Genomic DNA, 1,153,433 nt, shown 5'->3' with positions numbered 1-1,153,433 from the left:
AAATAAGTCCGTAAGTGGATAAACTAATTAAATTCCTTGTAACTTTTGTTTTTAGATGGTTTTTCGCAAATAAATCAAAAAGTAAGTATTTGATCGAAAAACTATTCCTAGCAAATATAAAGCTTATAAAACAGTAAAAAAAATGATGTATGTATGAAGTCTGGACACACAATAAAAACAGAGTTGGAGCTAATCAAAAGTTGGTTCTTATTCGTCAAATTCCAAATCGACTAGTTCAACGTAAAATATCCAAAAAATAACGCACTTTTCGGGGAAAACCCGCCACAAATTTTTTAAAGAGTTTAAAAAAAAATTTATTTTTGTTATATAAAAAGTATCTATTCTATCACCATCAGCATCAAAAGTAGACCGGGCAGTATCGTCGCCCCCGCTAGCGAAATTATTCCGATTCGATTTTTTTGCACAAACTTACTCAAAAAGAGGTCCTTATAACATATCCAAAGGGTGCCGGGCGGTGCATTGGTCGAAAAATTGTTTAAAAAATTTTTTTTAAACAAATTCACAAAAACAATTTTTTCATTTCGAACAATTTTTTTTAGATAACTTGTGTCATTCTGGGCAAAAAAGGTGTCTTGCCATTTTTGTTTAAAATTGATTGTTGTCGAGTTATATGCGATTAAAAATTTGAAAAATGCGAAAATGGCCATTTTTAAGTCTTAATAACTCGATTAAAAGTTATTATTATGAAATTAAAAAGTGAGCAGATCAAGTTTCAAACCCTTGCTTCAAGGTCCTTAAGAGATTTTTGTCATTATTTTATTACAAAGCTGTTATTTTTAATTATTAATAATTAGCGCTATAGTCCCGGATTTATCGTCGCCCCTGTTAGTGAAATTATTCCGATTCGATTTTTTTGCACAAACTTACTCAAAAAGAGGTCCTTATAACATATTCACAAGGTTCCGTGGTCGAAAAATTGTTTAAACAATTTTTTAAACAAATCCACAAAAATAATTTTTTCACTTTGAACAATTTTTTTTAGATAATTTTGGACATTCTGAACAAAAAAGGTCTCTTGTCAATTTTCTCTAAAATTGATTGTTGTCGAGTTATACGCGATTTAAAACCTGAAAAATGCGAAAATGGCCATATAACTCGACAAAAATCAATTTTAGAGAAAAATCTCAAGATACCTTTTTTGCTCAGAATAACCCAACTTATCTAAAAAATCGTTCGTAATGAAAAAATTATTTTTGTGAATTTGTTTAAAAAATTATTTAAGGTGATACAGTAGCGATCAACAGGTAGCTAAAACGCGTTCCAAGATTGCGGCTGTAATTTTGAATATTTTTTCAAGATATTTGGCACACGTATCCGTAATATAATAAAGAATGGCGGTACAGAGCCCAATTTGAAAAATATATTAGGTAATATTTGAAAATTATTCTGTAATTAAATACAATATTAAAAAAACGAGCCTGTACCGCCATTAAGAAGAACAAAAAAATACACTTTCTTCAAATAAACTTTTTTATCCGATGCCTAGATTTTCTGTCATTTTGGAACTACTAAAATGTTTTATTTCATTAGTCCAAAACAAAATTTAAATTTTTTAATTTGACAAAATATTTCCACGCACAGGCTGTGGTCTGTATTAATTCGAGAACCAAGAGAGACAGCTCATTAACCGCCTTTCATTTTTTCTTAGAAAATAAACGATCTCTACACAAAGTACTTATAGGATAATACGCCGCCGTTATGAAATGATTGTAGGATGTTAAAATGACGAAGGATGTTTTACCCGGAAATCCGAATTTTATATACTTTTGTTATATTTAATACCCTAATAGCACACGACGTCCTTTGGACGTCCAAAATAGGTCAATTTTTGGTCCTAACGTCCATGGACCATAAACGGACGTCCTTTGGACGTCCGACGCTGGACGTACTTCGGGTGTACTAAATATGTACGTCCTTTGGACGTCCGGCGTTGGACGTCCGGCGTTGGACGTCCTTCAGGTGGACTAAATATGTACGTCCTTTGGACGTCCGGCGTTGGACGTCCTTCGGGTGGACTAAATATGTACGTCCTTCGGACGTCCGGTGTTGGACGTCCTTCGGGTGGAATAAATATGAACGTCCTTTGGACGTCCGTACTCGGACGAAATACGGACCTTTTCCAATCGTCCATATTGGACATATTCTACCAATAAGGGGATTAAACAGCAAAATTATTTAATAAAATATTAACTTAATTATGTTAATAAAATAGTTTAAATGGAAAAGATTATAAATCATATTTAATTCAAAACTGTATATGTAGTTTAATATCTAATACATGTTTTTGTTTTTATGTAAAGTGTGAAAATCTGATCGGTAAATTATTCGTTATGTCCACTCTACATCAACAATAAATTGAACAAGAAATTGACTAAGTTATTCAAGGCCAAATTTGACGAGTACAAAATGTATGATTTGTAAAAGAAAATGAAGGAATTTGATGAAATAGAACAATTGGATATGTTTTATTTTGTCAAATTTCTTTATTTTCTGTTTATTCACGGCAAAATTGGAAGTAGAATTGTGTTTTGTATAAGCCAAATTTGACCTTGAATAACTTGTCGTCAATTTCTTGTTCAATTATTGTTGATGTAAAGTGGACTTTATAATGTTTTATTATTCCCGTTACCAAGATGATAGAAGTTTGGTGGTTAATTCTAATAAGCAAAAATATAATTTTTATCAATGTATCCTTACTACAGATGAATATTGAGAGCATCTTTTTGAAGTTGAGCGTACGTGTGCCCAAAATAGGTCCAGTTTTAGTCCTAATGCGGATGGACTATAAATGAACGTCCTTCGGACGTCCGACGTTGGACGTACTTACGTGTTGAATAAATATGAACGTCCTTTGGACGTCCATTGGACGTCCGTGCTCGGACGTCCGTTGGACATTGACATCGATCCGTGAGCGTCATCTGCAAAGAAGAAAATCACAAGCCAGGACAACCAATCCAAATAGTGAGTGTTTCAAACTTTTGTGTTGTGTTGTCAAAAGTTTATTTAATTATTTATGTTTTTCCTTACATACTTACATATTTTTTCAAGCTTTTTGGTATATTTTTCATATTTTTTACTATATTTCGATAAAAAAATTCTTCGCAGTTTTATCCTAATCAACATCATCATCATTCTATCCAAAAAGGCAAATCGCCAAAATCGCAATTTTATCATAATATGATATGTATATTTGCATTTTACCACATTTTTTCGATGTTTTGAAACATTTTTGTATATCTTTTGTGTATCTATCTATATTTTGTATATCACCCCTCCTCGGGGTGAAACTCACCCCCCAAATTCACATACTAATTTGTAAGTACACATACTTTGTAAGTATGGAATAAAGGTTGCTTAATATTAATCAGTTTATCGAAGTCCGGACTTATTTTGAACGTTTTTCACCCCAGAGAAAGAGTGACACTCACCCCAGGGCAATAGCACACATTGGCACAATATCACTTTTTTTCTTTGGCATGTTAGCTATGCGTATGCCAAATTTCATGTCAATCCTTTAAAATTTACAGCAAAAACCATAAAAGAATGTAGTAATACTTGTTTTCATGAAGTCGGTGATAGAGTTTGACAAATCTTTATGGTTGTTAAATATCTTTTAATTTGTGTATTCGATTTTTAAAGGTAGGTACTATATACGTCCATTTGGCACAATAAAAAATAACCTTCGACCGGTACATATTGCTTGTATCGATGCTCGGTGCATTGTTCAGTCATAAATTTTACCTGTCCCTATAGCCTCGGCCGTCGGGTCCTATTGTAAATTATTATAATAATAGTCCGTCTCGGTATTTTATTATTTCTGTCATAAGTATCTCTGTGGAAATGCAAATGCTGCTTGTAACATCCCAAAAACCAGCTCTACTATTAATTGTACTCGTATAAATAAGTGTATAATATGTACCTACCTACTTATTTATTGTATTCATTTATAGACCTGGATCCCGCGTAATAAAAAAAGTTGATTAACAGCAAGCTGAAAATTTGTTAATAGCTTCACGGTGTCTAGTCGGACAAACTTTGATGTACGGGAATACTGGAACCGGGGAAGTTTTAATTGTGGAACAGGTTAAAAACTTGGAACATCAGACTACCGAAAACGTTCCATGTATTTTGTCGGACAGAACTTCCAATTGATTTGTTACCATTTCATTAAACTCTTATGCAAAAATCAGACTGCGTACCAGTCTACTTTTATTCTCTTAATATTTTTACTTAAAAAAAGTGTACTACAATCATCTCGCTAAACTTAATATAACTGTTTTCGAGATAAACCCATTTTAAATCTGCGATATAACATAATTTTTTGCATAATATTGTAGTTAAATCCGAAAAATCAACTTAAAACCATAATAATAATTGTGCCAATTCTCATTTATGTCATTTATATTTTTGGAGATTTTTATGGTTTATAAGTTATTTTTCGAGTTTAGCGAGACGAATGTAGTATATATTTTTTAAGTAATAATATTAAGAGAATAAAAGTTTTGATTCGAAAAGTATATGTAATGTAGAGTTCCCTCAGCGATGTGATATAATATTATTACAGTATAGCTCCCCGTGCATGACAAGCTTATGGAGGTAGCCCATATAGCCTAGGCTATAATATTATTAAAAAAATCACTTAGATGGGACAATGGCTTTAGGAAATTCGAGACATCAAAAATGGCCCATTTTTAAGGTGGTGCGTTAATTTCTTGGAGAAATGTAATTATAATTTAATGTAAATAATCTAATATCCAATAATTGTAAATTAATATAAGATGTAATATAAGTTCCTTAAAAAATATATTTTTTATTTCCCACAATACATTCTCCACAGGTATAAATATCGTCTCTAGACGTCCACCGAACGTCCTCCCAGGACGTTAGATGGATGATCGGCAGCAATACATTGGACCAAACTGGGACGTCCTATGAAGGCCCAATTGACGTCCACCGAACGTCCCTTCGGACGTTAGGTGGACCTCCATTGGGCGTTTGGCAACGTGGAATTTGGACCAAAATTGGACGTCCTGTTAAGGTCCAATTCACGTCCCCTAAGACGTCCGATTAAGATCCAATTTACTCCGATTAAGGTCCAATTTACGTCCAATTAAGGTCCCATTTACGTCCGATTAAGGTCCAATTTACGTCCGATTAAAGTCCAATTTACGTCCGATTAAGGTTCAATTTACGTCCGATTAAGGTCCAATTTACGTCCGATTAAGGTTCAATTTACGTCCGATTAAGGTCCAATTTACGTCCGATTAGGGTCCAATTTACGTCCCCTAGGACGTCCGATTAAGGTCCAATTTACGTCCGATTAAGATCCAATATATGTCCCCTCGGACATTAGATGGACGTCCAATGGACGTTCGGTAGCGCGACATTTGGACCAAAATAGGACGTATAAAGGACGTTCCTCGGACGAAAACGGACGTCCAATGGACGTCCCTAAAGTCCGTGAAGGACGTTCATTGGACGTCCTTGTGCTATTAGGGTAGGTACCTACCTATAATTCTGGTGATTTTTTAAATCCTCTATTGTTAAGAGAATTTACACCTTTAGCCAAAGTTTTACGATTTTCTAACGGAAATTAACAAGTTATTTTAAATACGCACCAATTATCGATTTTGAAAGGAGTTTTTCAAGTTATAAAAATATTTTGTCTGATCAAAGAATATGTTTCCTCGTAAAGAATTTGGAAAAACACATTGTAGTGAATTATAATCGAAGATATATTTATAGTGATATTGTTGTTTTATTTTAAATAGGTAACTATTGGTAGCAGTTTTTGTAAAAACTGTGAATAAATTGCATATATAAAAAATGATTTTATTTGAAAAATAATAAATAAGATTACTAAATAAGACAGAAAATTTGTGGTTTCCCGAAATGCGCATTTTTTGAATTTTTGTGCATATCTTGCGCATATTTCGTAATTTTTTACCGCATATATATGCGAATATTTCATCAAAATTGATCGCATATAAATCCGCTCCCTAGTCATTGTATTCTGTTGGCTGATTCCAATGATTTGAGCCGCCGTACGACACGTTGGGACCAATGGGAGTGAAGATACGTAACTAATACCTATCAAGAGGTTTACTCAAACTTCTTTTCTGTACTTATACCTACCACTCGGTATAAGTACAAAAAAGAAGTTTGTGTAAACCTTTGCACAACTGTGTAAATACTAAAGAAAAATCTAAAATATTAAAAAAAAATAGTGGAATCCGTTAATCTGTTCTCGAAAAAATTAGCTATGAAAATGAGCATAATTTTCTATATCCCTAACTTTTGACGAGCAGTTTAGCTTAAATGGGGAAAAGCGGTAAGCTTAGACCAAACACCAGTAGGAGGCATTCAATTAATTGAGGAAAAAAATTAAATGGATAACAATATTCATTTCAGTTATAGAAAAGGCATTGCCCCGCTAGAATGGTTGAAATCACAAGTAACAATTAATAGTCCTACAAAAAAGACAGGCGCTTGAAAGTGATAAGACCATTGAACAATAAGCCTGCGAACTGCCTTTTAAACACATTCTTAAAAATAATCCATAACACAATTAAAAAAAGGTTTGTTAAGAAATTCTTTTATAGACTTCAGAAATTCAACAACTTCTCCTGATTATGTTTAAAAAACGTACGGAATGCACTAAATGAAAAAAAGAAGAAAAAGATTTATCATACCGTTATACTCTAATATATTCTTACGTTGAATATTTGATGCTTCCCTGTAGAGTATAAAACGGACAGTTGTGTTTTTCCCGTGAGCTGCCTTGTTTAGTCTTCTTTGTCGTTCTATTCGTTAAATCCTATCCTCTCAAGTCACAGCGTCAGAAAGCAGTGGGTATATGCAGTGAACGGGAGGCCTATGTCGAGCAGTGAACGTTGGGGCCCTTTCGCGTTTATCATATGTAGAGAAGTCGCTTGTCAAAAACTGGACGTATGTAATCGTATCCTATTTGTTAAATACTCTCACCTAATATGTCATACCATGTGTGTTAATCCATTTTATTTCTACAATTTTAAAGTGTTATTACATGCCGTCATTTTCATTTGTCTACACCATCTTATTCTGCCAGTTAAATCCCATCATTTCAGACGCTGTACGTCACGATTGAACCAATAGAACCGTAGATACAAGACTAAGGCCCTTTTGACATGATGCTGTAATTGATTTTCATACGTCATTGTATTATATTAGTCAAATCCAGTTATTTTAGGTGCTGTACGCCACGATTGGACCAATAGGAGCGAAGATACGTAAATAAGGCCCTTTTGACATATTGCTGTATTTGATTTTTCTGTGTCATTGTATTCTGTTCATTAAACCCTACCATTTGAGCTGCTGTACGTCACAATTGGACCAATAGGACTAGATATACATAACTAGGGCCCTTTTGACTTGTTGCTGTATTTGATTTTTCTGTGTCATTGTATTTTATTTGTCAAGTCCTATTATTTGAGATGCCGTACGTCACGATTGGTCTTATAGGACCGAAGATACGCGACTAAGGCCCTTTTGACATGAGGTTGTATTTGATTTTTCTCTCATTGTATTCTGTTTGTCAAATCCTATCATTTGAGGTGCTATACATCACGATTGGACCAACAGGACCGAAGATACATAACTAAGGCCCTTTTGACATATTGCTTGTTTGATTTTTCTGTGTCATTGTCTTCTATGATGTCTAAGGTATATCTCTGATATGCCCTATTTTTAAATTGGACTTCGTAAGTCCTAGGTTTTCACCCACAAGCTTTTATTTGACACCTCATTTGTCATTCTACCCGGTATAATGGCGGAGGAGTTATATTGGCGGTCGTACGGACCGACAGAAAGAGTACCCAGCTCAAATATCTCACCTTTAGTACCATCCTTGGACTATAAGCTTTCATTTGACACCTCATTTATTATTATAGCTGGTATAAGGATAGAGGAGTTACATTCGCGGTCGGACGGACCCACCGACAGACCGCCTAGGTCAAATATCTCACCTTTAGTACCATCCTTGTATTACCAGCTTACATTTGACACCTTATTTGTCATTCTACCTGGTATAATGACGGAGAAGTTATATTCGCGGTCGTACGGACCGACAGAAAGATTGTCTAGGCCAAATATCTCACTTTTAGTACCATCCTTGGATTATAAGCTTTCATTTGACACCTTATTTATCATTCTACTTGGTATAAAGACGCAGAAGTTATAGTCGCGGTCGTACGGACCGGCGGAAAGACAGCTTAGGTCAAATCGCTCACCTGTAGTACCATCATTGGATTATCAGCTTTCATTTGACACCTCATTTGTCATTCTACTTGGTATAAAGACGCAGAAGTTATAGTCGCGGTCGTACGGACCGGCGGAAAGACAGCCTAGGTCAAATCGCTCACCTGTAGTACTATCATTGGATTATCAGCTTTCATTTGACACCTCATTTGTCATTCTACCTGGTATAACGACGGAGGGGTTATATGCGCGGTCGTACGGACCGACGGAAAGACAGCCTGGGTCAAATATCTCACCTTTAGTACCATCCTTGGAATATAAGCTTTCATTTGACACCTCATTTGTCATTCTACCTGGTATAATGACGGAGAAGTTATATTCGCGGTCGTACGGACCGACAGAAAGATTGCCTAGGCCAAATATCTCACCTTTAGTACCATCCTTGGATTATAAGCTTTCATTTGACACCTCATTTATCATTCTACCTGGTATAATGATTGAGGAGTTATACTCGCGGTCGGACGGACCGACGGACAGACCATGTAGGTCAAATATCTCACCTTTAGTACCATCCTTGGAATATCAGCCTTCATTTGACACCTCATTTTTCATTCTACATGGTATAATGACGGAGGAGTTATATTCCCGGTCGTACGGACCGTCGGAAAGACAGCCTAGGTCAAATATCTCACCTTTATTACCATCCTTGGAATATAAGCTTTCATTTGACACCTCATTTGTCATTCTACCTGGTATAATGATGGAGGAGTTATATTGGCGGTCGGAGGGACCGGCGCACAGATCGCCTAAGTTAAATATCTCACCTTTAGTACCATCCTTGTATTATAAGCTTTCTTTTGACACCTCATTTGTCATTCTACCTGGTATAATGACGGAGGAGTTATATTCGCGGTCGGAGGGACCGACGGAAAGACAGCCTAGGTCAAATATCTCACCTTTAGTACCATCCTAGGATTATCAGCTTTCATTTGACACCTCATTTGTCATTCTACCTGGTATAATGACGGATAAGTTATATTCGCGGTCGGAGGGACCGAGTCACAGACCGCCTAAGTCAAATATCTCACCTTTAGTACCATCCTTGTATTATAAGCTTTCTTTTGACACCTAATTTGTCATTCTACCTGGTATAATGACGGAGGAGTTATATTTGCGGTCGGAGGGACCGACGGAAAGACAGCCTAGGTCAAATATCTCACCGTTAGTACCATCCTTGGATTATATGCTTTCATTTGACACCTCATTTGTCATTCTACCTGGTATAATGATGGAGGAGTTATATTCGCGGTCGTAAAGACCGACGGACAGACCGCCAAGGTCAAATATCTCACCTTTAGTACCATCCTTGGATTATCAGCTTTCATTTGATACCTCATTTGTCATTCTAGCTGGTATATTGACGGAGGAGTTGTGGTTACAGACAGACGGACAGACGGACGTGGATAATACAAAGTTTTCACATTTTTTCAAAATTGGGTGAAAACAATAAAACATGATGCCAGACTGATTTCTTTATGAAAATAATATATACATTCTCAAATTGTCTATTTTTCGTTGTGAATAATATTGTATTCAACAGTGATGCCAAATTTCTGATGCCAAAATGATTGATAATGAAAGTGGGATATACGTTTTCATGTATATAACGGCAGCGACAAAACGGCAAAACACTGAACTAAATGTATATAATATTTTCACTGTACGATCATTTTGGACTCAAACATTTTATGGAATAAACTTATATAACTTAGTAAGAGGTAAACAAGGAAAGCTGATATATTAAAGTAACATCAAGGAATCAAATCTCTAACTACCGAGCTGATTAGACTTCTGGTAGCAAGTACAGGAATAAAGTTATTAAGGTAGTGTAAAGTGGCATCGATATACAGATGCCACTTTGCAAGACGATGCCAAATCGATGGTAAATGCATAATGTATCGATGCCAAATTGATAGTAGGATGTATATATATATATATATATATATATATATATATATATATATATATATATATATATATATATATATATCAAAATATGCCTACGTATGTAATCTATATGATTGAGAGTACCCTTTAAAATATATTTATCTACTCTATTTCATATTACGTATAAGTTTTTAGTTTTTGAAAATTGTCATTATAGATAGCAGTGCGTGAAGGGTTTAAAGTGTGCGTGAAGTAACAATGTATTTTAAGAGGGATTTACTTTTTCGCACACTTTCAATGGGTTTTTTGGCACATTTTCATATAATCAAATATCCTTAACTTTCGTGTTGTCATAGTGATGACAATATGAGCAATGACTTACAACAAAATTTTTGACAGTTTTGTGGTTTGAAAGTAGTAAGGATTTTTAAATGTCAAAGTTTTAAAATTGTAGAATAGAAATGAATTCCAGTGACGAAGAGTTACAGTTTTTTATTTGTTTATCGTAAATAAAACATTGTATGAAACTGTGCGTGAAGTACTTTTTGCGAACTTACGCGATATATAGCACTCGCTCCGCTGTCGCTCGTGCTCTAAATATAGCGTGCGTTTGCAAATAGCATACTTCACGAACTGTTTTATAAATAACTATTTTATTACCTTGGTTTCACAAATTCACTGACAGCACGAGATGTTTGAAGATTAAAAATTTTACATGAGAAGCCTCGAAAACACATTTACAGAAATAAGCAAAATAATTACTGGTCGATCTCTGTAATATTTTGTGTGGAATTGGTGATAAATAATACCTTTCGCAGGTAGATGGTACAGAGCGTTAACTTCACAAATAAGGTAAAAATCGGCATTGTGACAACTTACTCTTGTGACAACTAGCCCCGGTCTTCCCTAATCTCAAATCTTACTTTTGGGTAGATTGTTTTGCCCAATTGTATTATTTTTGGTTGATTTTGTGACAGCTATCAACTTTCTAACTTGTATTTTTACCGTAAACCTTCCTATTTCTTATGTTCCGGTTTGCAATGCAGTGAGTAATTTTCATTTCCAATTACCACTTATCACCTTTTATCTATTGAACACTATTTCCTATTTTTAAAAGTTTACGCTTATTTTTTATGTCATGATATTCTAAGGTATTTCGCAATTTTTACGTTCCATATAGCAAAGAAATCGATCGGTCCTTTATACAAGCGAGGAGACATGCGGCTCCAGGCCGTTCGCTACAATTCAGGTTTTCCGCCGTTTTCAGCCCTCAGTTCGTGTGCGTTTACTGTCCTCATCGCTTCACCCCGTTCCCTATTCGGCAGCATCAGATTCGACGAACACGTTTGGAACCTACACCTTCCTTGGTACTAACATAAAGAGTCAATGGAACCTCTTTACTGAAATAGATCAACGCATGAAAAGCAAGATCAGAGTTCGTAGCGATGAGGTCTCTCTTCAAAAGTTACGACTTACCACCTGATACCAAAATCTCTATTATGAGATGCTATAATATATTTTCGACGTTAGAACAGGATGTAGAGGTCGAGGCACTATCTAAAGCTTCCTTAGGATAAGAAAAGTCAAGGTCTTCGGGATGTGGTGTTACAGAGCCATTTTAAGAGTTTTATGGGTTGATCGTGTGACTAATGTTAAGGTCCTGCGTAGACTGGGCAAGGAATAGGTGGTTATTAACATAATCAAAGAGCGCAAATTTGAACATCTTGGACATGTTATGAGAAATGAAGAGAGATAAATATAGCTTATTTGAACTCATTCTTCACGGAAAAGTATTTGGAAAGAGACGACAAGGGAGAAGAAACATATTTTGCCTTCAAAACCTGAGAAAGTAAACATTCGGAACGGATAGGCATCATAAGAAGAAGAAATTAAGGTCAATTTGAATCGTTTATGGCACAATCGTGTTTTATGGTAAAGTCGTCATCAACTCTCTGTACGTTAATTAAATTTTTTCTTTAATTTTGGACCGTGTTGGAGGGAGATTCGTTCTATCCGCCCTTAGATCCGCCACTATTCAATAGTTTTCTGATACAGCGTAACTGGAGCAGCTATACTTGTATTGGACAAATATGAAGTATTCATAAAAACATGATTATTCTTATGTTGCTCTAGCATCATATTTTCTAACGCCCTTCCTCAGTTTTCTGAGATCTCTTCGGAGGTTTTCTGTAGACCAGAATACGATGCATCTCTTTTTGTCCACGGATTTATGTGAAGCACGCAAATATGCATGAAAGAAATCAATTGGAAAGTGTAATTACCGTATATGTAGTAGTTTATTAAAGTAAGGTGATTATTTCATTCATATGAGATTCTGACCAATCGAAAGCTACATAAATAAAAATTAAACTGATTATTTTTTGATGATTTTAACTTCCAATCGTATAGTAAGATATTTGATCACGTGTTTAACTCTGCCCAATCAGATTAAAATTATACTGAGAATTATCTACTGTAGAAAATTACCGAAATAATTTTTTTAAGTAGATTTTTTCTGTATAATGGCAACCAGTTTCCTAGTTTTGACAACTGTCACATTTAAGAAAATATCCGTAATATACGTAGTAAAAAATAATCTTACGAATATCACACGAGAGTAAGCATAAATAAGAAATTGATGCTTCATTTTTACTCAAATTTTTTGTCGTTGGGCAATAGCCACTCGAGCCCTGCGGGCTCTCGTGTCTATTGCCAGACAACACATTTTCGAAAAACTGTCGCATTATTTTCAATTTATTCTCACTCTCTTGTGATATTATACCCGATAATTTTTGATAATATCTTGTCGTCAAGTATATTATGTCAGATGCCCTTCGTTGCTACGAAAAAATACATTCAGTGACATTAATGAAAATTAATGTATTAAAAATTATAAAAGTGATGAGTTTCAACCGTCAAATATTTATAACAACTGTTTATTTAATTGTACTAATTTGTACTTACATAAATAAATTACAATAAAATTTTGGTTTTGAACAGTTTGATTCATGAAATAATCGCAACAAATTGCACTCGATCTCTAAAATTATTATCGAATTTTTGCCCTCGTGACACTTTGGCATAATTTCAAACTAATTAAAACTGTCAAAGTGTCACTCGGGAAAAATTCGATAATTTTAGAGCTCTTGTGCAATTACTACTGATAATATCAAATATTGAAAAATAAACAAAATATTTTTGTAAGAGATAATTTCTCTGTATCTAACATATTTCTTGTGTTCGTTCCAATGATGAATATTTGGGAATATTTGTTCGTACTGCATATTATTTTTATATTGCGTTTTCCAAATAATGCAATAGCAGTTATTGTAAGTTCAATAATATAGTTATTAGGGCACCAAGGATATTTTAAGGATGATAGCGCTTGAGGTCAATGGTGTATATACCAAGGGCCTTGGGCCCGAGGGATATACGTTGACCGAAAGCGTTATTATCTATAATACCCTTGGTACCTTTAACGTTTATTGTCCGACTAAATATTCTTTATATGCAAAAAATTTAAATGAATTTTATCATACTTAGCTGACTTCGCAATCATGTCATTATTTTTCAAATAATATACCAGTCAAAAATTAAAGTTAATATTTGACTAATACATATTTTTCAATTTTTACATGGAAATATGGGCTCTAATCTCAAATCTCACTTTTGAGTCGATTGTTCTGCTTAAGTGTATTATTTTTGGTTGATTTTGTGACAGCTTTCAACTTACTAACTTGTATTTTTACCGTAAACCTTCCTATTTCTTATGTTCCGGTTTGCAATGCAGTGAGTAATTTTCATTTCCAATTACCATTTATCACCTTTTATCTATTGAACACTATTTCCTATTTTTAAAAGTGTACGCTTATTTTTTTATGTTATGGTATTCTAAGGTATTTCGCAATTTTTACGTTCCATATAGCAAAGAAATCGATCGGTCCTTTATACAAGCGAGGAGACATGCGGCTCCAGGCCGTTCGCTAGAATTCAGGTTTTCCGCCGTTTCCAGCCCTCAGTTCGTGTGCGTTTACTGTCCTCATCGCTTCACCCCGTTCCCTATACGGTATCCGATTCGACGAACACGTTTGCTATGTTTCGGCCAAACTTTGCGTCCTCAGAGTCGATTCGCGTACGTGCTAATGCTTAATTATTTTTTCTTTCATTGAATTTGAATGTGAACATGCAGCCGCCTGTGCTTAATTTAGTCCCGTAGGCCAGAAAACTGTGATACAATGAATAGCTCTATATTAATGTTGTTTTTCGGAATTTGTTTATTGGATTTCGTTTATAGTTTTTCTTTAAATCCCGCCGGGTATAGTGGGACTGAAGATCCAGCTCCGGGTCGGTCTCCAGGACCTCCGGTGCACAATGAACTAGATAATAGTAAAAATAGTGAGTTGAAAAGTTTAAGTAATAAGTGTCGGCTAGAAGGAACTGTTAAGGAAGAGAAACAAAAAGTTCTTAACCTGACTGTCTCCCATAAACTTTTTAAAACTGATGTGTTGGTTCCTGGAATAATTTATGAAGGTATTTAAAGCTTTAATTTTTATTTATACAAACTATTTAGAACATAGTAACATTTTGGATACATTAACAATTTTAATATCTTCTTCATATTAATGTATATTATTGCGTTTTCTGTAATATAAAAATAACTTGTTTAATATTTTACACAAGATATATGTAGTTTGATTTAGATACTCTCGAATAATGTGTCCATTTGAAGCTAATTGGCCAAGTTTTCCATTAACAACATCTTGAGAAATGAATTTAATTTAATAAATAAATTCACACTTAATGATTTTCCATTCACAGTATAAATTAACTAAAAGTACATTGAGCTATATTCCAACCCATTACTTCTATCGTGTACTTATTATTTTTCACATAATTTTTTTAATGTTTTTTAAATTTAGACTAAAATGTATTGTTTGATTAGTATACAGTCCATACAATATAGATACCACTGTACGTCATTATCTACGTCAGAGATCTAAGTTAACATTGCTGCCCAATTATAAAAAATCTTGAATTCATGTTAAATCAAATTATAACACTGTCCATTTCAGTCACTTGTTTTTGTGGTACATTGTGGGTACCGTGCGCCGCCGCTGAAAAAGTTAAAGGCACTTTGGGCCATGTGTCAAAAATCCACACCTTTACTTTATGTATGGTTGTACGGTAAAAAATCCTGAATTAATTTTTAATCGAATATGTCACATAATTATTGCGAAGTGGATTATACAACAAAACAAATTAATATTCAGTGTAAATAAATAAAAATATTAGAAATAGAAAACAAGAATTATTGATGATTTTTTGTAAGCGAGAATAGGGTTGTGTGCTAGCTCATTTGAAAGTAATTCAATTATCTATTCAGTAATATTAAATTATTAATTATTTATATATGGTGTGCAAATTTTTTTTATTAATTGACATAAAAAGAAGTGTGTGCGTAATTGATTTAATTCAACATATTGCCAGAAAACAGAAATAAATTGTTTATTTGATAAATAAACTTTTGCTTTCGCTTAATAAATGTTCAAACTGCCAAGAGGCAGGGGGTGGAAGCTTGGATATTGAGCTTAAGTGAAAAGCAATGTTTTGGTGTGAATTAGTAGATTTTTCTGTTTTCTGACAGCAGTAAAATGTATTTTGAATTAAACAAATTACGCACATTCTTCTTTTTGTGACAATTAATTTATTTAAAAAAATGTTTTTGACACCTTGTGTAAATAATTATGTTAATTTTTAAATTACCTAATGGAGAATTGAATTACCTTTTATTCTTTTATTCTCATTTAAAAAAATTATCGATTACGTCATCACGTTCAGAAGAATGACTGCACTATTATGGTATATATGTCAAAAAGTCATAAACTAAAATTAAAAATTAACCTGTTTCCAAAATTTCTAATAATATTGTTTATTTAGCTAAAGTATTTTCCACCTAAGAAGACCACTTTGCAATTAAATGCCGATAACTTTATTACTAGCGGACCACATAAGCGGCGATATATTTTACACTATCTTTATGAATAACATTTTACTGGTCTGTTGTGTCAATCAGCACTACTCAACAAGTTTTCGTTTATTCGTTTTAATATTTTATTGCAACAGTACGGAATATACAGTGCGCTGGAATAAGTGTTACCCCTCCCCTTACTAACTTGTTCATTTTTTGCACATAAGCAAAACGCTCATGCAGGTCGATTTTTAAAATAATCATAGTATATTATAGCATCAATGTTTCGAATTTTACGTGATCCCTTTTCAGGTGACAGTGATAACTTTGATTTTTTTAAATGGGAAAGTACATCATGTGACACCCAATTTAAAAGCTTTTGAAAGACTGATTACAAAAATTTATAATACTTTAATCCTTTTTGAGACCGTAGGGACAAAATTTCGGTCGAATTATTTTGAAATGTATTCATTTTTTTCGAATCCTGAGAAAACTAACAAGTATTTTTAAAAAATTTAAACGCAGAATGAAATATTACAGTATTGTCGAGGGTTAAAAGTCCCTGAGAACTTCTATAATGATTATTTTTATATCACTCAAAAGAAATTTTTGTTTTTTCTAAGGGACTTTCAGCCCTCGGTAATAATATAATCTTTTACTCTGCGATTAAATCTTTCAAAAATACTTATTAGTTTTCTCAGGATTAGAAAAAAATCAATGCGTTTAAAAACAATTCGATCGAAATTTTGCGCCTACGCTCTTAAAGGGTATTAAAGTATTATACATTTTTATAAACAGTATTTTAAACGCTTTTAAATGAGCTATCACATGATATACTTTCCCATTAAAAAAAAATCAAAATTTTTCCTGTCACCTGAAGAGGGATTGCGTAAAGTTCGATACATTGATGTTATAATATACTTTGATTACTTAAAAAATCGACCTGTTCGAGCATTTTGATTTTGTGCTAGAAATAAATAAGTTATTAAGGTGGGATAACACTTAAGTGAATTTAATACATCTTAATTTTTTTAATTTCTTGTGACGTATCGTATAATGTAGGTTTAGCCAATAATCAAAGTTATACCTTTAAAAAATTATAATCTCCTTTATAGACGGAAAACAAATTTGTTTAGTATGTATTTCTTAAATCCACCCAATCATTGGAAAATGATTCATGGTATTTAAAAATATCTGTTAAGGACACTGTTATCCACAAAGTCAATCAAATACAAACTTGTCGTCGTATTACACTTTTGTTTATCCTTTAAAATTGAATGATGGTTGTGGATTGCATTTGTGTTATTTTAGCAAAATACATAATCAGCAAAAATCTTATTTAAAACTTGTGAACCGTTTTTGCAATCACTGCACTTGTTTAAACCTTTTGTTTTTTTGAAAACTCGGAAGTGATTTAGTGCCAGTTTGTTTCAAGGTTATATTTAATACAGTGTATGTAGAAAGTAAAGTCCTGGATGTATTTTATTCAAATTTGGACATATCAAGTATTTTTCAGTTTTACTGCATGCAAAACCATTCGTATAATTTTCATTCTACGCAAAATAGAGACCTTAATGAACATTTGATGTCGAAAAATAATTTCGAGTATTCGAAATATTCCGTCCCACTTCTTTTAACACGCCCTGTATATACATATTACATTCATTTTATTTGCTTTTGATAGAGGAAAATCCAATATTCTTACTGAACATAAAATACAGGAAATTAAATATTTTTACTTTTCAAGCGATCGGAATTAATTATTAATGCCCCACTGTTTGAGACCCACTGATCATCTCTTAATTGCATATCGGCAGTCATAGTGTAAAAGGAATTTAATAATGAATGTATGCGTAATGCGTTACTTTATGAACGCACTGTATAATCAAATATGTCTATTTAGTGGCTGTAATTTCCAGTGTACTTGGATAAACGATTCTAAAAAGGAACACACCTACGACTTAAATATTTCGTGTTGGTATCCTGTGACGTCACGTGCTATGACGCGGATGATGTGCAACTGTATCTATATTGTACGGAATGTAAATGAAGTTTTACAGTCCTTTCTTTATTTCTCCAAAAATATTATCCGGGGTTCAACCCCATTTTGTTACCCTAAGAAAGATTGTTTTGATCATTATTCCTTGTGCAACTAAATGTTTCTTTATGTAGTAGGGTGCCTGTTATTTATACGTTACTTTTTATGCATTTAAATTGTCAATAAATATTTTTCTTGGCTTACTCTCTTACTCATAGCTATTGTGTAATTTATCGGGCAAATTACCATTATCAATAGTAACTAGACTTATTTCATCATATTTTTTAACGTAATGTGCTTATTTCTATCTGTGTCTCATTCTCATCTTTAATAATATAGGATGCACTCATTTCCAAATTTTTACAGTTTTTCCATACTGTGATGTGAAAGTTCGTTTGCACCTACCACAATTGATTTTGGTATAAAATACCTAGACTTCTACATCTTGTCTGTTGTTTACTGCTATTTTTTCATATTATATCTTCATCTTTACTCGTTAAAATCTTGTGTATATCAGGATTTTCTCATAATGTTTTGTTTTTGCTACTACTTTCTAATGCACAATTATTGAACATAAGACAATCAACTTACTGTATTCATATTTCTGAAATGTTTTGTTGTTTAATGATTCGTTCCAAATTTTTTATCTTCTGCATGTTTCTTCTCAGCGAATAAAGTTATGCGAAAGTGTTACCTATTAACAGATAATTCATCTGACAAATTTCATTTAAATCCATTTTGATTTCCTTGTAATCTCTTGTAAAGAGTGTCCCAAATTGGTATGTTTTTCAGCACATACCGAAAACTAGAGGAGATAGAAAAAACTAGTTAAAATGTCATGATCTCTTTTTCCGCTAAAATAACGATTACCCAATCAAATAATAACTAGTTTCTGACATTAGCGAGATACAGGGTTAGAGATCTCACCCAGAGGGTTAGAGATCTTCTTTATAATATTTATCTTTTAACCTAACAGAAAACGACAGGGTTACATATCTTCATTATTAAAAAAATGTTAAAAACCTTTGTTGTAAGTTTTGATAGATATGTTTTGAAATTGTTAAACATAATATCAACTTATGAATTTTATAAACCTCCTATATAATTTTACATGTTTCGTTTACATTTTTAAGGCTCTTTTACCTAATATGACATATTTATTATATATCTACTTTCATTCATTGGTGATCGTCTGCAAATAAAATATTTGTAGTTGACTGTTGACTAGTAGCATGTTAAAGGTACTTTAGATAGACAAATAAGACGCTGAGTAACGCATTTTTAGATGTTACTATAAGGAGTATTATTTGTTTACTATCATTTATTACAGAATTGATTTTATTTCCACGTGTAAATAACGCTAATTTTCTCAAAAATATTATTTTTGCCAGTGCAGTTTGTTTTTGAGTTAAATTGTAACAATTAGGAATTAGTTATATTAAACATATATGTAATAATGCTTGAAGCGTGGAGCTTGACCATGTAATTAATTTATAAAAGCAAATATCAAATCAGAGATATGGTAGTCAGTAAATTTCAAGCCAGAGGTTATCACGCCTTAAGTCATTTAAACCGGGTTACTGTTAATAAAACGGTCAATAATGGGTTTGTTGGTTTTTCGTACATCCAGAACTTCATCTGGTTCCTATATAACCAGTACTTAACTTCGCTCCTAAGCTAATAGTTTATTCACTATTCCTGGACAGTTTTATTCAGCAAAGATAAAATTAGTACCTACCTAACTTGAGAGTAAAATAAATCCTTAACTGCTTATTGTCAGTTCAAAGTGAATTATGATTTTTAAATTATTCTGTCCATACTTTATAAATACAATAATTATCAAGAAATGGATCACACCTCACCTTTTCCATTTACATTTACATTTTTACAAAAATAATCTATGGAGACCTAAACGCCAAAGTTGGAAGGGAACAGCAATTTCAACCCACAATAGGTAGGCACAGTCTCCATGAGCAATCAAATGACAATGTCAATAGGTTAATAAACCTAGCAAGATCACTTAACATGGTAATTGCTAGCACATACTTCTCTCGCAAAGATATACACAAAGGTACTTGGAAATTTCCAGATGGACTGACAGTAAATATGATAGATCATGTTATTTTAGACTCGAGACACCAATCGAATATAATAAACGTCCGCACCAGAAGAGGGGCAAATGCGGATTCTGATCACTACCTGGTCGAAAGTAGAGTAAGGGCTAGAATTTCAAACATCAAAAAGGAAAGAGGCTCTAAGAATGAACGATATAAGGTAGAACTACTCAAAGAAAAAAACAAAAATAAAGAGTATAAAGAAAAGATAAGCATCAAACTAGAAAACAGACTAAAACATGGAAACCCAAATCAGGAGTGTGAAGAGTGCAGAGAAATCATAAAAGAGGCAGCTAAAGAATTATTAGGCATAGAAGGTAAAGAAAGAACAACAAGAACGAATGACTGGTTTGACGAATAATGTCAGATTATAACAGACAGAAAAACAGAGCATATTAACTGATGCAGCAGGGGTACAGAAACCGACAAGAAGAGGAAGAATATAAACAACTACGTAAAGAAGAAAAGAAAACCCACCGAAGAAAAAAGAGAGAATATATGAACAAGGAACTTCAAGAACTGCAAGAACTAAGTAGATCAACAGAGACAAGAGAATTTTATCAGAAACTGAACAAAAGCAGAAAAGACTTCAAACCGAGAACAACGATGTGTAGAGGTAATGAAGGTAATATATTGACAGAACAGCAAGAGATACTAAGAAGATGGACAGAACATTTTACGGAAAAGCTTGAAGAAGATGGGAGTTAGACGAACTCTGATATACCATTAGACCAAGCAGACAACAGAGAAAAGAGTCCACCAACAATAGCCGAGATTAGAATAGCAGTAGACAAATTAAAGAACAATAAATCACCGGGATCGGATCAAGTAGCATCGGAATTACTGAAGGAAGGAGGAGACGCACTACAGAAAACAATACATGAATTGATAACAAAGATATGGTCAAATAACCAACTACCCGCGGAGTGGAATAGTGGTATTATTGTACCATTACATAAAAAAGTAAATCAGTTAGAATGTGGAAACTACCGTGGAATCACGCTGTTGACAGCATACAAAATAATGTCCAACGTCATTTATAAAATACTTAGACCACACGCTGAAAAAATAGTTGGCAAATACCAAAGCGGCTTCTGTAGACAGAAGTCAACAATAGACCAGATATTTGTTCTGCGACAGATCCTCGAAAAATCAAGTGAACATAACATCGACACACATCATCTCTTCATAGATTTCGAAAGCGCATATGAATATATAAACCGAGATTTCTTAATAAAAGCAATGAAAGAATTTAATATACCAACACAACTAATAGAACTGATAAAACAAACTCTAAAAGTAGAAAGTAAAATCCGGATACAAAACGAACTAACGGAAACAATAGATGTGAAAAAGGGACTACGGCAGGGAGACGCTCTATCATGCATCTTGTTCAACATCGTACTCGAGAAAATTATGAGGGACACAACAGTTAATACTCGAGGAACAATCATTAATAAAAGCGTGTAAATACTAGCATTTGCAGATGATGTTGACATAATCGCAAGATCAAGAAGATAAATGATAGAGGCATTCAATCAAATAGAACTAGCTGCACAAAATAGTGGCCTTAACATCAACCAGAACAAAACAAAATATATGCAGGTAAGTAAAAACACAGAAATAAGGCAGCCACAATAATACAATACTGAGGGGGTAAAAAACTTTACATACTTGAGATCCCTAATCACGTCTGATAATAATGTAGCGGAGGAAGTGAAGAGGCGAATATTTATTGCCAATAAAAGTTACCATGGCTTAATTTGGCAACTAAGATCAGATAACGTCGCAAGGAAAACAAAATGCCAAATATACAAAACCTTAATAAGACCGATACTCACATACGACTCAGAAACCTGGACACTCGCTAAAAGTGAGGAAACATTGCTAGCCACCTTTGAAAGAAAAATCTTGCGACACATAATATAAGGGCACAAGAGAAAACGAAATTTGGCGAAGATTGTACAACTTTGAACTATACGAAATATACCAGGATCCGGATATCATAACGTTCATTAAAATAGGACGGCTGCGTTGGATGGGACATGTAGAAAGAATGGAAGAAGGCGAAATACCAAAAAAAATATTTAAACAGATGCCAGTAGGAAAAAGAACAAGAGGAAGACCAAAGCTGAGATATTTAGAACAAATAGAAAATGATATAATAACTTTAAAAATAAAAAACTGGAGAAAAAAGCACGAAACAGATCAGAATGGAGAAGAATACTGGAACAGCCCAAGACCCAGAAAGGGCTGTCGAGCCAGTGATGATGATGATTAAAATATTTAACATAACTAATGGTATTAAAAGAATTTATTAAGCTACTTTAAATGTAGCTGTACTTCTGCACCAAAATTTTAAAGCAAGACTAACATTTCACATTCTATTTATTTTTGATAACGTCAAATATTATAATATAATCCTTGACCGGAGCAGTAGCCACTTTCTGTCACTTGCTGGTGCGTGGAATATATTTCCGACTTATTTGGTATGCTTTAAATTATGACGCAAAGGTAAAGAATCGTGGACTCAATTGTATGCACTATTTTAATTAATAACATGAGCTTCTGTTGAAGAAATGGTGTAAAATGTATTTTAATAAGCATCATGGTTATTCTGCACATTCGAATTTGCTGATGAGAGAAAGACTGACTGAATATTTTCCTAAACGATGACAGGATATTTCTTAGACATACACTCGAATACCAACCAGATGGAAGGAGGAGAAGAGGAAGACTGGAGAAGCACAAGATTCTTACGACACTTGAGTAAAGTAACAAAAATAATATGCACGCACTTGTGTTGGCGTTTAGGGGTCAAATATCTGTATGTAGTTAGTCTATTATAGTCTATATGTAGAAGTCTTTCTATTTCACTTTTATTTGTTTATTTTTCTATGCTTCCAAATCTGAAACAATAGACCAGCAAGTAAAGTATTTATCATTTTTAAATTGTAAATAATTCACATTAATAAGGGACACCTCAACATGACATATAGTCCAGAAAACCACTGCGCATCCGCTAGGAAAAATATTCTAATTCGGATTTTTTGCAAAATCTTACTCAAAAAGGACTCCTTTTAACAAAGTTGTATGTTGCCAGGACCAAAAGGTGGTCAAACATTTTTTAAACGTTTTTTTTTTGTTTTATTCCTAAAATTATTTTTTTTTGCATGGAAAAAAGTTTTTTTAGGTTTTTTCGATCATTCCAAACAGAAAAGGTCTTTAGTGACTTTTCTTTAAAAATGATAGTTTTTGACATATAAGCGATTAAAAATTGAAAAATTGCGAAATCGGCCATTTTTAACCCTCAAAAACTATGTGAAAAACTGAAAATTTGAATGTTGCCAAGATAAGTAGATATTGTTTAAACATCGATTGATGAAATCCCGAAGAGTTTTTTGCAATACAATATTCAAAACTCCTTTGTTTTTTAATTGCTAATCAAGCGTGCGCGACACTATTTTCCACCGACAGTATGGTGCAAATGAAAAGAATAAATTCGTTATTTCGTAAACCGGCGACTTTAAAGAAAAATTTCGAAACAGGTCGATTTTTATTTTTAAGTTATGATATTGTGGCATATATGGTATACTAGTGACGTCATCCATCTGGGCGTGATGACGTAATCGATGATTTTTTTAAATAAGAATAGGGATCGTGTGCTAGCTCATTTGAAAGGTTCTTGAATTCTCTATTAAGTAATGTAAACATTTACATAATTATTTATACAGGCTGTCCAAAAAAATTTTATTAAATTAAATTATTTGAAAAAAAAAAGAAGTGGAAGGACACCCTATATAAATAATTATGTAAATGTTTACATTACTGAATAGAGAATTGAAGAACCTTTCAAATGAGCTACCACACGACCCCTATTCTTATTTAAAAAAATCATAGATTACATCATCACGCCCAGACGGATGACGTCACTAGTATACCATATATGCCACAATATCATAACTTAAAAATAAAAATCGACCTGTTTCGGGATTTTTCCTTAAAATCGCCGGTTTACGAAATAACGAATTTATTCCTTTCATTTGCACCATACTGTCGGTGGAAAATAGTGCCGCGCACGCTTGATTAGCAACTAAAAAAACAAAGGAGTTTTGAATATTGTATTGCAAAAAACTTTTCGCTATTTTATCAATCGATATTTAAAGAATATGTACCTACCTTGGCAACATTCAAATTTTCAGTTTTTCACATAGTTTTTGAGGGTAAAAAATGGCCGATTTCGCAATTTTTCAATTTTTAATCGCTTATATGTCAAAAACTATCATTTTTAGAGAAAAGTCACTACAGACCTTTTCTGTTTGAAAAGATCCAAAAAACCTAAAAAAACTTTTTTCCATGCAAAAAAAACAATTATAGGAAAAAACAAAAAAAAAAAACGTTTAAAAAATTTTTGACCAACTTTTGCTCCTGGCAACATGCAAATTTGTTAAAAGGGGTCCTTTTTGAGTAAGATTGTGCAAAAAATCCGAATTAGAATATTTTTCCTAGCGGATGCGCAGTGGCTTTCTGGACTAATAGAGCACTACTTAATAAATGTAATAAAATACAAATTATATCGTCTAGATTAATAATCATTCCTTAAAATTTTATGACACTCTTTAATATAGGCGTATGAATTCATTTAACATTTTGTATTCGCTGGTTCATTACAATGTAATAAATGTTACATATATGCAGTCAGTGTGGTTTTGTTAGATTGCAAATACCAGGGCTTTGGGCTCTATTGTAATAAAAGCTTTGTGCAAGTCGACAAACTCATAACTCTATTGTATTATCTGACTTCAATATATAAATATCTGGCATCCAAATATAATTTGCTGAGCTATGAAATGGATGTAATGCTTGGTAGGTCGAATATTATTTTCAAATATTTGTAGAATTTTGAAAATTTAGTAGAGATGGATTATCCCATAATAATGATTGAAAATATTATCATTTTACCAAAACCTCAAATTATTAATATTAGGTCTGGATCCCGCGTATGAAAAAAAGTTGATTAATATCAAGCTGAAAATTTGTTAATAGCTTAAGGGTGTCTAGTCGGATAAACATTGATATATGGGAACACTGGAACAGGGGCAGTTTTAATTGTGGAACAGGTTAAAAATTTGGAACGGTCAGACCACGAAAACGGCACATCTATTTTGTCCGACAGAATAGACTTAAACTCTCCGAACAGAGATTAAACTCTCATGCAAAAATCAGACTGCTATTTATCACATCTCATAATTCCTGTCATTTGACATATTCTACATGTTCCACTCATTAAAACGCCCATTTGGTGATAAATAGCAGTCTGATTTTTGCATGAGAGTTTAATCTCTGTTCGGAGAGTTTAAGTGTGTTCTGTCGGACAAAATACATATGCCGTTTTCGTGGTCTGACCGTTCAAAATTTTTAACCTGTTCCACAATTAAAACTGCCCCTGTTCCAGTGTTCCCATATATCAAAATTTGTCCGACTAGACACCCTTAAGCTATTAACAAATTTTCAGCTTGCTATTAATCAGCTTTTTTTTCATACGCGGGATCCAGACCTATATGTACTATTATATTATTCACTCACAAATAAAAATATTGCATATTTTATGTTGAATTTAGGATGGGACGTTTCACTAAATCTGACGTTACAAAAAATTAAAATGTTCCCCAATTAAAACTTCCCCTGTTTCAGTGTTCCCGTATATCAAAGTTTGTCCGAATAGACACCGTTAAGCTATTAACAAATTTTCACCTTGCTATTAATCAACTTTTTTGGTACGCGGCATCCAGGTCTAATATATTTTTTTTTCCTTTAGAAAAGCTTTATACGTTCATGGCTTGATGAGTTGTGCTGAACTATTTCACACATACTCATTGTCAAGTATCTTGCATATTGAAGAGCTACAACTTTGTAGACGAATCATTGAAATATGTAGTTTGATTTTGAACACTTTTAACGGCAACATTGTAACAATTGAATACTTAGTATTTCCTCCTATAGCTCTAGTGGTAATCTGCATCCTTTTAAGCACGTTTCGCTGAAGGTCTTGGATGGTCTTTCCAGAAATCGATGAAATTTCTCCTGTGCAGCAATTCTTAATTCTGCAATTGAGTTTGGAGCTGGACAGTCTAGATCCTCCATCTCAATATCTGCAAGATATTGTATAACTGTTACTGCTGCATTTGCGCGGGCATTACTATGCATTAGTACGAAATTATTATACCCAAAGAAGCCGGCATGAGGGAAAACATGCTTCTCGTTGGTTATGTAAAGGCGGAAATACATATCCGCGCCGCGAACTCCGCGCCGTGTGAGCGCCGCGCGTTCGTGGCGCGGTTAATATTCGTTAAAATTTTTCATTTTGACGAACCTCTCGCGATCCAGAGGAAACTTACGAACATTTAGTAATTGTAGATAATTAGTATTAATTGTGGGTGCCTACATAGGGCTTTTCATTCACAGTCATTTGTTTCGAGCTTCTGTCATGTGTCACATAATATTAATATATCTACGTCATACGTTATTTGTAATAACAATGATAGAAACCAAAGACGTATGGCGTAGATATATTAGTATTATGTGACACATGACAGAAGCTCGAAACAAATGACAATCGATGAAAAGCCCTATTGGATCCGTTTTTCTCCGATCAGATCAGATCCGATATCGGCCGACGTCGGGAGTAGCTTCTCCGATTCTCATCGAGAAGTGTTTGGTTTCATTCCGATTGGTTGCAAGTTGAGTTGCAAGTTGGTTGCAAGTTGGTTGCAAGTTGGTTGCAAATTGGTTGCAAGTTGGTTGCAAGTTGGTTGCAAGTTGGTGGCAAATTGGTTGCAAATTGGTTGCAAGATGGTTGCAAGTTGGTTACAAGTTTGGGGTTGCAAGCTAACATGCTTAAATATATTCAATGTTATCATCTCATTTTCACTTTCCACGGTAAACATCAATAAGTTTGATATTTCCTACCTAACACTCTATTACTAACAAATATTCAACTCAGGCGCCCCAAAACCAACAAACCACTCGCAAACCCGTCCAAATACGTATTGCGAACCATCAAAGCATTTGTTGAAAAGCCGACAGAAGTTAGATCGTGGTGCGCCGTGTGCGAGCCGTTTGTGTGCCACTTGAAAACACGTACTAATCTAACAAATATGCTGCGCGCGAGCGGCTCGCACACCGAGCAGAGCGCATATGTATACCCGCCTTAACAGGCAGCATTCATTCGAATATTCACCTCAATAAACTCCGTAAGACTCTCATAATAGACGGAGAGGCAAGCGCTGAAAAATTTCTTTGAATTTACTAAAGTTAGATTTTTCACAGTTGATTACTGTGAGTGTGTAGAGAAACATACTGCGGTCGGTAAAGCGAAACGTAGAACAGGGGTTACTGAGAGGGAATCAAAGTTGCTTTCCTACGAAGGTAATTATTTCCATTTACTAAGACTGAAAATCAGTACACACATTCTAAATTAAATATAAATAAAAGTTATTATAGTCGGTCAGCTGTATGACGGGAAAGAGCCGGTCGGTCGGCCCCAATAGTCTATTGAGGAAATGAAGCATTTTGGCTCGCAATTTTTTCGTGCAGCATGGATTTACTTGAAATTTTTACAGAAGATAGGGAATAGTCCAAGGATCATTTTCTATATCATGCCGCTATTATACGCTAAAACCTTGCGGGTGGCTGTGACCCCATCTCGGGGGTGGAAATTTTTTATTACATTTTAACCATGTAATTCGATGGAATACGTGATTCTAAGAAAATTTTTTTTTTTACATTTTCTTCGTAAAACTAATATTTTTCGAGTTATTAGCGCTTGAAAATAACAGTTTTTCGACGAAAAAATCGACTTTTTAGAGGTTTTTTTGAGAATACCTCGAAAAATATTATATATATTTTTGGCGATAAAAAGTTTTTGTAAAATATTTTGTAGCATTTTTAAGGATCTATAAGACGGTGTAAATTAAATTCCGTAAGATTCCTTAGTTTTTAATTGGAGCGGGTTTAAAAGGCTCGAATAAGGAGGTGTTTGCTGGTAAATATAGGTTTTAAACAGCTATATCTGGCTAACTGTTCACTGTAATGAAAACCTATGTACAGGTTAATTTTAGTCATTAAAAAGCTACAATTTAGTAGCTTGTAATTTTTTCGTTACTTCAGTATTTTTGGAGATATTTTGGAGTAAAAGGTGGAAAGTACCAAATTGCAAAAAATCAATTTTCCTTTAACCTCCAATTTTTCTAACATTAGGCATTTTAAATAGGTCACACTCCTTGAGTGTATTGTAAATATAAAAGGAACTACAGAAAGGTGAAGACCAATTTTGAATTAGGAAGGTAGTTGGGTTGTTTTCACTGATTTTTTTCGTAGACAAAAGCAGGTACCGACATTTTTTTGATTATAAGTCGCTTAATTTTCATGCTACAAACTTTTTATTATTTTTTTAAAGGCCTAAATGTATACTTGAAAAAAGATAATTTAAGTTTTCTTTAAAAAAAGCAAATTTTTCCCATTATTTGGCTTTGAATATTTCAAATTATGCGTTTGACGAAACAAACTAACATTTAACATGCCGTATCTCGGTTTGTATTGGTCTTAAAGATATTATAGGAAAAGAGTTTGGTTTGTGTTACTAAAAGATATAATTTCGATATCTACAGTTTTTTTTTGATAAAATGCATATTTTTCGACTTATTCTCAAAAAAACCTCTAAAAAAGTTGATTTTTTCGTCGAAAAACTGTTATTTTCAGGCGCGAATAACTCGAAAAATATTAGTTTTACGAAGAAAATGTAAAAAACATTTTTTCTTAGGCAGGCCGCACATCAAAGAAACATGAAACGTAAATTACGTTTCATGGAAATAAACCACTGATAAACAAATATATGTCCGGCCATGTATGAAACTCTCCGAAAATAAAAATGTGTCATGAGCATGAATCACACTCGTTTCATTGGTAGGCGGACTTTGAGATTTGTTTAGCAGTGTTTTCTTTTCATGAAACATATTTTTCGTTTCATGTTTCATGTTTTTCGTTTCATGTTTCTTTGGTGTGCGGCTTGGCTTAGAATCAGTCGTTTCACCGAATTACATGGTTAAAATGTAATTATAAATTCCCACCCTCGAGATGGGGTGGCAACCACTCCCAAGGTTTTAGCGTATGATAGCGCCATGATATCTAAAATGATCCTTGGACTATTCCGTACCTTCTGTGAAAATTTCAAGTAAATCCATTCTGGACGAAAAAATTACGAGCCAAAATGCTTCATTTCCTCAATCGACTATTGGTGCCGACCGACCGGCTCTGTCCCGTCATATAGCTGACCGACTATAATAACTTTTATTTACATTTAATTTAGAATATGTGTAGTGATTTTCAGCCCTAGTAAATGGAAATAATTACTTTCGTAGGAAAGCAACTTTGATACCCTCTCAGTTACCCCTGTTCTACGTATCGCTTGACCGACCGCAGTATGTTTCTCTACACACTCACAGTAATCAATTGTGAAAAATCTAGCTTTAGTAAATTCAAAGATATTTTTCAGCGCTGCCTCTTGGTCTATAACTAGTGCCACCCCATAGCATAATTAAACCGCCACCACAGACCTGTATAAATACTCGACCAGGTCCATCTGGCTTCCATAATTATATCCTTGTTCCATCTGTGAACTCTTCTCCGTTGACGTTCGTTCCAATTAACATATTCTTCTTCTTAACTTGCCGTCTTTTTTTCGAAGGATGGCGATCATCATGACTCTTTGTATTCTATTTACAGTTACTCTAAAAAACAATTAAACCATACCCTAATATATGAGCACTACCTGAGATTTCGCCGCCATTATATTTGACCAACATTTGACCTAAAAAACAAAAGGTTGGCAAAATAAACTGAATGAATAACTGTATGAAAATAACTTAGCCTTTTAAAATACTAAATACTGATTATAGAAATGTTCGTAAAATATTCATGTGTCGATACTTGTTGACTTCCGACTTCCAATCAATAATGTTATAATCAGGACATGCAGGTTGTCGATGTCTCTATTTTCCGAAGGTAAGTACGTTTTTTTCTCAATCCCGTAACTCATTATGACTGGCAGCCGTATTAGGCCTGGCTCCCGCGCAGATCCGGTTTAACCTAACTTCGGGCCCTGCGGGCGTTGGAGGTTTAGGGGCCCATTCATTGCTATTCGTTGTCAGTTTTTTAACAAGAAAACACATGCATTAACTATAAAGGTTTATCGTAAGATCCATAAAATAATTTTTTTAAACAAGCAAGAAGAATAGCAAACGTAAAGCGTAGCTTAGGCGGTAGTATGCTTGACTCGCGTGCTGGTAGGCCGGGGCGCAAATCCCAGCGTCGAGGTCGGCAAGAACAATTGGACTTTTTAAAATGTCTATATTATGGTCCAAGAGCTGTGAGACATTTTTGAGTAGGTATTTTAGGCAATCTGAAAATTTTTCAGATGACTCTTCCATGATAGCCTAATACAAAAATGCCGTTTTGGCTGGAGGGTAGCTTTTATTTTCCTCAAAAATCCCCCCCAAAATTAAAAAAAGGGTAAACATTGTTACTACAAAAAATATCATTGACGTGACTTTAAAGTAAATTTAAATATTCAAATATAAAGAAAATAAACAGGTGATTTAAGGGCGATTTTAACTCTACAAGATACTCGCATGGGCTCCCCAGGATTATTTTCAGGGGGTGCATCTGAACTTCAGAAGATTTCATCTGAATCTGTACATAATATTAACGAGTATAAAATATACAACTATAAATGCATAGCTATGTACATTCCTTCCGGACAGGGAGGTGCAATTTTTATTTTAACAGGGTATCTTTTAATATTAAAAATAAATATTCTAAAAAGACAGGTTTTTTTTGGTGAAATTTTCCAACTGCCAGGTGATCAAACAAATTACGCGTATATGTAAATGAAAAGCTCTATAGGTAAGCAGCAGCGTGAGAAAGAGCGTATACCGATAGCTGTTTGCGTCCTCTGTTGTAGCCGAGCGACTGCGTTCGCTCGAGAAAAATCACGTGACCTGGCGATACTCATGTTTTTGTGCCTCGAAACGTTAGAGTAATCATTTTATATTATAGTTTTTTAAGTAACTTTTTCTTAATTAAAGGAAAATAATACGTACTATACAATAGATTTTGCAAATATGATAGAAAAAGACAAATTTATTATTATAAATATACAGGGTGGTTCATCTTATCCGCCTCGGTCTCTGTACGGAAAACCACTTGATATTTAAAAAAAATTTCTTCACAGAAATATACAGGGCCTTTAATACTACAATCTAAAAATAATGTGAATTATACAGGGTGCTCCAAAAAAAGAGTGGTATATCAAAGTTATATTTTTCTTATGGAATGCCCTATGTCTGATGACATTACTGAATTGACCTTAAAAAATAAGCTATACTTTCATAGGGGTCCCCTATACCTAAATACAGGGTGTTTTGATTTATTTCGATTTTTATGAAAATGTAAGGTTTTAGAAAAAAATAAATATCTACGAATCTAAGAATCAGTAACAAATTCTTTCTTGGATCTTAATAATAGACTATTAAGAATACTTAAACGGATGCTTACTGTAACAAAATTTCTTACAGAGTGGTCAAAATATGAGATTGTTCTATTAACAAATTCAAGCTGTAACAACTTACTTATTTTAAATGGAACACCCTGTAACTTACTAGTCTATCGTGTATAAAATTTACTTAGCTTTCAATTTGTATTAGGGTTTCCTATACCTATCTTTTTACAGGGTGGTCAAAATATTAGATTTTTCTATTAACAAATTCAAGCTGTAATAACTTGCTTATTTTAAACGGAACACCCTGTATCTTATTTCTATCGCGTATAAAATCTATTTAGCTTTCAATTCTTATTAGTGTTTCCTATACCTATCTCCCTTCATTTTTGAAATATTTAAAGATTTCCTAATTTGTAAGCTTTAAAAGTTAGAATTAAGTAGGTACCTATGTCGTGGTTATGTACAACACATCACCAACACCGACAATATACTTAAATATCTTAGTCAAGATACTTTCGTTAGTAAAATTCACATTTTTACACATTTTTATCATTTAATCACACAGAGTGTTCTTATTTTAAATGACATACTCGATATTCTATTCTTTATAATAAAAGATATTTAAAACCTCTTCAGTTCCATTCATTCTCAATACACATGTTATTCTGTAAATAAAAATACCCATGTTATTCTGTAAATACCCATTCTTACATAGTTTTGTACAATAGGCTCGTTTTCGTCATATACAATGGCTATGCATTTAATTGTTTGTAATTGCGATTCAAAGATTCAAACACAAAGTGGTGTTCTTAAATTTACTTAATAACTGTCGGTTTAAGACATGGAAAATAAAAAAATACCAAGTTTCTTTACAAGAAACTTGGTATTTTTGTGATTTATGGTATACAGCCAGCTACAGGAAGTTTATTTTCCTCGTGGACATGGAAAATACTTATCCGGAATGAAATTTAATTTAAATATCTTCCAGAATAAGGCATCTAATATAGGGTATGCAGTTTAATATAAACATATTATTCAATGTCACATGTAGGCCAAAATCAACTAAAATAATACAACACTCTGTGTGATTACATGATAACAATGAAAATTTTATTAATGACAGCATCTTGTCTAATTATATTGCCGGTGTTGGTGATGTGTTGTACATAACCACGACATAGGTACTTAATTCTAATTTTTAAAGCCTACAAATTAGGGAATCTTTAAATATTTAAAAAATGAAGGGAGATAGGTATAGGAAACACAAATAAGGATTGAAAGCTAAATATATTTTATACGCGATAGACTAGTAAGATACAGGGTGTTCTATTTAAAATAAATAAGTGATTACAGCTTGAATTTATTAATAGAAAAATCTAATATTTTGACCAACCTGTAAAAAGATAGGTATAGGAAACCCTTATACAAATTTAAAGCTAAGTAAATTTTCTAGGCGATAGACTAGTAAGATACAGGGTGTTCTATTTAAAATAAGTAAGTTATTGCAGCGTGAATTTGTTAATAGGACAATCTCATATTTTGACCACCCTGTAAGAAACTTTGTTGCAATAAGCATCTGTTTAAGTATGCTAAGTAGTCTATTATTAAGATCCAAGAAAGAATTTGTTACTGATTCTTAGATTCGTAGATATTTGTTTTTTTCTAAAACCTTACATTTTTATAAAAATCGAAATAAATCAAAACACCTTGTATTTAAGTATAGGGAACCCTTATGAAAGTATAGTTTATTTTTTAAGGTCAATTCAACAATGTCATCAGATATAGGGCATTCCATAAGAAAAAATATAACTTTGATATGTCACTCTTTTTTGGAGCATCCTGTATAATTCACATTATTTTTAGATTGTAACATTAGTGGCCCTGTATATTTCTGCGAAGAATTTTTTTAAAAATATTAAGTGGTTTTCCGTACAGACACCGAGGCGAATATGATGAACCACCCTGTATAGGTAGAAAAGTATAAAATTATAAACTAAATTAATTCTGTGTCAGAATCTTGTACTTCTTCTTCAAGCTCCTTATCTGAGCTTAAATATTAATTTTTTTCTTCTTCGTCAGACTCTCCTCGAGACTCAGGCTCCTCTTCGAGATGATCTGTAAATAGTGTTAATATGTATTTAGAATTAATTAGTGATTAATTAATTGAATTGCTACGTATTCTCCGTCCTTTTATACGGAGTCGAAGCCTGGACAATCACGGCCGCATCTGAAGAAAGACTTGCCATTGTTGAGATGTGGTGTTGTCGAATAATGTAAAAAATATCATGTGACACAATTAACAAACACGGAAACATTATGAAAGATGAAAAAGGCAAAACAAATACTCAACACTATGAAGGAAAGAAAAATGAGCTACTTTGGTCATATACTAAGAAATAAAAAATTGATGTGATTGGTTATATAAGGAAAAGTATTAAGTATTGGTTAAATAAGGAAGAATACGTAGAAACTCAATTAATTAATCACCAATTAATTTTTAATTAATTCTAAATACATATTACAACTATCTACAGATCATGTAGAAGAGGAATCTGAGTCTCGACGGGAGTCTGACGAAGAAAAAGAGAATGAATTTTTAAACTCAGATGAGGAGTTTGAAGACGAAGTACAAGATTCGGACACAGAATTAATTTAGTTTATAGTTTTATAATTTTCTACCTATACGAGTATATTTATAATAAATTTGTCTCGAGGTCAGGTCACGTGATTTTTCTCGAGCGAACGGACTCGCTCGGCTACAACAGAGAACGCAAACAGCTATCGGTATACGCTCTTTCTCACACTGCTGCTTACCTATAACGCTTTTTATTTATTGCACGCGTAATTTGTTTGATCACATGGCAGTTGAAAAATTTCGCCAAAAAAAGCTGCCTTTTTTAGAATACTTATTTTTAATATTTTAAAATATCCTGTCAAAATAACAATTGCACCTCCCTGTCCGGAACGAATGTACATAGCTATGCATGTATAGTTGTATATTTTATACTCGTTAATAGTATGTACATATTCAGATGAAATCTCCTGAAGTTCAGATGCACCCGCTGAAAATAATCCTGGGGCGCTCATGCGAGTATCTTGTAGAGTTAAAATCGCCCTCAAATCGCCTGGCCTGTTTATTTTCTTTATATTTGAATATTTAAATTTACTTTAAAGTCACGTCAGTCATATTTTTGTAATAAAAATTTTTACCCTTTTTTTTTTTAAATTTGGGGGGGATTTTTGAGGAAAATAACCGCTACCCTAAAGCCAGACCGGCATTTTTGTATTAGGCTATTATGGAAGTGAAAAATTTTCAGGTTGCCTAAAATACCTACTCAAAAATTTCTCACAGCTCTCATGCTAATAGGTCCCAGGTCGACTCAGCCTGCAAAAAAATAGTACCTTGGGTAAAACCAGGGGTAATAAGAGGCAGTTGAAGCGTAGCACTGACCTTGTTACCCTCATTGTATACCGTAGGCCCTAGATATAGCAGACTACCCTGCTATATAATCCTAAAGGCGCACTAGCGATATAAAACGGAAAAGATTATTATTATAAAAAATACATATAAAAACATAAATCAAAAACAGAAAGTTTCACAAAATAACACGTGACAACGAGAAAATATTTAAAAAAATACATAAAGACAAGAATAAGATAATTTTTTTCTTGACTTGGCGTTCGCAAACTGCCATATAATATCATAATTCAGTTTCTCCAGTTCTTCATTCTCTATTATACAATAGTAATAATGCGCTTATACGTCTGGATCCCGCGTATGAAAAAAAAGTTGATTAATAGCAAGCTTAAAATTTGTTAATAGCTTAAGGGTGTCTAGTCGGATCAACTTTGATATATGGGAACACTGTAACAGGGGCAGTTTCAATTGTGAAACAGGTTAAAAATTTGGAACGGTCAAACCACGAAAACGGCACATTTATTTTGTCCGACAGAACAGACCTAAACTCTCCGAACAGAGATTAAACTCTCATGCAAAAATCAGACTGCTATTTATCACCTGTCATAATTCCTGTCATTTGACATATTCTACATATTCCACTGATTAAAACGCCCATTTGGTAATAAATAGCAATCTGATTTTTGCATGAGAGTTTAATCTCTGTTTGGAGAGTTTAAGTCTGTTCTGTCGGACAAAATACGTGTGCCGTTTTCGTGGTCTGACTGTTCCAAATTTTTAACCTGTTCCACAATTAAAACTTCCCCTATTCCAGTATTCCCATATATCAAAGTTTGTCCGACTAGACACCCTTAAGCTATTAACAAATTTTCAGCTTGCTATTAATCAACTTTTTTTCATACGCGGGATCCAGACCTATTAGGTTTTCTTAAACCAAATTTGACCTTAAATATGCGTTTATTCTTTTTAAAGCTGAAAAGTACCGCTCGCCTGACGCATTAGAAATAGTATCGTCAAATAAATTTGCAGTTAAAACATTGGGAAAAGTTGTCTTTTTCATCCTGGAAGACATAAAATTTTTCATAAAATGTATGTTTATTTAAATTTTGGCATAACTTTACAAAATGGGTAATTTCATTATGCAAGCTCTCTTTGGTTTCATCAACATCTTTTTTATATTTCTCGCATAAAGTATTAATTGACGTCTTGACTTCATCTTTATCTAGCGTAAAAGAACATCTAAAAGTTGATGTTACGTCCTTGTAGCATTCAATTCTCTTTAAAAGATCTTGAGTAATATTGCCGCAGCTTGAGTAATATAACATTAAATACTTCAATTCTGAATATCTCTTGCCGCTTTTAAAATTATTTGACTTTCACCTGCTTCTTCAAAAAATGTTTTATTTTCTTTATTCTTTGTAGGTCAGTTGTATAGTAGATGCTTGAGATATGCTTTTTTGGTAAGCGGTATAAAACACTATAAATTGCAATGACTTTTTAATTTTGAATTGCAACTCATTATTTGATCTATACCGGAAATCATTTCAACGCTATGAAATCGAAAGAGGGCAGCAATAGCTATTTGTATAACAAGGGAGAAAAGGCACTTTACTCCCATGTTATACATATGATTTTTCCGCCTTCCTCAAATAATATCAAGTTATCTTTTCATTATTAAATAATTTATTTATGTAATTAGCTGACAAAATTTATTAGAGCACGAAAACTAAAACGTAGGTCCAGTGTAACTGTCAACTGTCAAATACAAGTCAAATTATTAATGTAAACATTGTTAAATCACAATAACAATTTACTGTTTTTACCATTGTGCAAAATACAGGGTGCTCTATAAATAAACGTTAAAATGTATAGACACTTACGTAATAGATAATAGAATATTGTATAAGCCGCCAATAAGTTATTTCATCAATGACATACCATGACGTCACTTTTACTTTTCCTCCCTATGGAGGAAAAGTACTTTCCCTCCCTAGGGAGGAAAAGCACGACTTTGCTCCCTACAATCAGGTCAGGAAATGTATACTTTCGGTAGAGGTAGGTGGAAAAAGCGTTTTTAGTACATTACCTATCAAAAAGTATATAGGTTACTCTAGACGTGACCATAAACTAATTTATACCTTAATAAATGTAAATTGAGGGCTTTTCATTATAGTCTGGGCTGATTATCGGAGAATAGGCCATTTTTGGGAAAAAGTTATTTACCAGCAATTTTATTGCTGGAATCGAATCTTATGATTGTATATATTAATAATATAGATATGCAAAGTCCGCAGATAGTGTGCTACTTTTTTTATAAACAAAATGGCGCCCAAAAATCGTGTTTTTTTCAATTTTTGCTCTATAACTCCAAAGATTTTAACTTTCGACCAAAAACACTCAAATAAAAATTCACCGCAATTAAATTCTGCACAGAGACGTGTTTCTCCCGATTTACTTCGACGAAAACTTTCCCCGAAAAAAGCGGGTTTTTCCAACAAAATCTTTAATTTTCAACTAAACTTTTAGATAAGTAGTTGTTAATCAATAATTAAATAGCTTGGTAATGTAAAAGCCCTTTCCGTATATATTAAAATTCCAGAAGCCGATGGAAATTGAATGAACAATTTAGCAACAATTGAAATGTTAATTAAAAATTTACGGTCGCTATGATAACGACAATAATTATGATGCATAAGAATAACTATGATTTTTTCATAAATAACACTATACCTATCTAATGTACTTTATAGAATTGAAATTGGACTATTTAACCGGCCTCAGAAATATTTTAAAATTATAAACAATTTTTTGGCTTATAAACAAATAGCATATTTCGAAAAATATTAACTAAATTAAATTGTGAAAACGGTATTCGAAAGACAGCGGCAGGATGCTTCTTTTAAAAGAAAAAACATTTAATTATGATACAACCGGTCAAACTGACCGAAATTTACGGCAAAGATATAAACAATAGGATCATAATTTTCAAACCATCACCTTTTTATTTTTGTTCTCTTTCTGTACACCAATTTTCACATCTTTAAAATCCTCATAACATATATTATTATAATAAAAACTATCGATAATACGTGTGAAAATTGCCAAAAATAGCAAAATTCCAATCAAAAATTAGGTTGGAGAAAATGTAACCCTCAAAGTTCAAAATCGGTAAACGTTAAAAAAATGCATTTTCTCGGCTTCCCATGGAGCAATTTTCTTCATTCTTTTTTTGTTCCCAAGTAACTCGAGTAGAGCCATCGAACTAACGCATTATTAAATGTCAGACTTGCTTTTGTTTTGTTATAATAAATTAATTTATTTATAACACAATATTTTAATTTGTTTAAATAAAAATTGTTTAAATAATTTTACAGCTTTCAAATAAGAATATTTATGTTTTTAACTTTAAAAGGTACACTTGTAGTAAGTTTATCTAAAAAAAAGCCTACTACTGGAAAAATACGTAATTTTCTGTTCTTATAAATAAATTAATCGATTATAACAAAACAAAAGCAAGTTTGACATTTAATAATGCGTTAGTTCGATGGCTCTACTAGAGTTATTAGGGAACAAAAAAAGAATAAAGGAAATTGCTCCATGGAAAGCCGAGAAAATGCATTTTGTAACGTATACCAATTTTGAACTTTAAGGGTTACATTTTCTCCAACCTAATTTTTGATTGGAATTTTGCTATTTTTGGCATTTTTCACACGTATTATCGATAGTTTTTATTATAATAATATATGTTATGAGGATTTTAAAGATATGAAAATTGGTGCGGAGAAAGAGGACAAAAATAAAAAGGTGACGGTTTGAAAACTATGATCGTATTGTTTATATCTTTGCCGTAAATTCCGGTCAACTTTGACCGGTTGTATCTCAGGAACCACTCGTCATAATTAAATGTTTTTTCTTTTAAAAGAAGCGTCCTGCCGCTGTATTTCAAACACCGTTTTTACAATTTAATTTAGTTTGATATTTCCCGAGATATTCTATTTGTTTATAAACCAAAAAATTGTTTATAATTTTAAAATATTTCTGAGGCCGCTTAAATAGTCCAATTTCAATTCTGTAAAGTAAATTAGATAGGTATAGTGTCTTTTTATGAAAAAATTATAGTTATTCTTATGCATCATAATTATTGTCGTTTTTATAGTGACCGTAAATTTTTAATTAACATTTCAATTGTTGCTAAACTGTTCATTCAATGTCCATCGGCTTCTGGAATGATAATACATACGGAAAGGGCTTTTGCATTACCAAGTTATTTAATTATTGATTAACAACTACTTATCTAAAAGTTTAGTTGAAAATTAAAGATTTTGTTGGAAAAACCCGCTTTTTCCGGGGAAAGTTTTCGTCGAAGTAAATCAGACGAAACACGTCTCTGTGCAGAATTTAATTGCGGTGAATTTTTATTTGAGTATTTTTGGTCTAAAGTTAAAATCTTTGGAGTTATAGAGCAAAAATTGAAAAAAACAGGATTTTCGGGCGCCATTTTGTTTATAAAAAAAGTAGCACACTATCTGCGGACTTTGCATATCTATATTATTAATACATACAATAATAAGATTCGATTCCAGCAATAAAATTGCTGGTAAATAACTTTTCCTTTTATTTTGCTAATTAGCCCAGAGTATTAAACGTATAGAGTGTAGAACGGTCAGGATGTGGTAAAACACAAGAAATTTTTACATACAGAGCATTCCGTTTATATTTTTACGCTCACTTTGGTCCCTTTTTCAGAAAACTTAATGTCTGTTTTAAAAACAAACAGATTAGCTATTATGTAAATGAAATGTTAAATTATATCCGATGAGTTTTTGCAGATGTCCCAGTATTCAATTTATACTAAAAAAATCAAAAGTGTAAAGTCAAAACATGTCGTCGTTATAAGAAATTAGAATGTATGTGACTATAATAGACGGCATATTCACATTGGTTCGGATTCTTCTCTTTAGATTTTTTGTTGTTTCCATAGATGTCGCTATTGCGTCCTTTAGCAAATTATTTTTTTGTTAAATAATTGCGAACTCTCAGACGTAAACAATAAATCTGAAACTTCTCGTGGAACCAGTTTCTGGTACAACCTTAATCTCTGCTAGAGATGCTAATGCTTTTTAAAATTTATAAGGCAAGGAGACGACGAATAAGGGAGATGAAAGGGACAATATGCAGTCACATTTCGTTTATTCGTCTAGTGAAAATTCCAACAAAAGTTGGTTCCATGTACCCACAATATGAGTAAAATTAAAAATGAAAGATAGCTTACGTTTTATTTGGTTCAAAGATGATCCACCATCCCCATACCTACGTTCTGGTCTCTCCAGACCTACTCATTGGGGCAACATGAACACCTCTGAACCGAAACGAAACCAAACTGTCTATTTAAGATGAATTATAAAAATAACTCGCGTATAGAACGCTGTAGCGACATCTATTAAATATTGTTCTGAAGCTATTTCCTTGTGACATTTTTATAATCAACTATTTATATTGGGAAATAAGCCACAATTTTACCAAAAAAAGACTTTATTAACGTTTCGAAGCCCAAATCGGGTTTCGTTGTCAAAATACAAAATACTTTCAAAAATAAAATAAGAAATAATAAAACCTTTTTGGTAAAATTGTGGCTTATTTCCCATTATAAATAGTTGATTATCTATTAAATAAATGGGAAGTCCCAGATGTAAACAATAAATCTGAGATCTCTCGTGAAACCGATATTTCTTATTAATTTGCTTGCATGACAGTTGGAATTGGTTCCGATTCAAAGCACACCATGGGGTTGCCCTGACGAAACCAAGATGTTAAAACGTACATAAACAGACGGTGGTGGTCTGTGAAATGAAATGAATTCTAAAATTGTCTTTCATTGTCTTAGTTTTACACAAAATTTGAGTACTAGGAATCAAAAATTTGTTGTATTTTTACCTAGATGAATTGATGGGCTCTGGAAGGTATATTGTATATTGCCCATGTCTGTTCATTTATCATTTCATATGCCTTGTAAATTGTAGAGGGATCGAATTCAGCTGTTACCAGAATTTTGCTTTCCAGCGTAAGAAATCCGTAGTTCTTCTGTTCTTTAGATTTTTTGTTGCATCGTTATGAATGAATATTCAACATTATGAATGAATTTATTTAAATTATTTATCAGCGACAGAAGTATACGGAACAAGTAAAAAGAGCAATAAAAGAAAGCAAACTGCATGGTAGAATGAAGAAATAAAACAACAAGTTAAAGGAAAGAAAAATGCTTGGAAAATATACTTACAAACAAAACACCAGAAAAATATGAAGAATATAAATCACACAGGAGACTAGTAAAAGAACTGGTTACAAAAGCAAGAAGGACAAATGGACAGAATTTGGAGAAAATATGACAAAAAACAGTAAAGAGAATTATAAACTGTTCTATAGAGTATTAAAATTAATGATAAAAGAAAAAAAATCAAGAAATAAAAAACATAAAGAACAAAACTGGTGAAATTCTTACAGAAGAAAATAAAATAATGAACAGATGGAGATAATATTTCCAAGAGATGGTATAAACTCACTGCTATCAAGAAGAAAACAATGTAGAGAACCAAAGAATAGAAGTAGACAATGTAGACCCTATAACCATAAATGAACTGCAAGAAGCTATTGCAGAAATGAAAAACAGAAAAGCACCAGGGTATGACAAAATAACTATTGAAATGATAAAAAAAAAATGGGACAAAATGCAACAGAGCTATTAATAAAAATATTTAATGCAGTTTGGAGAGAAGAACAGATAGCGATGGACTGGCAGAAGGCACAGATAGTGCAGATTTATAAAAAGGGCGATAGAACAGATTGCAACAACTACAGACGAATAACACTGTTAAGAACAGCCATGAAAATATGCGAAAAAATACTGAACAAAAAAATAATCGGAAAAATTGACAGCACACTAGAGGAATCACAAAGCGGTTTCAGAAAAGGCAGCAGCACCCAGGATCATATATTTACAATCAAGCAAATAATAGAAAAATATCAGCAACAGGAGAAAAAAATGTATATGGCTTACATAGATCTTGAAAAAGCTTTTTTCACGGTACCAAGGCAAAAATTAAGGGAAATATTAGAAAAGAGAGGTATAAGTAACAAAATGACAAGGGTAATTAAGAACATTTATAACAACAATTTGAATTATATCATCAGCCAAAACAGAACATCAAAACCATTTACTTCGAATGAGAAACTGAGACAAGGAGGAGGATTAAGTCCAACACTATTTATAATTTACATGGATGAGATAATTAAAGAATGTAAAGTAAAAGTGAAAAAAATGCATGTGGGTTATAGCAATTTAAGAAGAGTAGGCATTTCAGAAGGAGCATTAGCCGATGACGTCGTCATATTGGCCGAAAATGAGAAACAACTATAAAGAAATATAGAAATATGGAATGAAACACTAAAAAAATATGGAATGACACTTAATAAAAATAAAACAAAAATTATGGTCATAGGGGAAAAAGAAGAAGAAGAAAAGATAAACACAAAAGTAGAAGAAGTAAATATAGAACAAGCACGAACATTCCAATACTTAGGAATAGAATTAGGAGACAACGGAAGACAGGAAACAGAAATTAATAACAGAATTCAAAAGACAATAAACCTATACCATGCAATGAGCAATAAATTCATAATTAAAAAAGAAATAACACGAAAAACAAAAATTAATGTGTTCAAGTCAATATATAGAACTCTATTAACCTTTGGTTGCGAGTCATGGGTACTAACAGGACGACAAAAGAGTAAAATTCAGGCAGTACAAATGAAATACCTTAGACGAGTTCGAGGAGTTACCAAAAGAGATAGACAACGAAACACTCAAATAAGAGAAGATTTGGAAATCGAGTCAATGTTGTCAGAATTTATAGAGAGAAGGCAACTCAGTTGGTGGGGTTATCTTCACTCAACGAAAAAGGTACGTAATATCAATAAAAATGTTAATTCAGACAACAAACGCAATTCTTAAAATTTGTCCAATTCTTGGTTTTATTGGAACAACAAAGCGATGTTCATCAATTCATTATTTTCGTTAGTTGAACCAATGTATTACGTTTATTGAATGGACGAACATTCATTATGTATACCATAATATCATTTTATTGATATTACGAACTCAGTTCATTGAGTCAACGAACAATATTTATTGAAACAACAACGTCGTTAATTGACCGACGAAGACCATTCGTTGTGCCAATAACAGTGTTATTTCTCCTAACGTATTTCGTTTATTTCTACAATTATTTCCGTTTATTGTTACAATTAATTCCGTTCATTGGCACAATAAATACGGTTATTCTTACAAGCAATTCTATTCATTCTTACAATCAGTTTCGTTCATTCCTGCTATGAACGTATTTTATATTAATAATTACTGAATGCATTAGCCCAATGTATCATATTAATTGATTAATGATAATTTTTTAAATCCCCTTTTTTGTCCTTAACCTTTAGGACTTTACACTGTGTGATTTCTCATAATTATTATATCGCTTATACAGTGCACTGGAATAAGTGTTACACTCCCCCCCCCCTTATTAACTTATTTATTTTTAGTACATAAGCAAAACGCTCAGACTGGTCGATTTTTAAAATTATCAAAGTATATTATAACATCAATGTTTCGAACTTTACACGATCCCTCTTCAGGTGTCAGGCGTAACTTTGATTTTTTTTAATGGGAAAGTACATCATGTGACAGCTCATTTAAAAGTGTTTGAAATGGTGATTTCAAAAATGTAATATAACACTTTAATCATTTTTGAGAGCGCAGGGGCAAAATTTCGATCGAATTATTTTTAAACGCATTCATTTTTTTGGAATCCTGAGAAAACTAATAAGTAAGTATTTTTGAAAAATTTAACCGCAGAATAAAAGACTACATTATTACTGAGGGCTGAAAGTCCCTTAGAATAAACAAAAAGTTTCTTTTGAATAGTATATTTGAAATAAAAAAATCATACTAAATTTTCTATTTTTCACCCCTGTGACTTATTAAAATAATCATTATAGAAGTTCTCAGGGACGTCAGACCCTCGATAATACTCTAATATTTTATTCTGCGTTTAAATTTTCAAAAATACTAATTATTTTTTTTCATTCAGGATTCGAAAATTCATTTTCAGTTCATCTTATAAATAACATCACTAGACAATATTAAAAGTAAACACTTACAAACATAAGACACTGACAAGTTTATTTTTAATTAGAATGTTCTCCCGTATTTACCTTATCAGAAAAAACTTACTTTTATTCAAATATAAAAAATAAGTAATATCTTATCCTTATCTTCCTTCTACTACGGACTACACTTGGAAACAAAATGCAATTATTATTCGGCACTTTCAAGGAAAAGCCGTTACATTTCAAATGGTCAAGCAAAACATTTATTGTCTCAACAACTACGATTATTGTCACAATGAACGCATTGATTGTGGGAATTAAAGGCAGTAGTAGATTAATTAATGCATTCGTTGGCACAACAATCAGTGTACATCTATTCAATAATAATATATTACTGTATATTAACAACATTTGTACATTGTTTTAATGAAATCTGTACGTTGTCACGATAAACCAAGGTAATTGCTTGTCATCTACGAAATCAAGAACGTGAGTTGCTGCCACAATTAACAGTATTTATTAAATATACGAAACTAAGTTATTGGCTGAATAAATTGAGTGTTATTGATTAATGTACTCTAGTTATTCTCACAATTATTATTCAATCATTGTGACAATAACCAAGTACATTCGTCAATGTCTAAAAGTTCGTTGAAACAACAAATTAAATTGTTGTGAGAACGAAATACTATTCAATAATCACTGTTAATCAATATTACGAACTAAATTTTTTTGAGTGTTCAGAGAATGGATTAAACAAAACCGGTGAAAGAAATTTGGCAGGCAAAAACGCAAAGAAGAAAGAAGAAAGGTAGACCGCGAAAAACATGGGATAGAACACTAGGCAAAATAATCGAGAAAAGGGAACAACGTGGACAGAAGTTAGGACGCTGGCTAGAAATAAGAAGGCATGGGTCAAATTTGTACATAACATTATAATAATATTATTTGTATATATAGCAGTTGTATGTATAGTTAAATTTAAGATTAAGTTGTCTTTGTATTGTATTGTATTATAATGTAACATAATGTAATGTATTGTCGCCTTACACCACTATGTGGTAAAAAGGTTTTTTAAAAAATATATATAAATTATTTAGCGTGTGTTACAAATTAGACAAAATCCTATAAATTCAAAATATTGCATGAAAATGAAAATAATACAAATCAAATAACATTAAAATATATTTATTATTCGTTGATGCCTAGACTACGTATCCGGGTATTGTTTCAGGTGTTTCGTTCAGGAATTAAGAAAACATTGAGAAATAATGTGTTTTTATGTTTGTCTTTCATGGCCTAGTCACAATCTAAAGACTAAATCTTATGCCAGTTTGCTAGGATTTGAGCTCATCTATTTGATCCATTTATTTTAATCAAATCCTGCAAACAGTGAACTATGATGGAGAACAATATTATGAATATGTGATTCTATGATTTGTGTTATTATCACCGAAAAAAGGTGAGAGCTATCCACAAAGTGATTTAACCCATATAAATAATATATAGCAAAATTACTGATTTTTATTACTGGTGGAATAATCGATATACCTGTTGGAATAACGAAAAATGAAAAAAAGTTAGTGAGTAAATTTGTTAGGAACAGTAGACACAATTCAGTGCCCAAATATACACTCACTGATGCGTTACTGATTTTCCTGAATTCAATATCTCTTGCCAAATTCAAATGTACCATTTATTTTATTCTTTCTCTACGTCCAGGAGTCGCATTTATTAATTCCTGCATGTTTCTTAATCTCTCAAGATGCATATCACGACCTTGCCAGGAATATCGAGACTATATTTATGTGACTTTTCTTGGAGAGCAACCAAGTACATAACTTCGGATAACGGCTCAATAAAGTTTTCATGGAGTACACAATTTGTAGTTTAAGACGTTTTCGAACGTCACATGTTCTACATCAATTTTCTAGGATAAACCAGCATTGATAAATGTAAGAGTTTTCAATGCGACAGAAAGACAAAATCAGAATTTCGTTAAAACGATTTTTTTTTTTTTTTTATTAACAAAAATCGCATCAGCCAAATTGGCTATTAGCGAAACAATAGTGGTGAACAATAATTTTTATTACATTTGTGTTTTTATATATTGTATAAAATGTTAATTGCACTTAGGAACCTCTTTAAATTTGACATATTGCACTGTAGGCCTAAAATGTCAATCAGTTTGTTTGGTATATTGTACAATATGCGCTTTGGCGTTAATGCTGCGCAATTCTCCAATAAATGTTTGATTGTTAACTTTTCTTCACAGTTGTCACATCTTGGTTCTTGTTTGTAGGAAAACACATGACTATTAGTTAATCGCGTATGATCCAATCGGAGTCGCGTTAATATCACCTGGTCTCTCCGACTTGTTGGTAATGTTGGCCAGGGTTTTATCGATTTTTTAATTTCGCGTAGCTTGGCCGATGACACTTTCCACTTTTCTTCCCACATATACCGCACTTTACGTTTGACCGCCGCTTTCACATCCGCACTCGTAAATGTTTCCGTACACTCCGCACTATCACTAGTTGCAGCTTCTTTTGCAGCGTTGTCTGCCTCTTCATTTCCTTGAATTCCAATATGGGATGGTATCCAGAAGAATATGATAATTTTTCCATTCAGTTGAGCGGTATGAACTTCTTGTTTTATTTTGACGACCAAAGGATTAGATGGGTAGACATATTGGATTGACTGTACCGAACTTAGAGAGTCTGTGAGTATGATATATTTGGTATTACTGGACGCATTGACAGCAAGGGTGCCCTGGTATAGAGCGTATAATTCAGCAGAGTAAATAGAGTACTCTGAAGGGAGTTTGTATTTATTTGTTGATGTTGGGGTTATGACTGCAGCACCAGTGCCTTCATTTGATTTAGATGCATCGGTGTATACTTGTGTATACTCCTTGTAATTGCGGAGTATATCATTGAAGGCGGATTTGATTAACTGTGGGTTTGTTGAATGTTTATCGAAAGAAATGAGGTGTGTTAGGCACTGAGGGTTCTTTATTTGCCACGGAGGAATTGAGGACAGTTTGGAAGGAAAGCATTCTGGGAACGCATAGTTTATTTGATTTAAGTAGCTTCTAATTCTTGCGTAGAAGGGTTTGGCCGTTCTTGGTTTATTTATGAAGAGATTTGGGAACTTTTCTGTAAAACAATTTTGTATAGTAGGGTTTTTTGAGTTACACCTGATTTTTGCGGCGTATGCTACACTTAAATAAACTCTTCTGTCTTCTAAGGAGGGTTCTCCAACTTCACAATACAGACTTTCGATTGGTGTTGTGCGAAAAGCTCCAGATATTATACGTAAAGCGAGATTGTGAAGACTGTCAAGTTTTTTCAGCAGCGTCTTAGCCGCTGTAGAATACACAGTAGACCCATAATCTAATTTTGATCTGATTAATGTTCTGTATAACATTAACAGTGTTTGGCGATCTGCACCCCATTCTTTATTGGCCAGAGTTTTTAGAAGATTTAGTCGGTTGTGACAAGATAACATCAGATTTGTTATATGAAGTTTCCAGCTTAGGGTTTCTTCGAATGTCATGCCCAAGAACTTAATTGACGTTGCACGCTTTAGGTTTTCATCACATAGTCTTAGGTTGGGGATATTTGTGACGTTTCTCCTTGAAAACAGGATGAAGCGAGTTTTTTCAGCGGAAAAACAGAAACCTGTTTTTTGTGACCAGATTTCTAAGTCTTGTATAAAGTTCTGTGTATGACGAAATATATTTTGTATATTTTTACCTTTGCAGAAAACTACAAGATCATCTGCGTAGACTCGTGCCTTTACAGGCGATTTTAGGTTTTTGAGGATATCATTGATTGCCACTATGAAGAGAGTAGGACTTATAACCGAGCCTTGAGGGATACCATTTTCTGGATACATTATATCTGATGTTATGTTATTTGTCCTAACTCTGAAAGTTCTATTTTGAAGGAAATTTTTAATAAAGAATAGGCTGTGACCTTGAATGTTCCAACTATGTAATTTTTTTATTATATAGTCGTGCCAGGCTGTATCGAAAGCTCTTGATATGTCAAAGAAAACCGCTAGACATTTACCCCCTAGTGCGAATGCTTCAGAAATGTCACTCTCCAAATCTATGATATTATCTATAGTTGACCTTTGGTCTCTAAAACCACTTTGTTCTGGAATAATCAAATCTTGTCTCTCCAAGTGCCATCTTAGTCTATTGTTAATAATCTTTTCTAGTAACTTACACATGGCGCATGTTAAAGATATCGGTCTGTATGACTCGGGACTTGTCTTAATACTATTAGGTTTTTGTATAGGTATTACTATGGATTCATGCCATTTTTCAGAAAATTTGTGTTGAAGCCAAATAATGTTAAACAGATCTAGAAGTTGTTTGTGAGCGCTCGCTGGAAGGTGTTTAAAAAAAATACTAGGAATATCGTCCGGGCCAGCGCTAGTTTCTTTAATATTTGATAATGCTTCCTTATACTCTAATTGAGAAATGGGTAAATTTAACGGTTCATCTGTGTTAGGAGTAATGCTAATTTTCTTATTTTCTTCATGTTGTTTGTAATTAATGAAAGATTTTTTATAATTAATATTACTGGATCGGTTTTTGTATGTGTTAGCAAGGATTTTAGCAATCTCAGTATTACTAGTAACTGCCTTTCCATTTCTCTCGAGGCTTTTGATATTCTGATTGCTGTTTAATCCAGATATTCTTCTGACTTTGTTCCATACTTCAGTCATGGGAGTGTTTGCATTTAACGTTGATACATATTGAGTCCATGACTGGCGTTTGGCATTTCTAGTTGTCTTCTTGTCTATTGCACGTTGTTTTGTATATTCAATTTTATTCTCGAGAGTCTTGTAGCGCTTGTATTTGTTAAAAGCTCTTTTGCTAGATTCAACTGCTGTTTTGCATTCATGGTTCCACCATGGGACGGGGTTGCGTTGTTTTATGTATGAAGTTTTTCCTATTGCTCTTTCTGCTGCTTCTGTGATAATGGTAACAATGTTCTTAAGGGTCTCGTCTATGTTTGAGGTGCTTTTAAATGTGGTCATACTGCTTTCGACTAAATTTGAAAAAAGATTCCAGTTAGGTTTTTTTAAATTCCATTTTGGGGTAAATATCCGTCCACGTTGGTTTTTGTTATGAATAAAAATTGGGTAGTGATCACTGTTATACAAGAAATCCAGCCTATCCCAGGTGAGCTGTGGGGTCAGACCTGGTTCGCATATCGTAAGGTCTATACATGAAGATTCACCGTTCTGTATATTAAATCTAGTGGGTCTTCCGTCGTTTAAGACTGAAAGGTTGGACTGTTCAAATATCTCTTCCAGCAATCTTCCTCTGGTATTTATAGTAGAAGAGCCCCATGAAAAGTTGTGAGCATTAAAATCGCCCAAAATAAGCCTGGGTTGGGGAATTTGTTGTAAGAGTTCAGTTAATGCTTCTGAGTCTACTTGCGTTGATGAAGGTAAGTATAAGTTACAAACGTAGATATTTGGACTCGAGTTAACTTTAATGCAAATTGCTTCTAGATTAGTTTGGAGAGGAACTACTGTAGTTTCAATTGACTTTTTTACAAAGATAGCTACTCCACCACTGGCTTTATCTTGGTTAGTTCTGTTTTTGCAGTAATTTTTAAATTTTTTTAAAGCTTGTATGTTTTCATTTTTGAAATTAGTCTCCTGAAGACAAATTATATCTGGATTGTGTCTGGACAGAATTATTTGGAGCATTGGAAGGTTATTATAGAAACCGTTAATGTTCCACTGCAAAATTGATGAGAAGTCCATTTATAATAAATAAAACTGAAATTTGGGATTGTCACAGAAGTTCATGACTCTATTCTTGAGAAAACTCACTTTCAGTCTCTGATGCCTCAGTATCCGAGTAAGCCATCTGTAAATGCTTCAATAGTTTCTTTCTAATTTTTGTACATCTAGCTTTAATCAATCTTTGTTTGAAATACGGGTATATTGCTGTTAGCATTTTCACTAAAGCTTCAAATTCGCTAGTGTAGTTTTTTATGATGCTGACTGGGTCCTGTGCACCATAAACATTTTCAAATAGATCGGATATTTGATCAAAATCAAGAACAAATGAAGGGTTTTGCTCTGAGATGAATGCCTTGGTCGGTTCCATGAGTACGTGAGTTGGAGTCTTTCCCTTACTTTTCTTTGGTTTTTTAGCTGGAGCAACATTAGGTTTAACAAATGGTTCAAGACTTTGGTTTTCTGAATTAGCATCTTGCGCTAGAGGAGGTGTAACAATGTCATCCAAACTGCGTTTTGAGCTATTTTGTGTGGACTGGGTTGTATCTATATTGATAATTGGTTGTGAGGTTGGAGTTTTTGAGGGGTTGGTTGAAAGTATTTCGGAAGGTATGGGTTGCGAAGATGATTGGGAGTGGGGGTTTTGGTTATAATTTTCAGAAACTGATTCTTGGATTGTTTTGCAGTTTGCTGCAGTGTGGCCTGGCCTTTTACATGAAAAACAGATCAAGGAATCTTGTGCAAAATAAATTCTATAGTTGGTGTTATCATAATTCATTAATATGGATTCAGGTATTGGGGCAAGCGGTGGTGTGATAAAGATTTGTCGTCTAAAACTATAAATGTGGTTGAATTCCGGCAAACCGGCGCTTACCTTGAGAAATGACATGGGAGACATGGGCTGAAGGCCCAATTTTTCAATTTCTTGAATTAATACAGCATGCGGTATGGAGGGACAAGCGTTTGACAGAATTAGCCTTTGTGATGGAGTGATTAGTTTGCGTGCTTGGACTTTTTGGTTATTAATTTCTATGGATCCTCCATAATTATTCATGAAATTTTCAACAACATTTTTGTTTGCAAGGTACATACACACTCTGTTGTTAGAAAGCCTTGAGGAAAATAGGATATTTTTGGGCTCGATCAACTTTCCTAGTGAAATCAGATAATCTTGAAGTTTAAGGTTTTCAATGGATGGGAATACAATGGCTTGTTCTTTTGTTGGAAATTGTTGTTCAATCAAAGCAGTAGAATAAGTTTTAGTAGTGTTTTCCATTTGGGCGCTCCTGTAGTCAGAAGTCCCGGCAGTCGGATTTGACATATTTTATTTATTATTCAAAACTAAGTAAATCCTGAAATACGGACCTGTCTTACAACAGGTGATTTTATCATGTCGTTATAGATAACGAATAAACGTGTTTTTTGTATCAAACCGACTTCTGATAAATAATAAATTCCAGTGAAATAACTTGGCTTTATATAATTTTAAAGATTACTTACGTACAATAATTGAACGCACTATAATACACTTATATATGCGAAAATAAAAATTTTTTACTCATTAGCTACTATCTAAATAACTATTTTGTTTGGAGCTGACAAATACGCACCAACTAGTATACCTGCCAGGACCGAACTCCCTAAAAAACGATTATTAACCATAAAATATAACATATCAATAATTAATAATTCTCCAATTCTGCACTGAAAACTAAAGACGACTGTAACTTAAATCTCGCCAAAATTTCTGTTACTCCAATATAGACAATGATATATTTCATGCCATGTTTAACCCATAACCACTGACATGCGGTATAGCATACCTTGCCGAAAATATAAATATTTTGTTGTAAAACGTGTTTTATGAAAGATTTCTAGAATACCATCTGTGTACGTCTTAGTGGTGTGTAATTTTACCTGCTCCCAAATGCTGCAGTTTTAATATGGTTTAGTCTTTGATCTACGTTGATGTCAAGTTATCTTCTGGTATCACGTACCGCATCTTAGTCTTTACGTTTCTATAGTTAAAAGCATTCCAGTGCATTCTTTCGCTATTAGTATGGCTGCAAGTTCGTCCAGTCGTTCTACCTTCAAATAGAAAGCACAATTTTACTATTTGTGAGTTACCAATACTAAAGTTTTTGGATAGATCAGGTTATAAAGAATTTTTTAAAGAACTTCCACCATTCTTTTAATATTCTTCACGGGTTCATAATTTTCTTGAAAAAGTAAAGTTTATTTTATTTGGAGCATAATTTTATTATGTAGCAATGGAAAGGCTTATTCCGTAGTTGATGTAAAAAACAAATACACTAATATAAGACAATTCATATTGAAAACCAAGGAGAATAGGAGACGGTATGATATACCGCATGTCCAGTGGCGGCTCGTGGTAATTTAAATTGGGTGTTCAATTAAGGAATGTAATTATAGAAACGGTGGCAATAAAATCCTCTGGCAATTGCGGCACAGGCGAAAAATTTTTGGGGCCTCCCCCTTTTGGTCTAAAGGACACCGCACACATCTTATGGAATATATAATGTCACTCAAATTCAATAAAACTTACATGAATAGATTCGTCTCAATTTAACGGTCATTTCGTATCATTGCGCCAACTGTTAATTATAATTAAAACAACGCTTTTCGTTACACTGGCGCACCAACGCACTTGTCTTATCCGAAGAATCGAGCTGTGAGTGTGTGGTTTGGTAGCAGACAACAAGCATTAATAAATACTATTTTCACATATTTCATTTTATATTCAATTTTTGCAGTAAATCTATATATATTATCTATTTTGGTACTTTTTGACTACCTTTTTGACTAATTTTTATATATTTTCACATGTTATGGGTCAAAAAGTATTACCAGTTTCAATAATTTAATTATATATTTCACCATAATTGATTTAAAATACATTTACAGTTGCAAATATTGGTATTTTTAACATTTTGATACTTTTTACCTACTTTTTTTGGCTAATTTTTATGTTAGAACCTTGATAGTAATGTCCACATGGCATTTTTTTTCTGTTTTTTCAATTTAACCAGTTTTTTTGGTAGTTCTTCTTTAATTACTTTCATATTTTGTTGTAACTTTCCAAAACCCAAGAGAATTTTTCCATTTATTGTCATATTTTCTGTACTTTTTATACGTACTATTTCTTCTACATTCTTTTTATAGGTACTTCTATGTACTCTAAAGTGCATTTAAATCTTGTGTTATTACTTATTTTCAATTACTTTCTACTTATTCTTATATTTCCTAGTTGTTCTCATATATTTATTACCAATTTTGTACAACTACCAAAAATTTTGTTGTTTCCGTCGAACTTTTTGTTCGGATGGTATATACTACTTTACTTGTATAGTAAAGACTAGGACAATTATTTTCAAGTTCTTTTTTTCATTGAGGTATTTTATTCTTATTCTTCTTCTTTACATATTCAGAATATTAATTTAAATCATTCTTCTTCTTCTTGTGTTGAATCTCAAAAAATTTTTTGTTCGTAAAGCATGATATTTTACATTTTTCAATTTTTTGCATTATTGCACTTATATTAATTATGATAAACATTATATTTAACATCTTTTTTATTTAACAATGCCCTATTTATCTATATATATATATATATATATATATATATATATATATATATATATATATATATATATATATATATATATATATATATATATATATATATATATATATATCTTTTGATCACTGAGTGTGTTTCAAGGATCTACATCTCATGTTTTTAAACATATATTTTACTTACTTTAAGTAATTAGGGAATTAAAACTTGAGACTGTCATTGTAGGACTTGCCGTAGATTTACGCACCTTCTATGTCTAGGTCTCGAATGTTGTTTTTTGATTGGAATGTGTCTAAAGATATTCAACCTCTCATCTTTATTGATAAGCCCAGAGAGGTTGAAGAGGGCGAAACACATTTCTAAGAACTGGTGTTTGGATCTTTGATTCTATTCAAAAAATTTTTCCCAACCCGAAATGGTGGATGTGTGAATTGTTCGTAAGGGGATTTTTCCACATTCTCTATTTCATCTGTTTTATATATATATATATATATATATATATATATATATATATATATATATATATATATATATATATATATTATTGTTTTATTATTTTATTTTGGGTGTTGTACTGATTTTTGATACAGATTAGCACGAAAGCCTCATCCGGCACTTATAAGTTGTGTATGGCTTATATATAGCTGCATAGACACCTAGTGTTCCTTTTTTTTCCTAGGGTACATATAAGTTATCCATAGGGTTGGGCCAGATCTATTGAGTCTGAGTTCCGTTTTTTTGGTCTTAATGACTGTTGATATACAGTTTAATGCTGTATATTATTTTTAGGATGATGTCTTTTATAAATTTTTTCTTTTGGAGTTCAAACAATTCTATGCATATCTACTTTTAGAAATCTGGTGTAGAATTGTGGCGCTTTGAAGTATGATTGTAGTTTAGCTACTAGCATTTGTTATTTTCCATCTTTGCAAATCATATTTATGCATTTTTATACATATATTTTGTTCTTTAGTCTAGATCCCTGGTATGCATTTGATGGAAGTAGCATTTGCATTATGTATCATTATCTCTCTCTCTCTCTTTATTAACTTATTGGTTAAGTCTTTTAGGACTGGTTTTATGCAGTTTTTTCAAACCCTTTGGTGTAGAACTTTGTCTTATTTGGCTTTCCATATAGTTGGTACTTATTTTTTTTAATGGTTTATCTATAGTTGCACTTGCATTTCTTTTTATCATATTATACTTATGTTATCTTTATCTACTTATATGCTTTTACTCACCTTATCATATTGATTATTATATTATTACCTTACTTTAGGTACTTGTTATCCGAGTACTTGTTATTTTGTTCGAGATTCAGTTGTTGTTAGTAGCTCCAATAGCTATTTATTTATTTTATATAGGATGTGATACCCCTTATATTTACGTAAATTTGGTTATATGCCTTTTATTTTATATAAATACCAGAATATTTGCAATGCAATTCATTTTTAATATGTCTACATTATTTGACTATGGTTACTTACTTACTTTTGGATTCTTAGTAAAATTTAATTATTACTTACACTTTATACTACATGTCTTTATAATTTTGAATTAATTTCATACTTTTTTAAAGTACATTTATTTTTTTTTCCAGAGATAGATATTCTCTGATGTCATTTATTTATAATAAATAAATATTTTATAGTGTGATGAATACTACAATTCATTGGGTAATATTTTTATTTTCCCCAGAGTAACATCTGAAAATTATTTTGGTACTTTAAAATTTTTTATGATTAATAATTTAAATTAACTATATACATTGACTTAATAATTACTTTATTATGAGTATTTATTTTTGATTTGTTTTGAACGATTACTACTGCATATATTTATTTCTGGTTAGAACTTTGATTTCTTGTTTTCCTTGAGAAAAATTTCTCACCTGTGTTCGAAATTTTTCTGATGAGTGGAGGGAGTGTGTAACATTCCTGTTTTCTTTGAGAAAAATTTCTCACGTGTGTTCAAAATTTTTCTGATGGGTGATAGGAGTGTGTAACGTTACAAACGTCACATCTTTGATATTTTATTTTTAAAGAATTATTTTACCATATTTCCTTTAATATTTCATTAATAATTATCTTCTTCTAATTGGTTTACCCATTTTCCCCTTTAAAAATCGGTTGGCGCTCTCTTTTATTACCTTCTTTTATTATATTTATTTAATATATCTCTTTCATTTAAATCATCATACTGAACATACCTCGTATATTCATACTCTCCAAATATCTGTATTTTCAATACGAAACATGCCGCTACTTCATATTACTTGGTTGTCATTTTAAACGTCGTTTTCAATGACAGTGTCACTTCATCGACTTGACCCCCTACTCCCTGACATACACTGGAAGGGAAAAATTAATCCTTAAAAAGGCATGTAATTCGAAAAATAAAGCATTTATATTTCAACAAATCATCTTCCTCTTGGGTTTTTTGGAAAGAGATCAACCTTTCCCTCTTCGGGAACTTAAGCCTCACATCACCGGTGATGCACACTTGAAGGCAAAGACAATGCCATCCAGACTGCACAACCACCACCTCTAGCTGCAGGGGCCTTGCGCCGAAGATCCGCCCAGGCCTACGAGAAGTCTACAACAGCAGTACCATACGACATCAAGAAGATACCATCAGCTACCAAAAGCCATAAGTATAATCCAGAATTGTTAGTTTTTGACAAGAATTTAAATACATTTGTTAATGCAATTTACTAAGTCATTTTATTTATTATATCTTTATGAACAATAAACATGATTAGTTAAAAACTATGTTTTGTTTGCTTCCATTCCAATTTTCATAGTTCATATCTGAGGTTAGGACAAGACGAACACACACCTGAGTGACTGAGCTAAGCTAAGGGTGTAACGATGGCTATCTTAGTTAGTTGAGGTAATATTTTCAGATATTGTTTCAATTAGCTGGGGTAGTCCATCGCTATTTCGTTACAACGTTTCTATAGTTAAAAGCATTCCAGTGCATTCTTTCGCTATTAGTATGGCTGCAAGTTCGTCCAGTCGTTCTACCTTCAAATAGAAAGCACAATTTTACTATTTGTGAGTTACCAATACTAAAGTTTTTGGATAGATCAGGTTATAAAGAATTTTTTAAAGAACTTCCACCATTCTTTTAATATTCTTCACGGGTTCATAATTTTCTTGAAAAAGTAAAGTTTATTTTATTTGGAGCATAATTTTATTATGTAGCAATGGAAAGGCTTATTCCGTAGTTGATGTAAAAAACAAATACACTAATATAAGACAATTCATATTGAAAACCAAGGAGAATAGGAGACGGTATGATATACCGCATGTCCAGTGGCGGCTCGTGGTAATTTAAATTGGGTGTTCAATTAAGGAATGTAATTATAGAAACGGTGGCAATAAAATCCGCTGGCAATTGCGGCACAGGCGAAAAATTTTTGGGGCCTCCCCCTTTTGGTCTAAAGGACACCGCACACATCTTATGGAATATATAATGTCACTCAAATTCAATAAATCTTACATGAATAGATTCGTCTCAATTTAACGGTCATTTCGTATCATTGCGCCAACTCTTAATTATAATTAATTACAAAATTTTACACAATCGATAAGACCGGATAAAATATAACGATTTTTTTAACTTGGTCGTTAAAGTCTATTTTATATTGATTTCCTCTACCCAGAATCTAATATTGCTAATATCTGAGAGTTGCATTTCATTTTTTAAATGAATTTGGAAAGATCCGTGTTTTTTAATTTTTGTCGAAAAATTAGATATATCCCGAACGCCGGTTTTTGTCCACTCTGAAGAAATAGTTTCATTTTTCGAAAGTACTAAACATGGAAACATAGAATGTAGTCTATCACACCCGCACAACCACGAAGTTTTTTTTAAATTGTTCAACTTCAAGGCAACGTTTAAACTTTTTGTTTTTTTTATAGCAGATTCTTGTACCAAGTTTATCTCCGGTCAAGGTAGACCATTCATTTTTATAATAAGTCGATTTTCAAAACTATTTGCATTTTCTTTTATAAAATCCACTGAATAAGGCTCCATCATAAAAATATTAATATTGTATTTAAGATTTAACCGTATTTAACTAGAACACACAACAGAAAATTCCACACTGTGAACCGAAACCAGAGAACGTTCTCTGCCGAAACGCTCCACTGGTCTCTGGGTGCACTGCACAAATCCTCACTGTTTTAGATAGGCAAAATGCTTTTTCACCGATTATAAGATTTCTCTTCGTAATACAGGGGTAGGTTAGTACTGGCTGGTTTAATTTGAATTCTGCACCAGAGCACAAGTATCTGCACTTGTCACGTGCATCCAGCGGCATAGAGCAAATAAATATGATTAATAAATAAAGTTATATTTTAATTTAATGATTATATGAGATTAAAAAAAACATTTTAATATTTATGAGATTTAAAAAAAAAACTGTGGTTTAATTAACTTTTATTGGGTGTTCACTACGCAAGTGAACCAATGGAGAAACCGCCCCTGCGCATGTCAAAGTCTACGTCTTCAAACATCCACGTGAGCAGTCAAGGGTTAAAATGAAACATATTTTTTTGGTGTTTTTTTCTACATGGCATCGGCTTTTATTTGCAGGGACACAGACAACACAATAGGGTATAACCGATCAACCAGAAAAAATAAACGAAGTAAAAAATATCATCTTCTTAGGGTGCCTGTCCGTTCTGAACGTTGGCGATCGTTCTGGCTATAATGACTTTGTCGGTTGCTGTACGGAATAGTTGTGTTGAGTTCTTTCTATACAGGTTAGCAAGTCAAGATATTCTTCTTCATCCTGGGGCACTTTTTCCTTCAATTTTACCTTGTAAAATGCATTGGGGTAGCTTGTATCTGCCTTGATTTCTCATTATATGTCGCAAGTACTGCAGCTTACGGCACTTCACGATGTTGACTAAATCTGCGGTTGTGTTGATCCTCTGTAGTACTTCTTAATTGCTCACTTTGTCTGTCCATGGTATCTTCAGGATCCTTCTGTACAACCAAAAGCCTGGAGATTTGATAGAGTTTCTGCCTTTAATGTCCAATTTTCTACGCCCTATAGAAGCACTGAGTACACGTAAAATTTGAGGAGGCTTATTTTTGTTTTTAGGGTGAGGTCATGGCTCTTGAATCTTAAGTTCGTGGCTCTTAAAATATCATACATAATTACATCTAAAAAGTGAACCAACCATTATACAAAATTATTGCAGGATAATAAACCGGAGTATATCTCACAAGACCCTTTGGCAATAATGACGGAGGAAGTAGAAATTACAGAGAAAGATATACCTAAAGCACTAAAGAAAGCCAAAAATAATAAAGCGCCATGACATAAAAATGGAACTGCTGAAATATGATGGCGCAAGGATCGCGTCTTTTATACGTGTGTTTAATAAAATTAAAACAGGGAGACGAGATTCCAGATTAATGGGACCTATCACACATGTCCTCTATTTTAAAAAAAGGTGACAAAAGTTCAAGAAACAACTATAGAGGGATAAGTGTAATGCCTAGAGATGCCTCAAGTCAAGCTAGTTTGATTTTACTCAACAAACTTGAATTGAAAACCAAACTTTTTTTCTAGAAAAATTTGACTTGGCTTGATTTCGATATTTTGAGGTTTGACTTGATATCAAACATTTTCAAACAGTTTGAAGATTGAATATCATATTGCTCAACGTGTTTATTTCCAATTCTAACTGAGAGCCTATACTGCTTTTTGTTTTGACTTATTTGGATAGGTCTGAACCTGTACTTTGCTACTCCGTAAATTAGTTATAGTTATAGTTCATATTTCGAAGTAGATGCTTGGCATGTTTATTACGTTCATTTTGAAGTGTGTGATTTGTGCGATAATGTCTCAACCTAAACCGTTTCGGCTCAGAATACGCACCAGAAAAAATTGAGTCTGATTTTGAAGGTATTCCGTATTCCCATACATGAGAAAAAAATCTGTAGACGAAGCAGAATTAATTAAGAAAAATAAATATACTGATTTATTTGATGTTTTGGCAGGAGATTACAAAACAATGAAAATTGCAAATTGCATATTATGTAAAAATAAAGAACAGCGTTATAAAATGTGTAGTTGAACTACTTCTTCAAAACTACATCTGACGCGAAGTCACAAAAATTCATTGAACCTACTCTATCAAAAACATATTATATTTTGTTGTATTTACATATATTATTTTATATTTAGTTGTTATAATTTGTTGTTGTTTCATAAATTTTTGTCGAAGTAGATTAAATTACACCTAATATGATAAAAAAACATCCAACTTATTTTTTATTGTAATCTAGTAACACTCAAATAAGAACACTAGTAACACTAGAAACCTCAAATCATTTTAGTGATGATAACTGATAACTTTAGCATGGTTCTGATTAATATTCGTTCTATAAGAGATAAAATAATGAATTATTTTTGTTTCTGGAGGAATTAGGATTTCCCCTGATAGTTGCGGTTACAGAGCACTGGCTTGAAATCGACAAGCCTCTTTTTGTAGAAAAATATATGTATCACAATTGCTAGGTATGATCGTCCAAGTTCAGCTCATGGGGGCACCCTAATTCTTTCTACAAATAATGATTTTTCTCTGGTAACAAAATATGACTTTTTGTTAAGTGAAGCTTTTTTTGAGTTTTCCTTAATTTATAATAAGAATACTCAGATTTGAGTATTTAGAAACTGTTTTTCGGTCCTTTTCCTAGACCGAGAGAAGGTAAATGCGTGGCTAAAGTATCCTCTATTTGTTTTCTCCTATTTTCGTCGTCTCTTGTGCTTATATATTGTAAAAGCCAGAGATACAGGATTCAGCCAGAAAGCAGTTTATTAACGAAAAGTCTTGGATTTAAAATATTGTATATTATATTTTTATTTCAATTATTCTAATTGTTTAAAAAGTAGTAAACTTTCTATCTAGGGATTTTCGTTGTTTTCCTCGTTTTGTGAGAGATGTCGCTAGATTGGGTCTCAAAAGGTGGAATCATTGTATCGCGATGGTTTCCCTTGAATAGGCAGGGTTGTTAATATTCGCTTCAGAGTTGTGACTGCATAGCTTCACTAAATATACATAGGATGCTGAAATAGCTATATGGAGATGGTGGTCCAACTTATTAAGAATCTTAATCTTTACATTATTTGCATTTATAGATCCCCTTACTCAAACGTGGAACTATTTTTTAGAACCTGCTAAATTTGTTAGATGACCTGTCCCATAAAAGAGGAAAAATTCTATGCGGCGACTTCGGCATTAATTATGCTGCTGTTTGTGCTACCCAAGTGTCCTTGGACAACATATTTGAATCATATGATCTCTCAGTGCACGTTAATTCACAAAGGATTATCTTACGGTAATTCTCCCTACAAGGATTACAAAAACTACATCTACCATTATCGATTATATTGTCTCAGATTACTCACTCCCTAACATCTGCTCTACAGTTATTAATGCGGGACTATCTGATCATGAAGCATTGTATACCAAGTATAACATCTTCAGCAAACCCTCCTCGAAAAACCAACGTTTAGGAAGGATTCTTTCCGCTCAAAATTTTCGTAAATTCCAAAATTTATGCTAACTTCTGAGTTACATTTTCCTTCTATTGACGTGGACTATAATTTCAGTGTTTTTCTAGATATACTTCTCTGTATTTTCAATAAGGCAGTTACGTTAATTACAATTAAGCCAAAACATCGCAAACCCTGGGTTACGAAAGGTATCCGCATATCAGCAGAGAACATGCGTTCACTACTATACATCAAGAAATTTAATACCAACGTTTATGTCACTGAATATATCACGAAGTATAGTATCTACTATCTACTATCAAAATCGTCTGGCAAGCTCTAAAAGTGTTGCAAAAATAACTTGGTCCATAATGAACAATCTTCGAAATAAAACTCAAACAACAGCTCAATCATTTTCCCTTCCAAAAGCTGAAAGTCTTAACGAATACTTCGTTAATGTGAGTAAAACTATAACGTCAACTATTTTGCCGCAAAAAAATCCAATTTTCTACCTTCCTAGTTCAAGAAAGGCATCGAATTCATTATTTTTATATAAAACCTGTCGATAACTCTGACCTGATCCAAACAATCAATAATATCAAAAGCAAGTCATCCTGTAGTACTGATGGACTACCTATAAAAATTTTCTCTAATCTCACAGACAAATGTGTTCTCGTCTCACTAATTAATGATTCCTTGAAAAAGGTAAATTTTCAGAGTGTCTAAAGGCAGCTCTTCATAAGGGTGGTGAAAAATCGAATGCTTGCAACTATAGACCTATTGCCGTACTACCGGTACTCTCCAAAATTATTGAGAGATTAATTAAAACTTAACTTATGTCCTTTCTCGTTGATAACTACACTTTATCACAAAATCAGTTGGACTTGTTAACTAATAATAAATGTACCACTGATGCCATGTTTTCTGTACTACATGAGGTTAACCAAGCACTAAAAAATAATCTTTACATTGACACTGTTTTCTGTGACTATGCTAAAGCTGTTGATTGTGTAAATCACGATATTATGATAAAAAAACTGTTCGAATTCATCAGTCTAATAGTGCGGACATAAATTCGTGTGCTGGTATTTTTACTTTTTGCTGAGATAAGTATATTACCTGCTAATTATATTTTAATTGAAATACCTAGTATTTCAACTATTGTTTCCTATTTATATTTAAGAGTTTGGTTTTGATTTTACGATTTATATATTTTATTTACAAATATTATTTAAAAACATTTCTAATATTTTATAAACCATGGGGGAAAATACGGGTGGGAAACCGCCCGATTTAAATTTAAATAATTGTCCGAACAATACTGAAAAAGAAAATATTGATTCTAGTTATAATAATATTATTGATTTAGAAAATCGTTATAGACCAGGCGATAAAGGTTCTTATTTTGTTTTCGTGGAAAGTAAAGAAAAACATATTGGAAGGCTTTTCCCAATTAAAATTGGTCACTATATACTCCCGGAGGAGAAATTAAGTAAACAAGTGGAGGATATAAAATCGGTAGGAATAAACCGCGTAAAAGTCATATTTAAAACTATGGAATCCGCTAATTCGCTAGTAAATCATTATGTTGTAAATCAAAATAACTTAGTAGCATATATCCCTAAATTTTACACCCATAAAAAAGGCATCGTCAGAATGGTTGATACGACTTTCTCCGAGGAGTATCTACTAAAAGCCATCATTTCCAATAAACAAATTGTAAGCGTTCAAAGAATGAAAAGAAAAATTATAGACTCAGACGGAAATTCCAGTTTAGTTAACAGACAAATGATTATAGTACAATTTCTGGGCAATGAAATCCCACAAAACATACAAATTAATCTTTGTAACTTTCAAGTAGAACCTTATGTACAACCGGTTGTCCAATGCTTTAAATGTTTGCGTTATGGCCATTCGGCCAGACAGTGCAAATCTAAAGAAAGCAGATGCAAAAAACGCACAGGTTTGGATCATCTGGAAGATGAGTGTCAATCAGAAAATGTTTGTATTTACTGTAAAAACAATGAACACACTTCAATCTCCCGTAAATGCCCTATTTTCACAAAACAAAAACAAATTAAACATATTATGGCTCAGGAAAACATTTCCTTTAAAGAAGCTGAAAATATGTATCTAAATCCTTCCTATGCCAAAATTATTACGAATAACAGGTTCTCGGTGTTAAATAATATTAACAACTTTCCACCATTGCCTGAAGTAAGGCAAACATCTTCTCAGAGTTCTTCAGCCGTATTAAGGAAACCCTTTATCAAAACAAATATTCCTACTTCCAAAAAACGAAAACCTTCCCCACTATCTCCCACTACAGAAATGTCACCAATAAAAAAAACCCACCAATTAAAATCAAATGCTAATACTGTTCTTCCTAATCCTTATAGGGACGAATATATGAACTATAAAGAAAAGTCAGTACTTATACTATCTACATTCGTTAAACAACTTCAAAAAAGTTTTCCGTCTAGCCCAGTTTCTTTTGCAGAATCAGATATAAGAGAATTTGTTAATAATATGTTTGATACCGACAATCACACAGATGGAATGGACATTAATATTAGTGGATCTGAATCCGAATATTATTAACCTTCCCGATTCCTGACCATAATATTAAAAAAGACAAACTATATATTTTGCAGTGGAACTGCAGATCTTTAAAATCAAATAAAGCAAGTTTAATTAATTTTGTTAACAGTACAACTATTGACATCATTGTTATATCAGAACTATGGCTTAAGCCTGACGAAAACTTTTTTTTGAAAGGGTTCAATTTAGTTAAAAAATGTAGAGTTGATGGTTATGGTGGCGTTGGTATTTTTGTAGCGCAAGGGCTCGGTTTTAAAGAGGTTAATATCATCCAGCCGTTAAACATAGATTTAGAAGTGTGCGCAATTACTTTACCTTCTATAAACTTATCAATAGTGTCTATTTACCGACCACCTGACGTGATTGTCAATTTTACCGACTGGCTACAATTATTTCAGCAGTTCAAGTCCCATACTCTTTTTTGCGGAGACTTTAATGCGCACCATGATAGGTGGGGACCTATACCTGATGATCGACATGGTAAAATTTTAGTGGATGCAATAGATCATCTAGACCTTGTTGTATTAAACGATGGTACTCCCACTAGAATTAACTCTAGTGGAAATCATTCAGCTGTTGACATAACATTAACCTCTCATTTTTTAGTTGATAAATTAACTTGGACGGTTTTAGATGACACTATGGGATCGGACCACTACCCAGTAGCTATCGACATCCAAATTAAGCCTTCAAATTTTTCAATAAACCCATCCACTAAGTGGAATGACACATGCGCAGACTGGGAATTATTCCAAACACTCTTGGAAAAGATGTTACTCAGTTACTTACTGAAAATAACACAAGTAATGCATCAACATTTTTCGAAATGATTTCCAATGCAGCGACTCGGTCTATGCCTGTTAAAAAATCTTGTACTCCCATTTCCCCAAGACCAATTTGGTGGGATCAGGAATGTAGTAAGATGGTAGAAAAACGGAAAACGGCCTTAAAAAATTATAGAATTCTGTCCAATCATAATAATTATTTAGTTTATAAAAACGTAGCTGCCCAAGCTAAACGTTTATTTAAAAACAAACAACGTTGTAGCTGGATTAACTTCCTAAATAAACTTAATAAAAATACACCACTAACTGAAATTTGGAAGTTCGTTAAAGCTGTAAATAATAAAAATTTTCATTGTCCCAAAAAACCTCTTTCAAAAAAATTAATAGAGGAAATACTAAACAAAATAGGTCCTCCTTCTGCTTCTAATTTTGTGGTTAAATCAGTTAACAAATTCCCATTTAATCATGAAGATGAATTGTCTACTTCTTTCACAATGGACGAATTGGATTTAGCGATCAAAAATAGTCGGAACACAGCTCCCGGGTTAGATGGCTTTACTTATAAAATAATTTATAACTTACCATATTCTGCTAAAAATTTTCTTTTGCAATTATTTAATGACTGGTGGAGGAAACAAAAATATTATGACTGCTTTAAAAATATTACAATTTGTCTGTTACTTAAACCTTATAAAGATCCAGAAATTCCATCATCATACCGCCCAATCTCGTTAATATCATGCGTGACCAAAACATTCGAAAGATTAATTAAGTTTAGATTAGAACATTTTGTGGAATATAGATCCCTTTTACCAAGCATTCAATATGGTTTTCGCAGAGGACGAGGAACAATAGATGCGGTGAGTCACTTAGTTTCAGATATACAAATAAGTTTTTCCAGAAACCTATATACATTATGTTTATTCATAGATCTAACAGGGGCCTATGATGTAGTTGACCTAAATATTTTATCAAAAAAGATGGAAAAAATTGGAATTAATAAAACTGTATGTACCAATATCTTAAGTATCTTTCATAATAGAAAAATATTTTTACGTGATCATAATAACGTATTACATGGTCCACACACAGTATGTAACGGTTTACCTCAGGGGTCTGTATTGAGCCCTATTTTATTTAATATATACACTGCAGATCTGCATACGTTAGTAGGTGATAAATTCAACATGATACAATACGCGGATGATTTATGTTTTTACTTCAGCCATGGTTCATATGAGAAATGTTTAGATGACTTAAATGAATGTATGCATTTGATAACAGGTTGGTTTAATGACATGGGATTCAGTGTTTCTCAGGATAAGACTGCCTTGGTATGTTTTACTCGTCACCGAGTTAGAACTGCTAGAGCTGCTTGTCTAGACGAGTTCACGATTCCATTCGTCGACGAATATAAGTACCTAGGTATAGTACTAGATAAAAAACTGCTTTGGACTAACCACATAAAATATATTAAAAAAAGATCCGAACACGGCATAAATCTACTAAAAGTGGTTTCCAAAAAAAAATGGGGAGCAGATGTTACTGTATCGTATACATTCTACAAAGCATATATTCGTTCCATATTGGACTATGGTTGTACATTATACGGGGCGTCATCCAAAACGAATCTAATCACTATTGATCGTATACAATAAAAGGCTTTAAAAATTTGTATGGGTCTAATGATGTCATCGCCTAACCAAGCAGTCCTTGCAGAAATACAAGAACCCCCATTAAATATACGTAGACAGTACTTAGCTGAAAAACAAATAATTAAATACAGAACATTTAATACGAGTATGATCCGAAAAATAGCTTTTATTAACACTTGTAATCTTACAACACCTTATTGGAGGATAAAAAATTCCCCTCCCTTGGCAGATGGCTTTGTTAATACCAACCATTATGAAAATTTTATATTAAATAGTCCCAAATATCCAATATTTCAATATAGTTATCAAAGTATCATATTTCGGCCAACAATTATATACCCTGAATATTCAGAAATCCCTAATTTAAATAACCTAATACTCACCACCACATTGAATGCTTTTGGAAAGGATGTAACTAAAATATTTACAGATGGGTCCAAAAGTGAGGTTGGAATAGGTGCAGCATTTTTTGTTTCACACATCAATCATGTCGAAAAATTTAAACTAGCGGATATATTCTCTATTTACAGCGCCGAGTCCTTGGCGATTAAAAAAAGCCTATTATGGTGCACGCTAAATCCAGTTCAAACTGTTTGTATTATGTCAGATTCTAAGTCCGTTTTGCAAGCTATTGAAGGACCTCCAATAAATATATATAATCAAGAATTAATTTGTGAAATAAAAAACTTATTGTACCAATTAAATCAGCAAAATAAAAAAATAATTCTCATATGGGTAAAAGGTCACAGCGGTATTATCGGTAACGAAAGGATTGATTATGAAGCGAAAGAAGCTTGTAAATCAGATAAATTCGTAAAAATATTTTCACATACCGACTTAAGTACTAAATTAAAAAAATCTATTAAAGACAGATGGACAGAATCTTACAATAATTTTAGCAAGACATCGAAAAATCTTTATTTTCAGCTTTATCCACAACTTCCAAATAAAATACCGCATACGACTTTTGATTATATCAAAAGACATACTTCAGTTATAACTCGCTTAAAATTGAATCACGGCCGTTTTCCGGCGCACCTTCATAAATTAGGGATACTTAACTCCCCGTTATGTGACTGTGACAACATGTCCATAGGTGACATTAACCACATGTTCCTGGAGTGTCAAAAGAATAGCACAGCTATTTTTAAACTATATAATTCCTTAATAGAACACAACACACCTCTCCCTCTCAACATCGGTTCCCTGTTATCTAGCAATAATAAACTCGTCTTCGATGCTATAATAAATTTCGTTAAAGAAGCTAATATCGATATTTAATCTCATATACATCTAATATAAATATGCGTATGAATAAAAATAAATTCTGTGGCTAATAGACTGCGTCTAAGGCCATCCCTTTCCTCTACACACACACACACACACACACACACATGATAAAAAACTCAATTTCTAGAATTCAAGGTATTTCTTTGAATTGGTTCCAATCTTACTTGGATAATATAGGTCTGGATCCCGTGTATGAAAAAAAAGTTGATTAATAGCAAGCTGAAAATTTGTTAATAGCGTAAGGGTGTCTATTCGGACAAACTTTGATATATGGGAACACTGGAACAGGGGCAGTTTTAATTGTGGAACAGGTTAAAAATTTGGAACGGTCAGACTACAAAAACGGCACATGTATTTTATCCGACAGAACAGACTTAAACTCTCCGAACAGAGATTAAACTCTCATGCAAAAATCAGATTGCTATTTATCACCAAATGGGCGTTTTAATGAGTGGATTATGTAGAATATGTCAAATGAGAGGAATTATAACAGGTGATAAATAGCAGTCTAATTTTTGCATGAGAGTTTAATCTCTGTTCGGAGAGTTTAAGTCTGTTCTGTCGGACAAAATAAATGTGCCGTTTTCGTGGCATGACCGTTCCAAATTTTTAACCTGTTCCACAATTAAAACTGCCCCTGTTACAGTGTTCCCATATATCAAAGTTTATCCGACTAGACACCTTTAAGCTATTAACAAATTTTCAGCTTGCTATTAATCAACTTTTTTTTCATACGCGGGATCCAGACCTAATAGGAAACAACTGGTTATAGCAAATGATACTGACTCAAGTCTCAAAAATATTATATTATGTGGTGTACCACAAAGTTCAGTATTGGGTTCTCCACTTTTCTTATCTTTATAAATGACATCACTAATTTAACAATCGAAGGAAACATTTTTTTTTTGCTGATGATACCAGTATTACTTGGAGCAACTCAACTATTGCAACTTTTCATGCAACTACAACTTCAGATCTACTGACGATAAAGACCTGATCTGACTCTAATTTACACGTGAATAAGACAGTAGCATTATCCTATAAAGGAGTCCTTTAACCGCTGCCTCTTAATAACAGCCAGATCAGTGCCGTTGATTGTGTAAAATTTCTTGGTATTTTTTTAAATAGCAACCTCAAATGGTCGTTTCATATCGATTCGTTAACTAAGAAACTCATCTCATCTTGCTATGCAATAAGATCTGTTTCAAGGGAAATCAATTTAGCATCTTCTAAAATAACATATTTTTCGTTGTCCAAGTATCATATTCGATATGGCCTTCCTTTTTGGGGTTCTAGTACAGCTGCTCAATCTGATGTTATTTTTAAATTGTAAAAAATAGCAATAAGATATCTTTTGGGCCCATAAGAACTACACATTACAGAAGTTACTCCAAAGATGACGGAATTTTAACACTTCCATCTTTATATATTCTAGAAACGGTTTGTTTAATTCGTAAACACCTTCATGTATTTCCAGCATGTCCTAATGATCTCTACTCCACCAAAAATTCAACATTTGATATTTATTTACCGATCCTGTCCACTGAGTTGGTAAAGAAATCTACATTATATTCGGCAAAAAAACTATACAACCATCTCCCATTACAACTTAAATCAGCAACATCTTTCCCAAAGTTCAGTAAAATGACAAAAGCCTATCTATCTAAAAGACCACATTATTTAATAAAAGAATTTCTTTGAATAACTAAGAAAAGTGGGTTTCATATGTATCAGCTTAAACTTATTAGTTCCTAATGTTCTATTTTATTTGTTGTATGTTCAATTTTTACTCAATCCTCAAGAGCTTAATATTCAGACTCGACTTTCCTCTATTTGCCTCTCCACCGTCTTAAAAATTTTCGGCCATATTGCAAGAAGAAGTGATGATAATCTTGAGAGACTTATAATTTCGGTAAACGTTGAAGGGCGCAGAAGTAGAGGTCGCTCACCTACTCGATGGACGGATCAAGTACAGAAAGCCAGTGGATAAACATTCTCTGAATCCATGAGGGAAGCTCAGGATAGAAGCCGATGGAAAGAGATAGTTGCTCGTATTATAGGGAATCAAGACACTCAGCAATGAGGAAACGACTGAGGAGGAGGAGGATGTTCAATTTGCAATTTATATAAATTTTGCAATATATTTTTTTTGTTTTTGTGTTACTTTAAATCTCTTATATACTGTATATTGACGATTTCTCTGTATCTGACGATAATTCTAGTAAATTGTATTTGTTACTGATATTTTTTGACTGCATGTAAGCTTTGTCCATAAAGTTGTAAAATTTTCAGTGAGAATAGAGCATATTTCTATTCTATAATGCCGCGTCCGCATTGGTATATTTTTCGTACGCATCTACCAGCTGTTCGTCGCAAATATTTGAGTGTTCAAAGTAAATTCTGCTAGTGTGGGCATGTTCGTCGCATAAATTGGACGCAAGAATTTTCGACGCGCACAACGCACACGCTCCATTCGTTATCGTTTTCGAGCGAAGATCAAATGATTTGAGCACCGCGTCCTCACTGGTAAAAATTTGCGACGCAAATTCTTGCGACGAACCATTAGTTCAATAAGCACGAAAAATTTACCAATGCGGACCGCGCCATAATATATAAATGAGTTATCGTTAACAGAATAATATGCATAAAATTATCACCGATTACCGATAAAAATAAGCTTGCAAGCTAGAGCCATTTTACCCGTAAATGAATCATTTTCTTGAATTTACCACTCTATTTTGAAAAATCCACAAGGAAAAGAAAAAGTTTTCCTGTAGTTGGCTGTATACCATCAATCACAAAATTGGAACGAAATCCTTTGTAAAAGGTATAAAATTTTTTTATTAAAAATCCCTTAAAAGGGCTACATCACAACAAAACGTTTTCGATTTTTATAAAAAATCATCATCAGTGTTCGATCTAAAAATAAGTATAACCGATTTAGTGAATATAAAGTTAGTATTTAAATTTTGACAAAGGTTAGAGCAAGTTGGTTATACTTACAATCTGGATGCTAGCTGACCCATAAAAGAAAAATATCTGGATAAAAACCCTTTACATAAAATATAGATGCCTTAAAAGTGCATACTTCAATAAAAAAGGCCTGTGATGGTCACATGGCAAACAGGATAATGCCCTAAGGTAAAGTATACAGGTTTCCCAACACGTGGGATCCAAATTGAGTTGATCACATTTCAATGACTTAATGGCAACTGAATGCGAAATGAGTGATGTTTCTGAAAGGTGTCAAAGGACAGATGGACAACGTGACGTGGAATTTACCCTGTATTACGACAGCCAACTAATTGTTAGTAAAATATTTAATGAAAATTTACATAGTAAAAACAAACATCAACAAAGTTGTGGCTATAATTACATTTAAGTAAGTACCTTGAATATGTAAGATGAACGTGGATTATGAAATGATTTTTATAATGTAAATAGAGAATTAGCCAGAATCTATGCAGCCACCTATATATAATTCAAAGGTTGATGAATGCGGTTCCTATTCAAATTGAAGTAAGTCCAACTGTGCTGTTGAAAATTTAATTTACTATGAATTAAAAGGAGTGTTTGTTTTAATTGTACTAATGGCAGAGTAAATTAGAGAGCCTGTAGTAAATGGAAGTCTGATATTAAAGTAGTGTTGAAATTAAGACAAGTTGTATGAGTCACAGGAGGAAACTGATATGATATAATGATATGTGAATTAATTGGTTATAGGTACCTGAGTGTTGATATTGGAAGTGAAGAAGAATATCAATTGAACTAATAACCTGGCAAAAGTATGAGGTCCTTTTATGTAACATAGGCATCTAGGACTAAACATGTTTATGAAATAGGGATTTTTCTATTTTTTATTTTTTATTTTTTATACCAAGTTATCGAGTTGAATTGAAAATGTTTAAAACTGGATGGATGTATGAAGGTGTATTGGAAAACAAGCAATGTGTAAAATTAGAAGGTAGTGAATAATTTGTGATTTGATATCAGAATTGTTTACTGTAATGAGGTGTGATGAAAAAGGCTGGGCGCCCCAGAAACCAGGCCCCACATCCTATGGATAAGAGAGCGGTGCTTGTTTTCCAATACACCTTCATACATCCATCCAATTTTAAACCTTTTCAATTCAACTTGATAACTTGGTATAAAAAATAAAAAATAAAAAAATAGAAAAATCCCTATTTCATAAACATGTTTAGTCCTAGATGCCTATGTTACATAAAAGGACCCCATACTTTTGCCAGGTTATTATTTCAATTGATATTCTTCTTCACTTCCAATATCAACACACAGGTACCTATAACCAATTAATTCACATATCATTATATCATATCAGTTTCCTCCTGTGACTCATACAACTTGTCTTAATTTCAACACTACTTTAATATCAGACTTCCATTTACTACAGACTCTCTAATTTACTCTGCCATTAGTACAATTAAACCAAACACTCCTTTTAATTCATAGTAAATTAAATTTTCAAAAGCACAGTTGGACTTACTTCAATTTGAATAGGAACCGCATTCATCAACCTTTGAATTATGTATAGGTGGCTGCATAGATTCTGGCTAATTCTCTATTTACATTATAAAAATCATTTCATACTCCACGCTCATCTTACATATTCAAGGTACTTACTTAAATGTAATTATAGCCACAAATTTGTTGATGTTTGTTATTACTATGTAAATTTTCATTAAATATTTTACTAACAATTAGTTGGCTGTCGTAATACAGGGTAAATTTCACGTCACGTTGTCCATCTGTCTTTTGACACCTTTCAGAAACATCACTCATTTCGCATTCAGTTGCCATTAAGTCATTGAAATGTGATCAACTCAATTTGGATCCCACGTGTTGGGAAACCTGTATACTTTACCTTAGGGCATTATCCTGTTTGCCATGTGACCATCACAGGCCTTTTTATTGAAGTATGCACTTTTAAGGCATCTATATTTTATGTAAAGGGTTTTTACCCAGATATTTTTCTTTTGTGGGTCAGCTAGCATCCAGTTTGTAAGTATAACCAACTTGCTCTAACCTTTGTCAAAATTTAAATACTAACCTTATATTCACTAAATCGGTTATACTTATTTTTAGATCGAACACTGATGATGATTTTTTATAAAAATCGAAAACGTTTTGTTGTGATGTAGCCCTTTTAAGGGATTTTTAATAAAAAAATTTTATACCTTTTACAAAGGATTTCTTTCCAACTCTATTTTGACTTGCATCGCTCTCGGATCAAGTTACTTTTATATGGGACTCATTGTATTTTTAATTTTGTTATCTTAATTGTCAACTAACATTTCTATATCGACAAAAAAGTTAATCTGCTAAATAAATTATTTTTCAAACTAGTTTGACAAACAGGTTGAATTTTGAAACCTGAATGTCAAACCAGTTTGACTTGACTTGAACTATTTGTCAAAAGGATTTTGACATGTTTGTCAATCTCAAACATTCAAGTCAAACTTGTGCAACTCTAGTAATACCTTCAATAGCGAAAATCTTTTCCAGTTTTATAAAAGAAAAAACAGAACAGAGCATGGATAATTACTGCGAAGAACAAGGCGGATTCCGAAAAGCCAGATTATGTCTAGAAAATAAATATATTCATCATAAGACAAGATATAGAAAAGAGAAAAATATTGAAACACATGAAATATGACCTTTATTAACTTGGAGGAAGCATACGATAGCGTGCCCAAGAAACATGTGGGAAGCAATGAGAAAAATGCACTTCAAAGAAAAATGGGTGAACATAGCAAAAATACTGTGTAAATATATGTCTAAATAACAGTAAGCAATAAAATAACAAAAACAATCAGGCTTTGAAAAGATGGTACAGAAAATGTAGAAAGATGGACATACCAATACAAGAGAGTGACATTATATTGCATTCACTACTTTTCTATGATGACCAGGTCATTTTTGCCCAAGCCAGGGAGGACTGGAGGATTGAATATGTGATAAGGAAATTAAAGTAAGAGTAAGATACTTATGTATTGGATCTGAGGTTTCAGATCTAAAGTCAAGTCTAGAAGAGACTATTAAGAGTTGTAACGAATTTAAATATTTAGGTTCAAAGATAAGCCGGGATGATAGTTGTATGAAAGATATAAGGTTTGTTTCAACAAAACTTGAAACCGTTCATATAACGATCACCGTCCTGCACAGTAACATGCAACACATTATTTCATTCCCATGGAACCCATGGAACGTTAGTTATCTAGTAACGTGATCGTTACATGACGGTTCTTTCTTGCGTTGGAACAAACCCTTTTAAATATAAATAGCACGGGAAAAACAAGTCACGATAGCACTCCATGGAGTGATATGGAACATTCTAACCAAAGAAAACAAAAAAGGATCTTTCAGGGCATAGTGCGGAATATTACCCTATAGGGAGCGGAAGTATGGTCAATGACAAAAAAAATACGCAATAAAATACGTCTTCTTCTTCTTCTTCCTCTTTATAAGCAATTCTGCTTGTTCATTGGCGGATTGATACCTCTATGGAAGGTTGTCACTCCATCTTTTGCGCGGTCGGCCGATACTTCTTCTGCCGATTGGTGATTTATCTCGTGATATTTTGACCACACGTGTCTCCCCCATTCTGGTTATGTGGTTGTTCCATTATTTTTTTCTATTTAGTGTCCATTCGTTTATATGGGCTATTTCACGAATATACGACTGTCTTGGATTATCGCGACAACGCATATTTTAGTGTGCAACATAAGAAGTGCGAAAGTAAATGGCTCTAATAATTGTTCCAATAAACAACAATGTATTTTGCAATTTTCTTTCCTTCTTCATAATTTGCACAGTAAAATATTCGTTGTCGAGATAATCCACAACAGACGTATGTTCGTGGAATAGGGTATACACTCTACGTTATATTGTCTTCTAATATCTTCGCTCCTCTTTCGATATCTCAGTGTATTTCCTGTAATTCTTCTCAGCAATAAAATACAAACAGTTAAATTGGAAGGTAAGGTAAAGTTTTCAATCCTAATAGCGACATTAATAATATTGAAAAATATTAAAAATATTACTAAAAAGTTTTTAAATTGAAAACTTATTGGTCAATTTCCCTGGTGACACCTCCAAGGCTTTTACAATATGCAAGCCAAATGGATGCTGCAGTGAGGACAAAAGGGAAGGAATTCTACACTATGCAATTCAAAACCCCCGCCTGCAGCTTGGTAAAGTTCCAACGGAAAATGGACCTAGTTACCCTATAGGAGTAATATTAATATAAAAATAAATAAAAATGTATACCATTTTTAATCAGTTGAAATGCGAAGGCAAAACAATCTTATTCTTCACTTAGAATACGGAGCGCAATCCAACACTCTGAATTGAGGATTTTCGACTCTTATTGGAGTCTCATCGGAGAGACGTAGGCTTGCTGCTCCATACTCTAAGTGACCAACACCGAGAGTTTATCCCCCACACCGCAACTGACGTGAATAGATTAGGTGACTAGCGTCATCTGGCAATTGAAAGGTAAGGTAAAGTTTTCAATCCTAATAGCGACATTAATAATATTGCAAAATATTAAAAATATTACCAAAAGATTTTTAAATTGAAAACTTATTGGTCCATTTCTCTGGTGACATCTCCAAGGCTTCTACAATATGCAAGCCAAATGGATGCTGCAGTGAAGACAAAAGGGAAGGAACTCTACACCATGCAATTCACAACCCCCGTCTGCAGCTTGGTAAAGTTCCAACGGAAAATGGACCTAGTTACTCTATAGGAGTAATACTAATATAAAAATAGAAATGTATACCATTTTTATTCAGTTGCAATGCGAAGGCAAAACAATCTAATTTTTCACTTAAAATACGGAGCGTAGTCCAGCACACTGAATCGACGATTTTCGACTCTTATTGGAGTCTCATCGGAGAGACGTCGGCCTGATGCTCCATACTCTAAGTGACCAACACCGAGAGTTTATCCCCCACACCGCAACTGACGTGAATGGATCTGTCAATTGAAAAGTAAGGTAAAGTTTTCAATCCTAGTTCCGTTGGAACTTTACCAAGCTGCAAACGGGGGTTGTGAATTGCATAGTGTAGAATTCTTTCCCTTTTGTCTTCACTGCAGCATCCATTTGGCTTGGATATTGTAGAAGCCTTGGAGGTGTCACCAGGGAAATGGAACAATAAGTTCTCAATTTAAAAGCTTTTAGTAATATTTTTAATATTTTTTAATATTATTAATGTCGCTATTAGGATTGAAAATTTACCTTACCTTTCAATTGTCAGATGACGCCAGTAATCTAATCCATTCACGTCAGTTGCGGTGTGGGGATAAACTCCCGGTGTTGGTCACTTACAGTATGGAGCAGCAGGCCTACGTCTCTCCGATGAGACTCCAATAAGAGTCGAAAATGGTCGATTCAGAGTCCTGAGTGAAAAATAAATGAAATTCTAAGTGAAAAATAAGATTTTTTTGCCTCTGCATTGAAACTGAATAAAAATGGTATACATTTTTATTAGTTAAATTGGAGTTTATGAGAAAATGTCTACATATCATCAAAGAGCATAGAATAAGAACAGAAGAAATATGGAACAGAATGGAAGTAGTAGGATCAAACGCAAAAAAGGTGGAAAGCAGAGCCCTACAATGGTATCGGCAGGTACAAAGAATGCCAGAGCACAAGTGACCAAAAAAATATTGGACTGGGACCCGCCGGGACGAAGACGGAGAGGAAGACCTGCTATGAGATGGGAAAATTACATAGGAAATGCTATGAAAGTTAGAGACCTCAGAGATGGCGACTGGGAAAATAGAGTGCTGTGGACGACGAAAACGACTTATAATGGAAAAAAGTCAAAGAAGAAGAGGACAAAATTATTATTTATTAGCTAATATTAAATGCAATAATTAGTCGTAACCAAATAATACTAATGATTCGATTAAAAACAATGATTCGATTTCAAGCGGAAACAATTTTATATGCTGTCAGCACATTAATTTCGTTTGAAAAGCAGCAGATAAATTTTAATATTTTCCCATTTTCTGCTTTATGCGAAAATCAATAACAATTACCATAGTTAGTTACAACAACAGCCGAATGAGTAGCTTAGAGCTTAAAACTGTCCTGTCGATTTTCAATTCGAAGTTTAATAAAGACGCACTATGTATCCATATAATCCCTGTGAATTATTAATTTTCCTGTATGGATGTTTCGGATTAAAAGGTCGGGAATTGCAGTATTTGTAAAATTGCAGCATTTGAAAGTTAAATCGATAGGTACGAATACAAGATGAGTAGGCGGTATTGATAGTTCCTTTCTGCTGATGATATAATATTGAAATTGCAAAAGTGTGTTTGTTATGTTAGATTTAACATCAATATTTTATTATACTGTGACTTACATGTAAACAAATAAACAAATAAACATAAAGAAAACCAAAGTGGTTTCAATCTGAAAAAACCAGAATGTACCTCAATATTGCAAAATAAACGGGCACGTTTTAGAGCAAGTCAATAGATTTAAGTACTTCAGGTGCTCAATCGATAGGAGCCTAAATCCTGATCTAGAAATAAGATCAAAAATAGAACAGGACAAAAAATCTTTCAAAAAAATCTAAAGAATGCTATGTGATTCTTGAATAAAACTCGACATTATGTTTATCAAAATGCTACGTCTCGTTGACTCTCCTCAATTAATTTGAAACGCAAACCCTTATAAGAACAACCGTAAATAAATTGGAGGTCTTTAAAATGTCCGGAGAATCCTCATAATTTAAATGGAAATGCATACCCCAAACGAAGAAGTGCTCCATAGAATAGGCAAAGAACGAGGACTTTCAACACAGTGAAAGAAAAACATCATACCTGGGCCATATACTGAGAAATAATAAGTACTAATATCCTAAACTAATAGGGAAAGGAGATACCGAGAGAAAGAGGGACTAGGAAGGAAAAGGTTATCACGGCTAAGAAACATCCAAAAATGGACAGGGCTAAATTTTGAACAGCTAATAAGAACCGCTAATAAGAACAGCTGAAGACAAACAAGAGTTTGCAATTATAGTAGCCAACCTCCATTGAGAACAGGGCACTTTAACGATAAGAAGAAGAAGACCTGCATGTTGTTTGCTCATTACCATTAGTGATATTACAGCCCAAAATTAAATTATTGATCTGATCAAGTTATTTCTTTGTTATTTTCACTGACTGTTCCAATGTTATTTTTATTTTCTAGTTTTAGTTTCTGACTTTTATTTGTGCATTTTTAGTCTAAAGCAGTATTTTTGTTAGAAGTACTTTCAGTTGGACTTTTTCTCTGACATTATCATAAAAGATATGTTTGTCACAAGGTAGCAAAAGTACATCAATTTGCTATTCTTCTATTTTAAAACTCTAATTGCCGACGGTAAACTTATCACCAATATTTTTCTATGGAATCACTAACGCGAGAATTTTACTGTCACCGTTGCATGTAGTTGTCTTTTTAACGTCAGATCGCATGCTATGATTTTTTTTTGTGACGTTTATTCTTGAGCTAAAGTTGATTTCATATAATCGAATGAAGTATATTTCAATAAAGTCGTCCCAGGAACGCAACTTATAAATATTGGTAATATCATTTAAAGTCTTCTACTTTAAAATAAATAAATAAATAAATAAATAAATAATAGCTTTATTACCCAACAGTTTCCCATTTATAGGGTAAAAATTTGAAATACATTTTTCAGTTAGCATACAATCAGTATGTTCCAAATAAAGAGTGAGAACAATTTAATTAAACAAATAACTATGTAAATAAGAAATAAAAAAAAAATAAAAAAAATTAACAATTTAGGGTACTCCACAAACCAATGCGGTATCAACTAGATGATTAATTGAGCATGAAAATATAACACAATGGTTGCATATTTTGTTATAGTTATCGCACATAACATAACTCGGTGACTTTAGTAACATGTTTGTTCTCGCGCGTGGACAAGTAAACACGATAGTTGACCTGGAAGATATTCGTGGCACATTAAATCTAATTTGGTCTAATATATCGCTGCAGTCAATACAGTTGTGCAATAACTTAAATAAAAATGAAACCGAAAATATAACTCTTCTTAACTCTAAACTTAAAATATCAAACCTGTTACATAACAAATCGTAATCATAACATGAGCAGGATATACTCCATCAACCGTAAATGCTAAATATTTTAAAAGTTTCCGTTGTACCTTTTAAATCTTTTGCATAAATAGGATACCAAATTAAGCTACAATATTCTAGTTTTGTTCGCACTAATGATAGATACAGCAGTTTATTCGGTCTTATATCGCTAAAATTTCTACAGTTTCTGATGACAAATTCGTACATTTTCATAGAATCAGATACTTTCTGCTCAATATGGTCATTAAAGGATAATTTTGAATCAAATATAACTCCTAAATCTTTAATGCTATTATATTTTTCCAGTTCTGACACCTGAATTACATAATAAAAATCAACCTTATTTTCTTTTCTAGAATATCTTACTACTTTACATTTATTGACATTAAGAAAAAGTTGGTTTTTTATACGCCAAGTATCTAAATAATTTAGATCGTTCTGCAAATCTATACAGTTAGTAATTGTTTTAATTTCACAGTATATTTTAAGTTTAAGATCACCGCAAAACATAATTTTCTGTTATTGATATCTAAAAATAAATCGTTGATATATAATAGGAACAACAATGGACCTATATAAGTCTGATCCCTGTGGAACGCCGGATGTAGTAAAGATTAATTCTCATGTGAAGCCATTATATGATACAAATTGGCTCCCACCTATTAAATAGCTTTCAAGTAACTTTAAAATGTTTTCAGAAGATCCTAAATTTGATAATTTAAAGAGAAGGTATTTGTGATCAACCTTGTCAAACGACTTAGAAAAATCAGTACATATTACATCTACTTGACCTTGTACATCCAAAACATCTGAAATATATTGAGTTATTATAATGTCTGAATGCCGATATAAATGAGTCAGACTAAATTAAATTTTTAGAATAATTTTTTACTAAACAACAACATTTTTGTTTAATTTATTAATATTTTGACAACTACGTCCGATGTGGCCGTCGAAACGTTAATAAAATCATTTTTTTAGTTAAATTGTGGCTTATTTCCCATTTATAATAGTTAACTGAATAGTCATTTGATGTGCAATCTACGTGGCAAAAAATTCTTTTAAAATAACAAAAAAATTTCAGTTTTGTTGGTAACTCATCTTACACATACCTTTTTTCTTTATTTCAATGATACTATATGATCTTATGTAGGTATGTCAATTTTCTTTCATTGTCATTCTCATCTCTCAGTATTCGGTTCCTTGAAAACATAAAAATTCAGTTAAAACCACAAAAAAATTTACGCATACCTTTTTTTTATTTCAATGATTATTATCTTTACTGCATAAAACCAAGTAACTTGTTTTAAACGGTATATATTTTTTTATACACTTTGACGTATACCAATCATTGTAAAGTCTAGACTACATAGACTCTAGATTACTCAAATAATCTTTCATTCAGAAATACTATTTGGTAGAATGAAGTTAATATGTTGGATTATATTTTAATTTCCATTTATCAAAATTACAAGCTCGTTTAAGGGGCTGTCTGAGTGGATCGTTACAAGCTCAATTAATTTTAGAAGCCTCTCTCTCCATCGTCATGGAACACACTTTGTAATTTTTATATTAATTGTGAGGGTAACTTTCATGAATTCGATTGAGACACACCAAATGGCAATTAATTAAAACGTCGAAGAGATCAAAGACGTTTAAGTAAAAAGTAGGCCGAAATATAGAATCGATAATGAATTTCTTGCTGGAAGTTTTTGTTTCCCGAATTTCGAGTTCCTTTTAAAATAATCATTTATAATCCTAAGCAAATAATATTTTGGAAACTTATTTTGCTTTTTACAGAGGGGGTTCAAACCGATTTCACATATTTGTGGTTTATGTGAATTAGTAAGGAATAAGATAACGTTTAAATATAAGGCTAACAATAAATATAAAACTAAATACAACTTCAAAAGAAAATATATAAACTAAAAGGGAAGTTCCCTAGGTTGGCTGTATACCATATAGTTAAAAAACTCTAACATGAAGTAAAAACCACTTCTATGTAATTGGTATGTTTATTAAAATTTTAAAATCCCAATGGATTGAATAAAATGTGTCCAATTCAGAACGTTTTCAGACCTATAATTCCATCATCAGTGAATTTGAATACTTGCTAAATAGCCCCAGAACCAAACAATGGTTGAATTTATAATTCGATTTACATTATCCCCAAATAATATTGAACAGGCTAAACGCCGATGTTAAAAGATATAACCTCCGGGAACATGGTGAAACCCTACCAGGAAACTTAAACAACCGTCTTAGACCAACGTTGACTACCCTAGGGTAGTTAAGTTCCATTAAAACCTTAAAAATCCACTGGGATTTTTAAATTTTAATAAATATACCAATTAAATAGGAGTGGCTTTTACTTCATGTTAGAGTTTTTTAGAAAATATATACATAAACTATAGATAGATTATCCATACTCATCTAGTGAGTAAACGACATGGAAAATAGAAGTCGATTTATACTTTTTCTGAAATCAAAAAGAGTTATTCTTTTTATGGCTAAGAAAGCTATTAGGAATATTATATATATATATATATATATATATATATATATATATATATATATATATATATATATATATATATATATATATATATATATATATATATATATATATATATATATATATGTCAAACGATGACTACCGGGACTTTTTTTAAGGTGTATATACAGACCCAAAATCTTGAGTACATTACTATTTTCTACACGGTACACTATATACTTTTTAAAAAACTGTAATATTTTTGAGTTTCTCATATATTGATGAGTTCCGGTACATTTTAATTTTTCTCAGGTAACGTATTTAGTTAATTATGTACGTCAAACGATGACTACCGGGACTTCTTTTAAGGTATCTATCCAGACCCAAAATCTTGAGTACATTACTGTTTTCTACACGGAACACTATATGCTTTTAAAAAACGGTAATATGTTTGAGTTTCTCATATATTGATGAGTTCCGGTACATTTGAATTTTTTTCTGGTAACGTATTTAGTTAATTATATGTCAAACGATGACTACCGGGACTTCTTTTAAGGTATCTATCCAGACCCAAAATCTTGAGTACATTACTGTTTTCTACACGGAACACTATATACTTTTAAAAAACGGTAATATGTTTGAGTTTCTCATATATTGATGAGTTCCGGTACATTTGAATTTTTTTCTGGTAACGTATTTAGTTAATTATATGTCAAACGATGACTACCGAGACTTCTTTTAAGGTGTCTATACAGACCAAAATCTTGAGTCCATTACTATTTTCTACACGGTACACTATATATTTTTTAAAAACAGTATACAGTGTATAAAGAAACAGTATATCCTACACTTTGAAATATTGCGATTTAAGCCAACTTACTTTAATAAAATATTGATATGTATTAAGAATTATACAGGGTGTTGTGCAATTTTAAATTTTTTTGCTACAACTTTCATGAATGTGGACATTTATGTATAAAAATTTATGACTGGAGGCGTCTGAGTATGTGCAACTATAATTTGATACATACGTTGATGTAGCTTATATAGGCCGCCACATATGCCACGTATACGGGATAAATTTGAGCTTAACTTTTTGCTTTTCAAGTTATCGCTATTTGTGTGAAAAAACTTGTTAATAACTTCAAAACTCAACAGTTTTCGAGCTAATCGCATTTTTCACATCAGCCATGCGGGTTACCTCGTAATTTGAATGGTGAGAACTATTTACATTTTTTACAAAATGATTTTATTGATTTGTTGGTAGAATTGCCATTAAACTTAAGGCAACATTTGTGGTTCATGCAAGATGATGCACCCCCCACATTATACGAGGGCAGTGAAAACATACCTAAATACCGAATTTCCTGAACGCTTGATTGGTCGTGGTGTATGGTGGTACATAGGGAGCAATGAAACAACGTGTTTACAAGAATCCCATATACATTCGCAAACCAACTTTATTCGCAAACCAACTTTGGGAAGAAACAGATAATACAGCAGTTTGTTTTGAACCAACGATGCTATTTAATATGAGACGATCTTTTATGCAACGTATTGATACCTACATACATTGAAGAAATTGGTGGGTATATCGAACACTTACTTTGAAAAAAAGTTTAATGTTATTCAGTTTAACTATTTCTTACTTTGGTTTATAAATAAAATGTATTTTATTATGACTTTAATTTAATATGAAACGTAAAATGTTTGATATCAAATCCTATAAAACGTTATTAAGTATCCTACTGATGTATGTAAAAAATATTAGCTTTTACTATTTTTTTCGTCAATCTTTTGGAAACTATCAATTTAGTCAAAAGTACTCGTATTCACAAGTATTATTGTTTTTGTTCTTTTCCTTTGTTGCCTGCAGTAATTGCATTTAAGCCGAGTTATGCAGCTGATCGAAAAATACGATTAACTCGAAAACTGTTAAGTTTTGAAGTTATTAACAAGTATACAAGTATATTTTTATACATAAATATCCACATTCATTAAAGTTATAGCGAAAAATAAAATTTTAAATTGCAATTTCAACACCCTGTATCTTTCTTAATATTAACATTATAATATTTTAAAGTGTAGAATCTACTGTTTTTTTTTGTACAATTACTTAAGGACAACCCTAAACAACCCTAAATACAGACCTAAAATCTTGAGTACATTACTATTTTCTACATAGTACACTATAAACTTTTTAACAAACTGTAATATTTTCGAGTTTCTCATATATTGGTGAGTTCCGGTACATTTTAATTTTTTTCAGGTAACTTATTTAGTTAATTAGTATTAAGGTGTAAATACAGACCCAAAATCTCTTACTATTTCCTGTTTGGTAGGTACGCTATATACTTTTGAAAAAACTGTAATATTTTTGATTTTCTCATATATTGATGAGTTCCGGTACATTTGAATTTTTTTCAGGTAACGTATTTAGTTAATTATATATCAAACGATGACTACCGGGACTTCCTTTAAGGTGTCTATACGAGTACAGATCAAAATCTTGAGTACATTACTATTTTCTACACGGTACACTATATACTTTTTAAAAACCAGTATATAGTGTATAAAGAAACAGTAGACTCTACACTTTAAAATATTGCGATTTAAGCCAACTTGCTTTAATAAAATGTTGATATTAAGAATTATACAGGGTGTTGAAATTGCAATTTTAAATTTTTTTGCTATAACTTTCATGAATGTGGACATTTACATATAAAAATTTATGACTGGAGGCTTCTGAGTATGTGCAATTATAATTTGATACATACATTGATGTAGCTTATATAGGCCGCCACATATGACACGTATATGGCATAAATTTTGGGTTTAAATTTTTTGTTTTTCAAGTTATCGCTATTTGTGTGGAAAAAAGGTAGACTTGTTAATAACTTTAAAACTCAACAGTTTTCGAGCTAATCGCATTTTTCAAATTAGCCATGCGAGTTACCCTTGTAATTTGAATGGCGAGAACTATTTACATTTTTTACAAAATGACCTTATTAATTTGTTGGAAGAATTGTCATTAAACTTAAGGCAACATTTGTGGTTCATGCAAGATGATACACCCCCACATTATACGAGGGCAGTGAGAACATATCCAAATACCGAATTTCCTGAACGCTGGATTGGTCGTGGTAGTCATTTTCGTTGGCCACGACGTAGCCCAGAATTTAATCCGCTCGATTTTGGTGTATGGTGGTGTATAGGGAGTAATGAAACAACGTGTTTACAAAAATCCCATAAACACTCGCAACCAACTTTTTAGGAAAAATTAAATAATACAGCAGTTTGTTTTGGTAACGCATTTATTTGATTAGTATTAAGGTATAAATAGAGATCTTACTATTTTCTGTTTGGTAGGTACACTATATACTTTTAAAAAAACGGTAATATTTTTGATTTTCTCATATATTGATGAGTTCCGGTACATTTTAATTTTTTTCTGATAACGTATTTAGTTAATTAGTATTACAGTGTAAATACAGACCCAAAATCTTGAGTACATTACTACTTTCTACACGGTACACTATATACTTTAAAACAAAACGTAATATTTTTGAGTTTCTCATATATTGATGAGTTCCGGTACATTTTAAACTTTTTTCGGGTAACGTATTTAGTTAATTAGTATTAAGGTGTAAATAGAGACCCAAAATTTTGAGTACATTAATACTTTCTACACGGGACACTACATACTTAAAAGAAAAACGTAATATTTTTGAGTTTCTCATATATTGATGAGTTTCGGTACATTTTAATTTTTTTGAGGTAGGTAACGTATTTAGTTAATTAGTATTAAGGTGTAAATACAGACCCAAAATCTTAAGTACATTACAATTTTCTATACGGTACACTATATACTTTTACAAAAACGGTAATATTTTTGAGTTTCTCATATATTGATGAGTTCCGGTACATTTAAAACTTTTTTCAGGTACCGTATTTAGTTAATTAGTAATAAGGTGGAAATAGAGACCCAAAATCTTGAGTACATTACTACTTTCTACACGGTACACTATATACTTTAAAACAAAACGTAATATTTTTGAGTTTCTCATATATTGATGAGTTCCGGTACATTTTAAACTTTTTTCAGGTAACGTATTTAGTAAATTAGTATTAAGGTGTAAATTGAGACCCAAAATTTTGAGTACATTACTACTTTCTACACGGGACACTACATACTTAAAAGAAAAACGTAATATTTTTAGTTTCTCATATATTGATGAGTTTCGGTACATTTAAATTTTTTTGAGGTAGGTAACATATTTAGTTAATTAGTAATAAGGTGGAAATAGAGACCCAAAATCTTGAGTACATTACTACTTTCTACACGGTACACTATATACTTTAAAACAAAACGTAATATTTTTGAGTTTCTCATATATTGATGAGTTCCGGTACATTTTAAACTTTTTTCAGGTAACGTATTTAGTTAATTAGTATTAAGGTGTAAATAGAGACCCAAAATTTTGAGTACATTACTACTTTCTACACGGGACACTACATACTTAAAAGAAAAACGTAATATTTTTGAGTTTCTCATATATTGATGAGTTTCGGTACATTTTAATTTTTTTGAATTAGGTAACATATTTAGTTAATTAGTATTAACGTGTAAATACAGACCCAAAATCTTGAGTACATTACTCTTTTCTACACAGTACACTATATACTTTTACAAAAACGGTAATATTTTTGAGTTTCTCATATATTTATGAGTTCCGGTACATTTTAAACTTTTTTCAGGTACCGCATTTAGTTAATTAGTATTAAGGTGTAAATAGAGACCCAACATCTTGAGTACATCCATTACTATTTTCTATATGGTACGCTACATACTTTTTAAAAACGGTAATATTTTTAAGTTTCTCATATTTTGGTGAGTTCCGGTACATTTGAATTTTTTCAGGTAACGTATGTAGTTAATTAGAATTAAGGTGTAAATACAGACCCAAAATCTTGAGTACATTACTAGTTTCTACACGGTACACGATATACTTAAAAAAAAACGTAATATTTTTGAGTTTCTCATATATTGATGAGTTCCGGTACATTTTAAACTTTTTTCAGGTAACGTATTTAGTTAATTAGTATTAATGTGTAAATAGAGCCCAAAATCTTGAGTACATTACTACTTTCTACACGGTACACTATATACTTAAAAAAACGTAATCTTTTGAGTTTCTCATATATTGATGAGTTCCGGTACATTTTAAACTTTTTTCAGTAACGTATTTAGTTAATTAGTATCAAGGTGTAAATAGAGCCCAAAATCTTGAGTACATTACTACTTTCTACACGGTACACTATATACTTAAAAAAACGTAATATTTTTGAGTTTCTCATATATTGATGAATTCCGGTACATTTTAATTGTTTTCAGGTAGTTAACATATTTATTTAATTAGTATTAAGGTGTAAATACAGACCCAAAATCTTGAGTACATTACTATTTTCTACACGGTACACTATATACTTAAAAAAACGGTAATATTTTTGAGTTTATCATGTATTGATGAGTTCCGGTACATTTTAAACTTTGTTCAGGTAACTTATTTAGTTAATTAGTATTAAGGTGTAAATAGAGACCCGACATCTTGAGTACATTACTATTTTCTATATGGTACGCTATATACTTTTAAAAAAACGGTAATATTTTTGAGCTTCTCATATTTTGGTGAGTTCCGGTACATTTGATCTTTTTTTCAGGTAACGTATTTAGTTAATTAGTATTAAGGTAAAAATACATACTTAAAATCTTGAATACATTACTACTTTCTACACAGTACACTATATACTTAAAAAAAATGTAAAAATTTTGAGTTTCTCATATGTTGATGAGTTCTGGCATATTTTAATTTTTTTCTGGTAACATATTTAGTTAATTAATAGAGAGCGGATTTCGTTCGGTCAATTTGTAAAAATCAGAGTTGTAATCGGGAACTCGTGATATAACTAAAAAGAGGTTACCACTTTTTTCTAAAGAAAAATTAATTGGGGTTTTTTGGAGTGACTAAATTACGATTTTGTCAGATTTAAAATCCAAAATAGTGGATTCGGTATGATGGACTGCTTATTAGAAATTTATAGCCACTTTACACGATGCAAGTAATTGCGCAATTTCTTGCGCAAGAATTGAGGACCATAACCACCCATTGTGGGGTTAGATAGTTGTTTTACTAATAAAAATTGAGGCCCATAACCACCCCTTATGGGGTTAGATTGTTTAGTATTTAGAGACCGGTTACCTGTTTACTTATCTTTGTGTCTAGGAAAATCGCATTGAAGACTGTCAACTTATCTTTCGTGCAAAGTGCATTCGTATTTAACGAAAGGATAACAGTAAACTCAGACAAAAGGGCGTGTAGAAATTACCGCAAATACTGCAGTACGTTGAAATTGGCCATACCGCATATTCATCGATGAGTCAGTTTTTGACCGCTAGGACGAGAGCGGTTTAGTTGTTGGTGACGTATTTAAGTGTGATATAGGTATTATAAATATGGCTGAATCTAGCACACAACTTAGAGTACAGTGATTACAGTATTGCAATAACAGTGAAGAAGTAGATAACTAGTAACCCGTAATTTAAATATAATGGTACTCATACATACTATGTTAACAATATATTGCTTATTCAACGAAAAGTAATATTGTGGATTATGGGGTCGCGAGAAACAGAGTTCAATTAAGACTCGATGGAACATTCGGAAGTTAGTGAAAAAATGATTCGTCAGATTTGTAGCAGAGTGAGGACAGACAGGTGAAGTTTATATAACCGTGATAAATACAAAGCAGTTCCCATTCCCATCTTTATGTTTCATTCACAGGTTAACCTGAAATAACCGGACGATATCCGTTCTCTATAAACTAATTAACGAGGAATTTGTTTTAAACTTTATAAAGATAAGTATTTATTTTTCTCATCAATCAGTTTCTCGATAACACTACTATTTATCGATTAGAATTTGATGGAAGATTGTATGTGGCAAATTTTTTCGAACGAATTTTTGTTATGTAGGTACTTAGTTCTGTTGTGCAAGGTACATACTTATGAAATATGTACAACTTCAATGATGTCATTACTCTTATTCCTTATTACCACCAGTCGTTAACGAAAAAAAAAACAAAGTTAGCGATAGACTCTGTCGGTAAATGTTCGCCACCTATAATATTTACAACTTCAATGATGCCATTACTCTCTTACTCCTTATTACCACCAGTTATTAACCTTCCGATGACCAACCTTTTTTTGTTACACGGATGACCAAGAGGGGGAAAAATGACCCCAGGTCAAAAATGACAATTAACAAAAAATAAAGTTTTTTTTTTAATTTTTAATTTTGTTTGGCATCCAGTCACAAAATGAGTATTAGTGTCATGTGTAGCGTGTATGTTGAGTAAGTGTCTTGTTACTTTGCAAAGTCGACGTCATTAGCGTAAAACTACTTGTAATTACACATAATAGACGCTATTTTATTAAACATCAACTTCAGGATATATTTTTTATTCGTAAAATATAGGGATTTTTTTTATTTCAAAATATGAGGATATCTAGAATGATATTAAAGTCAAATAAAAAATAATGAGTTAAAAATTAAAAATACTTTTGAATTTATTAAACAAAAACATACGCTGGGGTCACAATTTTCCCCGCTTGGTCATCCGAAGGTTAAGGAAAAAAACAAAGTCAACGATAGACTCTGTAGGTAATAAATGTTCGCCAAATGTTTGTGAATCACAGGTCTAAGCAAAAAGAACTGACCCTGAACTAATCACCATACATACGTTTATGTTCTATTGATCGCTTCCATGACACAATTTTTAATTTAATGAATGATTCAAAATATTTTCGTTAATTCGAATTTATTTCCGTAATCAACTCGATTCCCGTACTTTCGAATAGGAACCGAAATCTTCAATATGTAGGTGCCAATTTTTAATTTGTACATAATAGACTTTCCTTTACAAATGGTTGAAAATAACTAATCTTATAATATCTAAAGTGCAGGTTGATAGAGAAGTCATTTTTTAGTCACCTAAAGAAGTATGTGTTTGCTGAAGCACCACATTTGTTAAAACTCGTATTAATTTGGATGCTAATTATAGAACTGCAGTTCTCACGGTTTCTAATTACCGTCCATACAGGGTGTAGGTGTACTATTTCATAGGGACAGTATTGATATCTCGTAAAGTAGGGGAATTTTGTTAGTGGGTAGTTACTTCTTGAGCTAGCTGTACATGCAGGCGATAATTTTTCGTAACTGATAGTGATTTATCAACGATTCAAATATTAACCATTTCTTGGGCGATGCGATTTTATGAATGTCTGAAAGTGTTTTTAGTACCTATTATTGATTAAAAGTTTGGTTCAAGAAACTTTTTAGTAAAAGAGAATGTCAGTAGTAGTTATGTTGAAAAAGTAACTATTCGTTACAAAGTACTCGGTACTTACGAATATTGAAAGTAACGATTACTATACAGAGAGGCAAACCGTTACTTTGATACTTTGATTACTCTGATTACTTCGTTACTTTGTACCAATCGTATTAGAGCGAGTAACGACTGTTGTATCTACTTTGATTACTCTGATTACTTCATTACTTCGTACCAATCGTATTAGAGCGAGTAACGACTATTGTATCTACTTTGATTACCTACTCTGATTACTTCGTTACTTCGTACCAATCGTATTAGAGCGAGTAACGACTATCATATCTACTTTGATTATTCTGATTACTTAGTTATTTCGTACCAATCGTATCAAAGCGAGCAACGACGACGACTATTGTAGTTTTTATATCGGAATACCTATACAAAATACCTACCTACTGAGAAATACGATTCTCGATATGATTACCGGTACTCAAATACAAAAGTAACAAAAGTAATTATAGTAATCAAAGTGACGAATACTGTACATGATTACTTTACATGATTACATGATATATTAATATTAAAAATACTTGAAAACGTCTCGTAGAACATTTATTTTATTTATTTCTTTTACCTACCTTCCAGGTTCGTATTTAAAAAACGAATGTCGATGGTGGTCCTGAAAGTACGAAACATTGTATTATAAAACTAAACACGTATCAATGTAGTATTTCTCAAGTGTTTTTTTTAATATTTTGTGAAATAAAGGAGTTAGGACAAACATTAGAAAACGGGACTTTTTAATTATTTTTAAATATTAAATACGGATCTGGTTTCCTTAATGCTGATTTAGCAAATTTATTTTTCTACGAGCGTGCAAAAATGTCTACTTTCTCGCACGCATTTAAGTTTAGAAAGTTTCACTTTTTCGCACGCGTTTTACTTTTCCGCACGCGTGTAGATATTTTAATATCGCCTTAAAATAATTATAATACATGCAATAAACTAATATTTAGATATTATTTACTATTTTATTTCAAATGTATCTTATTGTGTTACTGTTTTAATGAAATTAACGCGACAATTCGACGAAATAAAATTATTTTGACTTAATATTCGAAAGTCAAATCGGTAGACAATAACAGTCGTTTTGGATCATCGTCATGGAAAGCAAGATCGTCGTCATGCTAACTAATTATATTGAAAGTTTGGTTTTGAAAACCTTGTCAAAGAATTCATTTGTGTATGTATTTTCATAATAATTAAATTAACTGATTAAGATTTGGGCATTTTTGAAAGACTTATAGAAAAAATATTATTCCTAACTCTTGCAGAAAATCTCTTTTCCGCACTCGACTGCTTGCCGAACTCCCGCTTCGCGTCTTTCGGCAAACTGCAGTCGCGTCCGGAAAAGTATGACTTTCTGCACTTGTTAGGAAAATAACTATTGTTTCATAAATACGCAACTTTTTCCCGATTTCAACATTTCCCTATCTTTTCTACTTTACGAGGTACCAATACTCTCCCTAAGAAATAGTATACACTATACACCCTGTATACCTGTGGCTTATATTGCAGTAGTAATAAACAGTATATATGTTACTAACAAGTACTACTGACCTAGTCGTTTCATGTTTCAGTATATTGATTGTGTTGTACTTTGTATATTATATAATTAATTTTTTTACAAATTTTATTTAAACATCTTACATAGGTTCATTGCAATGAACCTATCCAGTATGATATCGTATAGGTTGGGTGCTCCTAGCACCACTAAGGATAGTGGGCCCCACGACGGACGGTCGAGTTATATACGCCCTCCGACAGTTATAATAAACTAAAATGTGTTAACTGTTGTAACATCAATCAAGCAGAGCCTGTGGTTTTGATGATTCGAATTTTTCAAATTTAGTTTTTCCATATTTTATGACCATAGTATCAAAAAAGAACATGAGCTGTAAGCCTTCAGTATCAATTAAACTAGCATAGATTATAGGTTAAGTTAGAGTATCGATATCGTATATGTTCATTAAACATAATAAGTAAATGGTATTCACAATATAGGCATTATCAAGTTTATTATCTTCTCCTCTAGCTTCAAATAAAGTCGTCAAGATTAGTTAAAACGAAACTTGAAACATGTAACTGTCAAGGATGCTAGAACTCGAAATTATAATTTTAAGTATTGGGTATAAAGGAGAATAATTTTAAATGTGAACAGAAAATGAATTTTTTTCTTACATTTATAACTTATATGAGCTCATAAAAATAAGTATCCTACTAGATTGATGACAATTTTTGCGAGATCCTTAAAACTGATTTGTACCGGAAGCAGGCATTATACATAAATTGATTTCCGGGACAGTCCTGGAAGTCATCATTAGACGTATAGGAATTCCGGCCAGACCCGGAATTCAGCAAGTGTCCCTGAAGTCATCGTTAGGTCGCTTAGAATGTCCCGGGACTCATCGCTTGACATATATATATATATATATATATATATATATATATATATATATATATATATATATATATATATATATATATATATATATAATTTGCATCCTACTATCCGCTGGGCGTCCGTTGACAGAACGATCACTGAGCGTCCAAGGAGAATTCATTTCTCTAGTTTAACTTTTCCATCACTCAGCGTCCTTTTGTAAAACAAGCGCTTAGCGTCCAGAGAATACGCGAAAATTGACTCTTTCGATATCTGGGCGTCCTTCAATTATACGGTATAATTTACTCTAGCGATTAGTGGGCGCCCTGCGACGATGTCATATTTCCACAATATTAGATTAATGAAAATATACTGTTTCAACATTTTACATGTGTGAAGAATAGAGGTAATTTGATACTTAACCGAAAGCGTATCGAATTTGGTATTTACATAATATGTTATTATACAGTAGTATGGTGCAAATGAAAGGAATAAATTCGTTTTTTCATAAGCCGGCGGCTTTAAGGAAAAATCCCGGAACAGGCCGATTTTTATTTTTAAATTATAATTTTTTGGCATATTATACCAGTGAGTCACCACTAACGGGACGGAAGATTACAGCGAAATAGTAAAAGATTTGAAAAAAAAATTAAATTAATAGTTTGTAAGTAGATTAAAGCTACATTTTAAAATTATTTTGAAATATACAGGGTGTACCAATAAATTGCTGTGTATTAAAGTTATATTTTTTCTTATGGAACACATGTATTTTGTTGCATTTTCTAATTGTACGTAAAAAATAAGATAGTTTCATAAGGCTTCCTTACACCTATGTACAGAGTGTTCCGAGTTATGTCGACTTTTCTTAAAATGTAAAGTTTTAAAAGAAGACTCATTCTCAACTTATTTAAGCAATTGTAACAAATTTACTCTTACAGCTAAATAATTGGATATTGGTTGAATGTATTTCATGATTGACTGTTAAACATTTGTTTACAGGGTGTTCAAAATTTACAGTTTCATTATTGGATTATTCAATGTGTAAAATGAGGCTTATTTTAAATGGAACACCATGAATATTAATTAATCATAATAATAAACCAACTTTTCTCTTTCGAATGGTATAAGGATGTCCTATAATAAGGAGTCACAGTTTTTGCGTAATTTACAATTATATAAATTATTAATGATTACATCGATTTTAAAACAAAAGATGTAGTTAGTTAATGTCATTGTACGACATTGGCGTTTTATGACACTACGGTCTGGTAATTGTCAAAAATATAAACATTCGTGCTTAGTATTTAGATTTAATTGTTCCTAAAAATGAAGAATTACGCTATCTACGAAAGAGTCGACATGGAGTGTACTTTGCATTGGGGAATGTTTGAAAAATTGTTTCTGAGCTTCTAAAGTTTACGCTCAAAAGTATCCTGATAGAAAATACCCACAAAAGGAAGTTTTTGAGATTTCTCAATAGATTCCGTGCTGTGCTACTGGTAATCTTACATAAGAAAAGGCAAATGAAAATAAAGCAGTGATTTGTGACGACCTCCATGAACTTGATATTCTACTTTCTGTTACTGAAAACCCAAATACTAGTACGAGAAAAAATTCGGGAGAATTGGAAATCGGTAATAATAATAATAATAATTTAATACAACAGGATTATGATAAACGTTTAAATTTTTCTTTTTGGCCTTTTGATAAAGTTGGAGAAGAACCTGATTTTTTTAAAAGTATATTGTTTACACAGACGAATCTACTTTTCATAATAATTGTCTAGTGTCTAGTACATAAACTTAATTTTCATTATTATGATAATGTTTGGGGCTGCATTATGGGCGAGTACGTTATCGGTCCGTATTTTTTGACGGGCCGATAACGTACTCACCCAAATATTTGAATTTATTCTTTTCATTTGAACCATACTGTATATTTGGTACATAATTTGCGACAAATTTTAAATTTCTCTGAAACTATATTTTTTAATAGTACTTAATGATAGGTACATTACTTGAGAAATGGAACTTGCCGAAACTGCTGTATTGGAAATAAATTGTAATAAATTTTGTTGCAATGTTCAAAAGATTTCATTGTTTTATGATAAATTAAAAATTGTGTCATTCAATTAAATAAAAACTGTTTATGACTGTTTCGACATTGTTCCTTCCACACAATGAACTCCAACTTTGTTTCGTGATAGAATAACAAATATTCACAGACTACACAGTGTACACCTTTTGGGAAACCACAATATTTCACAACAATGATACAGTGTGATCTGGTTTTCCGTATGATACAACCATCGGTAATGAGTTTTATTAGTGTATTCTAAAGTATTGGGCACGTCTAACGACATACCAAAAGAATTAGACAGTTCGATTTAATAAAAAAATTTATTAAAATAAAACAAAAAGGTTTATTAATTGAAAATTACATAATTTTGAAATGAAAAAATCATTAAATTTACTTTTTCTTAAATAAAAAAAAATCATTAAATTTACTTTTTCTTCATGTACTGGTTTTGAATAAATAAATACCTTAATTTTGAGCCAATCCTTGTTGCTCAATAACTTTGAATACTTTTCTTTTAAAATTTCACATTTACTTTTTTAGGAGGCTTTTTATTTTTAATATGGTCTGAAAAATATTTGATGACAACTGTTTTTTGTGCCTCTTTCCAGGGCACCAACGACCTTTTTTCCTTTTTGTTTTGTTCTTTGCTGGAGTTACTTGCTCCTGACAAAGCTACACTAGAATTAATGCCAGAAGCTTTATTTTCACAAATATTTACCTCTGGAATTAAATCAGTTGCCTCTGTAATTGGCATATTATCATCGGTAGTTAACAGATTTTCTTCAAGATCCACATTTATATCGTTTAAGGACTTTCCTTTAAATTGTGCAGCCCCACCTTGTTCCATTAAAAGGAGAAGTTTTGATATTTTGGTTGTTTGGTATATATGTCATCCGGTAATCGGTAACTACCCTTATGAATGGTAGTCTTGTCGATACCTCAGGTACCTGAGGTTAAAATAGGCCCATTTAAGCTAACTTACCTTAGTACAAAGTTTATAATAAAATAACCGAGGTACAGGGTGTCAGAGTTAAACTTTTTTTTATTTATTATTGAATATTTCCTGACAGGTATGAGATAACAACATGAAATTTGGTATATGGGGGTTTTTTGGGTCGAAAAAACTAAATTCCCTACCAAAAATTATGTACAGTAGAACCTCGATTAACCGAGGTAATTGGGACCGAGAGTACCTTGGATGCGGCAAAACTCGGATAACACGGAACGTAACCTAAATATAGTACAATATAAAGACGATTGTTAGTCGGCGCACACAGTGGAGGCGGTTTCCGCTTACGGTTAAACCGCGCGGACCCGCTTTTAAACGTTTTCAAAAAGAATGCACGTCTTTAAATGTACACGAACATAGTCAAAGCAGGTCCGCGCGGGCCAACCGCTTCAACCCGCGTGACCGCTTTTGCTAGAATGATAATTTAGTTTTTCCGCGCGGTTTTAATGTTTACTCGAATGAGAATTTAGTTTATTCCCTCTTTTTGTCGCGCGAGTTCAGTGATTTTACAATGAATAAGGAGGCAATGGATTAATTTTATAAATTGTACATTATAATAAACAACAGTAATAAAGTCAATCTTATTGAAACCGTAATTTTGTGTGATTTAGGTATTCCCAAAATAAATTTACAACAAATCTAATTACCTCAATGTTATAACAAGCCTTTCTTCCGGAAGGATAGCTTGCTTATGTAAATTACACCAGTTTTTAGTTAAGATCAAACAGTAGCGATCAACAGGTAGCAAAAACGCGCTCCAAGATTGCGGCTGTAATTTTGAATATTTTTTCGAGATATTTGGCACACGTATTCGTAATATAATAAAGAATGGCGGTACAGGGCAAGTAATGAAATAAAAAATTTTAGTAGTTTCAAAATGACACAAAATCTAGGCATCGGATAAAAAAGTTTATTTGAAGAAAGTGTATTTTTTTGTCCTTCTTAATGGCGGTGCAGGCTCGTTTTTTTAATATTGTATTTAATTACAGAGTAATTTCCACATATTAATATATTTTCAAATTGGGCTCTGTACCGCCATTCTTCATTATATTACGAATAAGTGTGCCAAATATCTCGAAAAATATTCAAAATTACAGCCGCAATATTGGAACGCGTTTTTGCTACCTGTTGATCGCTACTGTATCACCTTAAATGATACTCCACTTTATCCAAAATATAAATAAAAGTCTCTTGAGTCATTCTCATATACCTACTGGAAGAATCGTTCATTATCTTCTTTTAATTTTTGAAATACATGATGATATTCTCCATAAATTAATTATTCTCGATTAATAGGATGTACACCAAGTCTCTTTCTTCTCAGTTTAGACAAAACAGAATCTAAAGCAATTATATCGTCATCGGAAGACGACATTTTGCTACAAGTAGTAGACGCAACTGACAAATTTGAACGATCTCTCAGTTGAATCTCAAATACACTACATGTGAATCAATTATCATTTTTATAATTTATAAAATTCATAAAAATTTATAAAATAGGTTGGCCTCGAAATACCGGAAATCGGTTAACCGAGGTTCTACTGTATTACCCAGAGGGCGCCACATACGCCTTTCAGCACTCATTTATTACGTTCAATTTTTTTTATCACTCACTCTGTATAATTTTAACATTTTTAATTTTTATTCTCCTATTAGTTGCACTTAAAAAAGGTAGACTTCTTTCATCTCCCTAAACTCCACCGTTTTCGAGATAAACGCATTTTAAATCTGCGATACACCATCATTTTTAGCATAATATCATTGTAGATCCACCCGAAAAATAACTTAAAACCATAATAATTGTGCTAGTTCTTAAATTTATATCATTGCATCGCAAATTCCATTTGAAGAAATTTGCGATACATTTTTGGATAATTTTATGGTTTTAAGTTATTTTTCGGGTGTAACTACAATGATATTATGCTAAAAATGATGGTGTATCGCAGATTTAAAATGCGTTTATCTCGAAAACGGTTGAGTTTATGGAGATGAAAGAAGTATACCTTTTTTAAGTAAAACTAATAGGAGAATAAAAATTTTAATGTCAAAATTATACAGAGTGAGGGATAAAACAAATTGAACGTAAGAAATGAGTGCTGAAAGGCGTATGTGTCGCCCTCTGGGCAATACATAATTTTTGGTAGGGAATTTAGTTTTATCGACCCAAAAAACTCCCACATACCAAATTTCATGTTGTTGTCTCATACCTGTCAGGAAATATTCAATAATAAATAAAAAAAAGTTTAAATTTGACACCCTGTATCTCGGTTATTATAAACTTTTGTACTAAGGTAAGTTAGCTTAAATCGGCCTATTTTAACCTCAGGAACCTGAGGTTAAGCTATGGCCCATTCTTTACCAAACACCATGTTTAATCAAATAATGAAAATCTGTTAAAAATGAAATAATAAATTATCCCACAAGAATTTCTTGGAAGCAAAATACTGAAACAAGATCCGCACAAGAGTTTAAACACGTGCGTTTTGTCTTCTCAGCAGTTTAGTATTTTGGACAGTTTACATAATTGAATAATTGTATAAATTTTACAACACAAACTAAGGAATGTGACACATTCGCATTCGACATTTTTTAGCGTTGTACAAATATTAACTTCAGTTATATTTATTTATACAATACATAGTATGGAATATAAATATGTACTTGTTTCTTTAATAGACAGAAATTATAGGTATGGTATAAATAATAATGTAGGTCTGATAAAAATAGTTTTACTAATTGTTGCATTACATGTTTATTAATGCTTTAGATAAGATGTAACTAAACGATAAAAAACAAGTGCAGCTTTAATTTTATTTTGATGTAAATAATAACAACAATAATTACTTCCATAAAAATTTTTCCTTGTATAAGTACAGGGTGAGTCACCACTAACGGGACGGAAGATTACAGCGAAAGAGTAAAAATTTTTAAATTATTAGTCTGTAACTTGATAAAACCTACATTATAAAATTATTTTGAATTATACAGGATGTCCCAATAAATTGCAGCTTATTACAGGATATCTCAATAAATTACGACGTATCGAAATTATATTTTTTATTCTAATTCTTCTTCCTAATCCTCTTTATAAGCAATCCGGCTTGTTCATTGGCGGATTGATACTTCTATGGAAGGTTGTCACTCCATCTTTTGCAAGGTTGGCCGATACTTCTTCTACCGATTGGTGATTTATCTCTTACTATTTTGAGCACACGTGACTCCTCCATTCTTCTTATGTGGCTATTCCATTATTTTTTTCTATTTAGTGTCCATTCGTTTATATACTGTACGTTACATTTTACTTTAGATTTTATTAACTTACAAGCTATATTTAAAATTTTTTCGAACCTTTTACCCTTTCGCTGTAATCTTCCGTCCCGTTAGTGGTGACTGATGACTCACCCTGTATATTAGTATACAACAATTAGTTGCAATTTTTCGCACTATTACCTAATTTTCACTTTTTGTCTGACTATTACTTACACACTTTTCGGATTTGGCACTTTGTGTCCGCCGATTTTCACGTTATCATATAATTTACTCACTCCATATTAACATCATCCTCATCTTCTCTATCATTGGGTGCGTTCGGAAGACGTCAGCGGTTGAATGTAAGTACAAAATTAAACGGAAATTACTTCAAAACCGGAACTAAAAAATCAAGCGCGACTTTTCAATACGCTTCTATGTCAGATATACTATTTCTGCGACTATAATATGGCACTTCCGGTTAGAACTTTTTAACCGGAAATGATATAAAAACCAAATGTATACATTTGCTTTCATCTTGCTAAGGCACGTCGAAGAATAATATATCTCGTATACCGTTTCGGTGACTTTAAAACAGTAACTTCTGATTCCAACACTAAATCCGAAAGTCCGACGTAAAATTTCTTATCTTTAGTACTATCCTTGGGTTATAAACTTTCATTCGACGCCTCTTTTGTCATTCTATCTGTATTATTAATGGAGGAGTTATATTCGGGGACGAACGGATAGACGGACAGACAGTCATGAAACCGGATATATATATTTGTTCTCCTCTTGCTAAGGCGCGTCGAATAATATATCGCTTATACTATTTCGGTGACTTTAAAACGGTACTTCCGGTCGCAAATTTAAAACCGGAAATCCGAGTTCAAATTTTTCATCTTTGATACCATCCTTGGGTTATAAGCTTTCATTCGACACCTCATTTGTCATTCCATCCGTATTAATAACGGAGGAGATATATTTGCGGACGGACGGACAGACGCACAGACAGTCATGAAACCGGATGAATATGTTTGTTTTCCTCTTGCTAAGGCGCGTCGAATAATATATCGCTTGTACTATTCCGGTGAGTTGAAAATAGTACTTCCGGTTGTATTTCTAAAACCGGAAGTTCTAGGTCAAATTCCTCACCATTAGTAGGTACCATTCTTGGGTGATTAGCTTTTATTCGACGCCGCATTTGTCATTCTAGCTGGTATAGTAAAGGAGGAGTTGTGTTTACCGACAGACGGACGTGAATAATTCAACATTTTCACATTTTTTCAAAATTGGATGAAAACCATATTTTAACCAGTGCAAAAAGTTTGTTCAACGTCGGCAGTAAATTTTTAAAGAATTACGGGCCTTAGTCCTCCTTCCGCAGTGAACTCCTCCTAAATACTACGTTGGCCACGGTTGCCAAGTCTACGACGCTCAGAAGTGGCAAGATCAAAACTTGAGTTTATTTAATGGACGCTGAGAAATCGTAAACATAAAATGCAGTATACCTAAAAGTATACGTATATTGAAAAGAGCGCCTCTGGTGATAAACAGTTAACACTACTTTATACGCTACAGTATACGAAAAATTTACTTAACTATCTTTTAAGCGTCCGAAATAATTTCGCTTAATGATTGATTATAGTAATCTAAGTTCTTCTGTACATTAAGAGAACTTGTGCACTCGTATTATTAGTCAACGGCATCAAAAAGAAGAAGAAGTATTCTAAGAAAATTGACCAATGACAAATTTTTATTAAGGTTTCATCTCGGCGTCCGTATACGGACGCTCGATTTCCACGGACGCCGAGTGGATAGTTATCGGGCAATGTATGGACGCTAGGAAGATAGTAGGATATATATATATATATATATATATATATATATATATATATATATATATATATATATATATATATATATATATATAGTAGGGCCTCCATAGTGACCGTTGCTGCATTTTCATGTCCCTTGTGATTCACCTGACTTCCTTAATTAATGACCAACTTAATTTTAATTCAGAATGAATTAATTAGTTTTTATTTTTAATTTATTCACACACACTTTAATAAAAACTATAATTTAAAAATATTTCTTTTACAAAGTTTCCTCGACATAATCAAAACGAACGGTTCACACAATAATCGGAAAAGAATGAGTCTACAATACAGGGTGAGGCAAATAAAGGGCCTATTAGAAATATCTCGAGAACTAAAGGAAACAGAATAATGAAAATTGGAATAAAGGGGTTTGAAGGATGATCTATTAAATGAAAATATTTTCATCTCTTTGCAACTTCCGGTTATACCGGAAGTTTCTTATAACTTCGTTTTTTTAAATGGGATACCCTGTATATTTTTACATTTTTGGATTCTCTTCGAAGTCTTCTTTCTTAAAATATGAGGTTTTGTAATATTATACAGGGTATTTTAAAAGGTAATTACGTTTTTTTTTATTGATTTCGTAGCAAAATTAACACCCTGTAGAATTGTAGTATTTTGACATCTAAAACTCTACTTACGTTCAAATGATTTTTAATATACTCTACTATTGTTAAGAATCATTAGTATAGCTAAATTTTTAATTTTAGTATACAGGGTTGGTCGAAATTCGGAATGAGTATTTTATGAGGTTTCTTAAATGGAACACCCTCTATTTTGGTATTGTAATGAAATGATATTTTATGGTACTTTTCTATTTCTTAAGCATTCCCTATACCTAACTGCTTTAATTTGTGCTTAATTGTTAATCGCACCAAAAATCTTAACTAAGTAGGTATTTCGATAGCTAAACCATTATTGGTAATTTTAAGGACCAGTCTGGATTAATATGTATTTATTTCGGGAAAATTATTTGGGATTGAGTATTTTCACGGCCAACCTAATAAAATTTTACGTATTTTTTGTTGAAATTAATGTTTAGCTTGAATCACCAATAACTCACAAATTAAAGCAGTTAGGTATAGGGAATCCTTAAAAAATAAAAAAGTACTATAATATATCATTTCACTACAATACAAAAATACAGGGTGTTCCATTTAAGAAAACTCAGAAAATACTCATTCCGAGTTTCGACCAACCCTGTATACTAAAATTAAAAATTTAGCTATACTAATGATCCTTAACAATAGTAGAGTATATTAAAAATCATTTGAACGTAAGTAGAGTTTTAGATGTAAAACTACTACAATTCTACAGGGTGTGAATATTGCTACGAAATTAATAAAAAACGTAATTATCTTTTAAAATACCCTGTATAATATTACAAAACCTTATATTTTAAGAAAGAAGACATCGAAGAGAATCCAAAAATGTAAAAATATACAGGGTGTCCCATTTAAAAAACGAAGTTTTAAAGAGATGAAAATATTTTCATTTAATAGATCATCCTTCAAAACCCCTTTATTCCAATTTTCATGATTCTGTTGCCTTTAGTTCTCGAGATATTTCTAATAGGCCAGTTATCTGCCTCACCCTATATAATTTTTTTTATTTTTATTAATAGTCCATCGAAATGTTACATTTAGGGTTGTATTTCTTAAAGGAGTGACTTTTATTTTTTTTTATGTGTAGGGGGGTTCAGTAGAAGCTTAAGTTCAAGTTTTTGGGGTCGCCACTCTTGTCTGTCGGTCGCCATCTTGGAAAAGGTGGTGCAAAGGGCTTTTGCGCTGTATATCCTAAACTAGCCACCTTACAGAAAATTTAATTACGCGTAAGATACAGCAAATTAAATTTTGTACAATTTTTGTATCTATCACTTTTTATCGCCAAGTGACCAACAAAAAACTTAGAAACAAAAATAAGAAAACATTTTGTAAGAACTTTCCTTTTGGAGTTTATAACTTTTTTCCGTTCATTTCGCAATAAAATAAGATCATAGCGATTTTGTAGAGGATTTTTTAACGAACAATTTCCACGATCAAGTTGTTTAATTTTATTTATTTTTCTAGGTTTTACAGCGTTCCAAACTTGACCACGTTCTCGAATTCTTATAGGAATAATATAAAAACAAAACGTTAGGCTTTTTTTGATTGTTAGATCGAACCGGGTGGCCATGGGGCCCGTACTGCAGCCTGAGTAGGCTTATTGCACACACCGTTCGGTCTCGGGTTAACCATCATTGGGTTTTTGTCCCCAATGGGTTCGGAATTACTTAACTTGAAGTTAAGTCGTCTGTTACCTATAAGAGGTCCATTCTCCCAGCTAGCAGGACAAGACCCTTTATTAGGTTCTTTACCTGACTTCTGACATTTAGGTTCGAGTTTTCGACCCCGTATTGCAGTCGCCATCGGGTTTGGGCTGGACAGTCAAATATGACATGTGAGGCAGTTTCATCTGCCTCCCCACATCTCCTGCAAACAGGGTCTCCGTGAAAGATCCCCATGTTGTGCAGGTGTTTTCTTAGAGTGCAGTGTCCGGTTAGTAAGCCAGTTACCGCCCTAAGCTTTTTCCTTCCGAGTCGTAGGGCCTCGTCGGTTAACGAGGGGTTTGGCCGCCCCATCATTAACTTGCTGTGCCGCTGTCCCGAAATATCGTTCCAGTGTCGGGTGTGCTGCGCAAGGATCCATTTAGCAACAGCTCCTTTGACAGCCGATTTGGTCACCCCTAGGCCAGGCTCAGGCCCAGTAAGGGGGACAGCCGAACCCTCTCTCGCAAGTGAGTCGGCTCTTTCGTTTCCTTCAACCCCCGTATGTCCCGGCACCCACCCGAGTTCCACTCGGTTTCGGTAGGCCAGGGTTTCCAGGTGTTGTCGGCATTCCAGCACAAGCTTAGAGTTAATTCTCCAGCTGGCAATGGCCTTAAGTGCTGCCTGACTGTCCGAGAGAATACGTATGGTCCTATTCTCAAGGCCCATTCGAATATTCTCTACGACGCAAGTCGTGATAGCAGCCACCTCCGCCTGGAATATAGTGGTGTACCGCCCAAGAGGCATAGATATGCACACCTCGGGTTCTACACCATACACTCCAGCTCCAGAGCGCCCGCCCATCACTGAACCGTCCGTGAACCATGTTACCTCACTCTGCGGTCTTTTATCCCCCTCCACCGGGGGTTTTAACCCCAGCTTGAAGGGAGGATCAAATTTGTGAGTGACCGGACTCCAGTCACTCACCATATCCAGGATGGGGTCACGAATGTGCCCCACAATCCTGGTGTGCCCGTATGACCTTTGCCTCCAGCCACCATTTAACTGCAGCCTGTAGGCCCCTAGCCTCGCCTCGGCCATCACCAGAAGGTGCAGGGGAGGGAGTCCCATGAGTACCTCCATGGCTGCCGTCGGGGTACTTTTCATTACCCCGGTAACACAAAGTAGTGCTAGCCTCTGAACTTTCCCAAGTTCTTTGGCTGCACAACTTTGGTTCATTTTTGTCCACCACACAGCACTAGCATATGTGAGGGAGGGCCTCACTATAGCAGTATAAATCCACTTAGTGATTCCCGGGCTTAAGCCCCAAGTTTTGCCAATTGCCCTACGAGCAATCATGAGGGTTTTCTTGCCCTTGGCAACGGTCGCTGCTAGTTGCGCATTCCAGGTTAGCTTGGTATCAAGCATAAGGCCCAGGTAGCGCACCTCTGTAGCCAGATTGAGTTGCACACCCATGAGTTTGGGGGGCGTGAGGCCCTCCAATTTCCTCCTGTGTGTGAACGGTATAGTAACCGTTTTTGAGGGGTTAACACTTAAGCTGACCCTCTCGCACCAGCTTTCTACCACTTTTATAGCCCGGAGCGTTAGCTCCGAAACTACGTGTGGAATCTTCCCCCGGATTAAAATACAGATATCATCTGCATAACCCTGGGTGTAGAATCCCAAGTTATTCAGTTCTACCAGAAGTTCGTCTACCACTAGGTTCCATAGCAGCGGGGATATTACTCCCCCCTGCGCTGTTCCCCTTGTAGCAGTGACCCTCATGGTTTCCCCAAATAGTGAAGCCTGTGCCTGTCGGCCATGCAGTGTGGAGCTAATCCACCTGCGACAGGTTTCATCTATGCCATGCCTCTCCGCCGCTTTAAGCATGGCATCATACGTGGTGTTGTTGAACGCTCCCTCGATATCGAAGAGGGTACCAAGCGCCACTTCTTTGTGTTCAATCGTCTCCTCTATCCTAGACACCAAATGGTGCAAGGCTGAGTCGCACGATCTGCCCACCCGGTAAGCATGTTGATTGCAGTGCAGTGGCCTTTCTTTGAGAAAGGTTTGCCGCACATGCATCCCCATCAATTTCTCTAGTGCTTTTAAAATAAAGGACGAGAGAGTAATAGGTCTATATGCCTTGGGGTCTAGAGGATTCTTGCCCGGCTTAGGTATAAAGACCACCCTGGCCAGTTTCCAGTCACGTGGGACATACCCAAATTCCACGCTCGCCCGGAAAATCCTGCACATGAGCGGTCCAATAATGTCCCGTTAAGTTACGTGTAACGTTACGTTAACGTTAAGTAACGTTAGGTTTAGATACTTTTCTATCTATATATTTATTTATTATAATACATTCCTATGCTATGATTAAGCTATTTTTGACCCTTTTCCCCGCCACCTATGATGTAGAGTCTGGAGGAGCGTTTTTTGTGTGGTATCCCCAATAGGCCTAATCCACGGACAGTTTCTAAACAAAGTAATATTATTTATTATTAAATCTTAAAAAAGATTTATCACAGTTATTATTTTTTCATTTTTTCTCCCGGCAAGGAGATTCACTAAGCCCTCTACTGTTTAACATAATATTGGATGCAATAATAAAACAAGTGAAGAAAAAAAGAGGGTACAAAATGGGCAATAGAGAGATAAAAATACTCTGTTACGCTGATGACACCGTGTTAGTAGCAGAGTGCGAAGACGACCTACAAAGATTATTGCACGAGTTCAACATTAACGCAAAAGAAATTAATATGAAAATATCAGTCCAAAAAACAAAAAGCTTAGTAATTGCCAAAGAACCAATAAGATGCAAATTGGAGTTAGACAATCAAATTATACAACAAGTAATGACTTTCAAATATCTGGGAATTAATCTATCAGCCGACAACAATATCGAAGAAGAGGTAAAAGACCAAATAATTAAAGCCAGTAGAACGGCCGGATGCCTAAACGACACAATTTGGAAAAACAAACACCTAAGATTGGAAACAAAGGCCCGAATATATAAGTCAGTTATTAGGCCAGTTATGACTTACACGGCCGAAACAAAACCAGATACAAGCAAAACACGAAGACATCTGGAATCCAACGAAATAAAGATCTTAAGAAGGATTGCTGGAAAAGGACTACAGGATAGGGTAAGAAGTGAGGAAATCAGACGGATATGTGGAGTAGACAATATAAATACCTGGGTAAAGAACAGAAAAGAAGAGTGGAATGAGCACATAAGCAGGATGTCTGAATCAAGGATAGTAAGAATAGCCAGGGACAAGTCACCGTTAGGCAGGAGAAGTATAGGACGCCCAAGGAAAAGATGGAATGACAACTTAAAGGCAGAATGAAAGGCACCGTTGAAGAAAAACAGGCAGTAGTGCCTATATAAAAGAAGAAGAAGAAAAAAATTATTTTTTCATATTTTTCGATGGTCCAGGCTGCGAGTCAAGATCTGAATCAGTATTCGAGGTGAATTTTTGTGGTATAACGAGAGTTAGAGTTAACGTCATTGTCGGTAATACATCTTCCAATCCATTTTCTGCAATAATCAATGCTGATATGTCCACGATGTTGCTGCAACTTTCACCACCACAATGGAGGCACATTGCTAAACATTTGAGGTCTGCTTTTTGGCAACCACATGCACTTTCAATTTCCATTGCATCTGAAAAAGTTGAATTTAATAAGCTCAGGGTACTGGAGCCTTAAAAGTTTCGATTAGTATCCAAAATTTTTCATGCTTGTTTCAGCCCCAATTTTCTGGATCACAATGTTTACCGAGCCATGACTGAATCTGGTGATACACTCGGAGTCTCTGGAATTGGGCTGCATCTCGTTTTTATCTCAGGGTTTCCAGAGAATCGTCTTTATTTCCGCCATATCAAGAGACAAAAAACGTTTATCCACAACAGTAAGTAAAGATGGCTCGACTTTCCCACTGACAAATAATTTTCTCCACAGGTTTCTTACAAATACAATAACCACCACTCATGATACGCGCTTACAAAAAAAAACAAAGTGCTTATCTTATCACAAAAATATAAATTTTACCCTCAAGACTCTCAATAGTATTATCTATCAAACTCAAAATACTTTTCACAACTTTTAATACGACTTCATATCGAGGGTTTAGTATCAAACAACGTTAACTACAAAAACATAAAGTGGCAGAAAATGCGAAAAACTGTTTTGAAACGTAATATCGGCCAACAAATTTGTGATTACGGAGGCAAAATACATTACAATAGAAATCTGTAAATTTATATAGTATTATTATGGTTTCTTTGACATATGGTAAAAATTATTACAGGTTATTGAAATTCTACAGAGAAAAAAATAGAATTTTTTTCTAATAATGACCTGATAACGCTTTTTGATATTACCGATATATGTATATTTTTTGTAACCGTTAACGTCGCACCTGCTAATAATAGTTTTACTACATGGTTAACACTGCTGGGTGAAAATGTAAAAATGTAATTTCCCTCAAAATGTTGTGAAAATTTCACTGATATTTCCCCTTTTTTCAGGATATCCTTTAACTTAAATTCGCTGATATTTTCAAAATTTTCAGGATATCCAATGCAGCACTAACTCTGTATTATAAAAAATGTTATAAGTGTATTTAAATAAAAAACTTTATTTTTCTAATAACATACAAATATTAAACTTGTGAAATGTCTAAATACTTATAGGTACCATCTTTAACCCGGGAGTAGTCGCGCTCACTTCTTTAACGTCGATAGTCGCGTGTGAGATTCTATCTCAAAATACGAATTTAAAACAAATTTTTATTTTGTACTATTTTTATCTACTTTTTATATTGAAAATATATATTTCTAACAATTTTATTAAAAAAACCTGTGTTAACGGCCACCTTCCAACATCGGCCCCCTGCCCTAACGGCCAGTTTAAAAATTTCCCAAATCAATTATTGTAGACTACAAAAACTGGCAATACCGTCCACCTTTCTATATCGGCCAATAGTTCTTTCATTTTTAGTGGCCGTTACTGACAAATTTTACTGTACAGTAAAACCTGTGTTAACGGCCACCTGCCAACATCGGCCACCTGTCCTAACGGAAAGTTTAAAAATTTCTCAAACCAATTATATGTAGACTACAAAAACTGGCAATAGCGGCCACCTTTCTATATCGGCCAATTGTTCTTTCATTTTTAGTGGCCGTTACTGACAGGTTTTACTGTATTACGAAAAAGGATGAAATGTGAGATTCTATCTAACGGCGCGATTACTCGCGGGTTAAACGTCTTCATCTGCTGAAACATTTTCATTATGATCATCACCCCTTCCTTGAATATTCTAGTAAAAGAAGTGATATTGGTCTTTAATTTTTGCTTACAGAGTTCTACTAAACCTGTTAACTTTTTATTATTAACCGTTAACGGTTTGTCATATTTTCTTCTTGGCACAAGTTTGTTAATTGAAAATGTTCGAAGTTGCCTTTTCTGTATTTTTAATTTCGTAAAGTTGCCTGATTTAAAATTATATTTGAAATAACTGTGTGCAGTGTCTTCTTTCATAATATTATTGTAGCCAAACTATGTTCAACCATTTGACAACATTTCCTTCAATGTCAGTTTTTTTAGTTTTAATAATTTGAATTTGAAGTTCTTTAAAATTCAAAATGTATTCCTGATCCATTTCAACTACTTCGTATTTTGATTTATTTAAAGCCATTTTAATCAATGTACATATACCATCCCGATGGATCATAAATTTCCAAGCCTTTACTCGCGTTTTCGATGTGGGCATGGACCATATCACGTTCCATTTGGGAATATCCGGGCTCAAAAGTAACTGGTCGATTTTTGAAATATTTAGTGTTTCAACAGCAAACAGCAACATTTTGGCCCGAACAAGTTTCAGACATAAAAGCAAAGTCTTTCCCAGTAACTTCACTTTTCATTTTATTTGTAAGGCAAGAGGCTACCTCAGAAGATCCACGACCCGCTAGTGCTTCGTGTCATAAAAAGTTTTGTGCTACGACTGGACGTTTTTCTGTTAAACACTGACAAAATCAAAATATTAAATAATTACGACAAATATATACGTAACCGGCAATAAGAAAATAACATATATGTTTTCTTTTAACTTTGGCACAACTAAAAAATGTAATGAGTAATCAGATTATTGAAATCATGTAATCATGTAATGAGTAATCAGATGATAGAATCGAACAATATCGAAAATAAACAAATGTATTTAGCTATCCAGTATCAAAATGACGTTTTTCAAACAAATACGAATTATAATAATAACGCTGTCTACAATTACAGCTTAAAATATTAGTGTCAATAAACGTTAACAGTCGATAACTGTTTTTGATGTATCATGAAATTTACTGTGAAATAACGTTTTCACCTCTTAGATGTTTTTGACATGAACAATTTTTTCACAATTGGTACTTAACGTTTAATGTATTTTGTAATCTGGTGTAGATAGAGATACAGGTTTTTGTTACTAAATGAAGTCGAAAACGGTGAACTCGATTATAGATATATCTCAATTTCACAAAAAATATAGATAACGTTGTTTGACACTAAACCCTCGATATGGCCAAATAGGTAGCACAACTGTAAGAATAAGTTAAGTAGAGGGGAACCGACTGCTGCGCCACCCAGGATAAATTATAATAATAAAACTAATAGCAGGCAGATATTCAGTCCGGTATGGAGGAAGAATGACGTAACTGCAAATTTTCTCAATTCCTGTTTATAGTGAATTAACTTCTAAAATATCATGTAGAGATGATACAAAAAACGACCGAACTGTAAAAATGTACTGAGCCACTATTGGGTAGTTGCGTCGTTACTGAAATACGCGCTACGTTAGACCTTGTTTCAGATGCATAATGACGCAACTGTAGATAGGGTTGAAAATGGGGTGATTAAATTAAGATATGTAATGAAATTCGAACCAATATCGATGAAAATAAAGGCCATCGTGGTCAAAAAACAAACGCCATACCGATGCTCCTGGACGATTATTCTTAATTTAAACCATTAGCGCCGTGCGTTGCTTTAAAGCAACGGCAGACATGCCTGTATTTGGGAGGAGCTTGAAGTCATAAGACAGTCATAAAAGAAGTTTGACCTTGCAAATTCCATCAACCATAATCGCTCACACTCGGCTATGCGTATCTATTTGCGGTGTTAAGAACTGGTTTGTTAGTTTGGTGCATTTGAAGTTGAGTATAATAGAACGTGAAAATAATGGACATTCGATTTGAGTAAGTATCATAATTTCGATATAAATGAAACTTATTATTTATATATGTTAAATTTGTGTTGATTATAATTCTAACAAAACATATTTTAAATAATTTATATGAATTGATCAATAACTACTTGTCAGTGCCTGTTGTAACCCAGCCGTTGCCTTAAAACAACGCTAGGCGCTTGTACTACCTATATTTTAAATTTTATCATTTTTGTTCTAGACGAGGATTTTCGTTTGCTCAAGCCCTTGATATAATTTATAATGATGAAGTAGGTGGCGATATTTTTGTAGAACCTCCAGATACAAATACTGAAGACACTGGCGAGAATTAATATGAACCATTCGCGAAAACCGAGTTATGGACAAAATGATGGACAATTATTATATGTCCGGTGGATGGATAATGCAGCAGTAACAATGATTTCATCATCCTGCGGCACTCAAGAAGTAGGTCAAGTAAGAAGATTTTCTCAGAAACTCAACGGAAACATACTTGTTTCTAGACCGAAATTGATCGCCAAGTATAATACATTTATGGGAAGAACTGACCAAATGGATCAGAATGTAAGTTGCTACCGGATCAGTATTCGTGGCAAAGAATGGTAATGGCCAATTTTTACGTGGATGCTCGATGTTGCATTACAAAATAGTTGGATATTGTATAATAAAACAGGCAGAGAAAAGGTATCGTAATTAGATTATATAAGAGAGATTGTAAGCACATATTTAGCGAAGTATAGTGTACTTAGTAAATGAAGTGGAAGATCGTCGGCTTCCTTGACAGCATCTGTCGACAGCCGAGTATCGGATGACATAATTTTGGACACCATACCATCAATTATTTGATACAGTACATTCCAGATGGGAAAAAGAAAAGATGTGCGTCTAAAACATGTAAATCTATCGTTAGAACAATGTGTTTAAAATGTGATATTGGACTATGTACTTCTTGTTTTATACCGTTTCACTCTCGATAGTGAAAATTTTTATAATTATTCACATCCAATTACATTTTCTTATGAATAAATATCTATTTTTGTTTTATTGCCTACTTTACTGTCCCCCAAATGCTTTAATAATTTTGGTTTAATATTTTCAACAAAAACTAGGTAGTGTAAGCGCCTAGCGTTGCTTTAAGGCAACACTTAATATCTCAGAAACGAAATATCTCAGAAAAAATATTTTATGAATTTTTTTATTATTTAAACAGAGTTCATTATTAATATTGCAAAAAATAATACAAAATCAATAATTTATTAACCTCGGCGCTAATGGGTTAATCCCTATTTTACATATTAAAAAATCGTTTTTTGAAGAGTTCTTCTGAAGAATTTTGCATTTTGCGGTTGCGTCATTCATCATCTGGACCGGCGAATTTGTCCTCAAACAACTTCTTGTGCCTTTTCCATATATGCTTAGGTTTCTAAGCTTTATAGTGGAGAGAAAGGTCAAAAGTATATTAATAATAGCATAGGAATGTTAAAATCATAATTAATTGTATGAATAAAAAAATATATAGACAGAAAAGTAAGCCTAACGTTTTGTTTTTATCGTATCCCTATGAGCATTCGAGAATCTAGTCAAGTTTGGAGCGCTGTAAAACCTAGATAAATAAATAGAATTAAACAACTTTATAGTGGAAATTGTTCGCTAAAAAAACCCTCTACAAAATTGGTAAACTCTAATGTTATTGTAAAATGAACTGAAAAAAAGTTATAACCTCCAAAAAAAACTTGTTAAAAATTTTTAACTTATTTTTGTTAATATCTTTTTTGTTGGTCACTTGACGATAAAAAGTAATAGAAGCAAAATTGTAGAAAATTTAATTTAATACATTTTATGTTTAATTAGATTTTCCGTAGGGTTAATAGTTTACGAGATATAGCGCGAAACCCATTTGCACTCCTATTCCAAGATGGCGGCCGGGGGACAAGGGTGGCGACCCAAAAAACTTGAACTTAACTGGTAGAGCCTAAAAAATGTAACATTTCAATGAACTATAATAATTGGAGCCGCTTCTCGATTGTTCGCAAACAGGTCGCTCCCTTCATGACGTCGCATCGTTTATTTGAATTCTCGTTGGTCGCTATCCCAAACCCGTATCTAAACGCAAGTACAAAACTTTGAGAATGAAGTAGAAGCTAGAGGTTTGGATAGAAGAGAATGGCGAAAAAGGGCCAATTAAAAATATTTCAAGAACTAAAGGTAACTTAAACTTGAAAATTTGAATTAAGGCGTTTTGACGAGTGAACTGTTTAATAAAAATATTTTCATGTATTTGCTACTTCCAGTTATACCGGAACTTGCTTATAATTTCGTTTTTTTTTAATGGGATACCCTGTAAATTTTAACATTTTTAGGATTCTCCTCGATGGATTCTCCTCGATGGATTCTCCTCTATGGATCTTTATGAGGTTTTGAAATATTATACAGGAGAGTTTAAAGGATAATTACTTTTTTTTTTAATTTCGTAGCAAAATTCACACCCTGTAGAATTGTACTGCATTAATGTAATGCTTTAAAATTTCTGCACTCTGGTGTGTGTCATTGCAGCTCCTTGTTGGCGGTAATTTTTGGTTTTTTTTCTTATTGTATTCAGTCACAGCTTTGATAATGGTTTGCGACCTGATCTTTAAGGTAAAGTACCCTCGGAGATCCGTGGAAAAAATTTACACCCAAAATAACAAAATTCAGTTTGGCAACACTGTGCGAATGTTGATACTAACATATCCTTTTTAAGATAAGCACAACGTTAATTTAGTCCAAACAAATTAATATATTTTTTTTGCCAACAAAAATGAGATTTTTCAACCAAATAATGTTTCAAATATGATGTGCAAAATAATTTTTAATTGGGTTCTGCTAATGGACTTGCTTTTTTTGTCATTAAAATAAAAAAAAAACTAAATTTTACTCATTAAATCAATGTTGTCCGGTTATCGTCTTAATTATTTTAACTGTACTAATATCCGTTGAGTAATTATGAATGATTAATAGGTCGTTAAAACATTTGATCTATAGCGGCTTCTGGAATATCTTAAAAATATCGAATTTCATTGATAAAATGCGCATATTCCACCGATCTTCGCTTCGACAATACTACATAGTATACTTTAGAAAACCAAAATTAAGTATTTTTTTCAAGATTTTTTTTCTCAGAACCTTTATTAATAATGAACATAAAACTTCTTACATGTAATTATCTAACTCTTATAGAGTAGAAAAAATATATCTTTTATTATTTGTTACACTAATATTGTAGAGGGCGCCAAAGTCGAGTCCTAGAAAAAAGATGGCGGAGAGTTAATCTCAGGATTGGCATCTCTGAAACAAAAAAACGTTCTGCATTTGAAAAAGGAAGGTTTCTTACGTGACAATTTACCACAATTTGATCAAAAAATAAAAAATAAATATTTTTTAACCATGAAAAACTGAAGAAAAGGGCCATTTTTTCACAAATTTTTTCAAATTTCCTTGAATTTTTTTTGCAGAATTTTTACTAGCGGTGGTAAATTTATACATAAAAACTTTCCTTTTTCAAATGCCGTACGAGTTTTTTGTTTCAGTCATCCCAATCATGAGATTAATTGTCCGCCATCGAAACTACTTTTTTTCGAAGTCTCGAGTTTGGCGCCCTCTACAATATTAGTGTGCGTGCATAAATAAAAAATTATATATTTTGTGTATTTTCCAAGAGTTACGTGTTAATATTTAAAAAATTTTAAGTCCATTTTTAATAAAGGTTCTGAGAAACAAATTCTTGCAAAAATGCTTATTTTTGGTCTTCTAAAGTGTACTAGTTAAGTAAAATTATATGTTTGTCTGACTTCTCTCCTTTGATTTACAAGGTATTTATTCCATCAATTACTTTGAAATTACTCACAATCTCCGGAAAATTTTCTTCAAATGCTGACATGACAAGATTTTGAAATTACTTGGCTGCCATTGCTAGGTTTAGTGTATGCTTTATCGTTCCATTAACTCCGCTTAACAATATGTTTCCCAGTTTATTTCAAGAGGGTTCCGATAAGTTTCCACGATAGCTTTATTACATGTTATTTCTAAACAGATACACACACCGGCAAAATTAGCCGAACACCTTAAACATGGGACATGTTTGATGTCACGAATTTCCTAAACCAGTGGTCCGATTTGAGTGATTCTTTTAGTACGTAATAGCCTTATTATTTAAGAATATCGTTGTAATAATATTGTTGCTAGGAAGCTAAATATCTTTTTATACCGGGTGTAAAAATAATATTGTGTTTTTTTCTTAAAGTTTGGAACACCCTGTATACTATTCTAGCATATATAAAATATTGAAATTAAAACTCTATTATAGCCTTAGGCTTTCTTAACATCATCTTTCATGATTCATTTGCTTATGTTGAAAAATAAAAAGTTATTGGCTTTAAGGGGAAACAGTAGCGATCAACAGGTAGCGAAAACGCTTTCCAAGATTGCGGCTGTAATTTTGAATATTTTTTCGAGATATTTGGCACACGTATTCGTAATATAATAAAGAATGGCCGTGCAGAGCCCAATTTGAAAAATATACTAGTATGTGGAAATTACTCTGTAATTAAATACAATATTAAAAAAACGAGCCTGTACCGCCATTAAGAAGAACAAAAAAATTCACTTTCTTCAAATAAACTTTTTTATCCGATGCCTAGATTTTGTGTCATTTTGGAACTACTAAAATTTTTTATTTTATTAGTAGTTCCAAAATGACACAAAATCTAGGCATCGGATAAAAAAGTTTATTTGAAGAAAGTGTATTTTTTTGTTCTTCTTAATGGCGGTACAGGCTCGTTTTTTTAATATTGTATTTAATTACAGAGTAATTTCCACATATTAATATATTTTTCAAATTGGGCTCTGTACCGCCATTCTTTATTATATTACAAATACGTGTACCAAATATCTCGAAAAAATATTCAAAATTACAGCCGAAATCTTGGAACGCGTTTTGGCTACCTGTTGATCGCTACTGTATCACCTTAACAACTAGCCATGTTTTTCATCGATAAATCCTCATAGTAGGGGAGAAAAGTATGCTAAATTTGCAGTTACTCGAGCGTTATGGGGACCCATTGGATTGTGAATAGTATGTGCTAAAACCAGAAAAAGGTTAAGTTAAGTTTTTCATATATTGGGGGACTTTTCATTTATTAATTTATTTTCCTTTTGAATCGTTTTTTTTCCGATTATAGCGCCATTTATCCATAATTTAAAAAAAATGTTGCGAATAAAAGTTGCTTATTTTTACGTCAAAAATCCAAATCTGCAATAAAAATTGGGGCTTCTTATTAAGATTTTAAAGTAACCGCCCACCCCACCTCCGTGGGGGGACGTGTTTGTTGCCATTCGATAGATTTTTGAAAAATATTGAATACGTGTACTTTGCAGTTTTACGACCTGATGTTCATTTCGCGAAATATCGTATTTAAAATTTTGAATTTACCCCTACTTCTCTCCGTGGGTGACGTGTTTAGTATTATTCGATAGATTTTTGAAAAATATTGAACACGTATTTTTCAGATTTTTGTGACTCTCCAATTTTCTTACGCCCAGCTCAAATCGTCAGATTTTTTAAATATACACTATTTTGCATGTACTTAACTTACCTTATTTTAATCTGACGATTTCGAGTTTTTCTAAGAATAGATTTTTTTCGGTCCCCTTAGTGAATTCCCCGGTGTTAAGAACCAATATATGGTATAGGTACATTTACAGGCTACAAGGTTTCCCCCCATGTGATAATCTGACGCACTCGAGTAACGAAAAAATCCCGGCTTGGGCTCCTCTACCATCATTATCTGCTTAGTTTAATAAACAATCCTAAAGTAATTCAACAGATGTATTAAATAAATAAATTAATAGGCGATGTAAGCCATATGTCACAATGACGTCCTTCCGTGGATTTCAGCTGAAAAACTGCAAAATACACGTATTCAATATTTTTGAAAAATCTATCGAATGGCACCAAACACGTCCCCCTACGGAGGTGGGGTGGGGGATTTAATTTAAAATCTTAAATAGGAGCCCCAAATTTTTATTGCAGATTTGGATTCTTCACGTAAAAATAAGCAATTTTATTCAACAAATTTTTTCGAATTTTGGATGGATCGCGCTATAATTGAAAAAAAAAACGATTGTTTTAAATGGAAAATAAATTAAAAAATGAAAAGTCACCCACTATATGGAAAACTTAACTTAACCTTTTTCTGGTTTGAACACATAGTATTCACAATTCAATAGGTCCCCATAACGCTCGAGTAACTGCAAATTTAGCATACTTTCCTCCCCTACTATGACGATTTATCGATGAAAAACATGGCTAGTTGTTAAAGCCCATAACTTTTTTATTTTCCAACATAATCAAATGAATCAAAAAAGACAATGTTAACCTTTAACTACACGCGCTGGAGTATTTTGTACGCCAGATATAAGAATCCTACTGCAAATTTATTTAAAAATTTAATTTTTGACCTTGTTTATCTCTCTAACCTATCACTGGAATGTGCTTTACAATTTGGTTTTAGTTTCGTTATAATCGGCGTTCTGGAAAGATTGAAATTTACATTTTATTATTTGTAGTTTCCGGTGCTGGACAATATACGCCACGAATATATTAATATAAGTAGTAATATAAGTACATATTTCAATTGTTTTTAGTCATTATGACACAATATATATTTTCCTTTATAAACAATACTTTTTCTCCTGTAAAAAATCACATTCCAAAAATTTTTTTATTAGTAATTTTATTTATCATGGAATTCAGATATTCCATGATTTCAGTTATAAATCCCAATTGGCTTACTGAGAAGGAACTCCAAGTATCCACTGATGCCGAATAAGGTTTATAACAAACAATTAAGTGTATTTAAAAAAAATAAAAAATCCGCTGTTTTTACGTGTATTTTCTTGTGGCGTATAAAGTACGCCACGAGTGTAGTTCTGTTATAGTTTGATGCGCGGGTAGTTAAAGGTTAAGAAAGCCTAAGGCTATAATTTGTTTTAATTTCAATATTTTTTATATGCTAGAATAGTCCACAGGGTGTTCCAAACTTTAATTTAAGAAAAAAACACATTATTATTGTTACACCCGGTATAAAATGATATTTAGCTGTCTAGCGACAATATTATTACAATATTCTTAAATAATAAGGCTATAACATACTAAAAAAATCACTCAAATCGGACCACTGGTTTAGGAAATTCGTGACATCAAACATGTCCCATTTTTAAGGTGTTCGGCTAATTTTGCCGGTGTGTGTATATCAAAGTTCTGAACCAAACACCTTATCTGACATTATGCCAATTTTCAATAACGGTCACTCTTAGATAGTGATGTGAGTTGTAAAATTACATAACTTACGTTACATAAATTACACGTAACTTACGGTAATATTACATGATACCCGTAACTTAATGTAATTTATGTAATTTTTGGAATTTACGTAATTTATGAAATTTAACGTAACTTATGATAAATTTACATAAATTACCGTAATTTATGTAATTACTGGTAAAATTACATATATTATGGCAACTTATGCGCGCGCAATTGTCGTAAGTGCGGTGCGCCGGTGCCGGCGCGCGCGAACCAGTGGGTGCTATTACGCTCGTCGCTCGTTAGTCGTTCCTTAGTCTGAGTCAGGCAGGTTATGTTTACATTTCTGTTATTGTATGTGTAATGTGTATGTATAAGTTAGTTTTCGACTGTTCTTTCTCTATTCATTCACGCAGCGTTGGTTACTTTACATTTATTTATAAGGAAGCACAGAAACTATAAGGTAAGAAATATATTATTTCTACAAACAGCAAAACACGTGCCGGTGATGTCCATAGCAACCTTAGATTGGGAAACACAGGGGCGGGCCTATCGCATATCGACTGTACGTTAAATCTAACGCGCGTCATTTTATATGTGGCTACAGTACTTAATTCTGAATTCGGTTTACCAAGTTTTATTCGATTTTTTAGATTAGTTTACTGTACAATAACTATAAGAATGATAGGAGCAACGGGGTACTTGTGCATGTAGCATGTGTAATTGAATTACACTGACATAACTTACTAAATAAAAAATTTTGATAACGTTGAGGGCAAAATAATGTAGTTGTCCGATCCAGTATTCTGCTTATTCGAATTTCATTAAATTGTTACACAGATTCAATTTTAATCTTTCTTCTATTTAAGGATGCCTAACAATTTTTTATGCCCTCGTGCCCATCAAATACTTTGAAAAATAATGTTTTTTCCCTTCTTAATGTTTAAGTCTACCTGAATATTTTTTTTAGGTCATAAAACATGGTGAAACGTAAGACAGATATCTGGCTTTATTTTGAAGTGTTACCTGCGGGTTCTTCTAATCAAAAGACCATAAATGTGAGGTGTAAATTTTGCAAGAGTGTACATGCAAAAAATGCTACAAGAATGAAATCTCATCTTCAACAATGCACTTATGTGCCGCATATGATAAAACTTAAATTCAATATTTTAACTCCAAAGTCAAAGGGGAATCACTCTAAATTTCCATTTGAAACATCCATGAAAAAGATCACATCGGCAAAATTGGATAACGATAACACTGATGCTGCTTGTACATCATCAACGGTTTCCACAGCATCAACATCTGCTTCTGATAACATTCATGTGGAAACACCTGTTTGCACAAAAATCAACAGAATACAATCATTTTGTGATCGAATGACACACGAACAAAATAACGAATTGAATATTTTGCTTGCTAGAGCTATTTACACCAGTTCAGCACCACATTCAATTACCGAGAATGAAGATTGGAAATTGTTTTTTAAAAAAATTAGACCTTCATACACCTTACCATCGAGATATATGTTATCAAATCGTCTCCTGACCGAAGAGTACGAGCGAGTTGAAGTTCAAGTTAATGATAAAATTAAGCAAGCTGACAATTTATCATTGCAATGCGATGGTTGGTCCAACTTGCGAAATGAAAGTGTAATTAATTTCATTGTTACAACACCCGAACCGTTATTTGTCAAATCAGTACTAACAAAAGCAGAGAAGCATACCGCAGAATATATAACAAAATTAATGGTTGAAGTTCTGGAGGAGTATGGACCTAAAAAATTTTTCGCTATTGTGACTGATAACGCAAAGAATATGAGGAAGGCTGTGAGACAATGTGAAGAGATGTATCCCCATCTTGTATCATACGGCTGTTTAGCGCACACATTACATTTATTGTGCAGCGATATTTTGAAATTATCTTCAATAGAGACACATTTGTCACATATTATACATATCGTTAAAACTATTAACCAGTGTCAAGTACTGAGAGCTCAATTCACAGAAATAAGAAATGAGATGAAGTGTGGAGTGTCTCTTAGCCTACCTGTAAAAACAAGATGGGGTTCACATGTAAAATGTCTTCAAGATCTGACTAAATGCAAGTCCGTCCTACAACGTCTAGCAATATCTCCAGATAAAACAATTCAAGATAGAATACGCAGCGCAAAAGCAAATTTACTTGATGAAGGATTCTGGATAAATTCTAGCGCTCTTGTTGAATTGCTTAAGCCAATTACTGAAGCAATAACACGTCTTGAAGGAGATTCTTCGTCAATTCATTTGGTTTGTGAAACTTTCGCGAAAATCGGTAGTAACATATCTACTCATTTAGAATGCGTGAAACTAACGGATTGCGAAAAAACAGAAGCGATGGATAAATTTATATCAAGGAAGGAATACGCCCTTCAACCGATCCATTTTGCCGCAGACTTACTAAACCCTCGGTCTGTTGGTGCAAATTTATCATCAGCCGAAAGGATTGAAGCGATGAAATACATTACTACTATGTCAACCACGACCACGATAGAGATTGGTGATGAAGGAGTGTCAAAGATTACTGAGGATTTAGGAAACTATTTAGCTAAAACAGACTTTTTTGGCGAAACATTTTTATGGAACATACTCGATAATGTCTCTTTGGTTACATGGTGGAAAGGATTTTGTGGACATTCATGCCTCTCCAAAGTTGCAGTCAGGATATTGACAATGCCGTGCACTTCTGCGGCAACAGAGAGAAGCTTTAGCTCCCAGAGCAGCATTCATACGAAGAGAAGAAATCGCCTAACAACTCAAAGGGCAGCAAATTTAAATTATATACAATATAATTCAAAATTGCTGAAACGTTCACGACAACATCACATACAAAGTCAATATCCTATAGAAGAGACTGTACAGAACAACGTTTCGATAGAAGGTAGAAACTTACAGAAGGAGATAGAAGTAATTGAAAACCATATTTCCGAAGAGGAAGAATTAGACGAGGTAATTTTAAATTTAGGCATTTTTTAGATATGTGATATGTGCATGTGATATATGCAGTTTGCTTCTTTTCCGATTTTCCAATGCATTCCACCGTTTTCGAATAAAAAATTATAAATCTTATGTTTTCAGACAATATCATCATGGCATTCAAATACAACAGGAAATGGAAATTCCGACGATGATTTTAATTTTGCTGACTTTGCAATGACCGATGATGAAATTGATCAAAGAATGGAAACTAGGGAACAGAGACCAGCACGCATTTTGAGACAAAGCAAAGTGAACATTTTAGAAAACGTCTTAATGAAATCGGTAAATTAGTGTAAACACATACATATTTATTGTTTATATTCCAAAATTATCAATTTCAGGGTAAAGGCACAGAACAACCCCAAAAAAAAACGGAAGTCGAGAAGGATACTTCAGATGCCGAAAACAAGGTAGTTAGATCTGTATATATTATATTATAAACCCATTATTTTTACTCTCTATGTTTACACTTTCCTATTTAATTTCAGGATGCAGTTCTGGATTTGCCGGAGATAAAAAAAATTACACAAGGCTCATTGGAAGAGCAAACAATTGAAACTTCGACGTTTTATAACAAGAAGGTCTCCAGTTGTCTGCGAAAAAGGAAGTTGTGATTTATAAAAGCCGCTTAAAACAAAACTAAAGAACCTATGTTTTCATTTCTTTATTATTTGTATGTATTTCTTATCCACTTTTCTTTATTTCATAAGTATGTAGTTACTTTGTGTTTATTATATTCAATATGAATGCAAACAATTGATTTTTTAATACAATGAACATAAATTACATAAGTTACATAAATTACATCTGGTTTGTAATTTTTGGGTAATTTTACACGTGTAACTTACAATTTCTGAAATTACACGTAATTTCACATCGCTACTCTTAGATCAATTACTTCATTCTGTGTGAAGTTACGAAAGTTAAATTGTTTTCTATTTTCAGGGCCGGTTGTTCGAACGCTAATCAACAATAATCATTATCAAATATTTAATTACTGTCATCAACTGTCAATGTCAACTTTATTGGGTTGCTGAAAACATAATTGATTACAATTATGAAATTACTTAATCAATTATGTTAATAATTGTTATGTTAATTGATTAACTAATCTCATAATTTTAATCAATTATGTTTTCAGCAACCCAATAAAAGTTGACATTGACAGTTTTGGTGACAGTAACTAAATATTTGATAGTGATCATTGTTGATTAGCGTTCGAACAACCGGCCCTTAGTCTATTATAGGCCATATTCTAGAACAAGCTGTAGTTTGTTTTAAATTTTTTTAAATTTCAAAAAACTCTTTCATTGTTGTTTGTATCCTGGTTAGCGGAGATTGGCTAAAAAGTGAAATAAATATCTAAGAGGTGATATCATGAATATAGAACACTTCGGTTAATAAATTATACTTTTCCATTATCAAATTAAACTTTAATATGAGCGAGGATAGGGATAAGGGATAAGGGATAAGGGATAAGGGAGTAGATTTATTCAAATATACCATTTCAATAAATAATTAATGTCATCAAACCTATTTTGTAGATCGCAACAGGGGTTCGTTTACTTCAAATTACGTTTCCTAATAAACATGATACCCGAACATTCACTTTGTCAACCAAAATTATAGTTAGAGATGCTCACACACCGAAATAGTGATTCGAAAGGTACTGTTACTTAATAGCTATTTGTATAACAAGGGAGGAAAGTGCTACTTTTCCTCCCGAGGGAATCATTCAAGGGAGGAAAAGGCACTTTACTCCCATGTTATACATACAACATACTAGTGACGTCATCCATCTGGGCGTGATAACGTAATTGACTATTTTTTTAAATGAGAATAGGGGTCGTGTGCTAGCTCATTTGAAAGGTAATTCTGGAAATAAAGCAGTTTGCAGGGGGGTAAAAATATAGTGAATAGCCTGTACATTATAACTTTCAAAAATGTCAAATATGTCAAATTATTAATGTAAACATTGTTAAATAAAAATAACAATTTACTGTTTTTTAGCATTCTGCAAAATACAGGGGGTTCTATAAATAAACGTTAATATATAGATACTTACGTAATAGTTAATAGAATATTGTATAGGGCGTCAATAAGTTATTTCATCAATGACACTACATGACGTTACATTTATTTTTCCTCCCTAGGGAAGAAAAGTACTTTTAATCCCTAGGGAGGAAGAGTAAGACTTTTCTCCCTACAATCAGGTGAGGAAAAGTATACTTTCGGTAGAGGTAGGTGGAAAAATTATTAACCGCTCTTTAGCATATTTTTTATAGCTTTATAATGACGAGACTACTTTCTGGACAGGAATACCTGTATTTTATACAGAGGTGGGCATATGTCAGTTAACGCTTTCTGACGTGGATCAAAAATAATTGTGTTGCGGCAACGGTGCTTGCCTTACCGAATTGGTGCAATGTGAGATGGGAAGTGTGGCAATGTGGCATATACTTAATGTTGTTAGTTTACGATTGTCGGTCACCGTGTTCATGTCGACATATCGCAAGCCGTGTAAAGTACACTAGAGAAAAATGAATCTGTCTGTTGACTGTTGACACTACGAATTAATTATCCAAATAGGTCTGTTATTCCAAGACCGATGCTTTACAAGTGCATAAGAAGTTCCAATGAAGTGGGCGGTATTAGACACCCAGCGTAGTGGTCGCCCTTCTGTGGTAGCGACAAAGGAAAATATGAAGCTCATTACTCAAACATTTGTTGAGACGCCCATGAAATTCGCAGTTCGTGCATCGCTTCAATTAGGTATATCTTCCCAAAGTTTAAGTTGCATTTTAAATAAATCGTTTGATACAGGCGCTAACGGAAGACCACCCTGACCGTAGACTGGAATTTTACTTCTGGTATACTGCTTACACAGAAGATCACACAATTTTATAAGCAAAGTACACCGCACAAACCTTATGGAAATTAGGTCCCAGTGGATTTCGTTCATACTTTGGGAAAATACTCTTTGAAGCATTCTAATTAAAAGTTCTCATGGGCACAACTCAATTGTATCCAGGATTGTCAAGGTATAGAGGCACAAACTCGGAAAATTATAAGATTTACTGGGTATTCCAATTCTTTGAGTTACTGGTTATCTGGCAACATGTAGAAGTTTGGATCAAGGAAAAGTACTAGTAGTCTAGGATTTTTTCATGGCTACCCAATGGCGACCTTTACTTTGACCTTGACCTTCAACGGCCGTCATCTTCTAGAGTTTCGAGGGTTTTCGGCATTGAATTGATATAAACATATTACTCATGGGTTTTTGGGATCGCTAAACACGAATATGCCATCAGAATTGACCTCCGGAGGACGTGGTGACCAGGGCCACTGCAAGGGAGTCAACTTCTAAAGTTTCGATGGTTTTCGGCATTTAATTGATGCAAATAAATTACTGGAGGGTTTTTTTGAGGTCGCTAAACACGAATATGCCACCAAAACCGACTCCCGGAGCACCTGGTTTCCAAGGTCAATGAATGGGGCTCCTGGAGTTTTGAGGGTCTTTGGTACTATATTAATGCAAACGGATTAGTTATAGGTTTTTGGGGTTGCTGAACACGAATACGTGATCAGCACAGACAAAGGACCACCTGGTGCCTAAGACAGGTTATCTTCTGGAGTTTTGAAGGAATCAAACGGAGAAATCAAATGGATTACTCTTAGGTTTTTAACTCCAGAAGATAACCTGTCAGGCACCATGTACTCCTGTGTCTGTGCTGATCACGTATTCGTGTTCAGCAACACCAAAAACCTCTAACTAATCCGTTTGCAATAATGTAGTACCAAAGACCTCAAAACTCCAGGAGCGCCTTTTATTGACCTTGGAAACCAGGTGCTCTGGGAGTCGGTTATGGTAGTATATTCGTGTTTAGCGACCTCAAAAACCCTCCAGTATTTCATTTGCATCAATTAAATACCGAAAACCATCGAAACTCTAGAAAATGACGTCGCTTGCAGTGGCCCTGGCCACCACATCCTCCGGAGGTAAATACTGATGGCATATTCGTGTTTAGCGATCCCACAAACCCATGAGTAATCTGTTCATATCAATTTAATGCCGAAAACCCTTGAAACTCTAGAAGATGACGTCCGTTGAAGGTTAAGGTCAAAGTAAAGGTCGCCATTGGATAGCCAGGGAAAAATCCTTGACCACTAGTACTTTTCCTTGTTCCAAACTTCTACATGTTGGCAGATAACCAGTAACTCAAAGAATTGGAATACCCAGTAAATCTTATAATTTTCCCAGTTTGTGCCTCTATATCTTGAAAATCCTTCATACGATTGAGTTGTGCCCATGAGAACTTTTTATCAGGATGCTTCAGAGACTATTTTCCCAAAGCATGAACGAAGTCCACTGGGACCAAATTTCGATAAGGTTTGTGCGGGGTACTTTATTGGAGTAACGAGGCTCAGTTCAAACTAGATGGATTAAACGACACAGACTGTTTTTACTGGGCAGATGAAAACCCTCGTGAAACCAATGCTCGTGAACTAAATCTTTCTGGAGTAACAGTGTGGGCTGAGTTTCAGTAGGTTCCTATTTTTTTGAGGACAGCGTAAATGCAGAAAATGATCTTAAAATGCTGATTGAAATCTGCAGCATCTTTCCCCAAATTCCGTAAAATGACAAAAGCCTACCTATCTGAAAGACCATATTATTCAGTAGAAGATTTTCTTAATATCAATAACTAAGAAATTACATTACCCTTTGCACAAGTAAAATTTTTATTATTATTTTTATCTATATTTGGGTGTCATGTGATGCATCAGCTTAACTCTTAAACTTATTAGTTACTAGGTGGACTATGCAATTTGCAATTTATTTATATTTTTAAATTTTGCTATTAATTGTTTCTGTTTTACTTCAGTATTATTATTATCTTTATTATATTGACGATTTATGTAATTTTAGTAAATTAAATTGTTATTGTTTTGTTATTTTGACATTTTATAAGCTTTGTGGACTCCAGAAAATTCTTTCCTTTGGAACAATTTTATTATGTTCAAACCTCAGGAGTACTGTGAACACTAAAGTTTATACTTAACCTTTAGCTACACGCGCTGGCGTACTTTGTACGACAGATATAAGAATTCTACTGGTAATATATTTAAAAATTTAATTTTTGACCTTGCTTATTTTTCTAACCTATTACTGGAATGTGCTTTACAATTTGGTTTTAGTTTCATTATAATCGGCGTTCTGGAAAGATCGTAATTTACATTTTATTATTTGTTGTTTCCGGTGGTGGACAATATACCCCAGGATTATATTACTATAAGTCGTAATATAAGTACATATTTTAATTGTTTTTTAGTCATTATGGCAAAAAATATATTTTTCTTTGTAAACAATACTTTTTCTCTTGTAAAAAATCACATTTAAAAAAATTTTTTATTAGTAATTTTATTTATCATGGAATCCAGTTTTTCCATGATTCCAGATCCCAATTGGCTTACTGAAAAGGAACTCCAAGTATTTACTGATACCGAATAACGTTTATAACAACCAACTAAGTGTATTTTTTCAAAAAAAATTAAACAAATCCGCTGTTTTTCAGTGTATTTTCTTGTGGCGTACAAAGTACGCCACGCGTGTAGTTATGTTATAACTTGATGCGCGGGTAGTTAAAGGTTAATTTGAACAAACTTCTGACAAGCTTTGGATTTGTTCTTGATAGCACTATCTAATAAAATCGATAAACAAATTCAATTATTTTATAGATCTTCAGTTGTGTTACTGCTTTAACACTAGAAAGTCGGGCTAAGCTTACCTATCTAGAAAGCCGAAAGGTATCATTTTGGCCCCACGTTCTTTAATCAATTAAAACTCAGTTTAAAGAAATTAAATCTACTCTAGACGATAGAATCTGATTTTATTTTTTACTTTCATTGTTTAACACATTCGCTGCCTATCAAAAACATTCGGAACACCATACAGTTTGCAGTTTTTTATATTTGCTACACATTGCCTTGTTACAGCCGCGGCAATGATTGGAAGTATGATTTCCTTTACAAAATATTTTCAACTGATATTTTTGTCGTTTTTGGATAGTAACAGTGATAGTTGTTGGCAGACCTGGTGTTGCTAGGCGTAGTTCCAGATTTCGGGAGGCAGGGTATGGGGCCCATAATTCTTCACACAGCCGAAGAATAAACTTACAAAGACTGAGTCTACTTCCAGTTATTTCTTTATAAATAATCCATGCATTTATTGCTTCCAAGTCAAGAGTATTATAAAATACGTACATAGGCCATCGTCTTGAAGTTACTTTTGTAGTATACAGACGCGTCATTTGGTCCTCTACATCCACACAAATGTATCTTTGTGTTTACTTGTGTTCACCAACAATTTTATCTTTATTACGTAGATGATCAGTACTAGTGATGTAACGAATGTCATTTTTTGAACATTCGAGAATACGAATGTGAATACGAATATCTGCTACCGACATTCGCGAATGCGGATGCCAATGCGAATATTCAGTTTTTATTAAATTTGTTTCTATTTTTGTAATGTTTCCTAAATTTGTAATGAAAAGTTAATTGATATTTAGTGTAAATCAATCTGAATCTTAAGCTTTATTGCATAATACCAAATAATAAAAAAAGTGAAGGCTGATAATGTGATTATACAAGGTTCTTCTTCTTCTAGTGGTGCTTTTTCCTTTAGTGGAGGTTAGCGATTACACTGGCAAATCTATCTTTGTCCAATGCGGCTCTAAACAAAAGTGTTGAGTAAAGGCCGGTCTAGTCTCTGATGTTTCTAAGCCATGAAATCTGGCGCCTACCAGAATCCCGTTTTCCTTCAATCCTACCCTGGATGATCAGTTGCGCGAGGCGGTACTTTTCGTTTCTTATTATGTGTCCCAGATAGCTAACTTTTCTGACTTTAATGATTTTCAGCAGTTCCCTATCTGTACCAATTCTCCTTAGAACATCTTCGTTGGTGGTATGGGTTGTCCAAGGTATTTTCAAAATTCTTCTATAAAGCCAGAGTTAAAAAGCTTCCAACTTGTTCATCAGTGTTGTGTTGAGTGTCCAGGCCTCCGTTCCATACAAAGTTAAGTTCTATACAAGGTTAAGTTCTATCAGTCTATTGCCCTTCAATTGTCCAAAGTTTAACGTAGGCCTACCCCTTATTTTTCCACTCTTCTCGGTTCAGTGCTAATGCTGTCGCTCTGGTCCCTGTGTTCTTTTTAGGTCATCCGACCATCTCGTCTGTGGTCTGCCCGTTCCTCTTTTGTAGTCCTAAGGTCTACAATGAATTATCCCTTTATTCCATCTTCCGTCTCTTTGTCTGCTGTTGTGTCCTGCATATTTCCATTTGAGAGTAGCTGCATGTTTGAGGTTAAGTTACCTTTTCTTAATAAAAAAAGATGAGAAGTGAATAGATTTTGATTTTATTAACCTAATTTTATCTTAAAATTATTTTTTTTCTTCTGGTTTTCATATTCGCAAAACAGTCGCACAAATTTTGCGAATGCGGATGCGAATGCGAATATGCAAAAACATGCGAATATTCGCGAATGCGAATGCGAATACGAATATTCATTACATCACTAATCAGTACCAGTATAAAGGTAACCATTAACAATAAACATACATAATAAATATAATTTTACCCATCCGACAGGAATTTGAAAGAAAGACTCGTCGAATTTCCCAGAAATCGATAATAACTTACACAGGGCCAATTTGACCCCTTTAGACTTCTATGGTAGATTTGTTCGAAAAACCATTTAATAAATTTAGTAAACAATATTTCTTCTGCTAAATTGGTCTTTGTATCAAAATATTAAAAGTCATAAAATATGAAATTATTATTGCCTCAAATAAAAAAACTACAATAACTTCAAATGGCAACAGGGGCCAAATTGGCCCTCCGACTTTCTAGTGTTAAGTTAAAACGATTGGTCACACTAAAGCAAAAGTAAGTATTTTAAATGTTTCGGTATATTTTGACATGTTTTCACGAGAATCAGGAAGATTTCATCCGTTGTTTCATACAGAGACCAAATTTGGTGTGAACGGCCGTAGCTCAGAGTTAAGGTCTAGCTTCATAAGCCAGAGAGCAGGAGTTCGATTCTTGGCCCCAACAACGACATTTTCATTTCTAAAAATGATACGAGCCCTTCACCGTGCCTCGGAGAGTACGTTTAGCCGTCGGTCTCCCTGGGCTAGTGATACATCGACACTAGTTACTTCAAACAGGGTTATATTAAATGCTATACGATATTATTTTGATTATCAAATTTGGTAGGTTGATTTAAAATATTGAACTCGTTAAGCGATTCACTCCTAAAGTCTAGTTTGGTAGTAAACTATACACCTCTAATTATTACACAAACCTAGTTATATGTCTAAAAATAACCAACACATAAAATATTGATCCCTTTGAAATATCAAATTTAGCGAAGTTAAAGGACAAAGCAGATAATTTGCCTAGATACACGACCTAGAAAGGGCAGACCTTGTCGTGATTACACTTAATTTTCATGTGGGTCTACTTTGATTGCAGATTTGGAATTTAATTGGCGACGATACATTGGTAAAACTTAAATTAAAAATAATAAATAACTCTTTTGTGTAGAATGTACACTGCAGTGCAAAAAAATCGATCCACTAAAAATTTGATATTTTTGATGTTTCAAATTTCCTAAACCTGTTGTCCGATTTAAGTGATTTTTTACCACGTTATAGCCTTATTCATTGAAAATATATCTGTAATAATATTGTTGCTAGCCAGTCAAACTATCATTGTATACCGGGTGTACGAATCAAACTGTGTTTTTTTCTCAAAGTTCGCATCACCCTCTGGACTATTCTGGCATTTATAAAATACTGAAATTAAAACCCAACTATAGCCTCAGGTTTTCTTAAAATTTTGTCTTTCGATTCATTCGCTTATGTTGGATAATAAAAAAGTTAGGTACTGTAACAACTGGCCATGTTCGTCATCAGTACAGGGTGTTTCTAAAATATTTGCACAAAACTTTAAGGGGTTATTGTACGTGAGAAAATAATGACAATTTTCTTTATAATCATATGTCCGCAAATGTTTCGTTTCCGAGATACGGGATGTTCAATTTTTTTTTACAAACTGATGATTTACTTATTGCTTTAAAACCAGTTGAGATATGCAAATCAAATTTGGTGGGTTTTAAGACGTAGTTATTGTACATTTTTTGACATACAACTAAGAATTTAATATTGACCAGTGGCGCGCAAACGGGTATTATGACCGATAATATTACCCGTACGCACGCCAATGGTGAATATAAAATTCTTAATTGTATGTCAAAAAATGTGCAATAACTGCGTTTTAAAACCCACCGAATTTGATCTGCATATCTCAACTGGTTTTAAAGCAATAAATAAATCGTCAGTTTGTAACAAAAATTGAACATCCCATATCACGGAAACAAAGCGTCTGCGGACATATGATTATAAAACAAATTGTCATTATTTTTTTATATAAAATTACCCCTTAAAGTTTGTCGCACTTATTTAGAAACACCCTGTAGTAGTGTATTTGTATTGTAGTATTTTTTAGGAAGATTATCCTGCATTCTTTATTTACCTCTTGAAAATCATCTTTATGTTTTCTGCTAGTGTGATAGATATAATCTAGTAAATAGATATTTTATATCAAACTTTAAACTATTGAGGTTAATTTCTAAGCTCTCTGGTACAGTACTCTCGATGTAGAGTTGTTGCTAATTTTACGAAGAACCTTTTGTGACTACGAGCGTTATTGTCCATTAAAACAAACTTAGGTCCTATGAAGGAAATAAAATGTATCATAATATGCTTATCTAACATGGTTGTTACAAACGTTTCTCCTCTCATAGCACTTCCACACACAAGAAATATGTCAGTACGGATATCGTAAGTTATACCAGTGTTTGGGAAAGTATGCAGTGTTTATTAAACTATTTTTCTTTATTAGTTTTTTTTAGTGCCGGAGTAGCTTAGACTGTAGTATTTCCGACTTTCATACAGGTAGACCGGGGTTCGAATCCCAGCGCCGGGTAGAACAGCTAGACATTTTTAAAAATTTCTATAGGCCCCAGGTTGACTCAGCCTGAATAAAATGAGTACCTTGGGTAAAACCAGGGGTAATAATAGACGGTTAAAGCGTAGCACTGCCCCCGTTACCTTCCTTGTATACCGTAGGCTCTAGATATAGCAGGCTATCCTGCTGTAATCCCAAAGCCGCATTAGCAGTGTAAAACGGGAGACTATTAGTATTAGAATAGTTTTTTATATTCAACTATTACTTAATTTTGTAATACTAAATAGCTCATTTCTAACAAATATCAATGTATTCTATATTATTTTTCTTATAGTAATTTTATATTAATCACGTTTAAATTCTCTGTACAATCTATATTCATATTTCCAAATACGTCTTTGTATATTGACCTACTGACTATTCTCATTCGCGGGTAAATATTCAGAGAAAAGCACTTTCACCTTATCGCAAAAGACAGATCTGAAACCAATGCCTGTCAAAGACACCATATCCTTTGCATTGTAAGATAGTTTATTACTCGGGTGTCAAGTATAATACATACACTTGCTTACGCCCTTTCCTTCGAAATCCTCGGGACCATAGGACCACCGACCAATTCGCTTCCCATATGGGTTATGGGTACCATCAGTACGAAATTGAGCGTTAATGGGTTCACGTCGCATCGTATTCCACTAGGAGGCCCAGCTAAGGGCTGACCGCCAAATTAGCTTCATGGCGGCCGTCTTCTGAAAGATATTAAGATGCTGTACTGTTACCGGCCAAACAATATTAATTAATCGTGAGTGATAATATTTTTGACCATTGATACAATTTATGAATATAGCCAGATTAATTCCCTCATATTTATATATGAACACATATATTTATTCATTCTTGCATACTCAGCGTATTTAATCTTACGTACATTGTCTTCCTTATTTCACTAATCAAATCCAGCGATACCAGAACATATAAGAAGCCTTAGATATCTAAACCAGTCCAAACCATAACTATACCTACTGGATAGGTTATTCTGTGATCAACACTACGTCGGGCAAATCGTTCTCCTTGTCTTGTTCCGATTATTTCACGACCATCTGATGACTTCGAGCAGAACCTGGACTCGTTCGACAATAAAACATTACTCTAATCTGCCTAGTTTCGATCTTTGTGTCCTCTTATAAAAAAAGTCGAGCTTTGCGGTATTCCACAGATAGCTGAGGATATAGGGCTGGTTTTCTAGATAATAGATTTGCTTCAATCTACTTACATCCATATTTAGGAGTTTGTTTAGGCGATGTACTAGCTTAATTTAAGTTAGATGTTTGGTTTTAAAATAAGAAGAAACCAAAAGTTAGTCATCGCGTGTGGATGTTGCTCTCTTACTGCCTGATTCTGATCTTGTACGTATAGCTGCTGCCTCTCTGATTGAAATTCTGAATGGCTCTTTGAACATTACAACGACTTACACCAAGCACTTGAGCGGCATGACATTGACTACGACCATACCTTGCAAGTCACGACTATTGCATGTTTTGGTGTTAATGTCATTTTAATACAATTAAAGATTCTGAATTCAAAATGTTTTAACGCCAAATTTGTCTCGTTGATCTAAACTTGCCAATAAGGCAAGCTTTACTTGAATTCCGAAGAATGTTTTTAAGGATTTCTGGTCGAATGGGACGAATGTGAGCATGATGTCGAGTAACATTCATTTTTGATTTAATATCTTGCTACAAAAATAAATTCAATGGCGTAAGGTCTGGCGACCTACCTGGCCATTCTATGAAGCCTCTTAAAACTGTAATCAATCTACAGTAATTAGAGTCATTAAGAAGTATTCTGAACAAGGAAAAATCGACGGCAGACCGCGTATTTGGTATGGTGATGCAGGACTTTTTAACACCACTGTATTATAGTAATTACTATTTCATAATATATGTTACCACTTAAATTAATTAGTATTACATTTTCTTTAAAGAAAGTTTTGTAGAAAAAATATATTTTTTTCAAAAAGTTGTAATAATTGTATTTCAACGAAATTTAAATACAATAGGAAACGAAATACAGTCATGCTGATTTATTTTATATTTTATTCATTTATTCTTTATTTTAGACGCATACCCTATAGTCCTGTCGCCAGGGGGTACAACGGCCTCCTTAATTCAGATGAACTTACCCAAGGTTCTTTTATATATTTTGACCCGTAGAATACGAATTTTTTGGGTAACAGTTGATCCGGATGTCGATAAGGTTGTAAATAGACAAAGAACTTGAGGAATTGCTTACCGCATTTGAAAGTTAAAGTCAAATTATATCGGTTTTGATTATTTGCATTGCTAAAAATTAATTTTTTTATTGTTAAACAAAGCTATAAACACATAGTGTTTCCCGTGATTAATACATGCGTTTTAACGCATGCTACGTAGAAATTGCCTCGCTTGTACCGGGTGTCCACTTATATTTTCCCCCATTTTAACTACCTTTTTTTTTTTTTTTTTTTTTTTTGAGTGAATTTGATGGCCTTGGCCGAGCCAATTAGCCAGATTTTAACTACCTATAACTTCTAAACGGCTCAAGATAAAAACAATATGCGGTTTTCGCTGAAATGTTTTATTTTAGTAAAAGTTTTGTTTGAATGTATTAAATTTTTTATACCGCTTTCAAATACGAAATAAAATATGGCGGATATTTGAAAAAAACGTTGTTGATTTTTTTTAATGGAACACCCAGTATATTCTTTTGTAAATTCAAAGAAAGGTCATTCATCTATCTAGCGATATAAAGCTTTTCAAAATCGGTTGTCAAATCACTGAGTAAATAATTTTTAAAATGAGAGGTGCAACGTGGATATCACATATCTAAATAACATAACTAACCAAGTTATGTGATTTCCACATTGCATCTCTGATTTTAAAAATTAATGCTCAGTCATTTGACAACCGATTTTAAAAATTTTTATATCGCTGGATAGATAAATGACCGTTTTTTTCAAGTTTTTAGGTAAGTGACCATTTTTTATATCGCTTTTAAATAAAAAATGGTGGATTTTTGAGAAAAAAACGTTGTTGACATTTTTTATTAAAACACCCAGTATATTTTTTTGTATCCTGAAAAAACGGTCATCTACCTATCCATCGATATAAAAATTTTTAAAATCGGTTGCCAAATGACTGAGAAATTAACTTTTAAAATGAGAGATGCAGTGTGGAAATCACATAACATAATTAGCCTAATAAAATAAAAAAAAGTCAATATGTAAATTCGTACAGGTTAAAACAAATTTTACATCAAAGTTTAGGTGGGTACAAAAGATATTTTCAAGAAAGTATCCAAATCATACAAGGGGATCATTGTTTAAATAATTAAAAAGGGGTCATTTTTGCAAAAAAAATACTTTTTTAACTGCTGAGGTCATTCAATTACTAATGAAGGTCTATAGGACTTTTTTCTGCAAAGTTTAAGGGTAAATTTTTCACATAAGACTTACTAAATTAAGTTTGACCCCCTATTTATTTAAATAATTATACATAAAACTTTAAAAACAAATTTGCAAAAAATTATTTTTAGCGTTTTAAATAAGCAATATAAAATATCTTATTCTACAGAATAAGTTGCGATATATTACCAGTATTAAGGAAAAAAAAATTGGTTGAAAAATATTTAATATTTTTTGAGATATTGAATTTGTTTATTAAATGTTACTATATTTTCAATTGCAAAAACGCGGTTGTTGCCAAAGAAATATTCACCTGCTTAAGATCTCATTATTTTTATTTTTATGTATATTTTCGATAAATGTATTGATGGATTCAAATTTCAGTTAAACTCCCCACTAAAATGGCATTTGAAAATTATTCAAATTTGTTTATAATTTGTTTTTTTAATAACGTCGCGGGGATTAAGTATTTTGAAATGCCGTTTCCATAATTGGGTTCCTGGGAATTTTTTACTAATTAACAAAATTTTTTTGTCATTTTTCTTCTTCTTTTTTTTTCTTTGAGTTATATTACTACGTGCCCTTTTAGGGTTAAATTTTATTAAGAATGTCGAATCTCTGAGTTGTAGATTCTAGACCTAAACATATTAAGATTTAACTAAAATCTCTTAAATAAAATGTGGCTACTTACTGAGTTACAGGGTGTTTTATTTAAAAATTAAAAAATTATTGTTACCAAATACTTTAAAACTATTTGACGTATCCTTATCATACTTGGCAGAAAGTGTGGCTATTATACACCCTATTAAATTGTGATTAATAAACGTTTCTAGCTAGTGCCAGAGGCGTACGACAGGGGATAGAGAATGATTGACCCTTCCCAAATTCTACGCCACTGAGTGAATTACTATTGTAGCGAAATTTTTCGATTCTCCAATACTTTGTATATAAATAACTTTATTGGTATCGATAAAGTCATCAGTTTGAGAGATATTGGAAATTTAAAATGAATGAATGAATGAATCAAAATAACTATGCCGTTTTATTTTTAACGACCAATATCTCGAAAACTAATGACTTAATCGTTACCAGTAAAGAGTATATTATTTACATAGAAAGTATTGGAGAATCGAACAATTTCGCTAAAATAGTAATTCCCTCAGTGGCGTAGAATTTGGGAAGGGTCAACCATTAACTGGCCCCTGTCGTACGCCTCTGGTGGTAGCTACAAACTTTTATTTATCACAATTTAGTAGACTGTATAGTACCCACACTTTCTGCCAAGTATGATAAGGATATGTCAAATAGTTTGAAAGTACTTGGTAAAAATAATTTTTAAATTTGTAAATAAAACACCCTGTAACTCAGTAAGTAGCCACATTTTATTTAAGTGATTTTAGACCAATCTTAATATTTTTAGGTCTAGAATCTACAACTTAGAGATTCGACATTCTTAATGAAACTTAACCCAAAAAGGGCCCGTAGTAATATAATGACAAGAAAAAAAAAAGAGGAAAAAAAGACAAAAAATTTGTTAATTAGTGAAAAATTCCCAGGAACCCAATTATCGAAACGGCATTTCAAAATATTTAATCCCCGCGACGTTATTAAAAGAATAAATTATAAACAAATTTGAATTATTTTCAAATGCCATTTTAGGGGGAAGTTTAATTGAAATTTGAATTTATCAATACATTTGTCGAAAATATACATAAAAATAAAAATAATAAGATTTAAGACAGGTAATTATTTCTTTGGTAACAACCGCGTTTTTTCAATTGAAAATAGAGTAACATTTAATAAACAAATTCAATATCTCAAAAAATATTAAATATTTTTGGACCAATTTTTTTTAATAATACTGATAACATAGCGCAACTTATCCTGTAAAATAAGATATTTTATAGTGCTTATTTAAAAAGCTAAAAATAATTTTTTGCAAATTTGTTTTTAAAGTTTTATGTATAATTATTTAAATAAATAGGGGGTCAAATTTAATTTAGTAAGTCTTATGTGAAAGATTTACCCTTCAACTTTACAGAAAACAATCCTATAGACCTTCATTAATAATTGAATGACCTCAGCAGTTAAAAAAGTAATTTTTTTGCAAAAATGACCCCTTTTTAATTATTTAAACAATGATCCCCTTGTATGATTTGGATACTTTTTTGAAAATATCTTTTGTACCCACCTAAACTTTGATATAAAATTTGTTTCAACCGGTACGAATTTACATTTTGATTTACATGTAGTGTAATTTTATTTTACTAGACTAAATATAATTTTGCTCAGTTATGTTATTTAGGTATGTGATATCCACGTTGCACCCCTAATTTTAAAAATTAATTACTCAGTGATTTGACAACCTATTTTGAAAAAATTTATATCGCCGGATAGGTGAATGACCTTTCTTTCAATTTACAAAAAAATATACTGGGTGTTCTATTAAAAAAAAGTCAACAACGTATTTTTCACAAATCCGCCATTTTTTTTTTCGTATTTGAAAGCGATATGAGAAATTCAATCCATTCAGACAAAACTTTTACTAAAATAAAACATTTCAGCGAAAACCGCATATTTCTATCTTGAGCCGTTTAAAGTGAGTTAAAATGGGGGAAAATATAAGTGGACACCCGGTACTTGTAGCTACTCTACCTACTCGTGCGATTTTAAATGAGAAATCATTGAAAACATCACTCACGCACTAGGTGTTTATAGCTTTGTTTAACAAGAAAATAATAAATTTTTAGCAATGCAAATAATCAAAACCGATATAATTTGACTTAAACTTTCAAACGCGGTAAGCAGAATTGCTACTTTATTTTTTAATCAAAAGTTATTCGGGTTAAAAAATTGCAATTTTTCGATTTTTTGAAAGTTCAACCGCGGTTATCTCGAAAACTATGCATCCTACGAAAAAACTTGTCAGAGCATTTTTGGCCTAGAATGACCCAAAAAATACAAAAAGATGTTTTGTTTTGCGAGAAATCACTGTTATGTAATTCCTCAAGTTCTTTGTCTACAACAATCTTATCGACATCCGGATCAACTGTTACCCAAAAAATTCGTATTCTGCGGGTCAAAATATATAAAAAAAACTTGGGTAAGTCCATCTGAATTAAGGAGGCCGTTGTACCCCCCCTGGCGACAGGACTATAGTAGTTTCTAGTTTATAGATTTCATTCTTAAACAAACTTAAAACAGATAATCGTATTATTCTAAATAAGCAGGATGCGTCTAACTTTTAACAAAACAATTCTTGACATGGTAGTTCTTCTGATTGTACAAAAACCACTCTTTTATCACAAAAGCAGACAATTACGATAATAAAACACTACACACGCGGCAGGATCAATGCAAAACTATCAATAGGACTCAGAGTTAAGAGAACCAAGGCAAACCATTGTTTACCACGCTATTCACTCAAGCACAATGAAGAGGATGGGGTAAATACTTGTGTAGTGCTCGAGAAATACTCTTGTCGTGCATACGGCGCTCCATATTTTGGTTATAGAATGGGAAAATTGGGAAGAAAATTAATATTAAATTGGGTTCTAAAACTGTTGAATTGTGTCATTTTTAGTTAAATGTTATGCTTACATGGAATTAGCAACAATTGGGTTGTAATGACAAATACATATTTTACCTAAAAATAATTAATGTTTCGATTTCCGTTCCAGAAATCGTTATCAAAAGAATTTAAGAACAATTTGATAAATGTGTACAACCGTTAAATTGTTGTTATTATTGAGGTTACATTATATACCAGTTAACAAAATATTGTGAAAGACCAAGTTTTCATTTTAATAGCACATAAAGCAACACCAAAAATATTTTTTCACATCCTACCAGACTGAAAGCAATGGGAACCTTCTATGGTTTCCTACCAGAGAAGGTTACCATTGTTTATGTGGAACAACATTTTTTGGTGTTGTTTATGTGCAATTAGATTGAAAACTTAGTCTTTTGCTAACAGTTGCCGCTAGGGCATCCCTGCCATTTGGCTCGTTGCAATCCGTGACTGCACGCCGGGGTTTGTCCTAGCTGGGCCAGAGAGAGCAGCATAGGTGCCTCCCGATGAGAGACTAATAAGTTTCGAAACCGGTAGAGGTGCTTACTGCACTCTCTGATTGAACTGGAATAATGATGCGGCTGTAGTTTCGTGTTGCAACGAAATTGAAAATGGTAATTAATTTGTGAAAAATATTGTGCTTTGCCTATGATGGTTGTAGGCAAAGGCCAGGTATGGTTGAAAAATATGAAAGTGGAGGTTTTTATGCTTTGTGATACATCAAATTCTGAGTGTATTTGTGCAATAAATCTATGTGTTATGTGATTTTACGTTTGGGAGTGTTTGAAATATTGTGTTTTTGGGGTAAGTTGAGTTTTGTGTATTGTGTGTTGCATGTGTGTAGAGTATGGTAGAGATATGTGCTTCACGTTTCCGTATTCTTTATTTTTAATGTCATTTTGTTTTTCACTTCTTTTTTAAGTAATGGTAACCAAAGTCTGCTGCATTCTGCTGATGGATTTGCTACACAGATTTCTGCATTTGGTAGAATGAGGGTTGCTTCTTTGGTTTTTCTCTTCTACATGTCTGTTTCCTTCATGATTATTTAGGAATCTTTCCACTGTGGTCTGCGTTCATCGTTCCAGGCAGTTTTGCATATCTGTGATTTCTCGAAATATCCGTTTTTGATGTAGGTTTCATGTTCGTTAATCCTGACACTTACTGGTCTTCTAGTTTCTCCTACGTAGAAATTGTTGCATTCACAGGGTATTTTGTAGATGCAGTTCTTTTAACTCTCCTGTGTGCTGTTCAGTTTGGTTTGGACGGGATAGATCTGATTGTGTTGGTTGTTTTCAATGTTGTTTTTATGTTGTACTTATTCCCTATCTTTTTTAATATTTCTGATAAGCCGTTTACATAGATATGGTATTGTTTTCAAATTTGAGTTCCTTTTTTTGGTGTAGTTGTCATTTGCAGAGAAAAAACAAACTGCTATCAAATGTTTTAACAAAAAATGACTATCCATTGTCATTTATAAACAAGAAAATGACAAAAAAACAAAAGCAATCCACGTGATTTGTACTGTGATGAGACAACAGAAACAAAAAGGGATAAAGAACCACTTTTTTAAATTCTTTAAAAAATAAATAAGACCACATTCAAAAATAAAATAGGTAATGAGCACATCCTAAGATATATACGAGGAAGGACGTTGGCAGATTCCTACGAGAAAGGCTATACTATTGGAGAGACCATGTAGAATAGATAAGTCTAGATTGAATTGCAAGGTAGGCAAAATAAAACCAGAATCAGGATATTTAGTTAGTAGTCCCCAAAAAGTTGGTACCAGAGCTAAAAAAGTTGGTATCAGAGCTGAAAAGCAACGCTACAAAAAGGCAGAAAATTAAAAAATTAAAGCAGTGGTTAGCGCACGTTTTATTATTTCCTTCCCTTGAGAAAACTCACTATAGTAAGACTAAAACTGAAAATCGGAATAGTAGATTAAATGTCTCTTATTTAAACCCAGTAAGTCAAAGTTTGCTCCTATAGAGTAACTAGGTCCATTTTCCGTTGGAACTTTACCAAGCTGCAGACGGGGGTTGTAAATTGCATATTGCATAGTGCAGAATTCCTTCCCTTTTGTCTTTACTGCAACATCCATCTGAATTGCATATTGTAGAAGTCTTGAGGTGTCACCAGGGAAATGGACCAATAAGTTTTCAATTTAAAAATCTTTTAGTAACATTGCTAATATTTTTCAATATTATTAATGTCGCTATTAGGTATCCCGAATGAAGTACGTGCCTCCTAGTGGCGGGATACGGGCAACAATACATTGGCTTATAGGGCAGTCCTTACAGTAGGGATCCTGGCCTATACAGAAAAATGCAAGCGGGTGTGGGGTAATACTGCACTTTGGTTGCATTGGTGGTGTATTGGCTAAACGTGCAGGACAGGGCAGGGTATGGTGCTGATAGAAAAGGCATTCTTCTTCTTCATGTGCCGTGCTCGATTATCGAACGTTGGCTATCAAATTGGCTATAGTAATTTTGTTAACGGCAGCTCGGAAAAGGGATGCAGAGGATCTGTTATACCATTCTCTCAGGTTTTTAAGCCATGACGTTCTTCTTCGACCTGGCCCTCTTCTTCCGTCTACCTTGCCTTGTATTATTAAATGGAGTATATTATATCTCTCTGGGTGTCGCATAACATGGCCAAAATATTCAAGTTTTCGATTTTTAACTGTTCTGACGACTTCTGTGACTTTTCCCATCCGGTGCAAAACAACTTCGTTACGAACTCTATCCACCCAACTTATTCGTAGGATTCTTCGGTATACCCAAATTTCAAAGGCTTCCAATTTCTTGAGAAGAGTATCTGTTAAAGTCCAACCTTCGACACCGTACAAAAGAGTAGAGAACACATAACATCTCTCTAATCTAATTTTAAGATTCAAAGTAATGTTGTTTCCACATAAAAGTTTCTTTATCTTAAAGAATGCAGCTCTGGCCTTCTCTATACGTATTCTAATTTCTTTGCTCATGTCCCAGTTCTCATTTAGATTACAACCAAGGTAGGTGATACTGTTAGTTCTTTCTAATTGTTCACCATAAGCTGTTACTACTTCCGGTTGTATTGGCGTCTTACTGACAACCATCACCTTGGTCTTTGCGGTGTTTAGCTTGAGTCCATATTCATCACACGTTGTGGTAATCCTATTAATCAGATGTTGAAGTTCTTCATAATTGCTCGCAATTAACACCGTGTCATCCGCATATCTCAAATTATTAATATTGACGCCATTCATTTTGATACCACATTGAGCATTATCCACTGCTTTATTAAAAACAAACTCAGAATAGATGTTAAATATTAGTGGGGACAAAATGCAGCCCTGCCTTACTCCTCTTCGTATTTGAAATTCTTCAGACGTGTCCCAGCCAATCCTGATGTTTGCACGTTGATGCCAGTAAAGATTTTTGATAATGCGTAGGTCTTTATCATCAATACCCACTTTCTGAAGAATAGCAATCATTTCCGTATGTTTTACCCGATCAAAGGCCTTCTCAAAGTCAATGAAACACATATAAACCGGATGTCCGACATCTCTGCATCTCTGTACCATAACCTGAATACTAAACAGTGCTTCTCTGGTCCCAAGGTTATTGCGGAATCCAAACTGTGTATCACCAAGCTCTTCTTCTATTTTTTGGTACATCCTAGAGTGCAAAATTCGTAGAAATATCTTTAAAACATGACTCATCAAGCTAATGGTGCGGTAGTCACTACATCTTTTCGCGTTTGCCTTTTTAGGTATCGTCACAAAAGTCGACAGCAGCCAATCCGTTGGTATATAGCCAGTTTGATAAACTTTATTAAAAAGATGAAGGAGAGATCTTTTACCTGAATTTTCGAAGAGCTTTATTATTTCATTCGGTATTTCGTCTGGTCCCGTCGCTTTTCTGGTCTTTGCTAATCTTATTGCTTGTTCAATTTCGTCCATAGTTACGTCAGGTCCTGTAACTACTTCGTTAATTTCAAGCTCGGGCCTTTCATCATTAAACAGTTCCTCAATGTATTCTTTCCATCTGTCTATTTTATCCAAATCAGTGATAATCAGTTTTCCGTCTCTATCAACGATGTTATTTGCATGTTTTTTGTTCTGACCGGTGAGTTCTTTTATTTTTTATACATATTAAATGAATCATGTTTTCTCTGCAACTCTTCAATTTCTAAACATTTTTTTTCAAAGTATGTTTCTTTTGCCGCTCGTATTTTAGTCCTTATCTCTTTATTAATGCGTTTATACATTTCGATGTTTTGATTCTTAAATTTGCGTCTTTTTTCCATCAAATTCAAAATCTCATCGTTCATCCACTGTTGCTTCTTTTGATTTTTCTCTTTGAAGTTTGGAGTTGAGTTGTTTATAATCGTTTTGATTTGGTTCCAATGATCCTCGATGGATTCTTGTTGTTCGCTATTCTCAAAATTGCTCTCTAAATTGTTTGAAATCCTCTGACTGTTGTTTCTAATAAAATCGGTATCCAGTTTGTTAGAGGATCGTAGTTGTTTTATCCGTTTAAGTTTTAATTTTATTTCGGCTAACAATAGATTGTGATCAGATGGCACATCGGCGCCAGGATAGGTTTTTACAGACTTTACTGCATTTCTGTAACGCTCACTGATGGTTATGTAGTCAATTTGGTTTCTTACGATATTATTGGGGGTATCTGCTGGAGATTTCCACGTATATCATCTCCTTTTAGGTAATTTGAAAAAGGTATTCATTATACATAGATTATGTTCTTTGCAAAAATCTGCGAAATAGTCTCCCCTTTCATTTCTATCGCCCAGTCCATAACAGCCAATAATATTACTTTGTCTGCCTTTTCCTATCTTAGCATTAAGGTCACCCATCAGAATGGTGAGATCTCTAGTCTTGAGTTGGTCGGTAACAGTTTTTACATCGGCGTAGAACTTGTCAAGTTCTTCCAGTTCACTTTCCGCTGTCGGTGCATACACTTGTATTAAATTTATGTTTCTGGGTTTCGCGTTCAACTGAATCATTATGACTCGTTCAGATACCTGGCATACCGCTCTAACACATTTGCTAACCTCGTTTGAGACTATGAATCCTACACCATGACGATGGTAATTACTCTCTTCTCCTGCATAATATACTTCATGATCATCCACATGGCATTGGCCAGATCCGGGCCATCGCATTTCACTGATACCCAGAATTGATATTTGCAGCCTTTTCATCTCATTTATGGCATTGTGTGTTTTTCCTGGTTCATATAAACTCCGCACATTCCATGTGCCTATTCTACAACTTCTCTGTATATCAAATTTGGCCAAGCGGGAGATTCTTCGCACCCCTGCCCCATTTAAGAAGCGCCCGTACTCGGGGCCATCGTTTATTTCCTCAGCCATATTGATTAACCTGGGAAAAATAGTGTAGTAGTCATTCCCTTGGCTTTCTACACCGCTGTGTACACGCTGTTTAAGTGGTTGCCACCGCACCGAGTACTATTCTGTATTGACCGTTCTGGCCTAAATGACCTCCGCTCAATACAGATACTGAAAAACCAGCTGCCGATTTCCAGGTTCGATTTTATACAAGCCCTAAAACCAGGGGGCTGCCACCTCCGTCCTCCAGACCGTTGTGAAGACCTTCTTCTCCGCCCTGGATGCCGTTGTGGGCTTCATCCGTGACCCTGGACAGGGGACCCTTAGCAGGTACTAGTTTCCCGGGTCAGGAAACACCTGGAATCTGCAGAAGGCAGGGATTGATTCAATTTCCCTGATAGGACTATCCAAAAGGAGGCAAAAGGCATTGATAGGACTATCCAAAAGGCATTCAGGCATCAAATATCCAAAAATCTTTTCAGGTCATAATAATGAAAAGACCTTCTCCAAACGAAATAAAAACTTATACTGAAATGATGGCATCTCCTGAGGTACAATGTTCCGGAAGTAAAATGAGCCTCCATTCGGATCTCCGGGCGAGGACTATCTCAGGAGGAACACCATTGCAGGTTAGAAAAATCAGGATAGGGTCTTGGAATCTTGGTAGTCTTACAGGTAAGAGTCTGGAGTTAGTGGATGCGCTCAAACGAAGAAGAGTTCAAATTGCTTGTATTCAAGAAACTAGGTGGAAAGGACAAAGGGCGAAAGAACTAGGTGATGGATATAAATCGTGGTATGTAGGGAGTAGTAACACTAGAAATGGAGTTGGTATAATTGCTGATAGTGAAATGAAAGATAACGTAGTAGACGTTGTAAGAACGAGTGATAGAATGATGTCAGTGAAATTTGTAATTGATAAAGAGGTATTGAATGTTGTGTGTGTGTATGCTCCTCAAACAGGTCTGGGTGAGAATGAAAGAAGAGCTTTCTATGATCAATTAGGAGACGTACTGAGTGATATTCCAGCGGAGGAGAAAGTTATAATAGGAGGTGATTTCAATGCACATGTGGGCCAGGCCAAGACAGGATATGAAACAATACATGGGGGATTAGGCTTTGGAACTAGAAATGAAGCTGGAGATGACATGCTAGAATTAGCAACAGCATTGGATATGGCGATTGTTAACACATTCTTTAAAAAGAGAGAAACTCAACTTATTACCTACAAAAGTGGACAACATCAATCCCAAATAGACTACTTCATGATAAGGAAAGAAGACATACGTGAATGCAAGGACTGCAAGGTAATAGTTAGTGAGACAGTAAGCCAACAACATAAGCTGCTTGTTCTGGACATCGAAGTAAAAAGCGAAACTAAACAAAAATATCGGAGAGGACCACAAAAAATCAAGTGTTGGATGCTAAAAGATGAGAAGGAAGGTCTATTCAGGGAAAAAATAGTAGAAAAAATATATTGGAACATGAAAGGAAGCCCTAACACAATTTGGAGAAAAATGGCCAATATTATTAGAGAGACGGCTATTGAAATACTTGGGAAAACGTCAGGAAAGAAGTTTGAGGATAAAGAGATTTGGTGGTGGTCAAGTGAAGTACAAGGAAAAATAAAAGAGAAGAGAAAATTATATAAAAAGTGGCAAGAAATTAGATCGGACATAGATCTTCAAAACTATATGGTCGCCAAAAAGGAAGCGAAAGTAGCGGTAGCAAAAGCTAAAGCAGAAGCGTATTCAAACCTATACGATCAACTTTATATCAGGGAAGGCGAAACGAAGATATATAAAATAGCCAAACAGAGAGCAAAGAAAGCAAAAGATTTTAATCAGATTAGATGTATCCGAAATGAAAATAATAAAATACTAGTTCACGAAAGGGATGTCAAAAAGAGATGGAGAAAGTACTTTGACAGCTTATTATATGAAGAATTTGACAGACAGCCTGTAGAGTCAACGGAGACAGTAGCAGCAATGGTCACCAAAATAACCAACGAGGAAGTGGCTCAAGCGCTTCAAAAATAAAGAAAGGAAAAGCGGTAGGACCATATGATATTCCTGGGGAAGTATGGAGAGCATTGGGAGAGACAGGAATAAGGTGGCTAGCAGGTCTATTTAATAGAATTATGGTAGTTGGACAAATGCCAGACGAATGGAGAAGCAGTATACTGGTACCTGTTTACAAAAACAAGGGAGATATACAACAATGTACAAACTACAGGGCTATTAAACTGCTTAGCCACACCATGAAAATATGGGAAAGAGTAATTGATAGACGGATACGTGAAGAGACCGAAATATCCGAGAATCAATTTGGCTTTATGCAGGGTGGATCAACAACAGATGCAATTTTCATTATAAGGCAGTTGATGGAAAAATACAGGAGTAAAGAAACAAATGCTCATATGGTATTCATTGATCTTGAGAAAGCATATGATAGAGTTCCTCGAGAGATTCTGTGGTGGGCACTCAATAAGAAAGGAGTCCCTGGTGAATATGTAAAGATTGTGAGGGATATGTATGAGGGAGTAACGACTAGTGTTAGGACAGGTGTGGGCGAGACTGATAAATTTCATATGAAAGTAGGATTGCATCAAGGTTCTGTGCTTAGTCCGTATTTATTCTCATTAGTTTTGGACCAGATAACAGCGAAAATACAGGGTAACATTCTATGGTGCTTAATGTATGCTGATGATGTCGTGTTAGTAGGAAATAGTGAAAGAGAAGAAAAACTGGAACAGTGGAGACAAGATCTGGAGGAAACAGGTTTAAAACTTGGTAGGACAAAAACAGAGTATTTGGAATGTTCATTTAAAGATGGAGCTACTACAAATAAAATGGTATTTTTGGATGGTGAAATGATTGTAAAAAGCAATAGTTTTAAGTACCTAGGATCGGTATTACAGAGTAATGGAGAAATACATGGAGATGCATGCAGTAGAATTAGGGCTGAATGGATGAAGTGGAAAGAAGCGAGTGGTGTGTTGTGTGACAGAAAAATTCCAATGAAGCTGAAGGGAAAATTCTATAAAACAGCCATAAGACCAGCTATGATGTACGGAACTGAATGTTGGGCAGTGAAAAAGAAAGAGGAACAGCGAATGCATGTGGCGGAAATGAGAATGCTTAGATGGATGAGTGGAGTGACAAAGAAGGATAAAATTAGAAATGAGTATATTATGGGAAGTCTAGGTGTGGCACCAATTGATGCCAAAATGAGAGAGCATAGGTTAAGATGGTTTGGTCATGTTCAACGTCGAGACGTTAACCACCCAATACGAAGAATAGCTGAAGTGCAGATTACTGGAAGGAGTAGGAGAGGAAGACCAAAGAAGACCTGGGGGGAGACGATAAGGCAGGACATGTTGGTAAAGTGGATTAACATTGATATGGCCCAAGATATAATTGTGTGGAGAAATGCAATTAGGGAAGCCGACCCCGCATAGGGATAAGGCAAAGAGAATGATGATGATGATTAATGTCGCTATTAGGATTGAAAAACTTTGCCTTTCAATTGCCAGATGACGTTAGTCACTTAATCCATTCACGTCAGTTGCGGTATGGGGGATAAACTCTCGGTGTTGGTCACTTGGAGTATGAAACAGAAGGCCTACGTCTCTGATGAGACTCCAATAAGAGTCGAAAATCGCCGATTCAGAGTACTGGACTGCGCTCCATATTCTGCGGTATAAGTGAAAAATAAGATTGTTTTACCTTCGCATTGCAACTCAATAAAAATGGTATATATTTTTATTTTTAAACCCAGTAAATTATTTAAGGGAGAGGCATGTTGAGTGAATTTTGTTTAAGAAACAATACATATTATATCGATAAACACTTGATATAAATCTGAATCGCTAGATATGAAGACAAAAACTGCTTATCATCAAAAATATATACTACTGACTACATGTTATAATAAAAGAAACGAAAGCTATCGAAGGAACATATTTAAGCAGCATATGCGGTTAAACTAGATAAACATAAACAAGATGAATAATAAACAAGAAATAAACCTAGCAAAATGATACACTTTTATCTCTCTACACTGTTTTTAACTTTTATATTAGCACTAAAAGCAACTTCTACGAAGCTCTGGTACGAAATAATAACTGCTAAAATATGCTAATTTGCTAATAACAGAGAGATGCTAGAAAGATACAATTGCTTCCTGGTCATACTGTCCCATATATTTTCTCCTTCTTGTATCTTCGTACTAAGCAATTATGCTGGTTTCTCTTTCCTTGGATTGTACTATATGAGTCTCCTTGTCTATTTCCACTATTAGTCATCTCTTCTGACCTGCCTTGTCTCCTTGTTATACCTTAGAGTGTCTTATTTTCTATTGAATAAAAGTTAGACAGCTATCTTCAGCCAACTAAGCAAAGTATCGGAGATCGATTATATTCTCGTGTCTTTTCCGTGATTTTTCTCATATCAAATACTGTGTCTGTACATGATCTTCAGTTTTTAGATCCTGGCTGTTCATCTTCAAGTGATCTTCCCTCTTTAATTAATTTGGTTATAATTTTTTCGCTGCTTCCAACGTGGTAATTAATAGATTGATTTCTCTATACTTTTGGTTTCATGTTTGTCACCTTTCTTTAAATCAGGTTTTCTCATTTGGCTGGAATCTTTCCTAGTACACGGATGTAGTCCTTGTATTGAGAAGTATCCAGTATATTTCCTTATAGTGAAATCTTGTAAAATCGAACTCATGTTGCTTTAATTTAAATTTTTAATAGACTGAATATGTAATCTCAAACTTATTATATGTATTTTCAAGTTTCAATTATTGTTAACTATGTGTTCACTGATGAAGGTCTGGTAAGATCAAAAATGCTCTGAAAATTAAATCCATTTGTAAAATTCAAATCTTTTATTAACGTATGCTTTAAATATATTTTACACTACAAGGTTTTCATTTCACTGTAAGTTTTCTAACAGTCATATAAATCCAAACAAACAACAACAAAGTTTTTTAAACGTGGTATTCAGCCAATTACTGGGATTTTCCCCTTTTTTAGTTAAACCAGTAATGTTAGGGTTTCGACGAAAAGTTACATGGGGGAAGCTTGATTTTGATGAAAGGTTATTGGTTCTTTCGCCAAAGTTTGCAAAGTATTTGATGCGAAGTTTGGCGATATATTTTGGCAATTCAATCGTTTAGAAATTTTAAAAAGAACTAAGAGAAAAATTAAATTTGTAATAAAGGTGTTTAATGTTTGTTAATGTCTTATCGATTGCCCGTTTTGTATTTTAGTACAGTCACTGTGAAAGAAACTGTATCGTAAAAATTATCCTTGTTTTATTACTTAATTTTTTTTATAATCAGCTTACTTGGTTAGGGCTTTGGATGAAAATGCTTCGTAAAATCTAATGTTTACACTTTGTAATCTTTTATTAAAGATGCCTATATTTCAACATACACTTATCACCAAACTAAAAAAATTATTCACAAAGTTTATAATCAATGGAGATAATTTTAAAGAGGCCAATTTTGTAGCAATTGGATGCTCAACTTTCTCTTTCTACCTATTGGTGCTTCCACTAGCTCTCTCAGGTATCTGAACATTCCTGTCTTATTATTAAATAAAATAGAAAAAACCTGTCAAAAGTCAAAACAGCAACAGGTGTGTGTGTTCAAAAACTGAGAGTGTGTAAAGTATTTATTAAAATCAGCTGAGTACTTTCTGCCTAGCAAATGCCATCATCAGAGCTTCGTCTTATAGGTATAAAAACCTCATAGAAGAGCAATTGTAGACAAACAAAATATCGAATTTAAAATTGATTCAGGGCTAGGCCTCTGATCTTGGGTAAAATCCCTTAAAATATTTAATATTACATCGTTGTGCTTATAGACCATATGTCTACCATAATGTAACGTGTACAGCTGACTGACTAAAATGTCAGTAACACAGTAAAAAATGGGTAGGTACCACCAGAATGTAGAGTGAGAAGAAAACCTACGTTAGGTGATCAGGGCAAAAACTATGAAAGGAGATTGCAAACGGAAATTAGACACTTAAGGAAATTATATTTGACTCAGTTGAGAATGTTAACACAGAAGTAGGGATATATTTTAACCCCAAAGGCTAATAGATTATTAAAAAAAGGATTTTTAGGCACAGTATAAAGAGTACCTAGGTTTCTAATTACTACAGTATAAAAAAAAAATAGTTCTCAAATGATATTGAAATGTTTATGATTATTTATACACTGGGGTGCAAAATTAACCAGACACCTTAAAAATGGGTCATATTTTATGTGTCGAATTTCCTAAACCTGTTGTCTGATTTAAGTGATTTTTCTAATATATTATAGCCTTGTTCTTTAGCAATATCGCTGTAATAGTATTGTTGCTAAACAGTTAAATTTTTATTGTATACCGGGCTTATCAATCAACCTGTGTCTTTTTCTCAAAGTTCGCATCACTCTGTCGAATATTTTAGCGTTTATAAAACACTGAAATTAAAATCCAATGTTAGATAATAAAAAAGTTAGGTACTTTAACAACTAGCCATGTGTTTCATCAATACAGCGTGTTTTTAAATGATAATTGACAATTTTTAAGGGGTATTTCTGAAGGAAAAAATAATGACAGTTTGCTTTATCAACGATATGTCTGCAAATGCTTCGTGTCCCAGATAGGGGGTGTTAAAAGTTTTCTTACAAACTGACGATTTAGTTATTGCTTTAAAAGCGGTTGAGGTATGCAAATGAAATTTGGTGGGTTTTAATAAGTAGTTATTGCACATTTTTTGATATACAATTAAGAAATTAATATTCACCATTAGCGCGCATACGGGTAATTTATGAGGGCTTATATTACCCCTATTACGCCAATGGTGAATATTAAATTCTTACTTGTATGTCAAAAAATGTACGATAACTACGTCTTAATACCCACCAAATTTCATTTGCATATCTCAACCGGTTTTTAAGCAATAAATAAATCGTCAGTTTGTAAGAAAAATTTCAACACTCTCTATCTCAGAAATGAAGCATTTGAGGACATACATTTATGAAGCAAACTGTCATTATTACCCCTTAAAGTTTGTCGCACTTATTTTGAAACACCCTGTATTGATAAAGAACATGGCTAGTTGTTAAATTTTCTATTTTTTATCAAAAAACAGAATGTTGAGAAACATAAGGCTATAATTGGATTTTAATTTGAGTATTTTATAAATGCTAAAATATTCCACAGGGTAATGCGAAGTTTAAGAAAAAAACTCAGTTTCATTCATACACCCGGTATGCAATGAAAATTTACCTGGTTAGCCACAATATTATTACAGCGATATTGATAAAGAATAGGGCTATAACATATTAAAAAATCACTTAAATTGGACAACAGGTTTAGGAAACTCGAGACATCAAAAATGACCTATTTTTAAGGTATCCGGTTAATTTTGTACCCCAGATATTTAGTATACTTGATACTTGCAAACATTATTCACGACGACATTCTCGTTAAAAAAAAAGGTAAAGATGCCCTCTTGCACGAAAAAATCTTTAATTCTAGTCAGCAATTCCGAAATGTCGGACGATGGATCGGTCTGCCCTTTCAGCATTCCCCATATGCACGCATCAGGTGGCGTTAGGCCTGGTGATCGAGCGATCTCCCAAAATGATCGAGCAGTATTCGAAGAGACTTTCTGGCCGTGTTGCCCTGTCCTGCTGAAACCATTTTTAATTTTAAGCTTGGACCGTTTTCGCGATATTTTCTCTATGAGCGAAAATAGTACTCTACAATAATTTTTTTTCTGCAAAACTGAGATCCATTCGGAAGCACCTAACATCAACAATATATTCACAATGTTATGTCGAAGTTTGGAAACCATTCAGTAAGTTTCGGCACATGAAACGTACAAATTTGAGGCCTATGCATTTCAGTACTGTTTACTTTGCGGCATACCGTTTTTGCTATACTATTTGATCAATTTATTGATCATATTGGTAATATTGCTATTTAATCATTCAATTTGTTTTAAAATTTTAATCAACCTTCAACTATGTCTGAGGACTTTACTTTCATAACAGCCTAACCCTTCTTCATCACTCTCTGTTATCTTCCACATTTCTGACGCGTAAATGGGGACAGGCTTGATTAGTGCTTTATGCTTTTGCAAATCAATATTTTTGTTCTATTTATGACTAAGTTTGATGTTAAAAGTTTCGGTAATCCATAGTACACTCTATTTGCTAGATACACACGTCTGTTAATTTCTATAGTTACTGTAGGTATTACTTTGGTTGATTAGTGAGCCTTGATATACGAACTGTTTTACTCATTCGAAAGTATATGTTCCGTCCATTAGATCTTCAGGTTCGGTTACTTGATTATTATTATATACATACTTAGTTTTATTAGTATTAACGTGTAGCCCCATTCTTTTTGCTGCTGTTTCCAATACCGGGAACGATTGAAGCAGGTCCGCCTTTCTTCTTGCTATGACATTAATGTCATCTACATATGCTAGGTCATCTAAACTTGACACACATACGAAAGTGAAAGTACAAGAAACATATTTACCCAATAAATAATGAGACAAGAATAGATTTGGGATTCAGTATAACTTTGAATTCCTTTTGAGAATGCCACTTCAACTAGACTAAAATGGGTTTCCTCGTCAAATGAGTACTATCCGTGTTAATAATTGTATTTGGAGGGAAAATAAAATATTCATGGTAAATAGAGTGTTCCTGATTAATAAACTTAGGCAAATATGCAAATAAAAAAGTATGAAATATGCGCATAAATATGCAGTATTTTATGCAAAAATATGCAGTATTTTATTCAAAAATATGCAGAATTTTATGCAAAATATGCATATTTATCTAGAAAATCTGCATGCAATAAAAAATATTTACAATATTTTTTTATTTACAAAAATACTTACAATATTATAAATACATAATATATGCAATTATTTTAACATATAAAATTTTCTAATAAAAACTTATGGCTTCTATCTGAATACATATATTTTTAAATAGAAAAACTTTTTTCGACATGAACTGATATAACTGGGGCATTTTTCAAATTTACTATAAACAGATGGTTCTAAATTAAGTGGTTCGGAAAATGCCCCAGCTAGTACTTGAACTTGAACTTCAGAAAGAACCTGATAACCACTATTTTTTCCATGGTTACTTTAAATTTTTGAAAAATTTCCTTTCCAATAGTACCTTTAACGTTTTGACACAATGACTCAAATTCTTTTATTAAAACTGTACTCTCTAACGATGATAATTTGGAGGATTCTAATTGAGTTATAATTTTCTGGACAAAACTATAATTTGATTTTATGAATGACAGTTGCTCTTGGAGGATGTTATTTTGGAAGGCTTGCTTAGCTTTCAATAAAGATTGGCAATTATCATCCGTTAAAAGGTTAATTATTATTTTTTTTAATCAAGAAAATGATCAGCATAGAAATTATCTGCTTCCAACCTTGTTCCCCAACGTGTTAAAATGGGTTGCGGTGGCAGTGGAACAGCAGAAAGCATATCTCTGTAACATTGTATTCTTACGGGTGATTTTAGGAATACCTTTTTGACGCTCGCTATCAAACTGTTAACTAGTGGAAATTTTTTGCTTACTTCCTCAGCAACTCTGTTTATTCCATGCGCTAAATAAGTGACATCTATTAAGTTCGGATAAAATATTTTTAAATTTTGTCCTGCTTTCACCATATACGGTGCGGCATCAGATAAAATAAGCAATAATTTATCCTTAGGCACAGCAGCAGGAAGAAAAAAGTTTGCTAATGCTTCTTGTAGAAATCGTGATATTGTTAAAGCGTTGGTTTTTTCCACTTGCTTACAGAAAATTAAATACGATTTTGGAAAGGTTTCATCGCTAAGTACACCAATCAATAAGTGCACAATGTATCTTCCTGGCGAGTCAGTGGTCTCGTCCACACATATGTTAAAGTAAATATTACCTATTTCGGCTTTTATGTTGTGGATAACTGAGGAGTATAACAAATTGACATTATTTCTCTTTAGAGTTCGTTTACTGGGAATGTTTTGTCAGCAATATTTTTTTAAGAAAGAACTAAAGTTTTCATTAGAGAATTTTGAAAGCGGTATATTAGAAGATACTAATGCACGACACAAGTCTTCGTTAAAAGTTTCTTGTTCGGTTTGTTTTTTGGAACTTTACTGACAGCACTTGGACACTGAAGGTTGATATTTTTTACCGGATGTGGTTTTTACTTTTTTAGCTAAATGTTTCTCAGTTCTGACATGCTGATGTATTTGAAATTTTTTTTCGAATGAAATCTAAAAAAGAATATAAATATTCTATAGTTGTACCCATTTTTAAAATCTAAGATTGTAAAAATAAAATAAAAATGAACCGTTTTTGCATAACAATTAAAATATTTAAATTAAATCAAATAAAAATCGGTGTAGTAATCTTAAAAATGTCAAGAAATTACTGTGCAAGAAGGAAGTCTTAGAAGGTTCTTAGAACCCCCAAATTTTTACAAGAGGCTCTTGGTCTTTTACATTTAACAGAACGTTTACATTTAAAGAAAAAATACTGTGAGCATAAATTAAAAGCACTTAATTAATTAAGTCCAATATATGATATGTTTTTGTTTTTAGCAAAATTAAAGCTATGCTATTGTTAGAAAAAAAAATGTTAGCGACCTTTCAGTAGACTATTGAGTGATTTGAATTTTAAATAGGTATCCTATTTTTTATCGCAAGGGGTTTAAAAATGCTTGAAAAAATACATCTATTTATTGCGAACTAGCCTTGTGTCGATACTTTTCTTAAACATAATCTCCAATTTTAAAATCTTTGTTTGTACCACCGTGTAAATTTTTAAAATAGAATAAAAAATAATACGTATATACTTACGGTTTTGCCACAACATGAGCAATAAACTTTATCCATGTCCATAGTAAGGTCCTTTGTAAGGTTTAATCCAAGTTGAAACATTGCTTATTTTCGGCATTTTCAAAGCAAAATAATTATTTACAATTAGAAATACACGTTGTTTACGCCTCCAATTTTACAACAAAAGTGAAACCAAGTGAAACTGACCGTCAAAATACAAATTTTTACCTAGAGACATAAACTGGCAAACACAAACACTTAATTCCAGGACAAAACGTGACAAAACTATAAGCTGCTGTCTTTTATTATTTACTATACAAAAAATTTATAGTTAACACCAAATTTTCAAATTATATGCACTGTATGCTCACTTTTATAAAAATATGCAAAATTTGACATTTTTGCATTTTTTATGCATTATATGCAATTTGCATAAGTCTAGATTAGCTAACCCGATACCAAGCTAACTCCACCCCTTATTTAGCATAGTATATTAATTTAATACATAATATTTAATACGCAGTGCAATTTATTGTCTCATTTCAATTTATTTTAAAGTTTTAATCAACCGTCTTTTAACTTCAACTTAATAGTCCCAGACTATATAACTAGAAAGAATTACAAGCTACAACTGGAATATGGAAAGATACTGCGAACGGAACTGGTCTCCAAATTAATTAAAGGAAGAGCAAATATGTATGCAAATTAGGTATAACAGAAGGGTATGTACTCGAATAATACGAATACGAAAACCTAGGATCATGAGGATGGCTGTAAATTGAGTGTATCTAACGAATTAAAGTGCTGGGAAAAATTAGCGAAGGAAATAAGTTTTAGTAAAACAGTTTTCGTAATTACCGAGAGGGTGTAAGGAGATAATAGTAAAATTATATTACAAAGTTTAATATACGGCATAAATGAAAATATTGTTGACTATACAAAGTTCCGGAGATAAATTAACCGTATTATCTTGAAGTTGGTACGAATATCAATTATATAATTAAACCACCACTCTTTACATTCGTTACTATTTGTAATTTTTACGGTTTTCTTTCGAAAAATATAGTAGGTATCTCAGTAGCTGCTATCTATTATATCTTTTATTCTAGCACGTAAAAAAGGTTAAAACAAAAATAATTTTCTTCTTTATTTTTGTTAATTTTATTAGTAGGTACCATGGCGGTTATTTTTATTTATTTATTTATTTAGAGTACTATACAAATGACCTGGCCTCTTTTTACTAATCCAGGTCGTTTCTTGATAGGATTACAGTAGTTAACTTTTACATAATTTTTATTTTTGCAATTTTCGATTTAACTAATTAACCATAGACCTAATCTATTACCAATTCTGAAAATTATAAATTATATATAATTCTAATAAATAATTCTAATGAACAATTAATAACAATTCCAACAAACCAAATATAATTATTATTTTTTTATGAGAGTACTCCCAGTTCTCATTCTCAGATGAGCAATGCCATCACTATTGATCTAAAAATAGTTAAGAATAATTTCAAGTGTAAGTCTATTCGACTTGTATGATATTCCCAATAATATTTCGGCGAGCCTCAGACCCTCAGCCAAAAATATCCATTCAGTTTTAATACAAAATTAAGGTTTTTAGTTATATTTTTTTTTGAATAATAATTTTTGATTTATTTTATTTTATTTTATTTTATTTTATTTTATTTTATTTTATTTTATTTTATTTTATTTTATTTTATTTTATTCTATTTTATTTTATTTTATTTTATTTTATTTTATTTTATTTTATTTTATTTTATTTTATTTTATTTTATTTTATTTTATTTTATTTTATTTTATTTTATTTTATTTTATTCTATTTTATTTTATTTTATTTTATTTTATTTTATTTTATTTTATTTTATTTTATTTTATTTTATTTTATTTTATTTTATTTTATTTTATTTTATTTTATTCTATTTTATTTTATTTTATTTTATTTTATTTTATTTTATTTTATTTTATTTTATTTTATTTTATTTTATTTTATTTTATTTTATTTTATTTTATTTTATTTTATTTTATTTTATTTTATTTTATTTTGTTTTATTTTATTTTATTTTATATTTGATATTTTTTTAAATATTTTATTATATAAATATTTATTTAATTATTCAATTATTTTATTCTATAATTTTATAATGTAATTTTAATTTTCTATTTCATAATTTTTTATTCAAATTCATAGAAGTTGGATATTTACTTGATTTCTTCGTCTAATATTATATAATTCTAATTGTCTCTTTGATATTTATTATGTCTGCTAAATTATTTAGTAATTTAGTGTATTAAATAATTCTTCAGTTTGTTTGTATTAGGTAGCTATATTTTCTATATTTATGTCAACAAGGTCTCTTCCCATTCTTTGTAATTCTTGTGTATTTATTTGTCTTTCACAATTAAATAGTAATGTGGTCTGGTAGGCCTCTTTCTCCACATTTACTTTTAATTCTTTCATTCGTTCATTCTACTTTATTTTTTTTTTGCCGATATCTACATGCACGTTTTTGTGCTTCCAAGTGCATGGGAATTACACCAGTCAAGACTGTTAAAGCGTATATTGCTGCAGTACATAAGGCTCCTGTCATTCTAACAAGGAAACCTCTCTGTGCTTTATTAGTATGGTATAACTAGACCCAAACCCAGACATCCAAAGCGAAAGTTATCCTTCAACACCAAATTATTGTTCTATATGGTCCACAAAATGTTTAGAAAAAAGTCACACCATTTTGAGCGTCGGGTTTTGGGGGGAGAGGGGGAGAAATCGGTAAATTCGTAGTTTTTTATGTTTTCCGTCAATATTTCTAAAACTATGCGGTTTAGCATGAACAACCTTCTATACAAAAATGTTCTACATTAAATTTGAAATAAAAAAGGTCCATTCATAATCCTTCTTAAATGAACGGTTCAAAAGTTACGGAGGTATTATATTATAATTGGTCCAAAAAAAGGCCTAACCCAGACATCCAAAGTAAAAGTTTTCCTTCAACACCAAATTGTTCTATATGGTCCACATATGGTTCAGTAAAAAGTTACACAATTTTGAGCATCCGGTTTGGGGGGGGGGGGGGTGGGGGGGAAAAGTCAATAAATTAGTAGTTTTTTTAGGTTTCTCGTCAATATTTCTAAAACTATGCTTTAGCGTAAACAATGTTCTATACAAAAATGTTCTACGTGAAATTTAAAACAAAAAAGGATCTATACATAATTGTTATAAAATCAACGGTTCCAGAGTTACGGAGGGTAAAACTGGAGGTTTTCGATACTTTTTATATTCTTTGGGCAATTTATAGAAATTTTCTTTAACAGGATTGTGTTTTGTAAATAAAATTTGCTATTTCAGTGGCCGATGATATGATATTGATAAGCCCTTGAAGAAACGTATACCTCACCACCCAAAATCATCATCAATTGTCCAGATAATATAAAAAGTGTCGAAAACCTCCACTTTTCATCCTCCGTAACTCTGGAACCGTTGATTTTATAACAATTATGTATCGGACCTTTTTTGTTTGAAATTTTATGTAGAACATTTTTGTATAGACCATTGTTTACGCTAATGCATAGTTTTAGAAATATTGACGAAAAACTTAAAAAAACTACTAATTTACTGACTTCTCGCCCATCTCCCCCCAAACCGGACGCTCAGAATGGTGTAAGTTTTTACTGAACAATAGGTGGACCATATATAACAATTTGGAGTTGGAGGAAAACTTTTATTTTAGATGTCTGGGTTAGGCCTTTTTTGGACCAATTATACTATACTACCTCCGTAACTTTGGAACCGTTCATTTTAGATGGATTATGCATAAGACCTTTTTTTTATCAGCAAATTTAATGTAGAACATTTTTGTATAGAAGGTTGTCCATGCTAAACCGCATAGTTTTAGAAATATTGACGAAAAACCTAAAAAACTACGAATTTACCGATTTCTCCCCTTTCTACCCCCCCAAACCCGACGCTCAAATTAGTGTGACTTTTTTCTGAACAGTATGTGAACCATATAGAACTATTTGGTGTTATAGGATAACTTTCACTTTGGATGTCTGGGTTATGCCATTATTTGGATCAATCATATCATACTATATTTAGTTTTTTGATGTTATTATTATTTATTAGTCAGTGTGTCCATACACTTGCACCGTACCCTACAATTAAGGCAAGTATCGTGCTCTGGTATATGCGGATATGCTAGAACGGAATTCTATACTCCCTTTTTGCTAGACTTTCAATGATATACATGCCTTTCACTATCATCAGCAACAACTATTTCATATATCGTCGGATGTAAGCCTCCCTTAACTGTATACATTCATTTCTGTTCGTTGCGTTTTGCAACCATTCGTGGCCATCCTAGTTGAGGAGGGTGACGCATACATATAATAGAATCTACTAATTATTATTATTGTACGAGGTGAAAATCAAATAGATCGTATACTAATTATAAAGTTGCAAATATTGTGGGTATATAACACTGTAACGGTTTTCCTTACATTTTTGTAAGTAACAAACGGTCCCTTTCAATGAACTAACATCCATAAGTGAGAAATTCACGATGCGTTTAACCCTCCGTTACTCGCACACGGTGTATGAGACCGGCCCTTTAAATAACTTCCTATAACTCTTAGGTCTAAATCCCGCGTATGAAAAAAAAGTTGATTAATAGCAAGCTGAAAATTTGTTAATAGCTTAAGGGTGTCAAGGGTGCAATTAGCACCTGTCATAATTGCTGTCATTTGACATATTCTACATGTTCCACTCATTAAAACGCCCATTTGGTGATAAATAGCAGCCTGATTTTTGCATGAGAGTTTAATCTCTGTTCAAAGAGTTTAAGTCTGTTCTGTCGGACAAAATACATGTCCTGTTTTCGTGGTCTGACCGTTCCAAATTTTTAACCTGTTCCACAATTAAAACTGCCCCAGTTCCAGTGCTCCCATATATCAAAGTTTATCCGACTAGACACCCTTAAGCTACTCACAAATTTTCAGCTTGCTATTAATCAACTTTTTTTTCACACGCACGATCCAGACCTATCTGATTGTAGTGGAGATTTTCAATTGCTGCTGCATATACCTCCTTAGTCATCAGTCAACTGGTTGTGAAGTCCACTGGCAGTGTAAAAAAGAGTATTGTACTTTTATTATTACGCAACACGGTGCGGTACAACGGGTGTGATAATTTGTGCACAAATTTTTTTTGCTTAAATCAGACATCGACAGTTATAATTAGTAAGTTAATTTAAGATCTTTTTATTATTTTCAATGTTTATGGTACATTCCATGTCAAATCACGCAGGCAAAAACTTTTGGATCTCCGATTTTTCTGAAACTTAGTGTATAGCTTCTGCGGGACGTAAAAATATGATACTTAAGGTCAAAAAATCTTATTTTTTCTTAAAATGTTATTTTGTGCGATTTTACAGAGATTTGGTGTTTATTTAAACAAATTTGCATTTTCTATCGCAAAGTATCAATGGAAACAATAATATTTTAATAGAAGGGACCCAAAAATGTCATTATATTGCATTATAATAAGTTATTTTAATTGAAAACAAGTTTTTGATCAAATTTTATAGTGTAGAAGAAGTTAAAATGCCGTTTTTTACATGTTCCTCCATTCCCAAAATGATGATTTCCCCTCCATATGATTTGGCTGAAAATTTGCCCACAGATAGTTAAAACATAAGATTTTAAGTGGTTAGAAGGATTTGAATTATATTACAATACCAAAAAGGTACATGCAATAATATCAGACTCAAAAGTATATTAGTCCAGTCGGGATAGAATTTTTGACCTTGCATGCCGAGCTACCCAAAATTTTATTTTATTAATCTTTAGGGGAGTCAATAGTAGCCGAAATTTAAAATCGCGAATGAATTTCTCCGTTACGTTAGCCGCCATCTTGATTTTTAAAGGAGAACCTGTTTTGCTCAATATCTCCGCCATTTTTCACTTTTCGACAAAAATGGTGGGAACTGAAATTGTTCCAAATAAATGGAGTTTACAATTATTACAATTCCTTTTTAACAATTTTTGTCGTGAGGTCGATATTTTCGGAGTTAATTGTACTTACAGTAGACGCCTCTATTTTTGATTATGATATTGCCTGTAACTTTTTTGGTATTGTAATATAATTCAAATCTTTCTTACCACTTAAATTCTTATGTCTTGGTTGTCTGTTGGTATATTTTCAGCAAAATCGTTTATGACGTATTTTGGTATTGGGGGAAAATGTAAAAACGTTTTAATGTTTTCTACACCATAAAATTTGATCAAAAACTTGTTTTGAAGCCAAATAATTTGTTATAATGTCATATAAGGACATTTTTCAGGCCCTTCTGTTAAAATATTATATTTTCCATTGATACTTTACTATAAAAAATTCAAATTTGTTTAAATAAACACCAAATCACTGTAAAATCGCATAAAATAACATTTTGAGAAAAAGAGAAGAAGAAGATTTTTTGACCTTAAATATCTTATTTTTACGTCCCGCAGAAGCTCGCTTATTTTCAATGCTAGAAACTTTTATAAAAAATTAGAAAGAAGCTTCTTTTAAACACTTTAAAAAAGTATATAATTTCCCGAAAATTTTTCCCGTGCTTAATTTTTCAGTGATTTCACGTTGAAATATTCGGTTTGGAATTAGACGAATAAGAACATAATATATTTCATGAGCTACAACCTTGCTTTTACTCAGTTTATAGACTTAACATCTATAGACATCTTTTTAGTTTTTTTTAAAGTTACATTTTTGCTAAGAATATTTTTTTCGATAAAATATTTACTTTTTGAGTTATTTGAGGAAAATTGTCTTAAAACATAGTTTTTTTTTTGTCGAAAAATAAACATTTTCAAACGCAAATATCTCGAAAACTATTGACGTACATAAAAAACTCTATAGAACAAAAGTTGCTTATAATCAGTTAATTTATATTTCCGGGCTTATCTTGAACGTATTTTTTGTTCACCCCCGACAAGGGGTGACTATCATCTGCCAAGAAAAAGCAACCAACGGCACAAATTCAACTTTGAAGTCGATGGTAAGTAGAACCTAAATCCAAATTTTCATGCAAATCGGAGTTGGCTCTGAAAATTACACGGTATCACCGTATTTCCCGTTAATTTACTGGGCTATAATATAGTAAAATAAATAAATTGAATTTAATAGTTATTTATGATATAAGTGTTAAAAGTACACGTTTAAGGCACGCATGTGAAAGGTGCACATGATGCAATGAAATTCACATGAGTGCCTTAAAAACGTACTTTTTAACACGCATATCATACAATATTTTTCTACAAACGTAATTACAGGACAATATCTACAAAAACTTTTACTTGATCTTGACTGACATTCCATTTTTATATTTTTTTGACATTACATCAATATTGCCTATACGGTCAATACGAACTGCAGTGCCTTAAAAATTTTAATGCACTAGTGCCTTATAGTAGCATTTTTAATGCTCGTATGGAGTGCTAAAATTTGCATTTTTAACACGGTTGTAGAAAAAAATATTTTAAATTATTTTATGATTTTGTACTTGATTCCTATCCTCTTTAATTTTTTTTGCTGAGCTCTTTACGTATGGCCTCCTTGAGTCCCTACTCATCCTTGGTGTTGCTGGATTGCTTGTGTTGTTGTGTTTTATCTTTCTTCTATCTTATGGAATTCCTTGTTTACAATGGGTAGTCATTTTTTTGTTAAAACCTTTGTTAGCAGGTTTTTGTCTTCTTGAAATGCGTTTTAATTGGAGCAGGTGTTTTGGGCTCTATCATGATTTGATTGATGATTCCTTTTTTGATGTTACGTTGTGACTTGAGTGGAAATTTACATATTTGTGGTATGGGTTGGTTTTTTGCAAACTTTGCTTGTATATTCTGTATATTCTCCAATTAGCATTTCCAGCAAAGGAAGTGAATTGTTTTTTTTTCCATGGTGAACTTGATTGATACTTTTTTATTACTGATGTCAGTCAGGAATTTATTTACTGCTTCTAGTCCGTGAGGATAAATGAAAAACAAATCTTCTACGTATCTTCACTATACTGTGGGTTACTTGTTTTCTTTGTGTGCTATGTTTAGTTCGAAATCCTCCATAAATTTATCTGCTAATAATGGAACTAAGGATTAGCCCATCCATAATCCGAAGTTTTGCTTATAGAAATCATTATTGTGTTGAAAATAAGTATTATCTGAGCATATTGTTAGCGGTTTCATTAAAGCTGATACATTCAGTTTGGTTTTTGTAGCCTCTTCTCTTTTGTATTCTATATATCTTCCCTTTCTAGTTCATCTCTTATTATTTATAGCGTTTTTCCAATGGTAAATTGGTGACAAAAGTGGCCATACCTGTTATTGTAATTGTAATATGTTTCTGTTAGCTGTTATAGCTGTTGTGAGTTGTTAGTGATGTATTTTATACCAGAGGTTGAACTAGGTGAGGAGAATTCATGCTACTACAAATAATAATAATTGCTCTCAAGAGCAGGTACGTTTTCTCTATAAATTTTTGGGATTTCGTATAGATTCCGTTTACTGCAGTATGTTGTTAATATTCTTCAAATATTCTTCGGTAATTTGAAATATCTATTTTTTTAAGTAAAAATGTATTTATTATTACAATCAACTGTGGCTTATCCCATACAAACATAATATCTAAATTATTTGTGATAACGTTAATACTTTTATCACAGGCAGATTGTTCATACATTTTCATTTCTGTTAAAAAATCGAATTTCCTGGGCATCATCATCAATCAGTCAATCGCGTCCACTGCTGGATATAGGCCTCCCTCAGTTCTTTCCAGTGTTCTCTACACCGGGCCGCTTGTGGCCAGTTTCTCTTTACTCTTCTCTTATCGTCGGTACTTCTAGTCGGTGGTCATCCTCGGCTTCTTTAATAGTTTCTGAGCCTATATTCCATGATTCGTTTTGTCCACTGTCCATCTTCTGTTATAGCTAAATGCCCTGCCCACTTCCACTTAAGCGTCGTAGCTCTTTCGATGACATCTTTAACTCCCAATCTTTGCCAGATTTATTGCTTTTTTATGTAGTCTCGAGGGCTCAAGTTCAGCATTGCACGTTTATGTAACTCTGAGTTTATTCGCGAATTTTTGTGTCAGTGTTAAATTCTCTGCTCCATAAGTTTGTACAGGCAGAATACATTGGTTATAAACCTTTCGCTTAAGACACATGGGAATTGAGCTTTTTTGCTGTTAATCCTGCTCTTGTAACGGTCCACCCGTTATATCATTTTTGGCACTTTAATTATTTTTATAATTATTTTCTTTTGATCGCTAAATTAATTTCTTTAATTTTCTCGAAAAGGACTACTTACGTGACGTCACACGTCGGCGTCTACGGAACACTTGTCGAATCGTTCCGTGTCATTTATTTAATTCATGTTCTGTGGGCGTTTGAGGTGCTCCTCTTGGAAGGAGAGAGAGAAGTTCCGTGTGACTTGTGGTTGGAGATTCAACGAGCATGGGTGGGGGCGTGTGCAAATAGTAGGTCAAATTTAGAGGTTAGACCTCGTTTGATAGTGCCAATTATGTGAATTTTGGAGTTTGGATCACCAAAAACTTATTTGGGGAAGGAATAAGTAATTAATACAATGGGATTTCTGCATAACATCATCGTATCACACGCCACCCGTGTGAGAACTTAAAACAAGTCGAAACACCGTGAAGCCAATCTCCAACCATAAGTCGCCAGGGAATATGTCTAATTGGGAACAAGCTAGGGGACGTTCCAGTCCCATTTTCAGTCGTCTGTGCACCTGTACCTACAAGAAACATGGTTTAGCAACTCCTCTGGTGCTAATTTTATGGATTGCAGCATCAGACTTTACCTTGAAGTCGTTCGATGAAGGGATTGGTTTGGGAACATTTAAGTGTAGTGACTTGAGTAACTATTGTATTTCATATCTCAGACATTTGGTTTAATGCACTATGTTATTAATTTTTTTCAGATTTAATTTACCTTTGGTTTTTTTATATGACATATTGGTATATTAATATTTGGTTCCCAAACTATTGTATCTATGGTAAGTTACTTGTGTGCACCGGGTAATCAGGCCTAGAAAATTAGGGTTTTATATTTTATTATTGATTTGATATTTATTTTGTAATATTACTTGCTTGTTTCCCAAATATTTTATTATTTATTCGCTTTATTCCATTTGTTCGGTTAATTTAGGTCATCGTTTCGGTATTTATCTTAGCTTCATTTTTATAACTTTTATTAATTAATTTTGCTTAATTCATCATTGTATTTTCTCTTCGTCAGGCTTGTGCCTATTTATTTATATTACTTTTAATATTTGTCGGTTTTAATTTAGTTGTACGTAGCGGGCGTACTATAACCATTTGGTAGAAATCTCATGTGCGTTGTACCCTATATGTAAGTAAGAGGTACTTATGTAATTTTGTAACAGGTAACATTACTGTAGTTATCTCAGATATAACTTTTGTATAACATATGTCATTTCAGAGTCACATGATATGCACTTTGTTTAACTCAAAGATTGTCAAAAATCTAGGAGTTATTTTTAATAAATATTTATTTATTTTGTATATCATTTATTTTTTTATTCCTTTATGTTCATGTTTACATAGTTAATATATTTAGGTAATATTTGACAGCAGTGTAAGATACCTGGGAGAGTGATCGAAGATCATTTTCCTGGCGCCCATGATTTGTTAGTTTTATATAATTGGTTCTTCTTTAACACTTATTCATTTTTATACATTTTCAGAACATTATTCTTATATTAGTATATACCTTTTCTAGTCATCAGCATTTACTTTGAGCTACTGTTCTTCGACAGGCAAGCAAATGAGCCGTATCCATCTTTAAGTGTCAAGTTGTTCTTTTGCATCTCTTGCTGGCCACTCCATTCAGTTTGCCTCTGTATTTTCATACTTCTACTTCTATCCCTTCTAATCCCCTTTCCTCAACTTCATCATCTTATCATTATCCCCCATACAAGTACTTCCGTTTTCCTTAGTATTTCCGTTACCACCCCATCTTCATTTTTGTCCCACTAGTTACTTTCTTTTTCCTTACTTCTGTTGGAGTATATCTTTCTTTTTACTTTCACTCCAACAGAAGTTCCTCTTTTTTTGTTTCACTCTCTCAGAGAGAGTTTTAAGCCGCTGGTCTCCAATAGACGCTATAGGTTGCGTTCAGCGTCACACCCTAGGAAAATTGTTCATTTTCGTTACTTTGTTACTCTTAATCAAATTTGAAGGACAGAAATGATCTTAAAACCGCAAATATTTAAAAAGAGTAATTAACCGCATAACATTAATTACCTTAAAAAGAGTAATTCTCAAACAAATTAAAATTACGGGTTGAATTGAGGCCCTTAGAACACAAGGGCTGTAAGTGTTAAGTTTCGAGAAAACTTTTTTCAAAATTCTAGAAAAATTTTAAAATTTAGGTAGGTACTACTTAGAATGTTTTCAATTACATGTCATTTTTGATCATATTATTGTTATTTTATGTAGAAAGTTTGAAACTACCATGTTTTCTATGTGTTTGGGTGCCAATTTATGTATTTAACCCAATTTTCTAAAATTTGTCACTTACACCCATTGTGTTCTAGGGGCCTCAGTTAAAGCGTTAAAGTGACCACCGACTTAGTCAGTTGTTCCAATAGTCGCCGTAGGCTGCGTACAGTGGGTATTGGAGACCACCGCCTTAGCGAATGTATCATAGAAACTGTATCCTGTAAGTTATCTACGATTAATACGTCATCCCCAAACATCAGATGATGTAGTCTTTCTCCGACTATAATGATGCCCATATCTTGCCATTGAGAGTTCTTATATATTGACTCTAGAGCTGCCGTGAACAATTTTGGTGAAATATTTTCTCCTTGTCTTACTCCTCGACCTAAGCTGAAATTTCCTGTGTCTTTGTGAAGTCTTATACTTGATGTAGCGTTCTCATATAAATATGTCTGATTAGCGATGTTTACCTGAAGTCTCTTCGGCTTTGCTTTAGGGCTTCAAGTACTGTTTCAAACTCTACACAGTCTAAAACCTTCTCGTAATCAACACATCGACGGTTAAACTGCAAAACCTCGTAAGTCGATTTTTGGTCCATTATCACTTTTATGCTTTGTTGGTTTATACTTTTACATGTATTTTAAACTACGAAAGCTTGTAAGTCAATATTTAAATTTAATGGTAATAGCGACACCTACAAAAACCTCATAAGTAAAATTTTAAGTTACAAAACCTCGTAAGTTTAATGATAGTTTAAGATTTAAAGTAACAAAACCTCGTTAGTCGCTCTTTGACAAAAAAAAAAATATATTACTGAATTTTACTTCATCCTAATGGAATCGTTACCTGAAAAACTTGAATAAATTGAATCTTACAAAAAGAAGCCAAAATGTTTTTCGTCTCTCCTCTAAAGTTATATAAAACTGACTTATGAGGTTTAGCAATTTAACCGTCTACATGCAAAATCCAGTGGTATGTTGTATCGATGCATTTTTCAATTAAAATCTTTATGGTATGCAAATGCTCCTTTGTATCATATCCTCCCCTGAAGCCTGCCTGTTCTTTGGGCTGATAGAAATCAAGTAGGTGTTAGTCTCTTCGTTTTTGGTAAAGAGTTTGTACATATGTGTTTAGAGGCTGATGCATAGGAGAATTTTAATTTAGTTAATTTTGTATTTAATCAAAATGGCTCCTATATATACCTCCTATATATACCTACTACCGATATGTATCAATAGATGATTTAACAAACAGTTAATATTGGTATTGCCGTAACGGTAATCATATCTATTACATCAAACTCTACATGGTTAATTACAAAATTGCATTATTTAGTCTAATTGCAGCATATTCAGAAACAAATTCCATTATAATTCCGACCAAATATGAATACAAAATTTGCGTTGAAACGATAGTTGCAACTACAATACACTAATTTTAACAAGGCGACGAATCAGTGCTTTTATAGCAAATGACAATTATGGGGATGGAAAGCCGTTTATGTACTTAATCAAATGCAATTTTCCGGATTGGAAAAGTTATGTTTTATAGGAACCATACAAAAAGTAAATAAAAAATAAGCAAGTGAAAGTATGTAGAATTCAAGCGAATTTTTAGATTTAGCAAACCCAGATTCCGCGTGTTCTCTTGATGTTGAAATAATTTTTAAATGTTAGTTGTACTTAGTTTTTCACAAACTTAGTGTTTTATATCTTACATTTTCAATGGTTTATTTGACTAGATACTTTACGTACACAGTATTAAATTCATTTTTATCAAGATTAACGTTTTTTATTCTAACCAAGAGCTTAGTGCCTACCAGCGCATAATTCAAATATATTTTCTTAAATATATTATAGTCGCTCTTTCCAACGAAAGGCTGAAATCAAGGATCCAGGATTGTTTTAAAACCGGCATATGTATTTATCTTTCGTGTAACTGCCTTAATAAGGTCATTTGCATTTGCCAGGGTCAAATTAAAGGGCGTTATCACTTATTGCGTTTAGGACTATTACGTCCAGGAATAATCAGAATGTTCGAAAATATCTTTCAAAACAACACCATAACAGTAAAATAGAAGAAGGGTTAAAGCGCTGGTTTCCTCGAAAGCGGTGCCGACAACCTCCGATCGTAACACTGCGATGAATGACATCATAAAAAACTGTACCATGCAAAAGAATAGCGTTGGTTTCCAAGGATGCGTTGGAAGCCACCGCTTGCTGATCTTGCACATTCCATTGCCCCAGTGAAGAACCTTGAATTTTTCACCGTAATCTGACGTAATTCATCGCAGTGCTACGATCGCTGTTTGTCGGTGCCGCTTTCGAGGAAACTCAGGCTTAAATGACCCAATTGAAGCCGGCACTGGAACAAGAAAGGGAAATGTTCCTGAGCTATCTGTTTTTCTACCTAATTATGAATGATATAATAAAAGAGTAAGAACCAAAAATTGTCCAAAAGGAAGAAAAACAAGTTAAATAATCTTTTATGCAGCCGACAAAATGAAGATTATTTGCAACATTTATGCGGCACCAAATTAATGTAACGTCCAGAAAATTTAACGTGAAAATTTACCCAAAGAAGACAAAATTAATGGGTTTAACAGAAAATCTGCTCATATGTAAATTGGAGCTTGATGATCAGCTACTAGAACAAGTTATGGAGTTTAAATATCTAGGCATATATGCCTGGTATTTATCACCAATTCTGCATTTTAATAAGCACGACACGTATACGACAGGTGATAAATATCAATCTGATTTTTGCATTAGAGTTTAATGAAAGAGTAACAAATCAATTGGGAGTTCTGTTCGACAAAATACATGGAACGTTTTCATAGTCTGACGTTCCAAATTTTTAAACTATTCCATAATTAAATCTTCCGCTCTTCCAGTGTTCCCGTACTTCAAAGTTTGTCCGACTAGACACCGTTAAGGTATTAATAAATTCTCAGCTTGCTATTAATCAACTTTTCTTTGGCGCACGGGATCCAGGCCTAATAATACTATCTAGCTACAGAAAGCTTGAAACAGAAGTGAAAGATTAAGTGAGTAAGGCAAACACAGCGTGCCTAAATGAAACAATATGGAGAAATAAACATGTCGGGAAAAAATTAAAAGCAAAATTTACAAAACAGTCATTAGACCAACAATAAAATAGAGTACCTGCAACCAGGAAGGAAAAATAGAAGATTTTAAAGCGTACAACATGGACAGGTAAGCAATATTCAAAAGTAGGGCAAATCATGACAGGAATTAAAATAATGAAAAAAATGTATCAAATACGTCCACCCTCCACACTTATGTAAAGGTACAAGACGAACGAATAGTCTATGTAATTGTTTTAATAATGTGAATTTTATTATTCAAACTTCCAGCATATACAGGGTGTTTGGTAAAGAATGGGCCATAGCTTAACCTCAGGTTCCTGAGATTAAAATAGGCCGATTTAAGCTAACTTACCTTAGTACAAAGTTTATATTAACCGAGATACAGGGTGTCAAAGTTAAACTTTTTTTTTATTTATTATTGAATATTTCCTGACAGGTATGAGATAACATCATGAAATTTGGTAAGTGGGGTTTTTTTGGGTCTAAAAAACTAAATTCTCTACCACAAATTATGTATTGCCCAAAGGGCGCCATATACGCCTTTCAGCACTCATTTATTACGTTCAATTTTTTTTATCCCTCACTCTGTATAATTTTGACAATAAAATTTTTATTCTCCTATTAGTTTTACTTAAAAAAGGTATACTTCTTTCATCTCCCTAAACTCGACCGTTTTCGAGATAAACGCATTTTAAATCTGCGATACACCATCATTTTTAGCATAATATTATTGTAGTTACACCCGAAAAATAACTTAAAACCATAATAATTGTGCCAGTTCTCAAATTTATGTCATTGCATCTCAAATTTCATTTGAAGAAATTTGCGATACATTTTTGGATAATTTTATGGTTTTAAGTTATGTTTCTGGTGCAACTACAATGATATTATGTTAAAAATTATGTTGCACCGCAGATTTAAAATGCGTTTATCTCGTAAACGGTTGAGTTTAGGGAGATGAAAGATGTATACCTTTTTTAAGTAAAACTAATAGGGGAATAAAAATTTTAATGTCAAAATTATACGGAGTGACGGATAAAAAAACTGAACGTATTAAATGAGTGCTGAAAGGCGTATGTGACGCCCTCTGGGCAACACATAACTTTTGGTAAGGAATTTAGTTTTCTCGTCTCGAAAAACCCCCACATACCAAACTTCGTGTTGATATCTCATGCTTGTCAGGAAATATTCAATAATAAAAAAAAAAGTTTAACTTTGACACCCTGTATCTCGGTTATTATAAACTTTGTACTAAGGTAAGTTAGCTTAAATCGGCCTATTTAACCTCAAGAACCTGAGGTTAAGCTATGGCCCATTCTTTACCCTGTATATACTAAGACATGACAATCATAAGCAGCTGTCTAACCAAATACCTTTTTCTTCTTAGAGTATCCTCTTCATCTCTGAAGGTCGGCAAAAATTCTGACAAACATCTTTCTCTATTCTGTGCGGCTGTCAACAAAGATTGAGTATCAAGAGGCATTCAGTCTCTAATATTTTTCAACCATGAACATTTTCTCCTAAATCGTTAAATCACAGCGACTAAGATGGGCAGGCCACGTGCACAGACTTCATAACGAGATACTTGTAAGACTTGTATGGGAGGATATTTCTACAGGCAGAAGACGACACGAACGTCCCAGAATGCGATGGAGAAATAATAACCAAGCAGATCTCCGGAAATGAACATTCCATTTGACGCTAGGTTGATGGAGGACCGAACAAATTGAAAAAAAGTTGTACAGTCAGCCAAGACCCACCCAGGGTTGCAGCGTTACCTGATGACGATGAACTTTTTTTTACCTGGAGTTCTTCTTCTTCTTGTAGTACCTATCCTTTCGAATATTGGCGACCATCTTGGCAATCTGTACTTTGCTTACTGCGGCTCTAAAAATATTTGTGGCCGTTGTGTTGAACCACGTATGTAGATACTTCAGCCAGGAAATCCTTCGCCTTCCTGGTCCGCGTTTTCCTTCCACTTTTCCTTGCAAGATTAGTTGCAGCAATCCAAATATTTCGCTGTTCCTCATGATGTGACCGAGGTATTCGATTTTGGCTGCTTTTATTGTAATTAACACATTAACAGCTTATTTTATTTTTGCATTCTCAGCAGAACACCCTGATTCGTAACGTGGTCGGTATAAGATAGCTTTAGGACTCAGCCATAAAGCCTTATTTCAAAAGCCTCAATTTTCTTGCAGGTGGCGTCTGTGAGCGTCCACGACTCAACTCCGTACAACAGTATGGAAAAGATATAACATCGTAGTAACCTAACTTTTATGGGTATTGATAAATCATGACATTTGAATAACTTAGCCATTTTTTGAAATTCAGATTTTGCTTTCCCTATCCTACATTTAATTTCTATGGATTGATCCCAATTTTCATTGACGTTGGTACCAAGGTAGGTGTATTTTTTACTCTTTCTATTTGTTGGCCGATTATATTGCTATTCCTTCTTGGAGATCATCATACATTTTGTTTTTTTAGTGTTTAGTGAAAGTCCGTATTTCTGGCTGACTTCTGCCACCGTGTCGTCTGCGTATCTTATGTTATTAAGATCTTCTTCTTCTTCTTCTTCGTTATTAAGATATTCTCCGGTAATTCTAATTTCGGCTTCAACATGCTTCCTTGAAAGTTGTTTAAAACATGGAAGGTTGGTTGAGCAAATGCCATAAAAGGGATAATATTAGGGATATATGCACTTTATCAGTGTCTAAATGTAGCAGCTTCATTATTGCACCATTGCCATTTTAGAAGTTTAAGGTTTCCCACACTGATCTATTTCATTTTAATTTCCAAACTTAAAAAGTAATATTTATGTTACTTTGACGAATTTTTCTCCAATATTTTTCTTTCCAATAATTAATTGTTTTTGTTCTTTATTAATTTTAATTTATTACTAGTGTTTTTATTACATATTTATTACATATTATTACATATTTTTGAGCTGATAAACATAAAAAGTATATTGGACTTCTTCTTCTTCTTTCCGTTCCCTGTCCGATTATCGAACTTTGGCGATCATATTGGCAATAATAACTTTGTATACGGCAGCTCTAAACTGATTAGCGGTGGTCTCTTGATACCACTCCCGGAGATTTCGGAGCCAGGATGTCCTTCTTCACCCTGAGCCTCTTTTTCCGGCCAGCTTGCCCTGTATTATGAGGTGTAGAAGGTTATACCTCTCTGGATGTCTCATTGCATGGCCGAAATATTGTAACTTTCGAATTTTTATTGTTTTTGTTATTTCTGTGCTCTTATTCATTTGATATTAAACTCTTTCATCTCATATTTGGTCAACCCATTTGATCCGTAATATTCTTCGATATACGCACATCTCAAATACCTCCAATTTTTTCATTAGTGTCTCTGTAAGAGCACAGATCTCCAAGCCATACAGCAATGTGGAGAATATGTAGCAGCGTATTATTCTGATTTTAAGGTTTAGCCTCATACCTCTATTAACAAGAATTTTATTTAGTTTATACAAAAAAAGTTGAAGACGACTCCGGCTCTCTCAATGCGTATTCTTATTTCCCTATTTATATAAATATGGCCCCAAATAGGTAATATTTTGGACTCTTTTTAACGTTATTACATACGCTCTGGTGTTTGTTGGTTGTAACTCCGTTTTGCTGACTCCGTTTTGTCTTAGAAGTAGTAAGTTTTAGCCCGTATTCATCACATGCTTCGGTGACCCTGTTTATTAGTCGTTGTAAGTCTTCTTCATTGGAGGCAATAAATACCGTGTCATCTGCATATCTGATATTGTTGACATTAATTCCGTTAATTTTAATATCTGAATCTTCATCAAATTTTTCTTTCAAAATAAATTCGGAGTGGATATTAAAAAGTAGAGGCGATAAAATACATCTCTGCCTCACTTCGCGTCGTATTTCCACTGCTTCCACCTTATGCATGTGTAGTGATGCCCAAAATCGGTCTTGGTCTTGCAGTCTTGGTCTTGTTCTTGTGTTTTCACAAGACCAAGACCAAGACCAAGACCGTTTTATTTTAGCAATACCAAGACCAAGACTGACAGTGCAAGACTTGAGCAAGAACAAGACTAAACCTGCGAGACTCTTGCGTCTTGCAGTTAGGATTGAGTGTCGTTTTAGGGAATATAGTAATTAAGATATATGCTTAGATACTAGGAGACGTAACAAATATGTAACAAAAATTTGTAAAATTGGACTTATGCGCATTATGAACAATACAAGCAATATCAGAGGAACCGAGACGATGTAAATTGTTCGTAAATAACAAAATAATATAATAAGTGATGGAAACGGAATACTTGAGAATAAAACTGTCAAACTACGGAAAAGTGGAAGTAGTACAAAAACAAGTGGACATGGCGAACAGAGCAGCAGGATGTCTCCATATTACAAAGCCTCGTATTTTTAGAAAGAAAACATGGAAGTGAATTCAAAAATGTAAAAATATATAGGGTATCCCATTTAAAAGAAAACGAAGTTATAAGCAACTTCCGGTATAACTGGAAGTAGGAAATAGATAAAAATATTTTCATTAAATAGATCACCCTTCAAAACCCCTTCTTTCCAATTTTCTTGATTCTGTTGTCTTTAGTTCTCGAGATATTTCTAATAGGAAGTTTATCTGCCTCGCCCTGTATGTTAAGTCAAGCTGTAAATATACCTATAATAGCAATATGCTAGTGGGTAACTGCGAGACTTGCAAGACTCTTGCTGCAAGACCAAGACCAAGACCAAGACCGGGAGTGCAATACCAAGACCAAGACCAAGACCAGGTGTATTGGTGCAAGACCAAGACCAAGACTCTCTAAGTCTCCTCTTGGTCTTGCATTTGGGCAACACTATGCATGTGCCTACTACATTAACTAAATCTGTTCCTTAATAATTTTAAAGTAAATTTGTTGGATTTATTACAGTTAATCCTCTATATTTATAGAATTGCTTTCACAAGAACTCTCCCAATATATTGGTGAGTAGACATATACCTTAAGAAAAATTATTTTTGGAGAACCGTTTTATACACTAAACATCAAAATTAACGCACCACCTTAAAAATGGGACATTTTTGATGTCTCGTATTTCCTAAAACTGTTGTCCGATTTATTTTAGTAATTATTTTAGTGTATTATAGCTATAATATTCTTCAGAAATATCGACGTAATAATATTATTACTAAACAGGTAAGTGTCATTGTATACCGGGTGTATTAATGATAGTGTGTTTTTTCCTGAAAGTTTGGAACGCCCTGTGAAATATTCTAGCGTATATAAAATATTGAAATTAAAATTGAACTGTAGTCTTAGACTTTTTGGATAATAAAAAAGGTAGGTACTTTAACAACTAGTTATGTTATTCATCAATACAGGGTGTTTCTAAATAAGTGCGACAAACTTTAAGAGGTAATTCTGCATGAAAAAATAATGACCGTTTGCTTTATAAACATATGTCCGCAAATGCTTCGTTTCCGAGATATGGGATGTTGAATTTTTTCTTACAAACTGATGATTTATTTATTGCTCTAAAACCGGTTGAGATATTCACATGAAACTTGGTAGGTTTTAAGAGGTCGTTATTGTGCATTTTTGACATACAACTAAGAATTTTATATTCACCATTGGCGTGCATACGGAATGTATCTAAAATATTTATACCTGCATGCACGCCAGTGGCGAATATAAAATACTTAATTGTATGCCAAAAAAATGCGTAGTAACCACCTCTTTAAACCTACCAAATTTCGTTTGCATATCTCAACCAGTTTTGGAGCAATAAATAAATCGTCAGTTTGTAAGAAAAAATGCAACATCCCGTATCTCGGAAACAATGCATTTCGGACATATTTTTATAAAGCAAACGGTCATTATTTTTTCGTGCAGAATTACCCCTTAAAGCTTGTTGCTCTTATTTAGAAGCACTCTGTATTGATGAATAACTTTGCTAGTTGTTAACGTACCTAACTTTTTTATTATCCAACAGAAGTGAATGAATCAAAAAGCAAAATATTACGAAAGCCTAACGCTACAGTGACGTTTTAACTTCAATATCTTATATACGCTAGAATATCCCATAGGGTACTCCAAACTTTGAGGAAAAAACACATTATCACTGTTACACCCGGTATAAAATAACACTTACCTGTTCAGCAGTAGTGTGATTACATCGATATTCTTGAAGAACAAAGCTATATTAAAAAAATCACTTAAATCGGTGAACAGGTTTAGGAAATACAAGACATCAAATATGTCCCATTTTTAAGGTGGTGCGTTAATTTTGATGCTTAGTGTATTTATTTTTTTCTTTGTTCATTAACAACTGTTTGAACGAAAAAGTTAATAAATCTAAAAATTTCCTCTAAAAAGTTATTTACTAAGACTCAAGCCTCGTGCTACCACACCGAAATTCGCAGACAGTTTCATTGGCATTTAGGCAAATACAAAGCAATAAAATTTAAAATAGAACGTCATTGATTTCTCATTTGAGTTTTCTTACAATCGGCTGCCTTCATGGGGACTAGATTCAGAGGGAAAAGTTAATATTTACGATTTTCGCCCAAAGAAGCTATATATAGCATGTCGCATTAAGGTCAAGTTCAGTATTTCTCGGCGAAACGTCTATTTATGGGTCTGTTTTCGCAATTTTCCTTGGAATATTATTGCTTCCTGAGTATAACGAGAAAAAACTTCGGGTACGTTTTATTGTTTTTGCTCAGATTTTTTCAGTTTAGTAGAAAAGCACTTATATTTGTACATAGTCATAAATAACAGAAATTAATTTAATAGGCTACATTTCGAGAAAGAATTTTAAAAGAATTTACACATTATTATTATATGTTTCAATTTATATTGCAAGTTTTGTGTGTAAATAATGAATGAGAACATTTGTGGTTACTCATTTGCTATCTTATGAAAAAATGTAACAAATACACAAAGAGCCGCTTGTTCGAACGCTAATCAAGAAGTTGATTATAATTAAGTCCCCTTAACAACCATCAAATAACAACACCCCTCATTCGTACGTCAATCAGCAGATTGTAATCAATTATGTCAATTATCATTATGATAATTAACCTAATTTATTGATTAATTAATTATTAATTATTAATTATTAATTAACATAACAATCATTAACATAATTGTTTAATAAATCTCGTAGTCAATCATCTCGTCTCGTAATCAATTATGTTTTCAGCAACCCAAACAAAGTTGACATTGACAGTTGGTGACAGTAGTTAACTATTTGATAATGATCAGTTGATTCCATTTTTGATTAGCGTTCGAACAACCGGCCCTTAATATAATAAAAAAATAATCTAGCCATCATCGGTCAAAAAAATGTACAGTGTTAAAATCTTAATCCGCTTTTAAAAAAGCAGGCCAGAATCTGATCGTAATGATTAATATATCCACAATAAAAAATATAGTAGCAAGAAAGTAAAATACCAAAACGTTGGATTACTATTTTGTTAAAAGGTATTCACTAAAATAAAAAATTTAAAATATAGGTACACTGTGTCGCATTTAAGATGAAGATATCCCTTTATTTCGGCTATCACAATAAATACAGATTTGAACTTTTTCCACAATCATGAAGATTGATGGTTCACATTTTTTAAGATAGTCAACTAAAATATAAATTTTAAACGCGGCCTACTGCGAATCCACAAAGAGGGTGAATTTTCGATATTTTGCTTCGCGTTAGAGATAGAATAGTATTTGCAGAAAAAGGTTTTAGTAAAAGTTGCTTCAAATATTATTATAACCCCAGATACCAAATTTCATGACAACATTCGCACTTTTAGTCTCGAGATTCATCTCTTCTTCTTCTTAAAATTCCTATCCGTTCCGAATGTTGGCGATCATTATGGCTATCTTGACTTTGTTTACCGCAGCGCGGAACAGTTCAGTGGTAGTCGTGTTATACCACTTTCGTAAATTTTGAAGCCAGGAAATGCTTCTTCTTCCCGGTCCTCTCCTACCACTTACCTTCCTTTGGAGAATCAGTTAAAGAAGACCGTAACTTTCTTGATTTCTCATTACATATCCTAGATATTCCAATTTTTTAGTTTTTATGGTCATAAGAATTTCACAGTCTTTCCCCATTCTACGCAGGACTTCCACATTAGTAATTTGGCCAACCCAGGATATACGTAAGATGCGCCTATAACACCACATTTCGAATGCTTCGAGCCGATTTTTAGATACAACAGTTAGTGTCCATGCTTCCATTCCTTAGAGCAGAGCTGGGAATATGTAGCATAGAGATTCATCTCGGTTCATCTCGTGTTTGTTTCACATTTTACACTCTTAAAGATAAAGAGAAAAAGTGTAGCCGATAGCTGCTGTGGTAAATCTGTATATATGTTTTTTATTTGACAGCGAAACGCTTTCCTGCTAAACTTGAGGGCAGCGAAAAAACTAATATACGAGGAAAAAGTTTGTTGAAGTTGTTTGCAGTCAAGTTTGTACCGGTGGGTTATGACGTCATTAAATCTATGACGTGCACGCCTAATTGTTTGAATTTTAGTTTATTCTATCTGACAAACATTCATTTAAGTATGTTGGCTGACTCAGAGTTCAACAGGGCCAAAGGACTATGTTATGTATTCTGAATTCTTTACTTTGGTCCAATCGAATTTCCATTAACATGTTAACTGTTGATCTATGTTTTCTGGGTAGGTTTGCACCAAGGGCGGCTTACTGCTTTTTTAATATAAAAGGCTCTATCTGAGTGTAGCTACAGTTATGTAGGGACGTGCCAGAGCGTCATCGGTAAGGAACATGACTAAAAAACAGACAATTTAGAGAGCAATATTATTTTGGAACCAATATTGGTATATCGATCAGAGTGCTGAGAGAAAAAAAAAACAAAAAAACAAAACAGTAGACACAGTAGTAATGGATTTTCTCTAAAAATAATTGAATAAAATAGTGTATCTACACTAACACCTATTTATCTGCAACCGCCAACAGAAGACACAGAGATGTTCGTTAATGCGGTGCAAGTGATCTTGAGAGGATTTTATTTGATCTGTTCAGGTATACCTAGTAATAAATTTAGGGGACGCCGACGCACGAATCTGATAATCAAGAGCAACTGAAAGAATAGAGGCAAGTCAATTGATTTGGAATAGGCACATATGGCGCACGGAAGAAAACAGATGGCCCAGAAAAGCTGAGTATTCTACATCAAATATTAAGAACCAAAGAAAGTCATCAAATACATGGACGAACGGATTTATTGAGTTTATTGAATTATAAGTAATATTGAAATGTAAAAAGGTACTCACAAAGAGTACGCCATGTATAGTCCTAGCTTTAAAGCTTAAAATAGGACAAAACCTCAGAATTTTTACAGAATGGATCGATTTGCTTGAAAATTTAAGAATAAGTAGTGGACATAGTCCAAGGATTAAAATCTATATGATGCCAATAGGCGGCTTTACCATGGGGGTGGTTGCCACCCCATTTCGCGGGTGGAAATTTTTTATTATATTTTGACCGCAAAAGTTAATAAAAACATTTATTCTAAGCAAAAAACGTTCTACACATTTTTTTTAATAAAACTAATAGGTTTCGATTTATTCTCTATCGAAAGTGTTAGTTTTATATCGAAATAATCAATGATTTTAATAGGTTTTCTGTTAATAACTCCAAAAGTTTTCGTTTTATTAAAACAACCTTACTTAACAAAAATGTACCTTTTAAAAAAATAAACAAAACATTTTTTTTTGTTTTCTTTAAGAACAATAGTACTCGAGCTATACTTTATTATGTTAGCTCTTCTTCGTCAAATGTATATGCTAAATATTGTAGTTTCAAAGTCAAAAGACGGGAAAACTATGCATGTTTCGAGGATAACTTGTTCAACCTAACTTAAGTTCTTAAAACTATATCTTCAAAAATACAAAAAAAGTCTCCAGCTCAAAAATTAAGTGACTGATAATGAAAAGAATGTCAGTCCCTACTTTTTCAGCGAAAAAGTAATCGGAGGCAACCTCCTAATCACCACCCCAATTAAAATTGTTTATTGACCTTATTTGGTCTTTTTTACTTATATATTATTAATGATTTCTAGATGTTTGACTGGTTTAGAATGATTAGTTTTTAAAAAAATTGGAGTTAAAAGTGAATAACGAATTTTTGTAGTTTGAAAAAAAAATGGCCTTTTCTTCAGAATACAAAGATTTGCATTAGAGGTACGAAACAATTTTTAAATATAAAATTGTAGCTTATTTAATTCTCAAGGACCTGGTTTGCAAAAATTTTTCCTGCGGTAAAAATTGAGTAGGCTATTGAGTAGGCTAATAACATGCAAAAACCACCTTTACCAACCCTTTCAAAGTCACCTCTTTTTGCGACTGAGGGTTTTAAAAATATTTAATACTAAAATATTATAGATCTTGTAAAAACCTACGAAATTCTTTTTACCACACTTTATAAGAAAAAGTATAAAAGAGTTATGGTTAAAAAATCAATATATTTTTTGAAAAAAAAAAGGAGAAATTCAATTGGAAGCATAATAATGTAAGTTAGCGGTGTTTTTAGTCATTGGCCTTATTAATTCTTCTTTATTTATGTATTATTAACACATTCAAGAAGTTTGACTGGCTAGAATGATTAATTAAAAAAAATGGAGTTAAAAGCGGATAACGAATTTTTGCAGTTTGATAAAAAATGCCATTTTCTTCAGAATGGAGAGATTACCATCAGAGATACGAAAAAATGTTTAAATATGAAATAGTAAGGTATTTAATTCCCAAGAACTGGTTTGAAAAAATTTTTTCTACGGCAAAAATTGAGTGAATCGTAAATGAGTATATCGAAAAACATTGATTTTTTCGATATAAAACTAACACATTCGACAGCGAATAAACCAAAAACTATTAATTTTATCAAAAAAAAAAAAATGTATAGCTTATGTATAGGTCTTTGCTTAGAATGAACGTTTTTATCAACTTTTGCGGTAAAATGTAATAAAAAAATTTCCACCCGCAAAATGGGGTGGCAACCACCTCCATGGTAAAAGCGCCTTTCGGCATCATATAGATTTTGACCATTTAACTATCCACTACTATTTCTCAAATTTTCACTAGTAATACCACTAGAGGTCAAATTATTTCCGGAAATTTTTTTGAGATCATGAATATTTTGAAAATTTTCTAAAAATATTCATGATCAAAAAAAAATGTCCGGATATTAATTTGACTTCGCGTGGTATTCGGTAAGAAAATTCCACACCAAATTTGCATTTGAAAATCCAAAGCTGCATGAACAGATTAATAGCGCGCCATAGCTTTGTCAGCAATTATTTAGGCTTTCAAATTCGTAATTTCTACTCATTGTAGTTGCATGGGAATACCATTTCAAGATAGAAAATAGTATATTCTTCAATTTTACATAAGTTTTGAGTAACTACAAGTGATAGAAAATGAATCAAAACTAAATTATGTAAACAAATAAAAACCAGTCTGTCAAAATTGTTCTGTTATTGTAAACGTCAAAAAATTTCCACTATAATTCGCTGTTTGGTACCCCACGAGCAAAAAATTTCCGATAAAATACCTCCGTTGCCATGGTGATCTGTCAAAATAACGTATTTTGATTGGTTCAAAATTACAGGTGTGGAATTTTCAAGCAAATCGATCCATTCTGTAAAAATTGCGAGGTGAAAAACTTCGGTTCCTGGACTAGTATTCTTATGGCGCTATATTTTGTGGCATATTAATATTAGTTATTTTTTTTATTAGTTACTATTTTTATTGGTAATAAACCACAATTTTACTTTAAAATAGGTTTCTATCTCCACTTCCTAGAAATATTCGTTTGATGCCCAGTCTACGTTTCTACTTTTCTTTGGCTGTGTTCCTCTTTAGAGGTTAGCTGAAACTCTTGTTTCAGAAAACAATATGATATAAAATAGTATGTTTTAAATTTCAAATCAAAAATTGCTATATCGCAAATTATATTTCCAACACAACAACGGAAACAATTTGGATTCATTGCAATATCAATCCCAACATATATATCGGAGTGTATCAGATCACCAGAAATAGTCACATGAGACCTCATTCAAATTCATATTTCATGTGCTGGATAACCGAAACTCTTTCGACAATAAACATTATTTAAATTTATGATAAGTATTCCGTTGAGGATTTGTGAGCAGAGCAAAAAATAGAGAGGTCTTTACTTTGATTTGTGGACTGTATATTGGAACGCAGCTGGTCGTACGTTTTTGTATTATTTCGTTGGGTGTGTGTTTTTTTTAACTTTATGGCTTTAAGGATTTATATAATGGCTTTAGAAGTAATAACCACATAATATTTACTAGACTCTTACAAGCGCCAGTGTGTGCAGAAAATATTTAAAAAATATATTACGAAGAAAATCACTACAAGAATGAAAGTATACAAAGAAAAACGATTTCTACAGTTACATTTTCCTTTTGATTTCTAAGTTGAAATATCTTGATTTGACTTGACCTTGACATGGAGCGTGTCCAGAGCATAGAACATAAATTTCTTATAATAGGATTAGATGTTCTATTACCAATGAGGAGAGAGTTGCCTAGAGAAAAGAAACATATGGCGGCAACCAATTTTTAACGAAAACCAGTAGAGACAAATAAAATAAGTTAAGAAATTGATAAATTAAATGAATTACTAGAATAAAATAATTATCAGAAAGTAAACGATCAAAGATGTAGCGTTTATAACGTTACAATATTATAGGGTCATTTCTAAAGATTGACTGTATTAATGTCTTGTAAATAATGTCAGTTTTTTACTCATTATCTAGTCTTTTGCATCCAAAGTTGACCATAAGCCTCCCCTAATTTCTTCCAGTTTTGTCGATCTTGTGCTTCCTGCATCCAATTTCCAAATTCCAACGGCAGTAACCAGAACGGCTACAAGAAATTGGGTAACTCACAAATCTTTGGAATGGTGGAGGAATTCACCAGGACAAAGATAGGAAAAACAGTTCCTTAAAGAACCTTCGCCAAAATTTACGGCAGACCTAATAAGCAAAGACAGGAAAACAGTCAAAGCCATAGTAGGTCTGCTAACAGGGCACTGTAAGCAGAATAGGCACTTAAAGCTGATGGGATGGTCAGATGATGACCTCTGCAGATTCTGTCACCTGGAAGAAGAAACATCAGAGCACATTCTGTCACTGTGACAGTCTGTCAAATGCGAGGTTCTTTGCATTCTTCTTCTTCTTTAGGTGCCGTGTTTGTATTCAGACGTTGGCCGTCATCATGTTTACAATTTCTTGAAATCGCTCTCTATCGGCCATAATAATTCTTCTACTGTGCAGCCACATTCTTTGCATTAGGAGAAGAAAATCCAACGGCAAATAGCTGCATGGAAGGCTCAGTCTCGAAGCTATTTGACTTTTTAAAAAGGGTCAGGATAGAGAATGTTATCTAGGACTAGAATGTTATCTAGGACTAGTAGACTACAATAGATCTGAAAAGCTCGCAGTGGAATAGATCAGAAAGCCACCTCATACAGCCTTCTGTATCCAAAATTGAATATAGGCTTCCCCTAATTTCTTCCAGTTTTTTTGGGTTTTGGGCTTCCTGCAACCAATTCAGAGCAATCCTTTTGATGTCGTGTGTCCATAGTGTAGGTAGTCTACCTCTACTTCTTCTATCTGCTCATGGTCTCGACACTGTAATCTTTTGAAAAAAATTGAAAAAAAAAATCTTCTGTGTAAAAGGTATATTTATTTAAACCCCAATAAAGGGCTACATTAAAACAGAACGTTTTCGCTCTAAAGAGAGCATCAGTAGTGTTATAAGCCTTAAATAAGTATAACCATAATTAGTGAAGACAAGAGTAAAAATTTAAAGGTTGACCAAGATAAAAAATAAGGTTATACTCACAACCTCTACATGCTAAGCCACCAAACATACATGAGTTAAAACCCTTAAAATGCCGACGAAAAGTCTTACATGGGCGTGTTATATATGAAACCCTGGCGGTGTGTAAAATTTAAACAAGATATACCTCAAAGCATCATATATAAACTCGTGGTATAGTCATATGATGCTTTGAGGTATATCTTGTTTAAATTTCACCCATCGCCAGGGTTTAATATATAACACACCAATGTAAGATTTTGGTCGGCCTTTTAAGGGTTTTAACCCATGAATTTTTGGTGGCTTAGCATGTAGAGCTTGTGCATATAACCTAATTTTTTATCTTGGTCAACCTTTAAATATTTACTCTTGCCTTCAATAATTATCGTTATACTTATTTTAGGCTTAGAGTACTGATGATGCTCTCTTTAGAGCAAAAACGTTCTGTTTTATTGTAGCCCTTTATTGGGGTTTAAATAAATATACCTTTTACACAGAAGATTGTTTCCTTCAATTTTTGTAATTAATGGTATACAGCCAGCTACAGGAAATTTTTCCTTATGGATTGTATTCTTTTGGTTTCACTTCCCGTTCTTCGTTCTGGCTACATGGCCCGCCCAATCCCACTTCATCCATGCTATTCGCTCTATGACATCTGCGACGCCTGTCCTTCTTCTGATTTCTTCGTTTATGACCCTGTCTCTGAAAGTCAGTATAAGTAGTAACCGTTCCATTCTTTTTTGTGCCACTCTAAGTTTGGTTGCTGTGGCCTGGGTTAACGATAATGTATCGGCGCCGTAAGTCATGACTCGAAGCACACATTGGTCGAACGTGTTCTTTTTCAAATAATTTGGCATGTTGCTCTTGAAGATGTATGATAGAGCTCCACATACGGCCTATCCATCTTAGTAACTCGGCAGTTTGATTGTTCCTGGCAATTTGAATTTCATGACCTAAGTATTTATATTTCTGGATTAGTGCTATTTTGTTGACGTCGACTTTTGGACTATCGCTTGGTATTCTCTTCCTTATGATCATCTTTCAGTTCGTCACAGTTTTTCGATTTCTTTCTAACGCATTAAATTGTTTGTGACAGAAAAAAGGCACGTCCGTGATTACAGACATTTACAACATTTATTCTAGGTATTCTAGGTGCCGATAGATGGCGCCATAATAAAAAAATATTTTTTTTTAATTAGATAATAATATTACAAATATAATCTGTATAATTTATAATACTATACAAATCAAAGAAGATACAATTTTATAAATGCAAGAAACATATTTGATTTGTTTTTATTCCAAATTGAAAATAAAATGTGACAACTGTCAGATTTAACTAAAATGTCATGTTAGAATAAATGTCATAAATGTGTATTATCAGGGACTTACCCTTTTTCCTATCATTTGTTACGCACTGAAAAATGCTCATGAAAAGGATAATATCAGGTCTGTCATGTATTTAGCCCAATAAATGACCGTTTTGGAGTTTAATTTCCAGGGGCAACTCCGAATTGCATGAAAATTTGGATTTAGGTTCTACTGACCCTCCACTTCAAAGTTGAATTTGTGCCGTTGGTTGCTTTTATTTGGGGGTGACATTTACCCCTTCTCGGGGGGAGAAAAACGCGTGTTTAAAATAAGGCCGGAAATGGATAAATTGACTTATTTTAAGCACCTTTTGTTCTATAAAATTCTTTACGTAAGTCAATACTTTCCGAGTTAGTCGCGATTTAAAATGATTAAGTTGATTTTTCGACAAAAAAACTTCGTTTTCAGACCGTTTTTCCCAAATACCTCAAAAAGTAAATATTTTATCGAAAAAATACTTGTAGCAAAAGTGTAGCCTATAAAAAAACGAAAAAAATGGTGTATTAGTAAAGTCTACATATTGAGTACAAGCAGCGTTGTAGCTCATGAAAAATACGTTCTTATTGGTCTAATTCCCAATCAAATAATTCAACGCGAAATCACCGAAGAAAGAAGAGTTTTTCGGGAAAATCGTATTAACATTTTTAAAGTATCGAAAAAAAGCTTATTATTTGTTTTTTACAAAAGTTCACAGCGTCAAAAATAAACGAGTTACACTGAAAAAAAAAAGTTGGCCCCTTTAAAAAAAAAATCATGAAAACCTCCCTCTATTTAGCACCCTAAATAAAATTAATTGTTTGGCTTTACCATCTATTTTAACTGTATGTGTATTGTTTATATGATCTGTAAGTTTGATTGGTTTGAAGTGCTTATTTTAGAAAACATTTGGTTTTATAGTAAAAAAAAATTTCCTGAAAATTTTTGAAAAATTTAATTTTTTAAACGCTTTTATTTAGTTCAATAATTTGCGTCAAATCTTTAGACGTTAATTTGACTGCCTTTTCTTCAAAGTAAATGAATGAAAATTTGCAGACATATGCATTCGCGGGAACAATACACGAATAGTCAATAAAAATTTTTTATATTTATTAATAATTGTTTAAATAAAAAAAAACGATTTTAAAGGAAAATTCTTAAATTCTCATGTTATTTAGAATGTAAAAACTTGAAACTTTTACAGATTGTAGCTAATGATATGAACTATACATAATTTCACTTTTTACGTTAATTGTTTACGTTATGCTTCATAAATAAACAATAAAGTTTCAAATTTTTTGCCGATTTCGACTACTTTTCATGTTAGTACATCATAATACATTTTATACATATGTATTTTAATAAACATGACGATATATTTTAATGTTTGAAAGTGTAAGACTAAAAAGTAAAAAATAAAAAAAATTGAAAATATCTAACACATTCGTTAAAGAAAAGCGAGGGGCGAAAACCGTTTATTCGATGAAGATGCGCCACGCTTTTCTTTGACGAACGTGTTAGATATTTTCAATTTTTTTTATTTTTTGCTTTTTAGTTGATTTTTTACATTTTTAATTTTAGTCACTCGTATCTAAAGAAAAGCGTTTCTTAAAAATGTTTTTTTCATATTTTTTATTCAAAATAACTTAAAAAGTATTAGTGATAAGAAAAATCTTAAGGAGTAAAGAAATGTAGATTTTGCTGTTATAAATTTGCTAGTTTCATTTTGTTTCTCCGTAAGACAAAAATTGGTTAAGATGTAGCTGTTCAAAATTTACATACACTCGTGATTAGTGACCCATTCAAGCTTTCTCAATTATAACCCTTTCAAAAACAAACACTTTAAACCGGTGAGACTGACAGAGTGACAGATCATATAAAAAATAGATAAGTAAGTAAATTCTTTGTAAAGCGGTAGCGATTAATTTCATTTGGGGAGCTAAACATGGCGAGATTTTCATGATTATTTACAAAAAAAAGGGCAACTTTATTTTGAGCATAACTCTCTTATTTTTAATGCTAAAACTTTTGTTAACAATTAAAACAAAGCTTTTTATAAACACTTTAAAAAAGTTTAAATGGGTTTTTCCCCAAAAGTGCTTAATTTTTCGGTGATTTCACCTTGAAATATTCGATTTGGAATTAGACGCATAAGAACGCATTTTTCATGAGCTACAACTTTGTTTTTATTTGATTGATAGACTTTACTGATACACCATTTTTTTGGGTTTTTTATAAGCTACACTTTTGCTAAGGATATTTTTTTCGATAAAATATTTACTTTTTGATTTATTTGCGAAAAACCGTCTGAAAACGTAGTTTTCTTTGTGGAAAAATCAACATTTTCAATGGCAAATAACTCGAAAAGTATTGACTTACGTAAAAAACTCTATAGAACAATAGTTGCTTGAAATCAGTCAATTGATCCATTTTCGGTCTTATTCTGAACGTATGTTTTTCACCCCCGAGAAGGGGTGATTGTCACCCCCCAAGTAAAAGCAACCAACGGCACAATTTCAACTTTGAAGTGGAGGGTAAGTAAAACCTAAATCCAAATTTTCATGCAATTCGGAGTTGCCCCTGAAAATTACACGGTATCGCCGAATTTCCCGTTTATTTACTGGGCTAATTCTGTCTCTCTACAATTTATGTTTAAACCAACTTTCTTACAGGCGGCATCTAACTCAGTAAGCATAGTTATAATCTTTTTTAAATTGTCTGTTATAAGAACTATGTCGTCTGCGAGTCATAGGTGGGAGAGCCTTACGCCGTCGACATTTATTCCTTTATCGTCTCACTCTAATTGGTAGAAAGCATGTTCAAGTACTGTCATAAAGAGTATGGGAGATAACGTGTCTCCCTGTCTAATTCCTCTTTTGATTTTGACAGATTTGGTATCTTTGCGTAGCGGGACGTTCATGATTGCATTATTGTATATGTTCGCTATCATTTTGGAGTACCGATAATCTATATGACTTTCCTTCAACGCTCTCAGTATGCTGTGTCAAATTATGTGCGAAAGTATACGAAAAGCCAGGACCAATGATCCGTTGTTTTAGGCGGATTTTTCCATAACTCCTTTTATGCGGTGTAGGTGGTTGTTAGTGCCAAAGTTTTTACTAAAACCTGCTTCTCCTCTAGGTTGGTAAAAATCTAATTTTGTATCTAGTCTATTTGTTAATATTCTTGTGAATTACCTGCAAAGATGTTTTACTAACCTTATAGATGGGTAATCCTCGAGGTCTGTTGGATCGCCCTTTGTGTGTACAATAAGACGGTAAGTGCAATGTGCCATCTTGTAAGTGTTTCACTTTGGTGCAGATATAGGTCGAACAGTTCCTTTACGTTGTTTAAAAGTGTGTCTCTTCCGATCTTTACGGCTTCTATAACAATATTTTATTCTCCCGGAGCTTTATTTATTTTCGTTTTCCCCAATGCGTTCCTGATTTTGTCTGTTGATATATCAGATATCAATTCCGAGCCTTGTTTGACTAATATTTTTCCTGAATCTTCTAGTGACTTATTACAGTTTTATTGGCTGTTTTATAGTGCTATGCAGAAGTATTCTACTACCCTTAATAACTCATCTCTGTTGGTGATGATATTTTTATCTCTATCCTTTAATTTTATTATTTCTTTTTTGCCATTTATTAGTTGTCTTCTTAGAATTTTGAGGCTCTTGTTATTATCAATAAATTGTTTTTACACTCAACACATGTGGAATTTATACTCTACGTCTTAAAAAATCATCAAAACCTAAGCAAAGGTTCAGACAAAAAAATATATCTATAATTCAAATCGGAAATAAATAATTAACTATTTATATGGGAGATAAGCCACAATTAAATTGAAAAAATAATTTTATAAACGTTTCGACGCCCAAATCGTGTGTCGTTTTCAAAATACAAAATATTACTAAAATAAACAAAATTATGTTGCTAAGTAAAAAAATTCTTCTAAAAATTTATTTAATCTGACTCATTTATATTGGCAATTCAGACGTATATTATACATTTTAAAGTAGAAGACTTTAAAATGATATTGCCAATATTTATGTGTTGCGTTCCTGGGAAGACTTTACTAAAAGATAGTTCATTCGATTACATGAAATCAATCCCAACTCAAGAATATCCGTCACAAAAAATCATAGCATGTTAAAAAAAATCTGAATTGCCAATATAAATGAGTCAGATTAAATTAATTATTAGCAGAAATTTTTACTTAGCAACAACAATTTTGTTTATTTTAGTAGTATTTTGTATTTTGACGACACCCGATTTGGGCATCGAAATGTTAATAAAACAATTTTTTCAATTTAATTGTGGCTTATTTCCCATATAAATAGTTAATCATAAAAATGCCTCAAGGAAATAGCTTCAGAACAGCAAAAAGAAATGAAATGGCACTATTGATAGTTTTCCTTTGTTTGGCAATAACAAAAAATATTGTTAATCTAAATTACACATTGATAAATAACGGCCTCGACACATAAAATGTATAATTTTATATTATGTACAAAAGAGGAGTTTTTCTTCCTGAATTATGTAATTTATTTATGTTCAAGACAAATACGATAAAACTCTAATAATTCCAACACGAAACATATAATGGTACACGCAACGTAGATTGCTTGATATTATTAATATTATTTTTAGAGGCAGTGTCTCAAGACATTTAAATTAAAAAGGGGTTTTATAATTATTAAGTAGATCGCAAGTATTCCACACTAAAAAACCTCACCAATAATAGAGTTCGTACAAATAAAATAATAGTGAAGCCTCTATAAATAATAGAGATGAATATGAGCATTAATGATATTAAAATTGGATTGGGTGGTCTAATTTTTACAAGAGCTTAATCCAAATTGTATAAAAATCCACAAGGAAAAAGTTTTCCTCTGGTTGACTGTATACCATATAATACAAAAAAATGAATAAAATCCTTTATAAAAGGTATATGTTTAAAATCCCTAAGAAGGGCTACATATATTTTTTTATTTTACAGCACAAATTCGAAAAATTTACAAAAAACGAATAGCCGGCTTTCTAGAAAAACGTGTTTGATGGAACTATGCATTATTGCGTCATCGTTGTATTGGGATATAAAATACAGTTGAGTCCGCGAGTCTTTACCCGTTCGTCATTAATACCTGGCGAGATAAAACACATACTTTTTATCTAGCATCATTCTCTTCCACGCATAAAACTCATGACAAACCAGCTGCCGTTTGTTGTTAAGTAAAAACACATTTTATTTTTATGAACCATCTAGACTCAGTGCATTGAAAAGAGATAGGTACAAAAAAAGACGATTCGGTATGTTTCCATATTTTAAGCATTTGTTTGACGTTGCTGCTTTGTTTACTTTTATGACTGTCAGTCAGTTGACTCTTTTGCGGTTTTTGTCGAAATTTTGCGTTTTGAAGTTTTTTTATATTACACAAACAGTTGTTTTCACAACTAATTTTATATTGGGCTTTGAAATTTTAGGTAAATACCTAATTATATTTTGGCAATTAATATTTAAAACATACAAAGCTAACGCCATTCACACAGTAAAGAAATAATTGTGTTTAGATTTCCATCAAAGTGAATAAAATAACAAAAATAAAATATGTTACTGAATTTTTTTATAAATTGTTTATTTATTATTTATTAATCAATAATAATAAAAGAATTTATTAAGCTACTTCAAATGCAGCTGTAATTCTGAACCAAAATTTTGAAGCAAAACTTACATTTGACATTCTATATATTTGATAACGTCAACTTTTATAATAAAAGCCGTAATCGGAACAGTAGCCACTTTCTGTCAGTTGTTGTTGCTTGAAATAGATTTCCGACTTATTTCGTATGCTTTAAATGATGACGCATGGGTAAAGACTCGCGGACTCAACTCTGGGCCTCGGAGGTAAACTACACTATGTCGACATGGTGTTGTTTAGAATAAGTTTTTTTAATCCACTTATTTTATTAGTTGGATTAAACAAATTGGTTATATATTATCATTAAGATATGGCCACATGGTCTTTCAACCAACTATGGGATAAGTCAGAGTTTTATTAACATCCTAAATGCTCTAAAATTTGTTACAAGCTAAACACAGTTGCTCGAAATGACATAGTGTAGTTTACCTCCAAGGTCCAGAACTGTATATAACAATACAAGTTTGACTACAAAGATAAAGATACAAGGTAACAAATCTAAATCTTTGACAATGCGAAATTAAGAGAATATCAAAATGAGTATAATAATAATTCTGAAAGGACTAACCCCAATAGATACAGAAAAAATGAAGAAATAGATACCGTCTTAACACATATCCTATTTCAAGCTGATCAAAAAATTAACAGGAAAATAAAAACTCAAAAAACACATTTTTAATTCAACTAAAATATTAATAAATATCTTGTCAAGATGGGCAAAAGTGGAAATGTAGAAATTACAGAAGATCCTTACGGTCACACAAAAATATTATTAAGATAAATACTTTAGAAAAATACAGAAAAACCACCTGAAGAATTAAAGAGATTATTGAACCCTAAAAGTAAAAAATGTGAACTCTGAGCTCCAGCTAGGGAGGAAAACGCAAATAAGAAATGAGTTAATCAAATGAAAAAAAAAAGTTGGCAAGAAAATGTAGAATCACTGCAGAAATTTTAAAGAATGATGAAAAGGTCATTATGAATACACTTTGGTATCACAAATACCAAGACGTTTCTTTACACGTATCTGCATCAGTAAGTATCTAAAGATCTACAGTCGCCCCTTCACCCTCCCGTTTTCTCAGGCCTACCGTAAATTTTGACGAATGTATTGTAAGGAACTACTACTGTTTGGCTATTCTTTTTACTGGTGAATTCGACACAGATTTTTTTAATGGTGGAAGAATTCACCAGGACAAAGACAAGCGAAATAGCTCATTACAGAACATTCGCCAAAATTTATGACAGGCCTGATAAGTAAAGACAGGAAAACAGTCAAAGTCATAGTAGGTCTGCTAACACGGCATTGTAGTAAATTGTAGTAAGCTAAATAGGAACTTGAAGCTAATGGAATCGTCATATAATGACCTGTGCAGATTCTGTCACCTGAAAGAAGAAACAGCAGAGCACATTTTATGTCAGTATGTCAGTCTAACAAATGTGCCGTTCTTTGCATTAGGCGAAAAAAATCCACCTGCAAATAGCTAGATCAAAGATTCAGTTTCGAAGCTATTAGACCTTTTAAAAAAGGTTTAAGCAGAGTATGGGCCACTTCGGCCAGACAGGCAGACAGCCACGCCCACCACAAAGCCACGCCCACCACAAAGCCACGCCCACGCCCCGCCCACCACAAAAGCCACGCCCACGCCACGCCCACCACAAAGCCACGCCCGCCGGGCCAATGAGCAATTAGCCCCGCCCACCGACCAATGAGAAGGAAGCCTCGCCCACCCACAGCATCGCCCATAGACCAATGAGATCAAAGTCCAGCCCAGCGACCAATGAGAACTTAGCCCCAATCACCGACCAATGATCAGGCACCGACCAATGGGAACACAGCCAGGCCCACCTACGTCACAAACCCTCGCCTTCCAAGATGGCCTCCTCTTTATTTCGTTTATCGCAAAATATACAGGGTGTAGTCAGAAAGCCAAATAAGACACTTATCCATGAAGCACCTATCTGCCATCTGCGTTGTTATTGGTTCGTTTATTACATGTAAGACATTAAACGAAAGAGGAGCAATCACAAAGACATTAGCAAAAGAGCATTAGAGCATGTCTCCGACCTGACTGATCATATATTGTTGGAAAGAGGAAGGCATGTTACCATATAAACAAAGATGTCAGCAATGACAAAACGGCACTATATCATATCTTCGTGTCTATTGGTCCAATTCGTGTGAATATGGTCTCGTTGGGAAAAAGAGGGGATATTGAATATGTTAACATAAAAACAAAGATGTCAGCAATGCCAAAACGACACTATATCTTCGTTGCTATTAATTTTAGCGCAACAGACATCGAAGGGAAGGAGAAACATGGCAACACTGCCAAAACGGTGATATATTAGTCCTATCACAGTTCTTCATCTTATCATGCCACCTGTCGGCTGCAACATGTAACTATGCCCAAGCCCTCTAGAAGAACGTATACCATTCTTACAGTACGACCATCAAACATCCTATCACAGTTCTTCATCTTATCATGCCACCTGTCGGCTGCAACACGTAACTAATTGACATTGCCAAAACGGCATTACAACATATCTTCTTGGCTAATGATCCGATTTTGACGTATGGGATATCAAATGAAAGCGGTGGCGACACAGATGGCAACTGTCAATTCTTCTTCTGTCAACGTTCAATATTAATTGCCAATTCTTCTTCTTCTTTTCCGTATAGTGCCTAACAGAACGTGACAGTGCCTAACAGAACGTGACGTGCATAACGTCACGTGAATCACGCGACGTAAATAACGTGACCTGATGGTTTCTAATGGCCTCTAATGGTCTCTGCTACACTCTATTCCCTAATGGTATAGACTATTTATCTTTAAACCATCCTAACAGTGTACCTCTTTAACGTGATATTTTACCGTGAATGACGTAACGTGAATGACGTGACGTGAATAAGACATTGCCAAAACGGCACTATATCGTATCTTCGTTTCAATCATACATTCCTACAATGAACATATACCATTCTTACAGTATGACCAACAAACATCCTCGATCTCCCTCCAAGCATACATTCCTACAATGAACATATACCATTCTTACGCTGTGGCCAAACCAGCAAACATCTCACGTACAAGTCTTTTCTACGGAAAGTTGGGTAGTATCATGAAAATCACCAAACAAAAAAAATGGTATTGCGATTCGCATACTGTATTTTATCTACTGCAAGGAGGGTAATATTATGTAAGTTGGTATTTTACTTTTATAGTTAAATAATCGTCTATTCAATATATAGGAGACTACATTTGCCATCTAGTTTTTATGTTTATTATTAGCTCTAATCCTTCCGTAAACGGAACATAATAATGTATACAACGTTTATGATATATAAACCTTCGGTGTAGAATACTATGACGTTCCCCCACTCATGGAAAATTCACAGATACACGATAGAATACTATGACGTTCCCCCCACTCCTTCAAAATTCACAGATACATGATAGAATGAATAAAGCAAAAATCAGTATCATTCAATCATTCGATGAAGCAAGATGGAAAAAATTGAGTTGTTCAGAGGTCCGAACGCAGTCAGAAAAATTAAGCAGTTAAATGTAGATGATATACTTATTGATCAATGGATGACAAACACAAAAGTTACCTGCTACATCCTTTATGTCAGCGGAGTACCAGCATCATTTGTACTCTTATCGAAACGTGACTTTGATCCACTTGGACAACATGATGTACCAAGAGTATTAGAATACGTATACACTTTACCTAATCATCGGAGAAGAGGATATGCATGCAAACTTATACATCACATAAAGAAAAATAATGAATTCACTGCGTTCTGCTCCAACGAAGAATCTGAACGGCTTTTTTTAAAAAGCAAATGTATTAATCACGGCTTAATGAATTATAATGTAATGTTTAGATATCCATAATAAATTTATATAAAATATATCTTGTCTTATTTCTTACACGTTTAATATACTTGTAAATAATAGATGGTGTAGCTTACAATGACAATACATAAAGATGCATGAAACTGTCATGGTTATTAATCCTATTTGATATCGCCCAATAGAAATATGGGGTATAATAAAATGAATGAAGAGATAAAGAAATGATAAAAATAAAACTTTTTTCATTTATCCACTCACTTATGCGGTTAAAAAAAACCTTAAAAAGGAAAAGGTATCTGCTGTTGCCATGCAACGCAGCAGTAGCACACACATTAAAAAACACATCCATCCTTGTTTGCATACAACAATACACTGATCCATAATATAAGAATCAATTTATAAATAATCACATAAAGCATATGATAGAGTGCCAAAGAGGCCTTATACATAACAGGTTGTTAAAACAAACATCTTAACGTAATTTGTCATTCAAAATCCTGTAATTTGAGGTGCTACATGATAAGATTCGACATATCAGGCAAATAATAAACGATAATGTGTCAAAAAGGCGTTATACATGACATGTTGTTAAAACCGACATCACAACGTAATTTGTCATTCAAAACCCTGTAATTTGAGGTGCTACATGATAAGATTCGACATATCAGGCAAATAATATAAGATAGAGGGTCAAAAAGGCGTTATATGTGACATGTTGTTAAAACCGACATCACAACGTAATTTGTCATTCAAAACCCTGTAATTTGTCATTCAAAACCCTGTAATTTGAGGTGCTACATGATAAGATTCGACATATCAGGCAAATAATAAACGATAATGTGTCCAAAGGGCGTTATACATGACATGGCGTTAAAACAGACACCGCAACGTAATTCGTCATTCAAAATCCTTTAATTTGATGGGTCACACATTGATTTCTGATTATCCGTTCCGAAGATACATGGTACATTGCCATAACGGCCTAAGGGATAACTTGGTTGAGCTGTAAATGCTTATTTATTGTTATTGACGTTAAAACAAAGCCATTAGCATAGAAAAATCTCTTATCGCAGTTTGATCTCTAGCAAATCCTAATTCGCTCAATTTTGCACCAAGTGCCCCGTGCAATATATCATTAGAAAGGTCTTTTCATGTATATTAAGAAAATCACTGACCAAATGTGTTACGGTCATTATTTATGGCTGAAAACAACAAAAAACTACAAATTCTCAATGTACTATATTGACACAAAATGTACTTATATGGTACCAAAAAAGGCCTTATACAGAACATTGTGTTAAAACAGACATCACAACGTAATTCGTCATTCAAAATCCTTTAATTTGATGGGTCATACATTGATTTCTGATTATCCGTTCCAAAGATACAAATATTTGTACAAAATTATGAAAAATCGAATAATTTGAAATATTTACAAAAATATTTTAAGTTGTTTGTTAACATGCCGGGTGTGTATGGTTGATAAGAAAAGAGTGCAGACGTTATTTTTGTTAATATTAACCTCCAAAGATATGACAAGCCACAATGCTAAAAGTCCGGATGTAGTCGGATGAGAACATGTAACCGCAGTTGTTATTTGTGTAAATGTTATCACATATTTTTAAAACTATAAGGTCTTGTTTTTGCAAAACACATTCAAACATTTGATCACGTTCATGCTGTGTGAATTTCGCCTATAAATACTGAAACAGACGAGCATATACCACAGTCGACATCTGACAGTTTCTACAGTATAGTTGCAGTGTTCAGTGGAAAATATTCAATTAAGGTAAGAGATTTTGCTGTTTATTTTACATATGGTTTTTATGAATTTATTGGTTTGCTATTTTTGTTAAATAATTTGGATGTACATGTGTTTCCTTTCATCTATGGGTAATACTGGTTTTAATTCTCTCTTCCCAACTTGTTTGCAGGTCTTCTAAGTATTTATGATTCTTGTATCTATATATACTTCTCTTACAATAAAATGTGTGTACTATAGGTGATTTTATTCTTATATTCAATGTGATTTATTATAGTAATTTTATTACTTGTTTTTATCATATCGTAGGATGTATCTGTCGCTAATATTTTTAACTGATTTTACGTTTTATCCCTAAAATAATAATAGCTGTTTATGACTCATTTCTACTGTACTTTTTCATCTTTTAATATTTCCTTGTTACATAAATAAATGAGGTAGGTTTTTACATTAAGATAATCATATTTTACTATTTAGTTCTAATACTTTCATGGTCTAGAATCCGCATATGGCCCGGAATCGGTATGCCGATATGTGGTCACTTTCATGCACCCGAATCGCCATGTGGCTCAGAATCGGTATGCCGACTCCCGGACACTTTCGTTTTCAAGAATAGTAACTTTTTTTTTTTTTTTTTTATGATACATTTAGCGCGGTACTCCGTCTTCTTTTAGCACATTTTTCTTGTTATCTGCATTAGGATAATAGTATTTTACCGTTTAGTTCTTATTTTCTAATTTGAATTATAAATATGTTTTATTTCATGTTTTTTCAGGCATGTATGATGCAACACCCGTCCGTATATTTCTGAACAATTTTATGATTTATTTCAGTATCTTTTTATGCCGCATTCTACCGTACTTTTGTTTTTCAACAATATACAATGAAGCGTAGCTGTCATTTATATTTTATATACGACCAAGCGTAGCTGGTATTTATTTTTAACAGTGTGATAATAATCGTGTTGCATTTTCTATTTTATGTACGACCCAACTTATTTTTATTTTTAAAAATATATTGACACTCTTTGTAATGCATCGGGTTAGTAAATAAGAGACAATTCGTGTTGCATTTTCTATTTTATGTACGACCCAACTTATTTTTATTTTTAAAAATATATTGACACTCTTTGTAATGCATCGGGTTAGTAAATAAGAGACAATATGAGTCATTTTATTATTTCATTTAAATTTTTTTTTTTTATGCTAGTACATTATTACAGTTTTTAATTAAAAACTAAATGCCCTAGTCGATTTATTTTAACATTTTTATCCAGAGGTCCAACGACATAATGGTTAAACGATGATGTCTCGTAATCTATGCTTGTGCGCTGTTTAAATTGTCGGTCAGAGCGTTCATCACTCTTACGATGTTTTTTCTCAGTTTTCCGAACATTTTCACAGGGGCTTCGACGCATGTTTGAGTTATTTTTAAACAAAGGTTTTATGATCTTATTAAATTTATCCGGGAATGCTTGATGCCTCAAATATCCTAGGGAATCTCTATGAACACCTGTGACTTCTAATATTTTTTTTTTTTTTTTTTTATAGTTTAGGCTATCATTTGGTGTAAAGTCTTGAGGATACATATAAAATTATAACAGTATATAGCCCACAAGTAGCCTTGTACTTGCTATCGTTAATCAGTATATTCTTAGGAGCAAATTTGATTTCCATATCACCCATTAGCCATTTATCAGTTTTCCAAACATAGTGTGGACCATAAGCTCTATCAAGGTCTGGTGAATGATGCCAATATTTTTGAAGGTGTTCATCTTCTTCTTCATCCTTCTGGCGCATATTTCTCAAACGATTGTTTTGGTGTCCGCTGGTCTCTTCATGCTTCTCTGTCTGATGTGAAGTTTTCAGATAATTGTTTAGTTCTCCAAGAGGTTCAGTACTAGGTGTTAAAACTGTTTTGAGTTGTTGTTCACGTTGCATTATTATTTTGAGTTAATTATACTTTTTCTAATAACTTAGCAAGCTGCTTGACACGATGTTCACCGTTAATTTTCTTGTATCTGAATGCCGTTTCTCTAGTTAACACCTTTATCTATATCCGCTGACTCGCATCTGACATATAGCTAACATGCATCTGGCATACATCTGACTTGCATCTGACTAGCATCTGACTTGCATCTGACTTGGCGCTAACCGTTAAATTATCGCTGTATAACCTCAGACATAACGCTGAATCATAGTTTACTTCATGCAGTAATCACGTGACACAGAACGTCACAGTAACTAACAGAACGTGACAGTAACTAACAGAGCGTTACGTGAATGACGTAAATCACGTGACAGTACTCAACAGAACGTGACAGAACGTGACAGAACGTGACGTAAAATAACGTGACAGAACGTGTCAGCACCTAACAGAACGTGACAGAACGTGTCAGCACCTAACTCTCTCTATCTCTCTCTCTCTTTCTCTGCTATCACACTTTCTTTGCGCTCAACAACCTTTTTGCTACAAGCATCAATGACGTACTTCCTATTAACAAGTGATATATTGTTTGTAACAATATAACCTAATTCTTTAATTATTTGTTTTATAGCTAAGTAGGTCATTGTCAATAACTGAGTTGTATATAAAAAACAATTACTTCAAAAATTTATTTATTTTTTCCTAAGTATCTTTGCTACAGTAATAAAAATATTTTTTCGTATTTCCAGCAGACCTGCAGGAGCCTCTTTAAAATAGGCAGTCGTCGATTTGCTTTTCTGAAAATCATAATAAATATTCTACATTTTTATGTCTTCGCCGCTTTTACACATAACATTCCTTTTTTCATCGTAAATTCTATTTGATGAGGTAGATGATGTTTTGTAATTGCATCTGTTGGGTCGTATACTAGTTCGTATGTTCATTCCAGAAATGGGGCGTAATTCCATTTGAGTAGAACTTTGTACCTACTACCACCTCTGTCTTTATCCCATACTGGCTGGCAACTTCATGAAATATTAAACTAGCCGGTAAACACGCGCCTGCGTAGCTGGCTCGGATAAATTCTTGCTCGATACATGTCTTAATCAAGTTTAACTGAATGTACTGTTTCATACTGGAGCAACTGCTGTGCCTGCTTTGACGGTTATTCGAAGAATGAAAACTTATTGTGTTATCGAGTGTGTTAGTGATGAAAGTGGCGGGAGTTTTCTCGCCGAAATGTTATGCAAATCTAACTGAACAGTTTTCAATGTCGTGTTTATTCATCATATCTCGATATATGTATATCGGTTCTCTTCATACATTTTCCACATCTTTCGCTAAGTAGCTGACATCTATCATAATTATGTTGCCCATTTTTCAAATATTTTCGTAACTAGACCAGGAAGAATTATATGAAACCCACTTTCAATTCCTAACCATGAATCCTTCTTGTGATAGAATAATGAAGAATTAACTATGAATGAGTCGACTTATAATTTTATGTGCCTGCTCCAATCTAATCATCACAAAGTATCTTTTACTTTCTGGTAATATTTGTTCTAAGTTGGCCGTACTGCTTCTTTTTATGTTGGTAGTACTGATACTTCCTTGAAAAATTAACCAAGTTTAATAAATGTCTTAAATGCAGCATTTTTACATTGATTCTTATGAGAAACAAGCACAAATCTACACTTTGCAGGGGCCTTTTGAGCATAACATAATACCATTTAGTTTTCCGTCCGACTAGAAGTATATTTAATACCTTACATTACGGCATTTTCTTCATTCTGTTTCAGATATTCCTAGCGTTCAGACGTGTGCTCTGGTGAGTTTTATATCGTTCAGAAGTGTGCTCTGTTGAGTGACAAACTTTGAATATTTTTGATTTTGTCGAAAACAATTTTTTGAAATTTTTAAAACATATTTAGAGTTTGGGTTCTAAATTTTTGAATTCTAAGTTTTGAATATGTATTATTTTATTACTTAGTGGTGTTTGATTTGGTCAGTATTTTTTAATAATTTCTCATCCTTTAATAACGAAAACATGAACAAATTCTTAGTCACTAAAGATACTTTTAAGAAAATCCGTAGATTTGGCCTCCAGGGACGAACTCTGGAATTTAAAATCAGGGATGTGCCGCAGAGTGAGGAACCTGTGGGATGGGTAAAAAAGGCCATCGAGGGGATTGTGCTTAAGGGAACAGAAGGTTTGGAACCAACCGATCAGGTCGGTTTCACTTTTTGCTCGAAAGACTTTGCCAGAGGTCAGGGTTGGATGCGGTTCAAACCTGCCTCTGAAGTGACCGTTGATGATATATGGGATAAGATTAGTTCCATTTATCAGTCAAATTCTGCAGGCCTCAATACCGAGACATTTTGTTTGGGTATTACGACGGTGCGTTTGCCTACAGGTAAAGGTCGTGGTTACAACTATAACTCTTTCACCGAAGAGTGTGCCCGTAGGAAAGGAATTATTGTTATTAAAAACAAGGATAATCTTTGTTTACCTCGTGCTCTTGTGGTTGCAAAAGCTCACGTAGATAAGGACCAAGAATGGAAGAAGGTACGTCAAGATGTTGGAAAAATACAAGGACAAAGAGCCCATCAACTGATTGAAGCCGCTAATGTAACAATTCCTGTCGGAGGGGCAGGAATACCCGAACTACAACAGTTTCAGGGACACCTCACAGATTACAAAATTGTGGTGTATAGTTATGGTAGCAAGGGTCGTGACGTTATGTTCTGTGGTAACACTAATGGTCCAGCGTTAAATCTTTTGTATCATGAAGGACACTTTAACGTGATCACTTCTTTGACAGCTGCTTTTTGCTGTCGATATTATTGTGAGGAGTGCCACCAGCCGTTTAACAACAAAAACGACCACAGATGTGGTGGTACATGTTTTGCTTGTCGTCGTTCACCAGCTTGTTCCAAAGATTGCGTGAAAATACCCTGCGATCAATGTGGTCGAAACTTCTACGGTAAGGCATGTTTCAATGCTCATGTTGGTTCGGTCTGTGAGAAAATCAAAAGGTGTAAGACCTGTTACAAGATCTACACCAAAAGTCATGTCTGTGGTGAGGTCTTCTGTAAAACTTGTAAGAAAAATTGTCCGTCAGATCATCTTTGTTACATACAGCCCGATTCTGGTAGGCCACCGTCAAAAGATTTTCTATTTATATTTTATGATTTGGAAACTCGTCAAGAAACGGTAATGCCTGATGGTTCACTTCTTCAAGAACCTAACCTGTGTGTTTTTAAACAGTGCTGCGACAAATGTTTGGAATCCGATACCCGCATGTGTACACAATGTGGTGTTCATCTGCAAGTTTTAAAAAACAACCCTATTGAACGGTTTATGGAGTTTGTACTTAATCAACGTAAGTTATTCAAAAGAGTCGTTGTTATGGCCCATAACGGTGGTGGCTTCGACCATCAGTTTGTGTTAAATTATATTCTAACAAAGACTGATATTACTCCCGATTTGATTATGCGTGGTACAAAGTTGGTGTCAATGGCTGTTGGTAACGCTCGTTTTCTTGATAGTCTTAATTACTTTCCAATGGCGTTGTCTGCTCTACCTAAAGCTTTTGGGTTGACAGAGTTGAAAAAGGGATATTTTCCACATTTGTTTAACAGAGAGGAAAATCAATCTTATGTTGGACCTATGCCTGATCTTAAATTTTACGATCCCGATAATTTAAAAGATGATGCACGTGACAAGCTGATCGCGTGGCACGCTGAAAGAGTAGATGAGGGATACGTTTTTGATTTTCAAAAGGAAATTGTTGAATATTGTATTAGCGATGTTGAGATTTTGACTAAGGCTTGTCTCACTTTCAGAAAACAGTTGATGGATACTTCAAATGTCTGTCCGTTTTTCGAGGCAACAACTGTTGCATCGACGTGTAACAAGGTATTCAGGCGTAATTTCTTACAACCAAACACAATAGGCCTTATTCCAAAAGGTGGCTATCGATTCAAAGATAATCAGTCGAAAATAGCTTTGCAGTGGTTATTGTGGGAAGAGAAGCAACGCTGTATTAAAATTCAGCATGCTGCCAGAGGACCTGAAGCTCTTATTGGAAATTGTAGGGTAGACGGTCTTTACGAAAACACCATCTTTGATTTTCAAGGTTGTTATTATCACGGTTGTCCTACTTGTTACCCTACAGATAGAACTGCACCCCTTCATGACGATCCTTCAGATTGTATGGAAAATCGTCATGATAAAACAATTGCTAAAGTTAAGCATCTCAGATCAATAGGATATGAGGTGGTTGAAATGTGGGAATGTCAATTCCGTAAAATGCTGACGGCCGAGATAAAGGCGTATACCGAGGGGCATCCTCTTATGGCTAGTTTACCTTTGAATCCTAGAGATGCTTTATATGGTGGTCGTACAGGCAATACTGTAGAGTATTACAAGTGTAAAGATGGTGAAAAAATTAAATACGTTGATGTTTGTTCGCTTTATCCGTGGGTATGCAAGTACGGAAAGTTCCCAATCGGACATCCAAAGAAAATATATATTGGACAGGAATGCACTGCTGTAGACATTACTGAGTTATCTGGATTAATAAAGTGTAAGGTGCTTCCTCCTACAAACCTCTATCATCCTGTTCTTCCTACCAAGATGAACAGTAAATGTATGTTCGTTTTATGCCGAAAGTGTGGAGAGGACTTTGCGGAAGAAGAGTGTGAGCATTCGAATGATGAACGGGCTCTAACAGGTACTTGGGTGATTGAGGAGGTAGTGAAAGCTTTATCAAAGGGTTATAAAATAATTGAGACCTATGAGATATGGTCCTATGATACTTTACAGTTATCGAAATCTCAGAAAGGTCTTTTTTCCGATATGATGAACAAATTTATCAAAGTGAAACAACAAGCTTCAGGGTGGCCGCGAGGATGTGTATCGGATGAGGAAAAGAGCCGGTACATCGAGGAGTTTCTTCAGAGGGAGGATGTCAGGCTGGAGTTTTCCGACATAACGGAGAACCCTGGTCTGAGGTCGTTGGCTAAGCTTATGCTCAATTCTTTCTGGGGTAAGTTCGCTCAGCGAGAGAACCTCCCTAAAACATCCATAATAAACAAGTCTGGAGAATTTTTTGCTATGTTGATTAATCCATCCATTCATGTTAATACGGTGATCCCTGTAAATGAGGACACACTGGTTGTTACGTGGGAGTATGTGGAGGAGGCGTACTCAATGTCGTCAACAGTTAATGTTGTTCTGGCATCATACGTAACGACTCTGGCTCGTCTCAAACTATATTCCTATTTAGATCGGGTTCGCAAAAGAGCTTATTACTATGACACAGATTCCATAATATACCTTTCTAAGCTTGGTTTGCCAAACCTTCCTACAGGTGATTGCCTCGGTGATCTAACAGATGAGCTTGGTGGTGGATATATTTCGGAGTTTGTTTCTGGAGGGCCTAAAAATTACGCATATAAATACACTTTGCCTAACGGTAAAGAAAAAATTTGTTGTAAGGTTAAAGGTATTTGTCTAAATTATGAGGCATCTAAATTAGTTAATTTCGATACCATTAAGACGATGGTACTTATGAAGTCTGACCCTGTTTCTGTGGTGACTAAACAAATACAAAGGACACAGGATCATTGTGTTATCACAAAAACCCTTGAAAAAAAATATAGACCAAACTCAGCAAAAAGAAAATTTTTTGAAGATTTTACATCCTTACCTTATGGTTATAAAAAACTTAAAATTTAAACTATGGCCCAGACTCAGCTTTTTTTATTTTATACACTATACCTTTTTAACACTCACAATCAACATTTTTAATTAGTAAGTTATATATTAATAGATTACTTTTTGTTTTGTCAACAGTGGATGCTTTTTCCTCTGCGATACAACCGATCGTCTGTCACACTGAAAAGTGGGTTACTAAAAAGTTGTAGTGAGTTGTCGTTTGTCCTACATGATTAAAAAATCTTTAAAAGATGTTCAGTTAAGACCATTAAAAGATATCTGATATAGCCCACTGGCAAATTAATGAGCCGTTCTGGTTAACTCTAGAACCGTTGCTCGTGTAGCCTCCAAGTTAAGACAATCGATAACTTAATGGTCTTCTTTTTCCCCGATTTAGTTTTAAGTCTTCGATAGCCTGTCACAAAACAGGAGTCGGAAAAATACCTAGTTTTAAGATTAGATAACCTAGAGTTATCGCATTTACCCTCAATAATTCATTCTCATTACTATAGTAACGAATGAATTAGTACCAAAGTTTCGATGTTTTAACATTAATATGAATAAAAGATGGCAATCAGATCATAAAAAGATGTCTGCTGAACCATTTCCTGTATGTTTAAAAAAGATGTTCAGTTAAGGTCACTAAAAGATATTCGTTATAAAAATCGTACTATAAATAATGTTAATAAAAAGATACCTGCTGAACCATTTCCGGTATTTTTAAAATACAATAAACAGTTTTCGGCTATGGACAAATTTGTGATTTTGTAACATCATTACATCTTTGCTCGTTACTTACTAGAAGGTGGGGCAACAATCGCTTGTTCTATGCTATCACAAATATATATATTGCATCAACATCACATTTGATTCCTCTGAGGAAATTTGGTGGTTGTAGGCCTCTAGGGGATGGTGTCCACGATAAAACACCAACGAGGTATGTGTTGTACCTCATGGGTGCCTTGGAAATCAACACGAGTAACCTTTGTTTCAGATTATCCTTGAAAAAAAAAAATCAGCACGAGCTATGTTAGCTTTAACTTGAAGACCTTTACGATATGCTTTTTCTTTACGACAATACTGTTAGATATGTCTTTATACATTAACAAAAGTTTTTTTTTCTACCTAGGTATACTCTAAGTGTATATAATTTTTTTCTCAATATATCTGATACATAATACCTTTAAATATGGTCCTCCTTTTGGAGTATAAAAAGGACGGTCGACTTTTAACCCGCACGGATGCACGCCTATGTACCTTTACGAAGGGAATTGTACATAAACCTATAAGCTGATCGTAATCCATATCTGCAAAGTATGTTGTCAGCTTGGGTTAGTATATACAGTGCATTCCGTATGTTTTATAAACATGATCAGGGGAAATTGTTGCCTGATGGCTATTAAAGAACCGTCTATGGCCCTCATATATTCTTATCACAGATCTTTAATATCAAACTGTAAAATTCATATTACCCGGCTTGCCGTAGATAAAATACAGTATGCAACTATTCAGTAAATTACATAAAAATAATACGCATTTTTTTCTGAAAAGACTTGTACATGAGATGTTTGCTGGTTTGGCCACAGCGTATGAATGGTATATGTTCATTGTAGGAATGTATGATTGGAGAGAGATCTAGGATGTTTGCTGGTCATACTGTAAGAATGGTATATGTTCATTGTAGGAATGTATGATTGAAACGAAGATACGATATAGTGCCGTTTTGGCAATGTCTTATTCACGTCACGTCATTCACGTTACGTCATTCACGGTAAAATATCACGTTAAAGAGGTACACTGTTAGGATGGTTTAAAGATAAATAGTCTATACCATTAGGGAATAGAGTGTAGCAGAGACCATTAGAGGCCATTAGAAACCATCAGGTCACGTTATTTACGTCGCGTGATTCACGTGACGTTATGCACGTCACGTTCTGTTAGGCACTGTCACGTTCTGTTAGGCACTATACGGAAAAGAAGAAGAAGAATTGGCAATTAATATTGAACGTTGACAGAAGAAGAATTGACAGTTGCCATCTGTGTCGCCACCGCTTTCATTTGATATCCCATACGTCAAAATCGGATCATTAGCCAAGAAGATATGTTGTAATGCCGTTTTGGCAATGTCAATTAGTTACGTGTTGCAGCCGACAGGTGGCATGATAAGATGAAGAACTGTGATAGGATGTTTGATGGTCGTACTGTAAGAATGGTATACGTTCTTCTAGAGGGCTTGGGCATAGTTACATGTTGCAGCCGACAGGTGGCATGATAAGATGAAGAACTGTGATAGGACTAATATATCACCGTTTTGGCAGTGTTGCCATGTTTCTCCTTCCCTTCGATGTCTGTTGCGCTAAAATTAATAGCAACGAAGATATAGTGTCGTTTTGGCATTGCTGACATCTTTGTTTTTATGTTAACATATTCAATATCCCCTCTTTTTCCCAACGAGACCATATTCACACGAATTGGACCAATAGACACGAAGATATGATATAGTGCCGTTTTGTCATTGCTGACATCTTTGTTTATATGGTAACATGCCTTCCTCTTTCCAACAATATATGATCAGTCAGGTCGGAGACATGCTCTAATGCTCTTTTGCTAATGTCTTTGTGATTGCTCCTCTTTCGTTTAATGTCTTACATGTAATAAACGAACCAATAACAACGCAGATGGCAGATAGGTGCTTCATGGATAAGTGTCTTATTTGGCTTTCTGACTACACCCTGTATATTTTGCGATAAACGAAATAAAGAGGAGGCCATCTTGGAAGGCGAGGGTTTGTGACGTAGGTGGGCCTGGCTGTGTTCCCATTGGTCGGTGCCTGATCATTGGTCGGTGATTGGGGCTAAGTTCTCATTGGTCGCTGGGCTGGACTTTGATCTCATTGGTCTATGGGCGATGCTGTGGGTGGGCGAGGCTTCCTTCTCATTGGTCGGTGGGCGGGGCTAATTGCTCATTGGCCCGGCGGGCGTGGCTTTGTGGTGGGCGTGGCGTGGGCGTGGCTTTTGTGGTGGGCGGGGCGTGGGCGTGGCTTTGTGGTGGGCGTGGCTTTGTGGTGGGCGTGGCTGTCTGCCTGTCTGGCCGAAGTGGCCCATACTCTGCTGGTTTAGCTACAGAATATAATCTTGTACTAGAGGACTACAATGGATGTGAAAAGATCGCAGTGGAATAGGCCAAAAGGCCACCTCTTTAAATCTATATTTATACAGGGTGTTTAATTGGGAAACGGGAATACTTTAATGGTGAATAGAGGTCACCGAGCCGGTTCTAGATATAGTACAATTTTTGCCCTACCGACTTTTATAACCGAGTTACAGGGTGTTTTATCGATTTGGTCCATTTTTTTACTAAGCCATAACTTTAGAACCACCCTGTATATTTTTTGATATTTGGTACACATATGTCTCATTCAAAACCCAAACGACCGACATACTAACCATAAGAAAGATCCAGGTCCGGATTAACAAAAAAATATAAAGTAATTGTGACCTTAAAACAACACCCTAACTATTGAAATTTTGAAAATCTGTTTGCATATTTGAAAACAGCACAATAAAGTAAGTTTAATGGTTTGCTTCAATTTTTCGGCCAGACAATTTTATGACTTTAATTTTGAAATTACATTGAATTTTTTAAGAACTTTGACATTAAAAATCAGATATTATTAACTTTTAGTTATAAATTATTAAAGTTAATGAATAAATACTCATTTTAAAAATAATCAATACTTATTTACCACATTGGAACGACCCAATTACTAATGACAAGAAAAATCCAGGTCCGGATTAAGAAAAAAAATACAAAGTAATTGTGACCTTGAACCAACACCCTGTATATTGAAATTTTAAAAATTTGTCTGCGCATTTTAAAAGAGCATGAAAAACTGTGATTAAAGGCTTATTTTATTTTTTTCGCCGTTGATTTAATTACTTCAATTTTGAAATTATATTGAAATTTTAAAGAACTCTGAGATTAAAAATAGGTATTGTTAACTTTTAATAATAATTTAATGTTAATGAATCCATACTTATTTTAAAAATACTTAGTACTTATTTACTACGCTGGCTTCATAGATTCTCTGGATTTGTACCTATATGCACATCATTAAAAGTTAGAATTGCGAGAATTGGGATATTTTAATAATTTAGTAAAGAATTAAGAAAACTGCTATATCTAATAAATCAAAAATTTTTACAATTCAACAATTTAACATAAATTAAAAATATTTGAACTATAACAGTTGCTCAAAATGTCCGCCATTTTGTTCGATGCATTTCCTTGCTCGTTTTAAAATATTTCGAGTCGATTTTCTAAGTAAATTGGGATTGCTCTTCATTTGTCTGGTAGCTTCTTGTGACTTAGAATTAATCAATATTATTTCAAAATTGCCGTAATTAAATTATCTGCGCAAAAATTTGACATGCACCTTTTAACGCAGTTTTTTATGCTCTTTTAAAATACACAAACAAATTTTCAAAATTTCAATATACAGGATGTTGTTTCAAGGTCACAATTACTTTATATTTTTTTCTTAATCCGGACCTGGATTTTTCTTGTCATTAGTAGTTGGGTCGTTGCAATGTGGTAACTATGTATTGATTATTTTTAAAATTATTATTTATTCATTAACTTTAATAATTTGTAACTAAAAGTTAATAATATCTGCTTTTTAATGTCAAAGTTCTTAAAAAATTCAATATAATTTCAAAATTAAAGTCATAAAATTGTCTGGCCGAAAAATTGAAGCGAACCATTAAACTTACTTTTTGCGCTCTTTTCAAATATGCAAACAGATTTTCAAAACTTCAATATACAGGGTGTTGTGTTAAGGTCAAAATTACTTTATAATTTTTTGTTAATCCGGACCTGGATTTTCCTTATGGTTAGTATGTCGATCGTTTGGGTTTTCAATGAGACATATGTGTACCAAATATCAAAAAAATATACAGGGTGGTTCTAAAGTTATGGCTTAGGAAAGAAATGGGCAAAATCGATAAAACACCCTGTAACTCGGTTATAAAAGTCGGTAGTGCAAAAAATGTACTATATCTAGAACCGGCTCGGTGACCTCTATTCACCATTAAAGTATTTCCGTTTCCCAATGAAACACCCTTTACCCATCTACCTTGCTAACCCATACTTGGGACCTATATGGTGGGATTAGCTTCACATTAAAGAATAATAAATGCCCTGATTCTGCAAGTGTGGTCTCATATTGACCAAACAAGCGCACAAAAATTCTTCAGCATGGGTTTTTTTTGCTGCTTCTGACAAATAGATGAGTGAAAATCGTAACTTCAAAATAAACGCCTTTTACATTAAAATTGTAGTCAATTTTCAATAAAAATAGCAGGTAATTTCAAGATATCTACTGAATTAAAATTTATTTTGACAGGAGCTCATTTTGACACCTCATCCTGCTCATTATTTTCATCTCTCAAACCCCTATAACCCGCTTAGTCTAAAGTACGTGCTTTTTTTTATAATAATCCTCTTACTCGAATAGTATAACACTTACAGTTATCTAAGAGGGAAATCTATTTCCCTCTATTTCATTTCTATTCAGAGTGAAACAGCAGTAGCGACCTTGACACTCTTGTGACACGTAGAAAATTATTGCGTGCACAAAAGATAAGAAATAAAGATTGATTTCCTATGGGTTTCTTTGTTTCTCATCATAGCCGGAAGCTTAAGCTTCAATTTATTTATAAAGTTTTGTAAAACTGCTATAATGCTGCAATATTTATTAATGTAATTGATTAACAATGACGAACCGAAAACCTTGAAAATTTAGTAATATTTATAAATTAAACGGTGTGTAAAAGCTAAGTCTAATAAATTCACTATTTCGTAAATGAGCGATTTTGGAAATAAATTCCACTGGATTGGGAAAGTCAATTGAACACATTTCTGAACAACACTTGCCTGTTCTTTTAGACCACGGCGCATCTGTAAAAATATTAGTACATTTGGACGTTGAGAGGTGATTCAAATTGTTTTGCAGAAATTGCTTAAAAATAACTCAACTAGTAATACTTGAGTTATCCTCCTTCTCAAAAAGGTCCGGAACATTGTTTAAATAATCAAAATGTCAAAAAATGAAGGAAAAATTCCATTTTTTCCTTTGTTTTTTGATTATAACTTTAAAAGTATTCATTTCCGAGAAAAGTTGTACTAACATAAAAGTTGCGTAATTAAATTTTCTACAATATAGAATTGGTTAAAAATTTAAAAAATAGTCACCCTTCTTGAAAAATAGCAATAATTGCGAAAAAAACCATACAAAAACAAGTATTCGCATTTTACGTTTTTCAACCATTTATGCTATACTTAGGACCTTCATATTTCATCCAGAAAAACATAATGATATAGTAAAACAATACTATGAATTTCATTACGCTCGGTTCAATAGATTTTGCAAAATAAATTTTGCGATCCTGCTTTCGCAAAAAAAATTCATTTTTTCAAAATGTTGCAGGACTGAAAATAAAGCAGATAGCACGTTGAAATTTTTTTCGCTGTGTACTGTACCTTTAATTTTCAATTTGAAAAACTAAAATCGATTAACTATCACGGAGTCAGGATTTTTTTAAATAAATATTAATTATTGGTGCTACGCGCAGGACAGCGGATAGTTTGCTCTGATTGGGCATTCCAATGACCTTTGATAATGATTGATACATTGTAATTTTTATTACATTTCGATATAAATAAATAAATTTGTTTATTGCAAAATAAAATCACATACTCTATCCTTTGAAGTAACACTATTTTTAGCAAAAATTTCTTTGTTCATATATTTTAACTTAGGGAATAAAAGTTTATTATTTTTAAACATATGCAATTGTTTAAACAATATTTCACAAACAATAATAAAATTAGTTAGATGTTTGTGGAATTAAAATATTAAAATACAACAAAATATAGAGTAAGAAAATAATAATATTATTTTCTTACTCTATATTTTGTTGTATTTTAATATTTTAATTCCACAAAAATCTAACTAATTTTATTATTGTTTGTGAAATATATTAAATAAAGATTGGAAGACATTTTGGTGGAAATCAACTGTTTGAATCGAACCCCGCTAATTATTTAAATAATTTTCTGACGCCGTGATAATTAACCGATTTTAATTTTGCAAATTGCAAATAAAAGGTACAGTACACTTCTATAAGTAAAAAAAATTTAACTTGCTATCTGCTTTATTTTCAGTCCTGCAACATTTTAGATAAATTATTTTTTTCTGCGAAAGCTGGATTTCAAAATTTATTTTCCCAAATCTATTAAACCGATCTTAACGAAATTTACAGTGTTGTTTAACTATATCATAAAGTTTTTCTTCATAAAATATGAAGGTCCTAAGTGTAGCAAAAATGTTTGAAAAACGTAAAATGCCAATACTTGTTTTTGTATGTTTTTTCTCGCAATTATTGCTATTTTGCAACAAGGGTGAATATTTTTTAAATTTTTAACGAATACTATATTATAGAAAATTTAATTATGCAACTTTCATGTCAATACAACTTTTTTCAAAAATGAATAGTTTTAAAGTTATAATCAGAAAACCAATAAAAAAATCGAATTTTTCCTTCATATTTTGACATTTTGATTATTTAAACAATGTTCCGGACCATTTTGAGTGGGACAATAACTCAAATATTATTATTTGAGTTATTTTCAAGCAATTTCAGCAAAAAAAAATTTGAGTCACCTCTCAACGTCCATCTCAAAACAGATGCGCCCTGGACTATTTCATATTTATAGCTGCCTTCTTATAATTATTTGACAGCGTTTAGATAAGGTACTGAAATATTTTGCTATTTCATGGCAAGCCAAGTTGGACCAAGAAATTGCAGAAATTGCAGTAAGTTTTTATTAAGCGTGGTGTAAGACAGGGATGTGTTATGTCACCGATATTGTTCAATGCCTACACCGAATCAGTGTTTGAGGAAGTGTAAAATAATCGTCGCGAACATCTTAAAATTGGTGGTAAAATCATTAATAACATCATATACGCAGATGACACCGCCATAATGGCAGAGAGTCTGGAAGACTTTCAAACCCTGTTGAACGCTGTAAGCAACGAATCTATTGCAAAGGGCTGAACAGTCAACGCAAAAAAAACAAAATGGATAGTGGTCGAAAAATTTAATATCGAAGTAGTGTAGGAAACAGAGTTTGAACCTTGCAAAATGGACACAAGTCCGGTTTTATTTTTTTTCCATTATATCAAGGGGTGCTTATTATAAGACTAACTTTTTCTGAAAAAATTTCACCCCGGAACCCCCCTTTTCACCCCTTTAAAGGGGGTAATTTGTGGTTTTTGCGGACGTAGCCCTTCCTGTACCTTTTACAAATTTTTTTTTTTATAGAAATATGAAGAGGACTATATTTTCTACGATTTATTTCCCGACAGCATATGTCTATCATCCACCGTTTACCGGGGGTGGCGCCCCAAATTTGACAAGTTAAAAAAAATGTTTTTAAAAAAAATATATTTTTCCCTAACTGTAACAAAAATTAAGAAGAAATTCTGCAACAACTATTCCCAAATAAGTGAATGATTTTTTGGTATAGGTTTCACTTAAGGGTAATTGCCCTATTTTTAATTACAGTGTGTTACATTTTAAAAAACCCCTTTTTATACCATCTGAACCGTTTTAACTAAAGTAAAAATACTTTCGGAGATTACCCATGTACTGGTTTTATTTACAAATTTGTATAATGCACCCCCATTTTTTCCCCGGAACCACTCCAAAAACAAGAAGAATTAATAAATATAGTGATTTTCTTGGAATCCTTCACACACAATGCCCTTTGTTAATATGCTTCATATAGCATTTTGTGCACGATATTATTATCCATGTATGGACACCAAAAGCGATTTTCTGGTGCAACCCTTGTAACCAAAAAAAAAAAAATAAATAAAATGGAGGGTTGAATTTTTTTTTGTTTTTTTGCTTTTTGATCCATATGGGCATATGCTTCATCAATAGTGCTTTTCAAAAATATATATGGTTATTGCAACAACCCTGCGGAAACCACCCCTATCCTTGAAAATATACTGCAGAAACTACCCCTATCCCTTGGCGAGGATGTTTTTACTATTTTCTCATTACCTATGCACTCTTTTTAAACAAAACTTATACAAGGTTAAATACCACTATTCACTCTAAAAATTAAGTCCTATTCATTTTTTTCGTATAAGCAACCGTTAAGGCACAGTGGCGCCGTAAACCTCAGATATGCTTTGGTGGGCTCCAGTTTTTGTTTTTTTTTCGTCATCTGTTCGTTTTATTGATAAAGTACTTATGTAAAATAATCTTTTACATCTTTGCGCCCCAAAGCCACAGTGGTGGCCCAAAATCAATTTTTGCGTATTTTCGCCACCTACACGCATTTTATTGCATTAATGCTACCTTAATTGCACAATATTTACCCTTAGGTGGTCGCTAAGCAGTGGCGGTTCCAGGGAGGGGTGATGGGGGTGATCACCTCCCCCCATCTCAAACCAAGTGTTATATACAAAGATTATAAAAATATTCGTTTATTTTTATAGAAATACTTATATTATATTATTATTTTTATAAGAATGGCGTACTTTTTATGCTTTACCGACAGTGGGGGATCCATCATCGTTAAGAGGGGGAAATTGGCTAAATTTCTATAAAAATAAAAGTATATTTTTATAACCTTTGAATATAATATCACTTGGTTTGAGAGGGGGGGAGGGGGGTAGGTGATCACCCCCATCACCCCTCCCTGGATCTGCCACTGCTTAGCGACCACCTAAGGATAAACATTGTGATATTAAGGTAGTATTAATGCAGTAAAATGCGTGTATGTGGCGAAAATATGCAAAAATTGATTTTGGGCCACCACTGTGGCTTTGAGGCGCAAAGATTGTAAAATGTGCATAAGTCATAATTTGTAGGTTACACTGTGTTGTTTTATTTTACATAAGTACTTTATCAATAAAAGGAACAGGTGACGAAAAAAAAACAGAAACTGGAGCCCGCCAAAGCATATATGAGGTTTACGGCGCCACTGTGCCGTAACGGTTGCTTATACGAAAAAAATGAATAGGACCTAATTTTTAGAGTAAATAGTGGTATTTAACTTTGTGTAAGTTTTGTTTAAAAATAATGCATAGGTAATGAGAAAATCGTAAAAACAAGCTCGCCAAGGGATAGGGGTAGTCTCTGCAGCATATTTTCAAGGATAGGGGTGGTTTCCGCAGGGATGTTGCAATAACCATATATATTTTTGAAAAGCACTATTGATGAAGCATATGCCCATATGGGTCAAAAAGCAAAAAACAAAAAATTTTCAACCCCCAATTTTATTTATTTTTTTTTTGCTACAGGGGTTGCACTAGGAAATCGCTTTTGATGTCCATGCATGGATAATAATAACGTGTACAAAATTATATACGAAGCATATTAATAAAGGCCATTGTGTGTGAAGGATTCCAAGAAAATCATTTTATTTATTAATTCTTTTTTTTTTTGGGGGTGGTTCCGGGGAAAAATGGTGGTGCATTACATAAATTTGTAAATAGCACTAGTACATGGGTAATTGCTGAAAGTCTTTTTACTCTAGCATAAACGGTTCAGATGGTATAAAAAGGGGTTTTTTAAAATTAAAATTACCCTGTAATTAAAAAAAGTGCAATTACCCTTAAGTGAAACCTATACCAAAAAATCAATCAATTATTTGTGAATAATTGCCGCAGGATTTATACAGTTCGGGAAAAATATATATTTTTTAAAAACATCTTCTTTAAAAACTTGTCAACTTTGGGGCGCCACCCTAGCTAAGCGGTGGATGATAGACAGATGCTGTCGGGAAATAAATCGTAGAAAATAGAGTCCTCTTCATATTTTTATAAAAGAAATTTTTTGTAAAAGGTACAGGAAGGGCTACGTTCCGAAAAAACCACAAATTACCCCCTTTAAAGGGGTGAAAAGGGGGGTTCCGGGGCGAAATTTTTTCAGAAAAAGTTAGTCTTAAAATAAGCACCCCTTGATATATCAGAAAAAAAAATAAAACCAGACTTGTGTTTATTTTGCAAGGTTCAACCTTTGTTTCCTACACTAAAGACTCAGTTCTAAAATTAGATAACAAAATATTGGAAAGTGTGGAACACTTTAGATATATGAGTAGCTGGATTGACTGCAGGGTTGAAAGTGATGGGGAAATTTCGACCAGAATAGAACGTGCACGGAAAAACTTCATTAGCTGGCATTCTCTATTGTGCAGTAGAGTGCTACGTCTGGTCCGTTTTGTTCTGTGGATGTGAAACTTGGACGTCAAAAATAAAGAATTTCAACAAATTAGAAGCGTTTGACTGGTGGTGTTACCGTCGCATGCTCAGAATCCCGTGGACAGCACACATCCAACGAACGTGTGCTGGAGACCATGCACAAAGAACGAGAATTGATCAACGTCATAAAAATGAGAAAGGTTCAATAGTTTGGTCATATTATGATGAGAGTACCTAAATATCGCTTACTCCGTTTGATCATTCAGGGCAAAATGGGTTGGGTTGGAAGAGAAAAACTGTCTTGGCTGCGTAACATTAAACAATGGACAGGTCAAACGGTCGAATAATTGTTTCATATAGCTGCCGACCAAGAAACATTTCATCAGCTTGTTAATACTGTGATAGCCAACGCTTGAGCCTTGAAAACAAGCACGGCACATAAAAAAGATGGCAAGCCACAACTTACTCAGGGGTATATTCGCTATCGTCAGCTTTTCTCAGGTCCATAAATATTGTGTAGCACACTATTAACTTCTTTAGTTTTCTGAATGTTTGAGACGGAATATATTATATGTACAAGAACTCCTAGCTATAAATCCACTCCGCTCTTCTACATCTCTTATTTCTTCTTCTTGTTGATTTCTTAAAATTCTTCCACACAGTCTACCAATACCTATATAATGTCCAATAAACCAATATATTATGATATCACACTCAATCTTCTATAATTTTCGCATTTTTTCTTGTCACCATTCTTATGTATGGAAGTAATATACGATATTTCTCGTTCGTTTAAACAGGTAATATGTACAGGTGCAGGGTTATTTACTGTATTTTTACCAATCCCCCTGTAAACTACTTTATTTACAGAATTAGAAAAAAATGTAAAATACAAAAGGTATTGGATTTTTAAATCATGATTTTTTGACATATACATACATATATCATACTATTGGCGTCATCCATCTGGGGTGATGACGTAATACTATTTTTTAAAAAGAATAATGAGAATTGTGGTCGTGTGCTAGCTCATTTGAAAGTTTATTCAATTCTCTATTCAGTAATATAAACATTAAGTTAGTTATTTACAAAGGGTGTCCAAAAAATATTTTTTAATTAAATTAATTATACAATAATAATGAACAATAATAATGAATAAATAAAATGTATACAATTTTTTTAATTCAAAATATCTTCTACTGCTGTTAGAAAACAGAAATAAAATGTTACTGCACCAATAAACATTGCTTTTTGATAAAATGCAATGTTCAATCTGCTTAGAGGCAGATGGGTGGCAGCTTTAACATTGAATTTAAGTGAAAAGTAATGTTTATTTAAAAATAAAACGGGATAATACCCGAAGGTTGGCTGTATACCATCTAGTTAAATAAAATTAACATGAAGTAAAACTCCCTAGTGTAGTTGGTATATTTAATAAAAATTCTAAAAAATTTTTTAAAATCCAAACGGATTACGTTCAAAACGTTTTCGGACTTATCAGTCCATCATCAGTGAACCTAAAAGTAAGTAATCTCACTTAGTAAAATTGAAAAAGGGTGAAATTTTGAATGTTAAAAATTGAAAAGTGTGGTTACGATTACTTACTCCCTGTCCTTGCTAAATAGCCACAATGCCAAACACTGGTCAAGATGTATGTTCTAACTACATGGTGGAATTTGTTAAACAATTTGGCTTACATTGGATGCCAACGGATTAGTACTAGGTACATGATGCTCTACTCCATTAATTAAGAGATTTTTTATTATGAATAGGTCTACATTGAACTACGTTTAGTCTGTCAATGATTTAGAAGGAAGTTGAAATACTTCAAATGTCAGTAACATTGACATCCAGGAAAGGAAATTTTTAAGGTATTAACCATGGTCAAGATCCAATGTGGTTACGGAAATTTAAGTTTAAGATTGTGTTGGAATTTTAATTTTTAATATTAGAATTTAAATTTACTATTTTTTAAAAAATATTACAACCATTACTATAAACTTGACTATAAAATTAAATTTGATCGAAATTATTGTCATAATATGGTAATGAAAACAAAATGTAAGATTGAATTATCTGTTAATGAAAATTAATAATTTTTTGGGCCTAAAATAGCCTCGGGGTGAAAGTTAAAACGTTTGAAGTGATACAAAAGTTGTTTAGTGTGTATAGAAATGTAAATTTGTTAACTGTAATGTTGGTTCTATAAGTCTAGTATGATATTGATTCTGTATGAAATTAACTATTTAAAAAATTGGTGAGAATTTAGGTAACTGATATAAGATTGTTAGGTGAAAAATATAAATAATTGACGGAATGTGAAAATGTGTTAGTTATAGTCAAAAATAAAGGAAATATTATAACATTATGCATAGAAAAGAAAATGGAATTATTTGATTGTTAAATTAAAACGAAGTTGATAAAATGTGTAAATGAACAAAAGATTCAAAAGAAATGCGTCAACGGGATGCACAAGACACAAACTGTATTTGGAAAATAAATAAAAGTAAAAAATAGTAAAATAAGAATAAAGTTGTAAAGCTAGAGATTAGAGGGGCTAGAAAGTTAAATGCAACAGATTAAAATTTTGAATTTTTAAGAAAAAGTTAAAATGAAAAATAAAAAGAAAACGAAAAATAAAAATAAAAAGGAAAGAGGACCTATATGAAAAAGAAGAATTAAATGAATAGCGAAGTAAAACATTTTGGCAAAGACCAACGAACGAAGTAAAGACCCAAGCGGCGAATAGACAAATAGATAAGGTCAATGATTTATGATGAAGGAAAAGTAGGGTGAGAAAATGGCAAAGGGTGGATTAGTTTTGTTGATGTTACTGGGGGTTGTAGAGTAAATGATTAGTATGAAAGGAGATTTTGGAAATAGAAGAAAGTGAAGTATGAAAAAAAGTTAGGTTAAAGGTTTTATGGGTGAGGTCAGGAAAGTTGCAACTTTCTTGACCTCACCCATAAAACCTTTAACTTAACCTTCTTTTTCATACTTCACTTCCTTCTATTTCCAAAATCTTCTTTCATACTAATCATTTACTCTACAACCCCCAGTAACATCAACACAACTAATTCACCCTTTGCCATTTTCTCACCCTACTTTTCCCTTCGTAAATCATTGACCTTATCTATTTGTCTACTCGCCGCTTGGGTCTTTACTTCGTTCGTTGGTCTTTTCCAGAATGTTTTACTTCGCTATTCATTTAATTCTTCTTTTTCATATAGGTCCTCTTTCCTTTTTATTTTTATTTTTCTTTTTCTTTTTATTTTTCATTTTAATTTTTTCTTAAAAAATTCAAAATTTTAATCTGTTGCATTTAACTTTCTAGCCACTCTAACCTCTAACTTTACAACTTTATTCTTATTTTACTATTTTTTACTTTTATTTATTTTCCAAATACAGTTTGTGTCTTGTGCATCCGGTTGACGCACTTCTTTTGAATCTTTTGTTCATTTATACATTTTATCAACTTCGTTTTAATTTAACAACCAAATAATTCCATTTTCTTTTCTATGCATAATGTTATAATATTTCCTATATTTTTGACTATAACTAACACATTTTCACATTCCGTCAATTATTTATATTTTTCACCTAACAATCTTATGTCAGTTACCTCAATTCTCACCAATTTTTTAAATAGTTAATTTCATACAGAATCAATATCATACTAGACTTATACAACCAACATTACAGTTAACAAATTTACATTTCTATACACACTAAACAACTTTTGTATCACTTCAAACGTTTTAACTTTCACCCCCAAGGCTATTTTAGGCCCAAAAAATTATTAACTTTCATTAACAGATAATTCAATCTTACATTTTGTTTTCATTACCATATTATGACAGTAATTTCGATCAAATTTAATTTTATAGTCAAGTTTATAGTAATGGTTGTAATATTTTTTAAAAAATAGTAAATTTAAATTATAATATTAAAAATTAAAATTCCAACACAGTCTTAAACTTAAATTTCCGTAACCACATTGGATCTTGACCATGGTTAATACCTTAAAAATTCCCTTTCCTGGATGTCAATGTTACTGACATTTGAAGTATTTCAACTTCCTTCTAAATCATTGACAGACTAAACGTAGTTCAATGTAGACCTATTCATAATAAAAAAATCTCATAATTAATGGAATAGAGCATCATGTACCTAGTACTAATCCGTTGGCATCTAATGTAAGCCAAATTGTTTAACAAATTCCACCATGTAGTTAGAACATACATCTTGACCAGTGTTTGGCATTGTGGCTATTTAGCAAGGACAGAGAATAAGTAATCGTAACCACACTTTTCAATTTTTAACATTCAAAATTTCACCCTTTTTCAATTTTACTAAGTGAGATTACTTACTTTTAGGTTCACTGATGATGGACTGATAAGTCCGAAAACGTTTTGAACGTAATCCGTTTGGATTTTTAAAAATTTTTTAGAATTTTTATTAAATATACCAACTACACTAGGGAGTTTTACTTCATGTTAATTTTATTTAATGTTTATTTGTTCAATAAACATTTATTTGTGTTTTCTGACAGCAGTAGAATGTATTTTGAATTAAATAAATTACATATATTCTTCTTTATGTGTCAATTAATTTAATTAAAAAACAATTTTTTGGACACCCTGTATAAATAATTATCTTAGTAATTATAGAATAGAGAATTTATTATCCTTTCAAATGAGCCGGCACACGACCAGCCTTATGATTTAAAAAAATAGTCGGTTACGTCATCACGCCCAGATGGATGACGTCACTAGTATGATATATGTATATATGTCAAAAAACATAATTTAAAAATCTGTATTTTACATTTTTTTCTAATTCTGTAAATAATGCAGTTTACAGGGGGTCAAAATATAGTGAATAACCCTGTACATATATAGGGTCTCTATTACAACTTATCATGTCACCATCATGCTTATAACAATTGAAAAAATATGGTCCTATATTACAAATCACATTAAATACTGAAATAGAGTAAGATCTCTTTTTATGCGGATTATTTTAATGCGATTTTGAAGTTGTGCGGTTTGTATTTCATCAAAAAAATTATATTATTAACAAATAGTAGGAATAAATATTAACTATTTCCATTCAGATGTCAGTAATCTGAGGGATTGCAACTCGGGTATTCCCCTTGTGACATGATATAGCATGTAGTTATAACATCAATCTGAGTTTCGCATTGAAAGGTATAACCTGTAATTGTTTTGAAATTAAATTTAAATGTTTAAGTATTTAATGCCCGGTTGCACCAACAAATCTTAAGCTTAAGTCGAGAATATCATAAGAATTAATATAATATAATTATAATATATTACAATAAGAATACCATAATATAATAATAGATATAATTGATAATAAGGTAAGAATCTAAAATAATGGTGCAACGTAAGTGATACTCAAGGAGGCCCTATCTATAAGTAGAGCTTAGCTAAGCTGGAGCTTAAGATATGTTGGTGCAACCAGGCATAAGAGTTTAAATGTTGCTGATTTCAAGTTGCAGTATAATAAACAGCACATTTTGATTTCTGCATTGAAACATTTAATTAAGTGTCCATTAAATGTTTCATTTAAAAGTGTCCATTAAGTGTCCATTTAAAAAAGTTTTATGTTCCATTGGAAGAGATTTTTGCAATCTCAATATCGTTAATCTGCGTTTTTAATTTCTTCTATTAGATTTTATTTGGCCCAATGGAGACAAAAAATATCAAAGACATATAATTTTTGGTGGACAAACGTCCACCATTTTATGTGATTTTAGAAATTTACGGAAGGTATCCCTACTTTTTCAATGCAAGTAAAGTTTTTTTAAAACGTTTTTTTATATGCGCTTTTCTGTAGAACGTATCCACTGCATAAAACGAGACCTTACTGTATATATTTTATAATGCAGCGCCTACATGATAAAAACTTTAAAAAGGAGTGACGAATAAAATGGCTGATATTTATTTTGTTATATTTTTACGTTAGGTATGGCATTGCTGTTAGTGTTAGTCTGTTATGTGTTATGTAAATGTAAAGTTGCGCCGACCACTGATCTCTTCATCTCTAACAGAACGTATTAAATGCAACATTTAACTTGAATGCAATATTGTTGTATAAAGTATTTGGCTATAAACCATGCATATATATTTCACCAAGAAACGTCTACATGCTTAAACACATCTTTAAGCATGTTTCCCACCGTTGTATCATGTTCTTTATGATTCTTTGCGTTTGCTGTTTTATGCTAATTCAATTCTATAATATAGACATATTATGTCCTTGTTATATCCAAGAAAGCAATAAAAAAGGAGGTCCGAAGCTTCTAACAATATAAGTAATGGACCATCTAATAAATATATTGTTAAAAGTTATCCAGAAGCAAATTTATTTAAAGGTATTAAAGAAGTTACTCCGATAGTATTCCTTGGAGTGTCTTGCAAATATAAATCCCATTTGCAATAGATATGTAATAAGAGTTCAGCTTATACAGTGATGAGCGTACTAATAACCGGCAAAATAACGCAAAAGATGGAAAACATAATACATTGCGAAACAAAAAGAGACGAAACTAGTGGAGGTGGATATTATCGTTATAAACTTATCTATAAATTAAGATTACATTACCTATAGTCCGTCCGCTATAACTTTTCCCATGCGGTACGATTCATTTTCAATCAAATTAAGTCAAAACACAAAACTAAACGTACGCCGATGTGTGTAGTATATAGTACACAGTATACAAAATGTATATACACATCGACGTTCGTTTCAATTTATATTTTGACTTAATTTGATTGAAAATGAATCGTACCGCATGGGAAAAGTTATAGCGAACGGACTATAGTTTCCCACTTTAGACGTCTGTGACAGGAGTATTTTATAAAATTCTACTGTCACAGTAACAGTTGTCATATACTCCTCTGATATGTCTAAAGATGGGAAGCGATGTAATGTAATATTAATTTATAGGCTTATAACGATAATTTCCACCTCCACTAGTTTCATCTCTTTTTGTTGTGCAATGTATTATGTTTTCCATCTTTTGCGTTATTTTGCCGGTTATTAGCGCGCTCATCACTGTATACTACTGATATTTGGAAACTACAATAAACAAGACCGTGGATCAAGGCAGTATATAATTGCTAAATCCACTTTCATTTGTAACAAAAAAGGGCGTTAATAATGTAAAGGTCTCTAAGGCAGGCCGCACATCAAAGAAACATGAAACGTAAATTACGTTTCATGGAAATAAACCACTGCTAAACAAATATATCCGGCCATTTATGAAACTCTCCGAAAATAAAAATGTGTCATGAGCATGAATCACACTCGTTTCATTGGTAGTCGGACTTTGAGATTTGTTTAGAAGTGTTTTCTTTTCATGAAACATGTTTTTCCTTTCATGTTTCATGTTTTTCGTTTCATGTTTCATGATTTTCGTTTCATGTTTCTTTGGTGTGCGGCTTGGCTAATGTGTACACAAAATTAACAAAGCCACGTTTCTCAAGATCGGAAGAAACATGGAGGTGGTTCTTTAGATCATTCTAGCTCAGAAACAACAATAAAAAATTTGAAGGGAAATTAGTATTTGGAAATGATAGGAGATGGATAGGAGATGACGGATGATAGAAGATGATTGGGATGATAGCTACTTCAGTTAAATCGGAAATATTGAATAAATAAAACGAAGAAAACATGCTAAAACAATTTGGCAAAATTGGCGTCACTTTGTATTTTTCTCAGGAGGAAAATAAAACTCTTAAAATCAAAATACAAATAATTAACAAGTAACAATCACACCTACCTTATGTAGTCTTAAGGGAGCGGACTGGGACATTTCGCCGTCGCCGTTTCACCGTCGAGCCACTTCGCCGTCGGCCGTTTCGCCGTCGAGCCAGTTCGCTGTCGGCCGTTTCGCCGTCGAGCCAGTTCGCTGTCGGCCGTTTCGCCGTCGCCATCCCGGCATTGGTTAAGTTTACAAGAACGTGATAACATACTAACTTTTTTTTATACTAAATGTCCCGGAAAATTCCCCGAAATAAACAATATTAAGAAAAGGGATTTCAATTTCAATTGCTTTTACTGTATCAAAAATAAAAATCTTCATTATGCAAAAGTGATAAGTGATAGTATATAATCGTTCGAAAACCATTCAAAACTTATGTAAGTACAAGTAATGATCATCCTGAAATTATAAGTACGAATGCTAACAACGAAATGGCGACGGCGAAATGGCTCGACGGCGAAACGGCGACGGCGAAATGGCGACGGCGAAACGGCGACGGCGAAATGTCCTAGACCCGGTAGGCGCAAAATCTTGTGGTTAGCCCTCGATAATAATGTAATCTTTCATTATGACTTTAACTTTGCCAAAAATATTTATTAGTTTTCTCTGGATTAGAAAAATTTAATGCATTTAAATAGCGTTGGACCATGATTTTGTGCCTACGCCCTTAATAAAAATTTATTACAAATATGATTTTGTTGTCCAAGAGAAAAGGAGATTATCAGAAAAAATAAAGTACAAAGTTGTTCAATAAAAACAATGTTTGTTGTTATTAGACAAAACAGATTTTTACTTGGACATGTTATTTCGTATCTTACAAACAGAAATGTCCAAATATGACCAACAAAAATATTATAGTTTAAACAACGGTGATACACAAAAAAATTATAGGGATATACAATAACATACATACCAAAAAAATCTACAACACCGCACTAGATACATGTGGAAAACAAAATAAAAATAATATACCAGAGGGCTGATCTGTGAAAAACGTCTATTTTTGGATGTGAGAGGTGGAATTCGGATTTTTTCAGATAAAGTTAGGTGACAACTTTAATAATACTAATTGACTTTTGCTCCTTCTCAAATGTGCCCAGAACATTAATAAAAAAAAATAATATATTTAGAAATTTCGAAAAACATCGATTTTTTTCTAATTTCTTTGCCTGTAACTTAAAAATGATTCGTTTTGGAACAAAGTCGTAAAAAATAAAATAAAGTCAACTGAACTTTCTATGATATACGGCTGGTTAAAAACGTCCTAAACTATTACCCTCTCTGCAAAATAGCAATAAATACAAAATGAGGGGGCAAAATAAGCCTGTTGTTATTAAATGTTTTTTAACCACTTTCGTGGCACTTAGAACCTTAGTAATTTGCGTAAAAAATTAATGTAACATACTTAAACCGTCTACTAAATTTCATTAAAATCGACTTAGTAGATTTTGCATAATAAATTTGAAATATAATTTTTTTTTAAGTTAAAATTTTTTAAAAGCTTTCTGACAAAAATTAAACGATTTAGAAGTTGGCTAGTTTTTTACATATTAAAAAGGTGTTCTACCTATCTAATAATATACATACTTTACAGAATTAATTTCGGATTATTTAAGCAATGTTTTAAAATTAAAAAAAAAATTGGCTTATAAACAAATAGCTTTGTTTAATAATAAAAAAATTAATTTTTCGAAATGCCAATAATCAAAGCCGGTATAATTTGACTTAAACTTACAAATACTGTAAGCTGATTTATTTTTTATTCAAAAGTTATTCGGGGTCAAAAATTGCAATTTTTCGATTTTTTAAAAGTTCAACCGCGTTTATCTCGAAAACTATACATTATACGAAAGCACTTGTAAAACATTTTTTACTTAGAATTACCCAAGAAAGACAAAAAAATGTTTTATTTTGCGAAAAATCGCCGTTATGTAATTTCTCAAGTTCTTTGTTTATAACAATATTATCGACATCCTGATCAACTGTTTATCCAAAAAATTCGGGTTCTACGGGTCAAAATACATAAAAATACTTGGGTAAATCCATCTAAATAAAGGAGGCCGTTGTACCCCCTCTCTGGCGACAGCACTAATTTGTTTATAAGCCAAAAAATTGTTTATAACTTTAAAGCATTGCTGAGGCTGCTTAAATATTCCGATTTTAATTCTGTAGGGTGTATTAGATAGATAGAGCGCTTGCTTATATGAAAAAAATAGCAAATTTTTAATCAGCTACTTTTTGTTCAGAAAGATTTTTAAAATTTGAACTTTTTTAAAATAATTTGGAGTGCAAAATTATTATGCAAGATCTATTAGGTCGATTTCAATGAAATTGGGTGGACTTTTTAAGTAGGTATGTTATAAATATTCTTTTAGCTAACTAAGAAGTTTCTAAGTGCAACCAAAGTGGTTGAAAAACGTTGAACAAAAACGGACTTTATTTTGACCCTTTATTTTGTATTTATTGCTATTTTGGACAAAGGGTAATAATTTAAGAAATTTTTAACCAGTCGTATGTCATACAAAATTTAATTATCTTTATTTTATTTCGCTACCACTTTGTTCCAAAATGAATCGTTATAAAGTTATAAGCAAAAAAGCTAGAAAAAATTCGCCTAGCCACCGATTAGATTTTTGATTATCGAATGATTTAATTGAGCCAATACAAAACTCTTACGAGACTCAATTTGTGCTGTGGTAATTTCCTTCTCATAACTATCATTGTAAAAGGAATACTCTAATTTCACTAATATCTGCCAAGTATTTGACGCCGACGTTTTAAGATGGAAATAATAACAAACTACCGTTAGCAAATATAAATTTAAAAAGGTATTGAAACACATTTATACAGGGTTTCACAAAATCTTTTTGATTTTTATACTGACTTCTGAAATAAGTAGAATTTAAAACAAATTATGAAGATTTTTGGATCATCACACATTAAAATTAAAATTGTCTGTAACCGATATATAAATATTCTCCTACGATTACAAATATTCCCTGTTAGTGAACCTGAACCCCAAGTACAAGAACAACACTAATTTTAGATATATTGTTACTATGGGAGTGTTGACGAAATGCTCGACGATGGGGTGACATATGAACGTACCACACCAAATAGGTAAAACCGAAAGTTATATTAACTACGTTCAATATTAGTATCTTATTACCTATGACGTATATTGTATAAGGAATATCAATATTTCTATATTACTGTTTTCACCCAATTTTGAAAAAATGTGAAAACTTTTGTCTGTCTGTCTGTCAACACAACTACTCCATCATGATACCAGGTAGAATGATTGAGGTGTCGAATGAATGTTTATAATCCAACGATGGTAATAAAGGTGAGGAATTTGACCTAGGACTTCCGGTTTCAGAAGTACAACCGAAAGTACTGTTTTAAGGTCACCGAAATAGTACAAGTGATATATTATTCGACGCGCCTTAAAAGACGAGAACAAATATATACTTCAGGTTTCATGACTGTCTGACCGACGAATATAACTCCTCCGGTATTAATACAGATAGAATAACAGATGAGGTGTCGAATGACAGGTTATAACCCAAGTATGGCATTAAAGATGCGAAATTTGACCACGGACTTCCGGTTTTAGATTTGAGAGTGAAAGTACCGTTTTAAAGTCATCGAAATAATATAAGCGATATATTAGACTACGTACCTTAGAAAGATGGGGACAGGTGTATAATTTTGGTTTTTATATCATTTCCGGATAAAAAGTTCTAACCCAAAGTGCCATTTTATAGTCACAGACATAGTATCTACATGTGAGATATCAATCGGAGCGTATTGTAAAGTTAAGTTTTAAAATTTAGTCTATTGGGTCTAAATAAAGAGTCTGTTGTAAAGTCATTTCCGTTTAAAAAAATTATGACCGACAATTTACTACTAGTGCCTCAAAATTATTGAAAGATTATATCATTCGATGCAAAGTTACACGAAGAGTTTAAATACCGACTTCCGGTTATAATTTCGATTACTTTTGGTGAGAACCTAGGACGAAGTCCAATTACTTCTTAAAATTAAAAAATATATAAACTGTCATTGACTGATATGGAAGGGACCAGGCGATAACTCGCTTCATATAATTAGAAATCAGATAGATTATAGTCTAGTAAACAAGAGATTTAAGAATGGTGTCAAGAGATCAACGATATATCCTGGTGCAGATATCGGTTCAGACCATAACCCTCTAATAGCTGACATCCAAGTTAAGCTCAAAAAAGTCGAAGAAAGCTCCAAAACACCAAAATTACATATATCAGCATCCAACAAAACGCTAATAGAAACTGACCTGAATAAGCAGCTAAAGAATTCAACAAATGAAAACAATAGAGAAATATGGAACACGTGTAAAGATCTTACCTGGAAAGTAATGGAAAAATATACAACAACGATGCAGAGGCACAAAAGACAACAATGGATGACTGATGAAATCCTGGAATTGATGGAGCAGTGAATAAAACTGAAAGATAACAAAACGGAATACAAAGAAAAACAGAAACCAATTAAACAAAAAATAAAGGTAGCTAAAGAAAAATGGATGAAGGATAAATGCAAGGAATTAGAAAAGTTGAATGAAAAACATGATACCTTCAATATGTTTAAAAAAGTTAGAAAAGTAGCTGGTCTTTATCATAAGAAAACTCCACATACTCTAACCGATTCGTCGGGAAAATGATAATAGACGAAGACGAAATTCGAACTACCTGGTATAATTATATAAATGAACTGTATAATGATGAGAGACCCGAAGAACTGGAGACTTTAGATGAAGGTGAAGGACCAGAAATACTAAAATCAGAAATACTACATGCTATAAAATTAGCAAAAAACAAGAAAGCCGTTGGTCCCGACAACATACCTACAGAAATGTTAAAGCTCATAAATGAGGAAAACATTGGAATACTATTCAAACTTTTCAATGATGTTTATTCGACTTGTGATATTCCTGAAAGTTGGATAAAATCCGAATTCGTAACCCTATCAAAAAAAACAACGTCCGAAAAACTGTAGCGATTATAGAATGATAAGCATTATGAGCCACACTTTGAAAATCTTTCTACGTATCATCCACAGTAGAATCAGAGATAAATGTGAAGAAGACCAGGATGAAACACAATTTGGCTTCAGAAATGGACTGGGAACACGGGATGCACTCTTTGCACTAAATGTGTTATTGCAGAAATGCCGAGATCAAAGAAAAGACGTCTTTGCTGTATTTATTGACTATGAGAAGGCCTTTGATCGAGTACAACATCACAAATTAATTAAAATATTAAAGGATAAAGGAGTTGATAGTCAAGATGTACGAATCATGGAAAAATTTTACTGGCGTCAAACAGCGACAGCTTGCATAAATGAAAAATCAACAGAAATATGCAAAATACAAAGAGGTGTCAGACAGGGTTGTATACTGTCCCCACTGTTATTCAATTTATATTCAGATATAATATTTAAAGAAGCGCTGAATAATTTGGAATGGGGTGTGAAAGTTAATGGAATTCTGATAAATACAATCAGATATGCAGACGACACAGTTATTTTAAGTCATGATATGAATGGATTACAACACCTTTTAAATGTCATTGACACAGTGGAAAGAGAGTTTGGCCTAAATATAAACTGCTCAAAAACAAAATACATGGTATTTAGCAGTTTGGCACATCAAGATTCACGGCTATATGTTGATGGTCATATAATTCAAAGAGTACCCAGGTTTAAATATCTTGGTTGCCATATTACTGAACAACTAGATCCAGATAAAGAGATAAAATGTAGAATCGAGATAGCCCGCACGACATTTTTAAAAATGAGGTCAGTCTTCTGTAATGATACCTTGCAACTTCAACTTCGAAAGCGCATGATTAAATGCTACATTTGGTCAGTCCTCTTGTATGGTGTCGAAGCATGGACATTAAAAATATCCACCATTAACCGTTTGGAGGCCTTTGAAATGTGGCTGCACAGACGTATACTCAAAATACCATGGACGGCTATGCTGACAAATGTGGCAGTCCTTAAGAGAGCAAATGCTACCCGCGAGCTGCTTGATAACATCAAATATAGAAAGATGGCCTATTTTGGACACGTAGTAAGGGGAGACCGGTATAATATTCTTCAACTTATTATGATCGGTAAAATCGAAGGACGCAGAGGAATTGGTAGAAAGCAGGCCTCTTGGTTGAAGAATATCCGGGAGAGGACAGGAATCAAGAATGCAGAACACCTATTTATAATAGCTCGAGACAGAGACAGTTTCGCCATGTTAATCGCCAACGTCAAGGGGGCTTGATAGGGCACGTTAAGAATAATAAACTGTCAGTTTCATATCACTTAATTATTGTATGTACTTCCCAATAATATATTCAACACAATGTAAGGCAACATAAACAAGTCACTGGAGTTTCTCCGGATCCATCTAAATTTATGCAGGAACGCATAATGTCGTTAGTCAAATCTAAGCTCAAGACGCCACCCGGACAAATTACGCTCCGGATCAGCTTACATCAGTTGTTCTGGGTAATGACGTTACACGCATTAGTGTCTCGACAGAGGCGGTGCGACATCCCGATACAATTTCTGCAATGTCTACGCCTAATGAATCTTTTGATGTCTAAACTACCGTTAAACCGGAAATAGGGGATAGAGGGATGTTAAACGGATGATGAGATGCTCGAATTTCGTACTTGAGCGATAAAATAGATAATAAAAGTAATGCCTCCAGTGAAGGCTAATAAAAAAATAGTGGATTACAAAAATATTATAAAATAGGTACATCATACAAAAATGTGGTAACAAAACCATAGCACAGTTACATAGAGATTTTTAATTAGTATGTTATATCAAACCAAAGTTAATTAACAGACATTTATTCAGATACCTATTTTTTAAAATTTTTGTCTGTGTGTCTGTGTTGTTTAAGTTTCTATTTTGGTTGAATACATTATTATGATACTTTTTATTTTACTAAGAAAAGTCATTAAAATATGTTCATGAGTTTATTTTAGTGACAAGCGTTAAATATACGACAACTAGTATGGTATAACTAGACCCAAACCCAGACATCCAAGTGAAAGTTATATTCCAACAACAAATTGTTCTATATGGTCCACATAATGTTCAGAAAAAAGTCACACAATTTTGAGCGTCTGGTTTGGGGGCAGAGGGGAGAGAAATCGGTAAATTCGTAGTTTTTTAAGTTTTTCGTCAATATTTTTAAAACTATGCAGTTTAGCATGAACAACCTTCTATACAAAAATATTTTATATAAAATTTGAAACAAAAAAGGCTCTATGCATAATCCTTCTAAAATGAACGGTTCCAAATATACGGAGAATTTATATTATAATTGGTCCATAAAAAGGCCTAATATAGACATCCAAAGTAAAAGTTTTTCTCCAACACAAAATTGTTCTATATGGTCCACATATTGTGCAGTAAAAAGTTACACCAATTTGAGCGTTTGGTTTGGGGGGAGATGGGGGAGAAGTCGGTAAATTAGCGGTTGTTTTAGGTTTTTCGTCAATATTTTTAAAACTATGCTTTAGCGTAAATTATGTTCTATACTCGAATTTTCTACATACAATTTAAAACAAAAAAGGTCCAATCCATAATTGTCATAAATTCAACGGCTCCAGAGTTACGGAGGGTGAAAAGTGAAGACTTTCGATACTTTTTATATTTTTGGGCAATTTATAATATTATTACTGATGAAAGAAATTTGTTTGTAAATAAAATTTGCTATTTCAGTGGCCAATGGTATGTTAGTGATAAGCCCTTGAAGAAACTTCAACCTTACCACCCAAAATCGTCATCAAAATTGTTCAAATAATATAAAGAGTATCGAAAATCTCCACATTTCACCCTCCGTAACTCTGGAAACGTTGATTTTATAACAATTATATATCGGACCTTTTTTGTTTTAAATTTTATGTAGAATATTTTTGTATAAAACATTGTTTACGCCAAAGCATAGTTTTAGAACTATTGACGAAACACTTAAAAAAACTACTAATTTACCGACTTCTCTCCCATCTCCCCCCCAAACCGGACGCTCAAAATAATGTTACTTTTTACTGAACAATACATATTATGTATGTGGACCATATAGAACAATTTGGTGTTGGAGGAAAACTTTTACTTGGGATGTCTAGGTTAGACGTTTTTTTGGACCAATTTCACTACACTACCTCCATAACTTTGGAACCGTTCATTTTAGAAGGATTATGCAGAGGACCTTTTTATTTCAAATTTAATGTAGAACATTTTTGTATAGAAGGTGGTTCATGCTAAACCGCATAGTTTTAGAAATATTGACGAAAAACGTAAAAAAATACGAATTTATCGATTCCTCCCTCTCCCCCCCCCCCAAACCCGACGCTCAAAATGGTGTGACTTTTTTTGAACATTATGTGGATCATATAGAACAATTTGGTGTTGGAGGATATCTTTCCCTTTGGATATCTGGGTTATGCCATCATTTGGATCAATTTTATCATACTAAACTGGGTATATTAGTTGTGGCGGAAACTATAGTTTCGAACCAAAATGTTTTTAAAAATAAAATAAAAATTCCATTTTTTATTTAGTTGCAATGCGAAGGCAAAACAATCTTATTTTTCACTTAAAATATGGAGCGCAGTCCAGCCCTCTGAATCGACGATTTTCGACTCTTGTTGGAGTCTCATCGGAGGGAACGTAGGCCTGTTACTCCATACTTTAAGTGATCAACACCGAGAGTTCATCCCCCACACCGCAACTGACGTGAATGGACTAGGTGTCTAGCGTCATCTGGCAATTGAAAGTTTTTCAATTTTCAAAATGTTTTTTCACAACGTTTTTAGCTGTTATTTCAATTTAACAAAAATTAGTCTAAGCTACGATATAAGGGACGATAACGATATGTTAAGGGAATATATTGCACATCCGGCATTGCTATTGTTGTTTCACTTTATCTTTGCCCATGCGTCATGCTTAATTTTCAAACAAACTAAATCAAAACATAAAGTGGAACGTACGTCGATGAGTATACAGTATACGCAATGTATATACACATCGACGTACGTTTTACTTTATGTTTTGACTTAATCTGTTTGAAAACGAATCGTGACGCATGAGCAAATATAAAATGGAACAACTTTATCAAATATTTGCTTTAATTCTTTACTCATACTCACATATATTTTTTTATTTTATATATAACAGCACTGCAGGCCTCAGGGGCCCATGGTTTGAAATTTTTCAACTGACTTTATCCACTTTACTCTGTCCAAGGCAGCTCTCTTCCAGTTTACAACGCTTGCTTTTTGTAGATCCGCTTTGGCTGCTTCCAGCCACTTTTCCCGCGGTCGAATCCTCCTTCTTCTTCCCTCACCTTTTAACAGTATACTCTTCGCCCATCGGTCCCTTGACATCCTTTTCACATGCCCCAGCCAGCGAACTCTTCTAGTTTTAACCATACGGCTAATTACTGCTTCCCAAACAGTTCTTGAACTTCCTCATTCGTCCGTCTTCTCCATTCGTTCTCTCCCACTTTTACACCACCAAAAATCTTCCTCAGCACACTTTGTTCCCACCTAATTAATTTTCTTCTCTCTTATTCAGGACCAACACTTACTACTATTATACAGTATACAGTACTGTAGGTTGTATCAATATTGTTTTTATTTTAGTTAGTATAAATCTAATTTGTGTATCAATATTTCACCTATTATAACTGTGCTAGAATAACATATGAAAAATGTTAGTAGGTAGAGGATTCAATATAAGGTCGATCTGTAACGATCTGTTCAATGGATAAACATTATTGGATATGTAATTTAGCATAGCAATTATAAAAAACAAGGAGTGCCCGATATAATTTTGTTCTGGCTATAATTAATTAATAATTAAAAATTCATTTTTTTTTAAATAAAAAAAATCGTCTCAAGCAGATATTATGAGTTTAGGAGGTGGCTGGCACAAAGCCAGCCACCTCCTAAACTGACTAATAGGCTAACATATTGGCGGAGTTTTCAGCTTCACTTAGAAGAAACAATCAATCTGAAAGTTTCACTAGAAACTAGATATGAACTTGATGAAAAAACGGAATGCTTTGATAAACAAATTCAACAAGCTGCGTGGAATATCTCACCCGAACTTTTTCATAGAGTTAAAGGTAACAATTACTCTAAAGAAATTAGAAAGCTAATCGAAGAGAAAATAAAACTCAGAAGAATCTGGCAATGCTAGCTCCATCTGATAGAACAAAACTAAATAATGCTACACAACAGCTTAAAAGAGAAATTAGAACAAATAAAAACGAATCACTTAGTAACTATCTAAGAGAATTGACAAATGATAACACAACTGATTATTCCCTCTGGAGAGTCACTAAGAAATTAAAAAAACCGATAATGCAAAATCCTCCACTAAGAAATACAGATGGAAGCTGAGCAAAAAGCAATTTAGAGAAGGCTAATAAATTTGCTGAATATCTCGAGGAAACATTCCAGCCAAATGAAGGTGATAACTAGAGCTCGGGAAATATGCAAAATGAATATTAAGTGCATATTTGCATATTTTGGATAAATTTTATAAGTGCATATGCATTTATTAAAATTGCATATTTTCAGACTTTTTTTGCTTCAGACGATGCCAACAGAAAAAATTTTAAAGAGAAATGACAAGTATCAGATCTAAACAATAAATCTGAAAATACTGGTAAAACCACTTTTTGGTAACATCTTTAATCTCTGCATTTGACAATTTATAAGGAAAGAGACGACAGGCACTCTACAATATGAAGTAACATTTTGTTAGTGAAAAAAATTGTTATTGGTAAGCGATGCTGCGCCATATGAGCAAAGCTGGACAACATTAAAAATATTTTTTTCAAATTTGTTACTTGTTTAGCAAACGCTTTAAATAGAGCAGCAGAAACTGGAAGGACAGAATTTCCAATGGTCAATTAATACCCTTGTATCAAATATAAGTAAATATTTTTAAAAGCCCTTCTGCGAGTAGAGGTGTTTAAGATAGTTTACCTAATGTGCCTTTACGACTTGAACCTGTAATAACTAGATGGGGAACATAGCTAAATCCTTTAAATTTCATAACCGATAATTTTGAGGGAATTAGAGACGTCATGTGTAGCTTCGATGTAGATAACTCAGGTGCTATAAAAACATGTGTGGATGTTTTAAAAAAATACCGTTTTTACAAAATAATTTGACAAATATCCAAATCAATTTTGTAAACATTGCTGAGCCAATTACTAAATTAGAAAAGCGAAACATTTCATTGGAGGCAAGGTTTTGAAATTATCAATTCATTAAATGAAAAAATTAAAACAAAGTGCATCAAAATTCTGGACGGCGTTAAAGAAAAATGAGTGATATCAAAAATCAATAATAGGTACAATATTTTGAGTTTCGTTCTTTAACTTCATGTGAAATAGAAAGAAGTTTTTCCGTGTAAGTAGTTATAAACAATTATTATCAGGTATACGGCTCAGTTTTTTCATAGAAAATTTAGAAAAACGATTTATGATAAAGAATGATGGTGGTAAATATAAAGAATAAATGAATAAAGTTATGTAGCTAATAGAAATTTCAATAAATATTTTTTGTGACTTTGTAAAAAATAAATATTTTTTATTTAGTTTAAATGCCTTGCAAGCAATGCCATTGACATAAAATAAATAAATAAATACCTTCAAAACAAGGATTACTTCGTTTTTTATTTATATGCATTAAATGCATAAAAGCGTATTTAAGTGCATATTTCAACTGTTTTTGTGCTTATTTACATGCATATTTTAGGGTTTTTATTGCATATTTCCCGAGCTCTAGTGATAACACACTACAATGGAACAATGCCACACAGGAAGAAGGTGAAATTAAACTAGTCATTCCAAAAGAAGTGGCCGACGAAATTAAATCAAACATCAATCCCAGGAAAGCACCTGAGTTTGACTTAATTATTGGGGAAATCTTAAAACAACTTCCTAGAAAAGCCATAGTAAAACTGACATATCTTATAAATGCCTCGTTCAGATTAAGATATATTCCCAAGGTATGGAAAGTTGCTGAGGTCATAATGATCCTTAAACCTGGAAAACAACCAAATACAGTATCATTGTACAGGCCGATTTCATTACTACCCGTAATTTCGAAGCTGTACGAGAAGCTTTTGTTGAAAAGGTTGAAACTTCTCATATACGCTAAGGGACTAATTCCATCACACCAGTTTGGGATTCGAGAAAGTCATTCAACTATCGACCAAGTCCATAGAATAACGGATATAATAGAGAAGTCTCTGGAAGGAAAGAAAGTTTGCTCCGCTGTCTTTCTGGACCTACACCTATTATACACTAGTGACATCCCTGAAGTAGATCATAACACAATAGTCATTTCTGATGACACTGCCGTCTTAGCCGTAGGTGAAGACCATCAAGAAGTAGCAAGAAAACTACAAATCTCTGCTAACAGGCTTAACAAGCGGACTAAACGCTGGAGAATTTAATTAAATAATGAAATGAAGTCAGTGCATATAAATTTTACAAACAAGAATAAACAATACATTCCTGTTAACGTAAATAATACTCAGATACCATATGCCGATACCGCAAAATATTTGGGTATTACATTAGATGCTAGGCTACGCTGGAGGGCCCATGTTAAAATGAAACCAGAACAGCTTAACATCAAGTATAAAAAAAATGTATTGGCTATTGTGAAGACAATCCACTCTCTCGATCTTCAATAAAATACTTTTGTATAAACAGATTATAAAACCTATATGAACATATGGCCTCCAGTTATGGGGCTGCGCTAGTAATATTAATCTAAACATCATTCAACGATTCCTGCTAAGGACAATTGTCTACGCTCCATGGTACTATAGGAACAGTGACCTCCATAGGGACCTAGACATGGATACTGTTAACAAGACCATAGAAAAATTTGCCAAGAGTCACGAACAACGACTTCTTCAACAGCTTAGTTTAACAGCATATTGAGGCCATCCAGCTCCTCGACAATACGGATCTAGCTAGAAGACTCAAGAGGAAGAAACCCTTGGAGTTAGTTAAGGGAAAAATAGTGCACGGTGCAAGTGATGGTACAAGTTAACATTTGTGCAATAAATTAACAGAACCTAAGTGGTACTTTTAAATTTGTCCTTAGTCTTAAGTTTTTAGTAGTAATTTAGGTTAGAAATAAGTTGCTCATTGATCACATTATTTGATCAGATTGTAATGTTCTTAAGCATCTTACTGGTGTTTAATAAATAAAAAAAAATAATATCCAACAATTGTTACCCATTAAACAGATATGTCAAATTTTTCATATATTATGTTACTCTAGCCCAGTTGTAAGAGGTGAAATATTAATACACAAATTAGATTTATACCAACTGAAAAAAAAATATATGTGAGTAAAGAGTTAAAACAAATATTAGGGCCCAACGCGGAATGTGCGATATAGTTCCTTAACATATCGTTTATTATCATTCATAAAAGTAGGCCTTAACTAAATTCTTTGTCAGAACTTTTTTAAAAATTAAAAAAATTAAAACTTTTAAAAATAGAACTTTTCCTTATTACGAAATTATTTTAGGAGCCTTTTTCAGGAGTGTATGCATACCTGAGATAAAATTAGGATCCTGTCAATAAAGAAAAAAGTTGGAAAAGAAATTTATCTTATGTTTTGACGCGGCGTTATTGGATAACTTCTAAGAGATAAAATTCCTTTTATGAAATTGAGTAAGAAATTGATCGACAAAGAAAATAAATATAGAAATAAAATGTGGGAAGCATTTTTGATAATTATTTTTAGATATCCAATAATTTGCTGAATATAGTCGGAGTATCAAAAAATATTTATTGAAAAGTATAGATAATTTTATTTAAAATGCAACTGTAATAAACGGTTAACTTCTACTTTGACCTAAATGATTTGAAGTAGTTATAAAGTGGTAAAATAAAAATATAACAATGTTTTCCTTGTAGTAAACGTCACAATGATTATTAGATATGCAAATATATTATTAAGAAATCATAATTAGTTCAGCCCTTGAAATAAACTTTCCATATTTTAGATTATTAATACGTAACTGCTCCCACACAAAGAAATTCAACATTAATTCTTCGAAATATAAATCAAATAAAAACAATACCATTAAAATACGATTAAGCCATTTGTGTTACTTTTGTAATATTATAGTATAATCAATAACACAGGTCAACATGAATTTTGAGTCTGAGTTCTGTACCCTTATTTTTATTACTTATGCCTAACTAAAGAAAGAAAAGATATTTTGATCTAATAAAGTTTGCTTTTGTATTTATCAGAATGAAATTTAAAATTTTATGAATATTATTTTTAATTATTAGAATTATTTTTAAAAATAAACAAATTTTAAATTATATATTTTTATTAACTTTAATTAAAAAATACGGCATATATAAAATCCATAAATAAAAAAAGATAATACAAAAAAGTTTTAAAATGAACAGCTTTGGTATTTCTTCTGTGTAAACAAGGACTGCAGGCTTTTGAGCTATGGTTGAACAGACGGATCCTGAAGATACGATGGACAGACAGAATCACCAATGAAGAAGTACTACGGAGGAAGAACACAACTGCAGATTTAGTCAATATCCTGTCAATATGGACAAGCTGCAGTACTTGGGACATATAATATGAAATCAAGGTAGATACGAGCTACTTCAATGCATTTTACGAGGTAAACTTGAAGGAAAAGGGCCCCAGGATGAAGCAGGATGTCCTGGCTTACTAACTTGAGAGAATAGAACAGAAAGAGATCGACACAACTATTCCGTACCGACAAAGTAATCATAGCCAGAATGATCGTCAACGTTCGGAACGGACAGGCACCCTAAGAAGAAGAAAAAAGGACTGTCTCGTAGAAGCCCCCAAACGTAGTTACCCATCATGTTCTCATTATATTCTCCTTGATACCGTTGTCTGAAGTTCATTACATCTTGGTGAGAGCGTTCCCCGTGCCCTTATGAATATGCACTTAAGTTGAAATTTATTCAAGTGAGTGTGTAGCATCTGTACTTTGAGATATCTCGCATCCAATGACTTTGAATCTGTCAAGCATGTTAGAAATAAGCTCTTTACAATAAATTGTCAGCCTCTGACAGTTTCGGATAAATTGAAAGTCCTTAGAATCTTGGCGAAGTGAATTTATGAACTCCTTTATAAGATTTAATTTTGGGCAATGGGGGTATGAAAGCATGATAGTTCTTCACATCTGAAACTCGCTCCGATAAGGCAATGTGTGCTGATGGTAGTTAAGTTCATTGGCTCTACTATTCCATAAGCAAAGGTGAATTTGGTGAATATTTAGAAGATTTATGAATATTTAATGTAACCGCTTTGCATTCGCACCATAAAAAATAGCGATTTTAAAATCCCTATCACTGAGCAGATGTACCCTTCATATTCTCAAACTTGAAGCATCATTTTAACTCTTTCGTAAATTTTCTTTGAGCATTACAGAATGAGCCAGAGGAGGAGTTAAAAATTTATTTTCATTGTGAAGAAAAACTGACTAAAGGTTCTTGTAGAGCTGTCAAACAAAATTTTTTGGCCCCCACTTTAAGGAATTCGCCACAAATACCGCAGAAAAAGTCTACGTCATTTTTACACATTTTGGAAGACTTTTTAGGCCTCGCTACACATACTTAAAATACGTTATTCATTTGCAATATTAACGCGTAAACCACCATATAAATCTGTTACTTCCTCCTTTATACCCACAGTCCCCTACCACACCTCGCTTGCATATTAAATGCAACGGCTCCTAACAAACTCGACCAAACACTGTAGATATGTTTATTTTTCATTAACTAAAGGTACAAAAGCAAACTTTATTTATTATTTATGGAATTTCTGCTTAATTTTCGATGTATGCAAACAGAAAATATTTACTAAATGACGGACTCAAAAAACATTTTTATTTTGTTGACCTGTGTAATTTAGTTATATCATTGGTATTTGTGATGAATGACTACCTGAGGGAATCAAACAGAGTTTGTATGAAGTCTTGAAGCAACTTAAGTTTTTGAACTAATGGTACAGAACCATTTATAAAAATAAACTTAATAAATTTAAGAAGAATTTACGAGGAAACAAAAATTTATGGCAACCAACTTTGTTGAAAGCAACTGCCTGGATAATCACATACCGACAAAAACTGCAAAAAAAAGTATTGTAAAAAAATATTGGATTCATAATCTTCATAATCAGATTCCACGAATATAAGATATGAGAAAATCGCATTAGTTTTTTGGAGTAGACTTTGCGACACTTGGGGCTAATAGTAAGGGGAAAGTCTGCTAAATTTGCAGTTAGTCGAGCGTTATGGGGACCTCTTGGGTTGTAGGTCCTAAAACCAAAACAAAAGAGTTAAGTAAAATTTTTCCTAAAGTGGGGAACTTTCGATATTTTAATTTAATTTTCCATTTCCAACAATCACTGTTTCCGATTATGGCTCTCGAAAAAATGTTTTTAATAAAAGTTACTTATTTTTACGTAAGAAATCCAAGTCTGCAATAAAAAATGGGGCTCCTATTTAAGATTTTAAAGTAATCGTGGGGATAGTGTCTGGTATCAATCGATAGATTTCTTAAAAATTACTGAAATCGTATTGCGAAATATTCTCTTCTTTTTTTAAACTTTGTGACTCACCCATTTTCTTACGCGCCGCTCAAATCGTCAGATTTTTGAAATATACACTGTTTTTCATATACTTAGCTTACCTTATCTTAATCTGACGATTTCGAATTTTTCTAAAGATAGATTTTTTCTACAGACTCCACTCGAAATCCTGTGTATTAAGAGACAATATATGGAAGAGGTACATTTACACGATTGTCAAATAACTGTCAAAATGTGGACAGGAATTTTTATTCTCCGCATTTTAATAGTTTGATTTTAACGATACAAACGATCAGTTCTCGGTGTATTTTGCGTTATTGTATTAATTAGTGTTCCTTTTGTTAATTTTCTTTATTGTTTATAATAGGTAGGTTAGGTAAGTGATTAAAAAAAATATATAATGGATGAGACATCGGGTGGCAGTTCGCCACCCGAAAATAAGGATGCAGGGGAGGATAGGTATGTAAATAATTTTATAGATTTAAATAATAGATATAGAATTGAGCATAAAGGTCCATATTTTGTATGTATTAAGAGTACTGATAAGAATTTGGGACAAATTTTTTTAATCCGGATTGGTCACGTTTTGTTGAATGACAATTACCTAAAATCTGATGTCATTGATATTAAATCAGTTGGTCTAAATCGCGTTAAGGTTATTTTTAAGTCGTATGAAAAAGCTACAGTTGAGTCCGCGAGTCTTTACCCGTGCGTCATTAATACCTGGCGAGATAAAACACATAATTTTTATCTAGCATCATTCTCTTCCACGCATGAAACTCATGAGCACCCAGCTGCCGTTTGTTATTAAGTAAAAACACATGTTATTTTTATGAACCATCTAGACTCAGTGCATTGAAAAGAGATAGGTACAAAAAAAGACGATTCGCAATATTTTCATATTTTAAGCACAATTTGTTTGACGTTTCTGCTTTGTTTACTTTTGTGGCTGTCAGTCAGTTGAATTTTTTGCGGTTTTTGTCGAATTTTTGCGTTTTGAAGTTTCTTTATATTACACAAACAGTTGTTTTCACAACTAATTTTATATTGGACTTTGAAATTTTAAGGTAAATAATTATATTTTGGCAATTAATATTTAAAACATACAAAGCTAACGTCATTCACACAGTAAAGAAATTATTGTGTTTAGATTTCCGTCAAAGTGAATAAAATAACAAAAATAAAATATGTTATTGAATTTTTCTATAAATTGTTTATTTATTTATTAATCAATAATAATAAACGAATTTATTACGCTACTTCAAATGTAGCTGTAATTCTGCACAAAAATTTTGAAGCAAAACTTACATTTGACATTCTATATATTTGATAACGTCAAATTTTATAATAAAACCCGTAATCGGAACAGTAGCCACTTTCTGTCAGTTGTTGTTGCGTGAAATAGATTTCCGACTTATTTCGTATGCTTTAAATGATGACGCACGGGTAAAGATACGCGGACTCAACTGTAATTATCTAGTTAATAATAAAATTATTTCTAATAATAACTTAGTAGCATATATACCCAAATTTTTCACACACAAGAAGGAAGTGTTGAGGAATATTGATACATACTTTTCTGAGGAATATTTAAAAAATGCCATAATATCTAACAAAGAGGTGGTTCAAGTACAACGTATGAAACGAAAGATAACAGATAAAACGGTAATATTTCATATGTAAACAGACAAATGGTTATTGTTCAATTTGTACGAAATGAACTTCCTCAAAACATTCAAATTAATTTATGCAATTTTTCTGTAGAACCATATATATATTTCCCGTTGTTCAATGTTTCAATTGCTTGCGATATGGACATTCTGCCAAGCAATATAAAACCAAATCTTCTCATTGTCGAAACTGTTCTAGCCTAAATCATACGTCAGACTCTTCTTGCGAAAAATTCTGCATTTATTGCCAAAATAATGAACACTGCTCTACATCCAGAGATTTTCCAATATATAAGAAACAAAAAATATCAAACAACTCATGACCAGGGAAAATATTACATTTAAAGAAGCTGAAAGATTTCATGATAATCCATTTTATGCCAAGATTTCTACAAATAATAGATTTTCAGTTCTACTCTCCCTAGTTCGTCCCAAATTCGAAATTCTTTTGCTACGTAAACCCACGTCACCCAAAAGACAAGTGAAAAACGTAAACCGTCTGCTCCGGATTCTCCACCTATTTCTCAGTCTTTGCCTACTTCTTCTCATTTTCAATAAAAAAAAAAACGAAACCTACACATAATCCCATCATACCAAATCCTCACAGAGATGACTATATTCAATATAAGGAAAAACTTACAAGTCAGGTAATATCCGTAGTTAAACAAGTAGTTAATTCAGAGTCATCCGAATCACATTACAATATAGAAGAAAATATAAGAAAAATGATCTCTATTAAGTCCTTCAAATCTAATTCCAGAAATCGATATTAAATCTTGTTCTGATGATTCACTCCACTAATAAGATAATACACTCAATAGTAAAAACATTAAAGTTATCCAATGGAATATTCGTTCTTTCTCTAAAAACCATCCAAGTTTACTAAATTTTTTACACAATAATCCTGTAGATATTATAGCTTTATTATAAACCTTTAAAAAACCAAACCATTCTTTTAAACTTAAAGGGTATAAGATTATCCGACAGGATCGTGCAAATGGCTTTGGCGGAGTTGCCATTGCAGTTCGCCAAAACATTAAATTTATAAATTTTCCTATTACTTTTGCATATAAAAAAGATTTAAAACTTTGCGCAGTTAAATTTCCATCCTTAAATATCATATTAGTATCGGTGTATAAACCACCTCAATTAAATGATTCTAAATCAGATTGGTCAAATATCTTTCGGCAATTTAATTCTCTTGTTATTTTCTGTGGCGATTTTAACAGCCATCATGCACTTTGGGGGTCTCATATTAATAAAGCTTGTGGTAATCAATCGGTAGAAGCCTTAGATGATAATAACTATGTTGTTCTTAATAATGGTAAACCAACTAGAATTTCTCGTCCAGAAGAGCTACCTTCGGCGGTAGACATTACATTTTGCTCTGCCAGTTTGGCTAATGATTGTTGTGTATGGGATGTCGTACCAGATGCATTAGGTTCAGATCATTGTTTAATCAAATTTGAAATTATAAGGGATAGAGTTCTAATAAATATCCAGCATCTAAATGGAATGATAAATTAGCTGATTGGTCTGCATACTCCACTATACTGGAAAGTTCGTTAACTAGTACAAACCAAAATCAAAACTCCAATCTACTAAGCTTCTCTATTTTCATGGAAAAGGTCTCAGAGGCAGCATCCGCAACTGTTCCCCTAAAAAGAGCCAGAGAACAAGTAACTCAACGTCCAATATGATGGGATACCGAATGCTATGATATGTTTCGTCGCAGAAAAGAAGCCCTGAACCAGTATAAACCTGTCTCAAACTATACAAACTATTGTCAGTATAAAATGTAGCTAGTCAAACTAAATTACTGTTTTCTAAAAAAGCTCGAGATAGCTGGGTATCTTTCATAAGCAGTATTAATTAAAACACGCACCCTACAAAAATTTCGCAATTTATAAAAAAAAATATCAAAACAAAGATTCAACGGGATCGGGCAGTATATCAGCTGATATGGTGGACGATTTTTTAGAGTTTTTTATTCCCAAATTTGCAACAAATAAAATCGACTTCAGTAAATTCAATAGTAATGTAACATGCAATGGATCATTTTATATGCCTATCAGTTTGGAGGAATTACGTTTAGCAATCAAACAATCTAAAAGTACACCACCGGGTTTTGATCGCATTACATATAAAATGATTGAATACTTGCCTGTAATTGCTAAAGAAGTTCTTTTAAATATTTTTAATAGTTGGTGGTTGCACGGTTTATATGACCAAAGTTTAAAAAAAAACTGTAATTTGCTTACTTGCTAAACCCAACAAAAATTTAAGTCTACCTAACTCTTACAGACCCATTTCATTAATATCATGCATTACAAAAACATTTGAGAGAATTATCAAATTAAGAATGGAATTGCATTTTGAAAGTAATTGTTTATTACCTATCTATTAATCAGTCGAGGATGTCGCAGAGACAAAGGCACCTCTGAAGCATTAGCTCAAATAGTTTCCGACATTCAGAATGCACTTTCCGTTAATCTTATAACGGCATGCTTGTTTTTAGATATTAAAGGGGCTTATGATACTCTGGATGTTGATATTCTAACTGTACAGCTCATAAAATACGGCTTAAATTATAAATTTGCACAAAGAATCACAGATTTGTATAGGGACAGAGAAGTTTTTATTCGAGATTCAGAAAATCACATTTACGGTCCTCAATTATTATCAGCCGGAATTCCGCAAAGTTCAGTCCTAAGTCCAGTACTTTTTAATATCTATACTGCAGAATTGCATGACATATTAAATGAAACAAATAGTACAATTAAAATCATTCAATATGCAGGGATTTCTGTATATATAGCAGCCGTAAATTATATAATGAGTGTTTATGCGATTTGGAACTGATAATGCAATGTGTAAAAAAAGGTATATGGCTTTTAATTTTACCTTATCCCCTGAGAAATCTAGCATCACCTTTTTCAGTAGACATACCTAGGTTAAGTTCCCCTACCAGTATAAATTTAAGTAATGTTTGTAATAATGTATCCTCTCACCATAAGTATCTGGACGTAGTTTTGGACAAAAACTAACTTGGACACTCCATGTGAATCACATTTCAACAAATGCGAAAAAGGTTTAAACGTGCTTCGTTGCATATGTAAAGCTAGATGGGGTGCCGACCCAAAGATAGCATTAATGTTCTATAAATCGTATATCCGGTCAACCATTGATTATGGATGCTTTTTATATGGTTCATCGTCAAAATCTAATTTATCAAAATCGATCATATTCAGTATAAAGCAATACGTATATGTATTAGTGCGTTTAAGTCAACGCCATGTGCTGCAATTCTAGCAGAAGCGCAGGAACCTCCTCTAAACCTTATAAGAGAAGTCTTGTCTAATAAGTTTCTATTTAAGACCAGGACTTTTGACTCACAAATTATTAAGTAAAATTAACAGTCTCACTGAATATAACTTAACAAATTCTTATTGGAGAATTAAAACTTCTCCCACTCTTACAGATGCTTATCTAGAAACTAACAACTTTAGCATTAACACTAAACAAATATTACCCATATATAACCTTTCTATTTAGGAAATCGGAATCTTTCGAAAGATCATAAAACCTACATACAGAAACTTACCATGCCAAAATAATAAAATTATAAAATTAATTTTATCTGAAATTTCTAATTATAAATACATCTATACAGATGGTTCAAAAACATGTAATAGTGTAGGTAGTGCTTATTATGTTTCTAATTTAAAAAGTGGCAATTCTTTTAGACTACCTAAATTTACATCTACCTTTACTGCCGAAATTTATGCTATTGAAAGAGCTTTAACTTACGCGGTTGAACAGAACTTTGGAGACACGGTCATACTGTCAGATTCGTTATCTGCTCTTGAGGCAATATCACAACCAATAACCAAGAAACACAACAGTGAGTTGTTATGCCATATTAAAAAGACAATCGCTCGATTTAAAAATAATAGCAGTGACTTGGTCTTTATCTGGGTAAAAGGGCATGCCGGAATCAAAGAAAATGAGATAGTAGATGAAATGGCAAAGAATTCATCAACTTTAAATGAAATAGTAGATTTAACAATCTCCAGCGATTACATTCCAGAATTGCATAAAAATTTAAGAAAGAAATGGGAAACTATTTGGCTTAAATTTGTACAAACTTCGAGGAATCCATACACTTACATATACCCACAACTTCCGCAAAATATCCCACATATATTTGATTATCACGTTACTCGATTTTATTCCACATCCCTAAGTCGCTTAAGATTAAACCATGGCAATTTTCCTGCACATTTAGCTAAAATAGGAATGCGTATCAACTCTCTCTGTTCATGTGGTAACTACTCTACTGCAGATTTAAATCATATAATCTTTAATTGTGAACTTAATAAATATCATACGAAAGCAGTAATTGCTAGATTTGCAGGAGCAGAATGTAAGTTTACCGCTGAATATTTCACACCTACCAAGCTTCAACACCAAAACTATTAATAATATTATCATACAATTTCTTAAAGATTCTAAAATAAAAATTTAATATGACATCTTCAATCTTTAACTTCCAAATATCTGTGGCAAAAAGTTCATCTAATGCCATCCCCTCTTTGTGAACACACACACACAGGTACATTTACAGGGTACAAGGTTTCTCCCCATGTGATAATCTGACGCGCTCGAGTAACTGCAAAAATCCGCGCTTGGGCTCCCCTACTATAAGTAAATATGTACTTCACTAAACCTGCTTTATCACAACCATCTGTGAGCTTAAAATTTAATTATATTCTGTTTTCTTTAATTACTTCGTGGAAACAAGTTCCCCGAGGTTGACAAAACTTAAAATAAATAATAATTAGCTTTTAATTCTATAAGAGCGGTTTTCTTAGAGATCGTCAAGAGCTTATTATTTTCTCTAACTCGAAAATGTACGTAGGCGCAATTGTTTGGTTACATAATAATAATTGAACACAATTAGAATACCTGGTCCATCCTAAATCTCTAACATAAAAGCTTCTTATCCTTCTAGAAATCAGACGGAGTGATTTAATTTTATTATACAGGTAGTATTGCGATTATACGATGGGTGAAACATGTGGAACATTAAAGCTTCCTACGCTTCTAGAAATCATATGGAGTGAAACAATTTTATTGTACGAATAGTTGCGATAATAGGAAGGGTGAAACATGTCTTTGGCTATCACACAAAAGGCCCAAATTTGATAACTCACGACACAGAATGCATCTAGACATTCTTAAATTATCAAATGTCCCATTTGGTGAACTTAATAATTAATCTTAATAAATTAAGTTGCTTTGGCCCTGGTAACAAAAAGGGTGTTTTCAGATTTTTCTCTGTCCAGTTAGTGAATAATTTCTGCTTTTCGACAATTTGTCGTTGGAAGCTTTTTTTTGGACTGAAATAATCCCTGTCATGGATAATATTCCCATGGTTGGGATTATTGTCTTACTTATATTTATCTCACCGATTGAAAAAAAAATCATCGAAAAATAATTTCAGATTTGTTAAGGGCCTACAGTAGCGCGTCATCAATATAACTTCGGGAGATAGATTTTTCATACCCTTTTTAACATTGGCGTGTCTATACATTTTTGAATTATGTGTTTTTATTTTTAATAACTTACATCAGTTTAAAACGAGTGGTGATATGCATAATTTAAATACCAGATATTGTAATAAAATTTATATACCATTTTCAAAAGGTAACATTAAATTTAAATCGCCCAGGGTATACGGGCTACAGGTGTTTAATAATTTGCCCACATATGTAAAGTCCACCAGTTCAATAAATGTGTTTAAGAGGAATCTTAGGCAATTATTATGTTTGTTCCAACTAGCGGTCAAACCAGTTAGAAACTATCAGAGAATAGTTGACCAGCGCGAGTAGAGGAGATAGCATTGATGACTGTAGTATATTCTTGCACTGACCAACTGTTTGCTGATGATTTCTGACTAGTTTGACTGTTGGTTGGAACAGACCTTTTGTGTGAAAAAGTGTTTTATACAGTCGAAGAGTTTTTTAGATCTTAGATATTAGCTGTATTTTATTTAGCTTATAAATTCATTTCATTTTATGTCTTGTTTAGTCTAGTTTAGTGTTAATTTTTAGGAATGTATATTTATGACTAATTCTATACAAACTAGGTTTGTCAGAAAGAAAATAAAGAATTTGAATTTTAATTTGAATCCTTTTTTAAAATAGAACTTTAAATGAACTTTTCCCATTTTTTTGTATTATTGATAATATTTTTAGAATAAAAAATCGTTCTAAAAGTTTATATACTCGCATTTAGGGCAGTCAATGAGGGTATGTGGCTCCAAATTCTATCCTACTATATCGATTTACGTGATATTTTCACAGTCAGTAGGGAATAGCCCAAGAAATAAAGTCTACCCTATGCCGATGTGTGCTTTTGTCTTGGGGGCCTTAAAATATTTTAAAAACTATGCATCTAACTAAAAAAACTATATAAACATGTTTGTAGGTTATAAAATAACAAAGAGATTCTTTCCTTTATGAATCTTCTAGTTATAACACAAAAAGAGATATGGTAAGTGAAAAAACTTGTTTTCTTGGTGCATGCTCAAATCAGTGTATTTAACTTGAAATAACAGAGAAACGGTCGATTTTAGTTGTATAATGCTACCAATAACTTTTGTTTTGCTTAAAAAACCTTTAAAATAAGCAATATTAAATGTCGATTACATTCAAACTATGCGAGATAAACTGTAGAAAATTTGATGACTAACGTATTTTAAGAAAAAAATGAGAACTATATATTTAACACCTCATCCACAAGAATTTAAATGCATCGTTTTCCTTCTACAAGACATTTTACTGTAGTGTTCTTTTTATATTCAAAAAGTTGGGCGGGTTTAAAGTGAATGGTTTTTGAAAAAAAATAAGATCAAATTATTGAGCGCATTTTTAAATTTTCTTAAAAATCTTCCTCTTTCTCCATATAATTCGAAAATGATAAGAGATGCCAAAAAAAGATGCCATACAAAAATGAAGGTTTCTTCTAGATAAACATTTTGATTTTATTTTTTGTAACGGTATCTCTTTTTTTTAAGAAAATAAAAAAAAAAGATTTTTAAGAAAATTTATAATTTGATCTTATTTTTTTCAAAGACCATTTTCAAAAACGCGTTTTCTGTTTTAATGACGCGTTACTGTAGCCTCTTAAGGCCATGGGTAGATAATTCGCAAATATTTTACGGCTATTCCTACTTTTTCTGTTTTTACAGGGCAAATTATTTGTAGTAAAATTCACACTGGTATTGATATGTAAACATTACTAGAATGTCATTCTACTTGAAAATGTCATCATTAACTTAAAGAGATGGCTTTTGAATGTTGGATAACTGCTATTTGTATAATTGCAAATTATTAATTCAGTTAATAAATGTGATAATTTTTTACTAACTATGTATTCAGTGATTGTAATAATTTATATGTACAACAAAAACTAATATTCAATCGAGAAAAGAGGAAAAGTGTTAAAGTGATTTTTTAATAATATATTGTTACTATGGAATGCATACAATTTTGAACATCTTTAACAACAAAATACTTGGATCACAGAATATATTATCCCAACGTATTCTCTGCTTGGATCTTCCACAAATAATAGGCAATAAATAATAACTTTTTATTAAGTTCACGTCTTAGATCAATTAATTATCAAATACACTATATTATCTCAATATTATTTAATCAACAACTCAAAATATTCCCGATGCCATGTCAAATATTGAAAATTGTCACTGATTGTCAGTGTCTGACTGACAATATGCGGACAATATTCTATTCGACTGAGTGCGTTGTACGACAAAGAGATAGATTTGGAAAATATTACCACGGACATGGTGTCCATTTTTTTCAAATCCTGAAAAAACTAATAAATACTTTTAAAAAAATTAAACGCAGAATGAAAGACTAAATCATTACCGAGGGACGAAAGTCCCTTAGAATAAATGAAAAGTTTGTTTTGAATGAGATATTTGAAATTATAAATCACACTAAATTTTCTCTTAGTTTTTCACCCCTCTAACTTATTAAAATAAACATTATAGAAGTTCTCAGGGACTTTCGGCTCTCGCTAATAACGTAATCTTTTATTCTGCGATTAAATTTTTTAAAAATACTTATTAGTTTTCTCAGGATTCGAAAGAAATGAATCCCCATTTTAATAGCATTGCAGCCGAAAATACGTTCCCATCCTCTTAAAATCAATATCCTTGTCTTTATTGCCTGCTGTTTTGACTTAAGGCCTTGCTAATAGCCCATCACGAAAAATCAAACTAACTAGTTATATATCTACGAATTATGCTGACGGATGGAACTTTTAGGCTACTGGATAAAAATCTACTACGAATGCTTACCGGCAATAATATTTACACCGTTCTATACCTTGTTTTCAATATGATTTACGCTTGAGTTGCTACGACTTGTGACCATGTCTAGTTTCTTTCTGCTTTTATTATGATATTGACGAATATTCTTATAGTAATTAGGATGCCATATAGTCCAGAAAGCCACTGCGCATCCGCTAGGAAAAATAATCTGATTCAGATTTTTTGCACAATCTTACTCAAAAGGGACCCCTTTTAACAAATTTGCATGTTGCCAGGACCAAAAGTGGGTCAACAATTTTTTAAATGTTTTTTTTTGTTTTTTTCCTAAAATTATTTTTTTTGTATGAGACAAAGTTTTTTTTAGGTTTTTTGGATCATTCCAAATAGAAAAGGTCTTTAGTGGCATTTCTCTAAAGTTAATAGTTTTTGACAGATAAGCGATTAAAAATTGAAAAATTGCGATATCAGCCATTTTTATCCCTCAAAAACTATGTGAAAAACTGAAAATTTGAATGTTTCCAATGTAGGTAGATATTCTTTAAACATCGATTGATGAAATCCCGAAGAGTTTTTTGCAATACAATATTCAAAACTCCTTTGTTTTTTAATTGCTAATCAAGCGTGCGCGACACTATTTTCCACCGACAGTATGGTGCAAATGAAAGGATTAAATTCGTTGTTTCGTAAACCGGTCACTATAAGGAAAAATCCCGAAACAGGTCGATTTTTATTTTAAAGTTGTGATATTGTGGCATATATGGTATACTAGTGACATCATCCATCTGGGTGTGATGACGTAATCGATAATTTTTTTTAAATGAGAATAGGGATCGTGTGCTAGCTTCATTTGAAAGGTTCTCCTATTCTCTATTCAGTAATATAAACCTTTATATAATTATTTATACAGGATGTCCTACTACTTCTTTTTTTGTCAAATAATTTAATTTTATAAAAATTTTTTGGACACGATGTATAAATAATTATGTAAATGTTTACATTACTGAATAGAGAATTAAAGAAACTTTCAACTGAGCTACCACACGACCCCTATTCTTATTTAAAAAAATCATCGGTTACGTCATCACGCCCAGACGGATAACGTCACTATACCATATAACGTCAGTATACCATATATGCCACAATATCATAACTTAAAAATAAAAATCTACCTGTTTCGGGTTTTTTCCTTAAAGTCGCGGGTTTACAAAATAAAGAATTTATTCCTTTCATTTGCACCATACTGTATACACATGCAACGGTTGAAAATAGTGTCGCGCACGCGTGATAAGCAATTAAAAAAACAAAGGAATTTTGAATACTGTATTGCAAAAACTCTTGAAGATTTCATCAATCGATGTCTAAAGAATATCTACCTACCTTGGCAATGTTCAAATTGTAAGTTTTTCACATAGTTTTTGAAGGTTAAAAATGGCCGATTTCGTAATTTTTCAATTTTTAATCGCTTATATGTCAAAAACTATCAACTTTAGAGAAAAGTCACTAAAAACCTTTACTATTTGGAATGATCCAAAAAACCTAAAAAAACTTTATTTTTTTTAAATAATATTTTAAAAATTTAAAATATTTTAAAATTTTATTTCAATAGCTACTTAAGCTTTTGCTTAGCTAAGCCTGTGTCAAAAGTTAAGGAGAAGCTTAAGCTGAGTGCCGTATTGCCATCATTCTCTTAACTAAACTGATGCTCAGCTGTAAAGTTAATTGATTTGGTACCTCTGAATACGTCAAAGTGCCAGAGCTAACTGTTCTGAGGTAAAAACCACTACTGTTGACATTTAATTTTATCTTGTCGTCTGTATCAATGTTATTTTTACTTCACTTAATTTTGTGTAAACACGGTACATGTGTTTTTAATTTATTGCCTATATTTTCTCTGGTTATATTTTTATTGTTATTTTGCATAAGCAATAGATCCGTCTTTGTAATTTTGTTTATTGGATATATTTCTTAAAATGTCAAATTGGAATGTAAGTTTATTTTTGTAAAATAAATATACCTACCAAGCATTGTAGAAATAAAAAATTTTCATGTGCCTACACCTTCCAAAAGTAGTAAGAATTTTAATAATCGTTATTACGATTAATAAATTAATATATTATTATTTAATAATCCAATAATAACGTTATTACTTAAAAGTTGGTTTTCAAAACAACTCTATAATTAATAGTCTATAGAAATAACCTCAAAAAACAGAAAACAAATTTTAAGCAAAGGCTTAAACCAACTCCCGCGCGAGCTTAAAATTATTTGGTTTAAGCCTAGGCTTAAGACTCAAATTGAAGTGGAAATACAGGCATCTAAGCTTAAGCAGAGGCTTAAAGTAAGCTTTGGCTTAAGTGAGGTTGGAAATACCGGCCCTAAGTGGTTGATGCTGTTATATTTTGTAAATAAAAAGTATATCTTTTTCTACGAGCGTGCAAAAATGTCTACTTTCGCGCACGCGTTTTAGTTTAGAAAGTTTTACTTTTCCGCACGCGTTTTACTTTTCCGCACGCGTGTTAATTTAGATATGTTAATATGGCCTGAAATTAATTATAATACATTCAATAAACTAATATTTAGATATTATTTACTAATTTATTTCAAATATATCTTATTGTGTTCATGTTTTAATGAAATTAACGCGAGAATTCGATGAAATAAAATAATTTTGACATAATATTCGAAAGTCAAATCAGTAGACAATAACAATGGTTTTGAATCGTCGTCATGGAAACCAAGATCGTCGTCATGCTAACCAATTATGCTGAAAGTTTGGTTTTGACAACCTTGTCCAAGAATTAATTTGTGTATATATTTTCCTATTAATTAAATTAATTGATTAAGATTTGGTCATTTTTTAAAGACTCGTAGAAAAAATATTGTTCCTAAGGCTTGCAGAAAGTCTCTTTTCCGCACTCGACGGCTTGCCGAACTCTCGCTTCGCGTCGTTCGGCAAACTGCAGTCGCGTGCGGAAAAGTATGAATTTCTGCACTTGTTAGGAAGAGTTCGGCAAGCAGTCGAGTGCGGAAAAGAGACTTCCTCCAAGAGTTAGGTATAATGTTTTTTCTATGAGTCTTTAAAAAATGACCAAATCTTAATTAATTAATTTAATTAATATGAATCTACATACACAAATTAGTTCTTTGACAAGGTTGTCAAAACCAAACTTTCAGCATAATTGGTTAGCATGACGACGATCTTGGTTTCCATGACGACGATTCAAAACCACTGTTATTGTCTACTGATTTGACTTTCGAATATTATGTCAAAATTATTTTATTTCATCGAATTCTCGCGTTAATTTCATTAAAACATGAACAAAATAAGATATATTTCAAATAAATTAGTAAATAATATCTAAATATAAGTTTATTGCATGTATTATAATTACTTTAAGGCCATATTAACATATCTCAATTAACACGCGTGCGGAAAAATAAAACGCGTGCGGAAAAGTAAAACGCGTGCGGAAAAGTAAAACTTTCTAAACTAAAACGCGTGTGCGAAAGCAGATATTTTTCTACGCTCGTAGAAAAATAACTATTTTGTTGTTTGTTTTGTTAAAAATTTATATAACTAATACTGTATTTTTTATTTTCAGGTAAGTTCAGGAAATTTAAAACTTTTTTACTTCCTTTCCTGGTAAGATTATTTCTATTCATAATTCCGGTGTGCATAATTCAATCTCGTAAATTGTTTTGCGTATTATTATTATAAGCCAGTACTAATAAGAGCTTACCTTATTATAAACTGCTCGTCAAAAATTAGGGATATAGAAAATTAAGCTCAGTTTCATAGCTGATTTTTTGGTGAACAGATTAACGGATTCCGATATTTTTATTTGTTTTAGATTTTTCGTTAACATTTACACAGTTGTGCAAAAGTTTACTCAAACTTTTTTTTGTATTTATATCTGGTAGAAGAAAAAAAAATATTTTTCTTATATTAACCCTACGTTAGGCGCGCGGTTATTGCTGACGAGCTTAGCCGCGCGGTCTACGATTGTAGAACAAGAGTTTTTTGTCGTATAATACCGGATTTTGACAAAATTAAAAAATTATTGGTTAATGACATGTTTATTTATGTCCGTACTTTGATATTAGATATGTTTTGTTCCTTGGTTTTTCTCATTTTGACAGTGGTAAAATTAGAAACGAGGTCATGATTTTTTGGGTCTTTATTCTCAAGTAAATAAAAATGGTCACAAAAATTAGCTCAATTTCGTAAAAGACAAAAATATTTTTTATCTTTGAACTTATACACTGACCATTAGGGATGAATAATAAAAAATAGAACTAAAAAGTAAAAAAAGAACAAACCTATTAATGGTCAAAATTTTTTGGACACCTTGTAAAAATAGTTATGTTGCCGTTTATATTATTGAATAGAGAATTGAATAAGCTTTAAAATAAACTAGCAGACGACCCATATTCTCGTTGAAAAAATCATCGATTACGTCATCACGCCCAGATGGATGACGTCACTAGTATGATATATATATGCCAAAAATCCTAATTTAAAAATAAAATCAGCTGTTTCGGGAATTTCTAATAATTTTGTTTATTTAGCTAATAATGAACTTATGTGTTACTTTATGGAGGCACTGTATATACAACTTTATATAGGGTGAGGTGGAAGGCACTTATGGAACAAAATTATTTCTGTCCTTGTTTTAAAAAATATAAAAAACGCCGAGACCCGTCGATTTTATCTATAAATAGCTCTTTTTATATATAAATTTAAAGGTACAGGGTGATTCACAAAAGCCTAGCATAGTCCATAAGATTTAATGGAACAGCCTGTATGTTTTTATATTTTTAAAAGCTGTTTAGCAACTTTGTTTTAACGAACATCGTGTAGGTTGTATTTTGAATAATTCAGGGTGACATTTTGAAATTATAATGTATGGAAACCACTTATGTAGTAAAATTGTTTGTGTCCTTATTTTAGAAAATTATAAAAACTGTAGGATACGCCAACTTTTAAATTCAAATATGCACTGTTTAAACATAAATTTAAATATACGGGGTGATTCACGTAAGTTTTCTATAGTCCATGGTATTTAATTTTATTGAAACATCCTGTATATCTTTATGTTTTTAGACGCTGCTAAAAAATCTCATTTCAAAAAAGTGTTTTATGTATGAGAGTCTATAATGAATAATACAGGGTAAAATTTTAAAATTAGGTACCTACCTATGTATATTTTTCGTCAAGATATCTATTAAATACAAAAAATTTTGAAATTAATAATTTATCATACTTTAAATAATTGTATTATAATTGTGCTAAATTAGCTAAATAAAGACATACATTTTCAAAAAATATCAATTATTGGGCTTTGTATTAATTTAATGTCTTGACGAAATTTATAAATTATTTCAAAATTTCATGTTGTATTTATCATAATGGGCCCTACAATTTTTGAGGTAAGGTGGCTTCTAAGAACATAAAGAATCATTTAAATTTACTCTTATAGATCATCAATTTTAATTTAAAACTTGACGAGTTCAAGTATTTTTTATAATTTTCTAAATACGGACATAAACAACTTTATTCCATACTCTATAATTATTATTAATTATTTCATAATAATGGTTACCACACTTTATAATTTCAAAATTTCACTCTGTATTATTCATAATACACCCTACAGGATATATTTAGTTGTTATCCAGCTTTTAAAAATATAAAAATATACAGGGTGCTCCATTAAAAATAAAGATTATGGGCTCTACTAGGCTTGCATAAATCACCCTGTACATTTAAATTTATGTGTAAAAAGTTCATATTTATATATTAAAATCGACGCGTCTCAGCGATTTTTATAATTTTTTGAAACAATGACAGAAATAATTTTATTCTAGAAATGCCTTCCACACTGTATGAAACACCATTGAGATAATTTTCATACGTTCTGGCTATATTATGTAAAAAGGTTTTGTATTCCATAAAATACTGAACAAAAAAAAACAATAGTGGATATATACACGTGGCAACAAAATTGAAGTAAAAAAATCGACACGATAGCGCTGAAGTAAATTTACATACAAAGAGAAAGTTACAATAAATATTTCAATCTGTTTGCAAATGAATTCTATGCGAAGACAAAAAACAAGATTTTCTCCGTATTGAAGGGACTAGAGAATCTAATAAAATATTTATTGAACTCTGCAAGATAAGGATCTAGAGATATTTGATTATTTAAGAAGAAAAAAAGACTTCCTTTCTGGTATTTAAATTTTTATTAAAAAATTTTTCTTAAAAAATATCCAAGTTGGACTGAAAATACATCACAAACGTTTTCACGATCAGCTTAAACTCCATATCTGAAACTATCCAGAAACTCAAACTCCAGATCCAGAAGTTGAAACTAGCCACAGAAATTGGTCACATGACCTTTGTACCAATTTACAGGTAAATTGTCATTGTACACCGGGTGTACCAATCAAACTTTGTTTTTTTCTGAAAGTTCACCACACCCTGTGGAATATTCTAGCATTTATAAAATACTGAACTAACATACAGGGTGATTGATTAGTAGGGTAAAGCTCAATAGCTCCGCTATAGTAATAGATAGCAATAAAAGTTAATAACAAAAATTTTAGCCACCTTTGACCTTCATATTACAAAATTAGTTAGAATGTTACAGGGTGTTCGATAACACAGTGGCAGACCAAACTTTTGTTTTTTTTTTAAATGGAACACCATATATTTTATTTTATATTCGAAATCTTCTTAACTTCTCCATCACAGAAATATAAAGGTTTGTTATGTTATATAGGGTATTTACAAAGGTATAACCAATTTTATATGAAAATCGTAACAAGTTCAACTCCCTGTATAAATAAGAATAAGCAAAACAACAATGGTCTATTAATGCCATATTTTTTAACGTATTGTCAAAATTTTCAAGAATGGTCAATATTGCTAATTTTATTTATATCAAATACAGGGTGAGTCAAAACGCAAGTACATTATTTTCTCAGTAATTTTAAATGGAATACCCTGTATTTTATATCACTATTGAAAATTAAAGTTGCTAACTTCAAAACAACAAAAGGATTACTACAGGGATGCCCAACGTCACCGACTCTATTTAAAATATTTTTAGAACACGCACTAACAACTTGGAAGACAAAGTGTAGGGGTATGGGAATACCGATAAGGGACGATTATCTCTACACATTGTGTTTCGCAGACGATCAGGTGGTGATGGCTCAAGATGAAGAGGATATCAGTTACATGGTAAGAAAACTAAAAGAGGAATACAAAAAGGTTGGCCTGGAAATAAATATGAAGAAAACGGAATACTTAGTAATATCGGAAGAAGACGTAAAAAACTTAGAAGTAGAAGAACAAGTTGAAATAAAAGGAACACAGAATTTTAAATATTTGGGCTTTATAATGTCGAAAAGCAGAACAACAGAAGAAAAAGTAAAAAGTAGATTGGGACAAACAAGATCTTGCATCAGACAACTCCATAATGTAATCTGGAATAAAAACATCAAGGGAAAAACAAAAAGAATGATATACCAAACAATAGTAAGAAGCATCATGACATATGCCGCAGAAATTTGGGTCATAAACAAAAAAACCCAAAAAAGCTTTCTGGCAACCGAAATGGAATACTGGAGAAGATGCTGTGGTCTCACCAGAAGAGACAGAATAACAAATGAGGAGATAAGGAGAAGAATGCAAGTGGAAAAAGATGCCCTGCAATATATAGACGAGAGAAGACTGAAATGGTACGGCCACGTACGCAGAGCAGAAAACACTTGGATAAGCAAGGTTCCAGAATGGAGCCCAAGAGGAACGAGAAGAAGAGGACGACCTAGAAGATCTTGGAAAAATGAAGTCGACGAAGCCATGTCTAAGAAAGGATTGGAAGACGGAGACTGGGAAGATCGAAAAAAATTGAAGTCCTGGCTGACGGAAGGGAAACGGCATTAGCTGTAGACAACCCTTTATATATATATATATATAACATATGTTCAGCAAAGATTATATACCTGTTATATATATATATATATATATATATATATATATATATATATATATATATATATATATATGAAAATTACCATTACCGTAGTTTAATTTTTATATAACATTCCCTATGTCTAAATTTATTAGTTTTCGAGATATTTTCATTTTTCAGTGGACCAGTAGCGTGGCCACTCAAATCACCAGAATTTAATAAACTGGACTGATTTCTTTGGGGTTACCAGTGCCGGATTTAGGGAACTTGCGGTCTTAGGCCAAATTACCCCGAGCGTCCCCCGATAACTTCACGATTATGTAATTAAAGCACAAAGACTTAATAATAATAGTAATAATATAACTTTTATTTTAATTTTACTTTTTAAATTTCGTAATACAAAGTATAATATAAATGAATAGAAATGCCTCTAATGTCCTATTTGAATAAGGACATAAATAGGTTGAAATGTATTTACTAATTAAATAATCTTGGTTTGCAAATTCGGCTAGAACCTAAACACAGCTCTAACAACAATTTCTATATTTATAGAAATTTAAAAAAAGAAAATTTATAGAAAGAATTCTATATTTATAGAAGCCTTTGAGATGTTGGTTTTTCGAAGGATGCTGAAGATCTCTTGGACAGATCACGTGACCAACAACGAGGTGCTGAGAATAATGAAGACTGAGAGAGAACTCCTAAATATTGTAAAAAACCGAAAAACGAGTTATCTAGACATAATTCACAGAGGAGAAAGATACAACTTTTTACGACTCATAATGGAAGGGAAAGTGGAAGGAAGAAGAGGTTCAGGAAGAAGAAAATGAAATGGAAAGACTTTACAGGTATGGACACATGTTCAATACTAAGAACCTCTTAAGATAGAGAGCAATTTGCTGTAGTTATAGCCAACCTTCAGTAATGGAGAAGGCACCTTAAGAAGAAAATATATAATTCAAAATGTTAGCAAATGTTAGAAAAGGACCAGGCAACACTCCTTACGGAAAAGTGGTCCCGGTCAAATTTGATGAAAGTTTGGTCAATGATACTTCTTGATATGTAGATTAAAAAAGTCCATGGCACCTGGGTCTGAATAACTACTATTCTCGAGTTACAGCCTTCTGAAGTTATTGGATTCGAGTGCTCGGTTTACGTTAAACTGCACTACTTTACGGTCAAGTGAACGAAAATATTTATTATTAGAAGAAGAGAAACTCATGTTCTTCATACATACTTGCGTGTTGTATATAAATTCGTGGTCAAAAATAGTTGGATTGTATTTTAGTCTTCAGAAAACCTCCGAAAAGTCTTCAGAAAATTAAAGAAGTGCGGTATAAAAGGTGCTGCTGGATCGATATAAGCATTATCATGTTTTCATGAATGCTTCTCAGTTATGGAATACCAGCAAAACTACAGTTCCGCCTTATCTTTAGAAAACTACTGAACAGCGGCGGATCTAGGGGGGATGGGGGTAATTCCACTCGTAACATGTTCCAGAATAATTAAAGAAAAAATTGTTGAAACGTAAAAAAATACATTAGTTGACATGAAACTTGTGCCGCATATCAGATATAAGACAGTTAGAGAACATGGACTTGATTTCAATACAAAAAAAAAACAAAGTAAATGGTAGTTTGTAAATGCTAAATATTAATTACAATTGTCTATGGAAAAATCGGGTTTAAATCATCTTCGACTATTTGTATGTTAACATTTTGCTGATTTTGGTTAGATGCATCATACGTTGTGTTAACTAACGACCTATAAGAATACTTAACATTGGGTTGATGTCATACAGAGCCTAAAAACCATAACACACTGGTGATATGAGCACAAGTACCTACAGTTCTCGCACCAGATTGACAGGTACAGTAGTACCCGTTAATCGGTTCTTCTACAGGCTCATCTTCATCATTATCTTCATCAACCGTATAGGAAATGAATACTTGGTGTTCTGTAGCTTGCCGAAACCTAGAAAATATTCGAACTCTTACGAATCCCGGTTCATCCATATTCTCATCAATTTGAAACTCTTTGTCATTTTTTCTTATTATTTTATCTTGTATGTAAGATGGTGCCAGTTTAATTTGATATATCCCAATGGTAAGGTGTTTTAGGTAGTCTAAGTCGAAAAGAGGAAAGTTAGCAAAATGATGATTATGAAGCCTTCTCTATTGACCATTTGTTCTATATGATTATACCTAAGTATGAATATTATAGTTATAAAAATAACCCTACAAAATTATTCTCCATAATATTTTGTATCAAAAAGCTCATCATTGGCTGTAGAACCCCTGGTGGACCTCGGTCTGTTCGAGAATCAGCTTCCATTCCATTCTATCCTCCGCCTTGGTTTTCCAATTTCGTACTCTTAACACCCGTAACTCATCTTCTCTGGTCCTTAAATCCTACTCTGGGCCATGGGCAGGGGGGACCGTGACCCCCTGGCTTTTCGGGTGCTTTGAATTATATATGGTTATTCAAAGTATACAAAATATAATGTGTAACATCTTCACGTTTGCCACCCCCCTAAAAATTTTTATATGGGCGCCCGTGCTCTGGGCTTACGTCTTTTCATCACACTATCTGCTCTTTGGTTATAAATGTGTTTAGATGGCTCCATCTCGTTCATTTTCGTTAAATAAAGTTATTTAATTAATTCTGGAACATGTTACCGGTGGAATTACCCATATCTTCCCTAGATCCGCCACTGTTCAGTAGTTTTCTAAAGATAAAGCCGAACTGCAGTTTTGCTGGTATTGCATAACTGAGAAGCATTCATGAAAACATGATAATGCTTATATCGATCTAGCAGCACATTTTATACTGCACTTCTTTAGTTTTCTGAAGACTTTTCGGAGGTTTTCTGAAGACTAAAATACGATCCAACTATTTTTGACCACAAATTCATATACAACACACAAGTATGTATGAAGAACATGAGTTTCTCTTCTTCTAATAATAAATATTTTCGTTCACTTGACCGTAAATTAGTGCACTTAATGTAAACCGAGCACCCGAATCCAATAACTTTAGAAGGCTGTAACTCGAGAATAGTAGTTATTCATACCCAGGTGCCATGGATTTTTTAATCTACACATCAAGAAGTATCATTGACCAAACTTTCATCAAATTTGACCGGGACCACTTTTCCATAAGGAGTGTTGCCTGGTCCTTTGTAAAATTATTAATATTGCTAAAATTATTATATTATTAATTAGTATTGCAGTTAATTGTTAAAATTAAATACCATTTGTTTAATTCCGAGGGAAAAGTAGAGATGACAACAAAAGATTAAAAAAGCCGAGTTGATAAGACATTGTAAGTAAAAGAACAAGCAAAATAATATGAACTGTACTAGTAGTAGGCTACGGTACTGAAAAATAAAAATATTAATGCCCGGTTGCACCAACAAATCTTAAGATCCAGCTTAACCCAGCTCAGCTTATAGATAGGGTCGATTTAAATGTCACACACGTTGCACCATAATTTTGAATTCTTATTAATGCAATCCACATGACAATCCATTGTAGCAAGCTAAAAATTGATCTAAGACTCAATGGTGAACGTATATGTTTATTTAATGCACGCCTTAAGCTTAAGATGTGTTGGTGCAACCAGGCATAAAAATACAACAAATAAACCTTTAGATCGTTCAATTCATTATTCATTATCCTCTTATAGTGAAAAAGGTCAATGTCATGTTCTTAAATTCTTAATTTGTATAAAGTTGGATTAGTGATTAACATTGACACTCACTCCACTCCACACTCATAATAAATATCACATCTAAACTCTAAATACTCACTTATCTAGCTTTTTTGGCTGCAAAATCTTTAATCAAATTTTTAAAGTCTTGTTCTTTTAAAGGCTTGAAAAAGCTCAGCATTTGAAACAAAACTAGCCAAACTAGACAATCTAGAATCTTCGTCAGAAGTCGAGTTCCTCAAGTAGTTTTTGATTCTTTTCAACACGCTGAATGATCTTTACCGCTTCACAAGTTGCTTTATTTATATGTATATGATCTTTAAGTTTTATCGGTTCAAAGTGCTTGTTTTTGAAATAAATTTGTTTAAATTTAATTTTTTTTTTAATTTTGAATATTGAATTTTTTTTTTCAAAATAACTTAAAAATTATTATTGATACGAATAATCTCAAACTGTAAAAACTGTAGGATTTGCTTTTCTGAATATTTAGGATTTTTGTTTTTCTGTAAGACCTAAATTGGTTAAGATATGACTGTTCAAAATTTGCATACATGAGTGATTAATGACTCGTTCAAGCCCTTTTAACTAGAGCCCTTTCAAAGATAACCATTTTGAACCGATGAAACTTACAAATCATATAAACAATACATACACGAATAAAGCAACTTGTGGAGCGGTAACAATTATTAATTTCATTGAAGATGCTAATTTGGGAGTGATTTTCACAATTTTTTGGGCCAATAATGAACCATCTTTATTATGAGCATAACTTGCTTACGTTTGATGCTAAACACTTTTTTAAAAACAGAAATGAAGATTTATTTAAGCACTTTAAAAAGTTGTAATTAGTTTTTCCAAGAAAGTGATTAATTTTCCCTGGAATTTGACGAACATGAACCTATTTTTCATTAGCTACAACCCAATTAACTCAAGTAGAGCCACCTAACTAACACATTACTAAATGTCAAAGTTGCTTTAGTTTTGTTATAATAAATTAATTGATTGATAAGGCAACAAAACTACATATTTCTTCCAGTTGCACACTTTTTTTTAGAAAAACTTACCACACGTGTAACCTTTAACGTTTTAAATACAAATATTCTCATTTGAAAGCAGCGTAATTATTTAAACAACCTTTGTTTAAAAATATTTTTCATTAGCTACAACTCGCTTGATTAAGATATTTATTCAGATTATTTTTTTCGATAAAATACTCGCTTTTAGAGTTAAGGTTTCTACATATTATCATGCACTCATCGTTTCCGGCACGTAGCGTAGTCTCCGAAAAAGCTGATTTTACAAAGAGGTGTCTGATACGATACGTACCGGACAGTATGAATTGTTCATATTTAAAACCATTAAAATAAATTTTTGTCGGAAATTAACGCTACCTGCTGGAAACGATGAGTGCATGATAATATGTAGAAACCTTTATTTGGGAAAGAGCGTCCAAAAACGTGTTTTTTTTTGTTGAAAAATTAGCATATTCACTCGCAAAGTGCTCGAAAAGTATTAATTTAGTAAAAAAACCGCTATAGAACAAAATTTGCTTAAAAATTAGTCAGTTTATTTATTTCAGGAATTATTTTGAACGTATATTTTTTCACACCTATGAAGGGCTGAAACTTACCTCCAGGGTAAAAGCACACATCGGCACCATATCACGTGTTAGCTATTTGTATGCCAAATTTCATGTCAATCCAAGCGGTTCTTTAAAATTTAGAGATTTTGCAATATTTTACCGTGAGAGAATGGACTAATACAACTTGTAAACAAGATATAACCGATACCGTGACGTTACATACATGCAAATTTATAAACATGGCGCAGTCTAAAAGGATTGTAGCTGAACACCAAACACATATTTCAAAGTAAGTTTGATTAAAAATGCATCGGGCTGTTGCCTTGAAAAATGTGTGCGCTTTGGTTGAGTACGCGGTAGAACTTTGATGCCCAAAATTGTGATGTAAAAACACGATCAATTTTTGACCAAACATCACCAGGCTGTTCAATAACACGAGTTATATAATGTCGGATCATGTAAAACATGAAACGTAGACAGATATGCAGAACAACCAAAAAAAAGGCTACGTACTCCGAGTGCGTTTGAGAAAGAAGTAGTTTTAATTGAACCGAAAGATTAATAAAAGACAGACACAGACACACCGATTTGGAACTTTCAGATCTCATTTTCTCCAACCTAATTTTTGATTGAATTTTTGGTATTTTTGGTACTTTTCACTCGTAATACTGTTAGTTCTCATTATTATAAGGTATATTATGAGTTTTTTAAAGATATGAAAATATGCGTGGATAAAGGGACCGAAATAAAAAGGTTATGGTTTGAAAATTACCATCTTAAACACCACTTATCATATTTACCATCACCTTATCGCAGTTAAACGTTTTTTCTTTTAATAGAAGCGTTTTGCCGCGTTATTTTCAATGCCGTTTTAATTATTTAAGTTAAAATTCGACTGCTTGCCCGAACTCCGCTATCGCGTCGTTCGGGTCAACGGCAGTCGCGTGCGGGAAACACTTTCCGCATGAGTTAGGAACAATATTTTTTCTACGGCCGTATGCTTGGAAAAAAGTCACAACATATATAGTTATATCAATTTTTATTTACTAGTAAATACAACAAAATATTTAGTGGAAAAAGAAGAACGTCTATTTATTGCTTCGTAATATTAAAAAGTAATGAGCAATTCGCAGTATTCTGCAAATTTATAACGGATGCAAGCTGTTCCTTGAATTGGCACTGTGTATTCTCCCTAGACCTGTGCTCGCTGTGATCACTCGACGTAGATGTAGATGGTTCTAAAGAATCGATACTAAAAATTGTGTTATACACATTTCTTTTTTGCATTTCAGAGTCTTCTAGGTAACCTTCGGCTACAGAAGTTGTTTTCCAGCCTCCTAGACGTTTTATATTTGTAATAGTTTCTCCAGAATCGGCTATGAAGGTTGCTGATGAGCGTCTGTAGCTGTGTCCTGTGTAACGTTCAGGAGTGGGTAGATGCAAAAAGGCTGCAATTTCGGAGGGGATTTTTCCAAGTGTATTAATTCCTACACATTGCACTGTACATTTTCCTTTATGGTATTTTATAAACAAACGCCGATGAGTTGTGGTTGAAGGTCGTAAACTGACGTATTCTCTGTATAGCTTCAAAAACATTTCATTTTTTATTTCTTCTGAGACAACAAGTGATCTCGCAGAGTTGTTTTTCGAGTCCGTAATTTTGACGATTATTAGATTCCCTTTGTCTTCAATATCGTCGAGAGTGATTTTCGTAAGTTCGGCTCTACGACAAGCCCCAGACAAACCAAAAATGGTAACTACTTTTATCATAAGATATATCTCGTTTGGTGCGTCTAACATAAATTTGGCTATATCTTCTTTACTAAAAATTTTTTGCTTTTTGTGTTCGAAAACCAAGCAAAAATATTTTGTTTTTTCAAAAAAGTTGTTAGTTTATAAAACTTGCTTATATCAATATTGTGCTTTATTTCCATTAAACTTTGAATCATGGAATAGCGTGACCAAAGTGTGTTTGATTTAAGCACTTTGCTCAATTCTAAAAAGTATGCCAAAAATACTTCCTCTTTATAGCCCCTTACTTCCATGGATTCGCACCAGTTCACAAAATGGACAAATTGTTTTTGATACCTCTCTTTCGATTTGGCAGGCAACAAATTTTAATTTGCTTCCGCGGCGGCTATCAATACAGCTTCCGGGATCTCTTCGTCCGATGAATCCATGTAATTTTTTAAAAATTGCAGCGAAATCACACAAATGCATACGTTGTTTGACAAGGTTGTCAAAATCAAACTTTCAATAAAATTGGTTACTATGACGACGATAATGGTTTCAATAACGACGATTTTCAAAACCATTGTGATTGTCCACTGATTTGACTGATGAATATTATGTCAAAATAATTCTATTTCAAAGAATTTTCGCGTTAATTTCATTAAAACATGAACACAATAAGATAAATTTGAAATAAATTAGTAAATAATGTCTAAATATTAGTTTATTGCATATATTATAATACAGGGTGTAACGAAAATACAGGTCATAAATTTAATCACATATTCTGGGACCAAAAATAGTTTGATTGAACCTAACTTACCTTAGTACAAATGTGCATATAAAAAAAGTTACAACCCTTTGAAGTTACAGAATGAAAATCGATTTTTTCCAATATATCGAAAACTATTAAAGATTTTTTATTGAAAATGAACATATGGCATTTTTATGACAGTAGCATCTTAAGAAAAAATTATAGTGAAAGTTGGACACCCTATAAAAATTTTATGGGGGTTTAGTTCCTTTAAACCCCCCCCCCCAAACTTTTGTGTACGTTCCAAATAAATTGTTATTGTAGTACCATTACTTAAACACAATGTTTTTAAAACTTTTTTGGCTCTTAGTACTTTTTCGAAAATTCAGTTTTTATCGAGATATTTTAAATATTTGTCTAATCCACCACATATTTGTATATGGTTAAGTACGATTATGGAGACTTGGTAAAAATATGAAAATTTATGTATGATGTACATTTTTAGGTATATTTTGAACCTTATTAAAAAAGAAGCCATATCTCGATAAAAGTTGCCTTCTTGAAAAAATACAAGGAGGCAAAAAATTTTAAAAACATTTTGTTTAACTAATGGTATCGCAGTAATAGTTTAATTGGAGCGTACACAAACATTTGGGGGGTTTAAAGGAACAAAACCCCCATAAAATTTGTATGTAAACATATTAAAAAAGAAGCCGCAACTCGATAAAAACTGCCTTATCGAAAAAATACTAAGAGCCAAAAAAGTTTTAAAACTATTGAATTTAACTAATGGTACCACAATAATAATTTAATTTGAACGTACAGAAAAGTTTGGGGGGGGGGGGTTTAAGGGAACAAAACCCCCATAAAATTTTTATGCGGAGCACAAATTTTACTATAATTTTTCTTTTAGATGCTCCTGCCGTAAGAATGCCACATATCTATTTTCAATAAAAAATCCCTAATAGTTTTCGATATATTCGAAAAAATCGGTTTTCATTTTGTAACTTCACAGGGCTATAACTTTTTTTATGTGCATATTTGTACTAAGGTAAATAAGTTAGGTTAATTCGAACTATTTTTGGTCCCAGAATATGTGATTTAATTTATGACCTGTATTTTTGTTACACCCTGTATATTATAATGCCATATTACAAGGTAATCTACTTTCCCGCACTAGTGCGGGAAATTGCAACTTTCGGAAACAAGATGCGTGCGGAAAAGTGGCTGTTTAGGCACGGCCGTAGAAAAAAGACATTTTACCTATCTAATTTATTTTACATAATTGAAATTGCACTATTAAGACATCCTCAGGAATATTTTAAAATTATAAACAATTTTTTGGCTTTTAAGCAAATAAAATATCTCGGGAACTACTAAATTAAATAAAATAATTAAAACGGCATTGAAAATAACGCGGCAAAACGCTTCTTTTAAAAGAAAAAACGTTTAACTGCGATAAGGTGATGGTAAATATGATAAGTGGTGTTTAAGATGGTAATTTTCAAACCATAACCTTTTTATTTCGGTCCCTTTATCCACGCATATTTTCATATTTTTAAAAAACTCATAATATACATTATAATAATGAGAACTAACAGTATTACGAGTGAAAAGTACCAAAAATACCAAAAATTCAATCAAAAATTAGGTTGGAGAAAATAAGATCTGAAAGTTACAAATCGGTGTGTCTGTGTCTGTCTTTTATTAATCTTTCGGTTTAATTAAAACTACTCCTTTCTCAAACGCACTCGGAGTACGTAGTCTTTTTTTGGTTGTTCTGCATATCTGTCTACGTTTCATGTTTTACATAATCTGACATTATATAACTCGTGTTATTGAACAGCCTGGCGATGTTTTTTTAAAAATTTATCGTGTTTTTACATCACAATTTTGTGCATCAAAGTTCTACCGCGTACTCAACCAAAGCGCACACATTTTTCAAAGCAACAGCCCGATGCATTTTTAATCAAACTTACTTTGAAATATGTGTTTGGTGTTCAGCTACAATCCTTTTAGACTGCGCCATGTTTATAAATTTGCATGTATGTAACGTCACGGTATCGGTTATATCTTGTTTACAAGTTGTATTAGTCCATTCACTCACGGTAAAATATTGCAAAATCTCTAAATTTTAAAGAACCGCTTGGATTGACATGAAATTTGGCATACAAATAGCTAGCACGTGATATGGTGCCGATGTGTGCTTTTACCCTGGAGGTAAGTTTCACCCCTTCGTGAATGTGAAAAAATATACGTTCATAATAATTTCGGAAATAAATAAACTGACTAATTTGTAAGGAACTTTTGTTCTATAGCGGTTGTTTACTAAATTAATACTTTTCGAGCTCTTTGCGAGTGAATATGTTAATTTTTCAACAAAAAAAACACGTTTTTGGACGCTCTTTCCCAAATAAAGTTTTGTACATATTATCATGCACTCATCGTTTCCACAAGGTAGCGTTTAATTTCCGAAAAATATTGATTTTAATGGTTTTAAATATGAACAATTCATACTGTCCGGTACGTATCGTATCAGACACCGCTTTGTAAAATCAGCTTTTTTGGAGACTACGCTACGTGCCGGAAACGATGAGTGCATGATGATATGTAGAAACCTTAACTCGAAAATCGAGTATTTTATCGAAAAAAATAATCTTAGCAAAAATATAGATTACAAAAAAAATTTAAAAAGCGGTGTATGTATGAGGTGTCTTGACCTAGTACAAGCATAGTTGTAGCTAATGAAAAATATTTCTAAACAAAGGTTGTTTAAATAATTACGCTGATTTCAAATGAGAATATTTGTATTTAAAACGTTAAAGGTTAGACTTGTGGTAAGTTTTTCTAAAAAAAAGTTTGCAACTGGAAGAAATATGTAGTTTTGTTGCCTTATCAATAAATTAATTTATTATAACAAAACAAAAGCAACTTTGACATTTAGTAATGTGTTAGTTAGGTGGCTCTACTTGAGTTACTTGGGTTGTAGCTAATGAAAAATAAGTTCATGTTCGTCAAATTCCAGGGAAAAATGAAATACTTTCTTGGAAAAACTAATTACAATTTTTTAAAAGTGTTTAAATAAATCTTCATTTCTGTTTCTAAAAAAGCTTCTAGCATCAAAAGTAAGGAAGTTATGCTCCTAATAAAGATGGTCTATTTTTTTGGCGAAAAAAATTGTAAAAATCACTCCCAAATTAGTATCTTCAATGAAATTAATAATTGCTACCTCTCCACAAGTTGCTTTACTCGTGTATGTATTGTTTATATGATTTGAGGCGCTCAGAGCAACAGTGGCCTAACCCACATCACACAATTTTACCAAAACGATTTTACTACATTAAAGTTATGCACTAGTTAAGTATATTCAATAAGAGATGAAAGAAGCAATAAATTCCATGAAGAACAATAAAGCTGGAGGACCAGGAGGAATTGTGGCGGAACTAATCAAATACGGAACACAGAAATTAAGAAGAATGATATGCCGAATCATGGAAAGAGCAATAAATGGAGAGGACATCCCTAAACAATGGCAGGAAGCCTACATAACATCGATATACAAAAAAGGTAACAGAAAACATTGCGAAAATTACAGGGGGATAAGCGTCATCGCTACAATGGGAAGACTGTATGGCGGGATCCTCAGGAACAAAATAGAGAAAAATATAGAAGGTAAAATCGGAGAAGAACAAGCAGGTTTTACAGCAGGGAAATCATGTCTAGATCATATCCATACAATACAACAGACAATAGAGAAAAAAAGAGCAAAGAACAAAGACGTACACATGGCGTTTATAGACCTTAGGAAGGCATACGACACCGTGCCAAGGAAAGAACTGTACAAAGCAATGACTAAAATAGGGATACCACCTAACCTAACACAAGCAATCAAAAGCATGTACAGTGGAAATGAAGTAAATATAAAAATCGGAAACAAGGTAGTTGCTAACTTCAAAACAACAAAAGGATTACTACAGGGATGCCCAACGTCACCGACTCTATTTAAAATATTTTTAGAACACGCACTAACAACTTGGAAGACAAAGTGTAGGGGTATGGGAATACCGATAAGGGACGATTATCTCTACACATTGTGTTTCGCAGACGATCAGGTGGTGATGGCTCAAGATGAAGAGGATATCAGTTACATGGTAAGAAAACTAAAAGAGGAATACAAAAAGGTGGGCCTGGAAATAAATATGAAGAAAACGGAATACTTAGTAATATCGGAAGAAGACGTAAAAAACTTAGAAGTAGAAGAACAAGTTGAAATAAAAGGAACGAAGAATTTTAAATATTTGGGCTTTATAATGTCGAAAAGCGGAACAACAGAAGCAGAAATAAAAAGTAGATTGGGACAAACAAGATCTTGCATCAGACAACTCCATAATGTAATCTGGAATAAAAACATCAAGGGAAAAACAAAAAGAATGATATACCAAACAATAGTAAGAAGCATCATGACATATGCCGCAGAAATTTGGGTCATAAACAAAAAAAACCCAAAAAAGTATTCTGGCAACCGAAATGGAATACTGGAGAAGATGCTGTGGTCTCACCAGAAGAGACAGAATAACAAATGAGGAGATAAGGAGAAGAATTCAAGTGGAAAAAGATGCCCTGAAATATATAGACGAGAGAAGACTGAAATGGTACGGCCACGTACGCAGAGCAGAAAACACTTGGATAAACAAGGTTGCAGAATGGAGCCCAAGAGGAACGAGAAGAAGAGGACGACCTAGAAGATCTTGGAAAAATGAAGTCGACGAAGCCATGTCTAAGAAAGGATTGGAAGACGGAGACTGGGAAGATCGAAAAAAATGGAAGTCCTGGCTGACGGAAGGGAAACGGCATTAACTGTAGACAACCCTTTATATATATATATATATATATATATATATATATATATATATATATATATATATATATATATATATATATATATAGATATTACACCCAGTCTAACAAGGTTGCTTAAAATTTATGATAACATTAAAATCGCACATAAAAATGTACGTACTTTGGGCAACTTATATAATAAACAAAAAGACTTAACACACCAGTTATTAAAATCAAATGTGATCTACAAGATCTCTTGTGCAGATTGTGAGTTACACTACATAGGTGAAACAAGTAGAAAACTAAAAGATCGAATCACATCGCACAAGAGTGATTGTAGGTTACATCCAGAGAGGTGTGAGCTTGCCACTCATGTCACAAACAAACAACATAATATGGATTGGGAATCAACCAAAATTTTGTCTAGTGAATGTAATTCTTCAAAGAGAAAGTTTCTAGAAATGACATACATTGCCCTAACTCCTTCTTGTATAAACAAAAGAACTGATATCCAACACCTTAGTGTCATTTATTCCAATTTACTATCTAAAGATAAACCACCTTGAAATTAACAAATTGTAGTATCCTTGTCTCCTTTACATTGAGATTGACTGCCTAATACTAATATTTTAATATTATATTAGAATACTTAAAAATAAAAAAAAACATAAAAAAAAACTATATCTTAACAATAATAACTTACTATCAATCTCAAATGACTTTGATTACAACATTATAACTTTTGTTCAAATCATACTGGAGTTGACTCAATACTTATTAATAACAAGACCATGGCTGAATAGCTTAAAAACCGATTTTTTATGATAAATCATTCTAATATTTCCTGCCTGTTATTTACTTGTGTAATCCGATCTGTCATAGTATATATATTCTGTGATATTTTGTTTTTTAAAAAACTGTTTACAATTTAAAAAACAATTGTAGTTATCAATGTAAAAAAATATTTTAACCATCACTTTAACAACCACAACTTACTGTGAGTATATTAATTTATAAGGTCATATACCAAAAAACTACCATCGTTTTTTATTACAGTCTACCCTGATGATGTAAACGATTCATTAAAGTTTACGAAAGCTTGGATCAAGTAAAAAGTGTTTTCTTTCACATAAAATTTGCTGAATTCCCCAAGAATACAACCTTGTTATATATATATATATATATATATATATATATATATATATATATATATATATATATATATATATATATATATATATATATATATATATATATATAGATATAAGTATATTCAGATGTAGATTGGCTCAAGAAACTATTGGTTGATCTACTCTGCATCTGAAAATATTTAAATAAGGGAAAACTTTAATGTAATTAAAGCGTTTTGATAAAATTGTAGGATGTGGGTTAGGCCACTGTTGCTCTGAGCGCCTCATTTGTAAGTTTCATCGGTTCAAAATGGTTATCTTTGAAAGGGTTCTAGTTAAAAGGGCTTGAACGAGTCACTAATCACACAAGTATGCAAATTTTGAACAGTCATATCTTAACCAATTTAGGTCTTACACAAAAGCAAAAATCCTAAATACTCAGAAAAGCAAATCCTACATTTTTTTACAGTTTGAGATTATTGGTATCACTAATTTTTAAGTTATTTTTAAAAAATAATAATTTTTTCAAAATTAAAAAGAATTAAATTAAAACTAATTTATTTCAAAAACAAGCACTTTGAACTGATAAAACTTAAGATAATATATACATATATACGCTCTGAGCTTCGCTGGTGTCGCTCCTAGCGAATTACTAATGCAACTTTCTGCTTAATATTTACAACGCAAAAAAGTAATTAAATTTTAATCGATTTTTTAAAGATTTTGATAATCACTTTAACGTTCTATTAATGAAATATTAATTTCTTACTTCGGATACTTTCACAATTATCGTGTAGATGGCGCTTAGATTAATTTCTAATTACATATTACGAAATATTAAAAAATCTTAAATTCAGTTTTTAAAACGTAAGTATATTTAAGGTAAAAATATACACCACAGCTTTGACCAACTAATATTATTTCCGATTAAATTAATTTCAATGTTTTAAATTAATCACTTTCATATTTATGTCAAATTTCCAGCAAAAGCTTACAGACTTGTCACTACTGGCGCTAGCGAATTTTTAATTATCCCCTCTGCCTACGAGCTCATATCGTACAAATAAAACATAAATAAAGCAACTTGTGAAGCGGTAATGATTAATTCCATTTGAGATGCTAATTGTCGGGTGATTTCCCGATTTTTTAACCAAAAATAAGAGATCAACTTTTTTTGAACGTAACTTGTTTACTTTTGGTGCCAGGAACTTTTTTAAAAAACAAAAATAAAGCTTGTTTTAAAAATAAAAATAAAAGTTGTGATGAGTTTTCCCAAAAAAGTGCTTCATTTTTTATTTCACGTTGAAATTTTCGATTTAGAATTTGACGAAGAAGAACCTATTTTTCATTACCTAGATACACCATACTTTTCGCTTTTTTATATGCTATATTTTTACTAAACATGCTTTTTCCGATAAAATACATTCTGAATAATTTGCAAACAACCGCCTAAAAACGTGTTTTTTTGTTGAAAAACGAACACATTCACTCGCAAATACCTCGACAAGTATTAACTTCTTGAAAAAAGAAAAAGGCTACAGAATAGCAGTTCCTTAAAATTAGTCAGTTTATACGTTTCCAGACTTACTTTTAACGTAAGTTTTTTTAAACCCCGAGGAGTGAAACTCAGCTCCTGGTCAAAAGCAAACATCGGCACAATATCACTTTTTTCTTTGACATGTTATCTAGGTATATTCTAAATTTCATGTCAATCCAAGCGGTTCTTTCAAATTTGGAGCAAAAACCGTGATTCAATGGACTAATAGTGACTAATAAAATATATGCATTTGTAGCATGCGATTGACGCGTTTTGAAAATCTGGTGAAAAATTGGGAAAGCCCGAATGTGTTTAGTCGCTTTTCAACTTCTGGTTAAGGAAGGGAAATGGGTGTAAATATTTTTAAATTTTATGACATATAGAAAAGATAAAAGTTTAACACTGTTTCTTTATACCTATAAATACTAGTTTGGTACAGTAAAGTGGTAACAGTTCAATCATACCGTTGATGGTGATGATTTGTATTTTAAAAATGGAAACCACAGATAACCAGTTAACACGTTGAGGGTCAGAACGTCTATTTACGTCTAATTTCTATTGATGTAATGTGACACAACGTTTATAGACGTTGCATTTTCCCTGCTTTACTTTGCAAAATACATATCGCACCCTCAGTAATATAAGGGCTTAACTCAAAATTTATGTAAACTGTGATTTTAAATGATATGGGCACAAAATAAAATTCTCTACCGGTTAGCGCTGACAGAGAGAGAAAAAGAACATTAAATGGTTTAGTAACTGTATTTGTGCCTCTCTCTTACTCTTCCGCCCACCTCTTGTTTTTACTGCTACAAGGTAGCAATCAGTAACATGTCTTTCTATGACGAATATCCTGGCGAGTTTGTGTTTAACATTTTGTATTGTATAGAACCGTTTTTAGTTAAGCCGTTACTTTATAGAAAATATAATAAATAAATGGGTATAATTCATAATAGATCGCTATTTTTCATTAACAGTGACAAGGCATTCATAATATAAGGGATCAAACTTAAAGATTTCCTTATTTCTGTTATGTTTTTTTTGTACTATATGGGACTAATTGAAAGTATTTTTTTCATTACATGTAATTAATATATTTTATTTATATTATTATTTTATATCATGGCTATTTATAGTGAAATTATCAAGTAACAAATCTGACAAATTTCACATTTATAACTTAAATAATAAGCATGTTATTTGAAAAAATAGCTGTAATATTGAAAACTAGAATCTTTAAACGCGATTTCCCAACAATCTGCTTTTTTGAATTGTGCCTCTATATTACTGAGCCTCTATATTACACAACACTTGCTTATACATTTGACGCACTGTCCTGCAACGTGTTAACCAACCAGATTTTGTATTACAAACCATCGCTGTAAAATTTGACCTTACTAACCGATTTCAAATTTCAACCAACTTTGTTTAGTTATAACCTTGGTATTTTGATTTTCGATTTTCGCTTCAAACTTTCCACGTTAAATATAGTAAATAATAAAAACCTCTATCCTAACAACTGAAGCCTTGGAAATTTTTTTATTTTGATTTAAAAAATCAGGTGTGTATATTATAACCTTCGCAGAGGGTTGGTGTTAAAAATAACTATTTGGGGGTATCGATTTTTCGTTGATTACTGACTAGTCTTTTGTTAATTTTTGTTTGAGTGATTTAAGTAAAACATCAAGAAAAACTTACAAAACTAGTTAGTCACACAATGAAAATATGGGAAATAATAATTGATAGACAGATACTTGAAGAAACCAAATATCCGATAATAATCAATTTGGCTTTATGCAGGGCAGATCAAACATAGATGCAATTTACATTATAGGGCAGTTAATGGAAAAATACAGGAAAAAGGAAAAAAACAATTATATTTTATGGTATTCATTGATCTTAAGCTTCCGTGACTAACATTCGGTCTATGAGACGTAGAGTTGTTACGATTATATCAAAATTGTTCGTTATGTATCTCCGCCGTCATCAGTAGCTGCCTGATTCAGGTGCCTGTTTTTAGTGTTAAAGTTTGATTCTTCAATGTGATTATGCATTTATCGGCAAATTTGGCTCAGATACCGATGTTGGATGTGATGTACTCGATGACAAAAATAGAAAATATAACGAAAGAACGTGCGAACAAGTGCTGGTAATTTAGTAACTCAATTGCCAGAAGAAAAAGGTGAAGCTAGGTACAAAAAACAGCAGTGGAAAAATTGAGCTTATTTTTCACAAATGATATGTGATATATTGTTTTATTTTGTTTGGTATTTTCCTAATGTTTAAAAGACTTAATAAAATAAAAATAGGTATATTTCTTGTTTAATTCCACTCCTTCAAAGAGTAAACATAACCATACGCTTGAAAGTGTGTCAATGGAAACATATTTTTAATGTCGGTCTCTGGCACCGACGTTAGCTTTAATGTCCAGAAAACCTATGTTAGTTGCGGAAGGTTAAGAGAGCATAATATGGTAGAGTCCCTCAAGAGATTCTGTGGTGAGCACTAAATAACAAATACCCAGTGAATATGTATGTAAAGATTGGTAGAGATATGTATGAGGGAGTGACAAATAGTGTTAGGGCAGGTTTGGGAGAGATTGTTAAATTTCATGTGAAAGTAGGATAACATCAAGGCTCGGTGCTTAGTCCTTATTTATTCTCATTGGTTTTAGATCAGATAACAACGAAACTACAGGATAACATTTTCTGGTGCTTAATGTATCATGCTGGTGATGTGCTGTTGGTGAAAAATAGTTGGGGACTTAGATCAAAAACTGGTACAGTGGAGATAGTCTCTTGCGAAAAAGGGGTTCAAACTTGGTAGGACAAAGACAGAATATTTAGACTGTTCGTTGAAAGATGGAGTTGTTACAAATAAAATGATATTTTTGGATTAGTGTTGCGCAAAATCGGTCTTGGTCTTGCAATCTTGGTCTTGTTCTTGCGTTTTCGCAAGAACAAGACCAAGACCAAGGCCGCTTTATTTTAGCAAGACCAAGACCAAGACTGACCGTGCAAGACTTGAGCAAGAACAAGACTAAGCCTGCGAGACTCTTGCGTCTTGCAGTTAGGATTGAGTGTCAGTTTAGGGAATATAGTAAGTTCGGGTATATGCTTAGAGACTATGAGACGCAAAAAATATGTAACAAAAATTTGGAAAATTGGACTTATGCGGATTATGAACAATACAATAAACATACATAACGAATTAAAATATTCATTAAAAGAACACTTGACATATTTATTTGACACGTACTCAGAGGTCATAATAAATTATTATAATGTAAAAATAAAATATTTTTTAATACATTCTTTCCTAGCAGACGACGGCGACGCACACCTTCGCTCTGAAATTAATTGTATGTAATTGTCTATTTAGATTTTGAGAATAGCTCTGTCCTTTCAGAAAATAATCTGTGTTGTGACGCCGACACGAACTTAACTTTTTAAAGTTGATAAAAAATATAATACAACACACACTCAATTGTTTTTCCGTTAGTAGGATTCTAAATACCAGATCGTATAACACTATTATACATTGTACTTTTAACCTTTCTGCAGAGTGTGCAATTTTATATCAATGGGTCAAACAAAATTCCTTTCTTTAGACAAAATTCCTTTCTTTGATATAGTCAAGTTTATGTCATTTATTTTTTTTTGTGTTTTAATCAAGATTTAGGACATAATATGTAATATAAGGTTATTAAATGCAAATGTTTAAAGAAACAGACTGACTCCCGTAGGATACGATAGATAGCTCAGTTAGTGAGAGTATAGGCAAGGATGGTTTAGATCGTGGGTTCAAACCCCACCCGATGTGAGTTGTTTAGACATTTATTAATTTGTTTGGTTTTTATTATGTCTACAGGGTGAGGCAGATAAAGGTCCTATTAGAAATAATTTGAAAACTAAAGGAAACAGAATCATGAACATGGGAACGAAGGGGTTTTAAAGAGTGATCTATGTAATGACAATATTTTCATCTATTTTCTACTTCCGATTATACCGGATGTTGCTTATAACTTCGTTTTTTTTTAATGGGGCGCTCTGTATATTTTTACATTTTTAAATTCTTTTTGATGTCTTCGTTGTTAAAATATAAGCTTTTGTTATGTTATATAGGGTAGTTTAAAAGAGAATTACATTTTTTTCTTAATTTCGTAGCACAATTCACACCCTGTAGAATTGTAGAAGTTTGACACCAAAAACTCTATTTATGTTCATATGATTTTTAATATAGTCTACCATTGTTAAGAATTGTTAGTATGTATAGCTAAATTTTTAATTTTAGAATAAAGAGTTGGTCGAAACACGGAATGAGTATTTTCTGAGTTTTCTTAAATAGAACACCCTGTATTTTAGTATTGTAATGAAATGATATGTTATGGTACTTTTTTATTTCTTAAGCATTCCCTTTACCTAACTGCTTTAGTTTGTGAGTTATTGGTGATTCAACCAAATATTAATTGCAACAAAAAATACGTAAAATTTTATTAGGTTGGTCGTGAACATATTCAATCGCAAATAATTTTTCGGAACACATATTAATCTAGGAATACATATTAATCTAGACTGATCCTAAAAATTACCAATAATGGTTGAGCTATCAAAATACCTATGCAGTTAACATTGTGGCGCGATTAACAATTAAGCACAAATTAAAGCAGTAAGGTATAGGATATGCTTAAGAAATATAAAAGTACCATAAAATATCATTTCATTACAATACTGAAATACAGGGTGTTACATTAAAGAAAACTCAGAAAATACTCATTCCGAGTTTAGACCAACCCTGTATATCAAATGCAACATTAAAATATACATACTAATAATTTTTAACAATAGTAGACTACATTAAAAATTATTTGAACACAAATAAAGTTTTTGATGTCAAATAACTACAATTCTACAGGGTGTGAAAGTTGCTACGAAATTAATAAGAAAACGTAATTATATTTTAAACTACTCTATATAACATTACAAAACCTCACTCATACTTTTAGAAAGAAGACATGGAAGAGAATTCAGAAATGTAAAAATATACAGGGTATTCCATTTTAAAAAACGAAGTTATAAGCAACTTCCGGTATAACTTGAAGTAGGAAATATATAAAAATATTTTCATTAAATAGATCACTCTTCAAAACCCCCTATTCCAATTTTCATGATTCTGTTGTTTTTAGTTCTCGAGATATTTCTAATAGGAAGGTTATCTGCCTCACCCTGTGTGTTAAGTCAAGCTGAAAATGTACCTATACTGTTACGTTGTTCTAAGATCTAAAGTAACGTTTAATAAATAGCAATATGCTAGTGGGTAACTGCGAGACTTGCAAGACTCTTGCTGCAAGACCAAGACCAAGACCAAGACCGGGAGTGCAATACCAAGACCAAGAACAAGATCAGGTGTATTGGTGCAAGACCAAGACCAAGACTCTCTCAGTCTCGTCTTGGTCTTGCATTTAGGCAACACTATTTTGGATGATGAAATAATTGTGAAAAGTAAGAGTTTTAAATACGTAGGACCGGTATTAAAGAGTAATGGGGACATAGATGGAGATGCATGCAATAAAATTACGGTTGGATGTATGAAGTGGAAGAAAGCGAATGGTGTGTTCCAGAAAAATTCTATAAAACAGCCCTAAGACCGGTTGTGATGTATGGAACTGAATTCTGAGCAGTAAAAAGAAAGAAGAATAGCGAATGCATGTGGTGGAAATAAGAATGCTTAGATGGATGAGTGGAATAACAAAAAAGGATAAAATAAGGAATAAATGTATTAGGGAAGTTTGGGGCTGGCACGGCACAAATTATTGTCAATATGAGGGAACATAGGCTAAGATGGTTTGGTCATGTTCAACGTTGAGACGTTAATCGCCCAATACGAAAAATTGCTGAACTACAAGTTCCTGGAAGAAGCAGGGGAAGAACACCGCAAGGGGATAAATGGCAAAAAGAATGATGATGATGATCAAGAAAAAGTTACAAATTTTAAGTAAGCCTTCCTAATGGGTAATTAAAAAAAAGACTCCTTACAGTGACGGAAAACCATAGGTCTTCTTCTTGTAGTGCCTATTCATTTCGGATGTTGGTGACCATTATGGCAATCTGTACTTTGCACACTGCTGCTCTGAAAAGATTTGTGGTTATTGTGTTGAACCACGTACGTAGATTTTTCAGCCAGGAAATAATTTGCCTTTCTGGACCACGTTTTCCTTCTACTTTTTCCTGCAATATTAGTTGCAGCAGTCCCTATCTTTCGCCATTCCTCATAATGTTGTGGAGGTATTCGATTTCGGCTGTTTTTATTCTGTTTAACAGTAGAACAATAATTAGTGGTGATAATTCGAACGTAGTTTTCTATTTGCTTGGTATACCCGGTTTGTCGCAGTTATTCTTTCTTCGATCTCCGTTTTTCTTTCCTAGTGCAGCCGATATGTGAAACAATTGTGCATTTAATGATAGAAGTATATAATTTCAATATAGAAGTTCAAATTTAGATATGACGCCATCTCAGATTTTGCCTTTTACAAAAATGACGGGGATTCAAAATGGCGACTATATATTGTGACTAATCGGTCACCAGAAGTTGTGTTTTTCCTGGTTTTTTTGTAAAAATATGCTGTCTTTTTTTCAATTCTTCCACCCTGTATGTATTAATTTTTTAAAAATATAATAGCGCCATTGAAAAGAGCGTAAAAATATTTTTTAGGAAATCTTTTTAGCTTTTTAGTTATGTTAATTACCATTTAATAAATGCAAAACGTATCTTCACATGTACCTATATGCGGCAGATGCGTGCAAATATTATAAGAATTATTGTGCATTTAATGGTATAAACATATAACTTGGACCACATATACTACACATATAAAGGTTCAAACTTAGATACGAGGCCATCTAAGTTTTTGTTCCTTTTACAAAAATGGCGTGCATTCAAAATTGCGACTATACATATGTGACTAATAGCACGATAACTTTTAGAATGTATGTAATTTATTTAATTCAAAATACATTCTACTGCTGTCACAAAGCAGAAAAAAATATTTTTGATAAATAAACAGTGCGTTTCTCTTATTTTCAATGTTCAAGCTGCCAACCATCTGCATCTTGATCGGTTGAATATTGAATTTAAGCGAAAAACCATATTTATTTGTCAAATAAAAATATTTCTCTGTTTTCTGTCAGTAGTAGAATGTATTTTGAGTTAAACAAATTGCATACATTCTTCTTTTTGTGTCAAACAATTTAATTCAAAATAATTTTTTTTGGACACCCTGTATAAATAATTATTTCGATGTTAATATTGCTGAATAGAGAATTGAATAACCTTTCAAATGAGGTATCACACGAACCCTATTCCCTATGTAAAAATAAGGGGTTTGGGAAAAGGAAGGGAGGCGGTTGACAAATAACACATGTATGTAGCGTGGAAATGTGGCCCCCTTAGATCAAAAATCGACCTATTTCTTCATTTCCTTAAAATCTAATAAATATTGCAAAATATCGAGGTGGACAGTTTTCTTTGGCCCAAAAAAAGGGGATTCTGGCATTTACAGCGTAACCCCCATCAATAGTCTTACCAAAATATTTAAACAAACCAGCAAAAAGGCGTAACCCATAAAATATATTATAAAATTATTTTTTATTGTATTTGTAAGTAATAATATAAATTTTTGTTGTATTTATTTAATTCAGGAGATGAAGAGCTACATGTAAATAGTAAAAGAATATAGAAATTAGCTACATAGTACTAGTAATTCAATATTTTAAGCCTCCTGTAAAATTCATATATTAAGGGGTTATGCCCTTTGGCCTTTAAACCATCGATATATTTAAGAAAATCAAACAGTAACTTTGAAAAACAATTTTGGATATAATTTCATACAGTACTCACCAAATTATCATAGATTGATTATTTTAACTTTTTTCCTTCTTCTTCATGTGCCGTGCTCGACTATCGAGCGTTGGCTATCAAATTAGCTATAGTAATTTTGTTGACGGCAGCTCGGAAAAGGGATGCAAAGGATCTGCTAAACCATTCTCTCAGGTTTTTAAGCCATGACGTTCTTCTTCGATCTGGCCCTCTTCTTCCGTCTACCTGGCCTTATAATATTAAATGGAGTATATTATAATATCTATCTGGGTGTCGCATAACATGGCCAAAATGTTCAAGCTTTCGATTTTTAACTGTTCTGACGAATTCCGTGGCTTTTCCCATCCAGTGCAAAACAACTTCATTACGAACTCTATCCACCCAACTAATTCGTAGGATTATCCGATATACCCAGATTTCAGATGCTTCTAATTTCTTGAAAAGAGTATCTGTTAAAGTCCAACCTTCGACACTGTACAAAAGAGTAAAGAGCACATAACATCTCACTAATCTAATTTTCAGATTCAAAGTAATGTTGTTTCCACATAAAAGTCCCTTTATCTTAAATAATGCCGCTCTGGCCTTCGCTACCTCATTATTTTATATCTTATGATATTATAAATAAATGTGCTAAATCACTTAATCAGTTTTCTTATTTTTCTTGGGTTTTTCCCGTTATGAATTCGCCATAACTTTTTCTGTGTAGGTTTTCCATCTCATAGCAGGTCTTCCTCTCCATATTCTTCCCGGGGAGTCCCAGTCCAATATTCTTTTCGGCCACCTGTGCTCTAGCATTCTTTGTACATGCCCATACCACTACAGGGCTCTGTTTTGTAACTTTTTTGTAATTGAGATTTCTACTTCATTCTTTTCCATATTTTCTCTGTTCTTATTCTATAATAATATAATAGTCTCCCGTTTTATACCGCTAACGCTGCTTTGGAATTATAGCAGGGTGCTTTGCTATATCTAGGGCCTACGTTATACAAGGAAGGTAACAGAACAAGGTACTCATTTTTATTCAGGCTGAGTCGACCTGGGGCCTACAGACATTTTAAAAATGTCTAGATGTTCTCGCCTGCGCTGGGTTTCGAACCTCGGCTTACCTACGTGGAAGTCAGGCATGCTACCGCCTGAGCTACCCGGGCCCCTATTCTTATTCTATCCTCTTTGGTAATTTGTAGACATCTCCAAGGTCCAATTCAATTGTTCTTATTTTTTTTTTCGTATTGTTGTTGCCATTGGCCATTCATACCTCCACTCCATATATGGTAACATTCAGCATTATGCTATGAAAGATCCTTTTTCGGTTTTATTTAGTTCGAGTATTCGAGTATTGCTCCATATCACTCCATGCAGTGGTTTCTTAGCTTGTTTTCTCCGTGGTAGTTTCATTTCTATATATTTCATACAAGTACCATCTCGGCTTATCCATGACCCTAAATACGTAAAAGTTTTACAACTCTTAATAGTCTCTTCTAAATTTAAGTTCAAATCTGTAATCTCAGGTCCAATACGTAAGTATTTGAAGAGTACAGGGGAAAAACAAGGGGTGTCAATATTTCATGAATTTTGGCTTTTCTCGCTATGTGGTAGCAAAAACTGAGTACTATCGACTAGACTATCGATCTTGAACAATAACCAGAAAGATCAGTCAATATAAATTTTCTAAGAATTTGTATCCAGGCGAAGGACCAGGGGTCGTATTTTCGAATTCAAACGAATATTTTCGAATATGAGTTAACTCGAATGAAAAATTTCGTATATTAACGTGAATGTGTACTTTTGAACGTCCTTCGAAATGTTATACGCATACGAGCATAATTTGCACCGGCAACACTGCAAATTCGAATAACATTGAACTTATTTGTAATCTTAAGAGTCACAAATTTGCCATAATTTTTTTGTCTATTTCTTGTATAATTTCAATCAATGGTATTCTCGCAGTATTAAAAACAATTGTTTTATTTCTTGTTATATATACTGGGGCATAATGTACAAGAATAAGATTGTATAAGAACGTTTAATGTAGAAAGATAACGACTTAGAGTCTGAGCAAATTATAAAAAAAGGCAATTTTTGGGAAAAGTTGTTTAGCAGTTATATTATGTGTAATCGAATCTTAAGATTGCATAGGTATATTAAACAAAATAATATTAAACAAAATAGCACACTTTCTGCGGATTTTGCAAATCGATATTACTATTATTTTTATATCCAGTATTTAAACTGATATTTTACTATTTACTTTTCAAAACTTTGCTTCAACGCGATTTTTTAAATGCACCTTCATGTAATGTGATAGTACGAAAAAATTGAGGATATGGCAACGGTGTCATATTATGTCAAGTTTGGACCTTAGATCCAATGCTAAAATGTGTACATAAAGTTAAGTTAGGTTATATTTTCAAGGCATAATCGTACAACATGTCCTTTCTTTTTACGATTATTAAAGAATTATTTAAACCAGCCATTGAAAATAAATTTCAATGTAAAAATATTGTAGACAACAACACAATTAACACTATCAGCTAAAACTATTATGACAGCTGAATTGACCTTGAAATGACAACAATAAAATTCGTATACGAGCATCACGATTCGAATGGTTCGTACCCATTCGAGTCGTCCTATACGAAAAAATTCGTACACGAAGTATTCGAAAATACAATACACCGGATTTGAAATGAATTCGAAAATAGGACCCCAGGATTGTCCGCACGCCACTGAACAAAAATATGGATGTCAGCAGTTTTTGTGGTGCATTAATAAATTAATTAATTGATATAGATTAATATTATATGAAGATTATAGCATAGGAATTGTTAGAATTCTGCTAAGAATCTACTAAGTGGTTTTAAGATATCATAGGAATTAAACCTTTATTGGTGTTTATCTCGATATGTATAAAATGTGACATTCCTTGTTTCTCCGCTGTACTCTTCATTTGGTCTGATACATATTATCTTAAATCCTCATAGCTCATAGTTTTACTTTAATTTCATTATCATATATTCCATGTCTTCACTGTCTTGTGCAAAAATGACTTGGTCATCGGCGAAAGAAGTGAATATAATAAACATATTCTCTTGTTATTTGATATCCAGTGTTTCATATTTTCCATACAATCTTTTCAAAGCCTGATCTATGTACCTATGTGTTCGAAAATTTTTAAATTTATTATTGGATCCACCAAAAATTTTTGCTACCTTTCTCCAAGATGTGTTAAATGCGCGGGTAACCACAGATCTGATCAGTGCTCTTACAAAGAAAGAAACAACCAGGTGAAATGCGTGCTGTGTGAAGGAAATCACCCAGCAAACTATCGTGGGTGCTTAGTCCACAAAGAGCTGCAAAAAAGAGCATTTCCACAACTGAGAAGCAAACCAACAAGTCAGCCTGTCCAATCAAACCAACACTTAGTAGTCCCGAATGTAACCTATACTCAGGTAGCAACCGCTGGTAATCAAATACCATCAAATACAGCTCCCAGTCTTCAACAATCCACTGACATGCTCGAACTTAAAAATATGATCAAACAATTGGTAGAACAAATGAGCACAATGTTAAACCTCTTAACCGCTCTCATTGCTAAAAAAACCCTAAGATGGAGGCGTTTCTAAAACTAGCTTCATGGAACGCCAATGGCTTATCACAACATACACAGGAAATCAAATATTTTCTACACCTTCATAAAATAGATATACTGCTAGTATCCGAAACTCACTTTACACAAAAAGTTACCTTAAAATTCCAAACTATACTATATATACTACTAATTATCCAGATGGATCAGCACATGGAGGCTCTGCTATTATAGTTAGAAATACAATAAAACATCATAATGCTGGCGAGTACCAAACAAACCATATTCAAGCGACCAATATTGTGGTTGAAGACTGCGATGGACCACTTACAGTATCTGCGCTGTATTGCCCCCCACGACACTCTATCACAAACGAACAATTTAAAGATTATTACAATTCACTTGGGAGTCGCTTCATAGCAGCAGGGGACTATAATGCCAAACATACCAGGTGGGGATCAAGACTAATCACTCCGAGAGGTAGAGTTCTCTTAAATATCATAGAGTCAAATAATATGGATTATTCATCAACCGGTGAACCAACATACTGGCACTCGGACAGAAATAAAATCCCCGATTTGGTCGATTTTGCTGTAGTTGAGAACATCCCTAGGTCTAATATAAAAGCTACATCATGCTACGAATTATCTTCTGATCACTCGCCTATACTATTCACAGTTGGAACCCAGGTACTTATTAAAGAAATATCCCCCTCACTTTATAACAGACGCACACACTGGCCAAAATTCAGATCTATCCTGGAGAACAAGGTGTCTCTAGACATTCCACTAAAAACCAAAGAGGACATTTTTCTTGCTGTGGAACAACTAACTACAAATATCTAATCAGCTGCCTGGCAAGCAACACCAACAATACAAAATAAATGCATAATAAATGACTGCCCACAAGTTGTCAAAGAAAAAATTTTGCTAAAGAGAAGACTGAGGAAAAGATGGCAACAGACCAGAGATCCTGCTGATAAGCGTAGATTCAATAGTGCATCAAGGGAATTAAAAAAGCTCTTCGAAGATCTCAAAAACCAATCACTTCAGTACTACTTGGAAAATTTAGATTCCACTAAAGATACCGATTATTCGCTATGGAAAGCAACGAGAAAACTGAAACAACCCCAGAAACCGTCACCTCCAATTAGAAAATCGGACAGAGAATGGGCTCGAAGTGCACAAGAGAAAGCAAGTTGTTTTGCAGAGTATTTTTCCGAAGTATTTACTCCCAATCAAGTGAATTCACCTGTGGAAGTAGACGTATTCCCATTCCTTCAAAGTCCATATCAAATGAGTTTGCCTATTCCGAAATTTAAATCGTCCGAAGTCATCTTGGCTACTAATAATTTAAACGATAAAAAATCTCCAGGGTACGATTTGATCAGTGGAAAAGTATTGAAAGAATTACCTATCAAATGCATAAAACTTATAACGTTTATATTCAATGCCATATTAAACTTAGGTTACTTTCCTGATCAATGGAAAGTTTCTCAGAAAATAACCATTCTAAAACCGGTGAAACCTCAAGAAGAAACTACATCGTACAGGCCAATCAGCCTCTTGCCAATCACGTCTAAAGTTTTCGAAAAACTATTAGTAAAAAAACTCGAACCCTGGATCAAAAATCTAATTCCAGACCACCACTTTGGATTTCGGTCCCATCACTCAACAATCCAACAAGTTCACAGAGTGGTAAAACATATAAATGCTGATTTTGAGGCCAAAAGGTACTGTTCAGCGGCATTTCTTGACGTTAGGCAGGCATTTGACAAGGTATGGCATGAAGGCCTCCTATACAAGCTAAAAAAGACATTACCGCACAGCTTTTACATTCTTCTTGAGTCATATTTGTCAGGTAGGTGTTACTTTATTAAATACCAAGATGCAATTTCCAAACTCTATTCTATCAAAGCTGGCGTACCACAGGGTAGCGTGCTGGGACCTACCTTGTATCTCTTGTTTACCGCAGATATACCTCCACCTCTTCAGGAACCACTAGAGGAGAGACCACTTACAGAAGAAATGATGTTAGGAACATTTGCCGACGATACTGCAATCCTAGCCTCATACACAGACCCTATTTATGCCTCGCATATCCTTCAAGCGTATCTAGACAGAGTACAAATTTGGTTTTTGGAATGGAAAATTAAAGTGAATGAAGGAAAATCTATTCAAGTTACATTTACAACACGAAGAGGAACTTCCCCTTGTAGTCCTCCTGTAACTACAATCACAAATTACCATCAGCCAACGAGGTAAAATATCTTGGTATTCATTTGGACAGAAGTCTCACATGGAGGAAACATATCTGGACCAAGAGAAAGCAACTAGGTCTCCAATTCAGAAATATGTATTGGTTAATGGGCCGTTCATCAAGACTATCTCTGGATAATAAATTGCTGCTCTATAAGGCAATACTTATGCCAATCTGGACATATGGGTTGGAACTATGGGGAACAGCCAGTCACTCCAACATCGAAATCATCCAACGCTTCCAATCAAAAACCCTCAGAACCATCACTAATGCACCTTGGTACATCAACAACAGAATTATTCATCGAGACCTTAAAACTGATACGGTAAAAGAAGTCATCACAAAACGTAGCGCTGCTTACATTGCCAAGTTGGAGGATCATAAAAACCAGTTTGCACTTAACCTCCTAGACAATTCCCAAGAACAGCGTAGGTTAAAGAGGTTCAAACCATTGGACTTACCATTTAGAGTAAACTTTTAAACTAATGAGTTAGTAGTTATGAAATGTAATTATTTTGTACACAACTTTATAAAAATTGTACTTTGATTTTGCCAGTGGGTAAAATCTTTCTTGTCCTTAGTCAATGTAATTACTTTTGTTTATTGTTGACACTCAACGGATTGCAAAATAATTTTAAATTTAAATAAAAAAAAAAAAAATTATTGGATCCAGCTAAAAGAGGGGGTTTATAAAGCACTACAAAATCCCCTATGAGAGCAATCATAAATAAGTAAGTAAATTTTTGTAAAAGTAGTCAACAATTAACGATTTTACATTACTTTGCTGTTTTTTGAGCAACAAATAAATTAAAAATTATAATAAGCCCCATTGAACTTTTTTATATATCTTAACAGATAAAAAGTTTATATTTAACTATAAATTAATACTCTTTTAATGGTAACGAAAATTCTAAAAATCGCATTTTTTGCACTAAATTGTTAGTAGGTAATTAAAAAACATCGCTGAAATGTTTTGCAGAAAACGTATATAATGTTTTCTTACCTTAAGCCTCGGTTTCCTCGAAAGCGTCACCGACAAACTGCGAGCGTAACATTGCGATGAATGACGTCATAAAAACTGTACCACGCAAAATAATAGCGGTGGTTTCCAAGGATGCGTTGGAAGCCACCGCTTGCTGAGTCTGCACATTCCATTGCCGCAGTATTTTTCACCGTAATCTGACGTAATTCATCGCAGTGTTATCGCATTTGTCGGTGCCGCTTTCGAGGAAACCCAGGCTTTAGGTATATTTTATATTAATGAAAAACTCGTCCTATGCTTGCCTATTTCGATGTCCTGAACACGATTTATAAATGCTTGTTTACCTGGAGTACCTCTTTTGCTACGCTACGAAACATTTTAATTGCTCTTTTAGGCAGCTTTTCATTGGAGAATAATTTTTTTAATGTTTATTAGGTAATAAATAATACTAATATATATTTTAACCTACTTCTTATTAGGGATCACCCCATAAATCTTCGTACTAACACAGTTCACAAATCTCCTCCATTCTCTAAACTTCTTCAAACTAAATTGTTCCATAAAACTTTCCATTTTCTACTCCATTCCTCCATTAAATTTGTAGATTTCTGTCAAAATCGATACCGGACGAAGGTATAAACTGACGTCACTTAGTTCAGTTCAAGCAGTCATATAAGGTAAGTTTATCGACCTTCGACCCCATTAAACAATAACTCGGTTTTATCGAGTGCACTTCTACGGCAACTTCTTGAATAAAGAGTAAAGAATTTAGTTATTGTCGGAATTACACAGAAATGTAAGAAAGGGTTGAACAATCTGGACTACCATATCAGTGACGGAATATACGATAGGGTGGGCTGAAAAAAATAAATGTTTTTTTTTTCAAGTGCTATACCGCGAAAAACTTGCATATATACTTCATAAATAAAATGCAACTGAGAAAAAAATTATTTTTTCAATATCACGGTAGCGCAATGCAATTAAAATAGTTCGTTTTTTGAAAAAAACTTGGATTTTTAAAATTTTTTCTCCGGTGTAAAAACTTTAAATAATCAATCGCTATAGTGAAAAAACTGTATAATTTGACTTAGAAAACAGAAATACACAATGAACCAGTTTAAAAAACAATGTTTACGGTAGCGCAAACAGCTTTAAATAACGGATAATTACGCTAAAAGGCGCAGTTTACAACACTGCCGTCCTGCGACAGTTTACTCACAATGCCTTTTAATAAAAAGATTTCTTTTAATTTATTTGTTGTTTAAAGTGTGGGGACTGCAAATTAATAATTCAAATTCCTTTTAACATAGTTTATTAGCATCAACTTAAATCATAGCATTACAAATCTTTCATGAAAATTGTTATTGAAAATTCAAAAAGGAATTTTGATTAGTAGAATATATTTCATCACTAAGTCCATAATCATTCTTGTTTAGGAAGTTTGAAGGCTGATTTGCTTTCAAAGCATGGCATAGCTGCTCTTGACTGTAGTGTAGTTCGGATGAGCCCATCTCTTGCTTCAAAACCAACTACTTTTTGTGAAGCGCTGGTTACAAGTTTGATGCATCGTTCAACCGCTTGCGTATGACAAGGAAATTTGTCGAATCTCCATTCAGCTGCGGTGTCCCCAGTGAAGATTTTTGCACGAATTTCTTCGTCGCTGATTCTTCTTAGTAATGGTGGTGGTGACAATGTGGTGGCAGTCCAGTCAATCAGTTCACTGTACTCTGTGGCTTGAAAATTTAATTTGGGTGGATGGAAAGCTCTAATTGACTTTCTTTTGGGTGCTGATGTCCTGGCCTTTATGATTCGTCTCAATCCCAATTCTCTTATGTGAGTTCTTTTATCTACTATCATACTCAACATCAAGTTTTCTGGGTGGGCAAAGTAAGCGTTCCTTTCAATAACGGGGTCTATTACTTGAAGCAGATTTTCAGGCAGGAATCTTGAGGATTTTACAGTTTGAAATATGTGTTCTGGTCCATCAGTTAAGTACTTGCTTTTTTTGATATTGAACCAAACAGGCATGTATGACTTCAGAATAAAATGAACTACGATTTTATGTTCGTCTGATGGATATTCAACACTCACATACAATCTTAGAATCCTGTTAGCCATTGTTAGCCATCTTGCGTGAGAGAGTGGGCCAGGTTCACGGTGAGATAAATCTATGGGACAGATTCCTGATTGTACAGCAGAACTTATGTCCAGTAAATACTGTTGGTCCTTGCTCAATATGCTTCGGTCAATATCTGGAATTTCACACTCCACACTAGCAAATTTCACCAAGGGGAGTTTTTCGCAGTTATTGAGCTCTGTTCCGATAGGTCCTTTAAATGTTGTAGGCCCTGTAGTGTCTCCATCCAAAAACTGGAACAGGTGTCGGAGTGGTAATTCGTTGAAGTGCAAGAGACAAACTGCCCACTGCATTGGCCTTTTCAATTTTTCTTCAATTGTTCGAATTACGCCCCCTTTCCACCCTGTATTTGTAACGGTGCCGTCACATCCAATGACGTCTAAATCATCAAGGGAAAGTCCAGTTTTTTTCAAATAAGTAATTATACTGTCGGCAATGTTTTGAGCAGATCCAGAACAAGGTGTAACATGACCAACATATACAGATCCAGGTTCTTGAATGATAGAATAATGTTCTTCCTTAATCACTCTCCGAAAATGCTTTGAATTTACCTTCTCAATCACAATGGTGTCATCTTTCCTTCCATCAAAATACAATCCTTGAAATGTGTTGAGCTCAGCCTTATTCTGCACCTGCAGTTCTGTGCGGATAACCTTTTTCCCCCTTCGGATTTTATTTTTATCAATAACATTAGAATGTTCAGTTTCAGTTATAATACCAAAATCTTGCAAAAGGCTAGAAGCAATAGCAGCTGTTGCTCTATCAGAAACTCCAAAACGATCACTTGTTAGCGCAGTATTAGTCAATTTAATTCGCATCTGCCATGGTGACTTTACAACAGGTTCAAACTCTTCTTCATCGCTACTATCCTCATTTCTATTTATTTCAGTTGAGTCAAAGTCTTCTATTTGTGTAGGTTCCATAGTTTTTGAGCACGATGGCTGTGACAATGAGTCAACGTTCGACTGACATCTGCTGTACTCAGACTCAGTGTTTTTTCTTTTTTGTCTTTGAATAATTTTTTTTGACTCCTTCACATCTACGTTACCAATTTTGCCTAAACTATGTTTTCTTTGAAGGTACAAAAACTTAAGTTCAATGACTGGTACTTTTTTTGACTTCTCACATGTACAAACAATCGATACCGGACACTCACACAAGTCAACGGCCTTTCGGCAATTGCAATCTAATGTTATTGTGCATTTGCATGCGGAGATATCAAACAGTCGCAAGGACTTTTGCTTGAAATCTTCAACTTTTTTTTTGAACGAGTCTTTTTCCTTATCTCGTTTGTAGCACTTCATAAGACCTCTGTAACTGTTATTGTAGGCATTGATCATTTGAACAATTCTGTAAAGGGAGACTGTTGGTATTGAGGCTTTATCAAATAATTGCTTAACTTTCGGTGCAACAATATTAGAAATTTGTGAAAAACTGTTGTTGTTCAACAATTTGTTGTTGGTTTCCACAGCTAAATTGTAATGTTCAAGAAAGAAGCACTTTAAAACGTTTTCATAGGAAGGCAGTTTACTTACAGGTAGTTCCTTTGGGTAACCGAATATTGGACAATCAAACTCACTACGCGTAATTTTCTTGGACAAAGCCATGACACTCAACACACACTCAACGTAACAGTAAAAGTAACACAACAAAAGCTTTGACACTGACAAACACTGCCGAGTCACTGACGCGAGCTCACAAAATGGCGAAGCAAGCGTACACAACACAAGGAATTGTGGGTTGGGTACGAGTGGTGGGGGAAACGGTACAGTCACATACAAAACGAATCATTCCGCGCGGGACGGCAGTGTTGTAAACTGCGCCTTTTAGCGTAATTATCCGTTATTTAAAGCTGTTTGCGCTACCGTAAACATTGTTTTTTAAACTGGTTCATTGTGTATTTCTGTTTTCTAAGTCAAATTATACAGTTTTTTCACTATAGCGATTGATTATTTAAAGTTTTTACACCGGAGAAAAAATTTTAAAAATCCAAGTTTTTTTCAAAAAACGAACTATTTTAATTGCATTGCGCTACCGTGATATTGAAAAAATAATTTTTTTCTCAGTTGCATTTTATTTATGAAGTATATATGCAAGTTTTTCGCGGTATAGCACTTGAAAAAAAAAACATTTATTTTTTTCAGCCCACCCTAATATACGAGCCCTAATTACTATAAAATCGTACAAATTAAAATATATTACAAATTCACGTGTTTGATTGTTAATTTATTATTTTTTATGAATTATGATAGTTATGCTAGATAAGCATTGTTTTAAATGCTAAATAATCACAAAACCTAACTAATAGTTTTATACAACCCATATAACACACATAACACATTTATTATAAGATCACAAACACATAATATATGCTCTGAGAAAGATGAGTAAAGAAAAGAAAGTTTTAGATATAATCTACTTCTTTTTCTTCTGTTTGTATAGACATGACTCCCTCTGTTTTTTAATGTGCCTTCAGGAAGTTGTCGTTCCATCGGTTTCGTGGTCTTCCCACTGATCGTGTTCCTATTAGACGGAGAGGCAGCGCTGAAAAATCTATTTCAATTTACTAAAGCTAGATTTTTCACAGTTGATTACTGTGAGTGTGTAGAGAAACATACTGCGGTCGGTCAAGCGAAACGTAGAACAGGGGTCACTGAGAGGGTATCAAAGTTGCATTCCTACGAAGGTAATTATTTCCATTTACTAAGGCTGAAAATCAGTACACACATTCTAAATTAAATGTAAATAAAAGTTGTTATAGTCGGTCAGCTGTGTGACGGGACATAGCCGGTCGGTCGGCCCCAATAATCGATTGAAGAAATGAAGCATTTTGGCTCGCAATTTTTTCGTCGAGCATGGATTTACTTGAAATTTTCACAAAAGGTAGGGAATAGTCCAAGGATCATTTTCTATATCACGCCGCTATCATACGCTAAAACGTTGGGGGTGGTTGCCACCCCATCTCGGGGGTGGGAATTTTTTATTACATTTTAACTATGCAATTCGATGGAAAAAGTGATTCTAAGAAAAAAATGTTTTTAACATTTTCTTCGTAAAACTAATACTTTTCGAGTTATTCGCGCTTGAAAATAACAGTTTTTCGACGAAAAAATCGATTTTTTAGAGGGTTTTTTGAGAATAAATCGAAAAATATGCATTTATTAAAAAAAATTGTAGATATTAAAATTGTACCCTTTAGTAACACAAACCATATTATTTTCCAGTAATATATTTAATATCAATACAAACCGAGATACGGCATGTTAAAGATTAGCTTTTTTCGTCAAATGAAGAATTTGAAATATTTAAAGCCAAATAATGGGAAAAATTTGCATTTCTAGAGGAACACTTAAATAATCTTTTTTCAAGTAAACAATTAGACCTTTTAACAAATAATAATAAAAAGATTCTATCATGAAAATTAAGCGACTTATAATCAAAAGAATGTCGTTACCTGCTTTTCTCTACGAAAAAATCAGTGAGAACAACCCCCTAACTACCTTCCTAATTCAAAATTGGTCTGTACCTTTCTGTAGTTCCTTTTATATTTATATTATCAATAGACTCAAGGAGATTGATCTATTTAAATGGTCTAATTTTGGAAAAATTGGAGTTTTAAAGAAAAATTGATTTTTTGCAATTTGGTATTTTTCACAATTTACTTCATAATATCTCCGAAAACACTGAAGAACCGAAAAAATTTATAAACTACTAAATTGTATTTTTTTTAATGACTAAAATTATCCTATACACAGATTTTCATGACAGTGAAAATTTAGCCAGATATAGCTGTTTAAAACCTGTATTTACCAGCAAACACCCCCTTATTTGAGCCATTTAAACCCGCCCCAATTAAAAACTAAGCGATCTTACGGAATTTAATCGACACAATCTTATAGCTGTTTAAAAATCCTACAAAATTATTTTCGAAGAAACTTTTTATCGCCAAAAATATATAGAATATTTTTCGAGTATAATATAGAAGTCGAATTTTTCGTCGAAAAACTGTTATTTTCAAGCGCGAATAACTCGAAAAATATTAGTTTTACGAAGAAAATGTAAAATACATTTTTTTTCTTAGAATCACTTTTTCTATCGAATTGCATGGTTAAAATGTAATAAAAAATTCCCACCCCCCGAGATGGGGTGGCAACCACCCCCAAGGTTTTAGCGTGTGATAGCGGCATGATGTATAAAATGATCCTTGGACTATTCGCTACCTTCTGTGAAAATTTCAAGTAAATCCATACTGGTCGAAAAAATTGCGAGCCAAAATGCTTCATTTCCTCAATCGAATATTGGGGCCGACCGACCGGCTCTGTCCCGTCATACAGCTGATCGACTATAATAACTTTTATTTATATTTAATTTAGAATGTATGTACTGATTTTCAGCCTTAGTAAATGGAAATAATTACCTTCGTAGGAATGCAACTTTGATACCCTCTCAGTAACCCCTGTTCTACGTTTCGCTTGACCGACCGCAGTATGTTTCTCTACACACTCACAGTAATCAACAGTAGATAGACAACCTGCGTTCTGGCGCATCCCCTAAATCGCAACCCTTAAATATTAATAAATGCCAAACGGCTTAACGTAGGATGACGTGTGACGTATCGTTGGAAAGGGGATGAAAAGGGGGGTTGAACGCAGTATGTGGCGTGCGCATCGGAATATGCCAAAAGGGCATTACGTCATATCTTCTTTTCTATTGGTCCGATTTTGACGTAAGAGGGCTCGTCTGAACGTGGAGGGGGTAACGAATAAGTTGAGACAAAAAACAAAGATGGCGGCAGTGCCAAAACGGCATTACAGCATATCTTTGTTGCTATTGGTCCGATTGTGACGTATGGAGTGTCAAATGAAAGCGGCGGTGACACAGAAGCCAACTGTCAATTCTTCTTCTTCTTTTCGTTTGTCAATTCTTCTTCTTTTCCGTATAGTGCCTAACAGAACGTGACATTTGACGTATGACGTGACATTTATGTGTGACGTGGCAAAGCGCTGACATTCGACGCAGAACGTGACATTTGACGTAGATATGTGACATTGTTCAGTTTTCCGTCCGACATTTGACGCAAAACGTGGCATTTATGAGACATTGTGACACTGAACATGTTCAGTATTGATATGAATCCCACCGAGTACATACATAGGGTTATGGAATTTCAAACTAAACTTAATCAGTTAAATAAAGATATTAAATCATATGAGGATATAAAACAAATTAAAAGACATTTCGATAGTCTGCATATTGAGGACAAAACATGGAAGCCTGAAGAGTTGAATTTACAGCAGCAGCAGCAAGGTCTTTACGCTTTTAGAAAACTACCACAAGCTACATATCCATTGAGACGTATTCAGCCTACACCATGGGTGCCAGCAACAACACCAGCGAGTATGTGAAAAGTGAAATAGACAATGTCTTTGCAATGTCTTGTGTAATATTAGCATCTATATTTATCTTAATTATAAAAATTATGTTTGAAATTGTAAAGAGAAAATTTGAATCTTCATGTAATATAAGACTTGATCAGTAAATAAGGTGTTTAAATAAAAAAGCAAAAATCTCTCTCTAAAAATATTTATTTATACATAGAAAAATTACAATGGTAATATTGTATAAGAAAACCAGTGACGTAGACGATCCACATTTCTTTCTGTACACGAAAATAGTCCAACGGCGTGACAGGGGTTTGTAGCAGGACCAACGTTTCCAGTAGCAAGAGGCGTGCCATCAAACTTGCAAACATCAATAATAAGGGGAAAAACTCCAAAAATGTGACATTTCTTGCTTAAAAATTCTGCTTTTTGTTCTCCTCGAACGTATATGTAATCGGCTGCACACAACAACTTGGTTTCTAGTATTTCATTTATTTTGGACAATTCTACTGCTCCATCAGAATATCGAATGCCAAGCAGTTTTTTCTCCACGTATGATGCTGTCTTCTTATCATCATTACTTAGCGCATTGAATGGTTTCGGAGGTAAAAAGATGTAATGACTTCTTTTAAAACCTATTTCGATGGTAAGTTCTTTGGGAACAAACCACCCGTCCACAGCAAATCCCTGAATATCTACGAATGCTACTCTCATGATGACTGCTCTTGTACTACTGACACTTTATGCGTATAATTTAGACTTTTTACAATTTCGGTAAGTGGGTAGTACTCCATTACGCAGTCGTGAATTATAATGCAGTAGGCCTTGGTATTTTCGGGAAAACCATTATGTGCTTCAATATCGAGTTTTACGTCAACAGTGGATGCTTTCATGCTTTCTTCTTGTTTTGAACAGTCGATGACGAACAATGCACGATTCTTGAAAGCTGAGAAATCGAGTAGAGGTCGCTTTTGTTGGGAATGTACGTAGCTGGGATAAAATTCGGTATAGTTGAAATAGGCCTCGTTGTAGTCAGTTTTGCTGAAATCCAACTGCATTCTCTCGTTTGGCCAATATTCTCCATTTAAGGATAATCTAATACTTTGGATGCTAACATTGTCAAATAAGGTAGGATCAGCTGTAATCGTATTACGTTTGCCTGTTTGAAAGAAAACAATGACATAACGTGGTCTTTCAACTGATGTGCTAGTTTTAACGGCCCAAACTTCACGCCTAGCACCTTTGGTAATGGTAGGCAATTCGTGCAATTCCCACTTTCTAAATGGAATAACTATAGGTTGATCTTGTTGAATGGACTTCATTAGTTCTAATTTAATTTCGTCATTTGGAAATATGTGCTTCAGTCTGAGTTCAATGTTGGTGATGTTAATCTTTGCTTTTGTAGTTTCATCAGTAACAATTAAACAATCGTTGTCGTTTCGAGCTCGAACTAGTCTTATTGTTTGACGACCACACGTAATCATTGGATAATCGTTGAAAATGTTAAAAATATGCTTAAGGGGTATCTGTATGTTGAATGAATTATCTGCATCGTGTAGAATGGGATCATTAGGGTAATTCCAACCTGCCATAACCATATAATGGGAATCTTCTTGATTGTAACACGTCATGGCACGTACAGCACTTACGATACCAGGATCCCGCACTGTTTCCATCTCCCGTGCGCTTTCGCTGTACGTACAGGAATCGAAAAGAAAAGCACCCACATTGTTGGCTAGTTTGACTACGCCAGATCCTTCTTTATCGACGAGTGATCCTTTAATGCACAACAAGGTTTCGCTCATTGCAAAAAACGAGTCAACTTGATTAATGCTAAATTCTACAATATCATTGCAGTTGAATGATTTGATGAATGGTGCATATGTTCGGTATTCGGCCTTTCGAATCGACTCATCAAACATTGGCTTACGATAAATATCAAATATTGGAGGCATTACGATGTTGTCTGAACATTCTTGTTTTTCATACATTGTTGTAATTTTTTAGTTTAAAACCAAGTGATTGTAAAAACAATTTTTTTGCGAACGTAAGAGGTTTCCGCTTCGACACAACTAATGGTGTTCTTTTAATATGATGTTGTCGCTTGGACGGCTGCACAACTAATGGTGTCCTTTGAGCAGTAGATGACCTTATTACTAGTCCCATTTCCCTCTTGATCTAAGTTCCAGCACCAATGTGCTCTCTTCTCCTCTAAAGTTTACAGGTCGTCCTTCTTGATCGAGAGCCAAGACAGTGATATTGGTAAGTTCACGCTGCGACACAACGGGTAAATACAACAAATTGTGAGGAGTTTCGTCAATTGCGTACCCAGGATTTGATTGTATGACAAATTCGTAGATCGTATGAGCAGGTCTGTTACCGTCGAAGGCTCCAGTACTAATGTTACATTCAAAGCGTATGCTAGATACTTTAATAATCCTAACAGGTAGATTCGAAGAATGTATCCGTCCAGGATTGAGTATTGCCGGAGAAAATCCCAATACTGTACCAAGGCTATCAGGTTGCTTAAACGAAATCCTATATTTGCTAAATATTTGACACTGCAACGTGTTGTGGTTAGGTTTTAGACTAAATATCGATTCTGGTTTAAGCTCATTGTCAGCACCCAGTTTCTTTTGTATGTATTCTTCAATATCGGCAATTTCATAACATCCATCGGGAAAAGCAAAGTTTTGCCATTTGTTTTTGTCATTGCAGTAATAAAACTTGTTATTTTCAATGTTTGGTATACTGTTGTAGGAATGGAAGGCACGAAGAGCTATTTCGTAATCTTTTTTCGGATCCAACACGATTGGTGTGGGTGGTTGAAATGAAAATGTATAAGTGGTACTAACTACTCTCAACAACTGCGACATGATGACTGATTCAAGTCGATAGATTAATAGGTTTATATATAGTTGAATAAACACCAATTTTTTTTTCACATATTTTTTATTTGTTCTAAAGCAAGTTTACATAAATGACAAGATGCTTGAGAATCGGGTGGTCCATCCCAGTGAGTCCTCCAATCTGGTCTGTTGTAATGTACGAAGCACGGAAGTAGTATCTGCAAGTTAAATTCTCCTCGATATTCCCCAGGCAATTTATGCCATATACTTAACAATTCTGAAGGTCTAACAGTCCGTATAATATACTCTAGCGGTATGTGTTTTAGTTCTTCTTCACTATATTCTGTAAAACATTTTTCGCGAAACATATGGGACATAAGCAATCTACTACTGTCCATTATATAAAAATTTTAAGCATAAATGCCCACAAACGATTTGATTGTAAGTTTGATACTGGTGATTATTGTAGAAAATTCTGGCACGTGCACCCAGATATTTCACAAGTTCTTTGGTCGGCTTCAAATTACCAAATGAATCGAAATATTCCACGTCGTTGTTTATCTTTCTATATGCTACCCAATGTGTTCCGTTATGCGCGGACACATCCAAGTTAACTATTGCACATTCTCGTTGTCGAGGACCGTCTCTAGGCAGAGCGTCATTCATGAAAACTCCTCGAAAATGTGGTATGTTAAGTATTTTCGCGTAATGTGCAATGTCCAAGTCATACAGCGGACGATTGGGCAGCTTTATTGGAAGTTTTTTTTCAAATACAAGCCGAATCCGCCTCTGGGTTTCTTACGTAGGTACAGGCCTAAACCGATATGTTCCATTGCCTTATTATGACGTATATCCTCTTCCAATTTCTTTTGGGCATTTTTTGCGTCGACCACAGTTTTTGCCACCCCCGCAGCACCACCCGCTAAAGCCCCCAATGCCGAAAGACCAGCAAAGAGAGGTATGAGTGGTAGGAAACCTCCAGATTTTAGTGGTAATACGCGAGGAACGTCAATTTCTTTTCGGCCGCCAAGTCTTTTGATTATGGATTTTGCAATTCGTACAGCAGTCAAAGCAGTATTGTGTAACGATGCTCCTCTCTTCATGGATTTTGCAATTTTTGAGACAACATCGCGATTGAAAGAGTAACGCCCCTTTCTTCCACGACGTAACTGACATCCCATTCCCAATTTTCTTTTCGTCTTCATTCCACCGGTTACAAGTAAGGCAGCAGTTTTTTCACCAAAGCTAGCGTCTTTCGACTTGAATCGCTCCCAGGCTCTATTTTCCAATTCCTTATCGGCCTTGTGACGTTCTTCGAGAGATGAATGTTGCGAGTAAGCGATATCGTGTTGTTTACAAGCTGCGTCTAATGGATTAATGCCTGGATCTCCACGTGCAAGACGTTTTTGTAGTTTTGTTCCAGCTATAAAGAACGTATTTTTTTACTTATAAAACACAACAAAATTGTCGCAAAGTTACTTACGTCCACAGTACTGATAACCGCCAGGAATATGTAGCTCAAATGGCAGTTTATTAATTAAAGAGTTCACGAGACCTCCTCATTCGACGACCAACATTGGACTGATGCCATGCAAGTGATGACATCTATAATATATTGCCGTACTTATGTACTACACTTGCCACACGATGAAGATCGTTCAACAAGAGCAGACGTTGCCAATTGATAATCTGGACATTGTCCAGAAAGTGACAGTCAGTAAACATGGTAAATTGCTACCAAACTCATTTAGAGCCATTATTTGCGGTCCAAGTGGGTGCGGAAAAACGAACGTCATGCTATCACTTTTATTTAATCCGAATGGCGCCAAATTCAAAAATGTCTATGTTTATTCGAAATCCCTCTTTCAACCGAAATACCAACTACTGCAAGATGTAATAGCCCAAGTCAAAGGTGTTGGGTACTTTCCATACAAAGACAATGAAGAAATTATCAGTCCAGATGAAGCACAACCAAACTCAATTTTTTTATTTGACGATGTTGCATGTGATGGCCAACAGAAGATTCGCGAGTATTATTCCATGTGCAGACATAAAGATATTGATGCCGCTTATTTATGTCAAACATATTCAAAAATACCGAAGCAGCTAATAAGAGACAATTGTAACATGATTGTATTATTCAAGCAGGACGAGATAAATTTGAAGCATATATTTGATGAACACGTATCGCCAGACATGTCGTTTGATGAATTTAAAAAACTCTGTTCAGAATGTTGGACGACAGACCGCTATGGTACTTTGGTCATTATGAAAGATTTTCCCCTTAACAATGGCCGATACCGCAAAGGATTTGATAAATATATAAAATTGTAAGTTGATGTATTGTTTAGTCGTCAACAAGATGTCTTATGATGCGGTCGCCATTGCCATTCGCAAGAAGAAAATTGCCGAATTGGCTAGATCAATTCGCAAAAAATATTTGGCATTGAAATTAGGCAAGACAGAACAAGATGAGTCACTAAATAAACTTTTTAAACCAATCTCGAAACCTCTCAAGGATATTGCGCAATCATCAAAAACGTTGCATCATGCTATCGATAACAAGTTTAGACAAGTTAAAAAAGAAGAAGATGTGAAAAAGGAAGAAGTAGGACTAAAAAAAGAGCCGAATATAGCAGAAAATCGTACACCAACACCACCAGTATCATTTATTAGTGATGGAGATGTGTTTGAAAACAACGATGAAGAAGATGAAGAATATGAAGATAGCATAGAAACACACCAATCGCAAGATAACGAAACCGAACAAGTAATGTTTGATCCTGATAATATTTCTGAAGATGCTTTCAACGAATATATGGAGCAATATCCTCCGATGAGTCATGAGTATATAAAAGAATTTTGGATGAAGTCTGATAAAATCGATAAAAACTATGGACCTATTTACAATGATTTGTTGGGCTGGACGTGGGGTAAACGACGAATAAAGTTTAACAAAGACGGTGCCATAGAGGTTATGGATGACGCCAAAAATGGTCAAGGAGGATCGGTGCAGGAGACGCCTGGACTATATCACCTTATTTTCTATGATAATCCTGATCCTGAATACTACAATGAAGAAGATAAAAATTTATACAAAACGTTATTAGAGAAAACCGAAGTTCATCTGAATTCAATAGGCCGCCTTAAAGGTTCAAGTGGAGACAAATATCATTATATTATTAAGCCATTGTTTAGACCTGCATCTACATCAACGGTAGCAAAGAAACCGTCACAGTCTACATCAACGATAGTTCAGAATCTGCCACAGTCTACATTAACGGTATCACAGAATCCGTCACAGATAAATACTCGATCTACTACATTATCAGCACTAAAGCAACCACCACATAGTCGTTTACCAACTCGTTCAACATCATCTCAATCAGCGTCTCCACAGCTACCTTCGCCAGCTGCATCCTCCAAAGGATCAGGGCTTATCGATGACTCTCGTTTGATTTACAGTGAAACACCTAGGGAATATATTTACTGGGACGACCCAAATGAATTGGTGGAGCGTCTTCAACTCTTGGTGGCTTCGAAAGACGCCGGCAACACATCTCTCGACAACGAAATTGTAGCCATCATCAATGAACTAAAAGAAGCTAATATAATAGAGTAACTGGGAATGACAATATCATTTCCATTATGAGTGTCGACAAATTCGGTCATCATTCTCGTGGTGGTGGTGGTAGCGCTCAAAAGGTGACGCGAGTTACATTTCCACATACTTCTGACGGAAATATTAATGCCGAAAATGTGAAAATTTGCAATGTCAAGGACCCATCAGAAAATGGTGATGCTGCAACGAAAAAATACGTCGATGCACAAATAAATGAGTTGCGTAACATACAGTCACCATTAATTCAAACACATGGTGAGTTGTTGATGAAAAAAACTGGGGAGATAGAAGGCTTAGCCATCGGACTAAATGAAGTAAGAGAAGAGCTCCATAAAACCACAGTTCCACTTCTCGAGCAAAAGTTGCAGAAAATAATGAAAAATGATTTGAATACACTAAAAAAGGATACGGAGAATAATGTAAATAAGTTGTTGCAGCAAAAAACTCGTGATATAAAGAATTTAACCATGGAACTAAACGAAGTAAGAAAAGAGCTTCATAAAACCACAGTTCCACTTCTCGAGCAAAAGTTGCAAAAAATATTCAAAGATGATTTGAATACACTAAAAAAGGATACGGATAAGAATATAAAATCGGCTGCAGAAACCATTGCACATCATGCGATATACGATATGAAGATGGAAAAGAAGATAAAAGAAATGAACGCGGCATTGCAGGATGTAGTAGACAACCTTCATTCGATGAATATAGATACCCGCCTAACAGCAATTGAAAGTCGTTTATAAAAATGTCTAAAGAAAAGGAACAGGTGGTGTATGAGTTGCATAAACCAGCACGAAAAAATTATCCTCGTCGACGAACAATAATCAAAGGAATCGATGACTTGTGGCAGATGGATTTGGCTGAAATGCGTCCTTATGCGCACCAAAATAAAAATTACAAACTAATACTAGTTGTAATTGATTGTTTTTCAAAATTTGTTTGGACACGCCCTCTAAAGAACAAAACAGGTGAGGAAATTACTCGGGCATTTTCGGATATTCTCGCCCATACTCAACGAGTTCCGAAAAACCTACAATCTGATCAGGGAACCGAATTTTACAACAGAAAATTTCAAAATTTAATGAAAAAACACGAAATTAATCATTACAGTACCTACACGGTTAAGAAGGCTGCCATTTGTGAAAGAGTTATTAGAACGTTGAAAGCAAAGTTGTACAAGTATTTCAGTTTACATGGATCATACAAATGGCTAGATGCACTACCTACAGTCACTGAGGAATACAACAATACAAAGCACAGTAAAACAGGATACAAGCCATCTCATGTCAACAAATCCAACGAAAAAGCCATTTTAAACAAAAGTTATAGTCATTTAAAGATTGCTGGTCCACGAAGATTTAAAGTTGGCGACATTGTACGTATATCAAAGGCAAAACATTTCTTTGAAAAGGCCTACACGCCCAATTGGACTACAGAATTATTTAGAATTGTACAAGTTAAGATAACGAATCCTATAACGTATTTGCTCGAAGACATGCAAGGTACACCGATTAGCGGCGGGTTTTACGAAGAAGAATTACAGAAAACAAAAAATCCCGACATTTACTTGGTTGAAAAAGTACTTAGACGAAAAGGCAATAAGATGTATGTTAAATGGTTAGGATTGGATAGCAAACACAACAGCTGGATTACTAGTTCAGATGTAGTTTAAGGATCTATATTTCGATACGCCGCGTAGACATACATTTTTTAGAAAATGCTGACAATTACACGCAAAGAGTGGGGGATTGAAAAAGTATAAATTCTCTCAGCAACCATCCGTCACATTCAGTTTGAGTTTCTCCAACCGACTTGTGTATTCAGTTGCAACAGCAGTAATATGGCTTCTCAAGATAGCGGATACGAAAGTGAAGAGACAATTATCTACGACGCTGAATTAGATCGAGTACTGGAAAAATATGAAGAAGCTGCCAAAGATGAGCCATATTATCTATTGGAAACTACATATCCAATAGGATGTTTTCACATAAAAATTGGTCTATCTCCAGCTCGACAGTTTTCTCCATCCATTATTCTGTACCAACATGGTAAATGTACAAGAATCAGTTTAAACACATTCGAGTGGACTACCCTAATTGAGATGTTTATACAAATTATGGAAGAATTTTTCATACCACCTTTGCCCACCTGTTCCGATGAGTATGATCCAATCGAATTTGAGTGTGGTGATTTCTGCAAACTAAGACAATTGGTAATGGAAAATGTAAAGTTCCTGACTATCGAGAAACATGGAATCGAATATTATTTATGTGAAGATGATGTAAGCCAGATCCTGAGAGCAAACATTGATTTAGTGTCTCAACGAGTGTCGTTATTGGACAATTTACAGTTTTTTTCGTATTATAGAAATGTTGTATACTTTATTCAGCAAAATTGTCATAAGAGTAACAGTTTATATAGTCGACTTCACGCTTTAACTGCGTTTTGTGGAATTTTTCCAGATACTTTGTTAAGTCAAGCTTTGAATGAATATGTATGGTATTATAGCAATAAAGTTGTAAATGATTTGGATAATTGTTAATAAATAATATTAATAAAATGTTGTCTTTTATTTTTTGATTTTAGAGAGTGTAACAGAGGTTATCAGAGGTCAGCAGAGGGTAACAGAGGGTAGCAGAGGGTCACAGAGGATAACAGAGGCTAGCAGAGGGTACCAGAGACGTACAGACGTCATCAGAGACAAGCTAACAGAAGGCACAGACGATCACAGAGCGGTATAAGGGGTCAGCAGAGTGTAGCAGAGCGGAGCAGAAGGTAATAGAGATTAGCAGACGGTAGCAGAGCGCAGCAGAGGATAGCAAGTCGAATGTCACGTCATTCACGTTCAAATGTCACGTTCTGCTTCGAACTTAACGTCATTCACGTCACGTCATTTACGTCCTACGTCACATGTCACGTCATTCACGTCACGTCATTCACGTTCTGCGTCGAATTTCACGTCATTCACGTCCTACGTCGAATGTCACATATCTACGTCAAATGTCACGTTCTGCGTCGAATTTCACGTCATTCACGTCCTACGTCAAATGTCACGTTCTGCGTCAAATGTCGGACGGAAAACTGAACAATGTCATATAAATGTCACGTCATACGTCAAATGTCACGTTCTGTTAGGCACTATACGGAAAAGAAGAAGAATTGACAGTTAATATTGAACGTTGACAGAAGAAGAATTGACAGTTGGCTTCTGTGTCGTTACCGCTTTCATTTGACACCCCATACGTCAAAATCGGACCAATGACAACAAAGATGTCGAATGTCACGTTCTGTTAGGCACTATACGGAAAAGAAGAAGAATTGACAAACGAAAAGAAAAAGAAGAATTGACAGCTGGCTTCTGTGTCACCGCCGCTTTCATTTGACACTCCATACGTCACAATCGGACCAATAGCAACAAAGATATGCTGTAATGCCGTTTTGGCACTGCCGCCATCTTTGTTTTTTGTCTCAACTTATTCGTTACCCCCTCCACGTTCCGACGAGCCCTCTTACGTCAAAATCGGACCAATAGAAAAGAAGATATGACGTAATGCCCTTTTGGCACTGGCGCCATCTTTGTTTTTTGTCTCAACTTATTCGTTACCCCCCTCCCCGTTCCGACGAGCCCTCTTACGTCAAAATCGGACCAATAGAAAAGAAGATATGACGTAATGCCCTTTTGGCATATTCCGATGCGCACGCCACATACTGCTTTCAACCCCCCTTTTCATCCCCTTTCCAACGATACGTCACACGTCATCCTACGTTAAGCCGTTTGGCATTTATTAATATTTAAGGGTTGCGATTTAGGGGATGCGCCAGAACGCAGGTTGTCTATCTACTATCAACTGTGAAAAATCTAGCTTTAGTAAATTGAATAGTATATTAAGTATGGAGAACGGTAAGGGTTTTATACCGATCGATGACAATTGTTTACCGATTGAAGACAATTATTGTCTGAGATCGGTTACCCTTAACGTTCGACATGCTTATAACGTTTTTTGCACGACTGATACCATTATAAATTATAAAATTAAACATTTTCGTCATATTGACTAGTTTCATTCATTTTATCAAGATAGATACTTTGGTTGTTAGGTAGTAACTAGGGTGCATAACAACAATGGAGAATTGAGTTTTTATTTAGTTGCCAATAATTTTAAGTACAATTTTGATTATAATAAATTAAAATATTAGCGAAAGTGAATTTGAAGGAACTGAACGGGCTTGGGAAGAAGGGTGTTCCGCAATTATTCCCGAAAAATCCAAAATCCGTTATCAAAATACCTACCAAAGTTTTTAAAAATGGTGCGAAGGCAATACTTTAAGAATCGACGAAAAAACTCTATTGGCATATTTCGCTCAAAGACATATGCAGTTGAAAGCTCCTGGAAGCCTCTGGGCAGAATATTCAATGATTAAATCCATCGTTTTTCTTTATGATGGCATTGATATTTCCAAGTTTTCAACTTTGATCGCGTATTTGAAAAGAAAAAATGTTGGATACTACTAATGTATGCGATTCTGCAGGAGTTTCTGTTAGAAGTGAAACCACAGCCCAAACAAGTGGGATTTCATTAAATAATTTAACAAATTGTACCATAAGTTTCAATATTAATAAATAATTCGTTAGCTTTCTTTATTCTTTCAAAAAATAAATTAAAATTAAGAGATTTTTTAACTCGACGGTAAGTGAATTACTTACCGTCGAGTTGGAGTACTTACCGTCGAGTTGGATTACTTACCGTCGAGTTGTTAGTAAATGTCACCTACTGACGTAAAATCTGTCACGGTAAACAGTCAAAAATGATCAATCGTGCAAAAATAGATTTTTCAGCGCTGCCTCTTGGTCTATATTGGGAAACCGTCTCTCGCCATTCTTACCTACTACCCTATTTGTTGTCATGCGGCTTATATGGTCACTCTATCCTCCTCTTCTGTTTATTACCTAGTTATTAATGTTCTCCACCTTGCATCTCCGTAAATTCTGATTTTCATTTATATTCCGATATTTTTTTCTCCTTATTGTGTCATTCATGCAACCTGCGGCTGTGTTTGTTCACTTTGTCTTCCTCTGCTCTTTCGAGCTTTCCGTAGCTAGATGGTGTGATGCCTAGATATTTAAAATCCATCACTTGTTCTATTATCTGACCCTCCAGCTCCAATTTATATTTTATTGGATGTGCTGTTAAAACCATGCGTTTTGTCTGTTTTGGGAAAACTAACATGTTAAATTTTCTGGCGGTTATAGTAAATTGTTGCAGCATACGCTTAGTTCCGTACATGTAACTAGTAACGTTTTAAAAATATCTTACACGTCCCTAGTAGTCGTACCGGTATGACTTTCGAAAACATCGAATTTAATCATAAGCGGGTGCATAAAAAGATATCTTACACTGAGTATTTTATTTCTACATACCTTTATAATAACAAGCATAAAAACACTGCATTGTTTGTGATTGCAAAAACGGTTCGCATGTTCGCAAAATCAGTGCGGACATGTAACGGTTACTTGTGATACCGGTTCTAAGTGGTACTGATTACAAAATACTGATGTATCTGATTCTTGTATTTACTGAATTGAGTAGGCAACTTAAAATCGGTAGTTCCGTACTTGTAACTAGTAACGTTTTAAAAATATCTTACACGTCCCTAGTAGTCGTACCGGTATGACTTTCGAAAACATCGAATTTTATCATAAGCAGGTGCATAAAAAATATCTTACACTGAGTATTTTATTTCTACATACCTTTATAATAACAAGCATAAATTAAACACTGCATTGATTTTGATTGCAAAACGGTTCGCATGTTTTAAATAATTTTGCTGATTATGTATTTTGCTAAAATATTAAATAACACAACAGATACAATTCACAACCATCATTTAATTTTTAACGATAAACAAAAGTCTAATAAATATATGATGACAAGTTTAAAATTAATCGACTTTGTCGATAACAGTGTCATTAATAGATATTTTTTACCATGAATCATTTTCCAATGATTGTGTGGATTTAGAAATACATACTAAACAATTTTTTGATCTGTATAAAGGAGATTATAATTATGACACCTTATGGTACTCCTTATTTTTCAAATAATATGCTCTTGTAACCGCGTAAATTTGATTTATTGGATAAAGCCACACTAGATACTTCACAAGAAATAAAAAAATAATTAACATGTAAAAAATTCACTGTTTTAATCAGATATATTATATTTCCTACTATTGCAATAAAATATTAAAACGAATAAACGAAAACTTGTAGAGTAGTGCTGATTGATACAACAGAGCAATAAAATGTTATTCACAAAGATAGTGTAAAATATATCGCCGCTTATTCATTTCAGATACTTCCATCTTGCAAACAAAAACACGTAAAAATATACATCTGGCTGTGAGTCACCCGTCCCAAGGCCCAGAAAACTGTACGTTGACGACAGGCCTTCCCAAGCTCGACCTGCGAACGCATGAACTGATAGTAGGATGCGCAGAACGGTCTACGCAGTCAGCCGACGCAGGTTGTGTCGGGCTTAAGCGCTGGTTTCGTCGAAAGCGGTGCCGACAACCTCCGATCGTAACACTGCGATGAATGACATCATAAAAAACTGTACGATGCAAAATAATAGCGTTGGTTTCCAAGGATGCGTTGGAAGTTACCGCTTGCTGAGCTTGCACATTCCATTGCCCCAGTGAAGAACCTTGAATTTTTCAACGTAATCTGACGTAATTCATCGCAGTGCTACGATCGCTGTTTGTCGGTGCCGCTTTCGAGGAAACCCAGGCTTTAGGATTAATTTGCGCCGGGGCTTAGTCTGTGGAACGCACGCGAAAAGTGCCAGGGGGGAGTTAAGAGTAAGGTCGATGGGTCAGTGTATATACTCGCTAAGAGTGGTCCCAGACCCGTCGGCTGGAGAAAGAGGAGGTGAGTTTAGTTGGTAGGCGATCCGTCACGGTGAAGCGTGGCGGATTGAATCCAACACACCTGGGACACCTTCCCAGACGGTCTTCAGAAGGTTCTCACCTCCCAAAAAAAAAGTCTGTATTATCTCACAGATATTTTTTATGTCACACAAACTCGGAATGAATTAAATATTTTAAAAAGTCTATAGTGTGTCCATAAATGTGTGGGTCGGTACTGCCGACCTTGCCGACCCTGACCAGCCGCCACTGAAAATAACTAGGAACCTGGATTTTAGACAATAATGATCATTATTGCCCATTGGAGGAGATTTTTCGATTACACAGTGCCCCATTCATTCACTTCCAGTTAAACCAACCAGTGTATATCATCTGAGAATTTTGTCGATCTAGCGTCCCATTTTTCGTTGTGTGGGAGTCAAGGTATTTATATTCTCTATTATAATAAAGATTTATATTATAAAAGTATTACAAAAGTCTTGAGTTTATACTTTTAATGCAACATTACCGAAGAAACCTTCTACTGGGACAGTATAAGATAGTAGAAGAACCACTGAAACATTATCATACATTCCATGTGATAGTCGAATAATTATTAGGTTTGTTCCAACACAACGAAAAACCGTCATGAAACGATCACGAAACTGCGCAGTAAACAAAATAACCCATGGAACGTATTATTTTGCTATCTGCGCGCAGTTTCGTAATCGTCTCATGGCGGTTTTCGTTATGTTGGAACAAACCACGGTTATTAGACTTTATTACGGTTGTCTTGTCCGACGGTGGTGGGGAGACATATTTTTGACTCTACGTCACAAGAGTTTGCATTCCCATATTTTTAAATTATTTTCGATCATTGAATGTGTGTTATTGTGTATATATGTGTATTATTTGTGTTATTATGAAATAATATGACAAATAGTACACATTTTATCTTATACCGGGTGGTGAATCGTAAAAAGGGCCATAGGAAACTCAATGTAAAATTCTGAATTGTTGAATTCCTGCTTCCCTAATTATTTTACATCAAAAGTCATGAGAGAATACTTGTAGAGAATTAAAATCTGTATTAAAATCAAAAGTTAAAATTATTCTACGATTTAAATGCATTCCAAAATTTTGAAAAATATGATACATTTGCCACAATAGGTATGCGTGTAAAAGTAATGCCACACGTTACTATTTAACTGACAGTGCTCACACCATTGACTGAATAAAAAATCTTTATTATTAATCCTTTCTCCGCAACTGAGGGTATCTTATCAATTGTATTGTTTTTAAACAATAGATGATAAAATAAAAATATTGACAGTTCAAAAATGTGAACATTATTGCATTGTGTGTGGCCTAAGTTTGGGCTGAAAACTAAAATGTATTACATTTTTACAAAATTTTGGAATATGTTTAATTACGTAGACCAATTTTAACAGGTATTTCCAATACAGATTTCAATCTTCTTCAAATAGTTTCTAATGTCTTTTGATGTAAAATAATTATTAGGGAAGCTAGAATTCAACAGTTCAGAATTTTACATTGAGTTAATGCAAAACTTTGACGCATGTCAAAATTCTCAATGTATTCATTTTTTTCGAATCATGAGAAAACTAATAAATATTCTTGAAAAATTTAAACTCAGAATGAAAGACTACATTATTACCGAGGGCTGAAAGTCCCTGAAAACTTCTATAATGTTTATTTTAATAAGTTACAGGGCTGAAAATAAAAGAGAAGTGTGATATTTAATTTCAAATATTTCATTCAACCGAATCTGCTTGTTTATTCTAAGGGGCTTTCCGCCCTCGGTAATAATGTAATCTTGCATCCTGCGTTTAAATTTTTCTGAATTACTTGGTTTTTTCAGTATTCGAAAAAAATCATATTACGATTCAATTGACAGTAAACTCTCGTGACGTAATCTCACCCTTAATGTTCATTGGTTAGTCGATTTAGGCAACCGTAGTAATGTCTAAGAACCGTGGGAACAAACCGATTATTAATGTAACGTTTGTGACAATCTGATTTGGATTGGTCCGGTGTTGGAAGTACTAAGGTCGATTCTCACTATAACTTTCGTTTACTTTCCATATCCGTGTCATTCCGTTTCCATAAAATATTATTAAATACAAATCATAGATTATACGCTCTGAGCTTCGCTGGTGTCGCTCCTAGCGGACTACTAATTCAACTTTCACCGGTAATTTTTAAATTTATTATTTAATTGTTATCGCTTAATATTTACAACGCAAAAAAGTAATTAAATTGTAATCGATTTTTTTAAGATTTAGCTAATCATTTTGACGTTCTATTGATAAAATATGAATTTCTTACTTCGGATACTTTCACAATTATCGTGTAGATGGCGCTAAGAATAATAGTATAGTATAGTTGATCCAAAAGATGGCATAACCAAGACATCCAAAGTGAAAGTTATCCTTCAACACCAAATTATTTTATATGGTCCACACAATGTCCAGAAAAAAGTCACACCATTTTGAGCGTCGGGTTTGGGGGGAGAGGGGGGAGAAATCGGTAAATTCGTAGTTTTTTAAGTTTTTAGCCAATATTTCTAAAACTATGCGTTTTAGCATGAACAACCTTCTATACAAAATTCTTCTACATTAAATTTGAAATAAAAAAGGCCCTATTCATAATCTTTCTAAAATGAATGGTTCAAAAGTTACGGAGGTAGTATAGTATAACTGGTCCAAAAAAAGGCCTAACCCAAACATCCAAAGTAAAAGTTTTCCTCCAACATCAAAATGTTTTATATGGCCACATATTGTTCAGTAAAAAGTTACACCATTTTGAGCGTCCGGTTTGGGAGGGAGATGGGAGAGAAGCCGGTTAATTAGTAGTTTTTTTAAGTTTTTCGTCAATATTTCTAAAACTATGCTTTAGTGTAAACAATGTTATATACAAAATGATTCTACATAAAATTTAAAACAAAAAATGTTCTATACATAATTGTTATAAAATCAACAGTTCCAGAGTAACGGAGGGTGAAAAGTCGAGGTTTTCGATACTTTTTATATTTTTTGTGCAATATTTATGATATAACTATACCAAAAACCCAGACATCCAAAGTGAACGTTATCTACCAACAACAAATTGTTCTATATGGTCCACATAATGTTCAGAAAAAAGTCACACCATTTTGAGCGTCGGGTTTGCGGGGGGGAGGGGGGAGAAATCGGTAAATATAAAAAGTATCGAAAACCTCCACTTTTCACCCTCCGTAACTCTGGAACCGTTGATTTTACAACAATTATGTATAGAACCTTTTTTGTTTTAAATTTTATGTAGAACATTTTTCTATAGAACATTCCTTTTCTCCCCCATCTCTCCCCCAAACCGGACGCTCAAAATGGTGTAACTTTTTACTGAACAATATGTGGACCATATAGAACAATTTGGTGTTGAAGGAAAACTTTTACTTTGGATGTCTGGGGTAGGCCTTTTTTTGGACCAATTATACTATACTGCCGCCGTAACTTTGGAACCGTTCATTTTAGAAGGGTTATGCATAGGGCCTTTTTTATTTCAAATTTAATGTAGAACAATTTTGTGTAGAGGGTTGTTCATGCTGAACCGCTTAGTTTTAGAAATATTGACGAGAAACGTAAAAAACAACGAATTTGCAGATTTCTCCCCCCTCTCCCCCCCAAACCCGACGCTCAAAATGGTGTGACTTTTTTCTGAACATTATGTGGACCATATAGAACAATTTGGTGTTGGAGGATAAATTTCACTTTGGATATCTGGGTTTGGGTCTAACTATACCATACTATAATAGATTAATTTATAATTACATATTACGGAACATTAAAAAAACTTAAATTCAGTATTTAAAACGTAAGTATATTTAAGGTAAAAATATATACCACAGCTTTGACCAACTAATATTTTTTATAATTAATGTTTTTAATTTTAATTTTAAATTAATCACTTTCACATTTATGTCAAATTTCCGGTAAAGGTTTACAGACTTGTCACTACTGGCGCTCGCGAATTTGTAAATATCCCCTCTACGTACGAGCTCACAGCGTATATGCCCACTTTCCATTGCGTTTACCTACCATTCTTGAAGCCTTGCATTCAATATCGGCAACTTATTTTTTCGCCACGTCTCGTGTATTCTATGGATAGTGTGAATATTGCTATTATTCAGTCACGTATTTTTTCTATGACAAGTTGTGACTTGTCAGGTAGGGTATGGATAGGGGGAATGTTGTTACATATCGGTTCAGTCGAAGTAGTAGAAATAAATAATATAAACGACAAAAAAATTACAGAACTTATCTGGCATGCCTTAATAATTGTGAAAATTAAAAATACGGTGATAATACATTGAAAGACATTATTACTTTGGCCCGGTGTTGCCAAGGAATTGAAATATTTTCTTCATCCAATATCTTCTTCTTCCTCTTTATATATTGATTGATTGATAACCTCTATGGAAGATTGTCACTCCATCTTTTGCTTGGTCGGCCGATACTTCTTCTACCGATTGGTAATTTATTTCTTGCTATTTTGACCACACGTGTCTCTCCATTCTGGTATGTGGTTGTTCCATTCTTTTTTGTTTTATTTAGTGTCCATTCATTTATACATTGTAAGTTACATTTTCTTCTAATGTCTTTACTCCTCTTTCGATCTCTCAGCATATTTCTTGTACTTATTCTCAGTCTTTTCATCTCTAGTATTCTCGTTTCCAGTAGTCTTTGTATTATGGCTGTATCGGGTCTTGTTTCTGATGCATATGCCATTATTGGTCGTACACTGGCTTTATAAATTCTTGACTTCATCTCAGTGTTAATATGTCGGTTTCGCCTCATAGTGTTATTAATACAACCTGCAGGTCTTGTTGAATTTTGTACTTGATTTCTCACTTCTTTGTCTAGTTCCTTAGCTTGACAATGTAATTCCAAGGTATTTTATTTCCATTACTTGTTCAATACTGATGTCACCAATTTCTATTTTATTTCTGATTGGTTCTCTACTGGTTACTATTGTTTTAATTTTTATCATTATTTCCATCCAATATAATATTAAATTTTCTTCAGTCGACATTTTGTCAGACCGGAAAAAAAACGCATATTTCTGTCAAAAATTTTATGGATAAAGTGTTACCAAACCGAAAAAAAAATACAATATTTAAATGGCGACTGAAAGTAAACGCGACGTCTACTAAGAATGGTGGTTAAAATAATGGGAGGTATATGGAACGGGTATGGGAAGTAAACGGAACTTATAGTGAGAATCGATTGTTTTATGGGAGGTCTGTGTAATGGGCATGGAACATAAACGGAATGTATAGTGAGAATCGATCTTTAGCCGTCTAGTATAGCAGACGTTTCCAGGGACTGCCGTCAATAGTGTTTACTATTTTGTAGTTGATGTGGCACTATTAATCTCATGTGGGCGCTCCTAACTTGTCCCCCTTGAATAGAGGTCGCTCCAGTAAAATCAAATATGGTAAAATGGGGGGAAAATAGGCCAAGATATTGTGAATTGCGACTCCCGAAAAACAAAGAATATATAACATCTTCTTACATGCAAAAACGGTCCTCATCGGTTTACCATCGAAGATTTGTGGCTCTTCAACAAAGATGGAACCGACGTAGCTCCATAGATAGTGGGCCGAAATTCTATGAAGGACATATCTGGACACGATAAAGTATTGTAAGTAGTAGCCCAGTAAATGAACAGGAAATACGGCGATACCGTGTAATTTTCAGGGGCACCTCCGAATTGCATGATTTTAAGCAACTTTTGTTCTATTGAGTATTTTACGTAACTTAATACTTTTCGAGTTATTTGCGATTGAAAATGTTTATTTTTCGACAGAAAAACTACATTTTCAGACGGTTTTTCGCAAATAACTCAAAAAGTAAATATTTGATCGAAAAAATATCCTTAATAAAAGTGTAGCTTAGAAAAAACAAAAAAAAAATGGTGTAACAGTAAAGTCTATCAATCGAGTAAAAGCAAAGTTATAGCTCATAAAAAATTCGTTCTTATTCGTCTAATTCCAAATCGAATATTTCAAGGTGAAATCACCGAAATTAAGCACCTTTCGGGAAAAAACCATTCAAGCTTTCTTAAAGTGTTTATAAAAAGCTTTATTTTAATGGTTTATAAAAGTTTCTAGCATTAAAATTAAGCAAGTTATGCTAAAAATAAAGTTGGCCCTCTTTTTTTTTGGAAAAAAAAACATGAAAATCTCCCCGTCTTTAGCTCTTCAAATGAAATTAATCGCTACCGCTTTACAAACAATCTACTTAATAATCAATTTTTATATCATCTGTCAGTCTCACCGGTTTAAAGTGCTTGTTTTTGAAAGGGTGATAGTTAAAAAAGCTTTAACGGGCCACTTATCATGAGTGTATGCAAATTTTGAACAGCCATATCTTATATTAACCAATTTTTGTCTTACGGAAAAACCAAATAAAATTAGCATATTTATAATGAAAAAACCTATATTTTTTTACTCTTTAAGATTTTTCTTATCACTAATACTTTTAAAGTTATTTTGAAAAAATGGAATTTTTCAAAAACTTTTAGAAAATTTTTTTTACTATAAAACCAAACTTTTTTAAAAACAAGCACTTCAAACCAATCAAACTTACAATAGGAAAAATGAAAGAATACCCATGAACGAACATGTAAAATACGCTGTATTTTCCTGTCACCGTGTCACACAAAAAATTGGCCAGCGCAAGTACATGTAATAATTATTGTTACATGTACTTGCACTGGACAATTTTCTTTGTGACACGGTGACAGGAAAATACAGCGTATTTTATATGTTCGTTCATGGGTATTCTTTCATTTTTCCGACTGTACAGATCATATAAACAATACACTTAGGTACAGTTAAAATAAATGGTAAAGCGGCAACGATTAATTTTATTTAGTGTGCTAAATAGAGGTAGGTTTTCACAATTTTTTTTACCAAAAAAGGGGCCAACTTTTTTTCAGTGTAACTCGTTTATTTTTTAATGCTAGAAACTTTTGTAAAAAACAACTTGTGGTTTCAAGTTCACAGTATCCTTAAACGTACCCCTTACGATACGAAGGATTTGGTTTTTGAATGGAATAAGCAAGAAGCCTGTATTTGAAATTCATTCAATTTTTAGATACTTTAAAAATGTTAATAAGCTTTACCCGAGAAGTGCGTAATTTTTCGGTAATTTCCCTTTGAATTATTCGATTTGGAATTAGACGAATAAGAACGTATGTTTCATGAGCTACAACTTTGCTTTTACTTAATTTATAGACTTTACTGATGTACTATTTTTTTTTGTTTTTTCACATGCTACACTTTTGCTAAGAATATTTTTTTCGATAAAATATTTACTTCTTGAGTTATTTGCGAAAAACTGTCTGAAAACGTGGTCGAAAAATCAATATTTTTCGAAAAGTATTGACTTATTTAAAAAGCTTTATTACACGGAAGTTGCTTATAATCTGTCAATTTATCTATTTCCAAGCTTATTTTAAACACGCGTTTTTCACCCCCCGAGAAGGGCTGACCATCACCCCCCAAGTAAAAGCTACCAACGGCACAAAATCAACTTTGAAATGGAGGGTAAGTAGAACCTAATAGAAATTTTCATGCAATTCGGAGTTGCCCCTGCAAATTACACTACAAAACGGTCATTTATTGGGCAAGTAGGTATTAATGACAATATCTATTTGCTAAGGAGACAATCCTTTTTTTATTTTACGCTGATCGTGTGCAAATTCTGAAAGAAAGTTAGAGAAAAGAAAGGAACACTCAACACAGCCGTTTATCTGATCTTAGTTTTATATACTTTGCTTTCAAACTCAATATAATCCTTAGAAAATATATAAATAGATATGTCAAGTAATTTACTTTTAAAAAAATAAAATACAATAAGTAAAAGTTTTAGAAACCGGTCCAATGATTCTAACATTGAGGGTAAGCAGTAATCAACTATATTTTAAATAATTTAAATTGGTTTGAAGGAGCTGTCAGTTTTTTACATCAGCTCCTTTCATACATTTTTATATTTTAGATAACCTTTTTTCCATTCTTAGCTTTTAGTTTAAATGAATATCTCTGTCTATTTTTCTTTAATCATAGCAGAGCGGAAAGCTGTTTAAATTCAGAACTTAACCAAATACAAAATTTTCTAAGTAAAACAAGTACAGTTTCATCCAATTAATCAAGGAAAACAGCTCGACAGGATCTCTAGAAAAGTACATAATTTTGTCAACAAAGGACTGCAAAATTCCAAACTATAACTAGCCATTTTCATTTTATCTTGTTAGAAAACTCAGAAAAGGAAAGAAGAGCATTCCGGGAAAACTTTGAGAATATTATAAAGTATTACTACGTCGAACCCGCTTATTGGAATAGCCTTCGTGCCAAGCAAAACTATTCCTATAACCAGGATATTCTAATAAACAATCATTGGTGGCTAGCAGAAATATTTCTGGACCTCAAATTTCTATTTCTTAAAGCGGGATATTCTTTTAACAGGTATTCTAATAAGCGGGTTCGACTGCATAAATTTTAAAATTATTTTCTCTATTATTAAACTAATTTATTAGCTTTGTTGTAGTTTGAAAAATAATTTTTCTACGAGCGTGCAAAAATTTCTACTTTCGCGCACGCATTTTAGTTTAGAAAGTTTCATTTTCCGCACGCGTGTTACTTTTCCGCACGCGTGTTACTTTTCCGCACTTGGTTTTTACTTTTCCGCACGCGTGTTAATTTAGATATGTTAATATGGCTTAAAAGTAATTATAATACATGTAATGAACTAATATTTAGATATTATTTACTAATTTATTTCAAATACATCTTATTGTGTTCATGTTTTAATGAAATTAACGCGACAATTCGATGAAATAAAATTATTTTGACATAATATTCGAAAGTCAAATCGGTAGACAATAACAGTTGTTTTGAATCATCGTCATGGAAACCAAGATCGTCGTCATGCTAACTAATTATATTGTAAATTTATACATATATGTAATAATATTTTTTATCTATTTTATTTGTCATAAGTTTTGAACTGAATTTAACGTCGTGTCGTGTCATCTCCCATAATACAAGATCAACTGACTAACTGGCGATGAAACGGCCGGCGATGAAATTGACTGGCGATGAACCGGCGGCATCGAAACGGCGGCGATAAACCGGCGGCGATGAAACGTCCCTATCCGACCTTTTATTTATCTAATTGTAAAAGCTTTTTTCTACGAGCGTGCAAAAATGTCTACTTTCGCGCACGCATTTTAGTTAAGAAAGTTTCACTTTTCCGAACGTGTGTTATTTTTCCGCACGCGTGTTACTTTTCCGCACGCGGTTTTTACTTTTTCGTACGCGTGTTAATTTAGATATGTTAATATGGCCTTAAAGTAATTATAATACATGCAATAAACTAATATTTAGATATTATTTACTAATTTATTTCAACTATATCATATTGTGTTCCTGTTTTAATGAAATTAACGCGACAATTCGATGAAATAAAATTATTTTGACATAATATTTGAAAGTCAAATCGGTAAACATAAGGTTTGTTCTAGCAAACAGTCAAACTAGTCAGAAACCGTCAGCAAACAGTTAGTCAGTGAGAGAACATAATACAGTCACCAGTGCTATCCCCTCTACTCGCGCTGGTCCACTATTCGCTAATGGTTTCAAACCGTTTGAAACTGATGCTAGAACAAACCTAATAACAGTCGTTTTGAATCATCGTCATGGAAACCAAGATCGTCGTCATGCTAACTAATTATATTGAAAGTTTGGTTTTGACCACGGTTATTAGACTTTATTACGGTTGTCTTGTCCGACGGTGGTGGGGATACTTATATTTTTGACTTTAAGTCACAAGAGTTTACATTCCCATATTTTTAAATGATTTTCGATCATTAAATGTGTGTTATTGTGTATATATGTGTATTATTTGTGTTATTATGAACTAATTAGACAAATAGTACACATTTTATCTTATATCGGGTGGTGAATCGTAAAAAGGGCTATAGGAAACTCAATGTAAAATTCTGAATTGTTGAATTCCTGCTTCCCTAATTATTTTACATCAAAAGTCATGAGAGAATACTTGTAGAGTTAAAATCTGTATTAAAATCAAAAGTTAAAATTGTTCTACGATTTAAATGCATTCCAAAATTTTGAAAAATATGATACATTTGCCACAATAGGTATGCGTGTAAAAGTAAGGCCACACGTTACTATTTCACTGACAATGCTCACACCATTGACTGAATAAAAAAATGTTTATTATTAATCCTTTCTCCTCATCTGAGGGTATCTTATCAATTGTATTTTTTTTTAAACAATAGATGATAAAATAAAAATATTGACGGTTCAAAAATGTGAACATTATTGCATTGTGTGTGGCCTAAGTTTGGGCTGAAAACTAAAATGTATTACATTTTTACAAAATTTTGGAATATGTTTAATTACGTAGACCAATTTTAACAGTTATTTCCAATACAGATTTCAATCCTCTACAAATAGTTTCTAACGTCTTTTGATGTACAATAATTATTAGGGAAGCTAGAATTCAACAGTTCAGAATTTTACATTGAGTTAATGCAAAATTTTGACGCATGTCAAAATTCTCAATGTGTTTTAATTGTATTCATTTTTTTCGAATCCTGAGAAAACTAATAAATATTTTAAAAAAATTTAAACTTAGAATGAAAGACTACATTATTACCGAGGGCTGAAAGTCCCTGAAAACTTCTATAATGTTTATTTTAATAAGTTACAGGGCTAAAAATAAAAGAGAAGTGTGATATTTAATTTCAAATATTTCATTCAATAGAATCTGCTTGTTTATTCTAAGGGGCTTTCCGTCCTCGGTAATAAAATCTTGCATCCTGCGTTTAAATTTTTCTAAAATACTTGGTTTTCTCAGGATTCGAAAAAAATCATATTACGATTCAAATGACAGTAAACTCTCGTGACGTAATCTCACCCTTAATGTTCATTGGTTAGTCGATTTAGGCAACCGTAGTAATGTCTAAGAACCGTGGGTTTTGACAACCTTGTCAAAGAATTAATTTGTGTATATATTTTCATACTAATTAAATTAATTGATTAGGATTTGGTAATTTTTTAAAGACTCTTAGAAAAAATATTGTTCCTAACTCTTGCAGAAATTCTCTTTTGCGCACTCGACTGCTTGCCGAACTCCCGCTTCGCGTCGTTCGGCAAACTGCAGTCGCGTGCGAAAAAGAATGACTTTCTGCACTTGTTAGCAAATAGTATATTGTGCAACAAGTGCAGAAAGGTACTAATTTCTCACGAGTTTGAAAAGTTGCGGTACGAGCGCCAGCGAGTGCCGCAATTCAAACGAGTGAGAAATTACCTTTCTGCACGTGTTTCACACTATACTTTTTCTACAAGCACAGTTTTTCCTAAAAATAAAAATCATAATTTCCAAACGACGATTAATTATACCTAATAGGTACCTATGTGATAAATTTTAAACTGTATTTAATTAATACCTACTAATCAATTTAAATTCCTTATACCCAAATAAATTGCACAGAAATCAGTTAAAAAATTAATGCACTGCCTTAATTTGTTTAAATTTAAACAATTATTACACATTATTGACATTATATTTATGCAGTCACGGATTTACACAAAACCTACTTCATTTGACGTCTCTTGCACAGGTTGCTAAATCCTTATTGGTTATTTGATAATTATAAAATGTTTAATAAGAATAAAATTGTAAAATAAAACAGTTGTAACATCCATAATTTAGTTTCTATGCTATAGTTAAATATAATAATTGTCTTATAGGTTATATATCTGTCTAAAGTTTAACCACGGATGTAAACAGAATATAACGTTACTCAGAATGCGGTAGTCCACGGATGTAAACAGAATATAACGTTACTCAGAATGAGGTAGTCAACTGTGCAGAAAAGAACTTTGCGGCACAGAAACGTCACTTTGCGGCACAGAAACGTCACTTTTCTGCACACTAATGTCAAATATCTTATACTGTGAGAAAATATCAAGTTTGCTAACATAAAACCGTGCAGAAAAGTGCACTTTGAATAGTGGTTGTAGAAAAATAACTATTTTATTGTTAAACATTAGAAACGCTCTAAGAAACAGTATAAAGGTCGCAGCATAATATCATGCAGGTAGCGATTGCAGCACGTAGCGTTTCTGAAAAATATGATGTAAATTGGAAAGAAATCCTTTGTAAAAGGTATAAAATTTTTTTATTAAAAATCCCTTAAAAAGGCTACATCACAACAAAACGTTTTCGATTTTTATAAAAAATCATCATCATTGTTCGATAAACTGGATGCTAGCTGAGCCACAAAAGAAAAATATCTGGGTAAAAACCCTTTACATATAATATAGATGCCTTAAAAGTGCATACTTCGATAAAAAGGCCTGTGATGGTCACATGGCAAACAGGATAATTCCCTAAGGTAAGGTATACAGGTTTCCCAACACGTGGGATCAAAATTGAGTTGATCACATTTCAATGACTTAATGGCAACTGTTGCCATACTGGTTGCCTAACTGGTGAAATACTGGTTGCCTAACCGTTGGCGTCCGTTGGGACGGGATAGCAACAGTGAAAAACTATTGACAGTTTGACACTGAATGTGTTTAAGTTGGAAGATTATTAAGTAAAACATCTCTTACTGACCAAAGTTACAGCTTGTTCTTGATGATTAACACGTAACACAATTGTTATTAGTCACTATTTGAGCGAAAACTAATTTTGATAACTAGTATTTACAGTAGTAATTACAAATTTCGGCACCAATTTACAGATCGATACATACACGTTCTGACGTTAGTTTGGCAGTCCATTTTTTTATTGATACCCCATTTTACTTATTTAAAGTACGGCTCAGCGCCTTTAAATTCAACTTTCAAAACGCGCGTGTTTTAAAGTTACCATGGCAACATCAACAGTTTTAAATATTGATCTGACCTGACAGGAGTACATATCCTGTAACGTCAAATAAATAAAATATTACTATAGTCGGTACGCTAAACTCAGACACAACTGGCTAGAGATTTTAGTAAGTAATTTTGCCAATTTAGTAAAATTGGCAAAAAAAAATAATTACTAAATAGTTAGTAACTGTGCCAATATTGGCAAAATTGGCCAAAAACAAAAAAAATTACCTACTAAAATCACCAGCCGGTTGTGCCCGAGTTTAATGAACCGACTATAAGAAGTGTGTCAAAAGCTTTATACAAATATTTAAAAATCTTAATATTTTAAATGAATGTGAAAAATACAGTTGGCATTGTTTGAAATATTTAAACTTCCGTTTTCTAAATCAGAGAAAATGCAGTACAAATTAATAATACCGACATTCTCGGAAGCCCATGGGGTTGTACTGTTCCGGTCTTTTCTGAATGTAATCAAGCACAACTCATTTATCTGTATCTATTACCTTTTGATCTTTCATCCATTTAATGAACATGTATCCTTTTTTAAAAGCGTCTTCCGATTTTTACGGTGTATTAACCGCGATTCTGCTTTACTGTATAAATAATGAATGTTAGAACTCATTTTTAAGCAATATACATTATACAACCAATAATAAAAATTGAGGGGATCAGATGCTAAGTGGTACAAGTGATAAAATGGTTCAATTGAGAAAAACGAAGTAAAAGTTAAATTTACATAGTAAATTCTACAGCGAGTTAATCACTTATGAACTTATTTTGAATTAATTCTATACCTTTTATGGGTCTAGGACGTTTCATCGCCGCCAGTTCATCGCCGCCGTTTCGATGCCGCCAGTTCATCGCCGGCCGATTCATCGCCGGCCGTTTCGATGCCGCCGGTTCATCGCCAGTCAGTTAATCGCTTACTGATATATTTCCGAATTTTCGACCAATTTTCGACAGTTACATTTATTATTTATTTTTAGTATTAATTAGGAATTCTAGGAAATGCGAGATATGATCATTCCCGTTGCCATGCTTAATCTTTTAATAGACTTTTAAACTTTTATATTATAAAATATAATTTAACACTACAAATTTAATACTGTTTAGTATCAAATTTAGGGGAAGTAGAAATAGAACGGTAAATTAATACATTATGTAATAATATTTTTTATCTATTTATTTGTCATAAGTTTTGAACTGAATTTAACGTCGTGTCGTGTCATCTCCCATAATACAAGATCAACTGACTAACTGGCGATGAAACGGCCTGCGATGAAACGGCCGGCGATGAAATGGACTGGCGATGAACCGGCGGCATCGAAACGGCGGCGATGAACCGGCGGCGATGAAACGTCCCTATCCGACCTTTTATTTATCTAATTGTAATAGTATATTACTTTATGAGGCGGAGAAGCATGACTTTTCTTGACGCGCCCGATATTACGCGCCGAACGAAGTGAGAACTCCCGCTTCGCGTCGTTCGGCAAACTGCAGTCGCGTGCGGAAAATAATGACTTTCTGCACTTGTTAGGAAAATAACTATTGTAAAGTAAGTATTTATTTTCATTCCAAATATTTGAAATTTGGAAAAAAACGTCCGCACTTGTACCCCTCTGCTTCAAATTTTGCACTTGTTTCTCTTTGCCACTTAACCCGCGAGCAGTCGCGCCGTTAGATAAAATCTAATATTTTCTCCATTTTCGCGAAAACCTGATGAAAAATTTGGAAATTTTGAAAAAATTTCGTATGTGCCTCGAGGAAGTGTGTAGTAATGCGTAGGTATTTTTTTTGTGGAATTCATGGCTTTGGGGGGAGCCAATTAGCTTTAATAATTATTTGAAATAATATTTCTAACAAAGCAAGTAAACAGAATTACTATAAAATAAAAATTTGTTGTAAATTCGTATTTAAATTCGTATTGTGAGATAAAATCTAACACGCGACTGTTCACATTACAGAAATGAGCGCGACTGCTCCCGTGTTAAAAACCTTAAAATTTCTTAAATAAAATAAAGTTAAACTAAAATGAAAGAAAAATTACGTAAAAATTAAACATTTTTATTTATGAAAACTTACTTACATTTTGTGTTATTATTTCAGTTATTTTGAATACTTTTTTAAGGGCTTGATTTGCAAAGATACTAACCAAATCACCAAAAATAATATCCAACACCTTACAGGCAAAGGGCTACAAGTGAAGTTCAAGTTATACCTGTTTGCCGCAAACTGTTTTTAAATATTTCTAAAGTAGTCAAACTAGAACCTGCGATATGTCGCCACCAGTAGTTTAATTCGCCAGTATCTCTTTCCTACTAAATTTTTAATACTATCTAGTATTATTTTGTGCACGTAACTCAGTTTACAATATTTTGTCACTTGTACCCCTTAGCATCTAATCCCCTCAATTAATATTATGTGACAGATTATAAATTAATTTTTGTTTTTATCATTACCATAATAACGAAAAGTATACTGATGTACATTACAAATTTTACTATTTTACATTATTAGCTCTTATTTAAATTTTTTGTAGTAATGACACATGGTTTCAAAGTATATCAATAAAAAAATAGCGTGTGCTATACTGCTATTAAGCTTTCGACCAATTGAGGCTTTGTGGTCATAATGTCATTATAAATTTCTTTCTTCATGAGGTTCCAAAGATTTTCTACTGGATTCAGATCTGGGGAATTGCCAGGCCAGTCGAGCACCTCTATCTGGTTTTCAGCAAGGAATTTTGTAACAATTTTTGCCTTGTGGCAAGGCGCCGAGTAATGTATAAACGTAAAACTCTTATTTGGGAATCACTCCTGGACCTGGGAAAGAATTTGTGTTTGCTGTACTCTCAAGTACTGGTCCTGCCGCATTGTTCCTTCGACAATGTAGAGTCTACCAGTTCCTTGACTGGGTATGATAGACCACACCATGATGCTAAGGGGGTGCCTTAGCGTCTTTTCACTACAGTCCGCTTTATGTTTTTCTCCAGGTCTTCTCCTCACAAATTTAGATATATCCATGAGGATCTACACGGTAGATTCGTCCGAAAAAAAAAACAGGAATATTATTATTTTAGAGTCGTAAACAAATTGATCAACTGTAAACTACATAAAAGAAAAACAATGTTAAGTAATATTATTTACCTGATTACAATCATCAATGGACCAATATTTATTACCTTTAGTCCATTGAAGTGTTTTTTCCTCATGGCTGGTGCAAGTAGCGACTTTTTTGCAGGTCAACAGGTTGAGAATCCCAGATTACTTATTCGCCAACAAGCTGTCATGGGTGAAATATTGATGCCAGACTCCTGCACCATTTTCGTTAAAATCCTTCGAGATTGTTTTCTGTTTGCCAAGTCAATATCTAGAATTTTTCTTTCATCTCGTGGAGTTGTAATGTTTTTCGACCATATTTTTGTTTGCGCCGTGGAGTCAAATCCAAATTTTCGTCAAGTTTATTCGTTATACTGTCCACAGTTGCCCTTGTAACTTTAATTGATGCTATTTTTCTGTTAACCCTTAACTACAGAGATCCGGTATTTTTTACCGGCGGGCATTCCCAAAATGTGGATTTCGTGGTAACCTCACCACTTACAAGTTCATGTGTACCTCTCGGGCAGTTTGTATAACAATGCTAGTCAAAGCGTGTAGTGTGTATTGTCAATATTTTCTTTTCTAGCACACATCAAAAATCTTAACTGGTAAAAATTACCGGATGTCTGTTTTAAGGAAGTATTTTTATATGAGTACTATATTTGTAAATCTGAAATGTTTATATCATTTTTTTGCGTTTTTAGGGAAAAAGTAAAGAAATTGACTGTGGAAGTCATCCTGGACCTTCAATGAAGGTTAAATTTGAAGATAAAAATTTTAAGGCCACTTTGCAAAAATGGAATTGCCATTTAATTCTGTGATAATTGTACCCATAATAAAATATTTTTAATGGGAAATAAGCCACAATTTTACCAAAAAAATGATTTTATTAACGTTTCGAAGCCCAAATCGGGTTTCGTTGTCAAAATACAAAATACTACTAAAATAAACAAAAATGTTGTTGCTAAGTAAAAAAATTCTTTTAATAATTTATTTCTGACTCATTTATACAGGGTGTTAGTAAATAAGTGTGAAAAATTTTAAGGGCTAATTGGATATTAAAAAATAATGCCGGTTTGCTCGATAAACATATGTCCGCAAATGCTTCGTTTCCGAGATACCGGCTGTTGAGATTTTTATTTCAAACTGCCAATTTATTAATTGCTCTAAGACCAGTTGAGCTATGAAAATCAAATTTGATGAGTTTTAGAAGGTAGTTATTTCGCATTTTTGACATACAATTAAGAATTTTGTATTCATCATTGGCGCGCCTACGGGTAATAGCCTAAATTTTTTTAAAGAAAAAATAGTACGCTACTGAGATATTTCGAATTAAAAGTTATTTTAAAATTTTGACTCATTTATATTGGCAATTCAGACGTATATTATATATTTTAAAGTAGAAGATATTAAAATGACATCGCCAATATTTATGAGTTGCGTTCCTGGGACGACTTTACTAAGAGATATTCATTCGATTACATGAAATCAATCCCAACTCAAGAATATCCGTCACAAAAAAATCATAGCATGTGATAATGTGATCTGTCTTTAAAAAGACAACCACATGCAACGATGACAGTAAAATTCTCGCGTTAGAAATTTCATAGTAAATCACGAGGGAAAACCAGGAAAAAACCTCGTGATACTATCCCGACATCGTAAGTATTTAGTCTTACATTTAATTTACTTTCAAAAAACTAATACCAAATTCTGACTTTAATATGTTTAAATTATAAATAATATTAATAATATATAGATATACAATAAGAAATACTAAAATATAAAATTTGTACTAACTCGATATGTTATTGACTTACTAATCGTGGTATTTTCTTTCTATTGGCTTCGAAACGTTAATAAAATCATTTTTTTGGTAAAATTGTGGCTTATTTCCCATTAAAAATAATTTATTATAAAAATACCACAAGGAAATAGCTTCAGAACAACATAATTTTACCCCTTGCAAATTTTTTTTTCATGGATATAAAAATTTTCGTAGATGCTATTTTATATTTCCTTTGTGATTCTATGTTACGTTTATTTGTTAAAAAAAGTCTAAATTTTTGTCCATAGCATTTATGGCCGTTTGTTTCAATAGACCAAAAATGTCACCAAAATTCTCGTTTAATAGATTATTCTTTAAAAATCTTGTATTATATTATTAAAATCACTCATTTTACCATTTTTCCCATATCTAGAGAGACTCCAGAAAAACATATAATGCATATTTTTTTGTTTTTTATTAATAACTTTATATTTTGAATCTATTTTAAAATAACCGGTAAAAAATACCGGGCATCGGCATTTACGTGGTAATATTGGGATGTCTGTAGTTAAGGGTTAAAGTGATTGGTGTTCAATAATGAAGTTTTTATTTCCGCTATAGTCATCGGTAAGATGTCTTTGGCTTATCCCATGATGTTCTGGTACCACTGGTATAACGAAGATGCAGTATTTGCTAAACTTACAAAAAATAGTATACTACTGACAGAATATCTCTAGAGAGCAATGGAAACTATTTATTATAACTCTAAAAACGCCAAAAATACAAAATATTCCGCACACGAGCTGCAAGCTAGGCTGGGCACCTCGGCAGCACTGACAAACAAAACAATGGCACCTGAGTCACGTATGGCCACGCTTGCTGTGTTGTCACTATCGTCAGACTATCTATTGTACTTTTATAAAATGTTACAAAATAATCAAATGGAAACAAATGAATTAATATATTATCGAACTCAATTATATACCATTTTTGTACAAAAAAATTTACTTTTTTTTAGAATTTTACTAGGTGGCTCTAATAATTTAATCACCCCCTTTACTTAAAGTTTGTCTTTCACAAAACACAAAATGTGTGAAATAGACACATTGTGGCAATCTGCGCGCGTGGCGCATTTATCGATTAAAACAGGAAAACCAGTCCATTATTCAGTGGTTTTGAAACACGTGTATACCGAGTAAATTTAATGGTCTGATTAAAAAGTAATTGCGGCGTCATAAAACGGATTTAGGGGCGGTTCGATTATGCATTGGATGAATACACAAGCTTACTAGTATAGGTAATAGGTATGTTTCTTTTAATAAAGATTTTATTATTTATTATCTTGTTTAGAGCAGTTAGTGTATAAAATGAAGATTTTACATTTTACGGGACTTAAACATGGATTTATCGAATTATACACCTACGATATTATTTACGGACTACAGAAAATATTATTATTTAAATAAAAACACAATAAACATTAACAAATTGAGAAATGTCTTAAAATTTTTTTAAAATCTTTTAAAATAAGTCCCAAATAATAAGTAGTGTTAAAGCTCTGAATTTCCTCAAATAAGGCGTTGAGATGTGCGTACGCATTGTATTATAAGGGTAATGTTTAGTAAGATTATAAATCAACGACATAGTTTGTTGCTTGAGCATATTTTTAGGGTCGTTAGACTAAAGAACATAAGTCAAAAACTATAGATTTTCAGAAATTGAATAAAACTATATAAAAAAATCATTCAATATTTCTTAAAAATATTTATTGCATTTTATGAGAGTGTTCAACTCAATGACTCGTTCAACCCGTTTTAACTACAGCCCTTTCAAAAATAAGGACTTTGAATCGATAAAACTTACAGATCGTATAAACAATACATACACGAGTCAAGAAACTTGTGAAGTCGTAACGATTAAGTTCAGTTGAGATACTAATTAGGGGGTGATTTTCCCGATTGTTTTACCAAAAAAAAAGGGACTAACTTTATTTTGAGCGTAACTTGTTTACTTTTGATGCTAGAAATTTTTTTTATAAAACAAAAATGAAGCTTTTTTTAAACACTTACATAAGTTGTAATGAGTTTTCCCCGAAATGTGCTTCATTTTTGGTTATTTCACGTTAAATTATTCCATTTGGAATTTGACGAATATGAACCTATTTTTAATTAGCTATAACTCTGCTTCTACTAGGTATATACACGTGATGTATACATCATTTTTTTAAAAATTTTACAGGCTATATTTTTGCTATGAATGTTTTTTCGACAAAATACTTACAATTTTAGTTATTTGCAAAAAACCGTCTAAAAGCGTGGTTATTTTGCTGAAAAAATGAACATATTCACTGTCAAATAACTCGAAAAGTATGTACTTAGTGAAAAAAACTCTATGGAACAAAAGTTACTTAAAATTAGTCAGTTTATCAATTTCTGGACTTACTTTGGGCGAATACTTTTTCACCCCCAAGAGGGGGTGAAAAGCACCCCTGGGGCAAAAGCACATATCGGCACAATATCACTTTTTTTTTGTCTTGTTAGCTATGTGTATGACAAATTTCATGTCAATCCAAGCGGTTCTTTAAAATTTAGAGGTTTTGCAATATTTTACCGTTAAAGAACGTACTAGTATATAAATTTGTAAATCCCAAATCATGATTTCCAAAGTTTATCCATTGTAAATTATGATTTGGGAGTGCTGCTAGTAGCATTTAACGTGGCTTGGTTTGTTTATTTCTACTGCATCTTGGTTGTAAATTTAGTACCTATAGTAACTAAGTATGACTGTATAACAAAGTATGGAAAATTGTTTTTCCAGACTTATGTTAAAAATAGCACAATCATATAATATGAGTTATGTCTAACAGCACAACTAGGTATTTTAGTTTGTTACAACACAATATTTTCTTTCGTCAATCCATATTAACTACATTTTCTTTACTATGCAAATCTATATAAAATTTAGTAGAGAAACTAGTTCATCCTTTTTCTTTTGATATAGGTAAAGAGAATAGTGATATAACTAAGATGTTAGTAGGTATAAATGATGGGTAGGGCCCAAAAGATTATGCTCTCTACATTAAGTCTTGCGGGTCTCTAATCCATATTAACTACATTTTCTTTACTATGCAAATCTATATAAAATTTAGTAGAGAAGTTAGTAGAGAAACTAGTTCATCCTTTTTCTTTTGATATAGGTAAAGAGAATAGTGATATAACTAAGATGTGAGTAGGTATAAATGATGGGTACGGCCCAAAAGATTATGCTCTCTACATTAAGTCTTGCGGGTCTCTAAAGCATTGGATAACTCTATGCAGATTGTTCTACGGAACAGGCCACGCTGTTTATATACACCTACATATCTAGGTAAAATGCTACCTTCAAAAGTAAGTAAATACCATTTGTCTAGGTACATAATATTATATGCTTTTTCCCATTTGTATCAATTTTCCTTTTAAATCAAGTGACTTCTGTTATTGATCTATTGGATATTATATTTTCGAAAATATATTCATCACTGTAAGAAGTATCTACGTTTTTTATAATGTCTTTTCTTTGAAGCAGGTTATTTGTAATGTATGCTTTTAGTTGTTTCTCTTTTAAATTCTCATTCTTAACTAGGTACTTTGGGGCTTTTAAGTTGCAATCTTACCCTATTTTTCCTACTCTGTCAATACTAAGAATATTTTAAATGCTAATTTGTTATGTAATGTGACCTACCCCCATAGAGTGAATTTTTCCAATCTGCTCCTCATTTATTTTTTCTATGAATACATATACCTCATCGGTGTAGTGATATTTTTTTTGTAGATTGAACAGCTCGATTTGTTTTTCTGGTTCCTTGGTCTTGTCGCTTTCTTCCTCCTGGTCTATGTTTTGGGTTTCCCCTTTATCAGGGGATTCTTCAGTTCCTATCAGGGGATCCTATTTCCCCTTTATATCAGTTTTCACCCATTGTAAACCACCACCGTATAAACACTAAACAAAAACAATAAACACTTCACAACACTGAGATTTTATTAATTTAGCCCGGTATGAAATTGGTTTATTTAACTATTTAAGCACCTGTAATTATACGTGTACTCGGTATGAATGATCATTCAAGACTGCTAACTTTTTTTAATATTTTATATTTTTCTTTCAAAATAAATGTCAAAGTTAATTTAAATTTGGAAATCTCTCCGAAAAATATTAATTTTTGGCGGATTATTTGATTTATACCGTTCTAATTTAGTTTGTTTAGTTTTGTTAAACTTTTCCTTATTTAGTTTACATTTTGAAAGTGTTCATAAGTTAAACGTTACTTGAAAACTCCTCTATGGAGTCATCTAGTGGAGGCGAACCGCCTGATATTGAGAATTCGATGGATAGTAGCTGTGATTTACAAGATTTAAATGGATTTCTACCCAACCAGCCTCAAAATAAGATAAGTAGTAGTATTAATCTTAACAATATTAATGAAAAACAAAATACTTTAGTAAACTCAGATCAACCAGAAAAAACCAGGCCTGTTTATTTATACGAAAAAATTGATTTAGGACCTTTTTACATTTTCATTGAAAACTCCAGTTTAAATTTTACAGGAAAATTAAACGCTGTTAAAATAGGCGAGATCCTATTTACGTTACATCCAGAAATTGACAATTATATAAAAAAAATTGACTCAATCGGACGCAACCGAGTTAGGGTCTCATTTAAAAATTATAGTAGCGCAAATGCTTTAGTTACTTCCAAATTCCTTATTCAAAAAAATCTGACCGCATACATTCCAAAATTTCAATTGTTTAAACTAGGTGTAGTAAGGGATATAGATTCAGATATATCGGAAGAATATCTTAAAAATAGAATAAAGGAATTTGATCACCATTGCAAATTCTCGGTTGAGTATGTGAAACGAATAACAAGAAAAATAGTAGCAGATGACAAAGTAATATTTAATCCAACAAAATCAGTTATTGTGTCTTTTAAATGCCAGAATATACCAAAGTATGTAGTAATTAATCATGTCTTACACACTGTTGAAAAATACCAGCAAAAGGTAATTATCTGTTACCACTGCTATAGGTATGGGCACATGAGTAAGCAGTGTAAAAGTAATCCTCGCTGTTTTAAGTGTCATGAATCTCACCTTTCCGATTCTTGTTCTTTATCATCGTTTAACAAAAAATGTCTATCCTGTGAAGGTGAACACTTCACTAATGAATGGGAGATATGCCCAGAATTTGATCGCCAAAAGAAAATAAAACATTATATGTCTGAAAACAGCTTATCTTTTAAGGAAACAATTAAACTCTTTCCTAAGATAACTTATGCATCTATAGCAGCCAATAATTCCTCAATAAATTCTCATCAAACTCCAAATATGAATGCACCATCCTCTTCATATTCCTTTACTCAATTGTCCACGTCTCAAACATCTTCCAATCAGTTCGCTCTACCTTCAGTTTCAAATAGATATACAATAATAAAACCACCAAAATACAAACGACCTATCTCTTCCTCACCAGACCAAGTAACAATGGAACATCAAAAAATAATAAAGTTAAACCCCATGTCCAACAGACCTGGTGGTATTATCACCTCTTCTTCGTATCAATCTACATTTAATCCAGAACAAGGATCTAAAATACATGAACCATCAAAAGAATTAACAGAATTAATATCAAATATAGTTACAAGTATTATCTCTAATATAAATCACAAAAATTTTGAAATTCCAGAAAAATCAGTTCTAGTAAATTCAATTCAATCAGTTTTAAGTTCTCTCTTATATAATAATGAATAGATTGGTAATTTGTCAATGGAATTGTAGATCGGCTAACTCTAATAGAGAAAACCTTATCCACCTATTAGAAGACCAGAAAGTTGATATCGCATTATTATCAGAAACTAGATTTAAACCAGAAAAGTATTATAACTTTCACGGGTACAATATTGTCAGAGACGACCGCTTTTCAGTAACTGTTGGCGGTGGCTCAGCAATTTTAATAAATTCAAACCTATATTACGAGGAAGTCACCATGAAAGTAGATTTAATAAACGTCAATAAAGTAGCAATAAAAATAAAGTTTAAGTCATATACTGTCACATTTATATCTATGTATGTTCCCCTAGGAACCAAGTTATTGTTACAACAATGGAACAATTTCATAACATCTATGGAAAGACCATTTATAATAGGAGGTGACCTTAATGCTCACCACATTGCCTGGGGCCTAGACAACCAAACAGATATGAAAGGTAAAATCTTGATGGACTGTATAGACGATAATAATTTAATATTCAAAAATGATGGCTCTCCTACTTTCTTTAGGAACTTCTCGAAATCGGCAATAGACCTGACCATTTGTACTCCTGACTTAAACCACCTGATCACTTGGAAAACACTTCAAGACCTATTTGGTTCAGACCATACACCTATAAGAGTAGAGTTAGAGGATCAACCAACTCATACATATAATCCATATTCACAAAAGTGGAATTTAAAGAATGCCGACTGGAAATTATATGAACAGTATTCGGAAGATGTATTCTCTCAATTTAAAGATATAAATTCTTATGAACAAATTTTGCACAATATAAATACAACTGCATCCTACTGCATCCCCAAATTTAAAATAAAAAAACCGACTTCCAGAGGAAAATACTGGTGGAATTTAGAATGTGAAGAAGCAGTCAGAAGAAGACAGGAAAGTTTTTGTATATTCAAAGAAAATCCAAACCATGAAAACCTACTTAAGTATAAAAAAGATGATGCACATGTCAAGAAGATCACTAAACAAACTAAAAGAAATAGCTGGAGAGATTATGTCGGATCCCTAAATAGGTCAGTCCCTATTAAAGATGTATGGTCAAAAGTTAACCGAATAAAAAATAGAAAAACAAAGAACAAAGTCCCTGTTATTCTGTCGGAAGCTTCGTGGATAGAAGAGTTCCATCAAAATATCACACCGCCGTCTGCAGAATTAGTAATTCCTGATTTACAACTAAATGCTCTGTACGACTATCCAGAACCAATCCGTTTCCTAGTCAAACCATTTTCTGCCACTGAACTAAACTTTGCGTTGAAGAAAAACTCAAATTCAGCACCAGGTGCCGATAATATCCATTACTCGATGCTATCAAATCTTTCAAGAATTGGTAAGGCTGCACTACTAAATATATATAATGAAATTTGGATGCGCCGCATAAAGATTCCTGACGATTGGCACGTTTACACTATTATCCCGGTTTTAAAACCAGGAAAATCATCAAAGAATTGGGATTCTTACCGTCCAATCGGTCTGGCTTCCTGTATACTAAAAACATATGAGAGACTTATTAAAAACCGTCTGGAATTTTGGCTAGAAAAGAACGACCTATTACCAAGAAGTCAGTTTGGTTTTAGAAAAGGTAAATCCACACAAGATAGCCTCTGCCACTTTTTAATAGACATTTATAGTTCCTTTACTTATAAGAAAGCAGTTAGTGCTTTGTTCTTAGATATAAAAGGGGCTTACGACAACGTTAATCTTCACATACTATACGCGAAAATGTTGGAAATAGGAATACCCGAGATAGTAACATGGAACATCATTAACTTATACATTAATCGAGCAGTTCACGTTAGATTAAATGGAGATCAATCTAACTCCCGATACACATCTTTGGGACTACCTCAGGGTAGCATCCTAAGTCCTATATTATATATACTGTATACTGCTGACTTAGAAACTAAACTTCCTCAACACATAAAAATCCTACAGTACGCTGATGATGTTGCGATATATGCAGAAAATAAGTCAATAGATAGATGTAATAACTACCTTAAATCGACATTGAATATTATAAAAAAATGGGCTACCGATAATAACTTAACAATATCAGAGAGTAAATCAACCATTGTTACCTTTACTAAAAAACGATATGTTCCTCAAAGCCATCTACAATTTGATAATACTAGTATTCCTTATAAAACTTCAATAAAATTTCTTGGCGTATTTTTAGACTCCAAATTAAATTGGAAAGAACACACAAATTACATATTACGAAGAATGGAAAATGCAATGAATATCATGAAGACTGTAAGTGCCAGTAACTGGGGAGCTGATCCAAACATATCAATATTACTATACAGAAATTTGATAAGATCAATCTTAGACTATGGATCTATTTTTTATGGCTCAGCATCAAACTCTGTACTCCAAAAAATCGAGAGGATCAAAAATAAGGCACTTAGGTTATGCACTGGTTATCTTCGTAGCACACCTATATTGGTCATGGAATGTGAGCTTAATGAACCTCCACTTTCATTACGCAGGGAATACCTAAGTGAGAAATTTATAGTTAAAACAGCGGTTAACGATAAACTGCTATTAAATAAAATTGTTCATTTAACCACCTCATACCTAACTCATTATTACTGGGAAAAAAAGAAACTGCTTTTAGTTGTGGAAAGCTTCCTCAACGTTTCTAATTCCATTGGCGACATACACCAAATTGAACAAAGCTCGTCTCGAAAGCTAAATTATGAAGATTATTTATCTCCAGTTAACTGTCATTTAAGTAATATTCGTGCGACAGACTTCCTTACTAAAATAGACCACCTTCAGTGTGTACAAAAAAACTGGGGGAGTTATCAGAAATTATATACGGATGGTTCAAAAATGGAAGGAAAAGTTGGATATGCTATATATTACCCACAAAAAAGTATAAAAATAAACAACAGATTACCTGATAAAATGACAATTTTCACAGCTGAACTTATTGCAATCAAAGAAGCATACAAAATATGTATTAATCAAAAAGAACTCAATTATGTTATATTTACAGACTGCCAAAGCATTGTAAAGACATTGAAATATAATGTACATAATTTTGCAGAAAATTATATCATCAGTGACATCATAGCAATGAACAGTGAAGCTTTGAAATCGGGCAAAAATATAATATTGTGTTGGATAAAAGCACACATTGGTATAAAAAACAACGAAATAGTAGATGATCTGGCTAAAAAAGCAACAACGAAGGAATCCACTCTGCATACTTATCAACTTCCTATGGGAGACATAATTTCTATTATGAGATCTATCAAACGGACGAAATGGCAGGAACAATACAATAATTCAGACAAAGGAAATTATTACAAAAAAATCCAGCCTACACTTCCCATCAAGACATGGTTTAATCAAGTTTCCAACAAAGGCTTTATCAAAACTATTTGTCGAATAAGAAGTAATCACTGTCTGACTCCAGTCTACAAAAGAGAAATAGGACTTGTAGATAATGATGAATGTTTATGTGGAGAGCTAGCTGATCTACAACATATGCTGTTAGAATGTCCTTTACATTTTATTGAAATATCAAACTTTTTTGCCAATCTAGTTCAAGTTAATGTACAATTTCCTTTTAATCTTATATACCTTTTACAATCAAACAATCTAGATGTTTATAAAATTTTATACAACCATGTTAATTGTTTAAAATTAAAGCTCTGAGAAAAAAAGAAAAAAAAATAAAAAAAAAAAAAAAAAATTAAATAAAATAAAAAGTTACTAAGATCTAAACCTCCGCGAGGTTGAATCGGGTTTAGGTCTTAGCGCGATAAAAAAAATATACAAAAAAAAAAAAAAAAAAAAAAAAAAAAAAAAAAAAAAAAAAAAAAAAAAAAAAAAAAAAAAAAAAATAAAAAAAAAAAAAAAAAAAAAAAAAAAAAAAAAAAAATAAAAAAATGTAATAAAAAAAATGTTAAAAAATATAATAAAAAAAATAATAAAAAAAACAGAGTAAAAAAAAACAGTAGTACTAATAGTTTTAAATTTAGATACTAAGCATATATTTTGTAAAAGAGAGAATTCAAAACACATTGACTGGCCAGTTGGTTGCTTAAACCAGTGCCAATAAAACATAAACACACACACATATTTTTCTTTAATATTTACACAGTTGGCAAAGGCTTACTCAAACTTATTTCTTGAATTTATACCGGGTAGAAGAATAGAAATTGTTTTCCTTACGTTAAGTTTGAGATACCCTGTAGAAAGGAAAAGGTATAAGTGTGGGTATATATCAAAACAGTATTGTAGTATCATGATTTGTGAACATTTTTTTTAATATTCCTAATATCTTTAGAAACAAAGAAAATAGACAGTTTTATTCTTTAACATAAAGCGTCTTAACTAAAACAAAACTAAATTGACAATACAAAATAACAGTTGAAAAACTTTAAAAACAGAAAGGCACATAACGTTAAGAGTTATTTCTCGGCCAAGTGAGCGGTATGCACAGAGCAACATAAGAGAGACGAGATTGTTTATTGGAGGCTCTATGATGTTTTGGGGTGGAATTTCCTTAAGACTAAGTACCTACGGATTTGGTATATATGTGGAGGCTCTTTAAACGGCCAGAGGTACATTACACACATCTTCTTTATTTGAACACTTTATCCTTGTCTCACTATTTATAGGAAATAATTCCATCTTAGTGTATTATAAGACATGGCTTCCTTACGTATCGTACGTCGTCAGTTAAAACACATATTAATGGCAATTCTGTAACGAATATGTTAAATTTTACCGGTACGTTATTTTTTGGAGTTATAACCCAAGAAGCAATTCCATAACTCTTAGAAATAACGTCCTGGTAAATTTTAATATTTTAACGGATACGTTAAAAATTAGTTCAAATTCAATTTTTCCACTCAAAATAGAAGATTAAGTGTATATTTCAATTTGTTTTCGTTGAGCTTGCTTTTTGCCGATTGTTTTCTTTTGCCGTTGTTATTAATTATGGAAAATTTTAAATCGCGATCAGCAAGAATGAGCAAAACGCAAAAAGAGCATTTAATTGTTTATTTAGAAAACCATAAAATCATGTTAGAGACTAAGGTAGCTCCATGTGATATTCAAAAAAAATTTAAAACAAAAATTTTACACCCAATTACATTTTTTGTAAGTTAATAATAAAAAAGTTTTCGCTTTTGATAATAAACTCTTTTCACATCTCTGCATTTTTATTTTGAATTATAACAAAAAATAAATACATAAACAAAGTTTAGAGGAACATATTATATGAAATATCTATGAATAATCTCCTCTCGACGGGCTTCACCAACATTATACCAACCATTATCTATAACTAGTCCTGGATTTTCATGTTCTGGATCTTCATATTATATTAAATACTCATCATCAGGCATGTCGACTCTTCTTGTTCGTGCTATGTTGTGTAAAATAACACAACTGTGAATGATTTCTGCTACTTTATTGGGACTGTAATATAAAACCCTTTGTCCATGTATACAACGAAACCTGTTTTTTAGTAGACCTATTGAATGTTCAATTTTTACTCTTAAAGCTGAAAGCCTGCTATTAAATCTTGAATGAGGAGAATTAGGTGAAAGAGCATTCACTGGAACCAGTAACCAAGATTCCAAAGGGTAACCACTATCTCCTATCAAGTAGTTAGGTGAATTATTGTTTATATATTCTCTTTCCAATTCTTCTCTAACCCTAGACATCATCCAAATTGCAGAATCGTGAATTGATCCAGGGAAACGGGCATTTATAGCAAGAAATTTATTATTATAGTCACAGATGGCTTGAATATTAATGACGTAAAAGTTTTTACGGCAGTAAAATATTGCACCTGAATAAACTGGATGATGGGCAGGAGGTGATACTATTCGAATTAGGCTACCATCCACAATTCCCAAACAATTTTGAAAACAAGGAGCCAGTTCTCTAAAACCTCGTTTAATTATTTTCTTGTCTTTTTGAGTTAAAGGGAATTTTATCCAGCGACTTGCCAATTGTTGGTTAATGGCTCTGCACACTTCCTGCAAACATCTACTTACTATTGGTTGACTCACAGCAAAACACTACCCTATACCTATTCCTGTCTGGTAGCTTCCTTGTCCAAAGAATTTCAGGACCAATAATATTCTCAAATGAACAGGAATTCTAGTACTTCTGAGGTGAGGAGTCAAATGAGGAGATAGCCAGTCAATTATGTTTTGGCATGTTTCTTTATCCAATCTAAATAGCTTCAAAAAAAGCCTGTCTGGTATTTCGAATGGATTGCTCGCGTCTCTTAAATGTCGACATTTTAAGTTATTAAGAGCTCTAAAAAAATAAATCATATTATGTTTCATAAAATTTGTTATAGATTACACACACAAAATAATACTTACATTCTTTGCCGATTTTCACTAGTAATACCACTAGAGGTCAAATTATTTCCGGAAATTTTTTTGAGATCATGAATATTTTGAAAATTTCCCCAGTCGCAGACGAGGAAAATTTTCTAAAAATATTCATGATCAAAAAAAAAATTTCCGGATATTAATTTGACTTCGCGTGGTATTCGGTAAGAAAATTCCACACCAAATTTGCATTTGAAAATCCAAAGCTGCATGAACAGATTAATAGCGCGCCATAGCTTTGTCAGCAATTATTTAGGCTTTCAAATTCGTAATTTCTACTCATTGTAGTTGCATGGGAATACCATTTCAAGATAGAAAATAGTATATTCTTCAATTTTACATAAGTTTTAAGTAACTACAAGTGATAGAAAATGAATCAAAACTAAATTATGTAAACAAATAAAAACCAGTCTGTCAAAAATGTTCTGTTATTGTAAACGTCAAAAAATTTCCACTATAATTCGCTGTTGGGTACCCCACGAGCAAAAAATTTCCGATAAAATACCTCCGTTGCCATGGTGATCTGTCAAAATAACGTATTTTGATTGGTTCAAAATAACAGGTGTGGAATTTTCATTATAATCTTCAATAAATAGATGTAAACATCCATCAAACGCCATTTTCAAAGATTTTTAACATGTTAGTTTTTAAAGGGTACTAGGCAAGCAGGTGTTTAAATTACAATTTTAACGCCTGTTTTATAACACCTTTCCATAGCCACCTTTATTTAACAAGCCATGAAGTTGAAACTTGGCAACATCTATTGGTAGACCGATTAATTCTGACAGTTCTCATTTGTCTTTAAATAATTTTCACTGTATTTACACAGAAACTGAAATATTTTACAATATTTCGTGCTACCAATTATAAAGCACATTAAAAGGTATGTTATTAAGATAGTTTTAGTTCAATATAATATATTTTTATATAAACTTGCGTGCATATAGAAATCCGTCCACTTAAAAAATTTGTCATTTTTAATGTGGTATATTTCCTAAACCTGTTGGCAGATTTAAGTGATTTTTTAATGTTATAGCCTAATTCTTTAACAATACCGCTGTAATAATATTGTTGCTAACAAGTTAAATTTTCATGGTGTACCGGGCATTTATAAAATACTGAAATTAAAACCCAACTTTATAGACTCCGGTTTTCTTAACATTCTGTTTTTTTGATTAATTCGCTTATATTTAGCAACTAGATTTGTTCTATATCAATTCAGGGTGTTTCTAAATAAGTGCGACAAACTTTAAGGGGAAAGGAACAAAATGCAAAATTTTGACGCCTGTATTTTAAATGTAATCATTTTTTTCGAATTCTGAGAAAACTCATAAGTATTTTTGAAAAATTTAAACGCAGAATAAAAGATTACTTTATTACCAAGGGGCAAAAGTCCCTTAGAATGAATAAAAAGTTTTTTTAATGACTTCTTATTTGAAACTAAAAATCACACTAAATTTTCTTAGTTTTTCACCCCTGTAACTTATTAAAATAAACATAGAAGTTTTCAGGGACTTTGGGCCCTCGGTCCTAACGTAATCTTTCACTCCTAGTTTAAATTTTTGAAAAATACTCATTAGTTTTCTTAGGATTCGAAAAAAATGAATTCCGTTTATATTCTTGTTATTGTTTTTTTTTTGTATAATAAACGTTACTTACAAAGAATTACTTTTAATATTATTTTGTACAAACTTCTAATTATTAATATTTTCTTGTTCGACTCAAAAGATATTATAAATTTTACCAGAATTTGTACTTAAATATCGTAGTTTCGAAAGCGGCAGTCCGAAAGTCGGACTACGGACGTCATCAATTGCGACGTTGCCTTTTTCTCTTCATGGCTTGTAAAGTTAAGGTGGCTATGGCCTTTCCCATATTTTTTAACGTATAAAATATTACAGAGTCGGAAATATTTAATTATTTGAACTACTGTTAAAAACAGCAGTTATACCCTATTCCACGAACATACGCCTGTTTTGGATTATTTCGACAAAGAATATTTTACTGTGCAAAATAAGAAGAACGAAAGTAAATTGCAAATTACATTGTTGTTTATTGGAATAATTATTAGTGCCATTTACTTTCGTACTTCTTATGTTGCACAGTAAAATATTCGTTGTCGAATTAATCCAAAACAGGCGTATTTTCGTGGAATAGTTTACGTTAAACAATACGGAATACCCTTTCTATTTTAACGCACGTTATTTTTTTAACGTCCTTTAAAATTTAACATATTCCTTACAGAATTACCACTTTTAAAGAGTAAAATCGTCTAGTTCCTTTGTTATTAAATATATCGGATAAACTAAAAAAATAAAATGTTCACAAAATATAAGACTACAACAAAATTTCGATGTATATTCGCCTTTGTACCTTTTCCTCCATACAGGGTATGTCAAAGTTATGTTTCAGGTACAACATAATGTTAAAGAATAAAACCGTCTATTTCCTTTGTTTGAGAAGATATCAGGGATATTCATAAAACAACATGTTCTCAAAACAGAAGCCTATAATACGATTTCAATATAAAGCCACTCCTGATCTTCCCTACAGGGTGGCTCAAACTTAACATTTCTTTCCTTCCACTCGGTATAAATTCATTCCACCTTTCAATCCACTCGGCAGAAAAAATGTTTGAGTAAAGCTTTACCCAACTGTGTAAATACCAAAGAAAAATCTGAAATAAAAAAAAATAGTGGAAACCGTTAATCTGTTCACGAAAAAATCAACTATGAAAATGAGCATAATTTTAGGTGATGCATAACTTTTGAAACTACATAATGTTTAGGTCAAGTAATCTAAATCTGTCAAATGGCTACACAATGCAGCACTTATTCCAAAAACACAAAAAGTAAATATTGCGAAGACAATTTCACAGCTTTTTAATAATTCTTAATTTTAAGATTATTTTATATTAACAAACATTTGATTAAACCTTAGAATATTGATTTTCTATATCAAAATTAACATAAAAGAAAATATCTGGATGCTGGCCGTATTTCATAGGTACCTTTTATTCTCTAAGACTCTAAGTATTAAACTTCAGAATGTTGATACTAGAAATAAGACTCTCTTCCACTCTTCCTGTGTAATGTAAAATATAACTCAAATTTTCTTGATAATACTCCACTTCACTGAAATTTAATCGTTTACGGCTCTTATCGCGAACACCTAAAGTGCTTCTAATCGCGCTTCCATCGATTCAAATTTTCTATTTTCACAACGCTATTTCTCTATGAGCAGATTCTGAATGGCTTCTTGCGTTTTCTTCGAAGTAGTTTTAAACTAACAGACGTTTTCGTTTCTTGACTTTCGAAAGTTTTATTGAAAAGTGTGCTGAAGTAAAGGATTTTTAAATGGTTAAATAATAGATCTAAAGTGGTCTCGTCGATCGGTTTCAACTATTTAATAAGACAGTTTTCTTGTTTATCAAAAATATTATCTGCATTCGCATTTTTACAGATTTTCAATATGTACGTTTAGAAGATAATACAAGCGATATATTATTCGACGCGACTTCGCAAGAAGAGAACAAATATATACTTCAGGTTTCATGACTGTCTGCCCGTATGTCTATCTCCTCCGTTATTAATACAGATATAATGACAAATGAGGTGTCGAATAAAAGCTTATAACCCAAGGATGGTATTAAAGATGAGAAATTTGACATCGGACTTCCGGTTTTAGAGTTGCAACCGTATGAACTGTTTTGAAGTCACCGAAATAGTATAAGCGATATATCATTCGATGTGCCTTAGCAAGATGAGAACAAATGTAAAATTTTGGTTTTTATATAATTTCCGGTTAAAAAGTTCTAACCAGAAGTGCAGAAATATTACATGTAACACATCAATCGAACCGTGTTGAAAAGTTGAGTTTGAATCTTTGGTTTCGGTTTTGAAGTCATTTCTGTTTAAACAATGATGACCCAAAGTTTAGTAAAAATGACTCAAAATTAGTAAAATCGTTTATCAATCGGTGCAAAGTTACATGAAGCGTTCAAATATCGACTTCCAGTTCTACTTTCGATTACTTTGGGTGAAAACCTAGGACTTAGGAAGTCCAATTATTTGTTCTAGCTTGTAGATTGATTGGGTACTTACTTACCACAACCAATTTTTAAACCATATCTGCCCTGTTATTATGACGGTTAACATTTAGACCACATGAATTCTACCAAATATCATTCGTGACCATACCATTTCTATAGTAGATCTTAGACCGCAAAAATTGTATTTACAAATATAACTAAATAAATTATTAGAAGAATTTTTTTACTTAGCAACAAAATTTTTGTTTAATTTAGTAGTATTTTGTATTTTGACAACGAAACCCGATTTGGGCTTAGAAACGTTAATAATAGCTATTTGTATAACAAGGGAGGAAAGTGCTATTTTTCCTCCCGAGAATGAAGTTTACTGTCCGACGCGTAGCGGAGGGTAGTAATCATTCAAGGGAGGAAAAGGCACTTTACTCCCATGTTATATATATGGTTTTTCCACCTTCCTCAAATAACAAGTCATTTTTTCATTTTTACTTAATGTATTTTATGTAACTAACCAACAAAATTTATTAGAACTAAATCTAACAAGTAGGTACAATATAACTGTCAACTGTCAAATATAAGTCAAATTATTAAGGCTATGGGTACATAATTCGCAAATATTTTACGTGTATCCCTACCTTTTCTGTCTTTACACGGCAAATTACGTGTAGTAAAATTCACACTGGTATGGATATGTAAAGATTACTAGAATGTCATTCTACTTGAAAATGTCATAATTAATTTAAAAAGATGGCTTTTGAATGTTCTTGGATAACTGTTATTTTTATAATTGCAAATTATTAATTCAGTTAATAAATGTGATAATTTTTTCACTAACTATGTTTTCAGTGATTGTAATAATTTATCTGTACAACAAAAACTAATAATCAATCGAGAAAAGAGGAAAAGTGTTAAAGTGATTTTTTAATATATTGTTTTAATGGAACGCTTACAATTTTGAACATCTCTAACAACAAAATACTTGGATCACAGGATATATCTGATGTATTCTCTGCTTGGATCTTCCACAAATAATACACAATAAATAACTTTTTATTAAGTTCACGTCTTTAATCAATTATTTATCAAATACACTATATATCAATAATATTTAATCAATTTCTCAAAATATTCCCGATGCAATGTCAAATATTTAAAATTGTCACTGATTGTCAGTGTGTGACTGACAATAAATGCTGACAATATTATATTCGGCTGAGTGCGTTGTAAGACAAAGACAGATTTGGAAAATATTACCACGGCATTGTGTTCATTTTTTTCGAATCCTGAAAAAACCAATAAATATTTTTGAAAAATTTAAACGCAGAATGAAAGACTAAATTATTACCGAGGGCCGAAAGTCCCTTAGAATAAATAAAAAGTTTATTTTGAATGAGATATTTGAAATTAAAAATCACACTAAATTTTCCCTTAGTTTTTCACCCCTGTAACTTATTAAAATAAACATTATAGAAGTACTCAGGAACTTTCGGCCCTCGCTAATAACGTAATCTTTCATTCTGCATTTAAATTTTTCAAAAATACTTATGTGTAGATACTTACTTAATAGAAAATAGATATTATACAGGGCGTCAATAAGTTATATTTCATGAATGAAATACCATGACGTCACTTTTACTTTTCCTCCCTAGGGAGGAAACGTACAACTTTGCTCCCTACAATTAGGTCCGGAAAAGTATACTTTCGGTAGAGGTAGGTGGAAAAATAATTTTTTTGGTAAAATTGTGGCTTATTTCCCATTGGAAATAGTTGATTGTATTTACAGTTTATTAACATAACCTGTGCACTAAATGTAACCAGTAGTTAACAGCGATGTCGTTATCAGCAACGAACGAGATGTGGTTCAGTGGTTGAATAATTTTGGATAACAGTTGCTGTATAATAGCGTTAACTATTCATTAATTTAATTAATATAAATATTTTTTCACTATTTTTGTATCCAGTGATAACATTAATTTATTCGATTAATGTCGATTATTAAAACTAATAATCGACAAAAGAGAAAATGTGGTAAAGTGATTTTAATAATATACTGTTACTATGGAACAAGTAGATACATCTTGAACACCTTTACACTCAAAAAAATTTAGTTCGTAATATTGATTAACAGTGATTACTGAATAGTATTTCGTTGTCACAACAATTTAATTTGTTGTTTCAACGAACTTTTAGACATTGACCAATGTATTTGGTTATTGTCACAATGATTGAATAATAATTGTGAGAATAAGTAGAGTACATTAATCAATAACACTCAATTTATTCAGCCAATAACTTTGTTTCGTATATTTAATATATATTCTGGAATCAACCAAAAAAGAAGAGGTCACCGTAATCATGGGCGATTTCAACGCTAAAGTTGGTAAGGTGAAAACTGATGGATGCACTGGTGAATTTGGACTTGGACAACGAAACGACCGAGGTGAACGTCTGGTACAATTTTGCCAAGAAAAAGAATTTGTAGTAATGAACACAATGTTCAGATTACCAAACCGTAGATTGTACACGTGGACATCACCAAGGGATAATGCAGACAACATCGTCAGGAATCAAATCGATTATATACTAATCAGAAGCCGGTTTAAAAACTCCATCACGTCTACAAAAACCTATCCAGGCACTGATATAGAATCGGATCACAATCCGGTGGTGGCTGTAGTAAATATAAGATAGAATTGCTTGTAAGAAAAACCGTATTTATTGTGGGAATGAACGGAATTAATTGTAACAATAAACGGAAATAATTGTAGAAATAAACGAAATACGTTAGGAGAAATAACACTGTTATTGACACAACGAATAGTCTTCGTCGGCCAATTAATGACGTTTTTGTTTCAATAAATAGTGTTCGTTGACTCAGTGAACAGAGTTCGTAATATCAATAAATAGTGTTCGTTGACTCAGTGAACAGAGTTCGTAATACCAATAAAGTGGTATTATGGTATACATAATGAATGTTCATCCATTCAATAAACGTAATACATTGGCTCAACGAACGAAAATAATGAATTGATGAACATCGTTTTGTTGTCCCAATAAAACCAAGAATTGGACAAATTTTAAGTATTGCGTTTGTTGTCTGAATTAACATTTTTATTGATATTACGTACCTTTTTCGTTGAGTGTAACAACTAAAATCGTTGTTTACATGCACTGCATGTCTGATTGAAATTTAGTTTAGTAACTCTCTTCAACATCTCTAGTGACACTGGTATCTAGTTGCTGCTGTGTATATTTATGAACTGAAAAATATCCATTAAATAACAGGCAATAAGTACTAATCAGCGAGTTAACAGATGACGACTTCTTAGAAATAGCCCACTCATTTTGTCTCTGAAGAGCAGCTTTGTATATGAGACACGTGTCTTTAATTATGGATCAATGGTCTCTATTAAGAAATCGACAATTTTTTCATTAAATCGGGTCGTTCTCTTTCCGTCTCTGTGTATGTCTATTCTTTTGTGTGATAACTCCCAAAATAAGTTCCATTACCTTAAAACTTTATACATAGGCTCTTTTTCTAAGAAAGAACCCTAGTAAATTTGGGATGGTAACTAGATCAAAGTTTACTGAAGTATTTAATTCCTTTAGGACATAATATGAATATACAACTTTTAATATTAACTGGTTCGCACTGATACGATATGGTCCAAGAGCTGTGAGACATTTTTGAGTAGGTATTTTAGGCAACCTGAAAATTTTTCAGGTGACTCTTCCATGATAACCTAATACAAGAATGCCGGTCAGGGTAGCGGTTATTTTCCCCAAAAATCCCCCCCAAAATTAAACAAAAGGGTAAAAATTGTTATTACAAAAAATATCATTGAAGTGACTTTAAAATAAATTTAAATATTCAAATATAAAGAAAATAAACAGGCCAGGCGATTTGAGGGCGATTTTAACTCTGCAAGATACTTCCATGGGCGCCCCAGGATTATTTTCAGGGGATGCATCTGAACTTCAGAAGATTTCATCTGAATCTGTACATACTATTAACGAGTATAAAATATACAATTATACATGCATAGCTATGTACAATGTACATTCCTTCCGGACAGGGAGGTGCAGTTGTTATTTTTACAGAGTAATTTTTAATATTCAAAATAAATATTCTAAAAAAGACAGGTTCGTTGGTGAAATTTTCCAACTGCCTGGTGATCAAACAAATTACGCGTGCATATAGATGAAAAGCGCTATAGGTAAGCAGCAGTGTGAGAAATAGCGTAAACCGATAGCTGTTTGCGTCCTCTGTTGTTGTAGCTGAGCGATTCCGTCCGCTCGAGAAAAATCACGTGACCTGGCGATATCCATGTTGTTGTTCCTCGAAACGTTAGAGTAATTAATTATTATATATTAGAGTTTTTTAAGTAATTTTTCTTAATTAATGAAAAATAATACGTACACTTCGCGTCAACAAAAACTGGTACAACTCTTATAACCGAAAATCGTGTTTTTCAAGTTGTGTAAGTTGATCTTGTCACAAGTGTCATTCTAATTTTTAGGGCAACGTTGCGAGTTCAACGAAAATATTATATCAAACTAGGTAAAAACGGGGCTGAGCGACAGACCGCATAATTTAATATACTAAAAACTAAAACAATGGTAATTTTCCGTCTTCTCAATTAAGTATCCATACATTGATTCGTGTTTTATTATAATTTATGAAAATATTTTCATTCAAAAATAATGATAGATATAAATTTTGACATGACTTTAAATTATTATGTTTAATATCAAATCGGGAGGTGTGATTGGTTTCTATCGTAAATTGTAGGACAAAACTGCATGAAGTTGTGTAGAATAAATAAAACACACTGGAAATTTAAAAATTTAATTTGAAATTAACACAAAATTAATAACTTTTACAGTGAACAAGTATGGAATTTACATATATGTATTACAATTCGAAGTATACATTTTAAATGTTATTTTTTTGTATTTAGATTTAGTGCAATTCCGTTATCTGTGATGGCAACAACGAAGTGATTCACGAACAATAATTGTCAGTCTGAACACAGGTTTACATTGGGAAAAAAAGTGTACCAGTTTTATATGACGCGAAGTGTACTATAAAATACATTTTGCAAATATGATAGAAAAAAACAAATTTATTATAAATATATAGGTAGAAAAGTATAAAACTATAAACTAAACTAATTCTGTGTCCGAATGTGGTACTTCTTATTCAAACTCCTCATCTGAGCTTAAATATTCATTCTCTTCTTCTTCGTCAGACTCCCCTCGAGACTTAGATTCCTCTTCTACATGATCTGTACATAGTTGTAATATGTATTTAGAATTAATTAAAAATTAATTAGTGATTAATTAGTTGAGTTGCCACGTATTCTCCGTCCTTTTATACGGAGTCGAAACTTGGACCATCACGGGCGCATCTGAAGAAAGACTTGCTTGCCGTGGTTGAGATGTGGAGTTATCGAATACTGTTAAATATATCATGGACACACGTAACAAACACGGAAACATTAAGAAAGAAAAAAGGCAAAAGAAATACTCAACACTCTGAAGGAAAGAAACATGAGCTACTTTGGTCATATACTAAGAAATAAAAAACGTGACGTGATTGGTTATATTTGGAAAAGTATTAAGCATTGGTTATATAAGTAAGAATACGTAGCAACTCAATCAATTAATCACTAATTAATTTTTCATTAATTCTAAATACATATTACAACTATTTACAGATTAAGTAGAATGGTAGAAGAATCTGAGTTGAAGAATCTGAGTTTGGAGAGGAGTCTGACGAAGAAGAAGAGAATGTATATTTATTTTAGCTCATTTCTCTTTCCTTCATAGTGTTGAGTATTTCTTTTGCCTTTATCATCTTTCTTAATGTTTCCGTGTTTGTTAAGTGTTGTGTCCATGATATCTTTTACATTATTCGATAACACCATATCTCAACAATGGCAAGTCTTTCTTCAGATGCGCCCGTGATTGTCCAGACTACGACTCCGTATAAAAGGACAGACAATACGTAGCAACTCAATTAATGAATCACTAATTAATTTTTAATTAATTCTAAATACATGGATACAGCTATCTGTATACGCTCTTTCTCACACTGCTGCTTACCTATAGCGCTTTTAATTTATATGCACGCATAATTTGTTTGATCAAATGGCAATTGGAAAATTTCACCAAAAAACCGGTCTATTTTAGAATATTTATTTTTAAAATTAAAAAATACCCTGTCAAAATAACAATTGCACCTCCCTGTCCGGAAGGAATGTACATATCTATGCATGTATAGTTGTATATTTTATACTCGTTAATAGTATGTACAGATTCAAATGAAATCTTGTGAAGTTCAGATGCACCCCCTGAAAATAATCCTGGGGCGCCAATGCAAGTATCTTGCAGAGTTAAAATCGCCCTCAAATCGCCTGGCCTGTTTATTTTCTTTATATTTGAATATTTAAATTTACTTTCAAGACATATCAATGATATTTTTTGTAATAGCAATGTTTACCCTTTTTTTAAATTTGGGGGGATTTTTGGGGAAAATAATCGCTACCCTCCAGCCAGACTGGCATTTTTGTATTAGGCTATCATAGAAGAGTCACCTAAAAAATTTTCAGGTTGCCTAAAATACCTATTCTAAAATGTCTCACAGCTCTTATACTAATACGACTATGTTGGGTATCTATTACTATCAGTTATTTGATTTATTATTGACATTACTGGTTTCATCGCACGTGGTTATTTTGTTGTTATATTTACGTTGACTTTCGAGATTACAATACTATTAGTAGAGGATCCGATATAAGGTCGATTTGTACCGATCTATTTAATGGATACATGGATATATGTAATTTAGCATGTTAACAATTACAAAAAACAAGGGTTGCCCGATCTAATTTTGTTCTAACTATAATTAATTAATAATTAAAATATGACCTTTTTTATGAATTAAAAAAAATTGACCCGCATAGATATTATTTCACATTTTTTGGATTATTCTAAACAAAAAAGGTCTTTTGTAATTTTTTTCTAAAGTTGATCGTTTTCGAGTTATCAACAATTTAAAACTGAAAAAAGAACGAAAGATGACAATTTTCAAGGCTCAAAAACATAAGTAAAAAATATCATTTTTGTAATTATCAAGTACATAAATTCAAGTCCAAACATTTTTCTATCAGGTCTCGATCAGAATTTTAGCCATGTTTTATTCTAAAAGATATTTTTTAACTGTAAATGAGGAAGGTTTCTTATGGAGACACAGTCATTAACAACTAAAAAACAATGTTTCAGAATGAAATAAGTACAAGTCTTATCAAGAATTGATAGAATAAGGTTTGGACTTGAATTTAGGTACTTCGTAATTTTAAAAAGGAAAGTTTATACTTTGACGTTTTTGAGCCTTCAAAATCGTCATCTTTCGTTCTTTTTTCAGTTTTAAATTGTTTATAACCAGAAAACGATCAACAAACGATAATATCTGCCCGAGTCGAATTTTTTTAATTTATAAAAAAGTGTAATTTTTTAATTATTAATTAATTATAGTTAGAACAAGATTAGATCGGACAACCTTTGTTTTTTGTAATTGTTAACATGTTAACATATCCATTTACTTTTATCCATTAAACATATCAGTGCAAATCGACCTTATATCGTATCTTAGACTATATGTACCAGGTTTATTGTTTTTCTGTGTTTTTGTGAATAATTTTGATGCCAAATATCAAATAAGTGGCACAAAAGGGCTTTCAATAATAGAAAAACAGATTCTCTCAACGCACTTCACCATATAGATCATAATAATTCTTTTAGGAAACACTATCAAATTCTTCATATTTAAAATAAAGGTCTTAAGCTGTCTTTATTATAATCTATAGTAATCGATAAATTAAAAAATACAGATATAATAGTGCAGTCACTGAAGTTTGTCACCTCCGATTTTGTTGAACCTCCATCGATTTTCATGAAAATTGGTGAGTGATTAGAGGATACCTCAGGCAACAAAGGTGACATGATGCCAACTTGCGCTTTTACCCCGCTTTTTTTACGTGGATGCCACCCCTTCTCGGGGTGAAAATTATTTTATTAAAAATAGTACCATATGTCGATAGAGGGACAAATTATAAGCAACATTTATTGTTATATAAAGTTAGTAAAATAAATCAACACTTTTGAGTTATTAAAGACCAAAGATTTTATTTTTTCGTAAAAAAATGCATGTTCTAAATCGGTTTTTCACGTATAAATCAAAAACTAAAAGCTCTTGCAAAAAGTTATTATTACTGAAATTGAAGATAATAAAAACTTAAAAACATTCCTCACATAAAAAACTAAACTAATGTTAGTTCAAAGTGAGTTATTGGCAATTGAATGTGTATTTTTTTCGATGAGTACACAAATCTAAGTATTCAAGCTTAAATAACGGTAAAACGATGCAATGTATAAAATATTCCTGCTAAACATTTGCCAAAGTACTTCGGAATACCTATCAAATGAGCTTCAGAAAAAGGTAATAGCGTCAAAATGAAGCAAGTTATAATGAAAATAAAACAACCGTTTTGAATTTTTTAGGAAAAAGTGAAAAATAAACCATACGCCATTTCCACAAAAATTAAAATTTATAGTAATCCTTACAAGAACTTCTTTATATTAGCATAAGTAATGTTTTCGATAATTTTGACCGGTTTAGAATGCATATTTTTGAAAAAAAGATATAATTTAAAAAAATCATAATTTTTAAAATTATTGTAATTCTCATATTCTTTTGATAATACATAACTCCAAAAATACTTAATATACGTAAAAAATTGTATACAGGGTGATTGATTAGTAGGTTAAAGCTCAATAGCTCCGCTATAGTAATAGATAGCAATTAAAGTTAATAACAAAAATTTTAGCCACCTTTGAGCTTCACATTAAAAAATTAGTTAGAATGTTACAGGGTGTTCGATAACAGAGTGGCAGACCAAATATATGTTTTTTTTTAAATGGAACACCCTATATTTTATTTTAAAGTCGAAATCCTGCTAACTTCTCCATCACAAAAACATAAAGGTTTGTTATGTTATACAGGGTATTTACAAAGTTATAACAAATTTTATATATTAAAATTGTAACAAGTTCAGCTCCCTGTATAAATAAAAATAAGCAAAACAACAACGGTTTATTAATGCCATATTTTTTAACGTATTGTCAAAATTTTCAAGAATGGTCGATATTGCTAATTTTCTTTATATCAAATACAGGGTGAGTCAAAACGCAAGTACATTATTTTCTCAGTAATTTTAAATGGAACACCTTATATTTTATATCACTATTGAAAAGTACCATTACCGTACTTTAATTTTTAGATAACATTCCTTATGTCAAAATTTATTAGTTTTCGATATATTTTCATTTTTCAATGGACCAGTAGCGTGGCCATTTAAATCACCAGAATTTAATAAACTGGACTGATTTTTATGGGGTTACGTTAATAATAAAGTTTATAAAATACCTCCAACAACAAGTGATGAGATGAAAAATAGAATAAAAAGTGTATTTCGATGTGTTAATTTACAAATGCTCCGTAGAGTAAGTAGCTCAAGCAATGACCGTTTTTAGGAGTACATGAATGTGTTAGGAGATAATTTTGAACATCTTATGTAATTAGACATTAAAAATATTTTATTAAAAGTAGCTTCTAATTTTTTCAAACATGTTTTTTTGCAAAATGTATCACTGATAAATTATGTTTCGTTCTTTATTTGTTACATTGTTACATTTACATACAAAAGTAGTGTTCAGTTGTCTTCACAAAATATTGTATTTTGTGTTTGTGTGTTTTTTTGTAAAATTTATTACTAATTTTCTTTGTTTATTTGTTGCATTTACATAAAAAGATAGTTTTTAATTGTTTCAAAAATAATTGATGGATTCGACCGTTACTTGATGGAAGTTCATTTTATCTCACAATAAAACACTGAAAAACGTTTGTTTTTCTATACTTCCACAAAATTTATTACAACTATGTTATTACTACAGCTGTTTCGGCAAAGTGCCTTTCTCAAGTGATAAATTTTACAATGTGTTTGCCTTTTTAAGTCTTTAACTGAAGAGGTTGAGGAGTGGGGAGCTGTTTGTCTCGAGTTGGCCATTCAGAATTATATCTGTATTTTTCAATTTATTAATTTCCATTGATTTTAAAAGTGATAGCTTAAGGCCTTTATTTTGGATATGTAGAATTTGAAACTCTTCATTGAAAGAATGATTATGATCTAGAAGGTGAAGTGCGTATGTAGAAGTGTCTGTTTTTCTATTGTTGAAAGCCCTTTTGTGTTCTGCTATCCGTTTGTCAAAAGTTCTGCCAGTTTGACCGATGTAAGTTTTCGGACAGTCACCACAAGCTGGTTTGTACACACCACTCTGTAGTTGCTTTCTCTTTCGGCTTATATTGTTTTTAATATGTTTGCTTAAGTTGTTGTTAGTTCTGAAAGCTGGTGTTATTCCTTTCTTTTTTATGTATCTGGCTATTTTTGTTGTTATTTTGCCAGTATATGTGAGAGAGCAGAAGGTACTGGGTTCTTTCTGTGGTGGTGGATACACTAATTTCAAGGCTTTCTTATAGAGTTTTTGGTTTAAAATGTTGTTAACTGTTTGTTCGTTATAGCCATTGTTTACTGCTATTTGTCTAATGATATTTAGTTCTGTCTCGAAGTTATTTTTTGTCGTAGGAATTTCTGTCAGTCTATGTATCATGCTATGGTAGGCTGCTAATTTGTGTTGTGTAGGATGGGATGATGAATTGTGTATAGTTGTGTCAGTATGGGTAGGTTTATGATATACGGAGAACTCATGTTTGTTGTGTAGTCTGGTAATCGTTACATCTAGAAAATTTATGGAATTATTCTGTTCTGTTTCTATTGTGAACTCAATATTACTATGAAGTGAATTAATGTATGATAGAAATTGGTCAAGTTGTCTGTTAGTTCCTGTAAAGCAGACTAGTATGTCATCCACGTATCTCCACCAATTTAAGAACTGTTTAAATAAGGGTTGTTTAGAAATTGTTGTTTCAAGTTGGTTCATAAATATATCTGATAGTAATGGGCTTAGAAATCTGAAATCTGGGGCATCTGAAATTTTACACCTTCTTGAAATTTGCATAAATCAAGACTATTTTGAATTCAATAATCAAATTTACACAAACAACAGTGCAGGACTTATTATGGGTAATCCTCTAAGCCCATTACTTCTTCTTTATGTGCCGTCTTCTACCGAAGGTTGGCGACCATCAAACGATAGGTTTCTCTGTTTTGTGCCGCATGTATTATGTTCGCAGCTTCTGGTATTTGAAACCATTCTCTCAAGTTTCTCAGCCAGGATTTCTTCTTCCTGCCCAAACCTCTTCTACCTTCAATCTTGCCTTCGACGATAAGCTGTAGCAGACTGTACTTATCATTACGGAACACATGGCCCAGGTATGACGCTTTCCTCCTTTTAACAGTTGTTAACAATTCCAACTCTTTACCCATTCGTCTCAATACCTCTGTGTTGGTCACTCTGCCTGTCCAAGGAATTCTCAGTATGCGTCGATACAGCCACATTTCTAGAGCCGCTAACTTCTTTATAGTTGCTGCTGTTAACGTCCACCCTTCTACTCCGTAAAGTAGCGTAGAGAGTACATAGCATTTTGTGGCGCGCCATCGGAGGTTAACGCTTAGGTTGCGGTTGCTTAAGAGCTTTCTCATTTTTATGAATTTGGATCTTGCTATTTCAATTCGGATCCTAATCACTACGTCTGGGTCCCACTTATCATTTACTGTATATCCCAGATATTTAAATCGGTGTACTCTTTCAATACGTTCGGCTTCAATATTCAGGTCGATATGTTGAATGTTCTTTTTACTGATCACCATAAATTTAGTTTTCTTTCTATTGATCTTCAGTCCAAATTGGTTGCCAGTTGTATTTACTCTATTTAGCATCATCTGTAAATCTTCGATGTTATCGGCTAGTATAACAGTATCATCTGCATATCGAAAATTACTTATTGGTACGCCATTAATCTTGATGCCCTCATTGTACTCTTCTAGTGCCTCTAGAAATATTTGTTCCGTGTACACGTTGAAAAGCAGTGGCGAAAGAATACAGCCCTGTCTAACCCCTCTAGAAATGGTTATGTTTTCACTCACCATATGTCCATTCTTTATGTGGGCTGTTTGATTCCAATATAGATTTTTTATAATCTGGATGTCCTTAGTGTCAAGTCCTGAAAGATGTAATAGTTCTATGAGTTTGTCATGTTTGATAGTATCAAATGCTTTCTCATAGTCGATAAAACAGGCGTAAACATCTTTCTGTTGATCCAGGCATTTTTGAATCAAGACTTGTATTGCAAATAGGGGCTCTCGAGTTCCAAAACCGCATCTAAAACCGAACTGTGTTTTACTTATGCTGTGTTCTAATTTTGCTCGTATTCTGGAATGGCTCGTATTCTGGAAGCCTATTACTATCAGATATATTTATGAAGCAACTTGAAACAACAATTTCTAAACACCCCTTATTTAAACAGTTCTTATATTGGTGGAGATACGTGGATGACATACTAGTCTGCTTTACAGGAACTAACAGACAACTTGACCAATTTCTATCATACATTAATTCACTTCATAGTAATATTGAAATATTGAGTTCACAATAGAAACAGAACAGAATAATTCCATAAATTTTCTAGATGTACCGATTACCAGACTACACAACAAACATGATTTCTCCGTATATCATAAACCTACCCATACTGACACAACTATACACAATTCATCATCCCATCCTACATAACACAAATTAGGAGCCAACCATAGCATGATACATAGACTGACAGAAATTCCTATGACAAAAAATAACTTCGAGACAGAACTAAATATCATTAGACAAATAGCAGTAAACAATGGCTATAACGAACAAACAGTTAACAACATTTTAAACCAAAAACTCTATAAGAAAGCCTTGAAATTAGTGTATCCACCACCACAGAAAGAACCCAGTACCTTCTGCTCTCTCACATATACTGGCAAAATAACAACAAAAATAGCCAGATACATAAAAAAGAAAGGAATAATACCAGCTTTCAGAACTAACAACAACTTAAGCAAACATATTAAAAACAATAAAAGCCGAAAGAGAAAGCAACTACAGAGTGGTGTGTACAAACTAACTTGTGGTGACTGTCCGAAAACTTACATCGGTCAAACTGGCAGAACTTTTGACAAACGGATAGCAGAACACAAAAGGGCTTTCAACAATAGAAAAACAGACACTTCTACATACGCACTTCACCTTCTAGATCATAATCATTCTTTCAATGAAGAGTTTCAAATTCTACATATTCAAAATAAAGGCCTTAAGCTATCACTTTTAGAATCAATGGAAATTAATAAATTGAAAAATACAGATATAATTCTGAATGACCAACTCGAGACAAACAGCTCCCCACTCCTCAACCTCTTCAGTTAAAGACTTAAAAAGGCAAACACATTGTAAAATTTATCACTTGAGAAAGGCACTTTGCCGAAACAGCTGTAGTAATAACATAGTTGTAATAAATTTTGTGGAAGTATAGAAAAACAAACGTTTTTCAGTGTTTTATTGTTTCAAAAATGTTGCATGTAGTGGTTGTGTTTTTGTTTGTAAAATGTTTTACCAATAAATTATTTTTATTTCTTTATTTGCTACAGTGTTACATTGATTACCGGATTGATAATCGGTAATCTTCAATTTTCAATTCAGTCATTAAAATTTATATAAATTTAAACACCTAAAATAATTTGCTCTGAAAAATTAAAATATCTCGAAAACTAATAAATTGGGGCAGCGGGAATGTTATATAAAAATTAAAGTACGTTAATGTTGCTTTTCAATAATGATATAAAATACAGGGTGTTCCATTTAATATTACTGAGAAAATAATGTACTTGGCTTTTGACTCACCCTGTATTTGATATAAAGAAAATTAGCAATATCAGTAATTTTTAAAAATTCTGACAATAAATAAAAAAATATGGCATTAATATACCATTGCCGTTGTGCTTATTTTTATTTATACAGGGAGTTGAACTTGTTACGATTTTCATATAAAATTGGTTATAACTTTGTAAATACCCTGTATAACATTACAAACCTTTATATTTTTGTGATGGAGAAGTTAAGAGGATTTCGAATATAAAATGAAAATATAGGATGTTCCATTTAAAAAAACAAAATTTAGGTCTGCCTCTGTGTTATCGAACACCCTGTAACATTCTAACTAATTTTGTAATGTGAAGCTTAAAGGTGGCTAAAATTTTTGTTATTAACTTTTATTGCTATCTATTACTATAGCGGAGCTATTGAGCTTTACCCTACCAATCCATCACCCTGTATAACCAAATTTTAGTTTTTTCTGTGCCAAATACTTTACCTGTTTCACTATATCTATAGGATAAATAAAAAAATATGAAAAAAAAATTTTAAGACACGATTTTCTTTAGTTACGAGTGACTAAAATTAATAATATGAAAAAAAAAAATCAACTAAAAAGTAAAAAAAAATTTAAAAAATCTAACACATTCGTCAAAGAAAATCGTGGCGCGTCTTCATCGAATAAACGGTTTTCGCCCCACGCTTTTCTTTAACGAATGTGTTAGATTTTTTAAATTTTTTTTTACTTTTTAGTTGATTTTTTTTATAATATTTTTAATTTTAGTCACTCGTAACTAAAGAAAAGCGTTTCTTAAAATTTTTTTTTTCATATTTTTTTATTTTTTACTTTTTAGTCTTACACTTTTCAAACATTAAAATATATCGTCATGTTTCTTAAAATATGTATAAAAGATATGATATACTAATATGAAAATTAGTCGGAATCGGCAAAAAATTTGAAACTTTATTGTTTATTTATGAAGCATAACGTAAACAACTATTAACGTAAAAAGTGAAATTATGTATAGTGCACATCATTAGCTATAATCCGTAAAAGTTTCAAGTTTTTACATTGTAAAAAAAAAGAATTTAAGCGTTTTCCATTAAAATTGTTTTTTTTTTATTTAAACAATTATTAAACATAAAATTTTTTTTATTGACTATTCGTGTATTGTTCCCGCGAATGCATATGTCTGCAAATTTTCATTAATTTGCATTGGAGAAAAGGCACTCAAATTAACGTCTAAAAATTTGACGCAAACTATTGAACTAAATAAAAGCGTTTAAAAATAACCGAGATAGAAACGTTTAAATCTTAAATTTTACACTGGGAACCAAGCAACCGGGGTCATTTTTAACGTTTTATTTATAAAAAAGTAAGGGGTTTAAAAGATTAGGTTCAACGTGCTTAAATAGCACTTGAAATTAACAGTTTACAGATGAATCTGATATCGTAATCACGAACGGAGTTATTAAAAAAAACAAACATTTTTGGGAAAAATTTTTAAAGATAAATTTTGTAAAAATTTTCGGAGCATAAATTTTAACGTTATCAACATGTTCTGGGCTCGTTAAGTAGATATTTTTAAGTACTTTGACAAATGTTTAATAAGTTTATGTTACAAAATGCATCAATTTCCCGTTATTTCAGCTTGAATACTTAGAGTTTTTTACTCGCCGAAAAAAATATACATTCAATTACCTATAACTCACTTTTAGTTAACAATAAGGGGTTTTTGTAGTAAGAGGTTTATTATTTCATTTTTTATTAGCTTCAATTTTGGTAATTATAACTTTTTTGTAAAAGCTTACACTTTTTGAGTAATTGATGAAAAATTGGACAAAAACATGCATTTTTCTCAAGAAAATTTAAAATCTTTGATCTTAAATAACTCAAAAAATTTTGATTTATTTTAATAACGTTATGAAACAAATTTTGCTTGAAATTTGTCCCTCTATCGAATTGTGGGGTTATTTTTAATAAAATAATTTTCACCCCCGAGAGTGGGTAGCATCCACCCCCAGGGTGAAAGCGCAAGTTGGCACCATGTCACCTTTGTTCCTTGAGGTATCCTCTAACCACTTACCAATTTTCATGCAAATCGATGGAGGTTCAACGAAATCGGAGGTAATAGCTCATATCCACCTTCAGTGACTCCACTATAATTCTGAATGGACAACGTGAGACAAACAGCTCCCAATTCTTTAACCAATTTTTATTTAAAATAAATTTTGTGGAAATATTGAAAACAAAATTTTTGGTGTATTTACTGTTAGATAAATAAATTTTCACTAAGTAACGGTCGAAACGGTCCTGCACATCAAAAAATAAGAATTTTAGGGTAATAGTGATACATATTACCGTTTTTAAAATTCCATTTTCTATTTACTTTTGACGGAAATAATATAGATTTCCGTTTGAAAATATTTTTCTGACGTAATTATAGCTACGCTTTTCCAAAATAAAAAAGGACTAAATTTAAAAATCGACCTATCTTGACTTGATTACTTAAATGCTATATAACAAAGACATTTTGAGGTTTCCAACACAAACTTTCACATTGTAGGTATAAATAATAAATGTAGATGAAAACGAATTATGCATTACAAAAATATTTATGAGTACCTACTCGGTAAATAAATTTAATATAAAGGGTTCAAAATCCGAATTAGAAATGATTAAATAAATGCGTTCTGTAATTTGTTTATGTATATATTTTTATGATCTGCTTTCTCTTACTTTTATAATAATTAGGATTTATTTAATTAATTATACAATTGTCGGAAATCATACATAAAAATTTAAAAAAAAAATCTCAGGGTGCCTTTTTGTCATACAAAAAAAAATAACGAAATTATCTTAGGTTATACTTATCCTTTCTCGTGGCTTCAGTATCTCTTAGTCGATCCTTATCGGGATAAAATAGGAAAAGGAAATAAATAAAAATACCATAAATAAGCACATACAAATATATTTTATTATCAAAATGTAATACTCTGAAAATTTATCAATAAAATCCTGTGGGCATAACTGTCCCAATGAAACTTTTACCACATAAATTAATTTTAATTCAACAAATATTTATCGGTTTGTTCTTGATAACATTGATAAAACAAGCTAAACAAACACATTTAGGTATTCGCAAAACTACTTATACTTCCTATTAAATTTTTGAAATATTGGAATGTTAGTTCATATGCTTTTACTCAAAAAAATTAACTTCTGAACACAAAGAAAATCTATCACATAAATTATTGACTGACTTTTTGATTCACACACAATGATGTCTCCTCTTGACCCAAACAGCTCTTCCTTGTTGATTATGTTAGGCTACCCATCAAAGCCCTCTCCGTTCTCAGCATCAATCCAGCAGCATACCAGCAACTAATTCTCCAAAACACGAGCCAGGCCTCTTTTAACCAGTACTCGTTAAAAAAACCCCAAAATTCTCTCCTCTCTTTCTCACAATAATATTCTCTCCCTTGGACTTTACAGAATCAAAGAGGTATTTCTTCTCAATTTGATCTATCTCTCGTTTCACTTTTCAGCTACAGTCTTCACTATCTAACAACCACTGGTACTTGCTTCTGAACTATTCACGAAAACTTTGACTGCTCTTCTCCGATGGCGGTCACATAATAATCTCCTTTTCCAAACTATCTGAACATTCACCCTTCTCTCATCCCCATTCTACTTTTTTCATTCGAAAAACCCATGCATCCTTCCAAACAAATACTTTTACTCATGATAACTACTTTTCGGGAATTGTACAAATTTACTTGGGGCTTAAACAAAGAGACTTAAAATTCCAACTTTCTCTACCTTACTTTTCTAAATATAATAATTACCTGTGACTTTTGGTCTCTCCCGTAGCAAAGCAACCTTTTTAAAATTATAATCCCGAAATAAATTGTCTATTCTCATCACTTTATTTATTAATGTCTTTAATTCTTCAGGGAAAAACCCATTAAGGATAAACCCACTGCTTAAAAATTAACTTATAATAAATAGTTACAAATTAATATACAGGGTGTATCAAATTTATGTGCCCGCGTTATATTAAAAAAAATAAAAATTTTATTCTATCTTTGATTGACAAAATGATACACAATAATATAATTGTAACATTTTTGGAAAAATAAAAATTTGATCTACTATTGATATTACTTCATCATTCAAAATTTAATAACCTTCATCAGTTATATTACGTAGCTTTCGGAGAATTTGATCAAAATATATTAAACAGAAGCATACAGAACATAGTTATAAAACATCTTTTTATATAATCAAGATAGAAGGGTTCGGAGAAAAACAGTTAAATAAGCAACATCGTTATTAGAAAAGATAATAAATTTAGTGCGGCAGATTGGTGCACATATTATAAGAATTGTGCATTTAATGATAGAAGCATATAATTTGGACCACATATACTACACATATAAAGGTCCAAATTAGGTAGGAGGCCATCTCAGATGTTGCCTTTTACAAAAATTCGGGGGGGATTCACAATGGCGAATATACATATATGACTAATACCACGATTACTTTTGAACGAGACTTCAGATTTCAACCAAATTTAATACATAGGTTCTTTTTTTGATGTATAAGATCGAGGTCTTAATCCAGAAGAATCGGTTTACCAGAAGTTGTGTTTTTTCTGGTTTTTATGTAAAAATATGTTGTTTTTTTTTCAATTATTTCACCCTGTATGTATTAGTTTTCCAAATAGTTATTACGGTCATTAAAAAGAGCGTAAAAATATTTTTTAGCAAATATTTTTAACTTTTTATTTATGTTAATTACCATTTATTAAGTGCAAAACGTATCTTCACATGTACCTATATGCGGCAGATTCGTGCAAATATTATAAGAATTATTGTGCATTTAATGGTAGAAGCATATAATTTGGAGCACATATACTACACATATAGAGGTTCAAACTTAGATAAGAATCCATCTCAGTTTTTGTTCCTTTTACAAAAATGGCGGGCATTCAAAATGGCGACTATACATATATGACTAATAGCACGATAACTCTTGAACGAGATGTCAGATTTCAACCAATATTGTTTTGATGAATAATATCGAGGTCTTGAACCGGAAGAATCTGTTTACCAGAATTTGTGTTTTTACTGTTTTTTTTATGTAAAAATATGTTGTTTCTTTTTCAATTCTTTCACCCTGTATATATTAATTTTTCAAAAAGGTGATACCGGCGTTGAAAATAGCGTAAACATATTTTTTAGGAAATATTTTGGACTCTTTAGTTATATTAATTACCATTTAATACATGCGTAACCTATCTTCACATGTAGGTAACTAAGTGCGACAGCACGAGGCCACCTCAGATTTAGTCTTTTACAAAAATGGCAGGCATTCAAAATGAATCTGCTGCCCATAGGTACATGTGAACATACGTTATGCATTTATTAAATGGTAATTAACATAACAGAAAAGTTCAAAATATTTCCTAAAAAATATATTTACACTATTTTCAATGGCATTATCACATTTTTGACAAATTTATATATACAGGGTGAAATAATTGAAATAAAACAACATATTATTACATAAAAAAGTAGTAAAAACACAAATTTTGGGAAACCGATTCTTCCGGTTCAAGACCTCGATATTATTCATCAAAAAGAGAACCTATGTACCATATTTGGTTGAAATCTGACGGTTCGTTCGAACGTTATCGTGCTATTAGTCACATATGTATAGTCGACATTTTGAATGCCCGCCATTTTTTTAAAAGGAACAAAAACTAAGATCGTCTCGTATCTTAATTTGAACCTTTATATGTGTAGTATATGTGGTCCAAATTATATGCTTCTACCATTAAATGAACAATAATTCTTATAATATTATATTAACTAAGGCATAAACTAAACAAAAACACAAACTAACAACAAAAAAAAACAGTTAAACTAAGTAAACGTCCTATATTACCAGAAGAACAACAAGGATTTAGATCTATAGAATCGTGTATCGTCACTGTCTTTCTAACAAGACAATTGGAGGAAAAGGCACTAGAATTCATTCGTGGAAGAGCCTTTTGACAAAATTAAACTAAGAGACCCACTTACTTATTATATATAATGAACCTGTCATTAATCATAAACAAAACATACCCAAACATCAAAATCAAAGCAAACAAAATATCTAAAAAGTTCGATCAAATAGAATAAGCTATGAATATTCTTTAAGGCCGCTCCTGCTTATCCATTTTTACTGGACTCGTCTGTTATAAACCGGTCGTAATGCAGCCATGCAGCCAATTGGTTTATTTTACAACTTCCACTCCTTTACGATATCCATTCTGGGATTCTGGAACCCTGAACGGGTTTATAACGGTTTCCGCCATTTTCCAACTTCAAATCGCCACTTCGTCCGGTTGTTCCGTAGTTCCTCTTCTATGTTTCGTTCTCTCAACTCTTTGTCTGTATCTTCGCTCTTGTTTTGTCCAAACCAGATATGGTGTTTTGTCGATAAGTCATCGATGATTGTTCGTTTGATTCACATTATTTCTCTAATGCGTTTGTTGGCAATCCTGCCTCTTCTCGATCTTCCTGCTGCTCTTCTCCAAAAATTAATTTCTATTACTACCAGCGTAGCCATTGTTCTTTCTGTCAGTGGCAATACGTCACAGCTGTAGAGAGTGACACTTTTTACTGTAGTCTCATATATCCTCTTTTTGTTTTCTTTGCTGATGGATTGGTTTAATAAAATGCTGTTTAACATTGTGATGGCTTTTCTATCTCACGTATTTCTTTCTCTTATGGCTTTGTCTAATGTTCCATAGTTCGGGATATTAACCCTTAAACGCCCAAGGGTGGGTAAAAAATGCCCACCTAATGAGTATTTCCTTGTAACATATTTATTACGTGTTTAAAAATTTTCCGAAACTTATGTATTGTTAAAAAAACAGCCTTTTATCGAATGTTAAATTGGATCTACCGATATTTTTGAAAATAAAAGTAATATCTTGAGTTAAATATGGGTGGGCATAAAAAGTACACCCTTGGTAAAACTTGTTACTAAAGGTTTCTATATAATTTCTGGTTGGTAGGAATATAATCCATATAATTATCGACGTACAATTACATAATCGACATAATTCTCCACCAATGAGGAGGCTGAAAGGAAGAATGTTAAGAAAATCGACAAATCTGAATTAATGGCTTTTACTGGTATGTTAATTTTGATGTACATTGTAATTTTGTTGTAAGGTTTGTAAATTGTTTATATTAATATTTTAAAAAATGCTATGTTTATTAAGCATAAGATTCTTAAGTTTATTCCATTTCCAACAACTCTCAATAAATATATTAACTATTTTCGAGGTGGACATTTTTTACCCACCCTTGGGCATACATGGAACCTAAAAAAGGTTGGGCGTTTAAGGGTTAATACCTAGATATTTGTAGTCGCAGCAGTGTTTTTATCGTGGTCATGTCGTCTAATATGAGATCTTTTCGTTCTGCTCCAATGCACAAGTATTTAGTTTTTTATTCACATCTAGACCCCATACTCTTAAATTAATTTTCGGGCGATATAGTGTAAATCGTCATAATCTTAAGCCATTATTACTTGATCGTCTGCAAAGTTGAGTGTATGTATATACTAGAGTATTGGTCAGTGGTATCTCCATTGATCTATATTTTTGTTTCCATATTTTAAGGCATTTTCGAGGTATATTTTAAATAAAAGGGTGGACATGCAACATCCTTGCTTTAATACTTTTGATGTTACAAACACTGTTGTTATTTATGTCCATGTTTTTATTTTTGTTTTGAGTTAATTGTGTAGCACTTTGATGTGGATGGATACCATATTATATTTGGAGTCACCTTGTTGTCTCTAAACAGTATTTATCACCTGCGGTCAAATGCCTCGCAGTCACGCAAGATATATTTGACTGTTCCAAGTTCTCTGCTACAGACAGAGTACGCAAGTGTCCCTTAACTAGCGTATATCCAGTAAGAAAGCCTGTGATGGCTCTGAGCTGATTTCTGTTTATTTTCCGCAGTAGTTCACGCCTATTATTAGATGTCCGTCCAATATACATTTTGCCTTATGTGTGAGAGGGTATGTTTTTCCACTGAGTTATGTTGGCTTTAGATCCAGACTTTTTTCCTTTCACGTACGTGCTTTTGGCACTCCCACGACCGGCACTGAACCGAAATATTTTGTAGCTGATTCTCGTCTCGAAAATGCATCAGCTTTTTCATTGCCATTTATTTCTTAATGACCTGGATTTCAGACCAGGATAACACTGTTATGTTCTGCCAGTCTGTAGAGTCCACGTCGGCATTCCAATCTCTAGCCTATATTCTGTGCATATATTGATCCGCTTCAAGTTCAAAAGCATTCACATTAATTTCTCTTACACGCTGCAAGGATTGTAAAAATTTATGTCTGAAATATAGAGGTACATTTTTCTAATGGTATAAAATTTTTTAAATTTCCACCACTACAGAATGTTTCTGCAGCCTATCCTCCTGCACTTTAAGACTCGTCCGTATACCAGGTATAACCCTGCGGTCTGGGCCAAGCGTTTCCTCTGACGCATCCCTCTCGTGGGCAAATGTCAACTTAGAAAGATTACCTTAGGTTTGTAATAATTGGTTAATTAGTTACTAACTCTGTGTCATTAATAAATTAAGCATGTTTTAAAACTAGAGATATAGTTGCTATAAATTTGTCCTTCTTTAATGTACGCCTAATAAAGTTGATTGAAATTTTCTGCGTATGATCTTTCACAAAAGAGTTATTTATAACTAAGAAAAGCATTACTTTATTCTTGAAAAGCTTTGTATCTGAAGGTAAACATGCATACTTTTTGGCACAGTTTTATTTGTCGACTGTTGATGGTATACTATTTCCGGCAAAACTTTGTAACTTTATAAAACAAACCGCAATCCATTTATTACATTCAAGTAAAAATAGTAAAAAGGTCAACTCATATATTACTTTGACTTAATGTTGCGAACTGAATACAAATTTATCATAAATCATCCAGAATCGCATTTTTAACTGCAATAGTGCCATAAAATCCTACATCGCTGGGAATATAGATACTTATTGTTTTAAAAATAAGTGTATACGAAAAAATTTATTACCTAACCACTAAAAAGCTTATTACATTTGGTATTTTGTCTCACAAATATTTTCTATGTCGTGTGACATGCGGGATCTAAAACTTTATGTCTGCCATTAAAGATGCCGTCACGTCGAAATTGATATCGGCTTTCTTACAAAAGAATAATATCGCATGTCCATAGACATCATAAGCGCAGGTTAGGATATTTTGCCGAATTCGATGTATAATGGATTTTATTTATATAAAAAATATTGGAAACGTTTTTTATCTTATTTTATGAAATTTCTTAACCAGTTTTTAATATTGTCTGTCTGCCTCTTAGCATGCACTTTCGTTATTTACGCCAATACCACCTTTTTCTTTATACCTCTGTTTGGCTAGCTAGTTTTAATGTCCGAGTTTGGGTCTAGGACATTTCGCCGTCGCCGTTTCGCCGTCGAGCCATTTCACCGTCGCCGTTTCGCCGTCGAGCCATTTCGCCGTCGCCATTACTTGTATATAAGTTTTGAATGGTTTTCGAACGATTATATTTCGAACACTTTTGCATAATGAAGTTTTTTATTTTTGTAACAGTAAAAACAATTGAAATTGAAATCCCTTTTCTCAATATTGTTTATTTCCGGGAATCTGATAATAGTCATATTTTTAATACTGTAAATATTTTATTTTTCAGACGAAAACAATGTATAGTTGAATACGAAAATATAACTTGGTTTTACTAGCAACATCAGCATTTTATTTACACTGACATTTAGTATAAAAAAAAGTTAGTATGTTATCACGTTCTTGTAAACTTAACCAATGCCGGGATGGCGACGGCGAAACGGCCGACGGCGAACTGGCTCGACGGCGAAACGGCCGACGGCGAACTGACTCGACGGCGAAAGGGCCGACGGCGAAATGGCTCGACGGCGAAACGGCGACGGCGAAATGGCGACGGCGAAACGACGACGGCGAAACGTCCCAGTCCGAGTTTTAAATATTAATTTTGAAATTATTTATCTTTATTGGGTTGTGAAAATATTAAGTTGCTTACATGTCCAAAAAACCACCTAAATCCTTTATAAAAGGTATATTTGTTAAAATTCCATAAAAAGGGCTACATCACAGAACTAGTTTTCGATCGGATGACCGATAATCATCATCAGTGGTGACCTAAAATGCGTATAACCTGATAAGATAATGCAAAGTTTTTAAAATTTTTACTACGGTTTTAAGAAAGGTTGTATATTATACTCACGCGGTGCTAAAATGCTTACCACCAAAGTACAAAAATATACGGGCAAAAACCTTTTAAAATTGATCGCTCAAGGAAACATAGATTAAATGCGTGAACTTGAACATGGATGTACAAAATATCCCATGTATTCTGCTCGAGGTACCATTTGAGCATAATTGAATTTTCACATGTTGACTAGATGATGGCAAGTGGCGAATGATAACGGACATCCTGAATGATGACATGACAGAAATGACAGTTCCACAGGAATTTGAAATATTTACCTGTTAGTTATGTAGACTCTGGTGTAAAGCTTGTTGATATTGAGAGCAGTAACGACAATCACTCCACTGTGATAAATTTATTGATTGTCGTTATCGTTCTCAATTTTAACATGTTTTACACCCGAGTCTACATAACTAACAGGTAAATATTTCAAATGTCTGTGAAACTGTCATTTCTGTCATGTCATATTTCAGGATTTCCGTTATCATTCGCCACTTGCCATCATCTAGTCAACATGTGAACAGGTCAATTGGGCTTAAATGGTACCTCGAGAGCAGAATATGTTGGATATTTTTTACATCCATGTTTAAGTTCACGAATTTAATCTATGTTTACATGATGGATCAATTTTTATATTTTTGTATTTTGGTGGTTAGCATGTTAGCATCGCTTGAGTATAACCTATAACCTGATTAACTATTTAGTGGGAAATAAGCCACAATTAAATTGAAATAATAATTTTATTAACGTTTTGAAGCCCAAATCGGGTTTCGTTGTCAAAATACAAAATACTCCATTAGTATGGAGCTATTACACAGGGAAAGCCCCTTGGCACTTTAGTTTCTTATTTTTTTTTGTTGTTCTGGACAAACTAATCTGAATTAAATATTTTTTACCCTGAAAAGTACATGACGCCTTTTTTGTAGTTTGACTTTCTTTAATAACTCTGTGATGAGGAAGATAAAATTCTATTTTATTTGAAATACGACTGGTTGGCTCACATTGCGTCATGTGTCCCATTGACAAGTACTCAGACATGAATTGAGTGTAGCTTTGCCTTAACTTATCGTCTAGTTGAAGCTTACGCTCCAAAGTGTAAAAACGTTTAGTAGCAATTGTTTTAGAATCACCTAGTTTGGAAACAGAATCCTTGAGAGGCAACGATACACCAAATCTACGATCTGCTAGCTGATAACTATTTTGGAACTGTGATTCGCAATCTTTTTCTTCTTGAGACAGAGATTTGGAGCTGGAAGCATTGCATTCTTCTAGTTCCCTGAATTGATTACGATCAGAACACATTTCACCATGCAATAGATTGCACTAAGTAGTGGTAAAAAATGATTGAAGAATTGGACCTGGTATTATCCAACCAAACTTGGTAATGCCTATAATATTTGCAGATTGCTCTGCTGAAGAAGAATTATGATTAGAAGTAGAAGTAGATTTATTAATTATTAGTTGGGCATTTGCTATCGTTGAATAGTACAATGAATTGAATTATATGCGGTAATTTATTTCTTCTTCGGAAATTTGATCCAAAGATGCTTCGATTTCACGTTGAATGTCTTCAAATTTGCGTATTAAATGTTTTGCATTATTTAATCTAGCTTGCAACTCAGTAATAGATCCATCTGCTGTATTAAAATTATCTACAAATTTACTGATTTTGACAGAAATCCTATTTTTACGTAATTTATCAATAGCTTTTGACATTTTTGACGTTTTTGATTTTTTAGTTTTTGACATTTATTTGTAGCAATAAATGGTTTGAGATTTTAAATACACTGTATAGAAATTATTATACTTTATAGAAATCAATTACTAATTAATCTTAATGTAATTTATAAATAATTATTAAGTTAATTTTATTACCGCTATTTTATTTATTAATGTTTTAAAAAACAAAGAAAAATTGCAAATTCAGATCTCAAATATGACAATTATCAACACTTTTTTTTATGATCAGATAAGAAAGCAATATTTTAGGTAAAAACTGACTCACAGACTTTGAAGTTCTCGATGAGCGACGAAAAATGAGATTTGGAATCGTTTGTTTGTCCAATTAACGGTTGTTTGAATATGATGCTGAAACGACACTGAAATTCGTCCAAAATTTACCAATCTTGTATATGATGCTGGAACGACACTGAAATTCGTCCAAAATTTACCAATATTCCACTGGTATCCAGGCTAGAAGGACCATTAGTATGAGTTCCGAAATTGAAGTTTCAAAGAATTATTTACTTTATTAACAAGCTGATCCAATATAAGGGCTGCGCATAGTTCTAGACGAGGTATAGAAACTCGTTTGAGGGGAGCTACCTTTGATTTGGCAACTAATAGGTTTACGGATATTTCACCTTGTTTATCGATACTACGAACATAGATACAAGAATCATATGCTAATTCACTAGCATCAGAAAACGCGTGCATTTCTAACACAACAGAATCCTTTAGCTTCACATGCCTAGGAATTTTTAGTTCATTTAAATGGAATAATTGATCGTAAAATGTTAACCACTGGGTATAAATATCTGGAGAAACAGATTGATCCCAATCAATTTTCTGTAACCATAATTGCTGCAAGAGAATTTTGGCTTTAATCACTGCTGGACTGACTAGTCCCAACCGATTAAATATCTGGGATATACTTGATAATATAGAACGTTTCGTAACCTTTGATAAAGGTAGAGAATTAACCTTGTAAGAAAGTGTGTCCGATTGAGAGCACCACTGAAGTCCTAAGGTTTTCGTATTTTCATTTGATCCAAATGAAATTGGAATATCTATCGAAGATATAGAATCATGTAATTTATGAAGAATATTAGGATCGTTTGAAATCCATTTACCTAAAGGAAAACACCCTGATTTCAGAATGTGTATTATTTCTGAACACAATCGCGATAGATCGTCTGCCGATTCGGAACCAGTTAGAATGTCATCTACGTACATGTCATTAAAAAAAATTTGAGAAACTTCTGGAAATTCAGTTGCAAAATCTAATGAAAGCTGACGTATGCATCTAACAGCTAAGAAGCTGGCCGAAGCGGTTCCATATGTAACCGTATTTAATTCGTAAGAATTTAAAGGTTGAGTTGGATCAGATCTCCAAATTATTTTCTGTATGCATCTTTGAGAAGGTTCGATGAGAATTTGCCTATACATTTCTGCTATGTCTGCAGAAATGACATATGAATGCTGTCTGAAGCGTAATAAGATGAAAATGAGATAATCTTGTATGACTGGTCCTATCATCGTAAATCATTAATAGAATTACCTGAAGATGATTGAAAAGAACCATTAAAAACAACTCTGAGTTGAGTAGTTAGGCTTTCTATTTAATTGTGGCTTATTTCCCACTAAATAGTTAATCATAAAAATGCCACAAGGAAATAGCTTCAGAGCAACCTATAACCTTTCTCAAAACCGTAGTCAAAATTTTAAAAACTTTGCATTATCTTAGCAGGTTATAATTGTTATTATTAATTATTCTGTGATGAAAACTAGTTTTGTGATGTAGCCTTTTTTAGGGAATTTTAACAAATATACCTCTTATGAAGAATTTTAATCGTTTTTTGTAATATATGGTATACAGCCAACAACAGAAAAACTTTTTCCTCGTGGATCGTTACATAACCCGTCACTTGTCTTTCAATAAATCTTCTTTGCCTTTATTTCATAGTTCATAGTTCACAGGGACAAGACACTCAATATAGTATTGTTTGGTTATACTGTTGTCATTATTTTTGCTGTCCTAAAAAATTTCGGCTAAAATATTATTTATCTTTACTTTTACCTTTTCATGTCCCCCCGCACAAACAGTGCGACTGAACATTAGATCAATATAATTTCAGTTTTTTATCGGACATTTTCAAAAATATGGGCACTGGACATATTTGTTTATACTATAATAGGTGCGACTTTGGTCTGACTATCGTGTTGGAGAGCTTCCTCTTGTTCTTCGCAATTCCTTTTCTTCGGCCTTCCTTTTCTTTTAGTTCCACAGTCCCCGTTCTTCTGGCTATGTGTCTGGCTAACTTTTTTCGAGCCTGTCTTTTCTATAAATCTCTTCCAGAATTGTCAGATTGATTCTGTGTTCTGTCCAGGACACGCGTAAAATTATTCTGTCGACCTACATTTCGAAGCCTTAGATGTTACTTATAATTTTTTTAATCCATCTTTCAGCTGCATATGTAGTACTTGGAATGATAACCAACATTGACCAACCCCAACTTAGCATTCCTTGTTATTGTTCGGTGTTCGGTATTTCCATATATTAATTAATTTCTAAGGAAATATCGAAATACACAATTTTACAATATCGAAATGAAAGTATTAAGATCAATAACGGGCATATCATTAAGAGACAGACAAAGCAACAGAAGTATACGAGAACGATGCAAAATTCAAAATATTAACAGGTCGATAAAAGCACGAAAGGAAAACTGGAACGAACATGTAAACCGAATGGAACCAGATATATTAGCGAACATCTGTAAAAACAACAAGCCGTATAGCAGAAGACCCGTTGGAAGGCCGCCGAAAAGGTGGAAAGACAATGTACATTCAACAACAACTGAAACAGAATAAGAGGAAGAAAAACAGGAGTAATCTTAGTCACGCGAAGAAGAAGAAGAAGAAGAAGAAGAAGGAAATATCGCCATTATTGGTTATTAGCCAGAGAACCGGCTTTATACGTAAATAATCTAAAAAGTTTTATTTCATTAGTAGTTCCATAATGACACAAAATCTAGGCATCGGATAAAAAAGTGTATTTGAAGAAAGTGTATTTTTTTGTTCTTCTTAATGGCGGTACATGCTCGTTTTTTTAATATTGTATTTAATTACAGAGTAATTTCCACATATTAATATATTTTTCAAATTGGGCTCTGTACCGCCATTCTTTATTATATTACGAATACGTGTGCCAAATATCTCGAAAAAATATTCAAAATTACAGCCGCAATCTTGGAACGCGTTTTCGCTACCTGTTGATCGCTACTGTTTCACCTTAATAAAATTATAGTTAAAATTATTTGTAAATACAGTTTTATTCATGAAATAATCTTATAAAAGGAAACTCGAGCTCTTAAATTTGCCGATTTGTGTTCTCCTCGTGACAATTTGACATTAGATGCAGAACTAAAAGTTTATTATGGATATTTTCTTAAATATAACAGTTGTCAAAACTAAGAAACTATGTAGTTGCAATTAAACAGAAACAATCTTCTTTAAAAAATTCCCACTGTAATTTTCTACAAAATTACTGATGAAATAATAATCTGATTGGACAGAATTAAACACGTGATAAAAAATCTTACTACACGATTGGAGGTTAAAATCATTAAACAATAATCGCTGTAATTTTTATTTTTGTAGCTATCTATTGTCAGAATCTCCTATGAATGAAATAATCATCTTAATTGCAACTACGTTCCCGCCTTGTCCTCAAAAAACTGAATATAAATTTTACAGGAATTTGAGTATATAACCTAGTGCTTTTATGTATGTCACTGCTTTATACTAAATATTAACAGAAAATAAGTAAAAAGGAAGATATTTGGAAAGAAAATGAGTAACAAAGGGAATATTTATGAAGTTCTCGGGGTCTCAGAAAAATGAAAGTTGTCCCTCCGGAGTGTACGTGTATAGAGACAGGGGACCTTTTCTGGATGTATTACAATGTTGAATTACAACACGTTTGCTTAAATATATAGAGACGTTTTTAAAATGAAAATTAAAATGGATTAATAAATACGTGGTAGACTTTAACTTGCAACAATAATTTGGATAAAAATAGGATGTAGAACAATGTAAAATATCTTTTAAATACAAAAATGACGGAGTGTATAAAATATGACCATTAACAAATGAGTTAGACAGGAATATTGCAGTAGTATTATCGCAAAAGCATGGCAACATGTCCGATTTTTGCCAAAAATGAGATTATTTGCTTGATATGATACTTAGTAACATTTCTTCTAATTGGTAGAATTTGGTGTTTCCATGGTGAAAGTAAAACCGTTAAAAATGAGAATGACAGAATATGCTATGTCAGCTGTGGTACTTATTAGATAGGGCACAAATTGGTATGTACTTGATTTCTTATGTTAAGTACTTTTCTTTGTGGGCTGGCAAACATGATTCAAACTTTCAAAATGCTCTACTGAAAAATGAGGCGCTCAGAGCAACAGTGGCCGAACCCACAATCCACAATTTTACCAAAACGCTTTTATTACATTAAAGTGATGCCTTATTTAAGTATTTTCAGATGCAGACTGGCTGAAATAAGGCATAACTTTAATGTAATAAAAGCGTTTGGGTAAAATTGTGGGTTGTGGGTTAGGTCACTGTTGCTCTGAGCACCTCAAATTAGAATACATGGACATATCAACTATTACCACAACGCTACAGATTTATCAAAACGGTCATCAAACACAAAAATGAATAATTTCTCTCAATAAAACTACATGAATATTTATAACATTGTATTTTGATTATCTGGGTTTGCGAAAATTTTGATAGAATCATTGTCAATAATACAAAATATAAAATTTCTGCCACTTATTATTAGTAGCCAAAATATATCCAACGTTTTATACTTCTTTTATTTAAAAAATAAAAATAATAATAATAGGAGTTTATAGTAACCCATGCAGTGTCAGTAAACAAGTTTCATTACTAGATAACCTAAAAAATTAGTAAATATCACAGTAGGCTACTCGACTAGTCTGCAACAACCTTATAATAGATAATTAGTGTGATTCTACGTGTAAATAAATATTATCCAATTTTGTTTTTACCCATTTTGGAGAAATGTGAAAACGTTTAATTATCCATCTCCATCTATCCCAGTGACTTTGTTGACACAACTCCTCCATCATTATACCAGATATAATGAAAGTTAGGTGTCGAGTGAAAGATTATAACCCAAGGATGATGAGAAATATGACCTCAGACTTCTGTATTTAGAGTTGCAACTGGAAGTTCTGTTTTAAAGTCGCCGAAATAGTACAAGCGATATATTATTTGACTCCACTTTGGAAGATGGGAACAAATGTATACTTTTGGTTTAATATTATTTTCGGTTAAAAAGTTCTAACCAGAATTGCCATATTATAGTCGCAGCATACGTATATCAAATAGACGCGCATTGAAAAGTCAAACTTGAATCTAGTCGTATATCAATCGACCAAAAGTTACACGAAGAGTTCAAATATCGACTTCCAGTTCAACTTCCGCTCACGTTGAGTGAAAACCTAGGACTTAAGAACTCCAATTACATGTTTATTCTATAAGTTAGAATGGTTAATATTAAATAATTGTATATACATATAACATGTGTTATAAATTTATAAATAAACAAATTACATTGGGTCCTGATTTTAAATAAGTTGCTTTTAGAAAAATTTACAATACGCTACATTAAAATGTGTCCTAAAAATAGACAAAACTACATCTTTTTTGGACAATACTAAATCACATAAAGTATTCCAAAGAAATACAACGAATATACAAATCATTAAGAAACTTCAATAAAAAAGAATGGTACTTTGTATAAAATACCTAAAACTGTCATTTAGAGTTAGGCTAGCAAAGGGTAACATTTTCTTGACTCTGCTCTACATTCGATGCATTCAAGTTATGAATATAGAGAATAATCCTGACGATATTAAAGCCAGATCATGTAACAAATAACGAAGTCATGAAAAGAAGTAACAATGGAAGGGACCTAATGAAATCTAGTTTTAATTAAATAGCGATATTTTTCTGGTCCAATTCAAACAAATAGGCGTGAACATCATATACACGAGCGGGGCACTCTCAAAAAGCGCTTAGTTTTCGAGATACTGACCACGGATGGGTGAATGGCTAATTTTATTCATACTTTATATTTTCGAGGGTGCTGAAAACGAAAATGAAGTTTATTTTGAATTTTATATGGGGGAACATTGTCAAAATCGCAATTTTAACCTAAAAATAAAAAAAATGAAATCACGTTTTTTTGCGTTTACCTCGCTACAACTATGCTACAATCGTATGCTACAACGATTTTAATATTTTTTTTTTTGAAATTTTTACAGTATATAGCTCCAACATTTCTGAAGACAACGGTACCTGTTCCAAGCTTTTATTCTTATCCTGATAAAGGTTATGAATATTTAAAAGGAAAAGGTGTGGATTTATGCATTGCAAAGTTTAATCGCAAAAGTTGCGCGACGAAGTTTAAAATTTAGATTCTTAATAACGTTTATGTTAAAGCATAGGAGACAAAAAAGTTTTCTGGTAAGTTTTAGATCAAAATTTTTTATAGAAAAAAAAATAGTGCAACTCTTAATGTCGACATTAGAAATCCCCAATATAACGCTTATTTTTCGAGATACTGAACATTGGTGGTGAATGGCTAATTTTGGTCTTACTTTATGTTTTTGATGGTACTGAAAACGAAAATCAAGTTAATTCTGAATTTTAGGTGGGAGAAAATTGTCAAAATAGCAATTTTGCCCTAAAAATAAAAAAAAGTTAAACCACGTTTTTGTTAAAATTAAAAGTTGCACCATATTTTTTCTATAATACATCTAGACCTAAAACGAACAAAACTTCTTTGAACTCTATGGTTTAACATAAACGTAATTAAATAGATAAATTTTAAATTTTGTCACTTAATTTTTGCGATTTAACTCTGCAATTCACGAGTCTGCACCTTTATTTTTAAAAATTCCTAACTTTTACAAAAAAAAGACTGGAAGACTACAGTTACTCTCATAATTTTCACAAAGGTAAGAAATATATGCCTTAAAAATTTTAGAAAAAAATATTAAAATGGAACAGAGTTGCAGCGAGTTAAACGTAAAAATTCGGGACTTCACTTTTTTTTCATTTTTAGGTTAAAATTGCGATTTTGACAATGTTCCGTCACATAAAATTCAAAATAAACCTCTTTTTCATTGTCAGCACCATCGAAAACATAAAATAAGACCCAAAGTAGCCATTCACCTCCCATGGTCAGTATCTCGAAAATTTTGCGTTACTTTGGGGATGAATAACGTCTATATTAAAAGTTGCGCCATTTTTTTTCTATTAAACATTTGTAACTAAAACTTTCCAGAAAACTTCTTTGTACTATATGTTTTAATATAAACGTGATTAATAAGATAAATTTAAAATTTTGCCTCTTAACTTTTGCGATTAAACTTTGCAATTCACAATTCTGAACCTTGTACTTTAAAAAATTCATAATTGTTACTAGAATAAGAACAAAATCTTATAACATATACCTTTGTCTTTAAAAAAGTGAGCAACATATAGTGTCGAAACCTTAGACAAAAATATTAAAATCGACCAGAGTTGTAGCGAGTTAAAGCAAAAAAAACGTGATTTCACTTTTTTCATTTTTATGGTAAAATTGCGATTTTGACAATATTCCTCCACCTAAAATTTAAAAAAAATTCATTTTCGTTTTTAGCACCGTCAAAAACATAATCTAAGACCAAAATTAGCCATTCACCACCCATGGTCAGTATCGGGGATTATATTGGGGATTTCTAATGTCGATAATAAAAGTTGCACTATTTTTTTCTATAAAACATTTTGATCTAAAATTCTCCATAAAACTTCTTTGTACTCTCTATTTTAACATAAACTTGATTAAAAGGCTAAATTTTAAATTTCGTCACTCAACTTTTGCGATTAAACTTTGCAATGCACAAATCCGCACCTTTTCCTTTGAAAAATTCATAATCTTTATCAGGATAAGAATTAAAGCTCAAAGCAGGTACTGTTGTCTTCAGAAATGCTTCAGAGCTATATACTTTAAAACTTCAGAAAAAATATTAAAATTGAACAGAGTTGTAGCGAGGTAAACGCAAAAAAACCTGATTTCTTTTTTTTATTTTTAGGTTAAAATTGCGATTTTGACAATGTTCCCCCACATAAAATTCATTATCAACCTCATTTTTGTTTTCAGCACCTTTAAAAATATAAAGTATGAATAAAATTAGCAATTCACCTCTCCGTGGTCAGTACCTGGTCATTTTAGGGTATCTCCCGCTCGCCTAATAGATTTAGTGACATCATAACCCAATGGTACAATCTTGACTGCAAACAAATTCAACACATTTTTCCTCATATATTAGTTACAGAAGCTATAAAACTTGGCGGAACTTCTCTTCTGAAAAAAATACAAGACCTCTTCAATCTCTGCGTGTATAGTCAAAAAATTTTTATAGCTTGGAACAACTCCATTACAATTCTACTGCATAAAAAGGGTGACAACAGGAACCTAAAAAATTACAGGCCAATTTCTCTACTCAATCATTTCTACAAACTGTACACCAGAATAATAACCAATAGATTGGAAGCAAAATTTGAGCTATACCAGCCAAGAGAACAGGCTGGTTTTCGCCCCAACTACGATACAAATGACCACCTATAGTGCATCAAAGTCTTGATTGAAAAATCAATTGACTTCTATAAAGCGTTTGATGCCATCCAACTACCCGCACTACTTAAGGCATTGGAAGAGTGTCGAATTAATCATAGGTACACCAATATTATCGAAAATATGTACAGAAATGCTATAACTATAATAAATCTGCACGGGCCTACCAATAAGGTATATACAGAGAGAGTCTGTAATTTGGAATAAATTCAATATCTCAAATACTAATTGTTTTTTTGATAAATGCTCAAACCCGTCGATTAGTATTTCAAATTGTCCTTTTTGACATACAATAATAATGTATACAGGGTGTCCCAATTTAGAGATATGACGTCATCGTTAATTTTCTTAAATGGCAAGACTCTCATTTTGATAGCTATTTTGATAGGGGGTGTAAAGTTATACACAACTGCAAAATATAAAATTTTTATTCTCTACAATTTACAAGATAATAGAAAATAACAAAGTTATGTCTGTAATTTGGAATAAATTCAATAATTAAAATACTAATTGTTTTTTTGAATAATGCTCAGACCCCTCGATTAGTAGTTCAAATTGTCATTTTTGACATACAATAATAATGTACACAGGGTGTCCCAATTTCGAGATATGACATCATAGTTGATTTTCTTAAATAACAACACTGCCATTTTGATAGCTATACTGATAGGGTGTGTAAAGTTATACACAACTGCAAAATTTCAAATTTTATTCCCTATCATTTACAAGATAATAAAAAAGAATGTGTGTGTACTTTGTACGCACGTAAGAAGTTATACTTCTATTATATGATTTAAATGAAATTAATATACTTTTTATTTATATTTTGTTTAAATATTAAACTAATTTATACTTACTACTTCTCAAACATTTTTATTAGAACAGTGCCAAAAATTAAAATAATAAAAGAATAAAACACACACAAACACATTAAACAAGCCACAAATGATGTCTGAACATTAATTGTCGAAATTTTTTTTAACTAAATACGTATTTTCTGAAAATACAATTATATAATAAATATACTTACAATCATAAAATGTATTAAAAAAACAAAAAAGAAAGTTTCTATTGGGACTCGAACCAGCGCTGATAAGAGCGGTTGGTATTGGAATTCATTCGCCTTCTCCGCTTAGCCACGGACACTATGTGTCATTATTTACGAAGATCGACTAACTAAACGGATTAAACTTGTGATATCTTGATATTTTGAAAATTGATCAAATTATTTTAATTTTGAATTGAAATGATTTAGAATTGAAAAAATACAACAAAACATAGAGTAAAAAAACCATATATTAGGTGAATATTGATAGAAATTTTGATGGTAATCAAATTATATAAATAAAAGTATTACATACTATGTGTTTTGGCAGATCAAATAGGTAGGTTTATACCCATGATACATTAACAATTATTACGTACCTGTTGCTTTTAAAACTATTTAAAAGTCACTACAATATTATAAACTTTTTTGTTTCTGTCCTCACAACAATAAAACTAATATATTATACATTTGTTTACCTTTACCTTTATCTCCAAACCACAGCTGCCATATCGGATAATTTTTGACATGTCATTTGAACATCCAATCAGAACAAAGTTATAATGCGCATGCGCCGGGCTGATAGGTTTTAACATATAAAAAAATCACCCTCTATCGCCGGTAAAGAAGTATAACTTCAAAAATAACAAAGTTATGAAAAACAAGTAACCAAATATTAATTGAATTTAATTATTTCAATTAGGCAAATGCTCATAATATTGCCCATTGACAATTTGACAATAATTGAGAGAAACATTATGACTATCTGCTTAATTAAAATAATTCAATCAATTATTATTTGATTACTTGTTTTTCATAACTTTGTTATTTTTTATTATCTTGTAAATGGTAGGGAATAACAATCTGAAATTTTGCAGTTGTGTATAACTTTACACACGCTATCAAAATAGCTATCAAAATGATAGTGTTGCCATTTAAGAAAATCAACGATGATATATCTATAAATTGGGACACCCTGTATCATTATTATTGTATGTCAAAAGACAATTTGAAATACTAATCGACGGATCTGAGCATATTTCAAAAAACCAATTAGTATTTTAATTAGTGAATTTATTTCAAATTACAAACATAACTTTGTTATTTTTTATTATCTTGTAAATGGTAGAGAAAAAAAATTTGATATTTTGTAGTTGTACTCGTATATAGCTTTACACACCCTATCAAAATAGCTATTAAAATTACAGTGTTGACATTTAAAAAAATTAACGATGACGTCATATCTCTAAATTGGGACACCCTGTATACATTATTATTGTTTGTCAAAAAGGACAATTTGAAATACTAATCGACGAGTCTGAGCATTTTTCAAAAAAAAAACAATGACTATTTGAGATATTGAATATTTATTCCAAATTACAGACTCTCTCTCTATAAGGAAATGCTTAGTCATCTACGATTCGCAGATCATATTGTTCTGATTTCAGATGACCTAAAAACTGCCAATAATATTATGTTGTATGAACTCAGCGACGCAGCACGTAAAGTAGGTCTAAATATCAATTACCAGAAGACAAAAATGATGACGAATTTAGTTCCGAGCCATCCTCTATAGGTAGAAGACGTGGAAATTGAACTTGTTGACAGCTACATATACCTTGGACATACGGTAAAAATTAGCAGAGACAATCAAACTCCTGAGCTGCTAAGAAGAATAAATCTGGGATGGGCATCATATTATGGAAGACTACGTGATATTTGTAAAGGTCATATACCTATCAGCTTAAAAAGAAGAGCCTTTCATCAATGTGGTCTGCCTATTCTTACATATGGCGCAGAGACACTTATTCTAACAAGGACATCTGCACGAAAACTACAAGTGACGCAACTTTGAATGGAAAGATCATTGTTGGGCATAACGTTAAGAGATAGGGTAAGAAACGAAGAAATTCGTAGAAGAAGTGGTGTAGAAGACATTATAAAACACATAGCCAAAATTAAATAGAAGTGGGCAGGGCACGTCGCTAGAATGAAAGATGATAGTTGGATCAAAAAAATCTTGGAGTGGAGACTGACAGCGGATAGACGAAACCCGGGAAGATCAGCCACAAGTTGGACTGACGACATAAAGAGGATTTGTACCAACTGGATTGCAGCAGCGCAAGATAGATCTGAATAGAAGTTTTTCGAGGAGGCCTATGTTCAACAGTGGACGACTATGGGCTGATAATGATTAGTTTTTTGCTGCTGTGAAGTTTAGCAGGAAAGCGCTGTTGCCAAATAAAAAACATATATGTATATATTTATTTACAATAACAGCTACCATCTATATTGTTTCTCTTTGGCTTTAAGAGTGTAAAGTGCCTTTATAGTTCATAACACATATTTAAATTAGAAGAATATAATTGCACATTAAAGCATATTTTTTAATTGTAAACAACTTTTCATAAGAGCAATTTTCCATATTATGAATTTAAATAAGTAAATAAACACAATTTTCTTTATGATTATGCTCTCATTTTTATCTTGTTATAATTTATTTCAATTTTTATTATTTTGTTTATTCATGTATTCATAAAGTTTTTACTTATGTTTATAGTTTTCCAGTGGTTATATAAAATTAATACGACAGTTAGTCAACTTAAGTCTAGTATCCTGCAACCAAGTACAAATAATGACACTAATTGGCACAAGAAACTTTCTTGTCTAGAACCCAAATTTACCATTTGTTTTAGCTCCATTCATTTCACCGTTGATGATGCCGTTTAGGTTTTATTGACGGGATTAATGAGTTAATATATCAACCGAAATAGCTTGGTCTGATTCACTATTACAATAAAACCACATTGCGTCATAAAAAGGACATAAAATCTGCCAATATTTGTAAAATAATAATATTAAGTTATTTTCCATTTTCCTGCTCAACGTTTTATTGTAAATCGTTTTATAGAGGGCGAGCTTAACATATCGCACTTCCGCTTAAAGAGTGTCCTAACTCAAAAATTTTTAAAAGCTGTTTTATTGCAGCAACAGTTTAATTAAACTGTATACTCCTATCGTACAAAGTGTCACGTCTATGTGTCAAATATTTATCGTTAGATGACACTAGTGTCATTATACGATTATCCAAAATCAACAACTCACCGAACACAAACAGTGTCACATATCGATTTGTGCAAAGCATTATTTGTCCATCTAAGATGTGTATAAAACCTCGTTTGTCGAGTTAAGACAGTACATGCGATTACTTTATTCAAAACAATCTGTGTATGTGCTCAAGAAAAGTGACACATTTATCACTTATTTATCTTTCTTTTTGCAGGATTTTGTGTTTAATATTTTTACTTGTATTTACAGTGACATCATTAATGTCTGGTTACACCAACAAATTTTATGCTTAAGACGTGTCTTAAGCTCAGCTTACGAAACATACACGTTGCACTATTGACTTTTAGATCAATTTTCAGCTTGCCGCCATGGATTGCCAAGTGGATTACATCCATAAGAATCGAAAATTATGGTGCAACTTAAGTGATACTTAAAGCGGTCCTGTCTATAAACTGAGCTGGGCTAAGCAAGAGCTTAAGATTTGTTGGTGCAACCAGGCATAAAATGTATAAGTCTGTTAACGAGATAATAATAATGATATTATGACTGTATATTATATAATGTATGAATACGACCTAATCGTGATATCAAATTTAACTTACAGGCGAGGCAATGAAGCATTAAACCTAGGAATTTTGTGCAGTAAGATAAATCGTCATGCAACTTTTTGCATTCGATTCGAGAAAGTGTCAGGCAATTTTGTGAACTAAATTGATCTCCGGCAAAAGTTTTTGTCCATAAGAAAATGCATCTCGAAGATATGGAAAATGAAGTTTCGTTCATTCTTTCAAGTTTTTTTCAGTTCAATTTTTATACTTGGGGGTTCTGGAGGTCACTGAACACGAATTTCATGACGGCGATGTTATCCGAGGTACTTGGTGCCCAGGGTGGAACTCGTTGCCTGTGACGCTCGAATAATTCGTAAAATGAAGATTGGAGCCAAAAACTGAAAAGTACGTGTTCGATACTTTTCAGAAATCTATCGAATAACACTAAAAACGACCCCCCCACTCTTCCACCTGGAGGTGGGTTGAGGGTAATCTTAAATAGGAGCCCCCTTTTTTTATTGCAGATTTGTATTCCCTACGTAAAAATATGTAACTTTTATTTGAGATATTTTTTCGAATTATGGATAGATGGCGCTATAATCGGAAGAACACTATTTATTAGCGCCACCTATCAACAATTCTAAAAAATGTTTCGTATAAATGTTACTTATTTTTACGTAAGGGATCCAAGTCTGCAATAAAAAATGGGGCCTCCTAGTTAATATTTTAAAGTTACCCCCACTCCAGCTCCAGCGGGTGGAGTGGAGGGTCATGTTTGACGTTATTCAATAGAGTCTTGAAAAATATTAAACACGAATTTTTTGGTTTTTTATTTAGAAGTGTATTTATCGAGATATTAGACCGTTTCTATAATTTACCTATGGTATCATGATAAATGGTTATTTTCCGATTATAGCGCCATCTGTCCACAATTCGAAAAGATATTTCAAATAAAAGTTGCTTATTTTTACGTAAGCAATCCAAATCTGCAGTAAAAAATGGAGGTTTCCATTTAAGATTTTAAAGTTACCCCCACCCCACCTCCAGGAGTTGGAGTGGGGGGGTCGTTTTTAGTGTCATTCGATAGATTTCTGAATAGTATTGAACACGTACTTTTCAGTTTGATGCTCCAATCTTCATTTCGCGAATTCTTCGATCGTCCCGCGAATTATTCGATCGTCCCAGGCGACGAATTCTGCCCTGGGTACCAGGTACCTCGGAGACCATCCCCGTTATGAAATTCGTGTTCAGTGACCTCCAAAACCCCCAAGTATAAAAATTAAACTTATTTCCGTTAATATTTCCTGAGTTCTAAATTTTTCATTTTCCATCTCTTCGAGATCCACTTTGAAACCGCAATTTTGTTATGCACAAAATTTTTTGCCGGATATCAATTTAGTTCACAAAATTTCCTAACACTCTCTCGCATCGAATGCATCTCTCGAAAAAGTTGCATGACGATTCATCTTACTGCACAAAATTCATAGGTTTTGGGCTTTTAAGTGCTTCGTTGCTTCGCCTATTAAGTGGGTTAATAAACGAAAATTTAGGTAAGAGATCTCTCCTTCATCGTTTTAAATAAATTTATGAAACTGGCTATACATCAACGGATTGGCTGCTCTCGATTTTTGTGACGATACTTAAAAAGAAAATGCGAAAAAATGTAGTCACTACCGAACCATCAGCCTGATGAGTTATGTTTTAAAGATATTTCTACAAATTTTGCACTCTAGGATGTATATAAAAATGTAAGAACAACTTGGTGATACACAGTTTGGGTTCCGTAACCTTGGAACGAGAGAAGCACTATTTAGTATTTAGGTTATGCTACAGAGCTGCAAAGATGTCGGACATCCGGTTTATATGTGTTTTATTGACTTTGAGAAGGTCTTTGATCTAGTAAAACATACTGAAATTATTGCTATTTTCCAGCAGGTGCGTATTGATGATAAAGATCTACGCCTTACTAAAAGTCTTTACTGGCATTAACGTGCAAACATCAGGATTGGCCATGACACATAAAATGAGCTTTAAATACGAAGAGGGGTAAGGCAGGACTGTCTTTTGTCTCTTTTAATATTTAACATATATTGTGAGTCCGTTTTCAATAAAAAAGTGGATAATGTTAAATTTGGTATCAAAATGAATGGCGTCAACATTAATAATTTGAGATACGCGGATGACACAGTAATAATTGCAAGCAATTACCAAGAACTTCAACATGATTAATAGGATTACCAAAACGTGTGATGAATGTGGACTCAAGCTAAACACCGCAATAACAAAGGTGATGGTTGTCAGTAAAACTACAATAAAACCGGAAGTGATAACAGCTTATGGTGAACAGCCGGAGGGAACTAAGTAATAGTATCACCTACCTTGATTGTAATCAAAGAAATTAGAATACGTATTATAGGGAAGGCCAGAGCTGCATTCCATATAGTCTGGGCTGATTATCGGAGAATAGGCCATTTTTGGGAAAAGTTATTTACCAGCAATTTTATTGCTGGAATCGAAGCTTATGATTATATATATTAATAATATAGATTTGCAAAGTCCGCAGATAGTGTGCTACTTTTTTTATAAACAAAATGGCGCCCGAAAATCGTGTTTTTTTTCAATTATTGCTCTATAACTCCGGAGATTTTAACTTTACAAAAAAACACTCAAATAAAAATTCACTGCAATTAAATTCTGCATAGAGATATATTTTTTCGATCTGTTCCGATGAAAATTTTTCTCAAAAAATTCGGGTTTTCCCAACAAAATCTTTAATTTTGAAGTTAGTCTAAATAAAATTTTAGGTAAGTAATTATTTAAATAATTTGGTGACTTTTAAGCCTTCTTGGTTTGGACTGTAGTTCCAGAAGCTGGTGAAAATTGAACGAATATTTTAGCAACAATTCAATTGTTAATTAATAATTTACGGTCGTAATAATAACCAAAATAATTATGATACACTGATCCAACTTTGAAATCTTATAAAGATGAGATGTCTATTTAACATTTTGTCGACAAAATATAATTTTTTTATTTTTTTGCATAATCTTTAAATGTTTAAAAAAATAGTTATAAACAAATTAACGTTTATCAGGAAGTTTTTGTTATATTCAAATTTTAAAAAATAGTTAAAATGCGTATTAAAAATATGTTGAAAACGAATGTTTTAAAACTTTTTTACAACCATTTGCAAAAAAGTTTTGAAACAGCAAAATAAACATACGATTACTGCGTTTTTTATATATTTTTTTTTTTCAAAGCGTTAAAGTGAGTTTAAAGTACAAGCTAATTACTTACAAAAAATATCGATTATTAGTTTAATGGTTATATTTTAATTAAAGCTTATAAATATTTTTTTGTAATTTACACGCGCGAAAGTAGACTAATACCGTACGGTAGCTATGTATTATGTATTATATCCGACCACATACAAAACTCGCGCGAGTTTAAAGCGTGTCAGTCGCTTCGAGTGAACATCTCCGGCTCTGTATCAAGCCTACTTTCGCGCTAAAAATTACAAAAAAAAGTATTTTTAATCTTTGATTAAAATTGAACCATTGAACTAATATGTGAAATTCTTTGTGAGTAATTATATTGTACCACAGACTTACTTTCAAGCTTTGAAACAATTAAAACAAATTATAAACAACGGAGCAATCGTATATTTATTTTGCTGTTTCATAACTTTTTTGCAAATGGTTAGAAAATTTTTTTGCAGCATTCATTTTCAAGACCTTTGAAATACGCATTTTAAGAATTTATTAAAATTAGAATATAATAAACAATTTCTGAGAAATGTTAATTTGTTTATAACTATCTTTTAAACATTTAAAGATTATGCAAAAAAAATTTATATTTTGTCGACAAAATATTAAATAGGCATCATATCTTTATAATCTTTCTAAGTTTGATCAATGTCTCATGATTATTTTGGTTTCTATTGCGACTGTAAATTGTTAATTAACAATTGAATTGTTGCTAAAATATTCGTTTACTTTTCACCGGCTTCTGCAGTTATAATCTATACCAAGAAAGCTTTTATTTCACCAAGTTATTTAATTATTGATAAAAATTACTTGCCCAAAAAATTTATTTGAAAATTTGAGATTTTGCTGGGAAAACCCACATTTTTCAAGAAAAATTTTCATCTGAGCAAATCGGGAAAAACATGCCTATATGTAGAATTAAATTGGGGTGAATTTTTATTTAAGTGTTTTTGGTGTAAAGTTAAAATCTTCGGAGTTGTAGACCAATAATTGAAAAAACACGATTTGGGGGCGTCATTTTGTTAATAAAAAAAGTAGCACACTATCTGCGGAATTTAAATACCTATATTATTAATGTAGGATCATAATATTCGACTCCAGCAATGAAATTGCTGGTAAATAACCTTTCTTCGTACATTACTAATTAGACCAGCGTATTATAACTATATTTTTAATTTAATAATTATGCAAAAAAACGGAAAATTTTTATTTTGTCGATAAAATATTAAATAAGCATCTCATCTTTATAATCATTATAAGTTTGATCAATGTATCATGATTATTTTGGTTATTATTGCGGTCGTAAATTGTTAATTTACAATTGAATTGTTGCTAAAATATTCGTTTAATTTTCACCGGCTTCTGGAATTACAATCTATACCAAGAAAGCTTTGATGTCACTAAGTTATTTAATTATTGGTTAATAATTACTAACCTAAAACTTTATTTGAAAATTAGAGTTTTTGTTGAGAAAACCCGCATTTTCCGAGGAAAATTTTCATCGGAGAAAATCGGGAAAAACCTAGCTCTATTCCGAATTTAATTGTGGTGAATTTTTATTTGGGTGTTTTTGCTGTAATGTTAAAATCTTTGGAGATATAGAGCAATCATTGAAAAAAATACGATTTGTCGGCGCTATTTTGTTTATAAAAAAAGTAGCACACTATGTGCGGATTTTGCATACCTATATTATTAATATATAGGATCATTTAATTCGATTCCAGCAATAAAATTGCTGGTAAATAACTTTTCCATGAATTTTGCTATTTAGCGCAGAGTAATAAGATAAAGAAACGGATATGTGGAAACAATATTACTTTGAGTCTGAAAATTAGATTAGTGAGATGTTATGTGTTTTCTACTTTTGTGTATGGTGTTGAAGGTTGGCCTTTAACGGACATACTTCTCAAGAAAGTGAAAGGCTTTGAAGTCTGGGTGTATCGGAGAATCCTACAAATATGCAGGGTGGATATAGTTCGTAACGAAGTCCTTTTGCATCGGATGGGAAAAGTTACGGAAGTCATCAGAACAATTAAAAATCGCAAACTTGAATATTTGTCCAGAGAGGTATAATATACTCCATTTAATAATACAAGGCAAGGTGGACGGAAGAAGAGGTCCAGGCCGAAGAAGAACGTCATGGCTTAGAAACCTGAGAGAATGGCTTAACAGATTCTCTGCATCCCTTTCCCGAGCTGCCATCAACAACATTACTATAGCCAATTTGATTGCCAACGCTCGATAATCGAGCACGGTACATGAAAAAGGAGGGTTTAATAATTTTCGGTATTATATTTAAAAGAAAAGGATAGAAAAAGAATAACAACAAGATCCTGTAAGCTGCAAACGAACAACCTTTTCCTTAAGGATGTTAGCTAATATCCAAATAACTAATAGACACTCTTTATAGATCTATTTAAATTTCCAATTAGTTACTTTTTAACATAAGAAATGTCATGATAAAAAATGTTTCAGAAAAGTCGTGATATCTAAATTTTATATTAACTAAAGTAATAGAATTTTCCATTTTAACGATTTAAAACCTCTTTCTGGAAAAAGGGAGTCAAATGTCAATAAAAAATACAAAAAGGAACGGTTCTTACTGTCACTTCTTGTAATGCTAATTTTTAATGTTATAAGAATATTAACAATTCACAAATAAACGACCTCTTTCGAGAGAGTATTTTAACACGACAGTCAGTTCTCAGTTGATGTCAGTTGGCGTTTTTATGGACGCACTGAACTGGGAGTGCTAATCGTATCAGACAGTATTTCGAGCGAGCTCAAACAAAATGCGCCGTGCAAAAGCCGAATTATATGGTTGTTCTGATTCTGTTTGCTGATCCTCTTTGCGGTTTACAGACGAAAAGCTCTAAGGCCCAATGAGCTAAATAAACATTTAAATCTGAGTATGTTAACATAGAAATTAAAATATTTTGATAAAATATTACATAATGAATGTCTCCTCTTATTTTCCCAATTACAATTTATATCCAGCAGTACAAGGGACACATTTTCCGAAAGAAAGTAGGACAATAGTTCTTTCACGGTTTTTGCTCCAAATTGTAAAAAGCCCCTTGGATTGACATGAAATTTGGCATACGCATAGCTTACATGTCAAAGAAAAAAAGTGATATTGTGCCGATGTGTGCTTTTACCCTGTAGGTGACTTTCATCCCCTCTTGGGGGTGAAAAAGTATATGTCCAAAATAAGTCCGGAAATGGATAAACTGACTGATTTTAAGTAACTTTTGTTCTATAGAGCTTTTTCGCCAAGTCAACACTCTTCGAGTTATTTGCGAGTGAATATGTTCATTTTTCAACAAAACAACTACATTTTTAGACGATTTTTAGCAAATAACTCAAAAAGTAAGTATTTTGTCGAAAAAACGTCCTAAGCAAAAATATAGCCTGTAAAAAAGTAAAAAAATGGTGTACGCGTGAGGTCTCTGGACCTCGTAGGACCAGAGTTATGTATAGCCAATGAAAAATAGGTCAAAATAGGAAAAATTCGTCAAATTTCGACGTGAAATATCCAAAAAATTAAGCACTTTTTGGGGAAAATCAATTATAATTTTTTAAAGTGTTTAAAAAAGCTTTATTTCTGTTATAAAAAAATTTAGGCAAGTTAGGCTCAAAATAAAGTTGGTCCCTTTTGTTTTGGCAAAAAAAAATCGGAAAGACTACCCCCTAATTAGCAACTTAAATGAAATTAATCGTTACCGCTCCAACAAATTATTTTACTTATGTTGTGTTTATATGATCTGTAAGTTTCATCAATTGTGCTTATTTTTGAAAAAATTTGGTTTTAAAGTAAATTTTTTAAAAATTTAATTTTGAAAAATATGCTTTTTTTCAAAATAACTTAAAAATTGTTAGATATACCAAAAATCTCTAAAAAGAAAAAAGTCAGCATTGCTTTTCTGAATATTCTGTATTCAGACAAAAATTGATTAAGATTTGGTGTTCCTAAATTTGCATACATTCGTGATCAGTGACTCGTTCAATCCTCTTAACTACAGCGCTTTCAAAAATAAGGACTTTGAACCGATGAAACCTACAGATCATATAAACAATACATAAACGAGTCAAAAAACTTGTGAAGACGTAACGATTAAGTTCATTTGAGATACTAATTAGAAGGTGATTTTCCCGATTTTTTTACAAAAAAAAAGGACTAGCTTTATTTTGAGCGTAACTTGTTTACTTTGTAACTTGTTATAAATGAAGCGTTTTTTTAAACAATTTAAATAAGTTGTAAGTTTTCCTCGAAATGTGCTTCATGTTTGGTTATTTCACGTTAGAGTATTCCATTTGGCATTTGACGAATATGAACCTATTTTTCATTAGATGTAACTCTGCTTCTACTAGGTACAGAGACGTGGTATATACACCATTTAAAAAAAAATTACAGGCTATATTTTTGCTAAGAATGTTTCTTTCGACAAAATACTTACTTTTTGAGTTATTTGCGAAAAACCTTCTAAAAGCGTGGTTTTTTTGTTGAAAAAAAAAATAAAAACTTTCACTGGTAAATGACTCGAAAAGTATTGACTTACTGAAAAATTTCTATGGAACAAAAGTTACTTAAATTTAGTCAGTTTACCTTTCCGGATTTACTTTGGACGTATATTTCATCACTTCCAAGAGGGGGTGAAAACCACCCCCAGGGCAAAAGCACCCATCGGCACAATATCACTTTTTTCTTTGACTTGTTAGCTATGCGTGTGCCAAATTTCATGTCAATCTAAGCGGTTCTTTAAAATTTAGAGGTTTTGAAATATTTTGCCGTTAAAGAACGTACTAAATAGGGAACGTGCATATTCTTGTTCATTAGTTACATAACAGTGTTCAGTTTCGTATAAGAATAAGGTTTTCAAAGTTTCACGCCTCAAAAGTTCATAGATAACAATTTAGCAAGACAAATTTAAAATCTTGATTATTCGTCTTCGAGCGTTCAACGAAGCAACACCTAATTAGTTTAATCACAACTAGTTTTTGCGGTTTGTTTATAAACGTTGAGTACTAAAAGTGAAAAGTGTAAATTATCGACAAAAATTACCGATACTTGGACATTTACTGTAAGTTATTTAATTTATTTAATTAAATCGACTTATTACCAATGATTGCGTGTTGGTGTAAGGACCGTACTCAGGTTCCGTAGATCAATATGAACGAAGCTTCATCATCAAATGTTTTTCCTCAACAAGAAATTCCCAAAAATGATACTACTTCACCAAAGTTATATTCAACAGTTTTAAATGAACCTACCAGTATATTATTCCCTTCCAAAAAACAAGCGGTTTTATTAAATTCAGTTCCAAATTCAAAAATCGAGGATTACCTGAATGCTGTAGCCAACTCAGTTGACCCCAAAAATATACTTGCAATATCCCGAATTGTTAATGATCGTATATGCATCTACTTCACTTCAGAAAATATTGTTGAAACATTTTTGAAAACAGACAATGGGATAATAATAGTAAATCAACATCGCATTCAAGCTAGAAAGCTAATTACTCCAAATGAAAAACTAATAATTTCTAATGTACCTCCTTCCATACCACATAACGTCATAGAAAATGAACTCAAGAAGATAGGAATCTATCAAATAACACCAGTAGATTTTCTACGGATCGGAACATCAAATCCTAGTTTTAGGCATATCATTAGTTTTCGACGTTTTACTTATATAGCCCCTAAAAATCTTGAAAATCTTCCCGATTCAATATTAATTAACCACGATCAATCGAACCACCGAATATATTTCTCACTAGAAAAACAAACGTGCTTTATTTGTAAACAAACTAATCATTTAGCATCTCGATGCCCAAATTCTAATAATCAATCCACCGATGACAATACAACAAACATTTCCCAATCACAATGTGATCAATCTATTAGTTTACAACAAAATAAAACTCAACCAACAGCAAATTCTCCCGTACTTACTAAACATATCAGTAATTCACAACCTACTGAAACAACCACTTCAACCGCACAACAAAACTCTACTGAAACAATCACTTCACCCGCACCACAAAACTCTACTAAAACACTCACTGCACACGCACCACAAACCTCCACTGCAACAATCACTTCACCCGCACCAAAAAACTCTACACCTTTCGATAACTCCCAAACAATGGTGACGGAACCGGTTAAAACAAATGAAACTATAACAGCAACTCAAACAGAAGGGCAAACACCTAAAAGAAATGCTTCTGATCTAACTTCTCCTGAAACAGAGGGTGGAAGTCCTTTTAAAGAACCCATTACAAAACACAAAAGAACAAAAACAGATCTCCAAACCCATCATAACGTAGCTGAAGATCTTACGACCTGTACAGTGAATTTTTTCCAAGATAAGTCAAACAGTAGCTGTTTAAGTCAAGAGGAGCTAATAGATTTATTTGAAAACGCTCACGGATCTCCAGATCCACTTAGTATTGCTAAAATATACACGGAAGATATCGAAGGGTTAATAGATCTCTTAAAAAAGCTTTATCCAGTGCTATCACATAGATACTTGAAATCTCGATGTACAAGACTGAGGAATAAGCTTAGCAAACTACAGGATGACTATTCTTCTACAGATTTTAGCGACACACCCACTAATTAAAAACATTCAACTCCATAATTCAATGGAATCTGAACGGGTTTTACACCCGTCTAGAAGAATTCAAATTACTAATGTCAAAATTCACACCGTCCATCATTTGTCTACAAGAAACACACTTTAAACAGCAGAAATTTTATAAACTAAAAAACTATACACCATATATTAAAAATAGACTCAATGCAAACCAGGCTAGTGGAGGGACAGCTATTTATGTACATAACCAATATAATACTGAAATAATAGATTTAAATACACAATTAGAGGCTATAGCAATATCTCTGAAAGGACCTCAAAAAATAAACATCTGCAATATATACATTCCTCCCGGTACTGATCCTTCAGCTCGCGAATTATCAGACCTTTTTAATCAAATTCCTCAACCACGAATTATTTTAGGCGACTTCAATGCACATCATGTCCTATGGGGCTCAAGTAAATCAGATAGTCTAGGGCGTAAAATTGAACAAATTATAACTAACCTTAATGTCAACTTACTTAATGACGGTAGTATTACAAGATTTAATGTCTCTACAGGTGGCGGTTCAGCGATTGATTTAACTCTATGTGACCCTGTTTTACAACCTGGACTGTCTTGGCAAGTAACACCTTATCTACATGGAAGCGATCACTTCCCAATATTAATAACAAATAATAATGTAACTCCCTCTTCTATCCCGTCTAATAAATGGAATCTAAAGCATGCCGACTGGTCTTTATATTCTTCTTTAATATCTCGATCCGTATCTGAGCTAACTCCTCCCAGCGATGACCATGCAAGTATTAATCATATAGTTTCCAGTTTTATTCAGCTTATAACAACAGCTGCAGAATTATCCGTAGGTTTTATAAAATTTCCAAAAAAACACCCTCCAGTCCCTTGGTGGAATCAAGAATGTAAAGTAGCAATCAGAGAGTCAAAAAGTTCTTTTTACAAATTTAAAAAATTTCCTACACTTCAAAACCAACTCGAATATAAGCAAAAGAGAGCCTACTGTAGATATATATTGAAGAAAAGTAGGCGAGAAGCGTGGAAAACATATGTCTCGTCCTTAAATTCATCTACTCCTATTTCCGAAGTTTGGAAAATGATTAATAAAATGAATGGTAAAAAATCCTTCAATACAATCCATTATTTAGAATATAACAATCTTACTTGCTCGACGAAAGAACAAATAACCGCTCTACTAGCTGATACATATCTAAGACACTCCAGTAATGACAGTATCTCTACTAAGTCCATAATACACAAACACAATTTAGAGAACACTTACATAGATTTAGAGGATCATACAGATTCTCCTCTTAATGCCATACTCTCAATGGATGAGTTACTATATTCATTAAACTGTACAAAAGATACCAGTCCTGGACCTGATAACATTCCAGTTACATTTTTAAAATCATTACCAGAAGAAGGTAAACAATACTTACTAAAAATTTACAATTTTATCTGGACAAAAAATGTATTTCCAGATAGTTGGTACCAGTCAATTATTATTCCAGTCATTAAGCATGGGAAAAGTAAATCAGACCCTGAGTCCTATCGACCGATCTCGCTGACATGTTCTATATGTAAAATTCTGGAGAAAATGGTAAGCAACAGACTACTGTGGTATCTAGAAGATAAACAACTTCTTACCCCTATTCAAAGTGGTTTTAGGAAATCAAGGTCTACTTTAGATAATCTAGTTGATATAGAATCCGAGATTCATGAAGCATTTGGATGCAATCAAGAGTGTTTAGCAGTTTTCTTTGACATAACTCATGCGTATGATACAATTTGGAGATCTGACATATTAAAAAACTTATCCAGATGGTCAATCAAAGGTAACATCCTCAAATTTATAAAAAATTTTCTAAAATTTCGTCAGTTTAGAGTTCGTGTAGATAATGTTTTTTCAGAGCCAACAACGCAAACTAACGGTATCCCACAAGGTTCTACACTAAGCGTAATACTGTTCCTTATTGCGATTAATGATATCTCTAAATCCTTTAGTTCATTAGTAAAAGCACGCTTATATGCTGATGATCTTGTCATATTTTCTAGAGGGAAAAATGTTTTAACACTTACCAGATATATACAAGCCTCTATCAATCAACTAGAAAATTGGTCAGAGAGTTGTGGTCTACAGTTTTGTCCAAACAAAACAAAAGCAATTTTCTTTAGCAAGAACCCAAAAAACATCATATTACCACCTAAGCTCACCTTAAACTCGTTACCTATTGCTTATGTTGAATCAACTACCTTTTTAGGAATGAAATTAGATCATAGGTTAACCTGGAAAGATCATATCTTTCATCTTCGACAAACAACTCAAAATGGCCTTAGTTTATTAAAAAGCATATCTCACAAACATTGGGGAGCCGATTTCCAAACACTCATAACTGTCTACAGAACGCTTATTCGTTCTAAACTAGATTATGGCGCAGTTGCTTACAATTCAGCCAAAGCACCAATACTTAAATTACTAGATCCTGTACATAATACAGCGATAAGAATAGCGCTGGGAGCTCATCATACTAGCCCGATTGAAAGTTTATACTGTGAATCAGGTGAACCTTCCCTCCAACTAAGAAGAAACTTCCTCAGCCTTGTATATGCAGCTAAATTGTCGGCTAATCCACATATACCGACATTTAAAAACACGTTTGCCGACAGATTCACATCGACATTTAACACCTCACAAAGATTAAGTCCGCCGTTTTATATCCGGATACAGAGATTACAAAATAGCTTAAACATACATTTTCCTGAGACATACAATGTAACTAACCTTAAACATCAACCTCCTTGGAGAATACAGCTACCTATTTGTGATACAAGTCTTACTATCCACGACAAATATGACACACCACATAGTATAATTAAAAAGAAAGCAGCAGAGAAATTAAACTCTCCTAAGAACTTCCACATTTTTACAGATGCGTCTAAATCTGACAATGGGGTAGGGGCTTCTTTTACAACTTTACACCAAGACTTCTCCTTCTCACTGTCCCTTAGATCAACCGTATTTTCAGCAGAACTTCTTGCTATTTTGCAAGCAATAACATTTGTAAACAATAAAAACATAAAAAATTCTTTGATAATAACCGACTCTTTAAGTGCCCTCAGCTCTATGAAACAGTTATACGCAAAACATCCCATCTTATTGCTTATAAAGTCAGAACTAATGAGGTGTCAAGAAAACGATCGATTTGTTAAATTTCTTTGGGTTCCGTCACACTGTGGTATAACTGGAAATGAAAAAGCTGATCAGTTAGCAAAGGAGGCAACAGAAAATCCACAATCAACATTAGTCACTAAATGCGTTCATAGCGACCTGAAGCAACATTTTAAAAACAAAATAAGTGAGAATTGGCAACTTCACTGGAGCAATTCAGAGACATCTATGAAGAACATTAAAGAAGAGGTAGCTGTATACAATCTCCCACAAAAGCGACGAGACCAAGTATGCATCTCTAGGTTGCGTATAGGCCACACGAAGTTAACACACGACTACCTTTTAAGTGGCGAACAAGTTCCCATTTGCTACAGTTGTGATAGTGTAACTACAGTGAACCATGTGCTAGTGGACTGCCCTTTATACACCCTAGAGCGACATCAAGTTGGATTACCGACTACATCCAAAGAGTGCCTAAACGGGTCAAATAACGACAGAACTATAAACTTTTTAAGAAATGCAAGACTCGTTCACAAAATTTAATGTAACATTTTAGCCATTTATGTAATTATTGTACCATGCTAATGACCCTTAGTGGTTGATGCAATTTTGTAAATAAAAAAAAAAAAAAAAAAAAAAATTTAAAATCTTCTGTGTATTTAAATCATTTCCAACGATCGAAAAAGCGCACGAACACTTGTGACGTCCCCAAGTTATATTCTGTTAAGACATATCTCCTGTCTCGTATATAACTATAAATCATTTTATTTACATTGGTATTTGATATAGATTTTGAAAAGATAGTAAGTATTCAATTGTGTGTGTTTACTATGGAAAATAAAAGTAAATACTATAAGTCTGTACCCTTGAGGTAAACAGTCGTAACTCCAATTTTTGCCGAAATAAAGTTAATACCACACTTTTGTCGTCAGATTTTCATAGCATATTGTGGCAAAAAATCGTACATCCAGCGTTATTAGTTGCCTAGATAAGGCGTTTAGAAACAATATCAACTCCTTTAGTCAGTTGAGGTACACAGTAGTATATCCATAGCAACTCCATAGATACGTGCGTATATTATAAATATACTTAATTCGCTCTATCGAGATTCACTTTGACAATGACATTAGTAATTCCTTTTTTGGTAAGTTCAGCTGTCAGAAGTGACTGGAAATTACTACACAACCAACGCACCTGCTCATAGCCAATATTATTAATAGTAAACAGACATATAAATAACATAAACCTTACGAGAATCAATAATTGTTTATTTACATTACACCATTATAATGTATTGATAAGAATTGAGAAAATTATTTATTGTACCAAATAAAAATATTTTGTAGAAATAAACTCCAAAAAATTTTATGAGATTAGTAGACACTCCCACTATTTCTTATAATTCTTCTTCTTTTTTAATGAAAGATTAATTTGATTTTAGCAGTTAATAGTGTGAGGTAGGAATTTTTGTGTTGTATGTTTCCTATTCCCAATGTATCAAAGTGAATCTCGGTAGAGCAAATTCAGTTTAGTATTCTTTCGTATGCGGTAGTGGTAAACAATCGTAGCTCCATTTTTATATTAAATGGCATTTTGAGGGTGTTAAAACGGGATAATGAAAAACAAGAGTTCTTTTTTTGTTCAAAATATTGTGATTTGGATTTTGTATTTTTAAATACGGAATATAATATTTTTGTAATCACTTACGATTTTTATTTTGCATATTACCTGTTTAAAGACATAGAGGCAAAAAGTCGTAACTCCCAATATTATACATCAGGTAAATAATTTCTTAACAATATTAATACCCAGTAATTGATTTGCATTTACATATTATAATATACCAATAATGTTGAATTCGACGTAATGGAAGTAAAACTTTTATATAGTTTATTGTCTAGTCTGTCTGTTTTGCGTTTTCTTGCAAATGTATACATTGTGGATATACGACTGTTTACCTCAACGGTACAGAAATGTTGTTTAGTACCATTGTTTAAAAGAACAACTATTAAACTAACTGTATCTTAGCTTAGGATCTTGATTAAGACTTCTCAAACTGAAAACTCTACTTAGAATGAATAACTAAAACTGATCTCCTGTCCGTAACTCAACACAAAAAATTACGTCTCAGCAATAATTCTGCAGGTGTGGTTTCTAACTACGAACTATGGACAATCGAAAACGTAGTCTAAACAACTTAACTCTAAGAAAAATCTTATAGAGATAACCACTTAGCCTGTTCCATCTTCGGATGGCTCCTCATCAGATACCCAGGATGTCACTCCATCTCTTCCTTGGCCTTCCTATACTTCGGCCGTTTGGTGATCTATCTCGTGCTATCTTTATTAGTCTTCCTTCTCCCATTCTGCTTATGTGGCTATACAATTCTTTTTTTTTTCTTTTCAGTGTCCGGTCATTTAAAATCTCTATATTATATCTTTGCCTGAGGTCTGTGCTACGTTGTCTATCCCATAATCATTTTCCTGTGTTATCTCGGACTATTCTCATTTCACACGTTTTCATCAGTCTTTTTGTCCTTGTGGTGTCAGGTCTTGTTTCAGCAGTGTAAGTCATAATTGGCCTAACTACTGTTCTATAGATTTTGGCCTTTGTTTCTGTCCGTAGACATGTGTTGCGCCGGATAGTGTGTTTAAGACATCCTGCTATTCTGTTGGCTTTGTTTACTTGTTGGGTAACTTCCGCTTCTGTGTCTACATAACTGTGCATTAGCACTCCCAGGTAGCTGATACTTCTTTCTTGCTGGATTATTCTGCTGTCCACTTCCAGCTTGAACCCTATCGGATCTTTAGAGATTAATATAATTTTTAACCAAATCAGTGGGAAAATACCCAGTAGCTGGCTATATACCATAATTAAAAAATCATACAGAAGTAAAAACTTCGTTTGTACAATGGTATAAGAAAGATTATTAAAAACCATTAAAAGTCATCCAAATGGATTCGCAAAACGTTTTCGATCCAGATCAGATCATCTTCAGTGCCTAGAACGAAGTATTTCCACGTTAGAATTAATGCAAAAGGTTAAAATTGTGACTAGTTGAATAAAAAATGTGGTAATACATACGTTCTGCTTAGTACATGAAACTAGCAACCTTATGAAATTGGTAACATCGAGAAATATGGTTTACATGATAACTATATAATAATTATAGCGACTCCAAGTCGATGTTAAAAGATTAAATGTGTTAGGAGTGATCAAAGGGCAACATGGTTCCCTGCTCGATAAAGGTTTCCTGCACAGGTTTTTTATACTATAATTTTTGTTTTATTTGGTGATATTATCATGTTGGACTTTCTTGCTGTTACATTAAATTGATATAAAAGTCTCTGAAGTTCATCTTTACTCTCTGCAATAAGTATGGCATCGTCTGCATAGCATACTCATATGGCATTCACCCATTATGTACCCTATACTCAAGTTTTTGACTTTATAAATAATTTCATCCATGATGAGGTTAAACAGCGGCGGGATCAATGAGTCTCCTTGACATATGCCTGTTTCAACTTGTATCGGCTGTGTTAGTTTGTTATTAATTCTGGACTGTATTTTATTCCTGCCGTATATGTTTTCGATAGTCTTGATGATATCTGACGGTATGATTCGTTTATATAACAGGTGAATTACGTCACTCAACTCCACAGGGTAGAATGCCTTTTGTAGATCTGTGAAGCAACAGTAAGCCGGGACGTTGTATTTAGTGATTTTTCCATGACTTGCCTGACAACAAAAACTGCATCGTTACAGGATCGTCCGGATATAAAGCTTTGTTGTTCATCTGCTAGATTTATTTCGTTGCTGATTTTGGTGGTTATGACTTTTGTGGTCAATTTCAGAGCGGTACTAAGCAGGTTTATTCCTCTGTAGTTTTCGGGTACCGTTTTATATCTCTTTTTAAACATTAATATGGTTGTGGTAGTACGCCAGCTGTTTGGTATTGTATGTCCCGAGAGAATTTTTTTACAAGTCTCCTCAGTTGTTCAGTTAATGTGTTTCCACCGCATTTCAGCATTCAATTTGGAATCTTTTCCGGTCCTGGAGATTTACGGTTATTCAGTTTTTCTAATGCATTAGTAATTTCCTCCGTTGTGATGATTAAAATTTTGGTTGTTGTTTCTGGAGTTTCTGGTAAGGTCTGGTCTTCGCCTGTTTTATACAATTGAGTGAGATAAGCGGTCCAGGTATCGACATCTATTTTGTTGGTTTCTGTTCATTCGCTTATTTCTTTTCTCTGCGTTCTAATAAATCCCCACATTTGCCTTTGCAGTCCGTAGTAGTTGGCTTCCATTCTTCATGAGAAAATCCGCCAGTATTCATCTTTGGTGTTCTTTGCTAATGTTTTAGTCTCGTTTCTTATCCTGTTGTAGTTATTGTAGGCTTCTGGTGTTTGTTGTGATTTATACTTTAAATGGGCCTTTCGTTTTTTTTTACACTTTGTTTTTTGATTTCTTGTCGGAACCAGGGCGTTTTTTTTTTAAGTTTCTTGAGGTTAATGTTTACTGTTCTTGTTTTCAACGCTTCACATGCTGCCGAATTCAGAATATCTTCTAGTTTTCTTCTGCTTCTATGTTATGTTCCTCCTTGCAGTTTGCACATATTGTAATTATCCTTTTCGGTTTTTCGCATTTCTTTTTATGATGATTTTCGGCACATTTTACGCAACGCGGTATTTTATAGCAATATTTTTTCATGTGCCCGTATTCCTGGCAGTTTGTACACTGAGGTATGAGTTTTGGACGTCTTATGGTTTCAATCGTCACTCTCATTCCTAGTATGTAATGAATTTCGTATATTTTGTTTATGTGTTCTTTAGCATTAAATGTCAGCATGTGCACTGGTAGTTTCACCTATTTATTTTTTATTTTTTTTTATCGTTTTTATCGTTTTTATTTAGTATATTTTCTACACCTTGTATTCTGTATTTCCTTGTTTGTAGGTTTTTAAGTATTTGCTCATTTTCGCATAATGGGCTGATACCCTTAGCAATCAATCTCACTGGGCGATTCAGTTTATTTTCGTAGAAATGCCATCGACTTCCTTCATCGTTAAATATTTTTGTTACAGCTCTATATGCTTCCGGATCTATAAAATTAAGTTTAATTTCTTTGGAGCCCAACGGTATTGCTGCTGCTTCTATCCCTCTGTCTAGTAGTTGACATATATCATCATATTTTTTCATTTTTTTTTATAATAATCGGGGGTGCTTCTCTATATGCCTGTTGTTTGGCTCCCTGAATGTTTTGGGTTGTTGAGTTCTGTGGGGGTTTCTCAGGCGTACTCATATCTTTTTGTTTATAGCCTTGTGTTACCTAACCAACTTCTTTTTCTAGTTCATCTTCATATGTATCCTAAAAGTGTTAAGATTCAGAATTTCTTGACTCCCCATCATTGATTCCCCATTATCATTTAACACTTCTTCGTTATATTTGTGTTTAATGCCTGGTATGATGTTCTTCTCAATTCGGTCATTTAAATCTCCCATTAACAAGAGACTGTCATTTTTTGGGATGCTGTCTAGGGTTTCTTGCAGTTTCTCATAGAATGCTTTTTTTTTCGGCTTTGACTTACAGTCTTCTGGACTGTACACACATAATATATGTAATTGTTTATGTTCCGTTGTAAGTTTTAAGTGTAATATTCATTCTGAGAGGTAATGACAATCCTCAATGTTGTTTTCGAATTTTTAATGTATGAGTATTCACACTCCTGCTTTAACTCTTTCTTCTCTATTGACACCATTATGTATTAAAGTGTAAACTCTGTATTGTTTCTGTCCCTTTCCCTTCTTCTGTGACTCCTGAAGTGCACATATTATGTCGATCTTTCCGTGTCTTAATTCTTCAACGATCTCTTGTTCCCTATTGTTCAGTGATTTCATATACCATGTTGCAACTCTGATAATATTTTTCTTCTTCCAACTCATGTACCGTTGAACCTTGGAGAACCTTCCTCCTTTATCCGGGCTTAGGACCGGCAACGTGAACGCTGAGGTATTTAATTTACCCAACGCCCCGCAGCGCAGGCGAAGTTGAAATTAAGTTTAATCCTAATAATCTTTTCACATTGGTGTCGAAGATAATGTAAATTGGCAGGTGTAACTGCTGGCAAGGCTAGCTATAACGACGAATTAGAGTTCGAAAATTAAATGTACGTGGAATAGGTCGGGAACCCTCGTATGAAAAAATGTTGATTAACAGCAAGCTGAAAATTTGTTAAAAGCTTAAGGGTGTCGACTCTGATAAACTTTGATATATGGGAACACTGGAACAGGGGCAGTTTTAATTGTGGAACAGGTTAAAAATTTGGAACGGTCAGACCACGAAAACGGCACATTTATTTTGTCCGACAGAATAGACTTAAACTCTCCGAACAGAGATTAAACTCTCATGCAAAAATCAGACTGCTATTTATCACCTGTCATAATTCCTGTCATTTGACATATTCTACATGTTCCACTCATTATAACGCCCATTTGATGATAAATAGCAGTCTGATTTTTGCATGAGAGTTTAATCTCTATTCGGAGAGTTTAAGTCTACTCTGTCGGACAAAATAAATGTGCCGTTTTCGTTGTCTGACCGTTCCAAATTTTTAACCTGTTGCACAATTAAAACTGCCCCTGTTCCAGTATTCCCATATATCAAAGTTTATCCGACTAGACACCCTTAAGCTATTAACAAATTTTCAGCTTGCTATTAATCAACTTTTTTTTCATACGCGGGATCCAGACCAAAAAACTTGGAGTGGCAAAATTCAGTTTCGAAACAAATTTAAAGTAGGGTTTCTCCGTGGCAACCAATAGCAACAAGCAGAATTGCCATGTTAGGTATAAACACGCACACCTATTCGCAAAGAGCGATGCTCCAAATGTTCTACTTGTGGTATAATAGAAGTAGTATAGACCATTTTTTGATTTATTGTGGAAAATACGCCATTAAAAGGCGTATATATAGCATCCCGAATAGCTTGCAAATGCTACTGCACTCTTGACCCAATATTATTATTATTATTATTATTATTAAAGAAGAAAAAGGAGCCGAGATCTAAGACCTATATAGCTCCATTTGACTAAAAAGAACTATGCAAAAAGAAACCTAAACTTAAGACTACAATACGACTTATAAATTAATTTAATTTAAGAAACGAAAAATTATTGTTCCCGTGATACAGAACTAAAAGAGTCATATTTATTTTTGAAGCAATTTACAGATACAGCCCCGACGACGTCGTGTGGAAGTGAGTTCCAGGTATAAAATATTCTATTGGATATAGAGTTCTCACGACATTTACTGTGAAACTGTTGTCTGGCTAATTTGTATGGATGACCCCGCAATCTAAGGTCGTTACTCAAAGGGAAAAGATGTGATAGATCTATCCCAAACTTTCCCTGTAACGCTCTATAAGCAATTATTAAATCCCCACGAAGTCGTCGGTCCATAAATGTAGGATAATTTAAGTAGGTTAACCGTTCTTCGTAGGAAGGACGACGACGGCCATAAGGAATTCTTGTTGCCCATCTTTGCACAGATTCAAGTCGATCAGAATCCCTTTGCCAGTCGACATTCCACACGGGTCCGGCAAACTCTAAAATAGGTCTTACATATACACTAAAGAGAGCAAAAAAATTTTTTGGCGATATCTTAGAGAAAGTCTTAATAAGTAAACTGATGTTCTAGCTTTATTGCATACCGACTGGATATGTTCAGACCAAGATAGTGTTTCCGTCACAAGTACACCCAAGTCTTTTTGCTGCGAAACAGTTTTTAGAGAAACATTTGAAAGTACATACCGATTCCTTGGATTGTTTTTACCTAAATGTAGAACTGCACACTTGGATGTGTTTAATTGCAAGCACCAATCGTCTACCCACTTAGAAACCTCTTGAAGGTCGGTCTGCAATTGATTGTAACCAGAAAAGGGATTTGCATATAACTTTGTGTCATCAGCGAAAAGCGACATGTTACTTTTAAGGTGAATTAGCAGATCAGCAACGTACACTAGGAACAAAATGGGCCCCAACACTGAACCCTGCGGAACGCCACTGTATACACTAAACATTGAGGAATAACAGTCACCAACGCGTACACAAAATTTACGGTTTATTAAAAATCCTTTAATCCACTCAAGTAAGTTTCCTCTAATACCGTTATGTTCAAGCTTAAATAGTAGTCTCTTGTGAGGAACTCGATCAAAAGCCTTAGCAAAGTCTAAATATATAATATCAACAGGTTGATTACTGTCCAAACAAAGAGACCAGTCATTAACACATGTTAACATATTAGTAACTACCGATCTTCCAGGTACAAAACCGTGCTGGGAAATAGGAATTGTATTATTGTTTAAGAGAAAGTTCATAACCGATTCGCGAATAACTGATTCCATCAATTTAGCCGCAATGGATGTTAGACTAATTGGTCTATAATTGTCAGGATCTAACTTGTCACCTTTTTTATAAATTGGAGTAACACTAGAGATTTTCCAGCCATCAGGTAAAGTGTGTGACAAAAATGAGGTTTTCATTATAAAACTTAACGGATGGATAATCGAGTTTGCACACTTCTTAAATAAAATTGCGGCGAAACCGTCTAATCCGGGAGCGGAAAAGGATTTTAAACACAAAATTTTTTGTTTAAGAATCTCTGGATCAAAGTCTATTCGTTAGGTACCTCATATAAAATTAACAAAATTTGATATTTTAGGTTGCATGTTAGGTTTTAGAAAAGGAAGTGCTTTTTAAGGAGAATAGCTTTTTTCGTGAAATTAATAATAAAAAAATCTGAGAAAATTTGTATTTTTTTTTTCAATTAGAAGGGTGTAAATTCATATTAAAGCATAATTTTTAATTCCAAAAAACTTTCAAAAAATATTGTTTTTATCATCTATGATTTTTATTCTTTCTGCCATATCTCAAAAAGTATTTTGCAGATTTTAATTCAAAACTATTCAAAGTAGGTGCCACAAAAAAAAACAAAATGAATTATTACAATATTGTATCCAATTAGTTATCGAATAGTTCTGTTTATTTTATAATATTTTATTATATTATTTTACATTATTTTATTTTTATAATATTTCAAAAAATATAGTCTTTATAAAGCATAGTTTTTGTTGCAGCTTGATTTATGTTAAGAAACTAAAGAATTCGTGAAAAAGAACGTGCAAATCGATCGAAAAACATCGAGGAATAGAGAAGTAAAGTAAAATAAAATTCAGATTTCCTTTTGAGAAACAAAAAAATGAGAGTTTGTAAGTTAAAATCCAATATTTCTCATACGATCTATCTATAAGAGGTTGTATTTTACTTGAGACTTTGAGAATTACTAGAGACTTTCTTCGTTCTTTATTCTAATAATGCGATTAAATAAACAATTATTGACACATTTCTCGAGATGATAATTTAGTTACACATGATATTATAACCTAAACATAATTAATAGTTATTTTTCTACAACCACTATTCAAAGTGCACTTTTCTGCACGGTTTTATGTTAGCAAACTTGATGTTTTCTCACAGTATAAGATATTTGACATTAGTGTGCAGAAAAGTGACGTTTCTGTGCCGCAAAGTGACGTTTCTGTGCCGCAAAGTTCTTTTCTGCACAGTTGACTACCTCATTCTGAGTAACGTTATATTCTGTTTACATCCATGGACTACCGCATTCTGAGTAACGTTATATTCTGTTTACATCCATGGACTACCGCATTCTGAGTAACGTTATATTCTGTTTACATCCGTGGTTAAACTTTAGGAAAATATATAACCTATAAGAAAATTATTATATTTAACTATAGCATAGAAACTAAATTATGGATGTTACAACTGTTTTATTTTACAATTTTATTCTTATTAAACATTTTATAATTATCAAATAACCAATAAGGATTTAGCAACCTGTGCAAGAGATGTCGAATGAAGTAGGTTTTGTGTAAATCCGCGACTGCATAAATATAATGTCAATAATGTGTAATAATTGTTTAAATTTAAACAAATTAAGGCAGTGCATTAATTTTTTAACTGATTTCTGTGCAATTTATTTAGGTATAAGGAATTTAAATTGATTAGTAGGTATTAATTAAATACAGTTTAAAATTTATCACATAGGTACCTATTATAATTAATCGTCGTTTGGAAATTGTGATTTTTATTTTTAGGAAAAACTGTGCTTGTAGAAAAAGTATAGTGTGAAACACGTGCAGAAAGGTAATTTCTCACTCGTTTGAATTGCGGCACTCGCTTGCGCTCGTACCGCAACTTTTCAAACTCGTGAGAAATTAGTACCTTTCTGCACTTGTTGCACAATATACTATTTCCTAACAAGTGCAGAAAGTCATACTTTTCCGCACGCGACTGCAGTTTGCCGAACGACGCGAAGCGGGAGTTCGGCAAGCAGTCGAGTGCGGAAAAGAAACTTTCTGCAAGCGGTAGGAACAATATTTTTTCAACGAGTCTTTAAAAAATCACCAAATCTTAATCAATTAATTTAAATAATATGAAAATACATACACAAATTAATTCTTTGACAAGGTTGTCAAAACCAAACTTTCAGCATAATTGGTTAGCATGACGACGATCTTGGTTTCCATGATGACGATTCAAAACCACTGTTATTGTCTACTGATTTTACTTTAGAATATTATATCAAAATTATTTTATCTCATCGAATTATTACGTTAATTTCATTAAAACATGAACACAATAAGATATATTTGAAATAAATTAGTAAATAATATCTAAATATTAGTTTATTGCATGTACAGTGGAACCTCGATAACTCGGATTAATCGGGACCGCGGCCGATCCGGGTTATCAAAAATCCGGGTTAGCCGGAGAATATGGTAAAAATTAATAAAATACGGTTTACTTACAGATAAACTCCGTTAGAATTGAAATAACATGAAATATATATAAATATGCACAGTAAAAACACGCAAACACAAACGTAAGCAAACGGAAGCGAACAATATACAAAACTGTACTACACACAATACAGTCACAATCGATGTGATGTCATTTAAGAGCAGTGAAAACTAAAGACCATTGTTTGAAAAAGAATTTTTTAAATAGTCTTTTAGTCTAACAATGCTGTTTGAAATATATAAAGGAATACTACAGACAGGTGTCTGTTGTTTCTGCCGGCACGGCGTGTGCCGTGAGTCATTTTTACTATCGTATTGTTCAAATTACACAAATACACATTATCTCTCAAATATTATATTACATACATTTTTATTGCTGAAATGTTTATCTGTTAATTAACTATGTATTTTGATGGGAAATAAGCCACAATTAAATTGAAAAACAATTTTATTAACATTTCGACGCCCAAATCGGGTGTCGTTGTCAAAATAAAGAATACTGAAAATCAAAATGTTTATCTGATAAAAATCGGTCCGGGTTAGCCGGACTTCCGGGTTATCGGGGGCCGACTTATCGGGGTTCCACTGTATTATAATTACTTTAAGGCCATATTAACATATATAAATTAACACGCGTGCGGAAAAGTAAAACGCGTGAGGAAAAGTAACACGCGTGCGGAAAAGTAATACTTTCTAAACTAAAACGCGTACGCGAAAGTAGACATTTTTGCACGCTCGTAGAAAAAATTTTTACTAATATACACTACGACTCAGAGAAAACGGGCCACCCACAAAATGGGTCATTTTTGATGTCTCGAATTATTTCCTAAACCTGTTGTCAGATATAAGTGATATTTTAATATGTTATAACCTTATTTTTTAACAATATCACTGTAATTCTATTGATGCTAGACAGATAAACTGTCATTGTATACCGGGTGTACCAATCAAACTTTGCTTCCCAAAGTTGTGGAATACACATTGTGGAATATTTTAGCCTTTATAAAATACTGAAATTAAAAACCAACTATAGCCTCAGGTTTTCTTAATACTCTGTTTTTTGATTCATTCGCTTATGTTGGATAAAAAAAAAGTTAGGTACTTTAACAACTAGCCATGTTCATTAATACAAGGTGTTTCTAAATAAGTGCGACAAACTTTAAGGGGCGCATGAAAAAAATAATGACCAATAAACATAATATTTCCGCAAATGCTGCGTTTATCAGATACGGGATGTTGATTTTCTTCTTACAAACTGACGATTTATTTATTTTTCTAAAACCGGTTGGGATAGACAAACGAAATTTAGAAGATTTTAAGAGATAGTTATTGCGCATTTTTTGACATGAAATTAAGAATTTTCTATTCTTCATTGGCGTGGATATGAGTCATATTACCATGTTAATAAAGCAAACAGCCATATTTTTGCATGCAGAATTACCCCTTAAAGTGTGTCACACTTATTTAGAAAAACCCTGTATAAGCGAATGAATAAAAAACAGAATGATATAAAAACCTAAGGCTATAGTTAGGTTTTAATTTCAGTATTTTATAAATTCTAGAATATTCCACAGGGTGTGGTGAACTTTGAGAAAAAACACAGTTTGATTGGTACACCCGGTATACAATGGTAATTTAACTGTCTAGCAACAATATTATTACACCGATATCGTTAAAGAATAAGGGTATACGCTGTGAGCTCGTACGTAGAGGGGATATTTATAAATTCGCGAGTGCCAGTAGTGGCAAATCTGTAAACGTTTACCGGAAATTTGACATAAATGTCAAAGTGATTAATTTAAAATTAAAATTAAAAACATTAATTATAAAAAATATTAGTTGGTCAAAGCTGTGGTAGGTATATATTTTTACCTTAAATATACCTACGTTTTAAATACTGAATTTACGATTTTTTAATGTTCCGTAATATGTAATTATAAATTAATCTATTGAATCTTAGCGCCATCTACACGATAATTGTGAAAGCATCCGAAGTAAGAAATTAATATTTCATCAATAGAACGTCAAAATGATTAGCAAAATCTTAAAAAAATATGTTACAATTTAATTACTTTTTAGCGTTGTAAATATTAAGCGATAACAATTAAATAATAAATTTAAAAATTACCGGCGAAAGTTGAATTAGTAATCCGCTAGGAGCGCCACCAGCGAAGCTCAGAGCGAATAACATCTTAAAAAACTCACTTAATCGGACAAAAAGGTTAGGAAATTCGAAACGTCAAAAATGTCCCATTTTATCAGTGGCCCGGTTTCTCTGACTCACAGTGTATAATATTATGGTTGCAACCTTTTGACAATTCATATCGTCGCGCATAAGCTGACGTGGCATTGACAAATTAATAAAATCTTGGAAAGCCACGTCACCATTTTTTAACAACATTCTTTTTGTAAAATCACAGATTAGATCAAAAAAGTTTACAGCGTAATGTATTAAAAATTACAATTGAGATGCCAAAGTATATGAATCAATCATCGTCCTTGGTAATATTGCTGTCTTTGTTTGTATTGTGTATAAAGTAAAGCTTTAAGTAGATTAAACTAATGATGTGTATTGTGCTAGACCTAGTTTAACTATTTGAAAATTACTGCTATAATTTAATGGGGGTGCCAATTAAAAAATGTCATTAGCTAGACATAACTTCGACATTTCCGCTGTACAAAATAACCATAAAACGTAAAAGGGTAATTGAACGAAACAGTGACACCGCTAGAATATAGGTAACTCTATTGATTTTAGCATAAAGTTAATAGGATTATTTATTAGTAGGGTCTCTTATCTAAGGCAATATTAATTCGGTATTATAGTACGTTCTTTAACGGTAAAATATTGCAAAACCTCTAAATTTTAAAGAACCGCTTGGTTTGCCATGAAATTTGGCATACACGTAGCTAACAAGTCAAAAAAAAGTGATATTGTGCCGATATGTGCTTTTGCCCCGGGGGTGGTTTCCACCCCCTCTTGGGGGTGAAAAAATATTCGTCCAAAGTAAGTCCGGAAATGGATAAACTGACTAATTTTAAGTAACTTTTGTTCTATAGAGTTTTTTCACTAAGTCAATACTTTTCGAGTTATATGCCAGTGAATATGTTCATTTTTTCAACAAAATAACCACGCTTTTAGACGGTTTTTCGCAAATAACTCCAATAGTAAGTATTTTGTCGAAAAAACATTCTTAGCAAAATTATAGCCTGTAAAAAATTTAAAAAAAAAGGTGTATATATCACTTCTCTATACCTAGTAGAAGCAGAGTTATAGCTAATTAAAAATAGGTTGATATTCGTCAAATTCCAAATGGAATATTTTAACATGAAATAACCAAAAATGAAGCACATTTCGGGGAAAGCTTATTACAACTTATTTAAAGTGTTTAAAAAAAGCTTCATTTTTGTTTTATAAAAAAAATTTCTAGCATCAAAAGTAAACAAGTTACGCTCAAAATAAATTTAGTCCCTTCTTTTTGTTAAAAAAATCTGGAAAGTCACCCCCTAATTAGTATCTCAAATGAACTTAATCGTTACGACTTCACAAGTTTCTTGACTTGTGTATGTATTGTTTATATGATCTGTAAGTTTCATTGGTTCAAAGTCCTTATTTTTGAAAGGGCTGTAGCTAAAAGGGTCACTGGGTAAAAAAACTAGTCACTGACCACGAATGTATGCAAATTAAGAAACACCAAATCTTAATCAATTTTTGTCTAACAGAAAAACAAAAAAATACATGATATTCAGAAAAGCAATGCTGACTTTTTTTGTTTTTCGAGATTTTTGGTATCTCTAATTATTTTGAAAAAAACATATTTCTCAAATTTAAAATTTTTAAAAATTTTACTTTAAAACCAAATTTTTTCAAAAATAGGCACTTTGAATCGATGAAACTTACAGATCATATAAACACAACATAAGTAAAATAATTTGTGGAGCGGTAACGATAATTTCATACAAGTTGCTAATTAGGGGGTGGTATTCCCGATTTTTTTTTTGCCAAAGCAAAAGGGACCAACTTTATTTTGAGCGTAACTTGCTTAAATTAATTGCTAGAAACTGTTTATAAAAACAGAAATAAAGCTTTTTGTAAACACTTTAAAAAAGTTATAATGGATTTTCCCCAAAAAGTGCTTAATTTTTTGGATATTTCACTTCGAAATATTCTATTTGAAATTTGGTGAATATGAATCTATTTTTCATTGGCTATAACTCTGGTTCTACGAGGTCCAGAGACCTATCGCATACACCATTCTTTTTACTTTTTATAGGCTATATTTTTGCTAAGCAAGTTTTTTTCGACAAAATACTTAATTCTTGAGTTATTTGCGAAAAACCGTCTAAAGATGTAGTTATTTTGTTGAGGAATGAACATATTCACTCGCAAATAACTCGAAAAGTGTTGACTTGGCGAAAAAGCTCTATAGAACAAAAGTTACTTAAAATTAGTCACTTTATCCATTTCCGGACTTATTTTGGATATATATTTTTTCACCCCCAAGAGGGGGTGAAGGCCACCCCAGGGAAAAGCACACATCGGCACAATATCACTTTTTTTCTTTGACATGTAAGCTATGCGTATGTCAAATTTCGTGTCAATCCAAGCGGTTTTTTAAAATTTAGAGCAAAAACCGCGAAAGAATGTACTATTAATGGAATAGCTTAAAATTGCTTCGAACAAGGTGCTATTGAATTTTTAACAGGTGGAATTTAATTTACGATTTAATCTTAAAAATTATCTGTTTATCTTTTCTTTGATTTATTATCAAATTAAAATAAATCATCTCTGATTTAATGGCTTACTGTCTAATATTTATCTTTTTTAATTCCTTTCAACCCAAGAATACAAATATATCTCAATAAGTTTCGGTAAAATTCGTACACCAATAAAAACCAAATTGGATACCACTCTCACTTTGGATACTACAGGCCGAAACAGTTCAGTTGAGCTGCATCCAAACCATTCTCTGAGATTTCTCAGCCAGGACATTTTTCTCCTACCTATGCTGCGCCTTCCTTGAATCTTTACCTGCATAATTAATTTTAGGAATTCATATCTCTCACCACGTGTTATATGACCCAAGTATTTAAGTTTTCTTATTTTGATGGAATCCAGTATCACCCTGCTGTTCTGTATTCTCCTTAGTACTTCCTCATTGGCTATTCTGTCTGTCCAGGAGATTCTCAGCATTCTTCGATACGTCCACATCTCAGATGCTTCCAATCTACTGAGGTATTGTTTATTGGGAGTCCACGTCTCCACACCATACAAAAGAACAGAAATAACATTTTAGTACTCGCTTTCTAAGATTTAGGCTGAGGTCTCTACTAGATAATATTTGTTTCATATTAGTGAATGCACTTCTAGCCTTTTAAATTCTAATTCGGATTTCTTTGGTATAATCGTTTGTTTTATTAATGTTTGTCCCTAAATAGTTATAATTATAATTCTGAACTCGTTCTATCGTCTTATTATTTGATTTATGTTTCTAATATTTTTCTTTGATATAACCATGCATTTCGTTTTCTTTATGTTTAGTGACAGGCCAAATTATTCACTCGTTGCAACAACCTTATCTAAAATTCTTTGTAGATCTGTAATAGTTTCTGCTATTAGTATTGTGTCATCGGCGTATCTAATTTCACATATGGGTAGGCCATTTATTTTTATGCCTGCTACTTCATATTCTAATGTTTTTTTGATTATTTCTTCTGAGTATGCATTAAACAGTGATGGCGACAATACACAGCCCTGTCTAACGCCTCGTTTGATTTTTATTTTATTGGTGTTTAAATTATTTATTCTTATGACAGCTTCTTGTTTATAATACAGATTATTTATTATTCTTATATCCCGTGTATTGATGTTCTTTGTTCTCAGTAGTTTTATTAACGGATTATGTTTCACCGTATCGAATGCCTTGTTATAATCTAGGAAGCAGACATAGACGTCTTGGTTTACATCTAATGGTGCATTCAAATGTTGCATAATTACAAATACTTGGGAGCCATGATAAACGAGAAAATTGATCAAAATATCGAGATCAAAAGATGTACCAATTGAAATTGCTAGGTCCGTAAAAAAAAACTAAGAAACTGTTTATTAATTGTGATTTGTGATATCAGTCTCTCTCTACAAATAAGAATCAAGAACATAGTATGTCTTTAGTATCTTGTTGTACGGCGTAGAAGCATGAACTCTCAAACATAAAAAATAAAAAACATTGAGAGTTTCGAACTGTGGTGCTATTAACGAATATAAAGAATCAGTTGGATTTCTTCTTCTTAAAGTCTGTCTCCTATCACAGGTTGGAAATCATCACAGCTGTTCTTATTTTACTGGCGGCCGCCCTAAATAGCAGCCGAACCATTCCCTCAGATTTCTTAACCAAGATATTCTGCGCCTACCGATACTTCTCTTACCCCTGATTTTACCCTGGATGATCAGTCTCAGCAGCGAGTATTTGTCACCTCTCATAACATGGCCAAAGTATTCAAGCTTTCTTCTTTTAACAGTAAGTACAACTTCACATCCTTTTCCGATCCGACGTAAAATTTCGGCATTCGTCACGTGGTCCACCCAAGATACACGTAGCATTCTACGGTAACACCTCAAAATAATACATCTAAAAAGCTTCAATGTTTTTAATGCTGCCCATCTTCATGGTCCATGACTCAACTCCATATAATAAAGTGGACAAGATATAACACCGCAGCATACGCACTCTCAGATCAAGATTTATGTCAGACTACAGAGAATTTTACAGTTGGATTTACCAAGTCAAAAATGAAGTATTACGGCGAATGGACAAAAGGCCTGAAGTAATACTTACCATAAAAAAGAGAAAATTGGAACACTTGGGTCACCTAATGCGGCGACCAAAAAAATACATTCCTACAAAATATAATACAGGAAAGGATTGAAGGTTGAAGGAATTAGGACCACAGAGGAATGTCCTGGATGAGAAATCCGAGAAAGTGGTTTGGTTGCACCCTAAACGAACTATTATAACAGCTCTCAACAATGTTCGAATAGCCTTGATAATGCTCAATTTATGATAGGAGAGAAACGGAAAGCAAAAGTATACCAGGTAGCTTGGGCTTGTATGTTTACACCTGCCTTGCATTCTTCCCTGCCTTGCCTGGTATAATAATTTTGAATCTGTTGTAAAAACTATATGTCGTAGACAATTTCAGCTTTTATCTCCTCGACTAACTTTCTATTTTTACACTATGGGCCTGGCTGATGAGCTACTGATTATGTATGAATTGGTGCATGACGAATCTGGCTTCGCTCTTTATAAAGATATTAAGTGGTGGACGTGGTGGTAGATTCATTAGGACATCCAACTCCGCTGTAGTAATTGTTTTTAGGACCCCCGTAATATATAAGCATGATATAATTTGTGTACTCCTTAGCAGCCTTATTGCTCCCACTTGCTACGTCTTTATCTACCACGTTACAGAACCATGGGTTATCATTGATCCAATAATCCTTGTGTATAACCATAAGGTCATTTTGGGGTTAAGCCCCCAATTCTTGGCATGCATTATTTTGCATCTGCCCAAGAACATAGTAGATCTCTGTGTGGTTTTTAGTACGTGAGTATTCGTAATCGCTGTTACTCTCAGCACCGGTGCTTTCAGGCCTTGTAACGTTGTCTTTTATACTTGGATAACTATTATTTTAATACGTTTATAATTATGTGTAATAAAAAAAGTTTATTAATATAAATAGCAACCGACTGAAATAATCAAACTCTTACCTAACACGTTTTTAATCATTTTAGAACAAAACTAAATTTATCTGGATGATTAAAAGAATATTTGAAATAACACTTAAAAATATCTTTATCCTCATAAGTTGATATTGATTTTTAAGTTTCAGAAATGAACTTTTATTTTTCTTCATAACATGCGATAATTTGGAAGGTCAATCAAAACGCTAATTGTTTTTCATGTTCAAGGTTTACATCGGAATGAGGATCTTAAAAGCTTTTTGAAAGTTTTAGTTCGCATTTTTCAGTTATTTTCACATCTCAAGGTTTCGCTTTTATCAGAATAATCTTGCGTATGCTTCAGTAGATGTTAATAGTAATTTCGAAAGTAATATGGTCGAAGTTTCAGGGGTCGGTTCAAGTGCACTATAAATCAGTTCCTCTGTTAAATGTTTCTGACTTTCTGTTATAAATATGTATCTCGCACTATGCTGATTTATACAGTGTTAAGAATTTCTTTACACGAGTATAACCGAATAAGTCATCAGTAATTTATTCCTTTAATGTGTCTCAACATTATAAGGATATAAGCTATATGGCGCGAAAATTAATTGCAAAGTATGATATAATATGAGATCTAGAGGTTAATTAAAATAAAAACTGAATATTTGTCCATTGGAACACAACAAAAAGATCTCATAGTAGACGACATGAAAACGATAAAGCGCTATGACTACAAATATCTAGGTACTATCAATATTTCGGACAATGGAAAATTAGACAAAGCCAAACGAGAAAGAAATACGGCAAGTAGAAAAGCCATCGTAATATTAAACGGTATTTTATGGGACCAATTCATCAGCAAAGAAAATAAAAAGAGGATATATCAGACAATAGTGAATTGCAATATCGCACTTCCGCTCAAACCATGTCACAACTGAAAAAAAATAAATACGGTTTTATTGCACCAGTTTTATTGCACTAACAGTTTAATAACACTACAATATGTCAAAAAGTGTTGCGCCTATGGTTCAAATATTTGTCGTTAGATAACACTAGCGTCATTATAATGGTTACCAGCTTGCGCAAGGCAGTTGTCCATCTGAGATATGTACAACATGTCGTTTGTCGAGTGTATGTGATTACTTTATTCAAAACAATCTGCGACGAAATTCAAAATAATCGTATTCAAGAAAAGTGACCCCTTTATTTTTTTTGCAGTATTTTTTAATTAATTTTGTTACTCATATTAAAAGTTAGATCATTAAAAAGTATAATTCTGTTAACCAGATAATAACAATGATATTACATACTGTACTGCTAAAACCACTTTTAGGGCCAGTTGTTCAATCAGTAGTTAAGTCATGGATTAAGTAAACCATGATTAAATTTAATTGAAAGATTATTCCTGAAGAAGTTGTTCAATGCTGGTTAACTTTCGGATTTATTAAACCCGAGTACTGAAGCGGTGACAATGTTGCGAGTTATTAATTAACGGCTTGGAACAAATTTTATCATGAAAGTTGTACATAAAAATGTGTTCTTTGGTATAAAGTTAATAATCCTTGACGTGTAGTGTTTACATTTTCTTCTTAGATTCATTAATTAATTAAATATATTTAAAATGAAAGAAAGTAATAAAAGAATGGGAACTGCAACTGCAACTGCTAACTTTCCGTCAAAAAACATAATGTTTAAATAGTAATGTAGATTTTTTAGCTTATAACAATAAAAATTCTATAATATCATTCCTTCCCAAATTCCTATTTGTTCCCAAAAAAATTTATAAAAAGTTACAACAGGTAGAGAACCATATTCTTCGATTTGATTATTCCTAGTTATAACCAAATTAATATGCCTCGTTATAGAGGTGTTATAGTTCAATAGGAATTTCATGGGACATCTAGTGTACCTCGTTATTAGCGAAACCTCATAATAACCGTGTTCATTATAGAGAGAGTCTGCTGTATCACCAACAGCTAAGAAAGTTTCGTCCTCTGTGATATCTCTATCATCAAAATCAAAGACACCATCATTATAAATAGCAAATAGCCATTATTATTATTAGAGACACACAGTTTTAACAGATTATTATTGTAAATATTATCTACGACTGAAAATTTGTAGAAAGAACAGTTATTATTCAATAATATATTACCTACGTATGTTGTTTTAATCTGATATTTTCTTATAAAATATTTTATTTAAAACCAGAAAGTAAGGTTACAAATCTTTAGTTAACACCGTTAATCCTCCGTTTTTGAGCGATTAAGATAATCTCTCGTTAACAGATGGTTAAGTGTTAAATTTGCATTGAACAACGCAATATTAATTTTAATTGAAGATTATTTTTAATCTGAAGATAGCCTCCAAATGAACAATCGGCCCTTAATAAATAATATTTCGCAAACTTTTCGTTATTTTATCTGTAAAGTGTCTTAACTAAATAAAATTATATATTTTTAATATTTTTAGTAAACTGTTACTTTAGTATTTTTGTAGAGCTTCCAAAATCTTTATATTTTACTAAAATAGTTATTGTTCTAATTTTAATAGTTTCTGCATCAAACCCGAAAAAGTTCAAGCACAAATTTGAAACGTCATTTTCGCGATACTTTTCTTTTTTGATTTATGACACTGTTTCAGCAGAGACACGATATGTTTTTATTAAATCTTCTAGGTCTACTTTGTTGAAACTAAAAACAATCAGCAATTAATCTGAACCTAATTACCTGTAGTCTAAGAGCTGGGAGCAGATTTTGTGCGTGATAAGTAATATGGAAAAACTATACGGGGATATGTTGAATTAGTTGTGTACATGACTTTCACCAACGGCCGGAAACTAGAGTTGGGGCCGAGGGTAGTTATAAGGGGTCAAAGTTGCGGATTTTATTATTTTTTTTATGACGCTCATGATCGAGATAGTGCACCAAAATTTGGGAATAAGTAGGTCATGACGTACCTAAGTAAAATCTCTAGGGGCTCAATGCTGCGTGGCCGACAAAGGGGTGGGGGTAGGGGTGAATATAAAAAAATAAGGGGTTTTTTGCGACGTTGGTAATTGAGATAGTGCACCAAAATTTGTGTATAAGTAGATTATGACATAAATAATTAAAATCCCCAGAGCCGGAAACCAGAGTGGGGAAGGAAATTAGTTATAAGAGGTCAAAGTTCCGTTTTTTATTATTTTTTTTGTGACGCTCATGATCGAGATAGCGCGCCAAAATTTGGGAATAATTAGGTCATGACGTAACTAAGTAAAATCTCCAGGAGTGGAACGCTGCGTGGCCGACAAAGGGGTGGGGCAGGGGTGAATATAAAAAAATCTAAGGGGTTTTTTGCGACGTTCGTGATTGAGATTTGCACCAAAATTTGAGAATAAGTAGACCATGACATAAGTAAGTAATATTCCCAGAGGCGGAAACCAGAGTGGCGGATGAGGGTAGTTATAAGGGGTAAAAGTCGCGGTTTTATTATATTTTTTTTTGTGACGCTCATGATGGATATAGTGCACCAAAATTTGGGAGTAAGTAGGTTATGACGTAACTAAGTAAAATCTTCAGGGGCGGAACGCTGCTTGTGGTACAAAGTGGTGGTAGGCAGGGGTGAGTATAAAAATATATGGGTTTTTTTGCAGTTCGTGATCGAGATTTTTTGCGACGTGCTAGATTGTGATCGTGCACCAAAAATTTGGGAATAAGTAGATCATGACATTACTAAGTAAAATCTCCAGGGGCGGAACGCTGCGTGGGAAACAAATGTTGTGCCGGGTCACAAAAAAAAATCACACTCCGACTTTGACCCCTTAAAACTACCCTCATCCCCAACTCTGGTTTCCGGCTCTGGGGATTTTGCTTAGCTAAATCATGGTCTACTTATTCCCAAATTTTGGTGCACGATCACAATCTAGCACGTCGCAAAAAACCCCTTATATTTTTTATATTCACACCTACTCCCACCCCTTTATCGGCCACGCAGCGTTCCACCCCTGGAGATTGTATTTAGTTACCTCATGACCTACTTATTCCCAAATTTTGGTGCACTATCTCGATTATCAGCGTCACAAAAAAAATAATAAAAACGGCAATTTTGACCCCTTATAACTACCCTCATGCCCAACTCTGGTTTCCGGCTCTGAGGATTTTACTTAGTTATGTCATGGTCTACTTATTCCCAAATTTTGGTACACTCTCTCGATCACGAACGTCGCAAAAAACCCCCTATATTTTTTGTATTCACCCCTGCCCCACCCCTTTGTCGGCCACGCAGCGTACCACGCGTGGAGATTTTACTTAGTTACGTCATGACCTACTTATTCCAAAATTTTGGTGCACTCTCTCGATCATGAGCGTCACAAAAAAAATAATAAAAACGGCGACTTTGGCCCCTTATAACTACCCTCACCCCCAACTCTGGTTTCCGGCTCTGGGGATTTTACTTAGTAATGTCATGATCTACTTATTCCCAAATTTTGGTCCACTACCTCAATCACGAACGTCGCAAAAAACCCTTTATATTTTTTATATTCACCCCTACCCCCACCCCTTTGTCGACCACGCAGCGTTCCGCCCCTAGAGATTTTACTTAGTTACGTCATGACTTACTTATTTCCAAATTTTGGTGTACTATCTCGATCGTGAGCGTCATAAAAAAAATAATAAAATCCGCGACTTTGACCCCTTATAACTACCCTCGGCCCCAACTCTGGTTTCCGGTAGTTGGTGAAAGTCATGTACACAACTAATTCAACATATCCCCGTATAGTTTTTCCATATTACTTATCACGCACAAAATCCGCTTCTATCTCTCCAACTACTGTGGCATTAACCTGTCTCAACCAATCACTTCTGACGTTAACTATCGTATCAAAAATTTCAAGTAAGAATGATAGTGTGCTTATTTATAAGGTTTTCATTTTTTTCGACTGTTTCTATTAGGGCTTCTATTATGCATTAAATAAGATTGCAAGTACAAATTAGAAATATTTCAAAAATTTTATGTTGCGAAATTATAACAGCTTCGTATAAAGAGATTTTCTATAGGATGAGAACAAATCTAAAACAGAAAAGGTAGTATGTATTTTGAACATGTTCACATCCAAGTTACAAATCAAACAAATCAATCATCAAGTTACAAATACTTAAGAAATTTATAAACGAAACTGGAGACCAAAACAATGAAATAAAAAGACGTTTCGAAATTGCCAGCGCTACCTTCATAAAGATCGAGACAAGATCATAAACATCGATCTCGATCATAAACATCGAGACACAAAGAAATGAATGTATAGTCATGAGAAGGCTAACGAGAGCAAGGTGCAGAGCAGGAGTCAATCCTGATGTCATCGAGAAAATCGAGGAGGAGTACCGCCTACGGAAGAGGGAACTCTACAGGAAAATTCGTACAGAAAAAAGAAGGCACTGGAGAGAACTGTGTGAAAAACTGGATGAGGACGTCTGGGGTCAGGGATACAGGATCGCCATGAAAAAGTTCCATGCGCACCCCTCGTATGAAATGCCTATGGATAAGAAGCTCGAGGCAACACGAGAGCTCTTTCCCGCGGGCAGGTTGCATGGTGTACGGAGAGACGAGGAAGCTGAGCGGGCTGTACCCTTTACCATGGATAAACTTGTCGAGGCATTGGGCGCACTCAAGATGCGCAGGTCCCCCGGTTTGGATCAGATATCACCTGAGGCGGTGAGGTGTCTAGGACGGGCGGAGCCCGCGTGGCTTCTGGAGCACATAAATGCACTGCTGGAAGCACAGACCTTTCCTGAGCCTTGGGAGGACATCGAAGTTGGTACTGCTTCCCAAAGCTGGGGAAAAGTATCGACCCATCTGCCTTCTTCCGTGCGTCGGTAAGCTGTATGAAAGAATGCTGCGGGGACGTATCGATGGCATGATTGAGAGGTCGGGAGGCTTGTCCCCGAGGCAGTTTGGTTTCTGTAAAGGGAGAAGCACGATTGATGCAATCGTGAGTGTATTCGACGCATTGCGCAATAGAGGGGATGAACACCGTTGGGCGGCCCTGTTGTTGTTCGATGTTAGGAATGTATTCAATACGCTGCAGTGGAACGAGGTAATGAAGGCAATGGAGGAGAGAGAATGCCCTGGATACCTGATGAACGTGGTAGCGGAATATCTGTCTGAAAGAAGAATTATGGTGGAGAAAGGCACGATCGTGGATGTGACGGCAGGTGTTCCCCAGGGATCTGTCTTGGGCCCGACGCTATGGAATCTAGCATATGACGGGATTCTGAACTGTGAATATGGAGAGGGTACGTCTCCCTTCTCATTTGCAGACGATCTCGCTGTGCTGGTAGTGGCGCGGGACGAGCCAGATCTTAAATACCAGGTACGGAAAGAAGGCGGCGTCGTGAAGAAATGGATGACACAGCATGGACTGAAACTCGCGGCAGAGAAGACCGAGGCGAAGGGGAAAAGGAACAGGCAAAGTGTGGAGCTACAAAGTGCAGGAGCGTGTCTAACACCCAAGAAATACGTAAAGTAACTAGGAGTGACGTTGCACCAGAATTGAAAAAGGGGAGCACGTGCAGGTGGTGACCCGGAAGGCTGCAAACAATGCGGCTGCGTTGGGGAGGGTGATGCCCAACATTGGAGGACCCAACTCCGAAAGGAGGAGGGCCTTGCACGGTGTTGTGCAGTCGATCGTCCTCTATGCGCCCGCAGCCTGGAGTGAGGCGGTAGGGATACGGGCCTACAGGGGGCTCATTACACGAGTGGACAGAACAAGTCTGCTGCGAGTGGCATGCGCCTACAGGACTGTATCTGCCGCAGCCTTGTGGGCCATCACTGGATGTGTTTTGCTGCATGTGTTGGTAGTAGAAAGAAATGAACTGTATGAGAGAAGAGACCTTGAGCTTACTATGGCCGAGAGAAGACAGGAAAGAGAAAGGTCAATTGAAAGATGGCAGCAAGAATGGAACAACATGGATCATGTGGCAGAGTGGACAAAGATGTTGCTTCCTAACTTGAAAGATTGGATGGACTGTGGTTACAGGCGACTGGACTATTTCCTGACGCAGGTGCTCACAGGACACGGGTGTTTTAGAGCCTACCTCTCTAGGTTTGGAAAGGCTGACACTGATGAATGTCTTTACTGCAGACACCCGGACACTGTTACACATACGATGCTAGAGTGCAACAGATGGATAGAAGAAAGAAATAGAATGGAAAGAGAGAGAGGTGTGAATTTGGTGACAGTGCGAAAAATGATTGAGAGAATGATTGAAAATAAAACTGGTTGGACTAGCATACACAACTATATCCGTGTAGTGATCAAGAAGAAAGAAGAGGAGGAAAAACAGCTGTACCAACGATAGAGGTGAGAGGGAAATATATGGTGAGTAGAAGGCAGAGGGAATAAGTTTTGACGAGAGGCGAATAAGTGAGATATATTGTAGGAGACAGACTGTGGGAAAGAAGCTTCTAATTAAAAAAAGCTCAATCTTGGGACCAAAAAAAGGGGGGAACGGGGACAATGAAGGGCCTTCTTTCTTACAGTCTGTGGATAAATTAAAGTAAAGTGCTTCGGAAGCGATGTCGACCTTGCAGCGGCCATTCCGTTTTCGGAGCGCTGGATGACAGAGGAGGGTCTGGTTTAGCAGGGAGGTATTCGGCGTAGCCTCGGCGATGAGAGAACGTTTTAAAGCACCTCGGGAACTATCGCTGCTACTACGAAGAATGAATCCTGCACTAAGGTCAGTCAGGCGGCGTTCTGGACTGAGGTGTCTTTTCATGGTAAAGTCAGGTAAAACCTTCATAAAGATGAGAAAATTCTTCTGCAACAGAGATATAAGCAACCCTCTACGATTGAATGCTAAGAGGTTTCGTATTTAAGAAGCTATTATAAGGTGTAGAGGCCTGGAATCTCAAAAAAACCGTCATACAAAATATTGAAAGTTTCGAGATGTGGTGCTACCGTTGAATGCTAAAGATACGTTGGGTTAAAAGAATCATAAACCTTGAAGTCATACGAAGGATAGAAAAAACCCAGAGATTTTGTTAACGATAAAACGAAGAAAACTCGAATATTTGGATCACCTGATGAAAGATCATAAATACGCATTACTTCAAAATATAATGCAAGGAAAAATAGAAGGAAAACGGAATCCAGGCCGTAGAAGAGTGTCATGGTTGCGGAATTTGAGAGAGAGTGGTTTGGCTGCACCATTAATGAACTTTTAGGTCAACTGTAAACAAGGTCGGGGTAGCTTTGATGATTTACAATCTCCGACAGGAGTGGCACAAGAAGATGAAGACATCCACGTTTAATTTGAACATTTTAAGAATCTTTTTAAGTGACAGTTACACAACTTGTACACTGCATAACATACCTATACTTAAAAAATATAATATTTCATGAATTTTTAATAAACTACTACATATTTATTTTTAGCATCTATTAATTATAATGACATTTTCTTTTTGTTTTAGGTAAGTCCCCTCATTTCACGTGAAAATAAATCTGTGAGTAACTAAAAACTTCTACATATTAAGAGTACATAGGCTTGGAAATCGGCTAAAAAATTTAAACCGAATATGACAAGTTCAGTTTGGCAACATTGTGTGAGTACCAAGTCTTCTCCGATATCAACAGAACAGTAATTTAATCCAGACAAATTAACATATTTTTTACCAACAAAAATGAAATGTTTTAACCAAATAATTTTAGCTAAATAATTTTGAAAGCGGTTCTGCTAATGAACTTGCGTTTTTTGTCCTTAAAAGTAGAAAACGTATAATTTCTTGCTTAATATTTATTATCGTCTAATTATTTTACACTCTACTAATATGCAAGTGTTTTATGTAAGTGCTAAAATGAATAATTTACATTGAATAATGGAATGTTGACATACTGGCATGTGCTTATCTTCAAAGCGGCTACTCGAATTTCTTAAACATTTATACCAAACATTGTTACCGCTACATTGTTATGCATTATGACCGATTTCCGTTCTACTCTCTCTCTCTCTGTCTGTCTCTCTCTCTCTCTCTCTCTCTCTCTCTCTCTCTCTCTCTCTCTCTCTCTCTCTCTCTCTCTCTGTTTCTCATATGAGGGTACAGACCTGGCTATTGTCATGGCCTCCCACAGCGTCTACCTCCTAGTATCTTTGTCTCTGGCTGCTAGCCTCCAGTTGTCCACCCTCAATATCTCATACTAGATACTAGGTGTTTTGTCGTTATACATTCTTATAAGGTCCGTTTCTACTATATTTCGATAATTTGTTTAATAACTAATCATATTTTCAAAGAAATAAAGTGAAGATAATTTAATTACTTTTTTTAATAATTACCTGGATATCCTGTACTAGGGTGAACAGAAACCTTGGTTTACTATTTTATCTTTAGAATTTAACCGTTATCCTCTTATATTTTTCGTTTATAGGTATATCTCCCATAGAATATTCTAAAACTTCTGTTTAAAATTGGGCTGGATAATATATCGTTAATTTTGTCACACAAGTTATAAATTTCTGTATTTTAAGTCCCTTTGTAGGTGTCATTGCTACCTTTAGTATTTAGGGAGAGGATGTTTTTGTACAGATTTTTGTTGGACCTAGAATTCAGTAATGTCAAGTAGTCTAGTAATATCGAGAATATTATTATGGTCCGTTTTCGCTTCTTTTTCTTGGTTTTTTTTTCAGTTTTTATTTTATTGGGGATATGAGGAGGTTGCATTTCGGAGGTTTCAGCTAACGCAGTTGTAAGAAGACTACGTTCGTCATTACGTGATGCAGAAGGAGGTCTTTTATTGGCCTGTTGCTGGAATTTGAGCTGATAGGTCACTTTCATTTTCTGTTCGTGCTAGGTTAATTGTTAAAAATAGTCTCTGACTGTGTACGAATAATGGAAAATAGGGGATTGGTGCAGTTATTTGCAACATGTCCTGTTTTGTTTTAAATAAAAACTTCCATTATATCTGTAGAAAAAATATTTTATGTTCGTTGCCATTGTATGGAATAATTATTGATATATGTAGTTCGTAGTTATCAGAAAGGGAATTTATATAAATTTGGCGCGTAAAACTTACAAAGTAGCTGTATTCATCTCCAAGTATACCTGCTTTGGGAAACAATGTAGGGTATGCTAGTTGTAAGCCAAGACTTTTTATGGCATTTTCAGATAGATCATGAGGAATAAAATGTGATCTATTTGACATTACAATTCTTCTGGTTGGAGATACAGGCCTCCGAATGTTGGGTAGAAATACATCAATTTAAATGAATGGATGAGAATTTATTATTTTTTAATTATTTAAGTACATATATACCCTATTATTTAATATCCTGGATAGAAAGCAAATGTTCTTCACCCCAATGATAGTACCAATTACGTGTACGTAGTCGTATAGCTTTAAACTGTTTTCAGCATGAAGAACCACAGCCTGATCCTTTTTTGGGAATATTGGTCTAGGTACAGATTTTACTGCAGCAGTGTAAGATACGTTACTATTATTGGTTGAGTTTGTGGTGTTCACAATTTGGTCTGTTGACATTGCTGGATTTGAACTGTCCTAGAAGTCAAAGACAGCTTCTTTAATTTTATTTGAATTCATTATTGAGAGTGATAAACCGGCAATATATCATACACCAGAGTGATGAAAGTTGACTGGATATGGAGCAACTAGTGCAATGTCCAAAGTTATTATGATTTTCTTTTGAGGTTATATGCATTTAACGAAATATTGTTTATGTAACTTTAAAGATTATCTATCTACACTGCGCGTCATAGAAAACGGGCACCCTAAAAAATGGGTCATTTTTGATGTCGCGTATCTACTTGACCTGTTCTCCGATTTAAGTGATTTTTTGAATATGTTATAACCTTATTCTTTGTCAATATCCCTGTAATAATATTTTTGCTAAACATGTAAATTTTCATTGTATACCGGGTGTACGAATCAAACTGTGATTTTTCTCAAAGTTCGCAACACCCTGTGGAATATTCTAGCCTTTATAAAATACTGAAATTAAATCCTGACTGTAGCCTCAGGTTTTCTGAACATTCTGTATTTTGATTCATTCTCTTGTGTTGGATAATACAAAAGTTATGTACTTTAAAATCTAGTCATGTTCTTCATCAGTACATGTTGTTTGTAAATAAGTGCGACAAACTTTAAGGGGCAATTCTGCATAAAAAAATAATGAGGGTTTGCTTTATAAACTTATGTCCGCAAATGCTTCGTTTACGAGATACAGGATGTTGAATTTTTTTTACAAACTGACGATATATTTTATTGCCCTAAAACCGGTTGAGATATGCAAATGAAATTTGGTAGGTTCTAAGAGATGGCTATTGGAAATTTTTTGACTTGCAATCAAGAATTTTATATTCACTATTGGCGTGCATACGGGTAATATGACCGATCATATTACCCGCATGCACGCCAATGGTGAATATAAAATTCTTAATTGTATTTCAAAAAATGTGCAATAACTACGTCTTAAAACCCACCAAATTTCATTTGCATATCTCAACCTGTTTTAAAGCAATAAATAAATCATCAGTTTGTAAGAAAAAATTCAACATCCCGTATCTCGCAAACGAATCATTTGCGGACATACGATTATAAAGCAAAGTGTCATTATTTCTAATGCAGAATTACTCCTTAAAGTTTGTCGCACTTTTTTAGAAACACCCTGTACTGAAAAATAACGTGGCCAATTGTTAAAGTACTTAACTTTTGTATTATCTAACATAAGCGAATGAATCAAAAAACAAAATGTTGAGAAAACCTGAGGATATAGTTGAATTTTAATTTAAGTATTTTATAAATGCTAGGATATTCCGCAGGGTGTTGCGAACTTTGAGCAAAAATCACAGTTTGATTCGTACACCCGGTAAACAATGAAAATTTACCTGTTTAGCAAAAATATTATTACAGATATATTGACAAAGAATAAGGCTATAATATATTCAAAAAATCACTTAAATCGGACAAGTTTAGGAGATACGCAACCTCAAAAATTACCCATTTTTTAGGGTGCCCTTTTTCTATGACGCGCAGTTTATATGCACAAACAAAAGACACACTACACTTTGTTATTGTCGGGAACAAGTCTAAAATCGCGAAACAAGTTTAAAAACTATTTATAAACAAGGTAATTTACGATAACGGCTAAAACGATGTTTACTCGTACGGGTACAGACAGGTATCGAATCTTAAGTCACATTGACTGTTTGTTTCTAAAATCTGAAAAGGGAAAATAGTGAAGTCGATATAGGAAGATAAGGTATTAGTAATAACATAAAACAAAATTAAAATAAGACAAAAATTACAGTGCCTAGGAAGCACGTTTGGGAAAATATATGCAACAGCAGTAATTGGAGCGACTGCCGTAATTAGAAATATGTAGTATCTTAATCGAAGGGAGTGCTGTAATTAGAGCTAGTGTAGCATTGTAGCCGATGCTCCGCTGTGACAAATAGCAAATCCACTATCAACAATATTTTTCTTCTATACCTACATCTTCCACGAAGAATTTTGTTTTTAAGAAAATAAGTTATATTTTTGAATATGAGGCCGATAGACTAAGTTACACTGTTACAAGTAATAAAAAAATTCAATTTTTTTAATACAGTAGAACGCAAATAATCTGGATTAATTGGGACCGGACCCATCCGGATTATAAAATTATCCGGATTATCGAAATTACCTTTAAAAAGGCCAGTATAGACATTTAAGTACCTACAACAAACATTTTAAAACTTTATATTTCTCTTATACAGTAAAGTGTCTTGAGATGAAATTAATCAAAACATTTTTTTACGTTCAATCAATGTATTATAATTTATTTATAGCAACACGTATACAGTAAAAACATCAGACACTATTTGAGCTTCCAAAAAAATGTGTAAAAGGTTTTTGAACTGTGGTAGGGGTTCATTTTTTTGCAGCTAAGTTCCTAATTCGTTTTAAAAGAATAAGATATTTTTGCTAGATACAAATCCGGATTATTGACGGTCCGGATTTTTGACGTCCGGATTATCGACATTCTACTGTTTACGAACAAAAAAAAACGCCACTGTATTCTAGATCAACATTGTAAAATGCAATGGTTTAAATAAAAAATCTCTGTTGCTAACATCTCCATTTAGCAGCTCGATAGGGAGTAACTTTTCCGGGTGCGTTAATTTTTCATTGGATATATTACGTCAGAATTGGTGTAATAATACATTTTCTCCTTCGTGGGGATCCCTTTGTGAATAACTAGGTTGTGCTTATTGCCAGGAAACATATAGAGATCGCCTTGATGTGTAACTCGCTCTCTGTGTTTGTATGTATCTGGATTAACGTTACTAGAAACAGTAGAAATGAACTGACAGGATTTAATTAGTAACTGCTCTGTAGTTCTTCTTATTCTCACCTACAACTAAGTTGCTACACTGTTAAAAGTATCTACACTGTTTAAAATACACAGCTACAAAATCGAATTTTTATAAGATTTAGCTATTGAATATATTATTGTGAACAAAATATTATAACTGCATCACAAACAACACATCTATTCTATCAGCCTTGCGACATCGAATATTGGACATAGGCCTCCCCTTCGCTCCTCCATCTTTCTCTTATACACCTGAGCCATGTGCATCCATTTTGAGCCGGCTTTGTGTTTTAGTTCATCTACCCATCTCATCTGTGGTCTCCCACTCTTTCGTTTATATGTCCACAACAACATATATAACAAACACATTATCACATTTATTAGGTGATTGATTTACTTGACTGACATATAGATATTGGTGTATTGCTAAAGGGATCACCCAGCCAAATAAATATTTATTAACTTTTAGACTAAACTACAGCTACTACTACTACTCTAGACAGCATAGTAAATCCGATAATGACATATGGGTCGGAAACGTATATTATGCAAAAGAAACATAAATCAATGATAAACGCGACCGAGATGAAATACATGAGAAGAATAGCTGGAATTACGAAGTTTAATAGATTCCGAAATGAGGATATAAGAAGAGAGCTGGAACAAGAACCGATAATGAGGAAGATCGAAAACAAACAATTAAGCTGGTTTGGACACATACAACGAATGGAGCAACAAAGACTTGCGAAGAAGGTACATGAAGCCAAAATGGGAAACAAAAGAAAAAAGGAAAGGCTTAGAAAGACATAGATGGGCCAGATCCACGGTGTAGGTGAATGGAGACACATGAGTATGAGGGATATGAAGAACCTGGCCACAAATAGAAGCGATTGGAAGAAATGGATAAAAGGGGGAACCCGACATCCGACGCCTGAAGGGCACGAATGATTCTGAGAAAGAAGAAGAAGAAGACTAAACTAATCAAACATAACTACATAGAAAAAGGGAGAATCGTACATATAGTCCAAGTAATGAAGCTTAATATAGGACAAAACGTCGCAATTTTTACAGAATGGATCGATTTGCTTGAAAATTTGAGAATAAGTACATAGTTGATAGTCGAAGGAACAAAACCAATATGATGCTGAAAGGCGCTTTTACCATGCTGGTGGTTGCCACTCCATGTCGGGGGTGGACATTTTTTATTATATTTGGACCGCAAAAATTGGTAAAATATTCATTTTCAGCAAAAAACGTTCTATACATTTTTTTGATAAAATTAATAGTCCTCGATTTATTCGCTATCAAAAGTGTTAGTTTTATATCGAAAAAATTAATGTTTTTAATCAGTTTTCTGCTAATAACTCAAAAAGATTTCGTTTTATCAAAACAACTTTCCTTAATAAAAATGTACCTTTTGAGAAAAAAAAAAAAACAAAACCGTTATTTCCAGTTTTCTTTAAGACCAATAGTCATCGAGCTATTTTTTATTATATGTTAGCTCTTCTTCAGCAAATGCTAAATATTGTAGTTTCATAGTCAAATAACAGGAACACTATGCATTTCTCGAGGATAACTTGTTGAAACTAATTTAAAGTATATAGAAATATCTATCTCCAAAAATGAAAAAAAGTCTCTAGCTCATAAAATAAGTGACTTATAATGAAAAGAATATGAGTCCCCATTTTTTTTCAGCAAAAAGTGATCGAAAACAACCCCCTAATCAGCACCTTAATTAAAATTAGTAATTGACCTGATTTTCTCTTCTTATTTATGTATTATTAATAGGTTCTAGAAGTTTGATCGGCTTAAAACCACCTTTACCAAGCCTTTCAATGTCATCTCTTTTTGTGACTGAGGACTTTAAAAGGATTTAATATAAATAGCCTTATATATCTTGTAAAAATCTACAAAATTATTTTTTAACAAACTTTCTAAGATAAAAAATAAAAAAATTACGGTTAAAAAATCAATACATTTTTTTGAAAAAAAAAGGGTATATCCAATTGGAAGCATAATAATGTAAGTTAACGGTGTTTTTAGTCATTGGCCTTATTCATTCTTCTTTATTTATTTATTGTTAATAGATTCTAAAAGTTATGGCTATTATATGACGTTTACAACTTGTATTTACATAATTTAACATGTTTATAAATGAGATTGACTGGCTTATAATGATCAGTGATTAGTTTAAAAAAACTGGAGTTGAAGCGAATAACGAGTTTTTGTATTTTAGTAAAAATACCATTCTCTTCAGAATATAAAGATTAGCATCAGAGATACGAAATGTTTAAATACGAGATTGTAGGTTACTTAATTCACAAGAACTTGGTATAAAAAAAAATTTTCTACGGCAAAAATTGAGTGAATCGTAAATGAGTATACCATCGAAAAACATTGATTTTTTAGATATGAAACTAACACTTTCGATAACGAATAAATTGAAAACTATTAATTTTATCAAAAAAATATATAAGACGTTTTTTGCTTACTATGAATGTTTTTATCAACTTTTGCGGTCAAAATATAATAAAAACTTTCCACCCACTAGATCGGGTGTCAACCACCGCCATGGTAAAAGTGCCTTTCGGCATCATATAGATTTTGATACCTGGACTATCCACTACCTATTCTCAAATTTTTAAACAAATCGATCCATTCTGTAAAAATTGCGAGGTGAAAAGCTTCGGTTCCTGGACTAATATTGAGAGATAATAATATATATTTGAATTACAGATTGTCATTTTTACTTCTCAATGAGTAGTCCAGTAACCTAAATAGTTTGGACCATGCTCCAGCCAGAAATTTTTCAAACAACGAAGCAGTGTAAAATCCTAAACAAACAACAACTAAAGAGAAATCAATAAATTATAGCTAAAAAATATTTCGTTAATAGTATTTTTTGTGTATTACTGGCCGAATAATTTCTTTTAAGTTATGTCATGTTTAAATAAAATATAAAGACAGCACTTACTGTTAAGTACACATGTACAACTCAAAGAATTCTGTCAGATATTAATATTGAATCGATACTCGCTCCTTCCCTATCATGTTGAACGATAAAAGAACACGATCTCACTGAATTATTGAAGATGACAGCGCATTAGTCAAAGAAAAATAAGCAGTTCAAAGAAATACTACATTATCTACAGACGAAACATGAATTGGGCCATAAAATACCTATTAAAAAAATTAAATTTTGTTACTCAATATTCACTTATGTATTCTATATGTATACATATTTTTAAATTGAAACAAATAAGCATCATCAGAATTATAATGTTTCAGTCGTCCACCAGATTTGTTAAAAAATATGAATTTATTGTGATCGAGATAAAATTACGTTTATTTTTGACATCCAAAATGCTTAGAAAATTAGGGCAGTCAATGAGGGTATTTGGCTCCGAATTCCATCCTACTACATCGATTTACTTGATATTTTCAGAGTAAGTAGGGAGTAGCTCAAGAAACAAAGTCTACCCTATACCGATGTGCGCTTTTATCTTGGGGGTGGTTCCCACCCCTTCTTAAGGGTGAAACTTTTTTTGGTTAAAATAGCCACAAAAGAGGCTAGAGAACCTAATTCTAAGCAAAAACTGTTGTATAATTATTTTTTGAAAACTCAATACTTTTTGACTTATTCGTGGTTGAAAATTGGCCATTTTCATTGAAAAATTATACCTTTTCGGACATATTTTTGCGAATACCTTTAAAACTATGTATCTAACAAAAAAACCATATAAAATATTTTTGTAGCTCATAAAAAAACAAAGAGATTCTTTTCATCATAAATCTTCTAGTCATAATACAAAAAGGGATATGGTAGGTAAGAAGAGTTTGTTTTTGGTGCATGCTTAAATCGGTGTATTCAACTTGAAAGAACAGAGAAACGGCCGATTTTAGGTGTATAATGATACCAATAGCTTTTGTAGTGCTTGAAAAGACCTTTAAAATGAGCAATATTAAATGTCGATTACATTCAAACTAAGCGAGGTATGCTGTAAAAAACTTGATGACTAATGTATTATCAGAAAAAATGAGAAGTGTATTTAACCTCTCATCCACCAGAATTTAAATGCATCGTTTTCCTTCTACAATACCTTTTATTTTAGTATTATTTTTATGTTCGACAAGTTGGACTGGTTTAAAATGAACGGTTTTTGAAAGAAATAAGATCAAATAATAGAGCGCATTTTTAAATTTTCTTAAAAATCTCCTTTTTGTCCATGTAATTCGAAAATGATAAGAGAAGCGAAAAAAAGATACCAAACAAAAATATTAAATTCGACAAGTCGAAGTAAATTAAATGATTGTGAGTACGTCTGTGCTTCTTTACTTCATTTTTATATCAATCAAATTTAGTATAAGAGTGTTCAACAAGATAATTTCACCAAATAAAACAAAAAGTATGGTAATCTCTAAAGATCCAATAAGGCGCAAGCTCATTGAAGTGGACAGTAAAATAACCCAGCAAGAAAGACATATCAGCTATCTGGGAGTACTAATGCACAGTTATGGAGATACAGAAGCAGAATTTGCCCAACAATTAAACAAAGCCAACAGAATAGCAAGATGTCTCAAACACACTATCTGGCGCAACACACATCTTCGGACAAAAAAAAGGCCAAGATCTATTATAGTACAGTAGTATTTTTTGCGCGTAATCTTTACTTTTTTTCCTAATTGGTTTTTAATACTATCTCTACTATATTAGGCGAAGGCAATTCCAACAAATTAAAAAGCAATCGGTCCAGTACTTGAGCTATAAATGGTGTAACAGTTTGTTTGCAAAGATCAGAGCTTCTGCATCGCGGCATAACAACGTGAAAGCAACAAAATGAAGGGCCTACATGATTTTTCATATTACATCACAGACAACATGAAAACAAAAAGGTATTGAAGTGATGTGAAAGATGGCGTTATCTCGAATTTATTTGAGTTGGATTCTCAATATATTTAAATAAAAGTTTATATTACTCTTATGCACTGTATTTAAATTGGTAAAAACAAATCATTTGATTAGTAGTTTTGACCAAGTTAATTGTCTTTGCAGTGTCTCCGGCAGTGGCTTTCGTAATCTTTTACTATACTTTGCTGGTTATAGTAAAATTTGGGGATGAGGGTAATACTAGGTTATAGAGAAGACTCAAACGAAGAAAACCATTTGAGTTAATGTAAAGTTTTAACTAGTGTAAAAGCAGTAATAGTGCTTTGTTGTGTGTTACAGTTAGCTATAGCACATATTTATTACACAAAATAAGAGGACATCACAGATAGAGGACTCTTAGAATTTTTGTATGGTTTAGTAATTTAGATCAAGGAAGCTGATAATTGATAAACTGTGACCAGATTTCAGAAGTATAAACACCGCTTATTTGTTTATTAATAAAAAATCTTTGTTGGGGGAATTGCTTATCGTACCATCCACGTATATCTTTTGATGAATTTGGCCAAATTTTGTTTACTTCTTCAGCCAGTTTGCATCCACTCCTGGACAAAGGTCTTCCAATGAGTTCTCCACTCTTCTCTGTTATGTGCTATTTAGTGCCAATCTCTTCCCATTTTTGCTTTGATATCGTCTAGCCATCGTTTATGTGGTCTTCCCCTACTACGACTGCGCTAGCGTGGTTTTTAATGTACAATATTTTTCGTCCATCTTTTGATGTTTTGTCGTGCCACGTGTCCTACCCAGTTCCATTCCATATATAGACCAGGGCGCATCTGTAAAAATATTAGTACATTTGGATGTTGAGAAGTGACTCATAAATTGATAAATTTATGATTGATAAATTTTAATTTTTAGTACATTTCGATATAAATAAATACATTTGTTTATTGCAAAATAAAAACATATACTCTGTCCTTTGAAATAACACTTTTTTTAGCAAAAACTTTCTTTGTTCATATATTTTAATTTAGAGAATAAAAGTTTATTATTTTTAAACATATGCAATTGTTTAAACAATATTTCACAAACAATAATCAAATTAGTTGGACTTTTGTAGAATTAAAATATTAAAATACAACAAAATGTAGAGTAAAAAAATAATATATTAGATAAAGATTGCAAGAAATTTTGGTGGAAATCAACTTGTGTGAATCGAACACAACTGTCCTGCGCGTAACACCAAAATTTAATGTTTATTTAAAAATATTCCTGACGCCGTGGTAGTTAGTTGATTTTAATTTTGCAAATTGTAACTGAAACGTACAGTATTCTTCTATATGTAAAAATTTTTTAACTTGCTATCTGCTTTGTTTTCAGTCGCAACATTTTGAAAAAATGAATTTTTTTGCAAAAGCTGGATGGCAAAAATTATTTTGCAAAATCTATTGATCCGTACTTAATGAAATTTATAGTGTTGTTTTATTACATCACAGTGTTTTTCTGGGTAAAATATGAAAGTTTTCGGTGTAGCATAAATGGTTGAAAAACGTAAAATGCGAATACTTGTTTTTTATGTTTTTTTTTCGCAATTATTGCTATTTTACAACAAGGCTGATAATTTTTAAAATTTTTAGCCAGTCTTGTACTGTATAAAATTTAATAACGCAACTTTTACTTCAGTGTCACTTTTCTCGGAAGTGAATATTTTTAAAGTTATAATCAAAAAACGAAGAAAAAAATTGAATTTTTCCTTCATTTTTTGACATTTTCATTATTTAAACAATGTTCCGGACATTTTTCGGTTGCGAGGATAACTCAATTATTATTATATGAGTTATTTCCAAGCAGTTTCTGCAAAAAAATATGTCACCTCTCAACGTCCATCTTAAAACAGGTGCGCTCTGGACTAATAACATAAATAAAACACGCTCATGCATTTTATATGGCACAAAAAAATATGTATCTAGTGCGTCTTCAGTAGAATCAAAGTAGATTTAGTCTCAACAGTTCAACAAAAAAGTAGAATTTTGCTCTAAAGCACAATACTTATACCAATTTTTATAGATCTCTTGCTCCAGAATACAAAATTTTCACGGTGTAGTTACTAAACAAATCAAACCTAATCATAGGTTTAGTACCAAGAGTAAAATTGGATAATAACTTTCCAATCCTTAGCCGACCAAATACCTCTAGTCGGTAATTTAGATCTACTGTGACCAATTTATTGAAAATCGAGTATTGGAAGATGATTTACAACTTCATTAGTAGAATAATCTAGAGCCCCTAAAGGAATTTTGGGATTCTGTGACTGTATGACAGTTGCTGCGAAATAGGTACACGTTGGGATAGAGTTTGCCAAATGATCGATTTTAACCAAGAATTTTAATGCCCGGAAGTTTTGGTGCTAAACAGAATTAAACACAAGTTATATTGGATGTACAAGGATTCCAAAATTATTTAAAGAACATATTTTAGCTAATTATATCTTAAATTATGGCTTTAATAGTTCTGAAACAAATATGTACGTAAATAAATATTCGTAAATGTAGTAAATTTAATAATATGAAATATCCCATTTGGTTTGGCTATTATTTATTTGTATTATGCTAATAAGATTTAAAATTTTATATGTAAGTATACATACTGAGGTTCAAAATTATAGAATAAATTCATTTTTTTGCGAATATTCCACTTTGGAGAAAAATCCCAAGTCAGGTTGATTTTTATCCTTAAATTATGATTTTTTGACATATATATCATACTCTGACGTCATCCATCTGGGCATGATGATGTAATCGATGATTTTTTAAATGAGAGGAGGGGTTGTCTGCTAGCTTATTTCAAAGGTTATTTAATTATCTATTTAGTAATATAAACATTAACATAATTAATCTATACAGTATGTCCAAAAAAATATTTTTTAAATTAAAATAATTGACACAAAAAGAAGAATTTATTTAATTTATTCATTTAAAAATACATTTGGCTGCTGTCAGAGACTACAAAAAAAATTATTTGACAAATAAACATTGCTTTACGCCTAAGTTAAAAGTTTAAACTGCCAAGAGGCATGTGGCAGATTGAATATTGAATTTAAGCGAAACTCAATGTTTATTTGTCAAATTAAAATGTTTTTCTGTTTTATGACAGCAGTAAAATGTGTTTTAACATAACCTCAAGGGGTTTAAGATAAGTGTCTGGCATTGATCCCCATACTAGTAATCCATAGGGTTATATGACTTTCGACAAATGCGTGGTAAAGTGTTATTTTATGTTTTAAGTCTATGATGTTTTTTAGTTGACGAAATTTATATAAAACATACCTTGGTCTTTTTAATAAATAGTTTACGTGGTCCTTCCATCGTAGATGTTTATCTATAAAGACTCCCAAGTATTTAATAGTGTCTACTTGAGTTATTTTTCGGTGTCATTTAGAGTGAGGTTTTGAAATATGGGTTGGGTGGACTCGTAATTTAAAAAAGGAATAAAAAATGTTTTTTTTTTAATTTATAGACAATAACTTATTGTCAAACCAATCCTTAATTATTTTTAGATCAGTTTCTAATTCTGTTTTTAAAGATTCCCAATTCTCTTCTCTATAAAATATAACTGTGTCATCTGCAAAAGTAATAATTTCTCCTGATGTTTTTACGTTAAAAAAACTATTCAAATAAACAATAAATAGTACTGGTCCAAGGTCTGTACTCTGAGGTACACCATACTCTATTTCTTTATAACCGCTATATTCGTTTGCCACTTTTACAATTTGCTTCCGATTTGTGAGGTAGTTTTTAAATAATTCAATACAATTTCCTCTAATTCCAAGGTTTTCGAGAGTCGTGAGAGGAAGTTTATGACTGACCGTATCGAAAGCCTTGGTGGCTAGATCCAGAAATTATTAGGTTAATGCTTATCTGAATAGAGATTTGACTAACCTTTCAAATAACTGGACTTTCAAAGACTTATAACAGGACTCCTATTTTTATAAAAAATCATCGATTACGTCATCACGCCCAGACGGATGACGTCACCAGTATGTTATACCAAAACATCATAATTTAAAAATAAAAATCGACCTGCCTCGGAATTTTTCTCCAAAGTGGCCTATTCTTGATAAAATAAATTTATTCCCTAATTTAGAATCTCTTTATATTATTGCGATATTATTTTATACCTATTCTTCTATTTCAAACTATCAGTATTTTCTTTCATTCTCTTTCTTAAAGTACCCTCCCCTGGATAGAGGTTAAAACAAGGTCAAATACTACCTTTGAATATTCTTCTCTGCCTTCAGTTTTTCTTATTAGCAGTTCCAAATTTAGCCCTGGCCATTGTCGGATGTTTCTTATCCACGATATTATTTTCCTTTTATTTTGATGAACGTAGTCGAGTTTCGAGTTTTATTTGAGAATCACATATGGGTCTTTTGAATTTTTTGAAATATTTTTTGGCCTCTTGTATTCTCAATCTTAGTTCTGCATAAATATTTAGACTGCTATCGATCCAAAATCCCAGGTACTTTTACATTTTGGTTGTTTCAGATTTGATTCCTGAATATTTATTTTTATAACAAATTCTCACAGAAGAATTGGTCCTGTTCTTTTTCGAATTATTATACTCTCTGTCCTTTTCATTGTCCTGCACTGTAGATTCTCTTCATCTGTCTGTTAACCCTTAAACGCCCAAGGGTAAATCAAAAATGTCCGCCTAATGCGTATTCCCTTGTAACAGATTTATTACGTGTTCCAACATTTTTCAAAAATTATTTATTGTTAAAAAGACGAGCCTTTATCGAATGTTAATTTGGTTCTATCGATATTTTTAAACATAAAAGTAATATCTTGAATTAAATATGGGTGGGCACAAAATGTCCATCATTGGCAAAACATGTTACTAGAAGTTTCTATATAATTTCTCTTTAGTAAGAATATAATAGACATAAGTATCGACGTATAGTTACATAATCGACATAATTACCTGCCACACCAATGAGGACGTAAAGGAAGAATGTGGAGAAAATTGACAAATCTTGACAAAATACTTTTCTTCAGGTCTTCGTACACACTGTCCTTCCATCTTTTCCTTGGCCTGTCTTTCCTTCACTTTTGTACTGGTCTTCTTGAGAGTAATATTTTTGGTATTCTTTTACTTCCCATTCTCTCGATGTGCCCCGAATATCTTATTCGCTGTGCTTTGATCGTCGCGTCGTCATGATCGTTGGCTCTTTATATAGTTCTTCCAATTCTTTATTGGTTAATCTTCTCCACTGACCTCCTATTTTCTCATCTTCTCCGTATATTTCTGTTTTCATTTTTCCCTTCCATCCTTATAAAAGGTCTGTTTCTGACTTTTTGAGCACTCATGTTTCTCATGCGTATGTTACTGTAGGTCTAATAACAGTCTTATAAATTCTTATTTTTGTTTTTTCTTGATACGTATTTGGATTTCATTAATGTGCGTAATGTTCCATATTTTTTATTTCCTTTAGCTATTATTGTTTTTATCTCCGCTTCCTCGTGACTAGCTCCTATTGCTTAAATTATCGCACCATTTTTTTTCTTGGTAAGCCAATACTTCTTCGTCCATTTGGTGACTTATCTCGTACTATTCATAGTATCCTATCCTCTGCCATTTTACTAATGTGTTCGTTCCGCTCCTGTTTTCGTTTCATCACCCATCCATTTATGTCTTCTACATTGCATGATCTTCTTATGCTTTCGCTTCTCTCCCTATCCAACAGACTTTTCCCTGATATTCGTCGAATTATTTCATCTCCTTTGTTTCTAGTAGTCGTCTCGTTTTAGATGTGTCAGGTCTTGTCTCCGCCGTATATGTCAATATACGCACAACGCAAAAGTCTAAGGATATTTTCATAATTTGACAATACCAATGACAGAAATTTCATGACCATATAAATTTGCTTGTACTATAATTGTTGATACAGACACTCACTTCTTATCAAAAAAAAAAATCGTAAAACTGATAGAAATACGTGTTTTTTATAAGGGACAAAAAAATCGACATTTTTATGTTTTGTTTATTTTTAATTTTAGTCACTTTATACCATTCTTGCTTAATAGGTGAGTTAAAGATATTGTCTTTTTACCACACAACGACAACATTTAACGTTGGACGAGATGAATAGAGCCGTGGGCCTCTTTCAAGCTGGTATGCGACAAACTCAAGTTGCTGAGCAGCTGGGTGTTTCCCAAAGCGTCGTAAGTCGTTTGTGGCGTCGGTTTAGAGACACTGGGAGTCCAGCCGAGCAACATCCAGGACTTGGTCACTTTAAAACCGTTGCTCAAGACCGATATTTAATTTTAAATGCCAGAAGGCAGACAACAATCACAGCACCCGAGCTGGTTAATGAATTAAAGCTTGCACATAATGTAACAATTAGCCGCATTACTGTAAGGAATCGTCTCCATGAAGCCAATCTTCGTAGTCGGCGACCACTGAGATGTCCACCTCTATCTAGAGGCAATCGCGCTGCAAGATTAACCTGGTGTCAAGAGTTTTCAGAATTGGACTGACAGTGACTGGGCCACAGTTTTGTTTAGTGACGAGTCTAGATATGGATTTCATCCAGATTCTGCTCGGACAAGAGTTTGGAGACAACCCGGAAATGGAGAACGATTACGACATCTTCAAGAAATGTATGCATACAGAGGTGGTACATTAATGGTATGGGGCGGAATCATGATTGACGGAAGAACTGACCTCATTTTCCCACGTGGCTTTCTCAGAAGTCAGCAATATTTGGACACTATTCTTGAACCTGTTGTGCGCCCGTTTGCTGCTGCTGTTAAAGAAAATTTTTACTTTATGCATGATAACGCTCGACCATATGTTGCGCAGATTGTAACAAACTGGTTGGATAACGAGGGTATTGATATATTGCTGTGACCAGCACAATCACCGAACTTGAATCCCTTTGAGCATGTATGGGACATGCTCCAACGAAGAATTACTCCACATATGGGCAATATCTACAATAAGTTTCAATTAAAAGAGCTTCTGATAGAACAATGGACACAACTACCTCAAGCAGACATTAACAATGTGATTCGGAGCATGAACAGTAGATATAGAGCTGTGATAAACCAACGTGGTGGCCATACTTTATTTTAAGTTTATATTTCGTATTTTTGGCATTTTATGGTGATATGTGAAACATGGGTGATTTGCAATATCTTCTTTTTGCTCCAATTTTCTGTTTTTTTACAATTTGTGGTTTTGACATATTAAACAACAATTTAAACTACAAATTTTGTATTACTTTTTTTAAGTTGATTACAGATAAACAAAATACGTCTATTTATAAAAATATCCCTAGACTTTTGCGTTGTGTGTAGATCTAATTGCTGCTTTATAAATTATTCTTGATTTTGTGTCTTGTCTTAGGTGTTTGTTCTTCCAGATTGTGTCATTAACAGATCCCGCCGCTTTACTTGCTTTTAAGCTTTGTTGTCTTACTTCTTCTTCAACATTTCTATATTCCCAGATATCTAAACTTTGCTTCCTGCTTTATTGTTTTCCATTAATTTCGATTTTACATCATAGTGGGTATTTAGATGTTGTCATATATTTGGTTTTTTCTGCTGATATTATCATATTGTATTTATTGGCTGTTGTATTGAAGATGTGTGTTAATCTTTGGACATCGTCTTCTGTCTCGGCGATTAATGCGGCGTCGTCTGCATAACATAATATTTGGATTTCCTTGTTCCCCATTCTGTAACCATGACCTGCTTCTATTATGTCGTCCATTATTATATTCAAGAACAGTGGGCTTAACAAGTCACCTTGTCTGGCTCAGCTTTGTATTGGTATAAACTGTGTTAGGTTTATCTTTGCCTGTATTCGATTATGGAAATAGATGTTTTCGATGTTTTGTATAATATTGATTGGTATTTTTCTTCTATATAGTAAATGAAAGACGTCTTCGACTTGGATGCGATCAAAAGCTTTTGTCAGGTCTATAAAACATATGTATATGCTGGTTTATTGTACTCGATGGCCTTTTTTGTGATTTGTCTTAATACAAATAAGGCGTCTCCGCAGGATCTTCCGGATCTTAACCGTTGATGAATTTTGATTTACCTCGTAATTTTTTTGTACGTTTGTACATCGTTTGTATAAATATTTTAGAAGATGCTGTGTTTACTAACGGTGCCGCCCAAAATCACGACAGCCAAAATCCCGACAGCCAAAGTCCCGACGTCCAAAACACCGACACGCCAGAATCCCGACACGACAGAATCCCGACAGGCCAAAATCCAGACATGCAACAATCCTCGCATAAGTAGAAATTCCGACTTTTGTTTAAGGTGAAACAGTAGCGATTAACAGGTAGCGAAAACGCGTTCCAAGATTGCGGCTGAAATTTTGAATATTTTTTCGAGATATTTGGCACACGTATTCGTAATACAATAAAGAATGGCGGTACAGAGCCCAATTTGAAAAATATATTGATATGTGGAAATTACTCTGTAATTAAACACAATATTAGAAAAACGAGCCTGTACCGCCATTAAGAAGAACAAAAAAATTCACTTTCTTCAAATAAATTTTTATCCGATGCCTAGATTTTGTGTCATTTTGGAACTACTAATGAAATAAAAAAATTTAGTAGTTCCAAAATGACACAAAATCTAGGCATCGGATAAAAAAGTTTATTTGAAGAAAGTGTATTTTTTTGTTCTTCTTAATGGCGGTACAGCCTCGCTTTTTTAATATTGTGATTAATTACAGAGTAATTTCCACATATTAACATATTTTTCAAATTGGGCTCTGTAACGCCATTCTTTATTATATTACGAATATGTGTGCCAAATATCTCGAAAAAATATTCAAAATTACAGCCGCAATCTTGGAACGCGTTTTTGCTACCTGTTGATCGCTACTGTTTCCTCTTAATACTTTTAATACAAAATACTTTTGTTTAGTAACAAAAAATAAAAAACAGATGGCCATAAACAAAAAAAAAAAAGAAATAATAATTATATGTTTTAAAGAAACTTATCAAACCTGTCGGGATTCTGGCCTGTCGGGATTTTGTGGCTGTCGAGATTTTGGGGTAGACCCGTTTACTAAGCAGAATATTCTTCAGTAACAACTTGTAATAACTCTCAATAAATATTTTAGCTATTTTCGAGGTGGAAATTTTTTACCCACACTTGGGCATACATATGGAACCTGCATAAGGTTAGGCGTTTAAGGGTTAAGTGGAAAATCTTTTCTTTTATCCATTCCTGCTTGTTATTTCTGGGTGTTACTTTTCCGTGTTTTTCTAATGCCCTCTTCATTTGATCTGTACTAAGTTTCCACAGGACGTTTACGTCATCGGACTTGGTATTTCTACGGTGGTCGATATTTCTTAAATTTTTGTGTAATTCCTTGTAACCACTCTGTTATACTATAGTGTCCTTTGTCAATAATTGGATGTCTAGTCTACAGGGTGAGGCAGATAACTGGCCTATTAGAAATATCTCGAGAACTAAAGGCAACAGAATCATGAAAATTTGAATAAGGGGGTTTTGAAGGATGATCTATTAAATGAAAATATTTTCATCTCTTTGCAACTTCCGGTTATACCGGAAGTTGCTTATAACTTCGTTTTTTTTTAATGGGACACCCTGTATATTTTTACATTTTTGGATTCTCCTCGATGTCTTCGTTCTTAAAATATAAGGTTTTGTAATATTATACAGGGTAATTTAAAAGATAATTACGTTTTTTTATTAATTTCGTAGCAATATTCACACCCTGTAGAATTGTAGTAGTTTGACATCTAAAACTCTACTTACGTTCGAATGATTTTCAATATACTCTACTATTGTTAAGAATCATTAGTATAGCTAAATTTTTAATTTTAGTATAGAGGGTTGGTCGAAACTCGGAATGAGTATTTTCTGAGTTTTCTTAAATGGAACACCCTGTATTTTAGTATTGTAATGAAATGATATTTTATGGTACTTTTTTATTTCTTAAGCATTCCCTATACCTAACTGCTTTAATTTGTGCTTAATTGTTAATCGCACCAACAATCTTAACTAAGTAGGTATTTCGATAGCTAAACCATTATTGGTAATTTTAAGGACCAGTCTGGATTAATATGTATTTATTTCTGAAAAATTATTTGGGATTGAGTATTTTCACGGCCAACCTAATAAAATTTTACGTATTTTTTGTTGCAATTAATGTTTAGCTTGAATCACCAATAACTCACAAATTAAAGCAGTCAGGTATAGGGAATGCTTAAGAAATAAAAAAGTACTATAAAATATCATTTCACTACAATACAAAAATACAGGGTGTTCTATTTAAGAAAACTCAGAAAATACTCATTCCGGGTTTCGACCAACCCTGTATACTAAAATTAAAAATTTAGCTATACTAATAATTCTTAACAATAGTAGAGTATATTAAAAATCATTTGAACGTAAGTAGAGTTTTAGATGTCAAACTACTACAATTCTACAGAGTGTGAATATTGCTACGAAATTAATAAAAAAACGTAATTATCTTTTAAAATACCCTGTATAATATTACAAAACCTTATATTTTAAGAAAGAAGACATCGAAGAGAATCCAAAAATGTAAAAATATACAGGGTGTCCCATTTAAAAACGAAGTTATAAGCAACTTCCGGTATATCCGGAAGTGACAAAGAGATGAAAATATTTTCATTTAATAGATCATCCTTCAAAACCCCTTTATTCCAATTTTTATGATTCTGTTGCCTTTAGTTCTCGAGATATTTCTAATAGGCCAGTTATCTGCCTCACCCTATACAGGGTGTTTCATTAATAATTATCCATATAGTAACTGGAGAAACCTTAGCACAAAATACAAAGATTTAACCTAAAACACTTAAATAAAATGTGGTTCCTTACTGAGTTACAGGGTGTTCTATCTACAATATTAAAAACTATTTTTGCTCAGCATTTCAAAACTATTCGACCTATCCTTTTTATACTTGGCAGAAAGTGCGACTACTAGACACCCTATGAAATTATGATAAACAAACGTTTCTTGCTACTACCAGAGGCGTACGACAGGGGATGGTGAATAGTTGACCCTTTTCAAATCCTACACCACTGGAGGAATTACTATTTTAGTGCCATATTTAGATTCTTCAATACTTTCTACGTAAATAATATACTCTTCATTGGTAACGATAAAGTCATTAGTTTTCGAGATACTTGAAGGTAAAAATGAAACGGCACATGTTATTTTAATTAATTTATGATATGATTTATATGATTAAAATTTATTTGTACCCAGTACTTTAAAACTATTTGGCGTATCCTTATCATACTTGGCAGAAAGTGTAGGTACTGTACACCCTACTAAATTAAGATAAATCAACGTTTTTAGCTACTACCAGAGGCGTACGACAGGGGACAGGGGCTGGTTGACCCTTCCCAAATTCTACGCCACTGACGAAATTGCTATTTTAGTGTAATTTTTTGATTTTGCAATACTTTTTATGTAAATAATATACTTTTCATTCGTAACGATAAAATGATTAGTTTTCGAGATATTTGAAAATAAAAATGAAGTGACACAATACATTAATCAAAATAACCGTGTCGTTTCATTTTTAACTTCAAATATCTCAAAAACTAATGACTTTATCGTTACGAATGAAGAGTATATTATTTTCAGAGAAAGTATTGGAGAATCCAAAAATTGAACTAAAATAACAATTTCGCCAGTAGCGTAGAATTTGGAAAGGGTCAACCATTCACTTTCCCCCGTTGTACGCCTCTGGTAATAACTACAAACTTTTTTTTACATTATTAAGTAGTTTATACAGTACCTATACTTCCTGCCAAGTATGAAAACGATACGTCAAATAGTTTTAAAATTCTGAGCAAAAATAGTTTTTAAATTTTAAGATAAAACACCCGGTAACTCAGTAAGGAACCACATTTTATTTAAGTGTTTTAGGTTAAATCTTCGTATTTTGTGCTAATGTTTCTCCAATTACTATATGGACAATTATTAATGAAACACCCTGTATATTTAGGATTTTATTTCGTTATTAGTGTCCATCTTGCGAGCACTTTTAAAACAACAGGATTTGATAGTAAGTGGCAGTTCTTTGATATATTTTTGTACTGATGATAGCTATGTGATATATTTTGTTGACCAATACATAATTTTCTTTGTTTTCATTATGTTGTGTTGAAGTTCCCACGTGTATAATCTGCAGGGATGTAATTTAAACTAGTATGTATATTTGTCTATCTCCCATGTTGTTCCTTGCTCAGAGTCAGAAGTTTCGAATCAATACAGATTGGATATGGATAGGTATCCTGATAGAAATTAGGCCCTATTTTTTGGTCATAACGTGTTCTACCTCAGCTTTCCACGCTTTTAGCTTCGGGATTTTCCGATTTTTCTGAGATGGAAAGATGACCCAGTCCTTATTATTTTATCTAATTTACACTAGAGCTACACTAGTTTAAAACATGAAGGTTCTGCATGCAATAAAAGCCGAAATATTGTCTATTTTTCCAGCTCGCTTCAGTTTGAAGTTCCATTCTAAAGATCAAATAGAGCTCGAGGAATTCTCCCTTTCACTTTTCCGTGGCGGTGTTTTACGAGGACCAACTTTATACTTATTCTCTTTGTATCATTATCATCATCAATCAGCCAATTGCGTCCACTGCTGGACATAGGCCTCCCGTTCTTTCCAGTGTTTTCTACACTGGGCCGCCTATAGCCAGTTTCCCGCTACTATTTTTATGTCGTTGGTCCATCTAGTCGGTGGTCGTCCTCGGCTTCTTTTATAGTTTCTGGGCCTCCATTCTATAAGTCGTCATGTCCACAGTCCATCTTGTCTTCTTCTTCTTCTTTTTGTATAGACATAACTCCATCACTTGGGGAACTGTCTGTCATTCGCCGTCCTTACTACTATATGGTCCATCTTGTATTCTAGCTAAGTGTCCAGCCCAGTTCCACTTAAGCGTCGTAGCTCTTTCGATGACGTCTTCAACTCCTGCTCTTTGCCTGATTTGTTGGTTTGTTATGTTGTCTCGAAGGCTCACGTTCAGCATTACACGTTCCATGGCTCGTTGTGTATCTCTGAGTTTATTGCGGATTTTTGCGTCAGTGTTAAAGGCTCTGCTCCAAAAATTTGTACAGAAAAAACACATTGGTTATAAACCTATATATATTGCCTATCAATTGAACTATAAAATCTAGAGGTTATTTAAAATCTGTATAATTTTCAACCCTTAATATTATAGACCAGGCCGGATCGGTTTTGAGGTGAATATGAACTTTATTAATTATAATAATTGACTTATGCTCCTTCTCAAATATGCCCGGAACATTAATGAAAAAATTTTAATATTTAAAAATTTCGAAAAATATCGATTTTTTCTCTTTTCATTGCTTATAACTTTAAAACGATTTATTTTGGAATAAAGTCGTAGTGAAGGAAAATATAGACAATTAAATTTTGTATAATATACGACTAGTTAAATATGTCTTAAATTATTACCCTTTCTGCAAAATAGCAATAAATACAAAATAAGGGAATAAAATAGGCCTGTTTTTGTTCAATGTTTTTCAACAACTTTGGTTACACATAGAACCTTCATAACTCGCTTAAAAAATTCTTACAATATACTTAAACTGTCCACCAAATTGCATTAAAATCGACCTAATAGATTTTGCATAATAATTTTGCAATCTAATTTTTTTTAAAAAGTTTTTTAAAGAATTTCTTCTGAACAAAAAGTAGATTATTTAGATGTTTGCTAATCTTTTTACAAATAAAGAGATTCTCTACCTATCTAATGCATTTTACAGAATTAAAATTGGATTATTTAAGCGGCCTCAGCACAGTTTTAAAATTACAAACAATGTTTTGGCTTATAAACAATTACGGTGGGGACGTTTGAGTTGGAATAAATTTATTTTCTTGAGAATGGGCGACTCTGGAAGTAAATCCCGAAACAGATCGATTTTTATTTTTAAATTATAATTTTTTGGCATAAATATCATACTAGTGACGTCATCCATCTGGGTGTAATGACGTAATCTAAATATTGGAATTAATATAATTTAACTTTTTTTAATTCAAACCCTGTATAAATAATTATGTTAACGTATATATTAGTGAATACAAAATTGAATAGCCTTTCGATTGAGCTATCACACGGCACCAATTCTCATTTAAAAAAATTATCGATTATTATGTAGTATGATATGTACCAAAAAATTAGAATTTAAAAATAAAAATCGACCTGTTTCGGGAAAAACACCTATTCTCGAGAAAATGAATTTATGCCTACTCAAACGTCCTCACTGTATTTGTTTATAAGCCAACAAACTGTTTATGATTTTAAAACAGTGCTGAGGCCACTTAAATAATCCGATTTTAATTCTGTAAAGTATATTAGATCCGTAGAGAACCTCTTTATATGTATAAAAATTAGCGCAAACTTCTAAATAGTCTACTTTTTCTTCAAAACATTTTTAAAAAATTTGAACTCTTTAAAAAAATTTAGATTGCAAAATTTTTCTGCAAAATCTATCAGGTCGATTTTAATGAAATTTGATGAACGATTTAGATTTAAGCATGTTTTAAGAATTTTCTAAGCGAATTACGAAAATTCTAAGTGCAACCAAAATGGTTGAAAAACATTGAATAAAAACAGGCTTATTTTGACCCTACTTGGTATTTTTTGCTATTTTGCAGAAAGGTTAATAATTTAAGACATTTTTAACCATTCGTTTATCATAAAAAATTCAATTATCTTTATTTTATTTCTCTACGACTTTGTTCCAAATTGAATCGTTTTAAAGTTATAAGCAAAGAAATTAGAAAAAAATCGATGTTTTTCGAAAATTTTTAAATATTTTAATTTTTTTATTAATGTTCCGGGCATGTTTAAGAAGGAGCATAAGTCAATTATTATTGTTGAAATTGTTACCTAACTTTATCTGCAAAAATCCGAATGCCACCTCGCACATCCAAAAATAGACGTTTTTTCACAGATCCGCCTGGTCTATTAAGAAAGAATGGAAGCATGATTTTAAGACAGAAGATGTTTTCTTGTTTTCTGTTGGTCATAGAAGGTCATTTTTTTTTGTTAATTGTGTTTTTTCATCAGTTTCACCCCATATATTTACACTGTCTCTTGATATAACTATCTTTTTCTCAATAGAGCAATATTTTTAACGAATATGCCTACTTTTACAACCACATTTACATTCTACAACGCATGCTAAATTGACCACGTTTTGGTGCAAATGGATCTTTTATATTTAATGTAACTCTGACATAAAACCGGCGGCGTACATGCTAGTCATGAGCCTGGAAAATGCTATAAAGGTATCTTCTTAATGTAATATCTACTTCTTTATTTGTTTGTGACTTACATTACGTGACGAAGAATGAAAGTCCAGTTTAAGGGACATGTACGTCGTTGTTTAGTTTCGTTACGACACGTAAACTACAGTCATAAGAACGTAATTATTAAACACATTAGACATTTCTAAAATGAGGGAACAAATTATAAAATAACATTTTTAATTAATGTTTCGTCTTCTACATAGAAAGAAAGACATATGGAAGACCTAAACCAGGATGCCATCTTGGAACACTGTAAATCAATTATAAGGAAATAGTATATTTTGCAACAAGTGCAGAAAGGTACTAATTTCTCACGAGTTTGAAAATTTGCGTTAAAAACGAGTGAGAAATTACCTTTTTTGCACGTGTTACACACTATTCTTTTTCTACAACCACAGTTTTTGCTAAAAATAAAAATCACAATTTCCAAAGGAAGATTTATTATATTAATGAATTATAAACTTTAAAGTGTTTATAATTAATACTAATCAATTTAAATTCCTTATACCTAAATAAATTGCACAGAAATCAGTTAAAAAATTAGTGCACTGACTTAATTTCTTTAAATTTAAACTATTTTAAATAATTATTACAAGATAATGTCACATTTGACGTTATATTTATGCAGTCACGAATTATTTACACCATACCTACTTCATTCGACGTATCTTGCCGAGGTTGCTAAATCCATATTGGTTAATTGATAATAATAAAATGTTTATTAAGAATAAAATTGTAAAATAAATCAGCTGTGATATCCATAATTTAATTTCTATTCGATAATTAAGTATCATAATTGTCTTACAGGTTGTATATTTGTCTACACTTTAACCACAGATATAAACAGAATATAATATAACGTTACTCAGTTATGTAAAGTTTACTAGAACATTTATTAGAACAAAATTTATTAGAACTAAAACTAACAAGTAGGTACAATATAACTGTCAACTGTCAAAATATAAGTCAAATTATTACTGTAAACATTGTTAAATCAAAATAAAAATTTATTGTTTTTTACCATCCTGCAAAATACAGGGTGTTTTATAAATAAACGTTAAAATGTATAGATACTTACGTAATAGAAAAAAGATATTGTACAGGGCGTCAATAAGTTATATTTATTTCATGAATGAAATAACATGACGTCAGTTTTACTTTTCCTCCCTAGAGAGGAAAAGTTTAACTTTGCTCCCTACAATCAGGTCCGGAAAAGTATACTTTCGGTAGAGGTAGGTGGAAAAATACTTTTTATATTCTAAGCAACAAACTTTTTCTTAAAATAACTCGTAGGAAAACCCTTAAATTAATATAGTCGCCGCTATAGGTACAATTTTTACACAGACAAAATAAAATATAATGCGGAATCACGAAATAGTTATTTTCCTAAATAGTGCGGAAAGTCATACTTTTCCGCACGCGATTGCAGTTTGCCGAACAACGCGAAGCCGAGTTCGGCAAGCAGTCGAGTGCGGAAAAGAGACTTTCCGCAAGAGTTAGGAACAATATTTTTTCAACAAACGCTTAAAAAATGACCAAATCTTTATCAATTAATTGAATTAAAAAATAACGCTAATAAGTTATAATAATCCCGAATTAAAGTCAACCCGGTGCCTAAATGCCTGTTATGCAGTAATGAATGGTGTATATCAATACAGGTTTTAATATTTTAAAGTCATAGCAACGATGTCAAACAAAGCAGTTATTGTTAAGAAGCGCGTCACACACTTTACAATTTCCACGCATCTTTACTTACGAATTTCAAAATAATTCAGTAATTTAGATGGCATCAAGTGAAGAATAACTACCCCCATCTATTCTCGACCTTGGCAATAATCTTGATCTGATCCGGAAAAATATGTATGTAAATTCAGTGCGGAAAAGTAATGCAGATAAATAATGCGGAAAAGTAAAACTTGTCAAACTAAAACGCGTGCGGAAAAGTAGACTTTTTTGCACGCTCGTAGAAAAATGTATATTTATTGCCAACCGTCACTAAAGTCATTCATTATTGTACTAATTTGACGCCATTTGCGGCAGTAAAGTAATATTTTATTGCACTGAAAGAAGACTTTTACTTTACCTGTCGCGATTAATCAAAATAAACTGAGATTGAATGTAAGTGGTCGATAGCGGTAATCGATTATTTATTTGAGTGAACTTAAAATTTATTTACTTTAATTATTAAAAATATTGTACAAAATTTACGTTATTATTAATTAAATTTATGTCAGAAATTGAAATTCTGTAGTATTTTGCAATTATATTCATAAAACATAAATCAAAACTTTACATATTTAGTAATTAGGTACTTATTCAATATTGGTAACAACTCTCGATTAAACATCGAAATCGCCCATCGTGCAAAAGCTTTCTGTCATCGTCATTACTGTCACACGAAATTTTTATTTTGTCTAAAATTAATAAAACTCTTAAATATTTTAAGTTTTGTATTAATGCAAATACAAATTGTATATTATGAAATGGTGTTTTTGTTAATTGGATTATAGGTATATGGGACGGTCACACATATTAGTGATAATTTATTAGCAAATATATTTATTTAGATTTTCTACTATTCTTCAAGGGAAAAGCAACTTCGCTACGGTAGGCTACACTTCATAAACATAACGTAACTCTTAACAGTATTTTATTTTTAATTTCTGGTATTTTATTTTAAGTGTTCAAATTGGTCTAATATTTAAATTGAAATACGATTAAACTGTTTGTAATATATTTATTTCGTTGAAATCATAATAGTAGAAATATAACGTCTTACGTGCGTACCAAGTACACACACTCTTTTTTCATTAGGATGTAATTAAGTAAGGGTTAATGTTTTTTATGATTGGCGATAAAATTTTGTATGCACCACGTCAGTAAAGACTCTTTATCGAACTCGTCTGTTATTCGCCTCGCTCGCTAGGCTCGCTCGGCTCATAATATCAGACTTCTTCGATAAAGAGTCACTTTACTGACTTGGTACATAAATAACTATTATCGCTAACCATCACAAGAGTTGTGTATTTTTGTACTCATTTCCGGCAGTAAAGTAACACTTTATTGTACTGAAAGAAGAAGAATATTACCTGCTGCAAATATAAATCAATTTAACCCAGGATTGAATGTAAGTGGTCGATGGAATTAGTCAATTATTTATTTGAGTGAACTTAAAATATATTTACTTTAATTATTAAAAATATTTTACAAAATTTACGTTATTAGGACCGGGTTAGCTCCGTAGCATGTCTGACTTCCACGCAGGTAGGCCGGGGTTCAAAACCCAGCGGCGGCGAAAACATCTAGACATTTTTAAAATTTCTATAGGTCCCAGGTCGACTCAGCCTGAATAAAAATGAGTACCTTGGGTAAAACCAGAAGTAATAGGCGGTTGAAACGTAGCACTGGACCTGTTACCTTCCTTGTATACCGTGGGCCCTAGATATAGCAGACTACCCTGCTATAATCCCAAAGCCACGATAGCGGTATAAAACGGGAGACTATTATTATTATTATTTAGATTTATGTCAAAAAGTGAAACTCTCTATTATTTGGTAATTAGATTTACATAAAATAAATCAATACTTTACCGATTTAGTAATTATTGTAAACTATTGTAAACTACTCTGCATTTTTTGTGTATAGAAAGATCCAACAAAATATGACTAGTTAATGTTTTTTATGGTTGGCGATAAAAATTTGTATACACCACGTCAGTCACTTTACTGACTTTGTACATAAATTAATATGGATTATTAGTAAATATTAACTTTTCATTTGTATTAAAATAGTGTAAACACTGCAAAAAAAGTTAAATTCAAATCGCATAACATTATTTGAAATAGTTTATGGCCATTCATAATGTTTAACTTAGATTTTTCAATATTTCAAAATAAAAATAATTCTCACTAAATCCATTATTGGAATGAATCCGTAATTTGCATAATCTTACTTAATATGTTATCTTCCGACAGAATAAGGATGAAATTTGTGGGTTGTGCTCTATTATGTTTAAAGGTGATATAAAGAACAGTGGGAGCAAGAACAATAAAATATTGTCTATAGAATAGAGACGATGTGTTACAACTAAACAAATCAAATTTTCGTTCTAAATGTTAAGAGTGACTGTTTAATATAATAAGAATAAGGTATCTTCTAAAGAGTTGTACGTACCAGCCTTTTCATGTCGTCCGATAATTATTTGCTCTATTGGTCTATTGTTCTATTCTATCAATATGTTTATCCATGTGCTGGTATGTGACTGTGAGTTTGGGTTTAAATTAATCCACACAGGGAAGACGGGCCCGTCAAGTTTTAATTCTCAAGACAACGCGACTCATTGACTTAAAGCTAACTTTCTATAAGTATAGAGGACAATAGGACAGGTGTGAAGATATTACCAAATAGATATCCACGGATCAACTGATAATATGACATAGAGAGTTCGAGAAATATTTAAAAAAATAAGGGTTGGTTTTACCCTGTGATTGGGTTGGTTCAGCAGGAATACACGATTATATTCATCATTATTTTATTAACCGTCAGTTACAGTTATTAATACATGTGATAGTATTTAGTTGATGACGGTACACGTGACGCAGCACGTTACATTACCCGGAGCATAACTCTGGTTCAAGTCCCAAATCTAACTGAATCTCTCACAATCTGTTTAATAATAATAATTCCTCTATTTTTTATTATTTCAGGTGCACTTATTTATAACAACAAGTTATTATGGCACACATACACTCTAAGTGTGTCAAGTTTGAATACTCGCATACCATGTAATATGTTATTGCTCACCTAAGCAGAAAACCACATGTCGACAAATGCACACCATTGCGTCTGTTCTACATGCGCAGGTAAAATATTGATCATTTGCTTTTATTATTTTAAAATTCTATAAATAATATCTTAATTAATAATTTTGTTATTTGAAGGATTTGAGAATTTAAAAATGTATACCGATTCCCATTTCAGAGGTCAACGAGTAAAGTACACCTCGCTTATCGCCTCTACTAATAGTATTTTATATAAAAACTAGTTAGTTAATGTGTTGTGTTTACCAACTAAAAACACTGGTAAGTCGATTTTCATTAACAGAAAATATCGACAACCAAAAAATTAGGCCAGTCCTTACTGTCCATACATATTTAATATTTTGGCATCCAGAATATTAAAATCAAATTGTGGCATCAACATCATCACAAACATCATCACAAACAGTACAACGTAGCTTCGCTGCAGTAACAAAAATCACACCGAAAAAATCTACAACAACAATATCATGTCCCATTAGAACTTTCGCCATCGTTATGAACGCTCTTCCAGACGTCGTGCTATTTGATTACATCAAGGAAATTGGCGAAATTGTTACCCCTAAAAAAATAACCTTTGCTTCACGAATTTCTAACCAGCCTATATGCATATATCTTTCTTCATTATCCGTAGTTGATAATCTTCTGCAAAATTGTCCGACCATTACTGTTGTAAATCAAACAATATCTATTCGCAGACTTATTACACCCGCAACGAGGCTACTACTGTCCAACGTAAGCCCTTCGATCCCGAATTTACTCATAGAGCAAGCACTTAAAGACGAACTTCGATTACAACTTGCTTCTCCTATCTCTTTTATCCGATGCAGTTCACCTGAGGACGAATACGCTCACACTTTCAGTTTTCGACGCTCTATCTATATTATATCGGATAAAGAAAACTTTGAATTAAATACCTCAATTGTTATATCGCATGAAAATACCAATAATAGAATCTTTATCACTTCGGATAAATTTGAATGTTTTTTATGTAAAAAATCTGGACATACTGCAGACTCCTGTCCTGACCCTCAAGAAATATCTAGCAACCCTTCTCAAAATACAACTTCTAGCCTAATCCCATTTGAACCTCCTTCTATTATATCTCCTCCTTCCTCCTCCTCAAAAAGAAGAAATCAATCCAACTAATACCGACTTACCAATTCCAAACGAAGAGTCTCTAATGTCAGTGTCCTTGCCTACAAATCCTTGCATCAAAAGAACTTATTGTACCGACACAAATCTCGAATCACCCACTTTATAAGTTACTGATAACCACCCAGACTTAAACCCTATAAATGCTCAATCTACCACAGCCTTTGCAACTCCTAGAACAGCTCTTAAAAAGAAATTAAAAACTGATGACAAAGAACTTGCTAAAATTACTCTCTTTGCTCAATCAACTGTTGACCAATTAATAAGTGCTAATCCAGAAAAATTTTCGTTGACAGCATTACAACTTATTGTCTTCCTGGAAAATTCCTTTGGTAGCAGTGATCCTCTCAAAGAAGCTCATAACTTTACCACCAACATTAAGTCTCTTTTAGAAGACCTTACGCAAATATATCAAACTGTATCTGATAGATCGCTTAAAAATTGCATTACAAGATTATCTGAAAAGCTTAAGATCACATTAAATCCCGTATACGCTGACGAAATTGCAAGCCTTACGTCCAATAATTCAGGTGACTCCAACACCAATTCCGATCTTTTCTAAAAATAAAAAATATCTTTTCACTATTTTACAATGGAATTGCGACGGATATTATCCGCGCCTTGAACACATACAATATCTTACATCAATTTACCATCCAGATTTTATTTGTCTACAAGAGACTAATTTTACTACAAATAATATTCCTCACCCTAAATCCTTTGAAGGATACCACTTCATTAGGACGAACTGCATCAGAGCTAGTGGAGGAGCATCAATTTTTTCTTCCAGTGAAATCTACTCAGCAATGCTACCTTTAACAACGAATCTTAAGGCAATTGCCATAACTACATTTTGCCCTAATAAGCTTACTATCTGCTCCATACATATTCCCCCAAATCATCCTTTAAAAGAGGAAGAGCTCCTAGACCTTATATTCCAGCTACCACAGCCCTTTATACTCACAGGAGACTTTAACACACATAACAGTATGTGGGGTTCTAAATCTACATTTGGTCGTGGAAAAATAGTTGAAAATATCCTTAACTGCACAAACTCATGTCTTCTTAACACAGGATCTAATACTCACTTTAACATTTCCTATGGATCATTCTCTGCTTTTGACCTTAGTATTAGTGACCCTAAATCAGCACGTTTTCTTTCCTGGCAAACAGCCGATGATCTCTTTGACAGCAATCATTATCCTATAATAATTTCCAACAACTGTAGTGGACCTGTATCCAAGTTATTGGCGCTTAAACAAAACTAACTGGTCAGAATATTCAAAATCTGTTGATATTCTCTTGCTCGCAAATGAACATCCGACAACCAATGATGTTGACGACTTATTAACGTCAATATCAGAGACAATTTCAAATATCAATTTCAAAGTCAATATCAACGCAAAGTAAAAAATCATTCTGGCAGGATTATGTATTTCTACTAATGAAAATTTCAATCCTAGCCAAATTTGGAAAAAAAGTACGACAAATTCAAGGTCAAAAAACTAATAAAAAAACTACTCGTTTAATTTCAAATGGTATAGAGAAACATTTCGAAGATAAATTCAGAAACAAAACTAATCATATTAATATGTCTCTTCGTGAAATAAATCCATACAGAAATAACCTGATATCTTCTGAACATAGTAGACCACTTAATTTTCCTTTCACTATCCATGAGCTTATATCTGCTTTAGCTAATTGCAGAAACACCGCAGCTGGGCCCGATGATATTCCTTATGCATTTCTAAAGCACTTGTCTAATTATGCTCTTAAAAAACTCCTAACTTTATACAATCTAATCTGGAACTCACATAAATTTCCATCTCAATGGAGCAAGTCTATTGTAATACTGATACTCAAGCCAAATCAGCCAACTAGTTTTCCACAATCTTACAGACTCATCTCCCTCACATGCACTATGTGCAAATTAATGGAAAAAATGATCAACAAACGTCTGCTATGGTATTTTGAAAAATAAAAGATTATTTCACAGGAACAATCTGGCTACCAAATACAGCGCTCCACAAGAGATAACCTTGCACTACTTCAAACCCATATATCTAACGCGATTAATAGCAAACAAGATCTGATAGCTACAATCTTCGACATAGAAGGCGCATTTGACATCATCTCAAGAAACGCAATTCTTGACAAACTTTTTCAATGTAACCTCACATATACGCTTTTATGAAAAACTTCCTAACATCAAGAACATTCAGGGTTTCTGTCAATAACTTCCTTTCTTCTCCACATATCCAATATGGCGGAGTTCCTCAAGGTTCAGTTTCAAGCACATCTTTATTCATTCTCGCGATTAGCCAGTTATGTCACAATATCCCTCCACCTATCAAATCCTTATTATATGCCGATGGCCTAATAATATACTGCCAGGGTAAATACAATGCTACTACTAGTAAAATTCTGCAATTAGCAGTAAATGATCTACAAATCAAAGTTGCATCCCTAGGACTTACTCTCTTCCATTCCAAAGTCCAAAGTTATTAAATTCAGTAGAAGAATTAATTTTTTTACTCCTGAAATCACCGTCAATAACTTTAAATTACCGGTCGTTCATAATTGCAAAATATTAGGGCTGATATTTGATTCAAGACTAACCTGGAAACAGCATATTCAGAAAACTAAAGGAGCGTGCCTTAAAAGGTTAAATATAATTAAATCACTCTCACATTATCATTGGGGAGCGGAAGAAACTACGTTACTGAAAGTTTACAGATCACTAGTCCGTTCCAAGCTTGACTATGGATGTTTCATCTATATGTCTGCATCTAAGTCAAACCCAACTTCACTAAATACAGTGCAAAATACGGCTATCCGCCTATGTCTTGGAGCATTTCGTCCTAGTCCGGCAGAAAGTCTTTGTTGTGAAGCTAATGAACCTCCCCTTTGGCTTAGAAGAGAATACCTTCTTTCCTCCTATGCTGCTGCAATTTCTTCCAATCCCTCCAATCCAGTGTATCCTTTAATTACATCATCACACCAACCTCATAACAATGCTCCTTGTAACTTAATTGTACATCCTTTTCCTCATCTTCTACAGCCGTTATTAAAAGATATAAATTTGTCTGAAACCAGAACTCTACCATTCTCCAATAATCCCTATTGGACCAACCTACTCCCTCATCTTGATATGTCCCTCACCAAATTTAACACGGAAGATGTCAGTGTTAACACATTAGGAAGTCTCTTCCTAGAACTTATAAACAAAAATAAATAACATAGTTATTTACACTGACGCGTCAAAATCTGAAAGTGGAGTTGGTTAATCTCTAACTACTCTTCAACAGCCCATCGAACTCTGTAAAATTTCTCCTTGCTGTAGTATTCACACTGGCGAACTGCTAGCTATCTTGTGTGCTCTCAAACATGCTCATAAATATCCACACACATAGCCATATGTGCTGATGCACTTTCCTCTATACACTCCATCAATACTAATCACCAACCATCCTCTTGTCCAAGATATTCATGACATTTATCAGCTTCTTATAAATCAAAATACAAAAGTCACTTTATTATGGGTACCATCCCATGTTGGGATTAGTGGTAACGAAAAAGCCGATTTCCTTGCCAAAAAAGCTGCATCATCGATGGATACCATGCTGAATATACAAATCTGCAATGATCTAAAAGCCAGACTGAATAAGCTCAATCTGTCAACCTGGCAAATTCACTGGCATAAAATTACTTCAGAGCTGCATGAAATTTAGCCCTCAATGAACCAATTTACCTGGTCTAGTTTATCTCGGAAAAATATGGCAATCATACGGAGACTGCGCTTAGGACATTCCCGTTTAACATATGGCTATTTGATGACATCATCTTCACTACCAAAAGTCAACACTGCAATACTACTCTCCGAATCAGACACATACTTATTGAATGCCCTTTTTATGCTAAAGTACGCCAACAGCTTGGTATCAGTCCTAACTTCAAAGAGGTCCTCAACAGCACAGACCAAATCAACAAGGTTATCAAATTTCTTGAGAAGAATCAACTGTTAAACAAAATATAATTGTTAACCGATTTTCCTTTTACTTATGTTAAATAATGTTAACTATACTATTTGTAATTTATAATATTACCATGTAAACTGTAACTCGAGCTAATGACCATAGATGTCACATGCACGTTAATTTAAATAAAAAAAAAGTATACCCTTTTTATTCAGTTGCAATGCGAAGCCAAAACTGTCTTAATTTTTACTTAGTTCAGAGAGCGCAACCAGCACTCTAATCGACGATTTCGCCTCTAATTCGAGGCTTATCAGTGAATGCGTATATTGCTATCTCTGACCCAAGTTTAAATTATTCAGTCTATTAGTCCCACCATTGCAACTAACTTGATAGTAGTAGGTGCCTATCAGCATATACTCTGAATTAGGTAAAAATTAAGACCGTTTTGGCTTCGCATTGCAACTGAATAAAAATGGTAATATATTTATTTTCTATTAGGTATACTCCCATTGAGTAAGATAAATCCATTTTCCGTTGGAATTTACTACGCTGAACAGACGGGGTAGTGAATTCCAAATTTTAGAATTCCCCCGTGTCTTCTTTGATTCAGCATCCATCTAGCTTGCAATTTTTAGAAGTCGTGGAGGTATTACCAGGAAAATGGTCCAATAAGTCTTCAATATGATATTATTGTATATTTTTAAATATTTTAAATATTTTAGACATTCAATATTTTTAAATATCTTATTAGGTTGAAAACTTTCCCTTTTATTTAGCAGATGCCGCTAGGCACCTACTACCATCACGTTATTTGCAATGCAGGGACTATAGTGCAGTCACTGAAGGTTTTCACCTCCGATTTCGTTGAACCTTCATCGATTTTTATGAAAATTGGTGAGCAGTTAGAGGACACCTCAAGAAACAAAGGTGACATGATGCTAACTGGCGCTTTCACCCTGGGGGTGGATGCCACCCCTTTTCTGGGGTGAAAATTATTTTATTAAAATTAATACCATACACCGATAGAGGGACAAATTCTAAGCAAAATTTGTTGTATTAAGTTATTAACATAAATCAATACTTTTTGAGTTATTAAAGATCACAGATTTTATTTTTTCTTAAAAAAATGTATGTCTTAAAATATATTTTCACGTATAACTGAAAAACTATTAGCTTTAGCAAAAAAGTTATTCCTACCAAAATTGAAGACAATAATAAATTAAATACACTGTTCAATCAAAGTACTAAGCTAATGTTAATTCAAAGTGAGGTATGGGTAATTGAATGTATATTTTTTCGATGAGTACTCAAATCTAAGTATTCAAGCTTAAATAACGGGAAAACGATGCATTTTATAAATATACCTGCTGAACACTTATCAAAGTACTTCAGAATGCCTAACAAATGCGCTTCAGAAGAAGTTAATAGCATCAAAATTAAGCAAGTTATGATGAAACGAAGGGAACCCTTTCGAATTTTTTAGGAAAAAGTGAAAAATTAAACATACGCCATTTCCACATAAATTAAAAGTTATAGTAATCCTTAACAAAATTTCTTTGTATTAGCATAAGTAATGATTTTAACAATTTTCACCGGTTTAGAATGCATATTTAAAAAAAAATATTTTAAAAAAATCAGAATTTTTAAAATTATCGTCATTTTTATTTTCTTTTGATAATAACTGTAAAAATACTCAATATACGTAAAAAATGGCAAACAACCAAATTTGAGTTTTTTCTATATAAAATATTATACCTGTTTCACTATTTATTTTGCTGCGAGAACCATGTATCCGTGGCTATTTAATCTTTTAGATTTAAAAAGGTAAGTGACGTAAAAGTTTAGTTTCAACGCGATTTAATAGCATTTATAATTACCTTTCAAACCGTTTTCATCTAAACCTGCTATCTTAAAAGTTAACGGAGTTATTAGAAAAAAGCGATAACATTTTTTGGAAAAACTTTTAAAAGATTAAGTTTGAAAAATTTTTTGAGCATAAATTTTAATGTTATTAACTTGTTCTGTATCTCATTTGATAGATATTTTTAAGTACTTTCACAAACGTTTAATAAGTTTATGTTATAAAATGCATAATTTTCCAATAATTTAAGCTTAAATGCTTAGATTTGGGTACTCGCCGAAAAAAATATGCATTTAATTACCTATAACTCACTTTTAGTTAATATTAAAAGGTTTTTTTGGTAAGGGGTTTATTTAATTTTTTATTAGCTTCAATTTTGCTAATAATAACTTTTTTGTAGAAACTTATAATTTTTGAGTTAGCTATGAAAAATCGGTTAAAAACATGCATTTTTCTTACGAAAAATTAAAATTTTTGATCTTTAATAAGTCAAAAAGTTTTAATTTATTTTAATAACTTTTTATAACAAATTTTGCTTAAAATTTGTCCCCCTATCTAACTGTGGGGTTATTTTTAATAAAATAATTTTCACTCCGAGAAGGGGTGGGATCCACCCCCAGGGTAAAAGCGCAAGTTGGAACTATGTCACCTTTGTTCCTTAAGATATCCTCTAACCACTCACCAATTTTCTTGCAAATCGATGGAGGTTGAACGAAATCGGGGGTAATAGCTCATATCCACCTTCAGTGACTCCACTACTAATAGATTGGATAATTTAAACTTGGGTCAGAGATACTAATCTATGCATTCTCTGATGAGCTTCTAATAAGAGCCGAAATCGTCGATTAGAGTGCTGGTTGCGCTCTCTGAACTAAGTAAAAATTTAAACAGTTTTGGCTTCGCATTGCAACTGAATAAAAATGGTATACATTTTTTATTTTCCATTTGTATTACTCCTATTGAGTAATATAGGTCCATTTTCCGTTGGAATTTACCACGCTGAACAGACGGGGTTGTGAATTGACACATTTAGAATACCCTCGTGTCTTATTTGCTTCAGCATCCATCTGGCTTGCAACTTTTAGAAGCCGTGGAGGTGTTACCAGGAAAATGGTCCGATAAGTCTTCTATTTGATATTATTTTAAATATTTTTAAATTTTTTATTAGGTTGAAAATTTTACTTTTGATTTTAGAATTATCTGAAATATCGTCATAAGATATTCCACAGTAGTATATATTTAGATATTCCGTAGTATCGTGAAATTATGGAAATATGTAGGTATGGTGATATTTCATACCCCTTCTTCACTAATCATTGTATTGTATATATAAAATAGACCAGGGCGCATCGGTAAAAATATTAGTACATTTGGACGTTGAGTGATGACTCAAATTTTTTTGCAGAAATTGCTTGAAAATCATTCAGATAATAATATTTGAGTTACCCTCCCTCTCAAAAAGGTCCGGAACATTGTTTAAATAATCAAAATGTCAAAAAAATGAAGAAAAAATTCGATCTTTTTCTTCGTTTTTTGATTATAACTTTAAAAGTATTCGTTTCCGAGAAAAGTTGTTTTTACATAAAAGTTGCGTAATTAAATTTCCTATAACATAAAACTGGTAAAATATTTAAAAAATAGTCACCCTTGTTGCAAAATAGCAATAATTGCCAAAAAAACCATACAAAAACAAGTATTCGCATTTTACGTTTTTCAACCATTTATACTACACGTAGGATCTTCATATTTCACCCAGAAAAAAACTTTATAATACAGTAAAACAATACTGTAAATTTCATTAAGATCGGTTCAACAAATTTTGCAAAATAAATTTTGCAATCCAGCTTTCGCAAAAAATAGTACATTGTTTACCGGGTAGGAAAAGCTTAACATTCCTGGACGACTGTGAAGATTGCTAAGTCGAGGCGCAAGACGAGACTTAGCAACACAGAGTCCAGGAATGTGGCTTTTCCTACGAGGTAAACATACTATTTTTCCGCAAATCGTTTAAAATTCGACAGATATTTATTGATTTAAAAAAAACGCGATAATTTTATTCCCAAATAAATGGTGCTTTGAAATTCCTAATAAAATTACTTGGGTTACTATGGTTGAATTGTCTATTGAGGTTGAATTGTCAATTTGCTCGTATGCTTATAAATTTAATTGCTGGTGTTCTCGAAAGTAAAATGATAAGTGATGATGAAATTTCCATTCCTGGGACTCCTCCAGAGCTGGTTGAGGCAGTGAATACTGCTTCATTAGAATTATTGCCAAAGAAATCAAGAGAAAAGTACGAAAATGCATACAGACGTTTTATGGATTATCGCATGAGTAAAAATACGAGTTCTTTCTCAGAAAATGTTGTAATGGCATACTTCCTAGACCTTTGTTTAAAGATGAAATCTTCAACATTATGGGCCAATTATTCAATGCTGAAATCAACCCTTGCACTTAAACACAATGTAGATATATCTACATACTCAAAACTTCGTTCTTTATTGAAACGGCAAGCTCAAGGTTATAGGGCAAAGAAATCTAAGATTTTAACGAAGGAAGAAATTGAAAAATTTATCCAGGAAGCTCCAGATAAAGAAAATTTAATGATTAAGGTAATTTACAAGGTTTTAATAGCAATGTGTTTTCTATCATTTATGTAGAACACTAACAACTGTACGGAAATATCATTTCCTTACAGTAAGGAAATGACATTTCCTTACAGTAAGGAAGTCCTGACTTTTTCTTCAAGAAATTTTGACAGGAATGTCAAAATTTCCTGGCGATTTGCGGAAAAATTCATTTTTCCAAATTGTTACAGGACTGAAAATAAACCAGATAGCAAGTTGAATTTTTTATGCATATAGAACTGCACTGTACCTTTCATTTGAAATTGCAAAATTAAAATCAATTAACTACTACGGTGTCAGGATTTTTTTTAATAAACATTAATTATTATTGGTGCTGTGCGCAGGAGAGCAGATAGTTTGCTCTGACTGGGCATTCCAATGACCTTTGATAATGATTGATACATTTTAATTTTTATTAAATTTCGATATAAATAAATAAATTTGTTTATTGCAAAATAAAAAACACATACTCTATCCTTTGAAATAACACTTTTTTTAGCAAAAACTTTCTTTGTTCATATATTTTAACTTGGAGAATAAAACTTTATTATTTTTATACATATGCAATTGTTTAAACAATATTTCACAAACAATAATAAAATTAGTTTGATTTTTGTGGAATTAAAATATTAAAATACAACAAAATATAGAGTAAGAAAATAATATATTAGATAAAGATTGGAAGAAATTTTGGTGGAAATCAACTAGTGTGAATCGAACACCGCTGTCCTGCGCGTAGCACCAATAATTAATGTTTATTTAAAAAAATTCCTGACGCCGTGGTAGTTAATCAATTTTAATTTTACAAATTGCAAATGAAAGGTACAGTACACTTCTATACGAAAAAAAAAAATTTCAACTTGCTACCTACTTTATTTTCAGTCCTGTAACATTTTGAAAAATGAATTTTTTTTGCGAAAGCTGCATTGCAAAATTTATTTTGCAAAATCTATTGAACCGATCTTAATGAAATTTACAGTATTATTTTACTGTATCATAAAGTTTTTCTGGGTGAAATATGAATTTCCTAAGTGTAGCATAAATGGTTGAAAAACGTAAAATGCGAATACTTGTTTTTGTATGGTTTTTTCGCAATTTTTGCTATTTTGCAACAAGGGTGACTATTGTTTAAATTTTTAACTAATTCTGTGTTATAGAAAATTTAATTACTCAACTTTTATCTCAGTACATCTTTTCTCGGAAATGAATACTTTTAAAGTTATAATCAAAAAAACAAAAAAAAATCTTATTTTTCCTTAATTTTTTGACATTTTAATTATTTAAACAATGTTCCGGACCTTTTTGAGAGGGAGGATAACTCAAATATTATTCTTTGAATTATTTTCAAGCAATTTTTGCAAAAAAAATTGAGTCACCTCTCAACGTCCATCTCAAAACAGATGGGCCCTGGACTAAAACGCCTTCTCTTAACATTTACCTAAGTGCAAAACTAGACAATCTGGTCGTACTATTTAATAGAACATAATGATAAATTTTATTCCAATTTGGGAAATGAGAGCCAAAATTTTGTCAACATTTTTAAAGAGTAGATATTTTATATTGAGGGAATTATCTGGTTCGTATAAAAAACTGCTTACCCTTATTTATTTAATTACTTTTAAAGACTCCACATACACATACCGTCATTTTTCTGATGTTAAAAAGCGTTTTTCCCCTCATATAACAGTAGATATATTCGAGTTAAATTCAATTATGATTTCATCTAATGGAGTTGTTCATTATTTTTGTTCTGGCTGAATAACGTTTAACGGCTTTTCCCTTTGCCGTATTTTCCATCTTTTCATTTTTACCCCAAAACAGTATAATAAAATATCTGGGTTACAAAACATTTCATTTTGTTTCTCTCTGATAATTTTCAACAATGCGTGGCGATGCTCTGGAATTTTATGGGGTTATAAAAAGTTTTTTGGGGCAGCGATTGACACTGTTTTGGTTTACGTGCTAGATTTTGGGGAATGTAGCAGTTTTGGAGATAATTGTCAAATAGGTTTTTGACAAAACTAGGCCCAACCAACACTCTATTTATTTTAAGATAATTTTATTGTCGTTGTAAAGAGAATAATATTCTTTTTACGACAAGATATAATATTATTATTTTATTGAATTAGTCTATTGAATTGAGTCTAACTTTATCTTAAATACACGCATTAAAATGGACTATTTTTTTAGAAAACAAGAAATAAAAGTCGTTTACTTTAAAGGAGCAATATCTTTTTGTTAAAATAAAATTCGTTTATGTTTGGACATACCTATCACAATTTAATTTATAGGTTTGTGTTGTTGTTGATCTTAAAAAATGTAATTTTTAAGTTTATCTCTATAACTTAAAAGTATATTCAGTACAATTTTTGGCTGCAAGTTTAGTTAGAATTAGTTGGACCGCGTTATGCATAACTCGACCAAGCGCCACTTTTACCGTTTTGAGAAAAATGAATTTAAATTTATGGCTTTCTGAAAAATCTATTTATCATTTTGAAAATTTGATTTTTAGATATATTCTTAAAAACGGTAAAGCGAATTTTGTTGTATTATTATTTAAAGCTTTAAAATTATATTTTAGCTTATATAGATAAAAATGGCGTTTGGTCGTGTATTGCTTTTTTCATTATTAACATTTTAATAATTTGCATAAGTCGTTTACTAACCAAAACTGTCGCTTGGTAGGTTTATGCGAATTAAAACATATGTGGTTTATATAATATTTTTATTGTTTTATGACAAAACTACATTGTAAATCTAAAAATAACAACAGTGTTGTTCCATAAGGTAGTTACTAACTTGTGAAACTGTAGTCTGATATTAAAACAAAAAATGCTTTAAGAGCTTACTAAAGTTCATTATCTTCAAGATCAAAATCAAGAGCAAATTTTAGATCTAAGCAAACTTTTTAAATCCTCAAGTTTTTTATCTGGTATTGGCTTCCCATTTGGCCATAGCAACACAAATGATTCTTTAAAATTTTGATAAAGTTCTGAGGATGGTCTTCCACGTTTCTTTTGTAGACTTATTTCACGAGCTTCTTCGTGGAAAAAATATTTAACAAAAATTTTTCGAGGCGTTCTTTTTCGAGTTTAATCTCTTTGAATTTAACCCAATTTTATTATTAAAAACATCCACTTTCCTATTGACGACTCTTTTTTCCAAATTACAAGTACCGAAAAAGTGTTCCTTCTTCATTTTGTGAACGATTAGAGTATTTTTGTTCGGCACGAACTCGTTACATTCATGTAGTCTACCGGTGAATACATTCTTTGTGGGAATTTTAAGGCGCATCCAATGTCACCAAAATCTACATCATTTGACAAAAATCTATGGCTAGATGTAAGGAAGCGTAAAGTAATTCGTTCCAGTAACGGATGCACATCAAAAATGGCATTTAACATCAACACTATCTTAATGTTTCGGTTCTGCCCTCCGCAGCTGTCCGACCACAAACATGTCTAAATACGTCTAAATAAACAAGTGCCAATTTCTTGAGCCCCTCGGCCGGCTTCGCCTTCTAACCACACATAACAATGGCCTTTATTATGTCTAGCTGCATGTATACCTAGATTATAAAGCCAAAGTTGGCGTTTGTAAAAAAACTACATTAGTCCCTTTTTAACGGTAAAATATTGCAAAACCTCTAAATTTTAAAGAACCGCTTGGATTAACATGAAATTTGGCAAACACATAGCTAACAAGTCAAAGAAAAAAAGTGATATTGTGCCGATATGTGCTTTTGCCCTGGGGGTGGTTTTCACCCCCTGTATTAAATAGTGTGATGTTACTGTCTTCTAGGTCGTAATTAATTAAAACTCTCTTCTTAGTTCAAATACATTATATTATTTACACTCAACTCCATCAATGACTAACCATAACAATCTGTTTACATATATCAGTAGCGACCTACCTTACCTTAATTAAATACTGAGTACAATAATCTTTCTCCACCGAGTTAATGTTTATATACACATTTAAATAATAACAAAACATGACAATTCAATGTTACTTGCGGTTATTGATACAAGAACAGATACTACATGGATTAATGACTTTGAATGAGTTTTAAACATATTTTGTACAGGGTGATATTATAATACCACACCTCCCCGTTTTGTTAAAATTACATATTTTTAAAATGCGATGCTCCTCTTTCCCTTTTACAAAAATGTTTATGGTTACCTAATACTATTTTGAAAAATTAAATTTCCTAACTATGCTAACTAACTGTAACATTACATTTCAGATCAATCAATTTTTCCCTAAACATGTATATTCTTTTTCCTATTTTACACAAAAGTTCATATTTTCCCTATACTAAACTGGTATTTTATAACCTATTACTAGTTCACGTACTTTCACGTCGTGTCTTTTCGTCCTTTTTTTTTTCGTTCCTTACTTTTGATCTACTTTTGATTACTAATTGATCCTTACTTTTAAATAGTCTTTTAGTGCCTATAGGCATCTCATATAAGCGGGGGAATACCTAACTAAAAATCTCGTATCTACCTAAAAGTCCTAAGCTAAGCTAATATTACTCGAATAAGTAAAAAAATGTATCCTTTAGTCTATTAATAATTCCTATTTCAGTCTTCTTTTGATTTATTTATATACGCCTTACTAACTTTAAAATATTGTACCTATAATAGAAATGTAATCTCTCTAAAACTTTTAATATGTGTCTCTAAAAAACTTCTAATAACTCTCTTGTACCTATAATAAAGATTTAATCTCTCTAAGAACTTCCCTTTTTGTGTCCCTTTGCTTACTATCTACTAACACTATTGTAAGATATTGTCTATCCTTAATTCAAACACTTCCATTTTCCGCGAAAATTTAACCTGAATTCATTATATACAAAAAATAAGTTATTTATAATTTACGTTACTTTAGAAAAAAAATTACAACTTTAATTCTTAGACAAAAATTCAATGATTAGCTACTTATTTGCTTAATATCTTCTTAATTTTGCTTCTTTTCTTGCAATTTTTATGTGTCTTCTTTCATTTTTCCCACATATTTTACTAAAAAAATTATCTTTTTTTCTCTTCTTCTTCTTGTCTGGTACTAACACTATATTTCTTCATTTTCTCCACATAATAACACTTCTACAGTGTACATAATTCATCTCCATATACATATTTCATATAACAATCATATATCATTTATCTCATATATCATTTCATATAACATCATAATCATCACTTCATATACTAGCTCCGATACCTTCGTTTTACCTTAATAAAAGAGGTTTCACTCGGATGTCTTAGTTCTCCGCCAATATTAACCCGAATTTTCGCCCTGATCTGTACGCACCATGAAGGTGGTATAGTTAACTCAAAACACGAAATAGGTATTTTATGCGGTTCAAATTCTTCTAAAAATATCACAACCTCATTCCCTTGCTTTGAGGCCGTTGTTTATTCACGAATAATCATGAATAAAATAGGTACTCTCAAAACACAGAGTGGGTCTCTAATAAGCTTTCAAGCTTCTATAAATCACTTAGTACCTTCCCAATTTGACAAGAGCCGTGGGTTTCTTATTGTCTCTAGTTGCCTCATAATATTTAGCTTATAATATTGTTAGTTCTAATCTATATAGTTCTTCTTCAAATTCCTTATCTCAACGCATCAGGTCGGTTCGTTAAAAATATATATCTTGCTTATAGCAATGTTTATCGTATGTCATCACTAATCATTATTAAAAAAATATCATTTATCACTCAAAAAATATTAATTCAGGTTCATATCATACAAAATTTAACACAAAATCGATTAAAATGTATCTATAGAATCAATAAATATCAATAATAAAAACAACTGGCTAATAAAAATTCAATAATAGTATACATATTCGACAAAAATTGAATAAAAATTCACAATAGCATATGCAAAAGTTAGATAAAAATATTCAAAATCAGTTCATATCTCAAAATTCGATAGAAATTTTTTTTTTTTGAAAAAATTCGATATTCCATACAATATTTAAAAATAACCGTACTAAAAATCGAAATCGGATAGAGATTTTTCAAATAAATTTAATAACAATTCAAAATTCAATAATAGCATATATAATAAACTTTGATAAAAATATTCAATTCAAAAAATCACTTCATATTTCAAAATTCATAGATATTCTTAAAAAAAATCGATACTTCATAAATTATTCAAAAATCAGCAAAAATAAATATTCAATGTTCAATAATAATATAAAACGAGGGAAGCATTTTTAATAAAGATAGACATTCTTACTTACATTTTATTTCCACTTTGTCTTTACACTGTCGCTCACTGGGTTGATCGTCTTCCTGGGTCCTGGTTTAACTCCCATTTTCGTCGTCGGTATTTCCACGTTGGCGCCACCATCTCTGCTCCTTTCAGAAGACCTCCTCTAGTCTGCAGGATCAGCCATGTATTAAATAGTGTGATGTTACTGTCTTCTAGGTCGTAATTAATTAAAACTCTCTTCTTAGTTCAAATACATTATATTATTTACACTCAACTCCATCAATGACTAACCATAACAATCTGTTTACATATATCAGTAGCGACCTACCTTACCTTAATTAAATACTGAGTACAATAATCTTTCTCCACCGAGTTAATGTTTATATACACATTTAAATAATAACAAAACATGACAATTCAATGTTACTTGCGGTTATTGATACAAGAACAGATACTACATGGATTAATGACTTTGAATGAGTTTTAAACATATTTTGTACAGGGTGATATTATAATACCACACCCCTCTTGGGGGGTGAAAAAAATATTCGTCCAAAGAAAGTCAGGAAATGGATAAACTGACTAATTTTAAGTAACTTTTGTTCTATAGAGTTTTTTCACTAAGTCAATACTTTTCGAGTTATTTGGTAGTGAATATGTTCATTTTTTCAACAAAATAACCACACTTTTAGACGGTTTTTCGAAAATAACTCAAATAGTAAGTACTTTGTCGAAAAAACATTCTTAGCAAAAATATAGCCTGTAGAAAATTTAAAAAAATGGTGTATATATCACGTCTCTATACTTAGTAGAAGCAGAGTTATTGCTAATGAAAAATAGGTTCATATTCGTCAAATTTCAAATGGAATATTTTAACGTGAAATAACCAAAAATGAAGCACATTTCGGGGAAAACTCATTACAAATTATTTAAAGTGTTGAAATAAAGCTTCATTTTTGTTTTATAAAAAAAATTTCTAGCATCAAAATTAAACAAGTTACGCTCAAAATAAAGTTAGTCCCTTTTGTTTTTGGTAAAAAAAATCGAGAAAATCACCCCCTAATTAATATCTTAAATGAACTTAATCGTTACAACTCCAAAAGTTTCTTGACTCGTGTATATATTGTTTATATGATCTGTAAGTTTCATCGGCTCAAAGTCCTTATTATTGAAAGGGCTGTAGCTAAAATATGTTGAACGAGTCACTGATCACGAATGTATGCAAATTTAGAAACACCAAATCTTAATCAATTTTCGTCCAACAGAAAAACAAAAAAATACACGATATTCAGAAAAGCAAATCTGACTTTTTTTGTTTTTCGAGATTTTTGGTATCTCTAACAATTTTTAAGTTATTTTCAAAAAAAGCATCTTTTTCAAAATTTACATTTTTAAAAATTTAATTTGGAACCAAATTTTTTCAAAAATAAGCACTTTGAACCGATGAAACTTACACGATCATATAAACACAACATAAGTAAAATAATTTGTGGAGCGGTAACGATTAATTTCATTTAAGTTGCTAATTAGAGGGTGGTCTTCCCGATTTTTTTTTTGCAATAAAAAAGGGACCAAATTTATTTTTATGTAACTTGCTTAAATTTAATGCTACAAACTTTTTGTAAAAACAGAAATAAAGCTTTTTTTAAACACTTTAAAAAAGTTAAAATGAGTTTTCCCCAAAAAGTGCTTAATTTTTTGGATATTTCACGTCGAAATATTCTATTTGAAATTTGGTGAATATGAATTTATATTTCATTGGCTATAACTCTGGTTCTACGAGATATAGAGACCTAACGCGTACACCATTTTTTAACTTTTTTATAGGCTATATTTTTGCTAAGAACGTTTTTTTCGACAAAATACTTACTTTTTGATTTATTTGCGAAAATCCGTCTAAAAATGTGGTTACTTTGTTGAGAAATGAACATGTTTACCCGCAAATTACTCGAAAAGTGTTGATTTGGCGAAAAAGCTCTATAGAACAAAAGTTACTTAAAATTAGTAAGTTTACCCATTTCCGGACTTATTTTGGACATATATTTTTTCACACCCAAGAGGGGGTGAAAGTCACCCCCAGGGCAAAAGCGCACATCGGCACAATATCACTTTTTTTCTTTGACATGTAAGCTATACGTATGCCAAATTTTATGTCATTCCAAGCGGCTCTCTAAAATTTAGAGCAAAAACCGTGAAAGAATGGACTACATGTAGGTATACGGGGAAGAGGCAGCGTTTTTCTCCATATCAAAACACAATACTTCAAGAAGTTGTTCGTCAAATTTTGCACGCTTTCTGTCTTCATTTAAAGCTTGTCTTGCTTCTTCAACCGAATCGATGTGGTTATCTAACTATCCCTCTTGGTTTTATATTTAACTTGTTCTTCTGAGGCGTTGTTGTTTATTAGAATTTCTAATTCGTCACAAAGGTTACAAGTGTCTTTTTTCAGTAGTTTTCGTTTGAAATTAAAATGACTAAAGAAAACGTTTTTGTACTTCGAAAACGACACAGGTGAATTACTAACTAATGAGCAGTGTAGTGTCTGGTCGTAAGTGCATGGAACTTTTTTTTTCTAATCCATAAGGAAAAATTTCACGTAACTGGCTGTATACCATTAATTACAAAAATTGAAGAAATACTTCTGTGTAAAAGGTATATTTATTAAAACCCCAATAAAGGGCTACATTAAAAGACAGAACGTTTTCGCTCTAAAGAGAGCATCATCAGTGTTTTAAGCAAGCTCTACATGCTAAGCCACCAAAAATACATAGGTTAAAACCCTTAAAACGCCGACCAAAAGTCTTACATTGGCGTGTATTTTGTTAAACCCTGGCGATGGGTGGAAATGAAAAAGATATACCTCACAGCATTATATTACTCTACCACGTGTATGTAGGTGGTTGAGTTGATTTCTCTGTCTTCACAAAGAGAAAGGTGAAAGCCAACTTATTGTTGGCAACAATTAGTTGGCCGGCTTTTGGTCAATGGCTTTTCTGTGTATTAAAGTTTATTAAATTGAAAGAATTAAAGTACTATTAAATGTTATTATTTTGTTGAGCCACAATATGACAACAAAAAATTGACAATATTTATTTGGCGTTATCTCTGTTTTCTTTCAATAAATACATATTGGTTCATTAATAATGATGTTCTATTTGTGATTCAATATAGACAATTAAATAGACAACCAAACATACCTTGTGTCTGGTACATACAAAAAACCTATTTAGTATTACAATTCTATTACCTCATAATTAACATTTTGTATAAAATCTTTCAAATTTATATCAGATGTTTAAACATCTGCTGCTGTTAAGCGTTTTAAAGAATTCTCCAACTGTGAATTTAAACCCTACTTTTCACTTTCTCACCTATTATATTTTCATTTTGTTTCTTAGCGACAAAGGTTTCCTATTTTTTTACGACATGTTATTATAGAGCTTTAAGATTTTTACGATCGCCGACACTGACCCTAATATTATTATGCATTTTTATATTATTGAGTATTTTACAATATTATATACGGTAAAGTACCATCACTTACAGTAATTAGGACAAATTTTAACATTTTATTAGTTGTATTGTACAAACTAGTTATTTGTAAAAGATGATCACATTGTCTTTTTGACTGAAATATACCTAATTATGGCATATATAAGATTTTTAAAATATTCAAACAAATTTTTGTATCATTATCCAGGTACCTGACGCATTCTTAGAAAAATTATAAAGGAATAAAACCAGCATTTTTGTATAAAACTTAGGTAAAGGATTCTCAAAATGTTGAGTATATATTGTTGTGATCTGCTTCTTATTTATTTTATATTGATTATTATTTATTTAATTAATCATTTAATTGTCGCAAATCATATATCAAAATTGAATAAAAAATCTCAGGGTGCCTTTTAATATATATAAAAAAACCAAATTATCTTACGTTATATTTTTCTTCTCTCGTGGGTTCAGTATCTCTGAATTGATCCTAATTGGGATAAAATAGGGAAAAGGAATAAAGCAAACTGTTAAAATAAAAATACAGAATTGTCTTTTATTTATCAAATTAATACTCTGAAAACTATCGAAACTAAAAAACCTGTGGACACAGATGTCCGAATGAAATTTATACCACTTAAAATTATTATCTTTACAAAAAACAATTTATCGGTTTGTTCCCGATGACTTTGGTAAAACAAATTAATCCAAACAAATTTATGTCTTCGCAAGGTTACCTATATTTACTATTTATATTTTGAAATATTGGAACTTTAATTCATATGCTTTTTACTCAAAAATTTATTTCCCGAACATAAAAATCTCTTTCACATAAATTGACTGACCTTTTGCTTCCCTCACTCGGATGTCTTCTCGTGACCCCAAACAGCTCTCCCTCGTTGATTATGTTAAAGGCTACTCATCAAAGCCTCTCTCCGTTGTCCAGCTTCAAAACTGTCAGCATACCAGCACTAATTCTCCAACAAACCGTGTTTCTTTGACACGTTCTCGATTCAACAAAACTCCAAAAATTCTCTGCTCTCCTTCTCACAATACTACAGAATCAAAGAGGTATTTCGTCTCGATTTGATCTGTCTCTCGTTCCACTTTTCAACACTATTCTCCACTATCAACCAGCCACTGATATATGCTAACTATCTACTCCACTTAACACGTCGAAAACCGCTTCTTCTCGCTGCCAACAACATAATGAATAATTTTTCAATCTCTATCAATCATCCAATCCATCTTTTCCCCTTCCATATTCCAAGAATCATAACATTGACTTTCCCATTTGACAAACAACAGTCACCCTCAAATTTGTTCCGACAATCCTAATTACTTTCGGAGAAACTCTCCCACATATACTCGTATTGAAATGAAGATATTAAAATTCCAACTTTCTTTTCAATTATCAATTTCAAGAAGTTGATAATCACCTATACAGTAAACAATTTTTTTCCATTTTAAATCTAAATACATAGTTCTTTTCACTTTAATTATTCACAAAAGTCTTTAATGGTTCCGCGGAACGCTCGTTAAAAGAGAAATCTATTTACAGTCACTAAATTCTAATACATTTTAAAACAGCTCAATATACAGGGTGTATCAAATTTATGTGCCCGCGTTATTTAAAAAAAATTTAATTTAATTTTTTTATTTTGCTTTTGATTGATAAAATGCAAACACAATAATATATAACCCAAATCTAAAACCCCGTATCTATAATAGCATTGTGTAACTAGACATTGTCTAGTTAAACAATGATAACAGCTTGTATTTAAAAATAATGCAAGCAATGGGACTGCTAATCCCATGTACGACCAACAAAGGGTTAATTACAGAAAATTTTAAGTACGAAACAAACCTTGCGCCTGTACAGGCTGAACATAATTTTTTCCACCTCTTGTTTTCCACCTCCACCTATTGCTTTACAATAAATTGTTCTCTTTCTATAATACTGTCTTCAGTGATTTCACATCGTGTTTCACAACTCTTACACGACTCTACTTGATTTTCTAACCAAACATAAAATATTTGAAGTCATTTTCCTAAAAATATTTTTGGACAGCGTGTGGATATATTATTAAGTTTTTAAAACTTAATTAAAAAAAAAAGAAATATGCAAATCCCTTACCGCCTAATTCAAGATATATATACTCCACTTGGCGCAGAGTCATATTATTTAGGACAACATAATTGGTTAATTCTTGAAATACTATAAACAAAAATAAAAATAAATTTCAATAGATATAATCATCTCGAAAAATTCTTACCATCCTCGCTATTTATTTCTTTTAATAACACAATTCTTTTAACTAACACAATAATCTAACCATGTAAAGCTAGGCCGAATTTACTTTGTAATGCTAAGGCGATTTGGCGGTTTCTAAATGTAGGCGTAGCATTCTTGAAAGTATATTAGCGGCAAGTGCAATATGCTAAGGTATATGATATGGACGGTAACTGGAGCAGATACCGCCAAAACGCCATAGTATTTAACATTTGCCGCCAAATGGCTTAGTATTTTAATTGAAAACTGTAAATACCGCTAACAAAATTGCAATTTTATTTAAAATATATTGCTTCTACAGCTCAAAACACCTTGTAAATATATACTAAATACCCTGTTCTACCTAGAAATACAAAAATCTCATTTTCGATAAAAAATCAGTTACCGCCTTTGGGCTTAGCACGGCAGTATTGCACTTGCCTGTTTAATTCCCTGACTTGAATTCCATACAGCACGTTTGGGATGTGCTAAAAAGACGTGTACAACAGCAAGTGATGAGGTTTCAAGCAATACCGAATAAATCCACTTTTTACGAAAATTTCGTTAGTGGCCACTATCGGTTCATTTTGTTAAATTACACCATATATAAAAATAGATAATGTGCAAAAACGAATACATCCTACCTACTGAATTTTAATGGTGATATTAATGTTTTCATTCAAAATCGAATAAATCCACTTTTTGTTCAAAACCAAATAATGGTACTAGGGAGTTATTAGAGATGCGACGATGTAATATAGTCTAGGCGCCAGAGGGATCACCGTGTCCTTTTCAATTCTGATGGACAAACTCAACGGTTTCTTATGGATTTTTGGCTGCTGATTAAGAATTGATAGGGTGGATTTCGATCCGAGTGGTCAAAAAATTATAACAATAAACAATTTAAACAATTATAATTTATAAACAATTTAATTGTTTATAAATTGTTAATAAGGCTCTGGCTCATAAACTAAAAGAGATAAAAAATAATGTTTCAAATAAAATTTGTTCGTTAATAAAAAACGAAGAAAAAACCTTTGCTAAACTTAAATCCAACAATTTTAACTCAACATATTGTAAAATTAGTGCACAATGCAAATTGCAAATTGCAAAATAAGTATTTTTGTAAGCTTTATCGATCGTAACTCGGCTTCTACGCATGAAAATGAGCCTTGGAGGGTCTCATTTTAAAGCTTCATTAATAGGCTTCCAAACAAAGTTTGTTAAATTACTTTATCTTTATTTGTTTTAAAATTATACCCGTTTGAAATTATAATTTTCTTCACAAAATTGTACATTAATTTGTTTATAAGGGTTTCAAGTAAATTTGAGCTGTAAACATTTATACTTTAATTAAACAATAATGATAGGAGAACTCAAAAGGAATAATTTGAGCTTAAGGAAATGTTCGTAAGTTTATTGTTGATCAAGATATCGATATTTTAATGGCGCGCTATGAGGCCAACATCGGCTCACAGTCAAGTATTTTTCGACGCTTTATTGATCGTATCTCGGCTTCTACGTGCTTCTACGCATGCAAATGAGCCAATATGTGATATCCCATATTAAAATGGATCGAGTTATTTTGCAGCATTATCATTGCATATAAAACAAACATTTATGTTGTGGCGGCATAGACACAATTGACGTGCCTTGATGATGCTGCAAAAGAACTAGATCCACTTTATATGGATACTATCCACTATCCACCGGATATCTATATGATATAGATTATATCTGTATCATATACATAATTAGACTCTGAAGCCCCAGAAAGTTTTAGTTTTACTGCGTACAAGAACAGACTTAGTACCACCATGTAACTGTAAAAATTGCTCTAAGAACTTATGCAGATATAAAAAAGCTAAGATTCCCTGTATATCTCGATTCAGATGCATGAAACAAAAAGTTTGTGAAAATAGTATTAATAAATAGTATCAACTTACTTTTTAGTTCTGTTTCTGAAATATTAGTTTTTAATGTTTTTTTCTCATTTAGTACAAAAAACAGGAGACAAAATAAATAGAATGAAAGGTTATACGAGGTTACAGTATGATGATTTAATTATAAGAACTATAGGATAAAATTTTATTAGTTTCTTCAAAAATGAAAAATGAAGATAACGTATATACACATAGAAATTATAAGATGCATCGAGAAGTTAGCGCGTGAACCTTTACGCGGTGAGCTGCTCTTGCGCCTCAGAGCGCACTATTAAAATATCGATATCTTGGTCAAAAGTAAACTTATAAACATTTTCGTTAGCTCAAAATGTTCCTTTTCAGTTCTTCTATCATTATTGTTAATTAAAGTATAAATGTTTACAGCTTAAATTTGCTTGAAACCCTTATAAACAAATTAATGTATACTTTTTTTAAGAAAATTATTATTTCAAATGGGTATAACTTAAAAAAAAATGAAGATCAAGTAATTTAACAAAATTTGTTTGGAAGCCTATTAATGTGTCTTTAAAATGAGACCTTCTGAGGTTCATCTACATGCGCAGAAGCTGAGTTACGATCGATAAAGCTTCGAAAAATACTTATTTTGCAATTTGCAATTTGCATTGTGCACTAATTTTAGAATATCTTGAGTTCTAATTGGTGGATTTAAGTTTAGTAAACGTTTTTTTCTTCATTTTTTATTAGAAAACAAATTTTATTTGAAACATTCTTTTTATCCCTTTTAGTTTATGAGCCAGAGCCTTATAAACAATTTATAAACAATTAAATTGTTTATAACAATTTTTTGACCACTCGGATCGAAATCCACCCACGAAATTCGTAATCAGCAGCCAAAAATCTATAAGAAACCATTGAGTTTGTCCATTAGGATTGAAAAGAACACGGTGACCTCTATTTGGCGCTTAGACTAATATGGGTGGTCAGATATTTTGTCGTTGATTAATTTGCCTCTGCAAGATTACTTTAAAAGGTTGTTGGAATATCAGACTTAAAAAGAATCTCTTTGGAAAAGACACAGATTAAAAAAACTAAAGAAATTAAAATTTTAATTTCATGCTCTCAGCATTATCGGTTCGAAGCCCAATCTGAACTTAGGCGCGCAATTTACAAAAAGGGAAAGTCTTTAAAAAAAATTTTGCTATCCGAAGTCAACCTGGGAATTGCCATTCCACCAAAAAGTGTTCAACAACTTATGGAAAAACAAGTTGGAAAGGAGTGAAAAACTGATGTAACTTTCTTGTGGTACACGAATATTTTATGTGAAAATAATACAGTTAAACATACTAAGGAAGTACCTCAGGAAGAAGAAGCGCTAAGAAAGGAGTGTGACTGTCCAGAAAAAGAGTTTGCACTTCTTTTTTTAATGGACTATTGGATGTGCTGTTAGTCTACTAAACGCCATATGCTTTTGATTTATATATTAGTAAAAAAATAGTACTTTTTTTAATTCTTGCTAATAGAGTTGTGAGCAAAATGAAATAAATCCAGTAATTTCAAGCAAAACCAAATAAATCCACTTTTGTTTAAATTATCGTTTGTACTAAATATCACTTTTTTAAATTTATATTGCAGGAAAAGTTTTATTATGGCGTCTCTAATAGTATTCGCGAACAAGGCAAACAAAAACATAATTACTTTTTGAGTCCCAGAAAAATCCTATTTTTCCAAAAATCGTTTTTGTGGATTTATTCGGTTTTGCTTTAAACCTCCTCAAGTGTTACAGATACGGGAATAGCTGTTAACCTTTATACAACATCAAACGCAAAAAATTGAGCAAGACGATATTAAGAGTGTGCCAGATCTATGTCGAGCTGTCATTAATAATAGAGGTGGTTTATTTAAAAGTTTACTTTACTACAAAAGTCAACTATTTTATTTTTAAATTTTAGTTGATAATTTTTCTTTAATTATTTTTTAATATTTTTTAAACCGTCTGTCTGTATAAAACGACCGGTTGTTGTATTATTCACAATTTATAATTAAGCAGCGTCCAGATTTGTTGAATTTCAATATTTTCTAAATAAATTGTCAAATTAGCATTTAATTATTCTTTAATTACTTTGTACCCTAGACCATTTTGATGTGTTAATTTCAGGTGTGCGCTAAATTGGTAGTAGCTTAGAAAGTCATAACTTTACCTGACAGAAGAAAGCGAAATTGCGTTTTAGAGAAAAAAGGACTAAGCTCGGTAACATCTTTGTGCAATGATTTATTACGACTATTAAAGTGGAATATCAAGACAGCAGCGCATCGATCAGCTTCTTCCATTTTGTGTAAAGCTGGTATAAATTTAATTGTGGAAGCGTGTCATATTGTGAAATTGATATTCGGTACTTCAAGTATTAGATCCATCACATAAAACACATTAAAAGATCATTTAGCCATGGAACAAGTTTTTTCTCGTTGAATCCGATATTTTTTAGTACTAATAAGCCTGGATACCGAGTACATACCAAAAAAAGTTGATTAATAGCAATCTGAAAATGTGTTTAAAATAAAGGTGAAATAGCTTAAAGGTGTCTAGTCGGACAAACTTTCATGTAAGGCAACACTGGAACAGGGGAAGTTTTAATTGTGGAACAGTTTAAAAATCTGAAATGTCAGATTACGAAAACGTCCTATGTATTTTGTCGGACAGTACATCCAACTGATTTGTTACCCTTTCATTAAACTCTCATGCAAAAATCAGACAGCTATTACTAACCAACATGATTCCTCTCATTTGACATGTTCTTCGTGTTCCACTCATTAAAATGCCCAGTTGGTAATAAACACTAGTCTGATTTTGCATATGAGAGTTTAATGAAATGGTAACAAATCAATTGGAAGTTCTGTCCGACAAAATAGGCAAAAAAGGGCTGAAGAACGTTATGCTACCTGCACTTGGTAATACTAGGTTGCTTTAGGTGGTGGCGGAGTAATGTTTTGGGCAGGAATTTGTTGAGGCTCACACGTATCTCGTCTTAATTGACAAAGGCGCCCTAATAGCACACTACAATATCATATGATGCCCTATGCTGGATTTATTGGCCATGGTGTTAGGCTAATGCAAGATAATGCGAGACCACATACGGTAAGCATTGTAACCCAGTATATTGAAGATAAAAATATTAAAAAAAAAATGTCAAGACCTTAATTATATTAAGCACAATATTTGCAGCCTTCTCAAAAGACGTATAAAACGTCGTATACCTATTCCATCTACATGTGAAGCGCTTAGAATGGCTCTTGGCTTAAAATGGACCATTTTTTACCAAAGTGACATCCAAAACTAGATCACATATACGCCAAATTGAATAATAAATAGAATCTAGAACCATGGTGGCATCACGCATCACACAATTATAGTCCAGGGCCCATCTCTTTTGAGATGGACGTTGAGAGGTGACTCCAATTTTTTTGCAGAAATTGCTTGAAAATAAATCAAATAATAATATTTGAGTTGTCCTCCCTCTCAAAAAGGTCCGGAACATTGTTTAAATAATCAAAATGTCAAAAAATTAAGGAAAAATTCGATTTTTTTCTTCGTTTTTTTATTATAACTTTAAAAGTATTCATTTTCGAGAAAAGTTGTACTGACATAAAAGTTGCCAAATAAAATTTCCTACAATATAAAAATGGTTAAAAATTTAAAAAATAGTCACCCTAGTTTCAAAATAGCAATAATTGCGAAAAAAAAAAAACATACAAAAACAAGTATTCGCGTTTTACGTTTTTCAACCATTTATGCTACATTTGGACCTTCATATTTAAACCAGAAATACTTTATGATACAGTAAAACAATACTGTAAATTTCATTAAGATCGGTTTAATATATATTGCAAAATAAATTTTGCAATCCAGCTTTCGCAAAGAAAATTCATTTTTTCAAAATGTTACAGGACTGAAAATAAAGCAGATAGCAAGTTGAAATTTTTTTTTACTTATAGAAGTGTACTGTACCTTTCATTTGCAATTTGCAAAATTAAAATCGATTATTTACCACGGCGTCAGAAATTTTTTTAAATAAACAATAATTTTTGGTGCTACGCGCAGGACAACGGTGTTCGATTCACACAAGTGGATTTCCACCAAAATTTTTTCTAATGTTTATCTAATATATTATTTTCTTACTCTATATTTTGTTGTATTTTAATATTTTAATTCCACAAAAATTAAACTAATTTTATTATTGTTTGTGAAATATTGTTTAAACAATTGCATATGTTTAATAATAATAAACTTTTATTTTTTAAGTTGAAATATATGAACAAAGAAAATTTTTGCTAATAAAAGTGTCATTTCAAAGGATAGAGTATGTGTTTTTATTTTACCATAAACAAATTTATTTATTTATATCGAAATTTAATGAAAATTAAAATGTATCAATCATTATCAAAGGTCATTGGAATGCCCAATCAGAGCAAACTATCCGCTGTTCTGCGCGTAGAACCAATAATTAATGTTTATTTAAAAAAATTCCTGACCCCGTGGTGTTAATCGAGTTTAATTTTGCAAAATTGCAAATAAAAGGTACAGTAGACTTCTATACGCAAAAAAAAATTTCAACTTGCTATCTGCTTTATTTTCAGTCCTGTAATATTTTGAAAAAATGAATTTTTTTTACGAAAGCTGGATTGCAAAATTTATTTTGCAAAATCTATTAAACCGATCTTAATAAAATTTACAGTGTTGTTTTATTGTATCACAAAGTTTTTCTGGGTGAAATGTGAGGGTCGTAAGTGTAGCATAAATGGTTTAAAAACGTAAAATTCGAATACTTGTTTTTGTATAGTTTTCGCAATTATTGCTATTTTGCAACAAGGGTGACTATTTTTTAAATTTTTAACCAGTTCTATATTGTAGGAAATTTAATTACGCAACTTTTATGTCAGTACAACTTTTCTCGGAAATGAATACTTTTAAAGTTATAATCAAAAAACCAAGAAAAAAATCGAATTTTTCCTTAATTTTTTGACATTTTGATTATTTAAACAATGTTCCGGACCTTTTTGAGAAGGAGGATAACTCAAATATTATTATTTGATTTATTTTCAAGCAATTTCTGCAAAAAAATTTGAGTCACCTCTCAACGTCCAAATGTACTAATATTTTTACAGATGCGCCCTGGTCTATTATAGTTGTAACCGTAACAGTAATGCGCAGACATTTTCAATACATTTACCATTTTCTAAATGTCTTGCTTATTTTCCATTTGTTACTAATGATAATATCGGATTACGTGCTTCAAGAGTAACTGAATCAATACACAATAGATTTAGTTTGAAGTATTTACGAAAAAAATAAACATAGAGCAGCACTCTTAATTTTTATAATTTGCCCGTTTTCTCTGACGCGCAGTGTATATGGAATTTGTTTTTAGGGTTAGCTCACCCTTTTTGTCAATTAAGAAGTACAGTTATTTTTATTTTACGTCAAAAGGCGTAATTACGTAATCAGCTTTAAAATGGTAAGAACAGCTTTTGCTGTATTAACAATTCCTCTGTCATTTAATTTAAGATTAAAATTGAAATAATTTAACGATACTTATACGTAACTATTCCTTCACAATTGCAATAACGAGTTGTAGCGGAAAAATACGATACGCCGGTTACTACTTTAGCTGTGATAAAAGCTCACTTCTATCCTCTCTCTTAGGGCCTTAAGGCAACGTAATCATCTACAAATTTGCGTTTGTTGAGCCGCTCGAAACGAAACCCAATTGCCGCTGTGCCAAGCTTGCAATCAAGCTGCACTTGTAAAATAGTAAAATAATAATACGTAATTCTATGGAAATATTGAGAAACGTGTACTTTCTGAATGGGAACGATACTTTTGGATTAAAAATATATGCGAATGCTTAGATGGATGACTCGATTAAAAAAAAGATAAAGCTAAAAATAACTAATTGGGGAAAGACTCAGGGTGGTACCAATTGATGCCAAATGTAAAAGCATTAATTGAAATGAGTAGAACTCTTAACAACATACTTAAAAGTAGAACAGAATAGAATAAAAATATGATTTATCATCGTTGAAGATTGTACAATTTTGTAAAAAAATATTTCAAACAGTCCAAAACTAAAACAATAACAAATACAATTTACTAAAATTACATAAATCTTCAATATAAATTAAACAAAAAAAATAAGTAAAAGAAAAACAATCTATAGCAAAATTTAAATAAATTGCAAATAATCAACCTGAAAAAAGAATATTAATAAGTTCCATGATGATACCCAAAGGCTATAGCGGGATAAGATGGTAAAATCTGCACTCGGATCGATTCTTACTTGGTATAGGGCAATCGAAAGTACATACCTAAAAACCTCCCTAACCAAAATTTTAGCTCCCTACGTGGCCCCAGGTGTCCCTTATCGCAACAAATGTGTTTTTTCGAAAAACATTTTTTTTGAGCGAACCTTTCTGTTAAAAACTGTGAAAAAATTTGTGAATATAGATTTTTATGCCCAAAAGCAAATTGATTTTTTTCAGATTTTTCGGATCAAAATTGTGCTCAGGAAAAAATTTTGAATTTTTCAAAAAATTTTTAGGTTATGTAGATAATTTTTGGCTAGCTGCGAAATAATTTTTTTTAGTGTATTTTTCTTCACTCTTTTGAATGGTGAAGATAGATTTGTCATTTTCTCGCCGGAAATTCCTCAAAATTCGAAAAAAACCATTTTTTAGTGTCCCCCCCTCATATTTTTAGCGTTTACTGAGCGATCCTTTGATTTAAAAAATACGAAAATATTTTGAATTGAACATACATTGTTTTGCCCAAAAACGTACTGATTTTTTTCAGATTTTTCGGATCAAAATTGTGCTCAGGAAAATTTTTTTAATTTTTCAAAAATTTTTTAGGTTATGTAAATAATTTTTGGCTAGTTGCGAAATAATTTTTTTAGTGTATTTTTTTCCACTATTTTGAATGGCGAAGATAGATTTGCCATTTTCTCGCCGGAAATTGCTCAAAATTCGAAAAAACCAATTTTTTAGTGCCCCCCTCATATTTTTAGTGTTTACTCTGAGCGATCCTTTGCTTTAAAAAATCCGAAAAAAAATTTGAACATACATTGTTTTGCCCAAAAGCATCCCGATTTTTTCAGATTTTTTTGATTAAAATTGAGCCAAGGAAAATTTTTGAATTTAAAAAAAAAATTAGGTTAGGTATGTAAGTAATTTTTGGCAAATTTCGAAATAATTATATTTTTGTGTATTTTTTTTCGTTTTTTTGAATGGCGGGGTTAGATTTGCGATTTTCTCTCCGGAACTTCCTCACAATTGGAAAAATAAAAAAACACTTTTTTGGTGTCTCCCCTTCCCATTTTTGAGCCCATAAACTGCATGTCAATAAATAACGATTTTTGCTATCTTGTTTGTTATTATTTCTACTGACATGATCAGGTTTGCAGTTTTCAAACCAAAACATGCTCAAAATACAACAAAAGTTCTTTGTTGATATTTTCTCCCATATTTTAAGCACATAATCTAATTTATACGTGACTCTTTTAATACTTTTTACACCAAAATATTTTGGTAAAACATTATTTTTTCAAATGAGTTAATAACCGATGACAAAAATCTGAAACTTTTATTTCAGTTTTTAATAGGAAAACAGATGAAATACGATTATTTGATGATCCAGTTCGTAATTTACTTACTTAGTCCTAAGCCTTTTTACCTTTAGGTGTAAGGCTGGTTCGTAATTTAAATAGACATAATATAACCAATATCTGCGGAATATCCCTAGAATGCTATGTATTAAATGGATGATTTAATAATCAACCACACTTCAGTTTATGTAAAAAAGCTTTTCAATAATGAACTTGCTTTGGTTTTTGATGGGACATATTTACGTCGTTAAAAATGTAAAAATAATTACCAAAACCGGCACAACTATTATGAGAAAAGTAATGGATGATCCAGTTGGTATAAGAACTGGATCATCACTGGTATCATGAAGGAAGGTGATGTTTCCATCGTGGACAGAGGTTTTAGGGATGTGATACCCTACCTAAAAGTCAAGGATTCAAGGTGTGCGATTGAAGCACATGAATCTTGCTTCGTCACAAAACTGATATGGGTTTTAGGGGCAATCCATAGCATCCTTAGCTAAAAATACAAGTTCTTTCACCAGCAATTGGACAATAGACTTATACCAAAAGCTGCATCATATGCTAAGATTACATGTTTCCTCAATAACACATTTGGTAAATGCTTATAGTGATAAATATGATGATGGATTACAAGAGATAATAATTCGAAGAATTTTGGACTCGAAATCAAAGGAAAATACATTAGCATTAGAGGTTACGACACAGAAATGGTTCAGGCGGCCCACTACTGCGGTAAAACTAACTGGTCAAGAAATTGATGATTTTCCGGAGATGAATGAAATGGACCTTAAAGAATTTTTTTCGGCGACCTACCAGTTAGGTCAAGCCAGGTACGGAGGTATTTTGCGCCATGCTTGTGACTGTGCCAACGGATTAGGAACTGTAGGGCGTAGGGTCCTGTTCTCACATTGCAGCAATCATTTATTATCTTATTAGCAATGCTAGGTATAAGTAAAAAATTATTAGACCAGCAAAAATGCTTTCAGACTTGTTTAGCATTTATCATACATATCAGATACTGATCCCGTAATAAACGAAGATACATAGTGACGAAGACGCAAACTAGTATTTTAATGTAAATTAGAGCATATAGTTTACTAGGTTGTAATTTTGTAATTATATATTTCATTATTATTAAAAAAATTGAAACAAAAAAGGTTCAATATGAAAATAAATATATATCTATTAATTTGATCCATAAATTATAATATGTAAATGATAATCACCACTCGAAGAAAGGGGGGAGCAAAAATAGTTATTGTTACGTATTAATTTAATTAATGCGTGACAAATATCAAAAAAGAGCGTTTGTTGTATTTTGAGCATGTTTTGGTCTGAAAATGGCAAACCTGATCATATCAATAGACATAACAAACAAAATATCAAAAATAGTTATTTATTGACATGCAGTTAATTGACATGTAGTTTATGTGCTAAAATGTGAGGAGGGGGAGACATCAATACATTTTTTTTAATTTTTAGAATTGTAGGGAAGTTCCAGAGAGAAAATGGCAAATCTAGCCGCGTCATTCAAAAGAACGAAAGAAAAAATTTACGAAAACATAATTATTTCGAAGTTTGCCAAAAATTACTTACATACCTAAACTTTTACTAACTAACTTTTACTAACCTAAATTTTTTTGAAAAATTTAAAAAATTTTCCTGGGCTCAATTTTTCCAAAAAATCTGAAAAATCAGTATTTTTGGGCGTAACAATATATGTTCAAAATTTTTTTCAGATTTTTTAAATCAAAGGATCGCTCAGTAAACGCTAAAAATATGAGGGGAGGGATACCAAAAAATGGGTTTTTACGAATTTTGAGGAATTTCCGGCGAGAAAATGGCAAATCTATCTTCGCCGTTCAAAAGAGTGGAAAAAATACACTTAAAAAAAATTATTTCGCAGCTAGCCAAAAATTATCTACATAACCTAAAAAATTTTTGAAAAATTCAAAAATTTTTCCTGAGCTCAATTTTAATCAAAAAAATCTGAAAAAATCAGGATGCTGTTGGGCAAAACAATGTATGTTCAATTCAAAATTTTTTTCGTATTTTTTAAATCAAAGGATCGCTCAGTAAACGCTAAAAATATGAGGGGGACACTTAAAAATGTGTTTTTTCGAATTTTGAGGAATTTTCGGCAAGAAAATGGCAAATCTATCTTCGGCATTCAAAATAGTGGAAAAAAATACACTAAAAAAATTATTTCGCAGTTAGTCAAAAATTACCTACATAACCTAAAAAATTTTTGAAAAATTAAAAAGTTTTTCCTGAGCTCAATTTTGATCCAAAAAATCTGAAAAAATCAGTATGTTTTTGGGCATAAAAATATATATTCACACCAATTTTTCACAGTTTTTAATGCAAAGGTTCGCTCAAAAAAAATTGTTTGTCAAAAAAACACATTTTTTGCGATAGGGGACACCTGGGGCCACGTAGGGAGCTAAAATTTTGTTTAGGGGGTTTTTATGTATGTACTTTCGATTGCCCTATCCCAAGTAAGAATCGAGCCGAGTGCAGATTTTATCGTCTTCTCCCGCTATAGCCTTTAGATAAAAATAAGACTTTCATTTAAGAGTACTGTAATTTGTTAGTTATTGACTTAGAAATACTTTTACTGGATAATATGGTCGTTCAGATAGACAGGCTTTTGTCATTTTACGGAACTTGGGAAAATATGTTTCAGATTTAAGTAGCAGAGGGAGATGATTGTATAGTTTTTTTTTGCCGAATATAATATAGATTACTTTACTAACCCGGTGGATGGGATCGGTAAATAGACATCAAGAGAAGAATTTCTGGTGGAGTAGTCATGATTAGGTCTGGTTGGACACACATGTAGATATTTACGAATTAAGCAAACAGTTTCTTAAATATATATTGTTATATTTCTATTTGATATGAAAATTAAATTTTGATAATTATAAACAGAATTCAATTTAATATAAAATATTTTCAATTTTCTCAACCACGGGCATATAAATTTAAAACAACCTGTATACAACAAATTGTTATATTTAATTTTAAGAAGTGATTAGAATAAGCGTACGAAACTCGGAACAATGTGCTTAGATAAACAAAGTGAATGACGCGTACCATTATCGTTCTTCTCGGAAGGTCGATCATTAGCCTATGCTAAATAAAACTCAGTGAAATAGATGATAGTTCATTATCGTTTTTCGCGGAAGGTTTCGATCATTAGCCTATGCTAAATAAGACTCATTTGAAAGAGAGAATAGGTCATTAAAATTTGTAAATAGTTAGAAAGTATTTTAGAATGGGAATTAAATATTTTCTTTTGAAATCCATTAAGCATATTTAGAAAGATTAAAAATTGGTTTTGAGGAATATTACGAATGAGAGTTGGTGGTGGAAGGTTGATTTGTGAATCTGGAAGGGATATTTAGAAAGTAGGGGAATGAATGAAAAATAGAGAGCAGAATGTTTTGAGCTGTGGAGAAGTGAAGTCGAGTAGTAGACGGTAGTGTTCGAGGAGTGAGAAAGCCGGTGTAGTTCCGTGAGTGTGGAGTATCTATCGTGGAACGAGAAGTAGGCCAGGTCGAGAGTAAAAGAACCTCCTTGAGCCCAGAGTGTCCCGGTAGCTGATAGCAGTTTCGAAAAAGGTAGAACACAGCAGCACGACAAAAGCAGGAACGAGAGCTATTCGAGCTAGTTTTTCAAAGGAGAACATCACTGGAAGCCAGGACGAGGTTTGATCGCAGCCAAGGATAGCAGGAAAGGGTTTTGTGTGAGGACATTTTCAGTTCACCAGGAAAAGGTCAGTCTCATTTGTTTGGACATGAATGTATGGGTTTTCGTATTAAATTCCACATAAAAAATTGAATAACATAATCAATAATATCAGAAAAGCTTCATCAAACTTAAATAGAGTTGTTCCTAATAACTCCTAATAGTTAAATGTTAATAAAAACTTTCAATTGAAAACCAAAAGGAAATAAGATTCCCATTTGTAAATGTTATGTTTAAGAATAATAAGAAATAGCAAATATTAAGCATTGATTGCCTTTTAAATAAAATAAAAAATATTTTGATTATAATTGTAACCCATATGTGTATTTTTTTTACTCTTTTCTTTTCTATCCCGATTAGGAACCATTAAGAAATATTTAGAAGCCACGAAAGTAAGTAATTAATTTATAATTCGCCCTGAGATTGAAAACATATTGATATGTGATCTGGTTAATTAATTAGATTAGTATTAATACATTGATTAAATTAAGTGACATATAAGAATATTATCTCATATCAAAAATCAAGATCACAACAACTGTCGTCCAACGTGGAAAGCATTGTAAAGTATTTCTAGTGGCAAATTTGAAGGATAGAAAGAGTAAAGCCGGTATTTGAAAATTTATATGCCTGTGGTAAAAAGTGAGATACTTACATTTGATAACATAAAATTTTAGATCTCTTTAGGTACAAATTTTACATAACTGATTTAATATTTTATTTTTACGATATTTACATTTGATATTTATTGACAATTTATAATATTTGGGTGAGAAAAAGTCGTTTTTGTAACATACTAGTAAAATTTCACATTTGGCGGGGATAGTACTTCTTGAAAACAAATGTCTGTGACAAGAAGCCAAAGCAAGGACAACAAAAAACAAAAAGAATATTCAGACCAAGAAGATATTTTAGACACGACAATCATGGCATCAGAACAGCAAGAATTATCAGGAATAGATAAACTATTACAACTGATGCAACTCCAGTCACAAAAAATGGATGAAACACAACAAAAACTGGATGACAATCAAAGAGAAACAAAACAAGCAATAGATGAAACAAAAAGAATAATGCAAGAAAATCAGAAGGAAACAAAACAAGCAATAGAAGAGAACAACAAGAAAATGGAGGAACGCATAGGAAAGTATGAAAAGGAAATAAAAGGATGTTTGACAACAATGAAAAACGAGATGAAAGAACAAGAAACGAAAATTCAAAATAAAATAAAGGAGATAACGAACTGCCAGAAAAAGGAAATAGAAAATTTGGAAAACAAGTTTGAAAACGCTATTCAAGCAATCAGAGAAGAAATGGAAAGAAAGATTGCGGAAATCAATATTCAACAAAATGGAGGAGAAAGAAGAGAAATGGTTATACATAGCACAGATGACGTGAAGATAAGGTTTGGCGGGGATGTAAGAAGATTACACCCAGTGCCGTTCATAAATAGCCTGAAAAAGAAAATACAGCACATCGGAAATTTCGAAACAGCAAAAGAAACTATCAGAAACCATCTCAAAAATGAAGCAAGCCTATGGTTCGATTGCAAAGAAGAAGAATTTGACAGCTGGCAAGAATTTGAACAAAAATTTTTGAATTATTTCTGGGGAAAAGTCCAACAATTGGAAATTAACAAGGAATTGCAAAATGGGAAATACAATGATAGGATGGGTATATCAGAAAGGACATATGCATTACAAATTTACTATAACGCAAAACATTTACAATATAATTACTCATCGGAACAATTAGTCGAACTGATTGCAAGACATTTCGAAGAAACGCTGGAAGACCATATCACATTGCAAAACTACAAAGACATAGATAGTTTATGCCAATTCCTACAAATAAGAGAATTGCGTTTAAGAGAAAGAAAATCAAGAAGGTCGCGAGAAGATTACAGGCCCCGAGAAACACAGGAGTACAGAGATAGAAATGAAAATAGGAGGGACGATACAAGACGAGATTTTAATCCCAGAAGGGAAAACGAAAATAGAGACAACGGAAGAGGAAATTATGAACAAAGAAATAGGCAATGGAATGAGGACAGAAATCGAGAATACCAGAATAGAAACACCACACGCTCAAATCAAGAAAACAGAAATAATGGTAGACAAAATGAACAGGGATATCGAGAAAACCGAAACAGATCCGACAGACCAAGAGAAAATAGAAGAGAAGTAAATAATACCCAGACAGATGAATATGACGGAGAGAGACATTATGACGAAAATATAAACAACGATGAGCAACCGGCGTTTTTTCACGACGGCGCTCACTAAAAACCAAAAATCAAACAGGAATTTTTTGTAACCCCAAGGAGTTTATTGGCGAGATTGGCAAGAAACAACGAAAAGAAAAATGGAGTTAATTTAAAATTTGTGGATGGATTTATCAACGAGAAACCAATTAAAATTATGATAGACACTGGATCTGAAATAACATTGGTCAACAGAAAACTAATAGAAGAAGTTAACTTAACAAATTTAATTTACAAAATACCTAGGGTAAATTTAGTGGGCGCAAACAAACGGACATTGGCAACTATAAATGAAGGCATACGAGTAATGGTACGACTGGGTAAGAAGATGTATGCACTACAATGTGTAATAATGCCAAACATGTCACATGACATGATAGTAGGAGTTGACGAATTGGCAGAAAAACATGTAGTGATAGATTTTAAAAATAATACGATGAATCTAACAGAAGAAAAAGAAGAAGAACAGGACAAGGAACAGGAGAAACAAAATACGGACGAATCAGGTAAAGAACAAACAGTGGAAATGAATTTGGCAACGAAGCAAGGACAAAGAAGGAAAGGGAGAAAAAGTCAGAAAAAGACAAAAGAAAATGAAACCTGTGGCTCCTCAAAAGAAGAGTTGAGCCCAGAAGAAGAAAATTTGAGAGTATCAGAAACAAAGGAAACCTGGGATTCCTCAAAAGAAGACCAGTGACTTTCCAAAAGTGTGAAAAAGTACTCGTGAGGGCATTACGAGTATCAAATCTTCCTGGGGGCATTTGCGCAAAGTTGATGCCTGTTTTCGAAGGCCCGTACATCGTGAATAATGAAAATGGGATAAATAGTTATGAGTTGAGGCACAGGAACTCGGAAAAAATCCGAGGAATTTATAATATTCACGATGTATACAAATATCACGAATAAAAGACAGAATTACATGAAGTAGATAGTAAGTTAGGATATAAGACGTAGATTAAAGTAAGGAAATATACAGGGAGTTGGTTTTGCCTCGAGAAAATTTATTTAAAAATGCAGATAAATTTTATCGAATACAAGGCGGGGATTTGTTATATTTCTATTTGATATGAAAATTAAATTTTGATAATTATAAACAGAATTCAATTTAATATAAAATATTTTCAATTTTCTCAACCACGGGCATATAAATTTAAAACAACCTGTATACAACAAATTGTTATATTTAATTTTAAGAAGTGATTAGAATAAGCGTACGAAACTCGGAACAATGTGCTTAGATAAACAAAGTGAATGACGCGTACCATTATCGTTCTTCTCGGAAGGTCGATCATTAGCCTATGCTAAATAAAACTCAGTGAAATAGATGATAGTTCATTATCGTTTTTCGCGGAAGGTTTCGATCATTAGCCTATGCTAAATAAGACTCATTTGAAAGAGAGAATAGGTCATTAAAATTTGTAAATAGTTAGAAAGTATTTTAGAATGGGAATTAAATATTTTCTTTTGAAATCCATTAAGCATATTTAGAAAGATTAAAAATTGGTTTTGAGGAATATTACGAATGAGAGTTGGTGGTGGAAGGTTGATTTGTGAATCTGGAAGGGATATTTAGAAAGTAGGGGAATGAATGAAAAATAGAGAGCAGAATGTTTTGAGCTGTGGAGAAGTGAAGTCGAGTAGTAGACGGTAGTGTTCGAGGAGTGAGAAAGCCGGTGTAGTTCCGTGAGTGTGGAGTATCTATCGTGGAACGAGAAGTAGGCCAGGTCGAGAGTAAAAGAACCTCCTTGAGCCCAGAGTGTCCCGGTAGCTGATAGCAGTTTCGAAAAAGGTAGAACACAGCATCACGACAAAAGCAGGAACGAGAGCTATTCGAGCTAGTTTTTCAAAGGAGAACATCACTGGAAGCCAGGACGAGGTTTGATCGCAGCCAAGGATAGCAGGAAAGGGTTTTGTGTGAGGACATTTTCAGTTCACCAGGAAAAGGTCAGTCTCATTTGTTTGGACATGAATGTATGGGTTTTCGTATTAAATTCCACATAAAAAATTGAATAACATAATCAATAATATCAGAAAAGCTTCATCAAACTTAAATAGAGTTGTTCCTAATAACTCCTAATAGTTAAATGTTAATAAAAACTTTCAATTGAAAACCAAAAGGAAATAAGATTCCCATTTGTAAATGTTATGTTTAAGAATAATAAGAAATAGCAACTATTAAGCATTGATTGCCTTTTAAATAAAATAAAAAATATTTTGATTATAATTGTAACCCATATGTGTATTTTTTTTACTCTTTTCTTTTCTATCCCGATTAGGAACCATTAAGAAATATTTAGAAGCCACGAAAGTAAGTAATTAATTTATAATTCGCCCTGAGATTGAAAACATATTGATATGTGATCTGGTTAATTAATTAGATTAGTATTAATACATTGATTAAATTAAGTGAAATATAAGAATATTATCTCATATCAAAAATCAAGATCACAACAATATAGAAGAAAGTGTTAAAATCCCGTGACCTTTGAAGTAGCTTCTGCAACGTGTTATTTTTTCTGAGGCCAAACATATATCTTATTTCACAATAAAACACTGAAAAACGTTTGTTTTTCTATACTTCCACAAAATTTATTACAACTATGTTATTACTACAGCTGTTTCGGCAAAGTGCCTTTCTCAAGTGATATATTTTACAATGTGTTTGCCTTTTTAAGTTTTTAACTGAAGAGGTTGAGGAGTGGGGAGCTGTTTGTCTCGAGTTGGTCATTCAGAATTATATCTGTATCTTTCAATTTATTAATTTCCATTGATTCTAAAAGTGATAGCTTAAGGCCTTTATTTTGAATATGTAGAATTTGAAACTTTTCATTAAAAGAGTGATTATGATCTAGAAGGTGAAGTGCGTATGTAGAAGTGTCTGTTTTTCTATTGTTGAAAGCCCTTTTGTGTTCTGCTATCCGTTTGTCAAAAGTTCTGCCAGTTTGACCGATGTAAGTTTCCGGACAGTCACCACAAGTTAGTTTGTACACACCATTCTGTAGTTGCTTTCTCTTTCGGCTTTTATTGTTTTTAATATGTTTGCTTAAGTTGTTGTTAGTTCTGAAAGCTGGTGTTATTCCTTTCTTTTTTATGTATCTGGCTATTTTTTTTGTTATTTTGCCAGTATATGTGAGAGAGCAGAAGGTACTGTGTACTTTCTGTGGTGGTGGATACACTAATTTCAAGGCTTTCTTATGGAGTTTTTGGTTTAACATGTTGTTAACTGTTTGTTCGTTATAGCCATTGTTTACTGCTATTTTTCTAATGATATTTAGTTCTGTCTCGAAGTTATTTTTTGTCATAGGAATTTCTGTCGGTCTATGTATCATGCTATGGTAGGCTGCTAATTTGTGTTGTGTAGGATGGGATGATGAATTGTGTATAGTTGTGTCAGTATGGGTAGGTTTATGATATACGGAGAACTCATGTTTGTTGTGTAGTCTGGTAATCGTTACATCTAGAAAGTTTATGGAATTATTCTGTTCTGTTCCTATTGTGAACTCAATATTACTATGAAATGATTTAATGTATGATAGAAATTGGTCAAGTTGTCTGTTAGTTCCTGTAAAGCAGACTAGTATGTCATCCACGTATCTCCACCAATATAAGAACTGTATAAATAAGGGATGTTACGGGGTGGAGATACGTGGATGACATACTAGTCTGCTTTACAGGAACTAACAGACAACTTGACCAATTTCTATCATACATTAATTCACTTCATAGTAATATTGAGTTCACAATAGAAACAGAACAGAATAATTCCATAAACTTTCTAGATGTAACGATTACCAGACTACACAACAAACATGAGTTCTCCGTATATCATAAACCTACCCATACTGACACAACTATACACAATTCATCATCCCATCCTACACAACACAAATTAGCAGCCTACCATAGCATGATACATAGACTGACAGAAATTCCTATGACAAAAAATAACTTCGAGACAGAACTAAATATCATTAGACAAATAGCAGTAAACAATGGCTATAACGAACAAACAGTTAACAATATTTTAAACCAAAAACTCCATAAGAAAGCCTTGAAATTAGTGTATCCACCACCACAGAAAGAACCCAGTACCTTCTGCTCTCTCACATATACTGGCAAAATAACAACAAAATTAGCCAGATACATAAAAAAGAAAGGAATAACACCAGCTTTCAGAACTAACAACAACTTAAGCAAACATATTAAAAACAATAAAAGCCGAAAGAGAAAGCAACTACAGAGTGGTGTGTACAAACTAACTTGTGGTGACTGTCCGAAAACTTACATCGGTCAAACTGGCAGAACTTTTGACAAACGGATAGCAGAACAAAAAAGGGCTTTCAACAATAGAAAAACAGACACTTATACATACGCACTTCACCTTCTAGATCATAATCATTCTTTCAATGAAGAGTTTCAAATTCTACATATTCAAAATAAAGGCCTTAAGCTATCACTTTTAGAATCAATGGAAATTAATAAGTTGAAAAATACAGATATAATTCTGAATGACCAACTCGAGACAAACAGCTCCCCACTCCTCAACCTCTTCAGTTAAAGACTTAAAAAGGCAAACACATTGTAAAATATATCACTTGAGAAAGGCACTTTGCCGAAACAGCTGTAGTAATAACATAGTTGTAATAAATTTTGTGGAAGTATAGAAAAACAAACGTTTTTCAGTGTTTTATTGTGAGATAAAATGAACTTCCATCAAGTAACGGTCGAATCCATCAATTATATATCTTATTGCTCTTTTTTTGTAATTTAAAAACAACATCGGATTGAGCAGCTGTACCAGAACCCCAAAATGGAAGACCATAGAAAATGCGACTCGAATGAAGAAAATTATGTTATTTCTGAAAAGGCTAAATTGATTTCCTTCGAAACAGATCTTATTGCATAGCAAGCTGAGGATAGATCTTTGATGTGAACATCAAAGATATGCTTCCAATAGGTGTTATATCTATTCTAAATGAATATTAAAACTGATATTCATTGTTGGAATGCAATAATATTGTTAGGTAGGTACCTATACATATTTTAAAATAAATAATGCATCTGCTATCAGTAGTTTGATATCGATGTTAGTATCGACACCTAAGCTCTTAAAAATAAATAAATGACAATAAATAAAAGAAAAATAAATGACTAATCTATGGTTTTTTATTTTAATTGTTTTTTTAAACTAATACTTAATAATAATTTAATTTGTCATATCTATTTGCTATTCTACATAGTTGGGAATAAGCAAATCTTGTGGCTTAGTCCCAACTATAATAATAAACTGATATGACAAAGTATTAATTTGTAAAAGTAAAATAAGAATATTTTTCTGACTTATGGGTTGTATTAATTTTGTAAAGCTTGTTTTTGTCGATACTATATACATGGAGCTGCTAGTTACCACAATCTTTTCTGAGAAGAGTTTTCACACAATAATGAAAGGCAACAACACCGTTATCTTTTTCCAGGGTATGCGTAAATATCAACTCCTCTTTTCAGATAAAATGGCCTGGTAGATTTATAAAAGTTTTTTTTATTTATTAACTAAATCTTTATTGGCTCCAAATGTTCATTACTTTTGAATAATTATTTTTTCTACAAAAGTTTTCTCACATTTCATTATTTTGTACAAATCCTTCAGGTAGGTCGCACCCTCGAGGTAGACCGCATACTATAGTACCACCATTTTTTTAATCTAGACAATTTAAATTTAACTTTAATAAAAAATTAAAAAAGAATATTAAAAAAGAATATTAAAAATATATGGGTAAATATGAATAGTACATTCAAGAACAGTGGTGGGCCCAACGGACCCGAGTTACCCGGTTACGTAAGTAAAATGTGTTGCCCGGATAAGGGTTAAACTAGTGATGTCATTGATTAAGATACGGAAAAATAGAGAACCCAATACTGAACCTTATGGTACCCCGCATAAAATGTTTTTTAGACTAGAGTCTGTATTTGCTCTAACCAATTATTTCCTATTATACAAGTAACATTGACACCAATTCAAAGAATTACCCCTAATTCCGTTGAAATTTAGTTTTTTATCCTAATGTAGTGATTTACACAATCAACAGATTTGGCATAGTCACAGAAAATAGTGGTAGTGTGAAGATTATTGGTCAGTATGTTCAGTTCTTGAAAAACTTCATGTCTGTAGTACAGAAAATCTGGCATCTGTTGTATATTTATTATTTAAAAAGGAGAACTGATTTTGTAATAAAATGTTGTTTTTAAATAGAAAGGACATTAGTAGGGCTTCTATGAGTCTTTCAATAATTTTGGAGAGTACCGGTAGTAATGCAATATGTCTCCAATAGATTTTTCACCACCGTTATGAAGAGGACTAATGATGGCTGCCTTTAGGCACTTTGTACATTTACCTTTTTCAAAAGAATTATTATTAATTAGTGAGATCAGGACTTCTAGTACTTTTTGGGGAAGATTTGCGAATTTTTTTATGGATAGTCCATTAGTACTACAGTAAGATTTGCTTTTGATACTATCGTTGCCGGATTAACCATTAGGAAAAGTATGCAGTTGCCTACATAGGGGCGCAATACCATAATATTGATGGTGGACGTATTAAACTACATTACAATGCATACTTTTGTTCATATGGAAAGCATATGTCGTGAAAATAAATCGCTAGTGAATGCTGTTTGGTACAAGAAACAGTAGTGCCTGTCAGTCTGCACGGTTACTTAGAAAAATAGGTAGATCAAGAGGAACAAGACCTTTGCCTAAAGGTTACAATGCCTTCAAGTCTGCTCTTCATACTCTTGCTGAAAACATTAGCCCGAAAGCTGAAACAGTTCATGAAAAGTCCATGAGGCTTTGTTGAAAGAAAAATTAAAAAAGGACACATGCATAATGAATGAGTTTTGGGCAACAATTTTAGAACTCATCAAGCTGTTCGTAAATCATTACGGAGAGAAAGTATTTGAACTTCAAACTGTAGCTCAGCGTCTAAATTTACTTTTGGAGTTCTTAAAATTACAAAGGGATAATTTTGATTATTACGAAAAGAAGTAGAAGGAAGCGAGCAAGGGGCAAGACAACTACATTTTGATGATGCTAATTACAATACAGTTTTTCTACAGGGTGAAGACAATTTGAAGGTTGAAAGGTATCTACCAATTTTGGATAAGCTAATTACTAAGCTTCAAGAAGATCGATGTCAATGAACTCAGTATTTGTTGTTTTGTGTGTTTTTCCAAAACTAAGTGATACTCATATAAAGGAAAGAGCTTCAAAACTACATGAAAACTCTCCTGATGATATTGAACTTGAAATTGAAGTAGAACTGGGGCATAGTGGCTCCAGCAACCGTTACTTAAGCCACCCTGCATCTGAAAATACTTAAATAAGGAATGATTTTGACGTAATAAAAGCGTTTTGGTAAAATTGTGACTTTTTGCTAAGACCACTGTTGCTCAGAGCGCCTCAATTTAAGTTTAGCTCTACAAAATGTCCATTCAAATATCGGAAAGCTCGAAACTGAAGTGGAAGATTAGGTGAATAAAGCAAACCGAGCCGCAGGTTGCCTGAATGAAACAATATGGAGAACTAAAAATATCGGAAAAGAAGTGAAAGGTAGAATTTACAAAACAGTCGTCAGACCAATAATGACATACGTAGCAGAAAAATGGCCACATACAGAAAGGACAAAAAGAATGCTAGAAACAGCAGAGATGAAAACACTTCGAAAAATCGATGGTAAGACACTATGGGATAGAGCCAGAAGTGGAGATATATTTGACGGAGATGCAAGGTGGACAACATTAATAACTAGGTGAAAAACAGAAGAGTAGAATGAAATGACCACATAAGCCGAATGACAACAAATAGAGTAGAAATGACAGCGAGACACGGTTCCCCAATAGAAAGACGATCAGTGGGAAGACAACGAAAACGAAGGAATGACAACTTAACCTTTAACTACACGCGCTGGCGTACTTTGTACGCCAGATATAAGAATTCTACTGGAAATATATTTAAAAATTTAATTTTTGACCTTGCTTATTTTTCTATCGTCTCACTGGAATGTGCTTTACAATTTGGTTTTAGTTTCGTTATAATCGGCGTTCTGGAAATATCGTAATTTACATTTTATTATTTGTTGTTTCCGGTTGTGGACAATATACCCCAGGATTATATTACTATAAGTCGTAATATAAGTACATATTTTAATTGTTTTTTAGTCATTATGGCAAAAAATATATTTTTCCTTATAAAGAATACTTTTTCTCCTGTAAAAAATCACATTTAAAAAAAATTTTTATTAGTAATTTTATTTATCATGGAATCCAGTTATTCCATGATTCCAGTTATAAATCCCAATTGGCTTACTGAAAAGGAACTCCAAGTATTCATTGATGCCGAATAAGGTTTATAACAAACAACTAAGTGTATTTAAAAAAAAAATAAACAAATCCGCTGTTTTTAAGTGTATTTTCTTTTGGCGTACAAAGTACGCCACGCGTGTAGTTATGTTATAACTAAATGCGCGGGTAATTAAAGGTTAATGGAGGCACATTGATAAGCAGACTACACAAAAGCAAGAAGAAGAAGAAAATGTCCATTAATATATCTTTAGGAATACCGCTCGGAGATAAAGGAGTTATCCGAGATTTTGGAGGAAGAATGCGGAGGCTTTTTAAGGGGTCTCATAGCTTGGGTTGCCTAGGGGCCTCAAGATTCCTACTTCATGACTGGATACTATTGATTGTTTGGATCAGTTCAGATTTATTATCTGGTCTTATAAAGAATGAATTCGAGGACTTTCTTGAATTAGAGGGATAGGAAATTCGATCTTGTTGTGACAGAATAGTTGATGTTATATTTTTACCCACATCAACAAACTATCCATTTAGATTTTTAGGGTCAGAAAGGAAACATGTTTGTGCTGTGTGAGTTTGATTTCGAAGATCGTTTATTATGGACCAAGTTTCTTTTGCAACAATGTTAGAGCTTCCCAGACGACTTTGATAGTAGGCTGATTTGGTAAGTTTTAGATAGGTGACCCTACTGGGTGATATATTCAGTGACAGCGACATTGGTAGTAAATTTCTTAATGTAGAGTAGTGAACACATATTCTTAGCTGATATGCGTATAGCTTTGGAAGTCCAGGTCTTGCGATATTTTGGCTTAATTTTAATTAAAGAAAATTCTTTATTGAAGACGCAGACAAGCTTATTCAAAAAATCACTGAAATTATAGACGGAAACTGCCAGAATCACTGGTACATAGAAGGAAAGTGCCACTCAGAAGTTATGCATAAATTTTGAAATTTAAACGAAAGTTCCGAGTGGAAAAAATCCTACCTAAACGTCGGATATTCGAGAGAGGTATGCTAAAGACGTTAAAGTTTGTATAAACCGCTTTATGATCAGATATTCCTGCATCAATAATTGTAGAGCGTACATCAACGAGTGAGAAATCTGAGAATAAATTGTATCCCGAGGTGCAAGTTCCTGAAAAAAGTATGAGATATAGACCTTACGTAGTGCTAAATGCATATATTTACCTCGTGAGATAAACTTATGATTCATGTCATAAAAACGCTATCCTTAATACTCCTTTCAAGACGAAATTCGAACCCTTGTTCCATGCTTCATGTTCAATTATTCTATCTTATTAAAAAAATCTAAACTAAAGTGAATTATTAAAATTTGAATTAAAAAAAAACATTTGGTGTTCATGTAACCAACTTTGAAATACCTTTAATTTGTTCTCTGAAATTGCTTAAAAATTTTCAATTCTACTTTTGCACTATTACCTGCTTTGGTAGCTACTTCGATCACCGTATTATATCTCAAAATTTATGTATATCTAAAACCCAGAAGACGAGAAAACTAGTTAAAGCTGAACTTAGTTTGCTAATTGATTCACACTTGGAGTCACTACTCATGGATGAGGTCTAATTGAGTTGGAAAATCATCGTCTACTTTCGCTTCACAAAGGTGTATGGAAAATTCGAAGCATAGATCTAATTTAGCTCATTTATATTTTGACGAGCTCTCATCGGCAGAACTTTAGCATATTTTATTATAAAATGTTCCCGGATGACTAGGTTTGTACCTTTTCGAATATATATGTTTCATTTTCTTTATGTCCCAAGAACAGGGGATCAAAGTTGTATAAAAGTTAGTTGCACATCGTCAGCAAACAGAAACAAAACTGAAAGTGAAACTATATTTCAAAAATATCCACAAAAATAATACAACAACAAATAAACTTCAATTTGATATAGGCTAAGAATTATATTCAGTATTCATTTTGTTTGAAGTTTCGGATTTCTTTCGAGAAATCGTTTTCAATTTTTTTTTAAATGAATTCAATCTGCTGGGTGTTTGTTAGAGGTGGATGTTAAGGCTTTGTCAGAATATTTTTGTTCTATTTGGTCATAAGATATATTTGTTTTAGATTGTGTGTTTTGGGAGGTTTCTGAAAGTGCATTAGAGGTGGCTGGATTAGAATTGGTTGGGTCAGGATTGGTTGTATTAGAAGTGATTGGATTAGAAGTGGTTGTATTAGCATTGTCAGAGCATTCTGTTTCCTGGTGACCAATAGTCTTGCATTTTGAACAGTTGAATCCTTCTATAGAAAGGTATAACCTCTAAGTGGTATTATCATGAGAGATAATGAAAGAATCGAAAATGGACATATTTTCTAAAGGTATGATACACGTTTGCCTTCTAAAACTCAAGACATGGCTGTATTCACTTTCAGGCATTCATACCCTAAGAAAAGTCACTTTAGAGACGGCATTTATACCCATTTTACGTAGTTCTTGTTCAATTAACGTGGTTGGAACAGTAGGACAAGCGTTTGATATTATCAGTCTTGAGCTGGCGTGATAAGTCTTCTTATTTCTACTTGAGTTTCTTTTATATTGACATATTTGTGGGAATGCAGCAATGATCAACCATATTTTTAGAAGCAAGATATAGACATATACTATTGTTGGCAATTCTGGAAGCGAAAAATACGTTACGTGGACCAACTAGTGAACCGACGGCTATGATGTACTCTTGAACTTTGGTTCCTTCAATACTAGAAAGAACTATGGCTTCGTCTTTTGTTGGTTGTTTAAATGTGTTAACAATACTGAAATATGGGATGTGAGATGAAGTGCGGGTAGTGTTCATGGTGTTATTCGAAGTCATGATTGATTAATTTCGGAGACGTTGCAAGGCCGGCCCTGTCGCCGGCTTAAAAACCGGTGTGGATCTTGGCCCAAAACTGGTTGTATTTATATTTCTTGGATATTTTATAGGTTATATTATTATTAATATAATTATAATATGATGTGGTTTTTGGTACTCACGTCAGGTTTGCTAGGTTTACATGGTTTTTCCACTATAACTATGTGAAGGAAGTAACAAAATAATTTTAAACTGTGATTTTATTATTTAAAAACTGATAAATTTCGCAACAGTTTTCAACGTGACATATATTACCACTGTCAGGACCGTACTCGAAATTAACTTTATTTGAGTATAATTGATAATATCTAAGCGATTTGACCGGTTTGGAATGCTTAGTTTTAAAAAAATAGTTAATTAAGTCGAAAATGACGTTTTCATAATTTTTAAAGAAAGTCATATTTTTCTTAAATAAATCTAAACGTATTCACAATATCAAAAAATGTTTCAAATATTAATTGTAGGATTTCTTAAACCTTGATTTTATTTATTTGTGTATTATGAATACTTTTAGGTTTATTTAAGAAAATGCACTTTTTTATTTAATTATAAAAATGCCATTTTTGATTTAATTAACTATTTTTTCTAAACTAAGCATTTCAAACCGGTCAAATCGCATGATAATATCAACTGTATCTAAATAAAGTTAATTTCAAGTGGGATGATATTCATTTCTATTAGGATTGTATTGACGAGGGTATAATTGTTACATTCCAAAAAGGAAAAAGCAGAGAGTTAGGTCCTTTATTTACGTCATAAATCAGTCAGTCCTTATGAAAAAAAAAATTTCAAAGCTTATTTGAGAGGTTTTTTAATGTATCTTAAACGATTAAATTTTACCAAAAAATTGCACATTATTCGAGTTATTTGGGATTGAAGGTTCTCCATTTCGAGGTCCTTCGAAAATAACCATCCTTTAAAGAGCAATAACTCAGTCGTTATTGGGTTTAAATAGGTCTTTCTGACTCGAATCTCTTTGTCTTTTTATTGGTCACAATTTTGTTCTTAATATTTTTTTCTATAAAATTAAAATTTTTAAGTTGTCATGAAAAACGGTTATAAAACCTGAGTTTTTACAATGAAAAATGCATAGTTTCAATAGTTAATAACTTGGAAAGATAAAGAATTGGTCACTCTACTGATTTGCATAGTTATTTTGATTGAAAAAATGTTCATTCCCTAGATGGGGTTGTTTTCACCCCCAGGGTAAAATCCCGGTTTCGCATAGGGTAGACTTTGAAGAAGAGGGTCAACCGAGCTTTAACCCAGCTTTTCATTAAAATCGGTGTTGATTCTCAAAATTCCACTGTTTTGTCCATATTTATACAGTGTGTCCACGGTTGGGTGCCCAAGAGGAAAAACTTTTTTATTTTCAATTTTAGCGAAAAATGTCATTCTTGATAAAAAGTTTTGCTTGTTCTGAAACCCCATAAAACGAAATAAAATTCAATTTTTTCAAATCCTGCTTAATTTTGTAGCCAATTTTATGTAAATCCCTATAAATTTTTGCACCAAGTTCGAAATCGTAACAATAATCTAGTGTTGCCAAGCCACAATGTAGCTTAGTAACTGTCGACTCCGATAAATAATTTGCGAATTTTCATTTTTTTGCGAATTTGTTAAGCGTTCAATAAAGAATTTATCTTGTGTTAAATTTCATTATTAAAATTACTGGATTAATAATTATTTAATTAATAAATAATTTGATGATTCAAGGAGAACGACAAAGTCTGGCTTCATAATCCAGAGAAGCGAAAGGATTGTTCTCCCAAGTTATATATTGTTACAATTTCGAAATTAGTTTAAAAATTTATAGGAATTTACATGAAATTGGCTATAAAACTAAGCAGGATTTGAAAAATTTGAATTTTACTTCATTTTATGGGGTTTTAGAACAAGAAAAACTTTTTATCAAGAATGACATTTTTCGCTAAAATTGAAAATATAAAAGTTTTTCCTCTTGGGCACCCCATCCGTGGACACACTGTAGATCTCACCCTAAATTTTTTCATACTATTCACCCCTGCAACTTAATAAAATTAACATTATAGAAGTTTTCAGAGGCTTTTGGCCCTCGGCGACAATGCAATATGTAATCTTTCATTCTGCGATTCAATTTTTCAAATATACTTAGGTCTTAGTTATCACGGGATTCGAAAAAAATTAATGCATTTAATGTTTATATAAAGTCTATATGTTTAATTATTTAAACTTAAAACACCAAAACTATAAATAATTTTGTTATAATATTTAATTATTTAATATTTAATAATTTAACACTTTAATAAGGAACTCTAAGCCAAGCCGCACACCAAAGAAACATGAAACGAAAAACATGAAACATGAAACGAAAAACATGTTTCATGAAAAGAAAACACTGCTAAACAAATCTCAAAGTCCGCCTACCAATGAAACGAGTGTGATTCATGCTCATGACACATTTTTATTTTCGGAGAGTTTCATAAATGGCCGGACATATATTTGTTTAGCAGTGGTTTATTTCCATGAAACGTAATTTACGTTTCATGTTTCTTTGATGTGCGGTCTGCCTTAGAGATTTTAAATAAAAACAAGACGGTTAACATAAAATCATAAATCCTTAAGATGATTATTTATTTCAGTTAAGGGGGTAGGCGCAAAATCTTGGGCAATACTGTTTAAATGCATTCATTTTTTTCAAATGAGAAACGTAATAAATATTTTTGAAAAAATTTAAACGCAGAATGAAAGATTACACATTATTACCGAGGGCCGAAAGTCCCTCAGAATAAACAAAAAGTTTCTTTCGAATGTAATATTTGAAATTAAAAATCACGCTAAATTTTTTCATACTTTTGACCCCTGCAACTTATTAAAATAAACATTAGAGAAGTTGTCAGAGGCTTTGGCCTGAATGGCTGAATGGCCTGAAAGATTACATATTTGCAATATGTAATCTTTCATTCTGCGTTTAAATTTTTCAAATATACTTAGGTCTTAGTTATCACAGGATTCGAAAAAAATTAATGCATTTAGATTACATAGGCCAAATATTTTGCGCCCACCCCCTAAATCATAATAAAGTTGTAAACATTGTTACCAGATAACAGCTTGTTTTAAATTTTCAGGACTTGATGAAATAAATTTTTGATGTTTTTATTAAATACATACTATTATTTTTTATTAGCTATTACAATTGTCCAATTACAATTTAATTGTCTAATAAGAAATACCTAGCGTATATCTATAAGAATTACCTATCTAAGTAAAATTTTCATTTATATATAAAAAAATTCTCGTTATGTGCTAAATTCGGTACTGGGAAAATGGAAAAAGTCCCGCCGTGTTAACGACACCTCTAAATATCTCAATATCGAGGTAACTAGATCTAAATCGCCGTCAACCATGGAAATTGAGGAAATGGAGGCGTATCTACTAAACCGACAGCCGACGACGATGCATATCAAGAGCCGAGCGACATGGCATGGAATGTATACTGATAGAGTTCCGGACATACTACGCCAACAAAATAGGAAATCGACCTGATGGCGGCTCGGGTGAGTTAGTCCGGTTAACGAATGTGGGCTGAAGTCTAGTACCTATGTATAAGATTTAATCGTCTATTTAAAAATAATTTTGAAAAAATAGATTAGTAGTACAGTGAATGAAGGTAAAAATCAACTATATTTTCATGAAAATTGGTGAGTGGTTAGTAGTCCAGGCTAGTCAATCGTTAGGTAAATTATTGCGATTCGTTTTTTTTTTGCACAAAAACTAACTCAAAAACAGGTCCTTATAACAAAAGTCCACAGGGTGCCGAGAGGTTCCGAGGTTAAAGGATAGGGTGGAACGAAAAAGGTCAAAAAAATAAAAGAAAAGAAAAATGATTGTGGCTATCGTGTAAAAGTTGTGTCAGATGATGAAAACAATTGGTGCGAAGTATTTTGAAATAAAAAAATATCTTGAGGATCCATATTGGATTTGAAAAATGAAAAAACAAAAAAAATGTTTTTGTCGAAAAAATCAATATGGCTCTGATCAAATTTCAATGATCGTGTTTCACCAACTAAGTGTGACATTCTAAAGTGCTTTCTCTTTATTCGTAATGAACTGAAGTTGACAAATAATAAAAAATATCCATCTATCGCCGACGTCTTGAATGCCGTTGCAACGAAAGTAGAACAAACATGAATAAAAGCTTCTATTCCCTCATTATCGCATAAGTGCATTCCAGATGTGATTAAAAATATTTATACAGAGTATCAATCTTAAGCGGTAGGTACACAAAAACTCAGCAAGCATCTGATTCATAAATAGAAAAGATTTGCTAGTTTCGAAAGGAGTGTAAAAAGTTATATTGAATATCGCGACTTGTAAGTGCAACATGACTGGAACTGTGTGTGTACTTGTGATAAAATCAAGAAAGTACCACAAAATGAGCAAATTTTTCTTCAAGATCAACGATCCTGTCGAAAAATGGCAATTGGACCAGTGGATATTGCAGCATCTGCAGCAATAAGGAAGAAGATGGAAAGAACTATGAAGGCAAAGGCAAGTTCTCAAAAATATAATACTGACGAAATTGTTCTTAAAGCATGTACCGTTGATTTCTCTAATCCTTCCATAAGTAGCAGCTTGTCTGACTCAAATTCTTCTCAGGCAGATGATCATGAAGAAGAATTTATTGCTCCTTTTTCAACAGTTACAGTCCAACCATCTACATCACAAATACTGCGGCACTTCACTTCAATGGCTAGTATGCTTATTTCATTGCAATGAGCTACCTCTACGTCATTTAACTCAACAGTTAGACGGACGCACCAGTGGACCACTAGGTTTTTCAGGGCCAATACGTTCGTCGATACCGTTATCCAAAGGAATGCTTATTTTGCCCATCCCGAAAATGTATTACTCGGTATGATGAAAGATGAACGAAAACATATACGGGAGCTAGGACTACGCAGAGTGCCGAAAGCTAGAGAAAGTCAGAAAGAAAAAAGATCCAGAGATTCAAAATACCCACATTAAATTTTAGTGCTGCAGATTATAATGACGTAATTTATATTTCTGGATTCAAAGTTACGGCTCCTCCTTTGCTAAAACATATTTCCAATGAAGATGTAAGGGATATGATTGACTCTGGGAATTACAACAACATAGAGGTCTTAAACTGCCTTGTCATAAAAATCCGTGGAAAGAACTGTTAAGTTAGTAACTGAAGCATCATCTGCTGTTTGTGGACCAGAATTAAGGGATGGCTTTATTCGTTCAAGGTTGCAGTCTAGAAATATTATGCCATTTTTTAACATAAAATCAGACTACCAATCTTAAAATGTATATTGTATCATAAAACAATTATTTAGATTCAAAGAACTGATAAAAAAATAAATTTTTAAAATTATTATTTTTTTTTGTTATTCCAAAAAATTTAAATTTAATATGGAACCTGAAGAGAGGGTCCAATACAAAAAAGATTTCTTACAGTTTTATTATACATCAAAACACAACTTTTTCGCACTAGCCCCGTAAAAAATAATGACTTCGCATTTTTCGTTCCACCCAATTGGAGAATTGTTTAAACAATTTTTTTTAAACAAATTAAATAATCAATTTTTCCACTTCGTAGAAATTTTTTTTAGATTAGTTGAATCATTATCAGCAGAAAATTTCTCCCGTGATTTTTCACTAAAATTGATTGTGGTCGAGTTATATGCGATTTAAAATTCGAAACACGCGAAAATGGCAGTTTTCAAGACTTAATAACTCGGTTAAAAATTATTATTATGAAAGTCAGAAAGTGAGTAAATCAAAGTTTAAAACCCCCCTACATGACGCTGAAGAAATTTGTGTCATTAATCTATTACAAAGCTGTTATTTTTAATTAGTAGCAATGAGCGATAAGGGCGTATTGAGTGCGAGTAAGATTCACCGTTGGACTGCCGGAGTGGTAGATCTTACTCGCACTAACATTGACGGCCTCCTCAATACGCTCTTACAGTATTTGCAGTTACGTCATTCTTATTCCGGACCGGCGAGTTGAGCAGTTGCCATTTTCAAGACTTAATAAATCGGTAAAAAATTAATATTATGAAAGTCAGTTAGACAGTGACTAAATCAAAGTTTAAAGCCCTCCATATAAGATCCTGTAAAAATTTTTGTTATTATTTTATTACTAAGCTGTTATTTTAAATTATTAACAATAAGCGCTTTGCACGTCTTAGGCGGCCGTCAATGGCGAGTGCGAAAGAGATGCACTATTCCAGCAGTCCGATGGTGGATCTTACTCACACTCACATTGACGGCTGCCTCAGTACGCTCTTACCGCTCATTGTTAATAATTAAAAATAACAGCTTAGTAATAAAATATTGTTACAAATTTCTTCAGGACCATGAGGGGTGGGAGGGAGGGGGAGCGGCTTTAAACTTTGATTCAGTCACTTTCTGACTTTCAATACAAAAAATTTTTAACATAGTTATAAATAATATAAGTCTTGAAAATGGCTATTTTAGCGTTTTCAAATTTTAAATCGCATACAACTCGACAACAATCAATTCTATAAAAAAATCACAAGATACCTTTTTTTGCTCCTTATAATGATCCAAATGATCTAAAAAATTCCTACGAATTGAAAAAAATTAGACTAAGTTTTCACTCTAATGGCATATAAAACAACATAATGCTATTCTACATCCCACCAGAATGAAAACAATGGGAACCTTCTCTAGTTACACCTTCGAGGCTTCTACAATTTGCAAGCCATACGGATGCTAAGACTAAGGAAGATGAGGTAATTCTACAATTTACAATTCACGTCCCATCTGCTCAGCGTGGTAAAGTTCCAACGAGAATGGTTCCCTTTGTACTCTACACAGAGTAAATGTAAATCAAAAATGAATAACCATTTTCAATTTCGTTGCAAAACGAAAATACAGCCGAACCATATTCTAGTCCAATCAGAGAGTGCAGCAAGCACCTCTACCGGTTTCGAAACTTATTAGTCTCTCATCAGGAGGCACATATACTGCTCTCCCCGATCCAACCAAAACAAACCGCAGCGTGCAGTCCCGGATTGCAACGAACGAAATGGCATATATGCCCTAGCGGCAACTGCTAGCAAAAAGTCTAAGTTTTCACGCCATATATAAAACAACATAATGCTATTCTACATCCCACCAGAATGAAAACAATAACGTGAATTGTAAATTGTAGAATTCCCTCATCTTTCTTAGTCTCAGCATCCGTATGGCCTGCAAATTGTAGAAGCCTCGAAGGTGTAACTAGAGAAGGTTCCCATTGTTTTCATTCTGGTGGGATGTAGAATAGTATTATGTTGTTTTATATGCCATTAGATTGAAAACTTAGTCTTTTTGCTAGCAGTTGCCGCTAGGGCATCTATGCCATTTCGTTCGTTGCAATCCGGGACTGTACTCTGGGGTTTGTTTTGGTTGGATCGGAGAGAGCAGCATATGTGCCTCCTGATGAGAGACTAATAAGTTTCGAAACCGGTAGAGGTGCTTGCTGCACTCTCTGATTGGACTAGAATATAGTTCGGCTGTATTTTCGTTCTGCAACGAAATTGAAAATGTTTATTCATTTTTGAAAAAAATTAATTTGTTTAAAAAAATTGTTTAAAACTATTTGCGACCGCGGCACCTCCCGGCACCCTGTGTATCCTGTGTATTTGTTATAAGGACTTTTTTTTTGAGTAAGTGTGTGCAAAAAAGGATCGGAATAATTTACCTAATGTGAGCGACGATACAGGTCTATCCTGGTCTATAGAGGATATCTTAAGAAACAAAAGTAACATGATGTCGACATAATATTTGAGGTCATTACATACGTTAAAGTAAAGAAAATTTTATAGAGATTACAATAAATTATGCAGAAATATTGTATGTTTTATTTTTGACTTTTCCCTAAAGAATTCGAAATTGTTCTCTTGTTTCCATTATAACTTACCCAATTTTGATGCAATCAGCTTCTTCTGGCGCTTTGATATTCTGGTCTGAGTAATTCGACAAGTGTTTACTATACATTTTATAAAATGAATTTTTTCCTTTATTGAAGCTTGATTACCTACTTAGATTTGAGTATTTGTCGAAAAAAAAAATATCCATTCAATAACCTATAACTCACTTTTACCTATAACTCACTTTGAATTGATAATAAAATGATTTTGCATAAAGTTATAATTTTAGTTATTTATGAAAAACCGCTTTAACACATACATTTTTCACGAAAAATCAAAATCTTTGATCTATAATAACTCAAAAAGTATTGACTTATTTTAGTAACTTTATATTGAAACTTTGCTTAGAATTTTCACCCCCTAGAAGAGGTGGGAGCCACCTCCTTTTCTGCTCCGCCATCCAATGCAATGCAGTAGAGTCTTTTAGATTATGTATAGGCATAGGGAGCAGTGACACTTTTTTGATGCACTTTATCATTTGGGTTAATCCCACCATGCTAAATTTAGTAAAATAATTTTTAAAAATCGAACATAGAAATCGGTTTTGAATAGTTCTTTGTGGCTTAAGGACATACATATATAGAAATTTTAGAGATTCAAATTAAATTCAACAAACACTCGACGAAATACCAGTCAATGAGATACATTTTAGGAGACATGAACGCAAGAGTCGGTAACATATTTATACCAGGAATACAGCAACGATTCAATGAAGAAAACAAAAATGAAAATGGAGAACTACCTATTAACTTTTGCTCTCAGAGCGAATTTCGAATAAACAATACGTTCTTCAGAAACAAAGATCAACAAAAATATACATTCCAAAACACAAGAGGACACAGATCCGTTATTTATTATATATTGACAAACAGAAACATCCACCACTCTCAAGTACTAGACATGCGATGTTTAAGTGCAGCTAATATTGGAAGCGATCACAACCTACTACTCGGAAAAATCAGAATAGAGCTACAAAGAAACAGGAAAGAAGAACCTGTTGAATGTGAGACAAGAATAAAGGTAAAACAGCTACGAGACTTGTCAACACGAGATTTATACCAGAGAAGACTGCAAAAAGTACTGAATGAAAACTACATTACACCGGATGAAGACATAGAAGAAAGTTGGAGGAAGATCAGAGATAATATCAAAATCTCAGCAACGGAAGCACTTGGAGAACGTAAGATAAGTAAACATATACGAAAGAAAGGGAGAACTCCATGGTTCTGTGAAGAAATAAAAAAAATGCCAAGACAAAAAGAAAATCTACCTAGATCACAAGTCCAAAAGAACGAGACAAACATATGAAGAATATAAAAGAGTACGAAATGAAGTAAACTCAATAGTAAGAAGGAAGAAAACAGAACATTGGGAAGCATTTTCAAAAGAGATGGAGCACGACTTTTATGGGATGCAAAAGGAAATGTGGAAAATGATAAGAGGTCAAAGAGCAGAGATGAAGGAATTGATTGAAGTAAAATATATTGATACAAATACATGGACAACTTACCTAAAAAACCTCTATCAAATAGCTAATCACAAAGAACTGGAAACACCAGTATTAGAATCGGATGGGAAAACAGAAATGAAAGAGGAATATATAAAGAACGCCTTAAAAAAGATGAAAAATCGAAAAGCTCCTGGGAAAGATGGAATAGCTAATGAACTTTTAAAATACGGAGGAGATAGACTTCACAAAGAATTGAATATCGTTATAAGTAAAATAATAAATACAGGAAGAAGTAAAGAAGAATGGAGAACCACTCAAATGATAAAGTTATTTAAGAAAGGTGATAGGGCAGACCCCAGTAACTATAGAGGGATAAATTTACTGAGCACTATACTGAAACTCACAACAAAAATATTTATGGATGAAATAATGGCGTGCATAAATATATCGGATGAACAACAAGGATTTAGAAGTGGAAGATCATGTAACGATGAAGTTTTTGTGATAAGACAAATAGCGGAGAAATCATTAGAATATAACAAACCAGCCTCTTTCTGTTTCATAGACCTAGAGAAAGCGTTTGATAGAATCCAATTAGAAGATGTGATACACCTACTATATGAGAAAAATTTTCCACTGGATATCATAAAACTGATAGAAAACATATATGTAAGAAACAAAATAGAAATGAAAGTCTATGGAATAATAACAGAACCCATACAAACAAACACAGGAATCAGGCAATTAAATTAACTAAGCCCTCTATTGTTTAACATAATCTTGGATGCAATAATAAAACAAGTGAAAAAAAAAGAGGGTACAAAATGGGCAATAGAGAGATAAAAATACTCTGTTACGCTGATGACACCGTGTTAGTAGCAGAGTGCGAAGACGACCTACAAAGATTATTGCACGAGTTAAACATTAACGCAAAAGCAATGAATATGAAAATATCAGCCCAAAAGACAAAAAGCTTAGTAATTGCTCAAGAACCAATAAGATGCCAATTGGAGTTAGACAATCAAATTATACAACAAGTAATGACTTTCAAATATCTGGGAATTAATCTATCAGCCGACAACAATATCCAAGAAGAGGTAAAATACCAAATAATTAAAGCCAGTAGAACGGCCGGATGCCTAAACGACAAAATTTGGAAAAACAAACACCTAAGATTGGAAACAAAGGCCCGAAAATATAAGTCAGTTATTAGGCCAGTTATGACTTACACGGCCTAAACAAGACCAGATACAAACAAAACACGAAGACATCTGGAAACCAACGAAATGAAGATCTTAAGAAGGATTGCTGGAAAAGGACTACAGGATAGAGTAAGAAATGAGGAAATCAGACGCATATGTGGGGTAGACAATATAAATACCTGGGTAAATAACAGAAAGGAAGAGTGGAATGAGCACATATGCAGGATGTCTGAATCAAGGATAGTAATAATAGCTTGGGACAAGTCACCGTTAGGCAGGACAAGTATAGGACGCCCAAGGAAAAGATGGAATGACAACTTAGGGGCAGAATGAAAAGCACCGTTTAAGAAAACCAGGCAGTACTGCCTATATAAAAGAAGAAGAAGAAGCAGAAGTAGAAATCGAATTCGATTTGACATAATATTCGATTTGAATTCAATTTAATGCTAAAACGTGATATTAGGAAAGTAATTCATAAACACGAGAATATAACTGTACAGCAGATATTAGGTTTGTTCTAGCATCAGTTTCAAACTGTTTGAAACTATCAGCGAATAGTCGACCAGCGCGAGTAGAGGGGATAGCACTGGTGACTGTATTATGTTCTCTCACTGACCAACTGTTTACTGACGGTTTCTGACTAGTTTGACTGTTTGCTAGAACAAACCTATAATACACTATACCGTAACGCTCGAAACACACACTAAGAATTTTGAACGTACGATGGTTGAAATGCACATAGTGGCTCGAGCAATCATGTGGAATCTTTCTCCCTTCCCCGAACGCTTCAAGCAGTGAAGGGAGAAAGATTCCGTATAATTATTCGAGCCACTATATATATTTCAACCATCGCACGTTTAAAATTCTTAGTGTGTGAAACAAACCTAAAAAAGAATATAAACCGAATTCAATTAGTTGGCCTTGATTACATGATTATAATGTAGTAGCGACTCGACTTGGGTCAGCTCAATCTGTGTTAAATTATATATTAAATTAAAAAGTACAATCATCCTTTTTTGGAAAGAAAAGTAACCATCAAAAATCTGTTGGACGAATTTAGGAGAAGCCCAACACTACATTTTAATATAAAGACGAAGCAACGAAGCACTAAAAAGCCCAAAACCTAGGAATTTTGTGCAGTAAGATGAATCGTCATGGAGCTTTTTGCATTCGATTCGACATAGTGTCAGGCTATTTTGTGAACTAAATTGATCTCCGGCAAAAAAATTTGTGCATAAGAAAAAAGCATTTTTCCAAAGTGCATCTCGAAGAGAAGGAAAATGAAAAATTTAGAACTCAGCAAATATTGACGGAAATGAGTTCAATTTTCATATTTGGTGGTTTTGGAGGTCACTGAACACTAATTTTATGACGGCGATGGTCTCCGTTCTCCGAGGTACATAGAGTCTCTGAGGAAATAATTCGTGGGACGATCGAATAATTCGTGAAATGAAAATTGGAACGAAAAACTGAAAAATTTGTGTTCAACATTTTTCAAGAATCTACCGAATGACACTAAATACGAACCCCCGCTCTACCCCTGTAGGTGGGGTGGGGATATATTTAATATCTTAAATAAAAACCCCCATTTGTTATTGCAAATTAGGATCTCTTACGTAAAAATAAGCAACTTTTATTCAAGACATTTTTTCGAATTGTTGATAGATAGCGCTATAATCAGAAAAAAAGATTTATCATGATACCATAGGTAAATTATGTAACGGTCTAATATCTCGAGAAATACACTTCCAAATAAAAACCAAAAAATTAACTTTTAATATGTATTTTTCAAGAACTTATCGAATAACATCAAACGCGATCACCACTCCACCCCCTGGAGGTAGGGTGGTGGAAGGGGTAACTTTAAAATCTTAAATAGGACCCCCATTTTTAATAGCATATTTGGATTCCTTACGTAAAAATAAGTAACTTTTATTCGAGACATGTTTTTGAATTATGGATAGATGACGCTATAATCGGAAAAACACTATTTGTTAGAGCCATCTATCAACAAATCTAAAAAATGTTTTGATTAAATGTTACTTTTTTTTTCGTGAGGAATCCAAATCTGCAATAAAACATGGGGATTCCTATTTGATTTAAAAGTTAACCCCCACCCTACTTCCAGGGGGTGGAGTGGAGGGTCGTGTTTGATATTATTCGATAAGTTCTTGAAAAATATTAAACACGTATTTTTTTGTTTTTATATTTGGAAGTGCATTTCTCGAGATATTAGACCGTCTCTATAATTTACCTCTGGTATCACGATAAATCGATTTTTCCGATTATATCGCCATCAATCCACAGTTCGAAAAAGTGTCTCGAACAAAAGTTGCTTATTTTTACGTAAGCAATCCAAACTTGCAATAACAAATAGGGTTTGCCATTTAAAATTTTAAGGTTACACCCACACCACCTTCAGGGGGTGGAGTGGGAGGGTCGTGTTTAGTGTCATTCGATAGATTTTTGAAAAATATTGAACATGTATTTTTCAGTTTTTCGATTCAATCTTCATTACGTGAATTATTTGATCTTCCCGCGAATTATTCGTTCGTCCCAGACGACGAGTTCCACATTGGGCACCAGGTACCTCGAAGACCATCGTCGTTATGAAATTACTGTTCAGTGACGTCCAAAACTCCCAAGTACAAAAATTGAACTCATTTCGATCAATATTTCCTGTGTTCTAAATTTTTAATTTTCCATCTCTTCGAGATGCACTTTGAAAATTCAATTTCTCATGCACAAAAATTTTTAAGGGAGGTCAATTTAGTTCACAAAATTGCCTGACACTCTCTTGGATTAAATGCAAAAAGTTGTATGGCTATTCATCTTACTGCACAAAATTCCTAGGATTAATGCTTCGTTGCTTCGCCTAATAGGTCTTCTTTAATTTTGGTTATTATGTTTTCCAAATGAGAACTCTTTATCACAGCTTTCAACCATTGATATTTAGAGATTTAATTTATTTCAAGGAACATAAATATAGAGTACTCGGAAATCTGTATAACGAAGAATTTAATGTAATTAAATATTTTCCCATCTCTGTCAACTTTAAAAATATTTGGCAGTTTATTGAATATCTATTTACAAAAACTGGTTTATTAACAGTATATTTTAAATACTACTCCGCATTGTGACTAAAAATCATTTATTTAAATATAAATCAATATGAAAGTTTCATACCAAACAAATGCACTCAGCAGAATAAATTGGAAAGCTGGTACAACCCAATACCGATCTATTTTGAACTTTCATTTCATATTTTCAACAACAAAAAATAAATAAATAAACTAGCAAAAAATGATTCATCACAAGGGTGCAATTTATATTTATCGAAAAATTGTAATGTTTTTTTCTAGAGATGAGCTGTGTTATTGTTACATGTTAATTTGGCACTGTTAGTTTTACTTCAATTTTACATTGCTATTTTTAAAACAGCACGATACAATAGTGAATTTGCACATTTTTTTATCACATGGTAATCTCCAGTTTCGTTTATAAATCATATTTCCAGAATTTTAACTTCATAATAATTTAAAATTAAAAATTAAATCCTTCTATTTATTTAAATCATTTCAAACGATCGAAAAAAGCGCGAGCCCTTGCGACGTCGTATCATAATAAGTCGTTCTTTAAGATATAGTATTGAATTTTGTGTGTATTTACTATGGAAAATAAAAGTAATTACCTACTATAAGTGGTGTTTAGTGCCATCGTATTAACCCTTATGTACTAACATCCCGTCTCTCAGACGCCATCGCTTGTCAAAAGTGGGATATTTCCCTTCCTAGAAAATTTTGAAGGCCACCCGTTTATGACTTTTCAAGTTGGGTTGTTCTTTAGTAGTATTGAATTCGGCAACTTGCGGCAGGGTGTTATTCGAAAGATATTTTGGCTCAAAATGTGATTTCCGTCTAACAGACGTTAGTGTTTGTGCCTAGTTCGTCATTACACATAATGTGCCCCAGTTCGTCAAAAAACATCAAATAAGGGAATAAAGACCCTGAGGAAATTTTTTTAAAATGGTTTGATGAGGTATAAGGCGACATAAGTGAAGTGAAATCAATTTGTGATGAATACGTTGCCACTGACTACCATTGCTACACTGTACCAACTATAGTACTTGTCAGTTTTTGTTTTAACATTTTTTAAAAACCTTTTTATTTTCATTTTTCTTACTCTTTGTTTAACTTGATTATAAATTTTTATTAAGATTCCTTAATTTGTTTAATTTTTATCACACCTTATTTCAGGAGTAAAAAGGAACACAAAAAATTCTTCCATTCTTGTTATAATGTTTTTTATTTTAATAAATACAGAAAAACTAGATCAATTACTGTGTTTTTTAGATAATAATTAATACTTTCAGTAAGTCATCGAGACATTTTTTTGCATTGAAATGTTCAACAAAAACAAAAATTACCCTTAAAATTTTAAACCCGTCTGTCAGGCGGTTAGTTAGCGTCATTGATTTAAGATGTTAGCACTTAAGGGTTAAAGTACAACCATTAACCTTCCGACGACCAACCTCTTTTTGTTACACGGATGACAAGGGGGGGGGGAAATGACCCCAGGTCAAAAATGTCTTCGACTTCGACCTGGTCATTGCCTTTGTTAGCAAAACAATAAAGTATAAAGAGGAAAAAGAGAGGCGACTGCAAGCGGGATGACCCTTATTATTTATTTTTTTAACGTGTTTGTGTTGTAGTGGGTAGCCAGGGTGGGAGGTCCTTTTACATCCAACCTACCCTGACTGCTTTATCACGTTATTTTACTTTATTTTATTTATTTGTTTATTTAATTTTATTTATACAAATATTTTACCGATTTTATCTTTTAATTTTATATATTTAATATCGTACCATAATTTTATCCATACAAAAATTTTTTATAATCGTTTTTCATTATTTCTCATAGGGAAGTCTATTTACGTAATAATTTATAAGGTATGAGTGTGAGAGTGAGTGTGAGTGAATGAAAACATGAATGCTTGGAGTTACTCGTAATTGCCGACTGGTATCTTCTTGCTAGTTTCATGCTGGATGGGGGGCACCCCGGTTGCCTCACCCACACATGGGTTGCACGGGACGGTCGTCTTCACTGGCCGGTCTTTTGCGAGGTGTGTGTGGGGTGGGGCAGCTAGGGTGTCACTTAGTCTGCGGAACGCACGCGAAAAGTGCCAGGGTGGAGTTAAGGGTAAGGTCGACGGGTCAGTGTATATACTCGCTAAGAGTGGTCCCAGACCCGTCGGCTGGAGAAAGAGGAGGTGAGTTTAGTTGGTAGGCGATCCGGCACGGTGAAGTGTCATGTGTAGTATGTATGTTGAGTAAATGTCTTGCTACTTTGCAAAGTCGACGACATTAGCGTAAAACTACTTGGAATTATACATAATAGACGGTATTTTACTAAACATCAACTTCAGAATATATTTTTTATTCGTAAAATATAGGGAATTTTTTTTTATTTCAAAATATGAGGATATCTAGAATGATATTAAAGTCAAATAAAAAAATAATGAGTTAAAAATTGAAAATACTTTTGAATTTATTAAAGAAAAACATACGCTGGGGTCACAATTTCCCCCGCTTGGTCATCCGAAGGTTAAAACCCGCAATAAAATATATTATATTAAGAGTCTATAAGAAACGGCGAGTAAATGTTTGCATGCATGTTGGCATTAAATACATTTTAGTACATTCTCAAGGTCCTCATTTGAAAATAATTTTAATGTAAGTATTTAATGCCTGTTGTCTGCTTAATAGTCTTTTTTTATAAATCAAGTGTATTTTGCAAAAAAGTAAAATATAAAGTTTGGTATTGGTAGATGTACATTAGAGACTGAATGATACAATATACAATATGGCCATACAACATTTTTCGGGAACTGTTTTTACTATAAAATTAACTAATAACAATAAAGATTTATGTTCATAATGAGCAAGTTATCGTACTGCCCTTAAAAAACGCTTTTTAAAGGGCTATTTAAAAAAATTATCTTAACAAAAACAATCTGACTTATTCTAATTCTAATGCCATATAAGACCCCGGTTTGTTATGTTATTTATTTAAAATCTTTGTACTGTTAAAATTTTTGTACTGTTAGCTTATAAGGTTTTTTTTTATAAACAAACTCTTACACTGGGCCTGAGTATGGGGCATAAAATGTAAGCCTCGAAACCGGTCGTCTTATTTAAGAACATACAATAACGATTGATTATTGACCCTTTTTTCATATACCATCCAATTATTCTAATTAGCTGATTACGTATTTTAAAATTATTTAATAAGTAATTGGTAATATAATATAAAAAATCAATAATGTGACATAAATAGTAGTTAATTAATTAATTAATTAAAAAACTAAACAAAACGTTATGGAAATTGTGATCAATTTTTGTCCTATATCGGTTAGTGCCATGTTAACGTAACTTCCAACCAACACTATTAAGCTCAATATACAAGCATTATGCCCTCCAGTCAACCCCGTGGGAGCCCCATACGAGCTATTTTACGAAAATATATAGTCGGCCCTATTCTCACAAAATCAAGATAACTTACAATTCTCCTGAGTGACTTTCAAGCTAAGATTGGAAAAGGAAAACACGGTAAATATGAAGGCGGGTGTAATAGACTTGGGATAAGTAAAAAAGCAACAGTTTGCTACGATTTAGCCAAAAGAACAACAACTAAATAATTACAATCACCTCATAAAACTCTCTATACGATCACATGCCTACGTGAAATACCAGTAAGATACGCAAAAGACACACACTGTCTGGATCCCGCGTACCAAAAAAAAAGTTGATTAATAGCAAGCTGAAAATTTGTTAACAGCTTAACGGTGTCTAGTCGGACAAACTTTGATATATGGAAACACTGGAACAGGGGAAGTTTTAATTATGGAACAGGTTAAAAATTTGAAATGTCAGACTAAGAAAACGTCACATATATTTTGTCAGGCAGACCTTCCAATTGATTTGTTACCATTTCATTTAACTCTCATGCAAAGATCAGACTGGTATTTATCACCAACTGGGCATTTTAATATGTCCGACACGTAGAACATTTTAAATGACAGGAATTATGTTGGGGATAAATACCAGTCTGATTTTTGCAGGAGAGTTTAATGAAAGGACAACAAAGCAATTGGAAGTTCTGTCCGACAAAATACATGGGACGTTTTCGTAGTCTGACGTTCCATATTTTTAACCTGTTCCCCAAATAAAAACTTCCCCTGTTCCGGTATTCCCTTACATTAACGTTTGTCTGACTAGACACCGTTAAGCTATTAACAAAATTTTAGCTTGCTATTGATCAAAACTTTTTTTTGGTACGCGGGATCCAGGCCTACTAATAAATAAAAGTATATTTAACAAAACGAGGATTAAATAGGACTGGATCCCGCGTACCAAAAATAAGTTGATTAATAGCAAGCTGAAAATTTGTTAATAGCTTAACAGTGTCTAGTCGCACAAATTTTGATGTAATGGCAATACTGGAAGAGGGGAAATTTTAATTTTGGAACGTGATTTTAATAATTGTGGAACGTGTCATCCTGACAAGTTTATGATTGTGAAACCTAGTAGGTTTTTTTAAGTTTATTCAATAGCAAACTTTATATAGGGTAAAAGCACCAGTTATTGGCCTCTTAAGGAGAGCACGTCGATATATCTATGAAATGTTTTGTCACTATTATAACTATTTTTACATCATGGAATTTTATTATTATTTCTACATATTTCAAAATTTTATTATGTTATTCTTTCATGTCTGAAAATATTTTATATGTGTTCTTTTGGAAATGTGCAAATGAACCAGTTATTGGCCACCCTCTTCCAGTTATTAACACCACATGTGCTAGTGATTGGCCATCATTTTTTAAAGTGATATTTTACCAAATAATTCGTAAGTTAAAATAGGTAGATAGGTAGGTGTTTGGATTAGCAAGGATTTTGTAATGAGTGTGGACACAAAAATAGGATATGTCAAAGTAAATGTTCTTTTTTATTCTGACAAGATTCGCAAACATATACTTGATCTGTGTCGCCATAGAATTTTGTTATGCAAGTTGCATGATATGTTCTAAGACACATTTGGCATCTAATGGCTTCTTTACACTCTGTACTATTTAGTACACATAGATAACACACACCTTTAGAAACTTTTTGATTTTTAAAATGTGACGGAATGTTATCAACTGCGATGTGTATGCATGTTTCATAGATTTCGAGAAGGCATTTGATAAAGTCCCACATGGAAAACTAATCGATATCCTAAAAACATCAGGACTCGATGGTAAAGATATAAGACTTGTCTCAAACTTATATCTCCAACAAAAAGCAACAGTTCGATTCGAAAATGAACTGTCCGAAATCTTCACAGTCGAAAAAGAAGTTAGACAGGGTTGCATACTGTCACCAGCATTATTTTACATATACTCTGAAAACACCTTTAGAGAGGCCTTGGCCGGATCAGAAGAAGGTATTGCAGTCAATGGACAACTTATAAATAATATTAGATATGCAGACGATACAGTATTGCTGGCAGATAGTGCGCAGGGGCTCCAAAGGATCATGGATAAAGTTGTAGAAGCATGTAACAAATGCGGCCTAAAACTAAATTGTAAGAAGTCAAAAATAATGATCATTAGTAAAAACACTAACATAAACGCCCAAATTACCGTAAACAATACACCCCTAGAGAGAGTATAGAAAATATGCTATCTCGGCTGCAATATTAAGGATACTTGGGATCATAGCTACGAATAAAAACTCGTATTGAAAAAGCCAGAAGCTCTTTTAACAGTCTTAGGAAAATTCTGTGCAACTTTTCTTTAAGTATCAATATACGCATAAGAATTCTTAGATGTTACGTCTTTAGTGTCCTCTTCTACGGAGTTGAGAGCTGGAGCCTGACAGAAGATGCCATAAAACGGTTAGAGGCGTTTGTAAAACGTATTTTGAGGGTCTCATAGATACACCACACAATTAATATAACTATTCTCCAGAGGCTCAGAAAACAAAGAAATAATTAACACCGTAAAGAACAGAAAATTGGCTTACTTCGGCCACATTATGCGTAATGAAAAATACCGACTGCTACAGTTGATTCTACAAGGCAAGATTGAGGGCAGAAGAGGCCCTGGACGTAGACGTATATTCTGGCTCGCCAATCTTAGAAAATGGACTGGTCTAACGTCAGCTGATCTATTTCCAGCTGCCGTAATTAGAATAAGATGGGTCAATGTGGTCGCCAACATCTCCAGAAGATAGGCACCTTTAGAAGAAGAAGATGGAATGTTTGATTCCAAGTTTTTATTTTTAAAACGCGGAAGCAAGTTTCGATTTTTGAAGTGTGAAGGAATATTTGATAATAAATTATCAGACAGAATTGTAATTTTTGTTGAGGACAGATTTGTATTATCATCAAATAGTTTCCGTTAGGCAAATGAAGGCTTGGGTTTCGCAGTCAATATCCCAACCACACACAATAATTTCCGTTTGGCTACAATTTTTTTCTCAGGGCTTGGAGATTTAGTGCGGGCTAGTAATATTTTCGGAGATAATCTCAAATTCTCTTCTGGTGTAGGTGAATGCTTGAAAATGTCAATATTATCTTGGTAATTTACAGAGCTTGATGAGTTTTTGTGAGAATGAAATTCTGGTGTAGGAACTTTGACAAATTCAGGTAGTAGTGGCCCAAAAACCGCAGTATTGTTACTTCTACTTTCCTGGTTTAGAGGAAAAAACACTTTCAATGCTTTTTTCTCTTTTCTTGATATTTTTCAACAGGAAAGTGAACTTTTACACCTTTTTTTAAATTCTGTTGAAATCATTTCTATGGGCTGTCTTTTCTCTTCAGACTTATTAAAATTTTTAGCTAATTTTTTGGATTTTTTATTATTCGAGCTTATTATTTTCTTTTGATTTTCTTTAATACTTTGTTTTTCCTTTCTTATAGTTTCCTTTGTTCCTTTTTACGCTCCTGTTCTATTTTTTTTTTCCATTTTTTTCTGTTTCTATTTTTCTTCTATCTGATGAAGTTAGAACAATTGGAAGCTTTTGAGTTTGCTTCTTTCCTTTTCGTGCTAGAGTATCTGGCCATACTAAGTAAGTCGCAATAGATTTATTTGTAGCAGTTACAGATATATTTTCAGAAATGTTTAGGGATTTCTCGGGTTTTTGATCTTCTTTAACCGTTTTCGTCACACTTGATTCAGCTAGATTTGTATATTCTTCTATGCCTTGCATGTTGAACATTTCATTCTCGGGTACTATCAAGGTTTCGTTCTCGATTTCAGGGATGTTTACAATTTCAGTATCATCTATTATTACAGGTATATCATTTATATCGAAAACTAATTCACTTGTGTCTAAAAATTTTACTTCTTCGTCTAAAATATTTTTTTGTTCGTCCTTTGTAGATATGTCTACCGAGGATATTTCTGTAAATGCTGAAAAGATTTGTTTCAATATTTGGTAATCATCAAATTAAGTTTTACAATTATTTCGACATAGCTGTTTAATTTTGTCATTGCCTACTATTTCACAAAATTGTGTATAAGAAATTGTTGTATTTGGATCAATAAGTGTTAATAAATCATTTTGCTTATCCAGATTATCTTCAGTTTCAAATTCTTTCCCAATTTATTTTAAATAGTCAAGAGCAGAAGAATTACAAGGAAATATACCGCATGCCCTAAACCCACTTCTGATAACATCTGGATTTAACCTATCTATAGCAGATTTTAAAACAGGAGCAAACTGTACTTTCTTTAACACTTTTTGTGGGTTGTCTCTCCTAAACTGAACCACAGCTTTGTTCCAAAAATTTTTTAGAGGCTTAAATGCAGCCACATCAGCTGGTTGCATTAATCTCGTGGCATTAGGATATAACGCTACTAAAATAATTTTCAAATCTGTACAAGGTTGACTTGTCTGTACAGTTAAATGGGTTTTATGCCCATCAAAAAAAGTTTCACCGGACGTGTAATATTATTTCGATCTAAATAAGGGTTAAATATGTTTCCAATATATTCATAAAAGTTTTTGTTGTCCATCCAACAATTTTCTCTTAAACCAATACCCCACGAATTCGGCACAGCACTTAAAATATTATATGGGGATAAATTATCATAGGAGGTAAAATATTGCCTATTGCAAAAAATGTGAACATAACTGGGTTATGTTCAATTTCATAGACGTTTCTGGAACCCTTCATAGCCAAAACCTTTTTATTTTTGGGACATAAATAAAAACATGTCTCGTCACCATTGAAGATTCTTGTTGGGTCTTGAAGAACGTCTGAAATTCCTTTTTTATCTCGATAAGATTTTATGTTGTTAAACCATTGGGTAATATCTCTTTGATTAATGTTTGAACTTGATGATGTCACTCCCTCTGAAGTCCTTAGCGAAATGTTGGGATTGCATTTTAGAAATGCTGTTAGCCGTGTTCTACCTGCTCTATTTTCAACAAATGGATTAACTCTAGGGCTACTCTCTAAAAATGATTTAACGGAGTCCTTAATGTCTTCAACACGAACATCTCTAATTTGACAATGAAAAATCCAGCGTTTCAGTTGTTCCTCTTCATCCTTCGAAAGAAATCTGGTCCATGCATTATCTTGTTATGAAATTTTTCACTTTACCGGTAACTTATGGTGGCTCTGGGAATATTAAAAATTATTGAGGCTTCTCGCTCACTCCTACCATTTTTAATTAACTCTAACGCTTTTTTAACATCGTCTTCGGAATACTTTTTTTATAATTGTTTTCAGTTTTAGATCGTTTTGGTATAGTTTCTAAAACAATTTATAATAATTACTTATTGGCCACACATAAAACACTAAATATTAACATATGTCAATCACTAGATTCTTACAAAATCGAATGTTTCAGTTATTGGCCATCTAGGCCAATAACTGATACATTGATAATTTCATGCATTAGTAGTTGGCCACCTTAAAATTTACGTTATTTGTATAAATAACGTTATACTCGTTATGCAGTTTGAAGCAGGATATACACTATATTCACACAAAAACATAAAATATAAAGTAGAAAGTGAATTGCATTATATAGTACTTACCGACCAACACAAGTTTCTCTAGCTAGGTAAATAAAAAAAGTTCGGTTGCAAACTAGCGGCACAGAACAGTGTCTCAGTTAACATCGAATACTGACTCAAATGTAATGGTTACCTTGAAACTAGATGTGTCATACTCTAGGAGACATGTTGCCAAACTTAAAAAAAGTACAGTCGACTCTCGTTAATTCGAAACTCGAGGGACTCTTAAAATATTACGAATTATTGAGTGTTTGAAATATCACATGGTTCGAAATTTGTGGGAGAAAATAAATAAATCTTCGAATTATTAAGTGTTGATCAATTATTATTTATTAACTGCTATTCTATAACGATGACACAAGTTAAAAATTAGAATTCGTTTACATACATGTATGTATTCATAATGTGAATTAGAAGTACAGAAGAAAAAGTACAGAAAACTGTACTTACTACAATCTTTCCGCATCTTTCTCTCTGCAACTTTGAATTGTCGAGTGCTGGACGCCGATGAGTTCGAATTAACGCGTCCTTTTGTTATATAGCAATGATTTTTTTCGTTCGAATTACCAAGTGCATAAAAATGTATTGATTTAGTTCGAAATCTAAAGAGATTTTGTAGGGAACTCGTGATAACTTTGAATTATAGAGAGGTTCGAATTATCGCAGGTCTGAATTAACGCGAGTCGACTGTAGTTAGAATTAACAAAATATCAACATTTTCCTAATTCTAATCAAAACATATTAGTAGGCCAATAACTAGCACATGGCCAACAACTGGTGCATTTAGCCTATTCTATAAAAAAATGTTTGTCCGAAATATATTGGTGCATTTTAATAAGTCCGACACGAAAAACGTGTCAAATTACAGGATTTTTATTATTGGTCAATAGCAGTCTATTTTTTCATGAGAGTTAAATGAAAGGGTGACAAATCAATTCGAAGTTCTGTCCGACAAAATGCATGGGACGTATTCGTAGTCTGACTTTCGAAATCTGTCACCTTTTCCATAATTAAAACTTCCCCTGTTCCAGTGTTCCCGTATATCAAAGTTTGTCCGACTAGACACCGTTAAACTACTAACAAATTTTCAGCTTGCTATTAATCAACTTTTTTTTGCTACGTGGAATCTAGACCTCATATTATTACAACTTGCGATTTATTGCGGTTACATATCAGATTGTGAGTTCTCAGGTGTTATGTGTAAACCTTTTAATGACGTATAAGCTTGGACCTTTTAAGGGGCCAATTGTAAAAAAGTAACCAGTTTTGAAATGGGGTGCTACCGGATAATGTTATGAATATCATGGATACATCACGGCACCAATGAAGCTGCCTTGCAAAGGATATGCCAATAACAGCAATAACTACTTGTAACGTTAAGACAAAGGAAACTATCATACTCTTGTAACATAAACGAAAAATATTATATCCTTCAACTTATTATGCAGGGCAAAGTGAAAGGAAAAATATTACCAGGTCGACGACGTATGTCGTGGCTTAAGAACTGGAGATAATGGACCGAAGAACTTCATTGTAATTATTTAAGGAAGCAGTGAGTGAATAAGGTTTCGTGAGTTGGAGTGACTGCCAACGTCCAATAAGGATGAGCCACTGAAAGAGGAAGTACTAAAAGATATATAATTTTAAGTAAAAGCCGATCCAGAAGGTATCTAAATAAATAGATAAGTTCGTCAGGGTTATGTGCTTTCACCAATCCTTCTCACCATGTATTCGGAATATAACCTACTATGGATTAAGTATTCGTGCAACTGGAATATGGCATTACAATAAATAAAAGCACAGTGATGGTAGGAATATTTTAAGAACAAGTGCTTATTAATGTAGTTGTGGAAGTTATATAGGAGTATAAATTATCACTAAACACAAACGAAATCACATTTATACTTGTAACAAAGTAAATAGTCATAAACGTATCAAAAAAATACTTGTTTGCAACCAATTTGAAGTAATTTTACAATATCTGAAGTTTAAATTATTGTACTAAAGTTTAATAAACTCTTTTTTTTACTTTTCAGGGAAGTATTTAACTTTTTTCATCTTTTAGTTTACGAGCTAGAAACTATAAACAATTAAATAGTTTATAGCAATTTTTTGACCACTCCGATTGATATCACCTTCCAAATTCCTAATCAACAGCCAAAAATACAAAAAAAATGAGATGAATATATCAAATATAAAAAGGATAAATACATCTGAATTGAAAAGGTCACATTGACCTATTTACGGACCCTAGACTACAACCGACAACATAATATAAAATATATGCAAACTTAAAATATACATCTGAATCTAAAAAGCAGGGAATATATTTTTTATGAACATGAATTGAGTATTCTGGGACAAGATTTCAGCTTCGGACTAAAAATGAGGTTAATGCGAAGTTATGTTCTATTAAAGAGGTTCTGAAACTGTTTTCTTGTCGCATGTTTAACTTTAATATTATTTATATGGGACTAAACCGTAATTAAATTTTATTAAAAATTACTATTTACGTTGGTTTTGACGTTTCAATTTCCATTCCGAAAATTGTTTTATCTACTCTATAGTACGTTTTTTAAAGGTAAAATATTGCAAAACCTCTAAATTTTAAAGAACCACTTGGATTGACATGAAATTTGGCATACACATAGCTAACAAGTCAAAGAAAAAAATTGATATTGTGCCGATGTGTGCCTTTGTCCTAGAGGTGAGTTTCACCCCCTTTGGGGGGCGAAAAATATATGTTCGCAATAAGTACTGAAATGGAGAAAATGACTAATTCTAAGCAACTTTTGTTCTATAAAGTTTTTTCACCAAGTTACTTTTCGAGTTATTTGCTAGTGAATAATATGTTAATTTTTCTACAAAATAACCACGTTTTCAGACGGTTTTTCGCAAATAACTTAAAAAGTAAGTATTTCGTCGAAAAAAAAAATCGTAACAAAAATATAGCACGTAAAAAAGTGAAAACGTGGTGTATACATTAGGTCACTACACCTAGCGGAAGCAAAGTTATAGCTTATAACACATAGGTTCATATTCGTCAAATTCCAAATCGAATATTTTAACGTGCCATAACCAAGAAACGAAGCACTTTTTTGGGGAAAACTCTTTTTAAATTTTTTAAAATGTTTAAAAAAATGCTTATTTATATTTTCTAAAAAAATTTTTAGCATCAAAAGTAAACAAGTTACGCTCAAAATAAAGTTGGTCATTTTTTTTGGTTAGAAATCGGGAAAATCACCCCCTAATAGCATTTAAAATGAATTTAATTGTTACCACTTTACAAGTTTTTTACTCGCGTATGTATTAATCACATGATCTGTACGTTTCATCGGTTCAAAGTCCATATTAAAAAAAAACTGTAGTTAAAGGGGCTTGAACGAGTCATTTATCACAACTATATGCAAATTTAGAAACACCGAATCTTAACCAATTTTTATCTTACAAAAAAAAAAAACAAAAAAATAAAAAATATTCAGAAAAGTAAAGCTGACTTTTTTTTGTTGTTTAAGATTTTTGGTGTCTCTAAAAATTTTCAAGTTATTTTGAAAAAAGGATTTTTTTCAAAATTAAAGTTTTTAAAAATTTTACTTTAAAACCACATTTTTTCAAAAATCAGCACTTTAAATCGACGAAACTTACAGATCATATAAAATCAACATAAGTAAAGTAACTTTTGAAGCGATAACGATTAATTTAATTTAAATTACTAATTCGGGGGTGATCTTCTTGATTTTTTTTTGCCAAAACCAAAGGGAAAAACTTTATGTTGAGCGTAACTTGTTTACATTTGATGCTATAAATTTTTTTTATAAAAACAGAAATAAAGCTTTTTTTAAAGACTTTAAGAAAGTTGTAGTGTGCTTTCCCCAAGAATGCTTCGTTATTTGGATATTTCACATTGAATTATTCTATTTGGAATTTTTCTAATATAAACCTATATTTCATTATCTATAACTCTGCTTTTTCTAGGTATAGAGACCTAATATATACACCGTTTTTTTTGCTTTTTTATTGGCTATCGTTTTGCTCAGAATATTTTTTTCGACAAAATACTTACGTTTCGAGTAATTTGCGAAAAACCGTCTAAAACCGTGGTTATTTTGTTGAAAAACGAACATATTCACTTGCAAATAACTCGAAAAGTATTGATTTTGTGAAAAAACTCCATAGAACAAAAGTTGCTTAAAATTAGTCAGTTTATCCATTTCGGGACTTAGCTTGGACATATATTTTTTCACCCCCGAGATGGGGTGAAAGTAAACCACAGGGCAAAAGCACACATCGGCACCATATCACATATGTTAGTTATGCCTATGCCAAATTTCATGGGTATCCAGGTGGTTCTTTAAAATTTACAGCAAAAACCGTGAAAGAATGTACTACTATGTCATATTATGTAGTATGTAGAAGTTTTTAGTTTGTGAAAACTGTCATTATAGATAGCAGTACGTGAAGTGTTTAAAGTGTGCGTGAAATAACAATGTATTTTAAATGCGACTTACTTTTTCGTACTGTTTTTGAAACACTTTCATATACCTAATCAAATATCCTTAACTTTCGCGTTCATTGTCACGCAAAACGTCAAACTGACAGTGCCCATTAAAATCTGCTCTTAATAAAATTAACTATTTAGCGAGTTAATTAGTAGAAAAAAGGACACTTGGTGTGATTTAAAAACTGATATTGATTGAGTGCGATAAACAGTGCTATAAGCGACCCCCAATGGGGGAAGCTTTTTCCCCAGGGACACCATTAGGTGAAAACTTTTCAGGTGCTAGTGAGAATAGTGAAATGGATATTATTGAATCAAGTTTAATAGAAAATTTGGATGATTCTACTGCGAAAATTACAACTAAAACCAGAGATGTTATTAAAGTGCCGACACAACAAATTCCACCTCCGCAAAAAGTTGTAGAGAAAAAATTGTTCAACGTTGCATCAGATAAGTACAATTTTAATAATGTTTATGTATATATAGAAAAATCAAACAATCAGGATATTGGCCGTTTACATCCACTTACTGTTGCGGACATTTTGCATAAAAAATTGAACATTCCTAATATTATTGAAATAAAAGCCATTGGAAAAAACAGAATTAAAGTTTTGTTAAGGTCAATCGTAGATGCAAATAATTTAGTTAAAAATATAAAATTAAAAGACCAAAACTTAGTAGCATATGTCCCTAACCATTTACTAGAAATAAGAGGCCTAATAAGAGATATTGATACTCAATACGATGAAAAGTATTTGTTAGATAATAGTAAATCTCCCTCCCCCATAATAGCCTTTAAAAGAACTTACAGAAAAGTTGACACCGATGGAAAAACTAACTATGTACCCAAAAGGACAATGATAGTCACCTTCGAAGGAAATATTCTCCCTAGCTACATTTCAATAAATAGTGTATTTTTTCCTGTTGAAACCTACATTGGCAAAGTAACACAGTGTTACAATTGCTTAAGATTTGGACATATTTCCAAGCAGTGTCGCAGTCCACAAGCACATTGCATAAAATGTGGAAAAATCAAAAATGAAGATCATACATGTCAAGATAATGATGTTCAATGCATACATTGTGATAGTAAAGATCATGTTTCCATATCCAAGAAGTGTCCAAAATACGAACATCAAAAGAAGATAAAGAACGTGATGATTGAGCAAAAAATTTCCTTTATCGAGGCAAAAAATTACTGTGAATCGTCCTTCTCGGGATTGTTTATTCAGAATAGATTTTCCACACTAGACAATATCGAAGACAGTTTTCCTCCCCTCCCAACATCTTCAAAAAAATCATCCCCTTCTACTACCACACATAAAAATCAAAACATTTCAAATAATACATCCCAATCCCAACCCTCCTCAAGCCACTATAATATAGCTAAAAAACGAAAAATATCACCAAACCAAACACAAAACAATTCACCCATGTTCCCTTTTAATTTTGGGCCCTCCAAACCCCTTCCTGCTAATTTAAAACCCCCAATTTGTCAAAGCAAATCAGATCAAAGAGTATTGGAAACACTAATTTCCAATTATATTTTTAATTTGATTACAAATATTCAAACTGTAGATGATATAAAAACTATGAGTGAAGATAGTATTTACCATGGTATAAAAACGATTTTAGAGGATATCACTCATAAATAACATGTTCCCAGAACTTAAATCATTAAAAATTTTGCAATGGAACGGTAGATCCGTTGTTTCGAATAAAAATAGTTTAATTCATTTTTTAATAACTGAAAATATTGATATTGTATTATTAAGTGAAACCTGGTTCAAACCAAATCAAAATTATACATTTAAAGGTTATAATGTAATTCGCCAAGATAGATATGACGGGTATGCAGGTGTTGCAATTTTAATTAAAACAACTATACCATTTCGTGAAATAAATATTAGAAACAATTTTAATGAGGGAATTTTAGTTTGCGGTGCTATCGTTAAATGTAACACAATAGAATTAAGTTTTTTATCTATATATAGACCTCCAAATATTAGTACATCCAAAAACGATTGGATAAATATCTTCTCACAAATCAAATCACCTTTTTTAATTGGCGGAGATATGAATGCTCATCACTCACTATGGGGCTCACTGCGTAATGATCCAGTTGGTAACCAAATTGTTAGCAGTATCGAAGACCTAGATCTTGTAATTTTGAATAATGGAGAACCTACATATCTTCCTAGATATGGTACTCAAAAATCTATTATTGACATTTCACTCTGCACAGCTAATATAGCCAGTAAATTTACTTGGTCAGTTTTATCTGACACCTTAGGCTCGAATCATTTTGCTATATCTATGAATTTTTCAATAACCAACACCTCACAAGAAATAATTTATCCAAAAAGCAAATGGAATATCAAGAAAGCCAATTGGTCCCTGTATACATCCTTAATTGAAAACATGTTTTCCAACTACAATAGCTCTTTCAATACTTATCAAAATTATAGTTTTCTATTAGATTGCATTAATGATGCTGCAATTAGATCTATTCCTCAATACAAAATTTTTAAATCTAAAAATCGATCGCCTCCACCATGGTGGGACCCAGAATGCGATCTGATAATCAATGACAGAAAAGAAGCATTAGCATTGTATAAACGTTCACCAAGCCTTGATAATTATCTAAATTGTCAGAAAGTTACTGCTCATACTAAAAAGCAGTTGAAACAAAAAGCCAAAGCTAGTTGGATTAAATGGTGTTCTAATTTAAGCAAAAATACCTCCTCTAAGGAGATATGGTCACAGGCCAACAAAATGAATCGAAAAGCATCTATTAGTATAAAACCCTTCAATGATAATCTATTAGACGACTTTTTTAATAAAGTATGTCCTCCTTTTGCTCAAAATTCACCTACACGATCTACACAAAGTCATCATTCAAATAATCACTTCCTGTTAAAACCATTTACTGAAACTGAATTAGATTTTGCCCTTAAAAACCGCATAAATACTTCTCCTGGTATCGATCATATAAAATACCCCATGTTAACCAACCTTCCAGATGTTGCTAAAAAACTTCTTTTAAATGTCTTCTATGATATCATCCAAAAAAATATAGTTATCGATTCTTTCAAAGACATCTTAGTTGTTCCTATCCTTAAACCCGGAAAAGACCCAAACATCGTAAGTTCATATAGACCAATATCCTTACTGTCTTGTATTTTTAAAACTTTAGAAAGGCTTATAAAATTTAGATTAGATTGGTGGTTACAAAAAGAGAATTTACTTCGAGTAAACCAGTTTGGTTACAAAAGAGGTTTTGGAACTCTAGACGCTTTCACAACACTTGTTGTAGATGTACAGAATAACTTAACTAAAAATAATTACTTAGCAGCACTATTCTTAGATATTGAAGGAGCATATGACTCAGTTTGTTTATCAACCTTAAAACATAAAATGGTAAATTTTTTTCATATGCCAATTGCTTTCGTTAACACAATAATCGGTTTCTATACAGATAGGGTAATTTACATCAGAGATCATAATAATAAACTAATAGGACCTCGACATAATTATTACGGTATACCACAAGGCTCAGTATTATCACCAATTTTATTTAATCTGTACACCTCTGACATACATAAGATGCAAATAAACAACATCCCATTCAAAATCATACAATATGCAGACGACTTTTGTGTCTATATGGAAAGCAAGAAATATGAAAACGGTATGCAAAACCTAAGTACAGTTTGTAGTTCCCTATTTCCATGGTTCTTAGAGAACGGCTTAAATTTATCAATTAAAAAATCAGCAGTATCTGTCTTTACAAGACACAATCTTCCTATAAACCAAGATGTATTACTTAGTGATCAATCTTTTACATTTAAAAATAATGTCAAATATCTGGGACTCATTCTGGACAAAAAACTAACTTGGAAACCACACATACAATATATGCTGGATAGATGTAGCAAAGGTATTAATTTCCTTAGAATGACAACTAGAGTGTGGTGGGGCTGCGATGTTGAAACATCTTTATTGTTTTATAGAGCTTATATACGATCCATTATAGATTATGGTGCTACTCTCTACGGTTCTGCTTCCAAAAACCTTTTAAGAAAAATTGACGTTTTCCAAAACTCTGCCTTGAGAATCTGTTTAGGTGCTATGAGATCTACTCCTATACAACCAATACATGTTGAAGCTTCTGAGCCTCCTTTAGAGATTAGAAGAAATTTACTAAGCGAAAAATGGGTACTTAAAGCACACACTACAAATTTCGAATTATTTTCCAGTATATGTCATCTTAACGAATCAGATCTTACTCACAAGTATTGGATTAAAAAACCATCTCCGCCTTTATGTACTGCATTACAGAACAATCCTATTTTTTCAAAGGAATTAAACACAGTAGACAAAAACTTAGACTACTTTGCTCTCTTCCATAAAACTGATGTAATAATACCCACATACAACGAAAACAACATAATCAGCAACAATATCCTGAAATCTATTTTGAACTGCTACAGTGATGCAACAGTTATATACACAGATGCATCTAAATCAGGAAAAGGGTCTGGCTGTGCGTATTTTTTACCCTCAGGAGGTTTCGAATTCAAATACAAACTTCCCAATGAGTTTTCAATTTTCTCTGCGGAATCATTGGCCATACTCGAAGCGTTGAAATATATTAAAAACTCTTATACTAAAAAAACGTTAATTCTTTCAGACTGCCTATCAGTTTTACAGAATATCAAAAATACTTTTTTGCCCAAAACATTTAGTAATCCTTACATATTTTTAATAAAGGATATGTTAAAGCAGTTAGAAGACTCTGGCTTCAATATAAAATTTATTTGGGTTAAGGCACATATTGGACTCAAAGATAATGAGTATGTAGACTACTTAGCCAAATCCAGTATAACATCAGGCACTTTATTGTCATATTCTTTATGTGTATCAGATGTTATTACTATTTTTAAAAGAAACCAACTATCGATATGGAAAGATCAATGGAATCTTTACTGCTTAACAAACCCCACAAGATACACCACTTTACAACCAGTGATTCCACAAAATACATGGTTTAAGAGTTTTAAAGCTCCACGTAAATATATAACAACTATAAATCGATTACGTTTTGGGCATGCTTGCTATCCAAGTCATTTATATAAAATAAATGTGATTGAAGACAATAATTGCAAACATTGCGGAAAGCAGGGTGATCTTGATCATATCTTTTTTGAATGTACTAAGTTTCAACAGCATTCAAACTCTCTCTATAAAAATTTAATTCAACTTGATATGCATGCACCATTCAATATACAGTCTTTGCTGGCTACAGGCTCACAACAAATATACAATATCATTATAGATTTCTTGTCAAATACACGCACAGTCCTATAAGATTTGTACGCGGGCATGAGATTTTTTATGATTTAAGTTCAGATTTGCATCTTTTTTTTTGTCATAAATGTTTTATCACTTTATCAGAGTTCCATTATTGTTTTTATTGTATTATTATTGTATTGTATTATTTATTGTGTCTGTATATATTGTTTCTGTTTATTTTGTATTAGGATTAGGATTGCATTTTGTTTATTGCAACTGGCTGAATGACTAATGTCTATGCCATTAAATAAAAAAAAAAAAAAAAAAAAAAACTTTCGCGTTAATGAGCAATAAATTACGACAAAAGTTTTGACAGTTTTGTGGTTTGAAAGAAGGTAGAATTTTTAAATGTCAAAGTTCTAAAAATTGTAGAATAGAAATAAATTCCAGTGACGAAGAGTTACAGTTTTTTTATTTGTTGATCATAGATAAAATATTCTATGAAACTGTGCGTGAAGTACTTTTTGCGAACTTACCCGATGTATAGCACTCACTCCGTTGTCGCTCGTGCTCTAAACATCGCGTGCGTACGCAAAAAGCATACTTAACGAACTGTTTCATAAATGACTATTACGATAATAGTATTGTGCAGAAAAGAACTTTTTCTATGGATGCTATACAATGTGCAACTTCTCTCACTACTTACATATTATATTCAAAACGAACAATTTCTCAGGGTGTGAGAAAAGTCGGCCATTGCAGTGAGAAATATTTTTTCTCACGGGTTCCATACGTAGAATCGCGGTTTCTATGATAACATGCACAATACAAACACAAATATGTTTGTCAAACAAAATGTGTCAAATCAAAACTTACCAGGAATTTCCTTTCAAAACTGTTCAAATATAACTGGTAACTAAAATTTTAAATAAATAAAAGTATATAAATATTAAGAATATTAAATACCTACATATGTGTATAATATGTATTTTATTTCAATTTTGGCATATAATCTACATAAAAGCACCTAAGTTATTTAATTTTGAAGTTTGAACTCGTGACAAAAACGCATCCATAGAAAAAGTACAGTGTACAACACATGAGAAAACGACATATTTCTCCCTCGCTTAATTTACGGCACTCGCCTCGTACCTCGGCTCGTGCCAACAAACTTCTGCACTCGTGAGAAATATGTCTTTTTTCTCTCTTGTTGTACAATATACTATTCCTGCACAGAAACGTCACTTTTCTGTACATTAATGTCATATACAGGGTGTTTGGTAAAGAATGGGCCATAGTTTAACCTTAAATTTCTGAGGTTAAAATAGGTCGATTTAAGCTAGCTTACCGTAGTACGAAAGTAGATAATAACAGAAATACAGGGTGTCAAAATTAAACTTTAATTTTATTTATTTTTGAATATTTCCTGACAGGTATGAGATAACGACGCGAAATTTGGGTTTTTTTGGGACGAGAAATCTAAATTCACTACCAAAAATAACGTACTACCCAGAGGGCGCCACATACGAATTTCAGCGCTCATATAATAGGTTCACTTTTTTTATTACCTGCTCTAAATTACTTTTTGAAACACAACTTTTATTCTCTTATATTTTTACTTAAAAAAGGTATACTAACTACTTTCATCTCGCTAAGTTCAACCGTTTTCGAGATAAACGCATTTTAAATCTGATAAATAACTTAAAACCATAAAAATTTACAAAAATGCATGGCAAATATCTTCAAATGGAATTTTCGATGCAATGACATAAATATATGAGAACTGCCACAATTATTATGGTTTCAAATTTATTTTTCGGGTCCAACTATAATGATATTATGCAAGAAATTATGTTGTATCGCACATTTAAAATGCGTTTATCTCGAAAACGGTTAGAATAGAACAGAAACATGCTTTATGGTCATAAAAAATTTAACAATTTTATAGACAAAGATTACAAGAGTCATAAATAAAAACAATAACAAATACAATTTACTAAAATTATATAAATCGTCGGTTGAGCTTAGCGAGATGAATGTAGTATACCTTTTTTAAGTAAAAATATTAAGAGAATAAAAGTTTTTATTTACAAATATGCAGAGTGGGGGATAAAAAAAAATTGAACGTATTAAATGAGCTCTGAAAGACATACATATGTGGCGCCCTCTGGGTAATACATCATTTTTGGTGGGGAATTTAGATTTCTCTTCTTCCCAAAAAACCCGCTTAAAATTTCGTGTTGCTATCCTATGCCTCTAAGGAAATATTCAAAAAAAAATAAAATAAAAGTTTACCTTTGACACCGTATTTCGGTTATTATTAACTTTCGTACTAGGGTAAGTAAGCTTACGCTAAATCGAAATATTTTAAACTCAGGAATCTAAGGTTAAGCTATGCCCATTCTTTAAAAAACACTCTGTATTTATAAATATGTATCTTATACTGTGAGAAAATATCAAGTTTGTTAGCATAAAGTTGCACAGAAAAGTGGATTTTAAATAGTAGAAAAATTATAATTATAACATGTTTTTAGTTTTTTTCTTTATTTTTTGTATTTAATAAAACTCCAACAGGAATCTTATGATTATTGCTATCTGGTAAATCAATGACCAATAAGCAAGTTAGTTCTATCTTCAAAATATTACAAAAACTTATCTAAGGTCATATTCAGCAATAATCCTTAGGCTCTAATACATAACAGTACTACTAGCTAGCGTGTATACTTTAGCCGCACTTTGCTCTGTTTCTTCACTTAACGCACTTGTTTAACTTATAATAGCACTAACTCAAACTGCACCGTTCTCTTGAGTCTTTTTATCTGGTTCTTGTTGTCTAGGAGTTTGATGGCCTTGACATTCACATGATTGGAGAGCCTTTGTTCCTGGCTCTCGGCAAACTTAGTTATTGTCTGACTAACCGTATCCCTCTAGAGGTCTCGATGAAGATCACAGTTTCTGAAGTACCATGGAGCGTTGTCGATGTTCCTTAACATTTTATTCTGATATTGTTGTATAATTTGGATGTTACTTTCTTTTGTACAACCCCATCGTAGCTATATTCCATATGTCCATGTTAGTTTAAGGATTTGCTTATATAATAACAATTCGTTAAAAGTAGACAGAGTGGATTTTTCCCATTAACCAGTAAATTTTTCTGAACTTAATTTCTAATTCTTCCTTTTTTTTCTTAATAATCGCTATCCAACGTAGCTTTGAATCTAATGTAATACCCGAATATTTTGCTATATTTGCATAAGGTATTTGGTTTCTATTTATACTGATTGGGATATGTTGTTCTCTTTTGTTAGTAAAATTGACATGAACAGCTTTTGTTTCATTCAATTTAATACGCCATCGCCTGGTCCAGATGTTAATTTGATCAACAGAGTTTTGTAGCATAGTTGCTGCTTCCTCGTGGTTTTGTCCGACTGCTAGAATGCATGTGTCGTCTGCAAATGTCGCAATTGTGTTAGGTTCTAATGATGGGATATCGCTGGTATAGATTAGGTATAGCACTGGCCCTAGGACACTTTCTTGTGGAACTCGAGCTTTACCTTCTCTTAATTCTGATTAGGCTTCCTCATTTTTAACTCGAAAGTATCTGTCGGATATATATGATTCTAGGAGTTCAGGATATTGTTTTGGTAAGTAGCATCTCATTTTATGATATAATCATGCCATAAGCCTGCACTAAATCGAGAAAAATTGCAGAACAAACTTTCCCTCCTTCCAGAGCTTTTTCTACTATATCTGTTATTCTATGTACCTGATCTATCGTTGAGTGGCTTTCTCTAAACCCAAACAGATGATTAGGAATTAGATTTTTTTGCTGTATAATTGGTTTTAGTCTCTTCAAGAGTAATCTTTCATATAATTTTGAAATGACATAGGCCTATATGAAGAAACTTCTTGTGGAGGTTTTCCTGGTTTTAGTGTCATTATAATTTCTGACACCTTCCATATCTTTGGTACGTACCTCAGCCTAAAGGAAGTATTTATAACATGTGTTAATTTTACTATGGCTCTCCTTGGAAGTTGCTTCTTAACACTTCTCTAGTGACGAGATCAAATCATGGAGCTTTCTTTGGGTTTATATTTTCTTTTATTTCCATACATACTTCTTTTGGAGTAACAGGGCTAATATTTTGGAGTAAAGAGTATTTTCTAGTTGATAAGCAAACCTGTTAGCGTTTAATATATTGCTTCTTGCGCAGCTGCAATTAGTATTTCTAATTGGTGGATTCTGTAGGACTGACCTTTTCAATTAATTAATTAATATTTTTTTGTAATTTGACAACGACACCCGATTTGGGCGTCGAAACGTTAATAAAATAATTTTTTTAGTAAAATTGTGGCTTATTTCTTATTAGAACATTATAATATAGTAGTTATATTTTAATGCTGCTAGTGGTGGTAGCCTAATATAATGATAAGTTTCGTTATCCTATGTACAATTTTCTTATTATTATAGGCTTTAAAATAATAATATTATATTACCGAAAAAAACAGATCATCCCTTCTCTAGCTTTTAGTATGATGTGGCTGTTGATAGTATAGTGTCATGATGCATGTCCAGCACTTCAAAAATATTTATAGGTCAATTAGTTAATTACACGTGAAACGTGCGTCACACCGTCAGCTGATGTTTGAGTATATTTAAATTCAAAGGGATGGGTTTTTTCTGTAACCCCAATTTGTTTTAATGCGTGAATTTATATAAATTATATTTTTAGATAAATTTAACATAAAACGAGAAATAACGTACTTATGCAAATATACAATGAGCACGTAAAGGTTTGAATAAATTCATTTTTTCGTGAATGGGTGATTTTGGAAATAAATCCCGAAAGAGGTCGATTTTTATTTTAAATTATGATTTTTTAACATAATATATCATACTAGTGATATCAACCTTATGGACATGATGACGTAGTTAAGAGCACTGATGATGCTCTACTTAGAGCGAAAACGTTCTGTAATAGATGGGGCCCTTTAAGTGTTTAATTGTATATAAAAATACTTTTTTTCTTCAAACGTGTTAAAATTGCAATTTTTAGCACTCCATAGGAGCCTTAAAAATGTCACTTTATAGCACTTGGTGCTTTAAAACTTTTAAGGCACTGCAGTTAAAAGTGAAATGTCAAATTTTTCAAACCATTTCTCAAACCATTTCTCAAACTTATTATAAGCGGTATTATATTGCATTCTGTATTTCCTCGGCAACAAATCCAGGATAGCTCGACTGGCCGCTTGACCTCTATATCTTGAAATTGATCTTCTTCTACGATATTTTCTTGCATTTTAACGAAATATCCACTACCGCGTTTTAAAAAACTAATAGTCCAGTCGGGTTAGACGAATAACAGGCCTAACCTTGCATTAAGAGCTGCCCCAAATTTTATTTTTCTAATCTTTAGGGAGGGTAAATAGTAGTATAAATTTAAAATCTCGACTGAATTCCACCGTTGCGTTAGGCGCCATCTTGATTTTAAACGAGAACTGTTTTTGCTCAATATCTCCGCTATTTTCAATTTTCTGACAAAAAGTGTAGAAACTGAAATTGTTGAAAATACGATTTTCTATAATTCCATTCATTATAATTTTTTTCGTGCGGTCGATATTTTCCGAGTTATGAGGGGAAAATAGTGACAGTTGGCTCAAAAGATCCACATCGGCATATCAGCATACTAACAAAAGAAGATGGAAGCAAAACTTCCAACCTTTGCGAAAGTGCTGAGGTCCTGATGAAAACACACTTCCCCGGTTCTAGCATTTCAAAAGCACCAAACTGGACGGAAGAAATAATCATACCCACACCAAATGACTGGCATCTTGCCAGAACATTAATTAGTGAGGAAAAGATAAGATGGGCCATATCGTGCTTCGCCCCTTTTAAGTCACCAAGGCCTGACGGCATATATCCAGCCCTACTACGGTGGGGACTGGATATTCTTTTGCCGCACCTTGTGGGAATGTTCAGAACCTCCTTGGCTCTGAGATATATTCCTAGAGAGTGGAGAGAGGTACGTGTGGTCTTCATACCAAAACCAGGTAGGATGGATTACACCCTACCGAAGGCTTTCCGACCAATTAGCCTGACATCTTTTCTCTTGAAAACGATGAAAAGGCTATGCGAGAGGTACATAAGAGATGAAGTTCTGGTTCATAATCCACTTCATCCAAATCAACATGCATATACTTCGGGAAGATCTACCGATTCTGCACTTCATCAAGTAGTGGGAAAAATTGAAAGATCGCTGGATAATAAAGAATTCACCCTAGGTATATTCATAGACATGGAGGGAGCGTTTGATAAAACAGCTTTCCCAACCATCACCCAACAGCTCAATGTCAGGAATGTCCCCCTGGCCGTGAGCGAATGGATATTCAGTATGCTGTCAAATCTAGCAATAAGCATAAATGTAGAAGACGTTTTGGTTAGAGGGATGGTTTCGAGGGGATGTCCACAAGGGGGGTGCTATCACCACTCCTCTGGAACATAGTGTTGGATACCCTGGTTTACCAACTCAGCAAGAACGGTTTCTACACAATAGCCTATGCAGACGACATAACCGTCTTGCAAAGCGGTAAGTTTGAGAACACACTATGCGAGAGATTACAAGTTGCTCTCAGACTAATAGAAACATGGTGTAAGGAACACTCACTCTCTATAAATCCAAAAAAGACAGAGATGGTCCTCTTCACCAGAAAAAGAAGGATCACGGGCTTAATACCCCCTAGGATTCTAAACTGCAGTCTGAATTTCTCTGAAGAGGTGAAATACCTTGGTATTACCCTTGACAGGAAGTTAACATGGAACTCTCACTTAGATAGTAGAGCTAAGAGAGAATATATTGCCTATGAACAGTGTCGGCGAACGGTCGGACGCACTTGGGGCCTTTCGCCCAGGGTGGTCGCCTGGATCTACACTACTGTCATTAGGCCAATGCTAACTTACGGAGCCATTGCTTGGGTACCAAAAGTGCTACAGGCAACAGCGATCAACAAACTAAACCATATTCAACGGATGGCTTGCCTAAATATAACAGGTGCCATGAAAACAACACCAACTGCTGCAATGGAGTTGCTCATTGGCATTACCCCTTTAGACATATATGTCAGAGAGGTGGCGCTGATGACGATGATGAGGTTACGCTCAGCGGGTGCAAACCTTGATGTAGAAATGGGACAATTGAGATGTCGTTTCTGGCGGGGTGAGCTGGAGGCACTGCCCCAGCTGCATGCGGGCCATGGATGCGACTCAATTAAACCTACGTTTGTCTTCGACAAACCCTACAAAATCGAAACAAGACAGCATAGCGAGTCAAACGTGGCAAATGCATATTGCATCTACACCGATGGCTCCAAAACGAAAGAAGGCTCAGGATGTGGAATATACTCCAGATCATTGAACCTTAGTATAAAATGGGGCATGGGCAAAAATGCCAGCGTAGTTCAGACTGAACTGGCTGGTATCTCCATAGCCGCAAAAGAGATAATCGGGAAAGGTATAGCCGGCAAAACTGTAATAATCTGCACAGACAGCAGACAAGCGCTACTAACCCTGAACAGACCACGCGTCATATCAGGGCTAGTAATGGAGTGTCATGAATCACTAGCCCAAGCTTCGGATGGTAACAACATCATCCTGAGGTGGGTTAAAGGACACAACAGAAATAAAGGCAACCGCATTGCTGACCAGCTGGCTAGAAGGGCAGCAGGCCTAAGACTCTTAGGACCTTGTGGTCTTTTTGGCTTGTCGACTACAGCAATCGGGGAAACTGTCAAATGCCACTCCCACACGCAAACCGTAAGAAGATGGGAAGAAGGGCCAGGATGTAGACTTGCCAAGGTAACACTAAGGAACCTTGGGAAGTCAGCATCAGAAAAGTACTTAAGAATGACCAGGAAAAACCTACGCTTGACCGTTGGTTTTTTAACTGGCCATTGTCAGCTAAGAAAACACCTTCACACACTGGGGCTAGTAGACACATCTCTATGCAGGAGGTGTGAACGAGATGACGAAACTGTCGAGCATGTCCTATGTGAATGTCCGGAGTTATCGTCAATGCGAGAGTATGCGTTCGGCGAGCCTTGGCCTACACCTGCCGATATAGGGGAGATGTCACCAGGTGATTTGTCCACCTTCCTGGAAATGGCAGGATGGATAATGAACTAAGGACGACAACCCCCTGGGAGGATGTACAATGGGTCAATTGTGGCCTAAGTGCTGTGGGACTTGACTCACACTCCCTACTCTACAGATACAGATGGTGACAGTTGGAGCATAATTATGGAATTATTGAATTATCTCGTTTATTATTAGTTTTACAACAAATATGTACCTGCACAAAAATGAAGAGAATTAAGTTCTACACAATTTTGATCTCTTTAATTTTTTTGCTAAAATTAATATTTAAGGTAGTACGTATGCGGTAATGGCGCGAGCGTAAGACCGGATTGATTTTATAGCAATTGTTTTTGTTCAATATCTACGCCATTTCCAACTAAAGTTGTTCAAAATATAATTTCCTACAATTTCTTTTTAACAATTTTTTTCATGCGGTTGATATTTTCCGAGTTACATGGGAAAATAATAAAAAGTGGTGGGAGGAGCATACTTATTGAATTGAATTTTGTATCCGAGCTGCCCCAAATTTTATAATTGTATCCCTTAGGAGAGATCAATAGTAGTGTAAATTTAAAATCTCGATTGAATTCCGCGGTTGCATTAGCCGCCATATTGATTTTAAATGAGAACTGTTGTTGCTTAATATCTCCGCCATTTTCAACTTTTCGACATAAGTGGTGAGAAAGAAAATTGTTGGAAATGCAATTTCCTACAATTTCTTTGGCACAATTTTTTTACACGATCAATAATCTCCGAGTTAAGGGGGAAAATAATGGAAGCGGAGGGGAAGCATAATTATTGAATTGTCTCATTTATTATTAGAGGAAAGGATGCAAATATGGGCTACCCATTTTGTTTTTCTTTGTAAAAAAAGAATAAAAATTCTATTTTATTTCCAAAGGTACGTAATAATACCTACATTGAGTTACTTATAACCTGCCCAAAGTCCAAATTGATTAAAAAATATACAACTGTTTTAAATGTACAAATAATGAAAAATTGTACTTTTGCGCCGTTTGAATAATGATCCTAAATATGGGCTACCCCGAAAAATGTGTCTTAAATTTGTGTGAAGTGAGATAAATGTGTGACAAATATATTTTAATATCTAAAATACAAAAAGTCCATTAAAGAACTCATAGGCTAAAACTATTTGCAAAAGTCACACACATAGGTATTCTTCTTTTTCGGCCCCAGCGCACTCGTTATGTGCCCAAAAATGACACATGAAGCACTTGACCGATATTTCACCAAGATTATCCTCTGAAAAAAGTACTTCGCAAAACATACACGTTACGTCAGCTGCGTCTTGTGGAGGCTGTGTAGAAGGAAACTCATTGTAATCGCTCTCATCATCTGCAGGCACATATTCCTCCTCATCCTCGCTACTAGAACCCGATTTCTTTTTTTGGTCCTTTGTGACTTTGGTAAGCTGCTTACGTTTTCCTTTTTTTATTTCTTTTCCTTTCCTTTTTTCTTTGCCTTTTTCTACTTCGTTTTGCCTACATTGCTACATTGTTCTAAATATGGGCCACTAGCCCATATTGTAAACACGCTTGCTTTGCACAACAAAAGAAGTTATGTCTAAAAGCAGACAATTTGAAGAAAACTCATTAGCATATATCAAAGACTAATAATAGAGCTTCAACGTGACACAGATGTTTTTTTAAAATTCGTGTTTATTTTTAAATACTGGAATTTATCAACTTACCCAAAAAAGTTTTGACACTCACACCAACCGACAAACAATTATTATAAACTGGGAAATATCTACCACAGTGGCGCCATCGCTACGGTGATAGTTTAACTTCGTCAAATACCGTTTGCAATAGTCAAAATGTAGAGATCTGCAACGAATAGCTGTGAAACCCACCTAGCCCATATTACAAGACCAGCCCATATTTGCAGCCTTTCCTCTAACTTTACGACATAATTGTACATAAACAAAAATAAAGAGAATTATATTTTATACAATTTTTGAAACTTCCAATGATACATCAACGAAACTAAGTATATAAAAGACATAAAAAGACATTATATACATTAACTTCACTTAATTTTATTAACTAGCGGGTTTTATTGGTTGAATTTGTCTGTCGATATTTGAAGTTTTATGTCAGCTAATATATCGTGATGTTCCAAAAATTTTTTTTTTAATTTTGGACCCTGTTGGGGGAATTTTCCCATTTCCCCCCCTTGTAGACGCGCCACTGGTTCTCTCGAAAAATTGTAGTAATTCGTAATTGCAACAATTTCAGTTCTTACACTTTTTGTCGAAAAGTTGAAAATGGCGGAGATATTGAACAAAAACAATTGCTACAAAATCAATCGGGTCTTACGCTCGCACTTTTACCACATACGTACTACCTTAAATATTGACTTTATCAAAAAAATGAACGGTATCAAAATTGTACAAAATTTAATTCTCTTCATTTTTGTATAGGTAAATATTTGTTGTAAAACTAATAATAAACGAGATAATTCAATAATTCAATAATTATACTACAACTGTCACTATTTTCCCCTCATAACTCGCAAAATATCGACTGCACGAAAAAAATTATATAATAAATGAAATTATAGAAAATCGTATTTTCAACAATTTCAGTTTCTACACTTTTTGTCAAAAAATTGAAAATGGCGGAGATATTGAGCAAAAACGGTTCTCGTTTAAAATCAAGATGGCGGCTAACGGAACGGTGGAATTCAGTCGAGATTTTAAATTTATACTAATGTTGACCGTCCCTAAAGATTACAAAAATAAAATTTGGGGCAGCTCCTAATGCAAGGTCAAATGCTATCCCGACTGGGCTATAATAGACGTCTGACAGATACTTGAAAACTTCCGTAAACAATTAAGTCAACAATGGCTGCTAAAGTCCGTAATATACTATCAATGTAAAACTATCTCATTTCAATGTATTAAAGGTTTTTTAAAGGTTTTTTACCATTTAATTTAAACTGTATTATTGCATTTTTAACACGTTTGTAGAAAAAATATTGTATGATATACGTGTTGAAAGTACATTTTTAGGGCACTCATGTGAACTGCAGAATTCATTGTAATTTTAACATTTATATCATAATAGGTCTGGATCCCGCGTATGAAAAAAAAGTTAATTAATAGCAAGCTGAAAATTTGTTAATAGCTTAAAGGTGTTTAGTAGAGTGGTGGGAAAAAAGTCAAGTTGATAATTCCGTATCGCTATAGTGCGGAAAAGTTGCGATTGGTAATTACAAGAAAAACAAAAAAAGAATTATTCAAATCGGACTTTATCTTCCGATCCCGCAACGTGCCTAAAGATTATGAAAAAAAATGAAATTTTACCTTTTTTTCAAAAATTTTTATTTATCCTTCAAGGACGTTTTATTTATTGCTGTAGTAAAATTTATTTACAATTTGCATGGTTGAGTACTAAAAAAAATGTTTTACGCATTTAACGGATATTTTCCGATCCCGCAAGGTCAATCAAAATCTATAAAAATTTGAAATTTTTGATGATTTTGATAAATTAAAAAACGTTAAGTTATCTCATTTTTCTGTTACATTGTGAAACTCTTCGCTTGTTTAGATATTGTATGACAATATTTAAACAACCCAGATCTCAAAACGAGGGGGTGGTTGCACTTCTAGCTCCACACGCACCCTTCTCTCCAACCAACCAATGAGTGTGTGTTTTTTACGTTATTTACATATGTACATTTATTTTTCATCTGTTTGTGTCCAGCTCTCAAACACCAACTCTGCATTGTGATTTCTTGGTAAAATCTGGCAGCATGGACCTTGATTTAAGTGTTATCCTGATGCATCCATCTCTTGATTGAGGCCCACATACAGTAGCATTAGACAATGCTTCCGTGGCCAACTTTAGACACCGCTCATCAGCTGGCTTGTGGCAGGGATAGTTTTGTACATTCCAGTCTGACATGTCACCCGATGTAATACAAGGAGTTATATCTTCATTTGAAACTCTTCGAGGAAGTGGTGGAGAAGATTGTTTTGCAACATTCCTTTATATTATTTTAGTTTAGTCCTGTGCTTCAAAATTTCAAGTAGTAGGGAGAAAGGAAACACATTAGAGAGCTAGGGCCAAGGAGAGTGTTAAAAGCCGGGCAGACTAAAGCCAAGGGCAAAAGTATTAGAAATTTCATCCCTCTTATTTTAAATTTTCAAGAACAGAACTACACTGAAATAATAGACTGGAATGTTGCACAACTATCTTCTCCACCAGTTCTTCGAAGAGTTTCAAATGAAGATATAACCTCTTACATTACAACGGGAGACATGCCAGACTGGAATGTACAAAACTATCCCTGTCACATGCAAGCTGACGGGCGGTGTCTAAAGTTGCCCACGAAAGCATCGTCTAATGCTTATGTATGTGGGCCCCAATCAACAGATGGATTCATCAGGAAAACATTTAAATCAAGGTCCATGCTGTCAGATTTTACCAAGAAATCACAATACAAAGTTGATGTTTAAGAAGTGGACACAAACAGATAAAAAAGAAATGTACATATGTAAATAATGTAAAAAACACACACTCATTGGTTCGTTGGAGAGAGGGTTGCGTGTGGAGCTAGAACTGCAACCACCCCCTCGTTTTGAGTTCTGGGTTGTTTAAATATTGTCATGCAATATCTAAACAAGCGAAGAGCTTCACAATGTAACAGAAAAATGAGATAACTAAATGTTTTTTAATTCATCAAAATCATAAAAAATTTCAATTTTTTATAGATTTTCCTTGATCTCGCGGGATCGGAAGATATTCGTTAAATGCGTAAAAATCTTTTTTTATTACTCTACCGTACAAACTGTAAATACATTTTACTACAGCGATAAATAAAACGTACACCAAAGATAAATAAAATTTGGAAAAAAGGTAAAATTTCATTTTTTTCATAATTTTTATAGACAAGGCGGAAACGGCGGGTTCGTTGGGGAAAATATTCCCATGAGATATTTTTGCATAATCATATTCGTGAGATATCCCAGAATAAGGTTCAAGAAGTCGCCCACGTGAAAAGTGGGCCAATTTTTTTTAACAATTTTTTCTTTAATTTTTTGGACCATTCTGGACAAAAAAGGTCTCTTATAATTTTTTTCTAAAGTTAATGGTTTTCGACTTATAAGCAATTTAAAATTTGAAAAACGCGAAAATGGCCATTCTTAAGACTTAATAACTCGGTCAAAAATTATTATTTTGAAAGTCAAAAAGTGACTAAGTCAAAGTTTAAAGTCGCCGTTACATGATCCTGAAGAAATCTGTGTCATTAATTTCCTACTAAGCTGTTATTTTTAATTAATAACAATGAGTGGTTAGATCGTATTGACGCTGCTGTAAATGTGAGTGCTAGTAAGATGCATAATTGGACTGTTGGAATGGCTTCTCTCTCGCACTCAGCATTTACAGCCCCGCACACGTGCATGGCACTTATTATTATTACTTAAAAATAACAGCTTAGTAATAAAATAATCACAAAAATTTCTTCAGGATCTTGTAGGCGGGGCTTTAAACTTTAATTTAGTCATATATTGACTTTCATAATCATAACTTTTAACCGAGTTATTAAGCCTTGAAAATCGCCATTTTTCGTTTTTTCTCAATTTTAAATTGCTTATGAGTCGAAAACGATCAACTTTAGAGAAAAATATAAGAGATATTTTTTGTTCAGAATGGTCCAAAAAATTAAAGAAAAAATTGTTCGGGCTAAAAATATTGATTCTTGCAATTTGATTAAAAAAAAATTGTTAAAAAAAAATTTGCCCACTTTTCACGTGGGCGACTTCTTGAACCTTATTCTGGGATGTCTCACGAATGTGATTATGCAAAAAAATCTCATGGGAATATTTTTCCCTTCGAACCCGCCGTTTTCGCCTTGTCTATTAGGCCTGTTGCGGGATCGGAAGATAAAGTCCGATTTGAATAATTCTTTTTTTGTTTTTCTTGTAATTACCAATCGCAACTTTTCCGCACTATAGCGACATGGAATTATCAACTTGACTTTTTTCGCACCACCCTAGGGTCTAGTCGGATAAACTTTGACATATGGGAACAATACAACAGGGGCAGTTTTAATTGTGGAAAAGTTAAAAATTTGGAACGGTCAGACCACGAAAACGGCACATTTATTTCGTCCGACAGAATAGACTTAAACTCTCTGAACAGAGATTAAACTCTCATGCAAAAATCAGACTGCTATCAGACTCATAATTCCTGTCATTTGACATATTATTCTACATGCTCCACTCATTAAAACGCCCATTTGGTGATAAATAGCAGTCTGATTTTTGCATGAGAGTTTAATCTCTGTTCGGAGAGTTTAAGTCTGTTCTGTCGGACAAAATACATGTGCCGTTTTCGTGGTCTAACTGCTCCAAATTTTTAATCTGTTCCACAATTAAAACTTCCCCTGTTCCAGTGTTCCCATATATCAAAGTTTGTCCGACTAGACACCCTTAAGCTATTAACAAATTTTCAGCTTGTTATTAATCAACTCTTTTTTCATACGCGGAAACCAGACCTATAAATAACTATTAAAATTTTCAGTAGATAGTAATTGCACAAGAGCTCTAAAATTATTGAATTTTTCCCGAGTGTCACTTTGGCAGTTTTAATTTCACGAGCCGAAGGCGAGTGAAATTATGTCAAAGTGTCACGAGGGCAAAAATTCTATATTAATTTTAGAGTTCGAGTGCAATTTGTTGCGATTATTTCATGAATAAACCTGTTCAAAACCAAAATTTTATATATATGTAAGTACCAATTAGTGAAATTAAACACACAGTTGTTATAAATATGTATTTGACGGTTGAAAGTCATCACTTTTATAATTTTTAAAACATTTTTCATTAATGTCACTGAATGTAGTTTTTCGTAGCAACGAAGGGTATCTGACGTAATATGCTTAACGACGGGAGATTATCAAAAATTATCACCTTAATTTGCATGTCTGTAGCTTTCTATTGGTCAGAATCTCCTATGAATGAAATAATCATTAAAATTTATTTTTAACCTTTATGTTACTGGTAATTTTTATATACGTCGCGCGTCGATTGCCTAAAAGGTACATATAAATGTACCTGTACTAGGCCTGGATGCAACGTACCAAAAAAAAGTTGATTAATAGCAAGCTGAAAATTTGTTAATAGTTTAACGGTGTCTCGTCGGACAAACTTTGATGTCTGGGAACACTGGAACAGAGGAAGTTTTAAATGTGGAGCAGGTTTAAAATTTGGAACGTCAGACTACGAAAACGTCCCATGTATGTTGACGGACAGAATTTCCAATTGATTTGTTACCCTTTCATTAAACTCTCATCCAAAAATCAGACTGGCATTTTAATAAGTCTGATACATAGAACATGTCAAATGACAGGAATTATGGTAGATAATAAATAGCAGTCTGATTTTTGAATGAGAGTTTAATGAAAGGGTAATAAATCTATTAAAAGTTCTCTCCGACAAAATACATGGCACGTTTTCGTAGTTTGCCGTTGCAAATTTTTAACCTGTTCCACAATTAATACTTCCTCTCCTCCAGTGTTCCCGTACGTCAAAATATGTCCGACTAGACATCATTAAGCTATTAAGATGAAAGGCGCAAAATGCCGCATATAAAAATAGGGCAAATCGACTGAATCGACAAGTCAAACAAGCACTAATAGACCATAGAAGCCAAAAGTGGGAAAACTACATAAAAGAAATGGAGGAAAGGAGCCAAAATATGCAAGAAATATGGAGGCTCCAAAGAACTTTAAGAAACGATAGAAAACCCATTCCCCCACTACATGGAGAAAATGGGATCGTCTACACAGAAGAAGATAAAGCCGAGGTGATGAGAAGGACACTTGAAAGAGAGTGTACACTGAATTATCACCAAGACGAAGATATAGACTTTATCGAAGAAGTCGAAGAAACAGAACTAGAAACGCCCGAAGAACAAGAAGAAATAATAAATCCCACATCACCAAGAGAAATAAGTGAACTGATTCGAAAAAGTTCACCAAAGAAAGCACCTGGTCCAGACGAAATCACTAACAGAGCTCTGAAGTATCTTCCCTCGAAAGCAGTTGTGTATTTGACAAATATAACAAACGCAATACTAAGATACAGGCTCTTCCCAAATCGATGGAAGGAAGCCCATGTAATTATGATACCCAAGCCAGGAAAGAACCACATATTTCCTCAAAATTACAGGCCGATTAGCTTACTTCCAGCAGTCAGTAAGATAGTGGAACGGGTCATCCAAACCAGGCTCCAATCAGAGACAGACAGGCTAGGCATAATCCCAGAATCACAGTTTGGATTCAGAGCTCAACATTCCAGCGAACTTCAAATATTAAGACTTACCGAATATATAGTAGCTGGATTCAATGACCAACAATATACGGGAGCAGCCTTTCTGGATGTAAGCAAAGCCTTTGATAGAGTGTGGCATGAAGGACTGACATACAAAATGAGAGATTATGGATACAGCGGGGCCATGACGAAACTCATCTCCTCGTACCTAAGCGACCGGAAGTTCAGGGTCCGGATAGGACCAGTTCTATCAGAATACGGAATGCCGGAAGCTGGAGTACCACAGGGGGCAGTTTTATCACCCCTTCTGTATACCATATATACAGCAGATGTTCCAAGAACACCCGGAACATTGATCAGCCTTTATGCAGATGACACTGCAATTGCTGCAAAACACATGAACCTAGATATAGCTGTAAGAAATCTACAGACGGCATTGGATACAATAGAAGAATGGAGTATCCAATGGAAAATAGCAATAAATCCAGATAAGACCCAAGCGGTTATCTTCAAAAAGAGAAGAGATAACCCAGAAGAACAGCTAACATTGCAAGACAGACCCATCGAATGGCAAAACGAAGTTAAATATTTAGGAGTCACAATGGACCAAGGTCTTACATTCACATCACATGTCAACGCAACAGTCCAGAAAACAGCAGCGGCCAGATCAGCAATAAGAGGACTCACAGGAAGAAGAAGCAAATTAGCTATGAAAACAAAATTAAGACTGATAAATAGCATTATACTGCCAATAATTACATACGCATCTCTTGCATGGGGTCACATAAGTCAAAGTAACAAAAAGAAGATACAAGCGGCACACAACAACTGCCTCAGAGAAGCTGCAAACGTGCCCAGATACGTCGCCGAACGGTTCTTATTTAGAGACCTAAAACAAATAAGAGTACTGGATATTATGGAGGAAAAAGCCAGAACAAAATTTGCTGAGCTAGAAGACCACCCAAACCGGATCTTGCAAGAGATATTAAGGTATGATGTGTACCATAGATGGAAACATAGGAGACCCAAACAACAAATATTAGTAAATATATAATAAAGGCTAGATAATCGTAGCTCTATCAAAAGAAGACAACTTGCTCACCTTTGGCATCTCATTATATTTATTAATGTTGATTTTTATAATTTTCAGACATCCCTCAAAAAAATATACAAAAAACTTCAAATCGGCTTCAGCCACTAAAAAAAATCAATAAAATATTAACAATAGGCGAAAGCCACAAAAAAAATATTAGTAACAAAACCCAAAAAAGGGCATGAGGGGCCCACACCCTCGAGCGCCGAGTCGCCGAACTGGACAGAGCCCAGAGCGGGGACTCGGCGCCCGAGCAAGCAAAACAGATCGAAGATAAGTCACTAGAGATAGCGGGAATAGAGCGCCTCACGCTGGCCTGCATTGATCGGGGTAGGATTTCATATGGGAGTCCGTGTACCCAAGACTCCCATATGATAAGCACTTTGCTGATTGAGAGCCTCTATAGCGCATCAGAGTGCTATCGGGGGGTAAGTGGATGGTCTGGAGCATTGAAGCGGGGTGGAGTGATTCCTGCTTACGGGAGTTAATCCTCCTCGCCCCAATGAATTGTATCACCCGAATGTCATTCTCTAGGGGTGAGCAAGTCTCTCAGGCTGGGTTAAATCACTATGCTTGCTTGCTTGCAAAATGCCGCTTGTTAAAATTTTCAATGTGTTTTAAATGTATTCATTTTTTTAGAATACTTAGAAAACTAATAAATATTTTTGAGAAGATTAAACGCAGAATGAAATATTTCATTATTACTGAGGGCCGAAAGTCCCTGAAAACTTCTATAATGTTTATATTAATAAGTTACATGGGTGAAAATTAAAGGGAAAATTAAGTGTGATTTTTAAATGCAACTACTTCATTCAAAAGAAACTTTTTATTAATTCTAAGCGATTTTCGGCCCTGGGTAATAACGTAATATTTCATTCTGCTTTTAAATTTTTTAAAAATACTTCAACAAAGCTATAAAAAATAGTCCTTGAGTGATATTTTCAGTGCCTACCCACTCATTAATTTAAAATCGAATGAGTAGGTACAAGTGCAGGTCAGGCAATTTCTACGTAAATTATTTTGAAACACTATTTGTTTATAGCTTTATTTAACGATAAATAAATAAATCTTTAGCAATTCAAATAACCAAAACCGGTATAATAATTTGATTTGAGCTTTCAAATGATTCAAGCAGAATTGCTATTTTATTTTTTAATCAAAAGTTTTTCGGGTTCAAAAATTGCAAATTTTCGATTTGAAAGTTCAACCGCGTTTATCTCAAATTCTATATATCCTACGAAAAAACTTGTGAGAGCGTTTTTTGCTTATAGTTATACAAAAAAAATGTTTTATTTTGCGAAAAATCGCTTTTTTGTAATATTTCAAGTTTTTTGTTTATAACAACCTTATCAATATCCGGACCAAATGTTGCCCAAAAAATTCATGTTTTACGGGTCAAAATACATAAAAAACTTGTGTAAGTCCATCTAAATAAAGAAGGCGGTTGTAGCCCCCGCCCTCTGGCGACAGAACTAAATAACCTTGGCAAAAGTGAAACCCGTTATATCTTAATTTAGGTTTGATTTTTAAATTTTAACCCCCCCCCCCCCTGAAACTGGGTGAGGTGGTGTGTCTATACCTTGGTAGACCTCTACCTTTTCAGTAATTCACGTCCCTAAAAAAAATCATGCACTGTAATCTATACATACCTAGGTACACCTGTACCTTTTCGGTAATTCACGTCACTTAAAAATCAGTAAGTTTTTTTCCACTTTGGATTAATTTGAAAAATTCTAAAGATATCTAATTAACTCTCTTGTACTCTCTTTTGAGTTCTCCTAAGAAATCAGTCACTTGGATGATTTTTTCGGCGTTATCGAAATGCCTCCCACTTCAGGTAAATATTTTCATACATGAAATGCCTCTAGGGTACAATCGAAATGCCTCCGTTTCGTTAATCATTTAAGCTGATATTTTGTATATTTAATCTCTGTATAATGACACAATGTTGCCAAATCATAATTTAAATAGGTAGTATCTATTTATTTTGATTTTTCTAATTCTTAATGCAGTGTTCATAAAATTTGTTTCACATAAATAATTCATAGTACGACATACATATTCCTTTTTAGAAAAGAAAGTTGTTACCCGACAATCTAATATCCAGCTTTTCTGGGTAATTCCAATTGCGATTCTAATCTCTTCTTAACGATTCCATGAATAGGTACTTTTACCTTAATCTTTTTATTTGTTTATATTCTCTTTTGTAAATTGTGCTAATGGGCTAAATGTTGTAAAAATACTTGAAAGATTAGTTCCTGCATCAGTCAGTTTGTCTATTTCAAGCTTGTTTGTCAGTTCGTCGATTTCAAGATCAAATTGTGTTTAAGTTATAACATCCGAAATAATGTTATAACATTATAATATAAGTTATAACATTCGATTTTCAAAAAATGTTGGCCAAAGGTACAGTAAAACGGTGAAAATGTGCTAAAAAAATCTGCAAAGCATTTGTGAAAACACGGGGATGTGAACATACGATAATTGAATCAATATTAGATCATAACCACGAGAAGTTGTCTGCCGAAGTTTACAATAGAAAAGTCGTAAGCGATTCAATAAAAAGAGCAGCCGTGAAAGATCTCAGTAAAAAACCAATGAAACTCATCTGTAAAGAACTTAAGAAGATAAATATAGAGACATTTACTATCAATGATATTAATAGGGTGAGACAAAATTTATATTATGTTAGAACCACAAATTCTTTAATTAAACTTAGCAAAAATATATCTGAATTTCATAAAGCTCTCGATTCATCTTCTATTATTACAAATAGAAATGAAAATTTTATAATTAAAAATGACAAAGAAAATCATATTGTTATATTAACATGTTTTTCAAATCTTCGTTTTCTTTCGACTGTTTCCAATTGGTATGTTGACGGAACTTTTGAATACTGTCCTCGTTTTTTCACTGAATTGTTTAGTATACATGTCTTGAAAAATGGACATTATATTCCTCTTGTCTTTTGTATACTTCAATATAAAATGTCATCTTCATATTATCTCGCTTTTAAATATATCACAGAAGATGTTTTAAAATTAATTGTCCTGTATCCCCTAAAGTAATAACTTCAGACTTTGAAATTTCCATTCATAATGGTATTTGGTATTCGTATGGCATTACCTGAAGCAGATCTTCATGGATGTCGTTTTCATTTGGGTCAGGCATGGTATAGAAAGGTCAAGCACTCAAGCACTGGGATTAGCTCCACAATACCAGAAAAAAGGTGTTGACTCAACCGATATTACGCATGTTCTTATTTATATTTTTGGTCTTTCATTATTACATCCTGAAGATGTTAGTGATTTTTTTGCTATAGATTTGGCAGAAATTAAACCAGTCGATGAAAGAGTAACCCAGTTTTGGTATTTACTTTTTTGATAATTACATATCTGAAAATTCGACATTTCCTCCACATCTTAGGGCTTAGCACTGTGGTCCTTACAAAGAACCACAAACCCATGCGAAAGTTTTCATTTCAAGTAGGTATAATGCTTCTTTCTACTGCCTTATCCTAACATTAATAATTTTATTGATATAATTTTACACCAAAAAAAAAATGTTGCTGAAAGTACAGCAAAAATAAATTTTCTAAATGAAAAAATTTTAGAATTAAGAGAATGTAAAATAAATAGATTAGAATTTGTCAAAGTAGTATCATATAAATTTAGGAAAAATATTTTGTAATTTTATATTTCTACACATTTTGTAATATTTTCCAAATAAGTTTTTTTGTGATGTTATTTTTAATAAATCTATAAAATACTTAGTATGTTCTTTATTTTTTGTTAAATTATTAATAATAAAAAATAATGGTTATTATAAAATATATATTATAATGGTTATAAAACTAATTATACAGTGAGCACGTAAAGGTTGGAATAAATTCATTTTCTCAAGAACGGACGATTTTGGAAAAAAATCCCGAAACAGGTCAATTTTTATTTTTAAATTACGACTTTTTGGTATATATGTCATACTAGTAACGTCACCCATATGGGCGTGATGACGTCATCGATGATTTTTTTTAAATAAGAATAGGGGTCGTGTGATAGGTCAGTTGAAAGGTAATTCAATTCTCTATTCACTGATATAAACATTAACATAATTATTTATACAGGGTGTCCAAAAACATTTTTTTTATTTAATTTTATTGACATAAGAATAATGTGTGTAATTTATTTGATTCAAAATCCATTATACTGCTATCAGAAAACAGCAAAAAATGTTTATTTGACAAATAGATATTGTTTTTTGCTTAAATTCAACATTAAAGCAGCCATCCATCTGCCTCTTGACAGTTTGAACATTTAATTTAAGCGAAATGCAATTATTATTTTTCAAATAAACATTTTTTTCTGTTTTTTTGAGAGCATTAAAATGTATTTTAATTTAAATAAATTACGTACATTCTTCTTTTTATGTTAATAAATTTAATCCAAAAAAAATTTTTTTTGACACCCGGTATAAATAATTATGTTAATGTTTATATTACTGAGCATAGAATTTAATTACCTTTCAAATAAGCTATCACACGACCCCTATCCTCATTAAAAAAAAACATCGATGACGTCATCGCGCCCAGATGGGTGACGTCTCTAATATGATATATATGCCAAAAAGTCGTAATTTAAAAATAAAAATTTACCTATTTCGGGATTTTTTTACAAAATCGTCCATTCTTGGGAAAATGAATTTATTCCAACCTTTACGTGCTCACTGTATATTATGTATAAGTTAGTTGAAATAATAATATATAAATACCGCCTAGTGTCAATAATGTTTAATACATAAAGGTTGAAAATAAAATAAATTAAATAACAAAATACCAATTTTGCCAAAAATTTAAAAAGGGACGAAGATGTGGCAACGTCTCACCTTCACATAAAGATTAGAAGCGTGTAATTTATTTAAAGCTTGGGAGGCAATTCGTATGTGACCATTTTAGCGACAGGTAAGAAATCCTATTTCGGGAGGCATTTCATATGCGGCCGATTTTTTAAGGAATAAAACAAATAAATGGAAAGTAAACAGCAATAGTTACACGTGTACCTTCCCGGTAAAATAACGGTTAAATTATAGAATGAATGTTAGAATCATTACAATGGATTAATTTACGTGTACAAAGATATTATTTTGTACTTAAAGTCACCAAACAGTGAGACTCATATACCTATACGCTAGGGTGGGCCGAAAAAAGCTTTTTTTTTATTTCGTGTTGCTATACCGCGGAAAAGTGGCTACTAGGATAGAGTTTTAAATTACAAAAAAAATTTTTCAAATTGGTTGATATCTTCCGCTCGCGCATTGGTCGTAAAGTTTAAAAACAGGTTGTTTTTGAAATTTTTTTAAAAACACAAAAATATTTTATCCCGTTTTCCTATACCGCGTATATCTTTCCTTGGGGGGTCAGGATTAAAATAAAACAAAGAAAAAAAGATCTATTGACATGTTCCGGCCCCGCATAATCCATGAAATATCGTTTTTGGCTATTTTCTACTTTGTAAATCCAACGTATTTCATAATATAAAATGAATGCTGTAGTTCTACTTCTAATGGGATTTCAGGCTTCTTAATAAATACAATTAAAAGCTCAAAGAATGAAACACACTATATTGTTATTTGTAAATTCCATGTAGAATTGCATACATTTACAGTACAATTACAGAGTAATGTGCAAAACAAATGTGTTTATGAATAGACCTATTAATTTTTAAATTTAACTTTTACTTTTAGTCTTTATTTTAAACAAACTGATAGGTCTACTAGTCGATGTTCACTTAAACTGTGACTTGTGTGTGTAGTCTGGCATGGAAGAACGGAAATGAAGTGTTGTCCTGATGAATCCATCCCTGGAGTTGGCACCGACGACCTTTTTTGACGCCTCAGTCACAAGCTTCACACAACGTTCCTCAGCTTGCGTATGGCATGGAAACTTATCAAATTTCCATTTACCAACATTTCCTGATGTTATCATTGAAGAAATTTCTTGATCAGTTGATCTTCGCAGTAGGGGTGGGGACGATAACTGACATGTGCCCCAGTCTGTCATCTCTGTGTAGTCAGTTGCACTGAAAATAAGTTTTGGAGTAACAAAGTTCCTAGGTAACGGTCTTGTTGTTGTTGTGTTTCTCGCTTTTATTACCCTTCTTAGAGCTAGTTCTCGGATATGCTTCCTATCATCTACAAGCATGGTTAGAAGCAAATTTTCAGGATGAGCAAAAAATGAATTTCTCTCTATGACGGGATCAACAACTTGCAGGAAATTTTCAGGTAAAAATCTTGAAGATTGTATTGCCTGGAATACGTGCTTCGGGCCATCTGTGAAATATTTACTTTTCTTTACACTGAACCAAACAGGCATGTAAGACTTCATAATGAACGAAACTAAAATTTTATGTTCATGAGTAGGATCTGCTGTACTCACGTAAAGTCGCATAATACGGTTTGCTGTGGTTAGCCATCTTGAGTGGGAAAGAGGTCCAGGATCGCGACGACATACACTGTCTGGACAAGTATCCGACTTTACTGCAGTACAAATGTCAAGCAAATATTGTTGATCCTTACTCAACAGCTTCCGGTCTATATCTGGAATTTCACATTCAATACTCTCAAAACTGACAAGCGGAAGATTTTCACACGCACTTAGCTAGACTCCTAGTGGACCATTAAAAGACTTGGGACCGGATGTTTCACCATCAAGAACTTGAAATAAGTGACGAAATGGCAGTTCATTAAAATGCAAAAGACACACTCCCCATTGCAATGGTCTATTCAAATGCTCTTCAATTAGGCGAATAATACCCGTTTTCCAGCCTGTGTTTGTTACTGTGTCATCACAGCCAATAACATCCAATTCATCCAAGGAAATGTTAAGTGTAGACAAATGAGAAATAATACAGTTAGCGATTTCACGAGCTGAACCTGAATAGGGTGAAACATGTCCAACATATATCGAACCCGGTTCTTGAATTAGTGAGTAGTGCTCTTCTTTCTCGATTCTTCGATATTGTTTAGACTGTACCTGATCAACGACAAGTGTTTTATCTTTCCTGTCATCAAAATAGAGTCCTTGCAGTGGCAGGTGTACACTTAAACGTTTACCTTCATCTTGTAGTTGCCTGCGTTTACGTTCTTTTTCCCGTCCAAGTTTGTTTTTATCCACCACATATAAACTATCACTACTATCAGTTTCTGAAATCACACCAACGTCTGTAAAAACACTCGATGCAATCGCTGCGGCGGCACGGTCTGATACTCCATAACGGTCACTAACTAAGGCTATGGACTTTAATTTAACTCGCATCTGCCACGGAGATTTTGCAGGAGGCTCATATTTATCATCTTCATCACTTACATCTCCATCAAGTTCTTCGGATGTGTCACTGTTTTTGTTTGATGTCACATTTGATTTTGAGCATGAGGGTTGCGATACATCAAGAGAAAGTATCGGTTGAGTGTGTTTCAGCCTAGTTATTCTTCTTTTCTTTCGTTGGACCAGTTTCTGTGTCTGTTTAATGTCCACACTTCCAATCTTACCCAACCCATATTTCCTTTGTAAGTATACAAATCTAAGTTCCAACGGGGGGATTTTTTTGGACTTCTCGCAAGTGCATTCATATATCAAAGTACACGCACATAAGTCAGGAATCTTGTGGCAACTGCATTGCACGACAATATTGCATTTGCAACACAAAACATCAAAGATTTCAGCCGATTTTTCTTGAAATTCTGAAAGTTTTCTTTTGAATAAGGGCTTGTCTTTGTCACAGTTAAAAGATTTTCGTAGTTTGTAGTAATTATTATGAATAGTATTTATTAGTTGAACAATTCTGTACTCTGACACAGTAGGTAAGGAAGCTTTTTTCAAATACTGCTTTGACTTTATTAGCTACGCTAGCAGAAACTATAAAAAAACTTACAAATTTGTTGTTAGATTCCAGCGCTAAGTTAAAACGTTCTTCAAAACAGCATTTTAAAACATCTACGTGGGTCGGAAGCTTATTTGGAGGCAACTCTTTTGGATGGCCAAATATAGGACACTCAAATGTCTGACGTGTTATCTTTCTGGAAGAATCCATTACACAAATCCTTTACATAAAACTTAGACAAATGCACTTTACAGTTTACACGACAAGCTTGCTCAAAACGACGTGGCAGACTGGCCGGATGGTGTGATGTGTTTGAGAGAGTAGCAAGGTAAGGCGGAGTGGGAGGGGGCGAAGGTCATCCACCAATTTGTAATATTGCAATTCAGTAGTTTTTTTATTTAAGTCTTGTGTCTGGAACATGAAAAGTAGGGCCGTTAAATAGGTTTTATGTTATCAAAAGCGTTGTATTTTCAAAGAAGAAAATAGCAAAAAAATGATATTTTTTAATATTTCATGGACGATGCGAGACCGGAATATGTCAATATATCTTTTTTTCTTTGCTTTATTTTAATCCTGACCCCTCAAGGAAAGATATACGCGGTATAGCAAAACGGGATAAAATATTTTTGTGTTTTTAAAAAAATTTCAAAAACAACCTATTTTTTAAACTTTACGACCAATGCGCGAGCGGAAGATATCAACCAATTTGAAAAATTTTTTTTGTAATTTAAAACTCTATCCTAGTAGCCACTTTTCTGCGGTATAGCAACACGAAATAAAAAAAAAGCTTTTTTCGGCCCACCCTACTATACGCAAATAAGAATAAGCAATAATTGCATTTTACCTCTAAGTTATAATATATTGATCTCCTTTCATTCGTAATGTAAAAACGAAATACAGCAAAGTAACTCTACATGTAACCGCTTTCGCAATATATATTTATTTAATTTCAACCGCAAATTTCCATTATTTTTCATTTACACAGCAAATAGTAACATTCAGCTTGTTCCCCACAAAGTTTATTTTTGCTCTCCATTTAAATAAATTGACTCAATTTAACTACACAGCAGTTCCATTAGATTAATGTTTTTTTAGGACTTGCTAAAATAATAGTCCCAAATCTCAGATTCATTTAGGGGTTAAGAATAGCCGTAAAAGTATCTATTCACTAGAAAGTATATAAATCTAATGAAATGGGGTACGTTTTAAGAGGAAAGTTTTACGGCAGCAGTAACCTTTTTAACTTTTTTAATTGCAAGGGAGTTTTTGTGCCACTTGTTTAATTTTGTTTAGTGATTTTTTTGTAGAAAGACGTGACGGGGTTTCGTTTATTGAGGTAGAAGTAGATACAAAAGTATCTTTCACGTAATACCATTTAGAACCTTTTTATAAATTAGTAATTATGCCCATTGAATTAATAATGCTCAATTTTTAATGACAATATATGTAATCTATTTAAACACTGCGCGTGCATAGCTTAACGGTGTCTAGTCGGACAAACTTTGATATATGGCAACACTGGAACAAGGGAAGTTTTAATTGTGGTACAGGTTAAAAATTTGGAACGTTTGGATAACGAAAACGTTCCATGTATTTTGTCGGACAGAACTTCCAATTGATTTGTTACCATTTCATTAAACTCTCATGCAAAAATCAGACTGGTGTTTATCACCAACTGGGTATTTTAATGAGTGGAACACGAAGAACATATCAAATGACAGGAATCGTGTTGGTTAGTAATAGCAGTCTGATTTTTGGATGAGAGTTTAATGAAAGGGTAACAAATCAATTGGATTTTCTGTCCAACAAATACATTGTGCGTTTTCGTAATCTGACGTTCCAAATATTTAAACTGTTCCACAATTAAAACTTCCCCTGTTTCAGTGTTCCTGTACATCAACGTTTGTCCGACTAGACACCGTTAAGCTATTAACAAATTTTCAGATTGCTATTAATTAATTTTTTTTTGGTTCGCGGAATCCAGACTTAATAGGGCGACTCACAAAATTTAGGAAATTTTATTTTTTTTATATACATATTTCTTCATTTTATTTTAAATTGTTTCACGATAATTATATTAAATAAATTATCATGTGTACTGAGAAACTAGACAGAACCTGTAAAGAAAATAACAAACTCCTAATAGTATATTATGCAACGAACATTTAATGATGGTCATTATAAAGCGAGTATGAGGGTTACGAAACGAACCGTATGCGGCGAGTTTCGTATAGAGTACGAGCTTCAATAATGATAATTAAATGCAAGTTGTATACACTATTTTTTCTATGATCATTCACAACAAAGACATATTCAAGTTTATTAATTTTGTAACACAAATAAATTCAGTATTTTGTCAGTTTGATGGTTTGTTTACATATTGAGAACTGTCAAAGCGTATATATTTGACTCGCCATTGATCACTGCGCGTGTACCACTTTTATCGCGGATGCCATATCGCGATTCTATTGGTTAAAAATCTGTATCTTAATGAAAATCTGTATCATAATGAAGTTCGTTATGATACAGGTAGTGACATCATAATTGATATATTATAGTATAAGAATAGAAAATAGTATATTGTACAACAAGAGAGAAAAAAGACATATTTCTCAGGAGCGCAGAAGTTTGTTGGCCGAGCCGAGGCACGAGGCAAGTGCCGCAAATCAAGCGAGAGAGAAATATGTCATTTTCTCTCGTGTTGTACATTGTACTTTTTCTATGGATGCGTTTTTGTCAAGAGTTAAAACTTCCAAAATAAATAATTTAGGTGCTTTTAGGTATATTATATGCCTAAATTGAAATAAAATACGTATATACACATAGGTATTTAATATTCTTAATATTTATATACTTTATTTATTTAACATTATAATTCACAGTTGAACATTCTTATAAAAGGTAATTTTTAATAAGTTTTGACAAGTGTCAACACATTTTGTTTGACAAAAATAATTGTGTTTTTATTGTTCATGTTACCATGGAAATGGCGATCATATGCATGTAAACCGGCGGTGAACCCGTGAGAAAAATATTTCTCACTGCAATGGCCGACTTTCTCACTGGCTGAGAAATTGTTCGTTTTGAATGTATGTAAGTAGTGAGAGAAGTTGCACATTGTTTAGCATCCATAGAAAAAGAATATTGTTTAATGATTTTAATTTTCGATCGATTTTTTTCAATCGATTTTAATCGTAAGATTTTTCATCGCGTGTTTAATTCTGTCCAATCAGATTATTATACTAGGAATATATTCTACATACATTATTATACCGGAAATAAATTTTTAAGTATTTTGTTTCTGTTTAATTACGAGTTTCCTAGTTTTGACAACTGCCACATTTAAGAAAATTAACCATAATAAACTCTTAGTTCTGCATCTAATGCTAAATTATCACTAAGACAATACAAGTCACAAGTCGGCAATTTTAAGCGCTTGAGTGTAATTCAGTAAGATTATTTCATGAATAAAACTGTATTTATAAATTTGTTTAACTAATAGTTCATTGATATCTTTGTCTGAATATTTGCTAAATAGGGGAGTGCACTTAGAACGAAAAGATACAATGTTTCGGAAAAAATCAAACAAGGTTATATTTTTCTAAAACTTTTTTTGTTAGTTTATAAATATGTTAAAGTAAAAAGTTTTACTCACAAATTTCGCCGCTAATTGTTTATTAATTGTTTAAACAATAGCAATTGTTTTGTGTAAATAATGTTAAGAATATGGGTGAATTTAACATTTTATTTTGATAAAAAATGTTTATATTTTAGTTTTGATTATGCTGAACCCGAACCTGACATTACAATTTACAAATTCAAATTGGCGGATTCAAAATGGCGGATTTTTTCCTAATAATCCTTAAAAAGTAGTTGTAAAATCCGAATTTTTTTTATAAAACGTGTTTGTTTACATATATGTGGATATTTTTGAGAGGTTGCTGAACCTGAATCAAATTTTGATAATTTAAATTATAAAATGGCAGATCCAAAATGGCGGATAACTTAAAAAATAGTTGTAAAATCATAATTTTATTTTTTTACAAAATGTATTTATTTCTACATAAATTTATTTTTGAGCGTTTTGATAAACCTAACTTAAATGTTAACATTATAAACTATAAAATGGCGGATACAAAATGCGGATTTTCTAAAAAGAACATAAAAAAGAACATTTTTCTAAAACATTTATTTTCTTTATTTTTAACATGTTGTTGAATCTGAATTAAAGATTAAAAATTTAAATTTCAAAATGGCGGATCCAAAATGGCGGATATTTAAATGAAAAACAAGTAGAATCCAATCAAACAAATATGGAATTTCATCCTTAAAAAAAGATAGACAAATAATTTTCACAATAATATTAAAAATTAAAATGTATTAGAAAGAAAGAACAAATTATTCAAAATCTACCTCTTCAATATCACCTCCAACTACGCTGACATCTTCGCTTTCTTCAATTTCTCGTTCATTTAAAACGGGACAATTCAAACAGTCTTGTCCGAAACAATGAGACTAATATTGATAAAATATAGTATTTTATATTTGCATATTAAGTGTTAGACCATGCACAGGTATTTATGACGAATAACTTTCTTCATAAAATTAATAATAAAACAGTTATCATAAATAATAAGTGAAGATTTAATGATGTTGGGTATAATTAATTTGAAACAACATTTAAAAAAAAACAAATTTTCGACTAGAAGAATATAATTACATATTGGAACATAGCTTTTAATTCCAAACAACTTTTCTTTATAAAAATTTTCGATATTGTGAAATATAAAGGTACTTTACTCTTGAGTGAAATTCATATTTTCTGACATACCTCGTACAAAATTAACAAAATTTGATACATGATGGTTGCATCTTATGTTATATACGATGCAGAGTATTTTATAAAGAATAACTTTTTTCGTAAAACTGATATTAAAAAAGTTATCAATAGGTTCCAAGTTACGCAGACATACTCTATAAGAGCTAAAAAAAATTTTTTTTGTTGAACATTTATTATTGTTGAAGCTTATTATTAAATGAATTTTAGGTTAGTTTTACAGAAAAAAGTTTTGATCACTCTGTATATACATTTTTTCAGCTGGTATTTTTCGGTTTTTTTATTACATTTTTGTTATCTTTCTTAATTTTCTCAAAAAGAAATTGTTTATTTCATTTTTAAACTAAAATAATTCAGTGTTTTCTAAATATTACATTAAAAAAATATCAAAAAAATTGTATTAGATTTATTTAAATTTGAGTAATACCATCTTAAAGTGGTGGGAATTCTGTAAAACTAGGAAGTTTTCAAAATTACATTTTTTGAGACATCGTATTATTTGAATTAAATTTTTGAGATTTTTTTTGAATAAAACATCGTTTAGTAAAATGATTGAGAGGTAAGTTGTGCAAATTTAAGAGTTATATAAGTAAAATTGTATTAGTTACACATTTTTAGATCATTTTTAAACAAAATTCATGTAAGGCTCAATTTCTGCACACACCGTACTTATGTCCATACATTTTATTTCTTTTTATTACAACCATAAGATAGCTTATTTCATCTTCTTTCATGTCCAATCTGTAAAATTTCTTTTGATCCATCAGTTAAAGAATTACATTAAAAAAACTCAACCGTGCACTTCTTCCAACGCTAGTTTACAGTGCGCCAATGTGTGTGAGTAGGGTGACTTTAGCGTTACAAATAAAAAATTACAGAAGCTAGACATTTAGTTTTAGAAAAATCTTTATATAAGGTTTTTTTTGTAACATTTTCTGAATTTTTCAATGGTCGAGTCAGTTTTCTTCTAGAGATTATATTTTCGGAGTTATTTAAAAAAAACATCTAACTTCGCTGTTCATTTGTTTAATAAAAAATGAAGCACCCACTTCTCGAGTAGAACTTTTTGATATGTTGTTTATTAAACATTTCTTAATGAAATTACAAAAAGTTTTATCTTGTTTGATTTTTTCCGAAGTGAAAATCTAAATGCACTCCCCTAAAACTGCGCTGTTCACTTTGACAAGTTGAAAAACATTAATTGTGATAAATGCCACTGAATGTTTATTTAAAAACTTGAATTTTGTACTTAAATAAAAGTATTAAAAAATAATTTATCACACGATAGTGAGAAGAAATAAGAAAATATTGCTGCAATATGTTTCTCAAACTTGTTTCCATTCGACAGTTAGTGGAGTCAATGAAGGTTTTCACCTCCGATTTCGTTGAACCTTCATCGAATTTTATGAAAATTGGTGAGTAGTTAGAGGATACCTCAAGGAACAAAGGTGACATGATCCCAACTTGCGCTTTTACCCTGGGGGTGGATGCCACCCCTTCTCGGGGTTGAAAATTATCTCATTAAAAATAATACCAGAAATCGATAAATGGGCAAATTCTAGGCAAAATTTGTTATATAAAGTTATTAATATAAATCAATACTTTTTGAGTTATTAAAGATCAAAGATTTTATTTTTTCGTAAAAAAAATGCATGTTTTAAAGCTGTTTTTCACGTGTAACTCACAAACTATAAGCTTTTACAAAAAAGTTATTATCACCAAAATTAAAGATAATAAAAAGTTGAATACACTTCTTATTTAAAGAAGTACACTAATTTTAATTCAAAGTAAGTTATGGGTAATTGAAAATATATTTTTTTCGACGAGTACGCAAATCTAAGTATTCAACCTTAAATAACGGAAAAACGATGCATTTTATAAAATATACCTACTAAACACTTGTCAAAGTACTTTGAAATACCTATCAAATGAGCTCCATAAGACGTTAATAGCATCAATATTAAGCAAGTTATGATGAAAATAAGAGAACCCTTTGGATTTTTTTTGGAAAAAGTTAAAAAATAAAACATCGTCATTTCCACAAAAATTAAAATTTATAGAAATCCTTACAACATTTTCTTTATAATAGCATAAGTAAGGATTTCAACAATTTTGACCGGTTTAGAATGCATATTTTTGAAAAAAAGATGTAATTTAAAAAAATCAGAATTTTTCAGATTATCGTAATTTTCATTTTCTTTTAATAATAACTCCAAAAATACTCAATATACGAAAAAAATGATACATAATTAAATTTTAGTTTTTTTTGTACCAAATATTTTATCCGTCTTACTATTTCTGTAGGGTACAAAATAACCGAGATAGAAACGTTTTAAGCTTAAATTTTGACTGCGAGAACCATGTAACCGGGCAATTTAACCTTTTATTTTTAAAAAAGTAAGGGGTTTAGAAAATTAAATTTAACGCGGTTTAAAAGCCATTAGTTTAAGCTTTCAAATGGTTTTAGGCTAATCTTATGTCTCAAAATTAACAGAGTTATTAAAAAAAAAACAATAACATTTTTTGGAAAAACTTTTAAAAGATAAATTTTGAAAAATTTTTGGAGCATAAATTTTAATGCTATCAACTTGCTCGTGGGCTCATCTGATAGATATTTTTAAATACTTTCACAAATGTTTAATAAGTTTGTGTTATACAATGCATAATTTTCACGTTATTTAAGCTTTAATACTTAGATTTGGGTAGTCGCCGAAAGAAATAAACATTTAATTACCTATAACTCACTTTTAGTTAACACTAAAAGGTTTTTCTAGTGAGGAATTTATTTCATTTTTTATTATCTTTAATTTTGGTAATAATAACTTTTTTGTAAAAACTTATAGGTTTTGATTTATTTATAAAAAATCGGTTAAAAACGTGCATTTTTCTCAGGAAAAATTAAAATCTCTAATCTTTAATAACTCAAAAAGTTATGATTCATTTCAATAATTTTATATAACAAATTTGGCTTAGAGTTAGTCCCTCTATCGAATTATGGGGTTATTTTTAATAAAATAATTTTCACCCACGAGAAGGGGTGGCATTCACCCCCAGGGTAAAAGCGCAAGTTGGCATCATGTCACCTTTGTTCCTTGAGATATTCTCTAACCACTCGCCAATTTTCATCCAAATCGATGAAGGTTCAACGAAATCGGAGGTAATAGCTCATATCCACCTTCAGTGACTCCACTAAGTAGTTACTCGAGCCCTGCGTGCTGTCTTGTCTATTGCCAGGCAACAGAGTTTCGAAAAATTGTCGCATTATTTTCCATTTATTCTTACTCTCTTGTGATATGAATGTTGAGAATAATCCTTTGACGTCATTTTTGAACTTTCTAAAGTTTAAAATTAATTGCTTATAAGATATATTTTATTGTAGCATAGCCCTGAAGATGGCTTAGGACGAAATTCTATACGCCATAGACATTGTGTAGCGATAAACTACCACGGATAATTGAAATACTATTGAAAAATAATATTTCAATCAACTATGGTAGTTATCGTATACCCTAGCCTAGCTCAGATTGCCAAGGTGTGTGTTCGTCTTGTCCTAAGCAAAAACATGAATGATGAAGATCTGGATTGGAGGCAAACAAAACAATATTTTAACTAATCATGTTTATTTTCCAATAAAGATATTATATAATAAAATCTGGCTTATTAAATTCAACGACATATATACATTCAAATTCTTGCCCAAAGCTCACAATTTTGGATTATACTTATGTGGCTTTTGGCGGTGGCGCCCAAAATCCCGACAGCCAAAATCCCGTCAGGCCAAAATCCCGACATGCAACAATCCTCGCATAAGCAAAAATCCCGACCATTACTTTTTGAATATTAATTGTTTCCTTTTCAAATGCAATAGCAAATCATATTATAGATTTATTGAAATTGAAAAATTAATTACTTACTAAGTACAGGTACACTTCGCGTCAAAAAAAAACTGGTACAACTCTTATAACCGAAAATCTTGTTTTTCAAGTTGTGTAAGTTGATATTCTCACAAGTGTCATTCCAATTTCTTGGGCAAAGTTGCCAGTTCAACGAAAATATTATATCAAACTAGTAGTCTAGGCGCCAAATAGAGGTCACCGTGTCATTTTCAATTCTGATGGACAAACTCAACGGTTTCTTATGGATTTTGGGCTGATGATTACGAATTTCGAGGGGGAATTTCGATCCGAGTGGTCAAAAAATTGTTATAAACAATTTAATTGTTTATACATTGTTTATAAGGCTCTAGCTCATAAACTAAAAGAGATAAAAAAAATGTTTCAAATAAAATTTGTTCCCTAATAAAAAACGACGAAACAACCGTTTACTAAACTTAAATCCGACAATTAGAACTCAAGATATTGTAAAATTAGTGCACAATGCAAATTGCAAATTGCAAAATAAGTATTTTTCGACGCTTTACCGATCGTAACTCGGCTTCTTCGCATGCAAATGAGCCCTGTAAGATGTCTTTTTAAAGCTTAATTAGGAGGCTTCCAAACAAAGTTTGTTAAATTATTTGATCTTTATTTGTTTTAAAGTTACACCCGTTTGAAGTTATAATTTTCTTAAAAAAATTGCACATTAATTTGTTTATAAAGGTTTCAAGCAAACTTGAGCTATCAACACTTACACTTTAATTAACAATAATGATACAAGAACTCAAAAGGAAAATTTTGAGCTTACGAAAATGTTCGTGAGTCTATTTTTGGCTAAGATGTCCATATTTTAATGGCGCGCTATGAGGCGCAAGATTGGCTCACAGTCAAGTAAGTATGTATTCTTCGACGCTTTATCGATCGTAACTCGGCTTCTACGCATGAAAATAAGCCAATATGTGATATCCATATAAAAATGGATCGAGTTATTTTGCAGCTTCATCATTGCATATAAAACGAGCATTTATGATGTGGCGGCATACACACAATTGACGGGACTTGATGATGCTGCAAAAGAACTAGATCCACTTTATATGGATATCATATAGATAATTAGACTCTGAAGCCTCAAAAAGCTTTAGTTTTACTGCCTACAAGAACAGACTTGTACCACCATGTAACTGTTAAAATTTCGCTAAGAACTTATGCAGATGTAAAAAAGCTGATATTCCCTGTATATCTCTAAGCAGATTTGCAGATGCATGAAAAAAATGTTTTTAAAAATATTATTAATAAATAATATCAACTTACTTTTTAGTTATACTTCTGAAATATTAGTTTTTAATGTTTTTTACTCATTTAGTGCAAAAAATATAAGACAATGTAAATATAATGAAAGGTGATACGAGGTACAGTATGATGATTTAATTATAAGAATTATATGATAAAATTTTGATAAAATGATAGAAATTATAATTTACATCGAGAAGTTAGCGCGTGAACCTTTACGGGGTGAACCGATCTTGCGCCTCATAGCGCGCGCCATTAAAATATCCACATCTTGGCCAAAAATAAACTTATGAACATTTTCGTAACCTCAAATTGTATCTGTTGAGTTTTTATATCATCATTGTTCATTAAAGTATAAATGTTTATAGCTCAAATTTGCTTGAAACCCTTATAAACAAACGAATGTACAATATTTTTAAGAAACTTGTAACTTCAAACGGGTATAACTTTAAAACAAATAAAGATCAAGTAATTTAACAAACTTTGTTTGGAAGCTTGTTAATTAAGCTTTAAAACGACACCTTCTAAGACTTATTTTCATGCGTAGAAGCCGAGTTACGATCGATAAAGCTTCGAATAATACTTATTTTGCAATTTGTAATTTGCATTGTGCACTAATTTTACAATATCTTGTGTTCTAATTGTTGCATTTAAGTTTAGTAAATGGTTTTTTCTTCGTTTTTTATTAAGGAACAAATTTTATTTGAAATATTTTTTTTTATCTCTTTTAGTTTATGAGCCCGAGGCTTATAAACAATTTATAAACAATTAAATTGTTTATAACAATTTTTTGACCACTCGGATCGAAATCCCCCCTCGAAATTCGTAATTAGCAGCCAAAAATCCATAAGAAACCGTTGAGTTTGTCCATCAGAATTGAATATGACACGGTGACCCCTCTGGCGCCTAGACTATAGGTAAAAACGGGGCTGTGCGACAGACCGCATTTTTTAATACACTAAAAACTAAAACAATTTCAATTATAATTTTCAACAATAAATAAAACACACCGAAAAAACTAAAAATTAAATTTGAAATTAATACAAAATGAATAACTTTTACACTGAACAAGTGTGTAATTTAAATATATGTATTAAAATTCGAAATATACATTTTAAACGTTATTTTTTTGTATTTAGATTTAGTGCAATTCCGTTATCTGTGATGGCAACAACGAAGTGATTCACGAACAATAATTGTCAGTCTGAACACAGGTTTACATTGGGAAAAAAAGAATGTGTGTACTTTGTACGCGCGTAAGAAGTTATACTTCTATTATATGATTTCAACAAAATCAATATACTTTAAACAGTTTCTCTACTACTTTCCAAAAATTTTTATTAAAACAATACTAAAAATTAAAATAATAAAAGAATAAAACACACACAAACACATTGAAAAATGCCACAAATATTTCTGAACAATAATTGTTGCCAAAATTTTTAATTAAATACGTAGTTTCTGAAAAAAATTATATAATAATATACTTACAATCATAAAATCTATAAAAAAAAATAAAAAAATGATATAACTTGCATTGGGCTTAAACCTAGTTCCCGTGTATCCCGCCGTACGAGAGTCTGAGCGATTTCAAACTGCACTACCTTCGCGCATACGTCATGTGGGAATATACACAAACTGAACAACTTTGTGACACTTTGTTTATATGAATTTTTATTAGTTTGATTTTTGTCGAATTAAAATACAACAATATATAGAGTAAGAAAACGATACATTAGATGAAAATTTGTAGAAAGTTTGTTCGTAATCAGATTATGTAAATTAAAGCATTGCCTACTAGGCGTATAGCACAGCAAGTACTAGGTAAGTACATTATTTTTTTTACATTTTCCAAATAGGTATGAAGATAATTTTTTATTGGAATACAACTGAAACATTTAGAATTACGTACTTGTGGCTTTTCAAAACTATTTAAAAAGTCGCTATAATTATAAATTTGATTTTATTTCTATCCTCACAACAATAAAAACTAATATATTATACAACATTTTTGTTTACCTATAACCTCCATATTGAACAATTATTGACAGATCATTTCAACACCCAATCAGAGCTCGTATAGAGACTAATAGCAAACTGTCGGTGTGCGCATGCGCGCGGATCGATATAAATTCACCCTCAATCTCAATCGCGCCTAAAAAAGTATAACTTCAAAAAAGTGTACCAGTTTTATATGACGCGAAGTGTACTAATTATTCGGTGGCGCCCAAAATCACGACAGCCAAAATCCCGACAGCAAAATCCCGACGGCCAAACACCGACACGCTAGAATCCCGACACGCCAGAATCCCAACACGTCAGAATCCCGACAAGCCAAAATCCCGACATGCAACAATCTTCGCATAAGCAAAAATTCCGACCACTAGATTTTGAATATTTGTTGTTTCCTTTTCAAATGCAATACCAAATCGTATTATACAGTATTGAAATTGAAAAATTAATTACTTACTAATAAGTACGGGTAGGTACTAATTATTATGCATTTTAAAAGAAAAAATCATTAAACCCTTTATTTTATAATATAAAAGCTATACTTACTCAAATAGCAGGTTGTAAGTGACATGATAATATCTATTATATGAAAAAAAAACTTGAATTAAGGATTTGATTATACAGTGGAACCTCGATAAGTCGGATTAATCGGGACCGCGGCCGATCCGGTTTATCGAAAATCCGGGTTAGCCGGAGAATATGGTAAAGATTAATAAAATAGGGTATACTTACAGATAAACTCCGTAGTAATTGAAATAACATGAAATACATATGTACAGTACATCTAAATTACGTAAACTTGTATACAGTATTATTTATTTCTTGGTAAAAAACTCAGTCAAAGTGAAAAAATGTTTGTTTTGTTTGATGAAAATCAGTCCGGGTTAGCCGGACTTCTTGGTTATCGGAGGCCGACTTATCGGGGTTACACTGTACATATATTATTATTGGACTATTGGCAAAAAAAAATAATTTAATTCATATAGCCATGTTAGAAATTTTATTTAGAAAATTAGTTCATATTAAATGGCAAATACTTTTGTTTGGTAACAAAAAACAGATGGCCATAAACCAGAAATCTGAAATAAATGTAATTATATGTTTGAAAGGAACTTATCAAACCTGTCGGGATTCTGGCGTGTCGGGATTTTGGCCTGTCGGGATTCTGGCTTTTCGGTATTTTGGCCGTCGGGATTTTGGCTGTTGGGATTTTGGCTGTCGGGATTTTGAGGTAGACCCCTAATTATTATGTATTTTAAATAAAAAAAATCATTAAACACTTCATTTTATAGTGAAGGTTGTAAGCGACATGATAATATACTGATAATATCTACTATTATAGTAAACTTGAATGCAGGATTTGATTATACATTATATTATTGGACTATATATTGGCAAAAAAAAAATTAATTCATATACCCAGGTTAGAAATTTTATTTAGAAAATTAGTTCATATTAAATGGTAAATACTTTTGTTGAGTAACAAAAAGAAAAAAACAGATGGCCATAAACAAAAAACCAGAAAAAAATGTAATTATATGTTAAAAAGGAACTTATCAAACCTGTCGGGATTCTGGCGTGTCGGGATTTTGGCCTGTCGGGATTTTGGCTGTCGGGATTTTGGGGTAGACTCGGCTTTTGGTATCTGGTCGATGGTAACTTGCAGATGTCGAATGGTACTGCTGTTTCTTCAAGTGGCTCTGGGGTTCTAGGTATTCCACCAGGCCTACGGATGTTGGCCGTTGCAGTCTAGATGAGATGCATTATATTATGGTCTTCGTGGTTGTAATGTCGACGATTGAGGATGCTTGAGATTCCCGAAGGGAAAAAGGTGGATTCTATTCCCAAAAACTAGAAAATATAATGCGTATTAGTGACATCAATAAGTTAGAAAGCAAAGTATGCCTTTTGCCAGTAATCGGAAAAAGCAGCAAATGGTAACAACAGATTAAATGGAATTATTATTAATTGTTACTATTTAAGTTATTTGATTTCTACATACATAATAATAAGTAAACAGAATAGAAAATATACGAAATACACACACATGGATGGAGATTTTGAGGTTAAATATGAAAAGAAATGGTTATAAGAAACCATGAATATAGCCTATAATGAATACGATAAAATAGAATAATGGATTTCTTACCCCAAGAAATGATGGTCTAAAGAAATGTAAAATGGGGCATTATTTAAATTACATCTCGTTTTATAAAATATTATCCTGCCACCTCCATAAATCATGTGTGTTCGAAATATGGGGGTTGTCACTCTCATATCATCGAAATTTGAAATGATATCGAAGTAACCATGAAGTAACGGTAGGACATTAAAATTTTACACACTTCAAAAATACTTTTGTTTTTCCATTCATTCTCTTATATAAAAAAATTCGAAAAACCTGTTAAACGATACACCAGAACTATACGAAGCTTCGCGGAATTCATGGTTTTGAGAAATATGTAAACAATTTTGTTGTTTTAAATAGTTTCTGAGATACCTTAGTGTTACACTGGCCTCCTCACATTGAAGGCTTTTCCTTAATAACGACGGAAAAATATCTAAAGTCTGTTCAGATTCAGAATTGTTCAAGGCAATTGAATTTTAGTCGTTCAACTTTGCAGAGAACTTATCAACGATTAGTTGATACCGGACCTCATCAACGGTGATTTGGTACAGTACCAAAAGGAGACACCAGTCAGAGAAGAGTGCGTTCTCACTATTGTTGCCTTGCGAGACCAGACTCAAATGCTTGAATGTTCCAAAGGCATATTCAGCAAGCCCGAGGACTAGTAATCAACATTTCTATGTTCGATGAAGGTTAAGAGGATATTAATTAACTATTTTTAATGTGAAATAAGCCACAGTTTTACTAAAAAAATGATTTTATAAACGTTTCAACGTCCAAATCGGATGCCGTTGTCAAACTAAAAAAATATTAATGAATTAAACAAAAATGTTGTTTACCCACCGGAGGGACCGCAAACGTTCGGATAAAATCAGCGTATCTTTGCAAAGACAATGACGTCGACTTTGCAAAGTAACAAGACACTTACTCAAAACACACACACACACACACACACACTACACATAACACTAGGTACCTAACTGCAAAAATTAACCGTACCTACCATGCCAATTGCCATTAGTTGTCGAGGCATTAGCTAAATAAAAGAAATGTTGTTGCTTAGTAAAAATTTTCCTAATAATTTATTTAATCTGACTCATTTATATCGGTAATTTAGACATATAAATATTATACATTTTAAAATAGAATACTTTAAAATTATATTGCTAATATTTATGAGTTACGTTCCTGGGACGACTTTACTGAAAGATAGTTAATTCGATTACATGAAACCAACCCCAACCCAAGAATATCCGCCACAAAAAAATCATAGCATATATGATATGTCTTTAAAAAGATAACCACATACAACGGTTACAGTAAAATTCTTGCGTTAGAGATTCCATAGTAAACCACGAGGGAAAACCAGGAAAAAACCTCGTGATAATATCCCGACATCGTAAGTATTAGGTCTTACTTTAGTTTACTCTCAAAACTAATATTAAAAATTCTGACCTTAATATTTACAATAAGTTATTTTAAATTCTAAGTAATATTAATAATACATAGATATATAAGTAATGCTAAAATATAAAATATGAACTCTATATGTTATTGACTTACTATTCGTGGTATTTTATTTCTATTGACTTCCTCTTTTAGTATGGGTAACCACATCCTACTGCATTCTACCGAGGAATTTGAGACACAATTGGTTTCATTTAGCATAATTAGAGCCGCTTCTTTGATTTTTCTTTTTTTACTATCTGTTTTTTTCAGGACTATACTTGAATCTCTCCACTGAACTCTATGTTCATTTTCCCATGCGTGTTTACATATTCGAGATCTATCAAATTCTCTATTTTTAATATAAGACTGACGTTCACTTATTCTAACGTTTAATGGTCTTGATGTTTCACCTAAACAAAATTCTTCGCATTTACAAGGTATGTATTTTATAAATTACCATTTATAAAATACAGAATTACCATTTAGGTAGAACGCAGTAGGAAGTTGTTACCCATAATAAAAGAGGATGTCAATAGAAAGAAAATACTACGATTAGTAAGTCAATAACATATCGAGTTGATATTTTATATTTTAGCAGTACTTATATATCTATGTATTATTAATATTACGTAGAATTTAAAATAACTTATTGTAAATATTAAGGTCAGAATTTTTAGTATTAGTTTTGAGAGTAAACTAAAGTAAGACCTAATACTTACGATGTCGGGATAGTATCACGAGGTTTTTCCTGGGTTTTCCTAGTGATTTACTATGGAATCTCTAACGCAAGAGTTTTACTGTCACCGTTGCATGTCACCGTTGTCTTTTTAAAGACAGATCATATGCTATGATTTTTTTGTGGTGGATATTCTTGGGTTGGGGTTGATTTCATGTAATCGAATGAACTATCTTTCAGTAAAGTCGTCCCAGGAACGCAACTCATAAATATTGGCAATATCACTTTAAAGTCTTCTATTTTAAAATGTAGAATATTTGTCTGAATTGCCGATATAAATGAGTAAGATTAAATAAATTATTAGAAGAATTTTTACTAAGCAACAACATTTTTTTTATTTAGCTAATGCCTCGACAACTAATGGCCATTGGCATGGTAGGTACGGTGAATTTTTGCAGTTAGGTACCTAGTGTCATGTGTAGTGTGTGTTGACTCGAAAACTCGAAAAGTGTTGACTTGGCAAAAAAGGTTTTTTAGAACAAAAGTTACTTAAAATTAGTCAGTTTATCCATTTCCGGACTTATTTTAGACTTATATTTTTTCACCCCCAAGAGGGGGTGAAAGTCACCCCCAGGGCAAAAACACACATCAGCACAATATCACTTTTTTTCTTTGACATGTAAGCTATGCGTATGTCAAATTTCATATCAATCCAAGCGGTTCTTTAAAATTTAGAGCAAAAACCGTGAAAGAATGGACTATAACATTATATACTTGCGATAGGTTTTATTAGTCCAGTCTGGTTAGACGAATAACAGGCCTAACCTTGCATTAGGAACTGCCCCAAATTTTATTTTTTTTAATCTTTAGGAAGGGTCAATAGTAGTGTAAATTTAAAATCTCAACTGAATTCCACCATAGCGTTAGCCGCCATCTTGATTTCAATTGAGAACTGTTTTTGCTCAATATCTCCGCCAATTTCAACTTTTCGACAAAAAGTAAACAACCAAAATTGTTGAAAATGTAATTTTCTATCATTTCTATTTTTACAATTTTTGCGTGCCATAGAATTTTTCGAGTTATAGCGGAAAATAATGAGTTATTTATAAATAGAGCATAATTATTGAATTATCTCGTTTATTGTTAGTTTAAAGACAAAAATGTTCGTATAGAAAAATAGAGAGAATTGAATTCTACACAATTTTAGTTTCTTTCATTTTTTTGGTAAAGTTAATATTTAAGGTAGTATGTACGCGATAATGTAGCGAGCGTAAGACCTGATTGATTTTGTAGCAATTGTTTTTGTTCAATATCTACGCCATTTCAACTTAAAGTGTTCTAAATATGATTTCCTACAATTTCTTTTTAACAATTTTTTTCATGCGGTTGATATTTTCCGAGTTAAGTGGGAAAATAGTAAAAAGTGGTGGGGGGGAGCATAATTACTGAATTGAATCTTTTTTCGAGCTGCCCCAAATTTTATAATTTTATCCTTTAGAGGAGATCAATAGTAGTGTAAATTTAAAATCTCGGCTGAATTCCGCGGTTGCATTAGCCGTTATATTTATTTTAAAGGAGAACAGTTGTTGCTTAATATCTCCGCCATTTTCAACTTCTCGACAAAAACGGTAGGAACTAAAATTGTTGGAAACGCAATTTCCTACAATTTCTTTCCACAATTTTTCTATGCGATCAATATTCTCCGAGTTAAGGAGGAAAATAGTGGAAGCGGAGGGGAAGCATAATTATTGAATTGTCTCATTTATTATTAATTTTACGACATAATTGTACATAAACAAAAATAAAGAGAATTATATTTTATACAATGTTTGAATCTTCCAATGAAACACCAACCAAACTAAGTACATAAAAGACATAAATAATAACTTATATGCATTAAGTTCACTTAATTTTATTAACTAGCGGGTTTTATTGGTTGAATTTGTCTGTCGATAATTAAGTTTCATGTCAGCTAACATATTTTAATATTTCAACAATTTTTTTTTTAATTTTGGACCCCGTTGGGGGAATTTTCCCGTCCCCCCCCCCCTTGGACCCGCCACTGGTTCTCTAAAAAAATTGTAGTAAATCGTAATTGCAACAATTTCTATACTTACAATTTTGTCGAAAAGTTGAAAATGGGGAAGATATTGAACAAAATCCATTGCTTTAAATCAATCGGGTCTTACCCTCGCGCCTTTGAAAGGGATCAAAATTGTACACAATTTAATTCTCTTCATTTTCGTATAGGTTAAAATTTGTTGGAAAAGTAAAAATAAACGAGATAATTCAATAAATCAATAATTATGCTTTAACTGTCACTGTTTTTTCCCCATAACTCGGAAAATATGGAACGCACGAGAAAAATTATAATAAACGAAATTATATAAAATTGTATTTTCAACAATTTCAGTTTTTATATTTTTTGTTGAAAAGTTGAAAATGGGGGAGATATTGAGCAAAAACAGTTCTCGTTTAAAATCAAGATGGCGGCTAACGCAAGATTTAAATTCAGTCGAGATTTCAAATTTATACTACTATTGACCTCCCCTAAAGATGAGAAAAATAAAATTTGGGGCAGCTCCTAATGCAAGGTCAAATGGTATCCCGACTGGGCTATATTACGATTAACATGTATACAAGGTAATATTAATAATCTTATCCCATGGAGTCCATAACCTATTAATCTATATCGTCAATGTCTGGTTTTCATGTCACAATTATTGTCACTCCTCGTTCCGTTTATCCAGTGCAACGTTGCCAAGTACCTACATGCTCAACATGGGGCCTATAAATGAATACATACAAACATAATCGAAAATTTCTTATACCCGTAGGTGTCGAGGTGTACAAGCTCTCTTAAATTTTTTCTACAAATTTACGGCACTCTTTTCTGTCTCTAGCTAGTTCCTCCGCCTCACACCATGTATTCCCTTTTTCTTCGAGGATATCGTTTATGCTATTGTTCCATGTTTTTCTTGGTCGTCCTCTACGGTTTTTCCCTATTTCTGTCGCTTCCCATATCTTCTTCGCCTGTCTAGCTTCGTTCATACTGACCATGTGTCCCCACCAGTTCAGTTTCTTTTCTTCTGCTTTAAACTTTAGTGATTTCGTTCCTAGCTCTTGTCTAATGTCTTCGTTTCTTCTTCTGTCTGTTCTTCTAACACCCAGCAGTTTCCTCAAGTAGTTCATTTCACTTGCTTGCAGTTGCTTTGTTTGTTTTCCGTCGATTATCATGTTTTCTGCCCCGTAGGTTAATACAGGGTCGGTAAACTGTTTGGTATACGACCTTTTTTGTTTTTCTTGTTATTTCTTTTCTGTTCAAGAAGTTTTTGTATAGTGCATGATATATTCTAGCTGCTAAGTATATTCTGGCACCAATCTCGTCTTCTTGTGTCCCTTTATTATTCAAACTTATCCCTAAATACTTAAATACTTCTTTCTTTTCGATTCTATTTCCTTCAATGTTAATGTTTATTTTTGTATTGTTTTTTGTTACTAGCATCATTTAGTTTTCTCGGTATTTACTCTTAAGTTGTATGATTTTAATTCTTCTGTACACATTGTCATGTTCTTTTGAAGGTCTTTTTCTGTTTTTGCTATAAGCACTTTATCATCTGCAGATACGCATGCTTCTACTTTGACTACTTGCATGTTTCTGTATCCTGCAATATTTTTTTTTCTTTTTGGCCAGCAAGCTTTTATTACTTCGTCCATCAAGCTTTTAAACAATAATGGGCTCAATACACCACCCTGTCCGACTCTGACACTAGATTTCTTCATTTATATAAAGTAAACCATACATAGCATATATATAAAGTAAGCTATGGTTCCATGACAATTCGTAACAGCGACAGTTCGTAACGGCGACAGTTCGTAATTATACAAATTCGTAACGGACAATTCGTAACGTCCAAATTGAACTATTCCGTTTATTTTTGTTAATGTGGAAACTTACTGCTATTACAGCTATAAATGAAATTATGTTTATCAATTTAACGAATCAGTATCATCAAATCAGTATCAGTATCACAAAGGTTATTATAATAACAGGTATTAATTATAATCTTTCTTTTACAAAATGTTTACTTAGAAAGTTGGGAATTAAAGACGGTTGTCGGCTTAAAGATTCCACGAATTACTTCATTATTCCTTTGTATAGGTATGTGCAAATTTAAGGAACATTATGAGGGATAAACTTTTAAAAATATTGTTAAAAGTGTGTATGTATTGAAATATTTGTTTGTGTTTAAAGGCTTTTAATATATTCTGAAACACGAAATATAAAATGTGTTAAATATGTTTATCCCGGTACGAATTCGTTAAATTGATAAACATAATTTCAATTATAACTGTAATAACAGTTAGTTTCCATGTTAACAAAAATAAACAGAATAATTCAATTTGGACGAATTGTCCGTTACGAATTTGTATAGATACGAACTGTCGCCGTTACGAATTATCCGTTACCACTTGTCCGGTTACCATTTGTCGCGTTACGAGATGTCTCGTCACGGTAAGGTATATATTAAACAGGTTTTATAGCGATACACGCCTTTCAGTTCCTAATCGCCACTTCTTTCTCTTGTGACAGTCTTGTTCCCTTAAATTTCTTTTTGACATCGCCTTGGAAATGGCCTTTATCCAGTAGATGCTGGTCTTCCTCGTTTTCGTTTATCTGTAGGGGTTCATTTTAACACTTTTGGGATTCTTCTTTCCTCCATTCGCCTTACATGTCCATACCATACTAGTTGAGTGAACTTTTGATGTTATCTATGAGGGTTCTTTCTATTCCCATTTGTTGTCTATTACCATATTATGTCCTTATGTGCTCTAGTCTAAATATTCTTGCTGACCTCCTCAAAAAATACATTTATTAGCTATCCCTATGTTAATACTGGTTTTAATATTGTGTTGTAAGATATTTTTTACTTATAAAGTAAGCTCATTTTATAAAGTATATGAGCACAATAACAAATACTATTTTAATTTTTATTGTGTGTATTTGCCACCTTAATATATTTCGCTAATCTTACCATATTACTTTCTTATTTTCCCTTAAAAATTTTTCTTTGTGTTACAAAAGTTCTGATTTTCTAATATTTCGTTTTCTTACCATGTATTACGTATATAAATATTTACTTTAAAATTCAAATACTATCATCAGCATCTTTTTTTGCTGAATTCCGTTAAGTAAATGTCAAATAAAATACTAAACCCTTGCGCCAATAACAGTTAGCCCGCAGCAGAACGTTTCGTGGTTCAAAGATCATAGGCCCTTATTTTATATTCGGGCTAAAACATTTTAGGAATTTATGAAAATTAAAATGTCCTGAAAGACTGCAAAATGTCGTCCGGGAAATATCACTGCTCGACTAGAGGTGAGGGTTGGATTCGTTGGAACGTTTACGGGAATATAAACCACGAGAAAGAAATTATACAACTAGAAAACTCTAAAATACCTTTTCATCAGAGTAACAGTACATTATCATTTATATCGGTGATCGATAAACTAACAAACTAAGAAGTAGCTATAGCTATTAAGCGGATTAAATATGAAAAATCATCAGGACCTCATGAGGTGCATGGTGATATTTTAAAGCTATTAGAGGCACACCAAATCACAGCTCGTACGACGTTATTCAATAACATATTTTATGTGAAACTGGTTACTTACCAAAACACTGGCTACTGTCAATAGTTATTCCACTTCTCAAAAAAGCCAACGCTAGAAAATAACAAGAACATCAGTAGAGCTCAGGAAATATGCAAAATGCATATTAAGTGCATATTTGCATATTTTGGATAAATTTTATAAGTGCATATGCATTTATTAAAATTACATATTTTCAGACTTTTTTTGCCTCAAACAATACCAACAGAACATATCTTAAAGAAAAATGAGAAGTCTCAGATCTAAACAATTAATCTAAAAATTCTCGTGGAACCATTTTCTGGTAACAACCTTAATATCTGCCTTTTACAATTCATAAGGCAAGGAGACGACGAATAAAGCAGACAAATGGACTCTACAATATGCAGTCACATTTTGTTAGTGAAAAATTTTTGTTACTGTAGTGATGGTGCGCCATATGGGCAAAGGTGGACAACATGTAAAAATGTTTTTTTCAAATTTGTTACTTGTTTAGCATACGCTTTAAATAGAGTAGCAGAAACTGGAAGAACAGAATTTCCAAAGGTCAGTGCCTTTGTACCAAATATAAAAAATATTTTTAAAAGCCCTTCTGCGAGTAGAGGTGTATAAGGATCGTTTACCTAATGTGCCTTTACCACCTGAACCTGTGATAACTAGATGGGGAACATGGTTAAATTCTGTAAATTTTATAACCGATAATTTTGAGAGAATTAGAGACGTCATTTGTAGTTTCGATGTAGATAACTACTTAGGTGCTTTAAAAAATGTGTGTATGTTTTAAAAAACCGTTATTAAAAAGTAATTCGACAGATCCAAACCAATTTTTTAAATATTGCTAAACCAATCACTAAATTAGAAAAGCGAAACATTTCATTAGTAGTCCAAGTAATGAAGTTTAAAATAGGACAAAACCTCGCAATTGTTACAGAATGGATCGATTTGCTTGAAAATTTGACAATAAGTAGTGGATGGTCCAAGGATCAAAATCTATATGATGCCGAAAGGCGCTTTTACCATGGGGGTGGTTGCCACCCCATCATGGGGGGGGGTGGAAATTTTTTTATATATTTTGACCACAAAAGTTGGTAAGAACATTTATTCTAAGCAAAAAACCTTTTTTATATTTATGTGATAAAATTAATAGTTTTCGATTTATTCGCTATCGAAAGTGTTAGTTATATATCGAAAAAATAAATCTTTTTAATCAGTTTTCTGCTAATAACTCAAAAAGTTTTCGTTTTATCAAAACAACTTTACTTAACAAAAATGTACCTTTTGAAAATATAAACAAATAAATAATAAATAATATAATAAATATAATATAATATAATATAATATATAAATAATATAATAAACCGTTTTCTTAAATTTTCTTTAAGACCAATAGTAATCGGGCTATACTTTACTATATGTTAGCTCTTCTTCGTCAAATGCTAAATATTGTAGTTTCAAAGTCAAAATACGGGAAAACTATGCATTTTTCGAGGATAACTTGTTAACACTCATTTAAAGTATTTAAAAATATCTATCTTTAGAAATAGAAAAAATGTCACTAGCTCAAAAATTAAGTGACTTATAATGAAAGGAATGTCAGTCCCTATTTTTTTCAGCGAAAAAGTGATCGGAAACAACCGCCCTAATCACGACCCTTATTAAAATTAGTCATTGACCTTGTTTGGTCTTCTTTATTTATGTATTATTAATAGGTTCTAGAAGTTTGACTGACCTAGAATCATTGGTTTTTAAAAAAATTGAGTTAAAAGCGAATAACGAATTTTTGTAGTTTGGAAAAAATGGATTTTTCTTCAGAATAGAAATATTAGCATCAGAGATACAAAAAAATGTTTAATAACGAAATTGTAGCTTAGTTAATTCCCAAGAGCCTGGTTTGCAAAAATTTTTTCTACAGCAAAAATTCAGTGAACTATTGACAATTAAAACTTGTAATAACATGCAAAAACCATCTTTACCGACCCTTTCAAAGTCACCTCTTTTTGAGGCCGAGGATTTTTAAAAGATTTAATAATAATATGCTTATAGATCTTGTAAAAACCTACAAAATTCTTTTTTACCAAACTTTCTAAGATAAAAAATAGAAAAGTTAAAGTTAAAAAATCAATATATTTTTTTGAAAAAAAAAGGAGAAATCCAATTGGAAGCACAATAATTTAAGTTAGTAGTGTTTTTAGGCATTTGCCTTATTCATTCTTCTTTATTTATGTATTATTAATAGATTTTAGAAGTTTGAGTGGCTTAAAATGATTATTTTTTAAAAAACTAGAGTTAAAAGCGAATAACGAATTTTTGTAGTTTGGTAAAAAATGCCATTTTCTTCAGAATAGAAAGAGATACATCAGAGATACGAAAACATGTTTTAAAATGAAATTGTAGGTTATGTAATTCCCAAGAACTTGGTTTGAAAAAATTTTTTCTACGGCAAAAATTGAGTGAATCGTAAATGAGTACAATTGGTAAAACATTGATTTTTTCGATATAAAACTAAGACTTTCGATAGCGAATAAATCGAAAACTATTAATTTTATCCAAAAAATGTATAGAACATTTTTTGCTTATAATAAACGTTTTTATCAAGGTTTGCGGCAAAAATATAATAAAAAATTTCCACCCCCGAGATGGGGTGGCAACCACCCCCATTGTAAAAGCGCCTTTCGGCATCATATAGATTTTGTTCCTTGGACTATTCACTACTTATTCTCAAATTTTCAAGCAAATCGATTCATTCTGTAAAAATTGCGAGGTGAAAAGCTTCGGTTCCTGGACTATAGACCAAATTATTGAAATTATCAATTCATTAAATAAAAAAATTAAACACCTTGTGTAAACCAACAAAGTGTATAAAAATTCTGCACGCGGTGTTAAAAAAAATTAAGGATATCAAAAATAATTCAAATAAATAATATTATTAAGATGGGGAAATGTGAAGGTAAAAGTGATATAAATAGAACCCTTAATTATAGAATATTTTAAGTTTGCTCCTTTAACGTCATGTGAAGTAGAAAGGAGCTTTTTCCGTATATAAGCAATTATTGTCAGAAAGACGGCTCAGTTTTTGTGTAGAAAATTTAGAAAATCGTTTAATCTATAATTTTAATGATAATAATAATATAATAAAGAATGATGGTGATAAATATAAAGAATAGATGAATATAATGATGTAGGTAAGAGAAATTTCAATAAATATTTTTTGTGACTGATAAAAAAATAAATATTTTTTTATTTAGCTTAAATGCCTCGACAGCTAAGACCATTGGCATAAAATAAATAATTAAATACCTTCAAAACAAGGATTGCTGCGTTTTTATTTATATGCATTAAATGCATAAAAGCATATTTTAGTGCACATTTCAACTGTTTTTTGTGCATATTTGCATGCATATTTTAAGGTTTTTTAAGAGCATATTTCCCGAGCTCTATAAATCAGTTAGTTTGATGAGCCATGTATATTACTCCTTACTGCCATTCACTTGCGAATTTACTCCAAATTTGAATAATACCTGAGTGAAGTTCAATAATTTGGATTCATAACAGGACTCGGAACAAGGGAAGCACTTTTCAGTTTGCAAGTTCTAATACAGAGAGCCGGCGATGTCAACTGCCATGTGTGTGCATATTTTATTGATTTTTAGAAGGCATTTAATAAAGTCCTATATGGGAAATTAGTCGATATCTTAACTAAACATCAGAACTCGATAACAGCATACTGTTACCAGCATTATTTAAACTATACTCTGAAAACATCTTTAGAGAGGCCTTGAACGAATTGGAAAATACATTATTGCTGCCAAATAATGCGCAAATGCTCCGAAGAATAATGGAAAATGTTGTAGAAACATGTAACAAATAGGGCCTAAAACTGATCACTGATCTGAAAACTGAACTGTAAGAACACCAACAATGACCAACATAAACGCCCAAATTACAATAACCAATACACCGTTAGAATTAGTAGAGGAAATATGCTATTTGGAGTGCATTATTAAGGATACTTGGGATCATAGCTACAAAATAAAAATTTGTATTAAAAAAGTCAGAAGCTCTTTTAACAGTCTTAGGAAGATTCGCATAAGAATTCTTAGATGTTACGTCTTTAGTTTGCTCCTCTACGCAGTGAAAAGCTGGAGTATCACAGAAGATGTCATAAAACGAGAAGAGGCATTTGAAATGTGGTGCTGCCGGCGTATGTTGAGGGTATCATATATACACCACACAACTAACCTAACTATTCTCCAGAGGCTAAGAAAAGACCAAAAAATTATTAACGCTATAAATAACAAATAATTGGCTTACTTCGGCCATATTATGCGAAATAATAAATACCTACTTCTACAGTTGATTCTACAAGGCAAGATCGAGGGCAAGAGAGGCCCTAGAAATAGACGTATACTCTGGTTGGTCAATCTTAGGAAGTGGATTGGTCTAACGTCAACTGATCTATTTCAAGATGGGTTAATGTGGTCACCAATATCTCCGGAAGATAGTCACTTTTAGAAGAAGAAGATAGATAAACTGTTAAAACGTCTGAGTAGTAAAGAAAGGCATATACAATGTGTAATAGGTTATACCAACTTACTACCATATAATATTGCCAATTTTATTTTAATAGTAGATGACAATAAGTAAGTATATTTAAGAACTAATAGATATGGGTAGAAAAAATTAACATTTTAAAAAAGTAAATACACGTCAGGAAGATAATTACTTTATGGTAGGGGAGCAAAGTATGCTAAATGTGCAGTCACTCAAACGTTATGGGGACCTATTGGGTTGTGAAGAGTAGGTCCTAGAACCAAAAAAAGTTAAGTAAAGTTTTTCATTTTAGTGGGCGCTTGCCATTTTTAATTTAATTTTCCATTTCCAACAATCGTGTTTTCCGATTATAACGCCATCTATGCATAACTCGAAAAAATGTTTTGAATAAAAGTTACTTATTTTTTCGTAAGGAATCCAAATCTGCGATAAAAAATGGGGGCTCCTATTTAAGATTTTAAAGTAACCCCCCACCCCAACCCCGTGGAGGCTCGTGTTTAGTGCCATTCGATAGAGTTTTCAAAAATATTAAATAAGTGTAATTGAGAGTTTTTTGATCTGATGTTCATTTCGCGAAATATCGCGAGATTCGTAATTAAAATATTAAATTTACCCCCACCCCTCTACGTGGGAAGTCATGTTTGGTATCATTCGATAGATTTTAAAAAAATATTGAGCACGTATTTTTTAGTTTTTTGATCTGTCATTCATTTCGCGAAATATTCGCTTATTCCTTGTGAAATTTTGGAACTCACCCATTTCCTTACGCCCGGTTCAAAACGCCAGATTTTTTAAATATACACTCTTTTGCATGTACTTATCTTACCTTATCTTAATCTGACAATTTCGAGTTATTTTAAGGATAGATTTTTTTTTCGGACCCCCCTTAACGAACTCCCCTGCATTAAGTGCCAATATATGGTAGAGGTACATCTGCAGGGCACCAGGTTTCTCCCCATATGATAATCTGACGCGCTCGAGTAACTGCAATAATCCCCGCTTGGGCTCCCCTACCATTATGATAATAGCAGAATGAATATAAATAAAATTGACTACATTCGACTATGGATAGAATAGTAGTTAATTATGATGGTATGCGGGAAAGGTTAATGCTGACTACACTGTCATTATTGATCTAACATCAGCAGTGTACGTCTAAAGTGAATAGGCTAATAAACTATTTTTAATGGGAAATAAGCCACAATTTTACCAAAAAAATTATTTTATTAACGTTTCGAAGCCCAAATCGAGTTTGGTTGTCAAAATACAAAATACTAATAAAATAAGCAAAAACGTTGTTGCTAAGTAAAAAAAAATTCTTTTAATAATTTATTTAATCTGACTCATTTATGTTGGCAATTCAGACGTATATTATACATTTTAAAGTAGAAGACTTTAAAATGATATCGCCAATATTTATGAGTTGCTTAATATTTCTACTTTAAAATGTATAATATACGTCTGAATTGCCAATATAAATGAGTCAGATTAGATAAATTATTAGAAGAATTTTTTTACTTAGCAACAACATTTTGGTATATTTTAGTAGTATTTTGACAATGAAACCCGATTTGGGCTTCGAAGCGTTAATTAAATCATTGTTTTGGTAAAATTGTGGCTTATTTCCCATTAAAAATATTTTGTTATAAAAATGCCACAAGGAAATATCTTCAGAACGACATGAATAGTCTAAATTCGCCCCCAGGCACTACACTGTTTACTGCTCATGTTCACTGCTCTCAGGGCAAAATTAGACTATTCACTTTAGATGCACAATATATACTGTGGATGACATATGAATAGTTAAAGTGTAGACGGAAATGGTCAGCAACTTAAAAGGGTAAGAACAGAACAACTGGGTCGAGGAGGATGCTACAAGCTACGTCGCGGTCAATGTCGACAGCACATAGCAAGGAGGCCACCTGCGCTGTCAGTCGAGCTAGAACCACTATCGAGTGAAGTAGTTTAATGAAATTTGAATGACAAAAAACTGTTCTTTTGCGATATTGTGTCAGTCAAGTGATGATAGTGATGAAATGTCAGCTGTAAATAATCAGATCATCCTTGATATTTAAAAAATTTACTGAATTTAATTACTTTAGAAATTCAAAAATAAACTGAATACAAAAAAGGGATTATATAAAAAGTAGCAACTTAGATAGCGCAGGTAATGACAACTTGGCTTCACAGGCTAGTATCCTTGTAGGCCGCGCAGTAGACATCCATGTAAAACAAACTCATTTTATTTTCAAAAGCATCGATGTAAACCTCCTGGATGGCATCGCGCTAAACCTCCACCGCGACTAACCTGCTCTGTTCTCTTCCTTCACTACAATATGTTTGTTTTACATGGATATCGACATCGACCGCGACCGCGACCTCCACCTCCACCTCCACCGCGACCCACTTGTTCTGTTCTTACCCTAAGGCGAATTTAGACTTATTCACTTTACATGTACACCTGCGGATGATAGATAAATAGTGAAAGTGTAGATTGAAAAGGTCAGCAATTTACATTTTCACTGACGGATTTCGTTTCACAGTCTTTTCAAAATGGCGAATAGTCATAGCGTGGAGTTAATAAGTAAAGCATTACTAGAAGAATGTCGAAAATTAGAAAAAAATCAGGAAGATTGCCTCTTTCAACCACAATAAACTAAGATTAAAAAACATCAACGCTTTCTGCTCTACTGTTTTCTGACTTCCTAATTTTTGCTAACTCAACAATAATAGCCAGTGTGGATAGTTTTTATTTTTGATTTTATGTCGCCTATATTTAATCCAGGTAAATGTAGCTGTTTTAGTAGGGACCGGTATGCATTTTCACAAAAAATATTTATTATCTACTCTGTTATATTATGTATAAGTTTTTAGTTTGTGAAAACTGTCATTATAGATAGCAGTGCGTGATGGATCTAAAGTGTGCGTGAAGTAACAATGTATTTTAAATGGGATTTACTTTTTCGCACTGTTTTTAACTTTCGCGTTGTCATGGTAACAATCCTTAATTTTCGCTTTGTCGTGGTGATGACAATATGAGCAATGAATTACAACAAAAGTTTTGACAGTTTTGTGGTTTGAAAGTAGTTAGAATTTTTAAATGTCAAAGTTCTAAAAATTGTAGAATAGAAATTAATTCCAGTGACGAAGAGTTACAGCTTTTTTTATTTGTTTATCGTAGATAAAATATTGTATGAAACTGTGCGTGAAGTACTTTTTTCGGACTTACGGATTTATAGCACTCGCTCCGTTGTCGCTCGTGCTCTAAAAATCGCATGCGTTCGCAAAAAGCATACTTCACGAAATGTTTCATAAATAACTATTTTATGGTAGTCCTCAGATTTATTATTCCACAGGCACTCATGATTACGATGTATTTCTAGAAATATATGCATAGGTTCATCTTTACACTGAAAAGTCATTTTACATAGGTATCAAAATATAAATTTATGACAAAAATACCGAAAAAAACAAGTTTACACTTTACACTACCAACCTACACTATCCAACCATTTCATCAAAAGTAGGAACACATTCTACTTAGTTCACTCTTTACTTTGGATGTGCATCTTGGATGAAATGTAGATGAAGAGTATGTTTAAACCTTTCATTGCAGATGAATCGTCTACAGTGTACATCTAAAGTGAATAGTCTAAATTCGCCTTTAGATTTTCACGGAATTCGTTTCGCAGTCTTTTCAAAATGCAAATACGATTGTAAGAGTCGGCGTGGAATTAATAAGTAAAGCATTACTATATTATAGAAGAATGCCTACTGCAAACCACTTGGGAGTGCAAACATCTCTCAAGAAGTAGTCTGCCTCTTTAGACCAAAATAAACGAGTAGTATAAGCGCTAATTAAACGCTTCTTGCTCCCCTCTTTGCTGACTTCCTAATTTTTGCTAACTCTGAACAGATATTTCGCTTGATAGCGAGTACGAATAATTTTTATTTTTGATTTTCTGTCCCCTATATTTAATACAAATAAATGTAGCTCTTTTAGTACATACCGGTATGCATTTTTACGGATGTTTATTTTATGGCAGTCCTCAGATTTATTATTCCACAGGCACTCATAATATATGAATATGTTCGTCTTTTCACTGAAAAGTCATTTTACGTGTCAAAATATAAATTTATTCAACTGCGTTTATATGGCATGGAATGTTCAAAGGATCCTAAAAAGAAATTTACACTTTACACTAGTGGTTCACTGTGGATGAACCGGTTGACTTGAATGAACTGGATACAACAGGTTCATCTAAGTAGAAACTCCTTCTACCTTGTTCACTGTTTACTGTGGATGTGAATTTTGGATAAAATATAGATGAAGTGTATGTTTATACCTTTCATTGCAGATGTATGATCCGCAGTGTACATCTAAAGGGAACAGTCAAATTTCGCCTTGTAGTGCAGTGAACAGTGAACAAAATAGAGGTAAAATAAACAATTTGCTTTTAATAACATTAACAAAGCATTTATAAAATTTCTCCAAAAAAATTATTGGTACGTATATATTAATATTTTATAATTACTTCATTTGATACCATTTCAACTTTAAAATATTTGATTGGTGATTTTATGAACAAAGTAAATCAAAATAAGAAAGATGAAGTCTAATAGCAACATTAATAATATTGAAAATATTAAAAATATTACTAAAAGATTTTTAAATTGAAAAACTTATTGGTACATTTTCCTGGTGACACCTCCAAGGCTTCTACAATTTGCAAGCCAAATGTATGCTGCAGTGAAGACAAAGGGAAGGAATTCTACACTATGCAATTCACATCCCCGTCTGCAGCTTGGTAAAGTTCCAACGGAAAATGCACCTAGTTACTTTACGGAGTAATACGAATATAAAATAAAATAAAAATAAAAATAAAAATAAAAATAAAATAAAAAAAAATAAAAAATAAATATATATACTATTTTTAATATTCAGTTCCAATGCGAAGGCAAAACAATCTTACTTTTCAATTAGAATACGGAGTACAATCCAGCTCTCTGAATCGCGATTTTCGATTCTTATTGGAATCTCATCGGAGAGAGCGTAGGCTTGTTCTTCATATCGTAACTGACCAGCACCGAGAGTTTTCCCACGCATTGCAACTGAAACAAATAGGGTAGGTGACTAGCGTCATCTGGCAATTGAAAGATGAAGTTTTTCAATCCTAACGGCAACATTAATAATATTGAAAATATTAAAAATATTACTAAAAGGTTTTTAAATTGAAAAACTTATTGGTACATTTTCCTGGTGACACCTCCAAGGCTTCTACAATTTGCAAGCCAAATGGATGCTGCAATGAAGACCAAGGGAAGGAATTCTACACTATGCAATTTACATCCCCCGTCTGCAGCTTGATAAAGTTCCAACGGAAAATGCGCCTAGTTATTTTACGGAGTAATACGAATATAAAATAAAATAAAAATAAAAATAAAATAAAAAAAAATAAAAATTAAAAATGTATACCATTTTTAATATTCAGTTGCAATGCGAAGGCAAAACAATCTTACTTTTCAATTAGAATACGGAGTGCAATCCAGCTCTCTGAATCGCGATTTTCGATTCTTATTGGAATCTCATCGGAGAGAGCGCAGACTTGTTCTTCATATCCTAACTGACCAGCACCGAGAGTTTTCCCACGCATTGCAACTGAAACAAATAGGGTATGTGACTAGCGTCATCTGGCAATTGAAAGATGAAGTTTTTCAATCCTAATAGCAACATTAATAATATTGAAAATATTAAAAATATTACTAAAAGATTTTAGAATTGAAAAACTTATTGGTATATTTTCCTGGTGACACCTCCAAGGCTTCTACAATTTGCAATCCAAATGGATGCTGCAGTGAAGACAAAGGGAAGGAATTCTACACTATGCAATTCACATCCCCCGTCTGCAGCTTGGTAAAGTTCCAAGGGAAAATACACCTAGTTTCTCTAAGGAGTAATACGAATATAAAATAAAAATGTATACCATTTTTATTATTCAGTTGCAATGCGAAAGCAAAACAATCTTACTTTTCAATTAGAATACGGAGTGCAATCCAGCTCTCTGAATCGCGATTTTCGATTCTTATTGTAATCTCATCGGAGAGAGCGCAGGCTTGTTCTCCATATTCTACCTGACCAGCACCGAGAGTTTTTCCACACATTGCAACTGAAACAAATAGGGTAGGTGACTAGCGTCATCTGGCAATTTAAAGATGAATTTTTATTTTCAATATTATTAATGTTGCTATTTTGAAGTAATATTTTCAATATTATTAATGTTGCGTTTAGGATTGAAAAACTTCATCTTTCAATTGCCAGATGACGCTAGTCACCTACCCTATTTGTTTCAGTTGCTATGTGTGGGAAAACTCTCGGTTGTTTCAGTTGCAATGTGTGGGAAAACTCTCGGTGCTGGTCAGTTAGGATATGGAGAACAAACCTGCGCTCTCTCCGATGAGATTCCAATAAGAATCGAAAATCGCGATTCAGAGAGCTGGATATCACTCCGTATTCTAATTGAAAAGTAAGATTGTTTTGCCTTCGCATTGCAACTGAATAATAAAAATGGTATACCTTTTTATTTTAAATCAAAATAATTAAACGTCGTGCTTAACTTTACTGGATTAACTTGATTTATTCAGGTATATTTAAAACACGGAATTATTATTTCCTTCTCCACCTTTACTAGACTATATTCAAGCAATTTTTAACATATGTAGGTGAAAGGCTTTCACACTTTGTAGACGGCAGACATATCAATTGTTGAGAGGGGAACGGTAAAATAAAAATATGAAAATGTGTCAAGAAAATTGGATAAAAAACCTTGACGGGAATATTATTACGGTCTTTTAAATGGTAATATTTGGGAGGAACGGTTGAATAGAAGCTTTATATCAAAATTTTTAAATAAGGCAGAAAATACACTTTACAGTGGGTATCTGACGACTTTGGTGGTAATAGCAAAATAGAATAGAATAGAATAGAAATATGCTTTATTGCCACTGAAAATTTTTACAATTTTATGGACAAAGCTTACATACAGTCAAAAGAAAAACATAATATAAATAACAAATAACAACTACAATTTACTAAAATTAGATAAAATCATAAATTAGGGGAGTGCATATAGATTTTCACTTCGGAAAAAATGAAACAAGATAGAACTTTTGTAATTTCATTAAGAAATGTTTAATAAACAACATATCAAAAAGTTCTACTCGAGAAGAGGGTGCTTCAGTTTTTATTAAACCAATGAACTACGAAATTAGATGTTTTTTAAATAACTCCGAAAATATAAATTTTAGAAAAAAACTGACTAGACCATTGAAAAATTCAGAAAATTTTACAAAAAAAACCTTATATAAAGAATTTTCTAAAATTAAATCTGTATCTTCTATAATTTTTTATTTATAACGCTAAAATCACCCTTCTCACAAACATAGGCGCACTGTAAATTAGCGTACGGCGAAGTGCACGGTTAAGTTATTTTAATTTAATTCTTTAACTAATGGATCAAACCAAATTTTAGAAATTGAACCTAAAAGAATAATAAATAAGCTATCTTATTGTTATAATAAAAAGAAATAAAATGTATGGGCATAAGTACCGTGTGAGCGGAAAATGAGCCTTACATGAATTTTGTTTAAAAATGATTTAAAAATGTGTAACTAATACAATTTTTCTTATAAAACTCTCAATTTTGCACAACTTACATTTCAAGCATCTTAAAAAATGATGTTTCATTCAAAACAAAATCTCAAAAATTTAATTCAAATGATATGACGTCTCAAAAAATGTAATTTTTGAAATCTTCGTAGTTTTATAGAATCACTACCAATTTAAGACGGTGTTACTCAAGTCTGAACAGACCTATTAGAGATTTATAAGTGCTTTATTAAAGCTTAAGATGTAATTTTTTAAATGCTCTTAATTATTTTACTTTAGAAATTAAATAAACTATTTCTTTTTGAGAAAATTAAGAAAGATAACAAAAATGTAATACAAAAACCGAAAATTACCAGCAAAAAAAATGTTTATACAAAGTGATCAAAACTTTTTTCTGTAAAACTAACCTAAAATACATTTAATAATAAGCTTCAACAATAATAAATGTTCAGCAAAAAAAAATTTTTGTAGCTCTTATACAGTATGTCTGCGTAACTTGGAACCTATTGATAACTTTTTTATTATCAGTTTTAAGAAAAACAGTTATTCTTTATAAAATATTCTGCATCGTATATACTCTAAGTTAAAATCATCAAATAACAAATTTAATTAATTTTATACGAGGTATGTCAAAAAATATGAATTTCACTCAAGAGTAAAGTACTTTTACATTTCACAATATCAAAAATTTTTATTAAAAAAAGTTGTTTGAAATTAAAAAAATTGTTTAAGTGTTTAATTACATCCTTCTATTAAAAAATTGTGATAATAAAAGCACTTAACTCTTAAGAAAAATTCATATTTTTTACATACCTCGTATAAAATTAAAAAAGTTTAATATCTGATGGTTGTATCTTAGATTTTAGACCAGGGAGAGCATTTTATGAAAAATAACTTTTTTTCGTAAAAGTGATAATAAAATAGTTATCATAATTGTAATAAAATGATGATGAGTATCCGTAATTTGAGAAAAAATTAAAACAATTTTTTTTCGATTAGAATGATTTAATTGTATATTTAAACATAGTTTTTAATTTCAAACATCTTTTCATAACAGCATTTTTTAATATTCTGGAATATAAAGGTACTTTACTCTTTAACATTTTTGACATAACTCGTATAAAATTGATAAAATTTGATATCTTATGGTTGAGTTTTAGATTTTTGACTATCCAGAGCATTTTATGAAGAATAACTTTTTTTCGTAAAATTGATAATAAAAAAGTTTTCCATGTGGTTTCTAGCTAGTATAAGAGCTTCTGTATAAGAATTTTTAAATTGCAATACCATATTCGGATTCAGCATAATCAAAAACAAAATAGAAACATATTTGATCAAAGTAAAATGATGAATTTAATGATATTTTTAAAATTATTTATACAAAATAATTGTTATTGTTTAAACAATTAATAAACAATTAGCGGCCGTATCTGCGAGTAGTACTTTTTACTTTAACATGTGTATAAACTTATAAAAAAGTTTTAGAGAAATATAAACTTGTTTAAATTTTTCCGAAACAATGCATCTTTTCGTTCTAATTGCACTCCCCTATATGGTGATTTATAAAACTAAAATAATTCGAAACAAAAACTCAGATGACGTGTTTTCATTATGGCCTCATCCATTACAGTTGTTGGACATATTCCTGAATAATATAAGTAAACAAACAATAACATTTCCGACGGAAAAGGAAAATACTAACAAACTACCTTTAAAAATCGATTGTGAATATGAGGCTTCGGTATACAGAAAACCAACATACATCAATAGATATCCACAAGAAAGAATTTCCTGTAGCTGGTTGTATACAAAAGTTTGATAAAACATTTTCTTTATAAAAAGTATATTTATTTAAAAAATCCTAAAAAGGGCTACAAATATTAGGTCGTTTTCGCGAGCGCATTAGAAGGTATTCGCTCTCTAAATAGAGCATCATCAGTGTTCTTATAGGCTTAACATTCTCAGTCACCAAAAAAGCATCGGATATACCATTTAAATATCGACTAAATGTCTCACATTAGAATATTAAATATGAAATCAAAAGATGGAAGAAGCATGTGGGTTGTTACGTAGAAATTATTTGTATTTACATAATCCAATTCTTAGTTAACTATTCTAATTGGGAAACAAGCCACAATTTAACTTGACAACATTATTTTATTAAAGTTTTGACATCCACTTCGGACGTCGTTGTCAAAATACAAAATATTAATAAATGAAACAAAAATGTTGTTGCTTAGTAAAAAATTATTCTATTTAATTTAATCTGAGTTATTTATATCGGCAATTCAAGTTTTTCAAGTAAAATTGTGGCTTATTTTCTAATTAGAATAGTTAATTACAAAAATGTCACAAAGAAGTAGCTTCAGAACAATATACAATTTTTACTTAACAACTCGCGTGCTTCGTGGAAGTCATATAATGCCTTAGGGCAGATCCTTAGGTATTTTATCCATCTTTTGATTTCATATTTAATATTCCAATGTGAGCCATTAAGTGGATATTTAAAAGGTTTAACCGATGTATTTTTGGTGGCTTAGCATGTCACGACTGTAAGAACTCTGACGATGCTCTTTTTGGAGAGCGAAAACGTTCTATTCAATTTGTAGCCCATTTTAGGTTTTTGTAAATAATTGTGTGTATCCGACGCCCTGAAGGGCACTAAGGATTATGAGAAAGAAGAAGAAGTAAATAAATGTAGCTTTTATAAAGAAAATTTTTATCACATCAATAGATATCTATAGTCTGTCCGCTATAACTTTTCCCATGCGGTACGATTCATTTTCAATCAAATTAAGTCAAAACATAAATTGAAACGAACGTCAATGTCTATATACATTTTGTATACTGTATATTATATACTACACACATCGGCGTACGTTTCACTTTCTGTTTTGACTTAATTGAAAATGAATCGTACCGCATGGGAAAAGTTATAGCGGACGGACTATATATTACAAATCCATATAATATATGTCATTACGATAGAGCCAAAATTACTTAATCTAACGAAAGTTCTTTCATAAAACAGAAGCATCTGTCATAGTCGGTTCGCTAAACTCAGACACAGCTGGCTAGTGATTTTAGTTGATATTTTTTTTTTGTTTTTAGCCAATTTTGCCAAAATCTGCAAAACTACTAACTATTTAGTAACTTTTAACTATTTAGTAATTTTTTTTGCCAATTTTACTAAATTGGCAAAGTTACTTACTAAAATCACTAGCCAGTTGTGTGTCAGTTTAGGGAACCGACTATAATATCTGTTTTATAACAAATGTTTATAGTATGTTATAATTGATCCAAATAATGCCATAACCCAGACATCCAAAGTGAAAGTTATCCTCCAACACCAAATTGTTCTATATGGTCCACATAATGTTCAGAAAAAAGTCACACTATTTTGAGCGTCGGGTTTCGGGGGTAGAGGTGGGAGAAATCGGTAAATTCGTAGTTTTTTATTTTTTTGTCAATATTTCTAAAACTATGCGGTTTAGCATGAACATCCTTCTACACAAAAATGTTCTACATTAAATTTGCAATAAAAAAGGTCCTATGCATAATCCTTCTAAAATGAACGGTTCCAAAGTTACGGAGGTAGTATAGTATAATTGGTCCAAAAAAGGCCTAACCCAGACATCTAAAGTAAAAGTTTTCCTTTAACGCCAAATTGTTCTATATGGTCCACCTATTGTTCAGTAAAAAGTTACACCATTTTGAGCGTCCGTTATGGGGGGGGCGGGAAATGGGGGAGAAATCGGTAAATTAATAGTTTTTTTTTTATTTTTCGTCAAGATTTCTAAAACTATGCTTTAGCGTAAACAATGGTCTATACAAAAATGTTCTATATGAAATTTAAAACAAAAAGGTCCTATACATAATTGTTATAAAATCAACAGTTCCAGAGTTACGAAGGGTAAATGTGGAGGTTTTCGATACTTTTTATATTATCTGGGCAATTGATGATGATTTTGGGTGATGAGGTTGACGTTTCTTCAAGGGCTGATCACTAACATATCATCGGCCACTGAAATAGCAAATTTTATTTACAAAACATAGTCCTGTTTAGGAAAATTTCTATAAATTGCCCAAAGAATATAAAAAGTATCGAAAACCTCCACTTTTTACCCTCCGTAACTCTGTAACCGTTGATTTTATAACAATTATGTATAGGACCTTTTCGTTTTAAATTTCACGTAGAACATTTTTGTATAGAACATTGCTTACGCTAAAGCATAGTTTTAGAAATATTGACGAAAAACTTAAAAAAAACTACTAATTTACCGACTTTTCCCCTATCTCCCCCCCCCCCCCCCAACCGGACGCTCAAAATGGTGTAACTTTTTACTGAACAACATGTGTGGACCATATAGAACAATTTGGTGTTGGAGGAAAACTTTTATTTTAGATGTCTGGGTTAGGCCTTTTTTGGACCAAATATATTATACTACCTCCGTAACTTTTGAACCGTTCAGTTTAGAAGGATGATGCGGAGGACATTTTTTATTTCAAATTTAATGTAGAACATTTTTGTAAGGAAGGTTGTTCATGCTAAACTTCACAGTTTTAGAAATATTGACGAAAAACGTAAAAAACTACGAATTTAGCGATTTCTCCCCCTCTCCCCCCAAAACCCGACACTCAAAATGGTGTGACTTTTTCTGAACATTATGTGGACCATATAGAACAATTTGGTGTTGGAGGATAGCTTTCACTTTCGATGTCTGGGTTTGGGTCTAGTTATACCATACTATTTTTCTTTATCATGTTTACAAGTAAGAAGTTTTCAAGAATAGACCAAATTGAACAGAACAACTTAGAATAGGGTTCTATAACATAAATTATCAGAAATTATCGGAAAAACGAAAAACTATAGACAACCAGTTTAACATACCAACATCATTTAAACCAATAAACGCATTGACATTTATTTCAGTTAAAACAAAATCCAACAATGAACAAGAAGGAACCAAAATTGTGGTTATAAAATATCATTTAATTGCGAATATTTAAAATAAGATAAGATATCCAGGAACAATAGAAGTTAGAATAAGTGTTGAATAAGTGAATAAGAAGTTAGAATACCTAAAATAGGTAAACATGCATGGGAAACTGATCATAGAGATCTATATAAAGATCCAAGCAAAGTCCTAAAAGAAACAGATAAAAAAAAATTTAAGGAGCGGCTCGAACTATGCCAAATGAAACTTAATTGGTGCGCAAATCTTTCAGCAGAATGCGAAAATATCTGGTTACCCATATTAAAAGAGGAAATCAATAGAAAGATAATTTCTCTCTTAGTAATTCAATAGATTATTTCAGTCATAGGAGATTCTGATTAAAAGAATGCTACAGAAATAAAAATTATAGTGATTATTTCATTCATAGTAGATTATGACCAATAGAAAGCTACAGAAATCTAAATTAAATCGATTATTTTTTCATGATTTTAACTTCCAATCGTATAGTAAGATATTTGATCACGTGTTTAATTCTGTCCAATCAGATTAAAATTATACCCAGAATTATCTACTGTAGAAAATTACCGATAGAATATTTTTAAGTAGATTGTTTCTATTTAATGGCAACCAGTTTCCTAGTTTTGACAACTGTCAAATTTAACCCGGCACCTGCCACGTGGGGTGCTACCAGCACCCCATAACATATTTTTATCAAATATTTGGTATTTTAAGTTTGCTTAACGTGCTGTGCGTCATAGTAGCTTTCTATAATAGTATATAGCATATATGTATTAGCGTTTGAAGTGGTTATTTAGTGTCATTCTGAACTTGTAGCTCTAAAGTCGAAATGGGGTGTCATCATCTGTCACTTTAAGTTTTAATTTTTTTTTATATTTTTGATAAACAGGTCAAATTTACATTTTTTTATCGAAATAACTGATTTAAATTATTAATATAGACTCTATACTCACTAAATCTTAATTTTTTTTAGATATTTTACTTCATTTGATTTATTATGGCTTGGTACTTGCTAATTTGCTTATAACACCTTTTTCATTTTATGTTTTAACTTTTATAACATATTAGTGGCTAATAAGTCAATAAAACATGTTTTTTTACATTCTTGTGTTACTCAACACATTATTTTGTTTTCTAAACAAGTAGATCACAGAAAATTTTTAAGGGGTGCTGTCAGCACCCCATGTGGCAGTTGACGCCTTGCAAGGCCACGTGGCAGGTGCCAAGTAAAAAAAATATCCATAATATACGTATAAAAAATAATCTTACGAATATCACACGACAGTAAGAATAAATAAGAAAATAATGCTTCATGTTTACTCAAATTTGTTGTCACTGGGCAATAGCCACTCGAGCCCTGCGGGCTCTCGTGTCTATTGCCAGACAACAAATTTTCGATAAACTGTCGCATTATTTTCAATTTATTCTCACTCTCTTGTGATATTATACCCGATAATTTTTGATAACTTCCCGTCGTCAAGTATATTACGTCAGAGGCCCTTCGTTGCTACGAAAAAATACATTCAGTGACATTAATTAAAATTAGTGTTTTAAAAATTACAAAAGTGATGAGTTTCAACCGTCAAATTAATATTTATAGCAACTGTTTGTTCAATTGTACTAATTTGTACTTACATAAATAAATTACAATAAAATTTTGGTTTTGAACAGTTTTATTCATGAAATAATCGCAACAAATTGCACTCGATCTCTAAAATTAATATAGTATTTTAGAGCTCTTGTGCAATTACTACTGATTATTGCATTCATAGGAGATTCTGCCCAATAGAACGCTACAGAAATGCAAATTAGGGTGATAATTTTTGATAATATCCCGTCGTCAAGTATATTACGTCAGATGCCCTTCGTTGCTACGAAAAAATACATTCAGTGACATTAATGGCAATTAATGTTTTAAAAGTTATAAAAGTGATGACTTTCAACCGTAAAATATTTTATATCAACTGTGTGTTTAACAGTACTAATTTGTACTTACATAAATAAATTACAATAAAATTTTGGTTTTGAACAGTTTTATTCATGAAATAATCGCAACAAATTGCACTCGATCTCTAAAATTAATATATAATTTTAGAGCTTTTGTGCATTTACTACTGATAATTTTTTATAATACATATATTCCGTCGTCAAGCATTACATCAGATGCTCACCGTTACTACACAAACATGAATATTAAGTGACAATAATGACAATTAATGTTTTACAACTTGTAACAGAGAACACCAAGAAACAGGTTTAGCAAATATTCAGGTGAAGGTATCAATAAAATATTAGATGAAATGATTTAAAAAGACAGTTTTATTCACGAAATAGTCATAGCGAGTTACCCTCGATCTCTAAAATTATTATCGACTTATTGCCCTTGTGCCACTTTGACATAATTTCACTCCCCTTCGGGTCGTTTAAATTAAATTAAAACTGCCAAATTGTCACTCGGGAAATACACCGATAATTTTAAGGCTCTCGTGCAATTACTACTGATAACTTACCAAGGATACATAATTTATGTTTTAAAGTAACATGCAATATAGGTGCACAATCAAAGTTTAGGAAAAATATTAGGGGTACCTGAAATTTTAGACCAATACGTGAAAATACTTACCAAGTCAGGATAATATCATGAGGTTCTTTTCCTGCCTTAATAATCTCAAACCTTAATTATCTTAGGTAATCTAATAATAATATAGTACCAAGAAAACAACTCAAAAGATTGACAATACCATTTTATCGTCATCTACTTTAAAATGTATATAATACATATGTGAATTTTCAATATGCATGAGTCAGATAAAATTGTGTTACCAGAAGAATTATTTTACCAAGTATCAAAAACAAAATTTCTGTAATATATTAATGTTTTGTATTGTTAGTTGATTTTCATTTTGGAAATCGAAACGTCAGTATAATAATTTTTTTGAAGTAAAAATATGGTTTGTCCCAATAAAAATAGAAATACAAGGTCGATATTGATGCGTTAAATCAGTAAAACTAGATCTAACAGACTTAAATACTGGAACCTTTTAAGCAATTTGAAAATCTACACCTCAGAACTTTATTAATAATCCAATAATATATCTTTGAAATAAAGTGGCATAATGCATAAAGTACTCTGAATTGACGACTCTGTACACGATACTAATTACTGAAAATTGCATAGAAATAAAAAAGTTATTTTTCGTATAGTTTATATTTATTTGTTTCGTTGCATTGATACCTTTGACGGTTTTGAACTGTATTAGAATGTCAGCTCGGTGCTGTTAATGCCTTTCAAATGAGCTATCACACGATCCCTATTCTCATTTAAAAAAATCATCGATTACGTCATGACGCCCAGGTGGAAGTCCTAATTTAAAAATAAAAATCGATCTGACTGAGAATTTCTCTTCGAATTCGCCCATTCTCGAGAGAATGAATTTATACAAATTCAAACGTCCTCACTTATACTACAGTGTCGCGCCCGCTTTGATTAGCAATTAAAAAACAAAGGGGTTTTCGATATTGTATTGCAAAAAACTCTTGGCAACTTGGCAACATTAAAATTTTCAGTTGAATGTCCGATTCAGGGTTAAAAATTGCCGACTTCGATTGCGAAAAATGATTGAAAATGTTTGAAATGAAGGCTGTTAGTCGGAGGGTTCACCAGCTCTTGGACTATTACGTAGAAAAAGACCGTATTATAAATTTTCAGCGCCAAGCTGACATTCTAATACAGTACATATTATGTCATTTTCTCCAATTTAGGTATGATTGGGATTGGCCAGCCGTAAGAAATTTGTATTATTGTTTAATAAAGAAAACAATTTACCAACGTGCCTAATGAATTATTTTCTTCTCCATATACGAATAATGTTCATATTTCTGAATTAATAAACTATCCTTTAAATAAACGATACGAACTAAACCAGTTGAGTAGAATCGTAACACAAGTATTTCAAATGGCTTTAAATCATTTAGATTTGTTAAGTATTATCTATTTCATACTGCAAACATAAAATGTATACTAGTTGAATTACAACAACTGTAATCCCGATATATGTTTATGCATAGCAAACACTAATGATACTGGACGAGTTTCCAGCCAAATGTTATTGATTATAGTGCCTTAAACCTTAAACCGTAAATTATTTTGAAGTCTTCTTTATTTTGATTTAGTATGTACTAAATAAAGTCGTAAATTCTGATGAGTTGACAGATAATCTTTTGTCAACGGAAAAATGGGCATAACCTAAATTTTAAATATTCAGTGTAATAATTACATAGTCCCTAACTTTAATTGTTCCGATATGGACCACTCCTTATCTTATTAACAGATCTCGGTCAAGTAGTATTGCTGTCATCTGATTCCAGCATATTTCTTATTACCTTCGTCAAATTTGACATGAGGTCTTCCTCTCCTCTGTTTCTGCAACTTTCCATTTGGAAGTGTAACCACTTGCTCGTTCAAGTCGTTCACTTCTATCACTTTTTTAACTCATTCACTACTATAAATAGGTGTTCGCTATATTTTATATGCACCATTGAGTAATAAATGTTGTAATAATATAATATTTTTGTCTACGTGAGTCATAAATGTGGACAGTTATTTTTACTTATTTTCGAATGCTGCCTGAGCAAATGTTTTTTGGGTCATGCAAATTTTTAAGAAGTATTCGGCAAGAATTCATAAGCCTTTTTTCTACACGATTTTATATGATTTTCTTTATTAATCATCAGAAGCTGTTTCAACTTATTCTATTAAATTTTGTCTAATGGTCATCCATGTCAACCTCCATCTTTGTTAGTCATGGTCTGTGTTGATTGTAGTTTTTAATTTTCATAGCAATTTTCACCACTTTGCCATTTAGTGTATAAATAATGAACGTCCGATCTTCTTTTATATAGGGTGTAGTGTTCGACAGGTTTTTAAAAATAAGAAGCAGATCTTTTTCAACTGTCAAATAAATGTGTATATTGAACCATATTATAGATATCTTACAATAAATAATAATTATTATTCTAATATATTAAATGGAGCGAAGAAAATAGAGGTGTCTATTTTTATTAAACGCTTTTTAAACGCTTTTATTTAGTTCAATTGTTTGCGTAAAATCTTTAGACGTTATTTTGACTGCCTTTTTTCAATGTAATTGAATGAAAATTTGCAGACATATGCATTCGCGGGAACAATACACGAATAGTCAATAAAAAAGTGTTTCATGTTTATTAATTGTTTAAATAAAAAAAAACGATTTTAATGGAAAACTCTTAAATTCTCTTGTTTTTTACAATGTAAAAACTTGAAACTTTTAGGGATTGTATAGATAATGATATGAACAGTACATTATTTCTCTTTTTACGTTAATTGTTTACGTTATGCTTCATTAATAAACAATAAAGTTCCAAATTTTTGCCGATTCCGACTACTGTTCATGTTAATACATCATATATTTTATACATATTTTAATAAACATGATGATATAATATTTTAATGGTTGAAAAGTGTAAGACTAAAAAGTAAAAAATAAAAAAATATGAAAAAAAATTTTTTTTAAGAAACGCGTTTCTTTAGTTACGATTGACTAAAATTAAAAATATTATAAAAAAATCAACTAAAAACCAAAAAAACAAAATTGAAAATATCTAACATTCGTTAAAGAAAAGCGTGGGGCGAAAACCGTTTATTCGATGAACACGCGCCACGCTTTTCTTTGACGGATGTGTTAGATTTTTTAAATTTTTTGCTTTTTAGTTGATTTTTTTATATTTTTAATTTTAGTCAACCGTAACTAAAGAAAAGCGTTACTTAAAAAAGTTTTTTTTCATATTTTTTTATTTATACATCGTGTCTTTGTATCTTGGGACCATGTGGGAAAAATTTTTTTATCAATTTTGGGAAAAAAATTATTAGATAAAAATAAACCGTTTCAATTTGAGTCCCGTCGAAAGAGTACATCATCATGTTTCAAAAATATTAAAACAACTATTAGCAGAACCTAAGTACACAGCGAATTTGGTAGAATTTTTAAAATCTATAAGCCTTTTTAATAAACTTTAACATAATACCTACATCAATAATATTATTAAAATGTATACTGTATAATGTAATTAATATTTTGTATCTGTTTATTATGTTATGTTTTTCTTGATCACTTTATCACTTTTTGTTTTTTTTTTCTTTACCTACTTTGTTATGTTATAATTTGTTATGCTAATAAGCTTAGTGGTTAAAGCAAAAATAAAAAAAATAGTCCCTTGCCATTGTCTGGCACGTGTTTCTAAGTTTACCCGTTATCAAAGAGGCCTTGCGGAAAGACTGAATTGAACCAAAACTCACCGACTGGTTGGTAAATGTATTTAAATATTATACCAACGTATGCGTTAATCTACTTCTAACGAGAGAAAAAGAAATGAGTGTTCATAACGATTAACGTAACCTGTATATCCTTGGCTTAGGGTAAGAACAGAACAAGTAGGTCGAGGTGGGGGTGTAGGTGTCGGTCGCGGTCGATGTCGACATCCATGTAAAACAAACACATGGTAATGAATGGAAGCAAACAGAGCAGGTAAGTCGCGGTGGAGGTTTAGCACGATGCCATCCAGGAGGTTTACATCGATGCTTTTGAAAATAAAATGAGTTCGTTTTATATGGATGTCTACTGCGCGGCCTACAAGGATGCTTCCCTGTTATTGTTCCGTTCGAAGCCAAGTTGTCATTACCTGCGTTTTCTGAGTTAATACTTTTTGTATAATCCCTTTTTTGTATTCAGTTTATTTTTGAATTTCTTCAAATTTCATTAAACTACTTCACTTGATAGTGGTTCTAGCTCGACTGGCAGCGCAGATGACCTTCTTGCTAAGTGCTGTCGACATCGACCGCGACTTAACTAGTAGCATTCACCGTGACCTACACCTCCACCTCGACCTACTTTTTCTGTTCTTACCCTAAGTCAAGCCATTGGGAGATGCTACAAATCTATTACACTACTGCATCAAACAATTTACCCATATAAACCGCTATTAACTATTATTCTCCATAAGAATTTCTGCATAGTCTAAAACCTAGATGCAATAATTATCATATAATATAAAATGTTATCTACCTTACACGAAGTATGTCGAAACATATGAATTTCGCTCCAAATAAAGTACCTTTATATTTCAAAATATCGAAAACTGATATTATGAAAAGTTGCTTTTAATTCAAAGTTATGCTTTGATTTGCAGTTACATCCTTTCACTTGAAAAAAAAAAATTAAAATGTTTCTCATATTACCGATACCCAAAATCATTTTTATTTATTACGAATATGATAACTCTGTTAATATTATTTTTAAGAAAACAAGTTATTCTTGATAAAAATCTCTGTTTCTCTTCAAACTTTTATTTTTCACAATATTGAAAACTCTTATTACTTATAGTTGTAGAAGATTATAAACTGTGTTTCAATATGCATATTATATATTTCTAATTCAAATATTGTGAAAAATAAAGCTACTTTAATCTTGAGCGCAATTCATATTTTGTGACATGCCTCGTATAAAATTGATAAAATTTCATGTTGTGATGGTTGCATCTTAGGTTTTGGACCATACTGAGGTTTTGTGAAAAGTTTTTTTTTTCGTAAAATTAATAATAATAAAGTTTCTCATATGGTTCAAAATTACGCAGACACACTGTATATATATATTTCCGAGGTGCATTTTTTTTATCTTAAACCATAATAAGTAAAATTTCTTTGGAACGTATTTTTTGCCACCTCCCTAAAAAATTTATCCGCAGCAATAACTATACGTTCTGATATACTTTTAAAAGTATCTACTTTTTCTTGATTCTGCTGTTTTTATTCTTTTTATCTCTGACACGTAAGTACATAGTGCCACTATAATAAAATTTACGTAACACTGATGTTTGGAAATACTGAAAGTTCATTTCAGCTTATACTCTGTGAGCTCGTACGTAAAGGGGATATTTAAAAATTCGCGAGCGCCAGTAGTGACAAGTCTGTAAACGTTTATTGGAAATTTGACATAAATGTCAAAGTGATTAATTTAAAATTAAAATTAAAAACATTAATTATAAAAAATATTAGTTGGTCAAAGCTGTGGTTTATATTTTTACCTTAAATATACTTACGTTTTAAATACTGAATTTAAGTTTTTTTAATGTTCCATAATATGTAATTATAAATTAATCTATTAATATTAGCGCCATCTACACGATAATTGTGAAAGCATCCGAAGTAAGAAATTAATATTTCATCAATAGAACGGCAAAATGATTAGCAAAATCTTAAAAAAATCGGTTACAACTTAATTACTTTTTTGCGTTGTAAATATTAAGCGATAACAATGAAATAATACATTTAAAAATTACCTGTGAAAGTTGCATTAGTAATCCGCTAGGAGCGACACCAGCGAAGCTCAGAGCGTATACGTTTGAAACAAAACTATATCTTCTTTTTCCACTTTACTTATTTAGACATACTCTGGATATTATGTGGCGGTAGGAAAAATAAAGATATATTTAAATTCTTGATTAATTTCTTTACTTAATTCTATGGTTAAAAGTCCTGTTTCAATATTTATCTACGATAATATAGTTCAGCCTTTTGCAGTCATTTGTAAAATGTCTAAATGGCCATATCGTAAAAATTAGTTTTTGTTTAAAATTTTTTATCACATCCTATGATAGAAATTGGTTTACTAGTCAATAAATTCAAGAATACCACTGTATTATTGGTGGTGAATAAATCTGCTTTCTGCAATTTAATAATATGCATATATCTGTTTCAGGTAAACACGATTGGATTTTATCATCAATCTCTTCGCACTAGTAAAACTCGGATCACGATTTTGCATAAAGCAAGTAAGAGTTTGCATATAGGAAACCCTATTTTTCATTAATATTGCAGTTATTTTGAATACAAGTAATGCAAATTTGAGCGGCAAGTGATACTTTGTCGTACCAGACTGCGATAGCGGGGTTCGAACAAGCAGTCAAGTGCGGGAAAGACACTTTACGCATAAGTTAGGAACAATATTTTTTCCACCTACCTCTACCGAAAGTATACTTTTCCGGACCTGATTGTAGGGAGCAAAGTTGTAATTTTCCTCCCTAGGGAGGAAAATATTTTTCCTCCCTAGGGAGGAAAAGTAAAAGTGACGTCATGGTATTTCATTCATGAAATATAACTTATTGACGCCCTGTACAATATCTATTTTTTATTACGTAAGTATCTATACATTTTAACGTTTATTTAAAAACACTCTGTATTTTACAGAATGGTAAAAAACAGTAAATTGTTATTCTGATTTAACAATGTTTACATTAATAATTTGACTTATATTTGACAGTTGACAGTTATATTGTACCTACTTTTTTGTTTTAGTTCTAATAAATTTTGTTGGTCAGTTACATAAATAAATTAAGTAAAAATTAAAAAAATTACTTGTTATTTGAGGAAGGTGGAAAAACCATATGTATAACATGGGAGTAAAGTGCCTTTTCCTCCCTTGAATGATTACTGCCCTCCGCTACGCGTCGGGCAGTAAACTTCATTCTCGGGAGGAAAAGTAGCACTTTCCTCCCTTGTTATACAAATAGATATTTCCACCTACCTCTACCGAAAGTATACTTTTCCGGACCTGATTGTAGGGAGCAAAGTTGTACTTTTCCTCCCTAGGGAGGAAAATATTTTTCCTCCCTAGGGAGGAAAAGTAAAAGTGACGTCATGGTATTTCATTCATGAAATATAAATTATTGATAGTGCCTTTTCCTCCCTCGAATGTTTACTGCCCTCCGCTAGGCGTCGGGCAGTAAACTTCATTCTCGGGAGGAAAAGTAGCACTTTCCTCCCTTGTTATACAATTAGCTATTGTTCTAGGGCGGTACGTTTGGAAAAAAACCACAACAAATAGAGTTATATAAATTTTTATTTAGGAGTAAAAATATACAAATTAATACGTTATTTGACAAGGTTGTCCAAACTAAACTTTTAATAAGAATTAGTTACCATCACGACGATATTGATTTCCATGACGATGATTCAAAACCATTGTTGTTGTCTACTGATTTGACTTTTAAATATTATGTCAAAATAAATCTATTTGAAGGAATTATCAGTAGTTCTAAAATTATCAATTATCGACAGCACGATAGTTTTAAAATTATCAATTTGTTTCCCGAGTGACAATTTGACAGTTTTAATTTGACAAATATGACAAAGTGGCACGAGGGCAACAAGTCAATAATAATTTTAGAGATCGAGTGTAATCTTTTCCTCACAAAAGACAAAATGCATGGTTATAACAGCAGATCCAATAAGATGTAAATTGGAGCTGGAAGGACAGATAATAGAACAAGTGATGGAGTTCAAATACCTAGGCATCACACTATCTAGCTATGGAAGGCTCGAAACAGAGGTGAAAGATAACTAGAGCAAACAGAGCCGCATATTGCTTGAATGACACAATATGGAGAAATAAAAATATCGGAAAAGAAATGAAAGGCAAAATTTGCAACACAGTAATCAGACCAATATTTACATACGCGGCAGAAAAACTATTCGACACAGAGAGGACAAAAAGATTGCTCGAAACAGCGGAGATGAAAACCCTTCCAAAAATCGATGGTAAGACTCTATGGGACAGAGCTAGAAATACAGATATATGACGGAGATGCAAGGTACCCCTTACTCCGTGGCGTTACATACTTCGTGGATTTTAGCCGACTTGACAACATGCTTCCACTGTTTTCTGTCTTGAGCAACCTCCATCCAATTCTCCACGCCCATCGCGCTTAGGTCTCCTGCTATATTATCTCGCCACCGGAGTCGAGGGCGTCCGCGTGGTCTCCTTCCAGTTGGGACTTCCTCACACACCAGTCTTACTGTTTTTTGGTCAGAATGTCTTCTGAGGTGTCCTGCCCATTGGAGTCTTCTGTCTTCTTCTTCTTCTTCTTCTTCTTCTTCTTCTTCTTCTTCGCGCGACTAGGATTACTCCTGTTTGTCTGCCTCTTATTCTGTTTCAGTTGTTGTTGACTGTACATTGTCTTTCCACCTTTTCGGCGGCCTTCTAACGGGTCTTCTGCTATACGGCTTGTTGTTTTTACAGATGTTCGCTAATCTATCTTGTTCCATTAGTTTATCTTACCGCTAGTTTATCTGGTTCCATCCGGTTTACATGTTCGTTCCAGTTTTTCTTTCTTGTTTTTATCCACCTGTTAATATTTTGAATTTTGCTTCGTTCTCGTATACTTATGTTGCTTTGTCTGTTTCTTAATGATATGCCCGCTATTGATCTTAATACTTTCATTTCGATATTGTTGATTTGTTGTTTCGTCTTTCTTATATCGGTCCTTGTCTCCGCTGCATATGCTAGGATAGGTCTTACTGTTGCCTTGTATACTTTTATTTTGCTTTCCGTGGTCAGATATTTGTTTCTCCATATGGTTTCTCGGAGGCGACCACTTACTCTTGCCGCTTTTGTTGCTTGTGTTGTGGTCTCTATTCTTATATTCCTGTCACTAGTGATCTCTACTCCTAGGTAATTAAATTTCATTACTTGTTCTACAATTTTACCGTCTATTTCTAACTTGCAATCTACGCGGCTCTTTACTTATCACTATACATTTAGTTTTGTCTACTGATATTCTCATATTAAGTTTATTTGCTGTGATATTGAAAGTGTGGAGCTGCCTTTGTAGGTCATCCTCGTTATCAGCAATTAGTACTGCATCATCGGCATAGCATAGTATCGTGATTTTATGCGCTCCCATGTGGTATCCATGTCGTTTTATTACTTCGTGAATTATTTGATTCATCACCATATTGAATAACAACGGGCTGAGCGAGTCTCCTTGGCGGATTCCTCCTTTTAGTTCTATGCATTCTGTTTCTCCTGCTGACATTATAATTCTGGTCTTGTTGTTCTTGTTAATTTCATTAATTAGAAGACTAAGTTTTCACTCTAATGGCATATAAAACAACATAATGCTATTCTACACCCCACCAGAATGAAAACAATGGGAACCTTCTCTGGTTACACCTCCGAGGCTTCTACAATATGCAAGCCATACGGATGCTGAGACTAAGGAAGATGAGGGAATTCTGCAATTTACAATTCACGTCCCATTTGCTGAGCGCGGTAAAGTTCCAACGAGAATAGTTCCCTTCGTACTCTAATCAGAGTAAATGTAAATAAAAAATGAATAACCATTTTCAATTTCGTTGCAAAACGAAAATACAGCCGAACCATATTCCAGTCCAATCAGAGAGTGCAGCAAGCACCTCTACCGGTTTCGAAACTTATTAGTCTCTCATCAGGAGGCACATATGCTGCTCTCTCTGATCCAACCAAAACAAACGCCGGTGTGCACTCCCGGATTGCAACGAACGAAATGGCATAGATGCCCTAGCGGCAACTGCTACAACAAGACTAAGTTTTCACTCTAATGGCATATAAAACGTAAGTAAATCGGAAAAAACATGTCTCTATGCAGAATTTAATTGCGGTGAATTTTTATTTGAATGTTTTTGTTGTAAAGTTAAAATCTTTGGAGTTATATAGCAAAAATTGAAAAAAACTCGATTTTCAGGCGCCATTTTGTTAAAAAAAAAGTAGCACACTATCTGCGGATTTTGCATACCTATATTATTAATATATACAATCATAAGATTCGATTCCAGCAATAAAATTGCTGGTAAATAACTTTTCCCAAAAATGGCCTATTCTCCGATAATTATCAGCCCAGACTATAGGTTAATGCAAACCAAATGTAGAAAAAAAATAACCTCGATTGTAAAAGCATTAAATAAAAGGAATTTTCTACGTTCGAATCCATTTGAATTGATTGGGTAGATAACAGAAGCTCTATCACCCTTTTCTAAAGAAAGGAAGGATCCAATATTGACAAGCCGAATTGAATATTTATGTTTTCAGCCGTGTCCGAAGAGAAAGCTGAAAATTTATTTTTAATTTCCTATTGTGTTCGATGTTACATTTGCTTTGGGACTAAATTGAAAATCGAAATGCATGTTTTATGGAAAATATTAGTTTAAGGATTAAAATTGGGAAATATTGTTGAATTGTACTCTATAATAATGTTTTATTCAATAGACTCGAAGCAACGGAATTTTACGAGGTTTTCATTTATAAAAATTTTAATATGGATTTATTGATAAATTCATTCTACAATGAGTAAGTGACAAATAATAGTGAAATGCTATTTGAAAAAATACATATTCTCACCTTTCTCCATTTGATAGATAAAAAATATATTTTTCGAAGGACCAGCATCTACTTACTTACTTACTTACTTAATCAGTATAGTCTAGTAAAATAAAATTTCACTACATGTAAAACAAAATGTAAATTCGTACAGGTTGAAACAAATTTTATGTCAAAGTTTAGGTGGGTACAAAAGATATTTTCAAGAAAGTATCCAAATCACATAAGAGGATCATTCTTTAAATAATTAAAAAGGGGTCATTTTTGCAAAAAAAATTACTTTTTTAACTGCTGAGGTCATTCAGTTACTAATAAAGGTTTATAGGATTATTTTCTGCAAATTTAAAGGGTTAATCTTTCACATATAACTTACTAAATTAAATTTGACCCCCTATTTATTTAAATAATTATACACAAAACTTTAAAATCAAATTTGCAAAAAATTATTTTTAGCGTTTTAAATAAGCACTATAAAATATCTTATTTTACAGGAGAAATTGCACTATGTTATCAGTATCAATCAAAAAAAAATTAGTCCAAAAATATTTAATATTTTTTGAGATATTGAATTTGTTTATTAAATGCTACTCTATATTCAATTGCAAAAACGCGGTTGTTGCCAAAGAAATATTCACCTGTATTAAATTTTATTAGTTTTATTTTTATGTATATTTTCGATAAATGTATTAATAAATTCAAATTTCAATTAAACTTCCCCCTAAAATGACATTTGAAAATTATTCAAATTTGTTTATAATTTTTTTTTAATAACGTCGCGGGGATTAAATATTTTGAAATGCCGTTTCGATAATTGGGTTTCTGGGAATTTTTCACTAATAAAAAATTTTTTTGTCTTTTTTCCTCTTCTTTTTTTTTCTTGGAGTTATATTAATACGGGCCCTTTTAGGGTTAAGTTTCATTAAGAATGTCGAATCTCTAAGTTATAGATTCTCGACCTAAAAATATTAAGATTGGTCTAAAATCACTTAAATACAATGTGGCTGGTTACTGAGTTACAGGGTGTTTAATTTAAAAATTAAAAATTATTTTTATCAAGTACTTTCAAACTATTTGACGCATCCTTATCATACTTGTCAGAAAGTGTGGGTACTATACAGTCTACTAAATTGTGACAAATAAAAGTTTCTAGCTACTACCAGAGGCGTACGACAGGGGATAGTTAATGGTTGACCCTTTCCAAATTCTACGCCACTGAGGGAATTACTATTTTAGCGAAATTTTTAGATTCTCCCATACTTTATATGTAAATAATTTACTCTTTACTGGTAACGATTAAGTCATTAGTTTTCGAGATATTGGACGTTAAAAATGAAACGGCATAGTTATTTTGATTCATTCATTCATTCATTTTAAACTTCCAATATCTCTCAAACTGATGACTTTATCGATACCAATAAAGTTATTTACATACAAAGTATTGGAGAATCGAAAAATTTCGTTAAAATAGTAATTCACTCAGTGGCGTAGAGTTTGGGAAGGGTCAATCATTCACTATCCCCTGTCGTACGCCTCTGGCACTAGCTAGAAACGCTTATTAATCACAATTTATTAGGGTGTATAATAGCCACACTTTCTGCCAAGTATGATAAGGATACGTTAAATAGTTTTAAAGTACTTGGTAACAATAATTTTTAACTTTTTAAATAAAACACCCCGTAACTCGGTAAGTAGCCACATTTTATTTAAGAGATTTTAGTTAAATCTTAATATTTTTAGGTCTACAATCTAGATCTCATAGACTCAACATTCTTAATAAAATTTAACCCTAAAAGGGACCGTAGTAATATAACTCCAAGGAAAAAAAGAAGAAGAAAAAACGACAAAAAATTGTGTTAATTAGTAAAAAATTCCCAGGAACCCAGTTATCGAAACGGCATTTTAAAATACTTAATCCCCGCGACGTTATTAAAAAAACAAATTATAAACAAATTTGTATGATTTTCAAATGCCATTTTAGGGGGGAGTTTAATTGAAATTTGAATGTATCCATACAATTATCGATAATATACATAAAAATAAAAATAATGAGATCTTAAGCAGGTGAATATTTCTTTGGCAACAACCGCGTTTTTGCAATTGAAAATATAGTAACATTTAATAAACAACTTCAATATCTCAAAAAATATTAAATATTTTTTGACCAATTTTTTTTTTGCTTAATACTGGTAACATTAGTCGGAGAGATAGAAGCGGATTTTGTGCGTGATAAGTAATATGGAAAAACTATATGGGGATATGTTAAACTAGTTGTGTACATTACTTTCCCCAACGGCCGGAAACCAGAGTTGGGGCCGAGGGTAGATATAAGGGGTCAAAGTCACGGTTTTTATTATTTTTTTTGTGACGCTCTTGATAGAGATAGTGCACCAAAATTTGGGAATAAGTAGGTCATGACGTAACTAATTAAAATCTCCAGGGGCGGAACGCTGCGTGGCCGACAAAGGTGTGGGGGAAGGGTTGAATATAAAAATTATAATTGGGTTTTTGTGACGTTCCTGATCGAAATAGTGCACCAAAATTTGGGATTAAGTAGACCATGACATAATTAAGTAAAATCCCCAGAGCCGGAAAACAGATTGGGGGACGAGGGTAGTTATAGGAGGTTAAAGTCGCGGTTTTTATTATTTTTTTTGTTACGCTTATGATCGAGATAGTGCACCAAAATTTGGGAATTAGTAGGCCATGACGTAACTAATTTAAATCTCCAGGGGCGGAACGCTGCGTGGCCGACAATGGGGTGGGGGAGGGGTGAATATAAAAATTATAATTGATTTTTTTGTGACGTTCCTGATCGAGATAGTGCACCAAAATTTGGGAATAAGTAGACCATGGTGTAAAGAATGAAAATCTCCAGGGGCGGAACGCTGCGTGGCCGACAAAGGGGTGAGGACAGGGGTGAATATAAAAATTAAAAGGGGTTTTTTGTGACGTTCCTGATCAAAATAGTGCACCAAAATTTGGGAATAAATAGACCATGACCTAACTAAGTAAAATCCCCAAAGCCGAAAACCAGAGTGGGGAACGAGGGTAGTTATAAGGGGTCAAAGTCGCGGTTTTTATTATTTTTTTTTGTGACGTTCATGATCGAGACAGTGCACCAAAATTTGGGAATAAGTAGACCATGGTGTAAAGAATGAAAATCTCCAGGGGCGGAACGCTGCGTGGCCGACAAAGGGGTGAGGACAGGGGTGAATATAAAAATTAAAAGGGGTTTTTTGTGACGTTCCTGATCAAAATAGTGCACCAAAATTTGGGAATAAATAGTCCATGACCTAACTAAGTAAAATCCCCAAAGCCGAAAACCAGAGTGGGGAACGAGGGTAGTTATAAGGGGTCAAATTCGCGGTTTTTATTATTTTTTTTCTGACGCTCATGATCGAGATAGTGCACCAAAATTTGGGAATAAGTAGGTCATGACCTAACCAATTAAAATCTCCAGGGGCGGAACGCGGCGTGGCCGACAAAGGGGTGAAGACTGGGGTGAATATAAAAATTATAAGGGTTTTTTTGTGACGCTCATGATCGAGGTAGTGCACCATAATTAGGGAATAAGTAGGTCATGACGTAACTAATTAAAATCTCCAGGGGCGGAACGCTGCGGGGCCGACAAAGGGGTGGAGACAGGGGTGAATATAAAAATTATAAGGGGTTTTTTGTGACGTTCCTGATCGAGATAGTGCACTAAAATTTGGGAATAAGTAGACCATCACATTACTAAGTAAAATCCCCAGAGCCGGAAACTAGAGGGGGGACGAGGGTAGTTATAAAGGATCAAATTCGCGGCTTTTACTATTTTTTTCTGACGCTTATAATCGAGATAATGTACCAAAATTTTGGAATAACTAGTTCATGACGTAACTAAGTAAAATACCCAGGTGCAGAATGCTGCTTTTGTGGACAATGGGGTAGGGGCAGGGGCAGGGGTGAATATATAAATTATAAGGAGTTTTTTGTGACGTTCTTGATAGAAATAGTGCACCAACATTTGGGAATAAATAGGTCATGACGTAGCTAAACAAAATATATACGGGCGGAACGCTGTGTGGGGAACAAAGGGGTAAGGGCAGGAGTGTGTATTAAATTTATAAGAGGTTTTTGTGGCGTTCGTGATCGGGATAGTGCACCAAAATTTGGGAATAAGTAAATCATGACGTAACTTAGCAAAATCTCTAGAGACGTAATGCTGCATGGGGGACCAAAGGGGTCAATATGCAAAACTTTTGAGTGATGATCGTCCTCGAGAATATGTCTGCAATTTGCACAATTGATTAATTTAAATGTCTATGATCAAAATCCAGAAGGGCACAGAGCTAGGTGGGGGTTATTTTTCCTAAAAATTTACCAATTTAAAAAAAATTCCAACTGGACAACATTATATTTAAATAGTTAAAGCTATATTTAAAATTTCCTACCGAAATTAAATTTTGAATTTCCTGCGTCATCATCCGCTTGGGTTAGTTCCGACACGAATCTCTTGGAGCGTTGAATTTGATATCCAAATAACGATATTTGATATCCTTGCATGTAACGCCTATGTAACGCCTGTGATTTTTGAGTGAACGGTTGTATTGTTGTATTCAAAAATGGATGAAAACGTTATTGCTTCGTGTGTTCTAAAAATTGCTTGTAACGAAAATGATAGAATTATTTTGTTCAATGAAGATTCTTTAAAATATTGCAGAGATATATTGGATATTCGAAAAGCGTGTAAACTCAAATATCAAGAAATTATTTTGCCGGATTCGGTGAATAATGTAAGTGGTCATCATGGTAATTGTAAAAAGTTTTTTACATCGATTGACAAGGCCATTGTAGAAGCTTACAACAATAAAACTGGATCTTCAGAGGAAAATTTAAATACCGGTAAGTAATTATTGGATAATATATATGCAATATGTACCTACTGCAATATACACAGTATCGAAATCAATTATACTTTCAATATAGTTGATTGATTATTTGAGATCCAAATTAATTAAAAAAATAAGGCTTGTCTTGAGAATTGTATAACTGCTGCCATTGCAGAGTTTACACTTTTTCATAAGATTAATAGCTGGTTTTTTGAATTTTTGTCTCGTTTACACGAGATTTTTACGTCAAAGTGACATTAATTAGGTACCAGTAGCAAACCCAGAATAGGTTGATTAAAATTAATAAAAGGTAAATAAATAACTCGAAAAATTATTTAAAATACATGTAAAAATGAAGGTGTAAATAAAACAGTGACCGAAGCTGTAGGTACATAAATTTATAATTTTTAGAAAAAATATAATTTCTGTTAGACATACGGAATAATTGTTTGAACAAAATTCCAAACCATTTAATTTTTTTAAGTATTCGTTTAAAACAATTATTTTGAAATCTATTGACCTGGCGGATGTTTCATAGTAGGTATAGTATATCATTTTTTCCGTGCAAATTGAGTAAATTTGTAACAATTATTACTTATTTTTTTTTATTCATTAATAGATTCATCAATCGACTTTACAACAACCGAACATGCAACGGAAAGTCATATCGAAGAAGACGAGGGATGCTTGTTTTGCGATAAAAGAAGAAAGAGGAGTAAAAAATGTCATCGTGTACCATTACATAAGTCATCAGACCAGTCACTTCTTAATACTATTACTAATGTTGCGAAAGGATTAAATGATACTCTAATGCTTAACAAAATTAGTTCTATAGGCTCGTATTATTATTATCATTTTCAATGTAAGCTAGTGTATGTTTATCAATTTAATGGACCTACTAATGAGCGAACAGTATGGCATGACGTGAGAGATCTGCACAAAAAAGCATTTGAAAAAATATGTGATTACTTTGAAATTAATGTAATTGAAAACAAAAATTCTTATTCTTTGAAAGTGTTGACGGATAAGTATTTAACAATATTAAGTAATCTTGCAAAAGAAAATCAAGTTGACTTTGACAGTAATTTTTTTCAACATCATTTGTTAGATAAATTTATTAACCGGTTTGGTAATCAGATACAAATTATAACAATTTTCAAGAAAAAACTTATAGCTTCTCGAATGAGTTGTAACATAAATGAGAGCACTTTTGGCGAAATTACCGATTTGGAAGAACAAACTCGCGTCGGCACTAGGGTTAGAAAATCTATTTTATCTATTAACAAAAAACGTCTGCCTAGAAAATTAGAGACAAGTCACCTGATTGCCGGTGAGTGCGATATAGATGACATTCCCGAGAATTTGATTAGTCTTTTGCGATGTATAATAACTAATAATGATTCAAGAAGGCTTAAAAACGAAAATTGTATGAGAAAAATTTATTCTATAGCCTGCGATATAATCTATGCTGCTTCTGACGGTAAAATTAAAACTTCTAAACATATAACATTAGGTATGACTTTAAAAAGCATAACTAGTAGTCGTAAAGTAGTTGACATATGTAATAGATATGGTCATTGTTGTAGTTATCACACTATTGAAGAACTAGAAACGGAAGCTACTTTTTATGCAAATGATAAGTCAGTGATATGTCCTTTAAATACAGTTTTATTACCAGACTATTGCACGGGTATAGCGTTTGATAATTATGATAGGTATGTAGAAACTCTTAATGGGAAAGATACATTGCACGATACTGTTGGAATTTTGTACCAAAATATCGAGGAAGGCCATGAGATGAATTCTGCGGCAAATAAAGGAAATTTATCTCCTTTGTGTAAGAGGCGAAGAACTTTTGATGCAATTGCTCCTGAAATTCAAAATTATAACAAAGCTCTGATTTTCAAAGATACCTTGTTACCACTAGAAAGTCCATTACGGAATATTACTTCTAGTAATGCCAACTACATGAAAAAAATTGACTTTTTATGGTTATTATCTCATTTTCTTGAAATACCAAATACACCTTTATGGGTTGGTTTTAAGAGCAAAATTATTAGTGATGATAGTACCCAGCAAAGAGTAAGTTATTTAACACCCATAAATCTTTCTCCAACAAATCAATCTGTCGTATACTTAACATTAAGACAAGCTCAACAAATAGCTTCAGAGTGCAAGCAAAATTACATGCAAGTCTCCTATGATTTAGCTATTGCTAAAATGGCTTTGCAAATACAAAATATTGAAAAACCTTTATTTGACAACGTTTTCATTCGCTTGGGCGATTTTCACATTATGATGGCATATTTTCACGCTATAGGAAAATTTATAGACGAATGTGGGCTTACTACTTTGATGGTTGAAGCAGAACTTTTAGCTAGTGGCTCAGTGAACGGCTTTATCTCTGGAAAACATTTTAATAGATGTAAGCGTTTATACCCTATACTATATCTTACGTTCCATATGTTGCATTTTGATCAGTTTCTGACAGATAATGAAATAACAATTGATGATTCCATTCGTGAGTTGCTTGATACAATTTTTATTGAAAAGGTATCTCCCCTTACTTTTGAGAATGAAGATTTATCCAAACTTATTAAAAAATACATAGCGTACAAGGAGAAAACTGTGGCTGGTGACCATGGCTATACCGCTCAATTTTATATAATTTTAATGAACTTAATACAAAATTATTTAATTTTTTCGCGCAGTATTCGTACCGGAGATTTTGATACATATAAATATATAATTCCAAAATTAAATGACATCTTTTTTCTGTTCAATCATCAAAATTATTCCCGCTGGCTTTGTAAATATCATGATAACTTATTAAATTTAGATAAAACCCATCCAAAACTTGCTGTAGAATTCGACAAGGGAATGTTTGGCATTAAAAGAACAAAAAATATTTTTTCGAGAATACCCGTTGACTTAACGTTAGAACAGACAGTAAATGCTGATGCTGCACGTCGTTTAACTGGAGTAACACATTTTACTAATTCTATATCAGCTAGACAGCGTTGGGCTAAAAGTAGTTGCATTCGTACAACAATCGTTTCTCACGTGTTAGATTTTACAGGTTTAAAAAAATGTCAAGATGTAACTTCTGATTTGGAAAAAAGTAAAATAATTATATCAAACAAGCAAGTTAAAGCTTCTATAAGAACTATTAACGAAAACATGAATCCCTTCAAACACACTGAAATAGACCATAAAAGTTTATTCAATATAGCAACCGGAAAAGCAACAACATGTGACGTAAGAGATTTTCTTTTAAATATCGAACTAAATGGTAAAAATTTGAGAGAAACTTTTATTAAGGAGTGTGCAACATCTGAAAGCCGATTTGAACAACCTATTGCAAAAAATAAGATTCTGAATTTTGCATCAGCTCATGTAAAAAAGAAAATTATTGTAAACAACAAGGTGCATGAAGTTAGACTTCAAAGAGACTTGTTTGGTCGGTTACTTTGCATATCGTTAACTAATAATACAGATGTAGAAAAAGCTCTGACCTATCCAATAACACCGGTTCCAATGTCTATGTGCCAAATGGATGGAACAATTTGCAAGACCAAAAAATCTTTGTTAGTTGAGTGTCTACATATCTCAAATGGTACAATACCTTCCTGTTCTGAGATTGACGTAATCGACGGTTTTTATATTCTTCATTGCCTTGTCGACATACCCCAAACATTTGGTAACATAGCCAAAAAATTTAAAAAAAAAATAACCAATACTACTGCTTTAGAAATTCATTTAATCTTTGATCAATACTTTAAGCCTTCAATCAAAAATTATGAAAGAAATTTAAGGGGTAACAATGAAGCTGAGCGCAGTTTCAATATTACAGGTCCAAATCAAAAACGTCCTGTAGATTTCTTGAAAGAATTGCGTAATAATAAATTCAAAGAAGCATTGGTGAACTTTTTCTTAACATTTTGGGGAAAAAATGAGGTAGCACCCTTTATTGGACAAAAAAAACTTGTCGTTAATTTCTACGAATGCCATACATTTTTAGTTAATGCTGTTGGGAATGTTGAAAAAGTTGTGGTACCTCATTTCAGCTGTCCTGCCCACGAAGAGGCTGACACCAAAATTGTTTTTCACATTTGTCAAATTCAAAAAGATTCCAATATTACAGTAAAATGCTCAGATACTGATATACTCATAATTTTATTAAGCAATATGCATAATTTAAAAAGTAACTCAAAAATTTGGATTGAAAGTGGAGTAGCAGGAAAAAAAAAGTTCATTGATGTTTGTCAAATTTATAAACAGTATGGCGAAATATTATGCAAAGCTTTAGCAGGTTTTCACGCCCTAACAGGTTGCGAATATAACCCTAGTTTATATAGAAAAGGGAAAAAAAGGCCATTCAATGTATTAGTTAAGTCAGAAAGATACCAAAAAGCATTTTATTCCCTTGGAAATATTGATCAAGATCCAGATGAGGTTTTTAGAGTTATAGAAACTTTTATTTATCAACTATATGGTTTAGCTCCCACAAAAAAGATTGTTGATCGGGATGTGAATTCTATGCGATATAAATTATTTAACCGTCAATATAAGATGAATGATGTCGATGAACCATTTTGTAAGAAAAAACTAAAAAACTTTGATGCCTCAAGTTTCCCACCTTGTAAAGTTGAATTATATGAGCACTTTTTAAGAGCACAATATATAACAAATATTTGGCTAAATGCTCATAAATCAGTTCCAACAGTACTCATTCCTACTGATTATGGATGGAAACTGGCTGATGATAATTCCTATAAATTTAATTGGTTTAAAGGCCCACAGTTGCCAGAATCTATTCGAGATATTGTTATAGGGGATGATGAGTCTGAAAATGAGATGGATGATTTTGAGTGTGAAAGTGATGAAAATGATGATAATAACGAGTCTGATGATAATAATATTAGCGGTGATGATGACTAATGTAATTTATATGTATTGTATAAAGTATATCTTTAAGTAAATTTTTATATATGTTAAAAGGCTACATCAGCGCGTCATCAAGACGAAAAACGCCTTCCAAGATTGCAGCTTTTGGTTTGAATATTTTGTCGGGTTATTTGACACACATATACGTACTATATTAAAGAATAGCGGTACACAGAACAATTTGAAAAATATGTTAGTATGTGGAAATTACTCTAAGTATAATTAAATAAAAGAAAAACAAAAAATTACACTATCTTCGAATAAACTTTTTATTCCATGCCTAGATTTTGTGTCACATTGGAACTACATACTAAAATCGTTTATCTATAACAAGAAATTGAACTTAACTGACAACATTTAGCAACATAGAGAAATAGTCACCGTTATCACAATGACTAATTACAATATTGTACTTTCGTCTTTGATAGTGTCACCTACTTCCGAGGCACTGTTGCCAAAGGTTCGCAAAACTTTCGAAAAACAGTGCGGCAAAACTTTCGCTCGAATTAATATTAATTACACACTGATGTAGCCTCTTAGTACTTGTAGATGTAAATAAAATTACATTTTCCAATGAAAAACCATGAATTTTTTCTAATTTCATCATTGTTTTTATCAATTAATAATAAATTTTCGAGAACAATAATTATAATTATTTGCATAAATCAATGTTATAATGTTATTTTGAAAAATTAAAAAAAAAATTAGTTTTTCTCTACATTATTTATGAAAATATTGTGACACCGTTTTTAACAAAACTAGCTGACCCCACCTAGCTGTCCGCTCTTTTGTATTTTGATTCTACAATAAATGAATTGTGCAAGTTACGGACATATTTTCGTTGACGAGCATCACCCAAAAATTTTGCGTATTCACCCTTGTCCGCCCCCTGGAGATTTTATTTAGTTTTTTCATGATCTACTTATTCCCAAATTTTGGTACACTATCTCGTTAACGAAGGTCACAAAAACCCCTATATTTGTATATTCAACCGTACCCACCACCCCTTTATACCCAAGCAGCGTTCCGCCCCTGGAGATTTTAGTTAGTTATGTCATGATCTACTATTGCCAAATTTTGGCGTACCATATCCATCACGAACGTCACAAAAAAACCCCTATAATTTTTACATTCACCTCTGCCCCCACCCATTTGTCCCCCACACAGTGTTCCGCCCCTGGAGATTTTACTTAGTTATGCCATAATCTAATTATTCCCAAATTTTGGGGCACCAACTCGATCACAAATGTCACAAAAAACCACTTATAATTTATATATTCACCCCTGCAGCCCCACCCCTTTGTCGGACACGCAGCGTTCGCCCATAGAGATTTTACTTAGTTACGTCATGAACTAGTTATCCCCAAATTTTGGTGCACTATCTCGATCATTAGCGTCAGAAAAAAAAATAGAAAAAACCGCGACTTTGACCCCTTATAACTACCCTCGTCCCCCACTCTGGTTTCCGGCTCTAAGGATTTAACTTAGTTATGTCATGGTCTACTTATTCCCAAATTTTGGTGCACTATCTCGATCAGGAACGTCACAAAAAACTCAATTATAATTTTTATATTCACCCCTCCCCCACCCCATTGTCGGCCACGCAGCGTTCCGCCCTTGGAGATTTAAATTAGTTACGTCATGACCTACTAATTTCCAAATTTTGGTGCACTATCTCGATCATAAGCGTAACAAAAAAAATAATAAAAACCGCGACTTTAACCTCCTATAACTACCCTCGTCCCCCAATCTGTTTTCCGGCTCTGGGGATTTTACTTAGTTATGTCATGGTCTACTTAATCCCAAATTTTGGTGCACTATTTCGATCAGGAACGTCACAAAAACCCAATTATAATTTTAATATTCAACCCTTCCCCCACCCCTTTGTCGGCCACGCAGCGTTCCGCCCCAGGAGATTTAAATTAGTTACGTCATGACCTACTAATTCCCAAATTTTGGTGCACTATCTCTATCAAAAGCGTCACAAAAAAAATAATAAAAACCGGGACTTTGACCCCTTATATCTACCCTCGGCCCCAACTCTGGTTTCCGGCCGTTGGGGAGAGTAATGTACACAACTAGTTCAACATATCCCCATATAGTTTTTCCATATTACTTATCACGCACAAAATCCGCTCCCAGCTCTTAGACTACATAGCTTAAGTTAGTTTGTAAAATGAGATATTTTATAGTGCTTATTTAAAACGCTAAAAATAATTATTTGCGAATTTGTTTTTTAAGTTTTATATACAATTATTTAAATAAATAGGAGGTCAAATTTAATTTAGTAAGTCTTATGTGAAAGATTTACCCTTCAGCTTTGTAGAAAAAAATCCCATAGACCTTTATTGATAAGTGAATTACCTCAGCAGTTAAAAAAGTATTTTTTTTGCAAAAATGACCACTTTTTAATTATTTCAACAATGATCCCCTTGTATGATTTGGATACTTTCTTGAAAATATCTTTTGTACCCACCTAAACTTTGATATAAAATTTGTTTTAACCTGGACGAATTTACATTTTGACTTTTTTTTATTTTATTAGGCTAGTAGACCCATTTGTACCTTTCGGTGTTGGGCCATTTATAATACAGTTCATTAAATTACAATATTTTACAATCTTCTGAATTGTCCTAGCTCTTAACGAACTTTCTCCATTCCTTCCTATTGGATGCTATCTGTGTTGCTTCCTGCCAAGTCTTACCCTTACTCTGCAGTATCTGCGAAATGTCACTGTTCCATTCTTTAATGGGTCTTCCTCTTCTATTCTTACCTATTGGTTTGGCGTCCCACACTCTTTTCACTTGTCTATTATTGTCCATCCTGGTTAGATGTCCGAACCATGCCAATTTTTTTCTCCTTGATTGAGTCGAGTATCGGTTTGATTTTGAGTCTTTCTCTTATTTCTTCATTTCTGATTCTATCAGTTCTTTTTACTCCGATCGTTCTTCTGAGGTATTTCATCTCTGCTGCCTGTATTCTGCTCTGATGTCTTTTGTTTAATATCCAATTTTCTGCTCGATATGTCACCGTAGGTCTATATATTGTTTTGTATATTGTCATCTTGGTCTTTGTTGATATTTATTTGTTATTAAGGAATCCTCTATTTAGTGCTTGGAATAGTTTTCCTGTGTTTTCCTTTCTGTTGTTAAGATCGTCCTCTATGTCTCCTTTGTTGTTGATTACTGTTCCTAAGTATTTGTATGAATTTGTCTGTATTATTTGATGTTGGTCTATCATTACTTCTATTTGATCTTCCGTCCCTTGTTTCCTTGATATTTTCATTATCTGAGTCTTCTCTTTGTTTACGTTTAAGTTGTATTTGCTTGCTTCTAGGTTCCATTTCTCTAAGTTGTATTTCACTTTTTCTGCTGTTTCCGCAAATAATACTATGTCGTCTGCAAATATACACATCTCAGCGTTAATCATTTGCATTCTGTTCCAACCGATGCAGTATTTCTTGAAAGTTTTCTTACATTCTTTCACTATCTCATTTATTACATTTATGAATAGCACTGAGCTGAGACTTCCCCCTTGTCTAACTCCTTGAGTTGTTTCAAATGGTTCTGACTGTATGTCTGACCAGCATCTAATTGATCGCAAAATTGTAAATTAGTACTAATAGAGTAGTGATCTGCATTAAAAAAATCATGAAACCCTTATGAGATTTTGGTTATTCAGGAATTCATGCTGAGTCGGACAACTTTTCTAAAATGGCAAATTTTTGGGTGGGAGGGGGGCTTTTCGTAAAATATAGAGGTTTCTAAATTTTGTGTGTCCGAAAACTGGAGTCCCCTTAACCCTTAAACGCCCAAGGGTGGGTAAAAAATGTCCACCTAATGCGTATTCCCTTATAACATATTTATTACGTGTTTAAAAATTTTCCAAAAATTATTTATTGTAAAAAAGACAGCCTTTTATCGAATGTTAAATTGGTTCTACCGATATTTCTGAAAATAAAAGTAATATCTTGAGTTAAATATGGGTGGGCATAAAAAGTACACCCTTGGTAAAACTTGTTACTAAAGGTTTCTATATAATTTCTGGTTGGTAGGAACATAATCCATATAATTATCGACGGATAATTAAATAATCGACATAATTATCCACCAATGTGGAGACTGAAAGGAAAAATGTGGAGAAAATCGACAAATCTGAATTACTGGCTTTTACTGGTATGTTAATTTTGATGTACATTTTAATTGTGTTGTAAGGTTTGTAAATTGTTTATATTAACATTTTAGAAGATGCTGTGTTTATTAAGCATAAGATTCTTAAGTTTAATATATTTCCAACCACTCTCAATAAATATATTAGCTATTTTCGAGGTGGACATTTTTTAACCACCCTTGGGCGTACATGGAACCTAAAAAAGGTTGGGCGTTTAAGGGTTAAAAAGACCCCGCAGAAACCTTATGGGAAATGGCTCTCTGTCAAATGCTCTGAAACTTTAGGTTCTGGTAGTCCTTGATGTGTAGAACAAAAGACTCCATGGGCGGGTAGCTCCAAAAAATCATGGTGTTAAGATATAAGCCTCTGAAGTTATAGGTACAATGAGGACGTTTGAGTTAGAATAAATTCATTTTATCGAGAACGCATGAATCAGGAGATTCGATTTTTATTTTAAAATTATAATTTTTTGGCATATATATCATACTAGTGACGTCATCCATCTGGGCGTGATGGCGCAATGGATGATTTTTTTTAAATAAGAAATAGGGGTCATGTGATAGCTTATTTGAAAGGTTATTAAATTCTCTATTCAATAATATAAATATTAACAATATTATTCACAGAGGGTGCCCAAAAAATATTTTTGAATTAAATTAATTGAGACAAAAAAGAAATGCATATAATTTATTTAATTTGAAATACATTTTACTGTTGTCCGAAACCAGAAAAAAATGTTTATTTGGTAAATAAATATTGTTTTTCGCTTAAATTCAATATTAAAGCTGCCACACACATGCCTCTTGGCAGTTTGAATATTTAGTTTAAGCGAAAGGGGTCGTGTGATAGCTCATTTGAAAAGTTATTTAATTCTCTATTCACTAATATAAACATTAACGTAATTATTTATACAGGGTGCCCAAAATATTTTTTTGAATTAAATTAATTGATATTAAAAGAAGAATGTATATAATTTATTTAATTCTAAATACATTTTGCTGCTGTCAGAAAACAGAAAAAATGTTAATTTGAAAAATAAACATTGCTTTTCCCTTAAATTAAATGTTCAAACTGCTAAGAGGCAGGTGGGTGGCAGCTTTAATATTGAATTTAAGCGGAAAACAATATTTATTTATCAAATAAACATTTTTTTTCTGTTTTCGAACAACATTAAAATATATTTCGATTTAAATAAATTATATACATTCTTCTTTTTGTCTCAATTAATTTAATTCAAAAAATTTTTTTGGGCACCCTGTATAAATAATTATGTTAATGTTTATAATATTGAATAGAGAATTGAATAACCTTTCAAATGAGCTATCACACGACCTCTATTCTTATTTCAAAAAAATCATCGATTGCGCCATCACTCCCAGATCTATGAAGTCACTAGTATAATATATATGTCAAAAAATTATATTTTAAAAATAAAAATCGACCTGACTTAATTTATCTCCAGAGTCACCCATTCTCGAGAAAATGAATTTATTCCAACTCAAACGTCCTCACTGTACCTATATCTTCAGAGGCTTATATCTTAAAAGCCTGATTCTTTGGAGCTATGCGCCCATTTAGTTTTTTGTTCTACACATCAAGGACTACCAGAATCCAAAATTTCAGAGCATTTGACAGAGAGCCATTTCCCATAAGGTTTCTGCGGGGTCCTTTTCGGACAATATTCCTAGTTAATTGTAAATATGTTTATCAAACAGAAAAATCAGCCGTGAGTATATGACTCTTTTATAATGCGTGATCCCCCCCCTCTCAACAGAGCAAACTTATGGAGTCATATTATGTATACCTTCACAACAGCTGATTACGGAAAGTGATACTTTCCCGCACGCGACTGCCGTTGACCCGAAAGACACGATAACGGAGTTTGGGCAGGCAGTCGAGTGCGAGAAAGACACTTTTTGCATGAGTTAGAAACATTATTTGTTCTACTGACGTACATTTGGAAAAAAGCCTCAAAAAATTGAGTTATATCAATTTTAATTTACGAGTAAATATATACTTACAACAATACGTAATACAAAAATATATGTAAATAAAAATGTCTTTCTAAATCACAAACAGCCTCCCACCTACCTCTTGACAGTTTGAACATTTAATTTAATCGAAAAGCAATATTTATTTGCCAATACACTTTTTTTATAATCTCTAACAGCAATAGAATGTATTTTGAGTTAAATAAATTACACACATCCATCTTTTTGCTTCAATTAATTTATTTCAAAAATTATTTTTGTGGTAACTCTGTATAAATAATGATATTATTGCTTATATTACTAAATAGAGAAATAAACACCCTTTCAAATGAACGACCACAAGACCCCTATTCACATTTAAAAAAATTGTCGATCACGTCATCACGTCCAGATGGATGACGTCACTAGTATGAAATATAGATATATCAAAAAGTTGTAATTTAAAAATAAAAATCGACCTGTTTCGGCATTTCCTTGAAATCTAATAACTACTGCCAAATATCGAGGTGGACTCTTTTCTTTGGCCCACCCTGTATATTACTTCTGCATATTATATCCCCGTATTAAATCGTTATAGCAAGTTGTACAGATTTTGTAGATACTATTTTTTATTGACTACTACGTAAAGAAACCAAAACCAGAATAGGATACATTTATGATTCATCAATAATTGATATTCCTTGGAGTTTAGAAGACCAGAATTGACTAGAATATCAGAAGGAAGCTCTAAAAGCTCTTAAATAAATCTATTTAAAGCTTAGTACGACAAACAACCAGAATATGTAAAATGTTTGTTTAAATATGTAATTACCACAATAAAAACATAACATGGTAGATCGATATTTTGATGCTAAAATATATCTAGGAGTATAGTAGAGTGGTTAGGAGCGACAAAAGGTGATAAGGGTGTGTCGTATAATAAATAGCTGCTAATGAAATTGAATGTCAATTTCTATAACAGTACCAAAAGTTAAGAAAATTAGAATAAAAAATGCATACCGCAAAAATTTAGAACCATTATTTCGATAATTGGGGTGAAAAAAGAGGTAAAATTAAATATTAACACAAATATTAAGGTGATACAGTAGCGATCAACAGGTAGCCAAAACGCGTTCCAAGATTGCGGCTGTAATTTTGAATATTTTTTCGAGATATTTGGCACACGTGTTCATAATATAATAAAGAATGGCGGTACAGAGCCCAATTTGAAAAATATATTAATATGTGGAAATTACTCTGTAATTAAATACAATATTAAAAAAACGAGCCTTTACCGCCATTAAGAAGAACAAAAAAATATACTTTCTTCAAATAAACTTTTTTATCCGATGCCTAGATTTTGTGACATTTTGGAACTACTAATGAAATAAAAAATTTTAGTAGTTCCAAAATGACACAAAATCTAGGCATCGGATAAAAAAGTTTATTTGAAGAAAGTATATTTTTTTGTTCTTCTTAATGGCGGTACAGACTCGTTTTTTTAATATTGTATTTAATTACAGAGTAATTTCCACATATTAATATATTTTTCAAATTGGGCTCTGTACCGCCATTTTTTATTATATTACGAATACGTGTGCCAAATATCTCGAAAAAATATTCAAAATTACAGCCGCAATCTTGGAACGCGTTTTCGCTACCTGTTGATCGCTACTGTTTCCTCTTAAGGTTGGGTGTGTTTAATTTTAAAATGATAATCACCTAGTACGAACGATAGCTGAGAGGAAGACCAAAAAAGAGGTGGTGGGAAATGCTTAATAAAACATTTATGAAGAGGATTAGCATTGGTATGCCCCAAGAAATAATGAAGAAATATAAAAATTAGGAAAATTGACAAAAGACTAAGATATTGATAACTATGATTTGTTTATTAACAAAATGGTAAAATGAGACTTCAGGTCATAGATAAATGTCTAAGAAGAATATTTAAAAAATCTAGTGGCCTACAGTTATAAGCAACCGAGAGCTATGGGTCCGAGCAGGAAGAGAGGAAATTAGAAAACCAATACTCAAACGGAAGTCTCGATGGCTGTGACATACTTTAATAATGATTACACTTTTATAAAAAAAGAACTTTTTTATAATAAAACCTTCTTATTATTTATAGGAAAGAATATAAAAAAATAATTTAACGATAAACGATTTAACGATAAGATGCTTAAAGTTCCAAAAATTACACTCTAATAAAAATAGTTATTTACGAAACAGTTCGTGAAGTATGCTTTTTGCGAACGCACGCGATATTTAGAGTACGAGCGACAACGGAGCGAGTGCTATAAATCGCGTAAATTCGCAAAAAGTACTTCACGTACAGTTTCATACGATATTTTATCTACGATAAACAAATATAAAAACTGTAACTCTTCGTCACTGACATTCATTTCTATTCTACAATTTTTAAAACTTTGACATTTAAAAATTCTAACTACTTTCAAACCAAAAATCTGTCAAAACTTTTGTTGTAATTCATTGCTCATATTGTCATCACCATGACAACGCGAAAGTTAAAAACAGTGCTAAAAAGTAAATCCCATTTAAAATACATTGTTACTTCACGCACACTTTAAATCCTTCACGCACTGCTTTCTATAGTGACAGTTTTCACAAACTAAAAACTTATACATAATATGACATAGAGTAGAAAAATTACTTTTTATAATAAGTATCACGGTTTTGTTATTTTACGGGTTACATATGTAGAACACAACATATTTGGAAATAATAATTAACTTACCTATAAAATATGAATTTTTAGTAGGTGTATTAACTGTTATTTATAATTATGATTCCAAAAATTACACTAGTATAAAATAGTACTTTTTAAAATACCACTGTTTTTTAAAATGGTATATATAATTTTAAGTATACTCGTATTAAGTTTTAAGTATTTATTAAAACAATTAAAAAATATACGCAACAGCCGGATTGTGTACTTTAAAATATCATTGCATTATAGGCCTTGGGCCCGCATATACAATTATTATTTATGACCACACCGTTGAAACTTTTTGTACTTGTTATTTGGGTGGAGTCGGACAAATTTTGAGCTTGGCGCATTATGGTAGTGGGGCGTTTGTCTGTCAAGCGGTGACGAAGTTGTCAATTTTATGCAAGAAAAAAATGTATTACCACATTGGTCATTCTATTTTAATCAATGGATTTTGTCATATAAACAACGAAAACAATTTTGTCGGACAAAAATATTGGGGCATATGACGCGTCGGACACGCTAAATATGTCAAATTTATGAAAATAATAAATTTATTACCACATCGATAATTTTAACGGTATCTATCATAAAACCTTTTTACAATAATGTGGTAACCTTGTCGGACAATTTTCACGGGGCATATGCGCAGTCGGACGCGCCGAAGATGTCAATTTCCTGAAAAATTTTTATTTATTACCACAGATGTCATTTTTATTTTGTACTGTTCTTTTACATGTGTAATGCATATTGGATCACTTGTCGGACAAAAATAATGGGGCGTTTTGGTACAATTAAAATAAAAAGTAATTTTTATGCATACAGGGTGTTTGGTAAAGAATGGGCCATAGCTTAACCTCAGGTCCCTGAGGTTAAAATAGGCCGATTTAAGCTAACTTACCTTAGTACAAAGTTTATAATAGCCGAGATACAGGGTGTCAAAGTTAAACTTTTTTTTTATTTATTATTGAATATTTCCTGATAGGTATGAGATAACAACATGAAATTTTATATCTGGGGGTTTCTTGGGTCGAGAAATCTATATTCCTTACCAAAAATTATGCATTGCCCAGAGGGCGCCACATATGCCTTTCAGCACTCATTTATTACGTTCAATTTTTTTTATCCCTCACTCTGTATAATTTTGACATTAAAATTTTTATTTTCCTATTAGTTTTACTTAAAAAAGGTATACTTCTTTCATCTTCCTCAACTCAACCGTTTTCGTGATAAACGCATTTTAAATATGCGATATACCATCATTTTTAGTATAATATCATTGTAGTTACACCCGAAAAATAACTTAAAATTTATGAAAATAATAAATTTATTACCACATAGCTAATTTTAACGAAATCTACCATAAAACCTTTTTACAATAATGTGGTAACCTTGTCGGACAATTTTCACGGGGCATATGCGCAGTCGGACGCGCTGAAAATGTCAATTTCCTGAAAATTTTTTATTTATTACCACAGATGTTATTTTTATTTTGTACTGTTTTTTTTACATGTGTAATGCATATTGGATCACTTGTCGGACAAAAATAATGGGGCGTTTTGTTACAATTTAAAAAAAAAATAATGTTTATACATTTTTGACTTCATATTAAATTACGTATTTTTCGGCTCATATTACCCGTATGCGCGCCAATGGTGAATATTAAATTCTTAACTGTAGTTAAAAAATGTAGTTAATAATGTAACTGTAGTTAATACCCAAAATTAATTTTGGGTACAACTCTAAGTCATCATCATCATCATCATCATTTGGCTCTGCAACTCTATGTGAGTCTTGGCCGCGTTTACTATTTCCCTCCATTGTTGTCGGTCCTGAGCGGCTATTTCCTATTGCTGTACTCCCATTTTGCGTAGATCGCTGGCTACTGCGTCCTTCCATCTCTTTCTTGGGCGACCAACTGACCTTTTTCCGTCGGGCCTTTCCCAGAATGTGGCGTTTAGAAGTCTTTCCTCACTTGATCTTAGTACGTGACCCGCCCATCGTATTCTGTTTGATTTAATGTAGCGTACTATGTTTTCATCTCCGTATATTGTCTGGAGTTCATCATTGTGTCTTCTTCTCCATTCTCCAAGTCATACCCTTTTAAATTTCTTACTTAATGTGTGTAACAATTTTCAGCTAAATCGATCTAAAAATAACCGAGAAAAACTGTTTTAAAAATTTTTTGTTGATAATACCTCCTCGTCGATAGCCTAAAATAATGAAGATTTCTGTTCGTTTGCCCCAACATTTTTGTCAGACAGTTACATGTTTTGGTTAAGAATATAATTAGTTGTAACTTACTACTTTGTCGGAAAAATGGTTGTAAATATAAGGGATGCACGAACCCAGCATAATTTAAAAGTATAGTTTATTAATAAACATTAAATTTTTTGTCCGACTTTGGATTTGCCCCAATATTTTTGTCCGACACTTAGATTTTTTGATTTGGAATATAACTACTTATAACCCGATTTGTGTCGGAAATTCTTTTTATTTCGAGAAAAAAAACTACAGAACTTTGTTTGTCGTTGTTCAAGGAGTATGTACGCAAATATCAGATCAAAATTTTTCTAAAATTTTCCCTCTTGTCGGAAATTTTTTTGGAAAAATTTTGCGTACAGCTCTGCGTCTACCATTTTAAATGTTTTACTTAGTGTGTGTACCAATTTTGAGCTAAATCGATTCAAAAATAACCAAGAAAACTGTTTTAAAAATTTTTTTGATAATACCTTCTCGTCGATAGCCTAAAAGAATTAAGTTTTCTGTTCGTTTGCCCCAAGATTTTTGTCAGACAATTACATTTTTTGTTTAAGAGTATAATTACTTGTAACTTACTACTTTTGTCGGAAAAATGGTGGTAAAGATAAGGGATACACGAACCCAGCATAGTTTAAAAGTATAGTTTATCAATAAAAATTAAATTTTTTGTACGAATTTGGATTTGCCCCAATATTTTTGTCGGACACTTAGATTTTTTTATTTGTAATATAACTACTTATAACCTGATACTTGTGTCGGAAATTTTTTTTATTTCGAGAAAAAAAACTACAGAACCATGTTTGTCGTTGTTAAAAGAGTATGTACGCAAATATCATATCACAATTTTTCTAAAATTTTCCCTCTTGTCGGAAATTTTTTTGGGAAAATTTTGGGTACAGCTCTACGTCATACCCTTTTAAATGTTTTACTTAGTGTTTGTACCAATTTTCAGCTAAATCGATTCAAAAATTACCGAGAAAACTGTTTTAAAATATTTTTGGATAATACCTCCTCGTCCATAGCCTAAAAGAATTAAGTTTCCTGTTCGTTTGCCCCAACATTTTTGTCAGACAATTACATTTTTTGTTCAAGAGTATAATTACTTGTAACTTACTACTTTTGTCGGAAAAATGGTTGTAAAGATAAGGGATGCACGAACCCAGAATAGTTTAAAAGTATAGTTTATTAATAAAAATTAAATTTTTTGTCCGATTTTGGATTTGCCCCACTATTTATGTCGGACACTTAGATTTTTTGATTTTTTAATATAACTACTTAAAACCTAATACATGTGCTGAAATTTTTTTTTAATTCCAGAAAAAAATAGACAACGATGTTTGTCGTTGTTCAAGGAGTATGTACACAAATTATCAGATCACAATTTTTCTAAAATTTTTCCTCTTGCCGGAAAATTTTTTAAGAAAATTTTGGGTTCCGACCTACGTCATACCCTTTTTAATGCTTTACTTAGTGTGTGTACCAATTTTCAGCTAAATCGATTCAAAAGTAACCGAGAAACACTGCTTTAAAATTTTTTTTTGATAATACCTCCTCGTCGATAGCCTAAAAGAATTAAGTTTTCTGTTCGTTTGCCCCAACATTTTTGTTAGACAATTACATTTTTTGTTTAAGAATATAATTATTTGTAACTTACTACCTTTGTCGGAAAAATGGTTGTAAAGATAAGGGATACACGAACCCAGCATAATTTAAAAGTATAGTTTATCAATAAAAATTAAATTTTTTGTCCGACTTTGGATTTGCCCCAATATTTTTGTCGGACACTTAGATTTTTTGATTTGGAATATAACTACTTATAACCTGATACTTATATCGGAAATTTTTTTTTATTTCGAGAAAAAAAAACTACAGAACGATGTTTGTCGTTGTTCAAGGAGTATGTACGCAAATATCAGATCACAATTTTTCTAAAATTTTAACTCTTGTCCGAAATTTTTTTGGGAAAATTTTGGGTATAGCTCTACGCCATAACCTTTTAAATGTTTTACTTAGTGTGTGTACCAATTTTCAGCTAAGTCGATTCAAAAATAACCGAGAAAAACTGTTTTAAAATATTTTTGGATAATACCTCCTCGTCCATAGCCTAAAAGAATTAAGTTTTCTGTTCGTTTGCCCCAACATGTTTGTCAGACAATTACATTTTTTGCTTAAGAATATAATTACTTGTAACCTACTACTTTTGTCGGAAAAATGGTTGTAAAGATAAGAGATGCACGAACCCAGCATAATTTGAAAGTATAGTTTACTAATAAAAATTAAATTTTTTGTCCGACTGTCGAGTTGCCCCAATATTTTTGTCCGACACTTTGATTTTTTGATTAAGAATATATCTACTTATAACCTACTAATGTTGTCGGAAAAATGGTTTTAAAGGTAAGGGTTGCACGAACCCAGTATTTTTTAAAAGACAGTTTATTAATAAAAATTAAATTTTTTGTCCGAATTTGGATTTGACCCAATATTTTTGTCGGACACTTAGATTTTTTGATTTAGAATATAACTACTTATAACCTGATACTTGTGTCGGAAATTTTTTTTAATTGGAAAAAAAAAACTACAGAACGATGTTTGTCGTTGTTCAAGGAGTATGTAAGCAAATATCAGATCAAAATTTTTCTAAAATTTTCCCTCTTGTCAGAAAATTTTTTAAGAAAATTTTGGATACAGCTCTACGTCATACCCTTTTAAATGTTTTACTTAGTGTGTGTACCAATTTTGAGCTAAATCGATTCAAAAATAACCGAGAAAACTCTTTTAAAATTTTTTGATATTACTTTCTCGTCGATACCCTAAAAAATTAAGTTTTCTGTTCGTTTGCCCCAAGATTTTTGTCCAACAATTACATTTTTTGTTTAAGAATCTATTTACTTGTAACTTACTACCTTTGTCGGAAAAATGGTTGTAAATATAAGGGGTTCACGAACCCAGCATAATTTAAAAGTATAGTTTATCAATAAAAATTAAATTTTTTGTCCGACTTTGGATTTGCCCCAATATTTTTGTCGGACACTTAGATTTTTTTATTTGGAATATAACTACTTATAACCTGATACTTGTGTCGGAAATTTTTTTTTATTTCGAGAAAAAAACTACAGAGCGATGTTTGTCGTTGTTCAAGGAGTATGTACGCAAATATCAGATCACAATTTTTCTAAAATTTTCCCTCTTGTCCGAAATTTTTGTGGGAAAACTTTGGGTACAGCTCTACGTCATACCCTTTTAAATGTTTTACTTAGTGTGTGTACCAATTTTCAGCTAAATCGATTCAAAAATAACCGAGAAAAACTGTTTTAAAATATTTTTGGATAATACCTCCTCGTCCGTAGCCTAAAAGAATTAAGTTTCCTGTTCGTTTGCCCCAACATTTTTGTCAGACAATTACATTTTTTGTTTAAGAGTATAATTACTTGTATCCTACTACTTTTGTCGGAAAAATGGTTGTAAAGATAAGGGATGCACGAACCCAGAATAATTTAAAAGTATAGTTTATTAATAAAAATTAAATTTTTTGTCCGACTTTGGATGTGCCCCACTATTTATGTCGGGCACTTAGATTTTTTGATTTGGAATATAACTACTTATAACCTGATACATGTGCTGAAAATTTTTTTTTAATTCGAGAAAAAAATACAGAACGATGTTTGTCGTTGTTCAAGGAGTATATACACACATTATCAGATCACAATTTTTCTAAAATTTTCCCTCTTGTCGGAAAATTTTTAAAGAAAATTTTGGGTTCCGACCTACGTCATACCCTTTTAAATGCTTTACTTAGTGTGTGTACCAATTTTCAGCTAAATCGATTCAAAAGTAACCGAGAAACTCTGTTTTAAAATTTTTTTTTGATAATACCTCCTCGTCGATAGCCTAAAAGAATTAAGTTTTCTGTTCGTTTGCCCCAACATTTTTGTCAGACAATTACATTTTTTGTTTAAGAATATAATTACTTGTAACCTACTACTTTTGTCGGAAAAATGGTTGTAAAATAAGGGATGCACGAACCCAGCATAATTGGAAAGTATAGTTTACTAATAAAAATTAAATTTTTTGTCCGACTGTCGAGTTGCCCCAATATTTTTGTCCGACACTTTGATTTTTTGATTAAGAATATAATTACTTATAACCTACTAATGTTGTCGGAAAAATGGTTGTAAATAAAAAAATTTCAGGAAATTGACATCTCCGGCGCGTCCGACTGCGCATATGCCCCGTGAAAATTGTCCGACAAGGTTACCACATTATTGTAAAAATGCTTTATGGTAGATACCGTTAAAATTATCCATGTGGTAATAAATTTATTATTTTCATAAATTTGACATATTTAGCTTGTCCGACGCGTCGTATGCCCCAATATTTTTGTCCGACAAAATTGTTTTCGTTGTTTATATGATAAAATCCATTGATTAAAATAGAATGACCAATGTGGTAATAAATTTTTTCCTTGCATAAAATTGACAACTTCGTCACCGCTTGACAGACAAACGCCCCACTACCATAATGCGCCAAGCTCAAAATTTGTCCGACTCCACCCAAATAACAAGTACAAAAAGTTTCAACGGTGTGGTCATAAATAATAATTGTATATGCGGGCCCAAGGCCTATTAGTCACATTTTTAAAATAGTTTGAAATTAAAAAAAAATCGATTTATCCATACAGTGTGATCGGTCAGTAAAGCTTTTTAGATCCGTTATAAGTAATAGATAGTAATAAAAGTTAATAACAAAAATTGTAGCCAACTTTGATTACAGATTGATAATTAATCAGCAATCGTAAATTGTAAGTTTTAGACAATTATTCAGTCATGGCTTACTTAAAATCTAGAAAGATTTAGACCCGTAATTATTAATAATTTTGCTCTGAAAAATGAAAATATCTCGAAAACTAATAAATTTTCACATAGGGACTGTTACACAAAAATTATAGTATGGTAATGGTACTTTTCGATAATGATATAAAATACAGGGTGTTCTATTTAAAATTACTGAGAAAATATGTACTTGCGTTTTGACTCACCCTATATTCAATATAAAGAAAATTAGCAAAACAAACATTTACGAAAATTTTGACAATAAATAAAAAAATATGACGTTAATAAACCATTGACCTTGTGCTTGCTTTTATTTATACCGGTAGTTACGGTTTTCATATAAAATTGGTTATAACTTTGTAAATACCCCGTATAACATACCAAATCTTTATATTTTTGTAATCAAAAAGTTACGAAGATTTCGAATGTAAAATAAAATACAGGGTGTTCTATTTAAAAAAGCATAAGTTTGGTCTGCCACTGTGTTATCGAACACCCTGTAACATACTAAATAATTTTGTAATGTGAAGCTCAAAGTTCGCTACAATTTTTGTTATTAAGCTTTATCGCTATACATTTCTATAACAGATCTACGGAGCTTCACCCCACTAATATTTAATCACCCTGTATAATAGCAGTTAAATATTGCATTGTTAGCTAGTTCTAAGTTATCCTGAAAATTTCAGGTGTCTAGGTAGCCTAGAACTATTTTTAAAATGGATTACAAAATTTGCGGAGTCCGTGACACCAACCAATCCAAGTATATAAAAAGGTTTTAAAAATTGAAAATGAAATTGCAAATACCGTCTTACATTGGAACCCACAAGGAAGAATACAATAAGGAGGGCCAAAGGAAACTTGGATTACAAGTACTCAAGCAGAAGCCAATACGACCTTTAGACAATTGAGTTACACTGCGAAAAACAGACAGAAATGGAAAAATTTTTCGACTATTTTATCCGACAAGACTACAAATACACGTCACTACCCAAAAACATCTATGAGAACGAGACATCAGGTACATGCCTACACGAATCCACAGAAAAATTCACCTTAGGGCGATGAGTAGGAAAGGAGACAATATTTCACCAAATTTGTTCACGGCAGCTCTAGAGTCAATATTTAAGAACAATCAATGGCAAGATAGGGACATCTACACTGCCGTGCTTGGCGAAAACGCCGTATCTGCAAAAATCTGAAAAAATTAGATTTATACATTTTTCTAACCCAAATGTGCATATCTATCTTATTTGCTTACTAAAAATGACGTAAGTTAAGCCAAAATACATTAAACACAACACATTTTATGCCGTATCTGCAAAAATGTTCATGGATACTTAGAATAAATGCGTCATTTGAAAAATACTTAGAAAAAATGCCGTATTTAAAGGTCACTTGACGCGTTTATCTTAAGCAGGCACTAGATGCGGCGTTCTGCCTAAGCATTTGACAGATTTTTACAGCATGTGTAAAATTTTTAATAATGTTAGCTTGTTGCCATTTTTGAACGTGAACGGTTGTTTGATATAATTTTTTAAATATGTCAAATAAAACAAAGTTAATACTACAGAAGGCTATTTTTTCTTTATCAATAGAAAATCTAAACACATATGTTTGAGTTGTTGGTGATCAAGAAATAATGTGTGGTTCTAAAAACAATGCGGTACTACTAAGTGAGACAAATACTTCCACTAAATGTGGAGTATCCTGAGGTATAGCGGAGTTTCCTATGTGTATGTATAATTGTTCATGATGCGACATTGTATTATTACGTTACATCAGGCATTTTAAACAGTGCAAATTTTATAAAAATGTTCGAAATACGAATTTTGGTACGAAGTATTTTGATCGCCGCAGGTCGTAGAATTTCCAAATAAAAAATGTGCTATAAAAGTACATAGTTAAATCAATGTATAATAATTAATAAATAAAAATAAACTTGATCGTAAATGTTAATCGTTTCTGGAATGTTTTTAATTTTAAAATGCAAGAAACACCCCTTAGCGTCAAACTTATTAATTCCAAAATTATTTCCAGCACTTTTTTTGGCCATTTCCATGACACACTTTTATAAAAAATGTTTTTTATTCCCCTTTTTCATCGTTATATTGTATTTATTTTACAGTAGACTCCCTCTATAACGAAAACTGAAATGGCAGACTAATTACCTCGTTATACGCGGATTTCGTTATATCAGACAACAATAATATTGTGCATACCTAAAATATTAATTTTCTATTATAGTGATGCCATTCGGAGCAATATAAGTTGCTAAATATTGTTTCCTCGACAATAAGGCTTCGCCATCATAAATTATAAATTTTTTTACAATATTCAGTATCGGCCATTAGATAAATGGAACAGGAAGAAGTTTATTATAGGTTGGCACCCGGTGGAAGGGCAGGGTATGATTGCGCAGATTTTACTTTAGGTACGTTAAGCTGAGTGCATGATTGCGCCGAACAAATTCAGATGGTTGATAATTCCTGGGTATGATTGCGCCGCCTCTCGTGGTGTTGTAATATCTAATATCTTAATGCCCTCCTTGTTGTGACTGTAGTACCGCACCGTAAAGACGAAAACTATTAATAGACGAAGCTATTTTCTTGGGGCATCTTATGCAATTTACTATTTTAGGTGGGAATTAGCCACAATTTAATTTTGAAATTAAATTTATTTGAAGTTTCAATTTCCACTTTTGATTTTGTTGCATATTGAAAGAGTTCTTCTAATGATTAAATTTTATCTGACTCATTCATATTGACAATTTAGACATACATTTTAAAGAAGATGACTTAATTTAAATCTGCCATCGGCGCAATCGTGCCTACAGCTTAAAGGACCCTTTATCGAGACCGAATTATAACAGGTAAAATCGGCGCAGTTGTCCCATACCCGCGGTGGATTTTTATTAAAGCACTACCCTCGATAACCGCACAGATGTTGGGAATTTACGTATACAGGTAGGTAGTTGGGGTATTTACTTATAGCCATTACAGCGCTAAGAATAAATAAAGAATAGTAAAGATACATATTTTACGATTTCATTTTTCCTTGTTATAGAGGAAAGTTCTATCCTCAGTTCAATAGGAATTTCATGGGACATCTAGTGTACCTCGTTATAAGCGAAACCTCGTAATAACCGTGTTCGTTATAGAGAGAGTCTACTGTATTATAAAATAAGAAAATGCTTAGCGCAAACGCAGTACTGCATTCTTCCTAAGGAGGAAGAAGTTAATTCATGTAGTATACTTAGAAAGAACGCAGTAACATGAGTTTTTAGAGTAAATAAAATATATTTTGCCAATCTTATGTATAAATATGAATTCTATGATATTTATTATGTATAGGGTGTCTGCGTAACTTGGAACCATAGGGGAAACTTTTTTAATATCAATTTTACGAAAAAAAGTAATTGTCTATAAAGTGCTCTGCATGGTATAAGACCTACGATGCAATCATCAGATATCAAATTTTATCAACAGTATACGAGGTATGTCAAAAAATATGAATTTCGCTCAAGAGCAAACTACTTTTATATTTCAAAATATCACAAAGTTTGCTATAAAAAGTTATTTGTAATTAAAAACCATATTCAAATAGGCAATAACCGCTTTCTACTTAAAAAAAAATTCTGAAATTTTCCTAAATTACCCATTCCGAACATTATTTTTATTTATTAGACATGTCATAACCCTTTTATTAATAATTTTAGGAAAAAAAGTTATTCTTCATAAAAATCTGTGCATGGTCTAAACCTCAAGATGCAACCATGCAACCATCAGTTATCCAAGTTTGTTAATTTTGTACGAGGTGTGTCAAATAATATGAATTTAGAAAGAATTGTTTCTAAATTCTTTCTACTATAGTCTCTTCAACTAGAGATTTAAACAAAAACCGATTTTACTCAAATGTGATCTCTCTGCAGATACGGCGTTTTTCCTAAGGACGGCAGTATATAGATAGAGAAAGATTAAATCATCTGAAACGATGCTTTATCAATTGTTATATTATTGACACAAAGATCTCTTATACGGTTCGACACAGCACTCTAACTCATTAATGGACTGCCGTTTTAAAAGAATGTGCGGAAACGCACGAATACACCCTTTTCTGAATATATCTATTTCGTTATCAAGTATTCAGGCAAGATAATGGACATAACATAAGTCAAAATTTTTTGCTAACTTTAGCCTTATTTACCTTTTCTAATATCATTCAGAACAATTGCAAAAGACCGACAGGAAATTTGGGTAATACTGATGTTTGTACCACTACGCTTAAGTCAGTATAGTACCCATTTGTCCTAGGTATCAAGATATTCGTTCCATTAGAAAAAAATTATTTATGAAATAAAAATGTTATTCTAAAAATTAGTGTACCGGCTGTCCTAATAAGAATGGCGCTCGGCCATATCTCAGGAACCGTTTATAGTACAGCTTTGGGAAAAAAAAATTTATAACCGAAATTGCCTCGAGAAAAGCCTGGAAATTATTTTAATAATTGTAAGTCCACCGCTAGAAGGCGTAATTGAATATCAAAAATTAAAAAATCGAAATTTTACAAAATTTGCCTAATGAAAGGGCACTGCAAATCCGATTATCGTATTCTTCATAAAATTCTGCGCATATTTTATTTCACAAGTTTAAGTCTACCTGTGCAAATAAGAGGTGGGGGTGAGTGGGAACCTTGTTATAAAAAAATCGCTGTAAGTCCGGTTCTGCTTAATCGATTTTTGTAAACTTAATCTTGTTAAAAACAGCTCTTTTCGTCAATGTAATAGTTATAATTTGGAAACAGCCTATTACGTAATATGCCGGCTAAGAGGCGCTATTTATTTTCATTTTAGAAATCTAGTTTTCTTTGGAAAATATTAAATATAAGTATGTATTTTTTTCCTGTATTACAAAATTAGACCAAATTAGCAACAGAATACCGAAAACCGCATGTCTATACCTTTTTTCTATCTCGAGATATCTTAAGAAACGTGTAAATTTTAAACATAACTGTTGCTGTCATATAAGTGGAAATATAGAGAAGCAAGTAGTTTGCTATGGAAAAAACAAAGAAACATTTTCCAGATGTCACCGTATATAATAAATCAAAACATAATATGAAAAACTCTACTACTGGGGTGACGTCTTTGGGGATAATTCATTGCATACATTCTAGCCGCAACAGTTGCATTTCTCATGCATTCAAAGAATGTGGCTATCATGTCAAATGCTTCTTAGTTTATAAGAATCATCTTGAATTTCACTCTGTATAAATTTTATATAAAATTTAATAGAAACAAACCGCAACAAACCATCAATGAACAAATTTTTATGTTTTACTGATTTGACACATAATTTGACATATGATGACTTTTTGAAGTTAATACTTCTAATAGTTCTATTTTTTCCATAGCACACTACTTGTTTCCACTTTGACTTTCTTAACTTAGTTTACCGGTGACAATAACAGTTATGTATTTATCTTAGTTGGGAATAGGATAATTGATATTAAAATATAATGAAATAAAAACTAAAATTTGTGTAGAAAATCGGACGTTTTACATTTTCTACGATTCATTGAGAGAAAAGCAAATGTGCGGAGACAACAATTCATAAAAATTTACATATTAACGCTATTTTTTTGGTATTATTTGAAGTATTAAAATTAGTGTAATATTTAAATAAAAATAAAATTAAACTGTTTAAAATATATTTATTTCGTTAAAATCATAATAAAGAAGTATAACTTCTTACTCGCGTACAAAGTACACAAACTCTTTTTTTATTATATTTTATAGTGTTATTTGTCTTATTGTTGTTTTGATTCATTATATACGGTGACATCTGGACAATGTTCCTTTGTTTTTTTCCATAGCACACTACGTGCTTCTATATATTTCCATTTATATAACAGCAACAGTTATGTTTAAAATTTACACGTTTAGATATCTCGTGTTAAGATATCTCCAGATAGAAAAAGGTATCGACATGCGGTTTTCGGTATTCTGTTGCTAATTTTGTAATACAGGGAAAAAAATACATACTTGAATTTAATATTTTCCAAAGAAAACTAGATTTCTAAAAAAAATAAATAGCGCCTTCTAGCCGGCATATTACTTAATAGGCTGTTTCCAAATTATAACTATTACATTGACGAAAAATAGCTGTTTTCAACAAGATCAAGTTTGTAAAAATCGATTAAGCAGAACCGGACTTACAGCGATGTTTTCATAACAAGGTTCCCACTCACCCCCCACCTCTTATTTGCACAGGTAGACTTAAACTTGTGTAATAAAATATGCACAGAATTGTATGAAGAATAAGATGATTGGATTTCCAGTGCCCTTTAATTAGGCAAATTTTGTAAAATTTCGATTTTTTAATTTTTGATATTCAATTACGCCCTCTAGCGGTGGACTTACCATTATGAAAATAATTTCCAGGCTTTTCTCGGGGCAACTTTTGTTATAAATTTTTTTTCCCAAAGCTGTAGTATAAACGGTTCCTGAGATATGGCCGAGAGCCATTCTTATTGGGACACCCGGTACAAACCGCAAAATAAAAATTAATTAGCATTTGATGTCAATGTTACATCAATACTCGCAAAAACATATTTTCGTCATGACTTAGAACAATCAATCATTAAGGTGATGGGTACGAACTTGCAGCTTCAATGCTATTTAAATAGGATTCATTTTTTTCGAATTCTGAGAAAACTAAGAAGTATTTTTGAAACATTTAAAGGCAGAATGAAAGATTACGTTATTACCGAGGGCCGAAAGTCCCTGAAAACTTCTATAATGTTTATTTTAATAAGTTACAGGAGTGAAAACTAAGAGAAAATTTAGTGTAATTTTTAATTTCAAATATCTCATTCAAAAGAAACTTTTTATTCATTTTAAGGGACTTTCTGCCCTCGGTAATAAAGTAATCTTTCATTCTGCGTTTAAATTTTTCAAAAATACTTATTAGTTTTCTCAGGATTCGAAAAAAATGATTACATTTAAAATAAATTGAAAATTTTAACAGGCGTCAAAATGTTCCTTTCCTCTTAAGCAGGAAAATTGGTTTTAATCGTATTATAACTCTTGACATATTACAGTAAAATATTTTCAATTTGCGATAGGTCGGTATTTTGTATAATACCCCTAAGATCTATTAATATACAACATAAATTTACAGGCTTCTATCACAACCAATTGAACCCTAGAGACACTACTGGTCCAGCTATAATTTATCGATTAATCCTAAGTTAATCTGAGGCAATCCATGTTCTACCAATTAGTAATTATTTATAACACTGCATATTTATGGACGTTTAAGAAGAAAATTCCAGATTTATTTTTGTAATGATAAAATTTCCGTTGGATTCTATTAGGTCAGTAAATGAACGTGACATACGGCGATACCGTGTAATTTTCCGTGTCACCACCGGATTGCATGAAAATTTAGATATAGGTTTTACATACTCACCCTCCACTTCACTTTTGGACTTGTTCCGTTGGTTGCTTTTTCTTGGGGATAACAGCTACCACTTCTTGCGGGTGAAAAAATATAAATTCAAAATAAGTCTACGAACAGGCTTTTAGACGGTTTTTTGCAAATAACTCAAAAAGTTAATAATCTAATGGACAAAAATATTCTTATCAAAACTGTAGCTTCTAAAAAAAAACGAAGTGTACAGTGTATGTATTAAGTATGTAGTAGACCCAGTAGAATCCGAGTTATTATATAGCCTATGGCAAGTAGGTTCTTCGTCGCCAAATTACAAATCGAATATTTCAACGTAAAATAACCAGAAAAATTAAGCACTTTTCGGGAAGACCTTATCAAGATTCATGAATTATTTAAAAAAGCTTTATTTTGTTTTTTACAAACGTTTCTAGCATAAAAACTAAGCAAGTTGCTCTCAAAATAAATTTGATCCCCTTTTATGGTAAAAAAAAAATTGTAAAAATCACCCATTAATTAGCTTTCCAAATGAAATTAATCATCACCGCTTTACAATTAATTTTACGTATGTATTGTTTTTACAATCTGTAAATTTCATTAGTTTAAAAGGGTTCTTATGGTGTTGTGGCCAATATTAACTACTAGAATTACTAACAATCTGTTGACTTTCAAAATGGACAATCACAAACCGGTGAAACAGGCTGGCTTCCGCAAAGGAAGCAATGTACATCAAACCATCTGCTGACAGTGAAAACATTGATAGAAAGGCAAATGAATACCAACTACCCGTATTTCTTGGCTTCGTAGACTATGAAAAGGCGTTTGATAGTATCGAGATGACGGCCATAGAACAAGCTATTAATAAATGCACAATATATTCGAGCTATAGGCAACTAATACATAATATGTATGACAATGCAGCTATGATAGTACAAATAGACGAAAATACAAATTCTATCCTAATTAAGAGATACGTGAGACAAGGAGAAGTAATATCGCCAAAGCTTTTTAACCTATCCCTAGAAAACGTCTTCAACATTACAAATTGCTCAATCTATGGCATTAACGTTATCAGCAAGAAGCTAAACCACCTCAGATTCGTTGACGACATTTTGATTATAGCGAGCTCATTCGAAAAACTGCAAATTATGATGGAGGTACTCGCAGGAAGCTCCCAATACGTACAAAAAGTAAAAACAAACACAGATGACCCCAGACCTACAACTATAAATGGCAGTGAGATTAAAAAAGTCCAGGAATATATCTACCTAGGATCAAATCCTGAAAATTGACAAAGAGGACCAAAGTGCGGAAATTACTAGGAGAACAAGACTAGTATGAGCAGAATTTAGAAAACTTAGTTGGATACTTAAGAACCGCAAACTACCCCAATATTTGAGGAGCAAAGTATTCAACCAGTGCATTCAACCTTCCACTTATGACATATGGATGTCAAACCTGGACCATACCCAAGGCAAATATGAAGAAACTATCAACGACAGAAAGAGTAATGGAAAGAGCAATGTTATATACGACTGTCAGATAAAAAGGTGAACGACTGAATAATATCAAAAACAAAAGTCGAGGACATAACAAAAATTGCCACACTTAAATGGAGCTTCGCAGGCCACATAGCTAGACAAAAAGACCAACGGTGGAATGAAAAAATACAACACTGGAGACCTTACAAAAATAAACGACCGAGAGGGAGACCACAAATGAGATGGGTTGATGAAATTAAAAGAGTAGCCGGAACAAATCGGAAATATGTTGATTAGGATAGAGACCGATGGAAGGGGTTGGGAGAGGCCCATGTCCAAACGTGGACGATAGATGACTAAGAAGAAGAAGAAAAATGCCACCTTGTGGACACCTGTTGTGGACAATAGTGAGAGAGCATAAGTTGGTATGGTATAGTTATATTCACAGTTCGAGATTTTATTCATCCAACACTAAGGGTAAGAACATAACAAGTAAGTCGAGGTGGAGGTGGATGTGGATATCGCGGTCGATGTCAACATCCATGTAAAACAAACACATTGTACTGAATGAAAGAGAACAGAGCAAGTAAGTCGCGGTGGAGGTTTAGCGCGATGCCATCTAGGAGGTTTACATCGATGCTTTTGAAAATAAAATGAGTTTGTTTTACATGGATGTCTTCTGCGCGGACTACAAGGATGTTTTTCTGTGATCGGTCCGTTCGAAGCCAGGTTGTCATTAACTGCGCTATCTGAATTGATACTTTTTATAGTGGTTCTAGCTCGACTGACAGCGCAGGTGACCTCCTTGCTATGTGCTGTCGACATCGACCGCGACTTAACTAGTGGCATCTACCGCGACCTACACATCCACTTCGACTAACTTGTTATGTTCTTACCCTAAGGATTACTGATCTGCGGGTTCCTGGAAGGAGTTGGAGAGGAACACGATTACCTAGGTGAAGACGCTTAAGCAGGACATGTTGGTAAAGGGGATTGATATTGGTATGACTCAAGACAGAACCTTATGCAGAAAATGTAATTAAAGAAGTCGGCCCTGCATCGGAATAAAGGCAAAGAAAATGGTAATGATGGTGATATAAAATATCTATGTAATAATAAATCGTCATCAATAAGCCCTTTGCATCCAGTGCTGGACATAGTCCTCCCCTATTTCCGTCGACTGTCTTCTATCCTGGGTGCTTAGAATCCAATTAGTGGTCATTATTTTGCATCGTCCGTCCATCGCATGGGTGGTCTTCCTCTACTTCTTTTATCTGCTCGTGCACCGAGAGAAAAAAATTCTTGAGATAAGAAACTTTATTAATATTTAAGAAAGATCGACTTGGCATATTGCCTAAGAAATTTATCTTTGTATATAAGATGTGTGTGTGTGTGTGGTTGGGATATTGACTGCGAAACCTAAGGCTTCATTCGCCTAATCATATTTACCTTTGATTCTTATAACAAAAAATAAAATTTATTAACATTTTATATCAATAATATTAATGTTTTTAAACAATATCAGTATGGTAAAAAATTCTACATTCTACAATTGGCAAACTTGCAAATCACATAATATTAATGTTCGTACACAGTTTTCTAATACTATCCAGTTCCATATCTAGTTCCGAATCCAATGGTTATATTTCTCCCGTATTGTTCAGTGTCGCTCCCAGTGATTGATTTTTTTTTTTTTTGGTTTTTTTTTGAAATATTTTTTTATTATTTTATTATTATATTTTTTTTATTGTGCTCATAATTCTTTTTTTTTGTTTATTGATTTTTTGGTCTTTTTTTTTGTCTTATTTTTTTTTTTTTTTTTTTTTTTTTTTTTTATCTTTTTTAACCAATATTTTTTTTGTATTAAAATGATCTTTCTTTTATTTTTTGTTTACTTTTTTTTTCTATCTTTTCCAATTATGTACAATTTTGCTATACATTTTATTTATAAACTAATACTTCAAATTCTTATATTTAAACTGCTTATGTGTTGATATAACAACTTATAAACTTCTAAATTGTTAGACACTATTAATTCATAAAGATTGATTGGTTTTACTAAAAATTTCATTTTCATAATTAATTCCATAAACATATTGATCTTCGTTCTATTTTTATTACAATTTAATATCATATGTTCTAGTGTGCTATATTCTCCACATTCGCAGTCTGGGGAATTTACCATTTTTAATTTAAATAAGTGTGAAGGTGCTAGTGAATGATTAAATCTGATTCTACAAATAATTCTAATTACATCTTTTTTTACAATGCAATTAGAGAACCATGGTTTAGTAGGAATTTTCGGCTGAATACTTTTATAAAAAAGTCCTTTGGTGGAATGACTATATATATCCATCCATTCCTGCCTAATTATATTTTTGGAAATAGTATATAGGTCTTCTGGAATGAACGAATATTTCACAAAATTATCAGAATCTAATGCTTCCTTGGCGAGCATGTCTACTTTTTCATTATGGATAATCCCACAGTGAGCTTTAACCCAAACAAACTTAACTATTTTTCCTTCTTCGTGCAAGTTTTTAAAATTAACTAAAATATTTAGTAAGAGATAATTAATATTACAATTAGTTGATATGTTTTTAAGTTTATCTAAAATACTTTTACAATCTGATATTATTAAAAAATTTTGCTTACTAAATAAGCTATTTTTTATATATTTTAAAGCTTCTAATATACCGATTTGCTCAGCTGAATAACTTGAAAATTCACTCGGAAGTTTTTTTGCCTCGAAATAGTTTTCTATAGGGTCCCAAAATGCACAAGACGTTTTATCGTCTTTTTTAGATGCGTCTGTAAATACGATATGATGATTTTTAAAATAATTTTCTATGTCTGAATTAAACATCATATTTCTCAACGAATTCGGATACATGGAATAATCTCTTAGAAATCGTATTTCTAACTCAGGCACATCAGTTAAGTTTGTTTGGTATATTGGTAACATTTCGTTTCTATACATTGTGTCTTTATATTCTAAACAGTCTTTATATGATTCACATAAAATAAGTGATTCCTTTTTCTTCCAGTACTTATTAGTCAAATCCATTATAAATAGGTTGTGAAGTTTACTAACTAGACTACTATTTTTAGATAAAATTTTCCACAAAAATTTATTACAGAGATATTTTCTTCTTAACTGTAAAGGCATTTCGCAGCATTCCACGTAAAGATTTGAAACTGGTGTACTTTTAAAGGCTCCAATGGACAATCTTAGGCATTTATTTACTAAATTATCTATCTTTTTTAAGTTACTGGAGGCTGCTTGGGAGTATAGAAAGCTTCCGTAATCAAGAATTGATCTAATAAATGATCTATATAATAACAGGGACATTTCTGGATCGGCTCCCCAGCTGTAAGAACTTACAGCCCTTAATATATTTAGTCCTTTTTCGGCTTTTTTTAATATTCTTTCTATGTGTTCTTTCCAGAGTAATTTTCTATCAATAGTTACTCCTAGGTATGTTACGTGAGAAGTAACGGGAAAGCTATGCTCTTGTAGTACAATCTGGTTGGGAACTGCGCGTTTTCGTGTGAATATACATGATTTTGATTTTTTTAGTGAAATATTTAAGCCTTTCTCATGACACCATTCGTTAAATTGAAGAAAAAATTGGTTTAAAGAACTGTAACCAGATTCAAGATCACAATTATCAATGTAAATGCATATATCGTCCGCATACTCCAGTATCTTAATGTCCCTAAATTCGTCTGACAGCCTTTCTAGGTCAAAAGTGTAGATTGTGTATAATAGAGGACTTAAAACGCTGCCCTGAGGTAATCCCAGACTTGTTGTTCTTGTATCTAAAATTTCCTCGTTTACTTTAAAGTTAATTATTCGATTCCGGTATAATTTTATTATTTTTGTAGAGAATTCATAACTAAATCCAATTCGTGTCATTTGTCGATGTAGAATTTCAAGATTTACTTTATTGTAGGCTGCCTCTATATCCATAAATAACGCTATAGTGGAACGATTTAAAGAGAACGAAATATTAATGTCAGCTACTAAATGAGTAATATTTTCTATTGTGGAATGAGCTTTTCTAAACCCAAACTGATATTTTGGTAGCTTGAGGTTGGATTCTAGCCAATATTCCATTCTTGTTTTGATCATTCGCTCGAATGTTTTTAGAACACAGGAAGCCAGTGATATACCTCTGTAGGATTCTGCTAAATTTGGATCTTTTTGTGGTTTCAACATTGGAATCATAATGTACTTCTTCCAATCTTCTGGATACTGCGTAGTTTCCCATATATTATTTATTATTTCCAACAAAGTAATTTTGCAGGACAATGGAAGGTTGTATAACATTACATAATGAATGTTGTCCATACCAGGAGCTGTATTTTTGTGTTTTTTAATACTGTTCTGCAACTCTTTTAGACTAAATTTCTTTAGTAGACTGCCCATTTCAATTGTATTGATGTTTTCTACTTGACGAGGATAAGCTTCTTCTTCTTCTGCAACCCATGGCGGCGTGACTTGGTTTATAAAAATTGTTGTCCACTCCCCTGCTACTACTTTACTGACTGGTTCTTTATAAATATTTTTTAACTTTCTAACCTCTGTCCATATTTGTGTTATTGGAGTATTTTTATTTATAGAAGTACAAAAATTCTTCCAAGATTCTTTTTTGCGCTTTTTTATTAGTCTTTTACATAGAGCCATTGCTCTTTGTAGGCAAATATAATTTACTGCATTTGAATTTTGTTTAAATCGCAAAAGAGCATCTTTTTGATTTTTCATTAATATGTCACATTCTTCATTCCACCAATGTTTATTAAATTTCGAATTGATCACTTTTTTCTTTTTGGGTATTGAATAGCCTGCAGCTTTGTTTACTTCTGCTATAAACTTGTCATATCCTTTTATATTATTTTGATTAATACCTTGTTCAATACTTTCCGAAAAAAGCGACCAATTTGCCTTGTTTAAATTCCATCTGTTTTTATTTGTGTTTATAATATCATTATCACTTTTAATTTCTATTAATATGGGAAAATGATTAGATCCTAAACTAGTTATTTTTGTTTGCCAATTGCACAATGTAGCCAAATCAGGAGATACAATAGAAATATCTATTGCCGATTTATTTTTTTGATTTAATGTAGGAATGAGAGTTTCTGCACCGTTATTAAGAAAAACTAAGTTGCAATTTTCAATTGCTGAAAGTAAATTAATTCCTGCTCTATCAGTAATATCACAACCCCACACTTGATGGTGACAATTAAAGTCTCCCGCCAAAATAAAAGGTTTTTCCAAGCTTTCAAAAAACAATGTCCAATTTCTTTCAGATATATTTAATTTCGGTTTAGCATATATCGAATAAACATTTAGCGTAAATGAGTTACTTACTTTAACACTTAGAGAAACAGTCATTAAATTTTCAATACTCTTAAAAATCTTTGTATTATTAAAAGCAATATTTTTCTTTAGAAGAATACCAACGCCACCGAAACCGTCCTCGCGCTCAGAACGAAACAAATGATACCCATTGAAGTTTGGTCTCAAATGTTTCTTCAACCAAGTTTCACTTAAAATACTCAAATGTATATTATTATCAAACAAAAATTTTTCTAGTAACCCTTTATTGTGTATTAATGACCTTATATTATACTGAAGGATATTGAATTTACCTATTTATTGTTTTGTTTAACTCTTTTATTAATGTATCTACTAACATTGAATCCTCTGCGGATTGTAAATTCTTATTTGTTAAAAGTTCTTTAAATGAGGTTAAAATAATAGAGCACAACTCTTCTATTTTTGACTTTTGTTGGTGTATATTATTTTGAGATTGTGTAAAATTTTGTTCACTATATTCTGGAATATTCGGATATTTTTCATATACAGGGTGAGATCTTATTTTAGGAGTTTCCAAAATTGATTTGTGTTGCTGGGAATATCCCGACGATTCTGCATTAGATGTGATATTTTTATATCTATATTGCGATTTGTAGGAAGTAAATCGATGTCCTACGTTTGAAGTTCGGTCTAATACTACATTAGCATAACTTTTTTCAACTTTCTCTTTTGCTTCATTATATGGTATGGTTTCCGTTACCATAATCTTTTTTATTTTTTTTTGGGTATCGAATTCTGGGCAATTTTTACGATCTGTTGCTGAATGATCGCCTCCGCATAAAATACAAATTGGTTCACTTGTTTTTTCACATACATCCGTTTCATGATTTTCTCCACAGTGTCTGCAACGCAGAGTTCCTCTACAGTTGTCCATTACGTGTCCGTATCTCATACATTTGATGCATTGAATGACTCTTGGAACATATAGTTCAACGTTGTAAATCAATTTTTCTATTATTACCTGATTTGGAACGATTTGACCTCTGAATGTCACAATTATAGTAGAAGTTTGGACCAATTCGTTATCTTTCTTTCGTACCATTCTTTTTACATTTAGAATTTCTAAATTATTTCCATATCGAGATTCAATAATTTTTGCTAGTTCTTTTTCAGATAGCTCAAGGTCAACCTCCTTAATAACACCTTTACGTTGGGTTAAAAAAGTTGGTATGTAAGCCTCGTATCTTTTTTCTTTCAAAATTTGTGAATTGACTAAAATGTTTGCGCTTTTAGAAGAGTCTAACTCTACCTTAACCCTATTTTTTCCTACGACTGTCATATTAATGATGTTATTTTTAATTTCTGGAGCTGAATTAATAATCAAACGAGCAGTCCCTACCTTGTGCAGCCTCCCGATGTTCCCCTCCAGGTTTTGTATAAATACAAAATAAGGTCCTTGGTCTGTCTCAGCATATTTATTTTTTTCTTCATTTTTTTCAATACTTACCGATGCCTCATTATTTGGATTTTCTATTAGTTTTCTTCTTTTTAGCCTGTCGTTTTCCTCTTCGGTTTCCTTATTTCTTTTTCCATTGATCTCCGTCTCCATAATTTCCTCATCCTGTTCACTCCTTTTTGATTTACCCCGATCTGGCGGGATACTTTCTTTTTCCATTGTCACTTACTTCACAAAAATGCACATAAACCAAACCACTGTTATTATTTTTTCAAACTATACACTAAAACTATTATTAAAAATATAACTTATACACTAAAATTTACTTATTTTAAAGGTACGTATTTGTTTTTGTAATCCTCAAACTACGGCGACCGTAAAAACTTGAAACACTATAGTCGTTAGCAATTTTTACCGTACATCCGAATCGATTGGGTTCCAACACATTACTGGTTGTATATAAGATATAATTTTCTAAAATATTTCAAATAAATTTTAATATACCCAAAGAAATATATGTTGTTCTGAAGCTATTTCCTTGTGGCATTTTTATGATTAATTATTTATATGGGAAATAAGCCACAATTAAAATGAAAAAAATAATTATATTAACGTTTCGACGCCCAAATCGGGTGCCGTTGTCAAAATACAAAATATTACTAAATAAACAAAAATGTTGTTGCTAAGCAAAAACATTCTTCTAATAATTTATTTAATCTGACTCATTTATATTGGCAATTTAGACATATATTATACATTTTAAAGTAGAAGAATTTAAAATGATATTGCCAATATTTATTTTTTTTATTATTTTTTTCATTTTAATTGTGGCTTATTTCCCATATAAATAATTAATCAAAGAAATATATCTTAAACATGATTGAACTATCACTTTCTTGCAAACTGCAAACCCATTTGTCAGAAGGAAATTATACTTGTCATAAGAATATATTTTCTTGGCATTACAAAACTCTTCTTTCTGAGAAATAATATTTCTTAATAAGGAATATTGTTATCTTACCATTATTAATTAATGTATTTAATGTTAAAAAGTATATTTCGCAGATATAATTATATATTTAGAATTAAACTACATTTTTTAAAAATAAATTGATATTACATACGGTGAAATAAATCATTATATTAAGGTAAAATTATTCTTTATTAGATAATGAAAACAAGATATAAAACGTTAGATATTAATACATACAAATAATTTCTCCACTCTTAAACCACTGGCTTCTATACAATAATAAAAGAATGGTGAGTGTGAGGCAAATCCAACTTCCTTAATTTTTCCTTCTTTTTGTTAATACCACTTTGTATATCAGCAATTACCTAAAACAAAACCGTTATGTAGAAAGAGTAAACTTATTTTAATAAAAAATTTTTTATAAGGATATAAGTACATACCTATTTTGACAAAAGCAAATACAAAAAAAAACGAATACACGGGCCCACATAAAAACTATTAATTTTTTGGTATAAGAACGGTAGGTATCAGTAAAACAGTCTACAATCCAAAAACATTTCTTGGCATTTCAACAAATAATAGTCAATCATAATATTTAGTTCAAACATGGCTTTATTTATCCTACTATTTTTTCAATTTTTTTCTTTTTGTATAATGAAATATTAATTATTTATCTGTATAATATTAAGTCACACAATAGATATTGTTTAGCTAAAACAAGAAGAAAAATACAACCAATGTAAAACATTGAAGCAGATATATATTTTATGTAATTTTATTTATTTATATAATCCAAAAGATACAGCAAACCTAATCATTAAGAAATTTTATTACGGGAAAGTATTATTAGTTTACATCTTAAGTCATTTAATACATATTAAAATATTAACTAATTCACGGTTTTCGGCAATAAAATTTCTTAACCATTAAGATGTTTCTTTTAGACTAACTAATATTTATTTAGGACAAATAAAGCACACGCCATGTTTGATATAACGTTGAATTGTAGGATTGTATAAATAGAAGACTATACATTTAAGCAACATATAGTTTATACATAGGTATACACATTTTTATAAAGGAACTTACATGTATACAGTTCTACCATTTATGGAAGCCTCTAGTTGGTTAATAGCTCCTTTCAATATTGTTCTGAAGCTTTATATTAGATATATTATTCTCACCGAGGTGGGAGTCGAAACGTCAATAAAATCATTTTTTAAGTTAAATTGCGGCTTATTTCCCAGTTAGAATAAGATCCTTTCTTTCAGAGTTGGCCATAATTACAGATATCTAAAATGCATATAAAGATACTATTATGTTTTTTAGTATCGGATATGCAACAATATTTTTATTACATCTTAAATTAATCAATTTAATTTTATATACTTATGTACGTACCTTCAAACTATCCCTTAGATTTTAAAGAAAACCAACAAATCCAAAATCCATCTATGAAAATGAACTAATTCTATGCACGCCATCTTGCCAAACACTGAGATTAAATCATAAATAGTGAATAATGGTTACTGCGCAAGTCTTTTGTGGAAGAAAATCTCTTTGCAAGTAGCATTTCGGCATTAATGATAAAGTTTTTATTTAATAACCACAGTTACTACAGAGGGCATTTCTGAAGAAATTTTGCTTGTGGTTTAAAATATTTATTTGATTGCAAGAAAATTTCTTGTTTACAAATATAAATATGGATTAACTTAACATATATTTCTTACTGCAAAATATTTGTAGGTTTCAATTTAAGAAACAAAAACTTTAGGATAAGAAAATTAAAACGTAACCATTAATGCATTTCTTAATATTGAAGAAATTATCTGTAAGAAATTATTTAGTTGGGTTTAAAAAACTCGTTTCTTTATATGTCAAGCGGTATGTTTTAGTTAATATGATATGGTAACTTTTAAGAAAGATAGCTCAAAGAAATCAGTGCTTTAGGAGAAAAGAAATTGTTCTCTCGGTGTGGTCTTCACTCCAGCAACCTCTTCTCCCATTTGTCAGACGGCACATGACCGGCCCAGTTCCATTTAGATTTAGCCACCTGATATACAACATCTGTGACTGCTGTTTTCAATCGTAGTTCTTCGTTTGTTATAATATGGTACCGCAATGACACACCAACCATCAACCTTTCCATCTTATGTTGAGCAATTCTTAGCTCTTAGCAGATAGGATTGTTAAAGAATTTTAGCACAATAGGTCATACCCGGCACAACGCATTAGTTACAAACTTTCCGTTTCAAGCAGACCGAAAGATCACTTTTGAATACCTCTCTGAGTTTCTCGTATGCGGCCCAAGAGAGGATAATTCTTCGTTTCAATTCGCAAGTTTTATTGTCTCTCGTGATTAGTATTTCGTAATAATATATAATTATTCCTTATTCAACAAACTCCGGAATTATAAATAATATGTAGTAATTTAATGTTTCCGTTTGCCAATTTTTTGAAAGAAAATGATTTTTAAAACACTTGTTTATTCGCTGTGTTATAAAAAAAACACTAGTTTTTAATACTTCATTTCAAGTTAAAATACTCAACGGATGTTGCCCCGACTTTTGTAAAGAAATTCTAACTCAATGCCGTCACCTTCTACGAACAAAACGTCTATGTATTTGTGTTGTAGTAAATAAAAACCAAGTACAGAACAAAAGAAAAACAGAATAAAACCAAACGTTTTACTTTCGGAATCGATCTCACACTTTCAGAAATAAGAAAAACGGGGTATCTGTTTGCAAAACAAATTAGATCATCGACGTTGTTAAACTGAAAGGCGGCGAAAACGAAGTTTCCTATTTAGAGAAAGGTATTTTTTTCGGCTAAGTGTTCTAACATTTGGATAACATTTTAAGAATCGCAATAAATTGGGTTCGGATTCGCAATTTTTGGAGTGTATATTTTTATACATACACTTGTACATCGAACATCCGAACGACTGATAAGATAGAGAACGTGCCTATAGAATGATATAGGGTGAGGCAGATAAAGAGCCAATTGGAAATATCTCGATAACTAAAGGTAACTGAATTATAGAAATTGAAATTTTGAAGGGGTTTTGAAGAGTAAACTATTTATTTTAATGAAAATATTTTCATCTATTTGCTACTTCCGATTAGGCATACTAGAAGTTGCTTCTAACTTCATTTATTTAAAAGGGATACCCTGTATATTTTTATACTTTTGGATTTTCCTCGGTGTCCTTTTTCTCAAAATATGCGGATACGTAATATTCTACAGGGTAGTTTAAAAGGAAATTATCTTTTTTTTATTAATTTCCTAGCAATATTTACACCCTATAGAACTGTCCTGATTTGACATCAAAAACTCTGTTTATGTTCAAAAGATTTTTAGTATAGTCTACTTTTGTCAAAAAATATTAATATAGCGAAATGTCTAAATACAGGGTTGTTCGAAACTCGGAATGGGCATTTACTGAGTTTTCTTAAGGAACACCTTGTGTATTAGTATCGTAATGAAATGATATTTTATGGTACCTTTTTATTTCTTAAGCATTCCCTATAATATGTAAGTGCTTTAATTTGTGAGTTGTTCGTGATTCTTTAAATCAAACTTATATTGCGTGCAACAAAAATTTCGTGAAATTTTATTAGACTGGCCGTGAAAATATTCAATCAAAAATAATTTTTCGAAAATAAATAAGTACATATTAATCTCGATTTATCCTTAATTTATTAGTATGTGTTGAAATAACAAAAAACCTTTACTAAATTTCATGAAGACATGCAGTGCATATAAACAACGATTTTAGTTGTTCAATGTGTTCAAAATGTATGTACTCGTTCCATAGTAACAGTAGCTATTATTAACATCACTTGATTACTTTTTCTCTTTTCTCGATAATTGGTTTTTATTATATAGTATATAAATTATTGTATTCACTGAATACATAGATAGTGAAAAAAGAAGTTAATTAATTAAATTACTGATAATTTAAGTGATTATACAAGTATGTACCTGTTATTCAAAAATATTCAAAACCTGAACCAAATAGCCATCTTTTTCGTTGCTGACGAAGACATCGCTGTCAACTAATGTTTACATCTAGTGCATAGCTGATGCGTATAAACTGTACGTAGTTAAGATTGTTGGTGCGTTCAATATTAATAAAAACATACATACAATATTCTATCTAGTTGGCTATGACATTGACATTTTGCCTAAATTTGCTTAACACGTTCGGTGCCCATGACGTACGAGTAGCGTCACGAAGGTTTTATCTAAGGTACCGATGACGCATAGGTGTCGTCAGTAGTAATGTGTTACTAAATCAACGATTTAAGTACGTGATACCAGCCAAGTGGCGCTTGTTCAAGATGGGCACCGTACGTGTTTAACATTTGACATTGTAATATATTTATACGCTCTGAGCTTCGCTGGTGTCGCTCCTGGCGGATTACTAATTCAACTTTCACCGGTAATTTTTAAATTTATTATTTAATTGTTATCGCTTAATATTTACAAAGCAAAAAAGTAATTAAATTTTAATCGATTTTTTTAAGATTTTGTTAATCGTTTAAACGTTCGATTAATGAAATATTGATTTCTTACTTCGGATACCTTCACAATTATCGTGTAGATGGCTCTAAGATAATAGATTAATTTATAATTACATATTATGGAACATTAAAAAAACGTAAATTCAGCATTTAAAACGTAAGTATATTTAAGGTAAAAATATATTTTTTATAATTAATGTTTTTAATTTTAATTTTAAATTAATCACTTTGACATTTATGTTAAATTTCCGGTAAACGTTTACAGACTTGCCACTACTGGCGCTCGCGAATTTATAAATATCCCCTCTACGTACGAGCTCACAGCGTATAGTTCCAGTTGATTCGTTACCATTACTAGTATGAATTTTTATAATGGGGAACTGATTAATATAGTTCCTGTGCTAGAAGAATATAATAAAAATGTGCCACTAGCAAATCCCTGATAGACGACAACCAAGAAGAGACACTACTTTTCAGAAGTTTACTAGAAATATATTATATACATAAATGTTCTACTTCATTTCCATTTATCATTAGTTTACATGATGATGTTCTCAGAGTTGCACACCAATTTGATGAATGCATTTTCCCTGGTGAGAACTTCTCCCAGCTTCAGCTATAGTTAGCTCTCCTCAGCTTGTTTACTGTACCTGTGTTGGTGAATAATTCATATCCGTTATCAAAAGATCAGCTAGTTCGAGCAACGCTTGGAAACAACTAATTAATTGATGGTTAATCAGATGGATCCCTCGCTAATGATTCCAAACGGAACTATGTTAATATGAATCGACAAGAATATAAAATGAAATACAGGGCTGTTTTTACCTAAGTATAATCTTCAGTTTAATCTATTAGTTTGAAATAAGCAAAAAATTTATTGTGAAATAAATTTTTTTTTAAACTTCGATTTCCACAGTGGAAATCGATATCAAAATACAAAAGATTATTATCTAATGTTTCGTATTTTGATAAAAATTTTAAAAGTGGAAATCAAAATCTCAAGAAAAAATTAATTTCAAAATAAAACTGTGCCTTATTTCAAACTAAAATTCCACAGAATCTCTAATCTTAACAGAATATATAGGCCTGGATCCCGCGTACCAAGAAAAATTGATTAATAGCAAGCTAAAAATGTGTTAATAACTTAACGGTGTCTAGTCGGACAATCTTTGATGTATGGAAACACTGGAACAGGAGAAGTTTTAATTTTGGAACAGGTTACAGGTTTCGAACGTCAGACTACGAAAATGTCCCATGTATTTTGTCGGATAGAACTTCCAATTGAGTTCTTACCCTTCCATTAAACTCTCTTGCAAAAATCAGACTGTTACCTACCACCAATATAACTCCTGTGGTTTGGCATGTTCTACTTGTCGGGCTTATTAAAATACCCAACAGATTTGTCTGACAAATATTTTTTCATATCTTATATAAAGTTTGCTATTGAATAAACTTAAAAACAACCTGCTAGTTTCCACAATAATAAACTTGTCAGGACGACACCTTCCACAATTAAAATCACGTTCGGCAATTAAAACTTCCCCTGTTCCAATGTTCCAATACATCAAAGTTTGTCCGACTAGACTCCGTTAAGCTACTAACACATTTTCAGCTTGCTTTAATCAACTTTTTTTTGGTACGCGGGATTCAGACCTAATAGCCATAAGATGTGTACAGTACCTACACTAAGCACCACCTTAAAAATGGGACATTTTTGATGACTCATATCTCCTAAACCTGTTATCAGATTTGAGTGATGTTTTTAGTATAATATAGCGTTGTTCTGCAAGAATATCAACTTAATAATAATATTGCTAGAGAGGTAAGTGTCATTGTATACCGGGTGTAACAATGATAGTGTGTTTTTTCCTCAAAGTTTGGAACACTCTGTGAAATATTCTAGCGTATGTAAAATATTGAAATTAATACTTAACTGTAGCCTTAGGCTTTATTAACATTTTGCTTTTTGATTCATTCGCTTATGTGGGATTAAAAAAAGCTAGGTACTTTAACAACTAGCAATATTATTTATCAATACAGGGTGTTGTATTTATCAATAATGACCGTTTTAATTTATAATCATATGTCCGCGAATGCTTTGTTTCCGAGATACAGGATGTTGTATTTGTTCTTACAAACTAACGATTTACTTATTGCTCTAAATCCGGTTGAGATATGCAAATGAAATTTGGTAGTTTTCAAGAGACAGTTAGTGCACATTTTTGAGATACAATTAAGAAATTTATATTCACCATTGGCGTGCATACGGAATGTATCTAAAATATTTATACCCGTATACACGCCAATGGTGAATATCAAATTCTTAGTTGTATGTCAAAAAATGCGCAATAACTACCTCTTAAAACCTACCAAATTTCATATGCATATCTCAACCAGTTTTGGAGCAATAAATAAATCGTCAGTTTGTAAAAAAAATTCAACATCTCGTATCTCGGAAACAAAGCATTTGCGGACATATGTTTATAAGGCAAACGGTCATTATTTTTTCATGAAGAATTACCCCTTGAAGTTTGTCGCACCTATTTAGACACACCCTGTATTGATGAATAAAATTGCTAGATATTAAAGTACCTAACTTTTTATTATCCAAAAATAAGCGAATGAGTCAAAAAGCAAAATGTTAAGAAAGCCTAAGGCTACAGTTGAGTTTTAATTTCAATATTTTATATACGCTAGAATTTTCCACAGGGTGTTCCAAACTTTGAGGAAAAAACACACTATCATTGTTACAACCGGTGTACAATGACACTTACCTCTTTAGCAATAATATTATTACACCGATATTCTGGAAAAACTAAGCTATAATATACTACAAAAATCACTCAAAGCGGACAAGAGGTTTAGAAAATACAAGACATCAAATACGTCCCAAGGTGGTGCGTTAATTTTGGTGCTTAGTGTATATGCGCATATATTGTGTCACTTTAAAAAGGTTCCACTCTCTAAAATTTGATCCCTATGGAAAATCTAAATGTATGTCAAACCCAAACCACGTCACATTTGTTTGTAAGGGGGACATATTACGCTAACGTCCAAAATCTTTAGTGAAAAAGGGGTTGAGTGATATCCCATTTTAAAATTGGTTCGTTTTCTAAAATACCATATTCATGATTTTCCTTTTCAGTACTTTTGAAAAAATTATCGACTTATTACTCCAAAAAATTTTTGTTTTGGAGTTCTGAACTCGATACTTAATATTTTTATAGTTTTACTTGATTTTTCCAAAGATTCCCCAAAAATACTCAAATTACTCCAATAGTAAAAAAAATTCATCTTGGAGTTCAATAATACAAAAGAAATTTTGGAGTTCTGAACTTAATACTTAATATATTTACAGGGTCATTTTCGGTTTAAGTACTAAAAAGAAATATAATTGTTCATCATTAGAAATATAATGTATGAAGTATTTTTGAAAATGAGGTTGAACGACCTTAGGTATCTTTAGATATCACTTAATCCCCCTTTCAATTAAATATTTTGGGGGAAGTATCCACCCCCAAATTTGACGTGTTTTTGCATATTTTTAGATTTTCTATAGGGACTAAATTATAGAGGATGGTACCTTTTCACATTGATACGCTGTATAAATATTTCTCAGAAATTTCATCTTTCTCAATCATAAGATCATTTAAATTTAAGACGAGATATTAAACGAATACACGATTAAAATGCTAGTTTAAAATTATCTTTTTTTTTGAGAAAGATTATGATTTTGCGGAACTGCAATGTCAAGTCTAGGTACTATATTTTTATGGAAATAAATAGTGTTTTGATATATTATGGAGCCATCGAAAATATTATATTTAAAGGACACTCTGAACTTCCGAATCAACCACCAATCTACACCGAAGGATGCGTCATTTCACACATTTTCTTCAAAAGTATATTTTTCTTCTTCTTCTTAGACTTTATAAGCAATTCTGCTTGTTCAATGGCGGATTGATACCTCTATGGAAGGTTGTCACTGCATCTTTTGCGCGGTCGGCCGATACTTCTTCTAGCGATTGGTGATCTATCTCTTGCTATTTTGACCACACTTATCTCCTCCATTCTTTTTATGTGGTTGTTCCATTCTATTCAAAATATATTAACTCAAAAAATTTCAATTTTGTGTTCATTTCACCAACAAAATGCATTAAGCATCATCTTTTCCTAAAAAACTATAATATCGCAACCTTAGTAGATACATGGAACCGACATTTTACAATTAATTAAAAGTTAAACCTCATGGTCCGGTTAAAACGGTATAATTCGAAGTTGTGACAAGAAGGTAAAAGTAACCCTATAGCACCCATTTGTGTTTTAACGTTTCTGTTGGAGAATACTCTCGCAAATCAAATTTTTGGAAGAAAACTGTATGGTTTTGAACCAACATGTAATTTTTTAGTTGTTATTTTTTTAACAAATGTTTTTTTTTTATTTTAGTCTAACACTTTTGTAAAAAATAAAATTTTGATACAAATATTAAATGTAGGTATCTATAGGTACTAACTAAAATAAAAAATATATTTATTAGAAAATTGTCAAAGCAAAGATTTTGTCTTCGTTCTTCTGTAAAATTTTAATATTTTGAGTTGTTACGGTTTAGAATGTTTTGTGCGATTTATGGCTTTACATTATCAATATTTATTTAGTTACGTATATTCCTTTTAGACCTGGATCCCTCGTACCAAAAAAAAGTTGATTATTAAGAAGCTGCAAATTGGTTATTAGCTTAACGGTGTCTAGTCGGACTACTGTCTAGTCGAACTTTGATGTATGGAAACACTGGAACATGGGAAGTTTTAATTGTGGAAAAGGTTAAAAACTTGGAACGTCACACTACGAAAACGTTCCATGTATTTTGTCGGACAGACTTCCAATTGATTTGTTAGCGTTTCATTATACTCTCATGCAAAAATCAGACTGGTGTTTTTCACCTACTGGGAATTTTAATGAGTGGCACATGAAGAACATGTCAAATGACAGGAATCATGTTGGTTAGTAATAGCAGTCTGATTTTTGCATGAGAGTTTAATGAAAGGGTAACAAATTAATTGGATGTTCTCTCCGAAAAAATACATGGGAAGTTTTCGTAAACTTCCACTTCCAATATTTTTAAACTCTTCCACTATTAAAACTTCCCCTGTTACATTATTCCCGTACATCACAGTTTGTCCAAATAGACACCGTTAAGCTACTAACAAATTTTCAGCTTGTTATTAGTCAACTTTTTTTTGTACGCGAGATCTAGGTCTATTTCACAAAATTCGATTTGGTAAAATTAAATTTACTCTAAAATATTCTAACCTAAATACATATTAGGTAAACGTATGTATAATCGCATTTTTTATATAATCTTCATTTACAGAGAGCATATAATTTTTGAGCAGCCTTTAGCACTCAAAAGGGAAGTTTTTTGTCAGAGAAAATTTATGTAGTGCATAAGCGATTTAACATTAACATCCCAAAAGAAACTTTTCAAAGACCATTATATTTTGATCTCTGAAACACTGCAGGGCCACCAAACAAAACAGCAATTATCAGGCTGTCGCAGTAATTAAAATTTTCATTACTCCGAAACCGTGATGTGAACACATCTCTAACATGTTCTTTTGTAAGTGAGGTTGTAAAGTGCAGAACTTGTTGAAACATAATGCTGTCTCTGGTAGCCGTACATCTAGTGGGAATTTATTAAATTTCGTGTTCTTTGATATCAAAAATTAACATCAACTACGGGTTCTTCTCGAAGCTATTACTTCTTAACCTGATTAGCTTCGTTACTACTGCGGTCAGAAGCATAGAAGATGCATATGATACGAAACGAGCTAAATATATTCATATATAATGTATTATACCTATCGTTAAACAAGTCACTAAAATAATTTTTCCACCTACCTTTACCAAAAGTATACTTTTTTGACCTGATTGTAGGGAATAAAGAGTAGGTCCTCCCTAGGTAGTAAAAGTAAAAGTGAAGTCATAGTATGTCATTGATGAAAAACTTATTGACGCCTTATACAATATTCTATCACGTAAGTATCTATACATTTTAACGTTTATTTATAGAACGCCCTGTATTTTGCAGAATGGTAAAATACAATAAATTGTTATTTTGATTTAAAAATCATCATAAGTGGCTCGACAATCCGTTGTGGATCTTGGCTTGCTCACAAAGAAAGCGCGACTCCTGTCGATTCCTGGCAACTTCCCTCCATTTTCTGACCCCTAGAATCTTTAGGTCTTCTTCCACATTATCAATCCATCTTCTTCGTGGTCGTCCTCTACTTCTTGTGCCCTCTGATTTTGAAAAAGGTAATTTCTTAATGTATTTGTGATCTGGCCTTCTAGCAATGTGTCCAGCCATCTAAGTCTCTGCACTTTAACGAATTTCACAATATCTGGATCGTCGTATAACTGATATAGTTCAAAGTTGTATCTTCGACGCCATAGCCCATTTTTATTTACGGCCCCAAAAATCTGTCTAAGAATTTTTCTGTCAACAATACCAAAAAGTCTTTCATGATTTTGAGATAAGGTCCACGTTTCAGCCCCATATATTAAAACCGACCTTATTAAGGTCTTATATGTATTGAGCATTACTGCACGTGTTATAATTTTTAGTTTTTAAATGTTTCTGGAGACCGTGAACAGTTCTGTTTGCTATTACTGACCGTCGTTTTATTTCGTCGCTTGTCGTATTTATTGAGTTTACTAGCGATCCAAGATATGTCAATTCCTTGACTTGCTCAAAAGTATGGTTGTTAATTCGAACTCTCTGTTTAATATTTCAGGAGTTTTTAGAGCCCAACATACATATATTTGGTTTTTTCCTCGTTTACCACAAGTCCTAATTCATTTGCCGCCTCCTAAACCGTGTAAAACACTGCACCATGTATCTCATACTTCTAAATGAATTTCGACTCAATTCAAGCTTTCTGCTTAACCCAGGTATAACATACCAAAAGGCACCGCCAGGAAAACATTCCACTTTGCGGTTCAGAGAGCCCATATGAAACGAGTCTTTGTACTCTATGCAGAGTATGGCATTAACAAAATAAGAAAATCTACGGTTTCGTTTTGATTAAAATCTGTCTTCCTCCATCCCCCGATAGCACTATTTCTAGGTCTACCTGTTGTCAAGGAGGCTCTAGGGAAGACAGATTTTTACCATTCCGACCGTAGATTGTCGATATAAATTAAAATAATTTATATCGCAGTATGGATAGAACGCCCTCTAACGGGGAATAAGCGAAATGAATTTCGACTCAATTCAAGCTTTCTGCTTAACCCAGGTATAACATACCAAAAGGCACCGCCAGGAAAACCTTCCACTTTGCGGTGCAGAGAGCTCATATGAAACGAGTCTTTGTACTCTATGCAGAGTATGGCATTAACAAAATAAGAAAAACGAAATCAGCAAATTTAATCAAAAAGAAACAGTAGATTTTCTTATTTTGTTAATGCCATACTCTGCATAGAGTACAAAGACTCGTTTCATATGGGCTCTCTGAACCGCACAGTGGAATGTTTTCCTGGCGGTGCCTTTTGGTATGTTATACCTGGGTTAAGCAGAAAGCTTGAATTGAGTCGAAATTTATTTCGCTTATTCCCCGTTAGAGGGCGTTCTATCCATACTGCCATATAAATTATTTTAATTTATATCGACAATCTACGGTCGGAATGGTAAAAATCTGTCTTCCTTAGAGCCTCCTTGACAACAAGTAGACCTAGAAATAGTGCTATCGGAGGATGGAAGAAGACAGATTTTAATCAAAACGAAACCGTAGATTTTCTTATTTTCTCATACTTCTGCCCACTACAACTATATCATTAGCAAATGAGAGAATTTGTTTCGATCTATTAAAAATAGTTCGATTCATTCTAATATTTAATTTGCTCACTGCCGTTTCCAAGGCAATATTAAAGAGGAGACACGCCAGGGCGTCCCCTCTCTTAGACCATTATTAATGTCAAAGGACGTCGAGTTTTCTCCTTGAATTCTAACGCACAAGCTTACATTTTGCATTGTTAGTTGGGTCAACTTAACCAACTTAGGTGGGATCCCAAAGTCTAGCATTGCATTATATAATGCAGTTCTTTTAACACTGCCATAGGCTGCTTTAAAGTCGACGAAGAGATGGTGGGTATCTATGTTATATTCTAGTGGCTTTTCTAGAATCTGCCTATGTGCTTGAGTTTGATGTATAATTGACTTTCTAGTAGTGAATGCGCATTGATATTGACCAACAATATCCTTTGTGAAAAGTTTCAGTCTTTCAAACAATACATTGCCGAAGATTTTATACGCAGATGCTAGTAGAGTAATTAATCTATACTTCTTACAATCGAGTTGATCACTTTTTTTATGCAACGGACATATTATTCCCTTTATCCACTCTTCAGGTACCAGCTGATTCTGCCACATAAGTCCTATTAGTTTATGGATTGCTGCAAATAGTTGATCAGCACCTTTTTTTATACATTTCAGAACATATTTCATCGGTTGCTGGGGCTTTATTGTCTTTGAGTTTTAGAATGGCATTTGACACTTCTTCTCTTGATAACTCTTTAATGTCTTCAATGTTGTAACCTTCTTCAATATCGTTTATATTTAGATGTTCGCTGAAATGATGTGCCTATCTGTTAAGAACTGAGCTTTTGTCATGTATGATTTCACCGTTGATGTCTTTAAAAATTTTTAATCGTGGTTTAAATTCTCGACGGCTCGTTTTAAGGATCTATAGTATTTTCTCGTTTCATTTATATCAAATAAACTTTGTATCTCATTGAGACTGTTCTGGTCATATTACCTCTTCTTACGTCGTAGGATATGGTTTTTCTCTCTTCTAAGACGTCTATATTCTTCCTTTTTCTTCGTGTACAACCTGCGTCGATGGTTTTATGATATGCTACGTTCTTTCTATTGGTGGCCATTTCGCACTCATGATCAAACCAATAAGTTAGTTTTTCTGACCTGGTTTTTCCCAATGTTTCAACCGATATCTGTAACACAATATCTATATTTGTGCATAGTTGGTCAATGTCTTCTACTTGTTTTAAGTTTTCTGACTTGATCTTCTATTTGCTGTGTATATACGTTTGATATGTAGGGATCTTTTAGTTTATTAATGTCGATTTTTCTCTCCTTTTCTGTATCTCCTTTTTTAGAATGGATATATTTTCTCTTTAAATGGTGCTTTAGCCAAACTTGATTTAACAATGTTTACATTAATAATTTGGCTTATATTTGTCAGTTTACAGTTGTTATACTGTACCTACTTGTTATTTTTAGTTCTCTAATAAATTTTGTTAGTTGGTTCCATAAATAAATTATTTAAAAATGAAAAAAATACTTGTTATATGAGGAAGGTGGAAGAATCATATGTATAACATAGGAGTAAAGTGCCGTTTCCTCCCTTGAATGATTACTCAGTCTCGGGACGAAAAGTAAACTTCAGTCTCGGGACGAAAAGTAGCACTTTCCTACATTGTTATACAAATAGCTATTTCCACCTACCTATACCCAAAGTATACATTTTCTGGCATACTTGTAGGGAGCAATCTCGTACTTTTCCTCCCTAGGGAGACAAAGTACTTTTACTACCTAGGGAGTAAAAATAAAAGTGACATCATGGTATGTCATCGATGAAAAAATTTATTAGCGGCATAATATATTTTATTCTATTTTCTATTACGTAAGTATTTATACATTTTGACATTTATCTAAAGAACGCCCAGTATTTTGCAGAATGATAAAAAACAAGTAAATGCAAGTACACAAGTAACTCAAACAATAAACTTGAGTAAATTGTTATTCTTATTTAACAATGTTTACATTAATAATTTGACTTTTATTTCACATTTGACAGTTATACTTTACCTACTTGTTAGTTTTAATTCTCTAATAAATTTTGTTAGTTACATTAATAAATTATTTTAAAATGAAAAAAAATGACATGTTATTTGAGGGAGATGGAAAAATCATATGTATAAGATAGGAGTAACGTGCCTTTTTTCCTCCCTTGAATGATTACTGCCCTCCGCTACGTGTCGGGCAGTAAACTTCATTCTCGGGAGGAAAAATGTAGCACTTTGCTCCATTGTTATACAAATAGCTATTAAATAATATATCCAAAAAGAAGGGAAAATAGTAATTATTTTTTTTTCGTAAATAAGTTTCGACATATATTTGCTTAAAGGACTTGAAATCGTCAAGTCCTCAACAGAATCTAAAAACGATTGAATCCCATGAAGTAAGAAGATGGAACTCTAGGAGTTATTCTGTTGAACGGCACCTTACTGAAGTAACTATATCACGCGCTGGCGCGTGATCGTCAGCGAATGGGTTAATGAATAAATACTCGTTTTAAGAATAATAATTACTTAATGACTAAATTGAAACGACCCACTTACTAATCGAGAGACAAATCCAGGTCGGTATTAACAAAAAATATAACGCATTTGTGACCTTGACACAATACCCTGTATATTGAAATTTTCAAAATTCGTTTTACTCATTTAAAAATAGCTCAAGAAACTAAGTTTAATGGTTTGTTTTACATTTTAGTTGGCTCCACGCAGACAATTTAATGACTTAAATTTTGAAATTATTTTTGAAATTTCAAAATTAGAGTCATTGAATTATTTGCGCAAAAAATTGAAGCGAACCAGTAAACTTAGTTTTTGTTCTCGTTTCAAAAATATAAACGGGTTTTGAAAATTTCAATATGCAAGATGTTGTTTCAAGGTTAAAATTACTATATATTTTTTGTTAATTCTGATCTGGATTTTCCTTGTTATTATTAAGTGGGTCGTTCCAATGTAGTAAATAAGTATTAATTATTTAAAAATGTTTTTATTCATTGCCTTTAGTAATTTATTATTTTTTTTTTTTTTTTTTTTTTTTATTTACACACATAAACCCGCATCAACCACTAAGGGTTATTAGCGGGGGGACATACACAAACAGTAAGATACATATTATTATATAAACATGCTTTACAATCTGGTGTATTGTTTAGTCATTTTGAGATAATTTAATAAGGAGTTTAGGTTTGAAGTCAGTACACTTTTAATATTGTCACTAAGAGCACACGCGATCCTTTCTTTCTGGTACACTGGACACTCGATAATTATATGTTTCACTGTCAGTTGCGTGTTGCAATTGGTACACATCGGAGCGGCCTCCTTGTTGAAGATATGCTTGTGTGTTAGTAACGTATGTCCTATTCGGAGTCGGTTGATGATGACTTGGTCTTTTCTATTTCTTGGTAACATGAGTTTAGTTCCTACTTGACTTAGGCATTCTTTTAGTTTGTTGTTAGTCTGATCCCAAGTAGTTTGCCACGTTCTGTGGACATGACCTTTGATATTTACTTTGTGATCAGTCCAAGGTATTTGATCTGTGATAGAAATACTTTGGTCGGTAGTTGCATTGCTTGCTAGAGAGTCCACTTCCTCGTTGCCAATTATTCCCATATGGGAAGGTACCCAGATGAAGAGAATATCTTTCTGTTGATTCCGTAGATAAGATAATTCTTCTTTGATTTTGAGAAGAATAGCGTGAGTTGTATATAGCTGTTTTATCCCAAGTAATGCGCTCATTGAATCGGTGATAATCACAAATTTGCTTTCATGGATAGAACCACATTTTTTCATTGCCTGGTGAATTGCTGTAAGTTCTCCGGTATATATACAACAATTTGTTGGGATTCGTACGGTAGACTTGATGTTTCCGCAGATATAAGCTGCAGCATGTCCTTCATCACATTTGGAAGCATCAGTGAAGATTCGATGAGTTGTTGGGTATTTGGAAATTAAATTTTTAAAAGCTTGCTGGATAAGGAAAGGATGTGTGGAATGTTTAGGGAGATCTTTTAGAGACATATCTATTTTTGGAGGATTGATCATCCAGGGAGGAAAATTTACATGAATGGGTATAGTGAGACTGAACTGTTCTAAATTAAAACCAATACGTTTTGTTCGCTCAGGAAATGGTAGCATATTTCTTGCAATGTTTTCGTAATGATCAGAAGATATATTTGTTCTGTAGAATATTGTTGAGTAGGTTACGTTGCTTTTGTTTGCTGAAATTCTGGCAACGTAATTCAGTGATAGAAGTTGCCTTCGTTGGCTTAAAGGGAGTTCATTAGCCATAACTTGTAAACTACTTACTGGACTAGTTCGTGTGGCACCTAAAACCAATCTCAAGCACGTATTTTGAATGTAGTCAAGTTTTTTTAAAGAAGTTTTGTTAGCAGTATCGTAGCATAAACAGCCGTAATCTAATTTACTTCTTATTAATGATCTATATAGATTAAGTAAAGTTGTTGTATCAGCCCCCCAAGAGGTATTTGACAGCATTTTTAGTAGGTTAATTCTGGATTGGCAAGAACGTTGCAGATTCGTTACGTGGTTTTTCCATTTTAAGTCACGTTCAAAAGAAAGTCCTAAGAAATTTATTTCTTCTGACTGCTTCAGCATAACTCCGTTAAGTGTTAATTGAATATTAGGATAGTCTTTCCTTTTGCTAAAAATTAAATAACGTGTCTTTTCGCCAGAAAATATAAAACCCGTGTTTTGCGACCAGTTTTCAATTGTATGTAAGGCCGTTTGCAATATATGTGATCCCAGAGTTACATTATTTGTTTTTAGATAAATGACTAAGTCGTCTGCATATAGGCTAGTAAATACAGGCAGCTTTATTTGATGTATAATACTATTTATTGCAATCAGAAAGAGTGTAGGACTTAGAGTAGATCCTTGTGGAGTGCCATTTTGCAGTACTCGTCTGGAAGATGTGAATCCATTGGCTCTAACTCGAAAAGTTCGTGTTTCTAGAAAATTTTTAATAAACGACAACATATGCCCTTGGACATTCCATTCTTGAAGTGTTTTTAGTATAAGATGTCTCCATGTTGTGTCAAAAGCTTTTCTTATGTCAAAAAATACGGCAATAAGTTTTTGATTGTGCAGAAAAGATTCATGTACAGCTGACTCAAGGGTTATTAGATTGTCTGTTGTGGATCTACCCGTACGAAATCCACTTTGTCTGATACTTATTAGGTTATTGTTTTCGAGATACCATTTAAGACGATAATTAAGGATTTTTTCTAAAAGTTTGCAGGTACAGCAAGTAAGTGAGATTGGACGATAGGAATTTGGATCGTCTTTTGGTTTATTATATTTAAGGATTGGAATTATAGTTGCTTGCGACCATAGATCAGGAAAGTCGTGCTGAATGAAAATATTATTAAAAATATCAACTAATATTAGTTTTGCATTTAGAGGAAGATTTCGTAAGAAAAGAGGGTGGATATCATCAGGTCCTGGCGTCGAATTTTTTGCGCTTAAACAAAATTCTAATTCTTGAAGACTTATGGGTTTGTTTATTGGATTGTCGCTCTCGGTGATTTGTATATTTGACGATTCCATTAGATTTTTATATTCTAAAAAAGATATGCTATAGTTGGAATCACTAGAATTAAGTTCATATATATCTGCTAGTATTTCTGGAATAGCTACCTTGTTTGAATGCATTTGGTTATTGTATGATAGCGTATCTATGCCTCGGAAGTATTTTGTTCCTTTTATTCTGCGTACTTTGTTCCATATGTCGCCTATGGGAGTGGAAGGATTTATTGAAGCCACATACTTTTTCCAACTGTCTCGTTTTCCTTTCTTGATCAATTGTCTGCTTTTTGCTCTGAGATTTTTAAAAATTATAAGGTTATCGATAGTTTTATGTTTCTTATAAACGTTGAAAGCGTGTTTAGACAAAGTAAGTGCTTGCGCAATTTCGTTATTCCACCAAGGAACTGGCTGCCTTTTACTTGATTTTGTTTTCCCCACTGCGATTGTTGCTGCAGAAATAATAATATTATTAAATAGTTCCAGATTTTCGTTTGCGGTATTGGTTAAATTAAAGTTGTTTGTTTGTCCTTCTATAAGTGTTCGATACAAATCCCAGTCAGCTGACTTTATTTTCCATGTTTGGTGAATTGGAAAAGTCAATATATCATTAGTATCTATGTTTATTGTGATAGGGAAATGATCACTATCATATAAATACCCCAATGTGTCCCAGTATAATAAAGTAGCTAGCGACGGACTGCATAAAGAGAGATCTATAGCTGAAAATGTACCATTGTATGAATTGAACCTAGTAGATTTGCCAGTGTTCAGTAACACTAAATTTAAATTGTCGATGAGATTGTTTAAGAGATTACCACATTTGTCGGTTTTGTTACTTCCCCAGGTACTGTTGTGACAGTTAAAATCGCCTAATATTATTTTTGGGTGTGGAATTTGGTTTAAAACATTGCTTAGTTCAGTTATATCTAAATCAGTAGGATGAGGTAAGTATACGTTGCAAATATTGATTTTCATTTTGTGGGTGACTGACACTGCAACTATTTCCAGGTTTGTTTGCAGTTGTATTTCGGTTGACTCTATGTCATCCCTTACGAAAATTGCTGTTCCGCCGCTTGAATGATCTGTAACTCGGTTTCTTAGAAAAGGAACATAATTTTTTAATGTTACATTTTGATGTTTGAAATGGGTTTCTTCTATGCATATGACTAAAGGAAGATAATCGTTTATAAGAAGCTTGATGGATTCTATATGGGTAAAATAACCATTGAGGTTCCACTGTAATATGAATGTATTATTGGCCATTTTAACTATTTACTTGAGAACTTGATTCGTAGTCAGTTTCGTCAGTAGAAGAAAGACTGCTTAGAAGTAGTTTCTTCTTCAATCTGGTAATATTGTTTTTTAAACTTTTATTTTGTGTTTGAGAATATATAAAGTTTAGAAGTTCTTTGATTTCATCGCTTTCATTTGAATAATTTTTAGCAATAAGTTCAGGATGTTTTGAGTGAAGGGAATTTGACAGAAAATCACATATTTCATGAAAAGAAAGTGTGAAGGAAGGGATTCTATTTTCAATTTTTTCTTTAATTTCATTGAGAATATCTGGAATAGAATCTTGAGTTTTAGGCTTTTTATTTTTTTGTTTTTCAGTAGTGGGAGGAGGTAGGTCATTTTCAAGGATTTCGGGAGAAGTGGAAATTTGTCTTTTAGTAACATGAATAGCTTCAGAGATTTTTCTATCGCTTTCAATTACTGAATCTTGGGATATTTGTGGTTGTGACGAAATCTGTAGTTCTTTGTTTGTTTGTATGGAAGTGGTTTGGTCGTTTGTGGCTGATGTTAATTCGTGATTTTTTGTAATGTTAAGTTTCGGTTCCTTTAATGTCTGGGTACCTTCTTCGTGTTCTTTCCGTGGTTGTTCTTCTGGCTGGCTATATTCTTTATTGGCAGAGTTGAGTACGTTCACTTGATGGTCAGTTTCCGTTTGATTAATTGGACTACTTAATGATGATAAAGAAGGACAGTCAGAATCTTGATGTCCGACCGTCTTGCATCTGGAGCAGTTTAAACCGTCTATGGAAATGTATATTCTATATGATGTATTGTCGAATGAAATTAGGAATGAGTCAGGAATCGATGCATTTTCTAAAGGACTTATGAAGATTTGCCTTCTAAAGCTAAGCACGTGGCTATATTCCGGGTCTTGCATGCCTACTCGTAGAAACGTCATGTTGGAGACGGATTTTATACCCATAGTTTTTAGATGGTCTTCAATTATGCTATTAGGTATAGTAGGACATACACTTGATATGATTAATCTCTGGGCAGGAGTTATTAATCTTCGTACTTCAATTTGGTTGCCGTCAATAATTACATGTTTGTGGGAGCTAAGAAATTGGTCAACTATATATTTAGACGAGAGGTAGATGCAGATGCGGTTGTTTGCGATTCTGGATGCCCAAATAACGTTTTTGGGCTGTACTATTGATCCAACAGCTTTTACATATTCGAAAACTTGTATTCCTTGTATGGTTGAAAGTATGATACCTTGGTCTTTTGAAGGATGTTTAAAACTGTTTAATGCATGAGAGTAAGAGATATGTGACGTAGTCGGTGTATTTCGTGAAGTAGTAGCTAATTCCGGTTCAGCCATCGTCCCGTTGAAAATTTACATGCATTGGAACAGCGGATCTGAAGCCGGACCTGGCCTCTTAACAAAATTAGACGGCAGCCTAATTACTTGAATCAGCAAAAAGTTGTTGTCGATAATCGATAATTTGGATTGAAATCGATAAAATATTGCCTTTTAACTTCTGATTTTATGGTTAGATATAAATAATGCAATTTTGTACTCACAGAATCGTTGGTTTTTTAACACACTGTCACATTTAAACTTTATCTTGCAAACAATGTAAAAATTAAATTATATTTCAACTTTTAACTACTTGAATTTATAAATTTGTCAGGAGTGATATAAAGCTGTAAGATTTGCTTGCTATCCTAATTTATTATTAAAAGTTAATATTACTTGTTTCTTAATATTTAAGTTTTTAAAAATTTCAATATATTTAATTTCAAGATTAAAGATGTTATATTTTCTGCCCAAAAATAACTGGATTCCATGATAAATAAAATTACTAATAAAAAAATTTTTTAAATGTGATTTTTTACAGGAGAAAAAGTATTGTTTACAAAGAAATAGCTATTTGTATAACAAGAGAGGAAAGTGCTACTTTTCCTCCCGAGAATGAAGTTTACTGCCCGACGCGTAGCGGAGGGCAGTAATCATTCAAGGGAGGAAAAGGCACTTTACTCCCATGTTATACATATGGTTTTTCCACCTTCCTCAAATAACAAGTCATTTTTTCACTTTTACTTAATTTATTTATGTAACTAACCAACAAAATTTATTAGAACCAAAACTAACAAGTAGGTACAATATAACTGTCAACTGTCAAATATAAGTCAAATTATTAATGTAAACATTGTTAAATCAGAGTAACAATTTACTGTTTTTTACCATTCTGCAAAATACAGAGTGTTTTTAAATAAACGTCAAAATGTATAGATACTTACGTAATAGAAAATAGATATTGTACAGGGCGTCAATAAGTTATATTTCATTCATGACCTCACTTTTACTTTTTCTCCCTAGGGAGGAAAAATATTTTCCTCCCTAGGGAGGAAAAGTACAACCTTGCTCCCTACAATCAGATCCGGAAAAGTATACTTTCGGTAGAGGTAGGTAGAAAAATATATTTTTTGCCATAATGACTAGAAAGAAATTAAAATATGTACTTATATTACGACTTATAGTAATATAATCCAGGGTTATATTGTCCACCACCGGAAACAACAAATAATAAAATGTAGATTACGATCTTTCCAGAACGCCGATTATAACGAAAATAAAATCAAATTGTAAAGCACATTCCAGTGATAGGTTAGAAAAATAAGCAAGGTCAAAAATTAAAATTTTTAAATATATTTCCAGTAGAATTCTTATATCTGGCGTACAAAGTACGCCAGCGCGTGTAGTTAAAGGTTAAGTACTGACGTTTTGCCCCTTCTGTACATTGCTGACGTAGTGTCGCAGCCGGTTATCGCATGTAAAAATAAAATGTACTTTTGGCATTTGGGATAAGCCGATAAACTATTCGAAGAATATATCTCTGTTCGCTGTTGAGCCCTTCCAGGTTTCAGAAAATAAATAACTTTATCTACTGCAGTCCTTGCAGTAATCAGTACCAACGAATCAACATCTTGACCAACTACAATTGTTGTGTTTGTTGCCTTAAATTTTTCAATTGCTGTCTCAATTATAAGGACATCTGCGTCATTTTTAGCTTGTTTCACTTCAATATTCAATATGTAAAAGTTTATTGCAAATAAAGCAAAACTGAGACATTTTTAAAACTATAAAATTGTACAAATAACGGTAACGGTACTAAATGGTAGACGCTCGTAATAAGTACTTATATTCACTTGAACTGAACCTTTAGCACTAAAAGAAACAGATAATATTATGAACCAGACCTACGGACAATAGTGTAGCCATTGCCTATAATAGACAATCTGTTCTTTTTTAAACAATGGTATAGCCAAATGTTTTTCAAGGCCACGTGGATAGAGGAAATTCAGTTTGGGACTGATTGCCTTTTGAAGAAATATTTTCAGAATAGTATAATATACTATATAAAAGAGACACAAATAGGCATTTATACTTGTCTTAAGGGCCACATATGTATATACGTGGCTTATACAGGGTGAGCCATGAGGAACTGTACATACTCCTACCTCGTATAGAGGCTCCTATGGGGAATAACAAGTAACCATTAAAAAGTGTCTGCTTCCATTGTTTAACCTTTAACTACACGCGCTGGCGTGTTTTGTACGCCAGATATAAAAATTCTACTGCAAATATATTTAAAAATTTAATTTTTGACCTTGTTTTTGTCTCTAACCTATCACTGGAATGTGCTTTACAATTTGGTTTTAGTTTCGTTACAATCGGCGTTCTGGGAAGATCGTAATTTACAGTTTATTATTTGTTGTTTCCGGTGGTGCACAATATGCTCCACGATTATATTAATATAAGTAGTAATATAAGTACATATTTCAATTGTTTTTTAGTCATTATGGCACAAAATATATTTTTCTTTATAAACAATACTTTTTCTCCCGTAAAAAATCACATTTCAAAAAATTGATTATTAGCAATTTTATTCATCATGGAATCCAGTTATTCCGTAATTCCAGTTATAAATCCCAATTGGCTTATTGAGAAGGAACTCCAAGGAGTATTCACTGATGCCCAAAAAGGTTTATAACAAAAAACTAAGTGTATTTTTTCAAAAAAAAAATAAACAAATCCGCTGTTATTGTGTATTTTCTTGTGGAGTATAAAGTACGCCACGCGTGTAGTTATGTCATAACTTAATGCGCGGGTAGTTAAAGGTTAATAATATACAGGGCGAGTTTCGCATTTTGACAGAAACTTTTATTCGTCATAATTTTTGAACGGTCAGATCGATGTGTCTCTTATTTTGGTCAATCGTTACACTACTACCACCCAATCAACTGATTTAGTCAAACTAGAAAAAAATCAGGTCCGGCTTTAAAAAAATTAGTTCGTTTGGGTCTTAGAAAAAATTTCACCCTGTATATGCTTTTTGAAAATTCTAATAAAAATTTTACAAATTAGACAAATAGGCAATTAAAATGGCATATTTATTTTTTTCCCCACACGATTACTTAATTTTTTATAAAAAAAATCAGTTTTGACTATGAATTAAAAGTTTGGTAAAGTGAACCATAGATTTAAAAAAATTAACTTTTATTACAAAAATTATTTTTTTTAAACAAATATTTGATTTATGTTACCACCCAATCAACTGATTTATTTAAACTAGAAAAAAGTCAGGTCCGGCTTTAAAAAATTAGTTCGTTTGGGTTTTAGAAAAATTTTCACCCTGTATACGCTTCTTGAAAACTCTAATATGAATTTTACAAATAAGACCACAAGGCAAATAAAATGGCATATTTATTTTTCCCCACACGATTACTAAATTTTTTATAAAAAAATCAAATTTGACTATGAATAATTATTAAAAGTTTGGTAAAGTGAACCATACATTTAAAAAAAATTAACTTTTTTTACAAAAATTATTATTTTTTGAACAAGTATTTAATTTATGTTACCACCCAATCAACTGATTTATTCAAACTAGAAAAAAATCAGGCCCGGCTTTAAAAAATTAGTTCGTTTGGTCTTAGAAAAAATTTCACCCTGTATACGCTTTTTGAAAACTCTAATATGAATTTTATAGATTAGACAAATAGGCAATTAAAATGGCCTATTTATTTTTTTCCCCACAGGATTACTTAATTTTTTATTAAAAAATCAAATTTGTCAAAATGGGAATTTTAACCTAAAAATGAAAAAAAAAATGAAATCACGGTAACTGGCTACAACTCTGTTCCATTTTAATATTTTTTTTTTCTGAAATTTTTACAGCACATATCTCTTACCATTGTGAAGACTATAAAAATTGTTGTAGACTTTCACTCTTCTTCTCGTAAAAGTTATGAATTTAAAAAAATAAAAGGTGCAGATTCGTGAATTGCAAAGATAAATCGCAAAAATTAAGTGAAAAAATTTAAAATTTGTCTATTTGATCACGTCTAGGCTAAACTATAGAGTCCAAAGAGAAGTGTATGGGGAGTTCTAGATCTAGACATGTTATAGAAAAAAAAATGGTGAAACTTTTAATTTCAAGAAAAACGTTGTTTAATTTTTTTTATTTTTATGGTAAAATTGCGATTTGGACAAATTTGATTTTTTAATAAAAAAATTAAGTAATCGTGTGGGGAAAAAATAAATATGCCATTTCAATTGCCTATTTGTCTAATTTGTAAAATTCATATTAGAGTTTTCAAAAAGCTTTTACAAGGTGAAGTTTTTTCTAAGATCCAAACGAACTAATTTTTTAAAGCCGGACCTGATTTTTTTTTCGTTTGAATAAATCAGTTGATTGAGTGGTAACATAAATTAAATATTTGTTTAAAAAAAATAATTTTTGTAGTAAAAATTAATTTTATTAAATCTATGGTTCACTTTACCAAACTTTTAATTCGTAGTCAAATTTTATTTTTTTATAAAAAATTAAGTAATCGTGTAGGGAAAATAAATATGCCATTTTAATTTTCTATTTGTCTAATTTGTAAAATTCATAGTAGAGTTTTCAAAAACCGTATACAGGGTGAAATTTTTTTTAAGACCAAAACGAACTAATTTTTTAAAGCCGGACCTGCTTTTTTTTCTAGTTTGACTAAATAAGTTGATTAGGTGGTAATAGTGTAACGATTGACCAAAATAAAAGACACATCGATCTGACCGTTCAAAAATTATGACGAATACAAATTTACGTCAAAATGCGAAACTCGCCCTGTATGTGTATATTATTAAACAATGGGAGCAGATACTTTTTAATGGTCATTTGTTATTCCCCATAGGGGCCTCTATACGAGGTAGGAGTATGTACAGTTCCTCATGACTCACCCTGTATGTGCATATAATGTATAAAGTAACTTTTAAAATCGCGATTTTTACCTTTGACCCCGAATAACTTTTGACGCACACGTGGAATCGATGGGGACTTTTTAAACTTTATTTGTTATGGTATACCCTAGCTCTCCACCAAAATTTGGCTCTCCGGTAATTTTTGTTATTTGCCAAGCATTTTGATGTTAAGTTGACCGGATTACTACGGCATACAATGAAGGTAACAGCGCCAGTGCTACGCTTCAACCGCCGATTATTACCGCTGGTCACAGTATAAAGAGGGACCTTTGCCCTGGTTTTACCCAAGGTACTCATATTTAGGTCTAAATGTTTTAATCGGCACTTGGTTTCGAACCCCGGCCTACCTGCGCGGAAGTCAGACATGCTACCGCCCGAGCTATCCGGACCCATTATTAACCCGCCGTTACACGCGTCTTCTATTGTGACGTGGTTGCACGCGTATGAGCGTCGCCCTCACCTGCATAAGTTCGACTTATTTCGAGGAAGAATGAATGTCAACATGTATAATTATAAAATGAGTTGTACTCACATATTATAGAAAGTCTCGTAAACCAATTTTTTTTTATTAATTTAACAAAACAAAAGTAAAAATAATATACATAGATCAAAAGCAAGTTTTCTTAATTTTCAATTTCAGCAAGCCACTGAAAAAATTAACGTTTTTACGCGAATTCATTTTACTAAAAATACAAATTAAAATTAACAACTGTTCTGAAGCTATTTCTTTGTGGCATTTATGTAATTAACTATTAATATTTTGTATTTTGATAACGACGTCCGAGGTGGAATTCGAAACGTCAATAAAATCAATTTTTCAAGTTAAATTGTGGCTTATTTCCCAATTAGAATAGGTAAATTTAAAAATGGATTCTTAACCAGTGGCGCACCTAGAATTTTCCTCTGGGGGGGAGGGGGGTTAGCTTGGGCACCGAAAGTTTTTTGTATTATTTGTGAAAGACAAGTTACATTTTCCTACTTTCTTTTATATATATTTCTATATGCTCTGGGTGGGATTTTAACCCCCAAACCCCCCGCTCGGTGTGCCACTGTTCCTAACCTAATCCAAACAATAATATTTTAATTAAACCTACCTAAATAGTAAATAAAAACCTAAAAGTTTCTTTGAGATAACAGAAACGTGATTTCACCGTGATTGCACGCGCAGTGAGGAATTCCCTCACTTGAAGAGGGATGTCTCTTCTTTCAACTATCACACAGCACACTGACCTCCTGAAATAGTCTATAACTTTTTCGTACCCTCTCATGAACCATGCTAAAGGCATTCCTGGGTGCTTAAGGTTATCGTATTAGTTTACACAATTTCATGGGTTATAAACAAATATGGTGAGGGATTCCCTCATAGCGCGTGTAATGGCGGGTTAAAGTCATTAAATTGTCTGGCCAAAATATTAAAGCGAACCTTATACTTAGTTTTTTGTGTTATTCTCAAATATGCAACTAGATTCTGAAAATTTCGATGTACAGGGTGTTGTTTCAACGCCACCATGAATTTATTTTTTTCTGTTAATCCGGTCCTGGATCTTTTTATGATCAGTAGTTGGGTGGTTTGGGTTCTACGTGAGACATATATATCTACCAAATATCAAAAAAATATACAAGGTGGTTCTAAAGTTATTAATCCGAAAAGAAATGGACAAAATCGATAAAACATCTTTAGCTCGGTTATAAAAATCGGTGGGACAATAAATGTTGTATACCTATCTACACTAAGCTTTAAAATTAACGCACCACCTTAAAAATAGAACATTTTTGATGTCTCGTATTTCCTAAACCTGTTGTCTGGTTTTAATGATTTGTTCAGTATATTATAGCTTTATTCTTCAACAAAATTAATATAATAACGTATGGTCCTAAAGTTTTGGGATAAATTTCAAAAGCATATAACTCTGACCACAATAATATTATATTTTTATTAAATTATTCAACAATTTAATTTAACTATCCTTATTATAAATCAAAATTCAAATGACAGACAAGGGACCATTATTTTCGATTTGCCTAATAATTTCCCTGACACGTTGCATCATCCTTTGGACGACCTCGGCGTCAATTTCTCTAATTTTTGTATATATGCGGCGTCTTAACTGTTCCTGATTTTGTGCTTCCCATCCGTTATTATAGACTTTCCGACTTAATATTGCCCAGAACTCTTCAATTGGACGAGCCTGAGGTAGGTTGGGGGGATTGTCTGCTTTCGGTACAAAGGTAATGTTGTTAGTTTCGTACCAGTCCCTTGTGATCCTCGCGTAATGACATGAAGCAAGATCTGGCCAAAAGACTATTTGATCATTTGCATGATGTGTGTTCACAAACTAAAGCAATTTAGAGAGACATCTTTGAATATAAATATTTGCGTTTAAGGCTTTGCCTCGAACAACACCAATGTAGGGCTGTGAGATAAAGCCAGCCTAAGAAATTGCACACCTTACCAAAATTTTGTCCTCAAATTTTTTCTTACTTTTGAATTTTATTTCATCAGGTACATTTTCGTAATCGTTCGTGTAAAACCCATCGTTACCCTTCATCTCAGAGTTGGACAAAGTAAAATATTTTTCATCGTCCATCACGATCAACTTGTTGACGAAATGCACTCGCCTTAACGCGCGCGCGGCAACATCTCAGAATTCTCTCTAATTGATCCTCTGTGTATTTTGCAGCTTTCCTTCTTTTCCGGTAGATAATGTTGTTACTCGATAGGGTACTGTATACTGTAGTTTTTCCAACATGAAATCTTCTGGCCAGTTTTCGCTGTGAGACCCCAATTTTGTTCTTAGCTGCTTCAATCAGTCTTGCCTCTCTTATATGGTTCAAAATCCGCGGTCGGCCACTTTTACGCAAGTTAACACATGGTATCCCTTCTTCACATTCTCTGATTGTGCGAAAAATTGTCGATTTGCTTATGTTTTGATCTCGATAAATATTAACAATATCTCGTTTCGACATTCGCCCAACCATATTATAAACACCTCGACGAATATCAATTTTATAAGACATTTTGCAGAGCACAAACCAAAATATTCTGCTTTGTTTATTAAATGTCAATAACTGATGACATTTCAATTCCATGGCCTTCTTTGTTAAATGCATTTTGCTTCTCAATCAGACCAGGTGAAATTTTTCCCAAAACTTTAGGACCATACGTTAATATTATTGCTAATCAGGTAAGTGTCATTGTATACCGGGTGTAACAATGATAGTGTCTTTTTTCCTCAAAATTTGGTACACCCTGTGGAATTTTCTAGCAATTATAAAATATTGAAATTAAAACTCAACTGTAGCCTTAGGCCTTCTTCACATTTTGCTTTTTGATTCATTCGCCTATGTGAGATAATAAAAAAGTTAGGTACTTTAACAACTAGCCATGTTATTCATCAATACAGGGTGTTTCTAAATAAGTGCGAGAAACTTTAAGGGGTAATTCTGCATGAAAAAATAATGACCGTTTGCTTTATAAACATATGTTCACAAATGCTTCGATTCCGAGATATGGGATGTTGAATTTTTTCTTACAAACTGACTATTTATTTATTGCTCTAAAACAAGTTAAGATATACAAATGAAATTTAGTAGGTTTTAAGAGGTGGTTATTGCGCATTTTTTGACGTACAATTAAGAATTTTATATTCACCACTGGCGTGCATACGGGATGTATCTAAAATATTTATACCCGTATTCACGCAAATGGTGAATATAAAATGTTTAATTGTATGTCAAAAAATGCCCAATAACTACCTCCTAAAAGTACCAAATTTCATTTGCATAACTCGACCAGTTTTAGAGGAATAAATAAGTTGTCAGTTTGTCAGAAAAGATTCAACATCCTGTATCTCGAAAACAAAGCATTTGCAGACATATGTTTATAAAGCAAACGATCATTATTTTTTTATTTAGAATAACCCCTTAAAGTTTGTCGCACTTATTTAGAAACACCCTGTATTGATGAATAACATTGCTAATTGTTAAAGTATTTAACTTTTTTATTATCCAACATAAGTGAATGAATCAAAAAGCACAATGTTAAGAAATCCTAAGGCTACAGGTAAGTTTTAATTTCAATATTTTATATACGCTAGAATAGTCCACAGGGTGTTCCAAAATTTGAGAAAAAAACACACTCTCATTGTTGCACCCGGTATATAATGACACTTACGGGTCTGCCAACAATATTCTTACATCAATATTAACAAAAACTATAATACAATAAAAAATCACTTAAATCGGACAGCTGGTTTAGGAAATACAAGACATCAAAAATGTCCCGTTTTAAAGGTGGTGCGTTAATTTTGATGCTTAGTGTAGAACCGCCGCAGTAACCTCTATTCTCCTTTCAAGTATTTTCGTTTCCCAATTAAATATCCTGTATACGTAACTGGTAATTTATACCTAACTGTAAATTATAATCTAAATCGACATAAAGCTAATAACCACTAATAAAATGCGAATAACATAAATAAAAAATGTTTTAATCAAATTTATAGAGTAGTCAATGGAGTTTTTACTTACAAAAAAATCGAACAAGATAAAATTTTATGTAATTTTATTAAGAAATATATGATAAACAACATATCAGAAAGTTCTACTTCAAAAGTGGGTGCTTAATTTTTTATTACACAAATGAATTTCAAAATTAGTTGTTTTGTGAATACTTACCAAAATATAAATTTTAGAAAAAAGCTGACTTGACCATTGAGAAACTGGAGATTTTACACAAAAAATTGTATACAATGATTTTTCTAAAATTGATTGATTATTACGAGTCACCCTTCTCACCGACATTAAAGCTCTGTATGGCAGCGTTCGGTGAGGCGCGCGGTTGGGTTAAGTAAACTTTTTAACTAATTGAACAAAATAAATTTCACAAGTTGAAAATGAAAGACGAGCATCAAAGCTATCTTACAAATATATTACAAGATAAAAAACAGGTGCATAAGTACAGTGTGAGCGATAAGTGGGACTTGATTTTTTATAAATATTGAAAAATGTATTACTCATACAATTTTACCTATAAAATCTGAAACTTACACAAACTACTTCTCAAATATCGTACCAAACGATGTTACATTAAAAAAATGTAAAAAAATTTAAATCAAATGATACGACATCTCAAAAAACGTAATTTTTAAAAACGTCGTAGTTTTACAGAATTACTACCACTTTAAGAGGATATTATTTAAGTTGACACACATGTCCTACAATTTTATAGCAGTTCTTTGAAGCTAAAGATGTAGTCTTTAAATACACTAAAGTATTTTACTTTTAAAATAAAATAAACAACTTTTTTGAGAAAGTTTAATAAATATGCAAAAAATATAAGACAAAAACCGACAAACATCAGATAAAAAAAAGGTTATACTAAGTCATCAACACCTTTTTCCGTACAACTTACCTAAAATAAATTTAATAACAACCTTAAAAAATAATAAATATTAAGAGGAAACTTTTTTAAGAGCTCATACAGTATTCTTGAGTAATTTGGAACATATCTGAAACATTTTTATTATCAATTTTACAAAAAAAAAGTTGCTATTTATAAAATACTCTGCATGGTATAAAATCTAAGATGTACCATCAGATATCAAATTTTATTAATGTTATACGAGTTATGTCAAAAATATGAATTTCGCTCAAGGGTAAAGTACCTTTATATTTCACAATATTCAAAATTGTTATTAAAAAAGTTGTTAAAAATTAAAATTTTTGTGTTAATATGCAATTACATCGTTCGAATTGAAATATTGTGGACTATATTATATTATTATTATATACACTTGAGCGAAATTCATATTTTTTGACATACCTCATACAAAGTGGATAAACTTTGATATATTGTAATTGCATCTTAGATTTTAGAACATGGAAAGCTTTTTAAAGACTAACTTTTTTTCAAAAAATTAAAAAAAATAGTCTATCTATATAAAGATTTTTACAGTTGTCGCCGCCTTCCTTCTTTCAGAAAACGTCTCCAGTTCTTTGTGTTCTGCCATTCTTCATCTCTAAGGTTTCGTCTTTCCATGGTCGTGTCCACACTTCATCCCTCCATAATCTTCGGAGCTTACCTCTTTTTCTCTTTCCTATTGGGCTCTAATCCGAAATTTTTGATATTCACTAATAAAACACTTAAGTATCATAATTATTGTAATGAAATGATATTTTGTATTGTATTTAGAAAAAAATTGCATTGTTTTAGAAGGATGAATTTGCACATTCAAACGTAGTTCGTAACTCCAAATATCTTTTTATAATAACAATTTTCGATATTATAAAATATAAAGGTACTTTACTCTTGAGAAAAATTCATATTTTTGATAAACCTCGTATTAAGTTGATAAAATTTGATACTTGATTATTGCATTTTAGAATTTACCTCACGCAGTGCATTTTATGACGAATAGTTTTCTTTCGTAAAATTGATAATAAAAAAAATTCCCACATAGTTCCAAGTTAAGCATACTGTATAAGAGTTCAATTTTTTTTAATATTCTAATTGTAATGCAGATTCTGATTCAGCATAATCAAAAACAAAACAGAAACATTTTTAATCAAAGTAAAATAATTAATTCACCGATATTTTTAAAATTACTTATACAAAACAGTTTTTATTATTTAAAAAATTTATAATACTCTGGACTAATTAGCAAAATAAAAGGAAAAGTTATTTACCAGCAATTTTATTGCTGGAATCGAATCTTATTAATGTATGTATTAATAATATAGGTATGCAAAGTTCGCAGATAGTGTGCAACTTTTTTATAAACAAAATGGCGCCCGAAAATCGTGTTTTTTTCAATTTTGCTCTATAACTCCAAAGATTTTAACTTTACACCAAAAACACCCCAATAAAAATTCACCGCAATTAAATTATTCATAGAGACTTGTTTTTCCCGATTCACTTCGACGAAAAGTTTCCCCGGAAAAAGCGGGATTTTCCAACAAAATCTTTAATTTTCAACTAAAATTTAGATAAGTATTTGTTAATCAATAATTAAATAACTTGGTAATGTGGTAATGTAAAAGCTCTTTTCACACAGATTATAATTCCAGAAGCCGATGGAAATTGAGTCAACAGTTTAGCAACAATTGAATTGTTAATTAAAAATTTACGGTCAATATAATAACGACAATATTTATGATGCATAAGCATAACTATGATTTTTTCATAAAAAGATACTATACCTGTCTCATATACTTTACAGAATTAAAATTGGACTATTTAAGCGGCCTCAGGAATATTTTAAAATTATAAACAATTTTTTTGCTTATAAACAAATAGAATATCTCGGGAACTCTTAAACTAAATTAAATTGTGAAAACGGTATTCGAAAAACAGCGGCAAGACGCTTCTTTCAAAAGAAAAAACGTTTAATTATAACAAGCGGTTTCTGAGATACAACCGGTCAAAGTTGACCGGAATTTACGGCAAAGATATAAACAATAGGATCATAATTTTCAAAGCATCACCTTTTTATGTTTATCCTCTTTCTCCACACCAATTTTCATATCTTTAAAGTACTCATAACATATATTATTATAATAAAAACTATCGATAATACGTGTGAAAATTGCCAAAAATAGCAAAATTCCAATCAAAAATTAGGTTGGATAAAATGTAACCCTCAAAGATCAAAATCGGTATACGTTAAAAAAATGCATTTTCTCGGCTTCTCATGAAGCAATTTCCTTCATTCTCTTTTTGTTCCCTAATAACTCGAGTAGAGCCATCGAACTAACTTATTATTAAATGTCAAACTTGCTTTTGTTTTGTTATAATAAATTAATTTATTTAAAAGAACAGAAAACTACATATTTTTTCCAGTTGTAGGCTTTTTTTTAGATAAACTTACTACAAGTGTATCTTTTAAAGTTAAAAACATAAATATTCTCATTTAAAAGCTGTATAATTATTTAAACAATTTTTATTTAAACAAATTAAAATTTTGTGTTATAATAAATAAATTAATTTATTATAACAAAAAAAAACAAGTTTGACATTTATTAATACGTTAGTTCGATGACTCTACTCGAGTTACTTGGGAACAAAAAGAATGAAGGAAATTGCTCCATGGGAAGCCAAAAAAATGCATTTTTTTAACGTATACCGATTTTGAACTTTGAGGGTTACATTTTCTCCAACCTAATTTTTGATTGGAATTTTGCTATTTTTGGCAATTTTCACACGTATTATCGATAGTGTTTATTATAATAATTTATGTTATGAGTATTTTAAGGATATGAGAATTAGTGTGGAGAAAAAGGACAAAAATAAAAAGGTGACGGTCTGAAAATTATGATCCTATTGTTTATATCTTTGCCGTAAATTCTGGTCAATTATGACCGGTTGTATCGCAGGAACTACTCATCACAATTAAACGATTTTTCTTTTAAAAGAAGCGCCCTGCCGCTGCTTTTCGAATACCGTTTTTACAATTTAATTAAGTTTAACATTTCCCGAGATATTCTATTTGATTATAAGCCAAAAAATTCTTTATAATTTTAAAATATTCCTGAGGCCGCTTAAATAGTCCAATTTCAATCATGCAAAGTAGTATAGATAGGTATATTGTCTTTTTATGAAAAAATCATAGTTATTCTTATGCATCATAATTATTGTCGTTATTATAGCGACCGTAAATTTTTAATTAACAATTCGATTGTTGCTAAACTGTTCATTCCATTTTCATTGGGTTCTGGAATTATAATCTATACGGAAAGTGCTTTTACACTACCAAGTTATTTAATTATTGATTAACACCTTGATGGACAGAGACGCTGTGCAGCGTCTTTTTTTAAAATTGTGTTGTGGCAGAACGCTGTGAAGCGTCCTTAACAAAATCTAATATCGTGGCAGAACGCTGTACCGCGTTATAATTATAATATAAATACATGGTAACACGTAAGCCACTGTCATAGAATACCTATCTATACCTTCCAATCTGTTACCCGTCTGGTAAATTCCACCTCTCTATTTCACCCCACCCATTTAAAGTATCTAACCGGCTAAGTCACACGCGAAGCTGTACAGCGTCGCCAGTTATATTGAAGTATGCGGTGTGTGTTGTACTGTGCCGCAGATAGTAAAACACGTGGTTAGGTTAGGTTGAATACGAGTTTTACTCGAAAAATGTAAGTAAAAAATAAATTTATTTAGTGTGATATTTTTGTGCCTAATATTTTATGTTATTATAGTAGGATGTATAATTTAAAATATATTATTTTGCTTTCAGATGGCGGACCGTGACCCGTATAAGAGAGAACAGCAGCGGTTGATTCAGCTGTATGACGATATTACGTCGGATGAAGAGAACTCAGATGCTGCTTATGAGGGAGAGTTCAGCTCAGATGAAAACTATGTACCCAGTGAGTCGTCTGCCTCGCAGTCAGATGAAAGTGAAGACTCTGATTTAAACGAACTCCCCGAGCTCTCCAATGTAGAGACGTCTAATAATACTCTTCACAATCCCCAGCAATATAATCTGCCAGAGGAAAGTGAAGTAGAAGAGCCCGACGCATTGGACCAGGATTCCCAGAAAATTATTCAGAAATCTCAAGACAGTATACCCCTACAAGCACTGCAGAATCAAAATTCTGATTCTTCAGATGACATAGATACAGAATGGGAGTTTACAACTGCAGATATACCAGATTTCAACTTTGATGAATCCACTAATCGTCTGAAAATTAATTTAAATGCAGAAGATAGTCCAAAAGATGTTTTTGAATACCTATTTACCGATGACATAATGAGCTATTTGGTGGAATGTACCAACAATTATGGAGAAGATTTAACAAGATCTAATAGACCCAAAACAAGGAATGCTCGAGATAATAGTTTTAGACCTGTGACTATCGACGAAATGAAGAAATTTTTGGCACTGTGTTTATTGCAGGGTCAAATTACAACTTCAAACATGCGCAGGTTGTTTTCATATGGAGATGTATTGTACTTTCATCCAATTTTTAGTTACATTATGTCAGGAAGAAGGTTTGAAAAAATATTGAGAACTTTAAATTGCTCTTCGAGAACCGCAAAACATAAAGAAAAGATTCAAGCATTCTTAGACATGCTTATAGCCAAATTCCACAATGCTTATGGACCGTCTAAAGAGTTGTCTTTAGATGAATCCCTCTTACATTTTCGTGGCAGGCTTGGATTTAGAGTTTACCTCAAAAATAAAAAGGCACGTTACGGCATTAAGTTTTATGAACTGACAACCTCCGATGGGTATCTTTTAAATACTGAAATGTATAGTGGGGATATTCAAAACGCTTCCGATGTGGGAACTACAAAAGTAGAAGCTATAGTTATGAGGTTGATGAAGCCTTACCTCATGAAAGGACACGAACTGTTTATGGACAACTTTTATAATAGTTCTATATTATCTGAAAAGTTATTAAGCTTAAAAACTCATACTAATGGAACTCTCCGGTCAAATCGCAGGAATAACCCCAAGGAACTTATAAAGAAAAAACTCAAGAAGGGTGAACATTTCTGGATGCGTAAAAAGAATGTCTACGTTTCCAAATGGCGTGATAAGCGCGATGTTCTTGTTATCACCACAAGAAATCACCCACGATTGATACAAGTGAAAAACAGATATGGCCATGAGAAAATAAAACCTGAAGAAGTTGATGTTTATAATCGTCATATGTCAGGCATCGACAGGTGTGATCAGATGACCTCAACTTATTCAACGCCAAGGAAAACGATACGTTGGTATAAGAAGGTAATTTTCCATTTATTAGATGTAACTGTATGGAACTCTTTCTACTTATACCGAAAATATTGTAAAAATAATTCCAAGACGTACAGATATTTAGAGTTCCGTGACAGTCTCATTAAATCCTATTTGAAGTTACCACCAGGTTTAGAAGCAAAGAATTTAGTTCGTCGAGAAAAACATGATAACAGGTTACCGGAAAATTCAAACTACGAGCCTGAATGTTTCACAAATGAAACAAACTTAGCAAATCATTGGCCTGAAAGAAATCCAGGCATTCCAAGTGCAAAATCGAATAAGAAAAAAGTGTTTTTGAAGTGTAGACTGTGTGCCAAAAAAGGTCAACGGAAAGAATCAGGATATAGATGTAAAGGATGTCCCCAGAAGCCTCCGTTATGTCCAGACTGTTTTGAAGAGTGGCACGAAATAACAAAAAATCAAGAATAATTTTTTAGATATCTTTGTATAAGTTAGCTTTATGCGTAAACTATGTTGATATAAATTAATATTTTTGACTTCTGAATACGTTTTAAGAATCATTATGTCTTTTTGGTTTCTTTAAATAAATATTGCTTTATTTAAATACGTTTTCTTAATGAAAAATATTTCGCTGATAGACGTCGAGTCACTGCATGTATTAGGTTGAAAACGACAATAGGCACAACGCTGTATGACGTCGAACGCATATCAGCGTTCCGCCAAGATAGACTTAATACTAGTCTTATATTGTGGCAGAACGCTGATAAGCGTTAAAACTTAAACAATATTTTCTGTAAAATTTTAATACTTGGAGTAAAATTTCAGGTCGCCCTAGTTATATTTCATCCTTTTGAATAATAATATCGACAAAAAGGGCACTGTACAAATTGACCATTTTTGAAAAACTTAGGTGTCCGTCAAGGTGTTAACAATTACTTATCTAAAAGTTTAGTTGAAAATTAAAGATTTTGTTGGAAAAACCCGCTTTTGACGGGGAAAGTTTTCGTCGAAGTAAATCGGAAAAAACACTTCTCTATGCACAATTTAATTGCGGTGAATTTTTATTTGAGTGTTTTTGGTGTAAATTTAAAATCTTTGGAGTTATAGAGCAAAAATTGAAAAAACACGATTTTCGGGCGCCATTTTGTTTATAAAAAAAGTAGCACACTATCTGCGGAATCTGCATACCTATATTATTAATACATACAATAATAAGATTCGATTCCAGCAATAAAATTGCTGGTAAATAACTTTTCCCAAAAATGGACTATTCTCCGATAATCAGCCCAGACTATAAACAATTAGCAGATAAACCTGTGAATATCGCTCTTGACTTTAGCATACCGGGTGGTGAATTGGAAAACGGGCCATGGGAAACTCAATGGAAAATTCTAAACTGTTGAATTCCTGCTTCCCTAATTATTTTACATCAAAAGACATTAGAAATTATTTCTAGAGGATTGAAATCTGTATTGACAACAACTGTTCAAATTGTTCTACGAATTAAACATATTCCAAAACTTTGTAAAATTGTAATATATTTTTAAGTTGTTCAGCCCAAAATTAGGACACACACAGTGCAATAATGTGTCACAATGAAGTTATTATTTTTACATTTTTGAACTGTCAATATTTTTATTTTATCATTTATTGTTTACAAACAATAGAGTTGATAAGATACCCTCAGTTGCGGTGAAAGTATTAATAATGAAGATGTTTCATTCAGTCAATGGTGTGAGCACTGTCAGTTAAATAGTCACGTGTGGCCTAACTTTTACATACATACCTACTGTGGCAAATGTATTATATTTTTCAAAATTTTGGAATGCCTTTAAATCGTAGAACAATTTTGACCTTTGATTCTAATACAGATTTCAATTCTCTACAAATATTCTCTCATGACTTTTGATATTAAATAATTAGGGAAGCGGGAATTCAACCGTTTAGAATTTTACATTGAGTTTCCTATGGCCCGTTTTACGATTCACCACCCGGTATACATAAACTAACAAAAGAAGATTTAGAAAAATAAGCTTTTTTAATTTTTTCCTAAACAGTGCAAATTTTCGATCTACATTGGAATATTCCCCATTAATATTAGAATAAATTACGAAACTTGTAAAATGAAGTATTGAGTTTATAAAAGCGGGATATACTTTAATTTCCGGTACGGTATTTCTACAATTTCAGTAATTTATCAACTTTACGACCACTCTATGTCAGCTCGACATAGAAAAGTGTCCTTTGGGCATTCTTTTATGACTCAAATCGACAGGCCCATCGAATTGATCATAGTACATTAATGATTGAAAGTTGTTCTAAGAATAGCATCGAGTATTATTCGGGCAGGACTTGTAATAAAGTAGGTTAATATAAGAAATTAAATTATAGGAACGGAATAGTAAGCTTAAGTAAAGTTTAGTGTTACATAATCATAAAAAGTAGTTGAAAGACGGATAAATTTTGTGCACACTTGTCTGAATAAAGGAAGAAACAATTAGAATTAATTTGTGTAATTGTGTGTAATAATCATGAAGGGTCTATAAAATGTTGGTCAACAAAATCTACTACTACTACTACTACTATCGGTTTACAGCGTTCTCCGACGCCTTCCGACTCCTAACCGCCATTCTTCTCTGTTTAACCATAGACCTGGATGGATTTCTCTTTGCTCTAGTTTTTCTTTTAATTCCCTCCCTTCAGCTTCTTCTCGGCCTTCCTCTTTTTTTCTCCCTTGTGGTGTCCATGCCAAAATCTGCTTAGGGATCCTGTCATCTGGCATTCTCTGTATATGGCCGTACCATATTAGTTGTTTTGTTTTTATGTCATCAATTACTGTATGTGTGACTCCCATCATTTCTCGTATTCTCTCATTTGGTATCCGATCTCTTCTTGATTTGCCTGCTGCTCTTCTCCAGAAGTCCATTTCTGTTACTAGTAGCATTTTCTCCGTTCTTTGTTTCAGTGACCAAACTTCACTGCCATATGTGATTATACTTTTAAGTATGCTATTGTGTATGAGCTGTTTGTTCGCTTTAGATATTGTCTGGTCCACAGAATGCCGTTCATCATGGATATGGCTTTTTTACCCTGTATGTTTCTGTCTTTTATAGCAGCACCGAGTGTTCCATCTTGAATTATCTTCATGCACAGTTACTTGTATTCATCGCAGTGTTTAATTTCTACCCCGTCGTCTAATGTAATGGACTGCTTTGTTCCTCCAATACACATGGCTTCAGTTTTCTTAATGTTGACTTCGAGACCCCATTTGTTATATTCTTCTATTAGCTTCCGGTTCATGTAACTCAGGCCGTCATGATCCTGAGCAATCAGAATTTGGTCATCAGCGAAACATAAGGTGTATTGTATTGTGTCGTCATTGAGAGGGATTCCCATGCCACTACATTTTCTTTTCCGCAGCTTAAGTGCTTGTTCCAGATAAATTTTAAAAAGGGTAGGCGAAATACAGCAACCCTGCTTCAATCCTTTCGTGACCTTAAATCCCTCAGACATTCTTGATCAAGTTTTAATTTTTGCAGTCGTTCCATTATACAGACTTTGGACTGCTTTGATAAGACCATGTTTAATGTTGGTTTGATGTAGTGTTGACCATAGTTTGCTGAGGGGCACACTGTCATGTGTCATGTGTCATTTTTGACCAAAAAATGTAATGCTTTTTGTAAGTCTACGTATACCCGGTGAACTTCTTTATTGACGGCTGTTTTTTTTTTTCAATAACTTGCGTAATCGAGTACAGATGGTCCACTGTGGACCCCCCAGCTCTAAAGCCAGCTTGCTCCTCTGCTTCGTAATCTCTATAGTCATTTTCTATTTTGTTCTTAATAAGTTTCCCATACATCCTACTTATTGTGCTGTTTACCGCAATGCCTCTGTAATTTTCACATTGATCCTTGCTGCTCTTTTTGTGGATGGTTGACATGATAGATAATTTCCATTCTTTTGGTAATTCAGCACCATTTAAGCAGTCTTGGAAGAGTTTTATTAGCTGTTCTTGGAGTTTGTCTCTACCGGCTTTCACTAACTTTACATGGATGTCACCAGGACCAGGGGACTTCCATTTTTCAGGGATTTGGTTATTTCTTCCATTTTTGATTTACTTATTTGTAATGGTGATGAATTTATATGTGTAATGTATACCTATCGTGCTGTCTTCTATGTTAACAAATTCTGGTTTTTGTTCTGCTAATAATTTTTTGAAATATTTTTTCCATTTTTCCGTTGTTATTGGTGATATAACGTCTTTTTTTCTTATTAGTTCTCATATTTTTAATAAGTCTCCAACCCTCTGTGCTTCTTCTACCTCCTATAATTCGTTCTTTTCCCATAATTCGTTCTTTTTTTGAGTTATCTTCTTTCTTACTTTGGCTTGGGCTTCTTTGTAAATTATTTTATCGTTTTCTGTTTTTGTTGATAGGAAAGTTTGGTATTTCCGACGTTTATCTGTAATTTCCTTTTCTACTTCTTCATCCCACCAGTACGGCTTTATTCCTTTATGGTTTTCGTCACATTTCCCCAGTGCTTCTTCTGCTGCCGAATGAATGGACTTTTTGATGTGTTCGTAGTGTTCTTCTATATTTTCAAAATTACCACTTTCTAATTTTTCGTCTAAACGTTTTTTATAGAGTAGCTTTACATTCTCATGGTTTAGACAGTATAGATTGTACCGTACTTGTTTTATTAACTGATTTGACTCGATGTGCTCTTTTCAACAAAATCTACTAAATAAAAATAATTACCAAAATAAATAGCGAAGGCAAGATAAATACCTACCATGAAGTTCACAGTCAAGAAATGTAATAAAAAGAAAAACAGAGATATTAATATAATCCACAGAGAAGATAACATACACTATTTTTAATATACCTAATTAAACCGGGAGATATTAACAGAAGTTCAACCACGATTTTCTAAGTCCTGCCCTTTGCAATACTTGAAGGTTAGAGAAGGTACTTACAATTTGTGGAAAAATCCACGGGTTTCCTGTGACATTTTCCTGTGAAAATTAGATTTTCCATGAAAAAAAAAAATTGGGAGTTTCGATGAATTTTTAAGTCCTGCCATATCAATAGAATAACAGGATACTATCTATTTTATGAAGAAAATTTTTTGGGCAGGACGGTTGCAAAAGGACTAAGGGAGTATACAGATATACAAACATATGTTATGAAAATAATGAAATTTTCATAATTTTCTAAGTCCTGCCAACTTAATAAATTAATCATATTTATTTCAAAATGACCAAAAAAAAAATGTTGGCATGACGTCACCTAATGTTTAACTGCACTTGTTTCTTGGAAAATTCTGTATAAAATTTTCACTCTGGTTCCGTGTTTTTGTAAGTCATAAAATAAATTTTGTTATAAAATAAATAATTTCAGTAGACATTATTCAAAATGGCAGGATGTTTAGTTACACCTTTTTTACTATGTATAGTTAAAAAATTTGTAAGAAAATTGGTGGAAAATTACACGATTTTCTAGTTTATGCCAGTTCGCACATATCTCTAGAAGACTAATATAAATCTATTTTCAAAGGGGCAGGATGGTTATATAGTTATTTCGTATAAAAAAATTAAATTGTGTGTCTGTAAAATTATTTCAGGGTGTTATACAAACATATTCATATCACCACAATTTTCTGAGTCATACCATGTCGAGTATGCTTAAAAACACTAATCTAAAACCGTTTACAACTTGGCAAAATAACCGCAAAGATGAATAATACAAAAAATTAATTTGTATATCATTAAAACAATCGTATTCTATTAAATATTATTTTCCTGAATAATGTCTCGGCAATCTTTATTTTAAGTGATTAGATCGTATTTTTATCTAAGTAAACGCAATAAAAGTAAATAAGCAATTTTTACAATTTATTGGTTACAGTAGGGAATTTACCTACCCATTATATTATACAGGGTGTCCAGAAGCTCTCATAACAAACGAAAACATAAACATGTCAAAATCCGTGTATTAAGGGCAAAATTTTGTTATTTGGGAGGTTTATGGAGTTACGAATACGCAAGCAGAACCGACCTCCGAATCACCTAGTGCCCAGAGTTGCTGCTAAGGCATTACAACCGACCCTCGGAGGACCTGGTGCCCAGGGTGACTGATCTCGAATTTATAGAGTGTTTGAAGGTCGATTCTGATGGCGTATTCATGTTCAGCAACCACAAAACTCCTCGAGTAATCTACTTGCATCACTTTAGTGTCTGAAAGCCTCGAAATTTAAGAATATGGCGTGTATATTAGTCACCCCGAACACTAGGTAAAGATCTGTTCTAATGTGACATTCTTGTTCAGAAACCTCAAAAACCACCTGAGTAATCAGTCTGTATCAATTTACTGCCGGAAATTAATATATAAATATGGTATAGAAAATGCTTAACAAATAAAAAGTTACCGTAAAATATAATTTTATTATAATACTAAAATACAAAGTGTCCCATTTAAGAAAACTCAGAAAACACTCATTCCGAGTTTCAACCAACCCCGTATACTAAAATTAAACATTTTGGTATACTATTAATAACTGACAATAGTAGACTATATTAAGAATCGTTTAAACATAAATTAATAGAAGTTTGGATATCAAATCACTAACAATATGTATAGGGTGTGAATGTTCCTACAAAAATAACAAAAATACGTAATTATATTTTAAACTACCTCGTATAATATTTCAAAACAACTATATTTTATTAAAGAGAACATCGAGTAGAATCCAAAATTGTAAAAATATACAGGCTATTCCATTTAAAAAAACATAAATTTGTTTCACCCTTTAAAAACCGGTAGCCCTGTATATTAGAAAAAACTGTTAAATCATAGTCCTATCTGTGGCCCATGTTTTACCTAAATAACTTTTTTCGTATATCTTACGACAAACGAGTAATTGGACTTTGTCACACTAATGCCCCACCCTGTATACAAAATAACCATAAAACCATCCTGCCTCTTTGTAAATAGACTTATATTAAGATTCTTGAAACATGTGCAAAATGGCATGACTCAGAAAATCGTTGACTTTTTCACGAATTTTCTTACAAATCTAGGACTCCTGCCGTCTTACAAGAACCGTTTAACCTTCCTGCCGAGTACCGAAAAGGTATTGATTGTATTTGAGTATTATAACTTTTTAAAGGCAGGACTGAGAAAACCACGGAATCCGGGTGAAAATTTTCCGCAGAATTTTCCAAGGGACAAGTATACTTAAATATTAGGAGACGTCATGCCAATATTTTTTTTGGTCATTTTGAAATAAATATGTTTAGTTTATTTAGTTGGCAGGACCTAGAAAATCATGAAAATTTCATTATTTTCCTTACATGTTTGTATACATATATACTCCGTTACCCCGTTTGCAACCCTCCTGCCCAAAAAAGTTTCTTCATAAAATCGATAGTATCCTGTCTATCTACGGATATGAACGGATACGGACTTAGAAATTCATCGCAAAACCCTATTTTTATTTTTTGGGAGAATCTAATTTTTACAGGAAAATGTCACAAGAAATTTGTGGATGTTTCCACAGTTTGTAAGTACATCGTCTACCCTTCCAGTATTGCAAAAGGCAGGACTTAGAAAATCGTGGCTGAACTTCTGTATAATATCTCCCGGTCTAAATACACTGACTCGCAAAAGTAACCGGAAACTAAGTTAATTTTAAGTAAAATAAGAAAATAAAGCTTTAAAATGAATTTTCAAAAGGGAATAAAAATGGTATACATTTTTATAAAATAAAAAGAGTTGGAAAAACTTCAATTCCAATAATTTATTTTTATTTTGCATTCAATAACCAACCATAAAATAGAAAATAAATTCTAAAATATTACTAATGTTAATAAAAATTTCCAATTTTTTATTACGGAGTAAGAAATTTTTCAAATTACAATATGTTTTCAAAAATATCATATTTCTAAAATATGGACAGCAAAATCAATTATTTCCTACTCGAGCTCGAGTAATATCTCTTATCCTTTCTAGCATTATAAATCAAAGCAGCAATATCGTTTTGGGGTATTTATTCTTACTCGCTTAATAGCGCCTGCTCTAACGCTACCTCAGTTTCAAACTCGCCATAAGTTTGTAAAACCACTCTTCCTAAGTTATCGCACAAATACTCTATCGGGTTAAGATCTGGAATGTTAGGAGACTAGAAGGTAACATAATGTTCTTTCTGACATTCTTTAATGTACATACCAGCATTAGAGTCACCTACCGCTAGCATAACCAGATCTGTAGTAGACAAGGCGAAAACGGCGGGTTCGTTGGGAAAAATATTCCCATGAGATTTTTTGCATAATCACATTCGTGAGACATTTCAGAATAAGGTTCAAGAAGTCGCCCACGTGAAAAGTGGTCCAATTTTTTTTACCAATTTTTTTAATCAAATTGAGAAAATCAATATGTTTGGCCCGGACAATTTTTTTATAAGTTTTTGGACTATTCTGGATAAAAAGGTTTCTTATAATTTTTCTCTAAAGTTGATCCTTTTCGAGTTATAAGCAATTTAAAATTGAAAAAAAAAAACGAAAAATGGCTATTTTCAAGGCTTAATAACTCGGTTAAAAGTTATTATTATGAAAATCAGAAAGTGACTAAATCAAAGGTTAATGCCCCCTACAAGATCCTGAAGAAATTTTTGTCATTATTTTATTACTAAGCTGTTATTTTTAAGTAATAATAATGAGCGCCATGCATGTGTTAGGCGGCCGTAAATGCTGAGTGCGAGAGAGATGCCATTCCGGCAGTCCAATTGTGCATCTTACTTGCACTCACATTTACAGCCGCGTCAATACGATCTAACCGCCCATTGTTATTAATTAAAAATAACTGCTTAGTAATAAATTTATAACACAGATTTCTTCAGGATCATGTAGCGGAGGCTTTAGATTTTGATTTAGTCACTTTCTAACTTTCATAGTAATAATTCTTAACCGAGTTATTAAGTCATTGATAAATCATATAAGGGTAATTTTCGCGTTTTTCAAATTTTAAATTGCTTATAACTCGAAAAAGATCAACTTTAGAGAAAAATTAAAAAAAACTTTTTTTTGTCCAGAATGGTCCAAAAAATCTAAAAAAAAATTTGTCCGAGCCAAAAATGTTGATTTTTGCAATTTGATTAAAAACAATTTTTTTTTTTAAATTGAACCACTTTTCACGTATAGTGGGCGACTTCTTGAACCTTATTCTGGGATATCTGGGTTTATGCAAAAAAATCTCATGGGAATATTTTTCCCAACAGACCCGCCGTTTTCGCCTTGTCTATATGTCCCTCCAAAGAAATGCCGCTCCATACAATCATACATTTAACAACAAATTAAGCAACATGTGTAAAATTTCAAATTGGCACCGTTCCTACTTGGTGATAAAATTTATTTTATTAAAAATACCATATTTTTTTCTCAAAATCAATACTTTTTGACTTGGTCAAGAAATCAATTTTTTATCAAAAAAAAAAAATCCGGTTATTAATCAGTATTTTGAAAATTACTCAAAAAGTTTGTATTTTATCAAAAATTCACTTTAAAAAATATAGATTATAAAAAACAAAAGAATGGTGGATTTATCATGTCTCCAATAGAAGCGGGGAATTAGCTTACTGAAAGTTGATCCTTCTTTAGCGAATGCCAAAATTGAAAGTTTCAACTTAAGATATGAAATATCCCTTGCATTTTTTGTGAAATCCTATATATACAACCTCTTTTGTAGTGCTGGAAAAAATATTTGTTTTTGTTTTATACAAAAGTCGCTAGTACCGACCCTAATTGCTGATAGTCATTAATGTAGTTTGAGTTTATCTTTGGAAATAATTCAGCGAGTAGTCTTTGTTAATGGGATCAAAATATTTTAGTGCCAAACAACGTAGTAGTTTTTTTTCTGGAAGCCGTCCATGTATGCACCCCGGTGGCTCTGCAGCTTTTCAGCTTATTGTACTACGTATTAGTTAGCTTTAAAAGCAATAATTACTTATTATTATTTCCAAATTATTAATTTTCTGAATTATCTACCATTGTTTTTGAATTTCAACGATGTCTTAATGCAATTATTATCCATATTATTGCCTCTGTTCCCAAATATCCCACACACTTTTATGCAACACTAACAAAAAACAATAGTATCTCTTGTAATTCATAATAACCAGACCAAACAATTTTCCATAAAGCGAATGCATCCAAAGCGAACAAATATTCAGAAATCCAAACAAACATTTATCAATTTGAACAAGCCGCGAGTTCGAGTATTATTCTTAGTCCGATGTAAATTGTTGTTGAACACTGTATAAACATGCTTCTGCTTAAATTATGTACCATTTCGACTATAATTTGATTTTTAGACCCGGGCGGAACTTAGAACTGTTCACGTTTAATCTGCATAATGTGGAGACTATTGTTAGAGGTGGGAAAGATTGTGACTTTTATATAGAAATTGTTATCCATTATCATCTGTGACGATAATATAATTTTATCGTCTAGAGTACACCAATATATTAAGCAAAACGTGTACGAAACGGAAAAGTATTTGAGTATTCTCGATGTGCTGAACGGAGAGTAAACAAAAAGGTTTAATAGGTGAGTTAAGTATATCCCGATCATATTCCAAAACCCTTCCTAACCCCGTCGACTTGGCGTTCTGAGCGATTTCGACGTTTCAGTTACTTATCACATACAAGAAGTGATCGTAATTCTTTACATGTTTGTCCCCCTGGCGAGTTGAGCGATATGTCATCTCCTTAGATTCTGCCCAATTCACATTAATAAATAAATGCAATTCCTATCGTCGTTTGGTATAATAGGGAACTTGGATAAAATTTTAAATTCGATAAAAATGGTATAAATCACAACAGAACATAACTTACAACCTGTATCAGAGATAAAAAAGTTTTGTTTGTCTTTCGTTTGGCCCCTAAAGACGACTAAAAATTCAACTTATACCACCCACCCCAAAACGCATCGTGACGTCACGGGGTTGTATGTTTACATTCTACACCAATTGTATATATAATTTTAACTTAGACATTATAAACGTCGTAAAAAAATAAAGTTATGTGACGTTAAAAGTATTTTTGATCGTTTGAACTATTCATAGAAAATTTGTACTTTTACAAAATGGTTCTATATTCAATAGTAAACCTTCTTTTCTTTCCTTCAAAAACTATCAAACTCCAATCTCAACAGACTGGTATACATTATTACAACGACATACGATAAATATCATTAGAATATAAATAGTTTTCCTTTATTCCCCGACGAAGAGCTGGGCAAATACCCAAGTAGGTGGAGGCCAATAAACTAAAGAAGAACAAGAATATACATAAATATATTCATAAACGGAACCACATAGTTAAACTCTGTAACGTCACCGGTCGTTTAAACTATTTTCAAATAAAGAAGAACTTAAATTTGTACTTCTAAGTGATTATGAGTTTTTGAAACGTGAAAATTTGGAAATCTCATTTTTATACAAAACTGAACATTATTATGTAATAAAAAAGTGCAAGTTCCCTATTCATTTATGCATCAAATATCACCCCATTGGACCAAGGTTTATGAAAGTCCGATATGTAGATTGTAATTAGCAAGTAATTAACGCTGATTATCTTAGCTTTTTTTATGTATTATTTCTAAAATAAATATCTTAAAAACAAGTCCTGACTTGAAATTACATGTTGTTCAAGTTTAGCCAAAAAAATTACACCTTTACTAACGTGTGATACAGACTTCCCTCCACTAAATATCTCTTCACCTAAACCTTTGAATTCTAACACTACTTGCAGTCACTAAAGCCCCTCCACAAAAAAAAACGAAAACAGGTGATACGACTTCTAATATTTCTCCTGTTCATAGAGAAATACCAGACCAAATTTACCAGCGAGCTCAGTGCTTGACTCAAAACTTTGATCAAAGTAAAATTTAATAAAAAATTTTTGTCCTGGTAAAAGGTATATTTGTTTAAAAAGCCCCTATAGGGCTACAAACATATAAACAAAAGGTTTTCGCTCTGTAACAAGAGCATCATCAGTGTTACAAGCATATGGTGAGCCACCCAAAAATACAAAGGTAGAAACCTTTTACAAATAGACTAAAAGTCTTATATAAATATAAACATCCGAAAATGTAAAGGATGGATAAAATTCCTATGGATGCGGCTTTAGGGCAACATATGACTCCCACTTTTTATAACACAATGACCTAATTAATTGACCCACTTACCACCTGTGGGACTCATATGTTGCCCTAAAGCCGCATTTATAGGAATCTTATCCATCCTTTGGATTGTAGGATGTTTATATTTATAAAAGGCTTTTAGTCTATTTGTAAAAGGTTTCTACCTTTGTATTTTTGAGTGGCTCACCATGTGCTTGTAACACTGATGATGCTCTTGTTACAGAGCGAAAACGTTTTGTTTTTATGTTTGTAGCCCTACAGGGGCTTTTTAGACTAATATACCTTTTACCAGGACAAAATTTTTTTATTAAATTTTACTTGTAATTTAATGGTATACAGCCAGCTACAGGAATTTCTTCCTTGTAAATTTTGATCAAAGTATCCAGAATTATTGTAAATCTTCCTCAAATGTAGAATCTTATCTTAAAATTTATGAAATTGGGTTAGAAATAAAATTAAAGATATTGTCGGTAACATTTTTACGCAACTATAACGGTTTCCAAAAGCATAAAAAACATTTAATGGAAGATTCGTTCGCTAGGTGTGAAAAAACATTATTTATTTAAAGTAGAAGTAAACGATATGAGCAAGTTGTCATAATTTTAAGAAATAACATTTTTTTTCTACAACTATATCGGTCAAGTTCAGGTAAAAGTTTTTGTAGATATTGTCCTGTAATTACGTTTGTAGAAAAAATATTGTATGATATGCCTGTTAAAAAGTACATTTTTAAGGCATTTGAATTGCAGAACTCGCTATCACTCATTCTGCAAACTTTCACATGCGTGTCTTAAACGTGTACTTTTAACACTTATATCATAAATAACTGTTATGAACCGATTTCATTTGTTAACAATTTTAATCCTAACCTAGCAATTTGTGGTGTAAACACTAATATTTACAAAACAAATTTTAAAAGATACTGATATTGTACTGTCCAGAAAAAGTTAGAGCAATAACAAAAGATTAATTACGTTAAACTTTTTTCTTAAATTAACAATTATTGTATTATTACGGAAGATTTTTGACTATATGCAGCCAATTTGCGTTCCTTTGACGGCAATATACTAGTATGTAGAAGCTTTAGATTTCTTTCTTAATTTTAATTGTTCTAAATGATGGATCAGTTTCTAGAGCTATATCACAGCTCCTGTCAAGTCAGTTGTTGGTCTTACTTTTATAACCTTTAGTTTATGTTCAGCCTTTAACTGGACTGTGCTTCTAGATACCCATGGATCCGATCGTCCTTTCATTAGAGTTTCTGTGCAAGATAATATTATATGCAATCCAAAATATATTATTAGTCTGGGCTGATTATCGGAGAATAGGCCATTTTTGGGAAAAGTTATTTACCAGCAATTTTATTGCTGAAATCGAAGCTTATGATTATATACAAGTTGTCCCAAAAGTAGTGGAACGGTCGAATATTTCGCGAACTAAACATCGCATCGAAAAACTGAAAAATACGTGTTCAATCATTTTCAAAATCTATCCAATGACACCAAACACCAACTCCCACTATACCCCCTGGAGGTGGGGTGGAGGGTAACTTTAAAATCTCAAATGGATACCCCTAGTTTTTCTTGCAGATTTGGATTCGTTACGTAAAAGTAAGCAACTTTTATTAAGACATTTTTGGTGTCTATCGATAGGTTTTCGAAAAATATTAAAAACCTGTTTTTTGGTTTCTCATTTGGAAGTGCGTTACTCGAGATATTAGACCGTTTCTATAATTTACCTATGGTATCAGGATAAATTGTTTTTCCCAATTATAGCGCCATCTATCCACAGTTCGAAAAAATGTCTTGAATAAAAGTTGCTTACTTTTACGTAACGAATCCAAATCTGAAAGAAAAACTAGGGGCTTCCATTTGAGATTTTAAAGTTACCCCCCATCCCACCTCCAGGGGGTGTAGTGGGGGTTGGTGTTTAGTGTCATTGGATAGATTTTTGAAAATGATTAAACACGTATTTTTCAGTTTTTCGATCCGATGTTTAGTTCGCGAAATATACGACCGTTCCACTTCTTTTGGGACACCCTATATATTAATAATATATGTATGCAAAGTCCGCAGATAGTGTGCTACTTTTTTTATTAACAAAATGGCGCCCCCAAATCGTGTTTTTTTCAATTTTTGCTCCATAACTCCGAATATTTTAACTTTACACCAAAAACACACTAATAAAAATTCACCGAAATTAAATTCTGCATAAGGACAGGTTTTACCCGATCTGCTTCGATGAAAACTTTCCTCGGAAAATGCGGGTTTTCCCAACAAAATGTTTAAATTTCAAATAAAGTTTTAGATAAGTAATTATCTACCAATAATTAAATAACTCGGTGACATAAAAGCTTTCTTGGGTTAGATTATAGTTCCAGAAGCCGGTGAAAATTAAACGAATATTTTAGCAACAATTCAATTGTTAATTAATAAATTACAGTCGCAATAATAACCAAAATAATTATGATACACTGATCAAATTTTGAAATCTTATAAATATGAGATGCCTAATTAATGTTTTGTGGACAAAATATAAATTTTTAATTTTTTTGAATAATCTTTAAATGTTTAAAAAAAATAGTTATAAACAAATTAACGTTTCTCAGAAAGTCTTTATTATATTCTAATTTTAAAAAACAGGTAAAATGCGTATTTCAAATATCTTGACAATTAATGCTTTAAAACTGTTTTGCAACCGTTTGCAAAAAAGTTATGAAACAGCAAAATAAACATATGATTACTACGTTACTTATATATTTTTTTAATTCTTTCAAAGCGTAAAAGTGAGTTTAAAGTACAAGCTAATTACTTACAAAAAATATCGATTATTAGTTTAATGGTTATATTGTAATTATAGATTAAAAATATTTTTTGTAATATACACGCGTGAAAGTAGACTAATATAGTACCGTAGCTATGTATTATGTATTATACCCGTCCACATACACAACTCGCGCGAGTTTAAAGCGTGTCAGTCGCTTCGAGTCGCATCTCCGGCTCTGTATCAAGCCTACTTTCGCGCTAAAAATTACAAAAAAAAACATTTTTAATCTTTGATTAAAATATAACCATTTAATTAATGTTTCATATTTTTTGAGAGTAATTAGATTGAACCATAAGCTCACTTTTAAGCTTTATAACAATTAAAACAAATTATGAACAACGGAGTAATCGCATGTTTATTTTTCTGTTTCATAACTTTTTTGTAAATGGTTGGAAAAAAAATTTAAAGTATTCATTTTCAAGACCTTTGATAGACGCATTTTAAGTATTTTTTAAAATTATAATATAATAAACAGTTTCTGAGAAATGTTAATTTCTTTATAACTATTTTTTTTAAACTTTTAAAGATTATGCAAAAAAATTAAAAAATTATATTTTGCCGACAAAATATTAAATAGGCGTCACACCTTTATAATCTTTCTAAGTTTGATCAATGTCTCATCATTATTTTGGTTGTCATTGCGATTGTAAATTTTTAATTAACAAATAAATTGTTGCTAAAATATTCGTTTAATTTTCACCAGTTTCTGCAGTTATAATATATACCAAGAAAGCTTTTATTTTGCCAAGCTATTTAATTATTGATAAAAATTACTTGCCCAAAAAATTTATTTGAAAATTTGAGATTTTGTTGGGAAAACCCACATTTTCCAAGAAAAATTTTCGTCTGGGCAAATCGGGAAAGATATACCTATATGTAGAATTAAATTGGGGTGAATTTTTATTTGAGTGTTTTTGGTGTAAAGTTAAAATCTTCGGAGTTGAAGACCAATAATTGAAAAAACACGATTTGGGGGCGTCATTTTATTAATAAAAAAAGTAGCACACTATCTGCGGACTTTAGATACCTATATTATTAATATATAGGATCATAATATTCAATTCCAGCAATGAAATTGCTGGTAAATAACCTTTCTTCGTACTTTACTAATTAGACCAGCGTATTATAACTAATTTTTGTAATTTAATAATTATGCAAAAAAAACGAAAAATTTATATTTTAGCCACATTTATAATGGAGCAAGTAGCCACAATAACCGTACGACCCTCCAAAGCAGAGGAGTTGAGGAAGTACGGCTCGATAAAGGTAGGTTGGGTGATATGCCCAGTCATGGAGAGGCACAACCCGATACGGTGCTACAAGTGTCTTAAGTTCGGTCATAATACATATGACTGCAAAGAAGAAAGTAGAGCAGCTTGTTGTTACAACTGCCTGAAAAATGGACACACGGCAGTAAATTGCACAAACAAAGCCTTTTGTTTAGTGTGCAATGAGGAGGGGCACAGGATGGACAGGATGGCCTGTCCAGCCTACAGAGCCCTAGTTTACGGAAGGAGAGAAGAGGGAGAACCCCCCTTAGAAAACGAATAATAAAGAAACAACAGATTTTTTGGAAAACAAAGGTGGGCCCATATACAGCCCACCTAGGGTATATATTTTATTTATTTATTTATTTATTTATTTATATTATTAACTATTTTATCTATATTTTTATTTATTTATATTTATTTATTAGTCAATTTTATTTATACTTTTTTATTATTTATTCATTTTATTTATATCAAATTTTAATAATTTTAAATTTATTAAAAATGGAGAATCCGATGTTGGGCCGACTCTCGGGAACTGAACCAAACGGACCTCAAGGATCAACCTGGTATACGGATATTGCAGGTGAATGTGGGCAGGGCTCGAAGAGCACATGATCTTGTCAACCCAAAAGCCTGCATGCTAGAATCTGACCTGCTCATCGTCCCCGAACCGAACAAAAAGATAACCTCGGAAGGTGGATGGGTACAAGACAACGGAAAAAATGTGGCGGTGCTCATTTGAAATAGGGATCTAGGAGTGCGGGGTATTGTCAGGGGCGGAAATCGTATCCTCATTAAACTGAAGGACTTCAGCCTTCTGGCATGCTACGTATCTCCGAACATCCCTATGCAGAGATACCAAAGCATCGTAGACGAAATAATGAGCGCCGCTACAAACGAAAAAGACGTGATCGTTGCCGGGGACATCAACGCGAAGTCAAGGTTGTGGGGTTCCCCCATAAATGATAAAAAGGGGGAACTCTGGAATGAATGGATAGCCCAGGCTGGCCTCCAAGTTCTGAACAACAACAAACCAACTTTTGTGAGAGGGGCCAGCCAGACACACATCGATGTAACATTAGCAAGTGAAGGGCTATCCCGCAGAATACACGACTGGGATGTCCTCGACGACCAGCTGTTTACCCACCACCGATACATTAGGTACGAAATTAAGGTGAAGGGGGGAATAAGACGGTCGATAGGACACACTGACATCTATTTTAACAAAACCACGTACCTATTGGAGGTCAGAAAGATCAACGAGGAAGAGATTTCTGACCTTGGCCAACTAAAAAGAGCACTAAAAGATGCAGCAAAGTTGGCCACCGTGAAGAAAAAGAATGATAAAAAATCCCCCTATTGGTGGACGGATAAGATTGACGGTCTAAGGGAGAGATGCCTCAGAGCTCGCAGGAATTATACGAGAAGCCAGGGCAGCCTCGAGCTCAAAGAAATATACAAGGAATTAAAGAAAGAATTAAATAAAAAAATAAAACAGGAAAAAAAGGAAAAGTGGCAGGCCCTTATAAAAGCGTTGGACGAAGATGTATGGGGCGATGCCTACAAGATAACCATGAAGGCCCTAAAAATAATCACCCCATATAAATTGGATGAGGACCAGCGGATGGAATCGGCTGAACTCCTCTTTCCAAACAAAGACATCCAGAATTTTATAAAAATATTTCCAAATATGGTGGAGGAGTTTACAGAAGAGGAAATAAAAACCGCTGGTCAAGAGATGAAGACAGGGAAAGCTCCCGGCCCTGACGGGCTGCCACCAGAGGCAATCAAGATAGTGGCAACGGAGAAACCAGGTTTGATCAGAAGAATATGCAACGACCTACTGCAGAAACAAGAGTTTCCCAAAGACCTAAAGGAAGCGAACGTAGTTCTGCTCCTAAAACCTGGGAAACCCCCCGATTCGGCATCCTCTTATCGGCCAATATGCCTCCTAGACTGCCTTGGCAAGTTCTATGAGGCGCTTATCAAGAGGAGGCTGGAAGGCGTGTTGGAAGATGAGAGAGTGCTATCAAACCAGCAATATGGATTTAGAAAAGGCCGATCGGCAGTCGATGCCGCGGCCTGGATAAGGGACACGACTAGAGTAAGCAAAAAAAAGTGGGTGGTCCTTGTTCTGTTGGACATTAAAAACGCTTTCAACTCGGCAAACTGGGGCCTCATTATAGACAGAATAGTCGAGAGTGGGGCTCCGGAGTATGTGTCCAACATAATAAAGGACTACCTATCTGAAAGAACCGTATGTATATCCAAGAAAAAGAAGATGAAAATGACCGCGGGTGTACCCCAGGGGTCAGTCCTGGGACCCTCACTGTGGAATATATTATATAACGGGGTACTAGAAGTAAACACCGAGAGAGGAGTAAGGGCGATTGCATACGCGGACGACCTGGCCTTACTAGTCGAAAATGATTGGGGCATAATAGAAAAAGTAAACCGAGCAATAAAAAGAACCGCGGAATGGACAGAAGAAAATGATCTAAAACTAGCAATAGAGAAAACGGAAGCGATAATCTTGAGGGGACCGAGATATAGAGAAAATATATTATTCCAATACAAAGACTCTGTAATAAGACCCCAGAAAACAGTTAAATACTTAGGAATAACTTTTGATGACAAAATGAAATTCGGACCACACATAGAAGAGGCATGTCGGAAGGCGGAAGAAAGGACCTCCACACTAAACAAATTAATGCCAAATATAGGGGGTCCTGGATCACAAAAACGAGTAGTAATGTTACAATCAATCATGTCCATCTTACTATACGGGGCCCCAGTGTGGCACGAGGTTCTAGAGATGGCCAAATACAGAGACATGCTTCTTAGAGCACAGAGGAAACCTCTGATCAGGGTGTGCAGCGCGTACAGAACCGTTTTAACCATTGCCTTACAAGTGGTGGCTGGGTCTGTGCCGGTGCACATCCTGGCCAGAGAAAGGGTCCGAATGCATCAGAAGGGCAACGGGGCAATTGGTTCAGGGACACAAGAAAGAAAGAGGAGCTTGGAGATGTGGCAGAGGGAATGGGCAACTGAAGTCGGAAAGGCTGCCTGGACGAGATGTCTGATTCCGGATGTAGTGAAGTGGTACGAGTGCCGACATCGTCGCGTCAACTACTACTTCACACAGTTCTTGACGGGACATGGATCGTTCAGGAATTACACCTTCCGTGTAAGGAAAACGGTGGATGATCTATGTCCTGAGTGTGGGGTGGTGGATGACGCGCGGCATGTCGTATTCGTGTGCCCTGCATATCGTGCGGGGAGAACTGAGCTGCAGCTGGATCTGGGGTCTCCTCTAGGTGAGCCACAAGAGCTCATGGATAGAATTATCGGAAGCGGGAGGGACTTCGACTTGTTCATTGCTTTTGTCACAAAAACCATGAAGCACAAAGAAGAAAAAGAGAGACGACTACAGGCGGGATGACTCATATTACATATCATATTATTTATTTACAAAAAAAATCGTTTGTGTTGTGGTTGGTAGTCAGCGGGGGAGGACCCTATACACCCTAACCACGCTGACTGCCTATTTAATTTTATCTATTTTACTTTTTAGCTGATTTTATCTGTTTATTATTATTATTTTATCGGATTTTATTAATTAATCTATTTAATTTTATTTTTAACTCTTACCGTTCTTTTATTTTCACTTTCTACTTTTTCCTGTTCATGTTCTCTATCTTTTCCTTCTATTCTATATTTCTCTTTCTTTTATTTTCTCTTTTTCTCCCTCAGCTCTTTTATTCTTGTTTCTTTTTCTTATGTTATATTTGTTCGTATAGTTGTGGGGCAGTCAGTGGGGAAGGACCTTTTACATCCGACCTACACAGACTGTCCCATCTTAATATCAGAGTGAGTGACTGAATGGGTGGATGAGAAGGCGTGCATAGATGAAAGCATGAATGATTGGAGTTGCTCGTAGCTGTCAACTGGCATTCTTTGGTTGGCTCCATCTTGGTTTGGGTGGCGTCCTGGCTGCCCCACTACCCCGCGCGCGGCGACCAGTCTGGTTGGGCGCGCGGGGGCGGGGGACGGCCAGGCGGCCGGCTAATCCGTGGGATACATGCTGGGAGTGCCGGAGGGGAGCTAGGAGTAAGGTCGACGGGTCAGATATGCTCACTAAGAGCGGTTCCGGACCCGCCGGCTGGAGAAAGAGGAGGTGGGTTTAGTCGGTAGGCGGCCCGGCAAGATAGAGATAGGACGGGCTGAATCCGACACACCTGGGACACCTTCCCAGACGGTCTTAAGAAGATTCCCACCTCCAAAAAAAAAAAAAATTATTGATAAATAATTACTTGCCCAAAAACATTATTTGAAAATTCGAGATTTTGTTGGGAAAACCCACATTTTCCGAGGAAAATTTTCGTCGGAGCAAATCGGGAAAACATGCCTCTATGTAGAATTAAATTAGCGTGAATTTTTATTTGAGTGTTTTTGGTGTAAAGTTAAAATCTTCGAAGTTATAGACAAATAATTGAAAAAAACACGATTTGGGGGCGCCATTTAGTTAATAAAAAAAGTAGCACACTATCTGCGGACTTTGCGTACCTATATTATTAATATATAGGATCATAGTATTCGATTACAGTAATAAAATTGCTAATAAATAACCTTTATTTGTACTTTACTAATTAGACCAACGTATTTTAACTATTTTTTTCAAAATTTAAAGATTATCCAAAAAAAAAGAAAAAATTATATTCTGTCGATAAAATATTTAATAAGATTCTCATCTTTATAGTCTTTATAAGTTTGATCAATGTATCATGATTATTTTGGTTATTATTAACAATTGAATTGTTGCTAAAATATTCGTTTAATTTTCACCGGCTTCTGGAATTACAATCTATACCAAGAAAGATTTGATGTCACTAAGTTATTTAAATATTGATTAATAATTACTTACCTAAAACTTTATTTGAAAATTAGAGATTTTGTTGGGAAAACCCGCATTTTCCGAGGAAAATTTTCATGGGAGCAAATCGGGAAAAACTTATCTCTATGCAGAATTTAATTGCGGTGAATTTATACTTGAGTGTTTTTGTTGTAAAGTTAAAATCTTCGGAGTTATAGAGCAATAATTGAAAAAAATACGATTTGTCGGCGCCATTTTGTTTATAAAAAAAGTAGCACACTGTAGCACACTATCTGCGGACTTTGCATACCTATATTATTAATATGTAGGATCTTATAATTCGATTCCAGCAATAAAATTGCTGGTAAATAACTTTTCCATGAATTTTGCTAATTAGCCCAGAGTATATATGAAAACCAAAATTATAATTTTTATATCTTCATTTAAATTATCGATATCTAATACTAACTGGGACAAATTTAGATACTATGATAATATATGTAGAGAACGCTTTCAGACACGAATCAAATTAACCCGGCATCCGACAGGTGGGGTGCAGTACACCCCAACAATACTGAAACGCCTAAAACCTCAGTAAATTTTGCGGCTAGATAGCTTTCTATTGCATATTCATCCATGTGATGACTCATAGTTTTTAGTCGTCTGTTTAGTTTCAGCAAGTATATTTGAATTGAAAGAGCCCAACGAGTCGGATTTTGTTCTTGCTGGAGAATTGTTTTTATTTTGTACTAATCCTATAAATAAGTAAGTATAGGTAAGTGAATAATACTTATTACAGATTTTAACATATTTTTTTATTAGTCTACGCTAAAATGAATTACGAACGAGAACAAGCACGCCTTCAGGCCTTATGGGATGAAGCAGACAGTGACGAATGTATTGAGAAGAGTGATTCGGAAGTAAGTGAAGAAATAGACAATGTTAGTGTAAATAGTGACTATCCTGACCAGCTTCAAGATATTGACGTTCCAGATAGCACAGACAACTAAACCCGAAGATATTTTTTGAGATTCTTTAACTCCTTCAGTGGCTGGGGTTCGTCACACCCCACCTGTCTGTTCATGGCAAAAAAATTCACCTGGCGGATACCGGGCTTAATCAAATTTTTTTGATTCTATTACTGACACATTCACCAAATATTTGAAAATTATCAAATCCTCCACCAAATCTTTTAAATGCCACCATGATGGGAAGCTGAATGTCTCACTGCTTCGAATGCGAGGTCAAACTCCTTTAAAATGTATAAATCCAATCTTACTCATTCAATCTTTATTTACTATAAAAAGAATTAAGCTATATACGAGCCGTTGAAAACCAGAGTGGTCTAAGTCAAGAATTTAATTTTACCTAACAATAAAACATTGAAAACGTTTGTTTTCTATACTTCCAAAAATGTAATACAACACATAATGTGACTACAGCTGTTTTGGCAGCGTGTTTTTCTCAAGTGATTTAGTTTACTATGTGTTTGCCTTTTTAGTTTTAACTGAAAAGGTTAAGGAGTAGGGAGCTGTTTGTCTCGAGTTGGTCATTCAGACTTATATCTTTATTTTTCAATTTATTAATTTCCATAGATTCTAATAAAGATAGCTTAAGGCCTTTATTTTGAATATGCAGAATTTGAAACTGTTAATTAAAATAATGAATATGATCTAGAAGGTGAAGTGCGTATGTAGAAGTGTCTGTTTTTCTATTGTTGAAAGCTGTTTGTGTCCTGCTATCCGTTTGTCAAAGGTTTTGCCAGTTTGACCGATGTAAGTTTTCGGACAGTCACCACAAGTTAGTTTGTAATCACCACTCTGTAGTTGTTTTCTCTTTCGGCTCTTATTGTTCTTAATATATTTGCTTAAGTTGTTGTTAGTTCTGACAGCTGGTGTTATTTCTTTCTTTTTTATGTAACTGACTATTTTTGTTGGTATCTTGCCAGTATTTGTGATAGAGCAGTAGGTACTGGGTTCTTTCTGTGGGGGTGGATAAACTAATTTCAAGGCTTTTTTATACAGTTTAAGGTTTAAAATTTTGTTGATTGTTTGTTCGTTATATTTAATTTTACGTTTACATCAATAACTGTCCATTGAATTAACACGATATAATAATAATGTCCTCGGGAGTTGGCTGTATAGCATATTATAGTTAAAAAACTTTAACATAAAAGTATAAAATCCTGTTGTAAGTATTGGTGTATTATAACCACGCATCCGACAGGTGAATTTCTTTGCCACTAACAGACAGGTGGGGTGTGACAAACCCCAATAACTTAAAGAGTTAAAGAATCTCAAAAAATATCTTTACGTTTAGTTTTCTTTGATATCTGGAACGTCAACATCTTGAAGCATGTCAGGATAGTCACTATTTACACTAACATTGTCTATTTCTTCACTTATTTCCGAATTACTCTTGTAAATACATTCGTCACTGTCTGCTTCATCCCATAAGACCTGAAGACGTGCTTGTTCTCGTTCGCAATTAATTTTAGCTTAGACTAATAAAAAAATATGTTAGAATATGTAATAAGTATTATTCACTAAGTTATATTATAGTAACTTATTTATAGGACTATAAAAAAATAAAAACAATTCTACAGAAAATACAAAATCCGACTGGTGGGGTTTGACCATTTTAATTCAAATATACTTGCTGAAACTTAACAGACGACTAAAAACTATGTGTCTTCGCATAGATGAATAAACATTAGAAAGCTATCTAGCCGCTCTGGCCACTACATGCAAAAATTTCCTTATGTTTTAGGCCCTTCAGTACTGTTGAGGTGTACTACACCCCACCTGTCGGATGCCAGGTTAATTATAATTGAAATTTAAAAATCCAAATGAATTACCTTAATGTTCAGAACGTTTTCGAATTTATCAGTTCACCTTCAGTATACTTTGAGGTACTTGCTATATAGCCCCAGAGTTAAACTGGTTGCATTTAAATTATTATACCAGAATCACAATAAAGATGCACCAGACACAAACAAACCAAGACACGTTGAATGTTACGAGGAGCACTACCAAATCATAATTTAGAGTTTATATGTAAAATATACAGGGTGTAACAAAAATACAGGTCATAAATTTTATCACATATTCTGGGATCAAAAATAGTTCGATTGAATCTAAATTACCTCAGTACAAATATGCACATAAAAAAAGCTACAGCCCTTTGAAGTTACAAAATAAAAATCGATTTTTTCCAATATATCGAAAACTATTAGAGATTTGTTTTTGAAAATGGACATGTAGCATTCTAATGGCAGTAGTATCTTAAGAAAAAATTATAGTGAAACTTGGACACTCCTTAAAAAATTTATAGTGGCTGTGTTCTTTTAACCCCTTCCCCCCCAAACTTTTGTGTACGTTACAATTTAATTATTATTGTAGTACCATTAGTTAAACACAATGTTTCAAAAACTTTTTTGCCTCTTAGTACTTTTTCGAAGAGACAGTTTTTATCCAGATATTTGGAATATTTGTCAAATCCACCACATATCTGTATATTGTAAGTGCGATTATGGAGACTTTGTAATAATATGAACATTTATTTATGATTTATATTTTTAGGTATATTTTGAACCATATTAAAAAAGAAGCCACATCTCGATAAAAGGTGCCTTATCGAAAAAATACAAAGAGGCAAAAAGTATTAAAAATACTGTGTTTAACTAATGGTACCGTAGTAACAGTTTACTAATATTAGTTAGTAAATAAAATAATAATATTAACTAGTAATAGTTAGTAATTGGAACGGACACAAATATTTGGATGGTTTAAAGGCACAAACCCCCAAAAATTGTTTATGTATACATATTAAAAAAGAAGCCGCATCTCGATAATAACTGCCTTATCGATAAAATATTAAGGGGCAGAAAAGTTTTGAAAATATTGAATTTAACTAATGGTACTACAATAATAATTTAATTGGCACGTACACAAAAGTTTGCGGGGGTGGGGTTAAGGGAACAAAACACCATATTTCATTTAAGATGTTCCTGTCATAAGAATGCCACATGTCCATTTCCATTAAAAAATCTCTGATAGTTTTCGATATATTCGAGAAAATCGATTTTCATTTTGTAACTTCAAAGGGCTGTAACTTTTTTCATGTGCATAATTTGTACTAAGGTAAATTAAGTTAATTCGAACTATTTTTGGTCCCAGAATATGCAGTTTAATTTATGACCTGTATTTTTGTTCCACCCTGTATCTCTCTGTATCTGTAGAGTAGGGAGTGTGAGTCAAGTCCCACAGCACTTAGGCCACAATTGACCCATTGTACATCCTCCCAGGGGGTTGTCGTCCTTAGTTAATTATCCATCCTACCATTTCCAGGAAGGTGGACAAATCACCTGGTGACATCTCCCCTATATCGTCAGGTGTAGGCCAAGGCTCGCCGAACGCATACTCTCGTATTGACGATAACTCCGGACATTCACATAGGACATGCTCGACAGTTTCGTCATCTCGTTCACACCTCCTGCATAGAGATGTGTCTACTAGCCCCAGTGTGTGGAGGTGTTTTCTTAGTTGACAATGGCCAGTTAAAAAACCAACGGTCAAGCGTAGGTTTTTCCTGGTCATTCTCAAGTACTTTTCTGATGCTGACTTCCCAAGGTTCCTTAGTGTTACCTTGGCAAGTCTACATCCTGGCCCTTCTTCCCATCTTCTTACGGTTTGCGTGTGGGAGTGACATTTGACAGTTTCCGCGATTGTTGTAGTCGACAAGCCAAAAAGATCACAAGGTCCTAAGAGTCTTAGGTCTGCTGCCCTTCTAGCCAGCTGGTCAGCAATGCGGTTGCCTTTATTTCTGTTGTGTCCTTTAACCCACCTCAGGATGATGTTGTTACCATCCGAAGCTTGGGCTAGTGATTCATGACACTCCATTACTAGCCCTGATATGACGCGTGGTCTGTTCAGGGTTAGTAGCGCTTGTCTGCTATCTGTGCAGGTTATTACAGTTTTGCCGGCTATACTTTTCCCGATTATCTCTTTTGCGGCTATGGAGATACCAGCCAGTTCAGTCTGAACTACGCTGGCATTTTTGCCCATGCCCCATTTTATACTAAGGTTCAATGATCTGAAGTATATTCCACATCCTGAGCCTTCTTTCGTTTTGGAGCCATCGGTGTAGATGCAATATGCATTTGCCACGTTTGACTCCCTATGTTGTCTTGTTTCGATTTTGTAGGGTTTGTCGAAGACAAACGTAGGTTTAATTGAGTCGCATCCATGGCCCGCATGCAGCTGGGGCAGTGCCTCTAGCACACCCCGCCAGAAACGACACCTCAATTGTCCCATTCCTACATCAAGGTTTGCATCCGCTGAGCGTAACCTCATCATCGTCATCAGCGCCACCTCTCTGACATAGATGTCTAAAGGGGTAATGCCAATGAGCAACTCCATTGCAGCAGTTGGTGTTGTTTTCATGGCACCTGTTATATTTAGGCAAGCCATCCGTTGAATATGGTTTAGTTTGTTGATCGCTGTTGCCTGTAGCACTTTTGGTACCCAAGCAATGGCTCCGTAAGTTAGCATTGGCCTAATGACAGTAGTGTAGATCCAGGCGACCACCCTGGGCGAAAGGCCCCAAGTGCGTCCGACCGTTCGCCGACACTGTTCATAGGCAATATATGCTCTTTTAGCTCTACTATCTAAGTGACAGTTCCATGTTAACTTCCTGTCAAGGGTAATACCAAGGTATTTCACCTCTTCAGAGAAATTCAGACTTCAGTTTAGAATCCTAGGGGGTATTAAGCCCGTGATCCTTCTTTTTCTGGTGAAGAGGACCATCTCTGTCTTTTTTGGATTTATAGACAGTGAGTGTTCCTTACACCACGTTTCTATTAGTCTGAGAGCAACTTGTAATCTCTCGCATAGTCTGTTCTCAAACTTACCGCTTTGCAAGACGGTTATATCGTCTGCATAGGCTATTGTGTATTGTCTCTTGCTGAGTTGGTAAACCAGGGTATCCAACACTATGTTCCAGAGGAGTGGTGATAGCACCCCCCCTTGTGGACATCCCCTCGTAACCATCCCTCTAACCAAAACGTCTTCTACATTTATGCTTATTGCTCTATTTGACAGCATACTGAATATCCATTCGCTCACGGCCAGGGGGACATTCCTGACATTGAGCTGTTGGGTGATGGTTGGGAAAGTTGTTTTATCAAACGCTCCCTCAATGTCTATGAATATACCTAGGGTGGATTCTTTATTATCCATCCATCTTTTAATTCTTCCCACTACTTGATGAAGTGCAGAATCGGTAGATCTTCCCGAAGTATATGCATGTTGATTTGGATGAAGTGGATTATGAACCAGAACTTCATTTCTTATGTACCTCTCGCATAGCCTTTCCATCGTTTTCAAGAGAAAAGAGGTCAGGCTAATTGGTCGGAAAGCCTTCGGTAGGGTGTAATCCATCCTACCTGGTTTTGGTATGAAGACCACACGTACCTCTCTCCACTCTCTAGGAATATATCTCAGAGCCAAGGAGGCTCTGAACATTCCCACAAGGTGCGGCAAAAGAATATCCAGTCCCCACCGTAGTAGGGCTGGATATATGCCGTCAGGCCCTGGTGACTTAAATGTTACACCCTGTATAAATGTATAAATCCCAAATCATGATTTACAATCTTTATATTATATCGTAAGTCATGATTCGAGAGTGCTTCTGGTAACATTCAACATGTATTGGTTTGTTAATTGCTAGTGAATATTTATTGTGATTGTAGTATGTATAGTTAAGTTATAAAAGTTGTGAAAATTAAACGATTAAAATTCTATGAAAGAGTATAACTTTCGATTTTGTAGTAAAATATTTTTTTAATGAGTAGTAAAATTAATATAAAATATATTAACTATAATAAATAGTGAACAGAATTTTTCGAACCTTCCAGTAACACAGTTTACCACAGAACATACTTTTCTCATCTCTACAGTAATTTGCGATATCTGTAATATAGGTCAGTAGTTTCCTGAATATGAAAACGGGATGAGATTCTTTTGGTTTTATGTAAACAGGTGGCAATTACCTCTGCTCGGGAACTGGGTCGAGTAGATATTCAGACTGTGCGTCCTAGTCTTGAAGCCATAAGATACTGGTTAGATTACCATATTTAATTGCGGCATACAGTTTGTTACCATTTAGTTAGACTCTGATTTCCACTGCAGCGAGTTTTTTAAGTCAATGCCCCAGTAAGAATAAAATTAAGGAACTGGAACATATTGCACTACTACACAAAATCTATAATATTCTGACGTTTCAAAAATATATAAAGTTAAACTAATATAGACTGCTCGTAAAAAGTTAGGGATATAGAAAATTCTGCTAATTCTGATAGTTGATTTTTTCGCGAACAGACGGATTCCGCTATTTTTTTTATTTTAGCCTTTTCGTTAGTATTTATACAGTTGTGCAAAAGTTTACTCAAACTTATTTTTTGTACTTATACCGGGTGGAAGAAAAAAATATGTTTTTATTGTGTTAAGTTTGAGACAACCTGTAGGAAGAACGAGGTAGAAATGTGAGTATACATCAGAATAATATTGTAGTCTTATGTTTTGTGAACATACTGTTGTTTGAATGTCCCTGATATCATTAGAAACAAAAATAATAGACGGTTTTGTAATTTAACATGTGTTTTAACCGAAACAAAAGTTTGAGACACCTTGGAGGGAGAAAAAGGCACAAAGGTGAGTATACCCCGATATTTTGTTGTGGTCTTATATTTTTTGAATATTTTATTTTTTAATTTCTCTGATATCTTTAATAACAAAGAAACTAGACGGTATTACTCTTTAATATATTTTTCTATGTTTTACATGTGTAGTGTGACGCATGTCTTCAGTTAAAACACATATTAAAGAGAAATATCGTCTAGTTTCTTTGTTATTAAAGATATTAGAGAAATTAAAAAATAAAATATTCACAAAATATGAGACTACAACAAAATATCGAGGTATACCTTTGTGCCTTGTTCTCCCTACAAGGTGTCTCAAACTTTTGTTTCGGTTAAAACACATGTTAAATTACATATTCCTATTCAGATGTTCCTATTTCGCGATGGGCCACATATTTAAATCGCGAGACGTACACCGGAAAAAAAACTCCTGGTCTATAAAACAATAATCAGGCCCATAATAAATTATGACTGTGAAACATGGGTGGTGACACAGAAATCTGCCAATGCATTAGATGTGTTTGAAAGAAAAATATTACGTAGGATACTGGGCCCAATAAGTGAAAATAACAACTGGCAAATTAGGTATAATAGAGAAATATACGAGCAATATAGCGAACCAACTGTAGCACAATACACTAAACTCCAGAGATTACGGTGGGCAGGGCACTTGGTCCGTATGCATGAGAATAGAATCCCCAGGAAATTGCTAAATGCAAGAATGCAGGGAAAAAGACCTGTTGGAAGACCTAAAAAGAGATGGGAAGACGAAGTCGATGAGGATGCCAGGAACTTCCTGGGAACGCGTTCATGGAAAAGAACAGCGGTAAATGGAAATGATTGGAGAAGCCTGTTGAAGGAGGCCAAGGCTCGATTTGGGTTGTAGTACCATTGGATGGATGGAAAACACATGTTAAATTACAATACCGTCTATTTTTTTATTTCTAAAGATATGAGGGACATTTCAAAAACAAACTGTTCACAAAACATAAGACTACAATACAGTTTCGATATATACTCCCATTTGTACCTCGTCCTCCCTAGAGGGCGTCTCAAACTTAACATAAGGAAATCATTTCTTTTCTTCCACCCGGTATAAGTACAAAAAAAAAGTTTGAGTAAACCTTTGCATAACTGTGTAAATACTAAACAAAAGGCTAAAATATTTAAAAAAATTAGCGGAATCCGTTAATCTGTTCACGAAAAAATCTACTATAAAATTTGAGCAGAATTTTCTATATCCCTAACTTTTGACGAGCAGTTTATACAGTGTGCTGGAATAAGTGTTACCCCCCTTTATTAACTTATTTATTTTTAGCATATAAGAAGAACGCTTGGACAGGTCGATTTTTAAAATAATCATAGTATATTATAGAAGCAATGTTTCGAACTTTACGCGAGTCCTCTGCAGGTGACAGGCAAAACTTTGATTTTTTTAAATGGGAAAGTACATCGTGTGATACCTTATTTAAAATCTTCTGAAATACGGTCGAATTATTTTTAAATGTTTTAATTTTTTTCGAATCCTGAGAAAACTAATAAATATTTTTGAAAAATTTAAACACAGAATGAAATATTAGAGTATTATCAAGGGTCGAGAGTCCCTAAGAACTTCTATAATGTTTATTTTAGTAATAGCCCAGTAAATGAACGGGAAATTCGGCGATACCGTGTAATTTTCAGGGGCAACTCCGAATTGCATGAAAATTTGGATTTAGGTTCTAATTACCCTCCACTTCAAAGTTGAAATTGTGCCGTTGGTTGCTTTTACTTGGAGGGTGACAGTCACCCCTCCTCGGGGGTGAAAAACATACGTTCAAGATAAGACCGAAAATGGATAAATTGACAGATTTTAAGCAACCTTTGTTCTATAGAGTTTTTTACTTAATAGTTATTATCGATACTCGATACTTATCGAGTTATTTGCCATTGAAAATGTTTTTTATGAGAATGAAAAAGTCTTCTAGTTTAAAATGTATCGTATGTATCTGAATTGCCGATATAAATGAGTTAAATTAAATAAATTATTAGAAGAATTTTTTTACTAAGCAACAACATTGAAAATGTTGATTTTTCGACAAAAAAACTACGGTTTCAGACGGTTTTTCGCAAATAACTCAAAAAGTAAATATTTTATCGAAAAAAATATCCTTAGCAAAAGTGTAGCTTCTAAAAAACCCAAAAAAATGGTGTATTAGTAAAGTCTATCAATCAAATAAAAACAAAGTTGTAGCTCATGAAAAATACGTTTTCATTCGTGTAATTCCAAATCGAATATTTCAAGGTGAAATCGCAGAAAAATTAAGCAATTTTCGGGAAAAACCCATTTAAACTTTTTTAAAGTGTTTATAAAAAGATTTGTTATAATTGTTAACAAAAGCTTTAGGATTAAAAATAAGCGAGTTACGCTCAAAATAAAGTTAGCCCTCTTTTTTTTTGTAAAAAATCATGAAAATCTCGCCGTGTTTAGCTCCCCAAATGAAATTAGTCGATACCGCTTTACAAACAATTTACTTATCTATCTATTTTTTATATGATCTGTCAGTCTCACCGGTTTAAAGTGTTTATTTTTGAAAGGGTTATAATTGAGAAAGCTTGAATGGGTCACTAATCACGAGTGTATGCAAATTTTGAACAGCCATATCTTAACCAATTTTTGTCTTACGGGGAAACAAAATGAAACTAGCATATTTATAATAGCAAAACCTACATTTTTTTACTCTCCAAGATTTTTCTTATCACTAAAACTTTTTAAGTTATTTTGAAAAAAATAAAATTTTTCAAAAAATTTAAAAAATTTTTTTAACTCTAAAACCAAATGTTTTTAGAAATAAGCACTTCAAACCAATCAAACTTACAGATCATATAAACAATACACATAGAGTTAAAATAGATGGTAAAGCCAAACGATTAATTTCATTTAGGGTGCTAAATAGAGGGAGATATTCACGATTTTTTTACCAAAAAAAGGGGCCAACTATTTTTTTTCAGTGTAACTCGTATATTTTTGATGCTGTAAACTTTTGTAAAAAACAAATAATAAGCTTTTCTTCGATACTTTAAAAATGTTAATAAGATTTTCCCGAAAATCGCTTCTTTCTTCGGTGATTTCTCGTTGAATTATTCGATTTGGAATTAGACGAATAAGAACGTATTTTTCATGAGCTACAACTTTGCTTCTGCTCAATTTGTAGACTTTACTGGTATACCATTTTTTTCGTTTCTTTATAGGCTACACTTTTTTTAAAAATATTTTTTTCGATAAAATATTTACTTTTTGAGTTATTTGGGAAAAACGGTTTGAAAACGTAGTTTTTTTTTGTCGAAAAATCAACATTTTAAATCGCGAATAACTCGAAAAGTATTGACATACGTAAAAAACTTTACAGAGCAAAAGGTGCTTAAAATAATTCAATTTATCCATTTCCGGCCTTATTTTAAACAAACGTTTTTCACCCTTCAAGAAGGGGTAAATGTCACCTCCCAAGTAAAAGCAACCAACCGCACAAATTCAACTTTGAAGTGGATGGTAAGTAGAACCTAAATCCAAATTTTCATGTAATTCGGAGTTGCCCCTGGAAATTACACTCCAAAACGGTCATTTATTGGGCTATAAGTCACATGGGTGAATAAAATAGAAAATTTAGTCTGATTTTTAATTTTAAATATATCATTCAAAAGAAACTTTTTGTTTAGTCTAAGGGACTTTCGGCTCTCCGTAATCTAATTTTTTATTCTGCGTTTAAATTTTTTAAAAATACTTATTATTTTTCTTTTATATTTATATTTATTATTTCTATTAAAAATTCGACCAAAATTTAGCGCCTACGCTCTCAAATAGGAGTAAAGGATTATACATTTTTGTAATCAGCATTTCAAAAGCTTTTATATGAGGTGTCACATGATGTACTTTCGCATTTAAAAAATGTCAAAGTTATGCCTGTCAATTGAAGAGGGATCGCGTAAAGCTCGAAACATTGATGCTATAATGATTATTTTAAAAATCGACCTGTCCGAACTTTTCGCTTATGTGCTCAAAATAAATAAATTAGTAAGTGGGGCTAACACTTTTATATTCCAGCGCGCTGTATGTATTTTTACGGTGAGCTGAAATGTCTACTGTCATCAGGCTATTAAAGAAGCTCAGCTAAAGCCATTATGCGTCAAGAAAGGTGATATCTGGCTAAATAATTCAGTTACTTACAAAAACATCGCAAATGTACTACAATATTACAAGTCTTCTTCTTCAAGTGCGCTGTCCGTTGCGAACATTGGCCATTAACATGGCAATTCTGATCTTGCTTATGGCACTTTTGAGTAGTTTGACCCATGTTATCCTGAACCGCTTCTACAGATTTTGGAGCCACGTGTGTCCTCTCACGCTTGGCCACCGCATACTGTCTATTTTGCCCTGGATAATCAATTATTGCAGTAGACGGTACTTATCGTGTCTCAATATATGGCCTAGAAATTAACCGTGGAATGCCACCTGGGGTACACTTGTACCCCAACCGTGTATAAAAGTTACACCAAACTGCAAGAGTGGGGGCTGCGGTCATGAACACCTCGGTAGTTTCATTTTTCGTGACGGCAGTTTAGATGTGATATTGATAACGTGCTGTGCATTTTTAGTTCTTGAGATATTTGAGGTCCGGGGTATACGTCTACCCCAGTGTAGCAGAATAATATATTTTTTTGTTCTGACATGTAAGTTTAAATTTTTGCTAAACTATTGAAATTATTATCATTATAATCTCGTACATCATGTTAATCAATACATTCTATTTTTTTAGAATACGCTAGAAATGGCTTCTCACAAAACATGTTTTGACCTGGCAAATTCCGATGACATTGTTGAAATACATCGTATGTACTTTATGATTCTGATTCCGAAGGTTCTGTAGACGACACTAACGAAGTAGGTATTATTATACCAGATTTTAGGGACGTCTACGACTACGAGCAGGAAGAAATATCTAAATGTGACGACAATCAAACCAATTCAGTCTCTACACCAATTTATGCGCAGTCTCAAGATACTCTACAATTGGTTTCTAATGAATCGGAGAATGATTCGGAAGATAATATGCCGTTGGTACAGAGAGAGCTTGCAAACCAAAATAAGGTCAAAATTTTGAAAGTCCCACCTTACTAAAGGGTAAGAATCAATTCAAATGGTCTGGCGTAAAAGGAAAATCAGTTCGTCGTAGACCTAAAAAAAATTTCGTTCCAGATTCACCGGCAATAAAAACAGCTTTTGTACTTTACGCTGAGGTTTATGCAGGCAAAGTTTCCACACCACGTGATATTCCTGTAGCCCAGTATTATTGCGATAGACTTACCTCTTCGTTTCAAGGAACCAACAGGAATTTGACAATGGACAACTGGTTCACATCTATAGACACGGCGAAATTTCTTTTAGACAAGAAGATTACCTTTGTTGGTACCTACCATGAGACAAAACAAAAAAGAAATTCCTCAAATTGTTTTTGGAGCTCCAGGACAGGCAACTAAATTCTGCCATGTTTTGTTATAGTGAACAACTTACACTCACATCATATTGTGCACCAAAAACTAAAAAAAAGTTGTTTTAATGCTTTCAAAAATGCGTAAAAAAAGTGACGAACCAAATACCACTGACCTTCCTGATATCATTCGATTTTATAATTCCACTAAGGGAGGAGTGAACACCTTGGACCAACTATGTCACACTTATTCTACAAATAGAAAGACGCCTTTTTTACAACCTGCTCAACATTGTGGGATATAACTCGATGTTCCTTTTACGTGGTTCCAATGCGCCAGAAAAGGAAATTCTTGTCAACAGAGGAGCTTATCTAAAAAAAATGGCACTTGATTTAGTGAAACCTCAAATGGAAGTCGTTTGGAATATTCGACTTTGAGGCGTGAACTTCGCGAAACTATTTGCAATGTACTAAAAATACTTAATCCAGTAGAAGTTCCAACAAGACCGGTTGCTACCACAGGCAGATGCACATTTTGTCCCAGAAGCGAAGATCGGAAATCCAGAGTAATGTGTCCAATGCAAAAAAATCATTTGTTTGCAGCATCAAAAAAATATGCCCAACTTGTGGATAATAATATAATAAAATATTTTTGTATACAAAATAGACTCTTAACATATTATCTTACGATTGTTTTTGTCATATTTTCTTAAATATACATATATAAATATTTTTAGGTCGATTTTATTTGGGGTACCACTGTACCCCGGTGTAGCAGATTAAGTTTAGAAAATAAGTGTAGCAATCCAGGGTTAAAGTTTTTTTTGTTTAATTGTGCTCACGATTTCTTTCTCTTTTCCCCATTCTGTGAATTACCTTCATTTGATGACATGTTCGGTGCAGCATATACAAATAGGTCGTCGATACATCCACATTTCGAATGATTCAAGTTTTTTCGTGAGCTTCTATGTCAGCATCCTGTCCTCCACAACATAGTTAGATCGAAAAGTGTAGCATTTATCTAGACGTAGTTTTAGGGACAAAGACAAATCCTTGCTTATGAGGAGCTTTTTTGTATTGCTAAATGCTGCTGTAGCTCGTTCTGTCATCGCAATAATTTCTGTGGCCTGTTCCTATTTTGAATTTACTTTTGTGCCAAGGTATACATAAGATGCTCCATGGTCAACTAGTATGTTGTTTATCAGTAACTGTCGAGTAGGTTTTGGCTTTTTTACAAATTTTATAAAACTAAACATTTTAGATTTTACACTCAAACAATAGGAAGAAATTATGGAATATAGCGCTATAACGCTGGTTTTATCAATGCAATAATTAGTGTCTCATTTAAATTTAAAAATTATTTTCAGACGGAATTTCTTTCGCCATTTTTTTTTGTTTTAATTTTAAAATATTAAAACAAAGATTATTACACGACTTACAAAGCTTACTGCATAAACCCAACGTAGGGTCTAGGACGTTTCATCGCCGCCAGTTCATCGCAGCCAGTTCATCTCCGCCAATTCATCGCTGGCCGTTTCGTCGCCGGCCGTTTCGTCGCCGGCCGATTCATCGCCAGTCAGTTTATCGCTAATTTCCGACCAATTTTCGACAGTAACATTTATTATTTATTTTTAATATTAATTAGGAATTCTAGGAAATGACCTAACCTAACCTAACCCAACCTAAAATTACACATAAATTTGAACATATATTATTTCTCCAAAGGCCATTTTACACTACAAATTTAGTACTATTTAGTATAAAATTTAGGGGAAGTAGAAATAGAACAGTAAATATAATAATATTTTTTATCTGTTTAATTGACATAAGTTTTGAACTGAATTTAACGTCGTGTCGAGTTATCTCCATAATACAAAATTAACTGAATAACTGGCGATTAAACGGACGGCGATGAAACGGACGGCGATGAAACGGACGGCTATGAAACGGACGGCAATGAAATGGACTGGCGATGAATCGGCGGCATAGAAACGGCAGCGATGAACTGGCGCCGGCGGCGATGAAACCTCCCATTCCGATAACGTAAAAGAAATGAATACGAAAATATCAGCCTAAGCAACAAATAGGTGAGTAATAGCCAAAGAACCAATAAGATTCAAATTGGAATTCGTCAATCAAAAATTATACAACAAGTAATGATTCAAATACATGGGAAATAATTTATCAGCTGACAATATTATCGAAGGAGGAATAAAAGAGCAAATAATTAAAGCCAGTAGAACAAGTGGATGCCTAAACGACACAATTTGGAAAAACAAACACCTAGGAGTGGAAACAAGGGCCCGAATATACAGAGTGGCCCAAAAGTCTGGAAACGGCCAATTATCTCGTAAATTGCTACTCATAATTGTACAAAATTTGAGGTACACCTATTTTTGGATACGGAGATTCCATATTTGATATTTGCAATGTTGCCAGATTTGCCGTTTCTCGTATATTATTAGTAACTTTGGTTTTTCAAATTCAGCACCCTGTATATTCAGTCATTATTGGAATCTCCTTTTCAAAACGAGTTCAACCATATGTAACACTTATAATTTTATGTAGTCTGGAAGGTCTTAAATACATAAAACAGTGCAAAATATGTAGATTATAATAAATTTAAATATTTAAATGTAGAATGCTGTGATTTTGACATTTGTTCACCATTTACATTATTGACTAAAACTGACAGTAGTTATGTTTTGAAAAGTTCTGCAAGATAAATTGCTTCTCTAAAATGGCGCTTAACGAAAAATAATGAATTACTGTTCTAATGATGAGAGGGTACGGTGACAGAAAAATATCTTATTGTGAAGTAGCCAACTTGTTCAATGATACTTTCCCAAACCGTTCTCCTGTTCATAAGGCGACGGTACAAAAAACTGTAAAGCGATTTGAGGAATCTGGAGAAGTAAAAGATAGATACCGATCAGGTAGACCGAAAAGAGTTATGAATGACAACAAAACTTTAGATATAATGCAAAGTTTTGTTGAAGATCCACATACATCCTCACGCAGGGTTGCATAAGTAAGTACATGATGTAGGTCGTTCTTCAGTCTTACGTGTATTACGTAAGAATAAATTTAAACCATACAAAATTAACTTATTGCAATAATTAAGTGAAGATGACTTCGATCGTAGATTACAGTTTACTGAGATAATGATGGATAAAATTGAAAATGATGAAAATTTCGTAACAGAATATGTTTTTCCGATGAAGCAACCTTTACACTGTATGGAAGTGTAAATCGACACAATTTAAGATACTGGAACGACGTAAATCCACACTGGATGCGTAAAGACCATACTAAAAGACCACAAAAATTAACTGTATGGTCAAGTATAGTAGGTACTCAGTTAATTGGGCCATTCTTACGAAATGTTACTTAGAAATGAAATTGTACCTACACTGAGAAACTTGTTTGGGGCCAATTTTAATCAGATATGGTTTCAGCAAGATATAGCTTCAGCTCATTTTGGTGTAAATGTTCGGCGATATTTAGATGAGATATTTCCTGGACGATGGATTGGTAGACGAGGTAGAATTGAATGGCCTCCACGTTCACCTGATTTCAATCCTAAAGATTATTTTTATTGGGGATACTTGAAAAATTCAGTTTACAAAACTAAACCAGCAAGTCTTGCAGAGCTGAGGCAACGAATTATTGATGAATCTCGAATAATTTCTAGACAATCATGGAGAAATGTGGTAGACGCATTCTACCATCGATTAGGGTACTCGGGTACTGTCAACTCACAAATGGAGCATATTTTGAACACTTGATAAAGTAACCATTATGTTAAAAAATGTTGTAATCTATCAATTGTTACGTTTTAATGTAGTTGAAAATAGTTAGTATTAAACAATTTATTGAGACAGTTAGGCGTTGCCAGACTTATGTTTTATGTATTTAAGACCTTCCAGACTACATAAAATCATTAGTGTTACATATGGTTGAACTCGTATTGAATAGGAGATTCCAATAGTGACTGAATATACATGGTGATGAATTTGAAAAGCCAAAGTTACTAATAATATAAGAAAAACGGCAAATCTGGCAACATTGCAAATATCAAATATGGAATCTCCGTATCACAAAATAGGTGGACCTAAAATTTTGTGCAATTATGTCTAACAATTTACGAGATAATTGGCCGTTTCCAGACTTTTGGGCCACTCTGTATAATTCAGTTATTAGGCCCGTTATGAATTACACGACCGAAACAAGACCATATACAAGCAAAACAAAAAGACATCATGAAGATCTTAAGAAGGATTTCTGGAAAAGGACTACAGGACAGGGTAAGAAGTGAGCAAATCAGACGCATATGTGGGGTAGACGATATAAATACCTGGGTAAAGAACAAAAAATAAGAGTGAAATCAACACATGAGCAGGATTGTCTATCAAAGATTAGTAAGAATAGCCAGGGACAAGTCACCATTAGGCAGAAGAAGTATAGGGCGTCCTAGAAAAAGATGAAATGACAATTTAGGGACAGAATGAAAGGCACTGTTGAATAAAAACAGGAAGTACGGCCTATGAAACGCTTAAACTGGCAGCCTCGGAAATCTTACAGGCACCTGTTGCGCCTTAAACTGGCAGCCGCGGAAATCTCACAGGCACCTCATAAATGTATCTTTTCCATTTTTTGAGTTTAGATGATATTAGAATTTACCCCATACATAGAAGGATATGCCCGTCTTACTCGAGGCAATTTACAAACAGGGATCAACTTTCAGATCAACTTTCGCTCAAGGATCAATATATTACTGATTATTATTAATGATTTTTATTTCCAGTCATGTAGTAAGATTTTTCATTACGTGTTAAGTTCTGTTTAATCAGATTATTACTTAAGTGGTAATTTTCTATCTAGATTATTACAGTGGAAATATTTTTAGGTAGATTGTTTCTGTTTATTTACAACGAATTTACTAGTTTTAACAACTGTCACATTTAATAAACCGAACCATAATTAACTTTTAGTTGTGCATCTAATGCCATATATTATTACGAGGAAAACACAAATCGGTAATTTTAAGCGCTCGATTCTACTTCTCTAAGATTATTTTATGAATAAAACTGTATTTCTAAATAATTTAAACTAATATTTTATTGGTGTCTTTATCTGAATATTTACTAAACTGTAGACACAAACTTCAGTTTGACAAGTTAAAAAATGTGCGACACATTAATTAGGATAAATGTCACTGAATGTTTTAAAAAATAATCTGTCAAATATCACACGATAGTAAGAATAAATAAGAAAATAATGCTTCAATTTTTTTCTTAACTTGTTTCCAATCGGCCTATTACCAGGCAACAAGTTTTCGAAAAATTGTCGCATTATTGTAAATCATGTGATGTAAATCTCACTCTCTTGTGATAATAATGTCGAGACTAATTTTTCTGTATTTCATTTCTGTTTAATTACAACGAGTTTTATAGTTTGGACAACTGTCACCTTTAAGAAATTTAACCAAAATAAACTTTTAGTTCTGCATCTAATGTAAAATTATCACGAGGGCAATAAAAATGGGGAATATTAAGCGCTCGAGTGACGGTATTCATAATTAATGCTGCAGTCTTGGAACGCGTTTTCCGTCATGATGGCGCGCATGACCTACTTATTCCCAAATTTTGGGGCACTATCTCGATCAAGAGGCACAAAAAAACCTGCCCGCCATCCCTTTGTCCCCCACGCAGCTGTCCGCTCCTGGAGATTCTGCTTACTGACGTCTTGACTTACTTATTTTCAAATTTTGGTGCACTATCTCGATCACGAGCATCACAAAAAACAAAATAAAAACCGCGATTTTGATCTCTTATAAATACCCACGCCCCGCCCAGGTGACCACCCGTATGGGAAAGGCATGTACCTGGTGTCCCAATAAGAATGGCTCTCGGCCATATCTCAGGAACCGTTTATAGTAGAGCTTTGAAATAAAAAATTTTATAATAAAAGTTGCCTCAGGAAAAGCCTGGAAATTATTTTCATAATTGTGGGTCCACCGCTAGAGGGCGTAATTGAATATCAAAAATAAAAAAATCTAAATTTTACAAAATTTTCCTAATGAAGGGGCACTGGAAGTCCGATTATTGTATTCTTCATAAAATTCTGCGTATATTTGATTTAACAAGTTTAACTCTGCCTTTGCAAATAAGAGGTGGGGTGAGTGGGAACCTTGTTATGAAAAAATGGCTATAAGTCCGGTTCTGCTAAATCAAATTTTGAAAACTGGATCTTGTTGAAGACATATCTTCTTCTTCAATGTAAGCGTGATAATTTTGAACCATCCTAATAAGTAATAAGCCAGCTGGGAGGCGTTATTTAATTTTTTTCAGAAATCTAGTTTTCTTTGGAAAATATTAAATACAAGTATGCATTTTTAATCATACTTTATAAAATTAGATTAAATTCGCAATAGAATAGCGAAAACCGCATGTCGATACCTTTTTTCTATCTCAAGATATCTCGAGAAACGTGTAAATTTTATACATAACTGTTACTATCACCGGTAAACTAAGTTAATGAAAAGTAGTGTGCTGTGGAAAAAAACAAAATAACATTTTCCAGATGTCAACGTTTAAAAATATAAATTATTAAAACAACAATATAAAGAGAAACAAAACTATTAAAATTAAATATAACACAGAACAAAAAGAACTACTTAGTGACGACCTAAATATTCAAATTGTTGCGCATCATACACTACTCTAGAATACATTATCCAGAGAATACTAAACGCCATTCAAAGCATATCGAGAGCAGAAATTGAGACTGCTGTTCAATCTACTCTTGAAAGAGTAAATGTTTGCAACGAAACTGATGGGCAAAAATTTGAACGTTTATGTCATCACTAAATAGTTGTTTTTATTTCTTTGTAATAGGGCTTTTCAACGCTTCTCATTTGTTTCGAGCCTCTGTCATATGCCGTATAATCCGTGTATAATATTAATATACGAGATATGAATGAGGCTCGAAACAAATGAGAAGCGTTGAAAAGACCTAATATACGTTGACAGCTGGAAAATGTTTCTTTGTTGTTTCCATAGCACACTACTTTTAATGAATTTCGTTTACCGGTGACAGTAACAGTTATGTTTTTAAATTTACACGTTTTGTAAGATATCTCGAGATAGAAAATAGGTATTAACATGCGGTTTTCGCTATTCTGTTGCTAATTTTGTCTAATTTTGTAATATGGTATTAAAAATGCATATTTGTATTTAATATTTTCCAAGGAACACTAGATTTCTGAAAAAAATTAAATAACGCCTTCTAGCTGGCATATTACTCAGTAAGTTGGTTCGAAATCATAACTTTTACATTGACGAAAAAGATCTGTCTTCAACAAGATCAAGTTTGCAAAATTTTATTAAGCAGAACCGGACTCACAGCCAGTTTTTCATAACAAGGTTCCCACTCACCCCCACCTCTTATTTCCAAAGTTAGACCTAAACTTGTCAAATCAAATATGCGTAGAATTTTATGAAAAATACGACGATTGGATTTCCAGTGCCCGTTCATTAGGAAAATTTTGTAAAATTTAGATTTTTTAATTTTTGATATTCAATTACGCCCTCTAGCGGTGGTCCCACAATTATGAAAATAATTTCCAGGCTTTTCCTGAGGCAACTTTTGTTATAAAATTTTTTATTTCAAAGCTCTACTATAAACGGTTCCTGAGATATGGCCGAGAGCCATTCTTATTGGGACACCCGGTACATGACTAATTCAACGTAGTTCCGAATAGTTTGTCCGTACTACTTATAACGAGCAAATTCTTAATAGACGAGGGCATTTAGCACAAAATAAATAAATTTTTAAATACAGCACCTAGAGACTTGCAGTTTTGGCATTATGTTCAGGCTGACGTCAGGAAAAAGTCTACTATACAAAAATGGGTGGAAATGTATATTTGCACTGTAAAGTCCATAAAATGCATCCAAAATTGCATAAATATAAAAATAAAGTCAAAATCAGTTTACTAAGGAACAAAATTTATTATTTGGGGGATTTTTGGGGTCACTGAATACGATTACGCAATCAGAACAGACCCCGGATCAACTGGTGCCCAAGGTCAGTGCAAGAGACGTCATCTTCTCGAAATTCGATGGTTTTCGGCATTAAAACGATGAAAATGGATTACTCACGGGTTTTAGGGGTCACTAAGTACTAATATGCCATCAGAATTGACCTCCGGAATACCTGGTGCCCAGGGTCGCTACTAAGGCACGTCATCTTCTGGAGTTTCGAGGGATTTCGGCACTAAATTGATGCAACTGGACTATTCGGGGGATTTTTGAGGTGGTTAAATACGAATATGCATTCAGAACAGACCTCTGGATCACCTGGTGCCCAAGGTCACTGCAAGGGACGTCATCTTCTGGACTTTTAAGGGCTTTTAGGTATTAAATTACTCGGGGGTTTTTGAGGTCGCCAAAAACGAATATGCCATCAGAATATACTATCTGATTACCTGGTGCCCAAGGTCACTGCAAGGGACGTCACCTTCTGGAGTCTCGAGTACTTTCGGTAATAAATTGATGCAAACGGGTTACTTACGGGTTTCTGGGGTCGCTAAACACGAATATGCAATCAGAATATTAAATTCATTTAGGTGTACCTGGTGCCCAGGATCGCTACTAAGGCACGTAATCGTCTGGAGTTTCGAGTGTTTTCGGCATTAAATTGATGAAAACGAATATGATATCAGAACTGAACTCGAGTACCTGGTGCTCAGGGTCGCTACTAGGGCACGTCATCTTCTGGGGTTTTGGGGGTTTTCAGCATTTAATTGATGAAAATGGATTATTGTAGGGTTTTTGGGGTCGCTAGACACGAATATGCCATCAGAATTAATTTTCCGAATATCTGGTGCCCAGGGTCGCTACTAAAGCACGTCATCTTCTGGGGTTTCGAGGGTTTTCGGCATTTAATTGATGCAAATGGATTACTGGAGGGTTTTTGAGGTCGCTTAACACGAATATGCTATCATAACCGACACCATGTGCACCTGTAGTCCAAGGTAACTGCAAGGGACGTCATCTACTGGAGTTTTGAGGGATTTGGGTATTAAATTGATGCAAACGGATTACTTACGGGTTTTGGGGTTGCTAAACACGAATATGCCATCATAATTAAACTTCGAAATACCTGGTGCCCAGGGTCGCTACTAGGGCACGTCATCTTCTGGGGTTTCGAGGACTTTCGGCATTTAATTGATGCAAATGGATTACTGGGGGTTTTTGAGGTCGCTAAACACGAATATGCCATCACAACCGACCTCCTGGTGCCCAAGGTCACAACAAGGGACGACATCTTCTTAAGTTTTAATGAATTTTGGCATTCAGTTGATGAAAATAAATTACTCGGGGGTTTTTGAGGCCGGTAATCACTAACATGCCATCAAAACAGACAATCGTAAAACCCTGTGCTCAGGGTCACTGCAAGGAGCATCATCCTCTAGACGAGGTTTTCGGTACTATATGGATGCAAACAGATTACCTATAGGTTTTTGGGGATGCTGAACACGAATACCCGATCAAAACAAACACCGGAGTACCTGGTGCCTAAGGCACGTCATCTTCTGGAGTTTCGAAATTTTTAGGAACTCAATTGATGTAAACAGACTACTCACGGGTTTTTAGGGTTGCTTAACACAAATATGCCATCAGAAGAGACACCGGAGCACCTGGGCCTAAGACACGTTATCCTCTGGAGTTTTGAGGATTTTTGACATTAAATAGATTCAAACAGATTAATCATGGGTTTTTGGGGTTGCTGAAGACAAATACGCCGCCAGAAAAAACACCGGACCACCTGGTGCCTAAAGTATATCACCTTATGGAATTTAGAAAAAATTTGGTACTAAATTGATGTAAACGAATTGCTCATGCGTTTTTGGGTTTGCGGAATACGAACTCTACTATGTTGATCTATTTATTTTTTTAAATAAATGTTATTATGCGTTGACGATATTAGTGATTACCGTAATCACAAGATACTCCAGAATTCCTCATGTAAGCCACATTCATGTTCAACAACCCCAAAACCAAAAAGTAATCCATTTTTCACCAGTGTAGTACCGAAAACTCTCGAAACTCCAAAAGATAACGTGATTTATGCACTAAGTGCTTTATGTACTAGGTGCTTCGGTGTCGAGTGAAAACACTTGAAACTCCAGAAGATCACCTGCCTTAGGCACCATATGCTGCGTGGTTTGGGTCTGATGGCATATTCATGTTCAGCAACCCCAAAAACTCAAGAGTATTCAGTTTGCATTAATTTAGTACCGAAAACTATACAAACTACAGAAGATAACGTGCCTTAGGCACCAGGTGCTCCGGTGTCTGTTCTGATGGCGTATTTATGTTCAAAAACCTCAAAAACTTATGAGTAAACCATTTGCATCAATTAAGTACCGAAAACCCTCGAAATTCTAGAAGATGACGTGCCCTAGGTAACAACTCCAAAATCCGATTAGTAAGTAATCCGTTTGCATCAATTGAATGCCGAAAACTCTCGAAACTTCAGAAGATGACCTGCCTTAGGTACCAGGTGTTCCGAGGGTGAGATCTGATGGCAATAACCTTGGGCACCAGGTGATCCTAAGGTCTGTCCTGATGGCATCTTCGTGTTTAATCACCTCAAAAATCCCCCGAGTAGTCCAGTTACACCAATTTAGTGCCGAAATCCCTCAAAACTCCAGAATATGACGTACCTTAGTAGCGATCCTGGGCACCAGGTACTCCGGAGGTCAATTCTGATATCAAATTCGTATTTAGCGACCCATAAAACTCGTGAGTAATTCGCTTGCATCGATTTAATGCCAAAAACCATCGAAACTCCAGAAGATGACCTCTCTTGCCGTGACCTTGGTCACCAGGTGATCCGGGGATCAGTTATGAATTCGTAACCGTATTCAGTGACTCCAAAAATCCCCCAAATAATAAATTCTGTTCCTTAGTATACTGATTTTGACTTTATTTTTATATTTATGCAATCTTGGATGCATTTTATGCACTTTACAGTGCAATTATGCATTTCCACCCATTTTTGAATAGTAGACTTTTTTTCTGACGTCATCCTGAACATAATATAAAATACTGCAAGTCTCTAGGTGCTGTATTTAAAAATTTATTTATTCGGGTGTTTTTAGTGCTAAATGCCCTGGTCTATAAACTAATATACATACCTTTATAAGTTTTCCTTTAAATTTATCTCAATTTATAAGCGGAAACGTGTTTAGTAAAAAAACGAGTTCGACTATAAAAACTGCGTTTGACATTAAACGAAAGAAAATTATGTTATCTTAAAATTATTTTAATGAAAAATTCTATTAAAGCCAAGCTGATTTAAAAAGTCAGTTCAAAGAAAGACGATCGCCTCAGGGGGCACATCATTATTTTAAAAATGTTTAAAACGTGGGATGTAAATTAAACTTTTGCAAAAAATAAATACGTAGTTTATTATTTCTCTTTTAACCCGTTTGTAGGTACAAAACGTCTTTAATTTTAATAAAATATATATCGTAGGATGTTATATTACGCAACAGCTGGGTAAAATCTATAAGTTGAGTCATCTACCTTTTAATAAACACATACTAGTGGGGTCCGAGAAGTACCTAGCCTTCCAAAGGAGAACTAAACTTTTTGAGTAATGGTGATTTATTTTTGAACGTAGTTTTCGTTTAGCTCGGTACACTTGACCCAGTGATGCCCTACTTTCTTTGGGTCTACCCTAAAATCCCGACAGCCAAAATCCCGACAGCCACAATCCCGACGGCCAAAATCCCGACGGCCAAAATCCCGACACGCCAGAATCCCGACAGGCCCAAATCTCGACAGGCCAAAATCCCGACAGGTTTGATAAGTTTATTTTACATAATATAATTACATTTATTTCTTGTTTTTTGTTTTGTTTTTGTTTATTTACCATTTAATATGAATTCATTTTCTAAATAAAATTTCTAACGTGGGTATATGAATTAAATTATTTTTTCTACTTGAAAGTAAATTTTCCCGCACGGCATGCGGGAAAGTAAAATACTTTGTAATATGGCATTATAATATATTTATAATACATGCAATAAACTAATATTTAGATATTATTTACTAATTTATTTCAAATTTATCTTATTGTGTTCATGTTTTAATGAAATTAGCGCGATTATTTCATTCATAGGAGATTCTGACCAATCTGACAGAAATCTGAATTAAATTGATAATTTTTGATAATTGCCCGTCGTTAAGTATATTACGTTAGATGCCCTTCGTTGCTACGAAAAAATACATTCAGTGACATTAATGACAATGTTTTAAAAATTATAAAAGTGATGACTTTCAATCGTGAAATGTTTATAAAAACTTTGTGCTTAATTGTACTAATTTGTACTTACATAAATAAATTACAATAAAATTTTGGTTTTGAACAGTTTTATTCATAAAATAATCACAACAAATTGCACTCGAACTCTAAAATTAATATAGAATTTTAGAGCCCTTGTGCAATTACTACTGATAATTCGATGAAATAAAATTATTTTGACATAATATTTAAAAGTCAGATCAGTAGACAATTGTAATGGTTTTGAATCGTCGTCATTGAAACCAATATAGTCATATTATATTGAAAGTTTTATTTTGACAACCTTGTCAAAGAAATAATTTGTGTATTTTTACTTCTAAATAAAAACTGATATAATTTTTTTGTGGCTTTTTTCCAAAAGTACGTCCCTAGAAAAAATATTGTTCCTGACTCATGCGGAAAATGTTCTCCAATAATATATGTGTATGTATAATCAAATCCTGAATTCAAGTTTACTTTCATATAATAGATATTATTATGTCACTAACAACCTTCCATTTCAGTAAGTATAGCTTTTATATTATAAAATGGGGCAGTGCCTATCTCGGCCCAAGAGACAGGTAGGTCTTTTAAAAATGTCCCAAGTCGGCGCAAAGATTAAAACTGCCCGATATAAAATACACCCAGCTCGGCCCATGAGATATTAATTGTTACAATCAAATAATTTTACATCTCAATGGAAAAAAACACATTTATAGAATAACTTTATTAAATAGATATATAATTATACATAGTCCAATAAAAATAAAATCTAATATCAAAAATTATAATAATTTGACTTTCGCTAATAAAAAGTTCTCCCCTCTATTTGTTTTTGGTTCTAGTTTTCTTAAAACTTCATGAACTTCAAAAATTGATTTTGGTAAAGCTGATTGTGACTTCCGACGAGCATAATATAGATTTTTTTGCACAATGTAAATCATTTGTTGTCAAATTGGTTAAATTATTGTCAGTATTATTTCTTTTCTAATTAATTTGGAAGGTTTTTCAAATAAGTCATCTTCGGCCTTTCTTTTTATGCCGTGACTAAAACTTGTCTTTCTAATAGGTTTTCTGCTTCCGGATTATAATTATGACTATTGTTTATACTAGTTGTAATTCGATTCTTATTTTCTCCAATTGATTTGATGAATGTTTTGCAGTTATCCTTTACACATCTCCACTTTGTTTCACCTGAAGCTAATTTTCGTTTTTGTTTTTTAAATTTATAACGTTCACAAACTAATAACAATTTTCCTCTTTGACTAAACATTTCATTTATACCTAAAGATGTCATTTAGATTTTGCCTGGATACTGAACTAGTAGTTAATTGAAAGATACATTAATTACACCACGAGGTGTCGACCGAATAACATGCTTTTTAAAACATAGTACAAAAACAGTGACGTTAGTGTATCTTCAACTAGAAATAATTGTTTTTGACTACATGAGCAGTGGTTTGACATGGCATGAAAGTGGTTTGGGCGCCACCGCTTTCTTTAACCCTTATTAAAAACACATTTTCTGGAGGTCTGCAAAGTAGGCTTCCGTGACGGTGATGAACTCCTCATTCGACTTAAATTTCTGCCCGGAGAATGACTATTTCAAATTTTGAAACAAAAAGAAGTCACAAATGGCCAAATCTTGAGAATACGGTGGATGGGACTCAATGGGATGTAGCTCAATTCGACCAATTTGGGCATGTCATCGGCGGAGGTATGAGTCGGTGCGTTAACATGGTGGAAGAGTTTGGTGTCTTCCCCAATTGGGGTTGTTTTTTTGTTAAATTCGGCGTCAAATATGCCCAATAATGCGGCACAGTAAAGCCCTATGACCGTTTTGTCATGTTAGTGGAAGTTTATATACCTACTTAGATCACATCTTGTGAATCCCAGAAAATGGTGTCAAGTTTCGAAAGATAAAGTAGTCACACAGGGTTAATTATGGGAATACGGTGGATGTAATTGAAATTTGACCAATTTGGCCATGCTGATGGCGGATGTGTGAATATGTGCGTTGTTATGGTGGAAAGTAGTCTTTTCTTTGCCAACTGGGGCTGGTTTTTTTATAATTCGGAGTCGAATCAGCCCACTAATTCGACATAGTAAAGCTCTTGATCGTGTCCTTTTCCAAAAAGTTAATATAACTCACACGTTGTGAATCCCAGAAAACGGTGGCATAAGTCCGTCCAATAAGAGAGTGTTCACCTTCTTCGGTAGACGTTCATGGGGTGACATCAACTGTTTCACTTTCCTTCGCTTCTGGTGTGCACCAGTGCATCCACGTTTCGTCACGAGTTATGAAGAAATTTAGAAGCTCCTTGGGATTGTGCTAAAACAGCCTCAAATACTGCTCTAAAGTGATCTCATGGTAGCGCTCGTTGTCTCAATTGAGAAAAATTTCGCACAGAATAATCACTTGCGCAATATTTTGATATGCCTTTGGTTTCAGCTACCTCGCGTCCTTCAGTCGGCGGTCGACTGAAGGACGCGAGGTAGCTGAAACCACTAACACCTTGATCTAAGTGAATACGAGATCGTGCATTATTTTTCACGGCGTCTTCTGTGGTAGCCGTTTTCGGGGCAGCTGGCTATGACCTATCAGAAACCGACGTGCTACCGTATTATAACAGGTTAAACCAATTTTGACGTTCGCCATCGAAGGACAAGAATTACTATCCCTTTTAAAAACAAGACAAATCACATATCGATGTTGCCTTTTTTTGTTTATTTCTAAAATCCTGATACATACCCATTTCCACATGCTGTGAAAAAAAGACTACTAGTCCGATTCCGCTGATATTTTGACACAGACCGTCTACAAGACTGTATTATACGATTGTAGATTTCTTTTAAGATAGTTACGCCCTCAGCTGGAGAATTAAGTACCTCTCGGAACATCCACGTAGATTTTGTCTAATTTTCTTTAGAAATATTTTCCGGAGATAAGTCAAAATAAAGATAGTTTAGATACGTAAAATTTCTATAGTAAAAATTATTATTTGACCCCACGCTACGACTAGAGTAATTACTAATATCAAAAATATTTTTGTCACTCGTATATATTCTATTTCGCGAAAAAGAAAACTAAACTAATTTATGAAAAGTATAGTTCATTTAGACAGTGTCCCCATAATAGAACTATGGAAGTCAATGAAAGACATCGGTATCGATGGAAAAGTCATACAAGCAACTAAAATATTATATGAGACCACTAACACCAGAATAAAAATGGCAAAAATTTCACTGACGCATTTATTACTTCAAAAGGCCTCCGAAAAGGATTTTGTCTATCTCCCACTCTCTTTAAAATATACCTTGACCAATCCTCACAGAGGTGGACAAAAGCAGTAAAACCGATGGGACTGAAAGCGGGAGACGACTTCTTATTTACATTATACTTTGAGGACGACCAAGTTGTTATAGCCCAAGATCAAGATGACCTAAGCTATATGATACGGAAGCTAAATGAACATTACCAACAGGCAGAATTAGTAATAAATATAGACAAGTCAGAATACTTCATAGTGGGAAACGAAGACATTGAAAACCTACCATCGGAACAGGGACATATTGCCAGTGTAAAACAATGCAAATATTTGGGAGCCATATTTAACAAACGAAAAAATAATGAAGATGAAATACAACATAGGATTAATAAAGGTAGAAGCATCACTAGATCCTTCAATTTAATTTTATGGGACAAAGATCGCTACAATCTACGGTGCAGAAAATTGGGACATTAATGCAAGAAATAAAAAGAAGCTACTTAGTACAGAAATGGATTTTTGAGGAGAAGTTGTCAGGTTTCGAGGTTAGAACATGTAAGAAATGAAACAATTAGAGAACATATGAAGGTGAAAAAAACTATAATAGACGATATTGAAAAGAGAGAGACCTAGTTCGGTCACGTTAAAAGAATGAATGAGACTCGCTGACCGAGAAAAATATTAGAGTGGATCCCACCGGATAGAAGAAAAAGAGGACGACCACGGAGAAGCTGGAGGGACCATATTCAGGAGGCAATGGATTCGAGGCAATTAGATGAAGATATGTGTTACGATAGAAACAATTGGAAGCTGGGTTTGGAGAGGCGGCGACAGCCGTAGAAATCCATTTTATATATAGTTGATTTCACGGACTTTTTCTTATGAGTGATTATAGTACTAGAAGCACATTTGTAGAATTACGTCTCTCAGATATATGCGGATGTTTAATTCGTCACCTAGGCAACTAAATCTAGTTCACCGGTTAATAGAATATATTACATTATATGAAAGTCTCTACTTAAGAGAATATCAGCGCGTCATCAATATTAATGTGAGAGATAGTAGCCACACCGTTTTTCGAAAGTTTTACGAACCTTTGGCAACAGTGCGTCGGAAGAGTACGTCACACTATCAAAGAAGAAGACACAATCTTATGATAATAGTATAATCTAGGCGCGTCAAATGTTGCCAAATCAGTCAGTTAAGTTAGATTTCTTGTTGTAGATAATCGATTTTAGTAGTTCCAATGTGACACAAAACATAGGAATGGGATAAAAAAGTTTATTTGAAGAAAGTGTGTTTTCAACGAAAACATTTCTTTTATAAATTCGCAAAAGTGTGTGTGTTATTTCGTTGCCGCTCCTGCAACACTCAGATCAGATTTATCGATGGATTTTTATATAGTTTTTCCTTCTGAATCCAAATCTGAAAACGGCATTTCGATATTTCTAACCGTCTTCGAGATAATCGAGTTCAAAGTCTAAAATGTGATGTCACAATGGTTTTATTTTCTGCCGACACACTACACGTCCAGCTAAAATCGTTGCTATTAAGTAGCCTAGCTTTTTAATCTCAATTTGTTAAGCAAAGCATAGGCTATTTACATTTGAGTTTGACACTTCGTGAATGTCAAACTAAATTTTAAATTAAATATTAATAAAACATCAATGACATTTGATAGTGAATTTAATTATTATATAAAATAAATAAGATGTTCAAAAATACAATTTGAGTATATTTTAAAATCAATAGTTATTTATTAACAGCTTTAAAAAGGTTTATACGGGTATACGGCCTCCCCTTTATGATAAATAGATTGTTCCATTTGCTATGAAATTAAAATATAGTCGGCTCGCTAAACTCGACACAACTGGCTAGTAATTTTAGTAGGTAATTTTTTTGTTTTTGCGAATTTTGCGAAAATTGACAAAATTACTAATAATTTAGTAATTATTAACTAATTCGTAATTATTTTTTTGCCAAATTGGCAAAATTATTGACTAAAAACACTAACCAGTTTTGTCTGAGTTTAGCGAACCGACAGAATATGAAATAATATTGTTTAGTATAAAAAATTATGGTCTGATAAGTGCAATTACATCCTTCGAATGGAAAAAAATATTTGAAGATTTTTCTCAAATTATGGATACCAAACACATTTTCATTTATAACTGATTTATTTTTAATTTGACAAAGAAAAGTTATTCTTCATAAATACCTCCTCATGTTCTAAGATTTATGATGCGACCATCATATATAAAATTTTATTAATTTTATACGAGGTATATAAAAAATATGAATTTTGATCAAAAGTAAACTACCTTTATAGTTCATAACATTTAAATTAGAATGATATAATTGCACATTAAAACATAATTATTAATTCTAAACTACTTTTCATAATAGCAATTTTCCATATTATGAATTAAAATACGTAAATAAACAAAGTTTTCGTTATGATAATGCTCGCATTTTCAGCTTGTTTATTCTTTTTAATGGCGGTAGATACTCGTTTTTGTTATATTTTATTTAATCGTAGAGTCTCTTCTTCTTCTTCTTAACTCAGGCGAGACTCGTGAGTCTCTAGCACTTGGTCATAAGACCTTTGTACCAAACCCTGTTCTTCTCCTTAAACTTTAATAAGTCCTGTGGCCTCAACGAAGGCCAACAGTTTTCTTATTGGTAGTTTTAGGATCTCTTCTGGTTCAAACCTCATTTCAACAGTGAAGTCCTGCCTTACATCACCTAGCACACTGCAATGGGATAGTATGTGTATGGCAGTTTCTTCTTCCATTTCGCACTTTCTGCACCATGGTTCATTCACCTTACCTAGTTTATATAGGTGATTTCTTAAACGGCAATGTCCAGTCACCATTTCAGTGACCGTTTTGATCTCTCGTTTATTGAGGTTCAACAAACTGTTCGAGATGTATTATCAATATTCTTGATTATTTTTTTAGTCTGTATTTGCCCTTGAGTGGTTCTCCATTTTTTATTTTGATGATACTTTATCAGCCATTTCTGAACCTTGTTTTTCATAGCATCTTTAGTGATGCCACAGAAAGGTTCACAGCCTTTAAAAGTTTCTCTCGAGCCTTGTTTCACTAACATATCTGCTCGTTTTTTCCCATGCACCCCTTCATGACCCGGCACCCATATTAAAGACAATTTATTGTCTTTTGCCAGGTTATTGAGAAGATCTTTGCAGAGGGTTCTGTGAGAGGGTCCTTTACAGCCAGAATAGCTGATTGGCTATCTGTGTAAATGTTGATTCTCCTAGCTTTAGGTTCTTCATCAATGATTTCATCAATGCAGGCCACCAAAGCAAAAACTTCAGCCTGGAACACCCTTGTATGTTGACCTAGGCTGTAATATTTATTATAGTTACTTGTTTGCCCAAAGACTCCTGATCCAGTACCATGGGCAGTTTTAGATCTATCAGGGAACCATATTAAGTCCCCATTAATATTTGGGACTTTTTGTTCTCTATACGGTATAATTGTGTTAATCTTCTCAGTGAAGATTAGTTCTGGTGTCATCATATCTGAGTTAATCATAAAGATGGATTTCTGAAGTATAGTCCCAGTAATGTTTGTGTGGCTATTCAATACATAATTTGGCTTCCAAGTATTGTTTGCTTTGAGTCTCAGGGTGATCATAAAGGCTACCGCCGAAATATATAATTCCAGCGGAGGGAGACCTGTGATAGCTTCTAGTGAAGCCGTTCCTGTACTATTCTAGGCTCCTGTTATATTTAGAAGCACTTGTCTTTGTAGGGTGGTGAGAGTGGTCACACAAGATTACAAAGCCGTCTTTCTCCACCAAAGTACTGACCCATAAGTAACTGTCGGTCGTATCACTAATGTGTACAACCAACATATCACCTTTGGTTTCAATCCCCAGGTTTTACCTAAAACTCGTCTGCAGTTCCAGAAGAGTCGCTTAGCCCTATTGGTTATATTGGTAATATGAGTATTCCAAATGAGTTTCGAATCCAGGGTGACTCCTAGATATTTAACCTCATTGGTTCTTTCCAGTACCTCTAGAAATAATTTTAGCTCACTCAGTCCAGTAAGCTTCCTCTTATTTGTAAAGGCTACCAGTTTAATTTTGGAAGGGTTCACGGAGAGGTTCTCCTTCAGACATCAGTTTTCTATGTAGTGAAGGGCATATCGCATCTGATACGCAACAGTGCTGGGAAATTTTCCCCTAGTTACTATTACGATATCATCTGCGAAACCCTGAACCCAGATTCCTTGGGCACTTAGCCCATGAATCAGATCATCGACAACTATGTTCCATAATGACGGTGACAATACACCGCCTTGAGGGCATCCCTTAGTTGCCCTCTGATTTATGGTATCTTCATGCGTATCTGTGGATATTATTCTGCTCTGAAGCATCTGAATAATCCATTGCATGTTGTGTTGTTGATTTTCTTCCTCACCAGTGCACTTTGTATAGACTCGATTGAGGTATTATCAAATGCACCTTCTATATCTAAAAATGCAGCAAGGGCGACTTATTTCTGATGCGGACTCCTTTCGAGTTCCGACACTAGATTGTGCAGGGCGGCTTCACCTGATTTCCCTGCCTAATACGCCCATTGCTGTTGGTGCAGTGGATTTTCATTAAATTGTTTTTCTTGATGTGTTCATTCAAGATTTTTTCCATGGTTTTTAACATGAATGAGGTCAGACTTATAGGCCTGTAGGATTTTGCTAAGGTGTAATCTGTTTTTCCTGGTTTGAGAATAAACGCCACCCTTGCCCTTCTCCAAGCTTTGGGAATGTATCCCAGAGCATGGCTAGCTCTAAATAAGCTACTTTTCACATACCATAACTCCACCAATTATTCAAAACGCGCTGATGTAGCTTTTTAATTCACATTCCTATTAGCCATCATATACAATAAGATGTTAAAGATTTCAGTTTAAATTAAATGGCGGTACAAATAGTTGGCTAATATTGTCGTAAATAGTTGGCTAATATTGTCGTTCGGTCTGTTTATCATTACGCGAGAAGTCAACTGTATTGAAGTATTTTTGATATATAGATGTCAAAAATAGTCACTCCTAACTATTTTTCCCGCCTTGCATTTTTGGGCTAGAAATATCTACTTTTTACGTATTTAAAAATCAACTGCGATTGATCAATTTTAATTTAGAAAACAATTTCTTTCTGCTCTTGGTAATTTGGTTGACAGTTTCATCTTACTTAAGTGGTTATCAACATCAAATCGGCCAAAAAAGATTAAATGCGCCTTATTAATTTATCTAAGAACCCCCTCTGTGGCTCAGTGGTAAGAGCGCCTACTTTTGGACCTAAATGTCGTGAGTTCGAATCTCACCTAGGTGAAGAATTTTTCATTTATTAAAAGCTAGTAAATGAAAATAGTTTATATCTTTATGGGATCGGTACTCACCGGATGGACCGCGCACGCTCGGATACATTAATTAGCTTCTCTTTGCAAAGACAATGACGTCGATTTTAATAAGTAACAAGACACTTTCTCAACACACACACACACACACTACACATTACACTGGGTACCTGATTTGAAAACTCCACTGTACCATTCCAATGGCCACTAGTTGTCGAGGAATTAAAATAAATAAAAAAAATTATATAAAATAATATATGTAGAGACTTGAATGAATATCTGGCCGAACCTATTTTTCATAATATTTTCCTTTGTGCTCCATGCACTTTCTAAAATTGGTTTCTGGTAGTTCGGAACAAGATGAAATCAAACACTTATTAAAGGCCATTAGCTTTATCCAATATCCCGTTATCACCTTCCTTGCTGCTTAAATCGAACCTTTCATTTAATTTTCGATTCAGTCTCGCAGCTTTCTCTTTGATATATAAAAGTTAACAGTCGTCCTATTTTATATCGGAATAAAATTGATTTTTATTTTATTTTATTGGTTGATAATAAATGATGATGGTTGTATGGACATTTTCCTAAAAATGAAAGAATAGTATTGTTTTCACCCAATTTTGTAATAATGTAAAAAGGTTGAATTATCTACGTCCGTCTGTCCGTCCGTCCGTCCGACCGACTTTCCTTAAACACGTATATATTTTATAATATTTGGGTATTTTTATTAAGACAATATTTTAAAAGGACCGAAAAGGGTTTTTCTAAAGGGCAGTCTGGTAGCTTCCCCATTATGAACATAGATCTTTATTATTATGAGTAGTTTACTGTATTTAATTTTATAGTAAAAACAGATCCAGAAAACATTGTAGAGGTAAATGTCATTAAATCTGTAATGTAGATCTACCAAAATTATTATGGTAGATCTACATTAGAAGTAGTCCAGAAAGCCACTGCGCATCCTCTAAGAAAAATGTTCTAATTCGGAGTTTTTGCACAATCTTACTCAAAAAGGTCCCCTTTTAACAATTTGCATGTTGCCAGGACCAAAAGTTGGTCAAAAATTTTTTAAACGTTTTTTTTTTTGTTTTTTTCCTAAAATTATTTTTTTTGCATGGAACAAATTTTTTTAGGTTTCTTGGATCATTCCAAACAGAAAAGGTATTTAGTGACTTTTCTCTAAAGTTGACAGTTTTTGACATATAAGCGATTAAAAATTGAAAAATTGCGAAATCGGCCATTTTTAACCCTCAAAAACTATGTGAAAACCTGAAAATTTGAATGTTGCCAAGCTAGATGGATATTCTTTAAACATCGTTTGATGAAATCCCGAAGAGTTTGTTGCAATACAATATCAAGAACCCCTTTGTTTTCTAATTGCCAATCAAGCGTGCGCGACACTATTTTTCACCGTTGCATGTGTATGCAGTATGGTGCAAATGAAAGGAATGAATTCGTTATTTCGTAAACCGGCGACTTTAAGGAAAAATCCCAAAACAAGTCGATTTTTATTTTTAAGTTATGATATTGTGACATATATGGTATACTAGTGACGTCATTCATCTGGGCGTGATGACGTAATCGATGATTTTTTTAAATGAGAATACGGGTCGTGTGCTGGCTCATTTGAAAGGTTCTTCAATTATCTATTTAGTAATATAAACATGTACATCATTGTTTACACAGGGTGTCCAAAAATTTTTTATTAAATTAAATCATTTGGCAAATTGACAAAAAAATTAAATTATTGGACACCCTGTATAAATAATTATATAAATGTTTATATTACTGAATAGAGAATTGAAGAACCTTTCAAATGAGCTAACACACGACCCCTATTCTCATTTAAAAAAATCATCGATTACCTCATCACGCCCAGATTTATGACGTCACTAGTATACCATATATGTCACAATATCATAACTTAAAAATAAAAATCGACCTATTTCGGGATTTTTCCTTAAAGTCGGCTGTTTATGAAATAACGAATTTATTCCTTTCATTTGCACCATACTGCATACACATGCAACGGTGGAAAATAGTTTCGCGCACGCTTGATTGGCAATTAAAAAACAAAGGGGTTTTTGATATTGTATTGCAAAAAACTCTTCGGGATTTCATCAATCAATGTTCAAAGAATATCTACCTACCTTGGCAACATTCAAATTTTCAGTTTTTCATATAGTTTTTGAGGGTTAAAAATGGCCGATTTCGCAATTTTTCAATTTTTAATCGCTTATATGTCAAAAACTATCAACTTTAGAGGAAAGTTACTAAAAAGCTTTTCTGTTTGGAATGATCCAAAAAACCTAAAAAAATTTTGTTTCATGCAAAAAAAAATAATTTTAGGAAAAAAACAAAAAAAAAACGATTAAAAAATTTTTGACCAACTTTTGGTCCTGGCAACATGCAAATTTGTTAAAAGGGGTCCTTTTTGTGTAAGATTGTGCAAAAAATCCGAATTAGAATATTTTTCCTAGCGGATGCGCAGTGGCTTTCTGGACTAAAGGTGGATCTACATTATGGTAGATATACGTGTATAATATACAGTGATAAGCGCACTAATAACCGGCAAAGTAACGCAAAAGATGGAAAACATATTAAGTTGGGAGATAAAAAGAGATGAACCTACTGGAGGTGTTAAAGTTAGCGATAGTAACTTATAGATTGACATTATATTGATTGTTTCCCACCTTTAGACGTATCGGACGAATTTGAGAAATGCCACTATCACAGTGACAGTTTTAGTTGAAGTACTTCTCTTATACGTCTAAAGGTGGGAAACAATCAATATAATGTCAATTTATAAGTTACTACCGCTAAATTTACACTTCCACTATGTTACTATCGCTAAATTTAACAACTCTACTAGTTTTGTTTCTCTTCATCTCACAATTTAATATGTTTTCTATCTTTTGCGCTATTTCGTCGGTTATTAGCACGCTCATCACTGTATTCGTATGGCACTAAAACTTGCGCCGACGCACGTTGGTCCAAAAACCCGAAAAGATGGCCAAAATATAAAAGCGTTTTTTGATTTACATGAAAGTAGGCATCCAGGGGTTTTTGAGGTCGCTAATTACGAATCTTAATCTAAATTGCAAAAAACAAAATGTCGGATGTAATATGGCGGGTTTATGTATTTTAAATATATGTAATACCGTCGAAATTAGATATCCGGGGGTTTTGAGGTCGCTAATTACGAATCTTAATCTAAATTGCAAAAAACAAAATGTCGGATGTAATATGGCGGGTTTATGTATTTTAAATATATGTAATACCGTCGAAATTAGATATCCGGGGTTTTTGAGGTTGCTGATTACAAATCCGAAATCAAAATTCCAAAAAACAAAATGGAGGATGCAGTGTGCCAATTTATTATTCCAACGTTAAATTCGATTAATAATCATATGAAAGTCACAACTAATTTTTACTTTAATTTACAACAATACTGTACCTGACCCTTTTATCTACGATTTTACCCTACGATACTGAAATAACTGAAGATCTACAGTTATAACAACTACCTGCATGCTGCGGCATGATCTGTTTATTCTGCGTTGTTAACGATTCATATTGAAACTCATAGCACAGAGCGCCTGAACAAAAAATTCTCTCAAAACCAAAGGGGCAGATAGTGGCAGCTATTTTTTTGAATCTTAAAGAGAGAAATATAACCTAAAAGATGATTGTAGTTACATCTTGGAATTCGATGGAATATACAACTATTTGGCTATCTGAAAATTAAATTTTTTCAAAATATATACTTTCTGATTACTTAACATCAACTTAAAATCTACTAAATATAACACATATATAAATATTTTGATATTATCGGCTTTTATTAAGGATGGCTCCACGAATATCCCTCATTTTGCATAATTGAATTTGCGCACTTCGTTTTTGAGATACACGCACAAGACTGTGCGTATAAAATATTCATTATTCTTACCTGCGCTTCTGTTTCGTACGAAGGTCAACTTTGAACTGAACTGGAAATTCAGATATAGGAGTTATAGCTCTAGGGTTGCCAACACTGAATAGGGAATTTAATTATCTTTTAGAAAATGTAATAATATTTTCGAAACCTTGATTTTTTTTTTTAATTTTGGACAGCTTTTCGGGATTTTGGACCACTGTGCGACGTCTTGCGACTCTTAATATCCATAATTGCCTATTTGTCCACATGTGATCCTCCAAGCCTCCTTCTCTCATCTACTTGTCAATACCTTCTCGTCAACTTTTCCGTGGCCTTCCTCATCTTATTTTTCCTTGTGTGTTCTACTCTAACATTTCCTTTGGGATTCTATTATTAGGCATTCTTTCTACATGCCCGTACCATATTATTTGTTTACTTCTTATTTCATCTGTGATATCATGTCGTATTTTTATCATTTGTCTGATTTTTTTATTTGTAATCCTACCCCGACGCGACTTTCCGCCGCTTTTCTCCAGAGTAATCAATCTCTGTGGCTCTTAATTTTTGTTTAATTCGTTCTTCCAATGGCCATATTTCGCAGCTATACATTATTATACTTTTTACTATAGTGTCGTATAGTCTCTTTTTGTTTTTGTTGTTTATTGTTTTATCCCATAAGGCTTTGTTTAACATTGATATATAAACTTATGTTTAATTGTACTTAATAAACATAATAACTTAATAGTATTAAACAACATTATAGTACTTATCTCATTTTCCATGGTAAACACAAACACAATTCAAAAATATCTGAAGTAGAAAACAGACGTACTCTCAATCATTTATTGTAACTTCCGACGACCGGTTTCGCTCTCTAAAGTATACAGAGCATCTTCAGGTCAACGGTTAAAAGTCACTACCCGTTAGCATAGCTTAAGCAAAAACATCATGTTAATGAATACTGAGGAAGTAGCTCCTTGTATCCGAATGTAAGTACGACACGTTATAATTGCATGATTATAGACGGCATACATCTGCATGTGTTTGTAAACTTCGGGACGTTTGTTACCGCCCTTGTTTTTACATGCATATGTATTTGTCTGCGATTTTCACTACTTTTATGTATGTTGTTCAACATTGGCTTGGTCTTATGGATCTTTAGCATCTTTTAGAACCAGACATTGTTCTAACTCTGGTTTTTTATTTGTAGCATTTAGAGACTTGTAACCGTTGAGCTGAAGATGCTCAGCATACTTTAGAGAACGAAACTGGTCGTCGGAAGTTACAATAAATGATTAAGGGTACGTCTGTCTTTTACTTCATTTAAAATGAACTCTCACATGCAACCCATTCAACATTTCAACAATATCTTTTCAAAAACTGTATCAATCTCCAATATACACAAGTATAACATCTGTTTTATCGGGAACGTGCGTCGTCGTTTGCAAGGTTATTATACATATATCAATAATCATAAACATTTCAGTATTCATTTCAGTACAGTTTATTTTGCCGCATACTCTATTTGAATATGATCAAAACATTTAACTTATAATGGGCCGATCTCTATAGAATAACCAGCAAAACTATTTATTGGTTAGCCAACTATAATTAATTAGTTATATATATTTAGAAACTGGACGAAAGATATAATTTTAAAAAATAATTTTAATTACTCTTCAAATATTCTTTAACTAAATATTACGATCTTCTTTAGAAATATCAACCGCTGCTGCAGCATTTTTTGTTCATAAAAAAGTCACGTTGAATGAACTTGTTTTCACCAGACCGAATCCGATAGCGAACAAGAAGAAAACCACCCCAATTTGTTATTTTTCTCCCGTCCGAAGTTGTTTTCGATTTTCGAGCCTCAGTTTGCTCACCTTTGTTTTTCTAGTTGTTTGTGATAAAACAAAAATCAAATAATAGACTATAAGAATCCGAATAGAGCCGAACTCGATTGAAAAAGTTTATAGCCAGAAAAGTTTTATTTACAAACTTTTTAAATACTTATTTATTAAATGCTTATTGTACCTTAACCTTTTATATAGATAATTTGTTTTTTTACATTTTAGGAATTTGCTTATGGATCATGGATCAACTTATAGGGTTATCACGACATGCTCTTTTTATCATAAACTTTTAGTATCAATTTAAATGCTAACAAAATTCTTCTAAGATCTATCGGTATTTTTCTAGACATTGAAGAATCTAATTAACTAAGTAATTTTCTACCATTTTGAGAACTTTATCCGATTTCTGTAGTAAAGGAGGAAAATTAAGTCTAAGAAACATGAATCCATATAAGAGTGTGATCTAATATAAGATTTATATAATATGAATAAATTAACAGGATTTACTACTTACCAGGTGCTTTAGTTTAAAAATACAATGGATCCAACTGGTTACAAATGCAAAAGTGTTAAGAAGACTACAAGAGGATTGCGAGGTGATAAAGAAAATCAAAACAAGAAAGTTAGAATAGTTAGGCCACATTACATACTAGAGGCGTTGATTGATAAAGAGCTAGAGGTGCAAAATATGACATATATGATATTAAGGCTCATAGTGCAAGGTAAAATTAATAAGGGTAAAAGATCCATAAGAAGACGAAGATTTTCGTGGCTGACGAACCTAAGAGGGTGGTGTAGTTGCAGCTCAGTAGTTCTTTTCAGAGCAGCCGGTAATAAGCTACGGATAGCTGTAATTATAGCCAACCATCGATAGGGGAAGGAACTATAAGAAGAAGAGGACGTCTTACCATGCACCATATAGGTATCGAATGATATTAACCCTGCTCTTGTTTTTCGGCACCATCGTTTCTCTTTGTCTTTTCAAGACTAAAAACTAGATAAGATAACTCCTAAAATAGTAAAAAAATAGTAAAAAATAGTAAGACATGCATTTTAAGAATTTTGAAGAAGAGATATTGTATGTTAAAAAACGTTATAGAATCATACAATCCTTACCCAAAGTACAGCTTCAAACCCTTCATTGTTTACTTTTTGAGCTACCCTTCTTCCAACTACGCGTCATATACTCTTATAGGTTAAGCCGTTTGGGCGCAATTAACAGCTTATAATTTCGTTGGCATGACGCTTTCTTTTATTTTTTTCATCAACCCATATAATTTGTTCTGTATCACGTTACACCTCACACGGTTATTATTTACGTCACACCCCCCATACGTCACGAACCGACGAGCCGGTCTACCCCCACCATAAACGAGCCAAAAATGAGCAGAATGAAGAACGATGGGCCTTAGATTTTGGTAAATGCGTCCATGTTAATTCTTATGGGCGAATGCACCAAATCGTAGTTTTTGGTCCTTATAGTCCTTATAATCCTAGCCCTTATATGCCACTCTTATTTTTTCTGGAATGACTTCCTAAAGACAGTCTATAATTAATCCTAGAGATTCCATAACCTCATCAGGAAGCAGAAGTTGTTAAAGAATTATTTCTTTTCTAAATTTTCCAGTTAAAAAAATATAATTCTCTAAATTTGATGCATTCATGTTGATATAATCGTTATTATAAATAGTATTGAGTGATATATTGCTATGAAAAATATAAAATATCTTTATTAATAAAGCATAGAAATACATTGAGTTGTATCAGAATAAAATAAAACGGATAGCAAAGTCTATTTTTGAAAAAATGTCCTATTGCACTCAATTTAAAATTCATTGAAGTAATATTTTGTATTTGATTATACACGGTGTAACAAAAATACAGGTATTAAATTAAATCACATTATTCTGGGACCAAAATAGATCGATTGAACCCAACTTACCTTGGTACAAATTTACACATAAAAAAGTTATAGCCCTTTGAAGTTACAAAATGAAAATAGATTTTTACAATATATCGAAAACTATTAGAAAGTCACCCCCTAATTACCATCTTAAATCAAATTAATCGTTACCGCTTCACAAGTTACTTTGCTCATGTATTATTTTTTATATGATGTTTAAGTATCATCGGTTCAACGGGCCTATTTAAAAAAAATTGGTTTTAAAGTAAATCTGTTTTAATTTTTAATTAAAAAAAAAATGTTCTTTTTCAAAATGTTTTTTTAAATAACTTAAAATATATTAGTGTGACCAAAAATAACAAAGAGTAAAAAACAATGTACCTAGTTTTGCTTTTCTAAATATTTTGGACTTTTTGTTTTTTTTTGTAAGGCAAAAATTGGTTAAGATACGGCTGTTCTAAATTTAATTATACTCATGGTTACTGACTAGTTCAAGTCCTTTCAATTACAGCCCCATCAAAAATAAGCACTTTGAACCGATGAAACTTACAGACATAAACGACACATACACTAGTAAAACAACTTATCATGTAAAAAGAATTAATATTATTTTTGATGCTAATTGGGGGTGACTTTCCTGAGTTTTCTGGGCAAAAAAAGAGACCAACTTTATTTTGAGCGTAACTAGCTTACGTTTGATGCTACAAACTTAAAAAAAATATACACATATAATTAAAACACTTTAAAAATTTATCATGATTTTTCTCAAAAAAGTGCATGATTTTTTGTTTACGTCACGTTGAAATAATTCACTTTGAAATTTAACGGTTATTAACCTATTTATTAGCTAGAACTTTGTTCCTCCTGGGTCTAGATAGTTCACAAATACATATATTTTTTTAATTTTAATTAAATACTTACTTTTTGAGTTATTTGCCAAAAATCGCCTAAAAACGTGTTTTTTTTTTTGTTGAAAAATGAATGTATTTACTCGCAAATAACTAGAAAAGTATTCACTTAAAAATGCTGTTGGACAAAATGTGCTTAGAATTCGACACAGAGCAAAAGCACACAGACGCCTAATATCATTTTTATTTTTTGGCATGTTATCTATGAGTTTGCCAAATTTCATGTCAATCCAAGCGGTGCTTTAAAATTTGGAGCAAAAGCCGTGATTCAATGTACTATAAGTTGCTAACCGTTGCTAAGGGCAACCGACACAATAAATCACATTCGTAAAGAAAAATAAATCTCAACTACACTTTAAAAATCATCTATAATAATTAAATGTAATTTTTCTTTAAAATAAAATGAAAGTCTTCCTTTAGTCAATGACTGTAAAATAATTTCGTAATTGTTATAAATAAAGTCACTACGATTTAAGAAAACAAAAACAATTATCTAGGCTTCAGTTGATCGCAAAAATTTTTTGTTTTATTTTGAATTTTTTTTTGTGTTCAACAACAATAATCTGCAAGTTAGCAACTCATAGGATATATATGTATAGGGGCGCTTAAGTTCTAAATGTTTATATCTAAATTTGCCCCCTTATTTTCAAACCCAAAATAGGAGGTTGAAAAATGTTTTAAGCATTTATTTACACCTGAATATGAAAACATAAGTCTTTAGAAAGAGAGTGCATCTAGGATTGTCGCTCTACGATTTTTCTTCAAAAAGTTTTAGCCTTCGACATTTGACCCCTTGGGATAAACAAGTTATAATATCTAATAGCCAGGGAGGTAGTGTCAAATTTGACCGGAGCATTTTAGCATGACTGGTTTCTTATTATTTAGGTAGGTGCTCCAAAGCTTATTAACAAATGATGTGTCAGCTGGCCCAAAACCGGGGATTTTAGTCAAGAAAAGGTAAAACATGAAAGTTGATGGACCAACGCTACAGCTTAAATGTCAAATATTTTTATACGTTACTCAGAACATTTAATGGACTTGCTTACTTGGCCTACATTTCACTCAGGAGATCGGGGTTCAAATCCTGGCGCGGAAAATTCTTTTTGTTTTATAAATTGACATTTTATTTTGAAAAATATTTATTTTTCTAATACCACGTTTTTATTATTTATACGAGACAATATAAAAAAAAATATGTATGTCTTTTATAGAATTATGCATAGAACTTATGAAATAGCATAATATATGCATTTGATCATAAATATTATGATTCACCTTAATAAGCAAAATTACTGTACATGAACCCCTGAAGCTTCCTGAGTTAGTACGACCAATCTAAGTGAAAAAGAGGGTTGGCCTCCCCACCCCACCCCCCTCCTGACATTTTTTTATCTTTTTAGACAAACTGTTTTTTGCATAATTTTATGTGATGTAAAACCAAAAAATACATACAACCCTAATTTTTCACTTTTCTATCACCAACCCCCATTTTTAATAGCAATCTAATTATTTCCCTGTTCTCTATAATATATAAAAATGAATTTTTGTCTGTATGTCCCTTATAGAATCGTAAACTATGCATTTAATCATATAATGACCTCAAGCAAAGTTTTTGTACTTACATGAACCCAGGAAGGAGTTACTACGACCAACCTAAGTAATCATTATTTTGTGATGTCTGCGTAAATAAATTATTTACGCAGACACCACAAAACAATAAGTATGTATTGTTTATTAGAAAAAAGTAGACGCAATATTTTTGAGTATTTTTTGGCTTTCTGGTAATTTTTAGGTATTTAACTTTTAAACATTATTTGGTTCTAAGGCGGTACGAAGTTTGCCTGGTCAGCTAGGTAATACTAAAAAAAATATTCTTGGACTAGTTTGGCAAAGAATAAAAAGTATAAATCATTAATTTATGAATTTTAGATTGTAAGAAAAAAGCGTCGACATGGAACAAGTGGAAGAAGGTCTAAAAACACTTGAGATTACCAATTGGAGGAACAAAGCAAGGAACAGAACAGAATGGCGGAAAATCTTAGAACAAGCCAGGAGCCAAAAAGGGTTGTCGAGCTACTGATGATGATGATGAAGAAAAAATGATACGGGATTTCCGTATTTTTCTGTCACGTTCACTTGGCCAGCTAACATTTTTTGCCATGTACCTACATAATGCAGCTGACGATTTTTTCTTCATCATCATCATCAGTAGCTCGACAACCCTTTTTGACTCCTGGCTTGTTCTAAGATTTTCCGCCATTCTGTTCTGTTCCTTGCTTTGTTCCTCCAATTGGTAATCTCAAGTGTTTTCAGACCTTCTTCCACTTGTTCCATGTGGACGCTTTTTTCTTACAATCTAAAATTCATAAATTAATGATTTATACTTTTTAGTCTTTGCCAAACTAGTCCAAGAATATTTTTTTAGTATTACGTAGCTGACCAGGCAAACTTCGTACCGCCTTAGAACCAAATAATGTTTAAAAGTTAAATACCTAAAAATTACCAGAAAGCCAAAAAATACTCAAAAATATTGCGTCTACTTTTTTCCAATAAACAATACATACTTATTGTTTTGTGGTGTCTGCGTAAATAATTTATTTACGCAGACATCACAAAATAATGATTACTTAGGTTGGTCGTAGTAACTCCTTCCTGGGTTCATGTAAGTACAAAAACTTTGCTTGAGGTCATTATATGATTAAATGCATAGTTTACGATTCTATAAGGGACATACAGACAAAAATTCATTTTTATATATTATAGAGAACAGGGAAATAATTAGATTGCTATTAAAAATGGGGGTTGGTGATAGAAAAGTGAAAAATTAGGGTTGTATGTATTTTTTGGTTTTACATCACATAAAATTATGCAAAAAACAGTTTGTCTAAAAAGATAAAAAAATGTCAGGAGGGGGTGGGGTGGGGAGGCCAACCCCCTTTTTCACTTAGATTGGTCGTACTAACTCAGGAAGCTTCAGGGGTTCATGTACAGTAATTTTGCTTATTAAGGTGAATCATAATATTTATGATCAAATGCATATATTATGCTATTTCATAAGTTCTATGCATAATTCTATAAAAGACATACAGATTTTTTTTTATATTGTCTCGTATAAATAATAAAAACGTGGTATTAGAAAAATAAATATTTTTCAAAATAAAATGTCAATTTATAAAACAAAAAGAATTTTCCGCGCCAGGATTTGAACCCCGATCTCCTGAGTGAAATGTAGGCGCCAAGTAAGCAAGTCCATTAAATGTTCTGAGTAACGTATATAAATATTTGACATTTAAGCTGTAGCGTTGGTCCATCAACTTTCATGTTTTACCTTTTCTTGACTAAAATCCCCGGTTTTGGGCCAGCTGACACATCATTTGTTAATAAGCTTTGGAGCACCTACCTAAATAATAATAAACCAGCCATGCTAAAATACTCCGGTCAAATTTGACACTACCTCCCTGGCTATAAGCAAGAAGTTCACCAATCGGGCTCTACAAATTTTTTATGTTTAAAATTGAAAGATCTTCATTTTAAAGTCTTAAAAATAAATAAAATTTATTTTTACAAAAAATAATGCAATTGCAAAAAACGGCCAATTTGGAAATTTTGCAGGCTGTTTTGTAATAACATATTAACGAAATTAAATTTCCGATAGCTCAAATTGTAGGTTTTATAATTTACTATAATTTTCTATTTAAAAGTTTTTCTTTAAAATGAATATTCTAAGCTGCAAAATTAAAAATCTATAAAACTTAAAGGTTTAATCTGCAAATTTAACAAATGAAAAACGTCATAAATATAAATTCGCACAAAATTTTTGGTTACATTTTAGTAGAAGTTATTCCTGCCATCGTGCTTTACAACACCGGATAGGTTTCAAAAATTCCTGAATTAGGTATATCACGTTTTTTCACCCACAGCCTGGTGTAATACATTTAAATTGCATCAAACCATAATAAAAGGGTTAGTAAAATAATTATGTAGTTACCTTTTGAGAAACTTTACCACTGAGTGAAAAAGAAGGTCATTTAGAATCATGTTACCAGAATTTGTGGGCTGTAGTAAATATAAATATTCCTTTTATCTCTACGGCCATATGTCAAACCCTACCTATGAAAAATAAATTAAAACATACAGTATTTCTCATGATCATTTTTCAGTGCGTAACAAATGATAGGAAAAAGGGTAAGTCCGTGATAATACACATTTATGACATTTATTCTAACATGACATTTTAGTTAAATCTGACAGTTGTCACATTTTATTTTCAATTTGGAATAAAAACAAATCAAAAGTGTTTCTTGCATTTATAAAATGGTATCTTCTTTGATTTGTATAGTCTTATAAATTATACAGATTATATTTGTAATATATTATTATCTAATTAAAAAAAATTATTTTTTATTATGGCGCCATCTATCGACAACTAGAATAACTAGAATAAATGTTATAAAAATGTCACCGACGAAATGTAATCACCGACGTGCCTTTTTTTCTGTCACATACAATTTAATGCGTTAGAAAGAAATCGAAAAACTGTGACGCACTGAAAGATGATCATGAGAAATACTGTACTTTGTTGTAAGATAGAAAAATATATATATAAAATATGCTCTTTTGACATAGTATTTCTTATAGAAAAATTTTTCGGAACATTTTGGGACTGACAGCGCTACATAGTCACGTATTTGTTTTTTTATATTTTTCGCTAAAAGGTTTTTCTGTCTCGTCATTATAATATTGACTTCTTTCCAATGGTTTTAAATTAATTCTAAGTATCCAACTTCTTTGTCAAATAATACCAAAAACAATAAATCATAAAACTTTTCGTTTCCAAAAATATAGTGAATGATTCAAGTGAAGTACTGCCAAAAGCGTTAATGTACATTTCTCTTGAACTCCGTTTCAACGGCCATTCAGAAGCCAGACAACGCGGAGCCCGTTAAATAAAATTAAGTGTCGCTAACAGAATGTTATCTTTGTCTTTGCGAGTACGTCTGATAGTTAACGATATGGCGTTTTCGACGATAAAGAGCCTAAAAAGTTTTCGTGTTGAAAGGAAAAATAACACGGGTTGCTGTTTTGCGATTTTATAGGGCTAGCATAAAAAATATCTTTAAATCAGTATTATTTGTAAAGTAGATAAACAAAAAAATGGGAACACAGCCCTATAGTAGTAAATATGATTGATTCTGAAACTGTTTGTATCTACTATATGTCCAGAGCCTATTTTACCACTAGGCCCGTGAGGCACCTGCCTCGGGCCCGTATTTGAATGGCGCCCGGAAAGATCACCAAACAAAACATGTTTTATTACAATAACAAAACAAATTTTCAAAATTCTTTCATTTTACGAACAGGCAATGATAAATGATAAACATAAGAGTTTATATTAAGTGGATAGGCGCAAACTTTCGGCTTCAATGCTCTTTAAATGCAAGTGAGACATGGGTAAACAATGCAAAAATAGACAGTACAATAAATGCAGCACAGATGAAGCAGTTGAGAAAAATAGCAGGAAAAACGAAATTGGACAGAATAAGGAATGAGGATATTAGACAAAGACTGAAACAGAAATCGATACTAACAAAGATCCAAAAAAGAAAATTAAAATGGTATGGACACATCAACAGAATGAACCAGGGAAGACTACCAAAGCAGGTGATGAAATCAAAAAGATATGGTAAAAGAAGGGAAGGGAGGACAATTAAAATATGGATCGATCAGGTTAGAGAAATTGGACAGAAAAAAGGAAAAACACATCAACAAAAATGAAAGAGTTAGCAAAGGACCGCAAGAAATGGAAGATATGGAAAGACGATGAATAAAACCTCCGACGCGTCTGAGGGGCATAAGGAGTTTCGAGAAAGAAGAAGAAGAAAAAAGTTATTATTATTATTAAATATATCTAGGGGCCCGAAAATGGTGTAGTGCCTCGGGCCTGATTTGAAGTAAAATAGGCTCTGTATATGTCGTATTATGTATAAGTTTTTAGTTTGTGAAAACTGTCATTATAGATAGCAGTGCGTGAAGGATTTAAAGTGTGCGTGAAGTAACAATGTATTTTAAATGGGATTTACTTTTTCGAACTGTTTGTAACTTTCGAGTTGTCATGGTGACAATCCTTAAGTTTCGCGTTGTCATGGTGATGACAATATGAGCAATGAATTACAACAAAAGTTTTGACAGTTTTGTGGTTTGAAAGTAGTTAGAATTTTTAAATGTGAAAGTTCTAAATATTGTAGAATAGAAATGAATTTCAGTGACGAAGAGTTACAGCTTTTTTTATTTGTTTATCGTAGATAAAATATTGTATGAAACTGTGCGTGAAGTACTTTTTGCGAACTTACGCGATTTATAGCACTCGCTCCGTTGTCGCTAGTGCTCTAAAAATCGCGCGCGTTCGCAAAAAACGAACTGTTTCATAAATAACTATTTTGTGGTATGTTTAATTTAGTATTATGTTCATATGGGATTGTGCCACAAATATTGGTGTACTGAAAATTACATTTTTCTTCATTAACTACTGTTTGATGTTACGATTTCCACTCAGGATATCGTTCTCAAATTAAAAAAATTAAATAAATTTGAAAATTCTGGGAACATTTTATAACCAATCAAGGCTCCCCCAAACCAACGCGGAAAATTCGCATTACCTGCGGAATTCCGTACCGCATACGATTCGCATTGAATTGTTTCCACTGTGGTAAGTATACAAGTTCAGACAAGTACGATTTTCGTCGTTCGGGCATGCGTTTTGTCTGCGTATTTATTCGTCCGGAATCTTAGTTCGCACTCGACAGCGTTTTTATTAGTTTCGCAGTGGTTTCGCATGTGAAAAAATTGAAAATGGAGAGAATTATTGAGTTGGTTCGAAAGTATCCTATTCTCTATGACCTTTCTCATGAAGATTATAAAAATGTAAGGAAAAATGACAAGATTTGGACTAGAATAGGAGAAGAAATAGGCGAAAATGGTGAGTAGTTTTACGATTTGTATTGGTTTATTTTTCTACATCTAAGACTAAAGAAAAGCAGAGGCCTAAACAATACTATATTTACTGCAAGAAGAGTCCATTATTTTCATCGTGAACAATTTATTCATAGTCCTGAATTAAAATACGTGGCAAATTTTTCTCGAACAGAAAATGCCAGTCTTGCAGCTCTCCTTGGGTCATTGTCCAAATTTTGAAATGCTCCAAGTTCAGTCTCTGGTGGATCTAAAAGTTCTATGAATCTATCATCACATTTTTTTGTCCTTAGAAAATTATGCAAAATACATGCAGTTTTCACAATGAGAATACTAGTATCAATTTTTGTTTCCATTGGTCTGTAGAATATACGCCATTTTTGTGCCAATATTCCGAAAGCGTTTTCTACTACTCTTCTCGCTTTACAGAGCCTCACATTATAATTTTCCTTGAAAATATCTGTTCTCCTTTGACTGTATGGAAAGGGCCTCAACAAGTATGGTTTTAGTGCAAAGGCTTCGTCTCCAATTAAGACATGGTGGGAAAGTTCATTCTGGCCTGGGAGATTTTTCGGCTCAGGTACACCCATCTGATTTGTTTCAAATCTTCTTCCCATGTTGGAAGCTTCGAATATTCCACCGTCGCTGTTTTTACCAAAACCGCCAATATTAACTGAAATGAATCTATAATCTGGGCCAACAATAGCCATTAATACTGTAGAAAACTTATTCAAATAACACCAATAATTAGATCCTGTTTTGTCTGGACACTTGATAGTAACATGCTTGCCATCGATGCTACCAATACAATTTGGGAATCGCCAGGTATTTCTAAAACCTTCTTCAGATTTTTTCCATATTTCTGTAGTTGGTTCGGGCAAGTAAATATGTTGCAAATTTCTACATAAAGCTTCACAAACTTCTACAACTATGGCACTTACAATCGAAAACCCGACTCTAAAACTATGGCCTATTGTATAAAATGTATCTCCGGTAGCCAGATACCTAAAAAAGAGTATTTTGTTTCAGGGGATAAGATTAAAAAAAAATGGAGGAATCTGCGCGATACGTACGCTAAGTACATAAGAACTAATAAAACTAGAACTGGACAAGCGGCAAGCGATAAAAAAAATGGATATGGGCAGATCATATGGAATCGTTCAAACCGTTCCTAAATTTTGCTAAGACTGCATCCAATGTCACAGATGTTGATACACAAGAATCTGAAGCATTCCCAAATATAGAATCACCCGAAAATATATTAACGGATGAAAATTCCGCAGTACAGAAACCAACTTGTAGTAAAAATCTACTAACAACTCAGACAGATGATTCCCAGAATAAGATTCAACCCTCCTCATCGAAACCTACTCGAAATGAAGCTCCTAGGGTTACTCTTTCAAATGAAACTCCTTCTACAGGCAGAACAAACAGAAAACGCAATTCTGAGCCATCCACATCTGTGAAAGATATGATCAGTTATTTTGAGAGCAAACAGAGAGTAGTGCATGATGCTACCGATCAACTGTTTTTGGCTCATGCTTCTACGGTAAAATCTTTCTCTCCTAGAAGGCAAATTGAAACAAAAATGAAGATTGCGCAAGTTACTATGGAGCAGGAGTTGCTTCAATTGGAGGAAAGTTCTTTGAATAGCCATCAATCTAGAGCTGAAAGTACAGACACCTATCAAAACCCCTCTTCCGTCGGAAGTATTTCGGTTGTATCCCTACCTTCACCAAATGACACTGCATTACCTAAACAATCGAATACTTCTGGGTTCTATGAAGTGAGTTGTGAAAATAATTATATTACACTACACAACTTGGCGCAGAGTTGCAACCAAGCAGCTTCTCATAATCTATCAGTTTCCAACTATGTCAATTCCTTTGACCCTTACAATACATAAAGTATATTTTAGAGTTATTTTAATCCTTATTCTCTTTTACTGTAGTAAATTAATGATATAAATAATGCCTGCAGTTTTTTTTTTTCATTTTCTTACCTTAATGTTATGGCCAACCGTTCTTCGGGAGAAATAGCTTCTCGGTAATTCGTGTCTGATTTTCTAATATCATTTTCTACAAGGTGCAACAGTTCATCGAAACAATCTATTGTCATTCTAAAATAAATGTAGCATCTTTTATCGTCTTTTCGTAATTGAGGCATCAGCGTGTGATATTCCCCACATTTCAGTCTTTCTAGATTGATATCATGAACCCATTTTCTTCTTTTCCTAAGATTAAATTCATAATATAGTCCATATTGTTGTTTTAGGATAATTATAGATAATAATTTTACCTTGAATTGTCGTCCTCCATTGCTAACATTACAAGAGCTTCTTCTTCATCTGATGATGTATACATTTTTGTGAAGAATTGAGATCACTGAGTAGTATTCTTTGTTTTTCGTTGTCACCAACTCTTCTCAATACTAGACACATACGAGTATGACGCGAATATATTCGCTTCAATATGAAGTTCTTTACGAATTCCGTCAGGAATTCGACTGCGAACTTTCCGTCACGAATCCGCTGCGAATAATTCGCGTTGGTTTGGGGGAGCCTTCATTTTAGATTATGTCGCACCCCGACTTTGCCAGTGCCATAACCACGTAATCGCAAACTTTCCAAGAGAGCAAAAACAAGATTGGATGTGAATTCTTTATTCTTTGTTTCTGCAACTGCACTATCTAGGTTAACCAAATTCTGCACTTATGTTGATTATGTGTACAGTGCACCTATTCTTTTTCTCATGATCATCTTTCAGTGCGTCACAGTTTTTCGATTTCTTTCTAACGCATTAAATTGTATGTGACAGAAAAAAGGCACGTCCGTGATTACAGACATTTACAACATTTATTCTAGTTATTCTAGTTGTCGATAGATGGCGATATAATAAAAAAAATTATTTTATTTTAATTATATAATAATATTACAAATATAATCTGTATAATTTATAAGACTATACAAATCAAAGAAAATACCATTTTATAAATGCAAGAAACATATTTGAGTTGTTTTTATTCCAAATTGAAAATAAAATGTGACAAATGTCAGATTTAACTAAAATGTCATGTTGAATAAATGTCATAAATGTGTATTATCACGGACTTACCCTTTTTCCTATCATTTGTTACGCACTGAAAAATGCTCATGAAAAGGACAATATCTACATACACTTCAGTGTATGATTCTTTACCCGTGCGTCATCTTAAACCAAACGAAATAAGTCGGAAATATATTCCACGCCACAGCAAGTTACAGAAACTGGGTACTGCTCCGATCACGGAATATATTATAAAATTTGACGTTATAAAATAAATAGAATTTAAAATTTTGTTGCAAAATTACAGCTACATTTGAAGTAGCTTACTAAATTATTTTAATATCATGTTTATTTTTTAACCAAGAGGAGTAAACTTAAAAGACAAATTCACACCCAAGAAAGTCACTAGAATAATAACCAAATACATCTTCTTTTTAGGTTGATCTAGTCGGCCCTTAACGGTAATCCATAAATATTAGGTTTGTTCTAGCATCAGTTTAAAACGGTTTAAAACCATCAGCGAATAGTGGACCAGCGCGAGTAGAGGGGATAGTACTGGTGACTGTATTATGTTCTCTCACTGACCAACTGTTTGCTGACGGTTTCTAACTAGTTTGACTGTTTGCTAGAACAAACCTATTATATCAAATTAATACGTCTCTAAAGAGTTCCAAAAACAACCGCTTTTTATATAAAATCAGACTAACAATCTAAAAATTAAAGGAATAACACAGAAAACACAAAAATCGCCGATATAACTTAATTAACCTATGAAATGTCACTAGTGTCAAAATTTTATAAATGTCATTAGTGTCAAAATTTTATAACAGTGGAGTAAACTTGACTGCAGTTGGACCAATTACAAACAAGCAATATAGCGCAGTAAATTTGAATCACTCCTCTTGGTTAAAAAACAAACCATAGTACTATTAAATATTTGTTATAGTATAAATATTTGAAAATAAAATATTTTCTTTTTGTTATTTATTTCACTTTTACGAATATTTAAACAAAACCATTCCTTAACAATTTTAAATGAGATTAACTGTGTGTGTTAATCAATGGTAAAATAAAATAAACTTACCATAAAATTTCGAACTCCAGTATAAAAAGCAAAAAATCCAAAAAACTGACGGGGACAAGTAAACAAACCGGAAACGTCACTAATTGTACTTAAAATCTGAAAATGGCTTCAAGCGCCTTTTTTGTAACTATCTCTTTTCGATGTACTGACTCTAGAGCGTCTATAAAAATAACGTGAGTCTTTACTTAATAACAGGCGGTATCTGGTTTGTCTTTAGGTTCATGCGTGGCAGATAATGATGCTAAATAAAAACTATGTGTTTTATCTCGCCAGGTATTAATGACGCACGGGTAACGAACCCTGGACTCATCTGTATAAGGCGCAATTGCTAAGGCAATTGCTATTTTAAAAGCAATTAAGCTACATCTTGCTTTCCTACACGACCAGCCTGCCTCAGTATTTTATGATGGATATACTAACACCAGTGTAAAACTATTTTGGCTTCCGAAGGACTACCCACCAAGACAGAGGAACTAAGAAAAATTCTTCTAGAATTTAATTATGCCTATGGAATTGGTCCAGCTGAGGTGGAAGCTGATCTTGCTGCTTATAGGTCATTTCTAAGTTCAGAAAGAATCATACATCTACAAAAATCAAGGGAATGTCACCGAAGTTATTATTCTACTAGCTGTCCAAGACGAAATTTTTAAATAATACGACGTGTTCTGAGGAACTAGAAACCTCGAATAATTTTAGTGATGACAACTTTAGTAAGGTCCTGATTAATATTCGTCCTATAAGAAATAAAACTAACGAATTATTTTTGTTTCTAGGGGAATTAGGATTTCCCCCGATAGTTACGGTTACAGAGCACTGGCTTGAAGGCAACGAGGCTTTTTTGTAGAAAAATATACCACAATTGCTAGGTATGATCATTGTTTATATCCCTATATAAACAATGGTATGATCGTCCAAGTTCAGCTCATGGAGGCACCCTAATTCTTTCTAGAAATAATGATTTTTCTCTGATAATAAAATAGGGTGAAAGGCGAGTCTCCGGAGCCTAAAAACAGGAGCAGCTGGACTAAGGGAGAAAACCCTGACAGAAAATCCCGTTCCTACAGGATGGGGGTTGAGGCGTTAGACTAGCTCTCTAACACTCTTAAAAAGTTTTATTGCTAAAAAACCTAACGAGAACCCTCGGAATCGATCTGATGTTAATGGTAATCGACACACGCAACGACAAAGGACATTGAGAATTGGAACCTGGAATGTCCAGGGAATATCCACAAAATACAAGGAAGTAGTGACTGAAGCGAAACGATATAAGATGGACTGCATTTGCCTAACGGAAATTAAAAAGAAGGGACAGGGAAATCAAAATCTTGAAGATTACGTACATATTTGGTCAGGGGTTCACAAGTCAGAAAGAGCAAGCGCTGGAGGAGCTATTCTAATTAGGAAGACTTTGTTTCGGCACATTATTGACATACAACATGTAAATGAACGAATTTTACGAATCGTGTTACAGAAATTTGGAAGGCAAATTGTAATGTTCTCAATATACGCGCCTACCGATGACGCTTCAATACAAGTAAAAAACGATTTCTTCCAGGAATTATGCGACCAATTGGATACTGAAAAGCGGGAGACTTTAACGGGAGAGTAGGTATACGAGATAACGACGATGTTGTGGGACAATATGGAGACCCAGCATTCAATGATAATGGTGAACGAATAATAAATGTATGTAAGCAGTACAATTTAAAGGATAGCAATACATTCTTCCCACATAAGCGTATACATCAATATACGTGGACACGGCCATCACTTAATCAGAAGTCTATAATTGACTTTGTTATTACGAGACAAGTATCGAAGGAAGTGGTCAAAGACACAGTGGTAAGAAGAGGGGCTAATTGCGGGTCTGATCACCTTTTAGTACGGTCAGAAATAGTTTTTCCCTTCTTTAGGCAACTACACCCCTGCAATGCTCAAGGAAAAAGTAATGATATAAATATCCCACAATACAATATACACCTCACTAGAGACGAGACTACTAAAAAGCTCTATGAAAATAGACTTCAACAGCAGCTGGAGAATCGTGAAGTGGTGGACGACGTGGACGAAGAATATAATAATTTGTTAACAGCGTTACATCAAGCCGCCAACGAAGCCTTTGGACAAAAAAGTAAAACGAAATACAATCCGCTCTGGATGTGTCCTGAAATAGAAGATAAAATAAGAGAAAAGAACAAGCTTTATAATACTCGGCTATCAAATAGTACACAAGAAAATCGAATAAAATACAAAACCATCCAAAGGCAAGTTCGAAATGAAATAAAGAAATGCAAGAATGAAATGTGGTCTAGGAAGTGTGCTGAAGTAGAAAGCAAATTAGGTGGCACCCAATCGACAGAAGCCTGGAGACTATTACGAACGATGAAAACTAATAAAACAGATAGACGCCCATCCACAATCCGAACTCAAGACTGGAAAGAATACTATCAGGCCTTATTTAGTGAAGATCGACAAGAATTTATAAAGCAGGCGACACAGGTTGTACGTAGAGAAGAAGATAGCCTTATAATAACTGAGGCAGAACTAGTTAAAGCACTTAATTCTATGAAAAATGGCAGGGCTCCAGGCCCAGGAGGAATCATGACAGAGATGATTAAATATGGAGGGAAAATGCTTATAGCACGCTTAACTAAGTTAATGAATAGATGTGTTGCAACTAATTATTTTCCTCGAGAATGGAAAATATCCTACATTTCGAGCATAGTAATCCGTCTAATTACAGAGGCCTTAGTGTTAACAGTACTATTAGTAGACTATTTAGCAGAATAATAAAGAACAGATTAGACGTAGAGACAAGAGGGAGAATAAGTGAAGATCAAAGTGGTTTTACTGCTGGACGCTCATGTGTGGACAACCTTTTCGTCATCCAACAACTTATAGAGAAAAGAACGAGCGTAAATGAAGAAACTCACATTGCCTTCATAGACTTGGAAAAGGCATATGACTCCGTCCCTAGAAACAAGTTGTGGCATGCCCTTGTTGAAATGAAAGTTAGTCCGGCTATTATACATATTATCAAATTATTGTACAGCGATAATATGGTATATGTCAAGATTGGCACACAACTATCTGAAGGAATAAAAATAGAAAAAGGACTGAAGCAGGGGTGTAGCTTATCACCGTTCCTATTTAACATATACTTGGAACTTGCTTTAAAAGAATGGAAAAGAAGTTGTGGACTAATGGGAATCATGATCGGAGATGACTGCCTGTTTAACATCCACTTTGCTGACGATCAAGCAGTACTGGCACAAGATTCGTATGACATGAAATTCATGTTAACCCGCCTGTATTCAACCTACAAAAAATGGGGATTAAATATAAATATAGAAAAAACAGAATATCTAGGCAACAAAGAAATTCAAAGGCGAGTTGAACAAAGTAGGAAGGTAGTAGGTTGCTTGAATTCCGTGTGGTTGGATAAAAATATATCCAGAACTACAAAATTAAGAATAGGGAAGACATTTGTGGAATCGGTACTCATGTATGGAAGCGAAGTCTGGACATTAACAGCAGAGTCCAGAAGAAGGATCAATGCTGTGGAAATGGACTACATACGTAGAAGTGCTGGAATCTCCCGATTGGACAGAATACGTAACGAATAAATAAGAAGAAGGATGCAGGCACACGATACAGCGGTATACAGGCTCGAGAGAAGAAGCCTAAAATGGTTCGGTCACTTACTTAGAATGGACGACCAACGATGGCCAAAGAAACTCCTGAAATGGAAACCCCCAGGTAGGAAGAAAAGGGGAAGACCACGACTATCCTGGAATGACACGATAAGGAAGGCCATGGAACACCGAGATTTGGAAGAGGAAGATGCCCAGGATAGAAATAGATGGCGGTTAGGTGTGGGGATGCGGCGTCAGCCGATATAACACCCCGTATATATATAACAAAATATGACTTTCTCTTAAATGAAGCCTTCTTTGAGTTTTCCCTAGTTTATAATAAAAATCTTAATCTTTACATTATTTGCATCTATAGATCACCTGACTCTCCTGTGGAACTATTTTTTCAGAACCTGCTAAATTTGTTAGATGACTTGCCTCATAAAAGCAGAAAAATTCTATGCGGGGACTTCAACATTAATTATGATGCTGCTTGTGCTACCCAAATGTTCTTGGTCAACATATTTGAATCGTATGGTCTCTCAATGCACGTTAATTCTCCTGCAAGGATTACAAAAACTTCATCTACCATAATTGACTATATTGTCTCAGATTCAGATTTCTCACCCCTTAATGTCTGCTCTACAATTATTAATGCGGAATTATCAGATCATGAAGCAGTATTTACGAAGTTTAACATCTTCAGAAAACCCTCCTCGAAAACCCGACGTTTAGGTAGAATTTTTTCTCCTCGGAATTTTCATAAATTTCAAAATTTATGCTTAACTTCTGAGTGACATTTTCCTTCCTGCGGACATGGACTATAATTGCAACGATTTTATAGAAAAGCTTGTCTCTATCTTCAATAAGGCATTTCCTTTAATTTCAATTAAACCAAAACATCACAAACCCTGTGCTACGAAAGGCATCCGCATATCAGCCAAAAATATGCGCTCACTATTGTATATCAGGAAATTTGCTACCAACGTCTCTGTCACTCAATATATCACCAAGTACAGAGTAACCTATCTAAAACTCATTAAATCATCTAAACCAGCCTACTATCAAAATCATCTGGGAAGCTCTAAAAGTGTTGCAAAAAAACTTGGTCCATAATAAAAGATCTTAGAAATAGAACTCACGCAGTTCAAACATTTGCCCTTCCAGAACCGGAAAATCTAAACGAATACTTCGTTAATGTTAGTAAAAATATAACTTTTACTATTTTGCCACAAAAAGATCCCATTTCCTATCTCTCTAATTCAGGAGTGTTCTGGAATTCATTCTTTATAAGACCAATCGATAAATCTGAACTGATCCAAACGATCAATAGTATAAAAAGCAAATCATCCTGTAGTACCGATGGATTATCCATAAAAATCTTCTCAAATCTCACAGAAAATGTGTTGGAAATCCTCTTCTCACTAATTAATGATTACTTTGAAAGAGGCAAATTCCCAGAGTGCCTAAAGATAGCCATTATTATTCCCCTTCATCAGGGTGATGAAAAATATAATTCTTGCAACTATAGAGCTATTGCCTTACTACCGGTACTTTCAAAAATTATTGAGAGACTCATAAAAACCCGTCTTATGTCCTTTCTCATTGATAACAACATCTTATCCCAAAATCAGTTCGGCTTTTTAACTAATAAATGTACCACTGATGCCATGTTTTCTGTGCTTCATGAGGTTTACCAAGCACTAAACAATAATCTTTATACTGCCACTGTTTTCTGTGACTATGCCAAAGCTTTTGATTGTGTAAATCATGACATTTTGATTAAAAAACTAAATTTCTATGGGATTAGAGGTATTTCTTTGAATTGGTTCCAATCTTACTTGAATAATAGGAAACAACTAGTTAGAGCAAATGATACTGACTCTAGTCTCAAAAACATTGTATGTGGAGTACCACAAGGTCCAGTATTGGGTCCTCTACTGTTCCTTATCTTTATAAATGACATCACTAACTTAAAAATTGATGGAAAAATTTTTCTTTTTGCTGATGATACCAGTATCACTTGGAGCAACTCAACTATTGCATCTCTTCATGCAACTATAACTTCTGATTTGCTTTACGATAAAAACCTGGTCTGACTCTAATTTACTCTCGTTTAACGTGGATAAGACAGTAGCATTATCCTATAAAAGTGCTCTTCAACCCCTGCTTGTTAATAACAGCCATATATCTACCGTTGATTCTGTAAAATTTCTTGGTATTTATTTAGACAGCAACCTCAAAGGGTCCCTTCATATCGATTTGTTAAGTAAGAAACTCGTCTCAGCCTGCTATGCTATAAGATCTGTTTCGAAAGAACTCAATTTAGCATCTTCTAAACTAACATATTTTTCCTTGTTCGAGTCTCATCTTCGATATGGTCTTCCTTTTTGGGGTTCTAGTACAGCTGCCCAATTAGATGTTATTTTTAAATTACAAAAAAGAGCAATAAGGTACCTGTTTGGCCTCAGAAGAACAACACATTGCAGAAGTTACTTCAAAGATCACGGAATTTTAACCCTTCCATCTTTATATATTTTAGAAATTGTTTGCTTAATTCGTAAACACATGCATGTCTTTCCAGCTAGGCCTCATCATGACTACTCCACCAAAAATTCAAATTTTGATGTCTATTTACCGATCCCGTCCTCTGAGTTAGTAAAGAAATCTATATTATATTCCGCAAAAAAACTATACAACCGTCTTCCTTTACAACTCAAATCTGCAACATCTTTCCCCAAGTTCCGTAAAATGACAAAAGCTCATCTATCTTAAAGACCATATTATTCAGTAGAAGAGTTTCTTAATGACTAACTAAGAAATTACAGTAATGTACTAGTAACCAAACTTATCTATATTTGGGTGTCACATGCAGCAGCTTAAACTTGTTAGTTCCTATGTCTATGATTTACTTTGTTGTATGTTCACTTTGCAATTTCTATAAATTGTTGCAACATATCGATTTTGTTTGTTTTCTTCTTTACTTTATTAACTTATATTTTGTATTTTTGTATTTTTTTTATATTGACGATTTATACAACTTCAGAAAATTGTATTTGTTATTGTTATTGTTAGATATTATTTATTTATTTTTTCTGACTTTATATTAAGCTTTGTCCATAAAATTTGTATAATTTTCAGTGATAATAAAGCATATTTCTATTCTATTCTATTCTACACCCATATTCAAAATTAGAGGATTAGGGCCTATCAACCAGTTTTATCACAGGTTATGGCACTAACAAAGGTTTTACTTGAGTAATTTTTCTTCGCAAACAAATGCACTATCACATATGTTTGGCCAATTTTTCAAAAGTGAACGGTATTTACCACACCTCCATTCTCGACCACAGGCGCGCTGTGTAAGAATAAATAAGAAAATAATATTCCAGTTTGTTTCTTGAGAACTGCGGGCTCTCTTATCTATTGTCAGGTCACAAATTTTCGACAAATTGTTGCATTATTTTCAATTTATTCTCACTATCTTATATAGTATGATAAGATTGATCCAAAAGATGGCATAACCCAGACATCCAAAGTGAAAGTTCTCTTCCAACACCAAATTGTTCTATATGGTCCACATAATGTTCAGAAAAAAGTCACACCATTTTGTGAGTCGGGTTTGGGGCGGGGCGGAGAGGGGGAGAAATCGGTAAATTCGTAGTTTTTTACGTTTTTCGTCAATATTTCTAAAACTATGCGGTTTAGCATGAACAATCTTCTATACAAAAATGTTCTACATTAAATTTGAAATAAAAAAGGTCCAATGCATAATCCTAAAATGAACGGTTCTAAAGTTACAAAGGTAGTATAGTATAATTGGTCCAAAAAAAAGGCCTAACCCAGACATCAAAAATAAAAGTTTTCCTCCAACACCAAATTGTTTTATATGGTCCACATGTGGTTCACTAAAAAGTTACACCATTTTGAGTGACCGGTTTGGGGGGGGGGGGGAGATGGGGAGAAGTCGGTAAATTAGTAGTTTTTTTACGTTTTTCGTCAATATTTCTAAAACTATACTTTAGCGTAAACAATATTCTTACAAAAATGTTCTACATAAAATTAAAAACAAAAAAGGTCCTATACATAATTGTTATAAAATCAACGGTTCCAGAGTTACGGAGGTTGAAAAGTGGAGGTTTTCGATACTTTTTATATTTTTTGGCAATTGATGATAATGTTGGGTGGTGAGGTTGACGTTTTTTCAAGGGCTTATCACTAACATACCATCGGCTACTGAAATAGCAAATCTGATTTATAAAACCCAATCCTGTTAAAGAAAATCAGTAGGAAATTGCCCAAAAAATATAATAAAAAAAATATGAAAAAAAAAGTTTTTAGGAAACGCTTTTCTTTATTTCCGGGTGACTAAAATTATAAATATTAAAAAATCAACTAAAAAGCAAACACTAAAAAAAATTGAAAAAATCCAACACATTCGTCAAAGAAAAGCGTCTTCATCGAATAAACGGTTTTCGCCCCACGCTTTTCTTTAACGAATGTGTTGGATTTTTTAAATTTTTTTTGTTGTTTGCTTTTTAGTTGATTTTTTAATATTTATAATTTTAGTCACCCGGAACTAAAGAAAAGCGTTTCCTAAAAACTTTTTTTTCATATTTTTTTATTTTTTACTTTTTAGTCTTACACTTTTCATACATTAAAATATATCGTCATGTTTATTAAAATATGTATAAAAAACTTATGATGTACAAACATAAAAAGTAGTCGGAATCGGCAAAAAATTTGAAACTTCATCGTTTATCTATGAAGCATAACGTAAACAATTAACGTAAAAAGTGAAATTATGTATAGTTCATATTATTAGCTACAATCCGTAAAAATTTCAAATTTCTAGATAGTAAAAAACAAGAGAATTTAAGCATTTTCCATTAAAATCGTTTTTTTAACAATTATTAAACATAAACAAATTTTTTTTATTGACTATTCGTGTATTGTTCCCGCGAATGCATATGTCTGCAAATTTTCATTCATTTGCATTGATGAAAAGGCAGGCAAATTGACCTCTAAAGATTAGAATAGAAATATGCTTTATTGTCATGAAAAATTTAACAATTTTATAGACAAAGCTTACAAGAATCATAAAAATAAGAACAATAACAAATAACAAATACAATTTACTAAAATGATATAAATCGTCTACATAAATAAAAATAATGAAGATAAACAAAAAAAAACAGTAACAATCTATTGCAAAATTTAAAAAAAAATTGCAAATTGCATAATCTACCTTAAGAAATTTAATAAGTTAAGTTAAGCTGCCGCATATGACACTCAAATATAGATTAAGATTATACTTATAAATAAGAATACTGTACTTTCTTAGTTATTGGTTAAGAAACTCTGCTGTTGAATAATATGGTCTTTCAGATAAATAGGCTTTAGCCATTTTACGGAACTTGGAGAAAGATGTTGCAGATTTAAGTTGTAGAGGGAGATGGTTGTAAAGTTTTTTCGCAGAATATAATATAGATTTCTTTACTAACTCACTGGACGGGATCGGTAAATAGATGTCAAAGGTAGAATTTCTGGTGGAATAGTCATGTCTAGGTCTTGCTGGAAAGACATGTAAATGTTTACGAATTAAGCAAACAGTTTCTAAAATATATAAAGAAGGTAGTGTTAGAATCCTGTGATCTTTGAAGTAGCTTCTGCAATGTGTTGTTCTTCTGAGGCCAAACAGATATCTTATTGCTCTTTTTTTAATTTAAAAATAACATCAGATTGGGCAGCCGTACCAGAACTCAAAAAGGGAGACCATATCGAAGATGTGACTCGAACAAAGAAAAATATGTTATTTTGGAAGAGGCTAAATTCATTTCCTTTGAAACAGATCTTATTGCAAAGCAAGCTGAGGATAGTTTCTTGCTTAACACATCAATATGAAGGGACCATTTCAGATTGCTATCTAAAAAAATACCAAGAAACTTTACAGAATCAACGATACTGATCTGGCTGTTATGAAGAGGTAAGGGTTGAAGAGCTCCTTTATAGGACAATGCTACTGTTTTATCTACATTAAAAGAGAGTAAATTTGAATCGGACCAAGATTTTATTGTAAGTAGATCAGAAGTTATAGTAGCATGAAGAGTTGCGATATTTGAGTTGCTCCAAGTGATACTGGTATCATCAGCAAAAAGAAAAACTTTGCCATCGATTTTTAAGCTAGTGATGTCATTAATAAAGATAAGGAAAAGTAGAGGACCCAATACTGAACCTTCTGGTACCCCACATACAACATTTTTGAGACTAGAGTCTGTATCATTTGCTCTAACCAGTTGTTTCCTATTATCCAAGTAAGATTGAAACCAGTTCGAAGAAATACCTCGAATTCCGTAGAAATCTAGTTTTTTTATCAAAATGTCGTGATTCACACAATCAAAAGCTTTGGCATAATCACAAAAAACAGTGGCAGTGTGCAGATTATTGTTTAATGCTTGATAAACCTCATACAGAAAACATGGCATCTGTGGTACATTTATTATTTAAAAAGCAGAACTGATTTTGTGATAAAATATTGTTATCAACGAGAAAGGACATAAGTCGGGCTTTTATGAGTCTCTCAATAATTTTGGAGAGTACCGGTAATAATGCAATAGGTCTATAATTGCAGGCATTTGATTTTTCACCACCCTTATGAAGAGGAATAATGATGGCCGTCTTTAGGCACTCTGGAAATTTACCTTTCTCAAAAGAATCATTAATTAGAGCGATGAGGACTCCCAACACACTGTCTGGGAGATTTGAGAAAATTTTTATGGATAGTCCATCGGTACTACAGGAAGATTTGCTTTTGATATTATTGATTGTCTGAATCAGTTCAGATTTATCAACCGGTCTTATAAAGAATGAATTCGAGACGTTTCCTGAATTAGGGAGATAGGAAATGGGATCTTGTTGTGACACAATAGTTGATGTTATATTTTTACTCACATTAACAAAGTATTCATTTAGATTTTCTGGGTCTGGAAGGGAAAATGTTTGAGCTGTGTGAGTTTTATTACGAAGATCGTTTATTATGGACCAAGTTTCTTTTGCAACACTTTTAGAGCTTCTCAGACGATTTTGATAGTACAATTTTTTAGCTGATTTTATAAGTTTTAAATAGATCGCCCTGTACTTGGTGATATACTCAGTAACAGAGACGTTGGTAGTAAATTTCTTGATATACAGTAGTGAACGCATATTTTTGGCTGATATGCGGACACCTTTGGTAGTCCAGGGTTTGTGATGTTTTGGCGTAATTGTGATTAAAGGAAATGCTTTATTGAAGATACAGACAAGCTTATTCAAAAAGTCACTGAAATTATTATCGACGTGCATAGAAGGAAAGGGCCACTCAGAGGTTAACCATAAATTTTGGAATTTACGAAAATTCCGAGCGGAAAAAATCCTGCCTAAACGTCGAGTTTTCGAAGAGTGCTTGCTAAAGATGTTAAATTAAATGTTTTCATGACAATTAATAAACATAAAAAAAATTTTTTTGTTGTCTATTCGTGTATTGTCACCGCGAATGCATATGTCTGCAAATTTTCATTCATTTGCATGGAAGAAAAAGTAGTCAAATTAACATCCAAACATTTGACGCAATCTATTGAACTAAATAAAAGCGTTTAAAAAGTATCGAAAACCTCCACTTTTGACCCTCCGTAACACTGGAACCGTTGATTATATAACAATAATTATGTATCAGAACTTTCTTGTTTTATATTTTATGTAGAACATTTTTGTGTAGAAAATTATTTACGCTAAAGTACAGTTTTAGAAATATTGGCGAAAAACCTAAAAAACTACTCATTTACCGACTTCTCCCCCATCTCCCCTCCAAACCGGATGCTCAAAATGGTGTAACTTTTTACTGAACAATATGTGGACCATATAGAACGATTTGATGTTGAAGGAAAACTTTTACTTTGGATGTTTAGGTTAGGCCTTTTTTTGGACCAATTATACTATACTACCTCCGTAACTTTGGAACCATTCATTTTAGAAGTATTATGCATAGGACCTTTTTTATTTCAAATTTAATGTAGAACATTTTTGTATAGAAGGTAGTTTATGCTAAATCTTATAGTTTTAGAAATATTGACGAAAAACTTAAAAAACTACGAATTTACCGATTTATCCCCCCCTACCCCCCCCCCCACACCCGACGCTCAAAATGGTGTGACTTTTTCTGAACATTATGTGGACCACATAGAACAGTTTGGTGTTGGAGGATAACTTTCACTTTAGATGTCTGGGTTTGGGTCAAGTTATACCATACTAATAATACTAACACTGAAAATATTGTGTGACGGTTTATTAACAACACAAATTTTTACCTCGTGTAAGTGATATTTTATTACTTTGTTTTTTTTTATTTGGAAATCACTATCATAAAACCATTTTAACTGCTTGTATAATACAGCTGAGTTTTTTTTAATAAAACTAGTAAAACTTAAAATTGTATCTTTCTGGTCTGTTCGATATTTTGGAAATCCATGCCAAGATTTTTTCGCTGGCATTTCCCGAGTTGCCTTCGACCGGCTGCGATAAACGGAAAATAGTAAAAATCTCGACTTATTTCCGCGTAACATAATTCTGTAACTAGATTCTTGTTAACAATGGTTTCTGTGTTACATAACGGACATCTAAGGCAGTATTTATGGCGTAGTTAGTGTGTAATATATTTTTCACATATCGTTAGAACAGAATGAATATCCTAGGACTAATGAGAAACGTTATACTTTGTATAAAATTTTTAATAGGCGTTAGTTATCGAATTATAACAAGCAAATGGACTTCGTAAGTCCCAGGTTTTCACCAAAAGTAATCGAAAGTAGAACTGGAAGTCGATATTTGAACTCTTCGTGTAACTTTGCGTCGATTGATATAATGATTGTACTAATTTTGAGTCATTTTTACTAAATTTTGGGTCATCATTGTTTAAACAGAAATGATTTCAATACCGCTACTAAAGATTCAAACTCAATTTTTTAATACGCTTCAATTGATGTGTTACATGTACTATTTCTGCGACTATAATGGCACCCCTGGTTAGAACTTTTTAACCGGAAATGATATTAAAACCTAACTTTCACATTGTTTCTCATGTTGCTAAAACACGTCGAATGATATATGGCTTATACTCTTTCGAGAACATTAAAACAATACTTACGGTTGCAACCCTAAAACCAGAAGTCCCATGTCAAATTTCTCATCTTTAATACCATCCTTGGGTTATAAGCTTACATTTGACACCTTAATTGTCATTCTATGTGTATTAATAACGAAGGAGTTGTATTCACGGATGGACAGATAGACGGACAGACAGTTATGAAACCGGAAGTATATATTTGTCCTCGTCTTGCGAGGGCGCGTGGAATAATTTATCACTTGTACCTACTATTCCGGTGACTTTAAAACAGTACTTCTGGTTGATTTTCCAAAACCGGAAGTCCTAGGTCAAGTTTTTCACCTTTAGTACCATCCTTGGATTATAAGCTTTCATTTGGCAACTCATTTGACATTCTACCTAGGACGGAGGGGTTGTGTTCACAGACGGACAGACATACGGACGAACAGACGGACGTGAATAATTGTATGTTTTCACATTTTTTCAAAATGGGTGAAAACAAAACTCCAAAGTAAAAATTTTGGGTTGGTTTTGATTTTTCAATTTAATTCTCTTTATTCAGCCAGCGTAAAATTTATTTAATAATAATAATAATAATAATAATATTAACAAGACAAACAACACTAATTGATGTGGCGATACCTAACAACAATAATCTACGTAGTAAATTTACTGAAAAGATCGCCAAGTACAGAGATCTAGAAATTCAAATACGAAGGCAATGGAGAATGGAAAGTACCCAGACGATACCGATTATTATGTCTACTACTGGAGTCATTCCGAAGACCCTCCTCGAAAGCATAAAAAAGCTGGGTCTGAATGAACATCTTTATAAGACCATGCAGAAAGCTGTACTACTCGCGACGGCCAGATGCGTACGAAAATTTCTGGGAGATACACCTGCATTCCAAGTCAACTAGGGCTCGATAACACGGAAAGAGTCCCACCAGAGCTCAATCCTTTTGATACCGTAGGTATCTGGGATGAGTCAATTTTCCCCTTAGAGGGAGTGTGAGCCGTATGGCTAAATCTGGGATAATATTAATAACCCTGTGGGAGTTTTTGTCAGTTCTTCTATCAGGCGCGGCCCCCTGCGAATGGGGGATGCTTTCTGGGTATTCGTAGCGCCAGTACCCAGAGAGTAGCAGGGATACTTGCCGTGGAACAAAAACTGACACCTGGCAGTAGGTATAAAATGCACACCCATGAGAATGGAGAATAATAATTTATGTTTAGGATCGCTGCCTGGGGATCGCCAGGACACGTCTGGAGCCGGCGCTGGACGTGACAGCATGCGGGACGTCGGTGGCAGGGTGTTGAGGAGGCGGGCTCCTGTCATACAATTAGCTACAGCCCAACCACAACCACAACCACAAGCGAGCCAAACAACAACAAGAGCTCCACCTGCCGAAGGTGCTGCGCTGGATCATCAGCCGGCGCTCACTCAAGCGGGACGGCCGAGGCAGCGCATGAAATGGACTGTGTCCATTAATGAAAACATTTTGCGCTTCTACTACAAGGTGACAAACCTCGGTCAAGAAACAATCGGCTACCGACAACAGCTGTATGCCGAATTTTGCAGGACGTACCCAGATATTCAAGTATCGGAGCAACGAGTATCAGACCAATACCGGGTAATTATAAGAAACAACCTTATCCCAGAGACTAGACGCAATATCATCAGAAGCGAAGTCGAACGGGAGATTCATAACGATGTTGTAATTGAAGATCAAGTCCCCAATGAAGTTCATGAGCAGATTCCTGAGCTTGCCATACAAGAAACTCAACCTGACAATACAGAGCAGGAAAACAACGAGCTACATGATAACCTAGTAAGCGAAATGGCACGTGCTGTACATGAGTTTAATGGAACAAACCCACTTAGCAGACCACCGCTACCACGAATAAACTCTTGTAAGAAACTAGGGGCGCTGTTACAAATTGTGAACACTGAAGTCCTACCCAATTATGTCGTAGAAGCCCACACATTAGAATATTTGCACATGCTAATCTACTGTGCAGCAACAGCAATTGCTAATGTAATGGGCGTTAAGATCAGAACACGACGGGGTACTAACAACGGAAGGACTGGTAACAGAATTGCACCCTGGGAAAAAAGACTGCTCGGAAAGATTGAATTGCTACGTAGGGATATTGGTCAAGTCACAGAATATATACGAGGTGTAAGAAGTACAAGAGTCATCAGGAGAGCTGAATAAATAATACGGAATACTGCAAGACACTCAAGATACGATCCAGAAAACAACACAGCCCAACAGTGCCTGGATACATTAAAACAAAGACTCTCAGTTTATTCAGGACGACTAAGAAGGTACAAAGTGAGTAACAACCGAAAATCCGACAATGCCCTTTTTGAGACTGCTGAGAAGGCGTTCTATCGGAAACTCAATTCCACCGTAGAAAATCTCGATAAGTCTTACCCAAGCCAAGAAGAAATTCATGAGTTTTGGGGAAATCAACTTTCCACACCAGCTGCTCTTAACAACAATGCTGGATGGATAGAAGATACGGCACAGAACTGCCAACACTACACTACTACTCTCTACGAACCCTTCACCACTGAAGAAGTCTCAAATATCATCAAAGAGCTTCATAACTGGAAATCTCCTGGACCAGACGGAGTTCAAAACTTTTGGCTCAAGAAGTTCTCGAGTGCTCATGAATGCTTATCAACACTAATTAATCATGTTATTTCTAATCCGCAGGATATTCCATCATTCCTAACTCAGGGAACCACTTATTTAATACCGAAGGATCAAAATAACACCCAAGATCCAGCAAAATACCGCCCAATTACTTGCCTTCCAACTTTGTATAAATTGGTCACATCCTGTGTAGCCCGGCGTATCTACCAACACTGTGCTCTGAACAATATCATAGAGCCTCAACAGAAAGGATGCGCTAAGGGTTCCGTGGGTTGCAAAGAACAACTTATCATCGACTGAGTAATTTGTAACCAGGCATATATCAAAAAACGAAATCTCTTTACTGCTTTCATTGACTACAAGAAAGCGTTTGATTCAGTGCCTCATGCATGGCTTATTGATATATTGAAAATATATAAAGTCGATGATAATATAGTGACCTTTTTAAAGCAAATAATGACTGAATGGAAGACAAAAATTCACCTTCAAATACATGGTGAAAACAATATGGAAACTGAAGATATCCCAATTAACCGGGGGCTTTTCCACGGGACCCCTTGGGTCCACTTTGGTTCTGCCTAGCAATGAACCCACTATATCAGCTACTGAATTCCACTGACTCAGGCTTTAGCATCAAAAATAACAATACTGTTGTAGCGAAGCTTAATCATTTGTTGTATATGGATGATTTAAAATTAATGGCTTCAACTCGAAAGCACCTAGATCAGATGCTAAAAACTGTGGAATACGCAAAATGGCCAGAACATCTAGGCCATGGGTGAAAATGACATGTATAAATACCTCGGTGTAAAGCAAGCGCGGAAAATTTACCATAAACAAATGAAACCCGAACTAACTTCTGAATTATTACGAAGTGTAAGTCAGCTTAATCGGTCATATCTCAATAGTAAAAACTTGTTTAAGGCATTAAATACGTACGCCTTTTCCGCGCTTAGCTACTCATTTTTTATTATCAGATGGTCAAAAACCGATATAGAAATTCTTCAGCGGAAAGCAAGAGCACTTCTCACAAAGCCACACAACCATCATCCTCGCAGTGCAGTAGAGAGAACAACATTACCGAGTTATCTAGGAGGAAGAGGATGGACATAGGTGATCAATTGGATAAACAAGTGGCTAACTTAAGAACTTATTTTCAGGCACAGGCTGAATCATCTACTTTACATTGTGCAATCTGCGCAGTAGATGACTCAACGCCGCTTAAACTGAGGGAAGAAGAAATGCGCATAAACCACCTATCTAAGGACGAAAAAATGAGCAACTGGATGGGTAAACCACTGCATGGACGGCATCTCAATGAGGTCAACCAAGAATATGTCGACAGTAGAGTGTCGAACTATTGGTTGGTACCAAGAAAGATGTTTCCCAAGACAGGTTTCCTACTTGCCATTCAGGATCAGGTTATTCCAACTGGAAATTACCTGAAGTACATTGTAGAAGATCCTCAGGTCCAAAGCGACAAATGCCGATATGGATGGCAAGCCCAAGGATCCATCCAACACCTTACCGGGGGCTGTAAGGCGTTTGTCGGAACTGATTATAAAGAACGCCACGACTCAGTAGGAAAGATTCTCCACCAAGAACTAGCTCACAAACTTGGACTTCTCCAAACCGACCATCTTCCTTATTATCAATACGTCCCTGATAGAATGCTTGAAAACGACAACTACAAGCTATACTGACTGGGATCGTACTGTGCTCACAGACCAAACAGCGGCACACAATAGACCGGATCTCATACTAGTTAATAAACTTACTAGGCAAACTACATTAATAGAGGTGGCGATATCCAACAACAATAATCTGCGTGTTAAGCACAACGGAAAGATCGCCAAGTATAGAGATCTCGAAATACAAATAACGAGTCAATGGAGAATGGAAAGTACCCAGACAATACCTATTATCCTTTCTACTACTGGAGTCATTCCAAAGAACCTCATAGAAAACATCAAAAAGCTGGGTCTAAATGAAAATCTTTACAAGACTTTGCAGAAAGCTGTGCTACTCTCGACCTCCAGATGCATACGAAAATTTTTGGGAGATACTCCGGCGTACCAAGTCACCTAGGGCTCGATAACACGGAAAGAGTCCAACCAGAGCTCAATCCTTTTGATACCCTAGGTCTCTGGGATGAGTAAATTTTTTCCTTAGAGGGGGTGCGCTCCGTATGGCTAAATCTGGATAATAAAGACTGATACCCTATCTGGGTATCTGGGATGAGTCAATTTTCCCCTTAGAGGGAGTGTGAGCCGTATGGCTAAATCAAGACCTTTTATTCATTCGATATATAAAATAAACAAGCATACATTTAGAGCATACTGAAAAACATAATACGAAAGCAAAAAACTTAAACCCTATTTGGATAACATCTGGCGCAGTCTAGCTAAGCTACTCTTGGTTAACCAAATGTTAATCCCGGACGCTTCTATTATTAATCTAAAAATAAACCTAAGCTAACTATTAAAAAGACGAAAGAAGAAAAGAAGATGAAACAAAAAATTAATACTAACCAAGTACTCAAAAAATATTTTTTTCAAACTAATCATTGAGAAAAAAAATTCCTTCAAAACAGCCTAATCAAAAACATGTCCATGTAGCTTAATGCACAACATTATTGTTATGCAATGTTATTGCTTGTTAAAGTGAACGAAATTTATACTTGAATTGATTAATTGAATATAGTTTAATATTATGAGGAATTGAATTATACAGCTTTAGTGCGTTGTAGTTAAAACTCCTTTGGAACAAACCCCATCTATGTTGCGGCATTGTGAAAGTGTCTTTCAATCTCACGTCTCGCATACGAATTTCTTTCTTCGGACGAGCTTTTGTTTAAGGATGGTGGAGGTGTTTGGCATCAGAAGTAAATTGTGAATAAAGTTACATATATATATATATATATATATATATATATATATATATATATATATATATATATATATATATATATATATATATATATATATATATATATATATATATATATATATATATATATATATATATATATTTATATTGTTATATTTCTATTTGATCTGAAAATTAAATTTTGATAATTATAAGGAGAATTCAATTTAATATAAAATATTTTCAATTTTCTCAACCACGGGCATATAAATGTAGAACAACCTGTATACAACAAATTGTTATATTTAATTTTAAGAAGTGATTAAACGAAACTCGGGAAAATGCGCTTAGAATAAACAAAGTGAATGGCGCGTACCATTATCGTTGTTCGCGGAAGGTTCGATCATTAGCCTATGCTAAATAAGACTCAGTTGGAATCGATAATAGGTCATTATCGTTGTTCGCGGAAGGTTCGATCATTAGCCGATGCTAAATAAGACTTAGTGGAAATAGAGAATTGGTCATTAAATTTTGTAAATAGTAGAAAGTAATTTTAGAATGGGAATTAACTATTTCTTTTTTGAAAACCATTAAGCATATGTAGAAAGATTAAAAATTGGTTTTGAGGAATACTGCGAATGAGAGTTGGTGTTGGAAGGTTGATTTGTGAATCGGAAAGGGATATTTAGAAAGTAGGGGAATGAATGAAAAAGATAGATCAGGATGTTTTGAGCTGTCGAGAAGTGAAGTCCAGTAGTAGACGGTAGTGTACGGAGAGTGAGAAAGCCGGTATAGTTCCGTGAGTGTTGAGTATCTATCGTGGAACGAGAGGTAGGCCAGGTCGAGAGTAAAGAACCTCCTTGAGCCAAGAGTGTCCCGGTAGCTGATTGAAGTTTCGAAAAAGGTAGAAACACGGCATCACGACAGAAGCAGGAACGGGAGCTATACGAGCTAGTTTTCAAAGGAGAACATTACTGGAAGCCAGGACGAGGTTTTGATCGCAGCCAAGGATAGCAGGAAACGGGTCTTGTGTGAAGACATTCTCAGTTCACCAGAAAAAGATCAGTCTCATTTGTTTGGACATGAATGTATGGGTTTTTCGTATTAAATACCACATTATAAATAGAAGAACATAATCAATAATATCAGAAAAGCTTCATCAAACTTAAATAGAATTGTTGCTAATAAATCCTAATAGTTAAATGTTAATAAAAACTTTCAATTGGAAACCCAAAGGAAATAAGATTCCCATTTGTAAATGTTATGTTTAAGAATAAAAGATCTAGCACATATTAAGCAGTGATTGCCATTTAAATAAAATAAACAATATTTTGATTATAATTGTAACCCATATGTGTGTATTATTTTACTCTTTTCTTTCCTATTCCGATTAGGAACCATTGAGAAATACTGAGAAGCCACGTAAGTAAGTAATTAATTTTATAATTCGCCCTGAGATTGAAAACATATTGATATGTGATCTGGTTAATTAATTAAATTATTATTAATGCATTGATTAAATTAAATGACAAATAAGAATATTATCTCATATCAATAATCAAGATCACATCAACTGTCGTCCAACGTGGAAAGCATGGAAAAGTATTTCTAGTGGCAAATTTGAAGGATAGAAAGAGTAAAGCCGGTATTTGAAAATTTATATGCCTGTGGTAAAAAGTGAGATACTTACATTTGATAACATAAAATTTTAGATCTCTTTAGGTACAAATTTTACATAACTGATTTAATATTTTATTTTTACGATATTTACATTTGATATATTTATTGACAATTTATAATATTTGGGTGAGAAAAAGTCGTCTTGGTAACATACTAGTAAAATTTCATATTTGGCGGGGACAGTACTTCTTGAAAACAAATGTCTGTGACAAGAAGCCAAAGCAAAGACAACAAAAAACAAAAAGAACATTCAAATCAAGAGAATAATTCAGACCAAGAAGATATTTTATACACGACAATCATGGCATCAGAACAGCAAGAATTATCAGGAATAGATAAATTATTACAAATGATGCAACTCCAGTCACAAAGAATGGAACAAAAACTGGATGAAAATCAGGAAGAAACATCAAAGAAAATGGATGAAACACAACAAAAATTGGATCAAAAAATGGATAAAGTGGATCAAAAAATGGATGAAACACAACAAAAAATGGATGAAACACAACAAAAAATGAAACAAGCAATAGAAGAGAACAACAAGAAAATGGAGGAACGCATAGGAAAGTATGAAAAGGAAGTAAAAGGATGTTTGACAATGATCAAGAACGATATGGGACAACAAGAGACAGAGATTAAAGAAATCAAAAGCAAAATAAAGGAGATAACGAGTTGCCAGAAAAAAGAAATGGAAAGTTTGGAAAACAAGTTGCAAAACGCTATTCAAGCAGACATAGAAGAAGTGGAAAGAAAGATTGCGGAAATCAATACGCAACAGAATGTCGGAGAAAGAAGAGAAATGGTTATACATAGCACAGATGACGTGAAGATAAGGTTTGGCGGGGATGTAAGAAGATTACACCCAGTGCCGTTCATAAATAGCCTGAAAAAGAAAATACAGCACATCGGAAATTTCGAAACAGCAAAAGAAACTATTAGAAACCATCTCAAATATGAAGCAAGCCTATGGTTCGATAGCAAAGAAGAAGAATTCGGCAATTGGCAACAATTTGAACAAAAATTTTTGAATTATTTCTGGGGAAAGGTCCAACAATTGGAAATTAACAAGGAATTGCAAAATGGGAAATACAATGATAGGATGGGTGTATCAGAAAGGACATATGCTTTGCAAATTTACAATAATGCAAAACATTTACAATATAATTACTCATCGGAACAATTAGTCGAACTGATTGCAAGACATTTCGAGGAAACGCTGGAAGACCATATCACATTGCAAAATTACAAAGACATAGATAGTTTATGCCAATTCCTACAAATAAGAGAATCACGTCTAAGAGAAAGAAAATCAAGAAGGTCGCGAGAAGATTACAGGCCCCGAGAAACACAAGATTACAGAGATAGAAATCAAAATAGGAGGGACTATACAAGACGAGATTTTAATCCCAGAAGGGAAAACGAAAATAGAGACAACGGAAGAGGAAATTATGAACAAAGAAATAGGCAATGGAATGAGGACAGAAATCGAGAATACCAGAATAGAAACACCACACGCTCAAATCAAAAAAACAGAAATAATGGTAGACAAAATAAACAGGGATATCGAGAAAACCGAAACAGATCCGACAGACCAAGAGAAAATAGAAGAGAAGTAAATAATACCCAGACAGATGAATATGACGGAGAGAGACATTATGACGAAAATATAAACAACGATGAGCAACCGGCGTCTTTTCACGACGGCGCTCACTAAAAACCAAAAATCAAACAGGAAGCTTTTGTCACCCCAAGGAGTTTATTAAATTGGCAGGAAACAACGAAAAGAAAAATGGAGTTAATTTAAAATTTGTGGATGGATTTATCAACGAGAAACCAATTAAAATTATGATAGACACTGGATCTGAAATAACATTGTTCAACAGAAAACTAATAGAAGAAGTTAACTTAACAAATTTAATTTACAAAATACCTAGGGTAAATTTAGTGGGCGCAAACAAACGGACATTGGCAACTATAAATGAAGGCATACGAGTAATGGTACGACTGGGTAAGAATGTGTATGCACTACAATGTGTAATAATGCCAAACATGTCACATGACATGATAGTAGGAGTTGACGAATTGGCAGAAAAGCATGTAGTGATAGAGTTTAAAAATAATACGATGAATCTAACAGAAGAAAAAGAAGAAGAACAGGACAAGGAACAGGAGAAACAAAATACGGACGAATCAGGTAAAGAACAAACAGTGGAAATGAATTTGGCAACGAAGCAAGGACAAAGAAGAAAAGGGAGAAAAAGTCAGAAAAAGACAAAAGAAAATGAAACCTGTGGCTCCTCAAAAGAAGAGTTGAGCCCAGAAGAAGAAAAATTGAGAGTATCAAAAGCAAAAGAAAACTGGGATTCCTCAAAAGAAGAGATGAGCTCAGGAGAAGAAGAAATAAAGTTAACAAATGAAAGCGAAAAAGATATGATCGAAACAGTGGCATTTGAAGAGGAGGCATATGAAAACGAGGATGCAGAATGCACGGTAAAAGTATGTGAAAAATCTGAGGAAAAAGACAGAAGATTGAAATGGGAAAAAGGGAAAGACAACATAATAGCCGACACTCTAACACAGGATGAGGACACTGAAAATAAAGAAACAATTACTCTACATGTGGGACAAATTAGAGTAATACAAGAAGAAGGGGTATAAGACGTAGATTAAAGTAAGGAAATATACAGGGAGTTGGTTTTGCCTCGAGAAAATTTATTTAAAAATGCAGATAAATTTTATCGAATACAAGGCGGGGATTTGTTATATTTTTATTTGATCTGAAAATTAAGTTTTGATAATTATAAGCAGAATTCAATTTAATATAAAATATTTTCAATTTTCTCAACCACGAGCATATAAATGTAGAACAACCTGTATACAACAAATTTTTATATTTAATTTTAAGAAGTGATTAAACGAAACTCGGGAAAATGCGCTTAGAATAAACAAAGTGAATGGCGCGTACCATTATCGTTGTTCGCGGAAGGTTCGATCATTAGCCTATGCTAAATAAGACTCAGTTGGAATCGATAATAGGCCATTATCGTTGTTCGCGGAAGGTTCGATCATTAGCCGATGCTAAATAAGACTTAGTGGAAATAGAGAATAGGTCATTAAATTTTGTAAATAGTAGAAAGTAATTTTAGAATGGGAATTAACTATTTCTTTTTTGAAAACCATTAAGCATATTTAGAAAGATTAAAAATTGGTTTTGAGGAATACTGCGAATGAGAGTTGGTGTTGGAAGGTTGATTTGTGAATCTGGAAGGGATATTTAGAAAGTAGGGGAATGAATGCAAAAGATAGATCAGGATGTTTTGAGCTGTCGAGAAGTGAAGTCCAGTAGTAGACGGTAGTGTACGGAGAGTGAGAAAGCCGGTATAGTTCCGTGAGTGTGGAGTATCTATCGTGGAACGAGAGGAAGGCCAGGTCGAGAGTAAAGAACCTCCTTGAGCCAAGAGTGTCCCGGTAGCTGATTGAAGTTTCGAAAAAGGTAGAAACACGGCATCACGACAGAAGCAGGAACGGGAGCTATACGAGCTAGTTTTCAAAGGAGAACATTACTGGAAGCCAGGACGAGGTTTTGATCGCAGCCAAGGATAGCAGGAAACGGGTCTTGTGTGAAGACATTCTCAGTTCACCAGAAAAAGGTCAGTCTCATTTGTTTGGACATGAATGTATGGGTTTTTCGTATTAAATGCCACATTATAAATAGAAGAACATAATCAATAATATCAGAAAAGCTTCATCAAACTTAAATAGAATTGTTGCTAATAAATCCTAATAGTTAAATGTTAATAAAAACTTTCAATTGGAAACCAAAAGGAAATAAGATTCCCATTTGTAAATGTTATGTTTAAGAATAAAAGATCTAGCACATATTAAGCAGTGATTTTATTCAATAACTAAGAAATTACAGTACCCTTTGCACAAGTAGTATTTTTATTATTTTTTTATCTATATTTGGGTGTCATATGCAGCAGCTTAACTTTTTAACTTTTAAACCTTTTTTATTAATTATTAGGTAGACTATGAATTTGCAATTTATTTAAATTTTTGCAATTGATTATTTCTGTTTTAACTTCGATTTATTTATTTATTTCATTTAACTTATTGACGATTTATGTAATTTTAGTAAATTGGATTGTTACTGTTTTGTTTTTTTTTTACTATTTATAAGCTTTGTCGATAAAATTGTAAAATTTTTCATGGCAATAAAGCATATTTCTATTCTATTCTATTCTATTGCCATTTAAATAAAATAAACAATATTTTGATTATAATTGTAACCCATATGTGTGTATTATTTTACTCTTTTCTTTCCTATCCCGATTAGGAACCATTGAGAAATACTGAGAAGCCACGTAAGTAAGTAATTAATTTTATAATTCGTCCTGAGATTGAAAACATATTGATATGTGATCTGGTTAATTAATTAAATTATTATTAATGCATTGATTAAATTAAATGACAAATAAGAATATTATCTCATATCAATAATCAAGATAACATATATCTATATATATATATATATATATGTTTCCGCGGGAGCTATATGTGCTTTCTGTTGTTTTCCGGGTTTGACTCCGCGTTGAATAATTTTGGTTTTGATAAAAACCATTATTTTGACGACGTTTCGGCAAGATCTCACTTGCCATTGTCAAGTCAGGTAGTTCCGCTTCTCGCTGCTGCTTGAAGTAAACTGAATTTTTTACTCACGATACCGTCGCTTATGTAGTTGATCCTGATGCTGCTTGCCCTGCGCGAACTCTGGCTCTTGTTATTGGTCCGGTGTAGGTTGCAGTCGTCGGCGGGATGTTACGCGTGGATGTTGCGGCCTGATTTATTTTGGCCTTTTTCTTCAATACCGTTTTCCAAGTTGTAGGAAGCCGTTGCGCATCATCTCTTTGGTTTAAGCCGTTGGGATTTCTTTCAATTTCTATCGATTCTCTGATTTCCCGTTTTCTTTTTATTTCGATGTTAGCTAACATCGTTGTTTGGTTCAGGTTTATTGTGTGTCCTGTATTTGCGACATGTTGAGCCAGGGATGACGTGGTTTCTCCCCTTTCGATAGCATTTCGGTGTTCTTCTCGTCTTACCTGGATTCTTCGGTTGGTCTGTCCAATGTACGACTTTCCACAATCCCCACACGGAATCTCGTATACACCTTGGCTTTCTAACGATATTTTGGTCTTTGGTGTTGGTAAAATAGTTGAGATCTTTCTGTCCGTATTAAATATCGTTTCTATGTTGTGTTTTCTCAGCACTCTCCCTATTTTCTCTGTCGTACCCTTCACATATGGCAGAATGGTTTTGCCGATCGGCTTATTGTCTTCTGTAGGGTCCTTATCTCTTCTTCGAGCATTTTGAGCTTTTTCGATGTTGTATGTTGAGAAGCCGTTTTTTCTTAACGCTGTTTTCACGTTATGCATTTCTTCATTTTGATTTTCTTGGTCTGTCAGTCTTTCGGATCTTGTAATCAAGGTTTTGATGACTGAATGCAATTGTGCAGGATGGTGGTGTGAAGCAGCATTTAGATATCTATCGGCATGTGTCGGTTTCCGATACACTGTATGGCCTATGTGTCCCTCTTGTTTCTTTATTATTAACACATCTAAGAATGGAATTTGATCGTTTTCTTCCAGTTCCATGGTAAACTGAATTTTATGGTGGATATTGTTGATGTGTTCTAAAAAAGCCTTTAGTTTTTCTTCTCCGTGGGTCCAGATAATAAAAGTGTCATCCACGTATCTAAGCCACAGTTTGGGTTTGTATTCAGCTTTTTCTATTGCCCGCTGTTCTATTTCCTTCATAAACAAGTTCGCTATTACTGGTGACAGTGGAGAACCCATCGGTGCTCCCTCAATTTGTTTATATCTTTGTTCCTTATAGATGAAATAAGTGTTATTTAAACAGTGTTTGGTTAGGTTTAGTGTATCCGGTGATATTGGATACTTTTTGCTTATGATGTCCAGTGATTCATCTATAGGAACATTCGTGAAAAGTGAGACAACATCGAAGCTGACTAGCAAATGTCCCGGCTCAAGAGTCACACCTTTTATACGCTCGATGAAGTGGCTCGCGTTCTTGACGTAAGAATCCGCTTCTTCCGCGTATGGTTGCAGCAGTTGGGCCAGAAATTTCGCCAGCGGTTGTAAGGGAGATCCGATGGAGCTCACAATTGGTCGCAGTGGTAATCCTGCCTTGTGCACCTTGGGTAGGCCGTAAAATTTTGGGCATCTAGATGACTTCTCTCTAGGTATGAGATGGACCTGTTGTTCTTTATTGATATTTGAGGCTTTGATCTTGGCTTTTGTTATTTTCTCTAGATAGGTTGTCGGGTCTGACGAGATGCTTTGATATGTTGTATCATTTAAGATGTCGTTTATTTTTGTTACGTAGTCTTGAATATTCATCACTACCGTAGCGTTGCCTTTGTCAGCTGGAAGCACGATGATTTCTTTGTTGTTCTTCAAATTATGTAAGGCTTCTTTCTCTTCCCGTGTTAAATTTCTTTTTGGTGGTTTAGCTGTTCTTAATATTTTTGATACGTCTTGGCGTATGATCTCGGCTATTTCTGCTGGGAGATTAGTAATTGTAGTCTCTACCTCAGTAATGATGTTTTCTACGGGAATGTATGTAGGTGCAACAGCAAAATTGAAACCTTTTGCAAGAACACTATTCGTGGCTTCATCCAGTGTCAGATTTGAAAAGTTATATACTAAATTGTTTGTTTCTATTTGTGGATTTTCTTTCTTTTTTGGCCGCTGTTGTAGTAACAAATTTTCAAACTTTTTAATTTGTTTGGTCTTAGTGAGATCAGCATCAGTTTCTGCTCGAAAGTCTGTCAGTTGTTCAAAGAAATTCCATAATGTTGGATGGATTGTGTTACTTAGTTTAAGATGCAGCTGTAATGATTCTGCATTCATTTTGTCGATGTCTCGTCTGGTATCATGGATTGCCTCTCTAATAAGCGCCAGGCTTGCTCTTCTTAAGATGTTTTTAGTTTTATAGTTGTTTTTGTGAAAAGCGAGCTTCATACAAGTCGGTATAATGCTTTCGTCACGGCAGCGTTCTAAAAACGTAAGGTTGCATAACAACGTCCTTCGTTTGGATCGTAGTTTTTCGTATATCTACCAGACATCAGAAGATACGAAAAACTACGATCCAAACGAAGGACGTTGTTATGCAACCTTACGTTTTTAGAACGCTGCCGTGACGAAAGCATTATACCGACTTGTATGAAGCTCACTTTTCACAAAAACAACTATAAAACTAAAAACATCTTAAGAAGAGCAAGCCTGGCGCTTATTAGAGAGGCAATCCATGATACCAGACGAGACATCGACAAAATGAATGCAGAATCATTACAGCTGCATCTTAAACTAAGTAACACAATCCATCCAACATTATGGAATTTCTTTGAACAACTGACAAACTTTCGAGCAGAAACTGATGCTGATCTCACTAAGACCAAACAAATTAAAAAGTTTGAAAATTTGTTACTACAACAGCGGCCAAAAAAGAAAGAAAATCCACAAATAGAAACAAACAATTTAGTATATAACTTTTCAAATCTGACACTGGATGAAGCCACGAATAGTGTTCTTGCAAAAGGTTTCAATTTTGCTGTTGCACCTACATACATTCCCGTAGAAAACATCATTACTGAGGTAGAGACTACAATTACTAATCTCCCAGCAGAAACAGCCGAGATCATACGCCAAGACGTATCAAAAATATTAAGAACAGCTAAACCACCAAAAAGAAATTTAACACGGAAAGAGAAAGAAGCCTTACATAATTTGAAGAACAACAAAGAAATCATCGTGCTTCCAGCTGACAAAGGCAACGCTACGGTAGTGATGAATATTCAAGACTACGAAACAAAAATAAACGACATCTTAAATGATACAACATATCAAAGCATCTCGTCAGACCCGACAACCTATCTAGAGAAAATAACAAAAGCCAAGATCAAAGCCTCAAATATCAATAAAGAACAACAGGTCCATCTCATACCTAGAGAGAAGTCATCTAGATGCCCAAAATTTTACGGCCTACCCAAGGTGCACAAGGCAGGATTACCACTGCGACCAATTGTGAGCTCCATCGGATCTCCCTTACAACCGCTGGCGAAATTTCTGGCCCAACAGCTGCAACCATACGCGGAAGAAGCGGATTCTTACGTCAAGAATGCGAGCCACTTCATCGAGCGTATAAAAGGTGTGACTCTTGAGCCGGGACATTTGCTAGTCAGCTTCGATGTTGTCTCACTTTTCACGAATGTTCCTATAGATGAATCACTGGACATCATAAGCAAAAAGTATCCAATATCACCGGATACACTAAACCTAACCAAACACTGTTTAAATAACACTTATTTCATCTATAAGGAACAAAGATATAAACAAATTGAGGGAGCACCGATGGGTTCTCCACTGTCACCAGTAATAGCGAACTTGTTTATGAAGGAAATAGAACAGCGGGCAATAGAAACAGCTGAATACAAACCCAAACTGTGGCTTAGATACGTGGATGACACTTTTATTATCTGGACCCACGGAGAAGAAAAACTAAAGGCTTTTTTAGAACACATCAACAATATCCACCATAAAATTCAGTTTACCATGGAACTGGAAGAAAACGATCAAATTCCATTCTTAGATGTGTTAATAATAAAGAAACAAGACGGACACATAGGCCATACAGTGTATCGGAAACCGACACATACCGATAGATATCTAAATGCTGCTTCACACCACCATCCTGCACAATTGCATTCAGTCATCAAAACCTTGATTACAAGATCCGAAAGACTGACAGACCAAGAACATCAAAATGAAGAAATGCATAACGTGAAAACAGCGTTAAGAAAAAACGGCTTCTCAACATACAACATCGAAAAAGCTCAAAATGCTCGAAGAAGAGATAAGGACCCTACAGAAGACAATAAGCCGATCGGCAAAACCATTCTGCCATATGTGAAGGGTACGACAGAGAAAATAGGGAGAGTGCTGAGAAAACGCAACATAGAAACGATATTTAATACGGACAGAAAGATCTCAACTATTTTACCAACACCAAAGACCAAAATATCGTTAGAAAGCCAAGGTGTATACGAGATTCCGTGTGGGGATTGTGGAAAGTCGTACATTGGACAGACCAACCGAAGAATCCAGGTAAGACGAGAAGAACACCGAAATGCTATCGAAAGGGGAGAAACCACGTCATCCCTGGCTCAACATGTCGCAAATACAGGACACACAATAAACCTGAACCAAACAACGATGTTAGCTAACATCGAAATAAAAAGAAAACGGGAAATCAGAGAATCGATAGAAATTGAAAGAAATCCCAACGGCTTAAACCAAAGAGATGATGCGCAACGGCTTCCTACAACTTGGAAAACGGTATTGAAGAAAAAGGCCAAAATAAATCAGGCCGCAACATCCACGCGTAACATCCCGCCGACGACTGCAACCTACACCGGACCAATAACAAGAGCCAGAGTTCGCGCAGGGCAAGCAGCATCAGGATCAACTACATAAGCGACGGTATCGTGAGTAAAAAATTCAGTTTACTTCAAGCAGCAGCGAGAAGCGGAACTACCTGACTTGACAATGGCAAGTGAGATCTTGCCGAAACGTCGTCAAAATAATGGTTTTTATCAAAACCAAAATTATTCAACGCGGAGTCAAACCCGGAAAACAACAGAAAGCATATATATATATATATATATATATATATATATATATATATATATATATATATATATATATATATATATATATATTGTTATATTTCTATTTGATATAAAAATTAAATTTTGATAATTATAAACAGAATTCAATTTAATATAAAATATTTTCAATTTTCTCAACCACGGGCATATAAATTTAGAACAACCTGTATACAACAAATTGTTATATTTAATTTTAAGAAGTGATTAAACGAAACTCGGGACAATGCGCTTAAAATAAAACTCAAGTGAAATCGATAATAGGTCATTATCGTTGTTCGCGGAAGGTTCGATCATTAGCCGATGCTAAATAAGATTTAGTGGAAGTAGATAATAGATCATTAAATTTTGTAATTAGTAGAAAGTAATTTTAGAATGGGAATTAACTATTTTTCTTTTGAAATCCATTAAGCATATTTAGAAAGATTAAATATTGGTTTTGAGGAATACTGCGAATGAGAGTTGGTGGTGGAAGTTTGATTTGTGAATCTGGAAGGGATATTTAGAAAGTAGGGGAATGAATGACAAATAGAGATCAGAATGTTTTGAGCTGTCGAGAAGTGAAGTCCAGTAGTAGACGGTAGTGTACGGAGAGTGAGAAAGCCGGTGTAGTTCCGTGAGTGTGGAGTATCTATCGTGGAACGAGAGGTAGGCCAGGTTGAGAGTAAAAGAACCTCCTTGAGCCAAGAGTTCCCGGTAGCTGATTGCAGTTTCGAAAAAGGTAGAACACAGCATCACGACAGAAGCAGGAAACGAGAGCTATACGAGCTAGTTTCAAAGGAGAACATTACTGGAAGCCAGGACGAGGTTTTGATCGCAGCCAAGGATAGCAGGAAACGGGTCTTGTGTGAAGACATTCTCAGTTCACCAGAAAAAGGTCAGTCTCATTTGTTTGGACATGAATGTATGGGTTTTTCGTATTAAATACCACATTTAAAATTGAAGAAACATAATCAATAATATCAGAAAAGCTTCATCAAACTTAGATAGAATTGTTGCTAATAAATCATAATAGTTAAATGTTAATAAAAACTTTCAATTGGAAACCAAAAGGAAATAAGATTCCCATGTGTAAATGTTATGTTTAAGAATAATAAGATATAGCAAATATTAAGCAGTGATTGCCATTTAAATAAAATAAACAATATTTTGATTACAATTGTAACCCATATGTGTTATTATTTTACTCTTTTCTTTCATATCCCGATTAGGAACCATTGAGAAATACTTAGAAGCCACGTAAGTAAGTAATTAATTTTATAAAAAGCCCTGAGATTGAAAACATATTGATATGTGATCTGGTAAATTAATTAGATTATTATTAATGCATTGATTAAATTAAATGACATAAAAATATTATCTCATATCAATAATAAAGATCACATCAATATATATCATATATCATATATATGCACATATATCACAGAAGCACATATATCATATATATTATGATATATGTGCTATTTTTTATATTATATTATATTTTTTAATCCCGTAAATCAATCTACAAACAAAGTTTTGCATTTTCTGTATTCTATTCTTCTCCGCCTCCAATAGACATGGCATAAAGATAAAATCACCATAAGAGTAATGAGACGGGACAAGGCTCTCACAAAGAAGCTTTTTTAAGTCCTTACTTAAAACGTGACGATTCATAAAAATGAGTTTTAATGATGAAATAGCCTTTTTGTTAATGTTTTTGACATGTTCCTGAAATCTGAGATTTTCGTCACATATAATTCCAAGGTTTCTAGCTGAGGCTGTGGAAGGTAAACTAACATGATCAATTTTTATGTTTGAATTGTTTTTTACAAGTTGACGGTTGCGATTAAATTTGCGATACATAGTAGTTTTAATTTGGCGGAATTAAGTTTTAGGTTATGTGCGTCAGAGAGCTCTTTTATTATTTTAAGATCAGCATTAATTTTATCCAAAGCATTAATTAAATCTTCTGTATCTAAACTAAGGTACAATTTAAGTGTCGTTAGCGTAAGCAATTATGTTGCAGTATTGTATAGAGTTAATAATGTCAGTAGTGTAAATTAAAAACAGTAATGGAGAGAGGATTGACCCTTGGGGTACACCTGAAAGAATATTAATTGGTGTAAATTGCTTATTATCTACAGATATTTTTTGTGTTAAATTTAATAAAAAAGATTGTATTAGGTTTCCAGACTCTGTATCAAACCCATTGTATCGCAATTTTGAACATAGCAACTCATAATCTACGATATCAAACGCTTTGGAGAAATCTAAAAGAACGAGCAGACTTATTTCACCCTTATCAGAAGCTCTGAGGATCTCATCCATAACCGTTACCAAAGCAGTAGATGTGCTATAGTTTTTCCGGAATCCACACTGTTTGTCAGACAGTATTTTATTGTTTGTAAAGGAAAGATATATTTCATATAGAATCCTTTCCAACACCTTGGAAAGGGCTGGAAGTATACTTATAATTATTAAATCAGAGAAAGTCTGAGGATTGTTGTTTTTTGCTAATGGTTTACCAATAGCTATTTTCCATAAATAGGGAAAATATGTTTTTTCTGTACAATAATTTACTATATGGACAACATAAATATCTATGAAGGGGCTACACAGCTAAAGCATTTTAGCTGACATGTTATCTACTCCGCAAAGTTTGTTTTAATGAAATGCAATGCCAAGTTGGTGCTATTCAGTGTTGAGCGAAAAAGCGAAATTTAGATTATTATTAAATCTGTTGCTATTAAATTGCAAAACTCTACTTTCTTTTTGCCCTTATTAGAAACATTGGACAAATATTGTTTAAAATACTTATTGATAGCTTCGGGGTCAGCTAATTTAGGAAAAGATCGTAGTTTTTATTAGTTCGAACATTTAAATTTTTTATTGCATTCCAGGTTTTGTTTTAATTTTTTTCACAACATATAATTTCTAAATAGTTCTTTTTGGCAATTGTGGTTAAGTTTACTACTTTATTCCTTATTAGTTCATAATTATTTCTGTCTCCCTGATTACTTTTTTAAAATTTTTGCAACGCTTTTGATCTTTGTTTTTGCAGAAGTTTAATGTCATCAGTTAACCAAGGTGCATTATTTTTTGTTACTCGGCATTTTTTAAAAGGGACATGAACATAAAAAATTTAATTAATTGCCTGTAAAAGTATTCAATCTTTTTGTCAATATTTGATATTCTAAAAATGTTATTCCAGTTAAGTTCAATTAAATCGTTATACAATTGTTGATAACTAAGATTTTTGAAACAGTGATATTCTATGAATTTAGGTGGTGGTTTATGTGATTTGATATTAAGCGTTAGATATACAAGATTGTGATCAGAAATATTATCTGTAGGAAGAGTACCTTGGTTAACAACAACGTCCGGACAATTTACAAAAACAAGATCAACAAGTATACTCGTTTTCTTATTATGCGGGTGGGTTCATTAAGAATTTGCAGTAGATCATAAGACTCAAAAAAGTTTAAAATAGGGGAGTTTAAATTGAAACGATTTATGTTTAAATCTCCCAGAGTAACGATTGGATCTAAAACAGAACAAATATAAAATATGAAAAATTTTATATCACAATCAGATGTAAAAGAGTTGGGATTTGAGTTAGGCAGTCTATATAACGCACCGACCAAAATTCGTTTCATATTAAGTGAAATTTGAAGAAATAAGTACCCCAAAATGGGATTTATTTAAAAGCTGAAATTTATAACTTGAGTAGTTAATGTATTTCTTAGTTAAGCACCTACACCACCGCCTCTACTTTGCCTATCCGCTCTAAAAAATAATTATATCCATCAATTTTTACCGTGTTGCTGTCGATGTTAGAAGAAAGTCAAGTCTCTGTTATTAGCACTACATCATAATCTTGATTACAAATTAAATTTGAAATCTTATTGAAGCTTGGGAGTAATGACCTAATATTAGTATATTCCAATTTCATAATATAATTTTACTAATCAACTCAAGAATAACAAAACGGAGAAATCATGATAAGCTAATATTCTGTTCTGTTTTTTACATCTTGCTGCACGGAGAAACGTTAAATAGGTAAAACTTTATTGTTGCAAGGTGTAAGAATCTCGATGAACATAAAACTACAATCAACATTTTGTTGCGTGATTCAGTCACACAAAATACAAAATTCGCATGGGGTTAGCTCCAAAATAATTAAGAAAAACTAAAGACTACTTGGTTTTTAATTCTGTTTATATCTTAAAAGAAAAAAAAAAACCGCAATACAAAAAATAAATATAAAGCAACATATCGCACTGTCCCTTATACCGCAGGTAACGGTGTTCCAAAATAGTAATAATAAAAAATATACCCAACATAAGTAATACATACCAATATAAATACATTAAAAATAGGCAACTATGTTACGAATTATTCTTCAGTTCAGACAAATGAGTTTTATTAATGTAGTGATGCAAAAAATTTTATTTATAAAAATTCACCTACAGACCTTGATAGTATTATAATCCAAACTTATACTTTATGGCACAGGACTCGCGTACACTAATTTACACATAAAAATATTTACGTTTGAACGTTAGCCTCATCACCACCGGCACCATTGTTGTTTATATTGTTTTTGTTGCGATAAACATCCAAATCTTGAAGTTTGCGAATTAATTTTTTCGATCCGACAGAATCTGAAATGTATACCAGCCCATTATACGACCATGCCGAATTTCTAAACAATTCCGTAGCACTTTTATATATTTCTAAATTTTGTTTTGTGAGCAGCTCCGTAATAATTAATATTTTGGAGCCTTTCAGGCGCCATTTGTTTTAAAACACCAATTCATCCATTCTTCTTCTTCTTCTTCAAATGCCGTCTCCTAATCGGAGGTTGGATATCATCATCACTATCTTTACTCTATCCACCGCTGCTCTAAAGAGTTCTATAGAACTGCATCTAAACCAGTCCCTTAAATTCTTTAACCGCGACACTATCCTTCTTCCTATACTCCTTCCGCCTCTTATCTTTCCCTGTATTATCAGTCTTAGCATTTCATATCGCGGTCCCCTCATGACGTGTCCCAGATATTGTAACTTTCTTATTTTTATTGTGTTTATTATTTCGCATTCTTTACCCATTTCTCGCAATACTTCAGTGTTCGTTGTCCTCTGTCTCCTTGCTATTCTAAGCATCCTTCTGTGACACCACATTTCAAATGACTGTAGCTTATTTATGTGTTCTTGCTTTAATGTCCAGGTTTCAAGTCCATATTGTAGTATTGAGAACACGTAGCATCTCAAAGCTCTTACTCTCAGTTCTAAGCTAAGGTCTTTGTTGCAGAGAACTGTTTTCAATTTTTACAAACGCATTTCTTGCTATTTCTATCCTGGTCCTTATTTTTGTTGTTTGATCATTTTTCTCTAAAATCCAGGTTCCTAGGGATTTGTATTTATCAATCCTTTCTATCGGTACATTTCCCAAATGTATGCTTGTTTGTATATTTGTTTTCTTAGTTTTTATCATGTATGTGGTCTTTTTCATATTCATCTTTAGTCCATATTTTTCACAGAAATTGTTTGTTTTGTTTAGTAGTAGTTGGAGTTGTTCAGCAGAGCTTGCCATAATCACGGTATCATCTCCATATCTCATGTTGTTAATAGATCTTCCGTTAATTATTATTCCTTCACTTTGAGATAGCAATGCTTCTTCAAAAATGGCTTCACTATATGCATTAGAGAGTAATGGAGACATAATACATCCATGCCGAACTCCTCTCCTGATTTCAATTTCTGGACTGGGTTCGTTATCTATTACAATTCGTGGTCTTTGATTCCAGTAAAGGTTTGTTATTACTCGTAAGTCCCTTTTGTCTATGTTTTTTGGCTTTAGAATTTGGACTAATTTTTTATGTCTTACTTTGTCAAAAGCTATTTCACCCATGTACACGTGTAAAATTTTTGGTATGATTTATAGGTCTGGATCCAGCGTATGAAAAAAAAAGTTGATTAATAGCAAGCTGAAAATTTGTTAATAGCTTAAGGGTGTCTAGTCGGACAAACTTTGATATATGGGAACACTGGAACAGGGGAAGTTTTAATTGTGGAACAGGTTAAAAATTTGGAACGGTTATACCACGAAAACGGTACATGTATTTTGTCCGACAGAACAGACTTAACCTCTCCGAACAGAGATTAAACTCTCATGCAAAAATCAGACTGCTATTTATCACCAAATGGTCGTTTTAATGAGTGGAACATGTAGAATATATCAAATGACAGGAATTATGACAGGTGATAAATAGCAGTCTGATTTTTCCATGAGAGTTTAATCTCTGTTCGGAGAGTTTATGTCTGTTCTGTCGGACAAAATAAATGTGCCCTTTTCGTGGTCTGACCGTTCCAAATTTTTAACCTGCTCCACCAGTGTTCCCATATATCAAAGTTTATCCGACTAGACACCCTTAAGCTATTAACAAATTTTCAGCTTGCTATTAATCAACTTTTTTTTCATACGCGGGATTTTTATTTATTTATTTATTTATTTATTTATTTATTTATTATTCAAACAAACTATTAGTTTTTTTACATGAATAAATATTACTTATATACATAGTTTCAAAGTACAGAGTATACATTCATCAGTAATTAATTAAAGAAAAGTAAACATCAATAAAAAAAAAATAACAAATATATAGCTATTATGAAGAACTGTAGAGTATGAACATCATCAACGGTAGTGAAAGCTGTAAATTTATTAGATGGACAAATTAATAATTCCAGTTACTATTTTCAATCGAAACTTAGCAGGAGAATCAGCCCAATTTAAATTGAATAATAATTCATTAAAGTGGTTTGCCAACCGGAACATGGTTACAAGAGGTGATCTATTGGTCGAAAAAACTTGAGGTATGTGAAGCATAGGGCTAGAGCGCATTCTTCTGGCTGGTACGTTAAATTTAACCAATTCAAGCAATTCGGTAGAATTAATTTTATTATTAATGATCTTGTATAAAAAAGTCAATACAGAGATTTGCCTCCTATTCTCTAGCGATAAAATTTTAAATTCTTTTCTTAGGCTTGATGTTCTAACAGTATGATAATCAGGATACCTACGGAATTTTCTTAAATCCAGATCCAGACCTATTAGGTCAATACGTCTAAACATTGGTCTGACAATATTTTACTCACAAAATGTTCAGCTGTGTGCATGTGTGAGTAAAATATACCATGGTAAGTTTTATTTTAAACTACTTCCTAATAGTCCGTGATCCCAGGCCCATTTTCAACATTTATTAATCACATGCTAATTTTTTGTGAGTTACTTTATTTTGATGAGACGCCCAATCTTTGTCCTTAAAACAATTTTTGTTTGAAGTAGCTAGAATGGTAAAAGTTGTGAAATACGTTGATGTGATTCTCAAAAATTTATTACTAACTGAGATTCTTTGTTAATTCTCAAGATAAGTATCTCAGTTATCCAAAAAAAATATTTGTCCTACAAAATGTAAGATCTTATGAAAAAGTACCCCTTTTCCAAGATATATCATTAACGAAGTCATAAAAAATAATTGCTAACCATCTGATTCTTTTTGTGGATTCTTCTTCTTCTTCGTCGTCTAGCCATTCACGTCCACATCTGAACAAAAGCCTCTTCAAGTGGTCCTTTCCATTGTTTTTTATTTTACGCTACTTGTAGACAATTATTCCCGGCAGTTCGTTTCAGATCATCTGTTCATCTCATAAAAAGTCTGCCTCTGGGTCTTTTGTGCTCGTATGGTCTCCAGGTTAGAATTGTTCTGTGCCATTTTTTAACATCGCTCCTAGCTACCTTTCCAGCGTATTCCCATTTCAATTTTAGTGATTTTTGTACCACATCGGTGACTTTGGTTTTCTGTCTTATCCATGTGTTTGTTTTCCTGTCCTTATGTGATATGTCTGGCATTGCTCTTTCCATCGCGTGTTGAGTGACTCTGAGTATGTTCATATTCTTTTTTGTGATTGTCCATGTTTGTGCCCCATATGTTAATATCGGAATAATGCATGCATCAAAAACTTTAGATCTAAGATGTAGTTGAATTTGCTGATTTCTGAGTATATAGTTCAGTTTGCCGAATGCTGCCCATGCTAACTTTCTTCTTCTTTTTATTTCTCCCGTTCGAATTTCCCTATTTATAATATTTTTTGTCCTAAGTATATATATTCTTCAACTTTTTCTATAACTTTGTTGTTTATTATTGTCATCGTTTCTTCGGAGTGCATGACTTTTGTTTTGTTTAAATCCTTTTCAGTCCTATTTTAGAAGATTCTGTGTGCAGTTCTGAAAGTATGGTTTGCAGTTTCTGTAGATCAGTAGCTATCAAGATTATGTCATCCGCAAATCGTAGATTACTGAGGTAGGGGCCATTGATGTTTATTCCCTCATATATCCAATTTAGATTTTTAAAAACGTCCCCCAAAACTAAGGTGAACAGTTTGGGTGATAGAGTGTCTCCCTGTTTGACTCCCCTGCTTAATGGTACAGGGTTCGTGTATTCATTTTCATTTAGGTAGTATGTAGCTGTTACTTGGTTCATAGTTTCTTTTATTAAGTTAATATATCCGCTGTCTTTGTGTGTTTTTGTTGATTAGTTGATATTAATATCAATTATATGATTATCTATTATTTACTAATATAATAATTAACGTCTAATAATAATTAGATAGTCAGATTAATATTTTTATAATTTAACACCCACATTTTCCTACAAATTGCGTGGTACGTTATCCTGGTCCTACGTTCAAAAGATGTAGTAAAAATACCCTATGTAAAAATAATTACTATCAAGCTGAATCTTCGTGAATAGCTTCGTTTCGATGAGACGCCGAACAATTTCCTGTACGAATATTTTCGTTTGTGGTAGCTAACAGGGGTAGCAGTGATGAAGTATGTTAATTTACTGATTCTTAAAAAGGAAACCGCAGAAACTTTATGGAAAATGGCTCTCTGTCAAATGCTCTGAAACTTTGGGTTCTAATAGTCCTTGAAGTGTAGAACAATAGATTCAATGGGCCCCTAGCTTCAAAAATCATGGTTTAAAGCCTCTGAAGTTATATGTACAGTGAGGACGTTCGAGTTGGAATAAATTCATTTTCTCGAGAATGGGCGACGCTGGAGATAAATTCCGAATCAAGTCGATTTTTATTTTAACATTATAATTTTTTGGCATATATGCCATACTAGTGACGTCATCCATCTGGGCGTGATGACGCATTCGATTATTTTTTTTAAGAATAGGGGTCATGTGATAGCTCATTCGAAAGGTTATTCAATTCTCTATTCACTAATATAAAAATTGACATAATTATTTATACAGGGTGCCCAAAAAATTGTTTTTGAATTAAATTAATTGAGACAAAAAGAAAAATCTATATAATTTATTTAATTCAAAATATATTGTATTGTTGCCGAAAACAGGAAAAATGTTTATTTGCTAAATAAATATTGTTTTTGGCTTAAATTCAATATTAAATCTGCCCATCTGCCTCTTAAAAGTTTGAACATTTAATTTAAGCGAAAAGTAATGTTTATTTTTCAAAATAACATGTTTTCTGTTTTCTGGCAGCAGTAAAATGTATTTCGAATTGAAAAAATTATATAGATTTTTCTTTTTGTCTCAATTAGTTTAATTCAAAAACAATTTTTTGGGCCCCCTGGATAAATAATTATGTTAATTATATATTAGTGAATAGAGAATTGAATAAACTTTCGAGTGAGCTATCACACGACCCCTATTCTCATTTAAACAAATCATCGATTGCGTCATCACGCCCAGATGGATGACGTCACTAGTATGATATGTACGCCAAAAAATTATAAGTTAAAAATAAAAACCGACCTGATTCGAGATTTACCTCCAGAGTCGCCCATTTTCGATAAAATGAATTTATTCCAACTCGAACGTCCTCACCGGAGATACATAAGTACAACTTCAGAGGCTTATATCTGAGCCATGATTTTTGGAGCAAGGAGCCCTTTGAGTCGTTTGTTCTACACATCAAGGACTACCAGGAGCCAAAAACTCAGAGGATTTGACAGAGAGCCATTTCCCATAAGGTTTCTGCGGGGTCCTTTTTTACTCACGGTTTTTTTTTGTTAATATTCAATATAATTCTCTAAATTAGCCGAAAAAAAATTTTTCTCCTACAATAAATAAGGTTTGGAAACTTTTAAACATTGACTAAGTTATGAAAAATTGTTACAAATCACATGATTTTTTTTTGTTGGTTAGTTAATATTTACCTATATAATTTAACACGCACGTTGTCCTACAAATTGCATGGTCCGTTATTCCGGTGAAAATCAATTTATTTTCTGCTATTTGAGCTGAGTTACACTGGTACAAGTACGCATGCGCACAGCGTTGTTTTCAGTGTGTTAGTAACGAATATAGACGCATAGACCTTTTCATTACATTTTTTGTGCGCTTGTTAAGTTAGGTTAGTAATTAATATAAATACAACTAAAGTACCTACCTGTGAACACACAATTAAGATAATAAAATTGCTAAAGAAAGTATCGGTATTGAGAAAAAATATGAAAATAAAGAAAAAAGTGCACGTATTGGCAATTTTTTTTAATCGATTATTATTATGATATCTATACGAAAAACAACAATGAAACGGTGTCGTTGTGGAGTATGTAAGAATGATACAAGATATAAATCATTTAACGACAATACACATTATTTTATAAATTTTCATTCAAGCTATACCTAAATACAAGCATCAATCTCAAGCTATACCTACAATATTTTATTGTATTAAATATGTTTGTCATATATATATATATATATATAACAAGGAGAGGTTAACGCGAGTTTATAGATATCGGCATGGCTCGCAACAATGAAAATACAAAATATGCATAAGATGGAATGCAACCATAGACACGTGTTTCTGACTTATTAGTCGTCATCAGTATGGTATAGCCAAACAGGAGCAACGCAACCAATTTGTGGCTATAATGTTAGAAGACCCTCAGGATTCGAGAGCAACAACTAACACATCCACGGAGGAAGGTACAGCTACCTGAGGAAAGCAATGCCAAACGTTTAAAACGTTTTTAAAATCAAACAAGGAGAGGTTAACGCGAGTTTATAGATATCGGCATGGCTCGCAACAATGAAAATACAAAATATGCATAAGATGGAATGCAACCATAGACACGTGTTTCTGACTTATTAGTCGTCATCAGTATGGTATAGCCAAACAGGAGCAACGCAACCAATTTGTGGCTATAATGTTAGAAGACCCTCAGGATTCGAGAGCAACAACTAACACATCCACGGAGGAAGGTACAGTATATATATATATATATATATATATATATATATATATATATATATATATATATATATATATATATATATATATATATATATATATAAACAAATTGTAAACACCGGATAATACTGTCTAATGTTATTGGCTTAAATCTCCAAGCGACGTAAATTGAAAAAAGAAATAAGTAATGAAATCTCGAGAAATAAAATACGCAAAAAGAATTCCTCGTGACTATAAATGAGATAAGATCTCTCATTTGGAAGAGTAGACACAAACGTCTTGACATCTCTGACATCCGAATTCGTCTTCTGTGAAAACTTGGACCATTTGTTTTATTGTTGCGTAGACGAGATGTCTTGTTAGTTTCCGTGTTTATTATTAATGCGCATAAATAAAAGAATATTCAATAGAAGAAATATTAGGATTATGGGAGATAATGTTGCTTAAAAGTACATGCGAAATGATAGGTGGAATATTTTGAATTATTAGCTAAAGGCTGTTAATTGATGAAAAATTTTTTTCCATGAACATTTTTCTATTTGTTAACATCTATTAACGTCTATATTGAGGGGGTAGATCTGCTCATTCCTTTCTTGCTTAAGCTTTCAATATTTCTAATAATGCTATTCTTGGTAGTTCTTTTTCCTTTTTTTGTTATTTGACTTTATCTTAGAACCAAAACTTGCGGTGTTATACCTATAATTTTATGTTGTATTTTATAGTTTTGCCTTCTATATTTATTTATGTTTATTCCCGCTTCTGATGTGATAGTCACTTGACTCAGACAAGTGAATCAGTCGCTTTCTCACCTGTAATAAGACGAAGCAGCCTCATGAAGTAGCTACTCCACCCATCTCCAATTGCAGACGAGACGTATCGTGAGGGAGGCTTTTCATGATTTTGATCTTAGGTGCCCCAGGAAATGCCCCAAGACGCATTCCTGCGACGACGCAGCTTTAGTAAAATTGGAGTTATGCACCTTGCTCCCTGCTTTACTTTTTTTTTGAGACCTCTAGAATTACCTCTTCTCCAAATATATACCTGTTTACTGCGGTAGTAACATTGGTTTTAGGCCGTGGTAGGGATGGCGGTTTTTGACAAAACACCGGTTTTCGGTTATACCGTTTTTTTTTGCTTACGGTTTAAAAAAAAACGGTTTTTGGAAAAACCGGTTTTCGGTTTTCTTAATCCAATAGGTTACAAAGTTACATTTACAATACACTTTAGTTTGCGATACCTACTCCATTCGACTCGATATCAATATGATCAAAATTAGTACTATCGAAAGAACATGTATTACTTTTTTGTACACGTTTGTACATTTGTAGAATAGGTACATTTTAACTCATTTAATATTTCCTGTATGAGTGTATCGTTTTGAAAACGTAGCGAAATTCTTGGAGATTCGTATTCGTAATCAGTAATTCGATATTCATAGTCAGAGCATTATTTTTGGTAATCAGAAAAAGGCATTCACCCACTTTCAATGTCAAGAGTTAAGTGTGACAAATAGATGATGTTTGCATTCAACCAGATCACTTCTTATGTAAATACAGTAAAACCTCGATATAACGGACCTCTATTTAACGAACTTCGGATATAACGGACAAAAAATCCGATCAAATGTAAAAAAATTAAAAATACCCTATTACCGTATAATAATATAATATTAATTATATTATATATACCTAACGCTGCCCATACCAAGATACATTGCATAACAACGGGACCCCAAACGCTGTATTTTATAAATTTAATAATTTCAATAAACTTTTTATTATAGCAAAATGAAGACACATTATTTCTAAATACATGTCTTTTTTATTTTAAACCTATTTTTATATAACGGAGTTTCGACTTTAACGGACCCTCCAATTAGTCCGTTATATCGAGGTTTTACTGTATTATGATTACAAATACCTTTTCAAGGAAATATTATAATAAAACTTAATTATTGTTTCTGGCTGATGTGAGATTGCACTTTCAGTTTGCTTCTGTATTTTATAAAATAAAATAAAATTTTAATTATGGTTGTGTTTGAAATAATTACTTGAGAATAATAATTATGATTGGGATCCGAAATAATACGTAACCTAATCCTAATCACGGTAAAAACCTAATAACCGGTTTTTACTTAAAAAAAACCGGTTATAACCGGGACAAAAAAAACAACCGGTAAAACCGGTTATTGCGAAGTAAAAAAACCGGTTTTAGGTTTATACCAGTAGGTTTTTCCCATCCCTAGGCCGTGGTCATTCATCTTATTTAAGGCGTTCCAACTCAGTGAGTATCTGCCGCGTTAACTATTGCCTTCCAGGTTTGTCAGTCCTCTGTTGCTATTTTCCAATTACTTACTTCTATTTTCTCAAGATCCAGTCTGACTGCATATCTCCAACTGTTTCTAAGCGGTCGTACAGGCCTTGTGCCATCCATATAGATAGTTATAAATTGAGACGATCAGAACTGGAAAAGTTTTATCCACGATAAACGTATTATTTAGAATTATGTGCAAGTGCATATTATCAATATTTCAATATATTGAAAATTAAAATTGATTTTTATGATGATTTATTTTGTGTATTCTCAGACTATTGTACCACATGTTCTTTATAATTTCCAAGAGTTTTTTCTTTATGCTTATACTGCTATTTAATTAATTTTTGTAGGTTCGATCTTTTGTTAGTTTTTTGTACTTCCCTTAAGGTGATACAGTAGCAATCAACAGGTAGCCAAAACGCGTTCCAAGATTGCGGCTGTAATTTTGAATATTTTTTCGAGATATTTGGCAAACGTATTCGTAATATAATAAAGAATGGCATTACAGAGCCCAATTTGAAAAATATATAAATATGTGGAAATTACTCTGTAATTAAATACAATATTAAAAAAACGAGCCTGTACCGCCATTAAGAAGAACAAAAAAATACACTTTCTTGAAATAAACTTTTTTATCCGATGCATAGATTTTGTGTCATTTTGGAACTACTAATGAAATAAAAAATTTTAGTAGTTCCAAAATGACACAAAATCTAGGCATCGGATAAAAAAAATTATTTGAAGAAAGTGTATTTTTTTGTTCTTCTTAATGGCGGTACAGGCTCGTTTTTTTAATATTGTAGTTAATTATAGAGTAATTTCCACATATTAATATATTTTTCAAATTGGGCTCTGTAGCGCCATTCTCTATTATATTACGAATACGTGTGCCAAATATCTCGAAAAAATATTCAAAATTACAGCCGCAATCTTGGAACGCGTTTTCGCCACCTGTTGATCGCTACTGTTTCCTCTTAATATAACTATTCTTACGTAAAGAATTTTATTTCCTTAGTTTACGAACTTACATTATTACATCTTGTTCCATTATATCTTATTCCATTTTACATCAGTTATGTATATGACTTTCGAGTAGCTTTCATAAAATACGTTTTAGAACAGCAGTATTTACAAAAAAACAATTTATTTACATAACCAAACCCAACCAACAACGCAAAACAAAGTCGATACGGCTTTTAAAACAAAAAGTACACAATGACATTTTGTTTGTTCGTTACGTCATGTGTCGGTAAAAAGAAGGTAGAAAAAGCGCTTACGTCAATATTATTTAAATCGATATGTGGGTCATCTACATGCTACGTAATGCGATTCACGTTTTCTACCACTAGCCACGTTTTATTGATCTTTGAAGAATTAGCAGACTGAAAAACGGAAGTTTATTTAATTCATATTCAGTCAATTAGAATTACACCGGGAAAAATGATATCGATATTGGTAGGTCTAATGTAGATTAGTTGATTAGTATTTAAATATGTTTAAAGCAGTGGTTCCCAACCTTTTATGTCTGGCGACCCACCTTCTGATGTATTTTCATATTCGCGACCCATCGCCCAGCCGTGATGAAACATATGTACGTTATTCAGCTACTGTAAGAGCCACGCCGCGACCCACCTGAAATCCTCTCGCGACCCACTAGAGGGTCGCGACCCACCGGTTGGGAAACGCTGGTTTAAAGTAATAAAGAATAAGAGGCGAGGCAACGAAGCATTCAACCTAGAAATTTTTGTGCAGTAGTGCAGCCGATATGTGAAACAATTGTGCATTTAATGGTAGAAGTATATAATTTGGACCACATACTACAATATAAAGATTCAAATTTAGATATGACGCAATCTCAGATTTTGCCTTTTACAAAAATGGCGGGATTCAAAATGGGGACTATACATTATGTGACTAATAGTACGATAACTTTTGAACGAGACGCCAGATTTCAACCAAATTTAGTATATAGGTTCTTTTTTATGTTTAAGATCGAGCTATTGAACCAGAGTACTCGGTTTACAAAAAGTTGTCTTTTTCCTGGTATTTATTTAAAAATATGTTGTTTTTTTTTTAATTCTTTCACCCCGTATGTATTAATGTTTCAAAAAGTTAATACCACAATTGAAGCGAGGGAATATTTTTTAGGAAATATTTTGAACTTTTTAGTTATATTCATTACCATTTAATAAATGCATAACGTATGGGCCTATACATGTATGGGTGTATAATGTATGGGCGTATACATGTACCTATGTGCGGCATATTCGTGCAAATATAAGAATTATTGTGCATTTAATGGTAGAAGCATCAAAATTTGGAAATCTCTCCGAAAAATATTAATTTTTGGCGGATTATTTGATTTATACCGTTCTAATTTAGTTTGTTTAGTTTTGTTAAACTTTTCCTTATTTAGTTTACATTTTGAAAGTGTTCATAAGTTAAACGTTACTTGAAAACTCCTCTATGGAGTCATCTAGTGGAGGCGAACCACCTGATATTGAGAATTCGATGGATAGTAGCTGTGATTTACAAGATTTAAATGGATTTCTACCCAACCAGCCTCAAAATAAGATAAGTAGTAGTATTAATCTTAACAATATTAATGAAAAACAAAATACTTTAGTAAACTCAGATCAACCAGAAAAAACCAGGCCTGTTTATTTATACGAAAAAATTGATTTAGGACCTTTTTACATTTTCATTGAAAACTCCAGTTTAAATTTTACAGGAAAATTAAACGCTGTTAAAATAGGCGAGATCCTATTTACGTTACATCCAGAAATTGACAATTATATAAAAAAAATTGACTCAATCGGACGCAACCGAGTTAGGGTCTCATTTAAAAATTATAGTAGCGCAAATGCTTTAGTTACTTCCAAATTCCTTATTCAAAAAAATCTGACCGCATACATTCCAAAATTTCAATTGTTTAAACTAGGTGTAGTAAGGGATATAGATTCAGATATATCGGAAGAATATCTTAAAAATAGAATAAAGGAATTTGATCACCATTGCAAATTCTCGGTTGAGTATGTGAAACGAATAACAAGAAAAATAGTAGCAGATGACAAAGTAATATTTAATCCAACAAAATCAGTTATTGTGTCTTTTAAATGCCAGAATATACCAAAGTATGTAGTAATTAATCATGTCTTACACACTGTTGAAAAATACCAGCAAAAGGTAATTATCTGTTACCACTGCTATAGGTATGGGCACATGAGTAAGCAGTGTAAAAGTAATCCTCGCTGTTTTAAGTGTCATGAATCTCACCTTTCCGATTCTTGTTCTTTATCATCGTTTAACAAAAAATGTCTATCCTGTGAAGGTGAACACTTCACTAATGAATGGGAGATATGCCCAGAATTTGATCGCCAAAAGAAAATAAAACATTATATGTCTGAAAACAGCTTATCTTTTAAGGAAACAATTAAACTCTTTCCTAAGATAACTTATGCATCTATAGCAGCCAATAATTCCTCAATAAATTCTCATCAAACTCCAAATATGAATGCACCATCCTCTTCATATTCCTTTACTCAATTGTCCACGTCTCAAACATCTTCCAATCAGTTCGCTCTACCTTCAGTTTCAAATAGATATACAATAATAAAACCACCAAAATACAAACGACCTATCTCTTCCTCACCAGACCAAGTAACAATGGAACATCAAAAAATAATAAAGTTAAACCCCATGTCCAACAGACCTGGTGGTATTATCACCTCTTCTTCGTATCAATCTACATTTAATCCAGAACAAGGATCTAAAATACATGAACCATCAAAAGAATTAACAGAATTAATATCAAATATAGTTACAAGTATTATCTCTAATATAAATCACAAAAATTTTGAAATTCCAGAAAAATCAGTTCTAGTAAATTCAATTCAATCAGTTTTAAGTTCTCTCTTATATAATAATGAATAGATTGGTAATTTGTCAATGGAATTGTAGATCGGCTAACTCTAATAGAGAAAACCTTATCCACCTATTAGAAGACCAGAAAGTTGATATCGCATTATTATCAGAAACTAGATTTAAACCAGAAAAGTATTATAACTTTCACGGGTACAATATTGTCAGAGACGACCGCTTTTCAGTAACTGTTGGCGGTGGCTCAGCAATTTTAATAAATTCAAACCTATATTACGAGGAAGTCACCATGAAAGTAGATTTAATAAACGTCAATAAAGTAGCAATAAAAATAAAGTTTAAGTCATATACTGTCACATTTATATCTATGTATGTTCCCCCAGGAACCAAGTTATTGTTACAACAATGGAACAATTTCATAACATCTATGGAAAGACCATTTATAATAGGAGGTGACCTTAATGCTCACCACATTGCCTGGGGCCTAGACAACCAAACAGATATGAAAGGTAAAATCTTGATGGACTGTATAGACGATAATAATTTAATATTCAAAAATGATGGCTCTCCTACTTTCTTTAGGAACTTCTCGAAATCGGCAATAGACCTGACCATTTGTACTCCTGACTTAAACCACCTGATCACTTGGAAAACACTTCAAGACCTATTTGGTTCAGACCATACACCTATAAGAGTAGAGTTAGAGGATCAACCAACTCATACATATAATCCATATTCACAAAAGTGGAATTTAAAGAATGCCGACTGGAAATTATATGAACAGTATTCGGAAGATGTATTCTCTCAATTTAAAGATATAAATTCTTATGAACAAATTTTGCACAATATAAATACAACTGCATCCTACTGCATCCCCAAATTTAAAATAAAAAAACCGACTTCCAGAGGAAAATACTGGTGGAATTTAGAATGTGAAGAAGCAGTCAGAAGAAGACAGGAAAGTTTTTGTATATTCAAAGAAAATCCAAACCATGAAAACCTACTTAAGTATAAAAAAGATGATGCACATGTCAAGAAGATCACTAAACAAACTAAAAGAAATAGCTGGAGAGATTATGTCGGATCCCTAAATAGGTCAGTCCCTATTAAAGATGTATGGTCAACAGTTAACCGAATAAAAAATAGAAAAACAAAGAACAAAGTCCCTGTTATTCTGTCGGAAGCTTCGTGGATAGAAGAGTTCCATCAAAATATCACACCGCCGTCTGCAGAATTAGTAATTCCTGATTTACAACTAAATGCTCTGTACGACTATCCAGAACCAATCCGTTTCCTAGTCAAACCATTTTCTGCCACTGAACTAAACTTTGCGTTGAAGAAAAACTCAAATTCAGCACCAGGTGCCGATAATATCCATTACTCGATGCTATCAAATCTTTCAAGAATTGGTAAGGCTGCACTACTAAATATATATAATGAAATTTGGATGCGCCGCATAAAGATTCCTGACGATTGGCACGTTTACACTATTATCCCGGTTTTAAAACCAGGAAAATCATCAAAGAATTGGGATTCTTACCGTCCAATCGGTCTGGCTTCCTGTATACTAAAAACATATGAGAGACTTATTAAAAACCGTCTGGAATTTTGGCTAGAAAAGAACGACCTATTACCAAGAAGTCAGTTTGGTTTTAGAAAAGGTAAATCCACACAAGATAGCCTCTGCCACTTTTTAATAGACATTTATAGTTCCTTTACTTATAAGAAAGCAGTTAGTGCTTTGTTCTTAGATATAAAAGGGGCTTACGACAACGTTAATCTTCACATACTATACGCGAAAATGTTGGAAATAGGAATACCCGAGATAGTAACATGGAACATCATTAACTTATACATTAATCGAGCAGTTCACGTTAGATTAAATGGAGATCAATCTAACTCCCGATACACATCTTTGGGACTACCTCAGGGTAGCATCCTAAGTCCTATATTATATATACTGTATACTGCTGACTTAGAAACTAAACTTCCTCAACACATAAAAATCCTACAGTACGCTGATGATGTTGCGATATATGCAGAAAATAAGTCAATAGATAGATGTAATAACTACCTTAAATCGACATTGAATATTATAAAAAAATGGGCTACCGATAATAACTTAACAATATCAGAGAGTAAATCAACCATTGTTACCTTTACTAAAAAACGATATGTTCCTCAAAGCCATCTACAATTTGATAATACTAGTATTCCTTATAAAACTTCAATAAAATTTCTTGGCGTATTTTTAGACTCCAAATTAAATTGGAAAGAACACACAAATTACATATTACGAAGAATGGAAAATGCAATGAATATCATGAAGACTGTAAGTGTCAGTAACTGGGGAGCTGATCCAAACATATCAATATTACTATACAGAAATTTGATAAGATCAATCTTAGACTATGGATCTATTTTTTATGGCTCAGCATCAAACTCTGTACTCCAAAAAATCGAGAGGATCAAAAATAAGGCACTTAGGTTATGCACTGGTTATCTTCGTAGCACACCTATATTGGTCATGGAATGTGAGCTTAATGAACCTCCACTTTCATTACGCAGGGAATACCTAAGTGAGAAATTTATAGTTAAAACAGCGGTTAACGATAAACTGCTATTAAATAAAATTGTTCATTTAACCACCTCATACCTAACTCATTATTACTGGGAAAAAAAGAAACTGCTTTTAGTTGTGGAAAGCTTCCTCAACGTTTCTAATTCCATTGGCGACATACACCAAATTGAACAAAGCTCGTCTCGAAAGCTAAATTATGAAGATTATTTATCTCCAGTTAACTGTCATTTAAGTAATATTCGTGCGACAGACTTCCTTACTAAAATAGACCACCTTCAGTGTGTACAAAAAAACTGGGGGAGTTATCAGAAATTATATACGGATGGTTCAAAAATGGAAGGAAAAGTTGGATATGCTATATATTACCCACAAAAAAGTATAAAAATAAACAACAGATTACCTGATAAAATGACAATTTTCACAGCTGAACTTATTGCAATCAAAGAAGCATACAAAATATGTATTAATCAAAAAGAACTCAATTATGTTATATTTACAGACTGCCAAAGCATTGTAAAGACATTGAAATATAATGTACATAATTTTGCAGAAAATTATATCATCAGTGACATCATAGCAATGAACAGTGAAGCTTTGAAATCGGGCAAAAATATAATATTGTGTTGGATAAAAGCACACATTGGTATAAAAAACAACGAAATAGTAGATGATCTGGCTAAAAAAGCAACAACGAAGGAATCCACTCTGCATACTTATCAACTTCCTATGGGAGACATAATTTCTATTATGAGATCTATCAAACGGACGAAATGGCAGGAACAATACAATAATTCAGACAAAGGAAATTATTACAAAAAAATCCAGCCTACACTTCCCATCAAGACATGGTTTAATCAAGTTTCCAACAAAGGCTTTATCAAAACTATTTGTCGAATAAGAAGTAATCACTGTCTGACTCCAGTCTACAAAAGAGAAATAGGACTTGTAGATAATGATGAATGTTTATGTGGAGAGCTAGCTGATCTACAACATATGCTGTTAGAATGTCCTTTACATTTTATTGAAATATCAAACTTTTTTGCCAATCTAGTTCAAGTTAATGTACAATTTCCTTTTAATCTTATATACCTTTTACAATCAAACAATCTAGATGTTTATAAAATTTTATACAACCATGTTAATTGTTTAAAATTAAAGCTCTGAGAAAAAAAGAAAAAAAAATAAAAAAAAAAAAAAATTAAATAAAATAAAAAGTTACTAAGATCTAAACCTCCGCGAGGTTGAATCGGGTTTAGGTCTTAGCGCGATAAAAAAAATATACAAAAAAAAAAAAAAAAAAACTAAAAAAAAAAAATAAAAAAAAAATAAAAAAAAAAAAATAAAAATAAAAAAAAATAAAAAAAAATAAAAAATGTAATAAAAAAAATGTTAAAAAATATAATAAAAAAAATAATAAAAAAAACAGAGTAAAAAAAAAACAGTAGTACTAATAGTTTTAAATTTAGATACTAAGCATATATTTTGTAAAAGAGAGAATTCAAAACACATTGACTGGCCAGTTGGTTGCTTAAACCAGTGCCAATAAAACATAAACACACACACACACAATGGTAGAAGCATATAGTTTGGACCATATATTGGGAAGCATACTATCCTAAGTCACATTTTCATAATTTTCCAGGAGGAGAACTTAAACATTATATTTGATGTTTGTGCAAAAAATGAAAAATAATTAATAATTGTAGCGGAAACTATTGTCGGTAGTTAAAAATAGTATTATATATAGTTTGCTGTAGTATTTTGAAAGTAAAGTAAGGGTTTAAAGATGATAAAATAATTGACTTAAGATATATTACCTCTAAATTATTATGAAACTCCTTATATTTATGATACACATATACTAAGTCCTCATAAATTGGTTATCTGTGTAAAAAAACTCGTAAATATTTCTTTATTTATTTTATTTAGTTATAATTAACATACAGTTTTCAAATTATATGTCATCATTATAGTTAGGGTACTCGGATTCTTCGTTTGAATGTGGCAGATTTTTATAGAAATCAAGGCAATAAGAATGCAAGTATAATAGTAAGTCCATAAGATCACTATATTTTTTTGTTGATATAGGAATCAATTGCACATTCATTTGTGGTAAAGTTTATTTTTAATAAACTTTAGCATTCAAAAGAATATAAGCATTCAAAATTTTTAAATTCATTGAGTTCCATGTTGACAGCTTCGTATTTATTGGAATAAATTATTCTGCACTGACGAATAAATTGTTGCCAGTCCCAGGGTGTTAATATAGTAAGAGTGGGTAGTTTTTTCCGTTTCCTTTCATTATTAGCGTGTACTGAATCGGATTCCATATGCGTGTGGTGCCCCTTTAGAAGAAATTTACAATTTATATTACTTATAGTTTGGGATAACTTGGAATGAGGTAAAATACACACATAACTACACATAGGTTTTTGGTCTGGCCCCAACAGTTATCTGTCCATATGGTTACATATTCGACGTCAGATGAAGGAATATTTAGATTAGCCGACTTTAAAATTCCCGAAGCAATTTCATTTCCTCCTCTGTTTGCTTTGGTTTCATCCCACATTACACAATACGCAGCACTATTTTATCCATCGTATAAAGTGTAATTCAAAGTCCATAATTTTCTCTTATAAAAATTCACACAATTGGTCAAATGTGGCGTTGGAAGGCACTTTTGTAGATCACTAGTCAGTACTTTGTGCTTTATATTTACTTTTGCGTCGGCCATATCAATAGATTTAAATTTATATCTGTTTTATGCTTCTTTTAAGTGCGTATATTTCTGGTTTTCAATCAGTTGTTTCTCAGAATCATTATCAATTGCTCGTATTTTAGCTGCAAACACATCACAGTCGTCACAAGTGTCTACCTCTGGGGGTTTAAATGTTAAATTAAATTGCTGATTAAATATATCGCGATATAGCCAGGGCTTTGCTATATCTTCAGTAGCATCCTTATTCTCTGTTTTTTGATGTTCGTATAATTTATACATTTTTCAATATTTAAATCAGGCCCTAAATAATTCGTTTTGGATCTTTCCCGATTGTAGTGACATTCGTATTTCGGAAAAGATGAAATATGTGACACCACAGAATGAATAATTGTTTCTGTTGTCTTATTACTTGGCTCATGAGTGCCCCGAAGATCCCGTTGAACCATGCCGCCATCCTGTCGCTTTGATGAAGCAGTCTTCACTACTTGTTGTGAAATACTGAACATGTTTAAGAACATGGTTCTACAAACTACAGTTATATTACCGTTAATTACAAAATAGTATACTAAAGTATTTGATCTTAGTTTAGATTCATCCCTGAGCGCAACCTACTTCGTTCTGTTGGTTTCGTTTGGACACAAGATAACATAAATTGCCTTTTGATGTTATAATCTGCTGTATCATTCCAATATTTTTTGAAAATATCTTACCTTTGAGCTTCAGATAATTTTGAACCACATTTCATGCGGCAAGATGTTCCGCATGACACTTTTAAAATTTTGCAAGGAACCCTTCTTACTAACGTAGGCCCTTCCATCAGCATAGTTTCTTTTTCTCTCATTCGCTTTCCAGTTAAGAACATGTCGTGTTCTTTTCTTTCCTGTTTGCTTTATTTTTGTTTTATTGACGACTTTTCTTTTGGTCACTAGACGATTGGGATTTATAGTATCTTCTACTGTATTAGTTAAAGAGTCTGGTATAGCATTAGATGTACTTGGCACACCTTCTGGAAATGCCGATAAAGGTAAAGGAAACCTACTTACACTTTCATCTGAATCAGTGTCCGAATCTGGTTGATAATCTTTATCCTTTATTGAGTCATCGCTGTCACTTAAATAAAGGTTGCCACTTACCACAGAACTTTGTTTAGAGTGGTTTTCTTCTGCAACATTAGCAGGTTTGATGGCTGCATCTTGGCCGCATATATCGCAAAGTTCGTGATGTGGTAGGGTTTATTTATCTTCACCTGAAATAGAAAGTTTCGTTACAACGGAAGCAGACTTTAAATTAAATAATTATTATTAAAGATATTTTTATTAACATTTGGAAAATCAGTAAATATTGCATTTATTTTTTTACGACTGACTGAAAAAAATAGTAATTTAGTGATAAAAACTTACCTTTTTGTAATCTGGGGTCTGTATTTAAAGACTTAGGTATGTCGGAGAGCGACAAATCTAATATCCTTAAACTTCTTTTGCGAAAAGTCATTGTTAAAGCAATAAAAGGCTCACTAAATACCTTCTCTAAAATAACCCGCTTTCGATTTTAAATCTGTTATCTCTTTGCTATGCTGGTACGTTAAAAACTAAATAATATATTATTTTCAGAATGCGCCTGCCTGTCATTAATGATGATTATTCGTTAAAATACTGCTTAGTACAACCTAATAAATTAAGTAAAAATTAAATGCAATCTCCAAAAGACATAAACACAATAAATTAGGGCGGCCTGTAAACCATAAAATTACTAAACCAATATTCTAAAGAGTCACCACTTGATGTGCACTTAATATACTACGCATTAATTTGAGTAAGTTTTAAAAATATTAAGTTCAACGAAAATGCACACGTGTGTGTATATTTTATTATATACTTGATATATTTTCCTTGAGAGGCATATAATCCTATAATGGACTTTGGATCCGGTTCATAATATTTCTATTTGGAGGAATATAAGTTTAACTCCAGATAAGATTATAATATACCTCTAAAGCAAACTGGACATAGTATACATAGTTTCTCGTCTAATTTCGTTTCTAAAAGAGTTTGGACTTAGTATAGTATTCCCCTGAATAATATAGGGTAATCCGATCCCGGTTATGCAATAATGTATTTTTCTGAAAAAATGGACTTAGGATAGTTGTATGCCTCCCATGTACAAATATACTGTAAACTACAGATATAAAGGTTCAAATTTAGATATGAGGCCATCGCAGGTTTTTTTCCATTAACAAAAATGACGGGCATTCAAACTGGCGACTATACATTAGTTTACGATTGATATTTTACTGTTTTTTATGTAAAAATATGTTGATTTTTTTCAATTCTTTCACCCTGTATATATTAATTTTTCAAAAAGGTAATACCGCTATTGAAAAGAGTGTAACAATATTGTTTAGAAAATATTTTGAACGTTTTGGTTATGTTAATTATTATTTAATAAATGCATAACGTATGTTCACATGTACCTGGGGGGCAGACTCATTTTGACAGCCCGCCATATTTGTAAAAGATAAAATCTGAGAAGGCCCCATATCTAAATTATATGCTTCTACCATTAAATGTACAATAATTCTTATATTATTATTTGCACGAATATGCCGCACATAGGTACCTAGATGTGAAGATATGATATACATTTATTAAATGGTAATTAATATAACTAAATAGTTACGTATTTTTACGCTCTTTTCAACGCCGGTATTACCTTTCCGAAAAATTAATATATACAGGCTGAGAGAATTGAAAAAATAAACAACATATTTTTACTTTATATAAAAAATCAATAAAATCACACCTTCTGGTAAACTGATTTTTTCGGTTCAAGAGCTCGATCTAATACATAAAAAATAACCTATTTACCAAATTTGGCTGATATCGGACTTTTCGTTCAAAAGTTATCCCGCTATGAGTCACATATGTATAGTCGCCATTTTAAATGCCCGCCATTTTTGTAAAAGACAAAATCTGCAATGGTCTCATATCTAAATTTGAATCTTTGCATGTGAAGTATATGGTGTCCAAATTATATGCTTCTACCATTAAACGCACAATGATTCTTATAATATTTGCACGAATCTGTCGCACATCTGAAGATAAATTATGCATGTATTACATGGTAATTAATATAACTAAACAGTTCAAAATATTTCTTAAAAAATATTTTTACGCTCTTTTCAATGCCGGTACTACCTTTTTGAAAAATTAATATATACAGAGTGAAAGAATTGAAAAAAAAAACAACATGTTTTTACATAAAAAATCAGGAAAAACACAAGTTATGGTAAACCGATTCTTCCGGTTCAGGAGCTCGGTCGCCAAAAGAATAACGCATTTTTAATGTGCATCTCAGAGATATGGAAAATGAAAAATTTAGAACTCGGGAAATATTGACGAAAATGAGTTCAATTTCTACACTCGGGGGCTTAGGAGGTCGCTGAACATGAATTTCATGTCGGTGATAATGCCCAAAGTAACTGGTGCCCAGGGTGGAACTCGTCGTCTGGAGTTTTATGTTATAATCATTCAAAATCAGTCAATAACCTTTAATCGGAGGTTTTGGGGGTGGGCGAGCAAGAATTTCATAGGGGCGATGGTCCCGGAGGAACCTGGTGCCCAGGATGGAACTCGTAGCCTAGAGTTTTATGTTATAATCATTCAAAATCAGTCAATAACCATAACCCAAGGGGTTTTTTGGGTCGGAGAGTACGAATTTCATGTCAACGATAATGTCCAAGGTACCTGGTGCCCAGAGTTGAATTCGTCAGCTAGAGTTTTATATTATGTTTATTCAAAATCAGTCAATAAGCATTACTCGGTGGTTTTGGGGGTCGCTTATTAATAATTTAAAGACGGCGATGGTCTCCGAAGAACCTCTTGCCCAGGGTGGAACTCGTCGCCCCTAGATCTTTATGTTTTAATAATTTAAAATCAGTCAATAGCCATAACTCGGGGGGTTTTGGTTGTCGCTGAGCACGCATTTTATGACAGCGATAATGTCCAATGTACCTAGTGCCCAGAGTAAAACTCGTCGTCTGGAGTTTTATGTTATAATCATTCAAAATCACTCAATAACCATTAGACTCCAAAAGTTGTTTTATAAAATATAATACATAATGGATAATTTTTTTTATTTATGAACATGGTTATTTGCTTCTGGCCGTTATCGTTATTAACCGTTTATTGATGAAAACTCTAATTTTAATTATGTCTTTACAACATTCGCCAATAGATAATGTATTGTTATTAAAGAACGGTCATTGTCCTTATTAACCAGGAAAAAGGATCTTCACGACAATGCCCGGTATGTAACGTCAATGTCCAATTTACAGTATTGTCCGTACCAATATTGTCCCTATACATACAAAGTAGGGATGGGAAAAACCTACCGGTTTAAACCTAAAACCGGTTTTTTTACTTCACAATAAACGGTTTTACCGGTTGTTTTTTGTCCCGGTTATAACCGGTTTTTTCTCTTTAACCTTTGTCGAGCGGTATAATTTTACGCCGGTAACAGACGGCATAGGTACAATTGTACCTGTTATATATTTTCTTAAAAATTCGTTAATCTAAAGGGAAATATTTGTTAGTTTTAAGATAATATTATTTATTACTAGCATTATTGGTTAAAAATTGTTTAATATTGCTATAAGTAACTAATAATATTCAGTAATTTGTTCTTATGCACACCACTGCACTGTGGTGAACTCACCCAGCGTAGCTGGGTAAGACCACGAAGCAAGTAGGCCGCGCAATTTTGACCGATTTAAATTTTCGCGATTTAACATCGTCATAATTTAATTTAAACAAAATGGGCGTTAGCGTTAGATTTGGTGGCAATAATCATGAACAAATTAAAGATTTGTTAAAAACTAATACGCCTCAAAATACAATTAAGACAAAAAGGTCTGTTTGGACACAATTTGAGCAATTTTGCACAGTAAGGAACTATCAGTTGAATGATAATACAAGTATTCAAGAAATTGCAAAAGTTCTTGAAGATTGGGAAATGAATATGAAGAAAATGAATGGTGAAGATTACAAGGAATACTCTGTTAAAACTATTTGGAATGTAACAGCCAAAATGATTCAAGAAAAATATTTTTCAGAGTTTAATATAAGTTTTAACCCGTTTATCGACATTGAATTTAAGAAGGCAAGGGACGTGAGAAATGCAAAAAGGAAAGAGTTACAAAGTCGTCCCGAAAAAAGAAAACAAAATGCTATAGCGCTGGATGAAAAAGAGTATTTGAGTATTATAGATTCGTGCGATGAAAATAATCCGCTAGGATTAGAGATGAAATTTTTTCATGTTGTCTCTTACGAATTAGCATGGCGCGGTGGTGAGGGTGTTCATTGTAGAATTGATTATTTCAAATATGAAATAAATAATGCCGGCAAAGAAACAGGAAGGATTGAATATAATCCAATTTTTACCAAAACATGCCAAGGTGGTCAAAAAAGTGTTCGGATTCAAAATGGCTGACACCAAACATTAAAGATCCAGAAAGGTGCCCAATAAGACTATATAAAAAAATTATGGAGAAGCGTGGTAAAAATTTTACCAGCGATAGATTTTTCCTTACCCCAAATCCATACTGGCAAACAGGTAATGGAATATGATATAAAAATACTCCCATTGGACCAAATGAAATGGCTAAATGGTTGAAGAACTCTGCAAAAAAATGCGGATTGGACACACAAAACCGAAAAATAACAAATCACTCAAGCCGATCCAGTGTAGTATCTCATCTTGTTAAGGCAGGAATTCAAGAACAGGAGGCAATAAAAATAACTGGACATGCCACAGCTTCTTCGTTAAAACCTTATTTACAAGTTAATGAAGAACATCATAAAAAAATTATTAATAAACTTAAAACAACTACTACAACTGAGTGCATTGCCAGTACATCAACTGCGACTGTAATTAATGATACTTAAAGTGAGGACAGATTAGACGTTACGAACGACATTGGAAAATCGCATATTATAAAAATTGTGTTTTTAATAATTGTTCATTTTCGATTTACACAGTTTTTTATGTATTAACAATATAATAAATAAATTGGTTCATTTTTAAATCATAAAATAATTTATCTATAACCTACTTAAGACATTGATCCTAGTTGTCTTAAAAATATTTCAAAGATGCCCGCATTTACTAATAATACATATTGGTTCACAAAATAATCTTTTCAAATACCACTCGTCCTCTAAATTTTGCTTGATAAATTTTTTCGTTTTCATACTTAACCCGGGAGTAGTCGCGTTCACTTCTGTAACGTCGATAGTCGCGTGTGAGATTCTATCTCAAAATAGGAATTTAAAACAAATTTTTATTTTGTACTATTTTTATCTACTTTTTATATTGAAAATATATATTACTAACAATTTTATTAAAAAAACATGTATTAACGGCCACCTGCCAACATCGACCACCTGTCCTAACGGCCAGTTTAAAAATTTCCCAAACCAATTATATGTAGACAACAAAAACTGGCAATACCGTCCACCTTTCTATATCGGCCAATAGTTCTTTCATTATTAGTGGCCGTTACTGACAAATTTTACTGTACATTTTACGAAAAAGGATGAAATGTGAGATTCTATCTAACGGCGCGACTACTCGCGGGTTAAAGCTAATTGGCTCTCCCCAAAGCCATAAATTCCACAAAAAGAAAAAGAAGAAAAAAAAATCCTACGCATTACTACACCCTTCCTCGAGGCACTTACGAAATTTTTTCAAAATTGCAAAATTTTTCATCAAGTTATCGCGAGATTATATCTCACCGCGCGACTACTCGCGGGTTAAACTTCCTTAATTAGGGTAAAATCATTCAAACAAACCGAAATGGATAAAATCACTCGTCCTTCGGACTCATGGTATTATCTTTGATAATTTTTTGAAATTATCACTACTCGTAATTTACAATTAAATGAATATTATAATAATTATAATAATAATCTATATAGAGTCGGAAAAATAAAAGAATACCCATGAACAAACATATAAAACACGCTGTATTTTCCTGTCACCGTGTCACAAAGAAAATTGTCCAGTGCAAGTACATGTAACAATAATTATTACATGTACTTGCCCTGGCCAATTTTTTGTGTGACACGGTGACAGGAAAATACAGCGTGGTTTATATGTTCGTTCATGGGTATTCTTTCATTTTTCCTACTGTATTTATTATTATTAGTATAATGTTACACTAACTACATATTTTCTAGTTTTTAAATCAATTTGAAAATATGTATCAACTCAAATTCCCTGTCAAGCGTTGATCCTTAAAGTCCTTGACGTCTTGTCTTTTCAATATCGCTCGGATCTCGCCGTTTTCTTACAACAAATGAATAATGTTATAGCTAACATGCGGTTCCGAGAATATAAATGATGAAGATAAATCTGTTTGCCGGGCTGCTTCCTACACGGTATGGTCAATGTTGGCGGACTTGCTGTTTGCCTTATTTCGTATAACAGAGCAAGAATGATGTATTGCTTCTATCGGATTATATAAGCCTGCGTAACATGGAGAAGGTAAAATATAGTGTATGTACGATATTCTAGCAGTTTTCTTAAGTTTGATGGTAAAAGGCAGTGCCGGTTTAACCTAACTTCGGGCCCTGGGCGCTGGAGGTTTAGGGGCCCCCTTCATTGCTATTCGTTGTCAGTTTTTTAACAAGAAAACACATGCATTAACTGTAAAGGTTTATTGTAAAATCCATAAAATATATTTTTTAAACAAGCAAGAAGAATAATAGCAAACTTAAAAAATAATCCAAAAAATACATTTAAAATCATAAATATAAAACAGAAAGTTCCACAAAATAACACATGACAAGCAAAAAAACATTTAAAAAGAAACAAAGAAAAAAATTAGACAACTTTTTTTCATGACTTGGCATTCGACAACTGCCTATAATATTATCACAATTCAGTTTCTCCAGTTCTTCATTGTCTATATACAATAGTGATAATGCGTCAAGTTTTCTTGACCCAAATTTGACCTTAAATAGGTTTTTATTCTTTTTAAAGCCGAAAAAGCCGCTCGCCTGACGCTCCGTAGTACGATCCAAACGATCAGCAACCATCAGACGCATGCGCAGTTAACAGTTAGCGCTGCGCAGTTACCAGTTAGAGATCGTAGACTACGAACACGCATGCGTCTGATAGTTGGAAACGGTTGCTGATCGTTCTACGAACAGACCTATTAGAAATTGGTATCGTCAAATAAATTTTCAGTAAAGTTAAAATATTGGGAAAGGTTGCTTTTACATCCTGGAAGAATCAAATAAATTGTATGATGTTTATTCAAATTTTAGCATAACGTTACAAAATGGCTAATTTCATTATGCAAGTTCTCTTTGGTTTCATCAACATCGTTTTAATGTTTCTCGCATAAAGTATTAACTGGCTTCGTGACTTTTCCTTTATCTGTAGATTAAAAAAACATCTAAAAGCTGATGTTACATCCTTGTAACATTCAATTCGCGATTCTGAAAACAGCGACTAATTTTCTAGACTCTAGATTTTCTGCGCGAGCGATTTTTTTGTCGCTGCGACTACAAGTCGCAAGTGGAGTGCTATCCTTAGAGGCCACTGTATAATGCCAAATTGCAATTATTGTAATCGCTTTACTTTTGAATGTTTGAAAAAGTGTGTACCTATTGTTGGGGTATTGGCATTTTCGAGAATAATCTATTCTTTATCTATAAATTAGATTTATGTATTTATTTTTGTCTTTCGTTTAACTATTTTAACCCGGGAGTAGTCGCGCTCACTTCTGTAACGTCGATAGTCGCGTGTGAGGTTCTATCTCAAAATACGAATTTAAAACAAATTTTTATTTTGTACTATTTTTATCTACTTTTTATATTGAAAATATATATTTCTAATAATTTTATTAAAAAAACCTGTGTTAACGGCCACCTGCCAACATCGGCTACCTGTCCTAACGGCCAGTTTAAAAATTTCCCAAACATATGTAGACTACAAAAACTGGCAATACCGTCCGCCTTTCTATATCGGCCAATAGTTCTTTCATTTTTAGTGGCCGTTACTGACAAACCTTACTGTACATATTACGAAAAAGAATGAAATGTGAGATTCTATTTAACGGCGCGACTACTCGCGGGTTAAAGCTAATTGGCTCTCCCCAAAGCCATAAATTCCACAAAAAGGAGAAGAAGAAGAAAAAATTCCTAAGCATTATTACACGGTTCCTCAAAGCACTTTTTTTTCGAGGCACAATTTTTTCAAAATTGCAAATTTTTTCATCAAGTTATCGCGAAAAAGGATAAAAATTGAGATTCTATCTCGCCGCGCGACTACTCGCGGGTTAAAAGGACTTATTTTATTCCTATTTTAAAAAAACTTATTTTGAAGCCGAAAAGTGAGATGAATTATTATTTAAGCCCCACAATTCAAAATGAAATTATTAGAAACTAAAAAAACTCTGTTTGTGCGATTATTTTGGATACAATTCGAGACATGGCCATTGATTGATAACTTACACACTTTTTACCCACTACCTGTGTAGTTTTTAATCAATGACATGCCGAAATCTGACAAATTTCTGTAATTTTTGGAAAAGGGCCCCCCACAAACACTGACACGGGGCCTCTCTGGGGCTAGGCTACGGCACTGTGTACCTATAGGCGTGAAGAGATGTAGCAATAGAAAAAATGTCGTTTGCAGTGTATTGGCGTCTCTGCGTATGATTTTTTTCGGAGAATATGTAAATTATTTAGCGACTTTATTTTTTTATAATTAAAAAAAACGGGCCCCTTCGGGGCCCCGGCTCCTGGGCGCCCGCCCCAAGCGCCTAGTGGTTAAACCGGCACTGGTAAAAGGTACATAAGGACCAAATATTGTAAGGTTGGAAACAGTATTTCAAGCGGCTATAAAAATGTATTCCTTTTGTCAGGAGAAATTTCATCAAAATTAAACTACACTTTTTGGGCCAAGGCGTGAGTATGTGTCGGCCGATTTAATAGATTTTGTTTAAATAATATTCATTGCTCAATCATGCTAAAATAGGGTTTTTAGTTTATTCGTTAAAAAATAGCAAAAGGTCATTTGACATAACGGGAAGTACAGTTCCCATTTGGCGTTATACCTAAAGGACTGACAATTTCAGCTTATAAGACAGATGTTTTCCAATTTTTCTATAAAACTGCTTTGGTCTCAGCTTTATAGAGAAGAGGCGGGGCAATTATACGACGCTAGTCTAAGTGACTGAAGATTTTAGCTTTTTAGACTAAAACCTTCGAAAATTGTCTATAAAGCTGGATTTTTCAGCCTTATAAAAAAGAGGGTGGACACATTGTATTTCATTAATCTAAGAAGCGCTTCTTAGCTAAGTGGCTGGTTTCTTAGCTAAAAGTCTGATTCTCTAAGAAACTACCACATAATATAATTCAATCATCGCTAGAACAGTGGAGGAAACAAATATCCGGAATGGCAATAGACGTAGGCGGTTGTAAATGTCTAACAACTTTGTTTTTCGCAGATGATCAGGTAGTCGTTGTGGCGAATGATGAGGAAGACATGGACTACATGTTTAGAAAACTAGAGAAAGAATATGAAACATGGGGCCTCAATAGATATGTCAAAGACAGAGTATCTTGAAACAGGGGATGATAAAGAAGATCCAGATTTAGAAATAAGAACCACAAAAACATGTTAATAATACAAATATCTCGGATCTATAATATCTAAAGATGGCATTACCAAAAAAAAACATCGAAAACAGAACGCAGCAGGGCATAAAAGCGGTAAACATACTAAGCTCATCTACTATGGTCTAAAGATATAAGACAAAAAGACAAAAAACGAAATTGACAATCTATTGTACCTTGGTAGAGCCTATTATAACTTACGGGGCAGAAGTTTAGCAGATCACGAAAAAAGATAGAAAAAGGATAGAAGTAGTAGAAATGGATTATCTAAGGAGAGCGTGTGGTATATCCAAAAAATATCACATCAGAAATGAAGATATTAGAAGGAGGACAAATACGGTATATTTCAGTGTAGATAGAATTGAAACGAGACAACTAGTGTGGTATGGTCACATGAGACGAATGGATGAAGATAAATGGCCAAAAAATCTTTAAATTACATACCACAACAATGAAGAAGAATGGGAAGGCCTTGAGTTGCCTGGGAAGAAAATGTAAGGCACATCATGAGAGATAGAGCCATCAAATAAGACGAATGGATGGACAGAAAAAGATGGCGGTCGAAATTCTAGAAGCGGTAGAGGCTGCAGGAATCTCGCTTATAAATAGATAATAATAATCTGATTATACAGAAATAAATACGTGATGAAAAATCGTACTACATAATTGGAAATTAAAGTCATTAAAAAATAATATTATGGCTATATGCTGCTGAAGAAATGCTGATAATTGACAAACAAAAATTTTACACGGTTTTGCAAATTTGTTTTTGGTTTTTTACATACTGATATATACCCATTCAAAATATTGGCGGATTACCGTTCCTCACTGACTTTACTTTATTTTTGTTTCAGTTGTTCTGCAGAAAAGTATAACCACCTCAGTAGACTTTACTCTAAGTTCGTCAATTGATGAAGCCCTAGACGGGGAGTTTTCAAATTTTCAAGACTGTGGGCCTCACGTTTTTAATAGTAGGCTCAACAACGAAAGTCTCAGTTTGAACTGGACATTTCAGCATAATAAAGAATATAAGAAATCAAATGTAACATTTCAGTAAGTATATTTTCTCTACATATTAGCATTTATTTGTTTAGCGATAAAACAAGAACAACAAAAATAAAAAAAATAAGTGTTAAAAACTGTGTGGACTAAAATTTTGCCCCCTATACTGATACCTAAAGATTTTACATGACTAAGCAAACTTGATTATCAAACTTCTTCACTTATCTGAAATACACCTTATCATTCTTCCTATAACAGGTACAGCTAATAAAAGAAAAGTAAAAAGTTTTGTTGCCACTACTTACTCAAATTTTTAAAATCTCAAAGAGAACAGCAAAAAATCGGAAGATTATTTATAACATCGGCTCGATAACATGTTCAATTTGAGTCACCCAAAATCTCAATTCTTTGATACCTACCGTATTTAACTTGGATGAGTGAGTTTTTATATTGGAGTGAAAAATTCACTCCAATAAATAGATCAGTATATTTTAAATCATATCTTGGACGCTTTCTCCGATAATTTAGTTTATTTTCGCTTTTTTGGTTTGACACGGTTTGCTGATTGTCACTTTTATAATAGTATAGCATCCCATTGTTTATGGGATGGGGAAATTACAATTACCCTGATATCTGCCCTAACTAATTCCAAGACTATCTTTTTTCAGTCTGGCCATTTATTTTTCTAAATTATGTAGTTTAGCATATTGATAAATACTTTTTATCAGAGCATTATGCGACAGCATAGATATTATCAAACAACGATTCAACGAAGATACATTGAACCGAAATGGAGAATACCTTGTTGAATTACGTACCAAAAATTTGTTGATAATAAACAACACGTTTTTTCCACATAAACCCCAACACAAATACACGTGCAAAACACGCAAGGCTAACAATTAACAATAGACTATATAACTACAAATACAGAATTCATACCCAAACAAATACTAGACGTAAGAACATTAACATCACCCAATATCGGATCAAACCATAAAATGGTGCTTGGAAAATTTTTGCTCAAAATACCACAAAACAAGAAAAAATCACCCAAGTGCTTCGAAAAACTAAACATAGAGATAACCAAAACAAAAAATGGCTGTATAAAAGACGTTTAGAACAAAGATTTGAGATAAATCCAGTAACAACAGGTGAGGGAGTAAATGAAACATGGGCAAAAATGCAATATAATATATTACAAGCCGCAGAGAAAAGTATAGGAGTCATAAAATTTAACCTGCATGCAACAAAAATATCAAAGTCCATGTTCAATACTGAAATAAGAGATCTAACGTATGAGAATAGGAAAGCATACCTTTAATACTGCACTAACAAAACACCAAACAATTACCAACAATACAGAAATACAAGAAATTACATCAATTCTAAGATAAGAAATATAAAAAGAGAATATTGGACACGCTTTACTAAAAAAATGGAACACGATTTGAACGGGCCCAAGGAAAAGTTAGGAAATTACTAAAAAGTAGGAAAAACCCGATTAACGAATATAGAAGTTTAAATAAAAGAAGCAGAACAGTGGACCACCTATATAGAAGAACTATATATAAGGAAAATACTATAATACCTGAAGAATAGGAAGAAACAGGAAATTAAGACGAATCCAACAAAGACACAGAACTAGAAATCACAAAAGAAGAAATAAGGAATAACATACGTATATTAAAAAAAAAAAAACAGAAAAGCGCCAGGACCCGATGGGATACCAAATGAACTCCTAAAATACGGACGAGAAACCTTATTCGATAAGATAGAGATCCTTTTTCAAGAAATAATATGTAGCCAGCGTATACCAGACCAGTGGAGGACGAGTATAACAATACCTATACACAAGAAAGGAAACAGCAAAGACCCTAGCAACTACTGTACCATCACCAACAAAAATACTTGCCAATAAAATAAATGAAGAATACACAATACGTGAGGAACAAGGGTTTCGGCAAAATAGGTCCACAATTAAGAGACGCCATATTCATATAGCCAGACAAATTGCTGAGAAAGCACGGTAATATAATAAATTTGCATTTGTGTGCTTTATAAATCCGACTAAGGCCTTCGATTGTGTAAGATTGAAGGATGTGCTAAGATTGCTAAAGGAGAAAAATCAGCCCAACAAGATGGTATGGATAATTAAAGATATCAAGGGAATCAGACAAGGGGACAGCTTGAGCCCATTGCTTTTTAATGTAGTACTGGACAGAATCATAGAAAGCATTAAAGGTACTGGAAAAGGATCTAAGATGACAGAAAACAAATAAAAATCCTCTGTTATACTGATGACGTAATCTTGATCTTCGATAATGAGGATAACCTACAGCGAATGGCACAAACTTTCAATACAGAGTGGCGAAGAACTACAACATGGAAATATCAACAGCTAAGACAAAATCCGTGGTAGTGTCAAGGGAACCCATAAGGTGCAAATTAGTAATTAACAACGAACTAATTAAACAAGTCTCGAGATTCCAATATCTGGAAGTCGAAATATATGTAGTTATGGAAATGTTAAAGAGAGCGTCCGAAAGCAAGAAAATGAAGACAATTACTTGTCAGGATGTCTGAGGGATGTCATCTGGAGAAACAAAGATATGAGGCTGAAAGAGAAAGTACGCATAAATCACGTGTAAAACCGATCACCACGTACGCGACAGAAACAAGATATGACACAGCAGAAACCAAGAGGATACTGAGAACATCCGAAATGAGAACGTTGAGGTCAATAACTGGGAAAACACTGAGAGACAGAATACCGAACGACAGAATAAGAGATCTCTGTAACATACAAATATAGTAAGGTGGGGAAGACAGAGACGACGAAAGTGGAATCAGCATGTGACGAGAATAGACAGCGAGAGAATAGACCGTATAGCCAGGGATTCGAAGCCAACAGGCAAGAGATCAATGAGAAAGGCCCTTTAAAAGGTGACGAGATAGTTGGCAGTCAACATCACAGCTCAAAATCGGTTAAGAACAGCCAAGAGGCCTAATATAAGAATAAGAAGAAGAAGACAAATACATTTTACGTTTCACGTTTCAATTTTTAAATTCCTTTCAGAGATTCTTCCTCTACCTATCAAAAGTCTGACGCGGAGTGAGGGCAAATACTTATTTTTCAATTGTTGCAATGATTATAATAGGGAAGAGTGATGGAGTAGTTTTCGGTTTTCATCGCAATCTAAAAGCCATTTAAATTTATAGTATCCAGTAAGAGACTGTTCTAGGAATTTTCCTTAAGGTATATCTTGATACTGAAGATGCTGCCCGACATCAGAGTAAGATATGGGAAGAAAAACTTTAGTAATTAGGTAGGAAAATGGCTCTAGGAAAAAATTTATCCCAGGCGTCAAAAGATTGGGAAATAACGATGATTCACGTGGGCAGGTTAGAATCCCTGTAATAGGTATATCTTCTACCGGAACATAAAAGAATATCTCCCGCTACCCTCATCATATAAATATGTATTTATCCTAGGCAGATTATCGGAGAACAGGCCATTTTTGGGAAAAGTTATTTACCAGCAATTTTATTGTTGGAATCGAATCTTATGATTGTATATATTAATAATATAGGTATGCAAAGTCCGCAGATCCCTCTCTCTCTCTCCTGTCGTCTCCCCATTACTGAGGATCGTGATTTCTTCCAATATTCCTAACAATGTTTCTCCATTGGTCTCTATCTGCAGCTGCTCTAAGAGCTTCGCAGAATGAGTTTCCAGCTGAATGCTTTATTTGGTCAGACCATCTAGTTGGTGATCGTCCTCTTGACCTTCTCCCCGGAACGTTTCCAGAAACAATTAATTACTCAAAACTGTCGTCACCTCTGCGAACCTCGTGATCAAAGAATTGCAGAATTCGTTGCAGATATATTGTGGACAGCCTTTTTTTAATATTGAGTTGGTTTAGAATGGAAACGTTTGTCCTATGAGCTGTCCAAGGTATGCGCAGCATTCTTCTCCAGCACCACATCTCAAAGGCATCAATTGTTTGGCGCTCGCATGCGCGAAGAGTCCAAGTCTCTGCTCCGCATAGAAATATTGAGAATACAAGGGCATTCACCAGTCTCATCTTGATATTTTGAGAGATAGATCTGCCTTTCCAAACTTTAGTTAGGCGACTCATCGCATTTTTTGCCATACCAATACGTCTCCGAACTTCTGATTCACAGTTACCATCGTTAGTTATACTAGACCCGAGATAGACAAAGGTGTTTACTATCTGGTATTCCTGTAATATGTTAGTCAGTTGAATAGTGTCAAATCTGTCGACCACCATTATTTTTGTCTTAGCTTTATTGATTTTCAGACCAACTTTATTGCTTTTGTACTCAACTCTTCGCAGAAGATCAAACATTTCTTGCTCATTTGCTGCTATAAGTGTAGTGTCATCAGCAAATCTTAAATTGGAGATTTTCCTAACAGCTACTGTTACTCCACCGGCCCATCCTTCTAAAACCATCCTCATGACATGTTCACCATAAATGTTAAATAAGTCAGGTGACAACACGCATCCTTGTCTAACACCTCTCTCGGTGAGAACTTCTGATCTAGAAAGTCCGCAGATAGTGTGCTACTTTTTTTATAAACAAAATGGCCCCCTAAAATCGTGTTTTTCTCAATTTTTGCTCTATAACTCCAAATTTTTAACCCTACACCAAAAACACCCAAATAAAAATTCACTGTAATTAAATTCTGCATAAAGATGTGTTTTTCCCGATTTACTTCGACGAAAATTTTTCCCGGAAAATGCCGGTTTTTCCAACAAAATCTTTAATTTTCAACTAAAATTTTAGATAAGTAATTGTTCATCAATAATTAAATAACTTAATAGCATAAAAGCTCTTTTCGTATAGATTATAATTCCAGAAGCCGATGGAAATTGAATGAACAGTTTAGCAACAATTGAATTGTTAATTAAAAATTTACGGTCGCTATAATAACCACAATAATTAGGATGCATAAGAATAACTATGATTTTTGTATAAAAAGACACTGTACCTATCTAATGTACTTTACAGAATTGAAATTGGACTATTTAAACAGCCTCAGGATTATTTTCTTTATAAAAAAAGCAACACACTGTCTTTGGACTTTGCATACCTATATTATTAATATATAGAATCATAAGATTTGATTCCAGCAATAAAATTGCTCGTAAATAACTTCTCCTTGTATTTTACTAATTAGCCCAGAGTAACTATAATATTACGTATTATACTGTGTCAAAGCCAAATGGAATAAATTTATGGATTTTGGATAAAAAATCCCGAAACAGGTTAATTTTTATCTGTTTAAAATATAATTTTTTGGCATATACATCATCCGCCTGAGCGTGATGATGTAATCGATGATTTTTTTAAATGAGAATGCTCATTTTTAAAGTAATTCAATTCTAAAATGAATAACCATTTTCAATTTCGTTGCAAAACGAAAACACAGCCGAACCATATTCTAGTCCAATCAGAGAGTGCCGCAAGCACCCCTACCGGTTTCGAAACTTATTAGTCTCTCATCAGGAGGCACATATGCTGCTCTCCCTGATCCAACCAAAACAAACCCCAGCGTGCAGTCCCGGATTGCAACGAACGAAATGCCATAGATGCCCTAGCGGCAACTGCTAGCAAAAAGACTAAGTTTTCACTCTAATGGCATATAAAAATTCTCTATTCAGTAATATTAATATTATAAAAGGTGTTCCAAATTTTTTAAAATTAATTGGAACAAACAGAAGAATATGTGTAATTTATTTAATTCAAAATACATAATACTGCTGTCAGAAAGGTGAAATAAAATGTTTATTTCGCATATAAACTTTGGTTTTCACTTAAATTAAATCTTCAAACTGCTAAGAGGCAGGTGGGTGGCAGCTTGAGCATTAAATTGAAGCGAAAAGTAATATTTATTTGTCAAATAAGTTTTCTTACTGCAGTAAAATTTGAATTAAACAAATTATATTCATTCTTGTTTTTGTGTCAATTAATTTAATTCGAAAAAATAATTTTTGACTCCCTGTATAAATATTTTTGTTAATGTCTATATTACTAAATACAGAATTGAATAACTTTTCAAATGAGATAGCACACGACCCTTATAATCATTTAAGAAAAATCATCGATTACGTCATCCCGCTCAATGGATGACGTCACTAGTATGATATATTTTACGCTAAAAAATCATAATTTAAAAACAAAACTCGGCCTGTTTCGGGCTGTAATTTTAAAATCGCCCATTCAAGAAAAAGTTTATTGAATCGTTTCATTTGCACCACACCGTACTTACATCATATGCAATCTCTTAAATAGATAAAATCTAGTCATTTTTTACATTATGTAAATATAATACTACATTTTTAAGGACAAGAAATAAGTAACTATTATTAGTATATCAACATTAGTATGAAACAGATAAAAATATCAATATTATCACAAAAAGGAGACCCAATTATTATTTCCCCTGTATACGAAACAACGAACCTCTGCTATTTACCTAGGAACTTGTGTAAGTTTACATTGCGTTACCTCTTTTGTTGAACTTCGACCCAACGTTATGCTTTTAGATCGTATCAGTAAAATTGAATCAAAACATCGTAACTCACTTTTCTGTTTGTACTCTGTAATCATCTCCAATAACAAAAGCTGTCTTTACTAGGTTGTGTATCGAAATAGAATAGGACCAAAATCTCGAAAAGTTTTATCCGATCGGTCATGTTTGAAAGGAAAATGTTTCTAGAAAATCATATGGTGGAAACAAATGAAATTCATTATGTATAAATGAAATTCAAACATAAAAGAAATGTATAGTCCAGAAAGCCACTGCGCATCTGCTAGGAATAATATTCTAATTCGGATTTTTTGCACAATCTTACTCAAAAAGGACCCATTTTAAGAGATTTGCATGTTGCCAGGACCAAAAGTTGGTAAAAAATTTTTTAAACGTTTTTTTTTTGTTTTTTTCCTAAAATTATTTTTTTTCATGGATCAATTTTTTTTATGTTTTTTGGATCATTCCAAACAGATAAGGTCTTTAGTTACTTTTCTCTAAAGTTGATAGTTTTTGACATATAAGCGATTAAAAATTGAAAAATTGAGAAATCGGCCATTTTTAACCCTCAAAAACTATGTGAAAAACTGAAAATTTGAATGTTGCCAAGGTAGGTAGATATTCTCTAAACATCGATTGATGAAATCCCGAAGAGTTTTTTGCAATAAAATATCAAAAACCCCTTTGTTTTTTAATTGCATGTGTATGCAGGATGGTGCAAATGAAAGGGATAAATTCGTTATTTCGTAAACCGGCGACTTTATGGAAAAATCCCGAAACAGGTCGATTTTTATTTTTAATTTATGATATTGTGAGATATATGGAATACTAGTGACGTCATCCATCTGGGCGTAATGACGTAATCGATGATTTTTTAAATAAGAATAGGGGTCGTGTGCTAGCTCATTTGAAAGGTTCTTCAATTCTCTATTCCGTAATATAAACATTTACATAATTATTTATACAGGGTGTCCAATAATTTATTTTTTTTGTCAATTTCCCAAATGATTTATTTATTAAAAATTTTTTGTACACCCTGTATAAATAATTATGTACATGATTATATTACTGAATAGAGAATTGAGGAACCTTTCAAATGAGCAAGCACACGACCCGTAATCTCATTTAAAAAAATCATCGATTACGTCATCACGCCCAGATGGATGACGTCACTAGTATACTGTATATGCGACAATATCATAACTTAAAAATAAAAACCGACCTCTTTTGGGATTTTTCCTTAAAGTTACCGGTTTACGAAATAACGAATTTATTCCTTTCATTTGCACCATACTGCATACACATGCAACGGTAGAAAATAGTGTCGCGCACGCTTGATTGTCAATTAAAAAACAAAGGGGTTTTTGATATTTTATGGCAAAAAACTCTTCGTGATTTCATCAATCGATGTTTAAAGAATATCTACCTACCTTGAAAACATTCAAATTCTCAGTTTTTCACATAGTTTTTGAGGGTTAAATATGGCCGATTTCGCAATTTTTCAATTTTTAACCGCTTATATGTAATGGAGAGCGCTTTACTAATTTTTGCTCCAATTATCGTTTAGTTATTGGTGGAACCATCTTCCCACATAAAAATATTCACAAGGTAACATGGACTGCACCTGGTCATACAAGAGAAAATCAAATAGACCACATCGCCATATCAAAAAGATGGAGATCATCTCTTCTTGATGTACGAAATAAAAGAGGAGCAGACATGGCAAGTGACCACCATCTGTTAATTGGTACCATTAAAATCAAGCTGGCAAAAAACAAAACCACAGGAAATACCAACAGACCCACATATAATCTAAACAAATTAAAAACGCTCCCAGGAAAACACGAGAACGTGAAGTAAATATCTGGGAAGATTTAGCAAATATTCTGACAGAAATAGCTGAAGACACACTGGCTAAAAAGAGAAAGATAAAAAGGAATGAATATCAGATAAAACTTGGAATCTTATCGAGGAAAGAAAACAACGAAAAAAAAAGATAACTTGCAAGCAAGAACTGTAGAAGGAAGACGAACCGACAACAAGAATATGAAACACTAAATAAAGCAGTTAAAAGGAATGCAAGAGGAGACAAAAGAAGGTGGACTGAAGAACTGGCAAAACAAGCAGAAACAGCTGCACAACACAACAGGACTGGAGAGCTGTACCAAATTACTAGACGATTAACAAAAGATGGGCCCAACTGTTCGAACATTTTAAGATCCAAGACAGGTGAATTACTTACTACAACGGATGACCAAGTAGAGAGATGGAAAGAGCACTTTCAGGAGATGCTAGGCACGCCCAGGGATAACGCAGATGAAATTGTTGAACACCCGCAGAATATAGACTTGCATATATCTTGCGAGTCCCCTTCCAAAACGGAGATAATAACAGCTATCAAGTCTCTGAGAAATAACAGGTCTCCAGGAATCGATAACATTGCTGCCGAACTACTTAAAACTGACCCGCATTTAACCGCTGAACTTTTGCTCCCCATAGTCCGAGAGGTGTGGGAAACAAACCGCATTCCAGCGGGCTGGAAAAAAGGTAACATTATTAAGCTTCCAAAAAAGGGCAACCTCACACTGTGCAAAAATTGGAGAGGAATAACCTTGCTTACTGTCATAAATAAAATTTTTACGACCATCATACATAATAGATTAACAAACAAGGTTGAATTTCGAGCAAATCCAGCAGGTTTTAGACCAGAATCTTCCTGCATAGATCACATTAATACTGTGAGGGTAATAATGGAATAATCGGTTGAATGGAACACACCTCTATACATCGTTTTTGTTGATTTCGAACGAGCCTTTGACAGCCTATCTTATGCCGCTATATGGAAAATTTTAGAGCTAAGAAACATTCCTCATAAAATAATTTCGATTATAAAGTCACTGTACACTGAGGCGACGTGCAGCGTGACACACAATGGGATCAACAGTGACGAATTTGACGTACTTACTGGAGTCAGACAGGGATGTGTGCTTTCTCCGTTTCTGTTTAACATAGCTCCAGACTATGTTCTCTCCAAACTAAACTTCGACACAAAAGGGATACAATGGACGTTAACCACACGCCTAAGTGATCTGGAATTCGCCGACGATATCTGCCTGTTAGGACAAAGGTTCCAGAATGTGGCCGACCAATTGGAAACACTATCCACTGAGGCCAATAAAATAGGTTTAAAAATCAATATTAGTAAAACCAAATCCATGAGAATAAACACAAGGAACAACACGCTATTTAATATCGACAACATGCAGATTGAAAATGTGGAAAACTTCACGTACCTCGGAAGTGTCATAACAGAAAGCGGAGGTAGAGAAAACGATATTCGTATGAGGATACGAAAAGCTCAATAAGCATTCAGCATGCTTAACCCTGTTTGGAGGTCTGGGGAATATACTACAAAGACAAAGATCCGAATATTCCAGTCAAATGTTATATCTGTTCTACTCTATGGATGTGAAACCTGGAAAGTGACAAAATCCCTTACAGACAAATTGCAGGTCTTTGTTAACAAACGTTTACGAAGAATTGTCCGTATTTTCTGGCCAAACACCATCAGAAACGAAGATCTGCTACACCTGACCCAACAAAAGAGGGTAGAAAATGAAATAAAATCCAGAAAGTGGGGGTGGATAGGTCACACACTCCGAAAAGATAGTTCCAGTATTGCAAAAACTGCCCTAGAGTGGAATCCTTAAGGTGATACAGTAGCGATCAACAGGTAGCCAAAACGCGTTCCAAGATTGCGGCTATAATTTTGAATATTTTTTCGAGATATTTAGCACACGTATTCGTAATATAATAAAGAATGGCGGTCCAGAGCCCAATTTGAAAAATATATTAATATGTGGAAATTACTCTATAATTAAATACAATATTAAAAAAACGAGCCTGTACCGCCATTAAGAAGAACAAAAAAATACACTTTCTTCAAATAAACGTTTTTATACGATGCCTAGATTGTGTGTCATTTTGGAACTACTAATGAAATAAAAATTTTTAGTAGTTCCAAAATGACACAATATCTAGGCATCGGATAAAAAAGTTTATTTGAATAAAGTGTATTTTTTTGTTCTTCTTAATGGCGGTACAGGCTCGTTTTTTTAATATTGTATTTAATTACAGAGTCATTTCCACATATTAACATATTTTTTAAATTGGGCTCTGTACCGCCATTCTTTATTATATTACGAATACGTGTGCCAAATATCTCGAAAAAATATTCAAAATTACAGCCGCAATCTTGGAACGCGTTTTCGCTACCTGTTGATCGCTACTGTTTGCTCTTAAGGAAAAAGAAAAAGAGGTCGCCCAGCACAAACTTGGAGAAGATCCATCATGGACGAGATAAGAAGTCAAGGTAAGTCTTGGAATGAGGTGAAGGCCCTAGCGCAAAATAGAACCCGATGGCACGTTTTCACTGAAGCTCTATGCTCCACTTAGGAGTTCAAGAACATTATATATAGGGTGAGGCAGATAACTGGCCTATTAGAAATATCTCGAGAAATAAAGGCAACAGAATCATGAAAATTGGAATGTAGGGGTTTTGAAGGATGATCTATTTAACGAAAATATTTTCATCTCTTTGCAACTTCCGGTTATATCTTCGTTTTTTTAAATGGGACACCCTGTATATTTTTACATTATTGGATTCTCCTTAATGTCTTTTTTCTTAAAATATGACGTTTTGTAATATTATACAGGGTATTTTGAAAGATATTTACGTTTTTTTTATTAATTTCGTTGCAAAATTCACACCCTGTTGAATTGTAACAGTTTGACATTAAAAACTCTGCTTACGTTCAAGTGATTTTTAATATAGTCTACTATTGTTAAGAATCATTAGTATAGCTAATTTTGAAATTTTAGTATACAGGGTTGGTCGAAACACGGAATGAATATTTTCTGAGTTTTCCCTAATGGAACACCCTATATTTTAGTACTGTAATGAAATGATATTTCATGGTACTTTTTTATTTTGTAAGTGTTCCCTATACCTAATTGCTTTAATTTGTGAGCTATTGGTGATTCAAGCTAAACATTAATTGCAACAAAAAATACGTAAACTTTATTAGGGTGGCCGTGAAAAAATTCAATCACAAATAATTTTTCAGAAATAAATTCATATTAAACCAGAATAATCCTTAAAATTACCAATAATGGTTTAGCTATCAAAATACCTACGTAGTTAAGATTGTTGGTGCGATTAACAATTAAGCACAAATTAAAGCAGTTAGGTATAGGGAATGCTTAAGAAATAAAAAAGTACCATAAAATATCATTTCATTAAATTACTAAAATATAGGGTGTTCCATTTAACAAAAGTCAGAAAATACTCATTCCGAGTTTCGACCAACCCTGTATACTAAAAATAAAAATTTAGCTATACTAATGATTCTTAACAATAGTGGACTATATTAAAAATCACTTGAACGTAAGCAGAGTTTTTAATGTCAAACTGTTACAATTGTACAGGGTGTGAATGTTGCTACGAAATTAATAAAAAAACGTAGGTAAATATCTTTTAAAATACCCTGTATAATATTACAAAACCTCATATTTTAAGAAAGAAGATATTGAGGAGAATCTAAAAATGTAAAAATATACAGGGTGTCCCATTTAAAAAAACGAGGTTATAAGCCACTTCCGGTATGACCGGAAGTAGCAAATAGATGAAAATATTTTCATTAAATAGATGACTCTTCAAAACCCCTTAATTCAAATTTTCATGATTCTGTTGCCTTTAGTTCTCGAGATATTTCTAATAGGCCCTTTATTTTCCTCGCCCTGTATATATATATGTCAAAAACTATCAACTTTAGAGAAAAGTCACTAATAGTCCAGAAAGCCACTGCGCATCCGCTAGGAAAAATATTCTAATTCGGATTTTTTGCACAATCTTACTCAAAAAGGACTCCTTTTAACAAATTTGCATGTTGCCAGGACCAAAAGGTGGTCAAAAATTTTTTAAACGTTTTTTTTTGTTTTTTTCCCAAAATTATTTTTTTTGCATGGAAAAAAGTTTTTTTTGGTTTTTTGGATCATTCCAAACAGAAAAGGTACTTAGAGACTTTTCTCTAAAAATGACAGTTTTTGACATATAAGCGATTAAAAATTGAAAAATTGCGAAATCGGCCATTTTTAACCCTCAAAAACTATGTGAAAAACTGAAAATTTAAATGTTGCCAAAGTAGGTAGATACTCTTTAAACATCGATTGATAAAATCCCGAAGAGTTTTTTGCAATACAATATTCAAAACTCCTTTGTTTTTTAATTTCTAATCACGCTTGCGCGACACCGTTGCATGTGTATACAGTATCGTGCAAATGAAAGGAATAAATTCGTTATTTCGTAAACCGGCGACATTAAGGAAAAACCCGAAACAGGTCGATTTTTATTTTTAAGTTATGATATTGTGGCATATATGGTATACTAGTGACGTCATCCGTCTGAGCGTGATGACGTAATCGATGATTTTTTTAAATGAGAATAGGGGTCGTGTGGTAGCTCATTTGAAAGATTCTTCAATTCTCTATTCAGTAGTGTAAACATTTATATAATTATTTATACGTGTATCCAAAAAATTTTTATTAAATTAAATTATTTGACAAAAAAAGAAGTAGAAGGACACCCTGTATAAATAATTATATAAACGTTTATATTACTCAATAGAAAATTGAAGACCCTTTCAAATGAGCTAGCACACGACCCCTATTCTTATTTAAAAAAATCATCGATTACGTCATCACGCCCAGATGGATGACGTCATTAGTATACCATATCGACGCTGCCAAGCCAAAACGGCATAAACGACATTAACTGGATTTTTCAGGGAACACAAAAAACTGATTATTTTTATTTTTACCAATTCTGCTTATCTGCAAAATGACTCAAAAAATTGGTGATTTTTTTTTCAAATTTTAATATCTTGTAAACATAAATGTGGCTGAAAATACTATGTGAAATAAATTAAAAACTAGAAAATGGCGCTTATGTCCAATCAAGATATAGCATTGGTGAATATGCCAAACTTACCTCTGGCGTTTGTGTCGATCGCATTGTTGTAAGGTTAGCCAAAATGGCGCTTAAAAGGGATATATGCCATTAATGAAAAAAAAAACGAAAATTAAAAATTGTCGTTTATGCCAACAAGAAAAATTATGAAATTACGAAGATTTTTGATAGGTTTTATTTTTTATTAATCAAAAATACATTCTAAGTTAAAAAAACCATAAATTCTTTAAACATGTTTTTGATGCTAGGATGAAATACTTAAAAAAGTAAATAATACTCAAATAAAAGAGCTATACAAAAATTGGTATAAAAATAAAACTCAAAAAACACTTTCAAAGAACAACAACTTAAAAACTAAGAAAAAACAAAAATCAGAGGTATGTACATAAAAATAGTTATTTTTTAATTTCTAAAACAAATAAGAAAATAATTATTCACAAAAATAACATAAGATTTACTTCTTTTCTATCGTTCAAAATAAAAGTTAGTAAAAGAAACAGAAAAATAACAGAAACATATTTAACAACTTTTAACTTTTAAACAATTTAAAAAAAATCACTCCGTTTCATCTTCTACATCTGTTTCATCCAGTTGATCTGGAACTATGTTGTTTATTTTAAGACATAAATATTCTGCATGATACTCTGGTTTAATAATAAACTTCTGACAAAGAGTTTTTAAATTTTCATATTTAGCCCTAGAAATTGGCTGTTCACCTGAATATGCTGGTCGCGGCTTTGAGCCTTCTTTAATTTTGAAATTGACAGTTTCTGTTTTTGTATCCAAAAAAGACGTTTGAATGTTTATATTTGTATCATTTTTGAATAAAGTAGCCCGTTTTATAGAAGCAATTTTAATTTTACTAGTTTTCTCAATAACTAAAAATCGAAAATCTAAGGAATCTGAAAACATTAACTGCTTGACAATATAAGGTTCAGGATTTATTCTGGCATTTCTTACTATAGTAGGCCATTCAGAAGGAGATTGAATAATTTTATTTTTTATGCTTTTTTCAATGACGCCGTGCATCGAATCAACAGGCATGTACGTATGTCCAACAATAAGATAAATAATACTAATTTCACTAATAATCTTTGCACTATCTAGAAAGTATCGCAGCATGCTAAACAAATATTTATTTTTATTTTGTCCCGTACAATTATCACAGAATAGCGATATCTTTTTGTACTTTTCGCTTTGATCAACTTCTATCAAATATTTTAATAAATTGGAACAAATTTCATTACTTCCTCGCTTACCATCTTTTTCACCCCACAGATAACAGTATCCTTTTTTGAACCTGTTTCATATATTGTAAAATTATACACAGCGTACTTTCTGGAAAATCCAATTGTCATGCTGTCTCCGTGAGGCGTCGACAAGACCTTTTGAAGATCAAAGCTAGCGACCAAAGTATCGTTCTCTTCACTGGCCTGTATTTGTTCTTGCAGGAACATTTTTTTCACTGCTTCTTTTTCCGCCAAATGATGGTTATAATTTTCTTGTTCTTCACTAGTTTTTAAATTATCAGATAAATTTTTAAATCTCTCACATTTTGAGCATTTGTCTTTTTTTGGTACATGTATTCCATAAAATATTTTTTTAAAGTTGCATAAATTTAGTTTTTTTTAGTATAAGTGAATTATTGTTTTCAATTTTAAGGGTGTTTTGATACATTCTATAAACATTGTTAAAACTCTTACCATCGGCTGGTAAATATTTTCTTGAGCTTGAACTTCTACAATAATGTGAAGGTACTAGTGGTAACGCATTAACAAATTCCTTAAACCTATGTGTCTGGTCGTCAGAGATTTTATTATAGGGTCTATGATGACCTCTTTCATCTGGAGTAGGGAATTTATTTTCTTCTTTATTGGCTAAGACAGTTCTTAAGAGCCTATTAGTTATAGCCATAGTATTTATTAAAAATTGTTTGCAAACTTTCTTTCTATTGCCCTCTTGTTTCAAAAAATATTCATTTGTAAATTTGCGTTGTTTAAAATTTTTTGATTTACGTCTACGCTTTACTTCGCCGATAATCACACATTCACTTAAGTATGATTTTTGCTTGATGCTGTCTTTTAAATTCCAAAAAAAATCAAATATTTGTTGACGGTCTTCTTCTGAAAATGAATTACAATTATTTACACATTGCTTTTTTAGACATGGATTAGGACTAATTTGCTTTGCAGTAACTATTTTTCCGCGGATGTTAATGTATTCTCTTCCAGAATCTTTTAAAAACTTTCGTTTTTTCTTCTTGTCTGTTTTACAAACAATACCATCTTCTTCATTATTATTATCACACTCTTCACTTCCATGTAGGGCTTACAATACCGGGATTCCGGGATCCCGAATACCGGGATCCCGGACGATATTTTCCGGTATTCGATACCGGTATTTATAATAAAAATACCGGTATTTCGGTATTAGCTTAATTTATAAAAATGGAACTGATGCACAATAAACTTTCTTCTAAGATATTTTTTGCTATTACAAGAAATTATTTTTGAAGATAAACTACCAATATCAAAAATATCATTGTAAAAAATATTTATTAAACACATTCATTACACATACAAGTCAAGTAGGTATATCGCTTTCTAAAAGCGTGAATGTCGTTAATTTAAGGCGAACTGTGATACATATCAGCTTCTACAACCAAATTATTAAATCTCGCGTATACAAATATATAAAATGAGTTCTTAAAATTGAGTTCAAAAATTCTTAAATATTTAAAATTAGACTACTTTATTTTATAAACAAGCCGAAAGATTTATTAATCAGAATTGTTTTTACATTTTCAGATCTATTTTTCATTTTTTTGTGTATTGTGGTGTATAAATTAGGCTCACTTATTTTCTGAATTATTAATAATAATTGAAAATATATAGCGGTCTAAATACAGAGTAATCCATATAAAATATTTTTCTACGAGCATGCAAAAATGTCTACTTTCGCGCACGCTTTAGTTTAGAAAGTTTCACTTTTCCGCACGCGTGTTACTTTTCTGCACGCGGTTTTTACTTTTCCGCACGCGTGTTAATTTAGATATGTTAATATGGCCTTAAAGTAATTATAATACATGTAATAAACTAATATTTAGATATTATTTACTAATTTATTTCAAATATATCTTATTGTGTTCCTGTTTTAATGAAATTAACGCGACAATTCGATAAAATAAAATTATTTTGACATAATATTCGAAAGTCAAATCGGTAGACAATAACAGTCGTTTTGAGTCATCGTCATGGAAACCAAGATCCTCGTCATGCCAATTATATTGAAAGTTTGGTTTTGACAACCTTGTCAAAGAATTAATTTGTGTAGGTATTTTCATATTAATTAAATTAATTGATTAAGATTTGGTAATTTTTTAAAGACTCTTAGAAAAAATATTGTTCCTAACTCTTGCAGAAAGTCTCTTTTCCGCACTCGACTGCTTGCCGAACTCCCGCTTCGCGCGTCGTTCGGCAAACTGCAGTCGCGTGCGGAAAAGAATGACTTTCTGCACTTGTTAGGAAAATAACTATTGTCACAGTAAGTTAATCTTTGTATTAGTATATTTTAAAGTTAAATTAATTTACAAATTGCAAATTTCATGAGTAAAAGTACTATCCTATTATATGCAAAATTTATCCTAGAACCAAATATATAGTTTTTCTATTTGCACATTGTTTGTATCTATCTATTCCTACTCTCTAGGAATGTTATAAACAACATCTACTCATTTCAAAACAAAATTTAATAGGTTTCATATATTATTTAATAACAAGTCGATATAACAACTGAGGATAGTATAAATATAACGCGTAAATATATTTTTTATTCATAATACCGGTTTTAATACCGGGATCCCGGTATTTTAAATTTTAAATACCAAATACCGGTATTGAGATTTTGGCTCGGTATTGTAAGCCCTACTTCCATGGTTTTCTATTTCGCTTTTATTTTTATTCTTTGCCTTTCTTTTTCTTTTCTTATCGGGATGTATGTCCTCATCAGAATCATCAGTTGTTTCTGAATCGGCGGATTCTAATTCATAATCACTGTCAGTATTTGGTTCAACATCCGTATTGATTTGATTGCTTGTATTTTCCTTATTTTGATCACTACTTATACCGGCACCCAAACCATTATCTGCTGCTAAGTTGAAACATGATGTGAGATCGTGACTAAATATTTCTTCTTCTGCTGCAACGTCTGGTGGTTCCTCAAAGATGATAATGTCATTGCTAAAAGCTTCTGCAATGTTGGCATTATAAATGTCATAAACCTATAAAGGGAATATAGGGGAATTATTGCCAGTCTGTATATAATTTTGTGCTGCTTCGGTATATGGTTTATTTTCATTTAGTAAGGCCATTATTTTTTTACTTCTGGTATTCACCTGTAACAAAAATATGACATAAACGCCAAAAATCGATCGCCATTTTTAGCTATATAAAATTGATTTGAACTATATGCTGTAGTACAAAAAGAATTGTTCATCACACTAGTACAAAGTTACAATAAAAAATTTTAAAATAAACTTTTTATTTGCGCAATTTTTAAAAAAGAAACCTGCATAAGAATACCATTGAGGAATGGCGCTTGTGTCAACCACGATGTAAATATTTGGTTTTGGCATAAACGCCTCATAGCTTTTAAAGAAATTCAGGGTATTTACGCTTCAAAAATCAATACAAATTGAAAATATTGCAGAGGTAAGTAATATCATGTTACTTATCCATAAAAATTGTAAAAATACATACCTTTACTATTATTACTGGACCGAACTGTACACAATGATAATCTTACGGGCACTGGCGGTTGTGTCAATCAGTGTTCACGTCGACCTTCACGTACGTGACTAGACTGGCGTTTATAAAAACTTTAAACCAATATTACACCTATTTTACTTTGTTTTCGGTTATGCCGCGGTGACTGTCTGGTGCGCAAATTAAAATCCAACTTTTTCGTGCATCTACCTCAAAACTGGTCAGTTTGGCGTTTATGCCGTTTTGGCTTGGCAGCGTCGATATATGCCACAATATCACAACTTAAAAATAAAAATCGACCTGTTTCGGGATCTTTCCTTAAAGTCGCCGGTTTACGAAATAAAGAATTTATTCCTTTCATTTGCACCATACTGTTGATGGAAAATAGTGTCGCGCACGCTTGATTAGCAATTAAAAAACAAAGGAGTTTTGAATATTGTATTGCAAAAACTCTTCGGGATTTCATCAATCGATGTTTAAAGAGTATCTACCTACTTTGGCAACATTTAAATTTTCAGTTTTTCACATAGTTTTTGAGGGTTAAAAATGGCCGATTTCGCAATTTTTCAATTTTTAATCGCTTATATGTCTAAACTATCATTTTTAGAGAAAAGTCACAAAATACCTTTTCTGTTTGGAATGATCCAAAAAACCAAAAAAAACTTTTTTCCATGCAAAAAAAATAATTTTGGGAAAAAAACAAAAAAAAACGTTTAAAAAATTTTTGACCACCTTTTGGTCCTGGCAACATGCAAATTTTTTAAAAGGAGTCCTTTTTGAGTAAGATTGTGCAAAAAATCCGAATTAGTATATTTTTCCTAGCGGATGCGCAGTGGCTTTCTGGACTATAAAGACCTTTTCTGCTTGGAATGATCCAAAAAACCTAAAAAAATTTTGATCCATCCAAAAAAAAATAATTTTAGGAAAAAAACAAAAAAAAACGTTTAAAAAATTTTTGACCAACTTTTGGTCCTGGCAACATGCAAATTTGTTAAAAGGGGCCCTTTTTGAGTAAGATTGTGCAAAAAATCCAAATTATAATATTTTCCTAGCGGATACACAGTGGCTTTCTTCACTAATAGGGTGGAAGGCACTTATAGAATAAAATTATCTCTGTCATTAAAACAAAAATTAAAAACGCCAAGACCCTTCCATTTTTAAGTATTAATTACGCTTTCTAATGCTAAATTTCAATGTACAATGCTCGTGAAAGTTCAAGATCGTGAGGCACACTACACTTGAGGAATATTATTATTATGGTTAGCTTCTCTTTAATAGCCGGAAGGTCGATTTTGTGACGTCATAACATCACACAACGACACCGTATTTATTTTAAGTCTTGCAATCCATATTAACCCGCCATTACACGCGCTATGAGGGAATCCCTCACCATATTTGTTTATAACCAATGAAATTGTGTAAACTAATACGATAACCTTAAGCACCCAGGAATGCCTTTAGCATGGTTCATGAGAGGGTATGAAAAAGTTATAGAATATTTCAGGCGGTCAGTGTGCTGTGTGATAGTTGAAAGAAGAGACATCCCTCTTCAAGTGAGGGAATTCCTCACTGCGCGTGCAATCACGGTGAAATCACGTTTCTGTTATCTTAAAGAAACTTTTAGGTTTTTATTTAATATTTAGGTAGGTTTAATTAAAATATTATTGTTTGGATTAGGTTAGGAACAGTGGCACACCGAGCGGGCGGTTTGGGGGTTAAACTCCCACCCAGAGCATATTATAGAAATATATATATAAAAGAAAGTAGGAAAATGTAACTTTTCTATCACATATAAAAGAAAGTAGGAAAATGTAACTTTTCTATCACAAATAATAAAAAAACTTTCGGTGCCCAAGCTAACCCCCCCTCCCCCCAGAGGAAAATTCTAGGTGCGCCACTGGTTAAGAACCCATTTTTAAATTTACCTATTCTAATTGGGAAATAAGCCACAATTTAACTTGAAAAATTGATTTTATTGACGTTTCGCATTCCACCTCGGACGTCGTTATCAAAATACAAAATATTAATAGTTCTATCTATCTATCAGCGAGGTTCCTACAGCCTCTGCCGCTTCTCGCATTTCGACCGCCATCGTTTTCTGTCCATCCATTCGTCTTCTTTGATGGCTCTATCTTTCATGATGTGCCGTACATTTTCTTCCCAGGCAACTGAAGGTCTTCCCCTTCTTCTTCTTTGGTGTGGTATGTAATTTAAAGCTTTCTTTGGCCATCTATCTTCATTCATTCGTTTCACGTGACCATACCACACTAGTTGTCTAGTTTCAATTTTATCTACACTGGAATATACAGTATGTGTCCTCCTTCTAATATCTTCATTCCTGATGTGATCTTTTTTAGATATACCACACGCTCTCCTTAGATAATCCATTTCTACTACTTCTATTCTTTTCCTATCTTTTTTTGTCATCTGCCAAACTTCTGCCCCATAAGTCATAATAGGCTCTACCAAGGTACGATAGATTGTCAATTTCGTTTCTTGCCTTATATCTTTAGACCACAGTAGAGAGCTCAGAATGTTTACCGCTTTTTTGCCCTGCTGCGTTCTCTTTTCGATGTCTCTTTTGGTAGTGCCTTCTTTAGATATTATAGATCCGAGATATTTATATTCATTACATCTTTTCGTGGTTCTAATTTCTAACTCTGGATCTTCTTCATCATCCCCTATTTTAAGATACTCTGTCTTTGACATATTCATATTGAGGCCCCATTTTTCATATTCTTTCTTTAGTTTTCTAAACATGTAGTCCATGTCTTCCTCATCATTCGCTACGACTACCTGATCATCTGCTATTAATAGTTAATTACATAAATACCACAAAGAAATAGCTTCAGAACAGTTGTTAATTTTAATTTGTATTTTTAGTAAAATGAATTCGCGTAAAGAACGTTAATTTCTTCAGTGGCTTGCTGAAATTGAAAATTAAGAAAACTTGCTTTTGATCTATGTATATTATTTTTACTTTTGTTTTGTTAAGTTAATAAAAAAAATTGGTTTACGATACTTTCTATAATATGTGAGTACAACCCATTTTACAGTTATACATGTTGACATTCATTCTTCCTCGAAATAAGTCGAACTTATGTAGGTGAGGGCGACGCTCATACGCGTGCAACCACGTCACAATAGAAGACGCGTGTAACGGCGGGTTAAACAATAATTTTATTCGCAAAAGAATAACAAGGAAAGCTCAATGTCTCTAACAAGTTGATAATCATAGTAGCTGTTTTTTAGCCAAAAATAACTACTATGATACCATACAACATATCAAAACAGTATGAATCAGATGTTTCGTCCTTCCTTGGTCCCATCAGCGTTGTACAGCCATATTAAGCAAAATTTACATTATATACTACGTGACAACAACGGACAACTGATATTGGGTTATTACTAATCAGTTGCCAAAATGAAATTATTGCACGCAAACAATATACCTACAAACACGTGATAATTTCATTTTAGGACCAATCTTATATTGTAAATGTATTGAATATAGGGAAAAAGAAACATGCAATACGCAAATTACTGTTATATTATAAGATTGATTTTTATGTTAAATAAACTAAGGGTTAAATTTTATTTTTTTTTTGGTTTTTTATAAACAGCGTGCTTAAAAGTAAGTGAATTATTATAAAAAAAATCATGATTTCTAAATTTTTTATTAATTAATTTATTTAATTAACATTGGCAAATGGCATACAGCCAGTCACAGCATGATAACCTAATATATTCTAAACATCTAAACTAATATCAAGAACTATAACTAATACTATATTATAAAACTACAATACAAAGCTGTAATAGAAAACAATGATATAAAACTAGAGTATCAAAATAGTTATTTTAGGCAAAAAGTTAAATAAATAAATTATAAATCCTAATAAAACTGATTTCTAAAATTTAAAGTTTTTTATAAATTAAAGGAATTCTGCGAGACTTCTGTTCTTCAAAATGATCTATTACCTCGTCTATAAAAGCCTCATCATCCTGTGATTTTATAAATGATTTTTCAATTGAGATTTTTGCCATATTGCTCAATCGTGTCTGTCCAGTTTTATTTCTGATATAATTTTTAATCCTTTTTAGCGCGGACAGAAGCACTGGTCACTGGCAACTCAACACAAATGCATAATAATTTAAAAATTTCTGGCATACAAAGTTTTAAATCATTATCATGAAAAAAAGTCAACATTTCTCAAGGGATTGCGAAATTTTCTATTATATCATTTATAGAGCGGATAGTTCCGGTTTTAGTTGATTTAGATCAAAAATATTCTTATACTGCGTTGTCAAGTTTTCTAATAGATCGTGTGGAAATTCTTTTGAAAATTAGGAAACTTTGAAATATTTAACAAATCAAAGAAATGTAGTTTTCAACTTTGCAAAACCTAACCTGTATTTGAGTTATTATAATTTCAAGAATTTAAAAAAAAAATTGTCGTAACTGTTGAGTTTTATCAGCCATTTCTACTCCCTTACGACGTTTCGAGTGTAACGCAGCTGTATCCAGTTTTTCATCAATTCTATCAAAATAAGTAGCGTTCCTCCTAAATTCACGTAATTTACTTAGGGTATTTTGCAGCAAATTTCTGGTCTTAACAATATCTGTATACCTATTTTGTAGAATAGAAAAAACAGTATCAGTTTGATGAAAAATTAATGAAAATATTTCTAGAAAAAATATGTTCTGAGGATCTTCTAAAAAAGCTTTTAAACCTACTGCTTTTCTTATTGATTTTTCATCAAAATTACGATTATTAATAATAAAATGAAAGGTCTCAAACAGTTTATCCTTATTATTCTTAACTGTTAGAACTGCGCGTGAAGTAAAATTCAAGCGAGTTGCTACATTAGAAGGTATACGATCTCCTCCAATTTGTTCTAACACTTGGGTACGCTTTGTAGATTTAGAAAAATATGAAGAAAATCCAGATAGTGTTGAGAAAAAAACTTTAACCTGTTGAATTGAACATCACGCGTTGCAAATTAAATACATGTGCATAGTAATGAATGAACATTGCTTGTAGCGCTATAGATTTAATTTTTGCCTGTAGACCATTCACTTCTCCCGACATAACAGAAGCTCCATCATATGGCTGACCCACTAATTTCTCATGCAAGTTAAACTTTCCGAATTTGGTACATAAAAACTCAAAAAAATCTTGTGCAGAACGCCCGGAACTTACATCGAAAAATCCCATGAATCGTTCGACTGGTTTATCGTTTATTATGTAACGAAAAATTACAGATAATTGTGAATGGCAGATTATATTAGTTGTCTCATCTACGTGCCAGGAGAAGAACATTGATTTTGAAATTTCTTCCTCAATTTTTTTATTTATTATAAAAGCAATTGAATCGATCAATTCATTTTGTATTGTTTTAGATGTCCCAGAGAAAACCGATCTACAGTCATTATCATTTTCTAAAAATATTTTTAAATTACTGTCAAATTTACTAACAAGAACAACTAACTCTTTGAAATTCAAACGATTTAAAGATTTATTAGATTCATCATGCCCCCTGAAAGGTAATTCTTGAAAACAAAGATGTAATGTAATATCTATAAAACTTTTTAAAATTTGTTGATTTGCTTTAACCTTAGCATTAAAATTTTCAATGTCCCTTTTACGCGCATTGTCTACTGCTGTGGCGATATTTTGCTTTTGTTTTCTCATAAGAGTAAGCTTGCAATTTGATGTAATATGTTGAGAACTTTTATTGTGTAACAATAGACTCCGAGACAAATTTTTTAAATCAGTATAACCATTTTTTGACCAAACTTTATCGCTAATATTAGTTGGTGCAAACAAAATACATGCCCAACAAAACAATTTATTTGATGTTATACTGCCAGTAAGCCAGTCGAACTTTTCGTACCATGAATTTTAAAATCCCCTATTTGGTTTTCCGATGCCACCAATAGAAACAAGACGTTTACTTAAATCTGGAATGGGTCGTTTTATCATTTTAACTATAAAAAATTTATCTTCATATGAATGACTTGAAAAATTCTGCTGATTATCTAAAAAGTTTACGGGATCACAAATATTATGAATATTTACATTTACCTGATTAAGTGCTCGTGACGAAGTGCTCGGTGCTAGTTTCATTTTTCACTAAAAATCGAAAATTCTGCAAACCTAATAACGTTAATCCGCACCAGTAATATAAAATATAACTACTAACTAATAATGACTATAATATATATTCTACTTTGTACTAATCGTAAGTAACCAGAGTGTATGAAGGCCAAGTACACGCAACTAGAACAAACTGCTCTAACAAACTACCAAAAACTGCAAAACCACGCTAAAGAGGCACTGCCTCTGAAAAGATATTTAATCCCGATTCCAAAAATTATTCTCAGTTCAAATTTTATTGCTGTTAGCCGATTTCTGGCTTCGTAAAATATGCTAGACAAGGCAATCTCAGAGGCACTTATGGACGGTGCTCTGCTATATTTGAGAAAGTGAAAAAGAGAGAGAGACGCATAACTACTCCCACGTAGACTAGGTACCGGTGTCTTTATGAAGAACGCTTAAATTCAAAGATACGGGGTCAGGTCCGTACCAAATTTTATTTTTCATCATAATAATTAAGTTATTAAGTTTTATAATAAAAATAAAGTTATTTAGCAAATTTCAAAAAGTTAAATTGTATTCAAAGAATTGATGATGAAATAACGAAAATAAATTTATATAGCAAATTTTAAAAAGTTTAATTGTATTTAAAGAATTGATGATGAAAAAACGAAATAACGTAAATAGTCGATTAATCTACTGGTGAGGCAATGCCTCACCTGCCTCATAGGACCAGCCGTCATTGAGTCTAGCATAGTCCATATGCTTTATTTTCATCAAGCTGATTTCATCGAACCACATCATGTATGGTATATTATGAATAATACAAAGTGAAATTTTAAAAGTATTATGTGTGGAGACCACTTATGGAATAACATTGTTTGTGTCCTTATTTTAGGGAATTATAAACAACGCTAGGATACGTCAAGTTTTAAATTAAAATGTGCCTTGTTAAAAGGTAAATTTAAAAATTTAAATATACAGGGTGATTCGCGCAAGTCTAGCATAATCCATGATCTTTAATTTTAATGAAACACCCTGTATATTTGTATGTTCTTAGAGTCTGCTTAGACATGCTACGTCTTCTCTGTCCTTTTTTAAGGTGTTGAATTATGGACTTTGAACGACGATATGTGCCGAAAATTTGAAGCATTTGAGATGTGGTTATATCGGAGAGTCCTTAAAATCCCATGGACTGATCGGGTTACAAATGAGGAGGTCCTTAGAAGCATGGGGAAGAACCGAGAAGTACTAACCACCATAAAATCTCGAAAGTTGAAATACTTTGGACACATTATGCGAAATGAATCCAGATATGCCCTTCTACATGCCATCCTGCAAGAAAAAATAATTGGAAAGCGAGGTCCAGGAAGAAGAAGAATATCCTGGTTAAAGAACCTCAGAACCTGGTTCAATACAACACCTATGCAGCTTTTTCGCGTTGCTGCAGATAAAGTGAAGATTGCCATGATCATCGCCAACATTCGTCACGGATAGCCACATCAAGAAGAAGAAGAGTCTGCTAATGAACGTCACATTAAAAAGTGTATTACGTAGGGTCTATTATGAATAATACAGGGTGAAATTTTAAAATTATGTATAATTTTTTATCATATTTTAAATAATGGTATTATTTTTAAATTAGCTAAATAAAGACATACACTTTCTAAACTAAAAGTATAAATCTATTGGGCTGTGTATTTAAGGTCTTCACCAAATTTCTAAATTATTTCAATGTTTCACCAGGTGTTATTCATAATGGGCCCTACATAATACACTTTTTTGAAATGAGGTTGTAAAGAAGCTTCTACGAAAATAAAATGTACAGGGTAATCCATTAAAACTAAAGATCATGGACTATGCTGTACTTGCGTGAATCATTCTGTATATTTAAATTTATGTTTGTAAAGCGTCTATTTGAATTTAAAAGTTTAGATGTCCCAGAATATTTTATAATTTTCTAAAATAAGGACACCAACAATTTTATTCCATAAGAGGTTTCCATATTTTATAATTTCACAATTTCACCCTGTCTAATTTATAATCATAACATACCATACATGAAATAGTTTGTTAAAATCAGCTTGTTAAGCAGCTTTTAAAAATATAAAAATATACAAGGTGCTCCATTAACAAAAAAGGTTATGGACTCTGCTGAACTTACATGAATCACCCTTTAAATTTAAATTTATTTGCACATTTTTATTTAAAAATCGACGGGTCTCAGCGTTTTTTATGATTTTTTGGAACGAGGTCAGAAATAATTTTATTCTATAAGTGCCTTGCAGACTGTATATCATTGTTATGTATACCATATTATAAAAATATTAGTTTCAAATTTTCAAAATGAACTTATACAAAAAGGCGTAACGATAATTCGCCAGTGAAATATTATACAGGTTGAAACTGTAGGAAATAAATATAAAGGAAGCGCATCTTCGAATAAATTAATATCGAAATCATAATAATTACTATTACAATTCGTCGGCTTAGGCACACAAAATTATATCTCAGAAATGACTACTTTTTAGCAGAGCTTATTTTAAGGTTTTTAAAAAAGTGATTTGCATTTTGTAATGATCCTACTTTATTCTTCAATTTTTTGTTCCGAATTATTAATCTTAGAAATGTTTACTTTAAGGTAATATAATCATACCCAAAAATAGATAAATTGTGTTCTCAGTAGTAATTGCACAAGAGCTCTGAAATTATTGAATTTTTCCCGAGTGACACTTTGACAGTTTTAATTTCACGAACCGAAGGCGAGTGAAATTATGTCAAAGTGTCACGAGAGCAAAAATTCTATATTAATTTCAGAGGTCGAGTGCAATTTGTTGCGATTATTTCATGAATAAAACTGTTCAAAACCAAAATATTATTGTAATTTATTTATGTAAGTACCATTAAACACACAGTTTTTATAAATACTTGACGATTGAAAGTCATCACTTTTATAATTTTTAAAACATTAATTGTCATTAACAAACGTTAAGAGAAATGAAAAACAATAAAGCTCCTGGTCCCGGAGGTATTCCAATTGAACTCATTAAGCACAGCACGACACAGGCAAAAGAAATTTTAGTTGAAATATTCAACGGATGCCTTTCAGGCAATAGTGGCGTGCCCTCTGAGTGGAAAAACTCCATAACTACCCCTATATACAAAAAGGGTGGTAGAAAAAATTTTAATAATTACAGAGGCATTAGTGTGACCAGCTCAGTTGGAAGACTGTACGGACGAATAATAAAGAAACGGATAGAAAAGGAGTGGCAAGATTCCGAAGAACAAAGTGGATTTAGGGCAGGTAGATCATGCACAGATAACATTTTCTGCATAAGGCAATTACTAGAAAAACGTTCTGCTAGAAATCTAGAAACTCACATGGTATTTGTAGACTTAAAAAAAGCATACGATACCGTTCCCAGAGAAAAAATGTTTGAGGTATTACAACAAACCACTTTAAATAGAAAATACATCCAAACAATAAAAGATCTCTATGCTAATGCAACAACAGCAATTAAAATTGGAACGAAACTTTCAAATACCTTTGAAACTTCGAGAGGCCTTTTGCAGGGATGCTGTCTGTCGCCCACTTTATTTAAAATTTACCTTACACATGTGTTAAAATATTGGACTAGGAAATGCCAAACAATGGGGATACCAGTAGGAGATTCTTATTTGTATACGTTGCTATTTGCTGACGACCAAGTTGTGATTGCTGCTGATAAAGATGACGCCAGTTACATGATTAGAAAATTGAAAGAGGAGTACCAAAAATGGGGTTTGGAAATGAGCATGGAGAAAACTGAATACCTTGTAGTCGGAGGTGATACTGAAGACTTAGAATTAGAAGGGGAATACATAAAAGGATGTGATGAATTTAAATATCTAGGTTCAATTTTTGACAAAAACTCCACATGCGATCAAGATATAGAATATCGAATAAGCCAAGGAAGAAAAGCTATAAAACAGCTAAATGGCATTTGGTGGAGTACAGGACTGCAGAATCAGACAAAGAAAAAAATCTACCAAACTATCGTGGAAGGAATTGTCCTGTACAACTCGGAAGTGTGGGAAGTAAAAGACCGACAAAATAAAAGACTTCAAGCTTTAGAAATGGACGCGCTTAGAAGAAGCTGCAGAATATCTAAACTGCAGCATATCCCAAACGAAGAAATAAAAGAAAGAATGGAAGTAGAAAAGGATATTATAGACAGAATAGAACAAAAAAGATTAATATGGTACGGGCATGTCCAGAGAATGGGACCAACAAGATGGCCCAAGAAAATGATCCAGTATGTACCACCCGAGAGAAGAAAAAGAGGCAGACCGAAGAGAACATGGATACAAGATGTAGAGAAAGCAATGAACAGTAGACAACTCAACGAGGAAGATATTCGTGACCGAAAAGCATGGCGAATAGGATGCGGGAAACGGCGAATGCTGTAGAACACCCGATATATATATAATTGTCATTAATGTAACTGAATGTATTTTTTCGTAGCAACGAAGGGCATCTGACGTAATATACTTAACGACGGGAGATTATCAAAAATTATCGATTTAATTCAGATTTCTGTAGCTTTCTATTGGTCAGAATCTCCTATGAATGAAATAATCAAAATAACAACATTTAGATAAAAATTGGTGAAGATATATTTTTGTGTCCCTAAATGAAACGTCTATTATAATAAAGACTTATTGTTGGGATCAGTAATTTATTTGTAATTCTTTGTTGTTATAGTATTAAAATCTAATTTTAGAACTGAGGGATACCCAATTTTCTAATAATAATAAAAGTAATAATCATAATTCATTTTATAACTTTATTTTTCTACAACCGTGTTAAAAATGCAATTTTTAGCACTACATACGAGCGTTAAAAATGCTACTTTAAGGCACTAGTGCTTTAAAAAAATTTTAAGGCACTGCAGTTCGTATTGACCGTATAGGCAATTTTGATGTAATGTCAAAAAAATATAAAAATGGAATGTCAGTCAAGTTCAAGTAAAAGTTTTTGTAGATATTGTCCTGTAATTACGTTTGTAGAAAAAATATTGTATGATATGCGTGTTAAAAAGTACATTTTTAAGGCACTCATGTGAATTGCAGAACTCACTATCGCTCATTCTGCAAACTTTCACATGCGTGCCTTAAACGTGTACTTTTAACACATATCATAAATAAGTATTAAAATCACAAAATAAAAGTAATCGACTTAAGATATTGATAGAACCGATAAACAGTTTTTTATTTATTTTTTTAAATAAACATCAACTTTGAAAGCATTTTCAAACATTAATTTTAATTGTGTCAATCACTTTGCACACCTGATTGATTGTGATAGGCTCTGCTGAAAAGTAGTCATTTCTGAGATACAATTTTGTGTCCCTAAGCCGATGAAATTATCAACTTATTCACTTTTTTACGCCTTCACAGTTGTAACAGAGCTGGAAATGTAACAGACCACGCTGCTAAATATACGAAACAAATTATTAAATCCATTGTTGCTACCTGCAACCAGTATTCAGTGCGATTAAATTTATGCCACAAAAATGTAACTCAATATCATCAGTCAAAACATATTATCACAGAAATGTAAGACCACTTACATTTCTATGACACTAAAAAATTGCTAAGAAATGTAGTTACGAAAACTCCTTATTGGGGTTTAAAGCGTTCGGAGAAATACAATTTTGTGTCACTCAAAAGAACTCAATAAGGCAAGTTCAATGGTCTAGATATCTCAAAATGGAAAAAGATGTAGTTACATTTTTATGTGCCTTAGGGTCGATTTCTGATACCTGCGTTAATCTATGGTTCAGTTGAACCGGGTTCACGGGTGATCTCCGGTTCTGTTTGGAATGCATTTCTCATTGCGCGTTCATGTCAGTGCTCTTTCTACAGCTTTCGAGAAATGCCAATAGAAGGCAAAAGGTAAAAAACTGTCGCCATTTTGAACTACCTTTTTTTATGCTGTTTTTGAATAAAGTTAAATTTAAGTATTTATAGTCAAATAGTCATTTTAATAAATATAAACAAATATTATAAAAACACAAATAATGTTATCGTTTATCGTTAGGCTTAATATAATAAAATAGGATATATTTATATTATGACAGCGTTTCGTGTTAATACAACGCATGCGTAGTCCATGAAATCATCTGAACTGAGTTCTGAAATCTTTGAACGGCCGAATTCCACCGTTCAAGCATCGTTCAAATTTAAACTGCCATCGGTTGAACGGGAATTGAGAAAGACGATTTTGACTTTAAACTGACGTTTACTAGAAGTTCAGGTTAAACTGGAGTTGAACTCGATATGAGAAATTGGCCCTAAGCTGAGGAATTACAATCTAATAAGAAATGAGCAAATTTCTTATAAAGAACATAGAGGTGGAAATCCGAATTATCGGAGAATAAGTCAACAATTTAGCGATAAGTCGACGACACTGTGCTTTTAGTAACCAGCCTGAATGATCAACAGGCCTTACGTTGAGCGTTGGGTACCACTGTCACATTAGTAAAACCACATCCAACGTTGTCACCCGTGCAAATGTGTATCCCGGAGCACCAATAATAGGGAATGAATAGATCAAAATGGTCGACATATTCAGCTATCTCATAACTACCTTTAAATCACAATCGGACCACTCTGAAAAAATTAGGCCCAGAATCCAAATTGAACTGGTGCGGGAGCACGCCAAATAGAATTCTATTTTGCTGACGTCACAAAATAGAATTTCATAATGGGAGAATCGACGGTTGCTAGGCAACGTGACGTCACTAAAATAGAATTCTATTTGGCGTGCTCCCACAGTAGACCACAATTATTAAGATAAATACTACGTCGTTCAATAAGTCCCGGGAATAACCATGAGATAGGGACTCCATATGTCCATCTCATGGGAAATATATAAATTTTCAATTTGTCATTTCGGTAGTACTATCCTTAAAAAGTATAATGTCAAAACACTCGTCTCATTAGGGTTATTATTTATCGAAATACAATATTTCAAGTGGCTCTACTTTTGTTATTTTTATAAAGAATGAATTCAAAGAAATTTCGTGTTAATATATTACGCTCCTTTTACACACTGAGAATTTAAAACGTGCGAGGGTTAGAACACACGATGACTATTCCAATGGTGGCTTAAGCAATCCCATGGTAACTTTCACATTACACCGAACGTTCTAACCACCGTGTAATGAGAAAGGTAACATAAGATTGCTCGAGCCACTAATGGAATGTCATCGTGAGTTCTAACCCTCACACGCTTCAGATTTTTAATATGTGTAAGGAGTGTTACTATTAGTTGATGATAAAAATACCGTACAAACTGAGCAGTGGCTCGAAAACTCAAAAAGTGTTACCGAGATGCTTCATCGATTACAACCATGGTTTGCTTAAATCAAATTATCATGCTGAGCGCTCCGGAAAGACAATTGACGCAGTTATTACCAAAAGCATCGAAAAAATACTGAAAGTTATTATGGAAAACCGCAAAGTAAATTTGCGACAGATAGCTGACATACTTCGCAAGTGATCGAAGCTTCGAAGCCTTCGCAATGGTGATCGCCAAAGTGGGATAATTCTGATATGGCACGTGAAAAAGAAGAATCTGACATACTAAAGTTACAAAGGGTAGCATTTTAACTGCTCTACATAAATATTTAGGTATGAGAAAGCAGTTTTGCAAATGGGTGCCACGTTTTCTCACACCAGAGCAAAACCACCACGAATTGATGAATCTCGGTGCTAATTGGACAAGTTTTATCGGAGCAACTCGTAGCTTTTGCATTGGTATATTACAATGGATGAAACATCGTTCCATCACTTTACTCCTGAATCCCATTGGTAGTTATCTGAGTGGATAGCACCCGGAGAAAGCTGTCCAAAGCGTTCAAAGACGCAACAAACCGCCGGCAAGATTATGGCCTCTGTATTTTGGGACTCACTAGTAATTATTTTCATTGACTATTTTAAACATAGAGAAACTATCGACAGTGACTACTATATTGATTCATTGGTGTGTTCGAAGAGCAAAATGGCAAATAAAAATCCTCAGTTGTTGAAAAAAAATGTTGTTTCAGCAAGACCTTGACAGCAAGACACCGTGTCTTAAGTCGATGAAAACGATGGCAAAAATTCACCAATTGGACTTTAAATTGTTTTCGAACCCACCTTGTAGTCCAGATTTGCCACCCAGCGATTTTCACTTATTTTCCGATCTTAAAAAGATGCTCCGTGGTAAGAGATATCCCTTTAATGAGAAATTAATCGCCAAAGCTGATTTATCTTTGAAGAAAAAGATCGTATTTCAAGGACTATACCAAAAAATTAGAAAAGCGTTGGAATGATTGTATCGCCGCTAAAGAAGGTTATTTTGAATACTAAAGAATATTTTTTCAAAAAACTGTTGTTTTCCTAGTTAAGTTCGGGACTTATTTACTGACGGGTTAGGTAGGTACCCTTAACTCATTGCCAAACCACTCTGAAGAAATTAGGTCCAGAATCGAAATTGCATGGTGCACATTCATCAAAATAATATCCTTAATATGCTGCTGTAATCTGAGTTGAGAGACTAATATGCGGATAGTACTGACTATCAGTCATTACCTATACATTTTTTGTATTTTTATTTATTGTCTCCCAGGGATGTTTTGACATGTCAAATGAAAGCAATGTAAATTGATCTTTTAAAACTATACTGACCGATTTATTAAAGAAGTGTTGGAACCATAAACCATAGACCAGCAGAAAATGTTAAAAGCATTGACAGAATTCCGAATGGGCCATCGCTACACTAACATGATCAAACATATCTACAAAAAGGCAACGGCTAGCGTAAGACTATCTGAAGAACAAGCAAATAAATTCTGTGTACAGCGAGGAGTACGGAAAGGAGACATAGTCCCACCAAAGCTATTCACAACCCATTTAAAACACACTTTTAAGAAGGCAGATCTGAACAAATATGGTAACAACATAAATGGAGAGAATTTCAGTCATTTGAAATTCGCAGATGATAATATCGTCCTTATAGCCGATCGTATGGATGATGCAATAATAATGTTGAACAAATTAGGTCGCGCTTTCTTAGAAGTCGGACTAAAGATTAACATCAACAAGACGCAAATAATGACTAATCTGGTGCTAAGTCGTAATATTGTTGTTGATGGAATGGATATTGAGCAGACTGCATCTTATAGGACATGGAATTCGGTTGGGAGAGATAACTACACGTACGAGCTAAACGTACGTCACGTAGGATTGGCCTGGGCAGCGTTTGGTAAACTAAACTATGTATTTAAATCGGACTTACCCATATGTCTCAAAAGGAAAATCTTTGACCAGTGTTTATTTCCTGAACTCACTTATGGAGCCAAAACATTAACACTCACAATAAAGGTAGTGACAAAGATTCGCACGTAAGTCAGAAGACTATCTGGAGCGCCAGATGTTGGATGTCGCCCTGAGAGTCCGAATCCCAAACGCAGAAATACGTCATAGAACAAAAACAACAGACGCTATCGGAAAAATCGCGTCAATAGCGGAGGCACTACGGAGCAGAGGACGCCCACTCACCAGATGGGTCTATGATTTCAAGCATGTTATCGGTAACTGGATGCAAGCCACATAAAACAGAGATAGATGGAAAGAGCTGAGGGATACGTACGTTCAGCAGTGGACGCGTACTGGTTGATGATGATGTTGGAACTGTTGTGTTATCCTAAAAAGACTACGTTGATGAGTAATTTTGAATTGTGTCTCTAAGGTGATATTTAATTAGTTAGTTAGATGAACTAGATTGATTGATATACATACAGTTTGCAGTTTTTCGAGCTGATGTTGATTGTGTGACTCAACCATTTCCTTAGGTCCCGATCAAATCGTCAGATTTTTGAAATATACACTGTTCTGCATGTACTTAGCTTACATTATGTTAATCTTACAATTTCTAGTTATTCTAAGGATAGATTTTTTCGGACCCTCCTCAACAAACTCCCCTGTATTAAGAGCCAATATGATAGAGGTAAATTTACAGGGTACAAGGTTTCTCCCCTTGTAATAACCTGACGCGATCGAGTAACTGCAGAAATCCCCGCTTTAGTCCAAGTAATGAAGCTTAAAATAGGACAAAACCTCGCAATTTTAACAGAATGGATCGATTTGCTTGAAAATTTGAGAATAAATAGTGGATAGTCCAAGGATCAAAATCTATATGATGCCGAAAGGCGCTTTTACCATGGGGGCGGTTGCCACGCCATCTCGGGGGTGGATATTTTTTATTATATTTTAACCACAAAAATTGGTAAAAACATTCATTATAAGCAAAAAACATTTTATACATTTTTTTGATAAAATTAATAGTTTTCGATTTATTCGCTATCGAAAGTGTTAGTTTTATATCAAAAAAATAAATGTTTTTAATCAGTTTTCTGCTAATAACCCAAAAAGTTTTCGTTTTATCAAAACAACTTAACTTAACAAAAACATCCCTTTTGAAAAAATAAACAAAACCTTTCTTTTTAATTTTCTTTAAGACCAATAGTAATCTAGTTATACTTTATTATTTAGCTCTATTTCGTCAAATGCTAAATATTGTAGTTTCAAAGTCAAAAGACGGGAAAACTATGCATTTTTCGAGGATAACTTGTATAAACGAATTTAAAGTATTTAAAAATATCTATCTGCAGAAATAAAAAACATGTCTTTAGCTCAAAAATTAAGTGACTTATAATGAAAAGAATGTCAGTCCGTATTTTTTTTCAGCAAAAAGTGATCTGAAACAACCCCTTAATCACCACCTTAATTAAAATAAGTCAATTACGTGATTTAGTCTTCTTTATTTATGTATTATTTATAGGTTCTAGAAGTTTCATCGGCTTAGAATGATTAGTTTAAAAAAAAATTGAGTTAAAAGCGAACAACGAGTTTTTGTAGTTTGGTAAAAAATGCCATTTTCTTCAGAATAGAAAGATTAGCATCACAGATACGAAAAAATATTTAAGTATGAAATTGTAGCTTATTTAATTCCCAAGAATTTGGTTTGCAAAAGTTTTTTCTAAGACAAAATTTGAGTGAGCTATTGACAACTAAAACTTGAAATAACATGCAAACACTACGTTTAGCAAACTTTTCAAAGCCACCTCTTTTTCTGACTGAGTACTTTAAAAGGATTTAATTTTATTAACCTTATAGATTTTGTAAAATCCTACAAAATTCTTGTTTATCAAATTTTCTAGATAAAAAAATGAAAAAGTTATGGCTAAAAAATTAATATATTTTTTTGAAAATAAAAGGAGACATCCAATTGGAAGCATAATAATGTAAGTTAGTGGTGCTTTTAGTCATTGACCTTATTTATTCTTCTTTATTTATGTATTACTAATAGATTCTAGAAGTTTGACTAGATTAGAGTGATTGGTTTTTAAAAAACTGAAGTTTAAAGCGAATATCGAATTTTTGTAATTTGGTTATCTTCAGAATAGAAAAATTAGCATCAGAGATACGAAAAAGTCTTTCAATATTAAATTGTAGGTTATTTAATTCCCAAGAACTCGGTTAGAAAAAATTTTTCTACGGCAAAAATTTAGTGAATCGTTTCACCATCGAAAAACATTGATTTCTTAGATATAAAACTAACACTTTCGATAGCGAATAAATCGAAAACTATTAATTAAAAAAAATGTATAGAACGTTTTTTGCTTAGAATGAACGTTTTTATCAACTTTTGCGGTGAAAATAAAATAAAAAATTTCCACCCCCGAGATGGAGTGGCAACCACCCCCATGGGAAAGGCGCCTTTCGGCGTCACATAGATTTTGATCCTTGGGCTATCCACTACTTATGCTCAAATTTTCAAGCAAATCGATCCATTCTGTAAGAATTGCGAAATGAAAAGCTTCGGTTCCTAGACTACTTGGGAGCCCCTACCATTGCGTCTTTAAGTTTTTTTGTATACTTTGTATAGAGAAACAATCAAATCAAAAACATGTTTAAATCTCATTAAAATCTTATTCGTTGCAATACTCTTTATTTTATTCCCCCTTGACGCATCTTGAATAAAATCTATCATCCAAATATTCACTTATTACTTACTGGCATTTCCAAAATATGTATAGCCTGACGATTCCTGTTAAAACATTTTGGGAGGGATTGCTTTTCCAATGTTTTTACACTTGGACGAACAAACAGTTGATTATAAATGGGGATTTCGAAGTGGATAAAACTAATTTAGATTTGTATTGTAAAACTCTGAAACAATTTTCTCATTCGAAGCTTTAAACTTTGTTATTTTTGCATTGTGTAAACCGAAGACATGTTTTTAATTGGGAATTTTGCCGCATCAAGTGTTGATTTAAAATTTGAATGGAATTTAACGCAGTAGGTATTAATAATTGAAGAATTTTTTCGAAAACTCTTTCAGTTCAGATAACAATGTTGTTAAATGAACCTGATACTTGCAAAAAAAATTGATCATATTTTCTATAAAAGAGCGAAAATGGTATAACTTGCATTGTATTTACCATGTATTGCTAAATTTTAAAAATAGCAATAAATTTTTTCTATTAGTACAATAATGTTATTTTTATTTATTTATTGCTAATCTATTATAATCTACTTCAATAAAGTAATAAGTAAATATTATGATATAAATTCTTTCCTTGCGGTAACTGTAAGTGACGAGTTTCTGGAATTCACCTACATTCATAGTACCTAGGTCTTCTGGGCAAAGTCTTTTTATCAATCAGTGGAGGGTTGAATAATTCGTCTATGAGACGGTTTGGATGGTTTGTGCTGAGATTGGTTTGAGATGTGTTTGGTTTGACTCGTGCCATGGCACATTAGCTAACATAAGAATAGTCTTTGACTGGAATGTCTGTAGTATTTTGGTGTTGGATGGTTTCCTTCAGCCCCACATTCCGTATGTCCACACTGATTTGAGTTTTGTTTTATAAGTGGTCAGTTTGTTTTCTAATGAAAGTTGCGATCTTTTGTTGATTAGCCAGTTTATATTTTTAACTTTTAGGTCGAGGTATCGTTGTTTTCCTAATATGTGATTTCTAATAAAGTTTACATGGAGGCCCAGGTACTTTGTATCTGTTTTACTAGTATAGGTGCAATGTTTAAGGGTAGTTGTGGACATTTAGTTCTTAGATTTGTGAAATTTACTTGAAGGTTTGTTAGTGTTGAAGTTTATTTTGCAGCATCTAAACCTGTCTTATGTTTAAGTGAGATGATTTTGCAATTTGTTAAATGCTTATCTGGTTGATGTCTGATGCTAGTATACCAGTGTCGTCCGCAAATTTTCCCATTAGTGTATTTTCGCTACTAGGAATATTAGCAGCGGAAATTTGGTAAAGGAATGAGCCAAGTACTGCCCTGAGGTGTTCCGGATTTTATTTGGTAATAGTTGGATAGGGTTACTTCGTACTTAACCTAGAAGTGTCTGTCAGAAAACTATGATTTAAGTAGGAGATATGTAGATTTGGCCAGTTAGCTGAGTGTTTGTTTTGAAGAAAATAACATCGTACCACACACTATCAAATGCTGGCTGTGCATCGAGGAATGCTAATATACAGATATGTTTTCCTTCTAGGCTCCTTTTATTTTGTTTACTAATCTATGGCACTGTTGTATGGTTGAGTTTAGCGAAAACCAAACTGGTGGTCTATGATCAGGTTTTTTATAGGTATTGTTGTTACTATTCTGTTAAGGATTAACCTTTCGAAGACTTTTGATAAAGCCGGAAGGATACTTATTGGTCTGTATGGACTGGATTCAGTTAAGTGTTTACCAGGTTTAGGTACAGTTACTGACACTAATGACAATAATTGAATTGTTTATTTCAGAAACCCGGAAACCCAGAAATTATTTCATATATAATTGTTAGTTGATGGGTCTCTGAAATAAAATGTTTGACAACTTCTCAAATAGAACACCATGAAGAGGTTTGGAAAATATACAGGCGAAGATATCAAACAACTATTAGTTACAATGATTTCAAAAACAGTTTTATTCATGAAATTAATAATCTTACCGAATTACACTCGAACTCTTAAAAATTACAGATTTGTTTTTACCTTCGTGCCACACACAAATTTACTCCCCTTCGGGTCTTGAGATTAAAACTGCCACTCTGATAATTATATTCTAAATACTTTGATTTTGTGAAAATGAATGTGAGTGTACAGTCCCTGCTCAATTTATTAGACTCACCCGAGAAATATAATTTTTTTTAATTTCAAGCAATTTAAAGTATCTTTAAAGTTATACTGAACTGCTAAATAGGTTAAATAACAATTGCTTAATAATCGTGCTACATAATTAAGCTAAAAATGGTAAATCTTTTTATTGAATTGTAAAAACTTGACAGATGGCAATAGAATGGGACAAAAGGGCGCAATTACTCGACTTTTTCAACTTTAGTTTTTTAGTTAAATTAGTGATTGGTGTTCAACTTTCGTAAAATTTGCAGTGGTGAGTGTTAATATTGTTCTAACGTTGTTCTACGTGAACGTTAGTTTTTACTTTTTTTAATTTAAGTTAAGATATTAATAGAAATATGTTAATTTCTAAAGGATGAATATTTTCGATTGGAATTTTTTCATATGGGTGATTGTAAAAATCTTTTTGTTGAGTAAATCTCATTTGTTGCTGCTCTTCTAGAAAATATTGCATGTTGTCAAAAAGAAATAGCAAAAAAATGCGGTGTATCTTAATCTTTAGTTCGATGGTTGAGTCAAAAGCCTAAAGGGAAACATCATGTTACATCGATTTGGATGAGTTGGTATGGCCGAAAGATTCCAGTAACTCCGAGAGGGCAACGATTTTTAATGAATTTGGCTGTAAAACACAAAAGAGTCACTCATAGCGATATAAGGAAGAAGCAGAATGTTCAGTATCGGAGTCCACTGTACGCCGAAATTTGTACAGTATGGGATTCAAATGTCATAGGCCAGTTAAGAAACTAAAACCATCACCACAAATGCTCAAGGAATGCTTAGTTTCGGCCAATTTCCATAAATATTATATGATGACTATAAAATATTAATGCAAATTGGCCCAACCTAAGCCTTTTTGAACATTTGTGGTGATAGTTGTTTGTTTAGTTGGTTCTTTAACTGGCGTATGACGTTTGAATCCCATGCTGTACAAATTTCGGCGTACAGTGGACTCCGATACGGAACACTCTGATTCTTCCAATTCATTCTGTATATCGCTATGTGTGACTCTTCTGTATTTTACAGCCAAATTCGTTAAAAATCGATGCCCTCTGGGAGTGACTGAAATCTTTCTGCCATACTAACCCCTCCAAATCGATGTAACATGATGTTTCCCTTTGGGTTTTTGGCTCAATCTTAGAACTAAAGATTAATATACACCGCATTTTTTTGCTATTTCTTTTTGACAACATGCGATGTTTTCTAAAAGAGCAGTAAGAGAAGAGATTTGCTCAACAAAAAGATTTTTACAATCAACCGTATGAAAAAATTCCAATCGAAGATATTCGTCTTTAAGAAATTACCATATTTCTATTAATACAATAACATTAATACAATAATACATAACAATGTTAACACTCACCACTGCAAATTTTACGAAAATTGAACACCAATCACTAATTTAACTAAAAAATTAGAGTTGAAAAAAATCGAGTAATTGCACCCTTTTATCCCATTCTATTGACATTTATCAAGTTTTCGCAATAATTGAATTATTCACTCAAAAACTTTTACCATTTTTAAATTAATTATGTAACACAATTATTAAGTAATTGTTATTGAACCCACTCAGCAGTTTCGTATGACTTTCAACCTACTTTTAAGGTGGTTCAAATGAAAAAACTGATACTTCTAGGGTGAGTCTAATAAATTGAGCAGGGACTGTATTTTGATAAATAATGAAAAGAAGAGTTTTACTACGCTAATACAAAATATTCATACATCAATCATCATGAATGAAACATATATGAAAATCACTCAAAGGAGCAGCTCCCCTATTCTACTCAATAAAGAAGAATGTGTAACCAACCCATCACTAGAATGTAGCTGGATTTTATTTCCAATATTCATGTAAGAAGTCAAAAACAAGAATATACCAATAATAACGGATAAGAAAATCTTAGTCACATCGTCTACAATCATACACAATACATATGCAGCACACAATACATACACATAATATGATAACATTCACACAACTTTCCAGAGTGCAAATCAAAAAGTCAAAATAATGAAATAAAAAGCAGAATAATAAGAATACATGGGGCTATAGTTAGGTTTCAAGTTCAGTATTTTATAAATGCTAGAATATTCCATAGTTTGATGCGAACTTTGAAAAAAAAAAAAAACAGTTTGATTGGTAGTTGGTACACCCGGTATACCACGAATGTTTACTTATCGAGCAGCATTATTACCACAGCGATATTGTTAAAGAATAAGCTTATAACATATCAAAAAAAAAATCACTTAAATCGGATAACAATATTAGGAAATTTGATACATAAAAAATTACCCACTTTTAAGGTGGTGGTGTGTTAATTTCTTAGAGAAGTGTAGAAATATATAAATATTATGTATGGAGCAAAATTTAAAAAGGTTCTTTGCTAACCATTGTCATTGCATGTTACCTGATGGCCATTAAAATTAATAAATTACACTTACTCTAGTCATTCAAATCTTCGACTTTACGCAAAGTGTTACTATACCTGAATAAACAGTTACATTTTAAATGATTAATTGCAAAAATACTATTTGTATTTAAAAAATAATCGATGGCGTCACTAATCTCAAACACATGACGTCAAAAATAAAAATAAAAAATAATTTGAGAGAATGCCAATTTAGAAATACACTACACATCGATAAGTTTCAGGATTTTTCGCAAAGTAATACATTTCTTTCGATTTATTTGAAATTAAACGATCTCCTTTTATTACATCTTGATTCGCTTCGAAGGATTTCTATTCTGGTTTATAGTGCCTCTTTATTATCTGTTTCGATTAATGTCATTTTATTAGTGCGACAATCTCATCTGGTGTGTTTAGTGGGTTTTAGATTGTACATTTTCTGTTTATTTTATAATTTGCTTTGTATCTGGAAATAAAAATAAAAAAATATGAAAAAAAAATTTTAAGAAACGCTTTTCTTTAGTTACGAGTGACTAAAATTAAAAATATTATAATAAAAATCAACTAAAATGCAAAAAATAAAAAAAAAATTAAAAGATCTAACACATTCGTTAAAGAAAAGCGTGGCGCGTCTTCATCGAATAAACGGTTTTTATTATATTAAATAAAATATATACTCAAAATTTTGAAAATATAACAAAAGAAGACTTTACAAACAATTGTAAATTAAAATTTAAGACAGGACCAAGAGAGAAATCTACGGTCAATTATGTATTAGAAATATCACCTAATATAAGAAAACAATTAATAATAAATAAAACATATGTTGGTTTTACAAGTGTAAACACAAAAGATTACATAGTGGTAGCAAAATGTAATAAATGTAATGATCTAGGACACGTAAGCAACACTGTAATAAAGAAACAACATGTAACCATTGTGGTGAAAATCACGAAAGAAAAAATTGTAATAAAACAGGACAGCCAAAAGTATGCATACCTTGCAAACACAGAGGAAAACAATGTAATAAAGAAAATAAAAATTGTACAACTTATGCTCTACTTTTAAATCGTCTAATTCAAAAAACAGACTATGGTACATAAATATTATTTAAAATTTAATTAAAATTAAAATTAAAATGAAAATTAAAATTAAATGTGAAATTAAAATTTAATTAAAATTAAATTTTATAACATTAAAAATGAATATGATAAAAAATCAAAAATTTCAAAAACATAAAAACCAATGTGATGCAATGGTTGAAAACAGAGTCATGAGAACAAAAAATCATACTTTCAATGCTAAAATTACAAAAAATATAAATCATAATATAAAACAAAAATATTTTAAAAATAATAAAATACACAGATATGGTGATGAAATACTAAAAATGAAAATTTACTTAATTCTAATAAACACGGAAACCAAAATGAAATTAATAAAAAAAAACAAACAAAATTAATTAATGACAAATAAAACATTCAATATAAAAATAGGACAAATAAATGGTATGAGAAGTATCACAGTACTACATGAAATAAGAAAAACAGCAGAAGAAAATATATGGTATATTTATATGGTTTGCATTCAAGAACCATATACAAGACTAGGAAAAATTCAACACATGCCAATTACTGCATAATGTGCAAGCATAGGAGAAAATCCAATGGCGGTAACCGTATTATTCAATAAAAATATGAGACTTCTAATTCTAAAACAATTTAGTGATCGACACTGTATCTGTGTAGAATTGCTAACAAAAGCAGGTAAATTTAACATAGCTAACCTATATTGTCAGTTCTGTGAAGATATTGATGAATACGTGGAAAAGATAAGAGCTATATTTATAGCGTATATAGAGGAAAAAGTTATAGTTGTAGCAGACGTAAATGCAAAATCAATATTGTGGAATTCAACTCAAACAAATCAAAGAGGATTATTAGTAGAAGATATGATTAATGAACTAGAGTTGATAGTACACAATAAACCAGGAAACCCACCAACTTTTCAGAACAGAGGTGGTGCGGCTAGCAATATAGATATAACAATATCAAATGTTGCAATAGAACACCTAATTAAGGATTGGAAAGTGATGGAGCATGCAAAAATAAGTGATCACAACCTTATAACTTTCAATCTTAATAACCTGAATCCACGTAATACGAAAATATCTTCGGTGAGATACAATATAGGTAAAGCAAATTATGAACTATTAAAGTCTGAGTTTCGACCACCTTGTCTGGTACAAAGGGGATCTAATATAAATATTGCAACAAAAGAATTAACCAAACAAATTAAAAAAGCAATGGATATAGCAATACCAAAAATAAAAGAAAATAGTAAAGTAAAAAACTCAGCCTGGAAGGAAAACCTCACAAAAATGATAAGCAGAGTTAGATATGCGCGAAAGCGATATCAACGATGTGGTATCTATCTTAAATCCTTCTAGGTGAGTATAGAAGACTAAAACAAGAATATAAACAAGAAATAAAAATAACAAAAGCTAAAAGTTGGGAAACCTTCGTATCAAGACACTTAGAATTAGATATGTGGGGAATACCATATAAAATAATTTCTAAAAAAATTAGATGTCCGACAATGCTTTCTACTTTAAAAAAAGAAAATGGAACATTTACAGAAAATTGGGAAGAATCGGCCGAAACATTAGTTAATGTATTATTACCTCCAGATAAATTAGAAAGAGACACATTAGAACAAAGAAATATAAGAGAAGAAATGATACAACAATACCAAATAGAAATACCATTACTCGTGTCTTATTATTATTCCTTTGCTTCATTTGGGGAATAAGTTATAGTTATCTGTTTGTACTGGCTGGCTATAAAGGAAGCTGGCGCCCAAGTATATTTTATCGTTCTATTTGAATCCACCCCGCCACCGGTGAGTTAGTTCGGAGCCAGTACCGTTGAAGAACGACAACGGCCTACATATATAACTGCAAGGTGAGTAGCATTAGTGCTGTGGTGTTTGTTTTAGTATTTATCTACATGCTAACCCGTCTTGCGCGTTATAATTTGGCGCCCAACGTGGGGCACCATATGGTGACATTGGTGGTGACACATGGTGACACATGGTGACATATGGTGACAGTAGTGGCGACACATGGTGACGTAAGTGGTGACATATGGTGACAGTAGGGGCGACACATGGTGACATAAATGGCGACATATGGTGATAATTGGTGACATTAGTGGCGACCTTTGGTGACATTAGTAACGGTTGGATTGTTTGTGATATTAGTAACATAATATTTGAGTTTACATTTTTAAAAAGTACCTATTCAGCAGACTTGATCCCCTGGAGATGACAAATATATAGTGCTCAAACATTGGATATTGGAACTACTACAACTGGCTTAGGAGTCCTGAAGTTCAGTAGAAGATAGGTCCACTGGGTGTGGAGTCAAAATTTTTGAGGAATTTGGTAACTTGAGCTGACAGTGAATATTTTATTGAAGGTGACATTTTATGTAGTTTATGATTAATAAATGTAACTCTTCATCCTTGTCATTGGTATCCAATTTGTAATCCCTCTTCCTTACTGTAACTAAGTAAAAAGTAAATTATTTTGAAGTAACACGCTTAGTATTACTTAGCGAACTTTGAGTTGGTTACTTAATAATTCTTATATATTTGACATATATCTACGAATTATTGCCCATTGTTCTAAACTAGGAAGCAATTATCGATTTATGAGTTGTATTGATATAGAGTTAATTTTTGTTATTGAGAAAATATTTGGGAATCATGTCTCGAAAATTAGTTGTTAACCGGTTGGATAAAGAGGCTCTTGAGTATGAATTAAGGATTCGAGGAGTCCAATCTGTATCGGTGGAAGATGATAGGAAAGCTTTAGCTCCTCTACTTCGGATGGAACTTGATGGTGATAAAACAATTCAATATCCAGCGCATCCTTTTACATTTACGGAGGACAAAAATGCAGTGGATAAGAATCTTGTAGAAGTGGATACAGCTCTTCAGGGTATAATTGGAATACCTACTACATCTGAATATACAAAATGGGAGACGAAGTTAAATCACTTGTTAGGAAGAGTAGATTTGATGGAACATGGAAATGATGACGAGATGAAGACTACTAGATCAGCACTACTTGCTCGAGTGTTGTCGTTACTGAATTTACTTCATGAGAAGGTACATCCAGCTAACCCAGTACCCCCCATAGTTGATGTTATAGCTGGACTTAGCCAAACTTTCCATGCTAATTTAGGAACTGCTGTTAGTTCTTCCCCAAGTAGACCTGCAGTTGCTGTAGGTCAGGTTGGATCGAGTGCTGTTGCTTCTAGAATGGTACTACCACATAAGTGGGGCATACAAAAATTTTCAGGATGTAGCAAGTCCATGTCAATATCAGCTTTCTTTGAGTTGGTAGAAGAATTCAGTGTGGCCCGTCATGTTCCAAAGCATATTTTGTTAGAATCTGGTGTTGATCTATTCTGTGATAAAGCGTACCAATTTTACAAAGATGCCCGTCTGAGAGTTAACACATGGGAAGAACTCGAAGAAGAATTTCGTAAGGAGTACTTGTCTGCCCATCACAGTGAAGCTGTATTTGAAGAATTAAGGAGACGTACTCAACATTCCTCTGAGACGATCGGAGTCTATTTAGCCGTCATGTCCAGTTACTTTAAAAGATTGCGTTGTCACTTAAGCGAAGAGGCTCAACTGTCTATAATCATGAGGAACTTACATCCGTTTTATCAGGATCGACTTCGAGATCCACTACCAACGACTTTGGAAGAACTTCGCGTGGTTTGTAGAAGGATGGAGGAAAGGAGAGATACTATTCGAAATTACGTCGAACCCTCAGTTAGACGCGGAAACATACTGGAAAAGGATTTAGCATATGTTGATGTTGAAGTAGAGAGGGAAGCGAATGTTATAGATGCTGCTTCAACCTCCAATGCTTCAGGCAATCATGAACGGATGGTTACTTGCTTTAGATGTAAGCAACCTGGACATAAGGCTATTGGATGTCTAATGCCGAAGAAAATTTACTGTTTTGGATGCAAAAAGGAAGGAGTAACTGTGAAGAATTGTCCGAAATGCAAGAAACAGGGAAACGGATCACAGCCCCTTTAACTGGTCGAAATAAGGAAGCTGATGTATCTTCGACCAATGTCCAACCAATATTAAATTTTATTTTAGACCATGCACAGAATGATGAGCGACCTTATCTGCGAGTAGGTGTTCTAGGGACGGAAATGCTTGGCTTATTGGACTCAGGTGCTTCTAGAACCATTGTTGGTAGTACTGGATGGAAGTTATTGAGAAGTTTAGGTTTAGAAATCGATAGTTCCAAACCGACTACTTGTCGTGTAGCCAATGGACAATCCTGTGAAGTACAAGGTGAATGTTCAGTACCCTTTATGGTTAGGGATCGATTACGTGTTATATCTGTTTTGGTCGTAATGGGAGTTCCACATACTCTGATATTGGGAAGCGATTTTTGGCGTCTTATGGGAATAGTTCCAGATCTTAGGCATAACGAGTGGCATTTTTCTGAATCACCAGTAATGTTATCTGCAGTTGATCATCTTAGAGGTCAAACTGTCTTATCGGATATGCAGAAAACTCGACTTGAGGCTGTTGTCAGTAGGAATCGTGAGCTTATGGGAGATACCCTCGGATGCACAGATGTTACTGAACACACTATAGTTTGTAAAGCTGCACCTATTAAACAGCGATACTATCCTGTCTCTCCGATTATACAAGCTCAGATTGACAAAGAACTGGATCAGATGTTGGCTCAGGGAATCGTAGAAAAATCTACGAGCCCATGGTCTTCGCCGATTCTGTTGGTGAAAAAGAAGGACGGGACTTACAGATTTTGCGTTGACTACAGGAAGCTTAATGCTGTAACTGAAAGGGATAGTTATCCCCTTCCTTACATGTCAAACATCCTTGATAAGCTACGTAATGCGCATTATCTGTCAACTCTTGATATCAAGTCTGCTTATTGGCAGATACCGGTAGCAGAATCATCCCGACCATTCACTGCGTTTACAGTGCCTAGGCGTGGTTTATTCCAATTTAAACGCTTACCTTTTGGTCTTCATAACGCACCTGCGCGTTGGCAACAACTTATAGATACTGTTCTAGGACCAGATTTGGAACCTTACGTCTTCTGCTATTTAGATGATGTGGTAATATTAACCGAGAGTTTCGAGGAACACTTAAGGATATTAGAGGAAGTGTTCAGACGTTTAAGAGAGGCTAAACTGACTGTCAGTTGGGACAAGTGTCAATTTTGTCGGCCTGAATTAAAATACCTTGGTCATGTTGTGGATAGGAATGGGATACATGTCGATTTAGACAAACTTAAAGCAATGCTTACCTTACCAACTCCCAAAAACGTTAAGGATGTTCGTTCTGTAGTGGGCACATTTTCTTGGTACCGGAAATTCATACCAGATTTTGCAACTTTGATTTCCCCAATTACCGCTTTATTAAAGAAGGGGAGGAATTTTAATTGGACATCGGAATGTAATGCTTCATTCCAGAAGATTAAGGAATATTTAGTATCGGCACCAGTGTTGAATTGCCCTGATTATTCGTTGCCTTTTGTCGTCCAATGTGATAGCTCTGGTTATGGCATTGGAGCGGTGTTGACTCAGACGCATCCCGATGGAGATCGAGTTATTTGCTATCTAAGTAGATCTCTAACTAGACAAGAACGTAACTTCTCAACCACAGAAAGAGAATGTCTAGCAGTATTATACAGTATTGAGAAGCTACGGCCATTTTTGGAAGGAATACAGTTCACCGTTGTAACAGATCACGCTTCGCTAGTGTGGTTACAGAATTTAAAAGACCCGTCAGGTCGTCTTGCGCGTTGGGCAGTAAGGTTACAACAATACGATTTTAAAATAGTTCATAGGAAAGGAAAGGACCATGTCGTTCCTGATATGCTTTCCAGATCTGTACCAGTGATAGTTTCCGTAGAGACTGAGGTCAGAGATCGTTGGTACACTAAAGTTAAGGATAAAGTGGAAAATAAGCCTTTGAAATATTCTCAATGGAGAATTGTTGATGGGAAGCTATGGAAGTACGTTAAACCTAGGTTGGGATTTTTAGTGGACGAAGTTGATAATTGGAAAGAGGTAATACCCAAACAAGATCGGGGGAAAATTCTTCAAAAATCGCATGACTCACCTTTATCTGGTCATGCGGGAGTTTTAAAAACTTATAAGCGAGTTTGTGAACGCTACTATTGGCCGAAACTTAAAAGTGACGTGGCACGCTATGTGAGAGGTTGTCGGATCTGCGCCACACATAAGGTGGATCATACAGGGCCGAAGGGTTTGATGACTGCTCAACCGCGAGCCACACAATCGTGGGAATGTTTAAGCTCAGATTTAATTGGACCATTGCCAAGGTCAACACAAGGCCATCGTTTCATATTAGTTGTCATGGACCTGTTTACTAAGTTTCCACTTGTCTTTCCATTACGGTCTTCTACAACCGCCCACATTGTGAAGAAATTGGAGGAGAACGTATTTTTACTCTTCGGAGCTCCTAGGTTGTTGCTTTGCGATAATGGACCACAATACACTTCACGAGTGTTTACTAATCTCATGAAAACTTATGGAGTGCAGGTTAGGTACAATGCTCTTTACCACCCTCAAGCAAACCCTACCGAGAGGTATAATCGGACACTGAAGACTATGCTCTCTTCGTATGTGTCGGACAATCATAGGAAATGGGATGTTAATTTGGCTAAGGTGGCATGTGCCACAAGGACTGCTTATCATGAATCAATTGGGCAGAATCCTTATTTCGTGAATTTTGGACGAAACATGATACTAGATGGTGACGAGTTCCGTAAAAAGGAACAACTTAGAGATGTGAATGACGATCAGAATCAGGAGAAAACTGTAGTTGAGAGGACTCAAGTTTTAAAGGAGTTGTTTGCAGACGTTCGAAGAAGATTAGATAAGGCTTCCCAGAAGAGCGAGAGGGTATATAACCTCCGAAGGAGACCAGAGGAATTCAGTCTTAATCAAGCCGTATGGAGGAAGAACTTCGTTTTATCAGATGCTACTGCTTACTTCTCGAAGAAGCTTGCTCCTCGTTGGGTTGGACCATTCTTTATCAAGAAGAAGGTATCAAAATGGACATATAATTTGGTTGATGAGTTAGGGAATGATCAGGGTACCTCTAGTATTAAGGATCTTAAAGCAGCTAGCGCTGCAGAAAATTTCCCTGGGTAAATTTTCTTTAAGTAAGGGGGGTCTGTAACGGTATAATATTTTGCTAAGAAACTTAAGACATTCTCCTCGAGTGTAGACAACCAGTTCTACCTTCTATACGTCATTGATAAAGCCAACAATTAAATAATATTGTTGAATGATGTGTACGTACTTGACATATTCGAAACACGGCCTTTTTGATGGATGGCGCATGTGTTTCGTTGTGATATTCTATTTCTCTCTAAGACGATGGTGCTTGATTTTTGGACAAACGAGTCGTTGTTGGGTGTGGTTCTTTGTTGAAACTAGTCATTGGAGCTGTTACAAAAAGTGTATGGTGTAAAATTGCCGATGAAGGCCATCAAAAATATATGTTTTGGATACGACCATATTTTTGGTGAAATTTTTCCTACGAATTGGTGATGGCTGTGGTAAGATTCCTAAGGAAGTGCTGAGAATCTTTTGTAATAGTGAATAGGAAAAGCCGAATTATTTTCGGATAAATTTGCTCCAAACCGGACCAGTTAAAAAAAGGATTGCATTGAAGGAGAGATAAAACTGAGTGGAGAAATTAATTTTAACCCTGTGTTTGAAAGAAAACAGGTATGTCGTTGTTCTTTTGTTTTTTTTAATAGCTGTAGGTTAGTAATAAATAGAGTCAAATTCATTTTGCTTGTCAACTGTTTTACTGTGGGTGTAAGAAAGTTGATTGGATAAAAAAGTAGCTACATTTAAAGGAATAACTTTAAAACGTATTTTAAATTTAAGCGGCAGATTTTGGTAATGTAATATATATTCTGGGATGGGTTTAGCAGCATTTGAATATTTTCTTTTTGTTTCATTACATGGGGTGGGATAACTTGGTAAAAGTTAGGCTATATTGCTATAGAGGATTTAAATGTAATCAACTATACAGATGTAGTTTTATGAAGGCATTTATTTATTGAAGTGCTCTTCAAAGTAGTTCTATTTAATTTTTTTGTAGAGAAATAAAATACTTAATCGAAACAGCTACTTGTTATTATGGGGATATTTAAATCTTGTAAGTTAAAGTACATAATTCGGGTACTTAATGGGACTATTTTTATTTAAGGGTTTTAGTACGGGACGTTTTAGTACGGGACGTTTTTTTGAAGTTACACGCTTTCAACAGAGAGGCCATTTGAGCGTCATGGCATGTCAGGGAATGGACTGATGGACCCGATGGTAGAATCATAAGCCCCTACATAATCCGTTGTAGATATGGTAATCTGTGGAGAAGATTCAGAATTAAGGTTTTTTACACTTCATTATATTAATTAAGTTATATTCATGCTTTGTTTGGACTTATTTTTTTGGATAGTATTAAGAGGATGAACTTTATTATTTGTACATTTTTAATTTTTAATTTAAACTTCATTAAGAGGATAGATCATCTAGGATCATTAGGAGTATCTATTGATTTTTTTGCCGATGTTAGTAACTTATTTTTCATGAACAGAATCATATAACTTTAGGGTGTAATAGCCAGTTATTAATTTTTCTTTTTTTTACTGCTACCATTTATTTAAAGTAACCAATATCTAAAGTTTTTGAAATACCTACATCACAGTTTAAATTGTAATGGGGCAAAGGCAGGGATTTTATTGGAATCTATAGTTTAAAACTTTTCAAATATTACCTACGGTGTGTTTCATTCTGCGCTTGCGTACGCTATGGGCCCATTGCTAACCGCCGCGTTACCCGAAGTTCGTTCGCCTTAGTCTTTGTTACCAAGCTTTGTTGTTATTTTTTTTTTAATTGAATTAATGTACGGGGGAAATATATATTTAAAATAGTGGATTTTAAATTTTAATAGTTATATTGCGGTAAGATAATTTTGTCACCTTTATTGTTTTTTTTTACATTATTTAGATAATTTGTCACAAAAAAATACTTGTAGTCACTTTTTGAATATTTCAGATAGTTAATGTCACCTAATCACTTGTATAGTGTGTTTGTAAGAGACAACCTCGTAACCGACGTTAGTATTACATCATAGGGTAATAAAAGTTGTATATATATTTGCTGAAATATTTCACCATATTTTTGGTGAAATTTTTCCTACGAATTGGTGATGGCTGAGGTGGGATTCTTGAGGAAGTGCTGAGAATCTTTTGTAATAGTGAATAGGAAAAGCCGAATTATTTTCGGATAAATTTGCTCCAAACCGGACCAGTTAAAAAAAGGATTGCATTGAAGGAGAGATAAAACTGAGTGGAGAAATTAATTTTAACACTGTGTTTGAAAGAAAACAGGTATGTCGTTGTTCTTTTGTTTTTTTAATAGCTGTAGGTTAGTAATAAATAGAGTCAAATTCATTTTGCTTGTCAACTGTTTTATTGTGGGTGTAAAAAAGTTGATTGGATAAAAAAGTAGCTACATTTAAAGGAATAACTTTAAAACGTATTTTAAATTTAAGCGGCAGATTTTGGTAATGTAATGTATATTCTGGGATGGGTTTAGCAGCATTTGAATATATTCTTTTTGTTTCATTACATGGGGTGGGATAACTTAGTAAAAGTTAGGCTATATTGCCATAGAAGATTTAAATGTAATCAACTATACAGATGTAGTTTTATGAAGGCATTTATTTATTGAAGTGCTTTTCAAAGTAGTTTTATTTAAATTTTGAGTAGAGAAATAAAATACTTTATCGAAACAGCTACTTGTTATTTTGGGGATATTTAAATTTTGTAAATTAAAGTACATAATTTGGGTACTTAATGGGACTATTTTTATTTAAGGGTTTTAGTACGGGACGTTCTAGTACGGGACGTTTTTTTGAAGTCACACGCGTTCAACAGAGAGGCCATTTGAGCGTCATGGCATGTCAGGGAATGGACTGATGGACCCGATGGTAGAATCATAAGCCACTATATAATCCGTTGTAGATATGGTAATATGTGGAGAAGATTCAGAATTAAGGTCTTTTTTTTACACTTCATTATATTAATTAAGTTATATTTATGCTTTGTTTGGACTTAATTTTTTTTGGATAGTATTAAGAGGATGAACTTTATTATTTGTACATTTTTAATTTAAACTTCATTAAGAGGATAGATCATCTAGGATGATGAGTATCTATTGATTTTTTTTTGCCGATATTAGTAACTTATTTTTCATGAACAGAAACATATAACTTTAGGGTGTAATAGGCAGTTATTAATTTTTCTTTTTTTTACTGCTACCATTTATTTAAAGTAAACAATATCTAAAGTTTTTAAAATACCTACATCACAGTATAAATTGTAATGGGGCAAAGGCAGGGATTTTATTGGAATCTATAGTTTAAAACTTTTCAAATATTACCTACGGTGTGTTTCATTCTGCGCTTGCGTACGCTATGGGCCCATTGCTAACCGCCGCGTTACCCGAAGTTCGTTCGCCTTAGTCGTTGTTACCAAGCTTTGTTGTTTTTTTTTAATTGAATTTAATGTTATGGGGGAAATATATATATTTAAAATAGTGGATTTTAAATTTTAATAGTTATATTGCTGTAAGATAATTTTGTCACTTTTATTTTCTTTTTACATTATTTAGATAATTTGTCACTAAAAAAAAATACTTGTAGTCACTCTTTGAATATTTCAGATAGTTAATGTCACCTAATCACTTGTATAGTGTGTTTGTAAGAGACAACCTCGTAACCGACGTTAGTATTACATCATAGGGTAATAAAAGTTTTATATGGGTTACTCGTGTCTTATTATTATTCCTTTGCTTCATTTGGGGAATAAGTTATAGTTATCTGTTTGTACTGGCTGGCAATAAAGGAAGCTGGCGCCCAAGTATATTTTATCGTTCTATTTGAATCCACACCGCCACCGGTGAGTTAGTTCGGAGCCAGTACCGTTGAAGAACGACAACGGCCTACATATAACTGCAAGGTGAGTAGCATTAGTGCTGTGGTGTTTGTTTTAGTATTTATCTACGTGCTAACCCGTCTTGCGCGTTATAAAATTATTAATTTTAAAAATAGATTTAGTAGTTTAGTAAAAAATGTAAAAATATAAAAAAAAAATATCTGTAATCCTATCAGGAAAAAACGACCTGGATTAGTCACTAGAGGCCAGGTCATATGTATGAACAATAAATAAATAAATAAAAAAAAAATTTTAATTGATTTTTTTTATAATATTTTTAATTTTGTTCACTCGTAACTAAAGAAAAGCGTTTCTTAAATTTTTTTTTTCATATTTTTTTATTTTTTACTTTTTAGTCTTACACTTTTCAAACATTAAAATATATCGTCATGTTTCTTAAAATATGTAGAAAACATATGATGTACTAACATGAAAAGTAGTCGGAATCGGCAAATATTTGAAACTTTACTGTTTATTTATGAAGCATAACGTAAACAATTAACATAAAAAGTGAAATTATGTATAGTACATATCATTAGCTACAACTCGTTAAAGTTTTAAGTTTTTACATGGTAAAAAACAAGAGAATTTAAGCATTTTCCATTAAAACCGTTTTTTTATTTAAACAATTAATAAACATAACAAAAAAATGTTTTATTGATTTTTCGTGTATTGTTCCCGCGAATGCATATGTCTGCAAATTTTCATTCATTTGCATTGGAGAAAAAGCACTCAAATTAACGTCTAAAAATTTGACGCAAACTATTGAACTAAATAAAAGCGTTTAATAAGATAGCGGTTTTAATATCAACTTTATGTCTTCAAATTTAATCGATAAATAACACACATGCAAGTGGAAATAAAATAATCTAACTCTAGCACCAAATCATTATAGTAGGGAAGGAAAGTACGCTAAATTTGCAGTTACTCGAGCGTTATGAGGACCTATTGCGTTGTGAAGATTAGGCCCTAAAACCTAAAAAATGTTAAGTTTTTCATAAAGTGGGGGCCTTTCTATTTTTTTTATTTAATTTATTATTTCCAACAATCGTTTTTTCCGTTTATAGCGCCATCTATCCATAATTCAAAAAAATGTCTCAAATAAAAGTTACATACTTTTCCGCAAAGTATCCAATCTGCGATAAAAATGGGAGCTCCTATTTAAGATGTTAAAGAAACCCCCCACCCCATTTCCGTGGGGGGTCGTGTTTGGCACCATTCGATAGATTTTTCAAAAATATTGAATAGGTACGTATATTTTTCAGTTTTTCGATCTGATGTACATTTCGCGAAATATCTCGGGGTTCGTATTTAGAATTTTAAATTTACCCCCACTCCTCTCTGTGGGGGTTGTGTTTGGTATCATTCGATAGATTTTTGAAAAATATTGACCACGTATTTTTTTGTTTTTCGAGCTAACGTTCATTTCGTGAAATATTGGCTTTTTTGTGTAACTTTGTGGCCCTTCCATTTCCTTACCACTCGCTCAAATCGTCAAATTTTTGAAATATACACTGTTTTGAATGGACCTAACTTACCTTATCTTAATCTGACGATTTCGAGGTTTTTTAAGGATATATTTTTCGGACCCCCTTAATGAACTCTACTTTATTAAGAGAAAATATTATAAATGGTAGAGGTACATTTGCAGGGTACAAGGTTTCTCCCCATATGATAATCTGAGGCGCTCGAGTAACTGCAAAAATTTCCATTTGGGTCCCGCTACCATTAGTTACATGTACACACTCGTATTTGTATTTAAAATATTTATGTATTATATTATAAGAGACAAAAATAGCAGATTTTAGCGCAATACCGGTATATGAGAGCGCTACAATCTGCTTTTTGCCCCGTGTATAATACAGTATTTTTCTATAAAGCCAGAAACACCAGAAGTTTCAACAATTTTGCCTTAAAAAATAAAAATAAGGCGAATATCAAGAAATAATCAGCAAAGTAGGGGACATTTCCTAGGTAACTACTAAAATAATAAAACAAAACTTTTGTCAAATTGTGGTTAAAATTTAGCAATATTATTTTTCGACGTCCTCGAGAGGGGTCTACCCCAAAATTCCGACAGCCAGAATTCCGATAGCCACAATCCTGACGGTCAAAATCCCGACACGCCAGAATCCCGACAGGCCAGAATCCCGACAGGTTTGATAAGTTTCTTTTTAACATATAATTACATTTATTTCTTGTTGTTTGTTTATGGTCATCTGTTTTTATTTTGTGTTACTAAACAAAAGCATTTACCATTTATTATAAACTAATTTTCTAAATAAAATTTCTAACATGGGTATATGAAATAAATAATTTTTTTGTCGATATAATATAGTCCAATAACATGTATAATCAAATCCTGAATTCAAGTTTACTTTCATATAATAGATATTATCATGTCACTTACAACCTTCCATTTCAGTAACTATAGCTTTTATATTATAAAATGAAGTATTTAAATAATTTTTTCATTTAAAATACATAATAATTAGTACCCGTACTTATAAGTAAGTAATAATTTTTTAATTTCAATACTCTATAATATGATTTGGTATTGAATTCGAAATGGAAACAATAAATTAAAAATGTATACCATTTTTATTCAGTTGCAACGCGAAGCCAAAACTGTCTTAATTCTAACAATAAAACACTGAAAACGTTTGTTTTCTATACTTCCACAAAACTTATTACAACTATGTGACTACAGCTGTTTCGGCAGAGTGCCTTTCTCAAGTGATATAGTTTACAATGTGTTTGCCTTTTTAAGTCTTTAACTGAAGAGGTTGAGGAGTGGGGAGCTGTTTGTCTCGAGTTGGTCATTCAGAATTATATCTGTATTTTTCAGTTTACAATATAAGAATTGTTTAAATACGGGATGTTTAGAAATTGTTGTTTCAGGTTGGTTCATAATTATATCTGATAGCAATGGGCTTAGAGGATTACCCATAATAAGTCCTGCACTGTTGTTTGTGTATATTTGATTACTGAATTCAAAATAGTCTAGATTTTTGCAAATTTCAAGAAGGTGTAAAATTTCAGATGCAATGATCGGATTTGTACTATTATTGTCTAAAAGATTTTTAACTAAAACAAAATTTTCTATAGGAGGAACACTAGGAAAAAGATTTTTTATGTCAAATGAAATTAGTCTGGAGTTGTTGGGCAATTGAAAATGTTGTATTTTATTAACTAGTTCTAGTGCATTTTTTACGGTGAATTTATGTGAAAATTTAGTGTATTCTCTAATAATATCTGACAGTTTTTTGAAAGTTTATATGACGGAGCTGTATAAAAAGAAACTACAGGCCTTATTGGGTGGTCAGGTTTGTGTAGTTTAATAAAAGAGTATAATTTAGGAGGTTGTGGGTTCATAATATTAAGGTATTTCTGTTCTGTTGGATTTAGTATTGATTTTGAATTTTCAATGGCTAATTTAATTTGTTTTCGGTATTTTTCTGTGGGGTCTTTGTTTAGTTTTATACTGTTTTGTTTAGTTAAAAATTCTATTGTTTTGTTATTATAGTCTCTTTTGTCGATAGCAATAGTAGTGTTACCTTTGTCTACTTTTGTAAATATTATGTCATGTTTTATTGATTTATTTTTAATTGAAACGGCTATTTGATTTTTTTTGTAACAGGAATTATTAGTTTCACTACATACATCGGTAATAGATTTTGCAATGATGCTTTTTTCTATGTTCTTGGCAGTTTTTTTTAACGCTACTTCACATTATACAGCTAAATATTCTAAATTGTTTTGATTATTATGTTGAGGCAAGTTGTGTTTGAATCCTTTCTCTAAAAGTTATATTTCACTATTATTGAATTTAGTATCTGTTAAGTTTATAAATCTATTGAAAAAACTATGATTTAAAAAATTTGTTGTATGAGTATTGAGTTTTTTACTATTGCAAATTAGATTATTTAGTTTTTTACGTTGTGTATTAAATTTTTTGTCTATTATATTATCTACTTCAGCTCTTACTTTAGAATCTAGGATGTCAAATTCTATATTATCTAATCTATAATGTAATTCTGACATACCTTGAGATAAACAGCTATAATATCTCGTTTTCTGTACTGGGTGCTCCTATCCCGTTTCAGCCATCTGGTTTGGCCCTGATGGATACTTGCTATGGCAGCTGCACTGCGGTTGTTGGTTTTTTAACTTTATGCATTTCGGGAACACGTTGTTTTTCACGCACATGTTTAGAAACCAGATATTTTGTGTTCTTACTCTACGCTTTAAAAGCAATCTTTAAAACAATATGGTCAATAGCCCTGTACTGGCTTCCTTTAAATAATTGATGGATTCGACCGTTACTTGATGGAAGTTCATTTTATCTAACAATAAAACACTAAAAATGTTTGTTTTCTATACTTCCACAAAATTTATTACAACTATGTGACTACAGCTGTTTCGGCAGAGTGCCTTTCTTAAGTGATATAGTTTACAATCAATGTGTTTGCCTTTTTAAGTCTTTAACTGAAGAGGTTGAGGTGTGGGGAGCTGTATGTCTCGAGTTGGTCATTCAGAATTATATCTGTATTTTTCAGTTTATTAATTTCCATAGATCTGTCTTAATTTTTACCTAGGTTAGAGATCGCGGCCAGCACTCTTATCGACGATTTCACCTCTTGTTAGAGGCTCTTCAGGGAATTCATAGGCTGCTATCTCTTCTCCAGGTAAAAATTTTCGACATTTATTAGTCCCTCCATTGCAACTGACGTGGCGGTAGTAGGTGCGTAGCGGCATCTGCTAAATGACAGTCTAAATTTTTCAACCTAACAAAAATATCTATAAAATATTTTTAAAAGATATTTAATTGAAAAAATTTTTGGGCCATTTTCTTGACACCTCCATGGCTTCTAAAAATTCCAAGTCAGAAGGATGCTGCATTGAAAACAAGAGGGAATTCTAAACAGTTGCAATTCACAACCCCGTCTACAGCTTGGTAAAGTTCCAACGGAAAATGGACCTAGTTAATCTGTAGGAGTAATACTAATATAAAATAAAAATGTATAAGTGCCATTTTTATTCAGTATAGTTTATTATTATAGCTAAATTTTTAAATTTAGTGCACAGGGTTGGTCGAAACTCAGAATGAGTATTTTATGAGTTTTCTTAAATGGGACACTTTGTATTTTAGTGTTGTATTTAAATGATATTTTTCTATGGATGCTATACAATGTACAAGTTCTCTCACTACTTACATACATTCAAAACGAACAATTTCTCAGAGTGTGAGAAAAGTCGGCCATTGCAGTGAGAAATATTTTTTCTCGCGGGTTCCATACGTAGAATCGCGGTTTCCATGGTAATATGCACAATACAAACACAAATATTTTTGTCAAATAAAATGTGTCAAATCAAAACTTACGGGGAATTACCTTTTAAAACTGTTCAAATATAACTGGTAACTATAATTTTAAATAAATAAAAGTATATAAATATTAAGAATATTAAATACCTACATATGTGTATAATATGTATTCTATTTCAATTTTTGCATATAATCTACATAATAGCACCTAAATTATTTAATTTTGAAGATTGAACTCTTGACAAAAACGCATCCATAGAAAAAGTACAGTGTACAACACGTGAGAAAACGACATATTTATTCGCTTGATTTGCGGCACTCGCCTCGTCTGCGCTCGTGAGAAGTATGTCTTTTTTCTCTCTTGTTGTACAATATACTATTTATGGTACTTTTTCATTCCTTAAGCAGTCCCTATACCTAACTGCATTAATTTGTGAGTCATTGGTCATTCAATTCAAACATAAATTACAACAAAAAATGCGTAAAAGTTTATTTTTTTGGCGGTGGAAATACATCTTAATCTAGACTGATCCTTAAAATTACCAATAATGGTTGAGCTATCAAAATACCTACGTAGTTAAGATTATTGGTGCGATACACAATTAAGCACAAATTAACTCAGTTAGGTATAGGGAATGCCTAAGAAATAAAAGAGTAGGTACCATAAAATACCATTTCATTACAATACAGCAGGGTGTTTCATTTAAGAAAATTCAGAAAATACTCATTCCGAGTTTCGACAAACCCTGTACACTACAATTAAATTTATAGCTATACTAATAATTTTTAACAATAGTTAATTATATTGAAAATCATTTGAACATAAAAAGAGTTTTTGATATTAACTTAATACAATTCTACAGAGTGTGAAAATTGCTACGAAATTAATAAATAAACCTAATTATCTTTCAAACTACCCTGTTATGCTATTTTTCTGTATAATATATTATATTTTAAGAAATAAGAAATCCAGGAAATCCAAAAATGTAAAAATATACAATGTCCCATTTAAAAAACGAAGTTATTAGCAACTTCCGGTATAACCGAAAGTAGCGAATACACGAAAATATTTTCATTAAATAGATCACTCTTAGAAGCCCCTACATTCCAATTTTCATGATTCAGTTGTCTTTATTTCTTGAGATATTTCTAATATTAAAAACATAAAATTCTTAAATAAATACACGAAGGTAAATACCCAATAACAAATTACACTATAACCACTACTAAGTTCAAATATTTTCTTTGTGTTTTAGCACTTTTGTCATTTTCCGAATTTACTATCCTTCATACTAAAATCGAAGCATTTAACAAATCACCCTATCGATCTTCTCCACGTACTTGCTACAATCGTTCGTTCAAATTATTTCCCGAAACTTCCTCTTGTTCTCAAAAACAACAAACTAATGAATTTATCATCCCCAATGCGCCATTTCCGTTCACGAAAGTGAAAGAAGAAACTAAAACAAAGGGCCAATATATCCTTGAGTTTAGAGGTGCGAAGTGGCACTAAATAACAGAGTTTTGAGTAATAGCTGCTTGTTCAGCTTTTTTTTCTTCGTATGGACTGTAATATTAGTTTTTCAGCAAAATTTATTGTTCCTGTTTTGGAAATAAGAACATTTGTAATATATAAATGTTTAAGCTCCGTTAGTTTATGGTAGTACTTGCAGATAATCTCTGTATAGTCCAGTCGGGTTAGACGAATAACAGGCCTAACCTTGCATTAGGAGCTGCCCCAAATTTTATTTTTCTAATCTTTAGGGAGGGTCAATATTAGTATAAATTTAAAATCTCGACTGAATTCCACTGTTGCGTTAGCCGCCATCTTGATTTTAAACGAGAACCGTTTTTGCTCAATATCTCCGCCATTTTCAATTTTTTTGACAAAAAGTGTAGAAACTGAAATTGTTGAAAATACGAGTTTCTATAATTTCATTTATTATAATTTTTTTCGTGCGGTTGATATTTTCCGAGTTATGAGGGGAAAATAGTGACAGTTAGAGCATAATTATTGAATTATTGAATTATCTCGTTTATTCTTAGTTTTACAACAAATATGGACCTGAACAAAAATGAAGAGAATTAAATTGTACACAATGTTGATGTCTTTCATTTTTTTGTTAAAATTAATATTTAGTACGTATGCGGTAATGGCGCGAGCGTAAGACCGGATTGATTTTATAGCAATTGTTTTTGTTTATTATCTACGCTATTTTCAACTAAAATTGTTCAAAATATAATTTCCTACAATTTTTTTTTAACAATTTTTTTCATGCGGTTGATATTTTCCGAGTTACATGGGAAAATATTAAAAAGTGGTGGGGGGAGCATAATTATTGAATTGAATTTTGTATCCGAGCTGCCCCAAATTTTATAATTATATCCTTTAGGAGAGATCAATAGTAGTGTAAATTTAAAATCTCGACTGAATTCCGCGGTTGCATTAGCCGCCATATTGATTTTAAATGAGAACTGTTGTTGCTTAATATCTCCGCCATTTTCAACTTTTCGACATAAATCGTGGGAAAGAAAATTGTTGGAAATGCAATTTCCTACAATTTCTTTGGCACAATTTTTTTATACGATCAATATTCTCCGAGTTAAGGGGGAAATAATGGAAGCGGGGGGGAAGCATAATTATTGAATTGTCTCATTTATTATTAACTTTACGACATAATTGTACATAAACCAAAAATAAAGAGAATTATATTTTATACAATTTTTGAAACTGCCAATGAAACATCAACCAAACTAAGTATATAAAAGACATAAAAAGACATTATATACATTAAGTTCACTTAATTTTATTAACTAGCGGATTTTATTGGTTGAATTTGTCTGTCGATATTTTAAGTTTTATGTCAGCTAATATATCGTGATGTTCCAACAATTTTTTTTAAATTTTGGACCCTGTTGGGGGAATTTTCCCATTTCCCCCCTTGTAGACCCGCCACTGGTTCTCTCGAAAAATTGTAGTAAATCGTAATTGCAACAATTTCAGTTCTTACACTTTTTGTCGAAAAGTTGAAAATGGCGGAGATATTGAACAAAAACAATTGCAACAAAATCAATCAGGTCTTACGCTCGCATTTTCACCACATACGTACTACCTTAAATATTGATTTTATCAAAAAAATAAACGGCAAAATTGTACAAAATTTAATTCTCTTCATTTTTGTATAACTAAATATTTGTTGTAAATCTAATAATAAACGAGATAATTCAATAATTCAATAATTATGCTCCACCTGTCACTATTTTCCCCTCATAACTCGGAAAATATCGACCGCACGAAAATGAAATTATAGAAAATCGCATTTTCAACAATTTCAGTTTGTACACTTTTTGTCAAAAAATTGAAAATGGCGGAGATATTGAGCAAAAACGGTTCTCGTTTAAAATGAAGATGGCGGCTAACGCAATGGTGGAATTCAGTCGAGATTTTAAATTTATACTAATATTGACCCTCCCTAAAGATTAGAAAAATAAAATTTGGGGCAGCTCCTAATGCAAGGTCAAATGCTATCCCGACTGGGCTAGTACGTTTGTATGTAACTTAATTTGGATATGATTTAGGTAAAAAAGTTCTAGGAAAAACTAAAAAAAACTCTACTTTAGAGACCAAATATAATCTTTAAAAAATAATCGGATAATCTTTAAAAAAACAGGTAATAATTTGACTTCGCAAGTCCTATGGTTTTACCCAACGTATCATAAAGTTGAACGGGAAGTAGATGGTTGAACTCTTCATGTAACTTTGCGTAGATTTATATACGCATATTAATATAATAATTAATTTCACTAATTTTTAGTCATTTTTACTTAATTTTCGGCGATAAGTATCTAAACGGAAATGACTTCAACACCGGAATTAAAGATTCAAGCTCGACTTCTCAGTACGCTTCGATTAATATGTCACGTATACTATCTTCCGGCTATAATATGGCACTTCCGGAGTTGGAAGTTTTTAACCGGAAATGATATAAAAACCAAAATTTTACATTTTGGTAAGGCACGTTGCTCTATCTTGGTAAGGAACGTCGAATAACATATCGCTTATTCTATTTAGATGATCTTAAAATAGAACTTTCGGTTGCAACTCCAATACCGGAGGTCCGAGGTTAAATTTCTCGTCTTTTATACCAGACTTATAAGCTTTATACCAGGTTATAAGCTTTCATTCGATCCTAATGTGTTATTTAATCTGTATTAGTAACGAAGGAGTTATATTCGCAGCGGACGGACAGACGGACAGACATACGTGAAACCAGAAGTATATATTTGTTCTCATCTTGCGAAGGCGTGTCGAATAATATATCGCTTATACTACTCCGGTGACTTTAAAACAATATTTCCGGTAACGTTTCTAAAACCGGAAGTCCTAGGTCAAATGTCTCACCTTTACTACTATCCTTGGATTATAAGCTTTCATTCGACACCTCATTTGTCATTCTACCTGATATAATGACGGAGGAGTTATGTTTACGGACGTACGGACGAACGGACGGACGGACGGACGGACAACCGTGTATAATTCAACGTTTTGACGTTTTTTTTTTCAAAATTGATTGAAAACAATATAGGAGTTAAATTATTTGGGTTCTGAAACTGTTTTCTTTTAGGTATGTACAAATAGGGAGCTTGCACATTTTTTACTTTATCGTACTATGTACGTAGTATAGTATAATAGATAAAGTTATAGGATCGTGCAAAAAAAATTTTTTAGATTTTACTTTTTTTCGACGTTTTGAGCCCCCTGAGTCTAAAAAGCAAATAAAAAAACATGTCGGAAGTATGTACGTACGTACGTATGTCGCCACCGCCCAGCAAAAACTACCCGACCGATTTTGATGAAATTCGGTATGAGTAAGTTTAAGAGAATTTTGTCGGGAAACTAAGCTTTTAAAAAAAACCTCTCAAAGGGGGACCGAAATAGGGGGGTTATTTAGTTCAACTCAAAGTAAGCTCATCGATAGGTAAATAAAAATACGGAATTTGACATTTCCAAATTCAAAATGGCGGCCAACATGGCCGAACGCCCACCCGACACATTTCCCTACCTATCTAAAAACTTGTTTAAGATAAGTTTAATTTGAAAAAGTCGTTATATAGCCTAAAGATGCGGCTATAAGAAAGATGTTATCGTTTTTCAGAAAAAGTTACGGGTTGCCCATATTTAAGGGGTCAAAATTTGACATAAATTTAAACTAGATTTTCTCAAAAATGGCTACAAGGATTTTTTTTATTTTTTGATATATTTTTGACATCCTATCGGTAAATTGAATGACATTAGCCAGATTTCTTAACTCCTCATAGGAGGGGAGTTATGAATTTTTTATAAAAAAATATTCGAGTGCCCGTAACTTCCTTCTTAATAGAAACTATAATTTGAAATTTTGCAGACTTATATGGTACTTTATTATCAATTATCACAATAAATTTTCCCAAAAAATATGGCTTCCGGTCGAACCGGAAATGAATAAAAAATCTTAATTTTTTTAGGTACGCCCTATATATTTTTACATATTTTGAAAGAATGCAAAATTACCTTTCCAATCACATAAAATTTATTGCTGTAGCTCGAAAACTCGAAAAGTTACGGTAAATAGAAATTTTGCTATAATCTTGTGTGTGTCCTCTCTCACGTGATCATAGCAGAGCACTATTTTAGGGCAGTCAATGAGGGTATTTGGTTCCGAATTCCATCCTACTACATTGATGTACTTGATATTTTCACAGTAAGTAGGGAATAGCTCAAGAAACAAAATCTACCCTATATACTATGGCGCTTTTATCTTGGGGCGGTTCCCACTTCTTCAAGGGGGTGGAAAATTTGTTGGTCAAAATAAGCACGGAAGTAGCTAAAGAAACTGTTTCTAAACAAAAACTGGTCTATACTTTTTTTTGAGAACTCAATACTTTTTGAGTTATGCGTAGTTGAAAATTGGCCATTTTCATTGAAAAATGACACCTTTTCGGACGGATTTTTTGTGAATACCTTAAAAACTATGCATCGAACTAAAAACACTATATAAAACATTTTTTAGATTATAAATAATAAAGAGATTTGTTCCTTCGTAAATGTTCTATTTATAATACAAAAAGAGATATGGTAGGTGAAAATAGTTTGTTTTTTGGTGCATGCTCAAATTAGTGTATTCAACTTGAAATAACAGAGGAACGCTAGGTTTTAGGTGTATAATACTACCAACACCTTTTGTAGTGTTTAAAAAGGCCTTTAAAACGAGCACCGTTAAATGTCGGTTACATACAAATTAAGCGAGATATGGTGCAAAAAAATATATGACTAATGTACTTTAAGAAAAAATGAAAAGTATATACATTTAACTCCCCATCCACCATAATTTAAATGCATTGTTTTTCTTTTGCAATACCTTTTAATATAGTGTTATTTCTACTTTCAAAAAGTTAAACGAGTTTAAAATGAATGGTTTTTGTAAAAAATGTGATCAAATTGTAGAATGAATAAATTTTCTTAAAAATCTTCCTTTTTCTCCATGTAATTCGAAAATAAAAATATATCACCACTGAGAAGTGGTGGGAACCGCCCCCATGATAAAAGCGCAATAGTATATAGGATAGACTTTGAATTAGGAGATTGGGCTACTCCCAAAATTTCATTAAAATCCATGCAGTAGGATAGAATTCGGAGATAATATCTTGTTCTTAATCTCGCCCATTGACTGGCGTAATCGAAATAGAATGAATGCAAATATTAATTAACTATTAATTTCTCAGAAAAATGAACTAATTTGAAATGAAAGTATGACTATAATATTCTATTGATTTATGCAATAATCTATACATCTATAGTGTGTCCCCGAAATATGGCATCGAACATTTTCTCAAATGCAGGAATTAATGATGCGTAGAACCATAAAATACTTTCAAGTAAAGAAGGTGTTTCTAAAATATCAAAATAACGAGTAACATTGTTATTTTTATAGAATGCCAGTATCTAGTACAATAACGATAATAGATCGGTACGATAAAGTTCTCGGGCGACCCTTCCGTCCAGCATTTTTTGTTACATAATAATATTCAGTTTTGTATAAAAATGAGATTTCCACAATTTCACGCTTCCAAAACTCATAATAACTTAGAAGTACAAATTTAAAGTCTTCTGTATTTTAAAATACAGGAGAACCTCGATAAGTCGGATTAGTCGGGACCGCGGCCGACCCGGGTTATTTAAAATCCGGGTTAGCCGGAGAATATGGTAAAAATTTTGTTCGATTTTGTTTTTTTCTTTACTTTATTAACTTATATTTTGTATTTTTTTATATTGACGACTTATCAAATTTTAAAAAATTGTATTTGTTATTGTTATTGTTATTATTTATTTATTTTTTCTGACTTTATATTAAGCTTTGTCCATAAAATTTGTATAATTTTCAGTGACAATAAAGCACATTTCTATTCTATCCTATTCTAATACAAAACTGAAAATTTACGGAGCAGTAAATAGACCAGTAATATAATCATATATGGTTCTGAGGTAATGTGCATGTTGCAGGAAGATGAGGAGATATTTCGGATCCTATAGAGAGAAAAATCATTCTCAGAATAGTAGGCCCAATAAACTTAGGTAATAATGAAGTTAGAAAACTGATGAACTACGAAGTAAGAGAACTTTTGAAAGGAGAAGACATCGTCGTATTTATCAAGGCTCAGATATGGATGAGCAAAACCATAAGCAAAGCTCACTATAAGCAAAAACAGGAACTAATGGAGAAATATTGTAGAAGACCAAAGATAACACAACCCATTGTAAAACCAAAATGTGTAGATGCCATGATGATGATGATGATAATCAGCTATATCCCTGCCGTTGGATAGTAACTATATTGGTCTTATATAGTGAAAATGAAATCTGGTTTTTTCTTTAGGCGTAGACCAGCGGAATACTGCTTGAATAATTAATGTTTTCTGTACGCACTTGTCCATTGTTATTACAAAACTTTTAAGATTTTCTTTACAACTGACTAGTGTAGTTATTAGTAACTGAAATAGTGTAGTAAATATTAACTATTTGTAATGAACTGAAATAAATAAAAGAATCCTGGCAGGAAACTGAACCTGCTGGAAATACAACAACTTTCTCAAAGATAAGAAGCTTACACAGAATAAGAAACTGAAAATTTACGGAGCAGCAATTAGACCAGTAATCGTATATGGTGCTAAGGTAATGTGCTTGACACAGATAACCGAGGAAAGATTCAGGATCCTAGAGAGAAATATCATTCGAAGGGGTCTACCCCAAAATCCCAACAGCCAAAATCCCGACACGCCAGAATCCCGACAGGCCACAATCCCGACAGGCCAGAATCCCGACAGGTTTGATAAGTTTCTTTTTAACATATAATTACATTTATTTCTTGTTTTTTGTTTATGGCTGTTTATCTGTTTTTTATTTTTTGTTACCAAACAAAAGTATTTACCCTTTAATATGAACTAACTTTCTAAATAAAATTTCTAACATGGGTATATGAATTAAATTATTTTTTTGCCAATATATAGTCAAAAACAAAAGACGGTATACTTACAGATAAACTCGATTATAATTGCAAAAACATGAAATACATATGCACAGTACATCTAAATTACGTACAGTTGTACACAGTATTGTTTATTTCTTTGTAAAAAACTCAGTCAAAGTGAAAAAATATTTGTTTTGTCTGATGAAAATCGTTCCGGGTTAGCAGGACTTCCGGGTTATCGGAGGCCGACTTATCGGAGTTTTACTGTAGTTCAAACGACCCGTGACGTCACATAGTTTAACTATATGGTTCCGTTTATGGTTATATTTAGGTATATTCTTCTTCTTCTTCTCCAGTTTATTGGCCTCCGCCTACTTGGGAATTTGGCCAGCTCGTCGTCGCGGAATAAAGAAAAATATTTGTATATTCTAATGATATTTATCGTATGTCATTGTAATAATAATATTGTATACCAGTTTGTTGAGATTGAACTTTGATATAGTTATTGAAGGAAAGGAAAGAAGGTTTACCATGGAAAATAAAACCATTTTGTAAAAGTACAAATTTTCTATGAAAAGTTCAAACGATCACAAACACTTGTAACGTCACATAACTGTATTTTCTACTGACGTCTATAATGTCTAATTTAAAATTATATACAATTTTGTTTACTTGGTGCAAAATGTAAACATAATATAACCCGATGACGTCACGACGCGTTTTGGGCTGGCTGGTATAATTGGAATTTTTAATCGTCTTTACGGGCCAACCCAAAGACAAACAACACTGTTTTATCTTTTATACATGTTTTAAAATATGTTCTGTTGTGATTTATAACATTTTTTTCGAATTTAAAATTTTATGCAAGTTCCCTAATAATTGTTTATATGGAATTAAATACGTCCTAAGTCATAACTGATTGTAATGAGAATAAAATTTTTCACTAAACAATTTTACGTTTCGATTTCCACTAACGAAATCGTTTAAGAAAAAAAAAATAGATTATTTAAAAATTGTGAAGGATGTATAACAGCAAAGTTGTTGAAGACGTTATGCCTTATCAAAATTGAGGTTGACTAACTTGGCCACGGTCAAGAGATGGTCGAAAAATCTGAGGGTGGATTTATTTTTATCGTATGGAATATCAAATTATGATTATTCTTTGTGTTTCTGTATTATTATTTTTTATTATTAAGTAAACCGCGTCAACCATGAAAGGTTATTGGCGGGGAAGAGTTGTACATAATATCAGATGTTTGCTTATAACATCTAATTACAATTGAGAACTTAAACTTATTAGCCCGATCAAGGAACACAAAACTTTACAAAAACCTCAAAAAAATTAAAGGAAGGCTGAAAATTTGGGAATAGGTAGTTGAAATTGTCTATTATTATATAAGAAAAAGTTTACAATTCTAAACCGTCTCCATTTTACAAAAACAGGGAAATAAGGGCTGGTTTCTCTTAAAAGTGATGTATTTTAAAAATAATGAAATAATACAAATAAAAGGTAACAGTGAAAAATAAAATAGTCATCAGAGTGATTTAACCTTAAAGATTGGTCTTAATTTTTTTTTAGATCTCGAATATTTTATGAGATATAGCCTATTTTTAATAAGGGTTGAAAACCAAAAATTTTTAAAACGGTCTTATTCGGTTAGTTTTGTATCAATTAATCTGAAAATTGTTGAACACACTCTTTACAGATCTATTAAGGGCTTGAGGTTAAGATTTTCCAAAAATTTAAAAAAAAAATTTACGGCCAGTGGAAAAATTTTGGAAATTTTTTTTTTGAAATTTGGAAAAAGAACTGAAAACTTTGGTTTTTCTTGTAAGTATATACTTACCTGAACGAATTACATGCGCGTGCACGTATCTTATATTATTTTCTGTTTGAATTAAGTTAATAATTTGAAAAACTATAATTTTAAAGTACATACTTGTATTTTTAAGTTAGTTATTTCAATATAAACACATAAAATGAAAATATATCAAAATTTTCAAAAAAATATTTCTTTTACTAAATATTTATTAGGTTTTCTAAAGTTCATTTAAAAATTAAATTAACTTAATTAAAAATAAATGTACTCTATTAAGAGGCTACATCAGCGCGTCATCAATATTTTTTTTTGATAGTTTTTCGAACTTTCAACAGTGCGGCAACAGTGTTTCGGCAGTACTACAGTGTCAGTGACACTATATACTATACTATCAGAAACAAAGGCACAGTGATGTGATAACAATAATTATTATACTCATAGGCGCGCTAAATGTTGCCATGTCAGTCAAGTTCGATTTCTTGTTATAGATAATCGTTTTTTAGTAATTCCATTGTGACAAAAAATCTAGACATGGGATAAAAAAGTTTATTTGAAGAAACTGCATTTTTTGTTCTTCTTAAAGCGGCACAGACTCGTTTTTTATATTTAATTTAATTTTAGAGTAATTTCTACATATTAACATGTTTCTTAAATTGGGCTCTGTACCACAATTCTTTACTATATTGCGAAATTGTGTGCCAGATATCTCGACAGAATATTCAAAATTGAAGTTGCAATCTTGGAACGCGTTTTTCGCGTGCTGGTGTTGCCTCCTAAGTTATAAAGGATCAAATGAGTATGAAGTACTAAAATGATAAAAGGTGCAATGAAAAATCGTTTATTGTATATCGAACTGGATCGTCACTCTTTACATTTAATTAGTTAATCTAAATTATTCAAACTTCATTTTAATCTTCGTCTGATGTAAAATTTGTGTCTGAATCAACTTCATTTATAATAGAATCAACTGTAAAATCATAATTTTGGGTCTCTTGGCAGCTACCATCTAAACTATTATCATCTTAATCATCAGAAACTATAATGTCTTCCTTTTTATGATTTGTACAATTACCAGTTTGACAACTTCCGCATGCAGCATGAAAACGTTTCTCCTCTTTTTAATACATATTTTTGTCTACATTCTAATTTCATCACAGTCCAAAAGAATTTTGTGTATATCATCTTTTCTTTCTAAACTTACACTTTTTAATGTTTCAATTCCACGTTTGACAATTACAATTTTTTCGTTATCAGATTCTAAATATTTTTCACAAATAAAACATTAAAAACTTTGGCAGACGAAAACGATAACAAAACATTGCAGCGTGAACGTTGCTCCAATTTTTTAGGTTATGTTCGTCTACTGTGTTTAGGAAGCGCGCCTTTTTCTCTTTTAAGCAACTTTTTCACCTGTGTTTACGTGCCCCATATATTTTTACCTTTGCAATAGGCCTGTTGTATATATATGTAATATATTTTTCAAGCCTTTTTTAATATGTTCCCATATTTTCATTTAAAAAAAGGCTTTCAGAAAAGAATGACATCGATTTTATTAAAACATGACATTTTTTTGTAGTTGTTTATAATAAGTGAGCCTTATTTAAAAAGTATTCTATGCATAAGCAAAATAGATACCGCTTTCGAAAGAGTACATTTTCAAGTACCTACAAGCATATTTTCAAAGTTTTTTATGAATTTTCAACACAGATATTATTGACTGAAATCTTGAAAATTGACTTAAAATAAAAATCAAAAATATATCAATTTTTTATCGCCATACAATTTTTTATCCTTTAAAGTAACGTTGTGCAATTTTAAATCTAAATGTTAATTAGCCATCTTAAAACGTAAATCTAAAAGTAATTTTAATTTAAATGATTATGTAAATTTTTGTGACAAAAAATATGTGTTGCTCTCAAAACTTGCATTAGTATATTTTTAAACGTATTTTTCTAAATTAAATAATTTGTAATTCACAATGAAAATATATTCACGTTAAAATTTATATTTTTCTAAAAGTATTGTGTTTTTTTTTGTACATTATAATGTTTGATAAATGTCCCAAATTATCGATTTAAAAGTTAGTTAATTTTAAAATGTGACATTTTTGTTGCGCGCGCAATTCAAATAAGCGCCCCTGTTAAGTACTTTAAAAAGGGCTATAGGTTAGAAACGACTCAAGATGCAAACAAATTTTTTAGTTAAAATGTTAGGATAAAAGTACCTTGATGATTTTTAAATAAAATTTTTTGTTATTATTGCCTTATTTTCCGAAATAAAGCACTTTTAATGAAAAACCAACCCTTATTTCCCTATTTTTGTAAAATGGAGGGGGTGTAGAATTGTAAACTTTTTTTTATAAAATAATAGACAATTTCAACTACCTGTTCCCAAATTTTCATCCTTCCTTTATTTTTTTTGAGGTCAGATTTTTCTTTGATCGGGCTATATTTTATATTAGATTGTACAATTTAGTTAGTTTTAGAAACTTAGTCACTTTATCACATTTACTATAGTTCAGGGCACTTTTCAGATCACTTGGTAAATCACTTTGAAGTCGTTCCAGGTGATAGAGTGGGCAACTAACAATAATGTATTCGATTGTCAGAGGAATATCCACAAACATAGCACAGTTGTTGTTGTTCTTTCTTCATTAGGTACTGGTGGGTTAACCTGGTATGTCCTATTCTCAAGCGGTGTTGTATGACTTGATCTCGTCGTTTTTGTGGCATTATCCCTTTTGGTGACAAATTTGGGTTGATGCGTTGTAGTTTGTTATCGTCAAGTTTTTTTCCATATTTTTTTTTATTTATCGTTCGAAGGAGTATTTTCCTGTGATGCGTCAATATCTTCAGAGGTGTCATCCTGAATACTAAAATCTTGGTTTAATTTACTAAGTAGTTTTTTCTTGATTCTTGTAATTCTAGATCTAATTGTTCTTTCGTTCAACATGGTATATATTTCAGTTAGCATATGTCCCAACCCGTATATATTTTGTATGTATTCTTGGGCCAGTTCTACTGGGGTGGAAGAACCGTGAATGTCTTCTAAGAATGCTAGTAATTGGGTGTAATTTAGTACATATGGTGGTGATGCATCCTGGATAAATTTTTTGACTGGTTGACTCAATATTAGTAGTTTCTGAAGTAGATTTGTCTAATTTGATAATTTTTTTCTTCTTTTTAATTTGCACTGGTTTTGGTTTCGTGAATTCTATTGGTATAGTTTCTGTAGGAGTGGAGCAAGTAGGGGATGAATCTTTCGAGTGAGATCGTTTATTTTTATTATCAGTATCAGTGCTGACTTAAGCATCCATTTCTTCTCGAGATTCGTCATTTACATGTGTAATTTGATTTTGTTCGGGCTAGTAGATGGTATTTGTGGAAGAAAATTTTCCTCCGTTTGGGGCTTTTGAGTATTTTGTGGATAAGAGAGATTTGAGGTACAGTACGAGGAAACGTGACCAGTTTGGTGGCATTTGTAACAAGTTAGTTTATCGGAAAGAAAAAGTCGGTACGAAATATTTTCAAAATCAATTAGGACGGAGTCGGGTACAGTAAAATTGCCTGTAGGTGCAAAGTAAGTCTTCGAAAACCAAGTACATAGCTGTATTGCGGGTCTTGTATTCCAGCTCTAAGGAACGAAATCGGAGACATTAATTTAAAACCAAGATTGATTAAAGACTGTTTGATTATGTTATGGGGTATAGATGGATATACTTGGGATAGAACTAATCTATTAGCGGGTGTAATTAGTTTACGTGATTTGATTATATGTTCTCTAATTTTAATTTCACCATGTTGACTTAGAAAATCATCTACAACTTGTATGCTTGAAAGGTAGATGCATATTCTTCCGTTTGACATTTTGGATGAGAAGAGTACATTTTTTGGATGGACTTTAGTTCCTACTGCAATGGTGTACTCTTCTGTTTTTATTCCGTCTACTGCCGGTAAAATTGTGGCCTGGTTTTTGTTGGGAATTGTGTTAATGGTTGTTGCTTAGTGATGGTAGAATAAGTAATGTTTTGCTGATCGGGATTAATTGATGGACCCCTGTAGTCAGAAGTACCACCTGCCATTTTGTCAAATTTAATCTTCTATCTTTTTTTTTTTAATTTAAATTGAACTGTCATTTCAATAATTTTAATTTGGGTAGGTCCGACTCTTTATTTAAAAGTAAATAATCGATCTAGCCATTAGCAAGATAATGACAATAGTTGAAACTAGTTTTTAAATAATTAATAAATACGAAACATAAATAATGTTCTTCGTATGTATATAAAAACAATGCTTCTAATCAAACTATTGCAAATTTGGAAACTGTACTTACAGCTATTTTTTTTATCCGCTATTATTGGTATATTCCTGTCATTGAGTTCTTCTACTAGTATTGACACCCAAAGCCTGATTATATTCCACTGATGAGTTTGTTAATTTTTGTTTCATTGAGTAGGATGGGGGCTGCTTCTATGGCTGTTCTATTTTTAATGTTTTTTTTATGTATATTAATGCATGAATATTTTGTATAAGAGCTATAAAATTCTGATTTTTATTATTTATCAAAATCAATTCACCTCAATTTTTGCAAAAAAATTGTAATTTTATTAATTATATTTCTTTATGCAATAATCTCTTAATCTATTTTTTGCATATAAAAAAATCAAATAATAAGAAATAATATTACTTGTATTAGTTGTGTATTTTTCTATAAATAAAAAGCGGTAAGTTATGTAACAAATAATTTTCCACGCAGCACAGTTTTAAAAATTTTCAAAATTTTTCGACGTAGTTTGGGTGCTACATTATTGTGTAAAAACAGAAAATAAAATTTTGAAAACAAAATTTAATGTGAGTTTTTCCATTTTCCATTAACAAATTTTCTCAATCTTAGTTATAAATATATACCAGCATCTAAGAAATGACAATCTAAATAGACAGGAGAGAACACGGTTAGGGGCACATCTATCCTTCCGCCAATATGCAGCCGAATAAAACCAAAACGAGACTCATAAAAAGCAGTATAAAGCAATAAAAGCATATAAATTTGAACCTTCCTCTTGAAGCTAGTAAAGTATTTTCCTTTTTAATAAAGTAAATACCATCTCTAAACTGACAGTTTCAATATCATAAACAAATTTATTTCTATTTTTGGCTCCTGTCAAGAAACAAGCCCCATTCTTTTGTTAATTGCGGTAAATTATTAATTATATACATGATTTATGACAAAATTTTGCGGCGAAAACCTCGTAAATGGAACGAGTGCAAATATACCATTTAATTAAATAAGAAGCCGTTCTTGCTACAAGATATTTTACCGCAGAAAATAGTTTAGAATAAGTTTTGTTAATGTTACAGTCATTTTAGCTAAAAGTTATTGGACTGAGTGAAAAATGACGAAGTTGAGATTTGAAAACGTATTTAACATGTGTGATGCAACTTCGAAGCTACCAAAACTCGAATAAGGTTGTATGTTTGCCAATAATTTTTTTTTCTTTTTTGTTGTATGTATATGTTAAATTTGGGTTCCGTCACTGGCTATATATTAGAAGATACGTATAATTAGATCGATCGTCTAAAAATCAAGTTTTTGGTGGTAAAAAGTGAATTTTAAAACTTATAAACAACAATTAATAAAACTTAATTAATAGTTAAATGGTTTAAAATATTCACATAGTGAAAATTCATAATATTTTATTGTGGAAGTGTAAATTTAGTTTATTAACCTACAAACAAGTAAGACGCGTGGTGACAGAATTTAATAAGGTACTCAAAAATAACAATAACATAAACATAGGCGTAACAATTCAAGGTAAGAATATTCCATATTTTTATTATTAAAAATAGATTTTGGATCCTCTGGACGGTTGGATGGTTAAAGTATTGGATTATAATAGTATAAATATTCTTTAAACCATAATAAATAAAGTAAGCCTAAAATCAACTTAAAAATCAATTTAAAAATAAAATATTTGATTTAAAATCTAAACAAACTACATTTAACCACTCAAGGAAAGGCGGTTCCTCCGCAGGGTCGACTTGGGATAAACCTTTATCGGTGAGTGGTCGTGTAGGGAAAGGTAAAAACAAATACATCGTCATGGAAAAAATAATGGAAGAAATAATAGAAAAACTTAATAAAATGGAAGAGAGAGAGATTAGGGTAGAAAATAAAATAGATGCTATATCAATCGAACTCAATAAGCTAAAATTAGAAAATGAACTGATCAAAAAGGAAAACCTGGAAATCAAAGAGGAGATGAAATTGCAAGAAAGAAGAATCGAGGCTCTAGAAAAAGAAGTAAGAAAGAAAAACATTGTGATACATGGTGTAGACGAAACAACAAATGAAAATAGAGCAATCCTAAAAAATAAATTCAAAGAAATAACTAATAAAATGAACATTTCAATAGACGAAAACGAGGAGATACAAGATATCTATAGAGTAGGAAACCAAAATAATAAAAGCAGGCCTATAAAAATAGAACTTAAACATGTGTCGAAAAAAATAGAGATAGAAATGAAGATATAAGAAGAGAGTTGGAACAAGAACCGATAATTAGGAAGATCGAAAACAAACAATTAAGCTGGTTTGGACACATACAACGAATGGAGCAAAATAGACTTACAAAGAAGGTACATGAAGCCAAAATGGGAAACAAAAGAAAAAAGGGAAGGCCGAGGAAGACATGGATGGACCAGATCCAAGATATAGGTGAAAGGAGACACATCAGTATGAGGGATATGAAGAACCTGGCCACCAATAGAAGCAATTGGAAGAAGTGGATAAAAGGCGGAACTCGACATCCGACGCCCTGAAGGGCACTAAGGATTATGAGAAAGAAGAAGAAGTATATGTTAAATTTTAAAATTATGACGTATTCATAATTTTTTGTAACACAATGAATCAACTTACCTACTTAATTGTCAAAAGCGTAACAATTATTTATACCAAATGTGATATTACAAGATCCATTACATACAGATATTTCTACCAGATACATACCATACCATAACATACAGAATATAATATAATACATCACTCCATGAGTAAGTAAAAAAATTTTTTGTACATATTAAATAGTTTTAGGAAATACGAAAATAATTAAAACGTTCTGTAAAAAGGTAAATAGTCCAAGTAATGAAGCTTAAAATAGGACAAAACCTCGGAATTTTTACAGAATGGATCGATTTGCTTGAAAATTTGAGAATAAGTATCAAAAGGATCAAAATCTATATGATGCCGGAAGGCGCTTCACCATGGGGGTGGTTGCCACCCCATCTCGAAGGTGGAAATTTTTATTATATTTTGACCGCAAGGCTTGGTAAAAACATTCATTATAAGCAAAAAACGTTCTATACGTTTTTTTGATAAAATTAATAGTTTTCGATTTATTCGCTATCGAAAATGTTAGTCTTATATCGAAAAAATCAATGTTTTCAATCAGTTTTCTCCAAACTGCCAACCTCCAAACTGCCAACACTGCAACACTCGACTATGTGTACTGCACTTACTTGTGGAGTGCAACCACTACGCAGCAGGACGGACCAAATATGGCATCCACGGAAATTTGTGTACTATTTTAAACTCTAAAAACAAATTGTGTAATAATAGCCTCATAGATCTTGTAAAAACCTACAAAATTTTTTTTAATCAACTTTCTAAGATAAAAAATAAAAAAGTTACGGTTAAAAAATCAATATATTTTTTGAAAAAAAAAAGGAGAAATCCAATCGGAAGCATAATAATGTAAGTTAGCGATGTTTTTAGTCATTGGCCTTATTTATTCTTCTTTATTTATATATTATTAATAGAGTCTAGAAGTTTGACTGGCTTAGAACGATTAGTTTAAAAAAAATGAAGTTTAAAGCGAATAACGAATGTTTGCAATTTGGTAAAACATGCCAGTTTCTTCAGAACAGAAAGATTACCATCAGATATACGAAAAAATGCTTAAATGTGAAATTGTAGGTAATTTAATTTCCAAGAACTTGGTTTAATAAAATTTGTTCTACGGCAAAACTTGAGTGAACCGTAAATGAGTATACCATCGAAAAACATTGATTTTTTAGATATAAAACTAACACTTTTGATAGCGAATAAATCAAAAACTATTAATTTTATCAAAAAAAAATGTATAGAACATTTTTTGCTTAGAATGAATGTTTTTATTACCTTTTGCGGTCAAAATATAATAAAAAATGTCCACCCCCGAGATGGGGTGGCATCCACCCCCATGGTAAAAGCGCCTGTGGGCATCATATAGATATTGATCCATGGACTATTCACTACTTATTCTTAAATTTTCAAGCAAATTAATCCATTCTGTAAAAATTGCGAGGTGAAAAGCTTTGGTCCCTGGACTAAAATAAGAAAATAAATAAAACGCTGCCACAGCTTGACCAAATATGGCATGCACGGAAATTTGGGTACTATTTTAAACTCTAAAAACAATTTGTGTAATAATAGCCTCATAGATCTTGTAAAAACCTACAAAATTTTTTTAACGAACTTTCTAAGATAAAAAATAAAAAAGTTACGGTTAAAAAATCAATATATTTTTTGAAAAAAAAAAGGAGAAATCCAATCGGAAGCATAATAATGTAAGTTAGCGATGTTTTTATTCATTGGCCTTATTTATTCTTCTTTATTTACATATTATTAATAGTCTAGAAGTTTGACTGACTTAGAATGATTAGTTTAAAAAAAAATGAATTTTAAAGCGAATAACGAATGTTTGCAATTTGGTAAAACATGCCTCAATTATTGTCAAATTGTCAATGGGCAACGTTATGAGCATTTGCTTATTTGAAATAATTAAATTCAATTATTATTTGATTACTTGTTTTTTATAACTTTGTTATTTTTTATTATCTTGTAAATGATAGGGAAGAAAAATTTGAAATTTTGCAGTTGTGTATAACTTTACACACCCTATCAAAATAAGTATCAAAATGACAGTGTTGCCATTTAAGAAAATCAACGATGACGTCATATCTCTAAATTGGGACACCCTGTATACATTATTATTGTAGGCCAGAAATGACAATTTGAAATACTAATCGACGGGTCTGAGCATTTTTCAAAAAAACAATTAGAATTTTAATTATTGAATTTATTTCAAATTACAGACATAACTTTGTTATCTTCTATTATCTTGTAAATGGTAGAGAATAAAGATTTGATATTTTGCAGTTGTGTATAACTTTACACACCCTATCAAAATAGCTATCAAAATGACAGTGTTGCCATTTAAGAAAATCAACGATGACGTCATATCTCTAAATTGGGACACCCTGTATACATTATTACTGAATGTCAAAAAGGACAATTTGAAATACTAATCGACGGGTGTGAGCATTTTTTAAAAAAGCAATTAGTACTTGAGATAATGAATTTATTCCAAATTACAGACTCTCACTGTATATTAGATAATGGAAAAAAAATAAAAAAGGGAAATGGCTACTAAAATTAAACTAGAAACTAATGAAAGAAATAGAGAAATAGTTTGCCAAAAAAGGAGCCACTTTGCCCTTTATCACAGAGACAAAGAAAACTCTTCAAATAAACCAGTCAAATAAACTCAGTTAAATACAAATAATCATCATCACAAGATAAATATCAATTCACCTACCTTATTCAGCTCTTTCTTACTTGGTTAACCAAGAGAAGAGAACATTGATTAAATATGAATTAACAAAATCACCGTTATTACAAATGAATCATTGTCATAAAAAGTAAAAAAAAAATTAATGTGGACATCTTTCTACTATTAAATTTAACATTGTTATACAAAAAAAAATTCACAATGTTAAATACCTTGTCAATTTCGGTGATTTTATTTCTTCTAGTCAACTGAATAAGGCCAATAATTAATTCGGAGCACTTTCACTTTACTAATTCTAAGCACAAAAAAAATAATATGGACAGTACAATTTTGATTAATCTACCAACAACTTTATTTCAAAAATTTCAGCAATGATCAACTTATTGCAACTTTTTTATATTGCCATTGCTCAAACTTCAATTAACTACTTAAATAATTTATTGTAATTATTAATAACTTAACTGCTAATAAAACTTTCAAGTAACCACTTGACTGCATCAAACATTTACTTTAAACGTTTAACTAACTGCGAGAAGAATTTGAGGTTTCATGATACCTAAACTATCGGCATCTTCCAAAGAGCGGCGACGCGTAGAAATATGACTTCTTGATCAGCCTATGGCTAGTTAATAAGTAAAAATCATTTTTCACAGCTCATCGCAAGCAAGCAAGCAAGCAGTTTGATTCAACCCGGCCTGTGGGAGATGTTCACCCTATCTAAAAAAGTACATTCGGGTGTAACAATTCATTGGGGCGAGCTATTTTGACCCGAGTGAAAACAGGGATCACCCCACCTCGCTCCAATGCCCCAGGCCATCCCTTTTCCCCCATAGCACGCTGATGCGCGATGGGGCACAACTATCGTAGCCAAATGCTCTTCACAATGGAATCCTGGGTAATAAGAAACCAATGTGGTGCCCTAATCGAATTCAAAACTAGGCCAGCGTGAAGCGCTCTATGCCTTTATCTTCTGATTACTTATCCGCGGAACTAAAATTGCTTGCTTGGGCCTCAAGTCATTGTACCAAGCCCCACTGAGCTCAGTCCAATGACTTGGTGCTCAAGTATTTTTTGTTTTTATGTTTTTTATGTTTTTTGGTGGCTTGCGCCTTTTTTGGGTTTTTATATTTTTTTGGGGCTTGCGCCTTTTATTTTTTTAAGGGCAGACTTTACCTGATCGTGATATTGGACCTACGCTTTAGTTACGTGTTTCTTCAGCACTCGGTGTTTTCGAGCTACGAACTATCTACTATTACTTATTTATACTCTTTATCACTTTGCTTTCTTTTTTTCTTTATGTCTCTCTTTATTTACTTTACTATATTCCACTATTTGTTGTTTAGGACGTTTGTGCTTCCATCGGTGGAAAGCGTCATGACCTAACATCTCTCGCATTATGAGACTTGGGTGGTGCTCTAGTTCTGCGAATTTGACCCTCGCCGTGTCTGTCATCATTTCGGTGACTCTTACCTGTTGTAGTTCTCTGAACAGGAATCTTTCAGCGACACATTTCGGGGCTCTGGCTGCTTCTCTTAAGCTGCTGTTTTGAACCGCTTGTATGTTCTTTTTGTGAGTTTTACATACTTGTCCCTATGCGAGAGATGCGTAGGTTAATACCGGTAATATGCTGTTTATTAGTCCTAACCTCGTTTTTAGTCTTAGTTTTCTTTTTCTGCCTGTGAGTCCTCTTAATGTTGCTCTTGCCATGTTGGCCTTCTGGACTGTGGCTTCTACGTGTTTTTGTAAGGTTAATCCTTTGTCCATGATGACTCCCAGGTATTTAGCTTCATTTTTCCACTCGATGGGGTTATTCTGCACCGTCAGTTGTTCTTCTGGCTGTTGTCTTCGTTTCTTATATAGTACCGCTTGCGTCTTTTCGGAGTTGATGGCTATCTTACACTTTATACTCCATTCCTCGATGTCTTATAACGCTGTTTGCAGGTTGGTCACTGCTATATCTACGTTTCTATGTTTGGCCGCTATCACTGTGTCGTTGGCGTAAAGGTTCATAAGGGTACCCGGTGTTCTAGGTACGTCAGCGGTGTATATTGTGTACAGCAGAGGTGACAGGACCGCTCCCTGTGATACTCCAGCCTCCGGGCTACCGAGCTTGGACTGGACTTGTCCTATTCGAACTCTGAAACTCCGGCCGCCTAAGTACGAGGAGATCAGCCTCGTCATCGCACCGCTGTACCCATAACCTCGCATTTTATATATTTATGAGCCCCTTATGCCATACTTTGTCGAAAACTTTGCTTACGTCCAGGAATGCTGCTCCAGTGTACTGCTTATCTTTGAATCCAGCTGCTATGTACTCAGTTAACCTGAGTACTTTTAGCTCGCTGCAGTGCTCTGCTCTGAATCCGAATTGAGCTTCTGGGATTTTTTCTAATCTGTTTGTTTCCGCTTGCAGTCTGCTGAGAATAATTCTTTCCACTATCTTGCAGCTCGTCGCACCAAAGCAACTTTTCCCTCGTCAGACGTAAATCGCCTCAAGCTTTCGGCCAATCGGGTACAGACATAACAGCTCTCAACCATCTCGCTTACCTTTCACAGGAATAACACATCATCTATTTGCAGGTGGTCTCGAAAGATATACCGGCAGAGAAAAATAATACTCTTAACCAGTGATTTAACTCAATCCATTAGACAAGCAAAAAAGTAGTTATGTTGGTATTATATGCACACTTTACTTTCATTTTTCGGGCTTCACGGGAAACCCTAACTTAAACCTAAGTAGCTAACTAAAACAAAAAAAAAAGATGGTTTAGATTCAATTACAGTACAGAGCCTCTACTATGGGCTTATACGTTTTTCGGAATAACCGTTTCCTCATCGGAGCGCCTCCTGATCTGAGTCATTTCCTGACTTATCTGACTTTCCAACTAGCTAAGTTTAGCCTAAATTGTTTCTTTGGACGTTGCTTTCATTGCGGAACTGTCATAATTTAGTTATCTGAGAATCTGCATAGTCCACCCGGGTCGTTATTCCCATTTCCTGTTTTGGCTCTCTCAGCAAAAGCGCGCCCCAATGCAGTTTGCGTTACGCTGTGGTCGGGAATGTAACTTCGTTTATTTTTAAATATTGCACTAACATGTGATAATTCATTCGTTTGCAAAGAAAATTTTATTCAAGGTAAAACATCTCTAGTGCCATAACCTGTGATATGGCAAGTTGATACTCACTAAGCCTCGAATTTTGAATATGGGTCCTTTAGCAATAGCGTCTTATCATAGTTTAAGGGTGCATTTCAGGATAAATCAATGTAAATAATTCAAAATAAATACTAGTATTAGATAGCTACACACTACACATATAATCAACATGTGTGCAGAATTGGGTTACCTTAGATAAGGAAGTTGAAAAAAAAACCAAGAGTTCATATAACAGCTTGTTTTTGCCCTCCTGAAAACTTTGCGATTTCGAGGTTATGGCACTAATGAAATCGGGGTGAGAATGTTAAACTAAATACTATACATGTATGGTTAGGTACACATTCCTTTTTTTAATCTACCAAGTAAGATCGATAAATAAGATAAAAACGAAGTAAGATACGACTCAATAAAATTTATATATCAAAAAAGGTTCGAGGAGAAGTGTTATGGACAAACTTCTGATAGAATGGACTGTAATATATTATATTAAAAAACTTCTTGTATTCAGCTAAAAAATTAATTACAAATTGTTAAAAAATGTGATTTTATATTATGACAATCAATCTAATAATTTTAATGACAATCTGACAAATATATGTTGTGTATTTTTGATGCTTGTTTTTTCCCGTCATTGAGCAAGGGCGGAACTGTCTATCCAATAATAAATAGTACTTTTCGTCCATACTCCCCGCCTTGAACAGCTCCAAGACCGTTCAAACACAAATCACCTAAGTTAATGAGGAACACTAGAAACAAGTCTCAGCTAATGGTAATGGACAAATTTTAGTTATTCCTCGTTTATAAAGTCCATGAGCGGTTTTAACAGTTACCACTCGAATTTCACCATCATCACCAGGGTGAACAGACACTATTCTTCCTAACTGCCACTGACAAGTGGGCAAATTGTCAGATTTTAAGAGCACTAAAGATCCGACTTGAATGGTGGAAGTACTACTTCTCCATTTATGACGTTGTTGGAGATCATTCAGGTAAATCTTTGACCATTGCTTCCAAAAGTCTTGCAACAATTTCTGAATCAGTTGGAATCTGGACAATTGGTTTATTTTTATCTCTCCTTGAAACGTATGATCAGGGACAGCGGTCATCGGTCTTCCGTTTAAAAAATGTGAGGGAGTTAAAGAACTGTAATCATTACCATTAGGATCAGATGATAGAGCATATAAAGGACGTGAATTCAAAGTACCTTCAATCTGAATTTAAAATGTACAGAATTCTTCATAAGTTAGAAGGGTTTGACCAATAATACGAGATAAATGATATTTTACCCCTTTTATATTACTTTCCCATAATCCCCCGAAATTTGGAGTACTAGGAGGAATGAAATGCCATATAATATTCTGAGCTGCGCAAGAGGTGACAATTTCATCCTCTGATTTTCTAATGAAATCATACAAAATTTTTAGTTCATTTTTGGCACCTACAAAACTTGTACCGTTATCTGAATACAGATGCCCGGGTTTACCGCGTCTAAAAACAAATCTTCTAAGGCCTGCCATGAAAGCTTCAGATGTCAAAGAACTAATTAATTCTAAATGTACTGCTTTCGTGGCGAAGTAAATAAATAAACATATGTACGCTTTATACGTTTTACATCCGCGACCTTTTCTATCCTTTAATGTAACTGGCCCTGCGTAATCTAATCCAGTTATGAAAAAAGGTTGTGATATATTAACACGATGTTCTGGCAAATCAGCCATAATCGTAGAACCAGGTTTGGGTTTAAACCGATAGCATCTAATGCAATTCCTTACAACTGTTTTAGCTAGGGACATTCCCGCAATTATCCAAAATTTTTGACGAACTGTCGCTAACAAGAGTTGTGGACCTGCATGTTGAAGTTGCACATGCTCATGTCTCAATATTAGTTTGCTTAAAACATGAATCTTATCTAATAGTAAGGGATGTTTCCCATCATAATTCCTAGAAGATTTTCTAAGACGTCCTCCTACTCTCAATAATCCAGTTTCATCTAGAAAAGGCGTTAAAGGTAATAATCTACTCTTTGACGAAAGGTCTTTACCGTTATTTAATAATGAAATTTCTTCAACAAAACTTTCTGTCTGAGCTAATCTAACAAGAAAAACCTCTGAATCAGTAAATTCGATTGCTGAAATCGGGCCATACCTTCTACTATTAGACTTTGACTTTGAATTATTAACAAATCTTCTACAATAAGCCATAATTCTAATTAATTTGTTCAGATTCGAGTATTTATAAAAAAGTGAATTAAAATCATTTTTTATAGAAACTAATGCCTTAGATTTCTTTCTCATTTCAGGAAGGTTTGATATATCAAGTAAATCATAGAACTTAGTTTTATCAAAATCTGTTGATAAAAATTGAGGGCCATTAAACCAGAGCTTACAGTGAGCTAATTGGTCTGGCAAAATTCCTCTACTACCAATATCTGCAGGATTCTCAGACGAGCTAACATAATTCCAATTTTCAATTGTAGTACATCTTTGAATTTCTGCAACACGGTTTCCAACAAAAACTTGAAGGTTTGCTGGGTCATTATTGAGCCAATGCAAAACAATTTGTGAATCAGACCAATAATATGGAGTGTACTGAAAAGTAACAGAATCTGAAACAGTTTTCATAAGTTGGACCAATAATAAGCTACCACACAATTCTAATCGAGGAATAGTCAATATTTTGACTGGGGCGACCTTAGTCTTAGCACATAACAAATGAACATTTATAGAACCTTGTGAATCAATGCATCGAGTATAAATTGTTGCACAATATGCGTATTGTGAAGCATCACTAAATCCATGTAATTCTATTATTTTAGGTTTATTACTCAGAACGCACCGTGGAATTCTTAAATCATTTAAGTGACATAACTTAGACTGGAACTTTTTCCATTTATCACACAAATCAGAGGGGACTTCGGAATCCCAATCAAGTTTTAACGACCAAAGAGATTGAATCATAATTTTTACTAGGATTATACAACAACTGGCTAAACCTAAGGGATCATAAATTTTTGCGATTGCAGAAAGCATTGTGCGCTTCGTTATTTTTGATAAAAGATCAGGGTTTTCAACATGAAAACTGAAAATATCTAACTTACTAGACCATTGAATACCAAGAGTTTTAATACACTCGTGATCTCCTAAATTAAGTACTTTTAAAGGATCGGAATAATCTTTAAAGTGATCTAATACCAATTGGCTGTTTGAAGACCATTTCCTTAAATTAAAACAAGCTGACTTCAATATTTTGACCACTTCATCACATCTTTTAATAGCTTCAGCCTCACTTGAAAATCCAGTAATGAGATCGTCAACATAAAAATCTCTCAGAATAATTTCACTTGCTTCAGGAAACTTGATTTTATTATCAAATGACAATTGCTGGATACACCTAATGGCTAGATATGGCGCACTGGTAGTGCCATATGTTACGGTTTTTAAATTATAAATTGAAATTGGCTGAGAAGGACTATTCCTCCAGACAATTTTTTGCATTCTTCTGTCATCGGGATGAACAAGTATCATCCTATACATTTTGCTGATGTCGGAAACAACAACAACTGCATGTTGTCTAAATCTAATCAAAATACTCAAAATATTATTTTGAATTGCTGGTCCTGAATATTGGATATCATTCAATGACTTCCCATTAGTCGATGGGGCAGAACCATTAAAAACAACACGGAGTTTGGTTGTCAGGCTTTCATTTTTGATAACACCATGATGTGGTAAAAAATAATTAGGTTCTGTGGTGCCTTCCGCATCTAAATTATAATCAATTGACATGTGATCTAAATCTAAATATTCTTTCATGAAATTTAAATAACCATTTTTAAGTTCGGGACATTTCTTAAATCTATCCTCTAAATACAATAATCTTTTAACAGCTAATTGTTTAGAATCGCCTAGGACAGAAGGATGTTCCTTCCAGGGAATTTTAACAATAAATTGACCAGTTTCTGATCGAGAAAATGAATTTTTAAAATGATTTTCAACATAAACATCATCCTTTGAATAAGAAATATGAGACTTTGGCTCTTCAACAGACCAAAATTTCTCTAATTGTAAATCATCACTACTAAATATTTGTGAAAAATGACATCAAATATGATTTTTTGTTGGATATGGAACTTTACCAACCACAATATAACCAAAAACAGTATTTTGGAGGGAGGGTAAATTCTTTCCAAGATCTATGCGACCATCTAACATTATATCCCAAAACAAACTAGCATCAAGTAACATATCTACCTTACTGCTTACATTAAATGAATCATCTGCCAAAGTTATATTAGGGGGTATTGAGAAATTTGAGACATTAAAAGTATAAGTTGGCAAATTCTCAGTAATCTGTTGCACCACTATGCAATGTAAATTTGACTTAAAATTGTTTAATATAGAACCAATTTTTAATTGACATTTTTTATTTAAAGATGAAACGGAATTATTAATTCCTGAAACACAAATATTTGCTCTATTTGTGTCTAAATCGAGTTTACTTAGAAAATCCTCTGTAATAAAACATGATTGGCTCCCTGAATCTAGGATTACTCGTGCGATATGAGTATTTCCGTATCTATCATATACTCTAACTTTAGCAGTACTCAACAGTACATAATCATTATTTGAACAATTATTTTTTAAAACAATCTCATTTCTATTAACATTATTTTCTGAAGTATTAGTTGACAACTTAACTTTATTTGGTTCATTCTCGGAATCATTGTTCGGGTTGAAATTAATTGAACTGTTTTCTTTAACATGAATATCAGATGGTTTATTTTCATGTAAAAGAGAACTGTGTTTGGCTTTACATATCTTACAACCGAACGATTTACATTGTTTGTAGGAATGTCCGGTACATAAACAATTTCGGCATAAATTTAATTGTTTTATTTTATCCCATCTTTGGGCTACTGAAAGTTTAAGAAATTCTTCACATAGGTAAATCAAATGATTTTGTTTACAAAAATTACAACTTCTGCTTTTACTAGTTAGCAGAGATCTAGAGCGTTTATCTTGGTAATTAGATTTATAATCCGGTTTTGTCACATTGCTTAACTCTATAGTTTCCAAAAAATCAGCACGATTCTTCAAGAATTCAAGAAATTCGTTTAAACTTGGCAAAGAATTATCTATTTTTCTTTTTTCCCATTCCCTAGAACTAAATTTATCCAATTTACCACTTACCAAATACACCATAATAGCATCCCAATGTTCAGTCGGTAGTTGAAGTGATTTTAAAGCGAATAAATGCTTTTTAACTGAATCTATCATGCTTCTAAGACCTAATGCAGATTCTTTATTTAAATTTTCAATCTCAAAAAGAGCTTTTAAATGATTGTTTACTAACATCCGAGAGTTGTCAAATCTGTTGCATAGAGTCTGCCATGCAGAATTGTAATTTTGTGCAGAAAAATCTAAACTTTGTATAATTTTCAATGCATCACCTTTTAAACTCGCACGTAAATAATGATATTTTTGAATATCTGCCAATACTTTATTATTATGAATTAACCCTTCAAAAGTATCTTTAAACTCAATCCACGTCAAATAGTCTCCATGAAAGACAGGTAACTGAATAGGAGGTAATTTGACACCTTCTAATCCACTATATTCATGATTTATATCTAACCTTTTCGACTCTGAACTGGATGAATCGGAACATTTTCTTTTTAAAATCGTTCTTGCTTTAGACAAAGTTTTTGAAAATATAGTATCTAATCGTTGTCTCTTCGCATACTCTTGCTGAATATCTTGATCCTGACAATTTAATTCAATTGACATTTGGATTTCATCAAATTCCGTAACTAAACTTTCAGTTCTTTCAGTATTCCATTCTATTTGCGAAAAATGGTCTTCGCTTAAATCATTAATCGCGATATTTGTCATCGACTCTATAAATTTAATAAAATTGTTTAATCTTTGTTCAATTATATCTCTTTTGCGATATAATTGACGAAAATCAGAAGCTTTCATAGGCATTTTTAGCTTTATATTAATCAAAATACGTAGCAAATAATATTATTTAATTGTACGAACTCAAAAATCAACGCTAATCAATCAACTAATAAAAGTCAAATCTAAATCTGTCTTTTATCTAATAATCAAACTTAGCCGAATATTGGCTATGGTCCTATAATCATTTATATTTAAATAAATCCAATAATAATAGCAATATCTACTAATAATAATCAGAAATCGTATAGCATTCCACAAACTAACACTCCAAATCAACTCAAATACATATTTGCATACACACAAAGGTGTACAAATCAATCTAATAAGTAATTATTTTTTAGCTAAATAAAATTATAGGTTATAAATCAACTATTCAATGCGCAAAATCAAAATTTTTAATTGAACCCCAAAATCCTCAAAAATCTAATAATTTATTGGCACTTTGTTGAAAGGAAATAAATATGAAGGATAAACAAAGAACAATCAAGATAATAAATGGAAAAACCTCACATTTAATTCAATCGGCAGAGCGGATCCAATCTGGCTGAATCATAAATTCTTCAAAAACCAATAATCTTCATACCCATCTGGATCTATTAGACCATTGTCTCAATCATCGGGTTCGATCGGACACAATTTTATGCTTCTCGGGCTCGAAGGTACCAAATGTTATGGACAAACTTCTGATAGAATGGACTGTAATATATTATATTAAAAAACTTCTTGTATTCAGCTAAAAAATTAATTACAAATTGTTAAAAAATGTGATTTTATATTATGACAATCAATCTAATAATTTTAATGACAATCTGACAAATATATGTTGTGTATTTTTGATGCTTGTTTTTTCCCGTCATTGAGCAAGGGCGGAACTGTCTATCCAATAATAAATAGTACTTTTCGTCCAAGAAGATAGAACTGAAAAATGTCGAAAATGTAAGTAACGTAGAAACCAGCTGGCATAAACTAAAGAAAAACATTTTTAAGACAAGAAACCTTTCTTGAAAAATAAATCACACGAAACAATGTTATATAAACAAAAATAAGTATATAAAATATATAATATATAATATATAATATATAATATATAATATATAATATATAATATATAATATATAATATATAATATATAATATATAATATATAATATATAATATATAATATATAATATATAATATATAATATATAATATATAATATATAGTATATAATATATAATGTAATAAATAATATATCAGAATAAGAATTGAAAGTCATTGATTGCTAACGAAAACAAAAAGAGACTCTAAACGTATGGATAAAACAAAGAAAAGTACATATAGGATAGGCTATTGATTATGTATTTTAGAAAGTAACTACAACGTTTAAGAGGTTTTCTTGTTTGATATGGTCAATGGACCTGTAGATATGAAAAAACCGTGGAGTGCTATCATTCAAAGTGGTGCGTTTTTGATAAAGGGGTAAATTAACCCCTATGCACTAGGGTGCATACGGTAAGTTCTATGCACTTTTGGTACATAGGTATGTACAAAAAAATGTTCCAAATTAAATTTACTATCGAAATATCACCTTTTAAAGTCAAAAATATATATTAAAAAAGAGCAAAAAAACACGAAAGAAAGCAATTTTTTTTTACTCATATTATTTCTACGGAAATATAGGTATAGTATATAGGCATTGCTTCACAGAAAAAAAAACTTTCATCCTTCTGCTTAAAATGACGTTTGGTAGAAGTCTTTATGATTTATATTTTCCGAAATATAATTTTTCAATATTCGCCACTCACAGCTTTTTTGGAACATTTTCCTTATTATTTCGCAAGCATTGTTCTGAACCTCTCTTCTTCGCAGGTTTAGGTATATACAATGGTATTATACATTTGACAGAAAGAGAAGTCAATTACATTTAGAATGGTCTATTGTATAAAGTTGTTCGATTATTTTTAAACAAGTAATTATTTTTGATATTTTTACGATTATTTTTGACATTTCTCATTCCGGGATTCCGTATTTCATACAATTCCGGGATTATTTTTAAACAAGTTATCCATTGGAAAAATTTGAGAAATGTTTTTATTTTTTTTAATTAGATGGATAAAATTGCATATTAGAACATAATTTTTAATTCCAAATAACTTTCCTTAATAACACTTTTGAATATTGGGAAATATAAATGTACTTTACTCTTGAGCAAAATTCATATTATCATTATTTTTAACTTACTTCGTATACTATTGATAAAATTTTATATATGATGATTTCATCTTAGGTCTTAGACTATGCAAAGCATTTTATGAAGAATAAATTTTTTCATAAAATTAATAATAAAAATATTTTCCATAATATACACATAACACATTTTGAAAAAGCATATCTTGTTTAAAAATAGTCCCAGAATTTTTTAAAGTAGGTACACCCTTTTAAATAAGCTCTCTTTTTTAATTTAGCAACGTATCTGCCTAAATGTACCTACAATAAAAAAGTTATAATGAGAAATTTAAAAATAATCTTAAAACAAATTAAAAATCTTTGAAATTTGAAAAACTGTATTTTGCTTAAAAATAGTCATAAAGATCTTTCTACAGTAAACCATTTTAAAGGCAATTTACTTTTCTTACTAATAAAAATGTACCATCGCTTATACCTCGAACTGGATAGAAAAAAGTTACAGCACAACGTTTACGAAATAATGGCGAAAATGATCCAAAATAAAAATGTATGAGAAGCAAAGTTTGAAAAATCATATTTCGGAAACTGTAAGTCCTAAAAACTTCTGCTGAACGTTGTTTTAAAGAAGAAGGATAGAAGTTTTCTTTTCTGTTAAACACTGCCTTTACCTATATCCATGTGGAAAAAGTTATGGGGCAAAAACAAAAATATGTATTTTTGCAACAAAAAATATATTTGACTTTAGAAGGTGACATTTTGATAGTCAACTTAATTTGGAACAATTTTTCTGTAGATGTGCATACACGAAAATTACTTAAAATGTACCCTATGCACCTTAGTGCATAGGGGTAGTTCACCCCTTTCCCAAAAACGCACCCAATTAAATGGTAGCACCTCGCGGTTTTTCATGTTTTGAGGCCCGTTGACCATATGAAACAATGTACCCTTTGAACGATGTAATTCCGTTTAGACCTTTTATTTTGAACACAACCAATAGCCTAATAAACTGAAATCAACATCTAAAATAAATGACAGTAAGCAGAAGAGTAAGAATAGCAAAACGCAGGTCTTCAATCGGAAGATGAGCAATAGGACGCTCGAGAAAACGGTCCTCGGGCAACATCAGTTGGGGCTAAAAACCAAAGTAAACAGGTAGGAGCCTTTTAGTAAATCAGGAAAAATAAAACAGAATAAAAAAAATAAAAAAAAGATAGAATAGGTGATAAAAAAGGTCCAATGTGTTGCAGAATTTCGAAGAAAGGGAACTATCAAAACTAAAGGCACAAAAGGGGAGGGATACATAATTCGGACACCATAAAATATATTGAAAATATTGGAATTATTAATAGTCCAGAAAGCCACTGCGCATCCGCTAGGGAAAATATTCTAATTCGGAATTTTTGCACAATCTTACTCAAAAAGGACTCCTTTTAACAAATTCGCATGTTGCCAATACCAAAAGGTGGTCAAAAATTTTTTAAACGTTTTTATTTTGTTTTTTTCCTAAAATTATTTTTTTTGCATGGAAAAAACTTTTTTTAGGTTTTTTGGATCATTCCAAACAGAAAAGGCCTTTAGTGACTTTTCTCTAAAAATGATAGTTTTTGACATATAAGCGATTAAAAATTGAAAAATTATGAAATCGGCCATTTTTAACCCTCAGGAACTATGTGAAAAACTGAAAATTTGAATGTTGCCAAGGTAGATAGATATTGTTTAAACATCGATTGATGAAATCCCGAAGAGTTTTTTTCAATACAATATTCAAAACTCCTTTGTTTTTTAACTGGTAATCAAGCGTGCGCGACACTATTTTCCACCGACAGTATGGTGCAAATGAAAGGAATAAATTCGCTATTTCGTAAACCGGCGAATTTAAGGAAAAATCCCGAAACAGGTCGATTTTTATTTTTAAGTTATGATATTGTGGCGTATATCGTATACTAGTGACGTCACCCGTCTGGGCGTGATGACGTAATCGATGATTTTTTTGAATGAGAATAGGGGTCGTGTGGTAGCTCATTTGAAAGGTTCTTCAATTTTCTATTTAGTAATGTAAACATTTACATAATTATTTATACAGGGTGTCCTTCTACTTCTATTTTTGTCAAATAATTTAATTTAATAAAAATTTTTTGGACACCGTGTATAAATAATTATGTAAATGTGTACATTACTGAATCGAGAATTAAAGAACCTTTCAAATGAGCTAGCACACGACCCCTATTCTCATTTAAAAAAATCATCGATTACGTCATCACGTCCAGATGGATGATGTCATTAGCATAATGTATATGCCACAATATCATAACTTAAAAATAAAAATTGACCTGTTTCGGGATTTTTCCTTAAAATCGCCGGTTTATGAAGTAACGAATTTATTCCTTTCATTTGCACCATACTGTCGGTGGAAAATAGTGTCGCGCACGCTTGATTAGCAATTAAAAAACAAAGGAGTTTTGAATATTGTGTTGCAAAAAACTCTTCGGGATTTCATCAATCGATGTTTAAGGAATATCTACCTACCTTGGTAACATTCAAATTTTCAGTTTTTCACATAGTTTTTGAGGGTTAAAAATGGCCGATTTCGCAATTTTTCAATTTTTAATCGCTTTTATGTCTAAAACTATAATTTTTAGAGAAAAGTCACTAAAGACCTTTTCTATTTCGATTGATCCAAAAAAACTAAAAAAACTTTTTTCCATGCAAAAAAATAATTTTAGGAAAAAAACAAAAAAAAAAAACGTTTAAAAAATTTTTGACCACCTTTTGGTCCTGGCAACATGCAAATTTGTTAAAAGGAGTCTTTTTTGAGTAAGATTGTGCAAAAAATCCGAATTAGAATATTTTACCTAGCGGATGCGCAGTGGCTTTCTGGACTATAAAGAATACATATGTTGAACATGATAATTTTTCAGATACAATACAAGTTTTAAAAAAACCTATACAGAAGTAAAAACTTCAAATTGTATTTTGGTATAAAATCGTTTATTTAAAAACTATCTAAAAGTCATCCACATGGATTGCAAAACGTTTTCGTTCTGAACAGAACATCTTCAATGCATTCCGCAAAGTAGTTGTAACTAGCACACCAATGAAGGTGGTAACCTCATAATGTATGGCTTACATTATAAATTTTGATAAAATATTGTGACTACAAGTCGATGTTACAAGATTAAATGATGTATGTGCCTAAGGAGCAACATGCTTCCCTGCTCGAAAAAACTAGGTACCTGCCATTTCAATTACCACAGACCAACTCAAGTTTTAAATCTCAAGTGTACCGCACAATATTTCCTTTTTTTATTATTAAACGATTTTCTTTAGTTCAATCGTTAGGGTCAAATTTTTAGACGTTAATTTGACTGCCTTTTCTTTAATGCAAATTAATGAAAATTTGTAGACAATATGCATTCGCGGGAACAATACACGAATAGTCAGTAAAAAAATTTATTTTATGTTTATAAATAATTGTTTAAATAAAAAAAAAATTAATGGAAAATGCTTAAATTCTCTTGTGTTTTACAATGAAGAAACTTGAAACTTTTACAGATTGTAGCTAATTATATGATCTATACATAATTTCATTGTTTACGTTAATTGCTCACGTTATGCTTCATAAATAAACAATAAAGTTTGAAATTTTGTGCCGATTCCGACTACTTTTCATATTGCGAAGACTGTAATAGGTGTATATAATACCGGGTGTCCACTTATATTTTCCCCCATTTTAACTGCCTATAACTTCTAAACGGCTCAAGATAGAAATATGCGGTTTTCACTGAAATGTTTTATTTTAGTAAAAGCTTTGTCTGAATGGATGGAATTTTTTATATCGCTTTCAAATACGAAATAAAAAATGGCGGATTTAAAAAAAACTTTGTTGACTTTTTTTAATGGAACACCCAGTATATTCTTTGTAAATTGAAAGAAAGGTTATTCACCAAGCTAGCGATATAAAGTTTTTCAAAATCGGTTGTCAAATCACTGAGTAATTAATTTTTAAAATGAGAGGTGCAACGTGGATATCACATACCTAAATAACATAACTAAGCAAGTTATGTGATTTCCACAATGCATCTCTCATTTTAAAAATTAATTGCTCAGTCATTTGACAACCGATTTTTAAAAATTTTATAGCGCTCGATCGATAAATGACCGTTTTTTCAAGTTTTTAGGTAAATAAACATTTTTTATATCGCTTTTAAATAAAAAATGGCGGATATTTGAAAAAAAAAACGTTGTAGACTTTTTTTATTAAAACTGCCAGTATATTTTTTGTGTCTTCAAAAAACGGTCATTTACCTATCCTGCGATATAAAAAATTTTAAAATCGGTTGCCAAATGACTGAGCAATTAATTTTTAAATGAGAGATGCAATGTGGAAATCACATAACATAATATCATTTTGCTCAGTTATGTTATTTAGGTATGTGATATCCACGTTGCACCGCTCATTTTAAAAATTAATTACTCAGTGATTTGACAACCGATTTTAAAAAACTTTATATCGCTGGATAGGTGAATGACCTTTACTTCAATTTACAAAAAAATATACTGGGTGTTCTATTAAAAAAAGTCAACAAAGTTTTTTTCAAAAATCTGCCATTTTTTATTTCGTATTTGAAAGTGATATAAAAAACTCAATCCATTCACACAAAACTTTTACTAAAATAAAACGTTTCAGCGAAAACCGCATATTTCTATCTTGAACCGTTTAGAAGTTATAGGCAGTTAAAATGGGGGAAAATATAAGTGGACACCCGGTATTTTAATTTAAGAATTATATATGAAGAAATTACAGAAAATGTACAATGTATGTATCAAATGTTGAAATAAATGCAAAAAAAGTGTCTATCATATACATCCTTTTTTTAAACATGACAATATATTTTAATGTTTAAAATGTGTAAGACTAAAAAGTAAAAAATTAACAAAATATAATAGTTGTTTACGTACCAAGTCAGAAAAGTTACTCTTTATCGAACGAGTCTGATATTATGAGCAGAGCGAGCTTAGCGAGCGAGGCGAATAACAGACGAGTTCGATAAAGAGTATTTACTGATGTGGTGCGTACAAAATTTTATCGTCAACAATTTAAGAATTTTTTAAATTTTAGACCTAATAAAAATTACATGACAGTGATGACAGATGACTTTTGCATGATGGCCGCTTTCGATTTTTGATCGATAGTTATCTTATCAATATTGAATAAGTACTAAATCGGTAAAGTTTTGATTTATTTTATATAAATATAATTACAAAATACTACAGAATTTCACTTTTTGCCATAAATTTAATTAACAATGTCGTAAATTTTGTACAACATTCTTAAAAATCAAAGTTAATAAATTGTAAGTTAACTCAAATAAATACGTAATCGATTACTGCCATCGACCAGTTACATTCAATCTCGATTAATCAAGGCAGGTAAAGTAAAATTCTTTTTTCAGTACAATAAAGTGTTACTTTACTGCCGCAAATGAGGGCAAATGAGTACAATAATGAATGACTTTAGTGACGGTAGACTATAATTAAAAATATAAAAAAATCAACCAAAAAGCAAAAAATAAAAAAAATCAAACTCGAAGGATTATTCTAAGAAACTGTTAGACAGATTAAATATACAAAAATCTCACACACTCGTTAAAAATTGAAACAATCTAAGAGCGTGGGGCGCGAAAGAGAAGCAAAAGAAAAACGCGAAGCGCGTCCTCTAACCGTTTTTTCGATGAATATGCATCTCACGCTTTTCTTTAACGAACGTGTTAGATTTTTTTAAATTTTTTATCGAATATGTGAGATTTTTGTATATTTAATCTGTCCAACAGTTTTTTTTTCGAATAATCCTTTGAGTTTGATTTTTTTTAATTTTTTTCTTTTTAGTTGATTTTTTATAATATTTTTAATTTTAGTCACTCGTAACCAAAGAAACACGTTTCTTATTTTTTTTTTATAATATCTTCTTTATTCTAATATATATAAAATATTCTATTTGCCCTCGATTTTACAATTCGCTAATAACAAACAAATATCACACTCATAAAATTGTTGTTTTTTATTTTCGACATGTCACTCTGTACAATCATCTAAAATAGCTTTTAATCACACTGTTTTCTCTAGAGTTCTCGGAAACCCCGTAGTGTCTCTGAGGATGCTTTTTAGTGTGACATAAACCCCAAAATTTATGTTGTAAACCTCCACAGTCTTATTGCTTGGCTAAGCAAATTTATTTAGGACTAATGTGTATATCTTGTAGACGTATTAAGGAACAACGTTTAGGAAAATAAACTTAAAAAGGCACGTGTGGAGTCTTACGTTCGTTGGCCTTTTCTGCACTGAAGGAATACGACCTTATCGATTATACCCGGAGTTTCTTTATATACATTCAAAAAATATGTAGTATGTAAATGCGGTTATTTAAGTAATTTGTTGAACTTATATAGTTTAAAAGAGAAAAAACCGTTCGGATTAAATTAAACACATTGGTTAAATAAAAATAGCAGTCAAACGCATACATTATAATATACGCCAACTTCAAAAATATTCATGTTGTCAATAACATATTGTAACAAGCCAGCCTCTTGTTCGGCGCTTATATAAGGTATGTTGTAATATGCGTATGGTCAACCACCAACACATGGCCAGTAATCTTGTGTTTAGGGGGTCTAAGTGTTTGTGTTTAAATATGTAGTATGTAAATGCGGTTATATAGTTTATATATAAATTATATAGGTAGTTTAAAAGAGAAAAAACCGTCCGGATTAAATTAAACACATTGGTTAAATAAAAATAGCAGTCAAACGCATACATTATAATATACGCCAACTTCAAAAATATTCATGTTGTCAATAACATATTGTAACAAGCCAGCCTCTTGTGCGGCGCTTATATAAGGTATGTTGTAATATGCGTATGGTCAACCACCAACACATGGCCAGTAATCTTGTGTATGGGAGGTCTAAGTGTTTGTGTTTATATTTTAAGGTTTGCAGATGTGAATAGAACACAAAGACAGTATTATTTAGCCTTTGCTTTTAGTTAGTTAACGTTATGTGAGCTCCACACTCTCGCCGAAGTCGATCGAGGTTCAACAAGTACGAGAGTGTAGACGGCCGCCTTGTGCAACTTTGACTCGCTTCGTTCTACTTCCGATCTCTGGCGCGTCCGAGTCAAAGGGATCTTTGTCGGTATCGAACCGCTTGAATGTGTTCCTCACGAAGTAGAACGAGTGTGTAGAGAGGTACTTCGGACTTCGGTCAACTTTGGCGAAGTAACTTCTCTGAGAGTGTGGAGCCCGCTTTAGACCTTTGTATGAGAAGCCCGAAATACGCAGCTCCATCGAATATCGTAATTTTCTGAATAAAAGAAACCCTAAGGGGTTTGACGGTTGGCAATTGTAGCTTTGGAAACTACTGCACGAAAAACGTCTGTGGATGAACGGCCAAACCATCTTCTCAGGTCTTTACGCTACGAGTTCTTGCGTCTTCCTACTGAAATTTTGCCCCGTACTTTACCTTACAATATGATTTGAAGTAGTTCATAGCTTTCCCCTCTCAACGCATGGTCCAAGTATTTTATTTTCCTTTCTTGGATTATTCCTAGTAATTATTTTTTTTGTACGCCGAAGTACCTCATTGTTAGAAACCCATGGACCCATGGAACTCTCAGCATTCGTCTGTATATATACATATATATATATATATATATATATATATATATATATATATATATATATATATATATATATACATCTCAAAGGTATCTATTCTCTTTTCTGTTTCAGAGTCCATTACCCAACTTGCACAGCCATATAGCAAGACTGAAAGCACTTAATATCTTCAGGCTAAGGTGTGATCTGGTAAAATATGCTTTATGTACGTGAGTGTTTTCTCTGCTTGTTCGATTCTTGATAGGATTTATTTTTTTGGTAATACTGGCTACTGACATTTGCTCCCAAATATTTTATGGACGTTACCTGCTCTATTATTTGTCCCTTGGTATACAAATGTACCCAGGAGAAAAAACGAACCCAGTCCAGAAATTGAAATCAGGAGAGGAGTTCGGCAGGGATGTATTATGTCTCCATTACTCTTTAATGCATATAGTGAAGCCATTTTTGAAGAAGCATTGCTATCTCAAAGTAAAGGAATAGTAATTATAATATGATATAACTGCTCCAAATAATGGCATAAACCAGACATCCAAAGTGAAAGTTATCCTCCAACACCAAATTGTTCTATATGGTCCACATAATGTTCGGAAAAAAGTAACACCATTTTGAGCCTCGGGGAAAGGGGGGAGAAATTGGTAAATTCGTAGTTTTTTAAGTTTTTCGTCAATATTTCTAAAACTATGCGGTTTAGCATGAACAACCTTCTATACAAAAATGTTCTACATTAAATTTGAAATAAAAAATTTGTTATGCGTAATCCTTCTAAAATGAAATGTTCCAAAGTTACGGAGGTAGTATAGTATAATTGGTCCAAAAAAGGCTTAAACCAGACATCCACAGTAAAAGTTTTTCTCCAACACCAAATTGTTCTATATGGTCCACATATTGTTCAGTAAAAAGTTACACCATTTTGAGCGTCCGGTTTGGGGGGGAGATGGGGTAGAATTTGGTAAATTAGTAGTTTTTTTAAGTTTTTCGTCAATATTTCTAAAACTATGCGTTAGCGTAAACAATGTTCTACACAAAAATGTTCTATAAAAAGTTTAAAACAAGAAAGATCCTATACATAATTGCTATAAAATCAACGGTTCCAGAGTTACGGAGGTTGAAAAGTGAAGGTTTTCGATACTTTTTATATTTCTTGGGAAATTGATGATGATTTTGGGTGGTAAGGTTGCCGTTTCTTCAAGGGCTTGTCACTAACATACCATCGGCCACTGAAATAGCAAATTTTCAGAGCAATAAAATTTCTTTCATCAGTAATACTGTTATAAATTGCCCAAAACATATAAAAAGTATAGAAAACTTTCACATTTCACCCTCCGTATCTCTGGAAGCGTTGATTTTATAACAATTATGTATGGGTCTTTTTTGTTTTAAATTTTTTGTAGAATATTTTTGTATAGAACATTGTTTACGTTAAAGCATAGTTTTAGAAATATTGACCAAAAACTTAAAAAACTTACTAATTTACCGATTTCTCCCACATCTTCCCCCCCCCCCAAGCTGGACGCTCAAAATGTTGTAACTTTTTACTGAACAATATATGGACCATATAGAACAATTTGGTGTCGGAGGAAAACTTTTACTTTGGATGTCTGAGTTAGCCCTTTTTTGTACCAATTATATTATACTACCTCTGTAACTTTGGAACCGTTCATTTTAGAAGGATTATGCAAAGGACCTTTTTTATTTCAAATTTAATGTAGAATATTTTTGTATAGAAAGTTGTTCTTGCTAAACCGCATAGTTTTAGAAATATTGACGAAAAACCTTAAAAACTACGAATTTACCGATTTCTTCCCCCTCTCCCCCCCCCCCAAACCCGACGCTCAAATTGGTGTGACTTTTTTCTGAACATTATGTGGACCATATAAAACAATTTGGTGTTGGAGGATAACTTTCACTTTGGATGTCTGGGTTTGGATCTAGTTATACCATACTATTAATGGAAGATCTATTAACAACATAAGAAATGCAGATGACACCGTGCTTATGCCAAGCTCTGCTCTGAACAACTCCAACTACTACTAAACAAAACAAACAATTTCTGTGAAGAATATGGACTAAAAATTAATATAAAAAAGACCAAATACATAATAATAACTAAGAAAACACACATACAAACAAGCATACATTTGAGAAATGTACCGATAGAAAGGGTTGATAAATACAAATACCTAGGAACCTGGATTTCAGAGAAAAATGATCAAACAACAGAAATAAGGACCAGGATAGAAATAGCAAGAAATGCGTTTGTAAAAATGAAAACAGTTCTCTGAAACAAAGACCTTAGCTTAGAAGTGAGAGTAAGAGCTTTGAGATGCTACGTGTTCTCGATACTACAATATGGACTTGAAAGCTGGACATTAAAGCAAAAACACATAAATAAGCTAAAGTCATTTGAAATGTGGTATTACAGAAGGGTGCTTAGGGTAGCATGGACACAGAGGACAACGAACACGGAAGTATTGCGAGAAATGGGTAACGAATGCGAAATAATAAACACAATAAAAATAAGAAAGTTACAATATCTGGGACACGTCATGAGGGGACCTCGATATAAAATGCTAAGACTGATAATACAGGGAAAGATAAGAGGCGGAAGGAGTATAGCAAGAAGGAGAGTGTCATGGTTAAAGAATTTAAGGGACTGGTTTAGATGAAGTTCTATAGAACTATAGTAATGAAACACAGACTTACTCACAATCATTTAATTATACTTTGACGACCGGTTTCGATCTCTACAATATACAGATCATCTTCAGGTCGGCGTTACAAGTAGTTAAATGCTACAATAAGAGAAAACTTGTGTTAGACCAGTGTCTGATTGAAGAGATGTTAATAGAAAGCCAAATTTAAAAATTTTTTATAAAATTTTTTGAAATAAAGGTTTGCAACTGTTGACATTTCAGAATATTGGTATATACAAAGTCAAACCTATGAGTAAAAATGCTCATAGGCATGTATGTGCAAATGGGTGCATACAGTTTGAATTTGTTGAGATTAAAATTTTTAACCATTAAAAAACAAAATAAACATAAACTGACTTAAATATGCTTCCAAATTCAAAGTAGTAATAATAAAAGAGATAGTAATATTGTTCTAATCTACTTACATGCCGTTACAAGGATTGCGTTGCAACTTAGTTGTTGTCATATTAGTACGTCCAAATTATGCTAATTGGTTTGTTGGGATAGTGATAGGGTAAACAGACATGTTACGTAGGTTAAAACACAGTAAGATTTCAAATTTGGAATTGATCCTGAAGGAAGATGCGTATGTGAAACGGGTGATGTTTTGTTCGAATGGAGAAAGACAATGCTCCAGGAGTTGCGTATTAATTGTAGCAAAGTATGAAATGTTATTCTAGGATCTTGTACAAATGTGATGGTCTAAGCTCGTAGATGTTATACGATGCGGGCAGAGGTCAAAGTATAGGACATGACAAATAGGAAATTGTTGTCATAAATTAATACAATTTAAGATATGTTGTTCTCAGTAAATTAACTGAGGGATGTCATAAGTATAATAATATCATAATATTATGAAGTAGTAAGTGCCATACACTATGAAACTATGAAGTGTATAGAAATAAAGGGAAACTAGTTAGTTAAATGAAAAAATTATTATCAAAACATCGGTTAAGAAACTGTAAATTGAAAAATTTCAAAAAGGTAAGAAATTGATAAAATTAAAGAATATTTTGTTTGAGCTATTGTATAATGGGATATGTACAAAGAAAAAGAAAGAAACGAAATATTAATGGAAGGGTGTAGGCACTTACTTGAGAATAGTTTTTAACTAAATAAATAAATTAACACATAACACATAGGGTTTAAAAGCACAAAGACATAACAATTATTGGTAAAAGGTTTTTTTTTTTTTTTTTTTTTAAGGGAGGTAGCACTACATTTCCCCAATTACTATTTAACTTAGTTTTTACTTCCTAAATTGAAGTCTAGTTTTTGTGTTTTCAAGAGGGAATATTGACAGTGTAGACAGATGTAGGTTATCTGAAATGTCAAAACACTTCTTCTCAAATGTTGTACAGTAATTGCCTATTTTAATTAAATCTCTTAGTAACATAAAGTATACAGCATTTTCAAATTTTACAAAAAAGATAGTTGTTAATTTATAGCATTAATAACAAAATCTAAACTATATGTGTAACCACTATTGTGAAAAAATGTTGTAACAATAATAAAAGTACATGATTAAAAGATAACAGATGTATTATTCTACATTAATATTCAAGTAGAGAAGAATTAAAGTAGAGAAGAAGTGTTGAGTTTAAGTGTAAGTAGGCAGTGCATAATCTAACGTACAAGCATATCACCTGTTGCATAATTGTAGATGAGTAAGATAAATTGATTAGCCTAGTCTATTTAAATTTAGTAAATGAAAACAGATATAAGACGTGAAAGTTATAACAAAGAAAAAGAAAAAGAAAAATAAAAGAAAGTTGGTTGGTAGTATTGTTAATATTGCAGTCGTGGCAATGCCACGTCAACGAGGTCAAAGGAAGCGGAATGTTTAATGACAGGTGTGTAGGGGGAGGTAGGGGGGGGTGTTAATTTAAAAGAGAACCTAAAGTTTGTTTAAATCCTATTTGTATTTAAGTATTGGTGCCAACCAACTTCCTCATGCGCCATAAATGGTAAGTTATAAATTTAAAGTATTTAATAGATTAAAAGGTTTTGATAACTTGTACAAAATGATCATGCACTTCCATATCGGAACTTTTTAATTTTATAAAGCTATAATATAAAATGTGTAGTCTTAGTGAATTACAAATAATTTAGGGTGACATTTTTATATTGAGAAACACGTGTTTAATGTTTAAGAATATTGCACTGATCAGACTCCGTATTAAATGTTCAAACGGTCAGGCAACTATGAGATATTAACAGAATGAGCTCAAATGCCATACCAGCAAATTTTCTGACATTTTAAAAAAGTTGTAGGTTACATTTTTATATCACCACGTGGAGAAGTGCAGATGGTAATTGATTGTCCAGTAATGAAGCTAAGATGGGAAAATTGGCTGTGTACTGAGCTACAAAATCATCAAATTCTACAGGAAACGAACAATGGAGAATGGATTTGAATAAAATTAAAATTAGCGGGATTTTGGAAATTAAGAGTGAGTAGTTGTTGTAACTTTTTAAAAAATTTTGTAAGAGTGTGTATAAGATTGTGAGTTGGAACTATGGAGTAGTTTGAATGAAAAGGCGGGTACGATAACTGCTGTTGGTGTATGTATATTGAAAGATAGATTTGAAATAAAATTTTAGATTTTGCAGGTTTGAACTTTTAATTAGATGTCGGGTTGTGTACTGTAGTAAGAGTGGGTTATTTTATAGTAAAACTGAATAAGCTGGTATAAATTCAAGCTCTAATTGGGCATTCAATGTATGTCTAGTAGGGTCCTTTAAAGATTTTAAAATCTCAAAATGTTCCAGGTTATTCAGGACGTGGCCCTTTTTGCAGATGTGAAGAATTTTGAAATCAATGTCCGGATTGAAATTATGGTTGGAGTTACGGATATGTTGGGAAAAATGAGATTGTCCAGATGTTGGGCGCTGTATGTATCTAAGATGTTCCTTCAATCTGGTGTCGAACGATCTAAAGGTTCTTCCGACGTAATATGACGAGCAGGTATGGCATTTAAGCTCATAAACTCCACAACACTCAGATCTATCACGACTGTCCTTGTTATTCAAGAAAACCAAACCTAAATTTGAATTAGTTCTAAAAGAAATATTACAGTACTCTTTAAAAATATGAGCTAATTTGTAAGAGAATTGACCTGTAAATGTTAATGATCTATATGGTTTTGGCTCCTGTTCGACTAGAATAGGCTGTGTATATACTCGATGTTCTAAAATTCTATTTGTTTTTTTGTGTAAAATTTTATTTACTAAGTCCACAGTATAACCATTATTAACTGCTATTTGTTGGATAATTTTTAATTCTTTGTTAAATGAAGTTGTAGTCAATGGGATAGAGACAAGCCTGTTGATGTAACTATAAAAAGCAGCCAGTTTATGTTGTATGGGGTGGTGTGAATCGGCAGGGATAACTGTACCTGTATGGGTTGGTTTTCTATAAATACCAAAGTCAATCGTTCCATTTCTGAGTGTCAATGTAAGATCTAAAAAGTTCAAACTCTTTGAGTCATTCTGAATCTCTAAAGTAAATTTAATAGTGTCATGTAAAGTATTGAGGAAATCTAAGAAATCGTGAAGAATGTCAATTGTGCCATTCCATATTATTAAAGTATCGTCAACATACCTAGCGTAAAATTTAATATAATCTGTAAATGGATTATTTTTCACTATTTTATTAGATTCCAAGTCATTTAGAAAAATATCAGCTAATATCGGTGAAAGAGGAGATCCCATAGCTAGTCCGTCCGGTTGCACATATGTGGTGTTGTTGAAATTAAAGAAATTCTGACTCAGACACAAATTCAAAAGCTCTGTATACTCAATAATTTGATTAGGATGGTAATTATTATTCCACAAGTCTAAAGCAACAATACTGATAACTTCTTGTGTTGGAATGTTAGTAAAGAGATTAGTTATGTCTAAGGAAATCAATAAATCTTCATTACTAAGATTAACTTCTGTAATTTTATTTGTCAAACTTAAGTTGTTAGAGACTACATAATCGAATTTATTGTTGTAAAAGGTTTTAAGGAATTTGTTTAAGTGAGAAGCTAATGCATGAGTGGGAGAATCAGTAAAGGATACCACTGGTCTGATTGGTATGTTTTCAAAGACATCAGTCTTGTGTATTTTCATGAGACCATAGAGTCTGGGAACGTTTGCTTTAGATGGTAAAAGTTTCTTTTTAGTAGTATTATCAAAAACTTCAGTGATTTTATTGATGGCTGTTCTAACTTTAGTAGTGAAAGTATTAATATTGACAGATTTTGTTAGAAATTGGTTATCTAGTATAAAATTAGTGACTTTTTGATGGTAGTCTTGGGTGTGTAAGACAACTACAGTGCTGCCTTTATCTGCTTTAGTGACTGTAAGGTTATTTTCACTAATTTTCTTATCAATTGATTTAATGGTGTCCTTATATTCATTGAGAGGGTTTCTGTGATAGCCCTTTCTGTTGTTACAAATAGCCTCCTTTTCTTTTTTCAGTAATACTTTCAAACTGCTCCTAATTTCTTCTGTGTTTTCCAGTGGTATTGATTGTAAGATACTTTCACTCTCAACTCCGAGTAGTTCTAGATTTCTAAGTTGTTGTTTTTTAGAAGATTGGGGGGGATTGAATTTGAAACCTTTTTGGAGTAGAGACAGTTCATTATTTGAAAATACTACGTTAGAGTAATTTATGAAAGGGGTATAGAATGTATGTTGCTCAGAGCCATCGAAAATGTTGTCTGGGTCAGAAGATATAGATGTATTAATACTATGAGTTTGATCAGGAAGATCACTAAGACTAGTATTGGTAGTAACGTTTAATAATCGTTCAGAAGTATACAAATCAGAATTTGTAAAATTAGAAGGTGTTACAATATAAGAGCCATTACTGTTACTATCCACCACAAGTTGGTCATTGTTAAGTTGTGAAAACACAGATTGATTTGACAAAATAATATTGTTATTTACTCTATGTGTTATAAATTTAAGTTTCTTGATCTTATCATGAAGTTTCCTATATTGTCTACTCCTATGAAAATTAATAGTCCCATGTAAATCACGCATACATTCATCAAACTCGAGCGCTGTCATTCTTCTATGTAAGCTATTGTAGATTGTCTTCAGTTGCAAGTCAATGGTGTAGATATGTTGGTATAGTTTCCGAATCTCATCCCTAATGATGGATCTACCCAGAATTTTTACTTGTTTAGCCTTCGTTGCATTGAAGTTAAGTTCTCTTAGTCTACCTCTAGCATAACTAGGCAGCAGGTTGAGACGTAAACATTCGTTGTTATAAAAGATCTTAGATTTTTGTAACATTTTCTTGATGTTCAGCTCCTTGTAACGGTGTAGCAAAGTTGCTAGTCTTGCATTATTCAAATATTGAATGGGTTGCATATGTGAGTCCATATTAAATATAGTAATGAAACACAGACTTACTCACAATCATTTAATTATACTTTGACGACCGGTTTCGATCTCTACAATATACAGATCATCTTCAGGTCGGCGTTACAAGTAGTTAAATGCTACAATAAGAGAAAACTTGTGTTAGACCAGTGTCTGATTGAAGAGATGTTAATAGAAAGCCAAATTTAAAAATTTTTTATAAAATTTTTTGAAATAAAGGTTTGCAACTGTTGACATTTCAGAATATTGGTATATACAAAGTCACACCTATGAGTAAAAATGCTCATAGGCATGTATGTGCAAATGGGTGCATACAGTTTGAATTTGTTGAGATTAAAATTTTTAACCATTAAAAAACAAAATAAACATAAACTGACTTAAATATGCTTCCAAATTCAAAGTAGTAATAATAAAAGAGATAGTAATATTGTTCTAATCTACTTACATGCCGTTACAAGGATTGCGTTGCAACTTAGTTGTTGTCATATTAGTACGTCCAAATTATGCTAATTGGTTTGTTGGGATAGTGATAGGGTAAACAGACATGTTACGTAGGTTAAAACACAGTAAGATTTCAAATTTGGAATTGATCCTGAAGGAAGATGCGTATGTGAAACGGGTGATGTTTTGTTCGAATGGAGAAAGACAATGCTCCAGGAGTTGCGTATTAATTGTAGCAAAGTATGAAATGTTATTCTAGGATCTTGTACAAATGTGATGGTCTAAGCTCGTAGATGTTATACGATGCGGGCAGAGGTCAAAGTATAGGACATGACAAATAGGAAATTGTTGTCATAAATTAATACAATTTAAGATATGTTGTTCTCAGTAAATTAACTGAGGGATGTCATAAGTATAATAATATCATAATATTATGAAGTAGTAAGTGCCATACACTATGAAACTATGAAGTGTATAGAAATAAAGGGAAACTAGTTAGTTAAATGAAAAAATTATTATCAAAACATCGGTTAAGAAACTGTAAATTGAAAAATTTCAAAAAGGTAAGAAATTGATAAAATTAAAGAATATTTTGTTTGAGCTATTGTATAATGGGATATGTACAAAGAAAAAGAAAGAAACGAAATATTAATGGAAGGGTGTAGGCACTTACTTGAGAATAGTTTTTAACTAAATAAATAAATTAACACATAACACATAGGGTTTAAAAGCACAAAGACATAACAATTATTGGTAAAAGGTTTTTTTTTTTTTTTTTTTTTTTTAAGGGAGGTAGCACTACATTTCCCCAATTACTATTTAACTTAGTTTTTACTTCCTAAATTGAAGTCTAGTTTTTGTGTTTTCAAGAGGGAATATTGACAGTGTAGACAGATGTAGGTTATCTGAAATGTCAAAACACTTCTTCTCAAATGTTGTACAGTAATTGCCTATTTTAATTAAATCTCTTAGTAACATAAAGTATACAGCATTTTCAAATTTTACAAAAAAGATAGTTGTTAATTTATAGCATTAATAACAAAATCTAAACTATATGTGTAACCACTATTGTGAAAAAATGTTGTAACAATAATAAAAGTACATGATTAAAAGATAACAGATGTATTATTCTACATTAATATTCAAGTAGAGAAGAATTAAAGTAGAGAAGAAGTGTTGAGTTTAAGTGTAAGTAGGCAGTGCATAATCTAACGTACAAGCATATCACCTGTTGCATAATTGTAGATGAGTAAGATAAATTGATTAGCCTAGTCTATTTAAATTTAGTAAATGAAAACAGATATAAGACGTGAAAGTTATAACAAAGAAAAAGAAAAAGAAAAATAAAAGAAAGTTGGTTGGTAGTATTGTTAATATTGCAGTCGTGGCAATGCCACGTCAACGAGGTCAAAGGAAGCGGAATGTTTAATGACAGGTGTGTAGGGGGAGGTAGGGGGGGGTGTTAATTTAAAAGAGAACCTAAAGTTTGTTTAAATCCTATTTGTATTTAAGTATTGGTGCCAACCAACTTCCTCATGCGCCATAAATGGTAAGTTATAAATTTAAAGTATTTAATAGATTAAAAGGTTTTGATAACTTGTACAAAATGATCATGCACTTCCATATCGGAACTTTTTAATTTTATAAAGCTATAATATAAAATGTGTAGTCTTAGTGAATTACAAATAATTTAGGGTGACATTTTTATATTGAGAAACACGTGTTTAATGTTTAAGAATATTGCACTGATCAGACTCCGTATTAAATGTTCAAACGGTCAGGCAACTATGAGATATTAACAGAATGAGCTCAAATGCCATACCAGCAAATTTTCTGACATTTTAAAAAAGTTGTAGGTTACATTTTTATATCACCACGTGGAGAAGTGCAGATGGTAATTGATTGTCCAGTAATGAAGCTAAGATGGGAAAATTGGCTGTGTACTGAGCTACAAAATCATCAAATTCTACAGGAAACGAAATTCTACATTTGATGATTTTGTAGCTCAGTACACAGCCAATTTTCCCATCTTAGCTTCATTACTGGACAATCAATTACCATCTGCACTTCTCCACGTGGTGATATAAAAATGTAACCTACAACTTTTTTAAAATGTCAGAAAATTTGCTGGTATGGCATTTGAGCTCATTCTGTTAATATCTCATAGTTGCCTGACCGTTTGAACATTTAATACGGAGTCTGATCAGTGCAATATTCTTAAACATTAAACACGTGTTTCTCAATATAAAAATGTCACCCTAAATTATTTGTAATTCACTAAGACTACACATTTTATATTATAGCTTTATAAAATTAAAAAGTTCCGATATGGAAGTGCATGATCATTTTGTACAAGTTATCAAAACCTTTTAATCTATTAAATACTTTAAATTTATAACTTACCATTTATGGCGCATGAGGAAGTTGGTTGGCACCAATACTTAAATACAAATAGGATTTAAACAAACTTTAGGTTCTCTTTTAAATTAACACCCCCCCCTACCTCCCCCTACACACCTGTCATTAAACATTCCGCTTCCTTTGACCTCGTTGACGTGGCATTGCCACGACTGCAATATTAACAATACTACCAACCAACTTTCTTTTATTTTTCTTTTTCTTTTTCTTTGTTATAACTTTCACGTCTTATATCTGTTTTCATTTACTAAATTTAAATAGACTAGGCTAATCAATTTATCTTACTCATCTACAATTATGCAACAGGTGATATGCTTGTACGTTAGATTATGCACTGCCTACTTACACTTAAACTCAACACTTCTTCTCTACTTTAATTCTTCTCTACTTGAATATTAATGTAGAATAATACATCTGTTATCTTTTAATCATGTACTTTTATTATTGTTACAACATTTTTTCACAATAGTGGTTACACATATAGTTTAGATTTTGTTATTAATGCTATAAATTAACAACTATCTTTTTTGTAAAATTTGAAAATGCTGTATACTTTATGTTACTAAGAGATTTAATTAAAATAGGCAATTACTGTACAACATTTGAGAAGAAGTGTTTTGACATTTCAGATAACCTACATCTGTCTACACTGTCAATATTCCCTCTTGAAAACACAAAAACTAGACTTCAATTTAGGAAGTAAAAACTAAGTTAAATAGTAATTGGGGAAATGTAGTGCTACCTCCCTTAAAAAAAAAAAAAAAAAAAAAAAAAAAAAAAAAAAAAAACCTTTTACCAATAATTGTTATGTCTTTGTGCTTTTAAACCCTATGTGTTATGTGTTAATTTATTTATTTAGTTAAAAACTATTCTCAAGTAAGTGCCTACACCCTTCCATTAATATTTCGTTTCTTTCTTTTTCTTTGTACATATCCCATTATACAATAGCTCAAACAAAATATTCTTTAATTTTATCAATTTCTTACCTTTTTGAAATTTTTCAATTTACAGTTTCTTAACCGATGTTTTGATAATAATTTTTTCATTTAACTAACTAGTTTCCCTTTATTTCTATACACTTCATAGTTTCATAGTGTATGGCACTTACTACTTCATAATATTATGATATTATTATACTTATGACATCCCTCAGTTAATTTACTGAGAACAACATATCTTAAATTGTATTAATTTATGACAACAATTTCCTATTTGTCATGTCCTATACTTTGACCTCTGCCCGCATCGTATAACATCTACGAGCTTAGACCATCACATTTGTACAAGATCCTAGAATAACATTTCATACTTTGCTACAATTAATACGCAACTCCTGGAGCATTGTCTTTCTCCATTCGAACAAAACATCACCCGTTTCACATACGCATCTTCCTTCAGGATCAATTCCAAATTTGAAATCTTACTGTGTTTTAACCTACGTAACATGTCTGTTTACCCTATCACTATCCCAACAAACCAATTAGCATAATTTGGACGTACTAATATGACAACAACTAAGTTGCAACGCAATCCTTGTAACGGCATGTAAGTAGTTTAGAACAATATTACTATCTCTTTTATTATTACTACTTTGAATTTGGAAGCATATTTAAGTCAGTTTATGTTTATTTTGTTTTTTAATGGTTAAAAATTTTAATCTCAACAAATTCAAACTGTATGCACCCATTTGCACATACATGCCTATGAGCATTTTTACTCATAGGTTTGACTTTGTATATACCAATATTCTGAAATGTCAACAGTTGCAAACCTTTATTTCAAAAAATTTTATAAAAAATTTTTAAATTTGGCTTTCTATTAACATCTCTTCAATCAGACACTGGTCTAACACAAGTTTTCTCTTATTGTAGCATTTAACTACTTGTAACGCCGACCTGAAGATGATCTGTATATTGTAGAGATCGAAACCGGTCGTCAAAGTATAATTAAATGATTGTGAGTAAGTCTGTGTTTCATTACTATATTTAATATGGACTCACATATGCAACCCATTCAATATTTGAATAATGCAAGACTAGCAACTTTGCTACACCGTTACAAGGAGCTGAACATCAAGAAAATGTTACAAAAATCTAAGATCTTTTATAACAACGAATGTTTACGTCTCAACCTGCTGCCTAGTTATGCTAGAGGTAGACTAAGAGAACTTAACTTCAATGCAACGAAGGCTAAACAAGTAAAAATTCTGGGTAGATCCATCATTAGGGATGAGATTCGGAAACTATACCAACATATCTACACCATTGACTTGCAACTGAAGACAATCTACAATAGCTTACATAGAAGAATGACAGCGCTCGAGTTTGATGAATGTATGCGTGATTTACATGGGACTATTAATTTTCATAGGAGTAGACAATATAGGAAACTTCATGATAAGATCAAGAAACTTAAATTTATAACACATAGAGTAAATAACAATATTATTTTGTCAAATCAATCTGTGTTTTCACAACTTAACAATGACCAACTTGTGGTGGATAGTAACAGTAATGGCTCTTATATTGTAACACCTTCTAATTTTACAAATTCTGATTTGTATACTTCTGAACGATTATTAAACGTTACTACCAATACTAGTCTTAGTGATCTTCCTGATCAAACTCATAGTATTAATACATCTATATCTTCTGACCCAGACAACATTTTCGATGGCTCTGAGCAACATACATTCTATACCCCTTTCATAAATTACTCTAACGTAGTATTTTCAAATAATGAACTGTCTCTACTCCAAAAAGGTTTCAAATTCAATCCCCCCCAATCTTCTAAAAAACAACAACTTAGAAATCTAGAACTACTCGGAGTTGAGAGTGAAAGTATCTTACAATCAATACCACTGGAAAACACAGAAGAAATTAGGAGCAGTTTGAAAGTATTACTGAAAAAAGAAAAGGAGGCTATTTGTAACAACAGAAAGGGCTATCACAGAAACCCTCTCAATGAATATAAGGACACCATTAAATCAATTGATAAGAAAATTAGTGAAAATAACCTTACAGTCACTAAAGCAGATAAAGGCAGCACTGTAGTTGTCTTACACACCCAAGACTACCATCAAAAAGTCACTAATTTTATACTAGATAACCAATTTCTAACAAAATCTGTCAATATTAATACTTTCACTACTAAAGTTAGAACAGCCATCAATAAAATCACTGAAGTTTTTGATAATACTACTAAAAAGAAACTTTTACCATCTAAAGCAAACGTTCCCAGACTCTATGGTCTCATGAAAATACACAAGACTGATGTCTTTGAAAACATACCAATCAGACCAGTGGTATCCTTTACTGATTCTCCCACTCATGCATTAGCTTCTCACTTAAACAAATTCCTTAAAACCTTTTACAACAATAAATTCGATTATGTAGTCTCTAACAACTTAAGTTTGACAAATAAAATTACAGAAGTTAATCTTAGTAATGAAGATTTATTGATTTCCTTAGACATAACTAATCTCTTTACTAACATTCCAACACAAGAAGTTATCAGTATTGTTGCTTTAGACTTGTGGAATAATAATTACCATCCTAATCAAATTATTGAGTATACAGAGCTTTTGAATTTGTGTCTGAGTCAGAATTTCTTTAATTTCAACAACACCACATATGTGCAACCGGACGGACTAGCTATGGGATCTCCTCTTTCACCGATATTAGCTGATATTTTTCTAAATGACTTGGAATCTAATAAAATAGTGAAAAATAATCCATTTACAGATTATATTAAATTTTACGCTAGGTATGTTGACGATACTTTAATAATATGGAATGGCACAATTGACATTCTTCACGATTTCTTAGATTTCCTCAATACTTTACATGACACTATTAAATTTACTTTAGAGATTCAGAATGACTCAAAGAGTTTGAACTTTTTAGATCTTACATTGACACTCAGAAATGGAACGATTGACTTTGGTATTTATAGAAAACCAACCCATACAGGTACAGTTATCCCTGCCGATTCACACCACCCCATACAACATAAACTGGCTGCTTTTTATAGTTACATCAACAGGCTTGTCTCTATCCCATTGACTACAACTTCATTTAACAAAGAATTAAAAATTATCCAACAAATAGCAGTTAATAATGGTTATACTGTGGACTTAGTAAATAAAATTTTACACAAAAAAACAAATAGAATTTTAGAACATCGAGTATATACACAGCCTATTCTAGTCGAACAGGAGCCAAAACCATATAGATCATTAACATTTACAGGTCAATTCTCTTACAAATTAGCTCATATTTTTAAAGAGTACTGTAATATTTCTTTTAGAACTAATTCAAATTTAGGTTTGGTTTTCTTGAATAACAAGGACAGTCGTGATAGATCTGAGTGTTGTGGAGTTTATGAGCTTAAATGCCATACCTGCTCGTCATATTACGTCGGAAGAACCTTTAGATCGTTCGACACCAGATTGAAGGAACATCTTAGATACATACAGCGCCCAACATCTGGACAATCTCATTTTTCCCAACATATCCGTAACTCCAACCATAATTTCAATCCGGACATTGATTTCAAAATTCTTCACATCTGCAAAAAGGGCCACGTCCTGAATAACCTGGAACATTTTGAGATTTTAAAATCTTTAAAGGACCCTACTAGACATACATTGAATGCCCAATTAGAGCTTGAATTTATACCAGCTTATTCAGTTTTACTATAAAATAACCCACTCTTACTACAGTACACAACCCGACATCTAATTAAAAGTTCAAACCTGCAAAATCTAAAATTTTATTTCAAATCTATCTTTCAATATACATACACCAACAGCAGTTATCGTACCCGCCTTTTCATTCAAACTACTCCATAGTTCCAACTCACAATCTTATACACACTCTTACAAAATTTTTTAAAAAGTTACAACAACTACTCACTCTTAATTTCCAAAATCCCGCTAATTTTAATTTTATTCAAATCCATTCTCCATTGTTCGTTTCCTGTAGAATTTGATGATTTTGTAGCTCAGTACACAGCCAATTTTCCCATCTTAGCTTCATTACTGGACAATCAATTACCATCTGCACTTCTCCACGTGGTGATATAAAAATGTAACCTACAACTTTTTTAAAATGTCAGAAAATTTGCTGGTATGGCATTTGAGCTCATTCTGTTAATATCTCATAGTTGCCTGACCGTTTGAACATTTAATACGGAGTCTGATCAGTGCAATATTCTTAAACATTAAACACGTGTTTCTCAATATAAAAATGTCACCCTAAATTATTTGTAATTCACTAAGACTACACATTTTATATTATAGCTTTATAAAATTAAAAAGTTCCGATATGGAAGTGCATGATCATTTTGTACAAGTTATCAAAACCTTTTAATCTATTAAATACTTTAAATTTATAACTTACCATTTATGGCGCATGAGGAAGTTGGTTGGCACCAATACTTAAATACAAATAGGATTTAAACAAACTTTAGGTTCTCTTTTAAATTAACACCCCCCCCTACCTCCCCCTACACACCTGTCATTAAACATTCCGCTTCCTTTGACCTCGTTGACGTGGCATTGCCACGACTGCAATATTAACAATACTACCAACCAACTTTCTTTTATTTTTCTTTTTCTTTTTCTTTGTTATAACTTTCACGTCTTATATCTGTTTTCATTTACTAAATTTAAATAGACTAGGCTAATCAATTTATCTTACTCATCTACAATTATGCAACAGGTGATATGCTTGTACGTTAGATTATGCACTGCCTACTTACACTTAAACTCAACACTTCTTCTCTACTTTAATTCTTCTCTACTTGAATATTAATGTAGAATAATACATCTGTTATCTTTTAATCATGTACTTTTATTATTGTTACAACATTTTTTCACAATAGTGGTTACACATATAGTTTAGATTTTGTTATTAATGCTATAAATTAACAACTATCTTTTTTGTAAAATTTGAAAATGCTGTATACTTTATGTTACTAAGAGATTTAATTAAAATAGGCAATTACTGTACAACATTTGAGAAGAAGTGTTTTGACATTTCAGATAACCTACATCTGTCTACACTGTCAATATTCCCTCTTGAAAACACAAAAACTAGACTTCAATTTAGGAAGTAAAAACTAAGTTAAATAGTAATTGGGGAAATGTAGTGCTACCTCCCTTAAAAAAAAAATAAAAAAAAAAAAAAAAAAAAAAAAAAAAAAAAAAAAAAAAAAAAAAAAAAACCTTTTACCAATAATTGTTATGTCTTTGTGCTTTTAAACCCTATGTGTTATGTGTTAATTTATTTATTTAGTTAAAAACTATTCTCAAGTAAGTGCCTACACCCTTCCATTAATATTTCGTTTCTTTCTTTTTCTTTGTACATATCCCATTATACAATAGCTCAAACAAAATATTCTTTAATTTTATCAATTTCTTACCTTTTTGAAATTTTTCAATTTACAGTTTCTTAACCGATGTTTTGATAATAATTTTTTCATTTAACTAACTAGTTTCCCTTTATTTCTATACACTTCATAGTTTCATAGTGTATGGCACTTACTACTTCATAATATTATGATATTATTATACTTATGACATCCCTCAGTTAATTTACTGAGAACAACATATCTTAAATTGTATTAATTTATGACAACAATTTCCTATTTGTCATGTCCTATACTTTGACCTCTGCCCGCATCGTATAACATCTACGAGCTTAGACCATCACATTTGTACAAGATCCTAGAATAACATTTCATACTTTGCTACAATTAATACGCAACTCCTGGAGCATTGTCTTTCTCCATTCGAACAAAACATCACCCGTTTCACATACGCATCTTCCTTCAGGATCAATTCCAAATTTGAAATCTTACTGTGTTTTAACCTACGTAACATGTCTGTTTACCCTATCACTATCCCAACAAACCAATTAGCATAATTTGGACGTACTAATATGACAACAACTAAGTTGCAACGCAATCCTTGTAACGGCATGTAAGTAGATTAGAACAATATTACTATCTCTTTTATTATTACTACTTTGAATTTGGAAGCATATTTAAGTCAGTTTATGTTTATTTTGTTTTTTAATGGTTAAAAATTTTAATCTCAACAAATTCAAACTGTATGCACCCATTTGCACATACATGCCTATGAGCATTTTTACTCATAGGTTTGACTTTGTATATACCAATATTCTGAAATGTCAACAGTTGCAAACCTTTATTTCAAAAAATTTTATAAAAAATTTTTAAATTTGGCTTTCTATTAACATCTCTTCAATCAGACACTGGTCTAACACAAGTTTTCTCTTATTGTAGCATTTAACTACTTGTAACGCCGACCTGAAGATGATCTGTATATTGTAGAGATCGAAACCGGTCGTCAAAGTATAATTAAATGATTGTGAGTAAGTCTGTGTTTCATTACTATATTTAATATGGACTCACATATGCAACCCATTCAATATTTTTCTATAGAACTCTTTAGAGCAGCGTTGGATAGAGTAAAGATAGTGATGATGATATCCAACCTCCGATTAGGAGACAGCACTTGAAGAAGAAAATACAAATGTACGTTTATTGGTGTCTTTGAGAATACTAAAATTTTAGTTTTGGAAAAGTTTAAGTGTACACCAAACATTTAGCTATGACGAGCTACCGCATTTTTTATATTTTGTAGTTCTCGTGCGTTGCTTGCTATTAGGACCGTACCATCGGTGTACCTAATGTCTATGCTGGTTCAGGCATGGAAGCCTAGATGCTGACAAGTAGCTCGTTATGACGCCTAAAAGAATTTAAGATATGTATGAATATTCCGCCGCGTTCATAAAATTTCAGGAACTGACAAAAGTTTTAAGACGTATGAATACAGATCGTGAGCTTATGTAACGTATTCCTTCTCCTAAGTGCCTTCTCTTTTGAGGTTGGTGAACAATATGGCAAATTTCTCTGTGTTCTGGGTTTGATGGATTAAGTCATTCCGTGTTGTGTGGATCCAATCTCTGATGTTTCGGAGCCAGGATTTTACTTTATTCCTATACCCCTTTTACCTTCGATTTCGCCTTCTAATATTACCTGAAGCTGCTCAAATTCCCTATTAGTCTAGGCGCCAAATAGAGGTCACCGTGTCCTTTTCAATTCTGATGGACAAACTCAACGGTTTGTTATGGATTTTTGGCTGCCGATTATGAATTTCGAGGGTGGATTTCGATCCGAGTGGTCCAAAAATTGTTATAAACAATTTAATTGTTTATAAATTGTTTATAAGGCTATGGCTCATAAACTAAAAGAGATAAAAAAAATGTTTCAAATAAAATTTGTTCCTTAAAAAAGCGAAGAAAAAACGTTAACTAAACTTAAATTCAACAGGTCGAACTCAAGATATAGTAAAATTAGTGCACAATGCAAATTGAAAATTGCAAAATAAGTATTTTTCGAAGCTTTATTGATCGTTACTCGGCTTTTGCGCATACAAATGAGGCTTAGAGGTCTCATTTTAAAAGTCGATTAATGGGCTTCCAAACAAAGTTTATTAAATTACTTTATCTTTATTTGTTTTAAACTTATACCTGTTTGAAGTTGTAATTTTCTTAAAAAAAATTGTACATTAATTTGTTTATAAGGGTTTCAAGCAAATTTGAGCTATAAACATTTATACACTAATTAACAATGATGATATAAGAACTCAAAAGGAACATTTTGAGCTTACGAAAATGTTCGTAACTTTATTTTTGGCCAAGATATCAATACTTTAATAGCGCAAGCTCTGAGGCACAAGATCGACTCACAGCGTAAAGTTGTTATGAAAGTATTTCATTGTGGCATTAATTATTCTAAATGGAAAATAAGCCATAATTTAACTAAAAAATTATCTTATTAACGTTTAGACGTCCACATAGGACGTCGTTGTCAAAATAAAAAATATTAATAAATTAAACAAAATTGTTGTTGCTTATTAAAAAATTTCATTTATCAAAAACTTTACGCTGTTAGCCGATCTTGAGCCTCAGAGCTTGTGCTACTAAAATATCGATATCTTGGCTAAAAATAAAGTTACGAACATTTTCTAAGCTGAAAATGTTCCTTTTGAGTTCTTATATCATTATTTTTAATTAAAGTATAAATGTTTATAGCTCAAATGTGCTTAAAACCCTTATAAACAAATTAATGTACAATTTTTTTAAGAAAATTATAACTTTAAACGGGTATAACTTTAAATGGGTAAACAAATGAAGATAAAGTAATTTAGCAAACTTTGTTTGGAAGCCTATTAATAAAGCTTTAAAATGAGACCTCACAAGGCTCATTTTCGAGCGTAGAATCGGAGTTACGATCGATAGAGCTTCGAAAAATACTTATTTTGCAATTTTCAATTTGCATTGTGCACTAGTTTTACAATATCTTGAGTTCTAACTATTGGATTTAAGTTTAGTTAACGCTTTTTCTTCGTTTTTTATTAAGGAATAAATTTTATTTGAAATATTTTTTTATCTCTTTTAATTTATGAGCCAAAGCCTTATAAACAATTTATAAATAATTAAATTGTTTATAACAATTTTTTGACTACTCGGATCGAAATTCACCCTTGAAATTCGTAATCAGCAGACAAAAGTCCATAAGAAACCGTGGAGTTTGTCCATCAGAATTGAAAAGAACACGGTGACCCCTCTGGCGCCTAGACTATATGGCGCATTATGTGCCCCAGATACAACGTCTTTCTAATTTTGATTGTATTGACCAGATGAGGACGTGTGTTCACTATTTCCAGTACTTCTTCATTTGTAGTTTTGCTGGTCCAGCTTATTCTTAGCATTCGGCGGTACATCCACATTTCGAATGAAGTCAGTTTGTTGACGTCATACTGTTTTAATGTCCAGGTCTAAGAGCCATATAGTAATAGAGACCACACATAACACTTTAGTGTTCTCAATCTTATTGTGACTGATGGTTTGGGGTTACAGAGCATTTTAAGCATGTTCGTGAAGCCAGATCTTGCTATTTCTTTTGAGTGGTCTGGCTGACTGTTTAGCTCTCTGCCCAGGTAAATGAAGCTCTTGGAACTCTGAAGGGTGATACCATTAATTTGTATGTTGGGTGTAATTTGTTTATGGGGGTTCTTGTAGAATACCATGATTTTGGTTTTGGAAAGATTAATATCCAAGCCCAGTCTGTGACTTTCTTCTGATAGTATGTTCATCAATATTTTTAGTTAGTCTTCTGTTTCCGCTAATACTACGGTGTCATCGGTATATCTTACATTGTTAATGATAATTCCATTGACTCTGGCACCTTCAGGGCGATCTTCAAGAGAAGCTCTGATGATATGTTCGACATAGACGTTAAATAGTAGAGGGGACAGAATGCACCCTTGACGCACTCCTCTTTCTATGTTTACATAATTGGTATTTCCGTTGTCTGTTCGAACACATGCTGTGTGGTTCCAGTATGTATTTCTTATTATAACTATGTTGTGTCCGTCCAGCCCTACTTCTTTTAGCACCTCAATCAATTTTTCGTGTCTAATGCGGTCGAAGGCCTTTATACAATCGACAAAGTACACATACAGCTGTTTTTAAACCTCGAGATATAACTTATTAAATATCGTAAAACAACTTATCTTGTACGTATAATCAGACACTAGAGATAAAAACTTATTTCAACTAATAATGCAAGGAAAATATATAAAAAGCCTAGTCCTCCCTTACCTCCCTTAGAGAAGGCAACTAAAGAAGATCCCAGTGTAAAATTTATACTGTTATTTGTAAATGAGGAAATTGTATGAAATATGTTTAATAGGAAACTTGCTAAAAATTTTAAATTTTAAAAAATGCTATAAATGACAACAGAACATAATTTAAAATACATATCAAAGAAAAAAAGTTGCTGTTATCTTTCGTTTGACGCCTAAAAACGAAAGATCGAGAGAAAATTCAAATCATAGCAGCGAGCACAAAAGGCACCCTTATTGGTCATGACGTCATATCATTATAATGTTTGAGGTCCGTGCCATTATTTCATTATGATTTTTAGTTTTATAAATTTTTAGATAGTTGCTGTGAACTATAGAATTATAACTATAGATATTATGCCATATTTAGCTGTTCGGGAAAGGCATCCTCTTACCCTCGTTTCACCTTTTTTTTTAATTACTTTCCCCTTTTTTATTTGATATTTGGATTCTCCTCTTTGTACTGATTTAAAAAATGTATAATACATGTTGTTTCAAGTGATTTAGTTTATGAGAAAGCTACAAATGCAAAAGGAAGAAAACCGAACTAAAGAAAAATTTAACAAGTTTTATTAAACATTTATAATGAAAATTTGACTATCAAAAGTTTTAACAATAATTATTATTCAAAAATAGTTTTGTTAAAATTTTTAATTATTATTGGTAAAATTTTTGGTCGTGAAATGTTTATTCTAAATGTTGGTAATAAAATTGTTAAAAAAATAATTGTTTTTAAATCCACTTTTCTTGGTTTTGTATTTATTTTTCTCATAAACTAATCACTTTAAGCATCATTAAAGTGTTATATATTTTTGAAATCAGTACGAGGAGGAGAATCCAAATATCAAATTAAAAAAGGGAAATTAAATAAAAAAAATTAAGGGAATAATTAGGCAAGTTTAAATTAATATGGCATAATGTGTCCCACTTCCAATATTATTTGACGTGTTTTTGCGTGTTTTTCTGAAAACCAATGGTTTAAAATTTATCTAAGGTGGATAGTTTTATCTGAAAAGCACTGCATATTTCATAATATTTGACAGTTAATGACCGATAAAACAGGGCTTTTCTAAAGGGCGGTATGATAACTATCCTGATTAGTTTATTTTATTTTATAGTAAAAACAGTTTAAAAAAATAATTTTATAGGTAAATGTCATTTAATCTGTAATGTACATCTACCAAAATATACCCAAAGTTATATTTTCGTTTTGTTCAAAATAAAATTGATTTATTAAAAAAATTACTAAGTAGAAAACAGACATTAAATACTTACATTAACATTATTTTCACGTATTTGAAGACATTGAGAATGAGGTAAAATATATTTGATGTCCTTTCAACATGCATTTTCTAACAGTTTCTTACCGACTGGTAATCCAATAAATATTTTATTGGGGGTTTGAATGGTGTTACTTTAACACAATGACATTAAACAACACTTCTGGTATTTACTTTTATTTTTCATAGTGAACACACACACAATTCAATACTATCTCTTAAAATCTGTATCAAACTCCCAATTAAACAAAATACTATATAAAAAACAAGTACATAAAATCTTTTAAAATATTTATATTTTAATAAAATTCCCTAAAAGGGGCTACGTCACAAGAAATAGTTTTCAAGTTGCCACCAACCATTCAACGTGTCAACTGGTGCCGTGGGCATAATACATGCAATATTTTGTGCATGCATGTGTAATTTCACAATTATAGTCAATGCTTCCATGACTGATCAAGTTTAAAGGGTTTTTATCCTAATATTTTTATATTTCTTGGTTAGCGTGTCAGCATCTTGTCAGCACTGATGATGATCTGTTATCGGATTAAAAACCAGTTCTGCTTGTAATGTAGCCCTTTATAGGGAATTTTTTATATACATATACAGTTTATAAAGAATTTTACTTGTTTTTGTAATAAATGGTATACAGCCAACTACAGGAAAACTTTTTTTCTATGGATGCTATACAATGTGCAACTTCTCTCACTACTTACATACATTCAAAACGAACAATTTCTCAGGCTGTGAGAAAAGTCGGCCATTGCAGTGAGAAATATTTTTTCTCACGGGTTCCATACGTAGAATCGCGGTTTCCTTGGTAACATGCACAATACAAACATAAATATGTTTGTCAAATAAAATGTGTCAAATCAAAACTTACCAGGAATTACCTTTCAAAACTGTTCAAATATAACTGGTAACTATAATTTTAAATAAATAAAAGTATATAAATATTAAGAATATTATATACCTACATATGTGTATAATATGTATTTTATTTCAATTTTGGCATTTAATCTACATAAAAGCGCCTAAATTATTTAATTTTGAAGTTTGAACTCAAACAAACTTCTGCGCTCGTGAGAAATATGTCTTTTTTCTCTCTTGTTGTACAATATAGGATTCTTCGTGGATTTTTAAAATGCTACATAATTTTATATGAGACATGAGAAATGTCATTACAAAGTATTAGGCGCGCGCTTTTTTGATCGATTGAAATTATTTAAATACACAGAAAATTTTAAATTTGCACTTCTAAGTTATTATGATATTTTGAGTCGTGAAATTTTGGAAATGTTCTTTTTAAACGAAACTCAACATTGTGTAATAAAACAAAAATTTGAAAGTTCCCTATTTGCATTTTTTAAACAAAATAGTATTTATCGCTTAGGGAAACAGTAAACATATTACCTACTCCAGGTAACCAATCGATAGAGGCAATGTGTTAACCTACAAACCCGTTAAATTTCGATTAGGCGTGGGTTTAGGAAACAGAAAACCGATGTAAATAATAAATAAACTTTGTACTTCTACTAAGGGTAAAGGCTGGAAACGTCCTTAATTGAGTAAATACCTTCAGCTAGGTTCAAAGCTTTTGAGGTTACTGTCATTAAGGGAAAATAAAATAGATTTATTTGTAAATAATGGTATCGATACAGGACGATATAGGTGACAAAAATGGCGTATAAAAACATTAAAAAATTCGTATACAGTGCATATTCGTATACAGTGATGAGCACGCTAGTAACCGGCAAAATAACGCAAAAGATTGAAAACCTTAAGAAACAAAAAGAGATGAAACTCGTAGAGGTGGAAATGATCGTTATAAATGTATAAATTAACATTATACTACATAGTTTTCCACCTTTAGACGTGCGTCTGTGACAGGAGTATTTTATAAAATTCTACTGTCACAGTGACAGTGGTCATACTCCTCTAATACGTCTAAAGGTGGGAAACTATATACTGTAATGTTAATTTACACGTTTATAACGATCATTTCCATCTCCACTAATTTCATCTCTTTTTGTTACTCAATGTATTATGTTTACCATCTTTTGCGTTATTTTCCCGGTTATTAGCACAATCATCACTGTACATTAAAACTTAGTAGGACAAAGACCGAGTATTTGTAATGTACATTTAAAGATGGAGTTACTACACTACAAATAAAATGGTATCTTTGGATAGTGAACTGATTGTAAAAAAGCAATATTTTTAAGCACCTGGGATCGGTATTACAGAGTAATGGAAAAATAAATGGAGATGCATGCAGTAGAATTAGGGCTGGATGGATGAAGTGGAAGGAAGCGAGTGAAAATTCCAATGAAGTTAAAGAGAAAATTCTATAAAACAGTCATAAGACCAAAGAAGCGCATACGTGTAATATGACCGATCATATTACCCGTATTCACTCTAATGGTGAATATAAATTTCTTAATTTTATGTCAAAAAATCTGCAGTAACTCATCTCTTAAAACCTACCCAATTTCGTTTGCATATCCCGACTGGTTTTAAAGCAATAAATAAATCGTCAGTTTGTAAGAAAAAATTTAACATCCCGTATCTCAGAAACGAAGCGTTTGCGGACATATGATTATAAAGCAAACTGTCATTATTTTTCATGCAGAATTACCCCTTAAAGTTTTTCGCACTTCTTTAGAAACATCGTGTATTGATGAAGAACATGTCTCGTTGTTAAAGAACCTAACTTTTTTATCATCCAACATAAACGCATGAATCAGAAACAGAATGTTAAGAAAACCAGAGGCTATAGTTGGGTTTTAATTTCAGTATTTTATAAATGCTAGAATATTCCACAGGGTGATGCGAACTTTAAGAAAAAAACACAATTTTATTGGCACACCCGATATACAATGAAAATTTATCTGTTTAGCAACAATATTATTACAGTGGTACTGTTAAAGAATCAGGCTATAACATGTTCACAAAATCACTTAAAACGGCCAAGAGGTTTAGGAAATATGAGACATCAAAAATGACCAAAATTTTAAGTGGGCTGATTTCCATGCACGTAAGTTTATAAACAAACGTCACGTATAGAAGTGTAATCATAACCTTCTAGACTAAGAGCTAAAGCCGAAAAATCATCGTCATAAGTAATATGTATATTGATAATTATGATCCCTTGCAGGTTCACACCTCAGTGGAAACAAGAAGTAGCAAAAAGGGATAAAAGGGGAAAATTAGTGCAGTCACTAAAAGTTTTCAGCTCCCATTTCATTTAATCATCTCCAGTTCTGTCGTTTTTGTATCATGTGTACACAGTATTTTAGACGGTAATTTTCAATTAGGTCGACGACACCTTCCTGGAAGCACAGTGAAATAACAAGCATAGTCATATCTTTACAAAATGAAGAAGAAGAAGAAGAAGAAGACCATAAAATTTTTCCATAAAATTTGTTATAGTCAAACCTCTACACTTTATAGAAATAATTATGTTTTTGTTACTTAAAATTCGTGAAATTATTCCTCGATACTCTTGATGTATGCATACTCTACTTCAAATTTATCATATCTAATTTTTTATGTTTAAACATGTCAAACATTATCCACTTATCGATGATTGAAATCAAAGATAATATTTATAGAACGAGGTTATAGTGGTAAACAGTTGGATGCATTTTGATTGATTTTTATATTAGATACTGTAAAAAGTAGAACATACAAATAACACAAATGACTCACGATGAAATATATGACCTATTTCCCCTTTTAAAATTTCCATTTTATTTTAAATGTATGATTGAATGCTGTTTGGCGACAGGTCATTTGCATATTTAGTTGTTTGATCCCAAATATGTCATAACGAGAATTAAAGCAAGGGTTCGAATTTTATTTTTTACACTTTAACACTAGAAAATCTGGCTTAGCATACCTACCTAGAAAGCCCGAAAGGATCATTGTGGCCCCACGTTCTTTAATCAATTAAAACTCAGTTTAAATAAATCTAGTCTAGACGGTAGAATCTGATTTTATTTTTTACTTTTATTGTTTAACACATTCGCAGCCTATCAAAAACATTCGGAACACCATACAGTTTGCAGTTTTTGATATTTTCCACACATTGCCTTGTTACAGCCGTGGCAATGATTGCCAAGTATGATTTCCTTTACAAAATATTTTCAACTGATATTTTTTTCGTTTTTGGATAGCAACAGTGATAGTTGTTGGTAGACCTGGTGTTGCTAGGCGTAGTTCCAGATTTCGGGAGACAAGGTATGGGACCCATAATTCTTCACACAACCGAAGAATAAACTTACGAAGACTGAGTCTACTTCCAGTTATTTCTCCATAAATAATCCATGCATTTATTGCTTCCAAGTCAAGAGTATTATAAATCACGTACATTTTACCCATTCAACAGGAATTTAAAAGAATGGATCGTCGAATTTCCCAGAAAACGATAATAACTTACACAGGGCCAATTTGACCCCTTTACACTTCTATGGTAGATTTGTTAAAAAAACCATTTAACAAATTTAGTAAACAATATTTTTTTGTGTTAAATAAGGCTTTGTATCAAAATATTAAAAGTTAAAAAATATGAAATTAATATTGCCTCAAATAAAAAACTAAAATAACTTTAAATCGCAACAGGGGCCAAATTGGCCCCTCCGACTTTCTAGTGTTAAACATTATTCTACAAGCTATTGCTTAAAAACTACTAGCTACCTACATTATAATAATCGAACATTATACAAATCCATCGAAAAAAAATCGTAATTATCAAATTATTCAATTAAAACATATTTAGCTTTGCTCAGGTTAGCTTTGCACACAATGGCAATGTGGTCATGAGTTAAGATAAAATAAAAAGTCCCTATTAAGGGATTTTCATGTTTATAGTAGTTGCTTTTCATACTATCGTAGAGTCGTAATACAGAGGTATAAGTATCTTCTTCTTCTTTTTCACGTGCCACTCCTAGCGGAGATTGGAAATCATCATGACCACTGCGACTTTGTTAGCAGCGCGCCTAAAAAGTTCAATCGAACTACACCCGAACCATTCACGTGGATTGCGCAGCCACGATGTTTTTCGTCTTCCCACACTTTATTTTTTCCCTTAATTTTGCTTTGAATGATATTTCTTAAAAGTTCGTACTTGTCACAACTCATAATGTGCCCCAAATATTTCATCTTTCTAGTTTTAATCTCATTTATAATTTCGCATCTTTTGTCTCAAGTTTGGAGTACTTGCATGTTAGTGATGCGGTCCATCTATGATATTTTGAGAATACGCCTATAGCACCACATTTCGAATGCTTCGATGTTTTTTTTATGGTCAACTGCTTTCTCCAAGCCTCAACTCGATATAACAGGGTGGAAAAGACATAATACCGCAGCATTCGTATTCGTAAATTTATGTCGATATTGCAAAAGAGTTTTCGCATTCTATTAAAGACTGATCTAGCAATTTGTGTTCTACATTTAATCTCTTTTGTTAAATCAGTATCGTCTGTGATCCAAGCACCTAGATATTTATAAGAGGACATACGCTCAATCGCTGTATTGTCTATTACAAAATTAGCTCTGATGTTCCTTTATTTGGAGATCACCATAAATTTATTTTTTTTTTCAACTTAATTTTCAAGCCGTAACTCAGCGTTTCTCAACCTTTTACCCTTTGCGACCCAATCTTCCATAATTATTTTCACCGCGCTACCCCCTCGTTCAATAATTTTGACAAAAAACAGTAAAATCTTACCTTTTAGTATTGAGTGCTCTTTATGATTCTCCTTGAACTCCTATTCAGTGATCATGTGTATTTTATTTTTTATTTTGTCAGAATTTTGTTTTGCTTTGATTTTAGTAAATTAGTAAATGATGTTGGTGTATTTTTTTATATGCTCACGCCCCCCATTATTAAAAGCGCGCCCCCCTAGGGGGGCGCGCCCGACAGGTTGAGAATCGCTGCGTAACTGTTACTGTATATATTGAGACTTTTAACGAAATGTTGTATAAGGATCATACCGGATCTGTTCTTTTTTTTGTTTTAAAGGCATAGACATTAGTCATTCAGCCAGTTGCAATAAAGAATATACAATCCTATCCCTAATACAAAATTAAACAGGATCAATATTCTAATACAATTAATAACACAATACAATAAAAATACAATAAAAACAATTATGGATTTCTGATAAAGTGATATAACATTTATGATAAAAAAGGATGCAAATCTGAACCTAAATCATAAAAAATTTCACTCCCGCGTACAAATCATATAGGACCGTGCGTGTATCTGACAAGAAATCTATAATGATATTGTATACTTGTTGTGAGCCTGTAGCCAACAGAGACTGGATATTGAATGGTGCATGCATATTAAGTTTAATTAAATTTTTATAGAGAGAGTTTGAATGCTGTTGAAACTTAGTACATTCAAAAAAGATATGATCAAGATCACCCTGTTTTCCGCAATGTTTGCAATTATCCTCTTCAATCACATTTATTTTATATAAATGACTTGGATAGCAAGCATGCCCAAAATGTAGTAGATTAAAAGTTGTTATATATTTACGTGGAGCTTTAAAACTCTTAAACCAAGTACTTTGTGGAATCACTGGTTGTAAAGTGGTGTATCGTGTGGGGTTTGTTAAGCAGTAAAAATTCCATTGATCTTTCCATATAAATATTTGGTTTCTTTTAAAAAACAGTAATAACATCTGATAAACATAAAGAATATGACAATAAAGTACCTGATATTATACTGGAATCAGCTAAGGAGTCTACATATTCATTATCTTTGTGTCCAATATGTGCCTTAACCCAAATAAATTTTATATTGGAGCCAGAATCCTCTAAACGCTTTAACATATCCTTTATTAAAAATATGTAAGGATTACTAAATGTTTTGGGCAAAAAGCATTTTTAATATTCTGTAAAACTGATAGGCAGTCTGAAAGAATTAGCGTTTTTTTCGTATAAGAGTTTTTAATATGTATATTTCAACGCTTAGAGTATGGCCAATGATAGAGAAAATTGAAAACTCATTGGGAAGTTTGTACTTGCATTCGAAACCTCCTGAGGGTAAAAAATAAGTACAGCCAGTCCCTTCTCTTGATTTAGATGCATCTGTGTATATAACTGTGGCATCACTGTAGCAGTTCAAAATAGATTTTAGGATATTGTTGCTGATTATGTTGTTTTAGTTGTATGTGGGTATTATTACATCAGTTTTATGGAAGAGAGCGAAGTAGTCTAAGTTTTTGTCTATTGTGTTCAATTCCTTTGAAAAAATAGGATTGTTCTGTAATACAGTGCATAAAGGCGGAGAAGGCTTTTTAATCCAATACCTGTGAGTAAGATCTGATTCGTTAAAATGACATATACTGGAACATAATTCGAAATTTGTAGAGTGTGCTTTAAGTACCCATTTTTCGCTTAGTAAATTTCTTCTAATCTCCAAAGGAGGCTCAGAAGCTTTAACATGTATTGGTTGTATAGGAGTAGATCTCATAGCACCTAAACAGATTCCCAAGGCAGAATTTTGGAAAACGTCAATTTTTCTTAAAAGGTTTTTGGAAGCAGAATCCTAGAGAGTAGCACCATAATATATAATGGATCGTATATAAGTTCTATAAAACAATAAAAATGTTTCAACATCGCAGCCCTACCACACTCTAGTTGTCATTCTAAGGAAATTACTACCTTTATTACATCTATCCAGCATATATTGTATGTGTTGTTTCCAAATCAGTTTTTTGTCCAGAATGAGGCCCAGATATTTGACATTATTTTTAAATTTAAAAGATTGATCACTAATGCACATAAAGTTAGCGAATCACTTCTCGCAAATATTATGGCAAGCACAATGGGAATTTGCCGCTTTTTTGCCGTTAATTAGTTGTGAAAAAATTAATTTTGCCGCTCTTTTATTTTTCTTAATATTCGATGTTTCGTAAACTTCATATGAAGTTAGCGAATCACAACAGCAAAAAATGTTTCAAATTCAAATCGAGTTGGTGCTGAATTTGCCGCTTTTTTGCCGTTAATTAGTTGTGAAAAAATTAATTTTGCCGCTCTTTAACTTTTCTTAATATTGGATGTTTCGCTAACTTCATAAGAAGTTAGCGAATTACAACAGCAAAAAATGTTTCAAATTCAAATCGAGTTGGTGCTGAATTTGCCGCTTTTTTGCCGTTAATTAGTTGTGAAAAATTAATTTTGCCGCTCTTTTATTTTTCTTAATATTCGATGTTTCGCTAACCTCATATGAAGTTAGCGAATCACAACAGCAAAAAATGTTTCAAATTCAAATCGAGTTGGTGCTGAATTTGCCGCTTTTTTGCCGTTAATTAGTTGTGAAAAAATTAATTTTGCCGCTCTTTTATTTTTCTTAATATTCGATGTTTCGCTAACTTCATATGAAGTTAGCGAGTCACAACAGCAAAAAATGTTTCCAATTCAAATCGAGTTGGTGCTGAATTTGCCGCTTTTTTGCCGTTAATTAGTTGTGAAAAAAATAATTTTGCCGCTCTTTTACTTTTCTTAATATTCGATGTTACGCTAACTTCATATGAAGTTAGCGAATCACAACAGCAAAAAATGTTTCAAATTCAAATCGAGTTGGTGCTGAATTTGCCGCTTTTTTTCCGTTAATTAATTGTGAAAAAATTAATTTTGCCGCTCTTTAACTTTTCTTAATATTCGATGTTTCGCTAACTTCATATGAAGTTAGCGAATCACAACAGCAAAAAATGTTTCAAATTCAAATCGAGTTGGTGCTGAATTTGCCGCTTTTTTGCCGTTAATTAGTTGTGAAAAAATTAATTTTGCCGCTCCTTTATTTTTCAAATATTCGATGTTTCGCTAATTTCATAAAGGGTGGGAGTGGGGAATTAGTGTGAAGAAGTCCAATTACTCGTTTATTGTAGGAGATACGAAAAAAAGTTTTTGAGTTAAAAGTTGGTGTCTAGACAGGACCATAATCTGAAAATATTTTCAAATATACAGGGCTATCCGTATTGACAGGGTGACACAAACTTATGTTTTTTTAAATAGAACAGCCTATTTATTTTTACATTTTTGGATTCTCCTTTACGTCTACTTTCCTAAAATATAGGCTTTTGTAGTAATATACGAAGTAGTTTAAAAGATAATTACGTTTTTTGTTAATTTCGTAGCCATATTCACACCCTGTAGAATTATAGTAACTTGACATAAAAATTTCTATTTATATTGAAAATATTTTTAATATAGTCTACTATTGTTAAACATTATTAATATAGAGAAACGTCTAGTTTTAGTATACAAGGTTGGTCAAAACTAGGAATGAGTATTTTTTGAGCTTTCTTAAATGGATTTTAGTATAGTATTTTGGTATTGTGAACCAACAAATTTGTGATGTCAATGTCAATGTCAAATGTCAATTATTCGCCCAGTTGTTACATATGGGAGTGAAACATGGACTCTACATCAGCGAGAAATAACTAAATTGCTGATATTTGAAAGGAAAGTCCTCAGAATGATATTTGGTCCTCAAAGAGATGAATTGACAGGAGAGTGGAGAAGGCGCCGCAATGCTGAATTGGTGACTCTATATGGTACTGAAAACATCGTCAGACATATAAAAGCTAATCGGATAAGATGGGCAGGTCATGTAGTAAGATCAGAGGAAGACAGAGTGCTAAAGACAGTGTTCTTCGAGAGACCAGACGGTAGAAGATCAGTGGGCCGTCCCAGAAAAAGATGGAGGGATGATGTTGAAACCGATCTATCTAGGATTGGGGTACAACAATGGCAAATCGAAGCGCAAGATCGCAGACGATGGAGGGCCATAGTGGATGCGGCGAAGACTCACCCCGAGTTGTAAAGCCAGTCAAGAAGAAGAAGAAATTTGTGATAATTATAGAGCAATAACACTACTAAGCTCAACATATAAAATATTGACTTCAATAATAAGAAAAAGATTGTCAAAGATCACGAAGAAGGGAGTGGGACAGTACCAATGTGGAGTCACAGAAGGAAGATATATGGAGGAAGGAAGAATAATGGAAAAAACAAATGAATACAAACTGGAATTAGAAATGCTATTCATCGAATTCAAACAGCCACTTGATTCGATTAAGAGAAAACAACTAACGATTGCCCTGGAAAAATTAAAAATCCCACATAAACTCAGAAAATTAATAAATATGACAATAAGAACTACCAAAATTAGCATAAAAACGCAAAGAGGCGAGACAGATGAATTCATTATAATTAAAGGAGTGAAACAAGGGGATGCCTTATCCACAGTTTAATCTAACTTTAGAATATGTACTACGAAATATAAACAAAGGAAACCTAAGAACAAAAGGTGGACAAATAATCGCCTACGCAGATGACATTGTTATTATTGCAAAGAATAGAAACATAATGAAAGAAATGTTAAAAGAAATAAAAGAGAAAAGGGAGACAATGGCCCTCAGAATAAATGAAGAAAAGACCAAAATATTAAGATTGGGGAAAACAGCAATAAAAGGAAAAACCAAAATAGGAAATTCGGAGTTTGAAGATGTAGAACATTTCAAATACCCAAGAGTGACAATAAGCAAAACGGGTGAAAGAATACAGAAATAAAAGAAAAATATTGGCAGCGACTAAAGCTTATTTTGCAAATAAAACACTACTTAAGAGTCTGTCTATTAACTTAACTGTCTATTAAAATTAAGATAATATTATTATACGCAGCGGAAACAATGAGGATGACTAAAAAAGATGAAGAGAAGTTAATAATAGTGGAGAGAAAGATCATGAGAACCATACTGGGACCAATCAGAACAGAGCAAACTGAATATAGAAGCCGAACAAATGCAGAGATTAAGAAAGTACTAAAAGAAGATATCGTGACCAAAATGAAGCAATGCAGAGTTAGATAGTTAGGTCACATCTGGCGGGCAGGGGATGAAGCAGTGACATATAGTATGATAGAATGGAATCCATTAGGAAGCAAAGAGGAAGACCAAGATTAAAATGGTTGCAAGAAGTTGAAGAAGACTTTTGCCGCTCTTTTATTTTTTTTTAATATTCGATGTTTTGTTAACTTCATATGAAGTTAGCGAATCACAACAGCAAAACACCTTTCAAATTCAAATAGAGTTGGTGCTGAATTGGCCTCTTTTTGCAGTTAATTAGTTGTGAAAAAATTAATTTTACCGCGTTTTTATTTTTTTTAATATTAGGTGTTTCGCTTATCTCATATAGGGTGGGGAATTAGTGCGAAGAAGTCCAATTACTCATGTATCGTAAGAGATACGAAAAATGTTATTAGGTAAAAGTTGGTCCCCAGAGAGGACCATAATTTAAAAATATTTTGAAATATACAGGGCTATCCGTATTGACAGGATTCCACAATCTTATGCTTTTTTTATTAGAACACCCTGAATATTTTTACATTTTTGAATTCTCTTTTCCTAAAATATAGGCTTTGTCGTAATATATGAAGTAGTTTAAAAGATAAATTAAGTGCGGTTTTTTTAAATTTCGTAGCAATATTCACACCCTGTAGAATTGTAGTAATTTGACATAAAAATATTTATTTATGTTCAAACGATTTTAATATATTCTACTATTGTTAAACATTATTAATATAGAGAAACGTTTAGTTTTAGTATACATGGTTGGTCCAAAGAAGGAATGAGTATTTTTGGAGTTTTCTTAAATGATACTTTTTAATTTCTAAGCATTCCCTATACCCTATAAGGTACTACCTAAGTGTAAAATGCGAAACTGTATTGTTTAATTTTTTGTGTTATCTACTTGTCGATTGATTAGCGAATGGTGTTCAAATTTCTTTATATCAAGTCATCAGGTGTCTTGCAGTGAAATAATATATTTTGCGATAACAACGCGAGACATTCATTATGTGTTGTATTATAAATACCGGCTGAATTGCATTTTCAAATAAAGAACCTTTTTATTCATTGTGTTTCCTACTGTTCTACTGAAACAGTAGAACTATTGTTTGGTAGTTAGTCACAATAATTATATTGTATATATGTTTTTGTATAATTTAAATATACACAGGGAAACAAAGAATTACAGATGTTGACATTTTAACGGTTAATTGGAGAGAGCGACAATAATTATTGGTGTATGTTTGTCGTTTCGATTTACACTCCGGAAATCGTTCTCAAAAAAGATTATTCTACAAATTCTGGAAACATTTTATAACCCTTAAACAAATCAGGTCATAAAATCTTCACAGTACCTATTTTTAGAATAAGGTTTTTTGAGAAAAATTTCCGCAGTGGAAATCAAAACGTCAACCATTAGTTATTTAAATATCTATTTTTATTACACCAATAATTACGGATCAATTTCATTTAAACATAATATACATATACATATACAGTGAGGACGTTTGGGTTGGAATAAATTCATTATTTCGAGAATGGGCGAATTTTTTGCTGTTGTGATTTGCTAACTTCATATGAAGTTAGCGAAACACCGAATATTAAAAAAAATAAAAGAGAGGCAAAATTACTTTTTTCACAACTAATTAACGGCAAAAAAAGCGGCAAATTCAGCACCAACTCGATTTGAATTTGAAACGTTTTTGCTGTTGTGATTCGCTAACTTCATATGAAGTTAGCGAAACATCGAATATTAAAAAAAAAAGAGCGGCAAAAGTCTTCTTCAACTTCTTGCAAACATTTTGACCTTGGTCTTCCTCTTTTCTTTCTTCCTACTGGATTCCATTCTATCATAGTATATGTCACTGCTTCATCTCCTGCCCGCCAGATGTGACCTAACTATCTAACTCTGCATTGCTTTATTTTGGTCACGGTATCTTTTTTTAGTACTTTCTTAATATCTGCATTTGTTCGGCTTCTATATTCATTTTGCTCTGTTGTGATTGGTCCCAGTATGGTTCTCATGATCTTTCTCTCCACTATTCTTAACTTTTCTTCATCTTTTTTAGTCATCGTCATTGTTTTTGCTGCGTATAGGAATATTGCTCTAATTATGGTGTTATATATTCTTATCTTGGTCTTAATAGACAGTATTTTGCTTTTAAGTAGTGTTTTATTTGCAAAATAAGCTTTATTCGCTGCCAATATTTTTCCTTTTATTTCTGTATTCTTTCACCCGTTTTGCTAATTGTCACTCCTAGGTATTTGAAATGTTCTACATCTTCAAACTCTGAATTTCCTATTTTGGTTTTTCCTTTTATTGCTGTTTTCTCTAGTCTTAATATTTTTGTCTTTTCTTCATTTATTATGAGTGCCATTGTCTCCCCTTTCTCTTTTATTTCTTTTAGCATTTCTTTCATTATATTTCTATTCTTTGCAATAATAACAATGTCGTCTGTGTAGGCGATTATTTGTCCATCTTTTGTTCTTAGGTTTCCTTTGTTTATATTTCGTAGTACATATTCTAAAGTTAGATTAAACAGTGGATAAGGCATCCCCTTGTTTCACTCCTTTATTTATAATGAATTCATCTGTCTCGCCTCTTTGCGTTTTTATGCTAATTTTGGTAGTTCTCATTGTCATATTTATTAATTTTCTGAGTTTATGTGGGGTTTTTAATTTTTCCAGGGCAATCGTTAGTTGTTTTCTCTTAATCGAATCAAATGCCTGTTTGAAGTCGATGAATAGCATTTCTAATTCCAGTTTGTATTTATTTGTTTTTTCCATTATTCTTCCTTTCTCCATATATCTTCCTTCTGTGACTCCACATTGGTACTGTCCCACTCTCTTCTTCGTGATCTTTGACAATCTTTTTCTTATTATTGAAGTCAATATTTTATATGTTGTGCTTAGTAGTGTTATTCCTCTATAATTATCACAAATTTTTAGGTTCAAAATACCAAATTACTATACTAAAATCCATTTAAAGAAGCTCAAAAAATACTCATTCCTAGTTTTGACCAACCTTGTATACTAAAACTAAACGTTTCTCTATATGAATAATGTTTAACAATAGCAGACTATATTAAAAATATTTTCAATATAAACAGAAATTTTTATGTCAAGTTACTACAATTCTACAGGGTTTGAATATTGCTACGAAATTAACAAAAAACGTAATTATCTTTTAAGCTACTTCGTATATTAGTACAAAAGCCTATATTTTAGGAAAGTAGACGTACAGGAGAATCTAAAAATGTAAAAACATAGGGTGTTCTATTTAAAAAAAACATAAGTTTGTGTCACCCTCTCAATACGGATAATTTTGGAGTGTAATTTCCAGGGGCAACTCCGAATTGCATGAAAATTTGGATTTAGGTTCTACTTACCCTCCACTTCAAAGTTGAATTTTGTGCCGTTGGTTGCTTTTAATTAGGTGGTGACATTTTCCCCTTCTCGTGGGGTAAAAAACGTGTGTTTAAAATAAGGGCGGAAATGGATAAATTGACTTATTTTAAGCACCTTTTGTTTCATAAAGTTTTTTACGTAAGTTAATACTTTTCGAGTTATTCGGGATTTAAAATGTTGATTTTCGACAAAAAACTACGTTTTCAGACCGTTTTTACCAAATAACTCAAGAAGTAAATATTTGATCGAAAAAAATATTTTTAGCAAATGTGTAGCCTATAAAATAGCGAAAAAAATGGTGTGCTAGTAAAGTCTACAAATTGAGTAGAAGCAAAGTTGTAGCTCATGAAAAATACGTTCTTATTCGTCTAATTCCAAATCGAATAATTCAACGCGAAATCACCGAAGAAAGAAGCGTTTTTCGGGAAAACCTTATTACCATTTTTAAAGTATCGAAAAAAAAAAGCTTATTATTTGTAGTTTATAAAAGTGTACAGCATAAAAAAAACGAGCTAAACTGAAAAAAAGTTGGCCCCTTTTTATGGTAAAAAAAAGTCATGAAAACCTCCCTCTATTAAGCACCCTAAATGAAATTATTCGTTTGGATTTACCATCTATGTATTTTAATTCTATGTGTATTGTTTATATGATCTGTAAGTTTGATTGGTTTGAAGTGCTTATTTTTAAAAACATATGGTTTTGTATTAAAAAAAAAAAATTCTAAAAATTTTTGAGAAATTTCCTTTTTTCAAAATAATTTAAAAAGTATTAGTGATAAGAAAAATCTTAAAGAGTAAAAACATGTAGGTTTTGCTATTATAAATATGCTAGTTTCATTTTGTTTCTCCGTAAGACAAAAATTGGTTAAGATATAGCTGTTCAAAATTTGCATACACTCGTGATTAGTGACCCATTCAAGCTTTCTCAATTATAACCCTTTCAAAAATAAACACTTCAAGCCGGTGAGACTGACAGATCATATAAAAAATAGATAGGTAAGTAAATTGTTTGTAAAGCGGTAGCGATTAATTTCATTTGGGGAGCTAAACACGGCGAGATTTTCATGAGTTTTTACAAAAAAAAAGAGGGCCAACTTTATTTTGAGCGTAACTCGCTTATTTTTAATGCTAAAACTTTTGTTAACAATTAAACCAAGCTTTTTATAAACACTTTAAAACAGTTTAAATGGGTTTTTCCCGAAAAGTGCTTAATTTTTCGGTGATTTCATCTTGAAATATTCGATTTGGAATTAGACGAATAAGAACGTATTTTTCATGAGCTACAAATTTGTTTTTGTTTGATTGACAGACTTTACTGATACACCATTTGTTTGGGTTTTTTATAAGCTACACTGTTGCTAAGAATATTTTTTTCGATGTAGTATTTACTTTTTGAGTTATTTGCGAAAAACCGTCTGAAAACGTAGTTTTTTTTTTGTCGAAAAATCAACATTTTGAATGGCAAATAATTTGAAAATTATTGACTGAAGTAAAAAACTCTATAGAACAAAAGTTGCTTAAAATCAGTCAATTTATCCATTTCCTGTCTTATCTTGAACGTATGTTTTTCACCCCCGAGAAGGGGTGACTGTCACCCCCCAAGTAAAAGCAACCAACGGCACAAATTCAACTTTGAAGTGGAGGGTAAGTAGAACCTAAATCCAAATTTTCATGCAATTCGGAGTTGCCCCTGAAAATTACACGGTATCGCCGAATTTCCCGTTCATTTACTTGGCTAACATTTGAAAATATTTTCAGATTATGGTCCTATCTAGGCACCAACTTTAAACTATATAACTTTTTTTAGTATCTCCTACGATAAACGAGTAATTGAACTTCTTCACACTAATTCCCCATCCTTTATGAAATTAGCGAAACATCGAATATTAAGAAAAATAAAAGAGCGGCAAAATTAATTTTTTCACAACTAATTAACGGCCAAAAAGCGGCAAATTCAGCACCAACTCGATTTGAATTTGAAACATTTTTTGCTGTTGTGATTCGCAAATTTCATATGAAGTTAGAGAAACATCGAATATTAAGAAAAATAAAAGAGCCGCAAAATTAAATTTTTCACAACTAATTAACGGCAAAAAAGCGGCAAATTCAGCACCAACTCGATTTGAATTTGAAACATTTTTTGCTGTTGTGATTCGCTTACTTCATATGAAGTTAGCGAAACATCGAATATTAAGAAAAGTAAAAGTGCGGCAAAATTAATTTTTTCACAACTAATTATCGGCAAAAAAGCGGCAAATTCAGCACCAACTCGATTTGAATTTGAAACATTTTTTGCTGTTGTGATTCGCTAACTTCATATGAAGTTAGCGAAACATCGAATATTAAGAAAAATAAAAGAGCGGCAAAATTAATTTTTTCACAACTAATTAACGGCAAAAAAGCGGCAAATTCCCATTGTGCTTACCATAATATTTGCGAGAAGTGATTCGCTAACTTTATGCACATTGATCACTAAGTAATATAACTTAATTTATAGGAAGATTGTGTCTTATAAAGACAGATACTGCTGATTTGTTAATTGATAAATTTAAGCCGTTCCCTAAGTGGCGACCCCAAAAACTTAAACTTAACTGGTACAGCCCAAAAAATGTAACATTTCAATGGACTATAATAATTGGAGCCGCTTCTCGATTGTTCGCAAACACAAACAGGTCGCTCCCTTGATGACGTCGCATCGTTTATTTGGATTCTCTTTGGTCGCTATCCCAAACCAGTATCTAAACGCAAGTACAAAACTTTGAAAATGAAGTAGAAGCTAGAGGTTTGGATAGGAGAGACTGGCAAAGGAGGGCCAATTAGAACTATTTCAAGAACTAAAGGTAACGTAAACTTGAAAATTTGAATTAAGGCGTTTTGACGAGTGAACTGTTTAATAGAAATATTTTCATGTATTTGCTACTTCCAGTTATACCGGAACTTGCTTATAATTTCGTTTTTTTTTAATGGGACGCCCTGTAAATTTTAACATTTTTAGGATTCTCCTCGATGGATTCTCCTCTATGGATCTTTATGAGCTTTTGAAATATTATACAGGATAGTTTAAAGGATAATTACTTTTTTTTAATTTCGTAGCAAAATTCATACCCTGTAGAATTGTACTGCATTAATGTAATGCTTTAAAATTTCTGCAGTCTGGTGTGTCTCATTGCAACTCCTTGTTGGCGGTAATTTTTGGCTTTTTTTCTTATTGTATTCAGTCACAGCTTTGATAATGGTTTGCGACCTGATCTTTAAGGTACTACATAGTACATTTTAGAAAACCAAAATTAAGTATTTTTCAAGATTTTTTTTTCTCAGAATCTTTATTAAAAATGAACATAAAACTTTGTACACGTAATTATATAACTGTTGTAGAGTTGAAAAAATATATCTTTTTTTATTTGTGCACTTACACTAATATTGTAGAGGGCGCCAAAGTCGAGTCCTCGAAAAAAGATGGCGGACAGTTAATCTCAGGATTGACATCTCTGAAACAAAAAAAAAACGTTCGGCATTTGAAAAAGGAAGGTTTCTTACGTGATTACCCACATTACTTGAATTTACCACAATGTGATCAAAAAATAAAAAATTAATATTTTTTAACCATGAAAAACTGAAGAAAAAAGGGCGATTTTTTCACAATTTTTTTTCAAATTTCCGTAAAAATTTTTTTTTGCAGAATTTTTACTAACGGTGGTAAATTTATACGTAAGGAACATTCCTTTTACAAATTCCGTACGAGTTTTTTGTTTCAGTCATCCCAATCATGAGATTAACTGTCCGCCATCGGAACTACTTTTTTTCGAAGTCTCGAGTTTGGCGCCCTCTACAATATTAGTGTGCGTGCATAAATGAAAAATTATATATTTTGTGTACTTTTCAAGAGTAACGTATTAATATGTAAAAAGTTTGAAGTCCATTTTTAATAAAGTTTCTGAGAAAAATTTTTTTGAAAAAATGCTTATTTTTGGTCGTCTAAAGGGTACTAGTTAAGTAAAATTACATGTTTGTCTGACTTCTTTCCTTTGATTTACAAGGTATTTATTCCATCAATTACTTTGCAATTACTAAAAATCTCCGGAAAATTGTCTTCAAATGCTGACATGACAAGATTTTGAAATTACTTGGCCGCCATTGCTAGGTACAGTGTATGCCTTATCGTTCCATCCGCTTAGCAATATGTTTCCCAGTTTATTTCAAGAGGGTTCCGATAAGTTTCCACGATAGCTTTATTACATGTTATTTCTAAGCAGATACACACACCGGCAAAATTAGCCGAACACCTTAAAAATGGGACATGTTTGATGTCACGAATTTCCTAAACCAGTGGTCCGATTTGAGTGATTCTTTTAGTATGTAATAGCCTTATTATTTAAGAATATCGTTGTAATAATCTTATTGATAGACAGCTAAATATCTTTTTATACCGTGTCACCCCCCACCCTTCAAGTTACTTACAAGTAGAAGGGGGGACATAGGGGTATGTCCGGCTAGCTGAACCCTGTCAGGCAGCGGAGTGGGTCGGAGTTCTTTATAGACCTAAATATGATGTAATAAGGGGCGCCAGTCCGTTCCAACGGACTACCCCTCGGCTATGAATGTTTTATTTTAGGAACAGACAAGAAATAAAACGAGCCTTAAAGTAAACCAAACATGTATTGACTCTTCTAATACGTAAAACAAATGAATAAATGAATGAAAGGAATAACGGAATCGGTAAGTCCTAACAAACAAAATAATAAATAAATACCAATCGAACAAATGCACCTCTTTTTCAAAAAAAATAAATAAAAAAGAAACTTTAATAAAATTTAACAATAACATGTACCTAAGTTCCTCATTTTAAAAATATAAATTAAACACCCTGTAAAGCATAACATATTTTCAGCACTATTAAAATATATAAATTAAACAACCTGTAAAACATAAGTAAGTTTTGTAATAATAAATATTATATAATATTATTCTCCGCTGTAACAATAAAATTAAAGAAGAGGTGTAGATGTACGCAATACCAAGCCCTGCGTATCTGATCAGATATGGGACCGTCAGGATAAATATTTGATGTCATATATATGTAGGGTTAAATATACTATCAATTACACAAATTACAATTAATTAATTTAAAATAGTTGTCAATACCTGGCCTAATATTAAATAATGATAGTAGATATTGCTTGAAACCAGGCAAGTAAATAAAAATTTTTATAAGAACTTACCGTCCGACCATACAACTAAACTTATCTGAATTTAATAACATAGCATTTCTTCCTCCGCCGTCGATATGGCCTTTACGGAAAGCCGGTAGGATTTCCACATGTCCACGTAAGATATGTTCAGTAGGAAATATCAACGTACACGAAATCAAAAGTCCATTTATAGAGAGGAAAAGTCCCTATACCATGAAAGACAATTCTGCTTACAAGTTCCTCTACCAGCAAAAATAGGTAGAAAATGCTCTGCATACCAGGAAATAGAAATAATTCTTTATACCAGGAAATAAAAATGATTCTTCATACCCAACACAAAAATAATTCTTCAAACCCGGATCAGAAAAAAAAAACCCTAAAACAACACGGAGAAATCAGGATCATATCTTTTTTTATTTCATAAAGTATAAGCTTCCTCCAATTAAACTTTTTTTTTACAAATTGTGATAACTATGCATTCATTGAAACTAGGAAGTTTAGTAGAAACCATTCTTTAATTATATATTATTTAAATAACGTTCAAGAAGAAAGCTAAACCAAGAAATGGCATAAAAAAATAGAATGATGACAACCCCAAAAAATTAATACAAAAAATATACATAACTTACCCAGCAAATTACACCAGTGATTGAACTGGGGTTTTTATACAATTCACAATACCTTCGAAAACTTCCAAATTCCCATATAGTCCAGGAGTCCAATAGAGTCAACGGGACATCAGACCGGCAGGAGACGACAAATAAATTTATCCCTTGAGGATAGGCTCACCTAGGAACACTCAACACAATAGGTAGCCCTTATAGAGGGGTGTGCAATATTATCCCTCAGCACGAGGTAGGATTTATCCAGAATATTTGCTATCACGCCCTTTTCAAACTTTGCCTTCCACCATGTCTCACTAACACATTCCCAAAATGTCCCCTCGGACCTCCTCTACGGAAGGAAATTCTTCAGCTTCCACAACAGTGTCGCCAATGCTTAGATCAATTAGGCCCTAATATATACGCGGCTCATTTAAATATCTAATAATTAAATATATAAAACAATATGTGTTGCCTACAGGTAGGGCCCAAATACACATAAATAATTAGTTACTAATTACTATTTTATACCACCAGAAACGTATTTGGCCATACTGATACAATTATACCTTTACGACCAATAACACAAAAGATGTTAGGCCAGTACAGTAAATATTTAATTTATATTTATGACAAATTATATTTGTGCTTTTGCACAGAATTTAAACGTAACAATTCCCCCTTAACTTCGGAGAAATTTTCGTAGAAAATTTCTTGCCAGCCTAGTACTTCCTCAATTCGCTCAAAATTAGTCTTACCCCTCTCAGCTAGGCCTCAGCGCGAAAGTATCCCAGATCACCTCTCTTGCTGCCTCTGTGCTTCTAGGGTCAATGCACCTCAAGGAATCCATGGCTAACAAGAAGAACCAACATTATAATTACTCTAATTCCGGACCTGGTTTCAGGTCTTTTACATGCCAAACCCCTTATAGAGACCACGTTCATCACACAACTCATATGTCCAAGGAGACAACTTCTTCTTTATAGAAAACGGACCTAGAAACTTAGGTGCCAGCTTGTGTGAGAAATCCCTAGTGGCATCCGAGAGGGCATAATTTTTCCGCCACACCAGTTGGTGGGGAAAATATTCTACATGACGACGTCGCAAATTATACCTATCACAAGCCTTCTTTCCAGCAATTTCCAGACGAGATCGAACATCAGTGAACATCTGTTTAAAAGCCGAATTACGACTAGCATTAACTGTTTGAGTACCATCTTCAGGAACCGAAACATTAGAATAGTCTTGTCCAGATAACTTCATATCTCTTCCGAAATTAATGAAATATGGAGTCAATTTAGTGGTTTCGTGCACAGAAGTCCTAAGGGCACAAGCAATTTTGTGAAGATTTACATCCCACGTTTGATGATTATCAGAGACATACATGGCCAACATTGTCTTCATAGTGCGGTTCATCCTCTCAGTGGGGTTACCCCTAGGATGATAATTTGCACTAAACTTGATCTGACAACCATAAGCATCGGCAAGCTTTTTAAATTGTGTACAACGGAATTGTGGCCCGTTGTCGCTTATTATTACCTTAGGAACACCAAACAACAAAAATACGTCATTCTCCAATTTCTTAACAACTGCATCACCAGTGGCTTTTCGAAGAGGGAACAAAAGAACAAATTTACTCAAATAATCGGTTACATTCAAAATGAAAGTATGACCTTGCTTTGACCTCGGTAAAGGTCCTACTAAATCTATAGAGATTAACTCCCACGGACGATCTACCTTGGGATGAGAAACCATTTTGTCCGTAGGGCGTTCTTGAGAAACTTTATACTCAGCACAAATGTTACAACGACGAATGAAATTAGCGACGTCACTCCTCATCTTTGGCCAATAAAAACGTTCTGCAATCTTCGAGTATGTTTTGAACACTCCAACGTGTCCTGCAGTGGGTGGCTCATGACAATTCGAAATAATCCGAGGCCTATCCTTTTTAGGTACGACCAGCTTCCAACAATCCGAAGATGGAGATAAAGAAGGATATGGCGAAGCTACATATTTCCAGAGCTTGCCATCTGACTCCCTCCAACTACAAAAATGTAAGGGCTTATCTCGAACCCTCAACAACATTTTCTGATACCACTTATCAGAATCCAAACCGACAAAATCCGAAAAAACTTCAGCTTCCAAAGCATCAACAACAGGAACAGACCTAGATAACATGTCAGGAACGACATTGTCCTTACCCTTACGATGGATAATCTTAAAATTAAACTGTTGAAGACGAACAGCCCAACGTGCCAAACGACCATTTAAATCCTTCAGATTCTGAAGCCACAATAAACTGTAATGATCAGTTATGACACTAAATGCCACACCTTCAAGATAAGGGCGCAGTTTTTCAACGGCCCATAAAACTGCGAGACATTCACGCTCAGTTGTAGAATAATTGCGTTCCTGACGAGTTAAAGAACGACTCAAGTAAGCTATCACACAATCACCCTCTTCATGTGTCTGAGTAAGAACAGCACCAATTCCGTACCCCGAGGCATCTGTTTGAACTACAAACGGCTTTGTGTAATCGGGACATCGCAAAACAGGGGCAGCAATCAGACATTCTTTCAAACGTTTAAAGGATCTATCACACTCATCTGTCCATTCAAATTTAACCTTTTTCTTAAGTAAAGCAGTAATCGGAGCAATAATAGAAGAAAAATCAGGCACAAATCTTCTATACCAAGAAAAGGTTCCAACAACACGTCTAACTTCAGTCACGTTAGTAGGAGCAGAAATCTCTAACATTGCCTTTACCTTATCAGGATCAACATGTAAACCATTACGATCTACAACATAACCTAAATATTTCAATTCGGGACGACAAAATTGACATTTATCCATGCTAACAGTAATGTTAGCATCCCTAAGGCGTCGAAAAACTTCTTCTAAGGTAGCTAAATGCTGTTCAAAACTCTGACTTACAATGACGATATCATCCAAATATACAAAAACGTAAGGTTCCAAATCATGACCTATAACATTGTCGATTAGTCTTTGCCAGGTTGCAGGAGCATTATGAAGTCCAAAGGGCATCCGCTTGAACTGAAAGAGTCCACGGTTGGGAACGGTGAAAGCTGTATACTGTCTGGAAGATTCGGCCACCGGCACTTGCCAATAAGCAGATTTAACATCAAGACTAGACAAAAACCTTGCATCACGAAGCTTATCGAGAGTGTCGGACACCTGGGGTAAAGGATAGCTATCTCTAACAGTGACAGAATTCAACCTCCTAAAATCCACACAAAATCTATAAGTCCCGTCTTTCTTTTTAACAAGCAGGATTGGGGAAGCCCAAGCACTATTAGAAGACTCTATCACACCTAGACTAAGCATCTCATCAAGTTCCTTATCAATTTGAGCTTGGACTACTGGATTAACCCTATAATATCGTTGTTTAATCGGTGGGCTATTTGTAACAATAACATGTTCTGTTTTGTCCGTACAACCCAAGGTTGTACCCATTAATTTCACATTACGGTCAATAACAGCTTGTAACCTATCTTTCTCTCAAGATGCCAACTTAGTTCTACCGAGCATCTGTTCAACAGTATTTATTAACACTGGTTCATCAGAAAAATGCCACTCATTTCTTCGAAGATCGGGCACAACACCCATACTACGCCAAAAATCGGTACCTAAAATTAATAAATGTGGTAATTCTGGGATCACCAATACGTCAATTAACCGAAAGTTACCCCTCAATACTACAGGTAACTCAACGGTTCCAACACTGCTTACTCGTTGTCCATTGGCAACTGTACAAGTGATAGTACGGCTTGCATTCATATGCAGTCCTACCTCCTGAATAAAAGCTAGTCCCTTCGTACCCATAATAGTTCTGGAAGCACCAGAATCCATCAATCCTAGTATCTTCTTACCCAAAACTTCAATACTTAAATAGGGTCTTTCATCCCCTACTACATTTTCTAACACATAATCCAATATCACCTTAAATTTATCGATCGAATTACTCACATCATCACACCCTATCCGATCACTCAGGTGTGATGGTTCTAGTTTTCCTTCTTATTGCAGACAGGACAGGTTTTCACTGTGAACCCTTCCTTTTTACATCTATAACAAAACATTTTACCCTTCGGTTCAGAACAACCAGCAGCCCTATGGCCAGGTTGATTACATCTAAAACAAATAATGGGTTTTGGAGTAGACAGAATATTCGAACGTCTACTACTAGATGTTGTGTGACTAGTATCCCCGCTACTTGTTGAGCATACTTCAACATAGGCGAGGTCGGGCTCCATAAAATTCATAGAGGCGTTTCTTCTTCCAACAGGAGAACTGAAACTGTCCATTGCCTCTTTTTTAACCTCTAACTTTCTACCATACTCCCGCAGTTCAGCTAAGGAGTTTATTTCCACCAAGGCCAGCTGGTCTTGATAGAAAGGGGCTATGTTTCTTAAAATAATCTTTAATTTCGTATCCTCAGAGACTGGGCAAGTAAGCCTATTAAAATACCCAGACATCACTGCCAAATAAATTCCCATTGATTCGTCAGGACCCTGGGTCCTTCGGCGAATCTCATCCAACAAATGCTCATTATAGTTAGGGGAGAGACATTCTTCCCTTAACAATACCAGAAAATCATCCCAACTGTTCACTAGACTCCTATATGCTAAATAAAACTGGTAAGCTCGTCCACTAAACAAATCAATACCACATTCCAGTAAGGTTTCTTTCGAAACATGCCTAGCCACTCTCAGCTCTTCAACTCGAGAGATAAAAGCACTCAACGACATACCCTTCTTATCGCCAGAAAACTTAAGATTCCATTTACTAGGAGGAACAGGCTTAATAAAAGAAGAAGTAGCAGAAGTTTGAGGAGCAGTGGGGGTAACAGGACTCGAAGTTTGAGCTATAGCTGCCGCAAACTGTTGCGTTTGATTAGGACCCAGGAAGTCAACTTGGGTAGGCACTGAAGCCAACCTTTCGTCTTCTTCTGCTTGACGATGCAAAGAGTCCAGCAGGCGAAAAGCCGTAGCCAAAAATTCAGGCCTTTCTTCTTGAGTCTCAGGAATGTTCTCGATTCTACTCAAGATATGAGACAATTTTGACTGATATTTCAAATAATCGTTGCTAGTTTTAGAGCCACGAAACGCTTCTACTAAAGGTCCCAAAACTTGTAACTTATCACGAACAGCCTTAACATCTTCTTCAGGTTTAAAAGGATAAGCAGGATATTTTATACTATCACCACTACTTTCAAGTCGAAGGGCAGTGGATAGCTCACTACGCATACTATCCACCGTACCAGTGGCAATTCCACGAATTTTGAGTTCATAAGTCAGCTCACCCTGACTCAATCGCTTAACTTGGAGCTTTCTTGACATTGTTAAGAAAATGGGCAACAAGAAATCAATCAGAAAACTTGGACAAACAAGTAAAGATGTATGTCTATAAGATCTAACAAATCATTCAGCACTTAAATCTATCCACAACACACAAATCACACACAAAAAATATTGGCACAATGGATTACTCAAGTGAAGTATCATTACTACATTCGAGTACTATAATGAATATTATAATTATACATAGAAGAGTCAAGATAACTAACAACGACATGCGACAAGCTGTATTGCCCCACGTTGGGCGCCAAAAATGTCACCCCCCACCCTTCAAGTTACTTACAAGTAGAAGGGGGGACATAGGGGTATGTCCGGCTAGCTGAACCCTGTCAGGCAGCGGAGTGGGTCGGAGTTCTTTATAGACCTAAATATGATGTAATAAGGGGCGCCAGTCCGTTCCAACGGACTACCCCTCGGCTATGAATGTTTTATTTTAGGAACAGACAAGAAATAAAACGAGCCTTAAAGTAAACCAAACATGTATTGACTCTTCTAATACGTAAAACAAATGAATAAATGAATGAAAGGAATAACGGAATCGGTAAGTCCTAACAAACAAAATAATAAATAAATACCAATCGAACAAATGCACCTCTTTTTCAAAAAAAATAAATAAAAAAGAAACTTTAATAAAATTTAACAATAACATGTACATAAGTTCCTCATTTTAAAAATATAAATTAAACACCCTCTAAAGCATAACATATTTTCAGCACTATTAAAATATATAAATTAAACAACCTGTAAAACATAAGTAAGTTTTGTAATAATAAATATTATATAATATTATTCTCCGCTGTAACAATAAAATTAAAGAAGAGGTGTAGATGTACGCAATACCAAGCCCTGCGTATCTGATCAGATATGGGACCGTCAGGATAAATATTTGATGTCATATATATGTAGGGTTAAATATACTATCAATTACACAAATTACAATTAATTAATTTAAAATAGTTGTCAATACCTGGCCTTATATTAAATAATGATAGTAGATATTGCTTGAAACCAGGCAAGTAAATAAAAATTTTTATAAGAACTTACCGTCCGACCATACAACTAAACTTATCTGAATTTAATAACATAGCATTTCTTCCTCCGCCGTCGATATGGCCTTTACGGAAAGCCGGTAGGATTTCCACATGTCCACGTAAGATATGTTCAGTAGGAAATATCAACGTACACGAAATCAAAAGTCCATTTATAGAGAGGAAAAGTCCCTATACCATGAAAGACAATTCTGCTTACAAGTTCCTCTACCAGCAAAAATAGGTAGAAAATGCTCTGCATACCAGGAAATAGAAATAATTCTTTATACCAGGAAATAAAAATGATTCTTCATACCCAACACAAAAATAATTCTTCAAACCCGGATCAGAAAAAAAAACCCTAAAACAACACGGAGAAATCAGGATCATATCTTTTTTTATTTCATAAAGTATAAGCTTCCTCCAATTAAACTTTTTTTTTACAAATTGTGATAACTATGCATTCATTGAAACTAGGAAGTTTAGTAGAAACCATTCTTTAATTATATATTATTTAAATAACGTTCAAGAAGAAAGCTAAACCAAGAAATGGCATAAAAAAATAGAATGATGACAACCCCAAAAAATTAATACAAAAAATATACATAACTTACCCAGCAAATTACACCAGTGATTGAACTGGGGTTTTTATACAATTCACAATACCTTCGAAAACTTCCAAATTCCCATATAGTCCAGGAGTCCAATATAGTCAACGGGACATCAGACCGGCAGGAGACGACAAATAAATTTATCCCTTGAGGATAGGCTCACCTAGGAACACTCAACACAATAGGTAGCCCTTATAGAGGGGTGTGCAATATTATCCCTCAGCACGAGGTAGGATTTATCCAGAATATTTGCTATCACGCCCTTTTCAAACTTTGCCTTCCACCATGTCTCACTAACACATTCCCAAAATGTCCCCTCGGACCTCCTCTACGGAAGGAAATTCTTCAGCTTCCACAACAGTGTCGCCAATGCTTAGATCAATTAGGCCCTAATATATACGCGGCTCATTTAAATATCTAATAATTAAATATATAAAACAATATGTGTTGCCTACAGGTAGGGCCCAAATACACATAAATAATTAGTTACTAATTACTATTTTATACCACCAGAAACGTATTTGGCCATACTGATACAATTATACCTTTACGACCAATAACACAAAAGATGTTAGGCCAGTACAGTAAATATTTAATTTATATTTATGACAAATTATATTTGTGCTTTTGCACAGAATTTAAACGTAACAACCGGGTGTAACAATATTTTTGTGTGTTTTTTTTTTAAGTTTGTAACACCCTGTGGACTATTCTAGCATATATAAAATATTGAAGTTAAAACTCTGTTATAGCCTTAGTCTTTCTTAACATCGTCTTTTTTGATTCGTTTGCTTATGTCGAAAAATAAAAAAGTTATGGGCTTTAACAACTAGCCATGTTTTTCATCGATAAATCCTCATAGTAGGGGAGGAAAGTATGCTAAATTTGCAGTTACTCGAGCGTTATGGGGACCCATTGGATTGTGAATAGTATGTGCTAAAACCAGAAAAAGGTTAAGTTAAGTTTTCCATATATTGGGGGACTTTTCATTTATTAATTTTTTTTCCATTTGAAACAATCGTTTTTTTTTTCGATTATAGCGCCATTTATCCATAATTTAAAAAAATGTTGCTTATTTTACGTCAAAAATCTAAATCTGCAATAAAAATTGGGGGCTCCTTTTTAAGATTTTAAAGTAACCGCCCACCACACCTCCGTGGGGGGACGTGTTTGGTGCCATTCGATAGATTTTTGAAAAATATTGAATACGTGTATTTTGCAGTTTTACGACCTGATGTTCATTTCGCGAAATATCGTATTTAAAATTTTGAATTTGCCCCCACCCCTCTCCGTGGGTGACGTGTTTAGTATTATTCGATAGATTTTTGAAAAATATTGAACACGTATTTTTTAGATTTTTGTGACTCACCCATTTTCTTACGCCCAGCTCAAATCGTTAGATTTTTTAAATATACACTATTTTGCATGTACTTAACTTACCTTATCTTAATCTGACGATTTCGAGTTTTTCTAAGAATAGATTTTTTTTGGTCCCCCTTAGTGAATTCCCCGGTGTTAAGAACCAATATATGGTATAGGTACATTTACAGGGTACAAGGTTTCCCCCCATGTGATAATCTGACGCACTCGAGTAACTGAAAAAATCCCCGCTTGGGCTCCCCTACCATCATTATCTGCTTAGTTTAATAAACAATCCCAAAGTAATTTAACAGATGTATTAAAGATGTATTAATTCAACAGATGTATTAAATAAATAAATTAATAGGCGATGTAAGCCATGTCACAATGACGACCTTTTTTGAAAAATCTATCGAATGGCACCAAACAGGTCCCCCACGGAGGTGGGGTGGGGGATTTAATTTAAAATCTTAAATAGGAGCCCCAAATTTTATTGCAGATTTGGATTCTTTACGTAAAAATAAGCAACTTTTATTCGACACATTTTTTTGAATTATGGATGGATCGCGCTATAATCGAAAAAAAAAAGATTGTTTTAAATGGAAAATAAATTAAAAAATGGAAAGTCACCCACTATACGGAAAACTTAACTTAACCTTTTTCTGGTTTGAACACATACTATTCACAATTCAATAGGTCCCCATAACGCTCGAGTAACTGCAAATTTAGCATACTTTCCTCCCCTACTATGACGATTTACCGATGAAAAACATGGCTAGTTGTTAAAGCCCATAACTTTTTTATTTTCTAATATAAGCAAATGAATCAAAAAAGAAAATGTTAATAAAGCCTAAGGCTATAATTTAGTTTTAATTTCAATATTTTTTATATGCTAGAATAGTCCAGAGGGTGTTCCAAACTTTAAGAAAAAAACACAGTATTATTGTTACACCCGGTATAAAATGATATTTAGCTGTCTAGCAACAATATTATCACAACAATATTCCTAAATAATAAGGCTATAACATACTAAAAAAATCACTCAAATCGGACCACTGGTTTAGGAAATTCGTGACATGAAACATGTCCCATTTTTAAGGTGTTCGGCTAATTTTGCCGGTGTATATCAAAGTTCTGAACCAAACACCTTATCTGACATTATGTCAGTTTTCAATAACGGTCACTCTTAGATCAATTACTTCCTTCGGTGTGAAGATACGAAAGTTAATTTGTTTTCTATTTTTAGTTTATTATAGGCTATATTCTAGAACAAGCTCTAGTTTGTTTTATTTTTTTTTAATTTCAAAAAACTCTTTCATTGGTGTTTGTATCCTGGTTAGCGGAGATTGGCTAAAAAGTGAAATAAATATCTAACAGGTGATATCATGAATATAGAACACTTCGGTTAATAAATGATACTTTTCCATTATCAAATTAAACTTTAACATGAGCGAGGATAGGGATAAGGGATAAGGGATAAGGGATAAGGGAGTAGATTTATTCAAATATAACATTTCAATAAATAATTAATGTCATCAAACCTATTTTGTAGATCGCAACAGGGGTTCGTTTTCTTCAAATTACGTTTCCTAATAAACATGATACCCGAACATTCACTTTGTCAACCAAAATTATAGTTAGAGATGCTCACACACCGAAATAGTGATTCGAAAGATACTGTTACTTAATAGCTATTTGGTTCTTTAGAAAAGGCACTTTACTCCCATGTTATACATATATGATTTTTCAACCTTCCTCAAATAACAAGTCATTTTTTCATTTTTGAATAATTTATAAAAAAATTTATTAGAGAAATAAAACTAACAAGTAGGTACAGGGTTATTCACTATATTTTGACCCCCTGTAAACTGCTTTATTTACAGAATTAGAAAAAAATGTAAAATACAAAAGTTATTCAAATTTTAAAATATGATTTTTTGACATATATAACATACTAGTGACGTCATCCATCTGGGCGTGATAACGTAATTGACTATTTTTTAAAATTAGAATAGGGGTCGTGTGCTAGCTCATTTGAAATGTAATTAAATTCTCTCTTCAGTAATATAAACTTTAAGATAATTATTTATACAGGGGGTCCACAAAAAATTTTCTTTAATTAAACTAATTGACACAAAAAGAAGAATGTATGTAATTTAATTTATTTAAAATACATTCTACTGCTGTCAGAAAACAGAAATAAATGTTTATTAAACAAATAAACATTACTTTTCACTTAAATTCAATGTTCAAATTGCCAAAGGCAGATGGGTGGCAGCTTGAACATTGAATTTAAGTGAAAAGTAATGTTTATCTGTTTAATATACATTTATTTCTGTTTTCTTACAACAGTAGAATGTACCTATTTTGAATTAAATAAATTACATACATTCTTCTTTATGTGGCAATTAATTTAATTAAAATTTTTTTTGGACACCCTGTATAAGTAGTCATGTTACTGTTTATATTACTGAATAGGAAATTGAGTAACGTTTCAAATGAGCTAGCACTTGACCCCTATTCCCATTTACAATAATAGGCAATTACGTCATCACGCCCAAATTGATGACGTCACTAGTACGATATATATGTCAAAAAATCATAATTTAAAAATCGAATAACTTTTGTATTTAACATTTTTTTCTAATTCTGTAAATAAAGCAGTTTGAAGGGGGGTAAAAATATAGTGAATAACCCTGTACATTATAACTTTCAAAAATGTCAAATATGTCAAATTATTAATGTAAACATTGTTAAATAAAAATAACAATTTACTGTTTTTTAGCATTCTGCAAAATACAGGGGGTTCTATAAATAAACGTTAATATACAGGGTGTAACAAAAATACAGGTCATAAATTAAACCACATACTCTGGGACCAAAAATAGTTCGAATGAACCTAACTTACCTTAGTACAAATATGCACACAAAAAAAGTTACAGCCCTTTGAAATTACAAAATGAAAATCGATTTTTTCGAATATGTCGAAAACTATTAGAGATTTTTTGTTGAAAATAGACATGTGGCATTCTTATGGCAAGAACATCTTAAAGAAAAATTATAGTGAAATTTGTGCACCCCATAAAAATTTTATGGGGGTTTTGTTCCCTTAAACCCCCCCAAACTTTAGTGTCCGTTTCAATTAAATTATTATTCTGGTGCCATTAGTTACATTAAATATTTTTAAAACTTTTTTGCGTCTTAGTATTTTTTCGATAAGGCAGTTTTTATCGAGTTGCGGCTTCTTTTTTAATATGTTTACATAAAAATTTTATGAGGGTTTTGTTCCTTTAAACCCCCCAAATATTTGTATACGTTCCAATTAAACTATTACTGCGGTACCATTAGTTAAACACAGTAGTTTTAAAACTTTTTTGCCTCTTTGAGCCAAATCGTAAAAATGATCTTCGAGGGCGCCGGCGCCGTATCTAAGCTATTTGATTATCTGAGACCTGATACCTGGTTTTTTTTGTACCGACTGGCTTCATTGTGTAGGTTTCTGGTGCGTCCTCGGGGCTAAACGGCAAAATCAGAGGCAAGTAAAAACATTTTTAGAGGAATAATAGCTGCATCACCTTTGTTTAATGTTTTAAAAAAATTTTTTTTTCAGCATTTAATTTTTTTTATGGACAGATACTAACTAAGGCAAAAGGCGCACCGGCCCAAGGGCCGGTGGGCCGGCGGGCCAGTCCGGGCCTGCCTAAGAACCATGGAAAGAGGGAACTACAAATTGTACTTAAGTTTTGCATACCGTTTTCATATTTATTGCTTTCCGTATAGACACAAAAGTCGTCTGCATATTGTTTGATTTTAAATGGGATGTTGCTTATTTGCATCTTATGTATGTCACAGGTGTACACATTGAATAAAATTGGTAATAATATTTAGCCTTGTGGTATACCGTGATAGTTATATCGAGGTCCTATTAGTTGGTTATTATTATCTCTGATATAAATTACCCTATCTATATAGAAACCGATTATTGTGTTAACGAAAGCAATTGGCATATGAAAAAAAAATTAACATTTTATGTTTTAAGGTTCATATGCTCCTTCAATATATAAGAATAGTGCTGCTAAGTAGTTATTTTGTACATCTACAACAAGTGTTGTTAAAGCGTCTAGAGATCCAAAACCTCTTTTGTAACCAAATTGATTTACTGGGAGTAAATTCTCTTTTTGTAACCACCAATCTAATTTAAATTTTATAAGCCTTTCTAAAGTTTTAAATATACAAGACAGTAAGGATATTGGTCTATAATAGTCTATATGAACTTACGATGTTTGGGTCTTTTCCGGGTTTAAGGATAGTAACAACTAAGATGTTTTTGAAAGAATCGATAACTATATTTTTTTGGATGATATCATTTAAGACATTTAAAAGAAGTTTTTTAGCAACATATCTGGTAGGTTGGTTAACATGGGGTATTTTACGTGATCGATACCAGGAGAAGTATTTATGCGGTTTTTAAGGTCAAAATCTAATTCAGTTTCAGAAAATGGTTTTAAGAGGAAGTGATTATTTGAATGACGACTTTGTGTAGAATCTGTAGGTGAATTCTGAGCAAATGGAGGACATACTTTATTCTAGTATAGTAAGTTGTCGATTATCATTAAAGGGTTTTATACTAATAGATGCTTTTCGATTCATTTTGTTGGCTTGTGACCATATCCCCTTAGAGGAGGTATTTTTGCTTAAATTAGAACACCATTTAATCCAACTAGCTTTGTTTTTTTGTTTCAATTGCTTTTTAGTATGAGCAGTAACTTTCTGAGAGTTTAGATAATTATCAAGGTTTGGTGAACGTTTATACAATGCTAATGCTTCTTTTCTGTCATTGATTATCAGATCGCATTCGGGGTCCCACCATGTTGGAGGTGATCGGTTTTTGGATTTAAAAGTTTGTATTGAGGAATAGATCCATTTGCTGCATCATTAATGCAATCTTTTAGAAAACTATAATTTTTATAAGTATTGAAAGAGTTATTGTAGTTGGAAAACATGTTTTTAATTAACGATGAATACAAGGACCAATTGGCTTTCCTGATATTCCATTTGCTTTTTGGATAAATTATTTCTTGTGAGGTGTTGGTTATTGAAAAATTCATAGTTATACGCTGTGATATCGTACCTAGAGGGGATATTTACAAATTCGCGAGAGCCAGTGGTGACAAGTCTGTAAACGTTTACTGGAAATTTGACATACACGTCAAAGTGATTAATTTAAAATTAAAATTACAAACATTAATTATAAAAAATATTATTTGGTCAAAACTGTGGTATATATATTTTACCTTAAATATACTTACGTTTTAATTACTGAATTTAAGTTTTTTTAATGTTCCGTAATATGTAATTATAAATTAATCTATTAATCTTAGCGCCATCTACACGATAATTGTGAAAGTATCCGAAGTAAGAAATTCATATTTCATCAATAGAACGTCAAAATTATTAGCAAAATCTTAAAAAATCGATTACAATTTAATTACTTTTTTGCGTTGTAAATATTAAGCGATAACAATTAAATAATAAATTTAAAAATTACCGGTGAAACCTAAATTAGTAATCCGCTAGGAGCGACACCAGCGAAGCTCAGAGCGTATAGCAAAATGATTCGAGCCTAAAGTGTCAGATAAATTTGACCAAGTGAATTTACTGGATATATTAGCTGTGCAGAGTGAAATGTCAATCATAGATTTTTGCGTACCGTATCTAGGAATATATGTAGGTTCTCCATTATTCAAAATTACAAGATCCAGGTCTTCGATACTGCTAACAATTTGGTTACCAACTGGATCATTACGCAGTGAACCCCATAGTGAGTGATGATCATTCATGTCTCCCCCAATTAAAAAAGACGATTTGATTTGTGAGAAGATATTTATCCAATCATTTTTGGATGTACTAATATTTGGTGGTCTATATATAGATAAAAAACTTAATTCTATTGTGTTACATTTAACGATAGCACCGCAAACGAAAATATTCTCATTAAAATTTTTTCTAATATTTATTCCACAAAATGGTATAGTTGTTTTAATAAAATTGCAACACCTGCATACCCGTCATATCTCATCATCATCATCATCATCATCATCATCATCATCATCATCATCATCATCATTATCATCATCATCAGCCTCTCTCAATCCACTGCTGGACATAGGCCTCCCCTGTTTGTCTCCAAAGTGTTCTATCTTGTGATTTGTGTATCCAGTTTTTTGTTGTCTTTCGTAAGTCGTCTTGCCATCGTATTGGTGGTCGTCCTCTGCTACGTTTATCGGCTCTTGGTCTCCATTCAACTAGTTTGCGAGTCCATTTCCGTCCTTGATTCTGGCAACGTGTCCAGTCCAGCCCATTTCCATTTTAAATTACAGCTTCTTTTAATGACGTCTATGACTTTGGTCTTAGCTCGTAGATCTTTGTTTCTACTATACCTTTCTACCCGTCATATCTATCTTGGAGAATTACATTATAACCTTTAAATGTATAATTTTGATTTGGTTTGAACCAGGTTTCACTTAATAATACAATATCAATATTTTCAGTTATTAAAAAATGATGTTCTGAAGCTATTTCCTTGTGGCATTTTTATGATTAATTATTTATATGGGAAATAAGCCACAATTAAAATGAAAAAAATAATTTTATTAACGTTTCGACGCCCAAATCGGGTGCCGTTGTCAAAATACAAAATATTACTAAAATAAACAACAGTGTTGTTGCTAAGCAAAAAAATTCTTCTAATAATTTATTTAATCTCACTCATTTATATTGGCAATTCAGACATATGTTATACATTTTAAAGTAGAAGACTTTAAAATGATATTGCCAATATTGCAGCTCATAAATATTGGCAATATCATTTTAAAGTCTTCTACTTTAAAATGTATAACATATGTCTGAATTGCCAATATAAATGAGTGAGATTAAATAAATTATTAGAAGAATTTTTTTGCTTAGCAACAACACTGTTGTTTATTTTAGTAATATTTTGTATTTTGACAACGGCACCCGATTTGGGCGTCGAAACGTTAATAAAATTATTTTTTTCATTTTAATTGTGGCTTATTTCCCATATAAATAATTAATCATTAAAAAATGAATTAAAATATTTTTATTCGAAACAACGGATCTACCGTTCCATTGCAAAATTTTTAATGATTTAAGTTCTGGGTACATGTCATTTATTAGTGATATCCTCTAAAATCGTTTTTATACCATGGTAAATACTATCTTGACTCATAGTTTTTATATCATCAACAGTTTTAATATTTGTGATCAAATTAAAAATATAATTGGAAATGAGTGTTTCCAATACTCCCTGATCTGGTTTGTTTTGACAAATTGGAGTGTTTAAATTAGCAGGAAGGGGTTTGGAGGGCGCAAAATTAAAAGGGAACATGGGTGAATGGTTTTGTGATTGGTTTGGTGATATTTTTCGTGTTTTAGCTATATTATAGTAGCTTGAGGAGGGATGATATGTTTTGGTTTTTATGCGTGGTAGTAGAGGGGTTTGATTTTGTCTAGTGTGGAATATCTATTCTGAATGAACAATCCCGAGAAGGACGATTCACAGTAATTTTTTGCCTCGATAAAGGAAATTTTTTGCTCAATCATTACGTTCTTTATCTTCTTTTGATGTTTGTATTTTGGACACTTCTTGGATATGGAAATATGATCTTAACTATTACAATGTATGCATTAAACATCATTATCTTGACATATATGATCTTGATTTTTGAGTTTTCCACATTTTATGCAATGTGCTTGTGGACTGCGACACTGCTTGGAAATATGTCCAAATCTTAAGCAATTGTAACACTGTGTTACTTTGCCAATGTAGGTTTTAACTGAAGAAAACACAATATTTATTGCAATGCAGCTAGGAAGAATATTTCCTTCGAATGTGACTATCATTGTACTTTTGGGTACATAGTTAGTTTTTCCATCGGTGTCGACTTTTCTGTAAGTTCTTTTAAGGGCTACTATGGGGGAGGGAGATTTAATATTATCTAACAAATACTTTTCATCGTATTGTGTATCAATATCTCTTATTAGACCTCTAATTTCTAGTACATGGTTAGGGACATACGCTACTAAGGTTTGGTCTTTTAATTTTATATTTTTCACCAAATTATTTGCATATACGATTGACCTTAACAAAACTTTAATTCTGTTTTTTCCAATGGCTTTAATTTCAATAATATTAGGAATGTTCAATTTTTTATGCAAGATGTCTGCAACAGTAAGTGGATGTAAACGAGCAATATCCTGATTGTTTGATTTTTCTATACAGAGAGAGTCTGTAATTTGGAATAAATTCAAGATCTCAAATACTAATTTTTTTTTTGAAAAATGCTTAGACCAGTCGATTAGTATTTCAAATTGTCCTTTTTGACATATAATTATAATGTATACAGGGTGTCCCAATATTTGGGCCACTGAACATTGCATTAAAAGGTAACCGTTTTTAGATGGACGAATAAATACAAAATTCTGTTAACACCTTGACGGACAGAACATCTATAGACGTCTCATTTCCATTAATTTAATGTGACACAACGTCTATAGACGACATTTTTAAAATAACGAGTTGTAACAAAAATTACATCTACAGATGCTTATGAAATGTAACAAGACATCCATGATCGTCGTCCATATAATATGTTTACAAAAACTGTTAAAAACTCATTGTTTTCATAAACTATAAGCGGAAAAAAGAAATTGTAATTTCCCCATTCTACTTTTACTCCGGTCAACTTACACATCCCAGGTTACAAAAATTACCATCAAGCTAAAAATTGGCAGGATTGTCCAAAATACCATCATAAATGAAATTTAAAAAGTCCTCATAAATCCGACCCGAGCTAAAAAATTTACGCGGGGTCAAAAGTCACACAATATGGTTTTTAGCGATTTTCAGCGAAACGGTAAGCCTTGTCATAAAATCAGTTCTAACAAAAAATATAGACTAGATAATTATCTATAAAAAATATCCTATTACTTTTTTTCCTAAGAGCCACCGTTTTTGAGATATAACGATTCAAAAAGTTGTAATCGTCATAACATGCGCACACTTCTCCACCCCACTTTGAAGTAGTGTACTTTACGTTTTTTAACGTGGTTTCTCCAGTAGGCCTATTCCGCGGATCTGTTATGATTCTGCTTAATTTGAAGCTATTGAAGAATTGATATTGGCAAGTGTTAAAATGATAAAAGTTATAAAAAGCGGAATACATTAAAAAAGGGAAATTTATCCAACTGGTTCATAATTTTCTAATACTTCTGCTTTCTCTTCTCCTTGCTCTTATTCTTCTTCTTCACCTTCTGGTTCTTCTTCTTCTTCTTGTTCTAGTTCTTCTTCTTCTTGTTCATCCTGGGTGCAAGTAAATTGCCCCAATAACGACACATCGCATGGCTCCTCGATAGAATCAAATAAATCCTCAATTGTTGGTTATTCAACATTGGAGCACCACCGGATTTGACAATTAGTGCCAGCTACTGAACAAAACAGTCCAACTTTTTTGCAACCACATTTAGAGCTACATCCCTTTTTACAGTTGCAAAAATTTGTGTTCAGGAGTTTTTCCGGCGCAGGTGGGAGTAAAGTTTAAATTGGTTCTAATGAACTCTCGACTAATTTCCATCCCCAGTCTTTTGGATTTCTACGGAACACAAAAAGAAATATGGAGAATAATCAGAGAGCAAAGAAAGGAGATGAACGAATTAATAAAAACGAAACACATTTAGAAGGCAACATTGGCAGACTACTTCCGATCCTTATTTGCTAAAGGCGACGATAATGAACCACCAACACCTAAGTTACGACAAACGAAGAAATAAACATCGAGGAAGGAGAGGTAAGGGAAGCATTAAGAAAATTAAAAAATAGAAAATCTCCAGGAGAGGACAGAATATCGAACGAACTCCTAAAGTGCGGAGGACAAGATCTAACTAAACAACTATTAAAACTAATACAAAAACAATTAATAGAACAAAACAGAATACCACAAGAATGGAGATCAAGTATCCTAATACCTCTTTTCAAAAAAGGAGACAAATCAGAAAAAGAGAATTACAGAGGGATTACCTTATTAAACACAACATTAAAATTAACGACAAAAGTGATAACAAAAAAATTGAATGAAATTATAATATTAGCAGAAGAACAACAAGGTTTTAGGTGGAGAAGGTCATGCACTGACGCTATATTTATAATGAGGCAAGTTCAAGAGAAACTGGCATATATGTTTCGTGGACCTTAAGAAATCATTTGACAGAGACATATTAAAGGACGTTATCCACTTGTTGTACTCGAGAAAGGTGCCTCTGGGAATAATTAAAACGATAGAAAACATCTACCAGAAAAACACAATAAAAGTAAAAGTGAAGATGAACTAAATGACCCAATTGAAGCCGGCAATGGGATAAGACAGGAGGACTCCTTGAGTCCTTTATTATTCAACCTGATCATGGACGAAATAATAAAAAAATAAGAACTAAAAAAGGATACCAAATGGGAGAAAAACAACTTAAAATAATCTGCTATGCGGACGATACAATACTAATCTCCCAAAGTGACGATGATTTACAACGTATGCTGCACCAATTCAACATAATCGCCAGAAAATTTAACATGTTAATTTCCTCAAAAAAGACAAAATGGATGGTTATAAAAGCAGATCCAATAAGATGTAAATTGGAGCTAAAAGGTCAGATAATAGAACAAGTGATGAAGTTTAAATACCTAGGCATCACACTATCTAGCTAAGGAAGGCTCGAAACAGAAGTTGAAGATCAAGTGAATAGAGCAAACAGAGCCGCAGGTTGCCTGAATGACACAATATGGAGAAATAAAAATATCGGAAAAGAAATGAAAGGCAGAATTTACAAAACAGTCATCAGACCAATAATGACATACGCGGCAGAAATACGACCCGGCACAGAGAGAACAAAAATATTGCTCGAAATAGCGGAGATGAAAACCCTTCGATAAATCGATGGTAAGACTCTATGGGAGAGAGCTAGAAGTACAGATATACGACGGAGATGCAAGGTGGATAACATTAATAACTTAATAACTGGGTAAGAAACAGAAGAATAGAATGGACTGACCACATAAGCCGAATGACAACAAATAGGGTAGTCAGGACAGCGAGAGACGGTTCCCCAATAGGAGGACGATCAGTGGGAACACCACGAAAACGATGGAACGACAAGTTACTAGAGGCACATTGAAAACACAGACAGAGTCATGCCTATACAAAAAGAAGAAGGACAAGAAGAAGAAGACAAAACATAAGAAGAAAAAGAAGAAGAAGAAGAAGAAGAAGAAGAAGAAGAAGAAGAAGAAAAAGTCTTTTGGATCTATCTGATAACCAAGCCACACTTGAACTTGGTAATATACCCAAAAAATATGTTGATGAGAAGCCGCGGAAGTTGGAGGGAGACAAGATAGCTGCACTTGTTTTTTATTTCGAGTATTCTTAAAGAAACATGCATATCGAAACTTATCTAAGCACGAGTTTTTTTTGGCGCTCCATGCATAGAGAGAAGAAAGCTAATTCCGCTGGAAATAATTTCTTGTGGAGTTGAATTAGTTTTTTTTTAACTTCAGCACAATCAAGCAAATCTTGTTTTTCAAACATTTTAAAAACGGTCGTTTTACACCTCCTTAAAAATGCAGATGTCTTATCACAGTCAGTTATTGCGTGTAAAAATAGTATATAATTTTGACACTTTGCACAAGTAGATAAACATTTCGATAAATATATTTCTGTTTGGTGTTGAGCTTTTTCAGGTTTAAAAAAAAGATATTTTTTTCGATTGGAGTTCGACCAGTGAGTAATACGAGCAAGTCTACTTCTTCACCTACAACAATAATAGTTGTATTTGTTAAATTGAATTGCTCTATGGCTGTTTCAATTATCAATAATTGCCACTCAGGAAGATTACGGTGCAATTTGCATAATAGTAAACAAACTAAATTTGCATAAAGTTTATTGTATATTGAAATATTTATTAGTACTCAGCAATAAACATTTTGTCTAGAAAGTTGGCTTTCATTATTATGTTCAAATCCTTCTGAGAAAAGAATACATAGGGTGATTAGATTAGCCGACGTACCGATAGAACGTGTTTATTCCGACAAAACCCATCTTTACAAATTGAATAAGACGCATAAGTAAGATGAATTATTATAAGTTATTACTTTGTCATATCAATTTACTATCTTTTGTTGGGAATAAACCGTAAAATTCAAATAATAATTCTTATTATTTTCGCGTTACATTCACTTTGTAAAGATTTTTTTTGTTGGCACTGTAATATAATACAGCATCCCATACACATATACATCGCATCCCTCGGTAGACCGCAAGCTGTATAGTAGAAACATTATCATATTTATAATATCTTATATTATTATGTGAAATGTTAAGTTAAGGTGACCGATAGAATTTTATGTTTACTTTGTATTACAGCTTCAGTGATGTATATACGTGTTGTACTAATACCTATTATGACGATTAGAACTGTTTCAACTATTTGAATCGTTGTATCTCAAAAACGGTCCCTCTTAGGAAAAAAGTATTAAGATATTATAAAAAAAAATTACCTAATCTACATCTTTTTTAAGAACTAATGTTATGATAAAACTTACCGTTTTGCTGAAAATCGCTAAAAACCATATTTGCTGACCTTTGACCCCGCGTAAATTATTTATCTCGGGTCGCATTTATGAGGACTTTTTAGATTTCATTTATCCTGATTAAATAATCCTGCCAATTTTCAGCTTGTTGGTAATTTTTATTGTAACCTCACTCCTATGTTTGAGTCTAACTAGACCGGTCTGTTTACAAAATACATAATTAGTGTTATAACGCTTGCTTATTGACCGGGCCCTGGAAGTATTTGAGTACCTATACAAAACCTGAGGAACAGCAACTATGTTCGGATTCTTTTACCTGTGACCTTGAACAATGAAAAACTGAATCTTGCCGGAAGGTGCGATGGTGCTTTCAAGGGCGGACTCAGGACCGATTTTCGGGAGGGGCCATGAACTTTTTTTGGGGAGAGGTACCGGAGGTACGGGGGGTAATTTTTAAAAATTAGGGTTGCAATGGTGAGTTTTAAGGCACTTTTCACACACTTTTACCGTGTATGAGAAGTGCCTTAAAATTTACCATTCCTGCCGTAGTACCAATTCCTACACATTTCTTCGGATCCAAGTGCAGTTTTTTCAACAAGTTTAATACTATTTTCCATTTTCCCAATGCTTCTCCTATCAGGCATTGTTCTTTCCCTCTTTCTTGACTTTTACTAATTATTTTTAGGTTCTCATAAGCGTCAATGAACTTAAAGTCTTCACGAATGTTGTTATTATGTATGTATCTCAAATTTAGATCAATCTGTTGCACGTGCAATACGTCGGTCGTTTCGTCAAATATGACAGACAGTACATTAATATAATAATTTGCACTTTGAACCTGATTCATTATTTGTTCAATTATTTCTTCACCACAACATGTTATTAATTGCTTTTAACTGGCGCTACTAATGTATGTTGCTCAGGAAGATGTTGTGGATAGGTGATATTTAAGAGTCTTATCTCCTAATGCGATTTTAAACCTTAACAATAATTTCCCTCATTGCTAGGTCCAGCATCTTCGTCCAGAAGCAGAAGGCCATCATCACGATGGTCTCTTAGAGGAATATTTAGGAGCCTACTATAGGTCGTACTCTTTCTTTATTTTTTTGTATCTGTTTAGACCTCTGAGAGTCTATCTGGCTAATGATTGACTTTTGAGGGTTGCGATAACTTTGTAGAAAATCCAGCTCAACCTGAACGCACTCCTTGTGGTATGATGTTTTTTCATAAGTTTGTATGGCTCCGTCTTTGCTCATGCGTATGGTGAAAGATGTTAAAGGTTTCGTGACAAGGCTTTTGGCTGTCATCCCTTTATTGTGACCATACTTTTCATTAGAAAATTAAAACAGTATACTTGTAAAACAATTCCTTTTGGCTGTGCGAAAATACTAACCAACTCCTTTGTTCTAAGTGCTAGTGATTTTTTAATTCTTTGTATGTATAGAATATGGAAATTGATACGATTTTGATGGCTGTCAAGGTCGTTCTAACAATTGGCACTTTGTAAAATTATCAACATTTTGATTTAAAAAAACATCCTATGTCATTCTGGAAGCTTCTGTTACCTACTATCTTAGTTCAATTCTAGTCCAGAAAACATACTTATCCCCTGTTTTGTACATATACAGTCGAAAAAATGAAAGAATACCCATGAACGATCACATCAATCACATATTTTGTATTTGCCGCTTTTTTTCATAAATATCAAACGAGAGAGATAGATTATTAATAATCTGAATAATATGTGATTGATGTGATCGTTCATGGGTATGCTTTCATTTTTCCGACTGTATACGCTGTGAGCTCGTACGTAGAACGGATATTTACAAATTCTCGAGCGCCAGTAGTGACAAGTCTGTAAACGATTACTGGAAATTTGACATAAATGTCAAAGTGATTAATTTAAAATTAAAATTAAAAACATTAATTATAAAAAGTATTAGTTTGTCAAAGCTGTGTTATATATTTTTACCTTAAATATACAATACGTTTTAAATACTGAATTTAAGTTTTTTTAATGTTCCGTAATATCTAATTATAAATTAATATATTAATCTTACCGCCATCTATACGATAATTGTGAAAGTATCCGAAGTAAGAAATTCATATTTTATCAATAGAACGTCAAAATGATTAGCAAAATCTTAAAAAAATCGATTATAATTTAATTACTTTTTTGCGTTGTAAATATTAAGCGATAACAATTAAATAATAAATTTAAAAATTACCAGTGAAAGTTGATTAGTAATCCGCCAGGAGCGACACCAGCGAAGCTCACAGCGTATACGCTGTGAGCTCGTACATAGAGGGGATATTTACAAATTCGCGAGCGCCAGTAGTGACAAGTCTGTAAATCTTTACCGGAAATTTGACATAAATATCAAAGTGGTTAATTTAAAATTAAAATTAAAAACATTAATTATAAAAAATATTAGTCGGTCAAGCTGTGGTATATATTTTTACCTTAAATATACTTTCGTTTTAAATACTGAATTCTAAGTTTTTTACTGTTCCATAATATGTAATTATAAATTATTCTAATAATCTTAGCGCCATCTACACGATAATTGTGGAAGTATCCGAAGTAAGAAATTCATATTTTATCAATAAAACGTCAAAATGATTAGCAAAATCTTAAAAAAATCGATTACAATTTAATTACTTTTTTGCGTTGTAAACATTAAGCGATAACAATTAAATAATAAATTTAAAAATTACCGGTTAAAGTTAAATTTGTAATTCGCTAGGAGCACTACCAGCGAAGCTCAGAGCGTATATATGTTTGAAATAAAAAACATTTGAACTGCAAATATTTAAATTTATATTTTTTTAAATTCTCGGAGGGGGCCATGGCCCCCATGGCCCCCTCCCTGGATCCGCCCTTGGGTGCTTTGTTACCCCCCTCTCCTCTATGTTATATATATATATATATATATATATATATATAATCTAAACCTTTCTACCTAACGGTGTAAGGTGTTTACAAATACATCTCATACATCTACATCATATATAAATCGTCTCCAATCTTGCTTATTCTTGGCCCTTCGTTTCGCTTCAGTCCACGTTGTATTTTTCGTCCTCAGAATTTCTACCACTTCATCGTTCCAGGTTTTCTTTGGTCTCCCTCTTCCTCTCTTGTTTTGTACTTTTGCCTCCCATATGCCTCTATGTTACGGGCAGATAAAAAGCAATTTTTCTCAAAAAACCTTTTTTTGTATTTTCTGGGTCATTCTAAGTGTTTAGGCAATACGTAAAGTATCCTTAACAATAGTAACCTATACTTATTGTACGGTTATAGAGTATATTCCCATAGGTAAGCTGGTTAAGAGTAGATAACGATTTTTCATATGTAATTTAAAGTATTATCTGCATAAATGGCACAAAGAATATTTGCTACGAGAGGTATATGGTTCAAAATGCATACAGTATCACGACTAATAAGTTATGTTCACATACATGTAGAGTACTTACAGTTTTATTCCTTGATGACGTGTCACATCAGAGCTCTGATTGAATTCCATAATCCATTTGGTTCATTTGTAAGGCACTCACTAATACGCTAAATAAATCATCGTCGATAATACTGAGCAGATTGAATTATCTGAGCGGTATAAAACGATAGCAAAAAAAGCCGGTAAAATGCGGCCTTTTTACGAATAGCGGGAGCGTCGATAGATTAGAGATGATTCTCGTTAGGAAGCTTTTGACGATCTGCCCCGGCGAGGGGTTCAAATGCGAGTCTCAACAATAACCTGGAGTTTCCAGAAAGGTTACATAAATACTACTTGAATTTTAAGTAATCAGTAGTACAGGGGCGTAACTAATTATTTTAGTGAGCCGTGTATAATATATTTATTGTACATATTGCCGGGGGCGACAGGCGAGAGAGATGGCCTATATCACCTCGAAGAGAGGGGATTGGCAAAGATGTGCACAACGATAAGAAATGTTTGAAGAAATTAGAGTTTATATACACAAGGGGTAACAACGATAAAATGGAGGAAAACGATAAGTTTTCCCCCTAGGGATAGATTTTAATCTTCCAGGGGAATCACAGCGATTTTCGTAATACCACGAAGAAAATCACCGTGAGTAGTGTGAATCTTGACAGTACGAACTAGACCATCCTTACCAGGCAATACATCTATTACCCTGGCAGTTGGCCATAAGAGTGGAGGAGTACCATCCTCCTTCAACAGAACCAAATCCCCGATCTTGACAGGGTCAGTAGGGTCGGTCCATTTATTTCTTTGCTGCAGGAGGCAAAGATAGTCTTTTTTCCACAATTTCCAAAATTGCTGTTGAATTTTACTAATACGCTGAAAAAGATTCAACCTATTTTCAGGTATCTCTGAAACACTTGGTTCAGGGGGCGCGGTTAAACTTCTTTGAACTAAGAAGTGAGCTGGAGATAGGAAAGCGAAGTCATTGGCGTCAGACGACATCCTAGTGATGGGTCTCGAATTTAGAATAGCCTCGATTTGGCATAATACTGTGTTAAACACTTCAAAGGTGAAGTGGGAATTTCCTATAATTCGATAGAGGTGATACTTCACACTCTTTATTCCTACCTCATGGAGGCCGAATTGATGGGGGTTGCGGGGAACACCCATCTTGAAAGTTATGGAGTTTTGAGTACAGAATTCCTTAATCTGTTCCGAATTATTTTGATTTAAGAAAAAATCATAGAATTCGCGCATTTCATTTTTTGCCCCATGGAAATTTGTGGCATTGTCGCTCCAAATAATACTGGGCGTGGATCTTCTGGCAATAAACCTTTTCAGAGTAAGAATATAGGCTTCTGCGCTTAATCCTGTGACGAGTTCGATATGAACACATTTAGTGCTCATGCAAATGAAATAGGCTACGTATGCTTTGTAAAGCGGTGCCTTCCTCAAATGTGAGGACTTAATTAAGAAGAACCCCCCATAGTCCACTGAGACGACTTGGAAGGGTCTAGTGGGGAGTACACGATCGGGATGCATATCTGCCATCTGTTGAACAGAATTGGGTGTCATGAATCGGAAACAGTTTACACACTTACGAATTAAGCGTTTAATCTGTCTTAATCCGTCAATTGGCCAGTACTTCATTTTGACATACGAAAGTACTGTTTGCGCGCCTGAATGTAATAACTTATGATGAGCTTGAGTCAAGATTAGTTCTACAACTCGACATTTAGAAGGAAGTAGAATGGGGTGTTTTTGATTATACGATATGGGGGCGTGTCGGAGACGTCCTCCCACACGAATCAGCCCATCATTATGTTGTAGGAAGGGGTTGAGTTTACGAATGGCTTTATTGGTCACGAGTTTAGCATTTTTCAATTCAAGAATCTCTTTTTTAAAGTAGATACTTTGGATATACCTGATGATCGCGTGATCAGCGATCTCCATTTCGGGTGGCGTCAATATATCCGTATCTCGTGGAGAGTTATTTATTTTCTTTTTAATATTACTGATGAATCTAAAAAGATAAGCGACAATTCTTTGAATTTTACGAAAAGAAGAAGATTTAGCGAATAGAATTTCAAAGGTGACGTTGAGTTCGTGATTTGTTGCTATGTTTGAGACAACTAACTTCCTTAATTCAGGAAGATCATCCTGAAAATGAGGAATTTGATGAAGAGAAAAATCGATGGGATTGTCTCTAATAAAGCTAGGTCCGCATAACCAGTCTTCGGTGGTCTGGGGATTATCAAAGACATTTATCCCTCTGGAAGCGGGGTCAGCGATGTTTTCGTGACTTCTGACGAAATGGAAATCACAAGGAAAAGTTTCCAACAAGGAATTGACCTTTTGAATTCTGTTTTGTACAAAAATGTTCCAAATGTGTTTTTTAGAAAGTATCCAAGACAAGGCAATTGTAGAGTCAGCAAAGAGATGAGATGAAGATATACTCAAATTTTTCTTGAAGATGTGAAAAAGTCTATGAGCCAGAGTGACTCCCAACACTATTCCACAAAGTTCCAATTTGGGGATGGTGAGTTTATTTTTTAGCGGAGAAATTTTGTTTTTAGAAGCGATAAGCCGCGACGATACAGAAAAGTCTGAGTATGTCGCTTTGAGATACACACAAGTGCTGTATATTTTTTCCGATGCGTCGGTGAAAATAATTAATTGAACATCAACAACTTTCTTTTGTAAAAGTAAGCATCGAGGTACCTTGACCTCTTCTATAGTTTTGAATGTCGATAAGAGGTTTTGCCAATTTTTCATAATGATGGGTGAGTCAATGGGTTGATCCCAGTCCAATTTCTGGGACCATATTTCCTGTATCAAGAGCTTAGCGTTCACAAGGACAGGGGATAACCATCCTAGCGGGTCATACAAAGTAGCAATGTAGGAGAGAATAGTACGTTTAGTAACAACATTAGCCAATTTGAAGATAGGAGTTTTAAACGAAAAGTGGTCGCGTTCTGAATCCCAGAATATGCCTAAGACTTTATCAGATCCCGTGAAGTTAAGACTGACTTCAGAGACGGGATTTAAATTGTGTTGAGACAGAAATTCTGAAGAACTGCAGTTCCACTTGTGGAGGAGGAAACCATGGGTTTCTAGCAAAGAAGTTAATTGTTCGAAAAGACAACTTAATTCATGAAGACTGTCAGCACCGCTGATCAGGTCATCCATATAGATAGATTCTTGCAGAACACTAGTAGCAAGTTCGTGGGTATGTTTGTTGTTGTCAGCGATGTGCTTGATAACTCTTTGAGCGATAAATGGGCTACTTGGGAGCCCGAAGGGTAATCTTTGAAATTGATAGCACCGTAAAGGCTGCTGAATATTGTCCCTAAAGAGAAAATTTAACAGAAATGTTTCAGTGGGACAAATGGCGATTTGTAGGAACATAGCCTTGATGTCGCCTACTAGTGCGAATTTAAACTGACGAAACTTAGCGAGAATGTCAAAAAGTTCATGTTGGACGACATAACCTTTGTCTATGACGTCACTGAGGGAGATTCCCGTAGACGATTTATTGTTTGGATCGAAAACTATACGAGTGGAAGTAGTAGAGTTGGATTTGAAAACGGGAAAGTGAGGGAGAAAGTAATTAGGTTTACCTGAGTCATTTAGCATTTTTAACGGCACTTGAATTATTTGTCCGTTATTGAGATATTCCGATATAATGTCCTGATATTTTTCCAATAAATCAGGGTTGAGTTGAAAACGTTTCTCGAGACTGAGAAAACGTCTTTTTGCCGAGAGAAACGAATTTCCCATGTCTATATCTTCGATAGGGAGTTTGAGATTGAGTGTGGACTCATATCGTCCATTGGGGAGAACATTAACATGTTTTACAAAATTAATTTCAGCGGGGTGATCATTAATGAGATCGGTGTTCTGAGGAGCGGCTTCTTCCAGCTCCCAGAATTTTTGTAAATGATCGGATAGTTCCTCGTTGGACACTACCGGCTCATTTACGGCGGAAGGAGTGTTATGAGAACAACAAGTAACGAGAGAGTTTGAATAAAATTCCAAAGCCTTTTTAGTATTTTTCGACTTAAGAGCAAAGTCTGGAACTGACCCTGATATCGTGTACCCGAGTAGAGTGCGTTGAAGAACGGGAAGGCCTTTTCCCAAACGAATTATTTCAGGTTGAATGATATCGTTATACAGGTCTGCACCGAGCAGGATACCAATTGGGGATGTTACATGGAACATCGGATCACCTAATGGTATCTCTGAGGGTATGTTTAGTTTGCTCGCCGAAATAGAAATTTGAGGAAGCGGATTTGTTATCTTTGGGAGTACAGAGCACGAGATGTCAAAAGGAACGTCGTTAGCGACAGCGAAAATTGTTGTATCTACAATAGATTGAGACGAGGATGAGGTGGAGTTAATTCCATTGATCCGTAATTTTCCATCTCTAGTGGTGAGTGACAGTTCCTTTACGAGGTCAGCACTAATAAATGAAACCTGTGAGGCCGAGTCTAAAAGTGCCTTTGCGAAGACCCTCTTGCCGCTAGGAGCGACAAGATAGACCTGGAGTGTGCTTAATAACACCAAATGATTATCAAGCGAGGCTGCAGATAGAGCCATTGAATGTGGAGTCGAATTTTGAAGATTAACTTCCGTTTCAGGAGCTCTAACATGTGAGGGCCCCTGTTGTGAATTACCCTGTGTATGGGAGTTATTTGAGATAGCGGTTTTATTATGATTATTTGAGTTGTGTTGGCCAACAGCCGCGGAAGGGTTACTATGACCCGTTTTGTCGAAATGGAGCAACGTGTGATGACGAGATTTACAAACTATGCAAGAGAATTTGGATTTACACTGATCGAGCATGTGAGACCCAAGACAATTAATACAAAATTTATTTTGTTTGACAAAACTAAAACGTTCTTTAGAATTCAACTGCTTGAACTGAGGACAAGAGTAGATCGAGTGAGAGTCGTTGCAATAGGAACATTTCTTAGGACCTAAGCGAGGCGAAAGGTTACTGGTAGAAGTGTCTGAGGCTAGGTGTAAAGAGTGTCTGGAAGTAGTAGTCGATTTTGGTTTTGATTGAGATTGAATATTCTCAAGATGAACAACGCGTGTCTCGATTTCCCCTAGAAAATGGACAAAATCAGGGGTAGCTTGGCTACCACCGGATTGGAACTCAAGAGCCCTAATGGTAGGTGCGTCGAGTTTCTGAGTAGCGATATGTATGAGAAGTAAATGCAAGAGATCTGAAGGGGGCCTATTCAAGTTCAATAGGGCCTTGAAATTATTTGACATGACCGTATGAAAATTTCTTAATTGTGAGTGATTTGCGTTTCCAGAAATAGGAGGCGCATCAAGAATTTGAGAGATGAGAGTTTTGATAAGCGATTTAGAGTTGGCGTACCTTTGTGTCAGGTTATCCCGGGCTATTTTGTAATTGTCACCTGTGAGTGGGATATGCTCGAGAAGCGTCAAAGGCTCGGAAGTTAGAAAACTTTTGAGGTAAATGAGTTTTTCCAGATCACTTAATGTAGTATCAGATCCTATTATTGTATCAAAGGTCTCAATGAATGAATTGTATTCAGTAACTAAGCCACTAAATGGTTTTAACTGAATACGAGGGAGGTTTACTGTTCGTTGCCTAGCCATAGACTGTGAGGTTAGAGAAGAATTAGGGTCAAATTGGAGGGAGGGGGTAGCAGTCACATTAGAACTTTCAATGACCTCTAACCTTTCTTCCAATAGAGAAATTGTATCCAAATATTTATCAAAAACCACAGAGGAATCAGTAGAGGGGGTAGGTTCCTCGGGGATCGTCTCCAGCACATTTTGAGCATCGCGGAAAAGTCCGTAAGAATGTTTGAGTTGTGAAATTATTTCACGAATTTTATATTTGTTTAGAGAATTAAGAGTTGTGGGAACCGAATCAGCCAACTTGGTTATATCAAGTTTTGCGGTGAGCCTCTGTCGGTTATATTTTGATCGGTCAGCCATGTTGCGAGAATGTGAGATTAGATAGATTATTTGCAAATGTCTAAACCTATAAATCGATGCGAAAATGAGAGAATATGTACAATATATTATATATTACACGTTTAATAGTGTGAGATTGGCTTAATAGTATCACCCTGTATGAGCGCAGATTAGTATATGAAATGCAAAACTATAAAATTTCAAAATATATGCAATTTTCCAAAATGGGTATTTTTCAGCAAGTGTGAGACACCCTTAACAAGTATTTAAATTAATTAAATTGAAGGAAAAAACAATTATTTATTTTCTATAGTTTTCTAGAAGTGTAAAATGAGCTTAAGCGAAGCTAAATGTAGCAAAAACTTACAATTTATGCAAGAAAACAAAATTATTTTTAATAATTTTTGTAACCTGTGAACCAGGCTTAATCGGATTCAAAATTATAAATTTAATTTAAATCAAAAGGTTGAACAAACAATGTTAAAATTATAACACCCGTACTATCAGCCAAGAAATGAGTACACTTTTTGTATACTATAAACAGAAAAATATATTTACGAAAATAAAATAATGTAATATATGCAAATATTTTTTCATACAAACAAAACGACTCCTTTATTTGAACAAAGCAAGTAGTTTCTGAAATTGCACGTGTAGACCGGGCTTAACAACCTACCAGCTATTGTAGAGACGTGCTGGGTTAAATACTGAGAATTTGAGTGCAGAAAGAGAGGAATATTTTATTTTTGTGCCGGGGCGGCGTGGCTTGGAAATTTCCAAATGCAACAGAAAGACACTATAAATGAAAAACCGTTATTCTCAGAATAGAGATTATCAAAATATGCAAATACGAAGGACCTTGAGGATTTAATTAATAAATAATTAATATGATACGGCTCGATGGAACAGAAATGTTTAGGCAATACGTAAAGTATCCTTAACAATAGTAACCTATACTTATTGTACGGTTATAGAGTATATTCCCATAGGTAAGCTGGTTAAGAGTAGATAACGATTTTTCATATGTAATTTAAAGTATTATCTGCATAAATGGCACAAAGAATATTTGCTACGAGAGGTATATGGTTCAAAATGCATACAGTATCACGACTAATAAGTTATGTTCACATACATGTAGAGTACTTACAGTTTTATTCCTTGATGACGTGTCACATCAGAGCTCTGATTGAATTCCATAATCCATTTGGTTCATTTGTAAGGCACTCACTAATACGCTAAATAAATCATCGTCGATAATACTGAGCAGATTGAATTATCTGAGCGGTATAAAACGATAGCAAAAAAAGCCGGTAAAATGCGGCCTTTTTACGAATAGCGGGAGCGTCGATAGATTAGAGATGATTCTCGTTAGGAAGCTTTTGACGATCTGCCCCGGCGAGGGGTTCAAATGCGAGTCTCAACAATAACCTGGAGTTTCCAGAAAGGTTACATAAATACTACTTGAATTTTAAGTAATCAGTAGTACAGGGGCGTAACTAATTATTTTAGTGAGCCGTGTATAATATATTTATTGTACACTAAGCAAAAAATGTTCCTACAAGTTTTTTCTTAAAATGCACAGTTTTCGAGATAAACGCAGTTAAACTGTAAAAAAATCGAAAAACTACAATTTTTGAGCCCGAATAATTTTGATTAACCTTCGGATGACCAAGCGGGGTAAATTTGGACCCCAGTGTATGTTTTTATTTAATAAATTCAGAAATATTTTCAATATTAAACTCATTATTTTTTAATTTGACTTTAATATCATTCTAGATACCCTCATATTTTGTAATAAAAAAAATCCCTATATTTTACGAAAAAAATATTATCTAAATTTGGGGTCAAAGACGAACTCCCTTGGCCTTCCATTTTCCAATTTAATATTAAGTAATTACCGTCTATTATGTGGAATGAAGGAACATTTATGTAAGGAACATTTCAATATTGAAAAAATATTGTTTGTTGAACCTGTGGCTACGTGATTAGTGTATATTTTAAAATCTATTTAGTTCTAAGTTCAGAATGATGATTCCTGTTTTTGTTCTGTTGTAATTAAAAATATGTTTTACTAATGTTTATTTATAATTTATTGCTACAATAGTAACATTAATATTTCGAATAGATTATTACATTTCTTAAAACAACTTCATTTTTTTTTGTCAATTTTCATTTTTGACTTGGGGTCATTTTTTACCCCCGTTGGTCATCAGTGTAACAAAAAAAGGTTGGTTATCGGAAGGTTAAAAATAAAATAGCAATTATGCTTGCAGCATTTGAAAGTTCAAGTCAAATTATACCAGTTTTGATTATTTGCATTGCTAGAAATTAATTTTTTATTGGTAAACAAAGTAATAAACAAACAGTGATTAAGCGTTTTGTCGCATGTCCGCACCGCGCCAAGGATTAAAACCGAACGGAACCGACCAGGTAGGACTTCCTTGGAACGGTGCTGACATGCGAAACAAACACTGTTTATAGCTTTGTTTAACAATAAAAAAACTAATTTTTAGCAATGAAAATAGTCAAAACCTGTGAAATTTCACTTTAGCTTTCAAATGCTGCAAGCACAATTGCTATTTTATTTTTTAGTCAAAAGTTTTTCGGGTTAAAAAATTGCAATTTTTCGATTTTTTTAAAGTTTAACGGCGTTTATCTTGAAAACTGTGCATTTTACAAAAAGCCTTTAAAAACTGTCCCCTACGAGGGAGGGGGTAACAAGGCACCATCGCACCTTCCGGCAAGATTCAGTTTTTCATTGTTCAAGGTCTCAGGTAAAAGAATACGAACATAGTTGCCGGTCCTCAGGTTTTTCATACTCAAATACTTTCAGGACCTGCACTATTCTACACTACATTTGACGCACTGTCCATCAACGTGTTCAGCCGAGAATTCTTCGGGAAACACAATAAATTTAAAAGCTTAAGAAACTTAAGAAACACAATAATAAATAATATAAAAAAATAGAATATGTTCATTCGCGGATCCTGTCGGGAACTTTTAGTCCACGACAACGCATGCGCACTTTTCCATTTAATTTTATTATAAATATACCAGTATTAGATTAATTAGTAATATTAATTAATAGTAAATATACCTTGTATATTTATCTATTAACGGTATTTATATTGTTTTAAAGTGCGCATGCTTGACGTGGATTTAACGTGGACTAGTCTCTGACTGTCTATTCGAACACACTTATTAAGTGCCTCCCAGCGGTAACATATACGTCAAAATGCCCTATACTAAAATTATAATTTCACCGGTGCTGTCAAAATACAGATGACCATTTTCGTAGCCTAGCTATTAGTCGGAGAGATAGAAGCGGATTTTGTGCGTGATAAGTAATATGGAAAAACTATACGGGGATATGTTGAATTAGTTGTGTACATGACTTTACCCAACGGCCGGAAACCAGAGTGGGGGACGAGGGCAGTTTTAAGGGGTCAAAGTCGCGATTTTTATTATTTTTTTGTGACTCTCATGATCGAGATAGTGCACCAAAATTTGGAAATAAGTAGGTCATGACGTAATTAAGTAAAATATCTAGGGGCGGAGCGCAGCGTGGCCGACAAAGGGGTGGGGGCAGGGGTGAATATAAACCATATAAAGGCTTTTTTGCGACGCGACGTTCGTGATTGAGATAGTGCACCACAATTTGGGAATAAGTAGACCATGACATAACTAAGTAAAATCCCCAGAGCCGGAAACCAGAGTGGTGGACAAGGGTAGTTATAAGGCGTCAAATTCGCGGTTTTTATTATTTTTTTTTGTGACGCGCATGATCGAGAAAGTGCACCAAAATTTGGGAATAAGTAGGTCATGACATAACTAAGTAAATTATCCAGGTGTGGAACGCTGCGTGATCGACAAAGGTGTCGGAGCAGGTAAATAAGGGGTAAATATAAAAATTATAAGGAGTTTTTTTGACGTTCGTGATTGATATAGTGCACCAAAATTTGGGAATAAGTAGACCATGACATAAATAAGTGAAATCCCCAGAACCGGAAACCAGAGTGGTGGACGAGGGTATAAGAGGTAAAAGTCGAGGATTTTATTATTTCTTTTGTGACGCTCATGATGGAAATAGTGCACCAAAATTTAGAAATAGGTAGGTCATGACGTAACTAAGTAAAATCTCCAGGGGCGGAGCGCTGCTTGGGGTACAACGGGGTGGTAGGCAGGGGTGAGTATAAAAATAATAGGGGGTTTTTTGCCGTTCGTAATCGACATAGTGCACCAAAATTTGGGAATAAATATAACATGACGCAACTAAGTAAAATCCCCAGAGCCGGAAACCAGAGTTGGGGATGAGGGCAGTTTTAAGGGGTCAAAGTCGCAGTTTGTATTATGTTTTTTTTTGTGACGCAACACAACATTCGTCCCCCACGCAGCGTTCCGCCTCTGGAGATTTTACTTAGTTATGTCATGATCTACTTATTCTCAAATTTTATCTGGACCACGAACGGCACAAAAAAACCCTTATATTTTTATACTCACCCCTGCCTACCACCCCTTTATACCCCCAGCAGCGTTCCGCCCCTGGAGATTTTACTTAGTTACGTCATGACCTACTTAGTCCCAAATTTTGGTGCACTATCTCCATCATGAGTGTCCCAAAAACAAATAATAAAAATCGCGAATTTTACCCCTTATAACTACCCTTTTCCCCTACTCTGGTTTCCGCCTCTGGATATTTAACTTGGTGATGTCATGGTCTACTTATTCCCAAATTTTGGTGCACTCTCTCCCTTTATATTTTTATATAAAACCCTTTATATTTTTTATATTCACCCTACCCTCACCCCTTTGTCGGCCACGCAGGGTTCCACCCCTGGAGATTTTACTTAGTTACGTCTTCTTCTTGAGGTACCGAGACCGCTTGCCGATCGTTGGCTCTCATGTTGCCCAGCATATTAACAATCATTGTCTTATTTACAGCCGCACGAAATAGTTCAGTGCTAGTTTTCCCAAACCATTGGCGTTTCTTTTTTTATGTCAAGAAGTTGTACGGCGGCCCACACTTCTCTTTCCCAATATTTTACCTTGCATGACAAGGTGAAATGTGTCATATTTTTCTGGGTGACACATTATATGACCAAAGTATTCCAATTTGCGCCTTTTAACCGTGTTCACTACTTCGAAACTCTTATTCAAACGTTGCAAAACCCTTTCGTTTGTGACCCTTTCTACCCAACTGATCTTCAGAATACGGCGGTAGACCCACATCTCAAATTCGTCTAGGTTTTTTAAAAGCGATTCTGTCAGGATTCATGCTTCAACCCCGTAAAGTATTACTTGGAATATATAGCATCGAACTATTTAGTCCTGTTGCCAGGGGGGGTACAACGGCCTCGTTAATTCAGATGGACTTACCCAAATTTTTTTTATGTATTTTGACCCGTAGAACACGAATTTTTTGGGTAACAGTTGATCCGGATGTCGATAAGATTGTTATAGACCAAGAACTTGAGGAATCAAATAACAGCGATTTTTGGCAAAACAAAACAATATTTTGTATTTTTTGGGTCATTTTAAGCAAAAAATATTTCTACAAGTTTTTTAGTAGGATGCACAGTTTTCGAGATAAACGCGGTTGAACTTTCAAAAAATCGAAAAACTGCAATTTTTAAACCCGAATAACTTTTGATTAAAAAATAAAATAGCAATTCTGCTTAGCGCCTTTGAAAGTTCAAGTCAAATTATGTCGGTTTTGATTATTTGCATTGCTAAAAATTTATTGTGTTATTGCTAAACAAAGCTACAAACAACTAGTGCGTGAGTGATGTTTCTATGATTTCTCATTTAAAATCGAACGAGTAGGTAGAATAGGTACTAGTGCAATCAAGACTATTTCTACGTTACATGCGTTAAAACGCATGTAAAAGCACGGGAAACCCTACGTGTTTATAGCTTTGTTAAACAATAAAAAAATAAATTTTTACCAATGCAAATAATCAAAACCGATATAATTTGACTTAAACTTTCAAATGCGGTAAGCAGACTTGCTATTTTATTTTTTAATCAAAAGTTATTCGGGTTCAAAAATTGCAATTTTTCGATTTTTTTAAAGTTCAACCGCGTTTATCTCGAAAACTGTGCATCCTACGAAAAAACTTGTAGAAATATTTTTTACTTAAAATGGCCCAAAAAATACAAAATATTGTTTTGTTTTGCCAAAAATCGCTGTTATTTGATTCCTCAAGTTCTTGGTCTATAACAATCTTATCGACATCCGGATCAACTGTTACCCAAAAAATTCGTGTTCTACGGGTCAAAATACATAAAAAAAACTTGAGTAAGTCCATCTGAATTAACGAGGCCGTTGTACCCCCCCTGGCGACAGGACTAATTCTTATGCGAAGTTCCAAATTTATTTCATGACTGCACAGGATTTCCTTAAATTTCATAAAACTTGTTCTTGCTTTGGCAATTCTACTTTTTATGTCTGTACTAGGGTTCCAGCTTTCATTAATATGAGTACCCAGATATACAAGATTACTTACTCGTTCAATTGAGTCATTACCGATTTTTACGTTATAGTTATTATTATTTACGGCTGCCTGTTTACTAATAACCATAAACTTTGTTTTTCTTGCGTTGTGTTTGAGTCCACATATCGCACAGAATGCCACCATTCGGTTCAATAACGCTTGAAGATGTTCAATTGATCCTGTCAGTAACAAGGTGTCATCTGCGTATCTGATACTGTTCATAAGCATAACATTAATGAGTATTCCCTCTTTTGCGGTTTCCAACACTTCATTTAAGATTGTTTCAGCGTAAAGATTAAACAACATTGGTGACAATATACAGCATTGTCGAACTCCACGCTTGATTTTTACTTCTTCAGAGCACTGATTCCCAACCCTAACACATGAAGCCTGGCCCCAATACAAATTTGCGATTATTATAATGTCCCTACCATTCAGATCGGTAGTTTTGAGAATATGTAGTATTTTTTCATGGAGAACTTTACCGAAAGCCTTTTCAAAATCAATCGCGCACATGAAAACGTCAGGATTTACATCTCTGCATCTTTGAATTAAAACTTGGGTTGCGAATAGTGCATCACGCGTTCCAAGGTCACAGCGAAAACCGAATTAAGTACTTGAAATCCTTTCCTCAATTTTTCTATATGTTCTTTGATGAATTATTCTGAGAAAAGTTTTCAATACATGACTCACTAGGCTGATGGTGCGATAGTCGCTGCATTTTGTGGCTCTGTGTTTCTTTGGTAGTACAACAAATGAGGATTTGAGCCAATCTTTAGGAATTTTTCCGCTTTCGTAGATGAACAATTTCGTAAGTATCTTAATGCCCTCGGTACCTAAAAGCTTTAGTGTTTCTACGTAAGTCCCATCATTAGTTACGTCAGGACCTACTTATTCCCAAACTTTGGTGCACTATCTCGATCATGAGCGTCACAAAAAAATAATAAAAACTGCGACTTTGACCCCTTATAAGTACCCTTGTCCCCCACTCTGGTTTCCGGCCGTTGGGTAAAGTCATGTGCACAACTAACATTTCCCCGTATATTTTTCCACATTACTTATCACGCGCAAAATCCGCTCCCAGCTCTTAGACTATAGATATGGCTCTGTCAATAAGAAACTCTCTTTTGCTATATTTGCGTCAGTTTTAAGGTAGTTGAAAAAACTGCCAAATTTAAAGAACTGTTGGGGGTACTAAAATAGTGATTTATTAAAAATCATTTTTAAATATTTAAATAAAACAAGCTCTTAAGGGCGTAGGCGCAAAATCTTGCGCCAATGTGTTTTTAAGTCATTCATTTTTTTCGAATGCTGAAAAAGCTAATAAGTATTTTTGAAAAATTTAAACGCAGAATGAAAGAATACACTCTTACCCAGGAAAGAAAGTCCCTTAAAATAACCAAAAATGTCTTTTTAATGAGATATATTTGAAAGTAAAAATCCTTTTGTTTCACCCCTGTAAATTATTAAATAGTTTATTATGCAACGAGAATTTAATGGTGGTAATTATGATCATTATTAAGCGAGTATGAGAAGTACAAAAAGAGCCGCCTAGCGGCGAGTTTCGTATAGAGTACGAGCTTCAAAATGATAATTAAATGCAAGTTGTATACACGATTTTTTCTATGATCATTCACAACAAAAAATATATTCAAATTTATTATTTTGTAACGCAAACCAATTAAGCAGTTTGTCAGTTTGTTTACATTTTTAGAACTGTCAAAACGTATGTATTTGACTCGCCATTGGTCACTGCGCGTGTGCCATCTTCATCGCGAATGCCATATCGCGATTCTATTGGTTAAAAATCTGTATCGTAATGAAAATCTGTATCATAATGAAATTCTTTATTATGATACAGGTAGTGAAATCATAATTAATATACAGTGCGTCCATAAAGTGACACATAAATTCATTATTTCGTAAACCGGCGACTTTAACCCGGCATTGGTCGCTAGGTAGGTTGTTACGCGAGTGGTCGCGCGTGAGATTTTCTCTCACATATCCAACGTTTGCCTTTGTTTACAAAATTTTACAAAAAAGATGAGGTTACATCAGCGATAAAGCCATTTTCTTTAAAAAGACACGACGTTTTTCTTTTTTATTATTTTTATCTTTATATAAAATGTGACTATTGATGCCGCCAATATTTAACATTGAAAAATATATGGTAAGTAACCGTCTACAACTAATCCGTAAAACAGAATATATGATTTTCATATCATCGACCACATCCACGGCGCCTTTTATTACATCATAAAAGGATATTATTTTAGGGTTTAAAGGGAAAAATAAAATGAATTTTTATACACAGTTGGTGACGCCGGTGGTCGCTTGATGAGAGAATCTCTCACATGAAGCGCGCTGACTCAACAATATGGCGATACTAAACAAACTGAGTCACTATCTGAGCGGACGAGTCTATTAGATTGTCGAGGGAGGATAATTAGGAGACTAAAAGGAACTACAGCGCGTATAATTTCGCAGAAAAAAAGTTGTACGCAATTTTCTGAAACCGTGAGAGAAAATCTCATATAGCGACCACTGGCGGGTTAAGAAAAAATCATGATTTTTGGCATATATATCATACTAGTAGTGACTTCATCCATCTGGGCGTGATGACGTAATCGATGTCTGTTTAAAATGAGAATTGGGGTCATGTGATAGCTCATTTGAAAGGGCATTCAATTCTCTATTCACTAATATAAACATTAACGTAATTATTTAAACAGGGTGCCAAAAAAAAATTTTTAAATTAAAGTAATTAAGATAAAAATAAGAATGTACATAATTTATTTAGTTCAAAATACGTTTTACTATTGTCAGAAAACAGGAAAAATATTTATTTGACAAATAAATATTGCTTTTCGCTCAAATTCAATGTTATAATGCCAACCACCTGCCTCTTGACTGTTTGAACATTTCGTTTAAGCGAAAATAAATGTTTATTTTTCAAATAAAACATTTTTAACATTTTTCTGTTTTGTGACAGCAGTAAAATGTATTAACAATTAAACAAATTACATACATTCATATTATTGTGTTAATTAATTATAATTAATAAATTTAATAATTATAATTAATTTAATTTAAAAAATATGTTTATTGGACACCCTTTATAAATAATTATGTTAGTGTTTATTTGAATAGAGAATGAAATACCCTTTTAAATGAGCTATCACATGACCCTTTTCTCATTTAAAAAAATCATTGATTACGTTATCACGCCCAGATGGATGACGTCACCAGTATGATATATACCAATAAATCGTAATTTAAAAATAAAAATCGACCTGTTTCAGTATTTTTCCTTAAAGTCTTTCTGCTCTTTCTGCCCTCGGTAATAAGGCAATATTTGATTCTGCGTTTAAATTTTTCAAAAATACCTATTAGTGTTCTCAGGATTCGACAAAAATGAATGCATTTGAAACATGCAAAGAATGCATTGGCGGGAATTTTTGCGCCTACGCCGTTAAACTTATGGTATTTATAATTATAACTGCAATTTTTGTACAAATAAACACTTTTAGCAAAAAGTATTGACAAGCAAAAAACGTTTTCAATTTACGGTTTTTAATTTTTATTTCAGGTTAGAATACTCCCCCAACAGAGACCCTTTCGTCTACAGACTGATTTATGTGCTACCAATAACGCAAGGTAAGTCCAGGATTCAATTAGATTTATTAGTATTCAGTTTTTCTATCCCTCATTGGGTTAATTCAGTGTTGTACCAACAAATTTTTATTTAGCGGCGAAACAGAAAAATATATTAATTTAACATTTTAATTTTGTATTTTTATTGAAAATATGTAGCCCAATTAAACGAACTTAACCTTCCGATGACCAACCTTTTTTTGTTACATGAATGACCAACGGGGGTAAAAAATGACCCAAAGTCAAAAATGACAATTGACAAAAAAATTAAGTTGTTTTAAGAAATAAAATAATGTATTCGTAATTTTAATATTAGTATTGTATCAATAAATATTATACAAACATTAGTAAAACATATTTTACTCACAAATGAACCAAAACAGGAATCATCATTCTGAACATAGAACTAAAGAAATAATTTTAAAATATACACTAATTTACGTCGCCACAGGTTTAACAAACAACTTTTTTTCACTATTGGAATGTTTCTTACTAACAATTCAACATAATAAACAGTAATTACTTAATATAAAATTGGAACATGGAAGGCCAAGGGAGTTGGTCTTTGACCCCAAATTCAGAAAAAAAATTTTCTGTAAAATATAGCAAATTTTTTTATTACAAAATATAAGGGTATCTAGTTAAATAAAAAAATAATGAGTTTAAAAGTGAACATATTTCTGAATTTATTAAATAAAAACATACGTTGGGGTCCAAATTTACCCCCCTTGGTCCCAATTTACCCCCCGTCGTTAAAAAGCTTAATTGTACTGTAAAAAAACTTTCGTCGTGTTTTTTAATCCTGCAGTCTGTATTTTCTACTTTAAATTTTTATAGTAGGTAAATTATTTTTTTTTTGCCATTTACGTGAGTGTTATCAAGGAGGCATAATCTTTGTTTTTGACAGGGTTTGTTTTACTTAAGTCCTTATAAAATCTTTTTTTTTCAACTACGCTTTTTAATTCTTTATTAATAGTGCACGTTTAGCTTAAAGCAGATTCATTTATTTTTATACTTCTGCCGAGGGAGTATAGTTTTTAGGTGAGTATAGTATTGTGTGTATTTAAGGGTAAATTTTAATATATTGTTTCTCCCATCTTTTCTCTCCCTGTTCTACGTAATCTATTAATTTTTTAAAATCAATGGGCGTTATGAATAGTCATATTATTTGATATTAATTAACAATTTTGTCAACATATTAAACTTATTTCTGAATCAAGCAAGGTTGTTAGAATCTGGCTTTTATTATTTTAATACGAAGATTCTTCAGAATATGGGATATTGGGGAGCATTCGGTTTCAATTTTTGAAGTAGAATTTTTAGTTTAGTACGAAGAGCAGTACGAAGAGCATCATGTAGCATGATGATTTTTGCTACATTTTTGAATATATTTTTTTTTGTTTGTAGCTAACTTTGAATGTTTTTTGTTGCTGCCTAGTTTGGTATTGGTGTGGTGTAGTAATTGTACATTATTTAAACATTAAATAAATATAAACATGTTTAAAAAAATAAATATATAAAACTTATAGATTCATATAGATAATCAAAAAACCCCAAAAATCGACGAGGACAATAAATTCCTGTATACCTAACATAAATCACAAAAAATAGAGAAATTCCTGTATAAAAGGTATATTTATAAAAAATCCCTAAAAAGAGTTTTATTACAAAACGTTTTCGGAATACTAATTCCATCATCAGTGCTTTTTACAGGTTAATGTACGGGCCTGAGCCACCAAATTACTTGGGTAAAATGTTGTAAAGTTTTAAAATTGTTTCTTCTTCTTCTCTTCTTTAGGTGCCATGTCTGTATTCAGACGTTGGCTGTCATCATGTTTACAATTTCTTGAAATCTCTCTCTATCGGCTGCTGCGCGAAATAATTCTTCTACTGTGCAGCCACACCATTGTCTACCTATTAAATTGTTTACCTTATATTATTAAAAGATGTATGTATACATATATCCCGTTCACAGCCTAATATGCCTTTGGGTTCCCGTTCGCCACCTGTCTGTTCTGCCAGTCTCCTTCAGATAGATTTCTGGCTGATATTGCTTTTCTGATTCCTTGGATTGATGTTGTTGGTGGTCGTCCTCGTTTTCTTTTCCAGCAAGCAAGCAATTTGATTCAACCCGACCTGTGGGAGATGTCCACCTTTTCGAAAAAGGAACATTCGGGTGTAACAATTCATTGGGGCGAGGTGTTTTGGCCCGAGTAGAAAACAGGGATCACCCCACCTCGCTTCAATGCCCCAGGCCGTCCCTTTCACCCCTATATCACGCTGATGCGCGATAGGGGCACAACTATCAGCCAAATGCTCTTCACAATGGAATCCTGGGTAATAAGATTCCAATGTGGTGCCCTGATCGAATTCAAAACTAGGCCAGCGTTAAGCGCTCTAAGCCTTTATCCTCTAATGATTTATCTGCGGAACTAAAATTGCTTGCTTGGACCCCAAGTCATTATACCAAGCCCCACTGGGCTCAGTCCAATGGCTTGGTGGTCAAGGATTTTTTTGGTTTTGTGTTTTTTTTGGTGGCTTACACCTTTTTTATGTTTTTTGTATGTTGATTTTACTTGATCGTCTGTCTGGTTCCTTGGATGACTTCTTGGACTACCTTGGACACTATGTTGGTGACTAGTCTGACCAGGTCGTCTTCGTCTTGGAGGATCGCTATGGTGTCTTGTTGCTTTTTGGCTTGTGTGGCTTTGGCATAGAAAACCCCGGTTGCCTGTTGTCGTCTGTTGTTGTGGCCTCTGTTGTGATGGTCTACCCCAGGTTGGACATCTCGGGCATCCTCTGTAGTTTGCGGGGTGGCTTCCGTTGCAGTTGGCGCAGGTTGCCTTTGTTTCTCTGGGTCTTTTACACAGCTTCGTGGGGTGATCTTCTCCGCATTTCACACATTTGGGGTCTTTGTGGAACGCGTTCTGTGCATGGTGGAAGCCCTGGCAGTTAAAGCACTGCGTTGGCCCTGTTGCTTTTCGCAGGTGTTCTACCACTACCTTCATGTGGCACAGATTGGTGATCAGCTTAGCCTTATCTACGTCCTCGCGGTTCAGAGTCAGTACGAACATCGGGAATTTCCTTATGGGGCCGGCTCTTGTGGTCATATTCTTAGCTGCGTGACAGACTATCTGGTGTTGTACTTCCATCTCTTCTTGGATTGCCTCCTTGGTGGTGTTTGAAAGCAATCCTCTTAAAACCACTTTGGGTTTTATATCCTCTGCTAATGGGCAGGCTATCCATTGTAGCCTCTTGTCTTTGTGCGTCTCTGCATATTCTTCTATTATCCTCACCATTTTTCTATAATCTTCCAGGCATTTCTCCTGGATGAGTGTTTCTCTACCACTCCTGGACATTTTGTTTGTCGTGTAGACTTTTAGTTTTTGAGCTATGGTGAGGATAGCCCCTGTCTCGCTCACGCTCTGTAATTTAATTACAGGCGGCTTTCTTTGTGGTGTTGCCTGTTGTTCGGGCAACACGGTGGTTTCTTCGTTTGTTTCCATGTCCTCTGTCTCTGACTCAGCGTCTCAGCGACTCAGCGTCTCACCATCCGTGTTTTGCTCTGGGGGGGGGGGTGGCTTCTTGATTTGTGGATTGGTTCTGCTGGTCCTCGTGGCAGGGTGTGAGTGTCTCTTGGCTGGCTGGTTGCCAGTGGTGGGAAGTTTTCTTTCTTCTTTTTTGGCTTTGGTTCTTTAGTCGGCGGTGACATTTCGGTCGCTGGATTCTTTTTCGGTTTGGGCTTCGGTGTGGGCTTTGCCTGTTTTTGGCACTTTTTGTCCTCTTGCTCCAGGTTTTTCCGAGCTTCTCTCAGCTCGTTGAACAGTTCGTCCATCTGGCGCGTCATCTTTTTCATCGTTTCTTTTAGTTCCGCGTTTTCGGCCCTTTGTCGGGCTCACTCTTCGTCCTTTTTCGCCATTTGTTCCTTGAACTGGTCGTGCATCTTTTTTAGCAGCTCTCTTAAGGCTGTCAATTCTTCTTTTGTCTTGTCTTCGTCGTCGCTCGCGTCTTCTGTCCTCCTAGCCCTTTTCGCTGTTCCTCTCTCTGCCTCGCCGGGGCTTCATTTTCCGTGTCCTCGTCGGTTTCCTCCTCGGATTTCATCTCGGTTTCTTCTTCGGTTTCCCCTTCGCTTTCCTCTTTTTGCTGTTCCTGTAAAAGGTTAAGATCCACTTTGCGTATATCCTCATGGGTTGGCGGAGTGGCCATAGGGGGTGGTGATCGAGACCTAGCTCGATCAATCATCTGGGGGAGGAGAAGCCCTAATTTTCTAAGATCCTTTTTTTCCGCCGACTGGCCCGACGCCAGCTCGGCTTCAGGGTTGGTTTCCCTGTAATCGCGATTTTTCACTAACCCAGGCAGAACTACGTTAGGGTTCCTCTTGCTGTATCTCGTTTTTTGGCCCAAGGGGCCGGGGCTGTCCGATGTAGGTTCCTAAAAACTACACCTTGCAGTGTCGATACCCTTACGGAGGAACAGTAGAAATCCCGTAACGGGCTCACGTCAAGCCCGTTTTGCTTCTTCTGCTAACCAATCTCTAGCTGCAGCGTCTCAGAGAGTCCAATAAATATCAAACTCCCTAAGTTCACCACATCCCAGAAGAGTGGTTTTTGCCTCTCTCTCCTTCTAGTCCAAGGAGTTAGAAGTGCCCGACTTGCTACCACGCTTACATACGTGGTTGGAAAGAAAATTCCAGCTAATCGAACTGACTCCCTTCTCCGTCGGCTCCTCGTTGACTTTGCGCCTCAGAGAGTGAAAAGCGCTTGACTGCTGCTGTGCTTACATTCACAGCTGAACTAAAAAGTTCAACAATCAAGCCACTCCCACCTCGTCGGCTGCTCTCAGCTGCTATTACGCTCCACTGGCTGGCACGTGTTGCTGCTCCGGTGGCTGACACCGGACTAACTCGTTCTCTTTTCTCTGGTGGTACCCATTCTAATATCTTTTTGGGTAGTCTCTCTTCACCCATACGTCTAACATGTCCGTACCATATTAGAGACTACCTTAATGTCTATTAGAACCCCCATAGCCATTTCAAAATCTGTACATACATTGACAGTCAAGTTTAAATGCCTCCTGATAATTTCGGTTACAAAATTCAAAACTATGTCATTAATTCTCATTTTCATCCCATCTGTCTAGTGTTTATAATACTGTTTTTGAACTTTTTTACGTACGGCAGGTATGTGGCAATATAAACAAAAGTAAAATGCGTATGCGTCAAATTTGTATACCTATGTCATGCACCGAAACGTACTGAGTGGTTTCCGAACGTCGTTATAACGTATGTGAATGTCGTGTTAATGTTAGGTGCTTCAGAATGGTTCTCAATATTGCAGAAAAAAATATTATCTTGGAGCACTATTTTCGGTCATAGCGACAGGTCGCAAAATCGATTCAAGCATAAAATCAGTTAAAAACGCATTTATGTTTAAGCCGACGACACGGTTTCTTGAATTCGATTGCCCCGACGTAATCATCGAGCACCCTCTTGCCAGTGACCGTATTACTGTTTGGTGTGCTGTATCCGCACATGGAATATTGGACTCGTATCTCGTTGAAGCAAACCATGGAACGCCGTTAACTGTTAATCAGGAGCACTACAAAGAGTAGAATATCACGCCATTTCTACATTATCTTCAGCGATTTTTTCGTGTCAGGAACTTACCACTTAATCAACAATGGTTTCAGCAGGACGAGGCAACCTGTCATAGGTCTACAGAGTCTCTTCGAACGTTGCGCAATCATTTTGGTGATCGCCTTATTTTGCGTGACAGTGATTTTCCATACTCAAATTTAGGATTTTTTCGTGCTCTTTAACATTACTAGTTCACACATATGATCGAGAACCTTTTTAAATGCTACGAAAAATGCTTAAAACTGAACGTAGGGCATCTTGGACTTCTGTTTTATTGGGAATGTCGTAGTAAATAATGTTGGCAAGACTGTATCATGTGTTTTAAACAGGTAAATAAGAATAAACATTTCAATATTCATTTCAGTACTGTTAATTTTGCCGTGATTTTGCCGCATACTGCATATTTCAGTCATATTACAGACATTTATATAAATGGGAAGAATCACCAATCATTTTTTTTTTCTCTGATTCTGGCCTTGGTTTAGTACTAGAACCTTTAGCCACGTAATTGTATAACTTATCACTAACCCAGGTGTAATGTGTAGTGTGTGTGTTGAGTAAGTGTCTTGTTACTTTGCAAAGTAGACGTCATTGTCTTTGCAAGGAGACGCTAATTGTATCCGAATATCTGCGGTCCCTCCGGTGAGTACCGATCCCACAAGGACATCATCAATCATATTTACTGGAGAATATATTGTATAAATATGTGTAACTTGTGTATGTAAGCAAAAACATTGGCCTGAAGACTGGACAAAATCTACAATAACCACAATTCATAAAAAAGGCAGCTTCCATAAATGCGACAATTATAGAACTATTTCTCTTATATCACATGCCAGTAAAATAATGCTACATATAATCAACGAGAGACTAAAAACATTCCTTCAAAGAGAAATTCCACAAGAGCAAACTGGATTTACCAAAGGTAGAGGTACTAGAGAACACATGTTAAATATAAGACAGATAATCGAAAAATTTAGGTAATTCAATATTCCACTGTACATATGCTTTATAGATTATCGTAAGGCGTTCGACAGGATCAAGTGGAGACACTTATGGCAAATACTAAAAGAAGTGGGCGTACCCCAACACCTTACTTCGCTTATAAATGAAATATATGAACACACTACTGGATCAGTTAAAGTGCTTGACACTCTTTCAAACGAATTTCATCCAGAACGGGGTGTCAGACAGGGATGTATACTATCTCCAAAATTATTCAATATATATAGGGAGAGCATATTATGAGAAGAGCACTTGAAGGATGGGAAAAAGGCATCTCAATAAATGGTCATTAAATAAACAACCTACGTTTCGCAGATGATACAGCCCTTCTTGCAAATAGTCAAGCAGAGCTGATTGATCTTATACGACTGGTTCAAAATTAAAGTCAAATATTTGGTCTGCAATTAAACATATCAAAGACAAAGATCATGATAGTGGATAGACTACATAACAATCATCCACATATAACCACAATTGATCGATTTGAGGTGGTGAGCTCATACTTATATCTGGGATCATTAATCACAAACACAGGGTCACTACAGGAAGAAATAAAACCTAGATGTGATCTAGCAAAAGTCGCCACAACAAAAATGACCACAATATGGAAGGACTGTCAAATTTCAAGAGAGTTAAAGATGAGGTTGATCAACTGCTTAATATTCCCAATACTGACTTACGGATGTGAATCTTGGATCCTAAGAAATTCGGAAAGAAGAAAGATAGACGCCATTGAAATGTTCTGTTGGAGACGAATGCTACGAATTCCTTGGACCGACCATAGAACAAATAATAATTCGATTTTAAGAGAGCTAAAAGTTAGCCAACGGCTCTCCAGTAAAGTCCATCTCCAGCAATTAAAATACTTTGGACATGTTATGAGAGCCAACACAGAAAACATGGAAAGACTCATTATACAAGGAAAGGTGGAAGGCCGAAGATCACGAGGAAGATCCCCAACAAGATGGATCGATCAGATAACAGGAATATGCAAAAGGCCTATGCATGAGTTAAAAGAAATGACCAGAGACAGAGATCTTTGGAGACGGACAATACACGATATCACGTCGACCACTACACTCCCTCCGGGGGGTCAGGATTGAAGAGAGAGAGAGAGTGTATGTAAGCGAATTTAAAGAGTTTTAAAGTAGAATGAATTGGAATGAAAATGAATCACATTAACCCTTAACTGATCCGGCGTCGTCTGACAGACGATTCAATAATTTTGATTATTTTTTATTGGAAATTGGCACCGCCCACAGGAAAGTCGTTCTATCTAATCCTTAAACTCTCGGAGCTTGACAAGTGGGTGTATTTGAGACAAGTTTCTCTCAGTTCCTAAAAAGTTATCGCAACAGTTAGGTTGAGAGTAGTTCCTCAGACGACGCCGGACCGTCTGTGTCACTTTTTTGTGTTCATACTTGGAGTTCAAGAAGAGCAAGAGGATGTCCTTATTTTAGAAAAAGCGCAAGATTTGCAGTTTATGTCCTTGTAGAAAGCGCAGGATGACAAAATACCTGTGCTTGAGTTGCAAAAAGCCTGTTTGTTTGGGATATATAAAACCACTACCTATGTAAAAATTGCATATAAAATAGGTAAAGTTTGACTGATGCTGGAAACAAACATTTTTGATCGATTTTTATTTTACCTAGTTTTTTGTTTAGTGTGCAGTTTGAACATCTATCCTATCAATACATTTTTTTTTCATGTTGTTTTTTATATTTTTTTTATTTACTTTACAAAACTATGTACTTCTTCACAAATATTTGTGCGGATTTCAGTTTTATTTTAATATTTTTTTCTTAACAAAAATAATGCCCAAATCTAATACGTTCACTTTTATATAAACATATCAAGGTATGTTTGTAACATTTATTCTTAATAAAAAAATTATTTTCGAGTGTTGTTTTGCTTTCTTGAAAAGAGTAGTTTCGCAGACGACGCCGGACCAGTTACGCTACTGCTACAGTACCGGACCAGTTAAGGGTTAACAAATAAAAAAATATAAAAATATGTTTATATCTTAATTCTAACCTAAAATCAACCTACATTCGTATCTGAATTGTCTTTTTTTGGTGTGAATAAATATTATTCACCATCTATAAATAAAAACACCGAGGGAATGTTTTCAACTTTTCTTATTTTGATAATATCATAACACCGAACTCAGCGGAGAAATGTGATACCTGAGGATCATCCGGGGCCCAAAAATTCGTTTTCAGTAACCCGGTTATGCTCGTCTGCCGTGAACTCCTTGGAGGGTTTTGGTTTAATAAGGGCTAAAAGCTCTGTGCACGTATCTACGCACGTTTATTTTTTTGTATAGAACGGTATTTTAGCAATAAATTAGTCTTTGAAGTTGGTGTACGAATTTACCACCCACATATTTTCTGATTAGTGTGTTGATATACAAGACATAAATTGATATTTTAAAGGTAGCAAAAAGGTCATTATAAATATTATTTTTTATGTTAGTATTATTTTATGAAATATTTTTCACTGAGAATAATATGCAATAATTCGTTAAAACTTCTTAAGTTTCACATAACATATAAGTAGATAGCATTAAATACGAAGTAGTGATAATTTGAATGATTACCCGTTCGTAATTTTTCTTAGTATTCACAGTGTTTCTTCGTCTCGCTGTAATCTCTTCCATAGAGCAGTATATTTCTATTGAAGTACCCTGAAAATAATTTTGAGACGAATTTGATGCCTGGACCATTTTATCCAAATATGCATAGTCAATTTTTAGAGTTCGAAACAGAAGTGGAAGATCAGGTGATAAGAGCAAACAGAGCCGCAGGTTGCCTGAGTGAAACAATACGGAGAAATAAAAATATCGGAAAAGAAGTGAAAGGCATAATTTACAAAACAGTCATCAGATCAATAAACGAAACGAAAATATGCGGCAGAAACACGATCTGATACAGAAAGGACAAAAATAATGCTAGAGATGACATCAGTTAAAAAAATCGATGGTAAAACACTTTGGGATAGAGCTAGAAGTGCAGATATACGACGGAGATGAAAGTCGTGCAACACTAATAACTGGGTGAAAACAGAAGAGTAGAATGGAACGACCACATAAGCCGAATGGCAACAAATATAGTATTAAGGACGACGAGAGACGATTCTGAATACGAAGACGGTCAGTGGGAAGACCACGAAAACAATGGAATGACAACTTACTGTAGGCACATTAAAAAACAGGCAGAGTCATGTCTACACAAAAAGAAGAAGAAGAATAATTTTTAGAGTAAACGAGTAAAAGAGTTTAGAGTAAAATAAGCTCAACTGCACTACTCAGTTTTATAAACTATTAGATTATAATTTATTTTATCTACTCTATGTCATATTATGTATAAGTTTTTAGTTTGTGAAAACTGTCATTATAGATAGCAGTGCGTGAAGGATTTAAAGTGTGCGTGAAGTAACAATGTATTTTATCTACTCTATGTCATATTATGTATAAGTTTTTAGTTTGTGAAAACTGTCATTATAGATAGCAGTGCGTGAAGGATTTAAAGTGTGCGTGAGGTAACAATGTATTTTAAATTGGGATTTATTTTTTCACACTGTTTTTAACTTTCGCGTTATCATGGTGACAATCCTTAACTTTCGCGTTGTCATGATGATGACAATATGAGCAATGAATTACAACAAAAGTTTTGACAGTTTTGTGGTTTGAAAGTAGTTAGAATTTTTAAATATCAAAGTTCTAAGAATTGTAGAATAGAAATGAATTCCAGGGACGAAGAGTTACAGCTTTTTTATTTGTTTATCGTAGATAAAATATAGTATGAGACTGTGCGTGAAGTACTTTTGCGAACTTACGCGATACTTCACAAACTGTTTCATAAATAACTATTAAATGGGATTTACTTTTTCGCACTGTTTTAACCTTCGCGTTGTCATGGTGACAATCCTTAACTTTCGCGTTGTCATGGTGATGACATTATGAGCAATGAATTACAACAAAAGTTTTGACAGTTTTGTGGTTTGAAAGTAGTTAGAATTTTTAAATGTCAAAGTTCTAAAAATTGTAGAATAGAAATGAATTCCAGTGACGAAGGGTTACAGCTTTTTTATTTGTTTATCGTAGATAAAATATTGCATTAAACTGTGCGTGAAGTACTTTTTGCGAACTATCGCGATTTATAGCACTCGCTCCGTTGTCGCTCGTGCTCTAAAAATCGCGTGCGTTCGCAAAAACATACTTCACGAACTGTTTCATAAATAACTATTTTTAAAGACCATCTGTTCTGAAACAATTTTATTAACATGCAGAAAATTGGCTTATATCTGCAATTAGTTATTAAAATAGTTCTTGAAATTTTGACAGATCTATTATACTTTCTGCTAAAACACGATATATCTTTTTGCCGTATCTAAGACGGTACTAACTGCCGGTAGTCTCCAATAGACGCTGTAGACTGTGTACGGCGGCACACCGTTGGAAAATTTTTCATTTTAGTTACTTTTAATTAACTTTGAAGGACAAAACTGTCTTAAAATCTAAATACCTAAAAACGAGTAATTCTAAAACAAATTCAAATTACGGGGTTGAATTGAAGTGACCACCGACTTAGCCGGTTGTCTCCAATAGACGCCGTAGGTTGCGTGCAGCGTATATTGGAGACCACCGCCTAACTTTCTAATACATCATTAGCTTATAATGAAGGTATCGTTGCTCTTGCTTGTAGAGCCCTTATTTTTGGGTTATTGAAACCAATTTGAGACAGAAGAAGAGTTATCGATCAGGTTTGTCTTTACGTCCATCCGGGTTATATTTTTATTTGCAGACTCAGAAGAGTCAGTCATTTCTAAGCCTTTTCTGAAACATTTTTTTTTTATATATCCAATTTACATACCTTGGCAGATACAGTAGGAAAATGAAAGAATACCCATGAACGAACATATAAAACACGCTGTATTTTCCTGTTACCGTGTCACAAAGAAAATTGCCCAGCGCAAATACATTTAATAATAATAAATTACATGTACTTGCGCTGGCCAATTTTTTGTATGACACGGTGACAGGAAAACACAGCATGTTTTATATGTTCTTTCATGGGTATTCTTTAATTTTTCCTACTGTATATAAATTGTCTCGCTTATGAAGAGATAACCCGAAACAGAAGTGGAAGATCAAGTGAATAGAGCAACCAGAGCCGCAGGTTGCCTGAATGACACAATATGGAGAAATAAAAATATCGGAAAAGAAATGAAAGGCAGAATTTACAAAATATCATCAGACCAATAATGACATACGCGGCAGAAACATTACCCGACACAGAGAGGACAAAAAGATTGCTCGAAACAGCTGAGATGAAAACCCTTCGAAAAATCGATGGTAAGACTCTATGGGAGACAGACAGAGCTAGAAGTACAGATATACGATGGAGATGTAAGTTGTATAACATTAATAACTGGGTAAGAAACAAGAATAAAATGAAATGACCCCATAAGCCGGATGACAACAAATAGGATAGTCAGGACAGCGAGAGACGGTTCTCCAATAGGAAGACGATCAGTGGGAAGACCACGAAAACGATGGAACGACAACTTACTAGAGGAACATTGAAAAAACAGACAGAGTCATGTCTATACAAAAAGAAGAAGCTGAAGTGATAACCAGGATCCAAATCTGAAAACCAGCTTTATGTAACACAAACCTGTCAGTGCCTGTTAGCAAGAATATCCTGAAATGTTGTGTATGGTCTAATCAATTATATGATTGTGAGACACGGATAATAAAAACCGCAATGCTAAACAAACAAAAGCATTCGAATTTAGGTGTTAACTAAGGTTTACTGAAATATCGTGAGTTTTAGGTACTTCCAATGAAGACCAAGACGTCCAATGTTACTGAATATATCACCAAGTACAGGGCAATCTATTTAAAACTTATAAAATCGGCTAAAAAATTGTATTATCAAAATCGTCTCAGAAGCTCCAAAAGTGTTGCAAAAGAAACTTGGTCCATAATAAACGATCTTCGAAATAAAACTCACACAGCTCAAACATTTTCCCTTCCAGACCCAGAAAATCTAAATGAATATTTTGTTAATGTGAGTAAAAATATAACATCAACTATTGTGTCACAACAAGATCCCATTTCCTATCTCCCTAATTCAGGAAAGGTTTCGAATTCATTCTTTATAAGACCGGTTGGTAAATTTGAACTGATCCAAACAATCAATAGTATCAAAAGCAAATCTTCCTGTAGTACCGATGGACTATCCATAAAAATTTTCTCAAATCTCCTAGACAATGTGTTGGGAGTCCTCATCTCTCTAATAAATGATTATTTTGAGAAAGGTAAATTTCCAGAGTGCCTAAAGACGGCCATCATTATTCCTCTTCATAAGGGTGGTGAAAAATCTATTGCTTGCAATTATAGACCTATTGCATTACTACCGGTACTCTCCAAAATTATTGAAAGACTCCTAAAAGCCCGACTTATGTCCTTTCTCGTTGATAACAAGATTTTATCACAAAATCAGTTTGGATTTTTAAATAATAAATGTACCACCGATGCCATGTTTTCTGTATTACATGAGGTTTATCAAGCATTAAACAATAATCTCCACACTGCCACTGTTTTTTGTGATTATGCCAAAGCTTTTGATTGTGTAAATCACGACATTTTGATAAAAAAACTAGATTTCTATGGAATTCGAGGTATTTCCTTGAACTGGTTTCAATCTTACTTGGAAAATAGGAAACAACTGGTTAGAGCAAATGATACAGACTCTAGTCTCAGAAATGTTGTATATGGGGTACCGCAGGGTTCAGTATTGGGTCCTCTACTTTTCCTTATCTTTATTAATGACATCACTAGTTTAAAAATCGATGGAAAAGTTTTTCTTTTTGCTGACGATACCAGTATCACTTGGAGCAACTCAAATATCGCAACTCTTCATGCTACTATAACTTCTGATCTACTCACAATAAAATCCTGGTCAGATTCTAATTTACTCTCTTTTAACGTAGATAAAACAGTAGCATTACCCTATAAAGGAACTCTTCAACCCTTACCTCTTCATAACAGCCAGATCAGTATCGTTGATTCTGTAAAGTTTCTTGGTATTTTTTTAGATAGCAACCTTAAATGGTCCCTTCATATCGATGTGTTAAGCAAGAAACTATCCTCAGCTTGCTTTGCAATAAGATCTGTCTCTAAGGAAATGGATTTAGCCTCTTCCAAAATAACATACTTTTCATTGTTCGAGTCCCATCTTCGATATGGTCTGCCTTTTTGGGGTTTTGGTACAGCTGCCCAATCCGATGTTATTTTTAAATTGCAAAAAAGAGCAATCAGATATCTGTTTGGCCTCAGAAGAACAACACATTGCAGAAGCTACTTCAAAGATCACAGAATTCTAACATTACCTTCTTTATATATTTTAGAAACTGTTTGCTTAATTCGTAAACATCTACATGTTTTTCCAGAAAGACCTAGACATGACTATTCCACCAGAAATTCTACTTTTGACATCTATTTACCGATCCCGTCCAGTGAGTTAGTAAAGAAATCTTTATTATATTCTGCAAAAAAACTATACAACCATCTCCCTCTACAACTTAAATCTGCAACATCTTTCCCCAAGTTCCGTAAAATGACTAAAGCCTATTTATCTGAAAGACCATATTATTCAATAGCAGAGTTTCTTAACCAATAACTAAGAAATTACAGTATTGTTATGTATAAGTAGAATCTTAATCTATATTTGAGTGTCATATGCAGCAGCATAACTTATTAAATTACTTATTAAGTTTCTCAAGGTAGATTACGCAATTTGCAATTTTTTTTAATTTTGCAATAGATTGTTACTGATTTTTATTTGACTTTATTATGTTTTATTTATATTGACGATTTGTATAATTTTAGTAAATTGTATTTGTTATTGTTTTTATTTATGATTCTTGTAAGCTTTGTCTATAAAATTGTTAAATTTTTCATGACAATAAAGCATATTTCTATTCTATCCTATATACCATATAAAGATGGTGAATTTATAACGTCTGCTCATAAATATCATTCTCCTCCTCTATCTGTTCTTCTTCGTAAGGATGTAGTGGCGTAATGTAAGTCGTTTGACTATTTCTATCCAATCTTCTCTCTCCTGTGCGTGTTGTTTTGCTTCGGAGAACGAGTAACCAGTCATGTCCCTTATTTGGTCCGACCATCGTAGTGGACATCTTCCTCTGGATCTTCTGCCCTCTACGTTGCCTTCAACTATCATTCGTTCCATGCCTTCCCTTCTTCTAGTTATATGTCCAAAATATCTCAGTATATTTTGGTTGATAGTAGTGCTGAGTCTAGTTTTTATGTTAAGTTCGGCTAATATTGAATTATTTGTGCGATGTGCGGTACATGGTATGCGTAACAATCTCCGGTAGACCCACATTTCAAATGCCATTATACGTGTTGAATCTGCCTTTTTGATGGTTCAAGTCTCTGAAGCGTAGGTGGCGATAAGAAATATTAACGCTCGAACAAGGCATAATTTTGTGTTTTTTGTAATGTCAGTATTCTTCCATATATTTGTGAGTTTGGATATTGCCGATCTGGCCATTATGATGTGCCTACGGAGCTCGTCTTCGCATCCTTCACTGTTAGTAATAACGGAGCCTAAATAATTAACTTGTCTGACCATTTCGTAACCTGCCATGTCTTTTATTTCCGGTTGATTGTTTCTGATTCTATCGATGATCATTACTTTGGTTTTCTGTATATTTATTTTTAAACCATATTCTGTACTGACCGTTCCTAGCCTATTCCTAATTTCTTTCAGTTCTTCTGGTGAAGACGCCAATATAACAGTGTTATCAGTATAACGTAGGTTTTTTTATTTTTCTTCCTCTTATTGCTGCTCCACCTTGCCATTCCTCAAAAGCTTGACTCAAAATGTGTTCACTATATATATTGAAAACAATGGGGGATATTATACATCCCTGCCGTACTCCACATTTTAATTTGAAGTTTTTCGAAACAACATTATTAACTCTTACATTAGCGGTGTTATTTACATAAAGTGCTTGTAATAGATAGATTAGATGGTCTGGCGTACCCATTTCTCTAATTATATGCCACATTTTATCCCATTTTACGTTATCGAAGGCCTTGGATTAGTCGACAAAGCACAATAGTTATTTATGAAACAGTTCGTGAAGTATGCTTTTGGCGAACGCACGTAATTTTTAGAGCACGAGCGACAACGAAGCGAGTGCTATAAATCGCATAAGTTCGCAAAAAGTACTTCACGCACAGTTTCATACAATATTTTATCTACGATAAACAAATAAAAAAAGCTGTAACTCTTCGTCACTGGAATTCATTTCTATTCTAAAATTTTTGGAACTTTGACATTTAAAAATTCTAACTACTTTCAAACCACAAAACTGTCAAAACTTTTGTTGTAATTCATTGCTCATATTGTCATCACCATGACAACGCGAAAGTTAAGGATTGTCACCATAACAACGCGAAAGTTAAAAACAGTGCGAAAAAGTAAGTCCCATTTAAAATACATTGCTACTTCACGCACTGCTATCTATAATGACAGTTTTCACAAACTAAAAACTTATACATAGTATGACATAGAGTAGATAAATATGTTTCTATGTTAAACTCTAGAGATTTTTCGATAATTTGACGAATATTAAGAATGTCTTCTCTTATTCCCCTACCTGGGACGAATCCGCATTGTTCTTGTGGAATTTGCGGTAAGAGAATGGATTTTAATCTTTCATTGAATATTGTTGGAAGTGCTTTGGTCGCGTAAGATATCAACGCTACTGTACGGTAATTACTGCAATCTGTCGGAGAACCTTTTTTGTATATGGGAATAAACGTGAGTTTACCCCAGTCATTTGGCCACTTTCCGGTATTCCAGATCTCATTGCAAATTCTAAGCATTACTTTCGTCCCTAATTCTCCCATTTCTTTGAGTATTTTAGCTATTATTCCATCCTATCCTTGTGCTTTTCTACATTTTAGCTTTTTTATTGCCGACTCAATTTCAGATTTCAATATTTGGGGTTCTTTTTCATAACTTCTTTTCTCTGTATTATGGTCTGGGTCGTTGTTAGAGATTAGTATTTCACAATATTGTTTCCAAACCTCTGCGATACCGTCTGGGTTTGTTATGGTATTTCCACTATTATCTTTGATGATCTGTGTCTGTGGTTTGAATTCTCTCGCTAGATATTTGACTTTGGAGAAAAGTTCTCTAGATTCTTGGCGGTCAGCATGTTCCTCTAGTTGTTCACATATGCTTTTTGTATACTCATTTTTGTCCCACCTGCACATGTATTTTATAGTTGTATTTATGGTGCTTATCTCTATTTCTTTTTGTATTGAATTTGACTTCTTTTGATCTTTTTTCTACAAGGTTGACAGTTTCTTCAGTCATCCAATGTTTTTTCCTATCTATTTTTTCTTTAAGATTTGTGTTGTTGATGCGAAATTCTGCTTGTAGCATTTTATGGTCCGAACCACAGTCTTTAGCTGGTTTTGTCTTCACATTGGTTACAGAGCTCCTCCATCGTTTAGTGATAAGAATATAATCAATTTGGTTCCTGTATCGTCCTCCAGGCGAAGACCATGTTAATAATCTTCGTGGATGCTGTTAAACGTTGTGTTTACTATACTGAGATCCATATCGATGGCAAATTAAAGGAGCCGTTTACCTCTGTCAATTCGCTCGCCTAAGCTATGCTCACCTATCGTTCCTTTCAACCTATAAACATCATAAAGAGGAGAAAACCTTCCTATAAACATCATAAAGAGGAGAAAAACAGAAGACTTCGGCCAAAAATTAGCAACGTACGTATGATCTATTTCGCCTTGTAATACAAGAAAAAGTGGAGGGAAAAATAGGGATTGGTCAAAAAAAACTTTCATGGTTGCGTAATATTAGATAATGGTGTGGTTTCACAGTGGAAGAAATATTTCGTGCATCAGCAGATAGAGAAAGGTTTTAGGAAATTGTAATCATTGTAAAAAAGATTCGAGTGTAGATATTTTGGCGCAGAGTGATTATTAGTTTGCCAAAATGGAGGACCAGGCTCCTACTTCTCCAGAAACGAATCATATTAACCCATGGCTTCTCATTTTGACATGAATTGCTGATATTCCTAGATTTCCCCTAATGTACCCATTCCTATGTGTATTCTTTTTGTGTTCTCTATAAGTATAACTATATTTTTCAGTCCTATAACTAAGAGTAAATCAGGGGCATACATTAAGCACCAAGAAATGTTACCCTGTAGTTTTCGTGATTTCTGCTCCAACATTATAGACCTGGATCCCGCGTACCAAAAAAAGTTGATTAATAGCAAGCTGAAAATTTGTTAATAACACTTAACGGTGTCTAGTCGAACAAACTTTGATGTATGGGAACACTGGAACAGGGGAAGTTTTAATTGTGGAACATGTTAAAAATTTGGAACGTGACACTACGAAAACGTTCCATGCATTTTGTCGGACAGAACTTCCAATTGATTTGTTACCATTTCATTAAACTCTCATGCAAAAATCAGACTGGTGTTTATCACTAACTGGGCAATTTAATGAGTGGAAGACGAAGAACATGTCAAATGACAGGAATCATGTTGGTTAGTAATAGCAGTCTGATTTTTGCATCAGAGTTTAATGAAAAGGTAAAAAATCAATTGGATGTTCTGTCCGACAAAATACATGGGACGTTTTCGTAATCTGATATTCTAAATTTTTAAACTGTTCCACAATTAAAACTTCCCTGTTCCAGTGTTCCCTTATATCAAAGTTTGTCCAACTAGACACCTTTAAGCTTGTAACAAATTTTTAGCTTGCTATTAATCAACTTTTTTGATACGCGGGATCCAGGTCTATTAATGAGAATAAAGATAATATCTAAGTTCTGACGCAATCATACCTCTTCTTCTTTAAGTGCCGTCTCCTAATCGGATGTTGGATATCATCATTACTATCTTTGTTCTATCTACAGCTGCTCTGAAGAGTTCTATAGAACTGCATTTAAACCAGTCCCTTAAATTCTTCAACCATGACACTCTCCTTCTTCCTATACAACTTCGGCTTCTTATCTTTCCCTGTATTATCAGTCTTAGCATTTCATATCGCTGTCCCATTATTACGTTTCCCAGATATTGTAACCATAATCATACCTAAACGTATATAATTATTTATAATCTTTTACCTCTTTTTGTTTAGGTACTTCAGGGCACAGGTTCATGTTATCCATTCGATGTCCGCTTGTCTTGATCTGGTGTGAGTTTGCCACTTTTATATGCTCTTAGTCGACATTGTATTAGTCTATTTGTACACTTTTTTTCACTTTGTCTTGCTATATTAAATCCTTTCTACTATATGTGCATAGATTTTGCGATAGCTACGATAACATCTACTTTGTTTTTTTTTTCGTCTTACATTTTCCTTTCTCATATGATCTCTTACGTTTACACATACCATGATTCTTTCAATAGCTCTATGAGTTGTTCTCTATTGGTTCGTGAGCATCATAGTCTCCATTCCGTGAGCCATGAGAGGAAGAATAAATGAATACGTCAAAATCCGTTCTATTTAAATTAATTGTGATTTTGGATCTTTTATAATATACGTTTACTCTGCAACTCTGTTATTGTTCTTGTAATTTCTGCAGTTTTATATTGTTTCCCTTGCTTTATTTTATGTTGAAAGTACACCATATTTTTTACGTTTCTAATATTTATGCGTAGTGATATTCACTGCTTGAATTAACATTACTTTTAGTGCAGTCACTGAAGGTTTTTACCTCCGATTTCGTTGAACCTCCATCGATTTTCATGAAAATTGGTGAGTAATTAGAGGATACCTCAAGGAACAAAGGTGACATGATGCCAACTTGCGCTTTTACCCTGGGAGTGGATGCCACCCCTTCTCGGGGGTGAAAATTATTTTATTAAAAATAATACCGTAAGTTCATAGAGGGATAAATTATAAGCAAAATTTGTTAAATAAAGTTATTAAAATAAATCAACACTTTTTGAGTTATTAAAGACCAAAGATTTTATTTTTTCGTAAAAAATGCATGTTTTAAATCAGTTTTTCATGTATAAATCAAAAACAATAAGCTTTTACAAAAAAGTTATTATTACTGAAATGGAAGATAATAAAAAATTGAATACATTGCTCATATAAACAACAAAACTAATGTTAGTTCAAAGTGAGTTATTGGAAATTGAGTGTTTATTTTTTTTTTTCGACGAGTACTCAAATCTAAGTATTCAAGCTTAAATAACGGGAAAACTATGCAATGTACAAAACATTTGCCAAAGTACTTCGGAATACCTATCAAATGAGCTTCAGAACAAGGTAATAGCGTCAAAATTAAGCAAGTTATAATGAAAATAAAAGAACCGTTTCGAATTTTTTAGTAAAAAGTGAAAAATAAAACATACGCATTTCCACAAAAATTAAAATTTATAGTAATCCTTACAAGATCTTCTTTATATTAGCATAATGTGCTCGATGATTTTGACCGGTTAGAATGCATATTTTTGAAAAAAACCTATAATTTAATAAAATCATAATTTTTAAAATTTTTGTAATTCTCATATTCTTTTGATAATAACTCCAAAAATACTCAATATACGTAAAAAATTATTAATAACCAAATTATAGTTTTTCCGTACCAAATATTTTATTTGTTTTACTATTTCTATAGGGTAAAAAGTAACCGAGATATAAACGTTTAAATCTTAAATTTTGCTGTGGGAACCATGCAACCCGGGGTCACTTAACCTTTTATTTTTAAAAAAGTAAGGGGTTTCAAAGATTATGTTCAACACACTTAAATAGCACTTGGAATTAACTTTCAAAGAGTTTTTAGATGAACCTGATATCGTAAATGCGAACGGAGTTATTAAAAAAAAAACAATAACATTTTTTGAAAAAATTTTTAAAAGATAACTTTTGAAAAAATTTTGGAGCATAAATTTTAAGGCTATCAACATGTTGGGGGGCTCATTTAATAGATATTTTCATCAATTTCTCGTTATTTCAGCTTGAATAATTAGAGTTTTTTACTCGTCGAAAAAAAAATACATTCAATTACCTATAACTCAATTTTAGTTAAAACTAAAAGGTTTTTGTAGTAAGGGATTTATTTCATTTTTTATTAGCTTCAATTTTGATAATAATAACTTTTTTGTAAAAACTTACACTTTTTGATTTATTGATGAAAAATTGGTTAAAAATATGCATTTTTCTCAAGAAAAATTAAAATCTTTGATCTTTTATAACTCAAAAAGTTTTGATTTATTTTAATAACTTTATATAACAAATTTTGCTTGAAATTTGTCCCTATATCGGATTATGGGGCTATTTTTAATAAAATAATTTTCACCCCCGAGAAGGGGTGGCATCCACCCCCAGGGTAAAAGCGCAAGTTGGCACCATGTCACCTTTGTTCCTTGAGATATCCTCTAACCACTCACCAATTTTCATGCAAATCGATGGAGGTTCAACGAAATCGGAGGTAATAGTTCATATCCACCTTCAGTGACTCCACTATAGTGTGTTCGCTAAACTCAGACGCAACTTTCTAGATATTTTAGTCGGTGATTTTGCCAATTTTAGTAAAATTGGCAAAAAATAATTACTAAGTAGTTAATAGTCACTAAATAGTTAGTAATTTTGCAAATTTTTGCAAAATTGGCAAAAAACAAAAAAATTATCGACTAAAATATCTAGCCAGTTGCGTCTGAGTTTAGCGAACCGACTATATTTAGTTTTCTCCAGATTCTTGTTTAGTCCTTTCTCTGATACTTTTTTAAATTCGGTTTAGTCCATTCTTTCACGGTTTTTGCTCTAAATTTTAAAGAACCGCTTGGATTGACATGAAATTTGGCATACGTATAGATTACATGTCAAAGAAAAAAGTGATATTGTACCGATGTGTGCTTTTGCCCTGGGGATGACATTCACCCCCTTTTGGGGGTGAAAAAATATATGTCCAAAATAAGTCCGAAAATGGGTAAACTGACTAATTTTAAGTAACTTTTGTTCTATAGAGCTTTTTCGCCAAGTCAACACTTTTCGAGTTTTTTGCGAGTGAATATGTTCATTTTTTTAACAAAATAACCACATTTTTAGACGGTTTTTTGCAAATAACTCAAAAAGTAAGTATTTTGTCGAAAAAAACGTTCTTAGCAAAAATATAGCCTATAAAAAAGTAAAAAAATCGTGTACGCGTTAGGTCTCTGGATCTCGTAAAACCAGAGTTATAGCCAATGAAATATAGATTCATATTCACCAAATTTCAAATAGAATATTTCGACGTGAAATATCCAAAAAATTAAGCACTTTTTGGGGAAAACCCATTATAACTTTTTTAAATTGTTTAAAAAGAGCCTCATTTCTGTTTTTACAAAAAGTTCTTAGCGTTAAATTTAAGCAAGTTACGCTCAAAACAAAGTTGGTCCCTTTTGTTTTTGCAAAAAAAAATCGGGAAGACCACCCCCTAATTAGCAACTTAAATGAAATTAATCGTTACCGCTCCACAAATTATTTTACTTATGTTGTGTTTATATGATCCGTAAGTTTCATCGATTCAAAGTGCTTATTTTTAAAAAAATTTGGTTTCAAAGTAAAATCTTTAAAATTTAAATTTTGAAAAATATGCTTTTTTTCAAAATAACTTAAAAATTGTTAGAGATACCAAAAATCTAGAAAAACAAAAAAGTTATATTTGATTTTCTGAATATCACGTATTTTTTTGTTTTTCTGTTAGACAAAAATTGATTAAGATTTGGTGTTTCTAAATTTGCATACATTCGTGATCAGTGACTCGTTCAACCCATTTTAACTACAGCCCTTTCAATAATAAGGACTTTGAACAGATGAAACTTACAGGTCATATAAACAATATATACACGAGTCAAGAAACTTATGAAGTCGTAACGATTAAGTTCATTTAAGATACTAATTAGGGGGTGATTTTCTCAATAAAAGGGACTAACTTTATTTTGAGCGTAACATGTTTAATTTTGATGCTAGAAATTTTTTTATAAAACAAAAATGAATCTTTTTTAAATACTTTAAATAAGTTGTAATGAGTTTTCCCTGAAATGTGCTTCATTTTTGGTTATTTCACGTTAAAATATTCCATTTGGAATTTGATGAATATGAACCTATTTTTCATTAGCTATAACTCTGCCTCTACTACGTGTAGAGACGTGATATATACACCAATTGTTTTTAATTTTTTACAGGCTATATTTTTGCTAAGAATGTTTTCGACAAAATTCTTACTATTTGAATTATTTGCGAAAAACCGTCTAAAAGCGTGGTTATTTCGTTGAAAAAATGAACATATTCACTGCCAAATAACTCGAAAAGTATTGACTTAGTGAAAAACCTCTATAGAACCAAAGTTACTTAAAATTAGCCAGTTTATCCATTTCCTGACTTTCTTTGGACGAATATTTTTTCACCCCCAAAAGGGGGTGAAAACCACCCCAGGGCAAAAGCACATATCGGCACAATATCACTTTTTTTCTTTGACTTGTTAGCTATGTGTATGCCAAATTTCATGTAAATCCAAGCGGTTCTTTAAAATTTAGAGGTTTTGCAATATTTTACCGTTAAAGAACGGACTAGTTGCACTTCTTGCAACTTCTCTATAGCATCTGTAAATAGCAAGGGATTTAGGAGGCCTCCATATTATGTTTACCTTTTTTTGTTCTCATTTTAGTTTTTTTAATATCCTCTAATGCAAATGAAGGGTCAGAGAGAAAAAACGGTAAATGTCAATTTTTGGTCATTTTGCAATTTTTGTGCAACCTGTCAGCTTAGAAAGAGAACTATCAACCTGTGAATGGCCAAGGGGAAATAAGGATGATAATCGTCTTAAAATTACGTCACAAGATTGGACGCAAGGGGGAAAACAATGAATCTGTAACTTTGTTTCTCATTTTACCGAAAATTCTTGCAGATAGACATTCATCGTGCTTCCCCCTGAGCCTTAAGATGTAAATAACTTGTCAGATTTCTCTCGTCTCGTGTTAGTTTCTAAGTTTTCATTTATTTTATAACTCTAGGATAGACTCCCGATATTAAAAGCTCTTAGACATTAATTTACAAGAAAGCAATACTTATAAATATGGGTTAAAATAAATGAAAACTTAGAAACTAACACGAGACGAGAGAAGTCTATACATGTCTCAACGCTAGTTGTTACTCTCTCATATTATGTGTCTGTCTCTCACTTCTCTCCAAATTTTTTAAAGTGTGACTCAGAAAGTTGACATTTTACTCGTAGTACCATTTAATAATCACGCAACTGTTCTGGTCTTTGCATTGGTTGGTTTTTCGTATAACTGAGGAACGAAATAACTATTACTAAATTTTAAGCAAATTCCGGAATTTTCTCGCACATAGTTAACTGGTCTGTTCCAACCAACAGTCAAACTAGTCAGAAATCGTCAGCAAACAGTTAGCCAGTGCGAGAACATAATACAGTCAGCAGTGCTATCCCCTCTACTCGCGCTGGTCGACTATTCGCTGATAGTTTCTGACGGGTTTGAGCGCCAGTTGGAACAAACCTCATAATTCACAGCGTACTGAACTTTTTCGTTTTCTTTCAGAATGTCAGCTGCAACTAATCCGAGACGAGGCCGACGTATCACACCGAGACCTTCCGCATACGCCAGCCGAGTGTAGAGTGTGGTTTCCATCCCAGAAGATCAACGGACACGGTCTCGTTATCGAGCTGACGCGGCTCAACGTGCCTTGTTCCAGAGGTTTCGTTCATTTCTCCGGAATGAACATGACTCAACATCCCCACATCGAGAATACTTTAGGTGAGCAAACTTATAGGAGTTTTATTAGAGAATATAGTCCAGGAAAATAAAGCTTTTGTCGGGACACTCACCCAGCCAGGTTGAAAATGTTTTCCTTGGATAGTACATACCTAATAAATTATAAAAAATATAAAAATTCCTGTCATAGTTCGGAGGTATATTTATAATAGTTATTAACAAATAAGGGTCAACATACCAAGGACATACCATTTGCGTTAAATAAATGAAAAATCACTTTATTCTTTATAAAATGGGACTGCTGATATTTAATTTCATATTAATATTCCGGTACGTGTGAGTTGACGGAATTGATAAAAAATACGTGTAACAACGAACAGTTATATATTTAATGGGTTGCATATGTGAGTCCATATTATGTAGTAATGAAACACAGACTTACTCACAATCATTTATTTACAATCATTTAATAATACTTTGACGACCGGTTTCGATCTCTACATTATTCAGATCATCTTCATTATTCAGATCAAAACATAGTAAATTTTTTGAAATTTGAATGGATCCTGAAGGAAGATATGTGCTAGGAAACAGAGGATGTTGTGTTAGAAAGGAGAAAGACAACGCTCGAGTGGGTGTGTTTTAAATGTAGCCAAGTTTGAAATCAATTTATTGTAGACACTTGTACTAATGTGATGGTCTTTGCTCGTTGATATTTTGACATCATAGAAATGACAAATAGGAAAAAAAATTTTTTTTTGATTAAATTAAATTAAAATGTCTTGTTCCCGGTCAAAGACTAAGGGATGTCTTATATTTAATAAAGTTGTAGGTGCCTAACACTTTGAAATCTATGAAATGTATAGACATTTTAAGAAAACTAATTAGATGAAAAAGATAGTTAAAAAAGTTGTCAAAAAAGAATTGGTTAAGAAACTGTAAAATGATCTGAAAAAGGCAAGGGTTATTTTGTTTGAGCTATTGTATGATGGAATATGTTCAGAAAGAAAGTTAATGGTAGGGTGTAGGCACTTACTTGAGAATAGTTTTAAAATAAATAAATAAATTAACACATAACACATAGGGTTTTAAAAACACACAGACATAACAATAATTGGTAAAAATTTTTTTGATGGGAGGTAGCACTACATTTCCCCAATTCACTAAATAACTAATTTTTATTTTTTAATTGGAATCTAGTTTTTGTGTTTATTCATTCTTAGAGGGAATATTGTGAGTAAGTCTGTGTTTCATTACTACAGTTATACAGGGTGTAACAAAATACAGGTCATAAATTAAATCACCTATTCTGGGACCAAAAATAGTTTGAATGAACCTACCTTACCTTAGTACAAATATGCACATAAAAAAAGTTACAGCCCTTTGAAGTTATAAAATGAAAATCGATTTTTTTTGAATATATCGAAAACTATTAGAGATTTTTGATTGAGAATGGACATGTGGCATTTTTATGACAGGAATATCTTAAAGAAAAATTATAATGAAATTTGTACACCCCATAAAAATTTTATGGGTGTTTTGTTCCCTTAAACCCCCCCAAACTTTTGTATACGTTCCAATTAAATTATTATTTTGATACCATTAGTTGAATTCAATATTTCTAACACTTTTTTGGCTCCTAGTATTTTTTCGACAAGGCAGTTTTTATCGAGTTGCGGCTTCTTTTCTAATACGTTTACATAAAGATTTTATGGGGGTTTTGTTCCTTTAAACCCCCCAAATGGTTGTGTACGTTCCAATTAAACTATTACTGCGATACCATTAGTTAAACACAGTGTTTTTAAAATTTTTTAGTTCTTTATATTTTTTCGATAAGGCACCTTTTATCGAGATGTGGCTTCTTTTTTAATATGGTTCAAAATATACCTAAAAATGTAAATCATAAATAAATTTTCCTATTATTATCAAGTCTCCATAATCGTACTTTGCCATATACAAATATGTGGTGGATTTGACAAATATGCAAAATATCTCGATAAAAACTGACTTTTCGAAAAAGTACTAAGAGGCAAAAAAAAATTTAAAACATTGTGTTTAACTAATGGTACTACAATAATAATTAAATTGGAACGTACACAAAAGTTTGGGGGGGTTTAAAAGAACAAAACCCCCATAAAATTTTTATGGGGTGTCTAAATTTCACTATTTTTTCTTAAGACACTACTACCATAAGAATGCCACATGTTCATCTTCAATAAAAAATCTCTAATAGTTTTCGATATATTGGAAAAAATCGATTTTCACTTTGTAACTTCAAAAGGCTGTAACTTTTTTTATGTACACATTTGTACTAAGGTAAGTTAGGTTCAATCGAACTATTTTTGGTCCCAGAATATGTGATTAAATTTATGACCTGTATTTTTGTTACACCCTGTATATTTATTTATTTGGGAAACAAAAAGTGCTTTGCTTATACATCGCGTAAGAGGGTATATTATTGTTTTCGGCCCAGCGAGCGGCCGATGTTTCTGGGGTGTTGTAACCGACTGACTGAGTGGCTGAAAAGAAACCACAGACGCTAATCTGTTTGTGTTTTACCATCTGACCAGATGAGCAATAAATTATTTAGATCTGGCGTTTAAAGTTTGAAACATTTCTGCAGTTTTACGTTTTCGAATGCATGTCCAATTGTGAGTTATTGACATAAGGTCTGATAAGGTAATTAATTTATGGGGAATTCAGTTTGTTAAACTGAACACACCAAAATCAAATGGTTAAGGATACATTCCGTTTTGTAAAACTGTGTCCCTCTTAGCATCTGGTTTGTATTTTACATGTGAATTTATATGACCCATATTATTTCGTTTTGAGAAAAGTTATTAAAAATTAAGAAAATAAAATTAGCAAAAATAGTAATTAAAGCGTACCGCTATACTGAGAACAAATTGGCTAACCTGTGGCTATTAATTTTTAAGGTTATTTGTGAAATCGCTTTTTCTTTTAGTTTTGGGTGGACAACCTCTGTGAATCGTTTTTTGGGTGGTTCTTTGGTTTCTGAAACCTAATGATACTTGTATTGAATATGATGTGCTAACCACGTACCAAAAATTCGTAGGAAACACTTTTGTGACGAACGTTCATCACATTTTTTTCTCTGTATGTACTTTCCCTTGATGATCATCCAATCCGTAGAGTAATCTTTTTAATCCGTGAATCCTTTTTTATCCATGCAATACTGCCCTAAACCATAGACTAGTCATATAATAATAAAGTATAAGAGTAACAAAGATTCTTCCAAATTCGCTAAATCTCTTTATTTGACCTTATAGCTGTCAAACTATACTCGTAGAACAAGCAGTTATTATATTGGCGGTATTAAATATAACGAAGTACTTTACGTTATCAAGAAAGGTAAAAACAACTGACTTAATAACTCAACAAATATTACAATAAGTAATCGGTTTAATGGGTCAACGGGCTGGTGAACTCATTTAGGTGAGAGGTGAAAGTAGTTTAGTAAGTCGCAAGGAAGAACAAGTAGAGCCAGATCTCAAACCAAATGGACTGATGACATTAAGTCAGACTGTTGGAAAGTCATAAAGGCTGGCCACGAATGGATAGAACAACGGATACAAAAGAGTCGACACATCTGAGGAAGGCTACATCCGACGATGGATGGAATAGCTGTTGTTGATGATGACGATGGTGATGAGTTTCAATTACGACAGCCATTTAAGTAATATAAAATTAAATGTGGGTTGAATGAACTTATCGATGAGTAGTACGCTAGCAGATAGGATCTCGTGGCTTTGTGATTGACGAGTTCATTGAACCTCACCGAGAGACATTTCTCATCACTAAAAGTGAAATAGATATAAGTCTGATGTAGATTGAAAGTACAAGAGTATGGGGTAATAAGTAAACGTGTTCAGAGAAGAATGTGTCCTAGAGGAAATATCTGATCAAGTGAAATGAATTCCAAGTGGCTATTTATGTTTGGTCATGGTTTTAAGCCTTACTTCAACTTCCTAAGGTTTTGAGAGAGTGACTATCAATTCCTAAATTTTTTGTTGACCAATAATATAAGATCATATTTATATAGATCAAGAATAAATTAAACACAAACTCTGACGGACCAGTAAATGAGCACGAGCAGCGTAGTCGGGAGAAGGGGTTTGATTACCTCCTAAATTATAACGTTTTGTCACAAAAGGAGCTCGAAAGCAGACATTAAAGCTTACCCGAGAGTCATATACAAATCTTGTAGATATAGAACTGTAGGACAAACTCATATCATCCTATAATTTATTTATATGTAGTTTACTTTGGTTTTCGAGAGCGAACATTCTATGATAGGGGAGCCCCAGTGGGGTTTTTGCGCGTTACTCTAACGCGTCAGAAAATCACATGTGGAGAAACGTTGTACCCTGTAAATGTACCCCTACCATATATGAACTATTAATACAGAGGTGTGCGTTAGGGCAGTCCGTAAAACAATCTATCCTTAGAAAAACTCGTAAACGTCAAATTAAGACAAGGTAAGTTAAGTACATGAGGAACAGTGTATATTTCAAAAATCCGACGATTTAAGCGTAGCGTAAGGACATGGGTGAGTCACAAAATTTCAAAAAAAAAATATTTCGCGAAATGAACATCAGATCGAAAAACTGAAAAATACGTGTTCAATATTTTTCAAAAATTTATCGAATGATACCAAACACGACCTCCCACGACCGGGGGGGGGGGTACCTTTAAAATTAAATAGCAACTCCGCAATATTTCGCGAAATAAACATGAGATCGAAAAACTGAAAAATAAGAAATATTCAACATTTTTAAAAATCTGTGGAATAACACCAAATACGACCACCACGAAGGACGGGTGGGGGGTTAATATAAAGTCTTAAATAGGAACTCCTATTTTTTATTGCAACGTTTAATCGAGAAATTTATTCGAATTATGGATATATTCGAAAATAATGGAAAAAAATTGTTTGTAGAAAATTAAATTAAACAATGGAAACTTTCCACTAAAGTGAAAACTTATTTTTTTTTTGGGTTTAGGACCTACTCTTCACAACCCAATAGGTCCCAATGACGTTTTAGTAACTGAAAATTTGGCATCCACAGTTCCTCTACTACTACGATTTCGTAAAAGGGCCCAAAAGCGGTGCATTACTTTTCAAGACCTTACTGGTCGAAATCGTATTTTAATTAAAAAATGAATAACCATTTTCAATTTCGTTGCAAAACGAAAATACAGCCGGACCATATTCTAGTCCAATCAGAGAGTGCAGCAAGCACCTCTACCGGTTTCGAAACTTATTAGTCTCTCATCAGGAGGCACATATGCTGCTCTCTCTGATCGAACCAAAACAATCCCCGGCGTGCAGTCACGGATTGCAACGAACGAAATGGCATAGAGGCCCTAGCGGCAACTGCTAGCAAAAGACTAAGTTTTCAATCTAATGGCATATAAAACATCATAATGTTACTCTACATCCTACCAGACTGAAAACAATGGGAACCTTCTCTGGTTACACCTCCGAGCCTTCTACAATTTGTAAGCCATAACGGATGCTGAGACCAAGGACGATGAGGGAATTCTACAATTTATAATTCACGTCCCATCTGCTCAGCGCGGTAAAGTTCCAACGAGAATGGTTCCCTTCGTACTCCAATCAGAGTAAACATGTAAATCAAAAATGAATAACCATTTTCAATTTCGTTGCAAAACAAAAATACAGCCGCACCATATTCCAGTCCAATCAGAGAGTGCAGCAAGCACCTCTATCGGTTTCGAAACTTATTAGTCTCTCATCAGGAGGCACATATGCTGCTCTCTCTGATCCAACCAAAACAAACCCCGGCGTGCAGTCACGGATTGCAGCGAACGAAATGGCATAGATGCCTTAGCGGAATCTGCTAGCAAAAGACTAAGTTTTCAATCTTATAACATATAAAACAACATAATGTTACTCTACATCCCACTAGACTGAAAACAATGGGAACCTTCTCTGGTTACACCTTCGAGGCTTCTACAATTTGCAAGCCATAACGGATGCTGAGACTAAGGAAGATGAGGGAATTCTACAATTTATATTTCACGTCCCATCTGCTCAGCGCGGTAAAGTTCCAACGAGAATGGTTCCCTTCGTACTCCAATCAGAGTAAACATGTAAATCAAAAATGAATAACCATTTTCAATTTCGTTGCAAAACGAAAATACAGCCGCACCATATTTTAGTCCAATCAGAGGGTGCAGCAAGCACCTCTACCGGTTTCTAAACTTATCAGTCTCTCATCAGGAGGCACATATGCTGCTCTCTCTGATCCAACCAAAACAAACCCCGGCTTGCAGTCACGGATTGCAACGAACGAAATGGCATAGATGCCCTAGCGGCAACTGCTAGCAAAAGACTAAGTTTTCAATCTAATGGCATATAAAACAACATAATGTTACTCTATATCTCACCAGACTGAAAACAATGGGAACCTTCTCTGGTTACACCTCCGAGGCTTCTACAATTTGCAAGCCATAACGGATTGCGTATTTTAATCCTTTATATCAAATATTTATATAAGGAAAAACATAAAATAAGTAACTGCTTAAAAATAACGTTTCACTCAATGCAAAAATTAAAGGAAAATATAGTTATGTACCGGGTGTCCCAATAAGAATGGCTCTCGGCCTTATCTCAGGAACCGTCCGACGTATCACACTGAGACTTTCCGCATACGCCAGCCGAGTGCAGAGTGAGGTTTCCATCCCAGAAGATCAACGGACACGGTCTCGTTATCGAGCTAACGCGGCTCAACGTGCCTTGTTCCAGAGGTTTCGTTCATTTCTCCGGAATGGACATGACTCAACATCCCCACATCGAGAATACTTTAGGTGAGCAAACTTATGGGAGAAATTTTATCAACGGATTAGTTTTTGTTAGTAGCTAAAAGGTTAATACGAGGTGGATTCCTTATATTTTGTGCTTTGTCAATACTGAATATTGCAATTAAAAGATTTTTTTATATATCAAGTTAAACGTGGGGAAATGTGCTACCTCAACAGGAGGTAGTAGTTTCTTCTTATTGTGGTGTTGTCTCCTTTAGTTGAGGTTAGCGGCTTTACTGGCAAATCTGTCTCTGTCCAATGCGGCTCTAAACAAAGATGATGAATCAAGGCCGGTCCAATCTCTGATATTTCTAAGCCATGAAAGCTGGCGCCTACGGATCAGTTGCACTAGGCGGTACTTTTCGTTTCTCATTATGTTTTCCAGGTAGCTTTTCTAATTTTGATGACCTTTAGGAGCTGCCTATCTGTTCCTATACTTCTCAAAACATTTTCGTTGAAGGTGTGGGTTTTCCATGGTATTATTAAGATTCTTCTGTAAAGCCAGACCTGAAAGGCTTCTAACATATTTATCAGCGTTATGTTCAGTGTCCAGGTCTCTGTTATAGACAAAAGTATTGACCACAGATAGTAATACAGAAAACGACATCTAAGGCTGATATTAATGCTACTGTTACAAAATAAGGTTTTCATTTTGATAAAGACTTGTCGGGATACCTCTATTCTCGCTCTTACCTCTTGTTTATAGTCAAGTTGAAAGTTGATTGTTGAACCAGCAGTCAAGACATTTGTATTCGTTTACGTATCCTCAACCTTTATTTCTCTTAAATTATCGAAAATTCTTATTATGAAAAGTTGTTTGGAAACAAAAACTAAGATCAAATATGCAATTACATGCTTCTAATTGGAAAAAATATTTTCCAATTTTTTCTCAAATTTATTGACACTAACTTCGTTTTTATTTATTACACATACGATAACTCTTTTATTATTACTTTTACGAAAAAAAGGTATTCTTTATAAAAAGCTCTGTATGTCCTAAGACCGAAGATGCAACCATCAGATATCACATTTTATTAATTTTATACGAGGTATGTCAAAAAATTTGAATTTCACTCAAGAGTAAAGTACCTTTATTTTTTACAATATTGAAAACGGCTATTAAAAAAGTTGTTTAGAATTAAAAACTATATTTCAATATGCAATTACATCCTTCTATTTGAAATATTGTGAAATATAAAGGTACTATAATCTTGAGCGAATTTCATATTTTTTGACACACCTCGTATAAAATTAATAAAAGTTGATATATCATGGTTGTGTCTTAGATTTTAGACCCTGCAAAGCTTTTTATGAAGAATAACTTTTTTTCGTAAAATGAATAACAAACGAGTTATCATATTTGCAATAATTAAAAACGATGTTGGGTATCCATAAATTTGAGAAACAATTTTTTTTCAACTAGAAGCATGTAATTGCATATTTGATCTTAGTTTTTAATTCCAAACAACTTTTTATCATAAGAACTTTCGATATTGAGATAAATAAAGGTACTTTACCCTTGATCGAAATTCATATTTTTTGACATACCTCGTATAATATTCAGAAAATTTGATATCGGATGATTGAATCTTAGGTTTTGGGGCATGCAGAACTTTTTATAAAGAATAACTTTTTTTCGTAAAATCAATAATAAAAAAGTTTCCCATATGTTTCCAACTTAAGTAGACACGCTGTATATTAATATACAGGGTGAATCACCACTAACGGGACGGAAGATTACAGCGAAATGGTAAAAGATTCGAAAAAAATTTAAATTGAATAGTTTGCAAGTTGGTAAAAGCTACATTTTAAAATTATTTTGAAATATACAGGGTGTCCCAATAAATGGCGGCGGGTCAAAGATATATTTTTTCTTATGGAACACCCTGTATTTTATTGTATTTTTTAATTTTCCGCAAAAAATAAGGTGTAGTTTCATAAGGCTTCCCTATACCTATGTACAGAGTGTTCTGAGTTATGTTGACTTTTCTTAAAATGTAAAGTTTTAAAAGAAGGCTTATTAAGTTATTTAAGAAATAATAAAAACATTACTTTTACATCTAAATAGTTGGATATTGGTTGAATGTATTCCATGACTAATTATTACACATTTGTCTACAGGGTGTTCAAAATTTACAGTTTCATTATTAAACTATTCAATGTGTCATATGATGCTTATTTTAAATAGAACACCATGTATATTAATAAATAATTATTATACTAAACAAATTTACCTCTTTTGAATGGTATATGGATGTCTTATACCTAGGTGTCATAGTTTTTGCGTAATTTACAATTATTTAAATTCTTAATCTGTAAATCGATTTTAAAACAAAAGATGTAGTTAATTAATGTCGTTGTATGACATTGTAAGTTTATGACAGTACGGTCTGGTAATCATCAAAATTATAAACAACCGTGTATGATATTCAAAATTGTTTTACCTAAAAATGGCTTTGGCAGAGCCAATTACATTCAAATTTAATTGTTCCTAAAAATGAATAATCACGCTATCTATGAAAGAGTAGACATAGCGTTACCAGGTGTCCCGATTTGCGCGGGACGTCCCGATTTTCAGTGTTCCGAGGACCGTACCGATTTGTACCTGATCGGGACACTAAATGTCCCGATTTTCACCCACGAAAACCAATTTCAGGAGGACTTGCAGTGAATTTTATAACTATGTTATAAAAACAAGGCACTCCAAAAAGCGGCAAATTCGAATGAAAAATATAATTTTAATAAAAAATAAATAATTTACTTAATCTACGATTTTTTTTTGTAATTTCGCCTGATTATTATTATTATGTAGGATTAAATACAGATTATAGAAACACCTTGTAGCCCAGTAAATTAACTGGAAATACGGCGATGCCGTGTAATTTTCAGGATCAACTCCGAATTGCATCAAAATTTTAATGGCTTATGCCGTTGGTTGCTTTTACTCGGGAAGTGACAGTCACCCCTTCTTGGGGGGTGAAAAACCGCGTGTTTTAAAATAAGTCCGGAGATGGATAAATTGACTGACTCTAAGCAATTTTACTTCTATAGAATTTTAACTTAGTTAATACTTTTCGAGTTATTTACGATTGAAGATGTCTATTTTTCGACAAAAAAATCACGTTTTCAGGTGATTTTCAGAAATAACTCAAAAAGTAAGTATTTGATCGAAAAATATATTCTTAGCAAAAATGTAGCATAATATAAAAATAAAATTAAAAAAAAACTGTGAACTCGTAAAATCTATAGTTCTCTGAAAATGCAAAGTTGTAGCTCATGAAAAATACGTTCTTAGTCGTCACATTTCAAATAAAATATTTCAACATGAAATAACCAAGAAATCAAGCTCTTTTCGGTAAAAACCAATTAAAACTATTTTACTTTAAAGCTTTATTTTTATATTTTAAAAAAGTTTCTAGCATCAAGACTAAGAGGGTTATGCTCAAAATCAAGTTGACATCTTTTTTTTGGTAATAAAATCGTGAAAATCTCCCCCTACTTAGCACCCCAAATGAAATTAATCGTTACCGCTTTACAAACAATTTACTTTACTTATGTATTTTTTACATGATTGAAAGGGCCTGAACGAGTAACTAATCACGAGTGTATGCAAAATATGAACAGCCATATTTGAACCAATTTTTGTCTAACAGAAAAACAAAAGGAATTTATCATATTTATAAAAGCAAAACCTACCTACTTTTTACTCCTTGAGATTTTTAGTATCCCTAATACTTTTTAAGTTATTTTGAAAGCTGGCATTTTCCAATATTTTAGGAAAATTTTTTTTACTATAAAACCAATTTTTTTAAAAAATTAAGCAGTCCCAACCGGTAAACCTTACAGGTCGTATAAACATACACATATAAAGTAAATGGTAAAACGGTGACGAATTATTTTGCACGAAAATTGCTTAATTTTTTGGTTATTTCAAGTTGAAAAATTCGATTTGGAATTTCACGAATAAGAACGTATTTTTGATGAGCCTACAACTTTGCTTTTACTGGTTTTACACACTTTCTGAACATACAATTTTTTTGCTTTTTTAAAAGCTACATTTTTGCTATGGATATTTTTTTTCGATAAAATTATTTGAAAACTATTGACTTTAAATATTGAGTTTAAGTATTGAGTTTAAAAATTATATAGAACAAAAGTTTTATAGAGTTAGTCAGTTGATCCATTTTAGGACTTACTTTAAACGCGCGTTTTTTTACCCCCGAGAATGGGTAACTGCATCTGCCATCCCCCAAGTAAAAGCAACCAACGGTCAACTTTGAAGTGAACAGTAAGTAAAACCTAAAACCAGATTTTCATGCAATTCGGAGTTGACTCTGAAAATTACACTACAAAACGGTGATTTACTGAGCTATTGTTGTTTATTTGTCCTGATCTACAACCATAAATCCCGATTTGTTTTTGCTTATGTACCGACTAAAAACAAATCGGACCTGGCAACACTAAGTAGACATGCCACTCTTCATTGGGGAATATTTTTAAACTTGTCTCTTAGCTTCTAAAGTTTACGCCTTAAAAGCTATTTAAAAGTATCCTGATAGAAGAGACCCAAAAAGGACGTTTTTGAGAGATTTCTCGATAGATTCCGTGCTACTGGTGATGTTGCATAGGTACGAAAAGTTAAATAAAAATAAACCCTTTATTTTTGATGACGTCAACGAACTTGATGTCCTGCTTTCTGTTACGGAAAACCCAAATACTAGTACGTGAAAAATTTCGAGTCAATTGGAAATCAGCCAAACGAGTGTATGTAGAATACATAAGAAGAACCACTATCATCCGTATAAAACTCCACTACACCAGCATTAGACCTTTCCCCCTACAACTAAAATCGGCACCATCTTTCCACAAATTCCTTAAACTGAAAAAAGCCTACCTGTCTGAAAGACCATATTATTCAGTAGAAGATTTTTTTAGTCAATAACTAAGAAATTACAGTACCCTATTTGCACAAGTAGTATTTTTATTATTTTTTTATCTATATTTGGGTGTCATATGCAGCAGCTTAACTTTTTAACTTTTTAACTTTTAAACCTTTTTTATTAATTATTAGGTACACTATGCATTTGCAATTTATTTAAATTTTTGCAATTGACTATTTCTGTTTTAACTTCATTATTATTATTATTTAAATATATTGACGATTTATGTAATTTTAGTAAATTGGATTGTTACTGTTTTGTTTTTTTTTACTATTTATAAGCTTTGTCGATTAAATTGTAAAATTTTTCATGGCAATAAAGCATATTTCTATTGTGTTCTATTCTATTAGACAGAACAGGAACGGTTGACTTTTCGTTTATAGACTTTAGAATTTTGGAGAAAATCCTGATTTTTTTAAGAATGTATTGTGTACAGACAAATCTACCTACTTTTCATAATAATCGTCTAGTTAATAGACATAGCTTTCATTTTATTATGATACAGTAAACAAACATTTTACTGTTGATCGCCAACATCGATGAAGTGTTAATGTTTGGGGCAGTATTCTGAGCGAGTACTTACTTGATCGAGATTCGTGACCCATATTTTTTTACGAAAATCTGAATGGAGCAACTTTTTTAAATTTCTTAAAACAAGTTTCTTGGATCCATCTTAAAACCTTCCACTTAGCGTGCGAGCAAACATGTGGCTCCAAGAAGACGGAGTTCCTTCTTACTTTTGACGTGATGTTAAGAACAACCTCAACATAAAATTTAGAAATAAATGGATAGATATATTCGGCCAATATATTTGGCCACCTAGGTCACCAGGATTGACCAAGACGAATTTTTTAAAATGGGGTTATATTAAAAATATTGTAAATGCTACACTTCGTACCCTACTATTTCAGATAATATTTTTATGAAATTAAGAATTTCAAACGCTTTTGAAAAACGCTACATATTTTTATTTAAAACTACACTCTATAACAAAACTATGCCAAGATGATGGGTTTAAAAATTGAGAGTGACTATAAATATTTTGAAAATCGATGTACCGTTTAAGAAAATTGTAAATAACGCAAAAACTATGACTCCTAGTTATAGAACATCTATATACCATTCGAAAGAGGAACCTGTGTTTAGTATAATCAGTGATTAATATACATGGTGTTCTAATAAAATAACCCTCATATTATGCTACATTGAATAATCTAATAATGAAACTGTAAATTTTGAACACCCTGTAAATAAATGTGTAATAATCAATCATGGAATGCAGTAATTATAAGATAGTTACCAGACCGTATTGTCATAAAATGACAATGTCATACAATGACATTAAATAACTTCATCTTTTGTTTTAAAATCGATTTACAGATTAAGAATCTAAATAATTGTAAATTACGCAAAAACTATGTGACCTAGGTATAGGACGTCCATACACCATTCGAAAGAGGTAAATTTGTTAAGTATAATTATTTATTAATATACATGGTGTTCTGTTTAAAATAAGCATCATATGACACATTGAATAGTTCAATAATGAAACTGTAAATTTTAAACTCCCTGTAGACAAATGTGTAATAATTAATCATGAAATACATTCAACCAATATCCAACAATTTAGATGTAAAAGTAATATTTTTATAATTTATTAAATAACTTGAGCATAAGCCTTCTTTAAAAACTTTACATTTTAAGAAAAGTCAACATAACTCAGAACACTCTGTACATAGGTATAGGGAAGCCTTATGAAACTATATCTTATTTTTTTGCGGACAATTAAAAAATGCAATAAAATACAGGGTATTCCATAAGAAAAAATATAACTTTGATACGCCGCCATTTATAGGAACACCCTGTATATTTCAAAATAATTTTAAAATGTAGCTTTTATCAACTTACAAGCTATTAATTAAACAATTTTTCAAATCTTTTACCTTTTCGCAGTATTGATCTTCATCACCATTTTTTCACAACTCTTATGCCTGAAGATCTTAAGCTTAAGACGTGCCTTAAGCTCAGCTTACGAAACATACGCGTTGCACCATTGAGTCTTAGATCAATTTTCAGCTTGCCACAATGGATTGCTACGTGGATTGCATAAATAAGAGTTGAAAATTATGGTGCAGAATAAGTGAGACTTAAAGCGGCCCTATCTATAAACTGAGCTGGGCTAAGCTGGATCTTAAGATTTGTTGGTGCAACCAGGCATTAGTAACCCTATTTACAGTATCTGGAGACTATGATCCAAATCAGTCATTAAAAGAGCGTTCGCAAATATTACCTTAGAGGAGACGTTAAACAGTATCGGTGATAGCACATAACCCTACCGATACCTGGTTTTATTTCAATTGGCCTTGACCTGTTACCATTGGTCGTTATGATTGTTATCTGATTCTAATAAATAGCTTCTATAATTTTAAAATCTCTTTTGTCGATTCCGATGTCGTTCAATTCCTCTATCAAGATCCTGTGCTGCACCCGGTCGAACGCTTTTTCAAAACCTATAAAACAGGTACAAACCTGTATAATCAAAATTTGAAAAAGCTCGATATAAATCTGCGATGAATGAAACAGAGGGCACTGGAGCATCCATTATATTATAGCCTTGCTTTATGTACTGGCGATTTTCACACGTTTGGGCCTTTGAAAAAGTAATCGTTTTCAGTCGAACCAAAGAATACTCCATCCAACAAGAAGAAATTCTACCTTTGCGTGCAGCCATCACAATTATAGTTTCCTTTAACAATTTTTAATATTATTATACTTTTTTCAACAATTATAAAATATATGAAAACACCAAACAACACGAAAATATTCACACAAACAAACTGTCACAAACACAATGCACTATGATAAGCAGTCGTTACCTTGAGTGTGATCAAAGATCAAACATCAAACATGGCGCATCGCACATGCGCAAAGAAATTTGGATTCTTAAATAGTCTAAGCTTTCGCTTCTTGTTGCATGCAGTATTCTTTGGTCGAACGAAGAACTGCAAAATATCGTAAAAGAATTCTTCGAGTAACAGCCACAATAAATTTTTAAGGAGGGTACACATTATTTCGTAAAACAATGGAAATGTGCAGTAATACAAATTGTAGTTGTTATTATGTGTACATTTGTACATAATAATAGTATATTTGCCAGTAAATTTTTCCTATGCCAAATATGGGTTTAAAGTGAACAAGCCTCGAATTAACCAGTGTTGATTCCTAAAAAAAAAAATAAATATACCAATACAAAAATAACAATATTTTTAAAATGTATAAAAACTTTAATTAAAATTTCAGCAATTTCAACGTTTACTAATCTAACAAAAAAACAACAATGAAATACTGCCGTTCACGTCATAGTAATAGGCCTGGATCCTGCGTACCAAAATAAGTTGATTAATAGCAAGCTGAAAATTTGTTAATAGCTTAACGGTGTCTACTCGGAGAAACTTTATAGGCCTTCGGCCCACATATAAAATTTTTTATTTATGACCACACCGTTTAAACTTTTTGTACTTGTTATTTGGGTGGAGTCGAACAAATTTGGAGCTTGGCGCATTATGGGACGTTTGTCTGTCAAGCGGTGACGAAGTTGACAATTTTATGCAAGAAAAAAATTTATAACCACATCGTTCATTTTATTTTAATCAATGGTTTTTATCATATAAACAGCGAAAACAAATTTGTCAGACAAAATTATTGGGCATATGACGTGTCGGACACGCTAAATATGTCAAATTGATGAAAAAAATAAATTTATTACCACATGGATAATTTGAACTGAATCTACCATAAAACCTTTTTCCAATAATGTGGTAACCTTGTCGGACAATTTTCACGGGGCATATTATGAGCAGTCGGATGCGCCGAAGATTTCAATTTCCTGAAATTTTTCTATTTATTACCATTTTTCCGACAAGATTAGTAGGTTATAAGTAATTATATTCTTAAACAAAAAATCAAAGTGTCGGACAAAAATATTGGGGCAAATCGACAGCCGGACAAAAAATTTAATTTTTATTGGTAAACTATACTTTTTCACCATGCTGGGTTCGTACATCCCTTATCTTTACGACCATTTTTCGGACAAAAGTAGTAAGTTACAAGTAATTATATTCTTAAACAAAAAATGTAATTTTCTGACAAAAATGTTGGGGCAAACGAACAGAAAACTTAATTCTTTTAGGCTATCGACGAGGAGGTATTATCAAAAAAATTTTAAAACAGTTTTTCTCGGTTATTTTTGAATCCATTTAGCTCAAAATAGGTACACACGCTAAGTAAAATATTTAAAAAGGTATGACGAAGAGCTGTACCCAAATTTTTTTTAAAAAAATTTTCCGACAATAGGGAAAATTTTAGAAAAATTTTGATCTGATAATTTGTGTACATACTCCTTGAACAATGACAAACGTCGTTCTATAGTTTTTTTTGGAATTAAAAAAAAATATTTCCGATAAAAGTATCAAGTTATAAGTAGTTATATTCTAAATCAAAAAATCTAAGTGTCCGACAAAAATATTGGGGCAAATCCAAAGTCGGACAAAAAAATTAATTTTTATTAATACACTATACTTTGACACTATGCTGGGTTCGTGCATCCCTGATTTTTACAACCATTTTTCCGACAAAAGTAGTAAGTTACAAATAATTATATTCTTAAACAAAAAATGTAATTGTCTGACAAAAATGTTGCGGCAAACGAACAGAAAACTTAATTCATTTAGGCTATTAACGAGGAGGTATTGTCAAAAAAAATTTTAAAACAGTTTTCCTAGGTTATTTTTGAACCCATTTAGCTGAAAATAGGTACACACGCTAAGTAAAACATTTAAAAAGGTATGACAAAGAGCAGTACTCAAAATTTTCTTAAAAAATTTTCCGAGAATGGGGAAAATTTTAGAAAAATTTTTATCTGATAATTTGTGTACATACTCCTTGAAAAACGACAAACGTCGTTCTATAGTTTTTTCCCGAATTAAAAAAAAACATTTCCGACAAAAGTATCAGGTTATAAGTAGTTATATTCTGAATCAAAAAATCAAAGTGACGGACAAAAATATTGGGGCAAATCGACAGTCGGGCAAAAAATTTAATTTTTATTGCTACACTATACTTTTAAACTATGCTGGGTTCGTACATCCCTTATCTTTACAACCATTTTTCCTACAAAAGTAGAAAGTTACAAGTAATTATATTCTTAAACAAAAAATGTAATTGTCTGACAAAAATGTTGGGGCAAACGAACAGAAAACTTATTTCTTTTAGGCTATCGACGAGGAGGTATTATAAAAAAAAATTAAAACAGATTTTCTCGGTTATTTTGAATCTATTTAGCTGAAAATAGGTACACACGCTAAGTAAAACCGTTAAAAAGGTATGACGAAGACCTGTACCCAAAATTTTCTTAAAAAATTTTCCAACAATAGGGAAAATTTTAGAAAAATTGTACTCTGATAATTTGTGTACATACTCCTTGAACAACGACAAACGTCGTTCTATAGTTTTTTTTCGAATTAAAAAGAAATATTTCCGACAAAAGTATCAGGTTATAAGTAGTTATATTCTAAATCAAAAAATCTAAGTGTCCGACAAAAATATTGGGGCAAATCCAAAGTCGGACAAAAAATTTAATTTTTATTAATAAACTATACTTTGAAACAATGCTGGGTTCGTTAATCTCTTATCTTTACAACCATTTTTCCGACAAAAGTAGTAAGTAAAAAGTAATTATATTCTTAAACAAAAAATGTAATTGTCTGACAAAAATGTTGGGGCAAACGAACAGAAAACTTAATTCTTTAGGCTATCGACGAGGAGGTATTATCAAAAAAAAAATTTAAAACAGTTTTTCTCGGTTATTTTTGAATACATTTAGCTGAAAATAGGTACACACGGTAAGTAAAACATTTAAAAAGGTATGACGAAGAGCTGTACCCAAAATTGTCTTAAAAACTTTTCCGACAATAGGGAAAATTTTAGAAAAATTATGATCTAATAATTTGTGTACATACTCTTTGAACAACGACAAACGTCGTTCTATAGTTTTTTCGAATTAAAAAAAAAACATTTCCGACAAAAGTGTCAGGTTATAAGTATGTAGTTATATTCTAAATCAAAAAATCTAAGTGTCCGACAAAAATATTGGGGCAAATCCAAAATCGGGCAAAAAATTTAATTTTAATTAATAAACTATACTTTGACAATATCCTGGGTTCGTGCATCCCTTATCTTAACAACCATTTTTTCGACAAACTTAGTAAGTTGCAAAAAATTATATTCTTAAACAAAAAATGTAATTGTCTGACAAAAATGTTGGGGCAAACGAACAGAAAACCTAATTCGTTTAGGCTATCGACGAGGAGGTATTTTCAAAAAAAATTGTAAAACAGATTTTTTCTCGGTTATTTTTGAATCCGTTTAGCTGAAAATAGGTACACACACTAAGTAAAACATTTAAAAGGGTATGACGAAGAGCTGTCCCCAAAATTTTCTTAAAAAATTTTCCGACAATACGGAAAATATTAGAAAAATTGTGATCTGATAATTTGTGTACATACTCCTCGAACAAAGACAAACGTCGTTCTATAGTTATTTCCTCGAATTTAAAAAAAAACATTTCCGACAAAATATCTGGTTATAAGTAGTTATATTCTAAATCAAAAAATCTAATTGTCCGACAAAAATATTGGGGCAAATCCAAAGTCGGACAAAAAATTTAATTTTTATTAATAAAATATAGTTTGACAATATGCTGGGTTCGTGCATCCCTTACCTTTACAACCATTTTTCCGACAAAAGTAGTAAGTTACAAATAATTATATTCTTAAACAAGAAATGTAATTCTCTGACAAAAATGTTGGGGCAAGCGAACAGAAAACTTAATTCTTTTAGGCTATCGACGAGGAAGTATTATCAAAAAAAATTTTAAAACAGTTTTTCTCGGTTATTTTTGAATCCATCTAGCTGAAAATAGGTACACACGCTAAGTAAAACATTTAGAAAGTATGACAAAGAGCAGTACTCAAAATTTTCTTAAAAAATTTTCCGACAATGGGGAAAATTTTAGAAAAATTTTGATCTGATATTTTGTGTACATACTCCTTGAACAATGACAATCGTCGTTCTACAGTTTTTTTTTTCGAATTAAAAAAAAAAGTTTCCGACAAAACTATCAGGTTATAAGTAGTTATATTCTAAACCAAAAAGTGTCCGACAAAAATATTGGGGCAAATCCAAACTCGGACAAAAAATTTAATTTTTATTAATAAACTATACTTTGACACTATGCTGGGTTCGTGCATCCCTTATCTTTAGAACTATTTTTCCGACAAAAGTAGTAAGTTACAAGTAATTATATACAAACAAAAAATGTAATTGTCTGACAAAAATGTTGGGGCAAACGAACAGAAAACTTAATTCTTTTAGGCTATCGACGAGGAGGTATTATCAAAAAAAAATTTAAAACAGTTTTTCTCGGATATTTTTGAATCCATTTAGCTGAAAATAGGTACACATGCTAAGTAAAACATTTAAAAAGGTATGACGAAGAGCTGTACCCAAAATTTTCTTAAAAAATTTTCTGACAATAGGGAAAATTTTAGAAAAATTGTGATCTGATAATTTGTGTACATACTCCTTGAACAACGACAAACGTCGTTCTATAGTTTTTTTTTCGAATTAAAAAAAACATTTCCGACAAAATATCAGGTTATAAGTATGTAGTTATATTCTAAATCGGAAAATCCAAGTGTTCGACAAAAATATTGGGGCAAATCCAAAGTCGGACAAAAAATTTAATTTTTATTAACAAACTATACTTTGACAATATGCTGGGTTCGTGCATCCCTTACCTTTACAACCATTTTTCCGACAAAAGTAGTAAGTTACAAATAATTATATTCTTAAACAAAAAATGTAATTTTCTGACAAAAATGTTGGGGCAAACGAACAGAAAACTTAATTCTTTTAGGCTATCGACGAGGAGGTATTATCAAAAAAAATTTAAAACAGTTTTTCTCGGATATTTTTGAATCCATTTAGCTGAAAATAGGTACACATGCTAAGTAAAACATTTAAAAAGGTATGACGAAGAGCTGTATCCAAAATTTTCTTAAAAAATTTTCTGACAGGGAAAATTTTAGAAAAATTGTGATCTGATAATTTGTGTACATACTCCTTGAACAACGACAAACGTTGTTCGATAGTTTTTTTTTTGAGTTAAAAAAAATATTTTCGACAAAAGTATCAGGTTATAAGTACGTAGTTATATTCTAAATCAAAAAATCTAAGTGTTCGACAAAAATATTGGGCAAATCCAAAGTCGGACAAAAAATTTAATTTTTATTAATAAACTATACTTTGACAATATGCTGGGTTCGTGCATCCCTTACCTTTACAACCATTTTTCCGACAAAAGTAGTAAGTTACAAATAATTATATTCTTAAACAAAAAATGTAATTGTCTGACAAAAATGTTGGTTGTGTCTGAATTGCCGATATAAATGAGTCAGATTAAATAAATTATTAGATGAATTTTTTACTAAGCAACAACATTTTTGTTTATTTAGTATTATTTTGTATTTTGACAACGACACCCGACTTGGGCGTCGAAACGTTAATAAAATCATTTTTAGGTAAAATTGTGGCTTATTTCCCATTTGAATATACTTGATTATAAAAATGTTGGGGCAAACGAACAGAAAACTTAATTCTTTATTAATAAACTATACTTTGAAACTATGCTGGGTTCGTTAATCCCTTATCTTTACAACCATTTTTCCGACAAAAGTAGTAAGTTACAAGTAATTATATTCTTAAACGAAAAATGTAATTGTCTGACAAAAATTTGGGGCAAACGAACAGAAAACTTAATGTTTTTAGGCTATCGACGAGGAGGTATTATCAAAAAAAATTTTAAAACAATTTTTCTCGGTTATTTTTGAACCCATTTAGCTGAAAATAGGTACACACGCTAAGTAAAACATTTAAAAAGGTATGACAAAGAGCAGTACTCGAAATTTTCTTAAAAAATTTTCCGACAATGGGGAAAATTTTAGAAAAATTTTGATCTGATAATTTGTGTACATACTCCTTGAACAATGACAAACGTCGTTCTATAGTTTTTTTTCGAATTAAAAAAAAAACATTTCCGACAAAAGTATCAGGTTATAAGTAGTTATATTCTAAATCAAAAAATTTAAGTGTCCGACAAAAATATTGGGGCAAATCCAAAGTCGGACAAAAAATTTAATTTGTATTAATAAACTATACTTTGACACTGTGCTGGGTTCGTGCATCCCTTATCTTTACAACCATTTTTCCGACAAAAGTAGTAGGTTATAAGTAATTATATTCTTAAACAAAAAATGTAATGGTCTGACAAAAATGTTGGCGCAAACGAAAGAAAACTTATTTTAGGCTATCGACAAGGAGGTGTTGTGAAATAATATTTTAAAACAGTTTTTCTCGGTTACTTTTGAATCGATTTAGCTGAAAATTGGTACACACACACTAAGTACAACACTTAAAAGGGCATGACGTGGAGTTGTACCCACAATTTTCAAAAAAAATTTCCGACAATAAGGAAAATTTCGGAAAAATTTTTATCTGAAAGTTTGTGCACATACTCTTCGAACAATGACAAACATCGTTCTGTAGTTTTTTTCGAAGTTAAAAAAAATCCGACAAAAGGGAAAATTTCGGAAAATTTTTCGAAAATTTTGGAAAGTTCTCTACGTTACGCGCTTATAATATAAGGAGTATTTCTACAAATTTTCAGTTTGATCTAAGTAGAGCTAACCGAGAAATATTGTTTATAGTTCGCTTTGGCCTCCTTGATGCTTATTATTTCTTTATATCCCAGAGAGCGGCTGTTCCCGTACTTGTGACACTATATATATATATATATATATATATATATATATATATATATATATATATATATATATATATATATATATATATATATATATATAAATATATATATATATATATATATATATATATATATATATATATATATATATATACAAGAAATTTTTTATTTTCTAAATGTGACTAAATTAAAAAAAATTGGGCCAAATCCAATCTTAAAGTATAGGGAAAAACTCGCCCATCCAAATGTCAACCATCCATTTTGGTCCAAGGGTGTGGATTTTACGGCCCTTCCCATTTAGGGTCTGTTTTTCGTTCTCGTCCCCAAAACTCCCAAAAATTTCGAAAATTTAATTCCGACCTTTACAGCTTCTTATGGTACTGATCATTACCTTTCCAATGCATGTTTAATTTTGAAAATTGGTTATACTATTCAAAAGTTACCGATCTCAGCAATTTTATTCAATTTCTATTTAAAAAGGGAAAAATGTTTTGTATGTGTGTATGTTTGTGGAAAAGTTACACCGATCTGATTTTTTTTCTATCTTTTAAGAGGGGTCAGGGCCGATTCAGAACCGGTGTAGCTTGTGACTTTCGACCACCCTTAAGCCAGCTACAGGAGTTGGTAGGTACAAAACGGCATGTTTTCTGGGGGTACATACATACCTTAGGTTCAAGGAGAGACAGGAAAACCGCAAATACACCAAATTAATAGCTTTGAGATAAGCTTTCCAATAGTGCCTAAGTGGTTAGGATCAGAGATACACACGGCTCAGTACAGCTGAAAAACTGAAAAACTAAGCTTTGAAAATTTTGGTTTTTGGATAATTTCTCAAAATTTCAACCTACGAATTGCGCCAATAACTGAGGAGGACTCTAGACGCGTCTAACGGTGTATAGCTCATATCAGGAAAAATTTTATCGAATTTTTAAGTTATAGCCTTCATAAATGTGATCAAATATATTTCCTATGGGAAAAACGGTTTTTCAAGCTCAATAGTTCCTATAATACCTTCAGTTATCATACTTGACCTTGGATGCATCCGACACTACTTCTCATATTTAGTGATCAAAATCGGTTATACCGATTAGAAGGTATCTAGTTCCAAAAGTATAATCCATTTGACCATTATCGCCGAAATGGTTTATGTAGTTGTAATGCTTGCGACGCTAAATTTAATAGAGCAATCCGAGTTCATTTACCGGCCATTAAAATAATTTTTTATTCTATTTCGAATAGAAAAAAACTCTAGTGTACATTCAATGGACACTAGATCATTTGAGAGGTAATCATAGAAAGGCGACCATTTATCTTAACGTGGAATCGAGAAACAATACATTCAACTCCAGACATTTCATTTATATACAGGGTGTTTGGTATAAAATGGGCCATAGCTTAACCTCAGGTTCCTGAGGTTAAAATAGACCGATTTAAGCCAACTTACCTTGGTACAAAGTTTATAGTAACTGAGATACAGGATCTCAAAATTAAACTTTTTTTTTTATTTATTATTGAATATTTTCTGACAGGTACGGGATAACAACATGAAATTTGGTATGTGGGGGTTTTTTGGGTCAAGAAAACTAAATTCCCTACCAAAAATTATGTATTGCCCAGAGGGCGCCACATACGCCTTTCAGCACTCATTTATTACGTTCAATTTTTTTATCCCTCACTCTGTATAATTTTGACATTAAAATTTTTATTCTCCTACTAGTTTTACTTAAAAAAGGTATACTTTTTCATCTCCCTAAACTCAACCGTTTTCGAGATAAACGCATTTTAAATCTGCGATACACCATCATTTTTAGCATATCATTGTAGTTAAACCCGAAAAATAACTTAATACCATAATAATTGTGCCAGTTCTCAAATTTATGTCATTGCATCACAAATTCCATTTGAAGAAATTTGCGATACATTTTTGGATAATTTTATGGTTTTAAGTTATTTTTCGGGTTTAACTACAATGATATTATGCTAAAAATGATGGTGTATCGCAGATTTAAAATGCGTTTATCTCGAAAACGGTTGAGTTAAGGGAGATGAAAGAAGTATACCTTTTTCAAGTAAAACTAATAGGAGAATAAAAATTTTAATGTCAAAATTATACAAAGTGAGGAATAAAAAAAATTGAACGTAATAAATGAGTGCTGAAAGGCGTATATGGCGCCTTCTGGGCAATGCATAATTTTTGGTAGGGAATTTAGTTTTCTCGACCCAAAAAACCCCCACATACCAAATTTCATGTTGATATCTCATACCTGTCAGGAAATATTCAATAATAAATAAAAAAAAAAGTTTAACTTTGACACCCTGTATCTCGGTAAACGCCCCATTATTTTTGTCCGACAAGTGATCCAATATGCATTACACATGTAAAAGAACAGTACAAAATAAAAATGACATCTGTGGTAATAAATAAAAAAACTCCAGGAAATTGACATCTTTGGCGCATCCGACTGCGCATATGCCCCGTGAAAATTGTCCGACAAGGTTACCACATGATTGTGAAAAGGTTTTATGATATATACCGTTAAAATTATTCATGTGGTAATAAATTTATTATTCTCATAAATTTGACATATTTAGCGTGTCCGACGCGTCATATGCCCCAATATTTTTGTCCGACAAAATTGTTTTCGCTGTTTATATGATAAAAACCATTGATTAAAATAAAATGACCAATGTGGTTATAAATTTTTTTCTTGCATAAAATTGACAACTTCGTGACCGCTTGACAGACAAACGCCCCACTGCCATGTTGCGCTAAGCTCCAAATTTGTCCGACTCCACCCAAATAACAAGCACAAAAAGTTTCAAGGGTGTGGTCATAAATAATAATTTTATATGGGGGCCTAAGAACTATTAATGTATGGAACAGGGGAAGTTTTAATTGTGGAACATGTCATTTTGACCAGTTTATGATTGTGAAAACTAGCAGGTTGGTTTTAAGTTTATTCAATAGCAAACTTTATATAAGATCTGAAAAAAGTTTGTGCGACAAATATGTTGAGCTTTTTAATAAGTCCGACACGTAGAACATGTCAAATGACAGGAATAATATTGGTAGTAAATAGCAGTCTGATTTTTGCATGAGAGTTTAATGTAAGGGTAACAAATCAATTGGAAGTTCTTCAGACAAAATACTTGGGACGTTTTCGTAGTCTGATGTTCGAAATCTATAACCTGTTTCACAATTTAAACTTCCCCTGGTCCAGTAAAAATTATTTAAAACATGATCTTCTCGGGTTCCTTGGAAATCTGTTAACTACTTTAATAATGAAATCCTCCTAGTTTTCAAGTATATAATTTCGGTGCAAGGCAAACCAGGTTTTAATTCTTCTTAAACTACTGAAATTTTAGCGGCATTATCACACTGTCTTGTTTTTAATTATTTATTTTTTTGTTCTAATCTTTCTATTTTTAATTTGGCAAATTTCTAGGGGGGGGGGGCGCAACAGCTCCTCCCTGTCTATGCCTGGAGATGCCGTGTTTCCACCATATATCAAAGTTTGTCAGACTAGACACCGTTAAGCTGTTTACAAATTTTCAGCTTACTAATAATCAACTTGTTTTTGGTATGCTGGATCCAGGCCTATAATACATGCATATGAACCGATCAATTTAGTTTTGATTTCCCTCAACATTATATCCGTACGTATCATTTATTTATCCGTTTATATGCTAGCTATTCAGATTGATCGTAATTGCCAAACGCGCTTTGTGCATAAATACAAACTAACTAATCCACGGTATTAACAGAGGAGTCTGGCGTTGAATTGTACAATAGTGTCATAATATTTTGTCGTTACCGCTTGGATAACCGACATAAAATAATACGCTGGAAATGTTGCTCTCTTTATATTTTCATAGTATCTATTGTAAGCTTCATATAATATATAAGCAATCTGTTTAAACTAGGTCCGCCTGGGAGGATTCTAAAAATCGGTAGAAATAATCGGCATTTTGCCTTTTTCAGTTTAGGATTACATAAATAGTTCTTAGGATCTTCACTAATAGACTTCACTGCTAGCAAGGGAATAATAATAAGTTCAACCTTTTTCCCTATACGGGACATCCATAAGGCCATATTATGGCTCTCAATTAATGGTAAAACCACCAACCAGATAGATCATATTATTTTCTATCTATCTATAAGCGAGGTTCCTACAGCCTCTGCCGCTTCTCGCATTTCGACCGCCATCTTTTTCTGTCCATTCATTTGTCTTCTTTGGTGGCTCTATCTCTCATGATGTGCCTTACATTTGCTTTCCAGGCAACTGAAGGCTTTCCCCTTCTTAAACAGAGACAGAGAAAAAGAACCGAGAATAGCGAAGAATTTGAAGAAGGATGGAGAAAGGGAGACAAAATATACAGAACAAAGAAGTGGAGGCACGAAAACGAACAAAAATACAGGAGGCTATGAATTCCTGAAACAACTCAGAGAGAGATATAATCCAATCTTTTTAGAAATAGAGAAGGACAAATAATAGCGTGTCTGCTAATAGTATTTACAAACAAACAGAGCCCATGTAGTAGATATCTGATATAGAGATAACGGAAGATCACAACCAGAATAATAAATTAACAAACCCACCCACAAGACAGGAGATAATGGAAAGCCGACATTTTCGGTTTTGTGCTGCAATTATTTTAATTTTATTAGATGCTTAAAAATAAAAATCTACCATGTGAAATGCCCCTTTATATCATACTTTTTCTTCAAAAAATTAGTCATTTAAATAATTAATACTAATTTATTGAAAGCATTTTACTGAACATATAGATCTGTTGTAAATGTCATAGCCCCTCATATGCTTGTCAACACTTAAATATATATTCTTTTTATTGATGTGCCTAGGCGATCATCATGGCAATCTTTATTTTGTCAGCAGGAGCGCGGAAAACCGGCACATATGTTGTGACGAACAAGGTCCAGAGGCTGTTTTACCAAAATCATTTTCTTCCTGGACCAAGCTTTACAAAAATTGTTCCTTTTATGACGGGTTGTAGGAAGGAATATCTGGATTATTTTCGCGTAATGTATCTAAAGTACTGTACCTCTAAAGATTTGATGGTGGTCAATACCTCTCGACTTTTTTCAATTTTTTAACGATCTCCTGCAAAAACACAGCTAAAAGCTGCTTTGTTTGTAAAATTATGTTTCATAGTATAATAAACAAGTCCTGACTATATTTTAAATCAATCTCCCCGATGTTCACATATAAAAATATGGATATACGAATGGGGTGCAAATGCACCCCGCACCGTTGTTTACGTAAGAATCTAAGCACCGCCTTACGAGGGTTAAAAGACAGCGGACCTTGATCTATAGCAATCTGTCTGTGGATGGATAACTGCCATCAAGTTTGTCTTTGAAATATTGGTTTTAAAACTTCTCTGATAACTTGCTTCACTGACTAGATTTACTAATGTCTGGAGATCTCTTAGATTTTCTATAAGAATGGCTGAATCGTCAGCGTATTTAATATTGTTGATTAGTTCTCCCTCTTGTCTGCCATCCAAAGCCACCTTAAAACTTTCTTTTACAGCTGTTTACATGTTTCTAATAATTTATACAATCAAAAAAAATGAAAGAATATCCGCGAACGATCACATCAATCACTTATTTTGTATTTGCTGTCTTTTTCTATAAATAACAAACGTTTGTCATAGAAAAAGACAGCAAATAAAAAATAAGAGATTGATGTGATCGTTCATGGGTATTCTTTCATTTTTACGACTGTATTAGTATTCACTGTAGTACTAGTTTTTTATAATTTTGCTCGTACATATTAATAATCCTTATCTTCCTAAACTAAATTGTTGAGTTAAAATTGTGGCCGATACGGTCAAAAGAGTCATAGTCCAGGGCGCATCTGTTTTGAGATGGACGTTGAGAGGTGCCTCATTTTTTTTTGCAGAAGTTGCTTGAAAATAACTCAAATAATAATATTTGAGTTATCCTCCCGCTCAAAATTGTCCGGAACATTGTTTAAATAATCAAAATGTCAAAATATGAAGGCAAAATTCGATTTTTTTATTGGCTTTTTGATTATAACTTTAAAACTTTTCATTTCTGAGAAAAGTTGTACTGACATAAAAGTTGCGTAAATAAATTTACTACAATATAGAATTGGTTAAAAATTTAAAAAATAGTCACCCTTGTTGTAAAATAGCCATAATTGCGAAATAAACCATACAAAAACAAGTATTGGCATTTTACGTTTTTCAACCATTTATGCTACACTTAGGACCTTCATGTTTTACCCAGAAAAACTTTATGATATAGTAAAACAACACTGTAAATTTCATTAAGATCGGTTTAATAGATTTTGCAAAATAAATTTTGCAATCCAGCTTTCGCAAAAAAATTCATTTTTCTTAAATGTTGCAGGACTGAAAATAAAGCAGATAGCAAGTTGATCTTTTTTTGCTTATAGAAGTGTACTGTACCTTTCATTTGCAATTTGCAAAATTAAAATCGATTAATTACCACAGCGTCAGGAAATTTTTTAATTAAACATTAATTTTTGGTGCTAAGCGCAAGACAGCGGTGTTCGATTCACACAAGTTGATTTCCACCAAAATTTCCTCCAATCTTTATCTAATGTATTATTTTCTTACTCTATATTTTGTTGTATTTTAATATTTTAATTCCACAAAAATCAAATTAATTTTATTATTGTTTGGGAAATATTGTTTAAACAATTGCATATGTTTAAAAATAATAAACTTTATTCTCTAAGTTAAAATATAATATGAACAAAGAAAGTTGTTGCTAAAAAAAGTGTTATTTCAAAGGATAGAGTATGTGTTTTTATTTTGCAATAAACAAATTTATTTATTTATATCGAAATGTAATAAAAATTAAAATGTATCAATAATTATCAAAGGTCATTGGAATGCCCAATCAGAGCAAACTATCCGCTGTCCTGCGCGTAGCACCAATAATTAATGTTTAATTAAAAAAATTGCTGACGCCGTGGTAGCTAATAGATTTTAATTTTGCAAATTGCAAATGAAAGGTACAGTACACTTCTACACAAAAAAAAATTTCAACTTGCTATCTGCTTTATTTTCAGACCTGTAACATTTTGAAAAAATGATTTTTTTTTGCAAAAGCTCGATTGCAAAATTTATTTTGCAAAATCTATTGAACCTATCTTAATGAAATTTACAGTATTGTTTTGCTGTATCATAAAGTTTTTCTGGCAGAAATATGAAGGTTCTAAGTGTAGCGTAAATGCTTGAAAAACGTAAAATGCGAATACTTGTTTTTGTATGGTTTTTTCGCAATTATTCCTATTTTGCAACAGGGGTGACTATTTTTTAAATTATTCACCAATTCTATATTGTAGGAAATTTAATTACGCAACTTTTATGTTAGTACAACTTTTCTCTAAAATTAATACTTTTAAAGTTATAATCAAAAAACGAAGAAAAAAATCGAATTTTTCCTTCATTTTTTGACATTTTGATTATTTAAACAATGTTCCGGACCTTTTTGAGAGGGAGGATAACTCAAGTATTATTATTTGAGTTATTTTTAAGCAATGTCTGCAAAAAAATTTTAGTCACCTCTCAACGTCCAAATGTACTAATATTTTTACATTTTTACAGATGGGCCCTGGTCTATCATTGATAAGCAACTCGACCGCAGTATGAACTAGGTAGATATAACTCAGAAATAAAATACATTATTAGGATTTTAAAATGCAGTGGATGTTTGTATTTCCCAGTACATGAATGTAACAACGTTTGATAACAGGAAAGGTAAATAAGCTCAAACTTTGTAGTAAGAAAATGAACAGAACCTATTATTTGGAATTCTATATTTTATGTATCGTTATTGTTTTTAAAGCTCTTTGCTTAATTGATTATTATTTACATAATAAAATATAAAATTTTTGTTTCAGTTAACCTAAAAAGCCACAAGCAAACCCATCTCTGCGGTAAGCTCGAAGAGCTTCCGGAAGTAGACCGACATGTATACTTCCCAGCTCCTTCGCCTTTATCGTCATCCAGTTGGGCACACACCAGACCAGCTATGCATTTGCAGGGACAACCAGTTTTTTATATATCGTACCACCTGGTCGACTACTGCTACAACATTACATTTTTGACACGAAATGGTTCATTCGAGCTGAATCCTAAAGGAGATTTGTTGTGTACTTTCAAAATTCATCTTCCCTATGGGAACAGAGTGGCTCTCAAATTGTGGATAGGAGATAATGAAGCTACAGGTTAGTACAAGATGTTTTAGATCTTTGCACTCCTCGTATAAAGTAAACTGTTTAAACCTTAATATAAACAAAATAGTGTTTCAGATTATAAAATATACAGAGCAGTAATTAATACTTTACAAAATTTTTGAATTCACTATAGGAATACTAGTCTTTGAATTATGTCATTTTGGAGTGACATAATATATCTCCACGATCTGTAATTTATTTTTGGTTGAAGGGTGTTTTCTAGAAAATATAGGTACTGATTGGACACCGGCATATTTTATATATTAACCCGGCAGTGGTTGCTATGTATGAGATTTTCTCTCACGGTTTCAGAAAATTGCGCACAACATTTTTTCATGGAAATTCTAGGCGCTGAGGTTCCTTCTAGTCTCCTATGTTATATTATTATGTTCTTATTATTAGTTAATAAAAAAAGTTTAAAATCTGTTTTAAAAATTGTATTTTGTAAAAAAAAGGCAAAATTTGGATATATGAGAGAAAATCTCACGCGCGACCCCTCGCGTACTAATCTACCTAGCGACCAATGCGGGTTAAAATCAAAGGATAATACATGAACTATACTCAACCAAACTTATACAGGGTGTTTGGTAAAGAATGGGCCATAGCTTATCCTTGGATTTCTGAGCTTAAAATAGGTTGATTTAAGCTAACTTACTTTAGTACAGAAGTTGATAATGACCGAAATACAGGGTATCAAAGTTAAACTTTTATTTTAATTTGTTCTTGAATATTTCCTGACAGGCATGGGATAACAATACAAAATTAAATAAACGGGGGTTTTTAGGACGAGAAATCTCGTCAAAAATTATGTATTACCCAGAGGGCGTCACATATGTCTTTCAGCGCTCATTTAATACGTTCAATTTTTTTATCCCCCACTCTACATACTTTTTGAATCAAAACTTTCATTCTCTTAATATTTTTATTTAAAAAGGTATACTACATTTATCTCCCTAAACTCTATAACAAACTTTTGTTATTTATAGAAAAAGACAACAAATACAAAATAAGTGATTGATGCGATCGTTCATGGGTATTCTTTCATTTTTCCGACTGTATATCCCAGATATGTAATTTTTCTTTGGATGGAAGATATTGTTAGAAGAATGTGTTGGTGAGCCCAAGCAGGGATTTTGCGCGTTACCCGAGCGCGTCAGAAAATCACATGGGGAGAAACTTTGTACCCTGTAAATGTATCCCTACCATAATATAAGGACTATATACAGGGGCGTGCGTTGGTGCAGTCGGTAAAAAAAATCTATCCTTAGAAAAACTCAAGCTCGTCTCTTACGACTAAATAAGTTAAGTGCATGATGAACAGTGTATATTTCAAAAATCTGACGATTTGAGTGGGCATATTAAGGAAACGGGAAGTCACAAAGTTTCACAAAAAAAGCGAATATTTCGCAAAATGATTATCATATCGACGAACTGAAAAATAAGTATTCAACATTTTTAAAAAATCACACCAAACACGGCCCTCTACGGAGCTGGGGTGGAGGGTTACTTTAAAATTTTAAATCGGAACTTCCATGTTTTTACTAGAGTTGGAATCGTTATTTAACAATAAGTAACTTTTATTGGAGACATTTTTTCGAATTATGTATGGATGGCGCTATAATCGGAATTTTTTAAAATTTGTACCCGCCCACATCCAGAGACATGTCAAGGGTAGACACGGCATATTCACCAAAAAAAGCGTAACGCGGAAACGGCATGGAAGCAGTCGATCGGTGGTCTATCTATCTCTTTTAACCAAGCGACCCCGCGCATGTGACCTACAAAGATGGCTAGACTACTCAATCCTATGTCGGCGTTACACCTTGATGAATTGAATGGCATATGACTAGCTTAACCCTCCGTTACTCGCACACGGTGTGGGAGACCGGGCCTGTAAATAAATTCCTGTAACTCTGCTTGTAGTGGGGATTTTGAATGGCTACTTCGTATACTTCTTCAGTGGTCAATCAACTGTGGGTAAAGTCAGTTCGCAGTGTAAAAAATAGTACTGTCCTTTTGTTATTACGCAACACGGTCCCGTACACCGTGTGCGAGTATTTGTGCACCAATTTTTGTGTTTGGATCACACATCGATATTTTTAATTAGTAAGGTAATTTAAGATATTTTCCTTATTTTCAATGTTTATAGATTAGTTTATTTATATTTATATATATAAATATAAATATATAACTTACCCAGAACCATCAGAATGAGGTTTAGGGAGATATGTGGTTTACCAACAGAACAAGTACCAGTCGTAACACCAGGATCTTCAGATCGCTGTGCTGTTTGTGATTGGAAGAAAAATAGAAAAACAAAGTTTTACTGCCAAATATGCTCAAAATATCTGTGTTTGGAACACCATTGTTCCAATGAATGTGACACCATTGTGTATTTCATGTTTTAAAAACGTTAATTAATTTTTATAACTTTTTTTGTTACTACAATTACTCTTTATTTTTAATTTTTTTGTGTATTGAATTAAGATCTAAAGTTCTTAGTAAACAAATTTAACCATATTCAATTTTTTTTTCACTTCCAAAGTTTTTGTATATACATATAAATGGATAACAATGAAAATTATTAAATTTTTGATTAAAGTAATATAATGTGAACACAAACGCATATCTACAAAATTATATGATCATATATTCATTAAATAATTTAATCGTACACAATTTTGCAAAAAAAAATAATTTTAAAACACTGCTGACCCATATTTTTGGACCCGGTCTCCTGCACCGTGCGCGAGTATCCGATCACAAAAAGTTGGCGCGAGTAACGAAAGGTTAATCTACCGTGTATAATATCTTTGCTCACATCCCCACTAAAACGGAAAACTTAACTTAACTCTTTTCGGTTTTAGTACTTAATCTTGACAACTCAATACGTCCTTATGACGCTTTAGTAACTGCAAATTTAGCATCCAATGCTTCCCTACTAATACTAAGGAACAATTTATTGAAACAAATGGACAATAATTGAATCATTTACAATGTGATGATACAATAATTGATACTGGCAACAACAATAAAGCAATCTTTATGACAAAAACATCTCGTGTATAATAGTAGAATACAATTCTAAAACCATTTTCTTGTGGTAGCTTTTAAGTCGACAACTACATTTCCCCTTAAATGAAAATTTGTGATCATACTTAATATTTATTTTGTTGAAGTTTCTATTCCCAGTTCGAAAATTGTTCTCAATTAACTGTAAACAGACGATTTTACAAAAAAGAGCTGTAAAGTCAGACTGAATCATCAGCTGAATCATCTTATAAATCAGGAGATAAAGGAGAGTGACAGTAATGCAGAAAGACGTTTAATTTAGTATGGACACGTGAAAAGAGTAGATCGTACAAGATAGATATAAAGCATTTCTGACTACAGTCTAATAGGAGAGAGGAAAATACGCAGACTAGAAGATCATAGAGAGATGAAATGGAGGAGGGCATGGAAAGGCAGGACGTAGACAACGTAGGATCCTATTAGAGAACAATTGAGCCGCAAATTATAGTTCCAAATATTATGACAAAAATATTTTAATATTGTAACTAAAAATTTCAGTAAAAAATCAGTTTAGTAAAACAAGTCTAACATTAATTTTAAAATTTAAAATGGCTAGATGCGTTTTTTAGATATTTTGATGGAATAATTAAAATTATCTTATGCAGCATCTAATCTAATACGAATTTTCGCACAAGCTTCCTTTGCTACATTAATTATGTTATGCAAACAATCCCTAGGGTTTAAACGAAACTCGTGTAGTCAAAGCTTGCTTGCTCTGTGCCATATACTTCTTATAGTTAGCTGCTTAACAATATTATGTTTGATCTTCTGCTACTTATAATTCCATTAGTAGATTTCACGCAGAAACTGCTAAAATGGAATATACAATATCCTACAGCGTGTTCATATAGCGAGTGTATATTTAAAATGTATTAGATTTTCTCAGTGAAATCGTGTAAAATATATAAAGGATTATCAAGGAATGTAAGCAATGGTGTTTTGTAATGGAATATGGTACTCAAGTTTATAGACCGTAAAGAGCGGACGTAAACCCTTCTGTCGCTGGTCTGGTCCAACACCTGTCGTTTCAACAAACTGCATCGCAATTGATAGTGTCTACCTACAGCAGCTGCAGAAAAAACGTCGGAAAAAGAAATTAATTTTGGACTACAGCATAACAATATGAACTATGGTCACAATAAACTAATAATTTCTCAATTAAAGTGAACCAGTTCTGTACCGAAATTCTTAATAGATAGATAGATAGATAGACATTTATTGTTTTTAAAAACTACAGTTTTATAACAATGAGTTTAGTAAGTATAGGTTATAATAATTAGTCTAGTACATAAGTAATAATAAATAGTCTAACAAATTTAACAAAAGTCTAAATTTAACAAAAATTTAAGCGCTATCACTAACTGAAATGGAGAACTGAAATACGAAGATCTATTTCGAATATAAAGTGACGGTACTACGACAAACGAAAAACGACAAGAAGAGAAAAGGAGACCAAAAGAAAGAATTGCAACGGGCTTTCAACAAAAATGGAAAAATAGGCAGATCTCCTACCTGTAGAAGGGAGAAAATGGAAGAGATTTCTTCCATTTTCTGTACCGAAATTCTTAATAAGCCTGCATAGAAACCTTTAGTAACAAGTTTTACCAAGGGTGTACTTTTTGTGCCCACCCATATTAAACTCGAGATATTACTTTTATTTTCAGAAATATGAGTAACAACAAATAAACATTCGATAAAGGACTGTCTTTTTAACAATAAGTAATATTTGAAAATGTTTTTAACGCGTAATAAATATGTTACAAGGGAATACGCATTAGGTGGATATTTTTTACCCAACTTTGGGCGTTTAAGGGATAATAGCAAGCTGAAAATTTGTTAATAGATTAACGGTGTTTAGTCGGACAAATTTTGATGTATGGGAACACTGAAACAGGGGAAGTTTTAATTGTGGAACGTAGCAGGTTGTTTCTAATTATATTCAGTAGCAAACTTTACATAATATATGAAAAAATGTTTGTCCGACATATGTGTTGGGCACTTTAATAAGTCATACACGTAGAACATGTCAAATGATAGGAATTATATTGATGGTAAATAGCAGTCTGATTTTTAACAATAAAAAACTGCATAAGAAGTAGAATTTTATTAAATCTTACATGGAATCCCTCTCTCTTCATAGTGGTATTTTGAAATTATTGACGTAAATTAAACTCTTTGAATTCTAAGATCAATAATTATTCATTAGAGACCTTTTTATTGTAGTATAGCTCTGAAGATGGCTTTATAAACCGAAAGCGCTCACCTAGGATTTACATATTTTTCACTCTTTAAAATTACGCTTATCCCTGTCTTTCAGTTGTCTGATTTTTGCATGAGAGTTTAATAAAAGGGTAACAAATCAATTGGAAGTTCTGTCCGACAAAATACATGGGACGTTTTCATAGTCTGACGTTTTAGACCTGTAACCGGTTCCACAATTAAAACTTGTTCCTATTCCAGTGTTCCCATACACGAAAGTTTGTCCGACTAGACACTGATATGCTATTAACTTTTTTGTTATGCGGGATCCAGGTCTGTAAAGTTAGTTTTAAATTCGATTTTTTTATTTTTTATAAAATGCCGAAAGAGAGCAAATTCGGGACCTTTAATAGGGTGGTGCGAAAAAAGTCAAGTTGATAATCCCGTATCGCTATAGTGCGGAAAATTTGCGTTTGGTAATTACAAGAAAAACAAAAAAAAAATTATTAAAATCGGACTTTATCTTCCGATCCCGCAACGGGCCTAAAGATTATGAAAAAAATGAAATTTTAACTTTTTTCGGAAATTTTTATTTATTCTCCATGTACGTTTTATTTATCGCTATAGTAAAATTTATTTACAGTTTGCATTGTTGAGTAATAAAAAAAGAGATTTACGCATCTAACGAATATCTTCCGATCCCGCAAGGTCAATCAAAATCTATAAAAAATTGAAATTTTCGATGATTTTGATAAATTAAAAAACATTTAGTTATCTCATTTTCTCCTACATTGTGAAGTTTTTCGGTTTTTTATATATTGTGTGACAATACTTAAACAACCCAGAACTCACAACGCGGATGTGGTTGCACTTCTAGCTCCACACAGACCGTTCTCTCCAACCAACTAATGAGTGTGATTTTTACATTATTTACAGAGTAAATTTCTTTTTCATGCTTGAATCCAGCTTTTAAACGTCAACTTTGTATTGTGATTTGGTGATAGAATCTGGCAACATGGACCTTATTGGTTTAAGTGTTGTCCTTATGAATCCATCTCTTGATTGGGGCCCACATACATTAGACCAGGGCTGACCAACTTAATCAGACTCGAGGTCTACTGTCTGCCTTTCTAATTCTCTGCGATCTACCGACTAGGAATTTTCGTAATAGTTAGGACAGGAATAGGTTATAGGTAGGTAGATAATTTTTTCTTGCCATCGATCGACTGACCTAGGGGTCGCGATCGATGGGTTGGCCTCCCCTGCATTAGACAATGCTTTCGTGACCAACTTTAGGCACCTCTCATCAGCTTGCGTGTGTCAGGGATAGTTTTGTACATTCCAGTCTGGTATGTCGCCCGATGTAATGCAAGAACTTATATCTGCATTTGACACTTGGAAGAAGTGGTGGAGAAGATAGTTTTGCAACAGTCTGCAATAGTTTTGCAACATTATTTTCCAGTGTATAATTTCAGTTTAGTCCCGTGCTTCAAAATTTCAAGTAGTAGGGAGAAAGGAAACACATTAGAGAGTGAAGGAGAGTGTTAAAATCCGGATAGACTAAAGCCAAGGGCAAACTTATTAGAAATTTCATCCCTCCTACTTTAAATTTTGAAGCACAGGACTACACTGAAATATTAGATTGGAATGTTGCAAAACTATCTTCTCCACCAGTTCTGCAAAGCGTTTCAAATGAAGATATAATTTCCTACATTATATCAGGCAACACGCCAGACTGGAATGTACAAAACCATCCCTGCCATACGCAAGCTGTCTAGCGGTACGCAGAGTTGGTCACGGAAGTATCGTCTAATGTATGTGGGACCCAATCAAGAGATGGATTCATCAAGGCAACACTTAAATCAAGGACCATGCTGTCAGATTTTAACACCAAATCAAAATTCAAAGTTGACGTTTAAAACGTGAACACAAACAAAACAAAAAGAAATGTATTATGTAAATAATGTAAAAAACACACACTCATTGGTTGTATGGAGAGAAGGGTGTGGGTGGAGTAAAAAGTGCAACCACCTTCTTGTTGTGAGTTCTGGGTCGTTAAAATAATATTATACAATATCTAGACAAGCGAAGAGCTTTACAATGTAACAGAAAAATGAGATAACTAAATGTTTTTTAATATACCAAAATCATCAACAATTTCAAAATTTTATAGATTTTGATTGACCTTGCGGGATCGGAAGGTATTCTTTAGATGCGTAAAACTGTTGTTTTTATTACTCAACCATGCAAACTGTAAATAAATTTTACTATAGCGATAAATAAAATGTACATGGAGAATAAATAAAAATTTCCGAAAATAAAGTAAAATTTCATTTGTTCATAATCTTTAGGACCATTGCGGGATCGGAAGATAAAGTCCGATTTGAATAATTTTTGTTTTGTTTTTCTTGTAATTACCAATCGCAATTTTTCCGCACTATAGCGATACTGGATTATCAACTTGACTTTTTTCGCACCACCCCAACCTTTAATAGGTTTAGTTGTTTTGTAAGTCTGTAAATATTACCTAAAAGTAAAAGACATTGCAATGTTTTGCTGAAATTAAATATATATTAAAATACTGCAAATGCTTATTCTTTTACATTCGCAGATACGCACTGAATACAGAAAGTCGTATCATCTACTATTTCTCTCATTTAACTAGAAAACGCGTTTCTTGTTAATCTTGATTTAAGCTCTGTTGTATTTATATTTTTCTCAGGTTGTTATTTTCTACTAAAAAAAGCTAATTAGTAGCAAAAATCAAGATTTATTGAAATAGAGATCTCCTTTTTTAGTTTCTTTGGGTCGGAAAATCACAGCATAGAACTATGTTTCAGGTTCTCCCGAGACAGCTGTAAACTTCCAAGACTTTAGAAACGGCCAAGAGAAATGCGATGGCTTACTCATTCAACTACAGGATGGCACCTCCTCGTGGGCTCACTGTACAAAGTCAGGAGATGGGCAAAAACAAATCGAGATCGTTTCTAGAGAAAATAGAGTGGTAAGTTAACTTCTCCTGGTATATCAACAGACAGTAATAAATACAATTTAGTTGACATTTTTAATCAGTAGATATTAGTTACTTTAAGACTCTTAATATATGACTCTTTGTCAACAAAATTATATTAAGTACTTCTCGAAAAAATAACAATTTAACTTTTCTCCCTGCGGTCTGCGGGTAGTTCATAAAAATATATTAAAACTCAAAGATAACCTCTAATATATTTCTGATTCCTTCTTCGAACATCAAGTTCCTACAAAATCCACAGCAAGCCAATATTATAAAGAGGGTACAACTTACCTAAGATAAGTTATCATTTTTATTATTACTCCTATTTCCATTTACCAAGATGTGTTCTACTTAATCATCATCATCAACCCGTACTCGTCCACTGCTGGACATAGGTCTCCCTCAGCTCTTTCCATCTTTCTCTGTATTGTGCGGCTTGCATCCAGTTGCCGACAATACGCTTCAGATCGTCAGCCCATCTGGTTGGTGGTCGTCCTCTGCTCCGCAGTGCTTCTTCTCGTGGTCTCCACTCGATAATAGGTTTTGTCCATCGGTTGTCTGACAATCTGGCGACGTGTCCTGCCCAATTCCACTTGAGCGACGCGATTATTCGTTCTACTTAATATCATAATAAATATAACTAACTTTACACCTCAATTTTTAGTCAAAATAGATACTTATAATCTTATAGAGATAAACTTCAACATGTCAATCTCAACTTCAACATTACAATATTCTCTTTCCAAATATTTAAACAGTTAGTCTGATTAGTTCACTTTTATTAAGTACCTATCTAAGCCAACTGTTTTCCTAATATTTCCTGAATTTCATAACTACTCAAAATATGTCAGTCTCAAGATTTTTAATAGATTTTTATAAACACCATGGTAGTCTATACAGTGATGAGCGCGCTAATAACTGACAAAATAGCGCAAAAGATGGAAAACGTATTAAATTGTGAGATAAAAAGAAATAAAACTAGAAGATTATGTTAACTTTAGCGATAGTAACATATAAACTGACATTATATTAATTGTTTCCCACCTTTAGACATATCAGACGAGTATTTCAACTAAAACTGTCACTGTGACAGTGGCATTTCTGAAACTCGTCCGATACGTCTAAAGGTGGGAAACAATAAAACGTCGATATACTGCGAAAACCAGATAAATGACAAATTTTAAAATATTGCGTTAAGTATACCAAAATTCTCAGCTTTTTACGCTCTACATACAGGTAAAACTCAATAAATGATACGAGTTACCATTGAGCAGATAATTTGTGTAATAAACAAATAAGTTACACCTAACCAACTTTTCATTTTCAAATAAAACAATATATCGCTACTTACTTCCATAAAATTAAAGTTTTGTTGCATGTAAAACCAACTAAGCGCACATTTATATTTGCCGGACAACAATATATTTCTACTGCTGTATATCTACCAGCTACCATATTTAGTAAAAAGGTGATAAGTGTCTTTAATACAGTGTGATTTATTTTGATTTACAGGTAAAACCAGGTAAGTGATTCCACTTGGATCTTATATTTAGGTTTAATCAGCTAGGTCTCTTAACTTTTTCAAACTAATGATAGAATATTACTTCTGATATATGCATCTTTCACTAGCATATCGAATATCAATCAAAACTGGTCCGCTTAATTCAAAATAAAGCACTAAACTTTAAAAACGTTTTTTCTCTATTTCGGCGATATTTACCTGGTTTTCGTAGTATACCAACGGTTAATTTATAAGTTACATTCGCTAAATTTAACACCTCTAGTAGGTTCATCCCTTTTTATCTCACAACTTAATAATATGTTTTCGATCTTTTGCGTTATTTTCCGGTTATTAATGTGCTCATCACTATATAATTCACCATCCCCTCTCCTTGCTGATGCTTTAATGGATCATTTATAATCCGCCTAAAATATAAATTATCTTAAAATTCTACGTTGGGTATGTTATGATGATGACTACTCAGTATCTGTTTCCGGAAATTCCGATTCAACCCAACAATTACTTCTTTAAATCACCTGAATTTACTCAAACATTAAGTTCACTATAGAAATTGAATTATACAATTGTATTCATTTCCTTGACCTTTCTTTTATCATACTTAACGATCATTTGAACAATTGTATTTATTGTAAACTTAAACAAACTCATCTTCTTCTTCTCTAGGTGCCATCTCCGCTTCGAAGGTTGGCAATCATCAGAGCGATTTTTACTTTTCCGACCGCGGCTCTAAATAATTCGTTGTTACTACATCCAAAGTTACGTCTCCTTCCTATGGACCTTTTTCCCTGTATTTTTCCTTTTGCAATGACCTGGAGTATAAGGTATTTATCTCTTCATATCACATGTACCGCATATCTCAGTGTTCTTCTCTTAATTGCACTAGTCAACAAATAAACAAAAAGAAGTTGCAAAAAGAATTTGCGACTGATGTTAAAATAGATGTACCGGGGAGTTTAAAGCGTCCCGAATGCGAGTTCAAACACTAAAATTTTCCACCACGTATATATTTTGAGTGGTCTTCTTATTAAAGTGCCGTGCATTTCTACGTAGGCGTCCACAGTAGGTACCTACATTGTCTTGTCAGGTGAAATGTTAGATTTTGAGTTACAGAATGCATCAAATATTGCTATTTATTATAAAAATTCTTATATACTATATACACAGAAGTTCAGAACTAGAAACAAAAACTATAGTAAGTCTTTTGTACACAATTTTGTGCATATTCCAATTTTCCCATAACACTCTTTGGATTAACACAACCACACATTTTATTCTGCATAGTAAAAAACTAGGATAGCTCCTGGGTACGATTCCAAAATATTATAATTTATACTGGCTAGTAAATTCCATTTAAAAAAATCCATTATTGTAATTTAGAACCTAGAGTTAAGCATGTCTTTGGACAAGTGAAGGTCTCAAATTAAATCATGTAATTCGGCTTGTTGGATGCAATATGGTGTGTTTTCGTCGCTTTCGGGAAAATAAGAACCATTCTTCTCTGCTACATCATCGGGTTCACTTTTATCGCCATATATTTCCAAATCTTTCTCCCAATTTGCAGGGGGTCCTGAAAGTGGTAAATATTCTCCATGGAAAACCGGTTTATTGCTGAATTAATATCTGGATATTCAATTTTATGCTTGCTCTACCTTGAAAACCCAGGCACGTTTGTCATGCAGAAGTAACAGTCGTTAAAACGGCTTAGAACTACTTAAGTTTAAATGGGTAGGATTACTGATTAAGGATAACCTTTGGTTTATTCTTTGTTTAAATGTTAATGTATTATTCGTAGACATTAGATATCCTAGTGTTGCCAAATTATGCACAATTTCTAGGTAAAACGTTAATTTGATAACATCACGGCCCGATATATTATCTACAAATAACTGTTTAAAAAAATTGGTAAAATACTCATAACTCAAAAATCGTAACTCTTTTTTTTAATCATAACTCAAAAATTTTACTTGTTAGAAACTTTTTTTTATCATCACAATCATATTCAGAGAGCAAAAATTAACAAAAAACATTATTGTGCATTCGAGTCGCAAATTGGTTGTAAACTAGTATTGTTAGAAGTACTTCTCTGTCCTTATACATAGGTCCCATTACCTCTACGTTGGTTATTCTATCTACTCATGAAATCGTCAGTATCCTTCGGTACATCCACATCTCAAATGCCTCCAGTCTCCTCACGTCAATTATCTTCAGTGTCCACGCTTCCATCGCGTAGTATAATATGGATAGCACATAGCACCTAACAGTCGTATTTTTAACTCCAGGTTTAACAAACAAACTTATCATATCCATCTAATTACACCAGGTCGCATAACTTATCCGGTTTCCATAGTTACATCCACAGATTTAGAAGTACTTCTTTATCCACTTTAAATTACAGTAAATGACTTATCTTCATTTAAAAATTCAGACAACAAGCGTTTATAGCCCAATGCCAAAAATTAATTCATAAAGAAGAACTAAAACCTTTCAAACAATCATCTTAGTGAGTGTCGAAAACGAAGTAAACTGTTAACTTCAGGCAAATACATTCTATCGAGCGATGCTAGGAGTCTATTTCACTAAAGCATCAGCAGTTTACCTATCTAAATTTCAATCTAATAATGTAAAATCTTTCCAGATGCTGAAGGTCCGAATAAGAGCTTCTTCAACAAAAAGCAACACGTTTGCTTTGAAAATGTCGTACCGCGCGGAACCAGTGGAAAGTGTAGTGGGGTTGTGCGATTTTGGTTGGGTGGTACTGAGACAGTTTTGTATTGGCGCAATGGAAGGGTTAAAGCTACCGTGGGCTCAGGCGGAAATGGAATGTGCGCGAAAAGGTGGCCATCTGGTGAGTGTCAGGAGCGATAGGGATCAACACATCATCGATAATTTGCTTGTTAATACGTGAGTATTTATTTAACTTTTTTAAATGTAGTATAACACATATTACAAAGTTCTTAAAGATCTTTGAAGACGGCAACAAGGCCTGGATTTAGTCTAAATATTTTTTTTGGTTTTTAATTCAAAAAGGGCTCATAGTTATTTACTGAAATATACCATAGCACACTGACTTTTAAACATATTTTCTCTTAGTCTGCATATTTTAAAGTTTCAGGACTACCATCTAGTTAAGACTGTAATGCCATATGCTTTGATGAAAAATTGCAAATACGTATTCGATAGTATCAAGTTCAAGACCGAGCATTTTACCAAGTAATGATTATATTTTGAAATATTACTCAAAATTATAAATAACTAAGAACTAAAAATAAAAGTATTGAATTTTGTTCTAAACCAGCTGCTCATGACTGGAATAATTGTTATAAAATACACGACAGTGTACAATGTTATCACTAGAATTCAGTTGTTTATATATTTGCCAATAACCATATAAAAGTGCATACCTATATTATCTCTAGTTATCTGTTACCGAATGCATATTTTGTAATTTTTGCCTATTTTATAGTCGAGTATTATTATAGCGCATATTTCCAAACAATTTTGTATCTCACAACACAGAGATCTTTTAGCTACAGTTTATCAATAGAAATAATTGTTTCGACGTGCTTTTGATCTCTGAGAAAAAATATCTTTTTCATATATCGTATACATAATATTCTTTATATTCTTTGTAATGCCTTTCTTGATCAATTCTAGGTAGTAACAGTAGAATTTTCCTGTAGAGTAATATATGTTTATAGAAACGTTCTTAGCTAATATTTAAGTCTTAAAATTTATGATGACTTCTCTTTTTTAGAATAAACCGTTTCTGATTTTTCAAGTTATTTGCGAGTAAAAACGTTTATTTTTCAACAAAAAAAGCACGTCTTCTGACCAAAGAAATATTCTTAGCAAAAATTTAACCTACAGAAAACCAAAAAAGGTGTATTCATGAAGTCTATCCACTCAGAAAAACAATGTTGCTCATGAAAAATACGTTATTATTTGTCAAAATCGAAATTGAATATTTCAACGTGAAGTAATCAAAAAATGAAGAACTACTCTTGGAAAACTTATTAAAGTTGTTTCAAAGTGTTTAAAAAAACTTTATTTTTATTTTTTTATAAACAGCTACTAGCATCAAAACTAAGCGAGTTACGCTCAAAATAAAGTTCGCATTTTTTTTTTTGGTAAAGAAACTCGTGAAAATCTCCCACTATTTAGCACCTCAAATGAAATTAATCATTACAGCTTTACTATTTACTTTATAGAGCGGTGAGTGCGCTAATAACCGAAAAAATAACAGAAAATTAAAAACACATAACTCGTTGTGAAATAAAAAGAGATGAAACCGGTAGGGGTAGGAAATTATCAATAGCAACCCATTCATTTACATTATAGTTTCCCACCTCTAGACGTATCGGAGTAAAACTGTCACAGGAGAATTTTATAAAATTCTCCGTGAAACAGTGGCAGTTGCCAAATTCCTCCGATACGTCTAAATGTCGGAAACTATCAATAACAGGTAAATTTATAGGTGTCTGTCATGGCTGAAGAACCTGCGAGAATTGTTTCAAAACAACTATTTAGAGCTACTGCTTCAAAAATTAAAATAGCTATGATGATTGCCAACCTCCGTAGCTGCATCACTGTATGTATTGTTTATATAATATGTAAGTTAGACTCTTTTGAAGTGTTTATTTTTGAAAAAAATTGGTTTAATAGCAAATTTTGGAAAAAATGCTCTTTTTTAAAATAACTTAACAAGTATTTATGATACGAAAACAGAGTAAAAAATGTAGGTCTTGCAAGTTGTGAATTGGTTAGAATATGGATATTCAAAGTTTGCATACACTCCTGATTAGTGACTCGTTCAAATCCTTTCAACTGCAATCCTTTCAAAAATAAATACTTTGAACCGGTGAAGCTTATACAGTGATGAGCGCGCTAATAACCGGCAAAAGAGCACAAAAGATGGAAAACATCATACATTGCGAAACAAAAAGAGATGAATCTAGTGGAGATGAAAATGATCGTTAGATACGTATAAATTAACATTACATAGTATTCCATCTTTAAACGTATCAAAGCAGTATGACAACTGTCACTGTGACAGTAGAATTTTATAAAATACTCCTGTCACAGATGTCTAAAGGTAGGAAACTATGTAATGTTATGTTAATTTATACGTTTATAATGATCATTTCCACCTCCACTAGTTTCATCTCTTTTTTTCGCAATGTATTATGTTTTACATCTTTTGCGCTATTTTGCCGGTTGTTAGCGCGCGCATCACTGTATATCATAATATAAAATAATACATAATATATAAATAAATCTCAAAGCGGTAATAAATAATTTCAAATGGAGTGCTAAAATAGGGAAAGATTTTCACGATTTTGTTTTATAAAAATAGTCCAACTTTATTTTGAGCATAATTAGCATAGTTTTCTGCTAGAAATTTTTATAAAAATAAAAATAAACATTTTTTAAACACTTTACAAAAGTCTTAATCAATTTTCCCCAAAAATTTCTTCAATTTTTGGTTATTTCACATTGAAATATTTGATTTAAAATTAGAAAAATAAGAACGTATTTTTCATTAGCTACAAATTTTCTTTTACTGGGTCTGTAGACTTCACGAATACACCTTTTTTCGTTTTTTTATAAGCTACATTTTTGCCGAGAGAATTTTTTTTTGATGAAATATTTACTTTTTACGTTATTTGCGAAAAACCGCCTAATACGTATTTTTTGTTGTTGTTGAGAAATAAACGTTTTCACTCACAAATAAGTCGAAAAGTATTGACTTAGTTAAAAAGTCTTGTGAAGAAAAGTTGCTTAGAATTAGTCATTTTATCCATTTCCGGACTTATTTTAAACGAGTTTTTGCTGCCACTTGGGGAGTGACTTTCGCCACCCTCAAAAAAAGCAACCAGCGGCATACTACCAACTGTGAAGTAGAGGGTAAGTAGAACCTAAATCCAATTTTTCATGCAGTAAGGTGGTAACACTGAAAATTACACGGTATTGCCGCATCTGACGTTTATTTAATGGGCTACAAGCTCTTTCGACAACTATTCTGATAGATGTAATGTTTTTGAAAGTAACAGACAATACAATAATCCATAAATAAGTATAATACACGTAATAATTTTTATAATATAGGAAATATATGATTTTATTATTTTCATATAATTTCTGATTCTAAATGGGAGATAAGCCATAAATTTAACTCAAAAAATGATTTTATTGACGTTACTTCCAACATGGATCCCGTCATCAAAAAAAAAATTTTTTTTTTTTTTGATAATGACGTCCAACTTGGAAGTCAAAACGTTAATAAAATTATTTTTTAAGTTAAATTGTGGCTTATTTCCTATTTAGAATAATAAATTACATAAATCCCACAAAGAATAGCTTCAGAACAATATTTCATAAATATAATGCTAAATAAAAAGTTTTAGTTAATTTTCTGTATTAGATTTCGCAAAAAAATACGAATAACGCAATATTTTGTAACTCGTCGGATATTTAATATTAGGTAAAGTCATTTTATGACGATTTAGGAACTAAAAAATCAATCACAACTTGGCACAAACCTCTTTAAAATTCTTTAATTTCTAAAAATACATATAATGCTTCTTTTCAAACGTTGTTATAAATCATTACTTTTCGAATTTTTATCCCCAAAATGCAAATTTTAAATATTTTCTCTACCTTATCGCTATTTCTGCCTCCAGAATTATTCATAAATCTCCACAAAATACAAAATCTGAATACAAAAGACATCCAAATACGAGGAAGAAAGTGTCGAAAGATTAATCTTTGCCGAATAGCTTAGAAATAAAGTGATCCTAACGAAAACGTTTTAGGTAAATGCGTAAAACTCAAAATTCAGTCGACATTTCAAAAACATTTTAGAGAGTTTGAAAAGAGCACATGGTGCAGAATACATGTTCGTTCGGTAGAGAGCTACCATAAAAGGTTAAAGAGAAACTCGTGACATTTTATATTTTAAAAGAAAATAACTTTAAAAAACAAAGTTGGCAAATTGAATACCTACTTTATTAACAACAAGTAATTGGACTTCGTAAGGTTTTCACTTAAAGTGATTGAACGTAGAACCGGAGGTCGATATTTGAACTCTTCGATTAACTTTGCGTCGATTGATATATGATTTCACTAATTTTGAGTCATTTTTACATTCGGTCATATCTGTTTAAACAGAAATGATTACAAAACCGTCACTAAAGAGTCAGGCTCGACTTTTCAATACTCTTAGATTGATATGTGACATGTACTATTTCTGCTACTATAATATGGCATTTGAAGTAAGAACTTTTTAACCGTGAAATATATAAAAACCAAAGGTATATATTTCTTCTTATCTTGCTGCAGCACGTCATCGCTAATACTATTTCGGTGACTTTAAAACTGTACTTCCGGTTGCAAGTCTAAAACAGGAAGACCTATGTCCAATTTCTCATCTTTAATACCATCCTTGGTTATATGCTTTCATTCGACACGTCAGCTGTTGTTCTATTTGTATTAATAACGGAGGAGTTATATTCGCGGAAGGATGGACAGACGGACAGGCAATAATGAAACCGGAAGTATATATTTGTTCCCGTCTTACGAAGACGCGTCGAATATTATATCATTTTGTACTATTCCGGTGACTTTACCTAAAAGAGTACTTTCGGTCGCATTTCTAAAACCGGAAGTTCTAGGTGAAATTTCTCATCTTTAGTACAATCCTTGGATTATAAGCATTTTCATTCGATACTCCATTTGTCATTCTACCTGTTATAGTGACGGAGCATTTATATTATATTTACGGACTGACGGACAAACGGACAGACGAACAGACAGTCATGAAACCGGAAGTATAATATATTTGTTCTCGTCTTGCGAAGGCGTCGAATAATATATCACTTGTATTATTCCAGTGACTTTAAAACAGTACCTCCGGTTTCATTTCTAAAACCGGAAGTCCTAGGTCAAATTTCTCACCTTTAGTACTATCCTTGAATTATAAGCTTTCATTCGAAACCTCATATGTCATTCTGCCTGATATAATGACGGAGTATTTGAGTTTACGTACGGGCGGGCACGGACAGACGAATGTGGATAATTCAACATATTCATTTTTTTTCAAAATTGAGTGAAAACAGTATTACAATTATTAAATTTTTTGATACATAAAAACATCATTAAAGTAAAGAAATTCTGCAGGCAATATTACGGATCATTACGTTCCGGGTAGACAAGTCGTCATGTTCTCAAATTCTTTATTCATAGCATTTATACTATTATCGTCAGCAGTTGTGGCAAGCATTGTCGAAGACGGAGCGGTATTGACTGTAACCTCACTGCCTAAACTGATGATTTTGTTCGATTTTCCTCCTACTTATTCACTAAAGCCTAGTGGTGACACCCTAAATATTGTTAGCTTGCTGTCTAAAACGAAGATGCAAGGCAGATAAAAAACTGTACTATCAAAGTATATGCAAAGACATTAAGAGACAATCAGAATAATCAGCCGAGAGATCTATTTAGAAAAATACGCTACTTAACAAGAGACTTCAAAGCCAGAACTTATGCCACTGAAGACAACACTGGAACTCTGAGAAAAAACAGAGAAAATATAGCAGAGACATGGAGATCGTATTGCAGGGACCTGTATAAAGATGATCAATGCCAAGAATCTCTGACGAGGTAGACGAAGAACCTGACATACTTGAAAATGAAGTAAGACTCGCGATCATTAAGCTCAAATATAATAAAGCACCAGGTCCAGATATGGTAACAGCAGAAATGCTCAAAGCCACAGAAGAAACTGGCGTAAAATTACTTCATTAACTCTGTAACCAAATATGGCATTCTAAACAATGGCCTAAAGACTGGACAAAATCTACAATAACAACAATTCATAAAAAAGGCAGCTTCCATAAATGCGACAATTATAGAATTATTCCTCTCATATCACATTCCAGTAAAATAATGCTACACATAATCAATGAGACTAAAAACATTCCTTCAAAGAGAAATTCCACAAGAGCAAACTGGATTTACTAAAGGTAGAGGTACTCCAGAACACCTGTTGCATATAAGACAGAAAATCGAAAAATCTAGGGAATTCAATATTCCATTGTACATAATATGCTTTAAAGATTATCGTAAGGCGTTCGAGAGGGTCAAGTGGAGACACTTATGGCGAATACTAAAAGAAGTAGGCGTACCCCAAAACCTTATTTCGCTTATAACTAACTATACGAACACACTACTGGATCAGTTAAAGTGCTTGACACACTTTGAAACGAATTTCATCCAGAACGGGGTGTCAGACAGGGATGTATACTATATCCACAATTATTCAATATATATGGAGAACATATCTATTATGAGAAGAGCACTTGAAGGATGGGAAAAGGCATCTCAATAAATGGTCATAAAATAAACAAACTACCTTTCGCAGATGACACAGCCCTTCCTGCAAATAGTCAAGCAGAGCTGATTAATATTATACGACTGGTTGAAAACGAAAGTCAAATATTTGTTCTTGAATTAAACATATCAAAATCAAAGATCATGATAGTGGATAGACTACATAACAATCATCCACACATAACCACAATTGATCGGTTTGAGGTTGTGAGCTCATACTTATATCTGGTATGAATAATCACAAACACAGGGTCACTACAGGAAGAAATAAAACGTAGATGTAATCTAGCAAAAGTCGTCACATCAAAAATGACCACAATGTATAAGGACTGTCAAATTTCAAGAGCGTTAAAGATGAGGTTGATCAACTGCTTAATATTTCCAATACTGACCTACGGATGTGAATCTTGGACCCTGAGAAATTCGGAAAGACGAAAGATAGACGCAACTGAAATGTTTTGTTGGAGACGACCATGGAACAAATAATTCAATTTTAAGAGAGCTAAAAGTTAGCCAACGACTCTCCAGTAAAGTCCATCTCCAACAATTAAAATACTTTGGATATATGTTACGAGAGAACACAGAAAACATGGAAAGACTCATTATACAAGGAAAGGTGGAAGGCCGAAGATCATGAGGAAGATCCCCAACAAGATGGATCGATCAAATTACGGGAATATGCAAAAGACCTATGCATGAGTTAAAATAAATGACCAGAGACAGAGATCTCTGGAGACGGACAATACACGACATCACGTCGGCCACTACAGTCCCTCCAGGGGGTCAGGATTGAAGAGAGACAAGAGAGAGAGAGAGAGAGAGAGAGAGAGAGAGAGAGAGAGTGAGTGAGTGAGAGAGAGAGAGAGAGTGAGAGAGAGAGAGAGAGCTGTCTTAATTGGCTACGATCCTGGCAGGCTTCATGTAGGGATTTTTCCTCGAAACTGTTCAATTGATCTGCTTAGAGAGAGAGAGAGAAAGAGAGAGGGAGAGAGAGAGAGAAAGAGAGAGAGAGAGAGAGAGAGAGAGAGAGAGAGAGAGAGAGAGAGCTGTCTTAATTGGCTACGATCCTGGCAGGCTTCATGTAGGGATTTTTCCTCGAAAGTGTTCAATTGATCTGCTTAGAGAGAGAGAGAGAGAGAGAGAGAGAGAGAGAGAGAGAGAGAGAGAGAGAGAGAGCTGTATTAATTGGCTACGATCCACTTTCCTCGAAAGTGTTCAATTGATCTGCTTATCGTATTGGAGATCTTCCTCTTGGTCGTTGGCGTTCTACCTTTCATTCTACTCGCAATGGCTTCTCCGTCCTCGTTCTTCTGGTTATGCGGCTTAAATAATTTAGGTATGCTCTTTACTTAGCCTAAGCTGACTTTTTTGACCAGTTTGTTCTCTTTTTTGGTCAGGACATATGTTGAATTCTTTTGTATACCCACAAAACAAAATTTTTGAGCTCAGCTTTCATCTGAATTTATTTTGTATCGCTGTTCTTAACTTTTCCAATTTCCAATGTTCTACAATATCTCGCAGAGTTAATTATTGAGCCAAGTAGCGGGAATTCGACAAGAATAAATCCTTTATTGGTTTTTTAGGGGAATATGTGTGTTCCCACCCACAGATTGCAACTTGGTTTTACAATTGAAATGTTGTACCTAAGTTTTATTTCCAGTATCAATTAGATCAAGTTGTAATTTTCGTAAGGGTCCAAAATCGTCAATGAGGCAACTATAGGCAATTATGGGTTTCTGTCAAGAGTTTTGGTACCCACTTTGCACAAAATTTGTGATAACCAAACTTTTGTAAAACAATTTCATGCAACAAACTTCTTGAAATTTGTGGAAAACAGTATATTGAGTGGTCAGTTTTCAACCGGTTTTCTTGAATTTTCTCGACTTTAGAGACAAGTTCATCAGTCACAATGCTTGACTGTCCACTTTGTTTATCATAGTGCAAATTGGTTCGGCCATTTTTAAAATTAATGCAACATCGACGCACTCCACCTTTAGTGATCACATTACATAGAATACCATCTACAGAAAAAAAAAGATGGAAATACAGTAGCAAAAGGCCTTGCATCTCAAGTTGCAAGGCACTGTTACTATATTATATAAAGCAACAACTATTTCACTGGCCTTGCTCTTGAACATTAATTCCTGGCAAACTCACTAAATCTGGTGGGCACGGTGGAAAAAAAAATAAAAGATTTTTTCCTCAGGAATTTCTACCAGCAAATAACCATTTAGAGAAATCTTAAATATTCGGATTCAATCCAAAAGCATCTCTTGTTTCCTACGTTTAAAATAAACAAAAAGTGTCCTAGTCCTGTCAAGAATGCATCACAATGCTGACTGTGAAGGCGATATTAACAAAAAACCAAGTATGATACTCTGTTATAATATTATAAAATTTGTCGTCAATACTCTAGGCCAAATTAATGTTTCATAAGACGGACTAACCGCTAGCCTTTTGATTTTTTATGAAAATTTTAGACATGGCTGGGGTAGCCTTATATATTACTTGGTCAAAACGTTCAAAATGTAAGGAAATCAAAGACAAAACGTCAGGATTTTTACTTGCAACGACAGAAGAACAATTTCTAGGGTTGCCTTAAATTTTGAAACGAAACTCAACGAGGCTACCTACATAGGGAAACAACACAGTGTATTAAAAATGGTTACGGGAAGTTGATCCACAAATAAAATGCCAAAACTAGAAAACCTACGGTTTTAGCAAAGAAAATATATCACATGTTCTTCTTCTTAGGGTGCCTGTCCGTTTCGAACGTTGGCGATCATTCTGGCTATGATGACTTTGTTGGTTGCTATACGGAATAATTCTGTTGAGGTTTTTCTATACCATGCTCTAAGTTTAGCAAGCCAGTATATTCTTCTTCGTCTTGGTGCCCTTTTTTCTTCAATTTTACCTTGTAAAATGCATTGGAGTAGCTCGTATCTGCCTTGATTTCTTATTATATGTCCCAAGTACTGCAGCTTACGGCCCTTAACGATGTTGCTAAATCTGCGGTTATGTTCATCCTTCGTAGTACTTCTTCATTGATGGCTTTGTCTGTACGTAATATCTTCAGGAGCTTTCTGTACAACCACAGCTTAAAACAGTGAAGTTTCGATAGAGTTTCTGCCTTCAATGTCAGCGATTCTACTCCATATAGAAGCACTGAATTGAATACACGTAACATTTGAGGAGCCTTATTTTTGTTTTTAGAGTGAGGTCATGGTTCTTGAACACAGTGCTCATAGTCAAGAATGCACTTTTTGCCTTTCTAATGCGACATCTAATCTCTTGAGTATTGTCCCACGATAATATCACATGTACCCAACAATAATTTTTATTTTATTGTTGTTTTAATCTAGACAATTTAAATTTTATTTTTGAATTATGCCAGTCACGCAAAGATTGATTAAGCTTTTTGATATTACCCAAAAGGTCCTTATTTAAATACCCTTTCGATGATTTATTGGTTGATTTTTTGAAAGTGCGAACTGTGATAAAACCCCGAGTTGGTTTTCTTTGCTGCGATTATTTATAACGAAAAGGGGTCACTGTGATTTATGTTTCGTTATAATTTAGTAAGCTGGTGAATAATATTAGGGCTCTATAAGGCTTTCAGCCAGAAAGGGTAGTTTTTTGACACGTTATTTATTTCGCGTGTACAAAATTTCCTGCTTTAATTTAAATAACCTACTTTATCTCAATATGTTCTTACATTGAAAGCAAAAGCCATATGTTAGATTTTTAATTAGTTGATGTCCTTAATAAAGAACATGTACTTGAGAAATAGCTTCTCAACAACATATTATAAATATCCCTTCGCAAGGTGATAATAGTGGCGGTCAATGGTCACTGTGAAACTCATCATCATCATCACACAGACAAATTTGTCCACTGTCGCACATAGGCCTCCTCAAGATATCTCCACCCTTCTCTGTCCTGGTCAGCTGCAATCCAGTTTGTCGCTATTCTCTTAATATCGTCGGTCCATCTGGTAGGTGGTCTTCCACGACCTCGTTTGTCCGCCCTTGGCCGCCACCCTAAGATCTTCCTTGTCCATCTGTTGTCTCTCTGTCTTGCGACGTGTCCTGACCATTTCCACTTCAACTTCGTAATGCGCTTTATGATGTCTTCCACTCCAGTTCTTCGCCGTAACTCATCATTTCGTATTCTGTCTCTCAAATAGTAGGGCTATTGGTATGTAATTCTTAGGGTTGTTATCATTTGGTTTCCCTGGTTTTAATATGGCAATAACCTTCGAGCGTTTGAGTTCCTGTGGTATGATACCGGTCTTCATAATGTCCGTAAAAAAGTGGGCTATCCATTCTCTCGCATATTTGCCGCAGTTAATTAAGAATTCGTGACGAATATTGTCAAAACCTGGGGCTTTACCTGGCTTTACATCCTTGAGAGCAATAGTGACTTCTTCGGAAGTGAAAGGGCGGGAGTATTCGGTGTCTGTAGATTAGAATTTTAAAGTTTTGAGCTCTCGTTTTACCTTGGTTGTATGTGGCTTGTCTTTCGGTGCTCTAGATGTTGATACCAGATGTGAGGCAATAGTTTTTGGGTTAATTGTTCTTTTGTTCCTTGTTAAAGGAGTTCCGCATCCTAATTTTCTTAATAGTGTCCATGGTTGCCTGCTTGATGTTTGAAAATTAAGACTTTATACAGTTTCGGTCCATTTTTGTTGTCTCGCTGCATCTAGGCTATGGAGCAGTTCATCTGCTATTTCTTGATCGCCACTTTCAAGGAAATTTTGGTACAGTTCTTCACTATTATGGGACCAACCGGGAATGTATTCTTTTCGACAGCCTGTCGGTATATGCTTTTTGGCCGTGCTTATTACAGCTCCAGCGAATCTTTTGTAATTTCTGCCGGTAGGGGGTATCCATCCTAGAGTCTTGTCCAGTTCTGTAGAAAACCTACTCCACTTAGCTTTCTTCAGATTCCACCGTGGGCGAGGTAAGGATGTGATTATAGGAATTTGGGTTCCTGCCTCTATGATTACTGGGCGGTGTTGACTGTGTGGAAAGTCGTCCATTACTTTTCGTGAGACTGATAGAGGTTGCCCGCTCCTATTAGCAGAGATAAAACATAGATCAGGGTTGTACCCCTGTTTCCATGCTGCTGACATAAATGTAGGTCGGTCTTTAGCATCAAACTTAAGTAAGAGATGTTCGTCCTCCGCCCATTTTACTAGTGCGTTCCCATTGTTGTCGCATTGTTTATATTTCCACTGTTCATGGTGACTGTTGTAGTCCCCCACGTATATTGACGGGTGAGGATGTGTGTGAATGACTTGAGCTGGCCAGGATATAGCTGGTGGTTTGTAGGTGTTAGTGACGGTGATGCTTCCAATTTTTACAATATTATGAATTTCATCCTTAGAACACGTAGAAACAAGGACGGCGTTTTCTATGTTTTGTTTAACGTACGTTGCTGTGCCATATGATCGATGGTACGTGGCACCCAGTAGATCGAAGCCAGGTATTTTTCCCCTTTTTCGCAGTTGTTCTTCCGTTTCGCTGTGTGTTTCCTGTAAAGCGACCAGATCGATGTCGTTATCTTTTAAAAATTTTGATAAGTACTGGCTCTTTGAATAGCTTATGCCTTCTACATTTAAGTGACAAATTCGGATCATCGGTCCGAGTTTTCTAGTCGTTGGGTCCTGAGAAGGACCTTATGTATTTTTGGTAATTTGCCTTTTGATAACGTTTATCGGCATTGTAATGTGTCTCTGGTCAGGAGATCCTAAGATTATCTGACCGCCAGTATTTGCTAGTTCATTTAGCGTTACCCAGGGTGCACCTGTAGTATTCTACTACGGACGCGAACTAGCTCTACACCCCATTTTCATTACAATTCCATATAGATGTTATAGTCAAAGCCCGAATTTCAAGCACTCCTAGTTTTGACTATGCAATCCTCAGGTATGGCTGACGGTCTTAGTAAAAGCCCGAAATAAATTACAGTTTCGGCGTTTCACTAGTCAAATCTAGGAGAGACTAAGTTGGTCAGTCAAAGGTCGAAATTTAATTTTATGAAATCGGGGTTTGATTAGTCAAACCCCGATCAGCTATTAAAATATCGTAATTTGTTAGATTACGTTTAATAAAACGTCATTTTTTAATTTTAATGTTTATTATTTTTATATTGTGGTAATTAAAATAAAAAAATTAGTGTTTATTCTCACATGTTGAGGCATAATGGCATTTAGGTTGCACAATACGTTAGACCTTTTGCACTTACGTAATTTGGAAGAGAATTTCTTATTTCAGTAGCATTTTATAAATCCATGTCCACCAAATTTAGAATATTTTGTACTAATTTCTCTTAGGCCGTCCGCACATGGAGCGACGCTCGAAGCACTCAACTCGATTCAAATCGCGTAGATCTCTCCCTGCCACTCAAGTTCCTTCGTTGTGGCATTGGGCTCCGTACACGAGGCGTTTACGTTTGCAAAATATCCTCGTCTTGTACGACTCTCGTTCCGTGCGATCTGAAGCGAACGAGAAAGTTCGAGTGAGACGCACGTTTAGTCATTATTTTATTTGTTTGCTTCGTTTTTGTCGATTTTTGCTCTGAATTAAATTTTAGTCTTTTTAAAGATCGGTGAATGTTATGTTCGTTGATTGTAGTACTATTAGCTTTGTTGAAATATATTGTTTGTAATGTAAAATTCTGAAAACATTAAACTTCTGTTTCTAGATGTTTATTATAAAATTCGTTGAGGAAGTAGAAAAATATGCTCAACTGTATAATGCAACTGTATAACAATGTAATATTACCGTACTCTTCACAGATCGAAATAGTCGTTTTGGTTACTATACAAAAAATGCGTTAATTTATAAAAACAGAATCGACTAGTGTGCGGAGGGCAATCGCTTGTGACGCAGGGTTCGTACAAGACGAGCAAGACGCGCGAACTTCGAGACGTGTTTTCGATCGACCCATGTGCGGACGGTCTTAGAGACAGAGACAGCTTAACGTCTGGAACATCTTCGAAATTAGGAAATTTCTCTTTGTATTCTTTTATTCGATCTCTTGAAAAAGGTGTATTTATTGTTCCTTATTTCGTACTAACTCTATATAAACCATCTTCTATGATACCCAAAATATTTCAAGCATCTCCTTTGACTCTATCAAAGCTGGGAATAGATATTGTTACAGTTTTTCCGATCGAAATTAAAGGACTTTTTTTTTTCACTTAATAATTGTTTCATAGCATTAGACTGGGCATGAAGACCTACAATCGAATTTCCTTTATTTATTTTAATCTTTTCTGTCTGCACAACGCATGCTTGAATAGGTCTGGATCCCGCGTATGAAAAAAAAGTTGATTAATAGCAAGCTGAAAATTTGTTAACAGCTTAAGGGTGTCTAGTTGGACAAACTTTTATATATGGGAACACTGGAACAGGGGAAGTTTTAATTGTGGAACAGGTTAAAAATTTGGAACGGTCAGACCACGAAAACGGCACATGTATTTTGTCCGACAGAACAGACATAAACTCTTCGAGCAGAGATTAAACTCTCATGCAAAAATCAGACTGCTATTTATCACCAAATGGGCGTTTTAATGAGTGGAACATGCAGAATATGTCAAATGACAGGAATTATGACAGGTGATAAATAGCAGTCTGATTTTTGCATGAGAGTTTAATCTCTGTTCGGAGAGTTTAAGTCTGTTCTGTCGGACAAAATAAATGTGCCGTTTTCGTGGTCTGACCGTTCCAAATTTTTAACCTGTTCCACAATTAAAACTGCCCCTGTTCCAGTGTTCCCATATATCAAAGTTTATTCGACTAGACACCCTTAAGCTATTAACAAATTTTCAGCTTGCTATTAATCAACTTTTTTTTCATACGCGGGATCCAGACCTAGAACGCGTGCCAAGGAGATGCTCGAAATATTTTGAGTATCGTATAAGATAAAACAATAATTGACGGTTTATATAGAGTTGATACGAAATACGGAACAATAAACACACTTTTTTTAAGAAATCAAATAAGAGAATGCAAAGAGAATTTTCCAAATTTCGAAAATGTTCCAGACGTTAGACTAGTCAAAGGCCGAAACTGTAATTTATTTCGGGCTTTGACTAAGACCGTCAGTCAGACCTGAGGATTGCCTAGACAAACCTAGGAGTGCCTGGAATTCGGGCTGTGACTATAACATAGATATAATAATTCACGCTACAAGTTAAATGCGACAAATCTGTAAATAACAGACTAATACATAGGAATAGTCATATTTTTGTACACAAACTTTTATGAGATTTGTCAACAATAATATCCTTGTAATCATATTTATTTATCAGTGAGGTAAAACAAAATACTGACAAAATACGATAACGTTATTAATTTATGATTATTTACTTACATACAAACACTTATAAACATTAATTAGTGATAAAACCGACTCGAAATAATGTTACTATGAAGTGTATAAATAATTGGTTATTGTATAATCGTTTTATTGTACGAGGTGGAAACGTAAAAAAATATTTAAAATTAATTCAATGTACGAGTTTGCCTAGTCGGGTTGTGCTACTAGCCTGATCAAAGAAGAATTTGATACCCCCAAAAAAAAAGAAAGCATGAAACTTTGTTAATAGGTATTTGTTAATAGGTTGAAGTTGTCTATTATTATATAAGAAAAATTTACAATTCGACATCCCCTCCATTTTTCAGAAATGGAGTGGAATACCCCCTTTCGATACTTATAAAGATCTCGAGACATAAATAATATAAAAAATACATAAGTAAAGTAACTTGTAAAGCGGAAAAGATTAATTTTTATTTTGAGAAGCTAATTTTCGCGATTTTTGTACCAAAAAATGAAAAGGACCAACAATATTTTGAGCGTAACTCACTTATTTTTAATATTAGAAGTTTTTTTTATAAAACAATAATAAACCTTTTTTTAAACACCTTAAAATAAAAAAGGTGTAATGAGTTTTCCCCGAAAAGTGCTCTGTTTTTTGGATATTTCACATTGAAATATTCGATTTGGAATTTGACGATGAAGAACCTACTTTTCATTAGCTACAACTCTGCTTCTACTGGGTCTACAGACCTCAAGCATAGACCATTTTTTTTTTCAGTTTTTTATAAGCTATATTTTTGCGAAGAATATTTTTTTCGCTTAAATTCTTACTTTTTGAGTTATTTCTGAAGTACCGTCCAAAAACAGGTTTTTTCTGTTAAAAATGAACATATTCTCTTGCAAATAACTCGAAAAGTATTGACTTAAGAAAAAAAACTCTATAGAACAAAAGTTGCTTAAAATTAGTCATTTTATCCAATTCCGGACTTATTTTGAATGTATATTTTTCAATTTCGAGAGGGGGGTATTCCCTTCCATTTCTGAAAAATGGAGGGGATGTCGAATTGTAAACTTTTTCTTATATAATAATAGACAACTTCAACTACCTATTACCAAATTTTCATTCTTTCTTTTTTTTGGGGGGTCAAATTGTTCTTTGATCAGGCTAGTAGCACAACCCGACTAGGCAAACTCGTACATGGAATTAATTTTAAATATTTTTTTTACGTTTCCACCTCGTACAATAAAACGATTATACAATAACCAATTATTTATACACTTCATTGTAACATTATTTCGAGTCGGTTTTATCACTAATTACTGTTTATAAGTGTTTGTATGTAAGTAAATAACCATAAATTAATAACGTTATCGTATTTTGTAAGTATTTTGTTTTACCTCGCTGATAAATAAATATAATTCCAAGGACATTATTGTTGACAAATCTCATAAAAGTTTGTGTACAAAAATATGACTATTCCTGTGTATTAGTCTGTTATTTACAGATTTGTCTCATTTAACTTGTAGCGTGAATTATTATATCTATGTTATAGTCACAACCCGAATTCCAGGCACTCCTAGGTTTGACTAGGCAATCCTCAGGTCTGACTGACGGTCTTAGTCAAAGCCCGAAATAAGTTACAGTTTCGGCCTTTGACCAGTCAAACCTAGGAGAGACTACGTTGGTAAGGCAAAGGTCGAAATTTAATTTTATGAAATCGGGCTTTGACCAGTCAAACCCCGATCAGCTATTAAAATGTCGTAATTTGTTAGATTAGGTTTAATAAAACGTCATTTTTTAATTGCAATGTTTATTATTTTTATATTGTCGTAATTAAAATAAAAAAATTAGTGCTTATTCTTGCATGTTGAGGCATTATCATTATGTCATTTAGAGTTGCACAATACGTTTGTCCTTTTACACTTACGTAATTTGCAAGAGAATTTTTTATTGCAGTGGTATTTTATAAATCCTTGTCCTCCAAATTTAGAATATTTTGTACTAATTTCTCTTAGAGACAGCTTAACGTCTGGAGCATCTTCGAGATTAGGAAAATTCTCTTAGTATTCTCTTATTTGATTTTTTGAAAAAAGTGTGTTTATTGTTCCGTATTCCGTAAATCGATCCGTTCTGTAAAAATTGCGAGGTGAAAAGCTTCGGTTCCTGGCCTAGGTTTCTATTGGTCAGAATCTCTATGAATGAAATAATCTACGATATTTTCTCGGGACAGAAATACAATATATATTTAAAATTGTGCTTATCTTCCTGGTATAACCTGGTAAAACCTTTATAGGTTAAACATGATGTGTTTACATCGGGGATTTCTCAATTCATTAATAGATGTCGCTACAGCGGTCGATACGCGAATTATTGTTTATAATTTTGCTTGGTTTCGTTTCGATTCAGAGGTGTTCATGTAGCCGCACCAAAGAGGTCTGGAGAGATCTTTGAACGGAAATGAAAGATAAGCTGTTTTTAATTTTTCATTTTACTCATATTTGAGTAGACGAAATCAAATTTCGTTGGAATTTTTTTTAGACGAATATACGGAATGTGACAGCATATTGTAGAGTCCCTTTTGTCTCCTTTATTCTTCGTGTCTTTGCCTTATAAATTGTAAAAGGTAGATATTAAGAATGTTACCAGAAAGTGGTCCCACGAGAATTTTCAGATTTATTGTTTACATCTGGGACTTATCATTTCTTTAATTCAATAAACTTGTTTGAAATTTTATGAATTCAACTTTAACATGAGACTTTGTAAAGCTCATTTTCGTGCGCAGAAGCTGAGTTTCGATCGAAAAAGCTTCGGAATAGGCTTCGAAATATATTTACAATTTGCAATTTGGAAAATGCAATAATTTTTACAATATCTTCCAGTTATTGGAGTTCAAATTTTTGGATTTAAGTTTATTAAACGTCATTTCTTTGTTTTTTTAATGAGACACAAATTTTATTTGAAAAAAAAAGAATGTGTGTACTTTGTACGCACGTAAGAAGTTATACTTCTATTATATGATTTCAACGAAATCAATATACTTTACACAGTTTCTCTACTACTTTCCAAAGATTTTTATTAAAACAATACCAAAAATTAAAAAAATAAAAGAATCAAACACACACAAACACATTGAAAAATGCCACAAATGATTTCTGAACAATAATTGTTGCCAAAAATTTTAATTAAATACGCATTTTCTAAAAAAAATATATAATAATAAACTTACAATCATAAAATCTATAAAAAAAAATAAAAAAATGATATAACTTTGGGCTTGAACCTACTTCCCGTGTGTCCCGCCGTGCGGGAGTCGAGGCGATTTCAAACTGCACCACCTTCGCGTATACGTCATGTGGGAATATACACAAACTGAACAACTTTTTGACATTTTGTTTATATGAATTTTTATTAGTTTGACTTTTGTCGAATTAAAATACAACAATATACAGAGTAAGAAAACGATACATTAGATGAAAATTTGTAGAAAGTTTGTTCGTAACCAGATTATGTAAATTAAAGCATTGCCTACTAGGGGTAGGTATAGCATAGCAAGTACTAGGTAATTACATTATTTTTTTACATTTTCTAAATAGGTATGAAGATAATTTTTTATTGGAATACAACTAAAACATTTAGAATTATGTACCTGTGGCTTTTCAAAACTATTTAAAAAGTCACTATAATTATAAATTTGATTTTATTTCTGTCCTCACAACAATAAAAACTAATATATTATACAACATTTTTGTTTACCGATAACCTCCATATTGAACAATTATTGACAGATCATTTCAACACCCAATCAGAGCCCGTATAAAGACTAATACCACTCTGTCGGTGCGCGCCACAAAAGAGTAACTTTGATACAGTTTGAATTTTGAAACTCTTTTGTGGCGCGTTTACTTCAAATTTAGCAAATATTATGGAAAAATATTTTAAAATAAAACTAAAATTTTGTTTTGCATCAAATAAAAATCCATTTTCGCGCCACGTAACATTCATATCAGATCTTTTGTAGCTGGAATATTTTATGCGCCACTCATTTTTACGGCGTTTAGCGGTTTTTATTCTTGTATCAGGAGTTTTTCAAAGTTATTTATAAATTAAATGTACGAAGTTGAATGCAATGTTCCTCTATTACTCGTCAAGCTTTATAAATGGTCACCTTTGTTGCATTATCTCCCAAATCATCTAGTGTCCATCGAATGTACACTAGATTTTTTTCTATTCGAAATAGATTGAAAAAAAAAATATATTGAGATGGCCGGTAAATGAAGTCGGATTGCCCGTTGCCAGATCAAATTTAGCGTCGTAACCACTACAACTCATAAACCATTTGGGGAATAATCGTTAATTGGATTATACTTTTGTATCTTAATAACTTCTCTAAACGGCTTAACCGATTTTGATCAGTAAACATGAGTTTGAAACGTATTGACCAGTAGTATCTGATGGATCTAAGGTCAAGTATGATAACTGAAGCTATTAGGTACAGGAATTATTTAGCTGTCGAAACCGTTTTTCCCACAGAAAATATATTTTATCATATTTATGAAGCCTATAACCTAAAAATTTGAATTTTCCCGGATATGAGGTATACATCGTTAGATTCGTCTTGAGTCCTTATACAAACGCTAAGTTATTGGCACAATTCGTACGTTGAAATGTTGAGTAATTGTCGAAAAACCAAAATTTTCAAAGTTTAGTTTTTCAGTTTTTCGGCTATACTGAGCCGTGTGTATGTCTGATCCTGACGGCTTGGACACCATTTGAAAGCTTAAGTCAACGCTATTGATTTGATATATTTGCGGTTCTCATGCCTCTTCTTGATCCGAATATGTATACCCCCAAAAAATATGCCGTTTTGTACCTACAAAGTCCTATAGCTGGCTTATGGGTGGCCAAAAGTCACAAACTACACCGGTTCTAAATCGGACCCCCTCTTTAAATACAGAGAAAAAATATCAAATCGGTTTAACTTTCAAACACACATACATACATATCCACAAATATTTTCCCTTTTTTAAATAAAAATTGAGTCACATTTCTAAGCTCTATAACCTTTGAATGGTATAACCGATTTTCAAAATTAGACATGCGTTGGAAAGGCAATGATCAGTTCTATTAGAAACCGCAAAGGTTGGACTTAAATTTTCGAAGTTTTTGGGAGTTTTGGGGACCAGAACGAAAAACAGACCCTAAATAGGAAGGGCCGTAAAATCGACATCCTTGGACCAAAATGGATGGTTGACATATGAATGGGTGAGTCTTTTTCTGAACTTGAAGATGGCAGTTGGCACAATTTTCAATTCAGTCAGATTTAGAAAATTGAAAATTTCGTGTATATAATAGTGTCGCGTGTAGGGGGGTGTATTTCTGAGCCACTGGCGAGAACTGCCGTTATCTGGTAATCTTTCCGATATAAAACTAACAGCTTCGATAACTAATATATCGAAAACTATTAATTTTATCAAAAAAATGTATAATGAACATTTTTTGTTTATAATTAATATTTTTACCAGCATTTGCGGTCAAAATATAAAAAAAAAATTCCACCCTCGAGATGAGGTGGCAACTACGCCCTTGGTAAAAATGTATAATGAACATTTTTTGTTTATAATTAATATTTTTACCAGCATTTGCGGTCAAAATATAAAAAAAAAATTTCCACCCTCGAGATGAGGTGGCAACTACCCCCTTGGTAAAAGCGTCTTTCGGCATCATATAGATTTTGCTCCTTGGACTATCCACTACTTATTATCAAATTTTTAAACAAATCTATCCATTCTGTAAAAATTGCGAAGTGAAAAATTTCAGTTCCTGGACTAATTATACCTTTGGAGCTCCATAATTTCTGAACGGCTTACCTGATGTTGATCACTAAACATGAATTTGAAACGTATTGACAAGTAGTATCTGATGCATCCAAGATCGAGTATGATATCTGAACGTATTACAGGAATTATTGAGCTTGAAAAACCGTTTTTCCCATAAGAAATAAATTTGATCATACTTATGAACCCTATAACTTAAAAATTCGAATTTTCCCAGATATAAGGTATACACCGTTAGACGCGTCCTGAGTCCTTCTACAAACGCTCAGTTATTGGCGCAATTCGTAGGTTGAAATTTTGAGTAATTGTCGAAAAACCAAAATTTTCAAAGTTTAATTTTTCAGTTTTTTTGGCTATGGTGAGCAGTGCGTATGTCTCAGCTTGATCGCTTAAGAGCCATTTGAAAGCTTAACTCAACCCTATTAAGTTGGTGTATTTGCGGTTCTCCTGTCTTTTCTTGAACCTAAGATATATACGCCCAAAAAATATGCTATTTTGTATCTACTTAGTCCTCTAGCTAACTTACGGGTAGTCAGAAGTCAAAAATTAGACCGGTTCTGAATCGCCCTCACACCCTCTTGAAACACAGAAAAAAAATTCAGATCGGTTTAACTTTTCCACATACATACACACAAACATACATATTCACAAACATTTTCCATTTTTTAAATAAAAATTGAGTCATATTTCTGAGCTCGATAACTTTTGGATCGTACAACCGATTTTCAAAATTAAACATGCGTTGGAAAGGTAATGATCTATGCTATCAGAAGCCGCAAAGGCCGGGCTTAAATTTTTGAAATTTTCGGGAGTTTTGGGGACGAGAACGAAAAACAGGCTTTAAATGGGAAGGGCCGTAAATTCCACACCCTTGGACCAAAATGGAGAAGTAACATATGGATGGACGAGTCTTTTCGTAAACTTTAAGATGGGATGTGGCCCAATTTTCCATTCAGTTAGGTTTAGAAAATCGAAAATTTCGTGTATATATAGTGTCGCTTGTAGGGGTGTTGTGCGCCACTGGTGAGAACTGCCGTTCTCTGTGGATATTCTCTATCTATACAGGGTGTCCCAGACTAATTTAGCCACGCTATATCTCTTAAACGAATAGAGATTTTCGAATGGGACAAAAAGTGGTCTATTCTACTTGTAATACACTTTAATATGGCGTAGACAAAAATCATCCCCTACATATTCATCCCTTAGTTACAACCCCTAACTTTAATTTTTTTTAATATCACCCTGTATATTTTTTTATAGTTTTGGATGTGGTCTTTCATCGTCTATTCAACACATTTTTTGAAAATAAAATCGGTTCGTAAATAACCAAGAAAATATCAGTTTAGTTTTGTTAATTATGTGTCCCAGACTAAGTTATCCAGGCTATGTTTCTTAAACGAATAGAGATTTTCGAATGGGACAAAAACTGATCTATTACATTTGTAATACACTTTAATATGGCGTAGAAAAAAAATATCCCCTAAATATTCATCCTTAGTTACAACCCTTAACTTTATTTTTTTTAAATAGCACCCTGTAAGTTAGGGATGAATATTTAGGGGATGATTTTTTTCTAAGCCATATGAAAGTGTATTACAAATGGAATAGATCAGTTTTCGTCCCATTCGAAAATCTCTATTGGTTTAAGAAATATAGCCTGGATAAATTAGTCTGGGACTCACAATTAACAAAAATAAACTGACAGTTTCTTGGGTATTTACGAACCGATTTTATTTTCAAAAAATGTGTTGAATAGACGATAAAAGACCACATCCAAAACTATAAAAAAATATACAGGGTGCTATTAAAAAAATTAAAGTTAGGGGTTGTAACTAAGGGATGAATATTTAGGGGATGATTTTTTTGTTTGCCATATTAAAGTGTATTACAAGTAGAATTACCACTTTTTGTCCCATTCGAAAATCTCAATTGGTTAAAGAGATATAGCGTGGCTAAATTAGTCTGGGACACCCTGTATATAAATGAGTTTCTTTGTTAGGCCAATTTTCATTATACATTCACCATTGCCTGTATGTGAGGCACTGTATAATGCAAAATTGCAATTTTTGTAATTGCTTTACTTTTGAATATTTCATTGTTGGTTACCGGCAATAACGTGTAATCTATTCTTCATCTATAAATTATATTTTTATGTATATCTATTTATCATTTGTTTAATATTAAATTATGATTATATTTTAAAATAACGTACTTTTCCTACAACCGTCTTAAAAATGCAATTTTTAGAACTCCATTCGAGCGTTAAAAATGCTACTTTAAGGCACCAGTGCTTTAAAATATTTTTAAGGCACTTTAAGATATTTACAAATTCGCGAGCGCCAGTAGTGACAAGTCTGTAAACCTTTACCGGAAATTTGACATAAATGTCAAAGTGATTAATTTAAAATTAAAATTAAAAACATTAATTATAAAAAATATTAGTTGGTCAGAACTGTGGTACAGTCGGAAAAATGAAAGAATACCCATGAACGAACATATAAAACACGCTGTATTTTCCTGTCACCGTGTCACAAAGAAAATTGTCCAGTGCAAGTACATGTAACAATAATTATTACATGTACTTGCGTTGGCCAATTTTTTGTGTGACACAGTGACAGGAAAATACAGCGTGTTTTATATGTTCGTCCATGGGTATTCTTTCATTTTTCCTACTGTATATATTTTTACCTTAAATATACTTACGTTTTAAATACTGAATTTAAGTTTTTTTAATGTTCTATTAATCTATTAATCTATTAGTCTTAGCGCCATCTACACGATAATTGTGAAAGTATCCGAAGTAAGAAATTCATATTTTGTCAATAGAACGTCAAAATGATTAGCAAAATCTTAAAAAAATCGATTACAATTTAATTACTTTTTTGCGTTGTAAATATTAAGCGATAACAATTAAATAATAAATTTAAAAATTACTGGTGAAAGATGAATTAGTAGTCCGCTAGGAGCGACACCAGCGAAGCTTACAGCGTATAGGCAATTTTGATGTAATATCAAAAAAATATAAAAATGGAATGTCAGTCAAGTTCAAATAAAAGTTTTTGTAGATATTGTCCTGTAATTACGTTTCTAGAAAAAATATTGTATGATATGCGTGTTAAAAAGTACATTTTTAAGGCACACAAGAATTGCAGAACTCGCTATCGCTCATTTTGCAAACTTTCACATGCGTGCCTTAAACGTGTACTTTTAACACTTATATCATAAATAACTATTAAAGCTGAAAGGGGAGCTAAATTATTTAAGCCCCGCAATTCAAGCACTTGTCTCAAAAATTAAAAAGCTTCATTTATGGCAATTATTTTGGATATAACTTAAGACTTGTCAAAAACTGACCTTCTGTAGTTTTTGGATACGTGTTAATAAATAGTAGAAAACAATGAATATGTCAAAATCTGTGAGTCTTATTTTGGGATTCCTGTCAGTAGCTGATTGCAGTGCAGAAAGACTTAAAACTCTTATTTTGAATGGTGTAACAGAATATGGAATTGATTTATCAAAATGAAGAGGACAGGGTCACGATGGTGTACAAGTTATGTGGGTGCATATGGAGGATTAAAAGCACTTATGCAGATTACATTCATTGTGTGGCACATGTATTAAATTTAATTTTAAATGATAATGAAACACGCGTTTCTGAGGTGTCAATTTGTTTTGATAATTTGGAAAACGTATATACTTTTATTTGCTAATATTATAAACGCTTCTTCTTCATATACCATGTCCTTTCAGAACGTTGGTTACCATCATAGCTATCTTAATTTTATTCACTGCCACCCCAAATAGCATGCTTGTATCAACACCATACCAATCTCGCAGGTTCTTCAACCATGAGGTTCTTTTTGTTTCATGTCCGAAATACTGCAGCTTTCTCTGCTTGATGCTTTTTATGATCTCAGTAGTCTTGCTGAGACGTTCTAGTATTGTGGAGTTTCGAATCTTCTCCACCCAGGAAACTTTTAAAATTATTCTATAGCACCACATTTCGAAAGCCTCAAGGCGATTTAGATCGATTTTATTCACAGTCCAAGACTCGACACCATAAAGTAAGACCGAGAACACGTATCAGCGACGTAGGCGGACCCTCAATGCCAATTTTAGGTCTCTGTTGCATAACACCTTGGATATCCTTCTAAAAGCGGCTTTAGCCTGCTCTATTCTAGATCTAATTTCGCTGTGACTTTCTGCGTTACAATTTAGTTGCTGTCGAAGGTAAACGATTTTATCAACTTGCTCAAGTTTGGTATAATTTACATATATAGACGGTTTTATATGTTGTTTACTTATTCCGAGTATTTTGGTTTTCCGTGTGTTCAGATCAAGACCTGCCTCCCTAAAACTCTCAACGACACTATCAAGTAGTGTTTGTAGATCTTCTTGACTAGAAGCTAGGAGTACTGTATCGTCCGCATATCGCAAATTATTGACTACTTCACCGTTCACAAGTACTCCTTCTCGTTTTTCAGAAAGTGCTTTTCTGAAAATTCTTTCGAAGTAAACGTTTAAAAGCAGGAGTGACAAGAGGCATCCCTGCCGTACTCCTCTTTTAATATTAAGAGCCTGTGATTCCACACATCTATTAAAACTGATGTTGTTTGATTCCAATATAAATTTGCAATTATTCGAACACCTCTGCCGTCCAAGCAAATGTCTTTTAGAGCTTCGATTAATATAGAGTGCTTAACACGATCAAATGCCTTTTGGAAGTCAATAAAACAACAGTATATGTCTACAGATATATGTCGACATCTTTGAGCAAGTACGTTCATTCTAAACAGTGCCTCTCTCGTTCCAAACCCGTTACGGGAACCAAACTGTGTATCATCCAGGTATTCCTCGCATTTATTGTAGATACGACCATGTATTACCTTCAGAAAAATTTTCAATAAGTGGTTTAACGAACTGATGGTTCTATATTCAGCACAGGTTTTTGCTGTTGTCTTCCTAGGTAGAGCTATAAACAGTGAATTAGACCAACCATTAGGTAGTTGTCCGCTGGTATAAATGGTATTGAAAAACGAAGTTATAGCCTCTAAAACATCGTTATCATTTATTAGCTTGTATATTTCAGTTGGAATATAATCAGGACCAGTAGCTCTGCCATCTTTTGCTGATTGTATTGTTTTTATAACCTCAGAGCGTGTTATTAGGGCTCCGTCGCAGTTAGTAATATCGGGAGGTGAACTACTCTATCGTCTTCGAATAGGTTCCTGACATAATTTTCCCATTCATTAAGTTTGTCCTCTACTTCAAATATTACTTTACTATGTTCATATTGTAGCAATGTAGTTTGTTTCTTATTGAAGATACCAGCCGCTTCTTTCACTTTTTTATGCATGTTAAACGTGTCGTATCTGTTTTCAAGTTCTTCAGTGTGATGACACTGTTTGGCTTTGGCTAGATATTCTTTTTGTATGCTGTTATAAAGTGTTTCGTTGTTTTTCGCTAGTCGCCGTTGTTCCATCAAATCCAATATGTCATCCGTCATCCAAGCCTGCTTTTTTAGCTTTGTATATTTATATTAGAAACGCTGGTCAATGTTAAGTAACGATAAATCGGAAAAACTCTCGAGAAAGTATGTTCCACTAGATGATCTTAAAGGTACGATGCTTTAACGGCTATAAAAAAAATGACTGATAATGATAACTTTGTATTTTTGAAAAAAATTTAATTTCGACTAAAAAAGACGAACGTCATGCAAGTAAAAATATAATTGCTGTTTTGGAAATTGAGGATTTTATAGTGCTTATCGTCCTTTTTCATCATTGTTTGAAATAATAGACCCTGTTTCTGAAGCTCTACACAATGAAAACAATGATTTACAGACACCAAAATTCATTTCATAATGTGGTAAACTGAAAAATCAAAGAAATCAAAATTCGTTTGATGATTTGATACACGACTCTAAAAACCTAGCAAAAGAAGTGGAGGTTAACAACTATTTTTAAAAATAAAAGACGAAAAGTAAAAAAGCGATTTTTTCCTGAGTTGTTAGAAGATGAGAAGATTTCAGACCTGGAATCGTACCTCAGGGTCAATATTATTATTACTGTTTGAATAAGCTGATTTCTCAACCCAAACAAAGGTTTGAAAGTTCTGTGACTTGAATAATACATATGAATATTACAAGCCGAGACACTTATATCATCTCCAAATGAAATTATAAAAGAGCAAGTAGAAAGGCTGATTACTAAATAAGATAAAGACATTTCATTTGATCTTTATGAACAGTTCCTTGCTTTAAAAATCTGCTTAGGTACAAACTAAAATTCAGAAAATTCAATATGTTAAAGAATTTACAGAATTACTAATGGTAAAATATTATAACCTTGCATCAAGTTTTCCGGAGGTAATAGCATGTTTTCTGTTCTTAGCCCTTTAGGCTTATATTATTATTTTAAGGCCCCTATAAGGGCCCTAGGCCCTTAGGATTATATTCAAAATAAGATAGCTAAAAGGAACTACAACGTTAACGGGGTTTTATTATTTCGTATGGTCAATGGACATCTATATAAGAAATAACCGCAGAGTGCTACCATTTAAAGGGGTGCGTTTTTGAGAAATGGGCGAATTAGTCCCTGAGAACAGGTTACATTAGGGTGAGTTCTATGCACTTTTGGTACAAACATATCTACATAAAAATGTTACTGGTTAAATTTCCTATCTAAATATCATTTTTTAAAGTCAATGATACTTTTTTTTACAAAAATATATTCAAAAGAAAAAGCACAAAGGAACCCAAAAGAAAGAAATTTTGTATTTTGTCCCATAACTTTTGTCCACGAGGATATAGGTATAGACATTGCTTTACAGAAAAAAACCTACATATTTATTCTTTAAAATATTGATCAGCAGAAGTAATTAGGATTAATTGTTTTTGAAATATGATTCTTCAAATTTCTCCACTCACAACAATTTTGGGCAATTTTCCTTGGTTTTTCGCAAATATTGTTCTGTAACTTTTTTCTACGTAACTTAAGGTATATGCAATGGTAGACGTAATAGTAATAGAAATCAATTACCTTTAAAATGGTCTACTGTATAACGTTGTACGATTTTTTTTTTAAAGGGAGTATGGTTTTTCAAGGTTTTATAATTTTAACGATTTTTTATAATAAAATATAAAAATAAAATAATATGATTATATAATATACAATACAATATTATATTATATATACCAGGGGTCACCAATTAGTTTCCTTGAGGGTCCGTTTCGAAAACCTATGACACTTCCGGGGTTCGGATTTATACTGCCTGTGTCTGGCTGTTCTGATTCAGTTTCTTTGCGGATTCTTGTTAATATCTTGTTAATATCCCCTATAAACAAATCAGTAGGGTGCAGGCCGAAATTTTGGGGCAGAAATTGTTTAACATTTTTTTGAACAAATTCAAAACATCACCTTTTTTGCCCCGAAAATAGGTTTTAAGCATTTTTGGATCATTTTAAACAAAAAAAATCTGTCATTTTATTAAAACTTATGAGTTTTCAAGCATTGCAAATGCATATTTTCGCATTTTTCAGATTTTAAATCACTTACAACTCGAAAACTAGTAACTTTTCAGAGATATGACAAGAAATTAGGTACCCAAGAAACCTAAAAACACATTATTTGAGGCAAAAAAGTAATTTTAAATTTGCTTAAAAAAGTTGTTTCATCCGGTGCTCTTCTAATTTGTTTAAAGGTGATATTTTTGAACAGGAATCTGCAAAGAAATCGAGTTAGAAACATTTTTCATACGAAAGTGTTCTCACATATGGACTAATATGGAAAGGAAAACTAATAATATATGATTGTTTTTTGGTTACTGTATAATTTTCTGTAAATTTTCCTGGTACAATAAATAAAATATAAATTCATTGTGTATTGTTTTGATGTTATTATCAGTGTATTTTGAAATCAGTAGTATTGTAAATTGTTACTGGGAATGTTTTAAAAGTTAGGAATTTATATTTTGAATTCTAATAAGTTGTTAGAAATCTTCAATTTTGGAGAAAGGAAACTGAGGAATTTAAAATAAATAATCATAGTACAAAATGCTAATTAACATGCTATCTTTTCTACATTAGTTTCAATGCAAGGTGTTTGTTGCAAAATTATTACATCTGAAAATTATTTTAATTAGATGCACATGACAATTTTATATTACCATTTACTTAATTTCAAAATTAGTTATTAGTAATTATAACAATAACAAGGGGGAAAACTCTTTACAAAATTAAATTATTAGAAAGAAAAATGGCATTTTCTTATGTACAACCTGTCTGAAGTTTGGAGTGAGTTTAGTGCCACTGAGTCTCATTAGGGAGTTGGGATATTCATCTATTAAGTGATATCTCTACCGATTTTGAATAAACTTCATTCTTGAAAAAGCGGCTTCGCACACATAAGTTGAGCCAAACATAGTACACAGTTTCATGGCCAAACATTTTTAAAATTTTCAAACACTAGGTATATTCTGAATTTAATGACGGTCTGCACAAAACTAGCCCACGGTCCGGATGCGGACCGCGGTCCGTTAATTGGTGACCCCTGATATATACTATATACCTAATATATACCTTAATATAATACACTAATACGTAATATAAGAACAACATTATTTTTTACAATTTTTACGATTATTTTTTAAATTTGTCATTAAAACTTTTTTTTCTTGTACATGAATATACTATATATTGCTCAATGAAGAGGGCTTACTTTCTGTTCTTTTAAATGGTGTATCATCTATATTTAAATAATGGAAACCGAGTGATTCTTTGATATTTTTTTACCTGTATTATTTAAAATTATTTCTTTTACAAAAATTACCTAAACATTAGTCTTAGAAAACATCAATTTAGTTAAAATTATTGTTTAGTTAAAATTATATACGTTGACATTTACAAAATTTTCAAAATCAAAGTCCATCTCTTCGTTAGCATTAGCTTCAATATATCTTCCTCTGACACCTCAGTTATCTTATGAGTTCCCACAATTAGTACCCATGCACATGCACCCTTTGCAGAATATTGAACAACTAATTCCTATCTTCCTACAACCGCAATTTTTTGTACATCGTTTGGTACATTTACATGCTATTTTTTCAAGCAAATCTTGTGGTGAAGGAGCTTTGACAGTAAATATTGGAATTAATCCATATTTTGAAGTTTGCCCGGCCGAGTCAAGTGGATCCAAAGTATTACCTATAAAAAATAAGATTCAATCATAACACACAATCACATAAAAAAGTTATAATGAGAAATTTAAAAAATAATCCTAAAGTCAAAAATCGTTGCAAGTACATCAAAAATCGTTACATTTTGAAAAAGCATATCTTATTCAAAAATAATTCTGGAATTTTTTATAATACACCATTTTAAAGTAAACAGAATGCGCTTTCTTTTTTATTATATAATATATACCTAAATGTAGAAAAAAAAAGTTATAATGAGAAATTTAAAAAATAATCCTAAAATCAAAAATCGTTGCAAGTACTTATTACATTTTGAAAAAGCATATCTTATTCAAAAATAATTCTAGAATTTTTTATAGTACACCATTTTAAAGTAAACAGAATGAGATTTCTTTTTTATTATATAATATATGCCTAAAAAGAAAAAAAAAGTTATAATGGGAAATTTAAAAAATAATCGTAAGAAATATAAAAACTCGTTAAAAGTATAAAATCTTGAAAAAGATAACCTCTTTAAAAGAAGTCGTACAACATTATACAGTAGAACATTTTAAAGGTAATTGATTTCTATTCTTCTTACATGTACCATTGCATATGCCTAAAGTTACGTAGAAAAAATTACAGAGCAATATTTGCGAAATAACAAGGGAAATTGCCCAAAATTGCTGTGAGTGGCCAACTTTGAAAAATCATAAATCGAAAACTGTAAATCCTTATGACCTCTACCAAATATCATTTTAAAGAGAAAATATGTAAGTTTTTTTTTGTGTGAAGCGACGTCTATTCCTACATCCCCGTGGACAAAAGTTATGGGACAAAAAACAAAATTTCTTTCTTTTGGGTTTCTTTGTGCTTCCTCTTTTGAACATATTTTTGTAAAAAAAAGAATCTTTGACTTTAAAAAGTTATATTTAGATAGAAAATTTAACCAGGAACAATTTTTATGTAGACGTGTTTGTACCAAAAGTGCATAGAACTCACCCTAATGTAACCTGTGCCCAGGGACTAATTCACCAATTTCTCAAAAGCGCACCCCTTTAAATGATAGCACTCCGCGGTTTATTCATATATAGAGATTCATTGACCATATGAAATAATAAAACCCCGTTAACGTTGTAGTTCCTTTCTATAGTACATAATCAATAGCCTACTTTCAGTAACTACCGACGTAGCTGAAAGAAGTTTTTCAAAATTGAAATTGATTAAAAACTACTTCTGGAATTTTTTTGGATAGGAACGACTATCAGACTTGTCTTTGCTGTTTATAAAAACCGAATATCTAGAGAAATTTAAATCACAGCAGAACCCCACATAGCAATGTAACAGGGATATTCAAGGTCAACGCACGTTTGCTAGTTCGCTCCCTGGCATGGGATGGCGATACTAGTCTCATTTCTGCAGATTTCTGCACGTTGTTCGTTCGCTCGTTCTGTCACCACTGTCACTTTCGTTTCGTTGTGTTTTCATTTCCTTGAGAAAAATACGACGCCATATTTATTTGTTTTATTTTTTAATAAATAGCGTTTAAATAGTGCATCCAACAACAAAAAGTGTAAAGTGAATTACAGCAGTTGTGTTTTATTCCAAATGTATACAATTTTGGTGTGGTTTAAACTGATGAATAAATAATATTGTGTAAACATATATTATGTGTAATAAGGTAGTTGTGTTTTAAGTTTTTACATTGATAATAAATTGATAACAAACATATTTTATGAACATACATATAAACATTTTTATAAATAAATATTGTATTCTATGTTTTATTGTTTAATTTTTTAACCACTTTGGCATTTTAATGTAATGGAAAATAAATGTAACCTCAAAATAACACAAGAAAATCCAAATAGTATACGAATTATAAACGTTGATTGATAAATACCTACAGGTATATTTTTATCAATCAACGATATAAATATTATCGTATAGGATAAGGAATTTGTTTTCTTTTGTTATTTTAAGGTTATATTAATTATCCTTTACATTAAAATGAGTTCTCAATCCCAGTTAATTTTACAGGTCTTTTGAATTTACCGCCATATGGCATATATTTACGCTCCCGACCACTGGCTGCTGCGACAATCGTCGTTTCACTCGTTAACACGGAACTTGCATTGCTATGTGGGGGTGTGCTGTGATTTAAATCTTCTTCAGCTATGGATGGATGCTTTAATAAATAAGTTTGCGGAACAAAAGGCGAGAAAAGTTCATTTTTAAATTATTTGGGTAATATATTATTGGCTTTTAGGTACATTTGAATTTGTAATTATTTTTATACTCTATAACTATATTTAATAAACATTTTGTTCAATACAAGCGTTTTTGCTTCTTTTGTCTAACATTTTTTAGCACTATCCCATATGAGTCGTGGAAAAGAGCCCCGCGACAAAGTTTTATACGGGTCCCTTGCGGGGCTAGCTACGCCACTGGGAGTAAAGTTTTAATGCTTAACTAAACTATAATTATTACTAAACCTAAATATAGTAATAATACTTAAACCTAACGCACTCTTTAAAAGAAAACCATGTCTTTACTTTTGCTACATTAAATATAGAAATATTTTTTATCATCAACCGTCACTAAAGTCATTCATTATTGTACTCATTTGCCACCATTTGCGTCAGTAAAGTAACACTTTATCGTACTGAAAGAAGAATTTTACTTTACCTACCGCGATTAATCAAATCAACTGAGATTGAATATAAGTGGCCGATGGCAGTAATCGATTATTTATTTGAGTGACCTTAAAATGTATTTACTTTAATTATTAAAAATATTGTACAAAATTTAGGTTACTGTTAATTAAATTTATGTCAGAAAATGAAATTCTGTAGTATTTTGTAATTATATTTATAAAACATAAATCAAAACTTTACAGATTTAGTAATTAGGTATTCAATATTAATAACTAACAATTATCGATTAAACATCGAAATCAGCCATCATGCATGAGCCATCTGTCATTACTGTCACTAGCATACGAAATGTTTATTTCGTGTAAAAGTAAAAGAATTCTTAAATTTTTTAAGTTTCGTATTAATGCAGATATATACAGAGTTGGAATAAAGTATGGAACCAAGCAAATATCTTTGAAACGAAAAGAACAATATTTATGAAACTTTTCATGCAAGTACAGTGATGCAAAAGGCATTTGATGCCATATTTTTTGTTACTTCTCCACTTCCGGTTTCACTGGAAATACCCTTAATTTATTTAATTTAAATGGGACACCCTGTATATTTTTGCAGATTTTAAAAGAACTTGTTATTTTTAATTCATGCATACCAAGTTCGGGAGAAAAAACTACTAAAACAAGAAATAAATATCTTTACAGTTAAGAAATAGGTTAATATATTTACGTTAGACCAATGATATTAAAAATAAAAAAAAATAATTTAAAATATTGAAAATGTTTGCTGTTCGCCTCCTGACAACGTGCAAGCCTATAAATATATTCGTGAGTTACTTTTTGCAAGTTTTCTCCTCGTATTAGTTCACATTCATCAATTATTCTTTGTCTCAAGTCCTGCAAGCATGTTGGTCGCCTAACGTAAACACGTGATTTTAGATAACCTCAAAAAAAAAATCTAACGGGTTGAGGTCCGGAGAACGAGCGGGCCACTCTATGAATCCTCTACTTCCAATCCATCAATTTGGAAAATTCACTTTCAAAAAATGAAAATTCACCATAACCGATTATCATTAATATTTCAATATCATCTTTTTCACTTAAATGAATCATTTTTAATACAACTTATTTCTGTGAATTAGTTCAGTAACAGTTTTACCTACTATACTAAATTCAAATAAGTCATGCAGTGCATGTAAATAACAATTTTAGTCTAAAGTATAGATAGTACTCGTTTATTTCCTACTACATTGTATTAATACAAAAAAATATCTACAGACACTTTTTAATAAATTTTTCTACCAAATTTGGTACGTGTGAATTAAAAATAACAAGTCCTTTTAAAATCCGCAAAAATATACAGGGTGTCCTATTTAAATTAAATAAGTTAAGGGTATTTCCGGTGAAACCGGAAGTGTAGTAGTAACAAAAAATATGGCAGCAAATGCCTTTTGCGTCACTGTACTTGCATGCAAAATTTCATAAATATTGTTCTTTTCGTTTCAAAGATATTTGCTTGGTTCCATACTTTATCCCAACCCAGTATAGTATGAAATGGTGTTTTTGTTAATTCGATTATATATAGGACGGTGATAAATATGTAGGTACTCATAATTTGTTAGTAAATATATTTATTTAGATTTTCTACTATTCATCACGGGAAAAATATCTTCGCTGCGGGAAGCTAAATTTCATAAACAATGACGTAACTATTAACGATATTTATAATTTTTGGTATTTTAATTTAAGTATTAAAATTAGCATATTATTTAAATATAAATACGATAAAACTGTTTAAAATATATTTATTTCGTTAAAATCATGATAATAGAAATATAACTTCTTTCGTGTGTACAAAGTACACACACTCTTTTTTCATTAAAAGGATGTAATTAAGTAAGTGTTAATTATGTGTTAATGTATGGCTGTTAGAGATGTATGTTAGAGACTTATCAACCAAGAGAACAGGCAGGATTCCGAAAAAATTACGGAACAAATGACCATCTACAAAGTATAAAAACCCTGATAGAGAAAGTAGTGGAATACAATAAACCCCTAGTTCTACTTTTTATCGATTTTCATGAAGCCTTTGACACAGTTGAACTTAGCAAAATATTACAGGCGCTTAAAGAATGCAGGCTAGATTATAGGTATACAAAATTATTACACAAAATATACTTACAGGCAACAACCACTGTCAAATTACATACTAACAGTAATCGCATAAAAATAGAACGGGGGGTTAGACAAGGAGACCCAATGTCACCTAAACTTTTTAATACGGTCTTAGAACATGCTTTCAAGAGTTTGGAATGGATGACAAAGGGAATAAAAATAGATGGAGAATACCTAAACAACTTACGTTTCGCCGATGATATAGTCATAGTAGCTGATGATCTAGGTATGGCAAGAGAGATGGTACAAGAACTCGTTGTAGCTACAGAAAATGTAGGTTTAAATATAAACATCTCGAAAACAAAAATAATGACAAATTTGGTACCCAACCAGAACATCAGTATTGGTGGGAAGGAAATAGAACTCGTAGATAGATATAAATACCTGGGACATGAAATTACGATTGGCAGGGATAACCAGACTCATGAGCTGAAGAGAAGAATCGGTCTTGGGTGGGCAGCATTTGGAAAACTGAGAGAAACTTTTAAAAGTGAGTTACCCACATGTCTAAAGAGAAAGGTATTCGATCAGTGCGTCCTCCCAGTCTTGACGTACGGATCAGAAACACTTACCTTAACTAAAGCCTCGGCTACCAAACTAAGAGTCACGCAGAGAAGAATGGAGCGGTCAATGTTAGGAATAACTCTGCGAGACAAAATCAGAAACGAAGAAATCAGGAGAAGAACAAAGGTGACTGACGTCATCGAGAGGATAGCCAGGTTGAAGTGGAGATGGGCAGGACACGTAGCCAGAATGACAGATGGGCGATGGACGAAGAGGTTATTGGAATGGAGGCCAAGAGAAGACAAGAGAAGCGTCGGTCGACCGCCTACAAGATGGACTGACGACTTAAGAAAGGTAAATAAAAACTGGATGAGGGCGGCGCAGGATAGATGGGGTTGGAAACGAGGGGAGGAGGCCTATGTTCAGCAGTGGACTTTTGAGGCTGGATGATGATGATGTGTTAATGTTTTTTATGATTGGCGATAAAATTTTGATGCACCACGTCAGTAAAAACTCTCTAATCAAACTCGTCTGTTATTCGCCTTGCCCGCTACGCTCGCTCGGCTCATAATATCAGACTCGTTCGATAAAAAGTCACTTTACTGACTATTAAAGTACATAAATAACTATTTAAAAACATTACACAGGTGTAAACAAATTTACTTATACGCATAGTCTTCCGTCGGGGCTCTAACTAGCTTAATTAAATTTTAAAGAAGGAGTTAAATGAATATATTAAAACGTTTTAAAAGACTAAATAAAAATAAAAATAAATCAAGAAAATTGGGAAGTTAAATAAAAAGAAAGTTAAATAAAAACGAAAACTTAAAATGGCTAGAGCTTACTCAATGCCGAAATGATAATCAACTAATACAAAGAATCACTGAATGTCAAGTAACGAAGTGGGTATACAGATTTTTGGAGACGAATAGGCAAGTACATATTTATGAATAATTAGATTATTATAGTATGGCCCAACATGGAACATAGAAATATAATTAAAAAGAAAAATGGAAAAATATGTGCATACTTTGTACTCAAAAACTTTGTGAACTCACCACGTAGACTGTAGACATCACATAATATTTACTTCCCTAATTGACTCGCCCGCGGTAATCTTTAGCAGCCTTGAATTCGTTTACGCAAGAGTGATCATTGACAGTAGTTATCATTAAAGTCATAGTTAAGCATGTCTTGCACACAAATAAAACAGTTAGAAACATTGTTAAGAAAACAACTAACTAAAAAAACTATTAAAAATGTGAATATTAGCAGGCTTACTGAGCCAGGTGAAAACTTTGGTAGTATAATGTACAAACTTGATATTGTATTAAGTAATAATGATAATGGTACCGAAGAGATACTCCAAGCAGTGGCAAAAACCCTTCCAGATACTGAACTCTGGAGGAAAATATTTAATATACAAGTGACTTACACAAATGAAATGGCTTTTTATGAGATAGTTTTGCCTACTTTTCTGGAATTTCAGCGAAGTTTGGGGATTAATGAAGTTATTAACTGTTTCGCTGAGTGTTTAGCAGTAAGAAAAAACCTGCTGGAAAATAGTGATATTATTGATGATGATGCCGTTATTGTTCTTGAGAATCTAATACCTAAAGGTAAGTTGTCTTTGGTTTTCTATCTTTAACAATAGAAGCACCAACATTTTTGCATACCTAGAAGCACCGGAGCGGTCAAGATGAAGGGTATTAGAATTTTCTATCGCCAGTCGTTTTCGTATCGTTTTTTAATTGAAAAGAAAACCTATATTGAGTTAATACCTACTAACAAAAGACATTTAGTTAATTTAAATAAATTATTTAATTATTTAAGCACAATTTATGTAGTAACAAAATTTTTTAATTTTGCTTGTACAAGACCTACACACAATTTTTTACATAGGTATATGACTTTCACATGTTTTATTTTAGTTTTAGTTCCCAGTTTTCCACTTCTTCTTCTTCAGGTGCTTTCTCTGCTACGGAGCTTGGCAATCATCATAGCTATTTTAACTTTTGAGTCAGTAGATCTGAATAGTTGTTTTGAGCTGCATCCAAACCTCAGCCATGAAATTCGTCTTCTTCCGATGCTTCTTCTGCTATCTACCCCTCCTTGAATTATGAGTTATAGGATGCCATACTTCTCGCTCCGCATCACATGTCCGAGATATTGTAGCTTTTGTCACTGCCTTCGTTTATTATTTGATTGAGGTATTGTGTCTCTGATGTGATTCCGTTGATATTTTCCTGCCCTTGGTCAGATGATCTTGTCGTAATTTTTCTGCTAACTGAAGTAGGAAAGTTTGCCCAGATATTTGACAACCAGTAACTTCCTTATACAGAATCCAAGCATTTATTCCTACCATATCTTAGATATTAAAAAAAGCCTACAACGGCCATCTTCTTGAAGCTGATTTGGATGAGCACTACATGGCCATCTGATCTACAACGTCTACTCCGTATTTTGTATGGTTGTAGTAGGTAATGGTTTTAGGTTTGTCCTTTTTGTCTATGCCTTTTTCAATATTGTCTGAGTATAGAGAATTCAGCGCTAGAACGTTTTTGATAATTTTTCTCTGGTACACCTGGTTTCCCTGGTTAGCTCAAGTCTTCGTATATGAAAATTTTTGATTTGTATAATTCCATCTTTTCGTTTTTTATTGACAGAGGAATATCCTTTCTTGCTCGGTTTATTGTTCCAGTACTGCTGGTAGCCTTCTTTGGTAATACTTTTGGATCGTTACATTTCTTCCCTTATTCAAAAATGGACCCATTAGACGGCTAATTACATATTCCCCTAGAAGTTGATTGTCTGGTCGTTGTTCACCTTTCCGTAGGTAAGAAAATCCGTGCAATAAATATTTGGACTAGACATTAGCTGTAAGCCAGAATTTGATTTCAAACTTACCGGGTTTATACGCCATGTACTGGGTGAAGTGACGTCTTGCCTTTGTGGGAAAAAGCTGTTCGTCGATAGATTATTTTAGCCAGTTGTAGGTGTAGCAAAATATACAATTCTCTATAAATAAATTCCATATTGCCGACGCAATAGTCCGTTCTTTAACGGTAAAATATGGCAAAACCTCTAAATTTTAAAGAACCGCTTGGATTGACATGAAATTTGGCATACACATAGCTAACAAGTCAAAGAAAAAAAGTGATATTGTTCCGATATGTGCTTTTGCCCTGGGGGTGCTTTTCACCCCCTCTTGAGGGTGAAAAAATATTCGTCCAAAGTAAGTCAGGAAATGGATAAACTGGATAATTTTAAGTAAATTTTGTTCTACGGAGTTTTTTCACCAAGTCAATACTTTTCGAGTTATTTGGCAGTGAATAGTTCACTTTTTCAACAAAATAACCACGCTTTTAGATGGTTTTTCGCAAATAACTCAAATAGTAAGTATTTTGTCGAAAAAACATTTTTAGTAAAAATATAGCCAGTAAAAAATTTAAAAAAAAATGGTGTATATATCACGTCTCTATACCTAGTAGAAGCAGAGTTATAGCTAATGAAAAGTAGGTTCATATTTGTCAAATTCCAAATGGAATAACTTAACGTGAAATAACCAAAAATGAAGCACATTTCGGGGAAAACTCATTACAACTTATTTAAAGTGTTTAAAAAAAGTTTCATTTTTGTTTTATAAAAAAAATTTCTAGCATCAAAAGTAAACAAGTTACACTCAAAATAAATTTAGTCCCTTTTTGTTTTGATAAAAAAATCGTGAAAATCACCCCCTAATTATTATCTTAAATGAACTTAATCGTTACGACTCCACAAGTTTCGTGATTCGTGTATGTATTGTTTATATGATCTGTAACTTTCATCGGTTCAAAGTCCTTATTATTGAAAGGGCTGTAGTTAAAAGGGGTTGAACGAGTCACTGATCACTAATGTATGCAAATTTTGAAACACCAAATCTTAATCAATTTTTGTCTAACAGAAAAACAAAAAAATACATGATATTCAGAAATCCAATGCTGACTTTTTTGCTTTGCGAGATTTTTGATATCTCTAACAATTTTGAAGTTATTTTGAAAGAAAGCATATTTTTCAAAATTAAAATTTTTGAAAATTTTACTTTGAAACCAAATTTTTTCAAAAACAAGCACTTTGCATGGATGAAACTTACAGATCATATAAACACAACATAAGTAAAATAATTTGTGGAGCGGTAACGATTAATTTCATTTCAGTTGCTAATTAGGGGGTGGTCTTCCCGATTTTTTTTTGCCAAAACAAAAGGGACCAACTTTATTTTGAGCGTAACTTGCTTAAATTTAATGCTAGAACCTTTTTGTAAAAACAGAAATAAAGCTTTTTTTAAACGCTTTAAAAAAGTTAAAATTGGTTTTCCCGAAAAAGCGCTTAATTGTTTGGATATTTTACGTCGAAATATTCTATTTAAAATTTAGTGAATATGAAACTATTTCTCATTGGCTATAACTCTGGTTGTACGAGATCCAGAGTAGGTCTCTGCGTACACCTTTTTTTTTACTTTTTTATAGGCTATATTTTTGCTAAGAACGTTTTTTTTTCGATAAAATACTTACTTTATGAATTATTTCCGAAAAACCGTCTAAAAATGTGGTTATTTTGTTGAAAAATGAACATATTCACTCGCAAATAACTCGAAAAGTGTTGACTTAGCGAAAAAGCTCTATAGAACAAAAGTTACTTAAAATTAGTCAGTTCACCTATTTCCGGACTTATTTTGGACATATATTTTTTCACCCCCAATAGGGGGTGAAAGTCACCTCCAGGGCAAAAGCACACATCGGCACAATATAACTTTTTTTCTTTGACATGTAAGCTATTCGTATGCCAAATTTCATGTCAATCCAAGCGGTTCTTTAAAATTTAGAACAAAAACCGTGAAAGAATGTACTACAAGTGGAAAAGGTACCCCCCGATAAGATAGGCAAAATGCCCTCACTCTAAGAATTCAATCTTTTTAATTTTTTTTGTTCTGTGCAATTAAAAAATGAGATAACGCGGATTTTAGCTCCACCCCCTTACCCCTCCCCCCAGAACCTAGAACGTAGATTCTTAGATTTAATTTTTTTTAGTTGGGTTGCAATTGATTTAAAAATTTCAAAAAATTCACACGTATAACTGAGGCTTTTACAAAACATGTCCATTTTTATGAACCCTTAGGTCGAGTGTACATAACCTCAATTTTTTTTTTAACTTTTTAAAAACCTATAACTTTTTTTTGGAGGGGGCTGCAGGTCCAATTTTTTTTGCATTTTGTGTATTTTATTAAAAGCTATCTCTCTTTTTTTTTCAGATTTTTCCGTCAGGTGCGCCATCTTGAAAAATCCGGAAAACTGTTTTTTTTTTTGGGGTTTTTAGGGATTTTCTCCATTTTATAGACTGCAACATAGATTAACTCAAGATTTTGTTAATAGATTATGTCCGACACCTGATATGAAAAACATTGTATCTCCACTTACAATGTTTTTCAACTATGGCTTAAATAGCATCTATAAACGATAACCTTCAATTTGGTCTAAGAACTTTTATCCTATCTTATGTAATTATAAAGTTATTTAACAAAATAACCTCATTGTAAGTGCAAATTTTTGATCACTGGGTGGAAAAAAACGTTGTAACCAATGTTACAATATTAAAATTTTTTATTATTGATGAAAATTTTTTACTAAAACATTGTAACATGGGATACAATGTTTTTCTCGAAACATTTATTGAGTAAGTTTTTATACCTGCATTGTAAATTGTGATACAAGAAAGCAATGTAGTGGAATATTACGATGAACAACATTGTAAGTCAATATATTCAGGAGGTAAATTCTATATTATTAACTGCTGAGCATAGTAAGCATGCCTCAAATCGTAAAAACTCACATAAATATACTAGTTTAGAATTTGAAACAAAAATAATAACACCTATATCATTCATTGCTGAACTAACTTCTACTGATGAAACTCCGATAATTAATGGTCACAGTGGATTGCACGCTCAAGATACATCGAGAGTGGAAACTTCTACGTGCACCGAAGATACAAGTTCACCATTAGATACGTCTGCTAAGGAAAAACAATACCCTAAGAAGAAAAATCTTGGAAGGAAGAGACAAAGGGATCCTAGTGTTTGGAAAATGAATGTCTTGAAGAAACTGAGGAACTCTGGCCAAGAATATACTGGCAAAACTGGAAAATTATCGGAAATTAGAGAACTGGGACCTGGATGTAACGATAAATGTATCAGAAAATGTAAATGGAAATTATCTGAAACTGAAGACTCGATTTATTTAATAATTTTTGGGCAATGGCTGATCATGACCAACAAAGCGAATATTTATGTAGATTTATGCTCTCAGACAAGAGAGGAAAGTTGCAAAGCTAAAAGAGTCCAGAAGACACTGGACATATAAATATAATTTACAGTTGGCAGAACACCGACTTCAAGTTTGTAAGAAAACATTTTTGGACACTTTTAACATAACAGATATAATATGGTTAACTACACTATTCAAAAAAATTGATAGTCATGAAGGCGGAGGCCGTATACCTGGAGATATGCGTGGTCGCCACAAGAACAGGGCAAATGCTGTAGACGAAAGCACGAAAGTATTAAAAATTCGATTCGTGCGCATATAAACTCTGTTCTAGCAAAAGAATCCCATTACGTAAGGCAAAGAACAAGTAAGATGTATTTTGATGAGTCTTTAACTTTTCCCAAATTGTATTTATAATGAATGGATGTTAGAGAATCACCCATGCGATAAACCAGCCACCAAAAGTCAGTACAGAAACATATTCAATGCTGAGTTTAATATCGGTTTTTTTGCACCGAAAAAAGATATGTGTCTTACTTGCAATCTACATAATACTAAAGCAGAGAAAGACCAAATAGAAAAAGAATATGCTTTACATATTGCAAATAAATGTGTTGCACGTGAAGCCAAAAATCGCGATAAAGAGGTTTCTAAGAAAACAGAAACGGTTGTAACTGCCTGCTTTGATTTGCAAAAAATATTAATTACGCTCCAATCAGAGTATCAAAGGTTATTGTTATGCATGGGATGAAACCACAGGTAAAAAGGGGCCTAATGAAATAAGTAGTGCGCTATTTGATTTTATTAAGAGAAAAGTTGCTGGTGGAGCATTAGAGTTTAGATTTTATTCAGATTGTTGTGGAGGACAAAATCGAAATCGAATAATATTTTTAATGTATATTTATGCAGCTAAGATCATGAATATTAATATTACACACACGTTTTTTGAGGTGGGCCACTCTCAATCTGAGGGTGATTCAATCAATGCACGCCCTTATTGAGCGAAGAAAAAAGAACCAATTGTTTATGTACCACAACAGTGGTATACACTGATAAGGTGTGCTAAAGTCACAGGAAAACCATACGATTTGAAAGAACTAAGTCAAAATGACATCTTGGACTTTAAATCAATGTTAAAGAAAATACCGAATTGGGATTTAGATATAGGTAAACGCCAAGTTTTCTGGTCGAAAATACAATACGTAAAAATATATAAAGGACAACCACATATTATTAGTTTTCAGTACGATCTTATTTCTGATCAATTATCGTTTATAAACTTAGAATACAAACCAAAATCGAGCAAAAGGGCTACCAAATCCAGGAATAAAAATATACACAATTTATGGGAAGTACAAATTCCTTTAACATATAATGGGTTACTTCCCATAACCACTTCAAAATAAAAAGATCTTGTTGCTTTGTGCGCTGGTAAAGCTATACCAGAGCAATATTGCAGTTTTTATTTAAATTTCCCCACTCTCAACTAACGGAATATTCGGATGATGAATCTGAATAAAAGTTTGCAAGGGGTTAATTTTGTTTATTTTCTAATAGAATATAAACTGTTTTATAATTTGTAAATGTTTATTTTGTAATAAATAAATCTAAAAGATATTATTTTATTTACCTACTTCTTGTTAGTATGTATGACGTAAATTCTTAAATATTACTTGTCTGAGCAAAAAAATCACGTTTCAAGTAAAACCAATAAAATAAATTAATTATAATCTCTTTATTTGGATATTTACTGATTAGTTACAATTTATATGTACCGAACCAAAGAAACATACTGTGTTGAAATATCATTGTATGAACCACTTACAATGATTTTCACCTAAAATTCTGAAAAAATTTGCTATTGTAACTCGACCTAAATCAGGACCAGTAATGTTGACAACAATGTGATATGTAAAAGTGAAAAGCTGAGAAAAAGTTATAAAATATGGATTAATAACATTACAAAAAAATATAAAAGCTGACCCAGTAAAAAAATAAAATGTTTTGGAAATTTCTTTAAATCGCTCTCCTGTAAACTAAGCAAAAGTGAGTTACAATGTTTTTCATATCAGGTGTCAGTATAATTTGAAATAAATAAGTATTTTAGGATTATCAAAAATTGGGCAAAATACCTTTAAACCCCCCAAAAACCATGTTTTTTTAAGTTATGTAAGGGTTTTTGCGGGCTTAATGATATTTTTTGAGGTTGATACAGCCTGAAAATATTTTTTATTTTTTTACGTTCTATATGATTTTAAAAAATTAGGACTCACCGCAATTTTAGCCCACTTCCCCTATTCCCCCTCCCCCACAGTCAAAAATGTCAAGTTTTCGATTTTATTTTTTTTTTAGTTGGTTTGAAATTAGATTAAAAATGTTGTTCTGAAGCTATTTCTTTGTGGCATTTTTGTAATTAATTATTCTAAATGGGAAATAAGCCACAATTTAACTAAAAAATTATTTTATTTTCCATCTGTAATGCGATAGAGAGAATTCGATAATCTGTGACGCACTGAAAAAATGGTTTGGGACGATCTATATAAATAAGTCAGATTAAATTAAATTATTAGAAGATTTTTTTACCAAGCAACCTTTTTGTTTAATTTATTAATATTTTGTGTATTTTGACAACGACGTCCGTGGTGGACGTCGAAACGTTAATAAAATCATTTTTTAGTTAAATTGTGGCTTATGTCGCATTTAGAATAGTTAGTACCTAATTATTAAATTATAAATTACAAAAAAATTCACACGCAGAGCTGAGGCTGTTACAGAACGTTTATTTTTATGGACCCGAAGGTCGAGTGTACATATTATAACTTCATTTTTTTTGTTTTTTATTAGGTACGTATAACTTTTTTTGGCGATGGCTGCTAATTTTTTTTTTGTCTTTTGTGTATTTTACAAACCATCTACGTTTGGCTCCTAATGCAAATAGTCCACGCTGTATGCTTGTCCCGTTAGGTAAATTATTCCGATTAATTTTTTTGCACAAACTTACTCAAAAACAGGTACTTATAACAAATCCACAAGGTGCCAGGCAGTACCGCGATCGGAAAATTGTTTAAACATTTTTTTAAACGAATTCAAAAAATCAATTTTTTCACTTCGGACAAATTTGTTTTAGATTCTCTGGATCAAGCTGAGCAAAAAAGGTATCTTGTGATTTTTCTATAAAATTGACTGTTGTCGAGTTACATGCAATTTCAAATTTGAAAAACGCGAAAATAGCCATTTTCAAGGCTTAATAACTCGATTAAAAATTATTATTATGAAAGTCATAAAGTGACTAACTCAAAGCTTAAAGCCCCCCCCCATGCAATAGCCTAAAGAAATTTTTGTCATTATTTTATTGCTAACTATTATTTTAATAATTAAAAATGAGCGCTAAGCATGTATTGAAGCGGCCCGTCCGCGAGAGAGAAATATACAATATTCATTGAACGTTTTAAAAAAATATCGATTGGAAGTCAAAAATACGTTCTAAAAAAATAAAAAAGGAATTTGAGGTTATATGTATTGGACACTCGACCTACACGGGTCTATAAAAAATAGATATATTTTGTAGACGCCTTATAAAAATTTTAAATTAATTGCAACTTTAAACAAAAAAAAAATAGAAAAATTGACGTTTTTGTGGGGGCAGGGGGGGTGGTGTGCTAAAAATGCGATTAATCTTATTTTTTATTCACATATAACGTAAAAAAAATGAAAAAAAATATTCAGGCTGTATCGATCTCAAAAAATAATATCATTAAGCCCGCAAAAACCCTTACATAACTTAAAAAAAACATGGTTTTTGGGGGGTTTAAAGGTATTTTGCCCAATTTTGATAATCCTAAAATACTGATTTGTTTCAAATTATACATAATCTATTAACAAAACCTTGAGTTGATCTATGTTGCAGTCTATAAAATGGAGAAAATCCCTAAAAACCCCCTAAAAAACAGTTTTCCGGATTTTTCAAGATGGCGCACCTAACGGAAAAATCTGAAAAAAAATCAGAGAGATAGCTTTTGATAAAATACACAAAATGCAAAAAAAATTGGACCTGCAGCCCTCTCAAAAAAAAAGTTATAGGTTTTAAAAAAAGTTAAAAAAAAATTTTAGGGTTATGTACACTCGACCTAAGGGTCCATAAAAAATCGACATGTTTTGTAAAAGTCTTAGCTACACGTGTCAATTTTTTGAAATTTTTAAATCAATTGCAACCCAACTAAAAAAAATTAAATCTAAAAATCTACGTTTTTGGCTATGGGGGGAGGGGTAAGGGGGATGGCGAGCTAAAAATCCGCGTTATCTCATTTTTTTCATTGCACAGAACGTAAAAAAATTAAAAAATTGAATTCTGAGAGTGAGGGCATTTTGCCGGGGGGGAGGGGGGGCATCTTAACGGGGGGTACCCATTTATCCGTTGATCATCGCTCAGATCTGGTACTTCTCCTCCGTAATAAGGACCGCATTTTTTCTAGGTAGACATCAACATATTTAACAAGTACCTAATTACACTAAGTACCTACCTGCAAAAGAGAACTTGTAATCCTTAAATAGATATATAGCAAAGTCCTAAATTTTTAAGTTTCTAGAATAACTATGAATAAGTAGTAATACAGAGGGTCAAAAATAGAAAGCAGTCAAAATGACCGCCCTGGTGCTTCTAGGTATGTATATGTTACGGTTAAACTTCGAAAATGGTTAATCTCGACATTAACCGGTTAATCTTGACTTTAACCGAAATGTAATGTTAATGTCGTACGAAATTCAGATATATTGACATTAACAGGTTAATGTCGAGTTTAACTATTCTCCTTGGTTAGTGTTAAATAATGTGTTAGAAAATATTACAACGTTGCTAATTGTATAAAAAATACCTGCTATTTATTCAAACATGACAAACTTCCGTGGCACTTAGAGTTGCATAAAATATTAGCTGCCTTACAGTAGCACTTTTTTGAACCACATTTGGTTTTGCACAATCATCTTTTGTATCCTTGATCACCACATGAGATGAAGTCGCTGCAATCTCACGAAGAGATTTTTCAACAACTTAAACTTTTTCTGTAAAGAGATTTTCTGTGGTAATGTGCCCTTTTCTGTCCCGTTTTTGTAATATATGTTATCTTCGACTGTCGTACCAACGCCTAATATATTCCTTGCATCAGCTCGTCCTCTATCAACATCGGGGACAGGTAATCTAACAGTATCACCAATTTATGCAGGCGGTAATAACTTGTTGGAATTTAGTTTTATTTTCTTTTTGCTTGTTGAAGCAAACCATCTTTTGCTTGAAATCTATTTTTGATAATAGATTTCTTTCGGCAACATATTAGGCACCTTAAATCATTTTTATTATTTTCGTTCATTTCAGCACAACAGTCTGTATGAACAAACATATTGCACGAGATACAGACTCAACCGTTCGAAGATTCAAACTCAAAAACACCACAACAAATTAGGATGTTATTTTTTATAAGATTCTCATTTAACGTTTTGTTAAATTCATTTAAATCTTCAAATGTTCCTCCGACTTCTAGGTTAACTGGAGGAAGAAGATTTACAGAAAACAAGGAATTGCTTTATACTTCGTTTCTTTCATCGATTTCTATCATAACTGGGGGAATAATATTTACAGATGTCTTGGAATGTTAGTTTCGTTTGGTACTTCATATTTGTCAGCGACTTCTGTGATAACTGGAGGAATAATGTTTACAGAAGAGCTAAATTTGTCATTTTCATTTGGTTTGTTTGAACTGGTTATAAAAGTTGTACCTGTAAGTAATAAAGAAACGAATAATTAATAACAATAATTATTTACTACCCATAGCTTTACAATTTACCTGTAGTAGTTCTCTTATAATTTTTATGAGAGCCTGATGAATTTGTTCCAGCAACTTTGCTATTATTGACACCTTCTGCACTATTTATTTCATGTAATAAATATTGAAGATCTTCTTCTGTATCTATTTCATTAATACAGTCCTTTGGAAAGATATAATCCGGTAGACCAATTTTAATTTTTGACCCAAACATTGCTTCGTAGGGAGACTGTTTTATAACTGCATGAAAGGCCCTGTTTTTCATTAATTGAATAAATTTAAGGCCTTTAGACCATTTATATGTATGATTTGTTTGCATCCACGTTATTAGCATATCCTGAATGTCACGATTAGCCCTTTCGACGATTCCTTGAGACTGACTATGCCGGGGCTTTCCATGAACAATTTTTAAATCAGGCCACATATTTTTCAGTTCATTTATCAGCCGAAATCACGGCCATTATCAGATTGGAGTATTGAAGGTGCTCCAAAAATACAGAAAATTTCTACCAAATGTGTAGCTACTTCATCTGCCTTCTTTGAAGTTAAATATCTTAATTGCACGAATTTTGTAAGGTGGTCCTGATATACAAAGATGAAACGAAATGGTCCATCAGCTTCGGATTGCATGTCGATCAAGTCAACTTGACACCGACTATTCATTTCAGAAAATATCATAGGTTTTACAACAAGGCCTTTTCTTTTTGAACTTGAGTTTTTGCTGACAGGGTATGAAAAATTTTAAAAAAAGTGTTACTACCAAATTGTGTTATATTTTTGTATTTATCATTTTAAAAAATTGAACATTCTTGTTCTTCCTCCATGGCCAATACTTAAATGTGCTTCATAAAGGATATCAAATAATTCCTCTTTTTTACATAATATAAAAATTTTTCCTTACCTTCTTGCAAAGGAGCAATAAGTTTGAATTCATTTGCCACACTCACTACATCGTATTTGGCCCAACGTCGATATGACAACGCTGTTTTCTTAGCTTGTCGTTTTGCTTCTTTCATTTGATTACAAACTAAATCATATTTTTCACGAGATAAATAAGCACTGTTGTCATCCCTTTTTGTGGAAATAATTGTATCAAGATTCTCGTAAAACCGGTCTTTAAATTCATTGGACATATTGAATACTTAAATTTTCACTTTCAAATAAGTATACTTCTTGCACGAATGCCACTTGATTACGCAACAAAACAATGTGAACTTTAACAACACACATGTGCTAATGTCGAGATTAGCCGGTTAATGTCCGATTGAAGGCCGAATATCGTTTATCTTCGGACATTAACCAACTAGACTGGTTAATCTCGATATTAACTGGGTAATATTGAGATTAACCTGATTTCGGACGTTAACCGTAACATATATATTAACACATCTCAAAAAGTAATTACACTAAGTACCTGTAAAGGAGGAACTATAATCCTCAAGTAGATCTAGGAAAAGTCCTAAATTATCAACTTTCTAAAACAACTAGGAATAAGTAATACAGAGGGTCAAAAATAGAACGCAGTCAAAATGACCGCTCTGGTGCTTCTAGTGTTAATATGTATAGCAGACCCGAGGTTTACTTTTTATGTTTCGTGTTTTTAAATTTTGAACACCCTGTCTGTGGCTCAGTGGTGAGAGAGCGTACCTTTGGATCGAAGGATTGTGAGTTCAAATCACAGCTGGCTAGAAAATGTTTCTTCATTAAAAATTATTTAATGAAAATAATTTCTACTCTGGTTGAATCGGTACTCACCGGAGGGACAGCAGAAGTTTGGATGCAATTAGCGTCTCTTTGTGTTTGTAAAGACAATAAAGTCGACTTAACTATGTAAGAAGACATTTATTCAACACACATACTACACGTTATACTATCATATGATTGCGAAATCAACTGAACCATGCCAATGGTCTTAGTTGTCAAGGCATTTACCTAAACTAACTAAAAAATATTGATTTTCTTATTGATCAAAAATTATAAGTTAAAAAGTAAATAACGTCTAACTAAAGCATTGAAATGGCACATGGGACTACTCGTATCTCACTAATCTTTTTATGTTAATGGTTCTAGATAAAAGAGCGGAAATATGAAATACAGCATTTTACTTCCTTAAGGTACTATCTATTTTTTTATTATTTAGAGTCATCTAGATTTTTCTCTCTTGCGGTAATTACTTCTTTATAATATGCTATAATTTTTCGATTCTTTTATTTTTCAATGATTCAGAATCAATAATAAATTCCTCCAGTGTAAGCATCTGTTAATTTTTTGGGATTCACACCCAGTTATCACCATGAAATTATTACGTAGTCTCTGCTCCTATGTAACTGTTAAGTTCTCAATTCTCTATATTTTTTTTCAGTATTGTTGGTTTTAATATCTTCGCCCTATATACACACACCGGCAAAATTAGCCGAACACCTTAAAAATGGGACATGTTTGATGTCTTGAATTTCCTAAACCACTGGTCCGATTTGAATGATTCTTTTAGTATGTTATAGCCTTATTATTTATGAATATCGTTGTAAAAATATTGTTGCTAGACAGGTAAATATCATTTTATACCGGGTGTACCAAGCATACTGTGTTTTTTTCTTAAAGTTTGGAACACCCTGTGGAATATTCTAGCATATGTAAAATATTAAAATTAATACTCGATTGTAGACTTAGGCCTTCTTAACATTTTCCTTTTTGATTCATTTACTTACGTAAGACAATAAAAAAGTTATGTGCGTTAACAACTATCCATGTTTTTCATCAATAAATCCTCATAGTAGGGGAGGAAAGTATACTAAATTTGCAGTTACTCGAGCGTTATGGGGACCTATTGGATTGTGAAGAGTATGTGCTAAAATCAGAAAAAGGTTAAGTTAAGTTTTCCATAAAGTGGGGGACTTTTCATTTTTTAATTTAATTTTCTATTTGAAACAATCATTTTTCTCCGATTATAGCGCTATCTATCCATAACTCGAAAAAATGTGTAGAATAAAAGTTGCTTATTTTTACGTAAAGAATCCAAATCTGAAATAAAAATTGGGGGCTCCTATTTAAGATTTTAAATTAAATCCCTCACCCCACCTCCGTGGAGGCTCGTGACACCCACGGAGAGGGGTGGGGGTAAATTAAAAATTATATTAAAATTTTTAAAAACCCTGCGATATTTCGCGAAATGAACATAAGATCGCAAAACTGCAAAATACACCTATTCAATATTTTTCAAAAATCCACCGAATAGCATCAAACACGACCCCCACGGAGGTGGAGTGGGGGGTTACTTTAAAATCTTAAATAGGAGCCCCAATTTTTATTGCAGATTTGGATCCTTGACGTAAAAATAAGCAACTTTTATTCGCAACATTTTTTCCAATTATGGATAGATATAGCCTATATTTCCTATAGTCGGAAAAAAGATTGGTGGAAAATTAAATTAAAAAATGGAGAGCCTCACAATTTATGGAAAACTTAACTTAACTTGTTTTGGTTTTAGCACCCACTCTTCACAATCCAATAGGTTCCCATAACGCTCGAGTAACTGCAAATTTAGCATACTTTCCTCCCATACTATGAGGCTTTATTGATAAAAAGCATGGCTAGTTGTTAAAGCACATAACTTTTTATTTTCCAACATAAGCAAATGAATCAAAAAAGAAAATGTTAAGAAAGCTCAAGACTACAATCGAGTTTTAATTTTAATGTTTTATATATACTAGAATAATGCACAGGGTGTTCCGAACTTTAAGGAAAAAACACAGTATGATTGTAACACCCGGTATAAAATGACATTTACCTGTCTGGCAACAATATTATTACACCGATATTCTTAACAAACAAGGCTATAACATACTAAAAGAATCACTCAAATCGAACAACAGGATTAGGAGATTCGAGACATCAAACATGTCCCATTTTTAAGGTGTTCAGCTAATTTTGCCGGTGTGTGTATTATGTAATGCTAACTACTCCTTTTGCTTTATGTACTTAAACCATTAGTGTGCATATTTTATGTATTCAAGTAAAAAATTAATAAAAGACAAATAATTGTCGCAAAATACATATTATAAATTTACATAAAGATAAATATAACCTATCTTATTTTTTCTTAATTAGTGGATTCTCACTTAATTTTTGATCAAGAGAACAAGACAAAGGAGTTAGATAAATAATAACAAAAGATTATTACAAATGAATCAATTTTATTGAAATAAAACAAAATAAAGGAAAGAAAAAAATATGGACCCCTCTTTGGTTTTAAAATTTAAGAATGTGTCCAGTTAAATAGTAAAAAAAGGTTTATATTTTAAATACCTTTGTTGTATATCCTGTCCTTGATTCTTTGAAGATGTTCAAGTCACTCCACTAATCTGTCAATTTACAATTTAACAACCACAGGGATAGTAAAACTTTGATTTTCTTCATGAAAATTTCAAGGAAACTCACAAAACATTACAATCGGCCTTAGTATGTTGACCTTCTCAGAAACTTTAAAATTATCCTGCTCATATTGACGGTTAAATCAACTTTCAACTAATTGAATAACTTCTAATTAAAAAAGTCATAGAAAAGTAAGAACTTCAAGTTGTATACTGGTATAAAATCGTTTATTAAAAAACTTCATAAAATGTCGTGCAAAACGTTTCTAATTCAGAACATCTTCAGTGCATTCTGCTAAGTAATTGTAACTAGCACACTGTTTAAAGTGGTAACTTCATAATATATGGTATACATGTTAAATTTTATGACAATATGGTGACTACCAGTCGATGTTATAAGATTAAATTAAGTACATGCTTAAAGGGCAACATGCTTTTCTGCTCGAAAAAACTAGGTACTTGCCAGTTCAATGGGCACAGACCAACTGACCAACTTGAAGTTTTTACTTCTGTATGAGTTTTTTAAACTATGGTATACAGCCAAATATTGGGATTTTCCCATTAATTCTAATTAACTTCTTGAAGTATTCAGTACGATTATTAGCACCTAAGTTATAACTGCTTAGAGGAAAGAAGTTAGGTAGTGTATTATACATTAATAATTAACCGGCTTTTTGTCTGAAAGCGGCAAACGGCGCCATGGTCTTGACTGTAGGTACCAGCGGCACTTTCCGGTGGCTAGCAAGCCACGAAGAGGAACAAACTTCCAACACTACATGCTACTTCTAATCTCTACTTAGAATAAGTTGCCCGGCTTCGCTACTTAGAGCGAGCCGGCGAAAAAACAACTTTTCTTCTTTCTACATTCTACATTCTACTAGGGATCTTAAGTAAAACTTCTCCAAGTGAAAAGCCAACTTAGAATGAATCTTCAACCTTGGACAGTTTACCTGTCGGCCGATTCTCCCTACCACAATCTCCCATAGCATTATTCTTTGACCAATCAATTGCAAACAAAAACCTCTGCCTTTCCACTAACGAATAAAAAAATTTAAAGTATATTTTTAATCATACCTACCACACTGCCATGTAAATATTTGACCAATCAACAGAAATAAACAAAATACATCGTAAGTTTTCCAATTCACACGAAACTGCTGAGTTTACTACAAACCAGTTTTGGTTCTGAGTATAAAAGGGGCTCCACACTCTCGGCGAAGTTACTTCGCCAAAGTTGACCGAAGTTCGAAGTATCCTCTCTACACACTCCTTCGAAGTGCGATACCGACAAAGAGCGGTGCGATACCGACAAAGATCCCTTTGACCAGACCGACAGAGAATGGAAGTAGAACGAAGTGAGGCAAAGTTACACAAGGTGGCCGTCTACACTCTCGTACTTGTTGAACCTCGATCGACTTCGGCGAGAGTGAAGTGCGGGCTTATAAATCATTTCAACTCTAAAACGGGCTCCGCACTCTCGGCGAAGTTACTTCGCCAAAGTTGACCAAAGTCCGAAATTACTCTCTACACACTCGTTCTACTTTGCGAGGAACACATTCAAGCGGTGCGATACCGACAAAGATACCTTTGACTCGGACGCGGAAGACCGACAGATTTCGGAAGTAGAACGAAGTTAGGCAAAGTTAGACAAGGTGGCCGTCTACACTCTCGTACTTAGTGAACCTCGATCGACTTCGGAGAGAGTGTGGACGGCGTATAAAATAAAGATTATGGAAATAACCACTCGACTTAATTATGCAGGATATCCTTTGAAAACACGCGGCATTTAACGTTTCTTACGATGACATGGAGCACTCAAAGATACAATATAAGGCTTAATGGATATTCATATACACATCTTAATTCCCAAGAAACTGAATTCAGATATCAAATGCAACAATGTGTGAGAAAACTAATGGTTCTTAACAAAGTCAATCACGTATTCCTTCAATATCTACATGACCAACCAGCTTCAGTGTTTTACGATGGATTTACCAACACAAGCGTTAAACTCTTTTTGGCTTCCGAGGGACTTCCCACTAAGACAGAAGATCTACGACAAATTTTGCTAGACTTCAACAATGCCTATGGAATTGGTCCAGATGAGGTGGAAGCTGATCTTAATGCTTATAGGTCCTTTATCACTTCTGAAAGAATTATACACCTGCAAAAATCAAGGGAATGTCACCGAAATTACTATTCCGCTGCCTCTCCAAAACGAAATTTTTAAACATCACGACGTGTTTTGGGGGACTAGAATCCTCAAATTGTTTTAGTGATAACAACTTTAGCATGGTTCTGATTAATATTCGTTCTATAAGATACAAAACTGATGAATTGTTTTTGTTCCTAGAGGAATTAGGATTTCCTCGGGTAGTTGCGGTTACAGAGCACTGGCTTGAAGTCAACGAGCCTTTTTTTGTAGATAAATACACCACGATTGCTAGGTATGATCGTCCAAGCTCAGCTTATGGGGGGACACTAATTCTGTCTACGAGTAATGATTTTTCTTTGGTAACAAAATATGACTTTCTGTTACGTGAAGCCTCCTTTGAGTATTCCTTAGTTTACAATAAGAATCTTAATCTTTATATTATTTGCATTTATAGATCACCTGCATCTTCCGTGGAACTATTTTTTCAGAACCTGCTAAATTTGTTAGATGACCTGCCCCATAAAAGTAGAAAAATTTTATGAGGGGACTTTAACATTGATTATGCTGCTGCTTGTGCTACACAAACATCCTTGGTCAGCATATTTGAATCGTATGGTCTAACAATGCACGTTGATTCTCCTACAAGGATTACAAACACTTCATCTATCATAATTGATTATACTGTCTCAGATTTCTCACCCCTTGATGTCCATTCTACAATTATTAATGCTGGACTATCTCATCATGAAGCAGTTTATACGAAGTTTAATATCTCCAGCAAACCCTCCTCGAAAACCCGACGTTTAGGCAGGATTTTTTCCACCCGGAACTTTCGTAAATTCCAAAATTTATGCTTAATCTCTGAGTGGCGCTTTCCTGCCATCGACATGGATAATAATTTCAGTGAATTCTTAGATAAGCTAATCTGTATCTTCAATAAAGCATTTCCTTTAATTGAAATTAAGCGAAAACATCGCAAACCCTGGACTACTAAAGGTATCCGAATATCTTCCAAGAATATGCGTTCTCTTCTCTATATCAAGAAATTTACTACCAACGTCCCTATCACTGAATGTATCACCAAGTACAGGGCAACCTATCTTAAACTTATAAAATCAGCTGAAAGAGTCTACTACCAGAACCGTCTGGGAAGCTCCAAAAGTGTTGCAAAAGAAACTTGGTCCATAGTAAACGATCTTCGAAATAAAACCCACACTGCTCAAACATTTTCCCTTCCAGACCCTGAAAATCTAAATGAATACTTTGTTAATGTGAGTAAAAATATTACATCAACTATTTTGCCACAACAAGATCCCATTTCCCATCTCTCTAATTCAAGAAAGGTCTCGAATTCATTCTTTATAAAACCAGTCGATAAATCTGAACTGATCCAAACAATCAATAGTATCAAAAGCAAATCCTCCTGTAGTACTGATGGTCTATCGATAAAAATTTTTTCTAATCTTCCAGAAAATTTGTTAGAAGTCCTCATCTCACTAATTAATGATTCTTTTGAGAAAGGTAAATTTCCAGAGTGCCTGGAGACAGCCATCATAAGGGTGGTAAAATATCTAATACCTGCAATTATAGACCTATTGCACTACTACCGGTACTCTCCAAAATTATTGAGAGCCTCATAAAAGCCCGACTTATGTCCTTTCTAGTTGAAAACAACATTTTATCACAAAATCAGTTCGGCTTTTTAAATAATAAATGCACCACTGATGCCATGTTTTCTGTACTACATGACGTTTATCAAGCACTGAACAATAATTTTCACACTGCACCGTTTTTTGTGACTACGCCAAAGCTTTTGATTGTGTAAATCACATTTTGATAAAAAAACTAAATTTCTACGGAATTCGAGGCATTTCTTTAGATTGGTTCAAATCTTACTTGGATGATAGGAAACAACTGGTTAGAGTAAATGGTACAGACTCTAGTCTCAAAAACATTGTATGTGGGGTACCTCAAGGTTCAGTATTGGGTCCTCTACTTTTCCTTATCTTTATTAATGACATCACTAATTTAAAAATCGATGGGAAAATCTTTCTTTTTGCTGACGATACCAGTATCACTTGGAGCAACTCAAATATTGCAACTCTCCATGCTACTATAACTTCTGATCTACTTAAAATAAAAACCTGGTCTGACTCAAATTTACTCTCGTTTAACGTAGGTAAAACAGTAGCATTGTCTTATAAAGGAGCTCTTCAACTCTTACCTCTTAATAACAGCCAGATCAGTACCGTTGATTCTGTAAAATTTCTTGGTATTTTTTTAGACAGCAACCTTAAATGGTCCCTCCATATCGATTTGTTACGGAAGAAACTCTCTTCAGCTTGCTATGCCATAAGATCTGTTTCGAATGAACTCAATTTAGCATCTTCCAAAATAATATATTTTCTTTGTTCGAGTCACATCTTCGTTATGGTCTTTCTTTTTGAGGTTCTGGTACAGCTGCCCAATTCGATGTTATTTTCAAATTACAAAAAAGAGCAATAAGATACCTGTTTGCCCGCAGAAGAACAACACATTGCAGAAGTTACTTCAAAGATCACGGAATTTTAACCTTTCCATCTTTGTATATTTAAAAACTGTTTGCTTAATTCGTAAACATCTACATATATTTCCACCAAGACCTAATCATGACTACTTTACGAGAAATTCTACGTTTGACGTCTATTTGCCGACCCCGTCCTCAGAGTTAGTAAAGAAATCGATATTATATTCCGCAAAAAAAATGTACAACCATCTCCCTCTACAACTAAAATCTGCACCATGTTTCCCCAAATTCCGTAAACTTACCTACCTATCTGAAAGACCGTATTATTCAGTAGAAGATTTTTTTAGTCAATAACTAAGAAATTGCAGTGTACCCTTTGCACAAGTAGTATTTTTATTATTTTTTTATCTGTATTTGGGTGTCATATGCAGCAGCTTAACTTGTTAACTTTTAAACCTTTTTTTATTAATTGTTAGGTAGACTATGCATTTGCAATTTATTTAAATTTTTGCAATTGATTATTTCTGTTTTAACTTCATTATTATTATAATTATTTAAATATATTGACGATTTATGTAATTTTAGTAAATTGGATTGTTACTGTTTTGTTTTTTGACTATTTATAAGCTTTGTCGATAAAATTGTAAAATTTTTCATGGCAATAATGGTAGGGGAGCCCAAGCGGGGATTTTTGCAGTTACTCGAGCGCGTCAGATTAGCATATTGTAGAAACCTGGTACCCTGCAGATGTACCTCTACCATACATTGGCTCTTAACACAGGGGAGTTCGTTAAGCGGGGCCCGAAAAAAAAATCTATCCTTAAAAATACTCGAAATTGTCAGATTAAGATAAGGTAAGTTAAGTAAATGCAAAATAGTGTATATTTCAAAAATCTGACGATTTGAGCCGGGCGTAAGGAAATGGGTGAGTCCCACAGTTTCACAAGGAAAAAGTGAATATTTCGCGAAATAAATGACATCGAAAAACTAAAAAATATGTGCTCAATATATTTTAAAAATCTATCAAATGATACCAAACACGACTTCCCACGGAGAGGGTTGGGGGGTAAATTTAATATTTTAAATACGAATCCCGCGATATTTCGCGAAATGAACATCAGATCGAAAAACTGTAAAATACACTTATTCGATACTTTTAAAAAATCTATCGAATGGCACCAAACACGACCGCCAAGAAAATGGGGTGGGGGTTACTTTAAAATCTTAAATAGAAGCCCCCATTTTTTATTGCAGATTTGGATTCCTTACGTAAAAATAAGTAAGTTTTATTCGAAATATTTTTTCGAATTATGAATAGATGGCGTTATAATCGGAAAAAACAATTATTGGAAATGGAAAATTAAATTAATAAATGGCAAGTGCCCACAAAAATGGAAAACTTTACTTAACTTTTTTTGGTTTTAGGACCTACTCTTCACAATCCAATAGGTCCCCATAACGCTCGAGTGACTGCACATTTAGCATACTTTGCTCCCCTACCATAAAGCATATTATTTCTATTCTATTCTATAATATTGGGAGCGATCTATCTGGTGAATACAGGATGGGACAGCAATATTTTATACGAAAATAAAAATTACTGGTTTCTTGATGTGGTGGAATTGTCGTGACTTTGATACTGTTTCAACAGGTAGAACATATACTTTCGAAGGAATAAGAGAGTTTATATAGCTAGGCTCACCAATCAAACAAAGTAATACAGTGACTGCAGAAATTAACAGACGTATATATCTAGCGAATAGAGCATATTATTATGGATTAAAGAAATTTTTAACATAGTCACAAAAAGACGAAAATATTGATATATAGAACTCTTATCAAGACCGTCCACATTTACCCGTCAGAAACGTGGACGATGACAAAAAGCCATTAAGAACATTGGGGCTGAACAGAAAATTCTCAGAGGTATGTATAAAGGATTTCAGGAAAACGGATTATGCCATCGGCGCTAGAATTTTGAGCTTACCGTCTTTTTAGTTAAACTAGTATATCTGAGTATATCTAAAGTCGTCGAAACGCATTTATAACCAAAGATCGGATGGAGTGAGGAGAAGTGACAGGCCCAAGTCACGAGTTAAGGACCACTTGGAAAACGACTATCGAGTGTTAAGAGTACGAAATTGGAAAACTAAGGCGAACGATAGAAATAAATGGAAACTGATCCTAGGCTGGCAGACAAGTCAATACCCATCATGTTTTTTACAGGCAATGATGACAACCCGGTTATTGTTGTCATCAACTTGGCATAATATTTATCCTAAACTTTTTCTTGTCCACAATTTCTCTTCCTTGCTCCCTCTTAACACCAATTATTAGTTAAATTAAGAGGTTGTAATTATTTTGGAAATTATTTTATTCAAAAAGTAATTTTTTAATTTTTGTGTAAGAGTGTGGACAGATAAATATAGTGGGATTGAAAATAGAGATGAAACTTAAACTTTTATATAAGTAGCTTAATTTAAACTTAAATAAAGAATCTATAGATAATCTGATTTTGATTCTATTTTTGTATTACAGGTTATAACAATATCGATAGGTTCAAAGGATTCGATTTGAATACTACAAAAATTATTCTGAAAGACATTGCCCATTTACATGCCGTTGCTTTATCTCTGAAATTAAAAGATCCTAAAACATTTGACGAAAAAGTTAAAAAGTACTGCCATGTGTATGAAGTTCCAAAGGAGCATAATACGAATAATGGATTTTTGAAAGCACTGATAGCGGAAAATGAAGAGTGTCGTCAGTATGTATCAAGAATTCATGGTTGGGGAGAAATCGCTAAGTCTCCACCCAGAGAACCATTTGCGACTGTAGTACACGAAGATTTGTGGACGAATAATACTATGCAGAAGTTTGAAAATGGACAGCCCATTGGAAACAAACTAGTTGACTTACAAATTTATGAGTATGGATCTCCAGCAGCTGACGTGTTTTTCTTTATTTTCTCTAGTATTCCCTTAGAAGTACTAAAACGACACTTAGACGATCTACTTCATTTTTATCACGAAAGCCTAACAAGTTTACTTAAAAAACATAAATGTGATTTGAAATTTTCTTATGATCAGTTTTTAGAAGAAATGGAATTTGTTTCCGCCTATGAGTTCGGCCATGCACTTCTCTTCCACATTATAGCTGTAAATGGGAAAAAAGGAGGACGCGAATCTTCTGAGGAGATACCTTCTGAAGATAAGTTTCTTAAGTATATTTCTCAACCAGTAAAAGAAAAAGCGTGGTATATGGTTAAAGAATGTGTTAAAAGAGGATGGTTAAAATAAAAAACAAATACAAAATGTATTTTTTTTACAAACCTTATTCCATAGTGCAATTATTTTCTGTTTTATTATTTCTATTATATCTTTTCCATCTACTCCAAACTTGCTTAGTGCTATAGGAATTCTGATTCTTTATCTTATTATGACTTATAACCCTCCAATTTCCAATTCGATTAAAGTAAGTCACAGGGTCGTCGATCATTTGGAACTGATATTTAAATTGTCCTGCTAGAAACCTATTAAAACCACATTTTCTATTTGAACCTCAAAAAAATTAATTTTGTTACAAAGGTGCTACGCTATATCTCTATACAGATAAGAGGACCGTTTAAAAATTAATGCCCAAAAAAATCTACGCTTTCGCATATTGAGTGCAAGCTTGATTTTTACCGTAAATTTATTAGGCGTAAATAAACATACGAAACCAATAATAATAAAAAACGTGGATGAGGAAAAAAATAAATAAAAAAAAATAAATACGTAATAGACTTGCAAAGGCAACAAATTCTCTCAAAAACGATATATTATCTAGAAAACCGGACAGTAAAAAAAGCTACATAAAAGACGTATAAGAAAGAAAAAAAATTACCTAATAAATAAGTCTGAAAAATACTTGAGCATGAAACAACAATAGACCATGCGAACTTTACGAAAAGATATTTTTCTAGAGAATTTAAACCACAAAACAAGAAAATCCGCCAACAATATTCCTAATTGTGCAGCCGATATGTGAAACAATTGTGCATTTAATGATTCAAATTCAGATACGAGGCCATCTCAGATTTTGCCTTTTACAAAAATGGCGGGCGTTCAAAATGGCGACTATACATATGTGACTCTTAGCACGATAACTTTTGAACGAGACTTCCGATTTCAACCAAATTTGGTACATAGGTTCTATCTTTGATAAAAAAAATTTCGAGGTCGTCTTGAACCGAAAGAATCGGTTTACCAAAAGTTGTGTTTTTTCTGGTTTTTATGTAAAAATACTTTGTTTTTTTTTCAATTCTTTCACCCCGTATATATTAGTTTTCAAAAAGTTAATACCGCTATGGAAAATAGCGTAAAAATATTTTTTAGGAACTATTTGGAACTTTTAAGCTATGTTAATTACCATTGAATAAATGCATAACTTAACTTCACATGTACCTATGTACGGCAGACTGGTGCAAATATTATAAGAATTATTGTGCATTTCATGGTAGAAGCATATAATTTGGACCACATATACAAAGGTTCAAATTTAGATATAAGGCCATCTCAGATTATGCCTTTTACAAAAATGACGGATATACAAAATGGCGACTATACATATGTGACTTATAGCACGATAACTTTTGAACAAGACGTACGATTTCAACCAAGTTTGGTATATAGGTTCTTTTTTTGATGAGTAATATCGAGCTCTTAAACCAAAAGAATGTTTACCGGTTTACCAGAAGTTGTGTTTTACTGTTTTTTTATGTAAAAGTATGTTGTTTTTTTCAATTATTTCACCCTGTATATATTAATTTTTCAAAAAGATGATAACGCCATTGAAAAGAGAGTAAAAATGCTTTTTGCAAATATTTTGAAATTTTTAGTTATGTTAATTGCCATTTAATAAATGTATAACGTATCTTCACATACCTATTTGCGCAGATACGATTTGAATGCACGCCATTTTTGTAAAAGACAAAATCTGAGATGGCCTCATATCAAAATTTGAATCTACGTATGTGTAGTGTGTGTGGTCCAAATTATATGCTTCTACCGTTAAATGCACAATAATTCTTATATTATTTGCACGAATCTGCAGCACATAATATGTTCATAGGTACATGTGAAGATACGTTATGCATTTATTAAGTGGTAATTAACATAACTAAAGATTTCAAAATATTTTCTAAAAAATATTTTTATGCTATCTTTAATGCCCGTATTAGCTTTTTGAAAAATTAATATATACAGGGTGAAAGAATTGAAATAATAAACAACATATCTCTACAAAAAAAATCAGGAAAAACACAACTTATGGTAAACTGATTCTTCCGGTTTAAGAACTCGATCTTTTACGTCAAAAAAATAACCCATATACCAAATTTGGTTGAAATCGGACTTTTTGTTCAAAAGTTATCGTGCTATTAGTCCACATATGTATAGTGGTCATTTTGAATACCCGCCATTTTTTAAAACGCAAAATCTGAGATGGCCTCATATCTAAATTTGAACATTTGTATGTGTAGTATAATATGTGGTCCAAATTATATGCTTTTACCGTTAAATGCACAATAATTCTTACAATATTTGCACGAGTCTGCCACACATAGGGACATGTGAAGATATGTTATGCATTTATTAAATGGTAATTAACAATACTAAAGAGTTCAAAAAATTTTGCTAAAAAATATTTTTACGCTCTTTTTAATGCCGGTATTAACTTCTTAAAAAACTAATATATACAGGGTGAAAGAATTGAAAAAAAAACAATATATTTTAACATAAAACATAAGGAAAAACACAACTTCTGGTGAACCGATTTTTCCGGTTAAAAAACTCAATCTTTTACATTAAAAAAAGAACCTATATAGCAAATTTGGTTGAAATCGGACGTCTCGTTCAAAAGTTATCGTACTATTAGTCATATATGTATAGTCGCCATTTTGAACGCCCGCCATTTTTGTAAAAGGCAAAATCTGAGATGAGCTCTTATCTGAGTTTGAACCCTTATATGTGTAGTATATGTGGTCCAAATTACATGCTTCTATCATTAAATGCACAATTCTTATAATTTTTTGCACGAATCTGCCGCATTATAAACAATGGTCAAAATTCAGTGAAAATCTCTTACATAATACTGATGGAATCGTGAACCGTAGCTCTGTTCTATTTAGATAGGGAATTAACCTTCAATTCTAGGTTTAAACTGCAGAAAGCTGTGGGGTTACTAAAAAATAATAAATCGCCTGGTGAAGACAGCAAAACATCAAAAATATTTAAAGAAATATGCGTCGACAAAATTCAGTTTAGGTTTAGACTATAGTAAGTACAGAAAAATGGTCTTATGTCGCGTGCCAGTAAGAGTACAACATAGTATATGAGACTTTTTAAAATCTTTCTTGCGCTCAAAGATACCTGAGGAAAGAACAGGGCAATTTTTTATATATCCGACAACTAATAGGAAAAGCACTAACTGAATCTAACGCCAAATCTATACATAACCGAATTTATTTATATGGAAACACTACTTGTTACTTCTTAGGGTAAGGTGGGGGTGGAGGCCGCGGTCGATGCCGACATCCATGTAAAACAAACACTTTGTACTGAATGAAAAAGAACAGAGCAGGTAAGTCGCGGTGGAGGTTTAGCGCGATGCCATCCAGGAGGTTTATATCGATGCTTTTGAAAATAAAATGAGTTTGTTTTACATGGATGTCTACTGCACGGCCTACAAGGATGTTTCACTGTAATTGGTCCGTTCGAAGCCAAGTTGTCATTACCTGTGCTATCTGAGTTTTTTTTTTTTTTTTTTTTTTTTTTTTTAATGGCTTTGACAGAGCCAATTAGCCAGACTATTTGTGTTTTTTTGTATGGTATTACAATAAAAATTTTAAGTTAATATCTAAGCCTACTTATTATCTAAATTTACAGAGTGTTATACTATCTTAATGGATACATTTTTCAATTTTGTGTGATATTTTTACAATTTTAGAATTTTATTATCTAAGCCTATTTAAAATTTAAATTTACAGGACGTTACATATTCGTAAAGACATTGTAACGTCTGCTTATTTTTTGGAAAAAGAATTTCGTTTAAATTGACAGGTAAAGGACAGTTTAGATCAATTAACTTTTCATACATTACTTTAATATTTTGTCTGTACAGTCCACACTCCAATATGAGGTGCTGTAGATCTCCCATTCCACCACAGGCGCAATATGGGTTATCACTGATACCTATGCTGTGTTTGTATGCTGGGGTTAGTGCGTGATTTGACCTCATTCTGTTTATTGTTTTTATAAATAGCCTATTTGATTCTTGTTTAAACCATCTCTCATTGGGAATTAGTGGCTGGCAATTTCTAAAATTTATTCCCGTTGTACTTTGGTTATATACACGTTGCCAATTTTGTTTGCAATGGTTTTTACTGATATTATCTATATCGGTTACTGGTAGAAGTATGTTGCTTATGTTTTGTTTGGTTAAAGCTGCAGATTTAGCTAATTTGTCGACTTCTTCATTTCCTAATATTCCAGAATGTCCTTTCACCCAACAAATAATAATTGAACTGCCCGAGGAAGTAAAATCATAATATAGACTCTTAATTTCTATCTCAATGTGGTTTAGATTTTTTGTCGATTGGATAGAAGTGAGTTTGTCCACAATACTTCTACAATCGGTGAAAATTATATAATTGTCCATACCAACAGAGGCTATATATTTTAACGCAAGTAATAAAGCTGATAATTCGGCAGTATATATTGAAGCTTCATTAGGCAATCGGCATGATTCTTTGTATTCAGAATTCCAGTGATATATTGCACATCCGGTTTTATTTTGAATTTTGGAGCCGTCAGTAAAAATATATTGAAACATAGGCCACCTGTCTTTAATTATTTTGTTGATAATATTGCCTGGAAGGTTTGAATCCATGTAGTTTGTTTGTATTACCTTGGAAAAGAGAGTTTCAGGAGGTTTAGTGTAAATTAAAGGTATTTTATTTTTGTACATTTGGTTTTCAGTCATTGTCAACTTCCTGTAGCTTTCAACGTATATGGGGGTTTTTTTAGTACACCAATATTTATGGCTTAAATCTAATATATTCAAGTTACGAATAGTCCTTAAGTAGCTGACGTTTTTTGAGATAGCTCTAGCTACAAATTTATCTGTACAAAACTGTCTACGTAGAGTAAGTGGTGGTTCCTTAGCTTCAATCTCAATAATAGTAATAGGAGTAGATTTTAAGTAACCGAGACAGAGTCTCAAACATTTATTCCTTTGGATTTCAACTTTATTAAGATATCCTGTTGACGCAGACCCGTATAAATGACAACTATAGTCGAAAATTGGTCGAATCATTGAGCGATAGAATAGCAATGCAATATTCGGGTCAGCTCCCCAACCGGTTCTACAAAAAGCTCTAAGGATATTCATAGAATTTTCTGATTTCTTTATAATAGAATGAATTTGATCCTTCCATAACAATTTACGATCCAAATACGTCCCAAGATATTTAACACAATTTTTTATCGGAAATTCTATTCTACCTAATTTGAAGGTGCCTTGAGGAATTTGGCGTTTTTTGGAGAAAAAACAAATTTCAGTCTTTGTGGTTGATATGGATAAGCCTAGAGAATGGTAATCATTTTTTACACAATCTAATGTAAATTCAAGTTGACGTCTACAAATGTCTAGGGAAGAATGGGAGGTGTACAACACAACATCATCTGCAAATTGTAAAATATTAGAGTGTGGAGGTACTATATGTTCTAAATCTATATTGTACAATGAAAAGAGAAGTGGACTTAAAATACTACCCTGTGGTATACCTATATTCGTTAACCTTGGTGGTAAAAGGTTCTCGTTTATTTTTAAGTAAGTCCATCTATTCTTGTACAAGGATACAATGAAATTTGAAATTTTAAGTGGCATTCCAAGATCTACTAATTTTTTATAAAGAATATCTAAATTTATGTTATCAAACGCTGAAGTTACATCTATAAATGCTGCAGCTGTCGACGCCTGATTTGTAAAATTGACCTGTAAAGAAGAGACTAGGGAAGTGAGAGCATCTTGTGTAGACCTGGATTTTCGGAAGCCGTACTGAGATTTGGGAAGGATATCTTCGGACTCAAGCCAGTATTCAAGCCGATTTTTGATTAATCTCTCTAGAGTTTTTAGTATACAGGAACTTAAAGATATAGGTCTGTACGATTCAACTTTGTTATCTGGCTTTCCTGGCTTTTTATAGGTAATACAATATAGTCCTTCCATGCTTTGGGAATTAAATTTTTGTTTTGCCATATAGTGTTAAAAATTTGTAATAATAATATTTTATATTCTGTAGGTAGAAAATATAGCATAGAATATGGTATACAGTCCATCCCTGGAGATGAACTATTATTTTGCTTGAGTCCATGATTTAATTCCCATAATTCAAATGGTTTCTCTAGATTGAAGTTTTCTCTGGGTACGGTAACTGTAGCTTCATTTATCTGACTTGGAACCCAAGGAGGTGAAATCTTGAAATGGAACTCTTCTATCCATGCAGCTTCGGTGTTTATCGGAAGTTGATTGGACTGCTTTCGGTTTTTGTAGCTATTTACTTTCTTCCAGACGTCGCTGATTGGAGTGTTGGAGTTTAAGCTTTCGCAGTAATTTATCCAAGTTTGTTTTTTTCTAATTTTAAAAGTTTTCTTTGCTAAGGCATCTAATTTTTTGTATTCAATTAGATTGTGAAGATTATGATTTGCTTTATAATGTCTATATGCTGTTTTGCGGTTATTTGCAGCTGATTCGCAGTTATTATCCCACCATGGTTTTGGTATCTTGTTTGTAGGATATTTGTTATTGTTGTATGATTTTGGAATTGAAATGGTTGCGCATCGGTTTATTTCGGTAACTAATTCTTCATAAGTTTGTGGTTGTTTTCCCGAATAAAAGTTCGATGAATACAAATTCCAATCTGCTTTATGTAAATTCCATCTTTTGTGTGTATTGTCACCAGGTTGTATTGCTTGTTCCGAGTTTTCCAAGGCTATGATCAAGGGTAGATGATCAGAACCATGTGGATCTTGAATAACAGACCAAGTTAATTTAGATATAATGTCCTGGGTACATATTGTTATATCGATTGCTGATGGGCTGGAAGTTAGTGCAAGAGTTGGAGAACCATCATTTAAGTATAATAGATTACATTGTTCTATCGCCTCTAATAAAACTTTACCGTGAGTATCATTATTTTCGCAACCCCATGCCATGTTGTGAGCGTTGAAGTCCCCTCCAATGATGAATGGAGAAGGAATGTTTTGAAAAAAATTGACCCATTCTTCAACCGTTACTCTAATACCTGGTTCTTTATATACGGATATTATATGTATTGGTTTCTTGATACACGAAATTTTAACAGCCATGCAAGTATAAGTAAAATTATAATTATCCAATAAATTTATCTCTTCTGTAATTATTTTATTTTTAATTAAAATTGCTGTGCCTCCGTACCCATCAGGGCGATCAGACCTAAAGCAATTATATCCTGAGAAGTTATAAAATTTTTGTGGTTTAAACCATGTTTCTGATAACATGGCCACATATACATTTTTTTGAATAAGTAAGGCTTCTAAATTTGGTTTATTAGAAACTGCTGAGCGACAGTTCCATTGTAAAAAGTTTAAAGGGTTAGTTGTGTCTGACATGATGTTTGAGATAGTAAGTCTTCTTGTGATATCGCTGCCGTACTTAAGTATCTATTAATTTGTTGTATAATCTCTGTTTTTGATTTGTCTAAATTTTCAGTGAGTTTTAATGAACTAATTATATTAAGAACCAATTCTAAAATTACATTATTTAATTGTGATGGTACTCCTTGTGTTTTCAAGTTTGTTGTATTTGTATGCTCTGTATATTTAGACGTATTATAAATACCACCTTTTTGTCTAGGAATATTTTCTTGAGAAAGTATTTCTTTTCTAGCTGATTCCAAAGTATTGGGAGAACTTAGCCGGTGTCGCTTAAAATTTATTTTTTCTGGGTTATTACTGCTGAAGAACATTTGTGAGGAGAATTTCTTTGCGGATGAAGCTGATTGATTTGGAATTACTTGATAAGATTGCTCATTCTGATTAGAATTGGTTGGCAAGGAAGAACTACTATTTCTGGCAGCAATATTGGCATATGAAACTTTCGGAATTTGTTTACATGCATCAAAGAAATTTAGATTTAATGATGACATCGTATTCTTAATTTGTTTCTGTCTAAAAAATTCAGGACATGAACTTAGGTGTGTAGTCAAATGATTACCTTGACAGCTGAAACAAGTTGGAGTATATTCATTTACTGTACAATCTTTTGTATTATGGAAATCATGACATTTGTTGCACCTGAAACGTGCTTTACAATTAAATCCAAGGTGTCCAAAACGAAGACAAGAGAAACATAATAGAACTTTTTGAACATAGGGTTCAACGTCTTTGATCACTTTATTAATTGTGATATATTTAGGAAGAGTTTGTGCTTTAAAATTAACAATACATGATTTTGTTGGAACTTTGTCTATTATTGTTTTATTTTCGATATGTTTCTCTACCTTTCTATTTATTCTTCTAACCGAAACTACTTCGAACTTACAGTGCATATCGTATTGTTTAATTTTATTTTTGATATATTCTTCTGAAAATTCTATATCTATGTCCCTAATTATACCCTGTCTATGGAGTATAAACTTCGGAACGTAAACATCTAAATTGTTGTTTGTAAACAATGAGCAAGTTTTTTGATTGATTAAAAAATTGGCTGATTGATAATCTTTAAATTTAATTCTAATTCTATTCTTGCCTATTGAATCAATACTAGTAATTTTGTTATCTAAATTCGAAAAATTAGAGAGTATAATGTCGCCAATTTTGATAGCATTAATCTGACCTTTAAAGTTCGGAGTATTATTTTCTATATATATATGGAAAGGTCCTACGTCACTACTCTGATATAGGAAATGTTCTCTTATATTGTCTGTAGAAATATCAGATTTATTACTTACAGTTTCTCCTTTATTTTTTGATTTACCGTCCCATGTGTTATTTATATTGATGTTACTTTTCTCTATATTATCATCTTGATCCATCCTGTTAATATCTGGAGGTTTATCTGGAGGTCTCCCTGCATAGTCCATATTAAATTTTAAAGTTTTTAATAACTGAACACTTTGTCACTTCCAATTATTGACGTCTCCAAACGGAAACCACAAATGGGGTAAAATAAATTCAAATACAATTAACTTCTAGGTTTTTCTTGGTCACGGGGAATAAAAAACTATTAAGGATGTAATAGATCGAGTTTTACAAGCCCAAAATATATTATTTCACTATTTAAATAGTAATTTTCAGGAGCTGTTTTTTATATGACTGTAATTGACGTCTATAAAAGTCAAAGTGCTATCTGAGTTGATTCTTTTTATATAATCCCTTTTTTGTGTTCAGTTTATTTTTGAATTTCTTCAAATTTCATTAAACTACTTCACTTGATAGTGGTTCTAGCTCGACTGACAGCGCAGGTGACCTCCTTGCTATGTGCCGTCGGCATCGACCGCGACCTAACTAGTGGCATTCACCGCGACCTACACCTCTACCTCGACCCACTTATTCTGTTCTTATCCTTAGGGTAAGCACAGAACAAGTAAGTCGCGGTGGAGCTGTAGGTGTCGGTCGCGGTCGATGTTGACATCCATGTAAAAAAACACATTGTAATGAATGGAAGCGAACAAAGCAGGTAAGTCACGATGGAGGTTTAGCGCGATACCATCCAGGAGGTTTACATCGATGCTTCGATGCTTTTGAAAATCACTTTGTTTTAAGTACATGTCGTTCGAGGCCAAGTTTTCATTACCTACGCTACCTGAGTTGCTAGTTTTTATATAATTCTTTTTTCGTTTCAGTTTATTTTTGAATTTCTAAAGTGTATAAATTCAGTAAGTTTTTGTAGTGCTAAATATGAAGGAGGATCTGATAGCAATTGTGCAGCTAACTTCCATATTGTGGGACAAGACCCACAGACAACATCATAACCGGCATGTTCTTGTGAAGGAGTGGAAGGAGATAGCAACTCAACTTGCAACGACAGGTAATTAAGAAAAATGAGAATATAGTACATTTTTTCACGGTTTTTGGTGTAAATTTTAAAGAACCGTTACATGGATTGACATTAAATTTGGCATAAGGATAGCTAACATGTCAAAGAAAAAAAGTGATATGGTGCTGATGTGTGCTTTTGTCCTGGGGATAGGTTTCACTCCATCTCGGGGGTGAAAAAATATATATCCAAAATAAGTCCCGAAATGGATAAACTGACTAATTTTAGGCAACTTGTGTTTGATAGAGTTTTTTCACCAAATCAATACTTTTCGAGTTATTTGCAAGAGAATATGTTCATTTTCCAACAAAATATCCACGTTTTAGACGGTTTTTCGCAAATAACTCAAAACGTAAGTATTTTCTAAAAGAAAATATTCTTAGCAAAGCTATATCCTATAAAAAAGTGAAAAAAACGGTGTATATACTAGGTCTCTATACCTAGCAAAAGCAGAGTTATAGCTAATATAAAATTGGTTTGTATTCGAAAAATTCCTTCTTCTTCTTCTTCTTCGCGCGACTAGGATTACTCATGTTTGTCTGCCTCTTATTCTGTTTCAGTTGTTGTTGACTGTACATTGTTTTTCCACCTTTTGGGCGGCCTTCCAACGGGTCTTCTGCTATACGGCTTGTTGTTTTTACAGATGTTCGCTAATCTATCTTGTTCCATTCGGTTTACATGTTCGTTCCAGTTTTTCTTTCTTGTTTTTATCCACCTGTTAATATTTTGAATTTTGCATCGTTCTCGTATACTTCTGTTGCTTTGTCTGTCTCTTAATGATATGCCCGCTATTGATCTTAATACTTTCATTACGATATTGTTGATTTGTTGTTTCGTCTTTCTTGTATCGGTTCTTGTCTCCGCTGCATATGTTAGGATAGGTCTTACTCTTGTCTTGTATAGGTACTTTTATTTTGCTTTCCGTGGTCATATATTTGTTTCTCCATATGGTTTCTCGGAGGCATCTACTTACTCTTGCCGCTTTTTTTGCTTGTGTTGTGGTCTCTGTTCTTATATTCCTGTCACTAGTGCTCTCTACTCCTAGTTAACTGAATTTCATTACTTGCTCTACAATTTTGCCGTCTATTTCTAACTTGCATCTACGCGGCTCTTTACTTATCGCTATACATTTATTTTTTTCTACTGATATTCTCATATTAAGTTTATTTGTTGTGATATTGAAAGTGTGGAGCTGCATTTGTAGGTCATCCTCGTTACCAGAAATTAATGCTGCATCATCGGCATAGCATAGTATCGTGATTTTATGCGCTCCCATGTGGTATCCATGTCGTTTTCTTACTTCGTCAATAATTTGATTCATCACCATATTGAATAACAATGGACTGAGCGAGTCTCCTTGGCGGATTCCTCCTTTTAGTTCTGTGCGTTCTTTTTCTCCTGTTGACATTATAACACTGGTCTTGTTGTTCTTGTTAATTTCATTAATTAACCTTATTATCTGATGGTCTATTGGTTCATCTTGTAATAAATTTAAGATATCATTTCGCCTCACCCTGTCAAAAGCACTTTTTAAATCTACAAAGCACATGTATGCTGGTTTTCCATATTCAATAGACTTTTCTTCAAAAATTCCAAATAGAATAATTCAATGTGAAATATCCAAATAATGAAGCATTCTTGGGGAAAACACATTACAACTTTTTTAAAGTGTTAAAAAAAGCTTTATTTCTGTTTAAAAAAAATCAAAGTTGTGGTGAGATACAGAGCCATCCAAATAGGGAGTAGTTGTTTCCAACAAGTACGAGAATGTCTCAGGCGTCATCCTCATATAGGTACAAATAATATCGTTCCGGGTCATTTTTCAATTCGTGAAAAAATGATGATATTCCCCTAAACGGTTTCTTTTCAAATTTATTGGATGCACTTAAAACCGTCTGTTGGATATATTACCTATCATCCACCATTTGGCTACAGCTGATATTTCATCACTATCATCACTTGATTGACACAACATCGCAAAAGCACAACCTTTTTTCATTCAAATTTCATTAAACTACTTCACTTGATAGTGGTTCTAGCTCCACTGACAGCGCAGGTGACCTCCTTGATATGTGCTGTCGACATCGACCGCGACTTAACTAGTAGCATCTACCGCGACCTACACCTCCACCGCGACTTACTTGTTCTGTGCTTACCCTTAGGGTAAGAACAGAACAAGTAAGTCGCGGTGGAGGTGGAGGTGCAGGTCGCGGTCGATGTCGACATCCATGTAAAACAAACACATTGTTCTGAATGAAATAGAACAGAGCCGGTAAGTCGCTGTGGAGGTTGCGCGCGATGCCATCCAGGAGGTTTACATCGATGCTTTTGAAAATAAAATGAGTTTGTTTTACATGGATATCTACTGCACGGCCTATAAGGATGTTTCCCTGTAATTGGTCCTATCGAAGCTAAGTTGTCATTACCTGCGCTATCTGAGTTGATATTTTTTATATTATTCCTTTTTTTGTGTTCAGTTTATTTTTGAATTTCTTCAAATTTCATTAAACTACTTCACTTGATAGTGATTCTAGCTCGACTGACAGCGCAGGTGACCTCCTTGCTATGTGCTGTCGACATTGACCGCGACCTAACTAGTGGCATCTACCGCGTCCTACACCTCCACCTCGACCCACTTGTTCTGTTCTTACCCTTATTATTTCAAGAGAATTTAAGGAAAATAACATAGGAAGCCAAACAATATTTATTTTAGCAATTTAATCACTAATAGATAAAAGTCAGGTGAGTGAGTAAGCCATTCCAGTGATATCTTCTGTTTCAAGGAAGTCTGTATGCACTTTGCTCGTATGTGGAAGTACATTACCATATATGAAAATTATTTTCTCCCATTGCACCTCCACAGAGCACATCTACAGGTTTTAGAATCATATCTGTGAGCTGCTAAATTTGGTTGTATAAAAATTAAAGTCGTTTTTTACCTATCATAATGCCTCTCCAGAACATGACACTTGTTTCCTATATATATGCGAGCTGATCTTGCAGTTCCGTTCTTGCAGTCTTCCTCGCCCACTAAGTACACGAATTTGTCGGTCATTTGGTGTTACATGTTTTTAGTGATTTCGTATAAAAACAGCACATATTGCCGATTTCCAATGTTCCAGTTTTAGTGATAAAGACATGAAGCGATCGTGGCGAGCCACTTTTACTTCTTGGCAATTTTTTTCTTGGTCTACCCTTAAGCGTTTCTAATTCCTGTTACCCTGTTACCTAATCTTTATTTCAAGTTAAGAATAGAACATTACGCTTACGGGGATCAGTATTGCCAAACCTCTCGCGTACGGGTGGAAACTCGACTGCCGATATACGATTCATTCTAGTCAGTACGGCATGGCATCGCCGCGATGCTATCGCTCATAAGAAATACATGGTGCTATCTTCGCAATGTTCTATTCTATTCGAAACGTGAAACGCTCCATAGCATAATATGCAGGTTATTTATACATCGTCCTGTTTTACGCCTACCGCTGCAGCTATGTTCCTTTGAGACTTTCCTTGCTCAACAATACCATAGTGTTTGACTGAATGAATAGGAAAAGGAAGAGAAAAGTATTTTTGAAGCGTGTGTTATACACAATTAAAAAATAATTTTCTTTTCCCATTCATTCAGTTGTCATAAATGTGTAGAAAAATAAAGCAGTCTTTCAATTTAATAATGTTTTGCCTTTGCACGTTTGTTAATCCCATATGAGGCATATTTTCGTTTTTGAACTCAAAACTTAGTTTATTTGTTTTCATTCAATTTACAACTAAAGTAAATTATCTAAGTAGAACGCATTGTACTGTGTTATCTGATTGTTTTATCTATTTGTTTATTTTAATAAATACCTTTATTGTTCGCAACAATGACAAGATTTTGTAAAAGAAATAGATACACGGTGATGTCATAGAGGTTTGGTTGTGTATATCTATACTTTGTTATAATACATCGTTCTATTTTGTGATGCAGAGAAGGGTCTGCTAGTCCACAGTAAATCGTGCTTTTTGGAAGATGACTACAAAAGTCTTAAAAATCGTATTAACTGCTTCGTTTCAGTGAGTCTACCACTTCCTGAAAAATTTTAGAGTGCAGGTTGGACGCGTCATTAACATATTTACGTTGTCGGACTAACGTAACGCGGCTGTAAATTTGTGGGACAAGAGATCGACAATCTTCACTAATTAAATATAAGTACTTTAAATTGCAAATTAAGAGTTTTGTAACAACAAAAACTCTACGAATTTGTTATTACACAACTCTCAGTTTTCAATTTAGAGTACTTATATTTAATTAATAAAGATTTTTGATCTCTTGTCCAACAAATTTACAGCCGGGTTTCGTTAATCCGACAACGTAAATATGTTAATGATGCGGGTTGCGGAAACGCGTGCAACCTGCACTCTGATATTTTTCAGAAAGTGGTAGACTCGTTCAAACGAAGCAGTTAAGACCATTTTTAAGATTTTTGTAATCGTCTTTCAAAAAGGAGAATGTACTGTGGACTAGTATGGCCGGTCTTGAAAAATATGACGGTTATAAAACATATTATTCTAAATATATTACACTCTATAATATATTCTACATTATATATGAAAATAATTTCAAAGCAGTAAATCTTACCGACACTACTCTTTCCAAACCATTTTAACCCTAGAATACCAATATGATTTGAATATTCTATTATTTACGAATACATCGTAAAATTTACGACTTTAACACGATGACGGACAGAACGTCTATAAACGTCTCATTTCCGTTGATGTAATGTAACACAACGGCTATAGACGACATTTTTAAAATAACGAGTTGTGATAAAAAATCGATGTCAAAAAATGTCACATTATATTTACAGATGCATATTAAATGTGACACGGTGTCCATAGTCTTCTTTCATTATGTTTACAAAAAAAAATGTTAAAAAAACTCATTATCTCCATAGACTATAAGCGCTAAAAGAAATTCAGAAATTTCCCTAGACCACTTTTCAGAAATACATAGTGTCACAACACTTGCTCATACATTTGATGCACTGTCCGCCAACGTGTTAATTAAAACAACTAAAATTTATATTATAGTCCTGTCGCCAGGGGGGGGGGGTACAACGGCCTCCTTAATTCAGATGGACTTAGTTTTTTTTATGTATTTTGACCCGTAGAACACGATTTGTTTTGGTAACAGTTGATCGGGATGTCGATAAGATTGTTATAAACAAAGAACTTGAGAAATTACATAACAGCGATTTTTCGCAAAACAAAACATTTTTTTGTATTTTTTGGGTGATTCTAAGCAAAAAATGTTTTTACCAGTTTTTTCGTAGGATGCATAGTTTTCGAGATAAATGAGGATGAACTTTCAAAAAATCAAAAAAGTGCAATTTTTGAACCCGAATAACTTTTGATTAAAAAATAAAGTAGCAATTCTGCTTACTGCATTTGAAAGTTCAAATCAAATTCTATCGGTTTTGATTATTTGCATTGCTAAAAATTAATTTTTTTATGGTTAAACAAAGCTATAAACACGTATTGTTTCCCGTGCCCAATGCATGCGTTTTAATGTACGTAATCTACGTAGATCTGTATGCGCGCCTACTCGTTCGATTTCAAATGAGAAATGCATTCAAAACATCATTCAAGCACTATGTGTTTATAGCTTTGTTTAACAATAAAAAAATTAATTTTTAGCAATGAAAATAATCAAAACCGATGGAATTTGACCTGAATTTTCAAAATGCGGTAAGCAGAATGGCTATTTTATTTTTCAATCAAAAGTTATTCGGGTTAAAAAATTGCAATTTTTCGATTTTTTGAAAGTTCAACCGCATTTATGTCGAAAACTACGCATCCTACGAAGAAACTTGTAAAAACATGTTTTGCTTAGAATGACCCAAAAATACGAAAACATGTTTTGTTTTGCGAAAAATTGCTGTTATGTGATTCCTCAAGCTCTTTGTTTATAAAAATCTTATCGACATCCGGATCAACTGTTACCCAAAAAATTCGTGTTCTACTGGTCAAAATACATAAAAAAAACTTTGGTAAGTCCATCTGAATTAAGGAGGCCTTTGTACCCCCCCTGGCGACAGAACTATTATCACAGTAGTTCTGAAGTTTAATAAAATAATAGGTAATAGTCTGTCGTTTTATACCGCTAACGCGGCTTTGGGATTATAGCAGGCTAGTCTGCTATATCTAGGGCCTACGGTATGCAAGAAATGTAACGGCCAGTGCCATTGCTTCAACTGCCTATTATTACACCTGGTTTTACCCAGGGTACTCATTTTATTCAGGCTGTCTGCCAGGGGCATACAGATATGTTTTAAAATGTTCTCTTTACGTTCTCGCCGGCGCCGCTGGGATTTGAACCCCGGCAAACTTGCATGGAAATCAAACATACTACCACCTGAGCTATTCCGGCCTATGAAGTTTAATAAAATGATAGTACAGTGATGAGCGATGTAATAATCGGCAAAATAACGCAAAAGATGGAGATCATATTAAATTGTGAGATACAACGAAATGAAACTAGTAGAGTTGGAAAATTTGGCTATAAAAACCTATAAATTTACATTATGTTGATTGTTTCCCATCTTTAGACGTATCAGAGGGGTATGTCAACTAAAACTGTCACAGTGGTAGTTGCCAAACTCATCCGATATTTCTGAAGGTGGGAAACAGTAAATATAATGTAAATTTATAAGTTTTTATCGCTTAATTTTCCAACTCTACTAATGTCATTCATTTTATCTCACAACTTCTCACAAAATATGTTTTCCATCTTTTGTGTTATTTTGCCGGTTATTAGCGCGCTCATCACTGTATATAAATGTTATTATCTCATAAGAAAATGGACAAACTGGGCAGGAATTCTTCTTGTGTCGTCCGCAGATTGCTCGTTTACACTATACACAAAATTTTGTCATTCTTAGATGGCTAGGGCAGAAGTAGCAAGTAGCATACTACATAATATTAGTTTTTTTTTTATATAGGATTATCCGGTTGAGGAACTCATTGTATATTTTTAGGATTTATTTTATGTCCTGTCGAATATTGCGCCCTACATTTGGCGAATTTGGTACATCTATGATGCAGCAAGTTGCTTATTTCTTAGTTAACGAAATGGGGAAACTGATGACCTCCTGAGTCATATATACTGATAGTGATACAGGTTTGTGCAAAACATTTAACGTTCGTCCACATTCCGAAGCATTTGAGGAGAAATTCGTAGGTTTTCTTTAATAACTCCTTGACGTAAATCTTCTAAATATACGGGTGATCTTCTATGAATTTTACCTTTTAGGTTTCCCTAAAGGAATCGAGAAAAGACAAATTTGGTGATCGAGGAGGCCACTAGATGCTGACTCTCCTCCCGAATCAAGTGCTGTGAAAAATTTGGGTCTAAATATTAATGAAGTAGTACAGCATACTAGGGACGAGCACCGTCCTGTTGAAAAATCAAATCATCTTCAAGGTAGAATTATTCAAGCCTCAAGTAATTTTAAACACATTTCGGAAGTCAAATTCTTAGGTAAAAATTGACCCCACGAGTCGATCACAAACAATACTAGCCAATACATTTAATTTTCATACATTTAATTTTTGTGGTTGCTGTGTCTACTCCTATCTGAGTAGTGGTCCATTTTTCGTACAGGTAGGTTGTGAATTGCAGATTTTAGAATTCCCTCATCCTCTTTTTGCTCTAGCATCCAGTTGGCTTGCATTTTTAGAAGCCACGCAGGTGTAACCGGCAAAATGGTCCCAATAAGGTTTTAAATTTAATATTATTTTATATATTATTTGATTGAAAACTTTGACTTGTTTCTAGCAGATGCCGCTAAGACACCCATGTCATTTCGTTAGTTGTAATTCCTTGCCTGAATTATTTTAGTTTGTTCAGAGATACATATGCATTCTCTGATTATAAACTAACAAGTTTTGAAACCGGTCTGAGTGCTTGTAGCGCTCTCCGAACAAACAAAAATATAAGACGTATTTGGTTTCGTTTTGCATCGAAATGAAAATGTTTATTCATTTTTATTTTTATTAATTTACTCCTATCTGAATGTAAGGGTCCATTTTTCGTTAGATCTTTTCAGCTCTGAGCAGGTGAGTTGTGAGTTGCAAATTGTAGAATTCCTTCATCTTGTTTTTGCTTCAGCATCCGTTTAGCTTGCATTTTTAGAAGCGACGGGGCGTAACCAGAAAAATGGTCCCAATAAGGTATATTATTTTATATCAATAACACATCAGGGGAAATATCAAATTTTATATCAATTACACATCAGGGGAAATAACAGGGGGAATAATAATTGCAAACAGGTGTTATCATGGTCTCTCAAATCACTTAGCTAACAAACGTCTGTCTCAAAAAACTCGTATAAGTCTGTATAGAACATTGATAGTCCCCGTTGTCACATATGGATCAGAGGCATGAACGCTAACGAAAACAGATGAATCCGCTCTATTTTTGAAAGAAAGGTGCTAAGCAAGATATTCGGAGCGGTCTGTGAGAACGGAATATGGAGGCGTAGATATAACTTCTGGTCCTCATAAGACATCCAACTCTTAGTTATGGCTCCACGTGCCACACCCTTTTTTTTTGGATTGAGGTGGAACACTCTTAGCAGACTAGGGAAGGTGTCCCTATTACTGTTGGACTCGGACAGTAGAGGAGAACTCGCTAGGACCCACAGACCAGAGTATGGTCCATGCGACCCGCATGCTCCCCATAACCAGCCGCCTATCAACTAAAATCACCCCCTCTTCCGACCCGGAATATCCCTGGACGTGTTCTTTAGAGAACGATACGTGGGGATATTCCGCGCTGTCTAGGATGTAAGTTAGAGATATATGTGTCCTATTCATCTGCCTGAAAGCGGCAGGAATAGGTGGAGGTTCTTTTCCTGAAGTGGAAAGTGGGCTAAGCGCCTATCGGAAAGCGATAGGGCTTAA

At 32.9% G+C, this 1,153,433-nt stretch overlaps 3 protein-coding genes across 7 annotated transcripts; 2 read left to right on the top strand and 1 right to left on the bottom strand.

The window, feature by feature from the left end:
• The first annotated feature begins 194,214 nt into the window (after positions 1-194,214).
• Positions 194,215-1,078,071, top strand: LOC114334182 (uncharacterized). 5 transcript variants are annotated; one of them, XM_050641875.1, is made up of 10 exons: positions 194,215-194,701; positions 198,400-198,428; positions 450,393-450,548; positions 826,844-827,042; positions 1,007,921-1,007,988; positions 1,032,263-1,032,478; positions 1,062,028-1,062,354; positions 1,070,475-1,070,638; positions 1,074,805-1,075,070; positions 1,075,924-1,078,071. In XM_050641875.1, the coding sequence occupies exons 3-10, from the start codon at positions 450,506-450,508 to the stop codon at positions 1,075,937-1,075,939; spliced, it is 1,299 nt and encodes a 432-aa protein (XP_050497832.1). In that variant the 5' UTR covers positions 194,215-194,701; positions 198,400-198,428; positions 450,393-450,505; the 3' UTR covers positions 1,075,940-1,078,071. The 5 variants fall into 5 exon arrangements, 3 of the variants coding, with proteins under 3 accessions (XP_050497832.1, XP_050497833.1, XP_050497831.1); XM_050641876.1 differs by lacking the exon at positions 198,400-198,428; XR_007695930.1 differs by lacking the exons at positions 826,844-827,042; positions 1,007,921-1,007,988; positions 1,032,263-1,032,478; ... (2 more) ...; positions 1,074,805-1,075,070; positions 1,075,924-1,078,071 and adding an exon at positions 564,997-565,268.
• On the bottom strand, positions 758,683-761,215 carry LOC126878998 (uncharacterized). Its single transcript, XM_050641877.1, has 3 exons — positions 760,976-761,215; positions 760,680-760,910; positions 758,683-759,682 (listed from the first exon to the last, which is right to left on the bottom strand). Exons 1-3 carry the CDS (start codon positions 761,038-761,040, stop codon positions 758,809-758,811), a joined length of 1,170 nt encoding a protein of 389 aa, XP_050497834.1. The 5' UTR covers positions 761,041-761,215; the 3' UTR covers positions 758,683-758,808.
• Positions 1,078,072-1,111,116: 33,045 nt separating the features above from the next.
• LOC114334183 (uncharacterized) lies at positions 1,111,117-1,134,682 on the top strand. The gene is made up of 2 exons (XM_028284218.2): positions 1,111,117-1,111,838; positions 1,133,907-1,134,682. The coding sequence occupies exons 1-2, from the start codon at positions 1,111,409-1,111,411 to the stop codon at positions 1,134,665-1,134,667; spliced, it is 1,191 nt and encodes a 396-aa protein (XP_028140019.1). The 5' UTR covers positions 1,111,117-1,111,408; the 3' UTR covers positions 1,134,668-1,134,682.
• Positions 1,134,683-1,153,433: the final 18,751 nt, after the last annotated feature.

This window comes from Diabrotica virgifera, chromosome 1, assembly GCF_917563875.1.
Source record: "Diabrotica virgifera virgifera chromosome 1, PGI_DIABVI_V3a".
Taxonomy (NCBI): Eukaryota; Metazoa; Arthropoda; class Insecta; order Coleoptera; family Chrysomelidae; genus Diabrotica; species Diabrotica virgifera.
The sequence above is the reverse complement of the archived record's forward strand: the minus strand, read 5'-3'. Positions and strand labels throughout refer to the sequence as shown.

Excerpts from the sequence above, each read along its gene's own strand:
- LOC114334183 (XM_028284218.2), top strand. The coding sequence starts at position 1,111,409 with ATGTCTTGCACACAAATAAAACAGTTAGAAACATTGTTAAGAAAACAA. Across the intron at positions 1,111,839-1,133,906 it reads TGAGAATCTAATACCTAAAG|GTTATAACAATATCGATAGG; the intron begins GTAAGTTGTCTT and ends TTTGTATTACAG.
- LOC126878998 (XM_050641877.1), bottom strand. The coding sequence starts at position 761,040 with ATGTATACATCATCAGATGAAGAAGAAGCTCTTGTAATGTTAGCAATG. Across the intron at positions 760,911-760,975 it reads ATGGAGGACGACAATTCAAG|GAAAAGAAGAAAATGGGTTC; the intron begins GTAAAATTATTA and ends ATTTAATCTTAG. Across the intron at positions 759,683-760,679 it reads CGGTTGGCCATAACATTAAG|GTATCTGGCTACCGGAGATA; the intron begins GTAAGAAAATGA and ends ACTCTTTTTTAG.
- LOC114334182 (XM_050641874.1), top strand. The coding sequence starts at position 198,648 with ATGAACAAATTCTTAGTCACTAAAGATACTTTTAAGAAAATCCGTAGA.